The sequence below is a fragment of the Pinus tabuliformis genome, chromosome 3_2, assembly GCF_031772625.1.
Source record: "Pinus tabuliformis cultivar Carrire ecotype Pingquan chromosome 3_2, CPIR1, whole genome shotgun sequence".
In the NCBI taxonomy this organism is placed as follows: Eukaryota; Viridiplantae; Streptophyta; class Pinopsida; order Pinales; family Pinaceae; genus Pinus; species Pinus tabuliformis.
This window is the reverse complement of record NC_142302.1, coordinates 840,305,832-841,459,264: the sequence shown is the minus strand read 5'-3', so window position 1 is coordinate 841,459,264 and position 1,153,433 is coordinate 840,305,832. Positions and strand designations below refer to the sequence as shown.

The 1,153,433-nt window shown below is 37.2% G+C and overlaps 3 protein-coding genes, 1 long non-coding RNA gene and 1 pseudogene across 7 annotated transcripts; 4 read left to right on the top strand and 1 right to left on the bottom strand.

Moving 5' to 3' along the window:
* The first annotated feature begins 256,539 nt into the window (after window positions 1-256,539).
* LOC149183285 (uncharacterized) lies at window positions 256,540-265,274 on the top strand. Of its 4 annotated transcripts, none has more exons than XR_016257690.1 (5): window positions 256,540-256,793; window positions 259,975-260,055; window positions 260,330-260,399; window positions 260,636-260,721; window positions 265,066-265,274. It is a non-coding gene; the product is annotated as an uncharacterized LOC149183285 (long non-coding RNA). The 4 variants fall into 4 exon arrangements; XR_016257691.1 differs by having other exon boundaries at window positions 260,624-260,721; XR_016257688.1 differs by lacking the exon at window positions 265,066-265,274 and having other exon boundaries at window positions 260,636-260,911.
* Window positions 265,275-433,351: 168,077 nt separating this feature from the next.
* On the top strand, window positions 433,352-434,111 carry LOC149183284 (ervatamin-C-like). The gene is made up of 3 exons (XM_089414904.1): window positions 433,352-433,478; window positions 433,618-433,793; window positions 433,965-434,111. The coding sequence occupies exons 1-3, from the start codon at window positions 433,352-433,354 to the stop codon at window positions 434,109-434,111; spliced, it is 450 nt and encodes a 149-aa protein (XP_089271030.1).
* Window positions 434,112-790,264: 356,153 nt separating this feature from the next.
* LOC149183283 (uncharacterized) lies at window positions 790,265-790,857 on the bottom strand (annotated as a pseudogene).
* Window positions 790,858-1,009,491: 218,634 nt separating this feature from the next.
* On the top strand, window positions 1,009,492-1,011,140 carry LOC149183282 (KDEL-tailed cysteine endopeptidase CEP1-like). The gene is made up of 4 exons (XM_089414902.1): window positions 1,009,492-1,009,957; window positions 1,010,060-1,010,298; window positions 1,010,646-1,010,786; window positions 1,010,886-1,011,140. The coding sequence occupies exons 1-4, from the start codon at window positions 1,009,492-1,009,494 to the stop codon at window positions 1,011,138-1,011,140; spliced, it is 1,101 nt and encodes a 366-aa protein (XP_089271028.1).
* A 17,988-nt stretch (window positions 1,011,141-1,029,128) lies between these two features.
* Window positions 1,029,129-1,030,485, top strand: LOC149183281 (ervatamin-C-like). The gene is made up of 5 exons (XM_089414901.1): window positions 1,029,129-1,029,243; window positions 1,029,346-1,029,585; window positions 1,029,684-1,029,919; window positions 1,030,084-1,030,220; window positions 1,030,326-1,030,485. Exons 1-5 carry the CDS (start codon window positions 1,029,129-1,029,131, stop codon window positions 1,030,483-1,030,485), a joined length of 888 nt encoding a protein of 295 aa, XP_089271027.1.
* The last annotated feature ends 122,948 nt before the right edge of the window (window positions 1,030,486-1,153,433 follow it).

Genomic DNA, 1,153,433 nt, shown 5'->3' with positions numbered 1-1,153,433 from the left:
CCAATACACACACCTCTGAAACTCACTAACTCGCCGCTTGGATCAAAAATGGCCCAGGCTGCGGAGGACAAATTCCGCGTACTACGACTCGCTCCGTCAGCATATCCCACATATGTCTCAGAATAATTCGACATCTGCAACAAATGAGAAGGGCGGATTACTTAACCGAAACAAACATTTTAGCGAAAACAAAATACAACAAAAGCACTCAGGTTACTATTTAGGCATAGTAACGCTTGAGGTACAACCCGTTACGGGGTTGCGCCAGTGGTATTCCGTCATAATCCATTAACTCGTAGGCTCCTTTTGCTAACACCCTTTTAACAATATAGGGACCCATCCATAAGGACTGAAATTTTCCTGCTCCTAATTTGTCGGATTCTTGGTCGTAAAGCAAAACCAAGTCACCCTCAGAGAAGATGCGAGGTTTGACATTCTTGTCGAACTGTGCTTTGACTCGTTCCTTATGGGCTTCGTTCGTCAAAGCAGCATCACGACGGTTTTCATCCAATTGGATTAACTCCAAGAAACGAGCCTCTTCTTCTGAGGTTCCGGGGAGGAGGTCAATTGCGAGTTTAAGAGACGAAATTTCGCACTGGATCGGTAATACTGCCTCTAGGCCATACACCAATTGGAATGGTGTGAACCCAGTGGCGTTTTTTACCGAGGTTCGGTAAGCCCATAATGCTGAGTACAGGATTAGATGCCATCTTCTCTTTTGAACCCCGATCATCCTTTGCAACATACGCTTCAGGACCTTGTTGATTGCCTCAACTTGTCCGTTGGCTTGTGGACAATATGGGGTAGAGCTGTCGTGAGATAGCCCTAGTTTGGCAGCTAATTCAACCATCATGTGATTGCGAAAATGCGATCCATGATCTGTCACTATAGCTTGCGGAACGCCGAACCTAGCGACTACATGATTAAAAAAGAAAAGGGCAGCTGTTTCACCAGTGTTATCCAATGTAGGCATCGCCTCGGCCCATTTGGTAAAATAGTCAACAGCGACTATAATATACCCATGCCCCCCGGTCGAGGTGGGGTTACATTGCATGAAATCGATGCCCCACTTGGCGAAAGGCCCAACAGCAACTATAGGCTGCAAAGGTGCGGGCGATCTCCTGGTTTTGCTATCAAAGATCTGACATGCATGGCAACTTCTGACAGCTATTATGCAATCTTTAAACATAGTTGGCCAGAAATATCCTGCTCGTAAGATTCTTTGTGTTGTTGCATATCCAGATTGATGCCCCCCGCACGCGCCTGAATGACAATCATTCAGGGCTTTCTCGGCCTCCTCATGGGTAAGGCACCTCCTCAGAACCGTATCGACATCACGACGGTAAAGTGTATCACCGACGATCATGTAGTCTTTAGATTGGTATCGTATACGCTTTCGTTCCGAGTGTGAGGTATTAGGCCTAAATTTTTGGGTTTGGAGATAAACAATGATGTCTCCATACCACTCATCGCTTACTGATATCAAAAACAAATTTTCATCCACGATTGACTCTTCTGATGTTTCATCGTTGGACGACGATGGGAGATCGCACAGTAATTCCGCGAAAACTAGAGCTTTCTTTGATTTGGATTTTACAAAATCCAAATCAAACTCTTGAAGGATTGCTATCCATTTTGAATATTTGCCCCCAAGCAACTGTCGCGACAGTATATACGTCATGGGGTTGCAATCTGACAGAACGGTAGTTTTCCTAAAGAGGACATAATGTCGAAACCTTTGAATCGCTTGAACAACAGCAAGCGCTAGTTTTTCAACATAGGAATATTTACTTTCTGTGTCATTTAAGTTTTTACTTAAATAATAAATAGGATGTTCAATTCCATCGACTTCTTGCACTAAGACCATCGCAATGGTCGTATCTGCTGCAGCTAGATACAGGTTAAAATCTCTTTGATAGTCCGGGGCGTACATTAATGATGCTCTTACTAGAGAATCTTTCAGAGCGTCAAAGGAAGCTTGCGCAACCTGGTCCCAGACAAAAGGTACATCCTTTTTCAAAAGACGAGTATAACCTTTGGCAAGTTCTGCGTAATTTGGAATGAACCTCCTCAGAAAGTTTGCTTTCCCTTGGAGTTTCTGAATCTGAAGCAAATTTGAAGGTGGAGGCAAATTAATGATTGCCTGAACCTTACAGGGGTCGAGACAAATCCCATCCTTAGAGACTACAAAGCCAAGTAAACGACCAGAACCGACGCAAAACACACACTTGTGCGGATTGAGTCTTATCTTGTAGTGTCGGCAACGTAGAAATATTGCTCTCAAATGCCGCGGATGATCAGTCCGCTTCCGCGAATGAGCTGGAAGATCGTCGAGGTAAGGTTGAACGATGTTCTTGATGTCATGGAAGGCATAATTCATTGCCCTCTGAAATGTCGCCCCTGCGTTCTTTAAACCAAAGGGTAATTTTCGATAAGCGAATGTGCCCCACGGAAAAATAAATGCAGTCTTAGACTGATCCTGTGGGCGGATATTTATTTGATTATACCCAGAAAATCCATCCATAAAGGAAAAGATTTCACATCCGGCGCATTCATCAATTATCTGGTCGATGAAGGGTGTAGGGTAGTTGTCCTTTGGACAAGCTTGATTTACATCCCTATAGTCGACGCACACTCTTATCGTCCCTTGTTTTTTCATAACAGGGACAATATTCGATACCCAATCGGTTAGAGGAACCGGGTAGATGAATCCAGCATGGAGAAGTTTTTCAACTTCTGCCTTAATGGCAGCGGCTTTCTTTGGATGAACCTGGCGAAGCCGTTGTCTTACTGGTTTGACATCAGGATACATTTTAATCTCATGTTCAACTATGCTCGAGTCAATGCCTGGCATTTCATTATATGACCATGCAAAGACATCTCTAAATTCGCGAAAGAGAGCGCTATATATTTCCAGTTCTGAAGGGGAACAACTTTTGCCGACATGAATATTCTCTACAACATCAGATTTTGTCGAGATGTTTACGGCTACGGTCTCTTCAATATTGGATAGGTTTCTCTCTGAATCCACCGTATTTACAGTATTTGTTAGGAATTCAAACACTGAAGGGTGATATAGGTCGTGATGAGTTTCTTCTTCACATTCTGGAAGAAGGGAACGATGGTGGTGATCATTCCATGGTGCCCCCTCAATCATTAATGATTGTAAGATTCCTTCGTCAGTCCCATGAACTTTTGACCATGGGTCTAATGGGGTACCATATTCTTCGGACCTATCTACCCAAACGCTTGACGAGCGTTGATTTGGGCTCGCCTTCCATGCCTGAAACATTGATTGCTACAATATTTCAATAGGGCTAGGTGGCAAAACCACTTGATAATCCATGACGACTTTGTCTTTTGCGACCTTTGACGAAGATACCATGTTGCATGTTGCTACAAACGGGATATTCCCTTCATGGAAAGGAGGTGGCAACGTGAAAGTTCCCATCATTGTGGGATCTTTTAGCAAGCCTACTCCGATATCTTGTATTGAGTGGTCGCTCCCATGGATCAGGGGAATGCTTCCAGTAACTTGTGAACCATTAGGGAGGAAATTCTGTTGGTCGATGATCGTAATCCCTCCTTCAAACGGGAATGCGATCTTCCTAAAATATGTCGACACTACAGCTGCCATGGCATATATCCATGGTCTTCCCAGTAGGATGTTATAGTCAAGATTGCCATCAATGACCTCAACATCAATTTCCACTGTTTTTCCTCCTAGTTCCACCTTAAAGTTATTTAGGATTCCGTACGGAGTGTACGACCTACCGTCAAATGCTTTCAATGTCGTCGAAGATCGCGACAAGGTTGGAGATCCAAGAGTTTTCCAGCAACTCATCGACATGATACATGTCGACGCTCCCTCATCAATAATCGTTCTATGAACAGTTTTGTTGAGTGCTTTCACTTGAATAAGGAAAGCTAATTGCGCTGGTAACTGAGGATCATATCCTTTGTGATCAAAGGATACAAGATTGGAATCTTTAGGATCCACTCAACCAATTGCTGATAACAATGCCTGCCTTTGTGATGGACAATTCTGTAGTACCTCAAGAGTCGACATAGAAAATGGCGATTGGGCCAAATCCTCCACTATATTATAGTGTTGCGCCGCTCTGGCGCGAGGGTTAAATGTCGACTTGTGTACTACTCCCTTAGGTGGCTTTATTGTTAATTCATGCGTGAGGGGGGGTACAACTTCTGCCGAAGTTGTTGTCGAACTACTGGGTTGATCTTTCCCTTTGTCGTTCGACACCGGCGGATTCCCATAATCTTTATTCCTTGTCAAGATCAAAGCATCATTTTGCTTAGAAACCGACAACATAAGCACTTGAGACGGGGAAGCATTTCCACTATCAACCATATTTTGACCTGGGGCGGGAAATGGATCAGTTAACACAGCTGAAGTTTGGGAACTTTTAAAGAACCTCTTTAACTCAGCTTTGAACAGACAGTTCTTTGTCAAATGATTTTCATCGCATATTTGACATGGATAAAATTGTTTCCCTTGCCCAGGAGGGTTTGAAGAAGTTTTTTGAGGGGATGACCCACCTTGTTTCTTCTTCTTCCCTTTGTTTTGTTTCTTCTTGCTTCCTGGTTGATTGGAGTTTTTGTCTTTATCCGTAGATACAGCGTTTACCTCCGAAGCAAGAATCTCTTGATTTGCTTTTTGATTCGAAGTCTTACGGGCTTTCTTATTCGAATCCCTTGTCGACTTAGCGTTTGCAGTTCCAATCACGCCATCACCGGCATGAGAGTCACTATTCGATCCGGGAGGAGGAGGGATTGAAAATTCTGGTCTGGGGGCGTCAGGTATCTTATCATAGAGCGTGCCCGACTGAGTATATACTAAGTCCAAATATTGAGCACGAGCAATAACTTGCTCCTCCGTTACGACGCCTCCCTTGGCCACATCTTCTGTTATAGCAGGCAGAAGCGACTTTATAAACCACTCAGCTAATAGCTGATCTGGAACATAGGTTTTTACCATTTTGCGCCGACGACGCCACTCATGTATATGATCTGATATATGTGTGGCCGTTGTCTGCTTAAAATTGGTCAAGATCTCTGTTCCAGTTTCGTACCTTATAGGTAACTGAAAGTGTGTTAAGAAAGTCGTGGCTAGGGAACTAAAATTGTCGAACGAGGCTCTAGGTAATTCAATATACCATTTGGCCGTCGGACCAGTCAATGTCCTCTGGAAAAGACGAAGCCTTATCGAATCATCATTCAAGGTATTCGATGAACACCACAGATGGAATGTCATCACATGATTCGACGGGTCTTCGCCAGGATTTCCATTGAATTTAGGAATGTCCGAAGGAAGTTTGTGAGGAATCGCTGGCCACCAATGGGCATAGGTGATTGGATCGTTCGTTAATCGATGTAAATCTGGTAATTCTAGGGTCGCCACGAATGGCAACTGCTGATTCAGGTTTGGCGAGGCGTACCCAGGGTACAATGGAATCGCCTGAGCAGTAGGTCTTTGCATACCAGCATAATGCAACTGATGTTGATATGACTGATACGGCTGGTGGGCTTGGCCACTGTAAAGTGGTTGATTTAACCCGTTCTGAATATAGGGTTGCCCACTATTCGCAAAGATCTGTTGTTCAGATCCATGGTACACCTGTTGAAACTGAGGTTGTTGGTATTGCACCATCCATGGTTGTGAAGCCATGTTTTGCTGTGCGACACTAACCGACGGACCAAGATGCGGGGTTATAGTTCCCGTTTGTATCTGTGTCGTCCCGGCAGTTGGCGATTGTGGTTGTGTTGCAGGGTCAATAGGCTGTTGCATTACAACTTGGGGTTGACATACAACAGGCATCGATTGAACTTGCGACACGGTTACAATTGCTGGCGTCGTCGGGATACTAGACATAGGTACACACTGTTGCATGGAATATACAACTCTTGGTTGTTGGGGTAACATAGGTACCCAACCACTCGTCGTTACTTCAGTCAAACCTGAATGTTGTTGAAAACTGCCGTATGGGTATCCCCCCGGAAGGGGAAGTGAAAGGGCATATTGCCCCCCATACGGTAACAATCCGGAGCTCAAGGGTATAGATGGCCTTTGAGGACTGGATGGCCCAAACTGATTCCCAAAGGGATCAATTTGTCTAGTTTCAACATAAGAATTACCGGGTATTATACCGGAAGAACAAACTGGAACAGACCAAGTTGTCATAATAGTCCCTGGGTGGACTCCTTCTAGCTGATGAGAGCTAGTCGGGACGGCTGGTATGCCGGCAAACATCGTTGGGTTGGCAGCAGGAGGTTCTGCTGTCGCTGTGTCGTTGGGCACAGTTCTAGATGTCGACGGTTGTTCAGACATTTTAAGTCTATCCAATAAACTGCCTATCGATTCTACAGGAACTTCCTGTGGCGATGGACAAACTTCTGATGCAGAAGGAAAAAGAGTGGTACCTACTCCAAAATGAGTTGGAGTATTTGCTTGCTGGTCCTCTACGATTTCCTCTATTGCAATCAGACCAGGAGGAAGAGGAAGACCGTCAGGTCCGTAAAAGATTTCTGGTGCCGAAGAAGGGGTTGCTTCGACAGCGACAGTTGTTTGAACAACAAGACTCTGTGGACCGGTTTCAGATGGAACTGGTTCAGTTATGCAAGTACTTGTCTTCAGACTAGGATCAGTACAACTGTCCTTCTGTTGCTGTTGAACTTCTTCAATAGAGGCAGGGATTCCAGAAATATTGGGAGTGACCAGAATCTCAGATGTTGTTGGAAATTTCGTTCTAACTTTAAAAGGAGATTTTGACCTGGTCCAGCGAGTTCGCTTCGTCCGTACTACTCTCGTTTCCGGAGACAAAGGCGGTTGACTCGCAAGTCTCCCCGAACGACGGAGTTTTAATTGACTTTCCTCCACGGTTGCGGATTACTTGATCAACTAAAATACAAAAGGGGAATTATGTTTCCGTATTGAATGAATTTTATTAGACGCTTTTAGACACAACTTTGCTTTTTCATGTTTTAAGAGTCGAGAAAAAGCTAAAGATGACTCTAGTCGCCTTCGATGTATTAACGAGCCCGAAGTGACAAATTCTCGGTTGGACCTTTTCAGTTATAGAGTTTGAAAAGGGCCAAAAGAAACTGCTCTGGAGATCTAGGCAGAGGGTGTGCCAAACCTTTCGCGAAACCACAGAATACGTTTTACGGTACGGGTGGTCGATCTTCGTGAATGCTGTGTTCACTGCATCGCGATCAGTAGGGTGGTCGACACGGCTTCCTAAGGATAAAGGATAATTGCCTATAGGGGTCTCCCAATATACGCGACGGTACGCGGGAGCTCAAGTCCGTATTAGTGCTATCGTCCCTCAGGAGGAATCACCCACCTTCGTAGAGATCGACAGTCACTACGTTTAACGACGCCGGAACACGTCTCTACCTAGACCTCTATTGTGAGCGTTATGTTACAATGCGTTTTTAGATTCATTCAATATATTTTAAGTTGATCTTGTTTATCAGTTTGTCTTTCAGGATCACCACGAGATGTATTGGTACAAATTCCTAAATGCAGCTAAAATGATAAGCAAGCTTTCACAATCTTTTTAGCTTTGAAAATCCTAACTACTGAGGGGAGAGAAAAACAATATCTTTCCACACAGAGCACAAAGCACAAACTAATGCACTTTCTCCTAGATCAGACACGCAAACTTATCAAAAATGCAAATGCAAGATGCATGTATTTCTTTTCTTTTCCTTTAATGTTGATGTAGACAAAAGGAAATTGTTGTATAATTTTCGAATTCAATTTGAAGCGTAAACAAACAAGTTTCGTCTAAAATGAAAAGACACCTTACAGGTACTTGTTTCAACACTAAAAATATATGAATTCAAACCATAATATGAAAAACAAACAAACTCAAACAGCCATGAACAGCAAAAACTAGCTCATAAGATCACAAAGACACTTTTACAGTTCAGGATCTAAGAGGCCACAGCTATACTGGTTCGCTTTTCACAATGGGAAACTGTAACTGAAACAAGAAATACTGAAAGAACATTCACAGTTTCATCACACAACTGAGGCGGAATAATGTCAAGGAGAATGGTTTACAGCAAGTACAATGACCAGCAAGCAATCAGCAAAAATCAGTGAAAACAGGGCTCAGACACAAAGGGAAACCTTAGCAAGACACTGGCTAACTGGACCAGCGCAGGCTCTGGTCTGTCAGTTTGATTCTCAGTGCAGTTCCCGAAGGGAGTACCTGCGCTGAAATGCAGACTGCCTGTGGACAGCCTGCACTGAGACACGAGAGTTGCGTTTACAAGGAATTCCGGGCCATAAAAAGCTCAAAAATGCACTGTTTTTGCTGAAATAAAAAGCTATAGGTCAAGTACAGGCTAAGGGATGATCAAGAGGATGAAAAGCTATCACAAAGAGTAAAGAGTCTTTTGTAGATCAGCTCTTCAAATCATGAATCTGCTCAATAAATGAGCAAGAGTAGCAGCCCCTCTACTTCGCTTTTGATATAGTCAAAAGCTTTTCGATTTGGTACTCTTTGGTTCAGGAAATGAATAGCAAAGATACTACAAACACCAACAAGATACTAGGTTCCTCAGTGGAGTCGCCAGTTTGTTGTGGGGAAAAGTATCCGACTCGGATGACCCTATCCCTACTCTAAAGGTGACAGTCTTTAGCAACAACTGAAAGTAAAGCTTTGATATTTTCCTTTATGAAAGTACAGAGAGAAGGAAGAAAAGATTAACCAACCTGGTGTCTTTCGCTTAGTCGATCCTTATCCTCTCTCTTTGTCTCTTGTTCCCAGCTCCTTGCTCTCTTTGCCGGTCCAGCTACACACAGATCCTGCACAAAACAAGAGAGGAAACTACAAGATACATGTACTCATAACTGATGCATGGATTAGAGTGAATCAAATATACAAGTAAATACAATACATCAATGCAATACAAGTATATAGGAGAACATGCAAAACTTTATTGATAGAAGTAACAGGGTTCTGAGAAGGTTACAACCATTGATGGCTCCAATCCAGCAGCACCTCCCCAGCAGCAAGAACTCTCCTCTTCACCTCTAGTAAAACAATCACCCAATAGCTCTAACTGTAAACCAACAGCACCTCCTTGCTTTACACAAAATTCCAGCCTCCTTAGACCTCATAGAAGAGCTCTATATATAGGAGAGAAGAAGAGAGGATGAGTCAGCTTGAGGCTGGCATGAAGCTGACTAGTGTCCCCTCCCTCTTCAGTTAAACTTCAGTTCTTGAGTCCACTTGGAGATCCTTGCTTACACATGGTGATCAAGTACCTCTTACTCATCACAGGGCGAATCTCATGAACCAAGTGTCAGTTTGGAAGCTTCCTGGGCAGTTGACACCTTGCAGAATGACTGTGCCACTTGGCCAATCTCGCCCAGCGCAGGTAGCCTTCATTAGATTTGACTTCCAGCGCAGGTACAAGGAGGAGCAGTTGCATTCCAGCGCAGATGCTCAGTGGAGCAGCTGACATGATCCAAAATTAGCCTGTTTTGAAGTGTTTTCAGGTAGAGAACTGATTGGAAGTGCTGTTGTTTGATGACCTTGTTCTTTTAGGGGTAAGAACAACATGTTTAGGGACTGAGGATCCCTGTAATCATTGACATTTCATGCTCCATGTCGCGAGGCACAAAAATGTCTATAACAGGAAGGAAACCCATTGGCAGCAAATGGGTGTTCAAGAAGAAGACAAATGCAGAAGGAAAGGTGGAGAAATACAAATATCGATTGGTAGCAAAAGGTTATTCCCAGGTGCCGGGAATTGATTTTGGTGATATTTTTTCTCCTCTTGCCAAGGTAACTTCTATTAAATTACTTTTATCTGTTGCTACTTCTTTTCATTTTGAGGTAGAACAGATGGATGTGAAGACAACATTTCTTCATGGGGATTTGGAAGAGGAAATCTACATGAAGCAACCTGAAGGCTTTGTGGTGAAGGGTAAGAAAGAACTGGTATGCAAGTTAAAGAAGTCTCTGTATGGGTTAAAACAGTCACCAAGGATCTGGTATCAGAAATTTGATACATTTATATGGGGACTTGGCTTCACCAGAAGCAAAGCAGATCATTGTGTGTACTTTAAATTAATTGGTGACTGAGTTATTTATCTGGTCTTGTATGTGGATGATATGTTGCTGGTTTGAAATGACAAAGAAATTATCCAGGATTTGAAGACCCAATTGTCCTCCAAATTTGACATGAAAGATCTTGGTGCTGCAAACTATATTTTGGGCATGGAAATTAAAAGAGATCGGGCAAAGAGGAAGCTTTGGTTAAACCAGAGGAAGTATGTTGAGACAATATTGTAGAGGTTTAATATGCAGGATAGTAAATTGGTGAAGGTTCCTATTCCTATAGGTGTGAAGTTATCTGTTGAACAGTGTCCCAAGACACAAGAAGAGGAAGAGGACATGTCCCGTGTTCCATATGCAAGTGTGGTGGGTAGCCTGATGTATGCAATGGTCTGTACTAGACCGGAAATTGCACATGCAGTGGGAGTATTGAGTAGGTTTATGTCAAAACCTGGGAAGGAGCACTAGACAACAGTGAAGCGAGTTTTCAGGGATTTGGGTGGCACTAGTGGTTATGGTTTGTGCTACCAAGGAATACCAAGATGGGACAGAGTGTTGGATATTCATGGCTTTGTTGATGCAGACTGGGTTAGAGATCTGGATCAGAGAAGATCTACAAGTGGGTATGTGTTTAACCTATTTGGAGGTGCAGTCAGTTGGATGAGTAAGAAATAATCTATAGTGGCACTATCAACTACAGAGGTAGAATACATGGCAGCCACTCATGCAAGCAAGGAAGAAGTTTGGTTGCAGAGATTGTGTTCAAGTATGGAGTTAGTACAGGGAGCTATAAGAATATACTGTGACAGCCAAAGTGCAATTTTCTTAGCAAAGAACCCCGCTTATCATTCAAAGACAAAGCACATTGATGTTCAGTATCACTTTGTGAGGGATATGATAGAAGAAAAAAAGGTGTTGCTGGTAAAGGTGGACACTTTGAAGAATACTGTAGATGCATTGACAAAATTTGTGAGCTCTGAGAAGTTCTCTTGGTGTAGAGAAGCAATGGGCATCTCAGGGCTATAAAAATGACTAAGCTCTCCTGTGGCCCCCTATGGAAAGAAACCAACAAGTGGGACATTGTTGGGTTGTGTTATATTCTTTCCACGTAGTTAATAGGGGGTTTGAAGGGCACACGTAACCCCACTTTATGGGGTCTGGGGCAGCGCCCTGGAAAATTTTGGTTTTCGACCCTATGTTAGGTTGGGCGGACCCACCTATGGTTTTGTGTATGATTTTTGCACATGTTTTTTGGACGCAATGGTTTTTCGGTCCATGGTATTGGACGCGATGGATTTCGGTCCATGGTATTGGATGCTTCGGCATGTATAAATATGTATTATAACATTGAAAGGAACATAATGAAAAATCAAACTGGTAGTCCCGGTTTTGGGATCCAGGGGAAAATCTCTGTGCATATGTGTTTTATGTGTTATGCTCTCGCATTATTTGTTTTCTTTGTTTAAGAATTAGTATGTAGGTAATTTTTGTACAGGGTTAAAACCTACACTACAATCACTAATAGACTCAGGCATCAAAGTGCAGGAGGCAAATTCCCAACATTTAGCTCACCATGGGTTAATTAGGATCCTTATAGAAGATGCCCTCCAAAACCTCAAAATTCCTATAACATGGTCAGTCTTCAGAGACATGTCGACAGAGGATGACATCAAAGCTCTCACATATGATGTTAGTCCTACTATCAGTGAAGAGGAAGAGGAAGAGATTGAAGCAGAGGAAGATGAAGTAAAGTAGGAAGAGGAAGAAATAGAAGGAGATGAAGATGAAATGGATGAAGAAGGAGATGAAGCAGAATAAAATGAGGAAGATGAAGAAGAAGAGGAGAAAGAGAAGGAGGATGATGATGAAATAGAGGAGGATGTTATGGTACCAGCTCAAAAAAAGATAGAAAAGATAGATCAACACCTTAGAATTCAGCCTCTTTGAGGGGGCAACCACCTTTACATTACACAAATGAACAATTCTTAGATGATGCAAATGAAAAGACCTCCTTTCTATATATAGGAGTCTAAGGGGTCATAATATAATCAGAGCTGACTAAGGGCACAATAATAACAATATGGGGGCTACGTGGGTACAACAATATAATAAGGGGGGTGTACTAATAACAATAAGGGGTTACACTAGTAGTATAGGGGACTAACATGCCCCTCTCCTTCAAAAGTGTTGTCCTCAATGCTTGAGTAGTTCTTGACACTTTTGTATAAAATTCTTGTCCTCCCATGTGGAATCTTCAGTGGTAAGTGATTCCACTTAATGAGATACTCTAAAATTGATTGATTTCGTAACTGTCGGGTTCTTGTTACTGTGACTGCTGCAGGTTCCAATATGATTTTTCCTTCCTCTTCAAGCTCTAGCAACATTGTTTGAATTGGGATCTTCTACAACTTTTGAATGAGTAGTCATACTTCTTCTTCCTTCTTCCATTCATCCCTTGCTTCGTTTATCCAATCTAGTTGGATAATAGAAATAGGACAAAACAAAGCTTTGACATCCTCATCCTTTCTTGAGAGTGCATATGCAACAAAATTGTGTTTCCATTTTCTATAGATGATGTCAAAGTCATAACCCAACATATTTGTGACACATTTTTTCTGTTCTTCTAAATATATTAGTTGTTCTAAAAAGTATTTAAGACTATCATGATCTATTTGTAAGGTTGCCATTTCTTAAGTGCATGTAGTATTGCCAACTTTTCCTTCTCATAAATAGCTTGCTTGAGATGTAGCAGTAAAAATACCCAATCACCTACATCAAAACATTTTTCACTACAAAATGTTGATCTACCTATTGTTTCATTCGATTTTGCACCAAACTGGCGTTATCCTTTAAAAGTTGGAGAACTTGTTGTTGATGCTCGATGTGATATTTCACTGCTTGAACCTTTTTCTTTTTGATATGTCCTTCTATCTTGAGAGTTTGAGGAGTGGTAATTTCTTCCAATGCTTTACAAGATATGGTTGGATTCATTTCTTGATGCTCAATGTGATCTTTCACTTCTTGAACATTTTTTTCTTGATATGTCCTTCTATCTGGATAGTTTGAGGAGTGGTAATTCTGGCCAATGCATTACAAGATATGGTTGGATTCATTTATTCTTTATTGATGTGATATTTCACTTCTTGAACCTTTTTCTTCTTGATATGTCCTTCTATCTTGAGAGTTTGAGGAGTGGTAATTCTTGCCAATGCTTTACAACATATGGTGGGATTCATTTCTTCTTTCTCTAGGGTTGGGTCTTGGTGTATATCCTCTTATTTTGATATTTCTTGATCCTTTCCTTCCTCCTCTTCATACTCTATGTAAAATATTTTATTCTTAGCACACTTATGACCTTTAGTTCATTTTCTATCACAATTGTAACAAAGCGCTTTTTCTCTTTTTTCTTCCAATGTTGTGGTGTAACCCTTGTAGGTTGTGGGAGCCTTCAAGAAAAAACACTTCCATATTTATAGTTGTGAGGGGTAGAATTCCTTGTTGCCATAATTTTGCTTTCCACTTTGTAACAAAGCCATTTTTCTCTTTTTTCTTCCAATTGTTGTGGTGTTTCTCTAAAGAGGGTGTTGCTCTTTGTATTCTCATAATGTGCTATAATTTCCTCCGTGAAAATTGACCATGTAACAAGCTATTTACGAGAACAAAGCCCTTTATACCATAAAAATTGATCTTGTTCTAAATATGAAGATGCAATACATAACTTTTGTAATATTGGTACACCATTTAGATCAAAATATTTCTCCATCTGTAGTATCCAATTTACCAGATCCTTGCCATCAAACTTCCTCATCTCGCTTTTTCTTGATTTTAGGAGCTCTATCTTGAAACGACTGTAACTATGTACTTTCGGATCTTTAAGTTCTAAAATTTTGATCTGCAGTAGCCCTCTACGTCCTCTTTCCAATGCCACCGGTCTAATCTAATTTAGATTCTCCAAGGAAGAGTTATGCTCAATCTCCCAAGATGACCTGATTATATACCTTTTCAGAAGAGCGAACTTGTATGAAGTGCCATGTGTCAGTGTTTTAACCTTGGGATCTAAAAAATATACACAATAAACTAAAGCTTGTCCTCATTTTGTAACTTCTTACGAAATTTCAATCTGATGCTCAAAACAAAAGTTATGACTATTTTCCCCAGGTCACCTGTTTGGAATGTAATTTGGGAGTCTGCAAAAAGTCTAACTTCCTCACATCATATCTTGGAAAATATAGCACGAACAACTTTGAAATCCAGACCCGAGGTTCGGAACGATTTCAATCCAAATGAGTTCTTTTTCAGCATCTGAAACGTCACAGAAAAAAGTTGTAGCGAAAATGCCACGATGACCAGTTTGGAGCAGTGAAACCCTAGAATCCAAAGCTTTGATACCAAATGTTATAGTACCAACTCACAAAAAGATAGAAAATATAGATCAACGCCTTAGAATTCAACCTCTTTGAGGGGGCAACCTCCTTTACATTACACAAATGAACAATTCTTAGATGATGCAAATGAAAAGACGTCCTTTCTATATATAGGAGTCTAAGGGGTCATAATATAATCAGAGCTCACATAATAATAATAATGTAAGGGCACAATAATAACAATAGTGAGCTTCTATTGGGCACAATAGTAAAAATATGGGGACTACATGGGTACAACAATATAATAAGGGGGTTGTACTAATAATAATAAGTGGTTACACTAGTAGTATAGGGGCCTAACAGAGGATGTTAAGGAGGAAACAAATAAATATGTTCAAGATCTAAAAGAGGAAGAAGAAAGGAATGACACAGGTGAAGAAGGAAATGGAAAAGAGGGGACAAAAAACAAAGAAGATTCACCTAGGGTATCTCTAGAACCCACTGAGAGAGAAGCAGCAACTGCCCTCACTGCTCTTAGCACCCCCATCAAGCAAAAAGGCAAAAGACTAAGGGAGACCCCCTTATATTTTAGGACAAGGAAAAGCACAAGAATAGGATAGGGGAAACCCCAAACACGACCAAAATTCCTATTATGATTGAAGACTCCCCTAAAAAGAAGGATAAAATGCCTTCCCCTAAGTCTCCCATCACCTATGTGAGAAGGCCTATGACTAGATCAACCTCCTCCAAGGGAAAGGTAATCCTACAGGATACATAGTAGAATCTACAGGAAGCAAAAGCAGTCGTACAGGATACTATGTTGAACCTACATTAGGCACAAAAATTGGAAAGGGAGGTAGGGGAGCAACAATAAACTAAAGAAGAGTACCCAAAGAGAAAAGAACCCAGTCCCCAACCTAGCCTAGACTCCTATTACAAGTTTACTGAAGGAGGTAAAGTCATACCTCAAAAATTTTCTATCCCAATGTTCTTTGAGCTTGAGAAGGAGAGGGCTAGAACTCACTGATGGATGGAGACCGCCAAATCAAAGGGGTGGAAAACATTAGTCACATGGAGGATAAAATCAAGGACATGGGAAAAGAGTTAAGTGGCTTGAGAGACAAAGAGGCCATAATGAAAAATTAACTAGATATAGAAAATGGATGGTTGAGAGGATAGTTGTAGGAAAGAGAGAATAAATTGGCATGTATGGCTAGTTTCTCTTTGGAAGCAATCTAGTGTAGGATTCCAACTAAATCCTATGCCCTATACCTCAAGTAACAATTGCTGCAATTCCAGATCAAGATCATGGCATAGAGAGGCACCATGCCATTTTAGGAGTACATGCAGTTCATTGATCTTTGTGATCATAGCTCACTAGAAGATAGGGCCAAGATGGTTGAGTGTTACTTTCACAACATGGCCCTAACAAACATGAATGTATGGGACCCTAACACCAAGCTAGGAGATTTACAATTGATGGCTTTGGAATCATGGATGAGCCATGAGGAGTCAAGCATTGCAGAGATGAAGAAGATATTGGCAAGAGAATAAATTGAACCTCTTATGATCATAGCTAAACAATCAAATCCCATGGCCTTCATCAGTACCCATAATTTGATTGCAAATTATCCTCATCTTGCACTAGATATCTTACTTCCCAAGAGCAAGAAATTTCACATTTTGAGGAGATGCTGAGGCTATTAGGGAATGATAGCATACATGCTCTCCTAAGGACATGGAACAAATTATCATACAACTTAAATATAAGAGGGTACAACTTCCCACAAATATTGAGAGAGGAACTAAATAGGACACCCATGTACAAGCAATCTATGCAAACACTGGAAGTCAATTGGATTGGCCTAAAACTGAGTCCACCACTACTCTTAGGAATGCTAGAAGGAAGGAAGGAAGAAGAAGAAAGGAGGAAGTGGAAGGAGGTAGAAAGGAAAGCAGGCTTCTATGAACAAGAAGAGGAGACCACAATAGAGACACGTGATGTTAGGGAGGCCACTATATCTATGAAGGATATGGATATTGATTGAGTTGCTAAGATGATGAGAAACACTTTCAATATGGGGGTCATGATGAGCCTCATCATTGGGTAATTATATGGGCCTTAATTCACCTCCTAGAATAGTCAAACCAACTTTTCTCACAACTTATTACATGTTTTTCATTATATTTTGTTTATGAGATGCGTTAGAGTTGGATATTATGCCTAGTGGGCTAATATGCATTGAATGCAAGATTGAAGGATAAAATCAAGGAATGTTTGCAAATACTAAGGTTAAAACTCAAATGGGACAAGGGAGTGAGATTTTACGAGGCAAATCCTCCTCATTTACTTATCCCCCATTCGAATATTCCTCCATCCATCACACCACCTCAGAGTGCAAGCAACCAAGCCATGATGATTAGAAGGCAACTAAGCAAGTGAGAGACAAAGAGCTAGTTTATCTCAATTTTGGGAGCTAAGCCTCTTTGATTTTAAGGAAATCGTTGTGGACTTTAGTTGTATAAGTAGAGAGGCCTAGAGCCTCATTAGGACTCAGATTTTTATTGTAAAACTCTAATCTATTTTCGAGCTGCAGATTCATGAAATTTCTATTGATGTAATTTGTTGTTTTGGTAATAAGAATGAGTTTTGTTTTGATCCAGCACTGAGTTAACTCATAGGACTAAATATATTGGGTTAGGGCCGAACCCTAGCAGCCAAGGCTCCTCTTTATTTTATATTTATGTTTAGTGTATTTTCACAGCTTCATTGTTAATTTTCATTTTAGATGCATTTCCATTATGTAGATTAGATTGGTTTTTTATTAATTTTCTTCCATTTGTGCCTTACTACAGTAGCAGGTTAGCAAGGATAAAAGGATCACCATCAGGTTGTCAGCAGGTGTCTCAGCCTCACTTCCTCCCTCTAGGATGATGACTTGAGGAAGGGACCCTTAAGCAACCCCAAAGACACAGTTTTGTTATGAGATTTGGAGTTTGTTGTCTTTAAATTAGTATTTGGTTAGTCTTGCAAGGTAGGATTCCATTGTCATATTTTTCATCTTCATTTCTGCAGTAGATATCATCTATGCTTTCATTCCTTTTAGCAACTTTCCTCATGCATAGTGTAGGTAATTAATTCATTAATTCTTCTTTACTCATTTATGAAAATGTATCTTGTTTGCATAGATTTTGCGAAGATATGCATTTTTTATTAAGAGAAGGTACTTCAAGAGAAGATTAAGAATTCATAGCCGGCAGCCACCTTCCACTCCATCCACCCTAGTCTTCCCTTGTTTTCACCATCACCTTCACTAGCTTTCATCATTTTTCATAGAAATTCTTCCAAGCACATTGATCGAATCCAGCATCTACTATCTTCGATGTTGAGTTCTGAGTGATCCTAGACCTTCTCCCACTCCATTCCACCCATCACACACCTTTCCCATGCCTTCCATCACCTCCAACACCTCGCATTTTTCTCTCGGTTGTATCCTGTAGGTTTACAAGGGATCCTGTAGGTTTCTCGTACATCTTGTAGGTTTTCCTAAAATGGTCTGTTTTGAGGCTGAATTGATGGAAAACCTCTACAAAGTCACCCAAAGCCTCCCAAGGGTATTCCTCACCATCCAACCATCTCATAACCCTTCTAGTTATCCTCAAACATCCTTAATTCAACTGCCACATCAACATAAGCAATTAGTTTGCATACTTGATTTTGCATAAAAAGACAAAAAAGAAAAAACAGATTTAGTTCAGTCTCTTTACTTGCACATTAGCGATGTTTGATGCTTCTTACTTCTATAACTTAGATAGTAGAATTTGGTTCATGTTGATTCAGAATTTCTGCAAAGCATAGTTTCTTAGCGATTAATTAGGAAATGGTGTGATTTAGCATCACATGTCGACCTTCTCCATTATTGCAGTAGAGTAGCTCCCTATTAGAGTAAATTTACATTTCTTCCATCAAAGAATCAAGATTCTTCTGACTCCATATAATTCTAGCTTGAAACCTGAGTGGTCTCTCGCCAGCTGAACACTGACAACAAGCAGAACCATCACTTTTACTTGTGTATAGAGCACTGTCACCTCCAAGTTTGTAAGAACCCCAGGTTGATAAAGCAAAGCTGGTAGCCCAGGAGTTGTAGCATCCTTGCTACAATACTGGTGCTCATCAGGCACCATCTTCAACACTCCTATTAAGGAATATATATTTTCTTTGGAAGAAATTGATTTTAGTATTAATAATCTCACTAATGGGAAAGTTAAAGGTATTGAAGGATAGTTAAAGATATTGAAGGATACCAAGTTGAGGTCTTTAAAATTGGAATATCTATCCTCATTCCGCATTTCCATTTGCTTCTCAATTTGGTTGTAAAGCATGGCTTCCCCAAGATTTGGACGTAAAGCCTTGTTGTGCCAATCTTTAAAAATGCAAACAAAAGCATTCCCTCTAACTACAAGACCATTAGGATTAGCCACATCCTAGCCAACCTTTATGGGCTCATTTTAGAAAACAAGCTTAGCCTTTGGCTTGAGAACAAGGGTAAAAGGGCTAAAGGGAAAGTTGGCTTTAGGAGACAACACTTGACTATCGACCACCTTGTCAGTCTCAGGATAATTGTATAGGAATGTCGCAATAGTAAAGCCGATCTCTTCTAGTGTTTTGTGGACTTTATAAAATATTTCCACATGGTCCCTCAAGATAATCTCTATGAGAGACATGAAGAGATCATGGTTCCTCGTGGACTGAGGATTGTTTTGATCTGCCTCTATGAGACTGTCATTTCAAATATTAGGAAAAATGAAGGGTGCTCTCAAGTTATTAAATGTAATATCAGGGTTAAGCAAGGTTGTCTCCTATCCCATACACATTTTGGTATTTACATCGATAAGATAAAGGAGTGTTAGGAAACTACGGGTTGCAAGGGCACCGATCTCACTAGAATAATCATTACTCTTTTCCTTTATGCTAATGATATCGTTCTTCTAGCAAAAATCCATGATGATATAGATAAGAAACTTAAGAGTCTTCATGTCTACTACTCCAAGATGGATATGATAGCTAATACCGACAAGACTAAAGTCATGATCATTAAATGAAAAATGATCACCGAGGGTAGTTTCATATATAATAACCATTGACTATAGCAAGGTTCTTCTAATAAATATTTGGGTATCGACATTCCTCATCGGCTCAACTTGAATTATAGCATCGAGTAAAGAATTATTGGAGGTTGGAAAGCCTATTATGAGCTTGAAAACAATTGTAAGTTGATTGATATTTACATTTGGAGTAAAGAAAGGTTCCTTTTTTAGACTCTCATCACCCCTGTTGTCTTATACAAATGTGAAGTTTGGGGTTGTAGTATATCTAGATAATCGTGGATAAAGATTGAGATGATCCAAAATAAATTAATAACCTATAACCTCAAGATCAGTGGAAATAATCCCTATCCTATCCTCTTCACTGAAGCGGGCCTGTCCCCCATTGGAAGTACATCTATGTTTAGATATTTGATGTATAAGAAGGAGCTTTAAAACATGGAATCTAAGAGGCTCCCAAATATTTATTCTAACATTAGTCAAATCCCCCATTTGTGCCTCAAGCGTGGGTGGCATAAGTATGCCCAGTCTTGGCTCAACCTTTGGGAGATTAAGGAGGAGATCATCATGGGAAGAAAGGATAATATCAAAGATATTATTACCTTGAGTTTTAAGGATAATATGTGGGATGGTAAGGAGTTGGAGGGTAAAAAGAAGCTAATAGACTATACGGAGGTGATAAACCCCACCCTTGATAACTGGAATTATCTCTCTATGTTGACCAACACTAAGAAGAAAATGAACATTGATAGGAGAAGAACTAATTCTCATGAGCTTCGAAGTGAGAATGGGCTGTGGTCTACTCCCAAGACTTCCTCGGATGATAGAACCTATCAGATTTGTGATACTAAGGAGGTGGAAGATGAAAATCACTTCCTTTTAGACTCTGAGGCTCTTTTTCACATTCACTCTCAATTCACTATCATCAACCTATTGAAGGCCTGAAAATCAGGTCTACAACAAGGGGGATAACCACCCGGTCTGGACCTTGAAAGCAGCTCCTTTTCCATTTGGAATAGTGGCTCCCACTAGGGGTAATGGGACCAATTTCCCAATTTGTTTATGATGGTACACTAAGTGGATGATGTTTTTATTTTCTTAGGTTTTAAGGGGAGAATGCTTTATTCTAAATCTAATCTAACATGTGCAGTTTTATTCTAAGGAAGGAAAACATCTAACTTTAATCTACCCTGGGAGTAACACTTCATTTATTCGATCTAAAATAATTCCCCATAGCAATTGGTAATAAAAAGCATTCAATTACTAAGAGAAAAGAATGCATTAAATATGATTGTTTCGTAAAGAAATTAACCGAAACAATTATGATAAACAAATCGCATAATAAGTCATTCATACACTTGGCATAAACAGAATAGCTATCACAGTACAAAAGTGCAAAATTGATAACTGATCATTCAAGCTTTCACATATAAACAACTGAAAACAATATATATCACTTGGCACATAAGAAAAATGTATGAAGAGATAAAAGTACCATTGATAATAGGTCCTACTCATGAGCTTCAACGATATGGACCTATCTTCAAATAATTCAGTATCTACTAAGAGTATAGAAATGCATTTCAGTAGCAGACACTAAACTCAGATATAAATAAATCTCGCTCCATTAATTTATCAAAACCTCCTTAGTGGGGGGCAAAATGCACGTTCTTAAGAATTGTTTTTGATAAATTTCTAGACCCTTCTCCAATGCGATGAGAAGGGTTAAAATAATACTAACTAAAATCTAAAAATAACTTATTACAAAAATAGATGAGGAGGTTCAAAATGACCTTCCTCATTTAAAGCAAAAATAAACTAAAATCTAACTAAAATTGTATCTATACTAATTCATGTATTTGTTCTTTCAAATTGCAAACATCCAGCATGGGCTTCAAGAGAGCCAGTCAGCTCACTTCAGCTTTTAATTGACCTGCAAATATGGAATCAGCAAGTGTTGGCGCTATCTTCTTTGCAGAGGTTATGAGACACTTGAGAGTTATCCACTGGCTATGTGGTTTTACCAAATATTTCCAGTAAGTATCCGAGTTTAATCTGCTTATCTGCCTAATTGACTCTGCCTTTTCTTCTGTCATTTGCTTCCACCTTGTTTGCAGTTGTTGTACCTTTGGGAGGAATCTTGGAGTGGTTTCTGATATTAAATTTACTTTATGCAAATTCTCGTTGATGCAGTTGATGATGTTGCTTGTTGTTGTTGCAGCCTCCTCCATTGCTTGCTCTGCTTCCTTAAGTTTTGCATCCCATTTTGCAAACAACATTTCTTTATGGCATTCGTCAATCTTGGGAAATTCTGCTCTTTTTCCCTCCTTTGCTTTCTGCCAATTCAAAAAGTCATAAACTTTCTTAAAAACTAAATCATAATCTAGTCGTAAGTCTATGACTTGATTTGTAATGTAGTCGCTTTTCTCGCAATGGAAATTCCATTGCGAGATCCTTTGGCAAATCATTTATTCCTGTTGTAAGAGTTGGTCATTGAGGGCAAGGGCTTCTGCGATGAATTATTCCCTTTTAGGGTTGTCCTTATGCAATTCTATTGTGGCCTGCAACTGCTATTCTTTATCAGCCAGATTGCTTTGATAGCTCAACTGCATTTGTTGGAAGTCCTGTTGTAGCTTTGCCAGTTGTATTTCTGCTTCTCGGCTGACACTAGCCTGCTGTAATTGATGTTCCAAAAATGAAATATTATCCTCTTTTTATTTTAATAGTGCTTGAAATTTTGACACCTTAACTATGGTTGCAAAGCATACGCCCCTGCAATATGCGAGAGCCTGGTGAGGTTTTATGTTGGATCGGTGGTCGAGTCTCGCAAAAGAACGTCTAAAGGTTTAGCCTCCAAAGAAAGTACAGTATCAATCTTTCTTTTCTTTCTTTGCCTCCTGACAATAGCTTTATGTTGCAGGCTATAAAATACATCTAGAGGAGGAATCTCCTCTATTTTTAGCATAATTTCAGATGCAGGAGTAGCAAGGATATGCTCTGTTTTCTGAGTATTAATAACCTCTTCTATTATCATTTCTGTGGCTATTTTTCCTGGGTTTATTAGTGGCTTTGCACTTTGTTCCTCGGCGTTGATTAGTTCATTAAATTTTCCCACTCTTTGTCTAGATCCACTATAATTGGACTTGTTGACTTAGCAAGGGGAACAGAAGTCTCAACCTATTTTGGGGACAAAACCTGCTGATCAGGCTTTTCAGTAGACTAAGTTGTATCTCTGACAGACCCTTCACTTCTGCTATGTGCACTTTTTGACTATTTATCGGATTCTTCAGCTGAATCCTTGTCGTACTTCGACTTAGACTTCCCTTCTACTGAAATTCCACTTATACTGATACTCGGAGTGGGCTCTGTTATTGGTTCAATACGCAATTTGTCCAATGGGACACTTGCCAATATCTGTTGTCTATAATGGTGAAATTCCTGAGCTTTTGCTGATCGAATTGAGCCTGTGTGATATGTAGAATCTCTGCGAGAGAAATTTTCTATTGAAATATATCATCAAAGATATCATCTTCTTTAGTAAACACTTTGATTTTGACCATTATCGTAAAATTTTTGATGATATCCAAGGGATCATATTGCCTCCCTCAGAACTTTGGTAGTTGAAGACAGAGCATATTATCAACCTCTTTAAGAGTGTGTGCCACATCAAACAATGCGAAGTTCCTGCAGACCATAGGGAACTGAGGCCAGATGGCCTTCTTCTTATCCTTAAGTTCTTTGCTCATTCCCCAGTACCACAGGTCTGGTAGGTTGTCTCTCAAATCATTAATTTGTCAGGAACATACCTAGGAAGTACATGAGGCAAGGCGATACTCCCAAATACCCTAACATAGGTAAATAATTCTTCCCCAAGCCACCTTCCCCCAGGGAGAATGTCAGTTTCAGCTTCTGGGGAACATCTAAGGGCGTCTTTGTTATATATCATTATGTGAAGAGGAAGCATGACTCCATGATAGATTATTTAGAGATGTGGGGAAAAATTGGACTCCCGCAGTTCTTTATGATAGATTTGAATAGGTAGGGGGTTTTGGATTGTCCATTTCCACCCCATAATGGGAAAATAAGAGACAAAACAAATGGCATCCATGACAGGGGCAACTAAAAAGAATGCGAGGCAAAACCTCTATGCAACACTTCTTCTAGTACGAGAATTTAAAATGGCAGCGGCCAGGCTATTGGAAAGGATTGTGGCCCAATCCACTATGGCTGCATTGGTAGCCGCATCAAGCAAAGGTAACCAGTCCGAAGAGAACTTGTTGATATCGGGTCTACCAAATAATCTACACAACATTGTAGCAGCAAAACAACAAGGGGAATTTAGAGAGCCAGTGGCATACATACCATTCTTATCTTTCTTAAATGATTCCTCCTTCCTGGACCAGTCTTTTGTGAATTCTACCAGATCAACATTCTGTTTGGTGAATTTCTCTATGAATTGATTATTGTAGGAAACCTGAGGTTTTGGTAAGTGATACATACACCTCAGATTATCCGTCGTGAATGATCCCATGAGTTCTCGGCTGGCAATCAGGAACTATCTGTTGGATATCTCTGCACTATCAATAATCCATTTGACCATATCATTGTATGGGAGTAGCTTCGGCCTGGGAGCAATATGATGGAGGAATGAACATGCTAGTTCAATTAGAGATGTGTCAGAGGAGACCTGTCCATCTACCATGATTGTAACCTCCATAATCCTCTGGTTTTCTTCCTCTAACATTTTGTACATTCCTTCCCACGTAGATATCCCTACGTCCTAGTTGCAAGAAATGTCTATGAATAACGGAGTCGTCTCTATTTTTTTAGATACAGGAGCTTTTCCCTTCTTTCCCATTATGTTCTGTGTGTTGTCATGCGTATTTCATCTAAAAATGAAAGCAGAGAAGCAAGAGGCGGTAAGGGTGATGGCGAATAATGAACAACAATAAGGTGACACGAAAGGTTTTTACTATTAAAATCATATCAAATATATCACCTTACGTGAGATGGTCCTTTAACCCATATCTGATTTGTTTTTAAGAAATACCATCAATGGCTCATTAAGTTGCTATTTAATGCTCATAAATATTGCCTTGAACAATGGAAAGTATACCATTGAACTTTGAGCCCTTAAATATGTGATATCACAATTTTGCAATTTGCTTCGCAACATCACAGATCACGATATCACAAATCCATTACCTTAATCAACCATGTATTTCAACGTGCGATCACGATATGTGATTTGCGAGAAGCTTTATCATATTTCACAATATTTAGGCATTTTTTATTGCGTTATGTTGCGGTTAACGGAGTATGTGATATGCGATGAGTTTAAGAGACTTACGATTTTTCATTCTTGCATTCTATCTTTTTTGCATTTTAAGGAGTTTCTTTGTAAGGATGCCCACCATTACCCGTTTTGCGATGCAATTCTTATCACTTCAAAGAACGGGTTAATTAAGATTTTGCTTAGTACTCAAGCTTTTGCGCTTACAGGGTTTTCCTAGCTTTTGCATTTGTATACAAGTATGCTTATCATTTATAGCATTTTTTATGCACACAAAGCATGAAAAGGTAGAAGTTCATATAATTGGATGTTTTGCTTTGATCACATGTTTTATTGAAAACAAAAAACAATCTTAAGTGCTAAGTTTTTTTCACTTTTTTGAAGGGTCGCCTGTTGTAGGGAAAAGTATCCGACTCGGATGACCCTATCCCACTCTAAGGGTGATAGTTCCTTAGCAACAACTGTAAAACAAACTACTTAAGGTTTACTTCTTTATGAAAGCAAAAGAGAATGGAGAAATGCACTAACCGTTGCCTTGCGCTTAATGTCGAATCCAAACTCTTCTCTTTGGCCGCTTGCTCCTAGCTCCTTGTTCTTTTGCTTGCCCAGCTACAATGATATCCTGCAAAATAACAAAGAAGGAAACTACAAGAGGCATGCAATCATAACTGATTCACGGATTAGCATAAACCAAATATACAATTATCACAAAACATCATTGGAACAAATGCATATAGAAGAACCTCAATAGCTTTTATTAATGAAGAAGTAAAGGTTCTGAGAGTGTTACAACCATTGAAGGTCCTAATCCAGCAACACCTCCCAGCAGAAAGAATTTCTCCTCTTCACCTCCCTCAAGCAATCACCCAATAGCTCTATAGTGAAACCAACAGCATAGCATTACTTTGCACAAAATTCCAGCCTCCTGAGCTCATAGGAGAGAGCTCAATATATAGATGAATTGAGAAAGGATGAGTCAGCTTGCAACTGATGTGTAGTTGCCTAGTGTCCTCTCTCTCTTCAGTTGATCTTCAGTTCTTGAGTCCACTTGGAGAACCTTGCTTCCACTTGGAGAAACAGAGCCTCTGACTCATCACAAGGCGAAATACCTGATCCAAGTGTCATTTTTGGAAGATTCCAGAGCAATGACTCAGTGTGCCACTTGTCCCATATCGCTCAGCGCAGGTGGCCTTTGTTCCACTTGCTTTGCAACGCAGGTACACCATGGAGCAACTGAGTTTCAGCGCAGAAACCTAGTGGAGCACCTGCTTTGATTTCAGGATTGCTTGTTTTTTAGTGTTTTCAGGTGGAGAACTGATCTGAGAGCTGTTGGTTTGCTGACCTTGTTATTATAGGGGTAGGAACATCATGTTTAGGGAACTTTAGATCCCTTGGATTATCGACAATTCATGCTTGTTGCTGTAAGGCACAAAATTGTCTATAACAGATGCCCCCTAAAGTATGAGGTCGTTTATCGGGTGAAATGCTTTATTGAGAGGATCCGAAGTTCATTCAATCTGCTGAGAAGTGTCCTGTAATAAGATACAATACGATACATTATTTTTCATACATTTTCATGATCTAGCTGAGGCGGGCATTCCCATGCTCAGCTTTATAAATACATTTTGGTACATAGAACAGACGATCGTCTGATTGTAGACTGATAATTCTCTGCTGAAATTATCATCCTTTGAGAAGGATGATCATCTGCTGCAATGATGTACATATCAAATGTCTTTATATCCTGAATATATATCGCAGCCCGGATGGATGAAACTAGATCCGGGGTCTTCAATCTCTTCCGATCTTCACTCGATGTACAAGTCGATCCATGTGAGAATTTCTTGAAGTCGAACATGGAAAGACATCGCTTGATTACCGGCCAATGATGTAAACCGTTAACAAGCGCGAGAGGAATCACCGATAAGGATGATGACCCTCAAGGTACAACAGTACAATTCACATGGTGGGAATAAAGGACTTGGCGTCGACCACCATGCAAAATCCTCTGGTCGAAGGTCATTGATGTATACCTGTCGCCGGAAGTGAGAAACTTGCCATTGAGGCATGCAAGCTTCAAAGTACTGAATGGGTTGTTCCTAGATCAACTCCTTGGATAATGAGCTGATGTCGACAAGGAGCGATCCGTCAAAGGAGGGCCTTAATGAATCCCACATCATTGACACGGAACGGAGCTAGTGATTGTGATGAGGTGAAAACAAACTGTGATGTATGATTCAGGGTGGCGGTCATGAAATGGATGAAGGACAATGTATGGCAGTGGATGGGACACGGTTGACTCTTTGCAGAACAACATCTCTTTAACATATAACGACACTGATGTGATGGATCGGTAGCATTACCCCAAATGTGGATGGTGTGGCGAGGACCATGGTGATGAGATCGGTGAATGAAACAACCCAACCCGATGTGATACGGAGGACAAAGTGTCATGTTCAAGAGCGACTTGCTACCATTAAAGCTGTGAGGTTCTCCCAATTTTTTCCCCAGTCATTGCTGACCAGTACCTCTTTATTTTTGTCAAGCTTGAGGAGGATAACATATGCTTGTTCTATAACCTGCCCTTCGGGCAAGCCCATCGCTATGTTTTAACGAGCCTAGCGATAGGGAAACTCGTTCTCGTCTAAAGACAAGTTTGTCGCTATTTAATGAATTTAACGAGTCTAACGACAAGGATAACTCGGTCCTTTTCATTTTTAGAGAGTCTGAAAAGGTACGTAAAGTCAACTCCAAAATTCCTTTTTCGTCATCTAATCCCTTCAGTCCAGAAAAGTATAAAACAATACAGAAGGGATGAATTTTCGATTGCTTTAATGAGCCGAACAAAACAAGCGCTCGATCTTTTTGTGCAATAATCCCTCAGGTCCAAAAAGATTAAAATCTAGAGGAGGGATAGCTTTCCGATCGCTTTAACGAGCTAGAAGGCCAAAACTCGGCAATCTTTTCATATTTTACGAGTGAGTGAAAAGAGCTTAAAGACGACTCGTCTTTCGAGGAACGAGTGATGAACAGGGCAGCAGCAGATTCCAGGTACAGGTTGGAATATTCCAATCACGACAGTGTCACAAGGATGGCTTAGTGAAATCACTCTTCGCAGCTGTTCCTCAAAACGGGTAAACAAACATATGGAGATGAACGGTTGGCCAAATGAACGGATGGAGGTGAGACTGCAAGAACACGACCAAGGGCTTTAATATGGCTGTCAAAGGTTACATTTACCAAGGTTATTTACCGGTTCATTTTTTCTGGGTGAGCTTGAACTCTAGGGGAAGATTTCTCACAACTTATGTTTATTTTTTAACGAGCATGAACTATGTGCTAAAACTGCTCGGATCTTGCGTTTATTTTTTAACGAGCATGAACTGTGTGCTAAAACTGCTCGAAGATAAGTTTGCATGCCCCCAGCATAATAATGCAAATCGAGGTGCATGCCCCCCAAGCTTCATTGCATCCAACTCGGTGGTTGGAATGAAGGTTTACCTCGGGGATTTGTTTCATTTTTTAATGAGGTTGACACAAGATAGGAACTATCCTCGGAGCCCACTGTATTTACAGTATTTCTACTAGGGCGATGATCCATGCCGACAAAATATTTAGGAATCTTCCGAATCCAACCAGAAGATTGGATTAGATTTCATTTTGTAGGTTTCCACCATGGCCACTCCCGCCAGATTACTTGGAGGCGGTAGGGCGAAAGTACCCATTAAGGCAGGGTCTTTTAGGAGACCTACTCCGATATTTTGGAGTGAATGATTGCTTCCATGGATCATTGGAATGCTTCCCGTAACTTGTGAACTGTTGGGGAGAAAAGTTTGTTGGTCGACGATTGTAATTCCTTCTTGGAAGGGAAATGCAATCTTCCTGAAGTAGGTCGACACAACTGCGGCCATGGCATAGATCCATGGTCTTCCAAGTAGGATGTTGTAATCGAGGTTTCCATCAATTACTTCAACATCAATTCCTACTGTTTTGCCCCCCAGTTCAACTTGCAAGTTACTTAAAATCCCGTATGGAGTGTATGATCTTCCATCAAATGCTTTTAACGTCGTCGACGATTTCGACAAGGGTGGTGAGCCTAAATCTTTCCAGCAACTCATCGACATAAGACATGTAGATGCCCCCTCATCAATAATTGTTCGATGAACAGTTTTGTTGAGGGCTTTCACTTGAATAAGGAAAGCTAGTTGAGCTGGTAACTGAGGGTCATATCCTTTATGATCAAAGGCCACAAGATTGGAACCCATTGGGCCAATCCCACCTATTGCTGATAATAAAGCTTGCTCTTGGGAGGGGCAATTTTGTGGTACTTCAAGTGTCGACATAGTGGACGGCGATTGGGCCAGTTCCTCTACTATATTATAATTCTGTGCTCCTTTGGCACGAGGATTAAATGTCGATTTGTGTACTACTCCCTTTGGCGACTTTATCATTGGCTCAGGAATGATGGGTGGCACAACTTCAGTCAAATTTGTTGTTGAACTACTAGGTCATTCATTAACCTTGTTGTTCGACAACTTTGGATTCCCGTAATCTTTATTCCTTGTCAAAGCATTATTCTGTTGCTTTGAGGTAGACAACATAAGCACTTGGGATCCGGAAGCATTTTGATTAGCAACCAGATTTTGACCTGGATTAGGAAACAAATCAGTCAATACTGCTGGGGTTTTTGAACTCTTGAAGAGTTTCTTAACTTCAGCTATATGTGGACAATATTTCGTCCAATGATCCTCATCGCATATATGACACCCTGTCGGGGGTTTCCTTTTTCTCCCTGTCTTTTTCTTCTTGCCCCCTGGTTGTTTCAGTTGTTTGCCCTTGTCGGTCGACATGGCATTTACTTCTGAGGCAAGAAGTTTTTCATTTGCATTTTGACTATAAATTTTGTGCTTGCCAATCACGCCCTCGCCGGCGTGAGAGTCATTGTTTGATTTAGGAGGAGGAGGAATTGAGAATTCCTGTCTAGGGGCGTCAGGTATTTTGTCGTAGAGCGTGCGAGACTGAGTATAAACCAAGTCTAGATATTGCGCACGAGCTATAACTTGCTCTTCTGTTACGACTCCCCCCTTGGCCACATCTTCTGTTATGGCCGGAAGTAATGACTTTATAAACCATTCAGCTAATAGCTGATCGGGAACATATGTTTTTACCATCCTACGACGACGTCGCCATTCATGTATATGATCAGATATATGAGTGGCCGTTGTCTGTTTGAAGTTGGTAAGGAGTTCTGTTCCCGTTTCATACCTTATCGGTAATTGAAAATGGGTTAAAAAGGTTGTAGCTAAGGCACTGAAGTTGTTGAACGAAGCTCTAGGCAATTCAATGTACCATTTTGCCGCTGGACCCGTTAACGTCGTCTGAAAAAGGCGAAGTCTTATCGAATCATCATTCAGGGTGTTTGATGAACACCATAGATGGAATGTCATCACATGATTCGACGGGTCTTCACCTAGATTTCCATTAAATTTAGGAATGTCTGATGGAAGTTTATGCGGAATCGCTGGCCACCAAGGGGCATAAGCAATTGGATCATTCGTCAGCCGGTTTAGATCTGGTAATTCTAGAGTTGCTACAAAGGGCAACTATTGATTCAGGTTAGGTGAAGCATATCCAGGATAAGATGGAATCGCCTGAGCAGTGGGTCTTTGCATATCAGCATAATGTTGGCAACTTTGACAAGGTTGATGGGCATAACCATTATAGTATGGTTGCCCATTACTTACAAAGACTTGTTGCTCAGGTCCTTGATATGATTGCTGGAATTGCGGTTGTTGAGTTCGAACCAGCTCTGGTTGTTGGACCATTTGCTGATGCCCAATACTAGATGATTGACCAAGATGAGGAGTCACAGTACTTGTTTGATCCTGAGTCGCTCCAGATAAGGAGGCACTGACCTGAGGTTGTGATTGAGATGTCGAGACAAGAGGCTGTTGTATGGCAACCTGAGAAACTTGGGGTTGACATACAGTAGGCAGCGCTTGTACTTGCGACGCAATCACCATACCAGGTATAGTGGCAACATTCGACACAGGATGGACTCGTTGCATTGAATATGCAACTCTTGGTTGCTGAGGCAGTATTGGTACCCATCCACTGGATGTATTTCCAGTTTGACCTAAATTTTGTTGTAAACTCCCATATGGTTGTTCTCCAGGGGGAAACAATGAAAAGGCATACTGTCTTCCATATGGTGGCAATCCAGTACTTAAAGGGCAGATTGGCCTTTGAAGACACGTTGGATTGATTTGTTGAGTTTCAATATAAGAAATACCAGATGATAATCCGGACGAAGAAATAGGAACTAACCATGTCATCGTCCCTGATGGGACTCTGGCTTGTTGTTGATAACTTGCCGGGACAGATGGTATACCATCGAACATTGTTGGGATAGCAGCAGGAGGCTCTGCCACTGCTGTGTCGGATGACACAATCCTGGATGTCGACGGTTGTTCAGACATATCTAGTCTATCCAAGAGATTTTCCGCGACTCTACAAGAACTTACACTTGTGGTAGACTAACTTCGAAGATCAATGAGGGAAAGGTGATGATTATTCCGCTTAAAATAAATTTATTAACGATGCTTTAGACACAACTTGCTTTTTCATTTTTTAAGAGTCGAGAAAAAGCTAAAGATGACTCTAGTCTCCTTCGATGTATTAACGAGCCCGAAGTGACAAATGCTCGGTTGGACCTTTTCAGTTATAGAGTTTGAAAAAGGCCAAAAGAAACTACTCTGGAGATCTAGGCAGAGGGTGTGCCAAACCTTTCGCGAAACCACAGAATACGTTTTACGGTACGGGTGGTCGATCTTCGTGAATGCTGTGTTCACTGCATCGCGATCAGTAGGGCGGCCGACACGGCTTCCTAAGGATAAAGGATAAATGCCTATAGGGGTCTCCCAATATATACGCGACGGTACGTGGGAGCACAAGTCCGTATTAGTGCTATCGTCCCTCAGGAGGAATCACCCACCTTCGTAGAGATCGACAGTCACTACGTTTAACGACGCCGGAACACGTCTCTGGCTTAGACCTCTATGTGTTTGCGTTATGTTTCAATGCGTTGTTAGGTTCATTCAGTATATTTTAAGTTGATCTTTTTTAAAGTTTGCCTTCCAAGGTTCACCACGAGATGTATATGAAAAATTCCTAAATGCAGCCTAAGATGAGAAGCAAGCTTTTTCAAATCTTTTTGACTGATGAAAATCTTAACTACTGAGGGAGAAGAAAGGCAAATCTTTTCACACAGTTCATACAGCACAAACTAATGCACTTTCTCCTAAATCATCATGCAAACTTTTCAAATGAAAAATTCACAATGCAAGTATTTCTTTTCCCTTTCTTAATGTTGATGTATTACAAAAAGAAAGTTGTTAATTAACTTTGATTTCGATTTAAAGCGAAAACAAACAAGCTTGTCCAAAATCAAAAGACACCTTAAGATTTACTTGTTTAATCACTGGAAATACATGAAATCAAACCATAATGATGAAAGTAAAAAGACTAATCAGCTATGGACAACAAACAAGCTAACTCTTTAGACCAGCAAAATGCCTAACACAGGTTCAGATCTAAGAGGCCAAAGCAAGACTAGTTCACTTTCGTTATGGGAAATTGTAAATGATGTAAGAAATACAAAAGAACAAGTACAATTTCGTTATATAACGGAGGCGGAATGATGGCAAGTAAGGTTGGTTTCAGAACAGGTACAAGACTGGTAACTGGCTGCAAAATCTATAGTGAAAACAGGCAAGAAAAAGGGAGGAAACCCCAAATGCACAAGGCAAAATTGGGCCAACGCAGGTGCTGCACAGCCAGTCTGGCTCTCAGCACAGGTAGCCCCTTTGGGACCTGCGTTGCAAAGCAGGTAGCCTGTGTACTACCTGCTTTGGAAAACGAAAGTTGCGTTTTCTCAGTTTCCGGGTCACAATTTTCTCAAAAATTCACAGTTTTTGCTCAAATCAGAAGCTATCAGTCAAGCACACACTAAGGGATGACAAGGAAGATGAAAAACTATCACTAAGAGCTTACAAGGATCCTTGTAGATCAGCTCTTCAAATCATGAACATGCTCAGAAATGAGCTAGAGTAGCTGCCCTCTACTTCGCTTTTGATATAGTCAAAAGCTTTTCGATTTGGTACTCTTTTTTTCAGGAAATGAATAGCAAAATACTACAAACAATCAAACAGATACGATCCCCAGCGGAGTCGCCAGTTTGTTGTAGGGAAAAGTATCCGACTCGGATGACCCTATCCCACTCTAAGGGTGATAGTTCCTTAGCAACAACTGTAAAACAAACTACTTAAGGTTTACTTCTTTATGAAAGCAAAAGAGAATGGAGAAATGCACTAACCATTGCCTTGCGCTTAATGTCGAATCCAAACTCTTCTCTTTGGCTGCTTGCTCCTAGCTCCTTGTTCTTTTGCTTGCCCAGCTACAATGAGATCCTGCAAAATAACAAAGAAGGAAACTACAAGATGCATGCAATCATAACTGATTCACGGATTAGCATAAACCAAATATACAATTATCACAAAACATCATTGGAACAAATGCATATAGAAGAACCTCAATAGCTTTTATTAATGAAGAAGTAAAGGTTCTGAGAGTGTTACAACCATTAAAGGTCCTAATCCAGCAACACCTCCCAGCAGAAAGAATTTCTCCTCTTCACCTCCCTCAAGCAATCACCCAATAGCTCTATATTGAAACCAACAGCATAGCATTACTTTGCACAAAATTCCAGCCTCCTGAGCTCATAGGAGAGAGCTCAATATATAGATGAATTGAGAAAGGATGAGTCAGCTTGCAACTGATGTGTAGCTGCCTAGTGTCCTCTCTCTCTTCAGTTGATCTTCAGTTCTTGAGTCCACTTGGAGAACCTTGCTTCCACTTGGAGAAACAGAGCCTCTGACTCATCACAAGGCGAAATACCTGATCCAAGTGTCATTTTTGGAAGATTCCAGAGCAATGACTCAGTGTGCCACTTGTCCCATATCGCTCAGCGTAGGTGGCCTTTGTTCCACTTGCTTTGCAACGCAGGTACACCATGGAGCAACTGAGTTTCAGCACAGAAACCTAGTGGAGCACCTGCTTTGATTTCAGGATTGCTTGTTTTTGAGTGTTTTCAGGTGGAGAACTAATCTGAGAGCTGTTGGTTTGCTGACCTTGTTCTTCTAGGGGTAGGAACATCATGTTTAGGGAACTTTGGATCCCTTGGATTATCGACAATTCATGCTTGTTGCTGTAAGGCACAAAATTGTCTATAACATCCCCATTTATTAGTGTTATTGCTAATACTAATAAAAGGGGGGTTGTTGATGGTCACAACACAACCACACCTCCAATCTTCATGACATATTAAGGAAGCCTAACTACAATAATCTTGGACCACTTCTTTCCCTTTTCCTTGATTGAAGAAATAAGATTTTGAAGAATGATAATTAGCGTCTCTTTTTTTTCCTTGAGGAATGATAGAGAACATTATTCTTAGTGGGCATTAATCATCATCATCATGGTCATCATTATTTTTTATAATTATTATAATTTTCTAGTTAATTAATATTATTAATTGTTATTAGTCAATATGTACTAAGTTATTATCATTAAATTAAATTTCTAATAATATCAAACAAAGTCATTATTAAGTTTCAATTACAAGATTCCTTTTTTCTAATTGCACTAAGAGATGATTTATAGCCTAGTATGAAGAAAATGTTGTCACATAAAATTACGTTTAAAAATAATAAAAATAAATAAAAATAGAAATAATAATAATAAAATCAAATAAATGCTTTACTTTCCACCTTAATTTTACATCAAATTTATATAGTTAGATAAAGTAATTAATATTTCAAAAAATTAAGTTAGTATATTTAATTTCTACTTTTTAGTACAAGTGATATGTGTTAGTTGACACATAAATGATATTATGTGCCTAGAGGCACTCTACAACCATGTATAGGGGGAGATGTCTAGTCATAAATGTTTGTAAACATAAACATATATGCTAGCTCAGTAAAAAAATATAAAGCATATATATATATATATATATATATCTATATATATATATATATATATATATATATATATATATATATATATATATATATATATATATATATATATATATATATATATATATTCTCCCAATCAATCTCAATACAATGATTCTTTTGATCTTCAAAATTTCTCAGAAAAATTAGAGGATCAAAGTAAAATATAATGGAAATTTCAAATTAATTTGTTTCTTAGCTTCTTCTTTAGAAGAGCAAAGAAAAAATAAAACCATTGATATATCTTCATCTTTATCACTCTGCAAATAGGAAGAAGGGTACTTGAATCCCACTATTAAACAATTCTACAAAAACTTACATTTTATTTTACCTTAGTTCACCCCAGATACCTTTTTCCTACACTCCTTCATTTTATTTTATTTATTATACGAATTAATAATATTTTTGAAACAAACACACACACACACACATATATACACCTTAGTCGAGTTGTTTGGTTTCTTTCAAGCCTACAATTCCATTTCACCCCAGATAATGTTTTCTACCATCTTTCATTTTACTTAGTGTTTTCTCCAAATTAATAATATATTTCTTGTGCATAAGTGTAACTTACAAAGCTCCTAAGGTAAATATTATGTATCTCATTGTTTTTAAAAAAATTTGGTGATTTTTGAAAAACTTTCAGCTTGTAAATTTACAAGATCAAGTACCAATTCAGAAAGGAAACTAATAATCTATTTCAAGTACATGAGAAATGAATGAATTCCCAAAAAAGACAAGATTTATAGAGTTGTTTCAATTTGTGTACAACCGATGCAATTAATTACATAATGGAAATATATATTGTATATGTACTCATATGATTTTTGTAAATGATAATAACATATGTCGGTAGGTATTGGTTTTTTCAATGTGATTTCTTATATATATATTATCATGATGTTATTTTTTATTTGATAATTTATATGGTAATTTTATAACTATATTATGTAAATATATATTTAGAGATGCACGACATTAATATTTGAACATCCATCTAATAATATAAAAAAAATAAAAAAATATAACATATATAATATAAATTTAAGATACAAAATTTAATTTTTAAGAAGGGTTTGATTTTAATTTTTTGTTTAAAATTGGTTGTGTTAAGAGGTGTTTTACAGTTTATATAGGGAGATGTTTATGTTCAATCATTAGATTTAAAATTAAGCCAACCTAGATCCATCTTAAACTTGGATCTATCAAGCAGTTAGAGTGGTCAAATCTCTCGAGGTACAAATATTTACTCAAAATTTGTCCTCAAAAAATAGGTTTCCACTTCAAGAGATTTGATCCTAGGTTTCCACTTGGAGATGTTTGATCCCTATTGGTTCTTGATAGATCCCTGGTCACTTGCAATAGAGTTCACTTGAAAGAGGAAAGTTATGTTTTTTTGCTTGAAAGACTGTTAAAAAATCATCAAAAGAGAAACTACATTTTTGGGCTTGGCTTTCCAGAACTTACAACCAACATTCTTAAGGGAAAATACGGAGGAATGAACAAGAGAGAGGCCACCAGGGCCACAAATGAGACACAATGAGCTCACTAAGTTGCTCAAAGGATGAGCAACACTTTCGAGATGGGGGTATGATGGGCCTCTAAACTAGACATAAATTAAGGCCATAACTCTAAATTAGACCTAAATTAAGGCCCATTTGACCATTCTTCAACACATTAAACCTCTATTTTTGCACTAGATAATGTATTTCTAACTTTAATATATTCATTAGGAAGGTTTATGGATAATTGCATATTTTTTCCTAATATTATTTATTTTTGTGGAATATTGTGAGAATATTGGGTAGATTATGAAGATTTGGAGGATGAGATAGTTTAGGGGCTTTCTCCCTATTACAGGAGGATCAATATTAAATAATAAATCAACAATATATATCTGGAATTATGGCACAGATTATGGAGCTCTAATGATTGAGAAAATCTAGGAATGTGTTCTCTGTCATTTAATGCAGATTCCTAGTATTGGGAACCAGATCCACTAATTAACGGATTTTGGTGGGGAAAGCTTCCTCCTTTCATGGGGAATAATTATTAATAAATTTTTTTAAGTACCAAGTTGAATTTGCCTTTGGGTGTGTAAATAATGAAGATTGGTGACATGTTTGGCTTCTAAATCTTGGTCTCCTCTATAGGACTGTGATTTTCCTTGGGCTTGGCCAACCCAGGAGTCTCAGAGCCCTTTTATATCATTTAATTTTCTTCTTTTCACTTCTTATTCACATGCATCTCTTGTTCTTATCTTTTTTCAATTTTTGTATTTACTATTAATGATTTCTTGTTGTAGGATTGGGTTAAATGGTTGAAATAATTTATTTTGTAGGATCAAAAACATCATTTAATTCTTGGAAAATATTTGGAAGGTAATGCTAATCATTTAGCAACTTGGATAAGTTTTCTTATTCCCAAATCTAGATTTCTCAGAGTCTTTTGTAGCAAACAACAGTAAATTTCTGATATTTTTTAAAGCATGCTAACGAGATTCAATCAAGTGGATTTCACTTGCATTATATCACAAAAGAATTCTAGTTAATTAAAAAATTACCCTGCTTCATTTTCACTTGATTATGTTAGGAATTTGATAGATTTACTAGCTCACTAGTTCTCGAAATTCTACATTTTCGACTAGTAAATTTATGCCATTTTTTATCATGGGTTAACAAAGGTATTTTTGAGTGATTCCACTTGCAATGGAGACCTAAGACATACTAGTTAATAAAACAATTTGTTCCATCCAATTTGGATTTGATTTGGTTGGTAATTCAGTGAATTATAACTCCCCATAGAAAATTTGATGTTTCCTGTAGCAGTGGTACACAAAACCGTGTAGTAGTTTTCCAACATGCATATACTTGCCGAGATTTGCTCAAGAATCTTGGTTACTGTCCATTAGGATTGAATCAAGAGCCCTAATCTCCAAATCAATGATTATGGAAGACAAAATACCACTTCAGACTTGCCTCTTTACCCATGCAAAACATTTCAACAATTGGGGTTAATGGACAAATTTATGAATTGGATAATACAATGATGATTTTTTTTATTTCCACATCCAATGAACTCTATTAACAGATATAAAATCTTTGAAATCTAATGTTTGACATTTATTCCATGATATTTACTTTATGCAATTAGTATAGGTTTCTTTGTTGCAATACGTTAAGGTTTCAATTTCGAGCATTTCAATTTCTGCGATTAATTTAGGATTTGATTTTAGTACATGCACTCTGTTACATCATTAAAACAAAGGTGGAATGCATTGTATGTTGCACATATAGAGTCGATAGCTCTTAAGTTGTTACGAACCCCAGGTTGATAATTAAAGTTGTTAGCCTTAGGAGTTGCAACATTCTTCTTGCAATACCGAGGTTGGTCACTTATGTTTTGTGTTGCCAGAATATTAATGGCATCACTAGGCTTCCATTTACCTACTCCTACTTAATAATACTAGCAACATTAGTCATAGTAGTATCTGATAAAACCATACACTTGACAAAATCATGTTACTTACAAAGCATCTTTCCAAATATACTCAAGATGCATTTCAATTTTAACATGCATCAATGTGTCTCAATACTCAAGAAAGTAAGAAAGTATTGGTCACGTTATTTTTTTTCACTTACATAAACAATTTCCACGCATTAAGAGTAAGCATAGAGAATAAGGATACATCCACCATAAATCATCATAAATCATGCAAAACACTTTTCATCAAATGTTGAAACTAGACACACACCCATCAATAAGCTCAATCCAAACACCAAAATACCAAATATTGATCATTAAATCATTGAAGTAATGTAAACCATCTAAATCATTGGATCAACACAATAATTACTTAATAGCAATACTAAATCACAAAGTCTGTGAATCATTGAATTAATACCAATCCTAACATACCCATCATAACTAAATAAGTTCAAGTTCAATAACCAATCAATCAAACACAATTAACTACCACCTATCCTTCTTAAGACATCCTTCAAAATCAACAGTAAATAATACATTACCCATTAGTTGTCCTTATAAGTCCTAATCAAGTTCACTTCATAATATATACGTGATTGTTTTTAAAGGTATCTTCATATACACGCACTTCCTATGCACAGAAACTGCATGCAAATTACTGAATACTAAAACTGAATCATTTGATCATTGAACTGACCATTGCTCATTGAATATCTGTATTGGATCACTTGAACTAGATCATGCCAATGCACAACCAATACCTTTTTGCAACCAATCATTAATTAAATCAATCTGATCAAATCGAAATATCAATCATCAACTAATCACTAATAGATCAAACTAATAAGAAGTATTTGATCAACAATATACAATATAGAATCAATATGTCGTCATGACCAACCAGCATTACAAACCCTGATCAAGTTCAACTCAAAAAGTATACACAACTATCATCAAGTATACCCATGTATACCCATGTATATACATGTATCTCATGAATAGGATCTCCATACATATTACTAAATACTAAAATACTCTCAAACTAAATTAGTATACTTTTATTTTCAATGCATCTGACCCATAATTTTATTACTAGCATTATGTTAGATATATTAATGATTATGAGAAGTATTCATCATAAAACAAGGAAAGGATAGAACGAAATCCACATCAATACATCATCACAAGACACATAGAAACACCAGGATCTTTAGGTGGAAACCTAATTAGGGATAAAACCACCACTATCATCGTCTCTCTTTTTTCTCTTATTATAAAGAAAAAATATATTTACATTGTGCTCTTGTATTAGCGTAGACTCTTGAAAGCACATAGGATCCTACCTAGAGGAGTCTATAACCTCCACCCATTCTCCACCACCCACTAGAAGGGAGCTACAACCCCTTGATATTATTTACAAGCTCCTACTAGAAGAAATATCTCACTCTCTCACTAAAGGCTACAACCCTTAACACCTCGTGGAAAAAGTTTCACAATGTTTCACACTCGATCAACATATCAACCAATCATCAAAACTTATAGACCGACTTTCTTCAATTTTAAAATTGGGCCCACATCCTACAATAAGCTCAAACTAGGATACCAATTGAAGCACTAAAAACCAACTGATGAAATCAAATCATTGAATGATTGAATATAAAACCATTGAATACCAATGGTAATTATTGAATCACTAAATCAAAATTGATGCCAATGTCAATGTTCCATACATAAATCACTAAATCATAAGCCATGAAACACAAACTATATCTTTGTAATAATGACCATTCCAAACCTCAACTATCTTATATTATCAAGCCAAATCATGAATATCGCTTATACACACCTATTAACTTAGAAGATACATAACTGTAGAAATTCCTCCAATCAAATCAACCATCAAGACCTTTGTTAACAAATAACTGCAAATTCATTGACTCATAACATCAGTAACCATAATCCACATGAGAAAGTATTCACAAGGAACCCTTCTCTGCATCAAATATGTTAGCAGATATAAAAAATCATAATTTTATGTCACACATATATTTTTCCCTATCATCATTATATATAATCCCTTCATTTCCCCTACAAAGGCAAGTATTATTGGCCCTTAATTATTTTTAGTTCTGAGCATCGATCCAAACTTATTTCTCACTGGTGTGCATCTTCTCAAGAATACATAAGACTCCTCATATTTGCACATACTTAGCTCATGATCGATATTACTTTTATAGCTATTTTATTCCAGCAATACCAAGGGTAAAAACCATTTATTTCGTCTTACCACAGGAACATATACCATTGTAAAATTTGACGAGAACCAATATAAACTTGGGCATAAATTTTAATTAGAGAAAGCCCCACAGTGCCCAAATTTCTTAACAGAATGGAACTTCCTTCAACCTAGGGATATAAGTTATAGTGGCAAGCTTACCAACCATGGGTGTTAAAAATATTCAATAATATTAAACTTCTCCCTTTTTTATAACTCTCACAATAGTGGCTTTTCTCTTAATCCTTCTCTTTTAAACCCCTTGGGTATCAGGACCTTCGCAGCCCTCTTTTATCTCCTTAGAATCAAGCCTACATGAAACCATCCCCTTGACTACTCATTACACACACACACACACACATTCATCTTTACATATCTCATATACACATAAGACCACTTATAACCACCCGCCTTAGTGGATAGAAGAATTATAGGAAATTTCAAGTTTAAGCCTCATAGGAGAGCCTGCAGGCATGTCGGCCTACTTTAATATCCCAACATTATTCAAAGGTAGTTAATATAACTTTCTAGATTCATAACTCACAGGGATGGCCCAAATTTCTTCTCTTGCCATGTGAACCTACTCTCGCAAGCCAGACATGATGGGAAAACACATTTATAAATACCATCAGGGTGGAACCCTAGAGCAAGACCCACTCTTGCTTTTGGCTCATTTACTCTAGCCCGAAATAGTGGTAATTTGTTGGTGCAGAAATAGAAATAGTGTTGAGCACCTAGGTTTGGGCACAGGGGCCAACAATGCTACATTGTAATCGACCACAATACCAACATTCTCACCTTACCCGGGAAGGCTAAGGAATCTCACCCAAGGTGTGATGCAACCTTAGTTAGATGAGGGTTGGAATTCAGTGTGAGGGAAAACCATATCAAAGAATATAAAGCAGAGAACATTAAATCATTCCTTGAAGAAGTCAGACCAAAATAGTTCATACATGTTTTAATAGAAAGACTACCTAAACATGTACATACATAAAAAAAATAAAAAATAAAGAACAAGAATAACACATAATTAACATGTTATGATCCTATTGACAGTGTTATAAATTCGTCATCCAAGGGAATCTCCCTGATATGAAGTACCAGTGAGACCTCACACCATTTGGTGTAGGAGTCTCATCTTGAATAAATGCTCGATTTCCAAATCCTTAAAGATTTTCCTTGGCTCTAGCTATCAACATAGGACAGTGATCCAATGATGTCCTTGAAAAACAAGGGAGGTGTGCCTTGTGAGTGCGCAGTGAAAATGTGTTGAGGTTATTCTACTACAAAGGGGACAGAAAAGAAAGCCTCTGAGTGAGAGGTAATAGTACCACCCAAGAAGAGACACACATGAACCAGAAGGACCTGTCCAACATCCAATGGAATAGTCCATGATGGATGCGATAGTTGTAATAACCAAGGAACAAGGGAAAATCTATCTAACATCTAGTGAAATAGTCAATAGGGGATGTGATAGTTTTTATAACTAATGAACAAGGAAATATTTGTCTATTACCCCACATAATATTCCACAAGGAGGAGACAAAAATAACAACCATTACAACACACTATCAATAAGATAAGCACTAAAATAACTAAAACAGTTCAACTATATTAGTACATGTGAAAGAAAACATGAAATACAAAAATTCATAGAATAGTCTTACATTCATGCATGAAGAACATGCTAGCCTGAAAAGGCTTCTATTATTAAGAAAAAATTCCAAGACACATATTTACATTGTACACCACTAGCCCCAGTAGAGGGACATTGGAGCCACTCCTTGCTCCTCAAATAACTACCTAATTTATCTAATGCCTCGTAGGAGGAGCCAAGGTGAAAATACATTTTCTCATACAATGAGGGGATATATATAACCAAGGGGTGATTCTTATGCCTTGTGATTCTTTGAATACCCTCATTATTGTTCAACATCCTATGAATTTTCAACATACATGACTCTTCATTTTCATGTGTTTCCTTTGGACTTCCACTTTACAATACATTTGATTACAATATATATGGTCCACATTGGTTATGTGGAATATGACAGCTCATGACACGACTTAATATGACACTCTTGACATGGACAAGATTGATGATGTGGAAATGTCAAGTCATTGTTGCTATTGGGTGCTATATGTGCTCTTGGATATGCTCTCTTCTTCTCCTCATGGCTTGGTGACATGAACCTTCAATGATCTCACATCTTGGGTTGTGATTGCGAGTTGATGTCTCTTGTATTTGCTTTGATGAATCATATTGCATGCTCAAATACAAGAATTTCCTTTGTATGTCTTCAACCTTCATTTAATTCTTCATCATCATGCAGGGTTCCTGTATCTACAATTCACACATGACGAAATGACATTAGCACGAAAACCTCCTATCCTAACTTGGTGCATTCAACTTCAAATTCTATGTCAGAATTGAGTTGTATGTCAAAGAGAGAGGCTAAATGACTACAGATTATGTAGCCCCAATAGTCAACATTGAGGCTTTAGGCTTGGAACTACACAATGCACATTTCAGGCTAGGCTAAGGGATAGCCTTTGCATAGTTTTGAGAAACAGTGAGTCCAACTGAAGGAGGGGCCACTGTGGAATATTTTTGCGTAGTTCTAGAGAGGAAGGTTGACTAAATTCTATGAATTTTTTGGAGATAGTGGGTAAATATGAGGGGAGGGATGCTTAGGGTAGCTTTTGCACAATTTTGGAATGGAACACTCATTGATTAGAATGCATAGTTCTTGAAGGGAAGACTAATCTTGGGATCAAAAATTACGCAGTGAAATAGTCCTGGGGGGATAATAACTACACATTATGCATATCCAAGGATAAAGGTCAGAACCTACTCACTGCACCTATGCAATTCACAGTCCAGGTAACTTGGGTGAAACGATATTGAAGGGTTGGCAAGCATCTTCAAAAAAGGCTAAGTTTTGGACCAGTGAAATTGACACGTGAAGTGATGTAACTCAGAATGTCTCCTAACACTTAGAGCACTTCATGACTCAACACTTTCTCTTGTGTGTGACCACTTCATAAACAACTACGACAAGTGTGACACCTAAGATAGACTTTATGACGACCGTGACGACACTTGTGCCACATCGCTCAAAACTTTGTGAATGAGTGTGATATATGTTTACATGGCTAGGAAAACTCATAAACACAAATATGAGCCATTGGAACCACCATAATGAGATTATTCATAAAGTGTGACAACTAACATGAAAAATACGACATCTTTTATATCTTGCGAAAGAGAGTGAAACACTTAGCATAAAAATATGGAATAAATTTTAGTGTTTGTGACCATGCATGTCGTTGAAGACATGATGATATGAAAATGATAAAATTTATTTCGTACTACAAAAAGAGGTGAATTTCAACTTCTTGAAAGATATGCTTTTTTTTTTGTACCTTCCCTTCGAAGGGTTGTGAATCAAATGGATTCTTCATGCAGTCATGATCTTCAATATTGTACCATACCTCAGGGTTCCTTGGTCTTCTGATCTAATGATAATATTTTCTCCTTAGCCCCTCAACTGTCATCTAGCATCTCCTCCTTCTTCATCATGTTTCCATATCATGTCAAAATTACTATATCTACAATCCACTCATGACAAGGTGACATCAGTTTGATAAACCCCTAGCTTAAGGTAAGGAACTTGGATTCATGAACTGGGCCGAGACTAAGTGACATGTTAGATGAGTAAGCCCAATGACTCTGTAATTATGAGGTTCAAGATGCCAAGGGATAGTATTCATTACTGAGAATGTGTAGTGTGCAGTTTAGGCCAGATTAAGGGAAATTTGTGCAGAGTTGTCACTGAGGGAAAAAATTGTGCAGTACCCACTAAGGAAAATAATTGTGTAGTGACCACTAAGCGAAAAAATATTGCAATTCAAGTGTGCAGTGGGTGTTGTGGGATGGGGACCTGGGAGGAAAATCTATGCAGTTTTGGGAGGCAAGGGGGACTAGGCAGCTAAGTGGCTTGAGAAACAAAATTGCATAATTTCTAAAGTCAGTGAACCGTCACTGATGTAAGGATAATGGAGGAATTATATGTGTAGTTTTGATGGCCATGGGAGGCTAACATTTTTCTTCATTACACAGTTCCAACAAGAAAGGAAAAATCTTGGGGGTTGTAAATGCGAAGTGTGTAGTTTAAGAAGGTTGGATGAGGCTAGGCTGTGAGGAATCCTCGAAATTTTTCCTATGTGTAGGATCAGTGGAACCGATGTGAATAGTAACCAAAATTGACTATGAACACACACTTGCATACTTGGTGATACAATGTATATTATCTTGTACATATGAAATAATACTTCACTTAATTCAAAAACCTTTGTGGAAACTTACAACAAGTGCGTCCCCATCGATGGAGTTTATGAGGACAATGGTGACACTTTTAAAATGATGTGTGAAACCTTAGAAATAAGTGTGGAATATGTCTTTATGATGATAAAAACTCATTTCCAAAGGCATTTCCGCTTGATGCAAACCAAAACTCCCCTTTCCATGACAAGTGAGAACTCCCATGCCCGCAAATGAAACTTGCTATATAAACATAAACATGAGAACAACACATGATATCTAAGAAGGGGGATTGAAAAAATAAACTAAAAAATAAGTGACTAAGGAATGATTAATCACAAGATCCACAGTAGGCTCCAAAATTTGAGTGTAGGCCAAAATTTTGGAGGGTGTTGCAGTCGCTACAGTACTTGGCGACACACTGGTAGAATCCAACTTCTCTCTCTTGGTTAACTCCTTCAATGAAGACCCTTGGTTCTTCATGGAGTATTGAATAATCGTGTAGATTATCTTGGAATTTTTCACTTACCCCATGAGTAGACCTGGTTCCTTATGTACCTTATCGGTCGAACACAACATAAGATTTAGCATAATCTCAATATTTTGAGTTTGGAAGAGTAGTTTAACTCACAAGCTTATTATTTTCAGAGTATATTTTTTCATGTCTGGTGTTGCTCCACTGCCAATAGGCCTAGAGAGTACCCCAGTGGAGTCACCTAGGAACACAAAGATTGCTCCGTTGCCAATGAGCCTAAAGAGTACCCTAGTGGAGTTGCTTTCTTCACCTCTCTACGTAAGCATCCTCTCCCTTATTTTGCCTTTATTTATTTATTTAAAGAGACTTGTGAATTGGAACTTTTTTGGCCAGAAGAGGTATCCCAACTTATTCATAAAATAAGAGGTTGTTTCTTCACATAAGCATATATTGACCTCTAATTTATGTTTTCTCGTTTAGATTTTTCCCTTTCTCCACTTCTACCAATTAGATAATCCTGAGAACACCAAATCAGGAAAACTTAGTATAGGCATGAGGTTTGCAGACTGGATGTGGGTTCATGGTCCAACCAAAACCCTCATTACGAACATATCATATTTTCCATTGGGACAACATCAGCTAAAACATGTAACCAACACAAGCCAGATAGGGAGATGGCTATCCAAATGCTAAAGTGTCACAAGGATCTTTATAGTTCGTCGACACACATACTAAGAATCCAAAACAAGTTATGGCATAACAGTTATTGGAATGATGAACACAAAAGGAGAAACTCAACAACAAAGAAAACAAGACGAAAAGAAAGAAAACACATAACCAAGAAATAAAACTAGAAGAAAAGAAGATAAAAATGGCTAAATAAAACATGATAAAACGAGAAGAGACTACAGGGAACGAGTGCAGTAGGAGTGTAAGAAAGGGAAAACTATGATGCAGTTACTCCTACTCCTATCTTGGTAGCTAGAAGCTTGGGGTCACGCATAGTGAAATTTCAAGTGAAGCCACCATAGTCGTTCCCGACCTGCATCCACAAAGATATGAACAATTAAAAAAAATAAAAGGTGATGTGCAATACAAGAAATAAAACTTGAAATTTTTTCACAAGGAAAGGAAGGTATTTCTTGTGTGTAGAAAGGTGTGCCACACCCACTACTTTTATCCAATTCACTTGCTACCTTTTCGATGAATACCATTTTTCAACAAACCTTGGAAGCTTCTTGTAGATGTGTCTTCATATACATCGAGCCCCTTAGAAAGTGTGAGGAAAGATTGAAACTTCTTGTTTGCTACAAAGATTACTAGGTAAGATTGTTGTAACCATTTTATGATTGGATCGTAAAATTCATGATGACCCTCCTGAAAACTTTGTAATCTTGAAAAATATGAATTTTTAATTATAGGAGTGCAATCATGATGGTAATATTATGAGGAAAAATAAATATGAACATAGTCAACAATCATGCCAAGATTCATGCCAAGATGGTGAGCAGCTACCAAAACCCTTATCAAAGGCTGAAGTACCCCACCTGCTTTAGAAAAATATGAATACAAATATGTTGGAAAATGAAGATCAAGGGGTTTGAAAAAACTATCATTGGATGTGATGATGGGAAAATGATAAGATGAATGACAATCGCCAAAGATAGAAAAATTATCATATGAGATGATCAAAGCATCAGATTTGCAATTTGCAATAAATGAGGAAAATTAGTTTGAACAATCTTGTCAATGCTACAAATAATCGAACCAAGTTCCTTGCAAGCCAAATGTGACAAACCATTTTCCTACAACTGGTGCGAAATTGTACAAGCATCCTGGCCATGAACAGACTTTAAAAAGGAAGCCAACACCAAAAATACATGAGACGAGCTAGGACATGGTAAATGGATAAGAACTTGATTTGTGTGATGACTTATGCATTGAATATCACTCAAGCAGATTTCTGGTGTGATCAAAGGACAGATTTGGAATATCGAATTCAGAAGAAGACCGAGGAGCAGATCATTAAGGGATAAATTTGATAAGTATGATTCTTTTAGGCAAAGATAATCTTTTGAATGAACAAATTAATAATTTCATGACTCTACAAGAGATGCATACTCCCAACCCGAGTTTGATGCAAGGGATTTTCATGTAGATGAATGACCTGTAAAATACTCTTGAATTCGGTCTGAAGTAAAATATTGAAAATTTGAAAGGTCACACTCGGAATAGAAAAAATTTTTCACAAGGAAATTTACATCGAGTGAAACCATGCAAAGAGATGTATTATGAAAGAGAAACCAAATCTGACTTAGTTTAGGGGGGCGTGTCAGAGTCGTAAAGTCCTCACATAACCATCAACGGAAGTTGAAGTGCCTCGGATCCCTGGCGGGTCGTGAAACTTCTCAATATTGTAGAATCGCATTTTGAAGCTTGAACCAGATGATCATGCATGGTTTGAGGATAACTGATATTCCTTGGTTCAACAAGACATTGCTCATTGGATAACAACCATCTCTGTCACATATTTAGCCATATTTTTCAACTTCAACAACTAGATTACTCAAATCGTAAGACTCTTCTGGTCACAAATTCAATGATAAATTAATCGGTGATATCTCATGAGAAATACGATTTGAAGAGTTGTCCTCATGCAAGATAAGAGTTGATGATGGGTGGGAAGGTCTCTCTATGATTTGATTATTTTCAGTTTCATCATCGATAACCTCACTTCCTTGTGTCAATCGAGGGGATAACTCAACGGATGCAAAAAATGAAGAGCATGAGGTATCTTCATCACAAGTGGATGTATTCCTAATGGTAGGACACATGAGATAGTGAGGTGAAGAGGATGTTTTAAAGTGAGCATATTATGTGACCGAAGAAGATTCTAGATCTAAATTAAAATCTTCATGTGAAACTAAAATATCATATGACGTGCTTGGGTATTCGTCACAGCATATGGAGATAGAGGTATCATCATTGGAACGATAACTTCGCAAGGCTAGGGGTTGATCAAAATAATTGATTGCATTGAATTCTATACTGAGACTAGCAGATTAAGAATCATTCAAGAATGGAAACACAAAATCTTGACATGGAAAATTTTGGAAAATAGACAAAATATTGAAGGATTATTCACCTTTCTACTCCTCTACCTCCGTAATGTGACTTCTCTATACCTAATCGCAATCTGATCCAAATTCTTGAGAATTAAGAGAATGTGAAGACCCAGTTGGTGGAGTAGATCGATCAAGCGGGTCATTACACAAAAAGTCAAGATATGTATATGATAGAGGATAACATAAATTTGGATTATATTTGTGACTATAGTTGTGAATGGTGACAATGTCTTGCAAAACGAAGGAGTCAGTCATCGTCATAGGCTTCATGAGCCCTTCTAGACTTTTCAGCATTTAATATGAATCATGCAAAGTGGAAGAGGAATGAGAAGATGGAATGGAGATTTCATTCATGGATTCCCAATTTTACAACCATCACAAGGAGGCACTTGCATTGGGACTAGAAAGGGAGGAGGACAAAGAAAAAAAGGGTGTAGTAATCTCTTCCTATGAAATTTGAGGTGCCTAGTAATTCGCAAGAGTTGGGGAAGAAAAGAAATAGGAGGTCCAATTTCACTATACGAAGAGACAAGAACCAACCACTCAAACTCTTGTTTCAAAAAATCCCAGTTGGGATGTTCTTTAGGAATTTCATAACAGAGTTGAAGGAATAGATCATGAAAACCCTCAACTAATTCATTATGCTTCATTCCTAAAATATTGATTGTTCCACAAACATCTTGGTAGTTATACTTGTTGAAGGATTTATGAAGCTTCTTGGCAAGCTGCTCGAATGAATGGATAAAAGAATTGGGTAATATGTGACACCATTGATTAACAAGACCTTCAAATGTGAGGGTGATTAAACTAGCCATGTCATTTTTGGAACATACTCTATGAGAAAGTAAAAGAAAGAAACAGTGAAATAGATGTTCATGAAAAGTTGATTCACCTTCACCATCAAACTTAAATTTAGATAGGTTATGAATAACTTCTGCAAGGATGATACCATTAAGCACTTTAGAAAAACATCCCAGGATTATGATTTGGGGATGATCCATTTTACATAAGAGATTCAAAACAAAAGCAATAGGCACAACCTATCGTATGACCCACCATTTAGGGCCATTTTGTTAATGGTACTGGAAATCCATGAACCAAGGGGATCTCCCCAACATCAACTCCTAATCAAATCTCACACCTTTTGGTGTAGGATTGCCATCCAGTATAAAGGTCTGATTACCAAATCATTTAATATTTTCCTTAGCTCTAGCTATCAGTAGAGGAGAGTGGTACAATGGTATCTTTGAAAAGCAAGGGAGGTGTTCCCGGTGAGTGTGCAGTGAAACTGTGTCGAGGTTCTTCTACTACAAAGGGAGAGAGAAAAGTGAGCCTCCAAGTGAGAAGTAATAGTATCACCCAGGAAGGTACACACATGAACCAAAATAACATGTCCAAGATCTAGTGGAATAGTCCACAGAGGATACGACAGTCGTTACAACCAATAAATAAGGGAAGATCCATCTAACATCCAACATAATAGTCCATTTGAAGTGAATACACCATTGCTAGTGCCTCCTGCTTAGTCATGGTATAGTTATTTTTTGTTGTGGATAACTTTCTATTGGCAAAATAAATTGGGTGGTCAAGGCTCCCTTCCCTTCACTGAGCCATAACAACCCCTAGAGAAATGCCTAATGTGTTAATGTGGACATGGAACTATTTTCTCTAGTTGGGATAAACTAGAATGAGTGCACTTACTAGTTTTTCTTTCAATATGTTGAGTGCATCCTGAAACTCCTCCAACAACATAAATCATTTAGCATTCCTCGGCAGTTTCTCCATCGTGTAGTAATCGAGGCGTAGTTTCAGATAAATCTCCCGTAGTACCCAATATGTTCCAAAGTGGATCTGAGTCGTTTTACACTTGTGGGTGGGTCCATGTTTACTATCGCCACAAACTTCACAAGGTTTACACATAATCCTTATTTGCATACTATGTAGCCAAAAAGTGTGCCAAATGAGACTGCAAATATGCATTCTTCAAATTCAGTGACATTTGTAGCTATCCACATCAATCGAACATGATTGGAAGAAGACTAGAGTGCTTCTTCAATAGACTATAGAACGTCGAGTAACCCATCTAGACCTCTAGAACCTATGGTGATCTAGGTGGATATTGGTGGCCACCCGCCAAGTCCACTTGGACTCCCACCATTGTTTCTTTCAGCATTTTGGTTTCCTTAAATGTAGCACAGTTTACTATTTTTAGCCGTTTTTCGGGTCCTGAACTTCTGGAGCCATTTTGAGGCCCTAAATGATGTTTTCTTGGAAAAGTAGGAGCAACATGGGTTCATGGACCAATATTGCTCTTCCCAAAGTTTTATTTCTTGGATATATCTTTCTAACGAGATATTGTGTGCATCAAATGGAGATTGTATGCCAAAGTTACAACCTCGGGAAGTTGATGTAACAATTTACCCAAACGGGGCCCACAGTTTGGCGTTTCATCTTCTAGGGTTAGGTTTTTGGATGTTTAGGGGTTTCCATTGTTTCTCAACGATAAATAGGCCTTCGAGCCTTATTGTAACTTAGTTCAGAGGCATGTAGCCACCACATCTCTTCTCTGAGATAAGCTACCATCGGCCTAGCTGGTCTATTTCCATTTCTGTTTATAAGCATATTTCAGTATTTTACATTAATGAAATTCATTATTTCCACTGCATATTTGTGTTTATGGTTATCTCTCCAATTTGTTGCTTTCTTGTTTAAATCTGGATCAGTGATATCAGAGCGGTCTGCTTTTTCTCTATTTTTCTTTTCATGTCCCCAACGAGGTTGAGATATAAGGAGTTAGGCCTTGAAATGGCCAAACCTTTGCAAGACGAGCCTCGCAAATCCCGAAGACATCCCATGGTGATGAAAAGAAAGGTGAGGGGATTGGATATCCTATCAAAATCTTGCTCAAAGAAGCTCTCAGGCGACAAAGGAACGTGATGATGGACAACTTTTCCCAGATCCTTCAGCGACTACCCAAGGGCAACGCATCGGCTTCCAACAGCTACTCTAGAAACCCCACACCATTTAAGGTACAAGTTAATTTTAAAATCCCCATATTCGAGGGTCAGATAGACGCAGACTCTGTCGATAAATGGTTAAATCTGATAGAGGGTTATTTTTCTGTTCATGATTTTTCTAGTTGGGAAAAGATTATTTTCGCTCTTCTCAAAGTAGCACCCCACGTCAAGGACTGGTGGGAAACCTACTGCGAGCAGAAGGATGAAAGTACAATCTCACTATATTCAGTCGTACCCACTTGGAATTCATTCCGGGATGCCATCAAGGAGCAGTACTACCATATCAGAAGCTATGAGGATCAATACATAAAGTGGACCATGCTGTGGCAATGAAGGGACCAAGACGTACCGGAGTTTACCAATATTTTCCATACCTTTCACACAAATTTGGCTGTCAATGATTCAGAGCAGCATTTGATACTCAAATATCGTGGCTGCCTACATAAGTACATCCTGGAAGAAATAGAATTCTTGAACATCTCCTCCCTCGGCATGGAGATTTTGGATCTACAAATCCAAAGCAAGGGAAAGGTACCCCCAAATTGCATAACAAAGGAAAAATCTAAGGCATGGCGACCCAAGACAACCCACCAAAGATGCAAGCAAATAATAGTGCTGCAAAGCCGAAAAAGGACACAGGAAAGTGGTGTGCATTCCATAAGAGCTCCACTCATAACACAAGTGAGTGTTTGGCCAAGCAGTCACTAGTGGTTGAGCTAAAGGTTTTAGAATCAGATTCATGTTTAGACTCTGAGTCAAAACCCAAGAATGGGAATGACAAAGCAAAGCAGATTATCGATGCACATCCCAATGCCACTGTTGCCACCACGAAGATCTAAAAGGAGGAACCCGAAGATCTAGAGGAGGAGGAGTGTCTCTTGCACTCCTAGATGTGGGTAAAAGGCTCCTTGCTAGAGTTCATTATCGATAACGAGAACGAAAAGAACCTCATTTCGACAGAGGTTGTGAAGTAGCTAGGCTTACCGACCACAACATATCCACAACCGTACACCATCGAGTGGCTTCACCTAGGATGGAATCTTCGCGTGAGCCAGTAGTGTCGCTTTCCATACAACATCAAGCCCTTCATGGATGAGGTATTGTGTGAGATTTGCTCCCATTGAAGTTTGTGATGTATTATTAGGAAAACCATACTTGTGGAAGCAACATGTTGTGCACACGCTGTCTATGAATCAAGGCTCCATGATGTTATTATTACTTTTGGAAATAAGTTGTACAAGATACCAGAGGTAGCACCCCATATCATCATCTCTTTGGTGACTGCAAAACAATGTAGTGAGCTCATTTCCAAATCTAGGAAAAATATTTTCTTCATGGTATGCCCTCAAGGATAGAAGAAGACGATGGCCACGACCTCCAGACAAGGCCCCTCCACACGAAAACTACAGATGGACAAGGTCGTGAAGGAGAACGGTGACATCTTCACCTCCCCTGCACGGGTTCCTCTGTACTGTGAAGTCAAGCACTCCATTGATATGACCCTAGGTTCATCGGTGCCCAATGGGCCAATCTATTAGCACTCCATTCTAGAGAATGATGAAATCAAGAGGCAGATTTAGGAGCTTTTGTAGAAAGGTCACATCCATCTGATTTCATCGCCCTGTGGGAGCCCGATCATGTTGGTACAGAAGAAGGATGGGAGCTGGAGATTCTGTATTGAATATCGAGTGCTAAACAAGATCACTCTCTGGAATAGGTACCCAGTTCCACAGATCGATGACCTCCTAGACCAACTTAAGGGGGAAAAATATTTCAGCAAGATTGATTTGAAGTCAAGATATCACCAGGTACCATTTGAACCCTCTGATGTGTGGAAGACTGCCTTCAAAGCCAAGGAGGGCCTTTTCAAATGGTTGGTTATGCCTTTCATATTAACAAATGCTCCTACAACCTTCATGAGGCTAATGGATGACATCCTGATCTTCAGCTAGAGTTGGGAAGAGCACCTCCACCACATCCGACAGGTTATCCAAACATTGCGGCATCACAAGTTATGTGCCATTTTGGAGAAATACACTTTTGGCATGACCCAGGTTTAGTATCTGGGATACATTATTGATGAACAGGGGGTGCATGTGGATCAAACCAAGGTCGAAGTCATTCAGGATTGACCATCTCCAACCACTCTGACAAAGCTCCACAGCTTTCTAGGTCTTACCGACTTCTACTGTACGTTTGTGCTGGGATTTTCTCATATCACTTGGCCCTTGAGTTAAGTCACAAAGGGAGGAGTGAAAGCAAAATTATTTTGGTCTGAGTGTTAACAAAAGGCATTCACAGAGTTGAAAGATTGCCTCTGCTCAGCACTAATGCTCGCATTACCAAACTTGCAACAACAGTTTGAGGTCGAGCTAGATGCCTCTGACTATGCTATTGGGGCAGTCCTTACTCAACACGGGCATCTAGTGGCATATCACAGTAAGACACTTTTAGACACAGTCCAGAAGTGTCCCACCTATGATAAAGAGATTTATTCCCTTGTGCAACCTTGTCGACAGTGGAAGCATTATATTTTAGGGAAGGGAACGGTCATCCACACAGACCACCGACCCCTATATTTCATACAAACCCAAGGGAAATTGCAGAATGATTGCCATCAAAAGTGGTCCACATACCTGCAACAGTTCCATTTGAATATCAAGTATGAGAAGGGCAACACCAATAATGTTGTAGATTTACTCAATTGACCACCGATCATGGCATTAACTACCGTGCTCAACTCTTGTGGGCACGAGACTTCCGATTGGCCACTTCTCTACAAAAACGACCCAAAATTCAGCCACACATACCAGACGCTCTTGGAGGGTCAACATGTTTCAAATTTTCACCTCCAAGATGCCCTGTTATGCCACCTAGGTCACCTTTGTGCTCCTTCAAGTGAGCATGCCAAGATGATTTGGGAAGCACACTACAATCGGGTTGTTGGGAATTTCGGGGTCGAGAAAATGATGGCATTACTGCAGAAGTATTTCTATTGGCCAAATCTTTGACACGATGTCGGGAAGTACATCGGATCAAGCACTACCTACGCTATTTTCAAACTGACCATCAAGAATCAAGGCCTCTATACCCCGTTGCCTACCCCGAGTCGACCTTGGGAATCCATCTCCGTGGATTACATATTAGGCCTTCCTTCCACTAAGCGTGGAAACGAGTGCATTTTTGAGGTCGTCGATAGGTTCTCAAAGATGGCCACTATGACAGCCTGTAAGAAGAATATCACAGCAGAATCCATTGCTAAAATATTCTTTGAACGAGTGTGGGTACACTTTGGGATCCCACAGTCTATCATCTCATATTGGGATAGCAGGTTCCTCAGTACATTTTGGTCTAGTCTCTGGTCGATGCTGGACACCAAACTCACTAAGTCCACAACCTTCCATCCTCAAACTAATGGCTAGACAGAGGGTGTTAACAAGATGATCGTACACATTCTGCACATGCACAACTCAAAGCATCCACGCACATGGGACAAGAGCCTCCCCTATGTTCAACATAGCTACAACCGGGCTCTCCACAGCTCGACTGGCCACATCCTTTTTCAGGTGGGCTTGGGATTCTAGCTTCTATGTCCCATTGATGTGGCGTTGCCATTTGCATCTACTCACACAGATTTTCCTCATGTAAATTTCGAAACAAATAAGGCAAACAAATTCATTGAGCACATCCAACATATTCACCAACAGGTCTATGAAATTCTAGAGAAATCAAATGCCAAGTACAAGTAGTGACACAATCAACATCGAGTGCCACACAAGTTTCAGGTGGGTGACAAAGTTTGGTTGCATTTGCAAAAGGAATGCCTTACCGGAGCCTATAGGAAACTCAAACCACTCTGATATGGTCCTTACACCATTACCAAGGCTATGGGAGATAATGCATTTGAGCTCAGTATTCACCCATTCCTTGGCATGCACTCAGTGTTCAATGTGGACCGCCTTCAGCCATACTTTCCACCATTTCTAGACACATTTGACATTGCAGAATAGATCACACCCACAAAGTTAAATCGAGATTGAATGGAACAATTTGCAACTGATCGGATCATCAACACACAGATCAAGCACACTTGCCAGTAGAATATCGAACTATATCGAGTTGTCAAAGTAGGCCAACTCCTTCACGAGGGCAAGTGGCTCACCAAGGACCTAGTTCAGCAGAAGTTTCCTCATCTCATGGAGGAACTCAATGCAATGGGGACCATTGCTTCCTAAGGGGGGAGGAATGATCTAGGTGGATATTGGTGGCCACCTGCCAAGTCCACTTTGACCCCCAACATTGTTCTTTTCATCTTTTTAATTTCCTTAATTGTAGCATAGTTTACTATTTTTAGTAGTTTTTCAGGTCCTAAACTTCCAGAGCCATTTTGAGGCCCTAAATAACGTTTTTTGGAAAAACTAGGAGTAGATTAGGACCTTGGATTGATATTGCTCTTCCAAAGTTGTAGTTCTCGAATAGATATTTCTAACGAGATATTGTGCATGTCAAACGAAGATCGTATGTGAAAGTTATGACCCTGGGAAGTTGATGTACCAATTTATCCAAATGGGGCCCACAATTTGGTGTTTCATCTTCTAGGGTTAGTTTTTTGGATGTTTAGTGTTTTCCATTGTTTCTCAACAATAAATAGGTCTTCGAGCCTCATTGTAACTCAATTCAAAGGCATGTAACAGCCACATCTCTTCTCAGAGATAAGCTACCATTACCCTAGTTCGTCTATTTCCATTTCTGTTTGTAAGCATATTTCAGTATTTTACATTAATTAAATGAAGAATTATTTCCGCTGCATCTTTGTTTTTATGGTTATCTATGTAATTTGTTGTGTTCTTTTCTTAGTCTGGATCATATGGATATAATGCATAAAGGTTGAAATTACAATTATCAAGAACATTCTAGGTGCATTCCTAAGGTTGAATGGCATAACATGATAGACATAGGATCCCCATTCTGTAGTGAATTTAGTTTTATTCTTATCCTCCTTGACGACCATTACTTGTTGATAGCGAACGAATTCATCTGTGAAGGAGTAGGCTTCATTCCCCACTATATTATCTAGAAATTCATCATTGAATGGTGTAGAAAATGGGTCATGAACAAAATAAAATTTAAAGTTGCGGTAGTCCACACAAATCCATATATGTTTAGAGTATTTCTTGTTTTTTATTACAATCGAACTAACCCAATATTCCTCACCCACCAAAAATATAAGACATGATGATAGGATATTGTCTATCTATTTATTCACCCAATATGCCTCACCCACTGAAAATATAAGCCATGATGATAGCATATTGTCTATCTCTTTATTCTATTAAACCATGCACCCACAACTCCTTTGGAACTCCTTCTCGAGTCCATATGTCCTTAAAATGTGTTAAATGTTATTGAGGGTTAGGATGCCCTCTATACTTGGCAAAATATTGAACGTACTCCCCCGCTTGTATGAATCTTTCTCCCATGGAAATTTTGATCTTCTGTCATTTCCAGAGGTAGTTATGGTGAACTCCCCACCATCTTGCCAGTGTCACTTGTAACTCGACATTTAGTAATGGTACTTTATCTTCTTCAATAATAGTTTCATCAATCTTGTTGGGAAATGAATTTACCGAGTCTATACCAATAAAGAAAGGGAAGTCCCTTACCTCAATGCTAATCTAATTGATCTAGAAAATTGTGGCGTAATGTCTAGCTTTTTTATCATATGCACTTTGTTACCAATCATCCCAATTAACCTCTCAGTCAGCCTCTAAACTCTTAATGCTTCGCCAACTGATAGACCATTTAATTATTGTGTTAATGTAGTCTTCCCTTCTTCCTATTGTTAGTCTGTAGAGTTTATCTACCATCCATGGCTCTTATATATCATTTATTGGTTCTATGAATCTTGGTCACTAATATGGGTCTAGAGCCCGAACCACCCTAACTCATTCTACCATAAAATTCATCATTTCCTTTTTCAAGTCAATTATAGCATAGTTTTCAAATGCCTAATGTGTCCCAAACAACGTTGGGTAGGAGTCCATCTCCCATGATGTCTATTACTTCAAAATTCGTATGGGTCTTCACCCTGCTACATCCGATTCTACATCCTCCAGTCTACCAATCAGAAGGATACAATATTGGTTCAGCATCCGTACTAACTATGGTACTAGTTTTGTTTTTGAAGGGAGTATTTATTTACACACTCTATAATGATGGTTTTTGGGTTAGTTCTCTTGAGAGATTCTTATTCATTTTCATGCACAAGAACAATATCTATTATGTTAGTTTTACTTTGGGAAGATGATGAATGGGGATGTAAGATTATGTTAGTCTTCTTTTGGAAAGAGTATGCATGATATGGTAAATTTATATTGTAACTAAAAAACTGCATGCGCTATATGAGAAGTCAACTTGAATCCCTATCAAATATAGGTTTAATTTTATGGGACTCACATTGAGAGAATCATGAATGGATGCATGATGTAAATAAATGTTCTTTTTTCTTTAATGATAATGTATATATATTCAACTTATGTAATTACAATGGGAAAAGAGTTAAACATCATTTGACATGTGAGGAAGTTGTGGAAAATTGTCAAAGGCCAAAGGATGCCCATACAGTGACTTGTTGAGCTCTAGATTTCTCACATATCAAAGAAAAATGGTTGGAGATAAATGCCATAGGCCTGGATCTGGTTTGAATTACTATGGGAGAGAAATACAATAGTTTCCAAGAAACACATGTGGAATATAAAGAATGGTGGAACCCTCCTATAAAAGATAGGACACTATTGAGGGCATAGATAGGATGTTGCCAAGATAAATCTTGTGTTAGACCAAATGTGTTCATTGTCATGGAACTATCCTAAGTGTGAAAAAGACTCAAACTTGTTGTAGAAAACAATTCCCATTACTTGGGAGGAGCATTATTTTTCCCTTTATGGCTTTCATAGCATAATAAGCTAACTAATCAGATAAATGATGCGCTAAAAATGGAGTATCTATATGTATGTTTAAATATTCTATGTACATCCTGACAAGAAAAGAATCAAGTGCTCAAAAGGGAAGTACTAACAATATAGTTCATTTACAATGTTATCAACCTTGTGAATGTCTTTAGTGAGATATATGATAGTATGTGTTTGATGTATTTATTGACCATTTGATGATTTAAGGGCTAGGTTCTCTCCGAGTACTTTTGAAATTACTATTATTAAACTATCACCTGAGAGTGCATGAAGCATTGATCTTTACAAGTATTTCCTTTGATTGTGGATGCTTGGAATAAAATTAATGTGTTTGTGGTTACTATGATTATATTGAAATCGACATCCTATATTGTAGGGTGCTTGTCATGGAGGCTATTAAACCACCCTAGGTGCTTGTTGTTCGACTATGACACCACCCTTAGAGTGTTTTTCATGGCTGAAAAACCACTTATAGTTTAAAGCAAATTGCATTAAGTGACCAGGATTTTTTTTAGTCTATATAGATATTTTTGTCTTCTTTTTATGAATTTTAATAATGACTAAGTGATGAAAAGAAAAAAAAAATTACATGATAGAATAGGTATTGAACTAGAACTATTTAAAAGAATAGACTAGTTTTCTTTTAGTTTCTAGGAAAGAGAATATGCGCGTATACACACACGGTTTTAATTGTCAAGTCCTTAGGAAAGAATATGTGCAGGATGCACAAAACAACTTTCATTATGATAATTTTTCAAGGGATTGCCTACCAATCTACTACACAATCAGTCTGTCTTATCTTGTTTTCCTCAACCACATTTGTAGTGCATGTGTGTATGAGTATTGTTGTATTATGCGATGTGTACATGGCATTGTGAATTAGATAGTATTTAATAAATAAAAAAATTAACCAAAGATGGAATTAAGTTGAAGCCAGAAGATGAAAAAATGGATGGTAATTGAATTTCCTCGGAAAAACCAATAGAATCGTATAAAGTTATGACATGGAAACAACTTAGCATGGAAGAATTTTTTTTTTATCTCTAGGAGGTACATCCACAACTATGAAGAGGAATATATAAACCTAACATTTTCCAGTTGAGTTATTACTTTTGTTGACTATTATAAATATTGAAAAGGTGTCGTAAATTAAGGAGAATAGTTATACTATTAACACAATATATGTGATACAAGCATTACATATAGGAGTGAAAAATGGGAGAAATCCCATAGTTTTATATGAAAGTACAATAGTGTATAACATTCATCAACAACCTGCAATGTAAGAGGTAAAAATGGGGGGGTTAAAACCGTTGAAATGTCACAATATGGACTCTTGGTTGTGAACTAAAAGAGAATAGAAAATTATCCAAGATGAACACAGCTAAGTCCACTTGGACAAAATAGGTAGCGATACAACAGTCATGAAAATGGAATAAAAATGAGGTTATGTTAAACTTTACTAATACATAAGTAATACATATTCAACATCTAAAATTGAGGCAAAAGTGTAAGTAAGTGCCTACCTATGAGATAAATCACTAGTTTCTATTTCCATAGAACAAAAGAAAAATAAATGGTCTTTAGAATGTTATTGTCGGTATGTAAATAGTGCAAATGGAAATGATATTTCCATATTTTGAAAATTTACAATGTAACCACGTGGTGGTGTCTAGAGCGTTTGGCATGTCGATTGGAGAGGTACCAAGAAATAAAAAGAAAAATTGCTATCGTCAACTTTCTTACCCTGATGTTGCTAATTTTTATTAAATGGAATTTCCCAACCCTTGCTGAGTTATCGAGCATGATGATAACATTATGGGTACATGTTTTTTACCCTTGCTGGGTACATAAGTAATAACTAATGATTCTTGTCCACCATAGATGAGAACATGCTGTAAATGGAATGTGGAATTGAAAAGGTAGTTAATTTTACTCCAAAAAGAAGAAAAAGTAAGCCAACACAAAAAAATAAATCGTTGTGGAAGATCTTTGGTCCTGAAGAGACCAGAGGAAATCAAATAGGATTTCCAAAGAAATAATTCCAAATAACAAGGGAACATAAAAACACTGACAATGATTTTCCTTAAAAGGGGGAAAAAGTGTAATATCCCCAACCACATGACTCAAATATTTTAAATAATTGTTAAGTTGGACCGCAGTTAAAATTAGAATGTATATGTTTTAACTTATTTATAGAATTTTTTTTTCATATTTTATGAGGATAAGTGATGAATGATTAATCATATAGTGTATGATATTTTGAGAAAAAAATAAAATATTTCCACCTAGAATTAAACCGTAAGAGTCAGAGAAACAATTAGAAAGTTGGATATATCCGAAAGAAAGGGGGGAAATAAGAGAAAGAAAAGATAAAAAATGGGGGTGGGGGGAGATATTCTTATGGGGGAATCTAATCTCTAGGAGGAAAAGAGGAGAAGAGGAGGAGGAAAAACTATAGATTTGATATTCTAGGACTAGCAGAGAAGGGCAGGAGATCAATGCCCAAACTCTGGTCTTGATTGTGATTACTGTGGAAAATAGAATATTGAGTTTTCAAATAACACCTGCAGGGGTGAAATACTAGTGGAAGCCCTTGTTTTAGTAGTACGTTGAGAGAAAATTGTTGCAGTGAAGACCCCCTCTGTTAAGTTGAATTGTTTATTTATCCAATTAATTTAGGGTGAGGCTCTAGGGTAGCTAAGTAGTAAGTTACCTTATGGTTGGGTGGACGGGGAGAGCCATTTATTTATTACCTTAAATAGTGTAGATATGTTTTTCTTCACTTATATTCTCTATAACTAAATTTTAGACTACTTATGCTTGCTCACAGATAAAAAATGAAATGTTATATGTGTTAATGAAAATGTAAGCTAGAGCATTATGCACAAAACTAACATTGCAGGTACATTTATGTGTATTGGTATGTGGAAGAAAAGATTGTAGTATGTATAGGGCATTACTTTGGAAAGAAGCAAAGCTATCAAAATGGAAATATAAACAAAGGTGAATCATAGTATAATTCAGAATTTGGAAAGTTATTAAATAACAAAAAATAAATTGTCTGAAAGTTAGTTATTATTTTGCAAAAATAATAAACCAACCCAACTAGGTATTGTATTTAAAAAAAATGGAGCTTGAGGTTAGTTCCTGACTAGTAGGTTAGATAGAGATTCACCGCACCATATAGTCTCGAGATTGATATCCTCTTAATGCAGTAAACTAAAATAAAAAATGAACAGAAGCTAGTAAGAAGATTGCATGTACATACTTAAAAATGATCTTGTACAAATTAAAAATGTCAAGAAACAAATGTTGATAAAATCCCTTCCATGAAACATTCAGGAAGCACAACAATGATGTGATAGTAGTAAAAACTAATTCTTCAAAAATTCTAGTGAGGAAATTAGGATAAAAACCCTTTATTTTGATATGAGAATAATGCATTACTCTAAGGAAAATATTTAAGAAAAAGAACTCCATGATGCAATTAGTATTGTATTACCTACTGTAAATATGAGAATTCTACTCAACATTATAGTCACTGAACAAGAAACGAAAAAGAGAGAAATTTTACTTGATGAGACAAATAATCTCAAGATAGAAATTTTTTAATTGTATGTATTAAGAAACCATGAATACTATAATTTATTTCATATTTAGAAAAAAAAATATTTTCATGCAATAACATAACAAAAAAAAAGGTATTATTTTTTCACCACAGGTCTAATGCACATGCGGAAGAAAAAGGGAGGTTCTATATTTATATAGTTGAAGGAGGGTGGATGGTCATATAATCATAAAAAGAAAAATTTAACAGTGACATAGTAACACCTCCATGGTGAGGGCATAGTTTAAATGAATGAATACAGAAAATACCAAGGACCCAAACCCTAATCTCGTACATTACAATCAAGTAAAAGAGAATTAGCACCAATAGTGTTATCTAGATACTATGTTATGGCCTCCAATGGGACAAAAAACCCTGGAGATCAGATAAGGGATTGAATAATTAAACCCAAAATAGTTGAGTAAAGGAAGGTACAATTCAAATTATTAAACCTTCACTTTAGAATGTGTATTAGCCCCACTCAGAACCTGTAGAAAATCATCATACCAATTAGGCCTTATATTATCGGGTGACAGGAAAGAAAAAATAAATTAAATTAAATTAAATTAAATTAAATTAAATTAAAATTAAAAATAAAATAAATAAATAAATAAATAAAAAATAAAATAAACAAATAAATAAATAATAAACACATAATAAATAATAAATAATAAATAAATAAATAATAATAGTAATAATAAAAATAAAAATTAAAAAAAATAAATAAAAAAAATAAATAAAAAAAAAAAATTATAATACTTGAAACATATCAATTAATCATTTATTGATGGAAAAAAGAGGGTCCCTATACCATTGCATCCCATAGAGCGCCCCAGTCACAAAAAACCAAAAATTATAAAAATAAGGAAAAATAATGGAAGAAAGAAAGGGAATGAAAATAAAGTTGAAGGAATTATGAGTGTGTCTCTCAAAGACTTAGCGTGGAGAGAGGACCCACCTATAATGCTATGATTGCCTTAGTTGATGAATGAGATTCAAAACCTAGTAAGGGTTTGTATCAAATTTTTAGTGAAATGAGAAGGGAATAAAGATAAATAACCTGCAGCAGTCAAGCATGCAAATTAATAGAACATAACATGACCACTATTGGACATAACAGAAGAGATAAAAATTTAACATGAATGTAATTAACAGGTATTTTTATCTTACCGGTAGAAAAACCAAGAGTTCTACAATGCCCATAGAGTGATGGCTTTTGATAATCTATTAACCGCTAAAACAAAAATTGTAGTTTACCATTAAACAGAGGAAACCCTAGGAACTCAAGGCCTCTCCTCCAAACAAGAAGAGAAAATGATGAATTTGGGTGGAAACGCTAAAGATGGTTACCACCTCTACCTAATAGCAATTGCCTCCATTGTCAGATCAATCCATTGGATGTGTGTATAGTCTGGATGAACCAAGGATAGGGTATTATCCAACAACGGATAGATGGAGACTCAAGAACCTTCCATTGTAATTACAAAATAAATTCATAGGGTTGAAATATAAATTATGACACTATGAACACATTACCAAATCCAATGATAAAGTTATAACCATTGGAAAACGTTCACATATATGGAATAATCAATAAGAGTTAGAATATTATGTGACCAAAATCACATTGATTAATTATAGGTTAACCAAATTAAATGTGAAGAATTTCAGGTTGTAACATTTACACATGACTGATGTAACATATGTATCATATGAAGGTCAAACTCACAAATATCTTAGTGACAAAAGGACAATATAAATGTCAACAAGAAATTAAAAGGCTAAGTAAAAAATACTTTGATGTATGTATATTTGAAGAGATGGTTTGAAATTTATACTATAGTTTAAACAATAAATAACTAATATTTTTTCTCAGAAAGAGGAATAATACAACAATAATGTATATTGAGAGTGAAAGAGAATTAAAAACGGTAATAAAAGAAAAATCTCCTATTTATTATATTATGCCAGTAGTAATGTCATTGCAATGAGGGATGTTGAAAATACATTCATGAAATTGTTCAATTTTATATGTGGCTTCTCAATTTCTAGTATAAAGTGACAACACATTTGGGCCAAATTTCCATCTAGATGATGATTGACTACCTTTATCGAGCTTTAAAACCGTAGGAATGCATTATCTAGATTTTCAATCAAATTTAATGTTTACTTCTTAATTCCTATATGTGTTGTATGATTTTGTTAAGGAGAAAGATGCCTACCACACCCCATTATTTTATATTTCCCACTCTTACTTGAGATCCCTCTCCCACTCTCCATGGAAAATAAGAGCTGATGACTAGAAAGGATACTATCATTTCCTTCCACTGTTCCTTTCCTTTATGATATATCCCAAGGGAGTTCTTAGAGAAGTTTATTTTTGTATAAGAATAATTTTCCATATGATCTCTTTTTTTATGACAATCCATAACATTTTTCCTACTAGAGCTTTAATAAGTAAATCGATGCTATTAAACCCCTAATCCCATAGGGATTTTGGATTTACATTCCTTTTCCACTTGATTGTTGTATTTTAAAATTGGTTTTAAAATTGGAATTCTAACAACTTAATGTTAGAATTTATGATGAATCAATTTCCAAATGTTAAGCGGAGATTTGAAGTTTTATCCTTGTTCATGTTTCTAGAGAGCCTAACTCATTCCCTAAGGATAATTACTTATAAAAATAATCTTTTCTATTGTAGGAAGGTTTATTTTTTATGAAAGAGTTCAATGGAATGACTCATTTATCAACTTTTGGAAGTGTTTTTATTCAAAATTAGTGTGTAAAAAAGTTGATATAATATTTTTGCATTATTTTCTTTTCTATTATTTTTTGTTAAATGTAGATAAACAATATGTATTTTGTTAAAACATCCTTTAATAAGTTTAGTAAAAATTATTGAGCAATAAAATGAAAGTGAAGACATGTATAAAATAAATCTAAAAACCATCTAATTTTTAAGCTTAAAATGGAATTTAATGTATATTCTAATTTTATACTTAAAATATTGAATTGAATTGAACTTATTTAAAAAGAATGTCTTGGAATACTTTAATTTAATTTAATTTAAAAGTAATATCTTGAAATACTTTATTGTGAGTAATTGTTAGCTCGTTACATTAATTCTTAATATGATTTTTTATCTCTATAAAACCCAGTAATAACATTGTATTATTATCAAAACATGGATTCAAAGCTAGAACCTTTATAAAATCCATCATATTCTGATACTTTTTATGAACTATTATGAACAAATGTTTGTCATATACATTATAGAATACTCCTAGAAACAACTTAAACTTATAAACTTATAGAACGTTCATCAAAGTCAAGTGAGATTATTTGAAAATTCAAGGGTCAGCTTTAGAAGCTTCTTCCATCTTTTAGACATTAGTGTCCTACGACTCGAACTCTTGTTCCACTTCTCTCTAGCCTTATTCCTTATGTTTCCTCACTCGTGTTTGAATATTGCTAGATTCCATTTACCCCAACTAATATCTGGCCTCCACCATTGTGAGTCTGATAGACGTGGAACCTCAAACTCTAGTGCTCCTTACAGTTTCTCAAATTTCCTCTACGTTGGTTCATATTTTTTTAATCCGGTAGTACTAGGTGTGCCCAACTTTCTTTTTCTACCCACTCACTTAGCTACCTCATGGAATTTAACATATTATCTACGAAATCAAACATATTAACATATTATTTATGGACTCAACTATATTTCCAGTAGTTGATTAATTGACTCCTGCACCATTGAAGCTCTTCGAGAAAGTGCAATACATCTCACAATGTCTATTGTTGTAGGCTTCCCTATATCACTTGTAGTGTTAGAACGATACTACTACTCCTTTTATTGACGACGACAAGGAATATTAACCTGAGCTACTTTTTGGATCACCATTCAATGGAATTTAATTACGTCTTGACCAAATCCAAATAATTTGTTATAAATTACCTGTTAGAAAAATTGGAATGAAAAGAAATGAATTAAATTAACTAGTAGCTCATAGGTGAGCAAGGTGCACCTGGAGACTGCACAAAGTGGATCATATACTCTCCTATTCCATTAATCAAAGATGAGACAATAAATACATCTCAAAAGAATAGGGAGGTGAGAACAAACTCCTACAACCTAGTAACTAATCCTAACTTAAAGAGTTATGTTACAACCCTATAACCATTTCTCCTTTAATACAATATAATATTAATTATTTTCAACTCTCCCCCTTAATGGAGAAAGGATTATCCTCAAATCCTAAAATCCCCCTAAAGATCTCAAAGAGGCTTTGTAAAAGTATGAGCCATATTTCACATGTTTTACAATATTCCATAAATATTTATTTTCACTTGACTCTTTCTCTTACAAAGTGAAACTAAGTATCTATGTGTTTCGTGTTCTTATGAAACAATGGATTGTTCACCAACTTAATGGAACTCTGGTTGTCACAATTGATGATGGTTGCTTCTTTTTTTTGTCCTCCTGCATCATTGTTAGGTCCCTATACTACTATTGTAACCCCTTATTATTATTAATGCAACCCCCTTATTATATTGTTATGCCCATGTAGTACCGATTTTGTTATTATTGTGCCCCATAGAAGCCCACTATTGTTATTGTTGTGCCCTTACATTATTATTGTTATGTCATCTCTAATTATATTATGAACCCTTAGACTCCTATATATAGAATGGAGGTCTTGTCATTTGTATCATCCAAGAATTGTTCATTTGTGTAATGTAAAGAAGGTTTCCCCCTCGAATAGGATTATTTTGAAGTCATTGATCTCTCTTTTCTATCTTTTTGTGCGTTGGTTTCATAACATTTAGTATGAGGCTTTGGATTCTAGGGTTTTGCTCCTTCAAATAAGCCTTCGTGGAATTTTCTCTGTAACATTTTTTCTACGATGTTTCAGAAGATAAAAAAAAATCCCATTTGATAAGAAACATTTTTGAACCACTGGTCAAAATTTCATATCTTGTCTTGATATCGTTTCGGAGATATGATCTGAGGAATTTAGGGTTTTTGAAAGCTCCAAAATTCTATCTCAAATATGTCATCGTGGAATTTTAGATATAATTTGTTTTCTACGAAGTTTTAGATTCTAAAATTAAAATCCATTTGAGCTAACATCTTGGTGAAGCTGAGGACCGAATTTCACATTTATCTTCACTACATTTTTGGAGATACGGTCCAAGACATTTAGGGTTTTTGCAGATCCTCGAATTACATCCCAAACAGGTGACCTTGGGAAAATCGACGTAACTCTCTCTCAGAGCATCTGATTCCAATTTCATAAATTTGATAGAAGGAAGATGGACTGTAGTTCGTTAGGTATCAATTTTAGAATCTAAGGTCAAAACAGTGACACGTGGCATGATGTACAAGTTAGCTCTACTAAACTAATCTATAATTAGGTCATCGTGGGAGATTGGGCATAACTCTTTCTTCGGGAATCCAGTTGTAATCAGACTTGCGAGGTTAGAAAGAGGACACAAAGGGCTATTAGAGGTCAATAGTTCATAACCTAAACATTGGAAATTACAGAGTCATAGTCATTTGAAGATTGAGCTCCTATAATCAAGAAAAAACGATACAAGGATGTTTGATGGCAAGGATCCGGTAAATTGGGTACTACATATGGACAAATATTTTGATCTACATGAGGTGATATTATTAAAAATGGTACGTATTGCATCTTTATATTTAGAACTGAATCAAATTTTATGGAATGAAGGGATTTTTTCTCGTAAACCACTTATCACGTGGTCAATTTTCTTGGAGGACATGATAGCACGTTATGAGGATACAAAGAGAAACACCTTCTTTGGCCAATTGATAAATCTCAAACAAAAGGGTTCAATAGAAGAGCACATTGTGGACTTTCAAAAATTTAATATAAGGGTAAATGATATTCTAGGGAAGCAAAGGATTGATGTCTTCATAGGGACTTTAAAGGATAACATTCAACATGAGGTTCATCTTTGGGAACTTGATTCATTGGAGAAGGCATTCAAGTTGGCAAGAAAAATTGAAAGCGGAATTATTGAAACAAGGAATCCCACCACTCACAACTATATATGGAAGTGTTTTTGCTCCTAGCCTTCCACAACCTACAAGGTTCACACCACAACAATTGGAAGAAAAAAGAGAAAAAGGGCTTTGTTACATTTGTGATAGAAAATACACTAAAGGTCATAAGTGTGCTGAGAATAAATTATTTTACATCGATTGTGAATAGGAGGAAGAAAAGGATCAAGAAACATCAGAAGAAGAGGATATAAACTAGGAACCAACCCTAGAGATATAACAAATGAATCCGACCATTTCTTGTAAAGAAGTAGCAAGAAATACCGCTCCTCAAACTCTCAAGATAGAAGGACATATCAAGAAGAAAAAGGTAATAGTGTTTATTGATTTGGGCAGTACCCATAATTTTATTCATTCTAAGATGGCCAAGGAATTGAATTGATTCCTATATCTAGCACCAGAGTTTCAAGTGATTGTTGCAAGCGGAGGTACCATAAATTTCTCTGGAAAGTGTCATAATATCAAGCTATCCATGGGAGAATATGTATTGAATTGTCCAATGCTTTCCATTCCAATGGGTGGTGTTGATGTTGTACTAGAAGTGCAATGGCTAGAGTCCTTAGGTATAATAGCTTTTAATTTTCAAGAACTTTTGATGAAAATTTCTTCGGAAGGAAAAGAAGTTGAATTAATGGGTATCACAAGGAAACCAAGAAAGATAATCATCTCTAATGAATGAAAAAACTTCTAAAGGAAGAACAAAGAGGCATAATTGCACAATTATGTTTGCTAGAGGTTCCCACATCGAAATCATCTATTTCTTCAGATATCCAAAAAGTCTTTGACATTCATTCCATGGTATTTGAGACTCCCAAAGGCCTCCCATCTATTCATGATCATGATCATGCTATGCATTTTATTCCAGGAAGTGTTCCTCCAAACATCAGACCTCACAGAGATCCATATGCCAAAGGAGTGAAATTGCCAAAATACTAGAGGTTGGTATAATTATCCAACCAAATTTGATAAATGAATCAAGGGATGAATGGAAGAATGAATAAGCATGGAGGGAACTCATTCAAAAGTTACAGAATATCTTAGTTTGAACAATATTCCGAGAACTTGACAAGGAAGGAAAAATCATATTGGAACATGAAGCAGTCACAGAACAGAGAAATCGACAACTACTAAATAAATCAATTTCAGAGTATCTCATCAAGTGGAAGAACTTACCCACTGAAGATTCCACATGGGAGGATGATAATTTTATACAAAAGCATCGAGAACTACTCAAGCGTTGAGGACAACACTTTTTGAAGGAGAAGAACATGTTAGGTCCCTATACAACTATTGTAACCCCTTATTATAGTGTTGTGCCCATGTAGTAGCCATATTGTTTTTATTATGCCCCATAGAATCCCACTATTGTTATTGTTGTGCCCTTACATTATTATTGTTATGTTGTCTCCGATTTTATTATGATCCCTTAGACTCCTATATATAGAAAGGAGGTCTTGTCATTTGTATCATCCAAAAATTGTTCATTTTTGTAATGTAAAGTAGGTTGCCCCCTCGAAAAGGCTTATTTTGAAGGCATTGATCTCTCTTTTTGATCATTTTGTGAGTTGGTTTCATAAAAATCATGGAGAAGTGTCCTCGACTAGATAGCTTCACATGTCGATGTGCATACTACTTGGTACTTGGATTCGCCTGAAGATAAAGACACAGTGCTATGCTTTTTACTGCTCCATGCTATTACCCCACATCCAATACTGAATGCATAACTAGTGATAGATCGTCAATCATCCAGGTTAGTTGCTCAATCATAGTTTGAAAAACCTATTAAAGTAACATTATATGTATCAGTGTATAAAATAGAATAATCACAAGTACCATGAAGATACCTTAGTACATGTTTTTCCACTACCTAATGAATTTCAAGAGGTTTATACATAAATTGGCTCAGTACATTAACATAGTATGCTAAGTTTGGTCTACTTGTAGTTAGATATATTAGACTACCAACTACTTCCCTATAAAAAGTAGAATCCACCTCCTTAGAGCCATCATCTCCGCACAATTTTAAGTTTTGCTGGAAAGGTACTGATGTTGTCTTACATTGTTCCTTTATGAACTTTTTGATGAGTCCTCTAACATACTTCCCTTGAGTAAGTAATGTTTACCCAGATTCTCTCCACATTTCCAGACCTAGACAATAATGTAAACTTCCGAGGTCTTTCATCTCAAAAAATTGTGACATCTACATATTGATTTCTTTGACTAATTCATATGTATTACCTGTCATATTCGTATCATCCACATACAAGGAAATCAAAATTATCTACCCCTGTTCATCATACATGGTATATAACTTTGGATCATTCTCACTCCTATGAAAGCCATGATGTAAGAAAAATGAATCAATCTTCTAATACCAAGACCTCGGTGCCTATATTAAACCGTAAAGGGCCTTTTTCAATCTACAAACTAAATGCTCCTTCCCTTTTTTAACAAACCCTTCAGGATGCCTTAAACAAACTTCTTTCCTTAAATCACCATTTAAAAATTCAGACTTAACATCTAACTAGTGTAGCTTCTACTGATGTTTTGTAGCTACAACAATCAAAATTATAATAGTATTCAGTTTGGCTATAGGAGAAAAGGCTTCTTCATAGTCAATTCCCTCTTTTTATGAATAACCGTTTTCTATGAGTCTCGCTTTAAAATTTTCTATACTCTCATCTGCATTAAATTTAGGTTTATAAATCCATTTTCAACCTATGGGTGTTTTTCCTTCAGGAAATTCAACTAGTTCCCTAGTGTTATTTCTGATAATTGATTGAAATTCCTCATTCATTTCGAACATCCACTCATGAGATTGACTAGCTTCTTTATAATTTGTGGGTTCTATAACATCTAAAATGTTTGACATTAAAGCATAGTCTTTCAATCTGGTTGGTAGTTGAGTTTTCCTACCTGATCTTCTCGGTAAGGGACTCACCTCAAATATGTCTGCTTCAAACCTTAGCAGGCTCGACTTACAAATTACATCATCTGCTTCTTCCCCTCCCTCCTGATGTTGTTGTTGTTGCATGTTCTCATTGCTTTCTTCCATCAACAATGAAATGTGCCACTTGTCAAGGCTATTCTCCTTATTGCCTTCTTGAGTCTGGTCATGAAATAACACATATAAACTCGCAAAATCTTTGTGAGTCAAAGGATTGAACAATTTATAAGCTTTTAAATTAGTGGAGTATTCTACAAAGATGCATTTTGTGGCCTTAGGATATAAATTTTCATATGATCCCTAGGAATCTAAGCAAAGCCTTTTGACCCAAAAACCTTTAAATGATTCACTGTAGGCTTATATCCATAAAGTTCTTCAAAAGGAGTTTTAAAATTGAGACATTTAGTTGGATTCCTAATTTTCAATTATACTGCATTATTAATGGCTTCAGCCCAAAAACCATTAGATAGACCTTTACCTTGAAGTATACTTCATGCGCACTCCACAAGGGTTTTGTTCTCGCATTCTGTAACTCCATTCTACTGCGGAGTGTGAGGTACTGTGAACTGTTGAATAATCCCATGATTTATGCAAAATTTCATGAACTCTCCTAATTTGTATTCTCCCCCTTGGTCAGAGCGAAGAATATTAATGAATTTCCGTGTTTGCTTCTCCACCATATTCTTAAATTCTTTAAAGCATTGAAATGTCTCACTCTTATTTCTAATCAAATATACCCAGGAAAATCTAGTGCAATCATAAAAAAAGAGTAGAAAATAATATGCACCACCTAGTGACTTAGTCTGCATATATTTATATGCACAAGCTCCAAAATATCTCTTTGCTTCCTATCAACATTCAAAGGAAACTCTTCTCTACGCATTTTCCCTAATGCACATCCATCACAATCTAAATGAATATTCTGAAAAGCAGGTAGTCCATCAGCCATACCTTTTCTTTGTAGCAACATGAGATCTTGTATGATAAGATGACTGAATCTTTGATGCCAATGGTTCTCGGCTATCAATCCTTTTGAAGCCAGAGCTTGGTGTGGCATGCTCTTGACATTCAACCTAGACAGGCCTCCCACATGCACTCCTCATGAAACTGGTTCCTTTTTCTTGTCCTTTGTGACACAATATGATCTCAAGAATTCGAATTGCAGGTCCTGATATGCCATCATAGAAACATATATCAAGTTATTCTTGATTTCGGGTACATGCACCACATTTTTAATATACCTAATATTACCATCATGCAACATCGCCGAAATATTACCGTACCCCTTCATCTGATAACCTCTATCATCACCTAGATATATGCTAGCTCCACAGGTAGTTTCTTCAAAATTTTCGAACCAATGCCTATTACGTGTCATATGTGATGACATGCCTGAATCTACAAACCATATTTTAGCTTCATCCTCCTCAAGAGATGAAATAGCATAATCAGCTACGAATAATCAAATATCATGACTGTGACCTTCATCGGAAAGTGTGCTTTCTTTGTTTATTTCTATCCTCGTCGTCTTGATTCTTAAAGAAAATCTTTGCTAAATGACTTATCTTCCCACAACAAAAGTATTTAATGTCTGATTTGTTACAATTGTTACTTGGAGACATACCTCTAAATGGTCTCTTCTGAAAAATGCCACTGCCTTTCTATCCTTGTCGTTGTTTCGCTTTGTATGGCTTCTTTTTCGCCATTAGAGCAAGAACGACACTTTGTGGTGTCAAATTCTACCGCCGCTCTTCTTCCTGTATCAGGATTCTCGTTAGCTCCTCAAATGCATGGGCTTTATCAATTGCAAACAAGCCTATGATGAAGATCTAGTATTCATCCACTAGCCTTTTCAATGTAATTGTGACAAGATCAGAGTTAGACACCTTCTCCACGATGTCACCGAATCTGTCCTTCAGGTCCTTGACCCATGCAATGAATCCAACGACATATTCATTCTCCACCATCCTCATGGAAACCAACTTTCATTTGAGCGATAAGACATGATTGGTGTTTCGTGTCTCATAAAGGTTCTTGAGTGTAGTCCATATCTCACTGGACAATTTATAGTCTCTATAACAAACATCTTCAATAAGACTTTCACCTTATTCTCCCTTTATCCCAATCATGTATTAGAGTTGTCGTACAACCTATCAAAATGGTTGGCTTCTACTCATTGCTGCTCACGATCGACCAAGAGCATGATCCCTCAAGTGAAATTTGTAGCTTGAATTTCAAATTGGTATAATTGGTCCCATCAATTTTGTTAGTCTCGTTGAGATAAGCTTCTATGAAATTATTCACTTTGGACTCATCATATTCCAGATCACTCTATCTTTAGTCAATTCTAACCAAGTGAAAAATTACAAGCTACAAAAAAAAACAATCTCACAAGATACGAGAACCTTTGAAATGATCACTAATCTATCTAGTCTACCGCCAATCCACCTAATCTACCTTTGATCTGGTCGACTTGCCACCAATCTACCATGATCTCTTTGTCCGCAACTCAGACCCGCCACCAAATTGGCAAAATCTTAAGATCAAAACCATAAAAAACACGTCATCACTCTTTCTAGATGAAAAAATGTGATTTATGGGGGCGATGAAGAAACTCACTCTAAGTAAAGGTCATATCATTGTGGGTTTGACCTTGATACCACAATGATCATCGCTTCTGTCAATCTAAAAAACACGATGACCGCTTTGTGCTCAGCTTGAGGTATGCTCAAACTTGTGAGGAAGATAAACTTCTCGTGTGAGTAAGGTATGTCACTCTTGACCACCTGGACTATGAAAATGCGAGCATTGAGGCTCCTATTTGCCACTCGGACATTGTAGCCATGAAGGCTCTCTAGCGACTACAGATCTAATGTAGCCAATAAGGCTCTACAAGTAAATCAAGCTCACCAGACCTGAGCTCTGATACCATGTCGAAAAAACTAGAAAGAAAAGAAATGAATTAAATGAACCAGCAGCTTAGACGTGAGCAAGATGCACCTCGAGACTCCACAAACTGGAGCATATATTCTCATATGCAATTAATCAAAAATGAGACAATAAATACATCTCAAAAGAATAGGGAGGTGTTAAAAAACTCCTACAACCTAAGAACTAATCCTAACTTAAGGAGTTATATTACAACCATGTAAACATTTCTCAATTAATACAATATAATATTAATTATTTTCAACTTTACCTTAATTAGATGATTTTAATAAATACAAAGAATGTGAGAATTTAAATCCTCCGTGTAGTGAATTTCTTTCTAGTTCAAGCCTATAGGACTCTTCACCGAGGGTACTCCATCAATCCCCATGTATGTGGAATATAGTTGTGCTCTCTCTCCCACTTTGAGCTAGTATGAAGCTTAATTGCTCAGGGATTTGGGTTATCCATGATTGAGTCATCCTTCAACATAAGTCTCTATCTTGGGTGCCATTTTTCTCATATTTGTTGATGAGAGGATAATTTTCCAAATTAATCATGTTCCATTTGAGATTTGCTAACCTCATCAAATAAATTCACTCATAAATTAAATTCAAATTCACCCATCAAATACATTCAGCAAACTTCAAATTTAATAAATTATCTTTTATTTACTTGTGTATAAACTTTTGTCCATATAGATGATAAAATTCAATATCCTAGAACTTGATTTTTTTTTTAACACAAATTTAGACTAATTTCATAAAATTATCATGTTAATGATCAGCTTGAGATTTGCTAATCTCATCGAATAAATTTGCCCATAAATTAAATTTAGCAATCTTCAAATTTAATAAATCTTGTTAGTCAACTTGACTCACTTAGAAACTTACATACATACTCTATTCCTCTTAATATTTATATGTTATTTTAAAACATTTTTATTTTTATTTTTTATTTTTCTTAAAGACATATAAATGATTTAAAATAAGAAAACTTATAATTTTCTTTCATAATTACAAACTTAATTAAATATTTTTATCTATATTAAAATCTCATTTAGGAAAAAAACGCAACATAGTTATTGAGTTATTTGGTCGAGATATGTGATTTGACCAACCACTTCTGACAAATAATATTTCAGTCCTAGTTTACACGCCATTACACGCCACTAATGATTTCATTGGATTACACTCGGTCGTAGTTACTATCTAACGAGATCCTCCTCCAGTTTGCTGTTTAGCAATGGCAAGGGCGGTCATGTTTCTGTTTCCAACCACCGCTGACAAATAATATTTCAGTCCTAGTTTATCTCCACCATTACACGCCACTAATGATATCATTGGATTACACTCGGTCATAGTTACTATCTAACGAGATCCTCTTCCAGTTTATCTCCACCAATTCACATTATTTGTGGGCATACTTGTGTGAATTATTACTGTTTAGTAATGGCAAGGGCGGTCCTGTTTCTGTTCCGGTCGCGGACTTTAACAGTGAATGCAAGCCGCAAGTCTCCTGGATTTATAGACAAAGACCTCGAGTGTGAAGAAAGTCTGCGACTCCTTTATCATAACTGGCTGCCTCGGCAACGCTCCCCGACAAATGCATCCGAGAAATGCATCCGATGAGCGATTCGAAATATTTAAGAGCAATGTGAAATTCATAGACTCTCTGAATAAAGAGAATCTAACGTACAGACTTGGATTGAATAATTTTGCGGATCTGAGAAATAAGATTGGAGATCCAGTAGCAGCTATTGATGAAATTGGAGTTGTCATCCCTAACAATGAAACACTTCTCAAATTAGAAGTAACTAAACAGCCTATAGCTGTAGCCATTGAAACAGGCAGTCTGGAGTTTGAGCTTTATATGGAGGTAAGTGGTTATGACTTTTTACATTGTCTTTGAGAACCAATAAATAAGATTAGCAAGAGTGATTAACCAAATGTTGTTTATTAGGCACTGGTCCATGTGGCTAAGTAATTGACAATGGCCAGGAAATACTAGCTAACCATGGAGGTGTAGTGGTTGGATATGGCAATAGAGTTAAGGGACAAAATAAGGGAATTAAGTTCTGGAGAGTCAAGAACTCTTGGGGAGAAGAATGGGGAGGAGGAGGATACATTAGACTTGAAGGGTTGTGTGATATTGCAACATATCCCTTATTCCCAATAAAACAATGAAGAATTGTAGCAATTGCCATGAGAAAAGTTTGGAACAGTAAAAATAAAATACAATAGTATGAAGATTTTTAGTTTATTCTATTAAATATAGCTTATTCTATAGACGTTTCATAGACAAAACATGTTATTAATTTATTTTGTAAAAGTTTAATGCTTAGAATACATTATTGTACTGCATTATTATTGATAATGCATTAAAATAGTTTTATTACAAAATATGTTTTGTTTTTTGTAAAATGTATAGACCAGTGTAATAAAAAAAACTTATATTACTTCTAAATTTTAAATTTAGAGTTATTTTCATAAAATAAATAAATTTTTTATAGGGTGCTTTTAGAGGAGACTATGTGGAGCAAGTGGAGCCCCCCACCTTCAAGGATTAATTACATTAGATGGTGGGGGCTGGGTCGCCACCCCTATACATGGAGATGCATGCAATTTTATTTAGTTTCTTAGATTTATGTTGTATAGTGCTTCTAATAGCAAGTTATGGCCAACTTATGATTGTTGATAGTCTTTTGTTTTACAATTATGCAGTAGCAATTCTAGTTATGTTGCAATTATCATTTCTTTTTTTGCAGTTTTGGACAAATTTCTCTATAGGCAGATGATCAAAACTGTCTGGTTTCTCATTGGGTAGATTGATACCATCTGCCATAAAATTGTTGAGAGTGGATGGATGAATGATGTACTATAAATTTCTTTTTTGTGAGGTAATACAATATAAGCTTACAAAAAAAAATACTTGTACATTTCATTTATGTATTTTTTCCTTTTTTACTTTAGTTTTATTTCATTTTTAAAAATTTACAATTTTTTCCCAATGGGGTGAGAAAGAAGGACTTATATTTCTTCTCCAATGGGAGTGAGGCACAAGGAATGTGGTGACCTAGGTGGTTTTCCCACTAAGGAGGGTGTGAGAAAAAATTAAATAAAGAGGGTAGCATGGTCACATTCCACATGAATACAAAGATGGAGAAGCAAAAACGGGTTCTAAGTGGGTCATCAATTAGTATCATAACTCGAAGCACTTCAAGGTATATTGCTTGATTGGAGGAGAAAGGGAGTGGTAACTCTTGTGAAGAATCAATGTCAATGCGGTATGTATAATGTGAGAAATAATTGCAATTTCATAACTAAATACAACCTTTAGGTAAATGATGGTATATATAACTAGATACAACCTTTAAGTAAAGGAGAAGGATTTCTAACTCATGGGTGGCCTTCTTGACACACACTATTTTTTTATGTTATAGCTAATATATTGTTTATGTTTTGGTCTTACAGGAAATTGTTGGGAATTTTCAGCTGAAGTTGTTGCACACTGCATCCACTATATCTAAACAAGGAATTTGGTTACCCTATCAATTTAGCAATTGCTAGAGTGCAATACAACAAACGATGGTTCTGTGGGAGGGTCTATTAGCACTACCTCCTAATATATAGTAGCAGCTCTAGGGATGGCTAGTGAAGATGAGCATCCATACACTAGTGTACAAGGCGAGTGAAGAACCACACATGTAAATAATAAGGCAGTGATTAATAATGAGATGGAAGTTTATAATTCATTTATGTATTTTTTCCTATTTTATTTTACTTTCAATTTATTTAAAAAATTCATAATTTTCCTCCAATAGGGTGACTAACAAGGAACTTGGTGGTTCCCATGGTGGTAACCTTGTCCAATACCAAGCTCCAGGTGTTGTTGAATAGAGTGAATTGCAGATTGTCTTATTTGACCAAGAGCTCAAAGAGGATATAGGACAATGAGTTCTTGATAGTGGACTCAATGGGGGAATGAAAAAAAATACTACCAAGCTTTTCCTTTCTATTAGAAAATGAAAATGGTTGCACGGTGAAAGGTACAATGTCTTTGCAATTCTTGCACATGTGAAATGTGAGCAAAGAAACCAAACATTTTTTATGGAAATAATGGACAAGGATATGGCACAAATTAAGCTAATATCCCATAAATCATCACAAGGTTAGCCCCTACAATATGTGTGAAATATGTGCCTCTTCTCATTCCTAGTTGTCTAATGTTTAATTTTTTGTAACATGATTAAAATATTCAAGTGATGTTGTCACTTTTAAGACTCTTAAAGTTTTGGAAAAATTATTCCATAGGATTGTGGCAAAAAACATATGGTTCCCTATTGGATATATTAAGGCCATCTATCATAAAATATGTTAAGAGTGGATAGATTAATAATACATTGGTTGGTATGATTTTATGAGATAATATAATTAAATCAACTTAAAAAATAATTATATTTTTTTAAATTTTTATTATTATTATTAATAATATATATATAATTTATTTATTTTAATGACAAATAATTTTTAAATTTTTAATTAAAAAAAATTTAAACATTAAAATTTTATTTTTAAAGTTTATTTTATTTTATTTTTAATGTATCTTAAAAATTATATTTATATTTACAATTATGTATATAAATTTCTCATTATAATAATTTCACTAATGAGCACTCTAATTCATCTAATTTTAAGCCAAGTTTCTTGCTCACCTAATACTAATACTAAATTGTTTGGTGGAATATTTCGTATGTGAATAGGACATAATTATAAACATATAAGTTGCCATCGTTATTTCCATAAGTTACTGGAATCATTTTATATTATTTATAATATTATTCTATTATAAATGCTACAAAATACTTTTTAAATAACAATTTATTATTTATTAAAATTATTATTATTATTATTTTTAAAGATGGGTTCATATTTATAGTTAAATTGTTTATTATAAAGAAATTCAAATGTGTTAATTTAGTTAATTTATTTAATTGAAATATATTAAAATTTAAAATTATATTTTATAAATTCAAATAATATAAATAGTTTAAAAAGTATTTTTACTTAATATTTATTTTCTAGTTGGTTTGATTTATAAGGAATTTGAATTTCAAATTTTATAATTTATATAATACTTTGTAGAACTGCAATAATAAATTAAAATACTTTCTAAACTTTATTTAATATTTTTTTGTTTATTATATATCATGTAATATATTTTAATAATAGAAACAAAATGTGTAAGTAAAACTTTGTAAATAGTTTTAACAAAAATATATTAACATAGATTTAGTCATATATCAACGATATTAAAGATAGTTAGTTGAAATAATCACTTAATAAATATTTATTTATATAGAAATTTAAAAAGGACAATATATCTCAAGGTCTATTATTTTTATTTGCCTTTGTCGAGATAAGACTATAGAAATCGACTTATACTTTGAGTATTATTACTCCTTCAAAAAGTAGAACCATGGTAATTGATTTACCCTTTGGCTATTATGAGTACTAGAAAATTAGTTTCCCTTTATCATATACAATATCTAATGTTTAACTTTATATATATATATATATATATATATATATATATATATATATATATATATATATATATATATATATAAGTGTTATTGTAGCATTCTCAAGATATAAGTCATGTGTAGTGAAGATTATTTACCACTTTTTCATTTCAATATTTTGTTGTTAACTAATATTTAATATTTTGTTGTTAACTCCATGTCATCTTCTCGAATTGTCATGGTTTCCTCTGGTGTAAAGGTCGTATGTTAAGTTGGATCCGAAGTGATATGTACCTTATTCTTTTATTTGAAACTTGGGAGCATGACAAATCTAGTGTCCCTCACCTTCACGAATTCATTCTTTGGTCCATTTGGAATAAGAAATCCTCTAGGAGAGGTTTTGGTGGTATAGCCTGTTATATTAGGAACATTGTTTACTCTCACATGTGACTTCATAAAACTGACCCTTCAAACAATACATTTGGATCAAGATCTCTCATTCTACAACCACTCGATCTTTCTTGAAATCTCCTATTTCGCCCCTATCAACTCTACATCCTATAAGAAAAATAACCTCGATAAGAATTGTCCTTTCAATACCTTATAAAATGACATCTACAACCTAATGAATGAAGGTAATATCCTTTTTCTGGGGGACTTTAATGTGCAAATTGCTATTAACCAAGCTATTATATTAAGTAACAACTTTAGTCCTCACCCGTTCTAGCTTAACGAGGATGGTAACTTAACTAATAGATTTAAGAGAAAATATGAAGAGAGAATGGAGAACTTATTCGGCACCAAGATCCTCAACCTTTGTAGCTTCCAAGACCTAATAATTTGTAATGGTATTAACTAGTGGCCTCTCTCTAGTCACATGACCTACTTCCATGGGTTGGGTAGCAGAGTCATGCATTATGTGATTTTTGACACCCATTTACTCAACCGTATTACAAAATTTGAACTACTTAACGTGTACAAGCCTAACCTTGACCACAGAGCTTTGTCTTTATGCCTTAATCTTGTTATAGATACCACCCACATGTAGGAGACCATTGAAAGAATAAGACACATTCGCTTCGATAGAAGTAATGCCAACCTTTTATTAAGGGATTTAGAAAGGGACTTAATCTCTTTGACCTATAATAACAACATTGATCAAATCTATTACGATTTTACTACTACCCTTTCCGCTACCATTAGCAAGTTCTCTAACGAGACATCATATAAGAAAAATAATAGAACTTCCAATCCTTGGTATGAAAAGGACTGTAAAATTATGAAGAAAGTGATAAGAGACACGCCTAATGAAATTATTAATATTCAAAATTTAACTATATACAAAGATTTCATCAAGAGGAAGAAGAGGTCATGTATTAATAAGAGATAACAACATCTTCTCCACCTTTCTGAATTTGGGCCGAGAAAATTTTGGTAGAATGTGGTTGTTCGTAAAATTAAAGATAATCATTCTATCCCCTTAGAAAATTGGGATAACTATCTTAAGAAGTTGTACGACTCTCCGAAAACTATGGGCACCATCTTCAACACTCCTATTAAGGAATATATATTTTCTCTCGAAGATGTTGATTTTAGGATTATTAATCTCTCTAATGGGAAAGTTAAATATATTGAAGGATACCAAGCTGAGGTATTTAAAATTGGAAGATCTATCCTCATTCCTCATCTCCACAAGCTTCTCAATTTGGTTGTAAAACATGGCTTTCCTAAGCTTTCAACGCAAAGCCTTGTTGTGCCTATCTTTTAAAATTGGGGCAAAACCATTCCCTCTAACTGCAGGATCGTTATGATTAGCCACATCTTAGCCAACATTTATGGGCTCATTTTAGAAAACAATCTTAGCCTTTGGCTTGAGAATTAGAGTAAAAGGGCTAAAGGGAAAGCTGATTTTAGGAGACAACACTCGACTATCGACCACCTTGTCACTCTCACGATCATTGCAAATCAATTTCGCAATAGTAAAACCGATCTTTTCTCGTATTTTATGGACTTTATAAAATATTTCGACACGGTCCCTCGAGATAAGCTCTATGAGAGACTTGAAGAGATCATGGTTCCTCATGAACTGAGGATTGTTATGATCTGCCTCTACAAGACTGTCATTTCCAATCTTAGGACCAAAGAAATGTGCTCTAAAGATATTAAATGCAATATCAAGGTTAAGCAAGGGTGTCCCCTATCCCCTACACCTTTTGGTATTTACATTGATAAGCTAGAGGAGTGCTTACAAAATGCAGGTTGTAAGGGCACTGAGCTCGATGGAATAATCATATTACTCTTTTACTTTATGCTGATGATATCATTCTTCTTGCAAAAATACATGATGATCTAGATAAGAAACTTAAGACTCTTCATGTCTACTGCTCCAAGATGTATATGATAGTTAATACCGACAAGAATAAAGTCATGATCATTAAATCAAAAAATATCACTGAGGGTAGTTTCATCTTTGATAACCATTGACTAGAGCAGGTTTCTTCTAATAAATATTTGGGTTTTGACATTCCTCATCAGCTCAACTCAAATTATGGCATCGAGGAAACAAATATTGGACGTTGGAAAGCTTATTGTGAGCTTGAAAATAGTTGTAAGTCAGTTAATATTTACATTTGGAGTAAAGAAATGCTCCTCTTTGAGATTCTCGCCACCCCTGTTGTCTTATACAAATTTGAAGTTTAGGGTTGCAATATATCTAGAGAGTCATGGAGAAAGATTGAGATGATCTAGAATAAATTAATAACCTACAACCTCAAGATCAAGGGAAATACTCCCTATCCTATCCTCTTCATCGAAGCAGGCATGTCCACCATTGGAAGTACGTCTATGTTTAGATGTTTGATGTATAAGAAGGAGCTTTAAAACGTGGAATGTAAGAGGCTCCCCAAAATTGCTTCTAACATTAGTCAAACCCCCCAGTTGTGCCTCAAGTGTGGCTGTCATAAGGATGTCGAGTCTTGGCTCAACCTTTGGGGTATTAAGGAGGAGATCATCATGGGAAGAAAGGATAATATAAAAGATACTATTAGCTCCAATTTTAAGGACAATATGTGAGGTGGTAAGCAGTTGGAGGTTAAAAATAAGCTAATAGACTATACGAAGGTGATAAACCCCACCCTTGATAACTAGAACTATCTCTCTATATTGAACAACAATAAGAAGAAAATGAACATTGATATGATAAGAACTAATTATCATGAGCTTTGAAGTGAGACTGGCTGGTGATCTACTCTCAAGACTTCCTCGGATGATACAATATGTCAAATTTGTGATACTAAGGAGGTGGAAGATGAAAAACACTTCCTTTTAGACTCTGAGGCTCTTGCTCACGTTCACTCTCAATTCCCTATCATCAACCACACCTACAATCTTCTTGACATATTAAGGAAGCTTAACTATAATAATCTTCGACTCCTTCTTTCCCTTATCCTTGATCAAAGAAATAAAATTTTGAGGAATGATAATTAGCGCCTATCTTTTTTTCCTTGAGGACCAGTAGGGAACATTATTCTTAGTGGGAATTAATCATCATCATCATCATCATCCTTATTTGTGATAATTATTATACATTTCTAGTTAATTAATAATATTAATTGTTACTAATGAATATGTACTAAATTATTATCATTGAATTAAATTTCTAATAATATCAAACAAAGTTATTATTAAGTTCCAATAACAATATTTTTTTTCTAATTGCACTAAGAGATGATTTATAGCCTACTATGAAAAAAATGTTGTCACATAAAATTACATTTAGAAATAGTAAAAATAAATTTAACAAAATCAAAATAGCAATAATAATAATAAAATCAAATAAATGCTTTACTTTCCACCTTAATTTTACATCAACTTTATATAGTTAAATAAAGTAATTAATATTTCAAAAAATTTAGTGTATAATTAATTTCTACTTTTTAGTTCAAGTGGTATGTGTTAGTGTTAGTTGACACATAAATAATATTATTGTGCCGAGTGGCACTCTACAAGCACATATAGGGAGAGACGTCTAGGCATAAATGTTTGTAAACATATATATTAGCTCAATCAAAAAATTTTAAGCATATATATATATATATATATATATATATATATATATATATATATATATATATATATATATATATATATATATATATTGTGCCTGTCAATGTCAATACAACGATTCTTTTGATCATCAAAATTTTTGAGGAAAATCAGAGGATCAAAGAAGAAGTTTCAAATTAGTTTGTTTCTTATCTTCTTCTTTAGAAGAGCAAAGAAACAAACAAAACCATCGATATATCATCATCAATATCATTGTGTCAAATAGGAAGAAGGGTACTTGAATCCTCCTATTAAACAACTCTACAAAAACTTACATTTTATTTTACCTTAGTTCACTCGAGATAATTTTTTTCTACAATCTTTCATTTTATTTAATTTATTATACGAATTAATAATATTTCTGAAACAAACAGACACACACACACACACATATACTTTAGTCGACTTTTTTGGTTTCTTTCAAGCCTACAATTACATTTCACCCCAAATAATGTTTTTCTACTATCTTTAATTTTACTTAGTGTTTTCTCCAAATTAATAATATTATTTTTGTGCATATGTGGAACTTACAAAGTTCCCAAGATAAATATTCTATAGCTCACTCTTTTTCAGAAATTTCAGTGATTTTTGAAAAACTTTCAAGTTGTAAATTTACATTATTAAGTACCAATTCAGAAAGGAAACTAATAATCTATTTCAAGTACATGAAATGTTTCTGAATTTTGAATAAACACAACATTTATAGAGTTGTTTCAATTTATATACAACGTACGCAATTAATTACATAATGGAAATATATATTGTATATATACTAATATGATTTTTGTAAATGATAATAATATACGTTGGTAGGTATTTTTTTTTTCAATGTGATTTCTTATATATTTTGTCATGATGTTATTTTTTATTTGATAATTTATATGGTAATTTTATAGCTATATTATGTAAATATGTAAATGTAAATATATATTTAGAGATGAAAGACATTAATATTTTAACACCCATCTATTAATATAAGAAATTAAAAAATATAGCATATATAATATAAATTTAAGATACAAAATTTAATTACTCTAGAATTAATTTTTTTTTAAAAGGGTTTGATTTTAATTTTTTGTTTAAAATTGGTTGTGTTAAGAGGTGTTTTACAATTTAGTATAGGGAGATGTTTTTGTTCAATCATTAGATTTAAAATTAAACCAACCTAGATCCATCTTAAACATGGATCTATGAAGCACTGAGAGGGATCAAATCTCTCAAGGTACAAACCTTTACTCAAAATTATTCCTCAAAAAATAGGTTTTCACTTTGAGAGATTTGATCCTAGGTTTCCACTTGGAGAGATTTGATACTCCCTCTCATCTCTCGAGGTACAAATCTTTACTCAAAATTATTCCTCAAAAAATAGGTTTCCACTTGGAGAGATTTGATCCTACGTTTGAACTTTGAGAGATTTGATTAAGATGGATCTTACATTTCAAAATTAATATGAAGGAGTTGACATGTAGTATTTAAAACAAAAATATATCAGTTAAAGGATATATAATTTAATCTAAGCCATAAATAAAATACTTCAATGTCTTAACATAATTTTATATCAATTTTATATGGATAAAAGTTAAAAATTATTATATTTATACTTTATATATATATATATATATATATATATATATATATATAGAGAGAGAGAGAGAGAGAGAGAGAGAGAGAGAGAGAAAAAAAGATAGAGTTTATATGTAACATTTAAAAAAATATTGATTATATATATATATATATATATATATATATATATATATATATATATATATATATGCTATCTAATTTCCAATGTGAGATGGTTGTGTATTTAAAACTATACTAGTAACAAAAAAAAGGACATTTTAATGTAGATATTATAGGTCATAAATACAATATTTAATAAATAACAATCATAAATTTATCATAATTAAAAGATTTTGTCTTACTCATAGGTGTCCTAATGGTGGGAAAAATTAGCAGAAGGTTGGAAAAGGATGTGGAAGACCTTGACAAACAAAAAAATATTCAAGAACCCATCTTGAATAAGGGGAGGAAGGCAAGTTAATGGTCTCAAGAAACACTTTGTTTTTTCTATGCATAAACAATTTTGGAAAAATGAGTGAAAATGGAATGAGGATTTCAAGGGAGAGGATATGAATTAAATGAATCTACAAGCCAATACAATTCATTGGGAAAGAGGAAAGTTATGTTTTTTTTTCTTGAAAGGTTGTTAAACAATCATCAAAAGAGCAACTACATTTTTGGGTTTGTGTTTGCAGAACTTACAACGAAGATTCTTAAGAGAAGGGACTGAGGAATGCACAAGAGAGAGGCCACCGAGGCCACGAATGAGGCATAATGAGGCCACTAAATTTCTCAGAGGATGAACAACAATTGTAGTAGGGGAGTATGATTGGCCTCTAAATTAGACATAAATTAAGGCATATCTGACCATCCTTAAGAACATTAAACCTCTATTTTTGCATTAGATAATGTAGTTTTAACTTTAATATTTTCATTAGGAAGGTTTATGGATAATTTCATTTTTGTGCCTAATATTATTTATTTTTGTGGAATATTGTGAGAATATTGGGCAGATTATGAAGATTTGGAGGAGGAGATAATTTTGGGGCTTGCTCCCTATTACAAGAGGATCAATATTAAATAATAAATCAACAATATATTCTGGAATTATGACACAGATTATGGAGCTCTAATGATTGAGAAAATTTAGGGATGTTTTCTTTGCCATTTAATGCAAATTCCTAGTATTGAGAACCAGATCCACTAATCAATGGATTTTGGTGGGGAAAGCTTCCTCCTTTTGATGGGGAATAATTATTAATAATTTTTTTAAGTACCAAGTCAAATTTTCCTCTAGGTGTGGATTTTTTATTAGTCTTCTTGAGAGAACTCATATTTTTGCATCTTCATTATCATTTCTTACAGGGTTGTAATTGTATTGATGGAAATAATAAAGATTGGTGACATGTTTAGGTTCTAAATATTGGTCTCCTCCATAGGACTCTGATTTTTCTTGGGCTTGGACATCCCAGGAGCATCATAGCCCTTTTGTATCATTTGTTTTTCTTCTTTTCACTTCTTATTCACATGTATCTCTTGTTCTTATATTTTTTCTATTTATGTATTTAGTATTAATGATTTCTTGTTGTAGGGTTGGGTTAAATGGTTGAAGTAAGTTATTTTGCAGGATCAAAAATCATTTCATCCTTGGAAAAGCTTTGGAAGGTCATAATAATCATTTATCTACTTGGATTAGTTTTCTTATCCCAAATACAGCAATGGAGACTTAGGACATAATAGTCAATAAAAAAATTTGTGCCATCCAATTTGGATTTGATTTGGTTGGTAATTCAATGAATTATAACTCCCTATAGAAAATTTTATGTTTCATGTAGTAGTTTTCCAACATGCATATACTTACCTCGATTCACTTAATAATCTTGGTTACTATCCATTAGCATTAAATCAAGAGCTATAGGCTCTAAATCAATGATTATGGAAAACTAAATACCACTTCAAACTTGCCTCTTTACCCACGAAAAACATTTCAGTGATTTGGGTTAATGGGAAAATTTATGAATTGGATAATATAATGATGATTTTTTTGATTTCCACATCCAATGAACTATGTTAATGGATCTAAACTCTTTGAAATGTAATGTTTGACATTTATTCCATGATATTTACTTTATGCAATTAGAATAGGTTTCTTTCCTTGTACTTTCTTTCTTGCAATAGGTTAAGGTTTCCATTTCAAGCATGTCATTTTCTGTAATTATTTTAGGATTTGATTTCAGTACATGCACTCCATTACATCATGACAAAAGAGGTAGATTGCAGTTTATGTTGCAATATAGTTCCGATAACTCTTAAGTTTGTATGAACCCCAGGTTGATAATTAAAGTTGTTAGCCCTGGGAGCTGCAACATTCTTCTTGCAATATCGAGGCTGATAACTTATGTTTTGTGTTTACAGAATATTAATGAGATCACTAGGCTTCCATTTACCTACTCCTACTTAATAATAATAGCAACATTAGTCATAGTTGTATCTCATAAAACCATACATTTTACAAAATCATGTTACTTACGAAAAAACTTTTCAAATATACTAAAGATGCATTTCAGTTTTCACATGCATCAATTTTTCTCAATATTCAAGAAAGTAAGAGGGTATTCATCACATTAATTTTTTTCACTTACACAAACAATTTACATGCATTAAGAGTAAGCATAGGGAATAAGGATACATCCACCATGTTAGGAAAAATATTTAGAGGGGGCGAGGGGCCGTGAATCAATATTTTTAATTCACTTCAACTTTAAATTTCATATTCATAACTATGTACATGACAATTATTCAGAAAACCCACGTGTGTATGCCATTGTTATTGAGGAAAATAGTGTGTGTATGTGATTTCAGTGAGTTAAGCCTATGTATATCCAAATTAATTAACTTTCATAACTTCCATCGTATCTTTAACTTAATCACTGCCTTATTAGTTCATTAACCACTTAGTATGCAATAAACAACACATAAATCACAACACATAAGTAACACATCAGCATGTATGGACACCAAGGTTTTAGGTGGAAACTCAATGCAGGAGAAAACCACTACAATTGTCGTGCTTTTTTTCTTTGTTATTATATAAATAATTTTTTCATTACATCTTGTAATGGAATAGACTCCTACCATCACACAGGCGCCTACCTAATTGAGGCTACAACCTCCACTCATTTTCTAGCACCTACTAGAAGGGACAACCTCCTAAACTCATTTACCATCTCCTTCCAAAAGGAAGCTCCTACCCACTCATTGGAGGTTGCAACCCTTAGTACTTTGTGGACCGTGTTTCACAATTTTCACACTTGACCCACCTGACTCAAACCATCATAAATCATGCAAACCACTTCTCATTAAATTTTGAAACTAGACACACACCCATCAATAAGCTCAATCCAAACACCAAGATACCATATATTTATCACTAAATCATTGAAGTACTCTAAACCAACTAAATCATTGAAGGAACACAATAATTACTTAATAGAAATACTAAATCACAAAGTCTCTGAATCATTGAATTAATACGAATCCTAACATACCCATCCTAACTACATAAGTTCAAGTTCAATGACCAGTCAATCAAACACAATTAGCTACCACCCATCCTGCTTAAGAAATCCTTCATAATCAACAGTAAATAATACATAACCCATTTTATGTCATTACAAGTCCTAATCAAGTTCACTTCATCATATATACGTGATTGTTTTTAAAGGTATCTACATATACATGTGCTTTCTATGCATATAAAATAAATACAAATTACTGAAAACTAAAATTGTATCATTGGATCATTGAACTGACCATTGCTCACTGAATATCTATATTGGATCACTCAAACCAGATCATGCTAATGCACAACCAATACCTATTTGCAACCAATCATTGATCAAATCAATATGCTCAAAGGAAAATATCATCAACTAATCACTGATAGACCAAACTAATAAGAAATATTTGATCAACAATATGCAATATAGAATCAATCTATCGTCATGACCAACCAGCATTACAAACCTTGATCAAGTTCAACACAGAAACAATAAACGACTATCATCAAGTATACCCATGTATATATGTGTATCTCATGAATAGGATCTCCAAACAAATTACTAAAACATTGTCATACTAAATTAGTGTATCAACCATTGAATCACTGAAATACACAGTCACAATAGTAACTTATCACATATATAGCATTTCTGAATCACTGAATACTCAATCATAATTCTACAACATCATCACTGATCAATATAACAAGCCAAAAGAAAATAAATCAAATCCACATTGTCAAATACATACCATTTTGTGTTGGAAATACCGAGGAGATTTGGGAGTGCAGGGGGGGCCATGTTGGGGGATTCAATTTTTCACACCCAATTAAAACTTTACTAGATTATACTTTTATTTTCAATGCATCTGACCCATAATTCTATTACTAGCATTATGTTAGATATATCAATGATTATGAGAAGTATTCATCATAAAACAAGGAAAGCATAGAATGAAATCCACGTCAAAAAGTCATCACAAGACACATAGAAACACTAGTATGCTTAGGTGGAAACCCAATGATGGATAAAACCACACTATCCTAAAATAATATCAAACTAGGATACTGATTGAAGCACTAAAAACCAACTGATAAAATCAAATCACAGAATGACTAAATATAAAACCACTGAATACCAATGGTAATTATTGAATCACGAAATCAAAATTGATGCCAATGCCAATGTTCCATACATCAATTAGTAAATCATAAGCCACGAAACACAAACTATATCTTTTTAATAATGACCATTCCAAACCTCAACTATCTAATATTATCACGCCAAGTCATCAACATTATTTATACACAACTATTAACTGAGAAGATACATAACTGTAGAAATTCCTCCAATAAAATAAACCGTCAAGACTTTCGCTAACAAATAACTGCAAATTCATAAACTCATAACATCAATAACCATAATCCACATGAACAAGTATTCACAAGGAACCCTTTTCTACATTAAATATGGTAGCAGATATAAAAAAATCATAATTTTATGTCATACATATATTTTTCACTATCATCATTATATATAATCCTTCCATTTCCCCTATAGAGACAAATATTATTGGCTCCTTAATTATTTTTAGTTCTGATCATTGATCTATACTTCTTTCTTACTATTGTTTATCTTCTCAAGAATACATAAGACTCCTCATATTTGAACATACTTAGCTCATGATCAATCTTCCTTTTATAACTATTTAATCCCAACAATACCAAGGGTAAAAACCATTTATTTCTTCTTACCACATGCACATATACCATTGTAAAATTTTACCATAACCAATATAAATCTACAAACAAATTTTAATTTAATGAGATCCCAACAACGCCCAGATTTCTTAATAGAATGGAACTTCCTTGATCCAGATCCTGTTGGGAGGCCCTCAAGATCTAAAATATTGAAATGGATCTTGGGGAGAAAGCCCCCAAGATCTAGAAAAAATTGAAATTTCTAGAAGGAAAAGAGTAGAATGCCCAATAAACAAAACCACAAAGATTTTTTTTATTAAAATAGATAATAATTGTAAGGAATACATTGTTGTGGACAATCTGTCCTTTTACAAAATGAGACTTGTTACTTATGATATTTTTCAGTTACAATACCACGGGTCAATTCCATGGGTGAATGAATACCATGGGTGGATGTCAGAATACCATGAGTCAATTCCATGGGTGAATGAATACCTTGGGTGGATGTCACAACACCATGCGTCAATTCCATAGTGAATGAATACCATGGGTGGATGACACAATACCATGGGAAAATACCATGGGTGAATGAATACCATGGGTGGATGTCACAATACCATGGGAAAATACCATGGGTGGATGCCACTTACAATACCATGGGTAAATTCCATGGGTGGATGAATAACATAGGTAGATAAATACCATGGGTTGATGCCATTTTCCATTCGGATCATTCCTCCCTCCTTAAGAAGCAATGATCCCCATTGCGTGAAGTTCCCTCCTACGAAGCCTTTGTTGAATATGAAGAGCCATTGAAGGGAAGGGTTTTATGTGGTTAACCCATAACCATGATGAACAAAGATCTGATGATAGAGGTACCCTGTAATGCTTGTGACCAATTGTGATACTAACAGTGTGCATCCTAGCAAATGGACTTCGATGAAGTGTGGGTTTGTGGATGACCCATAACGATGATGAACGAACATCTGAGGTTAGATATACCCTGTAATGCTTGTGACCAACTGCGATACTAACAGTGTGCGGCCTACCAAATGGACTTCGATGAAGTGTGGGTTTGTGGATAAACCATAACCATGACAAACAAAGACTTGAGGATAGAGATACCTTGTGATTCTTGTGACCAATTGTGATACTAATAGTGTGCGGCCTAGCAAATGGACTTCGATGACAAGGATATTGTGCGGTTGACCCATAACCATGATGTTGGGGGTTGATGAAGTAGCAGGTGCCTACATAGCCTGGGGTGGGAGGGCACATCTCCAAATAACCCAAGCCGAATGCTGCGATGTTGAAACTAATGAATGTGAAGTAGGTGCCTACTAAACTAGGTTGGGAGGGCACGTCTCCAATGGGAACCATCTCTAAATGCTGCTCTAGAATTAAAATGGACATAACTCGATCAATATAACTCAAAATATTTATTATAACCTGTTTTTGGAAGCAGAAGGACCATTTTGCATTTTCCCATGTGTTGGAAATCCTTATTTGGAAACTGTAGAATCTCATATTAGTGCTACAACTTTTCCACCCTTAAAAAAGTTATGAAAAAATAGTTGATTTTAAATCAGCGATATCTCCCACATCCGAACTCTGATTTAACCCGTTTTTTTTAAATTGGGTGATCTTTTAAGAAAGTTTTAAATCTACAATTAGTTTTTTGAAATTCTACACACAAACTTCAAAAAATGATATGAGAATCGCCGACCACAAGTTCTCGTAAGAAAAAATTCTACAACATAGCTGATTTTAAATCAACGATATCTCCCTCATCCAGACTCTGATTTGGCCGATTTGTTTTTTTGAATTTTGGTATTTTTTCATAAGGAATCTAGATCTGGTATTTGTTTTTGTAAATATTGCACCAAATGTTTCATATCTGATCTGCAAACTAGCCGTCCAAAAAAAAAATGAAAAAAAAAAAATAAAAATTTCTTCGTGCTTGGCCCAAGAAAGTGCTCTGTGGAGGTTGCAGCATGTGCCTAAAGTTTGTTGAATATTGCTGAAAAATTTTGAAACTAAAATATGCATGAAACCCTCATTCCCATGGAATCATAACTGTTGTGGGGAAAAATGCCTATGCAGGACGATCCTATCCACCTAAGGTGTGACAGTGCCTTAGCAACAAATGAGTACAGCTATTCTGGTTTCTTCCTTTATGAAATGTGAAAGAAGAGAGATGAATGGACTTACCGGTGTCTTCCGTTTGTCCCTCGATCCGGTCTCTCTTCTCTTTGGGTGTTCACAGCTACTTGCCTTCTTGCTTGTCCAGCTTCAACGGGTTCCTGCAAGATCACAAGAGAACAGCTACTTGCGACAAGAGAACAGATACTTGCGACAAGAGAAGAACACTACACAAAGACAAATATTCACATTCATAACTAGTTTAGGATTAGAAATAAACTAAATACACTAATACATTCATACATCAAAATACATCAGCATATAGGAGAAACCAAGATAGCTTTATTGATGAATAACAAGGTTCAAGAAGAGATGCAACCCAGAGGGCTCCAATCCAGCATCTCCTTCCCAGAAAATGGAATTCCTATCTTCAGCCCCTTCAATGCATTAAGCACCCAATGATTCCAATCTCAAACCAACGGCAATTCTTTGCAATAACAAAATTCCAGCCTTTAGATCTCATGGAGGAGAGATCCATATATAGATGTTTGGAGAGAGGATGAGTCAGCTTGAGATCTGACTAGTGTCCTCTCCCTCTGTCAGTTCTTGAGTCCACTTGGAGGTTCTTGCTTCCACTTGGAGATTTGGAACCTCTTACTCATCACCAGTCGAATTCCCTGAGGCAAGTGTCATTTTGGAAGCTTCCTGGGTTTTTGACACCTTGAGAAATGAGCCTCCCACATGTCCACTCTCGTTCAGCGCAGGTAGCCAGTGTTCCAGTTGACATTCAGTGCAGGTAGCCAGTGTTGGCTTTGACATTCAGCGCAAATAGCTAGTGTAGCCACTGAAATGATCCTGAATTGACTTGTTTTTTAGCAGTTTCTGGTGGAGAACTTCTGTGAATTGTTGTGGTTTGTTAGCCTTGTTCCTCTAGGGGTAGGAACAACATGTTTAGGGACTTTGGATCCCTTAGATTATGGACATTTCCTGCTCAATGTTGTAAGGCACAAAAATGTCTATAACAGTTGCCCCCTAAAGTATGAGGTTGTTTATTGGGCGAAATGCTTTATCAAGGGGATCCGAAGTTCATCCAATGCTGGGAGGAGACCTGTAATAAGATACAATACAATACATTATTTTTCATACTGCTTTCATGATCTAGCTGAGGCGGGCATTCCCATGCTCAACTTTATAAATTCATTTTTCTGTACATAGAACAGACAATCGTCTGGTGGTAGACTGATAATTTTGATGAAATTATCATCCTTTGAGTAGGATGATTATCTGCTGCAATGATGTACATGTCAATGTCTTTATCTTTCCTGAATATATATCGCAGCCCGGATGGATGAAACTAGATCCGGGGTCTTCAAACTCGTTCGATCTTCACTCTAAGTACAAGTCGATCCATGTGAGAAATGTTTTGAAGTCGAACATGGGAAGACATCGCTTGATTACCGGTCAATGATGTAAACCATTAACAAGCGCGAGAGGAATCATCGATAATGATATTGACCCTCAAGGTACTGCAGTACAATTCACGTGGTGTGAATAAAGGACTTGGCATCGAACACCACGCAAAATCTTTCGGTCAAAGGTCATTGATGTATACCTGTCGCCGGAAGTGAGAAACTTGCCATTGTGGCATGCAAGCTTCAAAGTACTGAAGGGGGTGTTCCTAGATCAACTTCTTGGATAATGAGCTGATGTCGACAAGAAGCGATCCATCAAAGGAAGGCCTTGATGAATCCCACATCAGTGACACGGAACAGAGCTAATGATTTTAATGGAGGTGAAAACGATCTGTGACATATGATTCAGGGTGGTGGTCATGAAAGGATGAAGGATAATGTATGGCAGTGGATGGGACACGATTGACTTTTCTGAACAAATTCTCTTGAACATATGGCGACACTGATGCGATGGATTGGTAGCATTACCCCAAATATGGATGGTATGGCGAGACCATGGATGTGACCGGTGAATGAAACAACCCAACCCGATTGTGGTATGGAGGAAAAGTGTCATGTTCAAGAGCGACTTGCTACCATCAAATTTTTCTTTAGTTTCTCCCAATTTTTCCCCAGTCATTGCTGACCAGTACCTCTTTATTTTTGTCAAGCTTGAGGAGGATAACATATGCTTGTTCTATAACCTGCCCTTCGGGCAAGCCCATCGCTATGTTTTAACGAGCCTAGCGATAGTGAAACTCGTTCTCATCTAAAGACAAGTTTGTTGCTATTTAATGATTTTAACGAGTCTAACGACAAGGATAACTCGGTCCTTTTCATTTTTAGAGAGTCTGAAAAGGTACATAAATTCAACTCCAAAATTCCTTTTTCGTCATCTAATCCCTTAAGTCCGAAAAAGTATAAAACAATACAGAAGGGATGAGTTTTCGATAGTTTTAACGAGCCGAATAAAACAAGCACTCGAACTTTTTGTGCAGTAATCCCTCAGGTCCAAAAAGATTAAAATCTAGAGGAGGGATAGCTCTTCCTGTCCCTTTAACGAGCTGGAAGGCCAAGGACTTGGCAATCTTTTCATATTTTATGAGTCAGTTGAAAAGAGCTTAAAGAAGACTCGTCTTTTGATGAACGAGTGATAAACAGGGTTAGCAGCTGATTCCAGGTACAGGTTGGAATTTTCCAATCACGGTAGTGTCACAAGGATGGCTAGGTGAAATCACTCTTCGCAGCTGTTCCTCAAAATGGGTAAACAATCATATGGAGGTGAACGATCGGCCAATGGAAAAGTGGAGGTGACGGTGCAAACATGACCAAGGCTTTAATGGCTGATGATATTACATTCACTGTGGTTATTTACCGGGTAGGTTCATTTTTTATTTTAAAATGAGCTTAAACACTGGTGGAAACACTTGCTCATTGCTTATGTTTATTTTTTAAGGAGCATGAAGTCCGCGTTAAAACTGCTCGGAACTTGCGTTTATTTTTTAACAAGCATGAACTTTGTGCTAAAACTGCTCGATTATATGGTCAAATTTTTTATTTTTACCATAACTAGCTTTGCCCTTTTCAAAGATAGTACTGTATCCTCAATTGCTGCATCAAACTAGTTAGAAACGAATAACATTTGCATGGAAATGAGGATAGAACCCTAATATTTTTCTTTGAACTACGTAAAAAGCAATTAAAAGGTGTTTTTACCTCTCATTTTACCATTTCATTTGAACTTGGTTTGTTGGAGCTTTGGAGGTGCCTCTTCCCCTTTGATTTTCACCAGCTGATTCCGGGAGATTCTGTGGACGATTTTCGGCGCCGTCTGGACCAGGTAGGAGCTAAACTCTAGCTCTTTCTTTTCATGGTTTCCTTTTTCATTCTGTGCCTGTTTTCATGTTCCCATGAGCCCCTGGGGTTTTTCTAGGGCGCTCTGCCATCGGCGCAGGCAGTCCATTCGAAACCTGCGTTGAATGTCAAGCTGCATGAAGGTAGTTTGACCTTCAACGTAGGTGGGACACTAGCCAGTTGCATTGATCATAGAAAAATAGTTCTATTGCACAGTTTTTGATGAAATTTTGCCAGTTTCTCATCAAATCCAGGATCTTACTCTTTCTCTTGTTTGTTTTGTAGGGACTCTTGAGCAAAATGACCCTTACATGGCGAGAACGAGAACATGAAGAAGAGAACATGATTTCCCTCCATGACCTTGTCACGGTGAACGCGCTGCGGAACTGTGGCCTGCTGAAGTTCTTCCGTATCTCTAATATGAGAGCACAGATCTCTTTACTGCAGTATATGCTTGATGCTTGGGATCCTATTAACCAATTATTTCAGATCAGGAGCAAATCCATCCCTTTGACCTTGGTAGACATTTACTTCTTGACTGGTTTGTCGAGGCGGGGTGCCCCCATTTCTTTGTCAGGTTCGGCCCGAGGGAATGACTCCGTGAGAGATTATGTCCGCCAGTATTGTAGGGAGGGTTCCCAGCCGAGTAGAGACGGAAAGGTTGTTATCCGTGAGATTACTGACAGGTCTCTCAGGTCCATTCTGTATACTATCAGTAGGATGGCCGGTAGCGCATCTCTTCATGTTGCCAACAGATCTTATGTGCAGCATGCCTTGGAGTGTCTCCAACCGAAAATATTCAACTGGTGTGATGCAGTACTTCTTCAGATGAAAATTCAGTTGAACAAGGTAAAGGACGGGAAGCTGAAGAACTTTGGATTTGGTTCTATTCTGACTGCCTTTGCCTTAGAGAAAATACCACTGATGCAGCCTCAGTATATCACACTCGACTTGCCTTCTCCTACCGAGCCACGCATGCAGAGATGGGTTGATCACATGTCTAGGCATGCTGGTCAATCTCAGATTTCTTTCACTGATACCTTCTTCAGGTGGTTCGAGCGTCAGGAGATGGTCTATTCCGAGTATCCATATGTTGGTATGGATTTCCAAGGTGATCCGGACTTGGTACTGCCGGATGGCGAACAGTGGGGCGCTATTGGTAAAATCTTTGACCATATTACTGTTTACTGTTCTTATTCATAATGACCTTGTGCTTTATTCTATCAAGACTTTAATCAAACTCATGTGTGCATGCAGATGTTGGTCCTGTTCGTCCAGCAGTTCGCCTGAGAGCGCCAGTTGCTGCCCCAGCAGGGGAGACTGTTGGGAGAGTTATTCTCCGCGACCTTGACGTGGCCGAGATCCTTACAGCTGTGCAGGAGCAGGTTGAGAGCCTTACTCTTAGCATTCCCGATGTCAGGATTGACGAGTTACCTTTACAGTTGCAGTGACATACTACTGGCATGCCTAGACGATGGACTCATCTCTTGCGCATGATTGCACAGGCCGTGACGTGCTATCATGAGCATCACTAGGCTAGGGTGCCCCTAGCATTTTTGAGTTTTTGGGTCATATGACTGATTTTTGTCTTGGTTAAAGAACATTATGTATGAACGATAAACAGCTTATATATATATTTTGATTTTCAAGGTTTATTTTGGTTGAGTTATATGATCCATATGTACAACATTGATGATGTGTCTCTTTTTATAAATGTCGCAAATGTCTATCTAACACATAGTTTGCTAATGAGTCGGTTAATGTGTTTAAGTTTCTGGAAATATTCTGGTATTGAATTGAATCAAACTGTCTTTCCAAAATCTTAACCCTTAGGAACATGCGATAAATAGCTGGATTGCGAACGGAATATATACCATTGAGTTGTAGTATTACGAGTTGTGAGTCTAGCCTGACAATTAGTCGGCGTATACCATGGGTGATGGCATCAGAGAGTAGTTCTATCAACGCGTTGTACTCAGCGATGTTATTCGTCGATTGCCCAATACATACACCTCTAAAACTTACTAACTCGCCGTTTGGATAAAAAATGGCCCAGGCTGCGGAGGATAGGTTCCGCGAACTACGACTCACTCCGTCGGCATATCCAACACATGTATCCAGAAGGTTTGACATCTGCAATAAATGTAAAAAGGTGGATCACTCGACTAAAACAAACACTTTAGCGAAAACAAAATACAACAAAAGCATACAGGTTACTATTTAAGCATAGTAACGCTTGAGGTACAACCCATTACGGGGTTGCGCCAGTGGAATTCCGTCATAATCCATTAACTCGTAGGCTCCTTTTGCTAACACTCGTTTAACAATATAGGGGCCCATCCATAAAGAATTAAATTTACCTCCTCCCAATTTATCGGATTCTTGGTCATAAAGCAGGACCAAGTCACCTTCTGAGAAGACACGGGGTTTGACATTTTTGTCGAACTGCACCTTGACTCGTTTCTTATGGGCTTCGTTAGCCAAAGCGGCGTCACGATGGGTTTCATCCAATTGGATTAATTCCAAGAAACGGGCCTCTTCTTCCGAAGTTCCGGGGAGGAGATCAATTGCGAGTTTAAGAGACGAGATTTCACACTGGATTGGCAAGACTGCTTCCAGGCCATACACCAATTGGAAAGGTGTGAACCCGGTCACGTTCTTTACCGATATTCGGTAAGCCCACAAGGCTGAGTACAAGATTAGGTGCCACCTTCTTTTGTGAACCCCGATCATCCTTTGCAACATACGCTTCAGGACCTTGTTGAATGCTTCAACTTGTCCGTTGGCTTGCGGATAATACGGGGTAGAGCTGTCATGAGATAGCCCTAGCTTGGCAGCTAATTCAACCATCATGTGATTGTGAAAATGCGATTCATGATCTGTAACTATAGCCTGTGGTACGCCGAACCTGGCGACTACATGATTGAAAAAGAAAAGGGCAGTTGTTTCACCAGTGTTATCTAATGTAGGCATCGCCTCGGCCCATTTGGTAAAATAGTCAACAGCGACTATAATATACCCATGCCCCCCGGTCGAGGTGGGGTTACATGTCATGAAATCGATGCCCCATTTGGCGAAAGGCCCAACAACAACTATTGGCTGTAAAGGTGCGGGCGGTCTTCTGGTTTTGCTATCAAAAATTTGACAAGCATGGCAACTTCTGACTGCGGTTATGCAATCTTTGAACATGGTTGGCCAGAAGTATCCTGCTCGTAAGATTTTTTGTGATGTAGCATATCCAGATTGATGCCCCCCACACGCGCCTGAATGACACTCATTCAGGGCTTTTTCGGCCTCTTCGTGGGTGAGGCACCTCCTCAGAACTGTATCGATACCACAACGGTAAAGCATATCACCGACGATCATGTAGTCTTTCGCTTGGTATCGTATACGTCTCTGTTTTGAGTGAGAGGTGTCAGGCCTGAATTTTTGGGTTTGGAGATAAATTATTATATCCCCATACCACTCATTGCTTGCAGATATCAGAAACAAACTTTCGTCCACGATTGACTCTTCTGATGTTTCATCGTTGGACGACGATGGGAGATCGCACAATAATTCTGCGAAAACTAAAGCTTTCTTTGATTTGGATTTGACAAATTCCAGATCAAACTCTTGAAGGATCTCTATCCATTTTGAATACTTGCCCCCCAGCAACTGTCGCGACAATATATAAGTCATGGGGTTGCAATCTGATAGAATGGTAGTTTTCCGAAAGAGGACATAATGTCGAAATCTTTGTATCGCTTGAACAACAGCGAGTGCTAGCTTTTCAACATAAGAATATTTGCTTTCTGTATCATTCAAGTTTTTACTTAAATAATATATAGGATGTTCAATTCCATCGAATTCTTGAACTAAAACCATTGCAATGGTCGTATCCATTGCAGCCAGATACAGGTTAAAATCTCTTTGGTAGTCCGGGGCATACATTAATGATGCTTTTACTAGAGAATCTTTCAGAGCATCAAAGGAAGCTTGCGCCACCTGATCCCAGACGAAAGGTACATCCTTTTTCAAAAGACGAGTATAACCTTTAGCAAGTTCTGCGTAATTTGGAATGAACCTCCTCAGAAAGTTTGCTTTACCTTGGAATTTCTGAATCTGAAGAAAATTTGAAGGTGGAGGCAAATTAATGATTGCCTGAACCTTGCAAGGGTCGAGACGAATCCCATCCTTAGAGACTACAAAGCCAAGTAAGCGACCAGAACCGACGCAAAACACACATTTGTGCAGATTGAGTCTTATCTTGTAGTGTCGGCAACGTAAAAATATCGCTCTTAAATGCTGCGGATGATCAGTCCGCTTTCGCGAATGAGCCGGAAGGTCATCGAGATAAGGTTGAACGATGTTCTTGATGTCGTGGAAGGCATAATTCATTGCCCTCTGAAACGTCGCCCCTGCGTTCTTTAAACCAAAGGGTAATTTTCGATAAGCGAATGTGCCCCACGGACAGATGAATGCAGTCTTTGACTGGTCCTGTGGGAGGATATTTATTTGATTATATCCGGAAAATCCATCCATAAATGAAAAGATTTCACATCCGGCACATTCATCAATTATCTGCTCGATGAAGGGTGTAGGGCAGTTGTCCTTCGGACAAGCTTGGTTTACATCCCTATAATCGACACACACTCTAATTGTCCCTTGTTTCTTCATAACAGGGACAATATTCGATACCCAATCGGTTAGAGGAACCGGGCAGATGAAACCAGCATGGAGAATTTTTTCAACTTCTGCCTTAATGGCAGCGGCTTTCTTGGGGTGCACCTGCCGAAGCCGTTGTCTTACTGGTTTGACATCAGGATACATTTTAATTTCATGTTCAAAGACATCTCTGAACTCGCGAAAAAGAGCGTTATATATTTCCAGTTCTGAAGGAGAACATCCTTTGCCGACATAAATATTCTCTACAACACTCGTCTTAGTCGAGATATTTATGGCTATAGTCTCTTCAATATTGGATAAGTTTCGCTCGGAATCCACCGTATTTACAGTATTTGATAGGAATTCAAAAACTGAAGGGTGGTAAAGGTCATGCTGAGTATCTTCTTCATATTCCGGAAGAAGGGAACGATGGCGGCAATCATTCCATGGTGCCCCCTCAATCAACATTGATTGTAGGATTCCTTCGTCAGTCCCATGTACTTTCGACCAAGGATCTAACGGGGTACCATATTCTCTAGACCTGTCTACCCAAACACTTGATGAACGTTGATTTGGGTTCGCCTCCCATGCTTGAAACATTGATTGCTATAATATTTCAATGGGTCTTAGGGGAAAAACCATTGCATGATCCATTTCGACATCATCTTCTGAGATCTTCGTGGAAGATATCATGTTGCAGGCTCTTACGAATGCTACTTCTCCTATATAGAATGGAGGCGGAAGTGCGAAAGTTCCCATTAATGCGGGGTCTTTCAGTAGGCCTACTCTGATGTCTTGAAGCGAGTGGTTGCTTCCATGGATCATGGGAATGCTTCCTGTAACTTGTGAACCATTAGGGAGGAAATCTTGTTGGTCAACGATCGTAATCCCTCCTTGAAAAGGGAATGCGATCTTCCTAAAATACGTCGACACAACAACTGCCATGAAATATATCCATGGTCTTCGCAGTAGGATGTTGTAGTCCAGATTCCCATCGATGACTTCAACATCTATTTCCACTGTTTTTCCTCCCAGTTCAACTTTCAGGTTATTAAGGATACCGCACAGGGTATAGGTCCTTCCGTCAAATGCTTTCAACGTTGTCGAGGATCGCGACAAGGTTGGAGATCCTAAAGTTTTCCAGCAACTCATCGACATAATACATGTAGATGCCCCATCATCAATAATCGTTCGGTGAACAGTTTTGTTGAGGGCTTTCACTTGAATAAGGAAAGCTAGTTGAGCTGGTAACTCAGGATCGTATCCTTTATGGTAGAAGGATACAAGATTGGAATCCTTAGGATCAACCCCACCAATAGCCGATAACAAAGCATGCCTTTGGGATGGGCAATTTTGTAGTACTTCAAGAGTCGACATAGCGGATGGCGATTGGGCCAAATCTTCCACTATGTTATAATGCTGTTCCGCTCTGGTGCGAGGATTAAATGTCGACTTGTGTACTACTCCCTTTGGCGGTTTTATTGTTAATTCAGGAATGATGGGCGGTACAACTTCTGTCGAAGTTGTTGTCGAACTACTTGGTTGATCTTTACCTTTGTCGTTCGACAGCTGCGGATTCCCGTAATCTTTGTTCCTTGTCGAAATCAAAGCATAATTCTATTGTTTTGAGATCGACAACATGAGCACTTGCGACGGGGAAGCATTTCCACTATCAACCAGATTTTGACCTGGATTGGGAAATGGATCAGTTAACACAGCTGAGGTTTGAGAACTTTTGAAGAACCTTTTAAGCTCAGCTTTGTATGGACAATTTCCTGCCCAATGATCCTCATCACATATCTGACATGGATATTTCCTATTTCCAGGGGGGTTTGAAGAATTTTTTTCAGGGGATGATTTACCCTGTTTCTTCTTCTTCCCTTTGTTTTGCTTCTTCTTGCTCCCTGGTTGATTGGTTTCCTTGCCTTTATCTGCTGATACGGCATTTACTTCCGAAGCAAGAATTTCATCTTTTTCATTTTGATCCGAATTCTTACGGTCTTTCTTAGACGAAGCCTTTGTCGATTTCGCATTTGCCATGCCAATCACACCATCGCCGGCATGAGAGTCACTATTTGATTTAGGAGGAGGAGGAATTGAGAATTCCGGTCTAGGGGCATCAGGTATTTTGTCGTAGAGCGTGCCAGACTGAGTATAGACTAAGTCTAGATATTGTGCACGAGCAATAACTTGCTCCTCTGTTACGACTCCCCCCTTTGCCACATCTTCTGTTATAGCAGGAAGTAACGACTTGATAAACCATTCAGCTAATAACTGATCGGGAACGTACGTTTTTACCTTCCTACGACGATGACGCCATTCATGTATATGATCAGATATATGAGTGGCAGTTGTCTGCTTGAAGTTGGTTAATATTTTTGTTCCCGTTTCGTACCTTATGGGTAGTTGAAAATGGGTTAAGAAAGTCGTGGCTAGGGAGCTGAAATTGTCGAACGAGGCTCTAGGTAATTCAATATACCATTTTGCCGTTGGACCCGTTAACGTCCTCTGGAAAAGGCGAAGCCTTATCGAATCATCATTTAGGGTGTTTGATGAACACCACAGATGAAAAGTCATCACGTGATTCGATGGGTCTTCACCTGGATTTCCATTGAATTTAGGAATGTCAGATGGAAGTTTGTGAGGAATCGCTGGCCACCAAGGGGCGTAAGCAATCAGATCGTTGGTTAACCGGTGTAAATCGGGTAACTCTAAAGTTGCCACGAATGGTAACTGTTGATTCAGGTTAGGTGAAGCATACCCAGGGTACGATGGAATTTCCTGAGCAATGGGCCTTTGCATGCCAGCATAATGTAATTGATGTTGGTATGACTGATACGGCTGGTGGACTTGAGCACTGTAAAGCGGTTGGTTATGACCGTTTTGAATATACGGTTGTCCACTGTTCGCAAAGATCTGCTGCTCAGAACCTTGGTACACTTGCTGAAATTGTGGTTGTTGGTATTGCACCAGCCATGGTTGTGAAGCCATGCTCTCTTGTGCTATACTAACTGTTGGACCAAGGTGTGGGGTAATTGTACCCGTTTGGACCTGTGTCGCCCCACCAGTTGGCGATTGTGGTTGTGTCCCAGGGTCAAGGGGCTGTTGCATTACAACCTGAGAAATCTGAGGTTGACATACAACAGGCAACGTTTGAAATTGCGACACTGTCACAATAGCCGGTGTGGTCGGGATGTTCGACATAGGTACACACTGTTGCATAGAATATACAACCCTTGGTTGTTGAGGTAGCATAGGTACCCAACCACTTGATGTAATTCTAGTATAACCTGAATACTGTTGTGAACTCCCGTATGGGTACCCTCCCAGAGGGGGTAGTGAAAGGGCATACTGCCCCCCATACGGTAGCAATCCGGAACTCAAGGGGATTGTTTGTCCTTGGGGACTGGATTGCCCAAATTGACCTCCAAATGGATCAATCTGGTGAGTCTCAACATAAGAGTTGCCGGATATTATTCCGGATGAACAAACTGGAACGGACCACACTGTCGAAATAGTCCCTTGGTGGACTCCTTCTAGCGGTTGCGAGCTAGTCGAGACAGATGGTATGCCGGCAAACATTGTTGGAGTGACGGCAGGGGCTTCTGCTGTCACTATGTCGTTCGACACAGTCCTAGATGTCGACGGTTGTTCAGACATTTTGAGTCTATCCAATAGATTGCCTAGCGATTCTACAGGAACTTCCACTTGTGGTGGATTAACTTCTGATGAAGGAAATAGAGTGACCCCGACTCCAAAATGGGTTGGAGTACTTGCTTGCGGATCCTCTACAATTTCCTCTATCGCAATCAAACCCGGTGGAAGAGGAAGACCGTCAGGTCCGTAAAATATTTCTGGTGCCGAAGAAGGGGTTGAATCGACAGCGACAGTTGTTTGAGGAGCAAGACTCTCTGAACCGGTTACAGATGGAACTGGTTCAGTAACGCAAGTATTTGCTCCCAGACTAGGATCAGTGTTACTGTCCCTCTGTGGCTGTTGAACTTCTTCTATAGAGGCAGGCTTTCCAGAAATGTTTGGAGTAACTGGAATCTCAGATGTTGTTGGAACACTTGTTCTAACTTTGATAGGATATTTCGAACCGGTTAAACGAGTTCGCTTTGTCTGTACTGTTTTCGATTCTGGAGACAAAGATGGTTGACTCGTAAGCCTCCGCGAACGACGGGGTTTCAATTGACTTTCTTCCACGATTGTGGATTACTCGATCAACCAAAATACAAAAAGGGGAAAGTCTGTTTCCGAATTAAATGAATTTTTTAGACGCTTTTAGACACAACTTGCTTTTTCACTTTTAAAGCGTCGAGAAAAAGCTAAAGATGACTCTAGTCTCCTTCGATGTTTTAACGAGCCCGAAGTGACAAATGTTCAGATGGACTTTTTCCGTTATAGAGTCTGAAAAAGGCCAAAAGGAACTGCTCTGGAGTTCTAGGCAGAGGGTGTGCCAAACTTTTCGCAAAACCGTAGAATACTTTTTAGGGTACGGGCGGTCGATCTTCCTGAATGCTGTGTTCAATGCATTGCGATCAGTAGGGCGGCCGACACGGATTCCTAAGGATAACGGTTTTATACCTATAGGGGTCTCCCAATATATACGCGACGGTACGTGGGAGCACAATCCATACTGGCGCTGTCGTCCCTCAGGAGGAATCACCCACCATCCACGAGATCGACAGTCACCAGGCTTAACGACGCCGGAACACGTCTCTAGCCTAGACCTCTATGTTGTGCGTTATGTTGCAAAGCGTTGTTAAGTTCATTCAATTTATTTTAGGTTGATCTTTTTAAAAGTTTGCCTTTCAAGGTTCACCACGAGATGTATGATACAATTCCTAAATGCAGTCTAAAGATGATAAGCAAGCTTTATATCTTTTCAACTTTGAAAATCCTAGCTACTAAGGGAAAAGAAAGACACCATCTTTTCTCAAAGAGCAAGCAGCACACTCTAATGCACTTTTCCTAAATCAATCATGCAAACTATCAAATGCAAATGCACAATGCAGGTGTTTGTTTTCCGCTTTCTTAGTATTGATGCCTACAAAGAAAGATTTTTGTACAACTTTGAATTTGATTTTAATTGAATACAAACAAGTTTACTTTTTCGAAATCAGAGAGGGTAGAAGAGATTACAACACTTAACGATTTTTGAAAAGAATACTTGTTTTGACACTTAAAAGAGACAAATTCAAACCAATAAGCAAAAGTAAATGTATAATCAATCTGGAAACAGCCAATGAACTCTCTTCCAAGATCACAATCAACAGATCTGAATCAAGGGCTACAGGATGACTATTTCACTCATGCAAAGGAAAACTGTAAATGGCGCCACAAACACATAAAAACACTCACAGTCCTTTTGTACAAAAGGAGGCGGAATCTAAGCAGAGAAAAGGAGTTATCAGACTGGTACCTATGCTGGTTACAGGCTGCAAAAAACAGAGATCAAAACAAGTCAAAACAGAGCAGAGAACCCCAGCTGCACAAGGACAAACTGGTTCAGCGCAACCTCAACATAGGGGTTTTGACATTCAACGCAGGTAACCTTCACGGGACATGCGTTGAAATGCAGAATCCCTTCACTGGGTCTGCGCTGAAGGAGAAACTCTCGTTTCCCTCAGGTTCTGGGTCACATATTGCTACTTAATCAACTGTTTCAGGCCAAATAAAAGCAACAAGCAAGGTGTAATCAAAGGGATGCTTTGAAGGCTACTAAGATCTATCACAAGGATCATCAAATCATTTGTGAATCCATTGTTAAGATCATAGACAAGTCCAGTAATTGGATCAAAGCAGCAACAGTCTACTTTGCATCCCGGAAAGATGCAGTTCGATTGTTGTTGTCATGTCTATGAAGCAAACAATGATAGAAACACAAATAAAATGACTAAAAAAATGTTCCCCAGCGGAGTCGCCAATTTGTTGTGGGGAAAAATGCATATGCAGGACGATCCTATCCACCTAAGGTGTGACAATGCCTTAGCAACAAATGAGTACAACTATTCCGGTTTCTTCCTTTATGAAATGTGAAAGAAGAGAGATGAATGGACTTACCGGTGTATTCCGTTTGTCCCTCGATCCGGTCTCTCTTCTCTTTGGGTGTTCACAGCTAATTGCCTTCCTGCTTGTCCAGCTTCAACGGATTCCTGCAAGATCACAAGAGAACAACTACTTGCGACAAGAGAACAGCTACTTGCGACAAGAGAAGGACACTACACAAAGACAGATATTCACATTCATAACTAGTTTAGGATTAGAAATAAACTAAATACACTAATACATTCATACATCAAAATACATCAGCATATAGGAGAAACCAAGATAGCTTTATTGATGAATAACAAGGTTCAGGAAGAGATACAACCCAGAGGGCTCCAATCCAGCATCTCCTTCCTAGCAAATGGAATTCCTATCTTCAGCCCCTTCAAAGCATTAAGCACCCAATGGTTCCAATCTCAAACCAACAACAATTCTTTGCAATAACAAAATTCCAGCCTTTAGATCTCATGGAGGAGAGATCCATATATAGATGTTTGAAGAGAGGATGAGTCAGCTTGAGATCTGACTAGTGTCCTCTCCCTCTGTCAGTTCTTGAGTCCACTTGGAGGTTCTTGCTTCCACTTGGAGATTTGGAACATCTTACTCATCACCAGTCGAATTCCCTGAGGCAAGTGTCATTTTGGAAGCTTCCTGGGTTTTTGACACCTTGAGAAATGAGCCTGCCACATGTCCACTCTCGTTCAGCGCAGGTAGCCAGTGTTCCAGTTGACATTCAGCGCAGATAGCCAGTGTTGGCATTGACATTCAGTGCAAACAGCTAGTGTAGCCACTGAAATGATCCTGAATTGGCTTGTTTTTGAGCAGTTTCTGGTGGAGAACTTCTGTGAATTGCTATGGTTTGTTAGCCTTGTTCCTCTAGGGGTAGGAACAACATGTTTAGGGACTTTGGATCCCTTATATTATGGACATTTCCTGCTCAATGTTGTAAGGCACAAAAATGTCTATAACAATAACCTACTTTGATACCAGTGATCTGAATCTTGGGGGGAGGCCCTGAAGATCTAAAAGATTGAAATGGATCCTGGGGAGAAGGCCACCAAGATCTAAAAAGATTGAATTTGCCAAAAGGAAAAGAGTAGAATTCCCAATAAACGAAACCACAACTATTTTTTTTATTAAAACAGATGATAATTGTAAGGACTACATTTTTGTGGAAAATCTGTCATTTTACAAAATGTAACTTGTTACTTATAGTATTTTTCAGTTACAATACCACGGGTCAATTCCATGGGTGAATGAATACCATGGGTAGATGTCAAAATACCATGGGTCAATTCCATGGGTGAATGAATACCATGGGTGGTTGTCATCATACCGTGGGTCAATTCCATGGGTGAATGAATACCATGGGCGAATGAATTCCATGGGTGGATGTCACAATACCATGGGAAAATACCATGGGTGCATAAATACCATGGATGGATGCCACATACAATACCATGGTAAATTATGTGGGTGTACGAATAATATAGGTGGATGAATACCATGGGTTGATGCCATTTCCATTCGGATCATTCCTTCAATCCAGGGATATAATTATAGTGGCAGGCTTAACAACAATGGGTGCTAAACATATGCCCTAATATTAAAATTCACCCTTTTTATATAACTCTCACAATAATGACTTTGCCCTTAAGCCTTCTCTTTTAAACCTCTTGGGTATTAGGACCTTTGTTACAGGGCTTAATGTCTATTTAGAACTGCTCTATCCCACTAAGGCATGGTACCTACCTTAGAAACAACATAAGAAAGTCTATCTTGACTCCTTTTATAATAAGTAGATAGAAAAAGAATGAAGAGGCCAACCTTGTCTTTCGCTTGAACTCCTCATTTGATTCTTCCTCTTTCTCACAGCCTTTTGGTATTTGGCCGCTTGTATGCCCAGCTTCAAGGAATACCTACAATATCCCAACAACACAAGACTATGCAAGAACAAAGATCTACTAATATAAATAATCTAGGGTCAGCGTAGATTAACCATTCAAATGCATAAACATGGATTACACAAAGAAATGGAAGGGAACTAGAATAGCTTTATTGATAATCAAAGTGAAGTCAAGTGAGTTACAACCAATTGTTCTGACCCAGCATCATCCTCTTGACAAGAAAAGTTCTCCTTTCACCTCATACGAAAGCTTAGATCACCCAAAAAGCAATGATATCACCTCAAGAAACTATCAGCAATTCCTTACAATAAGCCCAATTCCAACCTCTGGATCTCTTGGATGAGGGATCCATATATAGCCTTGACAAGGAAATGAGTCAGCTTCTATGTTTTTGATTAGTGTCCTCCCACTGATAGTCCTTGCTTCCACTTGGAGATTGAGCATCTCTTGCTCATCCTTGGTCGAATTCTGAGAGGCAAGTGTCACAGGAGAGAGTTATGGAAGATTCCATGCCTTTCCAACTTGAAAATTGACACTGCCATTTGTCACTTTCCCGCTAAGCGCACCCCACAGAAGGGCTACCTACTCTTAAGCGCACCCCCACAGTATATTTAGGTGGGCTTAAGCGCACCTGGACCATGGAGCAAGTGCTCTTATCTTGAATTGACCCATTCTAAGTAGTTTTTCATGGAGAACGTTCTGGGAGGAGCTGTAATCTTTTGACCTTGCTCCTTTAGGGGTTGAAACAACACTTTTAGGGACTTAGGATCCCTTAGTTTATGGATATTTGCTGCTTGGGGTTGTAGGGCCCAAAAATATCTATAACAGTTGCCCCCTAAAGCATGAGGTCGTTAATTTTTTCTTTTAAAATGTCGGGTGAAATGCTTTATAATGAGGATCCAGAGTTCTTTCGAGCCAAGAGGAGACCTATAATAAGATACAGCACAATACATTATCTCCATAACATTTTCATGATCTAGCTGAGGCGGGCATTCCCATGCTCAGCTTTATAAATTCATTCTCGTGTACATAGGATAGATAACTGTTTGAAAATAGACTGATGATTCTGGTAGAGCCATCATCCTTTTGATTGGATGATTATCTGTGCCGTAATGTTGTACATTTGATGTTTTTATTTGCCTGAATATATATCGCAGCCCAGATGGTTGAAACTAGATCCGGGGTCTTCAATATCTTCCGATCTTCACTCGAAGTGCAAGTCGATCCATGTGAAAAATGTTTTGGAGTCGAACATGGAAAGGCATCGCCTGATTACCAGCCAATAATGTAAGTTGTTAATAGGCGCAAGAGGAATGATCGATAATGACGATGACCCTCAAGGTACGACAGTACAATCTACGTGGTGTGAATAAATGACTTGGCGTCGAACACCACGCAAAATCTTTCGGTCGAAGGCCAATGATGTAAACCTTTCGCCGGAAGTGAGAAACTTGCCATTGAGGCATGCAAGCTTCAAAGTACTGAAGGGGGTATTCCTAGATCGACTTCTTGGATAATGAGTTGATGTCAACAAGAAGTGATCCATCATCGGAGGGCCTTAATGAATCCCACATCAATGACACGGAAAGGAGCAAATGATTTTTATGAAGGTGAAAACTGTCTGATGATATAAGGTTCAGGATGGCGGTCATGAATGGATGGAGTATAGATGTATTGTGGTGGGTGGACCAGGGTGAATTCTCTGAATGACTTCTCTTGAACATATCGGCGACACTGACATGATGGATTCGTAGCATTAACCCCAAATGTGGATGGTGTGATGTGACCATGGTGATGAGACCGGTGAATGGAACAACCCAACCCGACATGGATGCGGAGCGAAAGTGTCATGTTCAAGAGCGACTTGCTACCAACAAAGTTTCTTCAAGTTCTCTTCCCAATTTTTCCCCAATCATTGCTGAACAGTACCTCTTTATTTTTGTTAGGCTTGAGGAGGATAACATATGCTTGTCCTATAATTCTCCCTTCGGGCGAACCCATCGCTTCGTTCTTGCCTGCCACAGACAAGTTTGTCGCTATTATGTTTTTTAACGAGTCTAACGACAAAGACAACTCGGTCCTTTTCAATTTTAGAGAGTCTAAAAAGGGACGTAAAGAAAACTCCAATAGTCCTTTTTCGTCATCTAATTCCTTAAGTCCGAAAAAGTATAAAACAATACAGAAGGGATGGATTTTTGATCCTTTTAACGAGCCGAACAAAACAAGCGCTCGATATTTTTGTGTAATGATCCCTCAAATCCAAAAAGATTAAAATATAAAGGAGGGATAACACTTCCGGTCCCTTTAACGAGCTGGAGAGGCCAATAGCTCGGCGATCTTTTCATGTTTATCGAGTCTGTTGAAAAGAGCTTAAAGAAGACTCGTCTTTTGAGGAACGAGTGATGAGATGGGTAGCAGTTGATTCCAGGTAAGGCTTGGAATTTTCCAATCATGGCAGTGTTACAAGGATGGCTATAAATGATCACTCTTTGCAGCTGTTCCTCAAAATTGGTAAACAATCAAATGGAGGTGAATGATCGAGCAATGCAAAAGTGGAGGTGGTCGTGCAAAACACACCCAAGGCTTTAAAAGGCTGAAATTTTATATTCACAATGGTCATTTACCAGAGGTTGGTTCATTTTTTATCGATGAGCTTGAACTCTGGGGAAACATGTGCTCATTGCTTGTATTTATTTTTTAACGAGCATGAAGTCCACATCAAAACTGCTCGAGGCAGGTTTATTTTTTAACGAGCTTGAAACCTGTAGTAACACTGCTAGTGATAAGTTTGCATGCCCCCAGCATAATAATGCCAATCGAGGTGCATGCCCCCCAAGCTTCATTGCATTCAACTCAGTGGTTGGAATGAAGGTTTACCTTCGAGATCTTTGAAAATCTCGATTTGGAATTTGCGAGACCATAATCAAAGACTCGATTTGGAAAGGGAGTTGTTTCATTTTTTAATGAGGTTGACACAGTAAAAGAACTATCCTCATGACTCCTTGTTTCATTTTTTTAAGAGGTTGAAACGAGATAAGAATTATCCTCGGAATTCACGGTCTTTACAGTATTTGATAGAAAATCAAAAACTGAAGGATGGTTAAGGTCGCTGGAATAATCTTCGTGGTAATTCGGAAGATGGGAACGATGGTAGTGATCTTCCCTTGGTGTCTCTCCTTTCATCATTGACTGAATTATTCCTTTGTCTATAGAATGTACATGTGACCAAGGATCTGAAGAGGTACCATATTCCTTAGACCTATTTATCCAAACACTCAATGAGTGTAGATTTGAATTTGCCCCCCAAGCCAAGAAAATTTATTGCTACAATATTTCTATTAGGGTGACGATCCATGCTGTCAAAATGTTCAGGAATCTTCTGAATCCATTGGATATAGGAGATTTCATATTGCAGGTTTCCACTATGGCCACTTCCAGCAGATTCCTTGGAGGCGGTGGGGAAAAAGTACCCATTAAGGCAAGGTCTTTTAGGAGACCTATTCCGATATTTTGAAGCGAATGATTACTTCCATGGATCATTGGAATGCTTCCCGTAACTTACGAACTGTTGGGGAGAAATGTTTTTTGGTCGAAGATTATAATTCCTCCTTGAAAGGGAAATGCAATCTTCCTGAAGTAGGTCGACACAACTGCAGCCATGGCATATATCCAGGGCCTTCCTAGTAGGATGTTGTAATCGAGGTTTTCGTCGATTACTTCAACATCAATTTCTATTGTTTTTCCCCCTAGTTCAACTTTCAAGTTATTTAAAATCTCGTATGGAGTGTATGATCGTCCATCAAATGCTTTTAACATTGTTGGCGATCGTGACAAGGGTGGTGAGCCTAAATTTTTCCAGCAACTCATCGACATAATACATGTAGATGCCCCCTCATCAATAATTGTTCGATGAACAGTTTTGTTGAGGGCTTTCACTTGAATAAGGAAAGCTGGTTGAGCTGGTAACTGAGGGTCATATCCTTGGTGATTAAAGGATACAAGATTGGAATCCGTTGGCACAAATTCGGTCAAAGTTGTTGTCAAATTACTTGGTTGTTCATTAGCCTTGTTATTCGACAGCTGTGGATTCCTGTAATCCTTACTCCTTGTCAAAGCATCATTTTTCTGCTTTGAGATAGATAACATAAGCACTTGGGATCGGGAAGCATTTTGATTAGCAACCAGTTTGGTTCCTGGGTTTGGAAACGGATCAGTCAATACTACTGAGGTTTTTGAACCCTTAAAGAGTTTCTTAACTTCAGCTTTATGTGGACAATCTCTCGTCCAATGATCCTCATCACATATATGACACCCTACAGGGGGTTTCCTTTGCCCAGAAGGGTTTGCAGAAGATTTTTCAGGAGACGACCCTTCCCGTTTTTTCTTCTTCCATTTCTTTTTCTTCTTGCCTCCTGGTTGCTTCAGATGTTTGCCTTTGTCAGTCGACACGGCACTTACCTCCGAGGCAAGAAGTGGTTCATTTGCATGAGAGTCTTTGTTCGATTTAGGAGGGGGAGGAACGAAAAATTCCGGTCTAGGAGCATCAAGTATTTTATCATAGAGCGTGCCAGACTGAGTATAAATCAAGTCTAGATATTGTGCATGGGCAATAACTTGCTCTTCAGTGACGACTCCTCCCTTTGCCACATCTTCTGTGATAGAAGGTAATAAAGACTTAATAAACCATTCAGCTAAAAGTTGATCAGGAACATATGTTTTTACCATTCTACGATGACGTCGCCACTCATGAATATGATCAGATATGTGAGTGGTCATTGTTTGTTTGAAATTGGTAAGAAGCTCTGTTCCTGTTTCGTACCTTATTGGTAACTGAAAATGGGTTAAAAAGGTGGTGGCTAGGGTGTTGAAGTTATCGAATGAAGCTCTAGGTAATTCAATATACCATTTTGCTGCTGGACCAGTTAATGTTCTCTGAAAAAGGCGAAGCCTAATCGAATCATCATTTAGTGTGTTAGATGAACACCACAGATGAAATGTCATCACATGATTCGTCGGGTCTTCACCCGGATTTCCGTTAAATTTAGGAATATCTAACGAAAGCTTATGCAAAATCGCTGGCCACCAAGGGGCGTAAGCAATTGGATCATTCGTCAGCCGGTTTAGATCTGGTAATTCTAGAGTTGCTACAAAGGGCAACTGTTGATTCAGGCTAGGTGAAGCATACCCAGGATAATATGGAATCACCTGAGCAGTGGGTCTTTGCATACCAACTTAATGTATTTGATGTTGGTAACCTTGATAAGGTTGATGGGCACAACCACTATAGTATGGTTGTTGATAACTGCTTTGGAAATGCGGTTGCCCATTACTTACAAAGACTTGTTGCTCAGGTCCTTGATATGATTGCTGGAATTGCGGTTGTCGAGATTGACCCAGCCATGGTTGTTGGACCATTTGCTATTGTCCAATACTGGATGATTGCCCAAGATGAGGAGTCACGGTAGCAGGTATAGTGGGAGTATTCGACACAGGATGTACTGGTTGCATTGAATATACAACCCTTGGTTGCTGAGGCAGTATTGGTGCCCAACCACTAGATGTCATTCCAGTTTGACTTGAACTTTGTTGTAAACTCCCATATGGTTGTTCTCCGGGAGGGAACAATGAAAACGCATACTGTCCTCCATATGGTGGAAATCCAGTGCTTAAAGGGTAGATTGGCCTTTGAAGACACATTGGATCAATTTGTTGAGTTCCAAGATAAGAAATACCATATGAGAATCCGGATGAAGAAATAGGAACTAACCATGTCGTTGAAACAGTCCCTGATTGGACTCCGGCTTGTTGTTGATAACTTGTCGGGACAGATGATATATCGGCGAACATTGTTGGAATAGCAGCAGGAGGCTCTGCCACTGCTGTGCCGGATGGCACAATCCTAGATGTCGACGGTTGTTCAGACATATCTAGTCAATCCAAAGAATTTCCGTAGTGATTATACAAGAACTTGTGATGAAGGGAGACTAAGTTCTAAGACCAACGAAGTAACAGTGACGTTATTCCGATTAAAATAAATTTTAGATGCTTTGACACAACTTGTTTTTTCAATTTTAAAGAGTCGAGAAAAAACAAAAGATGACTCTAGTCGCCTTCGATTTTTAATGAGCCTGAAGTGACAAGTGCTCAGATGGACCTTTTCTGTTAAAGTGTCTGAAAAGGAACGAAAGGGACTGCTCTGGAGATCTAGGTAAAGGGTGTACCAAACCAATTGCAAAACTGCAGAATACGTTTTACTGTACGACAATCAATCTTCTCGAATGCTGTGTTCGGTGCATTGCGATCAATAAGGTGGCAAGCACGGCTTCCTATGGATAAGGATAAATCCTATAGTGGTCTCCCAAAATATACTCGACGGTACGTGGGAGCACAAGTCCGTATTGGCACTTATCGTCTCAAAGTGGAGGAATCACCCAACCAATAGTGAAAGTGACAGTTACCACGTTTTACGACACCGGAACACGTCTCTATCCTAGACCTCTACATTTTTCGTTAGGTTCCAAAGCGTTGTTAGATTCATTCAATTTATTTTAAATTTGATCTTGTTTATTAAATTTGCCTTTTGAGGTTCACCGCGTGATGTATAGATGTAATTCCTAAAATGCAGTCTAAAGATGATAAACAAACTTTTATCTTCTTTTATGTCATGAAAATCCTAGCTACAAGGGAAAGAGAATCAAATTTCCTTCATCAAAGAGCATAGAGCACACATTAAATGCACTTTTCCTAAATCAAGCCAATCAGAGTGTCTAAATGGAAATGCACAATGATGTATTTTGTTTTTCTACTTTCTTAGTATATGAATGATAAAAAGAAAGCTTAATGTGCAAATTCAAATTATTTTTTAAAAGCGATAGCAATTTAACAATTTCCTTTTCAAAGACAAGTGAGGGTAGAAAGACACTCAACAATTTTCGAAAGGAGAAATAGCTTTTCGACACTTTAAAAATTACACCAATTCGAATCAAAAGCAATAGTAAATCATATAATCGATTATCCAACAGGGGTTTTTGCTGTCTATGGCTGAAAACGACAGTTACGACACTTTTCAAACCAAAAAACGACAACTCGATTATGTTACTTTTTGCGAAAGAGAGACTGAAAATGATAAAAATACACTTAAAACATTAACAGTTCTTTGCACATTAGGGGTTGGAATATCAGCAAGGAAAAGGGTTTCTAAATAGAGGGTTACTGATCTCAGGCTGCAAAATTCAAGAATAGAACTGAAAGAAGTGAATCTGGAGACCAAAATTCAGTGGCAAAGGCTCAATCTGGTCAGCGCACCTGTAACACAGGGAACCTGCGCTTAAGAGCAGGTACACCTCTCGGGAAGTGTGCTTAAGAGCAGACTCACAGTTTAGAGGGTGCGCTGGTTCAGAGACGAGACTTTGAACAGGCTCCGGGTCACTATTTTCAGTTTAGTTCAGGATTTTTGGCCGTGGAAAGGATCAGTAAGCTTGATAATCAGGGGTAGATCTGAATGAGGCTACTAAGGCTACCATAAAGAACAAGTAGAGAGTTTGTAGATTGAATGTTCAAATTATAAACAACCCGGAGATCGACTGAAGCAGCTTTGATCTACTTTGCATTCGTAAAACGAATGCAGTTCGAAGGCTAGCTGGCTGATCTTCAGACTCCATCTATGTGTTTATAAAGTAAACAATTACAAATGAACAAACAAACTATTCGCTCCCCAGCGGAGTTGCCATTTTGTTACAGGGATTAGTGTCTATTTAGAACTGCTCTATCCCACTAAGGTATGGTAGCTACCTTAGAGACAATAGAAGAAAGTCTATCTTGATTCCTTTTATAATAAGTAGATAGAAAAAGAATGAAGAGGCCAACCTTTGTCTTTCGCTTGAAATCCTCGTTTGATTCTTCCTCTTTCTCACAGCCTTTTGGTATTTGCCCGCTTGTATGCTCAGCTTCAAGGAATACCTGCAATATCCCAGCAACACAAGACTATGCAAGAACAAAGATCTATTAATATAAATAATCTAGGGTCAGTATAGATTAACCATTCAAATGCATAAACATGGATTACACAAAGAAATGGAAGGGAACAAGAATAGCTTTATTGATAGTCAAAGTGAAGTCAAGAGAGTTACAACCAGCTGTTCCGACCCAGCATCATCCTCTTGACAAGAAAAGTTCTCCTTTCACCTCATACAAAAGCTTAGATCACCCAACAAGCAATGATATCACCTCAAGAAACTATCAGCAATTCCTTACAATAAGCCCAATTCCAACCTCTGGATCTCTTGGATGAGGGATCCATATATAGCCTTGACAAGGAAATGAGTCAGCTTCTATGTTTTTTATTAGTGTCCTCCCACTGATAGTCCTTGCTTCCACTTGGAGATTGAGCATCTCTTACTCATCCTTGGTCGAATTCGGAGAGGCAAGTGTCACAGGAGAGAGTTATGGAAGATTCCATGCCTTTCCACCTTGCAAAATGACACTGCCATTTGTCACTTTCCCGCTAAGCGCACCCCATAGAAGGGCTACCTGCTCTTAAGCGCACCCGCACAATATATTTAGGTGGGCTTAAGCACACCTGGACCATGGAGCAAGTGCTCTTATCTTGAATTGACCCATTCTGAGTAGTTTTTCATGGAAAACGTTCTGGGAGGAGCTGTAATCTTTTGACCTTGCTCCTTTAGGGGTTGAAAAAACACTTTTAGGGACTTAGGATCCCTTATTTTATGGATATTTTCTGCTTGGGGTTGTAGGGCCCAAAAATATCTATAACAACCTTCGCAACCCACTTTTATCTCCTTCGGATTAAGCCTACACGAAACCATCACTTTGACTACTCATCATATATATACACACACACACACACACAAATTCACCTTTAATTATCTCATATACACGTAAGGCCATTTGTAACCGCTCGCCTTAGTGGATAGAAGAATTGTAGGAAATTCCATGTTTGAAATTCCTGGGAGAGACCACAGCCATGTCAACCTACTTTAATATCCCAGCATGATTCAAATGTAGTTAATATAACTTTCTGGATTCATAACTCATAGGGATGGCCCCACCTTCTTCTCTTTCCATGTGAGCCTACTCTCGCAAGCCTACCATGATGGGAAAATACATTTATAAATATTGTCGGGGTGGAACCTCTTAGAAAGACCCACTCTTGCTTTTGCCTCATTTACTCTAGCACGACATAGTGGTAATTTGTTAGCACAAAAATAGCAACAGAGTTGATACCCTCGGTTTAGGCACAGGGGCCAGCAAGGCTCTGTTGTAGTTTAGTACAACGCAAACATTACCACCTTACCTGGGAAGGCTAAGGTGTCTCACCCAAGGTGTGACACAACCTTATTTAGACGAGGGTTGGAATTTAGTTTCAGGGAAAACCATATCAAAGAATAAAGAGCAGATAACATTGAATCATTCCTTGAAGAAGTCAGATCATAATGGTTAATACATGTTGTAATAGAAAGAATACCTAAACATTTGCATACATCAAAAAATTAAAGAACTAGAATAACACACAATTAACATGTTATGATCCTATTGACGGTGCTAGAAATCCGTCATCCAAGGGGATCTCCGTGATATGAAGTCCAAATCAAACCTCACACAAGCTGGTGTAGCCTCGATTTCCAAATCCTTAAAGATTTTCCTTGGCTGTAGCTATCAGTATAGGAGAGTGATCCAATGTTGTCGTCGAAAAATAAGGGAGGTGTGCCTGGTGAGTGTGCAATGAAAATGTGTCGAGGTTATTCTACTACAAAGGGGAGAGAAAAGTAAGCCTCTAAGTGAGAGGTAATAGTACCACCCAGGAAGGGACACACATGAACCAAAAGGACCTATCTAACATCCAATGGGATAGTGCACAGCGAACGCGACAGTCATATTAACTAACAAACAAGGGTATATTTGTCTAACATCTAGTGAAATAGTCCATAGGGGATGTGATAATTTTTATAAATAATGAACAAGGAAATATCTATCTAGTACCTAGCATAATAGTCCACAAGGAGGAGACAAAAATAACAACCATTACAACACATTATCAACAAGATAAGCGCTAAAATAACTAAAATAGTTCAACTATCTTAGTACATGTGAAAGAAAACATGAAATAAAAACGTCCACATAATAGTCTTACATTCATGCATGAAGAACGTGTTGGCATGAAAAGGATTCTATTATTAAGAAAAAATTCCAAGACAGATTTACATTGTACATCACTAGCCCTAGTAGTGGGACATTGGAGCCACTCTTTGCTCCTCAAAGAACTACCTGATCTATCTAATTCCTTGTGAGAGGAGCCAAGGTGAAAATTCATTCGTTCATACAATGAGGGGATATATATAGCCAAGGAGTGATTCTTCTGCTTTGTGACTCTTTGAATACCCTCATTATTTTTCAACATCCTATGAATTTTCAACTTACATGACTCTTCATATTCATGTGTGTCCTTTGGACTTCCACTTTACAATACATTTGATTACAATATATATAGTCCACACTGGTGATGTGGAATATGAAACCTCATGACACGACTTAATATGACACTCTTGACATGTAAAAGGTTGATGGTGTGACAATGTCAAGTCATTGTTGCTATTGAGTGCTACATGTGATCTTGGATATGCTTTCTCTTCTTCTCCTCATGGTTTGGTGACATGAATCTTCAATAATCTCACATCTTGGGTTGTGGTTACGAGTTGGTGTCTCTTTTATTTTCCTTGATGGATCATATTGCATGCTCAAATCCAAAAATCTCCTTTGTATCTCTTCAACCTTCATTTCATTATTTATCATCATGCAAGGTTCCTTTATCTACAATTCACTCATGGTGAAATGACATTAGCCAGAAAACCTCCTACCCTAACTCGGTGATTCAACTTCAAAGATTATGCCAGAATTTAATTGTAGTTCAAAGAGAGATGCTCAATGACTATGGATTATGTAGCCCCAATAGTTAGCGTTAAGGCTTGAGGCCTGGACCTACACAGTGCACATTTCAAGGTGGGTTAAGGGATAGTCTCTGCATAGTTTTGAGAGACATTGAGTCCAGCTAAAGGAGGGGTCAGTGTGGAATATTTTTATGCAGTTCCAGAGAGGAAGGTTGAGGGCTCAAGAATTATGCAGTGCAACAGTCCTCTGGGACAAGACCTATACAATGCGCATATCCAAGGATCAAGGTCACAACCTCCTAACTACACCTATGCAATGCACAGTCCAGGTAGGTTGGGTGAAACGAAGTTGAAGAGTTGGCAAGCTTCTTTGAAAAAGGTTAAGTGTTGGACGAGTGAAACTAACACATGAATTGATGCAGCTTAAAATGTGTCCTAACACTTAGAGTAATTGATGACTCAACACTTTCTCTTGTCTATGACCACATCATAAATAACTACAACAAGTTCAACACCTAAGATAGACTTTATGACGACCATGACGACACTTGTACCACCTCGCTCAAAACATTGTGAATGAGTGTGATATATGTTTACATGGTTAGGACAACTCATAAACACAAATATGAGCAATTGGAACCACCAGAATGAGCTTATGCATAAATTGTGACAGTTAACATGTAAAATACAACATCTTTTTATCTTGCAAAAGAGAGTGAAACACTTAGCATAAACATATGGAATAAATTTTAGTGTTTGTGACCATACATGTCGTTGAAGACATAATGATATGACAATGATAAACTTTATTTTATACTAAACAAAGAGGTGAATTTCAACTTCTTGAAAGACATACTTTGTTTTTTGTACCTACCCTTCGAAGGGTTGTGAATCAAATGGAGTCTTCATGTAGTCTTGATCTTCGATCTTCTATCGTACCATAGGGTTGCTTGGTCTTCTGATCTAATGATTATATTTTCTCCTCATCCCATTAACTGTCATCTAGCATGTCCTCCTTCTTCATCATCTTTCCATAGCATGGCAGAATTACTACAACTACAATCCACTCATGACAAGACGACATGAGTCTGATAAACCCCTATCTTAAGGTAAGGAACTTGGATTTATGAACTTGGCTGAGACTAAGTGACAAGTTAGACAAGAAAGCCCAATGACTATTTAATTATGAAGTTTAATATGCCAAGGGAAAATATTGATAACTGAGAATGCATAGTGCGTAGCTTACGCCACACTAAGGGAAATTTGTGCACAGTCGTCACTAAGGGAACAAATTTTGCAGTACCCACTAAGGAAAAAAAATGTGCAATGCCCACTGAGGGAAAAAATTGCACAATTCAAGCGTGCAATGGGTGTTGTGGGATGGGGCCCTTGGAGGAAAAGATATGGAGTTTGAGGAGGCAAGGGGGACTAGACAGCTAAGTTGCTTCAGGAACAAAATTACGTAATTTATAAAGTCAGTGAGCTTTGACTAAGATAAGGACAATGGAGGAAGTATATGCATAGTTTTAAAGGCCATATAAGGATGACATTTTTGTACATTACAGAGATCCAACAAGAAAGGAAAAAAACTTGGGGGTTGCAGATGCGAAGTGCATAGTTTAGGAAGGTTGGATGACCCTAGGTTGTGAGGAATTCTCTAGAATTTTGCTAAGTGTGGGATTAGCGCAATTGATGTGAATAGTGATCAAAATTGACTATGACCACACACTTGGATACTTGGCAATATAGTGTAGTTGATCTGGGACATATGAAAACATACTTCGCTTAATGCAACAACCTTTGTTGGAACTTACAACAAGTGTGGCCTCATAGATGGAGTTTGTGATGACAATGATGAAACTTTTAAAATGTTGTGTGAAAACTTATAGATGAGTGCGAAATATGTTTATATGATGAGAAAAAAATCATTTTCACAAATATTTCCACTTGATGCAAACCAGAACTCCCCTTTCCATGACAGGTGAAAACTCCCATGCCCGAAAATGACACTTGATATCCATGAAGGGGCCTTGAAACCATCAACTGAAAAATAAGTGAGTAAGGAATGTTCATTCACAAGATCCACAATAGGCTCCAAAATTCGAGTGTATGCCAAACTTTTGGAGGGTTTTGTAGATGCTACCACACTTGGCAAAACACTAGTAGAATCCCACTTCTCTATTTTGGTTAACTCCTTCAGTGCAAGACCATAGTTCTTCATGGAGTATTGATTAATTGTGCAGATTATCTTGGCATTTGTCACTTACCCCATGAGTAGACATGGTTCCCTATGTAGCTTATTGGTCAATCACAACATAAGATTTAGCATAATCTCAATGTTTCAAGTTGGGAAGAGTAGTGTAGCTCACAACAATATTATTTTCAGAGTATATGTTTTCATGTCTGGTGTTGCTCCACTAACATTACCTCGACAGAGTCACCCAGGAACAAAAACATTACTTAGCTACCAACGAGCCTAGAGAGTACCCTGGTGGAGTTGCCTTTTTCACCTCGCTACGCAGGAAGCCTTTCCCTTCTTTTGCCTTTATTTATTTATTTAAAGAGAGTTGTGAATTGGAACTTATTTATTTTTGGGGCGGAAGAGGTATCCTGAATTATTCATAAAAGTATAGGTTGTTCCTTCACAGAAGCATATCTCGACCTTTGATTTATATTTTCTCATTTAGATTTTCCCCTTCTCCACGCTTGAGAAAACCAAATCAGAAAAACTGAGTATAGGCATGAGGTTTCCAAACTAGATGTGGGTTCATGGTCAAACCAAAACCCTCATTACAGACAGATCATATTTTTCATTGGGACATCATGAGCTAAAACATGTAACCAACACAAGGTAGATAGAGAGATGGCTATCGAAATGTTGAAGTGTCACAAGACTCTTTATAGTTCAGCCACACACATACTAAGAATCTAAAACAAGTAAGGGCATAACACTTATTGGCATGATGAACACAAAAGGAGAAACTCAACAAGAAAGAAAAAAATATGAAAAGAAAGAAAAAACACAACCAAGAAATAAAACTAGAAGGAAAGAAAATAAAAATGGCTAAAGAAAAGATGAGAAAATGAGAAGAGACTAAAGGGAACGAGTGTAAAAGGAGTGCAAGAAAGGGAAAAATAGGATACAACTACTCCTATTCCTAACCTAATATCTAGAAGGTCGGGGTCATGTATAATGAAATTTCTAGTGAAGCCACCATAGTCGTTCCCAACTTGCATCCACAAAGATATGAACAATTAAAACAAATAAAAAGTGATGTGCAACAAAAGAAATAAAACTTGATTTTTTTCACAAGAGAAGGAAGGCATTGCTTGTGCGCAGAAAGGTGTGCCACACCCACTACTTTTATCCAATTCACATGCTTACCTATTTGATGAATACCATTTTTCAACTGTTGGGTTGTGTTATTTTTCAATGGTTGTGTTGTGTTATATTATTAGTTTAGATGGACCTACCTATGGTTTTGTGCATGGTTTTCACACATGGTTTTGGGTGCGATGGTTTATGATCCATGGTTTTGGATGTGATCATTTTGGTCGATGGTATTGGATGCTTCGACATATATAAATATGTATTGTAACATTGAAAGGAACATAATGAAAAATCAATCTGGTAGTCACGGTTTTGGGATCTAGGGGAAAATCTCTATATATATGTGTTTTATGTGTTATGCTCTCGCATTTTTTATTTTCTATGTTTTATAATTCATATGGAGGTAATTATTGTATGAGGTTAAAACCTACATTTGGTATCAGAGTTGTTTTGGCTTCAAGGGGAGGCCTTTATTGCTAAGGGGTTTCACTCAGGCCTCTGGTAGACCCTGTTTAGTGGGAGATCTGTGGGATCAATTTTGGTGGTGAAAGAAAACGACGAGTAGTGGAAAGATAAATATCAAGAAATTTAATGATCAGAGTTTTGAGTTATGGAAACTCAAGATGGAGGATGTGTCAGTAGATAAAGATTAGTGGATCGTGGTAGATCCGGGTACTAAACCAATGAGATTGTCTGATGAAGAATGGAAAAAGTTGGATCAGAAGGCAAAGAGCACAATACGACTGTGTGTCTCAAATTCAGTGTTGTTAAATGTATTAGGGGAATCTAGGGTGAAGACTTTGTGGGACAAGTTAGGGACTTTGTACCAATCTAAGTCTCTGGTGAATAAACTGTTCCTGCAAAAAAAGTTGTATAACTTGAGGATGAAAGATGGATAGTCTGGTTATTGCAATAGGTAGCAATGCAATTGCCTTGTAGTTTGATGAAATAGTCTCATCCTTGTTAATGGAGGAGATGAGATGGAAAAATATGGAGAGCGAGAATGATGATGCCTTTTCTATACAATGACGATCCCAGAACAGAAATAAAAATAAATCATCGAGTGGGAGATCTAAATCTAGAGGGAGATCTAAATCCCCAGGAAAACCTGTAAAGTTGGTTTGCTGGAAATGTGGAATGGAAGGGCACTACGAAAGGGACAATAAATCTAAATCTCCTGACAAATGAAAGGGATCTACTGATGCTCCTTCTGTAGAGGCAAAAACCACCTCAAATGAAGGTGGGATGCTTACCTGGCTTCTTCAAGTACACATGTAGATCATGAAGCATGGTTGATTGATTCAGGTGCATACTTTCACTTCACTCCCCATAGAGAGTGGTTCTGGGAATATGAGAAATATGATGGTGGCGATGTCTTATTAGGGGATGATAGAAAGGCTAGAATCATTGGCCATCTAAAGGTAAAGTTGAAGTAGGTGGAAGGGATAGAAAACTTCCAGGTGTTCTGCATATTCCTTCATTGGCCAGAAATCTAATTTCTGTAAGCAAGCTGGATGATGCAAGTTTGAAAATAGTGTTTGAGAAGGGTACGTGCAAGATGGTTCAAGGAGCACTAGTACTGATGTGGGGAGTTTGAATTGGAACTCTGTATAAGTTGCAAGGTAGCACGGTTATAGATAGGTGCAACAGTTCTGTTGTTTTTAAAAGTGGAGCAAAAAATCTAGTGGTCTCTCAAGAGAAGACCATGATGTGGCATCAAAGGCTTGGACATATTGGAGAGAAGGGACTTTGAATACTTCATGGTAAAGGTATGGTAGAAGGTATGAGTAATAGCTCTTTGGATTTTGATTTCTATGAAAATTGTATATATGGGAAGCAGAATTGCTAAGGTTTCCCCTCTGGTGGTAAGAGGGTGAAACATATATTAGAGGTTGTGCACAGTGATATGTTTGGACCTATGAAGGTTCCATCACTGGGTTGTAGGTTTTAACCCTGTACAGAAATTACCTGCATACGAATTCTTAAACAAAGAAAATAAACAATGCGAGAGCAGAACACATAAAACACATATGCATAGAGATTTTCCCCTGGATCCCAAAACTGGGACTACCAGCTTGATTTTTCATTATGTTCCTTTCAATGTCACAATACATATTTATACATGCTGAAGCATCCAATACCATGGACCGAAAACCATAGGTAGGTTCGCCCAACCTAATATAGGGTCCAAAAAAAAAATTTCCCAGGCCGCTGCCCCGGACCCCGTAGAGGGGGGCTACCTCGCCCCCCTCAAACCCCCCGAACAGGGGGGGCTGCTGCCACAGGAGAGCTTAGTCATTTTTTCAGCCCTGAAACACCCATTGTTTCTCTACACCAAGAGAACTTCTCAGAGCTCACAGATTTTGTTAATGCATCTGCAGTATTCTTCAAAGTGTCCACCTTTACCAGCAACACCTTTTTGTCTTCTATCATATCCCTCACAAAGTGATACTGAACATCAATTTGCTTTGTCTTTGAATGATAAGCAGGGTTCCTTGCCAAGAAAATTGCACTTTGGGTATCACAGTCTATTCTTATAGCTCCCTGTACTAACCCCATACTTGAACACAATCTCTGCAACCAAACTGCTTCCTTCCTAGCATGAGTGGTGCCATGTATTCTGCCTCTATAGTTGATAGTGCCACTACAGATTGTTCCACTACATATTGTTTCTTACTCATCCAACTGACTGCACCTCCAAATAGGTTAAAGACATACCCACTTGTAGATCTTCTCTGATCCAGATCTCCAGCCCAGTGTGCATCAACAAATCCATGAATATCCAACACTCTGTCCAATCGTGGTCTTCCTTGGTAGCACAAACCATAATCACTAGCGCCACGCAAATACCTGAAAACCCGCTTCACTGTTGTCTAGTGCTCCTTCCCAGGTTTTGACATAAACCTGCTCAATACTCCCACTGCATGTGCAATGTCTGGTCTAGTACAGACCATTGCATACATCAGGCTACCGACTGCACTTGCATATTTTACACGGGACATGTCCTCTTCCTCTTCTTGTGTCTTGGGACACTGTTCAGCAGATAACCTCACACCTACAGGAATAGGAACCTTCACCGGTTTACTATCCTGCATATTAAACCTCTGCAGTATTGTCTCGACATACTTCCTCTGGTTTAACCAGAGCTTCCTCTTTGCCCGATCTCTTTTAATTTCCATGCCCAAAATATAGTTTGCAGCACCAAGATATTTCATGTCAAATTTGGAGGACAATTGGGCCTTCAAATCCTGGATAATTTCTTTGTCATTTCCAACCAGCAACATATCATCCACATACAAGACCAGATAAATAACACAGTCACCAATTAATTTAAAATACACACAATGATCTGCTTTGATTCTGGTGAGCCCAAGTCCCCGTATAAATGTATCAAATTTCTGATACCACATCCTTGGTGACTGTTTTAACCCATACAGAGACTTCTTTAACTTGCATACCAGTTCTTTCTTACCCTTCACCGCAAAGCCTTCAGGTTTCTTCATGTAGATTTCCTCTTCCAAATCCCCGTGAAGAAATGTTGTCTTCACATCCATCTGTTCTACCTCAAAATCAAAAGCAGCAGCAACAGATAAGAGTAATCTAATAGAAGTTACCTTGGAAACAGGAGAAAAAATATCACCAAAATCAATTCCCGACACCTGGGAATAACCTTTTGCTACCAACCGAGCTTTGTATTTCTCCACCTTTCCTTCTGCATTTGTATTCTTCTTGAACACCCATTTGCTGCCAATGGGTTTCCTGCCAGCTGGCAACTCCACCAGATCCCAAGCCTCATTTTTGTGTAAAGATACCATTTCATCAACCATGGCCTCTTTCCAGAGTTTTCCATCCTCTGAATCCACTGGTTCCTTCACAGTTTTGGGATCATCATCAGTAACAGACAAAGAAAAATTTGAACTGAAAGCAGATGGACTATACCTTTCTGGCTGCCTTCTTTCTCGAACTGATCTTCTCACAACCGAATTTTGTGGCTCTTAATCTTCTGATTCCTCCTCTGTTGTAGAGTCTGATTCTTCCTCCTTTGGCTCAAACTCTATCTTCTCAGGTTCCTTTGGTTGGAATTCATGTTGAATAACATCTTTTACCTCTCTGAACACCACATCTCGGCTGTACACAACCTTCCGTGTGACTGGGTTCCAAAGCTTATAACCCTTTAAACCATCCTTATACCCAATAAAGATGCACTTTTCAGATTTACTATCCAACTTGGTTCATTTCTCCTTTGGAACATGTACATATGCATCACATCCAAATACCCTCAGATGTGAAAGAGAGGGTCTATTACCAGTCCATACTTCTTGTGGAGTCTTATCCTCCAACACTGATGAAGGTGATCTGTTGATCAGGTAACATGCAGTATCTACCGCCTCTGCCCAGAATTCCTGTCCTAACCCGGCACCACTGAGCATGCTTCTTGCCCTTTCCTTCAAAGTCTTGTTCATTATTTCTGCGACTCCATTTTTCTGAGGTGTATATGGAGTAGTCTTCTGTCGTGCTATACCACACTTCTTACAGAATTCTTCAAATTCCTTGCTGCAAAATTCTCCACCATTATCTGTCCTCAACACCTTTATCTTCTTCTCTGTCTGATTTTCCACCAGAGCCTTAAATTCTTTAAACCTGTCAAAGACTTCATATTTCTTCTTAAGGAAATATATCCATGTATTCCTTGAGAAGTCATCTATGAATGATACATAGTACACAGACTTACCCAGTGATGGAACCTTCACAGGTCCAAACACATCACTGTGCACAAGCTCTAATATCTGTTTCGTCGTCTTATCACCAGAGGGGAAACTCACCCGATTCTGCTTCCCATATACACAATTTTCACAGAAATCAAAATCCAGAGAGCTATTATTCATACCTTCTACCATACCTTTACCATGAAGTATTCGAAGGCCCTTCTCTCCAATATGTCCAAGCCTTTGATGCCACAACATGGTCTTCTCTCCAGAGACCACTAGATTTTTTGCTCCATTTTCAGGAACCATAGAACTATTGCACCCATCAACAACAGTGCTACCTTGCAGCTTGTACAGAGTTCCAATCCGAACTCCCCGCATCAATATCAGTGCTCCTCGAACCATCTTGCAGGTATCTTTCTCGAACACTGTCTTTACACCTGCATCATCCAACTTGCTTACAGAAATTAGATTTCTGGCCAATGCAGGAATATGCAGAACACCCGGAAGTGTTCTAACCCTTCCACCTTGCAACTTCAACTTTACTTTTTCGCGACCAATGATTCTAGCCTTCCTATCATCTCCTAATAAGACATCACCACCATCGTATTTCTCATACTCGCAGAACCACTCTCTATGGGGAGTGAAGTGAAAGGATGCACCCGAGTCAATCAACCATGCCTCATGATCTACATGTGTACTTGAAGAAGCCAAGTACACATCCCCAACTTCATCTGAGGTGGTTTTCGCCTCTGCAGAAGGAGCATCATGAGATCCCTTTCCTTTATCAGGAGCTTTAGATTTACAATCCCTTCTGAAGTGCCCTTCCTTTCCGCATTTCCAGCACACCACCTTTGTAGGTTTTCCTGGAGATTTAGATCTCCCTCTAGATTTAGATCTCCCACTTGATGACTTATTTTTGTTTCTGTTCTGGGACCGTCCTCGTACAGACAAGGCATCACCATTCTGGTTTTCCATATTTTTCCATCTCATCTCCTCCGTCAGCAAGGCTGAGACTATTTCATCAAACTGCAAAGCAGTTGCATTGCTACCTATTGCAATAACTAGACTATCCCACGAATCTGGTAGATAACACAACAGGCTGATGCACTTATCTTCATCTGAAATTTTAATATCAACAGATGCTAACTGACTTACCACAGTATTAAACGCATTCAGATGCTCTGTCACCGAGTCTCCATCTTTCATCCTCAGGTTATACAGCTTTTTCCGCAGGAACAGTTTATTCACCAGAGACTTAGATTGGTACAAAGTCCCTAACTTGACCCACAAAGCCTTTGTCGTAGCTTCCCCTGATACATTCAGCAATACTGAATCTGAGACACACAATCGTATTGTGCTCTTTGCCTTCCGATCCAACTTCTTCCATTCTTCATCGGTCACTCCCGATTGTTTAGTACCCGGATCTACTGCGATCCACTGATCTTTATCCACCAACAGATCCTCCATCTTGAGTTTCCACAACTCAAAAATCTGACCATTGAACTTCTCAATCTCGATCTTTCCACTGCTCGCCATCTTCTTTCACCACCAGAATCGATCTCGCAGATCTCCCACTGAACAGGGTCTACCACAGGCCCGAGCGAAACCCCTCAGCAACAAAGGCATCCCCTTGAAGCCAAAACAGCTCTGATACCAAATGTAGGTTTTAACCCTGTACAGAAATTACCTGCATACGAATTCTTAAACAAAGAAAATAAACAATGCGAGAGAAGAACACATAAAACACATATGCACAGAGATTTTCCCCTGGATCCCAAAACCGGGACTACCAGCTTGATTTTTCATTATGTTCCTTTCAATGTTACAATACATATTTATACATGTCGAAGCATCCAATACCATGGACCGAAAACCATCGCGTCCAAAACCATGGACCGAAAACCATAGGTAGGTTCGCCGCCCCCCCCCTCTAACCCCCCGGTTAACTACGTAGGTTAGTCGTGGAAAGAATATAACACAACCCAACATGGGTAAGTCTGTGTACTATGTATCATATATATATGACTTCTCAAGGAATACATTAATATATTTCTTTAAGAAGAGACCTGAAGTCTTTGACAGGTTTAAAGAATTTAAGGCTCTAGTGGAAAACTATACAGAGAAGAAGATAAAGGTGTTGAGGTCAGATAATGGTGAAGAATTTTGCAGGAATTTTAATAACTTTGTAAGAAGTGTGGTATAGCATGGCAGAGGAGTACTCCATACACCTGAGAAAAATGGAGTTGTAGAAAGAAAGAACAAGACGTTGATGGAAAGGGAAAGAAGCATGCTCAGTGGTGTTGGGTTAGGACAGGAATTCTGGGTAGAGGCGTTGGAGACATCATGTTACCTGGTCAACATATCACCTTCATCAACGTTGGAGGATAAGACTCCACAAGAGGTATGGACTGGTAAGAAAACCTCTCTTTCACATCTGAGGGTATTTGGATGTGATGCATATGTACATTTTCCAAAGGATAAAAGAACCAAGTTGGATAGTAAATCTAAAAAGTGAATCTTTATTGGGTGTAGGGGTGGTTTAAAGGGTTATAATATCTAGAACCCAGTAACAAGGAAGGTTGTGTACAGTCGAGATGTGGTGTTCAAAGAGGTGAAAGATGTTATTAAACATGAATTCCCATCAAAGGAACCTGATAATATAGAGTTTGAACTTAAGGAGGAAGAATCAGACTCTACAGTAGAAGAGGAATCAGAAGATGAAGAGCCACAAACTGTGGGTGTGAGAAGATCAGTTTGAGAAAGAAGGCAGCCAGAAATGTATAGTCCATCTGCTTTCTGTTCAAATTTTTCTTTATCTATTATTGATGATGATCCCAGAACTGTGAAGGAAGCAGTAGATTTAGAGGATGGAAAAGTTTGGAAAGAGTCCATGGTTGATGAAATGACATCTTTGCAAAAAAATGAGGCTTGGGATCTGGTGGAGTTGTTGGCTAGAAGGAAACACATTCGCAACAAATGGGTGTTCAGGAAGAAGACAAATGCAGAAGGAAATGTGGAGAAATACAAAGCTCGATTGGTAGAAAAAGGTTATTCTCGGGTGCTGGGAATTAATTTTGGTGATATTTTTTCTCCTATTGGCAAGGTAGCTTCTATTGTATTACTTTTATCTGTTGTTGCTACCTTTCATTTTGAGGTAGAACAGATGGATGTGAAGACAACATTTCTTCACTGGGATCTGGAAGAGGATATCTACATGAAGAAACCTGAAGGCTTTGTGTTTAAAGGTAAGAAAGAACTTGTATGCAAGTTAAAGAAGTCTTTGTATGGGTTAAAACTGTGACGAAGGATGTGGTATTAGAAATTTGATACATTTATAAGGAGACTTGGATTCACGAGAAGCAAGGTAGATCACTATGTGTATTTTAAATTAATTAGTGACCATGTTATATATTTGGTCTTGTATGTGGATGATATGTTGCTGGTTGGAAATGACAAAGAAATTATCCAGGATTTGAAGTCCCAATTGTCCTCCAAATTCAACATGAAAGATCTTGGTGCTGCAAACTATATTTTGGGCATGGAAATTAAGAGAGATAGGGCAAAGAGGAAGCTCTGGTTAAATCAGAGGACGTATGTCAAGACAATATGTAGAGGTTTAGTATGCATGATAGTAAATCGGTGAAGGTTCCTATTCCGGTAAGTGTAAAGTAATCTACTAAACAATGTCCCAAGACACAAGAAGAAGAAGATGATATGTCCCATCTTCCATATGCAAGTGTAGTCGGTAGCCTGATGTATGCAATGGTCTCTACAAGACCATACATTGCACATGCAGTGGGAGTATTGAGTAAGTTTATATCAAAACCAGGGAAGGAGCATTGGACATTAGTGAAGCGGGTTTTCAGGTATTTGGGTGGCACTAGTGATTATGGTTTGTGCTACCAAGGAAGACCAACATTGGACATATTTTTGGATATCCATGGCTTTGTTGATGCGGACTGGGCTGGAGATCTGGATCAGAGAAGATCTACAAGTGGGTATGTGTTTAACCTATTTGGAGGTGCAGTCAGTTGGATGAGTAAGAAACAATCTATAGTGGCACTATCACCTATAGAGGAAAAATACATGGCAGCCACTCATGCAAGCAAGGAAGTAGTTTGGTCGCATAGATTGTGTTCAAGGATGGGGTTAGTACATGGAGCTATAAGGATAGACTGTGACAGCCAGAGTGCAATTTTATTGACAAGGAACCCTGCTTACCATTTAAAGACAAAGAACACTGATGTTCAATATCACTTTTTAAGGGATATGATAGAAGACAAAAGGGTGTTTCTAGTAAAGGTGGACACTTTGAACAATACTGTAGATGCATTGACAAAATCTGTGAGCTTTGAGAATTTCTCTTGGGGTAGAGAAACAATGGGCGTTGTAGGGCTAGATAAATGACTAAGGTCTCCTGTGGCCTCCTGCAGAAAGAAAGCAATAAGTGGAAGAATGTTGAGTGGTGTTATATTCTTTCCATGACTAGCCCACGTAGTTAACTGGGGGGTTAGAGGGGGGACGGAGCCTCCCCTTTGTTGTGTTGATTGCGCAGTGGGGGGTTCACAAGGGGGGCGGCAGCCCCCCCTATCCGGGGGGTTTGAGGGGGGTGGGTAGCCCCCCTCTATGAGGTGCGGGGAGATTTTTTTGGACCCTATATTAGGTTGGGTGGATCTACCTATGGTTTCGTGCATGGTTTTTGCACACGGTTTTGGACACGATGGTTTTCGGTCCATGGTATTGGATGCTTTGGCATGTATAAATATGTATTGTAACATTGAAAGGGCCATAATGAAAAATCATTTTGGTACTCCCGGTTTTGGGATCTAGGGGAAAATATCTATGTATATGTGTTTTATGTGTTATGCTCTTGCATTTTTTATTTTCTGCGTTTTAGAATTCATATGCAGGTAATTTCTTCACGGGGTTAAAACGTACATAAGCAAGCCTCGAAAGCTTCTTACAAATGTGCCTTCATAAACATCGAGCCCGTCAGCAAGTGAGAGGAAAGACTGAAACTTCTTGTTTGCTACAAAACTTGCTAGGTAAGATTGTTCTAGCCATTCTGTGATTGGATTGTAAAATTCATGCTGGCCCTCTTGAAAACCTTGCAATCTTGAAAACTATGAAGTTTTAATTAGAGGAGAACAATCATGATGGGAATCTTATGAGGAAAAATAGATTTTAACATATTCAATAATGATGCCAAGATTTTGATCACCTTCCAAAACCCTTACCGAAGGTGGAAGTACCTTGCCTGCTTTACAAAAATATGAATAGAGATATGTTGGAAAATGAGGATCAAGGGGTTTGAAAAAACTATCCTTGGATGTGCTGGTGGGGAAATTATAGTATGAATGATAGTTGCCAGAAATAGAAAAGTTATCATATGAGATGATTAAAGAATCAGATTCCCAATTTGCAATAAATGAGGAAGAATTAATTTGAATAGTCTTGTGAATGCTACAAATAATCGAACAAAGTTCCTTGCAAGCCAAATGTGATAGACCATTTTACTACAACTCGTGCCAAACTGTACAAGCATCAGGGACATGAACAGAGTTCAAAAAGGAAGCCAACACCAAAAATACATGAGACGAGTCGGGACATGGTAAATGGAGAAGAGCTTGATTTGTGTGATGACTTGTGCATTCAATATCACTCGAGCGGATTTCTGGGGTGATGAGAGGATAGATTTGGAACATCAAATTCAGAAGAAGTTTGAGGAGAAGATCATTATGGGATAAATTTGATAATTATGATTCTTTTAGGCAAATATAATCCTTTGAATGAACAACTTAATAATTTCACGACTCTATCAGAGATTCACATTCCCAACCCAAGTTTGATGCGAGGGATTTTCATGAAGATGAATGAACTGTAAAAGACTATTGAATTCAGTCAGAAGTAAAATATTGAAAATTTGAAAGGTCACACTCGAAATAGCAAACAATTTTCACAAGGAAATTTACATCGAGTGAAACCATGCAAAGAGACATACTATGAAAGAAAAACCAAATATGACTTAGTTGAGGGGGTGTGTAAGAGTCATAAGGTCCTCACATAACCATCAACAGAAGTTGAAGTGCCTCGACTACCTCACAGTTTGTGAAACTTCTCAATATTGTAGAATCACATTTCGAAGCTTGAAACAATTCATGCATGGTTTGAGGATAGATGATATTCCTTGTTTCAGCAAGACCATTTCTCATTGGATAACAACCATCTCTATCACAAATTTAACCAGATTTTTGAACTTCAGCAACTAGATTACTCAAATCGGAAGACTCTTCTGATCACAAATTCGACAATAAATTAATCGGTGAGATCTCATGAGAAATAAGATTTGAAGATTTGTCCTCTCTCAAGAGAAGTAGATGATGAGGGGTGGGTAGGGCTCTCTATGATTTAATTTTTTTTCAGTTTCATTGTCGACAACCTCACTACCTTGTGTCAATCAAGGGGATAACTCATCGGATGTGGAAACTAAATAACATGAGGTATCTTCATAAAAGTGGATGTATTTCCAATGGTAGGACACATGAGATAGTGAGGTGAAAAGGAAGTTTTAATATGAGCATATTCTTTGACCGAAGAAGATTCTAGATCTAAATTAAAATATTCATGAGAAACTGAAAGATTACATGATGTGCTTGGGCATTCGTCGTGGCATATGGAGATAGAGGTATCGTCATTGGAACGATCACTACCCAAGGCTAGGCATTGATCAAAATAATTGAATGCATTAGATTCTCTACCGAGGCTAGCAGATTAAGAATAGAATGGAAACGCAGTATCGTGACATGGAAAATTTTGGAAAATAGAGGAAATATTGAAAGAATCTTCACCTTTCTACTCCTCTACTTGCGTAATGTGACTACTTTGTACCTAATCGCAATTTGACCCAACCACTTGAGAATTAAGAGAATGTGAAGAATGAGCTGGTGGAGTAGATCGATCAAGTGGGTCATTGTATGAAAAGTCAGGATATGTATATGTGTAATATCCCTCCCCTTAATAATAAATAACAAATAATTAAAATAATAATATAATAATAAATAATACAAAATAAATAATACAAAATAAATAATAATAATATAAATAATAAATAATAAATCACTTAATAATAAATAATAAAAATAAATCATAAATGTTAAATAATAAATGATATTTAAAAATATACAAGAAAATAAATAAAAATAAAAATAGTAATAACTATACTAAAGCTCTAAATAAGAATAAATAGAAATAAAACAAAGAAAGCAGTAAAAAAAAAAAAATCAGTAAAAGAAAAAAAAAAAAATCAGTAAAACTATCAAAAAGAAGAAAATAAAACAAGAAAGCTAAAAATCAAAGTCGCCTGTAGACACATGGAGTGTGTTCATGTGGTTCCCATCCAATGCTTGCTCTATTTATTATATGGTGAGGAGGATAGGAGGCATTCCATCTTTCTAGATTCTATCTTTCATTCTCTTGGGATAATGGAGTCACTGTAGTACGTTGATTGAGGGCTCGGGTGGCCAGTTGTAGCAAATCCTTGCACAATTGAGCCTATTATTGGGTGGAGACTCATCCCCAAAACCTTGTTGCCACTTGTTGTCAACTAGTAGACTTCGATCACAGGTAATATAGGTATGAGTTTTTTTGTCAGCTTATGTTTTTAATTAAGAAATTAACTTATTTTTACTTGTACTGTTACATATGGTATCAGAGCGGGGCTCAACCGTTAGGACCTATGGGCATAAAAAATTTTAGGATATTTAACTTGACTTGTTTTTTAAAGTTACAAGATGCTTACTTTCCTACGAGCTAAACTTTGAAATTGGGGTTTCTAGATTTCTGCAATTTTGATTTATTTTCTTGTATATTTTTAAATATCATTTATTATTTAACACCTTGTGATTTATTTTATTATTTATTATTAAGTGATTTATTATTTATTATTTATATTATTATTATTTATTTTGTATTATTTATTATTTATTATTTTTATTATTTATTATTGAAAGATTGTCCTCAAATGCACCCTCTTTGGCCCTGCAACAGGTCTGTGCCAACGCGGTTTCAGCAATGGCAAGATATACACTAGAGCCTAGCTCTTTTCAAGGGCAAAGAAAGGGAGTCATCCGAGATTTAGCCAGTCCCCTGATTGATGTCTTGTTAGGAGCTATACAGTCACCGCTAGAAGGAGCAACAATGTTAATGCAGAAGGAGTCACGTTTCGAGAAAGTAACTTGACACGCGGCTACAGTTTTGAATGTGTTTCATATCCATCTTAGTCTTCCTTATTAAAGGATTAACCATGTTTGAATGCGTTATTAAAGGATTAACCATGTTTGAATACGTTATCATAACAAAATTATTTTATTTTCGAAGCTCCATCACTTTGATACTCTATGGCAATTTCTGTATCACTCCCAAACTTAATGCCAATTTCTAATGAAATGCTTTAATTATTAGGGTTTAGGGCCATGAGAATTAATTATTTTTAGTTTTATATGGTTTATCATTAAATAATTAAGTATAGCATTATTCTATAAGGTATTTGCTAAATTATTATACTATTTATGTATCTTTAATAAATGTATTTTGATGAATAAAAAATGCAATGTTTAAATTTATTAACAGTAAGTTAAATATTTTGATTATAATAATTGTTATATAATAGTAGTATAATAAAATGTCTTACATTGTAAATAATAAATTTCCTCTTTACAAGTGTTTTGTTATAAAAGGTTATAGTTTCTATTATTAGTTTATGGTGTTGTTGAAGGAAAAATTACCTACCTTAGATGAGGAAAAGGTACTATTGATTGTGTAAATGGTACTATTGATTTTATAGTGTGCGCAGATTTCTCGACATTGTTGTCGAAAGGAACAATGGAATTTGCAGGAACACGCATAGCCATGGATGCAAGCTTATAATCTTATGTCTTATGCAGGCAATTTTATGTCTTATCCGGGCAATTAATATGGCAAAATGTATTGTAATTTAAGGGATTCGATATGGTGTTGTCTTTGCAGGTGCGCTTGCAGGTAGGCCATATAATTAATAAAATGATTTTATTTTGTGTTGGGGAGGAATAACCTTCCCAGTCATCTGATCTGGTTCTGGGTTGGGTGGCAATGTCTCTTCTTTATGGTGTGGAATATTTCTTGATGGCTTGCTTTCATAAATTTTCTTAGAATAGTCATAAGAATCTCAAGATACACTTGTTTAAAAAATTATTTTAAAAACAGTACATTTATTTTTCTAGATAAGTAATGATTGCATAAACAAATACTTAAAGTCATGAATCTGCAGAATTAATATTATTATAATGTCACCAATACCAATTCCTTCCAAAATTCAATACCTTGAGACAATTCTCTAAGTTTTATTCTGACATCATTAGTACCTTCTAATTCATGTTTTCCATGGTTTATACTAGAGAAATTTGTAATTGTTGATAATTTATTGTTTAATTATGGTTCAAGTATTGTGATTGTTGATAATTTATGATAAAAACATATCTTATTAAACTCATAACTCTGATAATAAGGATAACTTATTAACCTTATTAGACTTTGATAATAATTATTATTGAGTATATTGGTTCTTATTTTATAATGAATCTTTCAAAGTGCGACACATTCTCTTCGGACCCCACTTCCTCATCTCTTATTTTATGATGAATCTTGAGTTACAATAGTGTTTTTATTTCTCTTACAAGGTCTCTAGATCAACATTCCTTTCTTTTACAGTTCATCAATTTTTTTTATATTTTTTAATCACATTTGGTAACTGATCTGGCTTTGGTAGACTAATATACCTGTTAAACTAGCTACAACCAGCTTATTTTTATTTTTTTTATATCATTACAAAAGTCTGATATTAAATTATAGAAGTAAGACTTGATATTAAATTAAGTGTAAGTTAAAGTTTGGAGCACTCATTAGTTCCTCATTGGTTCTTTTCATACATCATTATACACAACTAATTATTTGGTATGGATATCGGTCCTTTCCTCTGTGGTTCTCTGCTCTCATTACATGGTAAAACCACTATCTCATTTTCTTGAGTTGTTTGTGCTTGCATAACTCTCTCCATCACAACCATATAATCTACCCATAATTGACGATGTATAATTCTCTGAAAGATTGCACTATTGAAATGGTATACTAGCATGTTTTTGTAACAAATCTTTAATGCTGGTACTACTCACCACCAGTTCATTTTACTACACAGTTTACATAGCACTTGAAGTATTTGGATAACTGAAGTTGAAATTTGTCACCAATTAAAGCGCTCTAAAGTAGTGAAATCTGTTCCAATTCACAATGGATAAACTCTGATATCTTATTACCTTTAGATGATCACTGTTCACTAGCATCTATTCATTATTTTATTGTTCAATCTAATCTAAAAACACAGAGATAACATTCCTTGAATGTTGATCATAATATTCACTAATTATTTGGTTTGGATTGTTGTTCTCATTGTCCTTTAGCAATAGCAGTTGCTTGGCATTTCTCTGGTCTATTATTGCAAGAACACAACTCTCTCAATATGATCTTCTAATAAATTTAATTTTTCACTGCCATTGCCATTTAGATTACATGTATCTGCTCATTTACTACTATATTCTCAATGGAAAATCGTACAGACTTGGATTTCAGTTTAGATGTTGAGTATAATGTTACATGAGGTTTTGTGATTCAAGATAAATTGCATATAGTGGATAAAGATGTCTAAAGAGAAATGGAAAGCAGAAACTTGCTAATGATAGTTCATGTGATTATGGCCAACTTGGATCAAATGTTTAACGTGGTAGAGAAGAAGTATCACAACAGGGGTAAGAAATCAATAAGAAGAAATAACTTATTTAGAACATAATGGAAGAGTTTGGTATAATCATGACTTGGTACTCTAAAGGTATCACTATAAGGTCTATCTAAGGATGACGCACATAAAGAAGAAAATATTGGCAATCAACCAATGAACTTGAAAAATCAGGGTAACAATGAAGGTTATTTTAAGGAACCTGTAAGGTATGATAAATAGAATAATTGGAGAAGATAAGTTGTGTGAATAACAACATCTATAACAATGGGAGAGCCACATTGTAAAGTTTTTCATGGGTGACTAACTATATGAATGAATTATGGATAACAAGACGTATGATCAAGAGACTTTATTATGTTGATGTCTTAAAACAAGAAATGATAAGCGGATTACACTTGGTAGCTATCTTAATGAATTTATTTATCAGGTATTACCCAAGTTGGAAACAGTAACAACATTTCTAATGTATATCAGTGCTATAGGAGAGGAGGAAAAACCACAATGATTGGAGCTGAGAAATTCAAGTCAATTTAATAAAATAGAATGAAGTGAAGAAACTTCCATTTTTGAAGCCAATAGACATGGAATAGTAGGAAATCAAGACAGGGAGAAGAAGAAAAATATATCTATGAATATCGGGTAGGAGGAAATGAAGGGATGTTATTTTAAAGGTATTAATGAGTAGAGATAGAAACATGATTGGTAATGGTCATAATGATGATCTACATATTTTAAAAATTTGAAGATGTGAAGTTGCATGATGACCAAATGATAATAAACGAGGAAGATATAGGAAGGAATGTTGCTAGAAATTTTATACGAATATTGTAGGTTTTAACCCTGTACAGAAATTACCTGCATACGAATTCTTAAACAAATTAAATAAACAATGCGAGAGCATAACACATAAAACACATATGCACAGAGATTTTCCCCTGGATCCCAAAACCGGGACTACCAACTTGATTTTTCATTATATTCCTTTCAATGTTACAATACATATTTATACATGCCGAAGCATCCAATACCATGGACCGAAAAACCATTGCGTCCAAAACCATGAACCGAAAACCATAGGTAGGTTTGCCCAACCTAATATAGGGTCCAAAAAAAAAATTCCCGGGGCACTGCCCCAGACCCCGTAGAGGGGGGCTACCCACCCCCCACTACGCAGTCGGCGTAACAAAGGGGGGGCTCCGCCCCCCCTCTAACCCCCCGATTAACTACGTGGGTTAGTGATGCAGGAGCATTCAGCCAAAGGAAGTTATTGTAAAAAATAGACATAGGGGGTCAAGAATTTCTAGAATTATTTTCCTAAGTTATAAGTCAGCTTAATTTTTAGGCTTTTAAGAGTGATAAATTAGATATTCTCAAAATAAATAAATGATAACATAGGTAGAGATTATAGGCATAAAAGCAGTGAATGTGAATCATTAAGGGATAAGGAGGCTTTTCTATTTTAAAACAAAGAAAATATAGAATAAAGCCTCAAGAGGCTTTTTACCATATATGCATGCATGTAAAAGCTTTAGGCTTTTGATATCAATTTTTATTATATATATGAATGTAAGCCTACGGGCAAGGGGCGGAGGCCTTAGCAATGATAATCGGCCTGTGAGGAGAGACCACTAGACTGGGAGTTTGGCTTGTGAAGAGTCGGCCTGTGAGAGAGAAGGCCATAAGTGAGGAAAATCTGGCCTGTGTGTGGTTGTACGAGAGCTCAAGCCTCTCGAGTGAAATTCTGCTTTTATATGAATATATGCAGCATTTTCTGACTATGTCAAAACAAAGGAATTAATGATGTTCTGTTAATATATTATGCATATATCAAACAGTTTATTTTAATGTGTATTGAAAGTGTTGAATCCGCTTTGATTTCCTGTATAATGGGTGTTTGAAGCTTGGGGAATCATTTCCTTTTTATCACGGCGTATGCAGACTCTTCAAGTCATTTTACAAGTGCTATTTAATATCTCTAGTTACACAGAGAATTCATAATATTTTCCCTTGGCGGAACATTGGCAGAATTGAAGACTTATTAAGATTGGTTCAGACCCATATCGGGTCCGAAACCAATATCGCATCGGAGGAGAGGCTTTGAGACTGCCGAAGTGTAAGCTTCGATAGCCAAAGCCAAAATTATTATAAAGCCAAGTGTAAAGCCCCGTCGGGTCCGCAAAACCCTTGTGTCGCATTGGAACAGTGGAGCGGAGCCAAAATTATATTATAGAGCAGCCTAAAGGAGATCGGGTCCGCAGACCCATTACATTGCAGACCTGCCAATACGAATTCGCCGATAGGACGGATCCGAAACTAGTATAGGAAGGAGCTGATAAAGGCATTGGGTCCGTCAGATCAGAAGAAAGGAGGGGAGACTATTGTTATAGCGTCGATAAGCGGAATCGCCGATATACACCGGATCCGAAGTCACTATGAAGTGGAGCAGAAAGTAATGTTAGGTCCGTGAGGGCATCAGAGGTCGGAGTTAATGGACTTGTTATGATTGTAGAAATCCAGACCTGCCGATAATTATAAAGGCGGGTTCATAATATTTGGGATCCAGCATTTGGATGGTAGCGGGGGTTTTATAATGTTTTCCATGTATTCATATTAGATATAGCCGTAGGGGTTTTTAGGCTTGATGCCTATGTTGAAAGTTTGTGAAGGGTGTTTAAGGAATATATATATGTAATGCTTGTGGCTTTAAAGCGTTCAGATGGTGGCCTCCGATGGGTGATTATAAAGCGCTAATAAAGGGATAGTTCTGTTTTAATATAAGTCCATGGTTATATAAGGCTGAAAGCCTAAGGAAAGCTTCCAATAGGACTTTGTGGCCATAACCACAGGTTCAAGGTTTGGGAATTTATATAAGAAAGGGGATTTTGGGCTTATACCCAGATCTCTTTTCATCAGTTAGTCGTGGAAAGAATATAACACAACCCAACAGATACCTTGAGAAGGATTGCGTAGATAGTGACAAAAGAAGTGAAGCTCAAATTAGTAGAGATTGTACTTGACTCATTATTTCATGAGTAGGACTTCCCATAACGTTAAAAGAGGTTGTTTCCACATAACACCTCACGTTTGAGTTTCTCATGGACAATGACAGTAGTAGTGTTTCCAACTGTTTCAAAATCTAAAATAATGATACTATTTAATAAGAAAGAGTCTTTTTCCCAACTTGAGGAAACTGAATTTATGATAAAGAAATCAAGTGGTATTGAGCTACGAACTTTACGAACTCGATGAGATAAGAAAATATTTCTTTGGATGAAGTGTTTATTGTTAAATAAGTCAACATGGATCAACAAATCCTCATGCAAGTAAATTAAGCATGATATAAAATTAAATCATGATGAAAAAATGTTTATATGCAATTGCATATAGCGGTATTGGAATCAGTAAGCCAAAGGGTAAATGGATGTAAAATCAAGGGATTTTAATTTTGAGATAGATGATTTAAATAATGATGGTATCACTAGTAATATCTTAAACAATGAATTTCACCAAAATTTCCTTGGGGAAGGAAGAATATATGACGAGAGATTAAGACTCAAGATGATGAGGCTCATATGAAATTTAACGATGTACTTAGATGATTATACCATTGGTGTAAATGATCAACTACCTAGTTGAAAGAAGTCGAACTGATTATTGAAAAGTAATTGACAACTTGATGAAAACATATTGACGATGTTTCATGCTATCATGGTAGGAAGATAAGGATGTACATATCACTTATAGTGATAAGGTATCCATATGATAGTAGCGATATGCATAGGTATTATGACATTATGTCAAGGTATATTAACATATTCATTTACTACATGATGATAGGTATTTAATGTTCAATACTCATGATGGATATGATATGAATTATGTTGTTATAATATGAGGATTATCGACATGTGGTTCATTCATGTGAACTCATGATATGTCTTGATATAATTATGTTGATGGTATAACTGAAGAATGCAATAGTTCCGTACAAATATATGACATGGATGAGCATGCAGTTCCTTATTATTCATAATATTGTGATTAACAAAGATGAACGTTCTCATGATGAAATGCAAGAGTTCGCATGTGGATTATTTCCTATGATACTATGATGGTATAGTTAATGCATTAGATGCATGTTGAGATGTGATGATTCACAAGACTCCACAAATGGGCCTAGAGGGCCTGTTTATTTGATGATCTCACACGATCCCATACGCACGAGGGAGAATAAGTAACACCATATGGGTTGGGGACAAAACTCAATCAACACTACATATACCAGTGGTTCCTTTGTCTTGTGTATAGCTCTTGATGGATAGCTCTAGAAGAGCTATGGGACCATCTTGACAAGGCCAAGTGCCTAATGTTCTAGGATAGGTGCTTGTTATTGGATTGGGATGCCGAAGTCTGGAAGGGATGTAAAGGACATCGATGCACGAGGATGTGCACCTTAGTAGTTGTGGAGGGAGTGGGCCAGCCTTGCGAGATGCCCGGGGTCATTGAATATCGGACCAGATGCCTGCCTTGGGGCAGATGAGGTCTGAGTCAGGTGCGAGCCTTAGGGCCAGCCTTGGACTAGGATACAGACCAGGTTAGGCTTAGCCTGGTGCTGAAAGTGGGAAAAAGGACAGAGATTCCTTGAGATTTCCCAGGGTGTTGGGGACTTTCGATGCCTGCTGGTTATACTAGTTCAGCAGAGGGTGTTGGCAATATGAAGTAAATAAAAGAATAAATAATAAATGATAAAAATAATAATTAATACATAATTCAACATAACTTCGGGACGAAGTTCGTTAAAGTGGGAGAGTATGTAATATCCCTCCCCTTAATAATAAATAATAAATAATAAATAATACAAAATAAATAATAATAATATAAATAATAAATCACTTAATAATAAATAATAAATAATAAATGATATTTAAAAATATACAAGAAAATAAATAAAAATAAAAATAGTAATAACTATACTAAAGCTCTAAAAAAAAAAATCAGTAAAGCTATCAAAAAGAAGAAAATAAAACAAGAAAGCTAGAAATCAAAAGAAAAGTAAAGAAATAAAAGAACAAAGCTAAAAATCAAAAGAAAAGTAAAGAAATAAAACAAGAAAGCTAAAAATCAAAGTCACATGTAGACACATGGAGTGTGTGCATGTGGTTCCCATCCAATATTTGCTCTATTTATTAGATGGTGAGGAGGATGGGAGGCATTCCATATTTCCAAGATTCTATCTTTCATTCTCTTGGGAGAATGGTGTTCTAAGACATAGGAGTGACTGGCAGTAGTACGTTGATTGAGGGCTCGGGGGTGACCATTTGTAGCAAATCCTTGCACAATCAAGCCTACGGTTGGGTGGAGTGTCGTCCCCAAAACCTTATAGTGACTCGTTGTCAACTAGCAGACATTGATCACAGGTAATATAGGTATGAGTTTATTTGCCTGCTTATGTTTTTAATTAAGAAATTAACTTATTTTTACTTGTACTGTTACAATATGATAAAGGATAACATAAATTTTGATTAGCTTTGTTACTAGAGTTGTGAATGGTGGCAACATCTTGTGAAACAGAGTGATTCATCATCGTAGGCTTCATGAGCCATTTTGGACTTTTCTCCATTCAATATGAATCATGCAAAGTTGAAGAGGAATGAGAGGATGAAATGGATATTTGATTTTGTGGATTTCCCAATTTTACAACCATCACAAGCAGGAACTTGCATCGGGACTAGAAAGGGAGGTGGACAAAGAAAAAAGGGTGTAGTAAGCTCCTCCTATGAAATTTGAGGTGCCTCATGATTCACAAGAGTTGGGGAAGAAAAAAACAGGAGGTTCAGTTTCACTGTATGAAGAGACAAGAACCAAGTGCTTAAACTCTTGTTTGAAAAAATCCTAGTTGGGATGTTTTTATGAATTTCATAACAAAGGTGAAGGAATCGATCAAGAAAATCCTCAACTGATTCATTATGCTTCATTCCTAAAATATTGATTCTTCCACAAACATCTCGGTAGTTATACTTATTGAATGATTTATGAAGATTCTTGGCAAGTTACTCGAATGAATGGATAAAAGCATTGGGTAATGTGTGACACCATTGATTATGTTATGAAACCAGCTCAAGAAAAGATAGAAAAGATAGATCAACACCTTAGAATTCAGCCTCTTCGAGGGGGCAACCTCCTTTACATTACATAAATGAACAATTCTTGGATGATTCAAATGACAAAACCTCCTTTCTATATATAGGAGTCTAAGGAGTCACAATATAACCCAGCCGACCTAACAATAATAATATAAAGCCACAAAAATAACAATAGGGGGATTCTATGGGGCACAGAAATAACAACATGGGGGTAATAGGGGCACAACAATATAAATAAGGGGTATAACTACAATAGTAATGGGGTAATCACTAGTATTATAGGGACCCAACATGCCCCTTTCCTTCAAAAAAAGTGTTGTCCTCACCGCTTGAGTAGTTCTGGATACTTCTGCATAAAATTCTCATCCTCCCATGTGGAATCTTCAGCGGATAAGTTCTTCCACTTGATAAGATACTCTGAAATTGATCGATCGTAGGTGTCGAGTTCTTGTTTCTGTGACTGCTTCCGGTTCCAATATAATTTTTCCTTCCTCGTCAAGTTCTGGCAATATTGTTTGAACTGGGAGCTTGTCGCCTATAACCTTCTTTAAACATGAAACATGGAAAACTGGGTGCAATCGAGAAGCTGCAGGAAGCTCCAATTTGTATGCCATAGTACCAATCTTTTGCAACACCTTGTATGGACCATAATACTTTGGTGATAATTTATTATCCTTCTTAGCTTTCTTTAGCGACATTTGCTTATATGGTTGTAGCCGTAGGAATACCCAATCACCTACATCAAAACTTCTTTCACTGCGATGTTGATCTGCCTATTGTTTCATTCTATTTTGTGCCAACACAAGGTTATCATTTAAGAGTTGGAGGACTTGTTGTTGATGTTCGATGTGATGTTCCATTGCCTGAACCTTAGAATTTTCTCTTAAATATGATGTGATGGATGGTGGTTGATACCCATAAAGTGCCATAAATGGGGTCATTTTTGTTGCTATATGGAAGGAATTGTTATACCACCATTCAGCCAGAGGCAACCATTTGACCCATTGTGTCTATTTATCAGATACAAAGCAATGAAGATATCCTTTCAAACATTTGTTTACTATCTCAGTTTGCCCATCAGATTGAGGATGATAAGATGAGCGATGAGCTAACTGCGTACCAAGATAAGAAAATAATTCTGTCCAAAAATTTCCAGTGAAAATGGGATCTCTGTCACTTACAATAATCTTTGGGTTTCCATGTAGCTTTTGAATTGTTTCCATAAATGCAGTAGAAACTGTACTAGTTTTAAATGGATGTGATAATGCACAAAAGTGTGCATACTTGGTAAGTCTGTCAACTACCACCATGATTACACTCTTTCCCTCAGACTTGGGTAAACCTATGATAAAATCCATTGAAACCTCCTCCCAATGTTGGCATGGAATGGATAAAGGTTGTAATAGACCTGGTGTCTTAATTGTTTCAACTTTATTTTGTTGGCAAACCAAACATTCCGCCACAAACTTTTGAATATCTGATTTAAGGCCATCCCAAAAAAATTCCTTCTTAACCCTGTGGTAAGTTTTTAAAAATCCTGAGTGCCCTCCTAAGGGAGAAGTGTGCAATTCCATAAGAATCTTTTGTTTTAGCTCGGAATTCTTACAAAGGTATAAGAGATCTTTGTACCATAACGAATCATTTTTCCAGCTAAATGTATCAGGCGTACTGGAATCTTGTTGTAGCTTTCGAATAAGTGTCCACACTTCTTCGTCATTCTTCCATTCCTCCCTTGCTTCGTTTATCCAATCTAGTTGGATAATAGAACTGGCGCACAACAATGCTTCCACATCCTCATCCTTTCTTGAGAGTGCATCTGCCACCACATTTTGCTTCCCTTTTTTGTAGATGATTTCAAAGTCATAACCCAACATCTTTGTGACCCACTTTTGTTGCTCTTCAGAGGATAATCTTTGTTCTAAAAAGTATTTAAGGCTATCATGATCCGTTTTTACCTTGAAGTGTCTTCCCATTAGGTAGGGTCGCCATTTCTTAAGTGCATGGAGTATTGCCAACATTTCCTTCTCATAAATAGCTTTGCTTAAAAACTTTCCCTTGATTGGATGACTTTCAAAAGCAATGGGTCTTTCATCTTGCATTAGAACAGCACCAATTCCATTTCCTGAAGCATCACATTCCACAATAAAGGTTTTTGTGAAGTCTGGTGTAGCTAAGACCGGTGCTTGGCACATTGCCTCTTTAAGATGTTCAGAGGCATTTGTTGCTTCTAGAGTCCATGAAAATGCATCTTTCTTCAATAATGTTGTTAGAGGTGCTACTATTCTCCCATAATTCTTAACAAATTTGCGATAATACCCTGTCAACCCAAGAAATTCTCACAGATGCTTTATGGATGTGGGGATTTTCCATTCCTTAATGGCTTTAATTTTGCTAGGGTCTACCTTAACTCCTTCATGAGATACAATATGACACAAATATTCCACCTCCTAGACTTCCAAAGAAACATTTGGATCTCTTTGCAAATAATTGTTTCTCCTCCAATAGTTGTAGAATCTTCTCAACATGTTCAACATGATCCTTCCAAGACTTGCTATAGATTAGTATATCATCAAAAATTACTAACACAGATTTTCTAAGGAATGGTTTGAAAATTGAATTCATCAAACCTTGAAATGTTGAAGGTGCATTGGTAAGGCCAAAAGGCATGACCAAAAATTCATAATGACCCTCATGAGTTCTAAATGTCGTTTTCGGAATGTCTTCAATCTTCATTCGGATTTGATGATATGCCGAACAGAGATCCAACTTGGTGAAGTAAATTGATCCATGCAGTTCATCCAGTAATTCATCAATGACAGGAATGGGGAACTTATCTTTAATAGTGAGCTTGTTGAGCTCCCTGTAATCCGGACACATGCGCCATGATCCATCCTTCTTGTGCACCAATACTACTGGAGTAGAGAAAGAACTTTGACTTGGTTGAATTATACCCGCCTCTAACATTTCTGCAACCATACGTTCAATTTCACTTTTTTGGACATAGGGATATCTGTATGGCCTGATGTTTGGAGGAACACTTCCTGGAACTAGATGAATAGCATGATCATGGTCACGCATAGGTGGGAGACCTTTGGGAGTCTCAAATACCTTGGAATGATTGTCCAGGACTTTTTGGAGATCTAGAGAAATAGATGATTCCAATGTGGAAACATCTAGCGAACATAATTGTGCAATTACACCTCTTTGCTCCTTTTTTAGAAGCTTTGTCATACCATTAGAGCTGATTATCTTTCTTGGTTTCCATGCAATACCCCTTAATTCAACTTCCTTTCCTTCCATAGAAAATCTGATGAAAATTTCTTGAAAATTAAAAGCTATTGTACCCAAGGATTGTAGCCATTGGACTCCTAGTACAACATCAGCACCTCCCATTGGAATGGAAAGCATTAGGCTAGTCAATACATATTCTCCCATGGATAGCTTGATATTATGCCACCTTCCAGAGCAATTTATTGTTCCTCCATTTGCAATCATCACTTGACACTCTGGTGTTGGATATAGGAAGCAATTCAATTCTTCTGCTACCCTACAATGAATAAAATTGTGTGTGCTTCATGAATCAATCAACACTATTACCTTTTTCTTCTTGATTTGTCCTTCTATCTTGATGGTTTGAGGAGTAGTAATTCCTTCTAATGCATTACAAGATATGGTTGGATTTATTTGTTCTTCATCTAGGCTTTGTTCCTGGAGTATATCCTCTTCTTTTGACCTTTCTTGCTCCCTTTCTTCTTCCTCTTCACAATCTATGTAGAATAATTTCTTCTCATCACACTTATGGCCTTTAGTGTATTTGCTATCACAACTGTAACAAAGCGCTTTTGCTCTTTTTTCTTCCAATTTTTGTGGTTTCAACCTTATAGGTTGTGGAAGACTAGGGGCAACAACACTTCCGTCTTTATAGTTGTGAGTGGTATGCTTCCTTGTTGCCATAATTTTGCTTTCCATTTTTCTTGCTAACCTGAATGCCTTCTCTAATGAATTAGGTTCCCAAAGGTGAACACCATGTTGGATATTATCCTTTAAAGACCCTATGAACACATCAATCCTATGCTCCTCTGGAATATCTTTTACCCTTATGTTCAATTTTTGGAACTCCTCAATGTGCTCCATTATTGAACCCTTTTGTTTGAGACTTATCAATTGGCTAAAAAAAGTGTTGCTTTTTGTATCCTCATAATGTGCTACCAATTCTTCTGTAAAAATTGCCCAAGTGATAAATTGTTTACGAGAGAAAAGCCATTGATACCATACAAACTGATTTGGTTCCAAATATAAAGTTGCCATACGTACCTTTTGTGTGTTTTGGACATTATTGAGATCGAAGAATTGCTCCATCTGTAATATCCATGTGGCAATTTCCTTGCCATCAAAATTCCTCATATCGATTTTTGGAATGTGGTGAGCCTTCGATCCAACATTAGCATCTATGGAATCATGATTAACATTTCTTTTATTCTCATCATGAGTTTCCTTTAGTACCCTTTCACCCTTAGTGCCCATTTCTTGTAGCAACTTATTCATATTTATCTTCAATTCGTCCATTTCTGTCTTCAAATATGTCTTCAAATCTACTATGTCTCTCTTCAGCTCTGTCTTCGAATCATCCATCTTAGCTTTCATACCCTTTATCTCAGATTCCACGCCATTTATCTTAGCTTCTGTTAGCTTTTTTGAGCGTGACATATGTTGCACTTGTTCTTGTAATTTTGATATATCATGTAGCATTTCTTCCTCTTCTTCATGAGTCATGCTAGAGCTTTCAGCTTCCTTACTAGGAATTTACATTTTCTTTCGGCGCATGAGTTACTGATAATAATGCTTTACTATGCCCTTTGAATTCCGTTAAACCAAGCTTACGCAAAAATTTAAAAAAAAAACTACACACCTTTTTTTCACTTTGTAGAAGCCTGATATTGAATCTGATGTATCTCTGTAATTTCAGATCATCCAGCTCTAAAATTGTGACCTGTAGTGGCCCTCTACATCCTATTTCCAATGCCGCAAGTGTGACCCAAATTGGATTCTCCAAGGAAGAGTTATGTGAAATCTTCCAAAGTGACTTGCTTCTAGACTAGTTCAGTAGAGTGAACTTGTATGACGTGCCACGAGTCACTGTTTCCACCTTTGGATTGAAACACACATACCAGAAACTACGTTCCATCCTCTTTCTGTAACATTTTACGAAATTTCAATTTGATCCCCAGAGAGAAAGTTATGACGATTTTCCCCAGGTCACCTGTTTTGAATGTAATTCAGGAGTCTGCAAAAAGACCAAATTCCTCAGATCATATCTCCGCAAATATCATTCAAAAATCTCTGAATTCGGAGCCAAGATTCAGTGCGATTTCTTCTCAAATGGGATTTTTTTTCAACTTCTGAAACATCACCGAAAAAAGTTATAGCAAAAATGCCACGATGACCTGTTTGGAGCAGCAAAACCCTAGAATCCAAAGCTCTGATACCAAATGTTATGGAACCAGCTCAAGAAAAGATAGAAAAGATAAATCAACGCCTTAGAATTCAACCTCTTCGAGGGGGAAACCTCCTTTACATTACATAAATGAACAATTCTTCGATGATTCAAATGACAAAACCTCCTTTCTATATATAGGAGTCTAAGGAGTCACAATATAACCCAGCCGACCTAACAATAATAATATAAAGCCACAAAAATAACAATAGGGGGATTCTATGGGGCACAGAAATAACAACATGGGGGTAATAGGGGCACAACAATATAAATAAGGGGTATAACTGCAATATTAATGGGGTAATCACTAGTATTATAGGGACCCAACAGATTAACATGACCTTCAAATGTGAGGGTGAGTAAACTAGCCATGACATATTTGGAACATAGTCTGTTAGAAAGTCAAAGATGGGAAAATTTAAATAGATGTTCATGAAAAGTTGATTCACCTTCACCATCGAACTTAAATTCAAACAAGTTATGAAAAAATTTTGCAGGGATGATACCATTAAGCTCTTTAGAAAAACATCCCAGGATTATGATTTGGGGACGATACATTTTACATAAGATATTCAAACCAGACTCAACAGGCACAACCTGTCATCTAGCCCTCCTTGTAGGGTCATTTTGTTAATGGTACTGGAAATCCATGAACCAAGGGGATCTCCCCAATATGAATTCTTAATCAGACCTCACACCTTTTGGTGTAGGATTCCCATCCAGTATAAAGGTTCAGTTACCAAATCCTTAAATATTTTCCTTAGCTCTAGCTCTCAGCAGAGGAATGTGATACAATGGTGTCTTCAAAAAGCAAGGGTGGTGTGCCCGATGAGTGTCCAGTGAAAAAGTGTCGAGGTTCTTCTACTACAAATGGGGAGGGAAAAGTGAGCCTCCAAGTGATAGGTAATAGTACCATGCAAGAACATACACACATGAACCAAAAGAACATGTCCAACATCTAGTGGAATAGTCCACAGAGTATGCGACAATCGTTACAACCAATAAATAAGGGAAGATCCATCTAACATCCAATGGAATAATAGACAAAAAATGAAATGGTCATTATAACCAATGGACAAGCAAATATGTGTCTAGTATATTGTGAAATATTCCACAAGGATGAGACAACAATAGCAACCATTACAAACAAAATAGCTCAACTATCTTACTACATGTGAAAGCAAACATGAAATAAAAAAATTGATGGAATAGTCTTACAAACATTCATTGTTCATGCATGAAGAACATGTTGGCCTAAAAGGGCTTATGTTATTAAGAAAAAGTTCCAAGATACATATTTACATTGTATAGCACTAGCCCTAGTAGTGAGACATTAGAGCCACTCCTTCCTCCTCAAATAACTATCTAATCTCTCTAATGCCTTGCGAGAGGAGCCAAGATGAAAAGTATTTTTCTCATACAATAAGGGGGTATATATAACCAAGAGGTGATGCTTACCCCTTGTGAGTCTTTGACTACCCTCATTACTATTCAACTTCCTACGAATTTTCAACTTGCATGACTCTTCATATTCATGCGTGTCCTTTGGACTTCCACTCTACAATACATTTGATTACAATATACATTGTCCACACAAGTGATGTGGCATATGACAAATCATGACATGACTTTACATGACACTATTGATAAGGACATTCTCAATGATGTGGCAATGTCAATTCATTGTTGCTATTGACTGTTAAATGTTTTCTTGGATATTCCTTCTCTTCTCCTCCTCATGGAATGGTGACAAGAATCTTCAAGGATGTGACCTCTTTGGTTGTGGTCACGAGTTGGTATCCCTTTTCTTTGCTCTGAAGGATCATCTAGCATGCTCAACTACAAGAATTTCATTTTCATTTCATCCACCTTCATCTCATTCGTCATCATCCTTGCAGGTTCATGTATTTACAATTCACTCATTATGAGATGACATCAGCCTGAAAACCTCGTAGCCTAAGATGGTGCATTCAGCATCAAATATTGAGACAAATTTTAGTTATAGGTCATAGAGAGAGGCTCAGTGACTAACATTGCATAGTCCCACTATTCAGGGTTGATGCTTGAGGCATGGATATGCGTAATGTACAGTTCAGAATGGGTTGAGGGATAGTCTCTACGAAGTATTGAGAGATAGTGAGTTTGGTTGAAGGAGGGGCCACTCTGGAATATTTTTGCATTGTTATGGAGAGAAAGGTTGACTGATTTATGTGCAATTCTGGTAGACAATAGTTCAAGATGAGGGGAAGACCACTAAGGAAGATTCTACAAAGTTTTGGAAGGGAAGTCTCACTGATTAGATTATGTGGTTCTGGAATGGAAGACTGGTCTTGGGCTCAAGAATTGGGAAGTGTAGCAGTCCTTATGGGCATGAATTCTACATTCCACAAATACAAGGATCAAGGTCACAACCTTCTAACTAGAATTGCATAATGCATAGTCTAGGGAGACTGGGTAAAGCCAAGTTTAAGGGTTGGGAAGCTTTTTTGGAAAATGCTAAGTGCTGAACCAGTGTAACTGACAGGTGATGTGATGGAGGTTATATCTGTCCTGACACATAGAGTACTTGACGACTCAACAACATTGATTATCCATAACACATGAACAACACTTTCTTTTGTGTGTGCCGCTTCATGACCAACTATGACAAGTGTGACACGAGAGATATATTTCATGATGACTGTGACAACACTTATGCGACAACACTAAAAAACTAGTGAATGAGTGTGATAGGTGTTTACAAGGTTTGGGAAAACTCATAAACACAAATATGAGACCTTAGAACCACCAGAATGAGCTTATGCATAAAGTGTGATGACCAACATGCAAAAGATGACATCTTGCCTATCTTTTGAAAGGGAGCGAAACACTTAGTGGAAACACATGGAGTAACATTTAGTATTTATGACCATACATGTCATTGAAGACATAATGATATGATAATGATAATATGTATTTCGTACTACACCAAGAGATGCATTTCAAATTCATGAAATATGTTCCTTTTTTTTCATACCCACCCTCCTAAGCTTTGTGAATAAAATGGAGTCTTCATGCGGTCCTGATCTTTGATCCTCTATCATACCTTAGGTTTCCTTAGTATTCTAATATGATGATTATATTTTCTCCTTAGCCCCTTAATCATTATCTATCATTTTATTCATCTTCAGCATCTTGCCACAACATGGTAAAATTCTTGTATCTCCAATCCACTCATGACAAGACGAAATCATTATGATAAAACCCTATTTTAAGGTAGAGCACTTAGATTCATGAATCGGGTCTAGACTGAGTGACAGTTCTGAGGAGAAGTCCTAGTGACTGTGAAATTATACATTTCAGGTAGCCAAGGATCAAGCATGATCACTGATAATGCATAGTGTGTAACTTAGGCCATACTGAGGGAATTTGTGCACAATCCTCACTAAGGGAAAAATTTGTGCAGTGCCCACTAAGGGAAAAATTTCTGCAATGCCCACTGAGGGAAAACTTTGTGCAATGCCCATTAATGGAAAAAGTTGCACAATTTAATCATGTAGTGGCTGATATGCGATGGGGCCCTCGGAGGACAAACTGCATAGTTTCAGGTGGCAAGGGGGCCAAGGAAGCCGAGAGGCTTGAGAGACAAAATCACGTAGTTTCTGAAGGCAGTGAGATCTGGATGAGGGAAGGACATTAGAGGAAGTATCTACATAGCTTTGGATTCCAAGGGAAGCTAGTATTTCTACTTATTTCATATTTCCAATAGGACAGGAAAAATTATGGGGGTTGTTGATGCGAAGTGTGCAGTTTAGGAAGGCTAGATGAGGCTAGGTTTCTAGGAACCTTTGTAATTTGGCTAAGTATACAATCAGTGGAACCGATGTGAACAGTGATCAAACTTGAATGTGACCACACACTTGGATACTTAGTGATACAAATTATATCATCCAAAACATATGAAATAATACTTTTCTTAATGCAACAACTTTTGTGGCAACTTACAAGATGTGCGCATCGTCGATGGACTTTTTGAGGAAAATGAATACACTTGTGTAATGGTGTGTCAAACCTTAGAAATGAGTGTGAAACATGTCCATATGATGAGAACAACTCATTTTCACAAAAATTTCCCTTTGATGCAAATAAAAAATCCCCTTTGCATGAAAATAGATAACTCCCATGCCTCAAGACAACACTTGCTATATAAAAATAAATGCATGAATGACACTTGATGTCCTAGAAGGGGGATTGAAATCATCAACTGAGAAGTAAGTGACTCACTAATGATCGATCACATGATCCATAGTAGGCTACAAAATTCGAGTGTATCCCAAAATTTTGGAGGGTGTGGTAGTTGCTACAGTAAACCCCAACAATAGTCTTCAACATTAACATAAAAGGTGAGTACATTAAATCAGGCTAAAGGCCTATTCCTCAACATCCAAAGCTCTAACAAGGAATAATACAAGCTTATGGAAGGACAAACATAGATATTTTATCATGGCTATGCAACACAAGAAGAACAATATCACCAACAACAACTGCAACACAACGAACAACCTTTTCTCAGTTCTCCTTTCTACCTTTTATCTTCTTCTTCCCTCTCTCTTTGTGCCAACATAAATTGCTAGTTCCTTCTCCCTCATTTTTTTATCTTCATTCCTTGGTTTCCCTTACTCATTTCCTTCTTAGTTGTATTTTCTTATTCCTACCACCCTTCTGCAACTTCCAATCTTCCACTAGTTCCTTCCCTTGCCCCGGTTGTTATTTCCACAACTTCCCAATGACCATTTTTACCACTTATCGATAGCTCCCTTCTCTCGAAAAAATCCTAATTTCTTAAAAAATAAAGGCCCAAATAGGCTTTAACTATAGTTTATTGAATCATCCCCAGGTCAACCTATCTTCACTGCCATCAGTGTTGTTGATGCTTCTACAGGCGTTGATGCTAATTCTTCTGCTATTGCTGATGTTGATGCATCATTTGGTGCTTCCTCTTATTGGTATCTTTAAACGAAGACCCTAATTTACAGACAATGACAATGGTCACCTGGTATAATTAAATGTAATCATTAATCACTTCCTTCTAGATCATTATGATCGTAATTTCCTGGAAGAGGATTTTAGATCTTGAGAGTCAATTAGTTGGTGTAGTGTCTCTAGGTGTGTTTGTACCTAGGGCCAAAGATCTCAGAGTATCTCCTTTATCCTGATTGACTTGTCTTTGTTATGTTGGATGCGGACCTCAAGAGAATCTATATTTTCCCTAACCATCTTCCTACGATATTTGTCTTTAGTGTTCATAACATCAGTGAGGAGGTTATTGACTCGGTTGCAGAGTGGGTAGACCTGTTGATTCTTCTTCACAAGGCTTCCTCAAGAGTCATGAAATTTTTGTAGGAGGGTATTGGAGTCATTCGTGGCATTGGCAATGGAGTCCTTAAGGGTAGCTACAATTGTTATCTCTTGTTCTATCTCATTTGCATGTCATTGCAGGATCCGACAATGCACTTCTTATGGTAGAGAGGATTTTCTTGAGCTCTAGATTGGTAGAGATCAATTCATGGCATGTTGTATGGATACGGTCACAACTTTTGACGAGTGTGCAAGCTGAGAAATATCCGAGGGAATTAGTTTCAATGTCAATAAATGATGACCACAATACGTGGAAATTTGCGGTGACCTGCTCTAGCTTCCTTTGGAGTTGTTTCTTATCTTGGTGGAGTTGATCATGTCTGGTTGTGAATGCAATAATTTTTTGTTTTTATTACTCATGGTCAACAATTAGTTCATTGTGTAGTGTTGCGCCCTTCATGGCGACTTGTTGAATAAAAGTAAATAGTTTGTCTGAGAAGCAGCCCTGAATACCATCCTGGTGCGTAGTTGATCTGGGAGAGAAATGTACAAGGGCTTCCCACTGGTGATGAACTTGTATCAGTGTCCCTGGGGGAGATAGCTTGTTGTGATGGTTCAACCAATGGAGGGATGGTTTAGATGGAGAAGGGGAGTGGTGTAACTGGAGGAAATAGATTAAGTGGTAGTGACACTGGGTTTATAGTGGTGGTGAGTGACTATGTAATTATGGGTCTCATGTTGAGTAGTGGACCTGGCTCTAGTAATAAAGATATCATGGAAGTGGCAACATATTCTCCGCTAGAGACTACTGTAATAGACTCAATAACGGAATCAACCTCCATGTTTGTCTTTGTGTCCAGCAATGTCCCAGAGGGTATAGTGTCTAAGAGAGTAGCTAATGTGGATGCACTATACAGGGACAGGTTGCACAAGCTAGGTGATACAATGAAGTGGATTATGCAATTTCTTCAATGATGGGCAAAGCGGTATTGGATTTATTCTCTTCAATGGTGAGGTTGACAATGTGACTTGCAAGGGTTGATTTCTGCCTTTTTTTCCTTGACTAGATGTTTGGTAGATTTTGATTTACATGTTTTTGGGATGTTGTGTTTAGACTATGAATAAGGTCCTACTACCAACATTGTAGCAAATAGAGGGGTAGTAACGAAAGGACCCTATTGTATTAAACCTTGAGACTCGGGAAAGTCAGAAAAAAAAATAAAAAAAAACCTACTGAAATCCCTATGTTAGTTGTGGTTTCCTTTAAGTATCTCATTTTATTATTCAACTATTTGATGACAGTTTATAACTCCTCCTCGACCAAGTGTTTTCTAGAATCCATAATTATTTCTTGTTTTATTGGTTGAGGTACCATCCCATCAAATAAATAGATGTGTCTACCTTCCCAAATTTCCCCTACAACTCCCGACCATGAACCAACCTCTGTGTGGAAAGCTTCAACTGACAACGTAAATATCTAGGGCCACATTGGGAAAGTATGGGGATGAACACAATATGGCCTCATCTAGTTTCTCCCGTAGCTAACACCCAACCAAATCTGCAACCCTAACTACCAACATTATTATATATAAGTTGTTGAATGAAGCCTAATTTATCTCCTTGTTTGTTGGGTCCCCTGAAGTTCTCCAAGGCGTATATCTTAGGCCAAAGGTTGATCTTCTATGATAGGACATAGCTCCCACCCCTCTGGCGGGCACCATTTCCACATTTCCATAGCAACAATAAGATATCCATAAATAAAATGGGTGGGCCACTTGTATACATGTTCACGTGCTTTGAACATTTCCTGGAGGAGGAAATGACACCAACTTAGATGGGTTCATTTTGTGTAGTGATCCACGACTGAATTTGTATCCAACATGCACTCATTCTTATAAAAATGACGCAGGCGATCTTAATTTTTTGGGGAGTTAATCAAATATGTGCCTGCTCCCTTTCCTCCTCACTTAGTATCATACTTCGTGTAGTGGTCATCATCCCCTATCTTCTTTGCTCTATTGGAAGTTTTCATAAATGCGGTTGAAGCAATGTCTCCTGCCACTGAAGCCTTTGAATGTATACTACAAGAATTAAGTATTTGTTGTCGATCCAGAGCAACCTTCCATGCACTCTTATGAAGAGTAATTGTTTTCATTGCATCATTACCAGTGTCATCCCAAAGACATAGAAGCTTCTCAGATTCAATAAGGTAGATCATTATATTCCTCTAAAGCTAGTATTGACTTTGATTGTTGGATTCCCATCTTCCTTCATGATTGACCATGTGTGGACATCATGTTTCACGGTCAAAAACTAGGAGTAAGAAAAATCATTGTCAACTAGCGCACCCTTGTCATACTTTCCATAAAGCAGCTCCCTTACTCCAATTATTTCATTCAATCTAAACTCATGAATATATGCAATTGTCTTCATCGTATTGGAGTGTCGTTGATAATAAATAATCATAGGGGGTTGTATCTAATATTAGAATGAAAAAAATTAGAACTAAACTGAAAACATAGTGACTCTACGACCTTGGATTCAGACTCGAAGGAATTCGGCATTACCATGCAAATTAAGTGGACCAACTCGACACAACATTTCTGACGAAATCCTAACTAAATACTACAACAACTTTCCTTATGCATACTTGATCATGTTATTTCTGCCATCAACTGAGTTCAACCTGACTTGGATGAAGTAATTCTAAAAAAGGAAAGGTGGAGTTGATAGGTAATTATGTTATCGTGATGGAAGACATTTAGGAATTAATTATTTCTATAATGGGAAATATTTAATGGGAATCTGAGCTAACACCAAAATTGTTGTCTAATTATTACGGAAAGGATTCTTAACATGTGTGACTTCCCACCATCACAATCTGTTGTAGTGTGGGGGAAGAACATCTGCAACTAGGACTGACTTGGCAGAAGTTTTATTTGGAAATGTAAAGGATTGATTGATCAATGAGAGGAAAATAAATGACTAACTTGACTATTGTCGATGCAACTAAATACTCCCCCTAACTCTTACCTATTCCTACCTATGGTCTTCTTTTGGAGATCTAGTCAATTTTGAGTAACATTATTTGATTTGTGGAAGGTTTTCATGTGTGTTTTGTTCACCCAACCTGGTAGCAATAAATCATTTAGTTGTGCAAGATTGACTACTCTTGACTCCCTTACCTCTGCAACAAAAAACGATCCTAACAAATGCATTTGTAGATTTCCATGAAACTTCAAGAACTTGTTGTCATATAGTAAAACTTGCTCGGTGACTGTGAATAATTTCCTCTTGATATGTTGATTATGCCATGCCTTTAGTCTTGGCTTCTTGACCATTTGGTGGAAATATTCCATAAATATTACCTCATCAATCTATCAGAGTTCATCTAGTCTCTTATGAATTGATTCTTCCTCTACCATATGAGTGGTCTGGGCAATGAAAAAGCTAGGAATAAAAAATTTAGCCTACATCACAACTTCTCATCCATACACAAACTAGAAAGGTGTAAGCTTGTGTAGTCCCTTAATAGTTGTGTAGTATGCACATAGGGTTTTGGGCACCCTCTCATTCTAATCATCCTAGTTGGCTGACCATATATTGGTCAAACCATTCTGCAATAGCTTGTTGAAGGCTTCTATGGTACTATTGGTCTAAGGGTGGTATAAACAGCCTTTGTGGTGTTATATCATGAAATTTTGAAGTAAGGAGGCAACTATTCCATTTATGAAGTGGGTCTTCTGATCACTAGTGAGACTCCTCAGACACCTAAATGTGGATGTGATATTCTCAAATTTAAACCTAGTAGTAGTATCCATTGTACATTGCTTTACCGAAGCTACTTTTTTCCATCTAGTGAGTTACCATGTTGCAGTTATTATATAATTGGAATGAGAGTGATGCATCGATGGATTGATAGACCCTATGAAGTCGACTGCCCATTTCTAAAATATTTGTAGTGTAACTATGTGTTGCAATGGGAGTACATCTCAATGTGATGGCCTTCCAACCCTTTGGGAAACATCACCACCTCTATCATATTCCTTCACATCTTTGAAAACTGGCGGCCACCATAGTCTTTCCTACAACACTTCCCTTGCATTATCTTTTCATCCCACATGTTCACTAGTGACTCTTCAATGACATTGCCATAGCACATTGTGTCTCTCATAGTGTAGGATGCATATATGCAACACTTGATCAAGGACCAATTTTTACAGTTTCCCCACAATGATTTGATAATTAGAAACTCAAACAACCATATGTCTCCTTTTGTAGTTGTGTACTAATACACTGCAATATCTTCTAAGTAGTCTCCTACAACTTCAATCCAAAACATATCTGTGTCGGGTAGTCAATCATCGAAGGATCCTCCACTTTCTTCTTATTCCAACTGTGAGAGGTGATTAGGTCCCACATTCAATTGGGCAGGATTGACGATTACCTAAAAAATGAATTCCTATAATAACAACAACCATTTGCAAATTCTTACTTCAAGAATAATCGTGTTCACTAAATATGTCAAAGAATTTTTCTTAGTAAAAAATTTAAATAGGTTTCCCAACCAAAAGTGTTTGAATTGTTGAAGTGAATATACCATCGCCAATGCCTCCTGCTTAGTCATGGTATAGTTCTTTTCTATTGTGGATAACTTTCTGTTGGCAAAATAATTTGAGTGCTCAAGGCTTCCTTCCCCTCACTGAGCCATAATAGCCCATAGAGCAATGCCTGATGTGTTAATGTGCACATGGTACTGTTTTCTCTAGTTGGCATAAACCATAATCAACACACTTACTATTTTTTCTTTCAATATGTTGAGTGCATCCTGAAACTCCTCCAACAACACAAATCATTTAGCATTCCTCAGCAGCTTCTCCATCGTGTAGTAATCAAGGTGTAGTTTCAGATAAATTTCCTGTAGTACCTAGTATGTCCCAAAGTGGATCTCATTCATTTTACACTTGCAAGTGGGTCAAGCTTTACTATCGCCACAAACTTCACAGGGTTTACACATAATGCTCATTTTCATACTATGTGGCCCAAATGTGTGCCAAACAAGACTGAAGATAGGCATTTCTTCAAATTTAGCGATATTTGTAGCTATCCACATCGATCGAACATGATCCGAACAAGACTAGTGTCTTTCTTCAATAGACTATAGAACGTACAGTAACCCATCTAGACCTCTATGAACCTATGGATATAATCTATAAGGGTTGAAATTACAATTCTCGAGAACATTCCAAGTGCATTCCTAAGACCGAATGGCATAATGTGATAGACATAGGATCCCCATTTTGTAGTGAATTTAGTTTTATTCTTATCTTCCTCCATGATCATGACTTGATAGCCAAAGAATCCATCTGTGAAGGAGTACGCTTCATTCCCCTCTACATTATCTAGAAATCCATCACTGAATGGTGTAGAAAATGGGTCATGAACATCAGAAATTTTCAAGTTGTGATAGTCCACACAAATCCATATCTATTTAGAGTCTTTCTTATTTTTTATTACAATCAGACTCACCCAATATGCCTGACCCACCAAAAATATAAGCCATGATGATAACATATTGTCTATATCTTTATTCACTTTCTCCTTCACTCTCAAGTTCAATCATTAAGGTTGATTATTTACTAGAATTGCATCTAGTTTTAACATGATTTTCATGTCCTTTAGGTCTCCCTTGTTCCCTTTCAGTTTGGAAACTAATGAAGTGAACAAATCTTCATACTCTCTCACGAGGTCAAAAATATCTTGTGTAGTTTGTTCATCCCAATAATCTCCAATTGAGGCTAGATTTGGTTTGTCATTAGTATCGATGTTATTCTTTTGCAACTTCAATGGGAGTAACTATGGAATATTGGTTATATGTCCAAGCTTGATGTCCCTTTCCCCTTCAATTTCATGGAATGATAGATTCTGTAATTCCTCCATATCATCCTCATCTGGCTCTTTGTCCACCTTTCCATAGACCATTGCTTTAGGATACCGTAGTTATAGATATTATCCAAGGTCCTTTATTCTATGCACCCATCCACTAGCTAACTCATTGTGCGTAGAATCCGCTTGACAGCCTGCAATGCCTCAGTCAGCCTTCTATCATTTTCTGAGAAAGAAAAGTTGCTAACAAACTGATAAGACAAACTATACCAGTCACCCATTTTTCCCATTATTTCTTCTTGTACATAGCAATATTTTGGAAAAGTTCTCAAGGCATGTATAAAACCATGCACCCACAACTCCTTTGGAACTCCTTACTGATTCCATTTGTCCTTAAAATGTTTCAAGTGTTATCAAGGGTCAGAATCCCCCCTATACTTGGCAGAATATTGAACGTACTCCCCCGCTTGTATGAATATTTCTCACATGGTAATTTTCATCTTTTGTCATTCCTAGATGCACTTATGGTAAACTCACCACGTTTAATTTTATGGGACTCACATTGAGAGAATCATGAATGGATGCCCAAAGGAGGCCCAAAGAGTAACTTGTTTAGCACTAAATTTCTCACATATCAGAGAAAAATGGTTGGAGATAAATCCCATAAGCTTGTATTTGGTTTGAATTACTATGGGAGAGACATATAGTAGTTTCTAAGAAACACATGTGGAATATAAAGACTGGTGGAACCCTCTACTACAATATATGACACTATTGAGGCATAGGTAGGATGCTTCCAAGAAAAATCTTGTGTTACACCAAATGTGGTCATTGTCATGGAATTGTCCTGAGTGTGAAAACGAATCAAACTAGTTGTAGAAAATAATTCTCATTAGTTTGGAGGAGCATTATTTTTTCTAGTATGGTTTTCATAGCATAATAAGCTAACTAATTAGATAAATGATGTGCTAAAAATGGAATATTTGTGTGTATGTTTAAAGATTCTATGTACATCCTGACAAGAAAAGAGTCAAGGGCTCGAAAGGAAAGTACTGACAGTATAGTTCATTTACAATGTTATCAACCTTGTGAATGTCTTTAGTGAGAAATATGATAATATGTATTTGATGTATTTATTGACCATTTGATGACTTAAGAGCTAGGCTCTCTTCGAGTACTTTTGAAAGTGCTATTATTAAACTATCACCCGAGAGTGCGTGAATCATTGATATTTACAAGTATTTCCTTTGATTGTGGATTCTTGGAATAAAAGCAATGTGTTTGTGATTACTATGATTTTATTGAAATTGTGATCCTGTATTGTAGGGTTCTTTCCATGGAGGCTATTAAACCACCCTAGGTGATCCTTGTTCGACCATGACACCACCCTAAGAGTCTTTTTCATGGCTGAAAAACCACCTATAGTTTAATTTTTTTTTCCATAAAGTGACTAGGATTTCTTTTAGTCTATATAGATATTTTTGTCTTCTTTTTATGAATTTTAATAATGGCTAAGTGATCAAAAGAAAAAGAAAAAATTACACGATAGAATAGTTATTGACCTAGACCTATTTAAAAGAATAGACTAGTTTTCTTTTAGTTTCTAGGAGAGAAAATATGCACTTATACACACAATGTTTTAATTGTGAGGTCCTTAGGAAAGAATATGTGCAAGATGCACAAAACAACTTTCATCATGATATTTTGTCAAGGGATTCCCTATCGATCTACTACACAATTACTTTGTCTTATCTTGTTGTCCTAAGACACATTTGTAGTGCATGTGTATATGAGTATTGTCGTATCATCCCATGTGTACATGGCATTATGAATTTGATAGTCTTTAATAAATAAAAAATTAACCAAAGACAGAATTAAGTTGAAGCTGGAAGATGGAAAAATGGATAGTAATTGAATTTCTTGGGAAAAGCCAACATATTTGTATAAAGTTATGACATGGAAAAAATTATCGTGGAAGATTTTTTTTATCTCTAGGAGGTACATCCATGACTATGAAGAAGAATATCTAATCCTAACATTTTCTAGTTGAGTTATTCCTTTTGTTGACTATTATAAATATTGAAAAGGTGTCTGAAAATGAAGAGGATACCTATACTATATTAACACAATATATGTGATACAATCATTGCATCTTTGAGTGAAAAGGGGGAGAAATCCCATAGTTGTATTTGAAAGTACAATAGTTTATAACATTCACCAACAACTTGCAATGTAAGAGGTAAAAAAAAGGGGGGGCTAAAATTGTTGAAATGTCGCAATATGGACTCTTGGTTGTGAACTAAAAGAGAATAGAAAAATATCCAAGATGAACATAGATAAGTGCACTTGGACAAATAGGTAGCAATACAACAATCATGAAAATGACATAAAAAGAAGGTTATGTTAAACTTTACTAATGCATAAGTAATACATATTCAACATCTAAAATTGAGACAAAAGTGTAAGTGTGTGCCTACCTGTGAGATAAATCACTAGTTTCTATTTCCATAAAATGAAAGAAAAATAAATGGTCTTTAGAATGTTATTGTCGGTATGTAAATAGTGCAAATGGAAATGATATTTCCATATTTTTAAAATTTACTGTGTAACCACGTTGTGGTGTCTAGAGCATTTGGCATATCAATTGGAGAAGTACCAAGAAATAAAAAAGAAAAATTTCTATCGTCAATGTTCTTACTGAGATGCTGCTAATTTTTATTAAATGGAATTTCCCAATCCTTGTCGAGTTATCGAGCATGCTGATAACATTATGGGTACATGTTTTTGACCCTTGCTCGGTACATAAGTAACAACTAATGATTCTCATTCGCCATGGATGAGAACATGTTGTAAATGGAATCTGGAATTCAGAAGGGATTTAGTTTTAATCCAAAAAGAAGAAAAGGTAAGCCAATGCTAAAAAACTAAATCGATGTGGAAGATCTTTGGGCCTAAAGGGACCAGAAGCAATCAAAGAGGATTTCCAAAAATATAATTCCAAAGAATAAGGGAATGTAAAAACACTGAGGATGATATTCGTTCAAAGGGGGCGAAAACGTAATATCCCCAACCATATGACTCATCTATTTTAAATAATTGTTAAGCTGGACTGCAGTTAAAATTAGAATTTATAAGTTTCAATTTATTTAGGGGGGGGGGGGAAATTAAAAAAAAAAAAAAAAATTATAATAATAATAATAATAATAAAATAAATGCCCACGGGGGTTTGGATTGACGGTGAATGGGTGCGCTGTTAAGGTACTCCTTGCGATAGGTCACTGGTTCAAATCCCCCGTGGGTGCGTAGGTTAGTCTTAACATAGAAAAAAAAAAATAATAATAAAATAAATAAATAAATAAAATAAAAATAAATAAAAAATTCGTATTTTATGAGAAGTGATGAATGTTTAATCATATATTGTATTATATTTTGAGAAAAAAATATAATATTTCGACATAGAGCTAAACCTTAAGAGTTAGAGACAATTAGAAAGTTGGTTATATCCCAAAGAAAGGGGGTAAATAAGAGAAACAAAAGATAAGAAAAAAGGTTGGGGGGGATATTCTCATGGGGGAATCGAACCTCTAGGAGAAAAAGAGAAGAAGAGGAGGAAAAACTACAGATTTGATACTCTACGAATAGCATAGAAGGGTAGGAGATAAATGCCCAAACTCTGGTCTTCACTGTGATTACTGTGGAAAATAGAATATTGAGTTTTCAAACAACACTAATGGGAGTGAAATATTGGTGGAAGCCTTTGTTTCAGTAGTATGTTGAGAGAAAATCGTTGCAGTGAAGACCTTATCTATTAAGATGAATTGTATCTATCTGGCTAATTTAGGGTGAGGATCAGGGGTAGCTAAGTAGCAAGTAACCTTACAGCTGGGTGGACCATGAGCACCATTTATTTATTCCCTGAGATATTATAGATAGGTTTTTCTTAACTTATATTCTCTATAATTAAATTTTAGACTACGTACCTTTGCTAGTAGATAAAAAACGAAAATGTTATATGTGCCAATGAAAATGTAAGCTAGAGAATTATGCAAAAAACTAACATTGCAGGTACATCTATGTGTATCGATATGTGAAAGGCAAGATTGTAGTGTGTATAGGGCATTACTTTGGAAAGAAGCAAACCTACCAAAATGGAAATCTAAACAAAGATGAATCATTATATAATTCAGGCCTTGGAAGGTTTTTAAATAACAAAAAATAAATTGTTTGAAACTTAGTTATTATTTTACATAAAAAATATATCGACTCAACTGCGTATTCTATTTTTAAAAGAATGGAGCTCGAGGTTAGATCCTGACAAGTGAGTTACATAGAGACTCACTGCTCCGTATAGTCTCGAAGATTAATATCCTCTTACTACAATAAACTAAAATAAAAATCGAATGGAAGCTAATAAGAAAACTGCATGTAAATACATAAATAGATAAATTAAAGAAAACATACATATTATCCTCATAAGAATGATTCTATACAAAGTAAAAATGTAGAGAAACAAATGTTTATAAAATCCCTTCCATGAAACATTCATGAAGAAAACAACAAAGATGTGATAGTAGTACAAAATAATTCTTCAAAAATTCTGATGAGGAAATTAGGATAAAAACCCTTTATGCTGATGTGAGAAGAATGCATTACTCTGAGGAAAATATTTAAGGAAAACAACTACGTGATGCAATTAGTACTGTATTACCTATTGTACATATGAGACTTCTACTCAACATTATATTCACTGAACGAGAAATGGAAAAGAGCGGAATTTTACTTGATCAGACAAATAATCTCAAGATAGAAATTGTTTAATTGTATGTATTAAGAAACCATGAATACTATAAGTTATTTCCTATTTAGAAAAAAAAATATGTTCATGAAATAGCACAACAACAAAAAAGTACTAGTTTTTCACCATATTTCTAATACACATGTGCAAGAATAAAAGGGGTTCTAAATTTATATAGTTGACGAAGGGTGAATGGTCATATAATCATTAAGGGAAAATTTTAACAGTGACATGGTAACACCTCCATGGTGAGGCCATAGTCTAAATGAATTAATACATAAAATATGAAGGGCCCAAACCCTAATCTCATACATTACAGTCAAGTAAAAGAGAATTAGCACCAATAGTGTTACCTAGATACTATGTTGTGGCCTTCAATGGGACAAAAATCCTTTGAGATCAGATAAGAGAAAGAATAATTAAATCCAAAAAATTTGAGTAAAGGAAGGTACAATTAGTATTATAAAACCTTCACTTTAGAATGTGTACTAGTCCCACTCAAAACCTGTAGAAAATCATCATACCAGTTAGGCGTTATATTGTTGGACATTAGAAAAAAAATGTAATACTTGAAACATATGAATTAACCATTTACTGGTGGAAAAATGAGAGTCCCTATACCATTGCATCCCATAGAGCCCCCCCCCCCCCCCCCCCCCTAGTCACAGAAAAGAAAAGCTATAAAAACTAAGGAAAAAGAAAGGAAGAAAGAAAGGGAATGCAAATAAACTTGAAGGAATTATGACTGTCTCTAAAATGCATAGCATGGAGAGAGAATCCACCTATAATTCTTTGATTGTCTTAGTTGGTGAATGAGATTCAAAACCTAATAAGGGTTTTGTTGTGGTCACCAACAACCCCCCCTCTTTGTTTGATATTAGCCATAACATCAAGCAAAGGGGGGACCCTGAACAAAAAATCCAAAAAATATTTTGTTAAAATTTTTGTATTTTTCTCCCTAAGGCTTAAACCGCATCACCAGGAAAGACTGAGGCATCCCCCAAGCGCAAAAATAAAAACTGCGAAAGAGCGATGCGAAGTTCATCGCGTCGCATGCATTCCAAGCGCTCTCAAAAAAAGAAGATCTTCAAGAAATGCCGATCGCCGATATGCGACATCGCACATCGCAAACGTCGCACTAAGAAGCATAAACCATTGAATGAAATCAGCGATCTGCAATCTACGATGTCAGCGATCTGCGATATCAGTGAACTGCGACCAGCGATCAGCGATCTGCGACCTGCGATATGAAAAGACTCATCGCAAGAATTCTCCGACATACACGATAGATCCAAGATTAAGCGCGTGCCTTAAAAGAAAATTAATGACTGCATTCTTGAGTATCTAGAAATGATTGCATCGCATTTTCCGAAGAGTCAAGTCATGATGAATGTCAGGATTATGCATTCATTAGAATTTAATGCTTTCATGTCAATCTTTTCATTTCCCTTCTTCTTTGCGTAGTCTGCAAGACACGTAATTGATATAAATCTATATGCAGGAAACATCTAAGGAAAAGGGGAAAGCGCCAATCAGATAACAGAGAGAAGATGCCTCCGCAAATGGATGCCGCATGCAGTAGGACCACGGATTCCAGACTATCAGCCAACCGGCACTCATAAAATTAGACTGTCCAAGACGAAGAGTCAAATGCGCACAAAAGCAGCGTGTTTGCAAAAGATCCTGAAGCTCAGACTTGGTAAAGCAGAGAAAGAAGCACAAGAGAAGGAGGACGCTCCAGAAAAGCCTGGAACAAAGAACGGAAGAAATTCTCAACACAGGGAATTGTCCATACAGCACGACTCCTAACTCACTCAGTCATTCGCACGACCAGAAACCAAAATAGCAACAGCAAAATCAGTTCGAGAAGAACCTGGGTTGTGATAAGTATATATGCAGCGAATACACCCAGCTAGAGAAAGTTTTTCGAAAATATCTTCTGGTCTGTCAAAAGGAGGTGCCAGCTCTTGTTATTTCCACTTTTATCTCCCGAGCGAAAGAAGAAGGCAGCCAGCTGACTCTTCCCAGGCAAACGTTGCACTGTTTACAGCACTAAGGAGAATATACAGAAACAGTCAGAAATTAGATTTAAGTTTTAGAAATAAATTTACTTTTAGTAAAGGGCGGTGATTTGAAGTCATTTCCCTAAATTCGTGTAATTAAGGATTAATTAGTTAGTAGTATTTAACCCTTCTCATGGCATTTGGAGAAGGGTCCGGAAATCTGTCAAAAAACTTGTCCTCAGAACATGCACTTCTGCACCCTCGGAGGAGGTTATTGATGAATGGATGGATCGAGATTTATTTATGTTTGCATTTTAATGTCTGTTACTGATGTTGCACTTCTGTACTCTTAGCAGATATTAGAACAAGTAGAAATAAATCATTATTGCTTGAAGTTTATTAGTGAAGTCAGTCATAAATGGTACTTTTATCTCTTGACTAAATTCTGCTAGTATTCCTAAAGTGATATGCAGCTGAGTTCTTTATATGTTACTGTATGAATGTGTGTATTACCATTTGGCACTTCTGTACGGTGGAGTCATTTATTTATGCTTTACATATGAATAACTAATTATGCGATATGCTGTTCACAACTGTTCTGCCTAACTTCTTATGCAGAGTGGTTTATCTTTATTGATTTATATTCTGATAATAGCTGAATGATCTTTATTACCAGCTGTTGTTTGAAATCTTTCTAGATCGCATAACAAAAGAAAACACCCCGGGTTAGCGTAGATTAGATGTATTGTTTTTTCTTCATTAGATTACATTAGTATAGAGTTAGTTTAGCAGTTAGAATTAAGACTAGCTTAGAAAAACCTTTAAATCAATACCATCAAAATCTACACACACACGCACACCCTTCACATTGGGAAACTGGTCCCATTACCCCCAGTCGGACCCGCTACTCCAAACGGGCAAGGAGACGCCAACTAGGTTCCATACCGTGTGGGTATCCCCCTTGTTGTCGACCCGATTTCGGGGCCCTCAACATTTCTGGCGCTAGAAGGAGGGCCTGAGCTATGAATGGCGCATAATTCAAAATCCAAATACCATTCTGAGAGAAAATCACCCTCACCAACTTCCCCGACTTCTCCGGTACGATTAAACTCGGAACTAGAGGTCGCTCAGGCATCCACCGCTGCTACACACCCTAATACATCAAACCAACTTATCATTGATCCCCCTGAAATTCAAACTTTGATCCGTAAACTCCAGGGATTCTCTATTTTTACTCAGAGGTCTGATAAATCTAAAGGCAGCGTGACTTCGCAGTACAATCCTGCTCATCCACTGACCAGATTGAAGAGTGAAAGGTTTGGCATCCAGCCAACTGAAATTCCTCTCCCCACTAGGAAAAGAGCAAGGAAAGCACTTCCAAAGTCTGACAGAGAGACTCTTTCGTCCACTTCGTCCATTTCAACTCCTTCTCTGCGAAGTCGACCACCCACATCTTCACCTCAAATCACCCATCCATCTTCCACAACCCTTCCTCCGCAATCATCGAAGATCATAATATCTCCATCTTCTCGACATCAGAGATCACCATCTGCACTTTTGTTAACTAGCAACTCAGCGATGGCCCAGTCTCCATGGAACAATCCTGGGGCGATTTTAATGCCTCCACCCCTAAGTCCAATACCCGCCCATCCTGAGAAATGGCTACCGAAGTTTAATCCAGAAACAAGAATGCTAGCTGAAGAACATATCAATAATTCCATGCTTTCTGTTAATCTCAACGGAGTTAGCAACGAAGATGCCGTGGTCCGACTTTTTCCCTATACAATGCAAGGGACAGCCGGGTCATGGTATTTTTCGTTGCCCTCCGGATCTATCACGAGATGGGACATTTTTCAAAATCAATTTCTTACCAAATTCGGTGATGATAGATCGACAGTGACACTGATCAATGATTTATCCAATCTCAAAGCTGAGGCTAGGGAACCCATTAAAGATTTTAACTTACGGTTCAACAAGATCCTCAACAAAATCCCCGCTGCTTCCCAACCCAGCGAGGAAGTGAGATGTGAATGGTACATCACGGCCTTACCTTCAAACTTGGCCATCTTCATAGGTAGGGCAAGCAAGACAACCTTAGTTGAAAATTTGACTGAGGCGTTAGCAGTTGAAAAACGCGTAGTAGCCCTAGAAAAGAGATCTGCAATCGAAGAACGTAAATCTAAAAAAACCTCTTTCAAAGAAGACACCAAGAAGAAGCAAACAAAAGATCCTTTCGGTATGGAAGGATTACAAAAGGTGTTAAAGGCCATGTCTAATGAGATGATTGACATAAGAAAACAAGTAGCAGAATCGTCCCCAAGAAAGCCTTTTAGGAATTTTAAAAGAAATCCTCCCATGGAGACGAAGCCACCCAATGTGGTCTCAAACGTTGAATCTGAAGAAGAAGAAGAAGAGAGCACCATCGAAACACAGACCGACGATGAAGAAGTGGTGGAACTGCAAGGAATGTGGGATTTCATCCTCCCACAAGAAGAAGATCAAGAAGCATTTCCGGTTAGCACACGAAGCAAAAATCAACTTGATCCTCCCCAAACTACCCACAAATAGAAGGGCGCAAGCCCTGCAGCAAAAGAAAAGGTCGCAACAAAGAAAACAACTGCTAAAGCGACCCAATTTAACCCAATCCAATCAGATCAAACGCCTCCATCAAGAACACTGATAGTGTCGGATGAAATGGAGTATAACACCATCGATGACATGAAAAGGACTAGGGCTAATATCACTATGTACGAGTTGAGAAAATTGAAACACCAACAGAAAATCATGATGAAAGAGTTACATGCCATGCCTACTACACCTTTACCTACAGCTATAGCTTCCCACCATATAGGAAGACCTCCGGTCAACACGATCAATAAAATCGATCCGAATGACATCGCTTTGATTGGAGGAAGATCTAGATCTCATACTCCTCCTTTCCTCCTCACTTATGAAATCTTTAATAGAAACGTGCACAACTGCTTGGTTGATTCTGGTGCCTCAACCAATATTTTACCTAGGTCAATATGTGCCAAACTGAATGTTCAACCGCAAAAATCCACAGTGCGCATAGTTCAACTTGATCGATCGCAAGTCGAAGTGATAGGTGAACTTAACCAAGTGACCATAAGACTGTCGTCTAACCCCAAGGTATGCCAGGTTATCGACATTCTAGTGGCTGATATCCCTGAATTTTATGGTTTGATTCTTAGCAGGGACTGGTCCGAGAAACTCCACGGATACTTTTCAACCGACTGGTCACACATGTGGTTACCCTCCAACGGGAAACCAAATCAAATAAAGGTTGAACGAGAGTTGCACCAAAAATACATAGTGACGGATTTGGAAGGAGAGAATGAAGCCATAGCATACAACAGCAGCATCATAGGTAACTACTCGGTAGATTCTTTCCTCGGAAATTTCAATGCTCACATATCACCTTATTTGGAAAATTCAGTTTTGTCCCAAGTAGAGAACGTTTCCCAGACTGATGATTCAAAATGTGTTAGTTTTTTAGATAACCCTGTAAATACATCTTTATTTTGGAAATTATATTTTGATGGCTCTAAGTCCAACGAGGGAGCAAGAGCAGGATGCGTTCTAATTAGCCCAGACGGAAATAAGACTATGCTTAAATGCAGACTCGAGTTCGATTGCACGAACAACACAGCGGAATACGAGGCCTTGGTGCAAGGCCTATACAAAGCAATCGGATTGAACGTCAAGTATCTTCATGTCTTTGGAGATTCTGAGATCGTCGTCAAACAGGTACGTAACACCATACACTGCCTGTCAAGTCATTTGAAGCACTATCAATCTTTAGTACAAGATCTCACTGCACATTTCATAGCATTCAATATTTCGTCAGTCCCGAGATTCCAAAATGCAAGCGCAGACCTGTTAGCTAACATAGCCTCCAGACTCATTCCCTCCGAAGACTTTAGTCCAGATAGATTCTCGATAGAGTTAATTTTTAAACCGTCCATCCCTGACAACATCACCAACTGGAGGATATTCAACGACGACCCAGACATCGTAAGTTTCCTCACCTCTGAAGGATCCTACTCAAACCAGATAATTGACGAAGACTGTCATGATCACCAAATACAACAAAATAGCACTGATAATGCTATACCCAAATCGGTGGTCAAACTAGAAGACTTATATGACTTAAAAAGTAGGTTCAAAAGGTCAGCTAATGCCAAGCTCTACAGTTCAACTCTGAACTACGAACCTAGGAACCGATGAGAAGCCGCAAAACGTTAATCTAGGCCAAAGCCTAGCCCCCGAAGAAAAATCAGCATATATCCGTCTTCTACGACAGTACAAAAACGTTTTTGCCTGGAATTACGACGAGCTGAAAACTTACAACACTTATATCATTCAACAAACTATCACTATGATTGACAACGAGAAACCTGTCCAACAGAAGCTCAGAAAAATCCACCCCAACTTGGAAAACCAGATAAAAACTGAGCTGAATAAGTTGTTGAGAGCCAGAATAATCTTCCCGATCAGACATTCCAAATGGGTATCCAATATGGTACCTGTTAGGAAGAAGAACGGAGATATTAGAATCTGCATCAATTTCCGGAATCTCAACAAAGCCTGTCAGAAAGACAATTTTCCCCTCCCACCGATGGAGCAAATATTACAGGCAGTAGCAGGCTCAGAGTTAATGTCTTTCCTGGATGGATTTTTAGGATATAACCAAGTGCTAGTACACCCGGATGATCAGTTAAAAACCACCTTCCAAACCAAATGGGGTACCTACGCGTATCGGAAGATGCCATTCGGTCTGATCAACGCCGGCGCTACTTTTCAGAGAGCCATGGACATTGCATTTAAAGGTTTAGTCAATAAATCGGTAGTGATTTACCTGGATGATATAACTGTGTACTCCAAGAACCGAAGCGACCATCTCAAAGATTTGAAGCAAATCTTTCAAAGATATTTAAGGTATGGGATCTCGCTTAACCCGAAGAAATCTTTTTTCGCGTTGAGTGAAGGGAAATTGCTAGGATTCATAGTGTCCAAATCGGGCATCCACATTGAACTTTAGAGAATCAAGGAAATTTCCAAGATACCCATGCCCCATAACAAAAAGACCGTGCAATCTTTCCTAGGACAGATCAATTTTGTGAAAAGGTTTGTCCCAGATTTTTCACGTATTATTTCTCCTTTACAAAAAATGATAAAAAAGAATTCAAACTTTAAATGGGGTCTAGATGAGCACGAAGCGTTTAACTTAATCAAACAAGCCATCATCAACGCTCCATCTTTAGCAACCCCAAATTTTTCAGAACCTTTTGTCTTATACACGTTTGCCTCAGAGAATTCTTATGCTGCAATTTTGACTCAAGCGAATCAAGAAAAGGTAGAAGCTCCAATCGCATTTTTTAGCTCAAACTTACAAGGTGCTGAACTCAATTATTCGGACGTAGAGAAACAGGCATACGCCGTTTTCAAAGCGATCAAATATTTTAGACCTTTCTTGCTAAAGGCCCATACCAAGATCATAGTACCGTTTCCAGCGGTAAGAAACCTCCTAATACAGAAGGATGTGGGCGAAAAGAGAGCGAATTGGATCACCGCCTTACAAGAATACGACCTGGAGATCAAGCCGGCACACATCGTAAGAGGTCAAGGCTTCTGTAAGATGTTAGCTAGAGCATCGCAAATCCCTGAAAACTCATCTGAAGAGGTACACGCGTATGAGGTAAGCCTAAACGACGCAGAATCATTATATGCTGACACCATTTATTTCCTTAAGAACAGGTATGCTCCATTTCACCTGGATCACACCAAGAAGAGAGCCCTGAGATTGAAAGCTAAACAATACCAGCTCGTAAATGATGTCCTGTTTAAAAGAAATTATGATTCTGTGCTTCTTAGATGTCTTGAGAAAACTGAAGTCGAAAAGGTTTTGCAGGAACTCCACGATGGACCAGCAGGTGGACACTATGCTGGAGAAGCCACCACACATAAAATCTTACGTGCAGGATATTACTGGCCCACGATGTTCAAAGACTCGTACAATCACGTAAGGAAATGCCAGGTCTGCCAGACTGCTGCAGGAAAACAAAAGAAGTCATCCATGCCACTACAGCCAGTTAACATCGAACAATCGTTCAGTTAATGGGGCCTGGACATAATAGGTGAGATCATTCCTCACTCCTCTAAACAGCATAGGTATATCCTCACAGCAACTGACTATTTTACTAAATGGGTAGAGGCGGTTCCTCTCAAGATAGCTAATTCTGAAAACATTATTGAATTCATAGATCAGTTTATTATCACTAGGTTTGGATTGCCAACGGCCTTACTATTTGATAATGCTTCATATTTTTCTGGGAATACCATGACTGAGTTCGCGCTCAAAAGAGGGTTCAAACTGAAGTATTCTTCCAACTACTATCCGCAAGGTAATGGGTTGGCTGAATCGACAAACAAGAACCTAATCAGGATTATTAAAAAGACAGTCGACCAAAACCAAAAGAATTGGCACAAAGCGCTGGTAAACGCCTTATGGGCAGAGATAATTACAAAGAAAGCCTCTATCGGCACTTCTCCCTTTAATTTAGTTTACGGGAGAGAAGCAGTTCTTCCTACTCACTTAGTCATTCCCTCCTTGTCCTTAGTACAATACATTGATGAGGTATCTACTTCCTCCTTACAACTAAGACAAATGGAAATAATCAAGCTAGAAGAACAACGAGAACAGGCTAAGAAAACCCATGCTCACCACCAAGCGCTAATAAAATCCTCTTTTGACTCGAGCATAATGACCAGAAAAAACTTTTAGATGGGAGATTTAGTTTTGAAGTGGGATAAGGCTCATGAAGAAAAGGGCAAACATACGAAATTCCAGAAGCTATGGCTTGGTCCTTTTCAGATTGTAGAAGTCATAGGCCCATCGACTTTTGTGTTGCAGGACTTAACAGGCAGGAAAGATTCTCTGCCTGTGAATGGACAAATTCTCAAAATGTATTTCCCATAGAAGGTCACTCTTCTATTTTTGTAGGATAATTTTAGTTTTATTTTACTTTTTCATTTCTTATAAATAAGGTTGGTTGTGAATGATCATAAATAGTATTCATGAAGGAACATACCATTTCTCTATCAGATTTTTATTTCACTTGTATAAATAGCGAAAATTTTCGAAAAAATTGGCTTTTATTATTGACAGATAGAGTTAACTTTAGCCTGAATATGATGTTAGTTTCAACCTCAAAAAATCTGGGATGAAAGTAACTTTTGGCAAAAAATTGTTTTACGCCAACACAATGAAAGGTATCATCAATAATAAAATAAGTATTCTCTGCAAAACTGTTGTTTTTAAACTCTATTATTGTCGTCCAGAGCTTTCTTAAGGAAAAACAATGACTTCCTCCTTGCTAAGGAAAATCGCAACATCCAGAGAAACAATCCAAGAGAACACCATATCTCAAAGAATAAGAGGTCTCATCACGAGCCGGCTTATCATGATCACAGATATATAACTTGCTGATTTTGCCAATACTGTCTACCAAAACAGGGCAACGACTCAAGATTGTTGCAATCAAAAGACAAGGGGTCTCATCACGAGCCAGCTTGTTCAGCAAAAGTGTAAATCAAGTGAATGACTGTGTCATAATTTGGCCACCAAACCAAGACATTGTTCTTTAGAGAATAAAAAATTAAAAAAAAAAAAAGAAAGAAAAAGGGTCGAAAGGATTTTTCTCTGGAATGTTGTAAATGACCTCAAGCAGGAAAAAGGATCATTGTTGGATAACAGGGTAACCCTGTCGAGGCTATGGACGCTTGCGGGCAGCAGAGGCTCTACCTACGACAAATGAGCATATTTTACAAAGCTAGTATGCAAAGAAGACCTTATTTTATCTTTGAAAAGACCGAGTAATGTCTGGTGTGAATACAAGAAATAACCCAGAGGAAGCAAACAATCGGAATGAAATAAAAGTTGTGACGAAACATCATTGACAGGATAAGGGGTAATACTCTATCTGTCCATAACAAAATTTAGATATACGAAAAAAATTTCTGTTTTGGAAGTGAAAGTGCAATAGAACAAGAAGAGATAACTGGTTCTTCACAGTGAATCACCATTGTTGTGGTCACCAACAACCCCCCCTCTTTGTTTGATATTAGCCATAACATCAAGAAAAGGGGGGACCCTGAACAAAAAATCCAAAAAATATTTTGTTAAAATTTTTGTATTTTTCTCCCTAAGGCTTAAATCGCATCGTTGGGAAAGACTAAGGCATCCCCCAAGCGCGAAAAGCAAAACTGCGAAAGAGCGACGTGAAGTTCATCGCGTCGCATGCATTCCAAGCGCTCTCAAAAAAAGAAGATCTTCAAGAAATGTCGATCGCCGATATGCGACATCGCACATCGCAAACGTTGCACTAAGAAGCATAAACCATTGAATGAAATCAGCGATCTGCGATCTGCGATATCAGTGAACTGTGACCAACGATCAGCGATCTGCGACCTGCGATATGAAAAGACTCATCGCAAGAATTCTCCGACATACACGATAGACCCAAGATTAAGCGCACGCCTTAAAAGCAAATTAATGACAGCATGCTTGAGTATCTATAAATGATTGCATCGCATTTTCCGAAGAGTCAAGTCATGTTGAATGTCAGGATTATGCATTCATTAGAATTTAATGCTTTCATGTCAATCTTTTCATTTCCCTTCTTCTTTGCGTAGACTGCAAGACACGCAACTGATATAAATCTATATGCAGGAAACATCTAAGGAAAAGGGGAAAGCGCCAATCAGATAACAGAGAGAAGATGCCTCCGCAAATGGATGCCGCATGCAGCAGGACCGCGGATTCCAGACTATCAGCCAACCGGCACTGATGAAATTAGACTGTCCAAGACGAAGAGTCAAAGGCGCACAAAAGTAGCGTGTTTGCAAAAGATCCTGAAGCTCAGACTTGGTAAAGCAGAGAAAGAAGCGCAAGAGAAGGAGGACGCTCCAGAAAAGCCTGGAACAAAGAACAGAAGAAATTCTCGACACAGGGAATTGTCCATACAGCACGACTCCTAACTCACTCAGTCATTCGCACGACCAGAAACCAAAATCACAACAGCAAAATCAGTTCGAGAAGAACCTGGGTTGTGCTAAGTATATACGCAGCGAATACACCCAGCTAGAGAAAGATTTTCGAAAATATCTTCTGGTCTGTCAGAAGGAGGTGCTAGCTCTTGTTATTTCCACTTTTATCTCCCGACCGAAAGAAGAAGGAAGCCAGCCGACTCTTCCCAGGCAAACGTTGCACTGTTTACAACACAAAGGAGAATATACAGAAACAGTCAGAAATTAGATTTAAGTTTTAGAAATAAATTTGATTTTAGTAAAGGGCGGTGATTTGAAGCCGTTTCCCTAAATTCGTGTAATTAAAGATTAATTAGTTAGTAGTATTTAACCCTTCTCATGGCATTTGGAGAAGGGTCCGGAAATCTGTCAAAAAACTTGTCCTCAGAACATGCACTTCTGCACCCTCGGAGGAGGTTTTTGATGAATGGATGGATCGAGATTTATTTATGTTTGCATTTTAATGTCTGTTACTGATGTTGCACTTCTGTACTCTTAGCAGATATTATAACAAGTAGAAATAAATCATTATTGCTTGAAGTTTATCACTGAAGTCAGTCATAAATGGTACTTTTATCTCTTGACTAAATTCTGCTAGTATTCCTAAAGTGATATGCAGTTGAGTTCTTTATATGTTACTGTATGAATGTGTGTATTACCATTTGGCACTTCTGTACGGTGGAGTCATTTATTTATGCTTGACATATGAATAAATAATTATGCGATATGCTGTTCACAACTGTTCTTCCTAACTTCTTATGCAGAGTGGTTTATCGTTATTGATTTATATTCTGATAATAGTTGAATGATCTTTATTACCAGTTGTTGTTTGAAATCTTTCTAGATCGCATAACAAAAGAAAACACCCCGGGTTTGTGTACATTAGATGTATTGTTTTTTCTTCATTAGATTACATTAGTATAGAGTTAGTTTAGCAGTTAGAATTAAGACTAGCTTAGAAAAACCTTTAAATCAATACCATCAAACTCTACACGCACACGCACACCCTTCACATTGGGAAACTGGTCCCATTACCCTCAGTCGGACCCGCTACTCCAAACGGGCAAGGAGTCGCCAACCAGGTTCCGGACCGGGTGGGTATCCCCCTTGTTGTCGACCCGATTTCGGGGCCCTCAACAGGTTTGTACAAAAATTTTAGTGAAATGAGAAGGGAATAAAGATAAATAACCTGCAACATGTTACAGGGAAAAGTGTCTATATAGAACTGCTCTATCCCACTAAGGTATGGTAGCTGCCTTAGAAATAACAGAAGAAAGTCTACTTTGGTTTCTTTTATAATAGGTAGATGAAGGAAGAATAGGGAGGCCAACCTTTGTCTTTCGCTTGACTCCTTGTTCAGTTCTTCTTCCTTCTTACAGTCTTTCAATGTTTGTCCTCTCATACGCCCAGCTTCAAGGAATACCTGCAAGATCACAGCAGCGCAAGACTACGCAAGAACATGGATCTACTACTATAAATAATCTAGGGTCAGTATAGATTAACCATACAAATGCATAAACATGAATTACACAAGAATATGGAAGAAAACAAGAATAGCTTTATTGATAATCAAAGTAAAGTCAAGAGAGTTACAACCAGCTGTTTCGACCCAGCATCATCCTCTTGACAGGAAAAGCCCTCTTTTCACCTCATACAAATCTTAGATCACCCAACATGTACTGATATCACCTCAAGAAACTAATAGCAATTCCTTACAATATGCCCAATTCCAACCTCTGGATCTCTGGGATGAGGGATCCATATATAGGTATCTTGTAAGGGGTAAGAGTCAGATTTGTGTTTTTGATTAGTGTCCTCCCACTGATAGTCCTTGCTTCCACTTGGATATTGAGCATCTCTTACTCATCCTTGGTTGAATTCAGAGAGGCAAGTGTCACAGGAGAGAGTTATGGAAGATTCCATGCCTTTGCACCTTGCAAGATGACACTTCCCTTTGTCTCTTTCCCGCTCAACGCACCCCACAGAAGGGATTTTTGCGTTTCAGCGCACCTTCACAGTGTATTTAGGTGACCTGCAGCGCAGTTTGACCATGGAGTAAGTGCACTGATCCTGGTTTGACCCATTCTGAACAGTTTTTCATGGAGAACTTCTGGGAGAAGCTGTAATCAGTTGACCTTGTTCCTTTAGGGGTTGGAACAACACTTTTAGGGACTTAGGAGCCCTCAGTTTATGGATATTTATGCCTGGGGTTGTAGGGCCCAAAAATATCTATAACAGTTGCCTCCTCAAGCATGAGGTCGTTAATTTTTCTTAAAATGTCGGGCGAAATGCTTTATAATGAGGATCTGGAGTTCTTTCGAGCCAAGAGGAGACCTGTAATAAGATACAACACAATACATTATCTTCATAATATTTTCATGATCTAGCTGAGGCGAGCATTCCCATGCTTAGCTTTATAAATGCATTTCATGTACATATGACAGACAATTGTCTGAATGATTATCTGTGTCGTAATGTTGTACATTTGATATTTTTATTTTTCCTGAATATATATCGCAACCCGGATGGATGAAACTGGATCCGGGGTCTTAAATCTCGTCCAATCTTCACTCAAAGTACAAGTCAATCCATGTGAAAAATGTTTTGGAGTCGAACACGGAAAGACATCGCCTGATTACCAGCCAATAATGTAAGTTGTTAACGGGCGCGAGAGGAATCACCGATAATGATGATGATCCTCAAGGTACTGCAGTACAATCTACATGGTGTGAATAAAGGACTTGGTGTTGAGCACCACGCAAAATCTTTTGGTCAAAGGCCATTGATGTAAACCTTTCGCCGGAAGTGAGAAACTTGCCATTAAGGCACCCAAACTTCAAAGTACTGAAGGGGGGTATTCCTAGATCGACTTCTTGGATAATGAGCCGATGTCGACAAGAAGTGATCCGTCATAGGAGGGCCTTAATGAATCCCACATCAATGACACGGAATGAAGCAAATGATTTTTATGGAGGTGAAAACTGTCTGATGATATAAGGTTCAGGATGGTGGTCATGAAAGAATGGAGTATAGATGTATTGTGGTGGGTGGACCCGGGTGAATTCTCTGAATGACTTCTCTTGAACATATCGGTGACACTTGACATGATGGATTCGTAGCATTAACCCCAAATGTGGATGGTGTGATGTGACCATGGTGATGAGACTGGTGAATGGAACAACCCAACCCGACATGGATGCAGAGTGAAAGTGTCATGTTCAAGAGCGAGTCGCTACCAACAAAGTTTCTTTATGTTTTCTTCCCAATTTTTCCCCAGTCATTGCTGACCAGTACCTCTTTATTTTTATCAAGCTTGAGGAGGATAACATATGCTCGTTTTATAATTTTCCCTTCGGGAAAACCCATCGCTTTGTTTTACCGAGCTTAGCGATAGTGAAACTCGTTCTTGCCTGCCACAGACAAGTTTGTCGCTATTACGTTTTTTAACGAGTTTAACGACAAAGATAACTCGGTCCTTTTCAATTTTAGAGAGTCTGAAAAGGTACGTAAAGGAAACTCCAATATTCCTTTTTCGTCATCTAATCCCTTAAGTCCGAAAAAGTATAAAAAAATACAGAAGGGATGGATTTTCGATCTTTTTAACCAGCCGAACAAAACAAGCGCTCGATCTTTTTGTGTAATGATCCCTCAAGTTCAAAAAGATTAAAATCTAAAGGAGGGATAGCACTTCCAGTCTTTTTAACGAGCTGGAGAGGTCAATAGCTCGGCAATCTTTTCATATTTTCCGAGTCAGTTGAAAAGAGCTTAAAGAAGACTCGTCTTTTGAGGAACGAGTGATGAAATGGGTAGCAGTTGATTCCAGGTAAGGCTTGGAATTTTCCAATCACGGCAGTGTTACAAGAATGGCTAAAATGATCACTCTTCGCAGCTATTCCTCAAAATGGGTAAACAGTCAAATGGAGGTGAATGATCGGCCAATTTAAAAGTGGAGGTGATGGTGCAAACACGCCCAAGGCTTTAAAAGGTTGAAATATTATATTCACAATGGTTATTTACCAGAAATTGGTTCATTTTTTATTGAGCTTAAAGTCTGGAGGAACATGTGCTCATTGCTTATGTTTATTTTCTAACGAGCATGAAGTTCGCATTAAAACTGCTCGATTAATCCAGTCGTATAATAGGAATGTCTCATATATAAAAATAGCAATTTTCTTGATTTTTGCCCCACATCCTTTCTTTATGCAAGTTAAGAAACGGCCAATCCTACGATTTTAAAGGGTTAGCCTACGGGTTTAAAGGGAGGATCCAAAAATTTAAAAAATAAATGGTCGCTCTTCGCTTGCATGCCAAAAGGTTTGCATTCCCCCAGGTATAAAATAGAGTTTCAAGATTACCCCTTCTTTAGTCTGTCAAAACATTTGTTTTAACGAGAGAGGCCTACCTCTTACAGGTTACCAAAGATTGTTTTATTCACGTTGTAAATGAAACATTTCTTCGGCAATGTCTACAGAAGTAAACAAAGGTGGGTGGTGGTGCTCGCTCACTCACTCACATAACTTTGACAAGAGAATCCGGTTCTAGTCTGACCCCTGTTTCCAATCACGGAGGGGAGTGTCAGACTAGTCATATATCTCCTGCGGAAACTTATCCTATACCCAAAGTTTTCTTGCCGAAGCAGACCAGGGTGCATGCCCCCTGGGTTTCAGTCACGCCCCCGAATTACTCGCGCTCATCGGGTTGACGGACTGGGTGCTTAGACATTCCTTGCATGAAAAGATCATTTAGGAATGGTGTACGACTATTTGCTATGTGTGAGCCAGGGAATGAAAGCTGGTCTACGAGCTTGACCACTCTTCCTTCGTGCGGAAAACACATTACTCTAAAGAGTGAGGAGACAATTGCTCCCATGCAATAAATATAGTCTCGCCCAAGGAGTAGATTATAATCTAAGGGACCTTGGACTACCATCACATTCATTTGAACGGTCCTCCTTTTCAATGTTATGGGCACATTGGGAAGAATTCCTAAAGGTCGACTGGTTCCTTTATCAAAGCCTGTCAGATTTCTCATTTCAGGCAAAAGCGTTGGCAAACCAAGCGCTTTCCAAGCAGTCGAGGAAAGGATACTCACAGAAGCCCCTTCATCAATGATGGTACCAGCCATAACCATTTTATATATTTGAACAATAATTCGAAATGGTATACTAGCCAGTAAATGGGGTCTGCCTAGTTGATTCCAGTCGAAGGAAACAACTAGGTTGCTTGGAGGTGGGATCGAATAAACGGCCAGATATGACTCTGATGAACTTCCTTCCTGCGGTAAAGGAATGGGTAAGTTGTTCCCTTGATCATCAGAGTCTATGTTCACGAAAAGAATTTGGACGATGCTATCCTCGTTCTATTCGGTGACGGTATCATCCGAAGATGGAAACTCTGAAGGCAAGATCAAGTCAACTGCCATCTTGACCTTTTGACTTTCATCTGGTGTGGATTCATACGGTTCATCTTCGATGATATATGCTTCGGCCAACCACTTAAGAGGGCCAGCCGGATTTTCGACTAGTGGTGGACTTGGCGAGAGTTTTTTTATATCCAGGTAGAAGTCGTATAGGTGAAACCGGACGATCTTCCAGAACTCTTTTTGCCTCGTCTAAGAAGGGACAATGGTGGAATGCATGATCACCTTCACACAGTTTACAAGGAAATCTATACTTCCCTTGTTGTCCATGGACTTCATCTTCACTACTCGACGATGTGCTTTCAACATGAGTTTCAAAGGTTGACGATACCGGATTGTGAAAACGAGGGGACCAGTCCCTTAGGATCTGAGGGATGGAGGGACAATCTCTGTGATAATGGTCCCCTTTACAAATGACACATGGCGATTTAGGCCTGGTCGGTGCAGGGTGTGGATTTTCGCTAGGTAACGATTTGTTGCCCCCTCTCATTTTGGGCTCCCTCTTCTTCTTTTCTTTCTTCTTCTTTTCCTTTTTCTTCTCAGGTACCTGATTTTTGGCTTTGTCAGCCTTATCAAGCGAAGAGGAAGGAAGAGAGGAAGAATCGGATGAAGTGGAGGTTTGGGGGGCAACTCTTGGATCGTTTAGCTGCTGACTTGACTGTTCAGGAATTGCGGTGTTCATAACAACAGAGGTTGAGAAGAGCCATACATGCAAGCCTATTGTCAACCCTAGAAGTGACAATGTGGCCATGTGGGGTGCACCAATATCTCCCCAAGAGGAGAAGGGACTAGGATTCCCTCCAAGGGGAATTCCTTGGTTGGTGGTGTTGACGGGGATTAGTGTCCACTCGGATCTACTCTATCCACACTAAGGAATGGTAGTGCCTTAACAACAGATCACAATAAAGTCTAACTTGATTTCCTTTTATATGAATAGATAGAAGAAGAGAGAAGGGGCCAACCTGTGTCTTCCGCTTGAACTCCTCACTTGATTCTTCCTCCTTCTTGTAGCCGTTCGGTTCTTGTCCGCTTATATACCCAACTTTTAGGAATACCTGCGAAATCAAAGCAACTAGATACTATGCAAGAACAAAGATCTATCATATAAGTAATCTAGGGTCAGTGTAGATTAGGCATTCACATGCATAAACATAAACATATATTGCACAAGTAAATGGAAGGAAAAAGAATAGCTTTATTGATTAAATAAGTCAAGAGAGTTACAACCAGCTGCCCCGACCCAACATCATCCTCTTGACAAGAAAAAGTTCTCTTAGAACCTCATACAAAAGCAATCACCCAACAAGCTCTAAGATATCCTCAAGAAACTATCAGCAATTCTTTACAATAAGCCCAATTCCAACCTCCCTAGATCTCTTGGAAAGGGATCCATTTATAGCCATTTGACAAGGCAATGAGTCAGCTTCCGTGTTTTTTATTAGTGTCCTCCAACTGATAGTCCATGCTTCCACTTGGTGAATGAGCATCTGTGACTCATCCAAGGTCGAATTCTGAGTAGCAAGTGTCACAGGGGAGAGTTATGACAGATTCCCTGCCTTTCCACCTTGCAAACTGACACTGCCATTTGTCACTTTCCCGTCCAACGCACCCTGTACAAAGGCTACCTGCTTTTAAACGCAGGTCCCTAGTGTAGCACCTGCTTTTAAATGCAGTTGGACCATGGAGCAATTGCTCTTATGCTGAATTGACCTGTTTTGAGTGGTTTTTCATGGAAAACCTTTTGGGAGGAGCTGTAATCATCTAACCTTGTCTTGTTAGGGGTTGAAACAACTCTTTTAGGGACTAAGGATCCCTTGAGTTATGGATATTTGTCGCTTGGGGTTGCAGGTCCCAAAAATATCTATAACAGTTGCCCCCTAAAGCATGAGGTCGATATCCTTTCTTCTTCTTTTTCTCTTCTTCTTAAGGATATCGAGTGAAATGCTTTATAGTGAGGATCCGGAGTTCTTTTCAAGCCAAGAGGAGACCTGTAATAAGATACAGCAGAATACATTATCTTCATAACATTTTCATGATCTATCTGAGGCGGGCATTTCCCATGCTCAACGTTATAAATTCATACACATGTACATAGGACAGATAACTGTCTGAAAATAGACTGATGATTCTGGTAGAGCCATCATCCTTCTGAGGATGATTATCTATGCCGTGATGCTGTACAGTTGATGTTTTTATTTTCCTGAATATATCACAGCCCGGATGGCCGAAACTAGATCCGGGGTCTTCAATCTCTTTCGATCTTCACTCAAAGTACAAGTCGATCCATGTGAAAAGTTTTTTGGAGTCGAACATGGACAGAAATCGCTTGATTACCAGCCAATAATGTAATTTGTTCACAAGCGCGAGAGGAATCACCGATAATGATGATGACCCTCAAGGTACTGCAGTACAATCTACGTGGTGTGAATAAATGACTTGGCGTCGAACACCACGTAAAATCTTTCGGTCGAAGGCCAATGATGTAAACCTTTCGCCGGAAGTGAGAAACTTGCCATTAAGGCATGCAAGCTTCAAAGTACTGAAGGGGGTATTCCTAGATCAACTTCTTGGATAATGAGCTGATGTCGACAAGAAGTGATCCGTCACAGGAGGGCCTTAATGAATCCCACATCAGTGACACGGAAAGGAGCAAATGATGTTTATGGAGGTGAAAACTGACTGACGATATAAGGTTCAGGATGGCGGTCATGAATGAATGAAGTATAAGGGAATTGTGGTGGGAGGATCAGGGCGAACTCTCTGAATGACTTCTCTTGAACATATCGGTGACACTGACATGATGGATTGGTAGCATTACCCCAGATGTGGATGGCGTGAGGAGACCATGGTGATGTGACCGGTGAATGAAAACAACCCAACCCGACATGGATGCGGAGTGACAGTGTCATGTTCAAGAGCGACTTGCTACCAACAAAGTTTCTTCAAGTTCCTTCCCAATTTTTCCCCAGTCATTGCTGACCAGTACCTCTATATTTTTGTCAAGCTTGAGGAGGATAACATATGCTTGTTCTATAATCCGCCCTTCGGGCGAACCCATCACTTCTTTTTTACCGAGCTTAGTGATAGTGAAACTCGTTCTTGCCTGCCACAAACAAGTTTGTCACTATTGAGATTTTTAACGAGTTTAACGACAAAGATAACTCGGTCCTTTTAATTTTTAGAGAGTCTGAAAAAGTACATAAAGAAAACTCCAGAATTCCTTTTTCGTCATGTAATCCCTTAAGTCCGAAAAAGTATAAAATAATACAGAAGGGATGGATTTTCGATCTTTTTAACGAGCCGAACAAAACGATCGCTCGATCTTTTTGTGTAATAATCCATCAAATCCAAAAAGATTAAAGTCTAAAGGAGGGATAGCACTTCCGGTCATTTAACGAGCTGGAGAGGCTAATAACTCGGCGATATTTTCATATTTATCAAGTCAGTTGAAAAGAGCTTAAAGAAGACTCGTCTTTTGAGGAACGAGTGATGAAATGGGTAGCAGCAGATTCCAGGTAAGGCTTGGAATTTTCCAATCACGGTAGTGTTACAAGGATGGCTATAAATGATCACTCTTCGCAGTTGTTCCTCAAAATGGGTAAACAATCAAGTGGAGGTGAATGATCGGCCGATGCAAAAATGGAGGTGGTGGTGCAAAACACGTCCAAGGCTTTAAAAGGCTGAAATTTTATATATTCACGATGGTCATTTACCAGAGGTTGGTTCATTTTTTCTGGATGAGCTTGAACTCTGGGGGAACATTTGCTCACAGTGCTTACGTTTATTTTTTAACGAGCATGAAGTTTGCATTAAAACTGCTCGATGCGGGTTTATTTTTTAACGAGCTTGAACCCTGTAGTAACATTGCTCGTGATAAGTTTGCATGCCCCCAGCATAATAATTCCAAACGAGATGCATGCCCCCCAAGCTTCATTGCATTCAACTCAGTGGTTGGAATGAAGGTTTACCTTCGAGATCTTTGAAAATCTCAATTTGGAATGGGAGTTGTTTCATTTTTTAATGAGGTTGACTTAGTAAAGGAACTATCCTCATGACTCCTTGTTTCATTTTTTAACGAGGTCAACACGAGATAAGAATTGTCCTCGGGATTTAACGTCTTTACAGTATTTGATAGAAAATCAAAAACTGAAGGATGGTTAAGGTTGCTAGAATAATCTTCGCGGTAACTCGGAAGATGGGAACGATGGTAGTGATCTTCCCGTGGTGCATCTCCTATCATCATTGACTAGATGATTCCTTTGTCTGTAGAGTGTACATGCGACCAAGGATCTGAAGAGGTACCATATTCCTTAGACCTATCTATCCAAACACTTGATGAGTGTTGATTTGAACTTGCGCCCCAGGCCAAGAAAATTGATTGCTACAATATTTCTATTAGGGCGACAATCCATGCTGTCAAAATGTTCAGGAATCTTTTGAATCCATTAGATATAGAAGATTTCATATTGCAGGTTTCCACTGTGGCCACTTCCGCCAGATTCCTCAGAGGTGGTAGGGAAAAAGTACTCATTAAGGCAGGGTCTTTTAGGAGACCTACTCCGATATTTTGAAGCGAATGATTGCTTCCATGGATCATTGGAATGCTTCCTGTAACTTGTGAGCTATTGGGGAGAAATGTTTGTTGGTCGACGATTGTAATTCCTCCTTGAAAAGGAAATGCAATCTTCCTGAAGTAGGTCGATACAACTACGGCCATGGAATATATCTAGGGCCTTCCCAGTAGGATGTTGTAATCAAGGTTTCCGTCGATTACTTCAACATCGATTTCTAGTGTTTTTCCCCCTACTTCAACTTGTAAGTTATTTAAAATCCCGTATGGAGTGTATGATCGTCCATCAAATGCTTTTAACATTGTTGACGATCGTGACAAGGGTGGTGAGCCTAAATTTTTCCAGCAACTCATCGACATAATACATGTAGATGCCCCCTCATCAATAATTGTTCGATGAACAGTCTTGTTGAGGGCTTTCACTTGAATAAGGAAAGCTAGTTGAGCTGGTAACTGAGGGTCATATCCTTTGTGATTAAAGGATACAAGATTGGAATCCGTTGGCACAACTTCGGTCAAAGTTGTTGTCGAATTACTAGGTTGTTCATTAGCCTTGTTATTCGACAGTTGTGGATTCCCGTAATCTTTACTCCTTGTCAAAGCATCATTTTGCTGCTTTGAGATAGACAACAAAAGCACTTGGGATCGGGATGAATTTTGATTTGCAACCAGTTTGGTTCCCGGGTTTGGAAACAGATCAGTCAATACTGCTGAGGTTTTTGAACTCCTAAAGATTTTCTTAACTTCAACTTTATGTGGACAATCTCTCGTCCAATGATCCTCATCACATATATGACACCCTACAGGGGGTTTCCTTTGCCCAGAAGGGTTTGCAGAAGATTTTTCAGGAGACGACTCTTCCCATTTTTCCTTCTTCCCTTTCTTTTTCTTCTTGCCTCCTGGTTGCTTTAGATGTTTGCCTTTGTCGGTCGACATGGCATTTACCTCTGAGGTAAGAAGTGGTTCATTTGGATTGTTTGATTTAGGAGGGTGAGGAACAGAAAATTCCGGTCTCGGAGCATCAGGTATTTTATCATAGAGCGTGCCAAACTGAGTGTATATCAAGTCTAGATATTGTGCACGGGCAATAACTTGCTCTTCAGTGATGACTCCTCCTTTTGCCACATCTTCTGTGGTAGAAGGTAATAATGACTTAATAAACCATTCAACTAGCAGCTGATCAGGAACATATGTTTTTACCATTCTACGACGACGTCGCCACTCATGAATATGATCAGATATGTGAGTGGCCGTTGTCTGTTTGAAATTGGTAAGAAGCTCCGTTCCTGTTTCGTACCTTATCGGTAACTGAAAATGGGTTAAAAATGTTGTGGCTAGGGTGCTGAAGTTATCGAATGAAGCTCTAGGTAATTCAATATACCATTTTGCTGCAGGACCAGTTAACGTTCTCTGAAAAAGGCAAAGCCTAATCGAATCATCATTTAGAGTGTTAGATGAACACCACAGATCATTCGTCAGTCGGTTTAGATCTGGTAATTCTAGAGTTTCTACAAAGGGCAATTGTTGATTCAAGCTAGGTGAAGCATACCCAGGATAAGATGGAATCACCTAAGCAGTGGGTCTTTGCATACCAACATAATGTATTTGATGTTGGTAACCTTGATAAGGTTGATGGGCACAACCATTGCAGTATGGTTGTTGATAACCGCTTTGGAAATGCAGTTGCCCATTACTTACAAAGTCTTGTTGCTCAGGTCCTTGATATGATTGCTGGAATTGCGGTTGTTGAGATTGAACCAGGCATGGTTGTTGGACCATTTACTGTTGTCCAATACTAGACAATTGACCAAGATGAGGATTCATAGTACTTGTTTGAGCCTGAGTGTTGTTGGGAAAAGTATCCAATACGGAATGACCCTATCCCACTCTAAGGGTGATAGTACCTCAGCAATAACCGAATGCAAAGCTATTCAAGATTACTTCTTTATGAGATGTAAGAGAGAGGAGAAAGGGATCCACTAACCATTATCTTCCGCTAATGGTTGATCCAATCTTCCCTCTTGGCTACTTTCTCCCAGCTCCTTGCTCTTTCACTGGCCCAGCTACACAAAGATCCTGCAAAAGCACAAGAAAGGGAAACTACAAGAAGCATACATCCATAACTGATTCAAGGATTAGAATAAATCAAATATACAAGTATCAATACGCCACAGAGACACATGCATATAGAAGAACCTCAAATGCTTTATTTAATGGAAGAAGTAAAGTTCTGAGAGTGTTACAACCATAATAGGCCCAATCCAGCAACACCTCCCAGCAGAAAGAAATCTCCTCTTCACCTCCTTCAAGCAAATCACCCAATAGTTCTATGCACAAACCAACAACACTTCCTTACATTCACAAGATTCCCGCCTCCCTAGACCTCTTGAGAGAGCTCTATATATAGGAGTTTTGGAGAAAGGATGAGTCAGCTTGAGCTTGGCATGAAGCCGACTAGTGTCCTCTCCCACTTCAGTTATACTTCAGTTCTTGAGTCCACTTGGAGTTTCTTGCTTCCACTTGGAGATCTAGATCCTCTTACTCATCACAAGGTGAATTCCCTGATCCAAGTGTCATTTTGGAAGCTTCCTGGGCATTTGACACCTTGCAGAATGACTGTGCCACTTGGCCAATCTCGTCCAGCGCAGGTAGCCTTTATTAGAGTTGACATTCAGCGCAGGTACAGAGTGGAGCAGTTGACATTCAGCGCAGATGCTCAGTGGAGCAGCTGACATGATCCAGAATTAGCTTGTTTTTGAGTGTTTTCAGGTGGAGAACTGATTTTTAGTGCTGTGGTTTGCTGACCTTGTTCCTCTAGGGGTAGGAACAACATGTTTAGGGACTTTGGATCCCTCAGATTATTGACATTTCATGCTTTATGCTGTTAGGCACAAAAATGTCTATAACAGTTGCCCCCTAAAGTATGAGGTCGTTTATCGGGTGAAATGCTTTATCAGGAGGATTCGAAGTTCATCCAATCGCTGAGAGGTGCCCTGTAATAAAATACAATACAATACATTTATTTTTCATTCTGCTTTCATGATCTAGCTGAGGCGGGCATTCCCATGCTCAGCTTTATAAATTCATTTTGGTACATAGAACAGACGATCGTCTGATGGTAGACTGATAATTCTTTGCTGAAATTATCATCCTTTGAGTAGGATGATCATCTGCTGCAATGATGTACATATCAAATGTCTTTATATCTCCTGAATATATATCGCAGCCCAGATGGATGAAACTAGATTCGGGGTCTTCAAAACTCGTTCGATCTTCACTCTAAGTACAAGTCGATCCATGTGAGAATTGCGCTGAAGTCGAACATGGAAAGACATCGCTTGATTACCAGTCAGTAATGTAAACCGTTAACAAGAGCGAGATGAATCACTAATAATGACAATGACCCTCAAGGTACTGTAGTAAAATTCACGTGGTGTGAATAAAGGACTTGGCGTCGAACACCACGCAAAATCTTCTGGTCGACGGTCATTGATGTATACCTGTCGCCGGAAGTGAGAAACTTGCCATTGAGGCATGCAAGCTTCAAAGTACTGAGGGGGTGTTCCTAGATCAACTTCTTGGATAATGAGCTGAAGTCGACAAGAAGTGATCCGTCAAAGGAGGGCCTTGATGAATCCCACATCAGTGACACGGAACGGAGCTAATGATTTTAGTGGAGGTGAAAACAATCTATGAAATATGATTCAGGGTGGCGATCATGGGTGGATGAAGGATAATGTATGGCAGTGGATGGGACACGGTTGACTCTTTCTGAACAACATCTCTTGAACATATAACGACACTGATGTGATGGATTGGTAGCATTACCCCAAATGTGGATGGTTTGGCGAAGACCATGGTGATGAGACCGGTGAATGAAACAACCCAACCCGATGTGATATGGAGGACAAAGTGTCATGTTCAAGAGAGACTTGCTACCATTAAAGCTTTGAGGTTCTCCCAATTTTTCCCCAGTCATTTCTGACCAGTACCTCTTTATTTTTGTCAAGCTTGAGGAGGATAACATATGCTTGTTCTATAACCTGCCCTTCGGGCAAGCCCATCACTATGTTTTAACGAGCCTAGCGATAGGGAAACTCGTTCTCGTCTAAAGACAAGTTTGTCGCTATTTAACCATTTTAACGAGTCTAACGACAAGGAAAACTCGGTCCTTTTCATTTTTAGAGAGTCTGAAAAGGTACAAAAAGTTAACTCCAAAATTCCTTTTTCGTCATCTAATCCCTTAAGTCCGAAAAAGTATAAAACGATACAGAAGGGATGAGTTTTCGATTACTTTAACGAGACGAATAAAACAAGCGCTTGACCTTTTTGTGTAATAATCCCTCAGGTCCAAAAAGATTAAAATCTAGAGGAGGGATAGCTCTTCCGGTCACTTTAACGAGCTGGAAGGCCAAAACTCGGCAAACTTTTCATATTTTACGAGCCAGGAGAAAAGAGCTCAAAGAAGACTCGTCTTTTGAGGAACGAGTGATAAACAGGGATAGCAGCAGATTCCAGGTATAGGTTGGAATTTTCCAATCACGGCAGTGTCTCAAGGATGGCTAAATGAAATCACTCTTCGCAGCTGTTCCTCAAAATGGGTAAACAATCATATGGGGGTGAACGATCGGCCAAATGGAATGGAGGTGGCAAGTGCAAACACGACCAAGGCTTTTTATGGCTAATAAATTTACGATCACAATGGTTATTTACCGGGATAGGTTCATTTTTTAATGAGCTTAAACTCTGGAAGAAACTATTGCTCACGCTTTTCTATTTTTTAATGAGCATAAATTCCACGGTAAAACTGCTCGATCTTATGTTTATTTTTTAACGAGCATGAACTATGTGCTAAAACTACTCGGATCTCGCTTTTCTATTTTTTAACGAGCATAAATTCTGCGGTAAAACTGCTCGATATACCAGTCATAAGATAAGAAATGTCTCCTGCAAGATTCCAATTTTTATAGAGCTTGCACCTCACATAAGCTATGCTCCCTCTCATCCTTTCTTTATGCAAGTTCGGAAACGGCTAATCCCAAAAACAGATAAATAACCGCTCCTAGCTTGCACTCCAAAAGGTTTGCATGCCCCCAGGTATAAAGTACAATTTCAAGGCTGCCCCTACTTATCCGATAAAATATTTGTTTTAAAGGGTGAGGCTTGCCTCTTCTTGGTTACCCAAAGATTGTTTTGTTAACACCATCAAACGAAAACACTTCCTCGGCACTGTCTACCGAAGTAGACAATGGTGAATGACCTTTGTCAGACAAGTAACCTTATCAAAAGAATCCTGTTCTAGAACAACCCCTCTTCCTTCCACGGACGAGGTACGGACTAGTCATATTCCTTCGCGGAAATTCTACTTTATACCCAAGGTTTCCTCTGCCTGAAGCAGACCAGGATGCATGCCCCCTGGGTTCCAGTCCCATCTTTCCGAATCACTCGCACTCATCGGGAAGGAGGACTGGGGGGGGAGACATTTCTTGGGTGAATAGATCATTCAGGGTTGGTATTTGACTATTTGCGATGCGTGATCCCGGAAATGAAAGTTGGTCTACGAGCTTGACCATTCTTCCTTCGTGTGGAAAACACATTACTCTAAAGAGTGAGGAGACTATAGCTCCCATGCAATATATATAGTCTCGTCCAAGGAGTAGGTTATAATCCAAGGGTCCTTGAACGACCATCACGTTCATTTGAACGGTCTTCCCTTTCAATGTAACAGGCACATTAGGGAGGATCCCTAACGGTCGACTGGTTCCTTTATCAAAACCCGAGAGATTTCTTATCTCAGGCAAAAGCTTCGGGGAACCCAGTGCTTTCCAAGCAATAGAGGAAAGGATACTCACAGATTCCCCTTCATCAATGATAGTTCCAGCCATTACCATTCTATAAATTTGGACTATGATTCTGAATGGTATACTGGCTGGTAACCAGGGTCTGCCTAGTTGGTTCCAATCAAAGGACACAACCAGGTTGCTCGGTGGTGGGACCAAATATACGGCCGGATATGACCCTGACGATGTTCCTTCATGCGATAAAGGAATGGGCGCATTGCCCTGATGCTCATCAGACTCTGTGTTGATGAAAAGAATCTGGATGGTGTCGTCCTTATTCTCTTCAGTGAGGGTGTCACTTGAAGATGAATCTTCAGTGACGGTGTCATTTGAAGATGAAACCTCTGAAGGTGGAACCGGGTCAACTGCCGTATCGACCTTTAGACTTCCGTCTGGTCCGGATTCAGTAGGTTCATTTTCAATGACTGACGCTTCAGCTGACCACTTGAGCGGGCCAGCTGTATTTTCAACCGACGAAGGACTTGGCACGAGTTTTTTGTATCCAGGAGGAAGTCTCAACGGTGAAACCGGGCGATCTTCCAAAACTCTCTTCGCTTCGTCTAAGAAGGGACAACGGTGGATGGCGTGATCACCTTTACACAGTTTGCAGGGGGATCTTGCTCCCCCTCTTTGTCTCGAACCTTCACTTTCGTTGGTTGACGGTAAGCATTCAACATGGCTATCAGAGGTTGATGCTCCCGAATTGTGCAAACGAGGTGACCAGTCCCTTAGTATCCGGTGAATACAGGGACAATCTCTATGGAAATGGTCTCCTCTACATATGACACATGGCGATTTAGGCCCGGTCTGTGTTGTGTGTGGATTTTTGTTAGATGTCTTTTGCTTGCCCCTAGTCGCCTTAGGCTCCTTCTTCTTCTTCTCCTTCTTCTTCTTCTCCTTCTTCTCCATGGGAGCTTGGCTTTTGCCGGCTCTACCTTGCGAAGATGAAGGATTAGAGGAAGAGTTATAGGAAGTGGAAGGCTGGTGGGCAGCTCTAGACTCATCTAACTATTGACTCGACTGTTCAAGAACCATGGTGGTCTGAACTACATTGGTTGAGAATAGCCAAATAGGCAGGCCAATTGTCAGTCCTGGAAGCGACAATGTGGCCATGTGGGGCGCACCAACTTCTCCCCAAGAGGAGAATGGACTAGGATTTCCATCATGTGGAATTCCTTGGTTGGGGCGTTCCATGTTCTCAACCTAAGATCAACGTGGGAATAGGAGGTGATTATGTTCTGTTTAAAATAAATTTTATAACGATGCTTAGACACAACTTGCTTTTTCACTTTTTAAGAGTCGAGAAAAAGCTAAAGATGACTCTAGTCTCCTTCGATGTTTTAACGAGCCCGAAGTGACAAATGCTCGGATGGAATTTTTCAGTTATAGAGTTTGAAAAAGGCCAAAAGAAACTGCTCTGGAGTTCTAGGCAGAGGGTGTGCCAAACTTTTCGCAAAACCATAGAATACGTTTTACGGTACGAGTGGTCGATCTTCGTGAATGTTGTGTTCACTGCATTGCGATCAGTAGGGCGGCCGACACGGCTTCCTATGGATAAAGGCTTTGTTCCTATAGGGGTCTCCCAATATATACGCGACGGTACGTGGGAGCACAAGTCCGTATTGATACTTATCGCTTCACCGTGGAGGAATCACCCAACCACTCAACGCTAAGATATCACGTTTAACGACGTCGGAACACGTCTCTAGCTTAGACCTCTATGTGTTTGCGTTATGTTTCAATGCGTTGTTATGTAAATTCAATTTATTTTAAGGTTGATCTTGTTTAGCAGTTTGCCTTTATGGATCACCACTAGATGTATGATAACACTCCTAAATGCAGTCTAAGATGATAAGCAAGCTTTTCAATCTTTCAACTTTGAAAATCTTAACTACTGAGGGAAAAGAAAGATAACATCTTTTCACACAGATCATAGAGCACACACTAATGCACTTTTTCCTAAATCAACATGCAAGCTGTCATAATGCACATGCACAATGCAAGTATTTCTTTTCTCTTTCTTAATGTTTGTGCGACACAAAAAGAAAGCTGTTGTATAATTTTGAATTCAATTTCAAGTGAAAGCAAACAAGCTTGTCCAAAATCAAAAGACACCTTAAGATTTACTTGTTTCGACACTAGAAATATATAAACTCAAACCATATGACGAAGGCAAAAGCTCGATCAGCTATGAACAGCAAACAAACTAACTCTTAAGATCAAAACGACACTTTATCACAGGTCTAGATCTAAGAGGTCACAGCAAGACTAGTTCACTTTCGTTATGGGAAACTGTAAATGATACAAGAAATACACAAAGAACAAACACAGTTTCTTTATACAACCGAGGTGGAATAGTGGCAAGGAAAGTTAGTTTCAGATAGGCACATTGACTGGTAACAGACAGCAAAAACAAGAGTGAAAACAGGGCAAGAAACAACAGGAAACCCCAGTAGCACAAGGCAAGACTGGTCCAGCGCAGGTGATACACAGGCAGTTTGACCTTCAGCGCAGGTAGCCCCTTCGGGAACTACACTGAAATGCAGACAGCCTTCACAAGGCCTGCACCGAAGAACGAAACTTTCGTTTCTCTTGGTTTTCGGGTCACAGATTGCTCAAAAATTCACAGTTTTTTGCCAAATCAGAAGCTATCAGTCAAGGACACACTAAGGGATGACAAGGAAGATGAAAAGCTATCACTAAGAGCTTATTAGAGTCCTTGTGGATCAGCTCTTCAAATCATAAACTTGCCTAGAAACTGAGCTAGAGTAGCTGCCCTCTACTTTGCATTTGAAAGATCCAAATGCAGTTCGATTTGGTACTCCCTTTGTTTATGAAATGAATAGTAAAAAACACAAACAACCAACAAGATACGATCCCCAGCAGAGTCGCCAATTTGTTGTTGGGAAAAGTATCCAATACGGAATGACCCTATCCCACTCTAAGGGTGATAGTACCTCAGCAACAACCGAATGCAAAGCTATTCAAGATTACTTCTTTATGAGATGTAAGAGAGAGGAGAAAGGGATCCACTAACCGTTATCTTCCGCTAATGGTTGATCCAATCTTCCCTCTTTGCTGCTTGCTCCTAGCTCCTTGCTCTTTCACTGGCCCGGATACACAAAGATCCTGCAAAAGCAAAAGAAAGGGAAACTACAAGAAGCATACATCCATAATTGATTCAAGGATTAGAATAAATCAGATATACAAGTATCAATACGCCACAGAGACACATGCATATAGAAGAACCTCAAATGCTTTATTTAATGGAAGAAGTAAAGTTCTGAGAGTGTTACAACCATAATAGGCCCAATCCAGCAACACCTCCCAGCAGAAAGAAATCTCCTCTTCACCTCCTTCAAGCAAATCACCCAATAGTTCTATGCACAAACCAACAACACTTCCTTACATTCACAAGATTCCAGCCTCCCTAGACCTCTTGAGAGAGCTCTATATATAGGAGTTTTGGAGAAAGGATGAGTCAGCTTGAGCTTGGCATGAAGCCGACTAGTGTCCTCTCCCACTTCAGTTATACTTCAGTTCTTGAGTCCACTTGGAGTTTCTTGCTTCCACTTGGAGATCTAGATCCTCTTACTCATCACAAGGCGAATTCCCTGATCCAAGTGTCATTTTGGAAGCTTCCTGGGCATTTGACACCTTGCAGAATGACTGTGCCACTTGGCCAATCTCGCCCAGCACAGGTAGCCTTCATTAGAGTTGACATTCAGCGCAGGTATAGAGTGGAGCAGTTGACATTCAGCGCAGATGCTCAGTGGAGCAGCTGACATGATCCAGAATTAGCTTGTTTTTGAGTGTTTTCAGGTGGAGAACTGATTTTTAGTGCTGTGGTTTGCTGACCTTGTTCCTCTAGGGGTAGGAAAAAAATGTTTAGGGACTTTGGATCCCTCAGATTATTGACATTTCATGCTTTATGCTGTTAGGCACAAAAATGTTTATAACATTGAGTCGCTCCAGATAAGGAGGCACTAACCTGAGGTTGTGATTGAATCGCTGAGACGAGAGGTTGTTGCATTTCAACCTGAGAAACTTGGGGTTGACATACAATGGGTAGCACCCGTAATTGCGATGCAGTCACGGTAGCAGGTATAGTGGGAGTATTCGACACAGGATGGACTGGTTGCATTGAATATACAACCCTTGGTTGTTGAGGCAGTATTGGTGCCCAACCGCTAGATTTCATTCGAGTTTGACCTGAACTTTGTTGTAAACTCCCATATGGTTGTTCTCCGGGAGGGAAAAATGAAAAGGCATACTGTCCTCCATATGGTGGTAATCCAGTACTTAAAGGGTAGATTGGCCTTTGAAGACACATTGGATCAATTTGTTGAGTTCCAACATAAGAAATACCAGATGAGAATCCGAATGAAGAAATAGGAACTAACCATGTTGTTGAAACAGTCCCTGATGGGACTCCGGCTTGTTGTTGATAACTTTCCGGGACAGATGGTATACTGGTAAGCATCGTTGGAGTAGCAGCAGGAGGTTCTGCCACTGCTGTGTCGGATGGAACAGTCATAGATGTCGACGGTTGTTCAGACATATCTAGTCTATCCAAAATATTTCTTAGCGATTCTACAAGAACTTGCGATGAAGGGAGACTAACTTCTAGGACCAACGAGGGAACAGTGACGTTAACCGATTAAAATAAATTTTATGATGCTTTGACACAACTTGTTTTTTCAGTTTTAAAGAGTCGAGAAAAAACAAAAGATGACTCTAGTCTCCTTCGATGTTTTAATGAGCCCGAAGTGACAAATGCTCAGATGGACCTTTTCCGTTATAGAGTCTAAAAAGGAACAAAAGGAACTGCTCTGGAGATCTAGGTAGAGGGTGTGCCAGATCAATCACAAAACTGCAGAATACGTTTTACAGTACGGCAGTCAATCTTCCCGAATGCTGTGTTCGGTGCATTGCGATCGATAAGGCGGCAGACACGGCTTCCTATGGATAAAAGGATTAATCCTATAGTGGTCTCCCAATATATACGTGACGGTACGTGGGAGCTCAAGTCCGTATTGGCACCTATCGACTCATAGTGGACAAATCACCCAACCACTCATCGACAGTTACCAGGTTTAAAGACGCCGGAACACGTCTCTATCCTAGACCTCTAGATGTTGCGTTAAGTTCCAAAGCGTTGTTAGATTCATTCAGTTTATTTTAAGGTTGATCTTTCTTATGAAGTTTGCCTTTTAAGGTTCACCGCGTGATGATGGATGTAATTCCTAAATGCAATCTAAAGATGATAAGCAAATTTTATCTTCTTTTCAAGTCATGAAAATCCTAGCTACTAAGGGAAAGAGAATGTAATTATTTTTACCAAAGTGCATAGAGCACACTTTAAATGCACTTTTTTCTAAATCAAGCCACACAGACTGTCCGAAATGCAAATGCACAATGCATGTATTTCTTTTTCGACTTTCTTAGTGCATGCAAAAAGAAAGCTAAACGTGCAATTTCGAATTATTTTAAAAGCGAAAGCGATTTAACAATTCCTTTTCAAAGACAAGAGAGGGTAGAGAAACACTCAACAATTTTCTTTTCGAAAGGAGAAAAATCTTTGCGACACTTTTAAAAATACACCAATTCGAATCATAAGCAAAAGTAAATCAGATAATCAACACTTTCAAGGGGTGTTTCGCTGCCTATGGCTGAAAACGACACTTTTCAAACACAAAACAACAGCTCGATTACAATACTTTTTGCGAAAGAGAGACTGAAAATGACAAAAATACATTCAAAACATTAACAGTTATTTGCACGTTTGGGGTTGGAATATCTGTAAGGAAAAGAGGTTTCTGAACAGAGGATCACTGATCTAAAGCTGCAAAACAGAGAATAAAACTGAAGAAATTGAAACTGGAGGCTAAAAACTCAGTGGCAAGGGCCTCTAGCTGTCCAACGCACCTGTAACACAGTCAACCTGCGTTTAAAAGCAGGTGCTCCTCACGGGAACTGCGTTTAAAAGCAGGTGCTCAGTTCAGTGCGTGGGTTGGTCAGAAAACGAGACTCTGAGCTGGCTCCAGGTCACTATTTCCAGTTTAGTTCGGTATTTTAAGCCTTGTAAAAGATCAGTAAGCTTGGTGATTAGGGTAGATCTTATAAGAGTGTTCTAAGACTACCATAAAGAACAAAATAGAGAGTTTGTAAACTGATTGTTCAAATCATAAACAACCCGGAGATCGACTGAAGTAGCTTTGATCTACTATGCATTCGTGAAACGAATGCAGTTCGAAGGCTCTCTGGCTGATCTTCAGACTCCGTCTATGTGTTTATAAGATAAACAATAGCAAATACAAACAAACAGACTATATTGTCCCCAGCGGAGTCGCCATTCTGTTGACGAGGATTAGTGTCCACTCGGATCTACTCTATCCACACTAAGGAATGGTAGTGCCTTAGCAACAGATCACAATAAAGTCTAACTTGATTTCCTTTTATATGAATAGATAGAAGAAGAGAGAAGGGGCCAACCTGTGTCTTCCGCTTGAACTCCTCACTCGATTCTTCCTCCTTCTTGTAGCCGTTCGGTTCTTGTCCACTTATATACGCAGCTTTTAGGAATACCTGTGAAATCAAACCAACCAGATACTATGCAAGAACAAAGATCTATCATATAAGTAATCTAGGGTCAGTGTAGATTAGCCATTCAAATGCATAAACATAAACATATATTGCACAAGTAAATGGAAGGAAAAAGAATAGCTCTATTGATTAAATAAGTCAAGAGAGTTACAACATGCTGTCCCGACCCAGCATCATCCTCTTGACAAGAAAAAGTTCTCTTAGAACCTCATACAAAAGCAATCACCCAACAAGCTCTAAGATATCCTCAAGAAACTATCAACAATTCTTTATAATAAGCCCAATTACAACCTCCCTAGATCTCTTGGAAAGGGATCCATTTATAGCCATTTGACAAGGCAATGAGTCATCTTATGTGTTTTTTATTAGTGTCCTCCAACTGATAGTCCATGCTTCAACTTGGTGAATGAGCATCTGTGACTCATCCAAGGTCGAATTCTGAGTAGCAAGTGTCACAGGGGAGAGTTATGACAGATTCCCTGCCTTTCCACCTTGCAAACTGACACTTCCATTTGTCACTTTCCCGTCCAATGCACCCTGTACAAAGGCTACCTGCTTTTAAACGTAGGTCCCTAGTGTAGCACCTGCTTTTAAACACAGTTGGACCATGGAGAAAGTGCTCTTATGCTGAATTGACCTGTTTTGAGTGGTTTTTCATGGAAAACCTTCTGGGAGGAGCTGTAATCATCTGACCTTGTCTTGTTAGGGGTTGAAACAACTCTTTTAGGGACTAAGGATCCCTTGAGTTATGGATATTTGTCGCTTGGGGTTGCAGGTCCCAAAAATATCTATAACAGGTGGACTCCATTTTGTCAACCTAAGATCAACATAGGAAAGGTGATAATTATTCCGTTTAAAATAAATTTTAGGACGCTTTGACACAACTTGTTTTTTCAATTTTAAAGAGTCGAGAAAAAACAAAAGATGCATCTAGTCTCCTTCGACTTTAATGAGCCTGAAGTGACAAGCGCTCAGATGGACCTTTTCTGTTAAAGAGTCTGAAAAGGAACGAAAGGTACTACTCTGGAGATCTAGGTAGAGGGTGTACCAAACCAATCGCAAAACTGCAGAATACGTTTTACGGTACGGCAGTCAATCTTCCCGAATGCTGTGTTCGGTGCATTGCGATCGATAAGGCGGTAAGCACGACTTCCTATGGATAAAGGATAAAGCATATAGTGGTATCCCAAAATATACTCGACGGTACGTGGGAGCACAAGTCCATATTGGCACTTGTCGTCTCAAAGTGGAGGAATCACCCAACCAACAGTGAAAGCGATAGTTACCACGTTTTACGACGCCAGAACACGTCTCTATCCTAGACCTCTAGATGTTGTGTTCAGTTCCAAAGCATTGTTAGATTCATTCAATTTATTTTAGAGTTGATCTTGTTTATGAAATTTGCCTTTTGGGTTCACCGCATGATGTATAGCTGTAATTCCTTAAATGAAGTCTAAGATGATAAACAAACTTTTTATCTTCTTTTATGCCATGAAAATCCTAGCTACTAAGGAAAGATAAACATATTTCTTTCAACAAAGAGCAAAGAGCACACACTAGATGCACTTTTCCTAAATCAAACCAATCAGACTATCTAAATGAAAATGCACATGCATGTATTTGTTTTTCAACTTTCTTAATATATGGATGATAAAAAGAAAGCTTAATGTGCAAATTCGAATTACTTTTTAAAGCGACAGCGATTTAACAACTTCATTTTCCAAGATAAGTGAGCGTAAAAAGACACTCAATGATTTCGAAAGGAAATATTGCTTTTCGACACTTTAAAAATTACACCAATTCAAATCATACGCAAAAGTAAATCATATAATCGACTACCAAATAGGAGGCTTGTTGTCTATGGCTGAAAACGACAGTTACGACACTTTCAAATCAAATGACGACAACTCGATTATGTTACTTTTTGGCAAAATAGAACTGAAAATGACAAAAATACACTTAAAACATTGACAGTTCTTTGCACATTAGAGGTGGAATATCAGCAAGGAAAAGGGTTTCAAACAGAGGGTTACTGATCTTAGGCAGCAAAATTCAAGAATAGAAATGAAAAGAATGAATCCAGAAACCAACATTCAGTGGCAAAGCCCAACCTGATCAGCGCACCTGTAACACAGGGAATCTGGATTGCAGCGCAGGTTCACCACTCGGGAAGTGTGCTGAAATACAGATTCACTGTACAGAGGGTGTGCTGGTCCAGAGACGAGACTTTGAATAGGCTCCGGGTCACAATTTGCAGTTCAGTTCATGGTTTTTGGCCATAAAAATGATGATCAGTAACTTGATAATCAGGGGTAGATCTAAATGAGGCTACTAAGGCTACCAAAAAGGACAAGTAGAGAGCTTGTAGATCAAATGCTCAAGTTATAAACAAACCTGGAGATTGACTGAAGTAGTGTTGATCTACTTTGCATTCGTGAAACGAATGCAGTTCGAAGGCTAGCTGGCTGAGCTTCAGGCTCCATCTGTGTGTTTATAAAGCAAACAAATACAAATGAACAAACAATCTATTCGCTCCCCAGCGGAGTCGCCATTTTGTTACAGGGAAAAGTGTTTATATAGAACTGCTCTATCCCACTAAGGTATGGTAGCTGCCTTAGAAACAATAGAAGAAAGTCTACTTTGGTTTCTTTTATAATAGGTAGATGAAAGAAGAATAGGGAGGCCAACCTTTGTCTTTCGCTTGACTCCTTGTTCAGTTCTTCTTCCTTCTTACAGTCTTTCAATGCTTGTCCTCTCATATGCCCAGCTTCAAGGAATACCTGCAGGATCACAGCAGCGCAAGACTACGCAAGAACATGGATCTACTACTATAAATAATCTAGGGTGAGTATAGATTAACCATACAAATTGATAAACATGAATTACACAAGAATATGGAAGAAAACAAGAATAGCTTTATTGATAATCAAAGTAAACTCAAGAGTGTTACAACCAGCTGTTCTGACCCAACATCATCCTCTTGACAAGAAAAGCCCTCTTTTCACCTCATACAAAGCTTAGATCACCCAACATGTACTGATATCACCTCAAGAAACTAACAACAATTCCTTACAATATGCCCAATTCCAACCTCTTGATCTCTGGGATGAGGGATCCATACAGGTATCTTGTAAGGCGTATGAGTCAGCTTTATGTTTTTGATTAGTGTCCTCCCACTGATAGTCCTTGCTTCCACTTGGAGATTGAGCATCTCTTACTCATCCTTGGTCGAATTCAGAGAGGCAAGTCTCACAGGAGAGAGTTATGGAAGATGCCATGCCTTTCCACCTTGCAAGATGACACTGCCATTTGTCTCTTTCCCACTCAGCGCACCCCACAAAAGGGCTTTTTGCATTTCGACGCACCTTCACAGTGTATTTAGGTGAGCTGCAGCGCAGTTTGACCATGGAGTAAGTGCACTGATCCTGGTTTGACCCATTCTGAGCAGTTTTTCATGGATAACTTCTGGGAGATGCTATAATTAGTTGACCTTGTTCCTTTAGGGGTTGGAACAACACATTTAGGGACTTAGGAGCCCTTAGTTTATGGATATTTATGCCTGGGGTTGTAGGGCCCAAAAATATCTATAACACAACAATCAAGCATACCAATTAATAGAACATAACATGACCACTATTGGACACGACAAAGGAGTTAAAAATTCAACATGAATGTAATTAACAGGTATTTTTATCTTAGTGGTAGAAATGTTAACCACCAAGAGTTCTACAACTTCCATAAAGTGCTGGCTTATGGTAATCTATTAACCGCTAAAACCAAAATTGTAGTTTACAATTCAACAGAGGAAACCATATGAACTAAAGGCCTCTCCTCCAAACAAGAAGCGAAAATGATGAATCGGGTGGAAAGGCTAAACGTCGTTACCACCTCTACTTGACAGGAATTACCTCCATTGTCGGATCGAGCCATTGGACATGTGTATAGTCTAGATGAACCAAGGATAGGGTATTATCCAACAATGGATAGATGGAGTCTCGAGAACCTTCCATTGTAATTACAAAATAAATATATAGGTTTGAAATATAAATTATGACACTATATAGGCCCAAGGGTTAGCTCAATTGGTCGAATCCCCATTGTTAAAATACCTGACCAATAGGGAGGTCACAGGGTCAATTCTCCTCGACGCCCTTGGGGTTAGGCTCAGCTAGTAGGCCGTGGAGCTTGATCCCCTTTGTGGTTGATCAACTTAGTTCTTTCCTATGGGAAAACAATTATGACACTATGAATACATTACCAAATCCAACAACAAAGTTATAACCATCAGAAAGCTTTCACATGTATGGAATAATTGACAAGAGTTAGAATATTATGTGACAAAAATCACATTGATTAATTATAGGTTAACCAAAGAAGATGTGAAGAATTTTAGGTTGTAACATTTACACATGATTGTTGTAACATATGTATCATATGAAGGTCGAACTCACAAATTTCTTAATAACAAAATGACAATATAAATGTCAACAAGAAATTAAAAGGCTAAGTAAAAAAGACTTTCATATATGTACATTTGAAAAGATGGTTTGAAATTTATACTATAGTTTAAACAATAAAATAAATATTATTTTTTTTCGGAAAGAGGAATAATACAACAATAATGTATATTGAGAGTGAAAGAGAATTGAAAACAAAAATAAAAGAAAGATATCCTATTTCTTATATTATACTAGGACTAATGTCATTGCAATGAGGGATGTGAAAAATACATTCATGAAATTGATCAATTTTATATGTCGCTTCTCAATTTCTACTACAAAGTGACAACACCTTTGGGCCAAATTTCCATCTAGATGAATATTGACTACCTTTATCCATCCTTAAAACCGTAGGAATGCATTATCTAGGTTGTTAATCAAGTTTAATGTGCACTTCTTAATTCCTATATGTGTTGTATGATTTTGTGAAGGAGGAAGATTCCTACCACACCCCATTATTGTATTTTTTCCACTCTTACTTGAGATCCCTCTCCCACTCTCCATGTAAAATAAGAGCCAATAACTAGAAAGGCGACTATCATTTCCTTCCACTCTTCTTTTCCATTATAATCTATTCAAAGGGAGTTCTTAGAGCGGTTTGTTTTTGTATAAGAATAATTTTCTATATGATCCCATTTTTTATGACAATCCATAACATTTTTCCTACTAGAGCTTTAATAAGTAAATGGATTCTTGTTACCGAATCAATAGACTACGCGCGCCTCCTGCGTGTTCCCCTGACCTAGCAACTGACTGTTGGTCCCTTCTCTGCAGTGCGAGGCCTCTGACCTCTGGCCTTCCATGGCCTCTCTGTCCCCTGCCTCAGAGGGCCCTGTTGATGCAGATGTGTGCCTCCAACCTGCGGCAGATGCGTTCTCTGCCTTAGTTAAATCTCTTTAGCCTCAGAGAACTCGCCCTGCACTGTCCAAGTTTGTCAAGAAACTGGATGGGTTGCAAGAGGTTGTCCTTCCTCCTTCGATACCTCGAATGGCTGCTCTCTCTTTAGCTGAGCGGGGACTCATCGGACAGTTCTCTGGCCTATGGCCTTCCCCAAAAATTGTTCAACAATGGAGCGAAAGAAACTGGGCCGACAAAGTTAATGGAAAAATCTCCATTCGTTTCTGTGGAAAAGGTTATTATAGTTTCCATTTTGAATCTAAAGCAGACAATGACCTAATCTTCAGAAATGGGTCATACTCCATGGACTCTCATGGTCTGTACCTAAACAAATGGACTCCAGATTTCGATCCTGAGCTGGATGTCCCTAATGCTGTTCTGGTCTGGGTTCGTCTACCACATCTCTCGCTCCACTACTGGGGAGATGACTCGGTGCGAGCCATCGGCAATGCTGTGGGAAAATACATTGATTGGTGTGAGTCCAAGGATAATATGCAGGCATGTGCACGGATATGTGTTGAAGTTGATCTCGGCAAGGGTCTTCCAGAAGCAACCAAACTAAAAGTGGACGATTGGACGCATATTCAGCAACTTGACTACGAACAAATTCCTTTCAAATGCAAGGTATGCCACGAATACGGCCATTTTTCTAATCGTTGTTCCAAAATAGTTAATGTTGAACCTGCTCAATCAGAAGAACAATGGGAAACTGTAAAGAAAAAGAAGATTGCCTCTGGCTTGAAAGCAAACCTTGAAGATCCTCCCAAAACTGCCCCTCCTAAGCCTAATCCCCCTTCAGATCTGCAAGGGGGACGAGCATCCCTCCGAACCCCAAGTACTCAATGATTAAAGTCATATCATGGAATTGCAAGGAACTAGGGCACCCCTCAAAAATCGTTGCCCTGAAAGACCTCATAGCACATGAGAAGCCAAGAATTGTAATGATTCGGGAAACAAAGCAAAGACTGCAAGAGATGACAAGAATTATAGGACAGCTCAGGCACTATGAGGGACAAATATGTGAAGCAAGAGGAGCTTCTGGAGGTATCACCACAATGTGGAACAAAAATACTTGGAAATGCACATCCAAAACTATCAATCCATATTGGATCAAAGTCATTCTAGAAAAACAAGCAGAGGATAAGCAAATAGTCCTTTACAACATTTATGCTCTGAACCATTTCAGAGACAAAGATCAGTGCTGGGCCACACTTCAGGAAGACATCCAGACTGAAGATAACATAAATAACATTGTTGGGGGAGATCTAAACCTTATACTACACTCCAATGAAAAATGAGGAGGCTTTTTTACTCGTGATCCTTATAGAGCAAAGCTATAAAACGTCATGCAAGAGTTCGATTTAACAGACATCATTCCAAAAAATCAGAGGTTCACTTGGAACAACTGCAGGCTAGGCAGAGATAACATTCTGGAACACCTTGACAGAATTTTGGTAAACACTTCCTTCCTTTCTGATTTCTTCACTGCTCATGCTGATATTCTGCCTTATACAGCATCTGATCACTATCCCATTAGCACTGTCCTTGAAGCACACTGTCCATTGGGGTCGTTGCCTTTTAAATACAATTCTCTTTGGCGTAGCAATCCTATTGTGGATCAGATTGTCCAAACAGCCTGGCACCAACATATAGAAGGATCTCCGGGATTCATTTGGGAATGCAAGCTGAAGAATACAAAACACACCCTGAAGGAATGGGTGAAGCAGCATTATAAAGAACCAGAAAATGTCAAAGACGAGCTGAAAAATAAATTGAAAGAAACTCACAGAAAAATTGAGGAAAATGGGTTGTCCCAAGAGGACAAAGCATTAGAAGGTGATATATATTATTAGTTGTATCGGGTTAATAGAGAAGAAGAGCAGAAATGGAGAATTAAGTCAAGACAGCTTTGGCTTCATGGAGGAGACAAAAACACAACTTTCTTCCATAAGCAAGCAATTGTCTGGAAAGTCAGAAATAATGTCACCATGATCAATGATGAGGAAGGTCGTCCTCAAAAAACTCAAGAAGCTATTAAGAAAACTGCCTCAGCCTATTACATCACTCTTCTAACTGAGATAAAGGAAATAGAGGATTATTCAGACTTTCTACAGCATATGCCCAAAGGAGTCAATGAGGACATTAATGCAGACTTGGTAAAGGAGATCAACGAAGAAGAAATACATAGTGCCATCTGGGCTCTCCAGCCAGATAAATCCCCAGGTCCAGAAAACTTTCCTATATGTTTCTATAGAACATATTGGGGAGTAATAAAAAAAGATCTTGTCAAAATGATAAGATGGGTCCATCGTAAATGAAAAATTGGAGGATTTACTAATTCCACCTATCTTGACTTTATCCCTAAACAAAATCGACCTTTGACTTTCTCCTACTTTCACCCAATATCCTTGTGTAACTCATCATATAAAATTTTGACAAAAATCTTGGCCACTCGTCTAAAGTCTATCCTCCCCACTCTTATATCTGAAAATCAAGGAGGTTTCTTGGCCAATAGGCAAATTATGGACTCCATCCTTCTGGTCCAAGAGGCCATACACTCTAGTCAAATCCGAAATGAGAAAGGCTTCATCTTAAAGTTAGACATAGCCAATGCCTTTAACTGTGTCAAACATTCCTTCCTATTTGCTGTGCTTGAAAAAATGGGTTTTGCCACTTCCTTTATTAGCCTTATCAAAGCCTGCATTGCAGGACCTTGGATATCCCCTCTTCTAAATGGTAGACCTGGACCTTTCTTCCAATCCTCTTGAGGCCTTAGACAAGGTTTCCCTCTCTCACCTTATCTCTTTATATTAATGGCTGAGTCTTTTAGTAGAGCTCTGGACTACAATCGTCGCTTGGGCCTCATCACCGGGATCAAATTTGACAATGGAGTCAAAAACATCAATCACTCTCAGTTTGCCGACGACACTCTTCTAATGGGGGGAGCTTCAAACATCATAGCTCGTCATTTTAAAACCCTCCTAGACAAATACATGAGCTATTCTGGAGGTCTGATAAATTATCTTAAGAGCTGTATATATGGGTGGAACACTTCGGCACATGCTCTCCATAGGATTTCCCGTACTCTTGGGGTTCCTTGTAAGCTGAATTGGGAGAAATTTACCTACCTAGGAATGCCCGTAAGTGCTGGCAACTTGAAAGCTACAACTGGGAAGTTATTATTGACAAAATGGAAAGGAAGATACAGCATTGGGGCACATCTTGGCTTAATCCTATAGGTCGCATCACTCTTCTGAAAGCAAGCCTCTCCTCCCTGCCCCTGTACTGCTTTTCACTTTTACAAGCCCCCGCTAACTTCCATTTTGAAATGGATGCTCTCCTTCGTCACTTTCTTTGGAAAGGAGGGAGAAATGAAAAAAAAAATATAACCTGGTAAGCTGGCAGCAGGTCACTCAGCCATGTGAGAATGGAGGGCTGGGAATCAGATCATCTAAATTGCTAAACCTCGCCTTTGCTGGCAAGCTGGTTTGGAGACTCATAACTGGAAGGATTGCTTGGTGGAAAACTGTGCTCGAAAAAAAATATCTCAGTCACCCAAGGCACCAGCTTTTGGATCATGAGCTCCCCAACAGAGCATGCTCTAAAATCTGGAGGATGTGTAAAAAAGCAATACCTTTCTTTACCAAAACACTTCCAAAGTGCCCAACGGAGGCAACAACATAAGAATTGGAGAGGACAAAATAATGGGGCAACAGCCCATAAGCCAACAGCCCGGTACTCAACAGGTTCTAGCTCTTTTTAGCAGTGTAGGTATTCAAACTCTGGCCCAGATTTCTCAATGGGAAGCCCACTCACAAAGCTAGAAAGGTTGGAGTTTCCCTCATATACCAGCAGGTGTAGAAATTAGTCTCAAAAACCTGAAAACTTATCTTCATGGTATAGCACCCTGCAAACACTACCTTGCTGATGAATTTCGATGGGATCCTTCAGGCACAATCTACACTATTAAGGCTGCTTATCATCATATTTGCACCAATGAGTATCCCACGGCAATCTGGGCGCATTGGAGACTTGTTTGGAAGGCAGAAACCCTTCCAAAAATCAATTTTTTTTATGGACCCTCTTAAGAGGGAAAGTCCTCACTGCTGAGAATCTCAGAAGGCGAGGAATAATTGGACCATCACACTATCCAAACTGCCAAAACGAAGAAGAGACAATCCAACATCTATTTATAGATTGCCCCTTTGCTTTAGCCTGCTAGAAGGAAGCCTTTCAAAGTCACAATACCCCTTGGGTGCCTGGCTCTAATATATCTGAAGTGTTACACATATGGAAAAAGAGCTACCCGTGGGGAAGAAAAGCAAACAATACTGCTCGAAGGGTCTGGAATACCCTGCCCTGCACACTTCTCTGGAACATCTGGCTAGCAAGAAACAGAATGATCTTCAAAGGCACAGAAACTATTGTTAGAAAGCTCTACAACAAAGCTTGGAATCTCAACTTGGAAACTCTATCCACAAAAGGTCATGGGAATCTGAAGGTGCTGGACCTAACAGTCGAAGAAAGGAATTACATAGGGCATATCCTAGACAGAAGCAGCATAGATCAAAAAAGGTGTGATCCCAATAGCAGAGACAGGCCTAGATGCAGCTGGAAAATCAGGATGAAAGATGAAGAATTTGTGCAATGGCTCAGGAACAACAACTCTCATTATCTTTTTTTCGATGGAGCCTCCAAATCCAACCCAGGAATGGCTAGGGCTGGAGGTCTTATATGCAATGGTAATGGAGATGTGTTAACTGAATATGAATGGGGTTTGGGCCATGCTTCGAACAACAGGGCTGAAGCTTTCACCCTTTTCCAAGGTCTGCTCTAGCTTCAGAAACTTGGTATATCCAAGGCAACTATTATTGGAGACTCTGCCATTGTCATTGGTCTGATGATAAGCAACAGGAAAGCCCAAAATCTGATTCTGCAGCAAATCATCGAGCGATGCCATACTCTGGATCAGCAAATGAAAGGCAACCTTTATTACCACGTTCTTCGCTCTCTTAACAAAACTGCAGACAATTTGGCAAATAAAGCCTGCTCACACCCTGTTGGCAACCTTCGGTGCAATGGCATTGACCTTTACTCTTTCCTGCCATGATCAGGCTCCATCCTTTTTATAGATCCACCCGACAACAGATCACTGTTAGTGGTTTCCGAAGCTCTCTGCCCTGCCTCTCCATGAAGAACCAAACCTCTGCCTCCTATCCATTGGCATTGGCCACCATAGATTCAAACTTTTCAGCACCAAACTTGGACTCCCTCCAGACCGCCCTTTCAAATTCCTCAAAGCTCTACGATATCAGCAGTTCCATCATTTCGCGCTTTATCATTTTTTTTACTACTCCTGTTGGTCTCCTCCTCCAGTCTATCGGTTTCAGGCACATATTGATCATGGCTTTCCGAATATAGCACCTCAGCTCCCTCAGACAGAGCATATCTCTCCCAAAGTCAGTCCTCTGGCAATCTTGTACTCCTCTGAGTCCGCTTTACAGGAGGTTCTGATGTATCCCATTCTAGTTCTTTTTGCCTGCACAAGTGGCATATCTCTTTTAGGCTCTTTCCATTATAATGGTACCGCTTGCTTATTAGTTCTGGATTCAGTAGCTAGAGTCTGGTGCGACAAAAATTTAGTGGTCATTAGTCCTCGGACAGGAAGATACAATGTAGATGCTGCTGGTTGGGAAGCATCGCTCGATCTCACAAAGCGCTGGCATCATGCTGCTGATGCTATGGGCGATCTAGTCTTCAAATATAGTGGCTTACGGGACGATCATAACCTCAGTGGGCGGCAATTTCGACACATCTGCAAAAATTAAAAATGAAGTGCAAAACCTGTTTCATTTTATTACAGTTTGTCAGAATATACACAACACTTCGCTTCTTCACAGCGACAGAAACAAGTTGTAATGCTGACTTAATCAACAACTGCATCTGTTGTTGGATCATCATATTCCAACATCATTTTGTAAAATCGAAGATCTGTCTCCCTCCCTTTTTCTTTTGAATATAATCCAGCAACCGATTTTGTGAAGAAAAAAAAAAGTAAATGGATTCTCGTTAACCCCTAATCACATAGGGATTTTGGATTTACATTCCTTTTCTACTTGATAATTATTGTTTAAAATTGGTTTTAAAGTTGGAATTCTAACAACTTAATGTTTGAATTTATGATGAATCAATTTCCAAATGTTAAGAGAAGGTTTGAAGTTTTATCCATGTTCATGTTTCTAGAGAGCCTAACTCATTCGCTAAGGATAATTAGTTATAAAAATAATCTTTTATATTGTAGGAAGGTTTGTTTTTTAAGCAAAAGTTCAATGGAATGGCTCATTTATTAACTTTTGGAAGTGTTTTTATTCAAAATTAGTGTGTAAAAAAGTTGGTATAATATTTTTGCATTATTTTGTTTTTTCTATTAATTGTTTTCAAAAGTAGATAAAAAAAATGTATTTTGTTAAAACATCCTTCAATAAGTTTAGGAAAAATGTATTATGTAATAATAAAATGAAAGTGAAGACATGTATAAACTAATTCTAAAAACTATCTAATTTTTAAGCTTAAAATGAAATTTAATGTATATTCTTATTTTATACTTAAAATATTGAATTTAGTTTAATTTTATTTAAAAAGAGTGCCTTAGAATACTTTAATTTAATTTAAAAGTAATGTCTCGAAATACTTTATTGTGGGTAATTGTTAGTTGGTTGCATCAATTCTTAATATGATTTTTTATTTTTAAAAAAACCCAGTAATGGCATTGTATTATTATCAAAATATGGATTCAAAGCTAGAACATTTACAAAATCCATCCTATTCTGATACTTTTTACAAACTATTCTGAACAAATGTTTGTCATATACGTTATATAATACTCCTAGAAACAACTTAAGCTTATACACTTACAGAAATTTCATCAAAGTCAAGTGAGATTATTTGAAAATTGAAGGGTCATCTTTAGAAGCTTCTTCCATCTTTTAGACATTAGTGTCCTCAAACTATAGCTCTTGTTCCACTTCTCTCTAGCCTTATTTGTTATGTTTCCTCATTGGAATTTGAATATTTCTAGATTACATTTACCCCCAGCTAATATCTGGCCTCCACCATTGTGATTCTGATATCCATGGAACCTCAGACTCTAGTGCTCCTTGCAGTTTCTCAAATTTCCTTTGCATTGGTTCATATTTTTTTTATCAAATAGTGTTAGATGTTCCTAAATTTCTTTTTCTACCCGGTCACTCAATTTCCTCATGGCATTTAACATATTATCTACGGACTCAACCATATTAACATATTATCTATGGACTCAACCATATTTCCAGTAGTTGATTCATTGACTCCTGTGTCATTGAAGCTCTTCGAGAAAGTGCTATATGTCTCACAATGTCTATTATTGCAGGCTACCCTATATCAGTTGTAGTGTTAGAACAATACTGCTAGTCCTTTTATTGATGACGGAAAGGAATATCAACCTGAGCCACTTTCTGGATCACCATTCAATGGAGTTTTATTACGTCAAGACCAAATCCAAATAATTTCAAAAATAGAGAGTACATATTAGAAAAACTGGAAAGAAAAGAAACGAAAAAAAATAAACTAGAAACTCACATGTGAGAAAGATGCACCTGGAGATTGCACAAACTGGAGCATATACTCTCATATTCAATTAATCAAGGATGAGATTAAATACATCTCAAAAGAATAGGGAGGTTAGAACAAACTCCTACAACCTAGGAACTAATCCTAACATAAGGAGTTACTTTACAACCCTATAACCATTTCTCCATTAATATAATATAATATTAATTATTTTCAACTCTCCCACTTAATGGAAAAAGGATTATCCTAAAATCCTAACATCCCCCTAAAGAATTCAAGCTTCACTTTCCCAAGAGGCTTTGTAAAAATATCAACGATATTGTTACATGTTTTACAATATTCATTAAATATTTATTTTGACACAACTCTCTTACAATATTCAATAAATATCTCATGTTCTTATGAAACATTGGATTGTTCACCAACTTAATGGAACTCTCATTGTCATAATTGATAACGGTTTCTTCCTTTTTCTCTTCTCCTGGATCATTGTTAGCTCCCTATACTATTATTGTAACCCCTTATTGTTATTAGTGCAACCCCCTTATTCTATTGTTGTGCCCATGTAGTACCCATATTGTTATTATTGTGCCCCATAGAATCCCACTATTGTTATTGTTGTGCCCTTAAATTATTATTGTTATGTTGGCTCTGATTATATTATGACCCCTTAGACTCCTATATATAGAAAGGAGGTCTTGTCATTTGTATCATCCAACAATTGTTCATTTGTTTAATGTAAAGGAGGTTACCCCCTTGAAGAGCCTTATTTTTAGGGCGTTGATCTCTCTTTTCTATCTTTTTGTGAGCTGGTTTCATAACATTTCGTATCACATATTTGGATTCTAGGGTTTTGCTACTCCAAATAGGCCTTTGTCAAATTTTCTCTATAATGTTTTTTCTACGAAGATTCAGAAGATAAAAAAAATTGAGAAGAAATCATTTGAACCATGGGTCCAAATTTCATATATTGTCTCGATATCGTTTCAGAGATATGATCTGAGGAAGTTAGGATTTTTGCAAGCTCAAGAATTCCATCTCAAACATGACATCATGGCATTGTAGCTATAATTTTTTTTCTACGAAGTTGTAGACTCTGAAATTAAAACCCATTTGAGCCAAAATCTTGTTGAAGCTCAAGCCTGATTTTTAGATTTTCCTTGGCTACATTTTCGAAGATATGGTCCAAGACATTTAGGGTTTCTAAAGCCCTTGAATTACATCCCAAATAGGTGACCTTGGTAAAATCGTCAAAACTCTCTCTCAGAGCATCTGATTCCAATTTCCCAAAAAGTGATAGAAGGAAGACAGACTGTAGTTTGTTTTGAATAAGTTTTAGAACCTAAGGTAGAAACAGTGACACGTGGAATTACATACAAGTTAGATCTACTGAACCAGTCTATAATTAGGTCATCGCGGGCGATTGGGCATAACTCTTTCTTCAGAAATTTAGCTGCGATCAAACTTGTGGGGTTAGAAAGATGACTCAAAGGGATATCACAAGCTGATAGTTCAGAACTTAAACATCCAAAATTACAGAGTTACAGTCATTTCAAGATCGAGCTCCTATAATATAAAAAGGTGATATGAGGAAGTTTGACGGCAAGGATCCGGTAAATTGGATACTATAGATGGAGCAATATTTTGATCTACAAGGGGTGCAACTATTGCAAAAGGTACGTATTGCATATTTATGTTTAGAACTGAATCAATTTTTATGGTATAAAGGGATTTTTCTCGTAAACCACTTGTCACGTGGTCAATTTTAATGGAGGAAATGATAGCACATTATGAGGATACAAAGAGAAACACCTTCTTTAGCCAAATGATAAATCTCAAACAAAAGGGCTCAATGGAAGAGCACATTGAGGACTTTCAAAAATTGAATATAAGGGCAAATGATATTCCAAAGAAGCAAAGGATTGATGTCTTCATAGGGACTTTAAAGGATAACATTCAACATGAGGTTCGTATTTGGGAAACTGACTCATTGGAGAAGGCATTCAGGTTGACAAGAAAAATTGAAAGTGAAACTATGGAAACAAGTAATCCCACCACTGAAAACTATAAATATGGAAGTGTGTTTGCTCCCAGCCTTCCACAACCTACAAGGCTTACACCACAACAATTGGAAAAAAAAAGAGAAAAAGGGCTTTGTTACATTTGTGATAGAAAATACACTAAAGGTCATAAGTGTATTGAGAAGAAATTATTTTACATAGATTGTGAAGAGGAGGAAGAAAAGGATCAATAAACATCCACAGAAGAGGATATACACTAGGAACCAGCCCCAAAGAAAGAAGAAATGAATCCGGCCATATCTTGTAAAGCATTCCCACAAGAATTACCACTCCTCAAACTCTCAAGATAGAAGGACATATCAAGAAGAAAAAGGTTCAAGAAGTGAAAGATCACATCAAGAAAGAAAAAATGAATCTGACCATATCTTGTAATGCATTGGCCAGAATTACCACTCCTCAAATTATCAAGATAGAATGACTTATCAAGAAGAAAAAGGTAATAGTGTTGATTGATTCAGGTAGTACCCATAATTTTATTCATTGTAAGATAGTCAAGGAATTGAATTGCTTCCTATATCGAGCACCAAATTGTCAAGTGATGGTTGCAAGTGGAGGAACCATAAATTGCTTTTGAAAGTGCCATAATATCAAGCTATCCATGGGAGAATATGTATTGAATAGCCCAATGCTTTCCATTCCAATGGGCGGTGTTGATTTTGTACAAGGAGTCCAATGGCTACAATCATTAGGTACAATAGCTTTTAATTTTCAAGAACTTTTGATGAAATTTTCTTTGGAAGGAAAGGAAGTTGAATTAAGGGGTATCATAGGGAAAGCTAGAAGGATAATCATCTATAACAGAATGACAAAGCTTCTAAAGAAAGGAAAAAGAGGTGTAATTGCACAATTATGTTTGCTAGAGGTTCTCACCTTGAAATCATATATTTCTCGAGATCTCCAAAAAGCCTTGGACAATCATTCCAAGGTATTTGAGACTCCCAAAGGCCTCCAACCTATTCATGATCATGATCATTCTATTCATTTTATTCCAGGAAGTGTTCCTCCATACATGAGGCCTTACAGATATCCATACGCCTAAATGAGTGAAATTGAACATATGGTCTCCGAAATGCTAGAGGTTGGTATAATTATCCAACCAAATTTGATAAATGAAGCAAGGGATGAATGGAAGAATGACGAAGTAGGGTGGGAACTCATTCAAAAGTTGTAGAAGATCCCAGTTCAAACAATATTGTGAGAACTTGACAAGTAAGGAAAAATCATATTAGAACCTGAAGCAGACACAGAACCTACCCACTGAACTTACCCACTGAGTATCTGATCAAGTGGAAGAACTTACCCACTGAAGATTCCACATGGAAGGATGATAATTTTATACAAAAGCATCCAAAACAACTCAGGTATTGAGGACAACACTTTTTTAAGGACAGGGGCATGTTAGGTCCCTATACTACTATTCTAACACCTTATTGTTATTAGTGCAACCCCGTTATTATATTGTTGTACCCATGTAGTACCCGTATTGTTATTATTGTGCCCCATAGAAGCCCATTATTGTTATTGTTGTTCCCTTACATTATTATTGTTATGTCAGCTCTGATTATATTATGACCCCTTAGACTCCTATACGTAGAAATGAGGTCTTGTCATTTGTATCATCCAAGAATTGTTGATTTCTATAATGTAAAGGATTTTTCCCCCTTGAAGAGGGTTATTTTGAAGTTGTTGATCTCTCTTTTATATCTTTTTGTGAGATGCTTTCATAACAATCATGGAGAAGGCTCCTCAACCAGATAGATTCACATGTCACTACCCATATAGCTTGGTACTCGGATTCACCTGAAGGTAAAGGCACTGTGCCCTATTTTTTACTGCTCCATCGTATTACTCCAGCTCCAATACTGAATGCATAACTAGTGATAGATCGTTGATCATCTAGGTTACCTTCTTAATCAGAGTTTGAAAAACCTGTTAAAGTAACATCATATGTATCAATGTATAAAATACACTAATCACAAATACCATGAAGATACCTCAGTACATGTTTTTCGCTACTCAATGAATTTCAAGAGGTTTAGGCATAAAATAGCTCAGCAGACTAACAATTATGCTAAGTTTGGTCTAGTTGTAGTCAAATATATTAGAATGCCAACTAGTTTCCTATATAAAGTATAATCCACCTCGTTAGAGCCATCGTCTCTGCACAACTTTAGGTTTTACTGGAAATGTATTGATTTTGTCTTACACTATTCCATCCTGAACATGTTGAGGAGTCCTCTAACATACTTCTCTTGAGTACGTAAGGTCTACCAAGAGTCTCTCCACACTTCCAGACCTAGACAATAATGTAAACTTCTAAGGTATTTCATCTCAAAAACCTATGACACCTCGGTTTTTATTTCTTTGATTAATTCATAAGTACTACTTGTTACAATCATGTCATCCACATATAAGGAAATCAAAACTATGTGCCCCTCTTCATCATACATGGTATATAGATTTGGATCATTCTTACTCTTATGAAAACCATGATGTAAGAAAAATGAATCAATATTCTCATACCAAGACCTCGGTGCCTGTATTAAACCATAAAGGGGCTTTTTCAATCTACAAACTAAATGCTCCTTCCCTTGTTTAGCAAACCCTTCAGGATGCATTAAATAAACCTCTTACTTTAAATCACCATTTAAAAATGCAAACTTAACATCTAACTAGTGTAGCTTGCACTGATGTTTTGTAGCTACAACAATTAACATTCTAATAGTATTAAGTTTGTGTACAGGAGAAAAGGTTTCTTCATAGTCAATTCCCTCTTTTTGTGAATAACCCTTTGCTATCAATTTGGCTTTAAAATTTTCTATACTCCCATCTACATTAAATTTACATTTGCAAATCCATTTTCAACCTATGGGTATATTTGCTTCAGGCAATTCAACTAGTTCCCAATTATTATTTCTGATAATAGATTTAAATTCCTCATTCATTGCAGTCGTCCACTCATGAGATTCACTAGCTTCTTTATAATTTGTGGGTTGTATAACATCTAAAATCTTTGACATTAAAGCATAGTCTTTCAATATGGTTGGTAGCTTAGTTTTCCTACCTAATCTTCTCGGTAAGGGACTCACCTCAAATCTGTCTTCTTCACACCTTAGCAGGCTCGACTTATTGATTACATCACCTGCTTCATCCCCTCTCTCCTGATGTTATTGTTGTTGCTCTTGCTTCATGTTCTCACTGCTTTCTTCCATCAACAATGAAATGTTCCACTGTTCAAGGGTATTCTCCTTATTTCATTCCTCATTCTTCTCATGAAATAACATGTCTCGACTCATAAAAACTTTGTGAGTCAAAGGATTAAACAATTTATAAGATTTAAACTTAGTGGAGTATCCTACAAAGATGCTTTTCATGGAATTATGATCTAATTTTTTCTTATGACCCTTGGGAATATTTCCAAAGCCTTTTGACCCAAAAACCTTTAAATGATTCACTGCAGGCTTATATCCATAAAGTTCTTCAAAAGGAGTTTTAAAATTGAGACATTTAGTTGGATTCCTAATTTTCAAGTACACTGCAATGTTAATGGCTTCAACCTAAAAACCATTAGATAGGAATTTACCTTGAAGTATACTTCGTGCGCACTCCCCAATGGTTTTGTTCTTGCATTCTACAACTCCATTCTGTTGCAGAGTATGAAGTACTATGAACTGTTGAATAATCCCATGATTCGTGCAAAATTTCATGAACTGTCCCAATTTGTGTTCTCCCCCTTGGTGAGATCGTGTAGGTTTTAACCCCACACTACAAGAAAAAAGGTCATTGGTGAGGGTCATGCCTATGATAGACCTTTAAGGTCTATCACCAATGTCACATATGGTGATGGTACTTAAAAAAGCGTTCTTGTAAGTGTATATACTGATGGTCCTTTAAGGTTTGTCACCAAAGCCATTTTCAATGACACTTTTGGTGAGGGTCGTTAAATACCCGTCACTAATTCTCTCTTTGGTGACACTTTTGGTGAGGGTCGTTAAAGGACCATCACCAATTCTCTTTTTGGTGACACTTCTAGTGATGATCTTTTATTGACCCTCACCAATGCTCTTTTTGATTACTTTTGGTGACGTCAAAAAATGTTCATCATCATTGATCATTCCAATGCGTTTTTCATGATGGTATGTACATGTTACTATATTTTTTGTCAAAAGATAATGATTTAAGACCATTGTTCTAGAGTCCCTTTCATTACGTGTCAAAATCCATAGTGGTTAGAGTCATTCAATTAGTTAAGAAGTAATTAGTTTGTATCATTTCCCTCAAGTCATAATAATATAGCTTTCTTATTAGTCAACACATGATTCATCTCTATTAGGTTTATTATTTAGAAAATTCCCTTTAGATAAAGTTCCACCAATGTGTGTGGGAACTATATTATTTAATACATAATTATGCTCTCTCAGTTCTATTAATGAAAGAGACCTAGCACTCCTCAACACTCATGGCACACCTTAACATGCTTTGGGACACACTAACATACCTTGTCACCTCACATGTCTTTGTACCTGGAACATATTTGTACCTAGAACATCTTGCCATGAGTAGGACGCCCAAACACATGTTGGCATGCCCTAGCATAACATATCACTACCCTAGCATGTGTTGGCATGCCCTGTAGTCCCTAACATGCCCTAGATTTCCTTGGCATAATATTCCATTGGAATATATTAGCACTTGGCACACATTGGAACTTGGCATGTATTGGAACATATTATTAGTGGGCCTAGCATTCCCCTTTTGAAAAAGATAAATTCTCGACTTATTAGCCATCTTATGTGTTCATTTCCTTGCATTTTAGCTTGGTTATTCTTTTTATTGCCTTGAAACTCCTTGACACATATTGGCATACTCTAGCACCTTGCACATCGACCTAGCATGTCTTAGAAATGGCACATCTTAGCACTATTTGGCACATGTTAGCACACCCTAGAACTACCTAGAACACTCTAGCACTTATTAGCATGCCTTGATATTCCCTAGCATGCCTTACTCGTGCTTAGCATATGTTGTCACTCCCTCCTTGGCATGACAGCTAGCAATCATTGACACTCGACGACACACCCTCATAGTCATTCACTTCCATGCATTTTGACCTAGTGCTCCCTTGTGTTGTCCTTTTACTCCCTAACACTCCTTAGCATGCATTGTCACACTCTAGCACGCCCTACCACTCTTCGACATGCTCTGCCACTTCATAGCATGTATTACACTCCTTGACACACATTGGCACTTGGCATGTGTTGGCACTTCGAAAGTCTTAGCGTGTTTGGCATGCATTGGGATGACTTGGTATGTTTTGGCATGGCTTAATATTAAATTTGTTTGAGATCAATTATTGGAAAGTAGATGAGAAGCAAAGGAGGAAGATCTAGCACTTAGAATGAATTGACACTTGGCATGGCACCTACTGGAACCTAGTGTTGGTGTGCCTAGCATGCCCCTCATGGAAAAGGTAAATTGATGACCTATTAACCCTATTATGTGTTCATTTCATTTTAGTTTAACTTGTTCCTCCCTTTTGTTGCCTTGATAGTTCCTGGCATGCATTGTGATACCCTTGCACATCTTGCCATGCCTTAACACTTGGCACATCTTAGCTTGTTTAACATGCCTTTGTACTATCTGGCACATGTTAGCATGCCCTAGAATCCCCAACACACCTTGGCAGTCATGCCGTCATAGATAACATCACTTTTTTCCCTGACTTGGGAACCATACATTCCCTAGAACACCTTGGCACTCACTAGTTGTCATGCCCTCATATATGGCCTTACTTTTTTTGCAACTTGGGAACCCAACCAATTCATTAGAAAAAAAATATTGTGCCCAACCCAAAGTCTCCCAAAAACACTTCTCCTAAAACACTTCATCCTTGGGACACCTGGAATTCACTAACACTCCTTAGCACACACTCTTATTCATTCATTTCCAAGCATTTTGATCTAGTTCTCCCTTGTGTTCCCCTGACACTCCCTAACACTCCTCAACATCCAGTGACATTGCTTTCCATGTGTTAGCACACCTTTTCATTCCTTGGCATGCCGTGGAACTCCTTAGCAATCATGCCCTCACAACTACCCTTACTTTTTTTAGACTTGGGAACCCAACCAAGTCTTACCTCGACTAGAACAACTTAACCAAATTATAATTACTACAACTATACAATGTCTTGTTCACCTAAGAACTGCTTATAACACATATTAGTCTACTCATGTCTAATCTCAACTCATCCCACTTAACAAGTTACCATGTCAAGGCTCACATACAACCATGGCCATAAAAAAACTAAGCAATATAGTTTACATCTTAACATGCCATAGCACCTGGCACGTCTAAAAATCCCTTAGCCCTATGTGGTGCATGTTAGCATCGCCTACATTTCTTAGCAGGATTTTCACTCTCTAGCACACCCCAGCACTCCTTGACATGCCCTGGCACTCTAGCATGCCTTGGCGCTACCTAGCATATAATGTTGTCACTCCCTCCTTAGAACACTTGGAACTCGTTGACACTCCCTATCACACACTCTTATCTCTTCATTTTCATGCATTTTGAACTAGTCCTCCCTTGTGTTTATGTGGCATTCCCTAAAATTTTCTAGCACACCCTGGCACCTAACACAATTTAGCATGTTTCCTTGGAACTACCTAACATATCTTGTCACTCCCTCCTTACCACACCTAGAACTCACTAACACTCCTTGTCACACTTTTATTCATTCATTTCCATGAATTTGAAACTCGTGATCCCTTTTGTTTCCTTGGCACTCCATAACACTCTCTGGCATGCATTGGCCTCTAGCATTCCTTAGCACTACCTACCATAGCTTGTTACTCCCTCAGCACACTTGTATCTCACTAACACTTCCTGTCACAAACTCTTATTTATTCATTTGCATGCATTAATTTGACCTAGTGCTCCGTTGTGTTTCCCTGACACTCCCTAACACTTCCTAGCACATGTTGACACACCCTGGAACCTGGCACATCTTGGTTGCATGTGACCCTAGCAGTCTAGCATGACTTAGCGCAACCTAGCATACCATGTCACTCTCTCCTTATCACACTTGGAACTTGCTGACACTCCCTATCACACACTCTTATTCATTCATTTCCATGCATTTTGACCGTGTTCTCCCTTATGTTCCACTGGAATTCCCTAAGACTCCTTAGCACGCATTGGCACATCTTGGTATGCTTCCCTAGCACTCTAGCATGCCTTGCAATGCATAACATAGCTTGCCACTCCCTCCTTAGCACACCTGGAAATCAATGCCAGTTCATTTCCATGCATTTGAAACTAGTGTTCCCTTGTGTTTCCTTGGAACTTGGCCCTAACACTCCCTAGCATGCATTCACGCCACACCTTGACACCTAGCACACCTTGGCACGCCTTAGTAGTTGGCTTGTATTAGCATGCCTAACATGCCTTGGAATTTTATAGCATGTGCTACTACTTGCTAGCATTCCTTGGCACACCTTGACACTCCCTAATTGTCATGCCCTCATAGATAACTTTACTATTTTTGTGATTTGGGAACCTAACCAAGTCATTGGCAAAATAGTGTTGTGCCAAACCCAAAGTCTCCCTTTGTCTGAAACTACTTTGACCAACCCCTTATAATTGTAACCATAGGCTTGCCTCCTACAATTCCTATTATGACGTTCTCCTAACACACTTTGTCCTTGAGACACTCGGAATTCATTGACACTCCTTGGCACACACACTTATTTTTTCATTTCCATGTATTTTGACCTAGTTCTCCCTTATGATGCCCTGGCACTCCCTAACAATCCTCAGCATGCATTGGAAATTCTTGACATGTGTTAGCATGCCTTTTCATTCCTTGACATGCCCTGGCACTCCTTAGCTATAATTCCCTCACAAATACCCTTATTATTTTTTTTGGGATTTGGTAACCCAACCAAGTCTTGCCTCGACTACAACAAATTGACCATGTTACAGTTACTACAACTAGAATATGCCTTGTTCAAGTAAGAACTGACTATAACTCATCTTAGGCTACTCATATATAATTTCAACTTATCCAACTTAACAAGTTGCAATTCATCCTGTCAAGGCTCATGTCCAACTGTGGCCATAAGAGAACTGAGTAACATAGTTTATATCTTGACATGCCATAGCATCTGGCACATCTAACAATCCCTTGGCACTATGTGGCATGTGTTAGCACCCCTACATTCCTTGGCATGCTTTTTCACTCCCTAGAACTCCTTGACATGCCCTGGAAATCTAGCATACCTTGGCACTACTTAGCATATAAACTTGTCACTCCCTCCTTAACAGACCTGAAACTCACTAACACTCCTGATCACACACTCTTATTCAGTCATTTCCATGCATTTTGAGCTATTTCCCCCTTGTGTTTCCATGGCACTCCGTAACACTCCCTGACAACTGACACAAATGCCAATTTTCTTATTCTTGGCTATGGTTTTCTTATTTTATACATGTGACCGTTGGCTATGACATGAAATCCTCCAAAATATTGTTAAAGGATGGGAGCTCCTCTTCATGCATGACGCTAGTGGAATGTGACAAGTTATCCAAAATTCATCCAAATATGTAATTTGTGCCTTGGAAAATGTGAAAGGTACCCTCGGTGGAAAAACATGCATAAAGATTTATGACCAAGTACCCTAAATGTGAGATGTTTGCCACTTGTCAATTGTTCCTATTGTTGATGATGAAACCAACACCCTAGTTGTGCAAGTCTTACAAAGTGTCAGTGTGCGTCAACTTAAGGTTGTTTCCATTGTCACCTCAGTGATGAATCCTCTCAGTTTGGATTAATTATTGAATCCTAGGGTTGTCCCAAAGCACAAATTTATGGGGTATTTTATGTGACTAGATCAGTAGCATTAAAAACCATCTTTACATTGGATGGTTTAACATCTTGATGATCCCTATCCTATTGACCACAACTTTTGTATTCATTATTTCTTTCATCACAAAACCTCCAGTAGATATTGATGGTCTTCATGAGCCTATTGCTAGTTGTGATAATGGGATTAGGGGTTCCCTTATGACAACCCATAACCCCTAATGTGTTTAATCTTTTAGCGAAGGGGGCCCAGGGGTGTAGTTGTAGGGGCATTGGGACCAAATTTCGGGGTTCATAACATTAGGAAAAGTGGAATGGCATGAAAAAAAAGGTTGTGGGGGGGTATGTTATGGTGCATTGAACGGTGCAAGGGGACACAAGAGTAGCATGGATGCTAGAAATCAGAGGTAAAAGCATGGTTTACTAAGATCTATAATCCTAGCATTAGAGAATGAGAAGGGGGCTTAGGAATTAATTTCATAGGGTCTAGGGGACCTAGACGGAAGGTAGCAAGAGCAATTGATAGGGGGACCCTCAATAGTGGTGATAAGGGGATTAGGAGTCCAATTATAAAAAACCATAAACCCTTAACCCATAACCACCAAATTCCCTATCCCCTTAACCCCCAACCCATAATCCCTCAAACCCTACACTCACAATTCATAACCCATAAACCCCTAACAATGTAAATTTTGAAACAGGAACACATATTGTTACCCGTTTTGTAGAAATAGCAAAAAATTGACCCGACTTCGAAAAACGGTTATGCAAAACACACGTGTTTTCTAAAGCTTAGTTTTTGGCACTATAAAATTTTTTTATGTACATTGTGTTTTATAATGGTAGTGTATTTTATGCTGATTTAAAAATGTGGTAATTCTACACCAGACCCTTTTTTTTAAGTTTTTTTTTAACTTTTTAATTTTTCTAATGTATGAAATGTAAATAATTATTTTGTAAACATAATAATTTTTGAAGTGGTATTTTTCTTCATATTTTCTTGTTTTTATTTTAATTTTATTTTTTTTGTAGTGAGGTTTTTATTGTTTCGCATATTTAAAGAAGGTTGATATTTTGAATTTTCGATATTCTACATATTTATACATTGTTGATTAACTTTTCAATCCACAAGAAATAATTGTTTCTAAAAAATAATATTTTCTAACAATTGACATAAAAATAGCCATTTTTAACATAAATATAATTAAAAAACTACATGTTTTCATAATTTTTTGCTACAATTGACATGCGAAAATCACAATTTTTATATGAAAATTTTAACTAAAAATAGTTAAACAATAGTTTTTTTATGAATTTCATGCAAAAAAAAATAATAATCACTTTTTTTTCAAAAAATAATGGTTAACTTAAAAATTAATGCGAAAATCACATATTACAAATATTGAATGCATAACAACTTTAATTGAGCAAATATTCTTCTCATAAAATGTCAAAGTCAAAACATTGCAAGTATAACTACTTAATAGTTACAAAAAATGAACTTGATTTCCAAGCATAACTTAAATTTAATCAACAATATCACGTAATCCAAACTCTTCTTCCTCTAGAGTTTCATCATTGTTTTCTTCCTCAATATTTTCTGCTTCCTTTTGCTCTTTTTCGTCTTCTAATGGATCTTTCATGTCTGCTAATCTCCCAATGTATGTCTTTCCAAACATCCCATGTAATGGTGGTTGAGGTTCCTTTGCCTTTTTTGCCACACGTGATTCACTAAAGTCCCATTTCTTCAACCCAATTTCTTGCATTGCATCTGGAAAAAATTGAAGAGCATTAATTCTTTGCTGAATGAAATTGCATTGCAATGGATCTTTTTCAATTGCAATGCAATTTCTTCCTTTTTGAAGGCAGCATGCTAGTGTTGTACCTAATTATCAATCACAAAAGAAATAATGAAACAAATTAGTACAATGACATATTAATTAAAAAAATAACATATTGAAATTCAATTCTATATAATAAAACTTACCTAAGCCAGAAAATAAATCCAGAACCCAATTCTATAAGATATTTAATCAATAATTGTTGTTTTTGATAAATGTTAAATATCTCTCCTTTTGCTTCTTTGTCTTCATATGTTAGTTTTCTCACATCAACATCATAACTTAGTATTTGGCTATGACTCTTTCCGTCCACCCGATTAAAAATCATAGACATATAGCTATCATGTTTTGCCAAACTATTAATATGAATGAACTCACATTCATTTATAAATACTTGATCATCACAGCTAAGAAGATTTGACTTTTGCTTGTAACATGAAATAGTAAAATTTCAATCAACTTGTACATAAACGATTTTTTCAACATTAATCAAATATACATTTTAAACGTCTTGCCATGTAAGCTGCATCCTTGAATTTGTTTTCCCTTTGAATCTTGACAATATCATTGCCAATTGTGTGTCTGAATGAAATGTCACAAATCTCCATAATGGTGATGACTTGACTTCTACAAATCTCGCAACCAGTTTACTAAAAGCTTGATAAGTATAAGGGTCACTATCATAGTCAATATTTGGAATATCGAAACCATGGGGAATATCTGCAATAACTAGGGCATACTCCCTTTTAGGTATGAGTTTAGCAATGTCTTCACAGTTGCCTTGTATTACTTGATATTGAACAGTGTCTAGCCGATTCCAAATGAAATGAGTAAGAATTGGATCAAGTTCAACATTCTTAACACGTTTCTTCCTCAGTCTTTCGGTCTTTATTTTTTCAATAAAGGTTCTGAAGCTAGTTGGCGCTCCATTATCATCCTTCTTCATCTTTTATAAAATAAACAAATATATGTGTAAGCTATAAATTAAAAATAGTACACAGACGAATAAAAACGAATGTGTAAATCAAGATACCTTTTTAAATGCAAGATAAAAAGTTTTTAATGTTGATGTAGAACTTGAATCTGGATAGTTGCATACGACATCTTCCCAACTATCTTCATTCAACAATCTAACCATTTTTTCTTGAATTTGATGTAAACTTTGTGACTACAGAGATAAAGTAACAAAAACTCAATATAATGATATGTATAACAAGTACTACCAAGAACAACATGTTTTATTTAAATGAAAATTATAATCTAGAAATAAATAAAAATAATTCAACAAACTTACTTTTGAAATTCCTCAGACATTTCCTCCAATGATAATTCCCCTAAATTCACACGAGATAATATTATCTTGACAATTTTTTCATCTCTCACTCCTTGCATTGCTCTCCAAGGTGTGATAGTCATATCTTTTGGAAGATGCTTCAAGTCAGGACCTAATTTACTGCCGCCACATATCAATGTCTTAGAATTTTTAACCTTCTGGTTTTTAATGCCAATGTTTTCCCACATGCTAAAAATCTCATCAATCAAGTTCCAAACATCTCCAGTTCTAAATGGAAATTGGAAAATGTTATCAACACCTCTAAATATATCACTAGGAAGGTTGCGTTTTCCACCTTTTGAATTGGATTTCTCTTCAATTTGATAGCCTCTTTCCATACAACATTCCCTTCGAAAATCTACAGTAACATTTATCCTATCCCAACCAAATTTTTCTTGAAATTCACTATGAATAAATCTAACCCTTTCGATGAAAGTCATAGACATCCTATATTCATTATCTGAATTATGATCCCATGCCACTAACTTTGCTTCTGTATTCGATAAACCATCATAAATGATACATTTCATTGTTTGAAAACATGGGTTATTGGGATATTCCTCCATTAATTTTCTTTGAGCTTCTACAGAATGGTTCCTCCCAAGCACATAATAATTGTATTCAAAACATTTTGACTTATCAAATGCTTCTTTGTTGGGAAATTGAACTGGAACAAGAAGCACATAATTAACCAGATGAGCATATGGATTATACCTCATCAATGTCTTCAAGTTGTGAACATGCAAATGATGTGGCTTTCTAACTTGATATTGACATTGTACTTCACTTGCCTTATAGGGTTTTCTGACATTAAGCTGAAATGTACGACCACCATCAATTAAGTTCTTCTTTGTCAAATTCTGTCGAATGGCATTTTGTTTTGTTTTGATAATGCCATCCATTAAATCAACTCCTAGTGTAATGATTTCTCTGCTTTCTTTTGAAGTTTCACTAGGTTCTTGATTGTTGGTAATGACTACTTCAAGATCTTCAACTTTACTTTCCTTCATCATAACATTATCAATAGATTTATTTTTGGGCGTTGTTACTTTTGGTCTTTTACTTCTCTTCTTAGTTCCAATGTCATCTTTAGTAACGACAACATATGCTTCACTGTCAACTTCAACTTCATTGCCCTCAAAAGTAACTTGTTTACCCTTGCTAGATTTATCCACTAGAGGCTTTTTTTCCTGATCCTCTGGATGTAGTTTTGTAGCATCATCAATTACTGCATTTTGCTTGTTTTCCATATCTTCTTCTGACACAGAGTAAAAAATGCTAACAAATTTCATGATATCATGCTCTATGAAATGAATGCCTCCCAACCTAATTGAACAACTTTCAACAAAATTCTGCCAAACAAAATATCATATGTCAATAAAAACAAAATTAAAAAAATATAGCGAGACACTTTCAAGAAAACAAAATACGAATATAAATAACAATACTTACGATGTTTTGTTTCATGTCATTTACGATTTGTTTACACAACTTTGTAGATACCTCTCTCATGTCATACAATGAATATGTTAGTTAATATTTAGTCCTTTCACGTCACCTGAGGGCTTTTGCAACTATGTAAACAACTTTAGTGTCTGATACCGAATACATATCTATGACTCTTCCCATCAGCTCAAAAATTCCATTTTCATTCAGTATATTAATATATAGATATATGTTCACATTTTGGCTTTCTCTTTCTTTCACATACCAGATTCTTGATGGGAATTTCACCTCTTTTGAATTCTTCTAGTCTGAAATCATCTTCTTATCATTTGAGGCACTTGAAATATTTGTAGCCATGAGCTCAAGTGGAGTTCGTTCACTAATATTTTTTGAAGATGCACCTTTAAGTGTCTTTGGTCCAGACATTCATAGAAATCTTCTTTGATGCCATTTTCCTGAAAAATAGAAACACATAAATTAGTAAACAATGAAAACACATTAACTTAAATCCACAACGAAAATATATCCTAAATTTTTAATTTGTATAATCAGATAATTGAAATTAAAGAAATATTAACACTAAGAAATCGCAGAAGCCCACTGACACCACCCCATCCATCCAAGGAGTGGCCAACGATTTCCCCACCCCTTACCCCACACACCCCCTACCCCTCTTCCCCCTCAACTAATCCACGCCACCCCACCTTGCAATCGGGTGGCCATCCAACCGCACCCTTAACCCCTTTACACACCTCCCCCTACCCCCACACCATCCCACCCCCCAACCACTTCCCCTCCACAACCCCCTCCACCCCCTAGCCCCCCTACCAGCCCACAACCCCCACGTCACTTCACCCCCTTCCCCCTCTTTCAAATCACCAACACCCTACCCCCTCCCCCCCCCAATTGAGCCACCCCACCTTGCAATCGGACGGCCACCCCAGCCCACCCTTACCCACCTTCCACCTATTCCACCTACCCCCCTTGCCCCCAACTAAACTACCTCTCCCCGCAATCGAACAGCCACCCCAACCCACCCTTACCCCCCTTCCCTCTACCCCTTAAGCTCGTCTCTCCCTTACCCCCTCCTCTCACCCCCCCTTCCTACCCCTCCTCCTCACTCCCCTTTCCCCCCCTCTACTCGACCCCTCCCCCTCACCCCTCGTTCCCCCTCACTCTATACTCCTCTGCCCCCTCGCCCCCGCACCCCTCATCCCCCTCAATCCCCTTTCCCCCCTACCCAACCCTCCCCCTCACTCTACCCCCCCCCTCCCACCTCACCCATCCACCCTCGCCCCCACCTCACCCCCCTCTTCCTACCCCTCCCCCTCACTCCCCTTTCCCCCCCTCTATGCAACCCCTCCCCCCCTCACCCTTCATTCCCCCTCACTCTACCACCCCCACCCCTCATCCCTCCCCTTCACTCCCCTTCCTCCCCCTCTACCCAACCCCTCACTTCACCCCTCATTCCCCCTCCCTCATCGCCTCCCCTGCTCATCTCACCCCTCACTCCCCTTTCCCCCCTCTACCTGGCCCCCCCCTCACTCTACACCCACCCCACCCCTCATCTCCCCCCACCACCTCACCCCTCATTCCCCTCACTCCCCTTTCCCCATTCTCGCCCCCCCAATCACCTCACCCCTCATCTCCCTGCTCTTCCTAGCCCTCCCCATCACTCCCCTTTCCCCCACTCTACCTGCCGCCCCCCCCCCCTCACCCCTCATCCTCCTCTACATGCCCCCCCACTCACCCCTCATTCCCCCCCCCACCCCACCTCACCCCCCTCTACCTGGCCCACACCTCACCCCTCATTCTCCCCCTCTACCCGGCCCCACCCTTCACCTCTCGTTCTCCCTCACTCCACCCCCCCATCACCCCTCATTCCCCCCTCTCCTATCCCTTAGCACCCTCCCTCCCCCCCTCTCCTATCCCTTAGCACCCTCCCTCCCCCCCTCCCTCCTCCCTTGTTTCCCCACTCCCTTCTGCACCCATCCCTACCCCCTCACCCCCCTCCTCCCTTCGCCGCCCCTCGGCCTCCCCCTCCCCCACCTCCCACTCTCTCCCTCTCCCGCCTTCCGCCTTCCCCTCCCCCGCCTACCGACCTCCACACCCTCGGACGACCACCCCGGGCGGGCCGGTGAGCCACCGGGACAGCACAAGGTGGGGTGCCTTGATGGCTGCCCGGGGTGGCCATCTGATTCCAGGAATCAGACAACCACACCGAGAGGGCCGCTGGGGTGGTCCTTCGAGGGGGCGGAGGTCAGGAGGCGGGAGGCAGGGGAGGTGGGGGAGAGAGTGAGCGTGAGGCGAAGAGGTGGGGGAGGAAGGGAGCGGGGAGGTGGAGGGGGAGGGCGGGGGGCCGAGGGGTTGGGGGGGAGGGGGAGGAAGGGGGGCCGGGTAGGTGTGAGGGGGGCGTGTGGGGTAGGGAGGTGGGGCGGAAGGGGGGTTGAGGGGTGAGGGGGAAAGGGGTTGTTGAGTTTGGGGAGGAGCCTGGAAGGGTGTGTGGAGGGAGTGGGTGGCTGGCCGATTGTAGGATGGGGTTGCCCTGGGCCCACCATGCTCACCGCAGAAATATTTGTTAATTTGGTTGCCAAAAAATTTTAAGTTTAGAAAAAAAAAATTGGTGGCTGGTCAATTGCAGGATGGGGTTGCCCTGGGCCCACCATGCTCATGGCAGAAATATTTCTTAATTTGGTTGACAAAAAATTTTAAGTTTAGAAAAAAATCTACTTCGTTAAACTAATTTAATATGAGAAATTTCAAGGAAAAAAATTTAACTGACCTTTCAATTGTGGGAATTCTTCATTGACTATGTTGTTGATCTCAATTAGTTGCCCCACAAATTCGTTCCAAGCCTTTTAACGAACCTCAGAAAACCTTGATGTAACGTGAGTAATAGTGATAATGGAATATATAGGTGAAACTACGGAGATGTTTTACAGTACAGTGAATGCAGGATTAATTAGTTTTAATAAATTTTAACATGTTAATTTTTTTATGGTGATGAATGAAAATATGATAAAGCAAACAATATGGAATTGTTTTATAGCGGGGTGAATGTAGGATTAACTTGTTTTAGAATGTATTATAAAAATTAAAAAAAAACATTCAATTGTTTAGTAAATATTATATACTTTGACTATTAAAATAATTTAGGTAGAAGTTGTATTTTACAATTTTAACTTTAATGATTTATTTCATTAAAAAAATCAAGTTGACATTTTTCATTAAATTGCATAATAAAATAATGAAGTGAAATAAATCTCACAAACTTTTAGGAGGGAAATATTTTCGCAAATTTTTTTGGGTGGAAAATTTTTGGAGGGAAATATTTTTGCAAAATTTTTTGGGAGAGAAATTTTTAGAGGGAAAATGTTATGAAACCAGCTCAAGAAAAAGATAGAAAAGATAGATCAACACCTTAGAATTCAGCCTCTTCAAGGGGGCAACCTCCTTTACATTACATAAATGAGCAACTCTTGGATGATTCAAATGACAAAAACTCCTTTCTATATATAGGAGTCTAAGGAGTCACAATATAACCCAGCCGACCCAACAATAATAATATAAAGCCACAAAAATTACAATATAGGGATTCTATGGGGCACAATAATAAAAATATGGGGACAATAGGGGCACAACAATATTAATAAGGGATACAACTACAATAGTAATGGGGTAATCACTAATATTATAGGGACCTATCATGTCCCTCTCCTTCAAAAAAAACGTTGTCCTCAATGATTGAGTAATTCTGGATGCTTCTGTATAAAATTCTCATCCTTCCATGTGGAATCTTTAGTGGATGAGTTCTTCCACTTGATGAGATACTCTGAGATTGATCGATTTCGTAGCTGTCGAGTTCTTGTTTCTGTGATTGCTTCCCGTTCCAATATAATTTTTCCTTCCTCGTCAAGTTTTGGCAATATTGTTTGAACTGGGAGCTTGTCGCCTATAACCTTCTTTAAACATGAAACATGGAAAACTGGGTGCACTCGAGATGCTGCAGGAAGCTCCAATTTGTATGCCATAGTACCAATCTTTTGCAACACCTTGTACGGACCATAATACTTTGGTGATAATTTATTATCCTTCTTAGCTTGCTTGAGGGACATTTGTTTATATGGTTGTAGCCATAGAAAGACCCAATCGCCTACATCAAAACTTCTTTCACTGCGATGTTGATCTGCCTGTTGTTTCATTCTATTCTGTGCCAACACGCCGTTATCCTTTAAGAGTTGGAGGACTTGTTGTGGATGTTCAATGTGATGTTCCACTGCTTGAACCTTAGAATTTTCTCTTAAATATGATGTGATGGATGGTGGCTGATATCCATAAAGTGCCATAAATGGGGTCATTTTTGTTGCTGTATGGAAGGAAGTGTTATACCACCATTCAGCCAGAGGCAACCATTTGACCCATTGTGTCTATTTATCAAATACAGAGAAATGAAGATATCCTTCCAAACATTTGTTTACTATCTCAGTTTGCCCATCAGATTGAGGATGATAAGATGAGCTATGAGCTAACTAAGTACCAAGACAAGAAAATAATTATGTCCAAATATTTCCAGTGAAAATTTGATCTCTGTCACTTACAATAATCTTTGGGTATCCATGTAGCTTTTGAATTGTTTCCATAAATGCAGTAGAAACTATACTAGCTTTCAATGGATGTGATAATGCACAAAAGTGTGCATACTTGGTAAGTTTGTCAACTACCACCATGATAACACTCTTTCCCTCAGACTTGGGTAAACCTGTGATAAAATCCATTGGAACCTCCTCCTAACGTTGGCCTGGAATGGATAAAGGTTGTAATAGACCCGGGGTCTTAATTGTTTCAACTTTATTTTGTTGGCAAACCAAGCATTCCGCCAAAAACTTTTGAATATTTGATTTAAGGCCATCCCAAAAAAATTCCTTCTTTAGCTTGTGGTAAGTTTTTAAAAATCCTAAGTGCCCTCCTAAGGGAAAAATGTGCAATTCCATAAGAATCTTTTGTTTGAGTTGTGAATTCTTACAGAGGTATAAGTGATCTTTGTACCATAACAAATCATTTTGCCGGCTAAATGTATCAAATGTATTGGAATCTTGTTGTAACTTTCGAATAAGTGCCCACATTTCTTCATCCTTCTTCCACTCCTCCCTTGCTTCATTTATCCAATCTGGTTGGATAATAGAAATGGCGCACAACACGCTTCCACATCCTCATCCTTTCTTGAGAGTGCATCTGCCACCACATTTTTCTTCCCCTTTTGTAGATGACTTCAAAGTCATAGCCCAACATCTTTGTGACCCACTTTTGTTGCTTTTCAGAGGATAATATTTGTTCTGAAAAGTATTTAAGGCTATCATGATCCGTTTTTACCTTGAAGTGTCTTCCCATTAGGTAGGGTCGCCATTTCTTAAGTGCATGTAGTATTGCCAACATTTCCTTCTCATAAATAGCTTTGTGTAAAATCTTTCCCTTGATTGGACGACTTTCTAAAGCAATAGGTCTTTCATCTTGCATTAAAACAACACCAATTCCATTTCCTAAAGCATCACATTCCACAATAAAGGTTTTTGTGAAGTCCGCTGTAGCTAAGACTGATGCTTGGCACATTACCTCTTTAAGATGTTCGAAGGCCTTTGTTGCTTCTGGAGTCCATGAAAATGCATCTTTCTTCAATAATGTTGTTAGAGGTATTGTTATTCTCCCACAATTCTTAACAAACTTGCGATAATACCCTATCAACCCGAAAAATCCTCGCAGATGCTTTATGGATGTGGGGATTTTCCATTCCTTAATGGCTTTAATTTTGCTAGGGTCTCCCTTAACTCCTTCATGAGATACAATATGACCCAGATATTCCACCTCTTATACTCCAAAGAAACATTTGGATCTTTTTGCATATAATTGTTTCTCCTATAATAGTTGTAGCACCCTGTCAACATGTTCAACATGATCCTTCCAAGACTTGTTGTAGATTAGTATATCATCAAAAAATACTAACACAAATTTTCTAAGGAAGGGTTTGAAAATGGAATTCATCAAACCTTGAAATGTAGAAGGTGCATTGGTAAGGCCAAAAGGGATGACCAAAAATTCATAATGACCCTCATGAGCTCTAAATGCTATTTTTGGAATGTCTTCAGTCTTCATTCTGATTTGATGATATCCTGAACAAAGATCCAACTTGGTGAAGTAAATTGATCCATGCAATTCATCCAATAATTCATCAATGACAGGAATGGGAAACTTATCTTTAAGAGTGAGCTAGTTGAACTCCCAATTATCCGGACACATGTGCCATGATCCATCCTTCTTGTACACCAATACTACTGGAGCATAGAAAGAACTTTGAGTAGGTTGAATTATACTAGCCTCTAGCATTTCTACAACCATACATTCAATTTCATTCTTTTGGGCATAGGGATGTCTGTACGGCCTGATGTTTGGAGGAACACTTCCTGGAATCAAATGAATAGCATGATCATGATCATGAATAGGTGGGAGACCTTTGGGAGTCTCAAATACCTTGGAATGATTGTCCAAGAATTTTTGGAGATCTGGAGAAATAGATGATTCCGAAGTGGAAACATCTAGTGAACATAATTGTGTAATTACACATGTTTGTTCCCTTTTTAGAAGCTTTGTCATACCATTAGAGCTGATTATCTTTCCCGGTTTCCCTGCAATACCCCTTAATCCAACTTCCTTTCCTTTGGCAGAAAATTTCATGAAATGTTCTTGAAAATTAAAAGCTATTGTACCCAAAGATTGTAACCATTGGACTCTTAGTACAACATCAGCACCTCCCATTGGAATGGAAAGCATTGGGCTAGTCAATACATATTCTCCCATGGATAGCTTGATATTATAGCACTTTCTAGAACAATTTATCGTTCTTCCATTTACAATCATCACTTGACACTCTGGTGCTAGATATAGGAAGAAATTCAATTCCTTTGCTACCTTACAATGAATAAAATTGTGGGTACTTCCTGAATCAATCAACACTATTACCTTTTTCTTCTTGATTTGTCCTTCTATCTTGATGGTTTGAGGAGTGGTAATTCTAGCCAATGCATTACAAGATATGGTCAGATTCATTTCTTCTTTATCTAGGCTTTGTTCTTAGAGTATATCCTCTTCCTTTGACCTTTCTTGCTCCTTTTCTTCTTCCTCTTCACAATCTATGTAGAATAATTTCTTCTCAGCACACTTCTAACCTTTAGTGTATTTGCTATCACAACTGTAACAAAGCCTTTTCGCTCTTTTTTCTTCCAATTGTTGTGGTGTCAACCTTATAGGTTGTGGGAGGCTAGGGGTAACAACACTTCCATCTTTATAGTTCTGACTGGTATGCTTCCTAGTTGCCATAATTTTGCTTTCCATTTTTCTTGCTAACATGAATGCCTTCTTTAATGAATCAGGTTCCCAAAGGCGAACATCATGTTAGATATTATCCTTTAAAGTCCCTATGAACACATGAATCCTATGCTCCTCTAGAATATTTTTTACCCTTATGTTCAATTTCTGGAACTCCTCAATGTGCTCCATTATTGAACCCTTTTGTTTGAGACTTATCAATTGGTTAAAAAAAGTGTTGCTTTTTGTATCATCATAATGTGTTGTCAATTCTTCTGTAAAAATTGCCCAAGTGATAATTTGTTTACGAGAGCAAAGGCATTGATACCATACAAACTGATTTGGTTCGAAATCAAAAGTTGCAATATGTACCTTTTGTGTGTTTTTCACATTATTGAGATCAAAAAATTGCTCCATCTGTAATATCCATGTTGCGGGATACTTGCCATCAAACTTCCTCATATCATTTTTTGGAATATGGTGGATCTTTGATCCAACATTAGAGTCTATGGAATCATGATTAACATTTCTTTTGTTCTCATCATGAGTTTCCTTTACTACCCTTTCACCGTTAGTGACCATTTCTTGTAGCAACTTATTCATATTTATCTTCAATTCTTCCATGTTTGTCTTCAAATCTATCTTCAAATCGTCCATCTTAACTTCCACGTCATTCATCTTAGCTTCTAGGCATTTCTTTAAACAATCCATCTTAGCTTCTACGCCTTCATTTAAAATATCCATCTTAGCTTCTACATCTTTCTTTAAACCATCAATCTTAGATTCTGTTCCTTTTTGTGCAAGTGACACTTGTTGCACTTGGTCTTGTAATTTTGATATATCATGTTGCATTTCTTCCTCTTCTTCATGAATCATGCTAGAGCTTTTAGGTTGCCTACTAAGTGTTTGCATTTTCTTTGCTCAGGACATCAATTACCGATAATAATGTTTTACTATGCCCTTTGAATTCCTTCAAACTATTTTTTCAAACCAAGCTTATGCAAAAATTTAAAAAAAATACACACCTTTTTTCACTTTGTAGGAGCCCGATATTGAATCTAATGTATCTTTGTAATTTTAGATCATCCCGTTCTGAAATTACGATTTGTAGTAGCCCTCTACATCCTCTTTCCAATGCCACCAGTCTGATTCAAATTGGATTCTCCAAGAAAGAGTAATGCACAATCTCCCACAGTGACCTCATTATAGACTAGTTCAGTAGAGCGAACTTGTACGACGTGCCACAAGTCACTATTTTGACTTTTGGCTCTGAAAAATATATACAAGAAACTACAGTCCGTCCTCTTTCTATACCTTCTTACGAAATTTCAATCCAATGCTCAGAAAGAAAGTTATGACGATTTTCCCCAGGTGTTGTGGCCACCAACAACCCCCCTCCTTATTTAGTATTAGCAATAACACTAAACAAGTGGGGACGCTTAGAAAAAATTCAAAAAGTTTTTTAATAAAAACTCATGTATTTTACTCCTTAAAATGTATTGCATCGCGAGAAGAAAGCAAGACATTTCTTTATGAGCACAATAAAAACTGTGAAAAAGCGACGCGAAATTCATCCCATCGCATACATTAAGAAGCGCCCATAAATGAAGATCTTAAGAAATCTCCGATGGCTGATATGCGACATCGCATATCGCAACATCGCATAAACAACACAAAATAATTTAACAAATTGCAACGATCTGCGATCTTGCGATAAACACGAAGCACGATCTTGCGATACCGCGACAATGTGATAACGCGATTCTGTGATAAACTGATCAGGAAACTCCGCAATAACACATCTTGATGATAATGCGATCTGTGATCCTATGATGCGAGTTGCAGAAACCACCCATCACAAATTTCCTCGGCTCAAAATTCAAGAAAAGTTGTCCGAAAACCAAAAAAATTGGTGCACCCCTTAAAGAAAATTAATGGATGTACGCCAAGAATTAATGAAGGACAGTTTTGTGTTTTTCGAAGAAGTCAGTTCACGATGGGTGGCATTATTTTATACATTCATAGAGCTTAGAGCTTTCGCGTCAATATTTATTGTCATTACTCTTTTCCTTTGCGTGAACTGCAGGAATGAAAAATAGGAAACAACATGAAGCAATGTGTAGGAAACATCTAAGAAAAAACGGAAAGCGTCAATGCTCGGAGACAGATAAGAAATGCCCTCATATACGGATAGCGTATGCAACAGAACCGCAAATCCCAGAGCATTACTGAATAGATGCTGATATTGATAGGCCACTCAACACTCAAGGTCAGAAACTCACAAAAGCAGTATGGCTACAAAAATCCTGAAAGCTTATACCCGGTGAAGGAAAAGGCGCTAAAGACGAAAAACGCACCAGAAAGGCCCGGATCAAAGAACGGAGGTAGTTTTTGATGCGCATCGCTAAGAAAATTGTTTAGAAAGCAAAGTCCCTAACTTGCTTAGTCATTCACAAGTCCGGAAACCAAAATAGCAAAGGCAGAAGCAATTTGAGGGAAATTTGGGTTGTTACCAAGTATATACGCAGTGAATTCACCCAGCCAGAGGAAGATTCCCAAAAATATCTTCTAATTTACTAAAAAATGGTGCCAGCGCTTGCCATTTCTGTTTGCATAGCTAAAACAAAAGCGGAAGACAATCAGCTGACTCTTCACAGGCAAATGTTGAATGCTTGCAACATTAAGGAGCAAATGCATAAATAGTTAGAAATTAGATTAAATTTTTTAGAAATAAGTTTGCTTAGAAAAAGGGCGGTCATTTAAACCGTATCCTAAATATATGTAATTAAGTTACTTAGTTTGTAGTATTTAAACCCTTCTCATGAACTTAGAGAAGGGTCCAGAAATTTGTCAAAAACTTGTCCTCAGAACATGCACTTTTGCACCCTCAGAGGAGGTTTTGATGAATGAATGGATCAAGATTTGTTGATGTTTGCATTTGATATCTGCTACTGATGTTGCACTTCTGTACTCTTTGTAGATATTAGAACAAGGGGAAATAAATCATTGTTCCTCGAAGCTTATGAGTAGGACCAGTCATAAATGGTACTTTTATCTCTTGACCATTTCTGCTTATATTCTTAAAGTAATATACAGTTTTTAGTTGTTTATATGTTATTGCATGAATGTTTGAGTTACCATTTGGCACTTTTGTACGGTGGAGCCATTTATTTATGTTTGATGTATGAATAACTTATTATGCGATATGCTGTTCACAACTATTTTGTCTAACTTTTTATGCAAAGTGGTTCATCTTAATTGATTTCATTTCTTATAATTGCTAAATGATCTTTATTACTAGTTATTATTTGAAATCTCTTTAGATCGCATAATAGAAGAAATACATCCCGGGTTAGCATAGATTAGATGTGTTGTTTTCATTAGATTACAATAGCATAGAGTTAGATTAAAGTTTGAATTATAATAGCTTGGAACTTTTAGATTAGCAACATCCAATTCTGCACACACACACCCTTAGATTGGGAAACTGGTCCTATTATCCCTAGTCGGACCCGCTATACCAAATGGATAAGGAGCTGCCAACCAAGGTCCGGACCGGCCGGGTATCCGCCTTGTTGTCGACGCGATTTTTAGGGCTTCAACATATTTGGCGCTAGAAGGAGGGCCTGAAATATGAATGGCACCTAAATCAAAATCTAAATACCATTCTAAGAGTAAATCGCCCTCATCATCTCCCCCGATTTCCCCAGTATACTTAAATCCAGAGTCAGAAGTCGCTTGAGTATTAATCGCTGCTACACACCTTGATATTTCAGACCAACCTACCTTTGAACCTCCTGAAGTTGAAACTTTGATTCACAAACTTCAGGGATTTTCCATTTCTCCTCAGAGGTCTGATAAATCTCAAAGCAGTGTTACTTCGCAGTACAATCCTGCTTATCCCCTGACCAGGTTAAAGAGTGAAAAATTTGGCATTCAACCAACTGAATTGCCTCTTCCCACCAAGAAAAGAGCGAGGAAATCACCACAAGAATGTGAAAGTGAGACTCTTTCATCTACATCATCCATCTCAACTACCTCACTGCGAAGTCAGCCACCCACACCTCCATTCCAAACCGTCATCCATCCATCTATCGGAACTCCCACAACCCCTCTTCAATCATCTACGATCATAGTATCCTCATCTTCCCAGCCACAAGGATCATCTTTTGCACTTTCCTCTACTAGCAGCTCAACGATGGCCGAGTCTCCATGGAACAACCCTGGGACAGTTTTAATGCCTGCGCCCTTGAGTAAAATACCGGCCCATCCCAAGAAATGGCTGCCCACATTCAATCCAGAAGCAGGCATGGTAGCAGAAGAACACAAACAATTTCATGATTTCTATCAATCTCAATGGAGTTACTAATGAAGACGCTATTGTTCGGCTTTTTCCCTATACACTACAAGGAACAGCCGGGTCATGGTACTTTTCATTACCCTCCGGGTCTATCACAAGTTGGGATATTTTCCAGAATCAATTCCTTACCAAGTTTGGTGATGACAGATCAATGGCAACATTAATCAATGACCTATCCAATCTTAAAGCCGAAGCTAAAGAGCCTATCAAAGATTTCAATTTACGATTCAATAAAGTTCTCAACAAAATTCCCACTGCTTCCCAACCCAGCAAAGAAGTACGATGTGAATGGTATATTACTGCATTACCATCAAATATAGCAATTTTCGTGGATAGAGAAAATAAAACAACCTTAGTTAAAAACATGACAGAGGCGATAGCAGTAGAGAAACGCGTAATAGCCCTGGAAAAGAGATCCACGATAGAGGAACGCAAGTCTAAAAATGTCACCTTCAAGGAAGACTCCAAAAAGAAACAAGCAAAAGACCCTTTCGATTTGGAAGGATTGCAGAAAGTTTTAAAGACCATGTCTAATGAGATGGTTGACATAAAAAAACAAGTAGCAGAAACGTCTTCAAAGAAGCCCTACAGAGATTTTAAAAGAGGTCCTTCAACGGATGCAAAACCACCCAATGCCATTTCAAATGATGAATCTGAGGAAGACGAAGAAGAAGAAAGTGCCACTGAAGGGCAGACTGATGACGAAGAAGTTGTGGAATTACAAGGAATGTGGGATTTCATCCTCCCACAAGAAGAAGATCAAGAAGTATTTCCAGTTAGCACGCGAAGCAAAAATCAACTTGATCCTCCCCAAACTACCCCTAAGCAGAAGAGCGCAAGCTCTGCAACAAAAGATAAAGTCGCAACAAAGAAGACAACCACTAAAGCGACTCAATATAGCCCAGTCCAAGCAGATCAAACAACTCCATCAAAAACGCTGATAGTGTCGGATGAAATGGAGTACAATATTATTGATGATATGAAAAAGACTAGGGCTAATATTACCCTTTACGAATTGAGCAAATTGAAACGTCAACAGAAGATAATGATGAAAGAATTACATGTCGTGCCTATTGCACCTTTGCCTACCACTGTACTCTCTCAAGCTTCTCACAACATGGGAAGACCTCCAACTAACACGATCAATAAGATTGATCCAAATGACATCACCTTGATTGGAGGAAGATCAAGACCTCACGCTCCCCCTGACATCGCCTTAATTCAATAAAAATGTGCACAATTGTTTGATAGATTCCGGTGCTTCATCGAATATTTTACCCAGATCAATATGTGACCAGTTGAATGTTCAACCACAAAAATCCACAGTGCACATAGTTCAGCTTGATTGATCTCAAGTCGAAGTGATTGGTGAACTTAATCAAGTAACCATAAGATTGTCATCCAACCCGAAGGTATGTCAGATTATTGACATTCTAGTGGCTGATATCCCATAATTCTATGGCTTAATTCTTAGTAGGGATTGGTCCAAGAAACTCCATGGATACTTTGCAACCGACTGGTCGCACATGTGGTTACCCTACAATGGTAAACTGAATCAAATAAAGGTTGAACGAGAGTTACACCAGAAGTACATAGTAACGGAATTAGAGGGAGAAATGAAGCAGTAGCATATAACAACAGTATCATAGGCAATTACTCGGTAGATTCTTTTCTCGGCAATTTCAATGCTCATACATCACGTTCTTAGAAAATTCGGTTTTGTCCCAAATCAAAAAAAATTCCCAAACTGATAGTTCAAGGTGTGTTAATTTTTTATATAAACCTGTAAATACATCTTTGTTTTGGAAATTATATTTTGATGGCTCTAAATCTAACGAAGGAGAAGGAGCAGGATGCGTTCTGATTAGTCCAGAAGGAAATAAGACCATGCTTATGTGCAGACTTGAATTCGATTGCACAAACAATACAACAGAATACGAGGCCCTCGGGCAAGGCTGTACAAAGCAATCGGGTTGAACATCAAGTATCTTCAAGTCTTCGGAGACTCTGAGATTATCGTCAAACAGGTACGTAACACTACATTTCCTATCAGGTCATTTAAAACACTATCAATCTTTAGTACAAGATCTGACTGAGCATTTCATAGAATTTAATATTTCTTCAATCCCGAGACTCCAAAACGCAAGTGCAGACCTTTTGGCTAACATAGCCTCTAAGCTTATTCCCTCCGAAGATTTTAGTCTAGATAGATTCTCAATAGAATTAATCTTTAGACCGTCCATCCCTAACAACATTAGAAATTGGAGAGTGTCCAATGACGATCCTGATATTATAAATTTCCTCACTTCTGAAGGATCCTACTCCAATCAAATAATTGACGAAGACCATCACGATTGACAAATACAACAAAATAGCACTGATAATGCTATACCTAAATCGGTGGTTAAGTTAGAAAACTTATACGATTTGAAAAATCAGTTTAAAGGTCTACCAATTCAAAGCTCTACTGTCCAACTCTGAACTACGAATTAGTAAACCTAGGAACCGATGATAAACCACAAAACATTAACCTAGGCCTCGGCCTAGTCCCTGAAGAAAAACTAGCGTATATTCGTCTTTTGAGACAATATAAAAATGTTTTTGCCTGGAATTATGATGAACTGAAGACATACGACATTTCTATCATTCAGCATATTATTCCTATGATCGATAACGAAAAACCTGTCCAACAGAAACTGAGAAAGATCCACCCCAATTTAGAAAATCAAATAAAAACTGAGCTAAATAAGTTATTAAAAGCCAGAATAATTTTCCCCGTCGGACATTCCAAATGGATCTCCAATATGGTACCCGTTAGAAAGAAAAATAGAGATATTAGAATCTGTATCGATTTTCGGAATCTTAACAAAGCCTGTCAAAAAGACAATTTTCCTCTTCCACCTATGGAATAAATACTACAGGCAGTAGGAGGCTCAGAACTGATGTCTTTCTTGGATGGATTTTCAGGATATAATCAAGTGCTGGTACATCCCGATGATCAATTGAAAACCACATTCAGAACTAAATGGGGCACATACGCATATCGAAAGATGCCATTTGGTTTGATTAATGCTAGCGTGACATTTCAGAGAGCCATGGACATCGCATTCAAGGGTTTAGTCAATAAGTCAGTGGCAATTTATTTGGATGATATAACAATGTACTCCAAGAAGCGAAGCGACCATCTCAAAGACTTAAAGCAAATCTTTCAACGATGTTTAAGGTATGGAATTTCACTTAACCCAAAGAAATCTTTTTTCGCATTAAGTGAAGGGAAACTTCTAGGATTCATAGTGTCAAAATCCAGTATTCACATTGATCCTGACAGAATCAAAGAAATTTCTGAAATATCCCTACCTCATAATAAAAAAGCCATGCAATCTTTCCTCGGTCAAATCAATTTTGTAAAAAGATTTGTTCCAGATTTTTCATGAATTGTGTCTCCTTTGCAAACCATGATTAAAAAGAATTCAAATTTTAAATGGGGTCAAGATGAACATGAAGCATTTAGCCTAATCAAGCAAGCTATTATTAATGCTCCATCTTTAGCAACCCCGAATTTTTCAGAATCTTTTGTTTTATACACATTTGCCTCAGAGAAATCATATGCTGCGATTCTAACTCAAGCAAACCAAGAAAAAGCGGAAGCTTTAATTGCGTTTTTTAGCTCAAATTTACAAGGTGTTGAACTCAATTATTCAGACGTAAAGAAATAGGCCTATGTTGTTTTCAAAGCGCTCAAATATTTCAGACCTTTCTTACTTAAAACCCATACTAAGATCATAGTATCGTTTCCAGCGGTAAGAAATCTTCTAGTACAGAAGGATGTGGGTGAGAAAAGGGCCAATTGGGTAACTGCTTTGCAGGAATACGACCTTGAGATCAAACCAACAAACATTGTAAGAGGTCAAGGCTTATGCAAAATGTTGGCTGGAGCATCGCAAATTTCTGAAATTTCATATGAAGAGGTACAAATGTATGAGGTAAGCCGAAACGATGCAGAATCATTGTATGCTCATATCATTTATTATCTTAAGAACGGGTATGCTCCATCAAACCTGGATCATACCAAGAAAAGAGCTCTAAGATTGAAAGCTAAATAATATCAGCTCATAAATGATATTCTTTTTAGAAAGAATTATGATTTTGTTCTTCTTAGATGTCTTGAAAAAACTGAAGCTGAAAAAGTCTTGCAGGAACTCCATGATGGACCAACAGGCAGGCACTATGCTGGAGATGCTACTGCACATAAAATCTTACGTGCAGGATATTAATGGCCTACTCTATTCAAAGACTCACACAGTTACATGAGGAAATGTCAAGTCTGCCAAACTACTCTGGAAGAGAAAAGAAGTCATCCCTGCCACTACAGCCGGTAAACATCGAGCAACCGTTCAGTCAGTGGGGCTTGGACATAATAGGTGAGATCGTTCCTCACTCTTCTAAGCAACATAGATACATCCTCATGGCCACATATTATTTTACTAAATGGGTAGAAGCAGTTCCTCTCAAGATAGCTAATTTTGAAAATATTATTGAATTCATAGATCAATTTATAATCACTAGGTTTGGATTGCCATCGGCTTTAATGTTTGATAATGCATCATACTTTTCTGTAAATGCAATGACTGAATTTTCACTTAAAAGGGGGTTTAAACTGAAATATTCAGCCAATTACTATCCGCAAGGTAATGGGTTAGCTGAGTCAACAAATAAAAATCTAATCGAGATTATTAAAAGAACAGTTGAACAGAACCAAAAGAATTGGCATAAAGCTTTGGTAAATGCTTTATGGGCAGACAGAATAACGAAAAAAGCTTCAATCGGCACTTCTCCCTTTAATTTAGTTTATGGGAAAGAAGTGGTTCTTCTAACTCACTTAGTTATTCCCTCTTTGCCTTTAATACAATACATTGATGAAGCACCTACTTCCTCCATACGACTAAGAAAAATGGAAATTATTAAATTAGAAGAACAACGAGAACAAGCTAAGAAAACCCATGCTCATCATTAAGCGCTAATAAAATCCTCTTTTGACTCAAACATAATAACCAGAAAAAATTTTCAAATGGGAGATTTAGTTTTAAAATGGGATAAGGCTCATGAAGAAAAGGGCAAACATACAAAATTTCAAAAGATGTGGCTTGGTCCTTTTCAGATTGTTGAAGTCATAGGTCCATCAATGTTTGTCTTACAGGATTTAGCAGGTAGAAGGGATCCTTTGCCTGTTAATGAACAAATCCTTAAAATATATTTTCCATAGAAGATTATTCTTCTATGTTGTAGAATAGTTTTATTTTTCTTTTCTTTTTCATAATAAAACCAGTTGTAAATGGTTACTATAGGTATTCACGGAAAAGACACCAATTTTGTTTTAGATTTTGAGCTTTTTGATTGTATAAATAACAAAAAAAAATTTGAAAATATGATCTTTATTATTGACAAATACATTTAAAAAACTTTAGCCTAAATATGATACTAGTTTCAACTTCAAAAAATTTGATGAAAGCAACCTTTAGTGAAGAAATTTTTAGATCAGCACAATGAAAGGTATCAATAACAAAATAAAAGATTCTTTGTAAAACAGTTGTTTTCAAACTATTAATGTTGTCCAGAGCTTTCCTAAGGAAAACAATGACTTCCTCCCTGTTAAAGAAAATCGCAGCATTCAGAGGAACAATCCAAGATACATTATATCTTAAAGAATAAGAGGTCTCATCACGAGCCTGCTTATCATGATCACATATATTATAACTTACTGATTTTGCCAATACTGTCCACCAAAACAGGGCAATGACTCAAGATTGTTGAAATCAAAAGACAAGGGGTCTCATCACGAGCCAGCTTGTTCAGAAAAAGTGTAAATCAAGTGAATGACTATGTCATAATTTGGCTACCAAACCAAGACATTGTTCTTTAAGAATAAAAAAGAAAAAAGTGTCAATGTGGCTTTTTCTTTGAAAGTTTTACATCACCTTAAGCAGGATAAAGGATCATTGCTGGGTAACAGGTAACCTTGTCGAGGCTATGGACGCCTGCTGGCAGCAGAGGCTCTACCTACGACAAACGAGCATATTTTAAAACTGATACATAGAGAACACTTTATTTTATCTTTACAAGACCAAGTAATGGCTGATGTAAATACATGGACAAGCCTCAGGAAGCAAACAATTAGAATAGAAAGAGGTTGAAAAAAAATATCATTGATAGTATAAAGAATAATGTACTCTATCTGTCTATAACAAAGTTTAGATTTATGAAAAAAATTTATGTTTGAAAAAAATAAAAAAATAAAAATTTGATAGAAAAACAGAGGTAACTGGTTCTTCCAAGTGAATCGCCATTGTTGTGGCCACCAACAACCCCCCTCCTTATTTAGTATTAGCAATAACACTAAACAAATGGGGACCCTTAGTAAAAATTCAAAATGTTTTTTAATAAAAACTCATGTATTTTACTCCTTAAAATGTATCGCATCACGAGAAGAAAGCAAAACATTTCTTTATGAGCACAATAAAAACTGCGAAAAAGCGACGCGAAATTCATCGCATCGCATACATTAAGAAGCACCCATAAATGAAGATCTTAAGAAATATCTGATGGACGATATGCGACATCGCATATCGCAACATCGCATAAACAACACACAATAATTTAACAAATTGCAATGATCTGCGATCTTGCGATAAACACGAAACGCGATGCTGCGATCTTGCGATACTGCGACAATGCGATAATGCGATTCTGTGATAAACTGATTAGGAAACTCCGTGATGACACATCTTGATGATAATACGATCTGCGATCCTGTGATGCGAGCTGCAGAAACCGCCCATCGCAAATTTCCTCGGCTCAATATTCAAGAAAAGCTATCCGAAAACCAAAAAAATTGGATGCGTGCCTTAAAGAAAATTAATGAATGTACGCCAAGAATTAATGAAGGACAGTTTTGTGTTTTTTGAAGAAGTCAGTTCATGATGGGTGGCATTATTTTATACATTCATAGAGCTTAGAGCTTTTGCGTCAATATTTATTGTCATTACTCTTTTCCTTTGCGTGAACTGCAGGAATGAAAAACAGGAAACAACATGAAGCAATGTGCAGGAAACATCTAAGGAAAAAGGGAAAGCGTCAAGGCTCGGAGACAGATAAGAAATGCCCTCATGGACGGATACCGCATGCAACAGAGCCGCAGATCCCAGAGCATTACTGAATAGATGTTGATATTGATAGGCCACTCAACGCTCAAGGTCAGAAGCTCACAAAAGCAGTATGGCTACAAAAATCCTGAAAGCTTACACCCGGTGAAGGAAAAGGCGCTAAAGACAAAAAACGCACCAGAAAGGCCCAGATCAAAGAACGGAGGCAGTTTCCGATGCACGATTAGTGCTTAGCGCTAATCGCGCATCGCTAAGAAAATTGTTTAGAAAGCAAAGTACCTAACTTGCTTAGTCATTCACAAGTCCAGAAACCAAAATAACAAAGGCAGAAGCAATTTGAGGGAAATTTGGGTTGTTACCAAGTATATACGCAGTGAATTCACCCAGCCAGAGGAAGATTCCCAAAAATATCTTCTAATTTACTAAAAAATGGTACTAGCGCTTTCCATTTCTGTTTGCATAGCTCAAACAAAGGCGGAAGACAATCAGCTGACTCTTCACAGGCAAATGTTGAATGCTCACAACATTAAGGAGCAAATGCAGATATAGTTAGAAATTAGATTCAATTTTCTAGAAATAAGTTTGCTTAGAAAAAGGGCGGTCATTTAAACCGTATCCTAAATATATGTAATTAAGTTACTTAGTTAGTAGTATTTAAACCCTTCTCGTGCACTTAGAGAAGGGTCCAGAAATTTGTCAAAAACATGTCCTTAGAACATGCACTTTTGCACCATCAGAGGAGGTTTTGATGAATGAATGGATCAAGATTTGTTGATGTTTGCATTTGATATCTGCTACTGATGTTGCACTTTTGTACTCTTGGTAGATATTAGAACAAGGAGAAATAAATCATTGTTGCTTGAAGCTTATGAGTAGGAACAATCATAAATGGTACTTTTATCTCTTGACCATTTATGCTTATATTCTTAAAGTAATATATAGTTTTTAGTTGTTTATATGTTATTGCATGAATGTTTGAGTTACCATTTGGCACTTTTGTACGGTGGAGCCATTTATTTATGTTTTATGTATGAATAACTTATTATGCGATATGCTGTTCACAACTATTTTGCCTAACTTTTTATGCAAAGTGGTTCATCTTAATTGATTTCCTTTCTTATAATTGCTCAATGATCTTTATTACTAGTTATTATTTGAAATCTCTTTAGATCGCATAATAGAAGAAATACATCCCGGGTTAGCATAGATTAGATGTGTTGTTTTCATTAGATTACAATAGCATAGAGTTAGATTAAAGTTTGAATTAGAATAGCTTGGAACTTTTAGATCAGCAACATCCAATTCTGCACACACACACAACCTTAGATTGGGAAACTGGTCCCATTATCCCTAGTCGGACCCGCTATACCAAACGGATAAGAAGATGCCAACCAAGGTCCGGACCGAGCGGGCATCCCCCTTGTTGTCGACTCGATTTTCGGGGCTTCAACACCAGGTCACCTGTTTGGAATGTAATTCAAGAGTCTGCAAAAAGACCAACTTCCTCAGATCATATCTCAGTAAATATAGCGCAAAAAGCTTTGAAATTTGGACCAGAGATTCAACGTTATTTCTTCTCAAATGAGTTTTTTTTAGCTTCTGAAACATCGTAGAAAAAAATTTATAGCGAAAATGCCACGATGACCTGTTTGGAGCAGTGAAACCTTAGAATCCAAAGCTCTGATACCAAATGTTATGAAACCAGCTCAAGAAAAAGATAGAAAAGATAGATCAATGCCTTAGAATTCAACCTCTTCAAGGGGGCAACCTCCTTTACATTACATAAATGAGCAATTCTTGGATGATTCAAATGAAAAAACCTCCTTTCTATATATAGGAGTCTAAAGAGTCACAATATAACCCAACCGACCTAACAATAATAATATAAAGCCACAAAAATAACAATAGAGGGATTCTATGGGGCACAATAATAAAAATATGGGGACAATAGGGGCACAACAATATTAATAAGGGATACAAATACAATAGTAATGGGGTAATCACTAGAATTATAGAGACCTATCAAAAAATTTCATTATCTAAGTTATATAATATCTTTAGGAGACTCTCCATTTGTATCATTCAACATCTTCTATTTGAAAGGAATGGATTGTCCTTATAGTGAAGTTTCGATTTATACAACATCAACATCTTCATTGCGTAACTGATGAAAGAGGGAATGGATAATTTCAAATAAATAAAGAGTCCCAGATTCCACTTAGTCTGAATTCGAAGGACTATGAAAGCAGTGGTGATAATGAGCTTGATGACAAATTTCAAAAGAATGGAGTCTCACGGTGTCCACTTAGTCCTAATTCTATGGACTATTAAAGCAGCAGTGATGAAGAGCAAAATGGTGAAGTTCAAAAGGATGGTGTCACCGTGCCCACTCAGTCCTAATTCTAAGGACTATGAGAGCAACAGTGTTGAAGAGCATGATGACGAATTTCAAAAGAATGGATTGTCATGATGTCCACTTAGTCCTAATTCTAAGGACTATGAGAGTAGTAGTGTGAAGAGCGTGATAACGAATTTGAAAGAATGGAGTGTCAAAGTGTCCACTTAGTCCTAATTCTAAGGACTATGAGAGTAGCAGCGATGAAGTGCATGATGATGAATTTCAAAAGTATGGAGTGTCACAGTGTCCAGTTAGTCCTAATTCTAAGGACTATGAGAGAAACTTTGATGAAGAGCAGGATGATGAATTTCAAAAGTACGGAGTGCCACGGTGTCCAGTTAATCCTAATTCTAAGGACTATGATAGCAGCATTGATGAAGAGCGGGATGATGAATTTCAAAAGAATGGAGTGTCACGGTGTCCACTTAGTGCTAATTCTAAGGACTATGAGAGCAACAGTGATGAAGAGCGCGATGATGAATTTCAAAAGAATGGAGTGTCACAATGTCCTCTTAGTCCTGATTCTAAGGACTATGAGAGCAGCAGTGATGAAGGATAGGATGATGCACTTAGTCCTAATTCTAATGAGTATAAATGTAGCAGCGATGAAGGACAAGATGATGCACTTAGTCCTAATTCTATGGACTGTGAGAGCAGCACTGAAAATGCACATGAGAAAGAATATCCAATAAACATCGAGTCAAAATTTCCATTGAATCCGAATTCTATGGACTATGACAGTAGCACTAAAAAGGGGAAGATGAAGAATATCCTCCAAGTCAGTAATTGAAAAGCATAGTTGATCATAGTGTGGATAACATTCCTCTTAATGATGATGAAAATCCTTATACAAATGATGATCTAATGATGGAGATATTTCCAAGAAATATTGTATCAAGGAGTAGGAGGAGATCTTTTTGTATCAATGCAAGATGTTCTAGTTATATAAGGGGTAGAGCAGAATATCTAATGAGAAAAAGTTCTATCAGCGCACTCATTTCAAGTGAATGTTGCCAAAAAGATTGCTTGAAACATATGGATTTCAAATTTGCATTAAAGAGTAGGAAGAGATATTTATCAATGAATAAAAGCATGCAAAATTCATATTTAGTTGGGTGCATGCAATCTACATTGCTAGGTTATGATTATCATATTAAGACTTTATTTATCTGTAGAAAAGCTTTCAAAATGTTTCATTCGATTGGGAATTTTCATCTCTCGAGAATTCAAGAAAATTTGGAAAAAGATCCCACATTTTATTCTGAAGTACGTCATAAAATACAGTTTGGGCCATTATCAAACATTGCAATGTCATGGATCAAAGATTTCTCTTCAAAGCATGGAGAGTGTATGCCAAATAGAGAGACAATACATATTCCAGATAATTTTTCGAGACGCGAAATCTACAATTTATACAAAGAATATGCAGAAGGTGCTGAGGGACATGGCTGGTTTATTACATATCAATATTTTGTGAAGATATGGAAGAAATATTTCAAGAATGTCCGTATTCCTAAGAAGACAAGGATGGCGATTTGCAGTACATGTGCTTCTCTTAAATAAAAAAGGGACAAATGTGAAGGGATAGAAATAGGTAGGAATTCATAACTTTAACTTTTAAAATTGTATATTCATAAAGTATGAAAACATATTTCTTAATGGCTTTCTTTTATGTTGTGTAGATTCAATTGTCAAAGAACTTCAGGAGCATCGCGAACAACAAACAAATGAACGGAAAAAGTTGTACAAACATCGAAGGAAGTGTTATGATAATTCGAATAAATATTTGGGTTTGAGAATTGATGGTATGGACCAGAAGAAAACACTTTTACCACATTTTGTTCGCACACCCAAAAATTTACACGAAGAAAATTTTATTTAGCATCACTTGGCCGGTTGTATGGTCTTCAATGTGAAAATGTTGCCAAAGGTGTACTTCATAGCTCCAAATATTCATAATGATGCAAATCTAACCATAACCATAAGTCATGATGTGCTTTCTCATTGGTCTCGTAATCTTCTTGAAGTTTTATATCTACAATTGGACAACACTTGTTGTGAAAACAAAAATCAGGTTATTTTTGGATATCTAAACATGCTTGTTAAATTGAGAATTTTTCAAAAGGTGAAGGTTGGTTTCCTTATTTTTGGGAACACTCATGACCATATTGATCAGATGTTCAGTCGTTTTTCAGTCACATTGAGGAGGAAGAAAGCTAGGAGTTTGCCATCATTAATTGAATGTATTAAGAAATCATACATGCCAGAGCCTACTTTTGATGTGTTGGAAGAAACTGTTGACATGCGAAGGTTTATTATGGGATCATATGGTAAGGGGAAATGCATTGAACAACTTAATGACATTAGCTTCCAACATCAATTTCGTATCAAAAAAATTGATGGGAAAACACTAATATGGGGCAAGAAGTATTCAACTACTACAGAATGGGCATTGTCATCAGGTTTGCAATTTTTGAAGTTCATTCTAGATCATCCAATATTTGCATCGAAACTATTGTTATTACAATCGGTTGGTGAAGTTCATAATGCACGCAAACAAAATAGAGATATAAATTATTCTGATTGCCTAGAAGAAATTAAAAAATGTATTAGATATACATATGAGTACTTTGATATTGTTGATTTAGTTTGGTGGGAGTCATTTTTCAATAATCAAAGTGATATCATTTCAACAAGAACAAATGAAGATATACCTTTGAAAAATCCATTTATTTGGCCACAAAATGTGTCGAATGCACATGAGGAAATAAACATTGTTGAACAACAACAATCTCAAGGTATCATTAATTCTTCACAGGAAGAGGAAAGAGAGATGTATATTGGTTCTAGAAGATCTCATGCACAATGTGAAGCCATGGAAGACCTTTATAGGGGTTTAGTACAATATATTAAGGAGGGTTGCATGATCGCAATGCTAGCAAATGAAGATCTCAATGGCTGTCCATTCTGGGTTTCTAAAGTTATAAAGGTCTTTACAGAAAATGAGGATGTTACAAGTGTTGAAGTACATTGGTATGCCACAAATACACACCCATTCAATGGTGTGTATAAGCCAGAGATGGTAGTTGACAAAAAAATGGCAAAAAGAGAAAAAGAAAGAGTACGAATATAAATCGTTGCCGCATAGACATATTGAAATTGGAGGATGTTGACATACTTGTTTATGACTTCAATTTAACACAGAGTGGAAGTCTTCACTTCAAGACGATAAAGATTCTGAAAAGGTTGTTACCAGAAGGAACAATATTGAGATGGGAGTCTGTTGAAACTAGTAGTAGATCTAGAAGAATTTTGAACCCTGAAATGATGGGCATGCATGTGGACTCAGATGGGGCACTAGTTGATGAAAAAGAAGAATATGGAACATCTTTGTTAGCATCTAGTCACTCATCTGAAGATGTGAATTCTGATGGTGTGCAAGAACATATAAGTGATTTTGAATAATTGTTTAAGATAGTTTATCTAACTGATGTATGCATCATATCTTGATATAAAATTTTTGATTTCCATATGGTGTTAAATGAGAAGTTATGAGTCATTCTTATGTTGTTAGATCATTTTACTAGCATCTTTTTTAAAATTTGAAGATTGACCCTAAAAAAAAATCAATGTTCCAATATAATTACTTTTTCATTTTTAAGCTATATTTTGCATGAAAATTTTGTTTTCACTTCCATTTTTAAAACATGTTCAAAATTGTCCCTAAAAAAAAAAACCATCGTTCCAGTATAGACACCTTTCATTTTTAGCACTGTTTTTTATGTTTTTTGGCTTTTTTGGTCAGAGTTCCCGTTTTGAGTTTATAGTTCCCGTTTCAAAGTTCACATTGTTCCCTTGACTCATTAATCTTAAGACACTAACCCCTAACCTATAATCCATTAACCAACTCCTAATCCATAACTCCTTATTGTCTTAACGTGTGACCCTTTAAACCCCTAACCTTTCACCACCTAAACACCTTAACTACTAACCCCTTAACCACGAACACCTAAATCCCCTAAATCATAAGTCCTTAACCTCTAAACTCAATTGTGTCAATATAGAATAATATACATAAGAGAAAATAACCTTAAATTAGCCATGGCTGGTGAGCCAAGGGGTGAATGTGGGGCACTATTAAAGTTACATCATGTTGAAATTCCTTTTACATTGTGAGGTTGTTCTCCAATAGGGTTGAAGCATCATCACAAATAAGAATGACACATTTTTGTGGGGGAGCGATTAAAGTTGTAACACAATTCAAGTGATTTACACCTCAAATGTAAATGACATCATTGTATGTTTGTGTGAGGTTGTTAGAGAGGTTATTTATAGACAATACATTCAATATACTTAGACTTCATCTTTTCAAGGCCTTGACTCTAACATGGATTTGTACAAGGAACACTTCATGAAAATGAAAGGGGGCCTTTTTGTTTAGCCACATATGCACAAGAGCACTGGATGCTCCCCTTCACATCCCCCTTGGTGCGTTCAAAGTGGGTTTACATTTGTGTTGAGTTGAAACTAATCATAATAACCCTCCTCTTCTTAAATATAACATTTGTTAGCTTTTTTATATACACGAGACACCAAAATTAAAGTATAGCCAAATGCCCCAAGGAACACTAAATGGTGGTCTCCTAAAGGGATTTAAATCTTTAATATCATACAAAAACTTTAGAAAATCTTCAATAATTTCTCCTTGCTATATATTTTTACAACATGTTAAAGCTCCCAATCATGACAAAAAAATCCTCATATATGGGTAGTTTATAACCAAATATATAATATTTTTTCTTGGATTATCAACATAAAACACATTGTCCCAACCCTTGCCAACTTTTCCTTTAAAAAGCCTCCTGTGTCAAAATCTCAAGACAAGCTACACATTTTCTAAAAGACCCTATTTTGGCTGAACTCTTATAGTAACTTCACCCAATTGACTGCAAATATTGTAATACACCTTAATCAACCGACTCTGATAAAAAAACTGGAATGTCAATCAAATTAAAAAGGCAAGCGTAGCCATTAATGGTTGCACAACATCTACTCTTATAAAGTTTATACTCTGAGAGACTATATGACCATCCATCTATACCTAACGATGGAAGTATTCTATTGAAGAATATTACTACTGAATAATACTAGTAAGGGTAATGAATTACAGAACATCTTTATACACCTAATAACCACACTTTTCTATTTGAATAAGGCTCACAAAGAGAATGCATTAGTAGCATGTTGTAGTTCTTCTATAAACATCTAGGGCATGGTTGGTAGGAAAAGAGAGGGTGTTGTTCTTCTCAACAATATTCTAATTCCCAAGTATATATTCACCCTTGATGGGGGCATGTTTGCCCCTCATGTGTTGTCATCCTTGTACAAGTGGGTTATTGAATTCCCTTGGGCCAGGTGCAATTTTTGGGTGATTTTGATTGGATAAATTTCCCTTATGATGGCTACATAGCCTAAGTTTGTGAGGGCATCTGCTTATTTAATATTCAATAACGAAAGTTGTTGCTTGCTTGTGTCCACTTGAAGCATTTTTTGAAAAAATGGCAACGCATTGGCAACTTTACATCTCTAAACTCATCCTTAATAATCTCTATTCAACCAAAACTTGGCAAGGCCTAAGTGTGATAATTTGACGTGGACTTGGCAAACACTGAGAGGATAGTTGGCAACAAAACCTGAAAAGAATTTCAGAAGGATGTTTTTTCTTTATTTAGATGTTTCTCCATAGTGGGGTGATTTGGGAATCAAATTAGCTAATTTGTGAAAAACTTGACCTCTACAAGCAGGTCAAAGTCTGACCTGTGAGTATTTTCTAGTCGAAGTCATTTCCCTTAAGTGAGATTAATGGGAAATGAGTTTGAATTCCCTAAAGTCAAAATATCTCATTCTTTTGAGCTGAGCTGAGTTTCAATTGCGAGTGTTCTTTAAACTCAACATGTTTTTCTACTAGGAAACCATCTCGTATTCCTGAATGGTGGACATATGTTGAGTTTTCTTCAAATTCAACAAGTTTTTCTAATAGGCAACGATCTATTATTCCTGAATGCTAGACACTATGTTTATTCATGATGCTTTTTAAACACAACCACTCAAGCACCTTAGTACTAAAGGAGCATAAAGTTGGGATTTCAAAATATCTTCACATCTCCTAAGGCATCTAGCTTCAACATCTTAAGTATCCCATTTTGTGGCTAGTCAAGTTGGAACTGGGTAGTTGAGAGAATCTCATAATCTAGCTCTTCAATTTTGTAGTATATAAAGGGCCTATTAAATTAAGAGAGTTTCCATAGACAACTTTGTCTTGCACTACGGGTAGACAAAGAAAATCCTAAATATTTTATGTCAGTTCAATTGTTTTGGGGAAATATTATGGTCTTTACCCATAACTCTTGCAACAAATGTGATAAAGAAATTTAAATAGATTATTGGGTACTCTCAAGTTTTCCTACGAGTTTGTGTCCTCTATGTAAGTAACTCAAGATGATACATTAGATTCTCACAGGGGCCAAATAAAAGTCCTAGATGAATTTGGTAGAGTAGATAACCCTGTTCCAGTAACTTAGCCAAAAGATTGCTTTCAAAAACCCACTTGTTCATGTTGACAGGAAGCATCTATCAAAATGCAATATATTTATAGTATAATTATGCCTTCACATAATTGGGTTTCTCGTGGTTAGGGCCTTATGCAAGTGTTGGGTGAGATTTGTCAAGAATAAATCACCTATTGTAGAAGCTTTGCGAAACAATTAATTTCAAAAAGCCACTTGCTCTAATTAACCAAAAAAACATTTATCAAAAAATTCCATTTATTGTATTTAAAAAGAACTCATAAAAATAAATGTTAAAATTGATAGAAAAGGAAGTATAAAAATAAATGGTCATAAAAAAATTCTATAATGAGTTAACCCGAGCTCTAAAGCCATATTACTTTATAAATAATTATCCATTACAAAAATGTGCACAAATTTTAATAAGAAAACCATACACATTAACCATTTGTAACTCTTTATGTAGAGCGCGGGAAAATGTTCAGCCATGGAAGACAAAGCTCTTTTGAGCCCAACCAATATGTGAAAAAAAACATGAGATTTAGCTCGCGTGACAATCTTCTTTTGATCTCAAGAAGAGGGATGCTCGGATATCGCGTTCCACTTTTTTCGTCTCGGTTTGGCTAAAATATATATACGTATTGTGGGCATAATCATATCTTGGACGAACTTGATCTGGAGATTTGCACCTGTGCAAACATATGCATTCGCTTTTTACAGATCTTACAAAGGTGAGTATCTAATGATCCTGCATCTTTGTTTTTGGCTTTGTTAGGGTCTATAATCTGCATCTCTGGTTTAGCTGTGTTTTTTCGGACAATTTAGGGTGGATTCCACCAAAGCAGGGACCATTTTGAGGAAACCTTGAAATATCTACCATTTGATTTATGAATAACGTGGATATTTATTGTTTTGGTTGGTGTGTTTAAGCCACAATTGACAAAGGTATATAATCGATCAAGTTTGACTGTATTTTGAGTTGTCGGTGAAGTTGAGCTAAATGATGGCAGGGGTTGGTCTAAGGTAGGGTTTGTTTGGCTATAAATCAACCAAGGGGACTTGTTCAACATAGTCGCAGGGATATGAAGTGATGGGCTGAAATCAGCTAAAATAAGCTGCGCTTTCCAGAAATCTCTTAACTTTAGTGGCCATTTGGCAGAAAATGATTAAGATAAGGAAGATATTTCCTAATATCAGCGAAGGTGTATGGTACATAAAGTATTTAGACAAGTTGTAATATAGGGAAAGTATTTAAATTTGGGGACTATTTCGTAGAAAATTATGAAGATAGGGCACATTTTTCCTAAAGTCGGCTAAGATGAGCTGCACGTAACAAAGTATATTTAAATTTAGGAGCTATGTTGTGGAAAAATAGGATCATTGGGTAAGTTTTTACTAAAATCAGTGCAGAGAAGGTGTTTGCTACAGAAAATATTTACATTCAAGAATTGTTTTTCCAAAAATTATGAAGAGAGGGCTGATTTTGCCATAAGCCATCATCTAAAAAAAGTAGCAGAAAATCTTTAAGTTTAGGCTTTATTTTGCATAAAATTGTGAAGATAGGGCCAATTTTTCTTCAAATTATCTGAAGTATATGTTACAGAAAAAGGCTGTTGTAAAAATTGAGTAGGGCTAGGTGGATTATGAATGAGATCGACCAGGTTACAATGCATTTTGGTCAGCAGGATTAACTCAGGGGTATTCAGGAAGAAAAAATAAAAATTATTCCTTAAATAAATAATCAATTATAGGGTTCATTTGTCAATGGATTAACAAATTTGTATTCGCTTTGTAATAAATTTATCAATTTTAATTTCACCCAAGTACAATGTACTCAATTTTGTCATAACTTTGGAGAGATCTGGGGTACTCATCAGAAGCAATAAAAAAGAATATCAGGGAGAGGCAGGGTCTTCTCACTCAATAATAATTGGAGGTCATGCCTACCTAGTTAAAAATTGTGAAAAGCCGGAAAGAGGGTAGAAATTTGATCATTGTATACTTAGCAGTTTGGAGTTCTTGTGCATCATTATAGGAATAATCACGGTGAGTTTCAATTCTCATATAGGCTAGTGTAAAAAGACTTTTTGTATGATGCCATTGCACATGGTTACTGCTAATAATCCTTTTGTTTCCAAGTACTTATAGGCAGAGTCATGCATGGATAAAGTACAGGAGATTGTGGAGACATTCAGACAAAATTATGAGCAGTTTGATAGAAACAAAATCAGCAAAGCCAAGATTTATATGATACAACATGATGAATATGTGAAAATTCATCACATGTAGGGGCAATTAAGAAAATTATTAAGTAAAGTTGGGATCAATTTGAACCTAAATCACAAAAGTTTGGGATTTGTTCCGAATAATATATGAAAAATCAGAGTATGTGCAGGAAATAGCTAGAAGCTTCTGGTTTGGGAACCTGTGACCATAGTTATGACTGGTTTTGAAAATCAATGAAGTCAAGCATGTTAGATGTACTTAATGTTTTGTGTCCTTATCATTAATATGAAGGAAAATGAGAATATGGTGCCAATTTGTTGAAAATTAGCTCAATTTGTTGTTGTTTGACAGGAACAAGAAAGTTGTTGGAAGCTTCTAGTTTGGGAACTGTGACCAAATTTATGATTGGTTTTGAAAATCAGTAAAGTCGAACCTGTGAGATATAATTTTCTTAATGTTTTGTGTCCTTACAATCAATGTGAAGGAAAATGGGAATATAAGGCCAATTTGTTGAAAATTCGCTTGACAGTAATGAGAAAGTTGGCATTGAATATGAGATAATCAAGCAATAGAAATTTTAGTTAGATGAAAGTTTGTAATGTTGAGGGAAATTAATAAAGTTATTGATTATTTATAGAAAGTTTCACAAGGATGGGTTCCAGATAAATGGAATAAAAACATTATGTATCATTAGACCTAATTTTTGGGCAGATTCTATAAAACGATGAAATACAGTTACTAATATATATGAAGTTTGTAATGTCTATTTCTTATAAACCAATCTTATGGAAAATCTAATGTAATTTGGAGAAAGGAGGTCAATTTAGGGTCTTTTACATGAAACAAATCTTTAGGTAGAAGATAAGGACAAATAAGTCCATATTGAAACCCAATGCCATTGAAATCAAGCAAATATAAACTATCTCAAAGAAATCAACTAAGGCTAGCTTCACTTCCATACAAGTTAGAAGCGGAAGATATTGATTTCTTGATAGAAAAAACAAGGTTTTGACCATAGAAAACCGGTAAAAATGATGTCTTTGCAATAGAAAATAACATAGTCATGCCCAAGGATCCACTCTGAGAAAGTCATGCAATGGTTTCCTAATGGAAACAAATAAAGTGTGGCTTTGTGCAATAAAAAGAACATGGAGATGTAGAGATTTATTTGAGAAAATCTGTAGAATTTGGAACTATGGTTGAACAAAAGCAATTTGATTCTGATAAAAAACAATAGTTTCAACATCTATTACATACATGTTGGAAAAATTGGGTTTATAACAAATAAAGTTGAAGTGTTATATATTATTCGAAAAAAATTGAAATGAATTAATTCTATGAATGATGTTACAGCACAATAAATGAGAAAATTACTGCATTTATATTCAAGTTGGTAAGAAAAAGTAGAGTTGCTCCCATATTTAGGGTCATTTGGCTAGGGAGAAATAAGAATGATGGGAGTTAGAGAGTCGAATGAGGATAAGCTTTTTTGTTGCTAATTAATATTGTGGTGTAGTCGAAGGAAAATAAAGCAAGATTCAGTGATTTGTTTCTTTGAATGCTTTATCACATTTTCATAAACTATCAGAAGGTGATGAATTTGCTTCTATTTTTCTAGATTAGACCTTTTCCATTAACTGTTGTAGTCTTCATCATCAGGTGATGAATTGTCTTCTATTTTTCTAGATCAGACCTGTATAATATCAGGGGATGGCACAGAACAGAGTCCGAGGAAGGAATTGGGTGCACCGAAAGAGACAAGAAGAGGTAGTCTCTCCATAGTGAATATGATTACAAGGAATTAACTTATCTACCAGTGCAATTTAAGGTATTAGATGTAATGTTGATAGCCTTTTGTGCATTGAGCACAATATAAATACATTAAGCATATTAGATGTAATATTGATAGATTTTTGTGCATTGAGCATAATATAAATACATTGCATGATTTTTTATGCCTGGAAGTTCAGACCTTGGTCATCAAATTTCTTGAGATTCATCGTTTTTTTTCCACAATTCCAACACTTATTTGTAAGTGCAGGATCTAGACTTTGCTATTATGAAGACCACAAATCATGTTGAGAGGCCAGTAAAAGAAAAGCATATCTGAAGTAGGTGGATGTCCTCTTTGTTGTACTTAAACATTGTTTTGTTTCCCTGGAGTGCATATATGAAACCTCAGTAGGCATTTTTACATCAACTGTTTATATATCTTGAAAAAGAAAAGCTAGAACATGTTGTATCTGTGATATTTTACGGATTTTTAAACATTGCAATTAGACTTCCATAGGATATGTATAGATTTAATGTTTGATGATCTTAATTTTGGGGGCAGTTATTTTTGCAGCAACTTCGGTTTCAAGGCCTCCTGCAGATGTAGCATATTGCATCCATGCTCTTGCAAGATGTCTTTCCAAGACACACAACTGGGCGGTAATGTGCAATCCTTGCTTGTATTTATATGATAGATCCAAAGCGTTTCTTATAATTTGGGAAATGGAACTTGGGCTACTTGAGGAGAATATATAAAACAATCTCTAAGTGAGTTTTGATCTCTTCACAATCAGGCAATGTAAAGAAAATACAATCAAAATACTGAATGTTGTTTCCTTTTTCTGATGAATTGGTCCTTAATGGGTAGTTAGAAATGTTTTTTTTTTTTCCTTTTCCATATTGGGATTTCCTGTGCTTTAGGTTCTCTAGGCATCCTTATAGTGCTGTTATTTTACATTTTTGCTCAGGAAATATGGTGAGGGGCTTTTAGTTTTTTCTTGTTATTGAGTAGCACATTATGGTGAGGGGCTTTTAGTTTTTTCTTTGTTAGTAGCACATTTGATAGGCAAGTTGGTTCGGTCTCTTTCCTAGTTAATTTTCGAGTAAAGTGGTCACAACAAAACCCCAATGCATCAGTTGCACATGCATATATATCCAAATTTCTGCAATATTTTAGAATTTAGGAAATTACCGCATAACATGAATCTACCTGAAATTTATATAAAAGATACATTTGCATTTTCTTGCGGGAAGGTGTCCCCTCTTTGAGGTCATACCGGGCTGGTCTAAGGGGCGTTATAGAATATATAAACATTGCTATGCATATATGCTAAGGTGTCCCCTCTTTGAGGTCATACCGGGCTGGTCTAAGGGGCGTTATAGAATATATAAACATTGCTATGCATATATGCTAGACAAAAAATGAGACGTTTTATATGCTTACACTTACCACTTGAGAAAAACACTAAAGTAGTTGTAATATGAAGCGTGTTTTTATCTCGTTTTTTCTCCAGTGCCTTTTCATAGTCACGTATAATATGAAAGATAATTTTCTTCCACATTAGTTTACATTACGTTTGGAGTCTATGTGGTATTCACCAAACAATTTTATGATTTAAGTAGTCGTAATTTGAATTACCTGTTTTTATTTGGTTTTTGTGTTGGTGCCTTTTCATGTTTTGGTATGATGTAGAAGAATATCCGATTCCACATTAATTTACATTATGTTTGGAATCTGTGTGGTATTCACCAAATAATTTTGTGATTTCGAATGTAATTTACACTTCCATATTGACATCAAATGCCATATATTTGATATATACAAGGAAGAACAAATAAGTGTTATTGTGAAGCTAAATTCCTATTTTTAAACCAGAAAAACATTTATTTACATAACTTGCTGAAGTCCTAGTTAATTTTTTAATATACAATTCTTTCAATTTGTAGGGAAAGAAAAAATGAAGCTGCATTTGATTTTGGATGAGTTGATCCGATAATTAATAAATTCAATTTAATATTGGTTGTGTTGTTTTATTAAAAACTTGATTGTTATTCATCATGCTTTGTGCTTTGAGAGAGGTTGACCCCATGTTTTGGGAGGAATTGATCAATTATAATAGATGTAGGGGTCACATTCTCAATTTATCTTACTTTGAGGATGATTCAAGTCTAAATAGTATGGATTTTCTAGTAACTACTACTCTCAACCTTTTTATTCCTTTCTAAAGTGATATCAACTCGGAAATGAGGTTGACCCCGTGCTTTGGGAGGAACTGATCAATTATAGTATATGTAGGGGCCACATTCTAAATTTATCTTACTTTGAGGATTATTTAAGTCCAAATGGTATGGATTTTCCAGTAGATGTTACTCCCAACCTTTTTATTCCTTTCTAAAGTGATATCCACTAGGAAATGGTTGTGGTTTTGTTCTCAGTTGGAACTATTGAGTGTGGGTATGTGCACATAGGCTGTTCCTAGAAGAATGACTGGAATGTTACCGTGTACATAAATATGACATTGAAACGGAGCACTTGGTAAGCAGTCCATTACACCTCAAGTTTTCCAAGTATGCATTGAATTATAATAGTTAGAGATTTCAACATTTAAATCAATATTTACAAGGAAATTAAAAGAAAGCAAGTTTACAAGTCTCTTTTCTAGAGTGTGGCATGGCCTGATCTTATTGATAGGCTATGAGAGGAAGTATGCATTACATTATAATAGTTGAGATTTCAACATTTAGATTGTTATTTACTAGTACATTAAAAGCAAGCTCCGAAAATTTACAAGTCATTTTATTGGGTTTGGCATGGTGTGATATTATTGCTAGGCTATGAGAGTCACTGTGTGTTCATGTTTATAAAAGAGAGACACCTAGTTTCTAGTTTCCTTTCAGATGATTAAAAAATTGCTAACATCCTCTTGGTTACCCTCTTCTTGTTACATATGCATACCATAGATGTCTTTAAAATGAATTCTGTTTAAAATATTAGCAATATAGCATTTGGTTGATGTGTTGAAACTAGTGATTGATAAAATATTAGAATAAATTTATTAAAATATTTATATATTCACAATGTTTTTTTTATTTTAAATATAAATATAATTAAAATTTTAAATATAAATATAATTAAAATTTTAAATATAAATATATACTTAAATATATATTTGATTTTTTATTTAACTAGTCAAATTACATAAGCTTAATTAGTAAGTCATTTAAAATCATTTCCAAATAACTACATTTCTAATTGGACTATAGCTAAATATCATTTGGAATTTTTCAATTTATTTTAATATATAAATATAAGTGAAATTTTAAATATATAAGTTTTTAATAAAGTTGTTGTTGCTTTTTTCTTCAAACAATTTCATCTTCATGCATATCATTTCAACCAAATAAATTAAAAACTATATCCAAAAAGTTTAGGTATACAAATGAACAATGACACACCACAATGTGCCTCTTGTTTTCACAAGTTATCTACAACTTGAGCTTTTTAACATGTAACCTAGTTGGCATGATTGTGTCTAAGCTTTTCTCTGAAGGTTGAATACTAAGCTCCTAAGTTGTTCTTTCCTATGTTGATTTTTTATTTTTTTTTTTTTATATAGGTTATCTAGCCATGTAATGGCCATTACCACCCAATAGAAGAAAACTTGTTCGAGTTTCTTTCTTTTCTCTTTTTTTCTAGATTAATCAACATCACAAGGTATTTTTCTCTAGATTTATGGTGACATTTTCAAAACAAATTGTTTAGTGAAAATTATTTAAATTCATTTAGTAGAAGTGCAAAACAAACTTTAAAATCTATGTTATAGTATGCTCTGTGTTAGGTTGCCATTTTTTAAATTATACTTAGAAGTCTTTTATTCAGTTATTGCATCTAAAGCTCTATCATCACTACATATAAAATAACATAGGTTGACTCTTATTTTGATATTCCATCTTCCATTGGTAATGGAGTTCAATTTTTGAACCAACATTTGCCTTCAAGACTATTCTATGATAATGAAATCATGCAACCATTGTTGGATTTCTTTTGAGCACACAAATATCATAGCCATGTCATTTTTCTTTCCTTGGTAATATATTGCATCAGTGTGTTTGATAGTTAATTTATTATTCTTCTATGCACTAATAATCTCTATCAAATAGTAGAGAATGATGTTCTATCTCTTTTAGAAATATATAATATGAATTGTTTAAAAGTTTATAGTGCTATTTTGATTCTCATCTTTCGATTTTATTTATTTATAGAAAACTAAATTAAAGAAGCCTAATTATGAAAATGTTTCTCTCTCCATTATTTTTCAATGACGTTATTTTTTTGAAATATACTTGAATTTATATATTTGTTTTAACACCAAATTGACATCATGGTAAATATACAAATATCCCATTAAGTATGACCTAAAGATGATTCAAAGAATTTCACCTTCAACCTAAGCATGTGGGAGAGTAATTTCTACGATGTGAAGTTTTATTAGAGGCACTGTTTGCTTTTTGTTGGTTAGACAAGGATTTTTTCTTAGTTTTATATGACTTTCAATTTATTATTTGTAGCATGTTGAGAAATGGGAAAGAATAATGCGTGACATTTATCTTGCAGAAATTGGTGTTGAATGAAAGGATATAAAGTTTAACCAATTTACAATGTTGTTTGGTAAAGGAAAATGAACATCTTAAAAATCTGCCTAAGTATACACCATATACAAGGTTTGAATACAAGTAATAGATGGGTTTTTTTTCCAAATATGTTTTTTTTTTCTACCGAAGATATCACAAAAAGAAAAATATTGATATTATAGGAATTGTTTGAGGACTTCATTGAGATAATTTTTCTGATGTCTTATTTGATTAATACTTTTTCATGACAGAAAGGCTTTAGATATGAATTAATGTCCTTGAAACAAATTAGATTCAAAGTTTATAGCTATTAAAGGTAAAATAAAATGTCAATTCCTTCATTTGATTGTTACTTGACTTTGTTTTGGGTAGATTACAAGCAATGGGATTGGAAAGAGGACGGGGAGATAATGTAGAGCATATCTTGGATATGATTCATTTGATGTTGGAGATCCTTTAAGAACCCAAGCCATTGACTTTGAAAATGTTTGTACTAGGGATTGCTATGGTTTTTAATGTCATGATTCTTTCACCTCATGGCTATTTTGAGTAAGCAAATGTTTTACGAATTCTAGACAAGACACGGGTGGAAATGTAAACATATTTTTTATAATTGAAATGTCAACTCCGTGATATGCTCTCTTTATCCTTTGATTGTATTTGAACATTTCCTTTGAATTTGTTTTTCCTTTTAATTATGGAATTTAAGATACTTGGTATCAAGTCCATTTAAACAACACCCAAAGCTTGAAGATCAAATAATTATTACACAATATTGATTGAAATTCTTTTCGTTGTTGTGTTGAAATATTTTCATGACTATTAAAAAAGTTTGCTTTCATGTTGTTATTTGGGCATATGTTGTCTATATATTTGACCAAGTTCATGTGTTAGATAATGACACGTTGCGAATAAAACTACAAGGATTAGACATCACACCTAAGATTATTTTCTTTCACAAGTTATCTACATCATGAGCTTTTTAGCATGCAACTTAGTTGGCATGATTGTGCCTAAGTTTTCCGTAAAGGTTGAATACTAAGTTACTAAGGTGGTATTTTCTATGGTGATGTTTTATTTGCTTTGTTTATATAGGCCATATGACCACATAGTGGCCACTATCGCCCAACTAAAAAGAAATTAAAATTGTTCAAATTTCTTACTTTTATGGGGGGAAATGGTATTGACATTGTTGACTCATCCTATAACATATTGCATCTTTTTCATCAATTCTTTTTTTACATATGCTATCCACTTATGACTTTTCCTTTTCTTGCTTTTATGGGGGGAAATGGTATTGACATTACTGACTCAACCTATAACATATTGCATCTTTTTTCATCAATTTTTTTCTTCCATATGCTATCCACTTATGACATTTCCTTTGTAATATTTGTTGTATTTGCTAGTGGTAGGTCATTTATAATTTATAAATGTCTTCAGAATTTCACGTCTAATTGATTATTCAACTTAATATATTGATTATTTTATATGTAACTATTTTTCCCTCCACTCACATTTCATAACTTCCATAGCCATTAGGTAGGGACCTGCAGTTTCGATGCTGCTTTGCTTGTTTAGTAAAAGATTTTTGAGACTTTAATTTATTGAAAGTTGTAGAATTTACAATTTATGAAGTTTCAAAGTCTAATTTTTAAAAGTTTAATTCTTTAAAGGGTGCTAGGTTAGTGGTAGAGCATTTGCTTTAGAAGGAGGGGGTTGGTGGTTCGATTTCATCGTGCCTTGATATCAATATGAAATGGCGATGATCAATTTTTGGTGATAGAGGCTCTTTTGCCCATCACCAATGAGCTTATGCTGACATTTTTCGATCCTCACCAAAATATGAAATGGTGACGGTCAATTAACGCTACCATATATACGCATGGATAGGGACGACCATGAAAGGTTCGTAACCATAAATCATTATCGATATGAAATGATTACGGTCATTGTCCGTCATTATAGGAATTATTCGTGACACACCTTGAATGTCACACCTATACTTTTGGGAATGTAGCTTTTGGTGATGGTCAACAAACGTCACCATATATATGCACCAATAATGATGGCCATGAAAGGTCCATCACAATAAATTGTTGTAGTTTATATGAAATAGTGATGGTCACTATCCGTCATTATAATCAATATTTGTGATGGACCTTGAATGTCATCATAACACCTATACTTTTGGCGGAACCACTTTTAGTGACATTCGGTTTTTGGTGACCAAGGCTATAGTTTGTCACCATTGCTCATATGAAATGGTGACGGTCACTATCCGTCATTATAAATTATTATTGGTGACGGACTTTGAATGTCACCACAACACCTATATTTTTAGCGACACCACTTTTGGTGACGTTCAGTTTTTGGTGACGAAGGCTTTTTTGATTGTTACCAATGAGCTTATGGTGACATTTTTTGCCCCTTACCAATGTCCTTTTTTTTTGTAGTGTCGTACAGAAATTACTTGCATATGAATTGTAGAACACAAAAAATAAATAATGCGAGAGCATAACACATAAAACACGTGTACATAGAGATTTTCCCCTAGATCCCAAAACCGAGACTATCAAATTGATTTTTCATTATGTTTCTTTCAATGTTATAATACATATTTATACATGCTGAAGCATTCAATACCATGGATTGAAAACCATCCCGTCCAAAACCATGGATTGAAAACCATTGTGTCCAAAATCATGTGCAAAAATCATGCACAAAACCATAGGTAGATTCGCCCAACCTAATATATGGTCCAAAAACAAAAAATTTCGGGGTGCTGCCCCAGACCCCATAGAGGGGGCCTATCTGCACCCCTCAAACCCCCTGTGACTTCTCGCTATGCAATTGAAACAATGAAGGGGTAGGTTCTTCTCCCACTCTAACACAACCCAACATTTTTCCACTTGTTTTCTTTCCACAAGGGGCTACAAGAGAGCTTAGCCATCTATGTAGTCCTGTAACACCATTATTTTTCTATACCAAGAGAACTTCTCAGAGCTCACAGATTTTGTCAATGCATCTGCAATATTCTTCGAAGTGTCCACCTTTACTAGCAACACCGTTTTTTCTTCTATCGTATCTCTCATAAAGTGATACTGAACATCAATGTGCTTTGTTTTTGAATGATATGCAGGGTTAGTTGCTAAGAAAATTTCACTTTGGCTATCACAGTCTATTGTTATAGCTCCCTGTACTAACCCCATACTTGAACACAATCTCTGCAACCAAACTACTTCCTTGCTTGCATGAGTGGTTGCCATGTACTTTGCCTCTATAGTTGATAGTGCCACTACAGATTATCTCTTACTCATTCAATTGACTGCACCTTCAAATAAGTTAAACACATACCCACTTGTAGATTTTCTTTGATCCAGACTTTCAGCCCAGTTTGCATCAACAAAGCCACGAATATCCAACACTTTGTCCAATCCTGGTATTCTTTGGTAGCATAAAGTATAATCACTATTGCCACGCAAATACCTGAAAACTTGCTTCACTACTGTCCAGTGCTTATTCCCTGGCTTTGACATAAATATGGTCAATACTCCCATTGCATGTGCAATGTCTGGTCTACTACAGACCATTGCATACATCACGATACCAACTACACTTGCATATGGAACATGGGGCGTGTCCTCTTCTTCTTCTTGTGTCTTGGGACACTGTTCAGTAGATAACCTCACACAGAAATAAGAACCTTCATCTGTTTACTATCCTGCATATTAAACCTCTGCAGTATTGTCTTGACATACGTCCTCTGGTTTAACCATAGCTTCCTTTTTGCTTGGTCTCTTTTAATATCCATGCCCAAAATATAATTTGCAGTACCAAGATCTTTCATGTCGAATTTGGAGGACAATTGGGTCTTTAAATCTTGGGTAATTTCTTTGTCAGTTCCAACCAGCAACATATTATCCACATACAAGATCAGATAAATAACAAAGTCACCAATTAATTTAAAATACACACAGTGATGTGCTTTGGTTCTCGTGAAGCCAAGTCCCCGTATAAATGTATCAAATTTCTGATACCATATCTTTGGTGATTGTTTTAACTCATACAAAGACTTCTTTAACTTAGATACCATTTCTTTCTTACCCTTCACCGCAAAACCTTCAGGCTGCTTCATGTAGATATCCTCATCCAGATCTCCGTGAAGAAATGTTTTCTTCATATCCATATGTTTTACCTCGAAATCAAAAGTAGCAACAACAGATAAAAGTAATTTAATAAAAGCTACCTTGGCAACAGGAAAAAAATATCACCAAAATCAATTCCCGGCACTTGGGAATAACCTTTTGCTACCAACTGAGCTTTGTATTTCTCCACCTTTCATTCTACATTTGTCTTCTTTTTGAACACTCATTTGCTACAAATGGGTTTCCTTCCAACTAGCAACTCCACTAGATCCCAAGTCTCATTTTTGTGCAAAGATGTCATTTCATCAACCATGGCATCTTTCTAGAGTTTTCCATCTTCTGAATCTACTGCTTCTTTTACAGTTCTGGGATCATCATCAGTAACAGATAAAGAAAAATTTGAATAGAAAGCAGATGGCCTATACTTTTTCGGCTGCCTTCTTTCTCGAACTGATCTTCTCACACTCAGAGTTTGAGGCTCTTCATATTCTGGTTCCTCCTCAGTTGTAGAGTCTGATTTTTCCTCCTTAAGCTCAAACTCTATCTTCTGAGGTTCCTCAGTTGGACTTCATGTTTAATAACATCTATTGCCTCTTTGAACACCACATCTTTGCTGTACACAACCTTCTTTGTTATTGGGTTCTAAAGTTTATAACCCTGTAAACCATCTTTATACCCAATAAAGATGCACTTTTTAGATTTACTATCCAACTTGGTTCTTTTCTTCTTTTGAACATGTACATATGCATTGCATCCAAATACCCTCAAATGTGAAAGAGAGGGTTTTTATGAGTCCATACCTCTTGTGGAGTCTTATCCTCCAATGTTGATGAAGGTGATCTGTTGACTAGGTAACATATTGTCTCCACCGCCTCTACCCATAATTCTTGTCCTAACTTGGCACCACTCAACATGATTCTTGTCTTTTCCATCAATGTCTTGTTCATTATTTCTGCAGCTCCATTTTGCTCAGGTGTGTGTGGAGTAGTATTTTTCCATGTTATACCACACTTCTTACAGAATTATTCAAATTCCTTGCTCCAAAACTTTCCACTGTTATTTTTTCTTAACACCTTTATCTTTTTCTCTGTCTGGTTTTCCACCAGAGCCTTAAATTCTTTAAACTTGTCAAAGACTTCAGATTTTTTTTAAGGAAATATATCCATGTATTCATTGAGAAGTCATCTATAAATGATACATAATACACAAACTTACCCAGTGATGGAACCTTCATAGGTCCAAACACATCACTGTGCACAAGTTCTAATATATGTTTCACCCTCTTACCACCAGAGGGGAAACTCACTCGATTCATCTTCCCATATACACAATTTTCACATAAATCAAAATCTAGAGAACTAATACTCATACCTTCTACCATACCTTTACCATGAAGTATTTGAAGGCCCTTCTCTCCAATATGTCCAAGCCTTTGATGCCACAACATGGTCTTCTCTTCAGAGACCACTAGATTTTCTGTTCCACTTTCAGGAACCACAAAACTATTGCACCCACAATAATAGTGCTACCTTGTAGCTTGTATAAAGTTCTAATACGAACTCACTGCATCAATTCCAGTTCTCCCCAAACCATTTTGTAGATATCCTTCAGGTATCCTTCTCGAACACTGTTTTTACACCTGCATCATCTGGCTTGCCTATGGAAATCATATTTTTGGCCAATGCAGGAATATGAAGAACACATGGAAGTGTTCTAACCCTTCCACCTTGCAATTTCAACTTTACTTTTTCGTGACCAACAATTCTAGCCTTCCTATCATCTCCCAAGAAGACATTACCACCATCATATTTCTTATACTCGTCGAACTACTCTCTATGGGGAGTGAAGTGAAATGATGCACATGAGTCAATCAAATATGCTTCATGATCTACATGTGTACTTGAAGAAGCCAAGTAAATATATCCACCTTCATCTGAGGTGGTTTTCGCTTCTGCAGAAGGAGCATCATCAGATCCCTTTTTTTTGTCAAGAGCTTTAGATTTACAATCCCTTTTGTAGTGCCTTTCCTTTTCGCATTTCCAACACACCACCTTTATAGGTTTTCCTGGAGATTTAGATTTCCCTCTAGATTTAGATCTCCCACTTGATGATTTATTTTTGTTTTTATTATGGGATTGTCCTGGTACAGACAAGGCATCACCATTTTGGTTTTCCATATTTTTCCATCTAATTTCCTCCGTCAGCAAGGATGAGACTATTTCATCAAACTGCAAGGCAGTTGCATTGCTACCTATTGCAATAACAAGACTATCCCATAAATCTGGTAGAGAAAACAACAAACTGATGCACTTATCTTCATCTGAAATTTTAATATCAATAGATAATAACTAACTTATTGTAGTATTAAATGTGTTTAGATGCTCTGTCATTGAGTCTCCATCTTTCATCTTCCAGTTATACAACTTTTTCTGTAGGAATAGTATATTCACCAGAGACTTAGATTGGTACAAATTCCCTAACTTTTTCGGGAAAGCCTTCATCGTAGCTTCCCCTGATACATTCAACAACATTGAATCTGAGACACACAATCATATTGTGCTCTTAGCCTTTCGATTCAACTTCTTCCATTCTTCATTAAACACTTCCGTTGGTTTAGTAACTCGATCTATCGTGACCCACTGATTTTTATCCACCAATAGATCTTCCATCTTGAGTTTTCATAACTCAAAACTCCGACCACTAAATTTCTCGATCTCTATCTTTCCACAGTTTTCCATCTTCTTTCACAACCAGAATTGATCTCGTAGATCTCCCACTGAACAGGGTATACCACAGGCCTGAGCAAAACCTCTCGGAAACAAGGCATCCTCTTGAAGCCAAAACAACTTTGATACCAAAGGTAGGTTTTAACCCCATATAGAAATTACCTGCATATGAATTCTAAAACACAGAAAATAAATAATGCGAGAGCATAACACATAAAACACATATACATAGAGATTTCCCCTGGATCCCAAAACTGGGACTACTAGTTTGATTTTTCATTATGTTTTTTTCAATGTTATAATACATATTTATACATGTTGAAGCAATCAATACCATTGACTGAAAACCATCGCGTCTAAAACCATGGACAGAAAACCATTACGTTCAAAACCATGTGCGACAATCATGCACAAAACCATAGATAGGTTCGCCCAACTTAATATAGGGTCCAAAAAACAAAATTTTTCGAGGCGCTACACCAGACCCCATAGAGAGGGGCTACCCGCACCACTCAAACCCCCTGTGACCCCCCTGCTATGGAATTGGTGCAATGAAGGGGCGGGCTCTGCTCCCCCTCTAACCCCCCGGTTAACTATGTGGGCTAGTCGTGGAAAAAATATAACACAACCCAACAAAGCAGAGAATCTTAATGAATTTCTATGTCTGTTTCTCCACCATATTCTTAATTTTTTTAGAGCATTGAAATGTCTCTCTTGTTTATAATAAAATATACCCAAGAGAATCTAGTGCAATCATCAGTAAAGAGTAGAAAATAATATGCACCACTTAGCGACCTAGTCTACATAGCTACACATATTTGTATGCACAAGCTCCAAAATATCTGTTTGATTCCTATCAACATTCATAGGAAACACTTATCTATGCATTTTCCCTAATGCACGTCCATCAAAATCTAAATAAATATTTTGAAAAGCAGGTAGTCCATCAACCATACCTTTTCTTTGTAGTAGCATGAGGTTTTGTTGGTTAAGATGACTGAAACTTTGATGCCAAATATTCTCGGCTATCAATCCTGTTGAAGCCAGATCTCGGTGTGGCATGCTCTTGATATTCAACCTATATAAGCCTCCCACATGCACTCTCAATGCAACTCGTTCCTTTTTCTTGTCCTTTATGACACAATATGATCCAAAGAATTCGAATTGCAGGGCCTAGTCTGCCATCATAAAGGCAGAGATCAAGTTATTCTTACTCTCGGGTACATACATCACATTATTTAAGTTCCTGATATTACCATTAGGCAACATCGCAAAATATCACCGTAGCCCTTCATCTGATAACTTTTATCAACACCTAGATATATGTTAGCTCCACAAGTAGTTTCTTCAAAATTTTCAAACCAATCCCTATTACCTCTCATATGTGATGACACCGCTAAATCTACGAACCATATTTCGGCCTCGTCCTCCTCCAGCGCTGAAATAGCAAAATCACATACGAATAATCGAATATCATCACTATGACCTTCATCGGAAAAGTGCCCTGTGTGCTTTCTCTGTTTATTTCTATCCTCATCTTCTTGTTTCTTAAAGCAAGACTTAGCTAAATGACCCATAACAAAATCATTTAATGTCTTATTTGTTACCATTGTTACATGGAGACATACATCTAAATGGTCACTTCTGAAAAATTCCACTACCTTTCTATCCCTGTGGTTGTTTCCCTTTGTATGGCTTCTTCTTCTCCATCAGAGCAAGATCGACACTTTGTGGTCTCAAATTCTGCCACTGCTCTTCTTCCTATATCAGGGTTCCTATTAGCTCTTCAAATGCACGAGCTTTATCAATTATAGACAAGCCTCTGATGAACGTCTAGTATTCATCCATCAGCTCCTTTAATGAAATTGTGACAAGATGAGAATTAGACACCACCTTCCTAATGTCACCCAATCTATCCTTTAGGTCCATGACCCGTGCAATGAATCCAACGATAGATTCATTCTCCTCCATCCTCATGGAAAACAACTTGCCTTTGAGCGACAAGATGCTATTGGTGTTCTAGGTATAGTAAAGGTTCTGGAGTGTAGTCCATATCTCACTGGACGGTTTATAATCTCTAATATTTGGGATAACATTGTCTTTAACAAACATCTTCAATAAGACTTTCGTCACATTCTCATTTTTATTGCAATCCTGTATTAGAGTTGCTATACAACCTAGCGAAATTGTCGTCTTCTACTCATCACTGCTGACAATCAACCAATAGCTTGATCCCTCAAGAAACATTTGTAACTTGAATTCCAAATTGGTATAATTGGTCCCATCAATTTTGTTAGTCTCATTGAGATAAGATTTTATGAAATTGTTCATTTTGGACTGATCGGATTCCATATCCCTCGATATTTAGTCGATTCTAAGTGAAAAATTACAAGCTAAAAAAAAAACAACATCACAACATATTAGAACCTTTGAAACGATCATTGATTTGTCTCATTTGCCACCAATCCACCTAATCTACCTTCGATCTAGTTGATCTTCCACCAATTTACTGTGATCTCTATGTTTGCCACTCAGATCTGCCACCAAATTGGCAAAGATCTTAAAATCAAAACCTTAAAAAACATGCCATCACTTGTTCTAGTCGAAAAAATGCAATTTCTAGGGGCAATGAAGAAATCTGCTCTAAGTAATGGTCATATCATCGTGTGTTTGACCTTCATACCACACTAATCATCGCTTTTGTTAGTCTGAAAAACGCAATGGTCGCTTTGTGCTCAACCGGAGGTATATTTAGACCTATGAGAAATATAAATTTCTTGTGTGAGTAAGGCGTGTCACTTCCGACCACCTAGACTGCGAAAATATGAGCACTAAGGCTTTTCTTGCCACTAGGGCATTGTATCCAGGAAGGCTTTGTAGCCACTAGGGCTCTAATATAGCCAATAAGGCTCTACAAGTAAATCATGCTCACGAGATCTGAGCTTTGACACCATCTCAAAAAAAAGTGGAAAGAAAAGAAATGAATTAAATGAATGAGGAGCTCAAAGGTGAGCAAGTTCCACCTCGAGATTGCATAAACTGGAGCATGTGCTCTCATATTTAATTAATCAAATATGAGACAATAAATACATCTCAAAAGAATAGGGAGGTGATAAGAAACTCCTAGAACCTAGGAACTAATCCTAACTCAAGGAGTTATGTTACAACCATGTAACCATTTCTCCATTAATACAATATAGTATCAATTATTCTCAACTGTACCTTAATTAAATGATGTTAATAAATACAAAGAATGTGAGAATTTAAATCCTCCCTGCAGTGAATTTTGTAAAAATTCTCATTGTAGATTAATTTGCTTATGAAATATACTAAAGAAAAATACTTAATCTACTTCTACCATCAAAATTGTAGAGGCTTAATCGATTTGAGCAATATAAAAAAGAACACATATAACTAAGAAGAAGAATCAATACGCATGAAACACAAAAAATACTCAGGGGAGAGCCTCAACTAAAAACCTCACTATTTGTATTATCATAGAGAGGATTTATACAAAGTTTTAACTCTCACACAGCTAGCCAGCTTTCAGTACAATCCTCATAGATGAAGGTGGAAATACATCAGGATTACACAAATCCTTACCTCTCACAGCTACCCAACTCTCATTACAATACTTCTGGACGCTCACAGGCAATCAAGACTTCTCCTAAGCCTTCTCCTCTGCTCTCCAAGCCTCCTATTTCCTTGTGGAGTTTTTTTGGGTGATCCTCCTATTACCAAGTGTAACACGGATCACTCACACTGATTTCAAACCCTGCTCTAACACACTGTCATAACTGCGCAATCTTCAAGGAACCTTGCCATGACTGCATGGTTTGGTTCTTTAATAAGCAAACATAAACAACTGATAGTACATTATCTTTGTCTTTAATCTAAAGTGAGTCTTTCTCTGAACTGAGATGCATGAGTTATTTATGAGATAATATTCAATTATTTGGAGTACACTAGTTGCATCAATGCATGCATCAACCGACTGAACTCACAATTAGTTCTTTAAACTATTTGAAACTAATCTAATTGCACTTAACTCATTTAACTGAGCTAACTAATTACAACTCAAATAGCACTCATCCTTATCTCTTTAAGTAAGGGATAACTTCCTTAATTTAAGGGATAATTGTTGCATGTCTTCACAAAGACTTTTAGCGTGAATTTCTCCAACGAATTAATCCATAAAGAATTAATTAATTACTTTTCAAGCAACTGGTGAGACTAAATTCGAATTTTAATCCTCAATTCTAATTCAAGGACAAATTAAAATTGGAATATTCTTAATGATATTTTTCGCATTTCTTGTTGCTATTTTCAACACTCCCTCTCAACAAGAAAAGAACTCAACTCGATCTTGATCCTGAACCTTTGGAATGTTCTGCATGAAACACTTCTCTCTAGTGTTGTTGCTCCAGCAATTCCAGAAACAAAAAGAACATCCAACTTGAATCAGAATGATGCCTCTGTCATCAAAATCCTGACTGTTATTGCCTCTGTCGACTGAAAACTCTGCGTTTTAGTGCCCTTGAGTATCTGATTGCTTTTGCCTTTGTCACTTTGATCTCTGACTGCATCAATCCCACTGATTCCTCCTCTCATCATGTTGCATCATGTTGCCCATTGCTGCACTGCAACTTAGTTTTTGAGAAATAAGTAATTGATCTCCCAACAGAGATTCCCGTTGGGTTAGAAACATCCTCTGATGCTGAAGCTCCCTCTTTCGTTGAAAAGTGCTTCCTCTCTGACCTCTACACTGCTGCAACAACTCCCTGTGTCTCGCACTGTTGCACACCTCTCTGTGCCATCCTGTACTAGTGCAACACTCCTATGCCTATCAAATTATTGCAGCCTGTTAGCTCTACGCTGTCTTTGGATTCCTGCACTGTAGTTCTCTCTGCCGCTCCATCCACATTTGTCTCTACCCACTCATCCAGTCCTACTACTCCTCATCGGGGCTCCCGTAGCAAGGTCTAATCAAAGAGGTTGGGTACCTCAAGGATTTTGCCACTATTTCCGCCTTCTTGGGAATATTACTTCACATCGCCCCACCTCACATCTGGAGGTATGGATGCATGTTATCCCTCTGCCCACTTGGCTCGAATCCCCCCCCCCCCCCCCGCACTAGAGGTCTCTGCCTAAGTGGATGCTTCCACTCGGTCTCCTTTCAGCTTCTCTAGTTGTGGTTGCTCCACAACTTCCTGAAGATACTTCTCCAATTGTGGCTCCTCCAAAATTGTCTGAGACTTCTTCTATGGCTGCATGTTGAGAGGTAACTTACTCTCCCTCTCAACCACCAAGTCTCTAATAATTTCCTTTCTTCTTAAGGCTTTGCATGCATCTTGAACTTCAAGAGCATACAGGTTTTGTATCTGGGAACCTATATGTTTCACCTGTCCCGTGGTGATGTGTCTAAGGAAAACTTTTCCCTTACTGAAGACAACATCGTAGCCTTTGTCTTCCAACATCACGATCAATACCAAGTTCTTGTTCAGTCCAGGCACATACTTCACATATGTCAAGGTGATAAGAGCTCCATGCACCCTCTGAAAGGGAATGTGCCCACTCATGAAACACTATACCTTTCATCATCACCCATCTCTGTGAGTATCTTGAGGTCTTTCTCCTCCAAGGTACTGAATTTTTTTGATCGCGAGTGATGTGGAATGAGGCTCCACTGTCAAGAAACCAATCATAACCCACCATCAATGGCATCGTGTAAGCGATGAGGGTGAAGCCCATCTCGAACTGAGAGGCTAATGCCTCACATCAGATCCTTTCGAGGATCTCTTCTTGGACTTCTTTGATGGGAAATTAGTGGCATAATATTCCAGTGCATGACAATTAAAGCATCTCACTTTAGACTTGTCAAGCTTCTTCTCTCCGTGAGAAGAATTTGATATGGGATGAGAATCCTTATCCTTCCCTTTCCTTGACTTACCTGCTAAGGCCGGATTTTCTTCATCCTCCTTAGATGAAGAACCATCTCGTGTGCTCCTTGTGATCTCCTCTTGCATGAGATCTAACCACAGACATTTCCAATTCGGTAGATTCTCCCTTCTATTCATAGAGTCGTGGTAGCTATGCCAGCTCTTTGGAAGGTCGAGAAGAGCAAGGCTCACCATATCATCATTGGCAATAGTTATTCCCACACTTCCAAGCTCATCTCTGCAGGTGGTGAGCTTGTTTAGATATGTGGAAATAGTATCACCGTTCTCCATCTTGATTCATCGAAGCTTATCCTTGAGCGCCAATTTCCTTTGGTCACTATTGTTCTGGTAGAGGTCTTCCAATTTCTTCCACATTGAATATGGAGTATCCTTCCCATGGAGACTCGAGAAAATATGGTTCCGACTCCCTCTAGGATGATCCGTCTCGCCCTCGCCACACACTTCTTCCACTCAGCCAAATCTTATGCATTAGTTGAAGCTAGCTTTGGGATTTCTTCATCAATGAAATCCTTCAATCCATATATTCTAATACAACCTCCATGTGATATTTCCATGCTATGTAATTCAAGCTACCATCCAAGGCATACTCGAGTCTGAAGACATAGAATGCCATTGACCAACCAGAAGTATGAGGTGAATTCATTTGTACTTGTAACCCCGAACATCAAAATTCAAATTTCCCTTCTCAGTATATTGTTCAGTGCTCTGATCACCTTTGCTTTGATACCATGTAGTTCTCATTGTAGATTAACCTGATTACGCAATATACTAAAGAAAAATACTTAATCTACATGTACCATCAAACTTGCAGAAGCTTAATCGATTTGAGCAAGATCAAACAAAACACATATAACTGAGAAGAAGAATCAATACACATGAAACACAGAAAATACTGAGGGGAAAGCCTCATCTAAAAACCCCACTATCTGTATTGTCATAGATAGGATTTATACAAAGCCTTAGCTCTCACACAACGAGCTAGCTCTTAGTACAATCGTCACAGATGAAGGTGGAAATACATTAGGATTACACAAAGCCTTAGCTCTCACAGCTACTGAGCTCTTAGTATAATCCTCCTAGATGCTCACAAGTAATCAAGACTTCTCCTAAGCCTTCTCCTCTACCCTCCAAGCCTCCTATTTCCTTGCACAGTTTCTTTGGGTGATCCTCTTGTTACCTAGTGTAACACTGATCAGTCACACCGATCTCACACCCTGCTCTAACACACAGTTAGAACTACATAATCGTCAAGGAACTTTTCCATGACTGCATGCTTTGGTTTCCTTTATAGGCAAACATAAGAAATTGATAGTACATTGTCCTTATCTTCAATCTCCTCTGGGTCTTTGTCTGAACTGACATGCATGAGTTATTTATGAGAGAATATTCAATTATCTGGAGTACACTAGTTGCATACGTGCATGCATCAACTCACTGAATTCACAATTAGTTCCTTAAATTGTTTGTAACTAATTTAACTGAACTTAACTCAATTAACTGACCTAACTAATTACAACTCAAATACAACTCATCCTTATCTCCTTAACTAACGGATAACTTCCTTAATTTAAGGGATAACTGTCGCTTGTCTTCACAAAGACTTCTAGCTTGAATTTCTCCAACTAATTAGTCCATAAAGAATTAATTAATTATTTTTCGAACAACTGATACGACTAAATTTGAATTTTAATTCTCAATTCTAATTTAAGGACAAATCAAAATTGGAATATTCTAAATGCTATTTTTAGCATTTCTTGTTGTTATTTTCAACAAATTTCTTTCTAGTTCAAGCCCATAGGAGTCTTGGCCGAGGGTACTCCAGCAATCCCCATGTATGTCAGATATAGTTGTGCTCTCTGTACCACTTTCCACTAGTTTGAAGCTTAGTTGTTGAGGAATTTAGGTTATCCAAGATTCAATCATCCTTCAACATATTCTCTGTCTTGGGTGCCATTTTTCTCATATTTGTTGATGAGAGAACAATTTTCCAAATTAATCATGTTTCGTTTCAGATTTACTAACCTCATCAAATAAATTCACTCATAAATTAAATTCAAATTCACCCATCAAATAAATTTAGCAAACTTCAAATTTAATAAATTATCCTATATTTACTAATGTATAAGCTTTTGCTTATATACCTGATAAATGTCAATATCCACGAACCTGATTTTTTTTAATATAAATTTAGACTTAATTCCATTAAATTATCATATTAGTGATCCCCTTGAGATTTGTTAATCTCATCAAATAAATTCGCCCATAAATTCAATTCAACAATCTTCAAATTTAATAATTCTTGTTAGTCAAATTGAGTCACTTAGAAACTTTTATATATGTGTATGTAGAGATATAGAAAAACAACATTATTTGTACAATTTATTCATGTTTTACCTATTGACCATGCATCACATATTTCACTGTGCCTTTGTTATTATGTTTTCTTTCACAAATGTGTGTTCAATTGTCTCAACTCATTTTCCATGTACATAATTGAAACCCGTTAGAATGCGAGAAGAGATGGAGAAACATAAGAGAATGGGACTGAAGAATGCGTCATTCACGTCCTAGAACACGGGTGGCTTGCTAAGGAATTTTGATTGGTGGAGTGGCAAGCGGTATCAACTGTGAAGGATCAACACAACTGTGGTATGTATTATGAGAGAAATAATTTCAACTTCTCGTAACTAAGGAGCTGGATTTTTTCCTTGTGTCTCATGCATACTGTTTATTTTTTGGTCTTGAAGGCTGTTGTTGGAATTTATGACTATAGGCATTGTAGAGCACATCCACGCTATCAAAATAGGCAATTTTCTTAGCCTATTAGCACAACAATCGCTAGATTGCAGTCGAGAAGGCTATGATTGCGATTCCGGAGGGGAGGTTAGCATTATCTTCCAATATATAATAGATGCCGGCAGGGGGTTGATTACTTGATATCGGTATCCCTACACTGGTTTTAAGGGGTCGTGCATATTCCCACAGGAACAATAACAAGGTTTAATCATTAATACTGAGATGGATTTGTGCATTAAGATAGTTAAATATTGTTAAATAATAATAATAGTTAGATATTATTAAATAATAATATTTATAATAATAACATTATTTAATTTGTAAGACAAATAAATTATTGTGTTGTTTTGTTTTGATATAGATTGGAGATCCAGTAGTCGCTATTAATGAAATTGGAGTTGTCACCCCTAACAATGAATCACTTCTCAAATTGGCAGTAACTAAACAACGTATAGTTGTAGCCATTGAAATAGGAAGTCTAGAGTTTCAGTTTCATATGGAGGTAAGTGGTTATGATTATTTACATTTTCCTTGAGAAGGAATAAATAAGGTATAACTAATTTAGCAAGTGTAATTAATGGAATTTTGTTTGTTAAGAAGGGAATATTTACTGGTCCATGTGGCCAAGTAACTGACAATGACCAGGAATTACTAGCTAATCATGGAGGTGTACTAGTTGGATATGGCAATAGAGTTAAGGAACAAAATAAGGGAATTAAGTTCTAGAGAGTCAAGAACTCTCGGAGAGAAGAATGGGGAGAAGCAAGATACATTAGAGTATTAAGAGACATTTAAGCACTTGAAGGGTTGTGTGATATTACGACATAGAGACATTCAAACACCTAAAGGGTTGTGTGATATTGTCGCATATCCCTTATTCCCAATAAAACACTGAAGAATTGTAGCAATTGCCATGACAAAAGTTTGGAACACCAAAAGTAAGATACCATAGTATGAAGATTTATATTTTATTCTATTAGATATAGCTTATTTTATAGAAGTTTAATAGGTAAAACATATGATTAATTTATCTTGTAAAAGTTTAATTCTTAGGATACATTATTGTAGTGGTTTGTTATTCTTAATGCATTCAAATAGTTTTTATTAGAAAATATGTTTTGTTTTTTGTAAAATGTATATGCTAGAGTGAAATAATGAAATGATAAAAAAAAGTTATATTACTTCTAAATTTTGAATTTAGAGTTATTTGAAAAATTAAATAAATTTTTGATATAGTGTGTTTAGAGGAGACTATGTGGAGTAGGTGGAGCCCCTGACCTTCACGAATAAATTACATTAGATGGTGGGGGTGGGGTGGCCACCCTTATACATGGAGATGCATGTCATGTTATTTCTAGTAGATTTCTTAGCTTTATGTTGTATGCTACCTCTAATAGCAACTGATGTCCAATTTATGATTGCTGATAGTCTTTTGTGTTATAACTATGGAGTAGGAATTCTAGTTACCTTGCAATTATTAAATTTTTGTTTTGGACAAATTACTCTATAAGCAGATGGTCAAAACTATCCGGTAGATTGATATTGAGACCTTTTGCCGTAAAATTGTTGAGAGAGGATGGATGCATGATGTAATAGAAACTTCTATTTTGTGAGGTAATACAATATAAGGTTACAAAAAAAAAACTTGTACATTCCATTTATGTATTTTTTTCATTTTTTATTTTAGTTTCATTTCACTTTAAAAAATATACAATTTTTCCCCAATGGGGTGATAAAAAAGGACTTATATTTTTCTAGAATGGGAGTGAGGCACAAGGAATGTGGTTTCCTCTGTGGCTTTCCCACTACCAAGTGTGTGGGAAAAATTAAATAAAGAGGGTCCCTTAGTCACATTCCACATGAATACAAAGATGGAGAAGCACAAAAGCCTCTAAGTGAAGAGTGGGCCATTCAAGTACCAAAAGTGGAAGAACTTCCTAAAGTCTATTGATTGATTGGAGGAGAAAGGGAGTGGAAACTCTTGTGAAGAATCAACGCCAATGGGGTATGTATGATGTGAGAAATAATTGTAGTTTCAGAACAAAATATAACTAAATACAACATTTAGGTAAATGATGGTAGATATCGGTAGATACAACCTTTAGGTAAAGGAGAACGATTTCTAGCTCATGGGTGGTCTTCTTGATACACAATATTCTTTTATGTTATTGCTAATATATTGTCTATGTTTTGGTCTTGGAGGAAATTGTTGGGAGTTTTCATGTGTAGTTTTTGTAGAGGGAATCCACTATATCTAAATAAGGAATTTGGTTACTCTATCAATTTAGCAATTGCTAGAGTGAAATACAACAAACTATGGCTGCTTGGGAAGGTACTCTAGCACTACCTTCGAAAATATATCGTAGCGACTTTAGGGATCACTAGTGGAGATGAGCATCCATTTGCTAGTGTAAAGGGAGAGTGAAAAACCGCATTAGTAAATAATAAGGCTTGATGATTAATAATGAGATGGAAGTTTATATTTCATTTATGTATTTTTTCCTATTTTATTTTACTTTCAATTTATTTTAAGAAAATTATAATTTCCCCCCATTGGGGTGAGGAACAAGGAACTTGGTGGTCCCCATGGTTGTAACCTTGTCCAATAACAAGCCGAAGGTGTTGTTGAGTCCTTTCAAGTAGTGGAACCACACCAAATACAGAGTGAATTGCAAATTCTCTTATTTGACCCAGAGCTCAAAGAGGGTATAGAAAAATGGGTTCGTGACTGTGGTGTTCGTGAGAGTGGTCAGTACAATGGGTTTGTAACAATGGTGTTAGTCACAGTGGACTCACTAAAGGAAGGAAAACAAATTACTACCAAGATTTTCCTCTCTATTAGAAAATGAAAATAGGTTCCACAGTGAAAGGTACAATGTTTTGCAATTCTTGCACATGTGAAATCTGACCAAAGAAACCAAAAGTTTTTTATGGAGGGAATGGACACCCATATGGCACAAGTTAAGCTCCATATCACATAAATCAACAGGATCTCGGTGCCTTCAAGATATGAAAGATCTGCCTCCTCTTATTCCTAGTTGTCTAATGTTCAATTTTTTGTAACATGATTAAGGTATTCTAGTGATGTTGTCACTTTTAATATTCTTAAAGTTTTGGAAAAAATATTCCATAGGCTAGTGGTAAAATAAATGGTTCCCTATTGAGTAGATTAAGACCATCTACCATAAAATATGTTGAAAGTGGATAGATTAATAATGTGTTGGTTTGTATAAATTTATGAGGTAATATAATTAAATCAACATTATATATATATATATATATATATATGATAGGTAACCTTTTATTTTTTAATTAAAATAACTTTAAAACATTGAAATTTTATTTTTAAAGTTTATTTTGTTTTCTTTTAATGATTCTTAAGAATTATGTTTATATTTATAATTATGTATACAAATTTCTCATTATAATGACCTTAACAATGAGCATTCTAATTCATCTAATACTAAATTGTTCCATGGACTATTTCATATGTGAATAGGACATAATTATAAACATATAAGTTGAGACTGTCATTTTCACTAGTTGCACTGAAATCTTTTTAAATTTTTTATAATATTATTTTATTATAAATGCTACAAAATACTGTTTAAATAATAATTTATTATGTATCAAAATTAAAATTATTATTATTTTTAAATGTATGTTCATATTTATAATTAATTTGTTTATTATAATGAAATTCAAATGTGTTAATTTACCTAATTCAAATATATTAAAATTTAAAAATATATTTTGTAAATTTAAATAATATAAATGGTTTAAAATATATTTTTATTTAATATCTACTTTTTTTTCTTTTTTTAGTTAATTTGATTCACAAGGAATTTGAACTTCAAATATTATAGTTTACATAATATATGTGAACACTACAATGGTCAATTAAAATGTTTTCTAAATTTCATTTAATATTTTTTATTTGATATATATCATGTAATATATTTTAATAATAGAATCAAAATGTGTAAGGAAAATTTTGTAAATAATTTTAACCAAGATATATTAACATATATCTAGTCATATATCAACAATATTAAAAATAATTAATTGAAATAATCACTTAATAAATGTTTATTTATATAGAAATTTAAAAAAGACAATATATCTGAAGGTCTATTATTTTTATTTGTCTTTGTGGAGACAAGACTATAAAAATCGACTTATACTTTCAATATTATTACTCCTTCAAATGTAGAACCATGGTAATTGATTTACCCTTCGGCTATTATGAGTACCTCAAAATTAGTTTCCCTTTACCTTATATAATGTCTAATGTTTAACATTATATATATATATATATATATATGTAATTTGTTTGGTGAATAAATTATAAGTGTTATTGTAGCATTCTCAAGATAGAAGTCATGTGTAGTCAAGAGTATTTAGCACTTTTTCATTTCAATATTTTTTTGCTAACTAATAATTAGTATTTTGTAGTTAAGTCCACATCATCTTCTCAAATTGTCGTGGTTTTCTATGGTGTAAAGGTCATATGTTAGGTTGGATCCCAAGTGATATTTACCTTATTCTTTTAGCTGAAACTTGGGAGCATGACGAATCTAGTGTCCCTCACCTTTACGAATTCATTCTTTGGTCTGTTTCGAATAAGAAATCCTACAGGAGAGGTTTTGGTGGTATAACGTGTTATATTAGGAACATTGTTTCTTCTCACATCTGACTTCATAAAACCGACGCCTTCAAACAATACATTTGGATCAATATCTCTCATTTTACAACCACTGGATATTTCTTGCAATCTCCTATTTCACCCCTATCAACTCTACATCCTATAAGAAAAATAACCTCGATAAGAATTGTCCTTTCAATACCTGATAAAATGACATCTACAACCTAATGAAATAAGGTGATATGATTTTCTTGGGGACTTTAATGTGTGAACTGCTACTAACCAAGATATTATGTTTAGTAACAACTCTAACCCTGACCCATTCTATAACCCCGACTAATGGTCTCTCTCTAGTCAAATGAACTATTTCCATGGGCTCAGTAGCAGCGTCGTGGATTATGTGATTTCTAACACCCATGTACTCAAACGTATTACAAAATTTGAGCTACTTAACATTTACAAGCCTCACTTTGACCACAGACCTTTGTCTTTATCCCTCAATCTTGTTATGCATACAAACCATGTGTAGGACACCACTGAAACAAAAAGACACATTCGCTTCGATAGAAGTAATGTTAACCTTTTCTTAAGTGATTTAGAAAGGGGCTTAGGTCCTTTGACCTATAATAACAACATTCATCAAATCTATTACCATTTTACTAGTACCCTTTCCACTACCATTAGCAAGTTCTCTAACGAGACATCATATAAGAAAAATAATATAACTTCCAAACCTTGTGTTGAGCGATAAAAAGGTGTCTTTTAACCCTTATTTACCTTACATTAATTATCAATACAGGTATGATTTTTTATCTCAAGAGTGTACGCAGTCTAAGGGGGTCACTTGTTCAAGAGTAATGCTTGCAGTATAGTGCTTACAAAAGTAAATGAATGCTGGAAACAAACTCTAATTTTAATGGCAAGAAACTTAAATGCTTTGTAACTAAATCATCCACTCTACAACAATCATCAGTCAAGGATGCAATAACGATAACTCTTTCCCTTGTAAACTGATGTAAATGAAAATCAATCACATGCAAGATCTCCAATCTGAGAACTTAGACGACAGTACTCAATGTTCGCTACAGTTGTAGATCTTTCTATCCACACCAAAGCAAATGCTGGAAATAACAATTCAATTAGTAGAAAAGGAACAACAACTAATTCTACTGAAAAGGTCAAACAACAAGCTTAATCTATAAGAATGAATTAAACAGCAGCCTTAACTGAAAGGATTTGAACAACAATCTTCAACTAATAAAGGAATTCAACAACAATCTTTAACTAAGAAAGGAATTGAACAACAATCTACGAAAGGAACAACAAACCTAAGTAAATCTACAGAAATCGAACAACAAACTTAATTAAGTGTGAACACACAGTGAATCTAGAGTAATTGAATCAGTAATATTATTCTACCATAATGGACATTAACCACAGTTATAAAGGAATGGCAATTGCAGTTATAATGGAACAACGATTAACTAAATGAACAACAATCACAATTGCAAGTGAACCGTGGCTAAATGAACAACAATCGCAACTGTAGATGCACAACAATATCATTCTGTAAATGAAAAACAATAGTGACTGTAAATGAACAACAAAATCTGAATTAGACAATGCAATATTGTTTCAGAATGAACGACATAACATTTTCGATTGTGAATAATAATTTTTCTATTCAATTGCGATTTCGATATAACAAAGCAATTCAATGAGATGTTCAGAATAGAAGATTACTGAATAAAGAAAGTTAAGGAAATGCAAATGAAATCAACCACACACGACTGTAATTGTAAAATAATGATACAAGAAGCAAGTGATCCACTAGGGCTGGGCCCTTAGCCACTAGGGAAGCACTGCTGCGTTTACTCCAGGAATAGACAAGGGAACAACAACTGAGTTATATATTAATCATAAATGGCAGGGTTATAACTATTGCTCTTTAAAGAGAGTCGATGATCAAAGTTAAGGTTACAACAGTAAATTCTTCAAATTCAGCACTGTCCCTTTTTATAATGGCTAGGCGAAGGTATCAAGAGTACCGATAAGCCTTGAAACAGCGATACCTCAAGATCAAAGGATCCTGAGGGATTCGCTACATCTTTGATCTTCAGTTATCGTTTTGTCTTCCTGCGTTGATACCGTGTTTCCTTTTCCTTTTCCTAGGTCATGCGCTCTATTCTTGATCTCCTTGTCTGGATACAGTTTCTTGTAAAACGGACAACAATTGGTTCTGCTTTGTCTTTTCCTCCTGAATAGTGATTTTCCATTTTCTTCACTTTTTGCATAGAAAAAGACAATAATTAGTCATTTTACATCAATCACAAATCTCGTTAGTTCTATCATAATTCTTTAACATATTACGATCTTAGAATGTAAAGAAGTTATGATTTAAAGGAAAATATAAAGAAATATATGGTAAATACATCTTTTTCCAATGCTCAACATACCCCCTTGCTTACCCTTTTTCATGCCCTCATGAAAACATTGTAATTGACATGCAAGGTAGATAGGGAATACACTGGAGAAGGATTTTCATGCAGTGGCCTAAAACCATTATTTCTAGATAAAACTTCAAAAATATGCCCCGTTTGGCCTTCAAGCAATTCATATAGGGCCTTATACCCTGGTGCAGGATGCCAGATGATTGGACTTCGAAACCTACAACCTAACCAATATGGGCCTTCTCTCAAGATGAGGTTACCATAGGTAACCAGGCGATCAACAACTAGCTTAAAATTTTCGTAATTGAATGGCTCTCTGTCTTCAACATTCCAATTGGAAGTCTTGTATCGAAGTTTGGTTGCTGCTATGGCAAGGTCTTTGATGGCTAGGAAGTATTCTACCCCTTACTAGACAACTCCTGTGTGAATGGGTCCCAATGTCTGGATCACACCCTTCTTTCTCATTAAGCTTCTATGCTTATTCCACAGTTGCAATGGGTTTCTTGGTTCACCCCTTACCCACAGATCTAACCCATTCTCGTCTCTGAAAGGTATTATGGGCTTTAAGCCACTTTATCTGGTTAACAACAAAAGAGATGAATACCTGAAGCTGGATATTACCCACAAAAGGACTAGGGTTCTCTTCTGTTTCACCATCCAACACAATATTATGAAAATAAAACTCACATAGCAATCGTTGGACTTTCACCCCATAATGCTTATAGCAGTTTATGAAATCATCAATAGTTTTTAACTCTATAAGTACCCCTGTCTTGATAGCCTTAATTTTTAATTGTAAGTACCTTTCCATAAAAGACAAAGCATAATTTTTGGCAGGTTCCCTACATGCTAGAACATCAGTATATAGAGAACATAGGGTATCCATTAGACTCATAACTATGTCTAGTCTATTGGTTAATTTTTTAACTTTTTCCTCTGCCCTTCACCATCTATCAAAGGCCTCGCTCTCTGATGCACTGATGTTCTTTACTTACTGCTGTAACTTCTGATATTTCTCCTGAGGAATAGTTTCCTCTGTGAGCTTTTCTGTCGTTTGTTGGCCCTGTGCCAGATCATTTTGAAGTCTCACTATCCTTAGATCATTGTCCATCAAAATATTTTTGGGCTAGAGATCTACCTCGATCTCCTTATTACGACATCTGGTTCCTATAGTCTGTGTTTCCATTTCATGAAATGTCGGGTCGGGCGTGATGCTAGAGGACAATGCCTTTGTTTGGACGTCCTTATTATAGACTAGTGTGCTTTCTGTTTGGGCCTCTGCATTTGTAACAGCTGCATGTTGTTCCTTGCGGTCCTGAATGATAATGGGTTTGGTTTGAGTCCTTTTGGTCTTCATTTTATGGGGTTTCGTCTGGGCAGCCACATCCTTTGTTCCAGGGGTTCTTTTTGAGATTCTCCCCATTTTTAGAACCCTTATTTGTTGTCTAAGCTACTCTACTACATTTAGTAGTCTTTGCTGTTCCTTTCGTAGCCTTTTGATTTCATTCGTTTTCTTCGAAGGAATAGTTGTTTCTTCTCTCGGGCTTGGGCTTTGTTCTTCAGGGATTGTACCCTTGTCTTGGCTTATTTCCATGTTTTCTACTTGGAACGCTTCTTCAGTGTTCTCGTCCTCCTGATTAGGTTTCTCAGGGGAGGAAACCCTGGGTTAGTCTGTGATTCCCTGGGTGATTTCTGCTTCTACTTCTTCCTCATCATTCAGTTCTACGAATGCACTCTTATTGTGAGCAGAGTGTTCCTGTGATGGTCCTGCCTCAATATCGAGGTTGAGTGGGCTGTGGGGCTAGTTGTATTCGCCCATGTTGGCCAAAATTTGGGCCAATTTGTCTTCTTGCAAAGGGTTTTGTAATGGGCTTTCACTGGGTGGCTCTGCTTCCTCCCCTTCTTCCTCGCCGGAGTGCTCAGTTTCCTCTTCCAGTTCCTCTTCTTCATTTTCTTCTAATTCTTCTTCTTCATTTTCCATTCCTTCAAGTTGTGGGGGTTGCTCGTCCTCTGAGTCATATATCTCTAATGGCTAGCTACTATTTTCTTGGGGATTTCCCAACATTCCTCTACTTCTCGCCAATCTGGCAAACTGTCTACGTTTCTGCGGTCTAAGTGATGTGCTAGCAGTGCTTTTTCATTTTGGGGTGTTGGAAATAATACTAGGGGGGGTGAATCAGTATTATTAAATTCTTTTCAATATTCCTTCTGGATTTATAATTTAATTTATTCTTCAGATGTTGATCATTAATTTGAATGTTAGTACCATATAATAATTAACATGGACAAGAAAACCAGACAGTCACACCAAAGAATACCAGATATAAGGTGGAAACCCAATGTGGGTGAAAACCACCTGCTGTAATGTGCCTCTAGCTTCTTTCAATTAGAAACTTCTTTTACAATGATTCTGTACTGGTGCAGTCTTTTACCAGTGTGCAGGCTGCAACCTGCAGAGAGCTACAACCCTCTCTCGTTTTCCGGACTCTCCTAGAAGGGAGCTACAACCCCCTTAGCTCTTGTACTAGCTGAGTTACTAGTACGTAGGTGCTGACCTACCTCTTTTCTTCCAAGGACCACATTTTATTGATTTTCAGACTGGATCCATGAACATCAAATAATCATCAAGTACATGTGAGTCAACCAATCTCCTTTAACTAATGAATCAACCAATAGCCTCTCAGAATGCAGTAACCATAAAAGTAGTACCAGTAATCTAAACCCAGAATTTTGTAGCAATAGACAGAAGGCAGCTAACAAATATTTTCAGAAAAGTCCACAACTTCACCAATAGAAACCTGTGAATATTTGCAGTTCCTCTGTGACTAGCCTGCGCAGTTCCGCACCTGGTTTGTCTACTAGACTGCGTACCTCCGCATATGAGCCTTCTGCTGTGCTGCGTACCTCCGCACCTGCGCCTTCTTTTGCGCTGCGTACCTCCGCACCTGTGCCTATGGATCACCTGCGGACCTCCGAATAGAGCCAAATTATCTGTCCTCCAATGTGCCACAAACTGTTAGATCCACAAATCTGATCATGCGCCAAAGAGATCACGATCTATCAATAGATCCACCTTACAATTTACAGTTTTCACCTTGATTTAGATCTAGCTTTTCAAACCGATCACCCAAAATTTCAGATCTTAAGATGTTTAATTTTCACAAGTGTCTAGCCAAATGATCTCCTTTCCTTTTTATAGGCAAGCCCTTACTAAAATCATGAATCAAAACCATAAAAAGCCAATACAAGGGATCCAAAAATCGGGGTTCAATATTTTAGAATCAATACCACGGACCAAAACCATAGGATCAAGCACATTGGACAAGATACCATGAATCAATCATAAAAATTCCCACGTGCCTGTGCTCCTTTGCATGAAAGTGAGTGAATTTGATGTCCGCACCTTTTGTTTGGAAGACTTGCGGGTATGTTTTCACTTCTTGTTTGGGGCACCTGCGGGTCTGCAATTTTTGTTAAGCGCACCTGCGGTTATCTCATTTTCTATCTTTTTGAGAGCTTGAACAGTGATTTTCCACTTGAGTGAGTTGCCATCAAGGAAAACACCTATGCCATAGCGCCAAACCTGATTCATAATGCCAACAATCTCCCCCTTTGGACTTGATGGCAACCCCAATATCCTCAAAGTCAATCTCCCCCTTTGTCATCAAGGGCAAAGGGTGAAGCTCCCCCTGAGAACATGCTAAAAACTCTGCTCTGTTGTGCTGATCATGCTCCCCCTGACTATAGGCCAGATCTTCGAAAGAAATTTTCTTCAAGAAGATCCATAAACCACCATACACAAAAGAACCTTCCTACCACCAAAATATTCTATACATTCATCACCCAATCAAGTGGGGATCATCCTCCCAATCAAGTGGGGTTACATATGACCACCAAGTACATTACATCATTCATCCCGGACATAGGCCGTTACATGACCTTGACAAAAGAAATATAAGACATAGAGACAAAACATTAGTAGCAATATTCAGATCAGCACCCATGTACTCCTACTGTACATTCTCCTCCAAGATCTTCTACAATAATGCCAACAATGAATTATTAGAAGAATATATGCTCCCCCTGAACCTGTGCCATTTGGTCTTTGACCAATCCATAAACCAGCGAGAGTATACCCCATAAGAAACTCGCGTACAACCAAAAATCTCTGAAACAGATGAGATTCAACAACAAGATGATGCATCAACTACCCCCAGCTTTTGCCTGAGGTATTCAAAGGTCTCCTTGGGCAGTGGTTTGGTGAGTATATCAGCAACTTGTTCCTTCCTTAGAAGGAACATACTCCAACTTGACCTTTTGTTCAAGCACTTGTTCCCGAAGAAAATGATATTTGATAGGTATATGCTTGGTCTTTGAATGCATGACTGGGTTCTTTGAAATGCTAATAGCACTTGTATTATCACATAGGATGGAGATAGGTGGAGTACAAGTGATTTGAAAGTCCCGCAAAGTTTGCATCATCCAAAGAAGTTGTGTGCAACAAGATGCAGCAGCCACATACTCTGCTTCAGCTGTAGATAAAGCAATTGAACTCTGTTTCTTGATGAACCAAGATATTAATCTGGAACCCATGAAGAATGCAACTCCACTAGTGCTTTTTCTATCATCCACGCTTCCGGCCCAATCTGCATCTGTATAAGCATGAAGTGTGAGATCTGTATCTCTAGAATACCATAAACCATAATTTTGAGTTCCTTGAAGGTATTTGAAGATTCTCTTAACTGCCTGAAGATGAGTTTCCTTTGGATTTGCCTGAAATCTTCCAATGATTCCCACTGCATGCATGATGTCTGGTCGGGTACCTGTCAAATAAAGCAAACTTCCAATCATGGATCTATAGGTTGGTTGATGTACTGCTGCTGATTCATCATTTGCACTGAGGCTGCATCCTGTAACCATAGGGGTACATATTGGTTTCGAATCTTCCATGCCATATTTCTTCAAGATCTGCTTGAGGTACTTGGTTTGAGATAAAAAGATACCGCCTTCATTTTGTTGGATTTGTAGACCAAGAAAATATGTCAACTCTCCAAGCAAAGACATTTCAAATTATTTATTCATTACCAAGGCAAAGTTTTGACTCATATCTTCTTCATTACTGCCAAAGATAATATCATCTACATACACAACAAGTATTAGCAACTTATATTTTTCAATTTTTATATAAAGATTTCTATCTGCTGATCCTTTTGAAAAACCTTGTTAATGAAGGTATTTGTCCAACCGATAGTACCAAGCACTTGGAGCCTGTTTGAGACCATAGAGAGCCTTTTTTTAGTCTACATACAAGATTTGGATCATTCCCAAGGATGAAACCATCTGGTTCCTCAATGTACACTTCGTCTTTTAAGTCTCCATTCCAGAAGGCTGATTTCACATCCATTTGAAATACTTTGAACTTCTGAAAGCTAGAGAGAGCATGGAACATTATAATGGCCTCAAGTCTTGCAACGGGAGCAAAAGTTTCTTCAAAGTCTATCCCTTCTTGTTGAGCATATCCCTTACAAACAAGTCTGGCCTTGCTTCTAATTACTTCCCCATTTTCATTCAACTTGTTTTTGAAGATCCATTTTGTCCTTATGACATTCTTATCATTTGGTCTAGGAACTAACTCCCAAGTGTTGTTCTTTTCGATCTGCTCAAGTTCTTCATCAATTGCTTTGACCCAACATTCATATTTGCATGCTTCTCTTACATTTTGTGGTTGAGTGGAGGAGAGTAAAGCCAAATAGCTTGAATCTTCTGCAATTGTTCTTCTTATGTGTATGCCTGCCTCCTTTTGCCCCAAGATTTGAGATTCTGGATGATTCTTTTGAACATACCTGGATGGAGTCTTTTCTTCTATCCTTATTTGTTCCTCTGGTGCCTCATGGGTTTCTTCTTCATCATGAATCTGATTTGATGTTGATGGATAGTCCTCATCATCTTCGTAGTCTTCAGATCTTACCTGCCTGGGAGTGTTTTCTTTTTCATCCACCACTACATCAATGCTGTCAACAATTCTTCCAAGCCTTTTATTGTAACATTTGTATGCTTTGCTGTGAGGAGAATAACCAAGGAGAATGCCTTCATCTGCTCTAGGTTCAAACTTTCCAAGGTTTTCATCATTATTTTTAATATAGCATTTTCTTCCAAAATTTTTGAAATGTTTTACGGAAGGAGTCTCACCATACCAGAGCTCATGAGGAGTTTGAGTGCTGTTCACCCGAATATTTGTCTTGTTGAGAATAACCACTGCAGCAAATGCAGCTTCACCCCAGAAGGTTGCGGGGGTTCCACACTCATCCAGCATAGCACAAGCCATTTGTTGAACTGTTTTGTTCATCCTTTCTACCACTCCATTTTGATGAGGAGTCCTAGCTGTAGAGAATTCCCTTCTTATTCCATGTTCTTCACAAAAGTCGAAAAATTCATTCGAGGTAAACTCCCCACCTCTATCAGACCTGAGGCATTTGATTTTGTGATCTGATTCTTTTTCCACCAAGGCTTTGAATGATTTGAACTTTTCAAAGGCTTCATCTTTATGCTTCATAAGTCTTATCCAACACATCCTGGAAAAGTCTTCAATGAATAATATGAAATATTCTTCTCCTCGAGGTGACCTTTTCCTAGATGGGCCACATACATCAGTATGGACAAGTTCAAGTGGCTTGCTAGCTGATCCTTCCTTCTCAGGGAAGTTAGTTCTGGTTTGCTTACCAAACTGACATGATTTGCAAATTGTATTGTCTGGAATTCTGATGTCTGGAAGACCACGAACTGCCTGGTATTTACATGCTTTCCTTATCTGTGAAAAGCTAAGATGCCCCAATCTTCTGTGCCATAACCAATGTTCATCGTTCTTGCTTAGATAGCATTGATGTTGTTCTTCTTTGAATATGTATAAATTATTTGGAGTCCTTATGGCTTTGATCACTGTATTTCCTGTATCAATATCACGAACACTACATCCATTTGATCCAAATATTACCTCCATTCCTTGATCACACATCTGACTGACACATAACAAATTATGCTTTAACCCATCAACATACATAACATTTCGAGCTTTGACTTTTTCTTTCAACTGAACAAAACCTTTACCTTTTATGAGCGCAGGGGTGTCATTTCCAAAAGAGACCTTCTTCTCCTTCTCTAAGGCACTTTATGACTGGAGTTTTTCCTTATCACCTGTCATGTGTTTCGAATAGCCACTGTCAATGTACCATTTATTTTCTTGCCTTTCTGCATATAAAGCTATATCACATCTCTCTGGTTGTGGTTCCTTCATTCTACATGTTTTGACACTTGAGGATTGCTCCTTCTGAGTTGTTTGCCAAAACCTGCTCTTGCATTTAGAATCTTCATGACCGAAGTTGTTACAAATAGAGCATTCTATTTCATTTTCAAGAGCAGAAAAGTTTTTGTAAGTTCTTTTCATGATCCTAGTCATGCTCCTTTGTTTTTGAGCTTCTCTAGTCATGATTGTCTTATAGGAAACACATTTGAGCTGCTTTGTGGCTAAAGTTATGGCAAGAGAAACAATGGCCATTGAAGAAACTCCTGTGATTATCAATTCTACCAGCCAAATGGTTGTAGTTTCTATTGACATCCATTCTTGAGGCAAATTGAGAAGGTTTTACCCGAGACTGGTTGTAACTTTGGTTTCTCCTTAAAGTAGATTGCCCCTGATTTACCTGATAGTCTTTGTTCATTTTTGAGGTAAACTGTCCCTGATTTACCTGATGATTTCTGTTCAGCCTTTGGTTGCTCCTCCTTCCTGCATCAAGATAACTTTTGGAGGTGGATGCTTAAGATGCTTCTTCATTATATCCTAGACCTGTCTTGATTAGTGGAGAACGTTGCACATTGATAATCTCATCCAGAGTTTCAGATCCTTTAATAATTTTAAGATTAAGAGCTTTTGTTTTCTCAATCTCTTTTCAGACCAACAATTTCACATTCTAACTGTTCATGAAGTTTTTCCTTTTCAGCAAGTTGGAATTGAAGAGTATCAATGATCACATTCTTCACTTCTAAACATATCTTGAGGCTAGAAATTTCTTCATAAAGACCTTCTTCATCTATAGCATCCATAAAATTATCATCTTCAAAAGCCATTAAGAGTCTATAATTGTTACCTTGTTCATCTTCGTCACTATTTGAAAGCCCATCACTGTCTTCATGAGTGTAATAACTTTTCTTATTTACATTATGTTTCTTGTTCCATCTGACAGGTTCCTTACCTTTCTCAAGCTTGTCTTTATGACGACACTTTTCAGCATAGTGACCGACTCTTCCACAAGCAAAGCACTTGAAAGGTAACTTACCTTTGAATCTTCCAGCACCACGTTGAAGGTTCTTGACAAAATTTGATTCTTCGTCTTCTTCTGATAGATGTCCTGAGTCATAGTAATCTCCTTTGCCTGAAGCCTTGAATGCAGCTTCTCTTCTATCTGATGGTCCTCCTTTCCTCATTTCATAAGCGGTCAGAATTCCATGCAGCTATGACATAGTGAGGTTTCGCAGATTCTCCTTTTCTTCTATTGCAGAGACTTTAGATTCAAACTTAGGGGACAAAGATTTTAGAAAATTTTCAACCACAACAGCCTCTTTTATTTCTTCACCCAAGTTTTTCATACAATTAACAATCTCATATACACGAAGGAAATAGTTAGCCACACTTTCATCATTGTGCATTTTGAGATTTTCATACTGAATTCTGAGAGTTTGAAGTTTTGCACGTTTTACCTGTTCATCTCCTTCATAGCTCAGGACAATCTTGTCCCATTTTTATTTTGCGGATTTATACTGCATAACTTTGACGAATTCTGATTGAGATAGACATCCCAATAGAGTATTGACAACTTTTGCATTTGTTTCATATTGCTTCTTACCAAACGAATTTGTAGGATTTGTGGATGGAAACATGTACCCTATATCTATGATATCCCAGACTTCTATACCAAGAGATTGAAGATATGTTGTGACTCTTACCTTCCAATAGATGAAGTTGGCCCCATCAAAAATTAGTGGCTTGATTGATGCTTCTCTCTCGTAGTTGCTCATGATGATGGATCTTCTTTCAAGCGATCAAGCTTCTTCAGAAGGACCTGCACTGATTCCAATTGTTGGAAATAATATTGAGAGGGGGGGGTTGAATCAGTATTATTAAATTCTTTTCAATATTCCTTCTAGATTTATAATTTAATTTATTCTTCAGATGTTGATCATTAATTTGAATGTCAGTACCATATAATAATGAACAGGAACAAGACAACCAGACAGTCACACCAAAGAACACCAGATATAAGTTGGAAACCCAATGTGGGTGGAAACCACCTGCTGCAATGTGTGTCTATCTTCTTTCAATTAGAAACTTCTTTTACAATGATTATGTACTGGTGCAATCTTTTACCAGTACGCAGGCTGCAACCTGCAGAGAGCTACAACCCTCTCTCGTTTTCTAGACTCTCCTGGAAGGGATCTGCAACCCCCTTAGCTCTTGTACTAGTTGAGTTACTAGTACGTAGGTCTTGAACTACTTCTTTTCTTCCAAGGACCACGTTTCATTAATTTTCAGACTGGATCCATGAACATCAAATAATCATCAAGTACATGTGAGTCAACCAATCTACTTAAACTAATGAATCAACTAATAGCCTCTCAGAATGCAGTAACCAGAAAATTAGTACCAGTAATCTAAACCCAGAATTCTGTAGCAATAGAGAAAAGGCAGCTAACAAATATTTTAAGAAAAGTCCTCAACTTCACCAATAGAAACCTGCGAATATCCGCAGTTCTTATGTGACTAGCCTACGCAGCTTCGCACCCGGTTCGTCTACTGGACTGCGTACCTCTGTACCTACACCTTCTGCTGCGCTGCGTACCTACGCACCTGCGCCTTCTGCTACGCTGCGTACCTCTGCACCTAAGCCTTCTGCTGCGTTGCGTACCTCCGCACCTATGCTTTCTGCTACGCTGCGTACCTCCAAACCTGTGCCTGTGGATCGCCTGTGGACCCCCAAATAGAGCCAAATTATCTATCATCTAATGTGCCACAGACTGTCAGATCCACAGATCTGATCATGCGTCAAAGAAATCACGATCTATCAATAGATCCTCCTTACAATTTACAGCTTTCACCTTGATTTAGATCTAGCTTTTCAAACCGATCACCCAAAATTTCAGATCTTAAGATGTTCAATTTTTACAAGTGTCTAGCCAAATGATCTCCCTTCCTTTTTATAGGCAAGCCCTTACTAAAACCATGAATCAAAACCATAGAAAGCCAATACAAGGGATCCAAAAACCGGGGTTCAATATTTTAGAATCAATACCACGGACCAAAACCATAGGATCAAGCATGTCAGACAAGATACCATGAATCATTCATAAAAATTCTCACGTGTGCACGCTTGTTTGCATGAAAGTGGGTGAATTTGACATTCGCACCTTTTGTTCGGAAGACCTGCAGGTATGTCCACACTTCTTGTTCGGGGCACCTGCGGGTCCACAGCTTTTGTTAAGCGCACCTACAGGTATCTCATTTTCTATCTTTTTGAGAGCCTGAACAGTGATTTACCACTTGAGTGAGTTTCCATCAAGGACAACACCTGTGCCATAGTGCCAAACCTAATTCATAATGTCAACATGGGGCTGGTAAAGCCAATCCCTGATTTATTGAGAAAACCAATTCTTCCCATTAATCTGTTGATGAGTGAGACTATAACTGACTATTAGCCGGATTAAGCCGAGATGAATTACTACCGTTTCTACATGTCGAGATTTTCTCATACTTTGAACAACGTCATGCAATAAAGAATTTAAGTATGTGGGAAAATTTACAACACATTTTTGTTTTAATACAGCTAATAGTTTGATATGGCGTGGTCTTACCACGTCTTTTCTGCCATCACATGTGATTGAGATTTGCACAAATCTGGCTAATTCTGCCCAAGGTTCTCCTATAGTTTCAGGCATAACTCCTTTTCCTTTGATAGCAAGGCTTTGTCTTTCATCCCGGAAGATGGTTACAGTGTCTTGAAGTCTCACTTTTTTCTAGGTCCATACTGGTCCAACGGCTGGCAGTGCCAATACTTCGACAATTATTGCATCTATTACTGTTATTTTCCTTCCGCTCACCATGGAACGATCTTCCTGCAAATTCTACAGAAATTCAATGGCCACCATCTCATTAGACTGATATAGTCGGTTAAGGTAGGCAATCCGTCCTCCTCTTACTAAAATTTTGCATGCAACGTCGGAGATCATTAACACCTGCGGTTCACTGTGTATTGATTTGCCTCCCATTTTGTTCAAGATTAGCACACTGTTACTTTTTCAGAGCAAAAACACAGAAATGGCGATGGAACAACAAGCTATTCAAGCTTTAGCACACTGTTAAATTTTTATAGAGCAAAAACACAAAAATGGTGACGGAACAACAAGCTGTTCAAGCTTTAGCACACTATTAAATTTTTACAGAGCAAAAACACAGAAATGGTGATGGAACAACAAGCTGTTCATATTGGGAAATATCAATACCGTTAAACTTGCTATTCTCAAGTTTTGATGGAGTCATAGTACCTCCAAATAAGGAATTGACACGTATGCCAGTGTATTATGGAGGTCACCCATGCCCCCCTGAAATGTGATAGACCGTCCTCGGCCGGAAAATAAAGGAGCAGAGTGTTGGACTGCAGTCGTACAGTAAAATAAAAGAACGGCGTATATATCCATGACATGATTACAAAAATCATCAAATTACTGAAATCGAGGCTTATGATAGAGATCACAAATAGATATGGAAATGTTGTGAATTGATGTGAAAAATAGAGGATAGGACTGTTGACGTAAGTAAAAGTTCTTATGCAGTCATTATCCACTTTAACCATTATGATTGATTTATAAATCATTTTTCATGTATAAAAGGTTCGAAAGGGTTATATAACATATTCTCGTTTGAAATCGATATAAAGATATAAGAAGAAGGGTTTATAATGACTATTGGTGTATGAAAAGTATGACTTCAATACCATTAGCAAAGTTTTGTTGCCCACATGTGTCCATAACCTTGACATAGTTGCTTGTTTCACCCTTGGAACCATAATCCTTTGTGTATGCCTAGGAAAGTGTTGTGCGATGTCAGAATGGAGGCCATTGTGCTAGCTTGGTAACCAGATGAATCATCACCAGGAAGGAGTAAAAGGTGGGTAGGTTGGCTTGTGATGAGACCTCATGTTCCGAGGACCTTTTTATTTTTCTGATATGCCTCTTTGATCATATCCCTGGTGTGGTGGCCATAGTGGCAATGCCACTTCACTTGCTTCCTTATGATCATGGTAGGCTGGCTTTTGATGAAACCCCCTATCCTTCATTTAAAAAATCATGTTAATAATCATATAGATATATATTTTTCTCTTTTTTCTTTTCTTTTATATAACACTTTTATATTTATATATAGAGGGTGTCTCAACACTCTTTAAGAATAGGGATGGTGGAAGAAGTCTGAACATCCCAATAGAAGAAAATACGCCCTTATTCTTATTCAATAATAATGATCAAAGAAAATTATGAATTTTTAAGAAAGAACCAACATGATAAAAATAATCAATCAAATTGGTTTTAGTGAAAATAAAGGTGGCAAAGTGATATAAATAGTTGTGCCATTTCCTATTTTTTCTTTATCAATTCAAAGCAATTTCTCTAAAGATAATGATTTTTCTTTGGTTTGCTGATTTCAATATCCTCTAGTTTTTGTGTTCTTGCATAAATGTATAGATGTGCCTTAAATGAACCATCATTCACAAAAATCCTCTAAATGATGAAACACACACATACACAAAAAAAAGAATGCACTGAAAAAGCGGTGTTCCTTAGATGAAGTAGCTGATATTCCTTAAGAGGGACAACAAAAGAACATCTGCACGCAAAAACCGTGGTTCGTTTAAGAGAAAGAGCAAGAAAAAGAAAAAATACACTTGGAACTACTGTTCCTTAAGAGGAACAACAGTTGTTCCTTAAACGGAACAGCAAATAAAGCAAGTGCAAAATAAAATACGGCTCCTTTGACGGAACAACTAAGGATCATTTGAAATCGAAACTTCTGTTCTTTCGAAAAGAATGACAGAAAGAAAAAATGCAAAGGAGGGTTATTCCTTTAAAAGGAACCACAAAACAATCTGGTGGAAGTGTTTTTCCTTAGGAAAGGAACGACAAAATAATTTGGCAGAAGTGTTGTTCCTTCGGAAAGGAACAACAAAAATGTGGAAATGAATGAAAGTGTTGTTCCTTCGGAAAGGAACAACAAAAATGCGGAAATGAACGAAAGTGTTGTTCCTTCGGAAAGGAACAACAAAAATGCAGAAATGCTATTCCTTTAGAAAGGAACAACAAAAAATGAAAGTGTTGTTCCTTTCCTAAGGAAGAACAAAAATGCGAAAGTGCTATTCCTTCAGAAAGTAACAACAAAAGTGCAAAACTGCTGTTCCTTCGGAAAGGAATATCAAAATGTGAAAGTGTTGTTCTTTCGGAAAGGAACAACAAAAAATGAAAGTGCTCTTCCTTCGGAAAGGAACAATAAAAGCGCGAAACTACTGTTACTTTGGAAAGGAACAATGAAATGCGAAAATGATGTTCCTTTCCAAAGGAAAAAAAAAAAACGAAAGAACTGTTCCTTCGGAAAGGAACAACAAAATGCGAAATTGTTGTTCCTTCGGAAATGAACAGCAAAACATGAAAGTTCTATTCCTTCGAAAAGGAATAAAAAATGCGGAAATGTTGTTCCTTCAGAAAGGAACAACAGAAAGAAAAAGTGTTGTTCCTTCGAAAAAGAACAAAAAAAATGCGAAAGTGTTGTTCCTTCGAAAAGGAATAGCAAAAAACGAAAATGTTGTTCCTTCGGAAAGGAACAACAAAATGCAAAAGTGTTGTTCCTTCAGAAAGGCATAAAAAATTGAAAAAAAGGCAAAAATGCAAAAATCTGTACATGAGGTAGTTTATATAAGCAGAAAAGAAAAACTTATGTATAAAGTTTAAAAACAATGAAATTATTTAGTGAACCAATGCCGAGGAAGGATTATTTTCCTTAGCAAGGATTTGCATATCAGAATCTTCCCAGAGCTGCTGGCAAAAGGATTCCCGAGTAAGCGGTTTATCGTACAGTCGCACTCGGTGACCATTTGCTTTAAGGGTATGTCCAGATCCGTCAATAGTAGTCAAAGTAATGGTGCCATTGTCATGCACTTTCTAGATTTCATACGGTCCAAGCCATCGATTCTGCAGCTTTCCCAGAAAATCCTGAAACCTGGAGTCATATAGGAGTGCCCAATCTCCTTCGTGGAAGATTTTCTTTTTGATCAGGGCATCCTGCCATTTTTCTCTCTGCTGTTGAATTAATGCAGTATGTTGAAGAGCCGAGAGCTTAATTTCATCTAGCTCGTTAATTTGTTGTAGTTTGTTAGTTTGGGCCTCATTTAAATCCAGACCGATCTCCTGTGCTATTTTTAATGATTGTATTTCGAACTCTATTGGAAAGATGGGTTCCTTTCCAAATACTAGCTAATATGGTGAATAACCGGTGGTGTTTCTCCACGTTGTTTGGTATGCCCACAAGGCTTCGGAAAATCTTAAAGCCCAATCACGCCTGTGTGATGCAACGGTTTTTGTCAATATTGCCTCTGTCACCTTATTCGTGCTCTCTACTTGGCCATTTGCTTGTGGGTGATACGGAGTGGTAATTTTGTGCTGAATGTGATAATTTTTTAATGTTGCAGTGATTTTATTACGTGCAAACTGTGGTCTTCCTTCCGTGATTATGTCTCTTGGGAGGCCATATCGTACAAATATTTGGAAGAGGAAATGAATCACAGAGTCCTCTATAGCTCTTGGAAGTGCCTCTACTTCAACACATTTGGTAACATACTCTGTTGCTACTAGAATATATGTTTTTTGATTTGACGATGGGTTTGTCGGACCAAAAAAATAAAGCGCCCAATGCTCAAATGGTTTGATTACTAACTGTGGGTTTAAAGGCATTTCGTTGGATTGTCCAGGGCATCCCGCTCTTTGGCAACTGTCACAGGCTTGAACAAATTTCTTAGTGTCTTTAAAGATTTTGGGCCAGTAATAACCTGTTTGCAAAATCTTGTGACCAGTCCTTCGATCTACGAAATGTCTGCCACCCAGTCCATCATGACAGGCTTTGAGAATGTCAAACATTTCGTCTTCATGGACACATCTTCTGATGTGCATATCTTCCCATGTATGAAATAGGTAGCCCCCAATCCAAGAAGGTACTACGTTGCACAATCTGTTTTCGTTCATTGGGGGTTAGATGCTTTGGCAATTTTCTTACTACTAAATAATTTGCAACATCAACATACCATGGTGTTTTGACAGTAACAACAAACAAATGTTCATTTGGGAATTGATTTTTGACTGTTGTTGTGTCTGCTGGCTTCGGCATTCGTGAGAGAAAATCAGCTATAGGATTTTCTTTCCTAGGTCGATATTTTATTGTGATGTCAAATTCCTGCAATAAAATCAACCATCTCGTTACTCTACCATTTGTAATAGGTTTATTTGCTAAATATTTTATGGTAGAGTGATATGTATATAAAACAACGTGATATCCAGTGATATAATGCCTAAATTTATTTACAGCATGTATTATGGCTAAAAACTCCTTTTCAGTTACAATATAGTTTAGCTCAACAGGAGACAAATTCTTGCTAATATAATAAATTGCATACGGTTTTTTGTCTTTTTCCTACCCAAGGACTGCTCCAATAGCTGTGTCTGAAGTATTTGAAGGTTCCAATTTGGGCCTCTGAGCACTGGGGCTGTTGACACAAGCTTTTTCAGATCCTCAAAAGCACAGTTGCATTTATCTGTCCAGTGTGTATAGAGGTGCGGCTATTTGAGAAAAATGTTCTATGAATCTCCTATAATGAGTAGAAAATCCTAGAAAACTGCGTACCTCTGTCTGTGTGCTAGGAGTAGGTATTAACAAAATTATTTGAATTTTGGTCGGATCTACTTGTATTCCAACTACTAAGATATAATGACCTAGGATGAGCCCTTCCGTCATCATAATATAGTACTTTTCATGGCTCAAGCAGAACCTGGTGGCAATACATTGTTGCAACACCTTTTCCAATGTATCTAGTGCTCGCTCAAAATCATCTCCATATTGTGTGAAATCATCCATGTATACTTCAAGCCCTTCATTTATTAAATTTGAAAATATGCTGAGGATGGCCCTATGAAATGTGGTAGGGGCGTTGCATAGGCCAAAGGGTAGGACTCTATAAGCAAATGTTCCCCAAGGATAGGTAAAAGTAGTTTTACCTTGGTCTTCAGGGGCAACCTAAATTTGATTGTATCCACTGAAGCCATATAAGAAAGAAAAAAATTTCTTTCCTGCTAATGTGTCTAATACCTGATCAATGAATGGAAGGGGAAAGTGTTCTTTCTGGGTTGCTTTTTTTAATTCTCTGTAATCTACACAAATCCTCCATTTTCCATTATTCTTTGGCACCACTACTAGTGGAGAGACCCACTTGCCATCGGAGATTGGATAAATAAAGTTTACATCCAGAAGTTTTTAATTCAGCATTCACAGTATCTTTCAGGTGGGGTTTGAGTCTCCATTGGGTTTGGCGAACAGGTCTAACATCCTTTTCTGTATAAATGTGGTGCATACACAATTGGGGATCAATTCCCTTCATGTCTGGATAATCTGATGCAAAAGATTCCTTATATTTTCTCAGTAGTTGGACCAGCTTTTCTTCTTGTTCAGGAGTCAAGTTTTTGTTAATGTTCGAGGTTTTTCTTAGCTCAGTTTCTATAGTTTTGCTATTTGAAACAAAGGCAGTGGGTATTGATTGATCATTAGTGTCTTTGAGGGGATCTTCTTCTAGTTCATTGTCAAATGCTGCCTCTATCATGTGACATCATACATGGGATTTGGATTCAGATTGGTTAATGAAGTTGTTAATAACATCATCCTCTGTTTGATCTTTAAAATCGAGGGCATCTTCTATGGTTAATGGAGACCTAATGTTTTGTGTGAGGTATGATACAGGTTTTTTATTAGTTTCTATTATTGTTACACTTGGCTGGGTTGGAGGGTATAGAGCTAGATTCTTGATATTACTCCCTCTAGTTATAGTCATACTGGCTTGTCGGTAGCCAATGTAAGCATCAACAGTCGCAAGCCAAGGTCTACCTAAGATTAACAGATGTCCATTGAGTCGGTTTTTGGGGTTGATTATCAGAAAGTCAGCAGGATATTCCTAGGAATCCACAGATACCATTACATCATGAAGTGTATCTTTTGGTCTAACCATTGATCGCTTAGCCAGTTCCAATAAGGTGGAGGTTGGTTCCATTGGTGTAATGCCGAGTTTTTGACAAGTGGTGGTTGTTAAAATATTAATTGCATCCCCTAAATCAACTAGGGCATTGGAAAAGGTTTGTCCATTGATTTGCATCGTATAGGATTCCCTAGGTCTTCATATTTGATAGGTGCTTCTCTTCCTAATAACAAATCAGATAGGGTGCCAACTACTTAGACTGTTGCGTTAGTTGTTTTTCTCCTCTTTGGGTTCCTTATACACAACTCTTTGATGGTTTTTGCATATATTGGGATATCTTGGATAACTTGGAGGAGTGGGATTTTTATACACAAATTTCTATGTTTCGATAATATCAAAGTCAGGATTTTCTATAGGGCGTAGTATGATTAATCGTTCTGGGAATGGGGGAGAAGATATGGTTGCTTAATTGTGAGTTTGTTGTCTGACCACATACTCTTCTTGTAGTGGTTGTTCTGCGGGTAATTGATTTTCAACTTGAACATTTTTATCTCCCTCAGTTTCTATAATGCGCCCAGACCTTAATTGAAGGTCGTTGCACTCCCTTAGATCAGTTTCTAGTTCTGGTGTTTTGATTATTTGAATAGATTGAACCGGTCTATTATTTGGGTTCGGGTTGGGTTGGGCTGAGAGTTGCGGTCTTAAGTTGGACTGGGGATTTTTTTGTAGTGTATATGGCGCTGGAAATGTGGGTTGAAGGAGTGGAATTGTTATTACTGGTTGATTCATCTGTCTTTGCCAGTTTTCCTGCCAGGCTTGACTCTATGAAGTGGGAGGGGACCATTGTGTTGGATATGCATTGTTTTGCCAATATGGTGTAGATTAGTTGGAAATTTGGTCAATTAGATTGGATTGTTTGATTTGGCCATGGTGATGAAGGAAATGGTTGTTGCGACCAGTTTGAAAAGGGTGGCTGATTTACCATGTTGTATTATATTGCTAAGCATGATATTGTGGAGGCTACAAAGAAGAAGATGGATTGGAGGGCATACTTGGTTGTCATGGCTACCATTGACAGTGTTGATTAAGTAGGTACACTAGTTCCGATTCTTCCTCCGTTTCCTTGTATACTGCTTTCAAACCTGGGAGTGAGTGGTAGTTTTGTGTGGAGTGATCTTTTGTACAAATAGCGTAGACTTGAACTGCATCTAGTGGGAATTCTTTATGGCTCGGTTTCTTTCTGCATCTAGGGTAGAATATTGCCAGATTTTGCTCTGCTTCTTTTTGTTTCTGTTTAGCTTACATAATATCGAGCTACGTTGACAGAGTCCCCAATATATCAGTTTTGAAATTCTATAGTAAATCCCTGATTTCTATGCGGGTCACTCCTCCACCGAAGATCTAGCTGTCCCTTATGAGCATGTCATGTTCCGCTAGTTTTATCCCTGTACTACCTCGTGAACTCTTGATGCACAAATCAATAATGCAGCGAAATTTTCTTGATAGATGTCACCTTTTCCCATAATATTTTGTATTTCAACCCATTGTTCTTTCATGCCTTTAATTAATGTCGTTTTTAATACACTGTTAGGTAAGGGTAATGACGCATAAGGAGATCTCTGAAGATTATACTGAAAACGTTCAACATATTCTTCTAGTGTTTCATTAGGTCTGGCTACCATTTGAAGTATTTCATATTTTAATTCTCTAGACTTACAATAATCCTGCTATTTCTTCAGAAACGCATCTTTCATATGATCCCAGTCGTTTATAACACCTCCACCTAACCCCATAAACCATCATAAAGCAGCACCTTTTAATGTAGAGGGAAATAGATTTAGCTTTTGGGGATCGGTGGTATAGTCATACCCTCGGCATAATACATCGAATTCAAACAAAAATGCATCTGGATCTTCCGATGTTAGGCCATGGAATGTAGGGATATGCTGGAGATGAATGGCCTTCATAGGTGCATTAATCACAGTGTCTACAATGGGATATTGTAGTGTGGAGGTTTGGGGGGTTTTTTGGTTCTGGGCCATTTGGTCCAATATATGCCAATATCCTTTTGGGATTTCTAGGAGGGTATTCCTAGGCTGGCTAGAAGGAGCAGGAAGGGCCTTAATAGGAATGGTCTTAACACCACTTCCTTTGTCTGGGATGATGAGAGTTCCTTGCTGAACTAATGTCTAGGGGAATCTTAGCTCTTCAGGTTCTTTAGCTTTGTTCTAGATGATTTTGATAGCACTTCCCTTATCTGGGCTGCTTAATGGTTGAACTATTCCAAGAGGAGATCTTGGTTCTTCATTTTCCCCTATTTCTTTTCTTTCTTCGTAGAGATTACTAAGGTTCCCTTCTTGTAACGATTTTGAGCTAGAATTCTCAATTTCTTGAAAATCTTGCTCCTTTGTTTGGCTGTGCACCTCAGCAAAGGCTACAGATGGTGATTCTTTGGCATGAAGGGAACTAGTAGGTTTTCTAGAAGAAACTTTTCTAGGCCTATTGATGGCTAAGATTATGATTTTTTAAGGATATTGTCTATAAAGGTCGATTGGCCAAGGGTCACCGGTCCCTTAGCTTTATCAGGTTTGGGTAGTGGTTTAGGATTCTTTTCAGGCTTTTTCTGATTAGTCATGCACACAAATCAAATACTTATTTCTAACCAAAATAACAACAAAACTGTACGAAAGTGAGCAGGGGAGCAGGGCTGTTACATGCTCTGTACGTAGGTTCTTACCTTTCATTTTTAAAACCCAACTCTCTCTTGGGAAGTACTTACACCACTCTCTTTTCAAAAGAAACAAATGGCTACACTCTCCCCGGCAACGGCGCCAAAATGTTGAGCGATAAAAAAGTGTATTTTAACCCCTATTTACCTTAGATTAATTATCAATCCAAGTACGATTTTTTATCTCAAGAGTGTACTCAGTTTGAGGCGGTCACTTATTCAAGAGTAATGCTTGCAATATAGTGCTTACAAAAGTAACTGAATGTTGGAAACAAACTCTAATTGTAATGGCAAGAAATTTAAATGCTTTGTAACTAAATCATCCACTCAAAAAGCTACAACAATCATCAGTCAAGGATGCAGTAATGATAACTCTTTCCCTTGTAAATTGATGTAAATGAAAATCAATCACATGCAAGATTTCCAATCTGAGAACTTAGACAACAGTAGTCAATGTTCGCTACAGTTGTAGATCTTTCTATCCACACCAAAGCAAATGCTGGAAATAACAATTCAATTAGCAGAAAAGGAACAACAACTAAATCTACTTGAAAGATCGAACAACAAAGCTTAATCTACAGGAATGAATTAAGCAGCAATCTTAACTGAAAGGATTTGAACAACAATCTTCAACTGATAAAGGAATTGAACAACAATCTTTAACTAAGAAAGGAATTGACCAACAATCTAAGAAAGGAACAACAAACCTAAGTAAATCTACAAAAAATGAACAACAAACTTAATTAAGTGTAAACACAACGAATCTAGAGTAATTGAATTAGTAATATTATTCTAGCATAATGGACATTAACCATAGTTATAAAAGAACGACAATTGCAGCTATAATGGAACATCAGTTAACTAAATGAACAACAATCACAATTGTAAGTGAACCGTAGCTAAATGAACAACAATCGCAACTATAAATGCATAGCAATATCAATCTGTAAATAAATAGCAATAGTGACATCTGTAAATGAATAGCAGAATCCAAATTAGACAATGCAATATTGTTTCAGAATGAACAACATAACATTTTCGGTTGTGAATAATAATTTTTCTATTCAATTGCGATTTCAATATAACAGAGAAATTCAATGAAATGTTCAAAACAAAATATTACTGAATAAATCAAGTTAAGGAAATGCAAAGGAAATCAAACCACACACAACTGTAATCGTAAAATAATGATACAAGAAGCAAGTGATCCACTAGGGCCGGGCCCTTAGCCACTAGGGAAGCATTGCTGCGTTTACTCTAGGATCAGATAAAGGAACAATAGCTGAGTTATATATTAATCATAAACGACAGAGTTACAACTATCCCTCTTTAAAGAGAGTAGATGATCAAAGTTAATGTTACAACAATAAATTCTTCAAATTGACAATAATCATTCCTGGACTACCAGTATTGTCCCTTTTTATAATGTCCAGGCGGAAGTATCAAGAGCACCAATAAGCCTTGAAACAGTGATCCCTTAGGATCAAAGGATCCTGAGGGATTCGCTACATCTTTGATCTTCAGTTATAGTTTTGTCTTCTTGTGTTGATATCGCGTTTTCTCTTCCTTTTCCTGGGTCATGCACTCTGATCTTGATCTCCTCATCTGGATACGGCTTACTGTCAAAGGGAGAATAGTTGGTTTTGCTTTGTCCTTTCCTCCTGAATAGTGATTTTCCATTTTCTTCACTTTTTGCATAGAAAAAGAAAATAATCAGTCACTTTATATCAATTAAAAATCTCCTTAGTTCTATCATAATTCTTTAACATATTACCATCTTAGAATATAAAGAAGTTATGATTTAAAGGAAAAGATAAAGAAATAGATGGTAAATACATACCTTTTCCAATGCTCAACACCTTGGTATGAAAAGGATTGTAAAATGACCAAGAAAGTGATCAGAGACACCCCTAATGAAATCATTAAGATTCAAAATATAAGTATATACAAATATCTGATCAAGAGGAAGAATAGGTCATATATTAATAAGAGACAAGAGCATTTTCTACACCTTTATAAATTTATGCGTAGAAAGTTTTGATGGAATGTGCTTGTTCGTAAAACTAAAGATAATCATTTTATTCCTTTAGAAAATTCGGATAAATATCTTAATAAGTTGTATGAATGTCTGAACACTATGGGTACCACCTTCAGCACTCCTATTAAGGAATATATATTTTCTATAGAATATGTTGATTTTAGGATTAATAATCTTGCTAATGGGAAAGTCAAAGATATCCAAGGATACCAAGTTGTGGTCTTTAAAATTGGTACATCTATCCTCATTCCTCATCTCCACAAGCTTCTCAATTTGGTTGTAAAACATGGTTTCCCTAAGCTTTGGACATAAAGCCTTGTTGTGCCTATCTTTAAAAATCGGGACAAAAGCATTCCCTCTAACTACAAGACCATTATGATTAGCCACATCCTACCCAACCTTTATGGGCTCATTTTAGAAACAAGTTTAGCGTTTCACTTGAGAACTAGATTAAAAGGGCTAAAGGGAAAGTTGGTTTTAGGAGACAACACTCGACCATCGACCACCTTGTCACTCTTAGTATCATTGCAAATGAATGTTGCAATAGTAAAATCGATCTCTTCTAGTGTTTTGTGGACTTTATAAAATATTTTGACACAATCCCTCGAGATAAGCTCTACGAGAGACTTGAAGAGATCATGGTTCCTTGTGAATTGAGTATTGCTGTGATCCACCTCTACAAGATCGTCATTTCCAATCTTAGGACCAATGAAGGGTGATATAAAGATATTAAATGCAATATCAAGGTTAAGAAAGAGTGTCCCCTATCCCCTACACTTTTTGTTATTTTCATCGATAAGATAGAGGAGTGTCTAGAAACTACGGGTTGCAAGGGCACTGAGCTCACCGGAATAATCATTACTATTTTCCTTTACGTTGGCGATATCGTTCTTCTTACAAAAATCCATGATGATCTAGATAAGCAACTTAAGAATCCTCATGTCCGCTGCTCTAAGATGTATATGAGGATTAATACTGACAAGGCTAAAGTCATGACCATTAAATGAAAAAAGGTGATCAAGGGTAGTTTCATCTATGATGACCATTGACTAAAGTAGGTTTCTTCTAATAAATATTTGGGTATTGACTTTCCTCATTAGCTCAACTGGAATTATAACATCGAGAAAATAATTATTGAAGGTTGGAAAGCTTATTATGAGCTTGAAAACAATTGTAAGTCAGTTGATATTTACATTTGGAGTAAAGAAAGGTTCCTCTTTGAGACTCTCGTCACCCTTGTTGTCTTATACAAATGTGAAGTTTGGGGTTGTAGTATATCTAGAAAGTCGTGGAGAAATATTGGGATCACCCAAAATAAATTAATAATCTATAACCTTAAGATCAAGGGAGATACTCCCGATCCTATCCTCTTCATTGAAGCAGGCTTGTCCCCCATTGGAATTACGAATATGTTTAGATATTTGATGTATAATAAGGAGCTTTAAAACATGGAATCTAAGAGGCTCCCCAAAATTGCTTCTAACATTAGTCAAACCGCCCATCTATACCTCAAGCATGGGTGGCATAAGAATGCCTAGTCTTGGCTCAACCTTTGGGGGATTATGGAGGAGATCATTATGGGAAGAAAGGATAATGTCAGAGATACTATTACCTCCAATTTTAAGGACAATATGTGGGATGATAAGCAGTTGGAGGGTAAAAAGAAGCTAATAGACTATACGGAGGTGATAAACCCCACCCTTGATAATTGGTATTATCTCTCTATGTTAACCAAAACTAAGAAGAAAATGCACATCGATAGGAGAAGAACTAATTCTCATGAGCTTCGAGGTGAGATCGGGTGGTGGTCTACTCCCAAGGCTTCCTGAGATGATTGAATATGTCAAATTTGTGACACTAAGGAGGTGGAAGATGAAAAGCGCTTCCTTTTAGACTCTGAGGCTCTTTCTCGCATTCACTCTCAATTCCCTATCATCAACCACACCTCCAATCTTCTTGAAATATTAAGGAAGCCTAACTATAATAATCTTGGACCACTTCTTTCCCTTCTCCTTGATCAAAGAAATAAAATTTTGAAGATGATAAGTAAGAACTCTTTTTGTTTTGTTGAGGACTAATAGAGAACATTATTCTTAGTGGGCATTAATCATCATCATCATTGTCATCATTATTTGTGATAATTATTATAATTTTCTAGTTAATTAATATCATTAATTGTTATTAGTCGATATGTACTGAATTATTATCATTGAATTAAATTTCTAATAATATCAAACAAAGTTATTATTAATTTTCAAGTACAATTTTTTTTAATATTTTTTTTTTATTATTATTTTTTAATTTTTTAATTCTTATTTTATTTATTTATCTTTTTTCTAATTGCACTAAGAGATGCTTTATATTCTAGTATGAAGAAGACGTTGTCACATAAAATTACATTTAAAAATAATAAAATTAAAAATAGAAATAATAATAATAAAATCAAATAAATGCTTTACTTTCCACGCTAATTTTACATAACTTTATATAGTTAGATAAAGTGATTAATATCTCAAAAAATCAAGTTAGTGTATAATTACTTTCTACTTTTTAGTACAAGTGATATGTGTTAGTTGACACATAAATAATATTATTGTACCTAGAGGCGCTCTACAACCATGTATAGGCATAAATGTTTGTAAACATAAACATATATGTTAGCTCAGTCAAAAAATTTAAAGCATATATATATATATATATATATATATATATATATATATATATATATATATATATATATATATATATATATATATACATTGTGCCTATCAATGTCAATACAACGATTCTTTTGATTATCAAATTTTTTTGAGAAAAATCAAAGGATCAAAGAAGTAAAATATAATGGAAGTTTCAAATTAACTTGTTTCTTAATTTCTTCTCTGAGGAAAGAAAGAAACAAAACCATCGATATGTCATCATCATTATCACTCTGCCAAATAGGAAGAAGGGTACTTGAATCCCACTATTAAACAACTCTACAAAAACTTACGTTTTATTTTACCTTAGTTCACCCGAGATAATTTTTTTCTACAATCTTTCATTTTATTTAATTTATTATAAGAATTAATAATATTTTTGAAAAAAAAAGCACACACACACACACACCTGAGTCGAGTTGTTTGGTTTCTTTCAAGCCTACAATTCCATTTCACCCCAGATAATGTTTCTCTATTATCTTTCAAGAACCCATCTTGAATAAGCGGAAGAAGGTAGGTTAATGGTGTCAAGAAACACTTTGATTTTTCAATGCATAAACAATTTTGGAAAAATGCGTGAAATTGGAATGAAGGTTTCAAGTGAGACGATATGAATTAAATGGATCTACAAGCCAACAGAGTTCACTTGCAAGTAGGAAAGTTATGTTTTTCTTCCTGAAAGACTATTAAAAATTCATCAAAAGAGAAACTACATTTTTGGGCTTGTGTTTGCAAAACTTATAGCCAAGATTCTTAAGAGAAAGGACTGAGGAATGGACAAGAGAGAGGCCACTAGGGCCACTAATGAGGCACAATGAGGTCATTAAGTTTCTCATAGGATGAGCAACAATTTTAGCACGGGGGTATGATGGGCCTCTAAATTAGACATAAAGTAAGGCACATGCCTCTAAATTATACCTAAATGAAGACCCATTTAACCTTTATTCAACACATTAAACGTCTCTTTTTTCATTAGTTAATGAATTTTTAACTTTAATATGTTCATTAGAAAGGTTTATGGATAATTACATATTTGTGCCTAATATTATATATTTTGTGGAATATTGTGAGAATATTGGGCAGATTATGAAGATTTGGAGGAGGAGATAATTGAGGGGCTTTTTCCCTATTACAGGAGGATCAATATTAAATAATAAATCAACAATATATTATGGAATTATAGCATAGATTGTGGAGCTCTAATGATTGAGAAAATCTAGGAATGTATTCTCTACCATTTAATGTAGATTCCTAGTATTGGGAACCAGATCCACTAATCAAGGGATTTTGTTGGGAAAAGCTTCTTCCTTTCATGAGGAATAATTATTAATATTTTTTTTTAAGTACCAAGTCAAATTTTCCTCTAGGTGTGGATTTTTATTAGTCTTCTTGTGGAGATAACTCATATTTTTGGAGCTTCATTGTCATTTCTTACAGGGATGTAATTGTAAAATGAAAATAACGAAGATTGGTGACATGTTCAGGTCCTAAATCTTGGTATCTTCCATAGAAATCTTATTTTCCTTGGGCTTTTCCATCCTAGGAGCCTCAAATAACTTTTCTATCATTTAATTTTCTTCTTTTCACTTCTTATTCACATGCATCTCTTGTTCCTATGTTTTTTCTCTTTTTGTATTTAGTATTAATGATTTATTCTTGTAGGATTAGGTTAAATGGTTGATGTAAGTTCTTTTGCAGGATAAAAAACATCATTTGATCCTTGAAACAACTTTTGAAGTTCATAGTAATAATTTAGCTACTTGGATTAGTTTGCGTATTCCCAAATCTAGATTTCTCGGAGTCTTTTGTAGCAAATGATAGTAAATTTCTGATATTTTTTAAAGCATGATATTGAGATTCAAACGCTTTGATTTCACTTGAATTAGATCAAAAAATCATTATAGTTAATTAAAAAAATTACCCCATTTCATTTTTACTTGATTAGGTTAGGAATTTCATGGATTTACTACCTCAATATTTCTCGAATTTCTACATTTTTGACTAGTAATTTTATGCCATTTTTTAGCATGGGTTAACGAAGGTACTTTTGAGTGATTACACTTGAAATGGAGACCTAAGACATACTAGTAAATAAAACAATTTGTTCCATCAAATTTTGGTTTTGGTAATTCGGTGAATTATATCTCCCTATAAAGAATTTGATGTTTCTTGTAGTAGTAGTACAAGAAACCCTATATCAGTTTTCCAACATGCATATACTTGCACAGATTCACTCAAGAATCTTGGTTACAATCCATTAGGGTTGAATCAAGAGATCTAGGCTCTAAATCAATGATTATGGAAGACTAAATACTACTTCAGACTTTCTTCTTTACCCATGCAAAACATTTCAACGATTTGGGTTAATGGACAAATTTATAAATTGGATAATACAATGATGTTTTTTTATTTCCACATCCAATGAACTCTATTAATGGATATAAATTCTTTAAAATGTAATATTTGACATTTATTCAATGATATTTACTTGATGCAATTAGAATAGGTTTCTTTCCTTGTACTTTCTTTCTTGCAATAGGTTAAAGTTTCCATTTCGAGCATTTCATTTTCTGTAATTAGTTTAGAATTTGATTTCAGTACATACACTCTGTTACATAATGACAACAAAGGTAGTATGCATTTTATGTTGCACATATAGTGTCGATAGCTCTTCATTTTGTACTAACCCCAGGTTGATAATTAAATTTTTTATCCTTGGGAGTTCCAACATTATTCTTGCAATACCGATGTTGATCACTTATGTTTTGTGTTGTCAGAATATTAATGACATCACTAGGCTTCCATTTACCTACTCCTACTTAATAATACTAGAAACATTAGTCATAGTCGTATCTCATAAAACCATACACTTTACAAAATAATGTTACTTACAAAACATGTTTTCAAATATACACAAGATGCATTTCAATTTTCACATGCATCAATGTTTCTCAATACTTCAAGAAAGTAAGAAGGTATTGGTCACGCTAATTTTTTTCACTTACATAAACAATTTCCATGCATTAAAAGTAAACATAGAGAATAAGGATACATCCACCATGTTAGGAAAAATATTTAGAGGGGGTGAGGGGCAGAGAATCAATATTTTAATTCACTTTAACATTAAATGTGATATTCATAATTATGTGCACGAGCATTATTCAGAAAAACTGGATGTGTATGCCATTTTTATTGACACAAACCATCTGTGTATGTGATTTCAACGAGTTAAGCCTATGTATATCCATATTAACTAACTTCCATAACTTCCATCATATTTATGACTTAATCATTGCATTATTAGTTCATTAACCATTTAGTATGCAGCACACAACAGATAAATCATAACACATAGGTAACACATCAAATGTATGGACACCAAGATTTTAGGTGGAAACTCAATGTGGGAGAAAACCACTGTAACTTTCATGTTTTTCTTATTTATTATTATATACATAATTTTTTCATTACATCTTGTAATGGCACACACTCCTACCATTACGCATGCTCATGCTTGATAAAGGCTACAACCTCCACTCATTTTCTAGCACCTACTGGAACAGAGTTACAACCCCCTGATCTCATTTACCATCTCCTTCCAAAAGGAAGCTCCTACGCACTCACTGAAGGTTGCAGCCCTCAGTACTTTATGGACCACATTTCGTAATTTTCTCACTCGACCCACTTGAATCAAACCATCATAAATCATGCAAAACACCTTTCATCAAATTCTGAAACTAGACACGCACCCATCAATAAGCTCAATCCAAATAGAAAGATACCAAATATTGATTATTAAATCATTGAATTACTATAAACCAACTAAATAATTGAAGCAACACAATAATTACTTAATAGCAATACTCAATTACGAAGTTTCTGAATCATTGAATTAATACCAATACTAACATAGCCATCATAACTAAATAAGTTCAAGTTCAATAACCAATCAATCTAACAAAATTAGCTACTATCCATCCTCCTTAAAACACCCTTCAAAATCAATAGTAAATAATACATAACCCATTCGCTGCCATTGCAATTCTTGATCAAGTTCACTTCACAATATATATGTGATTGTTTTTAAAGGTATATGCGCATACATGTGCTTCCATACATATAAACTACATAGAAATTACTAAATGCTAAAACTGAATCATTGGATCATTGAATTGACCACTGCTCACTGAATATCTATATTGGATCACTCGAACCAGATCATGAAAATGCACAACCAATACCTTTTTGTAACCAATCATTGATCAAATAAACATGCTCAAACCTAAATATGAATCATCAACTAATCATTGATAGACCAAACTAATAATAAATATTTGATCAACAATATATAATATAGAATCAATCTCCTATCATGACCATCCAACATTACAAACCCTGATCAAGTTCAACTCAGAAAGTATACATGACTATCATCAAGTATACCCAAGTATATATGTGTATCTCATGAATAGGATATCCATACAGATTACTAAATACTAAAACACTGTAAAACTAAATTAGTGTATCAACCACTGAATCACTAAAATACTAAGTCACAACAGTAACTAATCACATATATACCATTACTAAATCATTGCATACCCAGTCATAATTCTACAACATCATCACTAATCAATATAACAAGCCAAAATCAAATAAATCAAATCGAAACTATCAAATACAAACCTTTTTGTGTTGGAAATACTAAGGGGCTGGGGGGCGGAGGGGGGAGGGTGGGGGGTGGGAGGGGTGAGGTGCGGGCAGTGCAGGTTGGCAGATTCAATATTTCACACCCAATTAAAATTTACTTAGATTTTACTTGTATTTTCAATGCATATGACCTATAATTTTATTACTAGCATTATGTTAGATATATCAATATTTATGAGAAGTATTCATCATAAAACAAGGAAAGCATTGAATTAAATCCACATCAACACATCATCACAAGACACATAAAAACACCAGGATATTTATGTGGAAACCTAGTTATGGATAAAACCACCACTATGCTTGTTTATGTTTTTTGCTTTTGTTATAAAGAAAAAATATATTTACATCATGCTCTTGGACTTGCATAGACTCTTCCCAGCACATAAGATCCTATCTAGAGGAGTCTATAACCTCCACTCATTCTCCACCACCTACTGGAAGGGATCTACAACCCCTTGATATTATTTACGAGCTTCTCCTAGAAGGAAGATATCACTATCTCACTGAAGGATACAACCCATAACACCTTGCGAAAAAAGTTTCACAATGTTTCACACTGGATCCACCTGTCAGCCAGTTATCAAAACTTATATACCACCTTTCTTCAATTTTAAAATTAGGCCCACATCCTACAATAAGCTCAAACTATGATACCAATTGAAGCAGTAAAAACCAATTGATCAAATCAAATAATTGAATGACTGAATATAAAACCACTAAATACCAATGGGAAATACTGAATCACTAAATCAAGATTGATGCCAATGCCAATGTTCCATACACAAATCACTAAATAATAAGCCATGAAACACAAACCATATCTTCGTAATAATGACCATTGCAAACCTCACCTATATAACATTATAAAGCCAAATCATCATCGTTGTTTATACACAATTATTAACTTAGAAGATACATAACTGTAGAAATTCCTCCAATCAAATCAACCATCAGGACTTTCTTTAACAAATAACTGCAAATTCATATACTCATAACATAAATAACCATAATCCACATGAACAAGCATTCACAAGGAACCCTTCTTTGCATCATATATGTTAGCAGATATAAAAAAATCATAATTTTATGTCACACATATTTTCCCTATCATCATTACATATAATCCTTCCATTTCCCCTACAAAGACAAGTATTATTGGCTACTTAATTATTTTTAGTTCTGAGCATCGATCCAGACTTGTTTCTCACTAGTGTGCATATTCTCAAGAATACACAAGACTCCTCATATTTGCACATACTTAGCTCATGATCGATCTTCCTTTTATAGTTATTTTACTCCAGCAATCACAAGGGTAAAAGCCATTGATTTCTTCTTACCACAGGCACATATAGCATTGTAAAATTTGACCAGAACCAATACAAACCTGCACACAAATTTTACTGAGAGAAAGCCCCATAATGCCCATATTTCTTAACAGAATAGAACTTCCTTCAATCCAGGGATATAAATTATGGTGGCAGGATTAACAACCATGGGCGCTAAACATATGCCCTAATATTAAACTTTTCCCTTTTTCTATAACTCTCGCAACAATGGCTTTTCCATTAAGCCTTCTCTTTTAAACCCCTTTGGGTATTAGTACCTTCATGACCCCCTTTATTCTCCCTAGGATCAAGCCTACATGAAACCACCCCTTTGAATACTCATTATATATATAGACACACACACACATTCACCCTTACATATCTCATATACACATAAGCCTGCTTATAACCACCTATTTTAGCAGATAGAATAATTATATGAAACTTCAAGTTTAAGTCTGCTGGGAGAGTCCACAGCCATGGTGGACTACTTTATAATCTTGGCATGATTCAAAGGTAGTTGATATAACTTTATGATTTCATAACTCACAGGGATGGCCCTGCCTTCTTCTCTTTCCATGTGAGCCTGCTCTTGCAAGCCTTGAATGATGTGAAACACATTTATAAATACCGTCAGGGTGGAACCTGTAGGTTTTAACCCTGTACAGAAATTACCTGCATACAAATTCTTAAACAAAGAAAATAAACAATGCGAGAGCATAACCCATAAAACACATATGCACAAAGATTTTTCCCTGGATCCCAAAACCGGGACTACCAGCTTGATTTTTCATTCTATTCCTTTCAATGTTACAATACATATTTATACATGCCGAAGCATCCAATACCATGGACCGAAAAACCATCGCGTCCAATACCATGTGTGAAAATCATGCACAAAACCATAGGTAGGTTCGCCCAACCTAATATAGGGTCCAAAAAAAATTTTCCCAGGGTGCTGCCCCGGACCCCGTAGAGGGGGGCTACCCGCCCCCCTCAAACCCCCCGGACAGGGGGGGCTACTGCCCCCCCTGTGACCCCCCCGCTGCGCAATCGGCGCAACGAAGGGGGGCTACCGCCCCCCTCTAACCCCCCATTTAACTACGTCGATTAGTCGTGGAAAGAATATAACACAACCCAACAGAACCTCTAAGAAGGACCCACTCTTTCTTTTAGCTCATTTACTGTAGCTTGACATGGTGGTAATTTGTTGGCATAAAAATAACAACACAGTTGAGACCCTGGGTTTGGGCACAGGGGCCAACACGGCTTTGTTGTAGTTGAGCACAATCCCAACATTCTCACCTTACTCGAGAAGGCTAAGGAGTCTCACCCAATGTGCGACACAACCTTAGTTAGATGAGGGTTGGAATTTAGTGTCATGGAAAACCATATCAAAGGATAGAGAGCAGAGAACATTGAATCATTCCTTCAAGAAGTCGAATCAAAATAGTTCATACATGTCGTAATACAAAGACTACCTAAACACGAGCATACATAAAAAAATTGAAAAACTAGAATAACACATAGTTAACATGGTATGATCCTATTAACAGTGTTGGAAATTCGTCATCCAAGGGGTTCTCTGTGATATGAAGTCTCAATCAGACCTCACACAATTTGGCGTAGGAGTCCCATTCTATATAAAGGCTCATTTTCCAAATCGTTAAATATTTTCCTTGACTCTAGCTGTCAGCATAGGAGAGTGATCCAATGACGTGCTTGAAAAACAAGGGAGGTGTGCCTGGTGAGTGTGTAATTAAAATGTGTCGAGGTTCTTATACTAGAAAGGGGAGATAAAAGTAAGCCTCTATGTGAGATGTAATAGTACCACCGAGAAAGAGACACACACGAACCAGAAGGACCTATCCAACATCTAATGAAATAGTCCACAGTGGATGTGACAGTCGCAATAACCAACAAACAAGGGAAAACCTATCTAACATCTAGTGAAATAGTACACACAGGATGCGATAGTTTTTATAACTAATGAACAAGGAAATAGTTGTCTAGTTGAAGAGTGCTAGTATTGCCACAATGATGTTGTAACCCTTCGGATACCATCTTTACTTATCAACATGGGGTGTGTACAAACTTGGAGGTGATAATGCTATATACACAAGTAAAAGTGAAGGTCCTGCTTGTTGTCACTATTCGTCCAGTGAGAGACCCCAGGGGTTCCAAGCCAAAATTCTATAGAGTCAGAAGAAGTTTGATCCTTTGATGGAAGAAGAGAAAATCTACTCTAAGAGAGCTACTCTACTGTAGTATAATGCTAAATCACACCATATCCTAATTAACCAGTTAAACAACTATGCTAAGGAGAATTTCTAAATCAACACTAACCTAGCGCTACTATCTAAGTTACAGAAGTAAAGAGCATCAAACCATACTAATGTGTAAGCAAGGAAACTAAACTAAATCTGTTTTCACTTTTTTGGTTTTTTTGGTAAAATCAAGCATGCAAGTTAATTGTTCATGTGGATGTGACAGGTGGATGGAAGGTGTTGAGGATGGCTAGAAGTTCTATGGAGTGTTTGGATGGTGTGCAAGGGTCTTAGGAGGTTTTTGTGACTTCTTAGAGGTTCCCTATCAATTCGGCCTCAAAACAGGCCGTTTCAGGAAAACCTACACGATGTACTAGAAACCTATAGGATGATCCTAAAGGAATTAAAGGAAAGCTATAGGATGCAACCGACAGCTAATTGTGAGGTGTTGGAGGTGTTTGGTGTTGAGATTGCAACAAGATGATGGAGCTTAGTGAAAAGAGTCGCCTTCACTAAGTGGGCCCGCAGGCTATTTTTGGCGCAAGTCTATTTTTAGACTATGTCTATTTTTAGACATATGGATCATGTCTATGTTTATGGATGATTGATCAAGTTGGGAAAATAGATGGACTTCTATTTTTGATGAAAGTGTGAGTGATCACAGTGTGAGTGATCAAGTCTATTTTTAGACTGGCTGTCAAAAATAGAAAAGTCAAATATTATTATCTCACAATAATATTTGGACTATAAACTTAATCTTATTCTCTTGGAGCACTTCAGTTTGAGCTACGGAAGTGGCACATGTAGCTGTCAGAAGGAAATTCGTTTTTCTTATGAGTCAGTTGAGTTGTTGCATGCATGACTTCAGTTAGAACTCAAGTGAGTTGAGTTTAGTGGACTGGAGGTACAGTTGATGGAGTTGTGTTCAGTTTAACTTAGTTAAACTGGTTGTAGTTAGTCTAACTGCAGATAGACTAATGATGAGTTGTTAAACTAATTATTAACTCATAATACAACTAAAGAATACATCAGTTAACTCAGTTGCATGTCAGTGCATGTTCAGTTACTGACATGTTCAGTTCAACAGGGACAGGTGGTAGAGAATCAGATTGCTATCAGTTGTGACTATAGTTGTGCACCAGATCTTGCACAATCAAAGGATTGAGTATGCCAATGAGTTTGCTCACGTATTTGGCCCGCATTTTAGCCTTTGCTCACGTCCACAAAGAGTGAGTGACTATTTTGCAGGTGAAAATCGGGTTTGGGAAGCAATTCTCATCAGTTCTTGAGCAGGTATTGAGCAATGGAGGCAGGCAAGCAGTGGAAGAGATTTGGAGATCAGATCTGAGCTGTATTGTGTGTAACAGAGGTGGAGATACTTGTGAGAAGTATTATGCTGTGTAATGTTACATGACTCAATCATTAATATACAGATAGTTGGGGTTTTTAGCGTGATGCTTTCCCCGGGATACATACTGTGTTAATGTGTGAATGCTCTTGATGTTTTATTGTTATTGATGTTGCTATATTGTTGATCAACGTAGAGGAGCTTATGTATTGTGTATGTTTTCCGCAATAGTACATGATCAGGATAATCTCCATTGAATATGTGTTAAATTATTCAAAATTTCTACATGGTATCAGAGATAGATAATTGTAGAAAAAATTTCTACATGGTATCGGAGCAGCTTGATTTGTAGAAGAGATTTTTACAGGATATCAAGCGAGGGTTGATCGGAAGTAGTTGAGTTGGTTGCTGGTGGAATTCGAATTTGCAGCAGTGTTTTCTTGGTGACAACGCAGCAATGTCTTTCAACGGATTGCGATTGGAGTATGCTCTTGAGGGCAGCTCAAACTATATTGCATGGAAGGACAGGATGGAGGCAGTATTGGATGATAACGGGCTGAAGGAATTCATAGATACGGATATCCCAAAGCCAACTGATGCTACTCAAGCTGATGCTTGGCAAAAGAAGATCGCAAAATGTCGAAGAATTCTGTTGGAGGGCGTGAAGGATCACATTGTGTCCAGCCTCCATGGAAAGGCTACTCCATATTTGATGTGGAAATCATTAACAGAATTATTCCAAAGCAAGAGCGATCAGAGGAAGCTGGCGCTCAAAGATAAACTCAGAAACATCAAATGCAAGAAGGGAGACAGTATTCCCAAGTATCTCACGAAGTTCACTCAGTGTCGAGATGAGCTGGGAAGTGTGGGGGTTACTGTCGATGATGAGGACTTGGTGAGCTTGGCTCTCCTTGGTCTTCCGAAGAGTTGGCATTCCTATCAGGACTCTGTCAATGGTTGGGAGAAGTTGCCAGGATGGGAAAGACTATGGTCAGATCTTGTGCAGGAGGAGATCAGGCGGAGTACCAGGGACGGATCTTCGTCAAAGGGAGCTGATGAAGAGAATTGTGCTTTGGCTGCCAAAGCAAAGAAAGGGAAGAGCAAGAAAGCTTCTCAGTCTGGTGCGAAAGGCAAGAAGCAGGATATGTCCAAGGTGAAGTGTTTTCACTGTCACCAGCATGGACACTATGCCACAAATTGTCCGCAGAAGAAGAAGAACAAGAAAGCTGCTGGATCTGCAGGGGGAGAGGCTTTAGCTTCTCAGTTTGAGCTTGATTTTTCATTGATCGCATGCTTGGTTTCAAGTGTGATGGGATCAGTGTGGTTTCTGGACAGTGGTGCGTCTTTTCACATGACGGGAGATAGAGATTTGTTCTCTGATCTGGAGGACAAAGATCTTGGAGTGCACATCGAGATGGGCGATGATGGTAGATACAGTGCGACCGGTATCGGTACCATTTCCTTTGAGAGGGAGTCTGGTAAACCCTTTGTATTGAAGGAAGTCATGCATGTTCCAGGATTGAAGAAGAATCTCATCTCAGTGGCGATGTTAGAAGACAAGGGGTATGATGTTGTTTTCAGCGAGGGAAAGGCCTTCCTGCGCAGCAAGACAACTGGTGAGACCCGGAAGATAGGGGTTCGAGTGAGGAACATTTATCAGTTGCATGTAGATGGATGCGCAGCAATGGCAGGCAAGGTAGAAGGATTGGTGAGCCGGGATGATGGCGAGTTGTGGCACAGGAGATTGGGTCACCTTCACCATGGAGCCTTGAAGATACTGCAGCAGATCACTACAGGGCTTCCTAAAGGCACACTTGTGTAGTCAGATCAATGCAAGGGGTGTACTATGGGGAAGTTTGTGAAAGCCACCTTTCACGAGAAGGATAGTCGCGCCACGACGATCCTTGAGAGAATTCACACAGACGTGTGTGGACCTTTCTCAGATGCTTCGACAGCAAAACACAGGTATTATGTGATTTTTGTTGATGATTTCTCTCGTAAGTGCTGGATCTTCTTCATGCAGAAGAAGAGCGAGACATATTCAAAGTTCTGTGAATTCAAAGCACTGGTCGAGAAGGAGTCGGGGAAGAAGGTGAAGGCTCTTAGGAGCAATAATGGTGGTGAATACATCTCGGACGAGTTCAAGGATTTCTGCAAGGCAGAAGGGATTCGTAGAGAGCTCATAGCTCCCCATAACCCACAGCAGAACGGGGTAGCTGAGCGGAAGAACAGAACGATTGTGGGTGCTGCACGGGCAATGTTGCATGATCAGGGCCTACCCCTTCACTTGTGGGCGGAAGTATGCAATACAACAGTTTATGTGCAGAACCGTTGTCCTCATAGGATACTTGGCATGAGTACACCCGAGGAGGCTTATTCTGGTAAGAAGCCTGATCTTTCTCATTTGAGGATTTTTGGTGCTAACGTTTACATGCATGTGACGAAGGATGCCAGAAAGAAGTTGGAGCCGACTGCAGAGGTTGGGATATTTGTGGGGTACACTGATACGCCCCACAACTATCGTGTGTATTTGCCAGACAGTGGTAAAACTGTTGTGCGACGGGATATAAAATTTCAGGAGGAGAAAGCCATGAAGTGTTCGCTTGAGAGGGAGCTACACTTGCATGCAGATGAGGAGCTATTAGTTCCTAAGGATGAGCTTCAGGACGTGGATCAGCCACAGGACGAGGTTCATGGAGTGGAAGAGACCACTCATGCAGCGCCAACCATCAGAGGGCGAAAGCGCTTGACAGAAGCTGAGCGACTGGCTCAAGATGCAGAGAAAGTTGTAGGACCACCTATAGCGCAACGCAGGCAGAGACAGTCACCTGATCGGTACACTGGATACATGGCTCTTATGAGCAAGTGTGTTGTGACTGAGCCATCCTCTTTCGAGGAAGCTGTGGAGGATCCCGCATGGGTAGACGCCATGGTGGAAGAGTATGATTCTATTGTCAGAAACAGTGCATGGGAGATTGTTCCTAGACCGGAAGGGAAATCAGTGGTGGGTTCGAGATGGATCTACAAAGTTAAGCAGGCAGCTGACGGGAGTGTGGAGAAGTACAAGGCAAGATTTGTTGCCAGAGGCTTTTCAGAGATTGAGGGGATCGATTATGAGGAGACCTTTGCACCTGTCGCAAGGTATTCTTCCATACGGACGATTCTTGCTCTCTCAGCGCAGATGGGATGGCACATTCATCAGATGGATGTGAAGACTGTGTTCCTCAACGGAGTCATTGAGGAGGAGGTGTACATTGAGCAACCCGAAGGCTTTGAAGTCTTCAGCAGCGAGTCGCATGTGTGCAGGCTCAAGAGAGCGCTGTATGGGTTGAAGCAAGCACCACGTGCTTGGTACACACGGATAGACAGCTATTTCACAGGACTTGGATTCTCCAAGAGCGAGGCGGATCCGAACCTATACCAGATTGTGGTGGAGGGTAAGTTGCTTATCATTATACTGTATGTTGATGATTTGATTCTAATGGGTGATGAGCTGTTGATACTGTCATGCAAGAAGGATCTTGCTACAGAGTTTGAGATGAAGGATTTGGGCCTCCTTCACTATTTCCTAGGATTGGAAATATGGCAGCGCAGTGGTGGACTGTTTGTTTCTCAGGGCAAGTATGCTCGGGAGATACTGGAGAAGTTCAACATGCATGTCTGCAAGCCTGTTGATACTCCTCTTCCTGGAGGTTGGAGGAAGGAGGATGCCACTTCGGGAGAAGAAGTGGATGCCACTGTTTATCGACAGTTGGTGGGGTCGCTGATGTATTTGGTCAATACACGACCTGATATATGCTATGCAGTTAACTAGCTTTCACAAGCTATGGTTAAGCCTACCAAGCTCTTCTGGAAGGCAGGCAAGCATGTATTGCGCTACTTGAGAGGCACATCAGGATATGGTTTGTGGTACAGATAGGAGGATGAGGTGAAGCTATGTGGCTTCACGGATGCAGATTGGGCAGGGAGCCCAACAGACAGAAAGTGCACATCAGGAGGGGTCTTCAGTATCGGATCGACAACAGTTTCTTGGTACAGCAGGAAGCAGAGATCTGTGGCACTCAGTTCAGCGGAGGCCGAGTATATGGCAGCAAGTTTGGCTGCATGCGAGGCTATATTGATGAGGAAGATCCTGGTTGGTTTGTTCGGTTCTCATTTGGATCCTACTGTGATTTACTGTGATAACCAGAGTTGCATTAAACTCTCAACTAATCCTGTATTTCATGATAGATCTAAACATATTGACATCAGGTACCATCATATCAGAGATTGTGTGCAGCGGAGGATCATGTTACTTTCGTACATTCCAACGGAGGATCAGGATGCTGATATTCTGACGAAGGCTCTCACAAGGAGCAAATTCGAGTACCACCGAGGCAGGATAGGGGTTGCTGATAATCCATATCTTGTCGAGAGGGAGTGTTGAGATTGCAACAAGATGATGGAGCTTAGTGAAAAGAGTCGCCTTCACTAAGTGGGCCCGCAGGCTATTTTTGCGCAAGTCTATTTTTAGACTATGTCTATTTTTAGACATATGGATCATGTCTATGTTTATGGATGATTGATCAAGTTGGGAAAATAGATGGACTTCTATTTTTGATGAAAGTGTGAGTGATCACAGTGTGAGTGATCAAGTCTATTTTTAGACTGGCTGTCAAAAATAGAAAAGTCAAATATTATTATCTCACAATAATATTTGGACTATAAACTTAATCTTATTCTCTTGGAGCACTTCAGTTTGAGCTACGGAAGTGGCACATGCAGCTGTCAGAAGGAAATTCGTTTTTCTTATGAATCAGTTGAGTTGTTGCATGCATGACTTCAGTTAGAACTCAAGTGAGTTGAGTTTAGTGGACTGGAGGTACAGTTGATGGAGTTGTGTTCAGTTTAACTTAGTTAAACTGGTTGTAGTTAGTCTAACTGCAGATAGACTAATGATGAGTTGTTAAACTAATTATTAACTCATAATACAACTAAAGAATACATCAGTTAACTCAGTTGCATGTCAGTGCATGTTCAGTTCAACAGGGACAGGTGGTAGAGAATCAGATTGCTATCAGTTGTGACTATAGTTGTGCACCAGATCTTGCACAATCAAAGGATTGAGTATGCCAATGAGTTTGCTCACATATTTGGCCCGCATTTTAGCCTTTCCTCACGTCCACAAAGAGTGAGTGACTATTTTGGAGGTGAAAATCGGGTTTGGGAAGCAATTCTCATCAGTTCTTGAGCAGGTATTGAGCAGTGGAGGCAGGCAAGCAGTGGAAGAGATTTGGAGATCAGATCTGAGCTGTATTGTGTGTAACAGAGGTGGAGATACTTGTGAGAAGTATTATGCTGTGTAATGTTACATGACTCAATCATTAATATACAGATAGTTGGGGTTTTTAGCGTGATGCTTTCCCCGGGATACATACTGTGTTAATGTGTGAATGCTCTTGATGTTTTATTGTTATTGATGCTGCTATATTGTTGATCAACGTAGAGGAGCTTATGTATTGTGTATGTTTTCCGCAATAGTACATGATCAGGATAATCTCCATTGAATATGTGTTAAATTATTCAAAATTTCTACATTTGGAAGCCTGGAAAAGGTGTGTGATGAGTGGGATAGGGTGTTATAAGCTCTATGAACACTCAGGAGTCAATATCCAAGAGAAGAGAGGACTAGATTCGCTCACTGTGTCTAGGGGAATTTCAATGAAAAATGACAAAAAAAGCTAGTGAGGGTGATGTTGGAAAAAGGGATGGTTAAGGTGTTTGAGGTGGAAGATGGATGATGGTGATGAAGTCTAGAGCTCCTCCTGAAGTACCTGCAGTGATTAAAAAATCTGTGTCTTCCAAGAACTATGCAACAAGATACATTTTCATAAACTAGAAAAGGATGAAACAATTGTCCATATTATGCATGAAGAAAGTGCTGAAGGAAATGGGAAAATGAGTGAGATCTTATTACAATAATAGAGTAATGGGAAATATATGACATTGGAATGAACCAAATGCTGAATCAAGACAACAAACTCCAAATTTCATGCAAGAACCAAAAATCTGTGCTTTTGGGGTTGCTGAAGGGTCTCTTCCTCAAGTCATGGTCCCAGAGGGAGGAGGTGAGGTGAGACACCTGCTGACAACCTTTTGGTTATCTTTTTTCCTTACTAACATTCTAATTGAAAGAAGGCACAAATGGAAGCAAATTAAAATACAACTAACCTACTCTACACTAATGTAATGGAAATGCAGCTAATTAAGAAAATGAACAACTAAACTAGGAATCTATGCTAGCATACATGTACAAAAGACTAGCCTTGGATCCTAGGGTTGGGCCCTAACCCAAAAACTTTGTCAATTTGAGTTAACTCAGTGCTGGTTCAAAACAAAACTCATTCTTATTATCAAAACCATGTATTAATAAAAAACTCTCACAAGTTTTGCAACTTGAAAATATAGTATATTTTTATAATAAAAATCCCAATCCTACTGAGGTCCTATGCCTCTCTAATTATACATCTGAAGTCTCCAATTAACTTCTTAAAATTAGGGAGGCTTGGCTCCCAAACTCGAGATAAACTAGTGCTTTGTCTTTCACTTTCTTGGTCAGCTTCTAGTCCTCATGATTTGGTTGTTTTCACTCTGAGCTGATGGAGGAATATTCGAATGGAGTGGTAGTAAATGAGGAGGATTTACCTCCTATAACTCCTCTCCCTTGTCCCATTCGAGTTTTGACCAATGTATTTAGAAAAATTCCTTACTTTTATCCTTTAATCCTGCGTTAAATGCACATTGGACCACAAGGAAAATTATCCAACTCTAGTTCATCTAATTAACAAAATATAATCAAAAGTATGCAATAATTTGTGAGAATAGCTAGTTTGACTAAGCTAGTAGGTGAATTAAGGCCCATATAAATACCCAATGATGAAGCTCATCATCACCCCTTACTGTAATTGTTGCTCATCTTCTCAGCAACTTAGTCAATGACCATGTCCTTCATGGATCTGGGAGCCTCTCTGACATCCCATACCTCTGCGATGGTCTCTACTTCTTGTTCATAGAAGCCTGCTTTCTTCTTCCCACTGCCTCTTTTCCTCTTCTTCTTTTCTCCCTTCTAGCATCCCTAGGAGTAGTGGTGGACTGAGTTTTAGGCCCATCCAATTGACCTTCAACCTTTGTGTTGATTGCTTATACATAGGTGTCCTAATTGTTATACTCCTATACCAATAGGTGTCATATTTCATGATTGACTTGTTCAGCTCTGATATGTTCATCCCTTTCCTTGTTGCAAAGGTTTTCCATATTATTAAAAAAATCAAAAAATGTAAAAAATGTAAAGAGGATATGCCCTAAAAGAAAAATCAAAGGATAAAAAGAATAAAATGGTAAAAAAAAACTGAAAGAAATGAACCCCAAACAAAGAAAGACCAGGAAAGTGTGCAAGTCCAAAATTCCACTACTTTTTCATTTTCTTTAAATAAAGCATTGTGTGCAGCTTGTTAATTCACGCCACAATTGATGAATAGACAAATAGCTTAATCTTGTCTGCTTCATGTTTGAATTTCATGTTTTACAAATAGAGAATAAAAATATGACCAAACAGTTCAATCTTGGCATATAAGTAGATAGGTAGAGAAGCAAAGGAGCTTAACAGTTTAATCTGAGCCCTTGGATGTAATAAGTGCAGACTTAGGTAGGCATACAATGGAAAGAAAATAAAAGTTGATGAGGGTTTTCTAGTCTAAATGCACCTGAAGAAAGAAGAAAAAAAGCTAAGCAAAGTAGGCAGGGTAGGTAGATTGGTGTTGCAGAATGATACTTGTGATGGATCAGGTCTCTCAATGTGTTAACTTTTACTTTTATCACAAGTGCAAAGCAAACATTTCATCTTGGAGCGACTCAAGCAAGGCAAGATTTAATAACTAACTCCCCTTCATATTTTTCCCTAATCATTTACTAATCCCCCCCCAAAGATATTAAGATCTGCTTAATATCACTCAGAAGCCACTCCTTCCATTTCATAAACATTTGCCTAAGTAAAACCCTATTTTACTTAGGAAATTGGCCATATTTCTTGTATAAACCCTTTTTTTCCCTTTAGCCTAAGTTTTTCAACATTAGGGCTTAGTGCTTTCCATTTCATAAATCATATTAATTTTTAACTTTTATTATGTAAATCCCACTTTATTTCCTAATTCCCGTATTATGTAATTATAAAACAAAAACCACGATATAATATATATCCCCACCCCGGTCGAATATGACCATATCGCCGTTTAAAAAGGGATTAATAGGTTTATCTGGAACTTGTTGATAACCTTCTCGCACATAATGGATTAATTAACCACATGGGTTAATTAATAACTAACCCCGCAGACGAATCAAAATGCACCCAAAACATTAAAACACAGTTTATTATGTCGGCCCCGCATACGTTAAACCCTCGCCATCTCTCATGCGTGTCCGCCGTCTGATCAACCGATCCACCATCCGATGGTCGATGATCATTTCGCGACTGCCTTTTTGACTGCCGATTAACTCGCGATTGGTTGGTGGTTTCACCGCCGTACCAAAGACACGCATTGCCCATCCAATGTGACCGTCCGCCCCCGGCCCGAAACTGCCCAGCCCCAAAAGTGGTGCGGGGAAAAATCACTTACCACTGCCGTCCGCTAACATCATCCGCTGACATCAGTTGTCCTTTGCTGATGACACCTACCATGTCACCTGCCTACCTACTGCTTATGTCATCTGTCCTTCAAATAAAAAATTCCTGCCAATACTCCATTTTGTCCAAAAAGACCGAAAAAATATCATTTTTTGTTATATTTCATTGCAAACGATGCTCCAAGTTATTGAGGTCACAGTTCCAGGTTCTCGACCTCCTCCCGACCAAGAAAAGCTACAACAACGAGCTTCGCAGCTTGCCATTCAACCTGCCATTTTGCGGTTTCTTCCTCTTTAATAAAGTTCAAACCAGCACCGAGGAACTTCCAAGCTCGCAGAAGAAAGAAATCAAGGGATATACAGGGATATTTGCTACCCTAACTTGTGGAAACCTGCAGAAACACAAATTTCTAGAGGAAAGATGATCAAAAGACACGACACCTGTTTTCATTTTACCAGAACACGATGGACAGCGATGAGCAGGAGTCAAAGTACAGTTAAAGAGTATCAGTTCAACATTAAAGTGTATCAAATCGGAATTAAATGTGGCATATCAGAATTAAAGAGCACGGTTAAGACAGGCAGCTAACACAGAGTTATTGCAGGACAGTTGTAAGCCGAACCCTAAAGGCCTGCCTCCAGCACAACAATAGTCAGCTTTTTCTATTTTACTTGTAAATTATTTTAGGTTAAAAATCTAGATATTATCTCTCAGCTGTTATGAGATATTTGTTGCATAAATACCCCCTCCATTAGAGTGTTAGGGTGGTGGTGTGTGGATTTCCTAGACTGTGCTATAATACTAAAGTTTTGGAATAAAAAAGCCGTTGGTATCAACTGTTGTTGGCCTACTAGATGAAGAATTGAAGCAAAGGACTTGTCATAGAATTCTTGAATCAACCACTGGATCAATAAGTCCTCTATATCTTGTTTTTTAAAGTTTTCTAGTTTACTATATCATATGTGTTTCATAATCTGTATGATAAAGAAAAAGGTTAATTTTAGAATTTTCTTGACTGCACTGTTTTTTGTCTTTATTAGTCTCTGTGTTTCTTCAGAATTAATATAAACAGTAAAATCTTAATTGCTCCTGTTTCCTGATTCTTTCATGTTAATTATTTGCTAAAGAATTCTTAATTGCTCCTTATCAGTAATCATCCATTTTCCCTCTTTCAATATGTTGAAGGATTCTTAACTGCCCTTCACCTATTTGATTCCATTCCATCTGTTTCAAGCATCGTTTTGTTCCCTGTTTGACTACCTTGCTCTGTGAAGCCATCCTCTGTTAAAAAACTAAATCTAGAAAGCCATCTTGTTTGAATCCATTAGCCCAATGGACTGAACTACTCTATTTTACCTCTCAGTTCTATTGAATCTCACCACCCAAACTCAAACAAAACCCTTGAACTTCATAACTAGCCTAATACCTTTAAAAAAAAGTTAAATCATAAGGAGAGAGCCCTCTCTGGATATAGATCAGCTAGATTTTGTATCTAAAAGATTGGTCTGTGGTTACCTCAGCATCCTTCCCTTTCTTACAAATTTGGGGAAAACCTGAGTGATAACATCATTAACGACTCCATTAGGGACCTGAATAATTGTTTGTTACTATTGTTTATTTCATAAGCTACAAACGAGCCTAAAACTAGCCAAGTAGCCTTTGAAATGCTTTTACGTTGCAATTGCAGAAGTAAATGAATGCTACTTCAGTCTATCTCCGGTCTAGCTGAGGGATTGGATAGTTGGTTTCAAATACTTGATCAGTTCCTCTTGTCCAATAAAATATTTAAGAAAATTTAAATGTCATATCTAAAAGCCTCTTAAAGAAATCATAGAAGTTGTTTTGAAAGGTCATAAAAATCGAAATAATCATAATATACTCAAAATTTGGTTTCCTGGAGAAACTAAACCTTTTTTCTCATAACTGTTTTACAAGTTTAGATCTGATATGTGATGGCAGACAGGGATCAGACACACAAAGGTTAATATCATCCACCTGGCGACTCCACATCAATTTCACAATCAAGACTCCACTGGAGAAATGAACCTGAACGAACTGTATGAAAAGATCAGGCTTTTGACTTGGATTGTTATCCAAGACATTATTTTATTTCTCATTGATAAGATTTTTCAATGTATATTATATTTTAGAGATGATTTTAGATTAAATTATTATTATTTTCCCTTGAAAAATGTAGATGCAAAGTCTCCTTACACATTTCAACAACAGTCTCCTAATTCTTATGAATATTATTTTTCAATTAAGGAGAACCCAAAAATTAAGACTAATCATCCAATCCATGAACATATTCCGCTACCTCATAAACTTCCTTATAGGTATAAACCACTTATTTTTCCTCCTACGCCCCATGACTTCCCTAATAATTATCCCAAGTATCTCCCTAGGTTTGATGGAGAGAATGGTATCACTGCCCAAAAATATATCCAAGTTTTTGAAGATTATCTTAACTTATTTGAAGTAGATGAAGAGGAGGTTAGTATTAGGCTTTCTTCTCTTTCTTTGCAAGACAAAGTCAAGAGTTGGTTCAAAACCCTACTAGAGGCAAGCATCTCATGTTAGAAAATTATATATTACGGAGCAATGGAACACATAAAATATTGCAGAAATATAAACACAGAAAACCACACAAAACAAGAGAGACAGATATACGTGGTTCACCCAGTTTGGGCTACGTCCACCCCGAACAGCCAGTCCTTCCTTTTCTATTATCTAGCAAAATGAAGAGACACAACCTACAGCAAAACCGCTGTAATATACTCTATTTTCTCTCACAGTCTCACCTCTCTATTTCTTGCTCATAGAATACACATCTATTTCAAAACCTCAAATACAATGCCCTCATACAAAAAGAGGGGTTGCCTTCTAGGGAAAAAAACCCTAAACTAAACATAAGTTATACCATCAGATCATCCGCCTAAAGAACGGCCCAGATTGACTAGGAATTACTATACTTTTACAAGACAATTTTACAACTGTTTTTAGCTTCGGGGGCGCTGCCCTCGAAACCCCCCACCAGGGGGGGCTCCCAAAAGTTGTTGCCGCCCCCCATGGACCCCCCTTGCAGCGAATATTTTACGGGCATCTTTGCCGCCCTATTTTGAACTGGGGTCCAATGTGGCGGTACTATTGAAGATAATCAGGCTCCACACCTAACAATCTCCCACTTGGAGACTGATTGTAGCAACTCCACCGCTGCTCCATTTGCTGGACAATGACTCCTCTTTGGACCTGGTTGTTTCTCATCTTCATCGTCATCCTTGAAGACCAACTGAAACTGAGCATATTCTCAGTTTCTCCTTGGTTACAACTTTTGTTAGCATATCTACAGGGTTCTGGCTAGTGTGTATCTTTTCCAGCTTCAACTCTCCATCTTCCAACACTGATTGTATGAAATGGTACTTGAGCTGTATGTGTCCTGGAATGAAATGCTGAGTTCTTTGCAAGATGAATGGCACTTTTACTATCACTGTATAACGTGCCCATATCACGCTCCTTACCCAATTCACCCATAAACCTTTGTAACCAAATCATTTCTTTACTAGCCTCTGTAGCAGCAACATACTCTGCTTCTGTTGTTGAAAGTGCAACAACACTTTGGATTTTTGAAACCCAACTGACAGTTGTTCCACCAACAGTGAATACATATCCTGTAGTGCTCCTCATGTTATCTCTGTCACCTATCATATCTGCATCAACATATCCTTGTAGGGATATGTCTGAACCACCAAAACATAATGCTTGATTTGTGGTACCTTTCAAATATTTGAGAATCCATTTCACTGCCATCCAATGTTCCCTTCTTGGATTGTTCATGTACCTGCTTACAACTCCCACTACATGTGCAATATCAGGTCTTGTGTAGACCATTGCATACATTAAGCTTCCAACTGCTGATGCATATGGAACTTTAGACATATAATCCATGTCTTCTTGAGTCTTTGGGCACATTTCCTTGCTAAGTTTGAAATGGCTAGCCAAAAGGTGTACTAACTGGTTTTGCATTTTGCATGCTAAATCTTTTCAACACCTTTTGTATGTACTCATTCTGAAACAATGTTAATTTACGATTTTTCATGTCTCTAGTTATTCTCATACTAAGGATTTGTTTTGCAGCTCCCAAATCCTTCATTGCAAATGAATTTTCCAATTTTATTTTGAGCACATTTATTTCCTACATGTTAGATCCTGCAACAAGCATGTCATCTACATACAATAACAATATAATATAGTTGCCATCATTTTCCTTTTTAAGATAAACACAATGATCAAAGTGACATCTAGTATAACCTTGTTGAGACATAAACTTGTCAAATTTTAGATACCACTGTCTTGGAGCCTGTTTTAAGCCATACAAGCTCTTCTTCAACCTGCACACTAGTTTCTCCTTCCCTTTCACCTCATATCCTTGTGGCTGCTGCATATATATCTCTTCCTCCAAATCCCCATGGAGAAAGGCTATCTTTACATCTAACTGCTCAAGATGCAAATCTTCAGCTGCTACAAGACTTAAAATAGTTCTGATTGAAGTCATTTTAACAACAGGAGAAACTATTTCATCAAAATCAATACCTTTCTTCTGTGCAAACCCCTTCACCACAAGTCTAGCTTTGTACCTCTGTTTTCCTCCATCTTCTTCCTTTAGCCTGTAAACCCATTTATTATTCAATGTAGTTTTTCCTGCAGGCAACCTGACTAAATCCCAAGTCTGTTTATGCTTTAAGGAGTCCATCTCTTCTTCCATGGCTACCTCCCACTTCTTCCTGCTTTCAACCTGCATTGCTTCTTCATAACATTCGGGTTCACCAGAATCAGTCAACAATAAATAGTATAATGAAGGAGAGTATCGTTTGGGAGGTCTACTTATCCTGGTAGATCTTCTAACACCACTTTCAAGTGTTTGGGGTGCTTGTTGTTGTTGTGATGGTTGTTGTTGTTGTGGTTGTTGATTATTATTATTTTCAAACACCTTTATTTTTTCAGTGATTTCATCAAGAACTGCATATTCCTTGTTTCTTTTCCTGCAACTGATTCTTATACAAGACCTTTTCATTGAATATTACATCTCTGCTCGTAATGATTTTGTGATTTTCATAATCATATAAGCGATAACCAAAATCATTAACACCATATCCAATAATGGTACATTTCTTTGACTTTGCCTCAAGCGTTGTTCTATTTTCTTTATCAATATGGACAAAGGCCTCACAACCAAAAGGCTTTAAAATAGTGTAGTTTACCTTTTTACCTGTCCATGCTTCCTCTGGAACACCACTATCCAAGGAAATTGAAGGCCCTCTATTTATTAGATAAACAACAGTATCTACAACATCTTCCCAAAACTGTAAAGGCAATCTCGCATGAAATCTCATGCACCTTGCACGCTCCATGAATGTTCTGTTCATCCTTTCTGACACACCATTTTCTTGTGGTGCTCTTGGAACTGTCTTCTCTCTACGAATTCCATGCTCTAAACAGTACCTATCAAACTCTTTGCTGCAATATTCACCTCCATTGTCTGATCTAAGACACTTCAATTTCTTTCCTGTCTCAATCTCAACCAAAGATTTCCATTTCTTGAAAGTATCAAATAAATCAGATTTATTCTTAATACAATAAATCCAAGTTTTTCTAGTTGCATCATCAATAAAGGTAACATAATAACGAGAGCCACCGAGAGATGATACCTAAGCAGGTCCCCATACATCTATATGCACAAGCTCTAATTTTTCGTTCTTCTTTTCTTTCCCAACTCTGAGAAATATGACTCTCTTCTATTTTCCATAAATGCAGTTCTCACAGAAGTCCAAATCAACATTCTTCAAACTTGGCAACAAATTCCTTGAGTGAAGAATCTTCATCCCTTTTTCACTCATGTGTCCGAGCCTATGATGCCATAATGTTGCATCTGCTCCTTTGGAAGTCAAAGCATTAACAGAGTTAGAAATACCATTGCATAAATAAAATGTACCAACCTTTTCGCCTTTCGCTATTACCAGGGCTCCTTTGGTGACCTTCCAAGCTTTATCTATGAAAATTGTCACACAACCTTCACTGCCTAACTGCCTTGTTGAAATCAGATTTTTCTTTAGATCTGGAACATGCCTTACCTCCTTTAGTAGCCATTGGTTTCCATTCTGTTGTTTTACAAGAACCTTACCCATTCCAACAATTTTACAAGGTTTATCATCACCCAGACGAACTTCTCCAAAATCTCCTTGAATGTAGTCATGAAAGTATTTCTTATCAGGTGTGGCATGGAATGAGGCCCCTGAATCTACCACCCAGGAATCAGTAATATTTTCGAAAGAAAGAATCAAAGCATCTTGTAACACCTCACCTATCACATTTGCTTCATGATTGTTTTCTTGCTGTGCATCTCCTTCTTTTCCCTTCCGAGATCTACAGTCTTTCTTTAGGTGTCCTTTATTTCCACATTTCCAGCACACTATCCCTGATCTGGACTTGGCTCTGCCTTTCCTGGATTTACTGCGATATCCTGAGCTCTTTCCTCTTTCCAGTTTTCTTCCTCTAGACTTTGCACTCAAAGAATTTCCTGATGTCTCACCGGAGCCTTTCCATCGCATTTCCTCGCTAAGGATAGCACTGACAACATCATCAAACTTTAAAGTACTAGATCCAGAAACGGAGTTACTAATGGCCATTACCAAACCATTCCAACTTTCTGGTAATGAGCACAAGAATAACAGAGCTCTAATTTCATCCTCAAAGTTTACCCCTACAGAACTTAACTGACTTGTAACTGTATTAAAATCATTTAAATGGTCTGCAACAGATCCACCTTCCGACATCTTCATATTAAATAACCGTTTCATAAGAAATACCTTGTTTGAGGCCGAGGGTTTTCATATAGTTTCGACAACGCCTCCATCAAACCCGCTGTTGTCGTTTCCTTCAAAATGTTGAAGGCGACTGACGCAGAAAGGCACAACCGTATTGTTCCGAGTGCCTTTCTATCGAGAAGGTTCCATTCTTCGTCTTTCATACCCGTTGGCATCTTTGTTTTTCCGCCCAATGGTACGTATAGATCTTTCTGATACAGATAATCTTCCATCTGCATCTTCCACAGTGAGAAGTTTTGGCCATTAAATTTCTCGACCCTAAACTTACCATCTTCCGCCATTACTCCCACTCGAACCAGGAACCCTTCTTTCCTGCGAGTTTATCAGCCAAATAGACCTTCGACTCTCATACTAGTTATTAGAAAATTATATATTACGGAGCAATGGAACACATAAAATATTGCAGAAATATAAACACAGAAAAATGCACAAAATAAGAGAGACACAGATATACGTGGTTCACCCAGTTTGGGCTACATCCACCCCGAACAGCCAGTCCTTCCTTTTCTATTATCCAACAAAATGAAGAGACACAACCTACAGCAAAACCGATGTAATATCCTCTATTTTCTCTCACAGTCTTACCTCTCTATTTCTCTATCATAGAATACACATCTATTTCACAACCTCAAATACAATGCCCTCATACAAAAAGAGGGGTTGCCTTCTCGGGCAAAAAACCCTAAACTAAACATAAGTTATACCGTCAGATCATCCGCCTAATGAACGACCCAGATTGACTAGGAATTACTATACTTTTACAAAGCAATTTTACAACTATTTTTAGCTTCGGGGGCGCTGCCCCCGAAACACCCCACCAGGGGGGGGCTCCCAAAAGTCCGCCCCCCCTTGGACCCCCCTTGCAGTGAATATTTTACTGGCGGCTTTGCGCGCTATTTTGAACTGGGGTCCAATGTGGCGGTCCTATAGAAGATAATCAGGCTCCACACCGAACATCTCAAATCTTGAGCAGTTTCTCAAACTCTTCCTTAATAGATGGATAATCAAAGTCAATCTCATCATGATCATAGAAGAATATAATCAATTAAAAAAACATCCAAATGGAACAGTACAACAAATTTCAAACATATTTAATCAAATCTATTATTCAATACCATTAAATATAAAACCTCCCCCTGATTCAGCTCTACTGCATTACCCAAGAGCATTTGATTCAGAAATAGAATTTCATATGAGAGAAAGAAACCCCTCAACAATGGAATTGATGTAGAACATGGTAGCGGATGTAGAGGTTAATCTAAAAATTAGAAAAGAAAAGTTGAAAACAGAGAAAGAGGAAAAACTCGACATTTTGATAAAGAAAGTAGAGGAAATGATGTAGAATATCACAATGAAAGTTGAATGTTTTGTTCAATATCATCATGGCACATTTGTTTCACAAAAGGAGAAGGTTGATATTCATGAACAAATTCCTACCAACTCAATCTACCATAGATCAGAAGATAGATTCATAGAGCAATATGTGGAGGAGCAATCTCCAAATCTGATGTGTGCATTTGATAACATTACTTCTTTTAATGATTCACCCAAGTATGATCAATATGATGATGATTATGTTTCTCAAATCCAAATTAACCTTGCAGAGGAATCAAAAGCTAATTTGGGGAATAAGGAAATTCAAGTTCAACAGCTTGAAAGTAGTGATTAGCTTGTTCATTTCAGCTATGAGGATGAGGAGGAAAGCGCAGAAAATTTTGAAATCAGTGAAGGAACTTTACTATTTTGTTTTGATTCATTTTAGTTTATCAGAGATAATTATCATGCAATTAGAAATCAAATTCCAACAAGTCTTGATATTAACCATCTAGAGGGAAATCAAATCTTTTTTCAAGACTTACCGTATCTAGATTTGCAACCCCAAAATTCCATTGAATGTCAGGTTGCAGAAGAAGACTTGGAAGCAGGAACATATGATCAAATAATCCAAGTTGATTCCTTGACTCTTTGTTTTGAATCATGTAAAATTGTTAAAGAAAGGGAGGAGCTGCTTCTAGAAACCCATGAAGTTCCATTTGAACCTATATGTAATAAGTTGCAACAATCCCTCCAACTTCTTTATGATCCAATAGCTGACAGGTTGGATGATGAAATCAATCATAGTCTTTCTCCATTAACAGACTATGAGAGTCAAAATTAAGATGATAATGGTTTTACAAGATGGACATTACAATCAGTAGAAATATTATCACAAAGAGCAGTTTAAAACATGCAGGGTGATAATGATAAAAGTGATATTTCAGTTTCATGGCAGGAAAGTTATCCAAAACATTTGTACAGTTGTTTGAATCAACTCAAGAATAATGTATATATTTTACAAGATCCTTTTGTATAGTTTCTAGATTCAGCAAAGGAGATCGGGAATTTCCTTATCTTCTAAAAGGTTAACAAAGTTGTATTTGATTGCAAGATCTCAATTTTAAACACCAACAAGCACAAGCAACAAAGGTCACTAATGTATATAATGCTTAAGTGGTTGTATTGGTTGTTTCATTTTACCTAACCACCAGTCAAAAAGATGATTAGAGTAAGTAGGTAGGATTTCAGTTTGATTTAATTCAGTTTTAACATATTAGGAAATAAATCCTTAAATATTTGAATCCAATCAAAAGGCCCTAAAACCTTGATGATTTACTAATTTGGTTTGAAGATTGCAGCACCTTTTTTGTTTCAGGTCATATATCAAGTTGTGCAGGAGAAGGTTAAGAATATTTTGATAAAAGGCCAAGTGACCAAGTGCTTGAGCAAGATTCAAGGAGGAAGAATAAATGTTTAAGTGTGGATTGGATAACATCTTTTTAGAGTTGAAACCCGAAGTGAAGGCCCTAAGCCCCAAAAACCATGCTGTCATATATACAATAAAGCAACCAGCAAAAGGGAATTTCAGAAACAATAAAAGTTATTCAGAAGGGCATCTGACCTGCTGTTCTTGACTTTCCGCCAGGGAAATCCATCCCGAAGTGGAGCCACTATCGTACTCCTATACAAATAGGTGTCATATTTCATGATTGACTTGTTGAGCTCTGTAATATGTTCATCCCGTTCCTTGTTGCAAAGGTTTTCCATATTATCAAAAAAATAAAATAAAATCAAAAAATGTAAAAAATATAAAGAGGGTATGCCCTAAAAGAAAAATCAAAAGATTAAAAGAATAAAATGGTAAAAAAAAAGTGAAAGAAATGAACCTCAAACAAAGAAAGACCAGGAAAGTGTGCAAGTCCAAAATGCCACTACCTTTTCATTTTTTGTAAATAAAGCATTGTTTGTAGCTTTTTAATTCACGCCATAATTGATGAATAGCCAAACAACTTAATCTTGGGTGGTTCATGTCTGAATTTCATGTTTTAGAAATAGAGAATAAAAATTCGACCAAACTGTTCAATCTTGGCAGATAATTAGATAGGCAGAGAAGTAAAGGAGCTCAACAGTTTAATCTGAGCCCTTGGATGTAATAAGTGCAGACTTAGGTAGGCTTACCATGCAAAGAAAATAAAAGTTGATGAGGGTTTGCTAGTCTAAATGCACCCGAAGAAAGAAGAAAAAATGCTAGGCAAAGTAGGCAGAGTAGGTAGATTGGTGTTGTAGAATGAAACTTGTGATGGATCAAGTCTCTCAATGTGTTAACTTTTACTTTTATCACAAGTATAAAGTAGACATTTCATCTTGGAGCAGCTCAAGCAAGGCAAGGATTTATAATTAAATCCCCTTCATATTTTTCCCTAATCATTTACTAATTTGCCCCCAAAGATATTAAGATCTGCTTAATATCACTCAGAAGCCACTCCTTCCATTTCATAAACATTTGCCTAAGTAAAACCCTATTTTACTTAGGAAATTGGCCATATTGCTTGTATAAACCTTTTTTCCCCTTTAGCCTAAGTTTTTCAACAATAGGGCTTAGCGCTTTCCATTTCATAAATCATATTAATTTTCTTTATTATGTAAATCCCACTTTATTTCCTAATTTCCGTATTATGTAATTATAAAAAAAAAACCCGATATAATATATATCCCCACCCGGTCGAATACGACCATATCACTATTTAAAAAGGGATTAAGAGGTTTATCTGGAACTTGTTGATAAACTTCCCGCGCATAATGGATTAATTAACCACCTAGGTTAATTAATAACTAACCCCGCAGACCAATCAAAATGCGCCCAAAACATTAAAACACATAGTTTATTGTGTCGGCCCCGCATACGTTAAACTCCTGCAATCTCTCATGCACGTCTGCCGTCTGATCATTCGATCCACCATCCGACGGTCAACGATCATTTCGCGACTGCCTTTTTTACTGCTGCTTAACTCGTGATCGGCTAGTGGTTTTTCTACCATACCAAAGACATGCGTCGCCCATCCAATGTGATCGCCTTCCCCCAACCCGAAACTGCCTAGCCCCAAAAGCGGTGCGGGTCAAAATCGCTTACCACCGCCTTCCACTGACGTCATCTGCTGACGTCAGATGTCCTTTGCTGATGTCACTGCCACATCACCTACCTTCGTATTGCTTACATCATCCATCCTTCAAATAAAAAATTCTCGCCAATACTCCATTTTGTCCAAAAATACCGAAAAATATCGTTTTTTTCTATATTTCATTACAAACGGCGCTTTAGGTGTAAAAGAGACTGAGGTCACAGTTCAAGTTTCTCGACCGCCTCCCGACCAAGAAAAGATACAATAGCGAGCTCCGCAGCTTGCCATTCAACCTGCCATTTTGTGGTTTCTTCCTCTTTAATATAGTTTAAACCAGCACTGAGGAACTTCCAAGCTCTCAGAAGAAAGAAATCAAGGGATATATAGGGATATTTGCTACCCTAGCCAGTGGAAACTTGCAGAAACACAAATTTCCAGAGGAAAGATGATCAGAAGACACGTTAGCTATTTTCATTTTACCAGAACACGATGGACAGTGATGAACAGGAGTCAAAGCTCAGTTAAAGAGTATCAGTTTAGCATTAAAGTGTATCATATTAGAATTAAATGTGGTAGATCAGAATCAAAGAGCGCAGTTAAGACAGACAGCTAACGCAGAGTTATTTGCAGGATAGCTGCAAGCCGAACCCTAAAGGCCTGCCTCCAGCACAACAACAATCAGTTGTTTCTATTTTACTTGTAAATTATTTTAGGTTAAAAATCTAGATATTATCTCACAGCTGTTATGAGATATTTTTTGTACACATTCGTTGCATAAAAACCCCCTCCATTAGAGTGTTGGGGTGGTAGTGTGAGGATTTCTTAGACTGTGTTGTAATACTGAAGTTTTGGAATAAAAAAGTTGTTGGAATCAATTGTTGTCTGCCCTACTGGATGAATAATTGAAGCAAAGGACTTGTCACAGAATTCTTGAATCAACCACTGGATCAATAAGTCCTCTATATCTTGTGTTTTAAAGTTTTCTGGTTTACTATATCATCTGTGTTTCATAATCTGAATGATAAAGAAAAAGGTTAATTTCAGAATTTTCTTGACTGCACTCTGTTTTCAGTCTTTATTATTCTCTGTGTTTTCTTTAGAATTAGTATAAACAGTGAAATCTTAATTGCTCCTATTTTCTTATTCTTTCATGTTGATTATTTGCTAAAGAATTCTTAACTGCTCCTTATTAGTAATCCTCCATTTTCCCTCTTTCAATATGTTGAAGGATTCTTAACTGCTCTTCACCTATTTGAGTCCATTCCATTTGTTTCAAGCCTCGATTTGTTCCTGTTTGACTAGCTTGCTCTGTGAGGCCATCCTCTGTTGAAAAACTAAATCCAAAAAGCTATCTTGTTTGACTCCATTAGCCTAATGGACTAAACTACTATGTTTTACCTCTCTGTTCTATTGATTCTCACCACCCAAATTCAAACAAAATCCTTGAACTTCATAACTAGCCTAATACCTTTAAAAACAAAGCTAAATCATAAAGAGAGAGCCCTCTCTAGATACATATTGGCTAGATTTTGTATCTAAAAGATTGGTCTGTGGTTAACTCGACATCCTTCCCTTTCGTACAACTTTGGGAAAAACCTGAGTGATAAGACTATTAAGTGCCTCTCTCAACCTTTGAGGGGGGTGATATTCTTTGATCTTCAAGCTATGTGGCAGTATCCTTAGGCAGGCGTGTATACTATCATCTCCTAGTAGCCTAAACATATCCTCACAATGTGAAATTGCTTGCTCTTGGGAAGAAAGATATCTAGGTGCCAGCTAAGGATCATTTGAAATCAAATTATGGGTGCTGATTAGGGCCATGGGATTTGATTGTTTAGCTCCGATGAAAAGAGGTTCATTTTTCTCTCTGGCCAACATTCTTTTCATCTCTGCAGCCCTTGACTCCTCATGGTTCATCCATGATGCCAAAGCCATTAATTTTATATCTCCTAGCTTGGAATTAGGATCAAAAACATTCATACCTATGAGGCCATGTTGTGCAAGTAAAACGCAGCCATTTTGGCCCTATCCTCTAGCGTACTTTGATAAAAAAAGTTCAATAAACTGCATGTAGTCCTAACATGGCATGGTGCCCCTTTGTGCTAGTGTTTTGATTTGAAATTGCAACCATTGTTCTCTGAGGTAAAGAGCATAGGATTTAGTTGGAATCCTACACTAGATGGCCTCCCAGGAGAGGCTCACCATACATGCTACTTGGTTCTCTCTTTCTTGTAGCTGTACCCTTAGCCATGCATTTTCCCGTTCAAGTTGATATCTCATTATTGCTTCTTTGTCCCTTAAGCCACTTAGCTCTTTGACCATTTCTTTGAGCTTCTCTTCCATGTGCCCAATGTCTTCCATCCCTTTTGATTTGGCGATTTGCACCCGTCAGGGGTTCTGGCCCTCTCCTTCTCAAGTTCGAAAAATAATGGGATGGAAAATTTTTGGGGTATTACCATGCCTCCTTCAATAAACTGGTAGTAGGAGTCTAAGTTAGGTTAGGGTCTTGGTTCCTTTTTTTAGGGTCTTCCTATTTTTTTTCTTGCTACTCCCCCACCTTGCTTTCCAATTTTTGTCCTTCCTGTAGTTTTTGCAGAGTATCCTGTATGACTATTTTTGCTTCCTATAGGATTTTGCTGTGGATCCAGTAGGATGGACTTACCCTTTAAGGAAGTTGATTTGGTACTACGCCTACTTACATAGGTGATTCGTGACTTAGGGGAAGGAATTTTGTCTCTTGGTGTAGGGGAGTCTTCAATCTCAATAGGGAATTTTATTTATTTATTTAATTTTATATTTGTGGCTTCCCTTGTTTGATTATTGTGCTCTTTCGTATTCTGAAATATAGTGGTCCTTGCCTCCTTCTTTTCCCTTTTTTCTTTACTAGGGTGCTAAGAGCAATGAGGGTAGTTGCTGCCCCCCTCTCAGTCGCCTCTGGAGACACCATGGGTGACTCCTCCTTGTGTTCTTCCCCTTCTATTTCAATTCCTTCTTCCTCTATGTTTTTCCTATCTTCTTCCTCTTGTTATTCTTCCTCAACTCCATCAGTTTCTTCCTTAGTTTCCTCCTCTGTTTCATCATCATTCTCCTTCTATTCTTCTTCTTATTCTTCTACTTCATCATGTTCCTCTGTATCAGTCTCTTCTTCATCCATCTCATCCCTATCTAGCTATGTATCTTCTTCTCCCTATTTTTCCTCCTCCTCACTGATTGAATGACTAACATCATAAGTGAGAGTTTTGATGTCATCCCATGTTGGCAAGTCTCTGAAAACCAACCATGTTATAGGGATTTTGAGGTATTGGAGGGCATCCTCAATGACGATCGTGATCAACCCATGGTGAGCTAATTGTTGGGAATTTCCTTCCTTTACTTTGTTGCTAGAGTCTATGAGTGATTACATCAAGAAATAGGGTATGCCGAGTCTTTGGTAAACTGGTGTTTCTACCCCAAATCTTAGTTCTTCAAGCACCCTAAAATGGTAGCCATAAACAACACTATGTCTACCCTCACATGAGATATATTTTATGAGTTGGTAGTCTACCTCACTCCATGGATATGGAAGACTATCCCTCCTTACTCCATTCTTATCCTTTGTGGGTTCTTCACCTTCTAAAAAGAATTTACTTTTTGCCACTTGACTGTCTGCTTTGTCTTCTTTTCTCCATGAAATTACTAGGGGAAGTGGGGTGACCCTACTGATGAGCTCTGGGGTGAGATCTATAGTGACCCCTCTAATTATAATAGTGGCATGGATTATGTTGTGTGGAGTGAGGGAATGAGAAAATTCTTGAGCCACCTCATTATCATACCCTGTGAATTTCTCAAAAAACCCAAACCATTGGTGTCTTATAAAGATTTCAAGCACTTGGGGGTGTTGTTGTATCCTCATTGTGTTTGTGGGTTCTCTCCTATTAAACCATTCTGTCATCTTGCTTGTGAGGCTTGATGAGAAAATGAGAGGTTTGACACAAAATTTTTAAATTGCGGAGGAAAGCAAAGTTTACTGTGTATGTAATTCACATTCTGTAGTTGCTAAACTCACTAGATATTAGAGCATTCCTAGTTCATTTTCTTGTAAATGGGGATGGGTTTTTATGGAATACCTCTTTAGAATGGTGGCAGTGGAAAATTCTTGTGATATTCCCTCTTGAAACCCTCTCTTCATGTCTTGTAGACTACCTATGTGTATCATGTAGACTGCTCATGTAGACTGTATCTTTTAGATTGTTCCTATACATGTTGCTATAGAAATTTTCATGCAGAGTGATGGATCCTTGCTTCCAGTGGGTGGCTAGAGAGAGAAAGACTTGAGTGAGGGTGTTTCAAGGAGGTGGAATGCATGAATGCATTCAAACAATGCTATATTTCCCTTTATGGCATTTTGGGGTGAGGTGGTGTGCTGGAAACAGAGGTACGTTGCCATTTTTGGTCTATTGGTCCCCGCTACCACCTCATCATTCCCACTCCTCATAATCAGCTCCCACTTTGTAGATCCGTAGTTAACCACTTATTGTCCTAATCCTCCTTTGTCTTTGAGTTGACTGTAGCCACATGTGAGAGGACACCCAGTTTTTCATGTGATGATTGAACGAAGGTGGCCAAGTTAACTAACCACCTTTCCACTTATAAACCAACTACCTCGTAACCCTTACCACTTTTGATCAAATGATGCATATGAGTGAGTGAGTGGGATAGTTACCTGTGGTCTTGATGCCATGCTACAATTGTCAAACATCAAAGGTGTTGTGTTTTTTATTTGCTACATGGTGATTCTTCTTCCTCCTCTATTGTCTGTTGATGGTTTCCTAGATTTTACAGGTATCTGCGAGTGAAGATCGATGTTGCTGCTACTATGTTAGGACCTGTAGCTGATGATTAATATTCTGTGGGATAGGGTGCTACAGGATGTCATGTAGCTACTTCTCCCTTAGAATTTCATGTTGCTGGATGTCATGTTGCTGGATGGGGCTATGAGGATGTTGGAATGAATGGACATAGGGAGTAGGAGTATGTGTGGAGTAGGGGACATTCAGGTAATGCTTTTACTCTCCTCTATTTTTCCTTTTTCTTTCTTTTTTCATAACTGGAAGAAACTGACTTCTTTTTGGTTTGAATGGTGAGTGTAGGGATGTTGATAATGGACGAGATGAAGGTTTAGATCATGTCTAGGATGAATTTTAAGGACCTAACCAACCTACCATTCACCCTTAGATTTCTTCATGTAGGTTTTCCGGGCCAATGTAATTCCTATAGTATCATCCTATAGGTTTTCAGGGGTTCCTATAGAAAACACAGTGTTTTTATAAATTGAAGCAATGGAGTGAAAAAAATAATGGAATTGATGGAGGGATGCATGGTAAGGAGTGGAGGAGTTGGATAGGTGTGAGGTAGGGTTCCCTTTGGATCCTCTTTTTTCTCTTTGATTTTCTTCCTCGCCCACCTGCAAATAACAATTATATTTTTTCTCCCTTTTTTTTTGAAAAACACCTAAGCTTCTTGAGATAGGTTTTCACCCTAGATGTTTTCCTTAGCTGCCTCAAGGAAGGTTTTCAGCCAGGGATCTTCTTATTCTTCTTTCCATTTTTTTCATCATTGGGTTGCCTCACGAGAATTTCAACCCAAAGATGGGACTTAGGCACTTCATGGAGGTTTTCCCCTGAATCCTTATTATTTTTTCTCTTTTTTAAATGACTTGATGAGGGAGGAGATGGAAATTTCTCCACCATCATCACTGTCTTATTGATATTGTCAATGAGCTCTTACTTTGATAAATGCCTCTTGTACATTTTCAATTGGTGTCCATTAACAAGCAATGGAATGGCTTCTTCATCTATAGTTTTGATTTTCACTAAATGATTATCATGGCATTTGTCTACCACATAAGGTCTGAGTCATCTTGTTCTTAGCTTTGCCTTGAAGTATTTATACCTAGAATCATATAACAATGCCTAATCTCCCTCTTAAAATTGCTTCTCCTTAATATGTCTCTCATGCCAGATCTTCCTCTGAAGCTGAACTATCTCTGTATGTAGGAGGGCTTGCATTATGAATTCATCCAAGCCATTCAAATGGAACAATATTTATTTTAGTGCACAACTAAGATCGAAATCTAGTTGGTCTGCCATCCTCAATGTGCTATATTCAAACTCAATGGACAACAATTTTTTTTTCCCATGGACCAGCTCATAGGGTGTAAATTTAGTGGTGGTCTTCCATGTTGTATTATAGGCTCAGGTGGTCTCAACTAATCTCTCTACCCAATCCTTCATGCTGCTGCTCACTACCTTGGTTAAGATGCTCTCCAATGCCCCGTTGGTCACCTCCACTTGCCCATTAGCTTGTGTATGATAAGGAGTGGAGGTCCTATGCTTGATTTCATGATGGTTTAACAATTATTCAATCATGTTAGAGGTAAACTGGCTGCCTTGGTCTGTGACTAGCTCTCTAGGATTCCCAAATTTGTAGAATACATTCTCCCTTAGGAACTCAACCACCTTCTCTTTTGTTGCTACCTTAATTATCTTGGCTTCAGCACACTTATTCAAATAATTAGTGCCCACAATAATGTACTGTTTTTTCTTTGAAGGAATGTTGATAGGTCCAATGAAGTCCATGCTCCACTTGTCAAATGGCTTGAAAGTCACTTGAGGCTGTAGGGGCATTTCATCTCTTGGAGTAGGCTTCCCCATCATCTGGCACCAATCATACTGACTAATGTACTTTTTGACATCCTGATGAAGAGTGGGCCAATAATAGCCTACTTCTAACACTTTTAATGTTGTCCTTTTTGCTGCAAAGTGACCTCCACAAGGCCGATCATGACAGGTCACATGGATGCCAAAAAACCTCCTCCTCCCTTACACACCTTCTTAAGATTTGATCTGGGCCAAGTTTGAAAAGATTGCCCCCAATATAGGTGAAGGGGGCATTTTTCTTGAATATCTTGCTATTTTATTTGGAGGGCAAGTTTGTTGGGAACTGTTCTGATACAAAATAGTTTGGTATATCTGCAAACCATGGAGAGAGAATTGAAATAGCAAAAGTGTTGGTATGTTAATTGGTCATTGACCATTCCTTATTCACCTGCAAGTAGATTCACTCTAGATAGAAAGTCTAGAACAACATTTTCCTTACGAGGCTTATCAACTATGGCTAGATCAAACTACTTTAATAAAGGAAACCATCTTATAATTCAAGCATTCACATCTAGTTTGTTCATTAATTATTTGATTGCAGCATGGTTACTATGCACAAATGTCTGATAGTGTATAATGTAATGCCTAAAATGCACAAGAATTAGGAGATCTTTTTCGGTCACTGTATAATTTAGTTCAGCCTAAGACAAGTTTTCACTAATAAAATAGATGGCATAGGGTAGTTCCTCCTCTACTTGACCTAAGGCTGCTCCTATGGATTTTTCTAAGGCATCAGCATGAATGTGAAAAGGGAGGGCCCAATTTGGGCCTCAGACAATTGGTGCAGTGGTTAACTTATGCTTTAGAATGTCTAAGGCCTCTTGACGTCATTTTGACCATATAAACTCAGAATCTTTGTTCAACAACCCAAATAAAGGAGAGGCTAACTTGCTGAAGTCCTTTATGAACCTTCGTTAGTATCCATCGAACCTTAACAAACTCTTGACATCTCTCTTATTTTGTAGAGGTAGGATCCTTTTGTATGATCGCTACTTTTCGAGTTCACGTATAGTCCTTGCTGAGATATTGAATGACCTAGCACAGTTCCTTTAGTCATCAAGAATTCACATTTTTCCAGACTGAGAGATTGGTTCATTTCAATGCATTTGTGCAATACATTGCCTAGGTTTGTGAGGGCTTCTTGAAAATCATAGCCATAAGGTGCAAAATCATCCATATAAATTTCCACCGCATCATGTACTAATTCACTGAAAATGCTCAAGACTGCTCTTTGGAAAGTGACAGGAGCATTGCATAGGCCAAAAGGAAGGACCGTATAGGACAAAGTACCACAAGGACAGGTGAATGTGGTCTTATCTTGGTCTTCTAGGAAGATTTGGTTTTGGTTGTACCCACTGAATCCATCTAGGAAATAATTTTTTTCCTTGCTAGGCCATCTAACACTTGGTCGATAAAGGGTAGGGGAAAATGATCCTTCTTTGTGGCTTTGTTCAACTCCTTGTAATGGACACAAATTACCCACTTACCATTTTTATTGGGAACTAACACTAAAGGCGAGGCCCACTCACTGTCAGAGATAGGGTAAATGAATCCTTCATCTAGCAGTTTTTGCAGTTCTTCTTTGACTATAACTTTAAGATCTAGATTCATCCTCCTTTGTGGTCGTTAGACCAGCTTACAACCTTATTTGATTTATATGTGGTGAGTACACATTAAGGGGTGTACTCCCTTCATTTCCTTATAACTCCAAGTGAAAGCTTCTAGGTTTTTCTCTCAACATGTTTCATAGCTTTTCCTCTTCGAGAGTAGAAAGAGATGGATTAATTTTCAAGGTTTTCTCTGGGCCGAATTCTATGGTTTTGACATGGAGTGGGTTGGAATCGGCTAAGAATAAGTCAATTGGATGATTTTCCTGGGTTTCCCTTACTTATTATTCTAATGGTAACGAACTACGAGTTGGACATTGGAGAAGGTGTTCAATTAAGTAATCACCATCTTGCTGTCCTCCTCCTATGGTTGCTTCCAAAGCATAAAGTTGGGCAGAATAAACCTCATCTTCTTCGTCCTCATCCAACCATAAAGGTGAATCATGCTCTAGAGAAGGTTGAGCAAGAGGGTATAAGACTAACTCTTTGGACATATGCCCATTCTTGATGGTCACATTCCCAACTCTATAGCTAATGTAAGAATCGACTGTGGCCAACCATGGCCTTCGAAGGATGAGGCGATAACAAGTAAGTTTATCCTTAGGTTGGAGAACTAGAAAATCTACAGGGTATTCCCAAGAGTTAATGGAGTCGCTCACATCTTTCACAATTCCCTCATGGATAACTGTGGAACAGTTTGCAAGTTGTAGAACTATTGTGGTCTTCCTCAATGACGCTTGGAGGTTGAGCTTGAGAATGTTTTCCTTGGTCATCACATTAATGGTAGCCCCAAGATCGATTAGAGTGTGTGGGACAATGGTGCCATTGATGTGCACATCTACTACAGGGCTTCTAGAGTTCGAACATTTTGGACATATTACCTGCCCCAACATTAAGTAAGATAGCTGCCCAATGAAATTAATGGTAGGGGCATCCCTTTTTCTTCTTCTTGGATGCTTGAACCATTTCTCCTTAATAAAATTATTGTAAATGGGAACATCTTTTATTGCCTTGAGAAGGGCGATCTTTACACATAGGTTTTTCAATCCTCCCATAAGTTTAGTTTCTTCTGGGTAGGCTGGATCACTTGCGCTAATCTCTCAAGAAAGGGTAGATTTTCTTTAAGGTTTCTTTCCTCTCTTTCTTCCTCAACCTCCCTATGTGGAGGGGGAGGTTGGTTATCCAGGAGAATTCTCCCAGATCTTAGATTGATCTCCTAGATTTCTACAACATAAGCTGGGTATGATGTGTCTCCACTGTATACTTGTTGAGCCAACCTATTGTTTGGGTTTAGATTTGGTTGGGTAGGCATATGGGGTTTCTTGGGTGGAGAAGAGTGTAGGATTTGTGGTTGGGTAGGTGGTGGAGGCAATAGAGCTGGATCATTTTTGTAATGGGGCCTCCACCCCTCGAGTGGTGTATTCCACTGAGGTTGTGGCAGAGTGTAAGGTTGAAATGGTTGGTTGGATGGCTGGGAATGATATTGAGATGCATAAGACCAAGGAGGGGTTGTAGAGTAGGAAGGATGAGCAGGGGGTCCCAAATAAGGTATAGTTGTTGTTTGGTTGGGGTTGTAATATGCATGGGCTGATCCTTTCATACCCTATTGGTATGGTCTAGGCCCAAGAGGTCTCCTTTGGTTGATGTAGCAAAGCTTCTCAGTGACCCCTTCAGCTCCTTGATATACAACTTTGAGTCTGGGTAAAGAAGGGCACTTTTCTGTGGCTTCACATACCAAGAAAATTTCAATACGGTTTAATGGACATTCGCTCCTAGGATGCGTCCTGGTGCATCTAGGAAAAAATATGGCCTAGGATCTGTCTTCTTCCTCTTGCTTCCTTTTGATTTTCATGGCGTCAAAATGCAAGGCAAGGGTTTGCAACTACTCACTTTTGAAATATTCCATCATATTTCCAATTTTACCCTTGATGGATGAGTTGGAAGATGATGTACTGGCCATAGGTTCACTACTCCTACCTTTTTTCTTAGCTGCCCTAGAATTGTTTCTAAAGACAGTCTTGATATCCTCATAGGGTAATTGGTAGATATATCCTCCTGCTAACAAATGTAAGGTATCAAGAAGATCTTCCCTTGCTCCTCTGAGCACGACCATCTTTAGTGACCTGGGGTCAAGTGTGCACCTAGCCCTTTTGTAACTGAGTTGGAATCTTTCTTCGTAGTCTTCCAAGGATTAATCCTTGCGCATGGTCATCCTGAAAAATTCTTCTTTAGTATCCTTTGACCTACAATAGTCTTGATATTTGTTGTTAAAATCCTACTGCATCTGAGCCCAAGTTGTGATGTTATCTACGGGTAAACCTATGAACCAGTGTAATGTTGCATCCTTGAGGGTAGATGGAAACAATTTTAACTTTTCCTCATCATCTGTATAGTCAAAGGTTCGACATATAACAACAAACTCAAATAAGAAAGTGTCAGGTTCCTCCATGGTCAGGTGATGGAAATGAGGTAGGGTTGAGGGGTGTAAATTCTTCATTTAGTGTCCCTGTTGGTTTCCCTAATGGAGAAGGTACCCTCAACTCTCTCTCTGTTCCCTTAATCATTTTGGTTTTTAGCCATTGGTTCAGTAGGAATGGGTTCCTCTTCTTCTTCTTCTGTTGTAGGTTCTTCAAATATGTTAGATTGCTCACCTAAAGGTTCCTCCAATTCACAACCACCGAAGAAGAGAGAAGTTTGGCTGTTGGATGCAGTGGGGGTATTTGGCAACAATTTCCCTAAATTGTCCCTATTCCTACGAGGCATGAAAGGAATTTTTTTTGGCTTGGTTTTTGTAAGATTTCTTTTAAACTGGAAAGTACCTTACAAAATGAAATTTTTGATTGAATGAAAACTACCGAAAAGAAAAAAAGTTACTTGGTGAATTGAAATTCTACTTCTAGAATGGAAAGGAAAGAACATAATGGCAAATGAAAGAAAGGAAGCTACTAGATTACTTTTGTAGAAATAAACTAATGGTAGAAAATTGGAGATTAGAAATAGAAGAAAAAAAAGTAGTAACCACATTCTACTTAGATACCTCCCTGCAAACGGCGCCAGAGAGTGATGAGTGCCAGTATTGCAGCAAGGATGCTGCAACTCCTGGGCTACCAGCTTTAGTTATCAACCCAGAGTTTGTACAAACTTGCAGGTGACAATTCTATATGCACAAGTAAAAGTGAAGGTCCTACGTGTTGTCACTATTCATCTGGTGAGAGACCCCAGGGGTTCCAAGCTAGACTTCTATAGAGTCAGAAGAAGCTTGATCCTTTGATGGAAGGAGAGAAAATCTAATCTAAGAGAGCTACTCTACTACAACAATGAATAAAAAAACATGTAATGCTAAATCACACCATATCCTAATTAACTAGTTAAACAACTATGCTAAGAAGAATTACTAAATCAACACTAACCTAATGCTACTATCTAGGTTATAGAAGTAAAGAGCATCAAACCATACTAATTTGTAAGCAAGGAAGCTAATATAAATCTATTTTCACTTTTTTTTTTGTTTTTCTGGTAAAATGAAGCATGCAATTTAATTGTTCTTTTGGATGTGACAGGTGGATGGAAGGTGCTTGAGGATAGCTAGAAGGTCTATGGAGTGTTTGGATGGTGTGGAAGGGTCCTATGAGGCTTCTTGTGACTTCCTAGAGGTTTTCCATCAATTCGGCCTCAAAACAGGCCGTTTCAGGAAAACCTACAAGATGTACTAGAAACCTATAGCATGATCTTGTAGGAATTACATGAAACCTATAAGATTCAGCTGAGAGATAATTGTGAGGTGTTGGAAAGATCGGAAAAGGTGTATGGTGAGTCAGATAGCGTTTTAGAAGGTGTATGAACACTCAAGAGTCAATATCCAAGAGAAGAGATGGCTTGATTCCCTCAATGTTTCTAGGGAAATTTCAATGAAAAATGACAAAAGAAACTAGTGAGGGTGATGGTGGAACAAGGGATGGTTAAGGTGGATGAGGTGGAAGATGGATGTTGGTGATGAAGTCTATACCTCCTCTTGAAGTACCAACAATTCTTAAAACATGTGTGTCTTCCAAGACTTATGCAATAAGATACATTTTCATAAGCTAGAAAAGCATCAATCAATTGCCCATATTATGCATGAAGAAAGTGCTGAAGGAAATGAGAACATGAGTGAGATCTTATTGAAAAATAGAGTAATGGGAAAAATATGACAATGAAATGAACCAAATGTTGAATCAAGACAACGAACTCCAAAGCTCATGTAAGAACTAGAAATATGTGTTTTTTGGCTTGCTGAAGGGTCTCTTCCTTAAGTCATGCTCCCAAAGGGAGGAGGTGAGGTTGAGACACCTAATAACAACCTTGTAGTGATATTTTTTCCTTGCTAACCTGCTAATTAAAATAAGGCACAAATGGAAGAAAACTAAAATACAACCAACCTACTCCACACTATTGTAATGGAAATGCAACTACTTAAGCAAATGAACAACTAAACTATGAATCTATGCTAGCATACATGTAAAAAAGAGGAGCCTTGGCTATTAGGATTGGGCCCTAATCCAAGAGATTTAGCCCTCTGAGTTAACTCAGTGGTGGCTCAAAACAAAACTCATTCTTATTATCAAAACCAAGGATTACATAAAAATCTATCACAAGTCTTACAGCTCAAAATAGAGTGGATTTTTACAATAAAAATCCCAATCCTATGAAGGTCCCAAGCCTCTCTACTTATACATCTGAAGTATCCAATGACTTCCTCAAAATTAGGGAGTCTCGGCTCCCAAAATCGAGATAAACTAGTTCTTTGTCTTTCACTTTCTTGGTTACATTCTAGCCCTCATTATTTGGTTGTTTGCATTCCGAGCTGATGGAGGAATATTCAAATGGAGGGGTAGTAAATGAGGAGGATTTTCCTCCTATAATTATTCTCCCTTGTCCCATTCGAGTTTTGACCAAGGTCTTTTCCAAAATTCCTTGCTTTTATCCTTTAATCCTGCATTAAATGCACACTAGTGCAAAAAGAAAAATATCCAACTCTAACTCATCTCATAAAGAAAATATAATCAAAAGTATGTAGTAAGTTGTGAGAATAGTTGGTTTGACTAAGCTAGGAGGTAAATTAACGCCCATATAATCACCCAATGATGAGGATCATCACTATTACCCCTCATAATATTCCACAAGGAAGAGACAAAAATAACAACCATTACAAATTATGCATTATCAACAAGATAAGCACTAAAATAACCAAAATAGTTCAACTATCTTAGTACATGTGAAAGCAAACATAAAATAAAAACATCCATAGAATAGTATTACATTCATGCATGAAGAACATGGTAGCTTGAAAAGGCTTCTATTATTAAGAAAAAATTCCAAGACACATATTTACATTGTACATCGCTAGCCCCAGTAGTGGGACATTGGAGCCACTCCTTGCTCCTCAAAGAACTACCTGATCTATCTAATGCCTTGGGAGGACCCAAGGTGAAAATTAATTTTCTCATACAATGAGGGGACATATATAAGCAAGGTTTTGCCTTGTGACTCTTTGAATACCTTCATTAATATTTAACACCATATAAATTTTCAACTTACATGACTCTTCGTATTCATGTGTGTCCTTTGGACTTCTACTTTACAATACATTTGATTACAATATATATGGTCCACACTAGTGATGTCGAATATGAAAACTCATTACATGACTTAATATGACAATCTTGACGTTGGAAATATTGATGATGTGGAAATGTCAAGTCGTTGTTACTATTGAGTGCTAGATCTGCTCTTGGATATGCTTTCTCTTCTTCTCCTCATGGCTTGGTGACAAGAATCTTCAATGATCTGACATCTTAGGTTGTGATTTCCAGTTGGTGTCTCTTTTCTTTGCCTTGACGGATCATATTTCATGCTCAAATACAAGAATTTCCTTCGTATGTCTTCAACCTTCATTTCATTCGTCATCATCATGCAGAGTTCCTGTATCTACAATTCACTCATGACGAAATTAAAGTAGCCTGAAAACCTCCTATTCTAACTTGGTGCATTCAACTTCAAAGTTTATGGCAGAATTGAGTTGTAGGTGAAAGAGAGAGGCTCAATTACTATGGATTATGTAGCCTCAATAGTTAGTATTGAGGCTTGAGGCGTGGAACTACACAATGCACATTTCAGGCTGGGCCGAGGGATAGTCTCTACATAGTTTTGAGATATAGTGATTCCAGCTGAAGGAGGGGCCAATGTCGAATATTTTTTCACAGTTCCATAGGGGAAGGTTCACTAACTTTTGTGAAATTCTGTGAGATAGTGGGTAAAGATGAGGGGAGGGCCGGTTAGGGTAGTTTCTGCATAATTTTGGAAGGGGATGCTGATTAATTATATTGTGCAGTTCTTGAAGGGAAGACGGGTCTTGGGCTCAAGAATTACGTAGTGTAGCAGTCACAGGGGGCATGAACTACAAATTTCCCATATCCAAGGATCAAGGTCACAACCTACTAAGTGCACCTATGAAATGCACAGTCCAGGTAGGTTGGGTGAAACAAAGTTGAAGGGTTGGCAAGCCTCTTCGAAAAAGGACAAGTGTTGGACCAATGAAACTAACACGTGAAGTGATGCAACATAGAATGTATCCTAACACTTAGAGTAATTGATGACTCAACACCTTCTCTTGTGTGTGACCAAATCATAAACAACTACGACAAGTGTGACACCTAAGATAGACTTTATGATGACCGTGATGACACTTGCACCACATTGCTCAAAACTTTGTGAACGAGTATGAAATATATTCACTTGGTTAAGAAAACTCATAAAAAAAAATATGAGCCTTGGAAGCACCAACATGAGCTTATGCATAAAGTGTGATATCTGACATGCAAAATACGAAATATTTTATATCTTGTGAAAGAGAGTGAAGCACATAGCAGAAACATATGGAATAAATTTTAGTGTTTGTGAGCATACATGTCATTGAAGACATAATGATATGACAATGATAATTTTTTTTCATACTACAAAAGAGGTGAATTTAAACTTATTGAAAGATATGCTTTGTTTTTTATACCTACTCTCTGAAGGGTTGTGAATCAAATGGAGTCTTCATGCAGTTGTGATCATTGATCTTCTATCATACCTCAGGGTTCCTTGGTCTTTTGATCTGATGATTATCTTTTCTCCTCATTCCCTTAATCTCATCTAGCACCTACTCCTTCTTCATCATCTTTCCATAGCATGGAATAATTATTGTATCTACAATCCACTCATGATAGGATGACATCAGTCTGATAAACCCCTAGCTTAAGGTAATGAAATTGGATTCATGAACTCAGCTGAGACTAAGTGACAAATTAGAGGAGAAAGCCCAACAACTATGTAATTATGAAGTTCAAGATGCCAAGGGACAATATTGGTCACTGAGAATGCATAGTCCGCAACTTAGGCCAGACTAAGGGAAATTTGTGCACAGTTGTCATTAAGGGAAAAAATTGCGCAGTACCCACTGAGGAAAGAAAATTGTGCATTGTACACTGAATGAAAAAATTGTGCAATTAAAAAATTCCATGGGTGTTGTGGGATGGGTCCCTAGGAGGAAAAACTATGGAGCTTGAGGAGGCAAGTGGGACTAGCCAGTTGGGTGGCTTGAGAAAAAAAATTGTGTAATTTCTCAAGTTAGTGAGCTCTGACTGAGGTAAGAACAATGGAGGAAGTATATGTGTAGTTTTAAAGGCCATGGGAGGTTGAAATTTTTGTAGATTTCGTAGTTCCAACAAGAAAGGAAAAATATTGGGGGTTGTAGATGCAAAGTGCATAGTTTAGGAAGGTTGGATGAGGCTAGGTTGCGAGGAATCCTCCAGAATTTGGCTAAGTGTGGGATCAGTGGAACCAATATGAATAGTGATTAAAATTTCCTGTGACCACACACTTAGATACCTGGAAATATAATGTAGGTTATCCTAGACATATGAAAGCATACTTCTCTTAGTGTAACAACCTTTGTGGAAACTTACAACAAGTGCGGCCCCATCGATGGAGTTTGTGAGGACAATCACGACACTTTCAAAATGGTGTGTGAAACCATAGAAATGAGTGGGAAATATGTCTATATGATGAGAAAAACTCATTTTCACAAATATTTCTGCTTGATACAAACATAACTCCCATTTCCATGAGAAGTGATAACTCGTATGCTCGAAAACGACACTTTCTATATAGATATAGATGTGTGAACAACACTTGATATCCAAGAAGGGGGCTTGAAATCATCAACTGAAAAATAAGTGACTAAGGAATGATCAATCACAGGATCCACAATAGGCTCCAAAATTCGAGTGTAGGCCAAAATTTTGGATGGTGTTGCAGTTGCTACCACACTTGGCGACACACTGCTAGAATCCAACTTCTCTCTTTTGGTTAACTCCTTCAGTGCAAGCCTTTGGTTCTTCATGGAGTATTGATTAATCATGCAGATTATCTTTCCATTTTTCATTTACCCCATGAGTATACATGGCTCCCTATGTACCTTCTCGGTCGAACACAGCATAAGATTTAGCATAATCTCAATGTTTTGAATTAGGAAAAGCAGTGTAAATCACAAGCTTATTATTTTCAGAGTATACTTTTCATGTCTGGTGTTGCTCTAGTGCCAACAGGTCTAGATACTACCCTGACAGAGTCACCCAGGAACACAAACATTGCTCCACTACCAACGATCCTAGAGAGTACCCTTGTGGAGTTGCTTGCTTCACCTCTCTATGCAGGAAGCCTTTCTCTTATTTTGAATTTATTTATTTATTTAAAGAGATTTGTGAATTGGAACTTATTTATTTTTTGGGTAGAAGAGGTATCCCAACTTGTTCATAAAAGAAGAGGTTGTTCCTTCATAGAAGAATATATCAACCTCTAATTTATGTTTTCTCATCTAGATTTTTCCCCTTCTCCACTTCTACAAATTGGATAAGCTTGAGAACACCAAATCAAAAAAAAAAGTGTAAGAACGAAGTTTCTAGACTAGATGTGGGTTTATAGTCAAACCAAAACCTTCGTTACAGATAGATCATATTTTCCATCGGGACATCATTGGCCAAAACATGTACCCAACACAAGGCAGATAGAGAGATGGCTATCCAAATGAAGTGTCGCAAGACTCTTCATAGTTTGGCCCCACACATACTAAGAATCCAAAACAAGTCAGGGCATAACACTTATTGGCATGATGAACACAAAAGGAGAAACTCAACAAGAAGGAAAACAAGACGGAAAGAAAGAAAATACAAAACCAAGAAATAAAACTAGAAGACAAGAAAATAAAAATGGCTAAAGAAAACATGAGAAAATGAGAAGAGACTATAGGGAACGAGTGCAAAAGGAGTGCAAGAAAGGGAGAACTAGGATAAGCTACTACTTCTCCTAACCGGATAGCTAGAAGGTTGGGCTCACGTATAATGAAATTTCTAGTGAAGCCACCATAGTCGTTCCAGACCTGCATCCACAAAGATATGAACAATTAATTACAAAAAATAAAAGGTTATTTGCAACAGAAGAAATAAAATTGAAATTTTTTAACAAGAAAATGAAGGTGTTGCTTATGCACAGAAGGGTGTGCCACACACACTACATTTTCCAATTCACATGCTTACCTTTTTGATGAATATAATCTTACAACAAACCTCATAAGCTTCTTACATATGTACCTTCATATACACCTAGCCCGTTAGCAAGTGCGAGGAAGGATTAAAACCTCCTATTTGCTACAAAGTGTGCTAGGTAATATTGTTCTAGCCATTGTCTCATTGGATCGTAAAATTCATGATGGCCCTCTTGAAAACCTTGCAATCTTGAAAAATATGAATTTTTAGTTAGAGGAGTGGAATCACAATGGGAATGTTATGAGGAAAAATAAATATGAACATAATCAAAATCATGCCAAGATGGTGAGCACCCGCCAAAACCCTTATCGAAGGCTGAAGTACCTTGCGTGCTTTACAAAAATATGAATAGAGATATGTTGGAAAATGAAGATCAAGGGGTTTGAAAAAACTATCATTGGATGTTTTGATGGGCAAATGATAAGATGAATGATAGTTGCCAAAGATATAAAAATTATCATATGAGATGATTAAATCATCAGATTCCCAATTGGCAATAAATAAGGAAAAATTAATTTGAACAATCTTGTGAATGTTGTGAATAATCAAACCAAGTTCCTTACAAGCCAATTGTGACAGACTGTTTTCCTACTACTAGTGCCAAATTGTACAAGCATGATGGTCATGAACATAGTTAAAAAAGGAAGCCAACACTAAAAACACATGAGATGAGTTGGGACATGGTAAATGGAGGAGAACTTGATTTTTGTAATAACTTTTGTATTCAATATAACTCAAGCATATTTCTGGTGTGATGAGAGGATAGATTTGGAACTTCAAATTCAAAAGAAGACCGAGGAGCAAATCATTAAGGGATAAATTTGAAACTTATGATTATTTTGGGAAGAGATAATCCTTTGAATGAACAACTTAATAATTTCATGACTCTATTAGAGATGCACATTCCCAACCTGAGTTTGATGCGAGGGATTTTCATGAATATGAATGAACTATAAAAGACTCTTGAATTTAGTCAAAAGTAAAATATTGAAAATTTGAAAGGTCACACTCAGAATAGCAAACATTTTTCAAAAGGAAATATACAACGAGTGAAACCATTCAAAGAGAAATATTATGAAAGAGAAACCAAATCTAACTTAGTTCAGGGGGCATGTTATAATTTCGAGGTCCTCACATAAACATCAATGAAAGTTGAAGTGCCTTGACTCCCTGGTGGGTTGTGAAACTTCTCAATATTATAGAATCACATTTTGAAGCTTGAACTAGATCATGGATGGTTTGAGGATAGTTGATATTCCTTGTTTCAGCAAGACCATTGCTCATCAGATAACAACCATCTTTGTCATAGATTTAACCAGATTTTTCAACCTCAAAAACTAGATTACTCAAATCGAAAGAGTCTTCTGATCACAAATTCAACGATAAATTAGTCGGTGAGATATCATGATAAAGATGATTTGAAGATTTGTGTTCGTGGAAGAGAAGAGATGATGAGGGGTGGGAAGGGATCTCTATGATCTGATTGTTTTCAATTTCATCATCGACAACCTCACTACCTTGTGTCAATCAAGGAGACAACTCATCAGATGCAAAAACTGAAGAGCATGGGGTATATTCATGACAAGTGGACTTATTTCTAATGGTAGGACACATGAGATAGTGAGGTGAAGAGGAAGTTTTAATATGATCATATTCTTTGAGCAAAGAAGATTCTAGATCTAAATTAAAATCTTCATGAGAAACTGAAAGATCATATGATATGGTTAGGCATTTATTGCGACATATGGAGATAGAGGTATCATCATTGGAATGATTGTTTCCCAAGGCTAGGGGTTTATCAAAATAATTTATTGCATTGGATTTGCTACTGAGACTAGCAGATTAAGAATAATTCAAGAATGGAAACGCAATATCTTGACATGGAAAATTTTGGAAAATAGAGGAAATATTGAAGGAATGTTCATCTTTCTGCTCCTATGCCTGCATAATGTGACTGGTTTGTACCTAATCGCAATTTGATCCAACCCCTTGAGAATTACGAGAATGTGAAGAACCAGCTGGTGGAGCAGATTGATTAGGTGAGTCATTATACAAAAAGTTAGGATATGTATATGATATAGGATAACATAAATTTGGATTAGCTTTGTGACTAGAGTTGTGAACAGTGGAAACATCTTGTGAAATGGAGTGAGTCATCGTTGTATGCTTCATGATCCATTCCAGACTTTTCCCCATTGAATATGAATCATGCAAAGTGGAAGAGGAATGAGAAGATGGAATGGATTTGATTCATGGATTTCCAAATTTTACAACCATCACAAGGAGGTACTTGCATCGGGACTAGAAAGGGAGGAGACAAAGAAAAAAGTGCGTAGTAAGCTCCTCCTATGAAATTTGAGGTGCCTTATGATTCACAAGAGTCGGGGAAGAAAAAACAGGGGGTTCAGTTTCACTGTATGAAGAGACAAGAACCGAGCGCTCAAACTCTTGTTTCAAAAAATCCCAGTTGGGATGTTTCTTAGGAATTTCATAGCATAGGTAAAGGAATCGATCATGAAAAACCACAACTAATTCATTATGCTTCATTCCACAAACATCTCGGTAGTTATACTTATCGAAGGATTTATGAAGCTTCTTAGCAAGCTGCTCAAATGAATGGATAAAAGCATTGGGTAATGTGTGACACCATTGTTTAACAAGACCTTCAAATGTGAGGGTGAGTAAACTATCCATGACATTTTTGGAACATAATATGTGATAAAGTCAAATATGGAAAAATTGAAATAGATGTTCATGAAAAGTTGATTCACCTTCACCATCAAACTTAAATTCAAATAGATTATGGATAACTTCTGTAGGGATGATACCATTAAGCTCTTTAGAAAAACATCCCAAGATTATGATTTGGGGATGATCCATTTTACATAAGAGATTCAAATGAGACTTAACAGGCACAACTTGTCATTGGGTCCTCCTTCTAGGGCCAATTTGTTAATGGTCTGGAAATCCATGAACAAGGGGATCTACCCAATATGAATTCCTAATCAGACCTCACACCTTTTGGTGTAGGATTCCCATCGAGTATAAAGCTCTGATTACAAAATTCTAAAATATTTTCCTTAGCTCTAACTATTAGTAGAGGAGAGAGATACAATGGTGTCTTCGAAAAGAGAGGGAGGTGTGCTCGATGAGTGTGCAGTGCAACTGTGTCGAGGTTCCCCTACTACAAAGGGGGAGAGAAAAGTGAGCCTCCAAGTGAGAGGTAATAGTACCACCCAGGAAGATACACACATGAACCAAAAGAACCTGTCAAACGTCTAGTGAAATAATCCAAAGTTGATGCAATAATTGTTACAACCAATAAACAAGGGAAGATCCATCTAACATCCAATGGAATAGTCCACAATGGATGCAATGGTCGTTATAACCAATGAAAAAGGAAAGATTTGTCTATTATCTTGCATAATAGCCCACAAGGATGAGACAACAATAAAAACCGTTACAACATGTTATGAATAACATAAGAACCAACATAAATGAAATAGTTCAAATATCTTAGTACATGTGAAAGAAAACATGAAATAAAAATGTTGATGAAATAGTCTTACAAACATTCATAGTTCATGCATGAAGAACATGTTGGCCTAAAAAGGCTTATGTTATTAAGTAAAATTTCCAAGATACATATTTATATTGTACATCACTAGCCCTAGTAGTGGGACATTGGAGCCACTCCTTCCTCCTCAAAGAATTATCTAATCTCTCTAATGCCTTGCAGGAGGAGCCAAGGTGAAAAGTATTTTTCTCATAAAATAAGAGAGTATATATAACCAAGGGGTGATGCTTCCCCCTGTGACTCTTTTACTACCCTCATGACTATTCAACTTCCTATGAATTTTAAACTTGCATGACTCTTCATATTCATGTGTTTCCTTTGGACTTCCACTCTACAATACATTTGATTACAATATACATGGTCCACACTAGTGATGTGGCATAAGACAACTAATGACACGACTTGACATGACACTGCTAACAAGGATAGGATTAATGACATGGAAATGTCAATTCATTATTTCTATTGAGTGCTAGATGTGTTCTTGGATATTCTTTCTCTTCTCATCCTCATGGTGTGTTGACAAGAATCTTCAATAGTGTGACGTCTTGGGTTGTGGGCATGAGTTGGAATCCCTTTGCTTTGCCTTGATGGATCATCATGCATTCTCATCTACAATAATTTCATTTGCATTTCTTCCACCTTCATCTCATTCTTCATCATCCTGCTAGGTTCCTGTATCTACAATTCACTCATGATGAGACGACATCAACCTAAAATACTCCTAGCCTAAGATGGTGCATTCAACGTCAAAGATTGAGACATAATTTAGTTGTAGGTTAGAGAGAGAGGCTCAGTGACTACAAATTGCATTGTCCCACTAGTTAGGGCTGAGGCTTGAGGCATGGATATGCATAATGTACATTTCAGTATGGGTTGAGGGACATTCTCTATGCCGTTTTGAGAGACAGTGAGTCTTGTTGAAGGAGGGGCCACTTTCGAATATTTTTTCACAATTCTGGAGAGGAAGACTAAACGAATTCTGTGCAATTTTGGGAGATAGTAGTTTGAGATGGAGGGAATACCGCTAAGGATATATTTTTCATAGTTTTCGAAGGGAAGGTTGACTGATTAGATTGTGTAGTTATGGAATGGAAGACTAGTCTTGGGCTCAGGAATTGAGCAGTGCAGCAGTCCTTGGGGACACGAAATCTACATTCTGCAGATCCAAGAATAAATGTCACAATGTTTTAACTAGAATTGCATAATGCATAGTCCAGGGAGGCTGAGCAAAGCTAAGTTGAAGGGTTGGGAAGCTTCTTTGGAAAATGTTAACTGTTGAACCAGTGAAATTGACAAGTGAAGTGATCGAGTTTGTACTGTGTCCTGAAACATAGATTACTTGATGACTCAACAAAATTGATCAGCCATAACACATGAAAAACACTTTCTGATGTGTGTGACCACTTCATGACCAACTATGACAAGCGTGACACCTAAGATATATTTTATAATCACTGTGACGACACTTGTGCGACAACACTCAAAAAATTGTGAATGAGTGTGACATATGTTTAAAAGGTTTAGGAAAACTCATAAACAAAAATATGAGCCCTTGGAACCACCAGAATGAGCTTATGCATAAAGTGCAACAACCAACATGCAAAAGATGATATCTTTCCTATCTGGCGAAAGGGAGCGAGACACTTAGTGGAAACACATGGAGTAACGTTTAGTGTTTTTGACCGTACATGTCATTGAAGACATAATGATATGATAATGATAATATGTCCTTTGTACTACACTAATAGGTACATTTCAACTTCATGAAATAAGTTTTTTGTTTTTTTGTACCTACCCTCCTAAGGTTTGTGAATAAAATGGAGTCTTCATGCAGTCCTGATCTTCGATCATCTATCATACCTCAAGGTTCCTTGGTCTTCTAATATGATGACTATATTTTCTCCTCGACCCCTTAATGATCATCTAGCATTTCCTCCATATTCTTCATCTTGCCAAAGCATGGTAAAATTCCTGTATCTCCAATCCACTCATGAAAAGATGACATCGTTCTAATAAACCCCTATTTTAAGGTAGAGCACTTGGATTCATGAATTAGGTCTAGACTAAGTGACAGTTCTAAGGAGAAGTCCCACTGCCTATGAAATTATGTATTTCAAGAAACCAAGGGTCGATCATGATCACTAAGAATGCACAGTATGAAACTGAGGCTAGACTGAGGGAAATTTGTGTAGAATCCTCACTAAGGGAAGAATTTACGCAGTGCCCACGAAGGGGAATTTTTTTACAGTGCCCACTGAGGGAAAAATTTGTGCGGTGCCCATTGAGGAAAAAAAAATATGCAATTTAATCATGTAGTGGCTTCTATGGGATCAGGCCCTAGAGGACAAACTGCATAGTTTCAAGTGGTAAAGGGGACAGGGCAGCTGAGAGGCTTGAGAGACAAAACCATGTAGTTTCTGAAGGCAGTGAGATCAGAATGAGGCAAGGACACTGGAGGAAGCATCTCCATAGTTTTGGAGGCCAAGGGAGGCCAACATTTCTATGCATTTCATATGTCCAATAAGAAAGGAAAAATCTTGGGGTTTCATATACGAAGTGTGTAGTTTAGGAAGGTTGGATGAGGCTAGGTTTCTAGGAACCCTTTGGAATTTGGCTAAGTGTAGGATTAGTAGAACCGATATGAACAGTGACCAAACTTGAATGTGACCACACACTTGGATACTTGGTGATACAACGTAGATCATCCAAAACATATGAAAGAATAATTTTCTTAATGCAACAACATTTTTAGCAACTTATAACATGTGCGGCGTCATCGATGAATTTGTGAGGAAAATGACTACACTTGTGTAATGGTGTGTGAAATCTTAGAAATGAGTGTGAAACATGTCTATACGATGAGAAAAACTCATTTTCATAGAAATTTCCCCTTGATGCAAACAAAAAATCCCCTTTGCATGAAAAGAGATAACTCCCATGCTCGAAGACAACACTTGTTATATAAAGTTAAATGCATGAATGACACTTGATGTCCTAGAAGGGGGATTGAAATCATCAACTGAGCAATAAGTGACTAAGCAACAATTGATCACAAGATCCTAATAGGTTACAAAATTGAAGTGTAGGCCAGAATTTTGGAGGGTGTTGCAACTAGTACAATTGACCCCAATGATAGTATTGCTCATTAATATAAAAGGTTAGTACATTAAATCAGGCTAAAGGCCTATTCCTCAACATCCAAAACTCTAACAAAGAATAATATGTCAAAGCTTATGGAAGGACAGACATAGAGTTTTTATCACAGCTCTACAACACAAGAAGAATAGTATCGCCAGTAATAACTGCAACACAACGACTAACCTTTTCTCAGTTCTCCCTTCTACCCTTTATCTTCTTCTTCCCTCTATCTCTGCACCAACCTAAATTGCTAGTTCCTTCTCTCTCATTTGTCTGTCTTCATTACTCGTTTTCCCTTGCTCTTTTCCTAGTTAGTTGTATTTTCTTATTCCCGCCAACCCTTCGCAACTTCCAATCTTCCACCATTTCCTTCCCTTTACCTGGTTGTTATTTCCACAACTTCCAAATGACTATATCTACCACTTATCACCAACTTCTTCCTCCTGAAAACATCCCAATTTCTCCAAAAATGAAGGCCAAAACAGGCTTCGATTATATTTCACTAACTTATCCCCGGGTCAATCTATCCTCACTGCCATAGATGTTGTTGATGATTCTATTGGTGTTGCTGCTAATTCTTCTGCTAGTGCTAATTTTGATGCCTCAGTTGATGCTTCCTCTTGGTGGTCTCTTTAAATGAAGACCCTAATACATGGACAACCACAATGGTCACCTGCGAGAATTGATTGTAATCATTTATCACTTCCTTCTAGATCACTATGATCGTAACTGCCTGGGTGAGGAATTCAGATGTTGAGAGTCACTTAGTTGGTGTAGCATCTCTAGATGTGTTTGAACTGGGGACCAAAGATCTTGGAGTACCAATGATCAACTCATCTTTGATATATGCCTCAAGAGCATCTATATTTTCGCTAAGCATCTTTCTGTGATATTTGTCATTAGTGTTCCTAACATCGGTGAGGAGGTTATTGACTTGGTTGTAGAGTGGGCAGACAAGTTGATTCTTCTTCACAAGGCTTCGTCATGAGTCATGAACTTGTTGTAGGAGGGTATTGGAATCATTAAAAGCATTGGAAATGGAGTCCTTGAGGGTAGTTACAATGTTTATCTCTTGTTCTATCTCATTGGCATGTCGTGGTAGGATCTGACAATGCACTCCTTATGATCGAGAGGGTTTTCTTGAGCTCTGGATTGGTAGAGATGAAGTCATGGCATGTGGTATAGATATGGTCACAACATTCAACAAGTGTGCAAGATGAGAAATCTTCGAGGGATTTTTTTATAATTTCAATAATGGATGACCACAGTACATGGAACTTTGGGGTGATCTGCTCTAGCTTCCTTTGGAGTTGTTTCTTATCTTAGTGGAGTTCATCACATCAAGTTGTGAATGCAACAATTTGTTTTTGTTACTACTCATGTTCGACAGTTAGGTTGTTGTATAGTGTTGCAACCTTCATGGTGGCTTGTTGAATAAAAGTAAATAGTTTGGCTGAGGACCAGCCCTGAATATCATCTTGTTGCATAGTTGATGGATCTGGGAGCAAAATCTACAAGGGCTTCCAACTGGTAATGAACTTGTATTAGTGTCCTTGGGGGAGATAACTTGTCGTGATGATTCAACCAATGGAGGGATGGTTTGGATGGAGAAGGGGAGCAGTGTAACTGGAGGAAATAGATGAAGTGGTAGTGAAACTCAGTTGATAGTGGTGGTGAGTAACTGTGTAATTATGGGTCTCGTGCTTAGTAGCGTACCAGACTCTAGCAATAAAGACATCATGGAAGTGGCGAACACTTCTCCACTGGTGACTGCTGTAATGGACTCGATAACATAATCAACCTCCATGTTCGTCTTTGTGTCCAACAATGTCCCAAAGGGCATAGTGTCTAAGAGATTAGTGGATGTGGATGCACTATACGGGGACAGGTTGCATGAGCTAGGTGATGTGGATTGTGGAATTTTTTCAATGATGGGTGAAGCAGTATTGGATTGGTTCTCTTCAATGGTTAGGTTGACGAGGTGACTTTCAAGGGTTGATTTCTGCTTTTTGGCCCTGATTAGACATTTTGTAGACTTTTATTTACATGGCTTTGGGATGGTGTATTTGGGATGTGAATAAGGCCCTACTACCATCATTGCAGCAAATAGAGGGGAAGTAACCAAAGGACCCTATTGTGTCAAACCTTGAGACTTAGGAAAGTAAAAAACCAAGCCTATTGAGATCCTTATGTTAGCAGTGGTTTCGTTTAAGTAGCTTATTTTATTATTCAACTATCTGATGACCGTTAGAGCTCCTCCTTGACCAAGTGCTTTCTGGAATCCATAATTATTTCTCATGGTATTGGTTGAGGTACCATCCCATCAAATAAATAGATGTGTCTACCTTCTCGAATTTCCCCTGAAACTTTCGGCCATGAACCAAACTCTGTGTGGAAAGCTCTAGATGACAACATAAATGTCCGGGGCCACACTTGGAAAGTATGGGGATGAACACAATGCGGCCTCACCCAGTTTATCCTATAACTAACACCCAACCAACTATTGCTCGAATATTCATGAAGTAGGGACCTGAGAACCTGATCCGCAATCGTGATTACTGCCAAATTTTTTATACATAAGCTATTGAATGAAGCCTAATTTATCTCCTTTTTGGTTGATTCCCCTGAAGTTCTCCAAGGCACATACCTTAGGGCCAAATGTTGGTATTCTGTGATGGGACCTAGCTCTTGGACCTCTAGTGGGCACCATTTCCACATTTCCATAGAAACAAGATGATAGCCATAAATAAAATGGGTGGGCCGCTTGTGGGGCACAATGATCCACGATCGAAACTGTAGCCAACATGCACTCATTATTATAAAAGTGACACAGGCGATCTTAATTTTTTGGGGAGTTAATCAAATATATGCCAACTCCCTTTCCTCCTCTCTTAGTATCATACTTCGTGTAGTAGTGATCATCCCATGCCTTCTTCGCTCTCTTGGAAGTTTTCATAAATTCAATTGAAACGAAATCTCCTCCCACTGATAAAATCGTAAGCCTTTGAATGTCTACTGAATGAATTGGGAATTCATTTTTGATCCACAGTGATTTTCCATGCATTCTTATGAACAATAATTGTTTGCATTGCATCGTTTCCAGTGCCTTCCCAAATATAGACAAGCTTCTTAGATTCAGTAAGGTAGATCGTTATATTCCTTTGAAGCTAGTATTGACGTTGATTGTTGGATTCCCATCTTCCTCCATGACTAAATATGTGTGGACATCACGTTTCATGGTCAGAAACTAGAAGGAGTATGAAATATCATTGTCAACTAGCGCAACCTTGTCATACTTTCCATAAAGTGGCTCTCTTACTCCAATTATTTCATTTAATCTAAACTCTTGAAAATATACAATTGCCTTCATCATAATGGAGTGGCACTGATAAAAAAAATCAGAGGGAGTTGGTATCTAATATTATAATGAAAAAACTTAGAACCAGACTGCAAACAAGTGACTCTACCACCTTGGATTCAAACTCGGAGGAATTCGACATTTCCATGCAAATTAAGTAGACCAACTCGACACGTTTCTAATGATACCTCCTAACTAAATACTATGAAAGCTTTCCTTATGCATACTTAATTGTGTTATTTCCACCGTTAAATGAGTTTGACCTGACTTGGATGACATAATTATAAAAAATGAAAGGTGGAGTTGATGGTAATTATGTTATTGTGATGAAATATGTTTAGGAATTAATTATTTCTATAACAGGAAATATTTAACAGGAATCTAGGCTAACACTAGAATTATTGTCTAATTATTACGGAAAGGACGCTTAACACATGTTACTTCCCCCCATCACAATTTGTTGTGGTATGGAGGAAGAACATTTTCTACTAGGACTAACTTGGCAAAAGTTTTATTTGGAAATTTAAAGGATTGATTGACCAATGAGAGGAAAATAAATGACTAACTTGACTATTATCGATGCAACTAAATACTCATACCAACTCTAATATATTCCTACAGATGGTCTTCTTTCGGAGATGTAATCAATTCTGAGTAACATTGTTTGATTTGTGGAATGGTTTCATGCGTGTATTGTTCACCCAATCTGGTAGTAGTAAATCATTCAGTTGTGCAACATTGACTACTATTGACTACCTTACCTCTGCAACAACAAACGGTCCTAACCAATTCATTTGTAGCTTTGCATGAAACTTCAAGAACCTGTTGTCATATGGTAAAACATGCCCGCTGACTGTGAATAATTTCCTCTTCATATGTTTATCATGAGATGCCTTTAGACTTTTCTTATTGACCATTTTGTGGAAATCTTCCATAAATATTGTGTCATCAATCTCTGAGAGTTCATCTAGTCACTTATAAATTGATCCTTCCTTTGTCATATGAGTGGTCTGAGAAATGAAAAAGCTAGGAATAGAAAATTTAGCCTACACCACAACTTCTCCTCCATACAAAAACTAGAGAGGTGTAAGCTTGTGTAGTCCCTTAACAATTATGTAGTATGCCCATAGGGTATTTGGAACCCTCTCATCCTAATCATCTTGGTTGGCTGAGAATATCTTGGTCAAACCTTCCTACAATAGCTTTTTGAAGGCTTATATGGAAGAATTGGCCTGAGGGTGTTATAGACTGCTTTTGTGGTGCTATATCATGAAAATTTGAAGTAAGGAGGCAATTGTTTCATTTATGAAGTGGGTCTCCTGATCACTAGTGAGACTCTCCATGCACCTAAATGTGGATATGATATTCTCAAATATAAACCTAGTAGTAGTATCCATTCTACATTTCTTTACCGGAGCTACTTCTGCCCATCTGGTGAGGTAGCATGTTTGGGTTATTATATAACTCAAATGAGAGTGACACATTGATGGATTGATATGCCCTATGAAGTCTATCACCCATTTATCAAATATTTGTAGTGAAACTACGACATGCAATGGGAGTGCATCTCAATGTGACGACCCTCCAAACCTTTGGAAAACATCACAACCTTTGTCATATTCCTTCACATCTTTGAAAATTGGTGGCCACCATAGTCTTGCCTGCAACACTTCCCTTGCATTATCTTTTCCTCCCTCATGGTCTCTCCGAACTCTTGAATGACATTACCATAGCACATTGCATCTCTCATGGTGTGGGAAACATCTATGTAAGACGTGATCAAGGACCAATTTATACAATTTCCCCACAATCATTTGATAATTGGCAACTCAAACAACCATATGTCTCATTTTCTTCTTGTGTACTCATGTGTACATTTTTCTATAGCTAAAAAGGTTCAATTATAAGTAGTCTCCTACATCTTCAATCCAAAACATGTCTATGTCTATTAACTGATCATCTAGGGATCCTCCACTTTCTTCTTATTCCAACTGTGAGAGGTGATTAGGTCCCACATTTAATTGGCTAGGATTGAAAATTACCTCAAAAGTGAATTCCTAGAATAACAACAACCACTTGGAAGTTCTTCCAGCAAGCATAAGCTTGTTCACTAAATATGTCAAAGATAATTTTTTAGTTAAAAACTTAAATAGGTTGCCCAACCAATAGTGCCTCCTACTTAGTCATGGTATAGTTCTTTTATGTTGTGGATAACCTTCTGTTGGCAAAACAAAACGGGTGGTCAAGGCTCCCTTCCCCTCACTGAGCCATAATAGCCAGCAGAGTAATGCATGATGCGTTAATCCAGACATGGAACGGTTTTGTGTAGTTGGGATAAACCAGAATCGATGTAATTACTAGTTTTTCTTTCAATATGTTAAGTGCATCCTGAAAATCCTCCAACAACATAAATCATTTAGCATTCCTAGGTAGTTTCTCCATCATGTAGTAATCAAGGCATAGTTTCATATAAATCTCTTGTGGTACCCCGTATGTCCAAAAGTGGATCTAAGTTTTTTTACACTTGCGGGTGGGTCCATGCTTACAATCGCCACAAACTTTACAGGGTTTACACATAATCCTTCTTTGCATACTATGCAGACCAAAAGCATGCCAAACAAGACTATCAATATGCATTTCTTCAAATTTAGTGATATTTATAGCTATCCACATCGATTGAATATGATCTTGAGAATAGAGTGTTTACTCAATAGACTATAGAACATCCAGTAACCCATCTAGACCACTACAAACCTATCGATATAATCTATAAAGGTTGAAATTACAATTCTCGAGAACACTCCAGGTGTATTCTTGAGATCGAATGGTGTTGAAAAGTGTGCAACAAGAAATTCTTGTTGAGAATGCAACAAGATGATGGAGCTTAGTGGAAAGGAGTCACCTTCACTAAGTGGTCCTGCAGGAAAGTTTTGGCACAAAGTCTATTTCTAGACTATGTCTATTTTTATACATATGGATCATGGTCTATGAGTTGCAAGATGTTGTTTATGGATGATTGGTCATGTTGGAAAAAATAGATGGACTTCTATTTTTGAATCATAGCAGGAGTGATCAGAGTCTATTTTTAGACTACTAGTCAAAAATAGAAAAGTCAAATATTATTGTCTTATAATAATATTTAGACTATAAACTTTATCTTATCCTCTTGGAGCACTTCAGTTTGAGCTACAGATGTGGCACATGTAGCTGTCAGAAGGAAATACTCTTTCTTTGTGGGTCAGTTGAGCTATTGCATGCAGGACATCAGTTAGAACTCATGTGGTTGAGTTCTGTGGAGTTGGATGAGCAGTTAATGGAGTTGTGTTCAGTTTGACTTAGTGGAAATAGTTGTATTTAGTCTAACTGGCCATTAGACTAAGTGATGAGTTGTGTGAATTAGTTACTAATTAATTCACTAATTATTAACTCATAATGCAACTGAAGAATACATCAGTTAACTCAGTGCATGTACAGTTCAGTGGAGACAAGTGTTAGAGGTTGAGATTGCGATTAGTTGTGACTATAGTTGTGCATGAGACTTTGCACAACCAAAGGATTGAGTATGCCCATGAGAATTGCATATGCCCAATGATATAGCCTGTGCTAACATGATTTCCAGTGTGAGTGATTCTCCAAGGGAAATAGAACTTGGAACAATTTTGGATTCATTCATTCTCTTGCAGGGTTGTGCAGTGGAGGCAGGCAAATAGTGGAGGAGATTTGAGGCATCAGATCTGAGCTAGTTTGTGTGTAACAGGTGGAGATAGTGTTGGATACTTGTGAGGAGTATTGTACTATGTAATGTTACATGTTCTCAATCATTAATATACAGATAGTGTGGGGTTTTTAGCTGTAAGCTTTCCCCGGGTTACATACTGTGTTAATGTGTGCATGCGATTGATGTTTCATTGTTTTTGATGCTGCTAAATTGATGATCAACATAGAGGAGGTTATATATTATGTATGTATTCTGCAATAATGTATAATCAGGATAATCTCTGTTGAATATGTGCTTATTATTCAAAATTTCTACATGGTGTCGGAGCGAACTGATTTGTAGAAGAAGTTCTACATGATCAGATCTATTATTCAAAAAGTGTTTACATTTTATTTCTTCAGGCAGAGTCTGTGATGGGGCTAGGTACCCTCTGGATTCATCCTTCTTTTGGACGATGAGATATCCGGTGAATGCCCATATAGTCTAACTCTATACGAGAAATAATTTGTCCTCACGAATTTTAGATAAGAAGCGGTTGAGTTTTTTGAGCTCGTGGAATTCAAATTTCCAGCAGTGTTTTCTTGGTGTCAAATTTGAAATGTCTTTCAACAGATTGTGATTGGAGTATGCCCTTGAGGGAAACTCAAACTATATTGCATGGAAGGATAGGATGGAGGTAGTTTTAGATGATAATGGGTTGAAGGAGTTCATAGACATGGATGTCCCAAAACCTATTGATGCTGGTCAAGTCGGGGATTGGAAAAAGAAGACAGCAAAGTGTCGAAGGATTCTATTGGAGGGAGTGAGGGATCACATTGTGTCCAGCCTCCATGGAAAGGCTTCTCCATATTTGATGTGGAAAATGTTGACAAAATTATTCCGAAGCAAGAGTGACCAGAGGAAGTTGGCGCTCAAGGATAAACTCAGAAACATTAGGTGTGAGAATGGAGACAATATGCCCCAGTATCTCACGAAGTTCACCTAATGCCAGGATGAGCTGGGAAGTGTGGGGCTAACTGTTGAGGATGAGGAAATGGTGAGTCTAGCACTCCTTGAACTTCCTAAGAGTTGGCATAGCTACTAGGACTCAGTGAATGGAAGGGAGAAATTTCCAGGATGGGAGAGACTTTGGTCAGATCTTGTGTAAGAGGAGATTAGACGGTGCACCAGAGACAGTTCTTCATTTATGCATGGTGAGGAGAACTGTGCCTTAGCAAGTAAAGCAAAGAAGGGGAAGGGGAAGGTTTCCCTTTCTGAATCCAGTTCTTCCAATGATGGGCAGAAGGTTGACAAGTCGAAGGTGCGATGCTTTCGTTGCCATGAGTTGGGCCATTATGCTACTAATTGCCCAAAGAATAATTCCAAGAAGGGATTCGGTGAAGGATATGAAGGTGAGGCACTTGCTTCACAATTTGAGTTGGATTTCACACTCTTCACATGCATGGTTTCATCCATGGTGGGAAGTAGTTGGTTTCTTGACAATGGAGCTTCTTTCCACATGACCAGTGACAAAATTTCGTTTAGTACTTTGGAGGATAAAGATCTCCAAATACTCATAGCGATGGGAAATGATGAGAAGTATAGTGTCTCAGGTGTAGGCACAATTATTTTTTAGAGGGAGCATGGAGCTCGCCTTACCTTGACCGATGTCCACTATGTACCAGGACTGAAGAGAAACTTGGTGTCGATCACGATGCTGGAAGACAGAGGCTACGATGTAGTCTTCAGTAAGGGAAGGGTTTTCCTTAGACACATCATCACTAGACATGTTAAGTGGATTTGTTCACAGGTCAAGAACCCGTATGCTCTTGAGGTTCAAGATGCATGCAAAGCCTTGAGAAACGAGGCAACTGATGGAGACTTGGTGGTTGAGAGGGAGCGTATATTACCTCTCAACATGTAGAGCCAGAAGAAGTCTCAGATGATTATGGAGGAGCCATGATTGGTGCAGCAGCTTCAGGAGGTTGTGGAGCAGCCACAACAAGGGAAGCTGAGAGGAGATCGAGTAGAGACATCTACTCATGCAGAGACCTCCAATAGGGGGAAACTTCAAGCCAGGTGGGCAGAGGGATCACATGCAGCCATACCTCCAGGTAGGAGGTGGGGTGATATAGAGTGATCGTTCCAAGGAGAAGGGGCAGGATCCTTGAGGTACCCAACCTCTTAGATGAGACCTTGTTACGGGAGCCCCAATGTGTAGTAGTAGGAACTGATTGATTGGGTAGAGACAGATGCGGATAGAGTGACAGAGAGAGCGACAGTGTAGGGAATCCTAGGACAACACATAACATGCAGGCTATAGCAATGCGAGAGGCACAAGTGCTTTGCACAGTGCTAGGTGGCACAGAGAAGTGTGCAATGATGCAAGATGCATGGAGATGTTGCAGTAGCGTAGATGTCGGAGAGGGAGCACTTGTCAGCAGTAAGTAGAGCTTCAGCATCAGAGTATGTTCCTAGCTCAACAGAGTGGCCAGTTAGGAGTGTTTTTGTTCCAAGTGTTGTTGGAGCAAAGTGGACTAGGTAGATGTGTTGCATGCAGAACATTCCAGAGTTACAGGATCGAGTTTGAGAGGAAGCCTTTCTTGTTGAGAGGGAGTGTTGAAAAGTGTGCACAAGAAATGCTTGTTGAGAATGAAACAAGATGATGGAGCTTAGTGGAAAGGAGTAGCCTTCACTAAGTGGTCCCACAGGAAAGTTTTGGCGCAAAGTCTATTTCTAGACTATGTCTATTTTTATACATATGGATCATGGTCTATGAGTTACAGGATGCTGTTTATGGATGATTGCTCATGTTGGGAAAAATAGATGGACTTCTATTTTTGAATCATAGCAGGAGTGATCAGAGTCTATTTTTAGACTGCTAGTCAAAAATAGAAAAGTCAAATATTATTGTCTCATAATAATATTTAGACTATAAACATTATCTTATCCTCTTGGAGCACTTCAGTTTGAGCTACAGATGTGGCACATGTAGGTGTCAGAAGGAAATATGCTTTCTTTGTGGGTTAGTTGAGCCACTGCATGTAGGACATCAGTTAGAACTCATGTGGTTGAGTTCTGTGGAGTTGGATGAGCAGTTAATGGAGTTGTGTTCAGTTTGACTTAGTTGAACTAGTTGTATTTAGTCTAACTGGCCAATAGACTAAGTGATGAGTTGTGTGAATTAGTTACTAATTAGTTCACTAATTATTAACTCATAATGCAACTAAAGAATACATTAGTTAACTCAGTGCATGTACAGTTCAGTGGAGACAGGTGTTAGAGGTTGAGATTGCTATTAGTTGTGACTATAGTTGTGCATGAGACTTTGCACAATCAAAGGATTGAGTATGCCCATGAGAATTGCATATGCCCAATGATATAGCCTGTGCTCACGTGATTTCCAGTGTGAGTGATTCTCCAAGGTAAATAGAACTTGGAATGAGTTTGGATTCATTCATTCTCTTGCAGGGTTGTGCAGTGGAGGCAGGCAAACAGTGGAGGAGATTTGAGGCATCAGATCTGAGCTAGTTTGTGTGTAACAGGTGGAGATAGTGTTGGATACTTGTGAGGAGTATTGTACCATGTAATGTTACATGTTCTCAATCATTAATATACAGATAGTGTGGGGTTTTCAGCTGTAAGCTTTCCCCGGGTTACATATTGTGTTAATGTGTGCATGCGATTGATGTCTCATTGTTTTTTATGCTACTAAATTAATGATCAACGTAGAGGAGGTTATGTATTATGCAGGTATTCTGCAATAGTGTATAATCAGGATAATCTCTATTGAATATGTGTTTATTATTCAAATTTTCTACAAATGGCATAACATGATAGGCATATGATCCCCATTCTGTAGTGAATTTAGTTTTACTCTTATCCTCCTCGGCGATCATGACTTGGTGATAGCCAAGGAATCCGTCTGTGAGGGAGTAGGCATTATTCCCTGCTACATTATCTAGAAATTCATCACTAAATGGTGTATAAAATGGGCCATGAACAAAAGAAAATTTCAAGCTACGGTAGTCGACACAAATCCATATGTATTTAGAGTATTTCCTGTTTTTTATGACAATGAGACTGACCCAATATGCCTCACCCACCAAAAATATAAGCCATGATGATAGCATATTTTCTATCTCTTTATTCACTTTCTCCTTCACTCTCGGGTTCAATCACTAAGGTTGTTGCTTTACTAGATTTGAATAATTCTTTAGCATGATTTTCATGTCCCTTTGATCTCTCTTGATCCCTTTCAGTTTGGCAACTAATGAAGTGAACAAATCTTCATACTCTCTCATGAGGTAAAAAAATATATTGTGTAGTTTGTTCATCCCAATAATATTCAATTGAGGCTAGATTTGGTTTGTCATTAGTACCACTGTTATGCTTTTGCAACTTCAATGGGAGTAACTATGGCACATTGGTTATAGGTCCATCCTTAATGTCCCTTTCCCCTTCAATTTCATGGAATGATAGATTCCGTAATTCCTCCATAGCATCCTCGTCTCGTTCTCTATCCACCTTTCCACAAGCAATTGCTTCAAGATACTGTAAGTTATAGATATTATCCAAGGTCCTTTGTTTTATGCACCCATCCACTAGCTGACTCATTGTGAGTAGAATCAGCATGACAACCGTAATGCCTCAGTCACCCTCTTTTCGTTTTCTGAGAAAGAAAAGTTGCTGACAAACTGATAAGGAAAAATATCCTAGTTACCCATTTGTCCCATCATTTCTTCTTGTACATACCAATATTTTGGAAAAATTTTCAAGGCATGTATAAAACCATGCACCCACAACTCCTTTGGAACTTCTTCCCGATTCCATCTGTCCTTAAAATGTTTCAAATGTTATCAAAGGTCACAATGCCCCTTATAGTTGGTAAAATATTGAACGTACTCCCTCACGTGTATGAATCTTTCTCCCATGTAAATTTTGATCTTCTATCGTTCTCAGAGGTAGTTATGGTGAACTCCCAACCATCTTACTAATGTCACTTGTAACTTGACATTTAGTAATGGTTCTTTATGTTCTTCAATAATAATTTCATCAATCTTGTTAGGAAATGAATTTACTAAGTCTATACCAATAAAGAAAGGGAAGTACTTTACCTAAATGTTAATCCAATTGACCCAACAGATTGTGGTGCAATGTCTAGTGTTGATCTCATATGCACTTTGTTACCAATTATCCCAAGTGACCTCCGAGACAACTTCTAAACTCTTAATGCTTTGCCAACTGGTAGACCCTTCAGTTATTGCGTTAATGTAGTCCTCCCTTCTTCCTATTGTTCATATGTAGATTTTCTCTACCATCCCTGGCTCTTATATATCATCTATTGGTTCTATGAATCCTGGTCACTAATACAGGTCTAAAGGCCAAATCACCCTAACTCATTCCACCTCAAAAGTCATCAGTTTCTTTTTCAAGTCAATTATAGCATAGCTTTCAAATGTCCAATGTATCCCAAATAAATCTGGGTAGGGGTCCTTATCTCCAATGATGTCTATTACTTCAAAATTTTATGGGTCTTCACCCCTACTACATCTAATTCTACATCCTCGAGTCTACCAATCAGAAGAATATAATATTGGTTCACCACCCGCAGTAACTATGGTACTAGTTTCATTTTTGAAGGGTGTATTTGCTTACATTCTCTAAAAATATGGTTGTTGGGTTATTTATCTTGAGGGATTCTTATGCATTTTTTTTTTTTCTATGTTAAGACTAACCTATGCACTCACGGGGGATTTGAACTAGTGACCTATCGCAAGGAGTGCCTTAACAGCGCACCCATTCACCGTCAATCCAAACCCCCGTGGGCAGATTCTTATGCATTTTCATGCACAAGAACAATATCTATTATGTTAGTTTTCCTTTTGGAAGATGGTGAATGGGGATCCAAGATTATGTTAGTCTTATTTTAGAAAGAGTATGCATGGTATGGTAAATTTATACTGTAATTAAATAAAAATTCTTGCACTATATGAGAAGTCAACATGAATGCTTATCAAATTTACATTTAATTTTATGGGACTCACATTGACAGAATCATGAATGAATGCATGATGTAAATAAATGTTCCTTTTTTCTTTACTGATAATGAGTATATATTCAAGTTATGTAATTACAACGGGAAAATATTTTAAACATCATTTCACATTTGAGGCAGTTGTGGAAAATTGTGAAAGGCCAAAGGAGGCCCAAAGAGTAACTTGTTGAGCTATAATTTTTTCATAGATAAGAGAAAAATGGTTGGAGATAAATTCCATAGGCCTCGATTTGTTTTGAATTACTATGGGGGAGAAATACAATAGTTTCCAAGGAACACATGTGGAATATAAATACTGTTGGAACCCTCCTATAAAAGATAGGACACTATTGAAGGCATAGGTAGGATGCTGCCAAGACAAACCTTGTGTTAGACCAAATGTGGTCATTGTCATGGAATTGTCCTGAGTGTGAAAATGACTTACACTGGTTGTAGAAAAAAATTTCCATTAGTTGGGAGGAGCATTATTTTTCCTAGTATGGTTTTCATAGCACAATAAGATAACTAATAAGATAAATGATGTGCTAAAAATAGAATATCTATATGTATGTTTAAATATTATATGAACATCTTAACAAGAAAATTGTCAAGTGCTCGAAAGGGAAGTACTGACATTATAGTTCATTTACAATGTTATCAACCAGCGAATGTCTTTAGCGAGGGATATGATAGTATGTATTTGATGCAGTTATTGACCATTTGATGATTTAAGAGCTAGGTTCTCTCTGAGTACTTTTGAAAGTACTATTATTAAACTATCACCTGAGAATGCATGAATCATTGATATTTACAAGTATTTCCTTTGATTGTGGGTTCTTGGAATAAAAGTAATGTGTTTGTGATTACTATGATTATATTGAAATTGTGATCCTATATTGTAGGGTGCTTGCCATGGAGGCTATTAAACCACCCTAGGTACCCGTTGTTCGACTATGACACCACTCTTAGAGTGTTTGTCATGGTTGTGTTGGAAATAATACTGAGAGGGGGGGTGAATCAGTATTATCACATTAATAAAACTTTTTCATTTCCATAATCAGATTCATATATGCTACTTCCACAACTCCTTATGATTAAGTTAATTAATCTTCAATGAGTGCATTAGAACTTTATCAACCATATTGTCAGTTAACAAATGCAGTAACATAGAATAGATCATCACACATAAGGCACACACATGAACACCATGATATAAGGTGGAAACCCAATGCGGGAGAAAACCACCTGCTGCAAGTCATCTCAATCTTCTTTAATAAGAAAATCCTTTTACAATATTTTGTATTGGTGCAGTCTTATACCAGCACGGGAGCTACAACCCCCTTTGCTCTTGTACTAGCCGATCCATTTACTAGTACGCAGGCTGCTACCTGCGACAATGCTCCAAAGATTTCCGTTAGCTCTTGTACTAGCTTAGATACTAGTACGTAGGTGCTGACCTACAATATTCTCTTCTCCAGGTACCATGTTTCATCAATTTTCAGACTGGATACACTGAAGCACAACACATAATCTGAAAGGCCACATTTCATCCAATTTTCATACTGGACCCAACAACAACTTTGAAGCTCATAATCAAACAACCTTCTGAATCACCCAATCACCAGATCCATACAATGATATTATGAGAGTTATCAACCAGATCTAGTACATCAAATCACATGAAGATAAGTCATTTTAAAACCGATCCATTCATCCAACAAAACTGAAGTTAATCATAATCATTCACTTAATCACTGTTGTTATCAGAACATAATACCAGAACCAAACATCACTTCAAAAACCCAGATCATAAAAATGATAAACAGAGATTTCAAGAGAAGTAAGCAGCTTCACCCATGTACTGCCTGCTTACAGTACGCACCCTACTCAACTGCTCACCTGCTTACGTACGCACTGTACTCAACTGCTCACCTGCTTACGTACGCACTGTACTCAATTGCTCACCTGCTTACCCATGCTCTGTTTCCATTGAACTGTCTGCGGACCTCCGCACCCGCAACCCTTATGTTCCTGCGTACCGGCGCACCTGAAACACTTCGTACCAGCGTATATACGCACTTTTCTTTCACTGTACCTGCATACCTTCGGGCAAAGATAATTTCAAGACTTCAAGAATAACCCAGACAGTCAGATCTACAGATCTGATCATGAGCCGAAGAGATCTCAATCCATCAGTAGATTCGCCTTATTTAGATCTAGACATTACTCCCAAGAGATCATAATATTTCAGATCTAGCTCTCATAAGATGTTCAACCCAAAAACATGTTCAAGCCAAATGATCTCCTTTGCTTTATATAGGCAAGCTCTTCCTCAAATAATGGATCAATACCACGAGCCAAAACCATAATAACACAATACCGCCGGCTAAATACCAAGGGTTAAACATAAGAAACCCCATGTGTGTTTTTATTTGCCTTGAAATGTGTGCACTGGGGGTACGTACCTCCTGAATGGGATAACTGCGGTATGTACGCACTTTATGTAACACCAGCCTGCGTGTACGCACCTTCTTTAAGGTGTACCTGCGTACCCCTTATTTTCTTCAATATTTGATAGTTGATCATCAATCTCTGCTGCTGACTTGAAGTACTGTGATCTATCACCTAAATGGGTTGCCATCAAGGAAAACACTTTAGCCATAATGCCAACAATCTCCCCCTTTGGACTTGATGGCAAAGCTTACTTGTGAACTGTCATCTGGTCCCTTTGTGCTTGTCTGGTGATCCCATGCACTCTGTCACATCTAATATTTCTTTTGTAGATTCATCTGAATGTATACAAGTGAGATGATCTTCTATGAGAGGGTTTCCATCAAGTACAACACATGCATCATAATGCCAACAGGTTGAAAAACACCTATAGCTTAAAAAAAATTGCATAAAGTGACAAGGATTTCTTCTAGTCTATATAGATATTTTTGTCTTCTTTTTATGATTTTGAATAATGGCTAAGTGATGATTTTTTTTTTACACAATAGCATAGTTATTGACCTAGACCTATTTAAAAGAACATATTCATTTTCTTTAAGTTTCTAGGAAAGAGAATATTCACTTATACACTCATGTTTTAATTGTCAAGTCCTTAGGAAAGAATATGTGCAGAATGCACAAAACAACTTTCATCATGATAATTTTTCATTGGATTCCCTACTGATCTACTACACAATCAATTTGTCTTATCTTGTTTTCCTAAGCCACATTTGTAGTGCATGTGTGCATGAGTGTTCTTGTATTATTCCATGTGTACATGGCATTGTGAATTAGATAGTAATTAATAAAAATAAAATTAACCAAAGATGGAATTAAGTTGAAGCAAGAAGATGGAAAAATGGATGGTAATTGAATTTCCTGGGAAACGCCAACAGAATTGTATAAAGTTATGACATGGAAACAACTTAGCATGGAAGAATTTTTTTATCTCTAGGAGGTACATCCACAACTATGAAGATGAATATCTAAACCTAACATTTTCCAATTGAGTTATTGCTTTTGTTGACTTATAAATATTGAAAAGGTGTCCTAGAGTGAGGAGGATACCTATACTATATGAAAACAATATAGGTGATACAATCATTGCATATTCAACTAAAAAAGGGGAGAAATCCCATAGTCATATATGAAAGTGCAATAGTGTATAACATTCATCAAAAACTTGCAATGTACGACACTAAAAAAGGGGGGGGGTGAAATTATTGAAATGTCGCAATATGGACTCTTGGTTGTGAACTAAAGAGAATAGAAAATTAGCCAAGATGAACATATCTAAGTCCACCTGGACAAAATAGGTTGCAGTAGAACAGTCATGAAAATGACATAAAAAGAAGGTTATGTTAAACTTTACTAATGCGTAAGTAATACATATTCAACATCTCAAATTGAGACAGAAGTGTAAGTAACGGCCTCCCTATGAGATAAATCACTAGTTTCTATTTCCATAAAATGAAAAAAAAATGGTATTTAGAATGTTATTGTTGGTATGTAAATAGTGCAAATGGAAATGATATTTCCCTATTTTGAAAATTTATAGTGTAACCACATGGAGGTGTCTAGAGCATTTGGCATATCGATTGGAGAAGTACTAAGAAATACAAAGAAAAATTGTTATCGTCAACGTTCTTACTCTGATGCTGCTATTTTTTATGAAATGGAATTTGCCAACCCTTGCTGAGTTATTCACCATGGATGAGAACATGCTATATATGGAATGTGGAATTGAAAAGGGAGTTAGTTTTACTCTAAAAATAAGAAAAAGTAAGCCAACGCTAGAGAAATTAATCGTTGTGAAAGATTTTAGGGCCTCAAGAGACCAAAAGCAATCAAAGAGGATTTTCAAAAAAAAAATTCCAAATAAGAAGGGAATGTAAAAACATTGAGGATGATGTTCCTTCAAAGGGGGATAAAATGTAATATCCCCAACCATATGACTCAGCTCTTTTACATAATTGTTAAGTTGGACTGCAGTTAAAATTAGAATTTATAAGTTTTAATTTATTTGTAGAAAATATTTATTTATTTTCATATTTTGTAAGGAGAAGTGATGAATGATTAATCATATACTGTATGATATTTTGAGAAAAAAGTAAAATATTTCCACATAGATCTGAAACTTAAGAGTGAGAGAAACAATTATAAAATTGGTTATATCCCAAAGAAAGGGGGGGAAATAAGAAAAAGAAAAAGATTAAAAAAAAGCCGCGGGGTGGTGGGGGGAGATATACTCATGGGGGAATCGAATCTCGAGGAGAAAAATAGAAGAAGATGAGGAAAACCTACAATTTTGATACTCTAGGACTAACAAAGAAGGTGAGGAGATAAATTTCCAAACACTCGCCTTGATTGTGATTACTATGGAAAATAGAATATTGAGTTTTCAAACAACACCAGTGGGAGTGAAATACTGGTGGATGCCCTTGTTTCAGTAGTATGTTGAGAGAAAATTGTTGCAGCGAAGACCTTCTCTGTTAAGTTGAATTTTATATTTATCTAGATAATTTAGGGTGAGGTTCAGGGGTAGCTAAGTAGCAAGTAACCTTATGGTTTGGTGGACTGTGAGAGCCATTTATTTATTCCCTAAAATATTACAGATAGGTTTTTATTAAATTATATTCTCTATAATTACATTTTAGACTACGTAGGTTTGCTGGTAGATGAAAAATGAAAATGTTATATGTGTCAATGAGAATGTAATCTAGAACATTATGCACAAAACTAACAGTCTAGGTACATTTACATGTATCGACATGTGGAAGAAAATATCGTACTATGTATAGGGAATTACTTTGGAAAGAACGAAGCTACCAAAATGGCAATCTAAACAAAGGCGAATCATAGTATAGTTTAGGCCTTGGAAGGTTATTAAATAACAAAAAATAAATTATTTGGAAATTAGTTATTATTTTACAAAAAAGATATACCAATCCAACTGGGTATTGTATTTTAAAAAAAATGGAGCTCAAGGTTGGTTCTTGACTAGTCAGGTAAATAGAGACTTATCGCTCCATATAGTCTCGAAGATAAATATCCTCTTAGTACATTAAACTAAAATAAAAATCCAACGGAAGTTAGTAAGAAAACAACATGTACATACTTAAATAGATAAATGAAAGAAAATATGTATATTATCCTCATAATGATGCTTTTGTACAAAGTAAAAATGCAGAGAAACAAATGTTCATAAAATCCATTCCATGAAACATTCAGGAAGAAAACAAGAAAGATGTGATAGTAGTACAAAATAATTTGTCGAAAATTTTGTTGAGGAAATTAGGATAGAAACTCTTTATTCTGATGTGAGAAGAATGCATTACTCTAAGGCAAATATTTAAGGAAAACAACTCCATGATGCAATTAGTATTGTATTACCTACTTTAAATACGAGACTTCTACTCAACATTATATTCACCAAACAATAAACAAAAAAGAGCGGAATTTTACTTGATGAGGCAAATAATCTCAACATAGAAATTTTTTAATTGTATGTATTAAGAAAACGTGAATACTGTATGTTATTTCCTATTTAGGAAAAAAAAAATATGTTCATGCAATAGCACAACAAAAAAAAGTATTAGTTTTTCACCACAGGTCTAATACACATGTGCAAGAAAAAAAGAGGTTTTAAATTTATATAGTTGACGAAGGGTGGATGGTCGTATAATCATAAATGGAAAATTTTAACAGTTACATAGTAACACCTCCATGGTGAGGCCATAATTTAAATGAATGAATACAAACAATATGAAGGGACCAAACCCTAAGCTTGTACATTACAGTCAAGTAAAAGAAAATTAATTCCAATAGTGTTATCTAGATACTATGTTGTGGCCTCCAATGATACAGAAAACCATAGAGATCAGATAAGAGAATGAATAATTAAACCCAAAATAGTTTAGTAAAGGAAGGCAAAATTGACATTATTAAACCTTCACTTTAGAATGTGTACAAGCCCCACTTAGAACCTATAGAAAATCACGATACCAATTAGGCCTTATATTGTTGGGTGTTAGAAAAAAAAAATGTAATACTTGAAAAATATGAGTTAATTATTTATTGGAGAAAAAAAGAGAGTCCCTATACCATTGCATCGCATAGAGCCCCCCTAGTCACAAAAAAAAAAAAAAACTATAAAAATTAAGGGAAGATAATGGAAGAAAGAAAGGGAATGAAAATAAAGTTGAAGGAATTATGATTATGTCTCTCAAAGACATTATGTTGAGAGAGAGCCCACCTACAATGCTATGATTGTCTTAGTTGATGAATGAGATTCAAAACCTAGTAAGGGTTTGTACCAAATTTAAGCGAAATGAGAAGGGAATAAAGATAAAGAACTTGCAGTAGTCAAGCATACGAATTGCTAGAACATAATGCGACCACTATTGGACACGACGGAAGAGGTAAAAATTAAACATGAATGTAATTAATGGGAACTTTTATCTTACCAGTAGAAAAGTTAACAATTGGTAGTCCTACAACGTACATAGAGTGATGGCTTCTCATAATCTATTAACCACTAAAACCAAAATTGTAGTTTACCATTCAACAGAGAAAACCCTAGGAGTTGAAGGCCTCTCCTCCAAAGAAGAAGCAAAAATGATGAATCTGAGTGGAAAGGTTAAAGGTGGTCACCACCTCTACCTGACAAGAATTGCCTCTATTGTCGAATTGAGCCATTGGACATGTGTATAGTATAGATGAACCAAGGATATGTATTATCCAACAATGGATAGATGGAGTCTCGAGAACCTTCCATTGTAATTACAAAATAAATATATAGGGTTGAAATATAAATTATGACAATATGAACAGATTACCAAATCCAATGATAAAGTTATAACCATTAGAGGACTTAAACATATATGGAATAATCGACAAGAGTTAGAATATTATGTGAAAAAAATCACATTGGTTAATTATAGGTTAACCAAAGAAGATGTGAAGAATTTCAGGTTGTAAGATTTACATATGACAATTGTAACATATGTATCATATGAAGGTCAAACTCACAAATCTCTTAGTGACAAAATGACAATATAAATGTCAACAAGCAATTAAAAGGCTAGGTTAAGAAGACTTTGATGTATGTACATTTGAAAAGACCGTTTGAAATTTATAATAAAATAAATAATATTTTTGTTCAAAAAGAGGAATAATACAACAATAATGTATATTGACAGTGAAAGAGAATTTTTTTTTTTCTATGTTAAGACTAACCTACGCACCCACGGGGGATTTGAACCAGTGACCTATCGCAAGGAGTGCCTCAACAACGCACCCATTCATCATCAATCCAAACCCCCGTGGGCGACAGTGAAAGAGAATTAAAAACAAAAACAAAATAAAAATATCCTATTTCTTATATTATTCTAGGACTAATGTCATTGTAATGAGGGATGTGAAAAATACATTCATGAAATTGTTCAATTTTATATGTGGCTTCTCAATTTCTACTACAAAGTGACAACACCTTTGGGTAAAATTTCCATCTAGATAAAGATTGACTACCTTTATCCATCCTTAAAATCATAGGAATGCATTATCTAGGTTGTCAATCAAATTTAATGTGCACTTCTCAATTCCTATATGTGTTGTATGATTTTGTCAAGGAGGAAGATGTCAACCACACCCCATTATTGTATTTTCCCGCTCTTACTTGAGATCGCTCTCCAGCCCCCCATGGAATATAAGAGCCTATGACTAGAATTGCTACGGTCATTTCCTTCCACTGTTAATTTCCTTTATAATCTATCCGAAGCGAGCTCTTAGAGCGGTTTATTTTTGTATAAGAATAATTTTCTATTTGATCTCATTTTTATGACAATCCATAACATTTTTCCTACTAGAGCTTTAATAAGTAAATGGATGCTCTTTAACCCTTAATCCCATCAGCATTTTGGATTTACATTCCTTTCCCACTTGATAATTGTGTTTCAAATTGTTTTTAAAGTTGGAAATCTAACAAGTTAATGTTAAAACTTATGATGAATCAATTTCGAAATGTTAAGAGGAGATTTGAAGTTTTATCCTTCATGTTTCTATAGAGCCTAACTCATTCGCTAAGGATAATTAGTTATAAAAATAATCTTTTCTATTGTAGGAAGGTTTGTATTTTAAGAAAGATTTTAACGTAATGGCTCATTCATCAACTTTTGCAAGTGTTTTTATTCAAAATTAGTGTGTAAAAAATTTGGTATAATATTTTTACATTATTTTGCTTTTTCAAATTTTTTTTTCTCAAAAGTAGATAAACAATATGTATTTTGTTAAAACATCCTTTAATAAGTGTAGGAAAAATGTATTATGTAGCAATAAAATGAAAGTGACAGACATGTATAAAATAATTCTAAAAACTATCTAATTTTTAAGCTTAAAATGAAATTTAATGTATATTCTAATTTTATACTTAAAATATTGAATTGAATTGAATTAAATTTAATTTAAGAAGAATGTCTTGGAATACTTTAATTTAATTTAATTTAAAAGTAATGTCTTGAAATAATTTATTGTGTGTAATTGTTAGCTGGTTAAATTAATTATTAATATGATTTTTTATTTTTTAAAAATCCATTAATAGCATTATATTATTATCAAAATATGGAACCAAAGCTAGAACCTTTACAAAATCCATCCTATTCTGATACTTTTTACGAACTATTTTGAACAAATATTTGACATATACATTATATAATACTCCTAGAAACAACTTAAACTTATAAAATTATAGAAAATTCATCAAAGTCAAGTGATATTATTTGAAAATTGAAGGGTCAACTTTATAAGCTTCTTCCATCTTTTAAACATTAGTGTCCTAAGACTGCAACTCTTATTCCACTTCTCTCTAGCCTTATTCCTTATGTTTCCTCACTGGTATTTGAATATTTCTAGATTCCATTTACCCCCAGCTAATATCTAGCCTCCACCATTGTGACTTTGATATCCATGGAACTGCAAAATCTAGTTCTCCTTGCAGTTTCTCAAATTTCCTCTGTGTTGGTTCATATTTTTTTTATCCAGTAGTGTTAGATGTGCCCAAATTTCTTTTTCTACCCAGTCACTCAGCTGCCTCATGGAATTAAAAATATTATCTAGAGAATCAACAACACTAACATATTATCTATGGACTCAATTATATTTCGAGTAGTTGATTCATTGGCTCCTGCGCCATTGAAGCTCTTCGATAAAGTGCAATACGTCTTATAATGTCTATTATTGTAGGCTGACCTATATCACTTGTAGTGTTAGAACGATATTACTACTCCTTTTATTGACAACAGAAAGGAATATTAACCCGAGCCATGATGGGTCGAGCCCAACCTTGTCACACTACCCATAATTAATAATGTGAAAATGAATGAAATTAAATGATGGAAACTGCATTACATGTAACGTCGATTCATATGGAGGTTGATTGTAATTATTTTAAAATAGATTTGGGGCCGCACTTATGATTGGTACTTGCGCTAACAGCCTTGGGATTGTCAACCCCGCCTTGGTATGGGAGATTCAAACCATAACTTCAGCCATTTTCATCTGTGTTTGCTTGAGCTTTTGAGAGCTTTGCATTTTGGTTATGCTGCGGTTGTCTCTGTGTGATTTTTTTGTTACTGTGCTCTGGCTCGACTCTTGACCTATAAAAACTCATCCTCTATCTGGTATGAACCTCTGCTGAACCTGTTAATTTCGTTCACGTTGCTTTGTCTACACTTATTCTTGTTGTTAGTATGAAATTATAGTTTGATGGTTCGACTCTAAGATTTATCTGTGGGTAGCGTCAATGTTGATTGTTTCTGGATAACGCGACTCCTTCTGGTCTTGAATCCTTCTATGCGATTGTTGTTGAGTCTCTGGATGCATTTTCTTGGTTTTGAACAGGATGCGGTTGCAGGGTCTCGGCTTCAGCTTCTTCAAAAATGCAAAGGTAAGTTTTCTTGTTCTATGTTATTAGTCATCTCCTCTTTTCACTTAGTTAGATTGATGTTTTTGCTCCTCGTGAGCAGGGTGATCCTAATTGACTGTAATGACTGCTGCTTGTCTCTGCCAAGTAAATTCAAACCCAGGTTTTGTTCTTTCTTCTATTCTTTACTTACTCCGCCACACAATACTTACGAACTTTGGTTAATGCTTGTCGTTGTAGGTATAATGACCTGGAGGGTTTCGGACTTGGGCTCTTTGAGCTCCGACTAGACTTGGGTAGGGTCATTCACTGTTTTTCTTGTCACTTGTAGTCTACTATCGTAGGATAGGGTTATTTTAATTATTGTTTCAATGATTTCTGGAGCCGTCGACTGTATATAGTCGCAGGCCATTGGCTTGCACGGTTGCTCTGTTGGTTAATTGATGTAGGATTGGCCTTAGCGTTTCTAGATCTACATTCTATGATACCCGAAAACTTCGTAAGGTGTTATTATATGGACTGTATGTAAATTTGAATGAGGTTTGGAACTATATATCTCTGAACAGAGGTTCCTCGTGCTTATTTAATAAATGAAACAAATGGGTTTACTCTTCAGGCATACCTGTAAAGATTTGCTTGGTTTTCTATTCGGAATGCTTGTGCCTTGTCTGTATTTTTGATGCTCGAATTATACAACTCATCCTGGATTCCTCTACATTTGTATACTTGTTAGATTCAAGGTTTGTATGCCTTGTTTCTGCAACACGTTCTTGAGTTATTTCTGCAAATTTGTTTGGGTTCGTAGGCTTGCTTGAATCAATGCAATTCAAAACATATCTGTGTGTGTACACATTTGTAAAACAAAACAGTGACAAGACTTTTACTGTTTCTGGAAATTGAACATAATGAGAGGCAGATGAACAATTACATATTGTTGGAAAAAATGTTTGTGTTCTCAGAGATATATTTTATTAGCTTTTTCACTTACTCTCCAAAAAGTTGAACATTTACAATTGTGTTATGTTCCTTTTTTAAAATGATTGTATGAAACTATCTTCTTCCAACTGCTGCTGGTTACACATTTTTTAGTTCCAAGAACTGTTATTGTCCTAAGTTATTGACATGAAAATAAAACTAATTACTTGCAATAATTTACCTAATTAATCCTCTACCTTCCTACATATTATTCTTTATTAAATTAAACAACTACACTGTTCACTCAACAAATTCCTCTTCTGTCCTCTTCAGACACCAAACAACCTCTCCTTTCATCTTGACCTGTCAGCTAGATGCCCCTGCATCAGGCTCTCGGGGTAAGAAAAAGTCATGGCTCTGTTCCATGATCTCCTCCATAGAATAACCTGCCTTCTGTACCTGTGCTGAGTCGAGCCATGAACTGTCCTCAATTGGATGGTTCTTCCACTTGACAAGGTATTGCAGATACTCTTTCTTGCGAGTTCTTTTGGCTACTTGTGTGTCGAGAATCTTCTCGATCTCATGGGGTTGAGCCGAAGGCATGTGCCTCATCCAAGAACTATCTCCAACTTGGGTGTCCCGTTCTAGCCGTACCACACTGTCTTCCTCCAGGTTGGCAGTATATGGGAATAGGTCTGCCATGTTGAAAATAGGTGATGTGCCTATATCAGGTGGCAGCTGTATCTCATAAGCATTGGCTGAGAATTTACGCAAAATCTTGTAGGGACCAATCTTCTTTAATTTTAGCTTGTTATACACGCCCTTAGGAAACCATTCTTTGCGTAAGTGTGCAAGGACTTCATCACCTATATTGAATTGGACTTCTCGCCACTTTATATCTACCTGCTATTTATAGTTTTGAACGTTGTCTTGCAAATTTAATTTCACATGTTTGTGTAATTCACTCATCACTTCAGCAAAATCTTCCCCATCATCACTTCTCTTCTCCAACTTTCCCAGATCTCGTAACTCATGTATTCCACGAGGATGCATGCCATACAAGATTTGAAATGGACTGTGTCTGGTGCTGTGGTTCGATTAATCATTATAAGCGAATTTTGCCTGAGCGAGAGCATGATCCCATAACCATGAATTTTCCCCAGTCAAGCTCCGTGACAAATTCCCCAAACACCTGTTCACTACTTCTTTTTTCCCGTCAGTCTGCAGATGATATGCAGAACTGAAGTTCAACTATGAGTCCAAATTCTTGCATAGGGTGTGCCAAAAGTGTCCTATGAATTTTATGTCCCTGTCAGAAACAATAGACCTTGGCAGGCCATGTAATCTAACAATCTCCGTGAAAAATAGGTGAGATATGTGAGTGGCATCACTAGTTTTTTGACAAGGGATGAAATGCACCATTTTCGAAAACCTGTTTACCACCACCATCACTGAGTCATAACCTCACTATGTTCTAGGCAGTCCTAAGACAAAGTCAATGCTGACTGAGTCCCATGGTCTACTCAGAACAGGTAGTGGTGTGTAAAGTCCAATGTTTTGACTATGTCCCTTTGCCAGTTGGCAGACTTTACATCTATTCACATACCGTTGTACATCCCTTCACATTCTTGGTGAGTAATAGAAGTGTCCAAGCTGCTCCAAATTTTTGTCTATGTCGGAGTGTCCGACTAGACCCTCGCTATGTTTCTCCCGTATAATATTTTCTCTCATCGAACTATCAGGAATACATAACTATCCCCCTATAAACAGTAGTTCCTCTTGCAAGTTGTAGTCCAACCATGGACTCTTATTCCTCAGCATGAGATTTTTATAGGATTCATAGGCCTCTTTGAAATTCGTGTCAGTTTGGTACAAATCTTTCATATGCTCGAAAACCAACCCCTGTATTGTACCTTCCTATAAGAGCAAGGCTCTTCTGCTCAATGCATCCACCACCTTATTGGCCTGTCCACTGATGTGCTTCAACACAAAGGTGAAACTCTGCAAATAGTCCACCCATTTGGCAAACTTGTGGTTTAGTTTATGCTGTTGCATTATATATTGCAGCGCTGAATTATCAGAAAATAACAAAAATTCATTTCCCAACAGGCAGTGTCTCTAATGCTTTAAAGCTTGGATGACAGCATAAAATTCCTTATCATATGAGGAATATTTCTGCCTGCTTCCATTCAATTTCTTGCTGAAAAGTGTGACAGGTTTGTATTCTTGGCTAAGTACAACGCCAATAGATGTACCATTTGCATAGCATCGAACCTAGAAAAACTTATTAAAATCTGGTAGCCTTAGAATTGGCCTTTCTGTAATTTTCCACTTTAGGAGCTGAAAACTGTCCTCTGTTAACTTGGTCCAACAAAAAGGTTGATTGGATTTTTTGATGGTGTCCAGCATAGGTGCTCAAATTTCACTAAATTTTCTTATAAATTTGCTATAGAAGCTAGCCAGCCCATGAAAACTACGTATCTCGAATAAGCTTCTGGGAGATGGCCAGTTAATGATTGTTGCAATCTTTTATGGATCCATCTTCAATTTGTTTTTGCAATTATAAAGCCCAAATAAACCAGTTCTCTTTGTAGGAAAGCACATTTCTTCAAATTTATCAGCAGTTTATTCTGCTACAATTTCTCTAGCACTCTTTGATCATGTTGAGGGTGCTCCTCTTTAGTCCTATTGAAAATCAATATGTCATCAAGGTATACTATCACAAAACTACCGATGAACTCTTTCAACATTTCATTCATCAACCTCATAAAAGTACTAGGGGCGTTACTCAAACCGAACGGCATGACCAACCACTCGTACAACCCTTCATTAGTATTGAAGGCTGTCTTCCACTCGTCTCCTTCTCTGATCCAAATCTGATGATAGCCACTCTTCAGGTCAATCTTAGTGAAGTGTGCTGCCCCACTTAGACAGTCCATCATATCGTCCATCCTTGGTAGGGGAAACCTATAACTAATGGTGATTTTGTTGATGGCCCATGAATCTATGCACATCCGTTGTTCTCCTCCTTTCTTGGGAGCGAGAACTATTGGTACTGCACAAGTGCTCAAGCTTTCCTTTATCATCCCTTTATCTAGCAACTCCTGCACCTGTTTCCTGATCTCTTCATTATCTTTGGGGCTCATCTGATATGATGCCTTATTTGGTAAGCTTGCTTCAGGTATGAAGTCAATATGATTAATGATGCTTCTTTTGGGAGGAAACTTATTCGAAAAATCATCAATTATAATCTCTCTGAATTCCTGTAGCATCTCTTGAATTTCTGCAGGCAATTCAGACATTTCTGTGTGCAACAACACTGTATTTTCCCTCCTCACAATAGCATAATTCACTTCATTTTTCTTCATCTATTTTACAAACTATTTTCCACCTACTAACAATACTTTTATCCCACTTGCTTCTGATGTATCCTCTTCCTTGATGGGTACAAGTGTATGCTTGACTCCACCTTTAACAAACTTTTAGCAATTTGTTTTCCCATCGTTGTTATAGACATTTTTGTGCCTAACATCATGAAGCATGAAATGTCAATAATCTGAGGGATCCAAAGTCCCTAAACATGTTGTTCCTACCCCTAGAGGAACAAGGTCAGCAAACCACAGCACTAAAAATCAGTTCTCCACCGGAAAACACTCAAAAACAAACTGAGCATCTGCGCTGAATGTCAACTGCTCCACTCTCTACCTGCGCTGAATGTCAACTCTAATGAAGGCTACCTGCGCTGGGCAAGATTGGCCAAGTGGCACAGTCATTCTGCAAGGTGTCAAATGCCCAGGAAGCTTCCAAAATGACACTTGGATCAGGGAATTCACCTTGTGATGAGTAAGAGGATCTAGATCTCCAAGTGGAAGCAAGAAACTCCAAGTGGACTCAAGAACTGAAGTATAACTGATGTGGGAGAGGACACTAGTCAGCTTCATGCCAAGCTCAAGCTGACTCATCCTTTCTCCAAAACTCCTATATATAGAGCTCTCTCATGAGGTCTAGGGAGGCTAGAATCTTGTGAATGTAAGGAAGTGCTGTTGGTTTCTGCATAGAGCTATTGGGTGATTTGTTTGAAGGAGGTGAAGAGGAGATTTCTTTCTGCTGGGAGGTGTTGCTGGATTGGGCCTCTTATGGTTGTAACACTCTCAGAACTTTACTTCTTCCATTAATAAAGCATTTGAGGTTCTTCTATATGCATGCGTCTCAATGGTGTATTGATGCTTGTATATTTGATTTATTCTAATCCTTGAATCAATTATGAATGTATGCTTCTTGTAGTTTCCCTCTCTTGTTATTTTGCAGGATCTTGGTGTAGCTGGGCCAGTGAAAGAGCAAGGAGCTGGGAGCAAGTAGCAAAGAAGGAAGATTGGATCAACCATTAGCGGAAGATAACGGTTAGTGGATCCCTTTTTCCTCTCTCTTACATCTCATAAAGAAGTAATCTTGAATAGCTTTGCATTCAGTTGTTGCTGAGGTACTATCACCCTTAGAGTGGGATAGGGTCATTCCGTATTGGATACTTTTCCCAACAACAAATTGGCGACTCCACTGGGGATCGTATCTTGTTGGTTGTTTGTGTTTTTGCTATTCATTTCATAAACACAGGGAGTACCGAATCGAACTGCATTTGGATCTTTCAAATGCAAAGTAGAGGGCAGCTACTCTAGCTCAGTTGCTGGGCAAGTTTATGATTTGAAGAGCTGATCCACAAGGACTCTAATAAGCTCTTAAGTGATATCTTTTCATCCTCCTTTTCATCCCTTAGTGTGTACTTGACTGATAGCTTCTGATTTGGCCAAAAACTGTGAATTTTTGAGCAATCTGTGACCTGGAAACCAAGAGAAACGAAAGTTTCGTTCTTCAGTGTAGGCTGTGTGAAGGCTGTCTGCATTTCAGCGCAGTTCCCAAAGGGGCTACCTGCGCTGAAGGTCAAACTGCCTGTGTACCACCTGCGCTGGACCAGTCTTGCCTTGTGCTACTGGGGTTTCCTGTTGTTTCTTGCCCTGTTTTCACTCTTGTTTTGCTGCCTATTACCAGTCTATGTACCTATCTGAAACCAACTTTCCTTGCCACTATTCCTCCTCGGTTGTATAAAGAAATTGTGTTTGTTCTTTGTGTATTTCTTGTATCATTTACAGTTTCCCATAACGAAAGTGAACTAGTCTTGCTGTGGCCTCTTAGATCTAGACCTGTGATTAAGTGTCATTTTGATCTTAAGAGTTAGTTTGTTTGTTGTTCATAGCTGATTGAGCTTTTGCTTTCGTCATATGGTTTGAGTTTATATATTTCTAGTGTCGAAACAAGTAAATCTTAAGGTGTCTTTTGATTTTGGAAAAGCTTGTTTGCTTTCACTTGAAATTGAATTCAAAGTTATACAACAGCTTTCTTTTTGTGTCGCACAAACATTAAAAAAGAGAAAAGAAATACTTGCATTGTGCATGTGCATTATGACAGCTTGCATGTTGATTTAGGAAAAAGTGCATTAGTGTGTGCTCTATGATCTGTGTGAAAAGATGTTATCTTTCTTTTCCCTCAGTAGTTAAGATTTTCAAAGTTGAAAGATTGAAAATCTTGCTTATCATCTTAGACTGCATTTAGTAGTGTTATCATACATCTCGTGGTGATCCATAAAGGCAAACTGCTAAATAAGATCAACCTTAAAATAAATTGAATTTACATAACAACGCATTGAAACATAACGCAAACACATAGAGGTCTAAGCTAGAGACGTGTTCCGGCGTCGTTAAACGTGATATCTTAGCGTTGAGTGGTTGGGTGATTCCTCCACGGTGAAGCGATAAGGAAACCGTGTCGGCCGCCCTACTGATCGCAATGCAGTGAACACAGCATTCACGAAGATTGACCACTCGTACCGTAAAACGTATTCTGTGGTTTTGCGAAAAGTTTGGCACACCCTCTGCCTAGAACTCCAGAGCAGTTTCTTTTGGCCTTTTTCAAACTCTATAACTGAAAAAGTCCATCCGAGCATTTGTCACTTCGGGTTCGTTAAAACATCGAAGGAGACTAGAGTCATCTTTAGCTTTTTCTCGACTCTTAAAAAGTGAAGAAGCAAGTTGTGTCTAAGTGTCGGTATAAAATTTATTTTAAACGGAACATAATCACCTCCTATTCCCGCGTTGATCTTAGGTTGAGAACATGGAACGCCCCAACCAAGGAATTCCACATGATGGAAATCCTAGTCCATTCTCCTCTTGGGGAGAAGTTGGTGCGCCCCACATGGCCACATTGTCGCTTCCAGGACTGACAATTGGCCTGCCTGTTTGGCTATTCTCAACCAATGTAGTTCAGACCACCATGGTTCCTGAGCAGTCGAGTCAACAGTTAGATGAGTCTAGAGCTGCCCACCAGCCTTCAACTTCCTATAACTCTTCCTCTAATCCTTCATCTTCGCAAGGTAGAGCCGGCAAAAGCCAAGCTCCCATGAAGAAGAAGGAGAAGAAGGAGGGAGAGAAGAAGAAGAAGGAGCCTAAGGCGACTGGGGCAAGCAAAAGACATCTGACAAAAATCCACACACAGCACAGACCGGGCCTAAATCGCCATGTGTCATATGTAGAGGAGACCACTTCCATAGAGATTGTCCCTGTATTCCCCGGATACTAAGGGACTGGTCCCCTCGGTTGCACAATTCGGGAGCATCAACCTCTGATAGCCATGTTGAATGCTTACCATCAACCAGCGAAAGTGAAGGTTCAAGACAAAGAGGGGGAGCAAAATCCCCCTGCAGGCTGTGTGAAGGCGATCACGCCATCCACCGTTGTCCCTTCTTAGACGAAGCGAAGAGAGTTTTGGAAGATCGTCCGGTTTCACTGGTAATGCTTCCTCCTGGATACAAAAAACTTGTGCCAAGTCCGTCGTTGGTTGAAAATACAGCTGGCCCGCTCAAGTGGTCAGCTGAAGAGTCAGTCATTGAAAATGAACCTACTGAATCTAGACCAGACGAAACTCTAAAGGTCGATACGGCAGTTGACCTGGTTATTCCTTCAGAGGTTTCATCCTCAAATGACACCGTCACTAAAGATTAATCTTCAAATGACACCCTCACTGAAGAGAATAAGGATGACACCATCCAGATTCTTTTCATCAACACAGACTCTGATGAGCATCAGGGCAATGCGCCCATTCCTTTATCGCAGGAAGGAACATCGTCAGGGTCATATCCGGCTGTGTATTGGGTTCCACCACCAAGCAACCTGGTTGTGTCCTTTGATTGGAACCAACTAGGCAGACCCCGGTTGCCAGCCAGTATACCAGTCAGAATCATCGTCCAAATTTATAGAATGGTAATGGCTGGAACTATCATTGATGAAGGGGCATCTGTGAGTATCCTTTCCTCTATTGCTTGGAAAGCACTGGGTTCCCCGGAGCTTTTGCCTGAGATAAGAAATCTCTCGGGTTTTGATAAAGGAACCAGTCGACCGTTAGGGATCCTCCCCAGTGTACCTGTTACGTTGAAGGGGAAGACCGTTCAAATGAACGTGATGGTCGTTCAAGGACCCTTGGATTATAACCTACTCCTTGGACGAGACTATATATATTGCATGGGAGCAATAATATCCTCACTCTTTAGAGTAATGTGTTTTCCACACGAAGGAAGAATGGTCAAACTCGTGGACCAACTTTCATTTCCGGGATCACGCATCGCAAATAGTCACATACCAACCCTCAATGGTCTATTCACCCAAGAAATGTCTCCACCCCCAGTCCTCCTTCCTGATGAGTGCGAGTGATTCGGAAAGATGGGACTGGAACCCAGGGGGCATGCATCCTGGTCTGCTTCGGGCAGAGGAAACCTTGGGTATAAGGTAGAATTTCCGCGAAAGAATATGACTAGTCCGTACCCCGTTCGTGGATGGAAGAGGGGTTGTTCTAGAACAAGATTCTTTTGATAAGGTTACTTGTTTGACAACAGTCATTCACCATTGTCTACTTCGGTAGACAGTGCCGAGGAAATGTTTTCATTTGATGGTGTTAACAAAACAATCTTTGGGTAACCAGAAAGAGGCAAGCCTCACCCTTTAAAAAAAATGTTTTATCGGATAAGTAGGGGCAGCCTTGAAATTGTACTTTATACCTGGGGGCATGCAAACCTTTTGGAGTGCAAGCTAGGAGCGGTTATTTATCTATTTTTGGGATTAGCTGTTTCCGAACTTGCATAAAGAAAGGATGAGAGGGAGCAAAGCTTAGTGAAGATGAAGCTCTATAAAAAATAGAGATCTCACAGGAGACATTTCTTATCTTATGACTGGTATTTTCGAGCAGTTTTAGCATAAAGTTCATGCTCGTTAAAAAATAAACGCAAGATCCGAGCAATTTTAACGCGGTTTTCATGCTCGTTAAAAAATAAATAAAAGAAGTGAGCAATGTTTCCCCCAGAGTTTAAGCTCATTTTTAAATAAAAAATGAACCTATTCCGGTAAATAACCATTGTGATCGTAAATTTATTAGCCATAAAAAGCCTTGGTCGTGTTTGCACTTGCCACCTCCATTCCATTTGGCCGATCGTTCACCCCCATATGATTGTTTATCCATTTTGAGGAACAGCTGCGAAGAGTGATTTCACTTAGCCATCCTTGTGACACTGCCGTGATTGGAAAATTCCAACCTGTACCTGGAATCTGCTGCTATCCCTGTTTATCACTCGTTCCTCAAAAGACAAGTCTTCTTTGAGCTCTTTTCTCCTGACTCGTAAAGTATGAAAATTTTGCCGAGTTTTGGCCTTCCAGCTCGTTAAAGTGACCGGAAGAGCTATCCCTCCTCTAGATTTTAATCTTTTTGGACCTGAGGGATTATTACACAAAAAGGTTGAGCGCTTGTTTTATTCGGCTCGTTAAAGTTATCGAAAACTCATCCCTTCTGTATTGTTTTATACTTTTTCGGACTTAAGGGATTAGATGACGAAAAAGGAATTTTGGAGTTAACTTTCTGTACCTTTTCAGACTCTCTAAAAATGAAAAGGACCGAGTTTTCCTTGTCGTTAGACTCGTTAAAATGATTAAATAGCGACAAACTTGTCTTTAGACGAGAACGAGTTTCCCTATCGCTAAGCTCGTTAAAACATAGCGATGGGCTTGCCCGAAGGGCAGGTTATAGAACAAGCATATGTTATCCTCCTCAAGCTTGACAAAAATAAAGGGGTACTGGTCAGAAATGACTGGGGAAAAATTGGGAGAACCTCAAAGCTTTAATGGTAGCAAGTCGCTCTTGAACATGACACTTTGTCCTCCGTATCACATCGGGTTGGGTTGTTTCATTCACGGGTCTCATCACCATGGTCTTCGCCAAACCATCCACATTTGGGGTAATGCTACCGATCCATCACATCAGTGTCGTTATATGTTCAAGAGATGTTTTTCAGATAGAGTCAACCGTGTCCCATCCACTGCCATACATTATCCTTCATCCACCCATGATCGCCACCCTGAAACATATTTCACAGATTGTTTTCACCTCCACTAAAATCATTAGCTCCGTTCCGTGTCACTGATGTGGGATTCATTAAGGCCCTCCTTTGACGGATCTCTTCTTGTCGACTTCAGCTCATTATCCAAGAAGTTGATCTAGGAACACCCCCCTCAGTACTTTGAAGCTTGCATGCCTCAATGGCAAGTTTCTCACTTCCGGCGACAGGTATACATCAATGACCTTCGACCAGAAGATTTTGCATGGTGTTCGACGCGAAGTCCTTTATTCACAGCACGTGAATTGTACTGCAGTACCTTGAGGGTCATTGTCATTATTGGTGATTCCTCTCGCGCTTGTTAACGGTTTACATTATTGACCAGTAATCAAGCGATGTCTTTCCGTGTTCGACTTCAGCGCAATTCTCACATGGATCGACTTGTACTTAGAGTGAAGATCAAACGAGTTTGAAGACCCCGGATCTAGTTTCATCCATCCGGGCTGTGATATATATTCAGGATATAAAGACATTTGATATGTACATTATTACAGCAGATGATCATCCTACTCAAAGGATGATAATTTCAGCAGAGAATTATCAGTCTACTATCAGACGGTCGTCTGTTATATGTACCAAAATGAATTTATAAAGCTGAGCATGGGAATGCCCGCCTCAGCTAGGTCATGAAAGCAGAATGAAAAATAATGTATTGTATTGTATTTATTACAGGGCACCTCTCAGCGATTGAATGAACTTCGGATCCTCCTGATAAAGCATTTCACCCGATAAACGACCTCATACTTTAGGGGGCAACTGTTATAGACATTTTTGTGCCTAACAGCATGAAGCATGAAATGTCAATAATCTGAGGGATCCAAAGTCCCTAAACATGTTGTTCCTACCCCTAGAGGAACAAGGTCAGCAAACCACAGCACTAAAAATCAGTTCTCCACCTGAAAACACTCAAAAACAAACTGAGCATCTGCGCTGAATGTCAACTGCTCCACTTTGTACCTGCGCTGAATGTCAACTCTAATGAAGGCTACCTGCACTGGGCAAGATTGGCCAAGTGGCACAGTCATTCTGCATGGTGTCAAATGCCCAGGAAGCTTCCAAAATGACACTTGGATCAGGGAATTCGCCTTGTGATGAGTAAGAGGATCTAGATCTCCAAGTGGAAGCAAGAAACTCCAAGTGGACTCAAGAACTGAAGTATAACTGAAGTGGGAGAGGACACTAGTCAGCTTCATGCCAAGCTCAAGCTGACTCATCCTTTCTCCAAAACTCCTATATATAGAGCTCTCTCATGAGGTCTAGGGAGGCTGGAATCTTGTGAATGTAAGGAAGTGCTGTTGGTTTGTGCATAGAGCTATTGGGTGATTTGTTTGAAGGAGGTGAAGAGGAGATTTCTTTCTGCTGGGAGGTGTTGCTGGATTGGGCCTCTTATGGTTGTAACACTCTCAGAACTTTACTTCTTCCATTAATAAAGCATTTGATGTTCTTCTATATGCATGCGTCTCAATGGTGTATTGATGCTTGTATATTTGATTTATTCTAATCCTTGAATCAATTATGAATGTATGCTTCTTGTAGTTTCCCTCTCTTGTTATTTTGCAGGATCTTGGTGTAGCTAGGCCAGTGAAAGCGCAAGGAGCTGGGAGCAAGCAGCAAAGAAGGAAGATTGGATCAACCATTAGCGGAAGATAACGGTTAGTGGATCCCTTTTTCCTCTCTCTTACATCTCATAAAGAAGTAATCTTGAATAGCTTTGCATTCAGTTGTTGCTGAGGTACTATCACCCTTAGAGTGGGATAGGGTCATTCTGTATTGGATACTTTTCCCAACAACAATCGTTTACCACCTTCTCATCATGCTGCCATGGTCTTCCCATTAGTATGTGACACATGTCCATTGGGATGATGTCACAGATAAATTTGTCCTTGTACCTAGCAATGTGAAATTCAACCTCACACTGTTCATCAACCAATAGTTGGTGGCCTTTCTGCAGCCACGACACCTTGTAAGGGGTGGGGTGCTTTAGCCGCTTCAATCCTAACTTCTCCACCATCTTGGTGGCAACCAAATTATTTGTACTCACACAATCAATGATCAATTTGTAGCACTTTCCATGTGATTTGAAAACTATCTGGAACAATGCTTTCTGTTGGGTCTATTTTGCAGTTTTCTTGGCTGGGTTTAGTAATATTTTGTTTAGAACCAAGGCTTCCCCCATTTCCGCTACATTTTCTACTTCTTGGGGTAGTGCCTCTGCTTCCTCACGCTGTGCAACAAATGTTCCCATCTGGCCAGCCTGCTCTGCTTCAGGGCATTTAAAAGATCTATGCCCCCACTTGTGGCACCTGTAGCACTGGAAATTAGCTCCCCTACCTTGGCCATTCTCTCCTCCTCGCTGATATGGCCTGCCACCTCTATTGTTGTCTCCTTTCTCTACTGTTCCTGAAGCCTTGGAGCTGCTGCCCTCTTCACTATTACTGATAGTTCTTCCTCTACCATAGGACTATCCTCGTCCTTTGTTGGTTCCCTATCCTCTCCTAGCATTTTGTTTTCTAGTAATCTTTTCTTCAGCCTTTACAACACTCTGATAGGCTTGTTCTATGTTTCTCGGGGAAAGAATACTAATTTCATCTAGCATTTCCAGTCTCAAACCATTTACGTATCTTGTTGTCTTCTCTGGAGTTTCATCGGTATATCCAGCTCTCAAGTTCACCCAGTAAAATTCTTCTGTATACTCTTTTACTGTCATTTCTTTCTATCTTAAGTTCTGCACTTGTTGGTAAAGTGAAACTTGGTAATCCTTAGGTAGAAATCTTCCTTTCATCTTGGCCACCATCCTTGACCACTTCTTTATCGGTAACTTGTTCATTCTCCTTCTCTCTGCTTGGACACTATCCCACCACAGCGCTGCATGTCCCTTCAATTTGGTTGCAGTGAACCTGACTCTCTGGTCCTCGCTGATCTCTTTGCTTTCAAAATACTTGTCCAACTAATTTATCCAGTCCAATAGAATTTCTATGGACACGCTGCCATCATAGTTAATCTCTAGTTTGGGCTTGATACTGGCTAACAGAACTAACCTCAGCAATCTCATCTTCGGCCCTTCCTCATATGATCCTTCTGTTGTAGCTACTGCTTCCTCCTCGCTGTTGTAGTTACTGCTTAGAACCTAGGTTTTGTTCTTTCTTCTATTCTTTAGTTAATCCACCACACAATACTTATGAACTTTGGTTAATGCTTGTTGTTGTAGGTATAATGACCTAGAGGGTTTCAGACTTCGGCTCTTCGAGATTCGGCTAGATCCAGTTAGGGTTGTTCCCTATTTTTCTTGTCACTTGTATTCTGCTGCCATAGGCTAGGGTTATTGTAATTCTTGTTTCAATGATTTCTGGAGCCGTTGACTATATATAGTCATAGGCCATTGGCTTGCACGATTGCTATCTTGGTTAATTGCTATAGGATTGGCCTTAGGGTTTCTAGACCCGCATGCTATGATACCCTCAAATTTTGTAAGGTGTTATTATATGGATTGTATGTAAATTTGAATGAGGTTTTGGAACTATATATGTCTGAGTAGAGGTTCCTCGTGCTTATTTAATAAATGGAAAAAATGGGTTTACTCTTTAGGCATACTTGTAATGATTTTCTTGGTTTACTGTTCAGGATGCTTGTGCCTTATCTGTATTTTTGATGCTCAAATTATACAACTCGTCCTAGATTCCTTTGCGTTTGTATACTTTTTAAATTCAGGGTTTGTATGCCTCGTTTCTACAATGCGTTCTTGAGTTATGTATGCAAATTCGTTTGGGTTCGTAGGCTTACTTGAATCAATGCAATTCAAAACATATCTGTGCATGTACACATTACTGTTTCTAGAAATTGAACATAATGACAGTTAGATAAACAACTACGGATTGTTGGAAAAAATGTTTGTGTGCTCAGAGATATATTTTATTAGCTTTTTCACTTACTTTCCAAAAAGTCGAACCTTTACAATTGTGTTTTGTTCTTTTTTTAAAATGATTGTATGGAACTGTCTTCTTCCAACTGTTGTTGGTTACATTCTGTTGGTTACACATTTTTTAGTTCCAAGAACTGTTATTGTCCTACGTTATTGACACGAAAATAAAACTAATTACTTGCAATAATTTACCTAATTTATCCTCTACCTTCCTACATACTATTCTTTATTAAATTAAAAAACATAAACAAAACAACTACACTGTTCACTCGACAAATTCCTCTTCTGTCCTCTTCATAGACCAAACAACCTTTCCTTTCGTCTTGACCCGTCAGCTAGATTCTCCTGCATCAGGCCACTTTATGGATCGCCATTCAATGGAATTTAGTTGTGTCTAGACCAAATCCAAATAATTTGGTAGAGATTACTTGTTAGAAAAACTAGAAAGAGGAGAAATGAATTAAGGTAACTAGCAACTCACAAGTTGGCAAGCTGCACCTAGAGACTGCACAAATTGGAGCATATACTCTCATATTCAATTAATCAAAGATGAGACAACAAACACATCTCAAAAGAATAGGGAGGTGAGAATAAACTCCTACAACCTAGGAACTAATCCTAACTTAAGGAGTTACATTACAACCTTGTAACCATTTCTCCATTAGTACAATATAATATTAATTATTTTCAACTCTCCCCCTTAATGAAAAAAGGATTATCCTGAAGTCCTAAAACCCCCCTAAAGAATTCAAACTTAACTTTCCCAAGAGGCTTTGTAAAAATATTAGCCATATTGTCACATGTTTTACAATATTCAATAAATTTTTCTTTTGACTGGACTTTTTCTCTTACAAAGTGAAACTGAGTATCTATGCGTTTCGTGTTCTTATGAAACATTGGATTTTTCGCCAACTTAATGGAACTCTAGTTGTCACAATTGATGACAATTGCTTCTTTTTTCTCTTCTCCTGCATCATGGAGAAGACTCCTCAACAAGATAGCTTCACATGTCACTGCACATACTGCTTGTACTCGGATTCAAATGAGGATAAATACATAGTGCTTTTCTTTTTGTTGCTCCATGCTATTATCCCAGATCCAATACAAAAGAAATAACCGGTGATAGATCATCGATCATCCAGGTTACCTGCTCAATCAGAGATTGAAAAACTTGTTAAAGTAACATCAGATGTATCAATGTATAAAATAAAATAATCACAAGCACCATGAAGATACCCAGTACATGTTTTGTCGCTACCCAATGAATTTCAAGAGTTTTAGACATAAACTGGCTCAACACACTAATAGAGTATGCTAAGTCTAGTCTAGTTGTAGTCTGATATATATTAGTATACCAAATAGTTGCCTATACAAAGTAGAATCCACCTCCTTAGAGCCATCCTCTTTGCACAATTTAAGGTTTTACTAGAAAGGTACTGATGTTGTCTTTCATTATTCCATTTTGAACTTTTTGAGGATTCCTCCAACATACTTCCCTTGAGTAATTAAAGTATGCCCAAAGTCTCTCCACACTTCCACACCTAGGAAATAATGTAAACTTCCAAGGTCTTTCATAACAAAGACTTGTGACATCTGCATTTTGATTTCTTTGATTAATTCATATGCATTACATGTTATAATCATGTCATCCACATACAAGCAAATCAAAATTATGTGCCCTTGGTCATCATACATGGTATATATATTTGGATCATTCTTACTCCTATGAAAACCATTATGTAAGAAAAATGAATCATTCTTCTCATACGAAGACCTCAATGCCTGCTTTGAACCACAAAGGGCCTTCTTCAATCTACAAACCAAATGCTCCTTTCCTTGTTTAACAAACACTTCAAGATACATTAAATAAACCTCTTCCTTTAAATCACCATTTAAAAATCTAGACCTAACATCTAACTGGTGTAGCTTCAAAACTCATGTTTTGTAGCTACAACAACTAACATTCTAATAGTATTCAAATTGGTTACATGAGCAAAGGTTTCTTCATAGTCAATTCCCTCTTTTTATGAATAACCCTTTGCTACTAGTCTCACTTTAAACTTCTATATACTCCCATCTGCATTAAATTTAGGTTTGTAAATCCATTTTCAACCTATGGGTATTTTTCCTTCAAGCAATTCAACTAGTTCCGAAGTATTATTTTTGATAATAGATTGAAATTCGTCATTCATTGCGGTCATCCACTCATGAGATTGACTAGGTTCTTTATAATTTCTTGGTTCTATAACATCTAAAATGTTTGACATTAAAGCATAGTCTTTCAATATAGCTAGTGGAGGTTTTAACCCTGTATAGAAATTTCCTGCATACGAATTCTTAAACAAAGAAAATAAACAATGCGAGAGCATAACACATAAAACACATATGCACAGAGATTTCCCCTAGATCCCAAAACTGGGACTACGAGCTTGATTTTTCATTATATTCCTTTCAATGTTATAATACATATTTATACATGCAGAAGCATCCAATACCATGGACCGAAAAACCATCGTGTCCAAAACCATGGACCGAAAACCATAGGTAGGTTCGCCCAACCTAATATAGGGTCCAATTTTTTTTTTTCCCGGGGCACTGCCCTAGACCCCGTAGAGGGGGGCTACCCGCCCCCCTCAAACCCCCCGGACAGGGGGGGCTGCCACCCGCCCTGTGACCCCCCCACTGCGTAGTCGGCGCAATGAAGGGGGTGCTCCACCGCCCCTATAACCCCCCGGTTCACTACGTGGGTTAGTCGTGGAAAGAATATAACACAACCCAACAACTAGTGGTTGAGTCTTCCTACCTGATCTTCTCGGTAAGGGACGCACCTCAAATCTTTTTTCTTAAGATTTTAGCGGGCCCGACTTACTGATTACATCACCTGCTTCTTCCCCTCTCTCCTGATGTTGTTGTTGTTGTTGTTTATGTTGCATGTCCTCACCAGTTTCTTCCATAAACAATGGAATGTGCCCCTTTTCAAGGCTATTCCCTTATTTCCTTCCCTAATCTTCTCATGAAATAGAACATCTCGACTCACAAATACTTTATGAGTCAAAGGATTAAACAATTTATAAGCTTTAAAATCAGTGCAGTGTCCTATAAAGATGCATTTCGTGGCCTTAGGATCTAACTTCTTCCTATCATCCTTGGGAATATGGGAAAAGGATTTTGACCCAAAAAATTTAAATAATTCATTGCAGGCTTATATTCATAAATTTATTCAAAAGGAGATTTAAAATTGAGACTTTTAGTTGGACTCTTAGTTTTCAAGTATACTGCAATGTTAATGGCTTCAACCCAAAAACCATTAGATAGACTCTTACCTTGAAGCATACTTCGTGCACACACCCCGTGGGTTCCTTTCTTGCATTCTCCAACTCCATTCTGTTGTAGTGTATGAGGTACTCTGAACTCTTGAATAATCCCATGATTCTTGCAAAATTTCATGAACTCTCCCAATTTGTATTCTTCCCTTTGATCAGATCACAGAATATTAATGAATTTCCCTGTCTTCTTCTCTGACATATTCTTAATTTCTTTAAAGAATTCAAAATGTCTCACTCGTTGTTCTAATAAAATATACCTAAGAGAATATAGTGCAATCATCAGTAAAGAATGGAAAATAATATGCAGCACCTAGCGACCTACTCTGCATGGGTCTACATATATTCGTATGAAAAAGCTCCAAAATATCTATTTTCTTCCTATGAGCATTCAAAGGAAGCTCTTCTCGATGCATTTTCCCTAATGCACATTTATCACAATCTAAATGAATACTCTAAAAAGCAGGCAGTCCATCAACCATACCTTTTCTTTATAGCACTATGAGATTTGTAGGTTAAGATGACCGAATCTTTAATGCCAAGGATTCTCGGCTATCAATCCTATTCAAGCCAGAGCTTGGTATGGCATGCTCTTGACTTTCAACTATACATACCTCCCACATGCACTCCTGACACAAATGGTTCCTTTTTCTTGTCCTTTATGACACAATATGATTTGAAGAATTTGAATTTCAGGTCCTAATCTTCCACCATAGGAACAAAGATCAAGTTATTCTTCATCTCGGGTACATACATCTATTGGGTTGTGTTATATTCTTTCCACAACTAGGTTCCCATTTGTTGTGCTGATTTCACAACTGGGGGATCATAGGGGTGGTGACAACCCCCCTATCTAGCAGGTTTGAGAGGGGTGGGTAGGCCCCCTCAACGGGGTTCAGGACAGCACCTGGGGAATTTTTTTTTGGAGCTCTATATTATGTGGGACGAACCTACCTTTGGTTTTGTACATGGTTTTAGCACATGATTTTGGGCGCGATGGTTTTTCGATCCATGGTATTGGATGCTTTGGGATGTATATATATGTATTGTAACATTGAAAGGAACATAATGAAAAATCAATTTAGTAGTCCCAGTTTTGGGATCCAAGGGAAAATATCTGTGTATATGTGTTTTATGTGTTATGATCTCGCATTGTGATTTGAAATGATCATAAACTAAAATTTATATTGAAGTGATTAGCCATTTATGATTTGAATGTTAACTGAAAGCGCAGAAATTGGCAAAAACTACTTGAGAAGAAGACTTTATGACAACTGATTAAACATAAAAACAATGCATTACAGAAGTGCAAAGAGTGAAAACGCAGTTATACAAGACAACAAGATTGACTATGGAGTTCATCCCTAATGGACTATGTCTCTAGGTCTGGTTTTAGGATGGGCGACCTTTTTATTAGGAATGAAAAGAAGGTGTTAATTACACAGAGATTTGATCAATCTGAATGTGCATACAGGCACTTCTGATCACTGTCATCAGATAACCCTCTGAACCAACTTTCCAAAGCCACTTATTGTTCCCAATTTTGACTCCAGATGCTCCCAAAACACTGAAAACTAAATTGCCTATGACCTCTAGAATCTGCAAGAAAAAAGTAAAAAACCACTCCTCCCTTCCATGAACGAAAATATGCCTTTTAAAGGCCTGCAAATACATCAAAAACTCCTTAGTTTAATACAAGGTTAATTTCATTGCAATCTAGTTAGGTTTGGGCTCGGTCTAGTTCCATGAGGACACCTAGGCAGTTACATGGTGGTCGAATTAGTTGTATTAACAAACTGCATTGGAAAAACCAAAAAGTACCATATGATAGCCACATAACCACTGATGGTTAGCTAACCAGTTAGAGGAAGTTGAGCACCCAGATGTGAACGGGGCAGTATAACCATGGTCTGCCATCTTGTGGCTATCCCGATGGTTATGGTCGGCGGTTTCGGTAGCCAATGCTCACATGCGTTAACTACCCGATAGTTTCTGCTACAGTCAAGGCTGCGGTTATCTACTAACCCTAGAGGATTTACATAGCGCATTCACATGGAAACTGTTTTTGACACGGTGATGGCTACAACTCCAACGGTTACCCTTACAACCTCCGTCTGCTCACATGTTGAATGTTCCACTATGGTCTACGAATTGGTGGTTAACTCCAAAACTGTCAGCACATACCTCCGACGGTTTACAATACATGTTCACATATTGGCCTTCGCCGACATGGTTTGCCTCCGTGGTTAGGGATGACTGTGTATTATATTATAATGTTTTTTTGTATGTAATTACATAGTCCAAGAGCTAATAGGTTAGGTTTTTAGGCCTAGGAATTAGGTTTAGGACTTTTAGATTTAGGTTTAGCATTAAAGCAATGTTTTTATAATAGTCTTAGGTTCATGTGTAGGAATTTAACACATAGAAATAGGTTTATTTTATAGCATGAATGATAATGTATTGACATAGATTTAGGATTAAGGTTTGATAGTACTGGGTATTGTAGATTTAAAGGTTAATATATGAAGTTGATCAACCCTTTGTCAATCAATAGTTGCCAAGAGACATTAGCGACATTTGTTGCACGATGACAAACTTGTCAACAATATGATGGAAAAAAATATACGTCATCGACAACTTTGACGACATATCAAACCTCTACAATGGACGACACCTATGTCGACACCAAAATCTAGCGAGGCGAATGACAAGACACATGTCATCGACCATTCCTGCTATAAATGTCGATGAACTCAAGGTGACAGCCAAGTACAAACCCATCAACTGAATGCCATGATAACCATAAACATTACCTGAACAACCTGATCCATAACCAACACTATTGAATTATCAAAGTTGAACTGAATTGATGATGACACTCAATACTAATGATGACACTTGAACACTTGTACAATTGAATCAAGGGAATCCTCCCACATCATTCCTCTCCACTTGAAATATTTTGGACCACAAAAATTTGACTAAACAATTAGTCGATGAGGGTAGAACTCCCTCTCTTTCCACCTTGACCTAATGATGTACCAAGACATTCGATCAATCACTTACAAGTGATGACCCTGATGATGCCGACCATGACAGTCCTCGATTTGGTGACCTATTCCATCCATCTGCAATATGTAAAACTTGTGATGATGGACAAACACCCTGTTATAAACATGGAAATTGAATTCTTTCCATGAAGAATCATGCATTAGTGATTCACAATACCTGAAAACAATTTCTACTGGATGTTGTTAATACCCTCAACATGTATAAATAGTCTATTTTGTGGAATGAGAGGGAATCAAAGATACTTTGGACATCAAACCAACTACTTGCTTAAACATACTTTCCTGCTTCCTGTTTACTAAGTGAAATTGTGGCAATGAACCTATCCAACTGTAAGGTGAAATTTACTGCATCTTAGTTTGTCTCTGAAAGTATTGACTTGGTTGTTGATTTGTTTGAATCACTTTTCCTTCATTCATTAAATGATGTTTCCATTGATTAGGTATTTCCCCTGATGCATAAGTTTCTCTTAGTTGTATTTGATACTTTGATAATGCTTTAGAAAATGCATTGATATGAAAACAAATAGGTTTCCCCTCTAGTTGAAAAGAGGTTTCCAAACTATTCAATACATGACATGGTGACGCAATACAAGAGAAATCAAACAGTGAATTTCCCCAATACTGACCTCTATCCTTGCAACTGTTAAGTTCTGAACTTAAACTGAATTGATTCATTAACACAGTAGGAAGAGGAGCTTTAGGCATAAAGTATAATTCATGTTGTATTCCCTCCTTATGATTAAGATGTTTGGTTTCACATAGAACTGAACAAGTTTCTATCTCTTTAAACAAGCCATATTTAAGCTAAGTTGCATAACAAGAATCATGTTGTTTGTTATTTTTATCCTTTAGACACATGATTACAAACCTCTTGCTTGAATTTATCAATCACTTCATCTGATTAACATTAATTAAATTCAAGTGATTTTTTTTTTTTGATGTGCCCTAACAATAAATTCAACCCCATCTTTATTAAGGTGATATTTATGTTCTCTCCTGTAAAATAATGCATCATGATCATAAAGATAAGGACTTCGTAACACAACTCCACATATGTCTACTATAGCCACATTTAATTCCACTTTATCAATGTAATTAGATGTTATGGAAAATATGAATCTACACTGTTTGGTGAATTTTATCTGAGTTGTTTTATTTAGCCATCCTAATGGGTAAGTTCCTGGATGATTCCATGTTTCCAAACCCAAAATTTTAACCAAATATTTAGAGATTAAATTCACCTGTGATCCACTGTAAAACACTGTATCTATCATTGTATGCTTAGAGGTTATCCTTATGTTAAACAATTCAACTCTTTTATCCTCATGTGAAGGATTTATGTTTGAAGAAGATGAAATAGTTTTCAAACTTGAACCTATCGTAACCATGGCATTTATCCTCCTTTAATCACGTGAATTTGAACCTAGATCTTGTTGCTGCAATGGCCTTCTTTTTGTCCTTCTCCTTAAGGAACTTTTTGGGCTTAAGTGCTAGATGAAGTTTCTAGCACTTTGATTCATCATGATCAATTATTTGGCAATGAGTACAAGTAGGTCTTTCCTTTTGAACAATCGTTGATTTCTTTCTCTTCAAATTGTTCTTCCCCTTACTGTCACTGGAATCTTTCGTTTCCAACCTTTTTGATGATTGTGATTAAAACTTGAATGGTCTACCACCTGATTCAATATGTATGTCCTGAACACAAACCTCATGAAAATCATTAGGATTAAACATCAATAAAGTATATTGCAAATATGAATGTAATCTGCTGATGTATTTTAACAAAGTTTCATGTGTATCCAATGAAATACCAAGCATCAATGCTTTCGTTCTAAACTACTAAGTAAACTCCTAAACACTCTACCCTTTACCTTGCTTCAGATGCTACCAATGAATAACAACTTGTTGCATGTATCCTAAAGGATAGAACCATTTCCTAAGAGATTTTAACAACTTAGACCATGACGAGATGATTTTTCCTTTACAATTTATATCTATCTGAGTTTTACTTTCCCACTAGATTAAAGTTCTTCCCCCCATTATAAGTGTAGCTAACTGAATTTTATTTTTATTGCTAGAAATGTTTTGAATGTGACAATACACTTCTAACTGCTTTATCTAGTTATCTAACTTTTCAGGATTCATTTCGCCATCATAAACAGGTAACTCAAATTTCACATCAAGTTTCAAAAGAGATGTTTTCTTAGGTTTCTTTCCCATTTCATATTCTTCACTAGACGAATAAGAAAAATATGATGATGGAGATGATGGAGGTGAAGGTGGCTTATTAGTCTTCCCTTTACCTTTGTCCTTCTTGATGGCTTTGAAGAAGCTACATCGCTTGCCTTCTTGTATTCATACAATTCTCCCAACTTCTGTTGTATAGTCAAGAATGCCTGCTAAATATGTTCTTCACTCATCTTAGTTTTAGTGTTTTCATCTGCATCAGGTCCTGACATGGTCAATTTAAGATCGACTCGTCGCTTTCCAATCTCTGGATTGATTTTATCAAGGATTCCTTCTCCTTATTATGACTTTGACCTGGTTGACATTCAATGTAAAATTCTACAAACTCAACCTTCTCTGATGCCGAATTATACGATCTGAAAAGATCATAAACTAAATCTGATGTAGAAGTGATTAGCCATTTATGATTTGAATGTTAACTGAAAGTGCGGAAATCAAGGAAAACTACTTGAGAGAAAACTTTACAATAACTAGCTAAACATAAAAACAATGCATAAAAGAAGTGTAAACAGTGAAAACATAGTTATATTAGACAAAAAGATTGATTACGGAGTTCATCCCTGATGGAATATGTCTTCGGGTCCGCTTTCAAGATGGGTGACTATTTTTATTACGAATGAAAAGAAGGTGTTGATTACACAAACATTTGATCAGTTTTAGTGTGCACACAGGCACTTCTAATCACTATCACCAGATAGCTGTCTACACCAACTTTCCAATGCCGCTTACAGTTCCCAATTCTAACTCTGGATGCTCCCGAAACACTGAAAAAAACTGCCTATGACCTCTAGAATCTGCAAGAAAAAATTCAAAAACCACTCCTCCCATCCATGATCGAAAATCCACCTTTTAAAGGCATGCAAATACATCAAAACCTCCTTTCCTGAATGTAGGATGAATTTAGTTGCAATCTGGTTAGGTTTGGGCTCGGTTTAGTTGCAAGAGGACACCTATGCAGTTACATGGTGGTCAAATTAATTGTATTAACAAACTGCATTAGAAAAACCCAAAAATACCATATGATAGCCAAATAGCCGATGATGGTTAGCTAACCGGGCAGACGAGGTTGACCACCAGCATGTGAATGGGATGGTCTAACTATGGTTTTCCATCTGGCAGCAATGCTGACGGTTACAATCGGTGGTTTAGGTAGAGAGCGCTCACATGTTTTAATTCCCCAACGGTTTCTGCTATGGTCAAGGCTGTAGTTATCTGCTAACCCTAGTGGCTTTACACAACATGTTCACATGGAAACAGTTTCTGATGCAGTGATGGCTACAACTCCGGTGGTTGACGTTATCAAACCAGCTCACAAAAAGATAGAAAAGATAGATGAGTACCTTAGAAATAAGCCTCTTCTAGGGGGCAACCTCCTTTACATTACACAAATAAAAAATTCTTAGATGATATAAATGATAAGACCTCATTTCTATATATAGGAGTCTAAGGGATCATAATATAATTGGAGCCGACATAACAATAATAATGTAAGGGCATAATAATAAGAATAGTGGGCTTCTATGGGGCACAATAATAACAATATGGGGACTACATGGGCACAACAATATAATAAGGGGGTTGTACTAATAACAATAAGGGGTTACACTAGTAGTATAGGGACCTAACATGCCCCTCTCCTTCAAAAAGTGTTGTCCTCAACGCTTTAGTAGTTCTTGATGCTTATGTATAAATTCTTGTCACCCATGTTGAATCTTTAGCGGGTAAGTTCTTCCACTTGATGAGATACCTTGAAATTTATCTATTTCGTAGCTGTTAATTTCTCAGTTCTGTGACTTCTTCAAGTTCCAATATGAATTTTCCTTCCTTGTCAAGTTCTTGCAATACTGTTTGAATTGGGGTCTTCTGCAACTTTGGAAATGAGTTCCCACTCCTTTGGGCATATGGATATCTGTAAGGCATGATGTTTGGAGGAACACTTCCTGGAATCAAATGAACAACATGACCATGATCACGAATAGGTGGGAGGCCTTTGGGAGTCTCAAATACCTTGGAATGATTGTCCAAAACGTTTTGGAGATCTGGAGAAATACATGAAATCAATGTGGGATCCTCTAGTGAACAAAATTGTGAAATTATAGAGTTGATTATATTTCTTGGTTCCCCTTTGATACTCCTCAATTCAACTTCTTTTCCTTTCCAAAAAAGTTTCAAGAAAAGTTTCTGAAAATTAAAAACTGTGTTACCCAAAGATTGTAGCCATTGGACTCCTAGTAAAACATTAGCACCACCCATTGGAATGGAAAGCATTGGGCTATTCAATACATATTCTCCCATGGATAGCTTGATATCATTACACTTTCCAGAGAAATTTATGGTTCCTCCACTTGCAACCATCACTTGACACTCTGGTGCTGGATATAGGAAGCAATTCAATTCCTTGGCTATCTTACAATCAATAAAATTATGGGTACTGCTCGTATCAATCAACACTATTGCCTTTTTCTTCTTGATATGTCCTTCTATCTTGATAGTTTGAGGAGTGGTAATTTCTTCCAATGCATTACAAGATATGGCCAGATTCATTTCTTGATGCTCGATGTGATCTTTTGCTTCTTGAACATTTTTCTTCTTGATATGTCGTTCTATATTGATAGTTTGAGGACTGGTAATTTCGGCCAATGCATTACAAGATATGGTCAAATTCATTTCTTCTTTCTCGATGTGATCCTTCACTTCTTGAACCTTTTTCTTCTTGATATGTCCTTCTATCTTGAGAGTTTAAGTAGTAATTCTTTCCAATTATTTACAAGATATGGTCGGGTTCATTTCTTCTTTCTTTGGGGTTGGTTCTTGGTGTATATCCTCTTCTTTTGATGTTTCTTGATCCTTTTCTTCCTCCTCTTCACAACCAATGAAAAATAATTTCTTCTCAGCACACTTATGAACTTTAATGTATTTGTTATCACAATTGTAACAATGTCATTTTTCTCCTTTTTCTTCCAATTGTTGTGGTTTCAACCTTATAGGTTGTGGAACGCTAGGAGAAACAACACTTCCATATTTATAGTTGTAAGTGGTAGAATTCCTTGTTGTCATAAGTTTGCTTCCTACTTTTCTTGCCAACCTGAATGCCTTCTCCAATGAATCAAGTTCCCAAAGACAAACCTCATGTTGAATGTTATCCTTTAAAGTACCTATGGAGACATCAATCCTTCGCTTCTCTAGAATATCATTTTCCCTTATATAAAATTTTTGAAAGTCCTGAATGTGCTCTGCCATTGAACACTTTTGTTTGAGATTTATCAACTGGCTAAAGAAGGTGTTTCTCTTTGTATCCTCATAATGTGCTATCATTTCCTCCATGAAAATTGACCATGTAACAAGTGGTTTACGAGAACAAAGCCCTTTATACCATAAAAACTGATTTGGTTCTAAATAATTAGATGAAATACATAATTTTTATAATAGTGGTACACCATGTAGATCAAAATATTTCTCCATCTGTAGTATCCAATTTACCAAATCCTTGCCATCAAACTTCCTCATCTCGCTTTTTCTTGATTTTAGGAGCTTGATCTTGAAATGACTGTAACTTTGTACTTTCGGATCTTTAAGTTCTGAAATTTCAGTCTGTAATAGCCCTCTATGTCCTATTTCTAACTCCACAAGTCTAATCAAAATTTTATTCATGAGGAAAGATTTATTCCCAATATCCTGCGATGACCTAATTATAGACTAGTTCAGTAGAGTGAACTTTTACGATGTGACACGTGTCACTTTGTCAACCTTAGGTTCGGAAAACTATACCCAAAAGAAACAAAGTTAGTCCTCTTTCTGAAAATTGTTACGAGATTTCAATATGATGCTCAGAGAGAAAGCTATGACAATTTTCCCAAGGTCACCTATTTAGGATGTAGTTCGGGAGTCTACAAAACTCCTAAATTCCTCAGATCATATATCCAAAAATATAGCAATAAAATATCTAAAATTTGGACCCAAGGTTCAAACTGATTTCTTCTAAAATGGATTTTCTGTTTTGGTTCTGAAACTTCATAGCGGAAAAGTTATAGAAAAAATTCTACGATGACCTGTTTTAGATGAAATTCTAGAGCTTGAAAAAACCCTAACTTCCTCAGATCATATGTCCTAAAATATAATGAGACAAGATTTGAAGTTCAGACCCAAGGTTCAACACGATTTCTTATGAAATGGTTTTTTTTTAGCTTCTGAAACATGGTAGAAACAAAGTTATAGTGAAAATTCCATGATAACTTGTTTGGAGCAGCGAAACCCTAGAATCCAAAACTCTGATACCAAATGTTATGGAACCAGCTCACAAAAAGATAGAAAATATGAACGCCTTAGAAATAATCCTCTTCAAGGGGGAAACCTCCTTTACATTACACAAATGAACAGTTCTTGGATGATACAAATGACAAGACCTCCTTTCTATATATAGGAGTTTAAGGGGTCATAATAGAATGAGCGCCGACATAACAATAATAATGTAAGGGCATAATAATAACAATAGTGGGCTTCTATGGGGCACAATAATAACAATATAGGGACTACATGGGCACAACAATATAATAAGTGGTTATACTAATAATAATAAGGGGTTACACTAGGCAGTTACATGGTGGTCGAATTAATTGTATTAACAAACTGCATTGGAAAAACCCAAAAATACCATATGATAATCAAATAACCGCTGAAAGTTAGCTAACTGGGTGGACGAGGTTGACCTCCTGCATGTGAATGGGGTGGTCTAACCATGGTCTTCCAATTGGCGGCTATCTCGATGGTTACATTGGCAGTTTCACTAGCCACCGCTCACATGTGTTAACTGCCTGACGATTTCTGCTACGATCAAGGCCGCGGTTATCTTCTAACCCCGACAGATTTACACAGCGCATTCACATGGAAATCATTTCTGATGAGGTGATGGCTACAACTCTAGTGATTAACCTTACAACCTCCATCTGTTCACATGTTGAAAGTTCCACTGCGGTCCACGAACTGGCAGTTAAGTCCAAAACTGTCAACACATACCTCCGACAGTTTATAATACACATTCACATGTTGGCCTTCTCTCATGCAGTTTGCCTCTACAGTTAGGGCTGACTATGTATTACATTATAATGTGATTTTTGTATATAATTACATAGGCCAAGAGCTACTAGGTTAGGGTTTTAGGATTAGGAATTGGGTTTAGGACTTTTAGATTTAGGTTTAGCATTAAAGCAATGTTTTTATAATAGTCTTAGGTTTATGTCTAGGAATTTAACACATAGCAATAAGTTTTCTTTATACCATGAACGATAATGTATTGACATAGATTTAGGATTAGGTTTGATAGTATTAGATGTTGTAGATTTAAGGATTAATATATGAAGTTGATCAACCTTTTGTCAATCAATCGTTTCGAAGAGACGTTAGTGACATTTGTCGGATGATGACAAACTTGTCAACAATATAACACAAAACCATATACGTTGTCGATAACCCTAATGACATGTCAAACCTCTGCAATGGACAAAACCTATGTTGGCACAAAAATATTGTGAGGTGAACAACAAGACACATGTTTTCAACCATTCCTGGCAGAACTGTCGATGAAATCATGTCGACAGCCAGGTACAAACCCATGAAATGAACGCCATGATAACCATAAACATTACCTAAACAACCTGATCCATAACCAACACTGTCGAACTGTTGAAGCTGAACTGAATTGACGATGACAGTGAATATTGATTATAACATTTGAACATATGTACAACTGAATCAACGAAATCCTCCTATATCACATTGTTTATTTTCTATGTTTTAGAATTTGTATGTAGGTAATTTTTGTACGGGGTTAAAACCTAGATTTGGTATTAGAGTTCTTTTGCCTTCAAGGGGATGCCTTTATTGCTAAGGAGTTTCGCTCAAGCCTGTGGTAGAATCTATTCAGTGGGAGATCTACGGGATCAATTCTGGTGGTGAAAGAAGACAGTGAGCAGTGGAAAGATAGAGATCAAGAAATTTAATGGTGAGAGTTTTGAGTTATGGAAACTCAAGATGGAGGATCTGTTGGTAGATAAAGATTAGTGTATCAAGGTAGATCCACAAACTAAACCAACGGGAGTGTCCGATGAATAATGTAAGAAGTTGGATCAAAAGGCAAAGAGCACAATACGATTATGTGTCTCTGATTCAGTATTTCTGAACATATCAGGGGAAGCTACGACTAAGGATTTGTGTGTCAAGTTAGGGACTTTGTACCAATCTAAGTCTCTGGTGAATAAACTGTTCATATGGAAAAAGTTGTATAACCTGAGGATGAAAGATGGAGACTCGATGACAAAGCATCTCAATGCATTTAATATTGTGGTGAGTAAGTTATTGTCTGTTGATATTAAAATTTCAGATGAAGATAAGGGCATCAATTTGCTGTGTTTTCTACTAGATTTGTGGGATAGTCTAGTTATTGCAATAGGTAGCAATGCAACTACCTTACAGTTTGATGAAATAGTCTCATCCTTGCTGATGGATGAGATGAGACAGAAAAATATGGAGAGCCATAATGGTGATGCCTTGTCTGTACAAGGACAGTCCTACAATAGAGACAAAAATAAGTCATCGAGTGGGAGATCTTAATCTCTAGGGAGATCGAAATCTCCAGGAAAAGATGTAAAGGTGGTGTGATGGAAATGAGGAAAGGAAGGGCAATACAAAAGGGACTGTAAATCTAAATATCCTGACAAAGGAAAGGGATTAGATGATGTTCCCTCTGCAGAGGTGAAAACCACCTCAGGTGAAAGTGCGGATGTGTAGTTGGCTTCTTCATGTACACATGTAAATCATGAGGCATGGTTGATTGACTCAGGTGCAACCTTTCACTTCAATCCTTATATAGAGTGGTTCTATGAGTATGGGAAATATGATGGTGGTGATGTTTTCTTGGGGGATGATAGGAAGGATAGAATCATTGGTCATGGAAAAGTAAGGTTGAGATTGCAAGGTGGAAGGATTAGAACACTTCCGGGTGTTCTACATATTTTTGCATTAGCCAAGAATCTGATTTTTGTAAACAAGATGGATCATGCAGGTGTAAAAATGTTGTTCGAGAAAGATACATGCAAGATGGTTCACGAAGCACTGTATTGATGTGGGACGTTTGGGTTGAAACTCTGTACAAGCTGAAAGGTAGCACCATTATTGGTGGGTGCAACAGTTCTGTGGTTACTGAAAGTGGAGAAGAATATCTAGTGGTCTCTAGAGAAAAGACCATGCTGTGGCATCAAAGACTTCGACATATTGGAGAGAATGACCTTCAAATACTTCATGGTAAAGGTATGGTAGAAGGTATGACTAATAGATCTCTAGGTTTTGATTTCTATGAAAACTGTGTATATGGGAAGCAGAAATATGTGAGTTTCACCTCTGGTGGTAAGAGGGCGAAACAGATATTAGAGCTTGTGCACAGTGATGTTTTTGGACTTGTGAAGGCTCCATCACTGGGTAAGTTTATGTACTATGTATCATTTATAGATGAATTCTCAAGGAATACATGGATATATTTCCTCAAGAAGAAATCTGAAGTCTTTGATAGATTTAAATAATTTAAGGTTTTGGTGGAAAACTAGACAGAGAAGAAGATAAAGGTGTTGAGGATAGATAACGGTGGAGAGTTTTGTAGCAAGGAATTTGTAGAATTCTGCAAAAAGTGTGGTATATCACGATAGATAACTACTCCATACACACCTGAGAAAAATGGAGTTGCAGAAAGAATGAACAAGACGATGACGGAAAGGGTAAGAATCATGCTCAGTGGTGTCCGATTAGGACAAGAATTCTGGGTAGAAGTGGTGGAGACAACATGTTACCTAGTCAACAGATCACCTTCATCAGCATGGGAGGATAAGACTCCACAAGAGGTATGGACTTGTAAGAAACCCTCTCTTTTGCATCTAAGAGTATTTGGATGTGATGCATGTGTACATGTTCCAAAGGACAAAACAACAAAGTTATATAGTAAATATGAAATGTGCATCCATAGTGGGTATAATAATGGTTTAAAGGATTATAAGCTTTGGAACCCAGTAACAAGGAAGGTTGTGTACAACCCAGATGTGGTGTTTAGAGAGGTGAAAAATGTTATTAAACATGAAGTCCCATCAAATGAATCTAAGAAGATGGAGTTTGAGCTAAAGGAGGAAAAATCAGACTCTACAACAAAAGAGGAATCAGAAGATGAAGAGCCACAAACTCTGGTTGTGAGAAGATTAGTTCGAGAAAGAAGGCAACCAGAAAGGTATAGTCCATTTGCTTTCTGTTCAATTTTTTCTTTATCTATTACTGATGATGATCCTAGAACTATGAAGGAAGAAATAAATTTAGAGGATGGAAAACTCTCAAAAGAAGCCATGGTTAATGGAATGGCATGTTTGCACAAAAATGAGGCATCACATCTAGTGGAGTTACTGGCTGGAAGGAAACCCATTGGCAACAAATGGGTGTTCAAGAAGAAGACGAATGCAGAAGGAAAGGTGGAGAAATACAAATCTCGATTGGTATCAAAAGGTTATTTTGAGTTGACTGGAATTGATTTTGGTTATATTTTTTCTCCTGTTGCCAAGGTAGCTTCTATTAGAATACTTCTATCTATTGCTGCTACTTTTGATTTTGACGTAGAACAGATGGATGTGAAGACAACATTTCTTCACGGGGATCTGGAAGAGGATATCTACATGAAGAAACCTGAAGGCTTTGCAGTAAAGGGTAAGAAATAACTGGTATGCAAGTTAAAGAAGTCTCTGTATGGGCTAAAACAATCACCAAGGATGTGGTATTAGAAATTTGATACATTTATATGGGGACTTTGTTTCACTAGAAGCAAAGAAGATCACTGTGTGTATTTTAAATTAATTAGTGACATGTTATTTACCTAGTCTTGTATGTGGATGATATGTTGCTTGTTGGAAATGAAAAAGATATTATATATTATTTGAAGATACAATTGCCCTTCAAATTTGACATCAAAGATCTTGGTGTTGGAAACTACATTTTGGGAATGGAAATTAAGAGAGATCACAAAAAGAGGAAGCTCTGGTTAAACCAGAGGAAGTATGTCGAGACAATACTATAGAGGTTTAATATGCAGGATAGTAAACCAGTGAAGGTTCCTATTCCTATAGGTGTAAAGTTATCTACTGAAAATGTCCCAAAACACAAGAAGAGGAAGAGGACATGTCACATGTTCCATATGTAAGTGCATTTAGTAGCCTGATGTATGCAATGCCCTGTACTAGAGCAGATATTTCACATGCAATGGGAGTATTGATCAGGTTTGTGTCAAAACTAGGGAAGGAGCATTGGACAATCAATAGTGAAGTGGGTTTTTAGGTATTTGTGTGGCACTAGTGATTATGGTTTGTGCTACTAGGGAAGACCAAGATTGTAGAGATTTTTGGATATTCATGGCTTTGTTGATGCAGACTAGGCTATAGATATGCATTAGAGAATATCTACAGGTGGGTATGTGTGTAACCTATTTGGAGGTGCAGTCATTTGGATGAGTAAGAAATAATATGTAGTGGCATTATCAACTACAGAGGCAGAATACATGGCAGCCACTGATGCAAGCAAGGAAGCATTTTGGTTGCAGAGATTGTGTTCAAGTATGGGTTTAGTGGAGGGAGATATAAGAATAGATTGTGATAGCCTAAGTGCAATTTTCTTGGCAAAGAACTCTACTTACCATTCAAATACAAAGCACATTGATGTTCAGTATCACTTTGTGAGGGATATGATAGAAGACAAAAGGGTGTTGCTAGTAAAGGTGGACACTTTTAAGAATACTGCAGATGCATTGACAAAATATGTGAGCTCTGAGAAGTTCTATTGGTGTAGAGAAACAATGGGTGTTGCAAGGCTAGATAAATGGCTAAGCTCTCCTGTCACCCCCTGTGGAAAGAAAAAAACAAGTGGGATAATGTTGGGTTGTGTTATATTCTTTCCATGAATAGCCCCCCCAGTCAACTGAGGGGTTAGAGGGAGGGTGGAGTCCCCCCTTCATTGCATCAATTGCGTAGTGGGGCCATGATAGGGGGTTTGAGGGGGGCGAGTAGCCCCTCTCTACGGGGTCTGGGGCAGCGCCCTGCGGAATTTTTTTGGGAACCTATATTAGGTGGGACGAACCTACCTATGGTTTTGGGCACGATGATTTTTAAGTCCATGGTATTAGATGCTTCGACATGTATATATATGTATTGTAACATTTAAAGGAACGTAATGAAAAATCAATCTGGTAGTTCTAGATTTGGGATCTAGGGGAAAATCTTTGTGTATATATGCTTTATGTTTTATGCTCTCGCATTTTTTATTTTCTGTGTTTTAGAATTTTTATGCAGGTAATTTTTGTACGGGGTTAAAACCTATATTAGATTTATAGTCCCTTTTGTAGTGCCCTTCCTTTCCACATTTCTAGCACACGACCTTTATAGTTTTTCCTAGAGATTTAGATCTCCCTCTATATTTAGATCTCTATACCTGATATTACCATCATGCAACATCACCGAAATATCACTATACCCTTTCATCTGATAACCTATATCATCACCTAGATATATGCTAGCTCCACAAGTAGTTTCTTCAAAAATTTTGAACTAATGCCTATTACCTTTCATATGTGATGACACACCTAAATCTATGAACCATATTTCGACCTCATCCTCCTCAAGAGCTCAAATAGCATAATCAACTACGAATAATTGAATATCATGATTATGACCTTCATCGGCAAAGTCCCCTATGTGATTTATCTATTTATTTATATCCTCATCTTCTTGTTTCTTAAAGCAAAACTTAGCTAAATGACAGTCTTCCCACAAAAAAATCATTTAATATCTTATATGTTACCATTCTTACTTGGAGACATACCTCTAAATTGTCTCTTTTGAAAAATACCATTGCCTTTCTATCCTTGTGGTTGTTTCCCTTTGTATGGCTTCTTCTTCGACATCATAGCAAAATTCAAAATTCGTGGTCTCAAATTCTACCGCCGCTCTTCTTCCTGTATCAAGATTCCTGTTAACTCTTCAAATGCACAGGCTTTATCAATTGCGGACAAGCTGGTGATGAAAATCTGGTATTCATCCACCATCCCATTCAATGTAATTGTGACAAGATTAGAGTTAGACACCTTCTACTCGATGTCACTCAATTTTTCCTTCAAGTTCTTGACCATGCAATGAATCCAACGATAGATTCGTTCTCCTTTATCCTCATGGAAAACAAATTGCCTTTGAGCGATAATACGTGATTGGTGTTCTGCATCTAGTAAAGTTTCTTGAGTGTAGTGCATATCTCACTCGATAATTTACACTCTCTAATATGTGGGATAATATTATATTTAACATATATATTCAATAAGACTTTCTCATTATTCTCGCTTTTATCCTAATAATGTATTAGTGTTGTCGTACAACGTAGAGAAATGGTCGGCTTCTGCTCATAGCTACTGAAGATCGAACAAGAGCTTGATCCCTCAAGTAATGTTTGTATCTTAAATTTTTAATTGGTATAATTGGTCCCATCGATATTGTTAGTCTTGTTGAGATAAGCTTTTATGTAATTGTTCATTTTGGACCGATCGGATTCCTGATCCATTGATCTTTAGTCGATTCTAACCAAGTGAAAAATTACAAGAGACGAAAAAAATAACCTCACAACATAGCCGAACCTTTGAAACCATCACTCATCTATCTGATCTGCCACCAATCCACCTAATCTGCCTCTCATCTCATTGATCTACCACCAACCTACCATGACTTTTGTGTCTGTAACTCAGATCCGCCACCAAATTTGGAAAATCTTAAGATCAAAACCCTAAAAAACACGCCATCACTCTTTCGTGCTAAAAAAATGCGATTTCTAGGGGCGATGAAGAAATTTTGTCTAAGTAAAGGTCACATCATCATGGGTTTGACCTTCATACTGCGGTGATCATCGCTTTTGTTAGTTTGAAAAATGCGATGACAACTTTTTGCTCAGCTCGAGGTATGCTGAGACCTGTGAGAAAGATAAACTTCTCCTGTAAGTAAGGTATGTCACACCCGACCACCCAGACTACAAAAATGTGAGCATTGAGGCTCCTTTGTTGTCACTGGGGCACTCTAGCCACAAATGCTCTCTAGCCACTAGGGCTCTAATGTATCCAATTAGGCTCTGCAAGTAAATTAGTCTCACTAGATTTGAACTCTGATACCATATCAGAAATACTGGAAATAAAAGAAATGAATTAAATGAGCCATAAGCTCAGAGGTGAGCAAGCTGCACCTGGAGACTACAAAAACTAGAGCATATATTCTCATATTCAATTAATCAAAGATGAGACAATAAATACATCTCAATAGAATAGGGAGGTGAGAACAAAATCCTACAATATAGGAACTAATCCTGTTGGGTCCCTATAATACTAGTGATTACCCCATTACTGTTGTAGTTATACCCCTTATTTATATTGTTGTGCCCCTATTACCCCCATATTGTTATTTCTGTGTCCCATAGAATCCCTCTATTGTTATTTTTGTGGCTTTAATATTATTATTGTTAGGTCGGCTAGATTATATTGTGACTACTTAGACTCCTATATATAGAAAGGAGGTTTTGTCATTTGAATCATCCAAGAATTGTTCATTTATGTAATGTAAAGGAGGTTGCCCCCTTGAAGAGGCTGAATTCTAAGGCGTTGATCTATCTTTTCTATCTTTTCTTGAGCTGGTTTCATAACATTTGGTATCAGAGCTTTGGGTTTCAGGGTTTCGCTGCTCCAAAAAGGTTGTCGTGGAATTTTCGCTATAACGTTTTTCTGTGACGTTTCAAAAGTTAAAAAAAAAAACCCATTTGAGAAGAAATCACACTGAACCTTGGGTCTGAATTTTAGAGCTTTGTGCACTACATTTCCGGAGATATGATCTGAGGAAATTGGTCTTTTTGCAGACTCCTGAATTACATTCCAAACAGGTGACCTGGGGAAATCGTCATAACTTTCTCTCTGCGGATCAGATTGAAATTTCGTAAGAAGGTACAGAAATAGGATGAATTGTAGTTTCTTGCATGAAGTTTTTAGATCCATAGGTTGAAACAATGACTCATGGCACGTCGTACAAGTTTTCTCTACTGAACTAGTCTATAATCAAGTCACTGTGGGATATTTCGCATAACTCTTCCTTGGAGAAACCAATTTGGGTCAGACTTGTGGCATTGGAAAGACGACGCAGAAGGCTACTACAAGTTGCAATTTCAAAAATGGATGATTCAAAATTACAGAGATACATCAGATTCAATATCAGGCTTCTACAAAGTGAAAAAAGGTGTGTATTCTTTTTTTTTTAAATTTTTGCGTAAGCTGGGTTTGAAGGAATTCAAAGGGCATAGTAAAGCATTATTATCGGTAACTGATGCCCCAAGGAAAGAAAATGCAAACACCTAGTAAGGAACATGAAATCTCTAGCATGACTCATGAAGAAGAGGAAGAAATGCAACATGATATATCAAAATTACAAGACCAAGTGCAACAACTGTCCCTTACAAAAAAAGGAACAGAACCTAAGATGGATGGTTTAAAGAAAGGTGTAGAAGCTAAGATGGATTGTTTAAAGAAAGGCGTAGAGGCTAAGATGATTGACGTGGAAGCTAAGATGGATGATTTGAGGATGGATTTGAAGACAGACATGGACGAATTGAAGATAAATATGAATAAGTTGCTACAAGAAATGGGCACTAAGGGTGAAAGGGTACTGAAGGAAACTCATGATGAGAATAAAAGAAATGCTAATCATGATTCCATAGACGCTAATGTTGGATCGAAGACTCACCATATTCCAAAAATTGATATGAGGAAGTTTGATGGCAAGGATCCCGCCACATGGATATTACAGATGGAGTAGTTCTTCGATCTCAATAATGTGCAAAACACACAAAAGGTACGTATGGCAACTGTATATTTGGAACCAAATCAGTTTGTATGGTATCAATGGCTTTGCTCTGATAAAAAATTTATCACTTGGGCAATTTTTACGGAAGAATTGATAGCACATTATGAGGATATAAAAAGCAACACCTTTTTTAGCCAATTGATCAGTCTCAAACACAAGGGTTCAATAATGGAGCACATTGAGGAGTTCCAAAAATTGAACATAAGGGTAAAAGATATTCCATAGGAGCATAGGATTGATGTGTTCATAAGGTCTTTAAAGGATAATATCCAACATGATGTTCGCCTTTGGGAACCTGATTCATTAGAGAAGGCATTCAGGCTAGCAAGAAAAATGGAAAGGAAAATTATGGCAACCAGGAAGCATACCACTCACAACTATAAAGATGGAAGTGTTGCCGCCCCTAGTCTTCCACAACCTATAAGGTTGATACCACAACAATTGGAAGAAAAAAGAGCAAAAGGGCGTTGTTACAGTTGTGATAGAAAATACACTAAAGGTCATAAGTGTGCTGAGAAGAAATTATTCTATATAGATTGTGAAGAGGAAGAAGAAAAGGAGTAAGAAAGGCCAAAAGAAGAGGATATACTCCAAGAACAAAGCCTAGATGAAGAAAAAATAAATCGAACCATATCTTGTAATGCATTGTCAGGAATTACCACTCCTCAAACCATCAAGATAGAATGACAAATCAAGAAGAAAAAGGTAATAGTGTTGATTGATTCAGGAAGCACCCACAATTTTATTCATTGTAGGGTAGCAAAAGAATTGAATTTCTTCCTATATCCAACACCAAAGTGTCAAGTGATGATTGCAAATGGAGGAACAATAAATTGCTCAGGTAAGTGCCATAATATCAAGCTATCCATGCGAGAATATGTATTGACTAGCCCAATGCTTTCCATTCCAATGGGAGGTGTTGATGTTGTACTAGGAGTCCAATGGCTACAATCGTTGGGTACAATAGCTTTTAATTTTCAAGAACTTTTCATCAAATTTTCTACGGAAGGAAATGAAGTTGAATTAAGGGGTATTGCAGGGAAACCAGGAAAGATAATCAGCTCTAATAGTATGACAAAGCTTCTAAAAAAGGAGCAAAGAGGTATAATTGCACAATTATGTTCACTAGATGTTTCCACATCAGAATCATCTATTTCTCCAGATCTCCAAAAAGTCCTGGATAATCATTCCAAGGTATTTGAGATTCTCAAAGGTCTCCCACCTATGCATGATCATGATCATGCTATTCATCTGATTCCAGCAAGTGTTCCTCCAAACATCAGGCCGTACAGATATCCCTATGTCCAAAAAAGTGAAATTGAACGTATGGTTGCAGAAATGCTAGAGGCTGGTATAATTCAACCAAGTCAAAGTTCTTTCTCTGCTCGAGTAGTATTGGTGCACAAGAAGGTTGGATCATGGCACATGTGTCCAGATTATAGGGAGCTCAACAAGCTCACTATTAAAGATAAGTTCCCCATTCCTGTTATTGATGAATTACTAGATGAATTGCATGGATCAATTTACTTCACCAAGTTGGATCTTCGTTCGAGATATCATCAAATTAGAATGAAGATTGAAGACATTTCGAAAATGGAATTTAGAACTCATGAGGGTCATTATGAATTTTTGGTCATGCCTTTTGGCCTTACCAATGCACCTTCAACATTTCAAGGTTTGATGAAATCAATTTTCAAACCATTCCTTAGAAACTTTGTGTTAGTATTTTTTGATGATATACTAATCTACATCAAGTCTTGGAAGGATCATGTTGAACATGTTGACAGGGTGCTAAAACTATTGGAGGAGAAACAATTATATGCAAAAAGATCCAAATGTTTCTTTGGAGTCCAGGGGGTGGAATATTTGGGTCATATTGTATCTCATGAAGGAGTTAAGGTAGACCCTAGCAAAATTAAAGGCATTAAGGAATAGAAAATCCCCACATCCATAAAGCATCTGCGAGGATTTCTTCGGTTGATAGGATATTATTGCAAGTTTGTTAAGAATTATGGGAGAATAGCAGCACCTCTAACAACATTATTGAAGAAAGATGCATTTTCATGGACTTCGGAAGCAACAAAGGCATTTGAACATCTTAAAGAGGAAATGTGCCAAGCACCAGTCTTAGCTACACCGGACTTCAAAAAAACCTTTATTGTGGAATGTGATGCTTCAGGAAATGGAATTGGTGCTATTCTAATGCAAGATGAAAGACCCATTGCTTTTGAAAGTCATCCAATCAAATGAAAGTTTTTAAGAAAAGCTATTTATGAGAAGGAAATGTTGGCAATACTCCATGCACTTAAGAAATGGTGACCCTACCTAATGGGAAGACACTTAAAGGTAAAAACGGCTCATGATAGCCTTAAATACTTTTTAGAACAAAGATTATCCTCTGAAGAGAAACAAAAGTTGGTCATAAATATGTTGGGTTATGACTTTGAAATCATCTACAACAAAGGGAAGCAAAATGTGGTGGCAGATGCACTCTCAAGAAAGGATGAGGATGTGGAAGCATTGTTGTGCGCCATTTCTATTATCCAACCAAATTGGATAAACGAAACAAGGGAGGAATGGGAAAATGATGAAGAAGTGTGGGAACTTATTCGAAAGCTACAACAAGATTCTAGTACGTCTGATACATTTAGCTGGAAAAATGATTCGTTATGGTACAAATATCATTTATACCTCTGTAAGTATTCCTAGCTAAAACAAAATATTCTTATGGAATTGCACACTTCTCCCTTAGGAGGGCACACAAGATTTTTAAAAACTTACCATAGGGTTCAGAAGGAATTTTTTTGGGATGGCCCTAAATCAGATATTCAAAAGTTTGTGGCGGAATGTTTGGTTTTCCAACAAAATAAAGTTGAAACAATTAAGACACCGGGTCTATTACAACCTCTATCCATTCCAAGCCAACGTTGGGAAGAGGTTTCAATGGATTTTATCACAGGTTTACCCAAGTCTGAGGGAAAGAGCGTCATCATGGTGGTAGTTAACAGACTTACCAAGTATGCACACTTTTGTGCATTATCACATCCATTTAAAGCCAGTACAGTTTCTACTGCATTTATGGAAATAATTCAACAACTACATGGAAATCCAAAGATTATTGTAAGTGACAGAGATCCCATTTTCACTGGAAATTTTTGGACATAATTATTTTCTTGTCTTGGTACTCAGGTAGCTCATAGCTCATCTTAGCATCATCAATCTGATGGGCAAACTGAGATAGTAAACAAATGTTTGTAAGGATATCTTTGTTGCTTTGTATCTGATAAACAGACACAATGGGTCAAATGGTTGCCTTTAGCTGAATGGTGGTATAACACTTCCTTCCATATAGCAACAAAAATGACCCCATTTATGGCACTTTATGGGTATCAACCACCATCCATCACATCATATTTAAAAGAAAATTCTAAGGTTCAGGCAGTGGAACATCACATTGAACATCAACAACAAGTCCTCCAACTCTTAAAGGATAACCTCGTGTTGGCACAAAATAGAATGAAACAACAGGCAGATCAACATCGTAGTGAAAGAAGTTTTGATGTAGGTGATTGGGTATTCCTACGGCTATAACCATATAAGCAAATGTCCCTAAAGTAAGATAAGAAGGATAATAAATTATCACCAAAGTATTATGGTCCGTACAATGTGTTGCAAAAGATTGGTACTATGGGATACAAATTGGAGCTTCCAGCAGCTTCTCGATTGCACCGAGTTTTCCATGTTTCATGTTTAAAGAAGGTTATAGGCGTCAAGCTCCCAGTTCAAACAATATTGCCAGAACTTGACGAGGAGGGAAAAAATATATTGGAACCAAAAGCAGTCACAGAAACAAGAAATCGACAGCTACAAAATCGATCAATTTCAAAGTATCTTATCAAATGGAATAACTTATCCGCTGAAGATTCCACATGGGAGGATGAAAATTTTATGCAGAAGTATTCAAAACTACTCAAGCGTTGAGGACAACACTTTTTTGAAGGAGAGGGGCATGTTGGGTCCCTGTAATACTAGTGAATACCCCATTACTATTGTAGCTATACCCCTTATTTATATTTTTGTGCCCCTATTACCCCCATATTGTTATTTCTGTGCCCCATATAATCCCTCTATTGTTATTTTTGTGGCTTTATATTATTATTGTTAGGTTGGATTATATTGTGACTCCTTAGAATCCTATATATAGAAAGGAGGTTTTGTCATTTGAATCATCCAAGAATTGTTCATTTATGTAATGTAAAGGAGGTTGCCCCCTTGAAGAAGCTGAATTCTAAGGCGTTCATCTATCTTTTTAATATTTTCTTGAGCTAGTTTCATAACATTTCCTAACCTAAGGAGTTATGTTACAAGCATCAAATGCCCCTCACCCATATGAATGAGTGAGCGACTGATGGCGGCCTTGATAGTCCCATGTAACCGTTTCTCCATTAATAGAATATAATATTAATTATTTTCAACTTTACCTTAATTAATTGATTTTAATAAATACAAAGAATGTGAGAATTTAAATCCTCCAAGTGAATTGCTTTCTAGTTCTAGGCTATAGGATCTTTGCCGAGGGTACTCCATCGATCCCCATGTATCTTGGATATAGTTGTGCTCTCTCTCCCACTTTCTACTCGTCTGAAGCTTAATTGCTTAGGGATTTGGGTTATCCCTGTTTCAATCATCCTTCAACATGTCTCTGTCTTGGGTGCCATTTTTCTCATATTTGTTGATGAGAGAATAATTTTCCAAATTAATCATGTTCCGTTTCAGATTTGCTAACCTCATTAAATAATTTCACTCATAAATTAAATTAAAATTCACCCATCAAATAAATTAAGCAAACTTCAAATTTAATAAATTATCTTTTATTTACTAGTGTATAAACTTTTGTCTATATACATGATAAAATTCAATATCCTAGAACCTGAATTTTTTTAAGTAAAAATTTAGACTAATTTCATAAAATTATCATGTTAGTGACTCCTTTGAGATTTGCTAATCTCATCAAATAAATTCGCCCATAAATTAAATTCAACAATCTTAAAATTTAGTAAATCTTGTTAGTCAAATTGAGTCACTTAGAAACTTTTATATATGCGTATCATAGAGGTATTGCAAAATAAACATTATTTGTACAATTTATTCATATTTTACATATTGACCATGCATAGATATGTGATTGTGCCTTTATTATTATGTTTTATTTCACAAGTGTGTGTTCTAATTGTAGGTATTGCAAAATAAACATTATTTGTACAATTTATTCATATTTTACATATTGCCCATGCATAGATATGTGATTGTGCCTTTATTATTATGTTTTATTTCACAAGTGTGTGTTCTAATTGTCTCAACTCATTTTGCATATACATTTAACTGAATTATTTCTTAATTTTACAATAATGTCATGATCGATATATAAACTTACATGCATACTATATTCATATTAGTATTTATATATTTTTTAAAAACATTTTTATTTTTTATATTTTTCTTTATCACATATAAATTATTAAAAATAATAAAATTTATAAGTTACTTTTTTTTCATTAATTAATTTGATTAAGATATAAGATTCAAAACTTAAATATGTATTATGATTGATAAAAGCTAATTAATTTGATTAAAATATAAGATTTCAAATATAATTAAATATTTTTTATCATTTACTTATGAGATGGAAATATGTAATTTGACCAACAACCGCTCACAAATAATTTTTCACTGGACTACATGCCACTAATGATGTCACTGGATTACACGCTGCTAATGATGTCTTTGGATTACGCTCAGTCCTAGTTACTATATAACCAGATCCTCTTCCAGTTTCTCTCCACAAATTCACATTATTTTTGGGCATACTTGTGTGAATTATTGTTGTTTAGTAGGGGTCCTGTTTCTGTTTCTGCGGCTGGCAGCCTTGTTGTGGAAGTTTTCAGTGACATCAAAACTTGTTTGTATTGGTAAACTTTCCAAACCAATAATTAAAATTTTTAGGGTGGAAATTATTCCATAGAGATGTGGTGATTCTTCCAACACCCTTTTTCAAAGGTAACTTGGGGAATAGTAGGTGGATCTAATCCCTGACATCATGTGGAAGTTTTCCATTACACCAGAACCTGCAAGTATTCGTAAACATTCCAAACCAATAACTAAAATCTTTAAAAATAATTGTTACAATACTTGTGGGCAAGTCTCCTAGAATTATAGACATATAGACAAAAACATCGAGTCTGAACAAAGACTGCGACTCCTTTATCATAACTGGCTGCCTCGGCAACGCTCCCCCAGAAATGCATAGGATGAGCGATTCGAAATATTTAAGAGCAACGTGAAATTCATAGACTGTGAATAAAAATAATCTAACGTACAGACTTGGATTGAATAAGTTTGCGGATCTGAGTAACGAAGAATTCAGAGCCATGTACTTGAAACCTATGAACATACGAGAAGAGATGGAGAAACTCAAGAGAATGGGACTGAAGAATGCATCATTCACGTCCCAGAACACGGGCAGCTTGCCAAGGAATTTTGATTGGACTAGGCGAGCGCTATCAACTATGAATGATCAAGGCGACTGCGGTATGCATTATGAGAGAAAAAATTTCAACTTCTCGTAATTAAGGAGCTGTATATTTTCTCTGGTATCTCATGCATACTGTTTATTTTTTGGTCTTGCAGATTGTTGTTATCCATTTATGATTCCACACTATCAAAACAGGCAATTTGCTTACCCTATCAGCGCAGCAATCACTAGATTGCAATCAAGAAGGCTATGACTGCGATTCCGGAGGGGAGGTTAGCGTTATCTTCCAGTATATCATAGACACCGGAGGGTTGATTACTCAATATCGGTATCCCTACACTGGTTTTAAGGGGCCGTTCCTATTCCCACAGGTACAATAACGAGGTTTAATGATTAATAATGAGATGGATTTGTGCATTAAAATAATTAGATATTGTTAAATAATAATATAGTGAGATATCATTAAATAATAATATTTATAATAATAACATTATCTAATGTGTACGAAAATTAAATCATTGTGTGGTTATGTTTTGATATAGATGGGAGATCCAGTGGCTGTTATTGATGAAATTGGAGTTGTCACCCCTAACAATGAAGCACTTTTCAAATTGGTACAACTTATAGCTGTAGTCATTGAGATAGGCACTCATGGAGAGGAATTACTAGCTAATCATGAGGTGTACTAGTTGGATATGGTAAGGGACAAAATAAGGGAATTAAGTTTTGGAGAGCCAAGAACTCTTGGGGAGAGGAATAGGGTGAAGAAAGATACATTAGACTCTTAAGAGATGTTCAAGCACCAAAAGGGTTGTGTAATATTGCAGGGTATCCCTTATTCCCAATAAAACACTGAAGAATTGTAGCAATTGCCATGACAAAAATTTGGAACATGAAAAATAAGGGAATTGTAGCAATTGCCATGACAAAAGTTTGGAGAAAAATAAGATACAATAGTATCAATATTTATAGTTTATTCTATTAAATATAGTTTATTTTATAGAAGTTTAATAGGTAAAACAGATTATTAATTTATTTTGTAAAAGTGTAATGCTTAGAATACATTATTGTATTGCATTATCATTGGTAATGCATTAAAATAGTTTTTATTAGAAAACCTGTTTTGTTTTTTTTTAAATGTATATGCCAGTGTGAAAAAGAACGAAATGATAAAAAAACTAATATTACTTCTAAATTTTAAATTTAGAGTTACTTCAAAAAATAAATAGATTTTTGATAGGGTGTGTTCAGAGGAGACTATGTGGAGCAAGTGGAGCCTCCCACCTTCAAGAATGAATTACACTAGATGGTGGGGGTAGGGTGGCCACCACTATACATGGAGATGTATGTTGTATATTGCCTCCATTAGCAAGTGATATCCAACTTATGATTGTTGATAGTCTTTTGTGTTATAATTATGAAGTAGAAATTCTAGTTATGTTGCAATTTTTTTTTGGCAGTTTTGGACAAATTACTGTATAGGATGGTCAAACTATTTGGTTTCCCATTGGGCAGATTGATACCATCTACCATAAAATTGCTGAGAGTGGATTGATGAATGATGTATACATTTTTATTTTGTGAGGTAATAAAATATAAGCTTACAAAAAAAATTATTTGTACATTTCATTTATGTATTTTTTCCTTTTTTATTTTAGTCTCATTTCATTTTAAAAAATTTACAATTTTTCCCCAATGGAGTGAGAAAGAAGGACTTATATTTTTTCTCCAATGGGAGTGAGGCACAAGGAATGTGGTGGCCTCAGTGGTTTTCCCACTACCAAGGGTGTGAGAAAAATTAAATAATGAAGGTTGTCCACATTCCACATGAATACCAAGATGGAGAAGCACAAAATCATGGTAGTGAAGAGTGGTCCATTCAAGTACCATAACTCGAAGCACTTGTGAAGGTCTATTGATTGATTGGAGGAGAAAGGGAGTGGTATATTTGGGTAAGAATCAATGCCAATGAGGTATGTATGATGTGAGAAATAATTGTAATTTCAGAACAAAATATAACTAAATACAAATTTTAGGTAAATGACGGTAGATATAACTAGGTACAACTTTTAGGTAAAGGAGAAGGATTTCTAGCTCATGGGTGGTCTTCTTAATACACAATATTCTTTTATGTTATAGCTAATATATTGTTTATGTTTTGGTCTTGCAGGAAATTGTGGGGAATTTTCATCTATAATTGCAGTAGAGGGCATCCACTATATCTAAACAAGGAATTTGGTTACCCTAGCAATTGGTAGAGTGCAATACAACAAATTATGGTTACTTGGGAGGGTCTATTAGCACTACCTTAGAATATATAGTAGGAGGAGGGATGGCTAGTGAAGATGAGCATCCATACAATAGTGTATAGGGGGAGTAAAAAACCACACAGGTAAATAATAAGGCTTAATGATTAATAGTGAGATGGACTTTTATATTTCTTTTATGTATTTTTTCCTATTTTATTTTATTTTACTTTCAATTTATTTTAAAAAATTTATAATTTTTCCCCAATGGGGTGAGAAACAAGGAACTTGGTGGTCCCCATGGTCGTAACCTTGTCCAATAGCAAGCCCATAGTGTTGTTGAGTCCTTTCAAGTAGATGTACCACCCCAAATACAAAGTGAATTGCATATTCTTTTATTTGACCCAGAGCTCAAAGAGGGTATAGGACAATTGGTGGTGTTCTAGGGGAAGGAAAAAAATATACTACAAAGCTTTTCCTCTCTATTAGAAAATGAAAATGGGTTGCACAGTGAAAGGAACAATGTCTTTGCAATTCTTGCACATGTGAAATCTAAACAAAGAAACTAAAGTTTTTTGTGGAGAGAATGGACACCCATATGGCACAAATTAAGTGCCATATCCCATAAATCAGCATTAAGTCAGCTCTTCAAGACTTGTGAAAGATCTGCCTCTTCCCATTTCTAGTTGTCTAAGGTTAATTTTTTGTAACATGAATAACATATTCTAGTGATGTTGTCACTTTTAAGACTCTTAAAGTTTTGGAAAAAATATTGGATAGGTTTGTGGTAAAAAACATATGGTTCCCTATTGAGTAGATTAAGATCATCTACCATAAAATATGTTGAGAGTGGATAGATTAATAATGTATTAGTTTGTATAATTTTATTAGGTAATATAATTGAATCAACTTTTATATATATATATATATATATGACAAATAATCTTTTATTTTTTAATTAAAAAAAATAAAAAGTCAAAATTTCATTTTTAGAATTTTTTTTGTTTTTTAAAAACATCTTAAGAATTATATATATATAAACTTCTCCTTATAATGACCTCACTAATGAGCATTCTAATTCATCTTTCTTGCTCATCTAATACTAAATTGTTCCATCGAATATTTCATATGTGAATAGGACATAATTATAAACATCTAAATTTGAAATGGTCATTTTAAGGACTTCATCTGTTTATATTATTTATAATATTATTTTATTATAAATGCTACAAAATATTTTTAAATAATAATTTATTATTTCTTAAAATTAAAATTATTATTATCTCTAAATTGTTGCATGGAATATTTCATATGTGAATAGGACATGATTATAAATGTATAAGCTGAGATGGTGAGAGTTCCATTCAAATCTGTTTATATTATTTATAATATTATTTTATTATAAATGGTACAAAATACTTTCAAAATAATAATTTATTACTTATTAAAATTAAAATTATTATTATTTTTTAAAGATATGTTCATATTTATAGTTAGATTGTTTATTATAATGAAATTCAAATGCCTTAATTTATTTAATTGAAATATATTAAAATTTAAAAATAATATTTTATAAATTTAAATAATACAAATGGTTTAAAATGAGCTTTTATTTAATATCAATTTTTTTAGTTGGTTTGATTTACAAGAAATTTGAACTTCAAATCTCATAGTTTATATAATACTTTGTAACACTACAGTGGTCAACTGAATTGCTTTCTAAACTTAATTTAGTATTTTTTATTTATTATATATCATATATATATATATATATATATATATATATATATATATATATTTGTAAGCTTTGTTAGGACTCTCCCATTTTCATGTCCATTACATACCCCACTATAGGGGAAGGGTAGCCCAAGATTTGAACCCAAGACTTCAGATTCGGTGAGACTTCATTTCCACGGCCATTGCCACTTGAGCTACCCATGTGGACATATCATGCAATATATTTTAGTAATAGAAATAATATATTTTAATAATAGAAATAAAATGTGTAAGGAAAATTTTGTAAATAATTTTAACCAAAATATATTTAACTTATATTTAGTCATACATAAAAAATATTAAAGATAATTAATTGAAATAATCACTTAGTAAATGTTTTATATAGAAATTTGAAAAGGCAATATATCTCAAGGTCCATTATTTTTGTTTGTCCTTGTTGAGACAAGACTATAGCAATCGACTTATACTTTGAGTATTATTCCTCCTTCAAAAGTAGAACAGTGGCAATTGATTTACACTTTGACTATATGAGTACCTCAGAATTAGTTTTCCTTTGTCTTACACAATGTCTAATGTATATATATATATATATATATATATATATATATATATATATATATATATATATAATCTCTTTGGGGTGAATAAGTTATAAGTGTTATTGTAGCATTCTCAAGATATAAGTCATGTGTAGTGAAGAGTATTTACCACCATTTCATTTCAATCTTTTGTTGTTAACTAATAATTAGTATTTTGTTGTTAACTCCACATTGTCTTCTCGAATTGTCGTGGTTTTCCATGGTGTAAAGGTCATATTTTAAGTTGGATCCTTATTGATATTTACCTTATTTTTTTAGTTGAAACTTGGGAGCATGATGAATCTAGTGTCCCTCACTTTGATGAATTCATTATTTGGTCAGTTTGGAATAAGAAATATTTGAGGAGAGGTTTTGGTTGTATAACTTGTTATATTAGGAACATTGTTTCCTCTCACATTTGACTTCATAAAAATGACCCCTTCAATGAGTACATTTGTATTGAGATCTCTCTTTCTATAACTGATAGGATATTTCTTGCAATCTCCTATTTCGCCCCTATCAACTCTACATCCTATAAAAAAAACAACCTCGATAAGAATTCTCCTTTAAATACCTTATAAAATTACATCTACATCCTAATGAATGAAGGTAATATCCTTTTTCTTGGGGACTTTAATGGGGAAAATGCTACTAACCAATCCGTTTTATTAAGTAACAACTCTATCCCTGACCCGTTCTATCTTAATGAGGATGGTAACTTAAATAATAGATTCAAGAGAAAATATGAAGACATGATTGAGAACTTATTCGGCACCGATATCCTCAACCTTTATAGCTCCCAAGACCTAATAATCTGTAATGGTGTTAACCAGTGGTGTCTCTCTAGTCAGATGATCTGTTTCCATGGGCTCGGTAGCAGTGTGATGGACTATGTGATTTATGACACCCATGTACTCAACTATATTGTAAAATTTGAGCTACATAACTGGTATGAGCCTCACTCTCACCACAGGCCTTTTTCTTTATCCCTCAATATTGTTATGCATACCACCCACATGTAGAGACCACTGAAATAAAAAGACACATTCGCTTCGATAGAAGTAATGTCAAGCTTTTCTTAAGGGATTTAGAAATGGACTTAGGCTCTTTGACCTATAATAAAAACACTGATAAAATCTATTGCCATTTACTACTACCCTTTCTACTATCATTAGCAATTTTTCTAATGAGAAATCGTATAACAAAAATAATAGAAATTCCAATCCTTGGTATGAAAAGGACTGTAAAATTTCCAGGAAATTGATCAGAGACGCCCCTAATGAAATCATTAAGATTCAAAATATAAGGATATACAAAGATATCATCAAGAAGAAGAAGAGCTCATATAGTAATAAGGGACAAGAGCATCTTCTCCACCTTTTTAAATTTGCGCCAAGTAATTTTTGGTGGAACGTGCTTGTTCGTAAAACTAAAGATAATCATTCTATCCCCTTAGAAAATTGGGATAACTATCTTAAGAATTTGTATGACTCTCAAAACACTATGGGCACCATATTCGACACTCCTATTAAGGAATATATATTTTCTCTCGAAGATGCTAATTTTAGGGTTAATAAGGTTGCTAATGGGAAAGTTAAATATATTGAAGGTTACCAAGTTGAGATCTTTAAAACTGTAAGATCTATCTTCATTCCTCATCTCCACAAGCTTCTAAATTTGGTTGTAAAGCATGGCTTCCCTAAGATTTGGACACAAAGCCTTGTTCTGCCTATCTTTAAAAATGGGGACAAAATCATTCCCTCTAACTAGAATACCATTACGATTAGTTGGGAGGTGAATAATGGCGATCCTATGAATGGAACGGAAATGGCCTGAACGGGATGGTGTTTTGGGTATGGGGTACAACAGTCGTTAGGCACATGAACTGCAGCTACCCGTGACAGCTCCTCGAAACCTGAATCTATGCTGCCTTTTACCTCACCATTTGCTTACGGGCAGGGGTTTTCATCATTTAGGTCATCGTTTGAGGAGGGTTTGCTCTCAGGTCACTCTCACCCTCCTCTCCCCTGACAGTTTTGCTCTTGTTACCTCTCCAAGCTCATGCATCGGACCCTACTCCCTAGGGTTTTTATTTTTGACTATTACCGTTACCATTGTTGTCGATACCGTTTTTCTGTTGGCCAGCTTGTTTTGAGGTGGTTAGCCATTTTCTTGTGAAGCTGTCAGTATGGACATTGACGAGGTGGATTATTCGAAGGATCCTCTAGAGGAAGGCTCCATCTAGCACTCCACATTTGCAGCTCCTGAAGGTATGTTACATTACAGCGAAGGTCTCTCTGGTAATTTTGTAGATTTTCCTCAGTCCTCTGGTCCTGTTCACACCGCCTCTGTGTTGCCGGAAGAACCCTCATCCTAGCCGCCTTTCTCTGTGCCATCCCCGGCTACCCTGGGTTTTCTCTTGGATTGCATTCACCCTTCTCCTGATATCGCAGGTTCTTCTTCTGTGTCACCGGGCCTCTCATGTATACCTTTGTCAGGAGCCCCGTCTGATGCCCCCCTGCTTGTCGCCACCCTCCCGTCCTTCACTCATTCCATTCCCTCGAGTTGCTCTCCTCTATTTCCCACCTTTTTGAAGCCATTCCCGACTTCCCACAAACCCTAACCTCTCCCTCGAAGCTCTGGAAGAGGTGAGGATTTTTGCAAACACTAGCATCCCGCCTTTCCATCCCCTAAAGAAGCAGAGATGTTTTAAATCTCGAGTTCTAGATGTCATACTTCGGCTCGAAGAGGATATACAATGGGTGGACACGATGGATTATGCTCACAGAGTTCTAGTAGGAAGAATCAGAGGGAGAAGCTATTCAGCTGCCCGGCTGAAGACATGGGCCATGAATATTTGGGGACATCACTTGGTAGACATCGCTTTCGTCTAAACTTTTGTTCGAGGATGGTTTGCTTTATGCTTTGCTAGGGCCGACCATACGAGTTGGGTCCTCTCATATTTTTAGAACTTTGAGAATGCTCCAGTGCTTCTCAAGCATTGGACGCCTCTTTTCGACCCAGAGACTCAGCAAATTGGAGTCGGCCCAGTTTGGATTAAGTTTCCTCGCTTACCTCTGCAATACTCATATGAGGACATTTTTTAGAAAAATGGGAATTCCCTGGGCACTTTCATGGAGTTCGACAAGTCATATCAGACCAAGAGCATGAAGGCCTACGTAAGAATCCTTTTTCACTTGGATACTAGAGGAGGTCTTCAGGAATACATCACCATACAATGGAGATCCTTCTCACGCAAACAACCGCTGGACTATGAAGGTATCTCCTACCATTGAAGAAGGTGTCATTAAGTGGGTCATATTTACAAGGCATGCTCCCTCCTAAAGAAGCACAAACACGCCTCTCAAGATCTGGAATAGGCACTTCCAGAAGAATAACCTCCTCCTCCTACAACTAAGACGGAGATGGCAGAGTGGATTAAGACTTCAGATACGGTTAAAGTGCCTCCTGCACTAGCACATAAGAGGCCAGGCAAATCCACTATTCAACCTCCCTCCCCACCTCTGACGTGCTCCATGGATACAAAGGGTGACATCTTCTCTTCGGGGAGTGCAACTCAGGGGCAAACTTCCTATCAAAGGAGGTAGCACACCGACACGAAGAGGACTGGTTAATTCAGGAAGAAATTGATGGAACCTTCCATCAGTATTATCATAGACCGTTCATAGATCTTCATATGCCACAGGGGATATAAGCACTCTGTTTATACTTTTGTTTTTCTTAGTATTATGTTATGTTGTTTTTATTTCAGAACATATGGTCCTACAAAACTCTTTCCATAGAGACAATTTTGACAGTTTTCAGCTAAAACTGATATGTGACAGTACAATTTTGAGACCTTCATGATCTCCCTGCATGGAGAATTCAATACTTTTGTTTTTGTTGTTGTTTGTCGGCTAAAACTGATAAGTGACAATAAATTTTGAGACTTTCATGATCTCCCTGCGTGGAGAATCCAGTTTATTTGTTGTTATTGTTTTGACAAACAGAATGGTGAGGCAAATCAGCCTCAATATGCATATGCTATGGCATCTACAGAATGTAATTTCTCATCATTAATAGAAATTTTTACTTTTTCCAAGGGAAAAAATACCATTATGATTAGCCACATCCTAGACAACATTTGTGGGCTCATTTTAGAAAACAATCTTAGCCTTTGGCTTGAGAACTAGCTTAAAAGGTCTAAAGGGAAAACTAGTTTTAGGAAACAACACTCGACTATCAACCACCCTCTCACTCTCAGGATCATTGCAGAGGAATATCTCAATAGTAAAATCAATCTCTTCTTGTGTTTTGTGTAATTTATAAAATAGTTCGACACGGTCCCTCGAGATAAGCTCTTGGAGAGACTTGAAGAGATCATGGTTCCTTGTGAACTGAGGATTGTTGTGATCTGCCTCTATGAGACTGCCATTTCCAATATTAGGAGCAATGAAGGGTGCTATAAATATATTAAATGTAATATGAGGGTTAAGAAAGGGTGTCCCCTATCCCCTACACCTTTTGGTATTTACATCGATAAGCTAGAGGAGTGTCTGGAAAATGTGAGTTGCAAGGGCACCGAGCTCACTCGCATAATCATTACTCTTTTCCTTTATGCTGATGATATTGTTCTTCTTGCAACAATCCATGATGATCTAGAGAAGCAACTTAAGACTCTTCATGTCTACTCCTACAAGATGGATATGATAGTTAATACATACAAGACTAAAGTCATCATCATTAAATATGAAAAGATCACCCACGATAGTTTCATCTATGATAACCATTGACTAAAGCAAGTTTCTTCTAATAAATATTTAGGTATTCACTTTCCTCATTGGCTCAACTCGAATTATAGCATCGAGAAAAGAAATATTGGAGGTTGGAAAGCTTATTATGAGCTTGGAAACAATTGTAGCTCGGTCAATATTTATAATCGGAGTATAGGAAGATTCCTCTTTGAGAATCTCATCACCCCTGTTGTCCTATACCAAAGTGAAGTTTGATGTTGCAATATATCTAGAGCGTCATGGAGAAAGATTGAGATGATCCAAAATAAATTAATAACTTATAACCTCAAGATCAAGGGAAATACTCATTATCTTGTCCTCTTAATCATAGCAGATATGTCCCCTATTGGAAGTACAACTATGTTTAGATATTTGATGTATAAAAAGGAGCTTTAAAACATGGAATCTAAGAGGATCCCCAAAAATTCATTGAACATTAGTCAAACCCCCAAGTTGTGCCTCAAGCATGGGTGGCATAAGGATGCATAGTCTTGGCTCAAACTTTGGGGCATTAAGGAAGGGATAATCATGGGAAGAAAGGATAATATCAAAGATACTACTACCTCCAACTTTAAGGACAATATGTGGGATGGGAAGAAGATGGAGTGTAAAAAGAATCTAATAGAATATAAGGAGGTGATAAACCCCACCCTTGATAACTGGAATTATCTCTCTATGTTAGTCGGCACTAAGAAGAAAATGAACATTGATAGGAGAAGAAATAATTGTCATGAGCTTTGAAGTGAGACTCGGTAGTGGTCTAATGCCAAGACTTCCTAGGATGATAAAATTTGTCATATTTTTTATATTAAGCAGATGGATTATGAAAAGCAGTTCCTTTTAGACTCTGAGGCTCTTGTTCACATCCGCTCTCAATTCCCTATCATCAACCACACCTCCAATCTTCTTGACATTTTAATGAAGCCTAAGTGTAATAATCTTGGACCGCTTCTTTCCCTTCTCCTTGATCACATAAACAAGATTTTAAAGAATGATAATTAACCTCTCTTTCTTTTTTCTTGAGGAGCAATAGACCATATTATTCTTAGTGGATATTAGTCGTCATCATCATCATCATCATTATTTGTGATAATTATTATAATTTTCTAGTTAATGAATATTATTAATTGTTATTAGCAAATTTGTACTAAATTATTATCATTGAATTAAATTTCTAATAATATCAAACAAAATTATTATTAAGTTTCAATTACAAATTACTATTTTTTCTAATTGCACTAAGAAATTCTTTATAGTCTAGTATGAAGAAGATGTTGTCACATAAAATTACATTTAAAATAATAAAATTAAATTTGAAAAAATAAAAAAAGCAATAATAATAATAATAATAATAATATCAAATAAATGCTTTACTTTCCACCTTAATTTTACATCAACATTATATAGTTAGATAAAGTAATTAATATTTCAAAAAATTTAGTTTATAATTACTTTCTACTACAAGTGATATGTATTAGTTGACACATAAATAATATTATTGTGCCGAGAGCCACTCTACAACCACGTATAGGGGGGAGATGTCATAAACATATATGTTAGCTTAGTCAAAACATTTAAAACATATATATATATATATATATATATATATATATATATTTTGTGCATATCAATAACAACACAATGATTCTTTTGATCATCAAAATTTCTCAGAAAAATGAGGGGATCAAAGAAGTAAAATTGAATGTTTCAAATTAATTTGTTTCTTAGCTCCTTCCATAGAAGAACAAAGAAACAAACAAAACCGTCAATATATCATCATCCTTATCACTCCACCAAATAGGAACCAGGCTAATTGAATCCCACTATTAAACAACTCTACAAAAACTTACATTTTATTTTACCTTAGTTCGTGAGATAATTTTTTTTCTACAATCTTTCATTTTATTTAATTTATTATACGAATTAATAATTTTTTTGAAAAACACACACACAACACGTATATATACCTTAGTCTAGTTGTTCGGTTTCTTTCAAGCCTACAATTCCATTGGGAGATAACGTTTTCTATTATCTTTCATTTTACTTAGTGTTTTATCCAAATTATTAATATATTTTTTTATGCATATGTGGAAATTACAAAGCTCCAATGGTAAATATTTTATATCTCACTATTTTTAAAAAAAATTGGTGATTTTTGAAAAACTTTCAACCTGTAAATTTACAACATTAAGTACCAATTTAGAAACAAAACTAATAATATATTTCAAGTGAATGAAAAGTGACTGAATTTCCAATAAAAACATGATTTATAGAGTTTTTTCCATTTATGTACAACCTATGCAATTAATTACATAATGAAATATATTGTATATATACTAATATGATTTTTGTAAATGATAATAATATATGTTGGTAGGTATTGTTTTTTTCAATGTGATTTCTTATATATTTTATCATGATGTTATTTTTTATTTGATAATTTATATGGTAATTTTTTAGCTATATTATGTAAATATGAAAATGTAAATATATATTTAGAGTTCCAAGGCATTAATATTTAAACATCCATATATTGATAGAAAAAATAAAAAAATATAACATATATAATATAAACTTGAGATACAAAATTTAATTACTCTACAATTATTATTTTTTAAGAAGGGTTTGATTTTAATTCTTTGTTTAAAATTGTTGTTTTTAAGAGCTCTTTTACAATTTTGTATAGGGAGATGTTTATGTTCAATCATTATATTTAAAATTAAAATAACTTAGATGCATCTTAAACCTGGATTTATCAAGCACTTAGAGGGATCAAATCTCTAGAGGTACAAACTTTTATTCAATATTTGTCCTAAAAAAATAGGTTTCCACTTCCAGAGATTTGATACTAGGTTTCCACATATTTGATCCCTCTCAGTTCTTGATAGATTTGGGGTTAAGATGGATCTTGAATATAAAAATTAATATGAAGGAGTTGAATTCTAGTATTTAAAACAAAAATATATTAATTAAAGGTTATATATTTTAATCTAAGCCATAAATAAAATAATTCAATTTCTTAACATAGTTTTATATCAGTTTTATATAGAGAAAAAAAATTTCTTATATTTTTACTTTTTATATACATATAAAGAGAGAGAAAGAGATAGAGTTGATATGTAACATTTATACACACACACACACACATATATATATATATGCTTTCTAATTTCGAATGTGAGATGGCCTTGTATTTAAAACTATACTAGTAACAAAAAAGTACATTTTAATGTGGATATTATAGGTCATAAATACAAGATTTGAATTAATAAAAATCATAAATTTATCATAAATACAACTTTTTTCTTACTCATAGGTGTCCTAATGGTGGGAAAAATTAGCAGAAGGATGGAACAGGATGTGGAAGACCTTTCCAAACTGAAAAATATTCAAGAACCCATCTTGAATAAGGGGAAAAAGACAGGTTAATGGTCTCAAAAAACACTGTGATTTTTTCTATGCACACATAGTTTTTGAAAAATGAGTGAAAATGGAATGAAGGTTTCAAGGGAGAGGATATGAATGAAATGGATCTACAAGCCAACAAAGTTCACTTGAAAAGAGGAAAGTAATGTTTTTTTTTCTTGAAAGACTGTTAAACAACCATGAAAGGAGCAACTACATTTTTGGGCATGTGTTTGGAGAACTTAAAGCCAAGATTATTAAGAGAAAGAACTGAGGAATGCACAAGAGAAAGGACACCAGGGCCATAAATGAGGCACAATGAGGTCACTAACCTTCTCAGAGGATGAGCAACACTTTCATCAGGGGGTATGATCGGCCTCTAAATTAGACATAAATTAAGGCGAGTGCCTCTAAATTAGACCTAAATTAAGGCCTATTTGACCGTAATTAAACACATTAAACATATTTTTTGCATTAGATAATGCATTTTTAACTTTAATATGTTCATTAGGAAGGTTTATGGATAATTGCATATTTGTGCCTAATAATATTTGTTTTTGTGGAATATTGTGAGAATATTGGTGAGATCATGAAGATTTGAAGGAGGAGATAATTTAGGGACTTTCTCCCTACTATAGGAGGATAAATATTAAATGGTAAATAAAAAATATATCATGGAATTACGGCACATATTGTGGATCTCTAATGATTGACAAAATCTAGGAATGTGTTCCATGCCATTTAATGTGGATAATATTGGGAAGTAGATCCACTAACCAAGGGATTTTGGTGGGCAAAGCTTCCTCCTTTCATGGGGAATAATTACTAATAATTTTTTAGTAAGTACCAAGTTGAATTTTCCTCTAGGTGTGGATTTTTATTAGTCTTCGAGTGGATAGAACTCATATTTTTGCAACTCCATTGTTATTTCTTGCGGGGATGTAATTGTATTGATAGAAATAATGAATATTGTTGACATGTTCAACTTCTAAATCCTAGTCTCCTCCATAGGACTCAGATTTTCCTTGGGCTTGGCCATCCCAAGAACCTCAAAACCCTTTTGTATCATTTTCTTTTCTTATTTTCACTTCTTATTGACATGCATCTCTTGTTCTTATCTTTTTTCTATTTCTGCATTTAGTGTTAAAAATTTCTTGTTGTAGGATTGGGTTAAATGGTTGAATTTAGTTATTTTACGAGTTCACAAACATAAATTCATCCTTGCAACAACTTTTTAAGGTCATAGTAATCATTGATCTACTTGGATTAGTTTTCTTATTCCCAAATCTAGATTTTTGGATGTCCTTTTGTAGCAAAAAATAATAAATTTATGATATTTTTTAGAGCATGCTAATGAGGTTCAATGAAGTTGATTTCACTTGAATTATATCACAAAACATTATACTTAATAAAAAAAATTACCCCAATGCATTTTCACTTGATTAGTTTAGGAATTTGATTGATTTACTAGCTCACTAGTTCTCGAATTTCTACATTTTCAACTAGTAATCTTATGCCATTTTTTAGGATGGGTTAACAAATGTCTTTCTGCATGATTCCCCTTGGAATGGAGATGTAAGGCATACTTTTCAATAAAAAAATGGTTCCATTCAAATTTGATTTGATTTGGTTGATAATTCGGTGAATTAGAACTTCCTATAGCAAATTTTATGTTTCCTGTAGTAGTACTACAAGAAACTGTGTAGTAGTCTTCCAACATGCATATACTTTCCCAGATTCACTAAAAGATATTGGTTACTATCCATTAGGGTTGAATAAATACCCCTAGGCTCTAAATCAATGATTATGGAAGACTAAATACTACTTCAGACTTGCCTCTTTACCCATGCAAACCATTTCAGCGATTAGGGTTAATGGACAAATTTATGACTTGGATAATATAATCATGATTTTTTTTATTGCCATATCCAATGAACTCTGTTAGTGGATTAGAAATATGTGAGATTTAATGGTTGAAATTTAATCCATGATATTTAGTTTATTCAATTAAAATAGGTTTCCTTCCTTCTACTTTCTTTCTTGCAGTTCGGGCATTTCATTTTCTGTAATTAGTTTAGGATTTTATTTCAGTACATGCACTATGTCACATCATGACAACAAAGGAAGGATGAATTGTATGTTGCACATATAGTCTTGATAGCTCTTAAATTTTTACAGGGCCCAGGTCGATAATTAAAGTTGTTAGCCTTGGGTGTTGCAACATTCTTGTTGCAATACCGAGGATGATCACGTATGTTTTGTGTTGTCAGAATATTAATGGCATCACTAGGCTTCCACATACCTACTCCTACTTAATAATACTAGCAAAATTAGTCATAGTCGTATCTCATAAATCCATACACTTTACAAAATCATGTCACTTACAAACATCTTTTCAAATATACTCAAGATGCATTTCAATTTTCACATGCATCAATGTTTCTCAATACTTCAAGAAAGTAAGAAGGTATTGGTCACGATATTTGAAAAACAATTTCCATGCATTAAGAGTAAGCATAGAGAATAAGGATACATCCACCATGTTAGGAAAAATATTTAGATGGGGGGGAGGGGTGGTGAATCAATATTTTTAATTCAGTTTAACTTTAAATTTCATATTCATAATTATGTACATCACCATTATTTCAAAAACCCACATGTGTATGCCATTGTTATTCATACAAACCATGTGTGTACATGATCATAGTGAGTTAAGCTTGTGTGTATCAAGATTAATTAACTTCCATAACTTCCATCATATGTTTAGATTAATCATTGCATTAATAGTTCATTAACCATTTAGTATGCAGTAAACAAATGATAAATCACATTACATAAGAAACACATCAACATGTATGGACACCAAGATTTTAGGCAGAAACTCAATGTGGGAGAAAACAGAATAATCACTTAGTACCAATACCGAATCAGAAAGTCCCTGAATCATTGAATTAATACCAATCCTAACATACCCATCATAAATAAATAAGTTCAAGTTCAATAACTAACCAATCAAACACAGTCAGCTACCACCCATCTTGCTTAAGACATTCTTCAAAATCAATAGTAAATAATACATAACCCATTAGTTTTCATTACAAATCCTGATGAAGTTCACTTCATAATATATACGTGATTGTTTTTAAAGGTATCTGCATATACACGTAGTTCCTATGCATAAAAATTGCATACAAATTACTAAACACTAAAAATGAACCATTGGATTGTTGAACCGACCATTGATCATTGAATATCAATATTGGATCACTCGAACTAGATCATGCCAATGCACAACCAATACCTATTTGAAACCAATCATTGATCAAATCAATATGCTCAAACAGAAATATCAATCATCAATTAATCACTCATAGACAAAACTAATAAAAAATATTTGATCAATAGTATATAATATAGAATTAATCTGTAGCCATGACCAAACAACATTACAAACCTTGATCAAGTTCAACTCAGAAAGTATACGCGACTATCATCAAGTATACCCATGTATATATGTGTATCTCATGAATAGGATCTCCATACAGATTACTAAATACTAAAACACTATCAAACTAAATTAGTGCATCAACCACTCAATCACTGAAATACTCAGTGACAATAGAAGCTAATCACATATATACCAAAAACGAATCACTTAATACCCAATTGTAATTCTGCAGCATCATCAATGATCAATATAATGAGCCAAAACCAACTAAATCAAATCCACAGTATCAAATACATACCATTTTGCGTTGGAAATACTAAGGGGCAGGTGGGGAGTTCAATATTTCACACCCAATTAAAAACTTACTTAGTTTATGCTTTTATTTTCAATGCATCTAACCCATCATTTTATTACTAGCATTATGTTATATATATAAATGATTATGAGAAGTATTCATCATAAAACAAGGAAAGCATAGAATGAAATCCACATCAACACTTCATACAAGGCACATAGAAACACCAAGATATTTAGGTGGAAACCTAATGGGGATTAAAACCACCACTATTCTCGTCTCTATTTTTTCTTTTATTATAGAGCACAAATATATTTATATCATGCTCATGTATTATCGTGGACCATTTCCAGCACATAGGATCCTACCTAGAGGAGTCTATGACCTCCACTCATTCTCAACCACCCACTGAAAGGGAGCTACAACCCCTTCATATTATTTAGGAGCTCATGCGAGAAGGAAGATATCATTCTCTCACTAAAGGCTACAACCCTTAACACCTCATGGAAAAAGTTTCACAATGTTTCACACTGGATCCACCTATAAACCAATCATCAAAAGTTATATACCTCCTTTTTTCAATTTTAAAATTGGGCCCACATCTTACAGTAAGAACAAACTAGGATACCAATTGAAGCACTAAAAAACAACTGATCAAATCAAATCACTGAAGCATTGAATATAAAACCACTGCATACCAATGATAATTATTGAATTAGTAAATCAAAACTGATGCCAATGCCAATGTTCCCGACACAAATCGCTGAATCATAAGCCACAAAACCAAACTATATATTTGTAATAATGACCATTCCAAACCTTAACTATCTAATATTATCAAGCGAAATCATCAACATTGTTTATACACAACTACTAACTTAGAATATACATAATCGTATAAATGCATCGAATCAAATCAACCATCAAGACCTTTGTTACAAATAACTGCAAATTCATAGACTCATAACATCAGTAACCATAATCCACATGAACAAGTATTCACAAGGAACCCTTCTCTACATCAAATATGTTAGCCTAGATCATAGCCAGTGTGTCTTTCCCTTCTGATTTCTATCTCTCAGCTTGTTTTGACTATGTTCTCCCTCGCTGGAAGGCTCTTTTAGCTTGGTTTGTATGCTTAGCTGATTTTCATTTTCTTCACTTGGTTTCTTGAGTTTTTGGATGGTGTATAAACATAGGGCATCTAGATAGTCACCCATTCACTTGTTTATGTGCTCAATAAGTCAAGTCAATAGTCAAATTTTCTCCTTGCATTTCATTGGATTAGTCTTTTTGTTGCTTTGATTTCCATTTAACAAGTTTGAAAAGTTTCTTTTGGTGTTTGAGTGTCTCTTTTCCGGCATAGATCACAATTCCCATATTGTTTTTGGTTTAGTCATTAGTTCATTATTTTGAAAGGAATTCTCTTTTGTGCTTTATGTTTGCCTGTGATTGATTGTAGTGGAAATATTTCATCGAAGTGTTTGTGAAAGATTCATTTCATCATTTCATTGAAAAATACATAATTCTAGTTTGTTGAATCAATATGTTTATGTTAGTTAGCGTCATTGAAGCCCAGAGTTGCATCGTCACTTTCATTTGAAAAGAAATGAATTCGCTTTACTAGTTAAAGGGATACTTGAAGTGCATTTGATAGGAAATTTAGGAATTGGAAAGAGTTTTTTCATCATTTTGCTTTCAAAAGTGAAATAGTGAAAAAGTCATTTTCCTTTCAATTGATTGTTTTGTTGCATTTGAGTGTGTTTTCTACTCTCATTAGTGTAGAAAATTCATCAAATTGAAAGGGTCTTGTCTCATTTAGCTACATATAGGTGTTTTTCAAGTCACATCGATAAGGCCTGAAAACTGAGACATAATTTCAAGATCAAATCTAAAATGTACTCAATTAACCTAAGGCACATTTGAAATATAACGATCACATTTAGAAGGTCTAGGCTAGAGATGTGTTCTAGCATCTTAAAACCTAGTAGTTATCATTTTCTTTGGCACTAGATAGCACTAGTACAGTCTTGTGCTCCTTGTACCTTCATGTATATAGAGGGAGAACCCACTAGGTTGTAGTCATTTATCCATAGGAAGCCAAGTCTATCACCTTGTAAACGTGATACACCAAACACAAAATTCGGGGAGACTGCCTGCCCATACTTCTCAGTTCACCACGAGGTATTCTATAGTTCATGGTTACCTAGTAATCCTTTTTACCTAGATCATCTTGAGTAGTCATTTTGATATTTTTGACTCCCTAAATATAAAATATCACTTGAGTGCTTAGCCATTCAAGCTCATTTCAAACCAAAGGTCATAGAGTCACCTTTGCCTCTTTCTCGACTTTTAAAGCATGAAAGGGTGCCAATTTTATTTTGTGTCTTAAAAAATTGTTTCTCGCGATCTTATAACATTCCTATTAGTCTTTTTTATACCACATCATGAGTATACCTTTAAATGCATTTTAAAGCCCTTGAAATCAATCTCTCTTCTGGTTACTTGAGACAAAATCATTATCATTGAACTAACTAGTTTTCTTAGTTCCTCTTCCTCTCCTCCATCTGAAAGATTGTCTAAGGAGACTTTTCCTGAATTGCCACAGTCGCTTGAGGACCAAGGCATTGATCTTGGAATTTTTCTGAGTATTCAACCTTTGTCATCTCATCCTCCCCCTTCAGATACTGGGCCACTTTCTGGCATTGGCCCGAAATCTCTGGATAACCCTATCTAGCCTCCTAAGAGTTTGCTGACTTTTGAACATCATCTTGGACCAGTTTTTTATCCTCCAAATCCTTTTTTGGACCCTGTTGTGGTATCACCATAGCGTACAATCTGTATGATTAGCTAGGTATTCCTATGTAATTATCCCCTCGAACATCTTTGGTAGTCGATCGTCACCTAGTTTCACCCATGGAATCAAAACGAGAAATCCTAGTATCCTCTCTGAGTCACTCAAACGTTTCCACTCCACACATAGTCTAGGATAAGGAATATCCTTTCCCTCCTGAAAGTTTCCCTTACACGGGAAGCGTTCCAACTAATGTTCATCCTAAGTTACCGTGTAATTACATGACATTTGCTCAGTTGGTTTCAAGCATGCTTACTTCCTCACCATTGTATGAAAACCCTATTTGGGCATTTGGCGCTATGCCTACCACAGATCTGTTCATCTAGAACACAACCTCTGAATAGATGGTGATTTATGCAGTTACTTCATTCCTGATGCAACCCACAATTCCAAATCCTCTTGTTTTGTTGATTGAAGTAACTTGTCTGGTTCAATCGACAATCTCGGGTCATGTCGTTGTTAGTTCTTAGATCCCTCTAGTAAGTGGATAGGCTGTGCCACTGCCTAGGGGACAGATTCTAAATGTTTCTATGATTTTTGGCACAACCAATCTGTGTGGCTCAAAACCTCATATGGTTGGGATGAACCAACCCTATTCGGGTGTCATGTCAAATCTTGTTGGTCCTAATAGACCAAGCAATGTCTAGTACTAATAGCCCAATGTTGGTTCATTTGGGTCAAGTCACATCGAGTACCAGTAGCTCAATATGGCTCAAGGTTAGTACCAACCTCATTATATTCCATATGGTTCACAAGAGATGGCTAATTCGCCATACATCCCTTAGCTTGGACCTTATGTCTAGCTTGGTCCATCCATCACGCTCGATAGGTATGGCCAGATACAGTTCGAGAACTTTCAAGCTGTCATTCCAGGAACTATTCAAGTACCTTTGCAACAACAAGGATAACTCCTGCAGTAGCAAGGGCAACCTTCATTACAACACACGTTGTCCATGCAGCGGCAAGGCCAAACTTCATTGCAACAAGGGCCATCCATGTAGCAATAAGGCCAGATGATGTTGCAGTAAGGACAACTGCAACAACCATAGGGGAAACCCTCACAACATTTGCAGCAAACCATGCAGCCTCAAATGTAGTATGCACCGTAATCCTCCCAGCATATGCCTTCGCAAGGTCAACCTCTACAGCCGCAGGACAACCTTTACAGCCGCAAGGTCAGCCCTTATAGCAACATGGTCAACCTGGGCAGCAACAACCCCTGTACTCATATCAATAGGGTCAACCCTTGCAAGGGAAAGGCTAGGGTCAAGTCTTGCAGTAGCAAGCCTAGAATCCTTATGTCCAAGGGAAATGAGTTTAGCCTCCTTTTGTCTAAGGACAACAAGTTGAAAATCCTTATGTCCAAGGATAGCAAGTGCAAAATCCTTAAGTCCAAGGGAAACAGGTTCGAAAACCTTTGCATCGAGGGGCAGCAGGTCTAAAATACTTATGCTCGAGGACATCAGGTGCAAAATCCATATGTCCAAGGTTAGCAGGCTCAACAATCTTTTAACTAGTATGTTGCTTATCAACAACCTCTGGCCAGATAGTTCCAAGGTTTTCAAGGTCATAATCCTCCCTACGAGAAATGTAACATATAGTGGGGGAAAAATCAAATGCCTTATGGAAAAAATTCTCCACTTTGGGGACAAAATCCTTACCATTCAAGATGGGCCCCACCATTTGGGCCCCCTTATCGACCTGAAATGCCTTTCAATACCCAATTTCCATTCTTTCCTACACTGGACTTGCCAAATTTATGTTGACTCATGAATGACCTGATCCTTCATTCACCATAATGGCCTCCAATTCCATCCAATAGTTCGAGTGATTGTCCAAATTTTGAAGGAAAAGTGAAAGAGGATCCTCAAGCCCACGTGATGACACATCACCTCTGGTGCTCCTTGAATTCCTACATTGATGATTCCATTAATCTTTGTCTTTCCCAATGAAATCTTATGGGGGCTGAAGCAAAATGGTATATTGAGCTACCTAGAAATAACTATCATGATTTTAGCATTGTTGCCATGGCCTTTCTCACACATGTCTAGCTACGAGTTTACTATGAAATTGGCACCCATTTTCTAATGTGCCTCAAGCAAGACACTGCGACCCACATCTCTAATCACATCCATGAATGGAGACGTAGGCACCACTTGATGAAGTTTGAGATTGCTCATCAGTTGTTGACTGAGTGGTTCACCAAATCATTTGTCAACAAAATTGCTGAGGACATTGGTATAGGTGGATGCGTCACTAAGGAACAAGCCATCACACATTACCAGTATCTAGAATTTGTTTCTTCATAGTCCGACACATTATATGATGTGTTACCCAAAAAGCCCAGACCATAATCTGATATAATGACATATAAGTCTCTGGCCACACCTCCTGTTGATGGAGTAATTGGTTCAGCGACTCAGACCCTTGCAAAATCTTCTTCTAAACAGAAGTCAATCTCCAACATTTCTCCCAGTGACCCATCTCATAATTCATCCAGCCTTGGTAGAAACTCAGAGGTCCACGTTGTCCAGTCTACCACAATAGATAAAACATCTAAAGGTAAGAAAAGAGGCAAATTCAAGGGTACATTGATGCCCCAAAACAGGGTCCTCCTAAGTCATCTGCTGGTGATCCTTCCCAGTGGAAACCCAAATATCCATGCCTCATCTGTGACAAGTATCACTATACTAAGGATTGTCCCAGACGGTCTGAATTTAGTCATTCTCTCAAAGGGACCCTAGTTGTCCTAAAAGAGCCCTCTCTGTCCCAGCATACTCAAATGGTGGACCAGCCTCAATCACCTCCTTCCTTCGGTTCACAAGTGTTCATGATGAGTACCTTGATCAATAGGGCTACCAGGTAAAAATATTATCAAACTCCTATCCTGTCAGCAAGGAAAGAGAAAGAAGGTACCCCTTGTTCTGCTGCCCCATCCAGTTCTAGTCCTCTCCATATAGAGCGTCCTAATCCTGATTTTTCCATTTGACCACCTTCTTAAGGTGTGCTTCGAAATTCCTCGTACAATCTCAATGCTGGAGCTGCTCATCATTATAACATTGTTGAAGATTTAGCTCAAGCGCCATCAACTATGTCTACTTTGGAGGTCCTTCAAAGCTTTCCTTCTCAGAGGAAATTGGTATTCTAGGTTATTGCATGTATTGATCCAGTTGACTCTAATATCATCTGTTTTGACCTGGAAAACCACGTTTTGCATTTACCTCATTAAATTTTCCTTTCTAATTCAGGTAATCATAAATGAGAAAACCATCCATAGGACCATCATTGATGAGGGTGCTTCTTCTAGGTTTTAACCCCATAGTGAAATTACCTACATATGAATTCTAAAATACAAAAAAATAAACAGTGCGAGAGCATAACACATAAAACACATACACACAGATATTTCCCCTGGATCCCAAAAATAGGACTACCAACTTGATTTTTCATTATGTTCCTTCCAATGTTACAATACATATTTATACATGCCAAGGCATCCAATACCATGGACCAAAAACCATCGTGTCCAAAGCCATGGACCGAAAACCATCGCGTCCAAAACCACGTGTGAAAACCATGCACAAAATCATAGGTAGGTCCACCCAACCTAATATAGGGCCCAAAAAAAATTTTCATGGGGCGCTGCCTTGGACCCCATAGACTGGGGCTACCCGCACCCCTCAAACCCCCTGTGACCCACCTGCTACGCAATCAACGAAAGAAGGGGGTCCTCCGGCCCCTCTCTAGCCCCCTGATTAACTACGTGGGCTAGTCGTGGAAAGAATATAACATAACCCAACATTCTCCCACTTGTTGTTTTTCTTTCCACGGGGGGCCACAAGAGGGATTAGTCATTTATCCAGCCTTACAACACCCATTGTTTCTCTACACTAAGAGAACTTCAAAGTATTCACCTTTACCAACAACGCCTTTTTGTCTTCTATCATACCCCTCAGAAAGAGATAGTTAACATCAATGTCCTTTGTCTTTGAATGATATGCAGGGTTCTTTGCCAAGAAAATTGAACTTTGGCTGTTACAATATATCCTTATAGCTCCTTATACTAACCCCATACTTGAACAAAATCTCTACAACAAAACTGCTTCCTTGCTTGCATGAGTGGCTGCCATGTATTCTGCATCTGTAGTTCATAGTGCCACTACAAATTGTTTCTTGCTCATCCAACTGACTGCACCTCCAAATAGGTTAAACACATACCCACTTGTAGATCTTCTCTGATCCAGATCTCTAGCCTAGTTTGCATCAACAAAGCCGTTAATACCCGACACTTTGTCCAATCTTGGTCTTCCTTGGTAGCACAAACCATAATCACTAGTGCCACACAAATACTTGAAAACTCGCTTCACTGCTGTCCAGTGCTCCTTCCTTGGTTTTGAAATAAACTTGCTCAAGGCTCCCACTGCATGTGTAATGTATGGTCTAGTACAGACCATTGCATACATCAGGCTACCAACTGCACTTGCATATGAAACATGGGACATGTCCTCTTCCTCTTCTTGTGTCTTGGAACACTTTTCAGCAGATAACCTCACACCTATAGGAATAGGAACATTCACGTTTATTATCCTTTTTATTAAACCTCTATAGTATTGTCTCGAAATACTTCCTCTAGTTTAACTAGAGCTTCTTCTTTCCCCAGTCTATTTTTATTCCCATGCCCAAAATATAGTTCACAGCACCAAAATCTTTCATGTCGAATTTGGAGGACAATTGGATCTTCAAATCCTATATAATTTCTTTGTCATTTCCAATCAGCAACATATCATCCACATACAAGACCAGAGAAATAGCATGGTCAAAAATTAATTTAAAATATACACACTGATATGCTTTGCTTTTGGTGAAGCCAAGTCCCCATATAAATGTATCAAATTTTTGATACCACATCCTTGGTGACTGTTTTAACCCATACAGAGACTTATTTAACTTGCATATGATTTCTTTCTTACCCTTCACTGAAAAACCTTTAGGTTGCTTCATGTAGATCTCCTCCTCCACATCCTCGTGAAGAAATGTTGTCTTCACATCCATGTGTTATACCTCAAAATGAAAAGAGCCAACAATAGATAAAAGTAATCTAATATAAGCTACCTTGGCAATAGGAGAAAAAATATCACTAAAATCAATTCCCGACACCTAGGAAACACCTTTTGCTACCAACCGAGATTTGTATTTCTCCGCCTCTCCTTCTGAATTTGCCTTCTTTTTTAACACCCATTTGCTGCTATTGGACTTCCTTCCAGCCGACAACTCCACCAGATCCCAAGCCTCATTTTTGTTCAAAGATGCCTTTTCACAACCGTGGCCTCTTCCTGAAGTTTTCTGTCATTCGAATCTACTGCTTCCTTCATAGTTTTGGGATCATCATGAGTAACAGATAAAGAAAAATTTGAATAGAAAGTAGATGGACTATACCTTTCTAGTTGCCTTCTTTCTCGAACTGATCTTCTCACACCCAGAGTTTGTGGCTCTTCATCTTCTGCTTCCTCTTCTGTTGTAGAGTCTGATTCTTCCTCCTTAAGTTCAAACTCTATCTTCTCAGGTTACTTTGGTTGGACTTCATATTTAATAACATCTTTCACCTCTCTGAACACCACATCTCAGTTGTACACAACCTTCCTTTTTACTGGGTTCCAAAGCTTGTAACCCTTTAAACCATCCTTATACCCAATAAAGATGAACTTTTCAGATTTACTATCCCACTTGGTTTTTTTCTCCTTTGGAACATGTACATATGCATCACATCCAAATACCCTCAGATGTGAAAGAGAGGGTTTCTTACGAGTATATACCTCTTATGTAGTCTTATCCTCCAACGGTGATGAAGGTGATCTATTGACATGGTAACATGTTGTCTCCATCGCCTCTACCTAGAGTTCCTGTCCTAACCTTGCACAACTAAGCATGTTTCTTGCCCTTTCCATGAACTTCTTGTTCATTCTTTGTGCAACTCCATTTTTCTCAGGTGTGTATGGAGTAGTCTTCTGTCATGCTATGCCATACTTCTTACAAAATTCTTCAAATTCCTTGTTGCAAACTCTCCATTGTTATCTTTCCTCAACACCTTTACCTTCTTCTTTGTCTAGTTTTCCACCAGATCCTTAAATTTTTTAAACTTGTCAAAGACTTCAGATTTATCTTAAGGAAATATATCCATGTTTTTTTTGAGAAGTCATCTATAAATGATACATAGTACACATACTTACCCAGTGATAGAACCTTCACAAGTCCAAACACATCACTATGCATAAGTTGTAATATATGTTTTTCCCTCTTACCACTAGAGGGAAAACTGACCCGATTCTACTTCCCATATACACAAGTTTAACAAAAATCAAAATCTAGAGAGCTATTATTCATACCTTCTACCATACCTTTACCATGAAGTATTCGAATGCCCTTCTCTCCAATATGTCCAAGCCTTTGATGTCACAACATGGTCTTATCTCCATAGACCACTAGATTTTCTGCTCCAATTTCAGGAACCATAGAAACATTGCACCTATCAATAATAGTTCTACCTTGCAGCTTGTACAGAGTTCCAATACAAACTCCCCACATCAATACCAATGCTCCCTGAACCATTTTGCAGGTATCCTTCTTGAACATTGTTTTTACACCTGCATCACCCAACTTGCTTACGGAAATCAATTTTATGGCCAATGTAGGAATATGAAGAAGGCTTGGAAGTGTTCTAACCCTTCCACCTTGCAACTAAACATTTACTTTTCCACGATCAATGATTCTAGCCTTCCTGTCATCCCCCAAGAAGACATCACCACCATCACATTTCTCATACTCACATAACCACACTCTATGGGGAGTGGAGTACAAGGATGCACCTGAGTCAATCAGCCATGTCTCATGATCTATATGTGTACTTGAAGAAGACAAGTACACATCCCCACCTTCATCTTAGGCGGTTTTCTCCTATGCAGAAGGAGCATGATCATATCCCTTTCCTTTGTTAGGAGTTTTAGATTTATAATCCATTTTGCAGTTCCATTCTTTTCTACATTTCCAACATGCCACCTTTACAACTTTTCCTGGAGATTTAGATCTCCGTCTAGATTTATATCTCCCACTCAATCGCTTATTTTTGTTTATGTTCTGGGATTGTCCTTGTACATACAAGGCATCACCATTTTGGCTCTCCATATTTTTCCATCTCATCTCCTCCCTCAAGAAGGATGAGACTATTTCATCAAACTGCAAAGTAGTTGCCTTGCTACCTATTGCAATAACCAAAATATCCCACGAATCTGGTAGAGAACACAACAAACCGATTCACTTATCTTCATCTGAAATTTTAATATCAACAGATAATAACTGACTTACCATAGTATTAAATGCATTCATATGTTCTGTCACCGAGTCTCCATCTTTCATTCTTAGGTTATACAACTTTTTCCATAGGAATAGCTTATTCACTAGAGACTTAGATTGGTACAAAGTCCCTACCTTTTCCCACAAAGCCCTCACTATAGCTTTCCCTAATACATTCAACAATACTGAATCTGAGACACACAATTGCATTGTGCTCTTAGCCTTCCGATCCAACATCGAACACTCTTGTTGGTTTAGTACTTGGATCTCCTGTGACCCACTGATCTTTATCCACCAATAGATCATCCATATTGAGTTTCCATAACTCAAAACTCTAACCATTAAATTTCTCGATCTCTATCTTTCCACTGCTCGCCATCTTTTTTCACCATCAGAATTGATCCCACAGATCTCCCACTGAACAGGGTCTACCACAAGCTCGAGCGAAACCCCTCAGCAACAAAGGCATCTCCTTGAAGCCAAAATAGCTTTGACACAAAATGTAGGTTTTAACCCCATAAAAAATTACCTGAATACCAATTCTAAAAGACAGAAAATAGAAAATGCAAGAGCATTACACATTAAACACATAGAGATAGAGATTTTCCCCTGGATCCCAAAACCGGGACTACAAGCTTGTTTTTTCATTATGTTCCTTTCAATGTTACAATACATATTTATACATGCCGAGACATCCAATAACATGGACTAAAAACTATCACGTCCAAAAACATGGATTGAAAACCATCGCATCCAAAGCCATGTGTTAAAACCATGCACAAAAACATAGGTAAGTCCACCCAACCTAATATAGGGTCCAAAAGAAAAATTTTCTATGGCATTTCCCTAAACCCCATAGTGGGGGGCTACTCGCACCCCTCAAACTCCCTCTGAACCCCTCGCTACGTAATCAGTGCAACGAAGGGGGGTGCTCCGCCCCCCCTTTAACCTCTCGGTTAACGAAGTGGGCTAGTCGTGGAAAGAATATAACACAACCCAACACTTCTACTTGCATCATGTCTATATCTTGTTGGAAGGAAATTGATTCTTCTACTTTGAACTAATCCCCTAACAATATGGAATCTTTTGATGGGTGCGATTTGTGACCATTCAGTGTCCTTCCCAACTTTTCCATTACCTTTGAGGGAAAGATGGTATAGTTCGATGTAGAGGTCATTGATGCTAATCTTAATTACAATCTTCTAATCAGACGGAGTTGGACCCATGCCATTCATGCCATAGTCTCCTCCGTTTTCTGTGTGATTCATTTCCCCATCAAGGGAATATAGTTACAATCGACCAACTGTCCTTCTTTGCCTCTTCCTCCTCGGATGGCAATGTTGCATACCTCAAGCACACCAACGGTCCTTATGAGTGTTTGGACATGAACCTTTAAAGATCCTACCTTGATGGGCATCTTTCTACTCCCACATCCTCATCTTGCCTCTGTCAACATGATTTCGGTCAAGTCTGATCCTTGGGTCATTCCTTTACCAGATATTGTTAATACATGGGGCGAGGTTATGCTGCTATGTCCCACTGAAATTGATTACATGGAACTTGTTTCGGCTTCACCTTCGGTACCCTATGATCATCCTATTTCGAGAACATCTCTCGATGTGTATTCCCAATCCCTGTGGCTTGGTTCTTCAAAATATGCCAATCCCTTAGTAGAGACTTTCCTTTCTCACAAAAGTATGATGGAAGTAATGTCTCTAAATCAAGTACCTTGGAATGACACTCATCACCGTTCCTCATTTTTTCTCGGCCCAACGGTCATGACTACTTGTCTCAAGGAGTTCTCCTCTTAGTTCCTTTCCCTGCGACTTCAAACGTTGGTCAAGACTAATGAAGTTTGGTTAGAAGGGAACATGGGTAAGATTACCCAAACAATCCCAATTGATATTTCTCTCAAACATGGTATCATTGAAAATGTCCATATCGAGGTAACTTGTTCTAAATAAGAGATCAAGTTCTATACTTATCTCTTAAAAGAGTTCTGGGATGCTTTTGCGTGTTCATATGAAGAAATTCTTGGCATTGGCCCAAGTAAAGTTGTGCATGAGATTCCAACTTATCCTCACGCAAAAATCGTTCACCAACAGCTTCGTCGAGTGCACCCTAGAAAAACGGCCACCATTAAGGGTGAAGTTGAAAAACTTCTAAAATCTGGATTTATTTATCTTATCCCTCTTATTGATTAGGTGTTTAATATTATACCGGTGACAAAGAAACAAGGAACTATTCGCATTTGCATCAATTATCATGATCTTAATCATAACTTTCCTAAGGATAAATACCCCACTCCCTTCATTGAACAGATCATTGATGAATGTGCTGGGAGTGAATTCTATTCCTTTATGGACAGTTTCTCTAGCTACAATGAGATAAACACTGCACAAGTTGATCAAGATAAGAAAAGCTTTATATGTATATGGGGGACCTTCGCATATAAAAATCTCCCCTTTTGCCTTAAGAATGTTGGGGCCACATTTCAGACATCGATTCTTATGTGTTCCACGACATTCGAAACATCATTCAACCTTACTTGGATGATCTTCCTGCTCATTCTTGTAAACGCCATGATTAGCCTGATCATCTCTGGAAACATTTTCTTCGTTGTAGACACTACAACATTCGGTTGAATTTGCATAAGTGTGTATTTTGTGTCAAATCTAAACGACTCCTTCGTTTATCATTTTGAAAGAAGGCATCCCCCTTGATCCTCTCATAGTTGAGGCCATAGTTAATTTACCCCATCCATCTTCATTGCATCAACTGTAGACTCTGTAGGGGAAAGTAAATTTCCTCCATCGTTTCGTACCAAACTATGTTGAGCTAGCTTCAAGGTTCACTTGGTTGCTCAAGTGAGGAACCCCATTTGTTTGGGATGAGGGTTCTCAAAAGTCTTTGGATGACATAAAGACTATCCTCATAAATGCTCCTTTGTTTCATCCCCCAGACTATCATCGCAATTAATTCCTTTATCTAATTGAAGCCTCTAGTACTATCGCTATGGTGCTGGTACAATACGATGATGAAGGCAATGAACTTGCTATTTACTACCTCAGTCACAACCTCCTTGACACTGAAACGCATTATGATCATGTCAAGAAGTTTGATTTGGTTGTCTTACAGGTTGTTCAGCGCTTTGGAATTACATTTTACTCCACACTACTACAGTGATTTCGGAATGCAACCCCATGACCGACATCCTGATGCGTGAGTTTCTCGGGGGAAAGTATCCAAAGTGGATTGTTATCCTCCAAGAATTGCATTGTTGTTTACTACTGCCAAATATAAGAAATCATTGCTCTTCGCAGAATTGATTTTCTCCCTTACCTCTGCTTCTCCCCCTGCTGGTGCCAATGAGCAGGTCCCAGACGAGACAATTTTCTTAATTAGCACTCTCAACCCTTGGTATAGTGATATCATCGTATATCTCTAGACATCCACGTTCTAGTTTGTGTTGACCAAGGATGATCAGTGATGCTTTCAGCATCAATGTCAACCTTACCATATCATTGGAGATACATTATAGTGCATCAGTGTCGATTCAATTCTTTGCCGCTGTGTCACTCTCGAGGAGGCTAAGAGAGTCTTGAATGATTTCTATTTTGGAACATGTGGTAGCCACCTGTCTGGATATGCTACTACTAAAAAAATCCTTTGTGTTGGTTATTTTTGGCCCTCTATACTCAAGCATTGATTCCTTGCCATACGCAAGTGCCATGAGGGCGAAATTTATCAGCATAAGATGTGCGCCTCACCCGCTCACCTACACCCCATTATTACCATCGATCCTTTTTCCAAATGGGGCATAGACTATATGATCTGTAACCCTCGTTCAGTTGGGGGACATGGGTATATTACCGTTGATGTGGACTATTTCACCAAATGGGCTGAAGCGATGCCTACATACTCTGCGGGCGGTAAAATGGTGGCTCAATTTCTATTCAATCACATTACTTCTAGGTTTGGAGTGCCTGAGGCCATTGTCACTGAACATGGATTCCATTTTCGAGATTACATGATGGCTGAGCTGACTTCTATGCTGGGCTTGTGCCATGATGGCTTAACCTAATACTACCATCAAGCCAATGGAAAATTTGAAGTTGTGAAAAAAGTTTTAGTTATGATGCTTCAGTGCACCATTGGGATGCACAAGTCAAATTAGCATCTCATGCTCTTTTTATCTTTGTGGGCTTACGGAACCTCGACCAAGGATGAAATTGGATTCACACCATTCTTACTAGTATATCGTTTGGAAGCAACTTGAATGATTGACTATGAAATTCCATCCCTTGAGCTGGTTGTCAAACTTCTCCCCTAGACCTCACCTTAGGAAGAGCATCTCTTGTACCTAGAATGACTTGATGAGACTCGCCATCTTGCTACTGTGGTCATCAAAGAATAGAAAAAATGGGTCGAGTCCCATTTTGATTAGTCTGTCTCCCCTCAAGCTTTTTCCAAAGGTGATTTGGTTCTTTTGTATGATCAGGCTAATCATAAGCTAGGGGTAGGAAAGTTTGAACCCATGTCGACTGGGGACTTCATTACTAAACGTGTGTTACATTGTTGCAAAAACCATATAATCAAGTCAATAATCATCTGGCTAGAGAAATTTGTGTTCAAATAGTCAAATTGAGCAAAAAAATGAATATTATATGTCCAAGACATCGACGTAACTGTTTTAAAAGCAATAGCACCGACAATGCGGTTAACAATTTTAGAAAACCACGATCGACACAATTCCATGCCCGGAAATTGTGTCGATTGAGGGTGATTTTTTTACCAAAATCTCGTCATGAAATGCAAAAAATGGATAAAAACAGGTGAAATAAGTATGAAAATAGGACTTAGCATCTTGGCTCTTACCTACAATTGACGGCTCGGTGAATGACCTACTGGACATCTCACAATATTCTCTGGAAAAATTAGGGTAAAAGTGGGTAAAAGTCTCTTTTCACAAAGGTAAAATGGTAAATGGTGAGAAATAATTACTTTTTCCTCATTTTATTCATTTTTTCATGAGATATTAGGGTTTTTGAGTATTTTTAACCTATTTTTTCCTCAGAACTGGATAATGCATTTACCTTTTTGTGTAGCGACAAGTGATGGATTCTTGATGATGTTACTTGAGTCACATCATAGCTCTTTTCTTGACTCATAAGACTCCAATGAAAATATCTCCGGGTATTTTTCCATTTTTAACTCCTAAAAGAGAATAAAAATGGGGGATTCGCTTTTAAGCTCTTTTCTGACTCTTTAAACATGAAAATATTGTTGAGCTCTTGTCATTTTGAACTCGTTAAAGGTTGTAAAACATCATTCACCCAGTATACTTTTACCCCTTTTTTGCACTGGGATGGACTATTTACGAAAAATGTACTCTTTGACTGAAATGGTTAAGTGGTTCTCTCAAACATCATTTTATACCTTTTCGGGCTTGAGAGACAAATGTATGGAAAGGGACCAAGTGGATTTTTCTTTTCCATGTCTTTTTAAAAATCTATAAACATGAAAAAGATACCAACTTATAGCTTTGTCAAACACGTTAAAATACAAAACGAATTGGATTCATCGCCATGACGATCGTGAGCTTCTCCTTCATAGGGCTCATTAAACTTACTAGGTCATATTTTGTGAAGGATGAATTTACAGTGAAAGCACATGTTCTCCCCTTCAAGCTTGTGATAAAAAATAATTGGGGTACACGGTAGAAATGGTGGGGGAAAATTGGAAATTTTATGAGTCGCGTCATTAGCCTGCTCTTGAAAATGACACTTTCTGCTTCATGTCAGTGATATCCTCCTTTTCATTTGACGTTCCTGGGTTGGGCTTCTCATTTTTTCCTTCCATTTGATCTTTGCCACGTCATCATGACCATCAATCTTATGGATCCAAAAGCTTCCAAACTTCAAAATTGTGGACCATTGATATGTTCAAGAGTTATTCCTTCTGCAGTTACACTTATTCTTGATTCTTTGTATCATCTGAAATCATTTGCATCACTTTTTCTCTTGTTAATGATGTCAGATACATCATGGCCCTCCTTCGACATGGTCACTTCCTTTCGACTTTAGCTCATTATCCATGAAGTTGATTTAGAGACTCCCTTCGATGACAAGCTCACATCACTGGCTTTTGATCAAGTGATTTCACAGATGTTCGAAATTAGTTTCTTTATTCACATTTCATGAACTGTTCTGCTAGTACCTTTAGAGCGATTGTCATTATTGGTGGTTTCTCTCGCGCTATTTAACTGTTCACATCATTGACCAGTAATCAAGCGACTTCCTAGCATGTTTGACTTCAACACATTCATTCACATGTTAGGGTTTGTACTTTGATCGGGTCGTTTGGAGCACATGGCCTTGGGCTAAGATTACACAAGTCTAGGTTGTGAGGCAATTTGACATGATGATGTTAATGTACATGTCTCTTTCATATGGATGGTTGCGACCATACCATGGGTTATTATATGTGTTCCTTCTCATTATTGGATGGCTAGACCATACCTTGGTTTCATTATGATCCTTTCTACTGGATGGTTGTGCCTGTTATCACTCAGGTTTTCCTTATGGTCAGCTCAATAAGGATACGGCCGAGGTAACCACAGACCAACTTTAGACTGCAGATTCTAGCCCACCTGTGCTCAGAGAGGGCTCTCTCTTCCTGATTTAGCTTTGTTTATGAAGATTTTAGGCTAGCTATTGTGTTTAGGGGGTTTTGTTTTGATTTTGGTGGGAAGATTGATGTTTCCAGGTAGAGAGGCAAAATATAGACTGGTAAGTTTCAAACCATTGGGCATGGAGTCGAGGAGGAGGACTAGTGGTGCTTTTTCTTGGTCACAAGAGAGAGATATAGAGCAAGATAGCTCCACATGAAACAATGTTTCAGGTTTAAAGGAAGGAATGAATGCTAAGGGATGAGAGGCAATTAAGAACCTCTCATTTAGCTTAACAAAGGAGAAGGGAATGAGCCCTATCTAGGGGTAGAAAAGAATCCCTAGATAAATGGCAAACATAGGTGAATTAGGCTCTGATGATGTGGCAGTATGGTGGCAGCTACGTGGCAAGGGTGACTTGGCAGGAGGCTGACTCAGGCAGGTGACGCATCAATGGTGATGTGGCGCTGACGTAGGAGGGCAAAACGTGGTAAGTGGTTTCGGGCGCACCGCCTTTGCACTATAGTGGTTTTGGGGGAGGGGGCTCCGCCACAGCCTGGAGGGCGATGCGTGGCGGGAGTGCAACGGGAATACCGCCCATCTCCCGGACGCTAACCTTCGGGATGTTGGCGCGCAGGAGTGACCGCCCACCATAGATCTCGGGCGCATTAGATCGGACGGCTGGCGGGAAGGACGAGGCGGTGGATGGATAAGTATGAGGCGCGAAATATTCGAATTTTAATACAGCGCGGTGGAGGGGGGGGACTTTGGTTTTGAGGGTTTTATGGGTTTATACAGGCAGGGGAAAAGGAAACTTAATGTTTAATAAAACTTTAAACACTATCTTTGCACAAATGACTGCGGAGGGGTAAAATGACAGGGTTTTGAGGAGGGAGAGGTGGGTAGAGGCTATTGGTCTAACCAGAGGTTTAGGCCAATCCCAATTTCATGACACGGATGGGTTCAAGATAGTCCCAGGTGGACTACTGTGTCCCAAAACTGATGAATACATAGCTATAGTGCTATAAGGTGGGATATGTACATAGGGGAGTTATTTCACATAGATTTAGTAGGGGAAGGGGAAATATATAGGGAGCTATACAATACAGTCAGTGGTTAATATGACAAGTGATAAGAAAGCGCTAAGTATGTAAGTCTTAGGCTATTTTGGGGGAAAGTGCCTCATAGAGGAGAAATGGACAATCCTTGAGTGAAGAAGATCTTCACCAAGACAAATAATATGGAGCATGATGAAACTAAGAGGCTCAAGCAAATGTTGACCTCTTCAGGGAAGTTAGCAAGTGATTTGGGGAATAAGAAGAAGGGGGAGTTAGTAATGTCCAGCTTGAGCTCTTCCAGATGAAGAACTGCATCATGACTGTGATCTGAAAATATATGACACTTTGAAACACAAAATTGATCATAAATCATCATTCTGCAACCCCAAAAACTACCTACCCAGCCTACCTTTCTAGCATTTTTTTCTTCTTTTTGGTTTGGGTGCACTTAGACTTGCAAACCCAGCTTTACAATTTTTTTTCTTTTTTTTTTTGTCCTCCTATCTAAGTCTACACTTATTTTTGCCAAGGGCCCAGATTAAGCAGTTGGGCTCCTTTGATTCTCTACCTATCTACAAATCTGCCAAGATTAAGCTGTTTGGACAGATATCATTCTCTATATTCTAAGACAAGAAATTGAAACCTGGGGAGGCCAAGATTAAACTGTTTGGCCTACCCTTAACAGAAAATTTTCAAGAAATGAAATGACTGATCAGAATTGGAATACAACCGTGGCATTTGGACTAGCACACTTTCAAGGTATCTTCTTTAGCTTCTTCTGGAAATATGGAACACTGCAGCATGCAAAGTATGACATATTTGGCATGTAAAAAATGTCAATCATGAAAGATGAACACCTGTTGCATAGGAGGCTAACAGTGGCTCCACTTGGGGATGGCTTTTCCTTGTGAAAAGCCAAGAACAGCAGGTCAGACTACCTTGATCTTCAATTATTTGCTGTAGACTGGAAACTTCTTTCTAATGGGTGTCAAAAAATATAAAACTTTGAAATATGAACAATTCTCTCCTCAACTGAGCTGCAGTGAACTGTGTAGCAATGCCTGCTTTCTTCTGCGTGCTTGATAATTATGTATAATGCTGTTGGGGCATATCATTTCAGAACAATCTCAGAACATGGATCAAAACTGATGTGTTTACCTTGTTTTCGCCTGAGCAAGGGTGCTGATATGAACTAAAAATACTGCTATGTTTTGATACCTCTTGACTGAAAACTGCAAACAGTTTCGTTTTGCCATGAATTGCTTGAGATGTGACAGTGCTACTCTTGCTGCTTTGCTGAGATTAGTGTGGAGACAGAGCTTTACAACTGGAATACTTGCATTGGCTATGCTTTAGAACATTTCCGCTACTCCTTTAACCAATGGTCTGCTTATATAAAAGTGAACGCAAAGTGCTAATATATACAAGTAACACTGTACAGAAAGATATATACAAAACTGCATTGTATCCCTTAAAAGGGCTCATGGTAATGTTTCAGCATATGGCCATTAACAGGGCCTTCTTTAGCAGTGTTGCCCTCTACCTATTTGAGAAAATATGTGTTATTTCCCTGAACAACAAAAATAACAAATGGCCCTTTCCATAAAAAATCAAACTTTGCGTGTTTTCCCTTGTCTTCTCTTCTTGAGTCCCATCTTAGAAATTTCTCACCAATGTAGAAATCCTCAGCCTTAGCTCTTTTATCAAACATCCTTTTGAGCTTCTCTTGCAGAATTTGAGCTCTGTCATAAATTTGTTCCCTGGTTTGCTGAAGATGAATGCTCTACTTAATTCTTCTTTGTATATCATTTGGTTCAGCCTGAATTTCCTGTAATAGTCTGATAGTAGGGATGCCTAAGGATGAAGGAAATCTAGCCTCCATGCCATATACCAGCTCCTAAGGGCTCATCCCAATGGATCTCTTTGTTGAAAGTCTGTCTGCCCATAGGGCATTTGTGAGCTTTTTGTGCCAGTTCTTCTTGTTTTCTTCCAGCACTTTCTTTATGATGTTGATGAGGCTTTTGTTAGATGGCTCGGCCAAGCCATTACCTTGAGGGTAATAAGCTATAGAGTGGCCCAAGGTAATATGAAATTGGTGGCAAAAAGTGATCATTTTTTTGGATTTGAAGGCAACAACATTGTCAATGATGATCTTCTCAGGGCAGCCAAATCTAGAGAGGATAAGGAATTGGATAATGATGGTATCATTGGCTTGCCTACATGGAATGGCTTCAACCCACTTGGTGAAATACTCAGTGCCTATTGGAATCCACTTGTGCTAGCCTGAGGAAGAGGGATGGATTTCTCCAATGAAGTGAAGACCCCATTGTTGAAAAGGTTTTTCGATTGAGATGGGTTTAAGTGGCAGGGGAAACAGCTTTATTTTTCCCTCAAAAATTTGGCATTTATGACATGAGATGGTAAACTTCTTTACATATACAAGAAGAGAGGGCCAATAGAAACCATCCCTTAGAATTTTGTCAGCAGTGGACTTCCAATATAGATGTCCTCCATAGTCACCTGCATGGAGTTCTTTCATGACATTGTTAGCTCCATTCATGGTTAACCAATTTAGCAATATACCTTCATGATTTCTCCAAAATAATGCACCATCTATAACACAAAACTTTAACGCCTTCATTTTCAAAAATCTTTTCTTGGTCCTGGACAATCCCAGGGGAGCAAACAGGTTTAACAGTACAAAACATATATCAGCATACCATGGGGACTGTAAAAAGATTTCACTGATCTATGGAGTCGCCAGTTCCTGTTCATTGTCCAATTGGTTAATGTCTAAGGCCTGAAAGTTTGTTTCGGACATCAGTTTAGCTAAACCTTGTCCCTTTATCAATTTGGTTGGTTTTATTTCTATGTCATACTCAAGGATGTTTGTAATCCACTTGCCTCTTTTGCCTCCAATCCCTCTTCGGTCAATGTGTCTTTTACAACAGCATGTGGGACATAGGCAATCACATGTGAATATAAAATATAAATTCTGAAATCCTTGATGGCCTTAACTAGTGCATATGCCCGCTTTTCCATGATTGGGTACTTCAACGGGGCGTCTCTTAAGGCTCGGCTGAAAAAAGCGATTGGCTTTTCAGCTCCCTCCTCATCCTTTTGCAGAAGGACAGCGGCTATGGTGTGATCAGATGCAAATGAAAATATGATAAAATCTTTGTCAAACTATGGGCTGGTGAGGATAGGGGTTTGGGTTAAGGCAGATTTTATACTCTCAAAGGCCTGCTTGGTTTCAAGAGACCATTTTACCTTTGCATCCTTTTTTAACATGTTGCTCAATAGTCGTATCAGTTCAGCTAGATTTGGAATAAATCTTCTTAAAAAGTTGATTTTTCCAAGGAATGCTTGCATCTCTTTTATGTTTCTTGGATATGGGATTTGGAGGATGCCTTGGATTCTTTCAGGATCAATTCTAATCCCATCCTTCGATATGATGTGGCCAAGTAATTTGCCTTCTACAAGGCTAAAGAGAGACTTCTTGGGGTTCAAGGAAATGCCATATTTCCTACATGTCATGAATATTTGCCTCAAGTGTTTGGGGTGTTCTTGATCAAATTTGGAAAATGGGGTCAAGTCGTCAAGGTAGACAACTAGGAAATCATGTATTTCCTTGGCAAATGAAATATCCATTGCTCTTTGAAATGTAGCACCAATGTTTTTAAGTCTGAATGGAATCTTCACATACTTAAATGTTCCCCACGGTGTGGTAAAGGCTGTCTTGTCTTGGTAATCCGGGTGAACAAGTATTTGGTTAAAACCTGAAAAGCCATCTAGCAAAGAGATTCTAGATGACCCCACTACTCTTTGTAGGATGTGGTCAATTTTGGGCAAAGGATAGTGGTCTTTTAGGGAGACTTGGTTTAAATTTCTCAGATCTACGCACAAGCTAATCTCACCTGTCTTTTTTCTCGTGGGAACCAAATTGGAAACCCATTCAGAAAATCTGATGGGTCTATTATGCCTGCTTCAAACATTCTTTTTACTTCCTTCTCAATCAGGGGAAGAAGCATAGGGTTGATTCTCCTAAGTTTTTGTTTGAAGGGCTTTTGGTTTGGTTTCAAGGGAATGGTGTGTTGGATCACGAAGGTGTCATAGGACTTCAAGTCCTCATAACTCCAAGCAAATACATCTTGGAATTCTTTGAACAAATCAATGTACTTGTGCTTCTGATCAGGTGGTAAATTTTTGGACAATTTGATCATTTTGGGATTCTCTGTTGTCCCAATGTTGTGTTCTTCTATAGCAGCATTGATGGGTTGCAATTTTTGCTTTTTGGGCACATCATTAGCATCAAACATATCTTCTAATGGAGTTAGGCTAGCAGGCAGAAAGTTATTCTTTAAGTCAATGATCTCGGCCTCTGTTTTGGTTGTTTCCTCCAAATGCATTTGTTTAAGATGTTCTATGTCTGTTTTGTCAAAAACTATTGGGTTTAGGATTTGTTTGGTCGTTGCAGCTGTTACGGCCTGCTGATTTTCATGCTGATTTTCATTTGTTTGTTGTTGGGAGTCATTCATAGCATCCGTGTCAATGTTAATATTTGAAAACTCATGCTCAAGAGTGAGGAAATTATTAATTTGGTCATCACTTTCAAATACTTGCCAGTCTTTAACGTTATTAGGGATAGTGGGCCTGTGTTTTATTTCAGCAGTAAAGTGATGGTTTGGTCCAAAGGGGAGCTTGCACGTGCTAGCAAAGGTGGCTAGGTTGTGTGCATGAATGTTGTGATTTCTTGAAATCTTGGAAAGCTCGAATTTAGTGAATGCATTGAGTATGTTAGTAGCAACAGTCCTATAGGCCCTCATTCTATTATCATTGGTGACAAAGTTACCTTTCATCTGTTGTATGATCAAATCATAGTCACCTAGAATAGACACTTTTGCAACTCCTAGAGTTTTTAGAAGTTTAAGGCGTAAAAGCAGAGCCTCATACTCTGCCATGTTATTTGTGCATCTAAAGATCAGTCTGTAGGCATGGTCTTCTGCATGGCTGTTATGTGTGTTGTGAATCCAGACACCTACCCCTGCTCCTAACTTGTTAACAGAGCCATCAAACTCAAGATACCATGTGATTTCTTTCTGGTGGCTAGTACTAAGAGTTTTAGTCATTCTTGCAGCAGGCAGATTTGAAATTTCTATTTGGGGAGGTTCTTCTTGTATGCTGGTTGCATTAACTGTTGTGACAGTCTCATGGGTATGTGCAACCGATTTTTCATTGATGTGTGTTTGTTGTTCTAGAGCCAAAGGCTCATCATCAGTGGGAGGATTTGTGTCATCATTAAACAAAATAAAGGAATCCATATCGGAATGGATTGAATAAATGGGAAAATTTTCAGGCTTGCTCTCACTACTTACCACATATTTCATCAGCGTTTCTTTGTACAATCTCTTTGGTTGCCCAAAGACTGAAATAGTGGCGTATGAGAGGTCTAATTGAAGGGAACCTTGGAGCTTTGCTCCCCATGATCTTGGTAGGATCATACCGTACTTTGGTGGGATGTCAGCCACCACTACATCCATGAGGATGGTCTTATTGGGATATTGGACTAAGGAGACACACAAGTCTTTAATGAGGCCTAAACACTTGACTTGACTTGAGTGAAAAGAGAATAAATCTTTGTAAGGTCTTGTAATATCAAGGTTCAGTTTTTCCATAACTGCTTTGGGCATAAGATTGTGCGATGCTCCTAAATCAAACATAGCATTATGCAAAATTTTTTCATGTATATGAAAACTGATATAAAAGGGTGGAATAGGTCCACATGTTGATCTTCCATTAACTTCTGGGTATCATCTAAAACATTTACATCATCTTTATTCTCTGGGATCTGAAGTGATCTTTGAATTTGTTGCCTATATACATCATGTTTGGCAAGTTTTGAGAGGGGGATGGATATCTTAAGTTTTCCAATCTCTGCCTCTAAATTAAATGGCTTTTCCAATGGAGTCATGGTGTTGATAATGGAAGTTTCGCCTTTTTCATTTGAATTATCAGCGATTCGCTCTTGTTTATCAGTGTTCTGAGGATTGACTGCTTGCGGTTTTTCAGGTTTAGGAGAGATTTTTGGAACACTGTTGGAGGTTTGATCAGAGGAAGAAGGTGGCAAAGGCTGATCAATAGAAGGCTGTATTTCTGTTATGTCTTCTACAACCACTTGGTGCGGGTTTGGGACAAGTATATTAGCTAGTTCTGTTATGACAGTCTTGCTTTTAATCTTGTTGGGTTGTTTGCCATCCTTTGTTTTGCTAGGTTCAGAAATGTCAACAGTCCTAGTCCTGAGTTTATATTGTTTGTGTACTTCATACACAATAGTATCATAACCTTGTTTAAAATCAAAAGATTCACCAGATTTGGTGTGAAACTGATTACAGTCTTAGAAACTTTTAGGGGCAAATGTTCGCCCTTTGGCGAAATTAAGGGATTTTAAACTTTTTGTGTGTGAATATTTTGTATCATAGTACATTTTTACAAATCACCTCAAATAGCCCACCTTGTTTTAAGGGAGAGGGTAAAAAAGGTAAATTTAGCCCTTGAAATTAGGATTTACAACCTTCCATTCGCCCATTTTCAAGAATAGGTTTTATTTAAGTGAATCCATTCGCCCATTTTCAAGAATAGGTTTTATTTAAGTGAATCCTATGGGCCAAAGGACCAAATACCATATTTATAAAAGAGGTATGGTAAAATAATAAAAATATAAATAAATGAGAGGTATGGTAAATAAATAAAACATTTTTTATATTTACTCAATAAGTCACCTTATATACATGCAAGGGCGTAAACAAATAAAAATATAAGTAAAGTGGAGGTATGGTAAATAAATAAAACGTATTTTTATACTTACTCAAAAGGTATGGTAAATAAATAAAAATATAAATAAACTAGATGCATGGTAAATAAATAAAACCTCTTTTTATATTTAGTCCATAACCCTCGTTCTATTTATGAAGGCTCAAGAAAGAGGTTTTATTTAAGTGAATCCTATGGGCCAAATACCATATTTGTAAAAGAGGTATGGTAAATTAATAAAAATATAAATAAACGAGAGGTATGGTAAACGAATAAAACATTTTTTTATATTTACTCCATAAGTCACCTTATATTTACGAACACTCAAAAAATGCGTTATATTTAGGTGAAACCTATGGGAAAAATACTATGGGACAAATACCATGAACTAGATTGATATCAATACCATGCAAAACAACATTATTGACCCTAATATTAGTATTAATAAAAATAAAAATGGCACATGGTATTAACCCATGCTATTCACCAAAATGGCACATGGTATTGACCCATGGTATTCACCTGGAATGTAGCCTATTTAAATGGGGGAATTAAACCAGCATAGATCCATCTTTACTCTGGATCTACTAACCCCCGAGAGTGATATGAAAACTAGCATAGAGTGAAAAAATCTTTGATCTGATTAAGAGTAAAAATGAATGTTGTAATTTAATGTATGTTAAACATTTTAGCTTGGTTAAAATAAAAAATAAAATAAAAATCAACTATTAATTTTATTAATTTTTATAAATTACTAATAGTAATTTTTAAGCTCCGGGTTTATGATAACCCATGGTATTGACCCATGGTAATACCATGGTATTCATGTGAGCATAGACTATTTAAAGGGAAATTCTATCATCTTAGATCCATCTTAATTCTGGGTCTACCAAGTGCTCAGAGGGATAAATAGATTTCATCCCCCTAAGAGTGGTACATGTGGAGTTAAGATGGATATAGGTTGGTTTTTATCATAATGAAGATATTAACTAGACTTAGGAAATTATATTGTAAAAACATCTTAAGGTGAATGGTTAAAGCATAGACATTGGACAAGTATATTTGTATACTTATGTTTTAAACTGAAACAAATCCAGGGCTAAAAGGAATGGATTGATTGCACTAGTCATCCTTCTATAACTTTCCAACATACGCTGGAGTAAACAGATTGTAATTTGGGTAAATTTTCTAATTCCAAACAAGAACATACTTGTGTATTGGCAGGGTGGTTACGAGGTCCCTAGAAGTGATGAATTTAAATTTTTCTTGGTTTTATATATAGTATTAGGTTTTTTCTCATGATTTCTGTGAATGGAACGGGTGAATTTTATCCTACACCCACCAGGTTATCAATATGTAATTTCGGTAATTTTGATTTCAAAAGATATCTTAAAGAAATGCAATGATTTCATTTGTGTATTCAATAAACACAAGATTTTATAATTGAGTAAATATTCGCCATGCGGTGAAAGATTCACCAAAAAATTATATATACATATCATATTATTGATAAAATGGCCTTCCATTTTTCCTATATACCATGGAGATTCACCCATTTATTATACATGTAAATTTGGGGGGGTTCTTAAAATTTTCCTTGATTACAGTCATGCTCATCTTGGTCTTCTTGGCTCAGGAAAGTTTGATGCCCACCCTTTAGATCCATCAGATTCATATGAGGGTCTTCTATGGGTTCATTGGATGTGGATCCCTCAACATAGTTATCTTGGAAAGGGGGTCTTATGTCGTGGTCTGGGCTAGACCTACTAGCATTTGCGTTCTGAATTTTCCTGAAATTTGGGTTCCTTATGGTATTGGACTGTTGTCCTTCCCATGCTGATTTCCTCTCAACATTTTCTACTCTTTCTCCCAGCCTTTGCAGGCCACTGATAATAGCATCAAGCTTTTGATCAAAGGCTGAGGGCTCTTCCTTAAAGGTGGTTCTTCTTTCCATTCTAGCTTTGTTTCTCTTGGCAATTAAATTTGCCTCTATGCTGATAGCAACATTTTGCATGTCTGCAAGGGTTTGAGGGGCTCTTTCTTTTAACTGGTATGCCATGTCCGGGTCGAATCCATCAAGGAATTTGTACAAGGCAAGGTCAGGGGGAGGCCTTAAGTTCTGTGGTATTGCATTATAGACATTGTTAAACCTTGCACACTACTCGAAAAAAGTCTCTTGAGGGCCTCTTTTAATTGTATCATATTCAGCTAGTATATGCAAGGGGTCTTTCTTTTTCTGCCATTTGTTGGTGAAGGATAGGTAAAGCTCATCAGGAGTAGTTATGGAATTTGGACCAAGTGATCTGAACCAAGTTCTTACATCACCTGTCAGACTTTGAACAAAAATACTCATTCTCACACTATCATCATCTATTTCGTAGTTTTCAAAGTAATCTTGCATCTTCTTGGTATGCTGAATGGTTGTGCAAGAACCAGTACTATAAAAAAATGTGATTTTAGATTGGTAATCTTGAGGCAAGGTCCCAACATTAGCAGGTAGTTGCAGGGGTGCATACCTATTGGCCATATTCGTAAGTACAAGTGGAACAACAGGGATACCAACTAGGATAACAAGAACAACGGGGATAACAAGAGTAATTGGAACAACAATAATAGCAGCTGTGGTAGAGGTAGTATGTGCAGTGAAAGGAGGTGTGGAAGGAGTGCTTTGAGATGTGGATGATGAACAAGGGGAAGTAGGGGTTTAATGAAATAAAACCTTGACTGGGGTTGGAACACAGCTTGGGCGATCTGTTTCAGGAGTGTTATCAGCAAGGTCTTCTTTTTGTTCTTGCTTCCTAAGGATCTTTGGGATTAAGTTGGGATTGTCAAAAGCAGCTTGGGGATTTGGGTCTGGATTTGACCTTGTATATCGTGGACTCCTTTTTGGAGCCAGCTTCCGAATTTGTTTTTTGGTATTTTTCTGGGAATATTTTTAGAATTAGAAAGGACCTGATTAAATTTTGGAACAACTATCTATAGCTTAAAACTAGCATGAAGATTGACTCAAGCAGCTTTTATTTACTTCTGTTAATGCAAAGCAAAAAACAGTTTCAAAGGCTACCTGGCTGACATTCAGGCTTCATCTGTAGTTTTAAGGAATATACAGAAATTAGAAAATTGATTTCTCAATGGATTATTACAACCTGGTTTTCTGAAATTAACTGAGGATAGTCCCCAGTGGAGTCGCCATTATGTTATCACTCAGGTTGTCCTTATGGTCAGCTCAATAAGGATACGACTGAGGTAACCACAGACCAACTTTAGACTGCAGATTCTAGCCCACCTGCGGTCAGAGAGGGCTCTCTCTTCCAGATTTAGCTTTGTTTATGAATATTTTAGGCTAGCTATTGAGTTTAGGGGGTTTTGTTTTGATTTTGGTGGGAAGATTGATGTTTCCAGGTAGAGAGGCAAAATATAGAATGGTAAGTTTCAAACCATTGGGCATGGAATCGAGGAGGAGGACTGGTGGTGCTTTTTCTTGGTCACAAGAGAGAGATATGGAGCAAGATAGCTGCACATGAAACAATGTTTCAGGTTTAAAGGAAGGAATGAATGCTAAGGGATGAGAGGCAATTAAGAACCTCTCGTTCAACTTAACAGAGGAGAAGGGAATGAGCCCTATCTAGGGGAAGAAAAGAATCCCTAGAAAAATGGCAAACACAGGTGAATTAGGGTAAATATGAGATAGAAGGAATTCATATTCATTACCAATTCATTAAGTTGAAAACATAAATAAATAGAAAAAATTGAGCCCTAAGTGTAGTCAAAGAAATTCTAGACTAATATTTCTTTCTGCTACTTAGATGGCGATATATGAACATATAACAATGTAAACAGAGGTAAGAGGCACTTATTGATTCATTTTGCAGCACATGAATTCCACATTCAGTCTCTAGAAACCATTAACAACACAACAGACAGTCGTTCTTCAAATTTTCTGCAATCTTTGATTATAGAAAATAAGTCAGGTACACAATGCGAGTCTCTAGTGAAAATTCTCAACCATCCAACCCTTAGAACAATACAGAGGGCGGTATATATAGGGAAAACTTCTCCAAAATTGTGTATTACAGTTTGACCTAATAGGTCTGAAAGAAAATGAGTACTTTAACCTAATCCTATGCAGAAATAAATGCAAGAAAATATTTTGGGTTGCGCTGAGGGCAGCCGTATGAAAACTGAGTAAATGTGTTGTCCTTGGTGGTTTGGTGCGGTGCTTTTGAAATAAATGTGCATGGGTCTCTGCTCATTGGTGTTTGGCGGCATTAAAAGGCATTAACTATGATTTGAGAGCTGGGACGAGCTCATAATGCTTGATTTGACTTTGTTGGCTGCCATTCAATGTTAACCTGCTTTGGGAACTGAAGAATTTCATTTAAAAATATTCAACTGATACTCTTTGCCACTTCCTTGATGTGCTGTGGTGCTGAAATTGTCAAATCAAAATTTAATGGCTGTTGTTCGGCCTTCTGTCTCCTTTAGAATTGTCTTCGCTCCTTTCTGAATGCTTCGCGAAGAAAAACAGGTCATTCTGCGCCTTTCGGGCTTGCTGGGGCTGCGTGATGAGGGGCTTTCCATTTTGGCTCATTTCCCGTAGGCACTAATCGCGGATGAAAAACTGCCTCAGAATTTGAATCCGGGCTTCCTAAGCACGATTTTCGCCTTCGCACCAAAAATGATGATGACGTTAGCAGGGTGGGACCCAGTACGGTGGATGATGTGGCAGGATGATGTTAGCATGTACAAAGGTTACGTGGCAGTACGACAGGTCTGATGATGTGGCAGTATGGTGGTAGCTACATGGCAAGGGTGACTTGGCAGGAGGCCAATGCAGGCAGGTGACGCATCAATGATGATGTGGCGCTGACGTAGGAGGGAAAAAGGTGGTAAGTGGTTTTGGGCGCACCGCCTTTGCACTGGAGCGGTTTCGGGGGAGGGGGCTCCGCCACAGCCTGAAGGGCGACACGTGGCGGGAGTACGGCGGCAATACCGTCCATCTCTCGGATGCTAACCTTCGGGTCGTTGGCAGGGGCAACAACTTTATTTTTCCCTCAAAAATTTGGCATTTATGACATGAGATGGTAAACTTCTTTACATCTACAAGAAGAGAGGGCCAATAGAAACCAGCCCTTAGAATTTTTTCAGCAGTGGACTTCCAATATAGATGTCCTCCATAGTCACCTGCATGGAGTTCTTTCATGACATTGTTAGGTCCATTCATGGTTAAACAATTTAGCAATATACCTTCATGATTTCTCCAAAATAATGCACCATCTATAACACAAAACTTTAACGCCTTCATTTTCAAAAATCTTTTCTTGGTCCTGGACAATCCCGGGGGAGCAAACAGGTTTAACAGTACAAAACATATATCAGCATACCATGGGGACTGTAAAAAGATTTCACTGATCTGTGGAGTCGCCAGTTCCTGTTCATTGTCCAATTGGTTAATGTCTAAGGCCTGAAAGTTTGTTTCGGACATCAGTTTAGCTAAACCTTGTCCCTTTATCAATTTGGTTGGTTTTATTTCTATGTCATACTCAAGGATGTTTGTAATCCACTTGCCTCTTTTGCATCTAATCCCTCTTGGGTCAATGTGTCTTTTACAACAGCGTGTGGGACATAGGCAATCACATGTGAATATAAAATATAAATTTTGAAATCCTTGATGGCCTTAACTAGTGCATATGCTCGCTTTTCCATGATTGGGTACTTCAACGGGGCGTCTCTTAAGGCTCGGCTGAAAAAAGCGATTGGCTTTTCAGCTCCCTCCTCATCCTTTTGCAGAAGGACAGCGGCTATGGTGTGATCAGATGCAAATGAAAATATGATAAAATCTTTGTCAAACTGTGGGCTGGTGAGGATAGGGGTTTGGGTTAAGGCATATTTTATACTCTCAAAGGCCTGCTTGGTTTCAAGAGACCATTTTACCTTGGCATCCTTTTTTAACATGTTGCTCAACAGTCGTATCAGTTCAGCTAGATTTGGAATAAATCTTCTTAAGAAGTTGATTTTTCCAAGGAATGCTTGCAGCTCTTTTATGTTTCTTGGATATGGGATTTGGAGGATGCCTTGGATTCTTTCAGGATCAATTCTAATCCCATCCTTCGATATGATGTGGCCAAGTAATTTGCCTTCTTCAAGGCCAAAGAGAGACTTCTTGCGGTTCAAGGAAATGCCATATTTCCTACATGTCATGAATATTTGCCTCAAGTGTTTGGGGTGTTCTTGATCAGATTTGGAAAATGGGGTCAAGTCATCAAGGTAGACAACTAGGAAATCATGTATTTCCTTGGCAAATGCAATATCCATTGCTCTTTGAAATGTAGCACCAACGTTTTTAAGTCTGAATGGAATCTTCACATACTTAAATGTTCCCCACGGTGTGGTAAAGGCTGTCTTGTCTTGGTAATCCGGGTGAACAAGTATTTGGTTAAAACCTGAAAAGCCATCTAGCAAAGAGATTCTAGATGACCCCACTACTCTTTGTAGGATGTGGTCCATTTTGGGCAAAGGATAGTGGTCTTTTAGGGAGACTTGGTTTAAATTTCTCAGATCTACGCACAAGCTAATCTCACCTATATTTTTCCTCGTGGGAACCAAATTGGAAACCCATTCAGAAAATCTGATGGGTCTATTATGCCTGCTTCAAACATTCTTTTTACTTCCTTCTCAATCTGGGGAAGAAGCATAGGGTTGATTCTCCTAAGTTTTTTTTGAAGGGCTTTTGGTTTGGTTTCAAGGGAATGGTGTGTTGGATCATGAAGGTGTCATAGGACTTCAAGTCCTCATAACTCCAAGCAAATACATCTTGGAATTCTTTGAACAAATCAATGTACTTGGGCTTTTGATCAGGTGGTAAATTTTTGGACAATTTGATCATTTTGGGATTCTCTGTTGTCCCAATGTTGTGTTCTTCTATAGCAGCATTGATGGGTTGCAATTTTGGCTTTTTGGGCACATCATTAGCATCAAACATATCTTCTAATGGAGTTAGGCCAGCAGGCAGAAAGTTATCCTTTAAGTCAATGATCTCGGCCTCTGTTTTGGCTGTTTCCTCCAAATGTATTTGTTTCAACTGTTCTATGTCTGTTTTGTCAAAAACTATTGGGTTTAGGATTTGTTTGGTCGTTGCAGCTGTTACGGCCTGCTGATTTTCAGTTGTTTTTTGTTGGGAGTCGTTCATAGCATCCGTGTCAATGTTAATATTTGAAAACTCATGCTCAAGAGTGAGGAAATTATTAATTTGGTCATCACTTTCAAATACTTGCCAGTCTTTAACGTTATTAGGGACAACGGGCCTGTGTTTTATTTCAGCGGTAAAGTGATGGTTTGGTCCAAAGGGGAGCTTGCACGTACTAGCAAAGGTGGCTAGGTTGTGTGCATGAATGTTGTGATTTCTTGAAATATTGGAAAGCTCGAATTTAGTGAATGCATTGAGTATGTTAGTAGCAACAGTCCTATAGGCCCTCACTCTATTATCATTGGTAACAAAGTTACCTTTCATCTGTTGTATGATCAAATCATAGTCACCTAGAATAGACACTTTTACAACTCCTAGAGTTTTTAGCAGTTTAAGGCCTAAAATCAGAGCCTCATACTTTGCCATGTTATTTGTGCATCTAAAGTTCAGTCTGTAGGCATGGCCTTCTGCATGGCTGTTATGTGTGTTGTGAATCCAGACACCTACCCCTGCTCCTAACTTGTTAACAGAGCCATCAAACTCAAGATACCATGTGATTTCTTTCTGGTGGCTAGTACTAAGAGTTTTAGTCATTCTTGCAGCAGGCAGATTTGAAATTTCTATTTGGGGAGGTTCTTCTTGTATGCTGGTTGCATTAACTGTTGTGACAGTCTCATGGGTATGTGCAACTGATTCTTCATTGATGTGTGTTTGTTGTTCTAGAGCCAAAGGCTCATCATCAGTGGGAGGATTTGTGTCATCATTAAACAAAATAAAGGAATCCATATCGGAATGGATTGAATAAATGGGAAAATTTTCAGGCTTTCTCTCACTACTTACCACATATTTCATCAGCGTTTCTCTGTACAATCTCTTTGGTTGCCCAAAGACTGAAATAGTGGCGTATGAGAGGTCTAATTGAAGGGAACCTTGGAGCTTTTCTCCCCATGATCTTGGTAGGATCATACCGTACTTTGGTGGGATGTCAGCCACCACTACATCCATGAGGATGGTCTTATTGGGATATTGGACTAAGGAGACACACAAGTCTTTAATGAGGCCTAAACACTTGACTTGACTTGAGTGAAAAGAGAATAAATCTTTGTAAGGTCTTGTAATATCAAGGTTCAGTTTTTCCATAATTGCTTTGGGCATAAGATTGTGCGATGCTCCTGAATCAAACATAGCGTTAAGCAAAATTTTGTCATGTATATAAAAACTGATATAAAAGGGTGGAATAGGTCCACATGTTGATCTTCCGTTAACTTCTGGGTATCATCTAAAACATTTACATCATCTTTATTCTCTGGGATCTGAAGTGATCTTTGAATTTGTTGCCTATATACATCATGTTTGGCAAGTTTTGAGAGGGGGATGGATATCTTAAGTTTTCCAATCTCTGCCTCTAAATTAAATGGCTTTTCCAATGGAGTCATGGTGTTGATAATGGAAGTTTCGTCTTTTTCATTTGAATTATCAGCGATTCGCTCTTGTTTATCAGTGTTCTGAGGATTGACTGCTTGCGGTTTTTCAGCTTTAGGAGAGATTTTTGGAACACTGTTGGAGGTTTGATCAGAGGAAGAAGGTGGCAAAGGCTGATCAATAGAAGGCTGTATTTCTGTTATGTCTTCTACAACCACTTGGTGCGGGTTTGGGACAAGTATATTAGCTAGTTCTGTTATGATAGTCTTGCTTTTAATCTTGTTGGGTTGTTTGCCATCCTTCGTTTTTCTAGGTTCAAAAATGTCAACAGTCCTAGTCCTGAGTTTATATTGTTTGTGTACTTCATACACAACAGTATCATAACCTTGTTTAAAATCAAAAGATTCACCAGATTTGGTGTGAAACTGATTACAGTCATAGAAACTCTTAGGGGCAAATGTTCTCCCTTTGGCGAAATTAAGGGATTTTAAATTTTTAGTGGGTGAATATTTTGTATCATAGTACATTTTTACAAATCACCTCAAATAGCCCACCTTGTTTAAAGGGAGAGGGTAAAAAAGGTAAATTTAGCCCTTGAAATTAGGAGTTACAACCTTCCATTCGCCCATTTTCAAGAATAGGTTTTATTTAAGTGAATCCATTCGCCCATTTTCAAGAATATGATTTATTTAAGTGAATCCTATGGGCCAAAGGCCCAAATACCATATTTATAAAAGAGGTATGGTAAAATAATAAAAATATAAATAAATGAGAGGTATGGTAAATAAATAAAACATTTTTTATATTTACTCAATAAGTCACCTTATATACATGCAAGGGCGTAAACAAATAAAAATATAAGTAAAGTGGAGGTATGGTAAATAAATAAAACGTATTTTTATACTTACACAAAAGGTATGGTAAATAAATAAAAATATAAATAAACTAGACGCATGGTAAATAAATAAAACCTCTTTTTATATTTAGTCCATAACCCTCGTTCTATTGATGAAGGCTCAAGAAAGAGGTTTTATTTAAGTGAATCCTATGGGCCAAATACCATATTTGTAAAAGAGGTATGGTAAATTAATAAAAATATAAATAAACGAGAGGTATGGTAAACAAATAAAATATTTTTTTATATTTACTCCATAAGTCACCTTATATTTACGAACACTCAAAAAATGCGTTATATTTAGGTGAAACCTATGGGAAAAATACTATGGGACAAATACCATGAAGTAGATTGATATTAATACCATGCAAAACAACATTATTAACCCTAATATTAGTATTAATAAAAATAAAAATGGCACATGGTATTAACCCATGGTATTCACCAAAATGGCACATGGTATTGACCCATGGTATTCACCTGGAATGGAGCCTATTTAAATGGGGGAATTAAACCATCATAGATCCATCTTTACTCTGGATCTACTAACCCCCGAGAGTGATATGAAAACTAGCATAGAGTGAAAAAATCTTTGATCTGATCAAAGAGTAAAGATGAATGTTGTAATTTAATGTATGTTAAACATTTTAGCTTGGTTAAAATAAAAAATAAAATAAAAATCAACTATTAATTTTATTAATTTTTATAAATTACTAATAGTAATTTTTAAGCTCCAGGTTTATGATAACCCATGGTATTGACCCATGGTAATACCATGGTATTCATGTGAGCATAGACTATTTAAAGGGAAATTCTATCATCTTAGATCCATCTTAATTCTGGGTCTACCAAGTGCTCAGAGGGATAAATAGATTTCATCCCCTAAGAGTGGTACATGTGGAGTTAAGATGGATGTAGGTTGGTTTTTATGATAATGAAGATATTAAATAGACTTAGGAAATTATATTGTAAAAACATCATAAGGTGAATGGTTAAAGCATAGACATTGGACAAGTATATTTGTATACTTATGTTTTAAACTGAAACAAATCCAGGGCTAAAAGGAATGGATTGATTGCACTAGTCATCCTTCTATAAATTTCCAACATACGCTGGAGTAAACAGATTGTAATTTGGGTAATTTTTCTAATTCCAAACAAGAACATACTTGTGTATTGGCAGGGTGGTTACGAGGTCCCTATAAGTGATGAATTTGAATTTTTATTGGTTTTATATATAGTATTAGGTTTTTTCTCATGATTTCTGTGAATGGCACGGGTGAATTTTATCCTACACCCACCAGGTTATCAATATGTAATTTCGGTAATTTTGATTTCAAAAGATATCTTAAAGAAATGCAATGATTTCATTTGTGTATTCAATAAACACAAGATTTTATAATTGAGTAAATATTCACCATGCGGTGAAAGATTCGCCAAAAAATTATATATACATATCATATTATTGATAAAATGGCCTTCCATTTTTCCTATATACCATGGAGATTCACCCATTTATTATACATGTAAATTTGGGGGGGTTCTTAAAATTTTCCTTGATTACAGTCATGCTCATCTTGGTCTTCTTGGCTCAGGAAAGTTTGATGCCCACCCTTTAGATCCATCAGATTCATATGAGAGTCTTCTATGGGTTCATTGGATGTGGATCCCTCAACATAGTTATCTTGGAAAGGGGGTCTTATGTCGTGGTCTGGGCTAGACCTACTAGCATTTGCGTTCTGAGTTTTCCTGAAATTTGGGTTCCTTATGGTATTGGACTGTTGTCCTTCCCATGCTGATTTCCTCTCAACATTTTCTACTCTTTCTCCCAGCCTTTGCAGGCCACTGATAATAGCATCAAGCTTTTGATCAAAGGCTGAGGGCTCTTCCTTAAAGGTGGTTCTTCTTTCCATTCTAGCTTTGTTTCTCTTGGCAATTAAATTTGCCTCTACGCTGATAGCAACATTTTGCATGTCTGCACGGGTTTGAGGGGTTCTTTCTTTTAACTGGTATGCCATGTCCGGGTCGAATCCATCAAGGAATTTGTACAAGGCAAGGTCAGGGGGAGGCCTTAGGTTCTGTGGTATTGCATTATAGACATTGTTAAACCTTGCACACTACTCGAAAACAGTCTCTTGAGGGCCTCTTTTAATTGTATCATATTCAGCTAGTATATGCAAGGGGTCTTTCTTTTTCTCCCATCTGTTGGTGAAGGATATGTAAAGCTCATCAGGCGTAGTTATGGAATTTGGACCAAGTGATATGAACCAAGTTCTTACATCACCTGTCAGAATTTGAACAAAAATACTCATTCTCACACTATCATCATCTATTTCATAGTTTTCAAAGTAATCTTGCATCTTCTTGGTATGCTGAATGGTTGTGCAAGAACCAGTACTATAAAAAAATGTGATTTTAGATTGGTAATCTTGAGGCAAGGCCCCGACATTAGCAGGTAGTTGCAGGGGTGCATACCTATTGGCCATATTCGTAAGTACAAGTGGAACAACAAGGATACCAACTAGGATAACAAGAACAACAGGGATAACAAGAGTAATTGGAACAACAGTAATAGCAGATGTGGTAGAGGTAGTATGTGCAGTGAAAGGAGGTGTGGAAGGAGTGCTTTGAGATGTGGATGATGAACAAGGGGAAGTAAGGGTTTAATGAAATAAAACCTTGACTGGGGTTGGAACACAGCTTGGGCGATCTGTTTCAGGAGTGTTATCAACAAGGTCTTCTTTTTTTTCTTGCTTCCTAAGGATCTTTGGGATTAAGTTGGGATTGTCAAAAGCAGCTTGGGGATTTGGGTCTGGATTTGACCTTGTATATCATGGACTCCTTTTGGGAGCCAGCTTCCGAATTTGTTTTTTGGTATTTTTCTGGGAATATTTTTAGAATTAGAAAGGACCTGATTAAATTTTGGAACAACTATCTATAGCTTAAAACTAGCATGAAGATTGACTCAAGTAGCTTTTATTTACTTCTGTTAATGCAAAGAAAAAAACAGTTTCAAAGGCTACCTGGCTGACATTCAGGCTTCATCTGTAGTTTTAAGGAATATACAGAAATTAGAAAATTAATTTCTCAATGGATTATTACAACCTGGTTTTCTAAAATTAACTGAGGATAGTCCCCAGTTGAGTCGCCATTATGTTATCACTCAGGTTGTCCTTATGGTCAGCTCAATAAGGATACGACTGTGGTAACCACAGACCAACTTTAGACTGTAGATTATAGCCCACCTGCGGTAAGAGAGGGCTCTCTCTTCCAGATTTAGCTTTGTTTATGAAGCTTTTAGGCTAGCTATTGAGTTTAGGGGGTTTTGTTTTGATTTTGGTGGGAAGATTGATGTTTCCAGGTAGAGAGGCAAAATATAGAATGGTAAGTTTCAAACCATTGGGCATGGAGTCGAGGAGGAGGACTGGTGGTGCTTTTTCTTGGTCACAAGAGAGAGATATGGAGCAAGATAGCTGCACATGAAACAATGTTTTAGGTTTAAAGGAAGGAATGAATGCTAAGGGATGAGAGGCAATTAAGAACCTCTCGTTCAACTTAACAGAGGAGAAGGGAATGAGCCCTATCTAGGGGAAGAAAAGAATCCCTAGAAAAATGGCAAACACAGGTGAATTAGGGTAAATATGAGCCAGAAGGAATTCATATTCATTACCAATTCATTCAGTTGAAAACATAAATAAATAGCAGAAATTGAGCCCTGAGTGTAGTCAAAGGAATTCTAAACTAATATTTCTTTCTGCTATTTAGATGGCGATATATGAACAGATAACAATGTAAACAGAGGTAAGAGGCACTTATTGATTCATTTTACAGCACATGAATTCCACATTCAGTCTCTAGAAACCATTAACAACACACCAGACAGTCGTTCTTCAAATTTTCTGCAATCTTTGATTATAGAAAATAAGTCAGGTACACAATGCGAGTCTCTAGTGAAAATTCTCAACCATCCAACCCTTAGAACAATACAGAGGGCGGTATATATAGGGAAAACTTCTCCAAAATTGTGTATTACAGTTTGACCTAATATGTCTGAAAGAAAATGAGTACTTTAACCTAATCCTATCCAGAAATAAATGCAAGAAAATATTTTGGGTTACGCTGAGGGCAGCCATATGAAAAATGAGTAAATGTGTTGTCCTTGGTGGTTTGGTGCGGTGCTTTTGAAATAAATGTGCATGGGTCTCTGCTCATTGGTGTTTGGCGGCATTAAAAGGCATTAACTGTGATTTGAGAGCTGGGACGAGCTCATACTGCTTGATTTGACTTTGTTGGCTACCATTCAATGTTAACCTGCTTTGGGAACTGAAGAATTTCATTTAAAAATATTCAACTGATACTCTTTGCCACTTCCTTGATGTGCTGTGGTGCTGAAATTGTCAAATCAAAATTTAATGGCTGCTGTTCGGCCTTCTGTCTCCTTTAGAATTGTCTTCGCTCCTTTCTGAATGCTTCGCGAAGAAAAACGGGTCATTCTGCGCCTTTCGGGCTTGCTGGGGTTGCGCGATGAGGGGCTTTCCATTTTGGCTCATTTCCCGTAGGCACTAATCGTGCATGAAAAACTGCCTCAGAAATTGAATCTGGGCTTCCTAAGCACGATTTTCGCCTTCGCACCAAAAATGATGATGACGTTAGCAGGGTGGGACCCAGTACGGTGGATGATGTGGCAGGATGATGTTAGCATGTACAAAGGTGACGTGGCAGTACGAAAGGTCTGATGATGTGGCAATATGGTGGTAGATACGTGGCAAGGGTGACTTGGCAGGAGGCCGACGCAGGCAGGTGACTCATCAATGATGATGTGGCGCTGACGTAGGAGGGCAAAAGGTGGTAAGTGGTTTCGGGCGCACCGCCTTTGCACTGGAGCGGTTTCGGGGGATGGGGCTCCGCCACATCCTAGAGAGCGACACGTGGCGGGAGTACGACGACAATACCGTCCATCTCTCAGACGCTAACCTTTGGGTTGTTGGCACGCAGGAGTGGCTGGCGGGAATGACGAGGTGGCGGATGGATAAGGACAAGGCGCGGAATATTCGAATTTTAATACAGCGCGGTGGGGGGGGGGGGGGACTTTGGTTTTGAGGGTTTTATGGGTTTATACAAGCGGGGGAAATGAAACTTAATGTTTAATAAAACTTTAAACACTATCTTTGCACAAATGACTGCGGAGGGGGAAAATTACAGGGTTTTGAGGATGGAGAGGTGGGTAGAGGCTATTTCTCTAACCAGAGGTTTAGGTCAATCCCAATTTCATGACACGGATGGGTTCAAGATAGTCCCAGGTGGACTAGTGTGTCCCAAAACTGATGAATACATAACTATAGTGCTATAAGGTGGGATATGTACATAGGGGGGCTATTTCACATAGATTTAGTAGGGGAAGGGGAAATAGATAGGGAGCTATACAATACAGTCAGTGGTTAATATGACAAGTGATAAGAAAGCGGTAAGTATGTAAGTCTTAGGCTATTTTGGGGGAAAGTGCCTCATAGAGAAGAGAAGGACAATCCTTGAGTGAATAAGATCTTCACCAAGACAAATAATATGGAGCATGATGAAACTAAGAGGCTCAAGCAAATCTTGACCTCTTCAAGGAAGTTAGCAAGTGATTTGGGGAATAAGAAGAAGGGGGAGTTAGTAATGTCCAGCTTGAGCTCTTCCAGATGAAGAACTGCATCATGACTGTGATATGAAAATATATGACACTTTGAAACACAAAATTGATCATAAATCATCATTCTGCAACCCCAAAAACTACCTACCCAGCCTACCTTTCTAGCATTTCTTTCTTCTTTTTGGTTTGGGTGCACCTAGACTTGCAGACCCAGCTTTACAATTTTTTTTCCTTTTCTTTTGTCCTCCTATCTAAGTCTACACTTATTTCTGCCAAGGGCCCAGATTAAGCAGTTGGGCTCCTTTGATTTTGTACCTATCTACAAATCTGCCAAGATTAAGCTGTTTGGACAGATATCATTCTTTATATTCTAAGACAAGAAATTGAAACCTGGGGAGGTCAAGATTAAACTGTTTGGCCTACCCTTAACAGAAAATTTTCAAGAAATGAAATGACTCATCAGAATTGGAATACAACCGTGGCATTTGCACTAGCACACTTTCATGGTATCTTCTTTAGCTTCTTCTGGAAATATGGAACACTGCAGCATGCAAAGTATGACATATTTGGAATGTAAAAAATGTCAATCATGAAAGATGAACAGCTGTTGCAACAGGAGGCTAATAGTGCCCATGCCTTAAATCCATTTATATGATCTTTCTCTGGATCGTTGTGTCCATACCATGATTCATGTATCGTTTCTCAAAGTTTTCAATGATGCATATGTATCCATTCTTGCTTGCAAGTCTTTGGATAATATACTCCTGTTCCCTACGTCCACTTGTAAATAATTTCATCCCTCACTGTAGTTCAACCTTCATAGTTAGGGGACATCTGTTACACAACATCTTGTCACTGTCCCTGTACTCCCCATCCATGATCCTAAAGGATATCTATAGCAAACCTGACATGCTTTCCCATCATGAAGAAACTCCCAATATGTCCCTCTTGATGAGTAGAATAATTCCCCTTTACATCATTTCCCAAGAATCTTCCTTCTATCCCAGATTACAAGAGCAAAACTACTGACTAGTTTCCTCCTTGCGCTAATTTGCAAAGATTAAAACTAGCCCTTGCTCCGTACAGAGTGACTAAGCCCTTTTCTAGTCATGTTGATCATATTTTGGAAGGGTTTTTAAATAAGGAGCCAAAGCTTCCATGTCTAGAAGCTTCCTAATGGAATTTTGGTAGATGTTTGGGTCATATGGAGCCGAGGAAGTCAATTTGGGCTCCTTTCCCCTATTAAGATGGAACAACCTCAAGATATAAGACCTTCTCACATAATGAGAGGAACCATATTCCATTCATCCAAGCGATAAAAAGCTCTCTTTTTCCAAAGAAAAAGGTAGTTGGTGTTTTGGAGTAGGTTTGAATAATCAACAAGTCATCTATAGCTTGTAGATTTTTAGTGTATTTTTGAGGGAGAATAGTGTGCTTTTGGTTTGGTTTGAGAATAGAGGGAAAGAGGCCTTAAAAGTCTCATATTTGGTGAGCTTGTCAGCTACTATGAAATCTTGTCCTTGCCTTCAGATACTGGTAATCCTTTGATAAAGTCCATCGATATTTCTTCTGTTGGCATTATGATGCATGTGTTGTACTTGATGGCAACCCTCTCATAGAAGATCATCTCACTTATAGACATTTAGATGAATCTACAGAAGAGATATCAAATGTGACATAATACAGGATAGCTCAAAGGAATCAAATGGCAAGTTCTTAGTAAGCAGAGGTTCAAATATTGAAGAAAATAAGGGGTACGCAGGTACACCTTACAGAAAGTGCGTACCCGCAGGTAATCCATGCATAGACCGCGTCCAGGGACGTAGTCCAGCCATTCAGAAGGTGCGTCCACCCAGTGCACACTTTTTAAGGCAGAGAAAAGCACACGTGGGGGTTTCTTGTGATTTACTCCTGGTATCTAGCCGACGGTATTGTGTTTTTAAGGTGTCGGCTCATGGTATTGTTCCTTGATTTGAGGAGGAGCTTGCCTATATAAAGCAAAGGAGATCATTTGGTTTGAGTATGTCTTTGTTGAATATCTTATGGGGTGAGATCTGGTCTAGATCTAATCAAGGCGAATCTATTAATGGACCGAGATCTCTTGGCGCATGTTCAGATCTGTGGATCTGATTGTCTAGGTTACTTCTGAAATCTTGAAATCATCTATGCCCGGAGGGACGCAGGTGCAGTAAGGGTTCAGGTGCGTCCGGGACGCAGGAGCGAAGCGTTTTAGGTGCGCCAGGACGCAGGCGCAGAAGGGTTCAGGTGCGCCGGGACGCAGGCAGTTCAATAGACTCAGTGCGAGGGACGCAGGCTAGCAGTTGAGCAGGGTGCGTCCGGGACGCAGGCTAGCAGTTGAGCAGGGTGCGTCCAGGGACTCAGGCCAGCAGTTGAGCAGGGTGAGTCCGGGACTCAGGCTAGCAGTTGAGCAGGGTGAGTCCGAACTCAGGCTAGCAGTTGAGCAGGGTGCTTCCTTCTCTTAAAATCTTTGTTTATCATTGTTGTGTTCTGGGTTTGGTCCTATTATTGTTGATCTGGTTACTACAGTTGATTGGGTGATTCTCTTACACTTGATGACCAATTGATGCTTATGGATCCAGTTTGAACATTTATGAAAAGTGGTCCTTGTATGAAAATTGGATGAAATGTGACCTTTCAAATTATGGGTTGTGCTTCAGTGTATCCAGTATGAAAATTGATGAAATGTGGTACTTGGAGGAAAGAAGATTGTAGGCTGGCGCCTACGTACTAGTATCTAAGCTAGTACAAGAGCTAAAGGAAATCTTTGAGCATTATAGCAGGTAGTAGCCTGCGTACTAGTAAATGGATCGGCTAGTACAAGAGCAAAGGGGGTTGTAGCTCCCGTACTGGTATAAGACTGCACCAGTACAAATATTGTAAAAGGATTTTCTTATTAAGAAGAAGATTGAGATGACTTGCAGCAGGTGGTTTTCTCCCGCATTGGGTTTCCACCTTATATCATTGTGTTCATATGTGTGCCTTATGTGTGATGATCTACTTTATGTTACTGCATCTGTTAACTGATAATATGGTTGATAATGTCCTAATGCACCCATTGAAGATCGATTAACTTAATCTTAAGAAGTTGTGGAAGTAGCATATATGAATCTGATTATGGAATTGAAAAAGTTTTATTAATATGATAATACTGATTCACCCCCCCCTCTCAGTATTATTTCCAACATCTTCCCATTTCTGATTTGGAATGTTTAAAGAGTGAAGTAATCCTGGGGTCATAATATTTTCACTTTTATTCCTTTGTCATGTGTCACATTCTGCTACATACTTCTGAATATTGCAATTCATTCCCTTCCAAAAGAAGGATTGATGTGCATTGTAGTAAGTCTTAAAGATTCCTACATGTCTAGCTAATGGTGGGTCATGTGATTCCTTGAGTATCTTAAATTTAAACTTAGAATTTGTATTTAGATAGATTCTTCGTTTGTACCATAGGATATCATTCTTCCACTCTAATTTTGAGTTGCTGGGAAGGTTATTGATTATTGTTGTTATTTCTGGATCCTTGGCATACTCACTTCGAATTTCGTTAAGCCACTCAAGAACAACAACCAGAATTGTAAGTAGTGTTGGTTCTTCATCTTTCCTGGATAGGGAATCTGCTACTACATTGTCTTTACCTTTTTGATGTAGTATTTCCAAGTCAAAAGTGACAATTTTTTCAATCCATTTTTCTTGTTCTTCGGAAAGTGTTTTTTGTTGAAGGAGATGCTGGAGACTGTTGTGGTCTGTTCGAATGGAAAACTTACTTCCCAAAAGATATTGCCTCCACTTAGCTAGTGTGTGCATGATAGTGAGAATTTCTTTGTTGTGTGTGGCTTTGAGGCATTCCCTTTTGTTGAGCTTCCTACTTTCAAAAGTGATTAGATGTCCTTGTTGCATTAATACTGCACCTATACCGAATTCGGAAGCATCACACTCAATGATAAAATGGTTTAGAAAAATCTGGTGTTGCTAATACGGGAGCGTTAGATATAATTTCCTTTAATTTTTCAAAACACCTTCCTTCTTCCTCATCCCATAGAAACAAATTCTTATTTAAAAGATTTGTCAGAGGTGCAGTTATATGTGAATAGTTTTTAATAAACCTTTTATAATATCCATTCAAACCTAAGAACCCTCTTAGCTTGGATATATTGACAGGTTTGGTCCATTCTTTTATAGCTTTGATTTTATTAGGGTCCACCTTTACGCCTTCTTGGGATATAATCTATCCAAGATATTCTACTTCTTCCTTTCTGAATGTGCATTTGGATTTTTTTGCATAAAATTGATGTTCCTTAAGTAGTGTAAGAACTTTGTCCAGATGTTGCAAGTGGTACTTCCAAGTTTTACTGTAAATTAGAATATCGTTGAAGAATACTAATACAAACTTCCTAGATGTGGACGAAATAATTCATTCATAGTTGCTTGAAATGTTGTTGGTGCATTGGTTAATCCAAACGACATTACTTTAAATTCATAGTGACCTTCGTGTGTTCGAAATTCCATTTTTGGTATGTATTCCAATATGATTCTAATTTGATAGTAGCCTGATCTTAAGTCCAATTCTGAGAAGTACTTTGCGCCATGTAGCTCATCCAACATTTCGTCAATAAAGGGAATTTGGGACTTGTTATTGATTGTTATTTTGTTTAATCCTCTATAATAAATGCATATCCTGAATGAACCATCCTTCTTCCTTACTAATACCACTGGAGCAATGTAAGGACTTTTACTTTTCGAGATGATCCCACACTTTAAAAGGTCTTGGATTAATCCCTCAATTTCCATTTTTTGGTGATGTGGATATCAGTATGGCTTGATGTTGAGGGGGTCTGACCTTGCCTTGACTTCTACAATATGCTCAATTTCCCTATTAGGCGGCATCTTCATAGGTAGGTCATGAAATACTTTTTCATGCTTCTGAATTAGATCTTGTATCTCTGGTGACTATTCACTGGTCATATTTGTAGATAACATTTCTAATTGGTGACATTGTACTACATAAGTGGGTGATCCTTTTCAAATCATCTTCATCATCTGAGATGATGATACAATTTGATTCTTTGGTGCTTGGAATCCATGTAATTTGTAATTTTGACCTCCCCATTTGAAATTTATAAACTATACTTGATGGTTGGTGGCATAAGTACCTAAAGTTTGTAGCCATTAGATACCTAAGACTAGATCTACTCCTCCTAATAGTACCATGAAGAATGGAGACTCTAAATTAAAATCTTGAATCTACAATTTGACCTTATGGCATTTCCCCACCTTTTCAATATTCTTACTGTCAGCTACTATCACTTTCATGTTTGGTAAGGGAAATGAAAAAATATTGAGTCTCTTTGCCACAGTTGCATCTAAGAAATTGTGTGTGCTACTAGAGTTGATGAGAACCACTACATTGTTCTTCTTTATGTGTCCTTTTAACATTAAGATCTGAGGTTGTGATATACCTATCATAGCTGATAATGGCACTTGTGGAATACTTCCATCATCTAATTTGGGTGAAAATTTTGGGGCATATTTTGTTTCTTCTATGTCAGAACCTTCACTATTTGAATCATTAGTTGCTTCACAATTATATAGGTTTTTTGGTTCTTTTCCTTTAGCACATCTATGTTTGGGTCCCACTTCTCACCACAACATTTTCATTTACCCTCTTTTATCCTTTTTGTTTCCACATTAGATTTTTCATCTTCACGACGATGTGGTGGAACATATCTTGTATTGTTTATGTCCGCATATTGGGGTATTCTTCGTCTTGAATATGTTTTTTTTCTGATTTTGACCAAAATATTTGTTCGAATTTCTTTTCAAATATTTTCTCTTTTCATCTTGCTACTTCTATTGATGTAATGTCATGCATCTCAAGTTCTACTTGTAAATGGGTTTTGAGTCCTGAGACGTATGATTGAATTAGACGAGATTCTGATAACCTAGGTACTCGTGTTACTAAGGTCTCTCATTCTTGAGTGTATTCATCCACACTTCCTTTTTGTTGTAATTTCACGAGTTTTCAAAAGAACTCTTCTTCCTTTACACCTTGGAATCTTTTAAAGAATGCTTCCTTAAATTTTATCCAACTAATGACGTGTGTTGTCTTTTTCCATCGCATATACCAATTATATGCTCCCCCTTCCATTTTCATGGATGCGTGCTTGAGCTTTTCGTCATCATCATTGATGTCATATATCACAAAGTATTCTTATACTTTATTTATCCATGCAACATTGTTTTTTTTCGTTTCCATCAAATTTAGGCATCTCGACTTTTGCCCTTCGCTGGTATGTCACTAATGGTTGAGTGAAAAAGGGGTGTTGATTGGTAAAGGTATCCTAGAGTTGCTTGTTTGTAAGAATCACATTACTCATTTCTTGGTGGGGTGTCGCTAATTTTTTTGGGGATTCAGCGTTTTCATGAGAGTTTGTTGACTTCGTTGAATCTGATGAGTTGTGTTCTTGATTTTCTTCATTTTCTTGTAGTACTTGTGTGCGTGTGCAATTCATCTTTTTACATAGAAGTTTCAACAATGTTAAGGACTCTTTGAGATCTACTTCTATTTGGACACGGTGATTTTCCATATTTATTTCTATTCGATTTGTCATATCCTGAAGATTTTTGATATTGTCAACCTGCCCCTTAAGCTTGATCTGGAAATCATCTAATATTTTATTGGCCTCATCGTGGTTGTTATTTATCTTATGCTACGCGTCAACCAATTTTTTTTTCTAAATATGCCATTGTCATTGTCAACATTGAGTGAGTTTGTGGGGGTGTGTATTTATCTGCCAGCTTAAATTTTTTCTTAATGTTATATATAACTTTATACCTTATAATTAAATTATAGTTATGTATTATATATAACTTATATATATATTTAATATATATATTATATATGTATATTTCACGGATAGTCACGTCCACCCGAAAGGTCACGATCGATTTGACTGATGCTTCGAGCATATAACACTGTCGAGGATCAAGGAACGCATAAAATGTCACATTGTATTTTTTTTTTTTTGACAAGAACAAACAAAAGGCGGACTAGACAGCGTGGTCGTGGAACCGGTTTGATTGAACGTTACAAGTGGCTGATGAGCGGTGAGGCACATGGAGAGTGGAGAAGAATGTTGGCACTGTAGCTTCGGAAGGGAGGAAGCATGTGGCAGATGGGGTAAGAATGGATAGTGAAAATTACACGAACGATGGAAATGGACCAAGGATTTTCTAGACAAGGGACGACTCCAGCGATAGGGTTTGTGGGCTATTGACAACTCGATTGCCAAAGCAGGGAATGCAGAAAAAACATGAATAGCGATGATGCAAGGGAACATAATGGAGAATGGGGCAGAACAGTACGTAAGTAGCAAAATAGGGTGTGGAAAAAACAAAACAGGGTTGTGCAGTAGGGAAGTGCTTGAAGATCGACCTTGCTCTGATAATAGATGGTGTGAAAACTTCTTGATAAATAGAAATATATATATATATATATATATATATATATATATATATATATATATATATCTTATTAATAAATGAATACTGAATTGAATGATTACATTTTTAGAGAGAGGCCCGATTATATACAACCTTAGGCACCTCTTGGTGAAAGCGAATGATCTTTGGTCATGCCCTTTGCGTAAATAACTACAGCTAAACTAATTTTACATAACCCTAACTAATTTTTACATAAAAATCAACGGTAAACATATGCCTTAATATTTAACTTCACCCTTTTTCTATAACTCTCACAATATTGTCCTTTCCCTTATGCCTTCTCTTTTAAACCCCTTTGGGTACCAGGATCTTCATGAAACTCTTTTATATCCTTAGGATCAGGCCTACATGAAACCATCCCTTGGACTACTCATTCAATATATATACACACACATACACACAGATTCACCTTGACATATCTCATATACACATAAGCTTGCCTATAACCACCTGCCTTAGTGGATAGAAGAATTATAGGAAAATTCAAGTTTAAGCCTCCTAGGAGAGCGCACAACCATGTCAGTCTACTTTAGTATCCCACCATGATTCTAAGGTAGTTAATATAATTTTCCACATTTATAAATCACAGGGATGGTCCCACCTTCTTCTCTTACCATGTGAGCATTCTCTCATAAGCCTAGAATGATGAGAAAACATAGTTATAAAGACCGTTGGGTTGGAACCTCTGAGGACAGCCCACTCTACATTTGGCTCATTTACTCTAACCTGACATAGTGGTAATTTGTTGGCGCAGAAATAGCAATAGAGTTGAGACCCTGGAATTGGGCACAGGGGCCAACAAGGCTCAGTTGTAGTCAATCACAATGCCAACATTCTCACATTACCTGGGAAGGTTAAGGAGTTTCACCCATCGTGTGCTGCAACCTTAGTTAGATGAGGGTTGGAATTCAGTGTTAGGGAAAAACATATCAAAGAGTAGAGAGAAGATAACATTGAATCATTCCTCGAAGAAGTCGGATCACAATAGTTCATGCATGTTGTAATAGAAAGACTACCTAAACATGTGCATACATAGAAAATTAGAGAACTAGAATAATACATAGTTAAAAAGATATGATTCTATTTACGGTGTTGGAAATCCATCATCCAAGGGGATCTCCCTCATATGAAGTCCCAATCAGACCTCACACCATTTGCTGTAGGATTCCCATATTGTATAAAGCCTCGATTTCCAAATCCTTAAAGATTTTCCTTGGCTCTAGCTATCAACATAGGAGAGTGATCCAATGATGTCCTCTAAAAGCAAGGAAGGTGTGCTTGGTGAGTGTACAATGCAAATGTGTCAAGGTTCTTCTACTACAAAGGGGAGAGAAGAGTAAGCCTCTACGTGAGAGGTAATAGTACAAGCCAAGAAGAGACACACCTGAACCATAAGGACCTATCCAAAATCCAATGGAATAGTATACAACGGATGTGACAGTTATAATAACCAACAAACAATGGAAAATCCATCTAACATCCAACAAAATAGTCCATAGTGGATGCGATAGTTTCTATAAACAATGAACAAGGAAAGATCTGTCTAGTACCCCACATAATAGTCTGCAAGGAGGAGACAAAAATAACAACCATTACAAAACATTATCAACAAGAAAAGCATTAAAATAACCAAAATAGTTCAACTATCTTAGTACATGTGAACGAAAACATGAAATACAAATGTCCACGGAATAGTCTTACATTCATGCATGAAGAACGTGATGGCCTGAAAAGGCTTCTATTATTAAGGAAAAATTACAAGACACGTATTTACATTGTACATCACTAGCCCCAGTAGTGGGACATTGGAGCAACTCCTTGCTCCTAAAAGAATTTCATGATCTATCTAATGCCTTGCGGGGGGGTGCCAAGGTGAAAATTCATTTTCTCATACAATGAGGGGATATATATAACCAAGGGGTAATTAGTGTGTCTGGTGACTCTTTCAATACCCTCATTGTTGTTCAACATCCTATGAATTTTCAACTTTCATGACTCTTCATATTCATGTGTGTCCTTTGGACTTCCACTTTACAATACATTTGATTACAATATATATGCTCCAAACTAGTGATGTGGAATGTTACAACTCATGAAATGACTTAATATGACACTCTTGACATGGACAAGTTTGATGATGTGTGTTATAGACATATTTGGGCACTTCAACCCCAATATTATATGTCGATAAACTAGGGCTCTTTAAACCCCTAAAAGTGTTGTTCCATACTCTAAAGGATCATGGTCAACTGATTACATCATTCCCCAAAAGTTTCACCTGAAAAACCACTCAAAACTAGCCAAAAATGGACCATACTAATTGCTCCGCTATTAGGGTGCGATGCATATTGACTTCTACACTAGCCATGTGTGATGCATACTAAAGAGTCCTTCTGTTGGGTGTGATGAGAGAGAATGGACAAATGTCTGAGACAGTTTGCTAAGTGGATGCTCATGGAATCTTCTAGAAACTTCTCCTATGACACTTGCCTCTCTAAATTCGCCCAGGGATGAGTAAGAGATCCAAGAAATCTCCAAGTGGAACCAAGAACAATGAGTGGAATGACACTAATCAAAAACCCATAGATGACTCACAACCTTGCACAAATCTATAAATGGATCCCTCATCTGAGAGATCCAAAGGCTAGATTTTTGTAATTTTCTAGGAAGTGTTGATAGTTTGTCTTTGAGAAAGAGCATTGTATTGTTGGGTGATCTTTCTTTTCATGAGGTGAAGAGGGCTTTGATGTTGGGAGGATGATTCTGGATTAGGAAACTAGGTTGTAATTCTCCCTTCATATTTAATAAATTTCTTTGAGTTTTCCTCCATACAATTGTGTATTTGTGAATGTTGTTATTTATGAATTCCATTGCATGTTGATTGTATTTCTGATTCTGCAATGCTTATGATATAATAGATCAAGATGATTTGATGGTGTTTTGTTACTTTCTTTGTATAGGTATTCTCTAAGCAGGACAAGTAGGATAGGAGTTGCAAGCTTTGTCAAGGGGGAGAAAGATCAAGCAAGGAGTTAAGCGGAAGATATAGGTTGGTTCCTTTACCTCTCCCTTATCTATCATACATAGAGGAAATCACAAATTGCTTTGATTGTCTGTTTCTAGGATAGCTGCCAATCCTAGAGGGCTAGTAGATTGAAAATACACTAGTTTTCCCGGAAACAAAATGGCAACTCCTCTGGGGATTGAATATATGTTTTGTTTGTTATTGTTGTTTGCTTTATAAACTATAGATGAAGCCTGGAGTTATCCAGATGGCCTTCAAACTTCTCTTGCTATGAAATTGCATAGTAGATGAATGCTGCTTCAGTCAATATCCGATTTAGTTTATGAATTGAACACTTGACTTACAAGAATTCTAGATGCCTTGTTGGTAGCTCAGTAACCTCTCAATATCATACCTTTTTACTTTACTCTTTACTGTCCATCATAGCTCAGATTAACTCACTGAAATCAACTGCAAATTTGAGCCAAAGCCCATCTCAGTTGCGCTCCCTGGCCCATTGCATTGTCTATCAGTGTAAGCTAGTATGCATCGCACTTCTCGAGTGTAGAAAGTGCGATGCATCCCTGTTTCTATGAAGACCAGGTGCGATGACTGAGTGATCCTATTTCTCTTCTTGAAATTTTGGGTTTTTTTTCTTTGTTTTTAGCTTTGTTTAGTTGTTTGTGCTACTTATGAACAATACCTCATCGCTGAAGCCTGCTTAAATCGATCTGTTGTTTTGGTACACAAAGTGTTGTAACTGTCGTTTTGTGTCAAAAAGAGAAGTGTCATTGAATCTTCCTTCCTTGGATAGTTGATTGAACTTTTTTTCAATTAGTTGATTTGATTTGTTAATATTTAAAGTGTCGAAAGAATTTTCTATTCGAAATTGAAAAGTGTTGTTTAGTCTTCCTTTCCATTTTGAAAAATAAATTGTCGAAATGTCGCTTTGAGTAAAAAATTTCAGATCTTTGCTATACTTAGTTTTCCCTTTTTGGCATTTTTTCACATTAATGGGAATGAAAAACAAATACATGAATTTTCATTTGCATTTAGACTATGTGCGAAAAATTATTTAGAAAAAGTGCATTTAGTGTGTGCTCTTAGCTCTTTGTTTGAAAGAATCGTATTTTTCTTTCCTTAGTAGCTAGGATTTTCATTACTTAAAATAAACAACAATTGTTTATCATTGTAGATTTAATTTTTAGGAATTTTACATCTATATCAGGCGGTGAACCATTGAAAGGAAAACTTTTAAACAAGATCAACTGTAAAATAAATTTCAATGAACTTAACAACACTTTGGAACCTAACGCAACACATCTAGAGGTATAGGCTAGAGGCGTGTTCCAGCGTTGTAAAATCTAGTAACTATCATTTTCATCGAAGGTTGGGTGATTCCTCCTCTTTGATACAAGTGCTAGCACGGACTTGTGCTCCCCGTACCATTGAGTATATACTGTGAGACCATAATAGGATTATATCCTTTATCCATAGGAAGTTGTGTCTGTTGCCCTATTGATCGCAATGCACTGAACACAACATTCGGGAAGATTAACTGCCGTACATAAGTTCTTAATAATTTCTCTTTAATTTTTCACCAAAGTGTATATTGTAGTTTTGCGATTGGTTTGGTAATCCGTCTATCTAGATTTCTAGAGTAGTCACTTTCATTCCTTTTCAACTCCTTTAAAGAAAAGGTCCATCTGAGCACTTGTCACTTCAGGCTCATTAAAAATTGGATAATAGAGTCATCTTTAGCTTTTTATCGACTCTTAAAAATTGAAAAAGAAAAGTTGTGTCAAAGCATCATTAAAATTTATTTAATTCAAAATAACATCGTTGTTCCTTCGTTGATTTTAGGTTGATATATATCGAGACAAATTTGGGAACCACCAATCAAGGAATCCCTTTTGAGGGGAATCCTAGTCCATTTTCTTCTTGGGGAAATATTGGTCCTCCGTATATGGCTACATTGTCCCTTTCGGGAATCACAATTGGCTTGCCAGTATGGCTATTGGCAACCTTTGTCATTTAAAATACTGTGATTCCTCAACAATCGAATCAACATCCAGTTGATACTAAAGTTGACCCTTCACCTTCTTCTTTGTTTGTTTCTCCCTCCCCTTCTTCCTCTTCGCTTGGTGAAAACAATGATGCTAGTAACCAGGTGACTGAGAAGAAGAAGAAAGGGAACGAGAAGAAGTCAGTTAAGCAAGGGGGCAACCATGTAGCACCTGGTGAAAATCTACACACTAAGATTTTAAAACCCAAAGATCCATGCATAATTTGTAGGGGATACCATCTTCATTGAGAATGTATGTGCATTCCTTGGATCTTGAGAGAATGGTCCCCCCGTTCGCACTAAACATTGTCATCAACCTACGGTGATCGCGTTCACAACACACCATCAACTAGTAATGATGGGCAGAAAAGAAAGGTCCAAATTCCATGTAAGTTATGTGAAGGGGAACATACCCTTCCCCTTTGTCCTTTTTTGGATGAGGCAAAAGGAGTCTTGCATAACCATCCTACTTCACCGCAATGACTTCCACTTGGATATATGAAACTCTCTCCAAGTCCTTTATTAGTTGAAAATCTGACTGACATAACTCAACCGTCGGTCGAAACACCTATCATTAAAAGTGAATCTTCTGAGTCCATACTAGACCGAAGTCAATAGGTCGAGATGGCAGTCGACCCAGTTTTACCTTCAAAATATCATACACATCCTCAAGAGAGTGAGAACGATACCATTCAAGTTGTTTTTATCACTTCAGAGTCTGATGAACCTGGGGTCAATCCGCTCGTTCCTTCACAAAAAGAAGAGAATCCCCCAGTTCTTGCTACTCAAGGGGTTATGTTTCCCATTTATTCAGTACCCCCTCCAAGTAGTCTAGTCACTTCATTCGATTGGAATCAACTAGCAAGATCTCGCCTTCCTTCTTATGTACCATTTCAGATCATAGTACAAGTTTACAAAATGATCGTGTTTGGCACTATCATAGATGAAGGGGCATCAGTGAGTATCCTTTCCTCAACTGCTTGGAAATCACTTGGTTCGCCATTGCTTATGCTTGTTACTCATAATTTATCAGGCTTTAACAAAGGAACCAGTCGACTGTTAAGGATCCTTCCTAAGTTACCGATAACTTTGGGAAGGAAAATCGTTCACTTGAACGTGATAGTAGTCCAAGGACCATTAGATTACAATCTACTCCTTGGATGTGACTATATTTATAACATGGAAGCTATTGTTTCAACACTCTTTTGGGTGATGTGTTTCCCACATGAAGGTAAGATTGTCACTATTGACCAGCTTTCATTTCCTGGTTCAAGCATAGCTCCAAGTCGATCATCATCCCTAAATGGTCGTTGTACATTAGCAGTGTCTCTCTAACCTTCATTCCATCCATCTAATTATCGCGAGTAGTCTGCTGAATGTAACGAAGCTTAGGGGGCATGCACCCTTGACTATTTTGAGACAAACCCAGCTGAAAAGATAGGTGTCCCTATAGGTTATGTGCTTGGAAGTGTTATCCGACACCATCAAATTTTATCCACTATGTGGACAAAGCCAAGGAAGTGTTTTGTTACTGTGTTTTCCAAGGAACTATTTTGTCTAACTGCTAACAAAAAACCATCCTGCTTAACCATAGTGATTTCCATATGGTTACTAAGAGACTCTCCTTTTCATCATGCTGGGGGCATGCAACCTTCCTTTTTTATGTCATTTTTTAGCCTTTTATCTTTTTAGCTTCTTAGGTTAGGTGATTGGTCTAGCACACCATTCACCTTTGTTTGCACTGCATATGAAGAAAAGGAAGTGTTTTTTCTAATTGCTGATGAAACCATCCTACCTAACCTCAGTAGTTCCTTAGCTTTTAGTTTTTCTAGCTTTTTAGTTGTCATTTCTAGTTCGCATAAAAAGAAAAACTTAAAAGATGATTAATTTTATCACATGGTTCAAGCTCGTTAAAAAATAAACCTACCACTGAGCATGTTGTCACATGGTTTAAGCTCATTAAAAATAAACCTACCACTAAGCACATGTTACCGCAAGGTTCAAGCTCGTTAAAAAATAAACCCGCCTTCAGTAAATAACCTTTGTTATTACCATGTTATCAGCCTTTTGAGCCTTGGTTGTGTTCTGCCATCACCTCCATGCTTTTGGCTGATCAAACCCTTCCACTTGATTGTTTACCCATTTTGAGGAACAACTACGATTAGTGGTCCTATTAGCCAACCTCTTCACACCACCCTGTTTTGAGAAGTTCCAAGCGTAACTGGAACCAGTTGCTACCCTAAATGCCACTCATTCTTCAAAAACGAGTCTCCTTTAAACTATTTTTAGAGTCATTAAATATGGAAAGATTTTCGAGCTATTGGCCTTTCCAGCTTGTTAAAGTAAGGGGAAGTGCCATACCTCCTATATATTTTAATATTTTTTGGACCTGAGGTATTATCTCATGAAAAAGTTCAAGTGCTTGTCTTTTTCAGCTGGCTAAAGTGATCTAAAAGTCATCCTTTTTGTATTATTTTATCCCTTTTCAAACTTAAGGGATTATGCTATGAAAAAGAACTACTAGAGTTTCCTTTTTGTCCCTTTTCAAACTCTCTAAACGTGAAAAGGATCGAGTTATCCTTGTCGTTAAACTCGTTAAAACAATAGCGGCAAACTTGTCTTCTAAACAAGAACGAGTTTCACTGTCGCTAGGCTTGTTAAAATATAACAACAGGTTTTCCCAAAGGGAAAATTATAGAACAAGCATATGTTATCCTCCTCAAGATTGACAAAAATAAAGAGGTACTGGTCAGCAATGACTCAGGAAACAGGGAAGAAAACTTGAAGAATTTTATGGTAGCTGGTTGCTCTTGAACATGACACTTTCACTCCATCACCATGATTGAGTCAAGTTGGGTCATTCCATTCACCGGTCTTTTCACCATTGGTCCTCCACACCATCCATCATTTAGGGTTAACGATACCAATCCATCTTAGTGTCGCTGATATGTTCAAGAGAAGTCATTTAGTTAAGAATTCGCCATCCAGTTAATGCCTCATCCATTGCAATACCTTCGCCATACATTTTTCGTGACCGCCATTCCTGAACCTTGTGTCGTCAGATCGTTTTCACCTCCAGAAAATAATTTGCTTCATTTTGTGTTGTAGATGTGGGATACATTAAGGCCCTCCTATGACGAGAACTTCTTGTCGACATCAACTCATTATCCAAGAAGGCTGACTTAGAAATGACCCTTTTCAGTACTTTGAAGCTTGCATGCCTCAATGGCAAGTTTCTCACTTTCGGCGACAAGTTGACATCAATGGCCTTTGACCAAAATATTTTACATGGTGTTTGACATTGGATCATATATTCACACCATGTGAATTGTATTGTAGTTCCTTGAGGGTCATTATCATTATCAGTGACTTCTCTCGCGTCTATTAACAACTTACATTATTGGCTGGTAATAAGGGGATGTCTTTCCATGTTCGACTTCAGAACATCTTTTCACATGGATCGAATTGTACATTGGGTGAAGATTGAACGAGTTTGAAGACCCTAGATCTAGTTTCATCCATCTGGACTGTGATATATTTAGGAATATAAAGACATCAACTGTACACAGATGGTCATCCAAACTAGGGTGATGACCCTACATATGAAGAATCGCCAGTCTGCAACCGCAGACGATTATCTGTTCTATGTACATGAAAACGAATTTATAAAGCTGAGCATGGGAATGCTTGCTTGAGCTAGATCATGAAAATAATATGATGATGATGTATTGTATTGTATCTTATACAGGTCACCTTCCAGTTCGAATACCTCGGATCCTCATGATAAAGCATTTCACCCGACATCAAAAGATCTACAACTTCATGCTTTAGCGGGCAAATGCTATAGACATATTTGGGCACTTCAACCCAATCTTATATGTTGATAAACTAGGGCCCTTTAAACCCCTAAAAGTCTTGTTTCATACCCTAAAGGATCATGGTCAACTGATTACATCATTCCCCAGAAGTTCCACCTGAAAAACCACTCAAAACTAGCCAAAACTAGACCATACTGACTGCTCCACTGTCAGGGTGCGATGCATACTGACTTCTATACTAGCCAGGTGTGATGCATACTGAAGAGGCCTTTTTTGGGGTGCAATGAGAAAGAATGGACAAATGTCCAAGACAATTTGCTAAGTGGATGCTCATGGAATCTTCTAGAAACTTCTCCTATGACACTTGCCTCTCTGAATTCACGCAGGGATGAGTAAGAGATCCAAGAAATCTCCAAGTGGAACCAAGAACAACAAGTGGAATGACACTAATCAAAAACCCATAGATGACTCACACCCTTGCACACATCTATCAATGGATCCCTCATTTCAGAGATCTAGAGGTTGGATTTTTGTAATTTGCAAGGAAGTGCTGATAATTATCTTTGAGAAAGAGCATTGTATTGTTGGGTGATCTTTCTTTTCATGAGGTGAAGAGGGCTTTGATGCTGGGAGGATGATGCTGGATCAGACAACTGGGTTGTAATTCTACCTTCATATTTAATAAAGTTCTTTGAGTTTTCCTCCATACAATTGTGTATTTGCGAATGTTGTTTTTTATGAATGCCATTGTATGTTGATTGTATTTCTGATTCTGCAATGCTTATGTTATAATAGATCAAGATGCTTTTATGGTCTTTTGTTACTTTGTTTGTACAGGTATTCTCTAAGTGGGACAAGTAGGAGAGGAGTTGCAAGCTCTGTCAAGGGGGAGAGAGATCAAGTAAGGAGTTAAGCGGAAGATCCAGGTTGGTTCCTGTGCCTCTCTCTTATCTATCATACATAGAGGAAATCACAAACTGCTTTGATTGTTTGTTTCTAGGATAACTGCCAATCCTAGAGGGCTAGTAGATCGAAAAGACACTAGTTTTCCTAGAAACAATGTGGCAATGTCAAGTCATTGTTGGTATTGAGTACTAGATGTGTTCTTGGATATGCTTTCTCTTCTTCTCCTCGTGGCTTGGTGACAAGAATCTTCAATGATCTCACATGTTGGGTTGTGATTGTGAATTGATGTCTCTTTTCTTTGCCTTGATGGTTATCTTGCATGCTCAGATAAAAGAATTTCCTTTGTATGTCTTCAATCTTCATTTAATTCTTCATCATCTTGTCGAGTTCTTGTATCTACAATTCACTCATGATGAAATGACATTAGGCTGAAAACCTCCTATCCTAACTTGGTGCATTGAACTTCAAATTTTATGCTAGAATTGGGTTGTAGGTGAAACAATGAGGCTCATTAACTACAGATTATGCAGTCCCAATAGTCATGGTTGAGGCTTGAGGCTTGGAACTACACAATGCATAGTTCAGGTTGGGCTGAGGGACAATCTTTGCATAGTTTTGAGAGAGAGAGTCCAACTGAAGGAGGAGCCACTATGAAATATTTTTGTGCAATTCTAGAGAGGAAGGTTGACTGAATTTTGTGCAGTTCTTGGAGATAGTGGGTAAAGATGAGGGGAGGGCCACTTAGGGTAGCTTCTGTATAATTTTGGAAGGGAAGGTTGATTGATTAGATTGTGTAGTTCTTGAAGGGAAGAATTGTCTTGGGCTCAAGAATTACGCAGTGCAGCAGTCACGGGGGACAATAAATGCATATTGCACATATCCAAGGATGAAAATCACAACTTTCTAACTACACCTATGTAATCTAGAGTCCAGGTAGTTTGGGTGAAATGAAGTTGAAGGGTTGGTAACCTTCTTGGGAAAATGCTAAGTGTTGGACCAATGAAATTGACATGTGAAGTGATGTAGCTTAGAATGTGTCCTAACACTTAGAGTACTTGATGAATCAACAACATTGATCACACATGCCACATAAACAAAATTTTCTCTTGGGTGTGACCACTTTATAAACAACTACGGCAAGTGTGACACCTAAGATAGACTTTATAATGACTGTGACAACACTTGTGCACATCGCTCAATTTTTTTTGAATGAGTGTGATATATGTTTACATGGTTAGGAAAACTCATGAACACAAATATGAGCCCTTTGAACCACTAGAATGATCTTATGCATATAGTGTGACAACTAACATGAAAAATATGACATCTTTCATATCTTACGAAAGGGAGCGAAACACTTAGTAGAAACATATGGAACAACTTTTAATGTTTGTGATCATACATTTCATTGAAGACATAATGATATGACAATGATAAAATTTCCTTCATACTACACTAAGAGGTGAATTTTAACTTCTTGAAATATATGCTTTTTTTTTCATACCTACCCTTTGAAGGGTTGTGAATCAAATGGAGTCTTCATGCAGTTCTGATCTTCGATCTTCTATCATACCTCAGGGTTCCTTGGTATTCTGATATGATGATTATATTTTCTCCTCAACCCTTTAACCATCATCTAGCATGTCCTCCTTCTTCATCTCCTTCTTCACAATCTTTCCATAACATGGTAGAATTACTTTATCTATAGTCCACTCATGACAAGATGACATGAGTCTCATAAACCCCTAACCTAAGGTAAGGAACTTGGATTCATGAACTGGGCTAGGACTAAGTGACAGGTTAGAGGAGAAGGCCTAATGACTATGAAATTATATAGTTCAATATGTCAAGGCACAATCTAGATAACTGAGAATGTGTAGTGTGTAGCTTAGGCTAGACTAAGGGAAATTTGTGCACAGTCCTCATTGAGGGAAAAAATTACATAGTAATGACTGACGAAAAACATTGTGTAGTGCCCACTAAAGGAAAAAAATGCACAATTCAAGCATGCAGTGGGCATTGTGGGATGGGGCCCTGGGAGGAAAAACTGTGGAGTTTGAGGAGGAAAGGGGGACTGGGTATTTGAGTGGCTTGAGAAACAAAATTGTGTAGTTTCTAAAGTCAATGAGCTTTGTTTGAGGTAAGGACAGTGGCGAAAGTATATGCCTATTTTTAAAGGCCATGGGAGGCTGAAAGTTTTCTACATTGCGCAGTTCCAACATGCAATGAAAAAGCTTGGGGGTTGCAAATGTGAAGTGCATAGTTTAGGAAGTTTGGATGAGGCTAGGTTGCGAGGAATACTCTAGAATTTGGCTAACAGTGGTATCAATGGAACTGATCTGAAGAGTGATCAACATTGACTGTGAACACACACTTGGATACTTGGTGATACAATGTAGATTATCCTGGACATATGAAAGCATACTTCTCTTAATGCAACAACCTTTATGGAAAATTATAAAAAGTGTGGCCCCATTGATGGAGTTTGTGAGGATAATGGTGACACTTGTGTAATGGCATGTTAAACCTTAGTGTCACACGGAAAAAATTCGATCTTGCGAACAAGATAGACCTTCCTAGAATCTAAAGAAGACCTAATGACAAACAAGCCAATCAGACACTATCTTTCTCTAAATATGCTTTAATAAAAAAGAGCAAACAGGTGTTTTTAGGCCCTACCTTTGGTCCAATGCAAGTTGTGGATGCCCTCGCTTCTTTGATCCAAATGAGCTCCTTTGTCACGAATCTGAAAACACAAACAAGGCAAACAATTAAACAGCACCTGAAGAATTGATGTCATAAAACATATTTAAAACATATTTAACATGAAAGTCAAGGAGTCTATGAAACAAATAACATGAGATACTTGTTGAGAAAAATGAGTTTGATTGCATTAATTCAAAAGAAGAAGAACTTTACAACCTGAGCCTTGACGTTGTACAAGCTCCTCCCAAGGTCTAGCAAGAAGTCTCCCTTACTTTGACAAGCTTCACTCACTTCCAAATGGAACCAAGAGGTATGTGATCTCTCCTCTTAAGCTCAACTAAGGAAGTCCTAATTTCACCAACATTTACCCTCAAAATCTTCAGCTTCTAACCTCCCTAGTCCTCACCCCAATGCCTGTATTTATAGTGCAATGGAGGGAGGTTAATCAGGTCCTCCTTCAAAGGGATAAAGCCCACCTTCAAAGGGATAGCTCCTTTAGTCAAGGGATTAGCTCCTTCTCCTTTGGGATGCATGAACCACCTCAGGGCAAACAATCCACGTCAAAATTCCTTCTAGAATCCTCTAGAATTAACCCAAAGTGAATTTTTTAAGATAAAACTTGGCCTTTTGACTTTCACAGGGGTCTGCACCCACACCTTTAGGGATAGAGTGGGCAGGTCCCCATCTTTTGTAAGCAGAAGGTGCGGGACCACAGGTAACAATGAGAAAAAGTGTGGAACCAGAGTTTAATTGATTTTCAATGTCTTTCTCCCATTTTCAATGCTTGACTTGAAGAGCTGAGGTCTGAGACTTGCTTAGGAGGACAGTACAAGTGATGATGGACCCATACTGACTGCAAATAATCATGGTGACAATATTTTTGTGTAATATATTGCCCCCTAAAGTGCGAAGTCTGTAGTAGATGAGGATTTCATTTATCATTTAGGAAGAGTGAAGGACTTTATCATTTCAGGGATCATCTTGTGGAGATCCCGGTCATAACCTGTAAAAACATTCAATGCAAGATAAATATATGAGATCATATCATCGCTGAGGTAGGCATTCCCATACTCAGATTAAAACTGACTAGAAAACTAACTACTGCTCTGATACAGGAATGATCTTGTAATACATCACAATTATAGACTGATGTGGACATAGTATGGATGCAACCATCTGTTTATGAATAGTCCATTATATAATGAATACAAAATTCCGCGCAGCCTGGATTGTGGCAACTAGATCCAGGGTCTTCATTTCTACTTCCAGAAATAGTACGATTCTATCCATGCAAATAAATGTGTTGATGTCGAACATGGTAGAAACCACTTGATTACGAGTCAATGATGTAAACTGCTAACAAGTGTGAGAGGAACCACCAGTGATGTCAATGGCTTCTCAAAGTACCCAATACAATCCATGAGATGCGAATAAATGTGTGGATGTTGAACATGTCACGGAATCCTTTGATCGAAGGTCAATGATGCAACATGTCGTCAAAGGCGAGAAACCTGCCATCGAGGCTTGTAGATCTCAAGGTACTGTCGATTTCTAGATCATCTTTCTAGATAATGAGCTGAAGTCGATAGAAAGCGATCCGTCGTAGGCAAGCCCAAAACTCGAAATCATAGATCAAGTTGAAGAAATTTAGTGCAAGGACTGACTCAGGGATGGTCAAGATGGATGACAGATATTTTGCAGATGAATGGCTTATTGGCAGTGACCTCTTGAACACATAACGACACAACAGATGGTTTAGTGACAATTGACCCAAAGTTAATACCTAGAAACTGGCTGAAGACTTTCAATGTGGTTTGACTAACTGTTAGGCAAAGAATTTCCCAACCCAGGTGAATAAAAGTGTCGTGTTCAAGAGTGGTTACAATGTATGACAAACAGGCTCATTTTTCTCTCTTTTCCCCCACCATTTCTGGCAAGTACCTCTTTATTCTTAACAAGCTTGAGGAGGATAACATTTGCTTGATTATAAGCTCATTCTTTGAATGAGTCCAACTTAATTTAAATTCGAACGCTAAGGAGTGGTTCGTTCATGTTTGTAATTGAACAGGTCCTTTATTGTGAAATTTTAACGAGTCCAATATAGAAAAAACTCAGCGTTTTTCAATTTTAGAGAGTCCGAAAAACTTAAGGAGACTCCAGGGTTGACCTTTTTCGTAAATTTGTGTCTCCCAAGCCCAAAAAAGTATAAAATAATGCTTGAGAGAACCGCTTGATCTTTACGATCAAGGAGTACTTTTCGTCATTAGTGCCCTTGACCCGAAAAAGTAAAAACGCGATCAATGACACGTCGTTTTATAACCAATATCGAATTCAAAATGACAAAAAATCCGGCAATCTTTTCATGTTTCAGGAGTCAGAAAAGAGCTTAAAGGTGACTCTAAATGTTTTTTCTGCTGAAAATGATAAATTTCGCCTAAATAATCCGTTATGTTGAACAAAACGCAAACATTACTTGTACATGTTTAAAATGGATAAAAATGTCGCAAAATACCTTTTCAAAGTGAAACATAAACAAATTTGCAATTTATTTACTCAAAAAACTTATAAAAAAAGTACTTGTAAATTCATTTTTATCGTTTGAGTTTTGGGTGAGAAAATAATGCTTTTGCTTAGAAAACTTCCCGCGAAGGATTGCGGAAAATCCAACCATCGGAATCGAGCGTCGTGTTCTCCAAGTAATCCACATCATCCTCCTCTTCATTTTCAACCATTTAAATTTTTATTTTTGTGTCTATTTTTGTTTTTTGGCAGAGTTTTTAGGCGGAAAACCCGCACGCGGGGGCCCGCAGGTTTACCACTGCGAACTTGCGGACCTCGACTTTTCCTCCATTGGGAAAAGGTTAGGGGTCCACACCTTCCATGTAGACACAATACAGACCCACGCACTATGTGTAACGGGGAGGGTGTGGTCCCCGATGCAAGGGTTTTTAACCCAAAATTCTCAAAAAATAGCCAACCTAAAAGTTTTCTAGCATTCTAAAATGTCTTTATGGTTGATGTAGGGAGTACATCATGCTAGATTGGAATTAACGAGAGCATGAGGACGTGGATGCAGCCACATGGAACCATCAACCCTCTCTTGATGCATTGAGGTCGTGCGGACTGTACAAGTACTGGGCCATTCCTGGCATGAGGGCTCAGGTGGATATCCTACAGTGGTTGGTTGACAGATGGAGCATTCAGGACCAATGCTTCTTTATTGGTGGCCACCAGCTCGAAATCGAGCTGGAGGACATATATTTCTTGACTCGTTTGCCTAAGAGAGGTGAAGACTTGACTCTGTTCGAGGCTAGGCTAGGCGGCCAGTCTGTCGATAGCCTCCGACTAGAGTTCTGCAACAGCCAGGCTAGAGACAAAGGGATAGACATAAAAAAGATATCTCATCCTAAGCTCATGGTGATCGCATTTACTGTCACCAGACTTTGCGGAGCTGCCACATTACATATTGCCACCGGATCCCAGATGCGTATGGCAATCGATTGCTTCCGAGGCACCATCTTCAACTGGTGCGGTGCTGTGTTGGCCAATCTGAAAGGCCAACTGACCAGGGCCAAGAACGGACAACTAAAGACCTTTGGTTATGGGGATTTGGTTGTGAGATTTTCCCTGGAGAGGGTTCCTATGCTGATCCCACAACACCTTACTATTGGAGCTGGGCTTCCTCGAGAGCCGAGACTGATGCAATGGGTTGCTGTCATGGCCCGTCACCCGGACGAGAGGACAGAGATCTCTTGGTTCAAACCTGAGTATTTCCAATGGTTGGAAAACCAGGTTTTTTGTACTTAGGACTTCCCTTATGCTGGGATAGATTTTCGTGGTGACCCAGACATGGCTCTTCCACCGGGAGAGCAGTGGGATGATTCAGGTAAAATCATTTTCAGTATTTTTCCTATTTTATTTTATTTTATTATTTTTTATCGTCCCAAAACTGATAACAAAAGTTTTGAATGCAGATGTGGGTCCATAGCAACTAGCTGCTCTCCAGCCTTATGAGAGGAAACAACCAGTTGCGGCCAGGCCAGCCCCATAGGATGAATCAGGAGAGGTTTTCGCCGAGTTGGAGAGTCATCTCAAACACTTGACAGGAGATATGCTAGAGACTACGATAGATGTAATTCCACTTCAGCTTCAGCGCTATGTGATTGGAGTCCCAGGACCCTTCAGGAGATTCCTTTGCAACGTGGCTCATGCAGTGGTGTCTTATAGAGATCATCACCAGTGATAGGATGGTCGCCTTTTGTGGGCACATATGACATTTTTGTTTTTCTTACTTATCATTTTTGCCGATCATAAGGTGTTTTTCAACCTATGATCAAGGACGATGTAATTTTTTACACACTCCTATATATTCATATCATTATTACTGGCTTATCTTGTAAATCATGTTATGGAATGATTTTAAATTTACATGTATGATTATTGCAAATGTCTATTTAACATTCGAGAAGCAATTGCATCTGCTAATGTATTTAAAGACCTTGGAATATGTTGATATTCAATATAATCAAATTCACGTTCCAAGAGACACACTCTCAAAAATAATCTTAATAACACTGGATTTCTAATGGCGTACACTCTATTTAACTATAATACAATGAGTTTAGAATCTAACCTCACTATCAAACTCTGAATCCCAAATGAAATAGATTCAAATAATAACTCAATCACTGCACTATACTCGACAATGATGTTTGTTGTTTGATTGAGGCTCACCCCATGCATAGATACTAACTCATCAGAGGGTGAATAGATAACCCAAGCTGCGGAAGAAATGTTCCGTGTACTACGACAAGCACCATCAGCGAAACCAATGTATGTTTGGGAATGCATCGACATCTGCAATATCAAGAGTAACACCAAGATAAGCAGGAATAATGACGAAAAACACTCTCTAAGCTAAGCACAATGTTTAAACTAAAAACACACCAGCTAGAAAGAAAAACTATCCTAACTAAAAATCTCCATACCCATCCTTTAAGCATAATACCTCTTTAAGTAAATACCATTTCTGGGTTTACCCAAAGAGTCCCCGTCAAAGTCTACCAATTCATATGCCCCTTTTGTTAACTTTCGTTTGATAACATAGGGACCATGCCACATAGGAGCGAATTTTCCAGTGCCTAATTTATCATTAGCTTGATCGTAAACCAAGACTAGATCTCCTTCCGAAAAATTTCGAGGGGTCACATTTTGATCATACTGAGCTTTCATGCGTTTCGCGTGAGTTTTGATCGCCAATGCAGCATTATGTTGATTCTCATCTAATTGATCCAAGTATAACAAACGCTTTTCCTCTTCGGAAGTGGCTGGAAGTAATTCGATGGCCATTTTTAGTGACGGGATTTCACATTCAATGGGAAACACTGCTTCCAAACCATAGACTAGTTGGAAAGGAGTGAACTCTGTTGATGTTTTTACTGAAGTTCAGTACGCCCAAAGTGCAAAAAATAGCATGTAATGCCAATTCGATTGATGAATCCCAATGATTCGTCGAATCATGATGACTAAAACTTTGTTGATGGATTCAACCAGACCATTAGCTTGTGGATAATAAGGGGTTGAACTATCGTGACGTAAACCAAGCTGGCCTGTAAGTTCGGTCATAATAACGTTTCAAAAATGACGCCCATGATCAGTGATTATCACTTGTGGGACACCAAACCTAGCAATTATATGATTGAACACAAAAATTGTAGCTGTTTTGCCATCTGCCTCAAATGTAGGCATCGCCTTAGCCCACTTGGTAAAATAATCTACCGCAAGGATGATATATGCATGCCCCCCGGCCGAGTTAGGGTTACATGTAATAAAATCGATACCCCATTTGGCAAAAGGACCAACAGCAATTATAGGGTGGAGAGGAGGAGGTGGAGTGCACATCTTTCGATCAAATATTTGGTAGTTGTGGCATTATCGGACCGCAGTGATACAATCTTTAAACAAAGACGGCCAAAAGTAGCTAGCACATAGTATCTTTTGGGCTGTGGCAAACCCAGACATATGACCACCACATGCTCCAGAGTGGTAGTCATTTAGAACCCTTTTAGCTTCCTCATGAGTTAAACAACATCGAAAAACAGAGTCTGCCCCACGGTGATAAAGAGTATCTCCAATGATCTTGAATTGCTGGGACTGGAATCGTATTTTCCGACGTTCGGATCTTGAAATTTCTGGCCGAAAGGATTGGGTTTGGAGATAAACGATGATATCTCCATACCATGGATCTGAAGTACTGATTAGAAACAAGGATTTGTCCGTAATGGGCTCCTCCGCCACAGTTTCCGTGTCAGTATGCGGGAAGTCACACATTAACTCCGGAAAGACTAAAGATTTCTTAGACTTAGATTTCTCAAATTCCAAATCGAACTCTTGCAGGATAACAATCCATTTACAGTACTTGCCCCCTAGCAATTGCTTGGTCAAAATGTAGATCATAGGGTTGCAATCCGAAATGACTGTAGTTTTATGTAGTAAAATGTAGTGACGAAAACGTTGGACAGCTTGAACAGCTGCCAATGCCAATTTCTCCACATGTGAGTATTTTAGCTCAGTAGGATTTAAAGTTGGACTAAGGTAATATATCACATGTTTAGTTCTGAATTCATATTCCTGAACTAAAACCATTCCAATGGTGGAATGAGAGGCGGCGAGATACAAGAAGTAATCCTGGTTGTAGTTGGGAGGATGTAATAATGGTGCATGGGTCAATGCGTGTTTAAGTGCATTAAAAGATTTCTGAGCTATCTCATCCCAATAGAATGGAACATTATATTTCAGCAACTGGGTAAAACCCTTTGTAACCTCGGCGTAGTTAGGAATGAATCGTCATAAAAAGTTTGCTTTCCCTTGCAAACTTTGGAGTTGGCGAAGACTCGAAGGAGGAGGCAATTTGACAATAGCTTCAACCTTCGAGGGATCGACGCGAATGCCGGCTTTCGAAACTACAAATCCCAGCAATCAACCCATTTCTATACAGAAAACACATTTGTGTGGATCCAACCAAATCCGATAATGCCTACACCTCATAAAGATTGCTCGTAAATGGACGAGGTGATCAGCTCGATGTAATGAATGAGCAGGCAAGTAATCGAGATACGGTTGCACAATGTTCTTGATGTCATGAAACGCATAAGACATGGCCTGTTGAAAAGTTGCTCTGGCATTCTTGAGTCCAAAAGGCAACTTGCAATAAGTAAATGTCCCCCATGGACAAATGAAAGCCGTTTTTGGTTGATTGGCAGGTAGAATATTGATTTGATTGTATCGGGAAAAACCATCCATAAAAGAGAATATTTCGCTGCCGGCACAATCATCAATGATTTGATCGATATAGGGAGTTGGATAATTGTCCTTTGGACAAGCTCGATTAATGTCCCTATAATCAATGCATACTCTTATTGTTCCCTACTTTTTGTTAACTTGAACAATATTCGATACCCAATCCATTAACGGGATCGGATAAATGAAACCTGCTTTGAGTAATTTTTCAACTTCTTCTTTAATTGCAGCAGCTTTCCTTGGGTGAATTTGACGCAAACGTTGCCAGACGGGTTTAGCATATGGGTAAGTCTTGATCTCATGAACAATAATCGTGGGATCAATTCCTGGCATTTCCTCATAGGACCAGGTAAACACGTCATGCAATTCTTGAAATAGGGCCTTATATATCTGAATTTTGTCATCTGTACACGAGGCACCTATATGAATGTTCTCAACAATTCCGGACTTAACCGAAATGTCAATAGGAATAGTTCGAGAGATGTTTCCCAAATTTAACTCTGAATCAGGATGTTTCATGGGATTCTGAGCTTCCTTGACATATTCAGTTGTAAAAATTGATGAGAAATCATTTTCAAAATGATCATTCTCGGGTAAAAACGAAGATCTGTGATGGAGATCGTCCCATGGTAAATCATCCACACATAGGACTTCACGAATTTGCTTGTCAGATTGAACAACTTCGGGAAACGTGATTAACTCCGAGGTTGATGTGAAAAGTGATTCCTCACGGACCACATTCATTAAGTCGATTTTGGTTGAAAATGAGTCGGTAAACGATTGCACAGCCTGATACGCAACTTCATATGGACTCAAAGGCATTGCATCACCAAATGAGTCTATCTCAGATTCAGAAGGAGTGATGCAAGGATCATCATAAACAATGGTGTCTGATGTAATCATATGAATAGTTTCAAATGAAGTCGATGGTTTGATCAGAGGAAAAGGAAAAGTTCCCAGTAAACTGGCATCTTTAACTAGTCCTACTCCAACGTCCTTATATGGGATAATCGTTTTACCAACATGTTGAATACTCTCCGAAGAGGCTGGGTCGGATGAAAAGTAAGCCAGTTGCTCTACTATTACGATCTTTCCATTATGCAGAAACTTTATTACTCAAAAAATCGATGAAACGACCGCTGTCATAGCGTAAGACCAACTTCGACCCAAAGAAGGTTGTAATCTAGAGGGGCATCAACCACCTCCACATCTAGATTAACGGTTTTTCCTTCAACCCCTATAGGTCAGTCCTATAGAATACCAAAAGGATGAAACCCACGGCCATCAAAGGCCTTTAGAATCGTTGGGGATTGATTTAGCGAAGGATAACCAAGAGATCTCCAACGTTGTATCGACATAATACACGTTGAAGATCCCTCATCAATTACAGTCCAATGAATAGGCCTGCTTTTGACTATCACTGGGATCTGGAAAGCCATTTGATGAGGTAAACGTGGTGTACTATTTTCTAGATCAAAAATTATTAGGTTTGGGTCCTAAATGTCAACAGCTCCTATAGCCAACAAAAGTAATTTACGTTGTGCTGGACATGATTACAGCACCTCCAAAGCCGACATTGCTGAGGGTGAAACAGCTAAATCCTCAAAAATGTTATAATTCGGAGCCGCTTTCACATGTGGATTGAAAGCTGACTTTCGAAGTATATGCTTGGTGGGCGGTTTGATTACCAAGTCTGGATTAGGTTTCTCGATCTGTAGTGGATCGAAGCCGGGAGCTGAGTTTAATGGATTAGAATGAGAAGATTTTGCTTCTTTACCATCAATAGGACTTTTACTACCATAATCTTGCGATCGAGTCGCAATCCTAACATGTGACATCATCAGTATGGGTTCTTCATTGGAATTCGAGGAGGAACCTATCATCTTACTGTCTTGAGCTGGAAAAGGATACTTCAAAATAGCAGGCGTTTGGGAACCTTTGAAAATCTTCGCAACCTCTGCACGATGGGGGCAGTCTCTCATAAAATGCTCCTCGTCACAAATGAGACAAGGATAACGAGGTTTGCATTTTTCGTCATTGGATTCTGACTTTTCAGGTTTCTCCTTTGAAGTTTTGTTTGTTTTATTCTTTTTCTTCCCTTTCTTCTTTCCACCAGATTTTGATTTGGATGTAGATGACTCTACAACGTGAATATCAGCGGAAATCTCTGCAGAAGAATCTCCCATTGGGAAATCAGGCAAGGTTATAATAGGCGAAGAATTCTTGGAAGACTTCTTCTTACCTTTAGTATTAATCGTACCTATCATACCATCAGCGGCATGAGAGCCCGAAGGTGCTGCAGTGATTTGATTCTGCTTCAGAAGATCGGGGATTTTCTCGTGTAATGTACCTAACTGAGTATAGACCAAGTTAAGGTATTGTGCTTGAGAAATTACTTGCTCCTTAGTAACAACTCTGGCTTTAGCTACATCTTCAGTGATCTTTGGCAACAAGGATTTTACAAACCACTCAGCCAAGATCTGATCCGGAATAAAAACCTTCACTAAACGCCTTCGACGTCTCCACTCATGAATATGGTCTGAAATGTAAGTGGATGTCGATTGTTTTAATGAAGTTAACAATTCTGTGCCATTGTCATATGAGACTGGCAACTGAAAATGAGTTAAGAACGATGTAGTTAACTGACTAAAATTATAAAAAGTGTCTCGCAGTAACTCAATGTACCACTTGGCCGCAAGACCAATCAGAGTGCACTTGAAAAGTCTAAGATGGATCGAATCATCTGTAATGGAGTTAAACGCACACTAGAGGTGATAAGTCATCACATGGTTTGACGGGTCCTCTCTTGATTTTCCTTCGAATTTAGGAATGTCACTGGGCAACTTATTCGACATTGGCGGCCAAAACGGAAGATAATTAATGGGATCTTTCGTTAGGTGTGTCGAGTCAGGTAAGTCTAAAGTTGCGATAAATGGTAACTGACGATTAGGGTCTCTAAAGTTCTGGGTCATGAGGCCAGTCCCAGGAGGAGGATATCTAGGATAACTTGGAATAGGAATCACATTTGGGATATTGTATCCTCCCGGAAAACCAGGATTAACCGGAACGTACTGGGGTTGTTGAGGTTATTGATAAGTGTACCCAGGGTATGGTTGATACTGATAAATTGGTTGCTGCACAGCAGGACCGAATTGGTACTGTCACTGGTACGGTTGATAAGTAAATTGTGGTTGACTTGTGACAACCATACTTGAACCAGGTTGTCCTACAGCCATCTGAACCGAAGTTTAAATTGTGGATCCAGATGGTGGTAAAGATGTCTGAGGAGCAGATACAGGAACAGTAGAAACCGGAGCTGTTGATACTCCAGAAGTAGGTGGGGTAGATGGAACAGATGTTGTGGCAGTTGTAGTAGTCGTTTGAGGCGGAGTACGAGGCATACTAGGCCCAGATTGAGAAACTACCGAAGGTACAGAAGTTTGAATGTTAGACTGGACAGGTTGCTGGGGTGTACCAGAAACTAAGGGTTGTCCAGTTTGAGATGACAACTGTACATTTGGCTACAACACTTGTTGAGCTCACGATGGATCCCACACTAAGTTCATTCCGGGGTATGGATCCATAACAGGTTGAGAATATTGAGGACCATAATCGGGTTGAGGGTAGGATTGATAATTCAAAGGTACATTTCCTGTTCCTTGAACATACGACTGACCGAAGGGTGGTTGGAAACCTTGGCTCGAGTACTGACCTTGGGGTTGATACCCTTGAGGCACATACTGATACTGGGGTTGACCTTGAGGTATAAATTGATACTGGGGTTGACCTTGGGGTACAAATTGAGTCTGGGGTTGACCTTGAGGAACATACTGTCCCGTAGGTATGTATTGTCCTTGAAGTTTCCCCCAGATGCAAATTGAGTACCCTGAGGCTGCACCCCAGGCGGTAAATGGCCACCTTGAGGTTGAGGAGTGGGAATAGAACCTGACATCATGAGAATTTCTTCTATACTCAACGACTTAGTACCATTGCTTTCAGTTAATAACCCTTGTTCAATGGGTTGAGGAGATGCTCCCGAAAAAGTACCAGAAAGTGACTGATACCCAGAGGGAACAGAAGGACCGCCGTACAAAAAGGATTCTGGCGATTGAGTAAACATGGATGCTGAGTCGACATATCTAAAGAAGGGTAAAAACCTCTAGGTGTTGGGTGATAAGGAGTGTGAGGTGGTGAAAAACTTAACCCTGAGTTGTCTAAGAAAGTTGTCAAATTAAGATACCAAGTACTACTCCTAGGTGGACTGTAAAAAATTGATTCACGCTCCCTTAGTTCAAAAACAGGTTGACTTTCAGGGATAGAAAGACCTACTTCTTCTTCTGGAGTAGGAAGTTCTTCAATAGCAATAAGTCTAGAAGGAAGATCTTGGGTGATTACTCTTTCTACCGTAGGTGAACCAGGACCACTAGAAAATGGAGAAGCTAACCCTGATGTCGGAGTAGCAAAAAATTCACTTTCAGGTTCGGATATTTCAGGTTCTTCACCTATATCACTAGTGGATGAAAAGCTACTAGTTACTTCAGAAACATAAATTGACTGTGGATTATACTCTGCTACTGATGTTTGAAAATCAAGATGTACTATTAAAGAAGATTATCCTTCTTCAGGTGACCCAACTCTACTATCTCTAGGAGTTACAAGGACTCTCAAGTCTTCAAGCTGGCTCGAGACTTCTTCAGGAGGTTGGCCCTGAAGTCTACGGGACTTCCTCAATAAATCAGCCACGATTACAAACTCAGGAGGTTTGCCCCAAAGTCTACGGGACTGCCTTGGTAATTCAGCCACAGTTAAAACTTTTAACTACTTCACACGCAAACAAAGTAAAATCTCAATAAAAATGACCTAAAGCCTCTAAAGAACCAAACAAATTTGAATCACACACCTAAAGGATTTAGGAGATCAAACACACACAAATAGTAACTTTCCGTACTGAACACACTAGTTGGTGATGAAATCCAATGTCGCAGAGTTCGATACAGAAATGGCGGTTGGAACAGTTACCCCAGCAACCTGCTTAATGAATAGACTGGCACAAGTTCCTCCACTTAACCGTCTTGAGTGAAGAGAACCCCCTAGAAAATCCAAGTGAGTCTAGCCGACGTCTGCTCCAGGTACAGTGGGATCTTCCCACCACTGTCATCTCAGGAAGAATCCTAAAGAATATGGCCACTAAGGTTACCAACTGAAACAGATATACCTGGGGGAAAATTATATGATCCGATACGCACGCAAGGGCAGAGTAGCAAGTTAAATCCCCTTGAAGTCTCCTTGACATAATCCAAGGTTTACCAACAAGTGACCCCAGGCTCCTCGACAATGGTTAATCCTAGGTTTACCGTTTTTAATACGTGAATATCTGGCATCGTTCTCAATGAGGAAGGATTGATTCCCACACTCGTTCGGACACGATCTCGTGCTTCTCCTTTAAGAGGATTTTTCCCAGAGCATAAATGCGACAATTGGATTTATTCCTAACCACAAGATACAACTACTTGTTTGTTTTTACTGTCTTGGATAGTTAATTACTCTCCTACTCCAAGACACTAGCCTAATCTATGTTGGTGTATAAGAGCCATAGAAATAAAAAGTTACTAGATGAATTTTACTTTAAGCGTTATTTTTTATTGGTTTTTTGTTTAAGTCAAAGGTACGGATATGAAACTCATGGTATGAAGACTCGACCCAAAATCACTAAAAAATGCACTTAAGATGATTTAAACAATCTTTTCTCTTCGATGAATTCCTAGACTAAGAAAGAGTTTGAGAATGCAAACTTTGTAAACACAAATTCTTCTTAATAAACGAATTGAAAGAAGAGCTTTAGTCCTTTCTAATGCACTAAAAAATGAGAGAACTAATTATTTCACAAAAATTTCCCTTTTCGTTTCAAAGCACTTAACCACCACAAAAACAACTTTTTTCAAAAGAGATTTTTATCAAAAACACTCAAAACTATGCAAATGACTAACTTTGAGATCTATAAACTATAAAAACCTATTTGAAGTCAAAGCTTACTAAATGTCTTTTTGAGGATGTTTTACTTAGCTAAATGTGAGCTAAGGACTAATTTATGCAGAATCACAATTAGTCAAAGAACAACCAATCTTTCGTTTCCTTTTAAAAAAAAATTGAAAATCCTAACTTTTAAATACAAGCTTTTCCGAAGTTTTGTTAAGAGAAAAATCAAAGCGAATTTCTCAACTAAGGAGGGATTTCATAAATGGTCAGACTCATAAGAAGATAGACAGAAACCAAGGTGATCTAAGGTCCCTACAACTTCTAAGCTCAAAGCCACTACACAACAAAAATGAAAAACAAGCCCAACAAGCAAAACTCCTAGGAACTTCACCTAAAACCCTAATACTAATGAAATCAACCTAAGGAAGGCTTCAGACAAGTTATATGCAAGTCTGGGTAGTGGATAACAATTTCTAAAAAACAACTAAGCTGATTAACAGATGAAATCTTAGGTTTGTCAAAAGTTTGACAGGGTCCGCAGGCCCACAGTTAACACAAGTGCGGTCCCGCTCTGTGCTAAATGATAGCTTGCGGATAAGTACGCACTGTGTCAAAAGGATAGGGTGCGGTCCTCTCTCAAGCTTATGAAAAATGAAAAATAACCTTGGGTCTACAAACTCTACCCAATTTTACAAACAACAAGCCAAAAACAGAAACACTAACACAGTTTCTCAGGTCAAAGTAAAAGGAAGGAAAACAATCAAGTTCCCCAGTGGAGTCGCCATTTTGTCACACAGAAAAAAGTCGATCTTGCGGACAAGATAGACCTTCCTAGAATCTAAAGAAGACCTAATGACAAGAAAGCCAATCAAACACTATCTTTCTCTAAATATGCTTTAATAAACAAGAGCAAACAGGTGTTTTAGGCCCTACCTTTAGTCCAACGCAAGTTGTGGATGCCCTCGCTTCTTCGATCCAAATGAGCTCCTTTGTCATGAATCTGCAAACACAAGAAAGGCAAACAATTAAATAGCACCTGAAGAATTGATTTCATAAAACATATTTAAAACATATTTAACATGAAAGTCAAGGAGGCCATGAAACAAATAACATGAGATACTTGTTGAGAAAAATGAGTTTGATTGCATTAATTCAAAAGAAGAAGAACTTTACAACCTGAGCCTTGACGTTGTACAAGCTCCTCCCAGGGTCTAGAAAGAAGTCTCCCTTAATTTGATAAGCTTCACTCACTTCCAAATGGAACCAAGAGGTATGTGATCTCTCCTCTCAAGCTCAACTAAGGAAGTCCTAATGTCACCAGCATTTACCCTCAAAATCTTCAGCGTCTAACCTCCCTAGTCCTCACCGCAATGCCTGTATTTATAGTGAAATGGAGGGAGTTGAATCAGGTCCTCCTTCAAAGGGATAAAGCCCACCTTCAAAGGGATAGCTCCTTTAGTCAAGGGATTAGCTCCTTCTCTTTTGGGATGCATGAACCACCTCAGGGCGAACAATCCACGTCAAAATTCCTTCTAGAATCGTCTAGAATTAACCCAAAACTGAATTTTTTAAGATAAAACTTGCGCCTTTTGACTTACACAAGGGTCTGCACCGACACCTTTAGGGACAGAGCGGGCAGGTCTGCAGCTTTTGTAAGCAGAAGGTGCGGGACCACAGGTAACAATGAGAAAAAGTGCGGAACCAGAGTTTAATTGATTTTCAATGTCTTTCTCCCAATTTCAATGCTTGACTTGAAGAGCTGAGGTCTGAGACTTGCTTAGGAGGACTATACAAGTGATGATGGACCCATACTGACTACAAATAATCATGGTGATGATATTTTTGTGTAACACTCAGAAATGAGTGCAAAATATGTCTACATGATGAGAAAAACTCATTTTCACAAATATTTCTTCTTGATGCAAACAAAAACTCCCCTTTGCATGACAAGTGATAATTCCCATGCCTAAAAACGACACTTTTTATATAAAGATAAACGTGCGAACGATGTTTGAAATCCAAGAATGGGGCTTGAAATAATCAACTGACCAATAAGTGGCTAAGGAATGATAAATCACAGGATCCATAGTAGGCTCCAAAATTTGAGTGTAGCCCAAAATGTTTGAGGGCATTACAGTCGCTACAACATTTGGTGACACACTGGTAGAATCCATCTTCTCCCTTTTGTTTAACTCCTCCAGTGCAAGCCCTTGGTTCCTCATGGAGTATTGATAAATTTTAATATTATCTTGGAATTCTTCACTTACCCCATGACTAGACATGGTTCCCTATGTAGCTTATTGTTTGAACACAACATAAGATTTAGTATAATCTCAATGTTTCGAGTTGGGAAGAGTAGTGTAACTCATGCGCTTATTATTTTAAGACTATATTTTTTTATTTATTGTGTTGCTCTACTGCTAGCAGGCCTGCATAGTACCCCAACAGAGTCACCTAGTAACACAAAAAATGCTCCATTGCCAACAAGCCTGGAGAGTACCCTGGTGGAGTTTCTTGCTTCATCTATCTACGCAGGAAGCCTTTCTCTTCTCCTTTATTTATTTAAAGAGAGGTGTGAACTGGAACATAGTTATTTTTTGGGCGGAAGAGGTATCCTGACTTATTCATAAAAGAAGAGGTTGTTCCTCCACAGAATCGTATATCGATCTTTGATTTATGTTTTCTCATTTAGATTTGTACCCTTCTCCACTTCTACCAATTGCATAAGCTTGAGAACACAAAATCATAAAAAATGATTATAGACATGAGGTTTCGGGACTAGATGTGGGTTCATGGTCAAACCAAAACCCTTATTATATATAGATCATATTTTTCATCCGGTCATCATCAACTAAAGCATGTAACCAACACAAGGAAGACAGAGAGATGACTAGCCAAATGTTGAAGTGTTACAAGTCTCTTTATAGTTCAGCCACATGCATACTAAGAATCCAAAACAAGTCAGGGCATAACAATTATTGGCATGATGAACACAAAAGGAGAAACTCAACAATAAAGAAAACAAGATCAAAATATATAAAACACATAACCAAGAACTGAAACCAGAAGATAAGAAAATAAAAATGGCTAAAGAAAACATGCGAAAATGAGAAGAGACTACAGGGAATGAGTGCAGAAGGAGTGAAAGAAAGGGAAAACTAGGATGAAACTACTCCTACTCCTAAGCTAATTGCTAAAAGGTCTGTGCCATGTATAATCAAATTTCTAGTGAAGTCACCATAGTCGTTCCCGACCTGCACCCACAAAGATATGAACAACTAAAACAAATTAAAGGTGATGTGCAACAAAATAAATAAAAATTAATTTTTTTTCACAAGAAAAGGAAGGTATTCCTTGTACACAGAAAGGTGTGTCACAACCACTACTTTTATCCAATTCACATGGTTACCTTTTCGATCAATACCATTTTTCAACAAACCTTGGAACCTTATTGCAGATGTGTCTTCATATACACTACAACCCCTTAGTAAGTGCGAGGAAAGATTGTAACTTGTTATTTTCTATAGGTCTTGCTAGGTAAGATTGTTCTAGCCATTATGTGTTTGGATCGTAAAATTCATGATGGCCCTCTTGAAAACCTTTCAATCCTTAAAAATATGAAATTTTAATTAGAGAAGAGGGATCATGATGGGAATCTTATGAGGAAAAATAAATATTAACATACTCAATAGTAATGGCAATATGGTGAGCACCTAGCAAGACCCTTAGCAAAGGTTGAAGTACCTCGCCTACTTTACAAAAATATGAATAGAGATATGTTGGACAATGAAGACCAAGGGTTTTTAAAAAACTATCATTAGATGTGCTGATGGGAAAATGATAAGATGAATGACAATCGCCAAACATAGAAAAACTATCATATGAGATGATTAAAGAATTAGATTCCCAATTTGCAATAAATGAGGAAAATTAATTTGAATAGTCTTGTGAATGCTATGAATAACCGAACCAAGTTCCTTGCAAGCCAATTGTGAGAGACCATTTTCCTACAATTGGTGACAAATTATACAAGAATCATGTTAATGAACGTAGTTTAAAAACGAAAGTATGATGACAGCGGTAGTTACATGAAAATGACAAAAAATGAGAAACATGGAAAGCATGATAGGGGAGAAGCATGGACAAGGAGAAGCGTGAAGCTAGTGAGAGCATTTAAAGGAAAACATTGTCAAGAAAATCACCCCGTTTTCCATTAATGTCAAAGGGGGAGAGAATACTAAAAAGGGGGGGAATATTTCCATCAATCAAAAAGGGAGAGATTGTTGATAAAGTTTTCATTGATGTCAATATTAGTATAAACCCTAAGTGAAAAACCTCAAACCTAGCATTGGTTGTTGAGGACGAAAACCCTATATACATGGAAAATATCTTGTCATCACCAGTCCTAATTCTACTGGATGAAACACTATGTCTATTCCCTTTCATGGCTCATTCATATGATGAAACCCTAGATATTCTCATGTTAATCTAAAAGTCCTAGAATGAATAAATGATGCCATAATCCTAATAATTTAAAACTCCATGTGCTAAAGCCTTAATCTAGTAAAGCTAGATGTATGAATATGTCAAAGAAACCCTAGTCCTTGTATGCAATCCTAATGCATGAATATCACTTTCACTAGCATGTCAAAATACTGAAAAATTTCTAATCAAGTTGATGCTATAATACCATAAAAAAATTCTTTAATATGCTTGTTATGAAAAAATATGCATATGATGAAAAAAAACCAACATTATAGGTCATATTTTGAAGGGAATACTATAGCAACATGGCCTAATAAAATGAAAATGAAAAAAAAGAAGCAACATGGCAAGAATGATAGGGTGGGAAGCATAAATAAGGAGAAGTGTGAAGATAGGGACAACACTTATAGGAAAAAATTGTCAAGGAAAGCACCACATTTGGTGTTGATTTCAAAGTGGGAGAGAATACTGCAAATGGGGAGAAGACTTACATCAATGGCAAAGGGGAAGATTTCTTGTAAAGTTGTCATTGATGTTAATATGAGTACAAAACCTATGTGAAAAACTCTAACCCTAGCATTTCCTTTTGAGGATGAAAACCCTATCCTTTTATATAATTCTAATGAATGAATATCAAATTCACTAGCATGCCAAAATAGTGAAAAATATATAATCTACTTGATGCTCTAATTCCATAAAATAAATTCTTTAATAGGGTTGTTATGAAAAAATATTTATTTGATGAAAGAACATAAATATTCCTTTATTGGAGGTGATAACTTGAAGGAAGTACTATATTATCTTATAGAGAATGTCATAAGTGTTCTAATGAGTACTCTCTTGCCTCCTAATTTCATATCGTTGAAGAAATCAATTTTTGAAGTCAACATATGTCAAAAATTGTCAAATTATCCAAGATGACTTGAGTAGGTTCATAACCCTTGGAAAAGAGAAATGTCCCTTTAGAATATCAAAAAAAAAAAACAATAAATATAAATATAACTTAGTCCATTCAAGCTAAGAGTTTTCGATGGATACATACAAGAGTAGAGAAGCAGACACAACATGGAAAAGCAAGGAAGACAAGTTTGTGGAATTTCTCTTAGGTTAAATAGTCTCCCACAGGTTTGAGCTAGGAGTAGAGAATTTGGAGTAGCTTCTGTGGTTGAAGTTGCCATAGTTGTCATGGTTGATGTTGCCGTATTTGTTGTTAGAGCCTAAATCTACCTCAGGCTGAGAAAGGTAGGATCTAGGACAACATCAAACCACGCTTAACTTGGTAGCTAGCCCTACCAGGTCGGGAGAGGGCTCTCTCCTTTTCGACCTCAGAAAAATATAATCAATGAGGGCTTGAGCTGATATGAATATTGATCTTAGGCTAGGTATGTGCGCAAAATAATTTGATTGAATATAATGATGTTTCGTTGGCTCAAATGGAAAGGTAGATTTGGGTCTGGGAATGAGGCTCACTTTTGCAGAGATATCTATGGGGCAAGGTAGGCAACTGATTTGGCACTTCAAATTGATTGAATGGAGAGATTTAGATAGGTGAGGAGCTGAAGAGGGCAAGAAAACCTCAGGGATCCTCTTCAAATAGTTGAAAACATTAATAACTAAGCAAACCCTAGGTAGAGCACTGCAATTTCAATGGATTCTACCTATATCCTTGTTTGTTTTAGTTAAGAAGAAGCAAGATAGATAATGTAATACATAAACATAAGTGAACTCACAATTACACAAGAAAGTACAATACCAAAACAAGATGCCACATGAATCCCAAAGAGTGCTGCAAACCCTGGTTTATTCCTTAGCCAAAACTCCTGAGATGAGTATACAATGAAGCTCCAAGCTTTCTCAATAGTCCAACCATGCTAATGATTGAAAAATAACAAGATATAGACAAACCATAACTCATCCTAGCCTCTAGGGGTTGAGCTCATAAGTTTAGGAGCTGTTCCAACTAATTATAAGCTGAGAACTAAAAATTAGGCAGTGGAACAACTTGCCTCTAGAAACCAGGGAACTGATTCATTCAGTTGCAAACTACTTTTTGGTAGATGAATCTACCTCCATGAGTGAAAATTTGACATAATTACATCAAGATACATCAACTTACATTAAATTACATCATAAGTTTGACATTAAGATGGAGAGAAGTCAAACTGTCAAGAAGCTAGGAAAAAAACAGAGTATTCTTGGTAAAATTGAGCAAAATTTACCCAATGCGTAGCGCTGATTTCCCTATCCGTAGCACCTGTTTGCAACCACTTTTGGAGGCCTTCCCAATGTCCAAATCTGCTACAAGTGTGCTTGTTGGAAATGTCTGCCTATCTATTTTCTAGAACAAGTGGAATTTTTTAATTTGGCGTCCATTCCCCCCCAAAACTGAGTTCTCCAAACACTATTTCCCATGTGTCAAAATAGGGGCAGTAAGGTCATTTTTGGGTGTTTTTGACCTTTTTGGGGACCCAAAACCTGTCAAAATTTCTTGGACATTGGTAGGAAAGCATATTTATTCATTCCAAATCAAAAAATTCTGATTTTTTCTCATTTGGAGGCCTCCATCAGAAGCGAGCGCCAAGTGGCGTGGTGCATAGGGCAAAACATACTGTGTTTTAGCCCAAAAATTTCAAAAACGCAAAAAGTGTCCCAAATTTTTTGAAATTTGGGTGAGTCTTATCCATCGAGTGCTATGTTGGGCCAAGGAAGCCTCAGCCAATATCTGAAGTTTATCTTGCTCCTTTCGCCTCCTCGATGCCTTCTTCAAGTTGGCCTTCAAGTTTCTGATTCTTGCCTTGCACACTTTGTTTCTTGCCATGTAATGATAGGCCATATGCCTCAACATTGTATTCTCCCTATTAGCCTTCTCTAACAACCTTTCTAAGTGGATATTAACTCTCTCAAGCTAAGATTCTTGATTGGAATTGATTTCTTGCTCAAGTGATGTGAGTTTCACTTTCCTCTTCTTGGAAGCTTGGCAGTTTTCTCATATGTTTTGCAACTCCATAATCGTTTGCTGATCCTCAAGCTGCTTGTTTCTTTGCTCTGGGTACTTCATTATCCACTTAGATCTTTCTAAGTTGAGGGACAAAGCATTGATGTCTGATTGTTTCTCTTGGATGACCTCTTTGAGCTTTGAGCTTTGTGGGCCCAAATCAGTGTCATCATCCTCAGCGAGAATGAAATCTATCTCCTGCTCACTTAAAGGCCCCTCATCATGTAATGGCTTCTTACCCTTGTCCTGAACCTGCTATGTTGATGAAGGAAGTGAGACCCCTTCCACATGTTGTGCCCTACAACAACCCCCCATTTCATATCATATTTATTTACTAAATCAATATATGAAATGGGTCCCTTTAGAAGTTAGTTGGTATCAATACTTCATTATTTGAAAAAGGTCTGCAAACCAAATGAAGCATTATATAAAACCTTTTAAAAACCCATTTTTGGTCAAATAAAACAATCTTTTATCATTGCAATAAAGTGATCGCAAGATCGCATATCGCAATGGCATAGAAAACACAAACAAGTGGCATATTGGTCTCCGCCGATGCGATATCGCTCTCGGCTATCGGCAATACTCTATGCATATTTTAAAGCGCCCCATGCCATTAACCCCGACGCGATGCGATATCGGCAATCGGCCATCGACGGTAATCTTACACAGTTTTAAAACACCCCAACTCTTTCACCCCGATGCGATGGAATATCGCAATCGGCAATCGGCAGTATCCCATGCACAATAATAAGGCGCCCAGGTCATACCCCCGATGTGATGCAATATCGCAATCGGCAATCGGCGATTCACTATTTATGCACATTATAATGCCCATTCACCCCGACGCGATGAGATTTCGCTATCGGTGATCGGGATTCTCAAATTGTCAACGGAAGGATTTAAAGTGTTCCCAACGCCTGATTACGATATAGCGCGGATTTCGAAAAAGCCGTTAAATGGAGGGATATTATGATTTGTTCATATTTAAAGCTTGATCTTTTAAGCAATCATTCACCCGCGCTCAACCACCAAAACGTCCAGAGCACGCTTAAACGGGCCATTCGGCCGAGTAATGGTATAATGAGCATTTAAAGGGTGGCAGGTCTTAAATGGCCATTTAATGTAATTGTGAGGTTCTCCCATGGATTGTGTCTGCGCCCGTTTTTAAAGATAATCCCTTATTACACATTTCTCAATATTTCTCATCACTTGCAAGTTTTCATTGCTATTTCTCTGTGTTACGTATATTTACGCCTCTGTGCAGAATTCATCCAAAGGAGAGAGCTCAAGCAAGATGGGGAAGAAATCCAAGAAGACCACAGGCACTTCCGCCACACCAGCTGCAGGACAAGCTGTCGTGGACAAGAAGAAGGGCTTAATATCTGATACTACATGCACAGGTCTCACCAGAGTTACTTGGCAAGGCACTTACAACCTAATTGAAGCCGAAGAACCAGTAAAAACAGTAACAGAAGCTAGTGTGGATTTACTTCGGAAGTCTGAGAGTACTCTCAAGGATTTAGCCGATTCTTTCCTTCACAGAATAGCGGCCAGGGAGCAAATTCTCCCATACACAGACATAGTGCAGTGGGCGATTCAAGAAATCCCAATCTTGGATAGAACTTTCAGCACTAGAGATGGAAGAATCTTCGGATCGTTCAGGGCGGATGATCTAAGGCAAATGTATCATTTGCCCGAGCCAGAGAAGATATATAACAAAGCGTTCCTGGAGAAATTCGCAAATGAAAATGAAGTTGAATCTGAGCCCATCCGAGATTGGAGACAGAATCCGGCCAAGCACAAACACGAATCTTCCGGTAAGTACTCGGTTGATTCTTTGGCTTCTCCTTATTGCTATGCTGGAATAATGATGTGTAGATTATGGGGATTGCATGACTCTGCTAATTTTACCATAGAAATGGTTCCTCTAATGGAAGCAGCATGCAATAGTATAATTATGGATTGGGCCACCATCCTTTCAGACAAATTAGCACAAGCTGTGCTTGATTTTAGAAATCAGACTGTCGTCTCTGAAAGGAAAATTCCCCCATTCTATTAGAGTGCATATATTTTAGATACATTATGTTTCAATTCTGAATTTCCCGTGCTCGGCTGGAGGTGGATGCCACAAGATCCCACAACTATCCACATATACCATCAGAAATTATGGAAGTCCTATTACAAACACCATCTGTACCAAATCTACAATGGCTTTATGGTGCCTATTCATTATTCTATTTTTGATAAACCCATTCCCAAGATTTCCTATCAAGCTTCGTTTGATATAACAGCAGTAGGGAGTTGGTTTGGAGAGGAGAGATTTACCTACATAAGAGTTTTCGATAGCCAAGCCAACCCACATGTTCTCCCTTTGTACATACCAGATAAACTGCTAGCAAGAGAAATCGCTTATCAGATTACGGCTGAGAGTGCTACACAAACTCTCAAGAAAGAAAAGAAGAGGGGTTGGCCCTCTTTTCCCTTTAGGTGTGGTGTCTATACCCTGCATGATCTCAAACATGCAGAAAAGGAAGCCACAAAGATTCAATCCTTAACTCTGGCGACTATCCCAAATAGGCCATATGATCCAAAGAAAGTTGCCTACAATGCACTAGAACAGGCCAAATTGACAAAATTTGAGCATAAAGAAGATATGTTTGACGACCTGTTCGTTTCAGCCGAATCAATAGGTCAGGCTAAAGAATTCGCTCGAATGAAATATAATGATGAACGGTTGACTAAGTTTAATAAACTTAGAGAACAGAGGTTGCAAACTCTGCCTCTAGATTTACTAGCAACAACCCCGGCGACATCATCAAGCGAGCCTGTTCGCCAACAGTCAAAGGAACCTCCGGTTGTGACAAAGGATCATAAGAAGGAACAGGAGGAAAGGTAGAGAAAAGAAAAAGAGGAAAGGCAGAGAAAAGAAAAAGAAGAAAGGCAGAAGAGAGCACAGGAGGAGAAACAGAGAAAACAAGAGGAGAAACAGAGAAAAGAGAAAGAGGAAAGGCAAAAGAAAGAACAAGAGGAACAACTGAAGACAGAGCAGGAAAAAGTGCAGAAGGAATCTCAAGCTGAAAAGGAAAAACAAACCACCAGTGATGCTCATGTTGACCCTATATTGATCCAGGAATGGAAACAGTTTGATTCCATCATCAGTGGGTTGGAATGTTCAAAGGATACAGACACTTCCATGCCAAGTGACACACAGGACATCACTTCACCTCAGGTTCTAAGTGGAACCAGCAGCCCACCCATTTCTAAGGATGTTGAAGTAATACCAAAGGACCCCTCCGACCAAATCATTCTTCAGGTAGAAGATATTCCTCCCCTGGATGTTTTCTACAGCCCAAGGCATAGAGCAGTGGTAAAACGACAAAGGAAAAGAAGGAGGATTGATCAACTTTCCCTTTTCCCAGAACAGACTGTTACGGGCAGCGTGGTTTGGAAAGAGGAATTCGACCCCTCCGATGACCTGACAAAATTGTCGCAGTATGCAGGAGCCTATTCGGCAGCAACAATCGACAAGGCATCGGAGGTAAGTCTTTTACTGAAGACTAAGGACCAAGAAATTTTCGCATTACAAGTAGAGTTGGCTGAATCAAAGTAGAAGGCAGAGCAGGCAGAGCATCAATTGTCGACACAGCAACAAGTGAACAGTCAATTAACTCAGCAATTGCAGGCAGAAAAGCAAAGGATCGACCAAAGTGCGATCCAGAAACAAAAGGAATTATCGGAGGCATTGGCACAATTGAGGGCAGCAAATGAGCACATGATGAAAACAAAAGATGAGAAAATTGCTCAATTGTCATCGCAGCTCGAAATAATAAAGGGCGCTCCACAAGTGGATGAGTTCAGAGCAGAAGCATTGCAAATAAACACTGCATTAATATCACAAATTAGGCTCCTGTGTCAACAACTCACTGAGGCAGAGCCATTGTGTGAGCTAACTACATCCATAAATCAACAGGTAGAGAAGGCCAGGGATGAATTAGACCAAGCCGAAGAGATCATAACCGCATATCTTGACTGGCAATATTCTGATCAAGGGAAAGCAGCAAATTTGCCCAGATCCTAGAAACATATAAGGATATACTCTTCACAGAATGGCAAACTCAGGTGATGAAAGCAGAGAGGGCGGCTTCAAGATGTAAATCAACTTCCAGCAATCTACTTGATCTGGTTAACAACACTCTCTACTTAGCAAATATGATTTCCCAATGTACACCAAGAAAGATGACAACAACAAACATGTTGGAGCAATCATGTTATCCTGACTTGGAGGAAAAGGGGAGATTAATCGTCGGGATTAACAGTTTAACCTTCGATGCATATTGGCTCTTCCTGATTAAGACGCACACACAGAGAGCCGCCCTTAAGTGTTTAACAGATGCAATCGGGTGTATAATTCTCGATATTCAGGATGCCACCTATGCCGCCCAGCTCAGTTCGCGCCTCAACGAACCGCCTGAAGTCAGGGAAAATTTTAAGAACCCCCCCTAAATTTATAAATATAATAAATGGGCGAATCTCCATGGTATATAGGAAAAATGGAAGGCGATTTTATCAATAATATAATGTGTATATATAATTTTTTGGCGAATCTCTCACCAAGCATGGTGAATATTTTACTCAATTATAAAATCTTGTAAGATCTTGGCGAGTCTTTCACTAAATAATAAAACTTTGTAAAGTCCTAGTGAATCTTAGCATAGGCTACATGCTGGTTTAATTCCCCCATTTAAATAGGCTACATTCCAGGTGAATACCATGGGTCAATACCATGTGCCATTTTGGTGAATACCATGGGTCAATACCATGTGCCATTTTTATTTTTATTAATTCTAATATTAGGGTTAATAATGGTTTTTTGCATGGTATTAATAACAATCTAGTCCATGGTATTTGTCCCATAGTATTTTGGCCATAGGTTTCACCTAAATATAACCCATTTTTTGAGTGTTCCTAAATATAAGGTGACTTATGGAGTAAATATAAAAAAAATATTTTATTTGTTTACCATACCTCTCGTTTATTTATATTTTTATTAATTTACCATACCTCTTTTACAAATATGGTATTTGGCCCATAGGATTCACTTAAATAAAACCTCTTTCTTGAGCCTTCATAAATAGAACGAGGGTTATGGATTAAATATAAAAAGAGGTTTTATTTATTTACGATACGTCTAGTTTATTTATATTTTTATTTATTTACCATACCTTTTGAGTAAGTATAAAAAGACGTTTTATTTATTTGCCATACCTCCACTTTACTTATATTTTTATTTGTTTACACCCTTACCTGTATATAAGGTGACTTATGGAATAAATATAAAAAATGTTTTATTTATTTACCATACCTCTCATTTATTTATATTTTTATTAATTTACAATACCTCTTTTATAAATATGGTATTTGGCCCATAGGATTCACTTAAATAAAACCTATTCTTGAAAATGGGCGAATGGATTCACTTAAATAAAACCTGTTCTTGAAAATGGGCGAATGGAAGGTTGTAAGTCCTAATTTCAAGGGCTAAATTTACCTTTTTTACCCTCTCCCTTCAAATAAGGTGGGCTATTTGAGGTGATTTGTAAAAATGTACTATGATACAAAATATTCGCCCACTAAAAATTTAAAACCCCTTAATTTCGCCAAAGGGCGAACATTCGCCCCTAAAATTATCCTTGCCTAAAGTAGAGCCAATGCATGCGATAAGTCAGCTCAGATTTAAAGGCAAGCAGCCTACTTGATGAGTCATGCCGCCGATTGCCAGATCGCTGAGGGAAATAGGATCAATATTTATTGATACCAATTTAGTAGGATTTCAGTTTAATAGATATTTAGATTAATTTAGTATTTATAGACCCTTTCATGTTTTTAGAAAGGGTCGTAAAGTTTTGTATCAGACTTAATAGACTGAAGTTTGCACTATTGTGCTTCAGTCAATATTCTTTTATGAAACTGGACCAGTTATTCTTAATTCAGCAAGGAGGCTTTTATGCAATTGTGCACTATTGTCGTTGTTGAGAATGTTTCTGTGTTGAACGAAGAATTACAAGTAGCGATTGATATCGGGAGTGTCAAAGCAGCTCATATGGTATTTCTCTCTATGTCTGAATTCATTCCTATTATGTGAATTGTTATTTGATTATCCTTGCTATTGTTGATTATATGCATGCGCTGTAACAGCAGATCTGTATTCATTCCACTATTGGATGTTTTATGAAATGCTTTCCTTTTAATCATGTATATGTCAATAATATAAATGATGAGTGTGGTAATATCGCTTTAATCGGTCTGTTTAACTATTTATGCACAACAATCTTGAATAAGTTAACATCTATGTCTGATAAATGGAGTCATCTATATGCCTGTCTTTAGACATAGACTATCAAACGCTACACTTTAAAGCTCAATAGATTCCCGGGATAGGTTATAGTTCTTTTTATTCTTGTCAATAGATTTAGTTATTCACCCATCGCTAGCTTAGTTTTATAAATCATCCATTCATCCCGTTTATCTACTTTTGGGAAACTGGTCCCATTATCCCCAGTCGGAGCCACTATTCCAAACGGAAAAGGAGCTGTACTAAGGTCCGGACCGGGTGGTTATCCCCGATGTTGTTGCAGCGATTTTCGAGGCTTCAACACCACCCTAGGTGGAGATAATACTCGCTTTGCTGCTGCGAACAACCGTCTAGTGCCCTTCTGATAGGTGACAAACACTGGCACACTAGCGATCTGTGTCTCATGACCCTCCTGCTGATGTGAAGGTCCACTTGTCTCATGGAAAGGCTCTGGAGGTCCCTGAGGAGCTATGAAGAACTCATGAGAAATGAAATCCTCCCATGAGATGCCTTGCAAACCGAGCTAATGCATGACCACAATTTTAATGAGAGCAAAATGCTATATACTATTAAATTGTTGTTGAGGAGTGTTTTGTTGTACGAGGGTGGTCATCTTCTCAATATTTCAGCACATGAAGTAGGGGAGATTCATCATTCTCACCTTGGTAAAGTGCATCAACAATCTGATATGATAGGCATATAGGCGAGAAAATCGACCCTCACAGCTGAAATATTTCATTATAAGTTTCATCAAAGGAGCATATGAATCTTTCAGGTACTGAAAGGGAAAAACTCTGCTGAGTTGTCTCAAATAACTGGGCTTGATGTATGGTTCATAATGTTCCCTATCAATTTGTTGCCTTTTATTCCATTACTCTCCAATATTAGAAATGCTGGTTGCTAGAGAAATAGACTCCAGTGTTAAAGTGAATGTTACACCAGCTAGAGTGGCTTGGCCATTATGTAGATGAAACAAAAACAACTAAGCCAACTCATGATGATACTAGACTCTAGAAACCATCTCATAGAATTCATAATAGGATTGGTGTTGGAAGCATGTGATAGCAAGAGGGCAGGCCTGCAACTTGACAAGTGTAGTAGGCTCCTCCCGTATAAGTTTGCCACCCTTGTGAGGTCTCCTTGGTGCATGAATTTCTGTAGGAGAGTCACTGTGTGTCTCTTCATCTCGGTTATATGAAGGATCATAATCCATGTTTTCCAGTGGGTGAGTTTTCTTGATGAGTATGAAGAGATTTATGGTGTTTTTAGTTTTCTGCCACCAAGGGTAAGAATGTATAAGGGATTATGGAGGGAGAGGGTACGAGGGGTTTTGGGACTATTATGGAAAGTTTTTTGGGAAATACGGGATTAGGGAATAATATGTAATCTTAGGGACAACAATTAAGGTTTGGGAATTTTGTAGTTAGGATTTGGGAAAATAGGAATTGGGGATAGGGGTGAATGATTTGTTTTTTATGAATATGAGAGTTGGGGAATGAGTTGATGAACTGGGAAACTAAATGGAGGAGTCAAAGAGTAAGGAAATGGTGGAGTGAATTTGGCAGCAAAATGAAAAATGCAAACCCTAGGCAATGGTTTTTTGAGAAGTTGCAAGGAACTAGGGTTTGAGTGTTTTCACACAGTCACCATAAATTAAAAAAAAACTCCTTCACTAGCAAGGAAAAGGGATTGACTTACTTGCACACTAGAAGATTTGAGAAATTTTTGCAATTTGAGGGAGTTTATGATGAAATTGGGCTTGGCAGCTCTATGTGCTGTGCCTCCTGTATGCGCTGCACTAGTATAAATTTAACACTGTGGAGAGCGGCCCAATGCACCGCACCACTTGTATGTGTTGTGCCTCCAAAAATAGAACTCTTTGTTGTGATTTTACTTCCCTTCTCCAACATGACCTTCACTTTGCTCAACCTGTCTTCTTTGAGTGCCAATGAAAATTTTGAATTCTAAAGATGATTTATATACAAGAGCTTTTGACTTATCCTTCATAAAACCCACTTTTATAATGTTTGCAATGTGACTTACTTTTCAACAATGTTTCCTTTTAGCAGTTTACTTTATTTGTGCTTTTCATGAATTGAATGACTCAATTTTTGTTTTCCTTGCAGGGGATGGAGTTGTTGAAGCTTGGAAAGGTGACCAGGGTTGCCACTGAAGTTATTTACATACAAGAGAACTGAAAATACATGAATTTATACAACAAAAACCTAAAATACTCTTTTTTTCAAAATACATTTCTGAGCAAGTGATTATGAATTTATTGGTACTGGAACTTTATTCAACCTCCTGATGTGCCTGCTAACCATTATTAGACATTTTGAAGACCTTTTTGATGAAACCCTAGGCTTAATGAAAGTGAAATCCTAGAAATGACTCTTGCAAATTTAAAGACAAAAGATGACTGCAGATGATCTTGATAAATGGAAATGGGCCAGCAAGTAAAGGACATGAGGGAAAATGTACAACAAGCCACTACCATCAGATGATCCATCCTCCTAATGGAAAGCAGGTGACTGAGCGGGACACCTAGTTTGCAATGCAACAAGAGAATTTGATCTCTAACAGAGGGATAAAGATACTGACACTAACATTTGTGATGGTAAAAGTTTTCATAGTTATTGTGGTCAATGTTTTTGTAATTGTCAGGGTCAAAGTTGTCATAGTTGTCATGGTTGAAGTTGTTGTAGTTGCCATGGTTAAAGCTTTTGTGGTTGAAGTTTTCATAGTTGTCATGGTCAAAGTTGTTGTTGTCAAAGTGTTGATTTATTAGGATTGGACAAATAGAGCTTGTTGAAGTCTTCTTTGGAGAACAAAATATGGTAGAGTTGGAGAACATTTGAAGAACTTATGAGCAGTCTTAGAAGGAGTATCCTTAGGAATTTATTGAATCATAAATTGGAGGCTTCATAGGCACTATCAAGGCTTGTTTAAGGCACATTGAAGACCTAGGATTTTATTGATATTCAAAGGGTATTTCCAAGGTTTAGCAAAACCATTTTTGAATACCCCTTGAAGTCAAAATTAAGAAGATTGTTGAGGATATTGTGAAGACATATTGGGAAAGAATTATTGAAGACTTAAGACAATATTGAAGGCACCCTTGAATATCGTAATGCACTAATAGGAGTCCTCATATTGTGACCTTCAAGAAATTTTTTGGGTGGCATGAGTAGTTGCGGAGACACTTTTTGAGAATGATAAAGTTGTCATTAATGAAAGAAGGATTATTGAATATTGATTGAGAACATTACCAAGGTTGGTTTTAGAATACATTAGAAGCCTTGAAGAACCATTGAATCCATATTGAAGATCTAGGGTAGATGGTGGGGGCCTTAAAGGATAAGAGTCCTCAAGGAGATGAGGTTGAATCCTGTATTAGTGGAGAGGGTTGGAGACCTAGATGTTGGAGGCTCCTAAAGACAAGTTTGGACACTTTGGAAAATAGGTTTGGATCCCTAAAGGTTGGAGGCTCATGAATAGCAAGTTGGATACAACAACCTTGTAGGTCAGAGCCTATTTGATTGAAGATTGGAGTCCTCAAGGTTGGAGCCCTAAGGTATTGTTGTACATGATTATTGTGAAAGGAGGATTGAATTCCTTGTCACTGGTCAATAAAATTATTATTCTATAATGTTTTACTTTGTGTTCTAATTATAAGTGATATTAACTGGAAAAGAAATAATGATTCTAAGGAAATATTGATTCACCTCTCCTCTTAGTATTTCCAACACCAAGTTCCCAGGCACTAAAGGGAGTTTCTAAGTTAACTTCTTGGATAAGCAACTGATTTAAATAGAAAGAAACCCATTTTAAGAGGTCCTTGATGTACCCATCATTAATAAGATGAAACAAGTATCAAAATTTTAGATGGAATAATTGTTATGCAGAGCTGGTTTAGGAATGACAAACATGAAATGATGCTGAGGATTATTGTAGCAGATATTAACTAAGGGGATTATCTTGAACATATTGGACATGCTTTATGGATATGGAAACGTTGAATAAAAACTAATTATGGAGGTTTACAACACAGTGTGATGAACAAAAAAGGCAAGAAAATTTGTGAACCCAACAGTCACTGAGATGAAGTGAAAGAGTGTCATGTCCAAGAGCGACACACTTTTATTAATAGGTTAAGTACTCAATTTTCCCAATTTACACAACCATTTCTGGTTAGTACCTCTTTATTTTTGACAATATTGAGGAGAATAACATATGCTTGATTAGAAAGTTCATCCTTCTAATGAATCCCTTAAATTATTTTGATTGAACCTTGAAAAGGAGTGGTCCGGTCTCGTCATGTTTTTTTGATGTTTTGATTAGTACAAATAGTGTATAACTTGATTTTTGTTTCATGTTTTAAGAGTTTGAAAAAGAGGTGAGAAAGAAAACTCAAAGGGTTTATTTTCATGAATCATCTCTTAAGTACGAAAAGGAAAAAAAGAATACTCAAGAGAAACGCTTAGCAATGTTCAAATAAGGTATTCCTTTTTTGTAAATAGTGCATCCGTTTGCCAAAAAGGGTTAAACTTGTACTGGGAAGACATATTTTCATTTATTTTAACGAGTTCCAAGTTGGTGATATTTTCGTTTTAAAGAAGTCTGAAAGGAGTTGAAAGAGGAATCCTCTTAGAAGAATGAGTGGTATAAAGGATAGAAGCTAGCTCCATTCATGGTGGATCTCCTCAAAACATACATAGATCAAGAGGTTGGCTAAGAATACCACTCATCATAGCGGTTCCTTAGGAAAGGGCAAAAAGCGAAAGTGAAAGTGCACGATCAACCAAGCAGATGGTGACGATGGGATGAGAATAGGTGTGGAGTAGGTTTTATTTTAATACAATGTTGAAACAAAAGAAAAACTATGCTTGTGAGTACTTTAGTTTTTACACAAGCTTGAAACAAGGAAAAACTATTCTTGAAATAATTTTTCATGCCCCCAATGTAATAACTTGATTCTATGGACATGGCCCCCAAGATTCATTTCATTCACCTAAGTAGGCTAGTAGATTTTAATAGGTGAATGGAGTGAAGGTTCATTTACAATATCAAGTGAAAAACTCAACTCAGAATTTACGAGATTTAATCAAAGACTCAAATTGGAAGGGCATTTGTTTCATTCTTTAATGATCTTGACAATAAAATCACTATTCTCATGACACCTTGTTTCATTTCTTAACGATCTTAAAAAAAGTGAAGGAACTCTTCTCATGGGACCTTGTTTCATTTTTTAACAAGGTTGACACAAGAAAATGAACTATGCTCTAGGTGCCTTGATCATGACCTCGAAGGGGTCATGCCTTTGAAGAGTTTCTCATAATATGAAAGAAAAATTATATGGAAGGGACACATATCAAGGGATCTACTATAAGTATCGTGCTCCAATGCCCTCAGTAAGTGATTTACCATATCACCTACTAAATCTAGATAAAAAGTAGTGGAAAAAACAATCAAAGGCTCTTCTTCAATGATAGGTACAATTATGGGACAACTTTCCACAGAAATAACCTATGTCAGGGAAGATAAAACTTCCATATAATGACCATTTAGGGAATTCAATTGATTGGGGGTCAGATTAGGACCAACGAAAGAAAGTTGGTCAATGGTCATGATCATTCCTTCAAAACGTGACAAATGAATGAGTGAAGAGACAAGAGCTCCCATATCACAAACACAGTTATGCCCAAGGAGTAAATTAAAATAAAAAGGGAATTAGACTACCATCACATTAATATAGAAAATATTTCCTCCCAATGTAATATGAAAGTGAGGAAGGATCCCTAAAGGTTGAGTAGTCCCTATATTAAAAGACAATAGTTAATGGGTAATGGGCACAAGCTGCAGAGAACCAAAGGCCTACAAGAGGTTGAGGAAAAGATACTAGCAGGCATTCCTTCATCTATGACTATGCTAGGTACGACCATATTATAAGCCTATACTATAATTTGGAAGGGAACTTTAGAAGGAATTAGCAATGCTTTCCAAGGAATTGGCAAAATTTTCTTTACTTTTTTTTTCGATGTTAGTGATTATGGTAAAGTTTTATGCTTTTCTATATTAATGAATTACTATATAGAAAAACATCAAACTTTACCAAAATCACAAACATATCTAAAAAAATAAAAAATAAAGCATTGTTGATTCCTTGGAAAGCATTAAAAAAGTAAGAGCTCAATAGAGATGTTATGGTGGAATAAAAAAAAACTATTGTAATAAGAAAAATAACTTTCAAAATAATATTTTTAATTCTTTGGAAATCATTAATGATTAAATAGGTCTATGCAATGGTAAAAATAATACTGTTAATATGTGAAAAATCATTAATATTGAAATAGGCACATGCAATGGTGGATCTGAATAGAATTTTTCTCATATGATTTATAATGAATAAAAATCTGATATTAAATGAAAACCTAATATTATTAGTGTGTCGACAATTTAATATATCTCTATGGTTAGAAATATTTAAAATACCATAACATGATAGACAAATGAATGGTGAATAAAATATTCTCTAGCATCGCCTGCAACAATGGTATTTGATTCATTACCTTCTATATAGGCACGTATTAGCTTCTCCATTTGAGAGACATGTTCACTACGGTTGGATATTTTTTTGACTGGGGGAAATTAGATTTAGATTCATACCACCTATGTATATTTATTACAAATCTCATTCCAATATTTACAACATATCAACTGCTGGAAACATGACAACATACAACTTGGGTCGTGGATAGATGGTGATTGGGTGCTAAGTTAAGGCAATCCTTGATGTGAAGTCATTGGTTCAATTCCCCACCCTAATCGTGGTCATATATTGGACATGATAAAGATGTAGTCCCACCAAGCTTACAAAATAAATAAATTAACAAACCATAACAAACATACAACTTACTGGAGATTTATAGCATATCCCATTATGGTATTTACAATAACAACTATATACACAACCATAATATCTATGGAGCTTTATAAACCCGGATTGATACAATATTTACAATAATGTACACTTATGCACATTTGTTCAACCAACAAATAAAAGGATACAATTTCTACATCCGCTACAACGGAATCCATAGCCTCACGCCTCCACCCTTAAAGTATTAGTGGGATTCATACTCCCATGAAGTTTAGATTTCACTGTCAAAGTCAAAGTTGCATCCAATGTTTAGAGCTACAATCATGCATCAGTATCCTCTCAGTGAATAGTTACCAACTGATTTTTCCATGACACACTTTCAATGTACATCTCATTCCATATAGTAATTCTAATGATAAAACAAATCCATCCCTGAAACTCCCTTCTCTGTTACACAGTCCCTCGGGTAATGTGGTAACCCCCATCCATGTAGTCACACCCCTTGCAAGTTCCATGGGCATCCCATTCTTTTCTACACAGTAGCTTGGGTGAACCCTCGCTTCGAATGACTTGCTCACATATTAAGATACAAAAAATAAGGCATATGTTGTCTCAAAACCATGATATCGACCATAGGATGCTCATGGAAATCAATGGACACTATTGCGTACTAGTGTCCCACAATGGCCCTACTCCTAAAGTTCTTTACCAAGATATTGTTGCCTGTTTCGATTCCTTTCACTCCTACTGCTAATTCTTGCAATAAGTTTCAACCACCTAACCGTGTAATTACATGCTTTCTTGTACGAAGCATATAAATTCCATTAGACTTAAAATGAATTGAAACAAAATAAAATCATACCTCATCGATAGGCTTTCAATCAGGTACACTTGAAATCCTATTCACTTCCTATTACAACAAGTAAAACTAGTATCTTGACCAAATCATCATGTATAAGAATATCACATCTAATTAACTCAAAATCCACCATCATAAATCAAGAACCATGATTTGCATACGATCACCATAAACCAGAGTCATAGACCACATGTATAATTGAAACTGAAATAAAATAATAATACTTATCCTCTAATTGGTTCTTTGTATTTTCTATATGCACACCATACTAGTTGCCACACTTGACAAATACCAGCTCCTTCCATTCAACCATGTACACATGGACATAGTGTGCATCACATACATGCAACCACACCCAGTGTACAACACAAAAAATACACCTACACCCAATGTACAACACAATAGATACTCATGCATCTAGTGTATGACACAACACCTACACCTCCCAAAGTACATCAAAATACAAGAAACATATGTGAAAATGTACAACACAACGAATACACATCTCATGGTACCATGACTATACAATGAACATTCATAGTAACACACTTACGCAGAATAACATGTATAACATGCACACAATACCACATGTGCACAACACATCATGTACGGCATGCATACACTAGCACACATGCAAAAATACCATATGTACAACATGTACACAATACCAATTGTACACAACACTACCTACACAACATGTACACAACACCATACGTACACAACACCACTTACAAAATGTGTACATAACACCACATGTGTACAACACCACCTACATAACGTGTACACAACACCACACACACGACGTGTACACAACACCTCATATACATAGCACCACATGCATGATAGGTGCACAACACCACCTACACACAACAACCCATGTACAACATGTACACAACACCCCATGGACACAACACCACATGTACAATCATGCACACAACACCACATGTACATAGCACTATATGTACAACATGTACACCATGGAATATGTACACATAATCAGATATCCAACATGCACACATCATTGTTTGTACACAACATCACATAAACAACATGCATATAACACCATACGTACATAACACTGCATATCTAGCATGTACATAGCATCATCTATACCTAGCACTGCATATGCAATATATACATAACAACACATGTACAAAAATGAGACAACACCAATTGTACATAGCACTACATAAAAAACCTATACACATCAACATATGTACGTAGTATTACATAAAAACCGTGTACACAACAACATTTGTACTTAGTATCTCATAAACGACATGTACAAAACACCATGTGTAGATATCACTTCATAGACAACATGTAGAAACCACTATATATACAAAACACCGCATGCACACATAATCACAAATGTAACATGTACAACATACATACAAGAATAGTACCGCACAAGCATAGATCACACACTGACTTTACAAAGAAAGCTTACTTTAAATTCATTTCAACTATTCATGGATGTTCCAGCATGCTGCCAATCACACTGATTTCATTTCATCGATGTATCTATCAACCTTACCTATCCATAACATAAACATAGAAATAGTATAGTTACATAATATCAATTAATATCCCCATGATACTGACCTCATAGATCTTCCATGGATACTCTTCCCACTTGGTTCCTAATAATACCAAGTACCTCTTCATATTATTCGTTTGCATAAGCAATCATTCCTCCACCATAATGATTTTTGATGGCACTGTCAAACAACGATATATATATAAACATGAACAGAATCATAGTCACAACACAATTACCAGACATCGTAAGATCTAGGTTAAGTGAACTCCCTTTATCTGTGCAACACATGCACGATATTGAGAATAACATTTCCAAACTTAGCCAAGGCATTTAATGCCTCATGTCCATTTACCTTACTCTTCTTGGTTACCTTTCTGATGATTGTCCTATGACCATCTATTTACCACAATGGACCCAACCAACATAACCGGTTGTCATATTCTTATGTTCTGCTTCGCTTATACATGCATTGAGTTTCATATGAGTCTTACACTACCTGTCAGATTTCATTTATCGTTTCCTATGCTCCATTAACTTCCTCTTTCCCAACCAATTCCCAATGCTCCCAAAACATAAAAGGAAAGATCATGATACAAACAAGGATAAATCCATGAAAACCAATAACAATACGACATCAGAAACAAAGTGGCAAGTCCTTGCACCACGCATAAAATAAATTGCAAATGAAACACACCAAATAACGAAATACCAAAAGCATAAGACTAGAAACAAACACCATGACTCAATCCCCATGGCTTTAAAATTCTTCCAAAGGAAAAGTTGAACCTGAGGCTTCTCAAATATTTTATGGAAGTATATTTTCCATGCAATCACCTACATCCTACTTGCAGAACCATACAAATGTTATTGTATAAGTAAATATAACAATATACTAGCTACCTTCCCTTGTTTTTCATAGCACTTTTCCTTGTAACTAAACACATCCATGTCATCTATCAAGGGACTCTAATTTCCTTCATGGATCTGACTATAACTATAAACTAGTTGATATACCTACCAAATACATGTTAAGGAATATAACACATATCCATAGAATGTCAGACAAAATCTAGCAGGAGGACTTCATGTATTCGAACCATTCATTCGTTTGGAATTGTGATTCCCAAGCATAGCCAAAGCAATTCTCACCCAATTCCTTTCTTTACATTTTCACCTTATTGTAATCGAGTTTTACTATGTATTGTCACATCACCCAACCGTTAGTTATATAAATAAATCCACTATTACCTTGTCACACTAATGCCAAGGATGTTGCTCTGCAACTAGTCACACATGTTAGCCGCATGTTCCAAAGATCAAGGCATCATATCTAGTAATTGAAATTAATCTTTACCAAGACTATCAACCATGTCATAATCAATGGTAGACTCATAGTCATAAACCATAACACTACAACTAGTAGTCACTTGTACTCAATTACATATTAGTTATCTCAAGACATGATGCTTTAGTACAACCATCTTAAAACAAAATCACTCCTACATTCAATCTTATAGACACATAGTCATATCATGAAATTAATCAAGCATTCAATAGCCTTTTAAACATACCATGCTAGATAAACCAAACTGATAACATAATCAAACTCATACCTCAATGTATCTTAAGGGACGCTATCACATCTACACAAGTCATTCAATATTAATATGACACGACATTACAATTATATTATCTCATACTTGAATGTAACAACCATAACCATCTACATAGACCAATCCATATCAACATGGTAGATATAACATCAATATATTAATGCAACAACCCTAATCATCAAGTTAACTAACATATAACAACAACTTAATATATAATATACTCATCAACAACATATAACATAATCATCAAGTTAAATATGATATAACAATCAACAATTTAACATATGACATACTTATCAACAACATATAACATAATCATCAAGTTATCTAACATAAAACAACAAGAACAATGCATATAAGAACAAGTTACTATCATTCATGTATATTCGACACGTGCATATGACCAACGCATTCACTAGCATCTACCATGCATGTAACCAAAACAACAATAAAATGGAAAAAATGCATATAACCATAATGCATATAACAATCTATTAACTAACATAACTGCATGAAAAAAATATAATACATGTATTACGATCTTTTATTACCCCCAAGTTTCCTGCTGCAACCTCACTCTAATAGTCTACATGTCTTTCTTTGTCATATCCATCATATCAACCTCATATATTATCAACAGCATCATGATGACATAACTACATACAATGACCTCACAATGCACATCTAACCTATTATGCATGCATAACAATAACCATAAAAATGCATGCACAACAACCTATAGAAAATGGCATGCATAACAAATGCATAACCGAAGTAAACTCATGACTACCACATCTAATCAACAACAGCATGAACTTTCACATGGTGACACCAATGCAACTATGAGCAACACCATGCATATGCAACAAGCACATAGAACACAAGCATAGGGAGCACATATGCAATTGACATTAATGCACGACCAACAAACATCAACCATCAAGTCCAAGTGTTGAACCATTCTCTAATATAACTCTACAACACCGTCCTCCCTCATTTAACCAATTTAACCAATTCATTGGGGTAAACATTTTACGAAAGGCTACTATGATCTGATTCAAATCACCAATTACAATTAAGGAAATGTAGCAGACATAACATAATCAATATGGCATTACACACATCCTACAGAGCCTTCTGGAGGAAACTCACCCTTCTAGGTGACCAAACCTTGAGGAAACTCAACATTTCACTGACCTAGAGCCCTAGCTCCTCCCATGCCAAGCCCTCCAAGTGGCTGAAAGCCCCATTCGCTCCCATGAGACTGCCTAAGTGCGGTTGTAGCCTATTTTCTAGGGCTAGTACCTAGTCACTTCCAAGACACTCATGAAGCTTCCAAAAGCCATAAAAGGCATGAATGGAATGTTTTTGATAACAGACATGATTAAATACCTAACTGGACCCCTACTAGTCATGAAAAACATTTCATCCAACATGTCACAAATATATATTCTATAATTTATAATAGGAAATCTGAGCATACTTGTCTCATACTTATCTGAGAATCACTAAGAAGCATTGATGCCTCATCACATTAGATGCATTATCACATATTAGGTCATATATTCATTGTTCATTCATTTATAAATCAAAACATGATGAGATTCATAAAACACCACTATCATAAAACATGCTCATACCTAACATATAACGAACAGAAATAATAAGGACACAACATCCATAGAATCCTCATATAAACCAATACATTTACTCATGAAATACCAAGAAGAATGAACTCTTTTTAATGAATGTAAAAGCCAACCAAGTTTGGGACTTCTATGACCCACCTAATTATATATTGGTTGAACCAAATCTTTCTTTCATCCAATCAATGCCATTCTATATTCCAAGCATGAATATGGGACTCAAAATAAACAAAATCAACCTGGGCTTCCCGAGGCTAAAATACCTCACCCTCATTAGTAGAACCAGGCTTTACTACAATCCTCACCGGATCACTAGGCTATAAACAACAAACATACCATACTAGGATTTACCTTAATCCACATCAGATCACTAGGCCATAAACAATCATGGATGACAATAGATTTCTCCACCTACACCATGAAATCTTTTGCCAATCTCTTAGTCCCTAGGCTTTACCACAATCCACACCAAATCATTAGGCCCTAACTGAGATGCTAGTCTCTGGAATTTACCACAATACACACTAGATCACTAGGGCATAACCAACACTCCACCCTCCTGGATTTATCGTATATGCCATACAGAGATTCATTGGCATGATGGAGAGAACCCACCTCTACACTTTACCATATATCACCACACTCATGGGTCACGGATTCCTAGGCCCATTAAGGCAACATAAAATATATCTTTACCAAAATCCATCATTTGTTTAAGGGGTTACTAGGCCATGTCCTCTTTCTTTTAGAGCCCACCTCACTTATTGTCGAATCTCTCCGGCAATCTAACTCAGCTAAAATCATGAGAACCCATCAGACCATGGCTATCCAGAAACGGAAAGGCTAGGCTGAAAAACACTATCTCACCTAGAAAAACCCATGTAAATGATAGCAAGATAACCAAGAACACAAATGCATAACAATGTTTACCAAAAATAGCATGGAAATCATGCATGAAACTCGATACCTATAAAGGATCCCACTGTAGAAACTTGATCCTTCTCTTCCTTACTTAAATCTTTATTTCCTTTTCCTTCTTTTCTTCCTTGATCCAATGCTAAACTGCTCCAAGAAAATTATGATTTTCCAAGAGTGTGAGAAACAAAGAAGAGAATAACTAGAGATGGTAAAAATAAAAAATTAACATTGTCTCATTGTTAATACATTGAAAATGTGTTGGAAATATTTAATATGCATAATGCAGAATGAGTTTGTAAACCTTTGTCTAGCCATTTGAAACTAAGTAACGATAAGTGTCCCAAGTCCGAGGAAGAGATATATTATATCTGTAAGGTTCCATACACAACAATGTTTGGAAGTTTAGTGTATGCAATGGTCTACACAATACTTTATATTTCACATGCAGTGGTGGTTGTAAGAAGGTACATGAACAATCCAACAGAAGAGAATTGGATGGTAGTGAAGTGGATTCTCAGGTATTTGAGAGGTACCACAAATCAAGAATTATTATTTATAGTTTCAAACATTTTTCTACAATGATATGTTAATGAAAATATGGTAGGTGATAAAGATAACAAGAGGATCACCAAAACGTATGTGTTTACAGTATGTGGAACAACTGCGAGTTGTGTTTCAAAATTGCAGAACGTTGTTTCACTTTCAACGATGGAAGCAAAGTATGTTGTTGCCATAGAGGCTAGTAAAGAAATGATTTGGTTGAAAAGCTTTAAGGATGTGTTGGGAAAGAAGTAGAATATGAGTTGGTTATATAGTAATCACAAGAGTTCCATTCATGTTGCAAATAATTGAGCCATTTATTCTAAGACTAAACATATACATCTCATGTATAATTTAATACAGTTAATTTTCAATGATGGATAGTTGAAGCTAGAAAACATATACAATAGTAAGAATATTGAACATATATTTACAAAAGTGCTAACTAGGGAGAATTTGAGATGCTTCTTAGATACAATTGGTCTTCAATAATGATGCCAAAGATGAGAAACAAGTAGGTCCAAGTGGATTCATTATCTAGCAAGTGAAGGAACGATGGAGTTTATATAATCAGTGTCCAAGTGGGAGATTGTTTGGTGTGGAGGCTCATTATCTTTCTTATTGTTCAGACGTATTTTTTTAGATGTGTTAGATTTGTATTCCTAATGGGAACAAAACGTCACCTGTAATATCACCGCTAAGGGGGTCTAGGCGGTCAATGTGGGTCATTCATTATGTAGATGATCTGATGGTAGAAGTTATGTTAATGTAGGGATTTTTTCTCTAGAATGAAACCTTTGCTTTATATGAGGGAATTGTATTGCAACTATGTATTACTATTCTATGTGAGATAGGGCAGGGAGACTATGTTGGAGTGACGAGGAAATTACATAGGATCTGCTCTAGGTTGTATCTCTTCATTTTTCTAGATAAAACGAAGGGCTAGCTATTTCTTCATGTACGTAGTACAAATTGGGTGAAGCACATATATCTATGTCTCTCTTATTTTATTTGTTTTCATGTTTATGTTTCCACAATATTCTATGTTCCCATTGCTCTGTTAATTAATTTCCAAAACTCAACTCGACACGATAGTTTTCTAGAAAAGATAAATCACATACCAAATCTAGAAAGTCAAGGAGTTACAACTAAAACTCGACACCCTTGACATCCCCATGACACCTTGGAAAGTGAGGCGAATAAGAGTAAGAGATATTAGGCAACACTAAAGCTAGGTGTGGATCTCTTACCACTAAGTCTAAGATATATCGCGCGACATTACAATTAGGTATTGATATCTTAACACTACTTCAACAACAAAAGAAACAAGCAAATGTTGGAGGTACTCACCATCAATAATAACTCTACAACAAAGTTTTCCTTTTCATATTTGAATTTCTATGATTCAGTAAATCAATCATAATATAACACTTTCTACAATATAACCGAAAACAACAATGTAAATAATATATATTTAGATACCACAAAAGGGACCAATTTGTGGAAGAGTAGTTACTAATATTGAGTACTTCTTACATTTTCTTGTTTCTATTGCTACAAAATTAGTGTTAGGAGATAAGAAACTAATTTTAATGTCTTTCGATATATCTTAATCATATTTGCTTGACTTTTAAAGGTATCATGGGCATGTCGAAGGTGTTCAGTGCTAGTTTTAATTCCTTGAATTTCTAGAAAGGTATTTACCTCACTTGATTCAAATTCAATTGGTAGTTGATTCCACCTCCATAGTTTTGATGATCTAGGTGAATTAGAACCCTTTCCACTATAGTCAAATACATCATAACAACCACTACAAATTTCATTGAGATCTATATACCATATCTATTCTGTCCTTTCTAGAGAAGAAACTTGAATATTTGAGAGTGTTCTTGCACATCCATGGAAGAGGGAGGGGATAAAAACATGAAAATATAGTAGAATGCAAAAAAAAGAGCTATGTTGACACATAGGAAAATAACACATAATCTAAGATTTGTTTCATAGGCTCAAAAAGGCGATACATAAATCTTATTTTACACATATAAAAAATGAATTTGTCGAAGGGAAACAAGGTTCATAGGGATTTGTACATTGTAACAAACCTCCTTAGCCTACCCTGGAGTTTATCTCCTAAGCTCCCATTCTGTAATTTTTTTTATATAGTTAATCATTAAGATGCAATACTTGTAAGGGGTATATTTAACTAGCCCTTATATCATTATTACTAATTCTATAATGGACTCCACAATCATTATCAATTTAATTAGAGAGTGGTTATGGTATGGTCTTTTAACCCTATTGTGAAAGCTTATGTGTTCGATTTCTAATAAACATGATTTAGTAGATGAAGACACAACTAACCATAACATGCAACCTATACTAATTTCCTCATAGACATTTTTCATTATAGGCACATTAGGTAGCGTCAACAACCTGGCGATATTCAAGTCAATTTCACTAGATATCTTCCAGACCCATATATGCATAACTATAAGATATAGCATCGATTCCTTATTCCGCATGTAGGAGCAACTAATTTCGTTATGCACGACCTAGACCATGGTGAACCATAGGCGTCCTGAGGCGTTCCCTTCGGCAAATCTATGCAGCCGCGCCAGTCCATAGCTAACGTCAAGAGCAGTGCCGCATTGGTGCCCACGTTGTAGTAAGAGGAAATCGTTGGTGGAAACTCGGTGTTGCGGGTGAAGCGGTTGAGAACAAGGTTCAGGCGCGAGTAGAAGGAGTGCATGCTGGCATTTGCGATGAGATTTGGGTGGAGAGTCGAGACTGCAAAAAAATACGAGGCCACCATACAGAGTTTCTGTGAAGAAGTTGGCATGAGGCAACACGTTCTCAAAGACGTGGATCCACAACCACAAACTGTCGGCACAAAACCGCATGCTGACAACAACCACAGGACGGCCACGCCTAATAGGTGCATCAATTATTTAACCCCTCCCTAAATACTTTCACTGGGCTCTTTAGCTCTCATTTTAATTAATTTTATTATATTTTATATTACCTTAAAGTCCTTTATATAACTAATTTTCCATTTAAATCTAATTATTTTTAACTAAGTTTTCTAACTAACCTAACATCCGATACTCTTTATTATATAATGTTTTTATAAGGTCCTTTATCCACCTAAATTTCCTTTTAATTATTAATTAATTTTTAATTTTTATTAATAATTGCTTTGCTTTATATATTTTTATTTAATCTTTCATATATTATAAGGTCATTTATTTATCTAAATTCTAACTAACTTATATTTTTATTTTTAACTGATTTTTATATGATTTATTTTATCTAATTTATTTTATTCTTTTATTGTATTTTTTATTAATTTTATTATTTACCAATTAGCTTTTAACTTTGATAATACTTAGAAATTAGCTCTCATTTCTATTAATTTTATATATATTTTATATTACATTAAGGTCCTTTATATAACTATTCCATTTAAATCTAATTATTTTTAACTAAATTTTCTAACTAATGTAACCTCTTTTGATATTCTTTATTATATTATGTTATTATAAGGTCCTTTATGCACTTAATTTTCATCTTAATTATTAATTTTTAATAATACTTTTAAATATAATTGCTTTATATATTTAGGCATTTAATTTTTCATATATTATAAAGTCATTTATTTATCTAAATTCTAACTAACTATTTTTATTAATATTTCTTGAATACCCTACATAATATTTTATTTATTTTTATGTACTGGTCCTAAATCTAATATAATAAATTTGACCCGGGTCCTAATGTCAAACTAGCCGTTGGTGTAGTTAGCTGTTGGAGGCTCTGGTAAGACTATTTAGCATGCTAAACTCGATCTGTTTCTTCAACTTGTCCTGATGATGAACCACACTAGTTGGTTCGAAACGTGTCGACAAATGATACTCCATGTGATTTTCGCTGTAAAATCTCTCACAATCTTGATATGGATCACAGAAGCTTGAACTCTTTAATAGTTCTGTTTGTTATTTGGGCTTAATGCGCTGTTCTTGGGGCTTGGTCGGATGGCGTGTTTATTGTTGTGAAACCACAGTTTGAGAACTTGTCACCTCATCACAACTTCCTGAAAGAAACTTTGCAGGGCAGTCTCTTCTTATTTCTTTAATCTCTACCTGACTTTGTGCTTAAATAGTCGAAACTTAGTCCTGGATGTATTATCTCATCCATCCTCTTCCTTTCCAATCGCATTATTATTAAAAAATAATTAATGGATTTTGGTATTTGTATTTTTATATCTATTTCCAAAATTAGATTTCTGGCAGTCAGGTAAAATTATGGAGGTGTAAAAGACGTCGTTTACAGAGGAATCAATTTTACAAAGGTCAATCAAAAATTACAAATTGCTATTTTCTCAAACATATTGAAGGTAGAAGTGTTTGAATAGTAATTTTTAATGGTGCAAGTGAATTAAGTACCATCAATTATATTTAGAATATCAAAAATCTTCAAACTCGAGAATTGTAACTTATATTTCCAAAAATTTCTACCTCATTTTCGCCATCAAATTAAAATAAGCTTATGATTTCTTGCTTTTTCAATAACTCTCTGTTCCGTATATTTCATATTCTCACCACCCACCCACGTGGACTTATCTCATGTTTAATGTATTTTTGACCCATCAATAATAACACAGAATCCGTAGCTAAATGATGACTTGGAACCGGTGGAGTTACGTGCTTTGACATATTCCTCTATTCAATGTATTTTGGATTTGCCCATATTCAATGTATTTTTGATAAAAGTACTAAATTCATAGCTGAGTGATTACCTAGGAATAAGGTGTTATTGCTTTTCCAATAACTCTGTGTTTTGTATGTTCCATATTCTCACCACCCACCCACATGGACTTGTCCCATGTCCAATGTCCAATGTATTTTTTGCCTAAACAACAATAGCACAAAATCCACAGCTAAATGATGACCTCGTACAAGTGGAGTTACCTGGTTTGACATATTCAATGTATTTCGGATTTTCCCATGTTCAACGTATCTTTTTATAAGAGTACTAAATGAAATTAGCTTGTTTGACATGTTTTTAGGTTCAATAATTTATTTATTTTACTAAAAATGAATTTTTTTGGGAGTTTGATAGTAAAATAAAAGTACTGAATGAATAACTAAGTGTTGAGTTGGAGTAAGCTGCAAATAGTTAGTTTGACCTATTTCTAGGTTCAATAATGGTTTTTACTAGAAATCAATTTTTGAGTTTGACCTATTTTTAGGTTCAATAATGGTTTTTACTAGAAATGAATTTTTGATAGTTTAGTAGTGAATCAATTATGAAAGGTGATAAATTTATATTTTTGGTTTAGGTAGTTTTTAATATAATTTGACATTGAGTTGTAAGTAATAGGAATTTGGTAAAGCTAAGTAAAATGGACATAGAAGAAAGACTAAAAAAGTAACATAATTATGTATTAATTACAATAAAGAAGGTTTTTGATATACTATAGTACTTCCTATTTATTTTTAAAACTTAAACATTGTGATATGTATCGATCAATGCTAAATTAACATTAGTTAATAGGAAAATGGATTGCTATAGTCTTACATTGGTAAAGGCTAATATAATATATTGATATTAATATATGAATTGGAGAAATTAATTTGGTACTTAGGCGTAAGGACTTAGATAAATTTTGGTGCATAGTAATTACTAGTAAGTATGTGCATTTCAAATTTTAAGTCTACTAAATAAAGTGTTGAGTATCACATAAACTAGTGTAGCCATATAAATTAAATAGTTGGTAAATATTGATAGACGTCAAAACACTTACTTCCTATATCTTTGACATTACCAAAATTTAAAAAACATAAAAATAACCTAGATTATAATATTTTTTAAATTAATATTATTACTATCAATTGTAAAATAAAATAATCTATCTGTTAAACATATTAATATTTACCAAAAGAAACATTCAACAAGATTCTTCATTATGGAGATGCAAAGCCAAATTCGTAGTATTAACCTAGAAATAATGGTTGTGATGAGACAATCAGTCAATACAATAACTTACTAACACAACCCCAAGAAAACATCATTCGTATTCATATGGAAATTTTTATAATTTATAGATTTAATTAAAACAAAAAAATGACATATCTATTTTTTATATAAATTTGAACCTTTCTTCTAAGAATATCCCAAAATATTTCCTAGAGGTTAAATCTCTACTATCACACTACTATTTATTGAATTAAAATTGTAATTTGGCAAAGTCTATTCCAAAACAGATATAAGGTGGGTAGTAATTGCTAGTAAATATATTTATTTACATCTTATTCTCATCGATTGTTTATGTAAAGAATTACATAAATAATGGTGGGCATAAATTAATTGTAAATATGTTATTCAAATTAGTATGATCTATTTTCAAAGATTTTAATTTGATTGGTTTTCATGCAAATATTAACAATAAAAAAACATTGCATCAATATTTAAAAACCATGACATGGATACTACAACTATATTACAAATTATAAAAGATGAATTAGGTTGTACAAAATCTGATTTTATTTTTAAACTCGACAAAATAAAACATCAAAAATCTATATTTTACTTAATAAATTTTAAGATTTTTCTCTTATACTCTAAAATCCTAAAAAATTACATCATTTGAATATTTTAATTTTACTCAATGTTATTCAGAATCCTTGTTCCAAAATTTCAAAATTGTTAAATAATCCTTCTGGATATTGTAACATTATTACATTAGAATTGATAGTTTAGGCAGTTTATGATTTATAGTTAACAAAATCAACAAATTGTTGAGGTATGGTAGTTATTCTCGGTTTGTATAAATACTTGATGATATTACTAAATACTATCAGGTTTTTATTTGTGGAGTTTGTTGGGCCTATAAGAGTGGTATTAGAGTAGGGAGGCTTTTATAGCACCGAATTAATAATCCATTGAGTCTCGTTTGAATGCCATTGATGTTTGGCTGGGTGGGACTATTCTGTTTACTATGCATGAGACATTGGTGATTTTGGAAATGAGCCACGACATCATTGATCATGGTTTTAAAAATCTAGGAGAGTATCCCCATAGTACCTTGGAGTCGTTGATTAAGCAATAGGTCATTTTCGTAAAATATTTCCCCGAGACCACTCATATCATTAAACTTCGGCAAGTTTTGTGCCATCGTACACCATTGGATTTGTTGATGTCGATCCATACCATTGTTTGGATTTGTGATCAGGTGCTCATGTCCTAAGTGTCGTAAAATGATCGAAATTTAAAGTGCTCAGGACTGGTTCAAAGTTGAACGATTGGAAATTGCTCGTCCTCTCAATTCCGGCGCCATGAACGGTTCGAAAAACGGTCGCCGTATGAGAAAGTTATGACAAAAAGAAGAATTTCTCACTAACATTAGAATTTTGAATTTTTTGAAAAAAAATTAAAAAAGAATATTCTATAGAATATTCCACAAAATATTCCTTAGAGTATTCCAGGGAATATTCCTTGGAATATTTCAAGGAATATCCCTGGAATATTTCAAGGAATATTCTCTTTGCACAGCCAATCAAAGGATGCCACGTGGCAGGCCCGGAGGCCGCCACGTGGCCCCCAGATGACGTCAGCAGGCATATGGGCGCGTTCTAAAAATTTTGGTTGGCATGGGCAAGGTTCAAACTCATGACCTGCCTGCCACAAGCCCTCTGCCTTACCTTTAGGCTATGGAGGCGGTGTTTGTCATGTGGCGGATTTATGTATTTAAAAATTTTAAATTTTTGTTGGCTCAAAAGGAAAGGGGCTAGCCCCTCCCATACCATATGACCTTGGGTCGAGAACCGTGAGCCAAAACTAACCACCAGCGCACAATCCAAGAATAACTTCAACGTGGTCACATGTGGAATTTGTGGGCAGTTAAGTAACAGTTAGACTGGCAGATTTTTTGGTAGTGGCGACAAATTTGGCGGACGCCCAGATTTTGCAGAGCTAAGTGGACATTAACTAAAGTTAGCTGGAGTTCTTTTAGGCTAAACTGGAGGGGATAATTAAATGGCCATAACTTTGGCTAGGAAAGGCGGTTTTGGATGATTTTTTTTTTTTTTAATTTTATATTTATTTATTTATTTATTTATTTTTTATTTTTTTTATTTTTTATTTTTATTTTTATTTTTTATTTTGGGTATTTTCGACCTTCTGAAGCCATTGATACAAGTCTTATAGCCATCAGAGGTCATTTGCAAACGTTTTGAAGCCATGGAACTTCTAGGAGCCACTAGGGCCCAGTATTGGGAAGACTGTATAGGGTTGCAGGTACCCATTCGAGGTGAACCAGTAGTCAATCCTGAAGGATTCAAGTGTTCTGAATCTGTTTTTCTCATCTATTCCACCTGTAGATGCTTCTATTCAGCTGTATATTCCATTTGAGTATTTTATTAAAACAAGGACAGGCCCATTTGGGGGCTTTGGACCCAACAGACGTAGCCCAGGAGGGGTGAACTGCTTTATCAAATTATTTTTCATCTGTGGTTGATTTATTTTACAGAACAAATTCGTTTTAGTGTGTTAAACAATAAAAGGAAATAAATCTGCTATGTTTAAATGGGTCATGAACAGTTGAAATTTTCATTTGTTTTCTTCCTGCAAGACATGGACATCTTTTAAATATGTATATCTCTGATTTGAACACCTTGCAAGTCATTTACAAGTAGTTTCAAATTCAGATCAAGTTGGTATCAGAGCTATGTTGTTGCTTCTTTGTATCAAAAGTAGTCAAATAAGCTATAGACAAAGCCTGAAATGAGCTAGGAAGCCTTCAAAATGCTCTTGTTATACAATTGCAAAGTAGATAAATTCTCTTTCAGTCAATCTCTGCTGTAGTTGTCTTTTGATTGTTTTTGTGCAAAGATCTTCTAACTGTCTTGCAAGTATTGATGCTTACCAGGTTGAAACTTAAAAGAGGGGAAGGACAGTTGACCAGAGAACGAGAGAATCCTCAGTCAAGGAAGGCCAGAGAGCCATCACCTCCACCTTCAATTTCACCCTCAAGAGTCTCAGCAGAAGTTTCAAGGATGTCTGAACATGAAGGAGAAATTCCTACAGAGACAGATCCAAGAGAAGAAGAAAGAGTCTTCAAAAAGGCTTTCTTAGACCTCACGGAAATGGTGAGGATATTGTACCAAGAAAGAAATGAGAAATTGGCTGGAGAAGGGTCTAAACATCCACATGAAGGAGAGGGCTCTTCAGGAGGTAAGAAGGATGATGATCATTTCAAGAAAGGACATGGAGGTAATGGTGATCCACCACCCCCATCTTCACCTTCTTCCTCTTCATCCTCGTCTTCTTCTGTTCATAAGCATAGATCCTCTGGAAAAATTCCTTTTTTGAAGCTTGATGTAAAATTTGAATTACCTATGTTTAATGGTGAAGTGAATGCAGAAAATCTTAACAACTAGATTAGGCAGCTGGAAGTTTACTTGAGGATCCAGAATATGCATGATGATGCCACAAAGATTCAGTTGGCTTCTTTGAGAATGGATGGAGTAGTATTGGTCTGGTGGGAGGCCAAGACTAAAGAGGAGATAAAGAAATTTGGTAAGGTTACCTTAACATGGCCTGAATTTCTGTTAGCCATTAAAAAATAGTTTTATCCTCTTGCTCACATGCAGAAAACCATTATGAACTAGCAAAATTTCAGACAACTTAAGGGTCAGAGTGTCCAAGACTACACCCAAGAATTCAGGAGAAGAACTCTCTTGTTAGGGGTAGATTTACAGACCCAAGAAACCTTGCTGAAATACATTGGTGGCTTGCATAGCTACCTTAGACACACAATCTTGATGTTTAACCCTACTAGCCTGGACGAGGTTTGTGTCCAAGCTACCCATTTAGAGGCAAGGGGAAAAAACACATTTGAAGAGGGTAGAAACAAGCCCCCCAAGGGGAAAAACAAAGAGAAAACCTCCAAGGGAAATGGAAAAAGGAATGCATCTATCAAACAAGAGAATGAGTAAGTGATCGGTAAACACTATTCTAAACCAGGCCATGAGGAGAAAAACTGTTGGAAATTACATCCTGAAAAAATACCTCAATTTAACAAATCCAAAGGGAAATAGAAAACTGCTACTACTACATCTACACCCCAAGATTTAGGGGATGATTTAGGTGATGAAACCAAAATTGTCGCCATGGGTTTGAAAAACTTGAAGGGAAAAGAAATTGGAACTCAAGCCAACACTAGTACCTCAAACTGTCATGTACAAGCTCCTAAGGAGGAAGAAAGAATTGAACTGTTTCATGTGAGGGTGATTTCAAAACATACTAAGATTGACACACATTTTGATAGTGGGTCACAAGAAAACCTCATATCAGAAGACTTGGTCAAGTAGCTTAAAGTTGAGACTATTCCATATCCGAAACCATATCCACTTGGATGGATTTGCAAGGATGCAAATTTACAAGTTTCAAGAAAGTGCACATTGCGCTTTTCAATTACTGCACATTTTATTGACACAGTTGAACTTGATGTGGTACCTTTTGATATAGCAGGAATTGTTTTGGGAAGTCCTTACTTGTTTGACAGGAAAGATATCTTTCATCGCCATGAAAACAAATATCATCTTTTCAAAGATGGCAAGGAGTTCATTGTTAGAGCTCATCGCAAGAAGACAAATATAGTGATGGTGAATGAAGGACAGGTAAAAAGGCTGTTCAATTCAGGTAAGAATTTTGTTCTTCTTATGATTAAGCCCAAGGTTGATGTGAATCATGAGTCATTTGAAAATTGTGATCCAAAACTTAAATAAGATCTATATGATGTAGTTGATGCATATCATGAGATGTTTCAGGAGCCAACAGGTTTGCCTCCTAAGAGGGAGATCCAGCATGAAATCCATTTGCATCCAGATTGTCCTCTTCCAAACATAGGCATGTACTGCATGTCTATTATGAAGAATGCTGAAATAAAGAAGCAAATCAAGGACTTGTTGGACAAGGGTTTCATAAGGCCAAGTACTTCGCCATGTGGGTCACCGATTGTATTCATTCCAAAGAAAGATGGCACTTGGCGTATGTGTGTTGATTTCAGGGCCTTGAACAAGATAACGGTAAAGAATCGTTACCCACTCCCAAGGATAGATGATTTGCTAGACTAGCTGAAAGATGCTCGATATTTCACTAAGTTAGACTTGCGTAGTGGATATCATCAAGTAAGAATTGAAGAAAGTGACATTTGGAAGACAGCCTTTAAAACCAAACAAGGACTCTTTGAGTGGCTTGTGATGCCGTTTGGTTTGTGCAATGCACCTGCAACTTTCATGCGGGTAATGGATGATGTCTTCCGTCCTTTTCTTGATGATTTCATTATTGTCTACTTAGATGATATCTTAATTTTCAGCAAGTCTAGAGAAGATCATGTCATGCATGTTAGGAAAGTACTTGATGTTTTAAAGAAGAATCAGTTATTTCTTAAAATGTCAAAGTGTGAATTTGGAAAGACTTCTTTGGTTTATTTGGGACCCATAGTAGGAGGAGGTGCTTTGAGAATTGATCCTGCTAAGATTGAGGCTATTGTGAAGTGGCCTACTCCAAAATCCATGACAGAGGTAAGAAGTTTTTTGGGTACAGCTCAATATTGGAGGAAGTTTATCTCTAACTTCTCTTCTATAGCAGCTCCTATGCATGCAGTGACAAATGTGAAGCATGCTTTCCAATGGGGAGACAAGCAGCAAAAAGCTTTCGAATCTTTGAAAGAGAAGATTAATTCAGCTCCAGTCCTTGCATTACCGGATTTGAGACAGCCATTTGAGATACAAACCGATGCTAGTGATTATGCCATGGTTGCAGTTCTTCTACAGCATGGTAAGCCTATTGCTTTTCATTCTGAAACTTTTAATGGTGTTGTTGTAAATTATCCTACATATGATAAGGAGTTGTATGCATTGGTACAAAGCGTCAAAAAGTGGAAACACTATTTGATGGGCAAAGAAACTGTTATACATATCGACCATCAGCCCTTACAGTACTTGCAATCACAAAGCAAGTTACAACAGTCACGACACTTCATATGGATGGGCTTTTTGCAATAGTTCCATTTGGTAATAAGGTACAAGAAAGGTACTTTGAATAAGGTTGCTGATATGCTTTCAAGGCCTATTATTGGTGCTGTTACTTTACTTAAGAATGATTCCATTGTACATGATAGTTACATAGAACAATATGCATCTAATGATGACTTTAAAGATGTGTATGCTAACATGAGTAAAGGGAATCATGTAGAGGAAAATGACTATCACATGCATAACCATTTGTTGTTTCATTTGGGAAAGTTGTGTATACCACAGGGGGAGAGAATAAATGTCATAAGAGAAGCTCATTCTTCTCTTATTACTGGCCATTTTAGGGTAAGATAAATAGTTGCACATCTACAGAGGTATTGCTATTGGCCTCGCATGGTAGATTCTGTTTCAAGGTTCATAACAGGATGTTCATTATGTGCTACAAGGAAGCCTAGCAATAGGAAGCTTGGTTTGTATACTCCTTTGTCGGTACCTTCTAGACCATGGGAGAGCATATCTATGGATTTTGTAGGAGGTTTGCCAAAATCTGGAAAGCAACATGATTATTTATATGTAGTAGTTGATCGTTTCAGCAAAATGTGTATACTTATGCCTTGTAAGAAAACTATAACTGCTAAACAAACTGATGAATTATTTTTTCATCATGTATGGATTCACTTTGGTTTGCCTACTTCCATTATTAGTGACAGGGATTCCAGATTTGTGGGGAATTTTTGGTCCAACCTATGGGAGATGATGGACACCAAGTTGAAGAAAAGTATTGCTTTCCATCCGCAAACAGATGGACAAACCAAAGTTGTGAATAGAACCATTGTGCACCTCTTGAGAGGATATTGCAACAAGCATCCCAAGCTGTGGGATGAACATTTGCACTACATACAACATGCTTACAATCGTGCCAAGCAGTCTTCCACAAACACCTCACCGTTTGAAGCTTGTTTTGGTTACTTGCCAAAATCACCTCTTGATTTCATTCTTGAGAAAGATGTTGCCATTGAGGGACATAGTGATATTGAAAAAGCTGATTAATTCATTGAGAGAATTCAGCAAATACATCAGCAAATTCAAGAACAGCTTGAGATCAAGGCAAGTACAAGGAAAGACACGACAAGCATAGAGTCGATCACAAGTTTCAAGAAGGGGATGAGGTATGGCTGTACATTAGTAAGGAAAGGATGCAAGGAGAAGGTAAAAAGCTAAAGCCTATTCATTATGGTCCATTTAGTATCCTCAAGAAGGTTGGAAATAATGCTTTTCAATTAGATTTGCCTTCTTACATGCAAATGTATTCTGTTGTCAACGTGGAGAACTTACGTTTGTATGAACCTCCTTTGATTGCTAATCATGAAAGTGTTGTTCAGCTACCATCTATAGAAGATTTCTCGCCAGAATTCTTAGATGAGCTGAAAGAAGATACAATCCTTGATAGAAGGGCATGCACTTCAAGGAGGGGCAGTGTAGATTATGTTCGGGTTGGTTTCAAAGGCAGCAAACCGAACAAGGCAAAATGGATGGAGGTGGACAGAGTGAGGGAGCTATACCCTCACCTCTTTAATAGGTAGTTGAAGGCTTTTGGCGACCAAAAGCTTCCCAATGGGGAGGCGTGATCAGGTGCTCATGTCCTAGGTGTCGTAAAATGCTCAATATTTAAAGTGCTCAGAAACATTTCAAAGTTAAATGACTGGAAAGTGCTCGTCCTCCCGATTCTGGTGCCATGAACGGTTCAAAAAACGGTCGCCGTATGAAAAAGTTATGCCGGAAAGAAGAATTTCTCAGTAACATTAGAATTTTGAATTTTTGAAAAAAAATTTAAAAAAGAATATTCTATAGAATATTCCACATAATATTCCTTGAAATATTCTAGGGAATATTCCCTTTACACAACCAATCAAAGGATGCCACGTGGCAGGCCCGGAGGCCGCCACGTGGCCCCTAGATGACGTCAGTAAGCATATGGGCGCGTTGTAAAAATTTTGGTTGGCATGGGCAAGGTTCAAACTCATGACGTGCCTACCACAAGCCCTCCACCTTACCATTAGGCTATGGAGGCAGTGTTTGTCATGTGGCAGATTTATGTATTTAGAAATTTTAAATTTCCGTTGGTTGGAAAGGAAAGGGGCCAGCCCCTCCCATACCATATGACCTTGGGCCGAGAACCGTGGGCCAAACCTAACCACCAATGCGCAATCCAAGAATAACTACAACGTGGTCACATGAAAAATTTGTGGGCAGTTAAGTAACAGTTAGCCTTGCAGATTTTTTGGCAGTGGCGCCAAAGTTGGCGGACGCCCAGATTTGGCAGAGTTAACTGGACATTAACTAAAGTTAGCTGGAGTTCTTTTTGGCTAAACTGGAGGGGATCCTTAAATGGCCATAACTTTGGCTAGGAAAGGCTGTTTTGGACGATTTTTTTTTTATTTTGGGTATTTTCAACCTTGTGAAGCCATTGGTATAGGTCTTGCAGCCATCAGAGGTCATTTGCAGACGTTTTGAAGCCATGGAAGTTCTAGGAGACACTAGGGCCCAGTATTGGGAAGACTGTATAGGGTTGCAGGTACCCATTTGAGGTGAAGCAGTAGTCAATCCTAAAGTATTCAAGTGTTATGAATCTGTTTTTTTCATCTATTCTGCCTATAGATGCTTCTATTTAGTTGTATCTTCCATTTGAGCATTTTATTAAAACAAGGACAGGCCCATTTGGGGGCTTTAGACCCAGCAGACGTAGCCCAGGAGGGGTGAACTGCTTTATCAACTTATTTTGCATCCGTGGTTGATTTATTTTGTAGAAAAAAATCATTTTAGTGTGTTAAACAGTAAAAGGAAATAAATCTGCTATGTTTAAATGGGTCATGAACAGCTGAAATTTTCATTTGTTTTCTTCCTGCAAGACATGGACATCTTTTAAATATGTATATCTCTGATTTGAATACCTTGCAAGTAATTTATAAGTAGTTTCAAATTCAAATCAATTTGGCACGTGCAGACACCTATTTTGTTGTCCCCATTGATCTTAGGCTGGTTATTTTTCATAAATTTTGTTTCCTTGTCATTAATTAACATCGGCTGGATTTGCTTGATGATCATTACATTGATGTTTATTGCAAAGTCCTTGCCACAAGACCCTTGATAGCATACAAGATGAATGATAATGATCCAATGAGATTGGCTTATGAAATATAGGCTATTTTCCACAATATAGAAGCCACATTTGTTAAAGTAGCTTACAATTAACTACTTCATCAAATTCATACACCCTAGATACCCTCACTGTTTGCAATCTCTCCAAGGTAGTGGAAAATTAAAGGATATTACTTTTGATAAGTTAGTAAAAAAAATTGCAGAATAATAAAAGGATTTTGGGAAGAAAGAGTTTGTTTCTAATACTAATACAAAAAAAAAAAAAATTCCATTCAAAAAAGGAACATAAACCACAAAATGAGACTGCGAGAGGTAGTAAGAATCCGCAAGGCCTATGTAGGATAAAATTTAGAGGATGAGGGGGAAACAAGAACAACAGTCAAGGTGATACTCAAGAAAGTAACCAAGTATAAAAGAGTTTTCAATCTCAAAAATGAAATATCATATGTTATAGGTGTGGAAAAATTAGTCATAGTTCAATTAATTACAACATTCCTTGAGAGAAGGTTACACTAACAAATTAATTAGAATACAGAGAAACCACCTTCTGACAACATTAAAACAAATGGATCTTCTAATTATAAAGTTGGTCACTGCAATTTCAATATTGAAAATATTTTTAATACTGCATTTTCTTCATGGGAAGATAGTTGGATCTTAGAGTCAGGTGCTACTTGGCATATGATATCCCAGAAAGATATGTTTGAAGGATTCAGTGATAATTTTGATGGTGTTGGTTATCTTGCTCATAATTTTTAATTTTAACGATCATGAATTGAATCAATTAGATTACAAATTCCACATTTAGGAGATTACATATTGAAGGATGTATTTATATTCACCAATTTTGGAGGAACTTCATGTCCCTCATTCATATGAGGTAGTAAGGACTTTCAATCCATATTTTTATTGCATAATTGAAATTCATAGAGCAAGTTATATTTCAGTAATTATGACTGGTGTTGAAAAAGGTATGTTGTTGAAATTGAATAGTCATTCATCTATTACAAAGCATGCTACAAATTCATCTCTATTACTCCAATAAGACAATTTTTTGTCTTCAAGTTTATTATGGAATTCTATATTTGGTCACATAAAGTATAAAAACATTAGAATTATGAAAGAGTAGGGAATTAAAGGTATCCCTTTTATCCCAAGAAACATCACACCATGTGATGCTTGCAACTTGGGGAAACACACTAAGCAACCATTTCATAGTTCTATTTCTACATCTTCCAACAAACCAGGTATCATACATTCTGATTTATGTGGACCTGTGCATGTACCAACTGCAAATGGAAATAAATATATACCCACCTTTATTGATGACTATTGAAGGATTTTCTTGGTTTATATTTTGAAGGAAAATTCACAAGTTTTTGATATGTTCAAAACTTTTCATGCTATGGTTAAAAGTAAAATTGAACAGAATATTGGTATCTTAAGGATTAATAATGGAGGTGAATATACTTCAACACCTTTTGAACAATGTTTAATATATAATGGGATCAAACACCAAACTACTATTCCATATAATCCACAACAAAACAGTGTTATGGAAAGGATAAATAGGACATTGTTGAACATGGTTAGATCGATGATGTTTTTAAAAATGCCAAATTAATGTTTTGGGGAGAAGCAATACCCTATGTACCATTTATTAAATATAAATGTCCTCCTTCTTTCCTCAACAAAAATCAACCATATGATGTTTGGTACAATAGGTTATCAACAGTTCAACATTTAAAGGTTTCTCGATCTACTTGTTATGCAATTATTCCTAAGCATCAAAGAAACAAATTAAATACTAGAAATCACAAGTATGTTTTTTGAGATATTCCAGTAGTTCAAAAGAATATATATTATATGACGAAGAAAACAAAAAATATAATCTTTCTAGAGATGTAATTTTTTTAGAATTTGCAAAATATTTCTCTACTATGCATAGACAACTTGCTCATTTAGATAAATTTGCATCCTAGGAATTTTATTTTGAATTCGAAAATAGAGTTCCACATACTCATGGGGGAATTCCCATTGTGGATCAGTCTATGGGTTTTCCATCTTTAATTCATGAAGATGTTTCTGCTGAATAAAATTTGGAAGATAATATTGTTTATGCAAAATCAGAAGTGTTCTTGGAGAACCTCCCCTTTTGGATGAGAAATATTCACAACCACCTCAACAATATTTAAGAAGATCTACTCGTATTCACAAAGTTCCAAGAAAATATGACGAATATGAGATAGGAAGTCCTTCTGCAGATAATGTTTCTTATGATTGTAATTATTCCAAGTTTAGTGGCCCTAGTTTTTTTGAATAAGAAATTAATTTTGATGAATGGAAGGATGCAATTAATAAAAAATATGATGCCCTTATTAAAAATGGCACATGGAGGATGGTGGATCCTCTTGTTGGCATCACACCTATTGTTGAAAAATGTGCAACAAGAAATGCTTTTTGAGAATGCAACAAGATGATGGAGCTTAGTGGAAAGGAGTCGCCTTCACTAAGTGGGCCCGCACGCAAATTATGGCGCAAAGTATATTTTTGGATCACAACAGGAGTGATCAGAGTCTACTTTTATACTGCTAGTCAAAAATAGAAAAGTCAAATATTATTGTCTCATAATAATATTTAGACTATAAACTTTATCTTATCCTCTTAGAGCACTTCAGTTTGAGCTATAGATGTGGCACATGCAGCTGTCAAAAGAAAATATGTTTTCTTTATGAGGTAGTTGAGCTATTGCATGCAGAACATTAGTTAGAACTCATGTGGTTGAGTTCTGTGGAGTTGGATGAGCAGTTAATGGAGTTGTGTTCAGTTTGACTTAGTTGAACTAGTTGTATTTAGTCTAACTAATCAATAGACTAAGTGATGAGTTGTGTGAATTAGTTATTAATTAATTCACTAATTATTAACTCGTAATGCAACTAAAGAATACATCAATTAACTCAGTGCATGTACAGTTCAGTGGAGACAGGTGTTAGAGGTTGAGATTGCTATCAGTTGTGACTATAGTTGTGCATGAGACTTTGCACAAGCAATGTATTGAGTATGCCCAGTAATATAGCCTGTGCTCAGATGATTCCCAGTGTAAGTGATTTTCTCCAAGGTAAATAGAACTTGGAACAAGTTTGGATTCATTCATTCTTAACAGGTGTTGTGCAGTGGACGTAGGCAAGCAACGGAGGAGATTTGGAGATTAGATCTGAGCTGTATTGTGTGTAACAGGTGGAGATAGTGCTAAGATACTTGAGAGGAGTATTGTGCTATCTAATGTTACATGTTCTCAATCATTAATATACAGATAATGTGGGGGTTTTCAGTTGTAAGATTTCCCCGGGAAAATTCTGTGTTGATATTATGCATTGATGTTTCACTGTGCACATGTGAATGTTTCTGAATGCTGCTAAATTGATGATCAACGTAGAGGAGGTTATGTATTATGCATGTTTTCCACAGTAGTGTATAATAGGGATAATATCTATTGAATATGTGTTTATTATTCACAATTTCTACATGGTATCAGAGCAGTTGATCATCAGATCTACTATTCAGGAAGTGTTTACATCTTATTTCTTCAGGCAGAGTCTGTAATCGGGCCAGGTAGCCTATGGATTCATCATTCCTTTGGAAGGTGAGATATCCGGTGAATGCCCATATAGTCAATCTTTGTACGAGAAATACTTTGTTCTCATGAATCTTAGATCCGAGGTAGTTGAGTTGTTGAGCTGGTGGAATTCGAATTTGTAGGAGTTTTTTCTTGGTGTCAAAGTTGAAATGTCTTTCAATAGATTGCGATTAGAGTATGCCCTTGAGGGCAGCTCGAACTATATTGCATGGAAGGATAGGATGGAGGTGGTATTAGATGATAATGGGTTGAAGGAGTTCATAGATGTGGATGTCCCAAAACCTACTGATGCTACTCAAGTTGGGGATTAGCAAAAGAAGACAGAAAAGTGTCGAAGGATTTTGTGGAAGGGCATGAGGGATCACATTGTGTCTAGCCTCCATGGAAAGGCTTCTTCATATTTGATGTGGAAAACATTGACAGAATTATTCCAAAGCAAGAGTGACCAGAGGAAGTTGGCACTCAAGGATAAACTCAGAAACATTAGGTGTGAGAATGGAGACAGTATGCCCCAGTATCTCACGAAGTTCACCCAATGCCAAGATGAGTTGGGAAGTGTGGGAGTAACCATTTAGGATGAGGATATGTGATTCTAGCACTCCTTGGCCTTCCTAAGAGTTGGCATAGCTACCAGGACTCGGTGAATGGAAGGGAGAAATTTCTAGGATGGGAGAGACTTTGGTCGGATCTTGTGCAAGAGCAGATTAGACGGCGCACTAGAGATAGTTCTTCATCTATGCATGATGAGGAGAACTGTGCCTTAGTGAGTAAGGCGAAGAAGGGGAAGGGGAAGGTTTCTCTGTTCAAATCTAGTTCTTCCAATGATGGGAAGAAGGTTGACAAGTAGAAGGTGAGATTCTTTCATTGTCATGAGTTGGGCCATTATGCTACTAATTGCCCAAAGAAAAAATCCAAGAAGGGATCTGGGGAAGTATCTGAAGGTGAGGCACTTGCTTCACAGTTTGAGTTAGATTTCACACTCTTCGCATGCATGGTTTCATCCATGATGGGAAGTGGTTCGTTTCTTGACAGTGGAGCTTCTTTCCACATGACTGGTGACAAAATTTTGTTCAGTACTTTGGAGGAGAAAGATCTCCAGATACTCACAGGGATGGATAATGATGAGAAGTATAGTGTCTCAGGTGTAGGCATGGTTATTTTTTAGAGGGAGCATAGAGCTCGCCTTACCTTGACCGATGTCAAGTATGTACCAAGACTGAAGAGAAACTTGGTGTCGATCGCATGCTGGAAGATAGAGGCTATGGCGTAGTCTTCAGTAAGGGAAAGGTTTTCCTTAGACACATCATCACTAGAAAGGTGAAGCAGATTGGTTGACAGGTCAAGAATTTGTATGCTCTTGAGGTTCAAGATGCATGCAAAGCCTTGAGCAGCGAGGCAACTAATGGAGACTTGGTGGTTGAGAGGGAGGGTATATTACCTCTCGACATGCAGATCCAAAAGAAGTCTCAGACGATTGTGGAGGAGCCATGATTGCTGCACCAACTTCAGGAGGTTGTGGAGCAGCCACAATAAGGGAAGCTGATAGGAAATCGAGTGGAGACATCTAATCATGCAGAGACCTCCAGTAGGGGGAAGCTTCGAGCCAGGTCGGCTGAAATTTCGTATGCAGCCATACCTCCAGGTAGGAGGTGGGATGATGTGGATTGATAGTCCCAAAGAGGAGGGGCAAGATCCTTGAGGTACCCAACCTCTTGGATGAGACCTTCCTACGGGAGCCCCAATGTGGAGTAGCAGGAACTGATGTATTGGGTAGAGATAGATGCGGATGGAGTGGCAGAGAGAGCGACAGTGCAGGGAATCCCAAGACAGCGCATAGCATGCAGGCTGTAGCAATGCGAGTGGCACAAGTGTTTTTCACAGTGATAGGTGGCACAGAGAGGTGTGCAATGGTGCGAGATGCATGGAGATGTTGCAGTAGCATAGATGTCAGAGAGGGAGCACTTGTCAGCAACAGGTAAAGATTCAGCATCAGAGTATGTTCCTAGCCCAACAGAGTGGTCAGCTGGGAGTGTTTTTCTTCCAAGTGTTGTTGGAGCAAAGTGGACCAGGGAGATGTGTTGCATGCAGAACATGCGAGAGCTATAGGAACGGGTTTGAGAGGAAGCCTTTCTTGTTGAGAGGGAGTGTTGAAAAGTGTGCAACAAGAAATGGTTGTTGAGAATGCAACAAGATGATGGAGCTTAGTGGAAAGGAGTCGCCTTCATTAAGTGGGCCCGCAGGCACATTATGGCGCAAAGTATATTTTTGGATCACAACAGGAGTGATCAGAGTCTATTTTTAGACTTCTAGTCAAAAATAGAAAAGTCAAATATTATTGTCTCATAATAATATCTAGACTATAAACTTTATCTTATCCTCTTGGAGCACTTCAGTTTGAGCTACAGATGTGGCACATGCAGCTATCAGAAGGAAATATGTTTTATTTATGAGTCAGTTGAGCTATTGCATGCAGGACATGAGTTAGAACTCATGTGGTTGAGTTTTGTGGAGTTGGATGAGAAATTAATGGAGTTTTGTTTAGTTTGACATAGTTGAACTAGTTGTATTTAGTCTAACTGATCAATAGACTAAGTGATGAGTTGTGTGAATTAGTTATTAATTAATTCATTAATTATTAACTCGTAATGCAATTGAAGAATACATCAGTTAACTCAGTGCATGTACAGTTCAATGGAGATAGGTGTTAGAGGTTGAGATTGCTATCAATTGTGACTATAGTTGTGCATGAGACTTTGCACAAGCAATGTATTGAGTATGCCCATGAGAATGCCTAGTAATATAGCCTGTGCTCACGTGATTCCCAGTGTGATTGATTTTCTCCAAGGTAAATAAAACTTGGAATGAGTTTGGATTCATTCATTCTTAGCAGGTATTGTGCAATGGAGGCAGGCAAGCAGCAGAGGTGATTTGGAGATCATATCTGAGCTGTATTGTGTGTAACAAGTGGAGATAGTACTGAGATACTTGAGAGGAGTATTGTACTATGTAATGTTACATGTTCTCAATCATTAATATACAGATAGTGTGGTGGTTTTTAGTTGTAAGCTTTCCTCTGGAAAATACTGTGTTGATATTATGCATTGATGTTTCACTTTGCACATGTGAATGTTTCTGAATGTTGCTAAATTGGTGATCAATGTAGAGGAGGTTATGTATTATGCATGTTTTCCGCAATAGTGTATAATCGGGATAATCTTTGTTGAATAAGTGTTTATTATTCAAAATTTCTACACCTGTTGGTTGTAAATGGTTCTATAAAATCAAGTATAAAGTTGATGATTCACTTGACAAATACAAGGCCAAAATTGTAGTTAAAAGGTAATTTTTGAATAGCGTGGGAGGTACTCCAACCCTTAGGGTTCAGGGTTTGGAAGGAAATGCACCACAAAAGTGACTTGTGGACTTAGAACCCAAGCTTTTTGTTTTTCACCCATCATGGTTTGGGCCAAAAACATGGGCACATTGCGACATGTGATGGATAAGGATGATATCTCTTGTTGAGATGAATCTAACGCAATGAAAATAATCTGATTCCAAGTTATAGAAATGGAGATATGAATTTTTGAATGAAATTTTAGGTTAATGTGGCACCAAATAAAGGTCGACTTAAAAATTTCAAGTTCCACAAGTTATGTTTTTAAACCACACAGAAATGTATAAATATGAGTGACGTTCGAGGTCACTTATTATCCATCCAAGTGCAAGAAATAACCTCCATTATTCTATGAGACAACCACAATCATAATACAAGAACAACATGGGGCATTTGTGTGATTTTTGAAGTGTTTTGAGGATTATTTAGGGCTTCTATAGGATGTTGCTAGCCTGAAAATTAGTCTAGAGGAGAGAAGTAATGTTGGTAGTGGGTTGGAAGGCTCATTCAAGGACTAAACTCTCCCTAGAACAGAATTCTTAACCATAGGAGCAGATTGGAGCCAAGCCACAGTTGTTGGAGTGATTCTAAAGGGTGAGTAGAGGGTTGTAGTAGTGGGTGATAAACCCTATTGTAACAACCCTAGTTAAAAATCCATGTAAATATATATAAGACAACAGTTAATGGGACACACATTCCATAATGAATGGTGGTAAAAACATTTCAGTGGGTGTTCATTTTAGTTATTATGGCTAAAGGAAATTGCAAAGACTTTGGAAAGGAAAAATGGTATTTTTGGTGCATTTATTTATGAAAATAGTGGAAAATGTGAGAAAAGGGAGGTGAAAGGTCACAGGTTTCATGTTAGAAGTAAAATGAAGGAAAGAGAGGCCACATTGATAAAAAGAATTTTGAGGATCAGTTGGAAACTCTTACTCAGGTTTTGCATTGGATCAAGAAAGGAAAAGAAGGAAAGAGGAAGGAAGAGTAGGATAAAGTAGCTACAACAATATACACTACATGTATCCATTTGCATTTTTATTTTCCTTTGTAAAGTTCGCATGCATGGTATTTCATGTGGTTCTTTTGTTGTTATGGCATGGGTTTTTCCATGTGCGACAGTGTTTTCAGCCTAGCCTTACCATTTCTTCATAGGCATGTTGTGATGGGGCTCTCACGTTTTGGTTGAGCTAGATATTCAAATGGATTCAAAGTTGAGTGAGGTGGATATTTGAATGATAGAACACATGGCCCAGTAACCTCTGAACTAGAGTATGGGTTGTGGTGAAGCCAAATTTTGTGTTGCCTCGGTGGACCTATGAATCCTTGTTGGTGAATGGCGGGATATATGGTAAATCCAAGAGGTGGATTTCTCTCCCTTGGACCTATTAATCCTAAGATGGGATGTGCGGTAAATCCTAGAGAGTGGGTTTTGGTTTAGGGCCTATTTATCTGGTGTGGATTGCGGTAAAGTCTGAGCGACTAGGAGATAGCAAAATTCCTCACGGTCTAAGCGAAGAAATCTTGTGGCATCCATGCTTGTTTTGGCCTAGTGATCTAGTGCAGATCATGGTAAAGTTTGTTATTACATGTTCATTGTGTTGGCCTAGTCATCAAGGAAGGATTATTGTCAAGCCCCATTTTTGTTGATGAGTGTGTTTTGGTTTAGCCTCGGGATGTCTTGGTTGGTGCTTTTGGTTTGAGTCCGACATTCATGCTTGGAACATGGCACGGGTGTTATAGACATTTTTGGGCATTGCAACCCCAATCCTAAAATGTCCATAAACCAAGGGCTCTTAAGTCCCTAAAAGTGTTGTTCCAACCCCTAAAAGAACAAGGTTGGCTGATCACATCATCTCCTAGAATTTCTCCATGAAAATCTACACAGAACTGGTCAAAACTGGACCATCCCACCTCCTCCATGGACAAAGTGCGCTGCATCCCACCCAAATACACACAGAGGGTGCGATGCATGTTGAAAAGTCCTTCTATAGGGTGCAATGGGCGGGAATGGACAAATGGTAGAGGCTGTGTGCGAGGTGGAAAATCATGGAATCTTCCAGAAACTTCTCCTGTGACACTTGCCTCCCTGAATTCGACCAGGGATGCATACGAGATCATCATTCTCCAGGTGGCATCAAGAACTATCAGAGAGAGGACACTAATCAAAACCCAGAAGCTGACTCACCCCCCTTTCAAACATCTATATATGGATCCCTCATCCCAGAGATCCAGAGAGGCTGGAATTTTGTATCTTGTAAGGAAGTATTGTTGGTTTCTTGCTGTAACATCATAGTGTTCGGTGATCTAAGCTTTTCATGCGATGAATAAGGGCTTCTTGCTGAAAGGATGACACTGGGTTAGAACAATTGGTTGTAATCCTCCCCTATTCTTTTCTCGATATCAATAAAGTTATTCAAGTTTTCCTCCATGTCCTTGCATATTTGATGATATATGTTTGTATGTGGTCAATATACATCTGACCTTATATTGTTTATGCTAGTAGATCTCTGTTCTCGGATAGTATTGTGCTGATTTGATTCCACAAGTGCTCTTTGAAGCTGGGCTGGCGAGGAAGCAAGTGGCAAGAGTCTATCAGAAGGGAGAGGAATCAAAGTGAGGAACCAAGCGCAAGATTGAGGTTGGTCCCTTCATTCTTCTCTTATCTATTTAGTCATAAAGGAATACAAAAGTAGCTTTACTATGTTTGTTTCTAAGGTTGCTACCACCCCTTAGTGGGATTAGAAGTTCTGCATAGACACTATTCCTGGTAACAAAATGGCGACTCCGCTGGGGAGCGATTAGATTGTTCGTTAGCTTATCCTTGTTTCTTTTATAAACTTATAGACGGAGCCTGAAGCTAAGCCAGCTAGCCTTCGAACTACATTTGTTTTACGAATGCAAATTAAATTAATGCTGCTTCAGTCAATCTCCGGGTTTTGTTTATGAATTAAACAATAGATCTACAAACAGACTAATTGCCTGAGTGGTAACTCTAGTAACCTCTTATATCCACCTCTATGTTTTGCATATACTGAACATTGCTTTCTTAGCTTAAATCCCTAAACTGAATTCCAAATTGTGAGTAAAAGCTTGTTAGAAGTCTTGTTCTGGTACCATCACACCCTGCTTTAAAGGCAGTCTGCTTACAACGCACTTCCCAAGTGCAATAGGTGCGCTGAAAGCAGAGTTCCCTATGTGACAGGTGCGCTGATCAGACAAGGTTAATTCTACCTTGAGGCTTTGGATTTTCATTCACTGTTTTCAATCCTATTCTGGAGTTTAGCTGTCTATGGTCAGTGTATCTCTGTAAGAACCCCCTTCCTTTACATCTTTTCGCCTCCATAGTGAAAAGTACTGTAAGTGTTTTTATGTATTTTGCATCATTTTCAGTTCTCTTTTGCAAAAAAGTAGCATAATCGAGTTGTCGTTCTTTGATATGAAAGTGTCGTAGCTGTCGTTTTCAGACATAGAAGACAATCCCCTTGCTGTGGTAGTCGATTATACAAGTTACTATTGCATATGATTTGAATTAGTAGTTTTTAAATTGTCGAAAATAAATTTTTCATTTCGAAATCACAAAGTGTCTCTCTTACCGTCACTTGATTTTGAAAAGAAATTTGTTGCGTATTGTTGCTTTGGAAATAATTCAGATTTGCACTTAGCTTTCTCATCATCAAATACATTAAGAAAGCTGAAAAATAATACATGCATGTGAATTTGCATTTAGACTGCTTGTCGTTTTGCTTTAGGATGGTGCACATAGTGTGTGCTCTATGCTCTATGCTGAAATAAAATCATCTCTCTTTCCTTAGTAGCTAAGATTTTCACTGCTGAAAGAAGATTAAATGACTGTTTATCATCTTAGACTGCATTTTAGGAATTGTACATCTACATCACGCGGTGAACCTGAAAAGAAAATTTCTTAAGCAAGATCAACTATAAAATAAATTCAATGAATCTAAAAGCTCTTTGGAACCTAACGCACAACATTGAGAAGTCTAGGCTAGAGACGTGTTTTGGCGTCGTAAAACATGGTAATTGTTGCTTTCATTTTTGGTTGGGTGATTCCTCCACTTTGAGATGATAAGTGCTAATACGGACTTGTGCTCCCACGTACTGTCGAGTATATATTAGGAGACCACAATAGGCTTTATACTTTATCCATAGGAAGCCATGTCTACTGCCCTATCGATCACAATGCACTGAACACATCATTCGGGAAGATTGACTGCGGTACCGTAAAAAGTATTCTATAGTTTTGCGATTGGTTTTGTAATCCCTCTGTCTAGACTTCCAGAGCAGTCTCTTTCATTCCTTTTCAGATTCCTTAAAGGAAAATGTCCATTTGAGCACTGGTCACTTCAGGCTCATTAAAAATTAAAGGTGACTAGAGTCATCTTTTGTTTTTTCTCAACTGTTAAAAATTGAAAAAATGAGTTGTGTCAAAGCATCATAAAATTTATTTTAATCGGAATAACGTCACTGCTCCCTCGTTGGTCTTAGAAGTTAGTCTCCCTTCATTGCAAGTTCTTGTAGAATCACTTGGAAATCTTTTGGATAGACTAGATATGTATGAACAACCGTCAACATCTAGGACTTTGCCTTTCGACGCAACAGTGGCGGAGCCTCCTGCTACTACTCCAACGATGTTTGCCAGTATACCATCTGTCCCAACAAGTTATCAACAACAAGCCGGAGTCCAATCAGGGACTGTTTCGACGACATGGTTAGTTCCTATTTCTTCATCCGGATTCTCATATGGTATTTCTTATGTTGAAACTCAAAAAATTGATCCAATGTGTCTTCAATGGCCAATCTACCCTTTAAGTACTGGATTGCCACCATATGGAGGACAGTATGCCTTTTCATTGTTCCCTCCCAGAGAACAACCATATAGGAGTTTACAACAAAGTTCAGGTCAAACTGGAATGACATCCAGTGATTGGGCACTAATACTACCTTAGTAACCAAGGGTTGTATATTCAATGCAACCAGTCCATCTTGTGTCGAATACTCCCACTATACCTGCTACCATGACTACATCGCAAGTATAAGCGCTACCTATTGTAAGTCAACCTCAAGTTTCTCAAGTGGCAATACAACAGCCTCTGGTCTCAGTGATTTAATCACAACCTCAGGTTAGTGCCTCCTTATCTGGAGCGACTCAGGCTCAAACAAGTACTATGACTCCTCATCTTGGTCAATCATCCAGAATTGGGGAACAAAAATGGTCCAACAACCATGGCTGGTTCAATCTCAACAACTGCCATTCTAGCAATCATATCAAGGACCTGAGCAACAAGTCTTTATAAGTAATGGGCAACCACATTTCCAAAGCGGTTATCAACAACCATATTATAATGGTTATGCCCATCAACCTTATCAAAGTTACCAGCATCAAATACATTATGCTGGTATGCAAAGACCCACTGCTCAAGCGATTCCATCTTATCCTGGGTATGCTTCACCTAACCTGAATCAATAGTTGCCCTTTGTAGCAACTCTAGAATTACCAGATCTAAACTGGCTGACAAATGATCAAATTGCTTATGCCCCTTGGTGGCCGGCGATTCCGCATAAACTTCCGTCAGATATTCCTAAATTCAATGGAAATCTGGGTGAAGACCCGTCAAATCATGTGATAACCTTTCATCTGTGTTGTTCATCTAACACTCTAAATGATGATTCGATTAGGCTTTGCCTTTTTCAGCGAACGTTAACTGGTCTGGCAACAAAATGGTATATTGAATTTCCTAGAGCTTCATTTGATAGCTTCAACACCCTAGCCACAACCTTTTTAACCCATTTTCAATTACCAATAAGGTACGAAATAGGAACAAAGCTTCTTACCAATTTCAAACAGACAATGGCCACTCACATATCTGATCATATTCATGAGTCGCGACGTCGTCGCAGAATGGTAAAAACATATGTTCCTGATCAGTTGCTAGCTGAATGGTTTATTAAGTCATTATTACCTTCTATCACAGAAGATGTGGCAAAGGGAGGAGTTGTCACTGAAGAGTAAGTTATTGCTCGTGCACAATATCTAGACTTGATCTGTACTCAGTCTGGCACACTCTACGATAAAATACCTGATGCTCCTAGACTGGAATTTTTTGTTCCTCCCCCTCCTAAATCAAATAAAGACTCTCATATCGGCGATGGCGTGATAGGTACGACAAACAAAAAATTGAAAAAGGCTAAATCTAAGAAAGCCCGTAAAATTTCTGATCAAAATGTAAATGAAAAACTTCTCACCTCAGAGGTAAATGTCGTGTTGACCGACAAGGGAAAACAACTGAAGCAACGAGGAGGCAAGAAGAAAAAGAAAGGGAGAAAAAAGAAGCAGGATGAGTCATCTCCTGAAAAACCTTCTGCGAACCCTTACGGGCAAAGGAAACCCCTTGCGGGTGTCAGATATGCAATGAGGATCATCGGACGAGAGATTGTCCACATAAAGCCGAAGTTAAGAAACTCTTTATGAGTTCAAAAACCTCAGCAGTATTGACTGATCCATTTCCAAACCTAGGAACCAAACTGGTTGCTAATCAAAATGCTTCCCTATCCTAAGTGCTTATGTTGTTTATCTCAAAGCAGCAAAATGATGCTTTGACAAGGAATAAAGATTACCGGAATCCACAACTATCGAATAACAAGGCTAAAGAACAACCTAGTAGTTCGGCAACAACTTTAACCGAAGTTGTGCCACCCATCATTCCTGAACCAATGATAAAGTCGCCAAAGGGAGTAGTACACAAATCGACATTTAATCCTCGTGCCAAAGTAGCATAGAATTATAATATAGTAGAGGACCTGGCCCAATCACCATCTGCTATGTCGACACTTGAGGTACCGCAAAATTGCCTCTCCCAAAAGCAGGATCTATTATCAGTGATAGGTGGGATTGACCCAACAGATTCCAATCTTTTATCCTTTAATCACAAAGGATATGAACCTCATTACCAACTCAACTAGCTTTCCTTATTCAAGTGAAAGCCCTCAACAAAACTCTTCATTGAACAATTATTGATGAGGGGGCATCTACATCTATTATGTCGATAAATTGCTGGAAAAATTTAGGCTCACCACCCTTGTCACAATCGTCAATAATGTTAAAAGAACTAGGGGGGAAATAGTAGAAATTGATGTTTAAGTAATCAACGGAAACCTCGATTACAACATCCTACTACGAAGGCCCGGGATATATGCCATGGCCGCAGTTGTGTCGACCTACTTCAGGAATATTGCATTTCCCTTTCAAGGAGGAATTACAATCGTCGACCAACAAACATTTTTCCCCAACAGTTCACAAGTTACGGGAAGCATTCTAATGATACATGGAAGCAATCATTCGCTTCAAAATATTGGAGTAGTTCTCCTAAAAGACCTGCCTTCATGGGTAATTTTGCCCTACAGCCTCCGAGTAATCTGGCGGAAGTGGTGACAGTGGAAACCTACAATATGAAATCTTCTATATCTAATGGATTCAGAAGATTCCTAAACATTTTTTCAGCATGGATTATCGCCATTTTAGAAATATTGTAGCAATCAATTTTCTTGGCCTGGGGGGCAAACCCAAATCAGTGCTCATCAAATTTTTGGATGGATAGGTCTAAGGAATATGGCACCCCTTCAGATCCTTGGTCACAAGTACATTCTATAGACGAAGGAATTGTTCAGTTAATTATGATTGATGGGGCACCATGGGAAGATTACCACCATCGTTCCCATCTTCCAGATTACCAGGAAGATTATTCCAACGACCCTAATCATCCTTCAGTTTTTTATTTTCTATCAAATGCTGTAAATATGGTGGATTATGAGGATAGTTATTTTACTATGTTAACCTCATTAGAAAATGAAACGACTCCCTTTCCAAATTGAGTCTTTGATTATGATCTCGTAAAATCCAAGTCGAGTCTTTCGAAGATCTCGAGGGTAATCCAGCCAATGAGTTGAATGCAATGAAGCTTGGGGGGCATGCACCTCGATTTGTGTTATTATGCTGGGGGCATGCAAACTTATCACGAGCAGTGTTACTGCAGGGTTAAAGCTCCTTAAAAAATAAACCTACCACGAGCAGTGTTACTACAACGTTCAAGCTCGTTAAAAAGTAAACCTGCCTCGAGCAGTTTTAACACAGACTTCAAGCTTGTTAAAAAATAAACATAAGCAATGAGCAAATGTTTCCCCTACAGTTTAAGCTCATTAAAAAATGAACCAACTTCTGGTAAATAACCATCGTGAATGCTTATTATTAGCCTTTGAAACCTTGGTCGTGTTCTCATCATCACCTCCACTCTATATTGGCCGATCATTCACCTCCATTTGATTGTTTACCATTTTGAGGAACATCTGTGAAAAGTGATACAGTTAGCCATCCTTGTGACACTGCCATGATTGGAAAATTCCAAACCTTACCTAGAATTAGTTGCTATCCAAAATTATAACTCGTTCCTAAAATCAAGTCTCCTTTAAGCTCTTTTCATCTGACTCATAAAAAATGAAAAGATTGCCAAGAAATTAGCCTCGCCATCTCGTTAAAGTGACCGGAAGTGCTATCCCTCCTTTAGATTTTTATCTTTTTGGACTCAAGGGATTATTACACAAAAAATATCGAGCGCTTGTCTTGTTCAGCTCGTTAAAATTACCGAAAATTCATCCCTTTCGTATTATTTTATACTTTTTCTGACCTAAGGGATTATATGACGAAAAAGGAACTATTGGAGTTTCCTTTACGTCCCTTTTAGACTCTCTAAAATTGAAAAGGACTGAGTTATCTTTTTTGTTAAACTCGTTAAAACCTAATAGCGACAAACTTGTCCATTACAGACAAGACCGAGTTTCACTATCGCTAGGCTCGTTAAAATATAGCGATGGGTTTGCCCGAAGGGTAGATTATAGAACAAGCATATGTTATCCTCCTCAAGCTTGACAAAAATAAAGAGGTATTGGTCAGCAGTGACTGGGGAAAGTTGGGAAGAAAACTTGAAAAACCTTTGTTGGTAGCAAGTCACTCTTGAACATGACACTTTCACTCTGCATCCGAGTCGGGTTGGGTTGTTCCATTCATCGGTCACATCACCATGGTTCCATCACAACATCCATATTTGGGGTTAATGCCACCAATCCATCATGTCAGTGGCACCGATATGTTCAAGAGAAGTCGCTCAGAGGATTCACCTGTGTCTTATCCGCTGCAATACATTCACTCTCCATCTTTTCATGATCGCCGCCCTAAACCTTGTATCCATAGATTGTTTTCACCTCCATTAAAATCATTTGCTCCATTTCGTGTCATAGATGTGGGATTCATTAAGGCCCTCCTATGATGGATCACTTCTTATCGACATCAGCTCATTATCCATGAAGTTGATTTAGGAACAACCCTTCCAGTACTTTGCAGCTTGCATGCCTCAATGGCAAGTTTCTCACTTTCAGCGACCGGTTTACATCACTGGCCTTCGACCGAAAGATTTTGCACGGTGTTCGATGCCAAATCCATCTTTCACACCGTGCAAATTGTATTGCAGTACCGTAAGGGTCATCATCATTATTGGTGATTCCTCTCGTGCCTGTTAATAGCTTACATCACTGGTTGGTAATCGGGCAATGTCTTTCCATGTTCGACTCCAGAACATCTCTCACATGGATTGACATGTAATTCGAGTGAAGATCGAATGAGATTGAAGACCCCAGATCTAGTTTCATCCATCCAAGTTGCGAGATACATTCAGGGAAATAAAGACATCTAGTGTACATCATTGCTACACAGATAATCATCCAACCTAAGGGATGATGGCTCTGCCAGAATCATCAGTCTGCACTCAGACGATTGTCTGTCCTATGTACATGAAAATGAATTTATAAAGCTGAGCATGGGAATGCCCAACTCAGCCAGGAAATGAAAAATATTATGAAGATAATGTGTTGTATTATATCTTATTACACGTCGCCTTCCAGCTCGAAAAACTTCGGATCCTCATGATAAAGCATTTCACCCGACATAAAAAATTAATTAACGACCTCATGCTTTAGTGGGCAACTGTTATAGACATTTTTGGGCACTGCAACCCAAATCCTAAAATGTCCATAAAACAAGGGCTTCTAAGTCCCTAAAAGTGTTGTTCCAAGCCTTAAAAGAACAAGGTCGACTGATCACATCATCTCCCATAAGTTCTCCATGAAAAACTACTCAGAACTGGTCAAAACTGGACCATCCCACCTGCTCCATGGACAAAGTGCGCTGCATCCCACCCAAATACACACAGAGGGTGCGATGCATGTTGAAAAGTCCTTCTATAGGGTGCGATGGGTGGCAATGGACAAATGGCAGAGGCAGTGTGCGAGGTGGAAAATCATGGAATCTTCCGGAAACTTCTCCTGTGACACTTGCCTCCTTGAATTCGACTAAGGATGAGTAAGAGATCATAATTCTCCAAGTGGCATCAAGAACTGTCAGAGAGAGGACACTAATCAAACCCTAGAAGCTAACTCACCCCCCTTTCAAACATCTATATATGGATCCCTCATCCCAGAGATCCAGAGAGGCTAGAATTTTGTATCTTGTAAGGAAGTGTTGTTGGTTTCTTGCTGTAATATCATAGTGTTGGGTGATCTAAGCTTTTCATGAGGTGAAGAAGGGCTTCTTTCTAAGAGGATGATGCTGGGTCAGAACAATTGGTTGTAATCCTCCCATATTATTTTCTTGATATCAATAAAGTTATTCAAGCTTTCCTCCATGTCCTTGCATATTTGATGATATATGTTTGTATGTGGTCAATATACATCTGATATTCTATTGTTTATGCTAGTAGATCTCTGTTCTTGGATAGTATTGTGCTGCTTTGATTCCACAGGTGCTCTTTGAAGCTGGGTTGGCGAGGAAACAAGTGGCAAGAGTCTATCAGAAGAGAGAGGAATCAAAGTGAGGAACCAAGCACAAGATTGAGGTTGGTCCCTTCATTCTTCTCTTATCTATTTAGTCATAAAGGAATATGAAAGCAGCTTTACTATGTTTGTTTCTAAGGTTGCTACCACCCCTTAGTGGGATTAGCAGTTCTGCATAGTCACTATTCTCGGTAACAACGGGGATTTAAATGGATGAAGAGAAATTTGGCTCAGCCATTAAATGGTCAGGTGGAATGTGGTAGTCCCATCTCGAATTTGCATTTTGATCATTAATGAGAGTTTATTTCTCCTTGTATTTCTGTGAGTATTATATTGATTTATATGTGGATTATATGGTATGGCTCTCATCATTTTTTTAATTGTAAATGAATGGACCATGTATCTATGACCTAAGAGATGATAATTCAACGAATGATAAGAGAGAACAATGGTTCTTAGCGATTCTTAGATAAGTATGAGATCCCTGTGCTTAAATATGCTATTTACATGTGTAGATTACATATTTGTGATATGTTTGATAAAATGCCTGCCATGGCTAGTAGGGGTCTAGTTAAGGGATTATTTAGTTATTTGTTTTTGCATCATTGTTTCCCTATTATTTTACTATTTTGGAGATGTCACTCCATTTTGGGGAGTGACCTGGGCTCTGGGCCTCAAAAAGTGTCTTAAATCTCAGGGACACTCGCACAAAACTAAGAAAAATAGTCCCTCGGTGCTGGCATGCCTTATCATGAGAGCATTCAAATCCTCCTTGACGCTAGAAGGCCTATTGTATGAGAGTGTCAAGAGGTCAAGTGACCTAAAAATTTAGTGGGACCCAAAGGATAGCTTCCTAACATGTTGGGATGGTTCTCAGGGGTCCTGTAGCTGATGTGGAAGGTCATTTTGTTATGTTTTGATCAATTATGTTTCCTTAAGGTCACATACGAGGTTGAATCTGATCATAGTAGCCTATCATCACATGTTTACCTTGGTTGGATGGTTACTTGGGTAAATGTGGGAGGGGAGTGTTACAGAGTAGTATCACGGCATGGTTCACCCCTCGGACTGGATGGGTGGTGTGTTGGTCATGCATTCATGTGTTCCTTATGATTGTAGTCCACGTGCTTGGTCCATTTTCATGGTGTTAATCATGGTTGTAGTGATGTCAGCATGTCGAGGTTGATGGTGTTGTTGTGGGATGTGTCGTCATGAGTCTATGGTTGTATATGTATTTGTTATGCATGTTGGTGTCTATATGATGTTATGAATACACTTTCATGGTGAAGGTTGTTGTAAGATCATTGTATGAAATTAAGTCATCATGATGTTGTCAGTTGTTATGATGTTGATGTGTTGGCTGAGATAGACTAGGAGATGCAAATCATTAAAGTGAAGTTTGACGATGGGCCTTGAGGCAAGACCATGTCATCCTACAGGTTGTATGTTGGGCATGTAGATATGTAGATTAAGGGTTGTTATAAGCATTATGGTTATGGGTATTCCTTTCGTTCTATGTATGTTATGATTACATACATGATAGATGTTAGTTGATTATTGTACTCATGAGTTCATTTTTTGAATGGTCATGAATGATATTAACCTATAGTTGTATTCATTTCTATTGTGGTTTTATGTTAGATAACTTGATGATTATGTTATATGTTGTTGATGAGTATATTATAGGCTAACTTATTGTTTTTATATGATATTTAGCCAAATGATTAGGTTATATGTTCAATATGAGCATGATATATGACATGTTGTTGTTATATTCTAGTAAATTGATGATTAGGATTATTACATTAAGATCTTGATGTTACATGTATCATACTAGGTTGGATTGGTCTACGAAATTTGTTAGGTTTAGGCATTTAGGTATGACTTAATATAATGTGATATTATGTCATACTAATCTAGACTAACTATGTAGATGTGATTATTATGTATGAATGATAATGTTTTGTGAGTTTATTATGTGAACATGTGAGCTAGTGACTATTACAAATATTATGAACTTATTTATGTTTGAGTTGATATGTCGTATCATGCTAATCTAGCTTGATTGTGCAGACAAGATATCCTCCCCTAAGATACATCAAGCTATGAGTTTTCTTATGTCATATACTTGGCTCTTGACTATTTCATTACGTCGTCTATTTGGTGTTTGAGTGTTTGGTGTCTATTATGTCGTCTAGTTGATTTATCTAACATTGTGTGTTTATTGTTTGCTTAAATGTTTGATGAATTGCTTAATATGAGTATGTGTCTGTAAGATTTCATGAGGAAATGATCATGTTCTAAGATGGTCGTATTAACACATATGTGTTGAGACAATTGATATATTTTTGAGTGTAGTAGGTGAAAATTGTAGCATTATGTTTAATGACTATAAGTTGACTATAGATTATTACATGATCGTTAGTCTTGGTAAAGGTTGATTTGAAGTTGATAGATATGATTGTTTCAATATTTGGGAACATGTGGTTGACATGCATGAACAGTTGCAGGGAAACATACTTGGTATCAGCTTGACAAGATAACCATTGAAATTTTTTATATAAATAATAGTTGGGTGAAGTGATAGCATGTAGTAAGCCTCCATTGCAACAAGGTAAAAAGGTAAAAGAAATGAATTAGGTAAGAATTCCTTTTTCTATGTTTGGAAAACGTAATTCCAAAAGAATGAGTGATTTGCATACCAATAATCTTCTTAACATTGATTTCATCTGTCGTTATGTGGCCTTGTGCTATATTCATGGACATGTATTTGACATGTATAGAAGCTTGTGTCTAGTTATAGCTAGATATGTCAAGGGAATGGGAGTCCATTGAGAGATGGCATAGATATTTTTATTTGCAACAAAACATGCTTGGCACAAAAATGTAAGGTAACTAATGTAGTGTTATGTTTATTTATGCTTTGACAATTATGTATTGATGGTTTCATGATGCAAGGGACTGCATGGAAAAAGGGCTATCATGAAATCTCGAAGAATGCTTAGGTTGAGATTTCCCTTAGAAGAACTGGCAACCATTTGGATTGAGTCATGGCATATGATGTTAGTCTTGTGATTTTTTTCTTTTGGTGATTTGTTGTGCTTGAATGTGGTTTTGTTTGCGTTTGCTACATGGCCATGGCACTTCATTTGTGGTGTCATATTGTTATTGATTTTCATGGTTTTCTTCTTATTTCTTTCTTGTCTTTCTTTTATGTTTTGAGTCTAAGTGGGAATTGGTTGGGAAAGAAGAATGTTAATGGAGGTCAGGGAGAGTTGCGTGGTACTTGATGTGTAAGGTAAGACCTAGATAAAGCTTAGTGCTCATATAAGGGAAGTTGAAGGCAAGAGTATGACAACTAGTTGGACTGGTTGGGTCCATTGGTGTAAATGGATGATGATAGGAAAATCATGAGAAAGGTAATCAAGGAAGGTAAGATGAATGGATTTGAAGCATCATATGCCTTGGCTATGTTGGGAACTACTATACTCGATGTTGCGCATGTGTTTCACACATAAAGGGAGTTGTCTTAACCTTTACCTTATGATGTCTGGTAATTATGTTGTGGTCGTGATTATGATGATGTCTATATGTGTATAGATGTATGTATGTATGTCATGTCGGACAGGATCATCATGGATCATGATTATATTATGCTAACGTTTACATGTACATATGTATGTTATTGATTTACTAGATCATTATTATTTTATCTGTGGAAAATGATTTCTTATGTAGGTGAATGGCTTGAAGAGGTTTCAGTTCTTACGAGGAATAAATTCAGAGGAGTAGTCCTAACAAATGTAGGAGGTCAGTATCATGTGTTATGAGTTGACATTATATGATTATATTATGTTTCTGTTATTGAAAGGCTATACCGAGGGATGCACCAGTGAAATGAAAGAAGTGTCATTTCTGACATGTTGGGACAAGCATGGATAAGACATTTGAAGCAAGGTTTCTTGGTAGAGACAATGTGCTTTTGGATATGATGTATTATTGTTGTGCATACGTTGTATATGTTGTACCTGTTGCATCTGTGATGTTGTGTGCATGCGGTGTTGTGTATATATTGTGTGTACATGTGTATTATGCAATGATTATGTATAAGGTGGTACAAATAGTGTTGTGCGAATGTTGCATTTGCAGTGTTAGGTATAGACGATGCTATCTACATATTAGATATGCGGTTTTGTGTACGTATTTTATTGTGCGCATGATAGATATGCAATATTGTGTGCATATGGTGATGTACGCATGTTGGATATGTAGTGTTGTGTCCATAGGGTGCTTTGTATGTGTTCTATATGTAGTGCGATATACATATGGTGTTGTGTGCATTTTGTACATATGGTGGTATATACATATGGTGTTGTGTGCATGATTGTACAAGTGGTGTTGTGAGAATGTGGTGTCGTGTACATGTTGTATATGTGGTGTTGTGTGCATGTGCTATTACGTGCATTTCGTGCATGTTGTGTCATTTACATGTCATTCAAGGGGTACTATGTACATGTGGTATTACGTACACGTTGTATAGGTGGTGTAGTGTACATGTGGCGTTATGTACACAATGTGCAGGTGGTGCCATGTACATGTGATGTTCTGCACACATTGTGCAGGTGATGCAGTGTACAAGTGGTACTATGTATATCATGTACATATGGTACTGGTGTATGTGTGGTAACATGTGCATGTCATACATGATTTGTTATGGTCATGCAATACTATGTATGTGCATTGTGTAGTTGTGGTATCGTGACATGTGTATTCCTTGTGTTGTACTATGTATAGGTATATATATTGTGTTGTACACCATGTGTAGATGTATGTACGTATTTTGTTGTTGTATGCCAGGTGCAAGTGTATGCATGTATTGCATTAGACACTGGGTGTAGGTGTATGAGTTGTATGTCAGGTGTAGGTGCATGTATTTCATGGTGTTGTGTGTCATGTGTGATTGTATGTGTGTGATGCACACTATGTGTATGTGCACATGTTTGAGTGGAAGCCATTTGGTGTTTGTCGAGTGCAGCAACTGATCCAGAGCGGGTAAACAAGAAGGAGTAACGTAGAAACCAAGGGTTGATTAAAGGATAAGTATCAATATTTTATTTCAGTTCTAATATGCATGTGATTTATGATTTTGGTCTATGATGATTACATGTGATCTATTATTATGGTTGATGATGGTTACATATGATTTATGTTTTTGATCTATGATGGTTGTGTTTTGAGCTAATCTAATGTGATATGTTTATACATGATGATTTGGTCAAATATGCTAGTTTGACTTGTTATGACATGAAATAAACAATATTGCAAGAGTACCTTATTGACAAGTTACCAATGAGGTATGATGTGAATTAATTTAAATTTATTTTAAATCGAATGGAAGGCATATGCTTTGTACAGAAGCACAGAAATACCCAGTTGCGTGGGTGAAATTTCTTGCAAGAATTAACAGCAGCAGTGAAAGAAATTTGAATAGGTAGTATTATGTTGGTAAATTATTGAGGAGAACAACCATTGTGGGACAATGGTACCTAGTAGTGTCCATTGATTTCCATGAGCATTCTATGACAAGTATGATGTTTTTGAGGGAGGGATATGCCTTGGTTTTTTTATCTTCTGATGTGAGGAAGCTTGCCAAGGGATGGACTTCCTGGGTTGGGGGTGCCAGTGGAACTTGGAAGGTGTGTTACTACATAGAGGGGGGTGACCGAATTTCCCAAGGGACTATGTAGTAGAGAAAGGAAGATTGGGAATATATTTTTTGTGGTCAGTAGAATTTCTAGATGGAATGATATTCACGTCGGGAGTCCTCCATAGAATAGTGAGATGACAATAGTTTAATGAGAGGACACATGATGCAATATTATACCATGGACCATTGAATGCATATTTTACCTTGCAGTGGATTCTAGACTTCCTTGGAAGGAGGCGAATCCTGTTATTACTTTAAGGGTGGAGGTGTGAGCCCCTGGATTCCCTTGTTTCCAATGCAAGCATTGAATGCTTTTATTTTCTCGTTGAAAAAATGTGGATATGTATGTATTCTCATAAATGTTGCATCTATATGGATTTATAAAGCTCCATAGACAATATAGTATTTGTTGGTTGAAGAAAATGTGTATGTTTGTGTATGTCATTATTATTGTAAATATCGTAATGAGTTTTGTTATAAAGCAATAGTGAACAATATGTTGTTCATGTTTTAGTAGATGGTCATTAACAATACTGCAATGAGCTATGTTATAAATCTTGATGGGTAGTATATCTTTTTTAGAAGTCTTGTTGGTTATAGGTGTCATTGAACGCTGTGAATAGTATCCCCCAAGGGAGAGGTATATGTAACATCCCTAGTTAAAAATCCATGTAAGTATATATATAAGAACACAATTGATGGGCACATATTCCAAGTTGCATGGTGGGAAAAACATCCTAGTGGGTGTTCATTTTCGATATTATGGCTAAAGGAAATGGAAAAGGATTTGGAAAGGAAAAGTGGAATTTTTGGCACATTTATTTAGAAGATATATGTTGGTCATGCTTTAGTAGATGGTCATTAACAATACTGCAATGAGCTATGTTATAAATCTCGATGGGTAGTATATTTTTTTAGAAGTCTTGTTGGTTATAGGTGTCATTGAACGTTGCGAACAATATCCCCCAAGGGAGAGGTATATGTAACATCCATACTTAAAAATCCATGTAAGAATATATATAAGACCACAGTTGATGGGCACATATTCCAAGTTGCATGGTGGGAAAAACATCCTAGTGGGTGTTCATTTTCGATATTATGGCTAAAGGAAATTATAAAAGGAAATGGAAAAGGATGTGGAAAGGAAAAATGGAAATTTTGGCACATTTATTTATGAAAATAAAAGGAAATAGGAGAAAGGGGAGGTGAAAGGTCACAGGTTCCACATGAAGAGGAAAATGAAGGAAATATAGGCCATGTTGATAATACCTCTTTTGAGGATGAGTTGGCAAGATTTTTCTCAGGTTTTACATTAGATCAAGAAAGGAAAGGAAGGTAAGAGGAAGGAAGGAGGAAGCAAGCAAGAGAAGGATGAAGTAGTTACAACAGTATTCACTACAGGTATCAATTTTTATGTGTATTTTCCTTGCTATATTTGGCATGCATGGTATTTCATGTGGTTTTTTTGTTGTTATAGCATTGGTTTTTCCATGTGTGACAATGTTTTCAACCTAGCCTTTTTGTTTCTGGATATCCATGGTGTGGTCGGGTTATCATGTTTTGGTTAAGCTACAAACCCCTAAACTAACTATCAGTTGCGATAAAGCCACATTTTTTATTGCCTTCATGGGCCTAGGAAAGCTTGCTGGTGAATGAAGGGATGTGCAGTAAAGCGAAGAGGTGAATTTCCCTCCGTTGGGTCTACTAACCCTGGGATATGATATGTTCTAAATTCTAGAGAGTGGGTCTTGGTTTAGGTCCTAGTGATTTGGTCTCAATTGTGGTAAAGCTTGAGAGAGTGGTGTCTCAGTTTAGGGTTAGGGCCTAGTGATTCGGTGGGGAATGCGATAAATCCTAAGAGACTAGGAGACAAGAAAATTCCTTACAGTGTAGGTGAAGAAGTCCAGTGGAATCCATGATATTTTTTCCTAGTGATCTCATGGAAATCATTGTAAAGCCTCTTATTACATGTTTATTTTGTTGGCCTAGTATATAGGATGGATTAAGGTAAAGCCTGATTTCTATTAATGAGGGTGAGGTGGATTAGCCTTAGGATGCTGTGGTTGCTTCCTTAAATATGAGTCCCATATTTGTGCTTGGAAAATGGCACAGGAGTGAATCGCTAAAGAGAGATTTGGCTCATCGATTCTATGGGTAGGTTGAAAATGGTAGTCCTATCTTGGGTTTGAATTTTTCATAATTAATGAGAGGTTATTACTCCTCGCATTTCTATGAGGATTTTGTTAATATATATGTGGATCATATAGTTTTGGTTTCATTGGTATTTATAATGCTATTATACTAGTTATATACGTGTTTTATGATAGTGGATATGTATGGCTCCCATCATGTTCTTACTTGTAAATGAATGGAAAATATATCGATGACCTAATAGAGATAATGCAACAAATGATAAGAGGGAACAAGGGTTCTTAGTGATTCTCAAATAAATCTGAGATCCCTATGCTTAAATATGTTGTTTACACTTGTATATTACATATTTGTGATATGTTTGACGAAATTCCTATCATGGCTAGTAGGCGTCTGGTTAAGGGCTTGTTCAATTGTTTGCTTTTGCATCATTGTTTTCCTGTAATTTTACAATTTTAGAGATGCCACTCCATTTTGGGTAGTGACCTAGGCTCTAGTCCTAAAAAAGTGGCTTAAATCACAGGGACACTAGCATAGAACTGAGAAAAATAGGCCTTGGACGCTGGCATGCCATGTCATGAGAGCATCTAGAGCCTCCTAGATGTTGGTAGGCTTAAAATATAAGTATAATATAAGAGCATCCAAAGGTCAAGGGGCCTATAACTTCAGTGGGACCTAGGGGTGATCCAGATTTTAAACAGGAACGCAACAAATTACAGAGATAACCATATACACAAAGATGCAGCGGAAATAATACTTCATTTCATTAATGGAAAATACTGAAATATGCTTACAAACAGAAATGGCAATAAACTAGCTAGGGCGATGGTAGCTTATCTCTGAGAAGAGATGTGATGGCTACATGCCTCTGAACTGTGTTACAATGAGGCTCGAAGGCCTATTTATTGTTGAGAAACAATGGAAAAACCCTTAACATTCCAAAACCTAACCCTAGGAGATGAAACGCCAAACTGTGGGCCCCGTTCGGGGGTAAGTTGGTACATCAACTTCCCGGGGTCGTAACTTTGGCATATGATCTCCGTTTGACGCGTACAATAGCTCATTAGAAAGATCTATCCGAGCACTATCATTGTTGGAACGGGCAACACCAGTCCATTCCATGGACTCGTGTTGCCCCCGGATTCCCCAAAAAACGTCGTTTAGGGCCTCAAAACGGCTCCGGAAGTTCAGGACCCGAAAAACTGCTAAAAATAGTAAGTTGTGCTACAATTAAGGAAACTGAAAATGCTGAGAAAGATAATGGTGGGGGTCCAGGTGGACTTGGCAGGTGGCCACCAATATCCACCTGGATCATTCCTCCCCCCTTAGGAAGCAATGGTCCCCATTGCGTTGAGCTCCTCCATGAGATGAGGAAACTTCTGCTGAACTTGTTCCCTGGTGAGCCACTTGCCTTGCTGAAGGAGTTGGCCCGCTTTGACAACTCGATACAGTTGGATATTCCGTTGGCGAGTGTTCTTGATCTGTGTGTCCATGATCCGATCAGTTGCAGCTTGTTCCATGCAATCTGGATTTAATTCTGTGGGTTTGAGCTGTTCTGCAATGTCGGATGTGTCTAGCAATGGTGGAAAGTATGGCCGAAGGCGGTCCACATTAAATACTGGGTGTAGGCCAAGGAATGGGGGAATGCTGAGCTCAAATGCATTGTCTCCCATAGCCTTAGTAATGGTGTAAGGACCATATCGGAGTGGTCTCAATTTCCGATAGGCTCCAGTAAGGCGTTCCTTTTGCAAATGCAACCAGACTTTGTCGCCCACCTGAAACTTGTGTGGCACCCGATGTTGATCATGTCGCTGCTTGTACTTGGCATTTGATTTCTCAAGAATGTCATGGACCTGCTGGCGAATATGTTGGATGCGCTCAATGAAGCTGGTGGCCTTATCTGTTTCAGACTGGACATGAGCTGAATTCATGTGAGTAGCTGCAAGTGGCATGGCCACATCAATGGGGCATAGTGGCTGGAATCCCAAACCCACCTGAAAAGGGCTATGGCCAGTGGAACTGTGAAGAGCTCGGTTGTAGCTGTGCTGAACGTAGGGGAGGCTCTCGTCCCATGTGCGTGGATGCTTTGAGTTATACATGCGCAGAATGTGCACAATCATCCTATTGACAACCTCTGTCTGGCCATCAGTTTGAGGATGGAAGGCTGTGGACTTCGTGAGTTTGGTGTCCAGCATTGACCAGAGACTAGACCAAAAGGTGCTGAGAAACCGACTGTCCCGATCTGAGATGATAGACTGTGGGATCCCAAAGTGCACCCACACTCGTTCAAAGAAGAGTTTAGCAGTGGCTTCTGCTGTGATATTCTTCTTGCAGGCCATCATAATGGCCATCTTTGAGAACCTGTCGACGACCACAAAAACACAGTCATTTCCATGCTTAGTGGAAGGAAGGCCTGACATGTAATCCATGGAGATGGATTCCCAAGGTCGACTAGGGGTAGGCAACGGGGTATAGAGGCCTTGCTTCTTAATGGTCGGTTTGGCAATGGCACAGGCAGTACATGATCGGACGTACTTCCCAACATCCTATCGAAGATTCGGCCAATAGAAATAGTTTTACAGTACTGCCACTGTTTTCTCGACCCCGAAATGCCCAGCAGCCCGACTGTAGTGTGCTTCCCAAATCATCTTGGCACGCTCGCTTGAAGGAACACAAAGGTGACCGAGGTGGCATAATAGGGCATCCTGGAGGTGAAAATCTGCAACCTGCCGACCCTCCAAGAGCGTCTGGTATGTGTGGCCGAATTCTGGGTCGCTTTTGTAGCGAAGTGGCCAATCAGAAGTCTCGTGCCCGCAAGAGTTGAGCACGGTGGTTAGCGCCATGATCGGTGGTCGACTGAGGCAATCTGCAACATTATTGGTGCTGCCCTTTTTATACTTGATATTCAAGTGAAACTGTTGCAGGTATGTAGACCACTTTTGATGGCGATCATTCTGCAATTTCCCTTGGGTCTGTATGAACTGCAGAGGTCGGTGGTCTGTGTGGATGACCGTTTCCTTCCCCAAAATGTAATGCTTCCATTGTCGGCAGGCCTGTACAATGGAATACATCTCTTTATCATAAGTGGGGTACTTCCGGACTGTGTCTGAAAGTGTTTCACTGTGATATGCCACTGGATGTCCATGTTGAGTAAGGACTGCCCCAATAGCATAGTCAGAGGCATCTGTCTCGACCTCAAATGGTTGTTGTAAATCTGGTAACGCAAGCACTGGTGCCGTGCAGAGGCGATCCTTCAACTCCCTGAATGCCTTCTGTTGAGATTCAGACCAAAAGAATTTTGCTTTCGCCCCGCCCTTGGTGACTTGACTCAAGGGCCAAGAAATATGAGAAAATCCCAACACAAACCTGCGGTAGAAGTTGGCAAGACCTAGAAAGCTGCGGAGCTCTGTTAGAGTGGTTGGAGAGGGCCAATCCCGAATGACTTGGACCTTGGCTGGATCGACATGCACCCCCTGTTCATCAATGATGTATCCCAGATACTGAACCTCGGTCATGCCAAAAGTGCATTTCTCCAAATTGGCACATAGCTTGTGTTGCCGCAGTGTTTGGAGAACCTGTCGGATGTGGTGGAGGTGCTCTTCCCAACTCTGGCTGAAGATCAGAATGTCATCCAAGTATACTACTACAAAGGAGTTGGTGAATGGCCGCAAGATGTCATCCATTAGCCTCATAAAGGTTGCAGGAGCATTCGTCAATCCGAAAGGCATGACCAACCATTCGAACAGGCCCTCCTTGGATTTGAAGGCAGTCTTCCACACATCTGAGGGTTCAATTGGTACCTGGTGATATCATGACTTCAGATCGATCTTGCTGAAATATTTCGCCCCCTTTAGTTGGTCTAGGAGGTCATCAATCCGCGGGATCGGGTACCTATTACGGACAGTGATCTTGTTCAGCGCCCGATAGTCAATACAGAGTCTCCACGTCCCATCCTTCTTCTGTACCAACACTATCGGGCTCCCACAGGGCGAAGAACTCGGACGGATGTGACCTTTCTGCAGGAGCTTCTGAATCTGCCCCTTGATTTCATTGTTCTCCAGAACGGAGCGCCGATAAATTGGTCCATTGGGTAGCGGCGCACCCGGGGTCAGATCGATGGAGTGCTTGACTTGACAGTGCAGAGGAACCCCTGCCGGGGAGGTGAAGATGTCTTCGTACTCCTCCACAATCTTGTCCATCTGTAGCTGCCGTGCAGAGGGACCCCGTTTGGAGGCCGCGGCCACTGTCTTCTTCTTCCCTTGAGGGCGTATCATCAGGAAAACAAATTTCCTGGTTTTGGAAATGATCTTACTGCATTGTTTTGCAGTAATCAAAGAGATGGCGGCAGGTGGTGCTACCTCTGGTATCCTGAACAACTTATTTCCCAATGTAATAATAACAGCACGGGGCCTTGATTCATACACAGCATGTCGCTTCCACAAGTATGGTTGTCCTAGTAATACATCACAAACTTCAAGGGGAGCAATGTCACACAATACCTCATCCGTGAAGGGCTTGATGTTGTATGGAAGGCGACACTGCTGGCTCACGCGAAGATCTTGCCCTTGGTGAAGCCACCCAATGGTGTATGGTTGTGGATGTGCTGTGGTCGGTAAGCCCAACCGCTTCACGACCTCTGCCGAAATGAGGTTCTTTTGACTCCCGCTATCAACAATGAACTGTATCGGGGAGCCCTTTACCCACATCTGGGAGTGGAAGAGACGCTCCTCCTCCTCTGGATCTTCAGGTTCATTTTTCTAGATCTTTGCGGTAGCAACAGTGGCGCTGGGATCCGCATCAATGATCTGCTTCCCTTTTTCATACCCCTTATCGGGTTTTGACTCAGAGTCGGAACATGCATCTGATTCTGAAACCTTTAGCTCAGCCACCAGTGACTGCTTGGCCCGACACTCACTTGTGTTATGAGTGGAGCTCTTATGGAACTCGCACCATTTTCCAGTGTCCTTTCTCGGCTTCGCAGCGTTGCTCTTTGCTTGCAGCTTCGGCTGGTTGTCTTGGGCTGTCCCGCCTTGGCTTTGTCCTTTGTTCTGTGGTTTAGGGGCACCTTTCCCTTGCTTTGGATTCGCAGATCCAAAGTCTCGCTTCTTTTGTTTAAACTTCTGCTCGACCTTGACGGCATACCGGTATGCTGCGCCGAGCGAGGGGATGTTTAGGAACTGTATTTCTTCCTGGATGTACTTGTGCAGGCAGCCACGGTATTTGAGTATCAAATGTTGCTCTGAATCCTTGATACCCAACTTTGTGCGAAGGGTATGGAAAAGATTGGTGAACTCCGGCACGTCTTTGTCCCTTCCCTGCCGCAGCGTGGTCCACTTTATGTATTCATCCTCATAGCTTCCGACAGGGTAGTACTGCTCCTTGATGGCATCCCGGAACGAATCCCAGGTGGGTGCGTCTGAAAATAGTGAGCCAGTATTTTCATCCTTCTGCTCGCAGTAGGTTTCCCACCAGTCCTTGACGTGGGGGGCTACTTTGAGAAGAGCAAAAACAATCTTTTCCCGACTCGAAAATTCATGAACAGAAAAATAACCCTCTAGCAGATTTAACCATTTATCTACGGCATCGGCGTCTATCTGACCCTCGAATATGGGGATTTCAAAATTAACTTGTACCTTAAAGGGTGTGGCGTTTCCAGAGGAGCTGCTGGAAGCCGATGCGCCGCTTCTGGGTAGTCGCTGAAGGATCTGCGCAAAGCTGTCCATCATCGCGTTCCGTTGTCGCTCGAGCGCTTCTTCGAGCAAGATTTTGATGGGATCTCCTGCCCCCTCGTCTTTCTTCTCGTCCGCCATGGGAGGCCGTCGGGATTTGCGAGGCTGGTCTTGCAAAGGTTCAACCAGTTCAAGCCCTAACTCCTTATATCCCGACCTTGTTGGGGACATGCAAAGAAAAACAGAGAAAAAGCAGACCGCTCTGATACCACTGATCCGGATTTTAAACAGGAACGCAACAAATTACAGAGATAACCATATACACAAAGATGCAGCGGAAATAATACTTCATTTCATTAATGGAAAATACTGAAATATGCTTACAAACAGAAATGGCAATAAACTAGCTAGGGCGATGGTAGCTTATCTCTGAGAAGAGATGTGATGGCTACATGCCTCTGAACTGTGTTACAATGAGGCTCGAAGGCCTATTTATAGTTGAGAAACAATGGAAAAACCCTTAACATTCCAAAACCTAACCCTAGGAGATGAAACGCCAAACTGTGGGCCCCGTTTGGGGGTAAGTTGGTACATCAACTTCCCGGGGTCGTAACTTTGGCATATGATCTCCGTTTGACGCGTACAATAGCTCATTAGAAAGATCTATCCGAGCACTATCATTGTTGGAACGGGCAACACAGTCCATTCCATGGACTCGTGTTGCCCCCGGATTCCCCAAAAAACGTCGTTTAGGGCCTCAAAACGGCTCCGGAAGTTCAGGACCCGAAAAACTGCTAAAAATAGTAAGTTGTGCTACAATTAAGGAAACTGAAAATGCTGAGAAAGACAATGGTGGGGGTCCAGGTGGACTTGGCAGGTGGCCACCAATATCCACCTGGATCAAGGGGCTAGTTGCTTGAAGTATTGGGACGGTTCTCAGGGGTCCTGTAGCTAATGTGGAAGGTTTGTATGTTGTCTTTCCATTGATTCCATTTCCTTAAGGTTACTTAGCAGGTTGAATATGATCATAGTAGCCCCTCGTTCAATGTTTACCCCGATTGGTCGGTCACCTAGGTAGACATGGGAGGAAGGTGTTACACCTAACTAGGAGCACAACATGAAAAAATGAACATTCGAACAAATTAAGGTATGTATGGATGGTTTTTGGTTGATTTGATTCAAGGGATGGTGTCCATGTGTGGAAAAAGTGTGTGGAAGTTGGTGGGAGCCATTTGGAGGACTTTCCTTGATGGTTGAAATTCATTCCTAGGAGAATATCTTGCAGTGAGTGGATTGGGAGTCATTGGACTCGTGGATGGTGTTAGGTTCATATACCAATAGGAGTCATAATTTTGAATGGCTAAGGTTAAGCCTTGCAATATGTACATACCTTTTCTTTCTGCAAATGTTTTCCATACTTAAAAATCGAAAAATGAAAAGAGGGTATGTCCTAAAAGAAAAATCAAAGGACAAAAAGAAGAAGAAAAGGTCCAAAAAAGTGAAAAATATGAACCCCAGAAACAAAAGACCATGAAAGTGTGCAATTTAAGATGCCAATACTATTTACTTTTATGCATAATAATGATTGTGTGTAGCTTTATATTCATGCCACAATCCATGGTAATCAAACTATTTAATCTTGATTATGTCATGCTTTAAATTTCATGTTGATAGTTAGAGAATAAAATTTGACCAAACTGTTTAATTTTGGCATATCATAAGATAGGTAGAGTAAATAAAAGGAGCTCATCAGTTTAATTTGAGCTCTTAGATGGTATAAGGTTAGAATTAGATAGTTTCCTACTTTAAAAGAAAATGGATATGGGTTTACTAGCCTAAATGCACCCAAATAAAATGAAGAAAACAATGGTAGGATGAGTAGATGGGTAAGTAGAAAAAAGGTTGTAGAAGTATGATGCTTGATTAGACAAAAGCACATTTATCTTCTTACAACATGTATTTCAAATGGGAAATTAAGCATGCATAATGTTTACAAAGTCAATTAATTAACTTCCCCCATTCCCCATTACTTTACTAATTTCTCATAAATAAATTGTAAGTGCTCAAAAACCTTTAAGTCGAAGAGGCTCAGAGCATTTCTCTGACTTTTGGAGGGACCAGACCCTCGGCTCAATGACTTATGGATGTTAAGTACTAAATTTCCCTCAAAAAAATTCATCTCCCTTCATTCCCCCTCATTTCCCTAAAAAACCCCTTTTCCTAAGGTTAAAACACTATTTTCCAAGGGAAAGTAATCACCTCCATGTAAAATCCATTTTTCCAAAAAACCTACTAAAACACTTTAGCCTAAGTTATAATGCATATATGTAAAAAGCAAACAAATCATAGAAAATACATTATGCTTAGCGCAATTCACTTCCGCCTTTTTCATATTAACTCCTAACCTTCATATATTAATGCCTATTAATACCCTTTCCCGTATGTATATTTTAAATCCCTTACATTAATATCCTTAGACATAGTTTTAACTATAAAACTATGAATTTCACCCAAACCCTAACAAAGTTCATTAACTGATCGATTCACGATTACGTTAAGTAAAACTACACAAATCACCCCTACTACCTAAGTTCGTCATTAACCCATGCTTAATCACCATACTGCCGCAATTAACCCATCGCCCACCCCCTTTACCCTCCATGCTCATTCGCAGTGCGATCACCGTCCGATTTGAAGGCCCACATCCAATGCTCATAAGCCATTTCGGGTGGGATCATCCACTGAGCAATACCCACCCAAAAAAGTGGTTTTCTACCTGACCCCTGATGCTACGTGTCATTCAATGAATGGAATCATGAAACCCCTCCCGAATACAAGCAAGCCCACAAAAGCAGTGCAAAATAAACTACTTACCACCCTCTCGCTAAATGACAAGACTGTCTACTGTTCACTTTGCACCAAAATTCAAAAAAATCAAACCTCTACCTGTTTAAAAATGAAAACCCCAGTTTTTCTCGTTTTCGCTTGTTTGTGTAGTAAAACCCTGTGTAAACCTTATGTGACACTCGAAGCCTCTGGTAACCAACTCGAGCATGTTTATCTCCCAAAATCACCTTGGACTTACTCCATAGACCTATAAAGCTTGATAAAGCCACTAATGACCCTCCCTGTCAACCCAACATTTTCCTAACGTTTTGTTTTATTTTACAAGCGATCAAAAGACCTCAGCCTTGGATAAATAGTCTTAATACTAGTCATAATACCTTTTTACTCTGAGATTGTTATCAAAGCTATTCAAACAGAGATGGAAAATAAAACATACATTTAAAAGACAAGCAGAGGAAACATGAAATTAAATGATTTATTGTTGAAATAGACAGTAAAAACCTAAAATATACAGTGAAGGTAAAAGGACACAGTAAAGAATAGTCAAAGTGTATCATGGTTAAAGAGTATCAGATTGGAGACCAAGTCAAGTAAAGCAGCTAGCATGAAGACAAACAACAGGGAAGATAGTTACAAAGCATACAGATTCATGTCAAAGTGAAGATAGATGAAAAAATAGAGCGATAAAAATAAACAGTAAAAGTAAACATGGAGGCAGTAAGGGTTAAACATAGATGAAAACACTTTCACTAGCAACAATGAAGTTTATTCAAAGTAAAAGTGAAAAACAATTAAAAGAAGTTTAAAGTTAAAAGATCAAATCGGAGAAGAAATGGTACATTCCTCAAAAATTTCCTGTTTAAGTCATAGTTTTTCAGAAACTAGTTCAGCGAGTCGAAGATGCATTTCGAGAAATTGGAGTAGGTTTGTGTTCCTAAAAGGTTGGTATACAAAAATCTATCTCACTTTTTTACACAGCTATTACCAAAAGCGAGATAAGTGCATGTCTTCACAACCTGTTTTTTGGACTGTGCAAAGTCCAGTTTTTGACATCTTTTTGTAGAGAATATTGTGAATAGTGGAAGCTAAAGTTTAAGAACTTGAGATATTTTTATCTCAAAAACGTACTTATATACAATAACATCTTTCACTTTTTACATATCTATCTCAGATTGAGATATAAAAAGGTATCAATGGACCCTAATTTTTCAGAATTGCTGGGGCAGAATGCAAAAAGAAACGATGCAGTTAGTGACTTGGATGCATCATCATTAATTAAGAGTTGCTATCAAATTCAAATTTATCTTCTTTTATCACCATAAATCTATAAATATAGTGCCAAATAGATTCATTAGTTTTGAGTGTCCTTTATCTAAGTTATATTAATGTAAAATAGTTTGAGGTATTTGTAAAACCAATCTTGATTTTTTTTCAAGATATTTTAGTTTATAATTTGTATAAATACTTCTTCATTTGAAGTATTTTTGAGGGATTCCAAGATATGTCTATAGAATTTTTCTCTCAAATCAAAATTCTATTGTATCAATGACTCGATTGGCGTGTTTGATCAAGGAATAAAGATCAGATATTTTACATGATTCTTCTGTAAAGCGAAATACAAATAAGTATTCTCTCATGTTCAATGTTGTCTTTCGTTATGTTTTTTCCATAATCTTATTTATATCTCCAAAATCTAAATGTATAGTATAGAATGATATTCCAGAAATTGCTTAAATGTACTCTGTCTTGATTGTTTAACATTATGAATGTTTTCTCCTAAACTATCTTAGCTAGGGAATTCTTAACTGCTCCTTAGCTTCCGTAGTTTCTCCTTTTGTCCATAGCAAAGGATTCTTAATTTCCCTTTTCTCATGATCATCCTATGTTCTTCATTCTGATCTCGATCAAAGGATTCTTAAGTTCTCTTTCATCCTGGTTAGAATTACTTCACCCATTAGGCCTGAAGATTTGCATATTTCTTTGCTAGCCTGCCCTGTGAACATTCCCTTTAATGATCTGGTTCAGTCATGCTATCCATTCATAGACTCCATAGCCCAATGGCTTGAAGACATAGCTCTATTCATCTACTCCAATAATTCCACTACCCAACCTTAAAATGAAAACCAAAACCCCATGAACACTACGAACTAGCCTAAAATCCCATAAAACAAAGCTAAATTATAAAGAGAGAGCCCTCACTGGACTTAGGTTGGCTAGAGCCTAAGCCTAAAAGATTGGTTTGTGGTTACCTCAGTTGCTTCCTTCTTATGATAACTTCTAAGGAAAATGTGATAATAGAGGGTAGTATGTTGGCTACCCAAAGAAGTCCATGACTAGCAGTCCTAAAGGAGGTGTGCCAGATGAAGTTTGGTTGATGTTTTTGAGCCTATGTGTAACTCATTCATGGATGAAAGAGGCTACTAGATGACAGATTAGAGCTCAGGTATTAACCAACCTGGAGAGAAAATTAGATAAACATGTGTTCATTATAGCAGAAGTGACATGCAAGAGTGATAGGTGGGAACCCTACTAGACATTCTATGTGTTTTCCTTTGATGGAATAAAGTGAAACTAGAGAGCGGATCGGGAGAAAAGGACTAACATGATAAGATACAAAATAGAGCCTGTGCTATGTTTGCCATTATATCTTATATTTGATAGAATGTTTTATTATTCAGATTGGTTTAATATCATGAAGATTGGGTTGTACATTATTGTACAATATTTTGTTAAAAAAATTCTATACTTGCGCATATAATATTTACTTCTTTATATTTTTTGTTGTGTAGAGTAGATTTTGTTGAGATTCTTAGTTTCGTAGCATGAGAAATTTTAAGATTCTAACCTAGACCTAAGATTGCGGAAATTAAACGTGGTATCAAAATGTGTGTGAGATACATTAAAAGTCAGTGAATCATAGTTGTACAGAGTGAAGTACAACTGAAGAGTGAGTTAGTCACATTGTAGGTGACAATGTCAAAGTTGCAGGATGGTCTTCATTATGAGCATAGGTTGGAGGGGTTGTACAACTATATTCCATGAAAGGAAAGAATCAAGGTGGTATTGCAAGTCAATAGGATTTAGGAGTTTGCCATGAAAGTTATCAAGAATCCAACTACCGTAAAGGAGATAGAAGTGTACAAGGATTTTGATATGAAGGAAAGATTGATCATCCTTGATTGTGTGTAATATCCCCTAATAAATCATTTTCCTGGGAAGAAAAATGCACATCAGATGTCGATGGGTCTTTATAATTTTCTCCAAATAAGAACGAGAACTAGTTATTGGCATTGGAGGATAAGTTGAAGTCCACCAAGATGATACATGGTGAAGGAGTGGCTTCATATCGCACAATATTATCTCAAGTCAGAGATGAGCTTGCTTTCGTCAATGTGACTATTTCATATTCTGATATTTTGAGAATTTGTTTGCAATGATTCACCGAGGAATGGAAGCCCTTCATCAAAAGGATTTTCTCTAGAGAGAAGTTCCTAGACTAGAATAGGTTGTGGGATGACTTCATTTAGGAAGAGTTACGAGACGAGGATTTTCATTTGAAGAAGAGGGCTTCAAATGATAACATGTCACTTGCAACACAGATGAAGGTTAAGCAAAAGAAGGACTTCAGTAAAGTCACTTTTTTCAACTTTGGTGGGAGAGGTCATCGGTTAGCAGGTCACAGGTGTTTCCATTTCTGCTAAGATATATGCACTGACTAGGACATTGGAGGAGGAGGAATTTTCTATGATCTCTCATTTCTCATAGGGGACTATTGATGAGGATGGATGGTACGTGAAGGGTGGTGCATCGAACCATATGACAGGGTCACATGAGGTTTTTCAAACTCTAGATGAATGGGACTCGAATTTGCACATGATGTTGGGCGATAAGAGTTAGTAGGAGATCCAAGGATCAAGAGTTGTGCCATTTAGGATGGAGATGGGAGGAGTGACAAGAATCTATGATGTACTATTTGTACCAGGACTAAAATATAGTGTGATATTTGTCTCGATGATTGAGAAGAAGGGGATTTTGGTCTTATTCCAAGATGGAAAGAAAAAACGCAGGCTTAGAGGTTCTAACTGTGATGGGATTGTGCTTTTCAACATTGTGAAAGGCATGATTTTGTGCTTTGATGGGATGGCAGTTTTTATGTATCGAAACAGTGATATTGAAACGTTAAGATTTTGCTGTTAATTAAAATTTATCAATCATTTAATTGAACACCTAATTTATTTCTTCTTATATTAAAACAATATCAAAATGAAATATTATTATGCTAATATCAAAATTTCATGTGGTTGTGCAAGTGGTTGATACAAGTCTATCAAGATACATCAACCACATTTGTTAATATGGTTATGCTAATTATTACCTTATTAGATATTTTTTTATTTCATTATACATTTGCATTCAAACTCTACAATGATTACTTAAATGTGAGCTCACACCTAAATAATGGGACATCCATGAATACCCCACATGAAACGAGGTTTCTATTTCAAATGTTCTTTTTGATTCCTCGATACCAACATCGTGAAAATTGGATTTGGTATTATTTAAAAACATCACTCGAGTATGCATCCTAATCTCTTTAGTACATTTCCATTTTAATCCTAGGAAAATTGGGGTGAGTATCAAAATATCAATCAGTTAGGTTGTTTTAGTCTTGCGGTTTTTACACTCAAATGACCCATGTAATTAAAACATAGGAGCACCATCATATGCCTTAAATTTTGTTTTTTTTTCTGTTTAGAATTTGGTGATGTTATTTTATTTTTTTTGGCTAGAAATTGGTGATGAAAATCTGTGTGATATTAACAATTTTTATAGTCTATTTGATCACTCTAAACTCAACAAGCTACATCTCTAGAAAGCATAAATCACATACACGATACAAAGCTCAATTCCATTCCTAGTGGTGGTTATCATGCTTTTTGGCATTGGTGGACGGGTTTATAATTCACCCAAATCATTACAACTATGGACGCAATATCATGTACCGCTTCAATTCAGATCAAGTGAAGTAAATCTCAATCTACAACATCAAATACTTCCAACTAAAACTCAACCTGCTCAACATGCCCATGAGACCTTCGAAAGTGCGACAGATAATAGTGAAAGATGTTAGCCAACAATACATTTAGGCGTTGATCTGTTAACAATAAGAGTATGATATCTTGGTAAACATTACAATTAGGTGTTGATCTGTTAACAACAAGAGTATGATATCTTCATAAACATTACAATTAGGTGGTAAACATTACAAATGTAGGAAGTACTCACCATCAGTTAGAACTTGTCAACAATTTTTCCTTTTTACCTTTGAATTACTTTGTTTCAGTAATTCACACAATATAAGAATTTATATAATATAACATAAAACAATAACCTCGAAAATAAATATTCAAATACCACAAAAGAGACCAATTTGTGGCGAGTTGTTACTGATGTTGAGCACTTCCTACATTGCCTTCTTTCTCTCACTACAAAATTAGTGTTAAGAGATCAACAACTAAGTGTAATGCTTCTTGATATCTCTTAATCGTATGTTCCACACATTCCAAGATCTCATGGACATGTAAAGGGAGTTGAGGTCTAGTTTTATCTCCTTGAATTTCTGGATAAGGATTTACTTTACTTGATTTGAATTGAATTTATACTTGATGCTACCTCCATAGTTATTATGATATAGGTGAATTATAACTGCATCCACTACCGTGAAAGGCAACATAACCACCACTACAAATGTCATTGAGCTCTATATATGGTATATAATTTGTCCTTTATAGAGAAACGTCTTGTGCACTTGAGAGTGGTATTAAACATTGATGGATGAGGGAAGGGATTAAAAAATGAAAATAGAGTCAAACTCAGGAAAAAGGAAATTCAAAATAGAGATATATTTATGCAATTCCAGAGAGAATTTTTTCTACAAAACTATTCATTGCTACATTTTTTTTAACCACTTCAAAAGACTTATGTTACAACTCTACTTTCACACATAGTAAGAAATTTATTACTGATCTATTCACACACAATAATAACTTTATTACAACTTTGTTCACACACACACTAAGAGAACTACTAACAAATAGAGTAAAATATATGTTAACGCACACATTAATATATATGCTCAGACATAAGAAAAGGATACACAACCTTAGCATTGTTTACATAGGCTCAAAATGAGAAATTATACATCTCATTTTACACACAAAAATAGAAAAATTGGAAGGGAAAAAATATTCATAGGGTTGTGTGCATGCCCAATTGTACGAGGAGAAATATACTAGTGAACATCAATATATTATGCTCCATTTCAACCTATAAAGGGGACTTGTGATAGGAGATTTTATGGTACACAAATTTTGATACAGATTATTACCAAGACTGAATATAGTAGTTAGGATTATTTATATCGCCCTCCCTTAATGGTAACTATTGATATTTAGGATGACTAAACTATTTCTTAGATATGCAAACCTTTCCTTTCCTGGTAATTTGGTGGAGTTGTCTGCAGATTGTTCTTAATACTTGCAATGTTCCAAAATAAGCTCTCCATCATTAATCAACTGTATCATGAAATGGAATATTTTGTTATTATATTTACCTCCTTTTTGAAAGATTGAGTTTTTTGATAAAGAAATTGTAGAGTTGTTGTCACAATATAACCTTGTTTGTTATTCATGTTCATGAATCATGCCTTTCAACATCCTTCTCATAAAAAATTTCGTGAGAAGTTGCACGTGTTGCAACTTCATATTCAACTTTAATTGTATAAACATAACTAATTTGGTTTTTATTGGAAGCGTGCAAAATGAGTCCCAAAATAAAATGAAAAACATAGCATGATGTTATCTCTCTATTATCTACACTTGTTGCCTAGTTAATGTCTATATATATAACCAACCTAAATTCACTTGTTGTAGTATACAAGATGCCATATCCCTTGGTTCCATTAACATACCATAGAATTATTTTCATTTCTAACCAATGTGCTTACTTTTGAGTCTCCATATGTCTACAAGCCAAACATACTAGATAAATTAGATCATGTATAGTTGTACTTAAATACATAAAACTTCCAACCAATATTTTTTATGGTTTTGGATGTACATTTACACTAGAATATTATTTACTTAATATCAAACCTATGGTTATTGGTTTCTCCTAGGGCTTGTTGTTTTTCATCTTAAACATCCTTAAGATGTATGTTACATAATTTGTTAGATAAATAAAAAATGCAACTTCCATTTTCTCCACCTCTATAACTAGAAAGTATCTTAACCCAAAATATGTTACTTTAAACTCATTTCACATTGGTGAGCACCAATATTGCAGCAAGAATGCAACAACTCCTTGACTGCTTACTTCACTCATATCAACCCGGTAATTCGTAACAAACTTGGAAGCAACGATGTTGTATGCACAAGTACTAGTTCTTACTACATGTTGTCACTTGGTCAGCCGACGCAAGACCACTAGGAGCTCAAGCCAACTTCTATGGATTCCAGAAGAAGCTCTATATGTGATGAAAGCGGAGAAGAAAAGAGATTACTCTACAGCTACTATTCTACTTGTAAAAAGGGAGACTGAAATTTAAAGTTAACCAACTAATCCCACTTTTGAAGGAAGCAATACGAAAACCATGAAAATAATGCCACTACCTACTCAAGGGAGTAGAAAACATCTAACTGAGCTATTGCTAGAAGTAAATGAGAAAAAAACATCTTTTTGGAATTTTATGTATTTTTATGTGAATTTGACATGTTTGTAATTCATTGTTTGTGAATGTGGCAGTGAATAGGTGGCGTTAAAGGGAGGTTTTGGGACTTGGGAGGATGTAGGATGGTGTGGATGGGTCCTAGGAGGTTTCAGGTGGCCTTCTGAAGGCTTTTCCCACACTCAGCCTTCAAAGGATATCTTACAAAAAAATCTATAGGAGGACACATGAAATCTACAGGAGGGAAAACATCGTTCTACAGGAGGCCTACAAGAGGAGGCCGAGAGCAGTTTTCATTGTTTTGAAGGTGTGAGAGTGGATGGAGAAGGTGAATGAAGGTTGGAATGAAGTGTTAGGGAACTTAGGGTCTACCAGGAATCATTACAAGAGAGAAAGATGATTGGAATTACTCAAGGAGAAAGGAAGAAATTCTACAGAAAATGCAGGATACTAAGGGAGAATTAGGGGGAGAATTGGGTGATATTTGGGGCATGGATTTGATGGGGGATGGAATGGATGATAGGCTGATCTTATACTGGAAGATACCTTCTGCATAAAAAAATGACAGTCAACCAATGAGATTAAGAAAGCAATGAAATAAGTGCATCTAGAAACTAGAGTTTTTGCATTAAAATAAACTATGATCTATGAAAGGAAATGCTGATAACTACTGAGGGAAAGGAAAGAATAAAGGAGGACTATTGTAAATAAAGAAGTGAGCATGATGAGGAAGTTATGAAACAAGGCAAAACTAGACTATGAACCACTAAAAAGCTACAAACACTAGATGTCCTATGAATGAGGAAAATCTGTGTTTTTGGGGCAGGAAGAGGGTCTTTGCCTCAAATCATGGTCCCAAAGGGAGGAAGAGAGGCCAAGGCACTATTGCTAGCCTTTTGAATCATTGATTAGCCTACTATAGTAAGCACAAATGGATGAAAACTATTGATTCATCAAAAGAAACCTATTCCTAACCATAAAAGGAATGCATCTAAGAGCAACCTAATCTACAAACTAAAATGAAACATAAAAATACAAGAAAAGAGGAGATTGGTTGCTTGGATTGTGCCCTAACCCAAGAGCCTCAGCCCTCTAAGGTAACTCAGTGCTAACTCAAAAAGGATTCCCTCTTTATTTCCAAAACAATAACAATATTACATGAATTGTCACAAAATAATAAGCTGAAAGTTGAGTAGAGTTTACATAACAAAAACTACAATAAAATTCCAATAACAATTTGACACTAGTGAGGGCCTAGGCCTCTCTACTTATACAAATGAAGCTACCAACAACTTCCTCAAAATCAGGGAGGCTTGGGTTTCAAAACTTGAGATAATCATCAGTTATCCTCCACTTGCTCAGTTGCTTGCTAATGCATGACTTGGATGTATGTACTCTGTGCTGAATGAAGGGGAATTCAAAGCGACGAGTAATAAATGAGGGGGATTCCCTCCTATAAGTCCTCTCCTTTTTCCACTTTGAGTTATTACTATCATTTTTCCAGTGGATCCTTGACTTTGACCACAAAATTCATCAATAATGTGCATTAAACACATATTAGACCACATGGCATCATAACTAACTCAACTCACTCTATAAGCATGAATATAATAAGAAAATCATATAATAAGCTAAGCGAATGGTTTATTTGACTAGGTTAGGAGGTAAAATGAGCCCATATAGTTACCCACTTATGAGGCTCATCATCGCCCCCTACTGAAAGTGTTGCTCATCCTCTGAGAAACTTAATCCATCTCCTCATCTTTTATGGCCCTGGTGGTCTCCCTAGCAACCCATGCTTCTGATTTCGTCTCCTCTTCCTTGTCATAGAATCCTACCTTCCTATCTATTTCTTCCCACTGCTTCTTCTCTTCTTCTTTCTTCTAGCTTCCATCATGCCTAGCAATAGTGGGGGACTCAATTTGGGGCCAATACACTTGACCTTGAGCCTCTGCATGGAGCACTTGTACATTGGCACTCTCCTCAATGCCTCCTTCATCCTCATTTGGGAATGATATTCCTTGATCTGCAGACTGTGTGGTAAGGTGTTCCATCTCCTCATACATGCATGGACATAGTCATCCCCATGTAACCTTTCCATATCCTCAGAATGTGCAATGGCTTGAGCCTGATCACTGATATATCTAGGGGAAATTTGAGGATTATTGGAAGGTAAGTTATGTGTGCTGATGAGTGCCATGGGGTCTGATGTTTCAGCCCTAATCATTAATGGTTCATTCTGCTCCTTTATCATCAAACTTCTTATTTGTGTTGCCCTTAACTCTTCATGCTTAATCCATGAGGCCAAGGCCATTAGTTCCAGGTCGCTTAGCCTAGCATTGGGGTCCCACACATTCATGTCTATGAGGGCCATGTTATGTAGATAGAATTCTGTCATCTTTTCCTTATCTTCGATGTGCTTTGGTCACATAGGTTCATAAATCGCCTGTAATCTCAGAAAGACATTGTACCTCTTTGTACCAAAGTATTTATATGAAATTGCAACCAATGGTCCTTGAAATACAGACCATATGATTTTGCTGTTGTCCTACACTATAATGCCTCCATGGACCAGCTGGCCACACATGCTAGTTGGTTCTCTTTCTCTTGCAGTTGTCTTCTTAGCAATTCATTTTCAGTTTCAAGGTGACTTCATGTGATTGTTTCTCGGTGTCTGACAACACTTAACTCTCTACCCATTTCTCCGAGTTCATTGTCCATGTGGCCAATATCCTCAAATCCTTTGGATTTGGCTATTTCCATCCACCTATGGGTCCTTATTCTCTCCTTCTCTAATTCAAAGAATAGTGGAATTGCAAATTTTTGTGGAACTATTCTTCCCCCCTCAAGAAGATTGTAGTAGGAGCAAAGACTAGGTTGGGGATCAGGTTCTTATGCCTATGTTGCTTCCTCCTTTTCCTATGGCTATCATTCTACCCTTTTCTCAAGCTTTTGATTATCTTGTAATTTTGACACGGTCTCCTATAGAACTGTCTGTGCCTCTTGTAGGACTGTTTTCGAGTCCTATAGTTCTACCTTTTCTTTCCATGTGGGGGATCTAGGAGTCCCCCTTTCATATGTGATAGGTGCCTTGGAAGGGGACTCTTTTCCTTGGGCAGACAGTGAATCTTAAATAATAATTGACACATTAGAAGAAGGCTAGGGTTTCCCTGTTTTGATCCTTATGCTCTTCCTAGCCCTTAAATACATTGAGGCATGCCTCTTCCTCTTCTGTTTTGGCTTAATTGGTGTGTTGAGTGTAGTGAGGGTAGCTGCCGCCTCTCTTTCTATAGTCTTAGGGGATACTTCTGTCTTTTCTTCCCCTTTTTCTCCTCCTTCTGTCTCTTTATCTGTCTCTGTTTGCTTTGTTTCTTCAACTTTCTCCTCCTTTATCTTGGTCTCTTCCTTATCCCCTTCTTGTTCTTCTAAATCACTAGTTGCTTCACCTTCTCCCCCTTGCTGCTCTTCCTCCTCACTACCAGTAGGACTGGTATCATACGTTAGGGTCTTTATGTCATTTTCAACTATCATGTTTCAGAAGATTTCCCATGGTATGGGGAGTGTGAAGTATGGACGGCTTCTTCCACTAAAATTTTGATTAACCCATGGTGAGCTATTTGATCTGGATTTCCAGCTTTTACTTTAGTACTGGAGTCACTGAGGGGCTACAAGAGGAAGTAGGCGATGCTGAGCTTTTGAGGGGCTGGAGTGTCCATGTCATACCTTAATTCATGCATGATTCTAAAGTGGTAACCATAGACAATGTTGTACCTCCACTCATAGGAAATATATTTGATTATTTGATAGCTAACATCATCCAAAGGGTATGGTATGCTAGCCCTTCTTATGCCATTTTTATCTTCTATAGGGGTTTCATTGTTTTGGAAGAAGTTTTTCTTGGCATCTTGGCCAATTGATTTTTCATCTTTACTCCAAGGCAACCAAAAGGAAGGGTAGTGACCCTACTGATAAATTCAGGGGTTATCTCCATGTAAAGGCCTCTAATGGTGACAGTGGCATGTGTTTTGGTGTGAGGGACCAAAGAGCGGGCAAATTCTTGAGCAATTTCCTCATCAAACCCTCAAAATTTTTCAAAAAAGTTCATCCAACGTTCTCTTGTGAATATGTCCACTACTTGGGGATGTGCATGGAGTGTGGAGAATTTGGTGGGATCCTTCCTCATAAAACCTTCTATCATTTTTTATGATTCTTTGGGAAACCAAATGTGGAGATGGAGACAAAATTTTTTTGAAGAAAAATAGAGAAACAAAGAGACTGTGCTTTTTTAAAGAAATAAGCAGAAATTATTTTATGTATTTCCTCCATCTAAAAGGCTTTATTTATTCCTCAAAATAAAACACTACTTGCATGTTTTGATGTTCAATGGGGGTATGCATAGAAACTAGATCCTTAGCTCGAGAATTGTGCTAAAACCTGTGCTTTCTCCGTTCAAAACAACTCACTGGCCCTCATGTAGAAGACTGTTGGCCCTCCTGTAGAACCTGTAAGTCCTCCTATAGAAAATGTTGAGAGCAAGAATATGGGAGAGATCAATGGAGAATGATGGTTACGAAGCTGTGGGGGCATGAGAAGGTAGCATGAGCAGAGTTTTGAGGAGAGAATGAAGGAAAAAGTGGTGAGAGTGCTCGGGGAGGAGTACTTATTGTTTTTATGGGTTTTCCCAGTGATGGAGGGTGAGGTGGCCAAGTGTACATTGGCCCTATTTGGATTGTTGGTCCCCGCCTACCTTGTCATCATGGCCCTTTCCTCATAATCATCCCTCATGATTGCATCAGAGTTCACACCACCACCACTACCTGTCGTTGACATCTCTTTTGAGTTGACTCTGCACACATGTGGGTGACATCTTTGGATGAGTGAAGTCAACTAGATGAAGGTGGCCAAGTTAACTGGCCACATTTCTATCATTCAACCTCAACCATCCCATTGTTGTTGCATGAATTCTAATTATACAAATGCAAATAGAGGAGTGGGTTAGTTACTTACCTGAGATCCAAATGCATTTGTTGTGAGGTGTTATGGTTCTCTCCCTCTGCTGCATACCTTTATTTCTTTTGATGCATGCTTTTCTACTTGTTGATTTGTGGCTATGCTTTGTGCAAGCTCCTCTTTGGCTAGATCTGATCTTCAGGTGTCTCCTTCAACCTTCATATTTTCACCCACTTGTTGCTGATGCTAGATTTTAATGGGATCAGCTGGCACAGGAATTCCTACAGGAGCTCCTGGAGCTACTTCTCCCTTTGAAACTTCAGCTTCTTTCTGTGCTTGAAGCTATGAGGATGAAGCCAAAAATGTAGATAGAGATGGAGAGGTAATAGGTAGGCTTTAGGTGAGGTGGATGGTGCTATTTCCTTTCTTATTATTTTTTTTCTTTTTTTCTAACAAACTTTTTTTTTGTGTTTTTTCTTGGGCAGGAAGAAGAATGATGCTTGGGAAGTGATGAAGGTTTGGAAATCATGGCAAGGAGGTTTGAAGACTGCAGGAGGATTTATGGATCTTTAATGAAGCTTCCCTATCCCTCAAAGTGCCTTTTATATCCATTTCTGGCTCTCTGTAATTCCTACAAGAGCCTCCTGTAGAAAACACAGTTTTTGAAAAAGAAGCACAGTGAGGTGAAAAGAATGCCAAGAATGATAGAGAAAGGTGTGATAAGGTAGAATAGGTGATGGTATTAGTTTCAGCGCTCCCTTGGCACCTTCTCCTGCTTCCTTTAGCTCTCTTGCAAACCTGCAATACAACTAGAAATTCATCTTTCTTTTTCTTTTATTTTCTCTCTCTCTCTCTCTTTTTTTAAACAACCAGGGCGCGTCAGGGAATTTTTCACCCTAGTTACTTGCCCTAGGCACCTCCAAGGGAGTTTTTCACCCAGGGATGTTATTTTTTTCTTCTCTTTTCTTTTGACATCACTGGGCCGCCTCAGAAGAGGATTTTAACCCAATGATGGGACTCAAGCGCCTCATGGAGGCTTTCACTTGAGTCCTTATTTTTTTATTGTTTTTTTTTTTTTCTTCAGTGAGTGGGTAAAGTGGAGGCTAAGACTTGCTTCACTACAATCATTATATTATTCAAACCTTCAACGAACTCTCGCTTGGAGAGGGGTTTCTTGTACACTTCCAACCGGTGTCCATTGGCAAGCATGGGGATGGCTTCATCATCAATGGTTCTGATCATAACTGAACCATTGTCATTGCATTTTTCCACAGTGTAGGGTCCCAACCATCTTGTCCTTAGCTTGCCCTTGAAATATTTGTATATTAAATCATAGAGTAGTGCCCAATCTCCCTCTTGGAATTGCTTCTCCTTGATGTTTTCGTCATGCCATATCTTTCTTTGAAGCTGAACTACCTCTGTATGGAAAGGGCCTGCATTCTGTGTTCATCCAATCCATTGAGCTAGAGTAATCTTTCTTTTTGTTCATGGTTGAGGTCTAGGTCCAGCTGAGTTTTCATCCTCAGAGTATTGAATTCAAATTCCATTGGCAGTAAAGTCTTCTTCCCATAGACCAACTCATAGGGTGTGAACCCTGTACTGGTCTTTCATGCTGCGTTGTAGGCCCAACTGGCCTCAACTAATCTGTTTGCCTAGTCTTTTCTGCTGCTGTTCACTACCTTTGTTAGGATCCCCTCCAAAACTCTATTAATGACCTCCACCTGCCCATTGGCTTCTGGATGGTAAGAGGTGGAATTCCTATGCTTGATTCTATGATGTGTGAACAGATCTTCAATCAAAATGGAAGTGAACTGGCTACCTTGATCTGTGACCAACTCTCTTGGATACCCAAACTTATAGAATATGTTCTCCCTCAAAAATTCAGCTAATTCTTTCTCTGTTGCTACTTTCATTGCTTTTGTCTCTACCCACTTTGTCAGGTAATCGGTGCACACAATGATGTATTGCCTCTGCTTTGAAGGAGGGATGATAGGCCCCACAAAGTCCATGCCCTACTTCTCAAACGGCTTAAAGGTCACATGAGGTTGCATGGGAATTTCACCCTTTAGAGTAGGTTTCCCCATCCTTTGACACCAAGCACACTAGCTAGTATATCTCCTCACATCCTGATGAAGAGTGGGCCAATAGTAGCATGCTTGCAGTATCTTGAAGGCAGTTATTTTTGCTTCAAAATGACCTCCACAAGGTCCGTCATGACAGATAAAGAGGATGTCAAAGACCTCCTCCTCCCTGACACATCTTCTCAAGATCTGATCTGGGCAAAGTTTGAGGAGATTGCCCCCAATCAAGTTGAAAGGGGCACTTTTCCTTACTATATTTCTCTTCGCTTTTGAGGACAGGTGTGGTGGGAACTTTGTTAAAACCAAGTAGTTTGCTATATTAGCAAACCATGGAGAGAGTATTAAGATACCAAATAGGTGTTCATCTGGAATTTGATCATCCACCATTCCTTCTTCACCTGCAAGAAAATTTACTCTAGAGAAAAAGTCAACAACGACATTTTCTTTACTAGGGTTATCAACAATAGTCAAATCAAACTACTATAGTAGAAGAAACCATCTAATAATGCGAGCATTTACATCTGGTTTGTTCATTAAATATCTAATTACAGCATGATCAGTGTGCACAAAGGTTTAATAGCCTATGATATAATGTCTGAATTTGTTTATGGAATTCACAATAACTAGGTGTTCTGTTTTGGTAACTATATAGTTCAAATCCACCTTTGACAGGTTTTTTCTAATGAAGTATATTGCATAAGGTAACTTTTCATCAATATGTCTCAAGGCTGCTCCTATTGCTTTGTTCGAGGCATCTATGTGAATGTGGAAAGGTAGGGCCCAATTTGGGCCTCTCAAAATTGGGGCAGTCACAAGTTTGCTCTTCAAGGTATCTAGGGCTTCATGTCAGTTTTCCGATAATATAAATTCAACATCTTTACCTAAATGGCCAAAAAACGGAGAGGCTAGCTTGCTAAAATCTTTAATGAATCTTTGGTAATACCCAACTAAGCCTAGGAAACTTCTGACATCTTTCACCTTTTGAGGATGTGGGACCCTTTGGATGATGGCAATTTTGTTTGGGTCCACCTATAGTCCTTGTTGAGAAATTGCATGACCTAGCACGGTCCCTTCAGTCATCAAAAATTCACTTTTTTCCAGATTGAGAGACAGGTTCATCTCAATACACTTGTCTAGGACCTTTCCTAGGTTAGATAAAGCTTCCTGAAAGTTAGAGCCATAAGGAGTAAAGTCATCCATGTATATTTCTACTGCATCATGAACTAATTTAGAAAATATACTCAGTGCCGCTCTTTGTAAAGCGGTTGGAGCATTACACAAACCAAAAGGAAGGACCCGGTATGAAAAGGTACCCCAAGGACAAGTGAAAGTGGTCTTATCTTGGTCTTTTGACATGATTTGAATCTGATTGTACACGCTAAACCCATCTAGGAAAGAGAAAAAAAATTTCCCTGCCAGACTGTCTAACACTTGATCTATGAAAGGTAAAGGGAAATGGTCCTTTTTAATGGCTTTGTTCAATTCCTGATAGTTGACACAAATTCTCCACTTACCATTTCTATTTGGCACTAGCACCAAAGGAGAGAACCATTCACTATCAGAGATGGGATATATGAATCCTACATCAAGCAATTTCTGCAGTTCTTCCTTAACAATATCTTTAAGTGCTGGATTCATCCTCCTTTGAGGCTGCTTGACTGGCTTGCAACCTTCCTTCATATATATATGATGAGTACATACTGAAGGGTGCACTCCCTTCATCTCCTTATAACTCCAGGCTAAGGAATCTAAGTGCTTTCTCCGCAGGCTACACAGTTCCTTCTCCTAGGAAGTGGATAGGGATGGATTGATTTTCAAGGTTCTATCTGGACTGAACTCTATATTCCTAACACAGAGAGGGGTGGAGTCGACCACGCAGAGATTTTTTGGGTTTCTCTTACTATGTCCTCTAAGGGTGGTACACTGGAGGTGGATTCTAGATTAGATTTTCAATCATATCATCCTCATCTTGTTTTTTTCCTCCCATGGCAATTTCTCTCCCATGGAAATTTCTAATGTACAAAGCAATGTAGAATAAACTTCATCCTCATCTTCCTCCTCCAACCAGAGAGGTAGATCATGTTCTAATAAATTTTGGATAGGAGGATATAGGATTAACTACTTGGACATATGCCCATTATTTATGGTCATGTTCCCAGCTCGATAGCTAATGTAGGCATCAACAGTAGCTAACCAAGGTCTTCCTAGAATGAGAGGATACCCAGTGAGATTTGCCTATGGTTGGGAACTAAGAAATCAGCAAGGTACTCCCAAGAATCAATGGAGACCTTCACATCTTCCACAATCCCCTCAGGGGTAACATTGGAATAGTCTACTAACTGTAGCACGGTTGTGGTCTTCCTCAAGGAGCCCTAGATGTTGAGTTTAAGCATTGTGTCCTTTGTCATCACATTAATGGAAGCTCCTATATCAATCAAGGTATGTGGGATCATGGTGGCATTGATGTGGACATCAACTACTAGGCTTCTAGGGTCTAGATATTTTGGACAAATTACCTGCCACAACATCAAGTCGGACAACCACCCTATGACATTGATGGTTGGGGCATCTCTCTTGCGCCTTCATGGATGCCTGAAACACTTCCATTTGATCAACCTATTGTAGATAAGCACATATTTTATGTTTTGAAAGTGGTATCTTGACACATAAATGTTTCAATTTTCCCAGGAGTTCAATTTCTTCCGGGGTAGGCTAGAATGTCATGGATAATCTCTCAGGAAAGGGTGGAATAGCTTTAGGTTCACTTTCCTCTTTATCTCCCTCAACCTCCCTGGGTGGAGATTGGCTATCTGGGAGAAATTTCCTAGATCACAAGTTAATTTCCTGAATCTCCACAACATAAGTTGGGCATGATGGTTCCCCACTATACATTTGCTGAGCATGTCTATTGTTCGGGTTCGAATTTGGCTAGGCAGACATTTGGGGGTGCTTTGGTGGAGCAAGAGATAATGGTTGTGGCTCGGCAGGTGGTGGAGACAAAAGAGCGAAAAGAGAGTTGTATTGGGGCCTCCACCCCTGATGAGGTGCATTCCAATAAGGTAGTGGCTGAGCATAGGATTGCAATGAATGGTAGGTTGGTTGGGTATGATATTGAGATGTGAAGGACCAAGGAGGAGGCGTGGACTAGGAAGGAGAGAAGGGGGACCCCAAGAAGGTATGGAAGTGACTTGGTTGGGGTTTCAGTATGCCTGGGATGTCCCTTGCATCCCCTGCTGGTATGGTCTAGGTCCATGCAACCTTCTTTGGTTTATGTAATAGAGATATTCAGTGACTCCCTCCGCCCCTTGATATATAGCTTTAAGTCCGGGTAAGGAAGGGAACTTATCTGTAGAATGATTTTCTTCACATACTGAAAAAACTTCTGTAGAGTTCAATGGGCATTCATTCCTAGGATTCCTACTTGTGTATCTAGGGCAAAAGATGGCCAAATCCCTCTCTGCTTCCCCTTGTTTCCTTTTGATATGCAGGGTACCCATTTGCATGGCAAGAGTTTACAACATCTCACTCTTGAAGTCTTCCAGCATGTTTCAAATTTCTCCTTTGATGGATGAGTTAGAGGAAGAGGTATTGGCTATGGGTTGACTCCCCCTACCTTTCTTTATTTCTACTCTAGAATGGTTCCTCAAAACAGTATTTATGTATTCATATCATAGTTGGTAGATGTCTCTCCCTAGCTAGTAAATGGAGGGTGTCTAAAAGATCTTCTCGAATTTCACTGAGCAGGATCATCTTCAGAGACTCAGGGTCAAGTGTACACCTGACCCTTTTATAACTTAGCTAGAACCTCTCCTCGTAGTCTTCCAAGGACTTATCACTTCCTATAGTCATTTAGAAAATTTCTTCTTTAGTATTTGTTGACCTACAATAGTCTCGATACATGTTGTTAAAGGCTTGCTTAATTTGAGCCCAAGTTGTGATACAATTGCTAGGTAATCCCATGAACTAGCGCAATGCTGCATCCTTGAGAGTAGAAGCAAACAATTTCAACTTTTGCTCATCTTCTGCATAGTCATAGGTTCGACAGATAACAAAAAATTCAAACAAGAAGGTGTCAGGATCTTCTGTAGTCGGGCCATGGAAATGAGGTAGGGCGAAAGGGCTTATATTCTTCATTTTGGTGTCCCCATTAGTCTCTTGAATGCGAAAGGTACCCTCTATTCTTTCTCCATTTCCCCTAGCATTTCTATGTTTAGCCATTGGCTCCAAAGGAATGTTCTTCTCTTCTTCTTCCCGTATAGGTTCTTCAAATATTTCAGGCTGTTCACCTAAGGGTTCTTCTTGATCACAGCCACCGAAGAAGAGAGAAGGGTGGCTATGTGAAGCAGTGGGGGTGTTAGGCAAAAATTTTCCTGAATTATCTCTATTCCTACGAGGCATGAAAGGAATTTTTTTTGGCTGGTTTTTGTTTTTCCCCACACTGATAGTACTTGCAAAATTGAATTTGATTGAATGAATAGATTGCAACTAACTGAATGAAATTGCAGAATTGAAGAGGTATGAAAAAGAAATACATAACTGAAAGCAAGGAAATGGCTAATATACTTTTCCTGAAATGGAAATTGCAGAATTGAACAGGAAAGCAAAAGAAATGTAGAACTGAAAGAAGGGAAATGACTAATCTACTTTTGATGAAATAAAATATTAGCAGAATGTTGCAATAGAAAATGGAAGAAAGTAGTAGTCACAGAATACTCTGACGCTTCCCCAGCAACGACCCCAAAATGTGGTGAGCACTAGTATTGCAACAAGAATGCTGCAACTCCTGGGATGCCTACTTTAATCTTATCAACTGGGTAGTTCGTAACAAGCTTGGAAGCGATGGTGGTGTATGCACAAGTACTAGTTCTTATTGCAGGTTGTCACTTGGTCAGCCAATGCAAGATCACTAGGAGCTCAAGTCAACTTCTATGGATTCTAGAAGAAGCTCTATATGTCATGAAAGGGAAGAAAAGAAAGAGATTACTCTACAGGTGCTATTCTACTTGTAGAAAGGGAGACTGAAATATCAAACAAACCAACTAATCCTACTTTTGCAGAAAGCAATATGAAAACCATGAAAAGAATGCCAGTACCTACTCAAGGGAGTAAACAACATCTAACTGAGCTATTGTTGGAAGTAAATGAGTAAAAACCATATTTTTGGATTTTTATCTATTTTTATGTGAATTTGACATGTTTGTAATTGATTTTTTGCAAATGTGATAGAAAATAGGTGGCGTTAAAGGGCGGTTTTGGGACTTGAGAGGATGTAGTATGGTGGGGATGGGTCCTAGGAGGTCTCAGGTAGATTTCTAGAGTCATTTTCCACACTCGGCCTTCAAAAGAAATCATACAGGAAAATCTATAGGAGGGCACAGGAAATTTACATGAGGAAAAATAACATTCTACAAGAGGCCTACAGGAGGAGGCCGAGAGAATTTTTCACTGTTTTGAAGGTGTGACAATGAGTGTAAAAGGTGGATGAAGGTTGCAATGAAGTGCGAGGGCACTTTGGGTGCACCAAGAATCATCAAGAGAGAGAAAGATGGTTGGATTTGCTCAAGGAGAAAGGAAGAAATTCTATGGAAAATGCAGGATAGTAAGGCAGAATTGGGGGGAGACTTGGGCAACCTGTAGGTCATGGATCAGATGGAGGATGGAATGTATGATAGGCTGGTCTACCTCTAGAAGATATCTACTGCATAAACAACTGATAGTCAACCAATGAGATTAAGCAAGCAATGAAATAAGTGCATCTATAAAACAAAGTTTTTGCATCAAAATAAACTACGATATATGAAAGGATATGCTAATAACTATTATAGGAAAGGAAAGCATGAAAGTGGACTATTGTAAATAAATAAGTGAGCATGATGAAGAAGTTATGAAACAAAGAAAAACTAGACTATCAACCACTGAAATGTTGCAAACACTAGAAGTCCTATGAATGAGGAAAATCTATGTTTTTGGGGCAGCAAGAGGGTCTTTGACTCAAATCATGGTCCCAAAGGGAGGAAGAGAGGCCAAGGCACTGTTGCTACCCTTTTGAGTCACTTCTTAACCTGCTATAGAAAGCACAAATGGAAGCAAACTTCTGAATCATTAAAAGCAACCTATTCTTAACCATAAAAGGAATGCATCTAACAACAACCTAATCTACAAAGTGAAATGAAACATACAAATAAATGTAAAGAGGAGCTTGGCTACTTCGATTGGGCCCTAACCCAAGAGCATTAGCCCTTTGACGTAACTCATTGCTAACTGAAAAAGGATTCCATCTTTATTTCCAAAACAATAGCAAGATTACATGAATTGTCACAAAATAATGAGCTCAAAGTTGATTAGAGTCTACATAAGCAAAACTACAATAAAAATCCAACAAAAAATCGATGCTAGTGAGGCCCTAGGCCTCTCTACTTATACAAATGAAGCTACCAATAACTTCCTCAAAATTAGGGAGGCTTGGCTTCCAAAACTCAAGATAATCATTATTTATGCTCCACTTGCTTGGTTGCCTGCTAATGCATGACTTGGCTGCCTATAATTTGAGTTAAATGAAGGGGAATTCAAATTAAGGGGAAATAAATGAGGGGGATTCTCTGCTCTAAGTCCTCTTCTTTTTCCACTTCGAGTTATTGCTACCATTTGTCCACTGGATCCTTGACTTTGACCACAAAATTCATCAATAATCTGCATTAAACACATATTAGACCATATGGCATCATAACTAACTCAACTCACTCTATAAGCATAAATATAATCAGAAAAACATACAATAAGCTAAGAGTATGGTTGATTTGACTAGGTTAGGAGGTAAAATGAGCCCATATAATTACCCATTTATGAGGCTCATCACACATGAGTTATTCAAAATTATCAATGAGAATATTATCACTCCATATGAAAATTATATAATTTACATATAAAACCACAATTAGGTATTATGATCACTTTCTTTGACATATATTGTAGGCTCATGATCACTATTGTTATATGAATTATTCAATAAGTATGAATTTGTTCTGCCATACCATTGTCAAGGTACTTACTTCAAACTAGAAAGAGCTTTTTTTAGTCTATACACTTTTGCTTCTTACCAATTAACCCCATAATTAGGTGGATTATTCACTTACACTTCCTCTTTTAATTATCCATTCAAGAAGGATTAATTCATATCCATTTGATATACCTTCCACTCATGTTGGGTTATTATTGCTAAAATTGTTCTCATAGATTCCATTCTTACAACTAGATGAAACGTTTCAACATAATCTCCTCTAGGCTATTGTTTTTATCTCTTAAAAACCAACCTTGATTTATACGTTTCCATTATTCATTTTGCATTTATTTTGGTCTTATGGACCAACTTTACACCTATGGTTCCTTGTCCTTGTGGAAGACTCACTCATTCCCATGTATCATTCATTTCGATAGTATACATTTCCTCATCCATTGTTTTTATCTATTTTTCCTCCTTAAATACATCTTCAAAATTAAGTGGAATATTTACATATCAATATAAATAAGAGAGAGAGTTCAAATATTCACTTCCTTCACCTTAATTTTTCTCATAAATATAGCTCAAACTTCTAAATTTGTCTTCTCAATCTTCCCAATGTTATATTTGTTTTTTCATTTGAAGTTGAACTTGCAAAATATTGAGTTGTTTTCCTTGAATTGAGAATTATTCGTATTGATGATCCCTGTTGATCCATATACATGCTCATGGGACATTGGAAACTGAGGAAAACAAGAGTAAGTCATCTTGCATATTTTTAGTTTTATGAATTTGACATATTAGGTGTAGGGTTTACATTTGAACTTAAGGGTAGATTCTTTTCCATATAACAAACATGATCGATTTTTAATAACCATGTACTACTACAATTCAGATTAAGAGAAGTGTAGCCCCATCTAGAAACTCAAGGCATTACAACTAGAAATCAACTCCCTCAACATCCTCATGATACATCAGAAAGTGAGGAAAATAAGTGTAAGAGTAATGAGACAACATCATAATTAGTTGTTGATCTTTTAGAACTAATTTAACAAGAATAACAAGAAGTAGATGTAGAAAGTATTGAGCATTTGTAATAAATATTCCAAACATTGGTATATTTCATATTTGAACTTCTCCACACTTAACTAAATTGCTCATAAAATAATACCTTATAGAATATCATAGAAAACAACAACATGCATAATAAGTATTCAGATAACATGAAATGGGCTAATTTGTAAAACAGTTATTATTGATTACTTCTTACATGTTTTGGTTGATGTCAATGCATACGTATTGTTATGAGGTCCATGACTAAGTTTAATGTTTACCAATATCTCCTACTCATATCTACCCCACATTCGAAGGTCTCATGGGAATGAAAAAGGATTGAAAATCTAGTTGTAAGTCATTGAATTTCTATATGGGTATTTAATTCGCCTAATTCAAATTGAAGTTGTACTTGATGTTACCTCCAAAATTGTGATGATCTTTGTGAGTTAGAACCCCATCAATTGTAGCTAAAGGTATCATAACCACTACTATGGAATTGAGATTTGTATATGGCACCTAATTTGTCCTTTCGAGAGACTTAGCTTCAGACTTGAGAATGGCCTTTCACATTCATTAAAGAGGAAGAACATCAAAAAATTAAAATAAAGTGGGATTGATATAAAAACAAATTCAAAACAGAGCTTATATCCATTTAGCTTAATAGATACACTTTTTCAAAAAACCAGAGATTGCCGCTCTTTTCTTAACTACTTCAAAAATCCTTTGTTACAACTTTTCTTTCAGAGACAACAAGATCTTTCTTACAATTTTGTTCACACAAATACTAAAATCTGTTTTACAACTATGTTCACACACACATTATGAGCAATGCTCAGAAACAAAACAAAAAAAAAACACCACATGAGTTCTATCTATATTCTCTCAAAAGTATATAATATACATATCACTTTATAGCTAGAAAAATATAAAATATGAAAGAAAACAAGTTTCACACTGTTTTTGGGTTTTATACATGCCGATATATACAAGGAGAATTATGGTAGAGAAATTGAATTTATTATGCATCATTTGAGGCATAAAAGGAGATATGTGATAGGATCTTTTTTGGTACAAAATGTTTGTCATGGATATGGAGAGTGAATGTGGAAGTTGGGATTATTTCCATCACACCTTAATCACAACTACTAATATTTATGATGTTGAAAATGTCTCTTAAATTTACAAGATTTTAACGGGGTTGTGATAGTTACTGCCTTGTTAAGTATTGTTTTTTATTTCATTTTACATTTACATTCAAAATCTACATGGATTATTTAACTGTGAGCTTAACCTAAATAATGGTATATCCATGAATATTCTGTCAGAAATGACTTTTCTATTTCAAATATTGTGTTCAATTCTTCACTACTAACATCATGGGAATATTCTCATGGATTTGTTATTAGTTTTGAAAAAATATCATCATTATGGGATTATGATATCTGCCATACATTTCCATTTCAATCCTACAAATTTGGGGGCAATAATGAAAATGTCCGTCAGTTGGCTTATTTTAGTATTTTGGTGTGATTTAAATTTTAAATCCATGGATAAAGTTGTTTTTCACTCAAAGGACTAATGTAATTAAAGCATAGGAGCATCATCGTATGTTTTTATTTTTTATTATGGTTAGAATTGATGAAGTTAATGTCTTTTAGAAATTGGGTATGAAAATTTGTGTAATATTAACAATTCTTATTGTATACTTGATCACTCTCAACTCTGAAAACTACTTGTCTAGAAAGGATAGATCACATAACAGATATAAAGCTCAGTTCCATTTGTAGTGGTGGTTACGATGTCTTTTGGAATTAGTGTATAGGGTTCTAATTCACCCAAATAATTACAACTATGAAGGGAACATTAGGTACCACATCAATTGAAATAAAGTGAAGAAAATATCAGTCTAGAAAATCAAGGACTTACATCTAAAACTTAACACCCTCAAAATGCCCATGAGACATTGCAAAAAAGGCTGGATAAGAGTAAGATATATTAGGCAACACCACTACAAGTTGTTGATCTCTTAACACTAAGAGTGAGATGTAGGGTAACATTACAATTAGGCATTGACATGTTAGCACTACATTGACAACAAAAGAAACAAGAAAATGTCGGAGGTACTCATCATCGATAACAGATCTACAACAAATTTGTCCACTTCATATTTGAATCACTCATAATATAGTACTTTCTACAATATAACAAAAAGCAACAATGTAGATAATAAGACTTCAGATACCACAGAAGGGACAAATTTTCTGAAGAGTTGTTACTAATGTTGAGTACTTCTACATTTTCTCATTTCTCTTACTACAAAACTTGTGTTAAAAGATCAAAAAATAATTGTAATGTGTATTGATATCTCTTAATCATATCTGTGTCACTTTGCAAGGTGTCATGGGCATGCCAATGGTTTTGAGTTTTAATTTTAATTTCATGACCTTGTAGATAGTGATTTACTTCACATGATCCAAATATAAGTGCTACATGATGCTACGTCCATAGTTGTAATGATCTAGGTGAATTACAACCTCATCCACTTCTTCCAAAGGCATCATAAATGTTAGAGAAATAACATGGAGCTCAACATATGGTATTTAATTTGTCCTCACTAGAGAAGATAGAGAAGAAGATTGTGCACTTGAGAGTGATCTTGTACATCAATGGAAGAGGGAGGGATACAAAAATAAAATAGATTCAAGCTTAGGAAAAAATAAATTCAAAACAAAGCCTATATTTATTCAATTTTCGAGAGAATTTCTTTCTAGAAAAGGAGAGATTACTACTATTTTCTTGACCACTTCAAAAGTTGTGTGTTAAGACTTATACATAGAGTGAGAACTTTGTCGTATCTTTACTCACACACAGAGTAAAAGAATTGTTAAGGCACACCATAAAATATATGATAACACACACATTAAGAGCTATGTACACATAAAGGAAAAAATACTCTGATCCACATGGATATTGGTGTCCACCCTCCTATTCCACTTGGAAAATCACCATTTTTTCTTTCAGTTTTTCAGTTTCCTTAATTGTAGCACATTTTACTATTTTTGGAAGTTTTTCGGCTCCTAAACTTTCAGAGATGTTTTGAGGCCCTAAATGACGTTTTTCTAGCAAAATTCCTATGGCAATTATGATGATAATTGCACCAGCAGTTGTATTCCTCTAATACATCTTTCTGATGAGGTATCATATGTATTAAACAAAGATAATATGACCAAGTTACAACCCCGGGAAGTTGGTTACCGAAATAATGCCAACGGTGCCCATAAACCCTTGGTGTTACATCTCCTTGGGTTAGGGTTTTGGTTGTTTATGGTCTTTTCTATTGTTCAATAATAAAAAGCCACTTGAGCCTCATTGTAACTAAGTTTAGAGGCATGTAGTCGCCACATCTCTTGGTAGAGATAATCTTCCATCATCAGAGCTATCTTATTTCCATTATGTTTGTAAGCATAGTTCAATATTTTTCTATTAATGAAATGAAGTGTTTTTCTACTGTATCTTTGTGTTTATGAGTATTTTTGTAATTTGTTTAATTCCCATTTAAGTTTGGATCAGTGGTATCAGAGCGGTCTTCTCTTTATTTGCATTTCTTTGCATGTCCCCAACAAGGTCAAGGTATAAGGAGTTAGGGCTTGATCTAGTTGAACCATTGTAGGATAAACCTCCCAAAACCAGATGTCCTCCGATGGCGGAAGAAAAGAAATATGAGGGGGAAGGACATCCTTTAAAAATTTTGCTCGAAGAATCCCTTAAGTGACATAGGGAAGCGATGATGGATAACATTGTCTAGCTCCTTTGATGACTACCCACAGGCTATGCATCTTCATCCAACAACCAGTCTGGAGGCTCCACTGCTTTTAATGTACAATTTAAGTTTGATATTCCCATATTCGAAGGCCTCATAGATGTAGTTGTCATAGATAAATGGTTAAATCTATTGGAAGGATATTTTTTAGTTCAGGACTTTTCCAATCAGGAAAAGTTTACATTTGCACTTCTCAAAGCTGCCCCACACATCAAGGACTGGTGGGAAACCTACTGTTAAAAAAAGGATGAGAGTGGTCCCTCATTGTTTTCAGTTGCACCCACTTGGAATTATTTTCAAGATGCCATTAAGGAATAATATTACCCTATTGGGAGCTAGGAAGATAAATACATAAAGTGGACCATGCTATGATAGGGAAGGGACCAAGGTGTGTGGGAGTTCAAAAATACTTTCTATACACTTTGCACAAAGCTGGGGATCGAGGTTACTGAGAAGCAATTGGTTCTCAAGTACTATGGTTGTGTACACAAGTACATCTAGGATGAGATGGAGTTCCTAGACATTTCCTTGCTCAGCAAGGCATATCAATAGGCTGTAAAGATCGAACAAAAGTTTAAACAGAAGAAGTGATACTTTGGATCTGCAAATCAAAAGAAAGGAAAATGTGCCCTGAAATGATAGAACAAGGGACCAAGCCAAGGGGTGGATACCGAGGACAACCTGTTGAAGCCACAAGTAAAGAAAAACACTAGGAAGATGAAGAAGGATATGGAAAAATGGTGTGAGTTCCATAAGAGATCCATTCACAATACAAGTGAGTGTCGGACCAATAAGTCACGGGTGTCTGAGCTGAAGGCTTCCGAATCAGACATAGGTTTTGACTCTGAATCAAAACCCAATAAGGGCACTAAAAAGGGGAAGCATCTCGAAGCCTAGTGCCAATGTGACCACCACAGATATCTAGAAAATTTAGCCTGATGATCTAGAGGAGGAGGAGCCCCTCTTCCACTCACAGATGTGCGTGAAGGGTTCTATGTTGTAGTTCATTATCGACAGTGGGAGCCAAAAGAACCTCATTTCAGTAGAAGTCATGAAGCAGCTAGGCCTAAAGACTACAAGACATCCATAGTTGTACACCATCGGGTTGCTTTACTAAGGACAAGATCTTCGTGTCAGCCAACAGTGTCGCCTTACCTACAACATCAAGCCCTTCACGAATGAGGTATTGTGTGACATTTCTCCTCTTGAAGTTTCTGATGTATTGTTAGAACAACCATACTTGTGGAAGTGACATGATGTATATGAGTTTAGACCTTGCTCTATTATTATTACTTTATCTAATAAGTTGTACAGGATACTGGAGATAGCCCCACCTACCGCAATCTCTTTGATCACTACAAAGCAATGCAGTAAGATCATTTCCTAGAACAAAAAATTTGTTTTCCTTATGATTTACCCCCAAGGTAAGAAGAAGGTTATGTCCACGACTTCTAGGTAAGGGTCCTCTTGACAACAAAAATAGATAGACAAGGTCATGGAGGAGTATAGGGACATTTCTTCCCGACCAACAGGGGTACCTATGAACCCTTAGGTCAAGCACTGCATCGATCCAACCTCAGGCACCCCGCTACCCAATGGATTGATCTATTGATGCTCTATTCTAGAGAATGATGAGATCAAGCAGAAAATTCAGGAACTACTGCACAAAGGGCACAATAGGCCAAGCTCATAACCTTGTGGGAGCCCATTTGTATTGGTACAGAAAAAGGATGGCACCTAGAGGCTCTGTATTGACTATCGGGCGCTAAACAAGATCATTGTTTGGAATAGGTTCCTAATCCTGTGGATTGATGACCTTCTAGACCAGCTCAAAGGGGCCAAATATTTCAGTCAAATTGACTTGAAATCAAGTTATAGCAAGGTGCCCATCAAACCCTCTGATGTGTGGAAGACTCCCTTCAAATCCAAGGAGGGCCTTTTTGAATGGTTGGTCATACCGTTCAGATTGACGAACGCCCCTACAACCTTCATGAGACTGATGGATGACATCTTGCAGCCCTTCACCAATGCATTCGTGATGGTGTATTTAGATGAAATCTTGATCTTCAGCCAGAGTTGGGAAGAGCACCTCCACCATATTCGGATGGTCCTTCAAACCCTTCAACAACACAAGCTGTATGGTAGCTTGGAGAAATGTACCTTTGGGCTAACCTAGGTTCAATATCTGGGGTACATCATTAATGATCATGGTGTACATGTGGACCCATCCAAGATACAAGTCATTTGGGAATGGCAAGCCCCAACCACTCAAAGAGATCTCCATAGATTTTTGGGTCTTGCCAATTGCTACCATAGCTTCGCGTTGGGATTCTCTCATATCGCTTGGCCTTTAAGTCAAGTCACCAAGGGTGGAGCAAAAGCTAATTCATTTTGGTCAGAAACCCAACAGTTCATGTTCTCCGAGTTCAAGAATCACCTATGTTCTTCCACAATGGTCACATTACGAAACCTGCAACGACCATTTGAGATTAAGACAAATGTGTCCGACTATGATATTGGTGTAGTTCTTACTCAACATGGGCATCTAGTGGCTTACCCTAGTGACACACTTCCAGAAACAGTCTGAAAGTACCCCACTTATGACAAAGAAATGTATTCCATTGTGTAGGCCTACCGTCAATGGAAGCATTACATTTTGGTGAAGGAAATGGTCATCCACGCAGACCACTGACCTCTACACTTCATGCAGACACAAGGGAAGGTGCAGAATGATCCCCATCAGAAATGGTCCACCTATTTGCAAAAGTTCCATTTGAACATTAAGCATAAGAAGGGCAGCACCAATAATGTCACTCATTTCCTCAGCCAACGACCGGTCATGGCACTAATCACTGTGCTCGACTCCTATGGCAGCTAGACATCAGGGTGACCACATCATTACAATAACGATCTAGAATTCGGTGACATATACCACAGACTCTTGAAAGAGAAGAAAGTTCCAAATTTTCACCTTTAGGATGCATTGTTATGCCACTTGGGACACATGTGCTCCTTCAAGTGAGCGTGCCAAGATGATTTTGGAGGCACACTACAATTGGGTTGGTAGACATTTTGAAGTAGAGAAAATTGTGGCAGCATTGCAGAATTATTTTTATTGGCTGAAACTTTGTCAGGATGTTGGAAAGTACATTAGAACAATTTCATCCTTAAAACAAGTTTATGTGTTAATTATGTTATTTGTATCATTTAGGAGAATTTCCTAAAATTTAATATTAGTATAGAAGTTATGATGTAATACAAGTTGGGTTATAGTTTATAATAATGGGTCTAGCATTAAAATAATAAAAAATTAATACATAAAAATAGAACATTAAGGTTAAAATTTAGGATTTTGATGTCAATTAAAAGTTATTAATCATTTAATTAGATAATTAATTTATCTCCACTTATATTAAAACCCTAATATTCGAACACAATATCAAAATGAAATATTTCTATGCTAATATCAAAATTTCATGTGGTTGTGCAGGTGGTTGATATAAGTCTATCAAGATACATCAACCACATTTATTAATATGGTTATGGTAATTATTAGCTTATTAGATATTTTTTATTTCATTATACATTTGCGTTGAAAGTCTACAATGATTATTTAAATGTGATCTCACACCGAAATAATGGGACATCCATGAATACCCACCTGCAACTAAGTTTCTATGTCAAATAGTCTTGTTGATTCTTCAATACCAACATTGTGAAATTCTACTCTCAATCTATAATGTCAAATACTTACAACGAAAACTCAACACGCTTGACATGAGCATGAGATCTTCGAACGTGTGGAAGATAAAAATAAGAGATATTACACAACACTACATCTAGCCATTAATCTCTTAAAAATAAGAGTAAGATATATTGGGAAACATTACAGTTAGATGTTGATCTCTCAACACTGCTTTTAGAAAATAAAATAAAAAAGAAAATGTAGGAAGTACTCATCGTCAGTCATAACTCATCAACAATTTTTCCTTTTCATCTTTGAATCACTTTTGAAACAGTAAATCACACATAATATAATACTTTATACATTATAAAATAAAACAACGACATCGATAATAAATATTCAAATACCACAAAAAGGACCAATTTGTGGAGAGTTGTTATTGATTTTGAGTACTTCCTACGTTTTCTTCTTTGTCTTGCTACAAAATTAGTGTTAAGAGACCAAAAAATAATGTAATGTTTCTAGATACTTCTCAATCATATGTTCCTCACTTTTCAAGATCTCGTGGGCATGTCAATGGAGTTGAGTTCTAGTTTTATTTCCTTGACTTTATGGATTAGGATTTTCTTTACTTGATCTGAATTGAATTTGTACTTGATGCTACCTCCATAGTTATGATGATATTGATGAATTAGAACTCCGTCCACTACTGCGAAAGGCATCATAACCACCACTAGAAATTACATTGAGCTCTATATAAGGTATAAAATTTTTCCTTTCTAGAAAAACATATTGCACACTTGAGAGTGGTGTTACACATTAATGGAAGAGGGATGGGATAAAAAGTGAAAATTTAGCCAAACTCAGGAAAAGGAAATTCAAAACAGACCCTATATTTATTCAATTTCGAAGAGAATTGTTTCTACAAAACTAATGATTTCTATGTTTTTCTTAACCACTTCAAAAGCCCTATGTTACAACTCTACATTCACACACAATAAGAACTTTTTCACATCTCTATTCACACACAGTAATAAATTTGTTACAACTTTGTTCACACACACACTAAGAGAACTATTAACGAAAAGAGTAAAATATATGTTGACACACACACTAAGATATATGCTCAGACGCAAGAAACAAATATAGAACATGAGCACTATTTACATAAACTCAAAAAGACAATATATACATCTCATTTTACACAAAAAATAGAAAATTTGCAAGGCAAATAATATTCATAGGGTTGTGTAAATGCCCAGCCATACAAGGATAATTACGGTAGTGAACATCAATTTATTATGCACTATATCAGCCTAGAAAGGACATTTATGATAGGAGATTTTATGGTACACAAAGTTTGGTACATATATCAAGACTGAATATAGTAGTTAGGATTATTTATATCAACTTCCCGTAATCATAACTACTGATATTTAGGATGCCTAAAATGTTTCTTAGATGTATAAACCTTTCCTTTCCCAGTAATTTGGTGGATATGTCTATATATTGTTCTTAATACTTACAAAGTTGCAAAATAAACTCTCCATCATTGATCAACTCTCTGATGAAATGGAATCTTTTGTTAATATATTTACCTCCTTTGTGAAACTAAATTATCTGATAAAGAAGTTATAGAGTTTTTGTCAGAATATATCTTTTCTTCTTATTCTTGTTCATGCCTCAAGCCTTTCAACATCCTTCTCATCAAAATTTCCTAAGTTGTGCCTGTTGGAGCTTCATATTGAACTCTAATTGTATAAACATAAATAATTTGGTTTTTATTGGAAGCAGAAAAAATGAGTCCCAAACTCAAATGAAAAACATGGCATCATGTTATTTGTCTATTATCTACACTTGTTTACTAATCACTGTCTATATATATAACCAATTTAAATTCACTTGTTGTGGTATACAAGATCTCTTATCCCTTGGTTCCATTAACATATCCTAGAATTATTTTAGTTTCTAACCAATGTTCTTACTTTTAAGTCTCCATGAGTCTAGAGATCAAACATACTGCATAAATTAGATCATGTCTAGTTGTACATAAATACACAAAACTTCCAAACAAGATTTTTTATGGTGTTTGATGTACATTTTCACTACAATATTCTTTACTTAATATCAAACCTATGGCTATTGGTGGTGGGTAGGGATTCTTGTTTTTCATCATAAACATCCTCAAGATGTATGCTACATACTTTGTTAGATAAATAAGAAATGAAACTTACATTTTCTCCACCTCTATACATAGAAAATATATTAACCCAAAATATGTTACTTTAAACTCATTTCACATTAACTATTCAAAATTATCATTGAGAATATTATCACTCCATTTGAAAATTCTATAATATACATATAAAACCACAATTAAAATATTATGATCACTTTCTTTGATGTAGATTGTAGGCTCATGATCACTATTTCTAAAGGAATTATTCAGTAACTATGACTTTGTACTTACATACCATTGTCATGGTACTTGCCTCGAACCATAAAGACATTTCTTTCATCTATACTCTTTCTCTTCTTACCAACTAACCCAATAACTAAGTGGATCCTCCACATACACTTCCTCTTTCAATTGTCCATTCAAGAAGGATTACTTCGTATCCAATTGATATACCTCTTACTCATGTTGGGTTATTATTGCTAAAAGTTTCCTCATAGATTTCGTTCTTACAACTAGAGAAAATGTTTCAACATAATCTCTTCTAGTATACTATTTTTATCTCTCGGCAACTCACCTTAATTTATTCCTTTCCAACAATCCTTTTGCATTTTTATTGGCCTTATAGATCAACATTACACCTATGACTTCTTGTCCTTGTGAAAGACTCACTAATTCCCATGTATCATTCTTTTCTATAGTAGATATTTCTTCATGCAGTGTTTTTATATTTTTCCACCTTAACTACATCTTCAAAATTAAGTGGAATATTTACATATGAATATAAAGAAGAGAGAGAATTCAAATATTCACTTCGTTCACCTTCATTTTTATCATAGATATCACTCAATCTTCTAAATTTGTCTTTTGGGACTTCCGAATGTTGTATTTGATTTGTCACCTGAAGTTGAACTTGAAAAACATTGAGTTGTTGTCCCTGAATCAAGAATTATTTGTATTGATGATCCATGTTGATACATAGACATGCTCATGAGACAATGGAATGTGAGCAAAAGAAGAGTAAGTCATCTTGCATATTTTTAGTTTTATAAATTAACTATATTAGATGTAGGGTTTACATTTGAACTTAAGGGAATAATCTTTTCCATATAACAAACATGATGGATTTTTAATAATCAAGTACCGCTACAATTAGGATTAAGTGAAGTGTAGCTCCATATAGAAACTCAAGGGCTTACAACTAGAACTCAACTCCCTCAACATCCTCATGGTACATTGGAAAGTGAGGAAAATAAGTGTAAGAGTAATCAAGTGACACTAGAATTATTTGTTGAATTTTTAAAACTAATTCGATAACAATAACAAGAAGTAGATGTAGCAAGTATTGAGCATTTGTAATATATCTTCCAAACATTGGCAAATTTCATATTCTAATTTCTTTGCGCTGCACTTAATCACTCATAAAATAATACCTTATATAATATCACAAAAAAGAACAATATGGATAATAAATATTCAAATAACATGAAATGGACCAATTTGTAAAGTTTTTTTTTTTATGTCAATGCATAAGTATTGTTATGATATCCATGACTAACTTTAATCTTTCCCAGTATCTTCTAGCCATATCTACGTCGCATTCCAAGGTCTTATGGGAATGAAAAAGGATTCAAAATCTAGTTGTAAGGAATTGAATTTATATATTGGTATTTAGTTTGCTAAATCCAAATTTAAGTTTCACTTTATGTTACCTCCACAAATGTGATGATCTGTGTGAATTAGAACCCCATCAATCGTAGCTAAAGATATCATAACCACTACTATAAATGGAATTGAGTTCTGTATCTCGCACCTAATTTATCCATTGTAAAGACTTAGTTTCCCACTTGAGAGTGACCTTTCACATTGATTAAAGAGCGAGAACATAAAAAAATGAAAATAAAGTAGGATTGAGATAAAAATAAATTCAAAATAAATCTTATATTCATTCAGTTTAATATATACACTTTTTTACAAAAGCAAAGATTGTTGCTCCTTTCTTAACTACTTCAAAAATCCTTTGTAACAACTTTTCTTTTAGACACAACAAGATGTTTGTTATAGTTTAGATCACACACATACTAAAATCTCTTTTACAACTATGTTCAGACATACATTAAGAGCTATGTTCACAAAAAAAAAAGAAAAAAAAAAAGAAATACACCACATGACCTCTATCTATACATTGTCAAAAATATAGAATATAATATTACTTTACAGATAGAGAAATAGAAAATATGAAAAGAAAACAAGTTCAAATAGTTTTGGGGTTTTATACATGCCCATATATACAAGGAGAATTATCGTAGCGAGCATGAATTTATTATGCATCATTTAAGCCATAAAAGTGGATGTGTGATAGGATCTTTTATGGTACAAAATGTTTGTCCTAGATATGGAGAGTGAATGTGGCAGTTGGGATTATTTCCAATCACTCCTTAATCACAACTACTAATATTTATGACGTCGAAAATGTCTCTTAAATTTAAAAGAGTTTAATGGGGTTGTGACAGTTACTTCCTTGTTAAGTATTGTATTTTTATTTCATTATGCATTTACATTCAAAATCTACATGGATTATTTAGCTATGATCTTACACCTAAATAATGGTATATCCATGAATATCCTGTCAGAAATGACACCTCTATTTTAAATATTGTTTTCAATTCCTCATTACTAAGATCATGGAAATATTCACGTGTATTTATTGTTAGTTTGAAAAAATATCGTCAGTATGGAATTATGATATATGCCACACATTTCCATTTCAATCCTTGAAAAATTGGGGGAAAAGATCAAAATATATGTCAGTTTTCTTGTTTCAATCTTTTGGTGTGCTTTACATTGTCAATCCATGGATAAAAGTGTTTTTCACTCAAAGGACTAATGTCAAGAAAACATAGGAGCATCATCGTAGGTTTTTATTTTTTATTGTTGTTATAATTGGTGAGGTAATTTTTCTGCTAGAAATTGGGTATGAAAATTTGTGTCATATTAGCAATTATTATTCTATACTTGATCACTCTCAACTCGACAAACTACTTAACTATAAAGGATAGATCACATAATAGATATAAATCTCAGTTCCATTTGTAGTGGTGGTTATGATGCCTTTTGGCATTAGTGGATAGGGTTCTAATTCACCTAGTTCATTACAACTATGGAGGGAACATCAAGTACCACATCAACTGGAATAAAGTGAAGTAAATATCAATCTAGAAAATCAAGAACTTGCAACTAAAACTTGACACCCTCAAAATCACCATGAGACCTTCCAAAAGAAGGCCGATAAGAGTAAGAGTTATAAGGAAACACTACAACTACTTGTTTATCTATTAACAATAAGAGTAAGAGATATAGGGTAACATTAGAATTAGGCATTGATCTCTTAACACTACATTGACAGCCAAAGAAAGAAGAAAATGTAGGAGGTACTCACCATCGATAATAGATCTACAACAAATTTGTCCACTTCATATTTGAATCACTCATAGTATAATACTTTCTAGAATATAACATAAAACAACACTGTAGATAATAAGAATTTAGATACCACAAAAGGGATTAATTTTTGGAAGAGTTGTTAATAATTTTGAGTAATTCCTACATTTTCTCATTTCTCTTGCTACAAAACTTGTGTTAAATTACCAAAAAATAATTGTAATGTTTCTTGATATCTCTTAGTCATATCTATGTCACATTGCAGGATATCATGGGCATGCGAATGGATTTGAGTTTTAATTTTAATTCCTTGACCTTCTAGATAGAGATTTACTCCACATGACCCGAAATTTACGTGGTACATGATGCTAATTCCATAGTTGTGATGATCTAGGTGAATTAGAACCTCATCCACTTCTCCCGAAGGCATCATAAATATTAAGAGATATAACATGGAGATTTACATATGGTATCTAATTTGTCCTTAGTTGAGAAGAATATTGCACACTTGAGAGTGAACTTGTACATTGATGGAAGAGGGAGGGGATAAAAAATAAAATACATTCAAGCTCAGAAAAAAATAAATTCAAAACAGAGCCTATATTGATTCAATTTTGGAGAGAATTGTTTCTAGAAAACCAGAGATTACTACTATTTTCTTAACCACTTCAGAAGTCGTATGTTAATACTCACAATAATAGAATTTTTAAGTCACACAGTAAAATATATGATAGCAAACACATTAAGAGTCATGTACACATTAAAGGAAAAAATACACAAAATAAACTCTATTTACATAGACTCAAAAAGGAATTATATACATCTCATTTCACACATTGCAAAATAGAAAATGTGGAAGGGAGACATATTTCATAGGGAAGTGTTCATGTCTAGTTGTATAAGGATAATTATGCTAGTGAACTTCAATTTATTATGCACCGTTTAGGCCTAGAAAGGACATTAGTGACAAGATATTTTATAGTACACCACGTTTGTCAAGGCTATCAAGAGTGAATGCAATAGTTGGGATTATTTCTAGCACCCCCCTTAATCAAAACTACTAATATTAATGACACGCAAACTATCTCTTAGATGTACAAAACTTTCCTTTCCCATTAGTTTGTTGGATATGTCTGCATATTGTTCTTCATACTTGAAATGTTACAAAATAATCTCTCCATCCTTTAAAAAATCATTAATGAAATGGTATATTTGTCTATATGTTTAGCTCTTTTGTGAGAGACTGTTTTTTGATAAAGAAATGGTAGAGTTATTGTCACAATAGATATTTATTTTTTCGTCTTGTTCATGCCTTAGGTATTTCAACATTCTTTTTGCCCAAATTTCCTCAGAAGCTACTCTTGTTGCAACTACATATTAAACCTCCATTGTAGAAAAAGAAATAATAAGTTGTTTCTTGGAAGCGCAAAAAATTACCCCCAAACCCAATTTCTTGGAAGGGCAAAAAATTACCCCCAAACACAAAAGGAAAAATTAGCCCAATTTTCTCCCTATATAATCTTCATTTCTTTCCTAGTCACTGTCTATATATATAACAAACCAAAATTCATTTCTTGTGGTATACAAAATTCGATATCCCTTGGTTCCATTAACATACCCTAAAATTATTTTAGTTTTTAACCAATGTGCTCACTTTGGAGTCTTCATGAACCTAGAAACTAAACACTCTACAGGCATTAAATCATATCTAGTTAAAGTTAAATAAATAAAACTTGAAACCCAAGATTTTTTTGGTGTTCGATCTACCTTTTCGCTACAATATTCTCTACCTAATTTTAAATCCATGGTTATTTGTGGTCGATAAATCTTGTTGTTTTTGTTTTTAAACCTCGTTAATATATATGTTACGTACTTTTTTCAAGAAATCAAAATCCCACCTTCCATTTGTCTCACGTCTATTCCTATGAAAGACCTCAACTCGAAATATATAATTTTAAACTCTTTTTCATGAAATTTTTGAAATTAGATATGTGAACATCATCACCATGTGAAAATTAGATAATCTACATATAAAAAAATAATTAAAATATATATGATCACTTTGTTTGAGGTCGAGGGTAGGGTCACCACCTCTTTTTTTAAAGGAATTGTTAGACAACTATGGCTCTATTATGCCATAGAGTGTTCATGCTACTTGCTTCAACCCATAAAGAGATTTCCGTAGTCTATACATGTTGTCTTCTTACCACTAAACCTTACAACTAGGTTGCTTCTCCATATACACTTCCTCTTTCAATCATCCATTCAAGAACGTTATTTCATATCCATTTGAGATACCTCCCACTCGTGTTGGGATATTAGTGCTATATTTTTCCTCATAGATTCCATTCTTGTAACTAGAGAAAATGTTTCAACATATTCTCTTCTAGGATATTGTTTGTATCAAGTTACCACTTAAACTAATAGGGGTCCTAAGAGACGATCCTATAGAGAAAGTGCTAATTTAAGGGGCAACAATGGGGTGATAAACCATTGTCACCTTAGCTAAAGTTCCATACTCTTTATGGACTTTCACCAGTGGGAGGAGACTCGATGTAATAGGAATCACAAGGATGAGTAGAGCAATGAAGGGATGGAGGTTGATTTCTAGAGTCTATTCACAAGAGGGACCCAATTATATGGTTTACTTGCTTAATATGTAAGGGGATGGGATCTTTGGGAAAGGCTAAGAGGATGCATAAGCCTAGGATTTGGGATTATCCCTAAACAAGAAGCTTCCTAGGTTTAGGAATCATTATGGAGAAATGGCTTCTATGCAATCCTTATAGAATTTAAATTCCAAGTTTGTGGTACCACAAAGAGCTTAATTGGACCTGACTAGGTCAAGGGCATGGAGTTATTCACCAATAGAGGGGCTTGACCTAATCATGGTAGCGAATAGGATTAAAGGACTAATTTTCCTTTTAGATTTGAATGTAATGATCCAAGTGACAACACTATCTCAAATAAACCTAGGGAAATACTTTGTCTTATGGCTAGGACTGGCTATATCTTAGGATTCCACCAGAGGATTTTATTCTCACTTAGAGGACCTCTAGAGAAAACCACAACATAGTAGTGGAAAAATATTCAAGGTGTTTAAATGGCTACAAAATATTTTTCTTGATGCCCTAGGTGACCTACTAGGGTTAAGGCTATATTTGAAAAACAAGAAGAAAAGAAGGGTTATTTTAACCTCCAAAGGGTTGTGAGGATTAGCGCATTTATTTCCGGCCTAATGGAGTGAAGGTAAACCTATATCAAATATGTTCATGAACTGAGGAGCCCTAATTAACCTTCACTACCCTCTCCAAGGGAAGTAACTAGACTATCATGGTTTTATACTTCAAATTTGCAAAGGATATGAAGTGCCGAGGTATTTCAACCTAATAAGTGTATGTATGAACATTCATCCAATGCCTTAAAATTAAACACATGCATCAAATCATTTATTCAAGGCATCCAAAAGAATTTCACATTACTTTGACCCATACAAGAATAATGGTAAAAAGAACATGCAACAACAAGTAAGATAACAATAATACCATTAAAAATTCACTTACAACAAAGAGATAGCATATCCATTCTTCAAATTTTCATTACAAATAATCTCTAAAGACAATTGTGAAAACCCAAACGTCATAGTTCATCACGACATTGAAGAAAATTTTCGTAGCAACAAGTGCAAAAATGTCTGAAGAGATATTAATCCAATCCAAGAGATGATGAGAGAAATGAATCACCTCTCATTTATTTTGTAGAATTCCAAATGGGATTTTATTTTCCTAACTATCCAAGCAACGTTCCTAATAATAAAATAATTTACAACAATGATATGACTTAGTGACAATCCCTCCAAGATAACTCAATAATATAATGAAAAGCCTCTAAAGAGTTGAAAAAAATGAACATGATGAGTCGTTGGGAAATTGAAGATTTCTAATGAAATACAAATGTGATAAGTTGAGTGAAGATACTCCAAATCATAGTGGAAAGGAGGTTGGCCAAATCATAGTGGAAAGGAGGTTGGCCCCTTGTTTCTAACGCAAGTCACATGTGGTATTCCCAAGTAGGCATGTGGGCACAATGACATCCTCGTGGGTCTCCAAGTGGATCGATAATTCCTATAAACCATATGCAAGGTCTATGATGATGACCAGGGAAAATTTTAAGAACCCCCCCTAAATTTATAAATATAATAAATGGGCGAATCTCCATGGTATGTAGGAAAAATGGAAGGCGATTTTATCAATAATATAATATGTATATATAATTTTTTGGCGAATCTCTCACCAGGCATGGCAAATATTTTACTCAATTATAAAATCTTGTAAGATCTTGGCGAGTCTTTCACTAAATAATAAAACTTTGTAAAGTCCTAGTGAATCTTAGCATAGGCTACATGCTAGTTTAATTCCCCCATTTAAATAGGCTACATTCCACGTGAATACCATGGGTCAATACCATGTGCCATTTTTATTTTTATTAATTCTAATATTAGGGTTAATAATGGTTTTTTGCATGGTATTAATAACAATCTAGTCCATGGTATTTGTCCCATAGTATTTTGGCCATAGGTTTCACCTAAATATAACCCATTTTTTGAGTGTTCGTAAATATAAAGTGACTTATGGAGTAAATATAAAAAAATGTTTTATTTGTTTACCATACCTCTGGTTTATTTATATTTTTATTAATTTACCATACCTCTTTTACAAATATGGTATTTGGCCCATAGGATTCACTTAAATAAAACATTTTTCTTGAGCCTTCATAAATAGAACTAAGGTTATGGACTAAATATAAAAAGAGGTTTTATTTATTTACTATACGTCTAGTTTATTTATATTTTTATTTATTTACCATACCTTTTGAGTAAGTATAAAAAGACATTTTATTTATTTACCATACCTCACTTTACTTATATTTTTATTTGTTTACACCCTTACATGTATATAAGGTGACTTATGGAGTAAATATAAAAAAATTTATATTTATTTATCATACCTCTCATTTATTTATATTTTTAATAATTTACCATACCTCTTTTATAAATATGGTATTTGTCCCATAGGATTCACTTAAATAAAACCTATTCTTGAAAATGGGCTAATGTATTCACTTAAGTAAAATCTATTCTGGAAAATGGGCGAATGGAAGGTTGTAAGTCCTAATTTCAAGGGCTAAATTTACCTTTTTTACCCTCTCCCTTAAAATAAGGTGGGCTATTTGAGGTGATTTGTAAAAATGTACTATGATACAAAATATTCGCCCACTAAAAATTTAAAACCCCTTAATTTCGCCAAAGGGCGAACATTCGCCCCTAAAATTATCCTTGATGATGACATAATTCCTCAATCTATCTGCTCAAGTGAGACACATCCTCATATAGAATCTAGAAGATATGCCAAGTGTCTGGTGCAAGTGTGGATCCAACTAGGCATGATGAACCAAGTGCATCATCCTCATCCAAAAGGTGGAACACAAGCAATCACTTAATGGTTTTGGGGATACATGAAGTTTTATTTTATATTGTGGATACCCATGGCTCTTTATGCTCACCCTAAAAGTGTCAATGTGACCCTCTATAGGGCTTTGACACCATATAAGGAGATCAAACCCTAAATGGATATCCCTCTGTAATCCTACATAAGATCCAATGCATCCCCTCACCTTCCAATATAACAAATAATTAGAGTAATAATGTAAAATATCTTATAAATCATGGAAAACAAATGGGCACTTCATAGCGGCATGCCCTTCCATAGTGGGATTTTACATGTATAGGTGTCTCCATGATAAAAAGGAGGTTAACCAAAGATCCTAGTAGGTGGTTTATAACTTTGAAGGGGGTGACATGTCCATGGTATATCCTTCAAATTGTTGGTGGATTATGATAGCTTGATCGAATGTAATGGGGCGTGAATCAGAAGCTCTAGGCCACATCCCATGGTACAAAGGTAGCTAAGATAAGACACGGCCACACTTTGGTATATGAGTGTAGTGAAAATCAGATTAGCACATTTATTATCTCCCATGGCATTAGGAAGAAAATTAGTGAATATTAGTTCAAGGGCATATTGGTGAGAGATTTCACAAAACCTTTTTTGATGGGGCGTCACAAGGAGATCATGTGGTATGTGGAATTTTTCATTCCACTCTACATAAATAATCATTTATTTGAATTTAGTGAAATATTCAGGTAGAGATAAATTAAATATACATATTTCATGGCACTAAAAGTAGTATTATTGATAGGAAAACTAAAAATAAATTAACAATTTAGGGGTGTTTGGGGACTCTCAAGCTATCATCATACATGTAAAATATGAAAAAAAATGTGAGAATGTTTTTCCATTTATAGAGGTTAAAGATTGCACAGTGTTTTTTAACCATCTGACTCTTCTTCATTGTATAGGGAGTTAGATATTGATGATGATTCTTTGTCCAAAGCTATAATTATGATGTAACATGCTACTTACATGATAACAAAAAATAGGATTAGGGACATTCAAAGTAATATTACCTTCCTTTTCATGAAATGATGATCGGAGGAATATATGCTCCTATGTGAGTGCTCTCTTATCTCTAATGGAATCTTACTCTTTATAAATTTTGGTCATACCATTATTCTATTTGCAGATATTAAAGTCATATATCTAACATCAAAAAGATATCCATGAACAAATGGACTTATTCCCTATGTAGTACATCTAATTAAGTTCTGAAAGAGACAATTCCATCTCTAGACCCTTTTATATAGCTTTTTAATAACGTACATGAAGATAATTCATAAAAGAAATTGACAAAGTATGTGCAGAATACAAAATTTCATAAATTGTTTGAAGAAGTGGAGGATACTTGCAAAATGTTTGATTGAATTCCTCAATGAGACGATTTATAATACGCTTATTGGGCATTCATATACTAAATTGTTGGTGGAGGCTCTATGTCTTTATGAAGTAATAGCTAGAGAAGTGTTACTTGGACGGATAGGTTCTCCCTAGCCCATTACGGAAAATATTTTGTCGTTCCCTATCTTGTTACGTTATGTAAATATTTTTGTCTAGTAAAATTACATTAAAAACAAATAAATTAAGAAATAAAATAACTAAAATAATTAAAATTAAAATTAATAATTAGATCATCCTAGATTCATCTTAACTCCGTATCTACCAAGCACCAAGATGGGTCAAATAATTTTTCACCATAAAAGAGGTTTCCACCTCAAGATATTTGACCCCAATTAGCACTTCATAGATTGGAGTTACCATGGATCTTTTATAATATCCAAATTTATAATTACATAGATAGTCATCTCTATTTTAGAATATTTCTTATAGAATTTTATTTTATGTATTAATAATTAAGACGTATGAGAGATTTAACCTTCATGTAATATTTTAGAATATTTATAGTAGTTTTTAGGGTTAAAATTTATCTCAAGTGTAATTATTCTCATTTAAATAATTTATCGAAAATTAGTTAATTAAAGAAAATGTCATATCAACTACCATGGGTAGGTGGTAGTAATAAGCTATGGTATTGGTCCATGGTATTGTAACAAAATATATTTACAAGTTAAAAAAATAATACTAAAGTGTGGGTGAATCTTCATGGTAAGAATATTGTTACATGGTTTACTATATTTACATAACCATATAGACTAAATGATTTCAATATGCATCCATGATAAGAATCAAGACACTTACCCCATGATACATGTAACATTTCCCAAATTAAAAAATAAAAAATCAAGAATCATAAAAGCTAAATGATAACTTTATTTTAGATTCCTATTTTCATATATATATATATATATATATATATATATATATAACATGATTCAATAACAAGATTCATCTCATGATTCATGAGAAAGTTACTGTGGAGATTCTTAATTTGAAAATATGTTTTGTTAAAATACCATCAATTAGTAATACCAAAGGTCAAAAAAATCATAATTGTCTTCACATGACAAATATCGTATGATATTTAGAGTAGAATATGCCAATTTTTTCTTGTTGCATAGCACATAATGATATGGTATTTACAGTGAATTATGGAGGAGATGTTGTAATGACCTATCTTGTTATTTCATGTAAACATTTTGACTAAGTCAAATTACTTTAAAATAACATTTTGATTAATCAAATTACATAAAAATAATTACTTTTTTCTTTGAGAAATTGCAACCAAAGGGCATCTAAGTCATAAAAATCACCCGCCTAGCCACTCTAGGTCACATTATCCCTTAACATAACTAGACCTTTTCCCACATAGGTTAAATGAGTGAAGTAGAATTTAGCAATACAACCCCATAAAAGTCTATTCTATGTGAATTGGGCTTAAAAAAAAAGTAAATTTTCAAAAAAATAAAACGAACTAAAAAATAAAGGGGCTATTAAATTAATCCATAGGACTCATTATTTTGACAACCTACCATTTTTCTCATATTATTCTTCTATAGTGTAACCTATTTAAAGGATTAAAATTTGGAGAGAAGAATTTTGGTGCATTCAACTCGAATATGTAAGAGATATTGCAAGGAGTAGTTATTCATGGGAATTTTTAAACTTATCTGGAGAAAACATTTGAGGTGTGTTGGAATTTGGAGGAAACTTTTGAGGTGAAAACTTGATTTGTGTTATTTAAATTGGTTTTTGATTATATATGGATTATGCACCAATACCCATAGGTCACTTCCATTGTGCATCGGATTACCCATCAAGCAGGGGATTTCAATAAATTATTAGACTCGAAAAACCCACCGGAAAAGCTTCCAAAAGTCTCACTAAAAACAACTTGAATGTTTTGTTTAGAGTTTTGACTAAGTCAAATTACATAAAAATAAAAATAAAATAAATAAAAATATTAATGTAGTGTAATGTAAACATTTTAGCCATGTAGTGTCACGCAAGCTACGTTTTCACCTACTAAAATTTTTGAAAATATGGCTTATAGTTGTAAACTTTATGATTTTGGCTGCAAGGTTCTTCATAGTGTTGAGACCATTACACTATCAAAATAAAAATAACACTAAAAATAAAATAATAACAAAATAAAAATGAGCCATGGTATTGGTCCTTGGTATTGAAAACTCATGATATTGATCCATAGTATTCATGTGAAATATGAGCTATTCAAAGAGGAAGATTGAACTATCTTAGATTCAAGCTAAGTCCAAATCTACCAAGTTAAAAGAGAGATCTAAAATTAATATAGCTCTAAATTGTTTTTAAATATCTACTCGGCACAATTTTTGACAAGTAATGTGGTAGACTTGGGTTTTACATCAACCTTTACAATTTTCTCTAGAGGTTGCCCCTTCATATTCAGGATTTGAGAATTTAACCTCTGCATTTAATTGAAATTCAATTTATTTTTGTTCTTTCCTAAACACAAGCAAGGAAATGGGTGACTAGTGCGCCCAAAAAGCAGCTCCCGAGTAAGTGGATAAGTGTTCATTTAGTTTGTATTTCTGCCCTCAACTTATCGCAAAGCCCTTCACCGACCATCCAACAAAGAAGTTTGTCTGCTAATCTCATGCCACTTTAAGTTACTTCAATTTTAACTTTGGCCACCCCAATCATAACCAGTTTCAGACATTCGTCATAAATGATACCAATTACTGTGTTTTTTTTGTGTCAAATGGTTTTATATGGCCTTTTTTAACTCCGCTGGCTGGTTAAAACGTAGTGATGAAAACTTTGTAAATTGTATATCTTGAATTATTTTAAAATTCATTAAATATTACAATGATGGAGAAATTCTATAAAGAATTTTAACTTTCAATTTGGCAACCATAAAGAAATTAATCTCGTGCCACGGTATTATTGTCTAGATGACGTTTAATTCTGACAAAAATATACCAAAATGGGGTGGGTCTTCATTGCCTTATTCCCTTCGTCTCAGGAATCTAAGGTTTATATTTAGGGTGTAGGTTAGATTCACATTTGAATTCAATTCATTCTCCAAATAGACATCTAATTCCTGCAACCATGGTACAGGATTGAAAATGTGAAGATGTCTATCAAATGTTACACAGAACATTGAGCGTATAGTGCGATTTGCAGATACTCTAAGCAAGCACTCTCGAACTAAATCATTTGGAAGAGGAGGAAACATCTCCTCCTCTCTTCCTAGCACCACCCGGAGTATATCATCTGGAAGAGAAGGAAGCATCTCCTCCACTCTTCTTAGCGCCACCCAGAGTATATCATCTGGAAGAGAAGGAAGCATCTCCTCCTCTCTTTGTAGTGCCACCTTCCTTGATGTACGGAGGGTGGCATTACAAAGAGAGGAGGAGATGCTTTCTTCTCTTTCAGACGATTTAATTCGGGTGGCACTATGAAGAGAATAGGAGGTCCTTTATATTCTAGATGATTTACTTCGAGAGTGCTTGCTTAGAGTACGGTAAAAATCGCACTCTAAGCTAAATTTTTGTGGAAAAAATGGAAAGATAAGAGAGATTTAGGATGGTTGTTACTGATGTTAATATGTTTTTACAATTTTTGTGCAAGTTATACATATACTAATACACAATATTGTGAGTTATAAAATTCTTTACTAATTATATTTGATTGCATAGGATAATTGTATTTTGTGTACAAACATAACTTAATATTTATTTTTGGTGAAAATGGTTGAAGGTTTTCTAAGAAATGGGTATCAATAACATTACCATGTTCCATGTAAATAGAATTACAAGTCTGGTTAAAAATTTATGAGTTTTGTTTTTTACTATAGTTGTTACACTTAGAGATAAAAAAAATCTCTATCCTTAAGCAATTATTTACATGAAGCAAGTCTAGTATAAGGATTCATACATTTGTGTAAGAGGTTTCAAGTTCTACAATTGTAGCAAGTTTTTCCTCTTGATATGTAGACAATTTGAGCCTATGTTGTCATTCTTGCTATACCTTGGGGAGCATCCTTGATTTCATGGAATTTTGTAGCCAAGAAGATGGCACCTACTTTTTTATTCTTGTAAGTATGCATCTAAGGACACCCAAAAGGGGATGTCTTTTTAGTTTGACAACGAATTAGTAATTTTGGGTAAAATGTAATTATTCACTTTTATATTGAATTGTCAGTTATGTAACAGAGGTCGATGATATAAAACTAGTGAATGCCCATGAAATGTAAGTGAAGAGAATAATTGTTGAATAATAAGTTCCAATCCCTTGCCCCGTGGATGTTTCCTTGACACCTTGTCGAAGTTTTACCACGTAAAGCTTGTGTCTATTTGTGTGTTTGGTTTCTAGTTAGTTATGGTGTTTTCATGGTCAATATATAACTGAATATGTGGAATCCTTTATTATTTTTTCTCTTATTCTACCAACAAGTAGTATCAGAGCCTAAATCAATTAAAAATGCCCAAAAGCTCTCATGGAGTAGGCGTCGAGATCGGAGGGCCGAGCAGTTGGAGCAGTTAAGCATTTCAATTTGTGCGATTGTTGTGCTAGTGGAGTCCTTTCCGCCTGTTCTGCGTGTTGCAATCAACAAACATGGATCCTTTGCTGCGTGAACACTGGCAGACTGTGGAGTGTTTTTTTTTTCTGACGCCTGTCACGTTGCTGTGTGGAGAGTGTCACGCTGCATGGAGAGCAAAAGGAGATGTTTGCAGTGTTTGATTGTTGTGCTAGTGGAGTCTTTTCCATCCGATCTGTGTGTTGCAATCAGACCCTTTTGCTGTGTGAAGGCTGGAAGACTTTGTGACGTTGTTGCGTGGAAAGCAGAAACTCTGCTTGTGGAGTGTTTTTTTTTGCTGGCGTGAGGAGCGTAATGGTGGCTGCGTGTCTACAAAGACAAGGTGTAGAAGGTCTGTTCAGAACCTGAAGTGGCCTATTAAAAATCTGGGTTGGAGCAAGCCTGTTCAGAACCTGCGTGAAGACCAACTGCGTGAGAGCCTGCGTGAGGCCAGTTATCTGCATGCGTGAAGCTAAAAACGCCATTTTCCTCTGCGTGCTGGAGAAGAGATAGCCGGAATTGTGGTGCTGTTATGTACCAGAGATTGAGGAATTCTGTGCTGGTCAAAGCTGCGTCAAAGACCAGGTATCATTTTTTTCTTTCAGCCATTGTTAAATAAATTCTGGGTTGTTAAAGGGTTTTTCTTTTGAATCGAAAAAAAAAAATATTCAGCAAATTTTTTGTAGGGTTTTAAGTCAAATTGTGGAAATTTTTCAAGAAAATTGAAGTAGGGAGAGTTAAAACTTGGAAATCCTTTGTTGGCATTGGAAATTTTTTTGGAAGGAGACAATTGAAATATTTTTTTTAAAACCCTAGACTGAAGATTGAAAATCTTAGAAAATGGCCAAGATGTCGAATGCAAAATTCGAGGTCGAGAAATTCACTGGAAAGAGAAATTTTTCTCTTTGGAAATTGAAGGTTAGGGATCATCTGTGCAACAAGGGTTGCACAAGGCATTGGATAGGGCAACTAAGAAACCTAAAACCATGACTACTTCAGACTGGGAGGACTTGGATACTCGAGCTCTGAGTACCATCCAGTTATGACTAGCGGATGAAGTTCTCTTCAATATTGTTGAAGAGACTGCAGCTTCAGGATTGTGGGAAAAGCTTGAAAACCTCTATATGACAAAGTCATTAACCAACAGAATTTATCTGAAAAGACAGTTATACAGTCTTCGAATGAAAGATGGTTCAAACGTTGCAGAAAATTTGAATGTTTTTAATATACTAATATGTCAATTAACAGATATGGAAGTTAAAATACAGAAAGAAGATAAAGTCATAACCTTTTTGTGTTCTCTGCCTGAATCATGGGATCACTTCGTAACTTCAATCAGCTTGAGCACTGATGATTCTTTGAAGTTTGAATCAGTCGTGGGAGCTCTTATGTCTGAATAAGTACGAAGGAAATCCAGCACTGAAACAGCTGAATCAGAAGCCATGGTTGTGATGGGCCCCAATTTTTGGTACAATTTGGGCTCATTTGGCCTACTTAACTTGCTCAACCATTCATCTTTTATCACTTATGCATTCATTTCTTAGTATATTCATGTTATTTGTAGGAAGAAGGGCAGGCATTATATCTATGTGGCTAATACATGATGATTTCAGGTTTTTGGCATTAAAGAGAGCAAAAGACCACGCAAATGGAGACAAGGAGACAACAAAGGTGACATTGCGGGTTCATAGGGAGGTTTTCCACAGTCTTGATGACCTTCCTCGTGATTTTCACCTTAACTCCGAGCTCCAACAACTCTCCCCACCGAGCTTAAAGGCAGCCAACATATTCTACAGGATCAGCAGTTTGACTTTCAGTTGGACAGCCAAGCTCCACGAATGGAGGAAGCCAGCTTGATCTTCATTGTGTATAAATATGAAGGCCGTAGACTTTGATAGGAGATTTTTGAACTTTTGAACTAATATTGTAATTTCTGAGCACGAGCTACAGCTCGGTGTTTGTTTTTGTAAGGCAGTTTTGGCATGACATTAGACTCTTGATTATGAATAAAGGCAAGCAGATTTGGATCTAATTCTGAGCTTTTAAGGGAGCTATAGCTCTCAGGTTAGGGCCCAACCTGAGAGCAATAGACCTCCTCTTCTTTAGTGTTATTTTCCTTTCTTTTCAGCACTTTGTTTCTTTGTTTTGACATGCATTTCAAGAACACAGTCTGCTGATTTGATTTCTTTAATGAGATTGAGTAGGATTAGCTTATGGTTAAATCGCTTTCAGTTGCTTAGATTAGAATAGGAGGATTGTAATTCATTGGAGCTCCAAGAAAAGGTCGATAGTGCCTTCACTTCCATCTATGTTTAGAGATAGGGGTGCAGTCTGTACCAACCACCAAAAAACGCAGTCTTTTTTACTTTTATGAAAGCTGCAACACAGTCATTTTAATTATAGATCCATCCATGCACTCTGATCTTGAGCCATACTTCTTCATTCCAACTCCATGCACGACTTCTATTCACGATTTACATTGCTGTTCATTGGTTTAATAGCACAGGTAGCACAGGTTAATGGATTCTCGTTTTTGGTGCAAGACATAAGCAATTTGTTTTATTTACACTGCTCAGTATCATTCCATTTCCTTCTTCTTCTTCCTAACCATGCCTAAAGCCACCTACTTGACCTCTGTTCAGCTCGTTTACCTTCCAACTCTTCCATTGCCCACGTAGCTCCATTTTCTTGACCTTTCGTTGCTTCCATCCTTCTATCCACCAGCCAACTTCGTGCACTCTTTCTCCATCTTATTTCTCTGCCCCTGAGGCATCACAAGCTCCATCTCCATCTTACCTATCCACCCATACCGCTCCATCACTTCACCATCACCCAAAACTCCCACGGTAGAACATCCTGTAGAAGTTAGCAGACTTCCTGTAGAATTCATGAGTTTCCTGTAGGATCCCCTGCAGACATCCTGTAGAAGCCTGCAAACTTGGTTGCCGAGCACCTGAACGTTGTGGACTTCTGTGGACTGATGCTAGGGATCCCCTGGGACCTCTCCTAGCCCTCCTGACCTTTCCCAAGCTTTCTCTCCCTTCGCACCACCTCTGCACAGCTGTTGAGGGCCCCGAGGTCGGGTCAACAACAAGGGGGATACCCACCTGGTCCGGAACCTGGTTGGCGGCTCCTTGCCCGTTTGGAGTAGCGGGTCCGACTGTGGGTAATGGGACCAGTTTCCCAATGTGATGGGTGTGTGTGTGTGTGCGTAGAGTCTGATGGTATTAATCTAAGGAAGGGAGGAAGGATTCTTCTAATCTAGTCTTAATTCTAACTGCTAAATTAACTCTATGCTAATGTAATCTAATGGAGAAAAATACATCTAATCTACGCTAACCCGGGATGTTTTTCTTTTGTTATGCGATCTAGAAAGATTTCTAACAGCAGCCGGTAATAAAGATCATTCAACTGATATCAGAATATAAATCAATAAAGATGAACCATTCTGCATAAGAAGTTAGGCAGAGTAGTTGTGAACATCATATCGTATAATCAGTTTTCTATATGTTAAACATAAATAAATGACCCCACCGTACAGAAGTGCCAAATGGTAATACAGACATTCATGCAATAACATACAAAGAACTCAGCCACATATCACTTTGGGAATACTAGCAGAATCTAGCCAAGAGATAAAAGTACCATTTATGACTAAGTTCACTAATAAACTTCAAGTAACAATGATTTATTTCTACTTGTTCTAACATCTGCTAAGAGTACAGAAGTGCAACATCAGTAACAGATATTAAAATGCAAACATAAATAAATCTCGATCCATCCATTCATCAAAAACCTCCTCTGAGGGTGCAGAAGTGCATGTTCTGAGGATAAGTTTTCTGACAGATTTCCGGACCCTTCTCCAAAAACCATGAGAAGGTTTAAATACTACTAACTAATCAATATTAATTACATGAAATTAGGGAATAGGCCTCAAATGACAGCCCTTTTACAAAAAACAACTTTATTTCTAAACTTAAAATCTAATTTCTGACCGTTTATGTATATTCTCTTTAGTGCTGTCAACAGTGTAATGCTTTCCTGGGAAGAGTCAGCTCGCCGCCTTCTTGTTTCGCTCGGGAGATAAAAGTGGAAATAGCAGGAGTTGGCACTTCCTTCCGGCAGACCAGAAGATATTTTTGAAAACCTTTCTCTAGCTAGGTGTATTCGCCGCGTGTATACTTAGCGTGTCCCAGTTTCTTCTCGAACTGATTTTGTTGTTGCCGTCTTCGGTTTTCGGTCGTGCGGTGGATTGAGTGGGTTAAGAGTCGTGCTGTATGGGCAACTCCCTGTTTCGAGAATTTCTTCCGTTCTTTGTTCCAAGTTTCCCTGAAGCGTTCTCCTTCTCATGCGCTTCTTTCTCTGCTTCACTAAGTCTTAGCTTCAGGACCTTTTCTGAATATGCTGCTTTTGTGCGCCTTTGACTCTGAGTCCCGGATAGTCTAATTTCATCAGTGCCGGTTTGCTAATAGCCTGGAGTCCGCGGTTCTGCTGCATGCGGCATCCATTTGGCGAAAGCATTCTCTCTTTGCTGATTGGCGCTTTCCTCTTTCCTTCAGATGTTTCCTGCATATAAACTTATATCAGTTGCGTGTCTTGCAGCCTACGCAAAGGAGAAGTGAAATGAAAAGACTTGACGTGAAAGCATTAATCTCTAATGAATGCATAATTCAGACATCCATCATCACTTGACTCTTCGATAAATGTAACGCAATCATTCCTAGATACTTAAGCATGCGGTCATTAAATTCTTTCAAGGCGCGCGCTTAATGCATGGGTCTATCGTGTGGTAAGTCTTTTCAGATCGCAGGTCGCAGATCGCTGCCATCGCAGATCGCAAATCGCAAATATCGCAAGTTCTCGTTTAATGGTTACGTCGTATAGTGTAATGCTTGCGATTTGCGATATCGCATATCGGCGATCGCATTGCTCGAAGGTTTTTCTTTTAAGGGGCACGTGTGAAGTATGCGATGCGATGAACTTCGCATCGCAATTTCGCAGCATTTGTTTTTCGCGCTCGAGTTATGCTTTGGCTTTTCCTTGCGATGCGATTTGAGCCTTAGGGAGAGAAATACAAAAACTTTAGAAAAACTATATTTTTGGGATTTTCGTTCAGGGTCCCCTCTTCACTTGACGTTATTGCTAATGTCAAGTGAGAAAAGGGGGGGGTTGTTGGTGACCACAACAATGGCGATTCACTGTGAAGAACCAGTTATCTCTGCTTGTTCTATTGCATTTTCACTTCCAAAATAGAAAAGTTTTCTTATGCCTAAATTTTGTTATGGACAGATAGAGTATTACCTTTTATCCTGTCAATAATGCTTCGTCACAACTTCTTATTTGATTCTGATTGTTTGCTTCCCCTGGGTTATTTTTTTGTATTCATACCTAGTCATTACTCAGTCTCCTCAAAGACAAAATAAGGTCTTCTCTGCGTACTGGCTTTGTAAAGTATGCTCATTTGTCGCAGGTAGAGCCTCTGCTGCCCGCAGGCGTCCATAGCCTCGATAGGGTTACCATGTTATCCAACAATGATCCTTTTTCCTGCTTGAGGTCATTTACAACATTCCAGAGAAAAATCCTTTTGACACTTTTTTTTCTTTTTTTTTTTTTTTTTTTTTTTTTGATTTTTTATTCTCTAAAGAACAATGTCTTGGTTTGGTGGCCAAATTATGACACAGTCATTCACTTGATTTACACTTTTTGCTGAACAAGCTGGCTCGTGATGAGACCCCTTGTCTTTCGATTGCACAATCTTGAGTCGTTGCCCTGTTTTGGTAGACAGTAGTGGCAAAGTCAGCAAGTTATAATATCTGTGATCATCATAAGCCGGCTCGTGATGAGACCTCTTATTCTTTGAGATATAGTGTTTCCTTGGATTGTCTCTCTGGATGCTGCGATTTTCCTTAGCAGGGAGGAAGTCATTGTTTTTCCTTAAGAAAGCTCTGGACGACAATAATAGAGTTTTAAGAACAGCAGTTTTGCAGAGAATACCTATTTTGCTATAGATGATACCTTTCATAGCATTGGCATAAAACAATTTTTTCCAAAAGTTACTCTCATCCCAGGTTTCTTGGTGAAGTTTGAAACTAACATCATATTCAGGTTAAAGCTGACTCTATTTGTCAATAATAAAAGTCAGATTTTTCGAAAAGTTTTGCTATTTATACAAGTGAAATCAAAATCTGATACAAAAATGGTATGTTTCTTCATGAATACTATTTGTGATCATTTACAACCAGCCCTATCTATGAAAAATGAAAACTAACATGAAAATTTAAAACTATCCTACAAAAACAGAAGGATGACCTTCTATGGGAAATATATTTTGAGGATTTGTCCGTTTACAGGCAGAGAATCTCTTCTGCCTGTCAAGTCCTGCAACACAAAAGTCGACGGGCCTATGACTTCTACGATTTGAAAAGGACCAAGCCAAAGCTTCTGGAATTTCGTGTGTTTGCCCTTTTCTTCGTGAGCCTTATCCCACTTCAAAACTAGATCACCCATCTGGAAGTTTTTTCTGGTCTTTATGTTCGAGTCAAAAGAGGATTTTATCAACGCTTGGGGGTGAGCATGGGTTTGCTTGGCCTGTTCTCGTCGTTCTTCTAACTTGATTATCTCCATTTGCCTTAGTTGTAAGGGAGAAGTAGATACTTCATCAATGTGTTGTACTAAGGACAAAGAGGGAATGAGTAAGTGGGTAGGAAGAACTGCTTCTCTCCCGTAAACCAAATTAAAGGGAGAAGTCCCGATAGAGGCTTTCTTGGTAATTCTGTCTGCCCATAAGGCGTTTACCAACGATTTGTGCCAATTCTTTTGGTTTTGGTCAACTGTCTTTTTGATAATCGTGATTAGGTTCTTGTTTGTTGATTCAACCAACCCATTACCTTGCGGATAGTAGTTGGCAGAATACTTCAGTTTGAACCCTCTTTTGAGCGCGAACTCAGTCATGGTATTTCCAGAAAAATATGAAGCATTACCAAATATTAAGGCCGTCGGCAATCCGAACCTAGTAATGATAAACTGATCTATGAATTCAACAATGTTTTCAGAATTAGCTGTCTTGAGCGGAACTGCCTCTACCCATTTAGTAAAATAGTCGGTTGCAGTGAGGATATACCTATGTTGTTTAGAGGAGTGAGGAACGATCTCACCTATTATGTCCAGGCCCCATTGGTTGAATGGTTGTTCGATGTTAACCGGCTGCAGTGGCATGGATGACTTCTTTTGTTTTCCTGCAGCAGTTTGGCAGACTTGGCATTTTCTCACGTGATTGTACGAGTCTTTGAACAGCGTGGGCCAGTAGTATCCCGCACGTAAGATCTTGTGTGCGGTGGCTTCTCCAGCATAGTGTCCACCTGCTGGTCCATCGTGGAGTTCCTGCAAAACCTTTTCGGCTTCAGTTTTCTCAAGACATCTAAGAAGCACAGAATCATAGTTTCTTTTAAATAAGACATCATTTACGAGTTGGTATTGTTTAGCTTTTAACCTCAGGGCTCTCTTTTTTATGTGACCCAGGTGAAATGGGGCATATCCGTTCTTTAGGAAATAGATGATGTCGGCATAAAATGATTCTGCGTCGTTTAGGCTTACCTCATACGCGTGTACCTCTTCAGGTGACTCTTCGGGGATTTGCGATGCTCCAGCTAACATCTTGCAGAAGCCTTGGCCTCTTACGATGTGTGCAGGCTTGATTTCCAGGTCGTATTCTTGCAAGGCGGTGATCCAATTCGCTCTCTTTTCGCCCACGTCTTTCTGAATCAGGAGGTTTCTTACCACCGGGAATGGTACTATGACCTTGGTATGGGCCTTTAGCAAGAAGGGTCTGAAATATTTGACTGCTTTAAAGACGGCATATGCCTGTTTTTCTACGTCTGAATATTTCAGCTCAGCACCTTGTAAGTTTGAGCTAAAGAATGCGATTGGGGCTTCTGCCTTTTCTTTGTTTGCCTGGGTCAAGATCGCAGCATAAGAATGCTCTGAGGCAAACGTGTATAAGACAAATGGTTCTGAAAAATTTGGGGTTGCTAGGGACGGAGCGTCGATGATGGCTTGTTTGATTAAGTTAAATGCTTCTTGCTCGTCTAGACCCCATTTAAAGTTTGAATTCTTTTTTATCATTTTTTGTAAAGGAGAAATAATACGTGAAAAATCTGGTACAAATCTTTTCACAAAATTGATCTGTCCTAGAAAAGATTGCATGGTATTTTTGTTATGGGGCATGGATATCTCGGAAATTTCTTTGATTCTGGCAGATTCGATTTGAATGCCCGATTTGGACACTATGAATCCTAGCAATTTTCCTTCATTCAACGCGAAGAAAGATTTCTTCGGGTTAAGCGAGATTCCATACCTTAAACATCTTTGAAAGATTTGCTTCAAATCTCTGAGATGGTCGCTTCGTTTTTTGGAGTACACAGTTATATCATCCAGGTAAATCACTACTGATCTATTGATTAACCCTTTGAACGCAATATCCATAGCTCTCTGAAAAGTAGCGCCGGCGTTGATCAGACCGAACGACATCTTTCGATACGCGTAGGTACCCCATTTAGTTCGGAAGGTGGTTTTTAGCTGATCGTCTGGGTGTACCATCACTTGATTATATCCTGAAAATCCATCCAGGAAAGACATCAATTCTGAGCCTGCTACAGCCTGTAATATTTGCTCCATAGGTGGGAGGGGAAAATTGTCCTTCTGACAGGCTTTGTTGAGATTTCGGAAGTCAATGCAGATTCTAATATCTCTGTTTTTCTTCCTAACAGGTACCATGTTGGATACCCATTTGGAATGTCTAACCGGGAAAATTATTTTGGCTCTCAACAACTTATTCAGCTCAGTTTTTATCTGATTTTCCATGTTGGGGTGGATTTTTCTGAGCTTTTGTTGGACGGGTTTCTCGTTATCGATCATAGGGATAGTGTGTTGAATGATAGAAGTGTTATAAGTTTTCAGCTCATCGTAGTTCCAAGCAAAGACGTTCTTGTACTGTCGTAGAAGACGGATGTATGCTGATTTTTCTTCAGGAGATAGGCCTTGGCCTAGATTGACGTTTTGGGGTTTCTCGTTGGTTCCTAAGTTCACTGATTCGTAGTTCAGAGTTGAACTATAAAGTTTGGCATTAGCTGACCTTTTGAACCGACTTTTTAAGTCATACAAATCTTCTAATTTGACCACTGATTTGGGTATAGCGTTATCAGTGCTACTTTGTTGTATTTGGTGGTCATGACAATCCTCGTCGATTATCTGGTTTGAGTAGGATCCTTCGGAGGTAAGGAAACTTACGATGTCTGGGTCGTCGTTGAATACTCTCCAGTTGGTGATGTTGTCAGGAATAGACAGTTTAAAGATTAATTCTATCGAAAACCTATCTGGACTAAAGTCTTCGGAGGGAATGAGACTGGAGGCTATGTTTGCTAGCAGGTCTGCGCTTGCATTGTGAAGTCTTGGGATTGATGAAATATTAAATGTTGTAAAATGCGCAGTGAGATCTTGCACTAAAGATTGGTAGTGCTTTAAATGACTAGACAGGCAATGTATGGTGTTACGTACATGTTTGACGACGATCTTGGAATCTCCAAAGACTTGAAGATATTTGACGTTGGAGCCGATTGCTTTGTATAGGCCTTGCACCAAGGCTTCGTATTCCGCTGTGTTGTTCGTGCAATCGAACTCCAGTCTGCATGTGAGCATGGTCTTATTTCCGTCTGGGCTAATCAAGACGCATCCTGCTCCCGCTCCCTCGTTGGACTTAGAGCCATCAAAATATAATTTCCAAAATAAAGAGGTATTTACAGGGTTATCTAAGAAACTAACACATTTTGAATCATCAGTCTGGGAAAAGTTTTCTACTTGGGACACGACTGAATTTTCTAAATATGGTGATATGTGAGCATTGAAATTTCCAAGGAAAGAGTCTACCGAATAGTTGCCTATGATGTTGTTGTTGTATGCTATGGTTTCGTTCTCTCCCTCCAGGTCCGTCACTATGTACTTTTGGTGCAGTTCTCGTTCAACCTTTATTTGATTTGGCTTCCTGTTGAAGGGTAACCACATGTGCGACCAGTCAGTCAAAAAATATCCGTGGAGCTTCTCGGACCAATCCCTGCTAAGAATTAGACCATAAAATTCAGGGATGTCAGCAACTAGAATATCGATGACCTGGCACACCTTGGGGTTGGACGATAGTCTTATATTTACGTGATTTAGTTCGCCTATCACTTCGACTTGTGATCGATCAAGTTGAACTATGCGTACTGTGGATTTTTGCGGTTGAACATTAAATTTGGCACATATTGACTTGGGTAGAATATTGGTTGAAGCACCAGAATCAACCAAGCAGTTATGCACGTTTCTGTTAAAGATCTCGTAGGTGAGCAGGAAAGGGGGAGTGTGAGATCTAGACCTCCCTCCAATCAAGGCGATGTCATTTGGATCGATTTTATTGATCGCGTTGATTGGGGGTCTTCCTATATTATGAGAAGCTATAGCTATAGGTAGAGGCGCAGTAGGTACGGCGTGTAACTCTTTCATCATGATCTTCTGTTGGTGTTTTAATTTGCTCAACTCGTATAGGGTGATATTAGCCCTAGTCTTCTTCATGTCGTCGATGATGTTATACTCCATTTCATCCGACACTATTAGTGTCTTTGATGGAGGCGATTGCTCTGATTGGACTGGGCTAAATGAGGTCGCTTTAGGGGTTGTCTTCTTTGTTGCGACCTTTTCTCTTGCTGGAGGGCTTGCGCCCTTCTGTTTTGGGGTAGTGTGGGGAGGATCAAGTTGATTTCTGCTTCTTGTACTAACAGGAAGTGCTTCTTGATCTTCCTCTTGTGGGAGGATGAAATCCCACATTCCTTGCAGTTCCACCACTTCTTCATCGTCGGTATGCGTTTCAGTGGTGTTCTCTTCTTCTTCTTCTTCAGATTCCACGTTAGAGACCACGCTAGGTGGCTTCGTCTCCATGGGAGGATTTCTCTTAAAACTCCTAAAAGGCTTTCTTGGGGACGATTCTGCTACTTGTTTCCTGATATCAATCATCTCATTTGACATGGCCTTTAATACCTTTTGTAATCCTTCCATGTCGAAAGGATCTTTCGTTTGCTTCTTCTTGGTTTCTTATTTGAAAGAGATTTTCTTAGATTTACGCTCTTCGATTGTAGATCTCTTTTCTAGGGCTACTACGCGTCTTTCGACTGCTAATGCCTCAGCCAAATTTTTGACTAAGGTTGTCTTGCTTGCCCTATCTACGAAGATGGCCAAGTTTGAAGGTAAGGCGGTGATGTACCATTCGCATCTTACTTCCTCGTTGGGTTGGGAAGCAGCGGGGATTTTATTGAGGATCTTGTTGAACCGTAAGTTAAAATCTTTAATGGGTTCCCGAGCCTCAGCTTTAAGATTGGACAGATCATTGATCAGTGTCGATCTCGATCTATCATCGCCGAATTTAGTGAGAAATTGATTTTGAAAAATATCCCAGCTGGTGATAGATCCGGAGGGTAACGAGAAGTACCATGACCCGGTCGTCCCTTGCATCGTATAGGGGAAGAGTCGGACCACGGCGTCTTCGTTGGTAACTCCGTTGAGATTAACAGAAAGCATGAAATTATTGATATGTTCTTCAGCTAGCATTCCAGTTTCTGGATTGAACTTTGGTAACCACTTCTCGGGATGGGCAGGTATTGGACTCAGGGGTGGAGGCATTAGAACCGCCCCAGGGTTGTTCCATGGAGATTGTGCCATCGCTGAGTTGCTGGTTAGTAAAAGTGTAGAAGATGATCTTTGAGGTTGGGAAGATAGAGATGTTATGATCTTTGACGATTGTGGAGGAAGAGTTGCGGAAGATGGATGAGTGATTTGAGGTGGAGATGTGGGTGGTCGACTTCGCGGACAGGGAGTTGAAATGGATGAGGTGGATGAAAGAGTCTCTCTGTCAAACTCTTGAAATGCTTTCCTTGCTCTTTTCCTAGTGGGGAGAGGGATTTCAGTTGGCTGAATGCCAAAATTTTCACTCTTCAATCGGGTCAGGGGATGAGCAGGGTTGTATTGCGAAGTCAAGCTGCTTTTAGATTTATCAGATTTCTAATTAAAAATAGAGAATCCCTGGAGTTTACGGATCAAGGTTTGAACTTCAGGGGGATCGACGATAAGTTGTTCTGATGTATCGGGATGTATAGCAGCGGTGGATGTCCGAGCGACTTCCAGTTCCGAGTTTAGTCGTACTGGGGAAGTCGGGGAAGTTGGTGAGGGTGATTTGCTCTTAGAATGGTATTTTGGTTTTGAATTATGTGCCATTCATAGCTGTGGCCCTCCTTCTAGCGCCAGAAATGTTGAGGGCCCCGAGGTCGGGTCAACAACAAGGGGGATACCCACCCGGTCCGGAACCTGGTTGGCGGCTCCTTGCCTGTTTGGAGTAGCGGGTCCGACTGGGGGTAATGGGACCAGTTTCCCAATGTGATGGGTGTGTGTGTGTGTGCGTAGAGACTGATGGTATTAATCTAAGGAAGGGAGGAAGGATTCTTCTAATCTAGTCTTAATTCTAACTGCTAAATTAACTCTATGCTAATGTAATCTAATGAAGAAAAATACATCTAATCTACGCTAACCCGGGATGTTTTTCTTTTGTTATGCGATCTAGAAAGATTTCTAACAGCAGCCGGTAATAAAGATCATTCAACTGATATCAGAATATAAATCAATAAAGATGAACCATTCTGCATAAGAAGTTAGGTAGAGTAGTTGTGAACAGCATATCGTATAATCAGTTTTCTATATGTTAAACATAAATAAATGACCCCACCGTCCAGAAGTGCCAAATGGTAATACAGACATTCATGCAATAACATACAAAGAACTCAGCCACATATCACTTTGGGAATACTAGCAGAATCTAGCCAAGAGATAAAAGTACCATTTATGACTAAGTTCACTAATAAACTTCAAGTAACAATGATTTATTTCTACTTGTTCTAACATCTGCTAAGAGTACAGAAGTGCAACATCAGTAACAGATATTAAAATGCAAACATAAATAAATCTCGATCCATCCATTCATCAAAAACCTCCTCTGAGGGTGCAGAAGTGCATGTTCTGAGGATAAGTTTTTTGACAGATTTCTGGACCCTTCTCCAAAAACCATGAGAAGGGTTAAATACTACTAACTAATCAATATTAATTACATGAAATTAGGGAATCGGCCTCAAATGACCGCCCTTTTACTAAAAGCAACTTTATTTCTAAACTTAAAATCTAATTTCTCGCCGTTTCTGTATATTCTCTTTAGTGCTGTCAATAGTGTAATGCTTTCCTGGGAAGAGTCGGCTCGCCGCCTTCTTGTTTCGCTCGGGAGATAAAAGTGGAAATAGCAGGAGCTGGCACTTCCTTCCGGCAGACCAGAAGATATTTTTGAAAACCTTTCTCTAGCTGGGTGTATTCGCCGCGTGTATACTTAGCATGTCCCAGTTTCTTCTCGAACAGATTTTGTTGTTGCCGTCTTCGGTTTTCGGTCGTGCGGTGGATTGAGTGGGTTAAGAGTCGTGCTGTATGGGAAACTCCCTGTTTCAAGAATTTCTTCCGTTCTTTGTTCCAGGTTTCCCTGAAGCGTTCTCCTTCTCATGTGCTTCTTTCTCTGCTTCACTAAGTCTTAGCTTCAAGATCTTTTCTGAATATGCTGATTTTGTGTGCCTTTGACTCTGAGTCCCAGATAGTCTAATTTCATCAGTGCCGGTTTGCTGATAGCCTGGAGTCCGCGGTTCTGCTGAATGCGGCATCCATTTGGCGAAATCATTCTCTCTTTGCTGATTGGCGCTTTCCTCTTTCCTTCAGATGTTTCCTGCATATAAACTTATATCAGTTGCGTGTCTTGCAGCCTACGCAAAGGAGAAGTGAAATGAAAAGACTTGACGTGAAAGCATTAATCTCTAATGAATGCATAATTCAGACATCCATCATCACTTGACTCTTCGATAAATGTAACACAATCATTCCTAGATACTTAAGCATGCGGTCATTAAATTCTTTCAAGGCGCGCGCTTAATGCATGGGTCTATCGTGTGGTAAGTCTTTTCAGATCGCAGGTCGCAGATCGCTGCCATCGCAGATCGCAAATCGCAAATATCGCAAGTTCTCGTTTAATGGTTACATCGTATAGCGTAATGCTTGCGATTTGCGATATCGCATATCCGCGATCGTATTGCTCGAAGGTTTTTCTTTTAAGGGGCACGTGTGAAGTATGCGATGCGATGAACTTCGCATCGCAATTTCGCAGCATTTGTTTTTCGCGCTCGAGTTATGCTTTGGCTTTTCCTTGCGATGCGATTTGAACCTTAGGGAGAGAAATACAAAAACTTTAGAAAAACTATATTTTTGGGATTTTCGTTCAGGGTCCCCTCTTCACTTGACGTTATTGCTAATGTCAAGTGAGAAAAGGGGGGGGGGGGTTGTTGGTGACCACAACAACAGCCAAACCCTAATAAGAAACAAAATCATAATCACTCCAACCACTTAGGGAAAAATACAAAAACAATTTTCTTTTCAATGGAAGTAGTTTAAGTTCATGCATTTCATATCACTAGCAGTAATGGCATCATTCTTAGACACTTGCACTCCCACCATTGCATCATAGAGATTAAGCTAGTCAGATTAGGGTTTACTAGGGTTTCCATGTTTTGGTTGGCTTTCAGTTCATTTTTGCAAAGTAGATTAATTTCCTTTGAGATAGCCTTCGTCCATCATTTAGAAAGCTTCTCCAGAGAGCATATAGAAGTTGGCTTGAGCCCTAGCGGACTTGTGCCAGCTGACCAAGTGACTGTTGCGACAAGAGCTAGTACTTGTGCATACAGCACCATCGCTTCCAATTTTGTACGAACTACCGGGTTGATAAAATTAGAGATAGGAAGCCCCAGGAGTTGTAGCATTATTGCTACAATACTGGAGTCCACCATCTTTTTGGCGCCGTTGCCGGGGAAGCGTTAGAGTATTAGTAATTGTTTCTTTTCTTCTATTTTCTTACTCTTGCCTTTTGCTAAGTAGTTTATTTCATTTCCATTGTGCAAAAGTAGCATAGACATTTCCTGCTTTTATAGATTAGCATTTCCTGCTTTCATAGATTAGCATTTCCTGCTTTCATAGACTAGCGTTTCCTGCTTTCATAGATTAGCATTTCATTTCTGCAAGCGTAGATTAGTGTTTCAATTCTGCAAGCGTAGACTAGCTTTTCCATTCCTGCAATTTCATTTGAGCAAAGTAGATTAGTTCTTTCCTGCTTTCAGTTTAATTCTGCATCTTTATAGTTAGTTGTAGATCAATCTGTTTCAGTTTTACAGGTACCACAGAAAAACAAAAGCAATAAAAAAAAAAAGTCTTTCCATTTCATGCCTCGTAGGAATCGAGATAAGACAGGCAAATTCTTACCCAACACCCCCACCACATCACTGAGTCACCCTTCTCTCTTCTTCGGTGACATTGATCCAAAAGAACCTATAGGTGAACCTCCTGAGATATACGAAGATCCTATAGTAGAAGAAGAATTAGAAACCATCCCATTGAAGCTATGGTTGACAATAGAAGAGAAGATGAGAGAATAGAAGGTGCCTTCCCCATCCGAGAGACCAATGGAGAGATGAAAATGAAGAACATTAGCCCCTCCGCCTTACCTCACTTCCATGGACTGACTACTGAAGATCCTGATACCTTCCTATTTGAGTTTGTTGTCCTTTGTAGAACCTATGACTATACTGAAGATGAGCAAAAGCTGAAACTCTTCCCTTCAACTCTTAAGGATGCAACATTACGCTGGTTCATGGGCTTACCTGGGAATAGTATCACTACTTGGGCTCAGATGCAGCAAGCTTTCAATACCAAGTACAGGGATTACTGTAGGTCCAAGGAAACCAAGGGAGAAATCTTTCGGATGACCATGGGAAATGATGAGTCCTTAGAGGATTATGAGGAGAGGTTCCAACTTAGCTATAAGCAGGCCAGGTGCACACTTGACCCTGAATCCCTCAAGTTGGTCCTGCTCCGAGGAGTCCCTGAAGACCTCTTAGATACCCTTCACATGTTAGCTGGGGGGGACATTTACCAGCTGCCTTATGAGGACATCAAGACTGTGTTTAGAAACCACTCCAGGGTAGCACGGAAACGAGGTAGAGGAAACCTCCTCTCAACTAGTGTCCCTTTCTCCAAACATGAGCTTGCAAATCAATTAGAAGATCTTAAGAGTGAGGTGAGACAGACCATTGCCATGCAGCTAGACACATTCAGGATCCAGCAGAAGAAAGAAGAAGCTGAGAGAGCCTTGGTTGTCTTCTGCCCTAGGTGCACAAGGAGACACCCTAAGAACGAATGCCCATTGCATTCGTTTGAAGTATGTTTCGTTTGTGAGGAGGACCATCCCACAAATCATTGTCCAACCTTACCTGGGTTTAAAGCCATGTACCAAGGGACAGAAGCTCCCACTGAACCTCTCTATTACCTCAACCAAAGGAGGCCACAAGGACCTAGAACTTACCAGTAGGGGATGCAAGGGGCACCTCAAGCTTATTACAGCCCCAACCAATCGACTCCTATGCCTTCCTGGGGTCCCCCTGCTCATCCTTCCTGGTCCATGCCTCCTCCATGGCCTTATCCACCTTAGTACCCTACTCAACCTACTTCTCATTCATATCATTCACATGCCCAGCCACAGCCTCAGTCGAATGTACCTCAGTCGTGGTGGAGGCCCCAGTACAATACTCCTCCCGCCATTTTGCCTCCACCACCAATTCAACCTCAGCCATTACCTCCTGCTCCTCCAAGGCAACCTCAAATGCCTGCCCAACTGAACCCAAACCCCAACAATAGACAAGCCCAACAGGTATAAACTAGGGAAACCTCATGCCCTACCTATGCTGTGGAGATCCAGGAGATCAATCTTCGATCTGGAAAGACTCTACCAGATCGCCAACCTCCTCCCCCAGAGGATGAGGAAGATAAACAGGAAAGTGAACCAAAGGATATTCCACCCTTTCCTGAGAGACTAACAGCCACCACACAACCCAACCCAGAGGAGGATGAGCTTCTGGGAGAGCTCAAGCAGTTGTGTGTGAAAATACCACTTCTCCAAGCCATCAAGAATGTGCCAATATACAACAAACTCGTTAAGGAAAAGTGTTTCAAACACCCAGGCAGGCGGAAGAAAGATGCTTCAACCATCAATGTCATAGGACAACTGTCTGACCTTATGTTAGGACAAGTCATCTACCCAAAGTACCTAGATCCTGGAAGTCTTGTAGTAGATGTCCACATCAATGGCACCATCATACCACACACCTTGATTGATCTGGCGGCTGCCATTAATGTGATGACCATGGATACCATGCTCAAACTCAATCTTCAGGGTTCCTTAAGGAAGACCTCGACAGTACCGCAATTAGCAGTTCGCTCCACTATGACTCCCGAAGGGATTGTGGAGGATGTCTTGGTCTCTATCGACCCTTGGGAATACCCTGCAGATTTCTTGGTTCTGCAACCCAAGGCAAAGCTTACTGGATATCCTCTCATTTTGGGAAGGCCTTGGTTAGCCACTGCAGATGCTTACATAAGCTGCCGTGTAGGAAATATGACCATAAAAAATGGTCCTATGTCCAAGCAGCTAGTCCTATACCCTCTTGCCCAACTCTCCTTAGAGCATGAATTACCACTCTGGTTGGAGGAAGGAGAGGAAGACAAGGTGTACTCAGCACCTCTGTGCACCCCAGATACCACTAGAAGAGACCCCCCAACCGAGGATGACTTGATCGAGACCTTGATCCAGAATCCACCTTCCAGTGCACTATCCTTAGAGAAATTGGTGGAGGATGCCCAAGCTAGCACCTTAGTGGATCTTTGTACAACCAACCCTGTCACTCCCAGAGTCAAGAATGTGGAGTTTGGCCCTGAGAGAACGTTAAAGATCAGCTCCTCCCTATCTCCTTCCTAGGAAAAGGAGCTGTGTAGCCTGTTGGCCAGTCACCTAGATGCTTTTCCTTGGAGCTATAAGGAGATGAAAGGAGTCCATCCTTCAGTCTGTACCCATCACATATACATCAAAGAGGATTGTAAGCCGGTTAGGCAACCCTAGAGGAGAATGAATCCAGCCCTTAAGGACATTGTCAAGGAAGAATTGCAAAAACTGTTGGATGCCGGATTCATCTACCCCATCTCAGATAGTGAATGGGTGTCCCCTCTGGTGTTGGTTCCCAAGAAAAATGGGAAATGGAGAATCTATGTGGACTACCGAGAACTGAAAAAAGCTACCAAGAAATACCATTTCCCTCTACCTTTCATAGATCAAGTGTTGGATGGACTGGCAGGAAAGAAGTTCTTCTCTTTCCTGGATGGGTTTAGCGGGTACAACCAAATCCAAATCAGCCCGGAAGACCAAGATAAGACCACCTCCACTTGTCCTTGGGGCACCTTTGCTTACCGAGTCCTTCCCTTTGGGCTATGCAATGTTGCTGCTACCTTCCAGAGAGCTGTCTTAAGCATCTTCTCGGAGCTGGTCCATGATGCAGTGGAAATCTATATGGATGACTTTACGCCTTATGGGGCCAACTTCCAGGAAGCATTGTCCAATCTGGGAAAAGTCCTAACCAAATGCATTGAGATGAACGTGTCCCTTAGTCCTGAAAAATGTGAATTCCTAATGACTGAAGGGACCGTGCTAGGCCATACCATTTCTTTCCAAGGGTTACAGGTGGATCCTAACAAAATTGCTCTCATCAAGAAGGTTCCACCTCCTCAAAAGGTAAGGGATGTTCGGAGTTTCTTGGGATTAGCAGGATATTACCGTAGATTCATTAAAGACTTCAGCAAGCTAGCCTCGCCATTGTTTGGCCTGTTGGCAAAAGATGTGGAGTTTAAATGGACTGACGATTGTCAGAGGGCTTTGAATGAATTGAAGGACAAGTTGGTGTCAGCCCCAATCCTGAGAGGTCCAAACTGGGCCCTACCTTTCCACATCCACACTGATGCCTCGAACAAAGCCATAGGTACAGCTTTAGGACAAGTTGAGCAAAAACTTCCATATGCCATTTACTTTGTTAGCAAAAACTTGTCCAAAGTTGAGCTGAATTACACTGGAACCGAGAAAGAATTATTGGCTGTGGTCCATGCACTGAACAAGTTCTGACATTATATTACTGGCTATCAAACCTTTGTACATACAGACCATGCTGCAATTAGATATTTAATGAATAAACCAAATGTGAATGCTCGTATTATTAGATGGTTACTTTTATTGCAGCAGTTTGATTTGACCATTGTTGACAAACCAGGCAGAGAAAATGTTGTTGCTAACTTTTTATCTAGATTGGATTTGTCTGCAGATGAGGATGGAACAGTGGATGACCAGATTCCCGATGAACATCTGTTTGCTATTTCAGTACTCTCTCCATGGTTTGCTGATATAGAAAACTACCTTGTTTCAGCACAGTTCCCTCCGCACCTATCTTCAATAGAGAAGAGCAGAATCATCGGAAAAAGTGCCTCATTTACTTGGATCGGGGGCAATCTATTCAAGCTTGGCCCCGATCAGATCTTAAGGCGTTGTGTAAGGGAGGAGGAAGTCTTTGATATCCTCCTCACCTGTCATGATGGGCCTTGTGGAGGACATTTTGCAGCAAAGAGAACTGCCTTCAAAATCCTGCAGGCAGGCTACTATTGGCCCACACTTCATCAAGATGTCAGAAGATATGTCAGCCAGTGTGACCAATGCCAAAGAATGGGGAAACCGACCCAAAGGGATGAGATGCCTCTCCAACCTCAGGTGACTCTTGAGCCATTTGAGAAGTGGGGTATGGACTTTGTGGGTCCTATCAACCCTCCTTCGAGGCAAAGGTCTTATATCATTGTGTGTACTGACTACCTGACAAAGTGGGCAGAGACTAAAGCAATCAAAGCAGTTGCTATGTACAGAAGTAGTTATATATGAGCATGTGGTAGTTTAGGTTCAGTCAGTTTCTACCAACAGAAGAAAGGTGGCTGAGTTCCTAAGAGAAAACTTCTATAAGTTTGGCTATCCAAGAGAGCTGGTCACCGATCAAGGGAGCCAGTTCACCTCCAACCTGGTTGAAGATCTACTAGCTCACCACAAGATCAATCATAGGACTTCCACCCCCTATCACCCTCAAGCAAATGGGCAGGTGGAAGTCACCAATAGAGCATTAGTAGGGATCTTGACTAAGGTGGTGAGCAGCAGCAGAAAGGACTGGGCAGATCGGCTGGTTGAAGCCACATGGGCTTACAACACCACTTGGAAGACCACCACCGGCTTCACACCTTATGAGATGGTCTATGGGAAGAAAGCTTTGCTGTCCATTGAATTTGAATACAACACGTTGAGGATGGTAGCTCAGCTAGACCTAGATCTCAGCCATGCACAACAAGAAAGGTTATTGCAGCTGAATGGACTGGATGAGCACCGAATGCAGGCCCTCCTTCACTCAGAAGTGGTTCAACTTCAGAGAAAGGTGTGGCATGACCAACATCTCCATGGCAAGCAATTTCAGCCCGGAGATTGGGCTTTGTTGTATGACTCCAGATACAAAGATTTCAAGGGGAAGATGAGAACCAGATGGCTAGGGCCATATTCAGTGGAAAAATGTCATGACAATGGATCTGTTCTTATTCAGACCATTGATGAGGAAGCCATCCCCATGCTTGTCAATGGGCATCGATTGAAGATCTACAGGAAGCCTCTCTCAAGACAAGAGTTCATCAAAACTATGGAGAAGGCAGTGTTGGTCATAGAGAAGGGTTCTGCCTCTGCTTTGGGCATACCTTGAAGAATCTAAAATAATAATAATAATAATAATAATAATAATAAATAAATAAATAATAAAGATCCTTTGGTGAAAACCTTTCTGAGGCGCCCAAGGCAGGTGGTAGGGGTGAAAACCTCATTGAGGCGCCCCTATTGTCTTTCAAAAAAAAAAAGAGAGATTGGAAAAAGATCCTTGAGTGAAAACCTCTTTGAGGCGCTTAAGGCAGATGGCAAGGGTGAAAACCTCAATGAGGCGCCCCTGTTATCTTTCAAAAAAAGAGAAAAAAGAAAAAAAAGGGGAAAAAAAAAAACAAAAGAAAAAACAAGGTCAGCAGATTCATTATGTAAAATTGCATGTAGGTTGCAGGTGTTCTATGGAGGAGAGGAAGCCTCTCAACTCAGAGCTCAGGATCCTTATCATGCTGTCAGGAGACCTCACCAGAACCTCCTCCAAGAATACTCATTTTCTCCAAGGTATGTGCAATTTTATTACAGCTTGAGTCTTCTACAGGAAGACGCAAATTTTCTACACGAAGACGCAGATTTTCTACAGGAAGATGCAGATTTTCTACAGGAAGGTGCAGACTCTCTACAGGAAACGCAACCTTTCTACAGGAAGCTCTGTATTTCTACAGGAAACTTTCTGTAGAAGCCGAGGATGGTCCAGAATCCATGTTATGAGAAGATCTAACGACTGAGGATCGGTTTGGACGCATGCAAGCTATTGTTATCTCCCTTGCACATTGTTGTCACCTTGTCCTGCCATCCTTGTCGACATGCAACGAAGTTACCTGCACCAGCAAAGCAGATCGATGAGTTCTCAAGAAAAAGCAAATTTTAAATGAAAAAACACTGGAGATCTCACACCATATTCATCCTAGTCATCCAGAAGCTCCGGGAGCGTGATCGTGAGGCCAGATCCTTCATCATGCAGCATGCACCCAAGGAGGAAGAACTGTTACAAGACATCCCGCGGGAGTCCTGTAACAGTTAAGCCCGCTAGAGTGGATATCATTCACAATGCCGGCCATATGCAATGAAATGCGGGCGCATGCAGCCAAAGCATCCAATCCATCGTCGGGAGCCTGTAAACATGAACCTCCGGGCCTGTGTAAGTTCGCCAGCAGCAGGTAAATCCACTCATCAGCGTCCAAAAAACAGAAACATCGTGTGCAGCCGCGCAGGTAAGTGTCTCGACCCTTCCTTCCATCATATTGCATGAATTTTACTCTGAATTGATTGCAAAGTGTAAAGGTGAATGGGCTGAGCGGCTGTATGGCCATTTGGCCGGCCACGTCGGCCAGTTAATTGTCTAGTTGGATGTTTGGGTGGTGGCCATGACAAAAAGAATGGGCAGCACGCACGTGAGAGCAATCCCATAGGAAAAAAAAATGAGTTTAACAGAAGAGGCGGCGGCAGATCTGCGAGAATTGATGCGGCAGCAAGTGAACGCGCAGTTGAATGATGGGATGACATCGCCCAACGGTCCGGCAGGGACATCTCACCCCCGCGCCACGGATTCCGCCGATTCAAAATCTAATCAGCTAGATTGCCCTCATGCATTTATCAACCACCGTTTTGAACTCGAGTGGCTATCCTGATCTTTCTACAGTTTGATACGCCGAGCCTTTGGCTATCAGAACGCTTGTGAAGCACACCCAGAGCACAGACCAACTACAGTCTTTCCCGAAAATCGCGCGCTGCTTCTACAGGAACGCAGTTTCTACAGGAAGGCGGGTGCGTCACGTAAAAAGGTGGCAGATTAAAAAGGTAACCCTGAACTCTTCATGCAACTGGTTTTTAAAGGTGGCAGAATCATCGTCCACAGTCTGGTCATAGAAAAGTGGCAAAACTGTTGTCTGTTGTGCCTATACTGTCATTCTACAGGATGTCAAGGTAATTAAACTGTGTTAAGTTCCTCAGGGATAAGTTTTGTGGATTATGTGCATGACAGAAGCGTAATCCTACGCTCTGTCTCAGTAGACCAAATTTCTTCCACAATCACCACCTCTGGTTAAGGAAACTGTTTTATCATGCCGGGTGGGTTTATTAGACGAGAACCCACTCATTCAACCAAGTTAAGGGAAAACCAGGAGGTGGTGGAGCTCTTCACACGGGTTCAATGGATATATTTTTGTGACAAATTGCAAGGTTACGACGATGAAGTGGCAGAACAATTTTTGCAGGCTCTGAGGCCGAAATCCAAGACACTGGCCACAGTGAACTTCAGGGGCCTAAGCCTCAAGCTCACCCCGCAATATATCAGTCGAATTACTGAACTTCCAATGGGTTTGCCATGGGATAAGAAGAAAGGAAGTTGAGCCAGCAGGCGAAGAAAGAATTCTTTCCACCTGAGGAGGAATTCTCGGAGGACAAAAATGGGGTGCGAAGAACCAGCTTGCTGCCACCATGGAATGAAGTTAGCCTGCAAATCATGAAGTATATAACCTATGAAGGCCGTTTTAGCATCGTGTACGCGTATCACTTTCGGTTGCTCACTGAATTGAGGCACCGGATTGATCTTCCTGTAGAAAAGAAACGGAGCATTCCTTATTTCCTGCTACAGTCTCTAATTGAGTGTGCCACAAAGTTAAAAGAAGGCATACCAGATTAGGTAGCCCACCATGGTTTGATCAAACTTCTTGTGGAGGATGCACTTCATTCATATAAGGTTCCCCTCTCATGGGAATCATTCAGAAATTTGACAAGAGATGGAGACATAAGGATGTTGACTGAAGAAACGGGTTCCTCCAGCAGTGAGGAAAAAGAAGTAGTGGCCGCGGAAAAGAAAGAAACAGGCCAGAAGACCCCGACCACAGTGCAGAAGAAAGAACAAAGGAGGAAGCACGAGAAAAAGGATGCTGAGGAAAAAGGTGACACTCCCATTTTGTCAGCGAGAGAGAAAAGGTTGCAGAGCAGAATGGATAAAGCTGAGAAGGTCCACATCAACCCAAGTACCTCATCAGCACCCACAACCCAACCAAAAAGAAAAACCCATGCAGCAAAGCAGGCCAAGGTGGCGACACCTGTGTCTACAGGAAAGCAGAAACAAGTTTCTACAGGAAGCCCGAAAATCATTGAAAAATGGGCTTCTACAGGAAGCCCGAAAATTACCAAAATAGGGGCTTCTACAGGAAGCCCGAAATTGGCTAAAACAGGGTGTTCTACAGGAAGCCCTGAAAAGGTGAAACCCAAGGAGAAGAAGGCGGACATTCTAGCAAGGGAGGAAACAGCTGTACTAGCTGGCCTCAGCACGCCACCTAAGCCAAAAGAAAAGAGAAAGAGGGAGACCCCTCTATACTTTAAAGCTCGAATAAGTGTTAGGATAAAGACGGGCAAGCCACAGCCTCCGCCTAGCAGCCTGATTGTCATCGAAGATACCCCTGCTTCTCCCAAGGAAAAGTCCCCCTCAAGGATAACAGTCACCTATGAGAAGGGGAGTCCAAAGAAAAATACGTGGCAAGAAAGGTTAGACCTGTTGACTGAAAAAGCTCGGCTACAGGAGGCTGAAAATGTTCTACAGGACACTCTGGCCCGGCTATAGGAAACGGAGAAGAGGGAAGGAGAAGGACCCTCATCACCACCAAGGGAGGGTGAGGTAGAGCCACCTAAAGAGGCAGAAGGAGTACATATACCAGAGCCCAACCCTCAACCTAGTCTGAGTTCATACTACACCTTTTTAGAGGCGGGCAAAATCATACCGCAGAAATTTACTGTACCCCTATTTTTTGCATTGGAGGAAGAAAGAGTCTGTACCCACACATGGATGCAGATCGCCAAGTCAAAGGGTGTGGCGGACATAGGTCCCTTACAAGAGCAACTCAAGGAGGTCAGGAGTGAATTCGCCATGGCTAAACATGTGGCTAATTGCCAACGTGTGCTTCTACAGGAAGAAAACCAGAAGCTGAGATTGCAGCTACAGGAGCTAAGGGTAGGGGCAGGTACATCCTCCAAAGACACCACAAAAGAACAACAAGGCAAAAAGGAGCTGACCACCGGTCTTGAGGAGCCAATGACACTTCTACAGGAAGCAGAACAGTAAGCACAAATTGAAGTGCAAGCTCTAAAAGAACAGCTACAGCAAAAGGAAGCACAATTGGCCTGCATGGCCAGCTGGGCCATGGAGACAATACAGTGCAGACAACCTGCAAAATCCTATGGTTTGTACTTAAAATATCAATGGCTTCAGTTCCAAATAAATACCTTGGCACAAAGAGGTATTTCTCAGATCCAAAACCCACAACAATTTTCTGAATTGTGCAGTACTAGTTCGTCATAAGACAAAGCCAAATTAGCAGAGTTCTACCTCCACAATTTGGATTTGCCTAATGAAGTCTCCCGGGATCCCAATATTGCCTTGGGTGATATGCAATTGATGGCGTTCGCTTCATGGTTGAACCATGAGGATCAAAGAGCAGCTGAAGCAAAATTGGTCATGAACTGAGAATTGAGCGAGCCACTGTTCATTCGAGCATAACCAGAGGATCCGGTTGCACTCATCTCAGCACACCAACAGTTGTCTACTGATCCCACAGCTTCCTTGAGATTTATGGACCAACAGACCCAAGCCATAGCTCATTTTGAAGACATGGAAAGACTGTTAGGAGAAAGTGCTGCCCAAGCATGCACACGTAGATGGAATACCTTGGCACACAGTTTGAAAATCCGAGAGTACCATACCCGAAGTCGGATGAGGGAAGCTTTGGTAAGGGTAGACCTTTACAAGAAATCCATGCAAATCCTCCAGGCCAGCTGGATTGGCCTTAAACTCAGCCCACCACTACTGCTAGGGTTGACTGAAGGCAACACAGAGGAGGATGACAGTGAACAATGGGAAGAGGTGAATAGGAAAGCTGGGTTTCATATCAGCAAGGAGGACACTACCAGAGAGGCTTGGGATGTAAGGGAAGCAGTAAAAGCAATGAAGGATGAAGATTTGGACTAAGTTGCTCAAGGATGAGCAAATATTTTAGCTGGGGGGTGATAATGAGCCCCAATTTTTGGTACAATTTGGGCTGATTTGGCCTACTTACCTTGCTCAACCATTCATCTTTTATCACTTATGCATTCATTTCTTAGTATATTCGTGTTATTTGTAGGAAGAAGGGCATGCATTATATCTATGTGGCTAATACATGATGATTTCAGGTTTTTGGCATTAAAGAGAGCAAAAGACCATGCAAATGGAGACAAGGAGACAACAAAGGTGACATTACGGGTTCATAGGGAGGTTGTCCACAGTCTTGATGACCTTCCTCGTGATTTTCACCTTAACTCCGAGCTCCAACAGCTCTCTCCACCGAGCTTAAAGGTAGCCAACGGATTCTACAGGATCAGCAGTTTGACTTTCAGTTGGACAGCCAAGCTCCACGAATGGAGGAAGACAGCTTGATCTTCATTGTGTATAAATATGAAGGTCGTAGCCTTTGATAGGAGCTTTTTGAACTTTTGAACTAATATTGTAATTTCTGAGCACGAGCTACAACTCGGTGTTTGTTTTTGTAAGCCAGTTTTGGCATGACATTAGACTCTTGATTATGAATAAAGGCAAGTAGAGTTGTATCTAATTCTGAGCTTTTAAGGGAGCTATAGCTCTCAGGTTAGGAACCAACCTGTGAACAATAGACCTCCTCTTCTTTAGTGTTATTTGCCTTTCTTTTCAGCACTTTGTTTCTTTGTTTTGACATGCATTTCAAGAACACAGTCTGCTGATTTGATTTCTTTAATGAGATTGAGTAGGATTAGCTTATGGTTAAATCACTTTCAGTTGCTTAGATTAGAATAGGAGGATTGTAATTCATTGGAGCTCCAAGAAAAGGTCGATAGTGCCTTCACTGCCATCTCTGTTTAGAAATAGGGGTGCAGTCTGTACCAACCACCAAAAAACGCAGTCTTTTTTACTTTTATGCAAGCTGCAACACAGTCATTTTAATTATAGATCCATCCATGCACTTTGATCTTGAGCCATACTTCTTCATTCCAACTCCATGCACGACTTCTCTTCACGATTTACATTGCTGTTCATTGGTTTAATAGCACAGGTAGCACAGGTTAATGGATTCTCATTTTTGGTGCAAGACATAAGCAATTTGTTTTATTTACGCTGCTCAGTATCATTCCATTTCCTTATTCTTCTTCTTAACCACGTCTAAAGCCACCTACTCGACCTCTGTTCAGCTCGTTTACCTTCCAACTCTTCCATTGCCCACGTAGCTCCATTTTCTTGACCTTTCGTTGCTTCCATCCTCCTATCCACCAACCAACTTCGTGCACTATTTCTCCATCTTATTTCTCTGCCCCAGAGCCATCACAAGCTCCATCTCCATCTTACCTTTCCACCCATACCACTCCATCACTTCACCATCACCCAAAACTTCCACGGTAGAACATCTTGTAGAAGTTAGCTGAATTCCTGTAGAATTCCTGAGTTTCTTGTAGGATCCCCTACAGACATCCTGTAGAAGCCTGCAAACTCGGTTGCCGAGCACCTGAACGTTGTGGACTTCTATGGAATGATGCTAGGGATCCCCTGGGACCTCTCCTAGCCCTCCTGACCTTTCCCAAGCTTTCTCTCCCTTCGCACCACCTCTGCACAGCCAAACCCTAATAAGAAACAAAATCATAATCACTCCAACCACTTAGGCAAAAATAAAAAAACAATGTTCTTTTCAATGGAAGTAGTTTAAGTTCATGCATTTCATATCACTAGCAGTAATGGCATCATTCTTAGACACTTGCACTCCCACCATTGCATCATAGAGATTAAGCTAGTCAGATTAGGGTTTACTAGGGTTTCCATGTTTTGGTTGGCTTTCAGTTCATTTTTCCAAAGTAGATTAATTTCCTTTGAGACAGCCTTCGTCCATCATTTAGAAAGCTTCTCCTGAGAGCATATAGAAGTTGGCTTGAGCCCTAGCGTACTTGTGCCAGCTGACCAAGTGACAGCTACGACAAGAGCTAGTACTTGTGCATACAGCACCGTCGCTTCCAAGTTTGTACGAACTACCGGGTTGATAAAATTAGAGATAGGAAGCCCTAGGAGTTGTAGCATTATTTCTACAATACTGGAGTCCACCAGGTTGCTAGAGGACACTCAAAGGAAAGAGGAGAAATACCCACGTGTTGGGGGGAAAAGTATCTAATGCAGAATGCCTCTATCCCTACTCTGAAGGTGATAGTACTCCAGCAACAACTGAATGCAAAGCTATTCAAAGTTTCTTCTTTATGAGATGAGAGAGGGAAGAAAAGGATGATCTACTAACCGTTATCTTGCGCTAATAGTCGATCCAGTCTTCACTCCTTGCCGCTTGCTCCTAGCTCCTTATCCTTTCACCGGGCCAGCTACACACAGATCCTGTAAAAGCACAAGGAAAGGAAACTACAACAAGCATACATCCATAATCGATTATAGGATTAGCATAAATCAAATATACAAGCATCTATTCATCATAAACACATGCATATAGAAGAACCTCGAATACTTTATTGATAATAGAAGTAAAGTTCTGAGAGGGTTACAACCACAATGGGCCCAATCCAGCAACACCTCCCAGCTGAAAGAAATCTCCTCTTCACCTCCTTTAAGCCAAACACCCAATAGCTCTAATCACAAACCAACAACACTTCCTTACTTGCACAAAATTCCAGCCTCCATAGACCTCATGAGAGAGCTCTATATATAGGTTTTTGGAGAAAGGATGAGTCATCTTGAGACTGGCCTGAAGCTGACTTGTGTCCTCTCCCACTTTAGTTAATCTTCAGTTCTTGAGTCCACTTGGAGAATCTTGCTTCCACTTGGAGATCAAGACCCTCTTACTCATCACTAGGCGAATTCCTTGACCCAAGTGTCAGTTTGGAAGCTTCCTGGGCAGTTGACACTTGCAGAATGACTGTGCCACTTGGCCAATCTCGCCCAGCGCAGGTAGCCTTCATTGATTTTGACCTTCAGCGCAGGTACAAGGAGGAGCAGTTGACATTCAGCGCAGATGCTCAGTGGAGCAGCTGACATGATCCAGAAATAGCCTGTTTTTGAGTGTTTTTGAGTGGAGAACTGATTCTTAGTGCTGTGGTTTGCAGACCTTGTTCCTCTAAGGGTAAGAACAACATGTTTAGGGACTTTGGATCCCTCATATTATCGACATTTCATGCTCTATGCTGATAGGCACAAAAATGTCTATAACAGTTGCCCCCTAAAGTATGAGGTCGTTTATCGGGTGAAATGCTTTATTAGGAGGATCCAAAGTTCATTCAATCGGCTGAGAGGTGCCCTGTAATAAAATACAATACAATACATTATTTTTCATTCTGCTTTCATGATCTAGCTGAGGTGGGCATTCCCATGCTCAGCTTTATAAATTCATTTTGGTACATATAACAGACGACCGTCTGATGATAGACTGATAATTCTCTGCTGAAATTATCATCCTTTGAGTAGGATGATCATCTGCTGTAATGATGTACATATCAAATGTCTTTATATCCTGAATATATATCGCAGCCCGGATGGATGAAACTAGATCCGGGGTCTTCAATCTCGTTCGATCTTCACTCTAAGTACAAGTCGATCCATGTGAGAATTACGCTGAAGTCGAACATGGAAAGACATCGCTTGATTACCGGTCAATAATGTAAACCGTTAACAAGCACGAGAGGAATCACCAATAATGAGAATGACCCTCAAGGTACTACAGTACAATTCACGTGGTGTGAATAAAGGACTTGGCGTCGAACACCACGCAAAATCTTCTGGTCGAAGGTCATTGATGTATACCTGTCGCCGGAAGTGAGAAACTTGCCATTGAGGCATGCAAGCTTCAAAGTACTGGGGGGGGGGGGGGTGTTCCTAGATCAACTTCTTGGATAATGAGCTGAAGTCGACAAGAAGCGATCCGTCAAAGGAGGGCCTTAATGAATCCCACATCAGTGACACGGAACGGAGCTAATGACTTTAGTAGAGGCGAAAACAAACTGTGAGATATGATTCAGGGTGGCGATCATGGGTGGATGAAGGATAATGTATGGCAGTGGATGGGACACGGTTGACTCTTTCTGAACACATCTCTTGAACATATAACGACACTAATGTGATGGATTGGTAGCATTACCCCAGATACGGATGGTTTGGCGAGGACCATGGTGATGAGACCGGGGAATGAAACAACCCAACCCGATGTGGTACGGAGGACAAAGTGTCATGTTCAAGAGCGACTTGCTACCATCAAAGCTTCGAGGTTCTCCCAATTTTTCCCCAGTCATTTCTGACCAGTACCTCTTTATTTTTTTCAAGCTTGAGGAGGATAACATATGCTTGTTCTATAACCTGCCCTTCGGGCAAGCCCATCGCTATGTTTTAACGAGCCTAGCGATAGGGAAACTCGTTCTCGTCTAAAGACAAGTTTGTCGCTAAATAATCATTTTAACGAGTCTAGCGACAAAGACAACTCGGTCCTTTTCATTTTTAGAGAGTCTGAAAAGGTACAGAAAGTTAACTCCAAAATTCCTTTTTCGTCATCTAATCCCTTAAGTCTGAAAAAGTATAAAACAATACAAAAAGGATGAATTTTCGATAACTTTAACGAGCCGACTAAAACAAGCGCTCGACCTTTTTGTGCAATAATCCCTCAGGTCCAAAAAGATTAAAATCTAGAGGAGGGATAGCTCTTCCGGTCCTTTTAACGAGCTAGAAGGCCAAAACTCGGCAAACTTTTCATATTTTACGAGTCAGATGAAAAGAGCTCAAAGAAGACTCGTCTTTTGAGGAACGAGTGATAAACAGGGATAGCAGCAGATTCGAGGTACAAGTTGGAATTTTCCAATCACGGCAGTGTCACAAGGATGGCTAAGTGAAATCACTCTTCGCAGCTGTTCCTCAAAATGGGTAAACAATCATATGGAGGTGAACGATAGGCCAAATGATATGGAGGTGGCGGGTGCAAACATGACCAAGGCTTTTATGGCTAATAAATTTACGATCACAATGGTTATTTACCGGAATAGGTTCTTTTTTTAGATAAAAATGAGCTTAAACTATGGAGGAAACATTGCTCACTGCTTATATTTATTTTTTAACGAGCATGAAGACCGCGTTAAAACTGCTCGGATCTTGCGTTTATTTTTTAACGAGCATGAAATTTATGCTAAAACTGCTCGATATACCAGTCATAAGATAAGAAATGTCTTCCTGCAAGATTCCAATTTTTATAGAGCTTGCACTTCACATAAGCTATGCTCTTTGGCAATTTTTTACCTTTGCCCCTCATCCTTTCTTTATGCAAGTTCGGAAACGACTAATCCAAAAAGCAGATAAATAACTGCTCTTTGCTTGCACTCCAAAAGGTTTGCATGCCCCCAGGTATAAAGTATAATTTCAAGGCTGCCCCTACTTATCCGATAAAACATTTGTTTTAAAGGGTGAGGCTTGCCTCTTTCTGGTTACCCAAAGAATGGTTTTATTTGCTGCCGCAAATGAAACTCTTTCTTTGGCGATGTCTATCATTAGGTTACTCAAAGATGGTTACTACTTGTTGCAGCAAAACAGTCCCCTTCTTTGGGGGATGCCCCTACTTATCCTCTAAAACATTAGTTTTAATGGGTGAGGCTTGCCTTTTACCCAAAGACGGTTACCATTTGCTGCCGCAATAGAATCTCTTTCCTTGGTAGCCTACCTTTTTAGACAAAGATGAATGACCTTTGTCAGACAAGTAACCTTATCAAAAGAATCTTATTCTAGAACAACCCCTCTTCCATCCACGGACGGGGTACGGACTAGTCATATTCTTTCGCGGAAATTCTACTTTATACCCAAGGTTTCCTCTGCCCGAAGCAGACCAGGATGCATGCCCCCTGGGTTCCAGTTCTATCTTTCCGAATCACTCGCATTCATCGGGAAGGAGGACTGGGGGTGGAGACCTTTCTTAGGTGAATAGACCATTGAGGATTGGTATTTGACTATTTGCGATGCGTGATCCCGGAAATGAAAGTTGGTCTACGAGCTTGACCACCCTTCCTTCGTGTGGAAAACACATTACTCTAAAGAGTGAGGAGACTATAGCTCCCATGCAATATATATAGTCACGTCCAAGGAGTAGGTTATAATCCAAGGGTCCTTGAATGACCATCACGTTCAAATTAACGGTCTTCCCTTTCAATGTAACAGGCACATTGGGGAGGATCCCTAATGGTCGACTGGTTCCTTTATCAAAGCCCGAGAGATTTCTCATTTCAGGCAAAAGCGCTGGGGAACCCAGTGCTTTCCAAGCAACAGAGGAAAGGATACTCATAGATGCCCCTTCATCAATGATAGTTCCAGCCATCACCATTCTATAAATTTGGACTATGATTCTGAATGGCATACTCGCTGGTAACCGGGGTCTGCCCAGTTGGTTCCAATCAAAGGACACAACCAGGTTGCTTGGCGGTGGGACCGAATACACGGCCGGATACGATCCTGACGATGTTCCTTCCTGCGATAAAGGAATGGGCACATTGCCCTGATGCTCATCAGAATCTGTGTTGACAAAAAGAATCTGGATGGTGTCATCCTTATTCTCTTTCGTGAGGGTTTCATTTGAAGATGAATCTTTAGTGACGGTGTCATTTGAGGATGAAACCTCTGAAGGAAGAACCGGGTCAACTGCCGTATCGACCTTTAGGCTTTCGTCTGGTCTGGATTCAGTAGGTTCATTTTCAATGACTGACGCTTCAGCTGACCACTTGAGTGGGCCAGCTGTATTTTCAATCAACGAAGGACTTGGCACGAGTTTTTTGTATCCAGGAGGAAGTATTACCGGAGAAACCGGACGATCTTCCAAAACTCTCTTCGCTTCGTCTAAGAAGGGACAACGCTGGATGGCGTGACCGCCTTCACACAGTCTGTAGGGGGATCTTTCTCCCCCTCTTTGTCTTGAACCTTCACTTTCGCTGGTTGACGGTAAGCAATCAACATGGCTATCAGAGGTTGATGCTCCCGAATTGTGCAAACGAGGTGACCAGTCCCTTAGTATTCGGGGAATACAGGGACAATCTCTATGGAAGTGGTCTCCTATACATATGACACATGGCGATTTAGGCCCGGTCTGTGTTGTGTGTGGGTTTTTGTCAGATGTCTTTTGCTTGCCCACAGTCGCCTTAGGCTCCTTCTTCTTCTTCTCTTTCTTCTTCTTTTCCTTCTTCTCCATGGGAGCTTGGCTTTTGCCAGCCCTACCTTTTGAAAATGAAGGATTGGAGGAAGGGTTAGAAGAAGTAGAAGGCTGGTGGGACGCTCTAGACTCATCTAACTGTTGACTCGACTGCTCAGGAACCATGGTGTTCTGAACTACACTAGTTGAGAATAGCCAAACAGGCAGGCCAATTGTCAGTCCTGGAAGTGACAATGTGGCCATGTGGGGTGCACCAACTTCTCCCCAAGAGGAGAATGGACTAGGACTTCCATCATGTGGAGTTCCTTGGTTGGGGCGTTCCATGTTCTCAACTTTAAGATCAACGCAGGAATAGGAGGTGATTATGTTCCGTTTAAAATAAATTTTATAACGACGCTTAGACACAACTTGCTTTTTCACTTTTTAAGAGTCGAGAAAAAGCTAAAGATGACTCTAGTCTCCTTCGATGTTTTAACGAGCCCGAAGTGACAAATGCTCGGATGGACTTTTTCAGTTATAGAGTTTGAAAAAGGTCAAAAGAAACTGCTCTGGAGTTCTAGGCAGAGGGTGTGCCAAACCGTTCGCAAAACCACAGAATACATTTTACGGTACGAGTGGTCGATCTTCGTGAATGCTGTGTTCACTGCATTGTGATCAGTAGGGCGGCCGACACGGTTTCATATGGATAAAGGCTTTGATCCTATAGGGTCTCCCAATATATACGCGACGGTACGTGGGAGCACAAGTCCGTATTGATACTTATCGCTTCACCATGGAGGAATCACCCAACCACTCAACGCTAAGATATCACGTTTAACGACGCCGGAACACGTCTCTAGCTTAGACCTCTAGATGTTTGCGTTATGTTTCAATGCGTTGTTATGTAAATTCAATTTATTTTAAGGTTGATCTTGTTTAGCAGTTTGCCTTTATGGATCACCACGAGATGTATAGAAACACTCCTGAATGCAATCTAAGACGATAAGCAAGCTTTTCAATCTTTCAACTTTGAAAACCTTAACTACTGAGGGAGAAAGAAGATAACACCTTTTCACACAGATCATAGAGCACACACTAATGCACTTTCCTAAATCAACATGCAAACTGTCATAATGTACATGCACAATGCAAGTATTTCCTTTCTCTTTCTTAATGTTGATGAGATGCAAAAAGAAAGTTGTTGTATAACTTTGAATTCAATTTCAAGCGAAAGCAAACAAGTTTGTCCAAAAAATCGAAAGACACCTTACGATTTACTTGTTTCGACACTTAGAAATAGATGAATTCAAACCATATAACGAAAGCGACAAACACAATCAGCTATGAACAGCAAATAAACAAACTCTTGAGATCAGAACGACACTTAATCACAGGTCTAGATCTAAGAGGTCAATGCATGACTGGTTCACTTTTGTTATGGGAAACTGTAAATGACACAATAAATACAAAAGAACAAATACAGTTTCTTTATACAACTGAGGCAGAATAATGACAAAGGAAGATGGTTTCAGATAGGCCTACTGACTGGCAGCAAACAACAAAACAACAGTGAAAACAAATCAAGACACAGCAAGAAACCACAGGAACTCAAGCCAAGACTGGTCCAGTGCAGGTGTAACACTACCTGTTTAACTTTCAGCGCAGGTAGCCCCTTCAGGAACTGCGCTGAAATGTAGACTGCTAGTGTACAACCTACAATGAAGAACGAGACTTTCGTCCGTCTTGGTTTCCGAGTCACAGATTGCTCAAAAATTCACAGTTTTTGCTCAAATCAGAAGCTATCAGTCAAGGACACACTAAGGGATTTAAAGGAGGATGAAAATCTATCACTAAGAGCTTATTAGAGTCCTTGTGGACCAGCTCTTCAAATCGTAAACTTGCTCAGAAACTGAGCCAGAGTAGCTGCCCTCTACTTTGTGTTTGATAGATTCAAACACAGTTCGATTCGGTACTCTCCTTGTTTATGAAATGAATAGCAAGAAACACAACAAACTACCAAGATCCTCTCCCCAGCGGAGTCGCCATTTTGTTGGGGGGAAAAGCATCTAATGCAGAATGCCTCTATCCCTACTCTGAAGGTGATAGTACTCCAGCAACAACTGAATGCAAATCTATTCAAAGTTTCTTCTTTATGAGATGAGAGAGGGAAGAAAAGGATGATGTACTAGCCATTATCTTGCACTAATAGTTGATCCAGTCTTCACTCCTTGCCGCTTGCTCCTAGCTCCTTATCCTTTCACCGGGCCAGCTACACACAGATCCTGTAAAAGCATAAGGAAAGGAAACTACAACAAGCATACATCCATAATCGATTATAGGATTAGCATAAATCAAATATACAAGCATCTATTCATCATAAACACATGCATATAGAAGAACCTCGAATACTTTATTGATAATAGAAGTAAAGTTCTGAGAGGGTTACAACCACAATGGGCCCAATCCAGCAACACCTCCCAGCTGAAAGAAATCTCCTCTTCACCTCCTTTAAGCCAAACACCCAATAGCTCTAATCACAAACCAACAACACTTCCTTACTTGCACAAAATTCCATCCTCCATAGACCTCATGAGAGAGCTCTATATATAGGTTTTTGGAGAAAGGATGAGTCATCTTGAGACTGGCCTGAAGCTGACTTGTGTCCTCTCCCACTTTAGTTAATCTTCAGTTCTTGAGTCCACTTGGAGGATCTTGCTTCCACTTGGAGATCAAGACCCTCTTACTCATCACTAGGCGAATTCCTTGACCCAAGTGTCAGTTTGGAAGCTTCCTCGGCAGTTGACACCTTGCAGAATGACTGTGCCACTTGGCCAATCTCACCCAGCGCAGGTAGCCTTCATTGATTTTGACCTTCAGCGCAGGTACAAGGAGGAGCAGTTGACATTCAGCGCAGATGCTCAGTGGAGCAGCTGACATGATCTAGAAATAGCCTGTTTTTGAGTGTTTTTGAGTGGAGAACTGATTCTTAGTGCTGTGGTTTGCAGACCTTGTTCCTCTAAGGGTAAGAACAACATGTTTAGGGACTTTGGATCCCTCAGATTATTGACATTTCATGCTCTATGCTGATAGGCACAAAAATGTCTATAACACGAGGGGGTCTTCCAGATCGAAATCGAAGGGAAAGAAGTGTAAGGCAAAATGTTGGAACTGCGGTAAAATTGGACACTTGAAGAAGGACTGTTGGAAACGAAAGGAATCCGAAAACGCGAAGAAGGAAGCGAATCAGGTCGATTCAGGTATAATAGACGAAGTTTTATCTGCTGAAGAATTATGTATGATAGATGAAACTTCACCTGAATGTAATGTCTCTCAGGGTTTAGATAGCTGGCTGTTAGACTCTGGTGCTTCGCATCACAAATGCCCACATAGAAATTGGTTTACTTCGTATAAAAATGTAAACGGTAGTTCTATGTTTATGGGTAGCAATGTGTCATGTAAGACTGTTGGGATGGGAGATATCAGGATTAAGATGTATGATAACACAGTTAGAACATTAAATAGTGTTAGACATGTACCTGATTTGAAGAAAAAATTGATTTCTTTGGGAGTGTTGGATTCAGATGGTTATAAGTTTATAGGTCAGGATGACATCTTGAAAGTCTTTAAAGGAGCCCTTGTGGTTATGAAGGCAAAAAAGGTCGGAAATCTTTACAGGTTAAAAGGAAGTACTTAGGTCAGTGAAGCAGCGGTGGCGTCAGAAAAGGAAGAAGCAGGTGCTCATCTATGGCATCAACGATTGGGTCATACGAGTGAGAAAGGTCTTCAAACACTGGTGAAACGTAAATCTCTTCCTGGTCTGAAATCCTTGAAGTTAGATTTCTATAAACATTGTGTGTATGGCAAACAGTGTAAACAAAGATCTAAAGTTGGAAATCATAATAGTAAAGATGTTTTAGACTATATTCATTCTGATCTGTGGGGGTCATCCCCTGTTGTGTCATATGGAGGTGCATTGTATTTTTTAACGTTTATTGATGATTACTCTTGTAAAGATTGGGTCTATATGCTAAAAAGGAAAGCTGATGTATTAAATGTATTTAAACAATTTAAAGTAATGGTAGAGAAAAGAACAGGCAAATCTATTAAATGTTTAAGAACTGACAATGGCGGGGAGTTCACTTCAGTTGAATTTGAACAATACTGTAAGGATGAGGGAATTGTTAGACACAAACTTGTTGTTTATACTCCTCAGCAAAATAGTGTTGCTGAGTGTATGAATCGGACTCTTATGGAAAGAGCCAGAAGCATGATTAGAAATGCTAACTTGCAAAAGGAGTTGTGGGCAGACACAGTATCTACTTCTTGTTATTTAGTTAACAGATCACCTTCAGTAGTAATTGATTGTAAAATTCCTAAATAAGTTTGGATAGGTCAGTCTTGTGACTATTCACATTTGAGGATATTTGGTTGTGATGCTTATTCTCTCATTTCGAAAAATCAACGTTCAGAATTAGATCCAAAGTCCAAATGTTATGTCTTTGTTGGGTATGACTATGCCGTGGAAGGATAGGTTGCGGGATCCTACATTGCGGAAGATAGTCATTAGTAGAGATGTAACATTTGATGAATCCTCTCTGTTAAAATCAAATGTTGAAAGAATTGAACAAGAACAGGTATCACCAAATCAACGAGTTCAGTTGGAGGCTAGACCTTTCGGTGACAGTTGAAAGGAAGGAGAGACTTATGGAGAAAAAGGTGTTGAAGACACAAAGGAAGCGAGTGAAGCTTCTAAACCAGTGCAAGTTTTTGAACCAGTTCAGCAACCAGTCGCTCTAAGAAGATCTACAAAGGAAAGGAAAACTCCCAAAATGTAATAAGATTATGCTTAACCTTTTGCTTTGATTACTGAAGATGGGGAATCTTCTTGTTATAAGGAAGCAGTAGATGATACAGATACCGAAAAATTGAAAGTGGCTATGGAAGAAGAAATGGACTCCTTAGCCAAGAACAATACCTGGGACCTTGTAGAGCTTCCTAAAGGGAGAAGTGTTGTTGGATGCAAATGGGTTTTCAAGCTGAAACGGAAAGTTGATGGAAGTATTGAAAGGTATAAGGCAAGACTGGTAGCAAACGGGTATTCTCAGGTTGAAGGTATAGACTTTCATGAGATTTTTTCTCCAGTTGTAAAACTTGTTTCTATTCGTACTGTGTTGTCACTAACTGAGTTGCTTAATCTTGAGTTAGAACAATTAGATGTTAATACAACTTTTCTACACGGTTATTTGAATGAAGAGATATATATGGAACAACCAGAAGGTTTTGTACGAGGTCACAACAAAAGATTAGTTTGCAAGCTCAGGAAATCATTATATGGTCTGAGGCAGTCTCCCAGACAATGGTACAAGAAGTTTGATTCCTTCATGGTGAGCCAGAACTTTATAAGAAGTGACTATGATCATTGTGTATACTTAAAAAGATTCAATGGCATATTCATTATCTTAGCTTTGTATGTTGACGATATGCTTATTGCAAGCAAAAGCATGGAAGAGATCAACAGGTTAAAGGCTCAACTCTCTAGGACATTTGATATGAAGGATCTTGGAGCAGCAAAGCAAAACATATCGTAGGCATGGAGATACATAGAGACAGGAGAAATGGTAAGCTTTGGTTATCACAACAGAAGTATGTGGAGAAAGTACTTGAAAAGTTCTCTATGAACAATGTGAAACCTGTTAATGTTCCACTAGCTTCCCATTTTAAGCTTTCTTCAGTTTTGAGTCCTAGCGCTGATGAAGAAAAGCAATATATGTCTCATGTACCATATGCAAACGTTGTAGGCCACTTAATGTATGCGATGGTATCTACAAGAACTGACATTTCACATGCAGTTGGAGTTGCCAGCGGGTTCATGGCAAATCTAGGTAAAGAACATTGGCAAGTAGTGAAATGGGTGCTTCGATATCTAAGAGGCACAAGTTACCATTGCATCATCTCTAATGGTAGTGAAGGACCAGTCTGCAGATATGTAGATGCTGACTATGCAGGTGATTTGGACAAAAGAAGATCTACTACAGGTTACGTCTTTACTCTCGCAGGTGGAGCAATTAGTTGGATGTCAAAGCTTCAAGAAACAATTGTGTTGTCCACTACCGAAGCTGAATATATAACTGCTTCAAATGCTAGTAAAGAAGCAATCTGGTTAAAGGGTCTACTCGATGAAATTGGAAGAACGCAGGAGAAAGTGAATATACTATGTGATAGTCAAAGTGTTATTCACTTGGCTACAAACCCTGCCCATCACAGCAGAACCAAGCACATTGATGTAGTATCATTTTCTGAGATATGTGATCGATGGCAGAAAAGTAGCTCTTCAAAAGGTCCATACGCGAGAGAATTGTGCAGACATATTCACAAAGCCAGTCACAGTAGAGAAGCTACGGTGCTGTTTAGTGTCTCTTAGCTTGCAGAAAAGATCATGAATGGGCATGGGCAAGGGATTAGGAAAATTGTGGTCAAGGTGGAGTTTGTTAGTTTGACAATGAATTAGTAATTTTGGGTAAAATGTAATTATTCAGTTTTATACCGAATTGTTAGTTATGTAACGGAGGTCGATGATATAAAACTAGTGAATGCCCATGAAATGTAAGTGAGGAGAATCGTTGTTGAATAATAAGTTCCAATCCCTTGCCCCGTGGATGTCTCCTTGACAACTTGTTGAGGTTTTACCACGTAAATCTTGTGTCTATTTGTGTGTTTGGTTTCCAATTAGTTATGGTGTTTTCTTGGTCAATATATAACTGAATGTGTGGAATCCTTTCTTATTTTTTCTCCTATTCTACCAACATGTCTTTCGGGGTGAAAATGCAAAATCTCAATTGTTCTTTGTTCTATGTTTTAATTCATTTCTCTTAGTGGTTCACACTCTTCTACTAATTGGACAAAGATGTAACGTCCCTTAATAATAAATAAAAACATGAACAACAATAATAGTAAAAAATAAAAAATCCCTTAATAATAGATAATAAATAATAAAAATAAAAATAGTAATAAATAACCATACTAAAGCTCTAAATAAATATAAATATAAATAAAACAAGAAAATAGTAAAAAAATCAACAAAGCTATTAAAAAATAAATAAAAGAAGAAAGCAATAAAGTTGCATGTAAACACATGGAGTGTGCACATGGTTTCCCTTCCAATGTTTATTGTATTTATTAGATATGAGGAAGATGGCAGGCATTCCAAGATTCTATCATTTATTCTCTTGGGGAGAATAGTGTACTAAGACAAAAGAGATTCCCTGGCAGTAGTACATTGATTGGGCTTGATGGTTGCCAGTTGTAGCGAGTTTTTGCACAATTGAGGATACAGTTGGGTGGAGAGTCATTCCCAAAATCTTGTCGCAGTTATGAGACTTCAAGTGAAATCATAGATAAGTATCTCTACTAATAGTTTTGAACTTTGATTTTAATTAATGGATAATTACATGTTAATTATAAATTACTTGATTAATCTAAGTAATTACATGTTTTTATTTCAGCGCTGTTACATATGGTATGAGCATAAGTTTAAACCGTGAGACCTATGGACCAATCCACTTTTATAATTTTTAGATTGATGTTGAATTTTAGTTATAAGAAAACTAATTTAATTGAAGTGCTCCGAAGCATGAAAATCACTAATGATCACTAGTGAACAAAGGGTTGCCTAAGGAGGTATCCCAGTGTTACAAATGGTTTAATTAAAGAAGTATAGAAGTAATAACCAGGTATATGTTATTATATTATTATATTAAATCGGTGGTTTATATGTACTTGAATGGGTCATGTGCTAAGTTGAGGTCGGGGAGATTTCTGAATAAACCTGGGTTGCGTGCATATTTACATCGTTAAGAGCCAAGTTCTGTTAAAGCTTCGTAATTACCACAGTTAAGTTATTCCTAACTGAGATGTTTGAATATACTAGCTCTTTACCATAGCTTTCAAGCTAGTTTCTGTTCACAAAGGGCGGCTCTGTACAGGCTTTTATTTGAGTTCATTTAAAGCATAATAAATTTAGTTAGAAAGTTAGATTATGCCAAAGGAAGTTCAAATAGCTTTTATAAAATACCTGAGAAAATTTTTTTAGATCGCTCTAAAATCTGCTAGCAGGGTAGTAGCTCTTCATCATAGCCTTTATGCTATATTCTGCTAACAAAGGCCGCTTTAATAAACGAATTTTATACAGTCAGAAGAATTAAGTATCATATACAAAAGATCAGTTGGAATGATTTTCTTGAAATATTTCAGAAGATGCTTGTATTTCACACTAAAATCTGCAGGAACACTTTCTAATTATTCAAAGATATTAAAGGGCCACGCTGCATAACCTGGAGTTGACATCGATTAAAATAGAGTAATTATAATTGCATATATTAAGCTATGTTCTTAATAATTGCTTTAAGATAAAATCTTTAGAATTTAGGGATGCTTTGTTGGATGACCCATTATTTTGAGGGCGCTTCACTGGATTTTCTTCTTCTGTATCAAACTAAAGGTATGAAAACTCTCTCTGCGATCCCGGTTTCAAGCACGGCTTTAGAATTATTGCTCTATAGCTGTGTTTTGTTGAGGATTTTCTGATATGATGTTAAATTAGTTTATGTCTCGATGCATTGCCTAGAATGACATGTAATTCCGCTGGTGCGGTTTGAAATTGGATGCGTGAGTTTCCCTGGATTGAAAAAGTGAAAGCCTCTACCAATGTCCATCCCCATTATTTGAAAATCTGTTGAATGATATGTCTTTAATCCGTAATTTGGATTAGTTTTATCAATTCATTAATTATTTCTAAAGTTTCTCAATTATTGTTGCTTTGTTTGTATTTTCTTGCTTCTGCTGAGATAACGAGTGCAAAGGGTTGGGCGAATTACTTATTTCTACTTTGGAATTGAAAAAAAAAGGGTTTGCGTGAATGGTCTTGACAATTTGCTTTCCTATATTTTAAAATTTTGAATAAAAATTTATGCAAAAGTAGATTTTAAAAGATTTTAGAATTAAAAACTAAAAAAACAAAAGGTATCGTAAATTTTTAGTTATTTAGTTATGACCATTTTCTTTATTCTATTTTCAAAATTTGAATAAAAATTTATGCAAAATATTTCTAAATTTCTAGCTGAATGTAACGATGAAAATTAATTCCAAAAATAATAAATATATAAATATAAAACATAGTGGAATAAATAATTGATGTTAGCATACATATAGAATGTTTCTCACATTGTTAATATAGTGTTGAAATTCAAGCAATATTGCTATTCTCGTTGATGTAGCATTTAAATCTAAACAACATTGGTTATTATATTGTTGATGTAGTGTTGAAATTTTAGAAAGATCATGAGAATTATAAAATGTATTCCGATAATTTATGGTCATGCACATGAGAATTATTGGTTAGGAGAGGAGTCACAAATTGTTGAATTCTTTTGGATTCAACTTGTAATGTTTCGAAGTAAAATTTCAATTTATCTTTGAATTTTAAGGTTGGTGCCTTGGAGATCTTACAGCAACGAATAATATTGGATGGCCGGGATGAAGCTACCAGTCGCGAGGAAGGCAGTCTCATAAGTCAGTTAGAGGAACGTCGTAAACAGGAAGAGATTTTATGGCGTCAAAAATCTAGGTTCGATGGTTGAGAGAAGGTGAGCGGAATACAAATTTTTTTCACCAAACCATGATTCAGCACAGGCATAGAAATCGGATTTTCTCTCTCAAGAATGCTGCAGGGGAATGGGTGGTGGAGCAGGCTGACATCGAAAACACTCTAGTCGATTATTTCCGGGGGGTTCTCACGGAGACTCAGCGGGATCGCCGGGAGGCTATTACTACCATCTGTCGACACATCCCAAGAACTGTTACAGCTGACCAGAATAGGGCATTAATGCGGGCCGTCACTCTGGAAGAGGTCGAAGAGGTTGTGATGAACATGCCTACAAATAAGGCTCTAGGTCCTGATGGTTACACCATTGAATTCTTTCAGGCCAGTTGGAAGTTTATAGGGCCAGATATCTTGGCAGTGGTGGAGGAATCCCGACTCCGCCAGCAAGTAAGGCCAGCTCTAAATTCTACTTTCCTTACTTTGGTCCCTAAGACTCAGTCATCGGATGAACCACAGGGATTCAGGCCAATAGCCCTATGCAATGTACTTTATAAGATCATATCTACTGTGATAGCGAAGCGCTTGAAGCCTCTTCTCCCCACATTGATTGCGCCTGAGCAGACAGGTTTTGTTGAGGGAAGGCAAATTTTGGATGGCATTGTGGTCTCCCAGGAGGTGATACATTCTTTAAAACAGAGAAAGCGACCAGGCATGCTCCTGAAGCTGGATTTATCAAAAGCATATGATCGTTTGCATTGGGACTATTTGCGAGCAGTCCTTGCAGCTTATGGTTTTGACCATAGATGGATACTTTGGATTCTAAACCTTGTTTCCACTCCGACCTTTTCCATATTGCTTAATGGGATACCTACGACTCTGTTTAAGGCTTCACGGGGTATCAGACAGGGCGACCCTCTTTCGCCTTTCCTGTTCATCCTGGCACTGGAAGGATTAAGCAGGCAAATCAAGACAGAGGTCAGGATAGGAGGACTCAAAGGCATTCGATTATGGGGCGCTGACCTTGTCATCACACATCAGCAATTTGTTGACGATATAATGTTGTTTGGAGAGGCATCACTCCGAGAGGTAAGGGGTTTTAAGCGAGTGTTAGAGGCTTTCATGTCTGCTTCAGGTATGGCCATCAATAATGATAAATCTTGTACTTTCATTTTTAATACGCCTGTTGCTGTTAAGGTCCACTTAACTCGTCTGCTTGGCTTCCGGCTGGGTGAGTTACCCACAAAATATTTAGGTATAATATTAGATCTTAATTCATTGCGGATCAAGAATTGGCAACCTATTGTCGATAGGATTCGAAAACAATTGCAAAATTGGTCGTTCAGAATATTGAATTTTGCCAGTCGAGTTGTCCTTTTAAAATTTGTTCTGTTATCCATTCCTATCTACCCATTATCCATTCTGCCTGCTCCTAAGGGAGTCTTCGGGAAGTTTAGGGAACTCTTTGGTAAATTTCTCTGGGAAGGGCCCAACCAGCAACGCAAATGGACATTGGTTTCATGGCAACAGATCATTAAACGGAAAGAGGAGGGTGGTCTTGGTATCAGGGATTTGGAGTTCGTAAATAAGGTTTTAGGGGCAAAGTTATGGTGGAGATGGGTGCAGGGGGGTGCGGATATATGGAAGAGAATCTGGAATCACAAATATCGTATGCCACATACAGTTGCAGGCCGCCTCCGCGTTGAAGACACTCCACGTGGATCGCACATTTGGGAGCTTGCTCGACATAACAATAATTTGGTTCGGGACTTCGCATTCTGGGAAGTCCGTGGTGGAAATTTAGCTCGTTTCTGGCTGGATGCTTGGCAGCAACGGGCCAAGCTGGAGAGTCACCCTACTCTGCATGCCTTACAGGATGGTGCACATCAGGCAGGCCTTGAATGTGTTCAGGATTATTGGCGCCCGGCAGGGCCAACTGAGGTATGGCGTGCATGGAAGAGTCCTCCAGACTGGAATGTGCGCATCAATCAGGACATCCAACAAATTTATATCAGGGAATTAGATACGCGGAAAATTAGGATACGTCCAGGCAATGATCTCCTTCGCTGGGGGAAAGCATCGCAAGGTATGTTTACGGTAAAGGAGGCATACTACTGGATAACAAAGGATGATGCCATGGTCGACCCAACACCTTGGCAAAAACTCTGGCAAGCAAAATGGTGGCCCAAGGTGACAATTTTCGCATGGTTGGTGTGCCGTGGCAGGATCTTAACGTGGGATAATCTCCAGAAACGAGGTATGATCGGTCCTTCCTGCTGTTCTCTATGTCATAAGGAATTTGAGACACAAGAGCATTTGCTGAATCGCTGTTTGTATATTCAAAGCCTGTGGGAGGAAATTCGGAGTCTTTTTGGTTACTTGCATAGAGACCCCAACAGTCTCAGGGGTACCATTATACAATGGGGAATGGGACATTTTCACAGTAAAATTGTCCGGAGGTTATGGAGTTTATCGTTGGGTTTTGTCCTGTGGGAGGTGTGGAAGGAACGTAATCGCCGAATTTTTCAGGGACGCAGCTGCTGCGAGGCTGGCATATGGGAGGTGATCTGTAGGTCGCTTAAGGAAACTGTCCTCTCAGAATCATGGGCAGAGGAGGACTGGCAATTAAATATGACTGAGCAGCGAATCTTACTCAAATTGGGCATTGATTCTACGATGCTCTACCCAAACAACGATCGGCTCCGTCGACCGCGTTTGCAGAGCCCCAACTTCTTTCGCCTTCCCGATGAGCAGCAAATTAAGTTGTCCTTCGACGGTGCCTCCAAGGGTAATCCAGGGGAGGCGGGCTGGGGTGGGATTTTCCGTGACAGCCGCGGGAGGGCGCGTTGGGCATATGCGGAATGGGGAGGGGAGATGTCTAATAACGAGGCCGAGCTCTGGGGGGTCTACCATGGCCTTTGCATTGCGGTGAGGAATGGATATCATAATCTGGTCGTCGAAGGGGATTCCCAACTCGTTATCGAAATGCTGAGGAAACTGCAGCGGGGAAAACAATGGGATCAAGTTGCCAAGAGCTGGCGGGTTGCTGCTATTATACAGGATATTGAGGAACAGGTGAGAAGGGTAGATTACATAACACTTACTCATGTATTACGCCGTGGTAATCGCGCGGCAGATTATTTGGCCAATTGGGCTACTGCTGATTCAGCTCGGGTGTTGGATGGTAGTTGGGGCTCGCTCCATGAGGATCCATGTTGGGTTGAGCTGGCAGCCATCCTCCGCCAGGATAATGATGAGGCCATGGGGGGAGAAAGGATCGTCTAGCATTCGCCATATAATGATCACGGCACGCGAGGAACGGCATCATAAATATCTCTGCGGTGGGATTAGGTACGAATCTGGAAACCTACCCATATGGCAGATTAATTTATTGACGACATGCGCGGAATTGCCCTTCTCAAGGTTGACGGCAGTGTGGGTACAGTGGTGGGTATGTGGTGGCATCGGGAGGACACACTGCTCATCATATCCCAGTTCTCATCCCGCGACGTGTAATAAAGACATTACTTACCATGACGACGGAGGGTGGTGGACAGGTATTAGACTCCATGCAACCGGTTTCTTCCGCCGTGCTTATATAACACTTGGTTGCTCAACGTCTCGGCTATCTTTCCTGAGGACTTTCTGTATTGCTTTCTCTGCAAGTATGGCTGCACTTCGCTCTGAGGGCCGACGAACGCGCAGTCAGGGGACGCCTCTGGGGGAGCAGGGGAACCAGGCCGAGGATGAAGGTTTGTGCTACATCCCTGTAGACCTCTCTGATGATTCGGCTGATTTGGCTGACCACGCAGGAGAGAATTCTGGAGCTGCATCCCGACGCATGCCCTCGGGCGGCAAGGTTGGCAAGTGGATACGGCGTTCTGAGGTCGGTGGTGATGACGATGTAGACGATGATGATAGCAGGCCTGTGGATGTTGACGACGAAGTGGTTCGTAGTGGTCGCGGTCGCGGAAGAGGCCGGAGGGGCCGAGGACGGGGCCGTGGTCGAGGTCCTGCTCGCGAGGAAGGCGACAGTGCAGGGTTTCCGGGACGGGGGCGAGGAAAGAGGGATATGCGTCGGAAATTGGCTGAAGCTGAGCGTGCCTATCTGCAGGATACTCATCCCAAAATTCGGCGGATTGTAGACCATCTCGAGGAGGAGGCCCTGCAGGAGCAATCGGATCCGGAGATGGTGGATTGGGAGCATTATCTCCCTGACCCTGGCCACACCAGGGGGCGGATGTCACTGTATAAGCAATCTCTTCATGTTTATTGGGGTCTCAAGCGTCTGCTTGCAAAGTCCATGGAACAGGTAGCAGCAGAGATGGTGGACATTGCCCAAGCCAATTTGCAAAAAGAACTGAAGAACCTCCAGATTACTCTTATGATGCAGGACAGGAAGCTTGATAAGTTAACTCAGCTCATTCGCGCCGCTGGCATTGCAAAGGTGGATCCGGATCTCCAGCCAGAAGATATGAAGCAGTAGCGTCTGACGGTTCTTATAAACCACTCTTGTTGTTAGTTTTGTTCTCCTCGCGGGCTGTTTTATTGTAGTTTTGTATGCATCGTCTCGCAGTTTAGGCTTAGTTTGATATGGCTGAACCATAGTATTTTATTTCCTGCTTAGACAATCTGTTTACATACTTACCTGGACATGGCTGATTTTTGAAGTTTGCCTGGTTTCCCTTCGGGGCAGGTGTGACTGAATTTCTCTGTACATAGTTTCGCAATTTAAATATTAATGAATCATACCTTAGCCTACAAAAAAAAAAGGTTGGTCTCGTGAGAATTATAAAATCTCTCTCTTTCAATAAATTGAGGTCGGAATAATGAGAATTATATATAAGAGTATAGAAAAAAAATGTTTAATTCTTTTGGATTTTGACCTATAATCGTGTGAAGAAATTCAATTTCATCGTTGAAGAATCTGTGTGTTTGAATTGTTTTGTTTTTTTATTTAAAGCCATGTCCATGACAATTGTAAAATCTATTCTATTTTCGGGGGAAAATATCGCTAGTGATAAGTGGATTTTATCTAAGTACAGATTATAATTCGATGTTTCCATATTCATCATTTGTTGCTGTTAGAATAGTGGTGTTTTTTTTTTTTTTTAATTACTTAATGAGCGGCTATATAATCTTTGAATGTCTGATTGAGGGAGTACCACATATTTTTTTTTTTTAATTACTTAATAAGCGTAATCTTTGAATGTCTGATTGAGGGAGTACCACATATCAGTGAACTGTTGCATTAAATTAGTTGATGCTTGAGAGATAAAACTTTGTGAATTAATGTGTTCGAAGCATAGCCAATATAGCATAAATATAGAAAAAACTTTATATTGCAAATTATGGTAAGATATAACTCATGTTGTTTTCTTAAAATAGCACTCTCAATATTCTCAATGGATAGAAAAAGCTTTATATTGCAAATTATGGTAAGATATAACTCATGTTGTTTTCTTAAAATAGCACTCTCAATATTCTCAATGGATTTGAGTGAAGTTGCTTTTTATTAGGTGTTTTAGTTGACATCATCTCTCCGAGTTGCACTTTCAAGTCTGGGTTTTTTAATATTTTTTATTAATGTTTTGAATTTTTTTTTAAATCTAATACCTGAATTTTTCATTGTTTACTTCTAGATTAAAATGCAAATATACTAATTTTTTAATGTTGAGTCTTTTCAACCTATGTTTTACAAAACTCTCTTTTTTTGCAATTGTTAATCCATATTTCCTCCATATAATGATGACAACTTTTTACTATCTTAATAAAATGCTGCATCACTTTAGTCAATGGGAGCTCCTATAGAAAATGATATATGGATAACGATAATCATGTATTCACAAATTGTAAAATTCCACACATTGTTAAATTTCTACATTTGGCAATGATTTGGTTTTATTTGCGAATTATTAAAAGGGTAGTTGAGGTGCATGCTTTCCTACATCCTCATGAGCTATAAATTATGAATTCTTGCTCTCTAGTTATGGTCACACTTAATAAAGTCGTGGATGGTGATAATCTACCCATAATTGATGATGTATAATTCTCTAAAAGATAGGTATATTTTCTGTCTATTACCTTATTTTCACATAAATTTTGCCTAGAGAATCCTACGATACCTTGATATGATGTTAAACATATCTTGAATGATGGTCATTTCTGAACATTGTAAACAACTTAATTTCACATCCTAAACATTCATTTCTTGTGATTGAACAATATGCCAACTCACATGATTCGATCCACATTGGATGGAATTTTCCCTAAATTTTTTTAGCACTATTGATACTGGAATGTTTTTCCTGAAGGAACAAATCTTTAATACTGGTCTTTTTTCTTAACTACTCACAACCAGTTCATTTTACAACACAGTTTACATAGTGCTTGAAGTATTTGGATAATTGATGTTGACATTTGTAATATTGTCACCATTTGAAGTGTTGTAAAATAGTGAAATCTGTTCCAATTCACAATGATATAAATTTTGATATCTTATTGCCTTTAAATGATCGTTGTTCACTTGCATCTGTTCATTATTTTATGGTTTCAATCTGATCTAAAAACAAAGAGATAACATTCCTTGAATGTTGATCATATTATTCACTAATTATTTGGGTTGGATTGTTGTTCTCATTGTCCTTTAGCGATAGCAGTTTGCTTGGCATTTCTTTGGTTTATTATTGCAAGAACACAACTCTCTGAATATGATCTTCTAACGATGACAAAAAATCCTTGATGATTAAGATGTGGTGAACTAATTAGGAGTGCTTACTTAGCTAAGTTAGATACCTTTTATGGAACATCTAAATCATGCTTTATTGTTTAAACTTTATGATACATCTAAATCGTACAGAATGATTTCCGTTTAGTTTAATTAATTGTTACGATGTTGAGTATAATGTTACATGAAGTTTCGTGATCCAAGGTTAATTGTATATATTGGATAAAGTTGTCTAAGGAGAAATGGAAAGGAAAAACTTGCAAATTTTCTAATGATGATAAGTAATGATAGATCATGTGATTATGGCCAACTTGGTGCTAGATAGATACTTATGGTGGTTGAGAGGAAGTGTCACAACAAGGGTAAGAAATCAGTAAGAAGAGGCAACCTATTTTAGAACATAATGTAAGAGTTTGGTATAATCATAACTTGGTACTCTAAAGGTATCACGATAAGGTCTATCTACGGATGATGTACGTAAAGAAGAAAATATTGGCAATCAACTAATGAAATTGAATAATCATGGTAATAATGAAAGTCATTTTTAAGGAACCTAGAAGGTATGATAAAATAGAATGATTAGAGGAGATAAGTTGTGTGCATGAAAACCTCTATAATAGTTTTCCCTCTAATGTGAGAGCCACATTGTAAAGTTTTCCATAGGTGACTAACTATATGAATGAATTATGGATAACAAGATGTATGATCAAGCAATTTTATTATGTTGATGTCTTAAAACTGGAAATGATAAGCGAATTACATTTGGTAACCATCTTAATGAATTTATTTATCGGGTATTACCCAAGTTGTGGAATAGTAACAACATTTCCAAAGTATATCAATGCTATGCTTTTAAGAGAGAAGGAAAAGAAACCACAATGACAGAAGGTGAGAAATTAAAGTCAATTTAATAAAATAGAATGAAGTGAATAAGTTTCCATTTTTGAAGCTAGTAGACAAGGAATATTAGGAAATTAAGACTAGGAGAAAAATAAAAATATATCTATGAATATCTGGTAGGAGGAAATGAAGGGATGTTCTATAAAGGAGAGTTATTTTAAGGGTATTGATGAGTGGATGGAGAAACATGATTCGTAATGGTCATAGTGATGATCTACATAGTTTAAAAATGTGAAGAAGTTTTGTTCCCATAGCGTTAAAAGAGGTTGTTTCCACATAACACTACACATTTAAATTTTTCATGGACAATGATGGTGGTAGTGCTTCCAACTGTTTCCATATCTAAAATAATGATACTATTTAATGAGAAATAGTCTCTTGTCCAACTTGAAGAAGGGTGAATTTACAATAAAGCAATCAACTGGTATTGAGATAGGAACTTGACGAGATAAGAAAATATTTTTGTGGCTGAAAATGATAATTGTTAAGTGATGTATGTATAAGTCAACATGGATAAACAAACCCTCATGTAAGTAAACTAAGCATGATATAAAATCAAATCATGATGTCTTAGTGTTTATATGAAATTGCATATAGTGATATTGGAATCGGTAAGCCAAAGGGTAAATGGATGTAAAACCAACATATTTTAATTTTGAGATGGAAGATTTAAATAATGATTGTATAACGAGAGATTAAGACTCAAGATGATGAGGCTCATGTGAAATTTAATGATGTAATTGGATGATTATACCTATGGTGTAAATGGTAAACTTCCTAGCTGAAAGAAGTAAAAATTATTATTGAAAAAGTAATTGGTATCTTGATGAAAACATAACACTAATAACACTATTGAGATAACATAGATCCTAGATGGATGTTGAATAATCTTATTTCATAGTTGAATGTTTGCAAAGTAAATGAAATTGATTTTTCTGATGAATCATGATATGCATGCTTAGAGAGTATTATTCTATATTTGATAAGTATTGAGATGTTTCTCATATTGATGATGTTTAATGATATGATGGTATGAGGGTGATCATGCACGTGGTTCATATTTATATAGTTCCTACAATAGTGATGATGTATCCTTATGATATTGATGATATGCATGGGCATTATGATGTTATGTCAAGGTATATTAACACGTTAACGTTAGATACTCATGATGGATATGATATGCATAACGTGGCATATGAATTATGATGCTATAACATGATGTTTATTGACATGTGATTCGTTTATTATGTGATGTCATGATATATCTTTAATGCAAATATGTTGATGTTATAACTTATGAGGGTGTTTTATGATGTGAAACATGTGGTAATCGCATGCAAATTATACGGCATGCAAGAGAATGTAGTTCTTTACTATTTAGAATGTTGTGATAACAATGATGTTATGTTATTTGGATGACATGCAAGACTTGGCATGTGGATTATTTTCTATGATACTATGATGGTATAGCTAATGCATTGGTTGCATGTTTAGGTGTGATGATTAATAGGACTCCACAAATGGGCTGAGAGGGCTAGTTTATTTGATGATTTCGTGCAAGCCCATACACATGATGGAGAATAAGTAACACCATATGGGCTGGGGACAAACTCAATCAACACTACATATGCCAATGGTTCCTTTTCCTTGTGTAGTTCTTTATGGATAGCTCTTGAAAGGCCATGGGACCATCTTGAGGAGGCCAAGTGCCTAATGTTCTAGGCTAGGTGTTTGTTATTGGATTGGGATGCCGAAGTCTGGTGGGGGTGTAAGGACTTTAATTCCTAGAGCTGTGCGCCTTAGTAGTTGTGGAAGGAGTGGGACAGCCTTGCGAGATGCCTGGATTCATTGAGTACTTTACTGGATGCCTGCCTTGGGGCAGATAAGGTCTAAGTCAGGCACGATCCTTGCGGCTAGCCTTGGATTAGGATACAAACCGGGGAGGCTTATGCTAGGTTCCGAAAGTGGGAAAAAGGACAGAGATTCCTTGAGATTTCCCAGGTGTTGTGAACATTTTCAATGTCTGCTGGTTATACTAGTTCAACAGAGGGTGTCGGCAACATGAAGTAATAAATAAAAAAATAAAATGTTAAATAATAAATAATGATAAATAATAAATAATATAATATAATGTTAAACATTTCAACTTAACTTCGGGACGAAGTTCCTTAAAGTGGGAGAGTATGTAATGTCCCTTAATAATAAATAATAAATAATAAATAATAATAATAATAATAAATAAATAAAAAATACAAGAAAATAAATAATAAACAATGAATAAAAAATGATAAAAATAAAAATAGTAATAAATAATAAATGACCATACTAAAGCTCTAATTAAATAGAAATAGAAATAAAACAAGAAAACAATAAAAAACCAGTAAAGCTATTAAAAAATAAATAAAACAAGAAAGCAATAAAGTTGCATGTAGACACATGGAGTGTGTGCATATGGTTCCTCTTGCAATGTTTGCTCTATTTATTAGATGGTGAGGAACATGGGAGGAATTCCATCATTCCAAGATTCTATCATTCATTCTCTTGGGAGAATAGTGTTCTAAGGCAAAGGATTCCCTGCCAGTAGTACATTGTTTGAGGGCTCGAGGGTGGCCAATTGTAGAAAGTTTTTGTGGAATTCAGTCTACGGGTGGGTGGAGAGTCATCCCAAAAACCTTCTTGTAGTTAGCAAACTTCAATTGAAATCACGGGTAAGTATCTCTACTCAGAGTTTTGAACTTTGATGTTAATTTGTTGAAAATTGCATGTTAATTATAAATTACTTGATTAATATAAGTAATTACATGTTTTTATTTTGGGGCAGTTACAAAAGAATGAATGAAATGAAGGAAAGCAGGTAAAATAATTTGTTATCTAACTAGCCTTGGATGATTTCAATCTTCTACTGAGTTAACTCTATTCTACACTAATAAAATATTAACTTAGGGGTGAAGCAATACTTGCAGAAGTTGGACACATACCTACTCATGTTTATCTTGAAACCTATAAAACTTTACAAAACCTCAAGTTAGAAGTAGCATTAATCTCAACCCTATTTCTCTTTCGGTCGATATGCTTCACCATAATCGAAAATTATTTGTATTTTGTGCAATTAAAATTTGCATTTTTGACATGTTAATAAGTTTACATTATTAGGTGGTCACGTATTTGACATTACTTCATAATATGTATTATTAACCATTTAACCATGTCAATTTAAATTGAACAAAATAAAAGTAATTATTTGAACATTATGCAACATATCCACTGAAACCAACACATAATTTAAATTACCAACACTACTAATTTACGATTCTTAAAGGTTTCATAGGTTTCATGAGGAACATGAGTATGTTTCTGTACAATTTCCGTAGGCACTACTTCTGATTTATAATTAAATAGGTACGCAAAAAATTACAAAGATAACCATAAATATAGAGACGCAGTGGAAATAATACTTCATTTCATTAATGTAAAATACTGAAATATGCTTACAAACAGAAATGGAAATAAACTAGCTAGGGCGATGGTAGCTTATCTCTGAGAAGAGATGTGGTGGCTACATGCCTCTGAATTGTGTTACAAAGAGGCTTGAAGGCCTATTTATTGTTTAGATACAATAGAAAACCCTAAACATCCAAAAACCTAACCCTGGAAGATAAAACAGCAAATCGTGGGCCCCGTTTGGGTAAATTGGTACATCAAATTCCTGGGGTCGTAACTTTGGCATAAGATCTTCGTTTCATGCGCACAATATCTCGTTAGAAATATTTATACGATAACTACAACTTTGGTAAGAGAAACATCAGCCTATGAACCCATGTTGCTCCCAGTTTTCCCAAAACACGTCGTTTAGGGCCTCAAAATGGTTCCAGAAGTTCAAGACCCGAAAAATTGCTAAAAATAGTAAATTGTGCTACAATTAAGGAAACTGTAAAGTTAAAAGAATTAATGGTGGGGTTCCAAGTGGACTTGGCAGGTGGCCACCAATATCCACCTGGATCATCCCCCCCGAAGAAAGCAATGGTCCCCATTGTGTTTAGTTCCTCCATGAGATGAGAAAACTTCTGCTAAACATGGTCCCTGGTGAGCCACTTGCCTAGTGAAGCAGTTGGCTTTCTTTGACAACTCAATACAATTGTATATTCTGCTCGCGAGTGTGCTTGATCTATCTATCCATGATTTGATCAGTTGCAGCTTGTTCCATGCAATATGGATTTAACTCTGTGGGTGTGAGTTGTTCTGCAATGTCGTATGTCTAGTAATGGTGGAAAGCATGGCCGAAGGTGGTCTACATTGAACACTTGATGCAGGCAAAGGAATGGTGGAATGCTGAGCTCAAATTCATTTTCTCCCATAGCCTTGGTAATGGTGTAAGGACAATATCAAAGTTGTCTGAGTTTCTAATAGGCTCTGGTAATGTGTTCCTTTTGTAAATGCAACCAAACTTTTTCACCCACCTAAAACTTGTGTGGCACCCGATGTTGATCATGTCGTTGCTTGTACTTGGCATTTGATTTCCCCAGAATGTCATGGACCCACTGAGAAATATGTTGGATGTGCTCAACGAATTTTTTTTCCTTATCTGTTTCGGACTGGACATGAGCTGAAATCTACGTGTGTAGCTACAAATGGCATGGCCACATCAATGGGACACAGTGGCTGGAATCTGAAGCCCACTTGAAAATTGTTGCGGCCAGTCAAGTTGTGGAGAGCCCGGTTGTAGCCATGATGAACATAGGAGAGGCTCTCGTCCCATGTGTGTGTACGATTTGAGTTGTAAATGCACAGAATGTGTATGATCCTCCTATTGAAAACCTCTGTCTGGCAATCTGTTTGAGGATGGAAGGCTATGGACTTAGCGAGTTTGGTGTCCAACAATTACTAGAGACTGGACAAAAATATATTGAGAAATTTGATGTCCTGATCTAAGATAATAGAATTTGAGATCCCAAAGTGTACCCACACTCATTCAAAAAAGAGTTTAGTAGTGGGTTCTCCTATGATATTATTCTTGCAGGCATAATGGCCATCTTCGAGAACCTGTCAACGACCAAAAAAACACAATTGTTTCCATGCTTAGTGGAAGGAAGGCCCGACATGTAATCCATGGAGATGGATTCCCAAGGTTGACTAGAGGTAGGCAACGAGGCATAGAGTCCTTGCTTCTTGATGGTTGATTTGGAAATGGCCTAGGCAGTGCATGATCTGATGTACTTCCCGACATCCTGTCCAAGATTCGGCCAATAGGAATACTTTTGCAGGATTGTCACCGTTTTCTCAACCCCGAAATTCCCAGCAACTCTACTGTAGTGTGCTTCCCAAATCATCTTGGCACGATCTCTTTAAGGAATACAAAGGTGACCTAGGTGGCATAAGTGGGCATCCTAGAGGTGAAAATCTGGAACATGCTGACCCTCCAAGAGTGTTTGCTACATGTGGTCAAATTCTGGGTCATTTTTGTAGAGAATCAGCCAACGAGAAGTGTCGTGCCCACAAGACTTGAGTATGGTGGTTAATGCCATGATCGGTGATTGACTAAAGAAATCTGAAACATTATTAGTGCTACCATTCTTATACCTAGCATTCAAATGGAATTGTTGCAGGTATGTGGACCACTTCTGATGGCAATCATTCTGTAATTTCCCTTGGGTCTATATGAACTGCAAGGGTCGGTCATCTTTATGGATGACCATTTCCTTCCGTAAAATGTAATGCTTCCATTGTCAGCATTCCTGCACATTGGAATACATCTTTTTGTCATAAAACAGATACTTCCAAATTGTGTCTGAAAGTGTATCATCGTGATACGCCACTGGATGCCTATGTTGAGTAAGGACTACCCCAATAACATAGTCAGAGGCATCTGCCTTGACCTCAAATGGTTGTTTCAAGTTTGGTAATGCGAGCATTGGTGCCGAGCAGAGGCGATCGTTCAACTCTGTGAATGCCTTCTATTGAGATTCAGACCAAAATATTTTTTCTTTCGCTCCTCCCTTAGTGACTTGACTCAAGTGCCCAGTGATATGAGAAAATCCCAACACGAACCTGTGGTAGAAGTTAGCAAGACCTAGAAAGCCACGGAGCTCTGTCAGAGTGGTTGGAGATGGCCAATCCCGAGAGACTTAGATCTTGGATGGCTACACATGCACCCCTTGTTAATCAATAATGTATCCCAGATACTGGACTTAGGTCATGCCAAAAGTGCATTTCTCCAAATTGACATATAACTTGTGTTGCCATAGTGTTTGGAGAACCTGTTGGATGTGGTGGAGGTGCTCTTCCAAACTCTAGTTGAAGATCAAGATGCCATCCAAGTATACCACTACAAATGAGTTGATGAATGGCTGCAAGATGTCATCCATTAGCGTCATGAAGGTTGTAACAGAATTCATCAATTTGGAAGGCATAACCAACCATTCAAAAAGGCCCTCCTTGGATTTGAAGGGAGTTTTTCACACATCAAAGGGTTCAATTGGTACCTGGTGATATCGTGACTTCAAATCAATCTTACTGAAATATTCCCCCCTGCAGCTGGTCCAAGAGGTCATCAATTTGTGGGATTGGGTACTTGGGTACCTATTATAGAGAATGATCTTGTTCAGTGCTTGATAGTCAATACAGAGTCTCCAAGTCCCATCCTTCTTCTATATCAACATGATCGGGTTCCCACCGGTTGATGGACTCAGACGGATGTGACCTTTCTGAAGCAGCTCCTAAATCTAACTCTTTATTTCATCGTTCTCTAGAATGGAGCACCGATAGATTGGTCCATTGGGCAGCAACACATGTAGGGTCAGATCGATGGAGTGCTTTACCTGATGGTATAGAGGAACCCCAACGGGGAAGGCAAAGATGTCTCGTACTCCTCCACGCACTTGGCCATCTGTAATTGTCATGCGGGGGGCCACTGTTTGGAGGTCATGGCCATTGTTTTCTTCTTACTTTGAGGGCGTATCATCAGGAAAATAAATTTCCCAGTTTTCGAAATGAGCTTACTGCATTGTTTTACAGTAACCGAAAAGATGGTGGTAGGTGGTTCTACCTCCAATATCGTGTACAACTTGTTTCCCAAAGTAATAATGACATCACGGGGCCTTGATTCATACACAACATGTCACTTCCACAAGTATGGTTGTCCTAATAATACATCACAAACTTCAAGGGGAGAAATGTATCACAATACCTCATCCATGAAGGGCTTGATATTATATGGAAGGCGACACCGCTGGCTCATGCGAAGATCTCGTCTTTAGTGAAGCAACCTAATGGTGTATGGTTGTGGATGTGCTAGGTCGAAAAACCCAGCCACTTCACGACTTCTTCCGAAGTGAGGATCTTTTGGCTCCCACTGTCGACAAAGAACTATAGCGGGGAGCACTTTACCCACATTTGGGAGTGGAAGAGATGCTCCTACTCCTCTAGATCTTTGGGTTCCTCCTTCTTGATCTTTGTGGTTGCAACGATGGAATTGGGCTCTGAGTTGATAATCTTCTTCCATTTTTCATTCCCCTTGTCGGGTTTTGACTCAGAGTCAGAACATGCAGCTGATTTTGAAACCTTTACCTCAGCCACCGGTGACTATTTGGCCTGACACTCATTTGTGTTGTGAGTGTAGCTATTATGGAACTCACACCACTTTCCCGTGTCCTTTTTAGCCTTTGCGGCACTGTTATTTTCTTTTATCCTTGGTGGTTTGTCTTGGGCCACCCCGCCTTAGCTTTGTTCTTTGTTTTGTGGTTTGGGGGAACCTTTCCCTTGCTTCAGATTCATAGATCCAAACTCTTGCTTCTTATATTTAAATTTTTTCTCGACTGTGATGACATATCGGTATGCGATGCTGAGTGAGCAGATGTTTAGGAATTATATTTCTTCCTCAATGTATTTGTACAGGTTGTTGCGGTATTTGAGTAACAAATGCCGATTTGAATCCTTGACACCCAATTTTGTGAAAAGGGTATGGAAAATATTGGTAAACTTGCCGCATCTTGGTCCCTTCCCTGCGGCAACGTGGTCCACTTTATGTATTGATCATCATAGCTTCCAACAAGGTAGTAATTCTCCTTGATGGCATCTTGGAATGAATCCGAAGTGGGTGCAACCAAAAATAGTGAGCCTGTACTTTCATCCTTTTGCTCACAGTAGGTTTCCCACCACTCCTTGACATGGGGGGCTACTTTGAGAAGAGCGAAAATGATCTTTTCCCGACTGGAGAAATCATGAACAAAAAAATAACCCTCTAGTAGATTTAACCATTTATCAATCGCATCAACATCTATCCGACCCTCGAATATGGGGATTTCAAAATTAACTTGCACCTTAAACAATGTGGTGTTTCTAGAGTAGCTGGTGGAAACTGATGCATCGCCCCTGGGTAGCCGTTGAAGGATCTGGATAAAGTTGTCCATCATCAAGTTCTTTTGTCGCTCGAGGGATTCTTCGAGCAAGATTTTGATAGCATCTCCTGTCCCCTCATCCTTTTTTTCATTTACCATGGGAGGCCATTAGGATTAGCATGGCTGGGCTTGTAGAGGTTCAACCAGTTCAAGCCCTAACTGCTTATATCCCGACCTCGTTGAGGACATGCAAAGAAAAAACAAAGAAAAAGCAGACCACTTTGATGCCACTGATCTATATTTAAACAAGAACGTAACAAATTACATAGATAACCATGAACACGAAGTTGCAGTAGAAATAATACTTCATTTCATTAATGTAAATTACTAAAATATGTTTACAAATAGAAATGGAAATAAACTAGCTAGGGTGATGGCAGCTTATGTCTGAGAAGAGATGTGGTGACTATATGCTTTTGAATTGTGTTACAAAGAGGCTCGAAGGCCTATTTATTGTTGAAAAACAATGGAAAACCCTAAACATCCAAAAACCTAACCCTACAAGATGAAACACTAAACTGTGGGCCCCATTTGGGTGAATTGGTACATCAACTTTCCAAGGTCATAACTTTGGCATACGATTTCCACTTGGCGCATAAAATATCTTGTTAGAAAGATCTATTGGAGAACTACAACTTTGGGAAGAGCAACATCAGTCCATGGGCCCGTGTTGCTCCCAATTTTCCGAAAAAACATCGTTTAGTGGCTCCAAACGTCTCCAAAATTCAGGACTCGAAAAACTGCTAAAGATAATAAACTGTGCTAAATTAAGGAAACTGAAAAGCTGAAAGAAACAATGGTGGGGGTCCAAGTACACATGGTGGATAGCCACCAATATCCACCTGGATCAACTTCTCATCTAAGTTGATTCCCTTATTGTGGTAGAATAAAATAAACTCTATAAGTAGATGGAAATGGCGGTGAGATAACACTAAATTCCACTAGCTTTCTTTTCATCACCTTGATTTTTTTGTTTGACAAAGAGAAAGAAATTAAAACATGAAGAAATTGTTAAATCTTTCTAGCTATTGTATAAAACAACACTGTAAAATTAATGGAATGTAAGGACAAATCATTTGACTAATAATATAGATTTTTGAAATAAATAATTAATAGATTAATTTTTTATTTTTACTAACCTTAACCTCGCTTTTACCACTGGTAGACTAAATAATTTAGAACTTCTACGATACTCATTTATTATAGTGTTAAATATTGTTTTTTATTAGTTGATTTGAACTTTCGTAATGTTAACATAGGTTTTCTTTGGTTTGTCTATGTAAATGTAATCTTCTAATTTTATAGCAAGAAAGATAAATTTATTTGTAATATTTTATTTTTATGGTTAAGAAAACCAAATTGGAGATGAATTTTGGTAATGGTAACTTATATTTGGTTGAATTTTAGTAATGTTGATATCTCCTTAGTTTCATTACTTTGTAATATTATATTGTAATATTTCAATTCAACTTTGGTAATGTTAACATATGTTGAGTTGAATTTTGGTAAGTTTAAGATATGCTGGATTTCATTCTCTTATATTATTATGTTGTAAATATTGTAATAATATATTTTTATTGCAAGGGCATAAAAATTCTATTGAAATTAGGGAAACTTATTGGATCTTCAGTTAAACTTTTGCAATGTGATATCTTAAGATATTATGAGTTCTCTAAATTTCAGTGGAATTTTAGTAATGTTAATCTAGGTTATATAGCAAGATATTGAAACTTCTGTTAAAACTTTGCCTGAACTTTAGTTAGAAGAAATAACTACATTTGAATATACTAACAGTGAAATAATTGGTCACTATCTTTTTAATCAATTTTGTTTAGGGTTTGTATTTGGCTGGTAAACAACCCTGGCCTCACTTTTACCATTAAAAATACAAAAATTAAAATTTCTGTTAGCAAATATAATGATCTCATTTCTAACCAGATATTTCTATTTCCCTCTAAATTTACATTCAAACTCTACCTGGATTATTTAATTTTTAGCTTATACCTAAATAATAGGATCTCTACGAATATCCTGCCCGAAACAATGTCTCAGTCAAATCCTATGACTAAGTATTCATTAGTAGTATTGTGGAAATCTTTTTGTCGGTTGGTTCTTAGTTCAAAAATTCCCCTTTCAGTCTACAATCCTGAGTTGTTTTACACATTTCTAGCCCAATCCTAGGGAAATTGAGGGCAGGGATCAAAATATCTATCAGTTGGCTCATTTCAGTATTGTATCATGCTTTATGTCGTGGTAAAAATAACCTTTTTTCGATTAAAAAAATTCCAGAGTATTTTTTTTTTATGATTGCTTTCGCATTTTTTTTGTGTGTAGTAATTTTTATTGATTTGAGATATAAAATAATATTTACATTTTGACTAATAAGAATAAAGATTCAAGGTTGAAACAAAAAAATTCTAAACAATGAAAAAGAGATAATGACACTAATAATTTATAGAATTATGTTAAACAGATAAGGAAGTTTTATTTATCAGAATTTGGTTTTGTTTTCACAGAAAAGAATATCAAAATCTCGAGGTAGCATCTCAAAACAAAAAAACTCATTAGATAGCCAAAGGAGAGAAAGAAAGAGCCGAAGAGCTTCATTTTGTTAACAAAATCGGTAATTAATTTGCAAAGTTTCCAAAATTGAGTGATTTCAGGAATTTCATGGCTGGATTGATGTAAAGACGGATTGATATTTATCAATTGTATTTTCGTTGATGCGAGAATTCAATTGGAAAAACTTTGCATTTGGATTGTGGGTAAGAAACACTTTTTATTTTTATATTCATGTTGTTTTAAAATTGTTTTTTATTTATTTATTTATATCTAATTTAACCTACTTTGTTTAATTTTGAAATTTTGAAATTGTGGTTAAACAATTTTGTCATTTTTATGATTTTTTTCCAAAAAATGATTGCAATTTATTCTTTTGCTTAAAATAAATAACTTAATTGGTTGAGTTTATTTATTAGTCAAAAAGATTGATCTACTTAGATTTTCCCTAATAGCCAGTTAATTGTCCATGGACCACATTGGAAAAAGACTCTCACTACTCAAATTTTAATTAATCCTCTCCTCATTTTATTTTCTCACTCACCCACCATATAAACTTAAAAAACCTCATTATAATTAATCCTCTCCTCATTTTATTTTCTCACTCACCCACCATATAAACTTAAAAAACCTCATTATAGAAACTTATTCAAAACTATCATATAAACATTACATTTTGGAGGCTGAGTCTAAAACGAGTACATGCGACTTTTTGGAAAATTTGGCTGACGGATTTTCCAAAACTTTGGCTGTCAACCCGCTAGCCCATGTCGATTGTGTTCATCCATCGACTGGAAAATGCCTATAGATTGTTCCCAACCTCTAACAAGGAACATGATTCGCCCCCACCGTCTTGGCCAAACAACACCATTAAAACACTGAGTGGAAACCATATCTTCCAGACGCTCGACACCATTGAATCACTGAGTGAAACGCAATCCCTCCCATTTGAATTTGAATTTTGTCCCTCACTAATTCACAGTCTCTGTTAGACCTCAATCAATTGATATAGGTTGTGGTGTTGTCATTCCCAACTGAGTTAGACCTCAATCAATTGTTGCATCATGAATTTAAAGGAAACAAGAGTGTTACAAAGAGGTCAAGTGTTTGAATCCTTTGTTGGAATACCATAAAATTACTTATCTTCAATGGATATATGAATGAATAGAGGATAACAACAGTGTGTGGAAGTCTAGAGAGTATTGCAGAGTGTGTTTGAGCCGAAATTCTCCTCCTGCAGAGGTCACCTTGGGTATTTTGTAGCAAGCAATGACAAGGACATTTCCGAGTATACCCACAGAAATTTCATGGCGTAGAGACCTCAAGGGATAGCGATGTGCTTGCAGCAGGAGATGTCCCTATCCAAACGAGCTGGGCTATCTGAAATTGAGGTAAGGTTTAGGGTCGTTGGGCTATCTGAAGTTGAGGTAAGGTTTAGGGTCGTTGGGAAATGAAGATATAGTATGTATTATGAGTGAGAGGAACATAATATCTGACTATGAGTTGGGACAACGGTAGAATTTAGTGAAGGCCTTCCAAGGTTTGAAGTTGGAATCCTGCAAGATTTTATGAGTTGAACCATTATAGTTTATGATGTGTGTGACGTATAGCAAATGTCAGCTCAAACCCTTAGGAAATGAGGTCGATTAGTTAAATAAACTTTTCTTTTCCAAAGTTTAAAGAAGGATGATATACCAACAAAAAAATGTATTAAAACGCCATTGAAGGGTAAATAAAGTGTCACCAAAGAAAGGGAAAACCCTGAGCCATTTGATCCTTAGGCTATTTTCGGTCCGCCAATTCGAGTTGATGGCCATGAGTTCGAGTCTTGCGAAGGCTAAGCTCATTCCATATTCGGATTTTTTTCCTACACCCAAAAAGGGATTCCATGTCGACGCTAATGCAAAAAATGGCTATGTGATAGGGTACTAAATTATCAATTTGATAAACTTAAGACTGGCTATTTGATAGCGTACTAAATTATAAATTTGATAAACTTAAGACTTTTCAGAAGGGCATATATCGTGTATATAATGTTGATTTTTTTTTTTTCCACTGGAAAAATCCGTAATATTTCATTAAATATATGAAAAATTACATATGTAGATGCTGTGAAGCATATGCCTTTGATCACTGTTGCTGTACATTTTCTCAAAATTGCATATCTATGCTGTATATGTATCTGTTACATTTCTCAATATGCTGTGCAAAATTGGTGCCATTTTTGGCAATCCTCAGTCTATACAAAAAATATATATCATGTTATGCAGTCATTTTATATATATTTGCTGTCAAAAATCTGTAAGTTATGTCGCCTGTTGACCCGCTGTAGGATATTGCGGGTCTATATATGGCCGATGGTAATATTTCCGCTCCTGCTGCTCCAAAAATTCTGTAATTTCCCATAGCCCATTCTCCATCACCGCGGCCTCCTTGGAAAGCTTGTCAGCGTTCTGGTTATGTTCTCTGTATATATGAGAGACATGGATATGGTTAAAAGCTTCCTTTAGCATAAAGACTTCATCAAGCAAAACATTTAGTGTGTGTGAGTGACAAGCAGTAGTTCTATTGATCCAATTTGTGACAATCTGAGAATCGCCAAAAATGTTGATGCTGGTGCATTGATGACTTAATGCAAAATGAAGCAGATGTCGAAGGGATATGAGTTCTGAATAATTGTTGGTGCCAGCCCCCAAACCCACTTTGATGTGGAAGAAGTGACTCACGGATTTGTGAAGGATGATACCCCCTCCGCAGCTATGCTCATTTGCTGCCCCATCGAAAAACGCCCACGGCGTATCTGGATCAATATTGGGAGGAGGGGTCTGTCGACGCTGTCTCGGGGGAGGAGGGTTCGGTAGTTCATTGTATGCGGTTATGATGCCAGCTTCGATGAGTGGCCACCGAGCCTCCCGGTTTTCAAATATCATCTTATTCCTGGTCCTCCATATAGACCAATTTACGATGATGGGAAGGTTCACGACCTTCGAGCCCCTGTGTTTATTTCCCCATTCGATCCATGCATTGATGAGGTCTGTACCAATCCATTCTCCCGAGTAATGAATATAATGTTTCATATTTTGCCATACATGTTGTACAATGGGGCATCGCAAGAATAGGTGTTCAGTTGATTCGATGTCGGATTTACACAGCACACATCTCGTAGGCCCATATACAACCCTGTGCTTGAGGTTTTCGCCAGAGGGTATTCGATTGCGAAGGACACACCATGTAAATAATTTTGATCTGGGCGACGCTGATAGTTTCCAGATATGGTGCCACCATTTGTCGAGTACCTCCGGCTTTCTGTGACTGATAATTTGTTTGTATCCCTCTCGAGGAGTGTATATTCCACTTTCAGCCTGCTGCCAAATGAGTTCATCTGGCCCCTCCACAATTCTGATATGAGATTCAGTGAGCGCAGCACAGTAGTCTCGCCAAGGTATGTGCCATCTGTTCGGGAGGCTTAACTGTGCAGCGGTCCTCCAGGCCTGATGGAATATATCAGAGCCCTCTTGATCTGCAATCTGTGCTAACACCCTGATACCGCGAGAGTTGAGGAAGGCAATCAGTTCATGTGGAAGCCTGTGTCTGCCCCCACAGCCACTCCAGGGATCAATGCCTATGCGGGCTCTATTTCCACTTCTGATGCGCCATACAGTGTTGTTTCTGATGAGTGGGAGGGAGTGCAAAAGAGCTTTCCATATAGAAGAGATGCCCGATCTGTTCCAGTTGGGAAGCCGAGCCCAATCGATGATGTCGAGGGGCCAGATGTACTTATGGTATGAAATGTCTGTCCATAGACTGCGAGAAGTCAGCATCGCCCATCCCATTTTAGCAGCCAATGCGTTTGTAAAGGATGCAAGATCCTTTAATCCCCAGCCTCCCCATTTCTTGGGAAGTGCAATCTTGCTCCAAGCAATCCATGCAAAGGTGCGCTTCTCCTCCTTACCGGCCCACAGATATCTGTTGCAGAGTCTTTGTATCTTTGTGAGGATGTTCCGAGGGATCCAAGCCAATGCCATCCAAAAAACAGGGGTCGCTTCCAAGACTGATTTGATCAAAGTTAATCTTCCAGCTCTGGAGAGGTATCTGAAGTACCAACAATGAATTTTCTTTTCAATCTTGGAGACTAACCATACCCAATCAACTATTTTTTGATTTGTGGGTTTTAGCCAGTAGCCAAGATATTTAAGACCCCGGTCCAAAGGCTGAGTGGAAAAAGGAAAAGCTTGCTTTGCAGTGAAGGATTCATTTACAGAGGTGCCCACCAATGTGATGGAAGACTTTTCCTTGTTTACCTCCATCCCAGTGGCATGTGCAAACAGCTTTAGGATTCTGTTGAAGGATGAAGTGTCCTGTATACTGCCATCAAGGAGAATAAGGACATCGTCCACAAACAGAAGATGGGTCAGATAGCATTCGTCTGTAATCTTGAGTCCCCTGATGGATCCCTCCATTTTTGCAGATATGATGAGACGGCTGAGCACTTCCGTTACCAATAGGAAAAGGAGAGGGGATAGAGGGCACCCCTGACGGAGACCTCTCTCCGAGTGGAAAAAGTGGGATGCAGCTCCATTGATCAGAATGTTGTAGGTTGGTGAAGTAATGCATGCCATAATCCAAGTGATAAGGTGATGAGGAAACCCCAGATGGATAAGGATCATCTTGATATAGAGCCAGCTGACTCGATCAAAGGCCTTGGAAAGGTCAATTTTGAGGAGAATGCTTTTGAGATGCTTAGTCCATATGGAGTGAATGGCTTCCTGTGCAGAGCCAATGGCTTCATGAATCTGTCTATTTTCCAAGAAGGCAAACTGCTAGGGAGCGATGTGCTTGGATAAGATGGGTCAGATCCGATTGGCAATGATCTTGGATATGATCTTATAGAGGACATTGCAGAGCGAAATGGGACGAAAGTCAGCAAAGGATGATGGAGAGTCCGATTTGGGGATGAGAGCGATGAAGGTGGAGTTTATGGCATGGTAGATCGGACCAGAGGTTCTGCTTTCCTCCACAACTTTCAATATGTCCTCTCCAATGGTGTCAAAGAATGCCAGATAGAACTCTATGGTCCATCCATCAGGGCCAGGACTCTTTTCTTTCTGAAACCATTTGATGGTATTCTCAAGTTCATTCATAGTAACCGGCGCATTAAGGTCCTCCAGATCTTCATTGTTTACAAACCTCGGAAAATGAGAGGCCACATTGATGATTTCTGCAAGGTTTGTACCCACAGGGCTTTTGTAGATACCTTTGAAGTAGGATGTGCCTAGACTAGAGAGCTTGTTGAAAGAGTTCGCCAGGCCCCCATCCGGAATGGGGAGGTTCCAGATGGTGTTAGCCGCTCTCCTCCCATTTGCAAAGTTATGAAAGAATCTGGAGTTCTCATCCCCCGCCTTTAGCCAGATAGCCCTGCTCCTCAGCCTAATCGATTCCTCCCTTAGCTTGAGGATGCTTTGCTTCTGCTTCTCCAATTCAACAAGCCGATTCTTGTTTTCTTCTGAAATAAAGCCCAAGTTATGCTCATCCAATAGAGCTATTATGTCTTCTTCCACCGAGATGAGCAGCTCATCATCCTTGGCCTTTTTCACCTTTGCCCACTCAATCACGATATGTTTGAGTTCAGTCAGAGTTTTGACAAAACCCCTTGCCAGCGAAGGTTCCCTGCTAATTGGGTGGGCTAACCAGAAATCCGTGACAAGTTTAGAGAAACCAGGATCCTGTAGCCAGAGGTGATTGAATTTGTAAGGGGCTTTTGGCTTTGGGTGGGGACCCATAATCTCCATCAGAATAGGGGAGTGATCAGATTTTCCCCCTGCACCCACCCACTGCTTATAATGATGAAGATGACGGACCAGCGATCCTTTCATCAGAAAGCGGTCAAGCCTACGGGCCAGAGCTGCAGACCCAATCCTTCGATTTCGCCATGTAGGAAGGGGGTGATTCATGGGGATATCAATAAAATCGTGATGTTCGAGCAGATTTCGCATATAATCTGTTATGGAGTCAGCTTGTGCAGATGAACCCCATGATTCACGAAACCCCAAAGAGAAGTTTAGGTCACCCCCCAGGATTAAATTTTCCGCATTCATCAGTGACCTAGCGAGGAGGGTTTGCCAAAATCCTTCTCTCTGCTGACAAGGTCCGTAGACATTGATAATACGCAAAGACAGGCCCAAGTCCTTTGAGAAAATGTCAGCGCCAAAAAATCCTAGCCCTCCCCAGGAAGAGTCCAATCGGATGGAGTAAGGGTTGTAACCGATGGCCAGTCCACCTGATCGGCCCATAGCATCCAGCCCGATGAAATGCCACCTAGGCGCAATCGAATTTAGGGCGAGAGATATAGACTCTGCAGAACCCAGAGTCTCTTGAAGAAAGATGATATCCGGCAATTCGACCTCAAAAAGTCGCTTAAGAGCTAGTTTTTTAGGGGAACTAGCCAGACCCCTGCAGTTAAAGGAAAGGCACCTCATGGGGGACCCCACTGCAGGGGGTTTGAAGCTCTAAGGACCCCGACAATGGTGGATTGACGCCCCGAAGCTACTTCCGCCCCAGCACGTCGGATGGCTTTGTTCAGGTTTGATTTTCGACCCCTGGAGGAGGAGTGACCCGGATCAGGGGGAATAATGCCCAGCCCCGATTGGCCGTCAGAATTTGCAGATTGAGAGGGTCGAGGGCGGAGAGAATATTGGTGAGGAGGTTTTGATCCAGGGGGAGACACAGGAGGGGGGGATGGAGGCGAAGAATGTGCAGGGATGAGGGAAGGAGGGACGATGGAAGTAATCAAAGGGGGCGGCGGAATCGTGCAATGTGCCATAGTGATAGAGATTGAATTTAAGCAATCAGATGAATGGGAAAGAGAGAATGAGGGAGGAGAGAGATTTGTACCCGATTTCTGGATTGCTGCAGCAGCTGCCCTTGCCCTTGTCAGGGGTGGAGTGGATGAGCCCTCGATGTTTTTCGCAGGGTGGTGTAGAGCTCCTTGAGGTGCCGAAACTCCCATCAATGGCTGAGAAATCTGAGGCGCAGTTATTCTAGGTGCTCTAGGAGTGTGCTTTGGAGAACTGTCTGTGCGATTGATAAGAGGGCAATCCTTGTACAGGTGCCCCACTTGGTGACACCGGTTACACCGAAATGGGACACCCTCGTAATCCAATATCTGAATACGCCTGTGCCTGCCCCATTGCAATGTGATATCCTCCTCTAGTCCTTCCCTGGTATCAAGATGTACCAGGATGCGAGCCATGGTTCTCCTTCGAGTGTCTACATAGGATCGGTCGTGATCCAGATAGGTCCCCAGAGCATTTCTGATTTTGATGAAGGCCTCGTCGTTCCAATATTGGCGGGGAAGTCCTGGTAATCTTACCCACAGTGGACCAGCAGCGATTTGCTCCCTCTCAGGATCGAATAATGGGGTCCATCTCTTCAATAGTACGGGAGCCGTCTCGATGTGCCAGTATCGCTCGAGAACTGTATTCGTGTGGCCTTCGCTGGCAAATTGAAGGGTAAACCATCCACGAGGGAGGACCTCAACCTCCGGGAGCTGTGGGAGCAGGGAGCCCCAAATCTCTTTAACCCATCGAAGCAACCGTTCCGCCGAGTATGTGCGCCCTCGCACGTGACCCACCAATACAGTGCAAGCTAGCGCCATAGTTTCCTCAAAACTTGGTGAATTGCCGAATGAGACCGTAGTATCTTTCCTGATGGCCCTAACACATCTCGCTTTCTGCTTTTTTGTTCTAGGAGCAGACGGATGTTCCGAGAGAGGGTTTGCAGTACCCGCCGAGGATGGCCTGGGGGGGCTTGAATTTACTGCTGGAGTACCAAAACATCCTGAGGGTTTTGGCCCATTCGACGCTGGGGGGATAGACGAATTTATCTTCTGTGGTGATGGAACCCTTGATTCTTCATGCGCAATAGGAGGTTCTGTCGGTGGAGATGGTATATCTTCAAGAGACAGGGACACAGGAGATGAAGATGCCAGTAGGAAGGCAGTACCAGGTGAGAGTGGCGGTGCCTCGAGACCTTGGAAAGGCGCGGTGAAGTTCAGCGGATTAACCCTAGTCAGAATATTCGGTACCTGTGAGCCTTCTGCGGATGTAGATGCGACTCCCGAAGATGCTAAGTAAAGGTCGACGAAAATCGTCTGTCCAGACAACGGATCCTCGGAATAGTCCACGAGGTCCGTTGCCGGTAGTTCCTCCATGCCGGATAGTGACCCAATTCCCCGATGCCATCGATCTGTCACCTGTTCCGAAACCCTAGCGCCCTATAGTGAAACCCTATCCGGTGGTCCTGCGGCAGCGAGATGAGATGTTATCTGAAACCGTCGCGGTTTGCTGAGATGCGCGGCTTCAGAGCCCATATAATGTTGATTACTATGTTGTACTTTTGCATTTAAATTTATATCTCATTTCACTTTAAATTCTTCAGAGAACTTTATATAGATTGAGTTATGGGTTTGCCTCTTTTATATTTTCAATTAAAAAGGAACCTAGTTACTATATGTGTATATTAATTTAAGGGTAAAATTTATTGCTTGATTTTGATTATTTGTTTTTTCTATTTATGATTTTATGAACCTATAGAGGGAAGTTTTAGATAATACAAAGGGTTATGATTGGATATATAATCGGGAGCCAAGTCAAATGATGAGATGTGAAGGTTCACTTTCATAGATTTTTTTAATCTTGCAATGGTTTAATAGATTTATTTAATGTTGCACTGGTTTAAAATTTTAGTTTTTTAGGAAAGAAAAAATGTTATTTGTAATTTCTTTTCGAGAGGTTTTCCCTTTGTCCCTTTGTCTTAAAGTACTTTAGTTTAGGATGACACATATATGAATATATCTGAACTAAGAGTAAGATATATTCTAAGAGTAAGATATATTCTAGGTTGGTATAAGTTGGTTTAGATTAAGAGATTAAATATATGCTAGGCTTGAAAAATTAACATTTTGGTAATTTTAAATGACAAGTGTAGTAGGTGTAATTACTAATTTGATTAAATAAAAAAGTTCTTAATTTAAATGAGAATGCTATAAATTTTATGATTTTTAAAAAGTAATGATTTTTTTTTAAAGGTACTGACTATGTAGTTATATGAAAGGAATTGATGATAAAATAGTTATAAATTTCATGTTTTTATGAGAGAATAGGATACTACTTTAAGAATTCAATAATCAAAGAAATAAAAATTTATAATATTTTATAAGTAGGATTAGAGAAGGTTAAATATTTTATAACTTTATTTTATTTTGCAATATTAAAAGGTTAGATATTTTATAACTTTATTTTATTTTGCAATATTGAAATGTCATAAATTGGAAATTTTAATTTTAAATTATGAAAATTTCTTTTTTTAATTTTAAATTAGGAAATTTTCTTTTTTAATTTAAAATTTATTTAGCCTTTTCTATATCCAAATGTAATAAAATTTTATAATGCTCATTATTGATATATTTTGTTTTATTTATCCAAAATAATTATTTATATATAATGATGATTCATATTTGTAACTATAATATTTTAGAATTTTATGTTTAAATTTATTTAACAAACATATAAAGACTTCATGCTTGCAATAACGGATTGAAATACATAAAGATTTATTTTAATTTTTTCGAAGAAAATTATCTAATTTTTATTATTAATGTAAAAAGGTACATATGTTATATCAATAAGTGCATTCAATCTATATCTCAACGACCAAGGAGACAAAAATTGGCTCAATAGATTTAACACTCAAGCCCTCAAACAATATTAAAAAAAAAATTATATACATGAAAAACATTGAATTTGGTCAATGACATTGATGGGTATCCAATGGAGGGGTTGGCTGAACATTCCGCAAATAAATATTTTGCATGGAAGGTGGTCCTAAAGAAGGTTTATTCAACCCTTTCTCTATGTTATTAGCTTGAACGAGGTGGAGTATGGAAAAGCCTCGGTTAATCCTTCCTCAATAATGGTATTCACATTTTGAAGCATGTAGTTGAAGGATAAACACATCCTTTGTCAAGAATAGATTTTACATATAGATAAATCCTAACAAAGGGTTTTTATTTCTCCAAAATAACAATATTATCTAGGGGATATAAATGAAGGAATATTCAACCTCCTCACTAGCATAGTATTTCCATTCAAGCAGGGGGGTGTTGAAAATGTAACTATGTTTGGTCTTCATAATTCTCATTTCACTCATGTCATTATCTATATCTTATGTATCTATCAAAAGAAGAAATAAAATTATTACTTTTCAAGCATGGGTTTCATGCTCCATTTAAGTGGTCATTGAGGTCAAGCATACTTTCATGCTTCTAATGTTTGTCATGTCAATAAGAGATGTGTAATGAGTCAAGGGAGTCTTTTTCCTATGTAGAAGACCCTATTGGGTAAATTTTAACAAGAAAGAAGAATTATTTTTGAGTCAAAATTGTCAATATAGACCTTTAAAACCAAGTTGCGCCTACGAGTCTAATTCAACCTAGAAGAGGCTACTTTAGCCCTTAAAAAGGGTAAAAATACATGTGATTTCAACCTCATTAGAAACCATTATAAAAGCAATTTCTATCTACAATCGAAGACGGAAGACAAGAAAGTCAAAGGAGAGAGAAGTTGATGATTTGTCTTTTCTATTTATGATTTTATGAACATACAGAGGGAAGTTTTAGATAATACAAAGGGCTATGATTGGATATATAATTGGGAGCCAAGTGAAATGATGAGATGTGAAGGTTCACTTTCATAGATTTTTTTAATCTTGCAATGGTTTAATATATTTATTTAATCTTGCACTCGTTTAAAATTTTAGTTTTTTTAGGAAAGAAAAAATGTTATTTGTAATTTTTTTTGAGAGCTTTTCCATTTGTCCTAAAGTACTTTAGTTTCATTAGCATGACACATATATGAATATATATGAACTAAGAGTAGGATATATTCTAGTTTGGTATAAGTTGGTATAGATTAAGAGATTAAATATATGCTAGGTTTGAAAAATTAACATTTTGGTAAATTTAAATGACAAGTGTAATAAGTGTAATTACTAATTTGATTAAATAATTTTTTTTTAATTTAAACGAGAATGATATAAATTTTATGATTTTTAAAAAGTAATGACAAGTTTTTTAAAGGTATTGACGATGTAGTTACATGAAAGGAATTGATGATAAAATAGTTATAAATTTCATGTTTTTATGAGAAAATAGGATGCTATTTTAAGAATTCAATAATCAAAGAAATAAAAATTTATAATATTTTATAAGTAAAATTAGAGAAGGTTAAATATTTTATAACTTTATTTTATTTTGCAATATTAAAAGGTTAAATATTTTATAACTTTATTTTATTTTTCAATATTAAAATGTCATAAATTGGAAATTGGAAATTTTAATTTTAAATTATGAAAATTGTTTTTTTAATTTTAAATTATGAAAATTTCTTTTTTAATTTAAAATTTATTTAGCTTTTTCTATATCCAAATGTAATAAAATTTTATAATGCTAATTATTGATGTATTCTATTTTATTTATCCAAAATAATTCTTTATATATAATGACAGTTGATATTTGTAACTATAATATTTTAGAATTTTATGTTTAAATTTATTTAATAAACATATGAAAACTTCATGCTTACCATAAGGGATTGAAATACATATAGATTTATTTTAATTTTTTTCGAAGAAAATTTTCTAACTTTTATTATTAATGTAAAATGGTACATATGTTATATCCATAAGTGCATTCAATCTGTATCCGCAAGACCAAAGAGACAAAAATTGGCTCAATACATTTAACACTCAAGCCCTCGTACAATATAAAGAAAATTATATACATGAAAAACATTCAATTTGGTCAATGACATTGATGGGTATCCAGTGGAGGGGTTGGTTGAACATTCCGCAAAAAACTATTTTGCATGGAGGGTGATCCTAAAGAAGTTTTATTCAATGCTTCTCTATGTTGTTAGCTTGAATGAGGGGGAGTATGGAAAAGCCTCCATTAATCCTTCCTCAATGATGGTATTCACATTGTGAGGCATGTAGTTGAAGGATAAGCATATCCTTTGTCAAGAATAGATTTTACATATAGACAAATCCTAAAAAAGGGATTTTATTTCTCCAAAATAACAATATTATCTAGGGGATATAAATGAAGGATTATTCAGCCTCCCCACTAGCATAGTATTTCCATTCAAGCAGGGGGGTGTTGAAAATGTAACTATGTTTGGTCTTCATAGTTTTCATTTTACTCATGTCATTATATATATCTTATGTATCTATCAAAAAAAGAAATAAAATTATTACTTTTCAAGCATGGGTTTCATGCTCCATTTAAGCGGTCATTGAGGTCAAGCATGCTTTCATGCTCCTAATGTTTGTCAAGTTAATAAGAGATGTGTAATGAATCAAGGGTGTCTTTTTCCTATGTAGAAGACCCTATTGGGTAAATTTTAACAAGAAAGAAGAATTATTTTTGAGTCAAAATTGTCAATATTGACCTCTAAAACCAAGTCAGGCCTACGAGTCTAAGTCAACCTAGAAGAGGCTACTTGAGCCCTTAAAAACGGTAAAAATACACGTGATTTCAACCTCATTAGAAACCGTTATAAAAACAATTTCTATCAACAATAGAAGAGTGTAAAATTCAATAAAGAAGACAAGAAAGTCAAAGGAGAGAGAAGTTGAAGCAAGTAGGAAGGAAAATCAAAGTTTTGACGTAGTTTTTAGACCATTTTCACTCACACGTGTGAAATTTTAGATGTTGTAGGGAGTTGGATATGTACACCTACTACAGGTCCAAAATTTAGATGTCGGGGGCCAGAATTTTGAGTTTTTAGTAGTTCTAGAAGGGTTTCACCCTTGTTGATTTGGTTTGACATTGACTAGTTGGGAGGGATTTTGCTGAAGGGATGACGTGGTGCTTGGAGGGGGTCTTGTTTTAGGGATTTTGGTCTTGGATTTCTCATTTGAATCTATTTCTATAGGAAGAGAATAATTTTCACTAGGATTTCCCCTAAATGAGGGGCTTTCCCCTAGATGAGAGGCTACATATTTTGTTCATTGTTTGATGAAAGAAAACATAGTAAGAACAAGAAGAAGAAGTTCATATAATATCACACACAATTATCAAGTAAGAGAAATAACCCTAAGTGTTTGCATATAGATTTCTTAGCACAAGTGGTGAGGAAGTTTTAATCAATCCTATATTAAGCCCAACGATTCTCATATAGAGGATCATGAGAAAGGGTCAATTGATATTCCTATAGCATAGAATTCTCATGTAGGTGGAGCACAAACAATGATCCTAAAAGAGGTGAATATGAGGGATTGATCACTCAAGCCTTCATTGAGCATAAAAAACTCATTTAAGAAACCTAAAGAAGACATAAATAACCCTTTTAACTTTCAAAAATATAAACTTTGAAACGAGAACTATAATCTCAAAATGGGAAGTCTTGCCAAAGAAACCCCAAAAAAATATCAAAAATAGTGCTAAAAATGAAAAGTGTGTATATTGGAAAGATGGTTTTTCTTTTAGGGTCAATTTTGAACATGTTTTAAAAATGGCAGTGAAAATGAAAATTTGTTGCAAAACGCACCCTGAAAACGAAAAGTGTTGATACTGGAATGATGATTTTTATTTTTATTTTTTATTTTTTTTTTATTTTTTATTTTTTATTTTATTTTTTATTTTTATTTTTATTTTTATTTTTATTTTTATTTTTATTTTTATTTTTATTTTATTTTTATTTTTATTTTATTTTTATTTTTATTTTTTATTTTATTTTATTTTATTTATTTATTATTATTATTATTATTATTATTTTTCCGGGTGAATTTTCAACATTTTCAAAAAATGCTAGTAAAATTGAATTTTTATGTGCAAAAAAACAAATTGTTTATGTGGAAAAAAACAAACTAATATTTTTTGTAGAATAACATTTTTCTTTCTTAAGTATAAATTCAGCATGTTTTAGTAATGACCATAAAGGAAAAATAATGGGATCTTAAATACATTAAAATTCTATTAGTTTTCATCCATGTTCTTAAACATATAATAACATCAGACTAACGATTGCTAAAATTCTAATTGTTTTCAACCATAAAATTAAAGATACAAAAAAATTGGAATTTTTTCAACCATAAAATTAAAAAACCATGACATTATGAACAAATTACATGACTAAATTAATCAAAATGTCATTATTTGTATATTGAATGAAACATACATTATATCTCTAATTTAATGTTGCATTGTAGATATTCTAAACAATAAAAATCATCATAACTGAGACATATAATTAAACAACATAAAAATGACTCATAACTTCTAATTTAACACCATATGAAAATCAAAACTTTTATTTCAAGATACAGTGCAAACGTCAGTTATATAAAATGTCTTAGACAATTATTCAAAATCACTCATATTTTCTTTCACACCATCAAAATTCACATGTTCAGATGAGTGACTGGATGTAGATGAAGATGTTGCATATTCTTCTCTTTCATCAACTATTTCCCGATCTGAGTCCACATGCATGCCCATCATTTCAGGTTTCAGAAATAGTCTTGATCTATGACTCGTTTGAGTAGACTCCCATCTCAACATTGTTCCTTCTGGTAACAACCTTTTCAGAATCTCTATCGTCTCGAAGCGAAGAGTTCCTCTCTTTGTTTAATTGAAGTCATAAACAAGTATGTGAACATCCTCCAATTTTAAGAGGTCTGTGTGATGGCGGTTTATATTTGTACCCCTTCTTTTTCTCTTTCCACCAATTTTTTTGTCAACTAGCATCTTTGGCTTATACACACCATTAAATGGGTGTGTATTTGTGGCATACCAATGTACTTCAACACTTGTAACATTCTCATTTTCTATAAAGACCTTTATAACCTTAGCAACCCAGAATGGATAGCCATTGGGATCTCCATCTGCTAGCACTACGATCATGCAACCCTCCTTATTATCCTATACTAAACCCCTGTAATGGTCTCCCATGGCTTCACGTTGTGTATGAGGTCTTCTTGAACCAATATACATCTCTCTTTCCTCTACCTGTGAAGAATTAATAATACCTTGATATTGTTGTTGTTCGACAATGTTAATTTCCTCATGTTCATTTGACACATTTTGTGGCCAAATAAATGGATTTTTCAAAGGTATATCTTCATTTGTTGTTTTTGAAATTATATCACTTCTATTATTTAAAAATTACTTCCACCAAACTGAATCAAAAATGTCAAAGTACTCATATGTGTATCTAATAAATTTTTTTATTTCTTCTAGGCAATCAAAATAATTTATATCTCTATTTTGTCTGCGTGCATTATGGACTTCACCAATTAATTGTAATAACAATATTTTTGAGGCAAATATTGGATGATCTGGAGTGAATTTCAAAAATTCCAAACCTGGTGATGGTGCCCATTCTTCAATAGTTGAATACTTCATGCCCCATATTAGTGTTTTCCCATCAATTTTTTTGATACGAAATTGATGTTGGAAGCTAATGTCATTAAGTTGTTCAATGCATTTCTCTTTACCATGCAATCCCAGAATAAACCTTCGTATCTCAACAGTTTCTTCCAACACATCAAAAGGAGGCTCTTGCATGTATGATTTCTTAATACATTCAATTAATGATGGCAAGCTCCCAACTTCCTTCATCCTTCATGTGACTGAAAAACGACTGAACATCTGGTCAATATGGTCATGAGTGTGCTCAACAAGAAGGAAACCAACCTTTACCTTATGAAAAAATCTCAATTCAACAAGCATGTTTAGATATCCAAAAACAACTTGATTTTTGTTTTCATGGCAAGTGTTGTCCAATTGTAGATACAAAACTTCAGGAAGATTACCAGCCCAATGAGAAAGCACATCATGAATTATGGTTATTTTCAGATTTGAATCGTTATGAATATTTAGAGCTATGAAGTACACCATTGGCAACATTTTCCCATTGAAGACCATACAACCGACCAAGTGGTACTGAATAAAATTTTCCTCCTATAAATTTTTGGGCGTGCGAACAAAATGTGTTAGAAGTGTTTTCTTTTGGTCCATACCATGAATTACCACATCCAATATTTATCCAGATTATCGTAACACTTCTTTCGATGCTTATACAACTTTTTCCTTTCAATTGTTTGTTGTTTGTGATGCTCCTAAAGTTATTTGACAATTGAATCTACAAAACATAAAAGAAAGCCATTAAGAAATACTTTTTCATAGTTGATGACTATACAATTTTAAAAGTTAAAGTTATAAATGCTTACCACTTTCTGACCATTCACATTTGTCCATTTTTTTATTTAAGAAAAACACATGTAGTGCAAATCCCCATCCTCGTCTTCTTAGGAATACAAACATTGTTGAATTCTTTCTTCCATACCTTCACAAAATATTGATATGTAATAAACCAACCATGTCTCTCAGAACCTTCTGCATATTCTTTGTATAAGTTATAGATTTCTCGTCTTGAAAAATTATCTAGAATATGTATTGTCTCTCTATTTGGCATACACTCTACATGCTTTGAAAATAAATCTTTCATCCATGACATTACAGTATTTGATAATGGCCCAAACTATCGTTTATGATGTACTTCTGAATAAAATGTGGGATTCTTTTCGAAATTTTCTTGGATTCTCGAGAGACGAAAATTACCTATCGAATGAAACATTTTGAAAGCCCTTCTACAGATAAATAAAGACCCAATATGATAATCATAACTTGAAAATGTAGATTGCATGCACCCACCTAAATATGAATTTTGCATGATTTTATTCATTGACAAATATCTCTTCCTTTTCTCTAATGAAAATTTGAAATCCATATACTTCAAGCAATCTTTTTGACAACATTCACTTGAAATGAGAATGTTGATACAACTTTAGGTCAGATATTCTACTCTTCCCCTTGTATGACTAGAACATGTTGGATTGATATGAAACGGTCTGCTCCTACTCCTCGATACAATATTTCTTGGCAACATCTCCATCATTGGATCATCATTTGTATAAGCATTTTCATCATCACTCTGAGGAATGTTATCTGCACTATGACCAGCTGTGCTTTTCAAATACTGACTCAGAGAATATTCTTTGTCTTCCCCTTCTTCAATGCTACTGTCATAGTCCTTATAATTGGGACTAAATGGAAAATTTGACTCGATGTTTATTGGATATTCTTCCTCATGTGCATTGTGAGTGTTGCTCTCATAGTCCATAGAATTATGACTACGTCAATAATATGACTATTTACTTACTGAAAATGCTACAGCATGTCCTTTGTCAATGTTACTCTCATAGTCCTTAGGATTACGACTAAGTGCTTTATCTTGTACTTCATCACTACTGCTCTCATAGTGCATAGGATTAGGAGTAAGAGGACATCGTGACACTCCATTCTTTTGAAAATTTTCATCCTGCTCTTCATCACTGTTGCTCTCATAGTCCATAGGATTAGGACTAAGTGGACACTGTGACACTCCATTCTTTTGAAATTCGTCATCATGCTCTTCATCACTGCTGCTCTCATAGTCCATTGGATTAGGACTAAGGGGACACTGTGACACTCCATTCTTTTAAAAAAATTCATCGTACTCTTCATCATTGTTGCTCTTATAGTCTATATGATTAACACTAAGTGGACATCGTGACACTTCATTCTTTTGAAATTCTTCATCATGTTCTTCATCACTACTACTTTCATAGTCCATATGATTAGGACTAAGTGGGCACTGTGACACTCTATTCAGTTGAAATTATTCATCACTTGTACTCTCATAGTCCATAGGATTAGGACTAAGAGGACACCGTGACACTCCATTCTTTTGAATTTTTTATCATGCTCTTCATCAATTCTTCTCTCATAGTCCATAGGAATAGGACTAAGTGGACACCGTGACACTCCATTCTTTTGAAATTCATCATCGCGCTTTTCATCACTGCTTCTCTCATAGTCCATAGGATTAAGACTATGAGGACACCGTGACACTCCATTCTTTTGAAAATTTTCATCATGCTCTTCATCAGTTCTGCTCTCATAGTCCATAGGATTATGACTAAGTGGACACCGTGACACTTCATTCATAGGAAATTTGTCATGATGCTCTTCATCGTTGTTGCTCTCATAGGTCATAGGATTAGGACTAAGAGGGCATCGTGACACTCCATTCTTTTGAAATTTTTGATCATGCTCTTCATCCATGCTGCTCTCATAGTCCATAGGGTTAGGACTAAGTGGACACAATGACACTCCATTCTTTTGAAATTCATCATCATGCTATTCATCACTGCTGCTCTCATAGTCCATAGGATTAGGAGTAAGTGGAGTCTGTTACACTCCATTATTTTGAAATTCATCATCATACTCTTCATCATTGCTTTTCTCATAGTCTATAGGATTAGGACTAAGTGGACATCGTGACACTCCATTCTTTCAAAATTCTTCATCATGCTCCTCATCACTGTTGCTCTCATAATCCTTAGGATTAGGAATAAGTGTAAACCATGACCCTTTATTTATTTGATATTATGCATCCATTCTTTCATCAGTGCTTCTCTTATAGTCCTTAGAATTAGGACTAAGTGGAACAATTGAATCTCTATTCATAGTGGAAGAATTTCCATTATATTCATCAATATGAATAGAGTTGTTACATGAAGATGTCGATGCTTCACAAAGAGAAACTTCACTATCAGAGGAATCCATCCATTTAAAATAGAAGAGGTTGAATGATACAAATGCAGACTTTCCTAATGATATTATCTAGCTTAAAGAATGAAATTTTCCCCCCAAAAAATTTCGCCAAATTTTTTCCCTCCGAAAATTTCATTTCATGTATTTCCCTCCATTATTTTATTGTACAATTTACTGAAAAATTTTAACTAAAATTTTTATTTTTTATTTATTTTTTATTTTTATTTTTTATGAAATAAATCTTTAAATTTAAAATTGTAAAATAAATATTTCACCTAAATTAATTTAATAGTTAAACTATATAATATTTACTAGACAATTGAATGTTTTTTTAAATTTTTATAATACTTTCTAAAAAAAATTAATCCCACAATCATCGTGTTGTAAAACAATTCCATAATATTCGCTTTATCATAGTTTCCTATATCGCAATAACAAAATTAACATGTTAATTTTTTTTTAAAACAAATTAATCCCACATTAACCATATGGTAAAACATTTTCGTAATTTCACCTACATAATAAATTTCATTATAACTATTACTCACATCACACCAAGGTTTTCCGAGGTCCGCTAAAAGACTTGGAGAAAATTTTTGGAGCAACTACATAGCTATCAACAACATATTCAACGGAGGATTCTTGCATTTGAAAGGTTAGTTAATTTTTCTTATTTGCAAATTTTAAAATTAAATAAGTTTAATGAAGTTTATCTTCTTTTTTTTTTTAAATTAAAAAATTTTGTGGGCTAAATTTACCCACTATGTCTGCAGTGGCATTGGTGGGCCCGGTAATTCTCACAGTGGCCAAACGGGTCGATGGGTTAGGGGTAGTCGGGCTAGCTACTCGGTACACCGCCCCACCCCGATGGCCCAACAGCCGGCAGGGGTTGCGAGCCAATTCTGCGAATCATGCACCCACCCCCATGGGTCGTTGAGCCGTTGGGGTGAGGTGGGGGGCTCCGACCAGCCCCTGGCCTCACATTGGTGGCCCAACGACCTGCTGGGGTGGTGGTCGATTCCGGGAATCGGTCACCACCCCCGTAGTTCATTGGGCCATCGGGGTAGGGTGGGGGGCAGCGACCAACAGCTGCCCCAACCCTGCGGTCCAACAGCTCGTTGGGGTGGCGGCCGATTCCCGATATCGGCCCGTGGAGGTGGCGGCCGATTCCAGGAATTGACCTGTGCGGGGGACAGTCGATTCCTGGAATCGATCACCAGGGTGGGGCGGGGGCTGGCCACAGCACGTCGTCCCACCCCGGCGGCCCAACGGCCCACGAGTGTGGCAACTGATTCTCGCAATCAGCTCACGCCAGCCACACTTCTCCTAACCCACGGGCCCATTTGGCCGCCGTGAGCATTACCAGGCCCACCATGCCCACTGCGAACAAAGTGGATAAATTCTGGGAATCGACTCACCACCTCCATAGACCATTGCGCTGCCAGGGTGGGGTGGGCAGTTGTGGCCGCAGCTGTCGGGGTGGGGCGGGTGGTTGCGACCGCAGCCGCCCGCCCCACCCCAGCGGCCCAACAGCCTGCGAGGGTGGGAAGCCGATTCTTGGAATCGCCCCACGATCCCTGCAGGCCGTTGGGCCATTGTGGTGGGATGGGGGGCTGCAGCCAACCCCGCCCTACCCCGGCGGCCCAACGACCCGTAGGGGTGGTGGGGTGATTCCTAGAAAATTGCATCAAAGAATATTTCTGTGAGTCTTTCTAGACCAAAGACTCTTAAAGGTGGATAATTAAATAACATTTTTGAATGAACCCTGACTAAGCTGATGGCTACAAATCTTTCAAGTGCCTCAAATGATAAGAAGATGATTTCATACTGGAAGAAATCAAAACAAGTGAAACTTCCATCAAATGTTTGGTATGTGAAAGAAAGATAAAGTCGAAATGTGCATATATATCTATATGTTGATATACCTAATAATAATGGAATTTATGAGGTGATGGGAAAGGTCATAAACATGTGTTCGGTACTGAGCAATGAAGTTGTTTACAGACTTACAAAACTGCCCAAGTCACATGAAAGGATTAAATACCAGTTATCATATTCATTGTATGACACGAGAGATGTATCTACAAAGTTATGTAAATAAATCGTAAATGAGATGACACAAAATATCGTAATTATTGTTATTTATATTTGTGTTTTGCGTTCTTGTAACTGTCTCACTATATTTTTGTAACTTTGTTTTTATTGACATATGATATTTTGTTTGCCAAAATTTTGTTGAAAGTTGTTCAATTAGGTCGAGAGGCATTCATTTCATAGAGAATGATATTATGAAAGTCGTCAAGAGTTTCTACTCATTGTAAGAGGAAGATATGGCAAACAAGAAAAATGTAGTAATTCATGATGCTACAAAACTACATCCTAAGGATCAGAAAAAAAGCCTCTAGTGGATAAATCTAGCAAAGGTAGACAAGTTACTTTTGAAGATGAGGAAGTTGAAAATGGAAGTGAAAAATATGTTGTCTTTACTGAGGATGACATTGGAACTGAGAAGAGCCGTAAAAGGCCAAAAGTAACAATGTCCAAGAATAAATCTCTTCTAGTTAATGATGAGAATGTTATGAGGAAGAAAAGTAAAGTTGAACATTTTGAAGTAGTCATTACCAACAGGCAAGAACGTAGTGAAACTTCAAAAGAAAGCAAAGAAATCATTACACCAGGAGCTGATTTAGAGGATGGCATTATCAAAACAAAAAAAAATGTCATTCGACAGAACTTGATAAAGAGAAACTTAATTGAGGGTGGCCGTACATTTCAGCTTAATGTTATACAAATCTATAAGGCAAGTGAAGGACAATGTAAATATTAAATCAAAAAGGCACACCATTTTCATGTTCACAACTTGAAGACATTGATGAGGTACAATCCATATGGTCATGTGGTTAATTATGTGCTTCTTATTGATCCAATTCAAGTTCCCAAAAAAGAAGCATTTGATAAGTCAAAATGTTTTGAATACAATTATTATGTGCTTGGGGGGAACCATTCTGTAGAAGCTCAAAGACAATTAATGGAGGAATGTCCCAATAACCCACTTTTTGAAACAGTGAAATGTATCATATATGCTGGTTTATTAGATACATAAGCAAAGTTAGTGGCATGGGATCATAATTCAAATAATGAATATAGGATGGCTGTGACTTTCATCCAAAGGGTTAGATTTATTCATAGTGAATTTGAAGAAAAATGTGTTGGGGATAAGCTAAATGTTACTATAGATTTTTGAAAGGAATGTTGTATGGAAATAGGCTATCAAATTGAAGAGAAAATCAATTCAAAAGGTGGCAGACTTAGTGATTTATTCATAGGCATTGATAACATTTTCGAGTCAACCTTTAGAACTGGAGAGATATGGTAGTTGATTAATGAGATTTTTAGCATGTGGGAGAACATTGGCATTGAAAACCAGAAGGTCAAAAGGTTGAAACCATTGATATGTAGCAACAGTAAATTAGGTCTTGAAATGAAGCAGCTTCTAGAAGATATGACTATCACACCTTGGAGAGCATTGCAAGGAGTGAAGGATGAAAAAATTTTCAAAACAATATTATCTCATGTGAGGTCAGGGAAATTGTCATTGGAGGAAATGTCTCAGGAATTTCGAAAGTAAGTTTGTTGAATTTTTTTTATTTATTTCTAGATTATAATTTTCTTTTAAATATAACATGTTCTTCTTGGTAGTATTTGTTATACATATCATTATATTAACTTTTTTTACTTTATCTATGCAGTCACAAATTTTACATGAAAATTCAAGAACAAATGGTTAAATTGTTGAATTAAGATAGTTGGGATGATGTTGTACGCAACTATCCAGATTCAAGTTCTACATCAACATTAATTTTTTTTTATCTTGCATTTAAAAAGGTATGTTGATTTATACATTCATTTTTATTCATTTGTATACTATTTTTAATTTATAACTTACACATGTATTTGTTTATTTTATAAAAATGAAGAAGGATGCAAATGGCGCACTAGATATTTTCAAAACCTTTATTGAAAAAAATTAAGATCGAAATACTGAAGAAGCAACATCTTAAGAATGTTGAACTTCATCCAAATCTCACTCATTTCATTTGGAACGGGCTTGAAACTATTCAACATCAAGTAATACAAGGCTACTATGAAAACATTGTTAAACTCATTCCTAAAAGTGATTATGCCCTAGTTATTGCAGATATTCCCCATGGTTTTAATATTCCAAACATTGACTATGATAGTGACCCTTATACTTATCAAGCTCTTAGTAAAGTGGTTTCAGGATTTCTAGAAGTCACGTCATCACCATTATAGAGTTTTGTGACATTTCATTGAGACACACAATTCACATTGTTATTGTCAACATTCAAGGCGAAAACAAATTCAAGGATGCAACTTATATGGTGAGACGTTAAAATATATAGTTGATTAATGTTAAAAAATTCATTTATGTACAATTTAATTCAAATTTTACTATTTCATGTTGGAGGAAAAAGTCAAATCTTCTTAACCATGAAGATTAACCATTTATAAATGATTGTGAGTTCTTCCATATTGATAATTTGGCAAAAGATGATAGCTATATGTCTATGATTTTGAATAGGGTAGATGGAATGAGTCATAGCCAAATACTGACTTATGATGTTGTTATGAGAAAACTAACATATGAAGACAAAGAAGCAAAAGGAGAGATAGTTAACATTTATCAAAAACCACAGTTATTGATTAACTATCCTATAGACATATGTTATGAAGGAGATTGGGTTCTAGATTTATTTTCTAGCTCAAATAAGTTTTATTATTTGGAATTGAATTTCAATATGTTATTTCTTAAGTTATATGTCAATGTACTAATTTACTTCATTATTTCTTTTGTGCTTGATAATTAGGTACAACACTAGCATGTTGCCTTCAAAAATGAATAAATTGCATTTCCATTGAAAAAGATTCAATACAGTGCAATTTTATTGAGCAAAGAATTAATGCTCTTCAATTTCTTCCAGATGAAATGCAAAAAGTTTGGTTGAAGAAAGGGGACTTTAGTGAATCATGTGTGGAAAAAAGGGAAAGGAACCCCAACCGCCATTACACAGAATGATTAAAAAGGCATACATTAGGATATTCACAGACATCAAAGATCCATTAGAAGAGGAAAATGAGGAAAATGAAGCATAAAATATAGTGGAAGAAGACAATGATGAAACTCTAGAGGACGAAGAGTTTGGATTACATGACATTGTTGATTAATTTTAAGTTATGCTTGGAAATCAAACTCATTTTTTGTAACTATTAATTAGTTATACTTGTAATGTTTTGACTTTTACATTTTATGAGAAGAATAAGCACTCAATTAATGTTGTTATGCGTTCAATATTTGTATTATGTGAATTTCACATTAATTTTTATGTTAATCATTATTTAAAAAAAAACAATGATTATTATTAATTTTTGACATGAAATTCATAAAAAAACTATTATTTAACCATTGATAGTTAAAATTCTCCTATAAAAATTGTGATTTTGACATGCCATTTCTAGCAAAAAATTACAAAAAATGATCGAAATGTGTAATTTTTTAGTTATATTTATGTTGAAAATCGTTATTTTAATTTGAGTTGTTAAAAGATATTGTTTTTTAGAGACAATTATTTCATGTGGATTGAAAAGGTAATTAATGATGTATAAATATTTAGAATATCGAAAATTCAAAATATCGACATTTTTCTTTAAATATGCAAAAGAATATAAACCTCACTACAAAATAAAATAAAATAAAATAAAACAAGAAAATATGAAGAAGAAGACCACTTCAAAAATTATTAAATTTAGAAAATAATTATTTACATTTCACACATTACAAAATTTAAAGTAAAAACGTAGGTCTTTTAAAAAAAGGGTGTGATGAAGAATTACCATTTTTTAAAATCATTATGAAAATCACTACCATTCTGAAACATAATGTACATAAAAAAAATTAAAGTGCCAAAAACTATGCACTAAAAAAACTTGTGTGTTCTGCATCACCCATTTTCAAAAACGGGTCACTTTTTTGCTATCTCTACGAAATGGGTAACAGTATTAGTTCCCGTTTCAAAATTTACATCATTTTTCAATATACCAAATTCCGATAGGGTTTAAAATTATATATATATATATATATATATATATATATATATATATATATATATATAGATATATATATATATATATATATATATATATATATATATATATATATATATAATTTAAACTTATTATATAATGAAAATTATTTTGAATAAATGAACTTGCATATAAATAAATAATCAACATTATAAAATTTAATTATATCTAGATAAGAAAACAAGCTAAACACATTTTTAAATTAAAAATAACAATTTTCATAATTTCACATTTGTAACTATATTTATATTTTAAAGAAGCCTTAAATAACCCTTAGTAACTCTCAATCTACCAAATTCCAAGGACTAAAGCCCTCAACATAGTCACTGCATAGAGATGTATATTAAGGAATGTCAACCAACCCTTCCTTGAAAATAAAAATATCATTGAAGGAAGTTTTAAATCCTTTCTTAAGCTCAAGGATTTTTATGTAGAGGATCAAGAGAAAAGGTCAATGGATCTTCCTCTAACATAGCATTCTCATGTAGGTGGAGCACAAACAAGGGTCCTGAAAGATGGTATTTTCATCATGATGTTTGTCGTAAAACCCACAAATTATAGTTATTTCATAGAGGTGAATATGAGGGAATGGTCAGTCAAGCCTTCCTTGAGCATAAAAATATCATTTAAAGAACACAAAGAAGTCTTAAATAACCCTTTTAACATTCAATCTACTAAATTCAAAAAGGGATTACAATAATATTTTTTTTTTTTTTGTAAGCTGCAGTAGTACTTTTCTTTATCTATTTATAAAATCAAGTTGTTCCATATACATCAGTTTGGTGGCCTCAACTTGCCCATATGGGAAACCAAGTCTGTTGGCCACCTGAGTCTATTATAGGCCATCCAATAACAAAATTTAATAAGTCTTTCTATCCAAGCTAGGTAAGCACCACAACTAAAAACACTAATCATGTTCCAAGAAAACATAAAATAGCTGAAAATAAAATGCTATCCGCAAAATGAAGCAAACTAGAAACTACAAGATACTAATCCTTTCGGTCATCTTTGTCGAAATCGACATTTGCAGGTGCTGCCGCTAAGTGACTTGGTGCTGGAGATAACTTCTTCAATTGTTGCTGGATTTCATCCAGCTTGCTGTCTTGCATAATCATGATGATTTGCAGGTTTTTAATATCCTTCTTGATATTTGGCATACCTTGCGCTAGTTCTATCATTTCACCTGCCACCTGCTCCAGAGCCCTGGCTAGTAAGCACTTCAACACCTAGTGCACATGCAAGGCTTTTCGATAGAGCATCATCCTTCCTTTGGTGTGCCCTGGGTCGGGGATAATATCCCCCCATTCCTCCATCTCGGGCTCAGAGTCCTCTTCCATGATGTTGTCTTCCATTTCCTGTATTAGCTGACGAATGTCAGCATCTGTGCCTTCTTTGTATGCGTGCGCGGCTTCTTGCATAGCCATCCTCATGGTTTTCCTGGCACGCCTCTCACTTACTGGTGTCGAGGTCATTGGGTTGTTTCTACCCGGCCGGCTCTGATGCCCTCTGCCTCCATGACCCCTGCCTCTACCTAGGTGAGCCATCTTTCCATTTACTTCCTCCTATTTACAATTATCAACATTAGAAGTTATTTTACCAGGAATTATACTCGTCGCAAACGCCTACATGTCCCTATCGCTGGCCTTGCCTTCACCACTCCAGTCTCTCCCATTGTTCTGGATACTTGCTGATCTCTCTCCCCCTGGGCTAAAAATGGTCGGGCCCTCTGTTATCCTATCCCCCACCGCGATTGCATACTTAGATTTCTTAGGTTGCCCCTTTGCCCTGCTCCTACAGTTCCCCGGCAAATCGATGTTCTGATCCTCACGCTCCCTCACCACGCAAACCTTTGACCTGTTCAAATCCAACACTTCCTCTACATTTCCGAGCTTGCCCCCCTCCTCTAACTTACCATGCATAACAAGCTGAATTGCAGACCTCCTCAGACGCGGCCCTCCCCCAGCAATTCCTAGCTCTCCCCCCTCCTCCAACATACTATGTATGGCAGAATGAGATGCAGGAGTTGAGGCTAAGGAAACATACCTTGACTTATGCTCGACCGCTGAAGAATCCATCACCCGCTCAGCTCCGTCCTCCTCCCCTAGCCACCCTCATGAAGCCTTTCCTATCTGTCCTGCATCCCATCCCACTACCGCCGTTGTTTCTTCCTTCCACTCCACCCACTCTCCTGTCACCTCTTTGCCTCGAATCTCCCTCAAACATGCAAGACACCACCATGTCTATTTGAATTGTGATGAGGGCAGTTTGTGGTTGACCTGGCTGACCTCTCCCCTGCATTGTCCTTCTGATCGTACTCTCTACTTCCACCACCCCGATAAGGGGATTACAATATTTTTTTTTTTTTTTTTTGAGTAAAGACTAATTCTATTAAGAGAGGAAAAGTATAGTACAATCAAGCCTGCAAACAGGCATAGCAGAGAAGCAAGGGAGCCGGAGGTGATAGGGAATCAACCTTGCTCCATAGAGACAGACAAGGAAAGGGCCATAGAAAGCATAGGAATACAAAGGAAAGTACTGAGCAGAAAAAGCTACCCCGAAGGGTTATTTCCTGCAAAACGACATTTTTTGCCTTTTTTCTTGCTCACTTTGATCCACCCAGTGGAGTTTGGCTGAGCCATAACAAGTTGTAGATTATTCTGTTCTGGCAGCTGAGTATCCTTATCAGAGTCTGAGGACGAAGATAAATGAGAATGTTTCTGAGAAATCTGAGGGTTAGAGGGAACCTCCGGACCAACCGAGGGAGCGTCCATCGGAATCTCATCATTCTGCATATCAGCTTCAATTTCCTCATCAACCTGCACATCTGCTTCAGATTCCTCCTCCTCCGAACTCGAGAAATCTAAATCGTCCAAAGGACGGGGAGGCTCAAAAGGATTCCATCTCTTGGATTTGGGCTTGCGATTCAGATTCTTCTTTTTATCTTTGAACTGGGAACATGTGCTCTGAAGGTGCCCTGTTTGATGACAATGGTGACAGCGGAAGGTTGTATTCTCGTAATCCAGTGGCTGAGTCCAGTGGAAATCTCCAAACTTGAGATTAATCTGATCCAGCAGTCCTTTGCTGATATCTATTTCTGCACATAGTCTGTCGTAAGTGTAGAGACCATTTTCCCTTCTTGAGGTATCTGTAGCCAGGTAGCGTCCTAAAGTGTTTCCAATGGCTAAGAAGATAGAGAAATCCCAAAAATGAGCCGGAAGATTCGGGAGCCTGACCCAAATGGGAAGCTTGGAGATGACAGTTGTAGAAGGGTCGAAGTCAGGAAACCAAGGGGTAAGAAAAAGCCCAACCGAACCCCAGAACCAAGGGCCTCCCATTAAGGCTTTCTGGTAGTCTTCACTTGAGTCAAAAACCACCAGGAAGAAACCTTTTGAACATAAGAAGATTTTGCATTTTTTAGTCCAAAAGGAATGGACCCATTGGTAAATATCTGCTGTGCGAGGCCATAGCCCAATAAATATGCATATGAGTGCTGATTCTGCAAATATCTGGTACCGGTTTTCAATCCCAGGATTAGAGAAGGTGATGGAGGGAATTTCCTCTGATTTGTCTACCAGAAATGGCTTTGGAGCGCCATTTAGCTGGGCTGCCTTTGAAGAGAACTGAGGTTGGGCAGCGTCTTTGCGTGTTGCATCCTTGTAAGAGAAAGAGGGGGCAGGGGAATTTTGCCCAAAGGAGCCACCTCTTAAACAGAAAGAAGCCCCAATAGAAGCGTCCTTTTGAATGTTGTAGAAGGAGAAAGGAAGGGGATTCATAAGTTGCTTACCCTTATATAGTAGTCTAAGGCAAGAGGAGGGAATCCCCAGCCGCCGTTCGAGTTTTTGCAGAAGATCCTGCACAAGATCTGTTGCGTGAGCCCATAGCATTGTCGTTTTTCCTGAAAGATTTACTTGAATCTGAAATGCATGTGATTCTTCACGCAGATCTGGCTGGTTCAAGAGAGGAAGCTGCTTCAGATTTGTGCTCATCTAAATTTGCCGCCTGATAGTTGCTTGCCCACAGATCTGGGTTTTTCTAAGGCCTCTTGATCTTCTGGGCTTCTGATCTGTTGGTTTAACTGCAGATCTGAGCATCTGACTGCCATCCATGGTCAGGACGCCCGATCCAGAACTGTGCCTTGACCCTGCAAACGCAACTTGGACTAGATTGGGTGTATAGGAAGGATATGGAAAAAACGCTATCGACCTTGTCGCAGAGTCGGTATCTTGACGTCTGATCTTGAGGATTCGATGAATGCAGATCTGTGATAAATGCATATCTGTGACCCCATTGTGTAGATCTGTGACATTGAGCCCCCCCGCTTGGATAACCCTGAAGCCTTTCTTCAAAAAATGCTCCCCTTCCTTTACGCGCTCAGTGGCTCGAGCACCAGAATCGAGTTTGATGCCTTCAATTTCTTCTGCGCTAAGGCAGATGCCAACGGCCACCGCAAAGGCGTCTTCCGTCTTCGAAACTATGAGTTTCGCTGGCCATGGGACTGACAGTGCATTTGCGACAGGGAAATCATTCAGCGCGGTGGGTAAAAGAGAGCCACAAACCATCAAAACCCTCGACTCCATCGCTCCTCCCGGGGATTACAATAATAATTATCAACATTATAAATTTTAATTATATTTGGATAAGGAAAAAAGCTAGATAAATTTCTAAATTAAAATAATAATTTTCATAATTTAAAATTAAATTTTTCATATTTTTAACTATAGTTCTATTTCAGATAAGCCTTAAATAACCCTTAGTAACTCTTAATCTACCAAATTCTTGAAAGGGCTAAAACTCTGAACATAGTTACTGTATACAGGTGTATATGAGGGAATGGACAATCAACCCTTCCTTGAACATAAAAATATCATTTAATGAAGTTTTAATCAATCATTTCTTAAGGCCAAGGATTCTCATATAAGAGATCATGAGAAAGGGTCAATGGAACTTCCTCTACCATAACATTTTTAAAAACAATGTCTTGAAAGATGGTATTTGCATCATGATATTTTCAGTGGAGTCTACAACCATAGTTATTTCATAGAGGCATATATGAGGGATTGATCATCCAACCCTTCTTTGAACATAAAAATCTCATTTAAGGAACCTATTTTTTTTTAAATAACCTTCTCTAACTTTAAATCTACCAAATTACAAGAAGGATTATATATGTGTGTGTGTGTTATTTTGGATGAATGAAATTGCATATACATAAATAATCAATACTATAAAATTTAATTATATTTGGATATAGAAAAAAAACTAAACACATTTTTAAACTAAAATCAACAATTTTCATAATTTAATATTTATGTGACATTATAAAATTGCAAAAGAAAATGAAATTATCAAATATTTAACTTTCTCAAATATTACTTATAAAATATACCATTTTTTATTTCTTTAGAATGTGATTTTATGGATTATTGAATTCTTGAAAAAGTGTACTATATTCTCTTAAAAACATCAAATCTATAATTATTTTATCAACAATTCGTTTCATATAACTACATCATGAGTGACTTTACAAAATTTTTTATTGCTTTTTAGAAATCATAATTTTTTAAATATTTTTACCAAGATTAAAAACTTATTTTATTTAATCAAGTCAGTATTCACACTTATTACACTTATTATTTAAATTTATTTACCAAAAAATTACAAAAATTTTAATTTAAATTTATTAATCCTAACATTCAATATATATAAAAAATAATTTACCATCTTAATTTTAAAACCCAATATATATTTAGTATCTTGTTTTATACAACTTACATATATAATGTGCTTACTCCATATACATATATATATGAATAAACCTAAAGTGCACTTTAAAACAAAAGGGAAAACACCGTTTAAGAAAAATACAAATAACACTTCTTTGAAGACAAAAGGGAAAACACCGTTTAAGAAAAATACAAATAACACTTCTTTGTTATTCATAAAGAAAAAATTAAAACAAGTTATTAAAAACTAAAAAAATAACATTTAAGAATGTGAACCTTGACATCTTATTCTTTGACTTGGCTGCCTATTATTCTTTCCATCCTTTGTATTATATAAATATTCCTATGTGTGTTTCAAAAATTATAAATAGAAAGGACAAATTATCAAAACAATTAATAAATTTTACCATTAAGTTATTATATGCATATCATAACCACATTTCTCTCCAATTGAAAATATTAAAGAGACAAACCCATAACTCAATCTATATAAAATACTCTGAAAGATTTAAGTTGAAATGATACATAAATTAAGATGCAAAGCACACAATAGTAATCAACTCATGTTTATTAAATTTATCAAAATTACACGATGACGTTGTACCCCATCACATAGCCATTCTCTGCATTATCGTCCATCTAAAATCCCTTCTTCTCGGTGTAGAACAAAACAATCCCAACACAGAAAGAGCTTAGCCCCAGCAAGACTGAAAATCATGTCCATCCTTGAACTCCAATTGCCGGGACCGAAAATAGCCTTAAGATCAAATGGCCGAGGGTTGTCCCTCTCTTTGGTGACACTTCGTTTAGTCTCCAACAATGTCTTAATGCATTGTTTGGTACATCATCTCCCTTTTAACTTTGGAAAATAAAATTTTATTTAACTCATCGACCTTATTTCCTAAGTTTTTGAGCTGACATCTGCTATAAATAGCACAAATCATAAACTAGAATGCTTCGGCGCATAAAATCTTGCAGGATTCCAACTTCAAACCTTGGCATGCCTTCACTAAATTTTACTATTGGCCCAAATCATAGTTGAATATTACGCTCCTCTCACTCATAATACATACTAAATCTTTATCACCCAAAGACCCTAAACTTTACCTCAATTTCGAATAGCCCAACTCCAGTGGACAGGGGCATCTTCTGCTGCCATCCCTTCAGGTCTCTATGCCATGCAATTTCTGTGGATATACATGGAGATTTCCTTGTCGCTGCTAGCTACGAAATGCCCAAGGTGACCTCTGAAGAGGATAATTTCGGACTTTTTTTATATGTGTGAAGAAGATATTTTGTCCAAAAAAACACACTTTGCACTATTTTCTAGACTTCCACTTCTTCTTGTTATCCTCTATTCATTCATATATTCATCGATGACAAATAATTTTATGCTCTTTAAATGAAGGATTCACTTGACCTCTCTGTAATGCTCCTAATTCCTTTAAATTCATTATTTAACAATTCATTGAGGTCTAACTGAGCTGGAAATGGCAACACCACCGCCACTATCACCAATGTTATTGCATCTTAGAGAGACTGTGAATTAGTAGAACCCATGGTAATTGGTTGGAGAATTAGTGGAACCCATGGTAATTGGTTGGCGAAAAATTATCGGCGAGGACAAAATTCAAATTGAAATTTCAAATGGGAGCGGTTGCGTCTCATTCAGTTATTTAATGGCGTCCACCGTCTGGAAGGTATGGTTTCCACTGAGTGTTTTAATGGTGTTATCTGGCCAAGACGGTGGGTGTGGTTGTTGTTCCTTGTCATATGTTGGGAACCATCTAGAAGCATTTTTCCGGCCGACTGATCGTTGGGGCCAACAGGCTGTCACCTCAACTGGAATTTTAGAAAATTCATCAGCCAAATTTTCCAAAAATTCACATTATAGACCATTCCGATTATATAATAGGGTATTTAAGACAATTTGGTCTTTGGTTATAAATATTTTTAAATCCATTTGCCAAATTTTCCAAAAAGTCACATTAGACTACTCCGATTATATAATAGGATATTTATAACAATTTAGTCTTTGGTTATAAATAATTTTAATACATAAGATAAAAAGAAATATTAGTTATTAAACTAGCATTCCTTAGGAAGCTAACGAAATTGAGCTTATAATCCATTGAGTTCCATCTCAATGAGTAAGGGTGTATCTTGGACCTTAATCAGGTGGTTACTCTCAATTTTGATCTTGGGACCTTGATCAGGTGGTTACTCTCATTTTTAAGTCGCATTATAGAGTACTGCGATGGTATAATAATATATTTATAACAATTTAGTTTTTGGTTATGAATAGTTCTAATGCATAAGATAAAAAGAAATATTAGTTATTATATTAGTACTAGAAATATTAGTTATTATATTAGTCACTCCTTAGGAAGCTAACGAAGTTGGGCTTATAATCAATTGAGTTCCACCTCATTGAGTAAGGTGTATCTTGGGACACTAATCAGGTGGTTACTCTCATTTTTGTAGGTGATGACGGTGAGTCATTCTTAGCCTATAAACCTGGACTGTATTGATGAAAGTGGTTTGCATGGAAAGGAAACATGTGATTAAAATATAAGAGCACCATCATAGGTTTAAATATAAGAGCTCCTTTTTTGCCATTAGCAAGAACTTGTTTCCCCTACATATCATAGGGGATCTTAACAACTCCTTCAAATACGGTATTGGGAAGCACGTATTGTGGAACCTCAATATCCACAGGTTTTTTTGCCAAGTGACAATTGGCACATACAATAGGTCCACTGGCTTCTGGGGGATTTTCAATGGGATATGCATTCGAAATGGATGTCCGAGTTATGATATGTATCATGACCATGATGGAAATTAAACGAGTCATCTTTTTAGCCCATTCATAAGTATTTCTATTTTGCATGGTTCAATTATTGGTTCCAAATCATTTTTGGGGTGAGAGTAGGTAGCTATCATAGTTACCTGTCAAAAATTCTGCTACTATATTGATTCAACCAAACCTAAAAATAAGAAATCGGAAGTCTGGAGAAGAATGAAGGGGAGAAATAGCTAATTCCTGAACACGGAAAACACTTTATTATTTTGTTTCAATTGTTTCGGTCGGAGAAAACAACCTACCTATTCTTTATTCATTCATCGAATGATAAATTACTACAAGTAAAAGAGATATACGATTCAAACGACTGAAGATCCAATATTTAAGAATCGTATCTAAGATTGAGTAAGGTGTATCTTGGGACACTAATCAGGTGGTTACTCTCATTTTTTTAGGTGAGGACGGTGAGTCATTTTTAGCCTATAAACATGGACTGTATTGATGAAAGTGGTTTGCATGGAAAGGAAACATGTGATTAAAATATAAGAGCACCATCATAGGTTTAAAAATTGTTTGGATGGTTATAATGGGATATGTTTTTTTTATTATTAGAATTTGGTTATGAAATTTTGTGAGAGATTAACGATTTTTAGCGTTTAAGATAACTCTCAATTTAAAGGTTTAAGATAACTCTCAATTTAAAGATTCTTTTCAAAAAAGGAAAACATAAGAGTACCATTTTATGTTTAAATTTGTCATATGTTTTTTATTATTATTAGAATTTGGTAGAAAATTTGTGTGAGATTAACAGGTTTTACTCTTTAATATCATTTTGGAAAGATGTTTATATAGAAAGGACACATTACATAGGAGATTTATATTTCAATGTCATTTCCATTTGTGTTTATGATTCCTTTGGAAATAGTGGGTGGGGCTTTAATTCATAGAGGTTAACATAACCATGGAGGAATCATTCATCACCACTTCAATTAGGATCAAATTAGGGGTTTATAATTAGAATTCAACTGCCTTAACTTGCACATGAGACTTTGGAAAATGAGTTAGATAAAAGTCAATCTTGTAAGTTTTTAGTTTTATTGAGTGAAAAGGCACAATACAATAAGTATGGAAGAGATGTGTAAGCATTATATGTAACGTGAAAGATTGTATGTTAACATATTTTAAGTATTTTATAAATATTTTATTTTAACTGAATTTTATAACATTTTTTAAGTTAAATATAAAATAAAAAAACATATAGGGAAATGTAATGGTTTACAAAAATAATTTTGTAACCATATTTGAATTTAGTTAACACGTATATAAAATGTTAATACTTACAATATAATTATGATATAATAAGATTCTTAACCATCAATATTCATTGACATTTTACCTGATCTTAATTTATAAAAAAAAAATTAATAAATTGGATAAATATAAACTACAAAACCACCCATTGTAAGGAGACTATGGGTGATAACATTTTTCTAAAAAACTACTTTAACAGGATTAAATATAATGGCTAAAAATGAATGGTTTAGTAATTTATGGACTCAACTAATAATTATAGCCATTGATATCTCAGACTTTTTAAAAACTTCTCTGGTTTATTTTCCATCTAATTTGTCTAGAATCTCGTAAGGATTAATTGAAACCACAAATTTAAGTAAATCAGTATGTGAAGTAAAAAAATCAATTTAAACAACACTAATCAAGATTTGACAACCATTTTCTTTGCCAGAGGTTTGACTCCATTTTTTTCGCTAGATTCACGCTCAAAATTATCGGTTAAAGACAACATCATATTTATATATAATATTTATTTTAATAAAATAAAAAAAAAATCATAATTTAATAATATTTTTCAAATTAGTTAAGCTTAATAAAAAATAAGTAGTATTAATGTAGGTAGTTAAATTTGACCATAAAAATATAAATAGTGATAAATATATTATACATAGTAAGACTCTTATATATATATATATATATGATGATGATGATGATGGTTAAGGTCCGTTGAGACCAAACATTGGTCTATCAGAGTTAAAGAAACAAATTATTTATTTTGATTTAAGATTTTATTCCTATGCTCAAAAAGCTTGGAGAGAAGCCTCGGGAGCTCACTATAATAAAAAGCCTTTATTATATATATATATATCTATATATATATATATATATATATATATATAAAGAGCCTTTAACAATAATTATAGTTAATAATATATATGAAGATATTTTTGATGTTTTTGAAGGTGCAATATCTATTAATTAATGAAAAATGGATTTGTATTTAGTGGGATTTTTTGGAAGTTTTTTGGTGAGTTTTTCCAATTTCTCTAAATTTTATATACACAATAAAACTTATATATATATATATATATATATATATATATATATATATATATATATGAGAAATAGTGATTAATAATAATTATAGTAAATAATATATATTAATAATAATTATAGTAAATAATATATATTAAAGAACTTCTGGTGTTCTTGAAGGTGCAAAATCTATTTATGCAATCAAAAATGTATTTTAAATTGTAAAAAAATCACAATTTTAGTAGAAAATATATACTTAGATTCCCACCAAAAAGTTATTTCCTGTATTAATTAGACTATGCCTAATTAAATTTAAGATAACAGTTAATTTATATTAATTTAAAATTTTAAATTCCAACTATTTAAAATTAAAAATTTAAAAATAATAAATAAATGTTTATTATATATTTTTTTCAAAATTTTGAACATTATATTATAACTTATATTAATTTATAAAACATAAAACATTATAATGGTGTATTGGTACGGGAAATACAAAATAAAACTATATCATTTTTAAAAATCTTCTAAATATATTTTAACTCCAAATCTAGTAAATATACAACCATATTTTAAAATGAATAAAATTCAATCCGTCCAGGCCTTTATAAATCCCAAATTAAAAATAATCTTAATAGTAATATTAACTACAAAACTTAAATTTGAACTGAAAAAGAATACTATTTTGTCACATTTATCATAACATGATTGAAGCCCAACATTTGAGCAAATTTTAAACATTAAATAAAAAAATTAAGTGTTTCAATTCATTCGCGTCTATAAAGAATATTTTTTTTGTCATATAATTAATCTGATAGATCACATTTATCACAACATGATTGAAGCCCAAATTTTGAGCGTCCTAATCTCTTTTACACATTTCTATTTTAATCCTAAGGAAAATTGGGGTGAGTATCAAAATATCTATCAGTTAAGTTATTTTAGTCTTGCCGTGTGCTTTACACTCAAGCAACTCATGTAATTAAAACATAGGAACACCATCATATGTTTTTAATTTTATTTTTTGGTTAGAATTTGGTGATGTTATTTTATTTTATCTTGTTAGAAATTGGTGATGAAAATTTGTGTGATATTAATAATTTTTATTGTTTATTTGATCACTCTCAACTCAACAAGATATTTTTCCAGAAAGCATAAATCACATACACGATACAAAGCTCAATTCCATTTCTAGTGGTGGTTATGATGATTTTTGGCATTGGTGGACGGGTTTATAATTCACCCAGATCATTACAACTATGGACGCAACATCAAATACCACCTCAATTCAAATCAAGTGAAGTAAATCTCAATCTACAATGTCAAAGACTTACAACTAAAACTCAACACGCTCGATATTCCCATGAGGCATTCGAAAGTGTGATAGATAACAGTAAGAGATGTTAGGCAACACTACATCTAGTCATTGATCTATTAACAGTAAGAGTAAGATATATTGGTAAACATTACAATTAGGTGTTGACCTTTCAATGCTACTTTGACCAAAAAAAAAAAAAAAAACCAAATGTAGGAAGTACTCACCATCAGTCATAACTCGTCAACAATTTTTCCTTTACATATTTGAATTACTTTGTTTCAATAAATCACACATAATACAATACTTTATACAATATAAAATAAAACAACAATATCGATAATAATGTTAAGATATCAAAATTAGTGTTAACATATCAACAGTTAATTGTAATGTTTCTCGATATCTCTTAACCATATGTTCCTCACTTTCCAAGATGTCATGGGCATGTCAAGGGAGTTTGAGTTCTAGTTTTATCTCCTTGACTTTCTAGATAAGGATTTACTTTACCTGATCTGAATTGAAGTTGTACTTGATGCCACCTCCATAGTTACGATGATATAGGTGAATTAGAACCCCATTCACTACCGTGAAAGGCATGATAACCACTACTATAAATTTCATTGAGATATACATACGGTATATACTTTCTCCTTTCTAGAGAAACATCTTGCGCACTTGAGAGTGGCCTTACACATTGATGGAAGAGGGAGGGGGTAAAAAAATGAAAATAGAGTCAAACTTAGGAAAAAGGAAATTCAAAACAGAGCCTATATTTATTCAATTTTTGAGAGAATTGCTTCTACAAAACTAATGATTTCTATGCTAGTGAACATCAATATATTATGCACCATTTTAGCCTAGAAAGGAGATTCATGATAGGATATTTTATGGTACACAAAGTTTGGTACGGATATAAAGAATGAAGATAGTAGTTAGGATTATTTATATCACGCTCCCTTAATCATAACTACTGATATCCAAGATGTCTAAACTGTTTTTGAGATGTACAAACCTTTCCTTTCTTGATAATTTGGTGGAGATGTCTGTATATTTTTCTTAATACTTGCAATGTTCCAAAATAAACTCTCCGCCATTGATCAACTCTGTAATGAAATGGAATATTTTGTTAATATATTTACCTCCTTCGTGAAAGACTGATTTTTTTTTATAAAGAAATTGTAGATCTGTTGTCACAATATATCCTTATTTCTTATTCTTATTCATGCCTCAAGCCTTTCAACATCCTTCTCATCCAAATTTCCTGAGAAGTTGCACTTGTTGCAGCTTCATATTCAACTTTAACTATATGGACATATATAATTTGGCTTTTATTGGAAGCATACAAAATGAGTCCCAAACTAAAATGAAACACATATCATGATGTTATCTCTCTATCATCTACTCATGTTGCCTAGTAATGTCTATATATATAACCAACCTAAATTCACTCGTTGTGGTATACAAGTTGCCATATCCCTTGGTTCCATTAACATAGCCTAGAATTATTTTAGTTTCTAAATAATGTGCTTACTTATGAGTCTCCATGAGTCTAGAGACCAAACATACTGCCTAAATTGGATCATGTCTAGTTGTATTTAAATACATAAAAGTTCCAACCGAGATTTTTTATGGTGTTGGATGTACATTTTCACTACAATACTATTTACTTAATATCAAACCTATGGTTATTGGTGGTAGGTAGGGCTTGTTGTTTTTCATATTAAGCCTCCTCATGATGTATGCTACATACTTTGTTAGATAAATAAAAAATGAAACTTACATTTTCTCCACCTCTGTTCCTAGAAAATAGCTTAACCCCAAATATATTACTTTAAGCTCATTTCACATGAAGTATTCGAAATTATCAATGATAATATTATCACTCCATTTGAAAATTATATAATATACATATAAAACCACAATTAAAATATTATTATCACTTTTTTTGACGTAGATTGTAGGCTCGCAATCACTATTGCTAAAGGAATTATTCAATAACTATGACTCTAGTCTTACATAGCGTTGTCATGGTACTTGCTTCAAACCACAAAGAGCTTTCCTTAGTATATACACTCTGTCTTCTTACCAACTAACCCCATAACTAGGTGGATTCTCCACATAAACTTCCTCATTCAATTCTCCATTCAAGAAGGATTACTTGATATCCATTTGATATACCTTCCACTCATGTTGGGTCATTCTTACTAAAATTGTCCTCATAGATTCCATTCTTACAACTAGAGAAAATTTTACGACATAATCTCCTCTAGGCTATTGTTTTTATCTCTTAACAACCGACCTTGATTTATGCCTTTCAATCATTCTTTTTGCATTACTTTTCATCTTATAGACCAACTTTAAACCTATGAATTCTTGTCCTTATGAAAGACACACTGATTCCCATGTAGCATTATTTTCTATAATATATATTTCTTCATCCATTGTTTTTATCTATTTTTCCACCTTAACTACATCTTCAAAATTAAGTGGAATATTCACATATGAATATAAATAAGAGAGAGAATCCAAATTATATCTTCCTTCACCTTCATTTTTCTCATAAACATAGCTCAAACTTCTAAATTTTTCTTCTCAATCTTCCCAATGTTGTATTTGATTTGTCACTTAAAGTTGAACTTGCAAAATATTGAGTTGTTGTCCTTGAATCGAAAATTATTCGTATTTATGATCCATGTTGAACCATAGACATGATCATGAGACCTTGGAAAGTGAGGAAAGTAACCTTGCATATTTTTAGTTTTATGAATTAGAAATATTAGGTGTAGGGTCTACATTTGAACTTAAGGAAATATTCTTTTCCATATAAAAAACATGATGGATTTTTAATAATAAAGTACCACTTCAATCAAGTTTAAGTGAAGTGAAACCACATCTAGAAACTCAAGGGCTTACAAATAGAGCTTGACTCCCTCAGCATCCTCATGATACATTAGAAAGTGAGGAGAAATAAGTGGAAGAGTAATCAGGTGACATCAAAATTAGTTGTTGATCTTTTAAAAGTAATTCAACAATAATTACAAGAAGTAGATGTAGCAAGTATTGAGCATTTGTAATAAATATTCCAAACCTTGGTGCATTTCATATTCGAATTTCTCTGCGCTTCACTAAATCACTCATAAAATAATACCTTATAAAATATAACGAGATCCATCTCATGATTCATATCAAATTTAAGGAGATTATTAATTTCACAATATATGATTTGTTAAAATACCATTGATTAGTAATACCACATGTCCAGGAAACCATAATTGTCTTCACATGACAACTATCATATGATATTTAGAGTAGATTACGCTAATTTTTCTTGTTGCATAGCACATGTTGATATGATATTTAGAGTGAATTATGGAGGAGATGTTGTAATGACCTATCTTGTTATGTTATGTAAACATTTTGACAAAGCCAAATTACATAAACATAACATTTTGTCTAAGTCAAATCACATAAAAATAATTATTTTTTTCTTTGTAAGTTGTTTGAGTTCTCTATAAATTACCGTAAGTTTTCCATTTGACTTGTGAAATTGCAACCTAGGGGCATCTAAGTCATCAAAATCACCCGCCTAGCCACGTGGGGTGGGCCACAACATCCCTTAACATGACTAGACCTTTGCCCACATAGTCTATTCTACATGGTTTGGTCTTACAAAAAATAAGTAAACTTTCAAAAAAATAAGATGAAATAAAAAATAAAGGGGCTATTAAATTAAACTATAGGACTCATTATTTTGACAACCTATGGTTTTTCTCATGGTATTATTCTATAATATAACCTATTTAAATGATTAAAATTTCAAGAGAAGAATTTTGATGCATTGGAACTCTCGAGTTGACTATGCAAGAGATATTGTAAGGAGTGGTCTTTGGTGAGAATTTTTAGACTTTCCTTGTTGGAACCCGAAGGAAACATTTGAGGTGAAATCTTGATTTGTGTTATTTAAACTAGTTTTTTGATTATATATATGGATTCAACACCCCGAAAAACCCATAGGGAACTTCGATTGTGTAGGGGTTACCCATCAAGCTTGTGATTTCAATAAATTCCTACCAGATTTTAGAGAAATTAAAGCTGAAGAACCCACCGGAAAAGCTTCCAAAATGTCTCACTAGAGACAACTTGAATGTTTTGTTTAGCATTTTGACTAAGTCAAATTACATAAAAATAAAAATAAAATAAAATAAAGTAGAATAAATAATAGATAAATAAAAATATTAATGTAGTGTAATGTAAACATTTTAACCATGTAGTGTCACACAAGCTACATTTTCACCCAAAAGATAATACAAATTTCAATAGGATCTACCTATTTTTTTTAAATATGGCTTATAGTTGTAAACTTTATGATTTTGGGTGCATGAGGTTTTTGATAGTGTTGAGACCATTACACTATCAAAATAAAAATAAAATAAAAAAACACTAAAAATAAAAGAAGAACAAAATAAAGATGAGTCATGGTATTAACCCTCGGTATTGAGAACTCATGGTATTGATCCATAATATTGATGTGAAATATATGCTATTTAAAATAAGAGATTGAACTATCTTAGATTCAGGCTAACAAAAAATCTACCAGATTAGAAGAGAAAGGAAAATCTAGGTTGTTTTTAAATGTCTCCTCTAAACAATTTTCGACAAATAGTGCAGCAGACTTGGGTTTTACATCAACCCTTAAAATTTTCTGTAGAGGTTATGTCCTTCATGGTCTGGGTTTGGGAATTTAACCTCTACATTTAATTGAAATTCGATTTATTTTTCTTCCGTCCTAAAGACGAGTAAGGAAATGGGTGACTAGTGCGCCCAAAAACCAGCTCCTGGGTAAGTGGATAAATGTGCATTTACTTCGTATTTCTGCCCTCGACATATCGCAAAGGCCTCTACCGACGATCCGACAAAGGAGTTTGTCTGCTAATCTCGTGCCACTTTAAGTGTAAGTTACCTCAATTTTAAGTTTGGCTAGTCCAGTCATAACAGTTTCAAAAGTTTTCTATAGTCAGACGTGCGTCATAAGTGATACCAATTACTGTGTTTTCTGTGTCAAATGGATTTCTCACCAATCCACGTTTCAATTGAATCTTCCGTATGCGATATTCTATGGCTTTTCTTTTACTGCGTTGGCTGGTTGAAACGTAGTGATGAACACGTTGTAAATTATATATCTTGAATTATTTTAAAATTCAATTAAGGATTTACTATGATGGAGAAATTCTATAAAGAATTTTGACTTTCAATTTGGTAATCGTAAAGAAGTTAATCTCGTGCCACGGTATTATTGTCGAGATAACATTTAATTCTGACAAAAATATACCAAAATTGGGTGCATCTTCATTGCCTTATTCCCATCGTCTCAGGGCTAAGGTTTAAGAAGGTCATATTTACGATGGAGTTTAGAAATGCAGGTGTCTGTTGTCCTGTTATCTCGTCGGTCTCTAGAATTTTTTTGTGTTTTATTTATTTTTTATTTTGATGATAGATGTCACTGTTTTGACTGTCGATTTTACAGCACCATATTTTTGAACTATAAACAGTAGCAGGTGAAAACTATATCACCATATATCTTAGTAAAATGCACTGCCATTCAAGCCCAACATTTTGTTTAAATTCACCATATATCTTAGTAAAATGCTATAACTGCCAACATTTTGTTTAAATTCATTCCCTAACTAGATATCTGTGATTCCTGCCACCATGGTAACAAATGGATGTGTCCAAACTTGACAGCATGGTAACAAATGGATGTGTCCAAACTTGACAGCTTGCAATTATTGAGAATGTCAAAATTCAGACTGTTGTATGGATCAGGTTGGAGCATGGTCCATAAAAGAATACAGACTAGAGATGTGGTCACATCATCTTAGGCGTTTAAAGCTACAGGTGTGTCTTCTCCTGTTAATGAGTGATAATTGCCAAGATATATCCGGCTTTGTGGATGGACTAGATGATGTGGGATGTCTGTTAAAGTGAAATCAATAGTAATGTGAGACAGGACTGTGAGCAGAAAACTTCGCGGTTCAGTGATTTTCTTTATATACATATACCATTTGTGTATATATTGTAAATATTGAGAAATTACATATTATTTGATTTTTAAATTTGTCAGAAGAAAGAATAAAATTTCAAGCTAAATTCCGACATATCATTATAAACATTATATTTGATTAAGTCAAACCAATAAAAAAAATATTCAAATTAAACAAAAATAAATTAAATAAAAAAATCTTATATATCAATTAAAATGAACTTACTAAAGTTTTTTAAGTAGATTTAAATTAAAAGTAAATCTTTTAAATAATATTAAATATTTTCTTTGAAATTTATACAGTAAAATCAGATAGATATATGTCAAAATCAGTACTAAGTGACTAGAAAGATCAAATCTCTTTTCTCTTAGAAAAAGGTTTGCACATTAAAAAATCATATTCTTCTGAACACATGTTAGATCTAGAATTAGGATCAACCTGCCACTGTTGTTAACAATGTTAATATGTTCTTAAAATTTTTGTTGCAAGTTATAGATATACCAAAACTTAGTGAAGTGAATTATTACATTCTCTGCTAATTGTATGCCACTGTTGTTAACAATGTTAATATGTTCTTAAAATTTTTGTTGCAAGTTATAGATATACCAAAACTTAGTGATGTGAATTATTACATTCTCTGCTAATTGTATTTCATTTCGTAGGATAATTGTATTCTGTGTACACTGTGTTTCCAAACAAAACTTAATATTTGTTGTTGGTGGAAATAGTTGAATGTTTTCTAAAATATGGTTATCAATAAGAGTACCAAGTTCCATGTAAGTAGAATTACGACTCTAGTTAAAGAGCTACGAGTTTTGTTATTTACTATAGTTGTTCCACCTTAGAGATAGAAACAATTTCTACCCTTAAGCAATTATTGACATGACGAGAGTCTAGTCTAAGGATCCATACATTTGTAAGAGGTTTCAAATTCTACGATTGTAGCATGTTTTTCTTCTTGATATGTAGACGATATGAGTCTAGTCATTTTTCTATACTTTAATTCATTTCTCTTAGTGATTGGCAATGTTCTACTAAGTAGATAAAGAATGGAGGAAGTGAAGGAAAGCCAGTGAAATAAGTTGTTATGTAACTAGTTTTAGATGATTTCAGTCTTCTTATTGAGTTAACTCTATTTTACCATAATGAAAGATTAACTTAATGGCGATGTAATACTTGTGAAATTTAAACACATAATGAAAGATTAACTTAATGGCGAAGTAATACTTGTGAAATTTAAACACATAACTAGTCATGTTTATCTCCAAACTTATAAAACATTACAAAACCTTAACTCAGAAGTAGCGGTAATCTCAACTCTGTTTCTCTTTCCGCTCTTTCGGTAAATATGTTTCACAATGATAGAAAATCATTTTTATTTTCTCCATTTGAAATTTTCATTTTTAACATGGTAATAAATTCCCATTACGTGGTGACAGATTTGACATTACCTCATAATGTAGATTTATTAACCACTTAATAATGTGAATTTCAATTGGACAAAATACAAGTAGGAATAGCACGCGCTGAAAGTGACACATAGTTTAGATTCCTAATGCTACTAATTTACGGTTCTTAAAGGTTTCATAGTTTTCATGAGAAATACGAGTAGGTTTGTGTACAATTTCCATGCGCATTAATTCTCACCTAAGCTGATTCCCTTATCGTCTTAGTATAGAGTAAACTCTATAAGTAGACAGAAATGGAACAAGATTTGTCAGATAATATTAAATTCCACCAAATTTCTTTCCATCGCCTCTATTTTTTTTTGGTCTCACAAAGAAAGCAATTTTTAAATTTCTCTGCCTATATTGTATAGAGAAACAGTGGAAAATTAATAGATTTTTAAAAAAAACCATTTAATTAATAATATGGATTTTCAAATAAATAATTAATTTTTAATAGCCTTAGCCTCGCTTTTATCCTCGGAGACTAAATATTTCAAAACTTCGATATAAGAGTGAAACACTGAGTTATTATCTGGTTAAATGTTATACTTTTATTAGTTGAGTTGAACTTTGGTAATTTTATTGTAATATTTTAATTTTATTACAAGAAAACTAAATTTATTTGTAATATTCTATTTTTATGGCCAGAAAACCAAATTTGAGATGAATTTTGTTAATATTAATTTATGTTTGGTTGAATTTTAGTAATGTTGATATATTTTAAGTTTCATTGTTTTGCAATATTATATTGTATTATTTCAATTCAATTTTGGTAATGTTAACATAAGTTTGTTTTTGTTTGTTTATGTATTTGTAATATTTCAATTTTATTGCAAAAAAAACTAAATTTATTTCTAATATTCTATTTTTATTGCAAAAAAATAAATTTGAGATGAATTTTGGTAATAGTAACTTATGTTTGGATGAATTTTAGTAATGTTGATATTTGTTAAGTTTCATTGTTTTGCAATATAATAATATTGTAATATTTCAATTGAACTTTGGTAATGTTAACATATGTTTAGTTCAATTTTGGCAAGTTATATGTCTGATTTCATTTTCTTGTAATATTATGTTGTAAATATTGTAATAATATATTTTTATTGCAAGGCGATAAAAATTATGTTGAAATTTGGTAAACTGAATATCTTCAGTTAAACTTTTGTAATGTGATATCTTACAATATTATGTTTTATTTACAAGATAATGAGATTTCACTTGAATATTAGTAATGTTAACCTAAGTTATATTGCAAGACATTAAAACTTCAGTTAAAACTTTGATTGGACTTTGGTTAACAGATATGATTACATGTGAATATATTAACACTGAAAGAAATGGTCTCTTTCTTTTTAAGAAATTTTGTTTCTCCCTTGTATTTGGCTAATAAACAACCCCAACCTCTCTTTTACCATTAAAAAAATTACACAAGTTAAAATTTTGGTTAGCAAATATAATGATCTCATTTCTAACCTCATTTTAAACATTTTTTTTTATTTCCCTCCAGATTTACATTCAAACTCTACCTGGATTATTTAATTTTGAGGTTATACATAAATAATGATATATCTATGAATATCCCATTATGACTAAGTATTCATTATTAATGTCGTGGAAATCTTATGAATATCCCATTATGACTAAGTATTCATTATTAATGTCGTGGAAATCTTGTTGGTTTCTTCTTAGTTTAAGAATTCCCCTCGAGTCCGCAATTCTGAGTTGTTTCACAAATTTCCAGCTCAAACATGGGGAAATCGAGGGTAGGGATCAAAATATCTATAAGTTGGCTCATTAAGGTATTCTGTCGTGCTTTATGCTTTTGGTCCTATCGTAGAAAAAATAACCTCTTTTTTTTCTCCGTTCTTTTCAAACGAGGGTAGGGATCAAAATATCTACCAGTTGGCACATTAAGGTATTCTGTCGTGCTTTATGCTTTAAGTCTTATGGTGCCAAAAATAACCACTTTTTTCTTCTTTCATTTCAAGGGAGGGTAAGGATCAAAATATCTATGAGTTGGCTTGTTAAGGTATTTTGTTGTGATTTATGTTTTTGGTTTTATTATGGTAAAATAACTATTTTTTCCTCATAAACAAATTTCAAAGTATTGCTATTATGATTGTTTTGGATTTTTATTTTTATTTTTAGTAATTTTATATATTTTTAAATTCTATTGTATTTAAAAAAAATAAATTTGGAATATATATATATATATATATATATATATATAATTGTTTTTAAAGGCATTCTAGAGCTAGTATGGTAGAGATGTTATAATGCAATGTTTAATATTTTGAGTAAGTCACATTTTACATTAAAAATAAGGAAGATAAATGTAATGTAAACATTTTAATTTGGTTAAAAAAAATAAAAATAACAAAATAAAGATAAGTTTAAAAAACAAAATAATAATGAAAATCAAATTGGCTCATAGTATTGACCCATTGTATTCATGTAGAATATAGCTTATTTAAAGGGGAAGATTAAATCAGCATAAATCCATCTCAATTCTTTATCTACAAAGCATCATTAAATCACATATTTTAATATGAAAACTTTTTTTAGAGTGACCAAATTTAAAATAAAACTATAATATTGCTTAAATTTAAAATTAAATTTAAAAATCTAAAAATTAAACACTTGAAGATAAATTTATAAATCAAAATGTAAAACACTATAAAAGCCATGTGGGTGAAAACTGATGAGCCTCATAAATGGGTAATTATATGGGCTCATTTTACCTCCTAACCTAGTCAAATCAACCATTCTCTTAGCTTATTGTATGATTCTATGATTATATTTATGCTTATAGAGTGAGTTGAGTTAGTTCTGATGCCATGTGGTCTAACATGTATTTAACGTAGATTATTGATGAATTTCGAGGTCAAAGTCAAGGATCCAATAGTCAAATGGCAGCAATAACTCGAAATAGATAGAGGAGAGGACTTATAGGAGGGAATTCCCCTCATTTATTATTCCTCACTTTGAGTTTTGGGAGCCAAGCCTCCCTAATTTTAAGGAAGTTGGTAGCTTCAAATGTATAAGTGGAGAGGCCTAGGGCCTCAGTAGGGTCGAATTTTTTCTTATGTAAACTCTGCTCAAATTTCGAGCTTATTATTTTGTGACAGTTTCATGTGAACTTGCTATTTTTTTGATAATGAAGATGAAATCCTTTTTGAGCTAGCACTAAGTTACCTCAGAGAGTTGAAGCTCTTGGGTTAGAGCCCAATCCAAGCAACCAAGTTTCTCTTTACTTGTATTTGTATGCTTACTTCATTTGTAGATTAATTTGTTGTTAGATGTATTTCTTTTGTGGTTAAGAATAGGTTGCTTTTGATGATTTAGTAGTTTGCTTCCATTTCTGCTTTCTGTAGTAGGTTGAGCAGCGATCAGAGAAGATTCAAAAGGCTAGCAATAGTGCCTTGGCCTCTCTTCCTCCCTCTGGGACCATGATTTGAGGGGAAGACTCTCTTGCTGCCCCAAAAACACAAATTTTCCTCATTCATAAGACTTCTAGCATTTGCAGCTTTTTAGTAGGTTAATAGTCCAGTTTTCCTTTGCTTCAGATCTTCCTTATCATTTTCAATTCTTGATTTGCAATATTCCTTTTTCATGCTTTCCTCACTTGCAGCATTTCTTAGCATTTCCTTTCATAGATCATAGTTTATACCATTTTAATGCAAAACTCTGTTTTTTCCTAAATGCACTCATTTCATTGTTTGCTTGATCTTCTTGGTTAACTGTCAGTTCCTTTGCAGCAGATCTCTTCTAGCAGTAGGCCAGCTTATCAACAATCACATCCTCCATCTGATCCATGCCCTATAGGTCTCCCAAACCTCACCTCAATTCTGCCTTAGTTTCTTGCATTTCCCATAAAACTTCTTTCTTTCTCCTTGAGCAAACCCAATCATCTTTCTCTCTCCTGGTGGTTCATGGTAGAACTTAGGTGCCCTAACACCTCACCCCAATCTTCTTCCACCTTTTCTACCCACTCTCACACCCTCAAAATGGCAGGAATTGCTCTCAGCCTCCTCCTGTAAGCCTCCTGTAGTTTCCCTATTTTCCTCCTGTAGTTTCCCTGTGTCCTCCTGTAGTTTTCCATGTAGGCTTTCTTTTGAAGGCTGAGTGTGGTAAAAGCCTCTAGAAGGCCACCTAAGGCATCCTAAAACCCATTCACACCATCTTCCATATTCCCAAGCTCCAAACCACCCTTTAATGCCACCTGTTCACTGCCACACTCACACACAATAAATTAAATGCATGTCAAATTCACATAAAAATACATAAATATCCAAAAATATGTTTTTTGCTTATTTACTTCCAGAAATAGCATGGTTAGAGGTTGTTTGCTTCCTCGAGTAGGTAATGGCATTGATTTCATGGTTTTCATAGTGTTGTTTTGGCAAAAGTAGAATTAGCTTGTTAATTAGGGTTTACTAGGTCTTGCCTTACATTCGAGTCTTTTTCTTTTCTACAATTAGAATAACCTCTGTAGAGTAATCTTTCTTTCTTTCACCACACATAGAGCTTCTTCTAAGATCTATAGAGGTTGGCTTGAGCTCCTAGTGATATTGCGCTGGCTGACCAAGTGACAACTTACAGTAAGAACTAGTACTTGTACAAAGAGCACCGACACTTCCAAGATTGTTACGAACTACTGGGTTGATAAAAGTAAAGTTGGTAGCCCAGGAGTTGTAGCATTCTTGCCGCAATACTGGCGCTCAACACTTTTTGGTGTCGTTTCTAGGGAAGTGTAAGAGTATTATGTGATTACTGCTTTCTTCTATTTCGTATTGCAACATTTTGCTAATAGTTTATTTCAACAAAAGTAGACTAGTCATTTCTTTTCTTTCATTTCTGCATTTCTTTGGTTTCCTTTTCAATTTTGCAAATTTCAGTTCGGAAAAAGTAGACTAGTCATTTCCTTTCTTTCTGTTCTACATTTCCTTGCTTTCCTTTTCAATTCTGCAAATTTTCATTCAGAAAGTCCATTTCAGCTACTTGCAATTTGTTTTGTTCAATCACAATTTCAGTTTCTGCAGGTACTATCAGTGTGGGGAAAGAAAAAACAAACCAAAAAGATCTCCTTTCATGCCTCGTAGGAATAGAGATAACTCAGGAAAAAATTTTCCCAACACCCCCACTACTTCACACAGCCAACCTTCTCTCTTCTTCGGTGGCTGCGATCAAGAAGAACCCTTAGGTGAACAACCAGACATATTTGAAGAACCTATAGCGGAAGAAGAAAAAGAAAACATTCCTCTGGAGCTAATGGTTGAAAACAGAAATGCTAGGGGAAATGGAGAAAGAATAGAGGGTAACTTTCCCATTCAGGAGACCAATGGGGACACCAAAATGAAAAATATAAGTCCTTTAACCCTACCTCACTTCCATGGCCTGACTACAAAAGATCCTAACAGCTTCTTGTTTGAGTTCGCCATCATCTATTGAACTTATGACTATGCAAAAGACGAGCAAAAGTTGAAATTGTTCCCTTCTACTCTCAAGGACGCAACGTTGCTCTGGTTCATGGGGTTACTTGTAGATAGCATCACAACTTGGTCTCAGATGTAGCAAGCCTTTAACAACAAGTATCGAGACTATTGTAGGTCAAAAGATACTAAAGAAGAAATCTTTCAAATGACCATGGGACGGGATGAGTCCCTGGAAGACTATGAAAAGAGGTTCCAGCTCAATTACAAAAGGGTCGGGTGTACACATCACCCTGAGTATCTGAAGTTGGTCCTGCTCAAGGGAATCCAGGAAGACCTTTTAGACACCCTCCATCTACTGGTAGGGGGAGACATTTACCAACTATCCTATGAGGACATAAAGACTATTTTTAGAAACCATTCTAGAGCAGCGAGAAAGAAAGGTGGGGGGGGGCAACCCATTGCCAGTACCTCTTATTCCAATTCATCCATAAAAGGGGAAATTGGAAGCATGCTAGAAGATTTTAAGAGTGAGATGATGCAGACTCTTGCCATGCAAATGGATACCTTACATATCAAAAGAAAACAAGAGGAAGCAAACAGGGCTTTAGCCATTTTTTATCCTAGATGCACCAGGAGGCATCCTAGGAATGAATACCCATTGAACTCTATAGAGGTCTGTTCAGTCTGTGAAGAAAATCATTCGACAGATAAGTGTCTTTCCTTGCCCAGTCTTAAAGCGATATACCAAGGGGCCGAAGGAGTCACTGAATAGATCTATTACATAAACCAAAGGAGGCCGCATGGACCTAGACCATACCAGTAAGGGATGCAAGGAACATCTCAGGCATACTACCACGCCAACCAAGTCACCTCCATACCTTCTTGGGGCCCCCCTGCTCATCCTTCCTGGTCCACACCTCCTCCTTGGTCCTTCACATCTCAATTGATGCCCAACCAACCGCTCATTCATTTCAACCCTATGCTCAACCGAAACCTTAATGGAATGCATCTCATTAAGGGTGGAGGCCCAAATACAACTCTCCTCCTGCTCTTTTGCCTCCACCACCTGCCCAACCACAACCGTTACCTTCTACTCCACCAAGGCAACCCCAAATGCTTGCCCGTCCAAATCCGAACCTGAACAATAGACAAGCTCAACAAGTGTATAGTGGGGAACCATCATGCCCAACTTATGCTGTGGAGATTCAAGAAATCAACTTGCGATCTGGGAAAGTCCTCCCAGATAGCCAGCCTCCACCCACGGAGGTTGAGGAAGATAAAGAGGAAATCGAACCTAAAGAAAATCCACCCTTTCCTGAGAGACTATCCATGACAATCAAGCCTACCCTAGAAGGGACTTAACTCTTGGGAGAATTGAAACATTTATGCGTGAAGATGCCACTTCTCAAAGCCATAAAAGATGTACCTATCTACAGTAGGTTGATCAAAGAGAAGTGCTTTAGGCATCCAGGAAGGCGCAAGAGAGATGCCCCAACCATCAATGTCATAGGAGAACTGTCCTAGCTGATGTTGGGGAAGATAATCTGTCCAAAATTTCTGAATCCTAGAAGCCCAGTAGTTGATGTCCACATCAATGGCACAATGGTCCCACATACCTTGATTTATCTGGGAGCTGCAATTAATGTGATGATGAAGGACACAATGCTCAAACTTAACCTCCAGGGCTCCTTGAGGAAGACCACGATGGTGTTGGAGCTAGCAGACCGCTCCACCATGACCCCTGAGGGGATTGTGGAAGATGTGATGGTCTCCGTTGATTCTTGGGAGTAACCTGCTAATTTCTTAGTTCTCTAGCCAAAGAAAAAGCTCACTGGGTATCCTCTCACTCTGGGAAGACCCTAGTTGGCTACAACCAATGCCTATATCGGCTGCCGAGCTAGGAACATGACCATCAAGAATGGGCATATGTCCAAGCAGTTGACTCTATATCCTCCTGCCAAACTCTTGCTAGAACATGATCTACCTCTCTGTTTGGAAGAGGTGGATGAGGATGAATTTTATTCTGCGCCGCTTTGTGCATTGGCAATCGCCATGCGAGGAAAATCACAAGATGAGGATGATATGATTAAAATTTTGATTCGGAATCCACCTCCCAGTGTATCACCATTAGAAGACATATTAAGAGAAACCCAAAAGAACCCCTCAATTGATCTCTATGTGGCTGACCCTACTTCTCTCTGTGTCAAAAATATAGAGTTTGGCCCAGAAAGAACATTGAAAATCAGTCCATCCCCATCTCCTTCCCAAGAGAAGGAGTTATGTAGCCTATTGAGAAAACATCTAGATGCCTTCGCTTGGAGTTATAAGGAGATGAAGGGAGTGCACCCTTCAATATGTACTCATCATATATGCATCAAGAAAGATTGCAAGCCAGTCAGGCAGCATCAAACGAGGATGAACCCAGCACTTAAAGATATTGTTAAGGAAGAACTGCAGAAACTTCTTGATCCAGGTTTCATCTATCCCATTTCTAACGGTGAATGGGTCTCTCCCTTGGTGATAGTGCCAAAGAAAAATGGTAAGTGGAGAATCTTTGTTGACTATCGGGAATTGAACAAAGCCGCTAAAAAGGACCACTTTCCTTTACCTTTCATAGATCAAGTGTTAGATGGTCTGGTAGGGAAATTTTTTTCTCCTTCCTAGATGGCTTTAGCGGGTACAATCATATTCAAATCAGCCCGAAAGACCAAGATAAGACCACTTTCACTTCTGCTTAGGGTACCTTTGCATACTGGGTCCTTCCTTTTGGTTTGTGCAATGCTCCAGCCTCTTTCCAAAGAGAGGTATTGAGCATATTTTCTGAAGTGGTTCATGATGCAGTAGAAATATACATGGATGATTTTACTCCTTATGGCTCTGACTTTCAGGAAGCTTTATCTAACCTAGGAAAAGTTCTTGATAAGCGTATTGAGATGAGCCTATCCCTCAATATGGGAAAATGTGAATTTCTGATGACTGAAGGGACCGTGCTAGGTCATGCAATATCTCAACAAGGACTGCACATGGACCCCAACAAAATTGCCATCATCCAAAGGGTCCCACCTCCTTAAAAGGTGAGAGATGTTAGAAGTTTCCTAGGCTTAGCCGAATATTAAAAAAGATTCATTAAAGACTTCAACAATATAGCCTCTCCTTTCTTTAGCCTCCTAGGCAAGGATGTTGAGTTCATATGGTCGGAGAACTGTCAAGAAGCCCTAGATACCTTGAAGAGCAAGCTCGTGACTACCCTAATTCTGAGAGGCCCAAACTAGGTCCTGCCATTTCACATTCACATAGATGCCTCGAACAAAGCGATACAAGCAGCCTTAGGACAAGGTAATGAAAAGTTACCTTATGCCATATACTTTATAAGCAAAAACTTGTCAAAGGTAGAGTTAATCTATATAGTGACTGAGAAGGAACTCCTAGTTGTCGTGCATTCCGTAAACAAATTCAGACATTATATCATAGGCTATCAAACCTTTGTGCAGACTAATCATGCTACAATTAGATATTTAATGAACAAACTAGATATAAATGCTCGCATTATTAGATGGTTTCTTTTACTGCAGCAGTTTGATTTGACAATTATTGATAAGCTTGGTAAAGAGAATGTTGTTTCTAATGTTTTTCTACAGTGAATTTGCCTATAGGTGAAGAAGGAATGGTGGATGACCAAATGCTAGATGAACACCTATTTTCTATATTAGTACTCTCTCCATGGTTTGTTAATATAGCAAATTACTTGGTTTCAGCACAGTTCGCACCACACCTCTCCTCAAAATAGGAGAGAAGGATAGTAAGGAAAAGTGCCCCTTTCACCTAGATTTGAGGAAAGCTCTTCAAACTTAGCCCAGATTAAATCTTGAGAAGATGTGTCAGGGAGGAGGAAGTCTTTGACATCCTCCTGACCTGTCAGGATGGGCCTTGTGGAGGTCATTTTGCAGCAAAAAGAACTGCCTTCAAGATATTGCAAGCAGGTTACTACTGGCCCACTCTTCATCAAGATGTGAGGAGATACACGAGCCAGTGTGATCAGTGTCAGAGGATGGGGAAACCCACTCCAAAGGAGGAAATGCCCATGCAACCTCAAGTGACCTTTGAGCCATTTGAAAAGTGGTGCATGGACTTTGTGGGGCCTATCAACCCCCCTTCAAAGAAGAAGTAGTACATCATTGTGTGCACCGACTACCTGACAAAGTGGGCAGAGACAAAAGCAATCAAAGCAGCGACAAAAGAAAAAGTAGCTGAGTTTTTGAGAGAAAACATATTCTACAAATTTGGGTATCTGAGAGAGTTGGTCACAGACCAAGGCAGTCAGTTCACTTCCAGCCTGATTGAATACCTACTCACACATCATAAGATCAAGCACAGGACTTCCACCCCTTACCATCCACAAGCCAATGGGCAAGTGGAGGTCACTAATAGAGCTTTGGAAGGGATCCTAACCAAGTTAGTGAGCAGCAGCAGAAAATACTGGGCGGACATATTATTCGAGGCCACTTGGGCCTACAAAACTACATGGAAGATCACCATCAAGTTCACACCCTATTAACTGGTCTATGGGAAGAAAGCTTTGCTGTCAATAGAGTTTGAATTCAATACTCTAAGGGTGGTAGCTCAGCTGGACCTAGACCTCAGCCATGCACAGAAGGATAGATTACTTCAGCTCAATGGATTGGATGAATACAGATTGCAATCCCTTCTCCATAAAGACGTAGTTCAGCTTCAGAGAAAGATATGGCATGACAAAAATATCAAGGAAAATCAATTACAGGAGGGAGATTAGGCACTACTCTATGATTCAAGATACAAATATTTCAAAGGCAAGCCGAGGAAAAGATGGTTGTGACCCTACACTATGGAGAAATGTAATGACAATGGTTCAATTCTGATCAAAACCATTGATGATGAAGCCATCCCCATGCTTGTCAATGGACATTGGTTGAAATTCTACAAGAAACCCCTCTCCAAGTGAGAGTTTCTTGAAGATTTGAAGAAAAGAGTGATGGTACTGGAGCATGTCTTAGCTTCCACTTTACCCACTCACTGAAGAAAAGAAAAAATAAAAAAAATAAGGACTCAAGTGAAAAACTGCATGAGGCGCTTGAGTCCCATCATTAGGTTGAAAACCTCTTCCGAGGTGGCCCAGTGATGGAAAAAAGAGGAAAAAAGAATAAGATCCCTGGGTGAAAACCTCCCTTGGAGGCACCCACGACAGGCAATTAAGGTGAAAACCTCTCTGAGGCGCCCTAATTGTTTAAAAAAAAAATTATATAATTTTTTTTTGCATTGTAGGTTTGCAGGAGGACTACAGGAAGCAGAAGAAGGTGCCAAGGGAACCCTGACATTCACACCAGCACCTATCTCACCTTCTCCACACCTTCCTCCATCATATTTGGCATCTCTTTCACCCCACTATACATTTTTTTCCAAAACTATGTTTTCTACAGGAGGCTCTGTGTTTTCTACAAGAGACTCCTGTAGGAATTACAGAGAGCCAAAAATGTCTACAGAAGGCAATTTAAGGGACCAGGAGAGCTTCATGAGGAACTTATCATCCCTCTTACCACCTTCAAGCCTCCCTTCTATCATTTACAAGCTTGCATCACACCCACAAGCATCATTTCTTTTCCTATCCAAGAAAAACACAAAAAAAAAATAGTTTTCCAATATTGAAAAAAAACAAAAAAAAAAGAAGGAAAAAGGCACCAATAGCCATACATGAATCTTACGTATTTTCCCTCCATCATGCATGACACCTTTGGCATTATTCTCGAGCTCCAAGCACATGGAAAAGTTGAAGTTTCAAGGTGACAAGCAGCTACAGGAGCTCCTGTAGGAATTCCTGTAGCAGCTGATCCCATAGAAGTCCAACACCAACAACAAAAGAGTGCACATCTAAAGGTTGGAAAGGCACATGCAGCTCAGCTCCAACAAAAGAAGAACCTGCAAAAGTCTACAACCACATATTAGCTAGCAGAGACACCATGCATGAAGAAGAATGAAGGCATGTAGCAAAGAGAGCCACAACACCTCACAACAAATACACTCGGATCATAGGTAAGTAACTAAATCACTCCTATATTTGCATTTGTGTAATTAGGAGTCATACGAAGGCAACAAGATGGTTGAGATTGAACGAGGGAAAAGTGGCCAGTTAACTTGGCCACCTCCATCTATTTGACTCCACTCATCTGAGATGTCACCCACACATGCGCAGAGTCAACTCAAGAAAAAGATGCCAAGGACAGGTAGTGGAGAAAGAGTAAACTCCAATGCAATAATGAGGGATGATTATGAGGGGGGGCCATGATGACAAGGTAGGTGGGGAAAATGGTCCGAATATGGCCAACGTACACCTTTCCAGCTCAGCACTCATAAGCGAAACTATCCATAAAGGGTAATGAGCACTCCTCCCCAAGTATTATCACCACCTTTTCTTCATTTTCTCCTCGTAACTCAGCTACGACAACCTTATTGTGCCCCCACAGCCTCATAACAACCATTCTCCATCGATTTCCTCCCTATATTTTCTCTCGACTTTTCTATAGGAGAACCTACAGGAAATCTATAGGAGCACCTATAGGAAATCTATAGGAGGGACAACGGGCTTCTACAGGAGGGGCAATGAGCCATTTTGAAGGGAGAAAACACAGTTTTTGGCACGAAATTCAGTCTAAAGAGGTAGGGTTCATGCATGCCCCCTGTTTAATTTCAATATATGAAAGAAGTGGTCTCAATTTGAGGGTGAAATGAGTCTTTAGGAGGGCAAAAAATACATTAAAAAAAAAATCTGTTTATTTAAAAAAACATTGTCTCCTTTGTTTTTTTATTTTTCTAAAAAATTCTTTGTCTCCACCTCCATATTTGTTTTTTTAAAAAGCACAGCCAGTATGAGAGGAGTTTTTATGAGAAGGGAGCCCACTAACTCCACTAGGCTCCATGCACATCCTCAAGTAGTGGACATATTCACAAGGGAAAACTGGATGAACTTCTTTGAGAAATTCCAAGGGTTTGATGAGGAGATTGCCCAAGAATTTGCTCTCTCTATGGTCCCTCAAACAAGAACACATACCACCATAACCATTAGAGGCCTCTCCATCAAAATAACCCCAAAATTCATCAGTAGGGTCACTACACTTCTTCTTGGGCTGCCTTGGAGTAAAGATGAAAAACCCATTGGCCAGGCTGCCAAGAAGAAATTCTTTCAAAATAATGAAACCCCTGTGGAAGATAAAAATGGAATTAGAAGGGCTAGTATACCATATCCCTCGGATGAGGTTAGCTACCAAATAATCAAATACATTTCTTGTGAGGGGAGGCACAACATTGTCTATGGTTATCATTTCAGAATCCTCCCTGACTTGAGGTATGGCATGGATACCCCGGCACCTCAAAAGCTCAGTATCCATTATTTTCTCCTTCAGTCCCTGATTTACTCCAGCACCAAGGTACAAGCAGGAAATTCACAGTAGTTAGCTCACCATGGCTTAATCAAACTCCTAGTAGAGGAAGCCCTTCATACGTTTACACTCCCTATAGCATGGGAAGTTTTTCGAAACATGACAGCAGAGGATGACATAAAATAATTAACCTATGATGTCAGTCCTACTAGTAGTGAGGAATAAGAACAACAGGGAAGAGAAGATGAAGCCAGTGGTGGTAGAACAGAGCAAGAAAGGAAGGAGGAAGGAAAAGAAACAGAGGAGGGAAAAGTTGAAGAGAATGAAGAAGAGACAGAAGAAGGAGAAAAGGAGGCAGAGAAGGCAGAGGAAGGGGAAGAGTCCTCTGAGACTTTGGAAAGAGAGGCAGCATCTACCCTTACTACCCTTAGTACACCAATCAAGCCAAAGCAGAAGAGAAAAAGATAGACCTCCATGTATTTCAGGGCAAGGAAGAGCACAAGAATTAAAACAGGAAAACCTCAGCCCTCTTCAAAAGTTCCCATTACCATTGAAGATTCACCATCTGCCAAGGTGAAAGAGTCTCCCTCCAAGACACCTATCACATATGAAAGGGGGACTCGAAGATCTTCTACATGGAAGGGAAAGGCAGTACTACATGACCCAAAACCAGACCTACAGGAGGCTGTGACAGTCCTACATGAGACATTGTCTAAACTACAGGAGACCCAAAATCTTGAGAAAACGATGGAAGGACATCCAGAGGTGAAGGAAGAAGCAAAAGAGCTACAAGAACCAGACCCCCTGCCTAGTCTTGCCTCCTATTAGAATCTACTTGAGGGAGGTATAATAATCCCACAGAAATTTTCAATTCCATTGTTTTTCGAATTGGAGAAAGAAAGAGTGAGAACACACAAGTGGATGCAAATAACCAAGTCCAAAGGGGTTGAGGATGTTTTCCATATGGAAAAAAAACTCAAGGAAATGGGCAGAGAATTGAGTGCTCTCAGAGATAGAGAAGCCATCACAAGAAGCCACCTGGAAAATGAGAATGAAATACTAAGGAAGCAGCTATAAGAGAAAGAGACTGAGCTGGCATACATGGCCAGCTTATCCATGGAGGCATTACAATGCAGAACAACAACCAAATCTTATGGCCTCTATCTGAAGGACCAATGGCTTCAATTCCAAATAAAGACTTTGGCACAAAGAGGCACAAAGCCTTTCCAAGACTACAGGCAGTTCATGGACCTGTGTGACCAGAACACCTCAGAGGATAAAGAAAAGATGGTAGAGTTCTACCTACACAACATGGCCCTCACAGACATGAATGTGTGGGACCCCAATGCCAAGCTAGGGGACCTGCAATTAATGGCCATGGCCTCATGGATGAACCATGAAGAATTGAGGGCAGTAGAAATGAAAATATTGATGATAAAAGAGCAAAATGAGCCATTAATGATAAGAGTTGAGCCATCAGATCCTATGGCACTCATCAGCACACAAAACCTATGTGGCAATGACCCTCATATTGCCCTTAAATATCTAACCAATCAGGCACAAGCCATTGCACACTTTGAAGATATGCAAAGGCTACTTTAGGATGACTGTGTGCATGCATGCATGAGAAGATGGAACACCTTACCTCACAGTTTGCAGATCAAGGAATACCATTCCCCCTGAGGCTTAAGGAGGCATTGAAAAGAGTGCCAATGTACAAGTGCTCCATGCAAAGGTTGAAGGTCAATTGGATTGGCCTCAAACTGAGTCCTCCACTCCTATTAGGCATGCTAGAAGGTAGAAGATAAGAAGAAGAGGAGGAGCGGTGGAATGACATAGAAAGAAAGGCAGGGTTCTATGGAGAATATGAGCAAACCACAGCAGAGGCCTAGGATGCTAGGGAGGCCACCAAGGCCATAAAAGATGAGGAGATTGACTAAGTTACTTAGAGGATGAGCAACACCTTCAGTAGGGGGTGATGATGAGCCTCATAAATGGGTAATTATATGAGTTAATTTTACCTCCTAACCTAGTCAAATCAACCATTCTCTTAGCTTATTATATGATTTTCTGATTATATTTATGCTTATAGAGTGAGTTGAGTTAGTTATGATGCCATGTGGTCTAACATGTATTTAATGTAGATTATTGATGAATTTCGAGGTCAAAGTCAAGGATCCAATGGTCAAATGGCAACAATAACTAGAAATAGACAGAGGAGAGGACTTATAGGAGGGAATCCCCCTCATTTATTACTCCTCACTTCGAATTCTCCTTCATTCAACTCAGAGTACAAGCAACCGCATCATGCACTAGAAGGCAATCGAGCGAGTGGACGATGACTGATAGTTATCTCGAGTTTTGGGAGCCAAGCCTCCCTGATTTTAAGGAAGCTGTTAGTAGCTTCAAATGTATAAGTAGAGAGGCTTAGGGCCTCACTAGGGTCAGATTTTTTCTTATGTAGACTTTGCTCAAATTTGAAGCTTATTATTTTGTGACAATTTCATGTAAACTTGCTATTTTTTTGGTAATGAAGATGGAATCCTTTTTGAGCTAGCACTGAGTTACCTCAGAGGGATAAAGCTCTTGGGTTAGGGCCCAATCCAAGCAGCCAAGCTTCTCTTTACTTGTATTTGTATGCTTACTTCAGTTTTAGATTAATTTGCTGTTAGATGTATTTCTTTTATGGTTAAGAATAGGTTGCTTTTGATGATTTAGTAGTTTGCTTCCATTTGTGCTTTCTGTAGTAGGTTGAGCAGCGATCAGAGAAGATTCAAAAGGCTAGCAATAGTGCCTTGGCCTCTCTTCCTCCCTTTGGGACCATGATTTCAGGCAAAGACCCTCTTGCTACCCCAAAAACACAGATTTTACTCATTCATAGGACTTCTCACCAATAACCCTGCTCCCCAATAATCCTACTCCCAAAACCCATCAATATTGGCAGCATAGCATTTACATTCCTTCAGCAAAATAGAACTTTTCAAACCATTTCAAACCATGCCCATGTTTTCCTAAGCATCCCCACATCTATATACATAATACTCATAATAGTTGATTAAGAGTACTCATCAAAATTGTGTAATAAAATAAATTTTTTTATTTTAAAATTTTATTAGTTTTTTTTTAATAAATTTTACCCAGATCTATATACATAATAATTTGAGAATACTCATCAAAATTGTGTAATAAAATAAATTTTATTATTTTAAAATTTTATTAGCTTTTTTAATAAATTTTATTTTTATTTTACAAGATATATTTGATATAGAGAGCAAATGTTTGGGATTGTTGGTATATAATTAGAGCATGCCATACATTTCCATAATGAACATTGCATATACATTTCAATAACGAACATTTCATGTAGTTCTGTTAATTGTGTTTTTGTAATTCACTCTTAAAAAAATAGAATTAACCATATGTAGAGGTAGTATGCAGGACCTTTTTTTTCACCATTTATGACTAAATTTTTTCAGTTTTTTCAAAGAAAATTGATATTGACAATTCTCTTTCAAGAGGTTCTAGGGAATATGTCTTTAGAAAATATTATTTCAGTGGTTTATAAATTACTCACAAAAATTTGATTCAAAGTAAAAATCCAATTTCTATTGTGATTGGCTAGAAAAAGTTTAAACTATTGACTTTTGTATTTTAATTTTCTAGTGGCTTTTGAATATGTTTCAAACTCTTTGATTCCCTTCATGGATCCTGAATGCTTAGGATTATTGACCTAAATATATTTATTATTAATGTTTTTTGCAAAACAACCCTTCACAACCACTATAAATAAAATGGACACTAAAATCTTTGAACCGACACAATATTTAAAATTTTTAAATCAATAACATTATTAAATAGACTAATAACATTTTTTTGAGAAATTTAAATTTTATAAATTCTCAATATAAACTTTTTAAATTTTCTTATAGTGGAAAGTGTATTGTTAAAATTTCAATCATTGTTAAATTAATTAATTATATATATATATATATATATATATATATATATATATATAGTTTTGGTTCCAGGGGATTTTGTTCTTCAAATTATCTATGGCATTTATTTTAAATATTAATTTCATCATATTATATTTAAATAAATATTTTATAAATTAGAATTTAATAATTTTTTAATAATAATAATTAGAATTTAATAACTATTTTATAAACTATTAAAATTTAATAATTTATTTAATAATAAATTCAAATCATTCGTTAATTTATGTGGTAAAGTAAATAGTGCCAGATTATCCAACATCTAGATCATGTATATCACATCTTTTTCATCTATACTATTCTTCAATATGCTCTTCAATATCCTATTTATGTGGTAAAGTAAATAGTTCCAGATTGTCCAACATCTAACATCTAGATCATGTATATCACATATTTTTCATCTATACTATTCTTCAATATCCTACTTCTTCATCTATACTATTTTTCAATATGCTATTTATGTGGTAAAGTAAATAGTTCCAGATTATCCAACATCTAGATCACATATTTTTCATCTATACTATTCTTCAATATGCTCTTCAATATGATATTTCTTCATCTATACTATTTTTCAATATTCTCTTCATCTATACTATTTTTCAATATGCTCTTCAATATGCTACGACTTACAACGTTTCCTTTGCAACGTGTGGTGCAATTGCTAGTAGTGTAAAAATTTTATTCCTTAGTCATATTTAGTTTTAGTAAGAAGCACATAAAAATTGCATATATCAAAATTAAACTATTATATATATATATATATATATATATCTTCTAAATTAACTCTGAAAGAAAATATGCACCGAGAGATGTTGGAGTGACCTAAACATTTTGACTTGGTGAAATTGCAAAAACTAAAAGTAAAAATGAAATTAAAAAAAAAAAATTAATCAATATGAAAAAGATATTATAACTTAATGTTTTTGACGAAGTAAAATTGCATAAAAATAAAAATAAAATTAAAGAAAATGATTAATATAATGTAATATAAACATTTTAAGTATGTCAAAATAAAATAACAAAATAAAAATAACTTTGTAAAAATTAAATAAAAATGGTCCATGGTATTCACGTGGAATATAGCATATTTAAAAGAGGAAATTAAGCGAGCCTAGATCTATTTTAACTCCAGATTTTAGATATATATATATTTTTTTTTGTGGTTTCATATTTTTTAATCTTTTTTTTTTTTTTTTTCTTTCTCGTAAGTAAGCACCCACAGGGGATTTTAACCAGTAGTGACCAATCCAAAGCCCCATTGGCTTCATATTTTTTAATCTTATTCAACAATTGAGATACCCAAACATCTTGTACTAAGTTGTGGTAGAGGATTTGAATACATGGTTCTAGCTTATTTGGCTGAGAGGTGCTCTACAACCAATATTAGAGAGATGTGTAGGTCCTAGAACCAATATTAGAGAGATGTGTAGGTCTTACGTGTAATGTAAGAAATATTGTATGTCAACAAATTTTTAAATATTTTATTTTAATTTAATTTTATAACACTTTCTAAATTAAATCTAAAATGAAAAGGTATGCGGGAGATGTAGTAGTTAGTAGTGTAAAAAAATTATTTCGTAACCATATTTAATTTTAATAAAAACCACATAAAAAATTAGTTCTTATAGTAAACTTACAATATAAAAAGATTCTTAACCATGTATGTTCACCCAATTTTTTACTATAGATAATATTAACATGCAAATAGGTTATTATACAATACCATGGGCCAATACCATGAGATATTAAAACCACATGCCCAAAAACCATAACTCATATATATATATATCTATATATATATATATATATATATATATATATTTGACGAATTCAAATTACAAAAAAAAAAAATTTTAAAGAAAAGGATTAATATAATGTAATATAAACATTTTAACTATGTCAGAATGATTTAAAAGAGTAAAAATAAAAATAACCTTATAAAAATTAAATAAAAATGGCCCATGGTATTCATGTGGAATGTAGCATATTTAAAGGTGGAAATTAAACCAACATAGATCTAATTTAACTCAAATCTCCTAATATACAAACCTCTTTTAGAGTGAAGAGAGATCCCTCAAAAACTAAGATGGATATAGGCTAGTCCCTAATATAATCTATTTATAAGCTTGTCTCTAAATCTATTTCGTAGTAAATATTTTCTATTGAAATATATTTTCTACATTTCTTTTTCAGAGTATTAGACTAGAAGTAGGAAAATTAAAATTAATTTTCTGTGTTTATATTCATTTTCGAAGTATTTTATCTTTCTTTCATCTTTTAGAATATTATACTATCATATCATTTGTATATCTTTATTGAGTGTTTGAAAAACCTATTACTTAAAAAGCTGTTTACATTTATTTTAATTCAAGATCTACCAAAAATCTTGAGGGATCAAATATCTTTTGAAATTATCTCAGAAAAATTTAAATCCTCTTCATTAAGAGAGATCTAGACTAATAATATATCATTTACATTATTGAAAATAAATATAAAAGCAAAAAACCTTTCAGTAACATATTTATAATTCCTCATTTACATTGTTGAAATAACTTCTCTAATCTGCTATTATAATCTAATTACTTATAAAAACATATTCATCTTAAACAAACTTATTGATATTCAAAATATTTTAAATTACAAACTTAATTTTAATTTCTTTTATATTTTAAAATTAAATAAAAATATCATCACAATGAATTAATGTTTTACGCATTATTTTAGTAAATGGAACGTAGAATATACCCTCTATTATTAATATAGAAGAAGGCAACTTAACAAATGAAACTCCCTCTCAACATATGAACTTTGATCTCTATCTCTACTCTATCTCTGCTAATTTAAAATTAGGTAGTGGAAACTGGAAACATGAAAGACAGCGGACGGGTTCTCTCTCAGGCGCCTCATGCTTTACAAGGCAAAACAAAATTATTAAACAACTAAACAATAATGATGCTGAAGAAAGATGATTTATTGTCTTACTGGAATCAGCTGTCCTAGCAGGTAGAAACACTCTAGATTAGGAAGCCTCGACAGTAACAACAATCCATTTCACCCAGGAAATACAGGCCCAAGATCGATGTCAAGCACTTTCAGTGATCTCATCGTTCCCACTAATTCCAGAAATCTGTTCGCAGAGAGAGTGATTGACTAGGACCACCTCTAATACAACGATAAATCAATCAAATTACTTCAGAGCTCCATTTCGAGTCATGCAATTGACGGGGAAAGCTCTTGGAATCCCTTTCCATTCAATTTCACGTAATTTGTGAACGTAGTCAGTGTTTTAAGGTTAGGGCAATTCAGTGTCCATCCCTCCTCGTCACAACCATCTAGACTTAAATATGTAACTTTGTTAGCTGAGATGACATGCCTTTGTAGGGCATAAAAAATGTCTAGTTGAACTTCTGCAGAAGAAGGCAAAGTGAAAGAAGGCGAGCTAAATAATCATTTGTCATTTTGATAGAGTAAAAGATGCCCTCAGTGAGAAGGTTGAATCCAACCAAATCACATGGAAAATCGGTGAGGATATAATTGTACACCAGATTTTCCAAGTGATTTCGTTTTATTCAACCTTCTCACTCAGTGCACCCCTTTTGACAGTGAAATGACAATTGAATCTTTAGACGACCTTCTTTCAATTTTTCCTCTTCTCCAGAAGTACATAATAGATAGATTTCGCTGGCCTGCAAAGGTCTGACATCTCAGCTCTCCATTTTACAGATTTAAATTTACATGGTTATCTCAACGAGAAGGGATGTACAGTGAATTTCCCTAATCTTAAAACTCCGAATAGTGTCACAAAAGACTCGAAAGTGAATAGAATGGAATTTGAAGAGCTTTCTCCATCAATTTCAACACTCAAAATCATTGGAATCGAGTTGGTCTTCACACACTCTCTCTGCGAACAAATTTCTCGAATTAGTGGGAACGTTGACATCACTAAAGTGCTTTCCATTAATGTTGGGCTTGTATTTCGTGGGGGAAAATGGATTGTTATCCCTCTGTTCAACCTGCTCTGGAGGCTTTTTAATCTGGAGTGTTTCCGCCTGCTTGAACGGTTGGTTTTAGTATGAGAATACATCATTATTCCTTGACTGTTTAGGCAGATGCATCATAAGATGCTTTTGGCCTAAGAGAAATCCCAGCCCACAATCTTTAATGTCTCCGCTTCCCAATCTTCAATTAATAGAGCTACAGATCAACAAATATGATGAGAGGAAACTTCGTGTATTGGGCTGCCTCTTCAAAAAGCCCCTCCGCTCAAGGAAGTGAAACTCAAGCGGACAATAAAAGGTAATAATGAGCAGCATAACTTCTTTTTGTATAAATGGAAGTCATTGAAAAATTGTCGTGAGGAAATCAACATTATTGAAATGATATTTGATTTGAATTTTTGCTTTTTATATTTATTTTCGCACCTTTGTTATCATTATATTTTTTTGGCTTGCATATTATTAAATATTGTTTGTGTATAAATGGAAGTCATTGAAAAATTGTCGTGAGGAAATCAACATTATTGAAATGATATTTGATTTGAATTTTTGCTTTTTATATTTATTTTCGCACCTTTGTTATCATTATATTTTTTTGGCTTGCATATTATTAAATATTGCTTTTCTAGTCAAAATACAATCTCAGCCAGTTAGCTAGTGGATGTAATTTCTACTATGTAAGCTCAAAATAACTAAAGTAGGTTGTAAGTTTTATTTATTAAAACTAGCCTAGATTTATTAAATTTTGTATTTATTATGGGAAGATTGTTTGAGGTACAATTTGACTAAAAGTTTGAACTTGGAAGGATTTAATCTGTCGACAAATGATAGATCCCGAGTGATATAGATCTTTTCAGTATGTTTCTAGAGTTGATTTCAAACCATCATTTCATAATCTGCCCAAATTATAATTCATTGTCTCTAAATTATCTAATGAATAACTTTATCCATTATTATCATCGCGACTCTCTTAGAAACATAAATTATATTTTCTAAAAACATGACTTTTCTTATATATCCAGCATATGAAGAAGAGCCAGAAAATACCAAATAAACTTGGCAAATCATTAAGAGATAGATTAAGCATTTTGCAAACTGGTGCATTTAATAGATCAATATTACCAATGTTATTAAGAATTTGTAATTGGCCAAAATTGAAGTATGTATATATAGATATATATTTGTAAAAACATAAAACCAAATAATGAATATAATGTACAATTTTTTACTATAACAAATAACCTTGGCAAACCGTTAAGAGATAGATTAAGCATTTTGTAAACTGGTAGATTTAATAGATCAATATGACCAATGTTATTAAGAATTTGTAATTGGAAACAATTGAATTATGTATATATCATAGTTACACAAGTACCGCTCCCACGCATTGGAGATCACGTACCCCAGGCTCCTCACTCCTGGGAGCTTGGGAGGTGGTAGGAAAAGCTCCAAAATCGTTGGGAGCTTCAATGGGTACTTTGGAGCTTTTCGGGAGCTTCACTGCAATATATTTTAATGTTTAAGGTGTTTATTTTGAGCAATATTTTTACGTTTAAGGTACTTATTTTGAGCAAATTTTGATGTTTGTACCTATTTTGACCACAAAAGGTACAATTTGTTTATTTTCTAGGTGATACGTGCTAGTGAGGGGGTTGGACTACATGAACTACATGAACTCTGTAAAGCAACAAAGAAGTGGAGATGTAGCAAAGGTTTTAACAAAATATAGTTGTAAGATTCCTTGGCACAAATCTTGAATTTCAAGAATTGCAAATAAGTCTACTCTCTTGAAGCTTTAATGATAAGATTCAACGAATTATAGTGATGGTTAGAAAGAGAAAGAGTAGTGTGTTAGTTTCATTTTATAAATTTCCAAACTTGAAATTTGAAGTTGAATATAATATAGCATTGCATGAAATCACATAATAATAGAGTAATAACAACATTTTTTTGGGTTTAGGAGTTCCACATTTTTCTTTTCCAAGAAGGAATTTGATTGGCAAATTGTTGATGGATTAATATTTTGATTTTTTTGGTAGTGTTTCAAAGTTCAATCTTTTACATATTTCTTTGTAAGATAGAATTTGATTGGCAAGTTTTGGATGGAAATATAATAATTATTTTATTTTTATTTCTAATATATATTATATTTTAATAGATTATATTATTGTCGCTCCCAAATTGACGTTTCCTGTAAATTTGGGAAAAGCTTCTAGCTATGACGAATACTTATTCCCCATACCCGAAATACCAACCTACTAGAAACTCATGCAACATAGGTATATATAGATATATATTTGTAAAAACATAAAACCAATTAATGAATATAAATGTACAATTTTTTACTCATTCAATCTCATTAGCTACAAATAACTTGACATAGATTCTTTGAATAGAAAAATTAAATGCAAAGGTACTGAATAATCCACAAATTATTTTAGGAAATATACATTCTTCCATATTCATGACCATGGTCCTTCAAAATTTCCATGAATTGGAGGAATGAGAAGGGAACAAAGCAACATATAAAACAATAAAAAAGGCTTATGAATCAAAGGAATAACAAAATATAAGGATATTGTTACACATAAAGGGAAACAAAAGGCAACTATAGATTCTTTTAAGTGATATATATTTTAGGTTTTTAAGTTTATCAAAATAATTCATACTTATTTAAAGTACACATGACATGACCACATATATTTATGAATGAAGATATGTGAGTTTCCTTCTAAGAAAGATATTTCTCTATGAAAAATACAATTTTGGAATTATGTTTAGTAACAAGCAAGGAGGAAAATTTAGGGAACTATTGAAGGTAACTAAAAGAAAGGATCTGATTCCAATTGAGGTAATGGGTGCAATCTACATAACACATGGAGAAATAAAAGATATCTAAATTTAATATTATATTCTTTGTTTTTAAAATTAAAATGAGTTCATCTACTTTTCATATCAAATCTTTCGTGGTGTACAAGAGGAAGAAAATTCTCTTGAAATCAAACCTTGTTTATTCATTTATTAAAAAAAAGAAATCTTTAACCTCACATCCATAAGTTGAAATAGGTACATCTATCCTCTTAATTAGTGAAAAATAAGATAAATAGAAACTTATTATATATTATTTTAAGTATATATTGGCATTATTGATGTTAATATTACATTATTGAAAATATGTTTTTAGTTGTTGTAAGAGAGTGAGTATATTTAAATTATTTGGACTTTGCTTTGAGCACAATTACAATTCTAGTGTTATTTCTTCCAACTTGTAGGCTTGATTATGAATTTTAACAAAACATTTTAATTCTTTAGAAAGTTGCATTTTGTTAGCTTGATTCAAAAAGTTTGAGTCTTTTTGTAATATATAGGGTAGTATTTTTAGTTCTATGTGAGGTTGTCACATGACCACTGACTCAAAAAAATGTAGAGATTCATCAAGAAAGAGATTAGGAGAGGAAAAGTAACATTAAAGACTTGCAAAATATTAATGATGAGTATTACATGGCAAAGTGATCATACTACCTTTGAGTGAGAATTGGTACACTATGCATTAAAAATAAAAATAAAAAACAAAATACACTATAATGATACTTAGAAATTAAAATCCGAACATTCAAATTGAAAGCCAGTGAGAGTGATAAATCTTCTAAAAATTAAAAAATTGAGCTAAAATTCATAATTCCAACCTACCTATTGGAAGATAATCCTAGGAATACAATGAGTATGGTGCATTGTGTAACACTTCCTCTTCTCACTTGGTCTTTGTTTGTCTTAATTTTTGCACTTGGTTGGATTGTGCTTAAATGTAAACCCTATTAAGCAATGGTCATCTGTGCTTGGCAAGCCTTATTATGGTTGTGGACTTATTTAGCTCTCTGGGTAAGAAATTTAGATTAAGATAGATGTATTTAAATTTTAGATTAAAAAACAAATAAAAAATTAATAAACATTTTATTTGATTTGAATTTATTTATTTATTTTTGGATTAATTTTTAGAAAATTTAAATTAATAAATTACAAAATGATTCTCTTAATAAAAAATTACTCTACTAATCCAAAATTTTTATATTATTATCTATTTCAAAATTACAATAAATTTATATTTAAATTAATTTGATTATTTGTGAGATATTTTTGAAAACAAATTTAACCCTAACAAATTTTTTACATAATCTCTTGGAATATCCAAAAAAAAATTCAATACTACACCTATGCTCAATCTCAATGTTAGGTTATCTAGTTTGGGCAAAGCTCATAAAGACCATTGTAAACCAGAAATTTGAATGCAATCATGAAATATCGGATATCTCCAACCTGCATTTTGATAGAATACATGGTTTTGAGTACCAAATGTTTTGTGAGTATTCCAGATGTGAGTTATTCGAAACAGGTTTCGTTATCCGAGATAACATATCATACCAAGTAATTGAGCATGAACACCCCAGCACAACATAGGAAGGAGGGGGCCACGAAAAGAGAAACATATTTAGGTTTTCTATGTTCCTAAACTGAAGAACCCACTAAATTCTGCAAAGAGACATACACATGGAGTCTTAAATCCGAAACTGAAGAACCCACTAAATTCTGTAAAGAGACATACACATGGAGTCTTAAATCCGGTTGCCAGAGGCTGTTAAAACAATTTATGTGGCAGCCAACATTCGTTTTAATCGATTTTAAAGTCGGAGTGGAGAAACACCAGCTCAATAACTAATTTGGGAGCCTTTTAAAATATCTTAATTAAAAATAACTACGCTGACATAAAATATCTTAGTTAATGTCAAGATCTTCGTGGCATATTGACAACGATCTCTATATTAGATCCTTGGCATATTGACAACGATCTCTTGTATATTTTCAATATGATATGAAAATTCAACTTTGTTGTACTCTATAAATTGGGAAACACAGAGAAATCTGAAGAACAAAATCACAAAGGAACATACAAATAATTTTCAAATTCTCATCCATGTCCATATATAGAAATATAAAATTATTGCGGGCAGCTCCGATATTTGGAAGCTGGAAGAAGCAAAACACTGTGGGAGGTGGATGGCGAAATACAGCTATTAGCCGTGGCCGTATTTTTTTTTGAACTTTGGTGGCCATGGCATGTTTCCTTTTGTGAATCCACACTTTGAGAACATGTCGATTGACACCAAATCCATCCTCGTGTTTCTGCCATCTCCACTCCATACTCTACGCTCCTCCTGCTCGTGCGTGAACTCTGATCTGAATCACTTGCAGGTTCTTCCCACTATTACTATTGCGAAGTTACAAATGCGGCTTTGCTTAATTTTGAAAAATTATATTGCGAGGTTACAAATGCAACTTTGCTTTTAGTTTTGAAAAATTTAGGGTATAACCTTTGGGTTTATTTCTTTTAAAGCAATTTTCAGAAGTTATAAATTTCTACTTTTTCTCATAATTAGAAAAGGACTAATTATAAGAAAATGACTAATTATAAAATCATTTTATAGTATTAGATTATATAAATTATTATAATTTTTAATATCTTTTAAAAATTTATTTACAAATATTTTATAGTTTGATTATTGTGGTCTATAAAATTTGAAATAAATTTCTATCTTACACTTTTATATAACAATGTTTATAAACTTTTTAATAAGCTTTTATCTTTAACATTTTCAATACTCTTTATATTATTATTAAATAACATCACCACAATAACGTGCCAAAGATATTCTACATTTTATATACCAATGTTTATAAATTTTTTAATAAACTTCTATCCTTAACATTTTCAATACTCTTTATATTATTATTAATGAAGATCACCACAATAATGTGCCAAAGAGATGCTCCAATGACCCTATGGTAGCCTCTCAATATGGGAAAACTTTTTACCCTCTCCTTTCAAGATGCAGAATGTTTTGTGTCACAGACAGAGTTAAAACACAAACTTGACTCCTACTCTCACTCCCTAGTAATGGATCCCACTTCAAATACATTTATAGATATTCAAGGAATTACATCTCATATCCCAAAATTAATTCATCTGATGTAGAATGAAGTCATGATGCAAGAAGTATCGCTTGTAGAGATGGATGATGCAGTGATGGCGATGTAAAAGAGTTAAGGATTGGAACCTTATAAAAGTTTGCAAACAATCTTTCCAAAATAAACCAAATTTTGTTTTCTGAAATAAGGCAAAACCTCTTCAAAAATATGGAAAAATTCCTTGGACCCCACAAAGTCTCTCCAACTAAGCTCTTCACTTCTCCTTCATGAGCTATGAACCTTATAATTTCTTATTTTCTTTTCTTATTTGAAAAGTGTCCAGCCATGTATGTTGTGCTTCCGTTTGAGCTAGGTAAATCGAGCAAAAATGCATTCAAAGGTAGGGTATCCAAATGGGGCATCAAAAATACAAAAAACAATATTTCAAACTATGTCATTTAAATATGTAACTTTCTCTTTTCATTTGGATAGACCTTGGCATCAATGAAAACTTCTTTGAACAAACATTGGGTAACGTTCATCACAATCAAATAGTAAGCTATGATTCTCACATTATGATGAAACTAAATTCCAATCTCTTTGCAAGACGAGGCAATGTTTGTCACATTGTGAAGTTACGTAACATTATTTATTACAAACAAACACACATACATATCATTATCCATTACAAACACACACATACATATGCATCATATAATGTAGGCATGCATTTTAAAAAAATTATTAAAATAAAAGTAATCACTAAACATAAATAAAAATTTCAATACGAACATTCTTTATATAAAGACATAAAAATAGGGAAAATTTTCTCTTAACGACCAAAATTCATTTTCAAACCTAGTTGAATAAATATGCATAACTCCTCTGTGAATTTACATGTGTCTTTTAAAAAATGTATTTCAATACATGTCATGACTACAATACTTCAATGACTATGTTAATTAAAATAATTTTATATCAACTTTATATAGAGAGAAATAGAAAGAGAATTTCATTGAAAATAAGAATCTTCTATTTCATTTATGGATGCTTTAACCATAACAATATAGGGAGAGGGGATGTAAATTATTTATTATTCAACAAGAATTTTATGCATGTTATTTAAAGAAATATTAATAAAACCAAACTCAATCCGAATTAAAATATTTAAATTTCTACCTTAAGTAAAATACTGCAAGATTCAATACATATATACATGAATGCATACATATAAATAAATTGAAAGTAAAATGACTATTATAATTAAAACATTTCGAGGGAGAAGTGTCAACCATTCCATGTTCGAAATGTAATTGAGACACACATGCACACATAGAAATATGAAAATTGGAAGTCACAATTTGTTAGGTATCTATAAAGATAAATCATTCAAATAAGAAGATATTTTTTAATTTCTTTTCCAATTTGAAAAAAACTTTTAGCATTTGATCCCTCTCAATGGAAAATAAATTCCAAACTAAATAGATCTCATAGAACAAAATTTGTTTAAATAATAGAATAAAACTTTCCATTAAACTATAATTATAACTTTGAATGATACTAGCACAATGACATTAAAAGTGGTTGATATGGGCCAATTGATGCCATTATGTTTCTTAAGGTGATAAATTATGTTGAATTATGTATATCAACAACTCTAGATGCAGTTATGCTAGTTGATAGTTGGAGTGTGTATGGGGGATTAGTAGACTATTGTTGACCAAGGTTGTCTATGGTCAGCTATGGTTGAATGTGGTTGTATATGGCCGGGTATGGTTGATTTTGGTTGTATATGGTTGATAATATTTTATTTTGGTTTAGATATAGTTGTCTATGAGTGACTATGAACGAATTTGGTTGGCCATTGTTGTCTCTTTTTTAACTATAATTGATCTTGGTAGATTATGGTTCAATAATTAGACCATGTTGATTTTAGTTATCCATGGTTTACACTATTAAACTATATTTTGATGATGAAAGATTATAGTTGACCATGGGTATCCATGTTTGACCATAGTCGGCCATGGTGACTAATTTTGATCATGGTCAATCATGATGGCTATGATTGCTTATGGTTGATCATGACTCACCATTTTTTACTACAATACACATATTTGTCCTTTGTTGATCATAGTTAACCATATTAAATTTGGATGACTAATGTTGACCATGGTTGATCATGGTTGACTAGGGCTAACCATGTATGTCAATGTTTCCCATGATAACCATGGTTGACCATTTCACTATGGTTGACCACATTGACTATGCTTACCATGTTGGTCATGTTGATCATGGTTTGACCAAGTTGAACATCTTGATGATGGTTGATAATAATAATAATGGTTGACCATCATTTGACCATGGTAGCCCATGTTGAGAATATTTAAACATGGATGACCATGTTGACCATGGTGGACAATGATGTTTGTGGTTGACCATAGCTAACAATGATACCCACGACTAATCATGGATTTCCATTGTCAACAATTGTTAACTATGAATGTCTAATGTTGGCCATGTATGGAAACGCTTGAAATGTTAGCCATGGTTGACCACGTTCACCATGCTTGAATGTGACATGGGGATATCACATTATGACATATGGATGTGTTCTTCAAATTGTAACATTAGGTTATGTTCATCACATTGTGACATTGGACAATGTTTGTCACCTTATGAAATCTATACTTTTAAGCGAGTGTAGGTTTTGATAGTTGTTGATGTTGTAGAGAATTTTTTGAAAAAAATTGTAAAGGATTTCTAAGCCATCCAACATTTTGGGTACTCACTCCACCCATCATCAGGGACAAAAAATCATAATGATATCAATGAGAGCTAAAGAGCCTTTAATAGAGAAGAATATAAGGTAGGCATTAAGAAATTAATATTAAATTAATAATGTTAATTGTTAAAGAATTAAACTAGTTTAATTAGGTCAAGTCAAAAGGTAGTCAACTCAAAATTGTTTAATAAGTAATGGAGAATAAATATATATTAAATAAATTAAATCAAGGGTGAAATTGGAGTGATAAGGATTAATATTTAATAAATAGCAGGTGGGAGTGGCAGGGAGGGGGTGCGAAACAAACAAACTAATATAGAAATAATAAAATTAAGCTATACGACGTTAGATTTTGGTAGCATCGGTTATGTGTTCTAGTCTTTATTTATGTCAGAGAGGCTAATCAATACACGATCTGAAAAATCCAAAAAATGTTTCAAGAGAAAACACCTAGAGACATCTCAATTAAGTTAACTGACCAATAATTTAAAAGTGCATAAGTATAACTTAGAAAAAATTATTAATTAACAACAATTAATTGACAAAGATCCAAAAATATCTAGAGTTTCACATTGACCGAGTCTAAGATGATCTTCGTTGTTTATAACGATTTAATCGTTGTTGTTGGTGATCCAACAAGAGATTATAAGAGCATATCGATGGGGATGGAGATAGACACACTTGAGCATATCAAGCAAGATGGAGTGTTAATCACTTGGGTAGATTGAGCTATCCAATGTAGTGATTTAGTAGGAAGAAGAGCTCGAGCTAGAGAAACAATGATTTAGGGAGAAACAACAAATATTTCTGGTGGAGTTCTAGTGCAATAGAGTAAGCAGAACGAAGGCTGGATATTTCCACATAGAAACTGCGTAGGGGTTTCATAGAGCCTCCATTGAGGTAGTTTGATTCAACCAAGTAGGGGGTTGATTCAGTTTCTCAGTACTTGGATAATTTTCCAAAGGACAAGTGAATTCATCTCAGTGGCAGAGAAAGTCAAATTAACGCACATCAAAGAAGATCTGTGCAGACGAGTTACAGGCTATGTAGAAGTCGGGGTGGGGATGATTTAGCTGCTAGTTTGAGTGGATAAGAAGATGCTAAATTGATTGTGGAGAAGGGAAAATTTCCTTTAGATTTGTAGTCATAGATTTTTCTAGAGGATTTCCAGTTTGGCATCTAGATTTTTGTACTCATATTTTGCCGATGCGTAATAATAAAAATAAACCCTCATTTGTTGCAACATTTTTACCTTCGACATTTTTCCGAGGACTGTTGTCCAAAAATATTCATGTTATTTCCACAGTCACTCTGTTTAGGAAATTCAGGACACCATGGGAACCCATCTTGATGCAAGACAAACCTGTGAGAGGTATTGTGTAATGTCTCAAATGCATAAAATTTTGAACTAACACTTCACATAAAACTAATCATGCATTTCACAAAAGTTTTCCATGTAAAAATAAGAAAATAAATCACTCTAATCTCATACCACAATGAACAGGAAATTCTCGACTTTATTATATTAGAAGAACTAGGGTTTACATGAAAATACAACCCATATAGCTGAGATCAATGGCCTTAGACAGATCTACAATAATGTCGCAATCGGCCTCCAAAACAAACTAAAAAACCAATACACTGCAACCTGTGAACCCTAACTGGATTCACCAAGGGAATAGAGGGGTGCTCGCCCACTCTCACTGAATCACCCAAGGGTTTCCATCCTAGGGCTACTACTGGAGTAGAGAACTAGGTTTTCAACCTCACATACAAGAACCAATATCAAAACCAATATGTTCCTCCAATGGTATCCTCCTCCTCTTATAGATTTGATGGACTCCTCTAGAACCTTCTATTATATTATTATTTTAATCATGGAGCACCTTTCCCTCTTTTATTTCAATTAAAATATTCTCTCTAATGTGGTAAAATGGTAAATTGGCCATCATGCCTCCCCAGGTCACTAAAAATCTCATCTAACCATCCCATCATGTAGATATTCTCATTATGATTCCAACGTGCCATTACACTAAGGTGTTCTGCCTTGAATTCCCCCCAGAATTCCACCTTAAGCATAATTAATTGAGTCAAGCCCACTAATAACTCATTTTTCTAAAAGTTGTCGGAATGCACTGGAACGAAATGCAAAGTGCACGGATGATGGAATATAACAAGAGAATGTCGTCACCCTCATAGAAACTCCTGAAAACTCCATTGGGACCCCTAATGACATAACCTGCTCCACAGACTTGGTCATCCCCTGCCCTGGAAATCCACCCTTGATGTACTATGAAGAAGAATAAAATGGGGACATGACAGTCCTCCCGCCCCAAGATTTCTTTCCCTTAAGAAATCCAAACCTGTGGACCAATCTGGTGGCCCAACACAACTCATACCCAATGCCTGGATCCCATACAAACCACTGGTCCACGTCATGCCTCCAAGATATTAAAACATGATTGGATCCTCCAATACTTGGATCCCATGTTCGTCTCTGACTCAACGTGCTACTGGTAGATCCACCTAGATCCAAATGCCACCAATAGGGAGCATCAATGATCCCTGGCTCTTACTGTGCAATAGCTCCAGCTGTGAATGTTTCCCCAACAACTGCGTACCAGCTCATCACATCTCTCAAATCCAACTCTCGGCATAAACCAAGGTCAATCTCATCATGTTGATGTTGTGTTGAGATAATGATGAGTGGCCAGCCTACATCCTTCTTCAAACTAAAGCATGTAGCATCCCTCACCTATAAGGGCTCCGACAATACAATGCTTCTCACTAAAAATGATAATCCATGAGTGGGGTACCAACTCATGATCTCTTGCCAATCCAATGCATGGATTCCTATGCAAGGAATACATCTTATATGTTGATACTGATCCATGCTCAACTCTTGATGTTCCACCTAGACAATCAAAACATGTCCAAGAAATCTTGCCTCTCTCCCTCTAATGGGAAAAAGTGGGCAAACTATATTGCAATCCCTATCTATGAACTCTTGGAGACGGTTGTTGCCTGAATATGTTGCAACTTTGCTAGCTTCCACCATATTTGTTTTCACCTCATTAATGGGTAGACCCAATGATGGATGCACCACCATCTCCAACAACTCTCATCGCCTAGTAGCCTACTACAAAACTACCCTGTCAACCTCCAACACCTCTTGAGGACAGATGTCTGCAAATAGTACCTCCCTGGAGGTTTCCTACACATCCATCTTCTCCACTCCAATGACTGGCCCCACTGGTGTCGGCTCATCCTCCACCATGGGCTCAACGTGAGCCACTAGCTGACTATCCAAAAATGGCCCATCCCGTACACTATGTGTATCAACTACCTCATGCTCCTCTATGTGCTCTCTACGTCGAATCATCTATCACTCATTTTCTCCCAGATCTCCTTTCCTCACGGGAATAATCGACTGCTCATCATACTCCTGTGCCACACATGGATGCATATCTGCGCTACTATCATCAACTCCATATGACTGCTCCTGCTCCTCAGAGGTACCATCATATGAACCCATGGACTCACCCAAGGAAGAGTCCTCATCCTGACATACATAAAGAATATCTCTCTTCTCTACCGCTGTCATCTCCACAGTGTCACTCAAGCATGAGTGGTCAAGTTCCCAAGGTCTTTTGCAGATGAAGCAAAGCCCCTTCCTCCGCATCTCATTCTTGCTGCATGAGTCCCCAAACTTGAGTTGCTCCTCCCTGGTCAATTGTCTCCTAAACAGCCCAATTTTCTACTCAAACCAACCTCTCAGTTAGACCATAAGCAACAGGTGAGACCAACTACTCTCTCATCCAAATAGACAACAATCGAGACTGCAACTCCTGACAGATAGAATCATGACCTCTCATACATGAGCACAAGATGGACTGCATATTTTCTATGACTCTGTTAGGATGATGTTTCCTAATGTTGAAGAAGCATTGGAACATTTTCAAGATCAAACCATCACACTCGAGGTCAAACATGACTTCATAAGTCCTATTTATAGCCATAACTTCTAAAATCTGAAACTTCTTTTCAAATGTAGGACATGCACTGTTGTCCAAATCCTGAAAAATCTCTACTATCAGCTTGAAAACTCTCCTCATAACTTCATCATTGAAAGGAGGTATGGTGTAGTCAATCTCATGATGTGACTGATACAAGATGCAATTGGAAGCCTAAACCCTTCACAAGGTTCCTCCAAGAACTTGGGTTGTATGAGAGCAAGCATAGTTGGTCTTAAAGACCAAATTAATTTATTTCCTTCTAGCTGGCTCACTCTAGAAAGGATGACATCCAGGTCATCAAGTTTGAAGAGAATCTTCCATGCAACCCTCATGTGCTTCAAATCTGTCCCAAGTGAAAATAGTTTGTGCCCCATTTCCTACCCCTTCTGCACATCCTTTGGTTGTTCCCTCTAAAGAATGGCATAATCCTTCTTTGAGAAAGGCCTATTATTATGTTTGGTTTTCTTGGTTATATCATCATCCATTGAGGTGTTGTTGTGCTGGTTTATGAAGTATTTTAGATACTCCATTTTTATTGTAACAATACAAGGTTATGATAAGAAATGCAAGGCATAACCAATCACCCTACATCCATTAACAATAAATTGTCCAATCTATGGTAATGCTAACAGCAATGATACATATCACTGACAACTCTCCAATAATACTTGACACTCTTTACTGACCCGAAAATTTACACAATGTTGTCACATAACGATAACATCACACATGAAGCCTTGAAAGTATAAAGAGTATAGTGAACACGAAAGAATGATGAATTTGGAATAAAAATCAGTCAAAAGAACTTGTGTTGGAGATGTCTTGAAAACCAATCTGGGCTTCACTAATGAACTCCTAAAAAGGAACACCAACTCGTCCTCTATCAGTAAGCTGCTACAGGCATGTGATATGTGATATTCAGATCTTGGAATCCCAACGTCTGCTACAACAAGACCAAGTGACCAAGGCAATACTAAATATGTACTGCTGCAAGTACTCAATCGCCTTCCTTTCAATAGAGAAATTTCTCTATGAGATAATTTAGTTCTGGGCACTGTAATGTATCAGCTGGACATTTCTTGGTACAATTTGCTGCCACTCTTTTGTTGTCGAAATCCTTCCAACTAAGTTACAATCCTGAAGGAGATGCTCAATAAGATTTGTATTACTATAACGCTCTCCACTTGATGATACACGGATTTGTTAAAAAGGATAATCAAAGCAACAATTGTATAATCATTTGGATAGCACCCAACTTGACCAATTCCTGCTGAGAAACTTCATTACTTGTCCTCAGCAGGACTGCAAAGAACTCCACTATCTTCAGACGATGTTTTCCAAGAGGAGGCTAGAGCTCACCATATGTAGTTGGTAATATGTTTTCATCAGAAGATACGTCCAACAACTTCAGCAAGTCACCAAGTCTCTGTAGCGCGCCATCCACAGTCTCAGGATTTGCAGTCAACACACGCTCAGTAACATGACCACGTGATACACCATCTGCTACTAAATTCGTTGTTTCCTTCGCTCAGCGTCTGCGGCCTATCTATGAGCCTCAGAAATGGCCACACTGATGTAATTCAGGCGTCCTCAACTCAGCCACTGATTACATTCTCCTACCGATACCTGAACATGAATGCAACTTCTGCACACTAGTAGATTCAATCTTTAGCAAAGCGTCCCATGAATCGCCACAGATTGCATCCTTCATTAAATTCGACGTACATTGAGTTATGATTTTTGGCCTTCGTTCAGACTTCCTGAGCTACAATTGGTGGTTGGTTGACCTTACTAGGCCCGATCACTAGAGTTTGTAATTTTGTTGTGGCCCCACCTACATACTGCACACATCTCCTTCCTCACAGTCCAACCACAGGGAGGTCCACATACACAATTATTTCTTCTAGTAATTAAACCTATAAACCACGAGGTCTGGCCCCATTAACAGTGAATAGGTGTCTTGACTAGGGTACATACGACGTAGATTCCTTCGCAATTTCCCTCCTGGACTGTTACGAATTCCTCCATGTTTTGGGTACCACGAATTTCTTCAGTGTTCGATTCTCACAACAAAAGCCAACGCATTGGGCATTAATCACACCACTGAGCCACAAACATTTGAATCAGGGGTTAAAATTGACGCCCGTATGCATGTTTTGACCTCTTTTAGCCGTTAAATATAGGCTCTTTCAAAATCTACACGTTATTATTAACTTGTTAATAATTTCTAAAGCGGTCATAATTACGGGCATGTAATAAAATTACAATTTATATATATATATATATATATAATTTGTATCTGTTTAAATTTTATATTAAGTTGACAGTATAACCATTCATTATCAGCTTACTTTAGTTGGTTTGGACACGCTGTATCATTCTATGTTTCCCGAAGTTATGTGAATTTATGCAATTATCAATGCGACTGGCCTAAGAGTCCAGAGTCCACATCCATATTGTCTGGCCAGCATATCTAGATTTCAATATCATTAAGGCACACAATTAAAACGGGGAGCTCACCAATGCATTAATTGACACAACATTGTCAACATTGGCAATTTAGCATTGGTTTGGTAAGGAATTTATTATGAAGTTCCAATATTTATGAAAATTATCATTGCGTTCACTTTTCTTTTCCAATCCGATGATGATCTCACTTCCATTTCCTACAAATTTTGTCCCAATTTTATCATAATCTCGATTCTCAAATGGTATGTGGGGGAAGTTGGAAATTGGAATATTATGTAGTGAATGCCCAATGCCCATCACAGTGCTGGAGCTTGGAGCTTTCTAATTTTCGTAGGGATACAACCCGTAAAAGGAAAAAAATGCCGAGTCACAAATCCACAACTACTCAAGGTAAGCTCTTCTCTTGTACTTTCTTGCTACTATTTTTTTAGTTCTACTATGTTATCATAGTGCTTTATTTCAGTTTTAGCTATATTATTTTTGGTTTTTCATTATCTGATTAATATGATATAGCAAAGTGATGCAATTTTTTTTTTCCACAAGTAAAGTTTCTTTGTATTCAAGTTCTTTCTATACATAAATTCCATAGGTCAAGAAGATCAACTACAAATGCCAAACAAGTTTTGAAAATAGAGTGACATGGACTTTTTAACCTTCTCTAAGTTTCATGTCAGCCAATCCACTCAATTAAAAATACCGGACATTTCTGACCCGTTGAAAAACAAAGTAGGTTGTCATAATAAAACCAACATCCTAATTTTTCAATTTGTATTACACCCCAACTGTAAGTCAAGATTTTGGTAGCTTTTGATGTTTGAGTCATACCCAATACCCAACTTTAGATCAAGTTATCGATTGTTCATTTCATGCAAGTGTAGTTGACCTAGTTGCACACAAAATACACGGGCCGAAGATGTCACATAAATAGGGCTTTTGTCTTCTAATTGATAAAATGGATGGTCGACTATCTCTGCCAGTGATCCACGAGAATCAGAGAACATATATAGATTATAGATCATTTTTCTTTCATGAAAAACCCTAATTATGTCTTAGCCTTCTTTCGATTCTTCAAGTTTTTGTGTCATAGCCTCAATCTGTTATTCCATACAAACATCTTCTTCCGTACCCTAGTTGTCACAATTTCAAGTTAGTCTTAGAGTTTTTATAGTTCATTCATAGACAAAGACTCCAAAACCTCTCTCGGCATATGTTTGATAAGCCTATATAGCCCCACATGCTCAATGCCATCCTTGGCAACACAGCCACGCATAAATGAATTAATTTGATCATCGCTCGGTTTACTCCGTGAGCCATTCATATATTTTTCAATCCTCTTTATCTCTATCTTACACATGTAGTCAAATGGATATCTATGGAATAGTCAAACATATAAACCTATGTAGAGATTAGATATATATGGAATAGTCAAAGTTTATAGATGGAATTGGATGTGCCTCCGGACCCTGGACTGAGTAAGATTTACAACTAGTTGCAATTACAATTTCCATGGCTGCCAGTGCCCAATTTCAATTTAAATGGAAAACAATGAAATAATTATGGATCAGCATGACTTTTAAGATTTACATGGCTATGTTAACAAAGATCTCTCTTTTGACCACCTCAAGATTCTCATGACTCCAGGGATCATATATGAACCTTCCATTTTAAACAGTTAGTTATGATACCCATTGCCAAACATAGACTTCCTCTATTTGAAGGAAGAGAACATTCCAATGATTTGTCAATTCAATAATAAATGAATATCCATAAAAACGCTTGCCCAGTCAAGGACGTTTCTACCTTTGGATCCTGCAAGTTACTATATATCGGCAAAACAATTCTAACTAGAAAGAGAAAATTTACTGTTGTGGATAAACGCTGGCCGCTGGCCTATTCCAGGCTATGGTTAACTCCCGACTTTGTATGTGAATGTTGTTCATGGTAGTTCATGCCTCTAATTCCCAAGCTTTCAAACTTCTCAACTACTTTTTAATTTTGTGAATAAGAGTTTTTTTCTCTTTACTATTTTTAAAGGGCAGGAGGGGGATTAATTTGGTAATTTTTTTTAAAAATAAGTCAATAGTTTAAGGTTAGGAATATATTTAGTAATATTGGAAGCTTTTCTATTTACCAACTAGTCTAGATCCATATTTAACTCTAGAATTAGTTGATTGGTGAATATAATTTGAAAATATAATTTAAAACTGGTAAAAATAAATATTAAATGGTGATGGGCAGTTTAAAAATAAAACAATAAAAAAAAATCCAGTGATGGGCCGGGGGACCCGTAAAATTTAACCCCTGGTTCGAATCATAGTTAGCCAATGCACCATTACTCAAACACGAGTACCGATCTCCACTCGACCTCCACGCGTCTTCAACTTGATCTCGTTGACCAACGATCCAGCCACAAATGCACAACTTTGACCAATCTTCACACCTGAGTTATGTTCAGCCTTATGTTAATCGCACTGCCACAGAACCACATTGCATGCATTCTGTGATTCAGGTGATAGGCCCACCAGAGATGCTTTCTCTTGCGATGACCCCCACCACCAATTTATCACCAATCCGATAACAAGTTACGTCAACAGATCAGTATACAGACGCAACCCTCACCCACGGATGTAGTAATCAATGATTCTACAATTTTTCTAGCAGCGAGAGATAACGTTGATCTTGGTCCAAGTTTGAAACACACTAAGATCTTAGCCCCACGAACTTGGATATACACTCCTAGGAAAATAGCCCAATGCACAGTAATATTGGCCCCAAATAAATCTGATCCCCACAATCTTTGCTAGGTAGAAAATCTAGCATGACCTTATGAAGCAATTATGCAATTCAACCCACAAAATTAGCAGATCTGTCAAGCATAAGTGCTTTTGTCCAGTATTTTTCAACAAAGATTTTGTAGAACTATTAACACCCAAGGAAAATTTCTCCGAAAAATAGAATTTGGCACGTTCAGAATAAACCCTCGATCTACTACAATAAACCCTTAGGCTAAGCCAAGACCAAGGCTTTGATACCCCTGCAATGTCCCAATTGGAGAAAATTTGGAACATGCACTTCACATAAAAATAATCATGCATTTCACAGAAGATTGTCATGTAAAAATAAGCAAATAAAGCATTGCAATCCCATAATACAATGAACAAGAAATTCTCAGCTTTATTATATTAGAAGAACGGGGGTTTACTTGAAAATACAACCCATATAGCTGAGATCAATGGCATTAGACAGATCTACAATAATGTTGAAATCGTCCTCTAAAACGAACTGAAAAAACCAAAACAATGCAACATGTGAACCCTAAATGGATTCACTAAGGGAATAAAGGGGTGTTCGCTCACTCTCACTGAATCACCCAAGGTTTTCCATCCTGGGGCTACAACTTGATTAGAGAACCAGGTTCTCAACCTCACATACAAGAAACAATATCAAAACCAAGATGTTCCTCCAATGGTGTCCTCCTCCTCTTTTATAGATTTTATGGATTCCTCTAGAAACTTATATTTTATTATTAGTTTAATCATGGAGCACTTTTCCCTCTTTTATTTCAATTAAAATATTCTTTTTAATGTGAGAAAATGGAAAATTGGCCATCATGACTCCCTATGTCACTGAAGCTCTCATCTAACCATCCCATCATGTAGATATTCTCATTCTTATTCAAACAAGCTATTACGCTACAGTGTTTTTCCACGTATTCCCCCTGGAATGCCACCTTAAGCATAATTAATTAAGTTGATGTCTATACTAGGAGTAATGCTTGGCAGTATTTTCTCATGTTATCAAAATTCCCAATAAGGTGGAGAAAGCCTGAAAATTGGAAAATGTCAAGAGAGAAGGCATAGTGGATAGTACCACAAGGCATAGTGGATAGTACCACAACTAATAGGGCCAACATTTGGGGGCATGTGCAATAGTGCTAACTCATTAATTCCAGGAAACAAAGTCTTGAGAAAGCGTTTGGATAGTGTGGTCCTGAAACAAAGTCTTGAGAAAGCGTTTGGATAGTGTGGTCCCTTAGTCGATAGGATCTAGGAGACAAATACTTTTCATGACACCAACAATAGATGGGAAGTTTGCACCTTGGGCCAGTGTGAAAGAGTGTAGTGCAGTTGAGGTCCCACGAGATGGATATGGGGAACAAGAATTGTTCTAACACCATCTACTGATAAGAAAACAATGTCATGAAGTAATTTTAGTTGTAAAGGAATGTGCGATAAATCATGATGTGACAAGTCCTTTGTATTGGCCCCTCAGGCATAAGATGCTAAAAATTAAGGGCATGGAATCTTAGCATGGACAAGAGCATGATTGATTTAATGACTCAAATGAAGTAATGGATCAACCTTGAGATATGTGTGCATTTGGTGGACCTCTCAACATATGAAAATTTTATAAGAGTAGAGGACATGAATGGTAGATTTATAAAGGTCTTGACCCAAAGGAGGTTTAATGTAGTTTTGTGAAAAGGGGTTAACATTGGGAGCATAACCAATATTGGTAAACCCATATCCGAGCACCAAAACTACAGTTTGAAATAAAATGTAGTAAAAATAAGTAAAAGAGTTTAATGAAGTGATGGGAATTATATTGAGTTATGAAATTAAAGGGTCTAATTGTGTAGCTCGATAGGTGAGGATTGCATGATCATGGATTTAGCCTAATCATGACAAGTAATGGATAATTTCCTATTCTGGAAGTAATAAGTGACTACGTGTTTGTTGTTGAGGAACTATGAAGAACTTGTTGTGTCATACATAATTAACAGTGGCATACCTCGAGAAATATAGGTTGCAATGGAGTTTAATTAAACAGAGTAAACCATATTGAACCCCATCCACAAATACAAAGGGAGTAAATGCTACCCATACTCAGGTTGATTAATACAATTATCTCAAGCATCACGAGCCATACTGAAGTGCTCTTCTATAACTGTAATGATTGGTAATGGAGACCATAGCTGCATCATGAGGTTGAGTAAATGAAGCCCATTATGTTTGTCACATTGAGTCTTGAAAGATGAAATAGTGAGCCATGTTGGAGTATTCCTCAATTAGTGTAAAATGCAGAAGTCACTGCATTGAACCATGTGTGATAGGTGAACAAAACAATGGTGACCAGAGTGAGAGGTGTGGAATGTGGCAGCATGTGAGAGAGTTTGTTTGAGAGTGAGGTTGTAGAGTTAGGTTGTGAGAGCCAGTGGAGAAGAGATGGCTAAGTGCTACTAATATGTAGATTGTATGAGTTGGGTAAGTGCATTTCTATAAGAATGTTGAAGAAGATTGAGAGAATAAAAGTTGCATGGGCTATGTAGAGGGATGGTTGTTGAGGAGAATAGCAAATCATGAGTTGATTTGAGCTATGCATCAAAATGAGTGAGAGTAAGAACAAAAAACAACAAGTTCCATATGGACAACAAGTTGGTGTTTGCATAATAGGAAGTTGGTGGTTCCATCATAGTGAGTGCATGATGTACAACTTGGAAATAGTGCCTCCTGTAGTTGGGTGCTTGCTTAAGAAGTTGGTGCTTCTTGTAAGCTATTCAGGTGTCTGTAAAGAGGGATTTGGTGCTAGCAAACAAATCTAAGGGATTTTGTGCTTCTATGAGTGGGTGTTGACGAAACTTGATGTAATAAGAGTAGTGGCTTTTGATCTACATCATAATACAACCAAGATTTTGTGGTTTTTCTCCTGGAAGGGTTTCCATGTTAAACTGTGATTGTATAATATGTGTTGATTTAAATTGTTTCTTACATGACATGTTGTTGGTTGTTTACCTAAATTGTTTCCAAGTAAAAGTAAAATTATAAATTGGCAATAATTGCAAATTTAGTCTTAATATTGATTCAACTCCTTGCCCCCTCTAGTATTAATCTTGTTTCAAACATCTCCATGGTTAAGAATCTTGTTACATATTTTTTTAATGTATATCTATTGAACTCATATATTAATTCCTTTTTAAATTTATAATAATAATAATGGAGTAGTCTTTAAGTGCGCCGTTTTGGAATTTTCAGTAAAATTTTTTGTCAGAATCTTGAGAAAACATTTGTTGTTATATCTCGATTTTTGTCGATTCAATGCCATCAAAAACCCTCGGGGCACTTCTATTGTGAAGATTTCACTTGTGAAACTTGTGATTTCAATAAATCCCTAAATATTTTAAACAAATTAGATGAGAAAATAAAATGGAAAATTTTCCAAAAAAGAGCACTTAAAGACTACTCCAATAATAATAAGTTAATGACTATAAATGTTGATTGAGTAGGACCACTATCTACCCCAAATCACGATAAACTTAAATTAAGTTTGACCAGGGAAATGAGTCATTGTGTTATGGTCAACATTGTTGGTTTGTTGGTTCATGGTTTTAGTGGCTCATGGGTTTTGCGTGTCTATTTCAGAATAGACTTTCACAACTTTAACTTTATTATCATTAAGTAGTAGGTTGATGGTCTAAATTTAACCTCCATGGAATATGATAGAATATTCATAATAGTATTCAAAAGTCAAGGGTTAAAATTTATCTCCAAGTTATTTATGCTCTTTTAATTAATTTATCTTAAATTAGTTAAATGAAGAAAATGTTATATGAACACATGTCATATTGGGCATGTGATATTCATAAGCTATGGTATTGGCCCATGGTATTGTAACAAAAACTATTTAGAAGTTAAGAATCTGCATGGCTAGGAATGTGAGATGTATCATGGGACAACTTTTTTTTTATGATTATCATGGATTGATGCCTATAAGGCATTGTAAAAAAAAAATTGAGGTGAGTGGTCAAGGACCATACATCAGCTTCGCAAAATTTAGTCAAAAATCTTAATATACTATTAATCATTTCTTTTCCATTTTAACATTGATGGTTTGTACGTTCATTGGTTTAGTGGCTCATGGTTTTTCCGCTACTAATTGGTTGGAGATGTATTTTTTTAGAACAATATCATAGAGATGTTGTAATGTAATGTCATGTATTTTTTTAGAACAATATCATAGAGATGTTGTAATGTAATGTCATGTAAACATTTTAACTCGGTCAAAATAAAATAAAAAATAAAAATAAATTATTATTTTTGTTATTTTCTATAAATTATTACTAATAGTTTTTGAGCTCCACGTTTATGAGAGCCAGTGGTAAATACCCATGGTATCTAGCTTTATGAGAGCCCATGGTATTGAACCGTAGTATTCTTGTCAATACCGACTATTTAAAGGGGGATTCTAGATCAATCTTAACTCAAGATCTACAAGAGGCCAAGAGTCGATCCCGACTATTTAAAGGGGATTCTATCAACCTAGATCCATCTTAACTCAGGATCTACAACACGCCAAGAGTCGATCCCGCTCACGGGTGAGACTGTTGCAAATCGATTCCAAACACCAAAACCCCAATGGAGTTAGTGATAGGACTGGTTTCATATTGCTTGTATCTTCCTACACTTCCAAAATATGGGCAACCTACACTTCCAGAATATGGGCGAGGCCTCCAAAAATTTGAACTAAGGTAAGACTCTTACTCCCCGTATTAATGACGCGTCCAAAAATTGGACAAAAATAAAACTCTGGCTAACAATAAGTAGATACAAAATATTAATACGTCTACTAATAATGGTTTTTCTAATTTTACTAATTTTACAAATAATTTTTTTTCAAAACAATAAGATCTTACAACGACTTACGTAACACACTCGCAAGAGAGATCGCAGCTTTTCTGAACCACATAGATTTTCTTATTAATCCTGCAAAGTGTTTCTAAAATGTGCTCAACATATGATATGTTCACGATTTTTTTTTAAAGGAACTGGTATTGCATTAGTTGTTAAAGAGCATGCTCGCCTGTGCAACCTTTCCTCTTCTCTGCGAATCTCAGTTTGTCTTAATGATCTGAGGGGGTGGGCCACTGCGCCAGATAGTATTAAAGATCTGAAGAGGTGGGCCACTGCACCAGATAGTATTAAAGCGATGGGATTGTGCATCAAAAAAGATATTAATCCACATGCTACAACAATGTTAACCAATGCCCATGTGTCCTTGGCAAGTCGTATGATGGTCGTGAGCTTATTTAATTATGCTAATAAGTAATTTACATTGGAACGGATATAATAAGTTTTAGTTAACATTTTATTGTTTAAGTCAAATTTTCTGATTAAAAAATATAATAACTATATGTTTATATTGATTTAAGTGTCATACATTCTCAAGTTTTTTCACGATAACAGAGTTGTCATACCACACTTATTATGTTATAATATATATATGTACAGGTGCGGTGAGCTGAGGGTACGCCCGAGTCCCTTCCATGGGCTGCGTCCAAATGCCAGCCAGTCCAACAAGGGCCAGGAGGCCCATACAACGTGGACGTTCGCTTTTCGTGTTTGTTTATAATTAATATAAATAGTATTTTGTTCGTAAAACATATTAAGCAATTTGTAATTGGCCAACCGTTGATTAAATTAATGATTAGTTAAAGGGATATTTAATGTATAGGATAGCAAGCAATTAAATTAATTTATTCAGGTTTAGTATATAATAATGTGGATAATTTGTTTATTTTTCTTTAATTATGGCATTTTTATTTCACATTTGGTTTCACATTTAGAGGTTTTTTTGTTTTTATATCTTTTAATCCTATGCAATATTTGAGTTACCTTATCAGTTGTACTAACTTGTGGTACAAGATTTGAATATATAGTTCTAGTTTATTGCGCTCTAAAGATGTTTTAGAGCTCACTATTAGAGAAATGTATAAACTATATATATATAACTACATGTTAATAAATTTTTTAATATTTCAGATTAATTTAATTTTATAATATTTTTTGAATGGAGTCTAACAAAAAAAATTACAAATTTAATTTTAATTTTTTTTATATTTTAAAATTAAATAAAAATATCATAACTTATTAAACAAATAATGAATTAATTTTTTACTTAATATTTTAATAAATGGAATGTAGAACCTACCTCTATTATTTTAAAATTAATTATATTTTTGGGATGCACAATATGATAATTAAATAGAAATTACTTTTATTGACTATTGTGTTGATAATTAAATAGAAATTACTTTTATTGACTATTGTGTTTTTGACTAGCAAAACCATATTTTGTAATATGCTAACCAAACAGTCATAACATACCTAAAATTAAATTCACATATAGTTCAGTGATGTTGCCTTCCTCACACCTTTTTTCAATTAGTTTCTGTTATGTTGCCTTTCTCAAGATTTTTTTTTTGATAACTGGCATTTTTCTAAAATTAAATGGAGTTGTCATGAATTTTTGGATTTTTTGTTATTGAAATTTGAGTGAATTTTGTTTTGTGAAAATTTGATTTGTACTATTTAAATTAGTTTTTTGATTGTATATATAAATTCAGTATTTTCAAAAAACTGTAAAGTACTCTGTGCAGAGATTACCCATCAATCTTGTAATTTCAATAAATTCCTACCAAATTTTCTAAAAATTAAATTAGAAAAACTGTACATCATTATATTTTATTTTCTTGAAATCTTGATCAGTTTAAGTTCGTTGAGCATAAGGGCTATTTGGGGAAAAAATCCTTACAAATGGAGCTCCCTCGAAACATATTCGTTGATCTATGTCTACTAATTCAAGACTAGCGAGTGGAAACATTGAAGATGGCGGGATGGTTTTTTTCAGGCCCCTCTTGCATTAAAAGGAACAATGATGTTGAAAGGAAGAGGAGTTATTCTCTTACTAAAACCATCTGTCCGAGCTGGTGTAAACACTCCTTATTAGCAAGCCTCGACAACAGGTTGAACCCCAGGTTGAAGAGAGGAACAACAATCTATTTTTCCTTGGGAAATACAGGCCTAAGATTAATGTGAACTTTGAAGAATATAAATCAAAAGCATTTAACACCTATTGTAAATCTAATGAAGTTTGGTGTTCACTTTGTCTCACGTCTGGTTTTCTGTTTTAATTTGGTATAATGTGTACTTACCTAATGGACAAATGCTACAGATTCATAATGTGATGTATGTTCCTGCTCTCAAAAAGAATTTGCTATCCGTTTCCACTATCACTGATAATAATTTAAAAGTAGAATTTGGTAAATTGGGGTGTATAGTGAAAGATGTTCAGGACCACTACAGGGTTGTTTCTACATGTACCAGGGTTGGAGGATTATACAGATTGGATGTGACAGTGAAGCGCCATGTTGCATTGACATCCAGCGAGACATCGACAGCAGAATTATGGCATCACAGGTATGGGCACCTCAATTACAATGATTTATCGATGTTACAAAGGAAATCAATGGTTGAAGGTCTTCCTGTTATGAAGTGTGAACATTTACCATGTGAAGCTTGTGCACTTGGTAAGCAGCATAGAGAAGAGTTTCCTGTTCATACTGAGAAACGAAAGTATGATATACTTGAATTAATTCACACTGATGTATGTGGACCTATGCAAACTAGGTCTCTTGGTGGTGCTTCATACTTTGTTATTTTTATTGATGATAGATCTTGATATACCTGGGTCTATTTCATTAGAAGGAAAAGTGACATATTTGAGTATTTTAAAGAGTTTCGAAATATGGTTGAAAAACAAACAGGAAAGTGCATCAAAATACTCAGATCTGATCAAGGGGGCGAATATAAATCAAAAGCATTTAACACCTATTGTAAATCTAATGAAGTTTGGTGTTCACTTTGTCTCACGTCTGGTTTTCTGTTTTAATTTGAAGCACCACCTTGATCTCAACGTTTACACAGAGAGTGCCTGAGGACCACCTCACGTCTGGTTTTCTGTTTTAATTTGAAGCACCACCTTGATCTCAACGTTTACACAGAGAGTGCCTGAGGACCACCTTGAATACAAGGATAACTCAATCAAATTACTTCCAAGCTCCACCTTGAGTCCTGCAATCGATGGGGAATGCTCTTGAAATCCTATTCCATTCACTTTCAGGTGATTTGTGAACGTATTCAGTGTTTTAAGTTTCGGCCAATTCATTGTCCATCCCTCCTTATTACAATTATCTAGACATAAATACGTAACATTGTGAGCTGAGATGACATGCCTTTGTATGTCATAACAAAGCTCTAAGTTGAACTTCTGCAGAAGAGGGCAAAGTGAAAGAAGGTGAGCACTCATTTGTCATTTTGATAGAGTAAAACTTGCACTCAGTGAGAAGGTTGAATCCAACGAAATCACATGGAAAATTGGCGAGGATATAATTGTACACCTGATGAATGCAACCTTGTTGACAGCCTTGTTGACAGCGTAATGACAATTGAATTTTTAGCCCGCGTTCTTTCAATTTTCCCTCTTCTTCAGATGTACTTAATGGATTTCGCTGGCCTGCAGAGGCCTGTCATCTCAGCTCTCAAGGTTACAGATTTAAATTTACATGGTTGTCTTAATGAGAAGGGATAGACAATGAATTGCCCTAACCTTAAAACTCTAAATAGTTTAACAAAAAACTCGAAAGTGAATATAATGGAATTTCAAAACTCAAAATCATTGGAATCGAGGTGGTCTTCACACTCTCTCTTTGAGAACAGATTTCTCGAATTAGTGGGAACGTTGACATGACTGAAAGTGCTCGCCATCAATCTTGGAAAAATGAATTGTTGTCACTGTCAACCTGCTCTCGAGGCTTTTCACCTGCTCGAATGACTGGTTTTAGTATGAGAGTACATCATCATTACTTGACTGTTTATACGGATGCTAACCAACTAGAGAGTGCATCGTACAATTTTTTTGGTTTGTAACGCAGGAGGCACATAATAGAGTTGTCATCCCACAATCTTCAATGTGTCCACTTCCTAATCTTCAATTAATAGAGCTGCCTTCTTCAATGTGTCCACTTCCTAATCTTCAATTAATGGGCTGCCTTCTTCAAAAATTCCCTGCGGTCAAGGAAGTGAAAATCAAGCCGGAAATAAAACGCAATAATGAGTAGCATACCTCATATTTGGTGAAATGGACGTCATTGAAAATGATACGTAAAATTAATTTATGTTTTTAATATTTCTTTTAGCACCAATGTTGTCATTATATATTTTGGTTCGCATATTACTAAATATTGTCTTCATAGTCAGAAACACAAACTGAGCGCCTTAGTTAATCGATGTAAATTCTACAATGTAAGTTACAAATAACTAGAGTAGTTTGTAAGTTTTATTTACGAAAGTCAGTTTAGAACCATTTAATTTTGGAATGTAAATTCTACAATGTAAGTTACAAATAACTAGAGTAATTTGTAAGTTTTATTTACGAAAATCAGTTTAGAACCATCTAATTTTGGATTTATCCTGTGCTGATTGCTTGAGGTGTAATTCTTTTTTGGAATGTATAATTTGATAAAAGATTTGCATTTAGATTTGATATTTTTTTTACATGATAGATGTTTAGTTAAATGGATCTTTTTAATATGATGTTCAAACCATATTTTCCTAATCTGTCTAAATTATAATTCAGACTCAAAATTGTCTAATTAAGAACTTTATCCATTGTTATCATTGAGACTCTCTTAGAAACATAAATTGTATTTTCTAGAAACTTGACTTTTCTTATATATCCAAAAGATGAATAAGAGCAAGAAAGTAACAAATAAACTTGGCAAACCATTAAGAAATGGATTAAGTATTTTGAAAACCGATGCATTTAATAAATCAATAATACCAATGTTATTAAGAATATGTAATTAGCAAAGATTTATATATATATATATATAGCTATTGAATATAAATGTACAATTTTTTACTCACTAGATTTCATTAGCTATAAATAACTTGACATCAATGGTGTGAATAGAAAGATTAGATGCAAAGGTATTGAAAAATCCACAATTATTGTAAGAGATATAGAGTCTTCCTTATTCATGACCATGGTCGTTTTTTAAAATTTCCATGAATTGGAGGAACAAGAAAGGAACAAAGCAACATATAAAACAATAAAAAGGGCATATGAATCAAATAAATACAAGATTAAAGAAACAAAATACAAGGATATTGTTCCACATAAAGTGAAACAAAACGGAGCTATAGATTCTTTATGTAATGTATATTTTAGGTTTTTAAGTTTATCACATGACATGAACACATATATTTATGAATGAAGATAGGTGAGTTTCCTTTTAAGAAATATGTTTCTCTATGACAAAAAAAATTTACACATGACATGAACACATATATTTATGAATGAAGATAGGTGAGTTTCCTTATAAGAAAGATGTTTCTCTATGACAAAAACAATTTTGGAATTATGTTGAGTAACAAGCAAGTAAGAAGGAGAATTTAGGGAACTATTAAAGGTAAGTAAGAGAAAGGATCTGATTCCAATCAAGGTAATGGGTGCAATCTAGTTAACACATGGAGAAATAAATGATATTTAAATTTAATATGCTATTTTTTGGTTTGAAATTGAAAACAATTCATATAATTTTCATATCAAACCTTTGATGGTGTACAAGAGGAAGACAATTCTCTTGAAATCAAATATTGTGTATTCATTTATTAAAAAATAAAAAAACCTCAACCCCACAAAAATAAGTTGAAATAGGTACGTTTATCCTCTTAATTAGTGAAAAAACAAATAAATAGAAACTCATTATATATTATTTTAAGTATATGTTGGCATCAATGATGTTAATACTACATTATTGAAAATATGTTTTGAGTTGTTGTAACAAAGCGAGTATATCTAAATTAAATTATTTGAAAGTTTCTTTGACCATAATTTATAATTCTACCTTCATTTCTTCCAACTTGTAGGCTTGATTATGAATTTTAACAAAACATTTTAATTCTTAGAAGATTCAAGGCCACCATTGATGCTCATTCTGAATGTTTTGGATATTTCATGTCGCTAGAGCAATTTTTGACAACCACTATATAGGCATGTAAATAGTTTAAAAAGATGCATTTTGTTAAATTGATTCAAAAGGTTTGAGTCCTTTTGTAATGCATAGGGTAGTATTTTAAGTTCTTTGTGAGGTTGTTGTATGACCACTAACTCAAAGAAATGTAGAGATTCATAAGAAAGAGATTATGAGAGGAAAAGTAATAGTGAAGACTTGTAAAATCTTAATAGTGAGTATTGCATGGAAAAGTGGTCTTACCACCTTCGAGTGAGAATTTATACACTATGAATTAAAAATAAAAATAAAAATAAACAACAAAATACACTATAATGGTACCTAGAAATTAAAATCCAAACATTCAAATTAGTGAGAGTGATAAATAAGAATTAAAAAATTATGCTAAAATTCATAATTCCAACTAACCCATCAGAAGATAATCCTAGAAATACAATGAGTATGGTGGACTGTGCAACCTTTCCTCCTCTCACATAATCTTTGTTTGTCTTAATTTTTTGCACTTGGGTGGATTATGCTTAAATGAAAACACTATTAACTATTAAGCAATGACGTCTCTGGTTGTCAAGCCATATTATGGTTGTGGACTTATCCATTTATCTCGGTATGAAATTTAGATTAAGATAGATGTATTTAAATTTTAGATTGAAAAAAAAATATTTAAATTTTAGTTAACATTTTATTTTATTTGAATTGAATTTTTATTTATTAATTTTTGGAGAATTTGAATTAATAATCTATTATAAAATGATTGTATTAATAGAATATTACTCTACTAATCCAAAACCTATAACAAAATTATAATAAATTTATATTTAAATTAATTTGATTATTTATTATATACTTTTGAAAACAAATTTAACCATACCATTTTCACATTTTCACATGACCTCTTAATTCCGAGAAGATTTAAGACTACCACCTATTCTCAATCTCAATGTTGGGTTATCTAGTTTGGTAAATCTTATAAGGACCACTGTACACAATATATTAGAATCTAATCATGAAATATCGTATATCCAACCTGCATTTTGATAAAAAAAAGTTGATGTTGTTTTGTCGTTATTCCAGCTGAGAGTGGTTCAAATATCGGATATATCCAACCTGCATTTTGATAAAATACATCGTTGTTGAGTACCAAATGTTTTGTAGGTATTCTAGCTAAGAGTTGTTCAAAACAAGTGTTGTTATCCAAGATAACATACTTCTTATTACGTGTATTTTCCATGATAACATAGTGCGTAGTTGAACATGAACACTCAACACAACACATCAAGGAGGCGGTCAAGAAAACAGAAACATATTAAGGTTTACTATCTTCCCAAATAGAAGAACCCACTAAATTCTCCAAAGAGACATACACTTGGAGTCTTAAATCCGGTTGCCAGAGGCTCTTTAAACAATTTGTGGGGCAGCCCACATTTGTTTTAATCGATTTCCTATGGTTCCTAATTAAAACAGTACAACCAGGTTTTGCTTTGACGGTCGGAGTGGAGCAAAACCATCTCGTTAATTAATCTGGGAGATTTTAAAAATATGTTAACGTGAGGATCTTCTTGGCATATTGATAGCCATCACTATTACACTAAGGATATTTAAGACATTTTTAAGACAAAAGAAATATTTTGTCTAAAAAAATCACTTTTTCTTTTAGTTATTTTATATTAAAATTTAATATAGATTACATTATTTTAAATATAAAATTTAGGACAAAAACAATTTGAGACAAAAAATATTTTAAGACAAAACTTTATACAAAAATAATTTAAGAGCAAAATTTTTTGAGACAAAACTTCATATTTAAGGCAAAAGTAGTTAGAGACAAACATTTAGAGACAAAATGTTATATTTAAGACAAAAACAATTTAAGACAAAATTATTTTAAGAAAAAACTTTATATTTAAGACAATAATAGCTTGAGACAAAAATATTTTAAGAGAACTTTATATTTAAGGCAATGACCACTTTAGATGAAACCTATTTAATACAATTAACAACTAAGACACAAACATATCAATTTAAGACAATATTATCTAACAACTGCAAAATTGACTTTGACAGTGCACCCTAGGTCCACCAGCTTACAGGGAACTACTCTCTTGCACCTATACCGAGGTTGTTATTTTACTTACCATTCACGTTATCTTATATAAAGACAACGATTTGTTGGGCTCTTTGTTTTGTGGGGATAGTTGAAAAAGAACAACACGACATATTTTAGTGACAAGATTTTTTAGAGATCAATTCCTCTTCTGTCCCTTTCATATCTGTTCATACGATTAGAGACAACTTGTCTATCATTGCATTCGACATTGTTATACGGAGGGGGATTTTAAGACAATTTTTTAAGAGAAAATAAATATTTTGTCTTCAAATTTTCAATACGAGGCGCTAGTAAAAAAGGTAAATGTAAACGATTAGAGGTTTGTCTACTAGAATTCACCAAGTGGTTAGTTTACCATGGTTTGGAAGTGATATTCAACAAAGGAAAAGTATTCCTGAGACACATAGCCATGGGACAGGTGAATCAGATCAGGGTTCGTGTGAAGAACCTTTATAAGCTAGATGTGGAAGATTGTTCTTCATTAAGCACTAAGGTGGAGAAAGTGCAGGTCACGATGTTGATGAACTTTGGCACAAAATACTTGGTCATTTGCCTCATGGTACCTCGAATATTATACAACAAATAACCACTGGCCTCCCTAAAGGGGCACTTGAGCACTAGGATGTATGCAAAGGATGTACATTTCGGAAGTACATAAAATCCACATTCCATAATCGAGACAAAAAGCAAATGAAATCCTAGAAAGGATCCACTATGATGTTTATGGACCTTTCTCGACAACCTGCACTCTCAAACATAAATATTTTGTCATTTTTATTGATGACTTCTCATGGAAGTGTTGGATATTCTTCATGTGGAGGAAAGATGAGACATTCTCCAAGTTCATAGAATTCAAGACACTAGTTGAAAAAGAAACCAACAAGAATGTGAAGGCTCTCTTGTGGCGGCTGAAATTCCTTCCAAAATTTTGGCCAGCACTTAAATTTCAGAGACTACTATGGATATTGTGATCGATCATTCCTTAGTGAGTGATTGGTAAGTTGATGATCTCAAGCTCCCCTTTTCAATCTTAAGAGTCGTTCATGCTTTTATCTTTACATAGAATGTGTCATCTTTGGGCATGGGGGTTATCACTTGTCATGAAAAGGAAGGTTTGTTCAGCTTCAAGGGGAATTCTTTATGAGAATGGGTTTTCCTCATGACATAGACATGTTTCACACTCATTTCACACACTCTTACACAAGTGTCGCCTCTATCCTCCCAAAGTCTATCATCGGAGCCATAGTTGCCATAAGCTGCCACAAAGGTTGTTGCATTAAACGAAGTATGTGTTATATGTTCTAGTAGTCTATGTTGTCTTGCTAAGTTTTCAAGTTTGTGATCGTAGTCAATTTTTATCACTATTCACATCAGTTCCACTGATCCCACACTTAGCCAAATTTCAGTGTTTCCTTAGAAACCTAACCTCCTCCAACTTTCCTGAACTGCGCACTTCACATATATAACCCTCAAGCTTTTCCCTTACCTATTGGAACTTTGGAATGCGCAGAGATCCCAACCTCCCTTATCATTCAAAACTGCATAGTGGTTTCCTCCAATGTCATTCCCTCAGCTGAAACCCACTACCTCCAAAAACTATGAAGTTTTGTCCCTTGACTACCCAATATGCCTTGCATCTTGAAATTGCATAGATGTGTCCTCCCAATTCCTCATCCCATAACAGTGCCTTGCATTCTAAAACTATGTAAATGTGTCTGCCTAAGGCCTCATCCTACAATAGTCATTGCCCGTTGAAACTACACAATTATGTCTCCTAGGGGCCACGAAAAAGGATCACATGGTAGATGACTCTCAAGAATCCGAGGAGAAAAATAAGAAGACCAAGGAACCCAAGGTATGATAGAATATCGAGACAACATGAATACTCCATCTGATGCATAACTCTGTGGAGGCTAGGTATGGAAAACAAAGCACATCTTTTGAAATACACCTCTTACTGTAGCTTAAAAGTTTGATTATCATTGTCGTATCATTCTGTCTTTAATGACATCCATGGTTGAAGGAACTGAAAGCCATTCCATGTGTTTCCACTATGTGTATTTCTCCCTTTCACTTGTTTATTACATAGGTTAGAAGATGAAGAGTATTACCACTTGTTTATTTAAGCTACTAAGGTTGTGACCACCATGATCTTATGACTAACCAGGCATGATGCAAGGCATCCTAAGTGGGATGAAGGATGTTTGATGATATGTATATAGTTAGTACATTTCTTTGCATTACTCCTTTGCATTAATCCTTGCTTTGTATCTTGCATGTACCCTCATTTCTTGTCATATTTGGCTAGCTGTTGCGAGTAGTCTCTTAGCTCTTTCCTGACAAAGTAGGGGAATGAATTTCCTTCAACCTGATTTCTTCAAGGCTCTTCATAGAAAGTATAGAGCTAAGACAAGGACACGTGGAATCTCACTATCAAACTCTTGAAAATACTTTTCACGTTCGAATCTATCCAAATGATTAAGCTACCACTGAACAACATTGTCAATCTTGGAAGACTCAAGAAAGATCACATCTCTAGATATTATAAACTTCTTATTCACTTCATCATAGAGATGGTATGCTTTAGAGGTATGAGTACCCAAAGAAGATACATTTGTGACTACTTGCGCTGAGTTTTTTTATTTCTTCCTTAGGTATGAATGCATAACAGGAAGAACCAAAAACCCTGAGATGCCTCACCGAAGGAATGTATCCATAACACATTTCATAGGGAGTCTTGTTTCTAATAGCAAGAGATGGGCACCTATTCTTTATATACACAACACATAGAACCACATCAACCAAAAAAATTATGAACTTAACATGTGAACTAAGCCAAGTTCATAGTGAAAGTAATACACTCTAGTGAGCTATGTGTTGAAAAATGCACCAAGAAATTCTCAATTTGATTCTTCCTTGATTAAATTGAAAAAATTTGAATTTCCACATCAATAAACAACTTGGATGATGTTAACTTGTGCGACATGGCTTGTGTCACCTAGTTTACTCAGTAAATTCGAGTTGGAGGAGTTAGAGTTCATTTCTGCATATGTGATTGCTAATTTGTAGCAATAAAGTTAATTATATCAGGTTGTTGTCAGTTAAACTAGTTCTAATTTTTGGAGGAACTAGTGGAAGGTCATGTACGCAGTGGGACTTCTATCAAACTCAATGATCATCTAGTTAACTGATCAGTCAACCCAAAATAGTTCGGGCATGCAGAGAACTCAAGTTCCCTAAGATTGGTGGAGATTCCAAGGAAGTTTTAATTACTTGTAGCTCAGACAGTTGCAAGAACTTACTATAACCATAGTGGAGGAGGTAGCTTGAGTAGGAGTTTATTCTGAAATTGGAGAGGGAATGACTTTTGGTAGCATTAATAGCCTACCAACAATTTTTTTTGCACCATACTTCAATGTTTTGGGTAGGGTTTTTGAGGGTGGATAATTTGTTCTGATGTTTTTTTGTCATGCACATCCTCACTAAGTATCTTGGGAGGTCTGTAACAGTTCCTTGCATGCACGTCCTGACTAAATATGTTTAAGCCTTGATAAACAGAAATTTGCAAGGAACTAGTACAAACATCCCAAAACATTAGATATCATTTTTGGGATTCAACTGCGTTAAGTCATTCAAACATATGACCATTTCCATGAGAGGTAGTCATAACTGACTAATTTATCATGATTTTTGAATAGTTCACTTAGCACTCATTGCATCGGGTGATGCTCACAGGGGTGAATAAGTGGGATTGAAACTAGTGAAATGTGGAGAACGAATCACATAGCATCAATCATCACTTCTGGGGCTTGCACCCGGTAACCAGGACTTCCCAGGAGGTCACCCATCCCAGAACTCCTCTGGCTCAAGCGCGCTTAACTGTGGAGTTTTTCCCCACAATCAAGCCCACTTAACTACTTATGATCTTGGGTGCTCACAACAGTCCGACAATTTATGACACTCTCCAAATCACCATTCTTGAAACGATCCAACAAAACGACTTGAGAGGAAGATGAGAAGGACACACTCTTATTGGAAGTAGCCTATATCTAGTGGAATTGGTTGGTCCCAATGGTTTTAGAGTTGTACTAGTTTAGTTTGGTGGTTTAGATTGGATAAGGTTGGTCGTGTATTGAACTAACCTTAAAACACCAAAGTGATTAGTTCTCTACTAAACTGATCAATTCTGAAGAATGTAGTGCAACATAGCTAATGACCAACAAATATTAATTTTTAAATAAAAAATAATTAAAAGGAAAAAAAATATATTAACCCTAGGGCCCTACAAAACCTAACCCTAGTAATTAATGGTAATATTTAATTTTTAAAGTTAAAGTAAAAGTTGACATTCTCCTTATCTTTCCTTTTTGGAAAGGAAAGATAAGGATAATATCAAATTTTACTTAAATTTTTAATATTAACATTATTTTTTAGGTTGTTTCAGAATGGTTCCAACTTCATTCAATTTTAAGAAAGTCAAATTTTAGATCCCATTCAAAACTTAGTGGTGAATGTTTGAACCGCTTCTTTGTAATGAGTCCTAGACTTTGACTTCCATTTTTTCATGTGAATTTATTGCATAATCATATTCCTCGTGAGACCTTATAGTAGAACTTGATCTTTAATCCATTGCAAGCATTTGACCTAGCTTAGGGAACCATCAACTACCCCTCCGAAGTTTCTCCTCAAAATTGAAATTTTCTTTGGAAGCAGGCATTCATTTTATCCATTAGATCATTTTTTCCACTGTGATAGTCCATCAACACCCCTGCTAGCATATGCTTGACAATACACCTCATATTTACTGCTACATTATAAACACTCTTAAATCTTGTGTCTCCAATCTAAAAGAGGAAGAACCAGAAAGGGCCTTCTTGGCCCTCTTCTCAACCCATAATATGTTTAGCTTCTCCCGTGTCCTTACACTCTAGTCTTCTCGCAGCTTCATAATGGTGAATCCTAAACATAGTCTCATGATGTGCATTCAGGGAGGCATAATTCACCCTTGCTTTGCATCAAATTACCCCATAACATTCCCTTTACCTTTACATGCAAGCATATATTTTCCTTGTGGAGGACTGTTAAGCTTCCCATCCCTATTTCACCTACCTCTCCTACCCTCATGAACCTGATAAGTTGAATTTAACCAATCTCACTGTATCTGAGATAAACAACCCATCCAACTGGGTAGATTGAGTTGAGACCCTTTTAGAAACTAAATCCATCCCTCCACAATGATATGTCCCTCTCCAACAACATCATCATGTTGTCTTTGAGATCTATCATTCCCATGATCACCATAAATTTCCCAGTCCTTCACTTACATCTTTGGTAACGTCATCATTCAGATCACTTATACTTTGTTGTATTGTTGCTTGTGTTATGATTTCCTTTAATGGAAATATCTCCCTAGTAGGCATGAGTAACCAAATTCAAGTTCTTATTGAACTCTTGTGTTAACATACTTAATTTTCATTTTGACCTATTTGGTTTCAAATTCTAGTGTGGTTGGTTTATTGGTTGACTACTAGCATTCACCAAGTGCTTATTAATGATCATAGTTAGTTTAGAGTGAACGTTGGACTTTTCCTTGAAAACGAAGCCCCAATAATGTGCAATTATCATGGACCATTTCATAGCTCATACTTTTCTAAAAAGGAATACACTATTTTCATTCTTCAAGAAAAGTTATATGAGAAAGAACCAAGTGGTGCTGGTTTTCAACATTTTCACCTACATTTCCTATCTATCATTTTCTTATTGAATGGGAAAGTTGGGTTTTGGGATTTTCAAATTAAAGTTCTACGCTGGTGGTGTTCATCTTGAATTTTGGTCTCCTTCTAAAATCTTGTTTGGTATGTGCAAAACGAGCATTGGTGTAGCTTTTACTGGAGCAATTTTTAAAGATATGCAAATTCTATATTGATTCAAGACATGCAATGTTCAATATCTACATGATACGTGCTCTTGACATTCCATTCATAAATTTGAAATTTGTAACAAGTATAAATTTTACTAATTAATTATTATATTGATTACCACAAAATCAAAGACAAAGGAAGAATAATATACAATGTAGGTTTATGTGAATAGAAAATGTTAAGACAAAGGAATAATTATATAATGATAGGTGGACCATAGGGGTTGGGTTCCTTACCATCGATGTATTCTATATAAGAAGGGAGAAGAAGAAGATGGCATCACTTTTGCTTGTGTAATTGAGGACAAGGCTAAGAAGAGATAACATAGTAATGGATTGATGGCTCATGCGTGACTTGTTTTTGAAATATCTGGAGTAATAAGGTCTATGGCTAGGTGAAGAGTAGAGAATTATAAGGCTATTTGATAATTGTATGTTTAGTTGTTGATTAAAAGATTAAAATTAATTTTATGACATAATATTATCAATCATTGTCCACTAACAAAATGTTTTATGTATTAATTAGTTTTGTTGACAATAAGATTATTAATGCTTAATTTTTTGTATTGACATTAATGTTTTAAATGTTGCAAGATTTTTATTTTATAATTAAAACATGTTATTTAATGATGAAATTAACTTGGTCTTATATATATTACTAATTGAATATTTATTATTTTTCAAACCATGATTTAATAATAATTAGAACTTAATGGTCTAATGATAATTAACTTATCTTAATCTAATTTTCTTCAATATGGAATATGTATAATTTATTGATAATTATTAAATTGTTTTGTTAGTGATGTTGATAAGTCTTGATTCTTATAGAGTAATATTATATCTTTATTAATTAATAATTATTAAGATATTTTGTTAATGATGTTCCTAAGTTTTGATGCTAGATTAATATTATATATTGATTTATAAAGTTTTCTAGTTTTTAATTAATACTAGCCTCGGCCACACCATCCCTTAACATGACTAGACCTTTGCCCCCATAGTTTGAACGGGTGACGTAAAATTTAATAGTACACCCCATAAAAGTTATAAAGTTTTCTGGTTTCTAATTAATACTAGCCTAGGCCACACCATCCCTTAACATGACTAAACCTTTGCCCCCATAGTTTGATCGGATTACCTAAAATTTAGTAATACACCCCATAAAAGTCTATTGCACGTGGTTTGAGATTGCAAGAAAATAAGTTAAATTTGGAAAAAAAAACATAGAAAAAATAAAGTGGCTATTAAATTAAACTATAGGACTCATTGTTTTGACAACCTATGATTTTTCTCATGGTATTCTTCTATAATATAACCTATTTAAAGAATTAAAATTTCAAGAGAAGAATGTTGGTTCATTGGAACTCTCGAGCTTAGTATGCAAGAGATATTGTAAGGAGTTGCCTTTGGTGGTAATTTTTAGACTTTTGTGTGTCAGGATCAAGGAGGAAGCATTTGAGGTGAAAACTTGAATTTTGTTATTTAAACTGGTTTTCTGATTATATATAGTTTTTTTATTATATATATTGATTCAACACCCTGAAAAACCCATAGAGCACTTCTATTGTGCATGGAGTTACCCATCAGGCTTGTGATTTCAATAAATTCCTACATTATTTTAGAGAAAGGAAGCATTTGAGGTGAAAACTTGAATTTTGTTATTTAAACTGGTTTTCTGATTATATATAGTTTTTTTATGATATATATTGATTCAACACCCTGAAAAACCCATAGAGCACTTCGATTGTGCATGGAGTTACCCATCAGGCTTGTGATTTCAATAAATTCCTACATTATTTTAGAGAAATTAGACCGGAAAAACCCAGTGGATAAGCTTCCAAAAAGTCTCACTAAAGACAACTTGAATGTTTTGTTTAGCTTTTTGACTAAGTCAAATTACATAAAAATAAAAATAAAATAAACCATAAATAAAAAAAAATATGAATGTAGTGTAATCTAAACATTTTAACCATGTAGTGTCACACAAGATACCTTTACACCCAAAAGATAATATAAATTTAAACCCAAATTTTTGAAAATATAGTTTATGGTTTTAAAATTTATGATTTTGGATGCCAAGGGGTTCTTGATAGTGTTGAGACCATTATACTATTAAAATAAGAATAAAAGAATAAAAATAACACTAAGTACAAAACAATAACAAAATAGAGATGAGTCATGGTATTAACCCTTGGTACTAAGGACTCATGATATTGATCCATAGTATTCATGTGAAATATAAATTATTTAAAGGGAGATGTTGAACCATATTAGATTCAAACTAACTCCAGATCTACCAAGTTAAGAAAAAAATCTATAGTTAACATAGATGTAGATTATTTTTAAATATCTTCTCTAGACAATTTTGGACAAGTAGTGCAGCCGACTCGTGTTTTAGACAATTTTGGACAAGTAGTGCAGCCGATTCGGGTTTTACATCAACTTTTAGAAATTTTCTCGGGAGGTTACGTTCAGGGTCTGTGAATTTAACCTCTACATTTGATTGAAATTCGATTTATTTTTCTTCTCTCCTAAACACTAGCAAGGAAATGGGTGACTAATGAGCCCAAAAACCAGCTCCCGGGTAAGTTGGATAAGTGTTTATTTACTTCGTATTTCTGCCCTCGAATTATCACGAAGGCCTCCACCGACCATCCAACAAAGCAGTTTGTCTGCTAATCTCGTGCCACTTCAAGTTACTCAAAGTTTAACTTTGGCGACCCCAATCATAACCGAGATGTATGTCAGTTTCATTTTTGTTCCAAAAGTTTTCAATAGTCAGACGTGCCTCATAAATGATACCAATTACTGTGTCAAATGGATTTCTCACCGATGCTTGGCATAACTACTGACGTATGCGATATTCTATGGCTTTTCTTTTACTGCACTGGCTGGTTGAAATGTACGGATGAACACGCTGTAAATTATATACCTTGAATTATTTTAGAATTCATTTAAGGATTACTATGATGGAGAAATTCTATAAAGAATTTTGACTTTCAATTTGGCAACCGTAAAGAATTTGATCTCGTGCCACGGTATTATTGTTGAGATGACATTTAATTCTGTGAAAAATACACCAAAATGTGTGCGTCTTCGTTGCCTTATTCCCATCGTCTCAGGGCTCTAAGGTTTATATTTTGGATGGAATTTATATTCACATTTTGTTGAAATTCATTCCCTAGATATCTGTGATTCCTGCAACCATTGTACAGGATTAACTTCTAATCTTCACAGTTTGCAATTATTGAAAATGTCAAAATGTCTCTCAATTTTTACACACAACTTTGACCTTAGAGTGCTATTTGTACGCTACTCTAAGCAAGGACTCTCGAACTAAATCATCTGGAAGAGAAGGAAGCATCTCCTCCTCTCTTCGTCGTGCCACCCTTCTGGCGTGCTTGCTTTAGTACCGTACAAATCGCACTCTAAGCTCAAAGTTGTGTGTATCGCCCTTGTGATTCCAAACTTCACAGCTTACCATTATTGAAAATGTCAACATTCCGACTGTTGTATGTATCAAGATTTAGCATGGTCCATTTTGGGCGTTTAAAGATAGGATAGAGAATAAAATTCTCTAAAAAAGGTCAACTATGGACACTAAAGCATAGTCAATCCAACAAAGGTTTACACAAACTACGTTGTCAAGGAACTTGTTCCCAAAGAGGAAAAAATGCAATAACAATCTTGAGAAACCTTTGCCATCTGGATATGCATGAAATCAAAGTTGCAATGGGTAGTTCTCATATCAAATGGAAATGCCATTGGGCATAAATGAGACATTCTATTTTCAGAAGTTTGAGTGTTAAGAGATTTATTACTCGTTTAAAATTGATAGATGTGAAGTTAATATGAATTTATCCTTTTTTTATAAATATATACATCATTCTATATATACATGATGCTCAAATGGTATATTGTAAGTATGGAATGCATTACATATTATTGGATAAGGAAAAATAAAATTTCAAAGTAAATTTAGAGATATTAACATAAACATTATATTTGATTAAGTCAAACTAATGAAAAAATATTTAAATTAAACAAAAATAAATAAAATCATGTAGATAATAATATTTAAATAAAAAAAATCGTATATATGAATAAAAATGAACCTATTAACTAATTAAAAAAAACACATTATTTTAAGTAGATTTAAATTAAAAGTAAACCTCTTAAATAATAATAAATATTTTCATTGAAATTTATACAATAGAATCAAATACATATGCCAAAATTAGCACTAAGTGCTTAGAAGGATCAAATCTCTTTTCACTCTAAAAGAGGATTGCACCTTAAAAAATTCTACTCATCCGAGCACATGTTAGATCTGACGTTAAGATGGATCTAGGATGGTTGTTACTAATGTTAACATATTTTTACAATTTTGGTGCAAGTTATAGATATACCAATACATAATATTGTGAGTTATAACATTCTCTGCTAATTGTATTTCATTGCACACGATAATTGTATTCTGTGTACATTGTGTTTCCGAACATAACTTAATATTATTGTTAGTGGAAATAGTTGAAGGTTTTCTAAGATATGGGTATCAATAACAGTACCAGTCCATGTAAGTAGAATTACAAGTCTGGTTAAAGATGTTGGTTTGAGTGGTTAATTAAACATGAAAGAAATGAAACTGAATAACTGATTTGAAACCAAAAGAATGACACAAGTAAACATAGGATTTTACGTGGTAAAACCTTGATAGTGTGTCAAGAAAACATCCACAGGGCAATGGATTGGATCTTTATTAAATCAACAATGATTCTCCATGATTCAACAGTTAAGACATTCATTAGTTTTATAAGAGCCTCCTTCGCTACATAACCATTCTTTTGGTATAAAACTGACTTGGATGTAACTAATACAGTTTTACACATATTTACATAATTCGTTGTCAAATTTCAACAAACTCCACATTGACAACAATTTTCCTAATCCCTTGCCCTTTCCCATTCATCATCTCTTTTGCAATCCAAGAGAAGCTAATCACCATCGCAGCTTCTCTACTATAACTGCCTTCGTGAATATGTCTGCACAATTCTCCTGTTTATGGACCTTCTTGAGAGAAACTTTTTTGCCATTGATCACATGTCTCAGAAAATGATACCTTACATCAATGTGCTTGGTCTTGCTATGATATGTTGGATTTCTAGCTAATTGAATAGCACTCTGACTGAAACAGAGTACATTCACTCTTTCGTGCATCCTTCCAATCTCATCAGGTAGACCCTTTAACTAGATTTCTTCTTTGCTGGCATCTGAAGCAGCTATATATTCTGCTTCGGTAGTGGACAATGCAATTGTTTCTTGAAGCTTTGACATCCAACTAATTGCTCCACCTACAAGAGTAAAGACATAACTTGTAGTAGATCTCCTTTTGTCCAAATCAGCTGCATAATTAGCATCCACATATCCGCAGATCGATCCTTCACTACCATTAAAAATGATGCAATGATCACTTGTGCATCTTAAATACCGAAGCACGCATTTCACTGCTCGCCAATGTTCTTCACTTGGATTTTCCATGAATTTGCTAACAACTCCAACTGCATGTGAAATGTCAGGTCTTGTAGATACCATCACATACATTAAGTTGCCTACAACATTTGCATATGGTACATGAGACATATACTGCTTATCTTCACCAGTTCTAAGACTTAAAACTGAAGAAATCTTAAAGTGGGAAGATAATGGAACATTAACATATTTCAAACTGTTCATACCAAACTTTTGAAGTACTCCTTCCACATACTTCTTTTGTGATAACCAAAGCTTACCATTTTTCCTGTCTTTATGTATCTACATGCCCAATATATGTTTTGCTGCTCCAAGATTCTTCATATCAAACGTCCGAGAAAGCTAAGACTTTGACCTATTGATCTCTTCCATGCTTTTGCTTGCAAGAAGCATATAGTCAACATACAAAACTAAAATAAAGAATATGCAACTAAAACTCTTGAAGTATACAAAATGAGCATACTCACTTCTAATAAAGTTCTCACTCACCATGAAGGAGTCAAACTTCTTGTACCATTGCCTGGGAGGCTGCCTCAGGCCACACAATGATTTCCTGAGCTTGCAAACTAATCTTCTGTTGCGATCTTGTACAAAACCTTCTTGTTGTTCCATATATATTTCTTCATCCAAATTTCCATGTAGAAAAGTTGTTTTAACATCTAACTATTCTAACTCAAGGTTAAGTAATGCAGTTAGTGCCAACACGGTACGAATAGAAACAAGTTTTACAACTGGTGAAAAAATATCATGAAAGTCAAAACCTTCAAACTGAGAATACCCTTTTGCTACTAGCCTTGCCTTATACATTTTGATACTTCCATCAAATTTCCATTTTAATTTGAAGACCCATTTGCATCCAACACCACTTCTCCCTTTAGGAATTTTCTACAAGATCCAAGGTATTTTTCTTGGCTAATGAATCCATTTCTTCTTCCATAGTCGTTTTTCGTTTTTCGCTATCTGTATCATTTATTGCTTCCTGATAATAAGAAGGTTCACCATCTTGAGTAAGAAAAAGATGAAGTAGAATCTTCATACCTTTTGGGAGTTTTTCTTTCCCTTGTAGACATTCTTAGAGTGACTGGTTGCTGAACTAGTTCAGAAACTTCAACAATTTCCTTTGTATCTTCATCACCTTTTCCTCTAGAAGTCTCTCCTTCATTTTGACTTTTAAGAAAAGGTCTAACCTCCAACTGAATTTGTTGATTTGGCGATACCTGTTCCTGTTCAATTATTTCAACATTTGATTTTAAAAGAGAAGAATCATGAAATGTTACATCTCTACTAATGACTATCTTTTGTGAAGTAGGATCCCACAACCTGTATCCTTTCACTGCATAGTCATACCCAACAAAGACATAAAATTTCGATTTGGGGTCTACTTTTGAACACTGGTTTTTAGGAATAAGAGCATAGGCATCACAACCAAATATTCTTAAATGTGAATAATCACAAGACTCACTTAACCAAACTTCTTCAGGAATTTTACAATTAATTGCTACTGAAGGTGATCTGTTAACTAAATAACAAGCAATGGATATTGCTTCTGCCACAACTCCTTTTGCAAGTTAGCATTGTTGATCATGCTTCTTGCTCCTTCCATAAGAGTTTGATTCATACATTCAGAAACACCATATTGATGAGGAGTATAAACAATAGTTTTATGTCTAACAATTCCTTCATCCTTATAGTATTGTTCAAATTCTAGAGAAGTAAATTCACAACAATTGTTAGTTCTTAAACATTTAATTGATTTGTGTTATGAAACGAGCTCACAAAAGGATAGAAAGGATAGATCAACACATTAGAAATAATCCTCTTTGAGGGGAAACCTCCTTTACATTACACAAATGAACAATTCTTGGGTGATACAAATGATAATACCTCATTTCTATATATAGGAGTCTAAGGGGTCATAATATAATGAGAGCAGACATAACAATAATAATGTAAGGGTTCAATAATAACAATAGTGGGCTTCTATGGGGCACAATAATAACAATATGGGGACTACATGGGCACAACAATATAATAAGGGGGTTGTACTAATAACAATAAGGGGTTACACTAGTAGTATAGGGACCTAACATACCCCTCTCATTCAAAAAGTGTTGTCCTCAATGCTTGAGTAGTTTTTGATGCTTATGTATAAAATTCTTCTCCTCCCATGTGGAATATTCAGTAGGTAACTTCTTCCACTGGATGAGATATTCTGAAATTGATCGATTTCGTAGCTGTCAGGTTCTTGTTTCTATGACTTCTCCAGGCTCCAATATGATTTTTCATTCCTCATCAAGTTCTGGCAATATTCTTTGAACTGGGATCTTCTGCAACTTTTGAATCAGTGGCCACAATTCTTTGTCCTTCTTCCGTTCATCCCTTTCTTCATTTATCCAATTTGGCTGGATAATAGAAATAGCACAAAACAATGCTTCCACATCCTCATCCTTTCTTGAGAGTGCATCTGCAACAACATTTTTCTTCACTTTTTTGTACATTATTTCAAAGTCATAACCCAACATATTTGTGAGCCAATTTTTCTATTCTTCTAAAGATAATCTTTGTTCTAAAAAGTATTTAACGCTATCATGATCCATTTTTACCTTGAATTGTCTTCCCATTAGGTAAGGTCACCATTTATTAAGTGCATGTAGTATTGCCAACATTTCCTTCTCAGAAATAGCTTGCTTGAAATGTAGCGATAAAAATACCCAATCGCCTACATCAAAACTTCTTTCACTGCGATGTTGATATGTATGTTGTTTCATTCGATTATTCATCAAAGTGGCGTTATCCTTTAAAAGTTGGAGAACTTGTTTTTGATGCTTGATGTGATATTTCACTGCTTGAATCTTTTTCTTCTTGATATGTCCTTCTATCTTGAGAGCTTTAGGAGTCGTAATTTCTTCCAATGCATTACAAGATATGGTTGGATTCATTTCTTGACGCTCAATGTGATCTTTCACTTCTTGAACATTTTTCTTCTTGATATGTCATTCTATCTTGATAGTTTGAGGAGTGGTAATTACGGCCAATGCATTACAAGATATGGTTGGATTCATTTCCTTTTTCTTGATGTGATCTTTCACTTCTTGAACCTTTTTCTTCTTGATATGTCCTTCTATATTGCGAGTTTGAGGAGTGGTAATTCTTGCAAATGGTTTACAAGATATGGTCAAATTCATTTCTTCTTTCTCTGGGGTTGGTTCCTGGTGTATATCCTCCTCTTTTGATGTTTCTTGATCCTTTTCTTCCTCCTCTTCATAATCTATGTAAAATAATTTCTATCACAACTGTAACAAAGCCATTTTTCTCTTTTTCTTCCAATTGTTATCGTGTAAACCTTATAGGTTATGGAAGGCTAGGAGAAAAAACATTTCCATAATTATAGTCGTGAGGGGTGGGATTCCTTGTTTCCATAATTTCACTTTCAATTTTTCTTTCCAACCTGAATGCCTTCTCCAATGAATCACATTCCCAAAGACGAACCTAATGTTGAATGTTATCCTTTAAAGTCCTTATGAAGACATCAATCCTTCACTTCTTTGGAATATAATTTATCCTTATATTCAAATTTTTAAAGTCCTCAATATGCTCTACCATTGAACCCTTTTGTTCGCGATTTATCAATTGGCTAAAGAAGGTGTTACTCTTTGTATTCTCATAATGTGCTATCATTTCTTCCGTGAAAATTGGGCAAGTGACAAGTTCTTTACGAGAACAAAGCCCTTTATACCGTAAAAATTGGTTTGGTTCTAAATATAAAGATGCAATATGTAACTTTTGTAATAGTTGAACCTCATGTAGATCAAAATATTGCTCCATTGGTAGTATACAATTTACCGGATGCTTGCCATCAAACTTCCTCATATCGCCTTTTCTTGATTTTAGGAACTTAATCTTGAAACGACTATAACTCGATAATTTTAGATATCCAAGTTTTGAAATTACGTCCCGCAGTATCCCTATGAGACCTCTTTCTAACCCCGTAAGTCTGATCAGAATTTGATTCTCCAAGAAAGAGCTACACCCAATCTCCGAAGATGACCTGATTATATAATGTTTCAGTAGAGCGAACTTGTATGATGTTCCACATGTCACTGTTTCAGCCTTCAGATCTAAAAAATTTAGACAGAAAACTACAGTTTGTCCTCTTTCTGTAAATTCTGACGAAATTTCCATTTGTTGCTCCGAGAGAAAGTTATGACAATTTTCCCAAGGTCACCTGTTTAGAATGTAATTCGGGAGTCTACAAAATCCCTAACTTACTTAGATTATGTCTCCGCAAATATAGCGAGAAAAGACCTGAGATTAAGACCCGAGTTTAACCAAGATTTAGACTCAAATGGGTTTTAATTTTTGAGTCTGAACCTTTGTAGAAAAAATATTATTGCAAAAATTCCACGATGACCTGTTTGGGATGAAATTCTGGAGCTTGAAAAAACCCTAACTTCCTCATATCATATCTCCGAAAATATACCGAGACAAGATCTGAAATTCAGACACGAAGTTCAAAACGATTGCTGATCAAACATGTTTTTTTTTAGCTTCTGAAATGTCGCAGAAAAAGTTATAGCGAAAATTCCATGATGACCTGTTTGGAGCAGCAAAACCCTAGAATCCAAAGCTTTGATACCAAATGTTATGAAACCAGCTCACAAAAGAGATGGAAAAGATAGATCAATGCATTATAAATAAGCCTCTTCAAGGGGGAAACCTCCTTTACATTACACAAATGAACAATTCTTGGATGATGCAAATGACAATACCTTCTTTCTATAGATAGGAGTCTAAGGGGTCATACTATAATGAGAGATGACATAACAATAATAATGTAAGCGTACAATAATAACAATAGTGGGTTTCTATGGGGCACAATAATAACAATATGGGCACTACATGAGCACAAAAATATAATAAGGGGGGTTGTACTAATAACAATAAAGGGTTACACTAGTAGTATAGGGACCTAACAATTTGTTTGTTATTTTTTCTACCATTGCTTTAAATTGTTTAAAGACATTGAATACATCAACTTTCTTTTTAACATAAAGACCCAAAATTTTTGAGAGAAATCATCAATAAACATTCAGAAATATAAAGCACCTCCATACGATACAACAAGAGATGGTCCCCACATATTAGAATGAATATAGTCCAAAATTTCTTTACTATTATGACTTCCAGTTTTAAACCTCTATTTAGATTGTTTTCCATACACACAATGTTTACAAAAACCCAACTTCAAGGATTTCAAATCAAGAATTAATTTACAGGTTATCAGTACTTGAAGACCTTTCTCGCTCATGTGACCAAATCGCTGAAGCCATAGGCGAGTATCTTCTTCTTCTTTCTCTGACACAATCACTGCTTCACTGACCTGAGTACTTCCTTTGAGTCTGTGAAGATTTTCGACTTCTTCTCCTTTCATAACTACTAGGGCGCCTTTTGAGACATTCAACACTCCATTCTGACCTGTAAACTTATATCCATCCAAATCCAACACTCCCAAAGAAATCAATTTTTTCTTCAATTCAGGTACATGTCTAACACTATGTTCTCACTGTGTTATCATACATTTTAAGCCTGATATTCCCATCCCAATAGTCTGATGTGATATATTATTACCCATAAGCAAAGAACTACCATTTACAACTTCATATGAAATAATCCAATTTCTGTGTGGACACATGTGATGAGAAGCACCAGAGTCTAATAGCCAACTTTCAAAATCTTGGGAGACATTACATATAGGTAAAGTTTCATCTATCATACATAATTCTTCAGGAGATAAAACTTCATCTATCATACCTGAATCAACTTGATTTGCTTCCTTATTTGGGTTATCAGACTCTTTTTATTTCCAACAGTCTTTCTTGAGGTGTCCAATTTTATTACAGTACCAACATTTCGCCTTACACTTCTTTCCCTTCGATTTTGATTTGGAAGATCCACTTTTTTTTTCTCCTCTTTCCTTTGACTCTCCTCTGGCTATCATGGCTTCTAGTATAACTATTTCAGTACAGATTTCCTTCGTACTTCTTCAGAGAAGAGAGCTCCCATAACTGATTCAAATTTCAAAGAATTAACAGTGCTCAAACTGATTGAAGTTATGAAGTGGTCCCACAACTTGGGCAAAGAACACAACAAGGTTATAGCTTTGTCTTCTTCCTGAATTTTAATTTCCATAGTACGGATTTCCTTCGTACTTCTTCAAAGAAGAGAGCTCCCATAACTGATTCAAATTTCAAAGAATTAACAGTGCTCAAACTGATTGAAGTTATGAAGTGGTCCCACAACTCGGGCAAAGAACACATCAAGGTTATAGCTTTGTCTTCTTCCTGAATTTTAATTTCCATATATAATAATTGGCATATAATTGTATTGAAAACATTTAAATGTTCTACAACTTTTGTACCCTGCTTCATCCGTAGACTGTACAATTGTCTTTTCAAATAGATTTTATTTGGTTAAAGATTTTGTCATATATAGTTTTTCCGGTTTTTCCCATAAACCTGTAACTGTACTCTCTTCAACAATGTTTAAGAGAAATTCATCTGTCGGGCATAACCTGATGGTACTGAGAGCTTGGGCACCAATACCACCCAATACGAATCTTTCATGCTAGCAAGTTTCTTACTCACACCATCCAATGGGTTGTGCAACCCTTGTTGCACCAACAAATCTATAACTTTTAGTTTCCATAGAGAAAAGTTGTTCTTGCTGATGAATTTCTCCACCGTGAAATTTGCATTCATCATCTTGGCCATTTCTTTCCTCCTAGGGTTTCAGTCTTTCAACTAGGGTTTCTTAAAAAAAACTGATTTGACTTCTTCCAACAAGGGTTTTCAAATTTTTCTACTAAAAAAAATTTCAGTGTTTTATTGCTTTCCATTTTTTTTTAATTTTTTCTTCAAATTGACTGAAACATCTACAATAGTTTTCTGAAAAAATTCCTTTTAATTTCAGTTTCCTCGACAAAACCTTCATTCTTCATTGAAACCCTTTTCTAGAAAGAAACTCACAAATTCCCTTGTACAATTCTGAGTCTTTTTTTTTTAAAAGACACCCTTCAACCATACCATTCAAAAAATTTCTCTGGAAAAAAAAAATCTTGTTTTCCTTTCCTTAATGAAACCCTACTCTTAACTTCTGAAAAATATTCCATTGGTTTTTGAGCCAAAAAAAATTAGCTTTTTAAAAGATAATTTTTTATAAAAATAAAATTACTAACTTTTACATGGATTTTTGCTGATCCAAAGGCTCACATGACTTTCTATTGACTACAACAACATCCTTTATTTGATATAAAAAAAAAATTGCAATAACGACTCCTTCAGCCTCTACCTGTGTAGACAATTCAACTCACGACAACCGTATAAAAAAAAATAGTATTCTGCAAAGAAACCAGTAGCTCCAAAAAATGGCAGTTTTCCTCTTTTTCTTTCCGAAGGCAGCGACAAACTTTCTCTCATTTTCTTTCCATCGGCAGACTTCAGCAATCGAGTGGATGCCTCTGTGACTCTAAAAAAAACTGGCTCTCTCTAGGAGAATTCACGCATAGTTTTTTTTTAAACCTTTCACTAGGTAAACACAACGTTCTTCCTTTTTGGATCTGACAGATTTAGTCTCAGCACTCTCCTTTCCATCTCTGACCGACACTTTAACTGGTGGCTTTAAATAAAACAACTGCTTCATACGGGCTCATTCAAATGAACCTTATCTCCTTCAATAGAACTTCCTCAACAACCCAAATGCTCTGATACCACTTGTTGGTTTGAGCGGTTAATTAAACAGGAAAGAAATGAAACTGAACAACTGATTTGAAACCAAAAGAATGACACAAGTAAACAGAGGATTTTACGTGGAAAAACCTTGACAATGTGTCAAGGAAACATCCACGGGGCAAGGGATTGGATCTTTTTTAAATCAACAATGATTCCCCATGATTCAATAGTTCGGGCATTCATCAGTTTTATAAGAGCCTCCTCTCTTACATAACTGTTGTTTCGATATAAAACTAACTTTGCAGTAACTAATACAATTTTACACATATTTACATAATTTTGTCAAATTTCAACAAAAGAGTTACGAGTTTTATTATTTACTATAGTTGTTGCACCTTAGAGATACAAAAAATATCTATCCCTAAGCAATTATTGACATGACAAGAGTCTAGTCTAAGGATCTATACATTTGTGTAAGAGGTTTCAAGTTCTATGATTGTAGCGTGTTTTTCCTCTTGATATGTAGACAATATGATATTTTGTTGTCATTCTTGCTATACAGTGGGGAGCATCCTTAATTTCATGGAATTTTGTAGCAAAGAAGATGGCACCTACTTTTTTATTCTTCTAAATAGGAATCTAAGGACACTCAAAAGGGGATGTCTTTCACGGTGAGAATGGAAAATCTGAATTGGTCATTGTTCTATGTTTAAATTCATTTCTCTTAGTGATTGGAAATATTCTACTAATTAGACAAAGAATAGAGGAAGTGAAGGAAAGCAGGTGAAATAATTTGCTATCTAACTGGTCTTGAATGATTTCAATCTTCTTATTGAGTTAACTCTATTCTACCCAAATAAAATATTAGCTTAGGGGCGAAGTAATACTTGTGGAAGTCGGACAGATACCTACTCATGGTTATCTCAAAACCTATAAAACTTTACAAAACCCTAAATTACAAGTAGCGGTAATCTCAACTCTGTTTCTCTTTCGGTCAATCTGTTTCATAATGATCGAAAATTATTTCTATTTTATCCAATTAAAATTTACATTTTTAACATGTTAATAAATTTAAATTATTAGGTGGTGACGGATTTAAAATTTACACTTTTAACATGTTAATAAATTTAAATTATTAGGTGGTGACGGATTTGACATTACTTCATAATGTGGATTTATTAACCGCTTCATAATGTCAATTTCAATTGAAGAAATAAAAGTAACTATTCAAACATTGTTCAACATATCCACTGAAACCGACACATAGTTTAAATTACCACTACTAATTTATAGTTCTTAAAGGTTTCATAGGTTTCATGAGGAACACAAGTAGGTTTCTGTACAATTTCCATGGGCATTACTTCTCACCTAAGTTGATTCCCTTATCGTAGTAGAATAGAGTAAACTCTATAAGTAGATGGAAATGGCACAAGACTCGTGAGATAACACTAAATTCCACGAACTTTATCAATAATATAGATTTTTCAAATAAATAATTAATAGATTAACTTTTAATCTTTACTAAATAATTTAAAATTTCTAAAATACATAGTTATTATCGTGTCAAATATTATTTTTTATTAGTTCAATTGAACTTTGATAATGTTAACATAGGTTTTGTTTGCTTTCTATGTATTTGTAATATTTTAATTTTATTCCGAGAAAACTAAATTTATTTGTAATATTCTATTTTTATTGCAAGAAAACCAAATTTGAGATGAATGTTGGTAATGGTAACTTATGTTTGGTTGAATTTTAGTAATGTTGATATATGTTAAGTTTCATTGTTTTGTAATATTATATTTATATTGTAATATTTCAATTCAACTTTTTTAATGTTAACATGTGTTCAATTGAATTTTGGTAAGTTTAAAATATGTTTGATTTCATTCTCTTGTAATATTATGTTTTAAATATTGTAATAATATATTTTTATTGCAAGACCATAAAACTCTTGTTGAAATTTGAGAAACTTACTGGATCTTCAGTTAAACTTTTGTAATGTGATATTTTGCAATATTATGCTTTCTTTGCAAGATAGTGAAATTTTAGTTCAATTTTAGTAATGTTAATCTAGGTTATATTGCAAGACATTGAAACTTCAGTTAAAACTTTGGTTACACTTTGATTAGCAGATATGATTACATTTGAATATACTAACAATGAAATAACTTATCACTATCTTTTAAAGCAATTTTGTTTCTGGCTTGCATTTGGCTAGTAAACAATGCTGGCCTAATGGCCTCAGTGGTACTGTTGAAAAGATTACACAAATTAAAATACTAGTTAGCAAAATACGATGATCTCATTTCTAACCAGATATTTTAATTTCCCTCCTAATTTAGTTAGCAAATATGATGATTTCATTTCTAACCAGATATTTTAATTTCCCTCTAAATTTACATTAAAACTCTACCTAGATTATTTAATTTTGAGCTTATACCTAAATAATGAGATAACTATGAATATCCTACCCGAAACAACATCTTAGTCAAATCTTATGACTAAGTATTCATTAGTAGTATTGTGGAAATCTTCTTGTGAGTTGGTTCTTAGTTTAAAAATTTTATGACTAAGTATTCATTACTAGTATCATGGAAATCTCCTGTGGGTTGGTTCTTAGTTTAAAAATTCCCCTTCAGTCTCCAATCCTGAGTTGTTTCAAACATTTCCAACCCAATCCTAGGTAAATTGAGGGAAGGGATAAAGATATCTATCAGTTGGCTCATTTTAGTATTTTGTCGAGCTTTATGCTTTTCGTCGTATCGAGGTAAAAATAAAAACCTTTCTTTTCATTAAAAAATTTGGGACTATTTCTTTTATGATTGCTAATGCAGGAGCATCCAGCTGAGGGTATCATGGCTGGGATGTTTGGTCTCAGCTAGGAGGAACAGGTTTACACTTATTGTTTAGTTTCATTTTCAGTAGTTGGTTGAAAAAGCAATTAAGAACTTGCATTTTTAATTATTTAGTTGAATGGTAATTAAGAACATCATGGTTAGGGGAAGGCTATTACAACCACCTTTTTTTTACTTATTTATTTTCCTTCTTTGAAAAATAACAGTGTCTTCGTTAAAAAGAAAAAACATATATTTCTTTCAACAGAGCAAGAAAACACAAAAACAGTTTTAACAACTATGTAACTACAAATGTAACTGCGAGCAGTTGTGAGAAACTGTCTCAGAAAAGTACAAAAGAAGGAAAATCATATTTTGTAAGGGTTGGAATGCGAGAGATAAAACAGAAGAAAGTAAATAAGAATTTCATTTTGTGCAAACCAGCTGTATCCAATTACAACCTCTTTTATTCTCTTTCCGTTTAACTACTATGCATTTTAAAAAACAGAGAGATGAATTTCATTTACAGCTAACCATTATTCCTTTCTATGAATCATTGTGTATATCGACCAGGAAAGAGTTATGAATTCATTGACAGCCACTGTTAGACCCTTCCATATAATCACTGTGTGCATTGACAGAAAACAAAGTGGAGTATTTTTCTTTCCCTTTTCCGAAACAGGGAGTTATAAAAGCAAAGAGCGAAGATAAAGTTCCAGAAAGCAATCAAATTCCAAGCCCACAAAGAATGGACAAACAACACGGAGAAGCCTCTTCAGAATTGACAGTCTCAGCTTAAATGCAACTGCATTGTATACTCAGGTAAACCATAGCTATACCAACGAAAGTTTTTTCCTCTTTTAAATAATAGATGAGTAGACATTTAAGTTACAAAAAGTTATTCGAATAGCCCTTACCAAGGTGGGAAGAGTCTCGTCGAAGACCACCCACTACAGTTCCAGGGTTTGAAACCCTTAGAATATACAAAACTGTCGAGAACAACATAAACAATATACAAGGGGTGTAGCCAAAGGTGGCTAACAACAACTAGAGAGCGAGGCTCTTAGAGCCCAACAACTACTAGAAACCAAAGTGTTCGAACCACAATCAAATGAAATAAAATCGAGACATATAACAGTGACGAGGAGCGACCCTACCGGCTTCACCAAATAGTGACAGTCGTGGAAGCGGTTGTCCTGAGTCGCCACCCACCTGCAATCACAGCCAACCAAGTGTGTTAGAAGTTGAGCTCATAGAATTGAAGGAAGGAAAGAAAATAATAGTAGGAGAGAGGGTTTGTAAACTTACTAGAAGAGTGGTCAGCATTGGCTTGAAGAAACCACAACCAAGTCGCAGCCACAGAAGGGAACCCCTGCTCACAAGGAGCAACCACCCTCAGTAGAAATGAAAAAATGAGGAAAAGAAATGTATCAGGGACAGAGGGCTTACCTTGCTAAGCAGAGCCGAGGAACCGGTCACTTGTGACCGCAACCTACAAGAAGGCAACGCAGAGAAAGGCTTAGTTAACCAGAAACACGAATGAGAAAGCAGAAAAATAAATATACAATGAAAGCATACAGAGAACCAAATAGTTTTAGTACAGAGGAAACCCTCTAAGGAAACTGACAAAGCCATCCACACTGAGCCTGGGAGAAACCAACCAAACAACATAGTAGGAAGGGCAAGTGGAGCTACCAAGTCACCGATAGAAGAACCCAATTGTGGATCGAATACCATCGATAACCCTTAGCACTGTCGCAGACAAACAAACAGTAAATCCTCGTCGTTAGCAAAGCAAGGCCAAGTGCCAAAGTGGTGAATGAATGCGGGGTAGAGGATTATAGTCGAAGCATGGGAGTGTGAAGACCGAGAGCAAGGACGAGTGTCCCCTCTCACGCACCATCGTACACAAAAATTAAACGTGCCATCAAGCCAAGACAAATATATACGCTAATCATTTGTTTATTGTTAATCAAAGTTGTAGTGATTGTTATCCGCTTGTTAATTATCACTTAAGACTTGTTAACCCGCAGGCTCAAGGGCTGGTCCCATCATATTGTGGTATCATAGCAGGATTTTGAGTTTTCTTAAGAAATGGAAGTTGGAAGACGAGGTAGTGGAAGAGGTGTTCGAAGTGTAGCAGAGGAAGGATTACGAGAATAGAATAAGATCCTTAGTGCCTATTTGGAGGCAGATGAAGCTGGTAGGAGAAGGGATCCGGAGGTAGGAGATAACGGTGAGGAAGAAGTTGTAGTTACGATAGATGGATCAGATGAGGAAGGACCTGAAATCATATTATTGAGATTAGTCTTGTTGGCCAACAGTAAGCTAAAGCCAGATATTCCAAATTACGATGGTAGCTTTTCCACAAAAGTACTGTTGGACTAGATTAGCGAATTGGAAAAATATTTCGAATGTGAGGAGGTTAACGAAGATCGGATAGTTAGATTCACTCCAACCAAACTGAAGGGACACGTGGCCTTATGGTGTGACAATGTCCAAGCAGAAAGAAGGAGGATGAATAAGTTGCCAATTAAGAAATGGCCAAGAATGGTAGCCAAGATGAAGGGCAGATTTTTGTCCAAAGATTACCAGATTGCCTTGCATCGACAAGTGCAAAATTTGAAGCAGAGAGGAATGACAGTGAAAGAATATACTGAAGAATTCTACCGGGTGAGTTTGAGAGCTAGTTACACAGAAGACACCCTAGAAAAAACAGCAAGGTATGTGAATGGCCTAAGGCTAGAGATATTGGATGAGATAAGTATTATCTCTCCAAAGAACATAGAGGAAGCATACCAGAGTGCCATAAAGGCAGAAGAGAAGATCACAAGAAAACAAAATTCCAAGAGAGGACGAGGAACTGGCAGGGGAAAAGGACAATCCTATGGCAGAGGACGAACTTCCAACAATAGTGAAGAGGGCATGTTGGTACCATTCCATTACCATCTTTTCCTTTTAAAAACATCATCATTTGTCTACCTTTTTCCTCCATAGATCCCTTATATTCCTTGAAATTGATCAATTAATAGCATTTTAGTTGCTAGTTTGCATTAAAGTTAATTTATGAGTTTTTATGTTAGAAATTAGGAATTTTTAATAAAAAGGTTACAAGAAGTCACAACATTCTGTAAATGGTTCATCATCTGACACGTGGCACGACAGGTAAGCCAAAGCAATTGATAGGGACGAAAACTAGAATGTACAAGCATGGAGAAACATCGATCCTACAACAAATCAAACACTCCTGGTTATGTGGTCAACGCTAGTCAAAGCCCCAACCTTTTGGTGACAAAGGTAGCAACAGCCATAGGTTTCCCAAACCGGTTTCGTTTTGTTTCTTTTTGGAAATCGGTTTAGAATGGAAATGACCCAAAAATCATTCCATAGTAAAAGCGGAAACAACTGCATAGTGAATGTACATTCAATCCAAATGAAAGCCATGTATTAATTGTTTTTAAAAACACAGATATAGTTATAGTTACGTGGTTGGTGATCTCTGTGTATCGTTTTGAGAACAGAGCTTTTTGTATGATCTTCAGAACTTAATACAAAACTTGATTATAGTCACGGTTTCATTATAACATTGTTCATGCGTTAATACCTTAGTTGCTTGAGCATATTCCAGTGTACCATTGAAACGTAGATGGGCCCTGCGTGGACTGGTATACTGTCATTTTCATTTCATTAGCAGCTTTTGAATGTTGAATAGCATGCAAAGTAATTAGAGTTATGTTTATGATTTTGTTGATTTAATTAGCAATCCTTACGAATGATGTTTATGGTGATAGCTTAAAGGATTTATCGTTAAGATCATTGAACCATATCTTGTAAGAGATCTGATCCAGCGTTATATTTTTAAAGCATCCTCATAGACTTTGTTTACATGTATTTAAATTTGTAGTATGCTTTTGATCTTCCATGAATGCTGAGTGTTAACTAGACAGAGCTTTTGTGCATAGCATCCTTGTAAGGGGATTAAAATCTCAGTCTAGCAATACGCAGTGTCTTTAGGACAGTTAGATGAGTTGAGTGACCTGAGTGTCAAGGTGATAGGAAGCATATCTTAACCTTCCGTAAAGAAGTACTGTAACCTACCACAATGAACACTTAGTTAGGAATCCTTTATGTCTATAGATTGTAGATGCATGCCTCGAAGTTTACTGACCCTGGTTGATAATAAATATAGTCTAATCTAGCACCCTAGATTGGCCACTACATTTTGGCGCCGTTGCCGGGGAGGCGTAGTTAGAGGGTTTCGAAAAAAAATTAAAATATATAATTTTTTTTTTTAAATAAACAAAAACAAGCAAAAACATAGATTTAGAAGTCATGTTTACTTATGCCTAGATCTAGAGATAATAAAGGTAGATTCATAAAAACCCCCCATCCAAAAACTAACCTATCATCAGGAGCAGACCCTTTAGGAAACGTGGAACACACAACATCAGCTGAGGAAGTCACCATACAACAGTTAGAGGATAAACAAAAATCAGGGCAAAGACTCACACTAATCGAGAGGCAAATTCTATTAGCACACAAATCACAGAAGAAACACTTCCCTGGATCCTCTATACAAGGAGAAAGTAGCACAGTGACTCAACAATCTTTCTTTAATCTTCTCTTTGAAACAAGTGACACTGAACAATCAACAGAGGAACCTATCAAAATGGCTGAAGAAGGACATGGATCAGAAAGAGGACCACCAAATCAAGGTCAAGAGGAAGAGTCAACTTTTAAATTTCCTATCCAAGAACCAGAGGAGGATGATGAAATAAAAATGAAAAACATACCCCCATCCGTGCTACCAAACTTTTATGGCATGGCTTCAGAAGACCCAGATTCATTCTTGTTTGAGTTTGACATTGTATGTCGAACATATGGTTACACAGATGATGCCCATAGGCTTAGACTCTTCCCAGCAACATTAAAAGCATCAGCATTAAGATGGTTCATGGGGCTTGGTGAACATGCGATAACAAATTGGGATGACATGAGGAGAATATTCCTAAAGAAATACCAACCTTATTGTAGATCAAAAGATTCCAAAGATGATATCTATAGAATGAACCAACGGGAGGATGAAAATTTAGAGGAGTACTTAGAGCGGTTTGTTTACAATTTACAAAAATCAAAACACCGAACCATGCCTCTTGATCTGATCTGAACAATATTCTTGAAAGGCATTCGAGAGGAATACTTAGATGATCTTAATTTGATGGGCAAAGGTGATATTTCCACTTTACTTTTGGAAGAAATTGCTGAGTTATGTGAAAAGTATTCAAGGAGCAAAGCCAAAATTGGAAAAAGAACCATATCATCCAAAACCACAAAATCTGCTTCAGCAAGTGTCACAAGGGCTGAAATAGGAAATTTGTTAGAGGAATTCAAAACAGATCTGCTAGGTACCTTAGGCACTCAAATTGACACTCTAAAAGCTAAGAAGAGACAAGAAGAGGAAGATCAGATGATGGCTATCTTTTGCCCAAAATGCCGGAAGAAACATGCTTTAAAAGACTGCCCATTAGAAAATATTCAAGTTTGTGCCTTTTGTACGGAAAATCATGATATATCTCATTGCTCTAAATTCAAGGTTTTGCATAATTGTAATGTGGAAGCCAACGCAGATATGGAAAATGTGTATTACATGGGCACAAAGAGACCATGCCAGCCAAAACTAGTACCTCAAGGTATGTTCCCAAACCAGAATTTGCAATTTTCTGTACATGATCAGATGTATGCTCAGAATTCATGGAATGTACCCATGCCATGGTAGCACCAAAATTACCCACAACAACAATGGAGACCCTCTCAGCAATACTCTCAACAATATCATTCATATCCTCAACCATACCAACCATATTCACAGCCATATCAACAATATCAGCAGCCATATCGCCACATCCTCAACCATATCAGCAATATCCTCAGCAGCAAGTTGTTTACCCACATCAACCTCAACCCATTCAACAAGCATTGCCTGCTCCTCCACCAATAAATCCACCACAATTACAACTTCCATCTAACTCACAACCTCCCAGACCTACTCAAATCCCTGCTCAACCTGTACCAAATCCAAATAACAGAGCAGAGAGACCAGCTTACAATGTAGATGAGGGAACCTCATATCCCACATTGCCCTTGCAAAATATCAATTTGAGGTCTGGTAAGGTACTTCACAAAGAATCTCTAACAGCTGATAAACAAGAAGAAAACAAAGAAAATGAAAATGAAACCTCAATTCAAAAGAAACAAAGTGATGACACCAAAAATAAACAAATGCAACCGTTGCATCCACCACCTTTTCCAGACCGACTGGTCCAAACAAAGCTTCCAATGTCTATACCACAGTCTGATGTTTTAGATGAGCTAAAGAATGTCTATATAAAAATTCCACTACTGCAAGCCATAAAAGACATTCCCATATATACTAAAGCAATCAAAGAACTGTGCCTTAAGAAGCCCACTAGGAAAAGAGTTGATCCACAAACCATTCATGTTATTGGACATTTAGCTGGCCTTATGACAAACACCATCTCAATGGAAAAGTATGTTGATCCTGGTATTCCCAGAGTCACTACAATCATTAACAACATACATATTCCAAACACCTTAATAGATTTTGGGGCCGCAGTAAATGTCATGACTCTTCAAAACCATGAAAACACTCCAGCTCACAAATTTGCAGCATACAACAATTGTTCTAGAACTCGTTGATAGGTCTAAAGCGATTCCTGAAGGGATTTTGGAGGACATAATTGTTTCACTGGACTCTTGGGAGTATCCAGTGGACTTTTTAGTTCTTCAACCAAAATCCAATTTAGGAGGACACCCTATCATCCTTGGTAGACCATGGTTAGCAACTGATGATGCATTCATAGGATGTTGATCGGGTAACATGATTATTTCAAGAGGAACTGAGAGAAAACAAATCACTGTTTCCCCATCAGCATAATCACCAGCAGTAGCACACAATTTATGGCTTGAAGATAAATACAATGACAAAGAAGAAGTTCAATATGTTTTTAGCATCAACCAAATCTATGATTTTCAAGACCATAATAATGATGATTTGGTAGAGTTGTTTCTTTCTTAGCCTCATGTTTCCGAAAATTTGAGAAATGACCAATATCATGCTGCAGATGAACTTTTAGCCCACAATTTTCAGGAAACATGCACCATTCAATCTTTGCAAACAACATTCCACGATATTTTTCCCATTCAATCTATCACAAACACATAGAGTAAGACCATAGAGATTAGTCCAGGAAAAACTCTGAATATTGCCACTCACCTAGACTCATCTCAGCAAGAGAAATTGATTCAATTATTGAGAAATACCAGAAAGCATTTGCTTGGGACTACACCTATATGCATGGGATTCACCCTGAAACATGCACTCACCATATTTATACTGATAGTACTATCAAACCAGTGAGGCAACCACAGAGACGAATGAACCCCATGCTTCAGGATATTGTTAGAGAGGAATTACAAAAACTGTTGAAAGTTAATTTTATCTATCCTATCTCTGACAGTCAGTGGGTATCCCCATTGGTAGTAGTGCCCAAAAAAAATGGTAAGTGGCGGATTTGTGTCGATTACACACAATTGAACAAAGAAATGCTCAAAGATTATTTCCCACTACCATTTATTGACCAAGTGCTAGACACATTAGCTGGAATTTCATCATTCTCTTTTCTTGATGGTTTCAGTGGCTACAACCAGATCAGGATAGCCTTAGAGGACTAGGGAAAAACCACTTTTACTTTTCCCTGGGGCACTTATGCTTATAATTTTTTTCCATTTGGACTTTGCAATGCTCCAGCTACATTTCAAAGAGCTGTATTAGCTATTTTTGCTGATTTATTTCATCATTGTGTTGAAGTTTACATGGATGATTTTTCAGTGTATGGTGATTCATTTGAGCATGCATTAGAGAATCTTGAAAAAGTTTTGAAGAGATGTATTGAAGCTAATCTATCCCGGAGCAATGAAAAGTGTTTTATGATGTTAAATGAGGGGATAGTATTAGGCCACTATATTTCTTTTCAAGGCATTAAAGTTGATCCATCGAAAATCCAGATCATTGTCAATTTGCCAATTTCGAAGACTCAAAAAGAGGTAAGAAGTTTCCTTGGGTATGCAAGCTATTACAGAAGGTTTATTGAGCATTTTAGTAAAATAGCTTCACCTTTGTTTAAGCTTCTAGCCAAATATGTACTTTTCAACGGGAATGAGAATTGCCAGCAAGCATTTGAAACACTCAAAGAAAAGTTGTCAACCACACCAGTCTTAAAAGGACCTAACTGGAACCTAGCATTTAACATATTTACAGATGCATCTGATACTGCAGTAGGTGCCTCATTAGGCCAAAAAGAGGAGTCTTGTCATTATGCCATCTATTTCATTAGCAAAAATCTAACACCTGCAGAATTAAACTACATAGTCACAGAAAAAGAAATGCTTGCCAGCATACATGCTATGAATAAATTCCGACATTATATAACCAGTTATGAAGTTTTTGTACATACTGACCATTCTGCCATTAGGCATTTAATGCATAAACCAGTAACTAGTGGCAGAGTTACCAGATGGTTATTATTGTTACACGAATTTAACATCACAGTGTTAGATAGACCAGGTAAGGAGAATCGGGTGGCAGATTTTCTTTCTAGACTGCAAAATCAAGGTGAGGTTGTTCCGGTTGAAGATTCTTTTCCAGATGAAAATCTATTTGCAATTTCAATAGTGAATCCTTGGTATGCTGATTTGGCCAATTATTTGTCCATAGGAAGAACACCTCCATACCTCACTCCAAAGGAAAAGAAGAGGCTAGTCAAACAAAGTGCTCGATACTCATGGATTAATGGCGATTTTTTTTACACTGGTTATGATATGATTAGTAGACGATGTGTAAGAAATGATGAGATAATTGATATTTTAAAATGTTGCCATGATGAACGGTGTGGTGGGCATTTTGCAGCTAAGCGGACAACATTCAATATTCTTAGCCTTGGATACTACTCGCCATATATTTTTAAGGATTCCAAGAAGCACGTGAAGAGTTGTGATAGCTGTCAAAGAATGGGTAGGCCAACAGCTACAGATGAGATGCCACTTTAGCCCCAATTACATCTAGAGCCATTTGAAAAATGGGGTCTAGATTTCATAGGACCCATTAACCCAACCTCCAATGGTAAGAAGTACATCTTAGTATGTACTGATTACGTAACAAAATGGGCTGAAGCAAAAGTACTTGTTCGAGCAACTGAAAAAACAGTGGTAAATTTCCTTTTTGAAGAGATTTTTGTAAGGTATGGAGTACCAAGAGAGATAGTGACTGATCAAGTTACTCAGTTTACTTTAAAGTTAGTTAAGGACATCACAAAAAAATATCAAATCAAGCACAGAAGAAGTACACCTTACCATCCACAGGCCAATGGCCAGGTGGAATCCACAAATAAAACTTTGGAAGGAATTATCACTAAGACTATGGCAATGAACAGAAAGAATTGGGAAGAGAAGCTCAAAGATGCACTCTGGGCTTATAGAATCACGTGGAAGAATACTACATGATTTACACCATATCAGTTGGTGTACAACAAAGAGGTAATGCTTCCTATTGAGTTTCAAATACATACTTTTAAGATGGCTGCAGATTTGGGAATTGATCTTAATGAAGCACAACAAGAAAGAATTCAGCAGTTGAACCAACTGGATGAAATGAGGCAGCAAGCAGAGGAGACAACACTCCTCATGCAAAGACAAAGGAAGTAGTGGCATGATGCACATATCAAGAAGAAACAGTTCAAAGAAGGAGATTGGGCTTTACTCTTTAATTCTAAATTTAGAGATCATAAAGCCAAATTTGCTACACATTGGATGGGCCCATACGAAATCGTTCAAGTTTATGATAATGGATTAGTCAAGCTCATTACTATTAATGGAGAAGGCCATCCCTTTACTTTCAATGGCCATCGCTTGAAACTTTACAATAGGCCCATCAGCAAGCAAGATTTTCTTCAAACTGTATCTCAACAGAGAGAGGTTGAGATATTGCAGCCTTCAGCTATAGTATCTCTGCCTTAGTTCATTTCATTTCAATTTAGAAATTCAAAAAAATTCAAAAAAAAAATAAAAAAATAAAAAAATAAAAGAGAAAAAAAATAATAATAAAAATGGGTTAGATGTGAAAACCAGAATCTGGCACACTCTAACCCAGAATTCTTACTTGAAAACCAATTCTTTGGCTGGTAAGAATTCCTTTTCTTTTTGTTTCTTGTGTGATTCATCGCTTGAATAATGACTTGAGGACAAGTCAAAACTTTAGTGGGGGAGAAGCATCAACATTTTTGTTTTTCTTATCTCATCTCCTCATTGTAAATTCTCAAAGATTTCTTATCTCATCTCCTCACTGTAAATTTCCAAAGAGTTTGTTTCAGCACTTCAGATTTCAATAAAGAAGTTGTTTTTGTCTTTGTTCTAATCAGAGGGACCTGTTTAAAAGCACTATGCAGTGGGACCTGTTCTGTTCAGAAGACCATGTTACCAGCACCAACAGTAGAGGGACCTGTTCAACATACATAAAAGGGACCTGTTAGAGACTGCTATCTCAAGTTACTTCAGCAAAGCTTCAACAAAGTTTCAACAGAGATTCAAAGGTTGCTTGTCACCGAGGCTTCATCAAACACCAAAGATCAAGGAACCTGCACACATATAGTTCTTTTCCAGATTTCAAAGAAGCTGCACAAACATTTTCCAGATCTCAGAGGGACCTGTTGCATTCAAATTCATCTCAGAGGGACCTGTCATGAACAACAAATATTAATCAAGAAAGATTAGTCCTACCTAGCATTCCAATTCAACGCTTGATCAACCAATAAAAGTGCAATGTATTCTTTATTTTTAACATTTAAATTCTTAGATTATTTTTAATGTTAAATGTGATGACTATGACTGCTACGATCAATTTCAAAAACACCTACATACCTATTGCCCCTTATCATATTCTTAATCCCTATCATCTCCCAACACTCCAGGCTATCCCATATTTATACGATTTCTAAATTCCCACACTCTTCATACGATTTCTCAATTCCATATTATATCACCCTCCTAGCCTTTTGTTATTAACTCTTTATCAGCCAATCAAACCCTACTGCCGGTCCAACATCTCCCTCTTCGGCCAAGTACCAATAAACGAGGGACAGGTGGTGAACTGTTTGAAAGCCAAATGTTATACGGTTTTGTTCATTATGTTTGAATCGGCCAAGTTATAACATGATCACCCGACGAAGTCGACTGATGCAAACAACTATCTGCCATCATACTCCAGTACTCTCATATATGCTTCCAGCGTTCTCATGATGGTATTCATACGACCCAGTACAACTACTCCTCTATCATAAAATATGAATATGCTATGAATTGGGTCGAGTCAGTTGTTAAAAATTTCATTCTCAGTTGTTCTATGTTAGCAATTCGACTTCTGTGATTTCAACAGTAAAGACTAAGAGTAGCAAGTGCTACGAAAGGAAAACACAGTCATTTGGGTTTACAAGTTTCGACCTCCACCATAATTACAAGACAGTCATCTGGCCATCGCTTAAGCCACTGAAGGAGCTAGTTTCGAAGAACAGAGGGCGCCACCAGGTCAGCAGTGTGGAGCGAAAGACAAAGGTAACAAACCAAAATACCTTTGTTAAATTCGTAAGCATAAACGAAGAGGGTTAGAAAAAAATTTCTCTGTCAAAATGACTAATAGGGTAGAGCCAAGCACATTTGACAGTTCTCAATACCACGATGACTGCATTGCAATTTTAAAAGAAAAACAATGGCTACCCTTCTTGGAGAAGTTTAATGGAAGTAATGAGGAAGTAACTAAACAGTTTGCCTTCACATTCAATGGGGAGAAAGCCTTGATAGGTAATTTTTCATTCAGGGTCTCAGAAGACACCATAGCACAGTCCTTAGGGATCAGCCCAGAAGGGGAGAAATACTTCAAGACAAAACAATTCAAAGAAAAATCATGGACCCAATTCATGTCCAGATCGAGGGTTTCATCCGTTAACTGGAAGAAAGGTGTCCCTAGGAGCTGGCTGATGCATCCATGGGACGAAATGGTGTATATCATCCAAAAATTTGTTACTTGTGAGGGTCGCTACAGCATAGTCTTTTTATACCATATCAAACTCATGTTACATCTAAAAGGATAGTGCACCATTAGCTTACAATATTTCCTCTTGCAGAGCTTAACCAAGATGTCAAAAACTATCAAAAAGAGAAAGGGTAATGAAGACAAGAGCTTATATCATTTCGGGCTAATTAAAATCCTCATTGAATTTGAATTACAGAAAAGAGGAAAAACGTGGAAGGAATTCTTGGCTGCCAACCAAATCAAAGATGAAGAGGATGAGCAAGAACAACAAGAGCACTCAGGATTTATGCGTGACATTGATGAAGAGATTCCTGTGCGCAGACCAAGTAATATCCCTCCACCCATTAGTAGTGTGACGACGAGAAAAACGAGACAAGAGGATGCCCAGAAAATGGAGCAGGATAAAATTTTTACTACATATACAAGGAGATCTAGGAGAGCACAAAAGACTCTGCCACAAGAAGACCAACCGGAATCAAATGCACATGCACCGATGGACATCGAGAGCAGTGCTCACTCACAGCCTGGACCAGAAGCCGAAATGGAGGTTGAGAGCAACAATAGACAAGAAAAAGAATCACCACCTGCGATCAAGAAACCAAGGAGGCTGGAGAAACAAATTGAGAAGTTAAAGGAAGAACTGATGGAGGCCAACATGCTGGAGAAAGTCATTAAGAGGGAAAACGAAATGCTAAGAGCACAGAGTAAAGAGACTCAACAGAAAAATGAGAAGTTGAGGGAGCAAATCAAGGAACTCGAGGCTGAACAAACTGACATTTGCAAGTGGGCAACCAAATGGTATAACCAAAAGAAAGCCCTCAAGGAGAAGTAAAAGAGTTTAAAGCATGAGCTCCACAGTCAGAAAGATGCCCAAACTAAGAAGAACATGGATGCATTGTTGAAGGCAGCAGAGGTACAGGCAGGGACAGAGTTTAGAGGCAGCACATCAGGATTAGCATGAGGACATGCTAATTCATTAAGCTTGGGGGAGATGTTGGTACCATTCCATTACCATCTTTTCCTTTTAAAAACATCATCATTTGTCTACCTTTTTCCTCCATAGATCCCTTATATTCCTTGAAATTGATCAATTAATAGCATTTTAGTTGTTAGTTTGCATTAAAGTTAATTTATGAGTTTTTATGTTAGAAATTAGGAATTTTTAATAAAAAGGTTACAGGAAGTCACAACATCCTGTAAATGGTTCATCATCTGACACGTGGCATGACAGGCAAGCCAAAGCAATGGATAGGGACGAAAACTAGAATGTACAAGCATGGAGAAACATCGATCCTACAGCAAATCAAACACTCCTAGTTATGTGGTCAACGCTGGTCAAATCCCCAACCTTTTGGTGACAAAGGCAGCAACAGCCATAGGTTTCCCATACCGGTTTCATTTTGTTTCTTTTTGGAAATCGGTTTAGAATGGAAATGACCCAAAAATCATTCCATAGTAAAAGTGGAAACAGCTGCATAGTGAATGTACATTCAATCCAAATGAAAGCCATGTATTAATTGTTTTTAAAAACACAGATATAGTTACAGTTACGTGGTTGGTGATCTCTGTGTATCGTTTTGAGAACAGAGCTTTTTGTATGATCTTCAGAACTTAATACAGAACTCGATTATAGTCACGGTTTCGTTATAACATTGTTCATGCGTTAATACCTTAGTTGCTTGAGCATATTCCACTGTACCATTAAAACGCGGACAGGCCCTGTGTGGACTGGTATACTGTCACTTTCATTTCATTAGCAGCTTTTGAATGTTGAATAGCATGCAAAGGCAAAGTAATTAGAGTTATGTTTATGGTTTTGTTGATTTAATTAGCAATCCTTACGAATGATGTTTATGGTGATAGCTTAAAGGATTTATCGTTAAGATCATTGAACCATATCTTGTAAGAGATCTGATCCAGTGTTATATTTTTAAAGCATCCTCATAGACTCTGTTTACATGTATTTAAATTTGTAATATGCTTTTGATCTTCCACGAATGCTGAGTATTAACTAGACAGAGCTTTTGTGCATAGCATCCTTGTAAGGGGATTAAAATCTCAGTCTAGCAATACGCAGTGTCTTTAGGAAAGTTAGATGAGTTGAGTGACCTGAGTGTCAAGGTGACAGGAAGCATATCTTAACCTTCCGTAAAGAAGTACTGTAACCTACAACAATGAACACTTAGTTAGGAATCCTTTATGTCTATAGATTGTAGACGCATGCCTCGAAGTTTACTGACCCTGGTTGATAATAAATATAGTCTAATCTAGCACCCTCGATTGGCCACTACAGGGAAACAGTTCCAAGACTTCAGGGACAACAAAAAAAGGAGACAGAACTAGAGGAGGAACGCCATATCAGAGAGGAAGGGGAAATGGCAGAGGCAGAGGAGCTACCTACCAGTGCTACAAGTGCCACAAGTGGGGGCACAGGTCTTTTGAGTGTCCTGAAGGAGAACAAGCTGGTCCAAGAGGAGCATATGTTGCACAGCCCAAGGAGGCAGAGGCACCACCCCAGGAAGTAGAGAATGCACCGGAAATAGGGGAAGCATTAATTTTGAATAAAATGCTGTTGAAGCCAGCGAAGGAGACAGCTAAACAAACTCAAAGGAAGACATTATTCCGGAAAGTTTGTAAGTCACACGGAAAATGCTACAAGTTGATTATCAACAGTGGGAGTATGGATAATCTGGTTGCCACAGAGATGGTGGAGAAGTTGGGTTTGAAGCGGTTGAAACATCCCACTCCCTACAAGGTACCATGGTTGCAGAAAGGCCATGAGCTGTTGGTTGACGAACAGTGTGAAGTTGAGTTAAATATTGGTAGGTATAAGGCCAAGGTTATTTGTGATATTATGCCGATGGACGTATGTCATATACTGCTAGGATGGCCATGGCAGTATGACCCGAAGGTAGTTCATGATGGAAAGACAAATTGTTACAAGTTTGTCAAGAATTGGATTAAACACACATTTGTGCCCATCAAGGAGAAGGAAGTAGCAGAAACTAGCAGGACTAAAGTGTTGCTGGTGGGAGGAAAGGAATTTTTGAAATAGATCGAGAAAAATGAGATAAACTATGTTGCTATGAGGAGGCCAAAAACAATGTTGTTGCACACCGAAATTGCAGATTTTCTTGAAGAAATTTAGAACATGTTGCAAGAGTTCAACGACATTGTAGTGGATGACTTACCAGACAAATTGCCTCCTAAGAGAAGTATCAATCATCACATAGACTTTATACCTGGAGCTAGTCTACCAAACAAGGTAGCGTACTGAATGAGTCCTAAGGACAATGAGGAGATTAGGAAACAGGTACAGGAATTGCTGGATAAAGGATTGATAAGGGAAATTTTAAGTCCCTGTGTAATTCCAACAGTTTTAGCTCCAGAAAAAGGAGGAGAGTGGCGAATGTGCACCGATTCGAGAGCCATCAATAAGATTACCATCAGGTACTGGTTTCCATTACCACAGATGGATGACATGATGGACTGTTTGAGCAGGGGCGGCATATTTCTCGAAAATTGATCCAAAGAGTGGATAGCACCAAATCCGAATCAAGGAAGGGGATGAATGGAAGACAACCTTTAAAACCAATGAAGGTTTATATGAGTGGATGGTGATGCCATTCGGGCTAAGAAATGCCCCTAGTACTTTTATGCAGTTAATGAATGAGATGTTAAAAGAATTCATTGGAAAGTTCATGATTGTATATCTTGATGATATACTGATTTTTAGTAAGACCAGGAGAGAACATTTTCAGAACGTTGGAAGTGTGCTGGAGAAGTTACAGCAGAACAAGTTTCTGATAAATCTAAAAAAATGTTCTTTTCTTCAAAGAGAATTAGTTTATTTTGGTTTTTCGATTGTTGAAAATGAGCTAAAGATGGACCCAGAGAAAATTGCAGCTATCATTAGTTGGCCATCCCCAAAATGTTTGTTTGAGGTACGTAGTTTCCATGGGTTGGCAAGTTTTTATCGTAAATTTATAAGGAATTTTAGTGAGATATACGCACCTATGTTGGATACTATAAAGAGGGAAAGTCAACCTTTCCATTGGACCGAGGCAGCAGAGAAAAGCTTTCAGATGCTGAAGGAGAAGATTACAGAAAGACCAATCCTGAGATTGCCAAATTTTAACAAGCTTTTACAGGTTCGCTGTGATGCTAGTGGTATAGCCATTGGGGCCGTACTCAGCCAGGAAGACAAACCTGTTGCTTATTTCAGTGAAAAACTGAACGAAAGCAAGTAGAAGTACTCATCTTACGACAAGGAGTTCTATGTTGTCATCCAAGCATTGAAGCATTGGAGACACTATTTGTTGGGGAATGAGTTTGTTTTGATTTCTGGTAATTATGCATTACAGTACGTTATGTAGTAGCATAAGCTGAACCACAAACATGCAAAGTGAGTTGAGTACTTGCAGAGTTTCACATTTGTCTTGAAGCATAGCAGTGGACAGGCCAACAAGGTAGCAGATGCATTGAGTAGAAGAGCTTTATTCTTATAGGAGAGCACGGTACAAGTGTTGGGATTCAAACACTTGACAGACTTGTATCAGACAGATGCGGATTTCAAGGAGGCTTATGAAGCCTGCCAAAATCCTTTGTTGAGGAATAATAGTCCATGGCTAGACTATAACTTACAAGAGAAGTTATTGTTTAAAGGGGGGCAGCTATGCATTTTCGACTGTTCGATGAGGGAGAACATCATTAGGTAGAAGCACAATGGAGGTCTAGCCAGACATTTCGGCATTGATAAGACCTTATATTAGCTCAACCATTTTTATTACTGGCCAAAGATGCGAAGGATGTACAGAGAGTTGTAACTAGATGTAAAGTGTGTCAGTTGGCGAAAGGACACAGTCAAAATACGATACTCTACACACCACTACCTATTCTGAGTAGGCCATGGGACTTAGTTAGCTTGGACTTTGTCTTGGGTCTACCATGAACGCAATGGGGATACGATTCTGTGATGGTGGTAGTATACTGATTCTCAAAAATGGCACGTTTCATTTCTTGTAAAAAAACCAGCGATGCCACTCACGTGGCCCACTTATTTTTCACGGAGATAGTCAGACTACATGGCCTACCTAAGTCCATTATTTCCAATAGGGACGTGAAATTTACAGGACACTTTTGGTGCACTTTATGGAAAAATATGGACACACAGTTAAGTTTTAGCTATGCTTATCCCCCACAAACCGACGAGCAAATAGAGGTGGTAAACAGGAGCTTGGGAAACCTGCTACGAAGCTTGATCGGGGAAAATTCATGGATGTGGTATCAAGTACTTGCCTAGGTGGAGTTCGCTTACAATGACGCACCAAATCGCAGCACGGGATATAGTCCTTTTCAGATCTTATATGGAATGCATCATCGTGGAGTGCATGAACTATGAGATCTAGGACAAAAAGAATGACGGAGTGTAGATGGGGAAGAATTCACCAAAGTAATGAGTGACCTACACGAGCAGGTAAAGACGAAGTTGCAGGATAGCAGTAAAAGGTATAAGCAGCAGGCAGATCTGAAACAGTGAGAGGTACAGTTTAATGTGGGGGATGAAGTCCTCGCACGCTTACGCAGAGAACGGTTTCCTAGGGGTGAATACAACAAATTGAAATATAAGAAAATTGGCCCTTTCAAAACTCTGCATAAATTTTCAGCCAATGCTTATGAATTACAGTTGCCTCCAGGGATAGGCATATCACCCATCTTGAACATGGCATACTTGTTTCCATATACTGCCAATCCTGAAGACGATAGTTCAACACGACCTACACAGGACACACAGGAAGGAAGAGACACTTGGATGAGGCAAGTGCCTTTAGCTTAGCCTTTTGAGATCAAGAGGATCCTAGACACTTAGGTGGCCAGGTGAACTCGGTAGAAGGAGTACCTACAATATCTTGTCAAGTGGAAGAACTGTCCCATTAAGGACAGTTCCTAGCTTGACGCCAAACAAATAAAGCAGGGATGTTATTCAGTTTAGAAGCTCGTGGACCAGAGCCATGAATTTTTCTTACCCCGGGAGCCTGATGCACGAGCATCCAGCTAAGGGTATCATGCCTGGGGTGTTTGGTCTCAGCTAGGAGAAACAAGTTTACACTTATTGTTTAGTTTCATTTTCAGTAGTTGGTTGAAACAACATTTAAGAACTTGCATTTTTAATTATTTAGTTGAATGGTAATTAGGAACAACATGGTTAGGGGAAGGTTGTTACAGTGACCTTTTTTTCTTACTTATTTATTTTTCTTCTTCAAAAATTAACAGTGTCTTCGTTAAAAAAAAAACATATATTTCTTTCAACAGAGCCAGAAAACACAAAAATAGTTTTCACAACTATGTAACTACAAATGTAACTGCGAGAAGTTGTGAGAAACTGTCTCGGAAAATCACAAAAGATGGAAAATCATATTTTTTAAGGGTTGGAATGCGAGAGACAAAATAGAAGAAAGTAAATAAGAATTTCATTCTGTGCAAACCATCTGTATCCACTTACAGCCTCTATTATTCTCTTTCCATTTAACTACTGTGCATTTAACAAAACAGAGAGATGAATTTCATTTACAACTAACCATTATTCCTTTCTATGAAATCAATGTGTATATCGACCAGGACAGAGCTACGAATTCATTAACAGAAACTGTTGGACCCTTCCATATAAATACTGTGTGCATTGACAAAAAACAAAGTGGAGTATTTTTCTTTCCCTTTTCCAAAACAAGGAGTTCTACAAGCAAAGAGCGAAGATAAAGTTCCAGACACCAATCAGATTCCATGCCCACAGAGAATGGACAAACAACATGGAGAAGCCTCTACAAAACCGACAGTCTTAGCTTAAATGCAACTGCATTGTATATTTAGGTAAACCATAGCTATACCAATGAAATATTTTTCCTCTTTTAAATAATAGACGAGCAGACATTTAAGTTACACAACCACCCAGAGACCACCCACTATAGTTCTAGGTTTCGAAACCCTTAAAAGATACAAGACTGCCGAGAATAGCATTAACAATATACAATGGGTGTAGCCAAAGGCGACCAATAGCAACCAGAGAGCGAGGCTCTCAGAGCCCAACAACTAGTAGAAACCAAAGTGCTGGAACCACAATCAAACGAAATAAAACTGAGACATATAACAGTGACGAGGAGCGACCCTACCGGGTTCACCAGACAACGACAGTCGTGGAAGCGACCGTCCCGAGCCACCACCCACCTGTAGTCATAGCCAACCATGTGTGTTAGAAGTTAAGCTCATAGAACTGAAGGAAGGAAAGCAAATGACAGTAGGAGAGAGGGTTTGTAAAATTACCGGAAGAGTGGTCTGCGTCGGCTCGAAGAAACCACAACTAGGTCATAGCCATAGAAGGAAACCCCTGCTCACAAGGAGCAGCCACCCTCAGTAAAAATGAAAAAAAGAGGAAAATAAATCTATCAGGGATAGAGGGCTTACCTTGCTAAGTAGAGCCGAGGAACCAGTCCCTTGCAACCACAACTTGCAAGAAGACAACGTAGAGAAAGGCTCAGTTAACTAGAGACACAAATGAGCAAGCAGAAAAATAAATATACAGTGAAAGCATACAGAGAATCAAATAGTTTCAAGATAGAAGAAACCCTCTAAGGAAATCGACAGAACCATCCACACCGAGCCTAGGTGAAACCAACCAAACAGCGTAGCAGGAAGGGCAAGCGGCGCTGCCAAGTCACCGACAGAACAACCTAGTTGCGGACCGAATACCATCAATAACCCGCAGCACAGTTGCATACAAACTAATAGTAAACCCTCGTCGTGAGCAGAGCAAGGCCAAGAGCCAAAGTGGTGAATGAATGAGGGGTAGAGGAGTATAGTCGAAGCGTGGGAGTGTGAAGACTGAGAGCAAGGACAAGTGTCCCCTCTCACCTACCATCGTACACAAAAAATAAACATGCCATCAAGCCAAGACAAATATCTACACTAATCATTTGTTTATTTTTAATCAAAGTTGTAGTTATTGTTATCCACTTGTTAATTATCACTTAAGACTTGTTAACCCACAGGCTCAAGGGTTGGTCCCATCAATTGCTTTGGTTTTTTTTGTTTTTAGTAGTTTCAGATTTTTTAAAATTTGATTGTAGTCTTTTTATTTATATTTTGACCAAATAATAAGATTCAACGATGAAACAAAAAACTTCTGAACAACAAAAAAGAGAATGAGACTCTAATAATTTATAGAATTATGTTAAACAAATGAGGAAGTTTTATTTATCACAATTTGGCCTTGTTGTCGCAGAAAAGAATATCAAAATCTCGAGGTAGTATCTCAAAACAAAGAAACTCATTAGATAGCCCAAAGCGAAAAAGAAAGAGACAAAGATATTCATTTTGTTAACAAAGTCGGTAATTAATTTGCAAAGTTTCCAAAATTGATCCAATTGAAATAACCAATGTGATTCAATGTCCATTTTTGTTGTAATGAAACATCATGTTGCATTTTCATAATAAGATACATGAAAAAGGAATGTGGCTTCCTTAGACAATTCTTTCTTGAAAAGTGGTGTGCAATTTCTTTATTGTAGTTAGAGATTTAAGATTAGAATTAGGAGTTGGGGTTTGACGAATTTCATGGTTGGATTGATGTAAAGATGGATGGATATTTATCAATTGTCTTTGCATTGATGCGAGACTTGGATTGGGACAACTTTGCATTTGGACTTTGGGTAAGAAACAATTTTCATTTTTATATTCATGTTGTTTTAAAATTGTTCTCAATTTTTGTTTGCTTTAACAAATTCCTGTATATCTATTTTTACCTATTTTGGTTAATTTTGAAATTGAAGTTGTGTTTAAACAATCTTCTTAGTTTTAAGATTTTTCTTAAGAACGATTTCAATTTATTTTGTTGTTTAAAATTCATTATTTTAGTATTTTAATTTTCATTCCAATGAATAGCTCAATTGGTCGAGTTTATTTTGCTAGTTATTGGGATTGATCTACCTGGATTTTCCCTAACAGCCACTTAATTGTTCATGAACTACATTGGGAAAAAAACTCACTACTAAAATTTTAATTAATCCTCTTCTCATTTTATTTTCTCACTTACACATATAAACTTAAAAACCATTAAAATTAGAAAACACACACAAAAAAAAAAAAACTCATTATAGAACCTTATTCAAAACTATCATCTAAACATTATATTTTGGAGGCCTAGCTGACCCCACATAGCAACTATTCCAAGGTGGTTATTCATTGCAGGGTCTGAAACATACTCATTTTTGTAGTAGATATTAGTTAGATTATATAAGGAGTATGCAACTTTTTGGAAAATCCTGATGACGGATTTTCCAAAATTCTGGCTATCAACCCGTTGGCTGTCGACGATCATGATCGTCCGACGATCGAAAAATTACTCCAGATGATTCCCAACCTCTGACAATGAACATGAGTCACCCCTACTGTCTTGGTCAGACAACACCATTAAAACATTGAGTGGAATCCATATCTTCCAGACCCTCGACGCCATTAAAGAACTGAGTGAGACGCAACCCCTCCCATTTGAAATTGGAATTTGAATTTTTTCCCGGCCGATAATTTCTTCTCCAACCACATTCCATGGGTTCCACTGATTCACAGTCTCATGCAAGAACATCAGTCATACAGGTGGTGGTTCTGCCATTTCCAACTCAGTTAGACCTTAATCAATTGTTGCATAATGAATTTAAAGGAAATAAGAGTGTTACAGAGAGGTCAAGTGTTCGAATCCTTTGTTGAAAGACCATAAAATTATTTATCGTCGATGAATATATGAATGAATAGAGGATAACAACAGCGCGTGGAAGTCTAGAAAATATTCCAAAGTGTGTTTTATGGACAAAATATCTTCTTCACAAATATAACAACCGCCAAAATTCTCCTCCTGCAGAGCTCACCTTGGGTGTTTTGTAGTGAGCAGAGATAAGGACATTTTCAATTCTATCCACAGAAATTACATGGCATAGAGACCTCAAGGTATGGTGACGTGCTTGCAATAGGAGATGCCCCTATCGACAGGAGTTGGGCTATCCGAAATTGAGGTAAGGTTTAGGGTTGTTGGGCGATGAAGATTTAATATGTATGGTGAGTGAGAGGAGCGTAATATTCAACTATGATTTGGGCCAACCATAAAATTTAGTGAAGGCCTGCCAAGGTTTGAAGTTGGAATCTTGCAAAATTTTATGAGTTGAACCATTCTAGTTATGATGTATGTGACTTATAACAAATGCCAGCGCAAAACCTTAGGAAATGAGGTGGATGAGTTAAACACAATTTTATTTTCCAAAGATAAAAGAGGGATTATGTACCAAAAAATACATCAAAACGCCATTGAAGGGTAAACAAAACGTCACCAAAGAAAGGGACAACCCTCAGCCATTTTATCTTTAGGCTATTTTCGGTCCTACCAATCAAAGTTCAAAGATGGTCATGAGCTCAAGTCTTTCGAAGGCTAAGCTCATTCCATGTTTGGATTTTTTTTCTATAGCTGAAAAGGAATTCCAATGTATGCTAATGTAGAAAATGGCTATGTGATAGGGTACAACGTCATCTTGTAATTATTATAAATTTGATAAAATTGAGAGTTTTCAGAATGGCCTATATCGTGTATACAATGCTGATTACTATGTTGTGCTTGTAGAAATTTCTCATTTCCCACCCCGGTTTTCAGTTTCACCTTATTTCTCCAAAATAGTTAAATGCCCTTTCCCATATCCATACATTCAACAACTGGAAAATAAATTTTGCTGAAAACACAAATTCTGGCAATATTACAGAATGCTGGAAAAAATGCAGAAATAAAAATCAGCACATACAAACAGCCATTCAACACATTTAAACACAGTGATTTTTGGTCAAGGTGACCCTGGACAAACCCCCTACAACTCTTGGGGAAAACCAGTTCGAAAGCTCCTTATTTCTGGAAAATGCTTTTTATAGTAAGAGAAATATTTAGCAAAAAAATCAGCAAGAAAACTCTTACAACTTATCTTGTTTTCCATGCCTCACAGCAACTGGAAAACTTGCAAATAGCAAAACAGAACAACAATAAATGTTGTACGACCTCCTCAATTTTTGTGCCCAAATTTCAACCTTAAATGCTGCTATACGGACTTGTTATAGACATTTTTGTGCCTTACAGCTTTGAGCATGAAATGTCCATAATCCAAGGGATCCAAAGTCCCTAAAAGTGTTGTTCCTGCCCCTAAAGGAACAAGGTCAACCAATGACAGCTTCTCCCTGAAGTTCTCCACCAAAAACTACTCAGAAACAGTAAAATCAGGATCAATTCAAGTGCTCCACTGGCTGCCTGCGTTGCAAAGCACCCAAATACACTGTCTAGGTGCATTGCAACGCACTTGAATGCACTACCCAGGTACGTTGAGCGAGAAATGACAAGTGGCAGAGTCATTCAACGAGGTGGAGAGACAATGGAAGCTTCCAAAATCTTCTCCAATGACACTTGCCTCACTGAATTCGACCAGTGATGAGTAAGAGGCTCTCAGTCTCCAAGTGGAAGCAAGAACTGATAGAGAGAAGCCACAAGTCAAAACCTAAGCTGACTCATCCTCTCTGCTTACATCTATATATGGATTCCTCATCCCAGAGATCCAGAGGCTGGAATTTTGTACTTTGCAGAGAATTGTTGTTGGTTTGAGATTGAGATTAGTACATTTGGTGATTTATGCTTTGTTGGAGGAGAGGAAGGTATTCCTTTGCTGGTAGGTAGATGCTGGATCGGGACTCACTTGGTTGTATCTCCTCTTGGACTTTCTTATCATATCAATAAAATTATTTGAGTTTCTCCTACATGTTGTGTATCAATGATGTTTTGTTATATTTGCATGTTTAGCTTAATCTGATCCTAAGCTTTTTATGAATGTAAATCTATATCTTCGTGTAGTTTCTGTCTTCTGTGATCTTGTAGGAATTCGGTGAAGCTGGGCCGGTAAGGGAGCAGGGAGCTGGGAGCTATTGAAGAGAGGAGCGATTGGATCAACAAAATAGCGAAAGACATAGGTTAGTTACATCCTTCCTCTTCATTTACATTTCATAAAGAAGAATACTCAAGTAGTTTTCCTTGTTTGTTGCTAAGGCACTATCACACCTTAGAGTGGGATAGGGGCATTCTGAATAGATACTTTTCCCAACAACAAATTTGCGACTCCACTGGGGAATGTATCTAGTTAGTTTATTTGTGTTTCTATTGTTGTTCTTCTCATAAACTTAGGAGTGGCGAATCGAACTGCATTTTTCATTTACAAATTCAAAGTAGAGATCTGCTACTCTAGTCCATTCACTGGGCTTGTTTATGATCTGAACAGCTGATCCACAAATGTTCTAACTGCCCTTTGTGATAGCTCTTAGTCCTCCTTTAAATCATCCTTCTAATTGTACCTTATTGATAGCTTTTATCCGGCCAAAAACCATAGATTAAACTGCAAACTGTGACCCAGAACCCAGAGGAAACTCTCGTTTCTGCTTCAACGCAGGCTCTGTGAAGAGATTCTGCATTTCAACGCAGGTCCCGAGAGGGATACCTGCGCTGCAATTCAGTTTCTCTGTGCAACAGGTGCGCTGATCAGCCTTTGCCCTGTGCAGCTGTGGTTCCTTGCTTCATTTTGTTCAGTTTTATCTCTGATTTTTGCATCCTGTTATCAGTGTGTGTACCTATCTGAAAACCCCTTTTCTTTGCCTTAATTCCGCCTCAGTTGTATAAAAGAGACTGTATTTGTTTTTTGTGTATTTGTTACATCATTTGCAGTTTCCCATTACAAAAGTAAACTAGTCATACTGTCGCCCTTAGATCTAGACCTATCATAAGTGTCGTTTTGATCTTAGGAGAAAGTTTGTTTGCTGTTGACAGTTGATTGTGCTTTTACTTTTGTCTTTTGGTTTGAATTTGTGAATTTCTAGTGTCGAAACAATTGTTTACTTCAAAAGTGTCGTAATCGTCTTTTTTATTTCAAAAAGAAACTTGTTTGTGTTTTCACTTGAAATCGAATTCAAATTTGTACAACAGCTTTCTTTTTAGGCATCAATATTAAGAAAGTGAAAACAAATACATGCACATGTGCATTTGCATATTGATAGTTTGTATGGTTTGATTTAGGAAAAGTGCATTTACAGTGTGCTCTATGCTCTTTGAGAAAAGATTGTGTCTTTCTTTTCCCCTTGTAGCTAGGATTTTCATTGTTGAAAAGAGATAAAAGCTTGCTTATCATCTTTAGACTGCATTTAGGAATTGTATCTACATCTCGTGGTGATCCAAAAAGGCAAACTTCTAAGAAAGATCAACCTAAAATAAATTGAATGAACTTAACAACGCTTTGTAACTTAACGCACAACATAGAGGTCTAGGCTAGAGACGTGTTCTGGCGTCGTAAAACCTGGTGACTGTCGGCCTCACTGATGGTTGGGTGATTCCTCCTGAGAGACGATAAGTGCCAGTACGGATTGTGCTCCCACCTACCATCGAGTATATATTGGGAGACCCCTATAGGCATAAAACCTTTATCCATAGGAAGCTGTGTCGGCCGCCCTACTGATCGCAATGCACTGAACACAGCATTCGGGAAGATTGACCACCCGTACCCTAAAAAGTATTCTGCGGTTTTGCGATTGGTTTGGCACACCCTCTACCTAGAACTCCAAAGCAGTCCCTTTCGTTCCTTTTCAGACTCCTTAACAGAAAAGGTCCATCTGAGCACTTGTCACTTTAGGCTCATTAAAAATCGAAGGAGACTAGAGTCATCTTTTGTTTTTTCTCGACTCTTAAAAACTGAAAAAACAAGTTGTGTCTAAAGCGTCTAAAATTCATTTAATTCGGAAACATACTTCCCCTGTTGTATTTTAGTTGATCGAGTAATCCGCAATCGTGGAAGAAAGTCAATTGAAACCCCATCGTTCGCGGAGGCTTACGAGTCAACCGTCTTTGTCTCCGGAATCGAAAACAATACGGACAAAGCGAACTTGTTTAACCGGTTCCAAATCTCCTATTAAAGTTAGAACAAGTGTTCCAACAACATCTGAGATTTCGGTTACTCCAAACATTTCTGGAAACCCTGCCTCTACAGAAGAAGTTCAACAGCCACAGAGGGACAGTGATACTGATCCTAGTCTGAGAGTAAACACTTGTGTTACTGAACCAGTTCTATTTGCAACCGGTTCGGAGAGTCTTGCTCCTCAAACATCTGTCGCTATCGATTCAACCCCTTCTTCGACACCAGAAATATTTTACGGACCTGACGGTCTTCCCCTTCCACCTGGTTTGATTGCGATAGAGGAAATCGTAGAAGATCTGCAAGCAAGTACTCCAACACATTTTGGAGTCGGGGTCACTCTATTTCCTTCAACATCAGAAGTTAGTCTACCACCAGTGGAAGTTCTTGTAGAATCGCTAGGTAATCTTTTGGATAGACTCAAAATGTTTGAACAACTGTCAACATCTAGGACTGTGTCAACAGACACAGCGACAACAGAACTCCCTGTCGTCACTCCGACAATGTTTGCCGGTGTACCATCTGTCCCGACTAGCTCACAACCGCTAGAAGGAGTCCATTTAGGGGCTATTTCGACAGTATGGTCCGTTCTTGTTTATTCCTCCGGAATAATATCCGGCAACTCTTATGTTGAGACTCACCAAATTGATCCATTTGGAGGTCAATTTGGGCAATCTAGTCCCCAAGGGAAGACAATCTCCTTGAGTTCCGGATTACCACCGTATGGGGGGCATTATGCCCTTTCATTACCCCCTCCGGGAGGATATCCATACGGGAGTTCACGACAGTATTCAGGTTATACTGGAGTTACATCAAGTGGTTGGGTACCTATACTACCCCAACAACCAAGGGTTGTATATTCGATGCAACTATGCATACCTGTGTCGAATATACCTACTACACCTGCTATTGTGACAGTGTCACAAGTTCAAACGCTGCCTGTTGTATGTCAACCTCAGATTTCTCAGGTTGTAATGCAACAGTCCCTTGACCCTATGACTCAACCACAATTGCCAACTCGTGGGATGACACAGGTCCAAACGGGTACAATTACCCCACACCTTGGCCCAACGGTTAGTATAGCGCAACAGAACATGGCTTCACAACCGTGGCTGGTGCAATACCAACAACCACAACTCCAACAAGTATACCAAGGTTCTGAGCAGCAGATCTTTGCGAACAGTGGACAGCCGTACATTCAAAACGGTCAAAACCAACCACTTTACAATGTTCATGTCCACCAACCGTATCAGTCGTACCAGCATCAACTACATTATGCTGGTATGCAAAGGCCAACTGCTCAGGCAATTCCATCATATCCTGGGTATGCTTCACCTAACCTGAATCAACAGTTACCATTCGTGGCAACTTTAGAGTTACCTGATTTACACCGGTTAACGAACGATCCAATTGCTTACGCCCCTTGGTGGCCAGCGATCCCTCATAAACTTCCATCAGATATTCCTAAATTTAATGGAAATCCAGGTGAATATCCATCGAATCACGTGATGACATTTCATCTATGGTGTTCATCAAACACCCTAAACGATGATTCGATAAGGCTGTGCCTTTTTCAGAGGACGTTAACGGGTCCAGCGGCAAAATGGTATATTGAATTGCCTAGAGCTTCGTTCGACAACTTCAATACCTTAGCCACGACTTTCTTAACCCATTTTCAATTACCGATAAGGTATGAAACGGGAACGGAAATCCTAACCAACTTCAAACAGACAACGGCCACTCACATATCTGATCATATACATGAGTGGCGACATCGTCGTAGGATGGTAAAAACGTACGTTCCCGATCAGCTATTAGCTGAATGCTTTATCAAGTCGTTACTTCCTGCCATAATGGAAGATGTGGCAAAGGGGGGAGTCGTGACGGAAGAGCAAGTTATCGCTCGTGTGCAATATGTAGACTTGGTCTATACTCAGTCTGGTACGCTCTATGACAAAATACCTGACGCCCCTAGACTAGAATTCTCAATTCCTCCTCCTCCTAAATCAAACAATGACTCTCACGCCGATGATGGCGTGATTGGCACGACAAATGCGAAATCGACAAAGGCTATGTCCAAGAAAGCTCGTAATATTTCAGATCAAAATGCAAAAGACGAAATTCTTGCTTCGGAAGTAAATGCCGTATCAGCAGATAAAGGCAAAGAAACCAAACAACCAGGAAGCAAGAAGAAACAAGGCAAAGGGAAGAAGAAGAAATAGGGTGAGTCAGCTCCTGAAAAAACTTCTTCAGACCCTCCTGGAAATAGGAAAACCCCTTTGGGTGTCAGATATGTGATGAGAATCACTGGACGAGAGAATGTCCATACAAAGTTGAGCTTAAAAGATTCTTTAAGAGTTCGAAAACCTCAGCTGTGTTAACTGATCCGTTTCCAAATCCAGGAACAAATCTGGTTGATAGTGGAAATGCTTCCCCGTCTCAAGTGCTAATGTTGTCGATTTTTTCGAAGCAACAAAATGATGCTTTGATTTCGACAAGGAACAAAGATTACGGGAATACTCAGCTATCGAACAACAAGCATAAAGATCAACCAAGTATTTTGACAATGACTTCGACAGAAGTTGTACCACCCATCATTCCTGAATTAACAATAAAACCGCCAAAGGGAGTACTACACAAGTCAACGTTTAATCCTCGCGCTAGAGCGGCGCAGCATTATAACATAGTGGAAGATTTGGCCCAATCGCCATCCGCTATGTCGACTCTTGAGGTGCTACAAAATTGCCCATCCCAAAGGCAGGCTTTGTTATCAGCCATTGGTGGGGTTGATCCTAAGGATTCCAATCTTGTATCCTTCGACCACAAAGGATACGATCCTCAGTTACCAGCCCAACTAGCTTTCCTTATTCAAGTGAAAGCCCTCAACAAAACTGTTCATCGAACAATTATTGATGAGGGGGCATCTACATGTATTATGTCGATGAGTTGCTGGAAAACTTTAGGATCTCCAACCTTGTCGTGATCTTCGACGACATTAAAAGCATTCGACGGAAGGACATATACCCCATATGGTATCCTAAATAACTTGAAGGTTGAACTAGGGGGAAAAACAGTAGAAATAGATGTTGAAGTCATAGATGGGAATCTTGATTACAACATCCTACTAGGAAGACCATGGATATATGCCATGGCAGCTGTTGTGTCGACCTATTTCAGAAAGATTGCGTTTCCCTCTCAAGGAGGGATTACAATCGTCGATCAGCAAAGCTTCCTCCCCAATGGTTCTCAAGTTACGGGAAGCATTCCAATGATCCATGGAAGCAATCATTCACTCCAAAATATCGGAGTATGTCTCCTAAAAGACCCTGCCTTAATGGGTACTTTTGCCCTACCGCCTCCGAGTAATCTGGTGGAAGTGGCCATAGTGGAATATGAAACCTTCTATATCTGATGGATTTGGACTCTGAGGACGGTTCTCATCTCATGTCAACCTATTTAAAAAATGAAACGAGGAGTCATGAGGATAGTTCTTTTACTGTGTCAACCTCATTAAAAAATGAAACAAATCCCCTTTTCAAATCTCAAAGGTAAACCTTCATTCCAACCAACAAGTTGAATGCAATGAAGCTTGGGGGGCATGCACCTCGATTTGCGTTATTATGCTGGGGGCATGCAAACTTATCATCGAGCAGTTTTAGCACATAGTTCATGCTCGTTAAAAAATAAACATAAGATCGAGCAGTTTTAGTGCATAGTTCATGCTCGTTAAAAAATAAACATAAGATCGAGCAAGTGTTTCAATCCTTGTTTAAGCTCGTTAAAAAATGAACTATCCTCCGGTAAATAACCACCGTGAATGTAACATTATCAGGCATTAAAGCCTTGGTCGTGTTTGCACCTTCACCTCCACTTTTCCATTGGCCGACATTCACCTCCATTTGATTGTTTACCCATTTTGAGGAATAGCTGCGAAGAGTGATTTCACTAGCCATCCTTGTGACACTGCCGTGATTGGAAAACTCCAACCCTTACCTGGAATCAGCTGCTACCCATTTTATCACTCGTTCCTCAAAAGACGAGTCTTCTTTAAGCTCTTTTCATCTGACTCGTAAAATATGAAAAGATTGCCGAGTTTTGGCCTTCCAGCTCGTTAAAGCGACTGGAAGAGCTATCCCTCCTCTAGATTTTAATCTTTTTGGATCTGAGGGATTATTGCATAAAAAGATCGAGCGCTTGTTTTGTTCGGCTCGTTAAAACTATCGAAAATTCATCCCTTCTGTATTGTTTTATACTTTTTCGGACTTAAGGGATTAGATGACGAAAAAGGAATTTCGGAGTTAACTTTAAGTACCTTTTCAGACTCTCTAAAAATGAAAAGGACCGAGTTATCTTTGTCGTTAGACTCGTTAAAAACACTAATAGCGACAAACTTGTCTTTAGACGAGAATGAGTTTCACTATCGCTAGGCTCGTTAAAACATAGCGATGGGTTTGCCCGAAGGGCAAATTATAGAACAAGCATATGTTATCCTCCTCAAGCTTGACAAAAATAAAGAGGTACTGGTCAGCAATGACTGGGGAAAATTGGGAAGAAACTCAAAAAGTCTTTATTGGTAGCAAGTCGCTCTTGAACATGACACTTCCACTCCGTGCCTGAGTCGGGTTGGGTTGTTTCATTCACCGGTCACATCACCATGGTCTCGCCATACAATCCACCTTTGGGGTAAATGCTACCAATCCATCATATAGGTGTCGCCGATATGTTCAAGAGAAGTCATCCAGAGAAGTCACCCGTGTCCCATCCACTACCATACATTAGACTTCATTCTTTCATGACCGCCACCCTGAACCATATATCATCAGATCGTTTTCACCTCCATCAAAATCATTTGCTCCGTTCCGTGTCATTGATGTGGGATTCATTAAGGCCCTCCTTTGACGGATTGCTTCTTGTCGACACCAGCTCATTATCCAAGAAGTTGATCTAGGAACACCCCCTTCAGTACTTTGAAGCTTGCATGCCTCAATGGCAAGTTTCTCACTTCCGGCGACAGGTATACATCAATGACCTTCAACCGAAAGATTTTGCGTGGTGTTCGACGCCAAGTCCTTTATTCACACCACGTGAATTGTACTGCAGTACCTTGAGGGTCATTATCATTATCGGTGATTCCTCTCGCGCTTGTTAATAGTTTACATCATTGACTGGTAATCAAGCGATGTCTTTCCATGTTCGACTCCAAAACATTTCTCACATGGATCGACTTGTACTTAGAGTGAAGATTGGACGAGATTGAAGACCCCGGATCTAGTTTCATCCATCCGGGCTGTGATATATATTCAGGAAAAAATAGAGACATTGACATGTACAGCATTGCAGAATAGATAATCATCCTACCAAAAGGATGATGATTTCATCAGAATCATCAATCTACCATCAGACGATTGTCTGTCCTATGTACATAAAAATGAATTTATAAAGTTGAGCATGGGAATGCCCGCCTCAGCTAGATCATGAAAACAGTATGAAAAATAATGTATTGTATTGTATCTTATTACAGGTCTCCTCCCAGCATTGACTGAACTTCAGATCCTCCTAATAAAGCATTTCACCCGATAAACGGCCTCATATTTCAGGGGGCAACTGTTATAGACATTTTTGTGCCTTACAACTTTGAGCATGAAATGTCCATAATCCAAGGGATCCAAAGTCCCTAAAAGTGTTGTTCCTGCCCCTAAAGGAACAAGGTCAACCAATGACAGCTTCTCCCAGAAGTTCTCCACCAAAAACTACTCAGAAACAGTCAAATCAGGATCAATTCAAGTGCTCCACTGGCTGCTTGCGTTGTAAAGCACCCAAATACACTGTCTAGGTGCGTTGCAACGCACTTGAATGCACTACCCAGGTGCGTTGAGCGGGAAATGACAAGTGGCAGAGTCATTCGACGAGGTGGAGAGACAATGGAAGCTTCCAGAATCTTCTCCAATGACACTTGCCTCACTGAATTTGACCAGTGACGAGTAAGAGGCTCTCAGTCTCCAAGTGGAAGCAAGAACTGACAGAGAGAAACCACAAGTCAAAACATAAGCTGACTCATCGTCTCTGCTTACATCTATATATGGATCCCTCATCCCAGAGATCCAGGGGCTGGAATTTTGTAATTTGCAGAGAATTGTTGTTGGTTTGAGATTGAGATTAGTACATTGGGTGATTTATGCTTTGTTGGAGGAGAGGAAGGGATTCCTTTGCTGGGAGGTAGATGCTGGATCGAGACTCAATTGGTTGTATCTCCTCTTGGACTTTCTTATCATATCAATAAAATTATTTGAGTTTTTCCTACATGCTGTGTTTCAATGATGTTTTGTTATATTTGCATGTTTAGCTTAATCTGATCCTAAGCTTTTTATGAATGTAAATCTATACCTTTGTGTAGTTTCTCTCTTCTGTGATCTTACAGGAATTCGGTGAAGCTGGGACAGTAAGGGAGCAGGGAGCTGGGAGCTATTGAAGAGAGGAGCGATTGGATCAACAAACTAGCGAAAGACACAGGTTAGTTACATCCTTCCTCTTCATTTACATTTCATAAAGAAGAATACTCAAGTAGTTTTCCTTGTTTGTTGCTAAGGCACTATCACACCTTAGGGTGGGATAGCGGCGTTCTGAATAGATACTTTTCCCAACAACAAGACTGCCTAGAAAAGTGTGCCAAGGTATAGCCACTTGCTGTACGGCCTCCCTTGAGCCTCCCTTGAAAAACGTGCCAATAAACTTCAGATTTTCTGCTCCTCGATTTCTATGCTAACTTGTCGTACGGCCTCCTTGGAATCTAAACCAAAAATGCTGTATGGCCTTCCTAGAAAATCATGCCCGAAATCTGCATTTCACTGTGTGCTAACTCAATTGTACGGACTTGCTGAAATGCTGCCTTGGAATGTGTGCCAAGCTGCTGCCTCCTTCTCCTCACTGTCTAGAAATCTCCCTTGCTCTCTTGCTCTCCTTCTCTCAATCTGCTCATGAAAGAATGAATGACCTTTTCCTCCTTTTCCTCCATTAATCTAACCCTAAGTGACTTTTGGGGAATCCCTAAATCCAATGGCTGAAATAGATTGAGATCTAGGGCTGAGATTAAATGCTCATTTAAATCTCACTTTCTATTTTTTAATTCACCCCACTTTAATAAAGACCCACTTAGTCATTTATGTCCAAAGTCACTTTTCCTTTCTAATTTTATATTGAATTGTTAAAGTCACTTTAAAATTAAACTTTAGTAACTTTATCACTTAAAGTCACTTTTAAATTAGATTTGACTTTATAAAAATTATAAAGTCAATTTAGGAGAAAAAATTAAATTCTTTTGGACACTTTTCCCTAGGCCAAAGATCAAAGACTTAGGGAACCACCTGTCCTCCGGTACCAAATTTCAACACTCCCTCTTACCAATTAAGGTGTTCCTCACCACACCCATCTTATCTCTGAAGTAGACATGCTTGCCCCGTGGTAAGGCTTTGGTAAGAATATCTGCAACCTGCTCATCAGTAGGAAAATACTCAAGCTTCACAGCTCCCTTCTGAACATAGTCTCTGATGAAATGATATTTGATCCTGATATGCTTTGACCTGTTATGAAATACTGAATTCTCCGTGAGTTTAATGCAACTCTGATTATCACATTAAATCACTAAAGATCTCAACGGCTGACCAAATAAGCCAAACAACATCTTGCGAAGCCAGATGGCCTCACAACTAGCTAGACTGGCTGCCATATACTTTGCTTTCGTTGAACTCAACGCTACTGACTGTTGCTTCCGGCTGAACCATGACACTACTGCCGAGCCCAACCCATAAAAGCACCCTGAAGTGCTCTTCCTATCAGAAGCACAACCTGCCCAATCAAAATTAGTATAACCTACCAATCTCACTCCATCCCCTTGCCTGTAGTCCAGACCATAATCCACTGTCCCCTGCAAGTACCGTAAAATGTGTTTTGCAGCCACCCAGTGAACCTTCCTAGGCTCACACATAAATTGACTCATCGTGTCGACTACAAAACAACTATCTGGTCTAGTGTTGACCAAATACATCAAGGAACCAATCAGCTCCCTGTACAATGTGGGATCCACCAACTTGGAATCCGAAGCATGAAGCTTCTTCCAGTTGGTGATCATCGGTGTCGACATGGGTTTACAATCCTCCATGTGGAATCTGCCAAGGATGTCCACAATATACTTCCCTTGCCCCAGGAAGAAATGCCCCTCCTCGTGCCACACCTCCAAACCCAAAAAGTAATGCATCAAGCCGATGTCCTTCATCTCAAACTCCGCCATAAGATCTCTCTTGCAGTGCTCTATGAGTCTCTCTGCACCTGTAATGACCAAGTCATCCACATACAGCACCAGAATGAGAGGCTCCCCACCTATCACAATATAGTAAAGGTTTGGATCTGCCTCACTCTTTGTGAAACCCATACCTTGCAAGTATGTATCTATCCTGGAGTACCAAGCTCTTGGAGCTTGCTTCAGGCCATAAAGGGCCTTCTTCAGTCTGCACACATGGGACTCCTTCCCATGCACCTCAAAGCCTTGTGGTTGCTCAATGTACACCTCCTCCTATATGAAGCCATTGAGAAATGCAGTCTTCACATCCATCTGGTGGATCTTCCAACCCATCTCTGCTGCTATCGATATAATGGAGCGGATCGAAGTATATCGAGCCACGAGAGCGAATGTCTCCTCAAAATAAACTCCCTCTACCTGGTAGAACCCTCTAGCCACAAACCTTGCTTTGAATTTCTCAATGATGCCATATGCAGGATGCTTTACCTTGTAAAGCCATCTGGAAGTAACCACGGATTTTCCCTCAGGCCTCGGCACCACCTCCCAAACATCATTCTTTAGGATAGAAGAATACTCCTCCTGCATGGCCTCTCTCCAGACCTGCTGGCTAACTGCCTCCTCATAGCTAGAAGGCTCAGAGTCAAGGATGCTGGTAGCCATTTCCATATAGCTACAAAACCTCTCAAGTTGTCTACTCTCTCGAACTGGCCTCTTAGGCTCAGCAACAGATGTGGCATCTCTCAAGGTGTCCTGAAGCCACTTGGGCTTCCTCTTCCCTGAGCATACTTCTCCCATTGGAGAATGAAACTCCTCCTCATCATCATCATCAGGAGCTTGAGCTCCTGACTGTCAATCTGCTGTCCTCCTGCCTACACCTGAACCTGTAGAAGCTGAGGTACCATGTGAACTGTCCATCAGTGGAATCCCTAGTGAACTGCTGTGTGGACTGCTTTGCATGCTGCCCGGAGCACCACCCCTCTGGCTCGGCGAGCCACTGCTCACTGACGGACCTGACATCGTCATAGATGTACCTCCGGATCCTCCTGATCCCTGCCCACTGGATCCCTACGACTGACTCAACTGCTGCTGAGGGTCTGGCTGATCCAGATACTCTAACTCCCGTGACCTCCTAAAGGCCCTATCCTCCTTGAACTTCACATCCCACCTGACAACAACTTTCCTCTGTGCAGGAATGTAAATCCGAAAGACCTTTGAGGTCTCACTGTAGCCCACAAAGATACCCTTCTCTGCGGTGGGATCTAGTTTGGTCCTCTTCTCCTTAAGTATGTAGGAGTATGTAATGCACCCAAAGATACGAAGATGACCAATATCAAGCTTCTTCCCAGAAAAAGCCTCCTCCGGAGTCATGTGCCCCAAGGCATGATGCGGACTCCTGTTCTGCAAATAAATAGTTGTGTTGCAGGCCTCTACCCACAAGAACAATGGCAACCCCTGGTCATGTAACATGGCTTTGGCAGCCCCTCCGATGGATCTGTTCTTCCTCTCCGCAACCCCGTTCTGCTGGGGGTTGTAAGGAACAGTGAACTCCCTCCTAATGCCTGCCTCTGCACAATAGTCAACAAACTCTCCAAGGGTGTACTCTCCCCCATTATCCGACCTCAGGGACTTGATCTTCTAACCTATCTGTGTCTCCACAAGAGCTCTAAACTCCTGAAACCGCTTGAAGACCTCACTCTTGGTCTTCAAGAAATAAATCTAGGTCCTCCTGGAGTGATCATCAATGAATAAAACATAGTACTCATATCCACTCAAGGAAACATGAGACATCCGACCGCTCACATCAGAATGAATCAAATCAAGTATCCCAGTCGCTCTGCTATCACTGCTGGGAAAAGGGGATTTGGCAAACTTGCCCATCGCACATCCTCTGCAAGTATCAAAGTGATCAGTACTGAAATCAGGCACACCTGTAGTGATCTGCCGCAAGGTCCTCAAGGCTCCATGATACATATGCCCCATCCTGCGGTGACAAATCTCACACAGCTCAGAACTGCTAGCTCTGTTGTCGGTACTACTGCTCAATGCCAAAAGGGGCTGGAATGAAAAATTGTACACCTTTGCATGGCGTACACCCATCACTCTAGCTGAATTAGCTGGAGTGCCCCTGGGATACATCAATACCTGTCCTCCCCTGAATAGTACCTCATATCCTCTGTCCTCCAAAGCTGAGACAGATACGAGGTTCTTCCTCATCCCTGGTACATAAAGAACATCTGACACCTTCAAGGGAGGTTTGGACTCCCTCTGAAATATCAGTGTCCCCACACCGACTGCTCTAACAACTCTGTCATCACCGAGTACTACCTCTATATCAGTGCCACTCTCTGAAAGCTCTGAGAAGTACTCACGGATTCCTGTCATGTGACGTGAAGCCCCACTGCCCACATACCAGATACCCGAAGATGCTCCGCTGATCAAGGGAAAAGCATGCTCCCTCTGAACTTGTGTGGAAAGTGATCCTGCATTTGGGGACTCACACGCAGTGAACCCAAACTCCTGGTCAAAACGATCTACAAAGTCCTCAACCTCTAGTGAAGCTACCATGCTCTGGTTTTTCCCCTTCTTCTTCTTCTTCTCCCGACACACAACTGCATAGTGTCCTATCTTTTGACAATTCCAACACTTCACCTTGGAATAGTCCTTCTGTGTCTTACCCTGTTTACTTTTACCTTTGCCTTTTCCCCCACCATTGCTTGTGGAAGCCTACTTCTTCCCGTTGCCTTGCTTGCCTCCTACCAACAATGCTACATCCTCATCCTGCTCAACTGGCTTGGCTGCCCCAAGCTGACCTTTCCTGATCTCTGTCTGAATGCAATCATCCCAAAACCTCTCCCATGTGGGAAGGGTCTCATGTGGACAAACCCCATCAGCAAAGTTCATCCATGAATGGGGGATGCCATTCACTGCAATCCGCACCAACTCAGTGGCTGGAATGACCTCTCCAACTACTGCCAACTCATCTCTCACATTAGTAATCTTTGTGAGACATCCAACTGCACTATCATTACCCATCTTAATGGTCTTCAGCTTCTCCTTCAGGACCATTTTCGGGTTCTCATTGGTACTCTGGTAGAGATTGGACAATGTTGTCCACATCTCATGGGAATTTCTCTTTCATCTCACATGAGAAAAGCAATGGTCTTTGACTCCATCTAGAATCATTCTCTTACCCTTGTTGTTCTTCTTATTATAAGCAGCCAACTGAGTACCATCAGTAGACACAACAACAAGGTTCTGTGTGGTATGCACCATAATGTCCCAGACTTCTGCCTCCTCAAAGATACTCTGCATTCTCTCATTCCAAACGCTGTAATTGGTATGCCCATCGAACCTATCCCCCACCCTCAATCCCAATGACATCTTGTTGTCCTAAAACTGAAAAATAGCACTGTTGTAGTAAAGATAAAACTGTTGTTTGTGAAAAATCAGCTTGCTGGAATTTTCTGAGTGAAAAATCAGTAGGCTGTAATTTTCCTCCTTGCTGTCCCAAACTGCACTTCAGCACTCAAGCTCCGATACCATGTAGAAATTTCTCATTTCCCACCCCGGTTTTCAGTTTCACCTTATTTCTCCAAAATAGTTAAATGCCATTTCCCATATCCATACATTCAACAACTGGAAAATAAATTTTGTTGAAAACACAAATTCTGGAAATATTACAGAATGCTGGAAAAAATGTAGAAATAAATATCAACGCATACAAGCAGCCATTCAACACATTTAAACACAGTGATTTTTAGTCAAGGTGACCCTGGAAAAACCCCCTACAACTCTTGGGGAAAACTAGTTCGAAAGCTCCTTCTTATTTCTGGAAAATGCTTTTTACAGTGAGAGAAATATTCAGCAAAAAAATCAGCAAGCAAACTTTTACAACTTATCTCGTTTTCCATGCCTCACAGTCAACTGGAAAACTTGCAAACAGCAAAATAGAACAGCAATAAATGCTGTACGGCCTCCTCGATTTTTGTGCCGAAATTTCAGCCTTAAATGCTGTTATACGGACTGCCTAGAAAAGCATGCCAAGGTACAGCCACTTGCTATACGGCCTCCCTTGAAAAACGTGCTAGCAAACTTCAGATTTTCTACTCCTCGATTTCTGTGCTAACTTGCTGTATGGCCTCCTTGGAATCTGAATCAAAATTGTTGTACGACCTTTCTAGAAAATCGTGTCCAAAATCTGCCTTTCACTGTGTGCTAACTCAGCTATACGGACTTGTTGAAACACTGCCTTGGAATGTGTGCCAAGCTGTTGCCTCCTTCTCCTCACTGTCCAGAAATCTCCCTTGCTCTCTTGCTCTCCTTCTCTCAATCTGCTCATGAAAAACTGAATGACCTTTTCTTCCTTTTCCTCCTTTAATCTAACCCTAAGTGACTTTTGGGGAATCCCTAAATCCAATGGTTGAAATAGACTGAGATCTAGGGCTGAGATTAAATGCTCATTTAAATCTCTCTTTCTATTTTTTAATTCACTCCACTTTAATAAAGACCCACTTAGTCATTTATGTCCAAAGTCACTTTTCCTTTCTAATTTTACATTGACTTTATTAAAGTCACTTTAAAATTAGACTTTAGTAACTTTATCACTTAAAGTCACTTTTAAATCAGATTTGACTTTATAAAAATTATAAAGTCACTTTAGGAGAAAAAATTAAATTCTTTTGGACACTTTTCCCTAGGCCAAAGATCAAAGCCTTAGGGAACCACCTGTCCTCCGGTACCAAATTTCAACAGTGCTTTGCATTTAAATTTATTTATCATTTCACTTTAAATTCTTAAGAGAACTTTATATAGATTGAGTTATGGGTTTGCCTCTTTGATATTTTCAATTAAAGAGCAATATGATTATGATATGTGTATATTAACTTAACGGTAAAATTTATTGATTGACTTTCATGTTTTTTTTTTCTATTTATGATGTTCTGAATACACATAGGGAAGTTTTACATAATACAAAGGGTGCCAAGTCAAATGATGAGATGTCAAGGTTCACTTTCATATATTTCTTTAATCTTACAATGGGTTAATAGATTTCTTTAATCTTGCACTCATTTAAAATTTTAGATTTTTTTCTAGGAAAAAAATGTTATTTGTAATTTTTTTTTTTTAGGTTTTCCCTATGTATTAAACTACTTTAGTTTCGTTAGCGTGAAATATATATGAACTAAGAGTAAGATATGTAAGATATGTTCTTAGTTGGTATAGATTAAGAGATTAAATATATGGCAGATTTGAAAAATTAATATTTTGGTAAATTTAAATGACAAGTGTAATAAGTGTAATTACTAATTGATTAAATAAATATTTTTTTAATTTAAACGTAAATATTATAAATTTTATGATTTTTAAAAAGTAATGACAAAATTTTTAAAGGTATTGATGATGTAGTTATAAGAAAGAAATTGATGATAAAATAGTTATAAATATCATCTTTTTATGAGAAAATAGGATACTGTTTTAGGAATTAAACAATTAAACAAATTAAATTTTTTAATATTTTATAAGTAATATTAGAGAAGGTTAAATATTTTATAACTTTATTTTATTTTGCAATATTAAAATGTCATAAATTTTAATTTTAAATTATGAAAATTTATTTTTTAATTTTAAATATATTTAGCTTTTTCTTTTTTTTTTTTTTTTCCCTGGTGGTTCACGTACACCCGTGGTCAGGGGGTGCAGGCTACGTCCACGAAATAACTAGGGCTGATCTCTAGGATCATACCCCTCGGCCATCACAGACCTAACCCCAAGGGCTTTGGGTAGAATCGACCCTGTGACCTCCCGTTTTGGCGAGACACGACTTGACGAGTTGGGCTAACCCTTGGGGCTTAAATATATTTAGCTTTTTCTATATCCAATTGTAATAAAATTTTATAATGCTAATTATTGATGTATTCTGTTTTATTTATCTAAAATCATTCTTTATACATAACGATGATTCATATTTGTAACTATAATATTTTAGAATTTTATGTTTAAATTTATTTAATAAACATATAAAGACTTAATGCTTACCATAAGGGATTGAGATAGATACAAAGTTATTTTAATTTTTTTCGATGAAAATGATCGAACTTTTATTATTAATGTAAAAATGTACATATGTTATATGCATAAGTGCATTCAATCTGTATCCCAAAGAACAAAGAGACATAAATTGGCTCAATACATTTAACCCTCAAGCTCTCATACAATATCAAAAACAAAAATTATATACATGAAAAAAATTGAATTTGGTCAATGACATTGATGGCTATCCAATGGAGTGGTTGGTTTGAACCTTCCCCAAAAAAATATTTTGCATGGAGGGTGATCCTAAAGAAGGGTTAGTGAACCCTCTCTCTATCCTATTAGCTTGAAGTAGGGGGTATATGGAAACAATTAATCCTTCCTCAATGACGGTATTCACATTGTGAGGTATGTAGTTGAAGGATAACCCTATCCTTGGTCAAGAATAGATTTTACATATAGACAAATCCTAACAAAGGTTTTATATGTCTCCAAAATAACAATATTATCTGGGGGATATAAATGAAGGATTATTCAAAATCTCCACTAGCATAGTATTTCCATTCAAGAAGACGGGGTGTTGAAAATGTAACTATGTTTGGTCTTCATAATTTTCATTGTACTCATGTCATTATATATATGTTATGTATCTATCAAAAGAGGAAATAAAATTATTACTTTTCAAGCATGGGTTTCATGCTCCATTTAAGTGGTCATTGAGGTCAAGCATGCACTTCATGCTCCTAATGTTTGTCAAGTCAATAAGAGATGTGTAATGAGTCAAGGGAGTTTTTGTCCTATGTATAAGACCCTATTGGGTAATTTTTAACAAGAAAGAAGAATTATTTTTGAGTCAAAATTGTCAATATTGGCCTCTAAGACAAAGTTGGCCCTACTAGTCTAAGTCAACCTCGAAGACTCTACTTGAGTCCTCGAAAAGGGTAAAAATACAAGTGATTTTGACCTCATTAGCAACCCTTATCACAACAAGTTCAATCTACAATATAAGAGTGTAAAATTCAAGAAAGAAGACAAGAAAGTCAAAGGAGAGAGAAGTTGAAGCAAGGAGGAAGGAAAATCAAAGTTTTGACCTAGTTTCTAGACTATTTTCACTCACACATCTGAAATTTGAGATGTCACAGGGGGGTTGAGGATGTAGAACTAATACAGGTCCAAAATTTAGATGTCGGGGGCCGAAATTTTGAGTTTTGAGTAGTTCTAGAAGGGTTTGACCCTTGTTGATATGGTTTGACTTTGACTAGTTGGGAGAGATTTTGTTTAAGGGATTACATGGTGCTTGGAGGAGGTCTTCGTCAGGGATTTTAGTCTTGTTCTTGGTATTTTGGTCTTGGATTTCTCATTTGAAGCTATTTATATAAGAAGCGAAGAATTTTTAATAGGTTTTCCCCCAGATGAGAGGCCACATCATGTGTCAATTGTTTTATGATTTTGCTAACTGTTTGATGAAAGAAAACATAATAAGAACAAGAAGAAGTTCATATCATATCACACACAATAATCAAGTAAGGGAAATCACCCTAAGTGTTTCCATATATATTTCTTAGCACAAGGGGGGAGGAAGTTTTAATGAATCCTATCTTAAACCTAAAGATTCTCATATAGGGGATCATGAGAAAGGGTCAATTGATCTTCCTCTAGCATATAATTCTCATGTAGGTGGAGCACAAATAAGGATCCTGAAAGATGGTATTTGCATGACCATGTTTGCAGTGGAGCCCACAAATGATAGTTATTCCATAGAGGTGAATATGGGGGAATGGTCACTCAAGCCTTCCTTGAGCATAAAAAACTCATTTAAGGAACCTAAAGAAGACTTAAATAACCATTTTAACCTTCAATCTACCAAATTCCAAGAGAGATTATATATATATATATATATATATATATATATATATATATATATATAACTTATTATATAATGAGAATTATTTTCAGTAAATGAACTTCATATAAATAAATAATCAACATTATAAGATTTAATTATATTTGTATAAGAGAACAAACTAAACACATTTTAAAATTAGAAATAATAATTTTCATAATTTCACATTTGTAAGTGTATTTATATTTTAAAGAAGCCTTAAATAACCCTTAGTAACCCTCTATCTACCAAATTCCATGAAGGACTAAAGTCTCAACATAGAGATGTATATGACGAAATGTCAGCCAACCCTTCCTCGAACATAAAAGTATCATTTAAGGAAGTTTTAAATCCTTTCTTAAGTTGAAGGATTTTTATATAGGGGATCAAGAGAAAGGGTCAATGGATCTTCCTCTAGCATAGAATTCTCATGTAGGTGGAGCACAAACAAGGGTCCTGAAAGATGGTATTTGCATCATCATGTTTGCTGCGAAACCCACAAATGATAGTTATTTCATAGAGATGACTATGAGGGAATGGCCAGTCAGGCCTTCCTTAAGCATAAAAAACTCATTTAACGAACCCAAAGAAGTCTTAAATAACCCTTTTAACTTTCAATCTACCAAACTCAAAAAGGGATTACAATTTTAAAATTATATATATATATATATATATATATATATATATATATATATATATATATATATAAATTATCTATCTATATATAGATAGATAGATAGATAGATAGATAATTTATATATATATATATATATATATATATATATATATATATATATATATATATATATATATATATAATAAGAACTATTTTGAATAAATGAACTTGCATATAAATAAATAACCAACATTATAAAATTTAATTATATTTGGATAAGGAAAAAAGATAAATACATTTCTAAATTAAAATAATAATTTTCATAATTTGAAATCAAATTTTTCATATTTGTAGTTAAATTTCTATTCTAAATAAGCCTTAAAAAATAACCCTTAGTAACTCTTAATCAACCAAATTCTAGCAAGGACTAAAAATCTCAACATAGTTATTGCATAGAGATGTACATGAGGGATTGTTCAACCAGCCATTCCTTGAACATAAAAATATCATTTATGGAAGTTTTAATGAATCATTACTTAAACTCAAGGATTCTCATATAAGAGATCATGAGAAAGGGTCAATGGAACTTCATCTAGCATAACATTGTCAAAAACAAGGTTTTGAAGGATGGTATTTGCATCATGAGTTGAAGACTACAACCATAGTTATTTCAGAGAGGTGTATATAAGGGAATTATCATCCAACCCTTCTTTGAGCATAAAAATCTCATTTAAGGAACCTAAAGAAATTTTAAATAACCTTCCTTAACTTTCAATCTAGCAAATTCCAAAAGAGATTAAAATTATATATATATGAATGAATTATTTTGGATAAATGAAATTACATATACATAAATAATCAATATTATAAAATTTAATTATATTTGGATATAGAAAACAAAACTAAATACAATTTTAAACTAAAATAAACAATTTTCATAATTTAAAATTTATGACATTTTAAAATTGAAAAAGAAAATGAAGTTATCATATATTTAACTTTCTCTAATATTACTTATAACATATTGAATTCTTGAAAAAATATACTATTTTCTCATAAAAACATCAAATCTAAAATTATTTTATCAACTATTCCTTTCATATAACTACATCATCAATGCCTTTACAAAATTTATTATTGCTTTTTAAAAATCATGTTTTTTAAAATATTTTCATACAAATTAAAAACATATTTTGTTTAATCAAATCAGTAATCACACTTATTACACTTATAATTTAAATTTATTTACCAAAAATTTTAATTTTAATTTATTAATGTTAACCTTAAAAAATATATATAAAATAATCTACCATCTTAATCTTTGAACCCAACATATATTTAATCTCTTATTCTATACCAACTTACATATACCAACTTACATATATATTGCACTTAGCTCATATATATGTCATCAGAATGAACCTAAAGTGCTTTAAGACCAGGGAAAACACTATTAAAAAAAATACAAATTAAAAAAATACAAATAACATTTCTCTGTTATTCATAAAGAAAAATTTAAAATAAGTCATTAAAAAATTACATTTTATTGTTCTTTAATATTAGAATTTTACACCAGAAATCTAAGAATGTGAAGCTTGACATCTTATTCTTTGACTTGGCTCCCGATTATTCCTTCCATACTTTGTATAATTTAAAGCTTCCCTCTATGTGTTCGAAAAATCATAAATAGAAAGGACGAATCATCAAAATTAATCTTTTACCATTAAGTTATTATATGTATATCATAACCACATTCCTCTCTCATTGAAAATATAACCACATTTCTCTCTAATTGAAAATATCAAAGAGGGAAACCCATAGCTCAATTTATATAAAGTTTTCTGAAAGATTTAAATTGAAATGAGACAAAGATTAAGATGCAAAGCACAAAATAGTAATCAACATTGTATACACGATAGAGGCTCTCAAGTTTATAAAATTTATAAAAATTACAGGATCACGTTGTACCCCATGACATAGACATTCTTTGCATTAGCGTTCATTGGAATCCCTTGTTCTGGGGGTAGAATAAAACAATCCAAACATGGAAAGAGTTTAGCCCTAGAAAGACTTGAACTCATGGCCAACTTTGAACTCCAATTGGCCTGACCAAAGATAGCCTAAAGATGAAATGGCCGAGGGTTGTCCCTTTCTTTGGTGACACCTCGTTTAGCCTTCAACAATGTTTTAATACATTTTTTGGTACATCATCTTTCTTTTAACTTTGGAAAATAAAATTATATTTAACTCATCGACCTCATTTCCTATGATTTTGAGTTGACATCTGCTATAAATAGCATACATCATCAACTATAATGCATCAACCCATAAAATCTTGCAGGATTCTAACTTCAAACTTTGGCAGACATTCACTAAATTTTAATATTAGCTTAAATCATAGTTGAACCTTACGCTCTTCTCACTCATAACACATACTAAATCTTTATAGCCCAACGACCCCAAACCTTAGCTCAATTTCGGATAGCCTAGCTCCTTTGGATAGTGGCATCTCCTCGAGCAAACACAACGCCATCCCTTGAGGTCGCTAAGTATGGAAGAGATCTGTAAGCATTATAGCATACATCATAAAGTATAATGTATCAACCCATAAAATCTTGCAGGTTTCTAACTTCAAACTTTGGCAGACCTTCACTAAATTTTAATATTAGTTTAAATCATAGTTGAATCTTACGCTCCTCTCACTCATAATACATACTAAATCTTTATCGCCCAACGACCCCAAACCTGAGCTCAATTTCGGATAGGGGCATCTCCTCGAGCAAACACAACGCCATCCCTTGAGGTCTCTAAGTATGGAAGAGATCTGTAAGCATTATATTTTATTTTAATTGAGTTTTATAATGTTTTTTAACTTAAATATAAAAGAAAAAATGTATGGGGAAATGTAATGATTTAAAATAGTAATTTTGTAACCATATTTAAATCTAGTTAATATGTAGATAAAAAATTAATACTTACAATAAATTTATGATATAATAAGATTTATAACCATCAATATTTATGGACATTGACCTCATCTTAATTCATAAGAAAATTAACAAAAAAAAAAAATTGGATAAATATAAACTACAAAACCATCAGCTATAACTAGACTATGGGTGATAAGATTTTTCTGAAAAGCTACTTTAATACAATTAAATATAATGCTTAAAAATGAATGGGTTAGTAATTTATGGACTCAAGTGATATTTATAGGCATTATAACGAGACTATGGGTGATAAGATTGTTATGAAAAGCTACTTTAATACAATTAAATATAATGCTTAAAAATGAATGGTTTAGTAATTTATGGACTCAAGTGATATTTATAGGCATTGATATGTGAGACTTTTTGAAAAGTTTTCTAGTTTATTTTCCATCTAATTTATCTACAATCTCGCAAGGATTGATTGAAATCACAAGTTTGAGAGGTGAACTATGCACAATCAAAGTGCCCTAGGGATTTTTCACTACAAAAAAGACCAAGGATTTTATTTTGTATACAAAATAAAACTTATATATATATATATATATATAAGAAAGAGTGCTTAATAATAATTATAGTAAATAATATATATTAAAGAACTTCTTGTGTGTTTGAAAGTGCAAAATCTATTTATGTAATCAAAAATGTATTTTAAATTACAAAAAATCACAATTTTAGTAGAAATTGTATACCTAAATTCCCACCAAAAAGTCATTTCTTATATTAATTAGACTATCCTTAATTAAATTTAAGATAATAATTAATTTATAACTTTAAATTCCAACTATTTAAATTTTTTTTTTAAATAATGAATAAATATTTAGTATATTATTGTTTCCAAATTTAAAATATTATATTATAGATTATATTAATTTATAAAATAATATTTAAGAACAAAACATTATAATGTATATATTAATACAGAAAATAAAATATTCTAAATGCATTTTAACTCTAAATCTACCAAGTAAAATAGAAAAATGAAATCCCTATGATATAATCATATTTTAAATATGAAAAAATATCAATCCTTCAAAGCACCCGATAAATCCCAAGTTAAAAATAAATTTAAAAGAAATATTAGCTACAACATTTAAATTTAAACTTAAAAAGAATATTTTTTTTTTCATATAATAAATCTGATGGATCACATTTATCCTAACATGATTGAAGCCCAAATTCCAAAATTTTGAGCGTTAATGCTCTGGTAAAATTTTAAACATTAAATAAAAAATTAAGTGTTTCAATTCATTCGCGTCTGTTCTATTCATTATTTTCTGTGCATTCGCGAATTGATTCTTTTCCCACCATGTTACCTTCCTGGAATTACAATAGACACAGTGGATTATTCCATATTACACACAAGTAACCTTGGAATTTAGGTGTAAGCTTACAGTTAAATAAACCATGTAAACTCACAGCTAAATAATGTGGATGAGAAGATGAATAAAGTTGTGTGAAAAATATCGTATCGAATAATTTTTTTTTTATAATCTCTCTCTTCGAATGTCTCATAAGATCCTACCGAATAATTTTTTATATATAATAATTTTAAATGATGTCTAGGTTGTGACCTTTAAGGGGCTCAGCTTTAAAACAATTTTACGTAACAATTATCTTATTTGTGTAATTGATGAGATAGCAGTTATCCTTTAATATATATTGGGTTATAGTTTATAATAATGGGTCTACTATTAAAATATTAAAAGAGTTTTATGTATTAATTAGGTTATTTGTGTCATTTAGGAGAACTTCTTAACATTTAATATAAGTAGTATAGAAGTTATTATTTAATATATGTTGGGTTATAGTTTATAATAATGGGTGTAGCATTAAAAAATTTAAACAATTTTATGTATTAATTATGTTATTTGTCTGATTTAGCAGAATTTCCTAAAATTTAATATAAGTAGTATAGAAGTTATAATTTAATATATGTTGGGTTATAGTTTATAATAATAGGTGTAACGTTAAAATAAAAAAAATGAAGATTATAAAAATACATGATAAGGGGTTAAAAATAAGATTTTGGTGTTAAATAAAGTTTATTATTCATTTAATTGAATATTTAATTTATCTCTTATATTAAAATCTTAATATTCAAAGACAATATCAAAATGAAATATTACTATGCTAATTTCAAAATTTCATGTGGTTGTGCAAGTGGTTGATATAAGTCTATCAAGATACATCAACCACATTTGTTAATATGGTTATGCTAATTATTACTTTATTAGATATTTTTTTATTTCATTATACATTTGCATTCAAACTCTACAACAATTATTTAAATATGAGCTCACACCTAAATAATGGGACATCCATGAATACCACCTGTGAAATGAAGTTTTATGTTAAATCTTCTTTTCGATTCTTCAATACCAACATCGTGAAAATCTTCTCTCGGATTTGGTATTATTTTAAAAGATCGCTCAAGTATGCAGCCTAATCTCTTTCGTACATTTCCATTTTAATCCTAGGAAAATTGGGGTGAGGATCAAAATATCTATCACTTAGGTTGTTTTAGTCTTGTGGTGTGCTTTACACTCAAAAGACCCATGTAATTAAAACATAGGATCATCATCATATGCTTTTAATTTTATTTTTTGTGGTTAGAATTTGGTGATGTTAATTTATTTATTTTTCTTTCTAGAAATTGGTGATGAAAATTTGTGTGATATTAACAATTTTTATTGTCTATTTGATCACTCTAAACTCAACAAGCTACTTCCCTAGAAAGCATAAATCACATACATGATACAAAGCTCAATTCAATTCCTAGTGGTGGTTATGATGCTTTTTGGCATTGGTGGAATTGATTATAGTTCACCTTGATCATTACAACTATGGACGCAACATCAAGTACCACTTCAATTTAGATCGAATGAAGTAAATCTCAATCTAGAATGTCAAAGACTTCCAACTAAAACTGAACATGCTCGACATTCCCATGAGGCCTTCGAAAGTGTGACAGATAATGGTAAAATATGTCATCCAACACTACATCTAGGCATTGATCTCCTAACAATAAGAGTATGATATATTGGTAAACATTACAACTAGGCATTGATCTCTTAACACTGTGTAGAGCTATAAAAAGGGTCTCTTTCACCTCTAATTACCTCACATTAATATGTCAATCCGGGAATGTTTTGCTATTTCAAAGAGTGTCTCGGTCTGAGGCTATCATTTGTCAGAGTAATGCTAGTAGTAGAGTGTTCAAAAATACAAGAGTAAATGGATGCTTGTCTACAACTTAACTACTTCAAAAGATTAAATCACACATTCAAAAGACTAAGCAAATTATTAGTCAAGGGTTCGGTAGCAATAACCCATCCCTTTGGAAACTGATGGAAAAGGAAATCAGAGAACAGATCGTGGATCTGGGGGCCAGACAGTAAATGTCAACGCTCACTATAGTCTGAGATCGTTCTTCACACCAACACCAATAAATGGAACGACAGATGAGAAATGGAACAACAATTAAGAAATCGAACAACAAGTCTGCAATGGAACAACAAATCCGAAATGGAACAACAATTCTGAAATGGAACAGCAACTAAGAAATAGAACAACAACTAAGTCTCACAAGCAGTAACAATCTTAATCTATCAGATCCAATGCATTAATCGTAATCTACAGGAATCAAACGACAATCTTTCACTCTTAAGGGAGGATTGAATAACACACACCAATGGAACAACACTGGTTACTGATAAATTATGGAACAGCACTTGAAAACCATATATGCACACAACACACTTAAATAGTAATCTGATCCAAGTATCAATCTCAGTTAGAAAGAATACGACTACGTTTCAAAATAGAACAACATTGTTCATAAATCCAACAATCGCAAAGAACATAACTTCCAAGATGAATTTCGTAATGTTAATGAACAAGTGCACGGCACAAAGGCTCTGTAATGGAAAAGTGACAGTATTTTGTAAAGACTAGCAGTATTACATCAACTCTAAAAGAACAGTAATATGATGCAGAGTCAATACAATCGTTTCGTCTGTAGAGACCTTAATAAATTAAACATAACAGAGCATGTGATGTAAACTTATAAAACACATCAGATTACCAAATAATGTCGATAAGCAAACCACGGATAAACCAAACGTAATAATACAGGAGCAAGTGTCCTCCAGGGTCGGGCCCTTAGCCTCCAGGGGTACACCGCTTGAAGTTATTCCAGACTCAGAGATGAAATAATAACCAAGTTTGTATTAATGCATAGAGCAGAATTACAATAAACCAGTTCTTAACGAGACTCGATGATCAAAGTTTTGATCTTAAAGGAAATTACAAAAAAGCATAACCGTGTCTAACTCTCTTCCGAGCTAACAGTGCTTTCTCTTTTATAAGGGTGATGGCGGAGATGTCTAAGTGCGGAAATAGATAAAACAACGATCCCTTAGGATCAAGGACCCTAAGGGATTCGCCTAACCGTTAGTCCTCAGTCATTTCTTTTCTTTCCTGCGCCGAGCTGATATCTCCACCTCCTTTCCCGGGCTGATTCGCTTTGATTTGCTTTGCCTTGTTTACATTCGGTCTCCCGTCAAAGGGACAACGGTTAACCCATCCTTGTCCTTTCCTTTGGAATGGAAACTTCTCGTTTTCCCTCCTTCCTGCATAAGGAAATGACAATTGTCAGCGTTTTCGTCTTGCATATTAATCTCACATGTTTTATTATAATTCTTTATCATTTTCCTAGTTCATGATGCAAAAGGTTTGTAAGTTCTAATGAAAAGATACTGAAATAATCATCAAAATCATACCTTCTTCAATACTCCACACACCCCCCTGCTTACCCTGTTTCATGCCCTCATGAAAACATTGTAGTTGACATGTAAAGAAGTGAGAGAATAGGCTAGAGATGGAATCTCATGTGGAGGCCTACAGCCATGATGCATAACTAGGTAATCAAAGAAATGGCGTGTCTGACCCTCAGGCATCTCATACAGGGCTTGGTATCTGGGTGCAGGGTGCCAAATAATTGGACTACGAAACCTATATCCCAACCAGGATGGCCCTGCCCTCAAAACGATTTCGCCATAGAGGTGCAAGCAGTTGGCAGCCAATTTAAAATTCTCATATTTAAACGGTTCCCTGAGTTGGATATTCGGATTAGAGATTTGATACAGAAATATAGCTGCATCAATGGCAAGGGCTTTGATAGAAAGAAAGTATTCTAATCTCTGTCGAATGAGTGCCTCATGCATGGGTCCTAATGCTTCAATTACACCCGGAGTCTTCATGAGGTTTCTATGTGCTTTCCACAACTGTACTGTGTCCCTAATCTCAGCCCTTACCCACAAATCTAATCCGTTTTCTTGCCTCTGGAAAGTATTATAGGCTTTAAGCCATTTAATTTGATTAACCCCAAATGAAATGAGTGCCTGCAATTGGATATCCCCAACAAAAGGGCCAGGGTTCAGCTCGGTCTCCTGGTCTAATACAAGGTTATGTAAATAGAACTCACACAGCAGTCTCTGGACTTTTACCTCGTAGTACTTACAACAGTCTATAAAATCATTGACAGTGTTAATTTGTATGGGAGCACCTGCTTTAACAGCCTTTATTTTTAATTGTAAATACCGTTCCAATAGAAACAAGGTATAATTCTTAGCAGGGGCTCTACATGCTAAGACGTCATTCTATAAAGAACACAACGTATCCATCTGCTTGATAACTATATCTAACCTACGAGTTACCTTCGTGACTTTCTCTTGTTCCCTTTGCCACACTTCAAAGGCCTGGCTTTCAGATTGATTAACGTTCCTAAGCTGCTGCTGTAGCTCTTCGTACTTTTCGCGAGGGACCATTTGCTCTCTAAGCTTTTCTGCTTCTTGCTAAGCTTGCTTCAACCCCTTTCGTAGGGTTACTGTTTTTGGATCTCTTCTCCATGCAGCAGTGGAGGCCGGGAGTTTTACCTGAACTTTCCTATTGCGTTGCTTTGAGTTCATAACCCTTATCACTCCCGAAAGTGGTGCCTCCGTCTGAATTTCCTTATCACGGGTCAACATCTCGTCCATTTCTATCTTAACATGAATATCAGTCCGTTGCTATTCCTTTTCAATTGGAACAACAATCTGTTTCTCAACATCATTTGGAACAGCAGCCTGGTTCTCGACAAGGTTTTGAACAGCAGGATGAATTCTGGTCCTCCGCCCCTTTTCTTTGAGGGGTTTTGCTGGAATGGTCACATTTTTCCTTCCCAAAGTCCTTTTTACCCTTTGCCTTGCTTTTAGAATCCTAATATGCTGGTGGAGCTAGACTATTATATTCAATAATCTCTGTTGTTCCTTTCGCAATTCTTTAATTTCCAAAATTTCCTTAGAAGGAACAGCAGGTTGTTCACTGTGGCCTGGACTGTGACTGATTCCCAGATTTTCCCTCTGGGGTGTTTCTTCACTGTTCTGCTCTGGCTGTTCCGGGGCAAGAACCCTAACTGGTTCTGTTATTTCTTGGGCGACTTCTCTTTCTGCCCCTGTTTCCTCCGGAATTTCTTCTGGTGTCTTCTAGTTAGGAACGGATTGTTCCTGTTCAGTATCTCCTATCATCTTTTCATCATGAATAGGCAGATTCTCTTCTTCTGCCTCCTTTGCATGTGATTCTTCAGGTGCATTTTCCTCCTGGGGTTTCTTTTCGGCATGGAGGTCTGATGGACTGGAAGGTTGGCCATATTCGCCCATATTGGCCAAGACTTCGGCCAATTCATCTTCTCCCACTGGGTCCTGCAATGGGCTACCTTCCTGCTATTCCATTTCCTCCTCCTGCTCGAATTGCTCAGCTTCTTCTTCAGATTGCTCGGCTTCTTCTTCATTTTCTTCTTCCTCTTCAGATTGCTCGGCCTCTTCTTTTTCTTCTTCTTCTTCAGATTGCTCAGCCTCTTCTTCTTTTTCTTCTTGCACTCATTTTTCATCATCCTCCCCTTCTGGTCGTGAGGGTTGCTCATCTTCAATTTCTACTGGCCGACTGGTGTTTTCCCGGGGCTTCTCCAGCCTCCCTCGTAGTCGTGCTAGCCGGACCGATTTTCTGCGTTTTTCTGGCCACTCGGGTGTACCGGTGGCATATTTACGCTTTGCTGATTCCCTGCATTTTTCTGGACGCTCGGGTGTACCGGTGGCATGTTTACGCTTTGTCGATTCCCTGCATTTTTCTCGATGCTTGGGTGTACTGGTGGCATGTTTATGTTTTGGGGATGGTGCGGTCAATCCCCCATTTATCATGGCAATTAGCTCTTCCCAACTGCTCTGCTGCTGGGTGAGGCTATGGCTGACTATTAACCGAATCAACCCATGATGACTAAAGACAGACTCTACATGCTGTGCCTTTTTTATGCTCTGTGCAACGTCATGAAGTAACGAATTCAAAAATGCAGGTAAATTTACAGAGAATTTTTGCTTTAGTACAGCTAAGAGTTTAAGATGTCGTGGTCTTACCACATCTTTTCTGCCTTCACAGGTGATGTAGCTTTGAATGGTCCTTGCCAATTCTTCCCACGGCTCTCCTAGTGCTGCTGGCAGAACTCCCTTTCCTCTAATTGCCAGGCTCTGGCCTTCGTCTTGGAAGATTTCTATAATCTTCTGCAATCTCTCCTTTTTTAACGTCCATACAGGTCCAGTGGCTGGTAGTCCCGAGACTTCTGCGATTATGTCATCAGTGACTGCTATGTGTCTCCCCCTCACTGTGGAGTAATCCTCTTGCAAATTCTGCAAGAATTCAATTGCCACAGTCTCGTTAGACTCCTGCAAGCGGTTGAGATAAGTCAGCGACCCTGCTCTTGCTAGGATTTCTCGGGCAGCAACAGAGACTGTTAACACCTGCAGTTCTCTCCGAATCGATCTTCCTCCCATGGTTTCGCTGTAAACTCTTAATGGAATGGCAGTTGTTCGTGCTGTTGAAACACAAATAGGCTGACGGACACAAGACTTGTTCAAAATCTAATGCTGGAGAGTATATAATAGAAATGGCTTATGAACAGCAAGTCATGCAGAAAAAATAAAAATAGTATGCCGTTGAGACGTGCCATACCCTAGTACACAAATTCTCGAATAGTGAGATCACACGTAATCCAGGGAATGATGAGGTTAACCTCCCCCCCCCGCAATGTGATAGGTTTTCCCAGCTGTCAAATAAAGGAGCAACGCCCGCTCTGAAGCAGAGTCATAAAGGAACAGCGTATGGCAATATGCCATGTTTACAAAAATAATGAATTACCGAAATCGAGACGTAGAGTTGGATCGCTTAATACGTAAGAGGCTACTGGGATATGCTGCGAGGCTGGGAGGATAGGACATCTACCATACATTCCAAGTCTCATGCGTTCATTGTCAACTGCTCTGCCATGATTGGTAATAATAGATATCCATGCATTATATGGTTCGGGAAATAAGATATGATTGGTTACTAAGGTATAAGAAACAGAAGGGTGCTAATAGTTACCTATTAGTGTAAATAATGTGACTTCAATACCATTAACAGTGCTCTGCTGCCGACAGGTGTCCATAGCCTTAGCAGAGTTGTTTATTTCATCCATGGAACCATGATCCTTTGTGTATGCTTAGGAAATGTTGTGTGATGTCAAAATGTAGGCCATTATGCTGGCTTGGTGACCAGCTAGCCATAATGCCATTCACAAGGAAGGAGTGAAAAGTGGGCAAGCTGGCTCGTGATGATACCTCCTGTTCCAAGGGTTGTTTATTTGATATACCTTTTGGACCATATCCCTGGTGTGGTGGCCATAGTGGGAATGCCACTTCACTTTCGTCCTCATGATCATGGTAGGCTGGCTCTTGATGAGACCCCCTATCCTGTATTTGACAACTTATAAGTCATGTTTGCTCTTTTTTCTTTGTTTTTCATAAAGTGCTTTCCCTTATTTATACACAAAGGGTGGTTCAACACTTCTTAAGAGTAGCAATGGTGGAAGAAGTCTTAACATCTCAATAGGAAGATATAAAACCCTTTGCTCTTATTCCTAAATAATAATCAAAGAGGATTAAAAGATATCATCATGATAAAGATAACCAATCAGAGCAAAATTAGTAGAACAATGACAACAAAAGAGGATAAATAAGCGTTTCCTTCCTTCTGTCCTCTTACTAATGCAGAGCCTTATAAAGATAGCGATTTATGATTGAATGATTTCAGTATGTTGTGATTTTGTATCCATTGCATAAGTGCATAGTTGTATTCTAAAAGACTTGAAAGAACAGGAGCAATAAGCATCCTCAATTTAGAACAGCAAAAGGAAGAAGTTGTTTCACAAGGAGAGTAAAAGCATGCAAGAGGTGTTCCTTTTGGAAAAAGGGACAACAAAAGACCACAAACAGCAGAAAATGCAAATTCCGTTCCTTTGAAAAAGGAACAACAAAGACGGAAAACGTTGATCCTTTGGAAAAGGAACAACAGAACACACAGATGCCATTCCTTTGGAAAAGGAACAGCAGAAATCAAAAATGTTGTTCCTTTGGAAAAGGAGCAGCAAACACATAGAAATGCCATTCCTTTGGAAAAGGAACAACAGAAATAAAAAATGATGTTCCTTTGGAAAAGGAACAGCAAAACACACAAAAATGTTGTTCCTTTGGAAAAGGAATAGCAAAAATTGAAAATGTTGTTCCTTTGGAAAAGGAACAGCAAAACAGTCAAGTGCCATTCCTTTGGAAAAGGAACAACAAAAATCAAGAATGTTGTTCCTTTGGAAAAGGAACAGCAAAAACACACAAATGCCATTCCTTTGGAAAAGGAACGACATAAATAAAAAATGTTGTTCCTTTGGACAAGGAACAGCAAAAACACACAAATGCCATTCCTTTGTAAAAGGAACAGCAAAAATAAAAAATTGATGTTCCTTTGGAAAAGGAACAGCAAAAACACACAAATGCCATTCCTTTGGAAAAGGAACGGTAGAAGTCAAAAATGTTGTTCCTTTGGAAAATGAACAACAGAACACAAAAATAAAGAAAAAGAACCAAATTACAACAAGAGGACGACTGATCCAAAGGGGGGTTGCTTTTTTGAAAAAGGAACAGCCAGAAGAAAATGTTGTTCTTTTGAAAAAAGGGAACAACAAAAATAATAACAGCAAAACGTTGATTCAAAAATATGTACAAAAATGATTCAAGAAAAGAACTTATGTACAAACTGTAAAAAGAAATAAATTCCTTAATGAATTGCAGGTGATGAAGACTTCTCATCCTCCCCCAAAATCTCCATATCAAAGTCTCGGCATAGCTGCTGGCAGAAGGACTCCCGAGTGAGTGGTTTGCGATAGAGACGAACTCGGTGGCCATTTGCGTTGAAGGCATATCTAAAACCATCAATAGTGATTAGAGTACGGGTCCCATTGTCATGTACCTTCTGGATTTCGTATGGTCCCAACCAACGAGTCTGGAGTTTCCCGGGGAAGTCCTGAAACCTAGAGTCGTACAAAAGAGCCCAGTCTCCTTCGTGGAAGACTTTATTTTTAATGAGAGCATCATGCCATTTGGCTCGCTGTTGTTCGATCAGGGCAGTGTTTTGAAGTGCAGAGAGCCTAATTTCATCCAACTCATTGATCTACTGTAATCGATTAATCTGTGCCTCGGTTAGATCTAAACCAACTTCTTGTGCTGGTCATAATGTTTGGATTTCGAATTCTATGGGGAAAATGGGTTGTTTTCCAAACACTAATTGATAAGGTGAGTAACCTGTGGTGCTTCTCCATGTTGTTCTGTAAGCCCACAGTGCTTCAGGTAGTCTGGCAGCCCAATCACGCCTATGTGACGCAATGGTTTTCGTTAGGATTGCTTCTATTATTTTATTGTTGCTTTCTACCTGCCCATTTGCCTGTGGGTGGTATGGAGTAGTGATTTTATGCTGGACATGATAGTTGTTGAGTGTTGCAACTATTCTGTTCCTAGCAAACTGTGGTCCACCATCTATAATTATTTCTCTTGGAAGGCCATAATGTACAAATAGATGGAACGGGAACTATATGACAGAGTCCTCTATAGCTCTTGGCAATGCCTCTGCTTCAACCCACTTGGTGACATATTCTGTTGCCACTAAAATATATGTTTTCTGGTTTGATGTTGGGTTAATTGGTCCAACGAAATCAAGAGCCCATCGCTCGAATGGTTCGATGACTAGTTATGGTTTTAGACGCATCTCATCAGACTGACCAGGGCGTCCTGATCGCTGGCAACTATCACAGGCTTGGATAAATTTCTTTGCATCTTTGAAAATCGTGGGCCAATAATACCCTGTTTGCAGCACTTTATGTCCAATTCTGTGATCGGCGAAATGTCCACCACATGGTCCATCATGGCAGGCTTTTAAAATGTCAAAGATTTCATCTTCTCGAACGCATCTCCTGGTGTGCATGTCTGCCCCTGTGTGGAACAAATAGTCCCCAATCCAAGAAAATCGAGCACTCTGCTGAACAATCTACTTCCGCTCATTAGGGGTTAGATGCTTCGGTAATTTACCTACTGCTAGGTAATTGGAAACATCAGCATAACAGGGTGTTTGAACAGCCACAACAAATAGATGCTCGTTCGGAAATTGGTCTTCAACTGCTGCTGCATCGATTGGCTTTGGCATTCTTGAGAGAAAATCGGCTACAAGATTTTTTTTGCTAGGTCGATCCTTGATTGTAATATCAAATTCCTGTAATAAAATCAGCCATCTAGTTATTCTGCTGTTTGTGATAGGCTTGTTTGCTAAATATTTTATGGCAGAATGATCTATGTACAAGATAACAGGATATCCAGTAATGTAATGTCTAAACTTATTGATAGCATGTATTACAACTAGAAATTCTTTTTCAGTAACAGTGTAGTTTAATTCAGCAGGGGATAAATTTTTGCTAATATAATGAATTGCATATGGTTTTTTATCCTCTTCCTACCCAAGGACCGCTCCAATGGCTGTATCTAAGGCATCAGATGATATCTGGAATGGCAAATCCCAATTTGGTCCTTGAAGGACTGGGGCTGTGGATACGAGCTTCTTCAGATCCTTGAAAGCACATTCACATTTTTCTGTCCAAAGAAAATCAACGTTACCCGTTAGCACATACAGAGGTGCAGCAATGTGCGAATAATGTTCTATAAATCTCCTATAATAACCAGAAAATCCAAGAAAAATACGTACCTCTGTTTGAGTGGTAGGAGTGGGAATAAGCAGAAGTGTTTGGATTTTGGCTGGGTCTACATGAATGCCAACTGCTGAAATATAGTGTCCTAGGATAAGTCCTTCAGTCATCATCATATAACATTTTTCGTGGCTTAAACAAAGCCTGGTAGTAATGCAGCGTTGTAGTACTTTTTCTAGGGTATCCAATGCTGGATCGAAATCATCTCCATATGGTGTAAAGTCATCCATGTATACTTCAAGTCTGTCATTTATTAAATCTGCAAAAATGCTAAGGATAGCCCTTTGGAATGTGGTAGGAGCATTGCATAAGCCAAAAGGTAGAACTTGGTAGGCAAATGTTCCCCAAGGACAAGTAAAAGTAGTTTTGTCTTGATCTTCAGGGGAAATATGAATCTGATTGTAACCACTGAAGCCATCCAGGAAAGAAAAGAATTTATTTCCTGCCAAAGTGTCTAATACTTGGTTGATGAATGGGAGAGGGAAGTGGCCTTTTTGCGTTGCTTTATTTAGCTCCCTGTAGTCCACACAGATTCTCCATTTCCCATTCTTTTTTGGTACCACCACAAGTGGAGAGACCCATTTACTATCAGAGATAGGATAGATGGAATTGACATCTAAAAGTTTTTGAAGTTCAGCTTTTACCACATCTTTTAGATGAGGATTTAGTCTCCTCTGAGGTTGACGAACAGGTCTTGCATCTTTTTCTATATAAATGTGGTGTGTACATAATTGGGGGTCAATTCCTTTCATATCAGGGTAGTCCCATGCAAATGCTTCTTTATATTTCCTTAACAAATGGATGAGCTTCATTTCTTGTTCGGGTGTGAGGTTGGCATTAATATTTAAGGTTTTTCCCAGTTCAATTTCCACAATTTTACTATTTGCAACAGAAGTAACAGGTATTGTTTGATCATGTGTATCTTTCAGAGGATCTTCTTCTAATTCATTATCAAATGCTGCTTCTATCATATGACACTGTGTGCAGGATCTGGATTCAGTTTGACTAATGAAATTATTAATGGCATCGTCTTCTGTTTGGTCTTTGAAATCAAGTGCCTCTTGTATAGTTAATGGAGATCTAATGTTATCAGTAAGGTATGATACATGGTGCTTATTAGTTTTGATTATTGTGACACTTGGCTGCGCTGGAGGATATAGAACTAAGTTCTTGATATTTGGTCCTCTGGTTATGGTCATATTTCCTTGCCGGCAGCCAATATAAGCATCAGCAGTGGCAAGCCAAGGTCTACCTAAAATCAATGGATGTCCATCAAGTCAGGTTTTGGGATTTATTATCAGGAAATCGGTTGGATATTCCCAGGAATCAACAGAGACCATGACATCATGTAGAGTACCCTCCGGCCTAACCACAGATCGGTCAGCCAATTCTAGCAAGGTAGAGGTGGGTTCTACAGATGTAATGCCTAGCTTTTGGCAAGTAGTGGTTGTTAAGATATTAATTGCATCTCCTAGATCAACTAAGGCATTGGACAGGGTCTGACCATAAATTTGAACAGTTATAATTGGATTTCCTGGGTCTTCCTATTTAATGGGTGTTTCTTTTCCTGATAATAAGTCAGATAAAGTGCCTACTACTTGGACTCTTGGATTATTTGTTATATTCCTCCTTGGTTTATTTATGCACAATTCTTTGATAGTTTTTGCGTATATTGGGATGTCTTGAATGGCTTGGAGGAATGGAATTTTTATGTACAAATTTTGTAATTCTCCTAGAATGTCAAAATCATGATATTGTATAGGTCGAGGCATGACTAATTGTTCTGGGAACGGGGAAGAGGATGTGGTTGCTTGATTATGAGTTTGTTGTTTATTCACATCCTCTTGTTGTGACAGATGTTCTCTGGGTAACTGATTTTCAACCTGAACTGTCTTATCTCTCTCAGTTTCAATAATACGCCCAGATCTTAACTGAAGATGATTACACTCCCTTAGATCGGCTCCTATTTCTGGTGTTTCTATGATTTGGAAAGATTGGATGGGTCTGTTATTTGGATTGGGGTTGGGTTGGGCTGGGAGTTGCGGTCTCAGATTAGACTGGGGATTTTGTTGTAAGGCTGGCAGTGTAGGTTGAGGGAGCGGAATGGTTCCTACTGGTTGATGCATCGGTCTCTGCCAGTTTGTCTGCCAGGCTGAACTTTGTGAAGTAGGGGGAGTCCATTATGGTGGATATGAGTTACTTTGCCAATATGGTGGGGTATAAGGAAGATTCGGCCAACCAGATTGGCTTGCCTGATTTAGCCACGGGTTTGAAGAAGGAAACAACTGTGGTGACCAGTTTGGAAACAGAGATTGGGATTGACTTTGCCACATATTATATTGTTGAGCATTATACTGCGGAGGCTGAAAAGAAGAAGTTGGGTCTGGAAACATACCAGATTGTCTCGGCTACCACTGATGGCGCTGGTTGAGCAAATACACCGATTCTGGTTCTTCTTCTGCCTCTTTATATACTGCTTTCAATCCAGCTAGTGAGGGACAACTCTCCATCAGGTGATCTTTTGTACAGATGGCGCATGTTTGGACTGCATCCCGTGGACACTCCTTATGGCTATGCTTTTTCCTGCATCGGGGACAGAAGATTGCCAAATTTTGTTCTGCCTCCATTTGCTTCTGTTTGGCCCGCATAATATCAATTTGTGTAGTTAGTGTCCCTAGTATATCAGTTTTAAAATTTTCCCTTAAATTTCCAATTTCTACACACGTTACTCCTTCTATCAAAATTTTATTATCTCTTACAAACCGATCATGTTCTCCCAGTTTTACTCTTGTGCTGCCTCTCGAGCTCCTGATACATAAATCAATAACGTCAGCAAAATTTTCTTGATAAATATCTCCTTTTCCCATAATGTTTAGTGTTTCAATCCATTGTTCCTTCATGCCCCTTATTAATGTTGTTTTTAACACATTATGAGGTAAAGGTAGTGATGGATAAGGAGATCTTTGTAGATTATACTGGAAACGTTCCACATACTCCTCTAATGTCTGATTTGGTCTAGTTGTCATCTAGAATATTTCGTCCTTCAGTTCTCTAGACCTGCAATAGTCCTGATATTTTTTTAGAAAAGATTCTTTCATTTGATCCCAGTTATTTATAACTCCACCACCTCATCCCATAAACCATCTTAAAGCATCCCCTTTTAATGTAGAGGGAAATAGTTTCAGTTTCTAGGGGTCGTTGGTGTAATCATATCACCTACACAGTACATCAAATTCAAATAAAAATGCATCCGGATCTTCTGATGTAAGATCGTGGAATGTAGGGATATGTTGAAGAGGGATTGCTTTCATAGGCGCATTTGCTGCAGAATCCACTATGGGGTATTGTAATGTAGATGTTTGAGTGTTTGGCTGGTTTTGAGCCATTGGGTCGAATATATGCCAATAACCTTCTGGGATATCTAGGAGGGTATTCCTAGGTTGAGAGGGAATGTCTTTAACAGGGATAGTTTTGATAACACTTCCTCTATCTGGGATAATGAGAGTGCCTAATGTCTGAGGAGATTGAGTTTCTTCAATAATGATTTTTGCAGCACTTCCCTTGTCTGGGGTGTTTAATGGCTGAGTTGTTCCAATAGGAGACCTTAGTTCCTCAGCTTCCCCTATTTCTCCTTCTCCTTCACAAAGATTGCTGAAATTCCCTTCCTGCAATAGTTCTGGAGTAGAATTTTCAATTTCTTGAAAGTCCTACTCTTCAGTTTGACCATGCACCTCAGCAAAGGCTACAGATGGTGATCCTGTGGCCTGAAGGGAACTAGTAGGCTGTTTAGAAATGACTTTCCTAGGTCCTACTGAGGGCTGAGATTTTGCTTTCTTGTAGATTTTGTCTATGAAGGTTGGTCAGCCAAGGGTCACCGGCCCCTTAGCTTTTTCTGGCTTGGGTAGAGGTTTGGAATTTTTTTCTGGCTTTTTCTGTTTAGTCATGCACTCAAATTAACTACTAAATTCTATTCAAACAAAACAACAACAAATATGTAGGAAAGCGGACAAAGGAGCAGGGATTTTACATGTTCCACACATAGGTTCTTACGTTCCGTTTTTAAAATCCAATTCTTCCCTAGCAGGTTCGTACACTACTATGAAAAAAGAACAAATGGCTACACTCTTTCCTCGACAATGGCGCCAAAATGTAGAGCTATAAAAAGGGTCTCTTTCACCTCTAATTACCTCACATTAATATGTCAATCCGGGAACGTTTTGCTATTTCAAAGAGTGTCTCGGTCTGAGGCTATCATTTGTCAGAGTAATGCTAGTAGTACAGTGTTCAGAAATACAAGAGTAAATGGATGCTTGTCTACAACTTAACTACTTCAAAAGATTAAATCACACATTCAAAATACTAAGCAACTTATCAGTCAACGCTTCGGTAGCAATAACCCATCCCTTTGGAAATTGATGGAAAAGGAAATCAGAGAACAGATCATGGATCTGGGGGCCGGACAGTAAATTTCAATGCTCACTACAATCTGAGATCGTTCTTCACACCAACACCAATAAATGGAACGACAGATGAGAAATGGAACAGCAATTAAGAAATTGAACAACAAGTCTGCAATGGAACAGCAAATCCGAAATGGAACAACAATTCTGAAATGGAACAGAAGCTAAGAAATAGAACAGCAACTATGTCTCACAAGCAGTAACAATCTTAATCTATCAGATCCAATGCATTAATCGTAATCTACAAGAATCAAACGACAATCTTTCACTCTTAAGGGAGGATTGAATAACACACACCAATGGAACAGCACTGGTTACTGATAAATTATGAAACATCTCTTGAAAACCATATACGCACACAAAACACTTAAATAGTAATCTAATCCAAGTATCGATCTCAGTTAGAAAGAATACGACTGCGTTTCAAAATAGAACAACATTGTTCATAAGTCCAACAATCGCAAAGAACATAACTTCCAAGATGAATTCCGTAATGTTAATGAACAAGTGCACAACACAAAGGCTCTGTAATGGAACAGTGACAGTATTTTGTAAAGACTAGCAGTATTATATCAACTCTAAAAGAACAGTAATATGATGCAAAGTCAATACAATCGTTTCATCTGTAGAAACCTTAATAAATTAAACATAACAGAGCATGTGATGTAAACTTATAAAACACATCAGATTACCAAATAATGTCGATAAGCAAACCACGAATAAACCAAACGTAATAATACAAGAGCAAGTATCCTCCAGGGCCGGGCCCTTAGCCTCCAGGGGTACACCGCTTGAAGTTATTCCAGACTCAAAGATGAAATAATAACCAAGTTTGTATTAATGCATAGAGCAGAATTACAATAAACCAATTCTTAACGAGACTCGATGATCAAAGTTTTGATCTTAAAGGAAATTACATAAAAGCATAACCGTGTCTAACTCTCTTGCGAGCTAACAGTGCTGCCTCTTTTATAAGGGTGATGACAGAGATGTCTAAGTGCGGAAATAGATAAAACAGCGATCCCTTAGGATCAAGGATCCTGAGGGATTCGCCTAACCGTTAGTCCTCAGTCATTTCTTTTCTTTCCTGCGCCAAGCTGATATCTCCACCTCCTTTCCTAGGCTAATTCGCTTTGATTTGCTTTGCCTTGTTTGCATTCGGTCTCTCGTCAAAGGGACAGCGGTTAACCCATCCCTGTCCTTTCCTTTGGATTGGAAACTTCTCGTTTTCCCTCCTTCCTGCATAAGGAAATGACAATTGTCAGCGTTTTTGTCTTGCATATTAATCTCACATGTTTTATCATAATTCTTTATCATTTTCCTAGTTCATGATGCAAAAGGTTTGTAAGTTCTAATGAAAAGATATTGAAATAATCATCAAAATCATACCTTCTTCAATACTCCACACACTGCTTTGACAAAAAAAAGAAAAAAAAAATGTAGGAAGTACTCACCATCAGTCAGAACTCATCAACAATTTTCCCTTTATATCTTTGAATTAATTTGTTTCAGTAAATGACACATAATGTAATACTTTATAGAATATAACATAAAACAACAACATCGATAATAAATATTCAAATACCACAAAAGAGACCAATTTGTGTAGAGTTGTTACTCATGTTGAGTACTTCCTACATTTTCTTGTTTCTCTTGCTACAAAATTAGTGTTAAGAGATAAACAACTAAGTGTAATGTTTCTCGATATCTCTTAAACGTATGTCCCACACTTTCCAAGATCTCATGGGCTTGTTAAGGGAGTTGAAGTCTAGTTTTATCTCCTTGAATTTCTGGATAAGGATTTACTTTAGTTGATCTAGATTGAATTTTTACTTGATGCTACCTGCATAGTTATGATGATATAGGTGAATTATAACCCCATCCACTACCGCAAAAGGCATCATAACCACCACTAGAAATGTCATTGAGCTCTATATATGGTATATAATTTGTCCTTTCTAGAGAAACATCTTGTGCACTTGAGAGTAGTCTTAGACATTGATGGAAGATGGAGGGTATAAAAAATGAAAATAGAGTCAAACTCAGGAAAAAGGAAATGCAAAACAGAGCTATATTTATTCAATTTCAAAGAGAATTGTTTCTACAAAAATATTGATTGCTACGCTTTTTTTAACCACTTAAAAAGACCTATGTTACAACTCTACTTTCACACACAGTAAGAACTTTATTACTACTCTCTTCACACCAATAATAACTTTGTTACAACTTTGTTCACACGCACACTAAGAGAACTACTAACAAATAGGGTAAAATATATGTTAACACACACATTATTATATATGCTCAGACACAAGAAAAGTTTACACAACCTGAGCACTATTTATATAAACTAAAAAAGAGAATATATACATCTCATGTTACAAAGAAAAATAGAAAATTTGGAAGGGAAAAATACTCATAGGGTTGTGTGCACGCCCAATTGTATAAGGAGAAATACGCTAGTGAACATCAATTTATTATGCTCCATTTGAGCCTATAAAGGAGACTCATGATAGGAGATTTGATGGTACAAAAAGTTTGGTATGGATATCAAACTGAATATAGTAGTTAGGATTATTTATATCACCCTCCCTTAATGGTAACTACTAATATTAAGGATGCCTAAATTGTTTCTTAGATGTACAAACCTTTCCTTTCCTAGTAATTTGGTGGAGTTGTCTGTATATTGTTCTTAATGCTTGCAATGTTCTAAAATAAACTCTCCATCATTGATCAGCTCTCTGATGAAATGGAATATTTTGTTAATATATTTACCTACTTTTTGAAACACTGAGTTTTTTGATAAAGCAATTGTAGAGTTGTTGTCCCAATATATCCTTGTTTCTTATTTCTGTTCATGCCTCGAGCCTTTCAACATCCTTCTCATCCAAATTTCCTAAGAAGTTGCACATATTGCAGCTTCATATTCAACATTAATTGTATAAACATAACTAATTTGGTTTTTATTGGAAGCGTACAAAATGAGTCAAAAAATAAAATGAAAAACATAGCATGATGTTATCTCTCTATAATCTACACTTGTTGCCTAGTTAATGTCTATATATATAACCAACCTAAATTCAGTTGCTGTGGTATACAAGATGCCATATCCCTTGGTTCCATTAACGTACCCTAGAATTATTTTAGTTTCTAACCAATGTGCTTACTTTTGAGTATCCATGAGTCTAGAGACCAAACATATTGCATAAATTAGATCATGTCTAGTTGTACTTAAATACATCAAAACTTCCAACCAATATTTTTTATGGTGTTGGGTGTATATTTACACTACAATATGATTTACTCAATATCAAACCTATGTTTATTGGTGATTCGTAGGGCTTGCTGTTTTTCATCTTAAACCTCCGCAAGATGTATGTTACATACTTTGTTAGATAAATAAAAAATGCAACTTACATTTTCTCCACCTCTATGACTAGAAAATAGCTTAACCCCAGATATGTTACTTTAAACTCATTTCATATGAGCTATTCAAAATTATCAATGAGAATATTATCACTCCATGTGAAAATTATATAATTTACATATAAAACCACAATTAAAATATTATGATCACTTTCTTTGACATAGATTGTAGGCTCATGATCACTATTGATAAAGGAATTATTCAATAGCTATGATTTTATTCTTACATACCATTGTCATGGTACTTGCTTCAAAACCACAAAGAGCTTTTTTTAGTCTATACACTTTCTCTTCTTACCAGCTAACCCCATGACTAGGTGAATTCTCCACATACATTTCCTCTTTCAATTCGCCATTCAGGAAGGATTAATTCATATCCATTTGATATACCTTCCACTCATGTTGGGTTATTATTGTTAAAATTGTTCTCATAGATTCCATTCTTACAACTAGATAAAATGTTTCAACATAATCTCCTCTAGGCTATTGTTTTTATCCCTTAAAAACCAACCTTGATTTATGCCTTTCCATCATTTCTTTTGCATTTATTTTGGTCTTACAGACCAACTTTACACCTATGACTTATTGTCCTTGTGAAAGACTCACCGATTCCCATGTATCATTCTTTTCTATAGTATATATTTCCTCATCCATTATTTTTATCTATTTTTCCTCCTTAACTACATCTTCAAAATTAAGTGGAATATTTACATATGAATATAAGAAGAGAGAGAATTCAAATCTTCACTTCATTTTTGTCATAAATATAGCTCAAACTTCTAAATTTGTCTTCTCAATCTTCCCAATGTTATATTTGATTTGTCACTTGAAGTTGAACTTACAAAATATTGACTTGTTCTCCTTGAATCGAGAATTATTTGTATTGATCATCCATGTTGATCCATAGACATCCTCATGAGACCTTGGAAAGTGAGCAAAACAAGAGTAAGTCATCATGCATATTTTTAGATTTATGAATTTGACATATTAGGTGTAGGGTTTACATTTGAACTTAAGGGTATATTCTTTTCCATATAACAAACATGATGGATTTTTAATAACCAAGTACCACTGCAATTAGGATTAAGTGAAGTGTAGCCCCATCTACAAACTCAAGGGATTAGAACTAGAACGCAACTCCCCAACATCCTCATGATACATTGGAAAGTGAGGAAAATAAGTGTAAGAGTAATCAGACGACATCAAAATTAGTTCTTGATGTTTTAAAACTAATTCAACAACAATATCAAGAAGTAGATGTAGCAAGTATTGAGAATTTGTAATAAATCTTCCAAACATTGGTGCATTTCATATTCGAATTTCTCTCCGCTTCACTAAATCACTCGTAAAATAATACCTTGTAGAATATTACAAAAAACAACAATATGGATAATAAATATTGAGATAACATGAAATGGACTAATTTGTAAAAGAGTTATTACTGATTACTTCTTACATGTTTTTGTTGATGCCAATGCATAAGTATTGTTATGAGATCCATGAGTAACTTTAATATTTCCCAGTATCTCCTACTCATATCTGCCTCGCATTCAAAGGTCTCATGTGAATGAAAAAGGATTCAAAATCTAGTTGTAAGTCATTGAATTTATATATGGGTATTTAGTTTACTTAATTAAAATTTAAGTTGTACTTGATGTTACCTCCACAATTGTGATGGTCTGTGTGAGTTAGAACCCCATGAATAGTAGCTAAAGCTATCATAACCACTACTATAAATTGAATTGATATTTGTATCTGGAACCTAATTTGTCCTTTGGATAGACTTAGCTTCCCACTTGTGAGTGGCCTTTCACATTGATTAAATAAGATGAACATAAAAAAATGAAAATAGAGTAGGATTGAGATAAAAAAAAATTCAAAACAGAGCTTATATCCATTCAGTTTAATAGATACACTTTTTTACAAAACCAGAGATTGCTGCTCTCTTCTTAACTACTTCAAAAATCCTTTGTTACAACTTTTCTTTTAGACACAACAAGATCTTTGTTACAGTTTTGTTCACACACATACTAAAATCTTTTTTACAACTATGTTCACACACACATTAAGAGAAATCTTCACAAAAAATAAAAATAAAAACATACACCACATGAGCTCTATCTATACAATCTAAAAAATATAGAATATACATATCACTTTATAGCTAGAAAAATAGAAAATATGAAAGAAAACAAGTTTCACACAGTTTTGGGGTTTTATACATGCTTATATATACAAGGAGAATTATGGTAGCGAAATTGAATACATTATGCATCATTTCAGCCATCAAAGGAGATATGTGATAGGATCTTTTATGGTACAAAATGTTTGTCATGGATGTGGAAGTTGGAATTATTTCCATCACACCTTAATCACAACTACTGATATTTATGATGTCGAAAATGTCTCTTAAATTTAAAAGAGTTTAATGGGGTTGTGATAGTTAATACCTTGTTAAGTATTATATTTTTATTTCATTGTACATTTACATTCAAACTCTACATGGATTATTTAACCATGAGCTTACACCTAAATAACGGTATATCCATGAATACTCTGTCAGAAATGACTTTTCTATTTCAAATATTCTGTTCAATTCTTCACTACTAACATCATGGAAATATTCGCATGGATTTCTTATTAGTTTGAACAAATATCATCATTATAGAATTATGATATTTGCCACACATTTCCATTTCAATCCTAGAAAATTGGGGGGCAAGGATCAAAATATCTGTAAGTGATCCGGATTTAAACAAGAACACAAAAAATTACAGAGATAACCATAAATACAAAGATGCATTGGAAGTAATAATTCATTTCATTACTGTAAAATACTGAAATATGCTTACAAACAGAAATGGAAATAAACCAACTAAGGCGATGGTAGCTTATCTCTGAGAAGGGATGTGGTAGCTACATGCCTCTGAACTATGTTACAATGAGGCTCGAAGTCCTATTTATTGTTGAGAAATAATGGAAAGCCCTAAATATCCAAAAAACTAACCCTAGAAGATGAAATGCCAAACTGTGGGCCCCGTTTAGGTAAATTGGTACATCAACTTCCAGGGGTCGTAACTTTGGCATACGATCTCCATTTGACGCGAACAATGTCTCGTTAGAAAGATCTATCCAAGAAATATAACTCTGGTAAGAGAAACATCGGTCCATGGACCCATGTTGCTCCAAGTCTTCCTAAAAAACATCATTTAGGGCCTCAAAATGGCTTCGAAAGTTCAGGACCCAAAAAACTGCTAAAAATAGTAAATTGTGCTACAATTAAGGAAACTTGAAAGATGAAATAAATAATGGTGGGGGTCCAAGTGGACTTGGCGGGTGGCCACCAATATCCACCTGGATCATTCCTCCCCCCTTAGGAAGAAATGGTCCCCATTGCGTTGAGTTCCTCCATGAGATGAGGAAAATTCTGTTGAACTTGGTCCCTAGTGAGCCACTTGCCCTGGTGAAGGAGTTGGCCTGCTTTGACAATTTTATATAGTTGGATATTCTGTTGGCGAGTGTGCTTAATCTGTGTTTCCATGATCTGATCAGTTGCAGCTTTTTCCATGCAATCTTCATTTAACTCTATGGATGTGAGTTGTTCTGCAATGTCGGATGTGTCTAGTAATGTTGGAAAGTACGGCCGAAGGAAATACACATTGAACACTAGGTGCAGGCCAAGGAATGGGGGAATCTTGAGCTCAAATGCATTGTCTCCCATAGCCTTGGTAATGGTGTAAGGACCATATCAGAGTGTTTTGAGTCTTTGATAGGCTCTGGTAAGGCGTTCCTTTTCCAAATGCAACAAGACTTTGTTACCCACCTGAAACTTCTGTGGCAACCGATGTTGATCATGTCGTTTCTTGTACTTGGCATTTGATTTTTCCAAAATATCATGGACCTTCTAGCAAATATGTTGGATGTGCTCAATGAAGTTGTTTGCCTTATCTGTTTCAGACTGGACATGAGCCGAATCTGCATGAGTAGCTGCAAATGGCATGGACACATCAATGGGACATAGTGGCTGGAATCCTAAGTCCACCTCAAAAGGACTGTGGCCAGTCAAGTTGTGGAGAGCCTAGTTGTAGCTATGTTGAACATAAGGGAGGCTCTCATCCCATGTGCATGGATGCTTTGAGTTGCAAATGCGCAGAATGTGTACGATCATCCTATTCACAACCTTTGTTTGGCCATCAGTGTGAGGATGGAAGCCTATGGACTTAGTGAGTTTGGTGTCCAACATCGACTAGAGGCTGGAGCAAAATGTACTTGTTATAAAAATATTATATATGACAGAGAAATGCAAGACATATAATATGCGGAAAAACACAAACACATAAAACCAGAGAGACACAGATATACTTGGTTCACCCAGTTTGGGCTACGTCCACCCCAAACAGCCAGTCCTTCATTTCTATTATCCAGTAAAATGAAAAGACACAACCTACATCAGATCTGCTGTAATATCATCTATTCTCTTACAGTCTCACCTCTATGTTTCTTGCTCTGAGAATACACATATATTCCACAACCTCAATACAATACCCTCACACAAAGAGAGGGGTTTCCTTATAGGGAAAAAAACCCTAAACTAAACATAAATTATACCGTCAGATCGTCCGCCTAATGAATAGCCTAGATGGACTAGAAATTACTATACTTTACAATGCAATTTTACATATGTTTTTAGCTTCGGGGGTATTGCCCCCGAAACCCCCGTCGAGGGACCATTGGCCCCCAAACCCCCTAGCCAGGGGGGATGGGCCCCCCCCGAATCCCCGCAGGGGGGACAAGTCCCCCCCTGCACCCCCCGGCGTCTAAGGGTGTACAATCTGGCTGGGGTATACATCTGGCTAAAACAAATACCTCTAAACTAGGATGATAATCATGCTCCACACCCAACAATCTCCCACTTGGACAATGATTGTAGCAACTCCACCTCTACTTCATTTGCTGGATAATGACTCATCTTTGGACCTGGCTATTTCTCATCTTCAATGTCATCCTTGAAGACCAATTGAAACTGATCATATTCTCAGTTTCTCCCTGGTTACAACTTTTGTTAGCATATCTGCAGGATTCTGGCTAGTGTGTATCTTTTCCAGCTTCAACTCTCCATCTTCCAACACTGATCGTATGAAATGGTACTTGAGTTGTATGTGTTTAGCCCTGGAATGAAATGATAAGTTCTTTGCAAGATGAATGGCACTTTGGCTATCACTATATAATGTGCCCATATCATGCTTCTTACCCAATTCATCCATAATCCTTTGTAACCAAATCATTTCTTTACTAGCCTCTGTAGCAGCAACATACTATGCTTCTGTTGTTGAATGTGCAACAACACTTTGGATTTTTGAAACCCAACTAACAGCGATTCCACCTACAGTAAATACATATCCTGTAGTGCTCCCCCTGTTATCTCTGTCACCTACCATATCTGCATCAACATGTCCCTATAGAGAAATGTTTGAACCACCAAAGCATAATGCTTGATTTGTGGTACCTCTCAAATATCTGAGAATCCATTTCACTGCCATCCAATTTCCTAGATTGTCCATGTACCTGCTTACAACTCCCACTGCATGTGCAATATCAGGCCTTGTGCATACCATTGCATACATTAAGCTTGCAACTGCTGATGCATATAGAACTTTAGACATATAATCCATGTCTTCATGGGTCTTTGGGCACATCTCCTTACTAGGTTTGAAATGGCTAGCAAAAGGTGTACTAACTGGTTTTGCATTGTGCATATTAAATCTTTTCAGCACCTTTTGTATGTACTCATTCGGAGACAATGTTAATTTGCAATTTTTCCTGTCTCTAGTTATTCTCATAACAAGGATTTGTTTTGCAGCTCCCAAATCCTTCACTGCAAATGAATTTGCCAATTTTCTTTTGAGAACATTTATTTCCTGCATGTTAGACCCTGCAAACAAGCATGTCATTTACATACAATAACAATATAATATAACTGCCATCATTTTTCTTTTTTAGATAAACACAATGATCAGAGTGACATCTAGTATAACCTTGTTCAGACATAAACTTGTCAAATTTTAGATACCACTAACTTGGAGCCTATTTTAAGCCATAGAAGCTATTCTTCAACTTGCACACTAGTTTCTCCTTCCCTTTTACCTCATATCCTTGTGGTTGTTGCATATATATCTCTTCCTCCAAATCCCCACGGAGAAAAGTTGTCTTTACATCTAACTGCTCAAGATACAAATCTTCAACTGCTACTAGACTTAAAATAGTTTTGATTCAAATAATTTTAACAATAGAAGAAAATATTTCATCAAAATCAATACCTTTCTTCTGTGAAAACCCCTTCACCACAAGTCTAGCTTTGTACCTCTGTTTTCCTCCGTCTTCTTCCTTTAGCCTGTAAACCCATTTATTCTGCAATGTAGTTTTACCTGCAAGCAACCTGACTAAGTCCCAAGTCTGGTTATGCATTAAGGAATCCATCTCTTCTTCCATGGCTAGCTCCTACTTCTTCCTGCTTTCAACCTGCATTGCTTCTTCACAACATTCGGGTTCACCAGAATCAGTCAACAATAAATAATATAATAAAGGAGAGTATCATTCACGGGGTATACTTATCCTGGTAGATCTTCTAACACCAATTTCAGGTGTTTGGGGTGCTTGTTGCTGTTGTGGTGGTTGTTTTTGTTGATTATTATTATTTTCAGGCACCATCACTTTTTCTGCAATCTCATCAATCACTGTGTATTCTCTGTTTTCTTTTCCTGCAGCTGATCCTTATACAAAACCTTTTCATTGAATATTACACTCTACTCCTAATGATTTTGTGACTTTCATAATCATATAAGCGATAACCAAAATCATTAACACCATATCCAATAAAGGTACATTTCTTTGATTTTGCCTCAAGCTTTGTTATATTTTCTTTATTAATATGGACAAAGGCCTCACAACCAAAAGCCTTAAAAAGGAGTAGTTTACCTTTCTTCCTGTCCATGCTTCCTCTGGAATATCACCATCCATGGAACTTGAAGGCCCTCTATTTATTAGATAAATAGTAGTATCTATAACATATGCCCAAAATTGTGAAGGCAATCCTACATGCAATCTCATGCACCTTGCACGCTCCATGATTGTTCTGTTCATCAGTTCTGACACACCATTTTTTTTTGGTGTTCTTGGAACTTTCTTCTCTCTGTGAATTCCATGCTCTGAATAGCACCTATTAAACTCTTTGTTGCAATATTCACCTCCATTGTCTGATCTGAGACACTTCAATTTCTTTCCTGTCTCAATCTCAACCAAAGCTTTCCATTTCTTGAAAGTATCAAATACATCAAATTTATTATGAAAACAATAAATCCAAGTTTTTCTAGTTACATCATCAATAAAAGTAACATAATAACAAGATCCACTGAGAGATGATACTTGAGCAGGTCACCATACATCTGTATGCACAAGTTCTAATTTTTTGCTTTTCTTTTCTTTCCCAAATCTGAGAAATCTGACTCTCTTCTGTTTTCCATAAATGAAATTCTCACGGAAGTCCAAATCAACATTCTTCAAACCTGGCAACAAATTCCTTGAGTGAAAAATCTTCATCCCCTTCTCACTCATGTGTCCGAGCCTATGATGCCATAATGCTGCATCTGCTCCTTTGGAAGTTAAAGCATTAACATAGTTAGAAATACCATTGCATAAATACAATGTACCAACCTTTTTGCCTTTTGTTATTACCAGGGCTCCTTTGGTGACCTTCCAAGCTTTATCTGTGAAAGTTGTCACATAACATTCATCGCCTGACTGTGTTATTGAAATCAGATTTTCCTTCAGATCTGGAACATGCCTTACCTGTTTTAGTAGCCATTGGTTTCCATTCTAATGTTTTACAAGAACCTTACCCATTCCAACAATTTTACAGTGTTTATTATCACCCAAATGGACTTGTCCAAAATCTCCTTGAACATAGTCATGAAAATATTTCTTATTAGGTTTGGCATGGAATGAGGCTCCTGAATCTACCACCCAGGAATCAATAATATTTTCGAAAGAAAGAATCAAAGCATCTTGTAACACCTCACCTGTCACATTTGCTTCATGATTGTTTTCTTGTTGTGCATCTCCTTATTTTCCCTTCCGAGATCTACAGTCTTTCTTTAGGTGTCCTTTCTTTCCGCATTTCCAACACACTATCCCTGATCTAGACTTGGATTTGCCTTTCCTTGATTTATTGCAATATCCTGAGCTCTTTCCTCTTTCCATTCTTCTTCCCATAGACTCTGCACTCAAATAATTACCCGATGTCTCACTGGACATTTTCTGTCGCATTTCCTCGCTAAGGATAGCAACAAAAACATCATCAAACATTAAAGTACTAGATCCAGAAACAGAGTTACTAATGGCCATTACTAAACCATTCCAACTTTCTGGAAATGAGCACAAGAATAACAGAGCTCTAACTTCATCATCAAAGTTTACCCCTACAGAACTTAACTGACTTGTAACTGTATTAAAATCATTTAAATGGTCTGCAATAGATCCACCTTCTGACATCTTCATATTAAATAACCGTTTCATAAGAAATACCTTGTTTGAGGCCGAGGGTTTTTCATATAGTTTTGCCAACGCCTGAATCAAACCCTCTGTTGTTGTTTCCCTTGAAATGTTGAAGGCAACCGATGTTGCAAGGCACAACCGTACTATTCTGAGTGCATTTCTATCGAGAATGTTCCATTCTGCATCTATCGTAACCATCGACTTCTTTGTTTCTTCACTCAATGGTAGGTACAAATATTTCTGATACAGATAATCTTCCATCTGCATCTTCCACAGCGGGAAGTTTTGGCCGTTAAATTTCTCGACCCTAAACTTACCATATTCTGCCATTGCTCCCACTTGAATGAGAAACCCTTCTTTCCTATGAGTTTATCAGCCAAATAAGCCTTCGGCTCTAATACCAGCCGTTAGAAAAATATTATATATGACAAAGAAATGCAAGACATATAATATGCAGAAAAACACAAACACATAAAACCAGAGAGACACAGATATATGTGGTTCACCCAGTTTGGGCTATGTCCACCACAAACAACCAGTCCTTGCTTTCTATTATCCAGTAAAATGAAGAGACACGACCTATATCAGATCCATTTTAATATCCTATGTTTTCTCTCACAGTCTCACCTCTATGTTTCTCGCTCTTGGAATACACATATATTCCACAACCTCAATACAATACCCTCATACAAAGATAGGGGTTGCCTTCTAGGGCAAAAAACCCTAAACTAATCATAAATTCTACCATCAGATCATCCACCTAATGAACGGCCCATATTGACTAGAAATTACTACACTTTTACAAGGAAATTTTACATCTATTTTTAGCTTCGGCGGCATTGCCCTCGAACTCCCCGCCAGGGAACCACTAGTCGCCGGACCCCCCAGCGAGGGGTGATGGGCCTCCCCCAAACCCCTGCAGGGGGGAAAAGTCCCCCCCCCCCCGGCACCCCCCTGCGTGGAAGGGTGTACAATCTAGCTGGGGTATACATTTGGCTGAAACAAAGACCTCTAAATTAGGATGATAATCATGCTCCACACCAAAAAATACTGAGGAACCTGCTGTCCCGATCTGAGATGATAGACTGTGGGATTCCAAAGTGTACTGACACTTGTTCAAGGAAGAGTTTAGCAGTAGTTTCTGTTGTCATATTCTTCTTGTAGGCTGCCATAATGGCCATCTTCAAGAACCTGTCGATGACCACAAAAACACAGTCATTTCCATGCTTAGTAGAAGGAAGGACCAACATGTAATCCATGGATATGGATTCCCAAGGTCGACTATGGGTAGGTAGCGGGTTATAGAGGCCTTGCTTCTTGATGGGTGGTTTGGAAATGGCACAGGTAGTACATGATCCAATGTACTTCCCGACATCCTGTCGAAGATCCCTACAATAGAAATACTTCCCCAAGACTGCCACAGTTTTCTCATCCCCGAAATGCCCAGCAACCCAACTGTAGTGTTCTTCCCAAATAAATTTGGAATGCTTGCTTGAAGGAACACAAAGGTGACCCAAGTGGTGTAACAGGGCATCCTGGAGGTGAGAATCTGGAACATGCTGACCCTCCAAGAGTGTCTGATATGTGTGGCCGAATTCTGGGTCACTTTTGTAGAGAAGTGGCCAATCAGAAGTCTCTTGCCCACAAGAGTTGAGCATGGTGGTTAACGCCATGATCGGTGGTCGACTGAGGCAATCTACAAAATTATTGGTGTTTCCCTTCTTATACTTGATATTCAAATGGAACTGTTGCATGTATGTGGACCATTTTTTATGGTGATCATTCTGTGATTTCCCTTAGGTCTATATGAACTACGGGGATTGGTGGTCTATGTGGATGAATGTTTCCTTCCCCAAAATGTAATGCTTCCATTGTCGGTAGTCCTGCACAATGGAATACATATCTTTGTCATAAGTGGGATAATTCTGGACTATATCCGAAAGTGTCTCATTCTGATATGCCACTGGATGCCCGTGTTGAGTAAGTACTACCTCAATAGCATAGTCAGACGCATCTGTACTTAGTTCCTTCACCTTCTAGATAGTGATTTACTTCACATGATTCGAATTTAAGTGGTACATGATGCTACCTCCATAGTTGTGATGATCTAGGTGAATTAGAACCTCATCCACTTCTACCAAAGGCATCATAAGCACTAAGAGAAATAACATGGTGCTCTACATATGGTATCTAATTTGTCCTTACTAGAGAAGAATATTCCGCACTTGAGAGTGATCTTGTACATTGATGAATGAGGGAGGGGATAAGAAATAAAATAGATTCAAGCTCAGAAAAAAAGAAATTCAAAACAAAGCCTATATTTATTCAATTTTCGAGAGACCTAACCACTTCAAAAGTTGTATGTTAAGACTCACACACGGAGTGAGAACTTTGTTATATCTTTATTCACACACATAGTAAGAGAATTGTTAAGACACAGTAAAATATATGATAACAGACATATTAAGAGCTATGTACACATAAAGGAAAAATACACTGATCCAGGTGGATATTTGTGTCCACCTGCCTATTCCACTTGGACACTCACCATTGTTTCTTTCATTTTTTCAGTTTCCTTAATTGTAGCATAGTTTACTATTTTTGGAAGTTTTTCGGCTCCTAAAGTTACAGAGCTGTTTAGAGGGCCTAAACAATGCTTTTCTAGCAAAATTCCTGGGGCAATTATAATGCTAAATGTACCAGCTATTGTATCCATCAGAGATATCTTTCCAACGAGGTATCATATGTGTTGAACAAAGATAATATGACCAAGTTACAACCCCGGGATGTTGGCTTCCCAACTAACCCAAATGGTGCCCATAAAATCTTGGTGTTACATCTCCTCGGGTTATGGTTTTGGTTGTTTATGGTCTTGTATTATTGTTCAATAATAAAAAGGCACTTGAGCCTCATTGTAGCTGAGTTTAGAGGCATGTAGTCACCACATCTATTTTGAGAGATAAGCTACCATCGCCTGAGCTAACTTATTTCCATTCTGTTTGTAAGCATAGTTAAGTATTTTTCGATTAATGAAAAGAAGTGCTTTTCTGCTGTATCTCTGTGTTTATGAGTATTTCTATAAGTTTTTGTGTTCATATTTAAGTTCGGATCAGTGGTATCAGAGCGGTCTGCTCTTTCTTTGTTTTTCTTTGCATGTCCCCAGCAAGGTATAGTTATAAGGAGTTAGGGCTTGATCTGGTTGAACCATTGTAGGATAAGCCTCGCAAAACCTGACGACCTCTGATGGAAAAAGAAAAGAAATATGAGGGGGTAGGATATCCTTTCAAAATGTTTCTCAAAGAAGCCCTTGAGCGATAGAGGGATGCGATGATGGATAGCTTTGCCCAGATCCTTCAACGACTACCTACGGGTGATGCATCTTCATCCAGTAGCCAGTCTGGAGGTTCCACTGCTTTTAAGGTAAATTTTAACTTTGATATTCCCATATTCAAAGGGCTCATAGAGGCAAATGTCATTTATTGGTAGAATATTTTTCAATTCATGACTTTTCTAATCAGGAAAAGATTACATTTGCACTTCTCAAAGCCACCCCACACATCTAGGACTGGTGGGAAAGATACTGTGAAAAAAAGGACAAGTATGAACCCTCATTATTTTTAGTTGCACCCACTTGGAATTATTTTTGAGACGCCATCAAGGAACAATATTACCCTATTGGGAGCTATGAGGATAAATACATAAAGTGGACCACGCTATGATAGGGAAGGGACCAAGATGTGCTGGATTTCACAAAGAATTTCCGTTAGGGATCAAGGTTACTGAGCAGCATTTGGTGCTCAAGTACAAGTACATCCAGGATGAGATGGAGTTCCTATACATTTCCTCGCTCGGCAGGGCGTATCGGTATGCTATAAAGATCGAGCAGAAGTTTAAACGGAAGAAGCGTGACTTTTGATTTGTGAATCCAAAGAAAGGAAAAGGCACCCCCAAATGACAAAACAAGGGACCAAGCCAAGGGGAAGATACCCAGGACAACCCACCGAAGCCACAAGTAAAGAAAAACACCATGAAGATGAAGAACGATATGGAAAAATGGTGTGAATTCCATTAGAGCTCCACTCACAATAAAAGTGAGTGTCGAGCGAGGTAGTCACACGTGGCTGAGATGAAGGCTTCTGAATCAGACACAGGTTCCGAATTTGAATCAGAACCCAATAAGGGGACTAAAAAAGGGAAGTAGATCATTGATATGAAACCCAGTGCCACTGTGGCCACCATAAAGATCCAGAAAATTGAGTCTAAATATCTAGAAGAGGAGGAACGCCTCTTCCACTCACAGATGTGGGTGAAGGGTTCTCCATTGTAGTTCATTGTCAACAGTGGGATCCAAAACAGCCTCATTTCAACAGAAGTTGTGAAGTAGTTGGGCCTAAAGACCACAGCACATCCACAACTATGCACCATCGAGTGCCTTCACCAAGGACGAGATCTTCGCTTTAGATAGCAATGTCACCTTCCCTACAACATCAAGCCCTTCACGGATGTGGTATTGTGGGACATTGCTCCTATTGAAGTTTTTGATGTATTTTTAGGACAACCATGCTTGTGGAAGCGACATGTTGTATATGTGTCTAGACCTCGCTCTGTTATTATTACTTTTGCTAATAAGTTGTACACAATACCGGAGCTAGCCCCCCCTACCGCCATCTCTTTGATCACTTCAAAGCAATAGAGTGAGATCATTTCTAAGACCAAAAAATTCATTTTCCTTATGATTCATCCCCAAGGAAAGAAGAAGGTTGTGGCCATGGCTTTCAGCAAAGGCTCCTTTGCACATCAGCAATAGATGGACAAGTTCATGGAGGAGTATATGGACATTTTCGCCTCACCCATAGGGGTACCTGTGCACTCTGAGGTCAAGCACTCCACCAATCTAACCTCAGGCATCCCACTACCCAATGGACCGATCTATCGATGCTCTATTCTAGAGAACGATGAGATCAAGTGTCACATTCAAGAACTACTATAGAAAGGGCACATCGGGCCAAGCTCATCACCCCATGGGAGCCTGATTGTATTTGTATAGAAAAAGGATGGGACCTCGAGGCTCTATATTGAGTATCATGCGCTAAATAAGATCATTGTCTGGAGTAGGTACCCAATCCCGCGGATTGATGACCTTCTAGACTAACTCAAGGGGGCCAAATATTTTGGTGAGATTGACCTGAAATCAGGTTATCACCAGGTGCCCATCGAACCCTCCGATTTGTGGAAGACTGCGTTCAAATCCAAGGAAGGCCTTTTTGAATGGTTGGCCATGTCGTTCAGATTGACGAACGCTCCTACAACCTTCATGAGACTGATGGATGACATCTTGCAGCCCTTCACCAATGCATTCATGGTGGTCTATTTAGATGAAACCTTAACCTTCAGCCATAGTTGGGAAGATCACATCCACCATATTCAGACGATCCTTCAAACCCTTCGACTACACAAGCTATGTGACAAATTGGAGAAATGTACCTTTGGCCTGACCCAAGTTCAATATCTCGGGTAGATCACTGAAGATCACGGTGTACATGTGGACACATCCAAGATACAAGTCATTTGAGATTGGCTAGCCCCAACCACTCAAAGAGAGTTCCACAGCTTTTTGGGTCTTGCCAATTTCTACTGTAGCTTCGTGTTGGGGTTTTCTCATATCGCTTGACCTTTAAGTCAAGTCACCAAGGGCGGAGTGAAAGACAATTTATTTTTGTTGAAAACCCAGCAGCTGGCGTTCTCTCAGTTGAAGAATCGCCTCCGTTCTGCCCCAGTGCTCACATTACAAAGCCTACAACAACAATTTGAGATTGAGACAGAAGCCTCCAACTATGATATTGGTGCAGTTCTTACTCAACATGGGCATCAAGTGCCTTAGCACAGTGATACACTTCCACATACAGTCTGAAAGTACCCCACTTACGACAAAGAAATGTATTCCATTATGCAGGCGTGGTGTCAATGGAAGCATTATATTTTGGGGAAGGAAACAATCATCCACACAGACCTCCGACCTCTACAATTCATACATACACAAGGGAAGTTGCAGAATGATCCTCATTGGAAATGGTCCACCTATTTGTAAAAGTTCCATTTGAACATTAAGTATAAGAAGGGCAGCACCAATAATGTCGCTAATTGCCTCAATCGACCACCGGTCATGGTGCTAATAACTATGTTCGACTCCTGTGGGCAGGAGACATCAGGGTGGCCGCATCTTTAGAAGATCGACCTAGAATTCGGCGGCATATACCACAGACTCTTGCAAGGGAATAAACTTCCAAATTTTCACCTTTAGGAGCCATTGTTATGCAACTTGGGACACATGTGTATTCCTTCAAGTGAGTGTACCATGATGATTTGGGAGGCACACTACAATTGGGTTGCTGGACATTTCTGAGTAGAGAAAATTGTGGCAACATTGCAGAAGTATTTTAATTGGCCAAAACTTCACGAGGCTGTTGGAAAGTACATTAGAACAGTTTAAGCCTTAAATTTTTTTTATGTATTAATTATGTTATTTGTGCCAATTAGGAAAATTTCCTAAAATTTAATATTTGTATAGAAGTTATGATGTAATGTATGTTGGGTTATAGTTTATAATAATGGGTCTAGCGTTAAAATAATAAAAAAAATAATATTATAAAAATAGAACATTAAGGTTAAAATTTAGGATTTTGGTGTCAATTAAAATTTATTACTCATTTAATTAAATAATTAATTTATCTCTGCTTATATTAAAACCCTAATATTCAAAAACAATATCAAAATTAAGTATTGCTATGCTAATATCAAAATTTCATGTGGTTGTGCAAGTGGTTGATATAAGTCTATCAAGATACATCAACCACATTTGTTAATATGGTTATGCTAATTATTACCTTATTAGAAATTTTTATTTCATTATACATTTGCATTCAAACTCTACAACGATTATTTAAATGTGATCTCACATCGAAATAATGGGACATCCATGAATAACCCACCTGAAACTAAGTTTCTATGTCAAATCTTCTTGTTGATTATTTAATACCAACATCGTGAAAATCTACTCTCAATCTAGAATGTCAAATACTTACAACTAAAAATCAACATGCTCGACATGCCCATGAGACCTTCGAAAGTGCGACAGATAACAATAAGAGATATTAGACAACACTACATCTAGGCATTGATCTCTTCAAAATAAGAGTCATATATATTGGGAAACATTACAATTAGGTGTTGATCTCTCAACAGTTCTTTGACAAAAAAAGAAAAAAGAAAATGTAGGAAGTACTCACCATCAGTCATAACACGTCAACAATTTTTCCTTTATATCTTTGAATTATTTTATTTCAGTAAACCACACATAATATAATACGTTATACATTATAAGATAAAACAACAACATCGATAATAAATATTCAAATACCACAAAAGGGAACAATTTGTTGAGAGTTGTTACTGATTTTGAGTACTTCCTACATTTTCTTCTTTCTCTTGCTACAAAATTAGTTTTAAGAGATCAACAAATAATTTAATGTTTCTGGATATTTGTTAATCATATGTTCCTCACTTTGCAAGATCTCATGGGCATGTCAAGGGAGTTGAGTTCTAGTTTTATTTCCTTGACTTTCTGGATCAGTATTTCCTTTACTTGATCTGAATTGAAGTTGTACTTGATGCTACCTCCATAGTTATGATAATATAGGTGAATTATAACTCCGTCCACTACTGTGAAAGGCATCATAACCACCACTAGAAATAACATTGAGCTCTATATACGGTATATAATTTTTCCTTTCTAGAAAACCATATTGCACACTTGAGAGTGGTATTACACATTAATGGAAGAGGGACGGGATAAAAAATGAAAATAAAGTCAAACTCAGGAAAAAGGAAATTCAAAACAAACCCTATATTTGTTCAATTTCGGAGAGAATTGTTTCTACAAAACTAGTGATTTCTATGCTTTTTTTAACCACTTCAAAAGCCCTATGTTACAACACTACTTTCACACACAGTAAGAATTTTTTTACTTCTCTATTCACACACAGTAACAACTTTGTTACATATTTGTTCACACACACAGTAAGAGAAATATTAAGAAAAAGAGTAAAATATATGTTGACACACACACTAAGATATATGCTCAGACACAAGAAACAGATACACAACCTTAGCAATTTTTACATAAACTCAAAAAGACAATATATACATCTCATTTTACACAAAAAATAGAAAATTTGGAAGGGATATAATATTCATAGTGTTGTGTAAATTCTCAGCCACACAAGGATAATTACACTAGTGAACATCAATTTATTATGCACTATTTCATCCTAGAAAGGACATTCGTGATAGGAGATTTTATGTTACAGAAAGTTTGGTATGGAAATCAACACTGAATATAGTATTTAGGTTTATTTATATCACCCTCCCTTAATCATACCTACTAATATTCAGGATGCCTAAACTTTTTCTTAGATGTAGAAACCTTTCCTCTCCCGGTAATTTGGTGGATATGTTTGTATGTTGTTCTTAATGCTTACAATGTTCAAAAACAAACTCTCCATCATTGATCAACTCTCTAATGAAATGGAATCTTTTGTTAATATATTTACCTCCTTTTTGAAAGATTGAGTTTTTTGAAAAATCAATTATAGAGATGTTGTTAGAATATATCCTTTTTTCTTATTCTTGTTCACACCTCAAGCCTTTCAACATCCTTCTCATCCAAATTTCCTGATAAGTTGTGCCTATTGAATATTCAACTTTACTTGTATAAACATAAATAATTTGTTTTTTATTGGAAGCATACAAAATGAGTCCCAAACTGAAATGGAAATCATGGCATCATGTTATCTCTCTATATTCTACACTTGTTTCCTAGTCACTGTCTATATATATAACCAACCTAAATTCACTTGTTGTGGTATACAAGATCCCATATCCCTTGGTTGCATTAGCATACCCTAGAATTATTTTAGTTTCTAGCCAATGTGCTTACTTTTGAGTCTCCATGAGTCTAGAGAACAAACATACTACATAAATTAGATCATGTCTAGTTGTACATGAATACATTAAACTTCCAACCAAGATTTTTTATGGTGTTGGATGTACATTTTGACTACAATATTCTTTACTTAATATCAAACTTATGACTATTGGTCGTGGGTAGGGCTTGCTGTTTTTCATCTTAAACCTCCTCAATATGTATGTTAGATACTTTGTTAGAAAAATAGCTTAACCCCAAATATGTTAGTTTAAACACATTTCACATTAACTATTCGAAATTATCAATGACAATATTATCACTCCGTGCGAAAATTATATTATATACATATAAAACCACAATTAGAATATTATGATCACTTTCTTTGATGTAGATTGTAGGCTCGCGATCACTATTGCTAAAGTAATTATTCAATAACTATGTCTTTATTCTTACATACCATTGTCATGGTACTTGCCTCAAGCCACGAAGACATTTCTTTCATCTATACACTTTGTCTTCTTACCAACTAACCCCATAACTAGGTGGATTCTCCACATACACTTCCTCTTTCAATCCTCCATTCAAGAAGGATTACAGGTATATCCATTTTATATACCTTCCACTCATGTTGGGTTATTATTGCTAAAATTTTCCTCATAGATTCCATTCTTACAACTAGAAAAAATGTTTCAACATAATCTCCTCTAGTCTATTGCTTTTATGTCTTAACAACTAACCTTGATTTATGCCTTTCAAACATTCCTTTTGCATTTCTTTTGGTCTTATAGACCAAATTTACACTGATGACTTCTTCTCCTTGTGAATGACTCACTGATTCCCATGTATCATTCTTTTCTATAGTATATATTCCTTCATCCATTGTTTTTATCTATTTTTCCACCTTAACTACAACTTCAAAATTAAGTGGAATATTTACATATGAATATAAAGAAGAGAGAGAATTCAAATCTTCACTTCCTTCACCTTCATTTCTCTCATAAATATCACTCAATCTTCTAAATTTGTCTTCTAAGACTTCCGAATGTTGTATTTGATTTGTCATCTGAGGTTGAACTTGAAAAATATTGAGTTGTTGTCCCTGAATCGAGAATTCTTCATATTGATGATCCATATTGATCCATAGACATGCTCATGATACCTCGGAATGTGAGGAAAACAAGAGTAAGTCATCTTGCATATTTTTAGTTCTATGAATTAGAAATATTAGGTGTAGAGTTTACATTTGAACTTAAGGGAGTATTCTTCTCCATATAACAAACATGATGGATTTTCAATAATCAAGTACTACTACAATTAGGATTAAGTGAAGTGTAGTCCCATATATAAACTCAAGGGCTTACAACTAGAACTCAACTCCCTCAACATCCTCATGATACATTGGAAAGTGAGGAAAATAAGTGTAAGAGTAATAAGGTGACACTAGAATTATTTGTTGATCTTTTAAAACTTATTGAACAAAAATAACAAGAAGTAGATGTAGGAATTATTGAGCATTTGTAATAAATATTCCAAACATTGGTGCATTTCATATTCAAATTTCTCTCTACTTCACTAAATCACTCATAAAATAATACCTTATAGAATATCACAAAAAACAACAATATGGATAATAAATATTCAAATAACATGAAATGGACCAATTTGTAAAAGAGTTATTACTGATTACTTTTTACATGTTTTTGTTGATGTCAATGCATAAGTATTGTTATTATATCCACGACTAACCTTAATGTTTCCCAGTATCTCCTACTCATATTGGCGTCGCATTCCAAGGTCTCATGGGAATGAAAAAGGATTCAAAATCTAGTTGTAAGGCATTGAATTTCTATATTGGTATTTAGTTGGCTAAATCCAAATTGAGGTTGTAATTTATGTTCCCTCCACAATTGTGATGATCTGTGTGAATTAGAACCCCGTCAATCGTAGCTAAAGATATCATAACCACTACTATAAATGGAATTGAGCTGTGTGTCTAGCACCTAATGTATCCCTTGTAGAGACTTAGCTTCCTAACTGAGAGTGACCTTTCACATTGATTAAAGAGGAAGAACATAAAAAATGAAAATAAAGTAGGATTGAGATAAAAATAAATTCAAAACAGAGCTTATATTCACTCAGTTTAGTAGATACACTTTTTTACAAAACCAGAGATTGTTGTTCCTTTCTTAACTACGTCAAAAATCCTTTGTTACATCTTTTCTTTCAGACACAACAAGATCTTTGTTTGAGTTTTGTTCACACACATACTAAAATCTCTTTTACAACTATGTTCACACACACATTAAGAGCTATGTTCACAAAAAAAAAATAAAAAATACATCACATGAGTTCAATCTATACACTATCAAAAATATAGAATATAAATATCACTTTAGAGATAGAAAAATAGAAGATATGAAAAGAAAACAAGTTTCACATAGTTTTGGGGTTTTATACATGCCCATATATACAAGGAGAATTATCGTAGCGAACTTGAATATTATGCATCATTTCAGCCATAAAAGTAGATGTGTGATAGGATCTTTTATGGTATAAAATGTTTGTCATGGATATGGAGAGCGAATGTGGTAGTTGGGATTATTTCCATCACTCCTTAATCACAACTACTGATATTTATGATGTCGAAAATGTCTCTTAAATTTAAAAGATTTTAATGGGGTTGTGATAGTTACTACCTTGTTAAGTATTATCTTTTTATTTCATTGTGCATTTACATTCAAACTTTACATGGAATATTGAAGCATGAGCTTACACCTAAATAATGGTATATATGAATATCTTGTCAGTAATGACTTTTCTATTTCAAATATTGTGTTCAATTCTTCATTACTAACATCATGGAAATATTCACGTGTATTTCTTGTTAGTTTGAAAAAATATTGTCAGTATGGAATTATGATATCTACATCACATTTCCATTTCAATCCTAGAAAAATTGGGGGCAAGGATCAAAATATATGTCAGATGGCTTGTTTCAGTCTTTTGGTGTGTTTTACATTTTCAATCCATGGATAAAAGTGTTTTTCAGTCAAAGGAATAATGTAAATAAAACATAGGATCTCCATGAACCTAGATACTAAAAACGCTACATGAATTAAATCATATCTAGTTACAGTTAAATAAATAAAACTTGAAACCCAACATTTTTCTAGTGTTGGATCTACATTTTCGCTATAATATTCTTTAGCTAATTTTAAATCCATGGCTATTTGTGTTGGATAAAAGTTATTTTTATGTTTAAACCTCCTTAATAGATATGTTACATACTTTGTTCAAGAAATAAAAATCCCATCTTCCATTTGTCTCACCTATATTCCTATAAAATACCTTAACCCGAAATATATCATTTTAAACTCATTTTCATGAACTCTTTGCAATTAGAAATGTGAACATAATCACCATGAGAAAATTAGATAATCTACATATAAAAAAGTAATTAAAATAGATATGATCACTTTGTTTTAGGTAGAGGGTAGGGTCACCATCTTTTTTTCTAAAGGAATTGTTCAACAACTATGACTATATTATGACATACGATGGTCATGTTACTTGCTTCAACCCATAAAGAGCTTTCATTAATCTATACATGTTGTCTTCTTACCACTGAACCTTATAACTAGGTTGCTTCTCCATATACACTTCCTTTTTCAATTATTCATTCAAGAACTTTTATCTCATATCCATTTGAGATACCTCCCATTTTTTTTGGGATATTAGTGCTATATTTTTCCTCATAGGTTCCATTCTTGTAACTAGAGAAAATGTTTCAACATATTCTCTTCTAGGATATTGTTTGTATCAGGTTACCACTTAAACTAGTAGGGGTCCTAGGAGGGGATCCTATAGAGAAAGTGTTAATTTAAGGGGAAACAATGGGGTGATAACCCACTATCACCTTAGCTAAAGTTCGCTACTCTTTATGGTCTTTCACCAATGGGAGGAAACTCGATGTAATATGAATCACAAGAATGATTATATCAATGAATGGATGGAGGTTGATTCCTAAAGCCTATTCACAAGAGGGACCCACTTATATGGTTTACTTGCTTAAGATGTAAGGTGATGGGCTCTTTAGGAAAGGCTAAGAGGATACGTAAGCCTAGGATTTGGGATTATCCCTAAACAAGAAGCTTCCTAGGTTTAGGAATCTTTATGAAGAAATGGCTTCTATGCAATCCTTAAAGAATTTAAATTCCAAGTTTTTGGTACCACAAAGAGCTTAAGTGGACCCAACTAGGTCAAGGGCATGGAGTTAGTCACCAATAGAGGGACTTGACCTAATTATGGTAGGGAATGGGATTAAAGGACTACTTTTATTTTTAGATTTGAATGTAATGATCCAAGTGAGAACACTAACTCAAATCAACCTTGGGAAATAATTCATCTTATGGCTAGGATACGCTATATCTTAGAATTCCACCATGGGATTTTCTTCAAACATAGAGGACCTCTAGAGAAAACCCGAGCGTAGTAGTACTTCATGCCCTAGGTGACCTACTAGGGTTAGGCCTAGATTTGAAAAAGGAGAAGAAAAGAAGGGTTATTTTGACCACCAAAGGGATGTGAATATTAGTGAATTTATTTTTGGGCTTAATGGAGTGAAGATAAACCTATATCAAATATGTTCATGACCTAAGGGTCCGTAATTAACCTTCACTACCCTCTCCAAGGGATGTAACTAGACTATCATGGTTTTATACTTCAAATTTGCAAAGGATATGAAGTGTTGAGGTCTTTCAACCTAAGACATGTATGTATGAACATTCATCCAATCCTTCAAATATAAACACATGTATTAAATCATTTATTCAAGGTATCCAAAAGAATTTCACATTACTTTGACCCATAGAAGAATAAGGATAACAAGAACATGAAACAACAAGTAAGATAACAAGAATATCATTAAAAATTCACTTACAACAGAGAGATAGTATATTCATTCTTCAAATTTTCATTACACATAATCTCTAAAGACAATAGCGAAAACCAAAACATCATAATTCATCAAGACATTGAAGAAAATTTTTGTAGCAACAAGTGCAAAAGTCTCTCAAGAGATATTAATCCAATCCAACAGATGATGAGAGAAATGAATCACCTCCCATTTATTTATAGAATTCCAAATGGGATTTGATTTTCCTAATTATCCTAGTAACGTTCCTAATAATAAAATAATTTATAGCAATGATATGTCTTAGTGACAATCTCTCCAAGAGAACTCAATAATATAATGAAAAGCCTCTCAAGAGTGGAAAGTAATGAACATGATGAGTCGTTGGGAAATTGAAGAGGTATAATGGAATACAAATGTGATAAGTTGAGTAAAGATACTCCAAATCATAGTGGAAAGGAGGTTGACCCCTTATTTCCAAAGCAAGTCACATTTGTTCTCCCAAGAAGATGTGTTGTCACAATGACATCCTCGTGGATCTCCAAGTGGATTGATAATTCCTATAAACCATATGTGAGGTCTAGGATGATGAGATAAACCCTCGATGTATCTCCTATAGTGAGACACATCCTCATATAAACTCTGGAAGATCTTCCAAGTGTGTGGTGCAGGTGTGGATCTAGTTGGGCATTGTGAACCAAGTGCATCATCCTCATCCAAAAGATATTTACAAGTTAAAAATATACATAGTAAAATGTGGGGGAATCTTCATGGTAAGAATATTGTTACATGGTTTACTATATTTATATAACCATATAAATTAAATGATTTCAATATGAATCCATGATAAGAATCAAAACACTTACTCCATGATACATGTAACATTTCCCAAATTAAAAAATAAAAAATGAACAACAATGATAAAATCTAAATGATAACTTTATTTTAAATTCTTATTATCATTATATATATATACACACACACAACAAGTTTCATCTCATGATTCATAAGAACTTTACTGTGGAGATTCTTAATTTGAAAATATGATTTGTTAAAATACCATCGATTAGTAATACAACATGTCCAAAAAACCATAATTGTCTTCACATGACAAATATCATATGATATATAGAGTAGAATATACTATTTTTTTCTTGTTCCATAGCACATAATGATATGATATTTACAGTGAATTATGGAGGATATGTTGTAATGACCTATCTTGTTATGTCATGTAAACATTTTAACTAAGTCAAATTACATAAAAATAACATTTTGATTAAGTCAAATTACATAAAATAAGCATCAGTCACACCATCCCTTAACATAACTAGACCTTTGCCCACACAATTTGAACGAGTGACATAGAATTTAGGAGTACACCCCATAAAAGTCTATTCTACATGGTTTGGGCTTACAAAAAAAAAGTAAATTTCCAAAAAAATAAAATGAAATAAAAAATAAAGGGGCTATTAAATTAAACTATACGACTCATTGTTTTGACAACCTACGATTTTTCTCATATTATTCTTCTATAATATAGCCTATTTAAAGAGTTAAAATTTCAAGAGGAGAATTTTGGTGCATTGGAACGCTCCAGCTGAGTATGCAAAAGATATTGTAAGGAGTGGTCTTTGGTGGGAATGTTTAGACTTTCCTGTGTTGTAATCAAGAGGAAACATTTGAGGTGAAAACTTGATTTGTGTTATTTACACTCGTTTTTGATTATATATATGGATTCAGCACCAAGAAACATCCATAGGGCACTTCAATTGTGCATGGGGTTACCCATGAAGCTTGTGATTTCAATAAATTCCTACCTGATTTTAGAGAAATTAGATTGGAAAAACCCAGAGGAAAATCTTTCAAAAAGTGTCTTCAACTTGAATGTTTTGTTTAGCATTTTGACTAAGTCAAATTACATAAAAATAAAAATAAAATAAATAATAAATAAATAAAGATATTAATGTAGTGTAATGTAAACATTTTATCAATGTAGTGTCACACAAGCTACATTTTCACTTGCTGAAATTTTTGAAAATATAGCTTATAGTTGTAAACTTTATGATTTTGGGTGCCATGGGGTTCTTGATAGTGTTGAGACCATTACACTATCAAAATAAAAATAAAAATAACACTAAAAATAAAAGAATAACAAAATAAAGATGAGTCATGGTATTTACCTTTGATATTGAGAACTCATGATATTGATCCATAGTATTCATGTAAAATATGAGCTATTTATAGGGGGAGATTGAACTATCTTAGATTCAAGCTAACTCCAAATCTACCAAGTTAAAAAAAAAAATCTAGAGTTAATATAGATCTAAATTGTTTTTAAAAGTCTGCTCTGCACAATTTTCAACCAATAATGCGGCAAGCTTGGGTTTTACATCAACATTTAGAATTTTCTCTAGAGGTTATGTCCTTCATGTTTAGGGTTTCAGAATTTAACCTCTACATTTAATTGAATTCGATGTATTTTTCTTCGCTCTTGAGCATTTAACCTCTGCATTTAATTGAAATTCGATGTATTTTTCTTCGCTCCTAAACACGAGCAAGGAAATGGGTGAGTAGTACGCCCAAAATCCAGCTCCTGGGTAAGTGGATAAGTGTTCATTTACTTCGTATTTCCGCCTTCGACTTATCGCAAAGGCCTCCACCGACCATCCCGCAGCTTGGCATAACACTTACGTATGCGATATTCTATGGCTTTTCTTGTAAATTATATATATTGAATTATTTAGAATTCATTTAAGGATTACTATGATGGAGAAATTCTATAAAGAATTTTGACTTTCGATTTGGCAACCGTAAAGAATTTAATCTCGTGCCACGTATTATTGTCGAGATGACGTTTAATTCTGACAAAAATATACCAAAATGGGTGCGTCTTCATTGCCTTATTCCCATCGGCTCAGGGCTCTAACGTTTATTTTTAGGATGGAATTTAGATTCACATTTTATTTAAATTCATTCCCTAAAAAAATATCTGTGATTCCTACAACCATGGTACAGGATTAAATTCGAAACTTTACTGCTTACAATTATTGAAAATGTGAAGATGTCTATCAATTTTTACACACAACTTTAATCTTAGAGTGCGATTTGCAGATACTCTAACCTAAATCATTTGGAAGAGAAGGAAGCATCTCCTCCTCTCCTCGTAGTGCCACCCACATTGACGTACGGAGCATCAAAAATAAATAATCAAAATCAACTTCCGTACGTCAAGGAGGGTGGCACTACGAAGAGAAGAGGAGATGGTCCCTTCCATTCTAGATGATTTAGTTCGAGAGTGCTTGCTTAGAGTACTGTAAAAATCGCACTTTAAGCTCAAATTTGTGTGGAAAAAATGGAGATATTTTATAATATTATGTTTTATTTGTAAGATAGTGAGATACCACTTGAATTTTAGTAATGTTAAAATTTCGATTGGACTTTAGTTGGTAGATATGGCTACATTGAATATACTAATATTTGAAGAACTAGTCACTTTCTTTTTAAGCAATTTTGTTTCTCTCATGTATTTATTTGGCTAGTAAACAATTGTGACCTCTCTTTTACCATTAAAAAAATTACACAAATTAAAATTTTGGTCAACAAATATAATGATCTCATTTTAAACAATTTTTTTTATAATTTCCTTCCAAATTTACATTCTTTTGAACTTATACCTAAATAATGAGATATCTATGAATATCCCATTATGACTAAGTATGCATTAGTAGTGTCCTGGAAATCTTGTGGGTTGCTTCTTAGTTTAAGAATTTCCCTTCAGTCTGCAATTCTGAGTTGTTTCACATATTTCCAGCGCAATCCTAGGGAGATTGAGGATAGGGATCAAAATATCTATCAGTTGGCTCATTAAGATATTTTGTCCTGCTTTATGCTTTTGGTCTTATCGTGGCAAAAATAACTTATTTTTTTCTCCTATCTTTTTGAAGGAGGGTAGGGTTCAAAATATCTATCAGTTGGCTCATTAAAGTATTATGTAGTGCTTTATGCTTTAGGTCTTAGGTGGCAAAAAAAACTACTTTTTTTTTCCTTTCCTTTCAAGGGAGGGTAGGGATCAAAATATCTATTAGTTAGCTCATTAAGGTATTTTTTTGTGTTTCATACTTTTGGTCTTATTGTGGCAAAAATAACTACTTTTTTTAGCTCATAAACAAATTTCAAATTATTGCTATTATGATTGTTTTGGTTTTTTTTGATTGTTTTGGTTTTTTTTTGTTTTTAGCAATTTTATATTTTTCTAAATTTTATTGTATTAAAAAATATATATGATTATATATATATATATATATATATATAATTGTTTTCAAAGGCATTCTAGATTTAGTATGGTAGAGATGTTAAAATGTAATGTTTAATATTTTGAGTAAGTCACATTACATTAAAAAAAATAAATGTAATATAAACATTTTAATTTGGTCAAAAAAATAAAAAATAAAAATAAAAATAACGAAATAAAGATAACTATAAAAAACAAAATAATAATGAAAATCAAAATGGCTCATAATATTGACCCATTGTATTCAAGTAGAATATAGCTTATTTAAAGGGGAAGATTAAATCAGCGTAAATCCATCTCAATTCTGGATCTACACAGCATCATTAAATCAAATTTTTTAATATGCAAACATTTTTTAGAGTGACCAAATTTAAAATAAAACTATATTGCTTAAATTTAAAATTAAATTTATAAATCTAAAAATAAAACACTTAAAACTAAATTTATAAATCAAAATGTAAAACACTATAAAAACCATATGGGTAGAAAACATAACTTGCAAATACAGTCCAATATATATACATTATAAGTTTCATATTATTTTCCCATGGATATCTATCACTTGTATTTGCATTGATTTTAGACTTGGATTCGGTGAGCTTTGCGTTTGGACTTTGTACTTAACAATTTCCATTTTTATATTCACTCTTCTCAAATTTTTTTTTAAGAAAATGGCTGGAATTTATGTTCTTCTTTAACGTTTCTTATTTCAGTATTCTTTGTTCTCATTATTGACTAGCTCCAAGGATAGTTCAATTGGTCAAGTTCACTTTGCTAAGTACCTTGTTATTTAGGAGGTCACAAGGTCAAATTAAGCATTAGGTTAGATCCCTTTTTAGAGTAGCACGATCTAATTCAAAAATTTCACCTAATTGAGCACGTCTAGCATATTTTTTAACTATAGCAGGATCACCAAAACTGACCCTGTCAAGTCCACCACCATAGAACTCAACAGTTACACCTACTTGTTCAACACTATACTTTGATTCCGCCCTCCTAAAAGGAACATCGGCTTTCACAATTCCTTCTTTGTCCACCAGAACTACTGGAAATGTTTCGAAAAAGGTAGGCATACGACGTACAAAAAGCTCATTTCCCTCCTTATCTTTGAAGATAGGGTGTCCTAACCAACCAACAGCTATTTCATCTCCATTGTCCATTGCACCTGCTCCGAATAACCCCCCCTTAGCTGGATTATTACCAATGTAATCATAAAAAGCAAGTTTCTCGGGAATTTTGGACCAAGCTTCTGATAGGCTTAAATTTTCGGCCAGACCGGCACGAACCCCTCGATCTATTTCTTGTTGGAAGTATCCCTGATCCCACTGGTAACAAGTGGGACCGAATAATTCGACCGGAGTAGTTGCGGAGCCATACCACATGGTCCCAGCAACAATGAAAGCTCCAAAAAACACAGCAGCAATACTGCTGGATAGGACCGTTTCAATATTCCCCATGTGTAATCCTACGTATAAACGTTGGGGAGGACGAACACTGAGATGGAATAGACCTGCTAATATAGCCAAAATACCCGCTGCTATATGATGAGAAGCTATTCCTCCTGGAACAAAAGGATCAAAACCTTCAGCTCCCCATGCTGGATCCACTGGTTGTATTTTTCCAGTTAGTCCATAAGGATGAGACACCCATATCCCAGGACCATACAAACCCGTTACATGAAATGCTCCAAATCCGAAACAAGCTACTCCTGAGAGGAATAAATGAATTCCAAATACTTTTGGCAAATCTAAACAACGTTTTCCCGTACGTTCATCACAGAATATGTCCAGATCCCAATATACCCAATGCCAGATAGCTGCCAAAAAGCACAGGCCAGAAAACATGATATGTGCCCCGGCCACACCTTCATAACTCCAAATACCGGGATTAATTACAGTTTCTCCGGTGATGTTCCATCCACTCCATAAATCCTTTATTCCCAAACGAGTCATAAAAGGTATAACGAACATACCTTGTCTCCACATTAGATCAAGAACAGGATCGGATGGATCAAAAACTGCTAATTCGTACAGAGTCATTGAACCAGCGCAACGAGCAACTAGAGCTGTATGCATTATATGTACAGAAATTAACCATCCAGGATCATTCAATACGAGGGTATGAACGCGATACCAAGGCAAACCCATGCAAACACCCCTTTATCGGAAAAAGTAGACACTATGTAACTTTCTCACATTGGATTGGAAGAGATCATGTTATCGAGATAGACCCGGATCATCTCGAAAGTGAACATCTATTCACTTGGACATTGCTAATGATGGAACAGGTTTGAAACAATTTTGTTCATACATAATAGCAGGGAGAGGTAAAGATATTTTATCGTTTGTATGTACCGATACACAATGTAGGGATTGGTCCCATTTATATTGATAAAAAAAGAGGAAAGAAACGAGATATTCTAATCCTTCCATTCGTTCATGAACGATGCCTTTGCAATTTATGGACTAAGTCAGATATAATTTTTGATGAAAAAATATCATTTTTCTACTAAAGAGTGGAGCTATTACTGTTCCATAAACAGTAATACTTTACTGCACTGCGGGAAAAAAATAAAATACTGAGTTCAAATGCTCAGTCAAAATGATAACTTTATCATTTTGTGCTATGCAATGAAAAAAAGGGTCAAAATAGGAAGTCTCTAGGTTAATGGGCCTTTTCCGTTCCGTAGAAAGATTCGGGGTTATTCGTTTTGACGATCAATAGTGGATGAACGGAGAGAGAGGGATTCGAACCCTCGGTACGGATGATCCGTACTACGGATTAGCAATCCGCCACTTTGGTCCGCTCAGCCATCTCTCCAAGATGGAAGAGTTCATGTGTAACAAAATGAATGGTGGAGTAAAGGTGTATATCATAGTATGTACAGATTGTATCGGCAATATAATGAATATTGCCATTATTCAGTTGGATAAAGAACAATCCAGTCAATCGTATTGTTCATTTCGTTAAAAATAGTTCTGTATGACTGATTTTTTCTGCTTTTCTTGGCCAGGCCAAGAAAAGTAGAAAAAATCAGCAGTCATACAGTGCTTGACCTAATTTGATAGCTAGAATACCTGCTGTAAAAGCAAGAAAAAAAGCTATCAAAAATTTAAGCTCTACCATATCTTCATGCCCTCCCCAATGATTTTGATTAAATGCGTTACATGGATTAGTCCATTTATTTCTCTCCAATATCAAATTTTATTATATAGATATTGAAGGGTTCTCTATCTATTTTAGATATTATTGTAAAGATATCAGTTGCTCAAGGCCATAGGTTCCTGATCGAAACTACACCAATGGGTAGGAGTCCGAAGAAGACAAAATAGAAGAAAAGTGATTGATCCCGACAACATTTTATTCATACATTAAGTCGATGGAGGGTGAAAGAAAACCAAATGGATCTAGAAGTTATTGCGCAGCTCACTGTTCTGACTCTGATGGTTGTATCGGGCCCTTTAGTTATAGATAGATAGAGCTTTGGATGGATCAGAGATCCATCCAAATATCCTTTAACTATTTAAGTTGATAATGTAACGAATAAAACCCACCTGTATCACTAAACTATACACGCCACAATCCCATTGACGGATATTCCGTCACTTCTTTCCTTCCACATTTGAATCCAAATTCCGGAATTCCTTAATTCTCTCTCTTCTATTTCCGAGAGAGAAGAAAGGATTCTATCCATTCTAGTTTTAGAAATTCTAGGTTGTTCTTTCTCTTTATCAAGGAATTTTTTTGCTCAACTCCTCTAATCTTCTAATTGAATTCTTTCTAATTCATTTTAGAAAGATCTTCCTCTTCCAGGAAGAAAAAGAGCCATAAACTGGAATGGCTCCATATTCTTAGCTCTCAATCTTTGTTGATCTCTTATAGTAATCACATCTTGAGGTTTGCAAGGGTAACTTGGTATATCTACCATATGGTCATTGACCCGGATATGTCCATGACATTGCTAAAATTAGTTCCATATAGAAACCATTTTTCAACAGTTTTATCTACTAACAACAAAATTGGACATTCATACAACCAAACATAATTAAAAATCTAAATTCCAAAATAGTTATTCATTTCATGCTCTGAAACATACACATTTTTATAGCAGATATTAATTATGTTATATAATAGGATATTTATAGTAATTTAATACTCGGTTTACCAATAGAATATTAGTTATTATATTATCATTCTTAAGAAACCTAATGACGTTGGACTTATAATCAATTGAGTTCCAGGTCAATGATTAAGTCTGTATCTTGGGCCCTAATCACGTGCTTACTCTCATTGATGTAGGTGATGACGGTGAGTCATTCTTAGTCTATAAACATGTTTCTGGATAGAAGGGTTTTGCACGGAAAGGACTCATGTAATTAGAATATAAAAGCATCATCATATTTTTAAATTTCATTGGGAGGATTATAATTTTATGTGTGTTTTTTAGTCCTTGTCATCTGGCAATGGCCAAGGATTATAGTAATCAGTTTTTAGGCATTTGACATTATTTTCTTTTCTTTTTTCAAATTTTTCTGAAGTTTTTTTGATTTCATATTGGTCATTTACCTTGTCATTCAACTTCATGCTCTTATTTACCCTCTTCTGGAGGTGGAAGAGGCTGGACTATATGTTATTTTGGTTTTAGACTGTTCATTTTTTAAAAATGTTTTAGACTACATAACTAATGTTAACATTAGTTTGAGACATTAGTTACATTATTTGGCTTATTGGTTGCAGTTAGTTGCTCGCAGTTGCTGGTAGGTAGTTACAAGTGTGTACAAAGATTACAGGTGTATGTGTGCATGCATTACAGGTGTATGTGTGCATGTGTTACAGGTGGATGGAAGATCTCCGCCTCTTCCTAAAACTATCTGAGCATTTCCTGAATGCTGTGGTCTTCCTCCAAACAAAAACAGTTGGAGCGGTTCATTTGAAGGTGATATTCCTCCAAACAATCTAATCATTCTTGACTTAGAAAAATGAGGACCATATTTTCTTTACGAAATCCTTTCAACTATAAATTATGTTTCTAATTTTGTATAAAATTTGGTACGAAAATCCTCGTGATGCAACGCAGTCATTCTTTTGTGCAAAAGAAACCGTAGTTCTTTGCTATAGAAGATAATATATAGTAGATATTTTCTTATCCGTCACAGTGTATCCAATCCAATCGCTTTCATTCAGGGAAAAAAATACATCTTTGCATACTTGTCTGTTAAACTTCTAATGCAAAATTCTCCCTCTCGTAGATAAAGAGATGCTGTAGGTACTCATTCTTGATGTATTTCCCGTCATTTATTGGTTTTACATATGCTGCCTTTGCCGATGACAATATGATATCTTTCAATTTCTTAGCATATTTTTTCATTTAATCTTTTGTTTCACTTCATTCTAATTTATATAAACCGGTTTCAGATCATATACAGTATTTTGTATAATCTGGTTTAAAATTTAAAAACAGGTCAATAGTCGTGTAGTGCACCTCTTGTTCCAGCTTGATACTTTGAGTCATACGGTGTAGTTTTTTGTAACATGTATCTATTGTTTGTGTGTATAGTTTTATGGGCCAACCTTTTATATAGGCTTGTAATCTTCCATTTTTTTATTTTCTAATTTAAGAAGACATTGCTTTGACGTTTAAGTATAGTCCATGCTTAAGTAAGTAGCAGATGATTCTAAATGCACAACACCCTGTACATTACCTTAGTTGTTTTAACACTCTATCCAAGTTCTATGCCTTTTTTTCCTCTCTATATTAATTGTCTTATTTTAGGTTACAAATAAAGAAAATCTAAACCTCTGTTTGGAGCATGGATTTTAGAGATCAATAATGCTACATGTTTTGTATAAAGATAAAACACTCGAAGCATATCCAAGTTCTATGCCCTTTTTTCCTGTCTATATTAATTGTCTTATTTTTAGGTTACAAATAAAGAAAATCTAAACCTCTGTTTGGAGCATGGATTTTAGAGATCAATAATGCTACATGTTTTGTATAAAGATAAGTCTAAGCAGTGAAGCAGAGGGAGAGGTCAGGCTCCAATTGGAGAGGATGGGTGACATCTTCTTCCTTGGGAACTCTCTGCTGGTCATCATTATCTTCAGTCACTGTCCTTTTTCGAGATGTTTTAGCATTTCATGACTCATAAGTTGTATATACCAAACTTATCTAAAGATTTCAAGGTCCTTCAATTATTATGAGAATCTAGAATGACCCAAGCCCCTTCCCATGTGAGTATAATCGGCAACACTGTTATGCACAAGAAAATCATCATATTTTACTAAAAAGTTCATAGATGGAACCTAGCACATTCTAGGGCAAAAATTTGCTTCCTGCTGTTGCAGCTGGCATTTTTCCTTTTTGCCCAGAAAATTCCTTCCTAATGTGATCTGCTTTGTCTTTACTTGTAGTGATTTGGCACATTAGCTTTTATCTTTTTTCCACATAAATTAGCAATTTCCAACCTGCCAGGAGACTTTCAGCAATCTTATATGACAATTATATTAGACATTGGTCAATGCAAACATGTTAGATTGAATTTTATTAAATAGATTACTTAATTACTATTGAAGTGTGTTTATATAACATGTTAGATTGAATTTTATTAAATAGATTACTTAATTACTATTGAAGTGTGTTTATATAAAATGTTAACAGGTAGTACACTTACTTGCCACACATCTTCCCCACAGTGGGTTGTAGAATTCACCTCCACACATCTTCAGTACAGTGGGCTGAAGAATGCACCTCTATGTGCAATTATATTTAGGAGTTTTAAGTGTATTTATTACCATTTTGCAACAGTCACATAACAGTGAACTGTTATGTGGAATACCCATGAAACTAATTATCTTTTCATCTAAATTGATGGGTAATATAAAGGCTTCTTTCTTGTGCCAAATTCCAAATTCAAAATAGTCATGAATTGTATTATATTATATTTGACAGAGTCGCATTGATCTTGCTGAACTTCCATTTTGTTCTTTTCCCTCACATAGCAGATAGTTTAGGTTGGTTCTTATGGTGGGAGACTGTTATGCAAAGGACAAGAAAATTTCTTTGAGTCTCTCGAAGATGATAGCTTGGGCAGAGCTAGAGGTTGACATTTTTGTTTTGGAATAACAACACTAATCTAGAACTTCTCCTTCAAGTTAATGAAAACAATCAGCCAAAAGGAGCCACAATCAAGGCAGATTATCAACAGAAATAGCAGCCATTTCCCTCCGCCCTCTTTCTTGTGCCAAATTCCAAATTCAAAATAGTCATGAATTGTATTATATTATATTTGGTAGAGTCGCATTGATCTGGCTGAGATTCCATTTTGTTCTTTTCCCTCAAACAACAGATAGTTTAGGTTGGTTCTTATGGTGGGAGACTGTTGTGCAAAGGACAAGAAAATTTCTTTGAGTATGGGGGAAGATGATAGCTTGGGCAGAAAAATAAATGTGCATAATCTTAGAGAACGGTCAATTCAAACCAAGGGAAGGAGCTAGAGGTTGACATTTTTGTTCTGGAATAACAACACTAATCTAGAACTTCTCCTTCAAGTTAATGAAAACAATCAGCCAAAAGAAGCCACAATCAAGGCAAATTATCAACAGAAATAGAAGTCATTTCCCTCCGCCGATTGCTTGGAGGAGTTGTGCTAGCTAAGTAAGAAGATGGAACTGAATAATCTCTACGGTTCTTAAGTCACTGCCTACGCCGCACCATCTCAAATTCATCAGATTTCTGGTTCTTGTAGTAAAACTCAATACAATCTGCAACAGTCTTGTGCCCTATGAAAGATGCAATTATTAGAACTTCTTGCTATACAAGAAGAAAGTGTCCAAAAATATCTTGTCTTCCTCTACTTTCCATGGATTTATTGTCTTCGGTTCCTATTCAAAGGCAATTGGATCTTCAATTAGAGCAATCTTTGGATGCTTCTCTCCTTCTCATCCAAAATCTGACATGGCAACTACCCCACTCAATTCAGGGACTTGCTGCCTTGCAGCTTGCTTTGTTTCTATTAGAATGTCTTCTTCAAATTTTGTGTGAGATTAACCATTCTATAATTTGAGATCACTTTCAACTTGGAAAGATGTTTTCCTTTTCTAGAAAGGACAACATAAAAGTATTATCAATTTTTTGGCGTTAAAATTTTATGTGTTTTTCTTCTATTAAAATTTGCTCATGAAAATTTATGTGAGATTAACATTTTTTACAGTTTAAAATTACTTTTAATTTGGAAAAATATTTTTTTAAGAAAAGGACAAATTAGATGCATCACATATATTTCCATTGGTGTTTATGATTATTTTAGAAGTAGTGGGTAGGGTTCCAATTCACAGATATCAAAATAACTTTGGAGGAAGCATTCAGTGACATTTCAATTCGGATCAAGTCAAGGGCTTATAATTAGAAGTCAACTTTCTCCATTGGCAGATGAGACTTTGGAAAATAAGGTGGATAAGAGTAAGCCAATCTTATAGGTGTTTTAGTTTTATTGAATGAAGAGACGCCCTACAACCCAGTATGGAGGATATGTGTAAGCATTAGGTGTAATGTGAAAGGTTGTGTGTCCACATATTTTAAATATTGTAATTAAACTTAATTTTATAACATTTTTTAACGTAAATATAAAAGGAAAAATGTAGGGGGACATGTAATGTTTTAAAATAATAATTTTGTAACCATATTTAAATTTAGTAAACACGCATATAAAAAAATAATACTTACGATTAAATTAGGATATAATAAGATTATTAACCATCAACATTCATCTACATTTTACCTCATTTTAATTTATAAAGAAAATTTAACAGAAAACGATATAATAAGATTCTTAACCATGAATATTCATCTACATTTTACCTCATTTTAATTTATGAAATAAAATTTAGAAAAAAAATAATAAATTGGATAAATATAAAGTACAAAACGATTTTGCTATAACACTTTTTTGAAAAGTTGTTATAACATTTTTGTGAATCTAATTAAATCTAATGACTAAAAACAAATGGTTTAGTAATTTATGGACTCAAGAGATAAAAACAAATATATATATATAAAGAAAAGAAAGAATGCAAAATAATAATTATAGTAAATAATATATGGAAGAACTTTTGATGTGCTTAAGGCCCAAAATTTATTTATTCAATCAAAAATGTATTTTAAATTACAAAAGATGACAATTTTAGTAGAAAGTGCATACCTAAATTCCCACCAAAATATCATTTAGGAAAAAGTCATTTGATGTATTAATTATACTATGACAAATTAATTTTAAAATAATAATTAATTTATATTAATTTATAACTTTAAATTCCAATACTTTAAAATTAAAAACTTTAAAGGTAATATATAAATATTTATTATATTTCTTTTATATTAAACATAAATGACGATAGATATATTAAAATTTATAAAAATAATATTTAAAAAATAATAACATTGTACTTATGTATAATGATACACCAAATAAAAACTAAAATTATATATTTTTGAAAATCTTTTAAATATCAAATCTGTTAGATTATTTTAAAGATAAAAAAAATTCAATCCCTTCATGATTGATTCATGTTTCCGACCATGTTATGAACTCGACAACACGGGACGATAATTCTAATTGATTGAATCATGAATCAATCAATTGACAGTTTTTTTATTTATTATTAATTCGTTATTACAACCAAGAGATTGAATAGAATTTTTTTGATTTGTTATTGGGTACGCATTCGTTGAAAATCTCTTTCAACGAATACGTTGACAATACGTTGTTGCAAAATCTTATCTACCTATCAAGAAGTGATCAAAGGAAAAACAAATGTCCTACTTATGTTTTACCAGATAATAAGTAAGAAAAATTCAATTCATTTTATTGATGGCTTAAAATTTGCACAAATCAATAATTGTCATGGATGTAATAGTGAATCAATAAAAATAAGTTTTATCAATCTATCAATTTTGCTTCATGGTTCCATCAATTAAGATTTTAAAAAAAGATTCCTCTCAAGAAGTATTATATTAAACCAACCCGGGTGGGGAGGGCAATAGTGGTCCATCCCAACCACCCGAGACAACACGGAATACCATCAATTAAGATTGTCTCGTTCTTCGTAACATGGCTGCAATCATGATACCTTCGCGATGATCATGGTAACTAAATCTGTAACCAAATATAAAAAGTAGGATTAAAAAGTAACAATTACGATAGAAAAAATTTATTCGATACCATGTTATTATTATAAGAGGTAATCCCCTCCTGCAGATAAAGAAAGGATTGATGCTTTCTCTCCACGGCTTTATTCAGCTTCTCATCCAACTCTACTGCGCCGAAGATGCCACTGCGTCTGTTGTACTGCAAGGAAGGTAACGCTGTTCCCAGTCAATTCACAAATGCGTAGGAAAGCATGAATTGATTGGACACTAATGAATTGAAACGCTTAGCTTTCTATCTAACGTTTAGAATTTTCTTAAAGAAATAATGGTCAAAATTAGAGTTTCAGTCTTAGACTTTCAATTTGATTGTGGTAAATGTGATCCATCAGATTATGACAGAATATTTATATTTAAATTTTATATTTAACATTTTTAAATAACCCGTTTAGATCTATTTTAAATACAGATCTAAAATGAGTTGAGAGGTATCCATTTTCTTTAAGTGTAAATCAATGTCTTTATATGCTCAAATATTTTCATGGACGATATTATTTAAATATTTTGTATAGTTAATTTTTTTTAATTTTTTATTTGGACCGACATAAACAAAATTTCAACTCAACTTTGACCACTGATGGACAAAGTTACACATCATACTAAACTGTAAAATAAATCTCTCTGCTCAATAAAATAAAAAATTTACATGACTAAAAACTTCCTATGAATTCATATCTAGGTTATAACCATTATATGGTTCAGCCTTAAAACAAATTTATGTAGCAATTATATTATTTATGTCATTGAGGAGAATTTCCTATAATTTAATATACTAGTATAGAGGTTATGATTTAATATATGTTGGGTTATAGTTTATAGTAATGGGTCTAGGTTTAAAATATTAAAACAGTTTTATGTATTAATTATGTTCTTTGTGTCATTTAGGAGAATTAAAATATTAAAACAGTTTTACTATGCTAATATGTCAATTTTTCCTTTTCATCTTTCAATTAATTTGTTTCAGTAAATCCCACATAATATAATACTTTATACAATTTACCATAAAACAACAACATCCATAATAAATACTCAAATACTACAAAAGGGACCAATTTGTGTTGACTTGTTACTGATGTTGAGTACTTCCTACATTTTCTTCTTTCTCTTTCTACAAAATTAGTGTTAAGAGATCAACATCTATTAATCTTATGTTTCTCACTTTCCAAGATCTCATGGGCATGAAAAGAGAGTTGAGTTCTAAGTTTATGTACTTGAATTTATTTGTGGATAAAGATTTATTTTACTTAATCTGAATTGAAGTTGTACTTGATGTTACCTCCATAGTTATGATTATACAGGTGAATTAGAACCCCGTCCGCTACTGCGAAAGGCATCATAACCACCACAAGAAATGGCATTGAGCTCTATATACTATATACAATTTGTCCTTTCTAGAAAAACATATTGCGCACTTGAGAGTGGTCTAACACATTGATATAAGAGGGAGGGGATAAAAAAAAATGAAAATAAAGTCAAACTCAGATAAAAACAAATTCAAAACAGAGTCTATATTTTTTCAATTTCGGAGAGAATTGTTTCTACAAAATTAGTGATTGCTACGTATTTATCCAATTTCGGAGAGAATTGTTTCTACAAAACTAGTGATTGCTACGCTTTTTTCAAGCACTTCAAAAGTCCTATGCAACAACTCTACTTTCACACACAGTAAGAACTTTGTTACACATTAACAATTTTGTTACAACTTTGTACACATTAAATGAACTACTAACAAATAGAGTAAAATATATGTTGACACACACAATAAGATATATGCTCAGACACAAGAAAAGGATACACAACCTGAGCACTAGTTATTTCATAGGGTTGTGTGCATGCCCAGCCGTACAAGGAGAATTACGCTAGTGAAAATCAATTTATTATGCACTATTTCAGCGTAGAAAGGAGATTCGTGATAAGAGATCTTATGGTACACAAATTTTGGTACGGATATCAAGACTAATTATAGTAGTTAGGATTATTTATATCACCCTCTCTTAATCGTAACTGTTTCTTAGATGTGGAAACTTTTTTTTAGGGTAATTTGGTGGAGATGTCTTTTTATTGTTATTAATATTTAAAATGTTTCAAAATAAACTCTCCATTATTGATGGACTCTTTGATGAAATAGAATTTTTTGTTAATATATTTACCTTTTTTTTGAAAGACTCCGTTTTTTTGATAAAGCAATTGTAGAGTTGTTGTCACAATATATCCTTGTTTCTTATTCTTGTTCATGCCTCAAGCCTTTCAACATCCTTCTCATCCAAATTTCTAAGTTGCTGATGTTGTAGCTTCATATTCAACTTTAATTGTATAAACATAAATAATTTGGTTTTTATTGGAAGCTAACAAAATGAGTCCCAAATTGAAACGAAAAACATAGCATGATGTTATCTCTCTATCATCTGCACTTGTTGCCTAGTCATTGTCTATATATATAACCAACCTAAAACTAATTCAACAACTATAAGAAGAAGTAGATGTAGAAAGTATTGAGAATTTGTAATAAATCTTCCAAACATTGGTGCATTTCATATTCGAATTTCTTTGCACTTCACTACATACCTCATACAATAATATCTTATAGAATATCACAAAAAACAACAATATGCATAACAAATATTCAGATAACATGGAATGGACCAATTTGTAAAAGAGCTATTATTGATTACTTCTTACATGTTTTTGTTGATGTCAATGCATAAGTATTGTTATGAGATCCACTACTAACATTAATGTTTCCCAGTATCTCCTACTCTTATGCCTCGCATTCCATGTCTGATGGGAATGAAAAAGGATTCAAAATCTAATTGTAGGGCGTTGAATTTCTATATGGGTAAGGCCTTGAATTTCTATATGGGTATTTAGTTGGCTTAAACCAAATTGAAGTTGTACTTGATGTTACCTCCACAATTTTAATGATTTGTGTGAATTAGAACCCCATCAATCGTAGCTAAAGATATCATAACCACTACTATAGATGGAATTGAGCTTTGTATTTGGCACCTAATTTATCCTTTGTAGAGACTTAGATTCCCACTTGAAAGTGACATTTCACATTGACTAAAGAGGAAGAACATAAAAAAAAAATGAAAATATAGTAGGATTGAGATAAAAACAAATTCAAAAGAAAGCTTATATTCATTCAGTTTAATAGATATGCTTTTTTACAAAACTAGAGATTGTCACTCCTTTCTTAACTACTAAATTCCTTTGTTACAACTTTTCTTTCCAAGACAACAAGATCTTGGTTACAAGTTTGTTCACACACATACTAAAATATATTTTACAACTATGTTCACACAAACATTATGAGCTATGTTCACAAAAAAAAATTAAAAAATACACCACATGAGCTCTATCTATACACTCCCAAAGGTATAGAATATAAATATCACTTTACAGATATAAAAATAGAAAATATGAAAATAAAAAAAGTTTCACACAGTTTTGGGGTTTTATACATGGTCATATATACAAGGAGAATTATGGTAGCGAACTTGAATTTTTATTATGCATCATTTCAACCATAAGAGGAGATGTGTGATAGGATCTTTTATGGTCAAAAATGTTTTTCATGGATATGGAGAGCGAATGTGGCAGTTATGATTATTTCCATCACTTCTTAATCATAACTACTAATTTTCATGATGTTGAAAATGTCTCTTAAATTTACAAGAGTTTAATGGGGTTGTGATAGTTACTACCTTGTTAAGTATTATATTTTTATTTCCTTGTGCATTTACATTCAAACTCTATATGGATTATTTAACTGTGAGCTTACACATAAATAATGGTATAGAAATGACTTTCTATTTTCAAATATTGTGTTCAATTCTTCATTACTAACATCATGGAAATATTCACGTGGATTTCTTATTAGTTTGAAAAAATATTGTGAGTATGGAATTATGATACCTGTCGCACATTTCCATTTCAATCCTAGAAAAATTGGTGACAAGGATCAAAATATCCGTCAGTTGGCTTGTTTCAGTGTTTTGGTGTGCTTTACATTTTCAATCCATGGATAAAAGTGTTTTTCACTCAAAGGAATAATGTAAATAAAACATAGGAGCATCATTTTATGTTTTTATTTTATATTGTGGTTAGAATTGGTGAAGTAATTCTTTTTTTAGAAATTGGGTATGAAATTTTCTGTAATATTAACAATTCTTATTGTATACTTGATCACTCTCAACTTGACAAGCTACTTATCTAGAAAGGATAGTGTTACACAACATTTTGTCACTGTCCCTTTCCTCCCCATTCCACGATCTTGGAGGACCTCTATAGTGAACCCTATATTCTTTCCCATCATGAAGAAATTCCCATTATGTCCCTCTTCATGAGAAGAATGATTTGCTTTTGCATAATTTCCTAAGAGTCTTCCTTTTACCCTAGTTTACAAGACCGGCGCTAATGACTAGTTTCCTCCTCTCGTCGATTTGCAAAGATTAAAACCAGGACTAGCGTCATACGGTGCTACTGAGCCTTTTCTCAATCGCGCCAATCATCTTTTGGCAAGTTTTTTAAGTATGGAGTTGAAGATTCCAGGTCTAGAAGCTTCGTAATGGAAGTCTGGTAAATGGTTGGGCTGGATGGAGTCGAGGAACTCATTTTGGGATCCTTTCCCCTATTAGGATGGAAATAATCCAAGAGATAAGGCCTTCTCCCATGATAAGAAGAACCATATCCCCTCCATCCAAGTTATGTAAACCCCTCCATTTACAAGCTACACTAGTTTCAGTCTTAGCATTTTTGGAGCTTGAATAACTAGCAAGACATATATAGCTTGTAGCTCTCTAGTTTTTGTTTGAGGGAGAATAGTCTATTTAGTTTGGATTGAAACTAAAGGGAAAGAGCCTTAAAACTTCTATTGTTGGGGATGTCCATGAGATGCTAGCAGAAGTGTGAGAACCTAGATACGTCGAAGGAGACCAACAACGTCAAGGCATTGGTTGTAATCTCTTTCTGAACTTATATGAATCCAACTATTGATTGACTTCCTATTTTAGTGTTATCTTACATTTGATGGCTTAATGTTCCTCGACCTATTAAGTAGGCTGAATGCAATTTGTATACTATCACATTCGTTGTTGTTGTTTGTTTTCTTGTTTCAGGATTTGAAGGAAGGAAACACAAAGTAGCTGGAGTAAGGAAGTAGGATCACCACCAAGCAAAATAGCAGTCTAAGAGGTAGAACATCTTATTTGATTCTAGTTAAAGGAGATTTTCCATAGATTGTTTGTTTGTGGCTAGACCCGCTCTTTCGGCTACAGGAATTGTTTTTGTCCGCACTCAGAATTTACATGCACCACAAATTGGCCACTCTACTGGGGAGCCAATCCTTCTATTTGATTGATTGTCATTTTATGGTTTTCTGTGAACTTTTCTAGTATCAACATTTCCCTTTAGTTTTCTCTGGTTTTCCCGGTTTACTACTCTGAGTCTGAAATTTACAGTGGCAAGTATTCTTTTAGCCTTCGAAACTTTTTATTTTCTTCCTTGAATCCTCGGTCAGTGTGTTTATTTTTCTAACAGTAGCACCTACCCCCTTCTAATGCTTATTTGAGTTAGGAAGTTGTTCCAATTCCTGTAGGTGAAGATCAGCATTTCCCCTGGATCATAACTAGCATGTCTTGCCCTCTTGATTTCTGCCTCTTAACTTGTTCTGACTATGTTCTCCTTGACTGGAAAGCTTCATTGGTTTGGTTTATGTGCTTGTTTGGTTCGCCTTTCCTTCACTTGGTTTCTTGAGTCCTTGGATAGTTTCTAGGCCTAGGGCATCTAGTTAGTCATCCATTCAGATGTTTGTGTGCTCATAGAGTCAAGTTGTTAGTTAAGTTGCTCCTTGCATTTCGTTTCTAGTCCTTTTTTGGCTTTGATTTCCATTTAACAATTTTGAAGAGTTTCATTTGTTGATTAAGCGTCTCTTTTCAGGCATAGATCACAATGCTCATCTTGTTTTTGGTTGAGTCTTTGCATCATTAGTTTGGAAGGAGTTTTGTTTCATGCTTTGCATTTTCTTTAGGTAGATTATTTTGAAAAAATTTCATTGAAGTGTTTGTGAAAGATTCGTTTTATCATTTCATTGAAAAATACATAATTCTAGTTTGCTAAATCAATATGTTACATTAGCTAGCATCATTCAAGACTAGAGTTGCATCATAATTTGCATTGGAAAATAAATGAATATGTTTACTAGTTTTTCATCATTTTTTCATAGGAAAGATATGAATTGGAAAGTGTTTTTCATGATTTTGTTTTCAAAAAGCGAAGTATTGAAAAGGTAATTTTGCTTTCAATTGCTTGTTTGTTGCATTGAGTGTGTTTTCTACTCTCATTAGTGTAAACAATTCATCGGATTGAAAGGGTGTTTTCTCATTTAGCTGCATATAGGAGTTTTTCAAGTCACATCAATAAGGCCTAAAAACTGAGAGATAATTTCAAGATAAACCTTAAAATGTATTCAACTAACCAAAGGCACACTTGAAACCTAATGATCACATTTAGAAGGTCTAGGCTAGAGATGTGTTACGGCGTTATTAAACCTAGCAGTTGTCATTCGCTTCGGCACTAGACAACGCTACTATGGACTTGTGCTCCCCATACCATCATGTTGTAAAGGGAGACCACACTAGGTTGCAATCATTTATCCATAGGAAGCCGAGTTTGCCACCTTGTAAACGTGATACACCGAACACAGTATTCGGGGAGACTACCTGCTAGTACTTCTCGATTCACCGGGAGGTATTCTACAGTTCACGGTTACCTCGTAATCCTTTTTTCCTAGATTATCCTGAGTAATAATTTTGATCTTTTTGACTCCCTAAATATAAAATATCATCCGAGCACATTTCCTTTCGATCTCGTTTCAAACCGAAAGTGATAGAGTCAACTTTGCTTCTTTCTCGACTCTTAAAACATGAAAGAGCATCAGTTTGTTTTTGCGTCTCAAAAAATTGTTGCCCCAATCATATAACATCCATGTTAGTCTTTTTCTAGACCACGTCATTAGTATAACTTTAAATACATTTTAAAGCCTTGGAATCAATCTCTTTCTTCTTTTTAATTGAGACAAAGTCATCGTGGCTAAACCATTAGGTTTGCATAGTTCCTCTTCCTCTCCTTTGTCTGAAAGATCATATGAGGAGCCTTTTCCTGAATTACCACAGTTAATTGAAAGTTGTTGAACTTGGAATTTTCCTGAGCATTCAACCTTTGTCATCTCGTCCTCCCCTTCCCTTTGATACTGGGTCACTTTCTGACAATGGCCCGGAATCTTTGGATAATCCTATCCAGACTTGTGAGAGTCTACCGACTTCTGAAGGTCAGCCTACATTTGTTGTTTATCCTCTGAATCCTTTGTTTGATCCTGTTTTCATATAAGTGCAGCGTCCATATAGTCTGTATGATCATCCAGGTATTTCTTTTGAATTATCCCCTCGAACATCTTCGGTAGTCCGTCGTCGTTTGTTTTCAACCATGGAATCATAAGGCGAAATCCCAGTCCACTCTCCGGGTCACTCAGAGGTTTCCACTCCACGCACTTTCGAGGAGCAGGAATATCCTTACCCTCCTGACAGTTTCCCTTACATGGGAATCATTCCAAGCAATGTCCATCCTGAGCTATCGCGTAATTACGTGACTTTATCTCAGCTGGTTTCAAGTAAACCTAGTGCCTCATTGCTATATCACAACCGTATTTGGTCATCTAGCACTATGCCTACCTCAGGTTTGTTCATTTAGAATCCGACCTCCCAACCGATGGTTCATTCTGTAGTTACTTCAGTTACGGTGCAACCCACGGTTTTGAATCCTCTTGTTTCATCGGTCCAAGTAACCTGTTCGGTTCAACCGACGGTCTTGAGTCATGTCTCCGTCAGTTCTTCGATCCCTCGAGTAAGTGGACAGGCTGTACCACCGCCTGGGGGGAAGGTATGAATGTTTCTATGATGTCTGGCACAACTAATGTGAGTGTCTCACAAGCTCATAGGGTTGGAATGAACCAGCCCTCTTTGGGTTCCATTCTAAACCCTGTTAGTCCTAGTCGATCGAGTAATGTCCAGTACCAATAGCCAAACCCTGTTGGTCCATCTGGGTCAAGTAACATCTAGTACTAGTAGACTAATGTGGCTCAGGTTTAGTACCAACCTCCTCATGTTCCATATAGTTCAGAAGTGATGGTTAATCAGCCTTACATCCCTCAGGCTGGACCTTATGTTCAGCCTGGTCCATTCGCCGCACCTAGTGGATATGGCTTGATACAGTTTGGGAACTTTCAAGGTGTCACTCTGGGAACTGTTCAAGTACCCTTGCAGCAGCAAGGATAGCTTCTATAGCAACAAGGTAAACCTGCATTGCAGCAAGGGCCATCCATGGAGCAACAATGACAGATAATGTCACAACAAGGACAACGGCAACAACCACAGGGGAAACCCTTGCAACCGTTGCAGCAAACGATGTAGCCGCAAGTGCAGTATGTGCAACAATCATCCCAACCTATGTCCTCGCAAGGTAAACCTCTGCAGCTGCAGGGGAAGCCTTTACAACTGCAAGGTCAGCCCTTGCGGAAACAAGGTCAACTCATGCAACAAAAACCCTTATACTCATATCAACAGGGTCAACCTTAGCAAGAGCGAGGTCAGGGTCAAGTCCTCCAGCAGTAGGCGCAAAACCCTTATGTTCGAGGGATAAAGGCTCAGAATCATTTTGTCCAGGGAAACAGGTTCAAAACCCTTATGCTCAGGGACATCAGGTGAAAAATCCATATGTCCAAGGTCAACAGGCTCAACAGCCTTTTAACCTATATGTTTCTTATTAGTAGCCTATGGTTGGACAGTTTCAAGACTTTCAAGGTCAAAATCCTCCCTACGGGTGATCCAGACTTAAACAGGAACGCAACAAATTACAGAGATAACCATAAACACAAATATGCAGCGGAAATAATGCTTCATTTCATTAATGTAAAATACTGAAATAGGCTTACAAACAGTAATGGAAATAAACTAGCTAGGGCAATGGTAGCTTAACTCTGAGAAGAGATGTGGTGGCTACATGCCTCTGAACTGTGTTACAATGAGGCTAGAAGGCCTATTTATTGTCTAGAAACAATGGAAAACCCTTAACATTCCAAAACCTAATCCTAGAAGATGAAATGCCAAACTGTGGGCCCCATTTGGGTAAATTGGTACACCAACTTCCCGGGGTCGTAACTTTGGCATACGATCTCCATTTGACGCGTACAATAGCTCGTTAGAAAGATCTATCCGAGCACTACCACTTTCGGAGGCAACATGGGTCGTTTAGGGCCTCAAAACGGCTCCAGAAGTTCAGGACCCGAAAAACTGCTAAAAATAGTAAGTTGTGCTACAATTAAGGAAACTGAAAATGTTGAGAGAAACAATGGTGGGGGTCCAGGTGGACTTGGCAGGTGGCCACCAATATCCACCTGGATCATTCCTCCCCCCTTAGGAAGCAATGGTACCCTTTGCGTTGAGTTCCTCCATGAGATGAGGAAACTTTTGCTGAACTTGTTCCCTGCTGAGCCACTTGCCCTGGTGAAGGAGTTAGCCTTCTTTGATAACTCGATACAGTTGGATATTCTGTTGGCGAGTGTTCTTGATATGTGTGTCCATGATCCAATCAGTTGCAGCTTGTTCCATGCAATCTGGATTTAATTCTATGGGTGTGCACTGTTCTGCAATGTCTGATGTGTCTAGCAATGGTGGAAAGTATGGCTGAACGCAGTCCACATTGAACACTGGGTGGAGGCCAAGGAATGGGGGAATGCTGAGCTCAAATGCATTGTCTCCCACAGCCTTAGTAATGGTCTAAGGACCATATCGGAGTGGTCTCAGTTTCTGATAGGCTCCAGTAAGGCATTCCTTTTGCAAATGCAACCAAACTTTGTCACCCACCTGAAACTTGTGTGGCACCCGATGTTGATCATGTCGCTACTTGTACTTGGCATTTGATTTCTCCATAATGTCATGGACCTACTGGCGAATATATTGGATGCGCTCAATGAAGCTGGTGGCCTTATCTGTTTCAGACTGGACATGAGCTGAATTTATGTGAGTAGCTGCAAGTGGCATGGCCACATCAATGGGGCATAGTGGCTGGAATCCCAAACCCACCTGAAAAGGGCTATGGCTAGTGGAGCTGTGAAGAGCTCGGTTGTAGCTGTGCTGAACATAGGGGAGGCTCTCGTCCCATGTACGTGGATGCTTTGAGTTATACATGCGAAGAATGTGCACAATCATCCTATTGACAACCTCTGTCTCGCCATCAGTTTGAGGATGGAAGGCTGTGGACTTCGTGAGTTTGGTGTCCAGCATTGACCAGAGACTGGACCAAAATGTGCTGAAGAATCGACTGTCCCGATCTGAGATAATAGACTGTGGGATCCCAAAGTGCACCCACACTCGTTCAAAGAAGAGTTTAGCAGTGGCTTCTGCTGTGATATTCTTCTTGTAGGCCGCCATAATGGCCATCTTCGAGAACCTGGCGACGACCACAAAAACATAGTCATTTCCATGCTTAGTGGAAGGAAGGCCTGACATGTAATCCATGGAGATGGATTCCCAAGGTCGACTAGGGGTAGGCAACGGGGTATAGAGGTCGTGCTTCTTGATGGTCGATTTGGCAATGGCACAGGCAGTACATGATCTGATGTACTTCCCAACATCCTGTCGAAGATTCGGCCAATAGAAATAATTTTGCAATACTGCCACTGTTTTCTCAACGCCGAAATGCCCAGCAGCCCGACTGTAGTGTGCTTCCCAAATCATCTTGGCACGCTCACTTGAAGGAACACAAAGGTGACCCAGGTGGCATAACAGTGCATCCTGGATGTGAAAATCTGGAACATGACAACCCTCCAAGAGTGTCTGGTATGTGTGGCTGCATTCTTGGTCGTTTTTGTAGAGAAGTGGCCAATCAGAAGTCTCGTGCCCACAAGAGTTGAGCACGGTGGTTAACGCCATGATCAGTGGTCGACTGAGGCAATCTGCAACATTATTGGTGCTGCCCTTCTTATACTTGATATTCAAGTGGAACTGTTGTAGGTATGTAGACCACTTATGATGGCGATCATTCTGCAATTTCCCTTGGGTTTGTATGAACTGCAGGGGTCGGTGATCTGTGTGGATGACCGCTTCCTTCCCCAAAATGTAATGCTTCCATTGTCGGCAGGCCTGCACAATGGAATACATCTCTTTATCATAAGTGGGGTACTTCTGGACTGTGTCTGAAAGTGTTTCACTGTGATATGCCACTGGATGTCCATGTTGAGTAAGGACTGCCCCAATAGCATAGTCAGAGGCATCTGTCTTGACCTCAAATGGTTGTTGTAAATCTGGTAACGCGAGCACTGGTGTCGTGCAGAGGCGATCCTTCAACTCTATGAATGCCTTCTGTTGAGATTCAGACCAAAAAAAAATTCTTTCACTCCTCCCTTGGTGACTTGACTCAAGGGCCAAGTAATATGAGAAAACCCCAACACGAACCTGCGGTAGAAGTTGGCAAGACCTAGAAAGTTGCGGAGCTCTGTTAGAGTGGTTGGAGATGGCCAATCCCGAATGACTTGGATCTTGGCTGGATCCACATGCACCCCCTGTTCATCAATGATGTATCCCAGATACTGAACGTGGGTCATGCCAAAAGTGCATTTCTCCAAATTGGCACATAGCTTGTGTTGCCGTAGTGTTTGGAGAACCTGTCGGATGTGGTGGAGGTGCTCTTCCCAACTCTGGCTGAAGATCAAAATGTCATCCAAGTATACTACTACAAATGAGTTGGTGAATGGCCACCAGATGTCATCCATTAGCCTCATGAAGGTTGCAGGAGCATTCGTCAATCCGAAAAGGCATAACCAATCATTCGAAAAGGCCCTCCTTGGATTTGAAGGCAGTCTTCCACACATTAGAGGGTTCGATTGGTACCTGGTGATATCCTGACTTTAGATCGATCTTGCTGAAATATTTCACCCCCTTTAGTTGGTCCAGGAGGTCATCAATCCGAGGGATCGGGTACCTATTACGGACAGTGATCTTGTTCAGTGCCCGATAGTCAATACAGAGTCTCCACGTCCCATCCTTCTTCTGTACCAACACGATCAGGCTCCCACAAGGCGATGAACTCGGACGGATGTGACCTTTCTGCAGCAGCTCCTGAATCTGCCTCTTGATTTCATCGTTCTCCAGAACGGAGCGCCGATAAATTGGTCCATTGGGTAGCGGTGCACCTAGGGTCAGATCGATGGAGTGCTTGACCTGACAGTGCAGAGGAACCCCTGCGGGGGAGGTGAAGATGTCCTCGTACTCCTCCACAAACTTGTCCATCTGTAGTTGTCGTGCGGAGGGGCCCTATCTGGAGGCCACGTCCACCGTCTTCTTCTTTCCTTGAGAGCATATCATCAGGAAAACAAATTTCCCAGTTTTGGAAATGAGCTTATTGCATTGTTTTGCAGTAATCAAAGAGATGGCGGTAGGTGGTGCTACCTCTGGTATCCTGTACAACTTATTTCCCAATGTAATAATAACAGCACAGGGCCTTGATTCATACACAGCATGTCGCTTCCACAAGTATGGATGTCCTAATAATACATCACAAACTTCAAGGGGAGCAATGTCACACAATACCTCATCCGTGAAGGGCTTCATGTTGTATGGAAGGCGACACTACTGGTTTACGCGAAGATCTCGTCCTTGGTGAAGCCACCCGATGGTGTACGGTTGTCGATGTGCTGTAGTCAGTAAGCCCAACCGCTTCACGACCTCTGCCGAAATGAGGTTCTTTTGGCTCCTGCTATCAACAATGAACTGTATTGGGGAGGCCTTTACCCACATCTGGGAGTGGAAGAGACGCTCCTCCTCCTCTAGATCTTCGGGTTCATTTTTCTCGATCTTGGCGGTAGCAACAGTGGCGTTGGGATCTGCATCAATGATCTGCTTCCCTTTGTCATTCCCCTTGTCGGGTTCTGACTCAGAGTGGGAACATGCATCTGATTTTGAAACCTTTAGCTCAGCCACCAGTGACTGCTTGGCCCGACACTCACTTGTGTTGTGAGTGGAGCTCTTATGGAACTCACACCATTTTCCCGTGTCCTTTTTCGGCTTCGCGGCACTGTTCTTTGCTTGCAGCTTCGGCGGGTTGTCTTGGGCTGCCCCGCCTTGGCTTTGTCCTTTGTTCTGTGGTTTAGGGGCACCTTTCCCTTGCTTTGGATTCGTAGATCCAAAGTCTTGCTTCTTTTGTTTAAACTTCTGCTCGACCTTGACGGCATATCGGTATGCTGTGCCGAGCGAGGAGATGTTCAGGAATTGTATTTCTTCCTGGATGTACTTGTGCAGGCAGCTGCGGTATTTGAGTGTCAAATGCTGCTCCGAATCCTTGATACCCAACTTTGTGCGAAGGGTATGGAAAAGATTGGTGAACTCCGGCACGTCTTGGTCCCTTCCCTGCCACAGTGTGGTCCACTTTATGTATTCATCCTCATAGCTTCCGACAGGGTAGTACTGCTCCTTGATGGCATCCCGGAATGAATTCCAAGTGGATGCGGCTGAAAATAGTGAGCCAGTACTTTCATCCTTTTGCTCGCAGTAGGTTTCCCACCAGTCATTGACGTGGGGGGCTGCTTTGAGAAGAGCGAAAACAATCTTTTCCCGACTCGAAAATTCATGAACAGAAAAATAACCCTCTAGCAGATTTAACCATTTATTTACTGCATCTACGTCTATCTGACCCTCGAATATGGGGGTTTCAAAATTAACTTGTACCTTAAAGAGCGTGGCATTTCCAGAGTAGCTGCTGGAAGCCGATGCGTCACTTCTGGGTAGCCGCTGAAGGATCTGGGCAAAGCTGTCCATCATTGCGTTCCGTTGTCGCTCGAGGGCTTCTTCGAGCAAGATTTTGATAGGATCTCCTGCCCCCTCGTCTTTCTTCTCATTCGCCATGGGAGGTCATCGGGATTTGCGAGGCTGGTCTTGCAAAGGTTCAACCAGTTCAAGCCCTAACTCCTTATATCCCAACCTTGTTGGGGACATGTAAAGAAAAACAGAGAAAAAGCAGACCGCTCTGATACCACTGATCCAGACTTAAACAGAAACGCAACAAATTACAGAGATAACCATAAACACAGATATGCAGTGGAAATAATGCTTCATTTCGTTAATGTAAAATACTGAAATATGCTTACAAACAGTAATGGAAATAAACTAGCTAGGGCGATGGTAGCTTATCTCTGAGAAGAGATGTGGTGGCTACATGCCTCTGAACTGTGTTACAATGAGGCTTGAAGGCCTATTTATTGTTGAGAAACAATGGAAAACCCTTAACATTCCAAAACCTAACCCTAGAAGATGAAACGCCAAACTGTGGGCCCCGTCTGGGTAAATTGGTACACCAACTTCCCGGGGTCGTAACTTTGGCATACGATCTCCGTTTGACGCGTACAATAGCTCGTTAGAAACATCTATCCGAGCACTACCACTTTGGGAGGCAACATGGGCCCTTAGACCCATGTTGCCCCAGATTTCCCCAAAAACGTCGTTTAGGGCCTCAAAACGGCTCCGGAAATTCAGGACCCGAAAAACAGCTAAAAATAGTAAGTTGTGCTACAATTAAAGAAACTGAAAATGCTGAGAGAAACAATGGTGGGGGTCCAGATGGACTTGGCAGGTGGCCACCAATATCCACCTGGATCAATGGGCAAGGTAACCTATAGTAGGGGAAAAATCAAATTCCATATGGAGAAAACCCTCCACTATAGGGACAAAATCCTTACCAATAGGGATTGGTTCCACCGGCTGGGTCCTCTTATCAACCTCAAATGCCTTTCAATACACAATTGTTGTTCTTGGTTACACTGCAGTTGCCAGATGTATCTAGGCTCACGAATGACCCGTTTCTTGATTCACCATACTGGCCTCCAGTTCCATCCAAGATCCCGAGTGATTGTCCGAAGTTTGAGGGAAAAGTGAAAGAGGATCCACAATCCCATGTGATAACATATCACCTCTAGTGCTCCTTGAATTCCTACATTGATGATTTCATTCGTCTTTGGCTTTCCAATGAACTCTTATAGGTGATGGAGCCAAGTGCTATATCAAGTTTCCTCAAAATACCTATCATGACTTTAACACTCTTGCCATGGCCTTTGTCACACATTTCCATTTGGTGGTTCACTATGAAACTGATACCCATATTCTAACATCACTCAAGCAAGACACTTCGATTGACATCTTTGATCACATTCATGAATGGAGATGTAGGTACCTCCTGATGATGTTTGATATTGCTAATCAGTTGTTGACCAAGTGGTTCACTAAATCATTCATCAACAAAATTGCCGAGGACATTGCTATGGGTGGATGTGTCACTAAGGAACAAGCCATCGCGCATGCCAAGTATCTAGACCTCAACTATTCACAATCTAGCACGTTATATGATATATCACCCGATGTGCCTAGACCATCATCTCATCTAACGACATCTATGTCTCCAGCTACACCTCTTGTTGATGGAGTAATTGGTTCAATGACACAGACCCCTACAAAATCTTGTTCCAAACAGAAGTCGGTCTCCAACAATGCTTCCTCTCGCAATTCATCAGACCCTGGTAAAACCTCAGAGGTTCACACTGCTGAGTCTAGCACAACAGACAAATCCTCTAAAGGCAAGAAGAACGGAAAAGGCAAGGGTAAATCAAATGCCCCGAAATAGGTCCCTCCTAAGTCATCTACTAGTGATGCTTCCCAATGGAAGCCCAAATATCCATGCCTCATCTGTGAGGAGGATCACTATACTAAGGATTGTCCCAGATGATTCGAAGTTAGTCATTTGCTCAAAGGGACCCCAGCTATCCTGAAAGAGCCCTTTCCATCCCAACAGACCTAAATGGTAGACTAGCCTCAGTCATCTGCTTCCGCAAGTTCACAAGTGTTCATGATGAATACACCAATTAACGTGGCTACTAGGTTAAAATATTATCAAACTCCTTCCCCGATAGCAGGGAAAGAGAATGAAGGTACCACTTCTACTTCTACCCCGTCCATTTCTAGTCCTCTCCATATAGAGCGGCCTAATCCTAATTTCGCCATTGGACCACCTTCTCAAGGTGTGCTACGAAAGTCCTCGTACAATCTAAATGCTCGAGCCGCTAAACATTATAACATTGTTGAAGATTTGGCTCAAGCGCCAATAGTTATGTCTGCTCTCGAGGTCCTTCAAAGTTGTCCTTCTCAGCGGAAATCATTATTGTCGGCTATTGGGGGTATTGATAAAACTAACTCTAATCTCATTTGTTTTGATCTAGAAAACCATGTTCCATGTTTACCTCATCAGATTTTCTTTCTGATTCAAGTGATCATAAATGAGAAAACCATTCATAGGACTATCATTGATGAAGGTGCTTCTACCTCCATCATCTCTGTCGCTTGCTCGAAGGCAACTGGTTCTCCTACTCTGAACCAATTCCCTAACACTTTGGAAGCTTTTGATTGACACGATTCGCGACCATTCGGTGCCCTTCCCAACCTTTCCATTAGTTTGGAGGGCAAGACAATACACGTCGAAGTAGATATCATTGACGCTAATCTTAACTACAATCTTCTACTAGGAGGGATCTGGACCCATGCTATTCATACTGTAGCCTTCCCCCTTTTCCATGTGATTCATTTTCCTTGTGAGGGGAAGAAAGTCAGAGTCGACCAGCCTCTTCCTCCTTGGATGGAAATGTTCCTTATGTAAAGCACACCAACACTCCTTATGACAGTGCTGGGACAGGACTCTTTAAAGATCTTGCCTGAATGGGTATTTTTCCTCTCCCACCTCTTCATGTTGCCTCTTTCAACATGATCTCGGTAAAGGCTAATCCTTGGATCATTCCCTTATGAGATCTTATTGATACATGGGGCGAGGTTATGCCATTAATCCCTACCGAAATTAATTATGTGGAAATTGTTTCAACTTCCCCTTCAGTATCCTCTGATTTCTCTATGTAGATAACATCTCTCGATGCGTATTCTCAATCCCCATGGCTCAGTTCTTTATAATCTCCCGATCCCTTAGCCAAGATCTTTCTTTCTGACGAGAGTATCATGAAAGTTATGTCTCTGGAGGAAGTACCTTGGAACGACACTCACCATTGTTCCCTTTTCTTGCCTGGCCCGACTGTCATGTCTACTTGTCTTGAGAAGTTCTCTTCTGAGTTCCTGACCCTACCACTTCAGACGCCGATCATAACTCATGAAGTTTGGTCAAAAGGGAACATGGGTAATATTACCCAAATGATGCCAATCGATATTTTTGTCAAGCCTTTTGTCATTGAAAATTTTGATATCGGGGTAACTTGTACTCTAGATGAGATCAATCTCTATACTCTTCTGTTCCAAGAGTTCCAACATATTTTTGCATGGTCATATGAATAAATTCCTCGCATTGACCTAAGTATAGTTGTGCACGGAATTCTGACTTACCCTCATGCGAAGCCGATTCGCCAACAACTTCGCCCAGTGCACCCTAGAAAAGTGGCTGCCATCAAGGGTGAAGTTGCAAAATTCCTGAAAGCTAGATTTATTTATCCAATCCTTCTTACAAATTAGGTGTCGAATATTGTGTTGGAGACAAAGAAACAAGGCACGATTCACATTTTCATCCAATATCGTGATCTTAATCGTGCTTGTCCAAAGGATAATTACTCCACTCCCTTCATTGACCAGATCATTGATGAATGTGCTGGGAGTGAATAATTTTCCTTGATGGCTAGTTTTTCTACTTACAACTAGATGAACATTGTGTGGTTGATCAATATAAGAGAGCCTTTATCTGTCTGTGGCAGAGCTTCACGTACAAAAATCTCTCTTTTTCCCTAATGAATGTTGGGCTACATTTCAGAGAGCGATGTCTTATGTGTTCCATGACATTCAAAACATCATTCAACCTTACTTGGATGATCTCCCTGCTCATTCTCGTAAATCCCATGATCACCCTGATCATCTCTGGCAATTTTTTCTTCGTTGTAGACAATATAACATTAGGATGAATCTGCATAAATGTGTCTTTTGTGTCAAATTCATATGACTCCTCGGATTTATCATTTTTAAAGAAGGAATCCACCTTGATCCTCTTAAAGTCGAGGCCATTGTTAATTTACACCCTCCATCTTTGTTGCAACAACTGTAGCATCTGCAGGGAAAAGAAAATTTCCTCCATCGTTTCGTACAGAACTACGCTGAGCTAGCTTCAGGGTTCACCCGATTGCTCAAGCAAGGAACCCCATTTTTTTAGGATGAGGCTGCACAAAAGTCTTTTGATGACCTAAAAGCTGTCCTCATAAATGCTCCTTTGCTACACCCTCTGAACTATCATCGTGATTACATCCTTTATCTAGCTGCAACCTTTATTACCATCGCTATGGTGCTGGTATAGGATGATGACAAAGGAAATGAACATGTTATTTACTACCTCAATTGTAACCTCCTCGACACTGAGACACGTTATGATCATATTCAGAAGTTAGCTTTGGGTGCCATATAGGTTCAACACTTTCGACATCACATTCTCCTCCACACTACCACTGTGATTTCCGAATGCAACGCCATGACCTACATCCTGACTCGTCAATTGCTGGGGGGGAAATATTCGAAGTGGATTGTCATCCTCCAAGAATTCAATTTGGTGTTCACTACTGCCAAATCTAAGAAATCACTGGTCTTCACTGAGGTGATTTTCTCCCTTCCCTCTACTTCTCGTCCTGCTAGTGCTGATGAGCAGCTCCCGGACGAGACTCTTTTCTTGATTAGCACCGTCGACCCGTGGTAAGGTGATATCATAGTGTATATCCAGACATATACCTTTCAATCTGCGTTGACCAAGGATAATCGCTGATGCACTCAGCATCAATCCTAACCTTACTGTATCATTGGAGATACTTTATAATGCATCGGTGTCGATTCCATTCTTCACCACTATCTCACTCTCGAGGAGGCTGAGAGAGTCTTTAATGACTACCATTCTAGCACCTATGGCGATCATCTGTATGGATATGCTACTACTCAAAAAATCCTTTGTTTTGGTTATTTTTGGCCCTCCATCTTTAAGGATTGCATCCTTGCTGTTCACAAATTCCATGAGTGCTAAATTTATCAGTGTAAAATGTGCACCCCACCTGCTCACCTACACCTCATTATTACCGTTGGTCCTTTTTCCAAATGGGCCATCGAATATATGACATGTAACCCTCGTTCGGCTAGGGGGCATGGTTATATTATCATTGATGTGGATTATTTCACCAAATGGGCCGAAGTGATGCCTACATATTCTATGAACGGTAAAACGATGGCCTAATTTCTATTCAGTCATGTTATTTACATGTTTGGAGTGCCTCAGGCCAATGTCAACAACCATGGCTATCATTTTCAAGATTATATGATGGTTGAGCTGACTTCTACATTAGGTTTGCGCCACGATGGCTCAACCTCATATTACCCTCAAGCCAATGGCCAAGCTGAAGCTGTGAACAAAGTCTTGGTTAAGATGCGTAGGCACACCATTGGGATGCACAAGTCAAATTGGCATCTCATGCTCTTTTCAGCTCTATGGGTTTACCGAATGTCGACCAAGGGAACAACTGGATTCACACCATTCCAGCTAGTCTATGGTCTGGAAGCAACTTTACCAATTGAGTGGGAAATTCCCTCACTTAAGCTGGCTGTCGAACTTCTCCCCAAGACCTCACATCAAGAAGAGTACCTCTTTTATTTAGAACGTTTAGATGAGACTCGCCATCTAGTTGCTTTGGTCATCGAACCACAGAAAAAGTGGGTCAAGTCCCATTTTGATCAGTCTGTCTCTCCTCGATCTTTTTCTTAGGGTGATTTGGTTCTTCTATATGATCAGGCTAATGATAAGCTGGGGGTAGGTGAGTTCAAGCCCATGTGGCATGGGGCCTACATTGTTAAATGTGTGTTACAGAAAGGGGCCTATGAGATGATTTATTATGAGGGCAATCCCTTAGACAAGCCTCGTAATGGGCTTTATCTCAAAAAGTACTATGCCCAGGTCATCTTGCATGGCTACTTTTGTACAATAGTGTGTTATTCATTTTTTGTGCTGTGTGGTTTGTTGTGTTTTTTTGCAAGTAGATTTCATGCTTATTATGTTTTTTTCTGCTTTCAGATGTTTGTGTCTCCTCACATTGGTTTCGCTGATGTTGCTCCCCGCAGTACCCAGAATCTATTATCCACGGCATGGACCATTTATGACCCCCATGGTGAGTCGATTGATATTCAAGGTATTTTTTTAGGTCGAACAACTAATAACATTGTTGAGTAAAGTGCAGTCATCGAATTCTTGTCAGAAGCTATTGCTCTTGACATTCGAGAATTGGTTGTCAACCTTGATTCAGAACTTGTTGTTCTTCAACTCAACGGGAAATATTCCGTTAGAAACCCTCAAATATTCAGAATGTTTTTTTGTATTCATCTATTGGAGAGAAATTTTTATTACATTACATATCATCATATTCCTAGGCATTTGAATACGTTGATAGATGCATTAGCTAATTATGTGTTGGATAGGCATTTGCAAAACATGTAAAAAACAAAAACAAAACATTTGTATCATAGTAAGCAAGGAAATATAGCATATGAATATATGTATATATATGTCGATAATGTTTCTCATATATCAAAACCCTAAAAAATAATATGTGTGTTCAAATACGTCCGTGCCTCGTAGGCCTTATATATATGTGGTTCGTAGGCCTCAAAAATGTAGAATGATAGACCTATGAACTACTCGACATGGTGCTCATGGTAGCATGTAACTGCTCATACTACGTGAGTCAGCATTTGACGGATCTCGTCTGATACGCCCACTGTGTGCCTCTCATACTAGCGTGGGATGTCTCCCACGCGGGTTTACTCTGGGATACCATGGGTCAATCCCTTGAGGATTTACGCGATCTCCTTCTCATTCCTTCCTGATAAGGAGTGATATCAAACTATCAAGTGACATGCCTGGCAATCGGGGACATCCTGGTAGGACGCTGTGGTCCCACATCTGCATTTACAAAATAGAAATGTCATGAATGCATGTATTTCAAAAACAAACAAACAAACAAAAATCAAAAACTAAAATTTTTTGTTCTTTACCTCCATCGTCATAATCTTCTCCCTCTCAGAGCAACATATTTGGATCGCCGCAGAAGTCGGTATGGCCATAGGGCCAATCCTCTACTACAATTAGTTTTTTCCGTAGCCACAAGAAGAAGGCAGGCTTATATGACATATGTTGGCCCCTCTTGATTCTAGGCATCAGTGCACTCCAATAGACCATCCCTGGGTCTCGTGTCAGTGGTGGTTCCACCTCACCAACCTGGTAGCGAAATAGCAAGACCCATTTCATAAAGAAGGTCACGAGAACATAATCGTAGTAGTACTGCTTTAGGTTTCCCACCTTGTCTTTTGATGGTTGGCGCCTCATGTTTACCTTCATGGCCTTTGCCCAGTTGAAGATAGTCGGTGTCATATAGTCGATAACATACTGAAACTTTGACTTGTTGAACTCATGATGTTCTTGAGCCCTAGCCACTCTGTTGATGGTCAACAACACTACTTTCAAAACAAGATCCTAAACACTCAAGATCTCTATATTGCCTCTTTTCGATTTTAGTGCCTTCGGGTAGTGTTCTGCGAGCAACATGTTCACACTGGCCCCAATAGGCCAGGACCCAACAGATTGACTGGTTACCCTCTCCAGGATAGTCCTATGATGAAATAAATGTCGGAAGTTTCCAACTCCAGTTCTTGGTCATGGATCATAAAAACTTCCTGGTTGACATCTTAAAGACTCATCAAATACTACAGCAATTTGGGTTGAGCCCGAAGACCTGGTGTGAGGAATAATTTGAGTAGCCCACAATTCCTCAGGGTATTCAAGCAATTTAGGTCTGCCATTGCTCATGTATCAATGTCCTCATGCTCACGTTCCCTCCAATCAACCATTTATCGCGATGTTTTCCGTGCAAAAACCATAAAATCAAGTCAATAACTATCCTTGGCTATACAAAAGCCCACCTGGTTCAAATCTTGCTGATATCATAAATGTGGCCAGACATTTCCCTAGATTTTTTAATGAGGAAGAGGCAGAGGATCTATATGCACCTGTGACTACTAGAGAACTCAAAGGTACATTAAAATTGTTCAAGAAGGACAAGAGCCCGGGACCAAATGGCTGGACGATAGAATTCTACCTAGCATTTTATGACCTTCTGGGACAGGATCTATTGAAAGTTGTGGAAGAATGCAGATTATCTAGATCATTGCACAATGCCATCAATTCAACCTTCATTGCCCTCATTCCTAAATCTGACACTCCTTCCTCTTTCAATGATTACAGGCCTATTTCATTGTGCAACTGTCTGTACAAAATTATCTCCAAGATCATAGCCAACAGACTCCGGCCTATCCTCTCCCGTCATATTGCCCCTCAGCAATTTGCCTTTCTTGAACATTGTCAGATTCATGAAGCCATTGGCTCGGCCTGAGAAGCTATACATTCAATCTGGACCAGACACCATAAGGGCATTATTCTCAAGATGGATCTAGCAAAAGCCTTTGACAGTGTTAGCTGGCTTTACATTAAGATGCTCCTTATCCATTTGGGTTTTCCTCATAACTTCATCACTTGGATTATGGCCTGCATCACCTCCCCTACCTTCAGTGTCCTCATTAATGGCTCTGCTTCTCATTTCTTTCACTCTGAGAGGGGGCTTAGACAAGGCTGCCCTCTCTCTCCCCTCCTATTTTTGATTGTCATGGATGGACTTAGTCGCTTGATTGCTTCGGCTAAGAGGGATGGTGATCTCTGTGGTCTTAAGATATTTGGTGCTTGCTTTCTCACCCACCTCCTATTTGTGGATGATGTTCTCATTTTTCTTGATGGTAGTATTCGGGACTCTCGTACTTTCTCCAAGATTCTCTCACTTTTCTCGTCAGCTACTGGGATGCTAGCCAATCAATCAAAATCTACCATTACCTTTGCCCGAACGTCCATCCAAGAGTCCCATCTTGCTCATCAGCTTTTTCCTTACTGTATCCATCCACTGGACAGGGGTCTCAAATACTTGGGATTTTGGATAAAGCCTATCAGCCAGAGAATTGCAGATTGGGTCTGGCTTGTTACCAAACTAGAAAAAAGGTTGTCCATCTGGAGTCATAGATATTTGTCCAGGGTAGGCAGACTCGTTCTTATTAATCTATTCTTGAGGCTACGCCAGTATTTTGGATAGCACTTGCATGGATCCCCAGGAGCATCTTAGCTCATTTACAACAACTTTGCAATAGATATCTCTGGAATGGAAATCAGGACAAAAAGATTTTTGCATGGGTAGGCTAGAATAAGATTGCACTGCCTAAGAAATGGGGCGGCTGGGGTCTTAAAGACCTCCCTTTATTTGCACAAGCCCTTGCTGCAAAAATGGGCTAGACTCTGCTGACTGGATAGAACCTTTGGACAACCATTTCATATCATAAGTATATTTGGCCTCAGAAAATCACGGACTGGGTTCGATTGCCAAGTTGGCCAAAATCTGGCATCTCATCTGTCTGGAAGGCACTCCTTCACTCTCTTCCTCATATCAGGGACAATCTTGTCTGGAGAATCAATGATGGATCTAAGGCCCGCATTGGCTTGGATCCATGGACTAGAGGTGGAGGAAGATATCAGCTGTCTAGAGACCTCATACAACATCTACATTCTCACGAGATCAAGGTGATTGCAAATATTGTAGACCATCAAAACTCCAGTATCTTTTCCCAAGGATGGAAAACTGCATTGCAGCTTGAGTTACCTCCATGCTGGCACCAGGAATGGCAAGAATATATCTCCGCACTATCTGAATTGCATATCAGGATTAAAGAGGGCCCTGATGAACTTATCTGGTGTCATGCGGAAAATGGTATCTACTCTCCAAAGATAGGGTATCTATCCTTGATCTCCCACAAAAAACCAGAGCAGATTACTTTCTAGTGGAAGATTATTTGGAAACTAACAGCGCCTCCTCAGACCAGATTATTTTTCTGGTGTATCCTTAGAGATAAAGTACCTACGGGAGAGTATCTCACACACCGATCCTTACATGGACCAAATTGGTGTATCTTATGCAAAAACGCATCTGAATCGACCCCACATCTTTTTCTGAAATGCTCAGCCCTAATTACTCTTTGGCATAGTTTATCTTCCTCCATAAATTTTCTGGGCAATGGGAAGGAGATAATCTCAGCAGTTCATGGGAGGTTTGGTACAATCAGCATAAGGGATCCAAACTACAAAGCATCCCTCTGATTATCAGCTAGCATGTCTGGTTGGCTTGGAACCGCTCCATTTTCAACAACAGGCCTGTGTGTTGGCCACACATTGCGGCATGTATTGTATCAGCATATAATGAGATGCCTGAACCTCAAAAATCTAGATCCCGAAGGCCTCATGCCCCTCCTCTCATTGATAAAAACACACCTTGGGCATATTTCGATGGTGCAGCAAATCAGCAAGGATGTGGTGGAGGTTTTATCCTATACTTAAGTGAACAGCATCACTACAAAGTAATGATGGGTCTAGGAGCTGGAACTAATAATTTCGCAGAACTCATTACCCTTCGACACCTTCTGCATTTCTCTTTGGGACATAATTGCATGAGCATAAACATTTTTGGAGACTCAAAGATCATTATTAATTGGTTCAATAATATTACTGCTTGTCACATACACACACTCAGTAATATTTTGGATGAAGTTAATATTTTCAAGGCTCAATTTAACAACATCACTTGCAATCATATCTACAGGGAACATAACAGCAGTGCTGACGGGCTATCCAAGGAGGCCACGACACTTCCCAGAGGAGAGTGGATGATCCAGGAACAACAGGGGACAAATGAATACCGCTACTATCATCGCCCATACATAGATCAACACTACCATAGGGCAGAGAGCCCTTGATCACTGGTTATTTGTCTATTTTGAGAAATGTTAAATTTTGAACTTTGTATATATTTTTTACAGGACATATTTATGTGGTTTTTTTAAATTCCCTGCGTGGCATATGTATAGACTTATCAACAAACTCCTATTATAGTTTTGAAAGAACACCCTGCGTGGTGAATCTGAAAAGTACACAGTTTTTGGTGAAACTCCAAAATTTTGACTGAAACCCTCGGAGGCTAGAAAGATACATTATATCCAATCGCATCTACAATATGTAATTTTTCTAAGTTAATGAAAGATTACGATTTTCCAGTGGAAAAAAACTATCCTTGGCTAGAGAAATTTGGATCAAATTAGAGAAATTGGGCAAAAAAATGAAAATTTTATGTTCACACCGCCGATGTGACTGTTTTAAAAATAGTAGCGCTGACGAGGTGCTTGACAGTGTTAATAACCCCCAATCAACGCAATTCTGTGCCCAAAGATCGCGTCGACCGAGGGTGAGATGTTTTTTGTAAATCCTTCTTAGGAAATCCAGAAAATGGTTAAAAACAGGAAAAACAAGCATTTAAATGAATCTAATGGTCTCGGCTCTTACCTGCAATTTACAGATCGTCGAGTGCCCTCCTGGATCTCCCGCAATCTTCTCCTGAAAATCTAGGGCACAGATGGGTTAAAAATGCTCCATAAAAGGTAGAATGGTAAAATGGTAGAAATTAATTACTTTTTCCTATTTTTATTCATTTTTCATGAAATACTAGTGTTTTAAAGTATTTTTGAGCTATTTTTTCCTCATAAATTGGATAATGCATTTACCTTTTGTGTAGCGATAGGTGAGAGATTAGTGATGATTGTACTAGAGTCACGTTTAAGCTCTTTTCTTGACTCGTAAAAATCAAATGAAAAGATCCATGAGACTTTTTCCATTTGTGACTCGAAAAGAAGAATAAAAATGGGGGGTCCACTTTTAAGCTCTTTTCCGACTCTTTAAACATGAAATGATTGCCGAGCTCTTGTTATTTTGAACTCGTTAAAGGCTACAAAACAACGTTTACCTAGTATATGTTTACCCTTTTTTCAGGTTGGGATAAAATATTTACGAAAAAGGTACTGCTTGACTAAAATGGTCAAGCGGTTCTCTCAAGTATCATTTTCTACCTTTTCAGGCTCGAGAGATGCAAATGTATGAAAAGGGAGAATTTCGAGTTTTCTTTTCCTTGTCTTTTTCAAACTCTCTAAACATGAAAAAGATACCGAGTTACACCTTTGTCAGACTAATTAAAACATTAAACGACATCAGATTCATCACCATGACGAACATGAGCTTCTCCTTCCTAGGGCTCATTAAACTTACTAGGTTGGATTCGTTTGAAGGATGGACTTACAGTGCAAGCACATATTATCCCCTTTAAGCTTGTGATAAAAAATAATTAGGGTACCTGCCAGGAATGGTGGGGGGAATGGGAAATTCTATCATTTGTGTTGGCAGCTCACTCTTGAACATGACACTTTCTGCTTCTTGTTGAGTTGGGATATCCTCCTTTTCATCTTTTACCTTCCTCAGTTGGGCCATTCATTTTTGCCTTCCATTTGATCTCTACCACGTCATCATGACCACTGATCCTATGGATCCAAACACTGCCAAACTTTGGAGTCGTGTCGCCGATATGTTCAAGAGTTAGTCCCTCTGCAGTTACACTTACTCCTAATTCTTTCTATCATCTAAAATCATTGTATCCCTTTGTCTCATGTCGATGATGTGGGATAAATCATGGCCCTCCTTCGAAATGGTCGCTTCCTATCGACTTCAGCTCCATCTTAAAACAAGGTTTAAAAATGAGAAGAAAAGAATATTCCCTTTCTCTTATCTCTTAGACAAGTATGCGCCATTAATGAAGATAATCATGAGGTATTTCACATGTGAGGGTAGGTTTTCCAGACTCTACTCATATCATATCAAGCTTCTCATGCAATTTACCAGGGTAAGAATGCTCAGTTTTCCATATTACCTTTTCATAAGTATTGACAAGATGACATATATTGCTCAAAAAAGGGATCCAGCTCATCACATGCCTAGTATTTTCCATCATTACCTTATCAAAGTGATAGTCCTCCATCACTTAGATCAGCTAGGCATTGCTTGGGAGACCTTCATAGTTAATTAAATATTCAATGAACCACCTACTCAACTAGCTCCCCACATTCCTCCATCATCCTGCACTCATCCATATACTTCTTCTCATCTACCACAACTTACTTATCAATCATCCTCAATAGATCATTCTTCACCATCCACCTCCATACCATCTACATCACCATTTCATGTAGCCATTCATTCACCCAATAGGGATGATGACAGTGATGAGGAACATGATGAGCATGATGGCACTGAGGGACATGATGTACACACTGATCATGGTCAGAGTAGTATACCAAAGAGGAACACTTTGTAGCCATTTTCATTAACCTATCATAAGGGAAAGAGGCAGGTGTTTACCCCATGGAAAGTGGGAGGGTCCTTGCCTTCGTCATCAGCATTACAAGTTAAAGGAAAAGAGAAAATGGTGGAGGAAGCAGAGGTCAAACAACAACATGAAAAACATAACAGTGAAAAGCAGTTTCTCCTTGTGAACATAGATGATGAGGAAAAAGACAAAATCACTCAGGATACCTTGAAATCAAAGGATACCAAGATCATGAAGCTTGAGACTAGTTTACAAAGGGCCAAATATATCATCTCCTTTTATGTGCAAAAGAACAATCAGCTAGAGGTTAGACAGGAATCAATGCAAACCAAGTACATCAAGGCAAAGAGGGAGGCTGAGAAGGCCAGGTTTCAGCTTGATGAGGCTTATGGAGATTATGGAGAGTCGGATGATGAATAGGGATAGAGAAAAATACCAAGAAGAAGAGGATTAAAGAAAGCCTTAGAGCTTGAAAGGCAAAAGGAGGAAGAATTGGAGGAGCAACTCACTTTAAATGAGCAATTGGTCAAGGACATAGCTGAGAATAGAGTCTTGGCTTGAAAAGGTGAACACACACTTGGAGTCCCTCTTGGACAAAGAAAACAAAGATGTTGAGATACAAAGGAAGATGGCCAAGTATTATGCACAAAGTAACCATGTGGCAAGGAGCAAGCTCAAAAGAGCTCATGAGAAAATTGACAAATTGACCAAGAAAGAGGAGAGGAGGAGACTTCACATACTTGTTTAGGCATCCCTACATGCCTCTAACGTTTGATCACTCATAAAAATACATTTTTGGGCATGTTGAACCATTTTTGAGCTTGAAAGAAATTGTTGTGTTTTTTAGTCCAGTTTTTGCGTAGTCATGGAGGGCAAATGTGCAGCGCCTTGGGCGTTGTGCTCTTTTTTGAGACATCCAATCACAAGGAAGTAAAAATTTTTGGGTTTCTAGTGATGAGTACATACACCCTGTACATTTTCTAAGAATTTGGAGGAAAACTGGTTGGTCAAAAGGTCAAAAAAACACCCAAAAAATGACCTTTCTGCCCTCTTTTTGTCCTGGGTGCTAAATAGTGTTGGGAGATTTGGTTTTCAGCTAGGAAAATGACATCCAAATTCATAAATTCAAGTTGTTCTAGAAAGTAGACAGGTGGAGCTTTCCAACTAGCTATTGTTGGTTCAATTTAGACGTTGGGAAAGCCCCAAAAGTGCAATGAAAGTTGAAGGGTGCACCTGCACTTGGCGCTACGCGTTGGGACTTGGCACTGCGCGTTTGACACTTTGCCAAAAATTTTGCAGATTCAACCGAGTTTTCACTTCTACCATGACAAATGATGTTTCTACCTTTGTAATTGATAAGTTGAATGTAATTATGATGCTTCTAGAGCTTACTAGGGTAGATTCATTAGGTAAAACAAATTTATGAGGTGTAATATATCAATTCGTAAGGATTAGGGTTGAGTCACTTTGACCACCCTATTTTCTTGTTAGCAACTCAATTTTTTGTTGTAAATAGCTCCTCCTCTTATGGATTTGACTCCCTGAGCATAAGATGAGTTTTTTGGGGTATATATGATGATTTTCCTCAGTCATTGTAGGGGTTGGACTAAAAGGGATTCTTATGTTTTCATTAGATATCATTTTATATCAGTTACAACAGGAGATTAATGAAAAATTGCAGCTATTTCTTTGGGATCGATGTGGTATGATGCTTAGTTCAGTTTTTCTTTTGTATCCATGTGTTAGAATGTATTTTTGACTCCATTTCATCATTTCATTTCCTTTATGTGAATGTATACAAGTCTAAGAGGCAGAATTCATATCTTTTATGCTCTGTTTTTGGTAGACATTTGAAAATATATGTTTTCTTCAGTTTAGGAAGAATCCATGTGGTTTACATTCTCTTTCTAGCTCATCAACTATCTTTTCATGTCATCCATCAAACCCTAAGGTTCTGATCATTGTGCCTACCTTTCCCCATCGAACACCCTACACTTTTGACCTAATTTCGTTGCCCTAACTGTTTGGCTCTTTCCGATCCAACAAAACCCTTCAAAAAAATCAAATCAAAAGCCTCTTGATTTAGTAATTTTGGCTGAGATCCTTACGGGGAGAGTCCTCTCCTAGCCTAGTAGTGCTAGCTACTTGGGTAAGTGTGGTTTATGGTTACCCCAGAATTGGCTGATTCAGCCTGATTTTCAATCCAAGTGCTAATTCAATGCATAAACATTGTTGTTGTGGACATACCAGAAGAATCTCTCTTACTACTCAGAAGAAACTAGTATAGCAAGCTGAACGGATAGTTTGCTACAGACTGGTCACACTTGTGGCTTCCATACCAAGGAAAAAGCAACCAAATCTAGGTGTTATCCGAGATTTACATGAGGCATAACATCACTCCCATCAATGGAAAGAATGAATTGTTTGCCTTCGCATAGCTCATGTTCAACAACTGCCTCTTGAAAACAATGTTGGAGTGTTATCTCGCACAGCTAGCTCCAACCCCCAAACATGTAGTTGGGTCCCCTTCCATGCCCAACTGATGGAAATGAAACTTGTACAATGCATTGTAACACTAGTAGCACTAGAAGTAGCAGTAGAAGTAGTAGTAGCAGCAACAATAGTAGTAGTAGTACAATCGTGTCAAATAGTCGATGTACAGATGAGATGTAGGCCATGTACGTTGACAGATCAAAGACACAAGATGGCCCTAGATCCAATTGTGCCTTGGTCGACCCAAAAAATAGGAAACATTTGATTTCAAGCCACTTGGAGTTTGAGTGCACGAACAACATTGTTGAATATGAAGCACTCATGTTGGGCACGGAAAAGGCTGTTAGCCTAAATGTGGTCATGCTCAAAGTGGTATGTGATCCTGAAATAGTGTTACGACAGGTTCGTAACACCATACACTATTTTCATCTAAAGAGCTACCAAAAAGAGTTATGGTAACTAATCTCTAACTTCCAAGAATTTAATATCACTATTGTGCCAAGAACACGTAATGACTCTGCCAATGCCTTGGAAAATACAACCTCTAGAATGTCACCTCTTACGGATATATTTACTGTTCAAATTTCGTATAAGCCTTCTATCCCTGATAACATATCTATTTTACGTTTTTTTTTACGATGATCAACAGATACTGCATTTCACGGCCAATGCTGATGACTTCAAAGATACAGAAATTGACGAAGACGAGCACAAGGAGTATCTAAAAGTTGGGGTTGATGAAAAGAAAGGTAACCTTATCCCTAAGGGTGTGGTGTCTTTGGAAAAGCTCTATGACTTGCAAAACTACTTTCAGGGGCCAGGGAACAGCAAAACCCATGGCTCCACCATGATGCATGAACATATAAACCTGGGAAAAGAACAATATCTAAAGTTTGTCAATCTCAGTACATGTTGGATGTAGTAAGAGCGGCAAGCCTTTGTCCGCTTGTTCAAATAGTACGAAGATGTGTTCAGGTGGACATATGATGATGTCAAAACTTACAACAATCGAATCATCCAACATGTCATTCCAATCAAGGAAGGGGTAAAGCCATTTCAACAGAAGCTGAGGAAAGTTCATCTGTCACTTGAAACCCTTATCCATAAAGAGTTCACTAAGTTGTTCGATGCATTGATCATATATAGAGTTCTTCATTCCACATGGGCTTCCAACCTTGTTCTTGTAGGAAAGAAGTCTAGGGAGATCCTCTTGTGTGCTGATTTCTGATACATGAACCATGCCTCAAACAAAGACAATTACCCCGTGCCGTATATGGAGCATATTTTACAGACAATATATGGGGAAGAATGTTTTCCTTATTTGATGGGTTTTCAGGATATAATCAAATCCTGGTAGCAGAACCTGATCGACTGAAATCTACCTTCTGTACCAAGTGGGTTACGTTCGCATACAAACGAACGCCATCTGGACTCGTGAATGTAGGTGCAACCTTTCAACGCACCATGGACATAACCTTTTGTGGACTCATTGGGCAGAGCGTAGTGGTGTAGCTCAAAGATGTGACTGTTGTTTCCAAAAAACATTCCGAGGACATACACCATTTGAAGAAAATATTTGAGCCATCCGAGAAATATGATATTTGTTGAATCCCAAAAAGAGTGAATTTGCAGTGTCTGAGGTGAACCTCCTTTGGGCACATCATTTCTAGAATTGGGATCAAGGTTAATGCGGACCAGGTCAAGACCATCACACAAATCCCTCACCATCTAACAAGAAAGTAGTGCAATCCTTCTTTGGAAAGATACACTTCCTCCAAAATTTCATCTCGGGCTATGTGCAGAGAGTAAAACCAATGCAGGACATGATCAAGAAGGATGCAGTCTACAGCTGGGGTAAGAGAGAAAAGAATGCATTCACCTATATCAAGAAGACTATAGCAGAAGCACCTGCACTTATAACCTTGATTTCAACAAATATTTCTTGCTATACAACTTCACCTCCGACAACTCACTTGCTACAATACTCACTCAGAAGGATGAGTTGAACGACGAACGTCCCATCTCCTTCATGAGCACAAGCATGTAGGGACCCTAAATCAACTACCCCATCATTCAAAAATAATCATATAACTTATACAAGGCAGCGAAACACTTCAAACCCTACTTATTGAAGAACCATTGCAGCTTATGTGACTCACACAACAGTCTCCTCACTTCTCGTACAACAAGAGCTAGGTGAACAACGTGCGAACTGGATGATAGGGTTACAGGAGTATGATCTTGACATCAAGTTACTTCACAATATCAAGGTTCATGGTCTCTACAGAATCGCATATGAGGAATTACATTCATGGGAGGAAGAAGAAGAGTTCACTAGTTGAGAGCAATAAATTGAGATGTATGATGTAGAGCGAGCACCACCCACTACATGCAAAAACTATTGGTGTGTAGATGTGAGCTAGTACCTTGAGCATGGTACCATACCCTCTCACATCTCCATGAGATAGAAGAGGGAACTTCACCTTAAAGATTTACCCTATGAGTTCGTGCATGGAGTGCTTTACAAAAGGCACATTAACATAATCTTACTAAGGTGCCTTGAGGCACATGAATCTGAGGAGGTTACGCATGATCTACATGAAAAACAAGCTATGGGCCACTTTGCGGGAAATGCCTCTGTGCACAAAGTTATGTGAGCCAGTTTCCAGTGGCCCACATTGTTCAAGGATGCACATGGCTATGCCCGCAAGTGCCTGATGTGTCAGTGATGTGCTTACAGAAGACAAAGGTCGGCAGCCCCACTGCACCATCTTGTAGTGACTAAACCTTTTCAACAATGGGGCCTGGAAGTCATTATTCAAATTTTCCCACATTTGTCGAAACAACACCGCTACATTTTGACAACAATTGATTACTCAAGAAAGTGAATGACCCAGAAGTCATCATCTTCCTACAACATAACATCATGTCACACTTTGGCGTTTCGGTATCACTTGTGTTTGACAAGGAAACTTACTTTTCATCATTGAAGATTTATGATTTTGCATTGCAATATGGTATTGTGCTAAATCACTAATCTAACTACTACCCATAGGAAAATGGTCTCACAAAATCCATGAAAAAAATTTTTATACACATTATCAAAAATACCATTTACTCTTAGCAGCGTAACTGACACTATGCCTTGACGAATGCCTTATGGGCTGATTGTGTAACACCCAAATCCTATCTAAATACCTTGTCATACTTCTTGGTCTATTGGATAGAATCCTTCCTACTAGACAAAATCTAATTTCGTGCACTTCATTTGTCTCAAGAATCCGAAGGCAAGCCATGTCAACTAGTTCAATGTAGGATGGATAGAGTTCAAAAAATACAGGGAAAAAGGATGAAAGAAAAAGAAAAATTTACACTCCACCAAAACTGTATCAAGAGATGGTTAGACAAGAAGTCTGCAGGGAATGCTAACTTTGATGTTGGTGACTTAGTCTTGAAATGGGATAAACCCCATGAAGGCAAAGGCAAGCATACGAAGTTCAAGTCACATTGGATTGGTTCGTGCACTATACATGAGAATCTTGGCCCACACAAACACCATCTGCAATCACTTGAAAGGAGGATTGACAACCTTCCTATCAATGTCCAAGATCTCAAGCAATATTTTCAGTAAGTCGGGGTCGTGCCTTGCGCCATGTACATAGTCTATTTACTTCTTTTTTATTTTCCACTTTGCTTATTTTTCTATTTTATTTTTTTAGTATCCTACTATTTTTGGTTTTGTAAATAAGTTTTTCCCTTTTCTGAGTTCTGGATTTTGAATGAGTATGTGCCTGAGATCTAAAGAGTCTTGTGACACTACAACACTTGGCTAGTCTTGCATCCGTATTATCTGTGCTTGGTTATAACCTTCGGTTGATGAAGACATCACAAAAAATATGAGTCTTATGCAAGGGACACTTGGGTCCAACCATGAACCTTTGTGCACTTTGGGAAACCCCATGCCTATACTCAGCCTTTTGTTCTTTGTGATCTATCTCATCCAACTAGTAGAAACAGAGAAGCGGAAAAATCTAAACCAGCGAACCTCTTTCAGAGGTCTTACATGCTTCTTCGAAGGAACAACCTCTTCTACTTTGAATAAGTTGAGATACCTCTTCCACCCCTAAAATAAATAAGTTCCTATGCACAGTCCTCTTAAAAAATTATAAAGGAGAAAGAAGAGAAAGGCTTCCTGCGCATAGAGGTGAAGCATGCAACTCCACCAGGGTATTGCCCAGGCTCCCTGGTAGTGGATCAATGTGTGTGTCCCTGCGTGACTCTATTGGGGTACTATCCAGGCCTACTCGCAGTGGAGAAACACCAGAGATGAAAAAATATAATGTAATTTTTTTTAAGTCGTGAGCCAAACTACCGTTTCCAATTTCAAAACACTATGATCAAGCTAAAACTTGTTGTTGTGTGTTACCGGGAAAAGTTCTATTTAGAACTGATCTATCCCACTAAGGTGTGACATCTGCCTTAGAAACAAACAGAGAAAACTACTTTTGTATTTCCTTTATGAATTAAAGATAGAGGGGGATAGAAAGAACCGACTTGTGTCTTGCGCTAATCCTTTGATCCAATCCCTCTCTTCTTTGACAGCTTCCAGCTACCTGCTCCCTTACTTGCCCAGCTTCACCAAGTTCCTGTAAGATCATAGAAGAAGAAAATTATACAAAGACATGGATCTATATTCATAAACAGCTTAGGATCAGATTTAAGCTAACCATACAAATGTAACAAGCATCAATGATACACAAGCATGTAGGAAAAACTCAAATCGTTTTTATTGATATACAAGAAGATCCAGGAGGAGTTACAACCGATGATTCCTGACCCAGCATCAACCTCCCAGCAAAGAAGCCCCTCTTCACCTCCAACAAAGCATAAATCACCCAATACTCTGATATCTATCTCAAAACCAACAGCAATTCCTTGCAATGTACAAAATTCCAGCCTCTGGATCTTTGGGATGAGGGATCCATATATAGATGTATGCAAGGAGGATGAGTCAGCCTATGATTTGATTAGTGTCTTCTCTCTGTCAGTTCTTGCTTCCACTTGGAGACTGAAAGCCTCTTACTCATCCTTGGTCGAATTCAGTGAGGCAAGTGTCATAGGAGAAGATTCTGGAAGCTTCCATTGTCTTTCCACTTCGCAGAATGACACTGCCATTTGTCATTTCTCGCCCAGTGCACCCTCATAGTGCTCTTAGGTGCGTTGCAACGCACCTAGCTAGTGTATTTAGGTGTGGAGCAGCTGAAATGATCATGTTTTGACTTATTCTGAGCAGTTTCTAGTGGAGAACTTCTGGGAGAAGTTGTAATTTGTTGACCTTGTTCCTTTAGGGGTTGGAACAACACTTTTAGGGACTTAGCAGCCCTTGGTTTATGGACATTTCATGCTTGGAGCTGCAAGGCACAAAAATGTCTATAACAGTTGCCCCCTAAAGTATGAGGCCGTTAATCGGGTGAAATGCTTTCTTATGAGGATTCGAAGTTCTTTCAATGTTGGGAGGAGACCTGTAATAAGATACAATACAATACATTATCTTCATACTGTTTTTCATGATCTAGCTGAGGTGGGCATTCCCATGCTCAGCTTTATAAATTCATTTTCATGTACATAGGATAGACAATCGTCTGATTGTAGACTGATGATTCTGATAGAGCCATCATCCTTTTGGTAGGATGATTATCTGTGCTGCAATGTTGTACATTTTAATGTCTTTATTTTCCTGAATATATATCGCAGCCCGGATGGATGAAACTAGATCTGGGGTCTTCAATCTCGTCCGATCTTCACTCGAAGTACAAGTCGATCCATGTGAAAAGTGTTCTGAAGTCGAACATGGAAAGACATCGCTTGATTACCAGTCAATGATGTGAACTGTTAACAAGCGCGAGAGGAATCACCGATAATGATAATGACCCTCAAGGTACTACAGTACAATTCACGTGGTGTGAATAAAGGACTTGGCGTCGAACACCAAGCAAAATCTCTCGGTCGAAGGCCATTGATGTAAACCTGTCGCCGGAAGTGAGAAACTTGCCATTGAGGCATGCAAGCTTCAAAGTACTGAATGGGGTGTTCCTAGACCAACTTCTTGGATAATGAGCTGATGTCGACAAGAAGTGATCTGTCAAAGGAGGGCCTTAATGAATCCCACATCAATGACACGGAACGGAGCAAATGATTTTGATGGAGGTGAAAACAATTTGATGATATACGGTTCAGGATGGCGGTCATGAAAGAATGAAGTATAATGTATGGTAGTGGGTGGGACACAGGTGACTTCTCTGGATGACTTCTCTTGAACATGTCAGCGACACTTATGTGATGGATTGGTAGCATTAACCCCAAATGTGGATGGTATGGCGTGACCATGGCGATGTGACCGGTGAATGAAACAACCCAACCCGACTCGGACACGGAGTGGAAGTGTCATGTTCAAGAGCGACTTGCTACCAATAAAGATTCTTTGAGTTTTCTTCCCAATTTTTCCCAGTCATTGCTGACCAGTACCTCTTTATTTTTGTCAAGCTTGAGGAGGATAACATATGCTTGTTCTATAATTTGCCCTTCGGGTAAACCCATCGCTATGTTTTAACGAGCCTAGCGATAGTGAAACTCGTTCTCGTCTAAAGACAAGTTTGTCGCTATTAATCTTTTTAACGAGTTTAACGACAAAGATAACTCGGTCCTTTTCATTTTAGAGAGTCTGAAAAGGTACGTAAAGGTAACTCCAAAATTCCTTTTTCGTCATCTACTCCCTTAAGTCCGAAAAGGTATAAAACAATACAGAAGGGATGAATTTTCGATAGTTTTAACGAGCCGAACAAAACAAGCGCTCGATCTTTTTGTGGAATAATCCCTCAGGTCCAAAAAGATTAAAATCTAGATGAGGGATAGCACTTCTTGTCCCTTTAACGAGCTGGAGAGGCCTTTGGATCGGCAATATTTTCATATTTTACGAGTCAGTTGAAAAGAGCTTAAAGGAGACTCGTCTTTTGAGGAACGAGTGATAAAATGGGTAGCAGTTGATTCCAGGTAAGGTTTGGAATTTTCCAATCACGGCAGTGTCACAAGGATGGCTAGTGAAATCACTCTTCCCAGCTGTTCCTCAAAATGGGTAAACAATCAAATGGGGGTGAATGATCGGCCAATGTAAAAGTGGAGGTGACGGTGCAAACACGACCAAGGCTTTAATGGCTGAAGTACTACATTCACGGTGGTTATTTACCGAGGAATAGTTCATTTTTTAACGAGCTTAAACGCGGGTGGAAACATTTGCTCGGTCTGGGTTTATTTTTTAACGAGCTTGAACCTCGCGGTAACACTGCTCGATTAATCCAGTCATATGATAAGAATGTCTCATATAAAAATGACAACTTTTAGAGTTTTGTCCCACATCCTTTCTTTATGCAAGTTAGGAGATGACCAATCCAACGAGTTTAAAGGGTTAGAGGTCCTAAAAATTAAAAAAAATAAATAGTCGCTCTTTGCTTGCACAACAAAAGGTTTGCATGCCCCCAGGTATAAAACAGAGTTTCAAGGTTACCTCTACTTCTCTCCGTCAAAACATTTGTTTTAACGAGAGAGGCCTACCTCTTATAGGTTACCCAAAGATTGTTCTATTCGCGGTGCAAACAAAACACTTCTTCGGCGATGTCTACTGAGATAAACAAAGGTGAGCGACGATGCCCGCCAACTCACATAACTTTGAAAAGAGAATCTTGTTCCAGAATAACCCCCTCTTCCAATCACAGATGGGGGTACAGACTAGTCATATTCTCCCACGGAAACCTACCCTATACCCGAAGTTTTCCTGCCGAAGCAGACCAGGATGCATGCCCCCTGGGTTTCAGTCATATCCCTCCGAATTACTCGCGCTTATCGGGAGGACGGACCGGAGATTGAGACATTTCTTGCGTGAAAAGACCATTCAGGGATGGTATATGACTATTTGCTCTGTATGATCCGGGAAATGAAAGCTGGTCCACGAGCTTGACCACTCTTCCTTCGTGGGGAAAACACATTACTCTAAAGAGTGAGGAGACAATCGCTCCCATGCAATAAATATAGTCTCGTCCAAGGAGTAGATTGTAATCTAGGGGTCCTTGAACTACCATTACGTTCAGGTGAATGATTTTCCCTCTCAATGTTATGGGCACATCGAGAAGGATCCCTAAAGGTCGACTGGTTCCTTTATCAAAGCCTGTCAGATTTCTCATCTCAGGCAAAAGCGATGGCGAACCAAGCGCTTTCCAAGCAGTTGAGGAAAGGATACTCACAGAAGCCCCCTCATCTATGATGGTACCAGCCATAACCATTATATATATTTGGACGATAATTCGGAATGGTATGCTTGCTGGTAAACGGGGTCTGCCTAGTTGATTCCAGTCGAAGGAGACAACTAGGTTGCTTGGAGGTGGGACCGAATAGACGGCCGGGTACGACTCTGACGAACTTCCTTCCTGTGGTAAAGTAACGGGTATATTGCCCCATGTTCGTTGGAGTCTGTGCCTATGAAAAGAATTTGGACGGTGTCATCCTTGTTCTCTTCAGTGATTGTATCATCTGAAGATGAAACCTCTGGAGGTAAGATCGGGTCAACTGCCGCCTCGACCTTTTGACTTTCATCTGGTATGGATCCAGATGGTTTATCTTCAATGATAGGTGCTTCAGCCGACCACCTGAGCGGGCCAGCCGGATTTTCAACTAGTGACGGACTCGGCAAGAGTTTTTTATATCCAGGAGGAAGGCGTAACGGTGAAACCAGACGATCATCCAAAACTCTTTTAGCTTCGTCTAAGAAGGGACAACGGTGGACGGCATGATCGCCTTCACACAGTTTACAAGGAAATCTATATTTTCCTTTTTGTCCTGGGACTTCACTTTCACTAGTTGACGGTGTGTTTTCAACATGATCATCAGAGGTTGACGACACCGGGTTGTGCAATCTAGGAGACCAGTCCCTTAATATCCGAGGGATGCAAGGACAATCTCTGTGAAAGTGGTCTCCTTTGCAAATCACACATGGTGATTTAGGCCTGGTCGGTGCAGTGTGTGGATTTTCGTTAGACGACACTCGTTTTCCCCCATTCGCCTTTGGCTCCTTCTTTTTCTTCTCTTTCTTCTTCTTTTCTTTCTTCTCCTTAGGAACTTGACTTTTGGCTTTACCAGCCCCATCAAGCGAAGAGGAAGGAGGAGAAGAAGAATTAGAGGAAGTAGAAGGCTGGTGGGCAACTCTGGACTCGTCTAATTGCTGATTCGATTGTTCAGGAATAGTGGTGTTCTGAACGACAGAGGTTGAGAAGAGCCATAAAGGCAAACCAATTGTCAGTTCTGGAAGCGACAATGTGGCCATATGGGGTGCACCAACATCTCCCCAAGAGGAGAAGGGACTAGGATTTCCTCCAAGGGGAATTCCTTGGTTGGTAGACTCCATTTTCTCAACCCAAGATCAACGTAGGAAAGGGGTAGTGAATATTCCGTTTAAAAAAAAAATTTAAACGCTTTGACACAACTTGTTTTTTCAGTTTTTAAGAGTCGAGAAAAAACAAAAGATGACTCTAGTCTCCTTCGATTTTTAATGAGCCTGAGGTGACAAGTGCTCAGATGGACCTTTTCCGTTAAAGAGTCTGAAAAGAAATGAAAGGGACTGCTCTGGAGATCTAGGTAGAGGGAGTACCAAACCAATCGCAAAACTGCAGAATACTTTTTACGGTACGGCAGTCAATCTTCCCGAATGCTGTGTTCAGTGCATTGCGATCGATAGGGCGGCAGACACGGCTTCCTATGGATAAGGGATTTAAGCCTATAGGGGTCTCCCAAAATATACTCGACGGTACGTGGGAGCACAAGTCCGTACTAGCACTTATCGTCTCAAAGTGGAGGAATCACCCAACCATCAGTGAGGACAATAGTTACCAGGCTTTACGACGCTGGAATACGTCTCTAGCCTAGACCTCTAAATGTTGTGCGTTAAGTTCCAAAGCGTTGTTAGATTAATTGAATTTATTTTAAGTTGATCTTTCTTATGAAGTTTGCCTTCTGGGTTCACCACGAGATGTAGATGTAATTCCTAAAATGCAATCTAAAGATGATAAACAAACTTTTATCTCTTTTCAGCAATGAAAATCCTAGCTACTAGGGGAAAAGAAAGACACAATCTTTTCACAAAGAGCAAAGAGCACACTGTAAATGCACTTTCCTAAATCAAGCCAAATAGACTGTCAATATGCAAATGCACATGCATGTATTTGTTTTCGACTTTCTTAGTATTGATGCTAAAAAGAAAGTTGATGTACAAATCTGAATTTGCTTTCAAGCGACAAACACAAACAAGCTTCTTTTCGAAATCAAAAGATAAAGACGATTACGACGCTTTACGATTTTGAAATAAATACTCGTTTTTGACACTAGAAAGTCACAAATTCAGACCAAAGGCAATAGTACAAGTATAGTCGACCATCAACAACAATCAAACTTTCTCCTATGATTGAAATCGACACTTGTGACATATCTAAATCAAAGGACGACAGTACGACTATTCTACTTTTGCAATGGAAAACTGTAAACGACGCAACAAACACACAAAAACATCTACAGTTCTTTTGTACAAAGGAGGCGGAATAACAACAAGGAAAAGGGGTTTTTAAACAGGCATATACTGATCACAGGCTGCAGAAATCAGAGACAAAACAGGAAAGAATGAAGCACAAGAACCTCAGCTGCACAAGGCTAGTCTGATCAGCGCACCTGTAACACAAAGAAACTGGATTGCAGCGCAAGTTGCCCTTTCGGGAAGTGCGCTGAATTGTAGGAACTCTTAACAGTACCTGCGCTGGGCGAGAAACGAGAATCTGTCCGGGTTCTGTGTCATGGTTTGCAGTTTAGTCTTTGGTTTTTGGCCGAATAAAAGCAATCAGTAATGCACAATCTTTGGTTTAGTCTTTGGTTTTTGGTCTAAGAGCTATCACAAAGGGCAATCAGATCATTTTGAATCAGTTGTTCAAATCATAAACAGATCCAGTGAATGGATTGAAGTAGAAAATGTCTACTTTGCATTTGTTATGGCAAATGCAGTTCGAATGCTACTTATAAGTTTATGAAACAAACAACAAAAAGATACACAAACAAACTAATTAGACAATCATCCCCAGTGGAGTCGCCATTTTGTTACCGGGAAAAGTGTCTATTTAGAACTGCTCTATCCCACTAAGGTGTGACAGCTGCCTTAGAAACAAACAGAGAAAACTACTTTTGTATTTCCTTTATGAATTAAAGATAGAGGGGGATAGAAAGAACCGACCTGTGTCTTGCGCTAATCCTTTGATCCAATCCCTCTCTTCTTTGACAGCTTCCAGCTACTTGCTCCCTTACTTGCCCAGCTTCACCAAGTTCCTGTAAGATCACAGAAGAAGAAAACTATACAAAGACATGGATCTATATTCATAAACAACTTAGGATCAGATTTAAGCTAACCATACAAATGTAACAAGCATCAATGATACACAAGCATGTAGGAAAAACTCAAATAGTTTTTATTGATATAAAAGAAGATCCAGGAGGAGTTACAACTGATGATTCCTGACCCAGCATCAACCTCCCAGCAAAAAGGATAATTTTAGGGGCGAATGTTCGCCCTTTGGCGAAATTAAGGGGTTTTAAATTTTTAGTGGGCGAATATTTTGTATCATAGTACATTTTTACAAATCACCTCAAATAGCCCACCTTATTTTAAGGGAGAGGGTAAAAAAGGTAAATTTAGCCCTTGAAATTAGGACTTACAACCTTCCATTCGCCCATTTTCAAGAATAGGTTTTATTTAAGTGAATCCATTCGCCCATTTTCAAGAATAGGTTTTATTTAAGTGAATCCTATGGGCCAAATACCATATTTATAAAAGAGGTATGGTAAATTATTAAAAATATAAATAAATGTGAGGTATGGTAAATAAATAAAACATTTTTTGTATTTACTCCATAATTCACCTTGTATACATGTAACAGTGTAAACAAATAAAAATATAAGTAAAGTGGAGGTATGGTCAAACGGTATGGTAAATAAATAAAAATATAAATAAAATAGACATATCGTAAATAAATAAAACCTCTTTTTATATTTAGTCCATAACCCTCGTTCTATTTATGAAGGCTCAAGAAAGAGGTTTTATTTAAGTGAATCCTATGGGCCAAATACCATATTTGTAAAATAGGTATGGTAAATTAATAAAAATATAAATAAACGAGAGGTATGGTAAACAAATAAAACATTTTTTTTATATTTACTCCAAAAGTCACCTTATATTTACGAACACTCAAAAAATGGGTTATATTTAGGTGAAACCTATGGCCAAAATACTATGGGACAAATACCATGGACTAGATTGTTATTAATACCATGCAAAAAACCATTATTAACCCTAATATTAGAATTAATAAAAATAAAAATGGCACATGGTATTGACCCATTGTATTCACCAAAATGGCACATGGTATTGACCCATGGTATTCACCAAAATGGCACATGGTATTGACCCATGGTATTCACCTGGAATGTAGCCTATTTAAATGGGGGAATTAAACCAGCATGTAGCCTATGCTAGGATTCACTAGGACTTTACAAAGTTTTATTATTTAGTGAAAGACTCGCCAAGATCTTACAAGATTTTATAATTGAGTAAAATATTCGCCATGTCTGGTGAGAGATTCGCCAAAAAATTATATATACATATTATATTATTGATAAAATCGCCTTCCATTTTTCCTATATACCATGGATATTCGCCCATTTATTATATTTATAAATTTAGGGGGGGTTCTTAAAATTTTCCCTGCCCAGCAAAGAAGCTCCTCTTCACCTCCAACAAAGCATAAATCACCCAATACTCTGATATCTATCTCAAAACCAATAGCAATTCCTTGGAATGTACAAAATTCCAGCCTCTGGATCTCTGGGATGAGGGATCCATATATAGATGTATGCAAGGAGGATGAGTCAGCCTGTGATTTGATTAGTTTCTTCTCTTTGTCAGTTCTTGCTTCCACTTGGAGACTGAAAGCCTCTTACTCATCCTTGGTCGAATTCAGTGAGGCAAGTGTCATAGGAGAAGATTCTGGAAGCTTCCATTGTCTTTCCACTTCGCGGAATGACACTGCCATTTGTCATTTCTTGCCCAGCGCACCCTCATAGTGCTCTTAGGTGCGTTGCAACGCACCTAGCTAGTGTATTTAGGTGCTATGCAACGCAGCTAGCCAGTGGAGCAGCTGAAATGATCCTGTTTTGACTTATTCTGAGCAGTTTCTGGTGGAGAACTTCTGGGAGAAGCTGTAATTTGTTGACCTTGTTCCTTTAGGGGTTGGAACAACACTTTTAGGGACTTAGGAGCCCTTGGTTTATGGACATTTCATGCTTGGAGCTGCAAGGCACAAAAATGTCTATAACATTGTGTGTGACTCAATTGGTGAAAGGTGAACTATTTCTGTCGATGGGGTAAGTAGGGAAACTGAATTAATGTGCATAATGATTCAATACTCCTTGAAAAACTGAGGCCCTATGCTATTAATTAAGCAAAATAGAGAATCTGGAGTTCAACTTGTGTGTCGTCAAGTGTTGTAGCAGCTGCAACACCCCCCAAAATTTCGACCTACATCCAATTTAGGAGCCTTCCTTGGGTTTTTCATTGATGTTTGAAAGAAATTGGGCTCATCCTGTGAGCCCATGTTGAGTCTTTGCACTCTCCTCGCTTGACTGTTCATCAGACACCTTCTTGGATATTGATCACAATTCCATGCTTGCGGCCATGTTATGGTTATACATAAGGTCCGTCTTCGTGTGTACAAGTTGAATTCTCTATGTAAACATCCGTCACACTCATACATGAAGTTGTATTCACTATTGCACAAGTTTTGTCACGGTCATTCAAAGATCTCAAGTTTCCTAACAATCCATCTCAATCTGCGCTACCTGCAAGCAAAGCCACCAAGCTCCAGTTGGTCAACCAAAGAGTTTGACCAGGCAGTGACCCCGGGTGTCACTTATCCAAAAAATTACGCAAAAGCTACCAACTATACCTGCTTCCACTGACTCAAAAAGATGTGCACACATACTGGAGAAACACCTTTTCCTGTGTGTGCACTACCCTAAAAAATTGCGCAATTTTTCCATTCAGTCACCCAGTCAGCTAGCCTACTGCTCACCCGGAAAACTATGTAGTTTTCATGAGCAGTCTCGCAGTTGCCCAACATCCCGCTCGGCTCAAAAACTGCGTAGGGTTGTTTAGCAGACTAGCCTCCCAACTCTACGTAGTTTTTTCCAGCAGCCTCCCGCACTCCACTGCTAGTGCCCCAAAAAAATTGTGGAATTTTTCCCAACTGCCTACCACACACTACTGCCAGCTCCCCAAAGAGATTGCGTAGTTTCATTGCTAGTCTCCCTTTACTTCCTGCTCTGTCTCCCTAAAAAAATTGCACAGATCTAGCTTCTAGTCGAGCCAAATCCTGGGGACAACCACTGCTAATATGGATTTCCCATCTCAGCCTCCGAGCAACATGTGCACAATTTCTACCAATAGTGCCTGGAGTCTGTATCCTGGCTCGAAATATGCTCTGCACAATTTCAGAGAATTTTCCTCTCTCCCTGTCACCTGCATACTAAGAGATTTTTGGATTTGATGTTGTCTCATCATGAGTGATTGTGGATACAAGTACATGGATGAGACATGACGTGACAACGGATGGGATGAACAAGGAGTGCATGTGAGGAGAGTGGTTCAAAAATGGACGAACAAGGAACTTATGCAAGGATATTTTTTCGCAAATGGATGAACACATGAACCATGCCAAAATACAAGCAAAGGAGCGACATTCACATTCAACATCAAGTGAGCACCAAGACCATCAAAGACTCTGCACACCTTGCCATGTGGAGGTGAAGCTATGATACACCAAGAGCACATCCATCACTCAGCAACAATGTAGCTCCACATGGACAACACCAGAAGCATGAACATACCATTACTATCTTATCGAGTCATGTCATGAGTAATCTCGGACACATCACTACTATGGGCCATACTGTTGTAATCAATGTAATGTAACATGGAAGTCGAAGAGACCCACATGTAAATATGATGAGTCATGTAAAGTTGAAGAGTCATTTAAATCAAATATTCATGAGGGAAGTCGAACAGTCACAATGGTGAGTTTCACCCTTGGCTATAAATACCCCTCATTTCTACATGCAAAGGAATTTTCACCTTAGTTCCTCCCACATAGCCTTGAGAGTCTGTAGTATTTTCTTTGTAGAGTGAGCAATGGCTCCAACGCCCTACAATCGGGGTTAGTGATGTATGGTGTACTGATGTGTCTTGGAACTTTCGCTTAATTAAGAAGCCTAATAATAGGCCAGCATGTTTTCACACATGTATTGTATTTGTTTGTAAGACAATTCTTTAGAAACTTGCAATGCATGTTGCTTTAACCTGTGTTAAAACAACTGATCTATTTTGGTTATTCTAATACATATTCTTACGAAAATGTCCTGTATAAGTTGTTACTGTTGTCTCGCCCATGCTGGTTATCCCACTGGACACTCAATAGAACCATTCCCAAAACTTGTTATAACGACCATCACACTTGTGTGGACTACTTCGTTGGGTGTTATACGTACTATCCATTCACTATGTGCTTGTGACTGTCACTTCCGTGTGGAGTACTCTACCAAAATTTGTGCATGTCCTGTTGTGTTTTGTCCCCTTGAAAGAGTTGGGACTATTCCCTTTCGACTTAAGACTCACTTCCACCCTCTCCCTCCACGGTGAGAGAACCTTGACACAAGTAACACTAAACACTTAGTAGGCACGTGAACCTTGTTGTTCGAAGACAAAACAAACCACTCTCATGTGCTGACAAGCAAGAGCTAAGGAAAACCTTTAAGACAGTGGCAACTGAGCCATCACACCAAATGGGACTCCTACACCAAACGATGTGAGGTCTAGTTGGGGCTTCATTTTGAGGAGATCCCCTAAATGTTGGCGGGTCCAGCATCGTCAACAAAGGTGCACTCAGATGGATGAGTAAGAGACAGTCTGTAGTGGCACTTTCAAATATAGAGGTAGAATACATGGCAGCGACTCACGCAAGCAAGGAAGTAGTTTGGTTACAGATATTGTGTTAAAGTATGGGGTTTGTACAATGAGCTATAAGGATAGACTGTGACAGATAAAGTGCAATTTTATTGGAAATGAACCATGCTTATCATTCAGAGACAAATACAATTGATGCTCAATATCACTTTCTAAGGGATATGGTGGAGGACAAAAAGGTGTTGCTGGTAATGGTGGACACTTTGAATAATAATGGATATGCATTGATAAAGTCTGTGAGCACTGGGTAGTTCTCTTGGTGTGGAAATAAAACGACAAGTGGGAGAATGTTGGGTGTGTGTTATATTCTTTCCACGACTAGCCCCATGCGTGGGGGGGTCAAAGGGGGGGAATGGACCCCCCCTGTTTGTTGCGCAAGGCACAGTATGGGGGTTATAAGCCCCCCTATCGAGAGGTTTGAAGGGAGTGGTAACCCCCCTCTACAAGGTCGGGGCAGTGCCCCAAGGAAAAAAAATTGGTCCCTATATTAGGTGGGCAGTCCTACCTATAGTTTTGAGGATGATTTTCGCACATGGTTTTGAGCATGATGGTTTTCTGCCCATGGTATTTTGTAGATTTAGCCAAGGGAACTACAATTATGTTCTAATCTAGTGTTAATGGATTGGGGTTTATGGATGCTTCAGCATGTATATACGTATTGTAACATTGAAGGGAATATAATGAAAAATCAATATGGTAGTCTCAGTTTTTGGATCAAGGGGAAAACCTCTGTGTATATATATTTTATTTTTTATTCTCTCGCCATTGTTTATTTTCTGTTTTTATAATTTGTATGCAGATAATTTCTATACAGGTTAAAATGTACAAGCGCACCCTCACCCTTTAGAGACTTGCATTAACTAGAAAGTTGGCCCTTGTTAGTTATGCGTTGAACATTAATAGGTTGTCCCTTGCTGGGGGTTTAATCATTCTAGAAATTTAGGAAAATAAAAATAATCTCGAATTTTCCTCTTCCAGAAGCTTCCAGAGGTTATTTTAACCATTTACCTTGGATAAGAACTTCAAATCCTATCTGATGTTTCCTTAGATATTTCACCTCTTATCCCTTGAGCTCATCCTCCCATCTCAAGTGGATCTCAAGCCTATATTGGTAAATAGATAAGAATTCCTAAACTACCTCCCTTACCTATATATTTACTACCATTCATAAGCTAGGGGTTGGATTTTGGAGATTGATTATGCCCTCATGTTGTTGGTTGGAACATAAGTGAGTCATTATATTCATGCATTAGGGTGACATAGAGGTGTGGGTTATGGAATGAAGGGACAATTCAACTTAGGGAGTTCTCTACAAGATGAAATTCTATATTTGGCTGTAACTCTCTCCATTTTCTATTAATACAAAGAGTACATTGTTTTCCTATATGTGATGTTACATTTACTATAATGTATTTTGATGCCTTGTTGATCCATTGAATAGAGTAATTGTATTATGCTACATAGATATCGTATATCTTTGGCTTGTGTTGATTGAATGTGTAGGTTCTAATTATAGTGATCAGAGCTAAGATTGGATCGTACAAGTCGAGAAGAGAGTGAAGCTTGCGATGGATTCCAAATAAGGCTCATCCCATTATTTAATTACTCTAAGGAAGACATTATAATATTTTCATTCTGTTTTTCTATACCAGTCCACCAGGTCTAGGGAAGACACTTTTCTCTGCAGTCGTGGATTCTATATCACAACTTGGTGACCATACTCGGGAAGGATTCATTCCCTTGGTGGTTTTCCTTGTCCTTAGTAATTATTTTCCATCTTGTTTAGACATTAATTATTTCACTAAATCCTCAATAGACCTAGGAAAATCCTTTCATTGAGCTTCAGTTGCTTTTTTGCATCGAAATTTGGTTTACCATAGTCAATGCACCCCTTGGTCTAGATACAGTGTGTTGCAATGCACCCTAGACCTCTTTGTACCTACGTTGCAGAGCACTGGTACCCCTTAAGCACCTGCGTTGACCCCTGTTTCGTACAAAAGTTTTCATTGTCTTGATTTTCTCTCTATTCATCTTTGTTTGAGCTGCTCTTCGATGCATCCTAGAGTGTTTTAGGGCCTCTCAAAAGCCTCCATCTTGTTTTCTTGTGGTTTTGAGTGCCTTTGATAAGGTTTCATATTGATTTTCCTTTATTATTTTCATTAGGTAATAAGAAAAGTTAATTGTTTGACCATTGAATGCTTAAAAGAATTGGTGTTTTAGTCATCATTCTAAAAAGTTTCTTTTAGCAGTGATTATACATGCATCTTATTTTTCATTTCATTTAAAAATTAAGTGGAATTGAAAAGAAAAATATCTTTGCATTGCGTATACAGTTTTACGTGTGAATTTTAATTAGAACAATTGTGTTTAAGGGAATTCCACTTTACATATTGTTTTTTGCATGCTCTTTGTCTCTTCCCTCCTTTAGATAGATTTTGATTGAAAATGAAAGTTTCATTTCATTATGCTAGCTTTCATTTTTAGGATATTCAAGTGAAATTCACAGTCAACCCTGAAATTGAAACCTAATCAAATATAAACTTTAAAATCTATTGAATCAACCTAAGAATCATTTGTAATATCAACACAAACATCTAGAGGTCTAGGCTAGAGATGTGTTGTGGCGTGTATAAACATAGGAGTTGTCATTTTTTTCTAGCATTACATCCAAGGGGTGATATCTTGTTCCACATACGAAGGTGTATCAGACTGTTCTACATGTACATTTGGGTATATTGGATAGCGGTCCATGCATAAAAGGCATATGGGAACACTCTCATCAAACGGTCACACATTAGATAGTACTAACATGGAATGCACTTCCATGTACCGCTGACTATATTTTGGAATTCTACCATAGGTTGTTATCCTCATCATAGATTATTAACTCGACCACCTTGTACATTTTGATATACCGAACACAAAATTCTGGGAGATTTCTTGTCTGTACATAATCCTTTGGTTCTCCAAGGCAGTATATTGCAGTTCATAGTTTCTTGGTAAACCTTTATGCCTAGTTTACCCCATATTTTATTTAATTTTGTGTTAATTATTAAAAGTTATTAATCCAACATTGAATAATAAAAACCCTCCCCTTCGTCATTCACATGTAATAAAAAATAAGCCACCTCTTCCACCAGAGGCAACTCCTAGCCATCGTCGGAAGCCCAAGAAGATGAAAACTACCCAATTAGGAACTTTAGGAACTAATTCTAGTCCTCCTCCTAAAATTGATCTACTAAAACCATCCTTCCCTATGAGTACTGGGCCTGAGAACATTTCTTCATTTTCTAGTGAATCTTACACAGTCGAAACAAAAGCACCTGAGACTTTATTGCTTGAAGTTATTAAGCCTAACTATAATGAATCATAAATTTTATTACGTGAGGTTATAAAACCTAAGGTACCCCAACCATATTCACCTGTTAGTTTGGGACCTTCCTCTTCTCTTCCTCTATCTCAGAAAGAACCATAAACAATATACCTTGGTCTCGACATTGAACCAGTTCCACCTAGTCTTGTTAGTATTGAGGATATTCCATAGGAAGAACCTCATCCCTCTTATCCTTTTCATTTGAGTGGACTTCATCTTTATCATACTTATCCTCTCCCTCCTCCTAAGACTCCATCACAAGCTCCTTTACCCGATTCTTTTGCTTTAAACTCACCCATGAGTTTCTCGCGACAAACCTCTTTGTGGCAATTAACCATGACTGAATCCTCTATGGTTTCAAAACCTATATCAACTACTATGGCTAAGACAACTAATGTTTCTATGTCATCAATGTTTACGAAATCACCAAATGTATATTTTTATGGTGGCCCGTATGTCCCACCTGGTTATAAATCATTGTTTGGTACCTTCTCTGGTGCACCATCTAGTCCATCGACCTCTCCCATGTCATCTACTTTCGGAATTCCATCTAGCACCTTTTTAATTACCACTACATAGAATTCTACTTCTCTTGAGCCTACACCTAGAGTTGAACAAGAGGTTTGCCTTTATGTTAGTGGATAAGAATACCTTCAACAACACCATTCTCCTTATTTTGGGTACCCTCTACTTGGGGGGTAGTTTCCCTCCATCACCCCCTCCTCCTTTGGAAAGGGGGAAAATTATCATCGATATACCTCAGATTAGTGCTCAACCTTATTTGAATCCCTCATATCCTGGGATGGTTGCTAATGTTTGGAAACCTACTTTGCCCATACAACTTGGTTTGATGGTGGATCCATCCTTACGTTCTCAACTTGTGCCAATTGCATTCAAATTCTTACCTATCAATCTATACCTCAACAAGCTCAAATCAATGTAAGCCAAACTTTACAGGCTACATCTATGACTCAATCGACTCTACTGGTATCTGGTACCTCCCAAGTCCCACTTACCCAACCTTTATAAGGTACCTTACAATCTCAATCAATTGCACAATGTATTCCTCAAATTCTAGTAGGACAGAATGTGTATGGTATAACACATCCTCCACCGAATCCACCTTGTGTTGGGATGATGAAAAATCCCATATGGAAATAATATCAACCTTATCAGGGTATCCCTCAAGTGCCTTATGAAGGATATCAAGTCCAAACCCATCCATTTCAACATTTGAAAGGTTATCCTAGATCTGGACAACAAGGTTATGCATATGATGGTTATCATAATCCTCCCTATTATGGCACTAAGTTTCCACTTTATCATAACCCTAGCTATCATGGAGAACCAATACTTATTTCTTAGGCAATTCCATCCTATCAAGGGTATCCTTCACCAAATTTTAAGAGGCAGTTTCCATTTGTGGCAACTCTAGAATTGCCAGATTTGACTCAGCTCAATGATGATCCCATCACTCATTATCCTTGGTGGTAGATACTTCCCATGAAATTTTCCAGTGATATCTTAAAATGAAATGGAATTCGTTGAGAAGACCCATCTATGCATGTCATGAATTATCATTTATGGTTTTCTTCGAACTCCCTCAATGACTATTTTATTCGTTAACGTCATTTCGAGTGCACACTTACTAGATCGGTACCTAAATGGTATATTGATTTACCTAGAGCATCGTTCAATATTTTCAACTCCCTAGCCACTTCATTCCTAACACATTTCCAGTTTCCCATATGATAAGAGACTTGAACAAAAATTTTAACCAATTTCAAACAGAATAATGCTACTCATATTTTTGACCATATTCATGAGTGGAAACATCGTCATCGAATGGTTAAAGTGTATGTTTCTAATCAATTGTTAGGGGAATGGTTTATTAAACCACTCTTACCATCCATTACAAAAGATTTAGCTAAGGGTGGAGTTGTGACTGAAGAGAAAGTAATTTCTCATGCCCAGTATTTGGATCTCATTTATACCCAGTATAGTATGCTATATGAGAAATACCATATGCTTCACAACCTTCCACTATTTTTCTTCAACTTACTGGTACAGAATCACATGTTGCTCAGGGTGTAATGGGTTATGTCAACTAGTATTTGGAGAGAAAACCATCTGGTTATACTCTTGCTGTCACTTCCAAAAACACTCCATCCAATCCTCCCATAGCTTTTACTTCCGAGATCAATGTCGATCATTGTAATAAAGGAAAATATCATCAGCAATGAGGAAGTAAGAAGAAAACACAAATGTAAAAATAAGAAAGATTATGCTCCGCAAGATAAATAAAATAATTAGTCTTTTGATGAAAAGCATAAATCTCATTTGTTGGCATTATGGTACAGGTGTTGTCCTTGATGGGAACTCACATATATGATACTCAGAAATGATTCAATGATGTATGATGGAAGTTCCTAGTGAAACAGGTCAATTCAGACATAACATCAAAGGATTATAAATCAGACTCCAGAAATTGAAGAAAGAGAATGGTTTAAGTTGTATACACTAGTTCACCTTGTCTAAATACTGTATACAAACGATTTCAGAGAACAAAAGGAGTGTATACGTATGCACGCATGTTCACAGAAGGAAAAACATGTGGGATGGAAAATTAAGGTTAATGAATACCAAGGGTTCCTATCATGGTATTGACCCATGGTAATGAGAGCGGGAAGGGGTATTGATACCATCAAAGAATATGAGCAGCATAACTATGGTTTTGGTCCGAGGTATTGAAAAAGGCTCTAAGTATATAAGAAGGAGAAGATCAAAGGGCTAAGTGTACAAGTAATGAATATCTTATGAAGAGTTAGATCAAAAGAAAATATGCATGTTATGGGTTTTAGATGTTGTTCTTAATCTGAACTAAGTATGCACCTGAGTGTTTGATGATGGATGAGATCTAATGATGGATTAGGATCATAAGACCTTAAATGAAGTATCATTATGTGGTCTTATAATGGATAGTCTAGATTTGATTGCTAACATAGGTTTAACCTTTATATGCTATGATATGAGTATATCTGAAGTATGGAATAGCTCCAAAGTTATAAGTTATTATCTATAGATCTATACATTGGTTTGCCTTGTGGAAGGAGTGTATACACACTGGTTCGACACTTCAAAGTAGTGTATACATTGTGACATATGTTATTCAAAGTTGTAGTTGGTGTTGATTGTTGATGCACAGTTTTGGGTTCAGCTCTCTATTCTCGTGACAGTGATCTGATTATTCATATTGATTGATTGTGATTTCTTCAATGTTGATGGGCTCCAGTGATTGGTTGTATTGCAGTGGTGATTGATTTTGAGCTTCAATGTTACTAATGGGTCCAATATGAAATTTTGATAAAACATGGCCTACATATTGTGTTGTTTTGTACCAGGAGTATCCAGTCTGAAAATTTATGAAACGTGGTCCCTGGAGGAAGAATGAAGGTAGTAGCCTTCTATAGGATGGCGCCTACGTACTAGTAAACATATCTGCCAGTAGAAGAGCTAGGGGGTTGGAGCTCCCTTCGAGTAGAAGCTGGAGAACGAGTGAAGGGGGTAGCCTTCTATAGGCAGGCACCTATGTATTGGTAAACATATTAGCTAGTACATGAGAGAGGGGGTTGTAGCTCCGTTCTAGTAGAAGCTAGAGAATGATAGAAGTTTGTAGCCTTCTGCAAGTGGGTGCCTGCATACTGGTATGAGTCTCCACCAGTACAAGATTGTAAGAATATTTTATTTATATTAAAAGAAGATAGAGATGAGAGAAGCAGGTGGTTTTTTTCCCGCATTGGGTTTCCACCTTAAATCTTGGTGTTCATGTGTGGTTTTTATGTGTGATAGTTTATTCTGTTATTGTTGCACCTAGTTACTGTTTATCTAATGGTTAATAAAGTAATAATGCATTGGCTCAAGACAAACATATGATGGATTAATTGAATTTTAAGTTCACTAGATATACGCTAGTTGTCTTAAGAACAATCACGTGCACACATAGTGGTCAATTCAGTAAAGTCGCATATAGAAATATGAATATGAAATGAAAAATTTATTGATTATTTGTAAATATTGTATTCTGAAAATTTATGAAACCCCCCCTACGTACTAGTAAACATATCTGCCAGCTAAGCTCCCTTCATAGAAGCTATGTGCCTTCTATGCATAGTTTATTCTGTTATTGTTGCAGCCTTCTGCAAGTTACTGTTTATCTAATGTAAGTTATATAGAAGTAGATAGCATGCATTGGGCTCAAGACAAACTAATGGTTAATAAAGTAATAATGATGGACAAACATATGATGGATTAAATGAATTATAAGTTCACTAGATATACGGTAGTTGTCTTAAGAACAATCACATGCCCACGCAGGTTCGATTCAGTAAAGTCGCGCATAAAAATATGAATATGAAATGAAAAAGTTATTGATGATTTGTAAATATTGATTCACCACCCCCCCAGTAACATTATCCATGTTTGATCTATAACGAGGAACACTTCACTCGTGACTGTCCCCACTGGGTGGGAGTGAACCAATTTATGAAATATTCTACTTCACCTGCTATGTTGGAAAATCCATTTCCAAATGAGGAGACTCATATGGTTTCTCAGGACCCTACTCGTTGAGGTAGATACTTGGTACCATTTGAAATTTCTCTTTTGGGATATTCATTAGATCCTTGTTTTTTCATTCTTGGGATATTTGTTGAAGGTCCACATTTCTTAGTTCTAGGTCTTCTAGATACTCAAATTCATGAATCTTCAAGTTATTCTTCTACCATTGTCACATCATTGTCAATTCTAACTGGTGGTTGTTGTGGTTTTTGATTCTCATATAATTTTTTATTATCAACAATCTTCGTTTTTAATTATGGGTTTGTTGTATGCTCTTGTTCTTATTTCAGATTCTATTGAATCTCTTATTCTCTTTGGAGAGCTAATATTTTTTTATGTATGGGATCTTTGTAGGAGGTGGGGTCTATTGCTCATTTCATTTTTTATTTTATTTTATGGGTCATTTCCATTAATCCATCCTCAACTTTTTTTTGTTGTTCTTGAGGTGGTTTTTGGGTTTGATTCTGAAGACAATCCTAATACATAATGTCTCTATTTGTGGTACTTCCTACAGCCGGAAGGGGTTTTTTGATAGTCTATGGTATGTTCCCATAAGTCTTCATGATAACTAATATTGACACTTACTGATAATTTTTTACTTAAACCATGATAATGCATATCCTAGCATAAGAGGTATGATTCCTAAATTTGGTGGTGTCTATAAGTGTCACAAATGAGCCAAGGGAATTTCCTATGCGTTCCATAATATCTGGCTCCTAGAATTCCTAAGGTAGGGAGTATAAGCATAAGTAGATAGGGGTTGAGGTGAGATTTTCTATGTTTGGGTTGAAGCTTTCAACCCAGGGTGTCATACGGATTCTAATCGAGTTGAGAAAATAGGGTCCACTATAAAATATCTTGTCTCTATCAACAAAATTGTTAAAGATAACGGTAAAATATCTAGTTGATCCTAGATTCAAATCCATGTCCCCCTTAATATATCAGATTTAGGTATCTAAGCTATGAAGGTCCTTTTCATCATCCATATGCCCACAAATTTACAGATCAAAGATTGGTCTTCCATGTACTAGATTCCTCCCCCCATCTTTTCTAAGATGATTCCTTAATTTGGGGTGGTTTTTATCTCGGTAAGCCACTTACTAATGCTTCTTCATACATTGACTCGTTGATTATCGAGGATAGTTGATTTCATCTTGTTTTATTCTCATGTTGCAACCGAAACAATATTCAAATTATTATGAGGTGGTTGCACCTGTTTGCCTATTCGTTGATTTGATTTTTGAGAATGCTCACTAGAAATGATGGAGTTGAAGAAGGGGTTGTCCCCTACCCCCCTAGGGGTATTAGTGGCCTTCAGCTGGAAACCCCACGTTATGTAAACCCTATAATAAGATATAATTTTTAAACATGATTCCTCTAGTTGTAAAGTTCCTTCAAAGCCTATATTAATATCGTAATACCTTTAAGCATATGACTCAGCTAGCTTAAACATTGGTTAAGTTGGACTGCAGTTAAAATTATAATTGTGATTTATAATTTAAATGTTTTAATTTAGTTATAGAAAATATTTAATTTCATTCATATTTGATGAAGAGAAGTGATTAATGGTTAATCATATACTATATGATATTTTGAGAAATAAATACAAGGTTCTCCGATAGAACTAAACCCTAATAGTTAGAGAAATAATTAAAAAGTTGGTTATATCCCCAAGAAAAGGGGGAAATACTAGAAACAAATGATAAGAAAAGAAAAGGGAGAAGAAATTCTCATTGTGGAATTGAACCTCTGGAAAAAAAAAAAGAAGAAGAAGAAGAAAAGAAAATGGAAGAGGAGGAAAAAATTGAGATTTGATATTCTAGGACTAGTAGAGAATGGTGAGAGAGAAATGCCAAAACTCTAGTCCTTATTGTGATTACTGTGGAAAAAATAATAGTAATTTGTCAAACACCACCAATGGGAGAAAAATACTAGTGGAAGCCTTTGTTTCAGTAGGACACTGCCCAAAAAATTGTTGTAGTGAAGACCTTTTCCTTTCACTTTCAGTTGAATTATATATTTCTTTGATTGATTTCGGGTGAGGCTCAAGGGTGGATAAGTTACAAGTTAGCTTATGGTTGGGTGCACCCTCAGAGCCATCTATTTATTACCTGAAATATTACAAATAAGTTTTTCTTAAATTATATTCTCTCAAACTAAATTTTAGACTACCTACGTTTCTTGGTAGATAAAGAATGAGAATTTTCTATGTATCAATGAAAATGTAAGCTAGAACATTATGTGTAGAACTAAAAGTGCAGTTATAGTAACTACTACTGATATGTGGAAGAAAATATTGTAGTTCGTATAGGGAATTACTCTGCCAGGAGGGAAAGCTACGAAAATGGAAATGTAAAAAAAAGGTGAATCATAATATAATTCTCTCCTTAGAAGATTATTGTATAACAAAATAAAAATTGTTCCAAAATTAATTATTATTAAAAAAAAAAATCTATTGACCCAACTGGGTAAAAGTTACATCGATTTTGTATTCTAAAAGAAAAAGGGGCTCAATATTAGTTCCTCAGTAGCCAGTTAGATATATACTAACCACTCGGTATAGTCCCAAATCTTCATATCCTCTTAATCTGGTAAACTCAAATAAAAATTGAATGGAAGCTAGTAAGAAGATTGTATTTAAATATTTAAATAGATAAATTAAAGAAAAATATATATTATCCTCATAAGGATGATTTTACACAAAGTACAAATGTGCAGAAACAAATGTTGATAAAATCCCTTCCGTCAAACATCCAGGAAGAAAGCAACAAAGAAGTGATAGTAGTAGACAATAATTCTTTAAAAAAATTAGTGAGGAAATTAGAGGGTAAAAACCATTAATTTTGATGTTAGAAGAATGCATTACTGTAAGGCGATCAATTAAGGAAAAATATCCATGGTGCAATCAATACTCTGTTACCTAATGTAAATACGAGACTTCTACTGAATAATATATTCACTGAATGAGAATACGAATAGAGAAAATTTTTACTTGACTGAATAAATAATCTGAAGATAGAAATTCAGTAATTTCGTGTATTAAGAAAGTGTGAATATTGTAAGTTATTTCCTATTGCAAAAATAAAAATATTACTTTTTCATAAGAGGTCTAATTCACACGTCCAAGAAAAAAGGGGTTCTAAATATATATAGTTGAAAAAGGGTCAACAACCATAGAGAAACTTTTAACAATGATATAGTAACACCTCCAGGGCGATGCTATAGTCTAAATAAATGAATACAACAAATAGAAAGGGCCTAAACCCTGATGTTGTGCATTAGATTCAAGTAAAAGAAAATTAGCACCAATAATGTTATCTAGATACCATGTCTTGGCCTCCATTGGGAGAGAAAAATGTGGACATTAGATAAGAGAATGAATAATTAAACCTAACATAGCTGAGTAAAGGAAGGTACAATATACATTTTTTGAAGATTCATTTTAGAATGCGTACCAATCCTAGTGAGAAACTATAGAAATTCATCCTACCAATATAAAAATTCGTTGGGTGTTAGAAAAAAATAAAAAATTGGAAGATCTAAACCATCTCAGTTAAGCATTTTCTGATGGAAAAGAGATATTCTTGGTACCATTTCATCCCATCTAAGCCCAACTATTCACAATAAAAGAAAAAATAGAAAAATTAAGAAAAAAGAAAGGAAAAAAGAAAGGGAACGAAAATAAAGTTGAAGGGATTATGACTGTCTCTCAATGACATAGCATGGAGAGAGAACCGACCTGTAATTCTATGGTGGGCTCAGTGATGAATGAGATTCAAAATATGGTAAGGGTTTGTACCAAATTTTTAGTGAAATAAGAAGGCATTAAATGTAAAGACCCTGTAGCAGTCAAGCATACCGTTTAATAGAACATAATGTGACCACTATTGAAGCTGACATAAGAGGTAAGAATGCACCATGAATAGAATTAACAAGTTTTTCTTATCTTACTAGTAGAAAAGATAACCACCAAGAATTCTACAATGAGCATAGAGTGACGGCTTTCGGTAATCTATTAACCCCTGGAACCAGAATTTTAGTTTACCATTCAGCGTAGGAAACCATAGTAACCGAAGGCCTCTCTTGTAGAGAAGAAGTGGAAATGAGGAATCTAAATAGAAACCCCAAAGGTAGTTACCACCTCTACCAGATGGGAATCACCTCCATCGTTAGATCAATCCATTGGACAAGTGTATCATCTAGATGAAACAATGACAGGGTACTATCCAGTGTTGGACAACTCGACTCTCGAGAAATTTCTAATTTAAAAATAAATCTATAGGGTTGGAATATAAATTATGACACTATGAACACATTATGGAACCCAACGATAAAGTTATAACCATCATAAAAATTCCACATATATGGTATAGTCGACAAGAATTACAATATAATGTGACAAAAATCATATTGATCAATTATAGGTTAACCAAAGAAGCTGTGAAGACTTTCAATTTGTAACATTTACACATGACTTTTGTAACATATGTATCGTATGTAGGTCGTACTCATAGATATCTTAGTGACAACATGACAATATAAATGTCAACCAGCAATTAAAAGGATAAGTAAAAATGACCTTCATTTATGTACATTTAAAAAGATGGCTGGAAATTTCTACTCTAGTTTATACAAAAAAAAAAACAATATTTTAGTTAGAAAAGAAGAATAATACAACAATAATGTATATTAAGAGGGAGAGGCAAAATTAAAAATTAAAATAAAAGAAAATTCTCCTATTACTTATATTATACCACGACTAGTGTGATTGCAACAAGGGATGTGACAAGTGGTATCACAACAAAAATTGCAACACTCTCACCTATAGGGGAGTCAAGAAGCAGAAAGGAATTAGAGGTTTGATGCTAGTGGGCATAAGCTCAAGTATGATTCTAATAGAACTTTATAGTGGTGTATGCAGTAGACTAATTTTGACATGAGAGGTATGATGCCTGAAAACCCCATTAAAGACTAGTAAGTGATACCGATTGCTTAAATACATTGTTTGTAATATTTGAAACTTTTTGTCGAAAAAGACAATAAAACTTTTGTTGTATTTATGAAAATTTCTTGAGGAGTCACTAGCGATAATGATGAATAATTACCAATATTTTCATAATATTATGATAAGGTTTAAGGCACATTTAAAGAACATAACTAAAGTTATAATGCACTGCCTACAAGGAATGATTGCATGTATTGATATGAGTGATAACGACATAATGTATCATGTAGGGGTTATCCTTAGAAGGACAATAAGATACCGAAAGAATCCCTTTAGATGCTAAAAATAAAAAAGGGTCAAGGGTGTAGGACTTGATTGTAATGGTTAATTAATGATCACATCCATGTTATTTCTTGAAAGGAATGTAGGGATTGGTGTGTGAAAAGATAAATTAGTTCCTTGGGAATATTTCCATGAAACCCTATTGCATTAAATTTTTTGAAAAAAAGGCGTTTACATGCAAGAAAAATAGCTACCATGCATTTGAGTTCTTGAAGAGAATACATGAAACTGTGCGTACAAGAAGATAAAGAATCCATGAAAAGGCAATGCATATAACCTTGTTCTATAGAAGGATGAAGGACCTAAGTCATTTCATTAAAAGAGATTACCAAAGATATCTGCATGGTGCCTATGCATTAGATTCCTAAAGACAATAGGTTCTTGTGCATAAGAATAATATTTGTTATATTTGATTTTGCATGCACGAGAAGAAAAAAAATGGTTATTAAAAAGAAAATATGCGTTCTTGCACCTGTGAAAAGGATAGTTAATGCATTAGTGCTATTAGAAGAAGTAATAGTTGTTGTATTTATAGAGAAAGAAATATGTTGCATCCACAAAAATAATAATTAATTGAGATTGATTTCTTGAAAAGAAATGCATTTTAGATGCATCGCTAAAAATATATTATTGAGATAGATTCCTGAAAAAAAAAGTATAGTTTGCATGCATGGAAAGAATGGCTATCATGTTAATTCATTTTGGAGAAAGATTATGCTATGCTAGTTGTTTTCAAAAAAAATAAATAAATCACACAATCTACATGTATAAGAATAACACCAATAGTGTTATATCTTTAGGAAAATATAACATAATTGTATATAAAAAGAAATAGATAAGGGGCTAGGTTGTTTTGAGTAAAGTTTATGTAATTCCATGTACTAACTTTGGTACTAGTTTTGTTTTTGAAGGGAGTATTTGTTTACACACTCTAAAATGATGGTTGTTGGGTTAGTTATGCATTTGCATGCACAAACAATATCTATTATGTTAGTTTTCATTTGGGAAGATGATGAATGGAGACGCAATATTATGTTAGTCTTATTTTGGAAGATTATGCATGATATGGTAAATTTATACTGTAATTAAAAAAAACACATGCACTATATGAGAATTCAACATGAATCCATATCAAATTTACTTTTAATTTTATGGGACTCGCATTGAGAGGATCATGAATGGATACATGATGTACATAAAGGTCATTTTTTCTTTAATGATAATGTGTATATAGTCAACTTATGTAATTACAATGGGAAAAGGTGTTAAACATCATTTCATATGCGAAGCAGTTCTTGTGAAAGCACAAAGGAGGCCCAAAGAGTGTCTTGTTGAGCTTTAAATTTTTCATAGATAAGAGAAAAACGGTTGGAGGTAAATGCCATAGGCCTAGATCTGGTTTGAATTACTATGGGAGAGTAATACGATAATTTCCAGGCAACACATGTGGAATACAAAGACTCGTGGAACCCTCCTATAAAAGATAGGGCACTATTGCGGGCATAGGCAGGATGCTACCAAGAGGAATCTTGCATTAGACTAAATGTGGTCATTGTCATCGAACTGTCCTGACTGTGAAAATGACTCAAATTTGTTGTAGAAAACAATTCCCATTATTTTGGAGGAGCATTATTTTTCCCACCATGGTTTTCATAGCATAATAATCTAATTAATCAAATAAATGATGTGCTAAAAATGGAATATCTATATGTATGTTTAAGGATTCTATGTACATCCTGACAAGAAAAGGGTCAAGTGCTCGAAAGGGAAGTACTGACAATATAGCTCATTTACTATGTTATCAACCTTGTGGAAGTATTTAGCGGGAGATATAACAGTATGTATTTGATGCAGTAATTGACCATTTGATGATTTCTCTCAGTACTTTTGAAAGTACTATTATTAAAATATCACTTGACATTGCATGAATCATTGATATTTACAAGTATTTCCTTTGATTGTGGATGCTTGGAATAAAAGTAATGTGTTTGTGATTACTATGATTATATTGAAATTGTGATCCTATATTGTAGGGTGCTTTCCATGGAGGCTATTAAATCACCCTAGGTGCTCATTGTTCGACTATGACACCACTCTTAGAGTGCTTGCCACAGCTAAAAAACCACCTATAGTTTAAAAAACATTGCATAAAGTGATTGGGATTTCTTTTAGTCTATATAGACATTTTTTTCTTCTTTTTATGAATTTGAATAATGGCTAAGTGATGAAAAGAAAAGAAAAAATTACATGATATAATAGTTATTGACCTAGACCAATTTAAAAGAATACACTAGTTTTCTTTTAGTTTCTAGGAAATAGAACATGCACTTATACACACACGGTTTTAATTGTCAAGTCCTTAGGAAAGAATATGTGTGGGATGCACAAAACAACTTTCATCATGGTAATTATTAAAGGGATCCCCTACTGATCTACTACACAATCGTTATGTCTTATTTTGTTTTCCTAAGCCACATTTGTAGTACATGTGTGTACGAGTATTGTTGTATTATGCTATGTGTACATGACATTGTGAATTAGATAATATTTAATAAATAAAAAATTAACCAAAGATGGAATTAAGTTGAAGCCAGAAGATGGACAAATGGATGGTAATTGAATTTCCTCAGAAAAACCAACGGAACTGTATAAAGTTATGACATGGAAACAAATTAGTGTGGAAGAAATATTTTATCTCTAGGAGGTACATCCACAACTATGAAGAGGAATATCTAAACCTAACATTTTCCATTTGAGTTGTTGCTTTGGTTGACTATTATAAATATTGAAAAGGTGTCCTAAAGTGATGAGGATACCTATACTATATTAACACAATATATGTGATACAAACATTTCATATTTGAGTGCAAAAGGGGAGAAATCCCATAGTTGTATATGAAAGTGCAATAGTGTATAAAATTTATCAATAACCTACAATGCAATAGGTAAAAAAAGGGGTGGATAAAATTTTTGAAATGTTGCAATATGGACTCTTGGTTTTGAACTAAAAGAGAATAGGAAAGCAGTCAAGATGAACATAGCCAAGCCCACTTGGACAAAATCGGTAGCAATACAACAGTCATGAAAATGACATAAAAAGGAGGTTATGTTAAACTTTACTAATGCATAAGTAATACATATTCAACATATAAAATTGAGACAAAAGTGTAAGTAAGTGCCTACCTGTGAGATAAATCACTAGTTTATATTTCCATAAAAGGAAACAAAACTAAATGGTCTTTAGAATTTTATTGTCAATATGTAAATAGTGCAAATGGAAATGATATTTCCATATTCCGAAAATTTTTAGTGCAACCATGTGGTGGGGTCTAGATCGTTTGGCTGAAGTACCAAGAAATAAAAATAAAAAATTCCTATCATCAACATGCTTACTCTGATGTTGCTAATTTTTATTAAATGCAATTTCCCAGCCCTTGCTAAGTTATCGAGCATGCTTATAAGATTATGGGTACATGTATTTTACCCTTGTTGGTTACATAAGTAATAACTAATGATTCCCATCCACCATGGATGAGAACATGTTGTAAATGGATTGTGGAATTCAAAAAGGATTTAGTTTTACTCCAAAAAAAACAAAAAGTAAGCCAACGCAAAAAAAAAAAATCGTTGTGGAAGATCTTTGGGCCTGAAGAGACCAGAAGCAATCAAAGAGGATTTTGAAAAAATAATAGCAAAGAATAAAGGAATGTAAAAGCATCGAGGATGATGTTCCTTCAAAGCGGGGGGGGGGGGGAGATGTAATATCCCCAACCATATGACTTAACTATTTTAAATAATGGTTAAGTTGGACTGCAGTTAAAATTAGAATTTATATGTTTTGATTTATTTATAGAAAATATTTAATTTTTTTCATATTTTATGAGGAGAAATGATGAATGGTTAATCATATAGTATATGGTATTTTGAGAAATAAATATAACCTTTCTAGGTAGAACTAAACCTTAACAGTCAAAGGAACAATTAGAAACTTGGTTATATCCCAAATCCCAAAGAAAGGTGGGGAAGTATGAGAAACAAAAGATAAAAAATGTCGGGGGGGGTGGGGGTGGAACATTCTCATGGGGGTATTGAACCTATAGTAGACGAAGAGATGAAGAGGAGGAAAAACTACAAATTTGATACTCTAGGACTAGCAAAGAAGGGAGGAAGATAAATTCCCAAACTTTGGTCTTGATTGTGATTACTGTGGAAAATAGAATATTAAGATTTCAAACAACACCACTGGGAGTGAAATATTGGTGGAAGCCCTTGTTTTAGTGGAAGGTTGAGAGAAAATTGTTGCAGTGAATACCTTCTTTGTTAATTTGAATTATCTATTTATCTGGCTAATTTGGGGTGAGGCTCGGGATAGCTAAGTAGCAAGTTACCTTACGGTTGGGTGGACCGTGAGAGCCATTTGTTTATTCCCTTAAATATTACAGATAGTTTTTTCTTAACTTATATTCTCTATAATTAAATTTTAGACTTTGTTTGTAGATAAAAAATGAATGTTATATGTGCCAATGAAAATGTAAGCTAGAACATTATGCACAAAACTAACATTGCAGGTAAATTTACGTGTATCGGTATGTGGAAGAAAAGATTGTAGTATGTATGGGGCATTACTTTGAGAATAAGGAAAGCTACCAAAATAACAATCTAAACAAAGTTGAATCATAGTATGATTCAGGCCTTGGAAGGTCATTGTATAACAAAAAATAAATTGTTAGAAAATTAGTTATTATTTAACAAAAAAACTATGCCGACCCAACTGGGTATTGTATTTAAAAAAAATGGACATTGAGGTTAGTTCCTAAATATTCAGTTAGATAAAGACTCACTGCTCCATATATTTTCAAAGATTAATATCCTCTTAATACAGTAAAGTAAAATAAAAATCAAAAGAAAGCTAGTAAGAAAATTGCATGTATATACCTAAATAGATAAATGAAAGAAAACATATGTATTATCCTCATAAGAATGATTTTGTACAAAGTATAAATGTAGAGAAACAAATGTTGATAAAATTCCTTCCATGAAACATTCAAGAAGCAAGCAACAGAGATGCGATAGTAGTAGAAAATAATTCTTTGAAAATTCTGGTGAGGAAATTAGGATAAAAACCCTTTATTCTGATGTGAGAAGAATGCATTACTCTAACGAAAATATTTAAGGAAAACAACTCCATGATGCAATTAGTACTCTATTACCTACTGTAAATATGAGATTTCTACTCAACATTATATTCACTGAACATCGGAAAATAACGGAATTTTACTTGATGAGATAAATAATCTCAAGATAGAAATTTTTTAATTGTATGTATTAAGATACCATGAATATTGTAAGTTGTTTCCTGTTAAAAAAAAAAATATGTTCATACAATATCACAACAAAACAAAGTATTACTTTTTCACCAAAGGTCTAATACACATGCGCAACAATAAAAGGGGTTCTAAAGTTATATAGTTGACAAAGGGTGGATGGTCGTATAATCATAAAGGGAAAATTTTAACAGTGACATAATAACACCTCCATTGTGAGGCAATAGTTTAAATGAATGAATACAGAAAATTCGAAGGGCCCAAACCCTAATCTCGTACATTACAGTCAAGTAAAAGAGAATGAGCGCCAATAGTGTTATCTAGATACTATGTTGTGGCCTCTAAAGGGAGATAAAACCCCGGAAATAGGATAACATTATGAATAATTAAACCCAAAATAATTGAGTAAAGGAAGATACAATTGACATTATTAAACCTTCACTTTAAAATGCATACTAGCCCCACTTAGAACCTGTATAAAATCATCATACCAATTAGGTCTTATATTTTTGGGTGTTAGAAAAAAAAAAATAAGACTTGAAACATATGAATTAAGCATTTACTGGTGGAAAAAAGAGAGCCCCTATACCATTGCATCGCATATAGGCCCGCTAGTCACAAAAAAATAGAAACTATAAAAAATAAGGAAAAATAATGGAAGAAAGAAAGGGAATGAAGATAAAGTTGAAGGAATTATGACTGTGTCTCTCAAAGACTTAGCATGAAGAGAGAACCCACCTATAATCCTATGACTTGCTTAGTTGATGAATGAGATTCAAAACCTAGTAAGGGTTTGTACCAAATTTTTAGTGAAATGAGAAGGGAATAAAGATAAAGAACATGCAGCAGTCAAGAATATTGATTAGTAGAACATAATGTGACCACTATTGGACACTACAAAAGAGGCAAAAATTCACCATGAATGTAATTAACATGTATTTTTATCTTACTAGTAGAAAATTTAACCACCAACAGTTCTACAATGACCATAGAGTGATGGCTTTCGATAAGATATTAACCCCTAGAACCAGAATTGTAGTTTACCATTCGGCAAAGGAAACCTTAGGATATGAAGGCCTCTCTTCCAAACAAGAAGCACCAATGATGAATCTGGGTGGCAACACTAAAGGTTGTTACCACCTCTACATGACAAGAATTTCCTCCATTATTGGATCGAGCCATTGGACATTTGTATAGTCTAGATGAACCAAGGACAGGGTATTCTCCAACAACAGATAAATGGAGTCTCTAGAACCTTCCATTGTAATTACAATATAAATTTGTAAGGTTGAAATATAAATTATCATTCTATTAACACATTACAAAAAAGTTATAACCATTAGAAAACTTTCACATATATGGAATAATCGACAAGAGCTAGAATATTATGTGACAAAAATCACATTGATTAATTATAGGTTAACCAAAGAATATGTGAAGACTTTCACGTTGTAACATTTACACATGACTATTGTAACATATGTATCGTATGAAGGTCGAACTCACGAATATCTTAGTGACAAAATGACAATTTAAATGTCAACAAGCAATTAAAAGGCCAAGTAAAAAAGACTTTCATGTATGTACATTTGAAAAGATGGATTGAAATTTCTATTATAGTTTGAATAATAAAATAAATAATATCTTTGTTAGGAAAGAGGAATAATACAAAAATAATGTATATTGAGAGTGAAAGAGAATTAAAAACAAAAATAAAAGAAAAATCTCCTATTTCTTATATTATACGAGGACTAATGTCATTGCAATGAGGGATGTGAAAAATACATTCATGGAATTGTTCAATTTTATATGTGGCTTCTCAATTTCTACTAGAAAGTGACCTCACCTTTTGGCCAAATTTCCATCTAGATGAATATTGACTACCTTTATCTAACCTTAAAACCATAAGAATGCATTATCTAGGTTTTCAATCAGATTTAATGTGCACTTCTCAATTCCTATACATGTTGTATGATTTTGTTAGGGAAGAAGATGCCTTTACCACACCCCATTATTGTATCTTTCCCACTCTTACTAGAGATCCCTCTCCCACTCTCCATGGAAGATAAGAGCCTATGACTAGAAAGGCTACTGTCATTTCCTTCCACTCTTCCTTTCCTTTATAATCTATCTGAAGAGGGTTCTTAAAGTGATTTATTTTTGTATAAGAATACTTTTCCATGTGATCTCATTTGTTATGAAAATCCATAACATTTTTCCTACTAGAGCTTTAATAAGTAAATGGATGCTCTTTAACCCCTAATCCTATAGGGATTTTGGATTTACATTCCTTTTCCACTTGGTCATTGTTATTTGAAATTGGTTTTAAAGTTGGAATTGTAACAACTTAATGTTAGAATTTATGATAAATCAATTTCCAAATGTTAAGAGGAGATTTGATGTTTTATCCTTGTTGATGTTTCTAGAGAGCATAACTCATTCACTGAGGATAATTAGTTATAAAAATAAGGAAGGTTTGTTTTAAGCAAGATTTGAATGGAATGGCTCATTTATCAACATTTGGAAGTGTTTTTATTCAAATTATTGTGTAAGAAAGTTCTTATTCTATTTTTTGCATTATTTTGTTTTTTCTATTATTTTATTTCAAAAGTAGATAGCCAATATGTATTTTGTTAAAACATCCATTAATAAGTTTAGGGAAAATGTATTATGTAGTAATAAAATGAAAGTGAAGGCATGTATAAAATAATTCTAAAAACTATCTAATTTTTAAGATTAAAAATGAAATTTAATGTATATTCTAATTTTATACTTAAAATATTGAACTGAATTTAATTTAATTTAAAATGAATGTCTTGGAATAGTTTAATTTAATTTAATTTTAAAAGAATGTCTTGAAAAACGTTATTGTGAGTAATTGTTAGTTGGTTACATTAATTCTTAATATTGTTTTTTATTTGGAAAAAAAAGAGTAATAACATTGTATTATAATCAAACATGGAACCTTTACAAAATCCATCCTATTCTCATACTTCTTACGAACTATTCTAAACAAATGTTTTCCATATACACTATAGAATACACCTACAGACAAATTAAACTTATAAACTTATAGAACGTTCATCAAAGTCAAATGAGATTATTTTAAAATTGAAGGGTCAACTTTAGAGCTTCTTCCATATTTTAGACATTAGAGTCCTCAAACTACAACTCTTGTTCCTCTTCTCTCTAGCCTTATTCCTTATGGTCCCTCGCTGGTATTTGAATATTTCTAGATCCCCTTTACCCCTCGGCTAATATCTGTTCTCCACCATTGTGAGCATCATGTCCATGGAACCTCACACTCTAGTGCTCCTTGCAGTTTCTCAAATTTCCTCTGTGTTGGTTCATATTTTTTTATCTAATATTGCTAGATGTGTCTGACTTACTTTTTCTTCCCAATAACTCAACTTCCTAAAAGCATTTAACATATTATCTATGGACTCAACCATATTAACATATTATCTACGGACTTAACCATATTAACATATCATCTATGAACTCAACCATATTTCCAGTAGTTGATTCATTGGCTCCTGCGCCATTGAATCTCTTCGAGAAAGTGCAATATGTCTGACAATGTTTATTATTGTAGGCTGCCCTATATCACTTGTAGTGTTAGAACAATACTACTAATCCTTTTATTGATGATGGTAAGGAATATTAACATGAGTGACATTATGGAACACCATTTAATGGAATTTAGTTACGTCTCAACCAAATCCAAATGATTTGGTAGAGATTACCTATTAGAAAAACTGGAAAGAAAAGAAATGAATTAAATTAACCAGTAGCTCAAAGGTGAGAAAGTTACACCTCAAGACTGCAGAAACTAGAGAATATGCTCTCATATTCAATTAATCAAAGATGAGACAATAAATTCATCTCAAAATAATAGGGAGGTGAGAACAAACTCCTACAACCTAGGAACTAATCCTAACTTAAGGAGTTACGTTACAACCATGTAACCATTTCTCCATTAATACAATATAATGTTAACTATTTTCAACTCTCCCCATTAATGGAGAAAGTATTATCTTGAACTCCTAACACCAAGCTAAATAATTCAAACTTCACTTTTCCAATAGGCTTTGTAAAAATATCAGCCATATTGTCACATGTATTACAGTCTTCAATAAATATTTCTTTTGGTTGGAATTTTTATCTTACAAAGTGAAATTGAGTATCTATGTATTTCGTGTTCTTATGAAACAATCGATTGTTTGGTAGCTTAATAGAACTCTAGTTATACAATTGATGATGGTTGCTTCTTTTTTCTCTTCTCATGCATCATGGAGAAGCCTCCTCAACTAGATAGCTTCACATGTCGTTGCGCATATTGCTTGGTACTCGGCTTCAGCTGAAGATAAAGAAACATATATATGTTTTTTTTCTCCATGTTATTACCCCAGATCCAATATGGAATGCATAACCCATGATAGATCATCGATCATCTAGGTTACCTGCCCAACCAGAGTTTGAAAACCTGTGAAAGTAACATCAAATGTATCATTGTATAAAATACCATAATCACAAGTACCATGAAGATACCTCAGTACACGTTTTTCTGCTACCCAATGAATTTCAGGAGGTTTAGACATAAACTGGCTCAGCACACTAACATAGTATGCTAAGTTTGGTCTAGTTGTACTAAGATATATCAGAATACCAATTAGTTGCCTATACAAAGTAGCATCCACCTCCTTAAAGCCATCGTCTCTACACAATTTCAGGTTCTGCTGCAAAGGTATTAATGTTGTCTTACATTGTTCCATTCTGAACTTTTTGAGTTGTCCTCTAACATACTTCCCTTGAGTAAGGAAATTCTGCTGAGAGTCTCTCCACACTTCTAGACCTAGATAGTAATGTAAACTTCTGAGGTCTTTCATCTCAAAAACCACTGACATCTACTCTTTGATTTCTTTGATTAATGCATTCACATTACCTATTATAATCATCTCATCCATATACAAGGAAATCAAAATTATCTTCCTGTGTTCATCATACATGGGATATATATTTGGATCATTCTTACTCCTAAGAAAACCATTTTTGATCCAGGTGGATGTTGGTGACCACCCACCTATCCCATTTGGACCCCCACAACTGTCTCTTTCAGTCTTTTCAGTTTCCTAAATTGTAGCACAGTTTACTATTTTTAGCAGTTTTTCAGGTCCTGAACTTCCGGAGCCGTTTTGAGGCCCTAAACGACGTTTTTTTGGGAATCTGGGGCAACATGGGTCCATGGACCCTTGTTGCCTCCCAAAGTGGTAGTACTTGGATAGATCTTTCTAACGAGCTATTGTACACGTCAAACGGAGATCGTATGCCAAAGTTACGACCCTGGGAAATTGATGTACCAATTTACCCAAACGGGGCCCACAATTTGGCATTTCATCTTCTAGGGTTAGGTTTTGGAATGTTAAGGGTTTTCCATTGTTTCTCAACAATAAATAGGCCTTCGAGCCTCATTGTAACTCAGTTTTTAGAACAGTTCAGAGGCATGCAGTCGCCACATCTCTTCTCAGAGATAAGCTACCATCGCCCTAGCTGGTTTATTTCCATTTCTGGTTGTAAGCGGATTTCAGTATTTTCCATTAATGAAATGAAGCATTATTTACGCTGCATCTCTGTGTTTATGGTTATTTCATCTTTGTATTTATGGTTATCTCTGTAATCTATTGCGTTCGTGTTTAAATCCGGATCAGTGGTATCAGAGCGGTCTGCTTTTTCTCTGTTTTTCTTTGCATGTCCCCAACGAGGTCGGGATATAAGGAGTTAGGGCTTGAATTGGTCGAACCTTTGCAAGAGCAGCCTCGAAAATCCTGACGGCCTCCCATGGCGGATGAGAAGAAAGACGAGGGAGCAGGAGATCCTATCAAAATCTTGCTCGAAGAAGCCCTCGAGTGACAAAGGAACGCGATGATGGATAGCTTTGCGCAGATTCTTCAACGGCTACCCAGAGGCGACGCATCGGCTTCCAATAGCGACTCTGGAATGGCACACCCTTCAAGGTACAAGTTAATTTTGAAATCCCCATATTTTAGGGTCAAATAGACGCAGATGTCGTAGATAAATGGTTAAATCTACTAGATGGGTATTTTTCTGTTCACGAATTTCCAAGTCGGGAAAAGATTGTTTTCGCAGCCCCCCACGTCAAGGATTGGTGGGAAACCTACTGCGATCAGAAGGATGAAAGTACGGCTCACTATTTTCAGCTGCACCCAATTGGAATGACTTCCGGGATGCCATCAAGGAGCAGTACTACCCTGTCGGAAGCTATGAGGACAAATACATCAAATGGACCACACTGTGGCAGGGACAAGACCAAGATGTGCCAGAGTTCACAAACATTTTTCATAACCCTTCGCACACAGTTGGGTATCAAAGATTCTGAGTTGCATCTGGTACTCAAATACCGCGGCTGCCTACACAGATACATCCAGGAAGAGATGGGGTTCTTAAACATCTCCTCACTTGGCACAACATACCGATGCGCTGTCAAAATCGAGCAAAAGTTCAAACAAAGGAAGCGAGACTTTGGATCTACAAATCGAAGCCCAAAGGGCAAAGCCAAGGCGGGGTGACCCAAGACAACCTGTCAAAGCCGCAAGAAAAGAGCAACACCATGAAGCCGAAGAAGGACACAGGGAAGTGGTTTGAGTTCCACAAGAGTCCCACTCATAACACAAGTGAGTGTCGGACCAAGCAGTCGCTGGTGGCTAAGTTGAAGGCTTCCGAATCAGATGCATGTTCGACCCTGAGCCAGAACCTGACAAGGGGAATGGAAAAGGTAAGCAGATCATTGATGTGGATCCCAGTGCCACTGTTGCCACCGCCAAGATCAAGAAAGATGAGCCCGAAAATCCAGAGGAAGGGGAGCGTCTTTTCCACTCACAGATGTGGGCGAAGGGTTCGCCGCTATAATTCATTGTCGACAGTGGCAGCCAAAAGAACCTCGTTTCAGCAGAGGTCATGAAGCGGTTGGGCCTACCGACTACACCACACCCACAGCCGTACAGTATCGGGTGGCTTCATGAAGGACGACATCTCAAAGTTCGCTAGCAGTGCCGCCTTCCCTACAGCATCAAGCCCTTCACAGACGAGGTATTGTGTGATGTTACACCTCTGGATGTTTGTGATGTATTATTAGGCCAACCATACTTGTGGAGGCGACATGCTGTGTATGAGTCCAGGCCTCGTGCTGTCATTACTTCTTTGAATAATTCATTATACAGGATACCAGAGGTAGCCCCACCTACCGCCACATCTTTGATTACCGCTAAGAAAGGCAGTAAGCTCATATCACAGACCAGGAAATTCATCTGTCTGGTTCACTCCCAAAGTAAGGGGAAGATCAATGCTACATCCATGACCCCTGCAAAGGGTTCCTCTATGCAGCAGCAGCAGCAAAGGACTATGGTCATGACAGAACATGGGAACAACTTCTCCTCATCCACAGGGATACCACACAAGCTTCAAGTGGGCAAGAAAGTCTGGTTGCATCTGCAGAGAGAACGCCTTACCAGAACCCATCAAAAACTCATACCACTCCGACATGGTCCTTACACTAGTAACAAGGCTACGGGAAAGAATGCTTTGAATCATAGCATTCCTCCATTCCTTCGCTTGCACCAAGTGATCAATGTGGACCGTTGTCGACCATGCTTCTCACCATTTCTGAACACATGAGAGATTGCAGAACAGCTCACTAGGGACCAAGTTCAGCAGATGGAGGAACTCAATGCAATGGGGACCATTTCTTCCTAAGGGGGGAGGAATGATCCAGGTGGATGTTGGTGACCACCCACCTATCCCATTTGGACCCCCACAACTGTCTCTTTCAGTCTTTTCAATTTCCTAAATTGTAGCACAGTTTACTATTTTTAGCAGTTTTTTGGGTCCTGAACTTCTAGAGCCGTTTTGAGGCCCTAAACGACGTTTTTTTGGGAATCTAGGACCCATGTTGCCTCCCAAAGTGGTAGTACTCGGATAGATCTTTCTAACGAGCTATTGTATGTGTCAAACGGAGATCATATGCAAAAGTTATGACCCTGGGAAATTGATGTACCAATTTACCCAAACGGGGCCCACAATTTGGCGTTTCATCTTCTAGGGTTAGGTTTTGGAATGTTAAGGGTTTTCCATTGTTTCTCAACAATAAATAGGCCTTCGAGCCTCATTGTAACTCAGTTTTTAGAATAGCTCAGAGGCATGTAGCCGCCACATCTCTTCTCAGAGATAAGCTACCATCGCCCTAGCTAGTTTATTTCCATTTTGGTTGTAAGTAGATTTCAGTATTTTCCATTAATGAAATGAAGCATTATTTACGCTGCATCTCTGTGTTTATGGTTATTTCATCTATGTATTTATGGTTATCTCTGTAATCTATTGCGTTCCTGTTTAAATCCGGATCAATGTTGTAAGAAAAATGAGTCAATCTCCTCATACCAAGACCCGGGTGCTTGTTTTAAACCTAAAAGGGCCTTTTTCAATCTACAAACTAAATTCTCATGTTGTTGTTTAACAAACCCTTCAGGTTGCATTAAATAAACCTCTTCCTTTAAATAACCATTTAAAAATGTAGAATTAACATCTAACTGGTGTAGCTTCCACTCAAGTTTTGTAGTTACAAAAATTAGCATTCTAATAGTATTCAGTTCGGCTACAGGAGCAAATGCTTCTTAATAGTCAATTCCATCTTTTTGTGAATAACCCTTTGCTACCAGCTTGGCTTTAAACTTTTCTATACTCCCATTTACAGTAAATTTAGGTTTGTAAAGCCATTCTCAACCTATGGGTGTTTTTCGTTCACGAAATTCAACTAGTTCCCAAGTACTATTTCTGATAATAGATTCAAATTCCTCATTCCTTGTAGCCCGCCACTCATGAGATTGACTAGCTTCTTTATAACTTGTGGGTTCTATAACATCTAAAATGTTTGACATTAAAGCATAGGCTTTCAATCTAGATAGTAGTTGAGTCTACCTACCTGATCTTCTCGGTAAGGGATGCACTTCAAATTTGTCTACTTCAAACCTTAGCGGGCTCAACATACTGATTACATCACCTGCTCCTTCCCCTCTCTCCTGATGCTGTTTTTGTTGTTGTTGTTGTTGCATGCCCTCACCGCTTTCTTCCATCAACAATGGAATGTGCCACTCTTCAAGGCTATTCCCCTTACTTCCTTCCTTAGTTTGCTCATGAAACAGAACATCTCGACTCACAAATACTTTATTAGTCAAAGGATTACAAAATTTATAAGCCTTAAACTCAGTGCAGTATCCTACAAAGATGCATTTCATGGCCTTAGGATATAACTTTTTCCTATCATCCTTGGGAACATGGGCAAAGGATTTTGACCCAAAAACCTTTAAATGATTCACTATAGGCTTATATCCATAAAGTGCTTCAAAAGGAGTTTTAAAATTGAGACATTTAGTTGGACTCCTATTTTTCAAGTATACTGCAGTGTCAATGGAACCAGCCCAAAAACCTTTAGATAGACCCTTACCTTGAAGAATACTTTGTGGACACTCCACAAGGATTGTGTTCTTGCATTCTGCAATGCCATTCTGATGTGGAGTGTGAGGTACTGTGAACTCTTGAGTAATCCCATGATTCCCGCAAAATTTCATGAACTCTCCCAGTTTGTAATCTCCCCTTGGATCAGAGCGGAGAATCTTAATGAATTTCCCTGTCTACTTCTCCACCATATTCTTAAATTTTTTAAAGAATTGAAATGTCTCACGCATCGTTCTAGTAAAATATACTCAAGAGAATCTAGTGCAATCATCAGTAAAGAGTAGAAAATAATATACACCACCTACCAACCTAGTATGCATAGGTCTGCATATATTTGTATGAACAAGCTCCAAAATATCTCTTTTATTCCTCTCAACATTGAAAGGAAATTGTTCTCTATGCATTTTCCCTAATGCACATCCATCAAAATCTAAATGAAAATTCTGAAAAACGGTTAGTCCATCAACCATACCTTTTCTTTGTAGCAACATGAGAACTTGTAGGTTAAGATGCTCGAAGCTTTGATGCCAAATATTCTCGGCTGTCAATCATGTTGAAGCCAGAGCTTGGTGTGGCATGTTCTTGACATTCAACCTATACAGGCCTCCCACATGCACTCCTTATGCAACTAGTTCCTTCTTGCTGACCTTTATGACACAATATGATCTAAAGAATTCGAGTTGGAGGTCCTGATCTTCCATCATAGAAACCGAAATTAGGTTATTCTTGATCCCGAGTACATACATAAATTTTGTAATATACCTGATATTACCATGAGGCAACATCACTAGAACATCACCGTACCCCTTGATGTGCTAACCTCTGTCATCACCTAAATATATGTGAGCTCTAGAAGCAGTTTCTTTAAAATTTTGAACTAATGCCTATTACCTGTCATATGTGATGACGCGCCTGAATCCACGAACAATATTTCTGCCTCATCCTCCTCAAGAGCTGAAAGAGCATAATCAACTACAAATAATCGAAGATCATGACTGTGACCTTCATTAGCAAAGTGCCCTATGTGGTTTCTCTTTTTATTTCTAGCCTCATCTTCCTTTTTCTTAAAGAAAAACTTAGCTAAATGACTGGCCTTCTCATAACAAAAGAATTTAATGTTTGATTTGTTACCATTGTTACTTAGAGACATACTTCTAAATGGTCTATTCTAAAAAACACCACTTCCTTTCTGTCCCTATGGTCATTTCCCTTTGTATGGCTTCTTCTTCACCATCATAGAAAGATCGGCACTTTGTGGTCTCAAATTTTGCGGCCGCCCTTCTTCCTGAATCAGGATTCGTGTTAGCTCTTCAAATGTAGGGGATTTCTCCTTGCAGACAGGCCTGTGATAGACATATGGTATTCGTCAATCATCCTGTTCAATGTAATTGTGATAACATCGTATTTATACACCTTTTCCCTGATATCAGCCAAACTATCCTTCTGGTCCTTGACCCGTGCAATGAATCCAACAAAAGATTGATTCTCCTCCATCCTCATGGAAAACAGCTTGCCTATGAGTGACAAGACATGATTTGTGTTCGATGTCCCGTAAAGGTTCTTGAGTGTAGTCCATATCCCACTCGACGATTTACAGTCTCTAATATGTGGGATAATATTGTCTTTCACAGACATCTTCAATAAGACTTTCACCTTATTATCCCTTTTATCCCAATTCTATATGAGCATTTTCATACCACCTGGTGAAATGGTCGGCTTCTGGTCATCGCTGCTAACGATCGACCAAGCACTCGATCCATCAAGCAATGTTTGTAGCTTGAATTTCCAATTGGTATAATTGGTCCCATCAATTTTGTTAGTCTCATTGAGATAAGATTCTATGGAATTATTCATTTCAGACTAATCAGAATCCAGATACCCCGATCTTTAGTCGATTCTAACCAAGTGAAAAATTACAAGCTACAAAAAAAACAATCTCACAACATACGATAACCTTTGAAATGTCACAAATATGTGTGATCTACCACCAATCCACCTAATTGCCTCTGATCTCGTCGACCTACAACCAATCAACCAAAATCTCTAGGTCTGCAACTCAGATCCACCACCAAATTGGCAAAATTTGAAGATCAGAACCATAAAACCACGCCATCACCCTTTCTAGCTGAAAAAATGAGACTTCTAGGGGTTATGAAGAAATTCGCTCTAAGTAAGGGTCACATCATCACAAGTTTGACCTTCATACCATGATGATCATTGCTTCTATCAGGCTGAAAAACACAATGACATCTTTGTGCTCAGCTCGAGGTATGGTGAGACCTATGAAAAAGATAATTTCTTGTGTGAGTAAGGTATGTCACTCCGAACTACCTAGACTCTGAAAATGTCAGCACTAAGGATCCTTTGTTGCTACTAGGGCATTGTAGCCACGAAGGCTCTGTACCCACTAGGGCTCTAATGTAGCCAATAAGGCTCTGCAAGTAAATCAGGCTCACCAGATCTGAGCTCTGATACCATATCAGAAAAACTGGAAATAAAAAAATGAATTAAATGGAACAACAACTCAGAGGTGAGCAAGCTTCACGTGGAGACTGCACAAAATGGAGCATATACTATCACATTCAATTAATCAAAGGTTATACAATAAATACATCTCAAAAGAATAGGGAGGTGAGAACAAACCCTACAACCTAGCAACTAATCCTAACTTAAGGAGTTACGTTACAACCATGTAGCCATTTCTCCATTAATACAATATAATATTAATTATTTTCAACTTCACCCTAATTAAATGGTTTTAATAAATACAAAGAATGTGAGAATTTAAATCCTCCCTCCAGTGAATTTCTTTCTAGTTCAAGGCTATAGGAGTCTTCCCCGAGGTTACTCCATCGATCCCCATGTATGTGGGATATGGTTGTGCTCTCTGTGCCACTTTGCGCTCGTCTGAAGTTTAATTGTAGAGGGATTTGGGTTATCCCTGATTCAATCATCCTTCAACATGCGTCTCTCTCTTGGGTGCCATTTTTCTCATATTTGTTGATGGAGAATAATTTTCCAAATTAGTAATCTACCGTTTGAGATTTGCTAACCTCATCAAATAAATTCACTCATAAATTAAATTCAAATTCACCCATCAAATAAATTCAGCAAACTTTAAATTTAATAAATTATCCTTTATTTACTAGTGTATAAACTTTTGTCTATATACATGATAAAATTCAATATCCTCGAACCTGAATTTTTTTTAATAGAAATTTAGACTAATTCCATAAAATTATCATGTTAGTGATCCACTTGAGATTTGCTAATCTCATCAAATAAATTCGCCCATAAATTAAATTCAACAATCTTCAAATTTAATAAATCTTGTTAGTGAAATTGAGTCACTTAGAAACTTTTTATATATGTGTATCATCGAGATATCGCAAAACAACATTATTTGTACAATTTATTCATGTTTTACCTATTGACCATGCATCACATATGTGATTGTGCCTTTGTTATTATGTTTTCTTTCATAAATGTGTGTGTTCTAGTTGTGTCAACTCATTATACATATACATAATTGAATTACTTCTTAATTTTACAATAATATCATGGTCCATATATAAACTTACATACATACTCTATTCATATTAATATTTATGTATTTTTCTAAAACTTTTCTTTTTTTTTCTTAATCACATATAAATTATTAAAAATAAAAACTTATAATTGAGTTTTATTTCATTAATTAATTTAATTAAAATATAAAGTTCCCAACTTAATTAAATATTTTTTTCAGTATTAAAATCTCATTTAGGAAAAAAAACCAGATAGTCATTGACTTATTAGATGGAGATATGTGATTTGACCAACAACCGCTCACAAATAATAAATAATATTTCAGCAATGCCGTGTAATGGTGTCACGTCATTACACGCCACTAATAATGTCATTGGATTACACTCGGTCGTAGTTACTATCTAACGAGATCCAATTCACCTTATTTCTGGGCATATCGACCAGTTATTGCTTATTCTTAATGGGTTCTACTGCTAGATTCACAGACAAAGTCCTGCCACTCCTTTATGATAAGCGGCATGCCCACCGATTCGTAATATTTAAAGAAGATGTGAAATACATCGATGCTGTGAATAAGAAGAATTTGGGAATCTTAACATTTTATTCACATGGAAATCTTAACATAGTCATTGACTTATTAGATGGAGATATGTAACAAATAAATAATATTTCTTAATTTTACAATAATGTTATGCTCCCTATATAAGGTTAAGCTTACATGCCTATTCTATTCATGTGAATATTTATATATTTTTCTAAAACATTTTTATGTTTTTTAATTTTCTTCATCAAATATAAATTATTAAAAATAAAAGAATTTTTAATTGATTTTTAATTCATTAATTAATTTGATTAGGATATAAGATTCTAAACTTAATTAAATATAATTGATTTTTATTTCATTAATTAATTTGATTAGGATATAAGATTCTAAACTTAATTAAATATTATTATTGGTAAAAGTTGTAGTTGACTTTTGTTACATTAATTAATTTGATTAAAATGTAAGATTCCAAACTTAATTAAATATGTTTATCTGTATTAAAATCTCATTTAGAAAAAGAATCCCAACATAGTCATTGTCATTGACTTATTAGATGGAGATATGTAATTTGAACAAATAATATTTCACGCCACTAATGATGTCATTGGATTACACTCCACTAATGATGTCATTGGATTACACTCCGTCCTAGTTACTATATAACGACATCCTCTTCCAGTTTATCTCCACCAATTCACATTATTTGTGGGCATACTTGTGTGAATTATTGTTGTTTACTAATGGCAAGGGCGGTCCTGTTTCTGTTTCTGTTTCTGGTGCTGGCAGCCTTGTGGGCTTTATCAGTGAATGCAACCCGCAAGTCTCCTGGATTTACAGACAAAGACCTCGAGTCTGAAGAAAGTCTGCGACTCCTTTATCATAACTGGCTGCCTCGGCAACGCTCCCCGAGAAATGCATCGGATGAGCGATTCGAAATATTTAAGAGCAATGTGAAATTCATAGACTCTGTGAATAAAAAGAATCTTACGTACAGACTTGGATTGAATAAGTTTGCGGATCTGAATCACGAAGAATTCAGAGCAATGTACTTGAAACCGATGAACATGCGAGAAGAGATCGAGAAACTCAAGAGAATGGGACTGATGAATGCATCATTGACGTCCCAGAACTCGAACAGCTTGCCAAGGTCTTTTGATTGGAGGAGTAGGGGAGCGGTAACCAGTGTGAAGGATCAAGGCGACTGCGGTATGTATTATGAGAGAAATAATTTCAATTTCAAATGGTAACTAAGCAACTGGATTTTTTCCCTGGTGTCTCGTGCATACTGTTTATTTTTTGGCCTTGCAGGTGCTTGTTGGGCATTTATAGATGCAGGCGCTGTAGAGGGCATCCACTTTATCAGAACAGGCAATTTGCTTAGCCTATCAGCCCAGCAATCGCTTGATTGCAATCCCGAAGGATATGGTTGCGATTCCGCAGGGGCTCTTAGCCCTATTTTCCGATATATAATGGCCACCGGAGGGTTGATCAGCGATGAGCGGTATCCCTACATTGAATTTAAGGGGCCGTACTGTCGATTTTCAGAGGTACAATAACAAGGTTTAATGATTAATACTGAGATGGGTTTGTGCATTAAGATAAAGATAGTTAGATATGGTTAAATAGTCATATTCATACTAATAATAAAGTTATGTATCATTAAATAATAATATTATAATAATTTGTAAGACAGTTAAATCATTGTGTTGTTTTGGTTTAATGATTAATACTAAGATGGATTTGTGCATTAAGATAAAGATGGTTAGATAGGGTTAAATAGTAATATTTATAATAATAATAAAGTTAGATATCAGTAGATAATAATATTTATAATAATAACATTATTGTAATTTGTAAGATAATTAAATTATTGTGTTGTTTTGTTTCCATATAGATTGGAAATCCAGATGCATCCATTGATGGATTTCTATTTGTCACCCCTAACAATGAAGCACATCTCAAATCAGTATTAACTCAACAACCTATTGCTGTAAGAATTGAAGCAGGCAGTCCTGAGTTTGAGTTTTATATGAGTGTAAGTGATTACCATTCTTTACATTGTTGTTTGAGAACTAATAAGTAAGATATAAATAATTTAACAAGTGTAATTAACCAATTTTTTTTTGTTAAGCAGGGAATATTTACTGGTCCATGTGGGGGCTACAACATTGACAATGGACAGGATTTAGTAACTAACCATGGAGGTGTACTGGTTGGATATGGCAACAGAGTTTCCGGAAAAAATAAGGGAATTAAGTTTTGGAGACTCAAGAACTCTTGGGGAGAAAGTTGGGGAGAAGAAGGATACATGAGATTGTTAAGAGACGTTCCAAACCCACAAGGGTTGTGTGATATTGCAACTTTTCCAGTATACCCAATAAAAAACTGAAGAATTGTAGCAATTGCCATGACAAAAGTTTAGAACAATAAAAATAAGACACAATAGTACGAAGATTTATAGTTTATTTTATTAAATATAGCTAATTATATAGAAGTTTAATAGGTAAAACATATTATTAATTTATTTTGTGAAAGATTAATGCTTAGAATACATTATTGTATTGCATTATTATTGGTAATGCATTAAAATAGTTTTTATTAGAAAATCTAGTGTTTTTTGTAAAATGTATATCACTGTGAAAAATAAAATGATAAAGAAATGTATATTACTCCTAAATTTTAAATTTAGAGTTATTTTAAAAAATAATTAAATTTTTGATAGAGTGTGTTTAGAGGAGACTATGTGGAGCAAGTGGAGCCCCCCACCTTCAAGAATGAATTACATTAGATGATGGGGGTGGGGTGGCTACCCATATACATGGAGATGCATGGAGTTTTATTTCAAATACATTTCTTGCCTTTATGTTGTATGATGCTTCTAATAGCAAGTGATGGCCAACTTATGATTGTTGATAGTCTTTTGTGTTATAATTATGCTGTAGAAATTCTACTTATGTTTCAATTATTAAAATTTTTGGAGTTTTGGACAAACTACTCTATAGGGAGATGGTCAAAACTATCTGGTTTCCAATGGGCAGATTGAGACCTTCTGCCGTAAAATTGTTGAGAGTGGATGGATGAATGATGTACTAAAAATTTCTATTTTGTGAGGTAATACGATATAAGCTTACAAAAAAAATACTTGTACATTTCATTTATGTATTTTTTCCTATTTTTATTTTAATTCCATTTCATTTTAAGAAATATACAATTTTTCCCCGATGGGGTGAGAAAGAAGGAATTATATTTTTCTCGAATGGGAGTGAGACACAAGGAATGTGGTTGAGTTTGTGGTTTTCCAACCACAAAGGGAATGGGAAAAATTAAATAGAGAGGGTAGCGTGGTCACTTTCCACATGAATACAAAGATGGAGAAGCACAAAAGCCTCCCATTGAAGAATGGGTCATTCAGGTACCATAATTAGAAGCACTTGCGAAGGTTTATTGATTGATTGGAGGAGAAAGGGAGTGGTAACTCTTGTGAAGAATCAATGTCAATGGGGTATGTATTGATGAGCCTCATAAATAGGTAATTATATGGGCTCATTTTACCTCCTAACCTAGTCAAATGAACCATTGTCTTAGCTTACTGTATGATTTTCTCATTATATTTATGCTTATGGAGTGTGAGCTGAGTTAGTTATGATGCCATGTGGTATAACATGTGTTTAATGCAGATTATTGATGTAGTTTGAGGTCAAAGTCAAGGATCCAATGGAAAAATGGCAACAATAACTTGAAATGGACAAAGGAGAGGACTTATAGGTAATTATATGGGCTCATTTTACCTCCTAACCTAGTCAAATGTACCATTATCTTAGCTTATTGTATGATTTTTTGATTATATTTATAGTTATGGATTGAGTTGAGTTAGTTATGATGCCATGTGGTATAAAATGTGTTTAATGCAGATTATTGATGTATTTTGAGGTCAAAGTCAAGGATCTAGTGGAAAAATGGCAGCAATAACTCGAAGTGGACAAAGGAGAGGAATTTTAGGAGGGAATCCCCCTCATTTATTACTCTTCACTTTGAATTCCCCTTCAGTCACCTCAGAGTACAACCAGCCGAATCATGCACTAGAAGGAAGCTGAGCAAGTGGAGGATGACTCATGATTATCTCGAGTTTTGGGAGCCAAGCCTCCCTAATTTTAAGGAAGATGTTGGTAGCTTCATTTGTATATGTAGAGAGGCCTAGGGTCTCATTATAGTGGGATTTTTGTTGGATTTCTGCTTCTGTAAACTCTGCTCAACTTCGAGCTTATTATTTTGTGACAGTTTCGTGTAATCCTGCTATTGTTTTGGAAATAAAGATGGAATCCTTTTTTAGCTAGCACTGAGTTACCTCTAAGGGGTTAAGCTCTTGGGTTAGGGCCCAATCCAAGAAGCCAAGCTCCTCTTTACTTGTATTTATATGTTTTATTTCAGTTTGTAGATTAGCTTGCTCTTAGAAGTATTTCTATTATGGTGAAGAAAAGTTGCTTTTGATGATTCAGTAGTTTGCTTCCATTTGTGCTTTCTATAGCAAGCTAAGCAGTGATAAAGAGAAGATTCAAAAGGCTAGCAACAATTCCTTGGCCTCTCTTCCTCGCTTTTGGACCATGATTTGAGGCAAAGACCCTCTTGGTGCCCCAAAAACACAAATTTTCCTCATTCATAGGACTTCTAGTGTTTGCAGCTTTTTAGTAGGTTAATAGTCCAGTTTTTCTTTGCTTCAGATCTTCTTCATCATGCTCACTTATTTATTTGCAATAGTCTTCTTTCATGCTTTCCTTTCTTGTAGCATTTCTCAGCATTTTCTTTCACAGATCATAGTTCAGACTATTTTGATGGAAAAATCTGTTTTTTTCTAGATGCACTCATTTCATTTCTTATTTGATTTCCTTGGTTGACTGTCAGTTTTTATGTAGTAGATCTCTTCTAGTAGCAGGCCAGCGTATCAGCCATCCCATCCTCCATCTGATCCATGCCCTATAGGTTGCCAAGTCTCACCTCAATTCTGCCTTAGTTTCCTGCATTTTCCATATAACTTCTTCCTCTCTCCTTGAGCAAACTCAATAATTTTCCTCTCTCCTGGTCATTCTTGGTAGACCCTAGGAGCCATAACACCTCATTCCAACCTTCATCAACCTCTTCCACCCACTCTCACACCCTCAAAATAGTGAAAACTTCTCTCGGCCTCCTCTTGTAGGCCTCCTACAGTTGCCCTGTTTTCCTCTTGTAGATTTCCTATGTCCTCTTGTAGATTTTCTTGTAAGCTTTCTTTGAAGGTCGATTATGTGAAAAGCCTCCAGAAAGCCACCCGAGACCTCCTAGAACCCATCCACACCATCCTACATCCTCTCAAGTCCCAAAACCACCCTACAACGCCACCTATTCGCTGCCACATTCATACACAATAAATTACATGCATGTCAAATTCACATAAGATACATAAAAATCGAAAAAAGATGTTTTTTGTTGATTTACTTCCAGAAATAGCTTAGTTAGATGTTGTTTACCTCCTTGAGTAGGTAATGGCATTCCTTTCATGGCTTTCATAGTGCTTTATGCCAAAGTAGGATTAGTTGGTTAATTAGGGTTTACTAGGTTTGCTTTACATTTAAGTCTTTCTCCTTTCTGCAGTTAGAGTAGCATCTATAGAGTAATCTTTGTTTCCTTTCATCAGATATAGAGCTTTTTTTGGAATCCATAGAAGTTGGCTTGAGCTCCTAATGATCTTGCGACGGCTAATCAAGTGACAACTTGCAGTAAGAACTAGTACTTGTGCATACAACACTGATGCTTCCAAGTTTGTTATGAACTACCAGGTTGATAAGAGTAAAGTACGCAGCACAGGAGTTGCAACATTATTGTTGTAAATACTGGTGCTCACCACTTTTTGGCACCATTTCTGGGGATGCATCAGAGTATTCTGTGATTACTGCTTTCTTCTATTTTCTATTGCAACATTCGGGTAATAGTTTATTTTAGCAAAAGTAGACTAGTCATTCCTTTTCCTTTAGTTCCGTATTTCCTTTCTTTCCTCTTCAATTCTGCAAATTTCTATTCAGCAAGTTCACTTCAACTAGTTGCAATTTGTTTTGTTCAATCAATTTTAGTTTTTGCAAGTACTATCAGTGTGGCGAAAAGAAACAAAATCCAACCAAAGAAGATTTCCTTTCATGCATCATAGAAATAGATATAACTAAGGAAATTTTTTGCCCAACACCCCCACTGCATTACATGGATAGCCTTCTCTCTTCTTCGGTGGCTGCGATCAAGAAGAACCCTTAGGTGAAGAGCAATAAATATTTGAATAACCTATAGGGGAAGAAGAAGAAGAAAACATTCCTTTGGAGCCAATGGCTAGAAACACAAATACTAGGGGAATGGAGAGAGAATAGAGGGTACCTTTGTCATTCAGGAGACCAATGGGGACACCCAAAGAAAGAATATAAGCCCTTCCATCTTACCTAATTTCCATGGTTTGACTATAGAAGATCCTGACACCTTTTTTTTCGATTTTATTGTTATCTGTCGAACCTATGACTATGCAAAATATTAGAAAAAGTTGAAACTTTTCCCTTCTACTCTCAAGGATGCAACACTGCACTGATTCACGGGATTACCTAGCAATAACATAACAACTTGGGCTCAGATGCAGCAAGCCATTAACAACAAGTACCGAGACTATTGTAGGTCTAAAGATACCAAAGAATAAATTTTCCGAATGACCATAGGAAGTGATGAGTCCCTGGAGGACCATGAAGAGAGGTTCCAGCTTAGTTACAAAAGGGTCGGGTGTTCGGTTGCCCTAAGTCTCTGAAGCGGTCCTCCTCAGGGGAATTTTGGAAGATCTTTTAAACACCCTCCATCTATTGTCCAGGGGAGACATCTACCAACTATCCTATGAGGACATAGATATTGTTTTCAGAGACCATTCTAGGGCAGCCAGAAGCAAAGATAGAGGGATTCAACCCACAGCCAGTGCCTCTTCCTCTAACTTGTCCATTAAAGGAGAAATTGGAAACATCCTAGAAGAATTCAAGAGTGAGATGTTGTAGACTCTTTCCATGCAAATGGATACCTTACGTATCAAAAGGAAACAAGAGGAAGAAAAGAGGGCTTTGGCCATGTTTTTCCCTAGATGCACTAGGAGGCATTGTAGGAAGGAATGCCCATTGAACTCTATAGAGGTTTATTCAGTCTCTAAAGAAAATCATTCTACAGATAAGTAGTCTTCCTTACCCGGACTTAAAGTTGCATATCAAGGGGCTAACGGAGTCACTGAACAGCTTTATTACATAAAGCAAAGGAGGTCGCATGGACCTAGACCATACCAGCTGGGGATGCAAGGGACATCTTAGGCATACCATAAACCCAACCAAGTCCCTTCCATACCTTCTTGGGGCCCTCCTGCACATCCTTCCTGGTCCATGCCTCCTCCTTGGTCCTTCACATCTCAATATCATGCCCAACGAGCCACCCATTCATTTCAATCCTATGCTCAACCACAACCTCAGTGGAATGCGCCTCATCAAGGGTGGATGCCCCAATACAACTCGCTTCATGTTCTTCTGCCTCCACCACGTGCCCAACCACAACCATTACCTCTTTCTCCACCAAAGCAACCCCAAATGCCTACCCAGCCAAATCCAAACCTGAACAACAGACACGCTCATCAAGTGTATAGTGGGGAACCATCATGCCCAACTTATGCTGGCGAAATTCAAGAAATTAACTTGTGATCTGTAAAATTTCTCCCAGATAGCTAGCCTCCACCCATGGACATTGAGGAAGATAAAGAGGAAAGTGAACCTAAAGCAATTCCACCCTTTTTTGAGAGACTGCCCATGACAGTCTAGCCTACCTCAGAAGAAACTGAACTCCTGGGAGAATTGAAACATTTATGTTTGAAGATACCACTTCTCCAAGCCATAAAAGATGTGCTTATCTACAACAGGTTGATCAAAGAGAGCTGCTTTAGGCATCCAGGAAGGCATAAGAGAGATGCCCCAACCATCAATGTCATAGGACAACTATCCGTCCTAATGTTAGGGTAGGTAATATGTCCAAAATATCTAGACACTAGAAACCCAATAGTTGATGTCCATATCAATGGCACCATGACTCCACATATCTTGATTGACCTGATGACTGCCATTAATGTGATGACAAAGGACACAATGCTCAAACTTAACTCTAGGGCTCCTTGAGGAAGACCATGACCGTGCTACAGCTAGCAGACCACTCCACCATGACCCCTAAGGGAATTATGGAAGATGTTATGGTCTCCATTGATTCTTGGGAGTACCCTACTGATTTCTTAATTCTCCAGCCAAAGGCAAAGCCCACTGGGTATCCTCTCATTTTGGGAATACCCTGGTTGGCTACCGTTGATGCCTACATGAGCTGTCAAGCTGGGAACATGACCATAAAGAATGGACACATGTCCAAGTAGTTAATCCTATATCCTCCTGCCCAACCCTTGCTAGAACATGATCTACCTCTTTGGCTGGAGGAGGTAGATGAGGATGAAGTCTATTCTCCATCACTTTGTGCACTAGAAATCACCATGGGGGGAAAACAACAAGATGAGGACGATATGATTGAAAATCTGATTCAGAATCCACCTCCGAGTGTATTAGCATTAGAGGACATAGTAAGAGAAACCAAAAACAACCCCTCAACTGATCTCTATGCAACCGACTCCACTTCTCTCTATGTTAATAATATAGATTTCAGCCCAGAAAGGACCTTGAAAGTCAATCCATCCCTATCCATTTCCCAGGAAAAGGAACTGTGTAGCCTACTGAGAAAACACCTAGATGCCTTCGCCTAGAGTTATAACGAGATGAAGGGAGTGCACCCTTCAGTATGTACTCATCATATATACATCAAGGAGGATTGCAAGCCAATCATGCAACCTCAAAGGAGGATGAATTAAGCACTTAAAGATATTGTTAAGAAAGAACTGCAGAAATTGCTTGATGCAGGATTCATCTATTCCATCTCTGACAGTGAATGGGTCTCTCCTTTGGTGCTAGTGCCAAAGAAAAATGGTAAGTGGAGAATCTGTGTCGACTATTTAGAATTGAACAAAGCCACTAAAAAGGACCATTTTCCTTTACCTTTCATAGATCAAGTGTTAAATGGTCTGGCAGGGAAATTTTTTTTCTATTTCCTAGATGGGTTTAGCAGGTATAATCAGATTCAAATTAGCCTAGAAGACCAAGATAAGACCAATTTCATTTTTCCTTTGGATACCTTTGCATATCGGGTCCTTCCTTTTGGTTTTTATAATGCTCGAGCCACTTTCGAAAGAGCGATATTGAGTATATTTTCTGAATTAGTTCATGATGTAGTAGAGATATACATGGATGACTTTACTCCTTATGGCTCTGACTTTCAGGAAGCTTTATCTAACCTAGGAAAAGTTCTAGACAAGTGTATTGAGATGAACCTATACCTCAGTCCAGAAAAATATGAATTTTTGATGACTGAAGGGACAGTGTTAGGTCATACAATATCTCAGCAGGGACTACAGGTAGACCCCAACAAAATTGCCATCATCCAAAGGGTCCCACTTCAAAAGGTGAGAGATGTCAGACATTTCCTAGGCTTAGCTTGGCATTACAGGATATTCATTAAAGATTTCAGTGAGCTAGCATCTCCTTTGTTTGGCCTCTTAGGCAAAGATGTCGAGTTCATATGGTCGGAACTGTCAAGAAGCCCTAGATACCTTGAATAGTAAGCTCGTGACTAGCCCAATTCTGAGAGGCCCAAACTAGGCCCTACCTTTCCACATTCACACAGATGCCTCGAAAAAAGAAATAGGGGTAGCCTTACAAAAAATTGATGAAAAGTTACCTTATGCCATATACTTTATAACAAAAAACTTGTGAAAGGCAGAGTTAAGCTATACGGTGATCAAGAAGGAAATCCTAGCTATTGTGAATTCCTTAAACAAATTCAGACATTATATCACAGGCTATCAAACCTTTGTGCACACTGATCATGATGAAATTAGATATTTAATGAACAAACCAGATGTAAATTCTTGAATTATTAGATGGTTTCTTTTACTGCAACAATTTGATTTGACCATTATTGATAAGCATGGTAAATAAAATGTTGTTGCTAAATTTTTGTCTAGAGTAAATTTGTATATAGGTGAAGAGGGAATGGTGGATGACCAAATGCGAGATGAACATTTGTTTGCTATCTCAGTACTCTCTCCATGGTTTGCTGATATAACAAACTACTTTGTTTCAGCACAGTTCCCACCACACCTGTCCTGAAAAGAGAACAACAACATAGTAAGGAAAAGCACCCCTTTCACCTGGACTGGGGGAAATATCTTGAAACTTGGCTCAAATCAGATCTTGAGAAGATGTGTTTGGGAGGAGGAAGTATTTGACATCCTGCTGACCTATCATGACGGGCCTTGTGGAGGTCATTTTGCAGCAAAAAGAGCTACCTTCAAGATATTGCAAGTAGGCTACTATTGGCCCAGTCTTCATTGGGATGTGAGGAGATATATCAACCAGTGTGATCAGTGTCAGAGGATCGGGGAAAACTACTCCAAAGGATGAGATGCCCATGCAACCTCAAGTGACCTTTGAGGCATTTGAGAAGTGGGGCATGGACTTTGTTGGTCCTATCAGCCCTCATTCAAAGGAGAAACAATACATCATTATGTGCACTGATTACCTGACAAAGTGGATAGAGACAAAAGAAATCAAAGTAGTGACAGAGGAAAGAATAGCTGAGTTTTTTAGAGAAAACATATTCTACAAGTTCGGGTATCCAAGAGAGTTGGTCACAGATCAATTTTGTGGGGAAAAATGCCAATGCAGGACGATCCTATCCACCTAAGGTGTGACAGTGCCTTAGCAACAAACAGAGACAACTATTCTAGCGTTCTTCCTTTATGAATTAAGAATGAAGAGAGAGATGAATGGACTAACCAGTGTCTTCCGTTTGTCCCTCGATCCGGCTTCTCTTCTCTTGGAGAGTTCCCAGCTACTTTCCTTCTCGCTCACCCAGCTTCAAGAGGTTTCTGCAAGATCACAAGAAGAGAACACTACACAAGACATGGATTCATATTCATAACTAGTTCAGGATTAGAAATAAACTAAACATACTAATGCAATCATACATCAAAAGTACATCAGTATATAGGAGAAACCAAGATAGCTTTATTGATGAATAACAAGGTTCAGGAAGAGATACAACCCAGAGGGCTCCAATCCAGCATCTCCTTCCCAGCAAATGGAATTCCTATCTTCACCCCCTTCAAAGCATTAAGCACCCAATGATTCCAATCTCAAACCAACAACAATTCTTTGCAATAACAAAATTCCAGCCTCTAGATCTCATGGAGGAGAGATCCATATATAGATGTTTGGAGAGAGGATGAGTGAGCTTGAGATCTGACTAGTGTCCTCTCCCTCTATCAGTTCTTGATTCCACTTGGAGGTTCTTGCTTCCACTTGGAGATTTGGAACCTCTTACTCATCACCAGTCGAATTCCCTGAGGCAAGTGTCATTTTGGAAGCTTCCTGGGTTTTGACACCTTGAGAAATGAACTTGCCACATGTCCACTCTCGCTCGGCGCAGGTAGCCAATGTTCCCTTTGACATTCAACGTAGGTAGCCAGTGTTGGCTTTGACATTCAGCGCAAACAGCTAGTGTAGCCACTGAAATGATCCTGAATTGACTTGTTTTTGAGCAGTTTCTGGTGGAGAACTTCTGTGAATTGCTGTGGTTTGTTAGCCTTGTTCCTCTAGGGGTAGGAACAACATGTTTAGGGACTTTGGATCCCTTAGATTATGGACATTTCATGCTCAATGCTGTAAGGCACAAAAATGTCTATAACAGTTGCCCCCTAAAGTATGAGGCCGTTTATCGGGTGAAATGCTTTATCAGGGGGATCCGAAGTTCATCCAATGCTGGGAGGAGACCTGTAATAAGATACAATACAATACATTATTTTTTCATACTGCTTTCATGATCTAGCTGAGGCGGGCATTCCCATGCTCAGCTTTATAAATTCATTTTTCTGTACATAGAACAGACAATCGTCTGATTGTAGACTGATAATTTTGATGAAATTATCATCCTTTGAGGTAGGATGATTATCTGCTGCAATGATGTACATGTCAATGTCTTTATATTTCCTGAATATATATCGCAGCCCGGATGGATGAGACTAGATCCGGGGTCTTCAAACTCGTTCGATCTTCACTCTAAGTACAAGTCGATCCATGTGAGAATTGTTCTGAAGTCGAACATGGAAAGACATCGCTTGATTACCGGTCAATGAGGTAAACCGTTAACAAGCGCGAGAGGAATCACCGATAATGATAATGACCCTCAAGGTACTGCAGTACAATTCACGTGGTGTGAATAAAGGACTTGGCGTCGAACACCACGCAAAATCTTTCGGTCGAAGGTCATTGATGTATACCTTTCGCCGGAAGTGAGAAACTTGCCATTGAGGCATGCAAGCTTCAAAGTACTGAAGGGGTTGTTCCTAGATCAACTTCTTGGATAATGAGCTGATGTCGACAAGAAGCGATCCGTCAAAGGAGGGCCTTAATGAATCCCACATCAGTGACACGGAACGGAGCTAATGACTTTAATGGAGGTGAAAATGATCTGTGACATATGATTCAGGGTGGCGGTCATGAAAGGATGAAGGATAATGTATGGCAGTGGATGGGACATGGTTGACTTTTTCTGAACGACTTCTCTTGAACATATGGCGACACTGATGCGATGGATTGGTAGCATTACCCCAAATATGGATGGTATGGCGAGACCATGGATGTGACCGGTGAATGAAACAACCCAACCCGATTGTGGTACGGAGGAAAAGTGTCATGTTCAAGAGCGACTTGCTACCATCAAAGTTTTCTTTAGTTTCTCCCAATTTTTCCCCAGTCATTGCTGACCAGTACCTCTTTATTTTTGTCAAGCTTGAGGAGGATAACATATGCTTGTTCTATAACCTGCCCTTCGGGCAAGCCCATCGCTATGTTTTAACGAGCCTAGCGATAGTGAAACTCGTTCTCGTCTAAAGACAAGTTTGTCGCTATTTAATGATTTTAACGAGTCTAACGACAAGGATAACTCGGTCCTTTTCATTTTTAGAGAGTCTGAAAAGGTACATAAAGTTAACTCCAAAAGTCCTTTTTCGTCATCTAATCCCTTAAGTCCGAAAAAGTATAAAACAATACAGAAGGGATGAGTTTTCGATAGTTTTAACGAGCCGAATAAAACAAGCGCTCGATCTTTTTGTGCAATAATCCCTCAGGTCCAAAAAGATTAAAATCTAGAGGAGGGATAGCACTTCCTGTCGCTTTAACGAGCTGGAAGGCCAAAACTCGGCAATCTTTTCATATTTTACGAGTCAGATGAAAAGAGCTTAAAGAAGACTCGTCTTTTGAGGAACGAGTGATAAACAGGGTTAGCAGCTGATTCCAGGTACAGGTTGGAATTTTCCAATCACGGCAGTGTCACAAGGATGGCTAGTGAAATCACTCTTCGCAGCTGTTCCTCAAAATGGGTAAACAATCAAATGGAGGTGAATGATCGGCCAATGGAAAAGTGGAGGTGACGGTGCAAACACGACCAAGGCTTTAACGGCTGATGATATTACATTCACTGTGGTTATTTACCGGGATAGTTCATTTTTTAACGAGCTTAAACGCGGGTGGAAACATTTGCTCGGTCTTATGTTTATTTTTTAACGAGCATGAACTATGTGCTAAAACTGCTCAGATCTTGCATTTATTTTTTAACGAGCATGAACTGTGTGCTAAAACTGCTCAATTCTTGCGTTTATTTTTTAACGAGCATGAACTGTGTGCTAAAACTGCTCGATTACCCAGTCATATGATAAGAATGTCTCATGTAAGATTCCATTTTTGATGGAGCTTGCGCCTTACCAAAGCTATGCCCCGCATCCTTTCGTTATGCAAGTTCGGAAACGACTAATCCTACGAGTTTAAAGGGTTAGACCTACAGGTTTAAAGGGAGGACCTAAAAATTTTAAAAATAAATAGTCGCCCCTTGCTTGCACTCAAAAAAGGTTTGCATGCCCCCAGGCATAAAGTACGATTTCAAGGTTACCCCTACTTCTTTTCCTTCAAAACAATTGTTTTAAAGAGAGAGGCTTACCTCTTTCAGGTTACCCAAAGATTGTCTCGTTAATCTTTCAAACAAAACACTTCCTCAGCAATGTTTATCGAAATAGACAAAGGTAAGCGACGATGCCCGCCAACTCACATAACTTTGACAAAAGAATCTTATTCTAGAATAACCCTCTTCCAGCATGGGCGGGGTACAGACTAGTCATATTCTCCCGCGGAAACCTACCCTATACCCAAAGTTTTCCTGCCGAAGCAGACCAGGACGCATGCCCCCTGGGTTCCAGTCATATCCTCCCGGATTACTCGCGCTCATCAGGAGGACGGACCGTGGGTTGAGACACTTCTTGCGTGAATAGACCATTTAGGGATGGTATATGACTATTTGCGATGCGTGATCCGGGAAATGAAAGTTGGTCCACGAGCTTGACCACTCTTCCTTCATGCGAAAAACACATTACTCTAAAGAGTGAGGAGACGATGGCTCCCATGCAATATATATAGTCTCGTCCAAGGAGTAGGTTATAATCCAAGGGTCCTTGAACGACCATCACGTTCATTTGAACGGTCTTCCCTTTCAATGTTATGGGCACATTGGGGAGGATCCCTAAAGGTCGACTGGTTCCTTTATCAAAGCCTGATAGATTTCTCATTTCAGGCAAAAGCGCTGGCGAACCAAGCGCTTTCCAAGCAATAGAGGAAAGGATACTCACAGATGCCCCCTCATCAATGATAGTGCCAGCCATTACCATTCTGTATATTTGAACGATAATTCTGAATGGTATGCTTGCTGGCAACCGGGGTCTGCCTAGTTGGTTCCAGTCGAACGAGACAACTAGGTTGCTTGGTGGTGGGACCGAGTAGACGGCCGGATATGACTCTGATGAAGTTCCTTCCTGCGATAAAGGAATGGGCAAATTGCCCCCTTGTTCGTCGAAGTCCGTGTTGATGAAGAGAATTTGGACGGTGTCGTCTTTATTCTCTTCTGTGATGGTATCATTCGAAGATAGAGCCTCTGAAGGCAAAACCGGGTCAACTACCGCCTCAACCTTTTGACTTTCGTCAGGCATGGATCCAGACGGTTCATCTTCAATGATAGGTGCTTCGGCTGACCACCTGGGCGGGCCAGCCGGGTTCTCAACTAGTGAAGGACTTGGCAGGAGTTTTTGATATCCAGGAGGAAGTTGCGCTCGTAAAATCGGGCGATCTTCCAAAACTCTTTTAGCCTCATCTAAGAAGGGACAACGGTGGATGGCATGGTCGCCTTCACACAGTTTGCAGGGAAATCTAGCTTTCCCTCTCTGTCCTGGGACTTCACTTTCACTAGTTGACGGTGAGCTGTCAACATGGCTATCAGAGGTTGACACTACCGAATTGTGCAAACGGGGAGACCAGTCCCTTAGTATCCGAGGGATGCAGGGACAATCTCTGTGGAAGTGGTCTCCCTTGCATATGACACATGGCGATTTAGGCCTAGTCAGTGTTCTGTGTGGATTTTTGTCAGACGACACTTGTTTGCCCCCAGTCGCTTTTGGCTCCTTCTTCTTCTTCTCTTTCTTCTTTCCTTCTTCTCCTTAGGAACTTGGTTTTTTGTTTTACCAGTTCCGTCAAGCGAAGAGGAAGGAGGAGAGGAAGAGTTAGATGAAGTAGAAGGCTGATGGGCAACTCTGGTCTGGTCTAACTGTTGACTCGACTGTTCAGGAATAGTGGTGTTCTGAACGACATTGGTTGAAAAGAGCCAGACCGACAGGCCAATTGTCAGTCCTGGAAGCGACAATGTGGCCATATGGGGCGCACCAACATCTCCCCAAGAGGAGAAGGGACTAGGATTTCCACCAAGGGGAATTCCTTGGTTGGTGTGCTCCATTTTTTCAACCTAAAGATCAACGCAGGAATAAGGGTGATTGTTCCGTTTAAAATAAATTTTAACGACGCTTAGACACAACTTGCTTTTTCAGTTTTAAAGAGTCGATGTTTTAACGAGCCCGAAGTGACAAATGCTCGGATGGACTTTTTCTGTTATAGAGTCTGAAAAAGGCCAAAAGAAACTGCTCTGGAGTTCTAGGCAGAGGGTGTGCCAAACTTTTCGCAAAACCGCAGAATACTTTTTAGGGTACGGGCGGTCGATCTTCCTGAATGCTGTGTTCAGTGCATTGCGATCAGTACGGCGGCCGACACGGCTTCCTAAGGATAAAGGTTTTATGCCTATAGGGGTCTCCCAATATATACGCGACGGTACGTGGGAGCACAATCCGTACTGGCGCTATCGTCCCTCAGGAGGAATCACCCACCATCCACGAGATCGACAGTCACCAGGCTTTACGACGCCGGAACACGTCTCTAGCCTAGACCTCTATGTTGTGCGTTATGTTGCAAAGCGTTGTTAAGTTCATTCAATTTATTTTAGGTTGATCTTTTTAGAAGTTTGCCTTTCAAGGTTCACCACGAGATGTATGATACAATTCCTAAATGCAGTCTAAAGATGATAAGCAAGCTTTATATCTTTTCAACTTTGAAAATCCTAGCTACTAAGGGAAAAGAAAGACACCATCTTTTCTCAAAGAGCAATCAGCACACTCTAATGCACTTTTCCTAAATCAAACATGCAAACTATCAAGATGCAAATGCACAATGCAGGTGTTTGTTTTCCGCTTTCTTAGTATTGATGCCTATAAAAGAAAGCTTTTTGTACAACTTTGAATTTGCTTTTAAATGACAAATACAAACAAGTTTACTTTTTCGAAATCAGAGAGGGTAGAAGAGATTACAACACTTAACGATTTTCGAAATGAATACTTGTTTCAACACTTAAAAGAGACAAATTCAAACCAATAAGCAAAAGAAAATGTATAATCAACTGTAAATAGCCAATGAACTCTCTCCTAAGATCACAATCAACAGATCTGAATCAAGGGCTACAGGATGACTATTTCACTCATGCAAAGGAAAACTGTAAATGATGCCACAAACACATAAAAACACTCACAGTCTTTTTGTACAAAAGGAGGCGGAATCTAAGTAGAGAAAAGGAGTTATTAGACTGGTACCTATGCTGGTTACAGGCTGCAAAAATCAGAGATCAAAACAAGGCAAAACAGAGCAGAGAACCCCAGCTGCACAAGGCAAAACTGGTTCAGCGCAACCTCAACACAGGGGTTTTGACATTCAGCGCAGGTAGCCTTCACGGGACCTGCGTTGAAATGCAGAATCCCTTCACTGGGTCTGCGCTGAAGGAGAAACTCTCGTTTCTCACTGGTTCTGGGTCACAGATTGCTATTTAATCTACTGTTTCAGGCCAAATAAAAGCAACAAGCAAGGTGTAATCAAAGGGATGCTTTGAGGGAGTACTAAGATCTATCACAAAGGATCATCAAATCATTTGTGAGTCCATTGTTCAGATCATAGACAAGTCCAGTGATTGGATCAAAGCAGCAACTGTCTACTTTGCATCCGGGAATAGCAGATGCAGTTCGATTGTTGCTGTCAAGTCTATGAAACAAACAATGATAGAAACACAAATAAAATGACTAAACAGATCTCCCCAGCGGAGTCGCCAATTTTTTGTGGGGAAAAATGCCTATGCAGGACGATCCTATCCACCTAAGGTGTGACAGTGCCTTAGCAACAAACAGAGACAGCTATTCTAGCGTTCTTCCTTTATGAATTAAGAATGAAGAGAGAGATGAATGGACTAACCGGTGTCTTTTGTTTGTCCCTCGATCCGGCTTCTCTTCTCTTGGAGAGTTCCCAGCTACTTGCCTTCTCGCTCGCCCAGCTTCAAGAGGTTTATGCAAGATGACAAGAAGAGAACACTACACAAGACATGGATTCATATTCATAACTAGTTCAGGATTAGAAATAAACTAAACATACTAATGCAATCATACATCAAAAGTACATCAGTATATAGGAGAAACCAAGATAGCTTTATTGATGAATAACAAGGTTCAGGAAGAGATACAACCCAGAGGGCTCCAATCCAGCATCTCCTTCCCAGCAAATGGAATTCCTATCTTCACCCCCTTCAAAGCATTAAGCACCCAATGATTCCAATCTCAAACCAACAACAATTCTTTGCAATAACAAAATTCCAGCCTCTAGATCTCATGGAGGAGAGATCCATATATAGATGTTTGGAGAGAGGATGAGTCAGCTTGAGATCTGACTAGTGTCCTCTCCCTCTGTCAGTTCTTGATTCCACTTGGAGGTTCTTGCTTCCACTTGGAGATTTGAAATCTCTTACTCATCACCAGTCGAATTCCCTGAGGCAAGTGTCATTTTGGAAGCTTCCTGGGTTTTGACACCTTGAGAAATGAACTTGCCACATGTCCACTCTCGCTCAGCGCAGGTAGCCAGTGTTCCCTTTGACATTCAACGTAGGTAGCCAGTGTTGGCTTTGACATTCAGCACAAACAGCTAGTGTAGCCACTGAAATGATCCTGAATTGACTTGTTTTTGAGCAGTTTTTGGTGGAGAACTTCTGTGAATTGCTGTGGTTTGTTAGCCTTGTTCCTCTAGGGGTAGGAACAACATGTTTAGGTACTTTGGATCCCTTAGATTATGGACATTTCATGCTCAATGCTGTAAGACACAAAAATGTCTATAACAATCAAGGCAGTCAGTTCACTTCCAATTTGATTGAAGACCTGCTCACACATCATAGAATCAAGCACGGGGCTTACACCCCTTACCATCCACAAGCCAATGGGTAGGTGGAGGTCACTAATAGGGCATTGGAAGGGATCTTGACAAAGCTAGTGAGTAGCAGCAGAAAAGACTAGACAGATAGATTAGTTGAGGCCACTTGGGCCTACAACATAACATGGAATACCACCACAGGGTTCACACCCTATGAGCTGGTCTATGGGAGAAGGCTTTGCTGTCAATAGAATTTGAATTCAATACCCTAAGGATGGCAGCTCATCTAGACTTAAACCTTATCCATGCACAGAAAGAAGGATTACTTCAGCTCAATGGATTAGATGAACACAGATTGGAGGCCCTTCTCCATATAGAGGTAGTTCAGCTTCAGAGAAATATATGGCATGACAAAAATATCAAGGAGAAGAAATTTCAAGACGGAGATTGGGCACTACACTATGATTCAAGATACAAATATTTCAAAGGAAAGCTGAGGACAAGATGGTTGGGATCCTACACTATCGAGAAATGCAATGAGAATGGTTTAGTTCTAATCAAAACGATTGATGATGAATCCATCCCCACACTTGTCAATGGACACCAGTTGAAAGTCTACAAGAAACCCCTATCCAAGCGAGAGTTGATTGAAGATTTGAAAAAGACAGTGATGGTAGTGGAGCATCTCTTAGCCTCCAATTCACCTACTCACTGAGGAAAAAGAAAAAGAGAAATAAAAAAAAATAAGGGCTTAAGTGAAAACCTCCATGACGCGCTTGAGTCCCATCATTGGGTTGAAAACTTCTTCTGAGGCAGCCCAGTGATGTAAAAAAAAATAGAGAAAAAAGAATAAGATCTTTTGGGTGAAAACCTCGATTAGAGGAGCCCAGGGCAGGCAATTAGGGTGAAAACCTCCTAAAGGTGTCCTAGTCATTTTCAAAAAAAAATAAAAAAAATTCATTTGCATTGCAGTTTTGCAAGAGGACTACAGGAAGTAGAAGAAGGTACGAAGGGAACCCTGACATCCACATCAGCACTCATCCTACCTTCTCCACACTTTTCTCCATCATTTTTGACATTTCTTTCACTAAATTGTGCTTCTTTTTCAAAAGCTATGTTTTGTATGGTAGGCTATGTTTTTTCTACAGGATACTCATGTAGGAATTACAGACAGCCAAAAATGGATATAAAAGGCAGTTTGAGGGATAGGGAAGCTTCATTGGGAACCTATAAACCCTCTTATACTCTTCAAACCTCTTTGCCATCATTTCCAAGCCTGCATCACACCCCAAGAATCATTCTTCTTCCTGTGCAAGAAAAACATAGGAAAAAATAGTTTTTTTCCTGTGGAAGAAAAACAAAGGAAAAAATCTCATTTAGAAAAAGAATCCCAACATAGTCATTGACTTATTAGATGGAGATATGTAATTTGAAAAAATAATATTTCACTCCACTAATGATGTCATTGGATTACACTCCACTAATGATCTCATTGGATTACACTCAGTCGTAGTTACTATATAACGAGACCCTCTTCCAGTTTATCTCCACCAATTCACATTATTTGTGGGCATACTTGTGTGAATTATTGTTGTTTAGTAATGGCAAGGGCGGTCCTGTTTCTGTTTCTGGTGCTGGCAGCCTTGTGGGTTTTATCAGTGAATGCAACCCGCAAGTCTCCTAGATTTACAGACAAAGACCTCGAGTCTGAAGAAAGTCTGTGACTCCTTTATCATAACTGGCTGCCTCGGCAATGCACCCCGAGAAATGCATCTGATGAACGATTCGAAATATTTAAGAGCAATGTGAAATACATAGACTCTGTGAATAAAAAGAATCTTACGTACAGACTTGGATTGAATAAGTTTGCGGATCTCAGTAACGAAGAATTCAGAGCAATGTACTTGAAACCAATGAACATGCAAGAGATGGAGAAACTCAAGAGAAGGGGACTGAAGAATGTATCATTCACGTCCCAGAACTCAAACACCTTGCCAAGGTCTTTTGATTGGAGGAGTAGGGGAGCAGTATCTAGTGTGAAGAATCAAGGCGACTGCAGTATGTATTATGAGAGAAATAATTTCAATTTCGAATGGTAGTTGTTGGGCATTTTTTCCTGGTGTCTCGTGAATACTGTTTATTTTTTGGCCTTGCAGGTTGTTGTTGGGCATTTTACACTGCAAGCACTGTAGAGGGCATCCACGCTATTGAAACAGGCGATTTGTTTAGCCTATCAGCGCAGCAATCGCTAGATTGCAATCCCCACGACTATGATTGCGATTCCGGAGGGTATGCTGACGTTATCTTCCAATATATAATAGACACCGGAGGGTTGGTCAGTGAAGATCTGTATCCCTACACTGGTTTTAAGGGGCAGTGCCAATTCCCACAGGTACGATAACAAGGTTTTGTGCATCAAGATAGTTAGACATTGTTAAATATTAATATTTATAATAATAATAAAGTTAGATATCATGAAATAATAATATTTATAATAATAACATTATTATAATTTGTGAGACAATCAAATCATTGTGTTGTTTTGTTTTGATATAGATTGGAAATCCAGCAGCGGCTATTGATGGCTGGAAAATGCTCGTCTTTGACAATGAAGCAGCTCTCAAAGCGGCAGTAACTCAACAACCTATATCTATACCCATTGTCGCAAGTCTGGACTTTCAATCTTATATGGGGTAAGTGGTTACCATTTTTTACATTTTACATTGTTGTTGAGAACTAATAAATAAGATATAAATAATTTAGCAAGTGTAATTAAGCAAATTTTGTTTGTTAAGCAGGGAATATTTACTGGTTCATGTGGCCAAGAAATTAGTCATGGAGGTGTATTGGTTGGATATGGCAACCGACGTAAGGGACAAAATAAGGGAATTAAGTTCTGGAGACTCAAGAACTCTTGGGGAGAAGATTGGGGAGAAGCAGGATACATTAGATTGTTAAGAGACGTTGAAGCACCAGAAGGGATGTGTAATATTACATCTTTTCCCATGATCCCAATATAACACACTGAAGAATTGTAGCAATTGCCATGACAAAAGTTTGGAACAATAAAAATAAGATACAATAGTATGAAGATTTACAGTTTATTTTATTAAATATAGCTTATTTTATAGAAGTTTAATAGGTAAAACATATTATTAATTTATTTTGTAAAAGCTTAATGTTTAGTTCATACATTATTGTATTGCATTATTATTGGCAATGCATTAAAATAGATTTTATTAGAAAATCTCTTGTGTTTTTTGTAAAATGTATATGAGTGCGCAAAGAATGAAATGATAAAAACATTTATATTACTTCTAAATTTGAATTTAGAGTTATTTTAAAAAATAAATAATTTTTTGATAGAGTGTGTTTACAGGAGACTATGTGGAGCAAGTGGAGCCCCCCACTTTCAAGAATGAATTACATTAGATGGTAGGGGTGGGGTGGCCACCCCTATACATGGAGATGCATGCAGTTTTATTTCCAGTAGATTTCTTAGCTTTATGTTGTATCGTGCCTTTAATAACAGGTGATGGCTAAAATTGTTGAGAGTGGATAGATGAATGATGTACTAGAAATTTCTATTTTTTGAGGTAATACCATATAAGCTTACAAAAAGACATACTTGTACATTTCATTTATGTATTTTTTCCTTTTTTATTTTAGTTTCATTTCATTTTAAAAAATATACAATTTTTCCCCAATGGGGTGAGAAAGAAGGACTTATATTTTTCTCCAATGGGAGTGAGGCACAAGGAATGTGGTTGACTCAGTGGTTTTCCCACTACCAAGGGTGTGGGAAAAAATAAATAAAGAGGGTAGCCTGGTCACATTCCACATGAATACAAAGATGGAGAAGCACAAAAGCCTTTGAGTGAAGAGTGGGCCATTCAAGTACCAGAAGTAGAAGCACATGCGAAGGTCTATTGATTGATTGGATGATAAAGGGAGTGGTAACTCTTGTGAACAATCAATGCCAATGCGGTATGTAAGATGTGAGAAATAATTGTAATTTCAAAACAAAATATAACTAAATACAACCTTCAGGTAAATGATGGTAGATATCACTAGATACATCCTTTAGGTAAAGGAGAAGGATTTCTAGCTCATGGGTGGTCTTCTTTATACACAATATTCTTTTATGGTATAGCTAATATATTGTTTATGTTTTGGTCTTGCAGGAAATTGTTGGGAATTTTCATGTGTAGTTTTTGTAGAGGGCATCCACTATATCTAAACAAGGAATTTGGTTACCCTATCAATTTAACAATTTCTAGAGTATATGTTAGCACTACCTTGGAATATATAGTAGCAGGAGGGATGGCTAGTGAAGATGAGCATCCATACACTAGTGTAAAGGGCTAGTGAAGAACCACACTACTAAATAATAAGGCTTAATGATTAATAATGAGATGGAAGTTTATATTTCATTTATGTATTTTTTCCTATTTTATTTTACTTCCAATTTATTTTAAAAAAATTATAATTTCCCCCAATGGGTTGAGGAACAAGGAACTTGCTGGTCCCCATGTTCGTAACCTTGTCCAATAGCAAGCCCAAGGTGTTGTTGAGTCCTTTCAAGTAGTGGTACTACACCAAATACAGAGTGAATTGCATAATATCTGATTTGACCTAGAGCTCAAAGAGGGTATAGGACAATGGGTTCATGATCATGGTGTTGTGACAGTGGACTCACCACGGGAAGGAGAAAAAATACTACCAATATTTTCCTCTCTATTAGCAAATGAAAATGGATCGTAGAGTGAAAGGTACAATGTCATTGCAATTCTTGCACATGTGAAATCTGAACAAAGAAACCAACATTTTTTTATGGAGAGAATGGTCACCCATATGGCACAAATTAAGTGCCATATTCCATAAATTAGCACGAACTCAGCCCCTTCAAGACCTGTGAAAGATCTCCCTCTTCTCATTCCTAGTTGTCTAATGCTCAATTTCTTGTAACATGATTAAGATATTCTAGTGATGTTGTCACTTTTAAGATTCTTAAAGTTTTAGAAAAATTATTCTATAGGCTTGTGGTAAAAAACATATGGTTCCCTATTGAGTAGATTAAGACCATCTACCATAAAATATGTTGAGTAGATAGATTAATAATGTATTGGTTTGTATATTTTTATGAGGTAATATAATTAAATCAACTTAAAAAAAGTATATATATATATATATATATATATATATATACATTTATGACAAATAACCCTTTATTTTTTAAATAAAAAAGCTTTAAAACTTTAAAATTTTATTTTTAAAGTTTATTTTGTTTTCTTTTTAATATAAGTATATACAAAGATCTCATGAAGAGGAAGAAGAGGTAATATATTAATGAGAGGCAAGACCATCTTCTCCACCGTTCTAAATTTGCACCCATAAAGTTTTGGTGGAATGTGCTTGTTCGTAAAACAAAAAATAATCATTCTATCCCCTTAGAAAATTGGGATAAATATATTAAGAATTTGTATGACCCTCTGAACACTATGGACACTCATGAGCCTGATCATTGGGTAATTATATGGGCCTTAATTCACCTCCTAGCTTAGTCAAACCAACTTTTCTCACAACTTATTACATGTTTTTTATTATATTTTGTTTATGAGATGAGTTAGAGTTGGATATTATGCCTGGTGGACTAATATGCATTGAATGCAGGATTGAAGGAGAAAATCAAGGAATTTTTGCAAATACTAATGTTAAAAATCAAATGGGACAAGGGAGAAGGATTGTAGGAGGAAAATCCTCCTCATTTACTTATCCCCCATTCAAATATTCCTCCATCCATCACACGAGCTTGGAGTGCAAGAAGCCAAGCCATGAGGATTAGAAGGCAGTTGAGCAAGTGAGAGACAAAGAGCTAGTTTATCTCGAGTTCAGGAGCCGAGCCTCCTTTATTTTAAGGAATTCATCGGGGACTTCAGTTGTACAAGTATAGAGGCCCAGAGCCTCATTAGGATTCATATTTTTATTGTAAAACTCTAAGCTACTTTCGAGCTATAGACTTGTGAAAGTTCTACTGATGTAACTTGTTGTTTCGGTAATAAGAATGAGTTTTTTTTTGACAAAGCACTGAGTTTACTAAGAGGGCTGAAGCTCTTGGGTTAGGACCCAAACGTAGCAGCCAAGGCTCCTCTTTCTTGTATATGTATGTTTAGCGTAGTTTCATAGCTTCAATGTTAATTTTCTTTTTAGATGCATTTCCATTACAAGTAATGTAGATTGGATTGGTTGTTTATTAGTTTGCTTCCATTTTTGCCTTACTCCAGTAGCAGGTTAGCAAAGATAAAATGATCACCATAAGGTTGTTAGCATGTATCTCGGCCTCACTTTCTATCTCTGGGATCATGACTTGAGGAAGGGACCCTTAAGGAGTCCCAAAAACACAGATTTCTAGTTCTGTTATGAGCTTTGGAGTTTGTTGTCTTTAAATTAGTATTTGGTTAGTTTTTCAAGGTAGGATTCCATTGTCATATTTTTCATCTTCATTTCTGTAGTAGATCTCATCCATGCTTTCATTCCTTTCAGCAACTTTCCTCATGCATAGTGTAGGCAGTTAATTCATTAATTCTGCTTTTCTAGTTTATGAAAATGTTTCTTGTTTGCATAGATTTTTGGAAGATATACATGTTTTATGCAGAGTAGGTGCTTCAGGAGGAGACTAAGACTTCATAGCCAGTAGCCACCTTCCACTCCATCCACCTTAGCCATCCCTTGTTTTCACCATCACCTTCACTAGTTTTCATCATTTTTCATAGAAATTCTTCCAAGCACATTGAGCGAATCCAGCCATCTACTATCTTTGATGTTGTGTTATGAGTGATCATAGACCTTCTCCCACTCCATTTCATCCATCACACACCTTTCCCAAGCCTTCCATCACCTTCAAAACCTCGCATTTTTCTCTTAGCTATATCCTGTAGGTTTACAGGGGATCTTGTAGGTTTCTAGTACACCCTATACATTTTCATGAAATGGGCTCATTTTGAGGCTGAATTGATGCAAAACTTCTAGGAATTCACCAAAAGCCTCCCAAGGGTCATCCACACCATCCAACCATCCCATAACCCTTCCAGCCATCCTGAAACATCCTTAATTTACCTACCACATCAACATAAGTAATTAGTTTGCATACTTGATTTTGCATAAAAAGACAAAAAAGAAAAAACTGATTTAGTTCAGTCTCTTTACTTGCACATTAGTGATGTTTAATGCTTCTTACTTCTATAACTTAGATAGTAGCATTTGGTTCATGTTGATTCAGTATTTCTGCTAAGCATAGTTTATTCGCAGTTAATTAGGAAATGGTGTGATTTAGCATTACATGTCGACCTTATCCATTATTGCAGTAGAGTAGCTCTCTCTTAGAGTAGATTTAGCTTTCTTCCATCAAATAATCAAGCTTCTTCCAGCTCCATAGAAGTCTAGCTTGAAACCCCAGTGGTCTCTCGCCAGCTGAAGAGTGAAAACAGGCAGAACCATCACTTTTACTTGTGTATACAACATTGCCACCTCCAAGTTTGTACGAACCCCGGGTTGATAATGTAAAGTTGGTAGCCCAGGAGTTGTAGCATCCTTGCTGCAATACTGGTGCTCATGACTTTTTTGCGTCGTTGCCAGGGAGGTGTCTGAGTAAAATTCGATTACTGCTTTCTTTTCTTCTACTTCTTGTCTTTAAAATTATGCCATTAGTTTAATTCTGCAAAAGTTATCTAGTTGTTTCCTTTCTTCCATTTTGCATTTTCTACTTTCCTTTCCATTTTGCAAGCAAGATTTCAATTCAGAAAATAGCTTTCTCATTCCGTCAGTACTTTCCATTTAATCAATAATTTCAATTCTTCAAAGTACTTTCCATGTTTAAAAAAATACAAAACCAAACCAAAAACATTTCCTTTCATGCCTAGTAGGAATAGCGACAACTTAGGGAAATTTTTACCAAATACCCTCACTGCATAAAACAACCAACCTTCCCTCTTTTTCGGTGGGTGTGAACTAGAGGAACCCTTAGGTGAGCAACTTGACATATTTGAAGAACCTACAGGGGAAGAAGAAGAAGAAGAACCCATTCCTACTCAACCAATGGATGAAAACAGAAATGACAGAGGAAATAGAGAGAGAGTTGAGGGTTCCTTCCCCATTAGGGAAACCAATGGGGACACTAAGATGAAAAATATAAGCCCCTCTACCCTACCTCATTTCCATGGCCTGACCACAGAGGACCTCGACACTTTCCTATTTGAGTTTGTTGTTAGATGTCGAACCTATGACTATACAGATGATGAGCAGAAGTTAAAACTATTTCCATCTACCCTCAATGATGCAGCATTGTGCTGGTTCATGGGTTTACTTGGAGATAGCATCACAACTTGGGCTCAGATGTAGTAAGCCTTTAACAACAAATATCGGGACTACTATTGGTCAAAGGGTACTAAAGAGGAAATTTTCAGGATGACCATAGGCAATGATGAATCACTACAGGATTATGAAGAAAGATTCCATCTTAGTTACAAAAGGGCAAGGTGCACACTTGACCCTGAGTCACTAAAGCTAGTCATGCTTAGGGGAGTAAGGGAAGATCTTTTGGGTACCCTAAATTTGTTAGTAGGAGGAGATATCTACCAATTACCCTATGAGGATATCAATACTGTCTTTAGAAACCATTCTAGGGCAGCTAGGAAAAAGGGTAGGGGTAGTCAACCTATGGTCAGTACATCGTCTTCCAACTAATCCATCAAGGGTGAAATTGGAAACATGCTGGAAGATTTAAAAAGTGAGATGTTGCAAACCCTTGCCTTGTAAATGGACACCATGCACATTAAGAGGAAGGCAAAGCAAGTACGAAGAGCCTTGGCCATTTTTTGTCCTAGATGCACCAGGAGGCATCCTAGGAATGAATGTCCATTGAATTCTATTGAAATTTGCTCAGTCTAGGAAGAAAATCACTCCACAGACAAGTGTCGTTCTTTGCTTGGACTGAAAGTTGTATATCAATGAGCTGAAGGGGTCACTGAGCAACTCTGCTACATAAACCAAAGGAGACCTCATAGGCCTAGACCATACTAGCAGGGCATGCAAGGGTCATCCCATGCATATTACAACCCCAACCAAACCACAACCATGCCTTCTTGGGGACCCCTTGCTCTATCACTCCCAGCTAGCCAGCCATTCATTTCAAGCTTATGCTCCACCACAACCTCAGTGGAATGCGCCGCCCGAAGGGTGGAGGCCCCAATACAACAATGCTCCAGCTCTATTTCCTCCACCACCTATCCAACCACAGCTGCTACACTCTGCTCCAACCAAGCAACCCCATATGCCCACCAAGCCAAATCTGAACCCGAACAACAGGAAGGCTCAACATGTATACAGTGGAGAGACATCATATCCAGCTTATGTTGTGGAAATCCAAGAGATTAACCTACGATCTGGGAGAGTTCTCCCAGATAACCAACATCCACCTCCACCTAGGGAGATTGAGGAAGAAAGAGAGGGAAGCAATCTTAAAGTGAATCCACCCATTCCTGAGAGATTAGCCCAACCACTCCAGCCTACCCAGAAGAGACTGAAATTTTGGGAGAATTGAAAAATCTATGTAAATATTCCACTTCTCCAAGCGATAAAAGATGTTCCTATTTACAATAAGTTTATTAAGGAGAAGTGCTTCAAGCATCCATGGAGGCAAAGAAGGGATGACCCTACCATTAATTTCATTGGGCAACTGTCCGACTTAATGCTAGGGTAGGTAATTTGTCCAAAATATTTGGACCCTAGAAGCCCTGTAGTAGATGTGCACATCAATGGTACCATTGTCCCAGACACTTTGATCAAACCTCGGGGCTTCTTTAATGTGATGACGAAGGACACCATGCTCGAGCTCAACCTCCAATGTTCATTGAGTAAGACCACAATAGTTCTGCAACTTGCGGACCGCTCCATAGTAACCCTTGGGGGGGTTTGGAGGATGTGATGGTCTCCATTGACTCTTGGGAGTACCCTACATATTTCCTAGTTCTCCAGCCTAAGGATGAGCTTACTGGTTACCCTCTCATCCTTGGGAAACCATGGTTGGCCACTGTCGATGCTTACATTAGCTGTAGAGTTGGGAATATGACTATCGAGAATGGGCATATGTCCAAGCAGTTAGTCCTATACCCTCCTACTCAACCTACTCTAGAGTAAGATTTACCCATTAGCTTACATTAGTTGCTGTTTGGAGGAGGAAGAAGAATATGAATTTTATTCCGCCCAACTTTATACTTTAGAAACAACCATGGGAGGAGTACAACAGGATGAGGATGAATTGATTGAATACCTACTCCAAAGTCCAACTCCCAGTTCATTTCCCTTAGAAGATGCAGTAATGGAAACCCAAAACAATCATCCAATTGACTTATTCTTGGCCGATTCCAACCCACTCTGTGTCAAAACCATAGAATTCGGCCCAAAGAAAACCTTGAAAATCAATCCATCTCTTTCTGCTCTCCAAGAAGAGAAGTTATGAAACATGCTAAAGGAAAATCTAGAAGCCTTCGCTTGGAGTTACAAAGAAATTTAGGGTGTACACCCCTCACTGTGTACTCACCACATATACATCAAAGCAGGTTGCAAGTGGTCTGCCAACCCCAAAAGAGGATGAATCCAACTCTTAAAGATATAGTCAAAGAAGAACTGCAAAAACTGCAAGATGAAGGATTCATTTACCCTATCTCTGGTAGTGAGTGGCTCTCTCCTTTGGTGTTAGTTGCAAAGAAAAATGGTAAGTGGATAATTTGGGTTGATTATAGGGAGTTGAAAAAAGCCACAAAGAAGGACCATTTCCCTCTACCCTTCATTGACCAAGTGCTAGATGGCCTGGTAGGGAAAAGGTTTTTCTCTCTCCTAGATGGATTCAATGGGTACAACCAAATCCAAATCAGCTCAAAAGACCACGATAAAACTACCTTCACTTGTACTTGGGATAATTTTGCCTATAGGGTCCTTCCTTTTGGCCTATGCAATGCTCCTGCCACTTTTGACAGAGCACTCCTAAGTATTTTCGTCGAATTAGTCCATGATGCAGTGGAAATTTATATGGATGATTTTACAGCTTATGGTTGTGATTTTCAAGAAGCTTTGTCTAACCTAGGCAAAGTACTACAAAAATTCATTGAAATGAACCCGTCTCTTGGTACCAAAAAATGTGATTTCTTGATTACAGCAGGGACCGTGCTAGATCATTCAATATCTCAACAAGGACTACAGGTGGACCCAAACAAAATAGCTATCATCCAAAAGTTCCCACCTCCTCAAAAGAAGAGAGATGTCAGAAATTTCCTAGGGTTAGCAGGATACTACTGAGGGTTCATAAAAGACTTCAACAAGTTGTCCTCTCCTTTATTTGGTTTGTTGGCCAAGGGCTCTAATTTTATCTAGTTAGAAAGCTATCAAGAGGCCTTAGACATCCTAAAGGATAGGTTAAACTCTGCACCGATTCTCCGAGGCCCAAATTGGGCCCTCCCCTTTCATATTCATGTTGATGCCTCACACAAAGCCATAGAAGCATCCCTAGGTTAGATAGATGAAAAATTGCCTTATGTTATCTATTTTATTAGTAAGAATCTGTCAAAGGCTCAACTAAATTATACAGTGACCAAAAAGAAACTCCTTTCCATTGTCCATTCATTAAACAAATTTAGGCATTATATTACAGACTATAAAACATGTGTGCATACTGACCATGCTGCAATCAAATATTTAATGAACAAACCGTATGTGAATGCTTGGATTATAAGATGGTTACTTTTATTACAGTAGTTTGATCTAACTATTGTTGATAAGCCTGGTAAGGAAAATGTTGTTACAGACTTTTTGTCTAGAGTAAATTTGCGTGCAGGCGAAGAAGTAATTGTTGATGATGAGTTACCAGACGAGCACTTATTTGCTATTTCATTTCTCTCTCCATGGTTTGCTGATATAGGAAACTATTTGGTATTAGCACACCAAACTTGTCCTCCAAAGAAAAGAGAAAGATAGTAAGGAAGAGTGCATCCTTCACTTGGATTAGGGGCAATCTCTTCAAACGTGACCTAGATCAGATCTTGAGAAGGTGTGTCAGGGAGGTGGAAGTCTTTGAAATTCCTCTGACCTGTCATGATGGGCCTTGAGGAGGTCACTTTGCAGCAAAGAGGACAACATTCAAAGTGTTACAAATAGGCTATTATTGGCCCACTCTTCATTAGGATGTGAAAAGATATACTAGTCAGTGTGATTGGTGGCAAAGGATGGGAAGGCCTACTCCAAGAGATGAAATGCCTCTGTAGCCTCAAGTGAATTTCGAGCCATTTGACAAGTGGGGCATGAACATCATTAGGCCTATTGACCCTCCTTCCAAGAAAAAATAGTACATCATTGTGTGCACTGACTATTTGACTAAGTGGGCTGAAACTAAGGAAATTAAGGCAACAAAAGAGGAGAAGGTGGCTGAGTTCCTAAGGGAGGATGTATTCTACAAATTTGGATACCCTACAGAGATGGTCACAAACCAAGGCAGCCAGTTTACCTCAAACAGGATTGAAGACTTGCTCAGCCAGCACAAGATCAAGCATAGAACCTCCACTCCCTATCATCCACAAGCTAATGGGCAAGTGGAGGTAACAAACAAAGTGCTATAGGGCATCTTGACCAAAGTGGTAAGCAACAGCAAGAAGGATTCTATAGATAGACTACTTGAGGCCACCTGGCCATATAATACCACATGGAAGACCACCACTAGATTCACACCCTATGAGCTGGTCTATGGGAAAAGGGACTTGTTGTCTATTGAATTTGAGTATAACACATTAAGGATGGCAACCCAACTAGATCTAGATCTTAGCAGTGCACAAAAAGAGAGATTGTTCCGGTTGAATTGTTTGGATGAATTCAGAATGTAGGCCCTCCTACATATAGAGGTAGTTCAACTTCAAAGGAAGATCTTGAATTATATCAAGGAGAAGCAATTTCAAGAAGGTGATTGGGCGTTGTTATATGATTCCAGGTATAAAGACTTCAAGGCAAGGTTAAGGAAAGATGGATAAGACTTTATGCTGTAGAAAGATGCCAAGATAATGGTTCAGTGCAGATCAGAACTATAGATGAAGAGGCCATCCCTTTACTTGTTAATGGACATCGATTGAAAATCTACAAGAGGCCTTTATCAAAACAAGATTTCGTTGATGATATCAATAAAGCAATGATGATAGTGGAGCGAGTTTCATCTCCTCCCTCATCAAATCACCGAGGAAAGAATAAAGAAAAATAAGGACTCAGGTGAAAACCTCCATTAGGTGCTTGAGTCCCACCATTGGGTTGAAAACCTCTTGAGGTGGCCCAGTGGTGTAAAAAAAAAAATAATAAAAAATAAAGGAAGATCCCTAGGTGAAAACCTCTCTTGAGGCGTGCAGGGCAAGCAATTAGGGTGAAAACCACTCAGAGGTAGCCTAGTTGTTTTCAAAAAAATAATCATGAAATTTCCGTTTGCAGATCAGCAAGGAGGATAGTCAAAGAGCAGAGGAGGATCACAAAGAGACCCCTGTCACTCACATTTTTATTTTACTACTCATTACCATTGATTCCTCCACCATTTCTATCATTTTTTTCCACTCCTTTACTTTAGTTTACAATGGGAGTGCGTTTCTACAAGATCCCCTATAAACCTACAGGATGATCCTATAGGAATTACAGTGACCCAAAAATCCTACAGGGGGTATTCCTAAGGAAAATAAATGACTTTCTATGCCAATAAAATGCACCCCCTTCATCATTCAATCACCATACCTTTTCCGCCATCATCACCGCTGCACTCACCCTTAAAAACAAAATCGATTTGAAAAAAAAAACAGTCTTCGAAAAGAAGGGAAACAGGGAGGAACAGAGAGCATCACCTCAGTATTCCTTGTTCTACACACTCCTAGTCTTTCCATGTCATCATCTCAGAAAGGTGTATGATTAAGAGTTCTGATGGAGAAGAAGCTACAAGACATCTTGTAGGAAATCATGTAGCATCCTATCCCACAGAATATGAATCATAATAGCAGCAAGCCTCTGGCATGATCATCCAAGAGTAGAAGAAGATCCAAAACTGCAACACTAGCACCATCTTCAACAACAGGTACCTACACAAAGAAAGGGATCATTAGAAAGCAAAAAGAAGGGAAGAAGAATAACATGCAGTCACACACAAAGCAAGCACCTCCAGTCTTCAACAACTGCAGCAAGGTATTGGCACCACAGGTAAGTATCCCACTTGCTCTCTCATATGCATCATGTAGTAAAAAAAAAATGTAAAATTTACAAGTAAGTTGGTTTATAAGTGAAAAGGTGGCCAGTTAACTTGGCCACATTCTCTTAGTCAACAAAAAATAAACAGGATGTTCTCTCACACGTGGCATCAGTCAACTCAAAAATAGAGAAGGAGAAGGACAAAAGTAGTTAAAGCTACGGATGCATAAGATGGGAGCTAATTATGAGGAGTGGGGAGTGATGAGGTTGTAATAGGGAACAATGATCCAAAAATGGAAACGTACCTTTGCTACCACCACACCACCTCACCTCAGATAACCATAAGCAGAAATAATCATCATCCCCATGCATTCATGCATTAACTTCCTCAAAGCTTGCTCTCACATGTCGCTCTCATACCCAGTCAACCTACCGAAAGAAAAACTCGATCGTTTAACTACACAGGAATTCCTATAGGATCATGCATAGTAATTCCTACACAATACACAAAGACTGTCTACAAGATTGGCCGAGAGGAGTTTCAGAGGGGAAAATGTGGTAGTTGGCCACTGAAAACACTATGAAGAGGTAAGATATGTAATTACATCCCTCTTTACAAGTAATTGAACCAAAAGTCCCCTAAGTCTGAGTGAATTTAGCAGCTGTGTAGGGGAATTACATAGACAGTCATTTCAGTTTTGGTTCTACATTTGAAAATTGTCTCAACCCTTTCATCTCCTCAAACTTCACCAACCAGGATGATAGGAGGGTTTAATAGGAGGGAGCCCATTAACACTGTGAGAATCAAACAACACCCCCAAGTACTTGAAATCTTCACAAGACATAATTGGATGTGGTTTTTTGAAAAATTTAGAGGGTATGATGATGAGGTGGCTGAGATTTTTCTCTCTCCCTCATTCCACTGACCATAATTGATGCCACTATTGGTAAGAGGCCTCTCCATAGAACTCACCCCTGAGCTCATCAGCAAACTCACCACACTTCCCCTAGGAATACCATGGAGGAAAGAAGACAAAGGAGATAGCTAGGCTGCCAAAAGGAAATTCTTTTTAGAAAGTGAGGAACCCACTAAGGACAAAAATGGAGTAAGGAGGACAAGTCTACCATATCCCTGGAATGAGGTAAGCTAGCAACTGATCAAATACATTTCATGTGAGGATAGGTATAGTGTGGTGTATGGAAATCTTTTTAGGCTTCTTGAAGAATTTAGATTTGGAGCAGAAACACCCCCTGACCAAAGGCTCAGCATACCATACTTCCTACTACAATCACTAATAGACTCAGGCATCAAAGTACAGCAGGAAATTCCCAACATTTAGCTCACCATGGGTTAATTAGGATACTTATATAAGATTCCCTCCAAAACCTCAGAATTCCTATAACATGGTCAGTCTTCAGAGACATGCCGACAGAGGATGACATCAAAGCTCTCACATATGATGTTAGTCGTATTGTCAGTGAAGAGGAAGAGGAAGAGATTGAAGTAGAGGAAGAAGAAGTAAAGTAGGAAGAGGAAGAAATAGAAGGAGATGAAGATGAGATGGATGAAGAAGGAGATGAAGTAGAATAAAATGAGGAAGATGAAGAAGAAGAGGAGAAAGAGAAGGAGGATGATGATGAAACAAAGGAGGATGTTATGGTACCAGCTCACAAAAAGATAGAAAAGATAGATCAACGCCTTAGAATTTAGCCTCTTCAAGGGGGCAACCTCCTTTACATTACACAAATGAACAATTCTTAGATGATGCAAATGAAAAGACTTCCTTTCTATATATAGGAGTCTAAGGGGTCATAAAATAATCAGAGCCGACATAACAATAATAATGTAAGGGCACAATAATAACAATAGTGGGCTTCTATGGGGCACAATAGTAACAATATGGGGGCTACATGGGTACAACAATATAATAACGGGGTTGTACTAATAACAATAAGGGGTTACACTATTAGTATAGGGGCCTAACATGCCTCTCTCCTTCAAAAAGTATTGTCCTCAACGCTTGGGTAGTTTTTTATGCTTCTGTATAAAATTCTTGTCCTCCCATGTGGAATCTTCAGCAATAAGTGCTTCCACTTAATGAGATACTCTGAAATTGATCAATTTCGTAGCTGTCAGGTTCTTGTTACTGTGACTACTCCAAGTTCCAATATGATTTTTCTTTCCTCTTCAAGCTTTGGAAATATTTTTTGAATTGGGATCTTCTGCAACTTTTGAATGAGTGGCCATACTTCTTCGTCCTTCTTCCATTCATCCCTTGCTTTGTTTATCCAATCTGGTTGGATAATAGAAATAGCACAAAACAATGTTTCCACATCCTCATCCTTTCTTGATAGTGCATCTGCAACAAAATTTTGTTTCCCTTTTCTATAGATTATGTCAAAGTCATAACCCAACATATTTGTGACCCATTTTTTTTGTTCTTCTAAAGATATTAGTTGTTCTAAAAATTATTTAAGGCTATCATGATCCATTTTTACCTTGAAGTGTTTTCCATTTGGTAAGTGTTATAGACATATTTGGGCACTGCAAACCCAATCACATATGTCCATAAACCAAGGGATTCTAAGTCCCTAAATGTGTTGTTTCATACCCTAAAGGAGCAAGGTTAGTTGTTTACATCATCTCCCAGAAGTTCTCCATGAAAAACCACTCAGAACTGGTCAAAGCAGGAACATACAGACTACCTAGTGCTAAGGGTGTGATGCATCTCACCTGCCACATGCAAAAAGTGTGATGCATACTAGAAAACCCTTCTGTAGGGTGTGATGAGCAAGAGCAAACAAATGGAATAAGCAGTTTGCTAGGTGGAAACCCTGAGAATCTTCTAGAAGCTACTCATTTGACACTTCCCTCCCTGAACTCACCCAAGGATGAGTAAGAGATCATGAAATCTCCAAGTGGAACCAAGAACTATCAGAGAGATGACACTAATCAATATCTTAGAAGTTCACTCACCCCCCTGCAAATATCTATATATGGATCCCTCATCCCAGAGATCCAGAGGTTGGACTTTGGTAATTTGCAAAGAGGTGCTGGTGGTTTCTGTTTGAAGAAGTTGTTGGGTGATCTTGCTTTGTATGAGGTGAAGAGGGCTTTCAAGCTGGGAGGATGGCGCTGGGTCAGACCAAGTGGTTGTAATCCTCTCTTCTACTACTTTCATCAATAAATCTATTTGAGTTTTCCTCCATATTCTTGTGTATCTTTGAATATTGTGTTGATATATGCATTTGTATGGTCAATATATATTTGATCCTATATTGTTTACAGTGATAGATCTCTATGCTTTGATCGTATTATGTTGTTGTGACTCTACAAGTGCTCTTTGAAGCAGAACAAGTAAGGAAGCAGTGGCGAGATTCTGTCAAAGGGGAAAGGAAACAACCAAGGAGCCAAGCGAAAGACTGAGGTTGGTACTCTCTGCTTCTTTCTCATCTCTCTCTCGTAAAGGAAAAACAAGTGACTTTAGTTTGTTTGTTTCTAAGATAGCTACCCGTCTTAGTGGGACTAGCAGTTCTGAATAGACACTAGTTTTCCTGGTAACAAAATGGTGACTCCACTGGGGAGCGATTAGTTTGATTGCTTGTCTCTATTTGTTTGATTCATAAACCACAGACGGAGCCTGAAGTTAAGCCAGCTAGCCTTTGAACTACATTTTCTATGCAAGTGCAAAGTAGATCAACGCTGCTTCAGTCAATCTCCAGGTTTGTTTATGAACTGAACAATTGACTTGCAAACATCCTAAGTGCCCTAGAGGTAGCTCAAGTAACCTCATTAGATCAGCCCCTATACTTTGTATTTACTGACTATCATTAGCTCGGCCTAAATCCCTGAACTAAGCTGCAAACTGTGACCAAAAACCAAGTTAAAGTCTCATCCCTGGACCATCGCACCTTCTCTTCTTGGCAATCTGGATGCATCGCACCTCCCATGTGCAGTAGGTGAGATGCATCCCTGTTTCCCTGTGTTACAGGTGCGATGATTAGATAAGACTATTTTTGCCTCCATATTTTGGTTTTCTCTTCACTATATTCAACTTTATTCAGGAGTTTTTCTATCTATGATGAGTAGACCATTGTTGAAACCCCTTTCCTTTGCATCATTCAGCCTCCTTGTACAAATACTTGTGAATGTTTTTATGTATTTTTCGCCATTCACAGTTCTCATTTACAAAATAGTAGCTTAATAGAACTGTCGTCTTTTGATTTGAAAGTGTCGCAAGTGTCGTTTTCAGTCAAAGAAAAGAATCCTTCTCTTTTTTATAGTCGATTACACTATTACTCTTGTATTTGATCTGAATTTATAGTATTTCATGTGTCGAAAGCAGTTTTCAATTCAAAATCGCAAAGTGTCGTCTTGCCTTCCTATCATTTTTTGAAAAGAAAATCGTTAGTACTATCGCTTTGAAAGAAGAGATAATTCAGATTTGTATTTAGCGTTCTTTTTGTCATTCACACATTAAGAAAGTAGAAAACAAATACATGCACGTGCAGTTGCATTTAGACTGCTTGTTGAGTTTCATTTAGGACAGTGCATCTAGTGTGTGCTCTCTGCTCTATGTCGAAAGGATTTCGTTTCTCTTTCTTTAGTAGCTAGGATTTTCATTGCAAAAAGAAGAGTAAATGATTGTTTATCATCTTAGATTTCATATTTAGGAGTTGTATATCTACATCATGCAGTGAACCTTAAAGGCAAACTTCTTAAGAAAGATCAACTGTAAAATAAATTCAATGAACATAAAAACGCTTTGGAACCTAATGCACAACATCTAGAATTATAGGCTAGAGACGTATTCTGGCGTCGTAAGGCCTGGTAACTATCTCTTTCATCGTAGGTTGGGTGATTCCAGCTCTTTGAGACAACAAGTGCCAATACAGACTTGTGCTCCCACGTACCGTTGAGTATATATTGGGAGACCACAATAGGCTATATCCTTTATCCTTAGGAAGCCGTGTCTGCCGCCCTATCGATCGTAATGCACTGAACACAACATTTGGGAAGATTGACTGCCGTACCGTAAAAAGTATTCTGCAATTTTGCAATTGGTTTGGTAATCCCTCTGCCTAGATTTCTAAAGTAGTCTCTTTTGTTCCTTTTCAGACTCCTTAAAGGAAAAGGTCCATCTGAGCACTTATCACTTCAGGCTCATTAAAAATCTAAGGCGACTAGAGTCATCTCTAGCTTTTTCTCAACTCTTAAAAATTGAAAAAGCAAGTTGTGTCAAAGCGTCTAAAATTTATTTTAATCGGAATGACATCACTGTTCCCTCGTTGATCTTAGGTTGAGAAAATGGAGTCCACCAACCAAGGATTTTCCCTTGGGGGAAATCCTAGTCCTTTCACCTCTTTGGGAGAAGTTGGTGCACCTCATATGGCCACATTCTCCCTTCCAGGACTGACAATTGGCCTGCCGGTATGGCTTTTCTTGACCTTTATCATTCAAAGCACTGTGATTCTTGAGCAATCAAATCAACAACTAGATGATACTAGAGTTAGCCCCCAACCTTCTACTTCATTTGTTTCTCCCTCTCCTTCTTCCTCTTCACTTGGTGAAACTAAAAATCAAGTAATTGAGAAGAAGAAGAAGGAGCCAATGGCGAAAAGGGGCAACCGTGCATCACCTAGCGAAAATCCACAAACTGCACCATCCAAACCTAAATCTCGATGTGTCATCTGCAAAGGGGACCACTATCATCGATATTGTCCTTGCATCCCACGGATATTAAGGGACTGGTCTCCCCGCTTGCACAATCTGGTGTCATCAACCTCTGACGATCATGTTGAGAGTACACCATCAACAAGTGAAAATGAAGTCACCGGACAGAAAGGAAAATCTAAATTTCCTTGTAGACTGTGTGAAGGCGATCATGCCCTCCACTGTTGTCCCTTCCTAGACAAAGCTAAAAGAGTCTTGGATGTCTGTCCTGCATCACCGCAGTCACTCCCTCCTGGATACAGGAAACTCTTGCCGAGTCCATTGCTAGTTGAAAATCCGACTGACGAGCCTTTGTTGTCGGTCGAAGCACCTATCATTGAAGATAAACCCTCTGAGTCCACATCAGACCAAAGTCAACAGGTTGAGACGGAAGTCAACCCCATCTTGTCTTCAGAGGACTCACCTTCAAATGATACAGTCACCAAAAAGAATGAGAATGAGACCGTTCAAATTCTTTTCATAAACACAGACTTCGATGAACTTGGGGGCAATCTACCCATTCCTTTACCACAGGAAGGAAGTTCATCAGAGCTATATCCGGTCGTTTATTCGGTCCCACCTCCAAGCAACCTAGTTGTCTCCTTCGATTTGAATCTACTAGGCAAACCCCGTTTACCATCTAATGTACCATTCCGAATCATAGTGCAAACTTACAAAATGGTCATGGTTGGTACCATCATAGATGAAGGGGCTTCTGTGAGTATCCTTTCCTCAACTGCTTGGAAAGCACTTGGTTCACCATCGCTTTTTCCTGAGATGCGATATCTGACAGGCTTCGACAAAGGAACCAGTCGACCGTTAGGGATCCTTCCAAATTTGCCTATAACTTTGAGAAGGAAAACCATTTATCTGAACGTAATGGTAATCCAAGGACCTTTAGATTACAATCTACTCATTGGGTGTGACTACATTTATAGCATGGGAGCTATTGTTTCCTCACTCTTTCGAGTGATGTGTTTTTCGCAAGAAGGAAGAGTGGTCCAGCTCATAGACCAGCTGGCATTCCCCAGTTCACACATAGCTAATAGTCAAATGCCATCCCTAACAGGTATTTTTGCGCAAAGAATGTCTCATCAATCCCCAGTTTGTCCACCTGATGAACGTGAGTGATTCAGTGGTTGTGACTGAAACCCAGGGGGCATGCACCATGGCCTGCTTCGGCAGGAAAGATTTAGGTATAGGGTAGGTTTCCGCAGAGGATATATGACTAATCTGACACACCCATCCATTTCGGAAAATGGGATTAGACTGGAATAAGATACCTCAGCCAGAAGGTATGCCTTTCCCGACAGAGAAAATGTTTTGTCTGCAAATTGAAGGGTAACCAGGGTATGCCTTTCTCGACAAAGAAAATGTTTTGTCTGCAAATTGAAGGGTAACCTGGAAACTCTACTTCGCTATACCTGGGGGCATGCAAACCTTTTTGCATGAAAGTGAAAAGCAACCTTTTATTTTCTTAGTTTGTAGGTTCTTAACCCTTTAAACTCATAGGATTGGTCATTCCTAGCTTACATAATAAAAGGAGTCGGAGCATAATTTCGAATGGTGCAAGCTCCCTAAAAAATGAACCTATCGATGAGACATCCTTATTATACGACTGGCACGAGCAGTTTTACGTGAAGTTCAAGCTCATTAAAAATTAAACCTAGCAATGAGCATATGTTCCACCAGAGTTTAAGCTCATTAAAAAATGAACCCACCTCCGGTAAATAACCATTGTGAACGCATTATCATTAGCTTTTGAGCCTTGGTCGTGTTCTTACTATCACCTCCACTCTGTTTTAGCCGATCATTCGCCTCCATTTGATTGTTTACCCCTTTTGAGGAACAACTGCGACGAGTGATTCTGTTAGCCATCTTCTTAACACTACCGTAATTGGAAAGTTCCAACCGTCACCTGGAACCAGCGGCTACCTGAAATATCACTCGTTCTCAAAAATGAGTCTCCTTTAAGCTCTTTTCATCTGACTCGTAAAATATGAAAAGATTGCCGAGCAATTGGCCTCTCCAGCTCGTTAAAGTAATTGGGAGTGCCATCCCTTCCATATATTTTAATCTTTTTGGACCCAAGGGATTGTTACACAAAAAGATCGAGCGTTTGTCTTGTTCGGCTTGTTAAAACTATCGAAAATTCTTCCCTTTCGCATTGCTTTATACTTTTTCAGACTTAAGGGATTATACTACGAAGAAGGAATATTGGAGTTTCCTTTCTGTCTCTTTTCAGACTCTCTAAAATTGAAAAGGACCGCGTTATCCTTGTCGTTAAACTCGTTAAAAAAATAGTGACAAACTTGTCCATTCAGACAAGAGGGAGTTTCACTATCGCTAGGCTCGTTAAAACATAGCAATGGGTTTGCTAGAAGGGAAAATTATAGAACAAGCATATGTTATCCTCCTCGAGCTTGACAAAAATAAAGAGGTACTGGTCAGAAATGACTGTGGAAAATTGAGAAGAAAACTTGAAGAAACTTTATTGGTAACAGGTCGCTCTTGAACATGACACTTTCACTCCATCACCATGATTGAGTCGGGTTGGGTTATTCCGTTCACCGGTCATATCACCATTGGTCCACCATACCATCCACTTTTGGGGTTAACGCTACCAATCCATTTCAGTGTCACCGATATGTTCAAGATAAGTCACTCAGAGAATTCACCTACCTAGCTTCTGTCTCATCCGTTGCAATACCTTCACGCTTCATTCTTTCATGACCACCACCTTGAACCTTGTATCATTAGATCGTTTTCACCTCTACAAAATCATTTGCTATGTTCTGTGTCGTAGATGTGGGATCCATCAATTCCCTCCTACAACGGGTCACTTCTTGTCGACATCAGCTCATTATCCAAGAAGCCAACCCAGGAACAATCCTTTCAGTACTTTGAAGCTTGCATGCCTCAATAGTAAGTTTCTCACTTCCGACGACAGGTTTACATTAATGGCCTTCGATGAAAAGATTTTGCATGGTGTTCGACATCGACTCATTTATTCACACCACGTGAATTGTACTGTGGTACCTTGAGGGTCATCATCATCATCGTTGGTTCCTCTCGTGCCCGTTAACAGCTTGCATCATTGGCTGGTAATCAGGCGATGTCCTTCCATGTTCGACATCAAAACATCTTTTCACATGGATCGACTTGTACTTTCGGGCGAAGATTGAACGAGTTTTGAAGACCCCAGATCTAGTTTCATCCATCTGGGCTACGATATATTCAGGAAAATAAAGACATCAAATGTACATCATTGCTGCACAGATAATCATCCAAACTAAGGGATGATGGCTCTACAAGAATCATCAGTCTGCACACAGACGATTGTCTCTCCTATGTACATAAAAATGAATTTATCAAGCTGAGCATGGGAAAGCCTACCTCAGCTAGAGCACAAAAATATTATGAAGATAATGTATTGTATTGTATCTTATTATAGGTCACCTTCCAGTTTGAAAAACCTCGGATCCTCATTATAAAGCATTTCACCCGACATCAAAAGATTTACGACCTCATGCTTTAGGGGGCAACTGTTATAGATATATTTGGGCACTGCAACTCCAATCACATATGTCCATAAACCAAGTGATTCTAAGTCCCTACAAGTGTTGTTTCATACCCTAAAGGAGCAAGGTCAGCTGATTACATCATCTCCCAGAAGTTCTCCATGAAAAACCACTCAGAACTGGTCAAAGCAGGACCATACAGACTGCCCAGTGCTAAGGGTGTGATGCATCTCACCTGCCACATGAAAAAAGTGCGATGCATACTGGAAATCCCTTCTGTAGGGTGCGATGAGCGAGAGCAGACAAATGGCACAAGCAGTTTTCTAGGTGGAAACCTTGAGAATCTTCTAGAAGCTGCTCATTTGACACTTGCCTCCCTGAACTCACCCAAGGATGAGTAAGAGATCATGAAATCTCCAAGTGGAACCAAGAAATATCAGAGAGATGACACTAATCAAAATCCCAGAAGCTGACTCACCCCCCTGCAAATATCTATATATGGATCCCTCATCCCAGAGATCTAGAGGTTGGAATTTGGTAATTTGCAAAGAGGTGCTGCTGGTTTCTCTTTGAAGACATTGTTGGGTGTTCTTGCTTTATATGAGGTGAAGAGGGCTTCCAAGCTGGGAGGATGGCGTTGGGTCAGACCAAGTGGTTGTAATCCTCTCTTCTACTACTTTCATCAATAAAGCTATTTGAGTTTTCCTCCATATTCTTGTATACCTCTGAATATTGTGTTGATATATGCATTTGTATGGTCAATATATATGTTGGGTCCCTATAATACTAGTGATTACCCCATTACTATTGTAGTTATACCCCTTATTTATATTGTTGTGCCCCTATTACCCCCATATTATTATTTCTGTGCCCCATAGAATCCCTCTATTGTTATTTTTGTGGCTTTATATTATTATTGTTAGGTCGGCTGGATTATATTGTGACTCCTTAGACTCCTATATATAGAAAGGAGGTTTTGTCATTTGTATCATCCAAGAATTGTTCATTTATGTAATGTAAAGGAGGTTGCCCCCTCGAAGAGGTTGAATTCTAAGGCGTTGATCTATCTTTTCTATCTTTTCTTGAGCTGGTTTCATAACATTTGGTATCAGAGCTTTGGATTCTAGGGTTTCGCTGCTCCAAACAGGCCATCGTGGCATTTTCGCTATAACTTTTTTTCTGTGACGTTTCAGAAGTCGCAAAAAAAACCCATTTGAGAAGAATTGACGCTGAACCTTGGGTCCGAATATCAGAGCTTTTCGCGCGATATTTTCAGAGATATGATCTAAGGAAGTTGGTCTTTTTGCAGACTCCTGAATTACATTCAAAACAGGTGACCTGGGGAAAATCGTCATAACTTTCTCTCTGAGGATCGGATTGAAATTTTGTAAAAAGGTATAGAAAGAGAACGGACTGTAGTTTCTTGTGGGTGTTTTTTAGATCCAAAGGTCGAAACAGTGACTCACGGCACGTCGTACAAGTTAGCTCTACTGAACTAGTCTATAATCAAGTCACTGTGGGAGATTTCACATAACTCTTCCTTGGAGAATCCAATTTGGGTCAGACTTGTGGCATTGGAAAGAGGGAACAGAGAGCTACTATAGTTCACAAGTTCAGAACTAGATGACTGGAAAGTACAGAGATACATCAGAGGCAATATCGAGCTCCTACAAAGTGAAAAAAGGTGTGTAGATTTTTTTAAATTTTTGCTTAAGCTTGGTTTGAAAATTTATTTTGAAGGAATTCAAAGGGCATAGTAGAGCATTATTATCGGTAACTGATGCCTCGAGGAAAGAAAATGCAAACACCTAGTAAGGAACCTGAAAGCTCTAGCATGACTCATGAAGAAGAGGAAGAAATGCTACATGATATATCAAAATTACAAGAACAAGTGCAACAAATGTCACGCTCACAAAAGTTAAGATATGCTAAGATAAATGGCGTGGAAGCTAAGATGAATGGCATGGAAGCTAAGATGGACAATTTGAAGATAGATTTGAACACAAATTTGAAGACAGGCATGGTAGATTTGAAGACAGATTTGACTAATTTTCTACAAGAAATACTTACTAATGGTGAAAAGGTAGTAAAGGAAACTCATGATGAGAACAAAAGAAATGTTAATCATGATTCCATAGACGCTAATGTTGGATCGAAGAATCACCACATTCCAAAAATCGATATGAGGAAGTTTGATGGCAAGGATCCCGCCACATGGATATTACATATGGAGCAATTCTTCGATCTCCATAATGTGCAAAACACACAAAAGGTACGTATGGCAACTTTATATTTGGAACCAAATCAGTTTGTATGGTATCAATGGCTTTGTTCTCGTAAACAATTTATCACTTGGGCAATTTTTACGGAAGAATTGATAGCACATTATGAGGATACAAAAAGCAACACTTTTTTTAGCCAATTGATAAGTCTCAAACAAAAGGGTTCAATAATGGAGCACATTGAGGAGTTCCAAAAATTGAACATAAAGGTAAAAGATATTCCAGAGGAGCATAGGATTGATGTGTTCATAGGGTCTTTAAAGGATAATATCCAACATGATGTGCGCCTTTGGGAACCTGATTCATTAGAGAAGGCATTCAGGTTAGCAAGAAAAATGGAAAGCAAAATTATGGCAACTAGGAAGCATACCATTCACAACTATAAAGACGGAAGTGTTGTTGCCCATAGTCTTCCACAACCTACAAGGTTGACACCACAACAATTGGAAGAAAAAAGAGCAAAAGGGCTTTGTTACAATTGTGATAGCAAATACACAAAAGGTCATAAGTGTGATGAGAAGAAATTATTCTACATAGATTGTGAAGAGGAAGAAGAAAAGGAGCAAGAAAGGTCAAAAGAAGAGAATATATTCCAGGAACAAAGCCTAGATGAAGAACAAATAAATCCGACCATATCTTGTAATGCATTGGCAGGAATTACCACTCCTCAAACCATCAAGATAGAAGGAAAAATCAAGAAGAAAAAGGTAATAGTGTTGATTGATTCAGGAAGCACCCACAATTTTATTCATTGTAGGGTAGCAAAAGAATTGAATTGCTTCCTATATCCAGCACCAGAGTGTCAAGTGATGATTGCAAATGGAGAAGAACAATAAATTTTTCTGGAAAGTGCCATAATATCAAGCTATCCATGGGAGAATATGTATTGACTAGCCCAATGCTTTCCATTCCAATGGGAGGTGCTGATGTTGTACTAGGAGTCCAATGGCTACAATCCTTGGGTACAATAGCTTTTAATTTTCAAGAACTTTTCATGAAATTTTCTGTGGAAGGGAAGGAAGTTGAATTAAGGGGTATTGCAGGGAAACCAGGAAAGATAATCAGCTCTAATGGCATGACAAAGCTTCTAAAAAAGGAGCAAAGAGGTGTAATTGCACAATTATGTTCGCTAGATGTTTCCACATTGGAATCATCTATTTCTCCAGATCTCCAAAAAGTCATGGACAATCATTCCAAGGTATTTGAGACTCCCAAAGGTCTCCCACCTATGCGTGATCATGATCATGCTATTCATCTGATTCCAGGAAGTGTTCCTCCAAACATCAGGCCGTACAGATATCCATATGTCCAAAAAAGTGAAATTGAACGTATGGTTGCAGAAATGCTAGAGGCTGGTATAATTCAACCGAGTCAAAGTTCTTTCTCAGCTCCAGTAGTATTGGTGCACAAGAAGGATGGATCATGGCGCATGTGTCCAGATTATAGGGAGCTCAACAAGCTCACTATTAAAGATAAGTTTCCCATTCCTGTCATTGATGAATTACTGGATGAATTGCATGGATCAATTTACTTCACCAAGTTGGATCTTCGTTCGGGATATCATCAAATCAGAATGAAGATTGAAGACATTCCGAAAACGGCATTTAGAACTCATGAGGGTCATTATGAATTTTTGGTCATGCCTTTTGGCCTTACCAATGCACCTTCAACATTTCCAGGTTTGATGAATTCAATTTTCAAACCATTCCTTAGAAAATTTGTGTTGGTATTTTTTGATGATATACTAATCTACAGCAAGTCTTGGAAGGATCATGTTGAACATGTTGACAAGGTGCTACAACTATTGGAGGAGAAACAATTATATGCAAAAAGATCCAAATGTTTCTTTGGAGTCCAGGAGGTGGAATATTTGGGTCATATTGTATCTCATGAAGGAGTTAAGGTAGACCCTAGCAAAATTAAAGCCATTAAGGAATGGAAAATCCCCACATCCATAAAGCATCTGCGAGGATTTCTTGGGTTGACAGGGTATTATCGCAAGTTCGTTAAGAATTATGGGAGAATAGCAGCACCTCTAACAACATTATTGAAGAAAGATTCATTTTCATGGACTCCGGAAGCAACAAAGGCCTTTAAACATCTTAAAGAGGCAATGTGCCAAGCACCGGTCTTAGCTACACCGGACTTCACAAAAACCTTTATTGTGGAATGTGATGCTTCAGGAAATGGAATTGGTGTTGTTCTAATGCAAGATGAAAGACCCATTGCTTTTGAAAGTCGTCCAATCAAGGGAAAGGTTTTAAGCAAAGCTATTTATGAGAAGGAAATGTTGGCAATACTCCATGCACTTAAGAAATGGCGACCCTACCTAATGGGAAGACACTTCAAGGTAAAAACGGATCATGATAGCCTTAAATACTTTTTAGAACAAAGATTATCCTCTGAAGAGCAACAAAAGTGGGTCACAAAGATGTTGGGTTATGACTTTGAAATCATCTACAAAAAAGGGAAGCAAAATGTGGTGGCAGATGCACTCTCAAGAAAGGATGAGGATATGGAAGCATTTTTGTGTGCCATTTCTATTATCCAACCAGATTGGATAAACGAAGCAAAGGAGGAATGGAAAAATGACGAAGAAGTGTGGGCACTTATTCGAAAGCTACAACAAGATTCCAGTACTTCTGATACATTTAGCTGGCAAAATGATTCGTTATGGTACAAAGATCGCTTATACCTCTGTAAGAATTCCCAGCTAAAACAAAAGATTCTTATGGAATTGCACACTTCTCCCTTAGGAGGGCACTCAGGATTTTTAAAAACTTACCACAGGGTTAAGAAGGAATTTTTTTGGGATGGCCTTAAATCAGATATTCAAAAGTTTGTGGCGGAATGTTTGGTTTGCCAACAAAATAAAGTTGAAACAATTAAGACACCGGGTCTATTACAACCTTTATCCATTCCAAGCCAACGTTGGGAGGAGGTTTCAATGGATTTTATCACAGGTTTACCCAAGTCTGAGGGAAAGAGTGTCATCATGGTGGTAGTTGACAGACTTACCAAGTATGCACACTTTTGTGCATTATCACATCCATTTAAAGCCAGTACAGTTTCTACTGCATTTATGGAAACAGTTCAAAAGCTACATGGAAACCCAAAGATTATTGTAAGTGACAGAGATCCCATTTTCACTGGAAATTTTTGGACAGAATTATTTTCTTGTCTTGGTACTCAGTTAGCTCATAGCTCATCTTATCATCCTCAATCTGATGGGCAAACTGAGATAGTAAACAAATGTTTGGAAGGATATCTTCGTTGCTTTGTATCTGATAAACAGACACAATGGGTCAAATGGTTGCCTCTGGCTGAATGGTGGTATAACACTTCCTTCCATACAGCAACAAAAATGACCCCATTTATGGCACTTTATGGGTACCAACCACCATCAATCACATCATATTTAAGAGAAAATTCTAAGGTTCAAGCAGTGGAACATCACATCGAACATCAACAACAAGTCCTCCAACTCTTAAAGGATAACCATGTGTTGGCACAAAATAGAATGAAACAACAGGCAGATCACCATTGCAGTGAAAGAAGTTTTGATGTAGGTGATTGGGTATTCCTACGGCTACAACCATATAAGCAAATGTCCCTAAAGCAAGCTAAGAAGGATAATAAATTATCACCAAAGTATTATGGTCCGTACAAGGTGTTGGAAAAGATTGGTACTATGGCATACAAATTGGAGCTTCCTGCAGCTTCTCTATTGCACCCAGTTTTCCATGTTTCATGTTTAAAGAAGGTTATAGGCGACAAGCTCCCAGTTCAAACAATATTGCCAGAACTTGACGAGGAAGGAAAAATTATATTGGAACCGGAAGCAGTCACAGAAACAAGAACTCGACAGCTACGAAATCGATCAATTTCAGAGTATCTTATCAAGTGGAAGAACTTATCCGCTGAAGATTCCACATGGGAGGATGAGAATTTTATGCAGAAGTATCCAGAACTACTCAAGCGTTGAGGACAACACTTTTTTGAAGGAGAGGGGCATGTTGGGTCCCTATAATACTAGTGATTACCCCATTACTATTGTAGTTATACCCCTTATTTATATTGTTGTGCCCCTATTACCCCCATATTGTTATTTATGTGCCCCATAGAATCCCTCTATTGTTATTTTTGTGGCTTTATATTATTATTGTTAGGTCGGCTGGATTATATTGTGACTCCTTAGACTCCTATATATAGAAAGGAGGTTTTGTCATTTGTATCATCCAAGAATTTTTCATTTATGTAATGTAAAGGAGGTTGCCCCCTCGAAGAGGCTGAATTCTAAGGCGTTGATCTATCTTTTCTATCTTTTCTTGAGCTGGTTTCATAACAATATATCTGATCCTATATTGTTTACAGTGATAGATCTCTATGTTTGATTGTATTATGCTGCTATGACTCTACAGGTGCTCTTTGAAGCAGAACAAGTAAGGAAGCAGTGGCAAGATTCTGTCAAAGGGGAAAGGAAACAAGCAAGGAGCCAAGCGAAAGACTGAGGTTGGTACTCTCTGCTTCTTTCTCATCTCTCTCTCGTAAAGGAAAAACAAGTGACTTTAGTTTGTTTGTTTCTAAGATAGCTACCCGTCTTAGTGGGACTAGCAGTTCTGAGTAGACACTAGTTTTCCCGGTAACAGTAAGGTTGCTATATCTTAAGTGCATGTAGTATTGCCAACATTTCCTTCTCATAAATAGCTTGCTTGAGATGTAGCAGTAAAAATACCCAATCACCTACATCAAAACATTTTTCACTACAATGTTGATCTACCTATTGTTTCATTCGATTTTACACCAAAGTACCGTTATCCTTTAAAAGTTGGAGAACTTGTTGATGGTGCTCGATGTGATCTTTCACTGCTTGAACCTTTTTCTTTTATAAATGTCCTTCTATCTTGAGAGTTTGAGGAGTGGTAATTTCTTCCAATGCTTTACAAGATATGGTTGGATTCATTTCTTGATGCTCGATGTGATCTTTCACTTCTTGAACATTTTTTTCTTGATATGTCCTTCTATCTGGATAGTTTGAGGAGTGGTAATTCCGGCCAATGCATTACAAGATATGGTTGGATTCATTTCTTCTTTCTTGATGTGATCTTTCACTTCTTGAACCTTTTTCTTCTTGATATGTCCTTCTATCCTGATAGTTTGAGTGGTAATTCTTGCCAATGCTTTACAACATATGGTCGAATTCATTTCTTCTTTCTCTGGGGTTGGGTCTTGGCGTATATCCTCTTCTTTTTATGTTTCTTGATCCTTTTCTTCCTCCTCTTCATAATCTATGTAAAATAATTTCTTCTCAACACACTTATGACCTTTAGTGCATTTGCTATGACAATTGTAACAAAGCCGGTTTTCTCTTTTTTCTTCCAATTTTTGTGGTGTAACCCTTGTACGTTGTGGAAGGCTAGGAGAAAAAACACTTCCATATTTATAGTTGTGAGGGGTAGAATTCCTTGTTGCCATAATTTTGCTTTCCACTTTGTAACAAAACCATTTTTCTCTTTTTTCTTCCAATTGTTGTGGTGTTTCTTGAAAGAGGGTGTTGCTCTTTGTATTCTCATAATGTGCTATAATTTCCTCTGTGAAAATTGACCACATAACAAGTTGTTTACGAGAACAAAGCCCTTTATACCATAAAAATTGATCTTGTTCTAAATATGAATATGCAATACATACCTTTTGTAATAGTGGTACACCATGTAGATCAAAATATTTCTCAATGTGTAGTATCCAATTTACCGGATCCTTGCCATAAAACTTCCTCATCTCGCTTTTTCTTGATTTTAGGAGCTCTATATTGAAACGATTGTAACTATGTACTTTCGGATCTTTAAGTTCTGAAATTCTGACCTGCAGTAGCCCTCTACGTCCTCTTTCCAATGCCACAAGTCTGATCTAATTTAGATTCTCCAAGAAAGAGTTATGCACAATCTCCCAAGATGACCTGATTATATACCTTTTCAGAAGAGTGAACTTGTATGAAGTGCCACGTGTCAGTGTTTTGACATTGGGATCTAAAAAATATACACAGGAAACTAAAGTCCGTCCTCTTTCTTTAACTTCTTAAAAAATTTCAATTTGATGCTCAAAACAAAATTTATGACTATTTTCCCCAGGTCACCTATTTGGAATGTAATTCGGGAGTCTGCAAAAAGTCCAACTTCCTTAGATCATATCTCGTCAAATATAGCACGAACAAATCTGAAATTCGGACCTAAGGTTCAGAACGATTTTAGCCCAAATGGGTTTTTTTCAGCATCTAAAACGTTGTAGAAAAAAAGTAATAGTGAAAATGCCACAATGACGTATTTGGAGTAGTGAAACCCTAGAATCCAAAGCTTTGATACCAAATGTTATGGTACCAGCTCACAAAAAGATAGAAAAGATAGATCAACAGCTTAGAATTTAGCCTCTTCGAGGGGGCAACCTCCTTTACATTACACAAATGAACAATTCTTAGATGATACAAATGAAAAGACCTCCTTTCTATATATAGGAGTCTAAGGGGTCATAATATAATCAGAGCCGACATAACAATAATAATGTAAGGGAACAATAATAACAATAGTGTACTTGTATGGGGCACAATAGTAATAATATGGGGACTACATGGGTAGAACAATAGAATAATGGGGTTGTACTAATAACAATAAGGGGTTACACTAGTAGTATAGGGGCCTAACAGAGGATGTTAAGGAGGAAACAAATAAAGATGTTCAAGATATAAAAGAGGAAGAAGAAATGAATGACACCGATGAAAGGAAATGGAAAAGAGGGGACAAAAAACAAAGAAGATTCACCTAGGGTATCTCCAGAACCCACTGAGAGAGAGGCAGCAACTGCTCTCACTGCTCTTAGCACCCCCATCAAGCAAAAAGGAAAAAGACTAAGGGAGACCCCCTTATATTTCAAGACAACTAAAAGCACATGAATAGGATAGGGGAAACCCCAAACACCAACCAAAATTCCTATTGTGATTGAAGACTCCCCTAAACTGAAGGAAAAAATGCCTTCCCCTAAGTCTCCCATCACCTATGTCAGAAGGCCTATGACTAGATCAACCTCCTCCAAGGGAAAGGTAATCCTACAGGATATACAGTAGAATCTACAGGAAGCAAAAGCAGTCCTACAAGATACTCTGTTGAACCTACATTAGGCACAAAAATTGGAAAGGGAGGTAGGGGAGCAACAAGAAACTAAAGAAGAGTACCCAGAGACAAAAGAACCCAGTCCCCAACCTAGCCTAGACTCCTACTACAGGTTTACTGAAGGAGGTAAAATCATACCTCAAAAATTTGTTATCCCAATGTTCTTTGAGCTTGAGAAGGAGAGGGCTAGAACTCACCAATGGATGCAGACTGCCAAATCAAAGGGGTGGAAAACATTGGGCACATGGAGGAGAAACTCAAGGAGATGGGCAGAGAGCTAAGTGGCTTGAGAGACAGAGAGGCCATAATGAAAAATCAACTAGAGACAGAAAATAGATGGTTGAGAGGATAGCTATAGGAAAGAGAGAATAAATTGGCATGTATGGCCAGTTTCTCTTTGGAAGCAATCTAGTGTAGGATGCCAGCTAAATCCTATGCCCTATAGCTCAAGTATAAATGGCTGCAATTCTAGATCAAGATCATGGCATAGAGAGGCACCATGCCATTTTAGGAGTACATGCAGTTCATTGATCTTTATGATCATAACGCACTAGAAGATAGGGCCAAGATGGCTGAGTTTTACTTATGAATGTATGGGACCATAATGCCAAGCTAGGAGATTTACAATTGATGGCTTTAGCATCATGGATGAGCCATGAGGAGTCAAGGGCTATATAGATAAAGAAGATATTGGCAAGAGAATAAACTGAACCTCTTATGATCATAACTAAACAATCAAATCCCATGGCCTTCATCAGTACCCATAATTTGATTGCAAATGATCCTCATCTTGCACTAGATATCTTGCTTCCCAAGAGTAATAAATTTCAAATTTTGAGGACATGCTCAGGCTATTAGGGGATGATAGCATACATGCTTTCCTAAGGAGATGGAAAAAATTACCATACAGCTTAAAGATAAGAGAGTACAACTGCCCACAAATATTGAGAGAGGAACTAAATAGGACACCCATGTACAAGCAGTCTGTGCAAAGGCTGAAAGTCAATTGGATTGGAGTGAAACTCAATCCACCACTACTCTTAGGAATGCTAGAAGGAAGGAAGGAAGAAGAAGAAAGGAGGAAATGGGAGGAGGTAGAAAGGAAAGCAGGCTTCTATGAACAAGAAGAGGAGACCACAACATAGACACGTGATGTCAGGGAGGCCACTATATCTATGAAGGATATGGATATTGATTGAGTTGCTCAGAGGATGAGCAACACTTTCAATATGGGGGTCATGATGAGACTCATCATTGGGTAATTATATGGGCCTTAATTCACCTCCTAGCATAGTCAAACTAAATTTTCTCACAACTTATTACATGTTTTTCATTATATTTTATTTATGAGATGAGTTAGAGTTGGATATTATGCCTAGTGGGCTAATATGCATTGAATGCAGGATTGAAGGATAAAATCAAGGAATTTTTGCAAATACTACGGTTAAAACTCGAATGGGACAAGGTAGAGGGATTGTACAAGGCAAATCCTCCTCATTTACTTATCCCCCATTCGAATATTCCTCCATCCATCACACCACCTCATAGTGCAAGCAACCAAGCCATGAGGATTAGAAGGCAAATAAGCAAGTGAGAGACAAAGAGCTAGTTTAACTCGAGTTTGGGAGATGAGCCTCCTTTATTTTAAGGAAGTCATTGTGGACTTCAGTTATATAAGTAGAGAGGCCTAGAGCATCATTAGGACTCAGATTTTTATTGTAAAACTCTAATCTATTTTCAAGCTGTAGACTCATGAAATTTCTATTGATGTAATTTATTGTTTTGGTAATAAGAATGAGTTTTGTTTTGAGCCAGCATTAAGTTAGCTCATAGGACTGAAACTCTTGGGTTAGGGCTCAACCCTAGCAGCCAAGGCTCCTCTTTATTGTATATTTATGTTTAGTGTAGTTTCACAGCTTCATTGTTAATTTTTTTTTAGATGCATTTCCATTGTGTAGATTAGATTGGTTGTTTATTAATTTGCTTCCATTTGTGCCTTACTGTAGTAGCAGGTTAGCAAGGATAAAAGGATCACCGTAAGGTTGTCAGAAGGTGTCTCAGACTCACTTCCTCCCTCTGGGATCATGACTTGAGGAAGGGACCCTTAAGCAACCCAAGAAAAACAAATTTCTAGTTTTGTTATGAGCTTTGGAGTTTGTTGTCTTTAAATTAGTATTTGGTTAGTCTTGCAAGGTAGGATTCCATTGTCATCTTTTTCATCTTCATTTCTACAGCAGATATCATCCATGTTTTCATTCCTTTTAGCAACTTTCCTCATGCATATTGTAGGCAATTAATTCATTAATTATGCTTTATTCGTTTATGAAATGTTTCTTGTTTGCATAGATTTTGGTAAGATATGAATGTTTTATTAAGAGAAGGTGCTTTAGGAGGAGACTAAGAATTCATAGCTGGCAGCCACCTTCCACTCCATCCACCCTAGCCTTCCCTTGTTTTCACCATCACTTTCACTAGTTTTCATCATTTTTCATAGAAATTCTTCCAAGCACATTGAGCGAATCTAGCCATCTACTATCTTTTCTGTTGAGTTCTGAGTGAGCCTAGACCTTCTCCCACTCCATTCTGCCCATCACACACCTTTCCCATGTCTTCCATCACCTCCAACACCTCGCATTTTTCTCTTGGATGTAGCTTGTAGGTTTACAGGGGATCCTGTAGGTTTCTCGTACATCTTGTAGGTTTTCCTGAAATGGCCTGTTTTGAGGCTGAATTGATGGAAAAACTCTAGGAAGTCACCCAAAACCTCCCAATGGTATTCCAAACAATCCAATAATCTCATAACCCTTCTAGTTATCCTCAAACATCCTTAATTCAACTGCCACATCAACATAAGAAATTAGTTTGCATACTTGATTTTGCATAAAAAGACAAAAAAGAAAAAACAGATTTAGTTCAGTCTCTTTACTTGCACATTAGTGATGTTTGATGCTTCTTACTTCTATAACTTAGATAGTAGCATTTGGTTCATGTTGATTCAACATTTTTGCCAAGCATAGTTTCTTGGCGGTTAATTAGGAAATGGTGTGATTTAGCATCACATGTTGACCTTCTCCATTATTGCAGTAGAGTGGCTCCCTATTAGAGTAGATTTACCTTTCTTCCATCAAAGAATCAAGATTCTTCTGCCTCCATATAATTCTGGCTTGAAACCCGAGTGGTCTCTCACCAGCTAAACGCTGACAACAGGCAGAACCATCAATTTTACTTGTGTATAGAGCACTGTCACCTCCAAGTTTGTAAGAACCTCGGGTTGATAAAGTAAATTTGGTAGCCCAGGAGTTGCAACATCCTTACTGCAATACTGGTGCTCATTAGGAACCATCTTCAACACTCCTATTAAGGAATATATATTTTCTTTCGAAGACATTGATTTTAGGATTAATAATCTCGTTAATGGGAAAGTTAAAGATATTGAAGGATAGTGAAAGATATTGAAGGATACCAAGTTGAGGCCTTTAAAAATGGAATATCTATCCTCATTCCTCATCTCCATTTTCTTCTCAATTTGGTTGTAAAACATGGCGTCCCTAAGATGTGGACATAAAGCCTTGTTGTGCCTATCTTTAAAAATGTGGACAAAAGCATTCCCTCTAACTAAAAGGCCATTAGGATTAGCCACATGCTAGCCAACCTTTATAGGCTCATTTTAGAAAACAGGCTTACCTTTGGCTTGAGAACAAGGGCTAAAGGGCTAAAGGGAAAGCTAGTTTTAGGAGACAACACTAGACTATTGACCACCTTGTCACTCTTAGGATAATTGTATAGGAATGTCGCAATAGTAAAACCGATCTCTTCTGGTGTTTTGTGGACTTTATAAAATATTTCAACACGGTCCCTCGAGATAATCTCTATGAGAGACATGAAGAGATCATGGTTCCTCGTGAACTAAGGATTGTTCTGATCTGCCTCTATGAGACTATCATTTCAAATATCAGGACCAATGAAGGGTGCTCTCAGGCTATTAAATGTAATATCAAGGTTAAGCAAGGGTGTCCCCTATCCCCTACACCTTTTGGTATTTACATCAAAAAGATAAAGGAGTGTCAGGAAACTACGGGTTGCAAGGGCACTGATCTCACTAGAATAATCATTACTCTTTTCCTTTATGCTGATGATATCGTTCTTCTAGCAAAAATCCATGATGATCTAGATAAGCAACTTAAGAGTCTTCATGTCTACTACTCCAAGATGGATATGATAGCTAATACTGACAAGACTAAAGTCATGATCATTAAATGAAAAAAGATCACCGAGGGTAGTTTTATATATGATAACCATTGACTAGAGCAAGTTTCTTCTAATAAATATTTGGGTATCGACTTTCCTCATCGGCTCAACTTGAATTATAGCATCGAATAAAGAATTATTGGAGGTTGGAAAGCCCATTATGAACTTGAAAACAATTGTAAGTTGCTCGATATTTACATTTGGAGTAAATAAAGGTTCCTCTTTGAGACTTTCATCACCCCTGTTGTCTTATACAAATGTGAAGTTTGGGGTTGTAGTATATCTAGATATTCATGGAGAAAGATTGAGATGATCCAAAATAAATTAATAACCTATAACGTCAAGATCAATGTAAATAATCCCTATCCTATCCTCTTCATTGAAGCGGGCCTGTCCCCCATTGGAAGTACGACTATGTTTAGATATTTTATGTATAAGAAGGAGCTTTAAAACATGGAATCTAAGAGGCTCCCAAAATTTCTTCTAACATTAGTCAAACCCCCCAGTTGTGCCTCAAGCGTGGGTGGCATAAGGATGCCCAGCCTTGGTTCAACCTTTTGGAGATTAAGGAGGAGATCATCATGGGAAGAAAGGATAATATCACATATACTATTACCTCAAATTTTAAGGACAATATGTGGGATGGTAAGGAGTATGAGGGTAAAAAGAAGCTAATAGACTATATGGAGGTGATAAACCCCACCCTTGATAACTAGAATTATCCCTCTATGTTGACCAACACTAAGAAGAAAATGAACATTGATAGGAGAAGAACTAATTCTCATGAGCTTCGAAGTGAGAATGGGCTGTGGTCTACTCCTAAGACTTCCTCGGATGATAGAATCTATCAGATTTGTGATACTAATGAGGTGGAAGATGAAAATCACTTCCTTTTATACTCTGAGGCTCTTGTTCACATCCACTCTCAATTCCATATCATCAACCTGTTGAAGGCCCGAAAATCGGGTCTACAACAAGGGGGATAACCACTCGGTCTGAACCTTGAAAGCAGCTCCTTTTCTGTTTGGAATAGTGGCTCTGACTGGGGGTAATGTGACCAGTTTCCCAATTTGTTTATGATGGTACACTAAGGGGATGATGTTTTTCTTTTCTTAGGTTTTAAGGGGAGAATGCTTTATTCTAAATCTAATCTAAAATGTGCAATTTTATTCTAAGGAAGAAAAACATCTAACTTTAATCTATCCTAGGAGTAACACTTCGTTTATGCGATCTAAAATAATTTCCCATAGCAATTGGTAATAAAAATAATTCAATTACTTAGAGAAAATAATACATTAAAGATGATTGTTTCGTATAAGAAATTAGATGAAACAATTATGATAAACACATCGCATAATAAGTCATTCATACACTTGGCATAAATAGAATAGCTATCACAGTACAAAAGTGAAAAATTGATAACTGAACATTCAAGCTTTCACATATAAACAACTGAAAACAATATATATCACATGGCACATAAGCAAAAGGTATTAAGAGATAAAAGTACCATTGATAATAGGTCCTACTCATGAGCTTCAACGATATGGATCTATCTTCAAATAATTCAGTATCTACTAAGAGTACAGAAATGCATTTCAGTAACAGACACTAAACTCAGATATAAATAAATCCCACTCCATTAATTTATCAAAACCTGCTCAGTGGGGGGCAAAATGCACATTCTGAAGAATTCTTTTTGATAAATTTCTGGACCCTTCTCCAATGCAATGAGAAGGGTTAAAATACTACTAACTAAAATCTAAAAATAAATTATTACAAAAATAGATGAGGAGGTTCAAAACGACCTTCCTCATTTAAAGCAAAAATAAACTAAAATCTAACTAAGACTGTATCTATACTAATTCATGTAATTGTTCTTTCAAATTGCAAACATCCAGCATGGGCTTCAAGAGAGTTGGTCAGCCGACTTCAGCTTTTAATTGACCTCCAAATACGGAATCAATGAGCACTGGCACTATCTTCTCTGCGGAGGTTATGAGACACTTGAGAGTCATCCACTGGCTATGTGGTTTTACTAGATATTGCCAGTAAGTATCCCAGTTCAATATTCTTATCTACCTAATTGACTCTGCCTTTTCTTCTGTCGTTTACTTCCACCTTGTTTGTAGTTGTTGTACCTTTCAGAGAAATCCTAGAGCAGTTTCTGATATTAAATTTGCTTTATGGAAATTCTCGTTGATGCAATCGATGTTGTCGTGGCCTCCTCCATTACTTGCTCTGCTTCCTTAAGCTATGCATCCCATTTTGCAAACAGCAATCCTTTATGGGACTCGTCAATCCTAGGCAATTGTGCTCTTTTTCCCTACTCTATTTTCTGCCAATTCAAAAAGTCAGAAACTTTCTTAAAAACAAAATCATAATCCAGTCATAAGTCTGCAACTTGATTTGTAATGTAATCGCTTTTCTCGCAATGGAAATTCCATTGCAAGATCCTTTGGCAAATCATTTCTTCATGTTGTAAGAGCTAGTCATTGAGGGCAAGGGCTTCTGTGATGAATTCTTCCCTTTTAGGTTCGTCCTTATGCAATTCTATTGTGGCCTGCAACTGCTATTCTTTATCGGCCAGATTGCTTTGATAGTTCAACTGCATTTGCTGGAAGTGTTGTTGTAGCTTTGCCAGTTGTATTTCTGCTTCTCGGCTAACACTAGCATGCTGTAATTGCTATTCCAAAAATGAGATCTTGTCCTATTTTTCTTTTAATAGTGCTTGAACTTCTGACACCTTATCGATGGTTGCAGAGGCATACGCCCCTGCAATCTGCGAGAGCCTGGTGAGGTTTTCTGTTGGATCGGTGGTCGAGTCTCGCCAAAGAACGTCCAAAGGTTCAGCCTTTGGAGAAAGTACAATATCAATATTTCTTTTCTTTCTTTGCCTCTTGACAACTGCTTTATGTTGTGGCTATAAAATACATCCAGAGGAGGAATCTCCTCTATTTTCAGCACAATTTCGGATGAAGGAGAAGCAGGGATATGCTATGTTTCCTGAGTATTAATAACCTCTTTTGTTATCATTTCTGCGGCTATTTGTCCAATGTTTATTAGTGGCTCTACACTTTGTTCCTTGGTGTTGATTAGTTCATTAAGAATTTCCCACTCTTTGTCTAGATCCACTATAATTGGACTTGTTGGCTTAGCAAGGGGAGCGGGAGTCTCAACTTGTTTTGGGGACAAAACCTACTGATCACGCTTTTCAATAGACTGAGCTGTATCTCTGACAGACCCTTCACTTCTGCTATGTGTACTTTTTCACTGTTTATCAGATTCTTCAGCCGAATCCCTGCAGGACTTCGACTTAGACTTCTCTTCTCCTGAACTTTCACTTATACTGATACTGGGAGTGGGCTCCCTTATTGGTTCAATATGCAATTTGTCCAATAGGACACTTGCCAATATCTGTTGTCTATAATGGTGAAATTCCTGAAGCTTTTGCTGATCAAACTGAGCCTGTGCGATATGTAGAATCTCTACGAGAGAGCTTTTTTGTTGAAAGATATCATCTTCTTTAGTAAACACTTCGATTTTGACCATTGTCATAAAATTTGTGATGATATCCAATGGATCATATTGCCTCCCTCGGAACATTGGTAGTTGAAGACAGAGCATATCATCAACCTCTTTAAAAGTGTGTCCCACATCAAACAATGCGAAGGCCCCACAGACCACAGGGAACTGAGGCCAGATGGCCTTCTTCTTATCCTTAAGTTCTTTGCTCATTCCCCCAGTACCACAAGTCTGGTAGGCTATCTCTCGAGCCATTAATTTGTCGAGAACATACCTAGGAAGTACATGAGGCGAGAAAATACTCCCAATTACCCTAACATAGGTAAATAATTCTTCCCCAAATCACCTTCCCATAGGGAGAAAGTTAGTTTTAGCTTCTGGGGAACATCTAGGGGTGTCTTTGTTATATATCATTCTGTGAATAGCAAGCATGAATCTATGACATATTTTGTAGAGACGTGGGGAAAAATTAGACTCCCACAGTCATTTATGATAGATTTGAATAGGTATGGGGTTTTGGACTGTCCACTTCCACCCCATAATGGGAAAATCAGAGACAAAACAAATGGCATCCATGACATAGGCAACTAAAAAGAATGCGGGGTAAAACCTCTGGACAACACTTCTTCTAGTCTAGTAATTTAAAATGGCAGTAGCTAGGTTGTTGGAAAGGATTGTGGCCCAATCCACTATGGTGGCATTGGTAGTTGCATCAAGCAAAGGTAACCAATCCGAAGAGAACTTGTTGATATCGGGTCTACCAAATAATCTACACAACATTGCAGCAACAAAACAATAAGGGGAATTTCGAGAGCCAGTGGCATACATACCATTCTTATCTTTCTTCAATGGTTCCTCCTTCCTGGACCAGTCTTTTGTGAATTCTTCTCGATCAACATTCTCTTTGGTGAATTTCTCTATGAATTGCTTATTGTAGGAAGCCTGAGGTTTTGTTAAGTGATACATACGCCTCATATTATCCACCGTGAATGATCCCATGACTTTTCAGTTGGAAATCAAGAACTGTCTGTTGGATATGTCCGCAATATCAATAATCCATTTGACCATATCAGTGTATGGGAGCAGCTTCGGCCTCGCAGCAATACAATGGAGGAACGAACGTGCTAGTACAGTTAGAGATGCGTCAGAGGAGCTCTGTCCATCTACTGTGACTGCAACCTCCATAATCCTTGGGTTTTCTTCCTCTAAAATTATGTACATTCCTTCCCGCGTAGATATCGCTGCGTCCCGGTTGCAAGCAGTGTCTGTGAATAATGGAGTCATCTTTGTTTCTCAAATATAGGAGCTTTGCCATTCTTTCCCATTACATTCTGCGTGCTGTCCTGCATATTGCTCCTGAAAATGAAAGCAGAGAACAAAGAGGCAGTAAGGGTGTTGGTGAATAATGAACAACAATAAGGTGATGGAAAAGGTTTTTACTATTAAAATCATATCAAAGATAGCACCTTACATGAGATGGTCCTTTAACCCAGATCTGATTTGTTATTAATAAATACCATCAATGGGTTGTTAAGTTGCTATTTAATGCTCATAACTCTTGCCTCGAACGACAGAAAGTATTACCATTGAACTTTGAGCCCTTAAATCTATGATATCGCGATTTAGCGATTTGCTTCGCAACATCACAGATTGCGATATCGCAAATCCATTACCTTAATCAACCACGTATTCAACGTGCAGTCGCGAGATGTGATTTACGAGAAGCTTTATCGCATTTCGTAATATTGAGGCATTTTGTATTACGTTATGTTGTAGTTAACGAAGTCTACGATATGCGATGAGTTTATGAGACTTGCGATCTTGCATTCTCGCATTCTCTCTTTTTCACATTTTAAAAAGTTTCTTTGTAAGGATGCCCACCATTACTCATTTTGTGATGCAATGCTTATCACTTCAAAGAATGGGTTAATTAAGATTTTGCTTAGTACTCAAGCTTTTGCACTTACAGGGTTTTCCTAGCTTTTGCGTTTGTATACAAGGAGGCTTATCATTTATATCATTTTTTATGCGCACAAAGCATGAAAAGGTAGAAGTTCATATAATTCGATGTTTTGCTTTGATACATGATTTATTGAAAACAAAAAAAAATCTTAAGTGCTAAGTTTTTTTACTTTTTTGAAGGGTCCCCATTTACTAGTGTTATTGCTAATACTAATAAAAAGGGGGGTTGTTGATGGTCACAACACAACCACACCTCCAATCTTCTTGACATATTAAGGAAGCCTAACTACAATAATCTTGGACCACTTCTTTCCCTTTTCCTTGATCGAAGAAATAAGATTTTGAAGAATGATAATTAGCGTCTCTTTTTTTTCCTTGAGGAATGACAGAGAACATTATTCTTAGTGGGCATTAATTATCATCATCATGGTCATCATTATTTTTTTATAATTATTATAATTTTCTAGTTAATTAACATTATTAATTGTTATTAGTCAATATGTACTAAATTATTATCATTAAATTAAATTTCTAATAATATCAAACAAAGTTATTATTAAGTTTCAATTACAAGATTCTTTTTTTTCTAATTGCACTAAGAGATGATTTATAGCCTAGTATGAAGAAGATGTTGTCACATAAAACTACGTTTAAAAATAATAAAATTAGATAAATAAAAATAATAATAGAAATAATAATAATAAAATCAAATAAATGCTTTACTTTCCACCTTAATTTTACATCAAATTTATATAGTTAGATAAAGTAATTAATATTTCAAAAAATTAAGTTAGTATAATTACTTTCTACTTTTTAGTACAAGTGATATGTATTAGTTGACACATAAATGATATTATTGTGCCTAGAGGCTCTCTACAACCACGTATAGGGGAAGATGTCTAGTCATAAATGTTTGTAAACATAAACATATATGTTAGCTCAGTCAAAAAATTTAAAGCATATCTATATATATATATATATATATATATATATATATATATATATATATATATATATATATATATATATATATATATATATATATATATATATATAGATATAGATATATTGTCCCTATCAATCTCAATACAACGATTCTTTTGATCTTCAAAATTTCTGAGAAAAATCAGAGGATCAAAGAAGTAAAATATAATGGAAGTTTCAAATTAATTTGTTTCTTAGCTTCTTCTTTAGAAGAGAAAAGAAAAAACAAAACCATCGATATATCATCATCATTATCACTCTGCCAAATAGGAACAAGGGTACTTGAATCCCACTATTAAACAATTCTACAAAAACTTATATTTTATTTTACCTTAGTTCACCCCAGATAATGTTTTTCTACCATCTTTCATTTTACTTAGTGTTTCCTCCAAATTAATAATATATTTCTTGTGCATAAGTGGAACTTACAAAGATCCCAAGGTAAATATTATGTATCTCATTGTTTTTAAAAAAATTCGATGATTTTTGAAAAAATTTCAGCTTGTAAATTTACGAGATCAAGTACCAATTCAGAAAGGAAACTAATAATCTATTTCAAGTACAAGAGAAATGACTGAATTCCAAATAAAGACAAGATTTATAGAGTTGTTTCAATTTGTGTACAACCGATGCAATTAATTACATAATGGAAATATATATTGTATATGTACTAATATGATTTTTGTAAATGATAATAATATATGTCAGTAGGTATTGGTTTTTTCAATGTGATTTCTTTTATATATATATATATATATATATATATATTATCATGATGTTTTTTTTATTTGATAATTTATATGGTAATTTTATAACTATATTATGTAAATATATATTTAGAGATGCAAGACATTAATATTTGAACATCCATCTAATGATATAAAAAATAAAAAAAATATAACATATATAATATAAATTTAAGATACAAAATTTAATTTTTAAGAAGGGTTTGATTTTAATTTTTTGTTTAAAATTGGTTGTGTTAAGAGGTGTTTTACAATTTAGTATAGGGAGATGTTTATGTTCAATCATTAGATTTAAAATTAAACCAACCTAGATCCATCTTAAACTTGGATCTATCAAGCAGTTAGAGGGATCAAATATCTCGAGGTACAAATCTTTACTCAAAATTTTTCCTCAAAAAATAGGTTTCCACTTCGAGAGATTTGATCCTAGGTTTCCACTTGGAGATATTTGATCCCTATCGGTTCTTGATAGATCCCTGGTTAAGATGGATCTTGAATTTCAAAATTAATATGAAGGAGTTGACTTGTAGTATTTAAAACAAAAATATATGAATTAAATGATATATATATTTTAATAAGCCATAAATAAAATACCTCAATGTCTTAACATAATTTTATATCAATTTTATATGGATAAAAAATAAAAATTCTTATATTTTTACTTTATATATATATATATATATATATATATATATATATATATAAAGAGAGAAAAAGATAGAGTTGATATGTAACATTTAAAAAAATATTAATAATATATATATATATATATATATATATATATATATATATATATATATATATATATATATATATATATATATATATATATATATATATATATATATATATATATATATAGAGAGAGAGAGAGAGAGAGAGAGAGAGAGAGATTTGCTATATATATATATATATATATATATATATATATATGCTTTCTAATTTCCATCGTGAGATGGCTGTGTATTTAAAACTATACTAGTAATAAAAAAAGGACATTTTAGTGTGGATATTATAGGTCATAAATACAATTTTTTAATGAATAACAATCATAAATGTATTATAATTAAAAGAAACAAGAAACACTATGAATTTTTCTATGCACAAACAATTTTGGAAAAATGAGTGAAAATGGAATGAAGGTTTCAAGGGAGAGGATATGAATGAAATGGATATACAAGCCAACAAAGTTCAGTTGCAAAGAGGAAAGTTATGTTTTTTTGCTTGAAAGAATGTTAAACAATCATCAAAAGAGCAACTACATTTTTGGGCTTGGCTTTGCAGAACTTAGAACCAACATTCTTAAGGGAAAATATAGAGGAATGAACAAGAGAGAGGCCACCAAGGCCACAAATGAGGCACAACCAGGTCACTAAGTTGCTCAAAGGATGAGCAACACTTTCAAGATCGGGGTATGATGGACCTCTAAATTAGACATAAATTAAGGCCATAACTCTAAATTAGACCTAAAGTAAGGCCCATTTGACCATTCTTCAACACATTAAACCTCTATTTTTGCATTAGATAATGTATTTCTAACTTTAATATGTTCATTAGGAAGGTTTATGGATAATTGCATATTTGTGCCTAATATTATTTATTTTTGTGGACTATTGTGAGAATATTGGGTAGATTATGAAGATTTGGAGGATGAGATAATTTAGGGGCTTTCTCCCTATTATAGGAGGATCAATATTAAATAATAAATCAACAATATATTCTGTAATTATGGCACAAATTATGGAGCTCTAATGACTGAGAAAATCTAGGAATGTGTTCTCTGTCATTTAATGCAAATTCCTAGTATTGGGAACCAGATCCACTAATTAACGGATTTTGGTGGGGAAAGATTCCTCCTTTAATGGGGAATAATTATTAATAAAAAATTTTAAGTACCAAGTAGAATTTGCCTCTAGGTGTGGAAATAATGAAGATTGGTGACATGTTCGGCTTTTAAATCTTGGTCTCCTCTATAGGACTATGATTTTCCTTGAGCTTGGCCATCCCAGGAGTCTCAGAGCCCTTTTGTATCATTTAATTTTCTTCTTTTCACTTCTTATTCACATGCATCTCTTGTTCTTATCTTTTTTCAATTTTTGTATTTACTATTAATGATTTCTTGTTGTAGGATTGGGTTAAACAGTTGAAATAATTTCTTTTGCAGGATAACAAACATCATTTAATTCTTGGAAAATATTTGGAAGGTAATACTAATCATTTAGCTACTTGGATTAGTTTTCTTATTCCCAAATCTAGATTTCTCTGAGTCTTTTGTAGCAAACAACAGTAAATTTCTGATATTTTTTAAAGCATGCAAACGAGATTCAATCAAGTGGATTTCACTTGCATTATATCACAAAAGCATTCTAGTTAATAAAAAAAATTACCCTGCTTCATTTTCACTTGATTATGTTAGGAATTTGATAGATTTACTAACTCACTAGCTCTCGAATTTCTACATTTTTGACTAGTAAATTTATGCCATTTTTTAGCATGGGTTAACAAGGTATTTTTGAGTGATTCCACTTGCAATGGAGACCAAAGACATACTAGTTAATAAAACAATTTGTTCCATCCAATTTGTATTTGATTTGGTTGGTAATTCGGTGAATTATAACTACCTATAGCAAATTTGATGTTTCCTGTAGTAGTAGTACACGAAACTATGTAGTAGTTTTCCAACGTGCATATACTGCCGAGATTTGCTCAAGAATCTTGGTTACTGTCCATTAGGATTGAATCAATAGCCCTAAGCTCTAAATCAATGATTACAAAAGACTAAATACCACTTCAGACTTGCTTCTTTACCCATGCAAAACATTTCAGCGATTTGGGTTAATGGTACAAATTTATGAATTGGATAATACAATGATGATTTTTTTATTGCCACATCCAATGAACTCTATTAATGGATATAAAATCTTTGAAATCTAATGTTTGACATTTATTCCATGATATTTACTTTATGCAATTAGTATAGGTTTCTTTGTTGCAATATGTTAAGGTTTCCATTTCGAGCATTTCATTTTCTATGATTAGTTTAGGATTTGATTTTAGTACATGCACTCTATTATATCATTAAAACAAAGGTGGAATGCATTGTATGTTTCAAATATAGTGTTGATAGCTCTTAAGTTTGTACAAACCCCAGGTTGATAATTAAAGTTGTTAGCCTTGGGAGTTGCAGCATTTTTCTTGCAATACTGAGGTTGATCACTTATGTTTTGTGTTGTCAGAATATTAATGACATCACTAGGCTTCCATTTACCTACTCCTACTTAATAATACTAGCAACATTAGTCATAGTAGTATCTCATAAAACCATACACTTGACAAAATCATGTTACTTACAAAACATCTTTCCAAATATACTCAAGATGCATTTCAATTTTCACATGCATCAATGTTTCTCAATACTCAAGAAAGTGAGAAAGTATTGGTCACGTTAATTTTTTTCACTTACCTAAACAATTTCCATGCATTAAGAGTAAGCATAGAGAATAAGGATACATCCAGCATAAATCATCATAAATCATGCAAAACACTTTTCATCAAATGTTGAAACTAGACACACACCCATCAATAAGCTCAATCCAAACACCAAAATACCAAATATTGATCACTAAATCATTGAAGTAATGTAAACCAACTAAATCATTGGATCAACACAATAATTACTTAATAGCAATTCTAAATCACAAAGTCTGTGAATCATTGAATTAATACCAATCCTAACATACCCATCATAACTAAATAAGTTCAAGTTCAATAACCAATCAATCAAACACAATTAACTACCAGCTATCCTTCTTAAGACATCCTTCAAAATAAATGGCAAATAATACATTACCCATTAGTTGTCCTTACAATTCCTAATCAAGTTCACTTAATAATATATACATGATTGTTTTTAAAGGTATCTTCATATAGACGTGCTTCCTATGCACACAATCTGCATACAAATTACTGAATACTAAAACTGAATCATTGGATTGTTGAACTGACCATTGCTCATTGAATATCTATATTGGATCACTCGAACCAGATCATGCCAATGCACAACCAATACCTGTTGGCAACCAACAATTGATCAAATCAATATGATCAAACCAAAATATCAATCATCAACTAATCACTAATAGACCAAACTAATAAGAAGTATTTGATCAACAATATACAATATAGAATCAATATGTCGTCGTGACCAACCAGCGTTACAAACCCTGATCAAGTTCAACACAAAAAGTATAGACAACTATCATCAAGTATACCCATGTATATACATGTATCTCATGAATAGGATCTCCATACATATTACTAAATACTAAAATATTGTCAAACTAAATTAGTATACTTTTATTTTCAATGCATCTGACCCATAATTTTATTACTAGCATTATGTTAGATATATTAATGATTATGAGAAGTATTCATCGTAAAACAAGGAAAGCATAGAATGAAATCCACATCAATACATCATCACAAGACACATAGAAACACCAGCATATTTAGGTGGAAACCTAATGAGGGATAAAACCACCACTATTCTCGTCTCTCTTTTTTTCTCTTATTATAAGGAAAAAATATATTTACATCATGCTCTTGTATTAGCATAGACTCTTGTGAGCACATAGGATCCTACCTAAAGGAGTCTATAACCTCCACTTGTTCTCCACCACCCACTGGAAGGGAGCTACAACCCCTTGATATTATTTACAAGCTCCTACTAGAAGGAATATCTCACTCTCTCACTAAAGGCTACAATCCTTAACACCTCGTGGAAGAAGTTTCACAATGTTTCACACTCGATCAACATATCAACCAATCATCAGAACTTATAGACTGACTTTCTTCAATTTTAAAATTGGGCCCACATCCTACAATAAGCTCAAACTAGGATACCAATTGAAGCATTGAAAACCAACTGATGAAATCAAATCACTGAATGATTGAATATAAAACCACTAAATACCAACGGTAATTATTGAATCACTAAATCAAAACTGATGCCAATGTCAATGTTCCATACACAGATCACTAAATCATAAGCCACGAAACACAAACTATATCTTTGTAATAATGACAATTCCAAACCTCAACTATCTAATATTATCAAGCCAAATCATAAGCATTGTTTATACACAACTATTAACTTAGAAGATACATAACCGTAGAAATTCCTCCAATCAAATCAACCATCAAGACCTTTGTTAACAAATAACTACAAATTCATAGACTCATAACATCAATAACTATAATCCACATGAGAAACTATTCATAAGGAACCCTTCTCTGCATCAAATATGTTAGCAGATATAAAAAAATCATAATTTTATGTCAACATATATTTTTCCCTATCATCATTACATATAATCCCTCCATTTCCCCTACAAAGACAAATGTTTTTGGCTCCTTAATTATTTTTAGTTCTGAGCATCGATCCAGACTTCTTTCTCACTGGTGTGCATCTTCTCAAGAATACATAAGACTCCTCATATTTGCACATACTTAACTCATGATCGATATTACTTTTATAGCTATTTTATCCCAACAATACCAAGGGTAAAAACCATTGATTTCATCTTACCACAGGAACATATACCATTGTAAAATTTGACGAGAAGCAATATAAACCTGGGCATAAATTTTAATGAGAGAAAGCCCCACAATGCCCAAATTTCTTAACATAATGGAACTTCCTTCAACCCAGGAATATAAATTATAGTGGCAGGTTTACGAACCATAGGCGTTAAACATATTCCATAATATTAAACTTCTCCCTTTTTCTATAACTCTCACAATAGTGGCTTTTCCCTTAATCCTTCTCTTTTAAACCCCTTCGGTATCAAGACCTTCGCGGCCCTCTTTTATCTCATCAGGATCAGGCCTACATGAAACCATCCCTTTGACTACTCATTACACACACACACACACACACACACACACACATATATTCACCTTTACGTATCTCATATACACATAAGCCCGCTTATAACCACCTGCCTTAGTGGATAGAAGAATTATAGGAAATTTCAAGTTTAAGCCTCATAGGAGAGCCCGCAGCCATGTCGGCCTACTTTAATATCCCAACATGATTCAAAGGTAGTTAATATAACTTTCCAGATTCATAACTCACAGGGATGGCCCCACTTTCTTCTCTTGCCATGTGAGCCTACTCTCGCAAGCCTGACATGATGGGAAAACACATTTATAAATACCTTCAAGGTGGAACCTCCGAGCAGGACCCACTCTTGCTTTTGGCTCATTTAGTCTAGCCTGACATAGTGATAATTTGTTGGTGCAGAAATAGCAACAGTGTTGAGCACCTGGGTTTGGGCACAGGAGCCAACAAGGCTATATTGTAGTGGAGCACAATGCCACCATTTTCACCTTACCCGGGAAGGCTAAGGAGTCTCACCCAAGGTGTGATGCAACCTTAGTTAGATGAGGGTTGGAATTCAGTGTGAGGGAAAACCATATCAAAGAATAGAGAGCAGAGAACATTAAATCATTCCTTGAAGAAGTCGGATCACAATAGTTCATACATGTTGTAATCAAAAGACTACCTAAACATGTGCATACATAAAAAATTAAAGAACGAGAATAACACATAGTTAACATGTTATGATCCTATTGACATTACTAGAAATCTGTCATCCAAGGGGATCTCCCTAACATGAAGTCCCAGTCAGACCTCACACCATTTGGTGTAGGAGTCCCATCTAGTATAAATGATCGATTTCCAAATCCTTAAAGATTTTCCTTGGCTCTAGCCATCAACATAGGACAGTGATCCAATGATGTCCTTGAAAAACAAGGGAGGTGTGCCTGGTGAGTGTGCAACCAAAATGTGTCGAGGTTATTCTACTACAAAGGGGAGAGAAAAGAAAGCCTCTAAGTGAGAGGTAATAGTATCACCCAATAGGAGACACACATGAACCAGAAGGACCTGTCCAACATCCAACGGAATAGTCCACGACAAATGCGACAGTTGTAATAACCAAGAAACAAGGGAAAATCTGTCTAACATCTAGTGAAATAGTCAATAGGGGATGTGATAGTTTTTATAATTAATGAACAAGGAAATATCTGTCTATTACCCCACATAATAGTCCATAAGGAGGAGACAAAAATAACAACCATTACAACACACTATCAATAAGATAAGCACTAAAATAACCAAAATAGTTCAACTATGTTAGTACATGTGAAAGCTAACATGAAATCCAAACATCCACAAAATAGTCTTACATTCACGCATGAAGAACATGCGTGCCTGAAAAGGCTTCTATTATTAAGAAAAAATTCGAAGACACATATTTACATTATACACCACTAGCCCCAGTAGTGGGACATTGGAGCCACTCCTTGCTCCTCAAAGAACTACTTGATTTATCTAATGCCTTGCGGGAGGAGCCAAGGTGAAAATTCATTTTCTCATACAATGAGGGGATATATATAACCAAGGGGTGATTCTTATGCCTTGTGATTCTTTGAATACCCTCATTATTGGTCAAAATCCTATGAATTTTCAACATACATGACTCTTCATTTTCATGTGTTTCCTTTGGACTTCCACTTTACAATATATATGGTCCACACTGGTTACATGGAATATGACAACTCATGACATGACTTAATATGACACTCTTGACATGGACAAGATTGATGATGTGGAAATGTCAGGTCATTGTTGCTATTGAGTGCTATATGTGCTCTTGGATATGCTTTCTCTTCTTCTCCTCATGGCTTGGTGACAAGAATCTTCAATGATCTCACGTCTTGGGTTGTGATTGCGAGTTGGTGTCTCTTGTATTTGCTTTGATGGATCATATTACATGCTCAAATATAAGAATTTCCTTTAGATGTCTTCAACCTTCATTTCATTCTTCATCTTCATGCAGGGTTCCTGTATCTACAATTCACACATGACGAAATGATATTAGCCCTAAAACCTCCTATCCTAACTTGGTGCATTCAACTTCAAATTTTATGTCTGAATTGAGTTGTAGGTCAAAGAGAGAGGCTAAATGACTATGGATTATGTAGCCCCAATAGTCAGCATTGAGGCTTTAGGCCTGGAACTACATAATGGACATTTCAGGCTGGGCTAGGACAGTCTTTACATAGTTTTGGGAGACAATGAGTCCAACTGAAGGAGGGTCCACTGTGGAATATTTTTGCGCAGTTCTAGAGAGGAAGTTTGACTAAATTCTATGAATTTTTGGGAGATAGTGGCTAAATATGAGGGGAGGGCCGTTTAGGGTAGCTTCTGCACAATTTTGGAATGGAACGCTGATTGATTAGATTGCGTAGTTCTTGAAGGGAAGACTAATATTTGGCTCAAAAATTACGCAATGTAGCAGTCCTAGGGGACATGAACTACACATTGCGCATATCCAAGGATAAAGGTCGGAACCTACTCACTGCACCTATGTAATTCACAGTGCAGGTAGCTTGAGTGAAACGATGTTGAAGGGTTGGCAAGCTTCTTCAAAAAATGCTAAGTGTTGGACCAGTGAAATTGACACGTGAAGTGATGTAATTTAGAATGTCTCCTAACACTTAGAGTACTTGATGACTCAACACCTTCTCTTGTGTGTGACCACTTTATAAAAAACTATGACAAGTGCGACACCTAAGATAGACATTATGATGACCGTGATGATACCTGTGCCACATCGCTCAAAACTTTGTGAATGAGTGTGATATATGTTTACATGGCTAGGAAAACTCATAAACACAAATATGAGCCATTGGAACCACCAGAATGAGATTATGCATAAAGTGTGACAGCTAACATGAAAAATAAGACATCTTTTATATCTTGCGAAAGAGAGTGAAACACTTAGCATAAACATATGGAATAAATTTTAGTGTTTGTGACCATGCATGTTGTTGAATACATAATGATATGACAATGATAAAATTTCTTTCATACTACAGAAAGAGGTAAATTTCAAATTCTTGAAAGATATGCTTTGTTTTTCGTACATTCCCTCCGAAGGGTTGTGAATCAAATGGAGTCTTGATGCAGTCGTGATCTTTGATATTATACCATACCTCAGGGTTCCTTGGTCTTCTGATCTAATGATAATATTTTCTCCTTAGCCCCTCAACTGTCATCTAGCATCTCCTCCTTCTTCATCTCCTTCTTCATCATCTTGCCATAGCATGGAAAAATTACTGTATCTACAATCCACTCATGACAAGGCAACATCAGTTTGATAAACCCCTAGCTTAAGGTAAGGAACTTGGATTCGTGAACTAGGCCGAGACTAAGTGACAGGTTAGATGAGTAAGCCCAATGACTATGTAATTATGAAGTTCAAGATGCCAAGGGAAAATATTCATCACTGAGAATGCGTAGTGTGTAGTTTAGGCCAGACTAAGGGAAATTTGTGCAGAGTCGTCACTGAGGGAAAAAATTGCGCAGTAGCCACTAAGGAAAATAATTGTGTAGTGACCACTAAGGGAAAAAATATTGCAATTCAAGCGTGCAGTGGGTGTTGTGGGATGGGCCCCTGGGAGGAAAATCTATGTAGTTTTAGGAGGCAATGGGGACTAGGCAGTTGAGTGGCTTGAGAAACAAAATTGCGTAATTTCTAAAGTCAGTGAGCCGTCACTGATGTAAGGATAATGGAGGAATTATATGCGTAGTTTTAAAGGCCATGTGAGGCTGACATTTTTCTTCATTACACAGTTCCAACAAGAAAGGAAAAATCTTGGCGGTTGTAGATGCGAAGTGCGTAATTTAGGAAGGTTGGATGAGGCTAGGTTGCCAAGAATCCTCTGAAATTTTGCTATGTGTGGGATCAATGGAACCGATGTGAATAGTAATCACAATTGACTGTGAACACACACTTGCATACTTGGCGATACAATGTAGATTATCTTGGACATATGAAAGCATACTTCACTTAATCCAAAAACCTTTGTGGAAACTTACAACAAGTGTTGCCCCATCGATGGAGTTTATGAGGACAATGGTGACACTTTTAAAATGATGTGTGAAACCTTAGAAATCAGTGTGGAATATGTCTATATGATGATAAAAACTCATTTCCAGAAGCATTTCCGCTTGATGCAAACCAAAACTCCCCTTTCCATGATGAGTGAGAACTCCCATGCCTACAAATGAAACTTGCTATATAAACATAAACATTAGAACAACACATGATATCTAAGAAGGGGGCTTGAAAGCATAAACTAAAAAATAAGTTACTAAGGAATGATCAATCACAAGATCCACAGTAGGCTCCAAAATTTGAGTGTAGGCCAAAATTTACACACTCTACAATGATGGTTTTGGGGTTAGTTCTCTTGAGAGATTCTTATGCATTTTCATGCACAAGAACAATATCTATTATGTTAGTTTTACTTTGGGAAGATGATGAATGGGGATGCAAGATTACGTTAGTCTTCTTTTGGAAAGAGTATGCATGATATGGTAAATTTATATTGTAACTAAAAAAATGCATGCGCTATATGAGAAGTCAACATGAATCCCTATCAAATATATGTTTAATTTTATGGGACTCACATTGAGAGAATCATGAATGGATGCATGATGTAAATAAATGTTCTTTTTTCTTTAATGATAATGTACATATATTCAACTTATGGAATTACAATGGGAAAAGAGTTAGACATCATTTGACATGCGAGGGAGTTATGGAAAATTGTCAAAGGCCAAAGGATGCCCATATAGTGACTTGTTGAGCTCTAGATTTCTCACAGATCAAAGAAAAATGGTTGGAGATAAATGCCATAGGCCTAGATCTGGTTTGAATTACTATGGGAGAGAAATACAATAGTTTCCAAGAAACACATGTGGAATATAAAGAATGGTGGAACCCTCCTATAAAAGATAGGACACTATTGAGGGCATAGGTAGGATGTTGCCAAGAGAAATCTTGTGTTAGACCAAATGTGATCATTGTCATGGAACTGTCCTAAGTGTGAAAAAGACTCAAACTTGTTGTAGAAAACAATTCCCATTAGTTGGGAGGAGCATTATTTTTACCAATATGGTTTTCATAGCATAATAAGCTAACTAATCAGATAAATGATGTGCTAAAAATGGAATATCTAGATGTATGTTTAAATCTTCTATGTACATCCTGACAAGAAAAGAATCAAGTGCTCAAAAGGGAAGTACTAACAGTATAGTTCATTTACAATGTTATCAACCTTGTGAATGTCTTTAGTGAGATATATGATAGTATGTATTTGATGTAGTTATTGACCATTTGATGATTTAAGCGCTAAGTTCTCTTTGAGTACTTTTGAAAGTACTATTATTAAACTATCACCTGAGAGTGCACGAAGCATTGATATTTACAAGTATTTCCTTCTATTGTGGATGCTTGGAATAAAACTAATGTGCTTGTGATTACTATGATTATATTGAAATCGTGATCCTATAATGTAGGGTGCTTGTCATGGAGGCTATTAAACCACCCTAGGTGCTTGTTGTTCGACTATGACACCACTCTTAGAGTGTTTGTCATGGCTGAAAAACCATGTATAGTTTAAAACAAATTTCATAAAGTGACTATGATTTCTTTTAGTCTATATAGATATTTTTGTCTTCTTTTTATGAATTTTAATAATGGCTAAGTGATGAAAAGAAAAAAAAATTACATGATAGAATAGGTATTGAACTAGAACTATTTAAAAGAATAGACTAGTTTTCTTTTAGTTTCTAGGAAAGAGAATATGCACTTATACACACACGGTTTTAATTGTCAAGTCCTTAGGAAAGAATATGTGCAGGATGCACAAAACAACTTTCATCATGATAATTTTTCAAGGGGTTCCCTACCAATCTACTACACAATTAGTCTGTCTTATCTTGTTTTCCTAAGCCACATTTGTAGTACATGTGTGTATGAGTATTGTTGTATTATGCCATGTGTACATGGCATTGTGAATTAGATAGTCTTTAATAAATAAAAAATTAACCAAAGATGGAATTAAGTTGAAGCCAGAAGATGGAAAAATGGATGGTAATTGAATTTCCTGGGAAAAACAAATAGAATTGTATAAAGTTATGACATGGAAACAACTTAGCATGGAAGAATTTTTTTTATCTCTAGGAGGTACATCCACAACTATGAAGAGGAATATATAAACCTAACATTTTCCAGTTGAGTTATTACTTTTGTTGACTATTATAAATATTGAAAAGGTGTCCTAAAGTAAGGAGAATAGTTATACTATTAACACAATATATGTGATACAATCATTACATATTTGAGTGAAAAATGGGAGAAATCCCATAGTTTTATATGAAAGTACAATAGTGTATAACATTCATCAACAACCTACAATGTAAGAGGTAAAAATGGGGGGGCTAAAATTGTTGAAATGTCACAATATGGACTCTTGGTTGTGAACTAAAAGAGAATAGAAAATTATCCAAGATGAGCATAGCTAAGTCCACTTGGACAAAATAGGTAGCGATAAAACAATCATGAAAATGACATAAAAATGAGGTTATGTTAAACTTTACCAATGCATAAGTAATACATATTCAACATCTAAAATTGAGGCAAAAGTGTAAGTAATTGCCTACCTGTGAGATAAATCACTAGTTTCTATTTCCATAAAACGAAAGAAAAATAAATGGTCTTTAGAATGTTATTGTCGGTATGTAAATAGTGCAAATGGAAATGATATTTCCATATTTTGAAAATTTACAGTGTAACGACGTGGTGGTGTCTAGAGCATTTGGCATGTTGATTGAAGAGGTACCATGAAATAAAAAGAAAAATTGCTATCATCAACTTTCTTACCCTAATGTTGCTAATTTTTATTAAATGGAATTTCCCAACCCTTGTTGAGTTATCGAGAATGATGATAACGTTATGGGTACATGTTTTTTACCCTTGTTGGGTACATAAGTAATAACTAATGATTCTTGTCCACCATGCATGAGAACATGCTATAAATGGAATGTGGAATTGAAAAGGGAGTTAGTTTTACTCCAAAAAGAAGAAAAAGTAAGCCAACACAAAAAAATAAATCGTTGTGGAAGATCTTTGGGCCTAAAGAGACCGAAAGAAATCAAATAGGATTTCCAAAGAAATAATTCGAAAGAACAAGGGAACATAAAAACACTGACGATGATTTTCCTTAAAAGGGGGAAAAAGTGTAATATCCCCATCCATATGACTCAAATATTTTAAATAATTGTTAAGGTGGACTGCAGTTAAAATTAGAATTTATATGTTTTAATTTATTTATAGAAAATATTTTTTTTTCCATATTTTATGAGGATAAGTGATGAATGATTAATCATATAGTGTATGATATTTTGAGAAAAAAAATAAAATATTTCCACCTAGAATTAAACCGTAAGAGTCAGAGAAACAATTAGAAAGTTGGATATATCCAAAAGAATGGGGGGGAAATAAGAGAAAGAAAAGATTAAAAAAGGGGGTTGGGGGAGATATTCTTATGGGGGAATCTAATCTCTAGGAGGAAAAGAGAATAAGAGGAGGAAAAACTATAGATTTGTTATTCTAGGACTAGCAGAGAAGGGTAGGAGATCAATGCCCAAACTCTGGCCTTGATTTTGATCACTGTGGAAAATAGAATATTTAGTTTTCAAACAACACCAGCAGGAGTGAAATACTGGTGGAAGCCCTTGTTTTAGTAGTACAATGAGAGAAATTGTTGCAGTGAAGATCCTCTCTGTTAAGTTGAATTGTCTATTTATCCAACTAAATTAGGGTGAGGCTCTGGGGTAGCTAAGTAGCAAGTTACCTTATGGTTGGGTGGACCGTGAGAGCCATTTATTTATTCCCTGAAATAGTATAGATATGTTTTTCTTCACTTATATTCTATATAATTAAATTTTAGACTACGTACGCTTCCTGGCAAATAAAAAATGAAATGTTATATGTGTTAATGAAAATGTAAGCTAGAGCATTATGCACAAAACTAACATTGCAGGTACATTTATGTGTATCGGTATGTGGAAGAAAATATTGTAGTATGTATAGGGCATTACTTTGGAAAGAATCAAAGCTACCAAAATGGCAATCTAAACAAAGGTGAATCATAGTATAATTCAGACTTTGGAAGGTTATTAAATAACAAAAAATAAATTGTCTGAAAATTAGTTATTATTTTGCAAAAACAATAAACCGACCCAACTGGGTATTGTATTTAAAAAAAAATGGAGCTTGAGGTTCGTTCCTAACTAATTGGTTAGATAGAGACTCACCACTCCATATAGTCTCGAAGATTAATATCCTCTTAATACAGTAAACTAAAATAAAAAATGAATGGAAGCTAGTAAGAAGATTGCATGTACATACTTAAATAGATAAATGAAAGAAAACATATATATTATCCTCATAAGAATGATTTTGTACAAAGTAAAAATGTCAAGAAACAAATGTCGATAAAATCCCTTCCATGAAACATCCAGGAAGCAAACAACAATGATGTGATAGTAGTACAAAATAATTCTTCAAAAATTCTAGTGAGGAAATTAGGATAAAAACCCTTTATTCTGATGTGAGAATAATGCATTACTCTAAGGGAAATATTTAAGAAAAACAACTACATGATGCAATTAGTACTGTATTACCTACTGTAAATATAATAATTCTACTGAACATTATAGCCACTGAATGAGAAAAGAAAAAGAGAGAAATTTTACTTGATGAGACAAATAATCTCAAGATAGAAATTTTTTAATTGTATGTATTAAGAAACCATGAATATTGTAATTTATTTCATATTTAGAAAAAAAAAAAATGTTCATGCAATAACATAATGAAAAAAAGTATTAGTTTTTCACCACAGGTCTAATACACATGTGGAAGAAAAAAGGGTTTCTAAATTTATATAGTTGAAGAAGGGTTGATGGTTGTATAATCATAAAGAGAAAAATTTAATAGTGACATAGTAAGACCTCCATGGTGAGGGCATAGTTTAAATGAATGAATACATAAAATACGAAGGGACCAAACCATAAACTCATACATTACAAGCAAGTAAAAGAGAATTAGCGCCAATAGTGTTATCTAGATACTATGTTATGGCCTCCATTGGGACAAAAAACCCTGGATATCAGATAAGGGATTGAATAATTAAACCCAAAATAGTTGAGTAAAGGAAGGTACAATTGAAATTATTAAAACTTCACTTTAGAATGTGTATTAGCCCCACTCAGAACCTGTAGAAAATCATCATACCAATTAGGCCTTATATTATCGGGTGATAGAAAAAAATATATATATAATACTTGAAACATATGAATTAATCATTTACCGATGGAAAAAAGAGGGTCCCTCTACCATTGCATCCCATAGAGCCCCCCTAGTCACAAAAAACCAAAAACTATAAAAATTAAGGAAAAATAATGGAAGAAAGAAATGGAATGAAAATAAAGTTGAAGGAATTATGAATGTGTCTCTCAAAGACTTAGCGTGGAGAGAGAACCCACCTATAATGCTATGATTGTCTTAGTTGATGAATGAGATTCAAAACCTAGTAAGGGTTTGTACCAAATTTTTAGTGAAATGAGAAGTGAATAAAGATAAAGAACCTGTAGCAGTTAAGCATACAAATTAATAGAACATAACGTGACCACTATTGGACACGACGGAAGAGGTAAAAATTCAACATGAATGTAATTAACAGGTATTTTTATCTTAAAAATAGAAAAGTTAACAACCGAGAGTTCTACAATGTCCATAGAGTGATGGCTTTTGATAATCTATTAACCGCTAAAACAAAAATTTTAGCTTACCATTAAACAGAGGAAACCCTAGGAACTCAAGGCCTCTCCTCCAAACAAGAAGAGAAAATGATGAATTTGGGTGGAAACGCTAAAGATGGTTACCACCTCTACCTAACAGGAATTGCCTCCATTGTCGGATCAATCCATTGGACGTGTGTATAGTCTAGATGAACCAAGGATAGGGTATTATCCAACAACGGATAGATGAAGTCTCAAGAACCTTCCATTGTAATTACAAAATAAATCTATAGGGTTGAAATATAAATTGTGACACTATGAACACATTACCAAATCCAATGATAAAGTTATAACCATCGGAAAACGTTCACATATATGGAATAATCGACAAGAGTTAGAATATTATGTGACCAAAATCACATTGATTAATTATAGGTTAACCAAATTAAATGTAAAGAATTTCAGCTTGTAACATTTACACATGACTCTGGTCGAGGACTCCCACGCGCAGGCTAACCTAGCTCAGCACCACTAATCTCGCTGCCTCCTGCAGCTCCTCTGCCTGGCAGCTCCTGCTGCTCGGCCTTCCCAGTCAGGCCTCTAGCATCCCCGCTTTTGGGCTCTGCCTTTCCTCCCACAACAGCCCTGCTGCAGGCCTCCCCGACTTTCACCCCCCATGGTAGGGTGCGACTATTCCCATCTACAAGGCCCTGAGGAACAAGCAGCTGCCTTCACCTCTTTAATCTCAGAGAATGGCGCATCAAAAATCAAGCCAACAACAACAAAATTTGTCAAAAAACTAGTAGATATTATGGAAATTTCTTTACCTCCAAGTCTACCCAGGAAAGTTGCTATTTCACTATTTGAAAGAGGATTGGTAGGTCAATTCACTGGATTGTGGCCCTCCCCCAAAGTGGTTCAGAAGTGGGTGGAGCACAACTAGAGATATCCAAGGGAAAATAGCAATGATATTTTGTGGCAGGGGATATTACACGTTCCTATTCGAAACCAAAGAAGATCGAAACCTAATATTCAGAAGTGGACCATATTTTATGGATTCAAGAGGACTTTACTTAAGTCCCCAGATTTCGATCCAGAAATGGACATCCTTAATGCTGTGCCGGTCTGGGTCAAATTGCCTCTTCTCCCACTACATTGTTGGGGAGACAAATTGGTCAAAGCAATCAGAAATGCAGTCGACAAATACATTGATAGATGTGAACCAAAGGACAATATGCATGCTTGCACCAAGATTTGTGTAGAAGTAGATTTGGGGAAGGGCCTTTCGAAAGCAATAAAGATCAAGGTGGATCAGTGGACCCATATTCAATAACTGGACTACAAGCAAATCCTATTCAAATGTAAGGTATGCCATGAAGACGGTCATTTTACTAATAGATGTAACAAACTAAAAGAAACTGAAACTGCTGAGAATGTAGAAGAAAATGATGGCACCTGGGAACAAGTTAAGAGAAAGAAAAATAAAAATAGACAATCTAGTCCAAACCTCAAACAGCCCCTTGAAAACTCTACTACAATCCCCACTCCTGCCCTCAACATGGACCAGCCATTACCCTCGACATCAAATCCTTTTGAATCCTTGGAAGAAGAAGAACCATCATCCCCTCATTCTCCTTCTCAAGACAAATCTTTAGTTGTCATCCACTCCCCCATACAGAACTTCCCATCCCCTCCTCCCACCATTGACCGAATCCTTACAAGAAACAAAGTCAAAGAATCCAACAACACTTTAGAGTAGCCAAAAAAAGTAGGGAGGAAATCGAATAAAGATATTAGAGATGAGACAACAACAAAAGAAATGGCTACAGGTACCCAACAACCAATGGACTCTTTCCTGGCTAAATAAAAAGGAAGCAGGGAAAAGTAGAAGGAGAAGATTGGGGCTCACCAAAAATCAAGTAAGTAATGATTTTGGTCTCTTGGAACAGCAGGGGTTTGGGCTCCTCTCTAAAAACCAATGTAGCCTGGGATATAATAAGGCAAGAACAACCAGATATCTTCTTGATCCAAGAGACCAAAGTGACCAGTCAAGAATTCCAAAAATTAATGAAAAAACAAAAAAGTTTTGAAGGAAGAGCGACAGACTCCATTGGAGCTTCAGGAGGTATCAGCATGATATGGAACAAAGGGAAGTGGGATCTCACTAGTTAAAAACTCAATAACTGGTGGGTTGAATAGATCTCAAAAATAAAACCACAAATGAAGAGTATATCATGTTAAACATTTACGCTCCAAATCATTACAAGGACAAAGCATTATGCTTGGATTCAGTCAAAACAGAGGTGCAAGAGTGACAAAGAAACAAGTTGGTTTTAGGAGGTGATTTAAATTTAATACAGAACATTGAAGAAAAGATGGGAGGAAAGTATTTCAATGACCCTTCTAGAGCAACTCTGGAAGAAATTATAGAAGCTCACAAACTCCTGGACGTTCCTCCATGTAATGGGAAATTTACTTGGAGCAATAAAAGAGTCGGAACTCAAAACATCAAAGAAAGATTGGACAGGATCTTAATACAAGAGAGTATAGCTGCAGGATTCTCATCCATGAAGAGCAAGATTGTACATGCCACAGCTTCTGACCACAAGCCCGTGGTTCTGACTTTAGACAGGCTTAAGAATTATGGGCCAATCCCTTTTAAATATAATAAAAATTGGGACAGCAAGGATGAGTTTAGCAAGATCATAAAGGACAGCTGGGATTTCGAAGTAATAGGTTCTCCCCACTTCATTTGGGAAACCAAATTAAAAAACTTAAGAGCAATAATAAAAAATTGGGAAAAAGAGAACGATCTAAAAGAGAAAAACAAAAAAGCTGAGTCACATAAGAATCTGGAAAAATGGAGTTAGGAAAATGAAAAACAGCAAGCAATAGAGCAAGAACATGTCCACGAAAAAGAAATTTTTATGGAACTTTACAGGAAAAATAGACAAGAGGAGGAGGAATTGAGACAAAAATCTAAGTGTCTCTAGCTAAAAGCGGGAGATAAAAATACTTCCTTTTTTCACAATAGTCTCAAGCTAAGAAGCAGCTCATAGACATTTCAAAACCCTCCTAACATCAGAAGAACATCCACCAAACAACGCTGAATTCATTGAGCAAGTTAACAATAAAATCAGCGAACAACAAAACAATGAGATGGAGAAGGAGGTGATAGAGGAGGAAATATGAGAAGCAACGTGGGGCATGCATCCGGATAAAGCTCCCGGGCCAGATGGTTTTACCATTGCCTTCTACAAGACCCATTGGGACATAATAAAGAAAGACCTTGTAAGAATGGTTAAATTTTTTTTAAAAAACAAGATGGGAGAAAATACTAAAACCTCACATATGGCACTCATCCCCAAGGAGCCAAACCCCCTCTCTTTTGACCGATTCAGACCCATCTCTTTATGTAATGCATCTTATAAAATCATTACAAAAATTCTAGCAAATAGACTGAAAAAGATTTTGTCCAGTCTCATCTCAGAAAACCAAGGTGGGTTTGTTCCTAAACGATAGATAACGGAAAACGTGATTCTTGTACAGGAAGCCATACATAGCAGTATTCAAAGAAATGAAAAAGGCATGGTCATCAAGCTGGATATGGCCAATGCCTTTGACAAAGTCAGCCATCAGTGTGGTAGTTCTTCAAAAGTTTGGAATCTCTATTAAGTTCATCAACATTATAATGGAATGCATATCAAATCCATGGACAGCTCCACTGATCAACGGAAGGCCCAGCCATTACTTCGGCAGTACTAGAGGATTGAGGGAAGGTTGCCCTCTCTCCCCTTTCCTTTACATCATTACGGCGGAAACGTTAAGCATTCAGCTTGAAAGTTAAAGGAATAAAAGGGAGATAACTGGCATCAGCATAGCACAAGGGATTAAAGAAATCAACCATTCTCTCTTTGTAGATGATACCCTCCTAATTGGAGGAGCCTCAAGTATCATTTCCAGGAGGTTCAAGAAAATCCTAGATGCCTTTCTTGCTGTCTTAGGAGGGCTGCTCAATAACAAAAAGTGTAGAATTTATACCTGGAATGTCTCACTAAATGTAACGCAAAGGATTTCCCAAATTATGGACATTCCAGTTCAGCGGAAATGGAGTCACTTATCCTACCTCGGGTTACCTCTAGCAAAGGAAGGGGTCAAGCCTAAGGTGTGGAATAAACAGATAGAAAAGATGAGAGGGAAACTCCAAAGCTGGGGGCTGATGTGGTTAAACCTAGCGGGCAGAACTATTCTCATAAAAGCTCTTCTCTCAGCCCTACCCATCTATCAGTACGCTATAATTTTGGCTCCTGCCAGCATCCATAAACAAATGGAGTTAATCATGAGAGGATTCCTCTAGCAAGGAGGGAAACAAGACACAAAAAAATTCAGCTTGGTTCGCTGGGACCAAGTGACCCTCCCTTTTGAAAAAGGAGGCATCTCCATCAGGATTCCAAGCCTGACAAATAAAGCCCTAGGCTTCAAGCTTGTTTGGTGAATGTTAATTGAGAAAGGTAGCTGGTGGGTCGAGGCGCTCTTAAAGAAATACCTCAATGGTCAGCACTCAAAGATTCTCACCGATTTGATCTCAGAGCGACCATGCACTCAAGCGTGGAAACTCATTAAAAAAGTCATCCCTCAAATCAAAGACCATATATCGAAGAGCCCGGGGAATGGGAAAGACACTGCCATATGGACAGGCAGAATAATGGGATATACTCCACTGAAACAAAGCCAACATTATAGAACCTTCAAAGTCTGGATGGATAACAAAAATATAACTTCTCTCTATGATATCTCAGACTAGGAGCAAAACAATTTGACTGCCTAGAAGGATATGCCTCTTCCAAACAGATTGAAAAATCAGTGGGTTGATATGAAGATCACTCTGGCTGGAGCAGCCCCTATAAATAAAAAGATCCAAGATAGCTATGTTTGGGAACCTAGTCGAGGAAAGTTTACAGTGAAGTCTGGATATAAGTTCCTCCAACCTAACAATAATCTTGAGAATTGGAACCTCAAGTCAGCAGTTTGGAAGAATGAGTGTCTTCCAAAAATAAAATTCTTTGCTTGGACCCTCTTAAAAGGTAAGATCCTCACTGCGGAAAACCTTAGGAAAAAAGGTATACAAGGGCCATCCATGTGCTTTTTATGCCAGAAGGAGGAGGAAAGCAGTCAGCATCTCTTCTTAGATTGTGCCATTGCAAGGCACTGTTGGCAGCAAATTATAAGTCCCCTAGAGATGACTAGTGATATTTTTGACCAGCTCACAACTCTAAATAAGAACTGGGAGAAATATTACCCATATACAAAGCAAAACAATTCTGCCATTATTCGAATTTGGAAATGTCTCCCATCTATTCTTTGCTGGCAAATTTGGCTTGCTAGAAATAGCTACATATTCAAAAGTCAAAAGCCTAACCCAGGACTCATTCTTGCAAAAACGTGGGGGCTAGTGGTAGAGATGATTAGTGCTATTGTAGTGTTCAATGTTGATCAAAACAACTGGCAGAATGAAGAAAAGGAGTGGTATAACAAAATCCCTTTAGTGTGTTCGGTGAAGAAGCAATTGTCAGCAAAGACAAGGGGAAGAAACAAAAGCTGGAAGCTTAGGGGAAATGAAATGGAAATTGAAAAGTGGATCCAAAACCAAAAGAAATACACTCTCAGATTTGATGGTGTCTCTAAAAATAATCCTGGTAGAGCAGGCACTGGGGGAGTTATCCATGATCAGAAAGGAAAATTCATCTCGTCCTACGAATGGGGGCTTGGTAACATGTCAAACAATAAAGCGGAGGTGTACAGCTTGTTTCTTGGCACATGTATCCTCAATAAAATCTAGGCCAAAGATCTAGTAGTAATCAACAACTCAACAATAATAATTACAGTTATGGAAACTAGGGGGGAATTCAAAAATCAGGCTCTAAATAGAATCAAACAAAGGATTTTAGAGAACACCAAACATATGGGAAATATCCACTATAAGCATGTCCTGAGAACTCATAATCAAGAGGCTGATTCCCTTGCCAACAAAGCAGTGAATCAGAGGGTCGGGAAAGTAAAAGAACTTCAAAATATATATGAAAAATCAATTCCCTGAATTCCCTTCCACTTTGGATGGGATTAAATCTCATTGTATAGATAGTCAAATCAGTCAAGTGGCTGCAACATCCCATAGGCAAAAGAAGCAGGTGATCGTTCAACTCAGGTCTGACAAAATCTCACATCATCCTCATAGAGCAGAGTGGAGAATCCGTAGCAGGAGGGATGATATGCATAGGTTTTCAGATTTGGAAAAATATGTCCAAGGGACTCGCACAATGTAGGCTCCAGTCAAATCAAAGGCAGAAGCGCCCGCATAGGTCGGAGGTGCAATGATATTCGTGGCAGAAATAAGTTTGAGAATAGTGTCCAGCGACACGAGAACAGCGTGATCGAGCAAGAATATAAGCAGCAAGGGGCTTGCAGGATTCATCAAAGAAATAGTTCATGTGATTTTAAGGCTAGGGACCACACTCAGCGTGCAATCTCTCTATACATTGTGTTTGGTGCAGATAATTGCAGCTTCCTTATTTGGCAGTATCTCAGTAATGTGAGCAGATCTTGCTGCAGTGTTCTTTGCTGGAGGTGTTCAAGGAGCAATAGCTTCTCTTCTTCCCTCCTGCTCACTGGTAGAGGTATCACTGTCTCATATATTTGTCTTTGTTATTTTTATGCTAACTCCTGGCCTGTCACTGTGGTTCAGCTTTCGCTAAGGACTATTCAAGTTTTTCAGTGGCGATAAACTGTCTCACATCTATTTTCACATCTTCCTGCCTCTAGATTTTCCCTCATCCTCTCTATTTCTCCCTTACTTCAGTGCCAAAAGTCTTTGTCCCCTCTAACAGACTGATTCTTCTACGCTATTTCTCCTTCTCTTCCATTAGCTTTCTCCCCTACAGACATCTGCTCCAGCCAGCATTCGGAGTAATCCTGCTTCCCAAGTACTACCTGACCTACAGTAAAGCTTTGATCAGTAGAAATTTTTCGGATACTACCTTCAGAACATTTGCTCTCTACCCTCTTACCTATAGAAGACCTCAGGCCAAGCACCGATTCAAGTACAAGAAGAGAGTTCCTCTTGCACCCATCATGTCTGGTAACCCTTTGGATGGAATCGAGACCAATAGCAATTGTGCTCTCTGCAAGGCGCATTGCTTCATGATCAGACGCTTTATCAAATACTTCAATGAGCTCAAGGCTGAAGTGGAGTCCGAAAACAAATCCAAGAAAAAGAAATTCGAGAAGCAGAAAGCCGAAATTGAAGGGCTAAAAGAGAAATGCCACCATTTGGAAGAAGTAGTAAGTTACATCAGGACTTTGAACCAAAGCGAGCAAGGCGAAGCCTCGACCAAGCTCAGTGACAAGAAATATCAGCGTCCAGATGACTCTGTTAATCAATTCTGGTGATTCCTTAGATAACTATACATGCAATGTAAATTTTGCTTTCTATTAGGCAAGTTCCTCTGACAATATAGTCGGTATGTTTTTCAAATTTCAAGAAGCATGAACAGTGACTTGGAAAATGGGACTGTGATCCTATTTTGCTCCAAAACCACTGAGTTCCTCTCTCCATATGTACTGGGACATAGTCCCCCTTTCGATGTTTTATAATACATAAGTATCTGATCTTGTTAAAATAAAAACACTTACACATGACTAATGTAACATATGTATTGTATGAAGGTCGAACTCACAAATATCCTAGTGACAAGAGGACAATATAAATGTCAACAAGAAATTAAAAGGATAAGTAAAAAATACTTTGATGTATGTACATTTGAAGAGATGATTTGAAATTTATACTATAGTTTAAACAATAAATAAATAATATTTTTGTTCGGAAAGATGAATAATACAACAATAATGTATATTGAGAGTGAAAGAGAATTAAAAATGGAAATAAAAGAAAAATATCCTATTTATTATATTATGCCAGGAGTAATGTCATTGCAATGAGGGATGTGAAAAATACATTCATGAAATTGTTCAATTTTATATGTGGCTTCTCAATTTCTAGTGTAAAATGACAACACCTTTGGGCCAAATTTCCACCTAGATGATGATTGGGTACCTTTATCCAGCTTTAAAACAGTAGGAATGCATTATCTATGTTTTCAATCAAATTTAATGTTTACTTCTCAATTCCTATATGTGTTGTATGATTTTGTTAAGGAGAAAGATGCCTACCACACCGCATTATTTTATATTTCCCACTCTTACTTGAGATCCCTCTCCCACTCTCCATGGAAAATAAGAGCTTATGACTAGAAAGGATACTATCATTTCCTTCCACTGTTCCTTTCCTTTATAATATATCCCAAGAGAGTTCTTAGAGCGGTTTATTTTTGTATAAGAATAATTTTCCATATGATCTCTTTTTTTATGACAATCCATAACATTTTTCCTACTAGAGATTTAATAAGTAAATCGATGCTATTAAACCCCTAATCCCATAGGGATTTTGTATTTACATTCTTTTTCCACTTGATCGTTGTATTTTAAAATTGGTTTAAAGTTGAAATTCTAACAACTTAATGTTAGAATTTATGATGAATCAATTTCCAAATGTTAAGAGGAGATTTGAAGTTTTATCCTTGTTCATGTTTCTAGAGAGCCTAACTCATTCGCTAAGGATAATTACTTATAAAAATAATCTTTTCTATTGTAGGAAGGTTTGTTTTTTATGAAAGAGTTCAATGGAATGACTCATTTATCAACTTTTGGAAGTGTTTTTATTCAAAATTAGTGTGTAAAAAAGTTGATATAATATTTTTGCATTATTTTGTTTTTTCTATTATTTTTTGTCGAATGTAGATAAACAATATGTATTTTGTTAAAACATCCTTTAATAAGTTTAGTAAAAATTTATTATGGAGTAATAAAATGAAAGTGAAGACATGTATAAAATAAATCTAAAAACTATCTAATTTTTAAGCTTAAAATTAAATTTAATGTATATTCTAATTTTATACTTAAAATATTGAATTGAATTGAACTTATTTAAAAAGAATGTCTTGGAATACTTTAATTTAATTTAATTTAAAAGCAATATCTTGAAATACTTTATTGTGAGTAATGTTAGCTGGTTACATTAATTCTTAATGTGATTTTTGATCTCTATAAAACCCAATGATAACATTGTATTATTATGAAAACACAGATTCAAAGCTAGAAACTTTACAAAATCCATCATATTCTGATACTTTTTATGAACTATTCTGAACAAATGTTTGTCATATACATTATAGAATACTCCTAGAAACAACTTAAACTTATAAGCTTATAGAACGTTCATCAAAGTCAAGTGAGATTATTTGAAAATTCAAAGGTCAGCTTTAGAAGCTTCTTCCATCTTTTAGACATTAGTGTCCTACGACTGGAACTCTTGTTCCACTTCTCTCTAGCCTTATTCCTTATGTTTCCTCACTCTAATATCTAGCCTCCACCATTGTGAGTCCGATATACATGGAACCTCAGACTCTAGTGCTCCTTGCAGTTTCTCAAGTTTCCTCTGCCTTTGTTCAAATTTTTTTTATCGAGTAGTACTAGGTGTGCCCAACTTTCTTTTTCTACCTAGTCACTCAGCTACCTCATGGAATTTAACATATTATCTACAGACTCAAACATATTAACATATTATCTATGGACTCAACTATATTTCCAGTAGTTGATTAATCGACTCTTGCACCATTGAAGCTCTTCAAGAAAGTGCAATACATCTCACAATGTCTATTACTGTAGGCTTCCCTATATCACTTGTAGTGTTAGAAAGATACTACTACTCATTTTATTGATGACGACAAGGAATATTAACTTGGGCTACTTTTTGGATCACCATTCAATGGAATTTAATTACGTCTTGACCAAATCCAAATAATTTGGTAGAAATTACCTATTAGAAAAACTGGAAAGAAAAGAAATGAATTAAATTAACTAGTAGCTCATAGGTGAGCAAGGTGCACCTCGAGACTGCACAAAGTGGATCATATACTCTCCTATTCCATTAATCAAAGATGAGACAATAAATACATCTCAAAAGAATAGGGAGGTGAGAACAAACTCCTACAACCTAGGACCTCATCCTAACTTAAAGAGTTATGTTACAACCCTGTAACCATTTTTCCTTTAATACAATATAATATTAATTATTTTCAACTCTCCCCCTTAATGGAGAAAGGATTATCCTCAAATCCTAAAACCCCCCTAAAGAATTCAAAGAGGCTTTGTAAAAATATGAGCCATGTTGTCACATGTTTTACAATATGACATAAATATTTATTTTCACTCGACTCTTTCTCTTACAAAGTGAAACTAAGTATCTATGTGTTTCGTGTTCTTATGAATCATTGGATTGTTCGCCAACTTAATGGAACTCTGGTTGTCACAATTGATGATGATTGCTTCTTTTTTTTGTCCTCTTGCATCATTGTTAGGTCCCTATACTACTATTGTAACCCCTTATTATTATTAGTGCAACCCCCTTATTATATTGTTGTGCCCATGTAGTACCCATATTATTATTATTGTGACCCATAGAAGCCCAATATTGTTATTGTTGTGGCCTTACATTATTATTGTTATGTCAGCTCTAATTATATTATGACCCCTTAGACTCCTATATATAGAAAGGAGGTCTTGTCATTTGTATCATCCAAGAATTGTTCATTTGTGTAATGTAAAGGAGGTTTCCCCCTCGAAGAGGCTTATTTTGAAGGTGTTGATCTCTCTTTTCTATATTTTTGTGAGCTGGTTTCATAACATTTAGTATGAGAGCTTTGGATTCTAGGGTTTTGCTCCTCTAAACAGGCCTTCGTGTAATTTTCTCTATAACGTTTTTTCTACGATGTTTCAAAAGATAAACAAAAATCCCATTTGATAAGAAACCTTTTTAACCACAGTTCAAAATTTCACATCTTGTCTTGATATCGTTTCGGAGATATGATCTGAGGAATTTAGGGTTTTTGAAAGCTCCAAAATTCTATCTCAAACAGGTAATCATGGAATTTTAGCTATAATTTGTTTTCTACGAAGTTTTAGATTCTAAAATTTAAATCCATTTGAGCTAACATCTTGGTGAAGCTCAAGACCGAATTTCACATTTATCTTCACTACATTTTCGGAGATATAGTCCAAGAAATTTAGGGTTTTTGTAGGCCCCCGAATTACATCCCAGACAGGGGACCTTAGGAAAATCGACGTAACTCTCTCTCGGAGCATTTGATTCCAATTTCGTAAAATGTGATAGAAGGAATACGGATTGTAGTTCGTTGTATCAATTTCAGAACCTAAGGTTGAAACAATGACATGTGGCATGATGTACAAGTTAGATCTACTAAACCAGTCTATAATTAGGTCATTGAGGGAGATTGGGCATAACTCTTTCTGCGGGAATCCAATTGTGATCAGACTCGCGAGGTTAGAAAGAGGACACGGAGGGCTATCAGAGATCAATAGTTCATAACCTAAACATTGGAAATTACAGAGTCATAGTTGTTTGAAGATCAAGCTCCTATAATCAAGAAAAAATGATATGAGGATGTTTGATGGCAAGGATCTGGTAAATTGGGTACTACATATGGAGAAATGTTTTGATCTACATGAGGTGAGACTATTAAAAAAGGTGCGTATTGCTTCTTTATATTTAGAACTGAATCAAATTTTATGGAATGAAGGGCTTTTTTCTCGTAAACCACTTGTCACGTGGTCAATTTTCCTGGAGGAAATGATAGCACATAATGAGGATACAAAGAGAAACACCTTCTTTAGCCAAATGATAAATATCAAACAAAAGGGTTCAATGGCAGAGCACATTGAGGACGTTCAAAAATTGAATATAAGGGTAAATGATATTCCATAGAAGCAAATGATTGACGCCTTCATAGGGACTTTAAAGGATAACATTCAACATGAGGTTCATCTTTGGGAACTTGATTCATTGGAGAAGGCATTCACGTTGGCAAGAAAAATTGAAAGAGGAATTATGGAAACAAGGAATCCCACCACTCACAACTATAAATATGGAAGTGTTTTTGCTCCTAGTCTTCCACAACCTACAAGGTTCACACCACAATAATTGGAAGAAAAAAGAGAAAAATGGCTTTGTTACATTTGTGATGGCAAATACACTAAAGGTCATAAGTGTGCTGAGAAGAAATTATTTTACACCGATTATGAAGAGGAGGAAGAAAAGGATCAAGAAACATTAGAAGAAGAGGATATAAACTAGGAACCAACCCTAGAGAAAGAACAAATGAATCCGACCATATCTTGTAAAGAAGTAGCAAGAAATACCTCTCCTCAAACTCTCAAGCTAGAAGGACATATCAAGAAGAAAAAGGTAATAATGTTTATTGATTTGGGCAATACCCATAATTTTATTCATTGTAAGATAGCCAAGGAATTGAATTGCTTCCTATATCTAGCACTAGAGTTTCATGTGATGGTTGCAAGTGGAGGTACCATAAATTTCTCTGGAAAGTGCCATAATATCAAGCTATCCATGGTAGAATATGTATTGAATAGCCCAATGCTTTCCATTCCAATGGGTGGTGTTGATATTGTACTAGGAGTCTAATGGTTATAGTCCTTAGGTACAATAGCTTTTAATTTTCAAGAACTTTTGATGAGAATTTCTTTGGAAGGAAAAGAAGTTGAATTAATGGGTATCACAGGGAAACGAGGAAAGATAATCATCTCTAACAAAATGAAAAATCTTCTAGGGAATAATAAAGAGGCGTAATTGCACAATTATGTTTGGTAGAGGTTCCCACATTGAAATCATCTATTTCTCCAGATATACAAAAAGTCTTTGACAATCATTCCATGGTATTTGAGACTCAAAAAGGCATCCCATCTATTCATGATCATGATCATGCTATGCATTTTATTCCAGGAAGTGTTCCTCCAAACATCAGGGCTTACGAAGATCCATATGCCCAAAGGAGCGAAATTGCCGAAATACTAGAGGTTGTTATAATTATCCAACCAAATTCGATAAATGAATCAAGGGATGAATGGAAGAATGAATAAGCATGGAGGGAACTCATTCAAAAGTTGCGAAAGATCTTAGTTCAAATAATATTCCAAGAACTTGACAAGGAAGGAAAAATCATATTGGAACATGAAGCAGTCACAAAATGGAGAAATTGATAGCTACTAAATCAATCAATTTCAGAGTATCTCATCGAGCGGAAGAACTTACCCACTGAAGATTCCACATGGAAGGATGATAATTTTATACAAAAGCATCGAGAAATACTCAAGCATTGAGGACAACACTTTTTGAAGGAGAGGGACATGTTAGGTCCCTATATTACTATTGTAACACCTTATTGTTATTAGTGCAACCCCCTTATTATATTGTTGTGCCCTTACATTATTATTGTTATGTCGTCTCTGATTTTATTATGATCCCTTAGACTCCTATATACAGAAAGGAGGTTTTTTCATTTGTATCATCCAAGAATTGTTCATTTCTGTAATGTAAAGGAGGTTTCCCCCTCGAAGAGGCTTATTTTGAAGGCGTTGATTTCTCTTTCGATCATTTTGAGAGCTGGTTTCATAACAACCATGGAGAAGTGTCCTTGACTAGATAGCTTCACATGTCGATATGCACACTACTTGGTACTCGGATTCACCTGAATATAAAGACACAGTGATTTGATTTTTATTGCTCCATGCTATTACCCCACGTCCAACATTGAATGCATAATCATTTATAGATCATCAATCATCCAGGTTACCTACTCAATCATAGTTTGAAAAACCTGTTAAAGTAACATTATATGTATCAATGCATAAAATACAATAATCACAAGTACCATGAAGATACCTTAGTACATGTTTTTCCACTACCTAATGAATTTCAAGAGGTTTATACATAAACTGGCTCAGTACACTAAAAGAGTATGCTAAGTTTGGTATAGTTGTAGTTAGATATATTAGACTACCAACTACTTCCCTATAAAAAGTAGAATCCACCTCCTTAGAGCCATCGTCTCCGCACAATTTCAGGTTTTGTTGGAAAGGTACTAATGTTGTCTTACACTATTCCATTATGAACTTTATGATGAGTCCTCTAACATACTTCCCTTGAGTAAGTAAAGTTTACCTAGAGTCTCCACATTTCCAGGCCTAGACAATAATGTAAATTTCTCAAAAAAATGTGACATCTACATTTTGATTTCTTTGATTAATTCATATGTATTACCTGTCATATTTGTATCATCCACATACAAGCAAATCAAAGTTATCTGCCCCTATTCATCATACATGGTATATAGATTTGGATCATTCTTGCTCCTATGAAAACCATGATGTAAGAAAAATGAATCAATCTTCTCATACCAAGACCTCGGTGCCTATATTAAACCATAAAGGGCCTTTTTCAATCTACAAACTAAATGCTCCTTCCCTTGTTTAACAAACCCTTCAGGATGCCTTAAATAAACCTCTTGCTTTAAATCACCATTGAAAAAATTTAGACTTAACATCTAACTAGTGTAGCTTCCACTGATGTTTTGTAGCTGCAACAATCAAAATTCTAATAGTATTCAGTTTGGCTACAGGAGAAAGGGTTTCTTCATAGTCAGTTCCCTCTTTTTGTGAATAACCCTTTTCTACCAGTCTCGCTTTAAAAGATTTCTATACTCCCATTTGCATTAAATTTAGGTTTGTAAATCTGTTTTCAACCTATGGGTGTTTTTCCTTCAGGAAATTCAACTAGTTCCCAAGTATTATTTCTAATAATTGATTGAAATTCCTCATTCATTGTGAACATCCACTCATGAGATTGACTAGCTTCTTTATAATTTGTGGGTTCTATAACATCTAAAATGTTTGACATTAAAGCATAGTCTTTCAATCTGGTTGGTAGTTGAGTTTTCCTACCTTATCTTCTCAGTAAGGGACTTACAGATTACATCACCTGCTTCTTTGCCTCCCTGCTGATGTTGTTGTTGCTGTTGTTACTGCATGTTCTCATTGCTTTCTTCCATAAACAATGAAATGTGCCACTTTTCAAGGCTATTCTCCTTATTGCCTTCCTGAGTCTACTCATGAAATAACACATCGACTCGCAAAATCTTTGTGAGTCAAAGGATTAAACAATTTATAAGCTTTTAACTTAGTGGAGTATCCTACAAAGATGCATTTTGTGGCCTTAGGATCTAAATTTTTCCTATGATCCTTGGGAATCTAAGCAAAGCCTTTTGACCCAAAAACCTTTAAATGATTCACTACAGGCTTATATCCATAAAGTTCTTCAAAAGGAGTTTTAAAATCGAGACATTTAGTTGGATTCCTAATTTTCAAGTATACTGCAGTGTTAATGACTTCAGCGCAAAAGCCATTAGATAGACCTTTACTTTGAAGTATACTTCGTGCGCACTCCAGAAGGGTTTTGTTCTCACGTTCTGCAACTCCATTCCACTGCAGAGTGTGAGGTACTGTGAATTGTTGAATAATCCCATGATTCACGCAAAATTTCATGAACTCTCCCAATTTGTATTCTCCCCCTTGGTCAGAGTGAATAATATTAATGAATTTTGTGTTTGATTCTCCACCATATTCTTAAATTCTTTAAAGCATTGAAATGTATCACTCTTATTTCTAATAAAATATACCCAAAAAAATCTAGTGCAATCATCAGCAAAGAGTAGAAAATAATATTCACCACCTAGTGACTTAGTCTGCATAGGTCCGCATATATTTGTATGCACAAGCTCCAAAATATCTCTTTTCTTCCTATCAGCATTCAAAGGAAACTCTTCTCTATGAATTTTCCCTAATGCACATCCATCACAATCTAAATGAATATTCTGAAAAGCAAGTAGTCCATTAACCATACCTTTTCTTTGTAGCAACATGAGATCTTGTATGATAAGATGACTGAATCTTTGATGCCAAAGGTTCTCGACTATCAATCCTTTTGAAGCCAGAGCTTGGTGTGGCATGCTCTTGACATTCAACCTAGATAGGCCTCCCACATGCACTCCTCATGAAATTGGTTCCTTTTTCTTGTCCTTTATGACACAGTATGATCTCAAGAATTCGAATTGCAGGTCTTGATATGCCATCATAGAAACATATATCAAGTTATTCTTGATTTTGGGTACATACATCACATTTTTAATATACCTGATATTACCATCGTGCAACATCACCGAAATGTTACCTTACCCCTTCATCTAATAACCTCTATCATCACCTAGATAAATGCTAGCTCCAGAAGTAGTTTCTTCAAAATTTTCGAACCAATGCCTATTACCTGTCATAGATGACATGCCTGAATCTAAAAACCATATTTTAGGTTCATCCTCCTCAAGAGATGAAATAGCATAATCAGCTATGAATAATCGAATATTATGACTGTGACCTTCATCAGAAAGTGTGCTTTCTCTGTTTATTTCTATCCTCATCGTCTTGTTTCTTAAAGAAAAACTTAGCAAAATGACCGATCTTCCCACAACGAAAGTATTTAATGTCTAATTAGTTACAATTGTTACTTGGAGACATACCTTTAAATGGTCTCTTCTGAAAAATGCCACTGCCTTTCTATCCTTGTCTTTGTTTCCCTTGTATGGCTTCTTTTTCACCATCAGAGTAAGATCAACACTTTGTGGTGTCAAATTCTGTCGCCACTCTTCTTCCTGTATCAGGATTCTTGTTAGCTCTTCAAATGCAGGGGATTATCAATTTGCAGACAAGCCTATGATGAAGATCTAGTATTCATCTGCTAGCATTTTTAATGTAATTGTGACTAGATCGGAGTTAGACACCTTCTCCATGATGGCATCGAATCTGTCCTTCAAGTCCTTGACCCATGCAATGACTCCAACGATGTTAGGTCCCTATAATACTAGTGATGCCCCCATTAATATTGTATTTGTATCCCTTATTAATATTGTTGTGAACCTATTGTCCCCATATTGTTATTACTGTGCCCCATAGAATCCCTCTATTGTTATTTTTGTGCCTTTATATTGTTATTATTAGGTCAGCTTGGTTATATTGTGACCCCTTAGACTCCTATATAAAGAAAGGAGGTTTTGTCATTTGAATCATCCAAGAATTGTTCATTTGTGTAATATAAAGGAGGTTTCCCCCTCGAAGAGGCTGAATTCTAAGGCGTTCAACTATCTCTTCTATCTTTTTGTGAGTTGGTTTCATAACATCTGGTATCAAGCTTTGGATTCTAGGGCTTCACTGCTCCAACTAGGTCATCATGGAATTTTTGCTATAACTTATTTTATGCAAATGTTTCAAAAGAAAAAAAACCCATTTGAAACAAAATCACACTCAACCTCGAGTCTGAATTTCAGAGCTTTTCGTGCTATATTTTCGGAGATATGATCTGAGGAAGTTGGTCTTTTTGCAGACTCCTAAATTACATTCCAAACAGGTGACCTAGGGAAAATTGTCATCACTTTCTCTCTGAGCATCGGATTAAAATTTTGTAAGAAGGTATAGAAATAGGATGGATTGTGGTTTCTTGTATATATTTTTCAGAGTCAAAGGTTGAGACAGTGACACGCGACACTTCATACAAGTTCACTCTTCTGGAAAGGTCTATAATCAGGTCATCTTGGGAGATTGTGCATAACTCTTCCTTGGAGAATCCAATTTAGATCAGACAAGTGGCATTGGAAAGAGGACACAGAGGGCTACTACAGGTCACAATTTCAGAACTGGATGATCCGAAATTACAGAGATACATCAAATTCAATATCAAGCTCCTACAATGTGAAAAAAGGTGTGTAGTTTTTTTTTAAATTTTTGCATAAGCTTGGCTTGAAAAATTAGTTTGAAGGAATTCAAAGCGCATACTAAAGCATTATTATCGATAATTGATGCTCTGAAGAAAGAAAATGCAAACACCTAGTAAGCAACCTGAAAGCTCTAGCATGACTCATGAAGAAGAGGAAGAAATGCAACATGATATATCAAAATTACGAGACCAAGTGCAACAAGTGTCACTTGCACAAAAAGTAACAGAATCTAAGATGGATGGTTTAAAGAAATATGTAGAAGCTAAGATGGATGGTTTAAAAAAAGGTGTAGAAGCTAAGATGGATTGTATAAAGAAAGGCGTAGAAGCTAAGATGGCTGGCATGGAAGCTAAGATGAATGGCACGGACGCTAAGATGAATGGCATGGACTCTAAAATGGATAGTATGGATGATAAGATGGAAGAATTGAAGATAAATTTGAATAAGTTGCTACAAGAAATGGTCACTAATGGTGAAAAGGTAGTAAAGGAAACGCATGATGAGAACAAAAGAAATGTTGATCATGATTCCATAGACTCTAATGTTGGATCCAAGACCCACCATATTCCAAAAATCGATACAAGGAAGTTTGATGGCAAGGATCGCGCAACATGGATATCAATGGCTTTGCTCTCGTAAACAAATTATCACTTGGGCAATTTTTATGGAAGAATTGATAGAACATTATGAGGATACAAAAAGCAACACTTCTTTTAGCCAATTGATAAGTCTCAAACAAAAGGGTTCAATAATGGAGCACATTGAGGAGTTCCAAAAATTGAACATAAGGGTAAAAAATATTCTAGAGGAGCATAGGATTGATGTGTTCATAGGGACTTTAAAGGATAATATCCAAGATGATGTTCACCTTTGGGAACCTGATTCATTAGAGAAGGCATTCAGGTTAGCAAGAAAAATGGAAAGCAAAATTATGGCAACCACAAAGCATACCACTCGCAACTATAAAAATGGAAGTGTTGTTGCCCCTAGCCTTCCACAACCTATAAGGTTGACACCACAAGAATTGGAAGAAAAAAGAGCAAAATGGCTTTGTTACAGTTGTGATAGAAAATACATTAAAGGTCATAAGTGTGCTGAGAAGAAATTATTCTACATAGATTGTGAAGAGGAAGACGAAAAGAACCAAGAAAGGTCAAAAGAAGAGGATATACTCTAGGAACAAAGCCTAGATAAAGAAGAAATGAATCTGACCATATCTTGTAATGCACTGGCTGGAATTACCACTCCTCAAACCATCAAGATAGAAGGACAAATCAAGAAGAAAAAGGTAATAGTGTTGATTGATTTAGGAAGTACCCACAATTTTATTCATTGTAAGATAGAAAAAGAATTGAATTGCTTCCTATATCGAGCACCAGAGTGTCAAGTGATGGTTGCAAATGGAGGAATGATAAATTACTCTGGAAAGTGCCATAATATCAAGCTATCCATGGGAGAATATGTATTGAAAAGCCCAATGCTTTCCATTCCAATGGGAGGTGTTGATGTTGTACTAGGAGTCCAATGGCTACAATCCTTAGGTACAATAGCTTTTAACTTTCAATAAATTTTCATGAAATTTTATGCGGAAGGAAAGGAAGTTGAATTAAGGGGTATTGCAGGGAAACCGAGAAAGATAATAAACTCTAACGGTATGACAAGCTTATAAAAAAGGAACAACGAGGTGTAATTACACAATTATGTTCGCTAGATATTTCCACATCGAAATCATCTATTTCTCCAGATCTCCAAAAATTATTGGACAATCATTCCAAGGTATTTGAGACTCCCAAAGGTCTCCCACCTATCCATGATCATGATCATGCTATTCATGTGATTCCAGGAAGTGTTCCTCAAAACATCAGGCCGTACAGATATCCTTATGCCCAAAAGAGTGAAATTGAATTTGTGGTTGCAGAAATGCTTGAGGCTGGTATAATTCAACCTAGCCAAAGTTCTTTCTCTGCTCCAGTAGTATTGGTGCACAAGAAGGACAGATCATGGCGCATGTGTCTAGATTATAGGGAGCTCAAAAAGCTCACTACTAAAGATAAGTTTCTCATTCCTGTCATTGATGAATTATTGGATGATTTGCATGGATCAATTTACTTCACCAAGTTAGATCTTCGTTCGGAATATCATCAAATCATAATGAAGACTCAAGACATTCCGAAAAACATTTAGACTCTTGAGGGTCATTATGAGTTTTTGGTCATGCCTTTTGGCCTTACCAATGCACCTTCTACATTTCAAGGTTTGATGAATTCCATTTTCAAACCCTTCCTTAGAAAATTTGTGTTAGTATTTTTTGATGATATACTAATCTACAACAAGTCTTGGAAGGATCATGTTGAACACATTGACATGGTGCTACAACTATTGGAGGAGAAACAATTATATGCAAAAAGATCCAAATGTTTCTTTGGAGTACAAGAGGTGAAATATCTGGGTCATATTGTATCTCATGAAGGAGTTAAGGTAGACCCTAGCAAAATTAAAGCCATTAAGGAATGGGAAATCCCTACATCCATAAAGCATTTGCGAGGATTTCTCGAGTTGACAGGGTATTATTTCAAGTTTGTTAAGAATTATGGGAAAGTAGCAACACCTCTAACAACATTGTTGAAGAAAGATGCATTTTCATGGACTCCAGAAGAAACAAAGGCCTTCGAATATCTTAAAGAGGCAATGTGCCAAGCACCGGTCTTAGCTACACCAGACTTCACAAAAACCTTTATTGTGGAATGTGATGCTTCCGGAAATGGAATTGGTGTTGTTTTAATGCAAGATGAAAGACCCATTGCTTTTAAAAGTCGTCCAATCAAGGGAAAGTATTTACACAAAGCTATTTATGAGAAGGAAATGTTGGCAATATTACATGCACTTAAGAAATGGTGACCCTACCTAATGGGAAGACACTTCAACATAAAAACGGATTATGATAGCCTTAAATACTTTTTAGATCAAAGATTATGCTCTGAAGAACAACAAAAATGGGTCACAAAGATGTTGGGTTATGACTTTGAAATCATATAAAAAAAAGGGAAGAAAAATGTTGTGGCAGATGCACTCTCAAGAAAGGATGAGGATGTGGAAGCATTGTTGTGTGCCATTTCTATTATCCAACCAGATTGGATAAATGAAGCAAGGGAGGAACGGAAGAATGAAGAAGAAGTGTGCGAACTTATTCGAAAGTTACAACAAGATTCCATTACATCTCATACATTTAGTTGGAAAAATGATTCGTTATGGTACAAATATCGCTTATACCTCTGTAAGAATTCCCAACTCAAACAAAAGATTCTTCTAGTATTGCACGCTTCTCCCTTAGGAGGGCGCTCAGGATTTTTAAAAACTTACCACAGGGTTAAGAAGGAATTTTTTGGGATGGCCTTAAATTGGATATTCAAAAGTTTGTGGGGAATGTTTGGTATCCCAACAAAATAAAGCTGAAACAATTAAGACACCAGGTCTGATACAACCTTTATCCATTTCAAGGAAACGTTGGGAGGAGGTTTCAATGGATTTTATCATAGATTTACCCAAGTCTGAGGGAAAGAGTGTCATCATGGTGGTAGTTGATAGACTTACCAAGTATGCACACTTTTGTGCATTATCACATCCATTTAAAGCCAGTACAGTTTCTACAGCATTTATGGAAACAATTCAAAAGCTACATGGAAACCATTTTTACTAGAAATTTTTGGACAGAATTATTTTCTTGTCTTGGTACTCAGTTAGCTCATAGCTCATCTTATCATCCTCAATCTGATGGGAAAACAGAGATAGTAAACAAATTTTTGGAAGGATATCTTTGTTGCTTTGTATCTGATAAACAAACACAATGGGTCAAATTGTTGCCTCTGGCTGAATGGTGGTATAACACTTCCTTCCATACTGCAACAAAAATGACCCCATTTATGATTCTTGATGGACATCAGCCACCATCCATCACGTCATATTTAAGAGAAAATTCTAAGGTTCAAGCAGTGGAACATCACATCGAGCATCAACAACAAGTTCTCCAACTCTTAAAGGATAACCTTGTGTTGGCGTAGAATAGAATGAAACAACAGGCAGATCAACATCGCAGTGAAAGAAGTTTTGATGTAGGTGATTGGGTATTCCTACGGCTACAACCATATAAACAAATGTCCCTCAAGCAAGCTAAGAAGGATAACAAATTGTCACCAAAGTATTATGGTCCATACAAGGTGTTGCAAAAGACTAGTACTATGGCATACAAATTGGAGCTTCCTGCAGCTTCTCGAGTGCACCCATCTTTCCATGTTTCATGTTTAAAGAAGGTTATAGCGACAAGCTCCCAGTTCAAACAATATTGCCAGAACTTGACGAGGAAGGAAAAATGATGTTGACACCGGAAGTAGTCATAGAAACAAGAACTCGACAACTACGAAATCGATTCATTTCAGAGTATCTCATCAAGTGGAAGAACTTAACCACTGAAGGTTCCACATGGGAGGATGAGAATTTTATACAAAAGCATCTAGAACTATTCAAGCGTTGAGGACAACACTTTTTTGAAGGAGAGAGGCATGTTAGGTCCCTATAATACTGGTGATGCCCTCATTAATATTGTAGTTATATCGCTTATTAATATTGTTGTGCTCCTATTGTCCCCATATTGTTATTACTGTGCCCCATAGAATCCCTCTATTGTTATTTTTGTGCCTTTATATTATTATTGTTAGGTCGGCTTGGTTATATTGTGACCCCTTAGACTCCTATATATAGAAAGGAGGTTTTGTCATTTGAATCATCTAAGAATTGTTCATTTGTGTAATGTAAAGGAGGTTGCCCCCTCGAAGAGGCTGAATTCTAAGGCCTTCAACTATCTCTTCTATCTTTTTGTGAGTTGGTTTCATTACAAACGACAGATTCATTCTCCACCATCCTCATGGAAAGCAACTTGCCTTTGAGTGACAAGACACGATTCGTGTTCCGTGTCTCATAAAGGTTCTTGAGTGTAGTCCATATCTCACTGTACAATTTATAGTCTCTATAACAAACATCTTCAATAAGACTTTCACCTTATTCTCGCTTTTATCCCAATCATGTATTAGAGCTGTCATACAACCTATCGAAATGGTTGGCTTCTGCTTATCGCTACTCACGATCGACTAAGAGCTTTACCCCTCAAGTAACATTTGTAGCTTGAATTTCAAATTGGTATAATTGGTCCCATCAATTTTGTTAGTCTCGTTGAGATAAGCTTCTATGAAATTCTTCATTTTGGACTGATCGGATTCCAGATCCCTCTATCTTTAGTCGATTCTAACCAAGTGAAAAATTACAAGCTACAAAAAAAAACAATCTCACAACATACGAGAACCTTTGAAATGATCACTAATCTATCTGATGTGCCGCCAATCCACCTAATCTGCTTTTGATCTCGTCGACCTGCCACTAATCTACCATGATCTCTATGTCCACAACTTAGATCCGCCACCACATTGGCAAAATCTTAAGATCAAAACCATAAAAAAACACATCATCACTCTTTCTGGATGAAAAAATGCGATTTATGGGGGCGATGAAGAAACTCGGTCTAAGTAAAGGTCATATCATTGTGGGTTTGACCTTGATACCGCACTGATCATCGCTTCTGTCAATCTAAAAAACGTGATGACCACTTTGTGCTCAGCCTGAGGTATGCTGAGACTTGTGAGGAAGATAAACTTCTCGTGTGAGTAAGGTATGTCACTCCCGACCACCTCGACTACAAAAATGTGAGCATCGAGGCTCTCCTATGTTGCCACTCGGACATTGTAGCCACAAAGGCTCTGTAGCGACTACGGCTCTAATGTAGCCAATAAGGCTCTACAAGTAAATCAAGCTCAACAGATCTGAGCTCTCATACCATGTCAGAAAAACTGGAAAGAAAAGAAATGAATTAAATGAACCAGCAGCTCAAAGGTGAGCAAGATGCACCTCGAGACTCCACAAAGTGGAGCATATATTCTCATATGCAATTAATCAAAGATGAAACAATAAATACATCTCAAAAGAATAGGGAGGTGATAAAAAACTCCTACAACCTAAGAACTAATCCTAACTTAAGGAGTTAGGTTACAACCATGTAAACATTTCTCAATTAATACAATATAATATTAATTATTTTCAACTTTATCTTAATTAGATTATTTTAATAAATACAAAGAATGTGAGAATTTAAATCATCCATGTAGTGAATTTCTTTCTAGTTCAAGCCTATAGGACTCTTCACCGAGGGTACTCCATCAATCCCCATGTATGTGGAATATAGTTGTGCTCTCTCTCCCACTTTCCGCTACTCTGAAGCTTAATTGCTCAGGGATTTGGGTTATCCATGATTCAATCATCCTTCAACATAAGTCTCTATCTTGGGTGCCATTTTTCTCATATTTGTTGATGAGAGAATAATTTTCCAAATTAATCATGTTCCATTTGAGATTTGCTAGCCTCATCAAATAAATTCATTCATAAATTAAATTCAAATTCACCCATCAAATAAATTCAACAAACTTCAAATTTAATAAATTATCCTTTATTTACTTGTGTATAAACTTTTGTCTATATAGATGATAAAATTCAATATCCTAGAACCTGTTTTTTTTTTAATACAAATTTAGACTAATTTCATGAAATTATCATGTTAGTGATCAGCTTGAGATTTGCTACTCGCAAATAAATTAGCCCATAAATTAAATTCAGCAATCTTCAAATTTAATAAATCTTGTTAGTCAAACTGACTCACTTAAAAACTTTTATATATCTGTATGAGAGAGATATAGCAAAACAACATTATTTATACAATTTATTCATGTTTTACCTATTGACCATGCATCACATATGTGATTGTGCGTCTATTATTATGTTTTCTTTCACAAATGTGTGTGTTCTAGTTGTCTCAACTTATTTTGCATGTACATAATTAAATTATTTCTTAATTTTACAATAATGTCATGTTTCATATATAAACTTACATGCATACTCTATTCCTCTAAATATTTATATATTTTTTTAAAACAGTTTTTTTTTTTTTTTTTTCTTAAAAACATATAATTAATTTAAAATAAAAAAACTTATAATTTTCTTTCATTTCATTAATTAATTTGACTAAAATATAAGATTACAAACTTAATTAAATATTTTTATCTATATTAAAATCTCATTTAGGAAAAAAATCTTATTAAATGGAGATCTGTAATTTGACCAACAACCGCTGACAAATAATATTTCAGTCCTAGTTTACACGCCATTACACGCCATTACACGCCAGTCGTAGTTACTATCTAACGAGATCCTCTTCCAGTTTATCTCCACCAATTCACGTTATTTCTGGGCATACTTGTGTGAATTATTGCTGTTTAGTAATGGCAAGGGCGGTCCTGTTTCTGTTTCCGGTGCTGGCAGCCTTGTGGACTTTATCAGTGAATGCAACCCGCAAGTCTCCTGGATTTATGGACAAAGACCTCGAGTCTGAAGAAAGTCTGCGACTCCTTTATCATAACTGGCTGCCTCGGCAACGCTCCCCGAGAAATGCATCGGATGAGCGATTCGAAAAATTTAAGAGCAATGTGAAATTCATAGACTCTGTGAATAAAGAGAATCTAACGTACAGACTTGGATTGAATAAGTTTGCGGATCTGAGAAACGAAGAATTCGGAGCCATGTACTTGAAACCGATGAACATGCAAGAGGTGGAGAAACTCAAGAGAAGGGGACTGAAGAGTGTATCATTCACGTCCCAGAACACGGGCGGCTTGCGGTATGTAACTAAGGAGCTGGATTGAATTGTTCCCTGGATTCTTTTTTGGTCTTGCAGGTTGTTGTTGGGTATTTATGACTGCAGGTGCTATAGAGGGCATCCACGCTATCAAAACAGGCAATTTGCTTATCATATCGGCGCAGCAATCGATCAGTACAGAGATGGATTTGTGCATTAAGATAGTTAGATATTGTTAAATAATAATATTTATAATAATACTAGAGTTAGATATCATTAAATAATAATATAAGACCATTAAATCATTGTGTTGTTTTCTTTTGATATAGATTGGAGATCCAGTAGCAGCTATTGACGAAATTGGAGTTGTCACCCCTAACAATGAAGCACTTCTGAAATTGGCAGTAACTAAAAAAACTTATAGTTGTAGCCATTGAAACAGGTATTCTGGAGTTTGAGTTTTATATGGAGGTGAGTGGTTATGATTTTTTACATTGTTTTTTAGAACTAATAAATAAGATATAAATAATTTAATAAGTGTAATTAATAGATTGGAGATCCAATAACAGCTATTCATGCCGATGAAATTGGAGTTATCACCCTAACAATGAAGCACTTCTCAATTTAGGAGTAACTAAACAACCTAGAGTTGTAGCCATTGAAACAAGCACTCTGGAGTTTGAGTTTTATATGGAGGTAAGTGGTTATGATTTTTTACATTATTTTTGAGAACCAATAAATAAGATATAAATAATTTAGCAAGTGTAATTATCCAAATTTTGTTTGTTTAAGCATTGGTCGATGTAGCCAAGTAATTGACAATGGCCACGAAATACTAGCTAACCATGGAGGTGTAGTGGTTGGATATGGCAATAGAGTTAAGGGAAAAATAAGGGAATTAAGTTCTCAAGAGTCAAGAACTCTTGGGGAGAAGAATGGGGAGGAAGATGATACATTAGACTTGAAGGGTTTTGTGATATTGCAACATATCCCTCATTCCCAATAAAACAATGAAGCATTGTAGCAATTGCCATGACAAAAGTTTGGAACACTAAAAATAAAATACAATAGTATGAAGATTTTTAGTTTATTGTATTAAATATAGCTTATTCTATAGAAGTTTCATAGGTAAAACATGTTATTAATTTATTTTGTAAAAATTTAATGCTTAGAATACATTATTGTACTGCGTTATTATTGATAATGCATTAAAATAGTTTTATTACAAAATATGTTTTGTTTTTTGTAAAATGTATAGACCAGTGTGATAAAAAAAAAACTTATATTACTTCTAAATTTTAAATTTAGAGTTATTTTAATAAATAAATAAATTTTTTATAGGGTGTGTTTAGAGGAGACTCTGGAGCAAGTGGAGCCCCCCACCTTCAAGGATTAATTACATTAGATGGTGGGGGTGGGGTGGGCACCCCTATACATGGAGATGCATGCAATTTTATTTAGTTTCTTAGATTTATGTTGTATAGGGATTCTAATAGCAAGTTGTGGCAAATTTATGATTGTTGATAGTCTTTTGTTTTATAATTATGCAGTAGAAATTCTAGTTATGTTGCAATTATTATTTTTTTTGCAGTTCTAGACAAATTGCTCTATAGGCAAATGGCCAAAACTATCTGGTTTCTCATTGGGTAGATTGATACCATCTGCCATAAAATTGTTGAGAGTGGATGGATGAATGATGTACTAGAAATTTCTATTTTGTGAGGTAATACAATATAAGCTTACAAAAAAAAAATACTTGTACATTTCATTTATGTATTTTTTCCTTTTTTATTTTAGTTTCATTCCAATTTAAAAAATTTACAATTTTTTCCCAATGGGGTGAGAAAGAAGGACTTATATTTCTTCTCCAATGGGAGTGAGGCACAAGGAATGTGGTGACCTAGGTGGTTTTCCCACTAAGGAGGGTGTGACAAAAAATTAAATAAAGAGGGTAGCATGGTCACATTCCACATGAATACAAAGATGGAGAAGCAAAAAAGGGTCCTAAGTGGGTCATCAATTAGTACCATAACTCGAAGCACTTGAAGGTATATTGATTGATTGGAGGAGAAAGGGAGTGGTAACTCTTGTGAAGAATCAATGTCAATGTGGTATGTATGATGTGAGAAATAATTGCAATTTCATAACTAAATATAACTAAATACAACCTTTAGGTAAATGATGGTAGATATAACTAGATACAACCTTTAGGTAAAGGAGAAGGATTTCTAGCTCATGGGTGGACTTCTTGACACACACTATTTTTTTATGTTATAGCTAATATATTATTTATGTCTTGGTCTTGCAGGAAATTGTTGGGAATTTTCAGCTGAAGTTGTTGCACATGGCATCCACTATATCTAAACAAGGAATTTGGTGACCCTATCAACTTAGCAATTGCTAGAGTGCAATACAACAATTGTTTCGTGGGAGGGTCTATTAGCACTACCTCCCAATATATAGTAGGAGCTCGAGGTATGGCTAGTGAAGATGAGCATCCATACACTAGTGTACAAGGCCAATGAAAAAATGCACATGTAAATAATAAGGCAGTGATTAATAATGAGATGGAAGTTTATAATTCATTTATGTATTTTTTCCTATTTTATTTTACTTTCAATTTATTTTAAAAAATTCATAATTTTACCCCAATAGGGTGACGAACAAGAAACTTGGTGATCCCTATGGTGGTAACCTTGTCCAATAGCGAGCTCCAGGTGTTGTTGAATAGAGTGAATTGCAAATTCTCTTATTTGACCAAGAGCTCAAAGAGGGTATAGAACAATGGGTTCATGACCATGGTGTTCGTCACAGTGGACTCACTAGGGGAATGAAAAAAAATACTACCAAGCTTTTCCTTTCTATTAGCAAATGAAAATTGGTTGCACAGTGAAAGGTACAATGTCTTTGCAATTCTTGCACATGTGAAATGTGAGCAAAGAAACCAAACATTTTTTATGGAAAGAATGGACAAAGATATGACACAAATTAAATGAATATCCCATAAATCATCACAAGGTTAGCCACTACAAGATGTGTGAAAGATGTGTGTCTTCTCATTCCTAGTTGTCTAATGTTTAATTTTTTGTAACATGATTAAAATATTCTAGTGATGTTGTCACTTTTAAGACTCTTAAAGTTTTGGAAAAATTATTCCATAAGGTTGTGGCAAAAAACATATGGTTCCCTATTAGGTATATTAAGACCATCTATCATAAAATATGTTAAGAGTGGATAGATTAATAATGTATTGGTTTGTACGATTTTATGAGATAATATAATTAAATTAACTTAAAAAAAAAAATTATATATATATTTTTTAATTTATTATTATTATATCTATATATAATTTATTTATTTTAATGACAAATAATTTTTAAATTTTTAATTAAAAAAAATTAAAACATTAAAATTTTATTTTTAAAGTTTATTTTATTTTACTTTATTTTTAATGCATCTTAAAAATTATATTTATATTTACAATTATATATATATATATATATATATATATATATATATATATATATATATATATTTCTCATTATAATAACTTCACTAATGAGCACTCTAATTCATCTAATTTTAAGCCATGTTTCTTGTTCACCTAATACTAATACTAAATTGTTTGGTGGAATATTTCGTATGTGAATAGGACATAATTATAAACATATAAGTTGGGATGGTTATTTCCATCAGTTACTGGAATCATTTTATATTATTTATAATATTATTTTATTATAAAGGTTACAAAATACATTTTAAATAATAATTTATTATTTATTAAAATTATTATTATTATTATTATTATTAAAGATAGGTTGATATTTATAGTTAAATTGTTTATTATAATGAAATTCAAATGTGTTAATTTATTTAATTGAAATATATTAAAATTTAAAAATATATTTTATAAATTCAAATAATATAAATGGTTTAAAAAGTGTTTTTATTTAATATTTATTTTTTAGTTGGTTTGATTCATAACGAATTTGAATTTCAAATTTTATAGTTTACATAATACTTGGTAAAACTGCAATAGTCAATTAAAATACTTTCTAAACTTGATTTAATATTTTTTGTTTATTATATATCATGTAATATATTTTAATAATAGAAACAAAATGTGTAAGGAAAATTTTGTAAATAATTTTAACCAAAATATATTAACATAGATTTAGTCATATATCAACAATATTAAAGATAATTAGTTGAAATAATCACTTAATAAATATTTATTTATATAGAAATTTAAAAAAGACAATATATCTCAAGGTCTATTATTTTTATTTGTCTTTGTCGAGATAAGACTATAGAAATCAACTTATACTTTGAGTATTATTACTCCTTCAAAAAGTAGAACCATGGTAATTGATTTACCCTTTGGCTATTATGAGTACTAGAAAATTAGTTTCCCTTTATCATATACAATGTCTAATGTTTAACTTTATATATATATAATTTGTTTGGTGAACAAATTATAAGTGTTATTGTAGCATTCTCAAGATATAAGTCATGTGTAGTGAAGATTATTTACCACTTTTTCATTTCAATATTTTGTTGTTAACTAATAATTAGTATTTTGTTGTTAACTCCACGTCATCTTCTCGAATTGTCATGGTTTTCCGTGGTGTAAAGGTCGTATGTTAAGTTGGATCCGAAGTGATATGTACCTTATTCTTTTAGTTGAAACTTGGGAGCATGACGAATCTAGTGTCCCTCACCTTCACGAATTCATTCTTTGGTCCATTTGGAATAAGAAATCCTCTGGGAGAGGTTTTGGTGGTATAGCCTGTTATATTAGGAACATTGTTTCCTCTCACATGTGACTTCATAAAACTGACCCTTCAAACAGTACATTTGGATCAAGATCTCTCATTCTATAACCACTCGATGTTTCTTGCAATCTCCTATTTCACCCCTATCAACTCTACATCCTATAAGAAAAATAACCTCAATAAGAATTGTCCTTTCAATACCTTATAAAATGACATCTACAACCTAATGAACGAAGGTAATATCCTTTTTCTTGGGGACTTTAATGTGTGAATTGCTACTAACCAAGCTATTATGTTAAGTAAGAACTTTAATCCCGACCCATTCTATCTTAACGAGGATGGTAACTTAACTAATAGATTCAAGAGAAAATATGAAGACATAATGGAGAACTTATTCGGCACCAAGATCCTCAACCTTTGTAGATTCCAAGACCTAACAATTTGTAATGGTATTAACGAGTGGCCTCTCTCTAGTCACATAACCTATTTCCATGTGCTGGGTAGCAGAGTCATGCATTATGTGATTTTTGACACCCATTTACTCAACCGTATTACAAAATTTGAGCTACTTAACGGGTACAAGCCTGACCTTGACCACAGACCTTTGTCTTTATCCCTTAATCTTGTTATGGATACCACCCGCATGTAGGAGACCATTGAAAGAATAAGACACATTCACTTCGATAGAAGTAATGCCAACCTTTTATTAAGGGGTTTAGAGAGGGACTTAGTCTCTTTGACCTATAATAACAACATTGATGAAATCTATTATGATTTTACTACTACTCTTTCCACTACCATTAGCAAGTTCTCTAATGAGACATCATATAAGAAAAATAATAGAAATTCCAATCCTTGGTATGAAAAGGACTCTAAAATTACCAAGAAAGTGATAAGAGATGCCCCTAATGAAATTATTAATATTCAAAATTTAAGTATATACAAAGATGTCATCAAGAGGAAGAAGAGGTCATATATTAATAAGAGATAACAACATCTTCTCCACCTTTCTGAATTTGGGCCTAGAAAGTTTTGGTAGAATGTGGTTGTTCGTAAAATTAAAGATAATCATTCTATCCCCCTAGAAAATTGGGATAACTATCTTAAGAAGTTGTATGACTCTCCGAAAACTATGGGCACCATGTTCGACACTCCTATTAAGGAATATATATTTTCCCTCGAAGATGTTGATTTTAGGGTTATTAATCTCTCTAATGGGAAAGTTAAAGATATTGAAGGATACCAAGTTGAGGTATTTAAAATTGGAAGATTTATCCTCATTCCTCATCTCCACAAGCTTCTCAATTTGGTTGTAAAACATGGCTTCCCTAAGCTTTCAATGCAAAGCCTTGTTGTGCCTATCTTTAAAAATTGGGGCAAAAGCATTCCATCTAACTGCAAGATCATTACGATTAGCCACATCTTAGCCAACATTTATGGGCTCATTTTAGAAAACAATCTTAGCCTTTGGCTTGAGAACTAGAGTAAAAGCGCTAACGGGAAAGCTGATTTTAGGAGACAACACTCGACTATCGACCACCTTGTCACTCTGACGATCATTGCAGAGGAATTTTGCAATAGTAAAACCGATCTTTTCTCATGTTTTATGGAATTTATAAAATATTTCGACACGGTCCCTCGAGATAAGCTCTATGAGAGACTTGAAGAGATCATGGTTCCTCATGAACTGAGGATTGTTGTGATCCGCCTCTACGAGACTGTCATTTCCAATCTTAGGACCAATGAAGGGTGCTCTAAAGATATTAAATGCAATATCAAGGTTAAGCAAGGGTGTCCCCTATCCCCTACACCTTTTGGTATTTACATTGATAAGCTAGAGGAGTGCCTACAAAATGCGGGTTGCAAGTGCACTGAGCTCGATGGAATAATCATTACTCTTTTCCTTTATGCTGATGATATCATTCTTCTTGCAAAAATCCATGATGATCTAGATAAGAAACTTAAGACTCTTCATGTCTACTGCTCCAAGATGTGTATGATAGTTAATACCGACAAGAATAAAATCATGATCATTAAATCAAAAAATATCACTGAGGGTAGTTTCATCTATGATAATCGTTGACTAGAGTAGGTTTCTTCTAATAAATATTTGGGTATTGACATTCCTCATCAGCTCAACTCGAATTATGGCATCGAGAAAACAAATATTGGAGGTTGGAAAGCTTATTGTGAGCTTGAAAACAGTTGTAAGTCGGTTAATATTTACATTTGGAGTAAAGAAATGTTCCTCTTTGAGATTCTTGCCACCCCTGTTGTCTTATACAAATTTGAAGTTTGGGGTTGCAATATATCTAGAGAGTCGTGGAGAAAGATTGAGATGATCTAGAATAAATTAATAACCTATAACCTCAAGATCAAGGGAAATACTCCCTATCCTATCCTCTTCATTGAATTAGGCATGTCCACCATTGGAAGTACGTCTATGTTTAGATATTTGATGTATAAGAAGGAGCTTTAAAACATGGAATGTAAGAGGCTCCCCAAAATTGCTTCTAACATTAGTCAAACCCCCCAGTTGTGCCTCAAGCGTGGGTGGCATAAGGATGTCGAGTCTTGGCTCAACCTTTGGGGTATTAAGGAGGAGATCATCATGGGAAGAAAGGATAATATCAAAGATACTATTACCTCCAATTTTAAGGACAATATGTTGGATGGTAAGCAGTTGGAGGATAAAAATAAGCTAATAGACTATACGAAGGTGATAAACCCCACCCTTGATAACTAGAATTATCTCTCTATATTGACCAACACTAAGAAGAAAATGAACATTGATATGATAAGAACTAATTATCATGAGCTTTGAAGTGAGACCGGTTGGTGATCTACTCCCAAGACTTCCTCGGATGATACAATATCTCAAATTTGTGATACTAAGGAGGTGGAAGATGAAAAACACTTCCTTTTATACTGTGAAGCTCTTGCTCACATTCACTCTCAATTCCCTATCATCAACCACACCTACAATCTTCTTGACATATTAAGGAAGCCTAACTATAATAATCTTGGACTCCTTCTTTCCCTTATCCTTGATCAAAGAAATAAAATTTTGAGGAATGATAATTAGCGTCTATTTTTTTTCCTTAAGGACCGGTAGGGAACATTATTCTTAGTGGGAATTAATCATCATCGTCATGGTCATCATTATTTGTGATAATTATTATACATTTCTAGTTAATTAATAATATTAATTGTTACTAATGAATATGTACTAAATTATTATCATTGAGTTAAATTTCTAATAATATCAAACAAAGTTATTATTAAGTTTCAATTACAATTTTTTTTTTTTTCTAATTGCACTAAGAGATGCTTTATAGCCTACTATGAAAAAGATGTTGTCACATAAAATTACATTTAGAAATAATAAAAATAAATTTAAAAAATTCAAAATAGCAATAATAATAATAAAATCAAATAAATGCTTTACTTTCCACCTTAATTTTACATCAACTTTATATAGTTAAATAAAGTAATTAATATTTCAAAAAATTTAGTGTATAATTAATTTCTAGTTTTTAGTACAAGTGGTATGTGTTAGTGTTAGTTGACACATAAATAATATTATTGTGCCTAGAGGCACTCTACAACCACATATAGGGAGAGATGTCTAGGCATAAATGTTAAAGCATATATATATATATATATATATATATATATATATATATTGTGCCTATCAATGTCAATACAACGATTCTTTTGATCATCAAAACTTTTGAGGAAAATCAAAGGATCAAAGAAGAAGTTTCAAATTAATTTGTTTCCTATCTTCTTCTTCAAAAGAGCAAAGAAACAAACAAAACCATCGATATATCATCATCAATATCACTCAGCCAAATAGGAAGAAGGGTACTTGAATCCCACTATTAAGCAACTCTACAAAAACTTACATTTCATTTTACCTTACTTTTTTTTTCTACAATCTTTTATTTTATTTAATTTATTATACGAATTAATAATATTTTGAAACAAACACACACACATACTTTAGTCGACTTGTTTGGTTTCTTTCAAGCCTACAATTATATTTCACCCCAGATAATGTTTTTCTACTATCATTCATTTTACTTAGTGTTTTCTCCAAATTAATAATATTATTCTTGTGCATATGTGGAACTTACAAAGCTCCCAATATAAATATTCTATAGCTCACTTTTTTTCAAAAATTTCAATGATTTTTGAAAAACTTTCAAGTTGTAAATTTACATTATTAAGTACCAATTCAGAAAGTAAACTAATAATCTATTTCAAGTACATGAAAAGTTTCTGAATTTCGAATAAACACAACATTTATAGAGTTGTTTCAATTTATATACAACCTACGCAATTAATTACATAATGGAAATATATATTGTATATATACTAATATGATTTTTGTAAATGATAATAATATACGTTGGTAGGTATTTTTTTTCAAATGTGATTTCTTATATATTTTGTCATGACGTTATTTTTTATCTGATAATTTATATGGTAATTTTATAGCTATATTATGTAAATATGAAAATGTAAATAAAAATATAAGAAATTAAAAAATATAGCATATATAATATAAATTTAAGATACAAAATTTAATTACTGTAGAATTAAATTTTTTAAGAAGGGTTTGATTTTAATTTTTTGTTTAAAATTGGTTGTGCTAAGAGGTGTTTTACAATTTAGTATAGGGAGATGTTTATGTTCAATCATTAGATTTAAAATTAAACCAACCTAGATCCATCTTAAACGTGGTTCTATCAAGCACTCAGAGGGATCAAATCTCTCAAGGTACAAACCTTTACTCAAAATTATTCCTCAAAAAATAGGTTTCCACTTCGAGAGATTTGATCCTAGGTTTCCACTTATAGAGATTTGATACTCCCTCTCATCTCTCGAGGTACAAACCTTTACTCAAAATTATTCCTCAAAAAATAGGTTTCCACTTCGAGAGATTTGATCCTACATTTCAATTTTGAGAGATTTGATACCTCTCGGTTCTTGATAGATCCCTAGTTAAGATGGCTCTTGAATTTCAAAATTAATATGAAGGAGTTGATATGTAGTATTTAAAACAAAAATATATTAGTTAAAGGATATATAATTTAATCTAAGCCATAAATAAAATACTTCAATGTCTTAACATAATTTTATATCAATTTTGTATGGATAAAAATTAAAAATTCTTATATTTTTACTTTTATATATATATATATATATATATATACAAAGAGAAAAAAAGATAGAGTTGATATTTAACATTTTAAAAAATATTAATAATATCTATATATCTATATATATATATATATATATATATATATATATATATATATATATATATATATATATATATATATATATATATCGAGAGAGAGAGAGAGAGATTTTGTATCCCATATATATATATATATATATATATATATATATATATATATATATATATGCTTTCTAATTTCCAATGTGAGATGGTTGTGTATTTAAAACTATACTAGTAACAAAAAAAGGACATTTTAATGTAGATATTATACGTCATAAATACAATATTTAATGAATAACAATCATAAATTTATTATAATTAAAAGATTTTGTCTTACTCATACGTGTCCTAATGGTGGGAAAAATTAGCAGAAGGTTGGAAAAGGATGTGGAAGACCTTGAAAAAAAGAAAAATATTCAAGAACCCATCTTGAATAAGGGGAGGAAGGCAGATTAATGGTCTCAAGAAACACTTTGTTTTTGTCTATGCAGAAATTTTTTTGGAAAAATGAGTAAAAATGGAATGAAGATTTCAAGGGAGAGGATATGAATTAAATGGATCTACAAGCCAATACAGTTCACTTGCAAAGAGGAAAGTTATGTTTTTTTGCTTGAAAGGTTGTTAAACAATTATCAAAAGAGCAACTACATTTTTGGGCTTGTGTTTGCAGAACTTACAATGAAGATTCTTAAGAGAAAGGACTGAGGAATGCACAAGAGAGAGGCCACCAGGGCCACAAATAAGGCATAATGAGGCCACTAAGTTTCTCAGAGGACGAACAACAATTGTAGTAGGGGGGTATGATGCACCTCTAAATTAGACATAAATTAAGGCCCATGCCTCTAAATTAGACATAAATTAAGGCATATCTGACCATCGTTAAGCACATTAAACCTCTCTTTTTGCATTAGATAATGTAGTTTTAACTTTGCTATTTTCATTAGGAAGGTTTATGCATAATTTCATTTTTGTGCCTAATATTATTTATTTTTGTGGAATATTGTGAGAATATTGGGCAGATTATGAATATTTGGAGGAGGAGATAATTTTGGGCCTTGCTCCCTATTTTTTTTTTCTCAGTAAAAACTAATTCTAGTAAGAGAAATTATGATACAATAAGAAGTTACATCCAAGAGAGGAAAGAACACAGGCTGCCGGAAAGGATATGCTATCCACCTCGGCCCCTAAACGAAGAAGAGAAGAGAGCTAAACTGAGCAAGGAAGAAACAAGAAGAACAGGAGAGTGAGAACAAAACAGAGGATTCTACCCAACATGTGTAGAATCAACTATTTGGCATTTTTTCCCTTTCGTTTTCCCAACTTTGACCCAATCAGGGGGAGACTGTTGAACCAACATGATTTGCAAACTGAGCTGTGCTGTCAGGGAAGGCTCCTTATCTGAATCCGAGGTGGAGGATTCATGATTTCTTTTCTGAGAGATTGGTGGGACAGATAAATCCTTAGGATCAATCAAAGGCGGATCCTGAGCTGGCTTTGCTTCCATTCCTTCCATTTCCTCTTCCTCTTCATCCGAGCTAAAATCAAAGTCATCCATGGGGGGAGGATCATGAGGCTTCCAGCTTTTGGATTTCTGCTTAGGCTTTACTTTCTTCTTTTGGGCCGCCATTGTGGGACAAGAACTCTGAAGGTGCCCTGTGAGATGGCAGTTTTGGCAGCGAAAGGCTGTGTTCTCGTAATCCAAGTTCTGAGTCCAATGGAGGTCTCCGATTTTGAGATTGATTTGGTCAGGGAGACCTTTTCTTATATCTATTTCTGCACAGATTCTGGCAAAGGTGTATAGGCCCTTTTCCCCTCTAGAGACGTCTGTGTCTAGAAAGCGTCCTAGGGAATTGTCGATCCCTTGGAATACAGCAAAATGCCATAGGTGTGCTAGGAGATTTGGAAGTCTGACCCAGATAGGGAGCTTGGTGATGATTTCTGTAGCGGGATCGAAATCTGGGAACCAGGGGGTGAGGAATAAACCTGCTGAGCCCCAGAACCATGGGCCTGCAGTTAAAGTTTTTTGGTAATCCTCATCAAGAGCAAACACTACGATGAAGAAGCTCTTTGAGCATAACAACACCTGGCAATTGTTGGTCCAGTTAGAGTGAAGCCATTGGTAGAGGTCTGTTGTGCGTGGCCATAGCCCATTGAACCTACAAATGATGGTGTGATCTGCAAAATTTTGGGTTAGCTCATCCAGCGATGGGTGCATGATTTCGATGGAAGGGGTTTCCTCCAGTTTGTCCACCAGAAAGGGCTTGGGAGCCTGAGCTGGTGGAGCTGTTTTCTTAGGCATCTGAGCATGGACAGCGTCTTTGTAAGAAAACGACTTAGCTGAGGATGACTGTCCTGCAGCTCCCCCTCTCAGACGAAGGGTAAAAATAATGGATGCATTTCTCTTAATACTGTAAAAAGACAGGGGGAGATGATCCTCGAGTTGTTTACCTTCGTGGAGAAGTCGTTGAGCTGCAAAGGGTATACCCAGCTTGAGATCCAGGGCATGCTTGAGGTCCAGCACAAGATCCGACGAGCTCACCCACTGTAGCAGAGTTTTGCCAGAGATGAGCCTGATCAGGATCTGGAATGCGGCCTGATCCGTTTTCTGCTTTCCTCTGCAGATCTGGGATGAGAGGAATCTGGTGCATGCACGGCTTGCTGAGAGCCCAATCTGTCTCTGTTTCTTTTTTCCTTTCGCCGCGCCATCTTTTTCAGGGCCTAGCTGAGCGCAGACGGTGGTTGAACATTGCAACTCACGAAAGTTTCTCAAAGCCTCTTCAGAAAATCCATTCTGCGTGTGGCTTGAGATCAGGCTCCTCCATGAGACCAAATCTCTGTATTGCCTTTCGTCAAACACTTGCCGCGCATCCTCCCTGCTTCGGCATTTTGCATATTTTTTGAGACTAAGGTTTCCGGGAAATTTTTTTGTCTCCAATCCGCACATCCTAGCATACCGCAGGGACGTGGATTGTTCCAGAGGAAAACATACATGTTCTATAACCCATCTCCCCGCCCATGAACGGTTTGGGAGAGAGCATAGGGTATCCACAGACTTTAAAAGCGATATCTCAGGCAGTGGAAGCTGTTGTTCCCCCTTTAACCAGAAGGCGTACCCATTTGTGCCGTCAAAAATGGTCCTGTGGGGTTCTTGGGAAACACCTTCACTCGTTAAGCAGACCTGAAATAAACCGTGGATACCAAAATCTGCTCTCCCGCTGGAAATGACTTCTGTTGCATCTGAGCTGAGCGGATCCAGAGTGGTGAACAGAGCCACATCGTAACCAGAGCCAGGGAATCCAAGCACAATAGAGATGAGACTTGCCCGGGCTGCGCCGTGCAGGGAAACTTTGGAGCGCAGGGAGAACCTAGCCGAGCACGCCATTTTTTTTCAGCAGTGTAAAACAAAATGTTCGGGCCTTGCTCCCTATTACAAGAGGATCAATATTAAATAATAAATCAACAATATATTCTGGAATTATGACACAAATTGTGGAGCTCTAATGATTGAGAAAATCTAGGAATGTTTTCTCCGCCATTTAATGCAGATTCATAGTATTGAGAACCAGATCGAATAATCAATGGATTTTGATGGGGAAAGTTTCCTCCTTTCATGGGGAATAATTATTAATATTTTTTTTAAGTACCAAGTTGAATTTTCCTCTAGGTGTGGATTTTTATTAGTTTTCTTGAGAGAACTCATATTTTTGCAGCTTCATTATCATTTCTTACAGGGATGTAATTGTATTGATGGAAATAATGAAGATTGGTGACATGTTTAGGTTCTAAATATTGGTCTCCTCCATAGGACTCTGATTTTCCTTGGGTTTGGACATCCCAGGAGCATCATAGCCCTTTTGTATCATTTTCTTTTCTTCTTTTCACTTCTTATTCACATGTATCTCTTATTCTTATATTTTTTATATTTATGTATTTAGTATTAATGATTTCTTGTTGTAGGGTTGGGTTAAATGGTTGAAGTAAGTTATTTTGCAAGATCAAAAATCATTTCATCCTTGGAAAAGCTTTGGAAGGTCATAATAATCATTTATCTACTTGGATCAGTTTGCTTATTCCCAAATCCAGATTTCTCAGAGTCTTTTCTGGCAAATAATAGTAAATTTATGATATTTTTTAGGGCATGCTAACGAGATTCAATCAAGTTGATTTCACTTGAATTAGATCAAAAAATAATTCTAGTTAATAAAAAAAATTACCCCATTTCATTTTCACTTGATTAGGTTTGGAATTTGATAGATTTACTAGCTCACTAGTTCTCAAATTTCTACATTTTTGACTACTAATTTTAAACCATTTTTTAGCATGGGTTAACAAAGATATTTTTGAGTGATTCCACTTGAAATGGAGACTTAGGAAATAATAGTCAATAAAAAAATTTGTTCCATCCAATTTGGATTTGATTTGGTTGGTAATTCGGTGAATTATAACTCCCTATAGAAAATTTGATGTTTCCTGTAGTAGTAGTACATGAAACCCTGTAGTAGTTTTCCAACATGCATATACTTACCTCGATTCGCTCAATAATCTTGGTTACTATCCATTAGCATTAAATCAAGAGCTCTAGGCTCTAAATCAATGATTATGGAAGACTAAATACCACTTCAAACTTGCCTCTTTACACATGAAAAACATTTCAGCGATTTGGGTTAATGGGCAAATTTATGAATTGGATAATATAATGATGATTTTTTTGATTTCCACATCCAATGAACTATGTTAATGGATCTAAACTCTTTGAAATGTAATGTTTGACATTTATTCCATGATATTTACTTTATGCAATTAGAATAGGTTTCTTTTCTTGTACTTTCTTTCTTGCAATAGGTTAAGGTTTCCATTTCGAGCATGTCATTTTCTGCAATTATTTTAGGATTTGATTTCAGTACATGCACTCCATTACATCATGGAAGAAAGGTAGAATGTAGTTTATGTTGCAATATAGTTCTGATAACTCTTAAGTTTGTATGAACCCCAGGTTGATAATTAAAGTTGTTAACCTTGGGAGTCGCAACATTCTTCTTGCAATACCGAGGCTGATCACTTATGTTTTGTGTTTACAGACTATTAATGACATCACTAGGCTTCCATTTACCTACTCCTACTTAATAATACTAGCAACATTAGGCATAGCTGTATCTCATAAAACCATACATTTTACAAAATCATGTTACTTACAAAATATCTTTTCAAATATGCTAAAGATGCATTTCAATTTTCTCATGCATCAATGTTTCTCAATACTTCAAGAAAGTAAGAAGGTATTGATCACGTTAATTTTTTTCACTTACACAAACAATTTACATGCATTAAGAGTAACCATAGAGAATAAGGATACATCCACCATGTTAGGAAAAATATTTAGAGGGGGCGAGGGGCCGTGAATCAATATTTTTAATTCACTTCAACTTTAAATTTCATATTCATAATTATGTACACGACAATTATTCAGAAAACCCACGTGTGTAAGCCATTGTTATTCAGGAAAATAGTGTGTGTACGTGATTTCAGTGAGTTAAGCCTATGTATATCCAGATTAATTAACTTCCATGACTTCCATCATATCTTTAACTTAATCACTGCCTTATTAGTTCATTAACCATTTAGTATGCAGTAAACAACACATAAATCACAATGCATAAGTAACATATCAGCATGTATGGACACCAAGGTTTTAGGTGGAAACTCAATGCGGGAGAAAACCACTGTAATTGTCGTGCTTTTTTTCTTTGTTATTACATCTTGTAATGGAACACACTCCTACCATCACACAGGCTCCTGCCTCATAGAGGCTACAACCTCCACTCATTTTCTAGCACCTACTAGAAGGGACAACCCCCTAAACTCATTTACCATCTCCTTCCAAAAGGAAGCTCCTATCCACTCATTGGAGGTTGCAACCCTTAGTACTTTGTCGACCGTGTTTCATAATTTCCACACTGCACCTCGCAACTGACTCAAACCATCATAAATCATGCAAACCACCTTTCATCAAGTTTTGAAACTAGACACACACCCATCAATAAGCTCAATCCAAACACCAAGATACCAAATATTTATCACTAAATCATTGAAGTACTCTAAACCAACTAAATCATTAAAGGAACACAATAATTACTAAATAGCAAAACTGAATCACAAAGTCTCTGAATCATTGAATTAATACGAATCCTAACATACCCATCCTAACTAAATAAGTTCAAGTTCAATGACCAATCAATCAAGCATAATTAGCTACCACCCATCCTACTTAAGAAATCCTTCATAATCAGCAGTAAATAATAAATAACCCATTTTATGTCATTACAAGTCCTGATCAAGTTCACTTCATCATATACACGTGATTGTTTTTAAAGGTATCTACATATACACATGCTTGCTATGCATATAGAATGCATACAAATTACTGAAAACTAAAATTGTATCATTGGATCGTTGAACCGACCATTGCTCACTGAATATCTATATTGGATCACTCGAACTGGATCATGCCAATGCACAACCAATACCTATTTGCGACCAATCATTGATCAAATCAATATGCTCAAACCAAAATATTAATCATCAACTAATCACTGATAGACCAAACTAATAAGAAATATTTGATCAACAATATGCAATATAGAATCAATCTGTCGTCATGACCAACCAGCATTACAAACCCTGATCAAGTTCAACAAAGAAACAATACACGACTATCATCAAGTATACCCATGTATATACGTGTATCTCATGAATAGGATCTCCAAACATATTACTAAATACTAAAACACTGTCAAACTAAATTAGTGTATCAACCATCGAATCACTGAAATACACAGTCACAACAATAACTTATCACATATATAGCATTACTGAATCACTGAATACTCAATCATAATTCTACAACAGTATCACTGATCAATATAACAAGCCAAAAGAAAATAAATCAAATCCTCATTGTCAAGTACACACCATTTTGTGTTGGAGATACCGAGGGGCTTTATGGGGGGGGCATGTTGGGGGATTCAATATTTCACACCCAATTAAAACTTTACTAGATTATACTTTTATTTTCAATGCATCTGACCCATAATTTTATTACTAGCATTATGTTAGATATATCAATGATTATGAGAAGTATTCATCATAAAACAAGGAAAGCATAGAATGAAATCCACATCAACAAATCATCACAAGACACATAGAAACACTTGTATACTTAGGTGGAAACCCAATGAGGGATAAAACCACACTATCCCACAATAAGATCAAACTAGGATACTGATTGAAGCTCTGAAAACCAACTGATAAAATCAAATCACTGAATGACTGAATATAAAACCACTGAATACCAATGGTAATTATTGAATCACTAAATCAAAATTGATGCTAATGCCAATGTTCCATACATAAATCAGTAAATCATAAGCCACGAACCACAAACTATATCTTTGTAATAATGACCATTCCAAACCTCAACTATCTAATATTATCAGGCCAAATCATCAACATTATTTATACACAACTATTAACTGAGAAGATACATAACTGTAGAAATTCCTCCAATAAAATCAACCATCAAGACTTTCGTTAACAAATAACTGCAAATTCATAAACTCATAACATCAATAACCATAATCCACATGAACAAGTATTCACAAGGAACCCTTTTCTACATTAAATATGTTAGCAGATATCAAAAAAATCATAATTTTATGTCATACATATATTTTTTGCTATCATCATTACATATAATCCTTCCATTTCCCCTACAGAGACAAATATTATTGGCTCCTTAATTATTTTTAGTTCTGATCATTGATCTAGAATTCTTTCTCACTATTGTGCATCTTCTCAAGAATACATAAGACTCCTCATATTTGAACATACTTAGCTCATGATCGATCTTCCTTTTTTAACTATTTTATCCCAACAATACCAAGGGTAAAAACCATTGATTTCTTCTTACCACATGCACATATACCATTGTAAAATTTTACCATAATCAATATAAATCTACACACAAATTTTAATTTAATGAGATCCCCACAATGCCCAGATTTCTTAATAGAATGGAACTTCCTTGATCCAGATCTCGGGGGGAGGCCCTCAAGATCTAAAAGATTGAAATGGATCTTGGGGAGTGTTAATGGGAAAAGTGTCCATTCAGAACGACCCTATCCCACTAAGGTGTGATAGTGACCTTAGAAACAAACAGAGAAAACTACTTTCGTATTCTTCTTTATGAACTATAAATGAAGAGGAATAGGATGAACCAACCTGTGTCTTGTGCTAGTCCTTTGATCCAATCTCTCTCCCCTTTGACAGCTTCCAGCTACCTGCTCCCTTACTAGCCCAGCTTCACCAAGTTCCAGTAAGATCACAGAAGAAGAAAACTACACAAAGACATGGATTTATATTCATAAATAGCTTAGGATTAGATTTAAGCTAAACATACAAATGTAACAAACATCAATGATACAAAAGCATGTAGGAGAAACTCAAATAGTTTATTGATATAACAAGAAGATCCAGGAGGAGTTACAACCGATGTCCTGATCCAGCATCAACCTCCCAGCACAGAAGCCCCTCTTCACCTCCAACAAAGCATAAATCACCCAATACTCTGATATCTATCTCAAAACCAACAGCAATTCTCTGCAATGTACAAAATTCCAGCCTCTGGATCTCTAGGATGAGGGATCCATATATAGATGTATGCAAAGAGGATGAGTCAACTTATGATTTGACTAGTGTCTTCTCTCTGTCAGTTCTTGCTTCCACTTGGAGACTGAGAGCCTCTTACTCATCCTTGGTCGAACCCAGTGAGGCAAGTGTCATTGGGGAAGATTCTGGAAGCTTCCATTGTCTTTCCACCTCGCGGAATGACACTGCCATTTGTCATTTCCCGCTCAACGCACCCTGGTAGTGCATTTAGGTGCATTGCAACGCACCTAGCTAGTGTATTTGGGTGCTATGCAATGCAGCTAGCCAGTGGAGCAGCTGAAATGATCCTGATTTAACTGATTCTGAGCAGTTTCTGGTGGAGAACTTCTGGGAGAAGCTGTAAGTTGTTGACCTTGTTCCTTTAGGGGTCGGAACAACACTTTTAGGGACTTAGGATCCCTTGGTTTATGGACATTTCATGCTTATAGCTGTAAGGCACAAAAATGTCTATAAGAGTTGCCCCCTAAAGTATGAGGCCATTTATCGGGTGAAATGCTTTATTAGGAGGATCCGAAGTTCTTTCAATGCTGGGAGGAGACCTGTAATAAGATACAATACAATACATTATCTTCATACTATTTTTCATGATCTAGCTGAGGCGGGCATTCCCATGCTCAGCTTTATAAATTCATTTTCATGTACATAGGACAGAAAATCGTCTGATGGTAGACTGATGATTCTGATAGAGCCATCATCCTTTTGGTAGGATGATTATCTGTGCTGCAATGCTGTACATTTCAATGTCTTTATTTTTCCTGAATATATATCGCAACCCAGATGGATGAAACTAGATCCGGGGTCTTCAATCTCGTCCGATCTTCACTCGAAGTACAAGTCGATCCATGTGAGAAATGTTTTGAAGTCGAACATGGAAAGACATCGCTTGATTACCAGTCAATGATGTAAATTGTTAACAAGCGCGAGAGGAATCACCGATAATGATGATGACCCTCAAGGTACTGCAGTACAATTCACGTGGTGCGAATAAACGACTTGGCGTCGAACACCACGCAAAATCTTTCGGTCGAAGGTCATTGATGTATACCTGTCGCCGGAAGTGAGAAACTTGCCATTGAGGCATGTAAGCTTCAAAGTACTGAATGGGGTGTTCCTAGATCAACTTCTTGGATAATGAGCTGATGTCGACAAGAAGCGATCCATCAAAGGAGGGCCTTAATGAATCCCACATCAATGACACAAAACGGAGAAAATGATTTTGATGGAGGTGAAAACAATCTGATGATATACGGTTCAGGATGGCGGTCATGAAAGAATGAAGTATAATGTATGGTAGTGGATGGGACACAGGTGACTTCTCTGGATGACTTCTCTTGAACATGTCGGCGACACTTATGTGATGGATTGGTAGCATTTACCCCAAATGTGGATGGTATGGTGTGACCATGGTGATGCGACCGGTGAATGAAACAACCCAACCCGATTCGAACACGGAGTGGAAGTGTCATGTTCAAGAGCGACTTGCTACCAATAAAGATTCTTTGAGTTTTCTTCCCAATTTTTCCCCAATCATTGCTGACCAGTACCTCTTTATTTTTGTCAAGCTTGAGGAGGATAACATATGCTTGTTCTATAATTTGCCCTTCGGGCAAACCCATCGCTATGTTTTAACGAGCCTAGCGATAGTGAAACTCGTTCTCGTCTAAAGACAAGTTTGTCGCTATTAATCTTTTTAACGAGTCTAACAACAAAGATAACTCGGTCCTTTTCATTTTTAGAGAGTCTGAAAAGGTACGTAAAGTTAACTCCAAAATTCCTTTTTCGTCATCTAATCCCTTAAGTCCGAAAAAGTATAAAACAATACAGAAGGGATGAATTTTCGATAGTTTTAACGAGCTGAACAAAACAAGCGCTCGATCTTTTTGTGCAATAATCCCTCAGGTCCAAAAAGATTAAAATCTAGAGGAGGGATAGCACTTCCGGTCGCTTTAACGAGCTGGAAGGCCAAAACTCGGCAATCTTTTCATATTTTACGAGTCAGTTGAAAAGAGCTTAAAGAAGACTCGTCTTTTGAGGAACGAGTGATAAAATGGGTAGCAGCTGATTCCAGGTAAGGTTTGGAATTTTCCAATCACGGCAGTGTCACAAGGATGGCTAGTGAAATCACTCTTCGCAGCTGTTCCTCAAAATGGGTAAACAATCAAATGGAGGTGAATGATCGGCCAATGGAAAAGTGGAGGTGACGGTGCAAACACGACCAAGGCTTTAATGGCTGAAATGCTACATTCACGGTGGTTATTTACTGGGGAATAGTTCATTTTTTAACGAGCTTAAACGCGGGTGGAAACATTTGCTCATGTCTTATGTTTATTTTTTAACGAGCTTGAATTATGTGCTAAAACTGCTCGATTAATCCAGTCATATGATAAGAATGTCTCATATAAAAATGACAATTTTTAGATTTTTTCCCCACATCCTTTCTTTATGCAAGTTAGGAAATGACTAATCCAAAAAACAAATAAATAATCGCTCTTTTCTTGCACTCCGAAAGGTTTGCATGCCCCCAAGTATAAAATATGATTTCAAGGTTACCCCTCAATTTGCAGACAAAACATTTGTTCTATCAGGAGAGGCCTACCTCTTACAGGTTACCAAAGATTATTCTATTCGCGGTGCAAACAAAACACTTCTTCGGCGATGTCTACCGAGATAAACAAAGGCGAGCGCGAGCGACGATGTCTGCCAACTCACATAACTTTGACAAGAGAATCTTATTCTAGAATAACCCCTCTTCCACCGACGGACGGGGTATAGACTAGTCATATTCTCCCGCGGAAACCTACCCTATACCCGAAGCTTTCCTGCCGAAGCAGACCAGGACGCATGCCCCCTGGGTTTCAGTAATATCCCTCCGAATTACTCGCGATCATCGGGAGGATGGACCGGGGATTGAGACATTTCTTGCGTGAAGAGACCATTTAGGGATGGTATATGACTATTTTCTATGCGTGATCCGGGAAATGAAAGTTGGTCCACGAGCTTGACCACTCTTCCTTCGTGCGGAAAACACATTACTCTAAAGAGTGAGGAGACGATGGCTCCTATGCAATAAATATAGTCTTGTCCAAGGAGTAGATTATAATCCAAGGGTCCTTGAACTACCATTACGTTCATGCGATCTATCTTCCTTCTCAATGTTATGGGCACATCGGGAAGGATCCCTAAAGGTCGACTGGTTCCTTTATCAAAGTCTGTCAGATTTCTCATCTCAGGCAAAAGTGATGGCGAACCAAGCGCTTTCCAAGCAGTAGAGGAAAGGATACTCACAGAAGCCCCCTCATGTATGATGGTACCAGCCATGACCATTCTATATATTTGAACGATAATTCAGAATGGTATGCTTGCTGGTAAACGGGGTCTGCCTAGTTGATTCCAGTCGAAGGAGACAACTAGGTTGCTTGGAGGTGGGACCGAGTAGACGGCCGGGTATGGCTCTGACGAACTTCCTTCCTGCGGTAAAGGAATGGGCAGATTGCCCCCATGTTCGTCGGAGTCTATGTTGATGAAGAGAATTTGGACGGTGTCATCCTTGTTCTCTTCAGTGACTGTATCATCTGAAGATAAAACCTCTGAAGGCAAGACCGGGTCAACTGCCACCTCGACCTTTTGACTTTCGTCTGGTATGAATTCAGATGGTTTATCTTCAATGATAGGCACTTCAGCCGACCACTTGAGCGGGCCAGCTGGATTCTCAACTAGCGACGGACTCGGCAAGAGTTTTTTATATCCAGGAGGAAGTCGTAACGGTGAAACCGGACGATCATCCAAAACTCTTTTAGCTTCGTCTAAGAAGGGACAACGGTGGACGGCATGATTGCCTTCGCACAGTTTACAAGGAAATCTAGCTTTCCCTTTTTGTCCTGGGGCTTCACTTTCACTAGTTGACGGTGTGCTTTCAACATGATCACCAGAGGTTGATGACACCAGATTGTGCAAATGAGGAGACCAGTCCCTTAGTATCCGAGGGATGCAAGGACAATCTCTGTGAAAGTGGTCTCCTTTGCAAATGACACATGGCAATTTAGGCTTGGTCGGTGCAGTGTGTGGATTTTCGTTAGACGACACTCGTTTTCCCCCATTCGCCTTTGGCTCCTTCTTCTTCTTCTCTTTCTTCTTCTTTTCCTTCTTCTCCTTGGGAACTTGACTTTTGGCTTTGCCAGCCCCATCAAGCGAAGAGGAAGGAGGAGAGGAAGAATTATAGGAAGTAGAAGGTTGGTGGGTAACTCTGGACTCGTCTAATTGTTGATTCGATTGTTCAGGAATAGTGGTGTTCTGAACGACATTGGTTGAGAAGAGCCATACCGGCAAGCCAATTGTCAGTCCTGGAAGCGACAATGTGGCCATATGGGGTGCACCAAAATCTCCCCAAGAGGAGAAGGGACTAGGATTTCCACCAAGGGGAATTCCTTGGTTGGTAGACTCCATTTTCTCAACCCAAGATCAACATAGGAAAGGGGTAATGAATATTCCGTTTAAAATAAATTTTTAGACGCTTTGACACAACTTGTTTTTTCAATTTTTAGGAGTCGAGAAAAAACAAAAGATGACTCTAGTCTCCTTCGATTTTTAATGAGCCTGAAGTGACAAGTGCTCAGATGGACCTTTTCCGTTAAGGAGTCTGAAAAGGAACGAAAGGGATTGCTCTGGAGATCTAGGTAGAGGGAGTACCAAACCAATCGCTAAACTGCAGAATAATTTTTACGGTACGGCAGTCAATCTTCCCGAATGCTGTGTTCGGTGCATTGCAATCAGTAGGGAAGCCGACACGGCTTCCTATGGATAAAAGGTTTTAAGCCTATAGGGGTCTCCCAATATATACTCGACGGTACATGGGAGCACAAGTCCGTACTGGAACTTATCGTCTCAAAGTGGAGGAATCACCCAACCATCAGTGAGGACAACAGTTACCAGGATTTATGACGTCGGAATACGTCTCTAGCCTAGACCTCTAAATGTTGTGAGTTAAGTTCCAAAGCATTGTTAGATTCATTCAATTTATTTTAAGTTGATCTTTCTTATAAAGTTTTCCTTTTGGGTTCACCACGAGATGTAGATGTAATTCCTAAAATGCAATCTAAAGATGATAAGCAAACTTTTATCTCTTTTCAGCAATGAAAATCCTAGCTACAAGGGGAAAAGAAAGACACAATATTTTCGCAAAGAGCAAAGAGCACACTGTAAATGCACTTTCCTAAATCAAGCCAAACAGACTGTCAATATGCAAATGCACATGTGCATGTATTTGTTTTTCACTTTCTTAATATTGATGCCTAAAAAGAAAGTTGATGTACAAATCTGAATTTGCTTTCAAGTGACAAACACAAACAAGCTTCTTTTCGAAATCAAAAGGTAGAGATGATTACGACACTTTACGATTTTGAAATAAATACTCGTTTCGACACTAGAAAGTAACAAATTCAAACCAAAGGCAAAAGTAAAAGCATAATCGACTGTCAACAGCAAATAAACTTTCTCCTAAGATCAAAATCGACAGTTACGACACATCTAAATCAAAGGACGACAGTATGACTATTCTACTTTTGCAATGGAAAACTGTAAATGATGTAACAAACACACAAAAACATCTACAGTCTTTTTGTACAAAGGAGGCAGAATTAAGGCAAAGAAAAAGGGTTTTTAAACAGACACATATACTGATCACAAGCTGCAAAAATCAGAGACAAAACTGAAAAAAATGAAGCAAAGAACCTCAGCTGCACAAGGCTAGGCTGATCAGCGCACCTGTTACACAGAGAAACTAGATTGCAGCGCAGGTAGCCCTCTCGGGAACTGCGTTGAAATGCAGAACCTCTTCACAGAGCCTGCGCTGGGGCAGAAACGAGAATTCTATCTGGGTTCTGGGTCACGGTTTGCAGTTTAATCTATGGTTTTTGGCTGAGTAAAAGCAATCAGTAATGCACAATCAGAGGGTAGATTTAAAAGAGGTCTAAGAGCTATCACAAAGGGCAATCAGATCATTTGTGAATCAGCTGTTCAGATCATAAACAGATCTATTGAATGGATTGAAGTAGCAGATGTCTACTTTGCATTTGTTAATGGCAAATGCAGTTCGATTGCTACTTCTAAGTTTATGAAACAAACAACAAGAGAAACACAAACAAACTAACTAGACAATCGTCCCCAGCGGAGTCACCATTTTGTTAACGGGAAAAGTGTCCATTCAGAACGACCCTATCCCACTAAGGTGTGATAGTGACCTTAGAAACAAACAGAGAAAACTACTTTCGTATTCTTCTTTATGAACTATAAACGAAGAGGAATAGGATGAACCAACCTGTGTCTTGCGCTAGTCCTTTGATCCAATCTCTCTCCCCTTTGACAGCTTCCAGCTACCTACTCCCTTACTTTCCCAGCTTCACCAAGTTCCTGTAAGATCACAGAAGAAGAAAACTACACAAAGACATGGATTTATATTCATAAATAGCTTAGGATCATATTTAAGCTAAACATACAAATGTAACAAACATCAATGATACACAAGTATGTAGGAGAAACTCAAATAGTTTTATTGATATAACAAGAAGATCTAGGAGGAGTTACAACTGATGTCCTGATCCAGCATCAACCTCCTAGCACAGAAGCCCCTCTTCACCTCCAACAAAGCATAAATCACCCAATACTCTGATATCTATCTCAAAACCAACAACAATTCTCTGCAATGTACAAAATTCCAGCCTCTGGATCTTTGGGATGAGGGATCCGTATATAGATGTATGCAAAGAGGATGAGTCAGCTTATGATTTGACTAGTGTCTTCTCTCTGTCAGTTCTTGCTTCCACTTGGAGACTGAGAGCCTCTTACTCATCCTTGGTCGAACCCAGTGAGGCAAGTGTCATTGGGGAAGATTCTGGAAGCTTCCATTGTCTTTCCACCTCGCGGAATGACACTGCCATTTGTCATTTCCCGCTCAACGCACCCTGGTAGTGCATTTAGGTGCATTGCAACACACCTAGCTAGTGTATTTGGGTGCTATGCAACATAGTTAGCCAGTGGAGCAGCTGAAATGATCTTGATTTGACTGATTCTGAGCAGTTTCTGGTGGAGAACTTCTGGGAGAAGCTGTAATTTTTTGACCTTGTTCCTTTAGGGGTCGGAACAACACTTTTAGGGACTTAGGATCCCTTGGTTTATGGACATTTCATGCTTATAGCTGTAAGGCACAAAAATGTCTATAACAGGGAGAAGGCCCCCAAAATCTAAAGAAGATTGAAATTGCTAGAAGGAAAAGAGTAGAATGCCTAATAAACAAACCACAAATGTTTTTTTATTAAAATAGATAATAACTTTAAGGACTACATTGTGGTGGACAATCTGTCCTTTTACAAAATGCGACTTGTTACTTATAGTATTTTTCAGTTACAATACGACGGGTCAATTCCATGGGTGAATGAATACCATGGGTGGATGTCAGAATACCACGGGTCAATTCCATGGGTGAATGAATACCTTGGGTGGATGTCACAATACCATGGGTCAATTGCATGGGGTGAATGAATACCATGGGTGGATGACACAATAACATGGGTGAATGAATACCATGGGTGGATGACACAATACCATGGGTGAATGAATACCATGGGTGGATGTCACAATACCATGGGAAAATACCATGGGTGGATAAATACCATGGGTGGATGCCACTTACAATACCATGGGTAAATTCCATGGGTGGATGAATAACATAGGTAGATGAATACCATGGGTTGATGCCATTTTCCATTCAGATCATTCCTCCCCCCTTAAGAGGCAGTGATCCCCATTGCATGAAGTTCCCTCCTACGAAGCCTTTGTTGAATATGAAGAGCCACTGAAGAGAAGGGTTTTATGTGGTTAACCCATAACCATGATGAACAAAGATCTGATGATAGAGGTACCCTGTAATGCTTGTGACCAACTGTGATACTGATAGTGTGCGGCCTAGCAAATGGACTTCGATGAAGTGTGGGTTTGTGGATGACCCATAACCATGATGAATGAAGATCTGAGGATAGAGATACCCTGTAATGCTTGTGACCAACTGTGATACTGACAGTGTGAGGCCTACCAAATGGACTTCGATGAAGTGTAGGTTTGTGGATGAGCCATGACGATGACAAACAAAGATCTCAGGATAGAGATACCCTGTGATGCTTGTGACCAACTGTGATACTAACAGTGTGCGGCCTAGCAAATGGACTTCGATGACAAGGATATTGTGCGATTGACCCATAACCATGATGTTGGTTGTTGATGAAGTAGCAGGTGCCTACATAGCCTGGGGTTGGAGGGCACGTATCCAAATAACCCAAGGCGAATGCTGCTATGTTGAAACTGATGAATGTGAAGTAGGTGCCTACTAAACTGGGTTGGGAGGGCATGTCTCCAATGGGAACTAGCTATAAATGCTGCTCTAGAATTAAAATGGACATAACTCGGTCAATATAACTCAAAATATTTATTATAACCTGTTTTTGGAAGCAAAAATACCATTTTGCATCTTCCCATGGGTTGGAAATCCTTATTTGGAAACTCTAGAATCTCATATTCGTGCTACAACTTTTCCACCCTCACAAAAGTTATGAAAAGATAGCTGATTTTAAATCAGCGATATCTCCCACATTCGAACTTTGATTCAACCCATTTTTTTTTAAATTGGGTGATCTTTCAAGAAAATCCCAGATCTACAATTAGTTGTTTGAAATTCTACACACAAACTTCAAAAAATGATATGAGAGTCACCGAGCACAAGTTCTCGTAAGAAAAAATTCTACAACATAGCTGATTTTAAATCAACGATATCTCCCTCATCCAGACTCTGATTTGGCCAATTTGTTTTTTTGAATTTTGGTATTTTTTCGTAAGGAATCCAGATCTGGTATTTGTTTTTGTAAATATTGCACCAAATGTTTCATATCTGATCTACAAACTTGCAGTCCAAAAAAAAAATCCTGCAAAAAAAAAATGAAAAAAAAAAAAATTCTTCCTGCTTGGCCCAAGAAAGTGCTCTGTGGAGGTCACAGCATGTGCCTAAAGTTTGTTGAATATTGCTGAAAAATTTTGAAACTGAAATATGCATGAAACCCTCATTCCCATGGAATCATAACCTACTCTGATACCACTGATCCGGATCTTGGGGGGAGGCCCTCAAGATCTAAAATATTGAAATGGATCTTGGGGAGAAGGCCCCCAAGATCTAAAAAATTTGAAATTGCCAAAAGGAAAAGAGTAGAATTCCCAATAAACGAAACCACAAATATTTTTTTTATTAAAATAGGTGATAACTGTAAGGACTACATTGTTATGGACAATCTGTCCTTTTACAAAATGCAACTTGTTACTTATACTATTTTTCAGTTACAATACCATGGGTCAATTCCATGGGTGAATGAATACCATGGGTGGTTGTCAGAATACCATCAGTCAATTCCATGGGTGAATGAATACCATGGGTGATTGTCACAATACCATGGGTCAATTCCATGGGTGAATGAATACCATGGGTGAATGAATCCCATGGGTGGATGTCACAATACCATGGGAAAATACCATGGGTGGATAAATAACATGGGTGGATAAATACCATGGATGGATGCCACATACAATACCATGGGTAAATTCGATGGGTGGACGAATAACATAGGTGGATGAATACCATGGGTTGATGCCATTTTCCATTCGGATCATTCCTTCAATCCAGGGATATAAATTATAGTGGCAGGCTTAACAACAATGGGCGCTAAACATATGCCCTAATATTAAACTTCACCCTTTTTATATAACTCTCACAATAATGGCTTTTCCCTTAAGCCTTCTATTTTAAACCTCTTGGGTATTAGGACCTTCGCGACCCGCTTTTATCTCCTTAGGATTAGGCCTACATGAAACCATCCCTTTGACTACTCATCATATATATACACACACGCACACACACAAATTCACCTTTAATTATCTCATATACACATAAGATCATTTATAACCACCCGCCATAGTGGATAGAAGAATTATAGGAAATTTCAAGTTTAAAATTCCTGGGAGAGACCACAACCATGTCAGCCTACTTTAATATCCCAGCATGATTCAAAGGTAGTTAATATAACTTTCCAGATTCATAACTCAATGGGATGGCCCCACCTTCTTCTCTTTCCATGTGAGCCTACTCTCGCAAGCCTGCCATGATGGGAAAATACATTTATAAATACTGTCGGGGTGGAACCTTTTAGAAAGACCCACTCTTGCTTTTGCCTCGTTTACTCTAGCACGACATAGTGGTAATTTGTTAGCACTTAAATAGCAACAGAGTTGATACCCTCAATTTGGGCACAGGGGCCAGCAAGGCTCTTTTGTAGTTTAGCACAACACAAACATTATCACCTTACCTAGGAAGGCTAGGGTGTCTCACCCAAGGTGTGACACAACCTTAGTTAGATGAGGGTTGGAATTTAGTGTCAGGGAAAACCATATCAAAGAATAAAGAGCAGAGAACATTGAATCATTTCTTGAAGAAGTCGGATCACAATGGTTAATACATGTTGTAATAGAAAGAATGCCTAAACATGTGCATACATCAAAAAATTAAAGAACTAGAATAACACACAATTAACATGTTATGATCCTATTGACGGTGCTAGAAATCCGTCATCCAAGGGGATCTCTGTGATATGAAGTCCAAATCAGACCTCACACAAGCTGGTGTAGGAGTCTCATCCTGTATAAAGCCTCGATTTCCAAATCCTTAAAGATTTTCCTTGGCTCTAGCTGTCAGTATAGGAGAGTGATCCAATGTTGTCCTTGAAAAACAAGGGAGGTGTGCCTGGTGAGTGTGCAATGAAAATGTGTCGAGGTTATTCTACTACAAAGGGGAGAGAAAAGTAAGCCTCTAAGTGAGAGGTAATAGTACCACCCAGGAAGAGACACACATGAACCAAAAGGACCTATCCAACATCTAATGGAATAGTCCACAGCGAACGCGACAATCATATTAACCAACAAACAAGGGCATATTTGTCTAACATCTAGTGAAATAGTCCATAGGGGATGTGATAGTTTTTATAAATAATGAACAAGGAAATATCTATCTAGTACCTCGCATAATAGTCCACAAGGAGGAGACAAAAATAACAACCATTACAACACATTATCAATAAGATAAGCACTAAAATAACTGAAATAGTTCAACTATCTTAGTACATGTGAAAGAAAACATGAAATACAAACGTCCACAGAATAGTCTTACATTCATGCATGAAGAACGTGCTGGCCTGAAAAGGATTCTATTATTAAGAAAAAAGTCCAAGAAATATTTACATTGTACATCACTAGCCCCAGTAGTGGGACATTGGAGCCACTCTTTGCTCCTCAAAGAACTACCTGATCTATCTAATGCCTTGCGGGAGGAGCCAAGGTGAAAATTCATTTGTTCATACAATGAGGGGATATATATAGCCAAGGGGTGATTCTTCTGCTTTGTGACTCTTTGAATACCCTCATTATTGTTCAACATCCTATGAATTTTCAACTTACATGACTCTTCATATTCATGTGTGTCCTTTGGACTTCCACTTTACAATACATTTGATTACAATATATATAGTCCACACTGGTGATGTGGAATATGAAACCTCATGACACGACTTAATATGACACTCTTGACATGGAAAAGGTTGATGGTGTGGCAATGTCAAGTCATTGTTGCTATTGAGTGCTACATGTGATCTTGGATATGCTTTCTCTTCTTCTCCTCATGATTTGGTGACATGAATCTTCAATAATCTCACATCTTGGGTTGTGGTTACGATATGGTGTCTCTTTTATTTTCCTTGATGGATCATATTGCATGCTCAAACACAAAAATCTCCTTCGTATCTCTTCAACCTTCATTACATTCTTTATCATCATGCAAGGTTTCTGTATCTACAATTCACTCACGGCGAGATGGCATTAGCCGGAAAACCTCCTATCCTACCTTGGTGCATTCAAATTCAAAGATTATGCCAAAATTCAGTTGTAGTTTAAAGGGAGATGCTCAATGACTATGGATTATGTAGCCCCAATAGTCAATGTTGAGGCTTGAGGCCTGGACCTGCACAGTGCACATTTCAAGGTGGGCTGAGGGACAATCTCTACATAGTTTTGAGAGACATTGAGTCCAGCTGAAGGAGGGGTCAGTGTGGAATATTTTTGTGCAGTTCCAAAGAGGAAGGTTGACTAACTTCTGTGAAGTTCTGGGAGATAGTGGGTAAGGAGGAGGGGAGGGTCACTTAGGGTAGCTTCTGCACAATTTTGGAAGGGAACGTTGATTGATTAGATTGTGCAGTTCTTGAAGGAAGACTGGTCTTGGGCTCAAGAATTATGCAGTGCAGCAGTCCTCGGGGACAGGACCTATACAGTATGCATATCCAAGGATCAAGGTCACAACCTCCTGACTACACCTATGCAATGCACAGTCTAGGTAGGTTGGGTGAAACGAAGTTGAAGAGTTGGCAAGCTTCTTCAAAAAAGGCTAAGTGTTGGACGAGTGAAACTAACACGTGAATTGATGTAGCTTAGAATGTGTCCTAACACTTAGAGTAATTGATGACTCAACACTTTCTCTTGTTTGTGACCACATCATAAATAACTACAACAAGTTCAACACCTATGATAGACTTTATGACGACCGTGACGACACTTGTACCACATTGCTCAAAAAATTGTGAATGAGTGTGATATATGTCTACATGGTTAGGACAACTCATAAACACAAATATGAGCCATTGGAACCATCAGAATGAGCTTATGCATAAATTGTGACAGTTAACATGCAAAATACGACATCTTTTTTATCTTACGAAAGAGAGTGAAACACTTAGCAGAAACATATGGAATAATTTTTAGTGTTTGTGACCATACATGTCGCTGAAGACATAATGATATGACAATGATAAAATTTCTTTTATACTAAACAAAGAGGTGAATTTCAACTTCTTGAAAGATATGCTTTGTTTTTCGTACCTACCCTTCGAAGGGTTGTGAATCAAATGGAGTCTTCATGTAGTCCTGATCTTCGATCTTCTATCGTACCACATGGTTCCTTGGTCTTCTGATCTAATGATTATATTTTCTCCTCATCCCATTAACCGTCATCTAGTGTGTCCTCCTTCTTCATCATCTTTCCATAGCATGGCAGAATTAATGTAGCTACAATCCACTCATGACAAGACAACATGAGTCTGATAAACCCCTAGCTTAAGGTAAGGAACTTGGATTTATGAACTGGGCTAAGACTAAGTGACAAGTTAGACGATAAAGCCTAATGACTACTTAATTATGAATTTTAATATGCCAAGGGACAATATTGATAACTAAGAATGCATAGTGTGCAGCTTAAGCCACACTAAGGGAAATTTGTGCACAATCGTCACTAAGGGAACAAATTGCGCAGTACCCACTAAGGAAAAAAAATGTGTAGTGCCCACTGAGGGAAAAAATTGCACAATTCAAGCATGTAGTGGGTGTTGTGGGATGGGGCCCTCGGAGGAAAAGATATGGAGTTTGAGGAGGCAAGGGGCACTAGGCAGCTAAGTTGCTTCAGAAACAAAATTGCGTAATTTCTAAAGTCAGTGAGCTTTGACTAAGATAAGGACAATGGAGGAAGTATATGCATAGTTTTAAAGGCCATATAAGGATGACATTTTTGTACATTTCAGAGATCCAACAAGAAAGGAAAAAACTTGGGGGTTGCAGATGCGAAGTGCATAGTTTAGGAAGGTTGGATGACCCTAGGTTGCGAGGAATCCTTTGGAATTTGGCTAAGTGTGGGATTAGCGGAATTGATGTGAATAGTGATCGAAATTGATTGTGACCACACACTTGGATACTTGGCAATAAAATGTAGTTTATCCTGGACATATGAAAACATACTTCGCTTAATGCAACAACCTTTGTTGGAACTTACAACAAGTGTGGCCTCATCGATGGAGTTTGTGAGGACAATGATGAAACTTTTAAAATGTTGTGTGAAAGCTTATAAATGAGTGCGAAATAGGTTTATATGATGAGAAAAATTCATTTTCACAAATATTTCCACTTCATGCAAACCAAAACTCCCCTTTTCATGACAGGTGATAACTCCCATGCCCAAAAATGACACTTGATATCCAAGAAGGGACCTTGAAACCATCAATTGAAAAATAAGTGAGTAAGGAATGATCATTCACAAGATCCACAGTAGGCTCCAAAATTCGAGTGTATGCCAAAATTTTGGAGGGTTTTGCAGTTGCTACCACACTTGGTGAAACACTAGTAGAATCCAACTTCTCTGTTTTGGTTAACTCCTTCGGTGCAAGACCATAGTTCTTCATGGAGTATTGATTAATTGTGCAGATTATCTTGGCATTTTTCACTTACCCCATGAGTAGACATGGTTCCATATGTAGCTTATTGGTCAAACACAACATAAGATTTAGCATAATCTCAATGTTTCGAGTTGGGAAGAGTAGTGTATCTCACAACAATATTATTTTCAGAGTATATTTTTTCATGTCTGGTGTTGCTCCACTACCAACGGGCCTAGACAATACCTCAATAGAGTCACCCAGGAACAAAAACATTACTTAGCTACCAACGAGCCTAGAGAGTACCCTGGTGGAGTTGCTTTTTTCACCTCTCTACACAGGAAGCCTTTCTCTTCTTTTGCCTTTATTTATTTATTTAAAGAGAGTTTTGAATTGGAACTTATTTATTTTTGGGGCGGAAGAGGTATCCTGACTTATTCATAAAAGTATAGGTTGTTCCTTCACAGAAGCATATCTCGACCTCTGATTTATATTTTCTCATTTAGATTTTCCCCTTCTCCACTTCTACCAGTTGGATAAGCTTGAAAAAACCAAATCAGAAAAACTGAGTATAGGCATGAGGTTTCCGAACTAGATGTGGGTTCATGGTCAAACCAAAACCCTCGTTACAGACAGATCATATTTTTCATTGAGACATCATCGGCTAAAACATGTAACCAACACAAGGTAGATAGAGAGATGGTTATCGAAATGCTGAAGTGTCACAAGACTCTTTATAGTTCAGCCACACACATACTAAGAATCTAAAACAAGTAAGGGCATAACACTTATTGGCATGATGAACACAAAAGGAGGAACTCAACAAGAAATAAAAAAAGATGAAAAGAAAGAAAACACACAACCAAGAAATAAAACCAGAAGGAAAGAAAATAAAAATGGCTAAAGAAAAGATGAGAAAATGAGAAGAGACTAAAGGGAACGAGTGCAAAAGGAGTGCAAGAAAGGGAAAAATAGGATACAACTACTCCTACTCCTAACCTAATAGCTAGAAGGTCAGGGTCATGTATAATGAAATTTCTAGTGAAGCCACCATAGTCGTTCCCAACCTGCATCCACAAAGATATCAACAATTAAAACAAATAAAAAGTGATGTGCAACAAAAGAAATAAAACTTGATTTTTTTCACAAGAGAAGGAAGGTATTGCTTGTGCGCAGAAAGGTGTGCCACACCCACTACTTTTATCCAATTCACATGCTTACCTATTTGATGAATACCATTTTTCAACTATTGGGTTGTGTTATTTTTCAATGGTTGGGTTGTGTTATATTATTAGGTTGGATGGACTAACCTATGGTTTTGTGCATGGTTTTCGCACATGGTTTTGGGTGCGATGGTTTACGGTCCATGGTTTTAGATGTGATGGTTTTTGGTCGATGGTATTGGATGCTTTGACATATATAAATATGTATTATAACATTGAAAGGAACATAATGAAAAATCAATCTGGTAGTCACGGTTTTGGGATCTAGGGGAAAATCTCTATGTATATGTGCTTTATGTGTTATGCTCTCGCATTTTTTATTTTCTATGTTTTAGAATTCGTATCGAGGTAATTATTGTATGAGGTTAAAACCTACATTTGGTATCAGAGTTGTTTTGGATTCAAGGGGAGGCCTTTGTTACTAAAGGGTTTCGCTCAGGCCTGTGGTAGACCCTGTTTAGTGGGAGATCTGCGAGATTAATTCTGGTGGTGAAAGAAGATGGCGAGCAGTGAAAAGATAAAGATCGAGAAATTTAATGATTAGAGTTTTGAGTTGTGGAAACTCAAGATCGAGGATCTGTAGGTAGATAAAGATCAGTGGATCGTGGTATATCCAGGTACTAAACCAATAAGATTGTCCGATGAAGAATGGAAAAAGTTGGATCGGAAGGCAAAGATCACAATACAATTGTGTGTCTTAGATTTGGTATTGTTGAATGTATTAGGGGAAGCTACGGTGAAGGCTTTGTGGGACAAGTTAGGGACTTTGTACCAATCTAAGTCTCTGGTGAATAAACTATTCTTGCAGAAAAAGCTGTATAACCTGAGGATGAGAGATGGAGACTCGGTGACATAGCATCTAAACACATTTAATACTATGGTAAGTTATTTATTGTCTATTGATATTAAAATTTCAAATGAAGATAAGCGCATTAGTTTGTTGTGCTCTCTACCAGATTCATGGGAAAGTCTGGTTATTGCAATAGGTAGCAATGCAACTGCCTTGCAGTTTGATGAAATAGTCTCATCCTTGCTAATGGAGGAGATGAGATGGAAAAATATGGAGAGCGAGAATGGTGATGCCTTGTCTGTACAAGGACGGTCCCAGAACAGAAATAAAAATAAATCATCGAGTGGGAGATCTAAATCTAGAGGGAGATCTAAATCCCCAGGAAAACCTGTAAAGGTGGTTTGCTGGAAATGTGGAATGGAAGGGCACTACGAAAGGGACTGTAAATCTAAATCTCCTAAAAAACGAAAGGGATCTACTGATGCTCCTTCTGCAGAGGCAAAAACCACCTCAAATGAAGGTGGGATGTTTACTTGGCTTCTTCAAGTACACATGTAGATCATAAGGCATGGTTGATTGACTCAGGTGCATCCTTTCACTTCACTCCCCATAGAGAGTGGTTTTGCTAATATGAGAAATATGATGTTTGTGATGTCTTCTTAGGGGATGATAGAAAGGCTAGAATCGTTGGTTGTCTAAATGTAATGTTGAAGTTGCAAGGTGGAAGGGATAGAAAACTTCCAGGTGTTCTGCATATTCCTTCATTGGCCAAAAATCTAATTTCTGTAAGCAAGCTAGATGATGCAGGTGTAAAAACAGTGTTCGAGAAGGATATGTGCAAGATGGTTCAAGGAGCACTGGTACTGATGTAGGGAGTTCGAATTGGAACTCTGTAAAAGCTGCAAGGTAGCACGGTTGTTGATAGCTGCAACAGTTCTGTCGTTCCTGAAAGTGGAGCAAAAAATCTAGTGGTCTCTCGAGAGAAGACCATGATGTGGCATCAAAGGCTTGGACATATTGGAGAAGAGGACCTTTGAATACTTCATGGTAAAGGTATGGTAGAAGGTATGAGTAATAGCTCTTTGGATTTTGATTTCTATGAAAATTGTATATATGGGAAGTAGAATTGCTAAGGTTTCCCCTCTGGTGGTAAGAGGGCGAAACATATATTAGAGGTTGTGCACAGTGATGTGTTTGGACCAATGAAGGTTCCATCACTGGGTAAGTCTGTGTACTATGTATAATTTATAGATGACTTCTCAAGGAATACATGGATATATTTCTTTAAGAAGAAATCTGAAGTCTTTGACAAGTTTAAAGAATTTAAGGCTCTAGTGGAAAACCAGACAGAGAAGAAGATAAAGGTGTTGAGGTCAGATAACGGTGGAGAGTTTTGCATCAAGGAATTTCAAGAACTTTGTAAGAATTGTGGTATAGCACAGCAGAGGAGTAATCCATATACCTGATCAAAATGGAGTTGTAGAAAGAATGAACAAGATGTTGAAGGAAAGGGAAAGAAGCATGCTTAGTGGTGCTGTGTTAGGATAGGAATTCTGGGCAGAGGTGGTGGAGACATCATGTTACCTAGTCAACAGATCACCTTCATCAACATTGGAGGATAAGACTCCACAAGAGGTATGGACTCGTAAGAAAACCTCTCTTTCACATCTGAGGGTATTTGGATGTGATGCATATGTACATTTTCCAAAGGAGAAAAGAACCCAGTTGGATAGTAAATCTGAAAAGTGCATCTTTATTGGGTGTAGGGGTGGTTTAAAGGGTTATAATATTTGGAACCCAGTAACAAGGAAGGTTGTGTACAGCTGAGATGTGGTGTTCAGAGAGGTGAAAGATGTTATTAAACATGAAGTTCCATCAAAGGAACCTGAGAATATAGAGTTTGATCTTAAAGAGGAAGAATCAGACTCTACAGCAGAAGAGGAATCAGAAGATGAAGAGCCACAAACTCTGGGTGTGAGAAGATTAGTTCGAGAAAGAAGGCAGACAAAAATGTATAGTCCATCTAATTTCTATTCAAATTTTGCTTTATCTATTATTGATGATGATCCCAGAACTGTGAAGGAGGCAGTAGATTTAGAGGATGGAAAACTTTGGAAAGAGCCCATGGTTGATGAAATGACATCTTTGCAAAAAAATGAGGCTTGGGATCCGGTGGAGTTGTTGGCTAGAAGGAAACCCATTCGCAGCAAATGGGTGTTCAGGAAGAAGACAAATGTAGAAGGAAAGGTCGAGAAATACAAAGCTCGGTTGGTAGAAAAAAGTTATTCCCGGGTGCTGGGAATTGATTTTGGTGATATTTTTTCTCCTATTGCCAAGCTAACTTCTATTATATTACTTTTATCTGTTGCTGCTACCTTTCATTTTGAGGTAGAACAAATGGATGTGAAGACAACATTTCTTCATTGGGATCTGGAAGAGGAGATCTACATGAAGAAACCTAAAGGCTTTGTGGTGAAAGGTAAGATGAACTGGTGTGCAAGTTAAAGAAGTCTTTGTATGGGTTAAAATTGTGACCAAGGATGTGGTATTAGAAATTTGATACATTTATAAGGGGACTTGGATTCACCAGAAGCAAGGTAGATCACTATGTGTATTTTAAATTAATTGGTGACCATGTTATATATTTGGTCTTGTATAAGGATGATATGTTGTTGGTTGGAAATGACAAAGAAATTATCCAGGATTTGAAGACCCAATTGTCCTCCAAATTCGACATGAAAGATCTTGGTGCTGCAAACTATATTTTGGGCATGGAAATTAAAAGAGATAGGGCAAAGAGGAAGCTTTGGTTAAACCAGAGGACGTATGTCGAGACAATACTGCAAAGGTTTAATATGCATGATAGTAAACCAGTGAAGGTTCCTATTCCAGTAGGTGTAAATTTGTCTGCTAAACAATGTCCCAAGACACAAGAAGAGGAAGATGATATGTCCCGTCTTCCATACGCAAGTGTAGTTGGTAGCTTGATGTATGCAATGGTCTCTAGAAGACCATACATTGCACATGCAGTGGGAGTATTGAGCAAGTTTATGTCAAAACCAGGGAAGGAGCATTGGACATCAGTGAAGCGGGTTTTCGGGTATTTGGGTGACACTAGTGATTATGGTTTGTGCTACCAAGGAAGAGCAGCATTGGACAGATTTTTGGATATCCATGGCTTTGTTGATGCGGACTAGGCTGGAGATCTGGATCAGAGAAGATCTACAAGTGGGTATGTGTTTAACCTATTTGGAGGTGCAGTCAGTTGGATGAGTAAGAAACAATCTGTAGTGGCACTATCAACTACAGAGGCAAAATACATGGCAGCCACTCATGCAAACAAGGAAGCAGTTTGGTTGCAGAGATTGTGTTCAAGTATGGGGTTAGTACAAGGAGCTATAAGGATAGACTGTGACAGCCAAAGTGCAATTTTATTGACAAAGAACCCTGCTTACCATTCAAAGACAAAGCACATTGATGTTTAGTATCACTTTGTAAGGGATATGATAGAAGACAAAAGGGTGTTTCTGGTAAAGGTGGACACTTTGAACAATACTGCAGATTCATTGACAAAATCTATGAGCTTTGAGAAGTTCTCTTGGTGTAGAGAAACAATGGGCATTGTAGGGCTGGATAAATGACTAAGGTCTCATGTGGCCTCCTGCGGAAAGAAAGTAACAAGTGGAAGAATGTTGAGTGGTGTTATATTCTTTCCATGACTAGCCCACAGAGTTAACTGGGGGGTTAGAGGGGGGACGGAGCCTCCCCTTCGTTGTGCTGATTGTGTAGTGGGGGGTTCATAAGGGGGGCGGCAGCCCCCCCTATCTAGGGGGTTTGAGGGGGGTGGGTAGCCCCCCTCTATGAGGTGCAGGGAAATTTTTTTTGGACCCTATATTAGGTTTGGCGGACCTACCTATGGTTTTGTGCATGGTTTTCGCACAAGGTTTTGGACGCGATGGTTTTCGGTCCATGGTATTGGATGCTTTGGCATGTATAAATATGTATTATAACATTGAAAGGGCCATAATGAAAAATCAATTTGGTACTCCCGGTTTTGGGATCTAGGGGAAAATCTCTATGTATATGTGTTTTATGTGTTATGCTCTTGCATTTTTTATTTTCTGTGTTTTAGAATTCGTATGCAGGTAATTTCTGTACGGGGTTAAAATGTACATCAACAAGCCTCGAAAGCTTCTTATAGATGTTCCTTCATAAACATCGAGCCCCTCAGCAAGTGAGAGGAAAGACTGAAACTTCTTGTTTCCTATAAAACTTGCTAGGTAAGATTGTTCTAGCCATTCTGTGATTGGATCGTAAAATTCATGCTGCCCCTCTTGAAAACCTTGCAATCTTGAAAACTATGAAGTTTTAATTAGAGGAGCACGATCGTGATGGGAATATTATGAGGAAAAATAATTTTGAACATACTCAAAATCATGCCAAGATTGTGATCACCTTCCAAAACCCTTACCGAAGGCGAAAGTACCTCGCCTGCTTTACAAAAATATGAATAGAGATATGTTGGAAAATGAAGATCAAGGGGTTTGAAAAAACTATCCTTGGATGTGCTGGTGGGAAAATTATAGTATGAATGATAGTTGCCAGAAATAGAAAAATTATCATATGAGATGATTAAAGAATCAGATTCCCAATTTGCAATAAATGGGGAAAAATTAATTTGAACAGTCTTGTGAATGCTATGAATAATCGAACTAAGTTCCTTGCAAGCCAAATGTGATGGACCATTTTATTACAACTAGTGCCAAATTGTACAAGCATCAAGGACATGAATAGAGTTTAAAAAGGAAGCCAACACCAAAAATACATGAGACGAGTTGGGACATGGTAAATGGAGAAGAGCTTGATTTGTGTGATGACTTGAGCATTCAATATCACTCGAGCGGATTTCTGGTGTGATGAGAGGATAGATTTGGAACATCAAATTTAGAAGAAGTCCGAGGAGAATATCATTAAGGGATAAATTTGATAATTATGATTCTTTCAGGCAAATATAATCCTTTGAATGAACAACTTAATAATTTCATGACTCTATCAAAGATTCACATTCCCAACCCAAGTTTGATGTGAGGGATTTTCATGAAGATGAATGAACTGTAAAAAACTCTTGAATTCGGTCAGAAGTAAAATATTGAAAATTTGAA

Bases quoted from the DNA above. Each gene is read 5' to 3' on its own strand.
- LOC149183284 (XM_089414904.1), top strand. From the start codon at position 433,352: ATGGAGAAACTCAAGAGAATGGGACTGAAGAATGCATCATTCACGTCC. The intron at 433,479-433,617 runs GTATGCATTATG...CTATCAAAACAG, and splicing joins GAATGATCAAGGCGACTGCG to GCAATTTGCTTACCCTATCA. The intron at 433,794-433,964 runs GTACAATAACGA...GTTTTGATATAG, and splicing joins GGCCGTTCCTATTCCCACAG to ATGGGAGATCCAGTGGCTGT.
- LOC149183282 (XM_089414902.1), top strand. From the start codon at position 1,009,492: ATGGCAAGGGCGGTCCTGTTTCTGTTTCTGTTTCTGGTGCTGGCAGCC. The intron at 1,009,958-1,010,059 runs GTATGTATTATG...TTGGCCTTGCAG, and splicing joins GAAGGATCAAGGCGACTGCG to GTGCTTGTTGGGCATTTATA. The intron at 1,010,787-1,010,885 runs GTAAGTGATTAC...TTTGTTAAGCAG, and splicing joins AGTTTGAGTTTTATATGAGT to GGAATATTTACTGGTCCATG.
- LOC149183281 (XM_089414901.1), top strand. From the start codon at position 1,029,129: ATGGCAAGGGCGGTCCTGTTTCTGTTTCTGGTGCTGGCAGCCTTGTGG. The intron at 1,029,586-1,029,683 runs GTATGTATTATG...TTGGCCTTGCAG, and splicing joins GAAGAATCAAGGCGACTGCA to GTTGTTGTTGGGCATTTTAC. The intron at 1,030,221-1,030,325 runs GTAAGTGGTTAC...TTTGTTAAGCAG, and splicing joins GACTTTCAATCTTATATGGG to GGAATATTTACTGGTTCATG.